Raw genomic sequence first — 1,153,433 nt, forward strand, 5'->3', positions numbered from 1 at the left:
TCCAGTTATTCTCATGGAATCTTTAGCTCACAATATTTCGTCTCAAGTATTTCATTTATTATTTTCATTAAATATTGCAATTTATATTTCTGCCTGACTTTTGAGGTTCCTAGTGTTCATCTAAATGATCTTAAAGTGTTAAAAACATTCAGCATGTCACAGCTACATGATTAACTTGACCTGTAGATTCTTCCTAATTTGGATGAAGAATTTCTGTCTGCTAGAGATAAAACTGCGTATGGCTTATTTCCTAATCCTAAGGTCTTTGGTGCTTTCCGTTGGTCTACTGTACTGACGGCACATAATTTCACATTCAGGACTTCAATTAAAATTAAAAGAACATAATTATTGTCTTATGTTGGGAAATTCACATCAATAGCTTGTTTTAAGGATGCTCTCTCCTGTGCATTGAATTACAAATGGCATTTGTTAAACGTCTAATTTACCTAAAAACGTATTTCTTGTGAAATTGCTCAGTGAAAATAGTTGTCTTAATGTATTACTTAACACCTCACCTGTAGCAGTGTAATGTTAAAGATTACATTAAGATGGAAATGATCAGCAGGCCTACTGAACCATGGGCATAATAAGAGCTTTCTCAAGGCCAAAAAAGGCATTACAATCCATTTTTAATCTTCCCTAATCTATTGCTGGACTGATGATACAACAGGAACTATTTTTATCTTATGAGGCATCCTTCCATACTTAGTATTAAGAAAGTTAAAATTATTGGTGCAATAATGAATATCAGAGCAACGTGTTTGGGAGAGGGCAAGAAAGCACATAATTTAGCCTTTCAAGGAAAAGCAAAATAGGAAGCACTGTCCAACATTGCCAGCCTTGAAGCTATTTATTCAGTTTGTGCTTTAGGCATGAATAGTATCAGTTGTTAGGGCAGGAAAAGCAGCAGCCAGAGGAGAATCTTATCAGGTCTTGGCAATTCTTTATTGTATGGTTGCACTTGACACTCAAATTAATGAAACAAAGGACCAACTTGATGAATCATTGGAAGCAGATTATCTGTGTTTCTCCAGGGATCCTTTTAGATGCTATTAGAAGCAGCTCCTGCATTTTTCAGGATTATTCCCTCTCCATCTAGCAAGTTGCCCAGTGACTGATAAAACAATTCTAATATATTTTGCCATGCCAAACAGAGGCATCATGTTTATGATTTAAGTTCATGGCGGCATGTTGGACATCTGTTACACTGTATGTTTGACCAAATTCATTAAGCTTATGGGTTTTTTCCCCCTCCTGGGATAGCAGTTAGCTAGTTGCTAAATCTACTTATGAAATGGCCAGAGTAAATTTAAAAATGTAATTCAGAACTTGATTTGAAAGATTTCAAGGTCTTGGCTTTTACATATTTGATTAGATTAATGCGGCTGTTTTAGGCATTCTGGCTTGAGAGCCAGATGGACAAGATAGGGTGAGGGAAGCGAGATAAAGAAAACAAGTCATAGAATTTACTTCAGTTTGATGATCACTAATGATCGCCTGTTATTTGGTGATTCTGTATTAGAGAATACAATGGTGAATAAGACAGACCTTCTCCTCTAAGAGCTTACAGCCTAATATGTGTGCGTGTATGCACGTGTGTTGAGACGAGTTCATGAATAGGCAATAAAAGGCAGAGTACTATAGATTCAACACAAATTTATCAAGCACTTCCTATGTTAAGCACTTACTCTGTTGAGTACCTACTATGTGCCAGGCATTGGTGATACCTGGATCAATAGACCACATGCTATCCTCATAGTCTATTCCCAGGTAAGTGCTTAGAATCTTTCTGTTACAACCTTTAGAAACAATCAACATACCTGATTTGTTTTTCGACTTCTAAATGCCTGCTTATGTAAGGTCTGAGGGCTTTGTTATTTCAAGGGCATCTACCTATGTTTATGTACCTTTATATGCACCTTTAAGTTAATCATTTGAATAGCTACACAGAGTAGAAAACAGGCAGCATTCACAAACACTTGACTGACTTGGAGACAAGTGGACAAGTAGACAAGTCAGTGAAGCTTTTTAGTTAATCTAACTTGCACAGTTCAATACAAAGTGAGTTGAGAAATCACAATTTGTTTCTCAAAATCCAGATAGCTGAGATGGATTTCTCACCATTTAAAATTTTGCCACATTTCTGCCTCTGGTGCCATCACATCCAATCAAATAGCTTCTTCCTTTTGAAAAAAGGAAAAAAAGAAAGGAAAAGAAATTGAGTGTTCTGCAATATAGGTTATGTGATAAAATGAAGGTGAGAATTGATGAAACAAGGCATGTCATAGGGCGATGAGACAGCAGGTGGAATCTGTGCTCAGAGGGAACACCAGCCTGTGCTCACGCCACAAAAGGCAGCAAGAAGCTACCAAAGGAGGAAGAAAGACAGACTGCTGGAAATCCACGAGCTCTGCCCACGATTCCTAAAATTCCTAAGTGACTTCTCAATTTAGAAACAAACGTTTCAAACATTTCAAAGATGGATTAAAACTAGAAAACAACATAATGAACTGCATTTGAGATACAATTACTTTCCACATTATGATCTCAAAGAAAAAGAAGAAAGTTGTACTACATGCAACAAGAGCAAAAATTTTAATAATGGTGGAAAGTCCCCATTGGACAAACTTGATACTTGTCCATTTATGTTTGCAGTTTCCTTAGCTCTCTTCATTTTATAGGCTAAGCCTAGTGGTTCCATTGGTTGAGAATAAGCTCCTGGAATCAGGCTGTGAGGACCCAGATTCTGACTTTACCATTTTTCAGCTCTGTGATCTAGGGTATGTTACTTTGCAGGGATGTACTTTCCACATCTGCAAAATAGCACCCACCACAAAGCATTGTTGTGAAGGTTAAACAAAATACTACAAGTGAAATGTCTTGAGCAACACTAATAAATTGTTAATAGCATTTTATAGTTATGATTAATAAACTGAGCTTGAAGGCAAAACAGCAGAGCTTGACTTTTACTTCTAATTGCTGTATGACCTTGAGAAAGGGACTGTCAATATATCTATAAAATGGATATAACAAAGCCTATATCACAAATCGTTAGAGGGCTTATTAAGATACTGTGTATGTAACTGCTTTGTAAACTGTGAAGCTCTGCATAAACTAAGGTAATAGTAACTCATTCATTAATTCAACAAATATCAATTGAGCATCTACTGTGTGCCAGGTATTATTCTAGGTCATGGAGATATGAACAAGACACAGACAGACTCTGCCTCATCAGGTTTATATTTAAGCAAGGATGATAAACTAATACAATAGGACCAGGCATGGTGGCTCACACCTGTAATCCCAACACTTTGGGAAGCCGACGTGGGAGAATTGCTTGAGCCCAGGAGTTCGAGACCAGCCTGGGCAACATGGTGAGACACTGTTTCTACAAAAAAATACAAAGATTAGCTGGGCATGGTGGTGCATGCCTGTAGTCCCAGCTACTTGGGAGGCTAAGGTGGGAGGACTGCTTGAGTCTGGGAGGTCGAGGTTGAAGTCAGGCATGATTGTGCCACTGCACTCCAGCCTGGCTGACAGAGCAAGACCCTGTGTCAAGAAAAAAAAGAATGTCAGATGCTAGGAAGAAAAGCAGGGGAAAAGTTAGAGATTGAAGTGTAGGAGTTGTTGTAGCTAGGATGGCAACAATTGAGCAGAGAAATGAGTGAAGTGAAGGAGTTAGCCATGAGGCTGTCTGGAGGAAGGTCATCCCATGCAAAGGGAACATCATGTGCAAAGACCACGAGGCAAGAGATAGCTTGCCTAAGACCTTGCTTGGCATGTTGAAGAGATAGCAAGGGGGCTAGTGAGGCTGGAATAAAGGGAGCCAGAGAGCGGTAGAGGAGGATGGCAGAGAGGCAGTCTGGAACCAGATCATCTAGGACCTTTTCAGCCATGAAATAGATGGTGTGAAGGAAACCCACTGGAGGGATTAAGGCAGGTAAAGATTATGGATCCGTAATGCCTTGGAAAGGTCACCTGACTGCTGTGCTGAGAATAGCTTTTGGAGAAGGGAGAGTGGAAACAGGGAGATCAGTTTAGGCTATTGCAATGGTCTAGGTGAAATGAGGTCATAGAACTTTAACAAGTGACTGAATTCAAGATTTGCTGATTACTGGGTATGAGATACTATAATAGAAGTAGAGAGGCGGGAAGGAAAACTGTAAGACTTGTGGACTGGGCAGCTGGAGAATGGAGCTGCTATTTCCAATATGGGGAACACTGTGAGAAAAGAAGGTTTAGAGGCTGTGGAGGGAGAATTTGGATGTAGACACAATCAGTGTGAGATGTCACAGGCACTGGCAGTTCAGCATGATGTTGGGCTTAGAGATGTGAACTGAGTATCACAAGTAGGAATGGATGAGATCACCTAGGAATGAGCCACAGAACAGAAGAGGTCACAGGCCTGAGTCTTGAGAGTTGCAAATTTGAGTTGCCAAGAAAAGGAGGAATCTTAGTAACCACGGTACTGAAAAACAACAAATGACTATCAGAACTTGATTTGATTTAGGTGGCTGATTATTTTCATTTTTAATGGATTTTTCCATGCCAACACAGTCATTTATGTTCTCAAAGCACTTTTCAAATTTTATTATTGCACTAAGCATATTTAGTCATATCTATTTACATGTTTATTGTTCATCCTCTCTTCTAGACTATAAATTTTCTATGTCTTATTACTGTTTATATCCACCAAGCCTGGCACATAACTGAGGATAATAATATTAATCACTAACATTTAGTTAGCCCTTACTATGCACCAGCACTATTCTAAGAACTTTGCATATATCAACTTATTTAGTCCCTACAACAACCTCATGAGGTAGGTACTATTACTATCCCCATTTCACAAATGAATGAACTGAAAATCAAAGAGTCATTTGTTCAAAGTCACCAAGATAGTAGATGGTAGTGTTTGGGTAAATAAACATTTGATAAAACAAATACATGTTTTTTGTTAAAGAATGAATGAATAAGCCAGGCATGGTGACTCACACCTGTAATTACAGCACTTTGAGAAGCTGAGGCAGATGGATAGCTTGAGCAAAGGAGTTCAAGACCGGCCTGGGCAACAAGGCAAAACCCCATATCTACAAGAAATACAAAAATTAGCCAAGCATGGTGGTCTGCATCTGTATTTCCAGCTAGGGAGGCTGAAGAGGGAGGATCACCTGAGCTATGGGCAGTCAAGGCTGTGGTGAGCCAAAATCAGGCCACTGCACTCCAGGCTGGGCGACAGAGTGAGACCTTATCTCAGCAACAATGCAACAACAACAAAAGAATGAATAGAAACTTTGTGAGAGTTCCAATAGCCAAGTTCTTCTATTAAACCCTAAATTGGTCTGATTTACAAGAATACTGTATGGATAGTTAAAATCCAATCTTTAGATAGTATAACCAAAGGCATCATTTTGTGAGGTACTTTTTTTGCTAGTTTTATTTTTTAAGATCTATACATACAATAAAATGTTCAGAATTTAAGTGTATGGTTTGATGTGTTTTGACAAAATTATGCATTTTTAACTACCACCACTGTCAAGATATAGATCATTTCTGCCACTCCAGAGAATACCTTTATACTTCCTAGGAGTCATACTACCCCTAACCAAAAAGCAAACACGGAGACCTTGTTTTGAGTTTTATCTTCCCATTCTGTAAGTTAATATAGATGACATCATACAGCATATACCTTTTATTCTGACTTATTTTACTTAGCATAATATTTTCGAGATTTATCCATGTTGTTGAGTGTATTAATATCTTATTCCTTTTTATTGTTGAGTACTATTCTATTGTGTGACTGTAGCAATATTTAAAAAACATCTTTCCTCCCGTTAATGAACATTTAGTTTGTTTCCAGTTTGGGGTGCTTACAAGCAAAGCTATTACCTTAAGAGTGGAGTGGTTGTATCATATGATAGGTGTCTAGTCAACTTTAGAAGGCTATCAGACAATTTTCCATAGCGGTTGTACCATTTTATATTTCCACTTGCAATGTATGAGAGTTCTAGATAGTTCCACATCCTTGTCAAGCCCTCGATGTGGTCAATCTTTCTAGTGTCCTTTGCCTTTCAAAAGGTTTATACAGTTTTCAAGATAAAGACCCAAATCTCGGCCAGGCGCAGTGGCTCACGCCTGTAATCCCAGCACTTTGGGAGGCTGAGGCGGGCGGATCACGAGGTCAGGAGATGGAGACCATCCTGGCTAACACAGTGAAACCCCATCTCTACTGAAAATACAAAAAATTAGCCGGGTATGGTGGCGGGAGCCTGTAGTCCCAGTTACTTGGGAGGCTGAGGCAGGAGAATGGCATGAACCTGGGAGGCAGAGCTTGCAGTGAGCCAGGATTGCGCCACTGTACTCCAGCCTGAGCAACAGAGTGAGATTCTGTCTCAAAAACAAACAAACAAACAAACAAAAACCCAAAGCTTTGCTTAGTACACAGGATCCTTACTGACATTGCACTCACCATTCCCTTTCAATCTCACCTCCTAATTTCTGCACAAGAACCCTTGGAACTACTCATGAAAACTGTTCTTTTAATTCACAGTCTTTACACTAATCGAGTCTTTTAAGGAGTCCCTCCACCCCTCCACCTCCTCCTCTTTCCTTATGTCTCCACCTGCGCCCTCCACCAGCCTCCCTTACTTCCTCAACTTCCAGTAGGATAGTGGTGCTCCTCTTTTATGCTTCCATAATTTGGTTAAGAGCACAAGCTTGTATCATGCAGATCAGGTTTGGCCCAGCCTCTCACACTTAACTCCCATACCACTAAGAGAAGCCACTGATTTCTTTGTTCTCAATTTCCTCATTTGTAACAGGCTGGTCATTAAACCTTTCTAGCAAAGTGGTTGTATAGACAAAATATACTAATGTACATAAAGTGTTCCTCACCCTTTTGGGTATACAGAAGGGTCCATCTGAAGGTAGGTTTTTCATGAGGGACTGCTTGTTTGGTATAAAGGGAGGCACATTCGTCTTTCAAATGTTTATTGAGCTTATAATAAAAAATAAGAGTTAATATGAACTGTGTGCCTGCTGTTGTGCTCAATACACGCAGAAGCTTATTTCACCCTCACCATCACTGTCTGAGGCAGGTAATGGTGTCACCTCCATTTTACCAACAAAGAAACTGAGATATAGAGAAGTGAGGCCATTTGCCCAAGGTCACATGGCTTGAACGTGACATATCAAGATTTGACTAGGTCTGTGTCACTGTGGAGCCTTCTCTCGCAAACTCCACATTCCACACTCCACTGTTTCCAAAATGTTCTGACCTTAGGCTAAGTCGTCCTCTAAATACTGGGGATGTGAGGAAGAGAAAGACAGCCCTCACTGCGGAAGACAAACCCATATGCAGATAGTTCTTTCTGGCTGTTGTTCAGTTTTTATTTTAAGTTCCAGGTACATGTGCGGGATGCACAGGTTTGTTACATAGGTAAACGTGGGCCATGGTGGTTTGCTGCACAGATCAACCCATCACCTAGGTATTCAGCCCACATAAGCAGATAGTTCTAACCCAATATGCTAAGTGTAAAGATTGAGTTACAAACCAAGAAGTGGAAGGGGCACAGAAGAGGGACACGTAGCCATGTGAGAGCGGTTCAGATATAAATTTTGGCAGAAGAGAAATGCTCAGCTGGTTTTTAAGGAACACCAGAAGCAGGCCAGGAGAAGTCAGTGTTTCCAGGCAGAGGGGACAGCATAAACAAAGGCATGGAACCTTGTGATACGTGCTGGAAACAGACAAGCACTTCATGAGTGAGGCAGGGAGTTGTCAGAGCCAAGATGGTTCTGTACAGTTGCGCAGGTTGTGCAGTGCCTGAGGATGTACATCTAAATGGGCATCACTCATCATACATGTTGTAGATTTGTGTATTTATTCTGTCAGTTTCCTTGAAGATGACACTTAAGCATTTTGCTTTACCAGATATCAGTGTCACAACAATTTTCCAGTAGATAAAAGTAAAGTGTTGCAAGTAACAGGGACCTGTATAAATATGCATAAAAGTATTATTTGGGCTAGGAGTAGTCTGCTCAGAATTGCTTTCTAGGTGAATGTCACTGCAGATAGATGATGAGAAGGATGGACTTGTTGGGGGGAGGAGTGGAGTCAGAGAGCAACTAGGAGACTGTTGTAGAAATTCAAGTGAGAGATGAAGGCTTCAGCCAGAGCAGTGTTGGCTTGGGATGGATTTGAGAAATTCTTAGGCAGGTATTATGTTACAATGGCTAAAGTGGATTAAATCCTAACTTTGTGAAGAGGATTTATAAATACAAAGCGTGCTTTTTTCCATGCAAAATGGTGTGTATAATTCTGGTCACATTTCAGAATGATACAGGATAAGAAGAAAAAATGGCTTACATCTTATCTTAGTTTGAGTTCTCTCAGAAGCATACCCTAGGATAAGGATCCATATGGAGTAATATTTGGCAGGTGAAAGAAACCCCATTGGGAGAGTAGGGAAGTGCACAGGAAGGGAAGGCGGCCAATACATGCTGCATTATCAAGCAAGTTACTACTATAGGCAACTGGAGCTCAGTCCTGCTGGGAGCCTCCTGGCAGCCAGTGTGGAACTCAGGCCTCAGTTATTCCACCTGAGGGGTGAGGGAGTAGTGATATTTATTTGGTTGAGGACTGCTCTGGGCTTGGGGCTGTGGGCGTTGATTCCTTGGCAGCACAGGTGGGAAAGCAGGTGGGTCCTGGAGGCTGGAAAAATCCCTCCGGCAGACATGCAGGTGCTGGAAGTTTGAAGTCCCCAGTTTGCACTGAAGTGGTAAAGGCACAGGGATGAGGGCGGGGCACCAACAGCATCTGCTGCACATGGAAATTGCTCTGTAAAGTTCTCAAAGGAATCAAATTCATTATGTCACTCGAACCTCCCAATAACCTTGTGAAGTAGAAAAATGGGTGGTTTCCAACTAAGGCTGTGTATCTCTTATTAATGGTCAGTTCCTCCTCCCTCCACAGCTGCTGCTCCAAATAGAGATATCTTGTCACAGCCCTTCTTTTTCTCATTACTGACTTGTTTAGATGCCTGTCTCCTGATCTAGATTGTGAGCAGTTTCATTTAGAAACTTTGTTTATTACTCATCTTTGTTTTCCAGAGCCTCGCAAAAAGTAGGTGCTTAGAAAATGTGATTGTGAATGAACAACTGAATGATTATTATCGTCATCACCATTTTAACTTTTTTTTTTTTTTTAAAGCTTAGGACTGAGATTGCTAAGCAACGTATCCAAAGTTACCCACCCGATTAGTGGCATCAGGGCTTGAACTCAGCTCTTCCACCTTCTTCTCGAAAGTATGGGGATTCATAAACCCCAATGGCATATTAAATGTGGCATATATGAGGACAGGTCAACAACTATGAAGGAAGACCAGGACACTTCAGAAAGGGGAGCTGCTTTTCACATTGGGAATAGATATTGGATTTCATTATTTATAGTATCTCAAAGTAAAATGGGGAAAGATAAATAGGGGCAAATACTGTGACTCCCCCTAAAAGAAAACAGATATTTCCTCCAAATATTAAAGAAAAGGGACCATCCCTGCAGGACCCAATGTAACAATCTGAAGCTGAATGAGAAGCTGTGCTGTCAACTCCCTGCGCTCCTGGCTAACCAAGAGAGTCAAGGGTGATGACGGCACACACTGAGGAAGGCAGGCTCTTTTGTGCTTTTAGTAGAGCGTGCAACATAAGGGGTAGCAGCTGCAGGAAGGAAAACCAGTTCGAGTTTTCAAAATGAATTTAAACGTGCATTCTTGAGTGGCCTTGCAATATTTCTGCTAATGTAAAAGGCATGATTGATCTACATGTGTTTTTCTGCCTCTTTTCACACGTTAATTTATATCATCCTGGTGTCTCCTTACTTTTGTTTGGAAATGTTGCATATGCCATTTAAAGTAGCGGATTTTATTTAAGCAGCATTGCAATGTTAAACTTTAAAAAGTCAACATTCAGTTAAGAGTCAGTTTGAACCTTGTCTCCTCATCAGAAGATGTAAATTTGTGATTTTCAAATGTCTTTTTATCTGTGGTGCCTCCATTTTACCTCTGCGTAAGGTTATAGGTATAGGCTCCACTGTTGACTAGGTCTGTGTTTCAATCCCAGCCCTGCCACTTATAGATTGTGACCTTGAATAAGATACCAAATCTCTCTAGGGAGATGGCAATATTTCCTCAGAGGGACTGTTTTAAGGATTAAATGAGACAATGAGAAGAGTAACTAATATGTATACGGTATAGCATTTTCCATATACTTAATCCTCATAACAATTCTTTCCGGTAATTATTGTTACTATCCCCCATTTACAGATAAGAAAACTGAGTCACAGATCAGCATCTAGCGCAAGGTCACATAGTTACTAAAGCTCAGGGTCACATAGTTACTAAGTGGTAGTGTCAGAATTTGGACCTTGGCACATAATTAACTTAAAACAAATCATATTAATTATTATCGTAAAACTCTGACCTGGAGGCTCATGATATGAATTTAAATCGAAGCTGCTGTGGTTGACATCGGATTAGGAAGCCCAGATCTCTTTCTCCCCACTGAGATGGCCACCGAGGCACTTCCTTGGAAAACAAGCATAGCTTGGAAAGAACAAGACTTCCTAATGCTGGGAGAGAAATGCAAACATTAATAAAAAGAAGTGAAAACAGGCTGATGGATCCCTGTACATTATGTTCTGTTTGTAGTGTCTTATGGATACTTCAGAAGCAACTACATCTCCTTTTGTTCCACAAACAGACAGCTGTATCTCTTAAGATGACAGACAAGAGCCATGACAGCAGTTTTTTGGGGGGCCCATTTTTATAAGATCCGCACATAAGTATGTCAGTGGCACAACCAGATGGGTTTTGCATTAAAAGTTGTGCTTCAATGACAACTTAAACTGTTTGAAAAATGTTAATTCATTGGTTCATCCATTCATTCATTCAACAAATATTGAGAGTGCAAATAATGAATCAGACACAATTCTAGTGTGGGCTGAAGATATCGAAGCAGAAACCCAGCTATATACCCTTACACCTCCTCCCTCTATGTCACCTTGGCACTTGCAAGTCCCCCCACCACCCACCCTGCCTACTTATTTCCTCCTGTGTGAAGTTTGGATGACTACTTCTTTGCTGCACCATCTCAACCCAGATACTGGCATCCTTCCCCACGTATCCTTATATGTTCGGTGGTGTTTCTGTTTTCTCTTCCAGCAGAAGCATGCATTGTTTCATTCTCTATTTTCAGTCCTGCCCTCCCACTGCCTTCCAACCAGGACTAACTTCCCATGTGAATTTATTTCTCTTTGCAAGTCAGGTAGAAGGACAGGAGCTCATTTAACATGGTGTCTTCGAAGGGAGAGGGCTGCCACAGCACTGAATTTGCTAGATGATCATGAGGCCTAACCTCAATAACTCATTTAACACCTGGCACAGGCCCCGGCACATAGTAGGCCCTCAGTTACATGTGATTTCCCCTCTTTAGGAACATGGTAGCTGAAATGAAATACTGTGAGCTCATTTACAATTTATGTATTGTTATACATCTAGGGCTTAAATATATGGAGGTCATTTCTTCCTTTTGTAAGTTATCATCAAATAGAATTTATGAACCCTCAGATTCATGGGGTTGGGATGAAGAGTTTAAAATTAATGCAATAAAGCTACATTCTGTACTTTTGCCCTGAACTTCTTTCACACACATTTTTGTAGCTAATAATAATATTTTCCAGTTGTAAAGCCTATTTCTGACTTGGACATTTGCTACCATGGTTGGAATTGTTTCATACTTACATTAACTGGTTATATGCACCAATGAGTTGAGTTCTAATTTTTCGTGCATAAATTTGGTGCCTGGATTTATAAGCATTGTTACCTGGAAAGGGCAGCTGAAAAGTGAGATTCGGATAGAAGTGACTTGACATGCTGTGGTTTTTAGGAATAATTAATTAATTAATCTATTAAGCATTTATTGAGAGCCTGTGCTGTGACTGGCAGCAGGCTATGTGCTGATAGTACAAGCATGGAAGTGTTTCTCAGAAAGTTCATAGGCCATCAGCAGAGACCGTTCCATAAAGAAATGCAGTGTGGCGTGTGAAAAGTACAACAGCAGTATCTTTATGGTACGGTGGTAGCAAAAAAGCAGGAGCAATCAACCCATCATATCTTAAAATAAAGTTTTTGCTATTATTTAGGTATGATGAGGCCAACAGATCAGGAGATGAATAGATAGAAAAAAATAGTTACACTCAGAAACTTCAAGAGGAGAGGGTACAATGTGCTATGAGAGGCCATGTGGGGAAGCACCAGGGTCAGTCAGGAGGTGGAGGTGGAGGAGGATGGACGGGGCAATGTGGGCAACAGCCTTTCTTGTGACTAGAGAAAGCAGAGCGAGCAGATTTAGGATTGGCTAGTTTCAATAATTTCAGCAGTCTCTGGCATAAGGGCTGTTTCTAGTTTTCTGGTACCTGGCCCTGGGGTGATTCGGGCAGGTAGATGAGAGCTGATAAAGATGGTGGTTGGGGGTACAGGCTCTGGATTGGTAGTTTGCATATCAAAGGCGTACTCTCAGCTAGTTGTGTGCTCTCTCTAGGAATTAGCTAACTCTTGGAGGGGCAATCCCTCCAGGGAGACAGCAAGCCCTAAAATTTCAAAGTGTCAAAATAAACAAAATTTAAAAACATGGTTGATACAACTATATGGGGCCAGAGCAGAGGCCTAAACCAGAAATAGAAGAACCTTCTGGGCAGAGGGTTCATCTTACACAAATGCCCAGGTACATGGAAGAATTTGTTTGTGTTTCAATATATTTGGAACCTGTAGTGAGGATACAACAGGAGCTGTAAGACTGGAGTGGTGGTGTAGGGTGGTGGGGTAGGCAGGAGTCAATTCATGAAATTCACCTGGCTAAGGAATTTGGACACTATTTTAAAGTGAGCGGGGAATTGCTTCAGGGGTTTACATAGGAGGGTGACAATGATTTCAGTTTACTTCTGTTTGGTGAAAACCTATGTTACTGAATCTATGCTACTTAAAAATTAATGAGGTTTCACATTTCGTATTTGTAAGATAAACAACATGATATGTTTAGCACTTTCAATGGTTATGTAAAAAATGTTTACTCTTTCTCTCCTAGGGATTATAAATCCTTAGTGTTTTTCCTGCACCCACAAAGCAGGCAGGTAGTATAGCAGAGAGTACACAGTGATGAAGCAGTAATTAGAGGACCAGTGTCTTGGTTATTGCATTGGTTGAGTCACCTAATTTCTCCTAAGAGGCCCAGTGGTTAAGATCTTCCACTGGACCCAGACAGCGATGTGAATCCTGTCTCTACCACTGACTATGTGACCTTGGGCAAGTTTTATTTAACTTATGTCTTAACTGCCTCATATGTAAAGTGGAAATAATAAGAATACCTGTATCATAGTATGGATAAGAAGATTTGGATTTGTTTCCCCACTCATCATGCCTCTGCCAGCACCCACTCTGGGCATACCAATGCCATATGCAATATTATGGGCTATGCAATGTTGGGCTAAAGAATGCAGATCATAGCAGAATAAAGGGCAATGGGATTATGCTCCTGGAAATCACTGGTACCATTGTATGCCTCAACACCCACGAGCAGCTACCCTTCCACAGTGGAGGAATGCAATATTGCAGACTATTGTTGTTGATTGATGCCAACATCTTGTAAAGCTGGTTTGTTCTTCTAGATGCTGCAATAAATCAGAAATTGATAAATATTGTTTTCCTGCTACTACTCTTCATGAGTAAGATGTGGACAGGACATTTGGGAACCAACAGCCGGAAGGGAGTGATGTTTTGCATTATTGCATCTAATGACCTCCTAGCAATATTTGTGCTGCTTGTCCTTATGACTCTGGGTTTTATTTCTACAGAAGACATTATTCTTCCCTTAAATTGGAGGTTGCCAGTGCCCCCTTGGCCTTTCTGGTTCTTTATGCCATGAGGCGATCACACAAAAAGAAGTTGCATTTCAGCTGGGCTGGTTGAACTTGAGTAGCAACTTGAACAAGGGTTGCTGTTATGTAGTGAGAATAGAGAGAAGAAAGTATGGAAACGGTAGACTCTGCATGGAATCTTAACAGAACACTGTTACAACCCTTCATAGGCAGATCCACCAAGGGTTCAAATCCCTAAATCATGAAAGTCTGCATTAATTAACTGGACAGAGAACCCCAATGACTGAATCAATGATTCAAAGTAAGGGAACATAGAATGTACAGCTTTGACCTGTATTCGTCTCCTTGCTATTCTGTAGAGATGGTAGATAGGTAGATAGACATATACAGATAGATAGACAGATATGCATGTGTCTATATATATATATCTGACTCTCTCTATATAGACATATGCATATATACACAGATATATATATGTGCAAATACAAATATGAACATGTATGCATATGTCTATATATTTCTATATGCATGCATATGTGTATATGTATCTGCGTATGTATGCATGTGTCTTTATATACATATAGATACACCCACACACCACACCACACACACAGACACACACACACACACACACACACACACACACACACATTAAAGCACTATAACATGAAAAGTGGAGCCCGAAACTTAAAGAAAAATGTTATGTTATTATGAGGTTGGTGAAGAAATAGTATTTATTACTTAGTGCTCTGGTTTGAATGTTTGTCCCCTCCCAAACACATATTGAAATATACTTGCTATTGTAACAATATTAAGATGTAGGACCTTTAAGGGGTGATTAGTTCATGAGGCTTCCACCCTGATAGATGGGCATGGAGCTACTGTGACAGGATGAGTTCATCCTCCTCTTGTTTTCTCTTGCCCTTCTGCTTCCTGCCATAGGATGATGCAGCAAGAAGGCCTTTACCATATGCCAGCCCCTAGATCTTGGAATTTACTGCCTTCAAAGCTGTGAGCCAATATATTTCTGTTCCTAAGTTATCTAGTCTTGGTTATTTTGTTAGAGTAGCAAAAATGAACTCAAACAGTTGGTCTTTCAATCCTTATGAAATAAAGTATCCTAAATTATTAGTTGTGTGGGAAATACACCAATAATTACCAACAAAATATGTCCTATAAGTTGAACTAAGAAAGTCCCAAATGATTATAAGGCAGTCATTCTCTAACTTGACCTTTCCCCTTGCCCCTCTCAAGAAGATACGAATTTCTGTTTGGCCCAATTTTAGAATAGGAGCTGGGTGGAGGACAGAAGTCAATAAAAAAAATCATATTATATTACATTGTTGTATTCTTCATTTTGGGGTGAGAAAGTGAGTACAGTTTTAGTTTGATATGCTTTTATTTTACCTGATAAAGATACTGCTTGAACTAAGTCTTAAACATTTTGGAGGTAAGCTTTGTTAGTTTTCTTGCTGCCCAGAATCTATTCTCTTGGTTTCCTTTTGGGGCATTAGTTCTTTCACATTCGTGTCAGCTAGATGGCATTCTTAATCAAAGGGTCCTGCCCTCCTCTAGCCAGTGAGTGGGCAGACATGTCCTAGGCCAATCACACTTTCCCTCCCCAGAATTTAAGAGCTTGAGCAGAGTGATGCACAGGTGAAAACAAAGACTAGTAGAAGTGGACTCATCCCCATGGTGGCAGTACTCATAGTTCACTTTTTTTCCAATAGGATCTCTGGAGCTGACCTGGTTCCTGCCCCTTCTGAGCCTGGTTCTTCTGATATTCATTCAATCTTGGGAACCATCCTATAGCCTCCCAAAAAAATTTATTTTGTCTTGTGTTTATCAGAGATTTGGCATCTAACAATCCTAAGTATGTAAGAATGGAAAAGCTTTTAAAGCAAGCAGGAAGAGGAGAGATAAGTTCTCCTGACAGAGGGAAGACACGAGTAAAGTGGTGACTGTCTCAAACAGCATGATGAGTCTGGATAATTCCAAGTAGATCAGACCAAGGAATCAGTGCAAAATTAATCCTAAAGGAGTTTTTATCCTTGTGTGGTAATTCCCAGTATGTGAGATATGAATCCAAAGGGTATTGGACAGTCTAAAAAACAAAGTTTCTAAGAATCCCTATATGGTCAAACTTTTGAATGAAAATCCATGGAATTACTTTCATGTACCATTCTGTGAAAAAATTTGAAGTACAAGAAGTCTCACCATTCAAATGGTAGGGAACCATTTAATCTAACTCAGCAGTTCTCAACTGTAAAATGGTTAACATGCTTGTCTATCATGTCACAATTCGATACTAATATTAGTTGAAATGACAAGGTTTATAGGTGCATTGTTTCTTTTATGAATTAGAGCATATTCTAGGCTGACTTTTCTTTAATCTGTCTTGTCTATTTACATTCTGATTTGTTTCCTTGAACGGAAGACAATGGAGTAGAATTTTAACTGTGGCTCCAAGAATTGCACACAGATCACCATCTATCCTATGTCAGTCACAGAGCAGGATGAGCCACCGGTACTGTTGTGACGTTGATGATTGTAGTGGTAATGCATTGTTATGGTGTTTGTGAGTTGTAGTTTCATTTTCACTTCATGTTTATTTTTCATTTTATCCATGGGTACATTTTTACATTATTAAAAAATTCAAACATACAAAAGCTAACAGAACAGTAAAAAAAATTTTCAAAATCCCGTTATTCAGATTTCCCAATTGTTAACATTTTACATTTTACCACATTTACCCAATCTTTTCTCATAAGTGATATATACATATATACACACACACACCACATAGATACATGTTGTGTATATATAGTGTATATGGTATACATGTATATATGGTGTATATGGTATCTCATGTATATACACACATATATGAAACATCATCTATGTGTATAGATATACATATATATGGCATCCTATGTGTTTGTATATACATGAGAAACCATATATGCCATATATTTATACACCATATACACCATACCGTATAGATAAATATATGATGTATATATACATATATACATATAGACTATATGTACATATATGTACACAGACACCATATATACACACCATATATGTTCAAAATATATGTGTATATGCACCATATATATACACACACCATATATGTATACTATATATTTATATATACCATATATACACAACATATATACATATATACCATATATATACCATATGTATAAATATATATGACATATAGACATATATGTATGTATATAGGTATATGGTTTATATACCAAATATATTTGCCATATATGTGTACCATATATACATATATGGTATATATGGTGTATATGTGTACCATATATGGTATATATGGTGTATATATGTATACAGTATATATAGATTGTATAGATATGCATCACATATGGCACACATATATGGATGGTACATATATAGCACACATATATGGTACATATATGGCATATATAGAACATATACAGATACACATACACATATATACACATATGGTATATATGGTATATATGTATATATGGTGTGTATATACCACATGGTATATATCTATAAATATATCTATATATGATGTACATATATAAATATATGTGTATATATGGTGTATATATACATACACACCCAAACATACCATATATATATATGTAGAATTTTCCAGTCAACAGCAGAGGAATACACATTCTTCTCAAGCACAGAAGAAATATTCTCCAAGATAAACGACATGTTAGGTCACAAAAGGAGTCTTAACAAATTCAGAAAGATTGAAATCACTCCAAGTATTATTTTCAACCACAATGAAATGAAACCAGAAATCAACAACAGTAAGAAAATAAGAGCATTCATAAATATGTGGCAACTAAATAACACGCTCTTGAACAATCATTGAATCAAAGAGAAAATCAAAAAAGAATTTTAAAAATATCTTAAGAGGAATAAAAATGAAACACAATATACCAAAAGTTATACAGTGCAGCGTAAGTAGCACTAAGATGGAAATTTATAACATTAAATGCTTACATTAAAACAGAAGAAAGATTGCCAATGTACAACTTAACTTTATACCTCAATGACCTAGAAAAGAAAGAACAAACTGAGCCCTAAGTTAGCGGAAGAAAGAAAATAATAAAGATTAGTGCGGAAATAAATAAAATAGAAAACAGAAAAAAAATCTTGATTTGTAGAATCTACATAAATATATGTGTATATATGTAGAATCTACAAACCAATTTTTTTTGTAGAAATAAACAACATCAACAATCTCTTAGCTAGACTAAGAAAAAGAAGACTGATAAATAGAATCAGAGATGATAGAGGAGACTTTACAACAGATGACTCAGAAATAAAAAAGGAACATAAGGGACTGTTATGAACAATTATATGCCAACAAATTGGATAACCTAGAAGAAAAGGATAAATTTCTAGAAACATGCATTCTAACAAAACTAAATCAAGAAGAAATAGAAAGTCTGAACAGACCAATAACAAATAAGGAGATTGAATTAGGAAACAAAAACCTTCCAACAAAAAAAAGCACAGGACCAGATGGCTTCATGAGTGAATTCTCCTAAACATTAAAGAATTAATAGCGATTCTTCTTCAACTTTTTATAAAAATAGAAGAGGGAATACTTTCAAACTCATTTTATGAGACTAGCATCACTGATACTAAAGGCAGACAAAGACACCAGAAGAAAACTTACTGATGAACATAGATGCAAATATTCTCAATAAAACACTAGAAAACCAAATTAAATAGCACATTAAAAGGATTATACATCATGGCCAAGGAGGATTCATCCCTGGGATGCAGGGATGGTTCAATATGCATGAATAAATCAATGTGATACACCACATTAACAAAATGAAAGAAAAATATAAAATGAAAGAAAAATAGACACAGAAAAACATTTGACAAAGTTTGACATCTATTAATAATTAAAACTCTCAACAAAATAGAAAGAACTTATCTCAACACAAGAAAGGTCATATATGAAAAGCCCATGGCTAACATTATCAGTGAAGGAAAATTGAAAGCTTTCCCTCTAAGATCCAGCACAAGGCAAGGATTCCCACTCTCACCACTTATATTCAACAAAGTACTGGATGTTCTAGAGTGCAATTAGGTAAAATAAATAGAAATAAACATCTGAAAATAGAAAAATAGAAAAAAACATCTGAACCAGAAAGGAAGAAGTTACATTGTATAATAGTTTATTTCAAACTGAAAGAAAGGAACAAGAAAAATTCCGTTTGCAGAAGACATGATTGTATATGAAGAAAATATTAAAGACTCAACAAAAAGCTGTTAGATAATAAACAATTTCATAAAGTTGCAGGATACAAAAATCAAAATATGAAATTAGTTTAGTTTTATACACTAACAATGAAATATTTGAAAAGAAAGTTAAGAAAGAAATCCTGTTCACAATAGCAATACAAAATTAAAATACTAGGAATAAATTTAACCTGAGAGTTGAATGATTTGTATACTGAAAGTACAACATTAGTGAAGGAAATTAAAGAAGACACGGATAAATGGAAAGACATCCAAGTTCATGGATTAAGAAAGAATAGTGTTAAAATGTTCATACCAAAGTGATCTACAGATTCTATATAATTCCTATCAAAATCCCAATGGCAACCTTTAAATATGTAGAAAAAATTTCTAAAATTCATATAGACCCCAAAATGGCCATGAATAGACAAAGTAATATTGAACAAAAAGAATAAAGCTGAAAGCATCACTCTCCCTGATTTTAAAACATATTACAAAACTACATTAATCAAAACAGCATGATACTGGCATTATAAAAAAAAGACATATGAACCAAATGGAACAGAATATGGATCCCCAAAATAAATCTATGCCTATAAAGTCACTTGATCTTTGACGGAAGTACCAAGAACACACACTAGGGAAGGGATAGTCTCTTCAATATCTGATGTTGGGAAAACTGGATATCCACATGCAGAATGAAATTGGATCCTTATCATACCATATACAAAAATCAACTCAAAATAGATTAAAGGCTCAAACATAAGACCTGAAACTATAAACGACTAGAAGAAAACATAGGGAAAAAACTTCTTGACAAGGGTCTGGGCAATGATTTTTTTGGATATGACACCAAAAGTACAGGCAGCAAAAGCAAAAATACACAAATGGGATTACACCAAACTAAAAAGCTTATTATGGTCAGCAGAGAAAACTATCAGTAGAATGAAAAGGCAATATGGAAAGGGGAGAAAATATTTACAAACCATACATCTGATAAGGGGTTAAAATCCATAAGGAATTAAAAAACTTGATAGCAAAAAACAAAACAAAACAAACAAACAAAAAAAAACAAAACAAAGCAAAACAAAAAACAGATTACCAAATGGGCTAAGGACCTGAATAGATAATTTCTCAAAGACATGTAAATGGACAACAGGTATATGAAAAAGTACTCAACATCTTTGATCATCAGGGAAAGGTGCTCAACATCTCTGATCATCATCAAAACCACAGTGAGATATCACCTCATGTTTGCTGAAATGGCAAAAGATAAGTGTTGGTGGGAATGTGGAGAAAAGGGAACCCTTATTTGCTGTTGATAGGAGTGTAAATTGGTTTAGCCATTATGGAAAACTGTATGGTGGTTCCTCCAAAAGTTAAAAATAGAACTACCATGTGATCTAGAAATCACTTCTGGGTGTACAGCCAAAGTAAATGAAATCAGTATCTCAAGGATACTGAGTGGAAATGGAGATGTCTGCACTTCCATGTTTATTACAGCGTTATTCACAATAGTTGACATATGGAAACAACCTTAGTATCTGTAGAAAGATGAATGAATAAAAAGAGTGGTGCATATATATGCATACATATATTTAGCCTTTAAAAAGGTGTCACTCATGTATGCATACATATACATATATTTATACACACATACATCAATATTTATCTAAATATCCGTTAAAAACCATGAGTTCACACTGATTTCTCCCATTCCACTCTAACACCTTAGAGCTCTTTCTAGTCTTCCCTCTTTCTATATTTGTAATCCTTTCTCTGACAGTGGGAAACTTATTTCCATTATTTGCAATACACTTATTTATTTGTTCAATCCTCCTGCACCAACCTTTAGGTCATGCAGCTGTCTCTTTGGTCCTCAGCCTTGTTGCTGCCTCTCTAGCCTTGTTGCACTTCCTGGTCTCGCTGCCCTCTCCACAGCACCACTGCCTCCTTGGACCTCCCACCCTGCAGCCAGCCCTCCTTGGTCCTGCTGTCTTTCAGCTTCACCACTTTCCTGGTCCCAGCTAGGCCATCATTTCCAAGGAAAAGGGAAGGCAGAGGGAGGAGAAAAAAAAGAAAGAAGAAGCACTTCTTTTCTCAATAGATTGCATATTTTTGAAAAGATCTCTCACTGACAAACATCTCGATGATGGGTAAAAAAAACATCAAACGAACAAAAAAATTATAAATACATTACTAAATATGCAAAAAGTAAGGGGATTGTCCCAAGACCAGTAAACCCCAACAACATAATAAACAAAGGAATATTAAAAATTAAATCGTTAGGAGCTGAAACCAGAGGGATCCAGAGGCACAGCAACCTGGGGATGTCCTGCATCGGGGAGGGGAAAGAAATGCAGTTACCGTTAAAATAGAACTTTGGAGATCAATGACACATACAGGGATGAGGAATACTAAACTGAGCCCTCTGCATTGCAGACAGCTGAATGGGTCATTCCCACATTCACTGGAGACACTCTAAGTGTATGCACTCTCACTGAAAGAGTAGACTAGAAATTGACACTGAAACTGGCCTATCTCTGCCAGGTGGAAAAACAGAGGTATCTTCTGGGAATTTGCTACCATTGACCTACTCTCAAGTGGCGTTTGGAATTTAAATTTATATGACCTCTGTGGCCAATGAAATAGCAACCTAACAGATGAAATTCAACAGGTTCTGGCATCCAGAACTTTTTCAGAACTTCTCTGGAGAAAACCAGACCTTATATGAGCTCGTGGTTTTAACTAATTCAATGTTAGCAAACATATGTTTGAGAATCGACAGAAACAGCCAATCAAAGATTTGAGCCCTATGAGCTTCAGATACTTGGGTTATCAGAGACATAATATAATATACCTATTACAGGCTGAATTATGTGTCTCTCCCCCAAATTCATATGTTGAAATCCTGAGCCCTGATATCTCAGTATGTGAATACATTTGGAGATAGCATCTTTAAAGAGGTAATTAAGTTGGAAGAGGTCATTAGAGTGAACTCTAATCCAATATGACTAGTGTCCTTATAAGAAGAGGAAATTTGAACACAGTCTTGCACAGAAGGGAGATGATGTGAAGACAGAGGCAGAAGACAGCCATCTACAAGGCAATGAGAGAGACCTGTAATAGATCCCACTCACAGCCCTCGGAGGGAATCAGCCCCGCAGACACTTTGATCTTGCACGTATAACCTGTTAGGACAATACATTTCTGATGTTTAAGCCACCCAGTCTATGGTACTTTGTTATGGCAGTCCTGGAAAAACCAGTATGATAATTATGTATGAAATGCCAAAGAAAAGAAAGCAAAAAACAAGAGACTATCAAAAACAATCAGATATATTTAGGAAAAAATATATAATCATTGAAATTATGAATTGCTAAAAGCATCTAGAACTCTCAAACACTGATGGTAATGTTATTGGCACTGCGCTCTGGGTTCTTGTAATCTCCCAGGATGGAAAAATCAAGAGAGATCACCAGACATAGTAACAAAGAGAAAGTGAAAGTTTTTTGAGTTTGTGCACAAGAAAACGAGCACGATGAAAGGAAAAGGGTGGGCTGGGCCCCATGGTAGTATGTGGTGGGTTCGTTTTATAGGACATTTCCATAGGGAAGCGTTTCATCAGGGCATGTAGAGGAGGGTTTCTTTAACGCATGCACAGTGGCTTTACATGTTTCTTCATATATTGGAAGTAACCTTAGCATTTTAAGTCTCCACCCCAGGCATGAAGTTTAAGTCTAACTGTGCATGCCGGGGCCCTCAGGGAAGTCCCTACCCCACTAAGACAGGAACCTGTGGTTAATAGCTGCTTGGTTCCTTTGTTGCTGATTGACTGGAAGTTAGGTAAGCTACAGCTTGAGTAAGTGGCTTTTGTTCTTTTGCTCTAAACAACATCAAATCAGGAAACCAGCCTGCCTACCTGTTTCAGTGGGAATGTAAATTGGTACAAATACTTGGAAAGATTGGTTGTGTCTATTAAAAGTGAATGTGGCCGAGCACGGTGGCTCAAACCTGTAATCCCAGCACTTTGGGAGACAGAGGCGGGTGGATCACCTGAGGTTGGGAGTTCAAGACCAGCCTGGCCAACATAGTGAAACCCCATCTCTGCTAAAAATACAAAAATTAGCCAGGCATGGTGGGGTGCACCTGTAATCCCAGCTACTCGGGCGGCTGAGGCAGGAGAATTTGCTTGCACTAGGGAGGTGGAGGTTGCAGTGAGCAGAGATCATGCCATTGCATTCCAGCCTGGGAGACAAGAGTGAAACGCTGTCTCAAAAACAAAAACAAAAACAGAAACAAAAACAAAAACATAAACAAACAAAAAGACTGAATGTATAGCAAACTCTATGACTTAGGATTTCACTACTAAGTTACACCTTGGTTATATGCACCAAAACCACATCCTTGAATAGTTCAGAGCAGCACAGAGTATACTAGCCCCTAACTGGAAACTACCACATTGCCATCAACACTGGGTAATGATAGACACATAATGTCACATTCATATGATGGAAAGCTATGCAGCAAAGAGAAAGAACAAACTACAGCTACATATAACAAGATATATGAATTTCACAAATACAATTCATGAAAGAAGTCAGATGCAAACAAGTGTATGTGGTCAGCCCCCAACATCCGTGGGTTCTGCATCCATGGATGCAACCAACCACAAATGGAAAATATTTGAAAAAAATTGTGTCTGTACTGAACATGTACAGATTTTTTTTCTTATTATTATTCCCTAAACAATACAGCATAACAACTATTTACTCAGCACTTACATTGTATTAGGTATTATAAATAATCTAGAGATGACTTAAAATACGTGGGAGGATGTGTGCAGGTGGCAAGCTATATGCAAATGCTATGCCATTTTACATAAAAAGACTTAAGCATCTGTGGATTTTGATATCTGAGGGAGGTCTTGAAATTAGTCCCTCACGGATACTGAGGGATGACTGTACTTATTAATATAATCCTGTTTAGATAAAATTCAAAAACAGAATAAATTAATTTATGCTGTAGAAGTTCGGATAATAATTATCTTTGATGGGGGTTGGTGACTGAAAGGAAGTACAGAGAGGGCTTTGGGGTTGCTGACAACATATTTTCTGATCTGGATGCTGGTTACACAGATGTGTTCAACTTGTGAAACTCGTTACATTGTAAGTTTAGGATCTGTAAATGTACTTTAACGTATGTATATTAAACTTTAATTAAAAGTTTGGATATAAAAATAATGCTAGCTTGGGAGACAGTGAATAGTGTATGAACATGTATTTATTCAACAAATATAATTTTTCACTTTCTTTGGTAGTTACTGGGGATATAGCCATAAAAGAAAAAGTCTTGCCCTTAAAGAGCTTATATTCTGTTAGCAGAAGGAGAAAACACATAAGCAAATGAATAAATGCATTATAAAACTGCAGGGAGTGACAAATGCACGGAAGAAAATTAAAGTACCTAAGGGAACAGATGGTGTTGACTGGAACAGTCAGGGAAGGTGTCCCTGAAGAAGTGGCAACAGAGTAGAAACTGGAAGGAGGGGAGATCTGCCTTCGCCAGTGTGTGTGGGAAACTGTGTGAAGATGTGAGAGGCTGCAAAGGCCTTGAAACTGAGAAGAACCTCATGGTCCTGGGGAATGGAAGAGGGGAAGCCCAGTCCCTCTTTAAAAACAAAAATTGGCAGTATTTAGCAGTATTTTTTCTTATGAAATGAGATGAACCTCATGTCCATGAGGTTCTTCTGATAAATATTCGTGATACTATTTGCTCTGCTTGTGCACAAAATGAGGGGAGTGGGCTTTGGCAATAGGTGGAGTCTTGTTTCTAAATGACATTTATTTTGTGTATTGCAGGGGAAGAGCACTGACAGCCACTGTCCTTGGCCAGGAGAAGCCACTGAAGAAAATTAAGTAGAGCAGCGGCATGATGAGACTTGTGTTTTAGAAGGATTATTCCAGCCACCATGTAGATAATTCAGAAGAAGGAGAAACATACAGCTAGAGGATGCCTGAGATGAGGAGAGTGTCATTTTAGAACTGGCAACACAGAGCAAAACCAGCCAACAACCTAAAGCGGCGTAATAAAATCACACCGCGAAAGGGGCTTATTTCAGATGCTGGTGGCAGTTGTGCTGCCTGTGGAAGGGTTAAGCTGGTAGAGGTGTCTTTCCCTCAGGCTATAAGCTGCTAATGGGGACTGTGCTGATGACATGAGGCTCCCAACTTAGTCTTCATTTAGTAGAGTGCGTTTGCACTTAACATGCATAAATACTGATGGAAGGCTTGTTGGTCTTTTTAGTTTTGTTTTGTTTTTAAACTTAGATTCGAATCACTCTTGGGATCCAAACCAATTTAGTAACTCATTTTCAAATTCTTACAAATATCAAGTAAAATGCTGCTTGGCACCTTTTGAACTGCATCCTCTGCATCAAGCAAGAAAATATGTTGCTGAATTATTTAGATAAATTACTGAGAAAGAAAACAGACCAGTCTTAACTGGACACCACTTCTCTTTTTTATTCTAGAACAACCTGCATCCAAGGAAGAAAGTTTTTCCCCGTGCTTTCCTGTTATCACAATGTCTTCCCCCCGTCAGCCTCACTCAGATCAGAAGGGACGATTAACCCCATCCTCCCCACCATGCCTACCACCAGTGGCTTTTAATAGGGTAATGCTGAGGGAGAAGTGTCTGCTACCCTTCAGCGTGAGTGATACTGACTTCTCACTGCTGAGTAAGTCCAGCTGGCCAGGCCACACAAGGGATTTTCATTTCTATGTGGGCATCAGCTCTGGATCTCTCCTGGGGCCTATCATGAACACTCACAAGTTCTGTTGTAGTTGCTCTGCTTATAGTATAAAGGTAAAGGAACCCTTCAATCCTTCAGTTTGACTAAAAAGCATTTGTTGAGGTCCTACACATGTACTGGTTGGACGTTTTAAGGAACTATCTCATCCAGGATACCTTTGATAATTGGGTTTATTGCAAAGATGCACTGTAAAGTGGGTTATTATTAATATATTTTCAGTCTGTGAAAGAGACAGCTGTCTCCCAATATTCTTTCTCTCCTTCTTTCTGTGGTTATAGAGCCTTCACTCAACTCCACCAGATTTTAGCAGGACACACAGCTAGAGGCATTCAGTAAAGGCAACATTTCCTAGTTCTCCTGGCAGCTAGGTATGACCACATTTTCCTGAAACAGTATGAGTGGAAGGGAAGTATGCAACTTCCATTATTTTCCTTAAAGAAATTTGGTTGCCTTCCAGGCAGGTACTCACTTTCTGTTTTCCCACTGGCTGGAAATGAGCACTGTGCTTCTGAGATAGTTTTGGTGATATGACTAGGACTACTCCCTAGGAGATGACAGAGCCCTTATCACTCAGAAGGCAGGGAGCTTGACATGTATGGTTTCCCATAAAGTTGACTGAACCACAGATCATACTCCAGAGCCAGACACAATGCGTTCAACAATAGAAAAGATATTAGCAATATATTGCCAGGCTTCTAGAACATTTTATTTACAATATATTGAGATGCATCTGTTGTCTTCTAAAGGCTCTGCTCACCCTGACTTTCTCAGTCCTTTACTTTCAGGAGGTGAGCTAGTGCCAAAGCACTCAACTCAGGCTGTCCTATCAGCTGGATAAGGGACACAATGGAAAGGTCTATTGCTTAAACATCATTCATTAATGTCTGAAATTCTTAATAAAGAAAATTCATCCTTCTAAAACACAAATTGGAAATTCATCGCCTTGTTTTAGGGGAATGTTTTCCATTCCAAAATGAAAATATCTCTGGAATATGAAGAATGATGAGGAATCTGAGATTTTACCCACTCAGAACCTAACAAATTACCCTGCCACAATTTCACAGATACTGGCAGGAGATATGAAACTCCCGGGTCAGAGACAAAGGACTTTATTTATTATTGAAGGCACAACAAGCCAGCAATCAGCATGAACTTCATGTTTACATTGGTTCTCTTTACCTGTCAAATCCTAATGGGGAGATTTGGTGGCACACCTAGGTGATGATGTGCACGTGGTGGGTATACATTGCAAATTTAAAAACCCACATCTTTTAAAGGCTATTTGTAAACCTGCTCAACCTTGGAGACATTATCTTTATTATGCTAGGTCAGGAAACATACATGTTTTCTGTTTTCAAGGGAGACACTATCTCTATTTTCCAAGGCTACTTGTTTAACAAACATCCTTGACGAGGTAGCCTGGAACAAAAACTGATAGGTGACATGCAGAAACACCATGGAGAATTGTCAACTGACACCTAAGAGAAGAATATTAAGCCTTTAGCAAGTTTACACACACAACCAAATGTACCTAAGGACACTCTTTAAGACTGCCTGTCTAAGAATGCTTCCTCAAGAAAGGAAAGGCAAGCATATCAAGTAGCTTCCAGAGTCTCAGCGACCTGGTACTCACAGAGTGACAGATCTGGATTCAGTATTCAATGCAGACCTTGGAGTAGGAGTAAAGATGTCTCCGTTGCATACCTGACTTAGCTCCCATGGCTCCCTCTGATGGGAACACGATTATCTCCCTCTTTACCAGGATAATTTCTTCATTATTTTTCTTTAAGACTCTGTTAAGGCACCTCCTTCTCTGTAAAACCTGCCCCGAGCCCTTGCCTCCAGCTGAGATAGGCATCTATAGCTGTGTTTCCACGGCAGCATTCCTTTTACTTTTCTCTGTAATACCATTTATCACACTGTATCACTGCTATATGTGTAAGATAAGTTTCCCTAAATCAATTGTCACCTTCTTGAGGGTAAAAACTGCATATCTCTTTATCTCTCTGTTTTTCTTTTTTTTTTTTTCTTTCTGTTTTTCAATAAATGAGGAACTGAACTAGGTTGGCAAGAATGTCAGTATAGTCATGTGTCAAATTATGACATTTTAATCAACAGTGGACTGCACATATGACAGTGGTCCTATAAGATTTTCATACCATATTTTTACATTACCTCTTCTATATTTAGATACACAAACACCATTGAGTTACAATTGCCTACAGTATTCAGTACAGTAGGCAATTATTCAGTAGGCATATGGTATTTAGTATGCTGGACAGGTTTGTAGCCTAGGAACAATAGACTATACCATATTGCTTAGGTGTGTAGCAGGCTACACCATCTAGTTTTGTGTAAGTATACTCTGTGATGTTCACACAATGATGAAATCACCTAAAGATGCATTTCTTAGAATGTATCCTGGTCAGTGGTGCCTGACTGCACCTACATTTGGTGTTGCATCTTCTGCTTTCTTTAAATTAAATGCAAATTATATACTAGATAATAATTTTCTGCAGAGCAATGAACTTGCTTTGAATTCCTTGATATATTTCCCTAAGAAGGACATTCATATTGGGCAAGATCCTGTCTTTGGGGAGTTACAAAGTCTAAATGAACAAGAAGTCAGTCAAGGTTAGGTTAGATGCCAAAGAAGGCCAGTCAGTTGTCCTAGACTCCAAGAGACCAATCTTGAAAGCAATCTTGGTATTCAGAGTGACTTTACAGTTATCTGTTAGTAAAGGTGCAAGCTAAGCTTCTGTAACAAGGAGACCCTGAAACTTGGTAGCTCACCATAGATAGAAGTTTATTCTTCATGTAACAGGACCAACATGAGTAGGCAGTTCTGTTCCAAAGACAAAAATTCCATTTTAGTCTGCCATTTAAGGTCATTTTTTCCATCTCTACTGTTTGGAGCCTGAAAGCAATCAGTTTTTCTGGTCTTGCAAGACCTCACATTTCTGGACTCTCCATTTACTTCATTTCTGCCTGAAATTGCCAAATTCTTTCCTGAGATATTGTTTATCTTGTAATATTGCCAAACAGCCAATAACAACAACAACTATTAAATTTCGGTTTTCCAACCTCTCTTCTTAAGATGCCTGCTCAGCAGACACATGACCAGCTTCCTGTGCTACCTCTGAAGATGGTTTCACCAAATACGTTACATAGATCTCCATCTCTCCAACCTCAGAGAGCAGGTTTCTCAACACTCATGGCTAGGCCAATGCCACATATTTTAGCTTTATGTTTTTGTTTTTGCTTTGTTATTTGGTAGTAGCTCACCACTTCTCTTCCCAATATATGTATTCATCAAGGTAAGACGATGTGATAGATTGTATTATTATTCCCAATTATTTGCTACCCCTCCCTGTGAAAAGATCACAGTTCTCTGCCCCATTGTATCAAGGCTTGGTCACGAGGCTTGTTTTGAACAATGAAATGAAGGCAGAAGCATTGTGTACCACTTCTGAACAGAAGGTGCAAAAGCCTTCATGTGGTTCCACCAGCTCTCTTGCCTCTTCCATGTCTTGAATAATGATATTCAAGACAAGAGCTGCTTCATCCCTCTGAACCCGTGAATAAAGATGACTCATACAGCAGAAACACAGCCAATCCACAGCCATATCTGATGGGAGAACATCTAATAGTATTATAAGCCACTGGTATTTTGTGGTTGTTTTTCCAGCATAACTTAGTGAAAGCTGACACTCTTAGACTACACTGCAGTAATAAATAAATCCCAAAATCTCAGTGGTTTGGCATAAAAGAGTTTAATGTTCTCATTTAGGGAAGGCTAGATGGGGTTCCATTTTCTCCAGGATATAGTCTCCTTTTAGGCATTGCTAAATTAATTGTCATGAACATCTATGGCTTTGAACTTACCTGACCAGCTTCTATTTGGATCATGCATAACGAAATCCACTGAGACAGGACCTCATGAAGGTCTGAATTATTATTCTATTTTCTTGTATTTCAGATCCTCTTAGCTTGTTTACATAGTTTGACTCTTGCCATTTTGAGATTTGTTTTGATTTTGGATGTACCATGTTTTTAATCATTAAAGAAGGATTAGTTTGGCTGGTCCAAAATGAATTTTATCCTGCTTTCCAAATTCAATATTCTTTTGAACTTATTCCAGGAACTGCACTGAAGTATTGGTCTCAAGATGTAGAGTGCTATTTGGGCCTCTGCAATCCTGGTGTGAGGGAGGAAGGTTTAGACCCAGGATTCTACCTCCTTGCTCAAAGTGCTCAAAACTCACATAGCATTTCTAAATATACCAAAGTGATCTGTTTACTTCTCCCTTATCTAAAGATGGTAATTAAAATTAGCTCAGTGCTGAAGCTCTAAAAGCCTTTGAACAGATTTTAGCAGCTCAGTCTGTCTTTGATCAGGAACGTTCGCTTAGGTGTTCCAACTCTTTTAAAAACTCTTCATTAAGTTTCCAAGCTTCTTGTCTAACACAACTGACCAATTGCCGCTCCAACTCCCAGTCCTAAAGGAGTCTGAAATCATTTCTCTGACATTCTCATCGACTAATAGGACTTTGATTGGTGTCAGCTGCTGCCAGCTGTGATAAAACTGTTTTCAGTAAGCCTTGACATTCTAGAGATGACATTAGGTCACTTCTCACACTTATAAACAGGAAAGTTTTAGATTCACAAAGGGAAATGATGCTACGGATAGCCTTTCCTTTAACAGAACTAAATTAAGAACTGACTATGTGCCAAATACTGTCAGAATGGGGCAAAATCTTACTCCCTTTGCCAAATTTTCACTGAAAGGAGCAAATTAATGTTACTGGAAAAGATGGTGTGGCCAGGTTAAGGGAAGCATTCCCCAGCTTTGAAATTGCTGTATGTGAAGGAAGAGTCCAATGTGTGGGTGGAGAAGAAGAGACACAGTGAAAGTCCACAACACTACCAGCTTACACAGCAGGACACATGATGTGACAGGTGTGTGACTCTGTGTGTGTGTGTGTGTGTGTGTGTGTGACAGAGAGAGAGAGAGAGAGAGAGAGAGAGAGAGAGAAAGCTTCATTCACTTGTACCTCTGAGAAAGGCGGCTGTTATTGGAATTCCCAGAGTGCAGGCCGGTATGAAAATAGTAGACTATAACATGGTGCTTACTACACACTAGGCAGTGTTCTATGGACTTTATGTGCAGTAACTCCTTCCATCATCACAACACCATCATGAGGTAAGTACTACCATCCCCATGTGTAGATAAGAAAATGGACTCCCTCCTAGTACTCACTTAAGGGCTTGTAATTGACTCAGATGATCAGTTAAATTGTGGAGGCTCTTAACAAAGGTGGTTGTGCCTATTAGAGGAGAAGGAAAGCAAGAGCCCCAGCTCACGTTCTGGCTGCCACATCACGCATGGAAAAGAATCAGAACCATGGGCACAGAGATGAGGCTCCCGAAGTGTTAGCCCTGGGGCTGTAGCTTCCTCCCAATTTCCCTGGGCAGCTAGACTTCTCATCTCACAAAGTGACACTACAGTCAATCTAAATCCTTTCCTTTTTAATTTGTCTTGAGCCTGAAATATTTGATCAGGGACCCATATCCTCTGGGGCAGAATCTGAGTGAGTACCTCATGCTGGGCAAACACAGCCGTCTTTCTGCAGAGCAGGCAAATGGAAAACTCACTGGGTATTTTAGAGGAAGCATTGGCTCAAAAGACAGCAGATATGCTAACACACCTGGGCAACTGTTACCCTACAAGTCACAGGAAGAAGGGAATTTCCACATAATGACTCATTTGTATTTTTAATAAGAGAGTATTTCATTTATAATACAGAAGCAGGCAGTCCTTAAAAGAGTCTCTTGAAAGTAAAAAAACATTTCTTGGAGACGAAAAACATGAACTCTCAATGCATACAATGGAAGAAGCAGGCAAAAAGTGAAACAGTAGAAAATTCAATTAATGAATAAAAAATAAGCTTTGTAACTTGTCACAAGACATGAAGGAAAAGGATAAAGTAATGGAAATCATGACAGAAAAGAGATGTGGGTCATGATCCTGGTGATTTAACATCACATAACTGAAATGCCTTTAGAAGAAGATAGGTGGAGGGAAGTAACCAAAGAACTAGTCAAAGAAAATATATTTAAATGGAGGAAAAACTTGAATCTTAGAGTTGAAATAGTTAAAATGACTGTATCCCAAAGTTTTAAAATCTCAATGACTTCTCAATCCTTCAAAGCATCCCTGAATGCAGATTTGAGGAAAACAAATGGATTCATTGTAAAGGAAAATAATCTAGGTGACATCACAACTTTTCTCCTTAAAATGAACACTGTCAGAGAACAACGAGACATTGTCCACATAATTTCCAGGGGCAAAATATGTTCCCAGAATTCTAGTCCTGCCCACATTAGTCTTCAAATGGTAGAGTAGAGGAAAAACAAGTTCCAACGTGCACAGCTTCAGAAAGCATACTGTCAGTGTATTCTTCCTGAAAAAATTACTTGAATAAGTGCTCCAATGAACCAAGAAATTAATCATAATAAAGAATTTAGAAATCAGGAAGATTTTTCAAAGGAAATGTAATGAAAGATGGAACTAGTGAAATAGTATTACATTTAGATTACTAATGCTAATGTAGTTATGAAACTTACTGCAAATGTCAAAAATAAAGGGAAACAGGAGATACCTAATGTCAAAATGTATTAAAAGAACTGAGATCTAAAATTCTAGATCATTTCAACAAAAACTGAGTGTTGAGATGTGTATGTGAAATTTCACATTTTACATGAAGGAGTACTACTGTGTCATATTTGATATTTATAGAAATATATATACATATATATATAATCATTTATTTTTTAAAAAAGTTTTAAGGATGGACATCAGCGTGGCAGGTTAAACCTTTTTGTTTTTAGCGGTTAAAATCCACCCCTCTTCCTATACATGCACCCACACACCTGAATATAGAAAAAGTAACAGTGAAGACTGCGCTGGTTGAGACAGAGCAGCAAACCCAGGACTTTAACCCCTGGGCTTTCTCTTCACCTGTATTTTGCTTCAGAGCCCTGTAGCAAAATCCTGCATAGATTTTGCTTCATGGAACAAAATTTGAAAACACTGCACTAGTAGGATAAAATCAATAAAACTTCCATTTTGTTAGACTACAACTTTTGCCAATCTGCTATGAATGGATTACAACTTGCCATGAGATATTGATATCTGACCATGGGGTAGCTGGGCAGGCCTGGGGCTGCTGGAGTCCCATAGCCTTTGACTTGGAGCTGCCTCATCCAGGGCACCTTGAAGAGTGCAGTGGTCTGATAGTATGCTCTCAATCCCCACAGGCTGACAATGTGTCTTCATTCATTTTCACTCTGCACCACCATGATGTGCATGGCACTGACAAGGAGGAACTACTATCATCTGGATCTCCCTCAGCAGCCAATGTTAACCTGATGTTCTTGGGAGAGTATAGCACTAGCTCCAGGTGGGATTGGGCCCATGTGGGTACAGCTCCCTGTGATAACCTCAATATCTGCCTTCACATGTATCTGAAATTTCTGTCCATTTCTGATAGAGTGTCTTTTTAGTGGCAACTTAGCTAGCTTCAGAATGGCCTAAGAATATATGCTCATTCTGAAAATGAGAAAATTACCGTTATTTTGAGATACTTAATATGAAAAAATTCGATGGATTCAAAAGCCATTCACATTATCACAAGAAATTTCAATATTTCATTAATAGATAAAAGGAAGAGCTGTTAGTTTCTTTAAATATAATTTAAATGTGTCCATTTCGGAATAATTGTAAAAATGCTTTACTTTATTTTATCACCTACATGTGCAAAGTTTCTCATGATGGTGCTTATAAAGAATTTGAAAATATCATCATGGAAAATTCTTCAGGAATTTTGTGTAGTTATTTCAAGCATAAAATCTGACATGAATAAAAGAGTTGTGGAAGCAAGCTCAAATTTTTCATCAAACATCTTGAAAATACTCTAATTAGAAGCTTTATGTAATTTAACATTTAATGTGTTCCTCAATTTTACTGTTTGTACTATTTTACTTTTTTATAATATAAAGAAAATATATTTTACTTCTTTTACAATACAAAGAAAATATATTTTGCACCAAGCCCTATATATGCCCTCATATTTCCTCCAGTTTACTGAGTGTGCAACACAAGTATTGTTTTCCGTGTGTGTGTGTGTCATAATGTAAAAGAAGTTTGGAAGCACTGCATTAGGGAAACAAATATACAGAGAAAGTTTCATTAATAACAAAAATAAAGGGGCAATGAAGGAAACTCATTTGAACATTAACCATTTTGTATTAAATGAGGGGAGAAAGTTACAACACAATATATGTGGTTATTTTCACTTTTGCAAAATAAAGATGTCAAATCCACCACTAGTGAATATCTGTGGTTGTCTCCCTAGCTCAGAGTAATGCCTCCTTTCTGTTTCCTGTCCCCCTTCAGCCCAGACACACACTTTCAATGGAGGTAGTCATATTTATAGAACATATGCATGGCTCTGTCCACAGCTGACTAAATCTGTGAAGGGTTCTCCGACCAATCCTCATTTTCTACCCAGAGGGTTTTGGAATTGTGACTAAGAATGTCCGGTCTCAGTCTGGCAGTTATCTTAAGCAGAGGGAGATTTAAAATCACAAGATGTTGTTACTAGCCATTGTTATTATTATTATTATTATTATTATTATTATTTGCCACAGGGTGAGGAAAGAGAGGTGAAGAATGCAGAGAACAGGTATTTTCCCAATTCCCAGCAGTGTTTAAGTCTGTTTCTAAGGCCTGGTGCATTTTTTATTGTGAGGTCAGGGGGACATTCTGCTATTCTTATCATAAATCTCCCTTTTGCTTTAATTACTTCAATTAGGTTTCTTCTGCCCACATCCAGTGAATACATTATCTATATGTTAATTCCTAGGGAAAAATGAGAGGGACATCTACACTTAAATATCAGTAGAGCTTAACTCTACACGATGGACTATGGGTGAATTTTATTTTTAAGCAAAACTTTTCCAAGAAGCATATATTACTCTTGTGATAGGAAAATAATTAAATAGAGTATTTAGTGGATAAGAAATTGGGTAATTATGTTTAAGACTAATTTTTATGCTTAAGCTCCTAATTTTAACTCTTATTATATACGGCATAAAATGGAAGACTTGACAAATAATTCTGAAACGACTGCTTTTTAAAATGGCTATAATACTAAAATTGAGCATTCTCCTTGTTAAATAAGTATAAAAGTAATTATTTTTTAAAATTTGCTTGCTAGAGGAGGAACTTACAAACATTTTATTTTTGTATAAGTTGTACTTCATTTAGAGAAATATTTTATGAAGGGAAGGATATTTGTCCTCAATTAAAAAAAAATTAAGACAAAGTGCACCATAGGAAAAATCAACAGATTCCTAATCCTGACCCTCATAGTGATCTTACACTTCCCTGCAATGCCTGTAGTGTCAAGTGAGAGTCAATGAAGTTTGACCAATGTTATTATAGCAGAGGGTGGGGGAAAATGAAGAAGCATATTATGCTGGAGCTACCCACTGGTTGGGAGACGGATAGGAGACATATTTTGAACGCAGCACAACAAGAAAAAGGATGGAGACTCTCTAAACCCAGATTGCTTTCAAATTGTCAGAAAAATCTAGCCATTGAAACCCAAGATTTAAATTTCAGATTCTAAGGGAGTATGAGTGAGAACTTCCTTCTGAATTCAGTCTCTTTCTAAGAGAAGATAAAAACACCCAACACATTAATAATTTGGCAAAGTTGGCCATCTGACTCAAAGGCTCACACACTGAAATAATTCATCTTGAAGACTGTGTGGCTTTATGCTCAGCACAGATGGGTTTACCTGTGTGAATTTCTGTTCTTATTTAATGTTGTCGTCTTTAAGATGAGAAATGGAAGGCTGACATTTCCTGATGCATTTTTCACTGGCAAGTCTTGAGCAAAAATAATCACTAGCATTATTTGCCTGATGACAACACAATGGGGAAAAATGAATGATCATGGCCCTTGGCACCTGTACTTTGGGTGAGAAAGGATGAGAGTTTTTTTTTTGTTTTTTTTTGTTTTTTTTTTATTAGAGAGGAGCAATATTTGATTAAAGAACTATTGGACAAAAGTGCTCAAAGAATGGATCTCTTTTTTCCTTTTCATCACTTAACCCTACACTTAACACTTACAAGTTGCTTAGATCTTGCTCTCAAGTCTGTCAGTCCCAAACTGTAGGACCTAGTGGATCTGAATTTTAATGTCAGTGAAATTTGAACCCAGTAAAAAAATTACATAGGACTGACGTTGTTTTTTTTTTTTTTTTTTTTCCCTCAGGTTGCCTCATCAGGCAACAAAATAATGAAAAACCTTACTGAAGCTCTTCCATGTTAGTTACTCAACAGAGTAGGGAAAGGCAAACTGGTTTGAATCCTGCTTCCTGGTGGTGAGACTTTGAAAGGTGACTTAATCTCACTGAATTTTGTTTTTCTTCTTTGTAGAAGGAGCTAATAATGCAACTTGAGTTTCCCTAATCAGAAAATCCAAAATCCAAAATGTTTCAAAATCTAGAACTTTTTGAGCACCAACATGACAATGCAAGTAAAACATTCTACATCCGACCTCATGAGTAGCAGTCAAAATGTAGTCAAAACTTTGTTTCAGGCACAAAACTATTAAAAATACTGAACAAATTACCTTCAGGCTATGTGTATTAGCTGTATATGAAACATAAATAAATTTCACAGTCAGAGTTGGCTCTCATCCCCAAAATATCTTATACACAAATATTCCAAAATCTGAAAAAATCTGAAATCCAATGCTGATCCCAAATGTTTTGGATAAATGATGCTCAAACTGTACTTACCTTCTAGATAGCTGTGGCGATAAGGTGTGATGAAACGACTTGTCATATTCCCTGATATAATGCACACTTGTGTGAATATTTGTTTTTTATTTATATTATAAGCAGAGGCTTAATTTCAGCTCTAACTTTGTCTTTCTTAAAACATTTCCACTACACAGCCTTCTTATCTTTTACAAATATGCTTTGCTCACTGCACTTGTATTCATATTTTTTTTCAGAGCTGCTTAGACATTTGCTGTTTGAAGTTTTTCCAGAATATTCTTCCAGGGTCTCCGTCCTTTGCCCAAAGACTGAGATGCCATTAGTTGTTAGGATCTGGAGACTACAGTGAAGTCAATAGCTTGGAAATAAGATTCACTTCTGAGAATTAAAATACGAAACTATCACAAAGTGATTGTTGGTTGTACTTGCCTCATATGGCTATTGTGAGAACTAAAGGAGATAACATGTGAAGCCCTTAGCATGATGCCTAAACATGGCTATGGGAATGATGATGTTGATTATGCTGGATAGTCCTAACTGTGCCAAGCAAAACAATAACTTACAAGCAATAATTATGTTGCAGATTTTTTCCAATCAAAGATTAGAGTAATAGCTATAAGACAGAAACTGAAATAGGGTTTCACTCTTCCACTCACATGCTATCTGGAATGCTGAGTTAAGGAGGATTCTGAAGCTGCATTTTAGCTCAGTGAAAAGAGTTCCATGACTAATTAGAGATGTCAGCTGTGAGAGCAGGAGGTGGTTATAGCTGGTATTCGTTTAGTAGCCTTCTTCTAGGTCATTTTTTTCTTTTTTTATCTTTCACTGAAGCCTTCTTAGGTGGATCAAAAGATTCCTTGATTCATATATCTTCTCCATTTCCAATTTCAAGTGTAAAAAATACTCCATGGTGACAAAAAATTGGAGAAGAACAAAATAATAAAAACCATAGTCAAACTCTTTCAGGTTAGTTACTGAAAAATTATAAGCCAAAAATGCCATTATTAATTTTAGAGTTAATTAACCGATAACAAATTGAAGTAAAAACAATGAAATTAAACTAATGCTAATTTAAAAGCAAGGATAGCACCCATGGAAAATCCTGGTCAATCAAGACAACATTAGTAATATTCTAATGACATGTTTTCATCTCACAAATAGTGGGAATTGTAACTACTATACATCCAGGCAGTAGAATGTTCCCAGTGTTGCCAAGCCTTGAAGAGTGGTCAGACTTAATAGAATACTAAATTAGAAGCCTCTGTAAATGCTGATAACACATAATTTTAGTTTAATGTGACAAAGATTACTAATGGTTCCCTCGTATCCCTAAATGGACACTAGTCATAATAATTGTATGTACTCATAGGATTTGTGAAGATTAAGTGTGATGCTAAATGAAACACCAAGGACATTGTCTAGCACACAGCACAAGCACAGAAAATGTTAGTTATTATTAGCTTGTGCAATTTTAGGAATTCTAGTGAGATGCTGAAAACTTCTTAAATTTTTCTCTATCTTCTTATGATACTCTGACTACAACACTTGAACATATTTCCTTTATGGTTTAGATCCATGTTTTTAAAAAACATAATGTCTTGGTAAGATTGACACTTCATTCCTTTATATGTTACACATATCTATAAATGCCTGTAATGAGCCAGACATCATGCAATGTCCTGCTGGGAAGAAGGAGTCACTAAGATGAATAATCATAATCCCTAACCCCAAGGAACTCTGAGTCATTCTGGGGTGAGCATGGATGCCTGGCTTAGTCTAATAAATTCTGTCATCTGGCTCAACCCACCTTTCCAAATGGATTTTCCATCACATTGTATTATGCTGTGTCCACATTGAACCACCATGTTTCTTAAGTAATTCTTGTGCTTTCCTAACTCTGTGTCTTGTACGTTCTATTTCCTCTGCTTGGAAAGATTCCCATCCTAACTTTTAAAAGAAATTGGTTAACTCTAACCTCACCTGTGAAATCTTGCTTTATTATTGCAGTCTGAAAGCAAACTGTCCTTCTTTGTAAAGCTGTAGCAATATATATTTTTGGTGAATTAATGGATGTGTGAATAAGTAAATAATTTGTATCTTGCCATATTCATGGGGCCATGGGTAAAAAATATTCTTCGGCATGTTGGATGCGTCTGCAGAATAAGATAGCAAAAGGCTGTAAAGACAAACATCAATAGCTTGACACTTAATGCAAACATAGTACAAGCCATACTGTACACTGAGGCACCAGCTTTGTCATCAAACTCCATCTCTCCTACTCTACCATACAACCATAGCAAGTTATTCAGGTTTTCCACCTGTAAATTGAAGATTAACAATATTTCCTACAACATAGGCATCTGAGGATTAAATGTCATAATAAATATTAAGCTCTTGACATGATAAGTGTCGGGAACATAGTAAAAATTCAATAAATGTTAACTGTTATTATCATTTGCTATTTTGTGAGTGTGTCATTCTCTGTGTACCTGTGAAACACTAGACTGAGTGCCAGTCTTCAATCTGACTCTTTGGAGCCATCCTTCTGGCAGATAAACATAATTTCTTGTGCAAATATAAAACTGGAGACCATCAGGAGACCATTTTGGAGTATTAGGAAATGTGGCTTCTGGAAGTTATATTGCCTTTTTCAGAGAAGCCAGTTCTCAAATTGGCCATTTCTGTGTAGTGCCTACTCCACTCTTTTAAGTTCATATCTGTCACACTTGACAGTCATCTGTTCATTAGCTGGCAATAGCTAGACCAATTAAAAGGCAATTAATAAATAATAACTCTGGTATAGAATGATGTTGGCTTGTGGCAGAGGCGTTCAGAGACAAGCAGCCCAGCATGCCTGTCACTTTGGTGGAATAAGCTAGAAACCCAACTAAATGTTCTTTGAAAAGAACTGAAATGCTTTACTTTGAGTGTCACCAATAAAGCACAAAAAACATGACCAAAGAACATTTTGATGTGGTGCTGCTTATAGCAAATTTCCCTGATCAGGGATAAAGGCATCATTTGTGTTTTATTTTATGTATGTGTATGTGTGTTTAAGTAATGTAGGCTGTTTGCTGTAACAGGACATTTAGATAGTACAATTTAGAAAGAAGAGTGCAGATGAGAAGATTAGAGGCTTATCTTTGTAATACTACAAAGGATGTGGAACAGCATTAGAGGTCAATCAGAGGTTCTTTGAAATAATTTTACATGAGGTACTTGAGCTATACCTCATTTGTGGCTTCACAGTTTTCAAGGGGACTAATAGGTTGGACAGTGATTGGGTGAATCCCTCCCAAAATAGAACTGAGGAATGTTTGAACTAGGGATGAAATATAACAGGCAGAAATGCTATGTGGGAGAGGAGCTACGGAAAGAAACAGGACTTATGAAAGTATTATAGCTGGAGTGGTTGCACACCCTGGTTTGCTCAGGGGAGCCCCGGTTTATACCTATGCTCAGCCACCTTATGCATTTAGCACCTCTTTCCACTCTTAAAAGTGTCCCAGTTTGTTCATTAAATTATATAGCCAGCAGAGTTAACACTGATGCGCTCAATTTCAATCTTAGAAACTAGAAAAATGTAGCATGGACCAAAACCTGCCTTTGGCTGCTGAAATTTCAAGTTGTGTAATAGAGATTTAGAAAGAAAGGCAAAACACTGCATGCTGAAAGCCCAAGTACATTCACTTGGTTACTTAGGTGATAAAGATGACACATCTGGGGCTGCAAAATAATCAAGTGTGTTAGTACCTACTGCAAATGTGGCCCTCTAGAGGATTGAGAACCTGTTCTCCTGGGATCTCTGCTCATTGTGTGGCAGAAATGTTGCTCACTCTTCAAGTTGGTTAAAGTAAGGGAACAAGACAAATCTCATGGTTACTTATAAGATGCAGAATATATTCAAGGGGATGGGCCAGAGGGAGATAATGGTCAAAAGGATGATTCCAATCCAAGGGCTAGAACTTCTTGTCCTGGAGGCAGTCTCTCTCTTTTCAGAAAACAGACCTCACCTGCACAGTCATTTCCTCAGGTCCCTGCAGGTCCACCTGGGAGGGGTCAATTGCCACCTAGGGGAGCAGAGTTTGGCTGTCTCCCTTTGGCAGCACATGTGCTAACAATGGAGTAAGTCCGAGAATATTAGCATGACTCCTGTGTAAGAATGTTATTGAAACATTCTAATTGTTTCAAGGCAAGTGTTATTATTTTTATTCAACATTGTACTGGAGGATCCAGCCATTGGTGTAAGGCAAGAAAAAGAAACAAAAATTGCCATGATTGGAAAACTGGTTATTCAGAGACAATATAACAATTGTCCACATAGAAAATCTAATGTGTACTATAGACATACAACACACACACACACACACACACACACACACACACACACACACACGCATAAATACACTAAGAGAGTTTAATAAGATTGCTACATATATGATCAATTTTAAAAAGTCAATTGCATAGCTGTACAACAACAGCCAATAGCCACAAAGTGTTCATTTTAAATAGAATGTTTCAAAATAGCAGAAAAAATATGATCAAGGAATAAATTTAAACAAAAGATATCCAAGTTATTTATGTAGAAAAGTACACTATTTTTTAAAAGATTTTTAAAAAACGTATATTTTAGGTTTTGATATACGTGTGTAAGTTTGTTATATAGGTAAACTTGTGTCATGGGGGTTTGTTGTACAGATTATTTTATCACCCAGGTATTAAGCCTAGTACTTGACAGTTATTTTTTCTGCTCCTCTCCCTCCTCCTATTCTCCACTCTCAAGTAGACTCCAGGTCTGTTATTCCCTTCTTTGTGCTCATGAGTTCTCATCATTTAGCTCCCACTTACAAGTGAGAACATGTGGTGTTTGGTTTTCTGTTTCTGTCTTAGTTTGTTAAGGATAACAGTCTCCAGCTCCATCCATATTCCTGCAAAAGACATAATCTAATTCTTTTTTATGGCTTCATAGTATTCCATGGTGTATATGTATCACATTTTCTTTATCCAGTTTATCATTGATGGGTATTTAGGTTGATTCTATGTCTTTGCTGTTGTGAGTAGGGCTGCAGTGAACATTTGCATGCATGTGTCTTTATGGCAGAATAATTTATATCCTTCTAAATATATACCAGAGGAATATACTGACTCAGCAATAAAATTGCTGGGTCAAATGGTAGTTCTGCTTTTAGCTCTTTGAGGAATTGCCATACTGTTTTTCACAATGGTACTAACTTACACTCCCACCAACAGTGTAGAAGAGTTCTGTTTTCTCTGTAACCTAACCAGCATCTGTTATTTTTTGACTTTTTAAGAATAGCTATTGACAAAAACAAGCAATGGGGGAAAAGACTCCCTATTCAATAAATGGTGCTGGGATAACTGGCGAGGCAGAAGATTGGAGGTAGACCCTTTCCTTAAACCACATACAAAAATCAACTCAAGATGGATTAAATGTAAAACCCCAAACTACAAAAATCCTGGAAGACAACCTAGACAATACCATCCCGGACAAAGGAACAGACAAAGATTTCATGAAAAAGACACCAAAAGCAATCGCAACAAAAGCAAAATTGACACATGAGATCTAATTAAATGCAAGGTCTTCTGTACAGCAAAAAACTATCATCAGAGTAAACAGATGACCTACAGAATGGGAGAAGATTTTTGCAAATTATGTATCTGACAGAGGTCTAATATTCAGCATCTTTAAGGAACTTAAGCAAATTAACAACAACAACAAAAACAAGCAACCCCCTTAAAAAGCGGGTAAAGGACATGAACAGACACTTTTCAGAAGAAAACATACATGTGTTCAACAAGCATATGAAAAAAAAGCTCAATATCGCTAAGCATTAGATAAATGCAAATCAAAACCACAATGAGATACCATTTCACACCAGTCAGAAAAGTATACAGTTTTGCTGAAAAGAAGACCTAAATAAATGGAGACATGAAGTGTTCCTGGGTAAAGTGATCAGGTCTCCCATAACCGATATGTTAAAATATAAATTGAATTCTTTATGAAACTTGGTAGATGCCATCTAATATGTATATGAAACGGAAGGCAAAACAAATAGCAAAGCACATCCCAAAAAGAGAAAGATGTGGAGAACTTGACCTACCAGCTATGGAGACTTATGATAAAGCTTTATATTAGCTTCCTATGTGGGTACATAAAGAGATCACCTAAACAGAATACAGAGCAGGAACAGGCTAACCCATCTATGGAAGCTTATTACCCAGGGAGCTCTTTGCGCACCAAGGGGAAGAAATGGACTGTACAATTGATGGTGCTGGGACAACTGACTATTCGTGTGGAAACAAGTGAAATTGAAACTCTACTTCATATTCTAAACATATCTATTTCAGGTGAATTAAAAGTTTAAAAATGAAATAAATCTTTAAACTTTTGAAAGAGAATATAGGAGAAAAATCTTCATTTACCTCAGAGTAGGGATGTATTTTTAAACAACTCACATGAAACATAAATCATAAATTTAAAAAGCAATACATTTGATCATACTGACAAAAAATTACATGCTTATCAGAAGACAGAAAAATAAAAAGAAACCTAAGAGAAAAATAAGCACAGACATGAAAGACATTTCACAGAACAAGAAACCCTAATGCTAGTAAATATCTGAAGAAAATATCCAGCCTAATTAGTAATCAGAAGAATGCAAATTAATACAACTGTAAATTAACATCTTATACTTATCAGACTGGCAAAGTTGGACAAGTTTTTGATGAGAATGTGAGACACTTAGACCTTGTGGGACTGTAAATTTATAATCACTTTGGAAAATTATTTGGCATTTTTTTAAATTTGAAGAAAATTATATCCTATTACCTAGCAATTTCATTCTTAGGTATGTGTGGTAAAGAGGTTCTTGCTTTTGTGTACATTGTATAATAATATTCCTACTATGTTTACCCAAATGTCCATTGACAGAAGAATGTATCAATAAATTGCATACTATACAGCAGTAAAGATGATTGAATACAACTACATGCTTCAACATGGATAAGAATAAAAAACATAATTTGGAGTGAAGAAAACAAATCACGAAAGATACACAGAACATGATTTCACTTACATAACATTTAGATGTACAAAAATGAGTAGTTTATAATTTTGGGTTATATGCATATGTAATAATACTATTTTTAAAAACGATAATACTTGGTGGGTTATTACTACTATTTTTTAAAACTGTAATTCTGGTGGAAGAAGGGAAATAAAAAAGTAATGGAGAAGAATATCAAGGGCTTTACCAAAATTAGTAATTTTCTGTTTCTTAAGTTGGCTGTGGGCACAAGGATGTTCACTTAATTATTCTTTATACCTTAGGTATTCATTACACATCCTTTTTTGAATGTATGAAATATTTTATGAAAAATACATTTTTTTAAAAGTTTCCAGCTGGCCAGAGACTCCCATCAACTGATTCAGGCAGTCCAATTATTTCCTTATTTACAGCTGGATTTATACTTTTATCTTTAGCTCATCCCTGAACAAATTTACTGAACATGGTCTAGTGATCAGATTAGCAGCCCTCTGTAATGCTGTAGCCAATCCCAACCTTAGCATATGCATAATACAATTTTAATGACCCAGAACAGCATATTTGGTCATCTAATATAGGCAGTTTCCCCATTAGCAATTTCATTGGAAATCCCCCAGTATGTAATTTCTATTAGTGACTTTATTATGAAGTTTCATTGCTGCCTGCTGGGGGCTGTACCAGGAACAAGATTTGATGATACCAACAAATGTTACTTTCTCAGTGAAGCCTTTCCCAATGCCTGAAGGCAGAATTTGTTGCTCCCTTCTGTTCATCCCAATAGCATTTCTTTGTTTGCAATATGGAGACGACTGATATCTATCTTATAGGTTACCACGAGGAATAAAAGAGATAATGCATTTAGAGTTCACAGTAAGCACTCAGCAAATATTTGCCATGTTTATGTTTGCATTTGTATCTATATTTATACTATTATTCATGTTCTTATTCATATTCTTATACCCCTATTAGAATGCGTGCTACAATGTGCCATGAATCAACTAATTATACATACTTCTATCCCTCTCTGTAGTCTGTAAACCTGTTGAAGATGGAAAGTGTGTTTTATTCATCGATCTGACCCTCCATGGTGCCTAGTATTGTCCTTGGTATGTACTAAGCACTCAATACATATATTGAGTATATACACACACACACACACACACACACGCACATATATATATTAGGATTTCTATACCTATTCCAGGTTCCAGTTCCTTGAAAGCTCCTGATATTTGTGTTTCAAATATGTGCCTAGAGGATGCCAGTAGTATTTGACTTATCCCTCCCTGGCTGTAATCAAAGGCTCACTGAGATGACTGCAATACCCTTAGAGACACTGCCTGAAGAAAATAAGGAATGCCCATCCTTGGTTGGGCAGTTTGCTATTCTGGTCGAACATTTCTTCAGATGTTCTTTATTACCACCTGGCTTGGTCAGAAAATAGAGGACACAAACATGAACAAAATTCTCTTTTCCTGAGTATTACTGGTTTCTTGAAAGCTCTAATTTGGTAAGAAGACAAAGAACATTTAGAGTCGGGCCTGATCACTGGCTGAAGGCTTTGTTATTCCATATGGATCAGTCTGAGAAATAAGCGAGAGCTGATATGATGCATGGCAAGGTGGGGGCCGGAGAACAGAGGCATCGAAGATGTACAGATAGTCAATTTCTCCAAAGACCTCACATTCTAATCCTGATCTGTGACTGAATTCAGTTGTGTAGTCACAGGCTAAAAGTGGTTAAGAATTTCTCTGTTTGAGAGACAACATAGTGTGGTGTGGTGTATAATGTAGATCTGTATAAAATTTTATTGGAAATTTGATTAGTTTAATTAATAAGCATATAAAATGTATTTGGTTAGAGGGTTTATAAAGATATAATTATGCGGTTACATATGCTTGGAAATAATTTGTGCTGTATTAATGGAAATAGAATATAATGAATCAGTGAGTTTGGGGGAATAGATTCTAGATAGTTAGCTATTTTAAGGCACTATTAAGATGGAGAGGATGAGGCTGTGAGGTTCTGTGTTTTTGTGACCATAGCAATAATGAGAGCCAAGAACATCAATTAGCGTCTCATTAAATGGGAAGAAATCTTGGGTAAGCATGGACTTGACAGGCATCCCTCTTGGTGGTCCAAGTACAAAGCCTTTCCTTATCTCACGATACTAAGATGAGCAAAATTACATGCAAATGAAGTCACCAAGGCAGAATAGAACAGGCTCATATCATCCAGCCCTGAAAGTAGGGCTTGGGATGGAGTAAAGGAATGGTTGGAGTAGACAGTAAAGTATGAGATTAAATGGGGAAGGGTTTTCTTGGTAAATAAAAGTTTTCACATTCAAGAGCCTGGAGTGGTGCACTGCTCTCACCAGCTGCTTTTCCCACCAGAGTGGTCACGATATGGCTGATCACAGGACTCAGTAAACCAAGGTTCAGAAGCCCATATTACCTCCCTGGTACTGTCACCATAGTGGGATGGAAGAAAAGCCCAAAAGCAGTGAATAGGGACACCCATATAGTAGGAAGAGTGTGACTTTGGAATCAGGCAGTCCTTTCTTTAATTCTGGCCTCTGCCACTTAGAGGACATGAAATCTTGTGTAAGTGACTTAATATTTTCAAGTCTATTTTCTACATTTCCCCTAAAATGGGATTCTTTTAGAAAAGGAGAAGGAAAAAAGTGTTCCAGTATTTTTTTTTCTTTTAGAAAGAAACAAAAAAAGAAACAGCTTCTTTTTAAACTGACTTTTCTTGGTTTTGGTATTGTATTTTAATTAGGAACTGGAGATTACATATATCAGGTGTCCGATACATTGCAGGAATTTCAAATTCTCCTTTACTGATAAGAATTTACTGAGTGTTACTCCAATCAGGCCCCATGCTAGAATCTGGGAAAGAAAAATAAATGAGACGTTATTTTCTTTTATTTTTTCTTTGAGAAACTGACTATCCGGCTCAGAAGATAGGTAAATAAGCATGATGACCATTTTACAAGAAGGGGTGAAAACAACAACAGAACAAACAAAAAATATAAGAAGAGGTGGAAGAAAGTGTGAGATGCCTTCTAGTGTCCATCTTTTCTTCTTTTCTACAAACAAGAATTCCAAACTTTTGTTGAGAACATTGCCCTTTGGCTCCAATACTATATCCCCAACTCCATTTTATAGCTAGGTATGGCCTTGCAAGTAATTTATAGCCAATGAGAGATAAACACAAGATCTGTGTGCAACATCTGGAATGTTTCCTGAAGGTAAACACATATTTCTTTAATGTCTCCTTTTCTTTTGCTTTTTCTCCTTTGCTGTCTGTGATAGCTGGGGCTTCAGCAGTCGTCTTCTCTCTGAGCTGGATGTCTTGCAGGGAGACAATATTGTGCAGCAAAGGAGATTTACTGCCAAATCTAGATCCTTTGGTGACTATGAGGCCAGCCTCCAGCCTGGGTGTCTTACCATCAAATTTCATTTACATGAGAGAAAAATAAGCATACATTTTGTTTAAGCTACTATTTTTTAGCATTTTCTGCAACTTGCAGCCTAACTTAATCTGGTTAACACAGTAGGATATAGTGAAGGACACTAAGGAGGGACTGGTGACCTTTTAATTGGGACAACAGGGAAGGCTTCTCAGAGGAGGTGATAGTAAAGCAGGTCTGGGAGAATAAGCCTCCTTTGCGTTCCTTGATGTTGAGAGCTTGGTACCATAGTATCTATTTATAGATGTTGTTGACAATGCCTAGACCAGTTTATTAGAAGGAGGGTTTGAGAGTTCTTACGTAAATTGGTCTGCTATTTCCCAAATAAGAGAGAATGCAAGTTTTCATTGAGAGGCTGAAACAGCTGAACTGATACTTTTAAATTTGCTCAGTTTTGTATGTGTGTGTGCTGGTGGGGTGGAGATGATACTTTGGAAATGCTAATACATGTTTTCTTCCTTATATTTCCTCTTATGCCTGACTCTTCTACCACATTTGACAAACTAGTCCGTGTTCACTGGCCTAGATGAAGAAAATGCCTACATAGAAAATAGAAAAGGGAGTTGCTCTCCTGGTTTTTGAGTTTCAAAAGCACAGACTCTGAGAAGATTCCCAGACTGCTCAACAAAGACTGCCTAAGACTTCTCTCACTAGGGATAGGAGCTAGAGAAGCAGCACCCATGAGTCCCTAAGGAAGAAGCTGTGTGTGTCCTGCTTTCTGGACCACTGGAAAACTCAGATGGACTTGTCAAATCTGAAAATAGAGGGTCTCTGGGACCTCTCTTAGCTAGAGCCCTGGTTAAGTGATAGACACTAGAAGAGGAGTGATGTGTGATGCCTAGGCAGACTGGGCTTCAGAAATGCAGGATTCCCCTCAGTTCTAATGTGGCATTGGAGTTGCACAATGTTTCCTGGGTGTCCAGGAGTGGCCTAGAAACAGCAGGAAAAGAGAGCTACTAAAAGTCTGGTGGAATAGAAGAAATGACACAGCAGCTATTAGAATGAATATATCTGTGGGTAACAGTATGGAAAAAGACAGTGGGTGTCAGCATGGTAAAGTGAAAGGTTACTTTGAGGTCTTGGTGCCACCCTATACCTTGATACTGTGTAAAGTCCAGACCTTATATATAATAGACCCACCTTAGAAAAGGGGCTGAATCCCACACTGCCAATCTGGTGAAGAGCAGGTCAGTTCAGTTACAGGGGAGTAAAAAAGAGATTGTTCTTGCATGTCTGAGTGTGAAGATAGAGATTAGGACCTGCTGCTGATTCATTCATTTATTCCCTCGTTTGACAATAATTTATTGAGTGCCTGTGAAGTGGCTGGCACTACTTAGGCATTTAGGAAACTGCGATAAATGAGACACAAAATTTCTGCCCTGGTGTAGCTTATGTACTAGTTAGGGAGACGGACAATATGTAGAAAGCACAAATATCATTATGTTATTGAGTCAGGTAGTGATGAGGACTAGACAGAAAAATAAAGCAGGGTCAGGAATGTCAGTCTACTAGAAAGTGAATATAAAGATATTAATGATGAATCTGAATAGAGTCCCTTGTTCTCATTACCAATCTTGTTGTGTGTTGTATTGATCCTGTGTTACTGATGAGAGCACACAATCATTGACCACTCTCAAGGTGAGAGATGCAAGAAATGCTGATGAAGTAGGTAAATTGTCTATCATGCTTTTTAAAGATCAGGGCTAATGCTGAAGCTCTATACCAGATTTTGGCTAAACCCCAGGCCTGGAGATGAACTTCAGTGCAGGCCTCACACATGATCTCTTTTAACTCTTTCATACACCCCACTAGATAGAAATCTATGCTCAGTTTTGTAGATGAAAGCAGGGGTCCTCAGAGAATGTAATTAACTGGACTAAGGTTATACCAGGACTCAAACTTAGGATTTTGAGGCTCTCATTCCGCAATAAACTGGGTTAAGCACCCTAGTGGTCTTTGTGGGCTGCACCTCTGGACTCCATCTTGTTTTGCAGACAATTTAAAGATTTCAAACAGAATGATGGGCCTGAGAAATCTTCTGCAGCTGTAGAAGACCCTCTTTTGGTTAGGTAAGTCTCAGAGAGTCATAGCACTGCATTCTGGATGGAGGGCAGAGTAGAGAAAGGGGCTGGAGGGTATGTCAGTGAGACACATGGAAGTCTAGGTTACTCTGTGGCAAACCTTGGTGGATTAATTCAGCTGTAGACCATGGCAGAGGCGCACATCGTAGTTCCTAACCAGAGGATTAGACAGTTGGAAGGGACCTTGAGGATTATCCAATCAAATTGCCTTCCTAATCTGCGAATTTTCTCACTAGGATTTCAGACATGAAGACATCTCACTTCTTTTTCCCCCCTCCAGTCTCTTTTTCTGATAGAGAAGTTCTAACCTGACTGAGCAAATGCCTGTGCTCCAAAAGGTCTTTCTATTCTAAGGGTGAGCAACATGTAATGACCAGGTACCAGTGATGAGTAGCCCTGCATTGTCTGAAAGGGACCCCCAAGGACAAAACGCAGGTGTCTCTCTCCAAATTCCTGTGTGCCCACTGATTATGGCAGAAAAGGACAACTGGAGCTGATTATAACATAGTGGGGGCCCTGGACCTCAATTTCATGGCTTTCCTCAATATAGATATTAACAATTTGGCAAAGTTATTGGCCAATTGACTCAAAGAATAAGCATTAATAAAGGAATTCAACCTGAACAATGTGCTGTTTTATGGCTAGTACATGTAGGTTCACTGGTATGAATTTACTGTGCTTATTTAGTGCCCTCTTTAAGATGAAAAACGATGCCAGCTGAGCGTTAATAGCATCTTTTGACGCTGAGTAAGTGTTCCCGTGGATTGAATGGTAGTTGCTCCTTCCTCAGATGGAGATTGAAAACTTTATCTTGAATATCTTGCACTGGCAAAAGCGTTCCTTGTATTTGTTAGTGCCAGAGTACATACTAATAGAACATGCACTACCACGGATACCCGGACTCTGTGTGCTCACTGGTCAAGGACGTCCTTTTCACAGAGCCTTTGTCAGTTGCCATCAAGCTAGTATAAAGGGATCTGCTAACTAACTCATATTTCAATTTACAGGTCAGCTCTTGTAATATTCACTATCAGAGGGCATATTTTGCTTTTTCATTCTGTATCTTTCTACCTCTTTGAGCCTTAAAATCCTACCATCAAGAAAAATGACAGATTTATGGAGACATTTGGGTTGTAAAATTACTCAGAGTTCCCCTAGAGATCCTGAAAGTGATGGAGAAAATGCTATGGAAATCATCCAAGAAATGTGGGGAGCACAAGATATTGATCATTCCTGGGGCTCAGATTCCCTGTCTAGAAAATCAGGGAGTCCTAAAGTATCTTTTATTTAGCTCCCATATCTCACAAATTTATAATTTCTTCACTCCTAGTAATAGATTCTTAGAAAAATCTTCCTATTCGGGCACACATTATATTTTTCATTATCTTATATATAAGATAATGTACACTGGGCATGGTATTGGGCAGAAAATAGCTTTGGATTAGGACCCAGGAAGCAGATTATAGCTTCGGTCAATGACAGCTGTAGGGCCTTGAGTAAATCACTTCACTTCTTTAAATCTCAGTTCATTCATTTTGCAAAATAAAAACATTGCATTAAATTCTCTGTTTTTGTCTTCATCCTAAAAATCTAAGGTCATGTAGACTATTGGATTTTGTAATATGTAATGTTATAAAAATAAAACAACAACATAGAATTGTTATTTTGATTTCTTCCCAGTAAGGTAATTTTCCTTTAAATAGAAAAAGAGTTCATCCATGGGGCTCTCATGCTGGGGAGTGAGGATGGAATAATAGACAAAACAATGCTTTCCCGACTGGTATCCATAGACTCCCGAGATGTCGTAAATGTATTCTCAGGGGTCTTCAAATCCCTAAGTCTGAGAAACGCTGGTGTTCAGGCACCAAACTAAACAGCATGAACAAGTTCATGACCACCCCCAAATATACTGCTATGGCATATTGATGATTTTGAGTTGAAAGCACTTGAAAATCAGCAGATGCAAGAAGGACACTTGAAACTTTCTTTTTCTTCCTGAAATCAGGAGATTAAACAACTTTGAGAAGGATGCCTTTCCTATATCAGAAGGAAAGAAACATTCTTATCACTAAGAATGGAAAGTTGAGGCTGAGAGAAATCTACACAAAACAAACTTTATCAAAGGAACTTTTATCTTCCTAGTTATTTCTTCAAGATTAACTACCCTAGCCCAGCTCCCTTTGCTTTGTCACGTTTCTCAATTTACTACTCTCTGTCCAACTTAGTATATAAGGTTTCAACTCTAACTGCCTCTTTGGGTCTTCATTTTTCTTGTGAAACTCACATGAACCTTAAAAAAAAAAGGAAACTTGTATACTTTTCTCCAGTTATTCTGTCTTATGTTAGTTTAATTCTTAAGCCCAGCTAGAGATTCTAACAGAATAAAGGTGAAATATTCCCTCTCCTATAAAGACCTAGAATTGGAAGTGGATGGGTGCTAGGTAGAGTTGGGTGGAAGGTTGAGAATAGAAGGGTGTAGTCATTAGGGGCTTGAAAATAAGTGGAGTTGTGTCCAAAATGAGCAATTTGAGGAGAGTTTATTAAAGAGCCTGTTTACAACTTTGGCAGAGTGTAGGAAAACCATAAAGGGCAGTACAGTGCCCAGACACCATTCATGCCACTACATGAGCAAGGATGGAGGAAGGAGCCATCCCCCGAGTGGAAGCAGAGAAGAAGCTGTGACCTTCAGCTGAAGGTCACTTCCAGTCCATGGGAGGGGCTGCGGAAATATCTCATTTTCAGCCTCCTTCCTGCCTCCAGTCACCAGCGAGGCTCCTCTTTGACTGAAATCAACCAGGGCTGGGGAGACTGCCGATACAGGCAGACAAATCAGCCTTTGAGGGCAGAAAACAAGAAGGCGAAGAAAAAGGAAGACATCTAACTCAAGGTGTTAGAAAAAAGAGATTGGAGTAAGTCCTTTTTCAAAGGAGGACTCTAATATTCAGCCTTGTTTTTACTGAAGAGGTTTTGCTTAATGTGATTCTGTTTTATAACATCCCATAAATTAATGTGCCTCAGCATTCCTTCTTTCCCAAAGATGTGTTGATTTGATTAGATGGATATGTCTTAAGGCTTTAAATTTGGAGCTAAAATCTAGAGGAATGTGATAGTTTCTTAAAATTTATACTTTCTTCTACAAACTGAGAGAAAGGGAAGAAATAAAAATTTTCTAGATTTAGCGCTGTAGGAAAATGAAATAAAAAGCATGAAGAGATGACAAGATTTCATTTTAATTATTAGCCATTATTAATGATGCCATTTTATTTTACAATGCCTTTTCTAGGTTACTATCTTAGTCTCGTCTTTAAAACAACCTTTGGAATAGTTCCCCGCCCCCCACCACTTTATAGATGAAAAGAATGAGGCCCAAAGAGATGGAGCCATTTCCTGAGGTCACCTTACTAGTAAATAGAGCTCATCCTAGTGTTGATTCCACCACACTGCTCATTACTTCAAAAATATTTAATGCCAGATTCCCTGAGGAGGAATGCGAGATTACTAATTTATTCATCTCTTACCTTTTCTTTTTGTCAATGAAAAATATGACATTTTTATTTGCAACCTAATGGACTATTTTTTTTTTTTTTTTTTTGAGAATTGAGTTTAAATGATACCATCCATCACCTAGCCAGATGATGTATGGCTTCAGGAAACAAAATTAAGAGAGTTAAAGCAGTTAAGCATATAGTTTATTTCTCTTTTGCATTTTTAACAGAACAAGAATACAGTATATTAACCAGCACCTGTTTTCTGTTTTCAAAATACTATATTTAACTTCTTTTCTTTAATTGAACAAGATTTCATGTCAAATTCAGATTCTGCAGATGGATTATTTAGAAACAAAATGTCAAGTTTCTTGTTCACACATCTAATTTCTTTTTGACCTCAGAGAATTCCCCAGATCTAATGAAACTGTTAAATAGAGGAATGAAGAGAGTCTGGTTGCTATGATGCAGTTTTCTTCCTCTTTATGTATTTTTATGGTATCTATTTTTCAGTTACTAAATGGTGGTCTCAAGGATGCCCATAAGTCATGCTTAATTAGGGACCATAAATGGGTCTTCGGTAAATATTTTATTAAAAATGAGATTTCCAAATAATAGAAAAATGTTATACCTAAACTATAATGACAAGTGCTTTACAAAAATATTACAGAGAAATGGGGGGAAATGAATAATATGCTATATTGTCCCAATTTTAATTAGACTCACAGAATGTTAAAATGGGAAGAGCACTCAGAAAGTGGCTTGGAGGTGGAGAAGCAAACATCCATTTAAATAAATGTGCTTCTTTTAATACCCACAACATCACTAGAACATTGGAATAATTATTGTTATTTACATATGAGGGAACTGGGGCTCAGAGAAATGTTGTAATTTGTCCAACATCACACAGCTTGGAAATGGAAAAGCCAGGATTCAAATCTGGGTTTATCTGACTCGGTTGCCCAAGTTCATACCAATAAGTCAGTTGCATTAATAGGACCAGAATACAGATTTTCTGACTCATGGCCCAGCGATTTTTCCACTGATACGATGCCTCCAAGCAAGATTGAACCTTGACCCTAAGAATAAAGCCTGAGGCTCTGAATGTTTTTTGTTTCTTTCTCCTACTAATTCTCCCATATCCTTTATAGCATCACTTATGAACCTTCATTTATGTTAAATGTTAGCCAACTGAACCTGTAGCAAGAAGGAAGAGCTAAAGAGATACTCACATCTATTCTCTTTTTTGTTATAATTAACTTAAATTTATTGTGATAGTATCAGTTTATCAAGAATTGCAGTAGCTTAATAAATATTGCATAAAGCCATGTGTCTGAATGGGTATCATTGGCTTTGGGAGCTACAAGTATCCTTGGAGATAATGTAATCTTTCCTCCTATATTACTATATAGAAATTGAGTCCCAGAGAGCTTCAATAACTTATTCAAAATCATCCATTTATGTCAAGTTCTAGTACCTAGGTCTTTTGACCTCCAGGAGAGTGTGTTGTTCTCTTACATCAGGTTGTTCCAGAAAGAACAACACAACACAAAAAAATACAAAAATAACCCCAAGGCATGGTGTGCTGAGGCAGCGAACCCCAGGAAAAATTAAAAAGAGCCCTATCGATATCCATGTAGAAAGAGTAAGTCCATACAGAAAGGAAAAATCAGACTGGCCTCAAATTTTTGAGATATTGTAAAATAGTTTTAGAAGTCTGAGAGGAGATAATAAAGGGTAATCCAAAAATTTGTATCAAGCCAATTTGTTTATGAAAAAATACAGGAGTAATATATTCTCAAACATTTGAGCTGTAATTAGTAAAGAAATTATGCCAATTATGAGAAGGGAAATGAAGAACTCTGGCATTAGAAAGCTATTACAAAAAGAGAAGGGGTTAACAAACTATTAGAATTATGGTTGCAAACCAAATTATAAATGTTGTTATGATTGACAAGGTGAAAACGTAATAATACCATTGACAAAACTGAGGTTGTGAGGTGGTGGAGATTTGGAGAAGAACAAGGAGAGAGGTACACATGCTAATGCTCTCACCTTTCATATTAGAGACAACAGATTCAATATAACATTGTTAAACTAAGAAACAGAGACATCTGTGTATTTTATGTAGCTACAAAATTAACACTGAAAGAACTAAAGGTAGGTCAGAAATGAAAATTTACGAAACAAAATAAAACCAAAATATAGATTATATTAGTCCGTTCTCATGCTGCTAATAAAGACATACCAGAGACAGGGTAATTTATAAAGAAAAAGAAGTTTCATGGACTCACAGTTCCACATGGCTGGTGAGGCCTCACAATCATGGCAGAAGTCGAAGGAGTAGCAAAGGCATGTCCTATATGGACACAGGGAAGAGAGAGCATGTGCAGAGGAACTTCCCTTTATAAAATCATCAGATCTCATGAGACTTATTCACTATCACAAGAACAGCAGGGGAAAAACCTACCCCCATGATTCAATTACCTCTCAGCAGGTCCCTCCCACGATACGTGAGGATTATGAGAACTACAATTCAAGATGAGAGTTGGGTGGGGACACAGCCAAGCCATATCATAGACCATCTAGCAAATAACTGAAAAAATATAAACAATAGGATGATTCTACAATTCATTTATATAAAAATGAATGTATATAAAATTCTTATACACACCCCCCCCACATGCACACATTCCCTGTTCATAATAATGAAATATGGATTGAATTGGGAAGGGAAGGGGAGGGTCATAACTTTAGCTTTAGCATTTTTATAGTGTGTAAATATTACTTTTAAATATAGTAAACATAACCAAATACTTAAAAATAAATAAATGAAAGACAGATTAGCAATAAAGATTAACCTAACATTTTAGTGATCATCCAGGCCCAAAAATACTGAGATACGTGAATTTCTAACTACCATCTATAATTGGTAATTAAAATGCTGTTACTTCAATGTCCCAGACAACTATGTTGTACGTTAAAGGACCATGTCAGGCTGCTGCTGCTGCTGTCACCAGCACAGCCTTCAGATAAGTGGAAGCTCTTTCCTACACCCAGGCTGGGTCAATACAGTTTTATTAAATTATATGAGATCCCAAGCTTCATATTCAATCAACTTATTCTGGCCCATCTACAAAGAAAATTATTTTGATTAGAATTAGAATTTGTATTATCTCACAAATAGTGGTGCAAGCAGAATTTTCAGTTCTTTCTCTGTTCAGGCAAGTAGAATATGAGAGCAAGTTGGGAAGGGAACCTGACAAAAAGCAAGTAGTTAATTTGTCACATTTTAGGAGGAATGCTGTCTTACTCCATTTTGTGCTGCTCTAACAGAATTCTTGAGACTGGGTGATTTATAAAGAAAAGGAATTTATTTCTTACACTTCTAGAACCTAAGAAGTCCAAGGTCTAAGGGTCCACATCTGTTGAGGGCTTTCGTGCTGTGTCATCTCATGGAGGAAGGTGGAAGGGCAAGAGAGCAAGTGCACAAGTTCATACTTGTGTGCAAGAGGGGAGCTGAACTCATCCTTTTACAGGAACCCACTCCTATGATGTCTAACCCACTCTAGAGATAACAGCATTAATCCATTCATGAGGGCCAAGCCCTCATGACCTAATCGCCTCTTAAAGATCTTACTTTTCAACAATCTTGCATTGGGAATTAAGTTTCTAACACACGAACTTTGGGGCACAAATTTCACCCATAGCATTCCATTTCTGGCACTCAAAATTTATGTCCTTCTCACATGCAAAATGCATTCATTACATCCCAGTAGCCCCGAAGTCTTACCTCATTCCAGCACCAATTCAATAGTCCAATGTTCAGAGTATAATCTGAATCAGATGTGGGTGAATCTCATCCTGAGGAGAATTCCTTTCCAGCTGTGAGTTTGTGAAGTTTAAAAAAAAAAATCAGTGGAGGATAGGCATAGGATAGACTTTTCCATTTTAAAAGGGATACAAGGCAAGAAGAAAGGGGAAAGTGGTCTCAAGCAAGTTTAAAAACCAACAGAGAAAACAATATTAAGCCTTAAAGCTGAAGAATAATCTTTGACTTTATGTCTCATATCCTGGACACACTAGGGTGGGAGTTGGGCCCCCAGGGTCTCAGGCAGCCCTATTTCTTTGGCTTTGCTAGTCTCATTCCACCCTACAGCTCAAATGGGTTGAAGTCTTGTGCCTGCAACTTCCCCAGGGTGGAGTTGCATGCTGGTAGGTCTACAGTTCTGAGGTTTTGGAGGTTGCCTTCTCTCATGGCTCCATTGGGAATTGGTCTAGCGAGGATTCTCTGTGGTGACTCTGCCCTGTGATGAGTCTCTGCCTAGGTCCTCACACTGTCCAAAACATCCTTTGAAATCTAGATGGAGGCTGCCATGGCCCCACAGCTATTGCATTCTGCACAACTGCAGAATTAGCACCATTTGGATGCTGCTGAGGCTTGCACCTCTCAGAGTGTCATGTTAAGCCACACCTGGAAACACCTGAATCACAGCTGGGGTGACTGAGGGGCACTGTATTGGAATATAGGGAGACAGACTACTGAAGCAGTGTAAGGCAACAAATGCTGAGGTCCCTTGGGCATCTCTCTGGAAACCTTGCCCTCAAGGTTTTAGCTCTCCTTAAAGATCTCTGAAATGCCTTCAGGGTAATTATTGCCTTGTCTTGGTGAATAGAACTTGGCTTCCTTCTATCCATATTCATCTCTTTAGCAAACAATTGCTTGGTCACACCCTTGGTATTCTTTCTCAAACATGCTTTTTTAATCTTTACAAGGCCAGGCCAAGAGTTTTCTAAATCTTTTCATTCTTCTTTCCTTTAAATTATTAATTCCATCTTTAAATCATTTCTCTCTTCACTCATTTTACTTTAAACAGCCAAAAGAAGCTATGCAGCACCTTGAGTGCTTTGCTGCTGAGAAATCTAAGAACGTGGCTGGGTGTGGTGGCTCATGCCTGTAATCCCAGAACTTTGGGAGGCTGAGGTGGGTGGATCACTTGAGGTCAGGAATTTGAGACCACCCTGGACAATACGGTGAAATCCCATCTCTACTAAAAATACAGAAATTAGCAGGGCATGGCAGCGGGCGCCTGTAATCCCAGATACTTGGGAGGCTGAGGCAGGAGAATCGCTTGAACCCAGAAGGTGGAGGTTGTAGTGAGTTGAGATTGTGCCACCGCAGTCCAGCCTGGGCAAGAGAGGAAGACTCCATCTCAAAAATAGAAGAGAAATCTAAGAGTGCTTGGATTTCTTCCACCAGATATCTTAGTTTATCACTCTTAAGTTCTGCCTTTCACAAAGTACTAGGACATGCCCAAGGACTTTGCAACTTCATAACAAGGATGGCCTCTACTCCAGTTTCCAATACCTTGTTCCTCATTTCCCTCTGAGCCCTTACTAGAATGGCCTTTACTGCCTATGTCTCTACCAACATTCTGATCCTGACCACTTAGGGCATCTCTGTGATTTAAGCTCTCCCTATGGCTCTTGTCTTCTTCTGAGCCCTCACCAGAAATGTCCTTAACTATCCATTCACAGAAATCTAGGCTTTTTCTAGGCTGCTCCTGCAAACTCTCCCAGCCTTCTGCCCACTCACTCAGTTCCAAAACCACTTCCACATATTCAGGTATTTGTTATAAAAACAGCCCCATTTCTTGGTACCAGTTTTCTGTCTTAGTCTGTTTTATGTTGTTATAACAGAACATCACAGACTTCAACATTTATAATGAATGGAGAGTTATTTGGCTTATAATTCTGGAGGCTGGGAAGTCCAAGATCAAGGGGTCACATTTGGTGAGGGCTTTCTTGTTAACTTATAACATGAAGGAAAGCATTATATGCACAAGAGAGTGCACACATGAGAAAGAGGGAGAGAGGAAGCTGACTCTCATTCTTTTATTGGAAACCCACTCCTATGTCAACTAACCCAACCCCATGATAATAGCATTAGTCCATGAGGGGTCTGCTCTCATGACCTAATCATTTCTTAAATGTCCTACCTCTCAGCACTGTTGCATTGGGATTGAGTTTCCAACACATAAACTTTGGGGGACACATTTAAACCACAGCAGATGCTATTATGCATAACATCAAATATCACCAAGAACATTTCTCAAGCTCCCTTCCAGTTTGGCCTTCAACTAACTCTACATATATATATTTTAAAATTTATATCTCTGTTATTTTGAATATGTGAACATAAATTATTTTTACAATATGTAACACATTTTCAACTGTACTGATGCATTGCATTTGAGTACCCATGAAAAAATTTTAAGCCAGGAATATTGAATGACAACCAAGTGACTCTTTTTTGTGGGTTTAAAAGATCTAATGATGTACAAAAATGCTATTTTTTTCTCTAATACAATTTATCAAGAAGTTTAATAACTATTATTTTATAATGATATTTTGTGTTATTAATGATTTTATAAGTTATTAATATATAATACGGCTGTCCAAAATGCAGACAAAAGTGTGTGTTTCGGTATGTCTGTTTGAGTGTATGTGTCTGTGCCTATGTGTATGTGTCTTTGTGGTTATGACCATTTGGACCTACAAAATTTAGTAAGAATGATCCTCTTCCCCTTACCATTTTATGTCCTCCTCAGGCTGCTAGAACCTACATTAGGACCAAGAAGGCAAGAATTTACATTTGGGTACAGAGCTCAGAGGTAGTTCTGTCATGGGTCTTGTCAAATCACCTTCCTTGAGGTTTAATAATTTATTTAACAAGTATTTATTAAGAACCTAATATGTGCCAGGCAGAACCAGGCACTGGCAATACAGCAGAAAATGAAGTTATGATTTAAATATTTGAGGTATTTTTTGTAGGTTGGCTTCCCTAGGTAGCAGACTCTGAGCTGAAGATGTATTCGGTTGTGCTCTTGGGTTTACCATGTAAGAGCATGAAGGGCAGAAGGAAGAACTGTGCAGAGAGAGAATACGTGGCAATATACTCTTGGTAGATTACAATTACTTAGTGCTCACTATCAAATCCCTCTTCTTTACAATTCCTTGTTTCTGATGTTCTTATTTTTCTCTTTTCAGGCCTTTGGCTAACTAGGGGCACCATTTGCTACTGTCCACGAGTCCACATATACTCTTGCATTGAGTCACTTCACTTTTGACACAAATTGGATGGCCTGGTAAACTGTTCAAAACTCTGCTTATTGAGAGGATTTCCCCTCATTACTATCAGGGACACCACCAAGTGATGTCATATTGCTGTCACTCTTTATTTTCAGCTTTCACTTCGATGCCAAACTGACATACCTATAAACCAAATTTGGTGGCCTTTTTTTCATGCATTAGTGGGTCATCAGGGATTGCCCAGGGGCCCATAGGTGTGGAAGAATGGGTGAGGGAGAATTGCTGGTGCAAAAACCGGGGTGGATGGCATATCGATCTGTCCTACCTCCTCCTGTAGCCTGCTTGCGCACTCCCGAATTGCTCATGCTCAATTTTGGCTGTACTACTTCCAATTTAAGATGGATTGCTGCTGGGCCTATCCAATTTTATGAGTTGGTGAATCTGACATGATGGACAGTTCGGGCTGCATGATCGTTTGACGTCCTGTGTTCTGTCTCTTCCACAAAACCCTAGGGCAAGTCTGCAAATATATATTGCTGTCTGTTCGAGTGAGCACAACTATTTCTGATTCTCTTTTCTGATAGGGGTGGAAAAGAATTTATTTGCCAGATCAATAGCTGCATAGCATATATCTGAGGTTGTGTTAATCTGCTCTAGTATAGATAACGTATCTAGTATAGCAGTTACAAATAGGGTTCCTACTCTTTGAATTTGCAGTAACACACTATCATCCTCCAGGATTCATCTACTTCTTCATAGAGGTCAGAATTATAAATTAAATGCTCTTAAGATGGGGATCACCATCTCTACATCTCTTAGGTCTAAGAGTGACACGAATTTCTTCCATTCTCCCTGAGATGTAATATTATTTTTAATTTTCTATGTTGGCTTAGAGTGTGGAACAATTTCAGAGACTTTCACTTGGCCTTCCCTACCATAATAGCTCTTGTCTTATAGGCGGAGCATTCTCTGTGTCAGTTATGCCAACTGCTAGGTGTGTTCATATTAATTGTACATGTGGGGACTGAGAAAATGAATATTAGGTAGGTCCAAGAACTCAGTGGACCCACTGTGACCTGAAACTGGGCTAGGACTACATTTATTGCCTTGTCCCTCTATATCCTCATGCTAGTGGAGGACTATAATGCGACCTTGGGTCTCTAGGTATCGGTGTCAACCCAGACTCTGTGTCCAAGGGCCCTCTCAGTGTTTGAGTAATCTTTCTTCAGTGTACAGCCACTCAAGTAAATGGCTACAGGTCAGTTTGGGGGTGGGATATTGTGATATAAAAAAATATATATTTGGTTTTCCTGTTTGGTTCCCACCACAGAGCTCCTAAAACCCTTACAGTTTCCTGAGTGATAGGAGTGAAAGGAGACTCTGTTATTAATAATAAGATCTTTTCAACAATATCTGAGTTTATGCCAATGAGCTGACTCTCGTTGGGCCCTGGGATAGTTTCAGATCAGGCGCTGGTGACCAGAAGAACCAACCATGTAATTATAGAGTTGGAACTGTCAGCTCTATCCACCAGCCTCCAGGGAGGGAAGAGGGGTTGGAGATTGAGTGCAATAACCAATGGCCAACGATTTAATCAATTGTGCCTATGTAATGGAACCTCCATAGAAACCTTAAATGACAGGATTTAACCTTAAACTCAGGAGAGATTCTGAGTTGGCAAACACATTGAGATGCTTGGAGGGAGCATATCCAGAGAGGGCATGAATGCTCTGCACACTTTTCCCCCTCCCCATATCTTGCACTGTGCATCACTTCCATTTGGCAATTCTTGAGTTGTATCCTTTATAATAAATCAGTAATAGCAAGTAAACTATTTTCCTGAATTCTGTGAGTGGTTATAGCAAATTATTAAACCTGAATATAGAGTCATGGGAACCCCCAATTTGTGATGGGAGGCATGGGACTGGCGATTAGCATCTGAAGTAAGGGCCATCTTGTGAAACTGAGTCCTTAACTTGTAGGATTTGATGCTAACTCCAGGTACACAGTGTCAGAATGGAATTAAATTGCAGGACACCCAGCTAGTGTCTTTAAATTGGTTGGCATGGATGAAGAATTCCACACGTTTTGTGTCAGAAGTGTTGCGAGTTAAAACAGTCCCTAAGGGGCAATCATTATTATGTATACTTGTGTGGTTACAGGGCCCTTCTTCTTGTGACTCACCATCTCTTTTAGTCAGTGGATTCTGGGTCTGAAACCTAGCTTAGGCTGGGAAACTGGGCAAGGAATTGTAACCTTTTACTGGAGTGACTTCCCTGTTCCTTCATTCTCATCTTCACAAAATATCACTTCATCTATCCTTCATTTTTTTGATTGGGTATATTGACTAGTATTATTTTTGACTACTCATCTATTTCCCCCTCAGGAATGTCATACACAATTAATCATCTCCATATCCTCTGTAGGTCAGGTCCCCTGGCAGCTCTTCTGACTTTGTCACTCACCGTAATTGAATCCATATGTCTTCTGGCATCTGGTCTTTAATGTTTCAGGGTTTTATTATTGCCTGATTATTTGTGAGCCCAATCCTGTAATGGAATCTCCAACAGTCAGCTCTGGCCTGCAGAGGCGAGGCACCACTAAACTGCTTAGTGACAGTGGTGCCCATCTCACCAGTGCATTCTTTATTACTTTGGTAAATGGTGTATCATTTGGACTCCCCCATGGAACATAGTCCTCTAGTTGTTTTTTTGGCCTTAAATAGTATATCCACTTTATTATGGCCCGCTTTTTTTTTTTTTTTGAGTCTTTTATTCCTTCCTTTTACCATATGTCATAGTTATTCCAGTTCGTGTTGTGTGGATCATCATTTTTACCATGCTTATAGGTGTTATTCTAGTAGCATGCTCACATCATCTTCCAAAATCCTTTCCAGGGTGTTAAATCTTATATCCCGAGAAAGCGCTCCCAAATTGATCAGCTCTTCCTTATCAAACATTATGTTCAACTTCCTTGATAAAGTATCCCCAAAATCCAGTCCCACGTGTATTATCCCAGCCCCTGTCATTACATGCTAGCTATGTCTTGTGGCTCCTTTGGGATACACTCTCTTTCCTGTTTATCAAGCCCAGTACGTCTCCAGCTGGGCTGTGGTGTAATTTTACCCTTATTATCTGTGTAGTGACTGGGAGGGAAGGTGAGGCATTGCTAGAGAGGAACACATTTCATCTTAGAGAGAGGCCTCGGGGTCATCCTCCCTTTCCTCTGTAACAAGCAAAGGAGAAATGCTGATTCTTAAAGAAGGGATGCTTCCTTAGGCTCAGAGTGTTCAGAGAATCTGGGAGTTAGTTTTTGCAGGTGCATCAGCATAGATGCCCCACGTGTCAGCATCACATTCTTTCTTGCCAAGGCCATGAGCTTGACATAGCTGACCTTCCCTGGTTAGGAATTTAACTTCCTTTGGATTTATGCTACTCTTCCAAGGAAGTCCTACCCTTGGTCCTCAGCTTTCTCTGCCCTCACACTGTAGGAGGTCAGAGCATCTTTGTATGCTTCCAAAGAAGTCCTTTAGCTTTCATAGTAAGTTTGTCATTTATTAAACACTCTTGACTTCTTGTTGTCTTTTTCTAGAGGTCAGTTTGATTTAGCAATGGCCACCCAATTCCATTCTACTTATAGGTACTATTTCTTCCATATTTCATAAAAGCCTAATACATCAACCAGCTGATGCATTATCTTCCACTAGTGTACCTTCTCTTTTTACCACTGGCAGAAGTCTTCGAAGTCTCGCTCTGTCGCCCAGACTGGAGTGCAGTGGCGCGATCTCCGATCACTGCAAGCTCCGCCGCCTCCCGGGTTCACACCATTCGCCTGCCTCAGTCTCGCGAGAAGCTGGGACTATAGGCGCCCGCCACCACGCCCGGCCAGTTTTTTTTTGTATTTTTAGTAGAGACGGGGTTTCACCGTGTCAGCCAGGATGGTCCCGATCTCCCGACCTCGTGATCCGCCCGCCTTGGCCTCCCAAAGTGCTGGGATTACAGGCGTGAGCCACCACGCCCGGCCAAGAAGTTTTAACAATTTCACCATGAATCAGGGACTATCTGTGCTCCACCTGCCACCAGTGATTGGGTTTTCGTTGCCATCCGATGGTGAGTAAGCAAGCTCCAAAATCTTGTCGCAGCATCTCTTCCTCCAGTCACTCTCAGCACTGTTTCAGATTTGGTTTTGCTGGGAAGCAGGTTCTGAGATGGAGATTAATGTGCATAATCTTTATTGGGGATGTTTTCAACTGTGAAAGGAAAACCAAGGGTCCAGAAGGAGAAGTTGGAGCTGTAATACAGTCACCACGGAGGCTGAGATGACCCTAAGAGGAGTTCCAAAGCTGGGATAAGCCTTCAGAGCTTTTCTGAGTGTGGGTGAAGGGGATTGGCTTCTGTGTTACAGGTGAACTATCCATTGGATGCTGGTTACTCTGGGGACGATGTGTGACCTAGGGTAAAATGGCTCTCTGGGACCATGACTATCTCTGTAGAAGCTGTAAGAGCTTTCTGTTAGCAGCACTCTTTACTGGGGGGAAAAATCTTTTATTCCTGAACAGGAGACTGTGTGGTGGCACATCAGGCCCCCCCATAGTTCTGATAATGACAATCAGCATTTCCCAGGGCTTGGTCTGTGCCAAGCACTGTGCTACATGCATTGTTGACATCATTTTACCTCATCTTCTCTAGAATCCCGTGGGATGAGTACTGCTGTTTCCCCAATTGTAAAAATAAGAAAATTGAAACCAGGAAAGGTAAAGTGACTTTTCTGGGGTGACAGGTAGTAAGTAGAGGAGCTAGGCTTTGAATGGAATCACTCACACCCAGGAGCCCGCACCCAGCCTCCCATAGATTCTCAGCTGAAATCACCCATGCACCAAAATTAAGCCCAACAGAATGATAATTGTGGTAAGTCCTTTGTGGTCCATTCTATGCTCAGAATATTCTTCATTCATATTCTGGCATGCAGTTTGCCTAGACTAATTTTGTCAAATTAGAAAAAGGAGGTCCTTTTTGCTTTGGTAGGTGTCACAGTTTCTTGGGCATGTGGCTTGTCTGGCCAACAGGAGTTTTTGGTGAAGAACAAAACATTCTTTCCTCCAGGGGCTTTAGATTTGCTCTAGGGCATAAGGCTTGGCAAGCCAGACCCAGGCTTGGATTTCAGCCCCTACTAATCCCTTTGGATCAGTGCCTGTGAGCACAGAACCTCATCATATGAATGCTTTCAATGCTGCTGTTAAATACAGTTGGCTCTTCAACCCTCATTTCCAGCCCATGTCTGTGCCCTGAGTTTCATAGGTGTTTGATCAATTGGCCACTAGATACCCCATTTGTAATTTCTACAAATGCCTAAAACTGTTTACTTCCAAAGCAGAATTTCTCAACTTCCTCCTCTGCCCCCACCAAAATCTGTTATTTTTTCTGTATTTTCTAACTTTGTCATTGGCACTATCTCTCAGTTGCCCAGGTTAGAAGCATGGCCACAACTGCCTAGTATGTATCTGGCTCTGTAGTGATGAATAAGGCAAAAAATATCTTTCTTCTCATTGAATTTACAACTTAGTGAGAGACACAAACAACAGCTAGTAAATAAATAGGTAAAATAATTGCCAATTGAGATTGCTATTAAGAAAAACATTAACAGGATGATGTGATAGACAGAAAATGGGAAAGAGATTTATTTTTAATAATGTGGTAAGAGACTCCTTCTCTGATGAAATGACATTTTAACTGAGACATCGGGAGAAAAAGGAAGCAAGTGCAGATGTTCCACGTTTGATGAGTCATCTGCAATGCTTCATCCTCCTGCATCCCACACAGCCAGGTCTATGGCTTCTATTTTCTAAACAGCTCTTGAACCAGCCTTATGCCTTCCAGTTTCTCTGCACAGTGTTGCATTTCGGTCTTCATGTTTTCTTGCCCTAATTAGTTCATATTCATCCTAACCACCAGTATGGCCAACTGTCATTACTTTCTCCATCCAGTCTCCATTAAAAACACAAAAAATTGAAAGTATCATTGCCCATCTTAAAATATGACAGTGGCTCCTCTTCTTTATCAGGATAAAACACAAACTTCATAGCATGCCATACTAGATATTTCTAGTTTGAATTCTGCCAGTCTTTCTAGATTCCCTCTCATAATTCGCCATGGGCATCCTTCCATACAACCATTTTAACACTGTTACAGCCCCTTTACTGTGCCATGTCCTCACCCCTCTTCATCCCATGCGTGCTTTCACATACTGTTTGTTTTTCCTGGAACACCTCCCTCTCTCCCTTGGCCATGCCAACATGCCTGGTGCTGCAAGGCCTGTGACTGACCCAGTTCTCACAGTCTTTCCTTGAGAATTGTTAGCTGCACCCTCATGATGGTGATTTTCTTTGTCATACCTGCTGTCCTCCATTGAATGTGCCTTGGTGGTTTTCTTTATTTACTTTTCTCTTGTCCACATCTCAGGTTAAAACCCTCTTGGTCAGGTTACTGTGTCTTCTGCCAAACATATTTTTCCCAGCTTTTGTGACATGTATTTTATCTCTTGACACAAATTTTATCTAAAGGCTAAATCTGGTTCATCTAACACCCTGTATGGAGGTTTGACTAGAAGGAGTCCTTTTTCATACAGAGTCAGAAACATTTATTGGGAAAAAAAGTTAAATGCATGTAGGCTCCAAAGTCCTTCTGTTTCCTAGCTAGAACTTCAGACTCACCCAGGATAGAATCCAGGTTTCTCTTGATTGCATAACTGGCTTTGGGGATATTATCATCATATTCAATATTTATTCATTCACTCAAATATCATATATTGAGCACCTTAGTGGTTCTGAGCCAACTATGAAGCTAAGTATCTGTTGGTCAAATCCCATTCCATGACTTACCAACTCCTGGGCAAGTTATTTAACCTCTCTGAGCAGTGTCTTTATCTGTAAAGTGGGGATAGAAAGCACCTCAAATGATTATTTGAGGATTAAAATAAGGTGCTGCATAAAAAGCACTTATGCCAATGCCTGGCACATAATGAGTACTCAATAAGTAGTGGCTTTAAATAATACCTACAAAAAGATATCCTAGGCTCTGGACTAGTTGCTAGGTACCTATCTTGGATTTCCCTTCAGGAAGTCAGTGAGTATTCTGCTGATTCACTGTGTCAGGACAAGTCATGTGATCAGCATGTGACAATTATAATAAACATAATATTTATCCATTTACTCAGTACCTACTTTGTGTCCATCTATGCTAAATGTGTTGCATATTTTGGCGCTAATTTTCACAGTTATCCTACAAGTGGGTATTCTTAGCCCCTGTTTTACAGATAAGGAAGATGAGGATCAGAGAGTAAGGGGCTTTTCTAAGATTAGCCAGTTAATGAGTAGTGGTGTAAGTCTAGGTCTGTCTGACTCCAAATCACACTCTCTAGTTTTTCCTCGTGGTAACTACAAGGGAATTTATCTTATCGCTGAATACATGCCCCTTCTTTGGTGTTAGTAGAAATGCTGCTTCCAAACTTTCCCTCCACTAATAATCACATATTACAGCTCTGGTGGTATCATTTTCTCTTTATTTTAGATTTTTAAAAATAAACTTTTATTTTAAGTTCTGGGGTACAAGTGTGGGATGTTCACATTTGTTACACAGATAAATGCATGCCATGGTGATTTGCTGCACGGAGGAACCCATGGCCCAGGTATTAAGCCCAGCATCCATCAGCTATTCTTCCTAATGTTCTCCACCCCCAACAGGCCCTGGTGTGTGTTGTTACCCTTATATGTCCATGTGTTCTCATCGTTCAGCTCCCACTTATAAGTAAGAACATGCGATGTTTGGTTTTCTGTTCTTGTGTTAGTTTGCTGAGGATAACAACTTCCAGCTCCATCCATATCCCTGCAAAGCACATGATCTTGTTCCTTTTTATGGCTGCATAGTACTCCATTGTATATATCTGCCACATTTTCTTTATCAGTCTATCCTTGATGGACATTTGGGTTGATTCCCAGTCTTTGCTGTTGTGAATAGTGCTTCCATGAACATATGTGTGCATATATCTTTATAATAGAATGATTTATATTCCTTTGGGTATACACTCAGAAATGGGATTTCTGGGTCAAATGGTATTTCTGCTTCTAGATCTTTGAGGAATAACCATTAAATTTGTTGAATTTGCCAAAAATTCAGGCCACTTTTTGATAGCTTTATTGTTTTCTCTGACAATATGTTTGTGGTATACATACTTACTAAAACAAATGTAAAAAAGCATAATGATGGAAATAAAAATAATTTGATTTTTATTTTTTTCTGCACCTTTAAAGTATTTTTTTATTGTTTGACTTTTGGATAACTAATTTTACCTTGTCTAGGAACACATCATTTAAGCAATATAAAGCAATATAGAAGGAACTGCTCAAGCCTTTTCATCTTAATTTTCTTACTCACTGATCAGTTTGCATTTTAAACACATGTAATTGGTTACCACCTAGATAGGAAGTCAAATGGAAATGAAATTCTTACCTTAAATGCAAATACAAATTCCCTTCAGACCATGAGGGTCTTTGGAACTCCTCTTTCCTCCTAAAAATATGCTTGTTTTACTTGAGCCCTGGTTACATAAAGATCACTTATGGTAGATAAAAAAATTAAAGTTACTTGATTAGTCTTGATTATCTCTTTACTCTCTTTGGCCATCTTCTAAAATGTTAATAGTAAATTAGATGAATTAGAGCAAACTGAATTGTCAAACTCTATTGTTTTCAGGAAACACAGCTACTCATAGGCCTTAGTCTTATGAAGCTATATATATTCTAGCTATATAAGGGGCTTACATAAATCTTTAAGAAAATGAACAAAGTCCAGTAGAAAAACAGGCCAAGGATACATAAACGTATTTTTTAAAATAAGAAATGTAAACTGTAAATATAATATTCTCATTGACTCTCATTAGTAACAAATGAAAATTAAATAAGACTATTACTACTCTTTGGAATATTAAAAGTTTTCTAAATTGCTAATATTTAAAGTGAGATTAACTCATGCTGGCAGTGGAAAGGAATTTTGAAATTTGTATTGGAAGCCTTAATTTTCACATCCTTTGATGCAAAAACTCCCTTACAGAATCAGGCCTAAGGAAATAATGACATATATAGACAAGATTTAGCAACAAAAATGTTTATGATGGTGCTATATTATAAAAGGAAACAAGAAAAACATCTTAAAATTAGGGCTAGGGTTAAGTACAGTATGTGTATCTGTGTAATTAAATACTATGCTGTCTATTCAAATTATGTCTGTGAAAAATTTTTAATGAACTGGTAAAATAATACCACTATATCTTATAAAAAAGATGCAAAATTGTATATTTAGGCTATTAACAGCTATGTGAAGAGATTCACATAACACTGGAAGTAAAATGTCTGATCAAAACTTAACAGAGGCTATTTCTATGGCACCATTATTGGCTGATTTTTAATGGACATCTTTCTGCTTCTTATAATATGTCAGCTTTCAAATCCTCAATAGAAAAATAATGAAATGTTGGCCCGGTGTGGTGGCTCACACCTGTAATCCCAGCACTTTGGGAGGCCAAGGCAGGCGTATCACTCGAGCCCAGGAGTTTGAGACCAGCCAGGGCAACATGGTGAAACCCCACTTCTAAAAAAATACAAAAATTTGCTGGGCTGGGTGGTGTGCATCTGTAGTCCCAGCACTCAGGAGGTTGAGGCAGGAGGATCATTTGAGCCCAGGAGGTCGAGGCTTCAGTGAGCCATGATTGTGCTCCTGCACCCTGACTTGGGCAAGAGAGTGAGACCCCAACTCAAAGAAAAAAAACTAATACTTTTTTTAAAAGCAATATACCAGAGCATTCTTCTTAATATCTGTCACCACTTAATGAGTAACTTTGGTCACGTTGAGTATCTTGGAAAAACTGTCCTGATTTTGTTTCCTCCCTTTCCTAATTTAAGATGGGGACTGGAGTAGCTGGGCATCAGTTAGCCTGACATTTATAGTCCTCAGAGTCCCTACTCCTCCTGCCCTTGGCAGTGTTTCCCAAATTCTGTCTGCTTTTTTGTTATTGCCCTCAGGACTTGGGTCAGCGTAAGACCGCAAGGAGCTATGCACTTTCCCTCTTGCTACTCTGCTAAGTATAAGGAGTAGACCATGCGTTTACCTGGAGGAAACCAATCCCCCCAGCTACAAATCAAAGTAATTGGCTGGAGTTAGTCAGAAATACAGGGAGGGCACATTCCTCAGAAATAAGAAAATGATGAGTTGTTTCTCTCTGTCCTCATCTTTCTACCCCGTTGTTCTTTGCCTCTCACATTATATCCTTGATGACTTATAGGTTTCGGAGATGTGGAGAGTTGAATAAAGTCTTAGTTTTATCTGGTTCAGATCAGAACACTATATTTATTATAGAAATACTGAAGACATTAATAATCAAGATGAATTGTGTTTTGAGTGGTTGTTATCACAAGACACCTAATAAAATATGAAATTCCTGAGACTGCCAGCCAAACTGAAATGCAAGGATGCTGCCAGTGTGGTGCTGTGCAAACTGGGTGTGCTAGATACTTCCCTTCGTTATTTGGTATTTTATGTTGATGATGGGCAGCAGTACTGCCCTTCATTCATTCTCCCAGCTTACATAATAAGGATAAAAAGTACCAAACAATAATATTTTTCACAAAGTCCTCTCACATACTCTGTGCGGTTTAAGAGGGGAAGACAGCATGGTCAAGTAGGAGGAATTCAGATTTAGGGTTCATTCAGACAGACCTGGATTTATGTCCCATCTTTTCCTGCCACATAGTGCTTTTGGGACCTGTCTATAGATTTGGAAATAATGCCTACTTTGCAAGTTTGACATCAAAATTATCAATTTTGCATACAACTACCTGGCTTGATCATTTTTCTATTCACTATTCAAAAGTTCTGGCTTTTTCAACTTCAGTGATCAAAGAAATATGAATTAAAACAATATATGGTACAGAAGGAACCTAATATTATTCGTTTTTACATAGAACTTACAGTTTAGTAGATGTAGGTGGGCATCGACCAAATAATAACAAATACATTTAAAATTGCCACTGTGATTAATGCAGTAAAGGGTGGTTTTCTGAGCCTAGTTAAGTAGGAAGTTGTGCTTAAGCTGAGATCTGAAGGATGTGTGAGAGTTCCCTAGGAAAAGAGGGGAAGGAAGAACATTCTAGAAGAGAAAGTGACATGTGCAAGGGCTGGGAGTGTGACAAGAATGCCAACAGATAGAAAGCAAGGGGCAGTGTGGGAAAGGAGGGCAAGGGCCAGGCTGTGCAGGGACTTCTGGGTGGGTTCATGAATTTGTCTGCATCCACTAAGCAAGGTGAAACCATTGGAGGATTTTAACCAGTTAGAGACATGATCTTATTTCATGTTAAAAACTGTGGCAAAATTATAAAATCTAGATATGAGGGAGTGCAGAGAAGATGCACTTATATCAGTTAAGAAACTAATTTAGTAGTTCAGATGAGAGATCATGGTAGCTTGGATTAGAATGATGATGATGATGATGATGATGGAAATGTAGAAAAGTGTCTGAAATCCAGAGATAGACAGTATTTAGGAGGCAAAATAGAACTTGGTTGTGGAATAAATGTGTATACTGAGAGGGATCTCTACAAAGCCTCCCAAATTACTGGATTTCTGGATTACACAACCCAAAGCCATAAAAACAATGCTGAATGGCAAAAATCAGGAGTCCTTGTCTGCTGAAGTGTGGAGTATCTTTGAGATATCCAAGAGGAGAGTTCAATAGGTAGTTGGCACATAGTAAGCTTTTAATAAAATGACCTGTATTCATAATATATAAACATTATATATTCACAACAATACAAGAAACTGCTTATATGCTGGGCCATAGGCTGGTGCTTTCTATCCTGCTCAGGGTTCTTAGTTGTAGACAAGTGAATCTGCTCTAGTTATTCATAGCAGGACAGTATTTATTACAGAAATTTAGTTGACTCAAATAATGTATGATAGAGCTAGAGGACTACCTTTGGATACTTTGTAGCAATGAACGTCACAGTTAGAGACAACACACTCAGGAACAGTGCCCAACCACACCCACCCCTGGACTGTTTAGCACCTATTAAGCTTAAGGTTGAGACCCTAGAACGTGGGAGCACCAGGTGGACCAGATATATCTGCCAATTGCTTGCCACAGAAGCTGATATCCCTATAAGTATGGATATGCCACTATACATTGCTCACTTCTGCATCCAAAATTTGGATGACTCTGTATGCAAGGTGTAAGCCAGATAATATACCAGCATCTCAGTTGCAAAGGAATCTAGTTCAGGAAGGTAAGTTAGAAGGGTGGGTTTTGAGTGAGCCAATTTATAGTCATTTGCTAGGCCTCCTCTTCAGTGCTTACATTCTAGCACTTTTCTCTTCCCATGATTAAACTTAGAAACAACAGTCTGCTTCTGCCTAACAGGGTACAACCATCCCTCATACAAGCAAACCACACTCACTCTTCCTTTAAGTGATGGAAAGTGGTGGACAGGGCAGAGGTAGTGTGTTGCCTGTCAAATATTCATTTTTCTCTTCTTCCTTACTAAGCCTGATTTTGTCTGGGCTGGTAACAGATCCGGTTTTTAAAAAAAAATTCAACATTTTCCAGGTTATCTTGCAAATAAGGGTGGCCATGTGACACAGCTTTGGGTAGACAAATGTGAGTAAAAATTGTTGGGTGGAATTCTGGGGAAAAAAAGTATTTTCAAAGCAGGGGCTTCAGGGGATAGATGGATGTTGACATGGTCCATCTTTGCCCTTAAAGCTTTCCTCTTCTTTCTGCCTGAAATGTGAATGTGCTGGCGGACGCTTTATCTTCCCACCCCATGAGAGAAAGGCCCAGGCAATCAAAGAAGTCTCAGCCCTGACAAGCTACTCCAAGCCTGCGTTGTCTCTTCTAGGTTTCTGCTCACATGAGAGGAGAGCAAGCTTCCAGCTTTCTAAAACCATTCTTCTCTGAGATTTTCTATTACAAGGAACCAAATCCAAATTCCTAACCAATAGACCTCCTAATTGGGCTCTCATATTCCCTCTTGCCTCTTCAAATCCACTTTCTATACCATAGACATAAATGATTATATGATTTTCTCATTCAAAGTCCTTCAATAATTTCCTATTACTCATAGAAATAATTGCACAATCAATAGCCTGGCCCGAAAGTCAGCATCCTCTGCCTACCCCTCATCTTGAGGGGCTTGCCTTTCCTTTACCAGTCTCTGGTCATGCCAGCCTTCCTGACAAAGGACCTTCTCAAATGCCTCCCCTCAGCAGGCAATGATCTTGCCCTCTCCTCACCTCCTATACCCCCATTATGTCTTAGTTTTAATCACTTCACCATGTGGACCTACTCTGACTCCATAATCTAAATTAGACCTCCCCTGTTAATCTCTCTTGGTGCGTTATATTATTTTTCTTCCGTTACTTGTATCCCAAATTGTATTTATATAAAAGTTGATTTCTTTACTGTTTCCCTCCTTAATCATGTATTCCATGAGGACAAGGTCTTTGTCTGTCTGCGTGGTTGATAGTTATGCTAAGTACAGATCCTTGCACAGAGTAAACATTTAATAAATATTGGTTGAAAGTCAAATGAATTAGTTCATCAGACTCTGCCAGTTGCAGACGTGTTTGAGTAATCAAATCTTATATATGTTTATAGACACAGAGTCAAATGGAGTCCCAGGCTTTTGTTGTGGTAAAGGACCTTAGTAATTAACAGCCAAATGCAGAGCTGGAGAAGATCAGAGAGAAAAGTTTTTCAAGGGTCACAGCACCGCCTTGCCTCAAATCCTAAAATGTTCTAGAATACAGACAACATGTATTCACTCAGCCATTTAACAAACATTTATTGAACATTTATTATATGCCAGGCACTTTGCTGGAAGAGAGGAATTGGAGATGAAAGACATACCCTGCCTTTGAAGAGCACATTCTTAGGTATATGTGGAGAGAAATGTCTCTGCAGAAGCAGCTGTAGCATCCTTTGGGACCACAAAGTCAGGACACCTAATCCAGCCTAGGAGCCTAGGTATAAGTGAAGGCTTTAAGGATAGGTGACATGTATGTGTAGTCTTGAAAATAAATAGGAGTTCCACAGGCTGATGGGGGTGAAGGTAGGCATTTCATTTGGAAGGAACAGCACATACGAAGACATGGAAATCTGAAACAGAAAGGCCATAGCAAAGCGGGGGCATTTGTGGGAGATGAAGGCAACTCCTGACATTTCCTTAGGACTTGGCTCACCCATGACCACACTGGAGGACTCTCTAGATCTGGTTTGCCATTCTTCTCCCTATTATAGCATGCAGCATGCTGTATCATGGTTGTTCATTTAGTTTTCTGTCTTCCACACTACACCTCACATAAAGGTAAGTAATAAATATATGCTAAATGATATTTGAATCTGGGCAAGAAACAGATCATGGAAGGCATGAACATCTAGCAATGTAACTAAATTTTTATTTTTTATCAATTATTATGGTCTTGGGAATTAGGGGAGGGCTGACTCAGAGGGATTAAAAATGAAGATAGGGAAAGCCATAGAAAGGCATTAAAATAGAGGAACTATTTTGAAGATCCATTTTATACTTAAAGTAAAATCTCTTCTGGTAAATGCCTTAAAACATAATTACCATTTAAAAAAAATTTGAGGTAGGCAAATATATCCCAACTTTATCCTACGTATATTATAGAATGCGAACCCAAAGCTTTATAAGGTATTTCTTTAATATGATTTTATGGCAAAACAAATACTATTATCTTCTCCTATTTGATACTCCTTTGATTCCTAGCCCATCTTCTCTCTTTCTCTTCTCTTCATCAGCAAACTTCTTGAAAAGAAGCCATCTCCTTTCTCAACTTAGTCATTTCTCAAACAAAAGCAAAAACATGCTTTCACTACTTTCCTACAAATTCTCACATTGTCTGAATGGTTCATGTTGTTGACAGCTCATTATCATCTGAAGTCATGTTTTTTTTCTAAAATGTAAATCATGTTTGTTTTCTTTCCATCCTCAGCATTATCCTCACTCAACAGCTGACCAACTGTACTGAACTGCCTTTTAAATGTTAAAATTCCCTTCCCTTCTCTTGTCTTCTCAGTCTACATAGAACAATGTCATTGTCATTCACCTCCCAAGCTTCAAGTATAATGAATACATCTGACTTTCAAATTAATATTCCCTAGCCTACATTTCTTTCAGATGAATGTCTCATAGATACCTCAAACTCAATATATCCAAACGTGAATGTATCATCTCCTCCTGTAAAGTCTATTCTTCTCCTATATTGCTGATCTCAGTTAATGAAATCATCATACTTTCAATTAGCCAAGGTATAGTCCTCGGAGTAGTTCTTGACTTCTCTTTCCTTGTATCATATACTCCTCTGAATCCACTTCATCATCAAGTCTGGTTAATTTTATCTATAAAATAACTTTTGAATTGTGTTGTAATGAACAGAAAAGTGATGCTGGAAGCTCACCTTCATTTTATTTTTTTTCTTTAGAGACAGAGTCTGGCTCTGTCACCCAAGCTGGAGTGCAGTGATGCTAACATAGCTCAGTTCAGTCTCAAACTTCTGGACACAAACAATGCTTCTGCTTTAGCCTCCAGAGTAGCTGAAACTACAGGCATGTGCCACCATACCTGGCTATTTTATTTTATTTTTAGAGATGGGGGTCTCACTTTGTTGCCCAGGCTGGTCTATAACTACTGACTTAAAGTGATCCTCCTGCTTCAACCTCCCAAACTGCTGAGATAATACGCATGAGTCCCTGCGCCTGGCCTCAGCTTCGTTGACCAATGAGCCAGCAGTAACTAGGGACTCTTCTTCCAGAGAGAAAGGCTGCACCCAAGCTCTACTTCCCATGGGTCAAGAGGTTTCCTCCTTCCAGCAGGGTCAACTGCAATATCTCATGGCCCTAAGTTCTAAAGAGCTGACATTCTTAGTTAATTCCTAAATTGCTGGCATCTCAAATTCAGACAGTCCTGTACCAGGCAGTCTATGTATTACTTCAGTGGCAAGGCTATTTTCTCAAGCTGATCCTATAGAAAGAGAGACCCATGGCTGAGTGGAGATCTCCTTTCCACTGGCACAGAGACTAAAAATACCTGTCTGGTAGAGCATATTTCACAGCATAACCCCGTCTGGAGTAATCCCAAGATCCAGAGACCCTGACCTTTTCTTGGTGCCTTTTTTTTTTTCTTTCTTTTTTTATTATTATACTTTAAGTTCTAGGGTACATGTGCATAACGTGCAGGTTTGTTACATATGTATACATGTGCCATGTTGGTGTGCTGCACCCATTAACTCATCATTTACATTAGGTATATCTCATAATGCTATCCCTCCCCTCTTCCCCCTCCCCACAATAGGCCCTGGTGTGTGATGTTCTCCTTCCTGTGTCCAAGTGATCTCATTGTTCAATTCCCACCTATGGGTGAGAACATGCAGTGTTTGGTTTTCTGTTCTTGCCATAGTTTGCTGAGAATGATGGTTTCCAGCTGCATCTATGTCCCTACAAAGGACACAAACTCATCCATTTTTATGGCTGCATAGTATTCCATGGTGTATATGTGCCACATTTTCTTAATCCAGTCTGTCACTGATGGACATTTGGGTTGATTCCAAGTCTTTGCTATTGTGAATAGTGCTACAGTAAACATACATGTGCATGTGTCTTTATAGCAGCATGATTTATAGTCCTTTGGGTATATACCCAGTAATGGGATGGCTGGGTCAAATGGTATTTCTATTTCTAGATCCTTGAGGAATTGTCACACTGTTTTCCACAATGGTTGAACTAGTTTACAGTCCCACCAAAAGTGTAAAAGTGTTCCTATTTCTCTACATCCTCTCCAGCACCTGGTGTTTCCTGATTTTTTAATGATTGCCATTCTAACTGGTGTGAGATGGTATCTCATTGTGGTTTTGATTTGCATTTCTCTGATGGCCAGTGATGACGAGCATTTTTTCATGTGTCTGTTGGCTGTATGAATGTCTTCTTTTGAGAAGTGTCTGTTCACATCCTTTGTCCACTTTTTGGTAGGGTTGTTTGTTTTCTTCTTGTAAATTTGTTTGAGTTCTTTGTAGATTCTGGATATTAGCCCTTTGTCAGATGAGTAGATTTCAAAAATTTTCTCCCATTCTGTAGGTTGCCTGTTCACTCTGATGGTAGTTTCTTTTGCTGTGCAGAAGCTCTTTAGTTTAATTAGATCCCATTTGTCAATTTTGGCTTTTGTTGCCTTTGCTTTTGGTGTTTTAGACATGAAGTCCTTGCCCATGCCTATGTCCTGAATGGTATTACCTAGGTTTTCTTCTAGGGTTTTTATGGTATTAGGTCTAACATTTAAGTCTCTAATCCATCTTGAATTAATTTTCATACAAGGAGTAAGGTAAGGATCCAGTTTCAGCTTTCTACTTATGGCTAGCCAATTTTCCCAGCACCATTTATTAAATAGGGAATCCTTTCCCCATTTCTTGTTTCTCTCAGGTTTGTCAAAGATCAGATGGCTATAGATGTGTGGAATTATTTCTGAGGGCTCTGTTCTGTTCCATCGGTCTATACCTCTGTTTTGGTGCCAGTACCATGCTGTTTTGGTTACTGTAGCCTTGTAGTATAGTTTGAAGTCAGGTAGCGTGATGCCTCCAGCTTTGTTCTTTTGGCTTAGGATTGTCTTGGCAATGTGGGGTCTTTTTTGGTTCCATATGAACTTTAAAGCAGTTTTTTCCAATTCTGTGAAGAAACTCATTGGTAGCTTAATGGGGATGGCATTGAATCTATAAATTACCTTGGGCAGTATGGCCATTTTCACAATATTGATTCTTCCTATCCATGAGCATGGTATGTTCTTCCGTTTGTTTGTGTCCTCTTTTATTTCACTGAGCAGTGGTTTGTAGTTCTCCTTGAAGAGGTCCTTTACATCCCTTGTAAGTTGGATTCCTAGGTATTTTATTCTCTTTGAAGCTATTGTGAATGGGAGTTCATTCATGATTTGACTCTCTGTTTGTCTGTTACTGGTGTATAAGAATGCTTGTGATTTTTGCACATTGATTTTGTATCCTGAGACTTTGCTGAAGTTGCTTATCAGCTTAAGGAGGTTTTGGGCTGAGACAGTGGGGTTTTCTAAATATACAGTCATGTCATCTGCAAACAGGGACAATTTGACTTCTTCTTTTCCTAACTGAATACCCTTGATTTCTTTCTCTTGCCTGATTGCCCTAGCCAGAACTTCCAACACTATGTTGAATAGGAGTGGTGAGAGAGGGCATCCCTGTCTTGTGCCAGTCTTCAAAGGGAATGCTTCCAGTTTTTGCCCATTCAGTATTATATCAGCTGTGGGCTTGTCATAAATAGCTCTTATGATTTTGAGATACGTTCATCAATACCAAATTTATTGATTGTTTTTAGCAATTTGTCGAATTTTGTCAAAAGCCTTTTATGCATCTATTGAGATAATCATGTGGCTTTTGTCTTTGGTTCTGTTTATATGCTGGATTATGTTTATTGATTTGCATATGTTGAACCAGTCTGCATCCCAGGGATGAAGCCCACTTGATCATGGTGGATAAACTTTTTGATGTGCTGCTGGATTTGGTTTGCCAGTTTTTTATTGAGGATTTTTGCATTGATGTTCATCAGGGATATTGGTCTAAAATTCTCTTTTTTTGTTGTGTCTCTGCCAGGTTTTGGTATCAGGATGATGTTGGCCTCATAAAATGAGTTAGGGAGGATTCCCTCTGTTTCTATTGATTGAAATAGTTTCAGAATGAATGATACCAGCTCCTCCTTGTACCTCTGGTAGAATTTGGCTGACAATCTGTCTGGTCCTGGACTTGTTTTGGTTGGTAAGCTATTAATTATTGCCTCAATTTCAGAGCCTGCTATTGGTCTATTCAGGGATTCAACTTCTTCCTGGTTTAGTCTTGGGAAAGTGTAAGTGTCCAGGAAATTATCTATTTCTTCTAGGTTTTCTAGTTTATTCGCATAGAGGTGTTTATAGTGTTCTCTGATGGTAGTTTGTATTTCTGTGGGGTCAGTGGTGATACCCCCTTTATCATTTTTTATTGTGCCTATTTGATTCTTCTCTCCTTTCTTCTTTATTAGTCTTGCTAGTGGTCTATCAATTTTGTTGATCTTTTCAAAAAACCAGCTCCTGGATTCACTGATTTTTTGGAGAGTTTTTTGTGTCTCTATCTCCTTCAGTTCTGCTCTGATCTTAGTTATTTCTTGCCTTCTGCTAGCTTTTGAATGTGTTTCCTCTTGCTTCTCTAGTTCTTTCAATTGTGATGTTAGGGTGTCAATTTTAGATCTTTCCTGCTTTCTCTTGTGGGCATTTAGTGCTATAAATTTCCCTCTACACCCTGCTTTAAATGTGTCCCAGAGATTTTGGTGTGTTGTATCTTTGTTCTCATTGGTTTCAAAGAACATCTTCATTTCTGCCTTCGTTTTGTTATGTACCCAGTAGTCATTCAGGAGCAGGCTGTTGTTTCCATGTAGTTGAGCGGTTTTGATTGAGTTTCATAGTTCTGAGTTGTAGTCTGATTGTACTGTGGTCTGAGGGACAGTTTGTTATAATTTCTGTTCTTTTACATTTGCTGTAGAGTGCTTTACTTCTAACTATGTGGTCAATTTTGGAATAAGTGTGATGTGGTGCTGAGAAGAATGTATATTCTGTTAATTTGGGGTGGAGAGTTCTTTAGATGTCTATTAGGTCTGCTTGGTGCAGAGTTGAGTTCAATTCCTGGATATCCTTGTTAACTTTCTGTCTCGTTGATCTGTTTAATGTTGACAGTGGGGTGTTAAAGTCTCCCATTATTATCGTATGGAAGTCTAAGTCTCTTTGTAAGTGTCTAAGGACTTGCTTTATGAATCTGGGTGCTCCTGTATTGGGTGCATATATATTTAGGATAGTTAGCTCTTCCTGTTGTATTGATCCCTTTACCATTATGTAATGGCCTTCTTTGTCTCTTTTGATCTTTGATGGTTTGGAGTCTATTTTATCAGAGACTAGGATTGCAACCCCTCCTTTTTTTTGTTTTCCATTTGCTTGGTAGATCTTCCTCTATCCCTTTATTTTGAGCCTATATGTGTCTCTGCATGTGAGGTGGGTCTCCTGAATACCGCAGACTGATGGGTCTTGACTCTTTATCCAACTTGCCAGTCTGTGTCTTTTAATTGCACCATTTAGTCCATTTACATTTAATGTTAATATTGTTATGTGTGAACTCGATCCTGTCATTATGATATTAGTTGGGTATTTTGCTCGTTAGTTGATGCAGTTTCTCCCTATCATCGATGGTCTTTACATTTTGGCATGTTTTTGCAATGGTTGGTACCGGTTGATCTTTTCCATGTTTAGTGCTTCCTTCAGGATCTCTTGTAGGGCAGGTCTGGTGGTGACAAAATCTCTAAGCATTTGCTTGTCTGTAAAGGATTTAATTTCTCCTTCACTTATGGAACTTAGTTTGGCTGGATATGAAATTCTGGGTTTAAAATTCTTTTCTTTAAGAATGTTGAATATTGGCCCCCACTCTCTTCTGGCTTGGAGAGTTTCTGCCGAGAGATCTGCTGTTAGTCTGATGGGCTTCCCTTTGTGGGTAACCAGAGCTTTCTCTCTGGCTGCCCTTAAGACTTTTTCCTTCATTTCAACTTTGGTGAATCTGGCAATTATGTGTCTTGGAGTTGCTCTTCCCGAGGAGTATCTTTGTGGCATTCTCTGTATTTCCTGGATTTGAATGTTGGCCTGCCCTACTAGGTTGGGGAAGCTCTCCTGGATGATATCCTGAAGAGTGTTTTCCAACTTAGTTCCATTTCCCCCGTCACTTTCAGGCACACCAATCAGATGTAGATTTGGTCTCTTCACATAATCCCATATTTCTTGGAGGTTTTGTTCATTTCATTTTAGTCTTTTTTCCCTACACTTCTCTTCTCATTTCATTTCATTCATTTGATCTTCAATCACTGATACTCTTTCTTCCAGTTGATCGAGTCGGATAGTGAAGTTTGTGCATTTGCTATGTAGTTCTCATGTCAAGGTTTTCATCTCTATCAGTTCTTTTATGGCCTTCTTTGCATCGATTATTCTAGTTATCCATTCATCCATTCTTTTTTCAAGGTTTTTAGTTTCTTTGTGCTGGGTATGCAGTTCCTATTTAGCTCTGAGAAGTTTGATCGACTGAAGCCTTCTTGTCTCGACTCGTCAAAGTCATTCTCCATCCAGCTTTGTTCCATTGCTGGCAATGAGCTGCGTTCCTTTGGAGGGGGAGATGTGTTCTGATTTTTTGAATTTCCAGCTTTTCTGCTCTGATTTTTCCCCATCTTTGTGGTTTTATCTGCCTTTGGTCTTTGATGATGGTGATGTACTGATGGGATTTTGGTGTGGGTGTCCTTTCTGCTTGTTAGTTTTCCTTCTAACAGTCAGGACCCTCAGCTGCATGTCCGTTGGCGTTGGGTTGAGGTCCACTCCAGACCCTGTTTGCCTGGGTATCAGCAGCAGAAGCTGCAGAAGATAGAATATTGCTGAACAGCGAGTGTTGCTGTCTGATTCTTGCTCTGGAAGCTTCGTCTCAGGGGTGTACCCCACTGTGTGAGGTGTGAGGTGTTGGTCTGCACCTAGTAGGAGATGTCTCCCAGTTGGGCTACTCAGGCGTCAGGGACCCACTTGAGCAGGCAGTCTATCTGTTCTCAGATCTCAACCTCTGTGCTGGGAGAACCACTGCTCTCTTCAAAGCTGTCAGACAGACTTTTACATCTGCAGAGGTTTCTGCTGCTTTGTGTTCAGCTATGCCCTGTCCCCAGAGGTGGAGTCTACAGAGGCAGGCAGGCCTTCTTGAGCTGTGGTGGGCTCCACCCAATTTGAGCTTCCAGGAAGCTTTGTATGCCTACTTAAGCCTCAGCATTGGTGGGCGCCCCTCCCCCAGCCTCACTGCTGCCTTGCAGTTATATCTCAGACTGCTGTGCTAGCAATGAAGAGGCTCTGTGGGCATGGGACCCTCTGGGCCAGGTGTGGGATATAATCTCCTAGTGTGCCGTTTGCTAAGACCCTTGGTAAAGCGCAGTATTAGGGTGGGAGTTACCCAATTTTCCAGGTGTTGTGTGTCTCAGTTTCCCTTGGCTAGGAAAAGGAATTCCCTTCCCCCTTGCACTTCCCAGGTGAGGTGATGCCTCGCCCTGCTTCAGCTCTAGCTGGTCGGGCTGCACCCACTGACCAGCACCGACTGTCTGACACGCCCAGTGAGATGAACCCGGTACCTCAGTTGAAAATGCAGAAATCACCCATCTTCTGTGTCACTCATGCTGGAAGCTGGAGGCTTTAGCTGTTCCTATTTGGCCATCTTGGGTGCCCCCTTCTTGGTGTCTTGATTAGGCTTGTTAGTTACCCTCTTCCTCACGGATGCCTGTTCCTTAACCCTTGCCATGTACCCTTGTGGAATGTATCTCAAATCATGGTACATAAAAGGAAGGGAGCCATAGGGATCTACCTTTCATGCTACATTTCAAGCCCCTCCTCTACCACCCTAAAACAACATCTTTTGTCAAACTTCTCATCACCTCTGGACTGGCTTCCTGGAAGAGCTTCCTAGTGGGACGACTGCCTCTGATCTTGCCTCTTCCCATCCTAAGCTTCATATGATGGCTAAGGGTAAATTTAAAATAAAAACCTGATTACCTACTCCCCTTTTTAAATCTTCTAATAATAACCTAGGTCCTAAGATAATGGTTCTCTTTTAAAGGAAAAAGTAATTCTTTCAAACTCCCAGCATTGACTTAAATTATTTATTATAATATTAATAAAGCCTACAGACACATAAGACTAGATATAATGACTTCTTTTCCTCATGGATAATATACAAATCTAAATCCAGAAACAGATATACAATTAAACATAAAAAAGATAAAAATCAATAAAATTCTAATTATGTGAAAGATTAATAGCACAAAGCTAAAGCTAAATCTTTCTATATTCCACGTTCTATCTTTAATCTCCTTCTGTACCTTAAATTTAAAAGTAGTAAAGTGGGCAATGCTGTTTACTGAAGAATGTTGTTCATAACGACATTAAGTAGCATCACAGTTTTGGTTACTGTTTTAGGGTATTCAGATCACCCACTTACCCTAATTCTGCCTGTGGAGTCATCATCAAATGCCAATTTTAATGAGCCATTCCTTGATCCCTATGAATCTGTCTTAGTTGACTTAAAGATAAGGTTATCATTATGGCATATTTAAATCTGCATTAAACAATTACCTAATCCAATTATTACTGGACTCATGAACAGGAAAACAATATTTGAAGTTACTTTTGGTTTCCTATAGTTGTTGAAAAAATATTCATAGTCCCAGCACAGAGCCAGTGGAAAGACATCAGTAAATAATGGAAGTGACTCATTCAGACCATTTTTAAGTAGCTTAGCCATAAATCAAATTTTCTATCATTGTTTCCATTTTGTCTAAAATTTAGAAGAAAGCCTATTTAAACTACCGCAAAAGCCTCCTTTATACAGTGTCCTATGATGTTATTTGGCCTTTACTTGGCATAAACAAAGCATTTGCTTAATAAATCTGTCTCTGTTCATTTGTTATAAGCCAGAAACACTTAAAGCGGGGGAGGGGATTACTCCTCTCTGCAATATTATTATGATGATTTCACATGAGTTTCAATTTATTGTCTACCTTAAGAAACAAAAGTCATATTTTTGGAAAATGTGTTTTATTTCAATTATCAATCAAATAACAGTTTTGTTATTATAACTGGTAAAATAATTCAACACAATTACAGTGAATTCTTTGTAGGACAATTGTCATTTTGTCACTTGATGTGCTGATCTAACCCCATACAATGAAATACACTTACTAGCACATTCAAAGTTGAAAACTATCGCTTTAGGTCAGGGTTGCAAACTTGTGGTGCAGTATTTTGCTTGGACTGCATGGAGTTATTAGTTTTAAAATCATGTTTGAATACTTTAAAAAATGAGGCAGAAAATCTCTAATATACAATGGACTCTATCACTCTTGACAGTTTTATAGTTAGTATACGATCATTTATTTATAAAATGGAACCCATTGAGTATTCAATTCCCATACTGTATCCAAGGTGACTATAATGTAACCATGGGCAGTAAACATGTTTGTTATTAAATGATCCAGAAAAGATATGTATTCATCTTAAGATTTTTGTTTTTGTTTCATTTTGTTTAAATTCTCCTCAAACTAAGTGGGAAAAAAAAGCTTTTCTGAGAGAAACTATGCATCCCAAAAGTGTGCCCTCACTTTCTCTGCCTAAAGGGTCCATGGACTTCAGTTTGAGAAATATTGGCCTATAGGATAAAATCCAAATTCCTTAAAGGAATATCCATTCCATTTACATGTCACCTTAATTTTTCACCAGACCTTTCTTCCTCCCTATCATATAATCTGTCCTCCAGCCATATGCATTGCTTCCTTTTCCTTACCATTCCCTGACTTACCATGTCTTGGTGACTGCACATATTTTCTTCCTTCTCCCTGCAATGCCCATTCCACTTTATTATTCTGACAAACTCCCACTCATCCCTCAAGACTCTTTGTGACCCAATTGAAGTGTCATCTCCTTGGTGAAGGATTTTCAAACTTTCAGTGGCAGAATTAGTTGCTTCCTGCTCTGTGTTCTCATAGCACTATTTAAAAAAACACTTCACTGTGGCGTGAATCCGTTGGCATTGTAATGAACTCTTTATGAATTACTCAGTAAGTCCTCTACCCTATTTCTTTCTGTAAGAGATTGGGGAGCTACCTCATCATCATTCTTCTGAGGACCAGACTTTTTCAGGGAAAGTATATATAATAAGAATAAATAAGGGAAAATAAAGGTAAATGTTGAATGAATAAAGTTTGTGATAAAGGGATCCAAGTCTCTTCCAAACACCATGAAAGAGCATACAATTTGCACCTGTAAGCCTTGAGTTTAATTTCCCATTTCTGGAAATCATCTGCCATTATCTTTTCAAATACTGCTTCCATTCCATTCTTTTCCACCTCTCCTTCTGGTAATCTACTTTAAATATGTGTTAGAAAGTCTTGTAGTATCTTCTATATACTTTACTTTTTAAAAAATATACTCTGTATTTTGGTTTCTTTGTGCTACATTTGCTAAAATATCTTCTGAACTATTTTCCAGCTCACCAATTCTCTCTTCAGCTGGGTCTAACAAAGTTAAATATAGTAATTTAGTTCTTAATTTCAGTTATTGCAATTTAAGTTTTAGAAGTTTTGTAGAAGTTCCTCTTCAAATTTGCTGTGTAAATTCTTAACTTTCCTATTTCTTATAGATATTTTAAGCATGCCTTTTATTCTTTAAACATGGTAAGCAAAATGTGTTATTTTATTGTTTATGTCTGATAACTTAAGGATATCAAGTTTTTGTGAGTATAGAAAATACCCTTGTTGCCTCACCCCTAGTTCCTCAGACCTTACCATTTGAGTGCATGCTGGCCCAGTGCCAGACTCTGCATCTCTTTGTTTGGAGGCTTTCTATGGTGGTCTAAACCCATAGGTCAGAAGTATTAGGCAACTAACATCGACTGGGAGAAGCTTTGCCACTGCTGTCTTCACCTTAAGGTGGATAACTCTGAAGTTTGTGTCTTCGCTGGATCCCAGAGGTCCCTAGCAGGACTGAGCTCCAATCTCCCATAGCAGTAACTATCTGGATGTATGCTTTTTATTGGCTGCCTTCCCTTCCATGTGTCCCTTCTCCACTCCTTTATAGGTTCCCTCCATGCAAACCCTTGACTTAGTCATTCCAACATTAAGATGATACATGTGTTTCTGTTTTTTTCTGCTTGTCTTGCTTGTGGTATCATGTTTCCTGGCTGTCTGGTTATATTTATGTACTGGACATTATATTTAAAAATATTTACATAAATAACTGGAGGCCTAGGATAAAGCTACTTTTCTCCAAAGAAGATTTTTGTTGGCCTCTTCCAAGGGCTTGGGGGTAATCCTAATCTTGGATAACATTCATCAGAGTATATTCTTTGAAGTTCCCTGGACCTCCTGGTTGCTATGAATCTGGGCTACCAGTTCAACAAGTGTTGTTTTATTACTAGTTTACTCCTGAGACTGTAGCCCTTTGGAGGTCTCAACTTAATGTGCAGGGGTTGTCAGACTCCCCCAGCCTGGGAAAGTCCTGGGATTTTATTTTTCCCTCCTCATCTTTTAAGGTCACCAGAACCACAGCTTTGTTTTGAAGCTATTTCTTCCAAGTAGGTAACCATGCTGAGGACAAATGCTGCTTTGAGTGCTACACTTACTTTCCGGATCCTCAGCTCCTCCTAGATTGTGGCTGAGTCATTCTTGAGATGCTGTGAACTTTTAGGTACTTTAAAAAAGGTGCTTTTTATACTTCAACCCTTCCCTTTGTTGTCTTCGTTGAGAGGTTTGATTAAAATTACCTAGAACACCATCACCAGAAAAAATTTACAGGTAATGATGACCTTACTACAAAACTCCTGTGAGTCTTAAGATTGATCATTCCTAGGATGTGACAGTGCAAGGCACATGGCTGGTGCTCAAAAATGTTTGCTGTTGAAAAAATCCATAGTATAAGAATAGAAACATTTAACCTAAACAACTGTATTAAGGAAAAAATATGAGATAATCCATGCAAAAGCACAAATTTATAGTGTCTCTGGAGAGGTCCAGAGTGGTTTAATGACCTGTTCAAACTCCGAAAGCTAAGTATGGGAAAAAGCAGAAATGGAAATCAGGATTCCTGATTCCAGCTCCAGGTGTCTATAAAAAATGATACTCCAAAGGATAACCATGTTGCAGTCTTAGAAAGGCAAATCTTCCTGGAAGTGATGGAACTCATTGCTAATAGCCTCCTGTCAGGACAAAGCTGTTTCAGTGCAACATGACTGCTTCCGAGGATCTTTCTGGTTGCACATAAATTGACTGTCTTAACTTATAGTCCGGTGATACTGCATTGCACAATTCAGTGAAGCAACAAACCAAATAAGTATAACATGCATAATACTGTTGCAAAAGGAAAAAAGAAATGGAAAATAACCTGAGAGAAAGGCAATTTTTCTCTGGCCACTGTATCTGCCTTTAAATTGAGTCTAGATGTGTGTTGAACCTGGTTGGGACTACATAGCAGAAGGTGACAAGAGGCTAGCTATTGTATTTTGAACCTTAATCTATTCATCTTGAGCATCATTCATTAAGATTGGCTTTGCAAACATCCACTAAGTTCAATTCAGTTCACCACAAAAAGCATTTACCACAAACCTGCCATGTGCACTGTGCTGGGGGCTCAATGGTCAGGATTATTAGTAACACACACACAACCTTCCTTCAAAGAGACTGGAGTCTAATGGGCATAGTGAGACAAAGGAATGTAATTATCATATACCAAAGCACTTCACATTTGTGTCCCCAAGGAATTATTTGTTTTTGGATTCATGGTTGGGGGCATTTCTTCAGTTGAACTCTCCAATAATTTTGGTCACAGATTACGTGTCAAATCTTCAATCCAATGAAAGTTAACACCAGAGTAGACATTGATCTCTGTATTAGGCTTAAACTGGACTCAAATGGAGATAATTACAGACTCACCTAATATTTCTGATAGCACATGTGTTTCCTTCAGCTGTGTGTCCTTTGGTTGTGAGTCAATTCTGTTTCCCTGGACCTGAATTTCTCGAACTGCTAGAAGACAAGAGTGTTCTTAGTTGAAAATTCAGCCTAAAGAGAAGCTGAAAATGATGCAAATCTTCCGAGAAATCTGTTTCTCACCAAATTATTCGTTCACTTTACAAATTCAAAAGCTGGGATAAGTTTCAGAGGAAGAAAAAAAGAAATCTGATTAGATAAGCTTCCAGCTTCCATGCTTTCTAGCTTTTGGGCACTAATTCATTCTGAACTGATCCAGTTTTCACCATCTAATATTTCCACCCATCTCCAAATGGTATAAAAAATAGACAGTTTCTTGATTTATTGGGCAGGTAATGGTAGGGAACAAGCCTGTGTGTGTGTGTGTGTGTGTGTGTGTGTGAGAGAGAGAGAGAGAGAGAGAAGGTGGCGTGGTGGTTTATGGGAAAGAGTGGGAATAAAGCCTACATTGAACAAAAATAATGCATATCCAAAGTGGATCTGGCATTTGACACTGAGACGGATGAATTTTCTGCATAGTGTTTGATATAAAAGGGAAAAGAGAGGGAGGGGAATGGTGCTGTGTCAGCATATAGATTGCAAATGAAATAAAAATGGTGTCTGAAACTAAGAAGGGGAAATGGGAACCAGTTTAAAACACTCTGATAGAAAAAGAGAAAGCAGGTACAGTTATTTAGATGGAAAGAAATGTGAATTCCAGTACTCTGGTAGAGAAAGAGAAATCAGTTGCGGTTATTTAAATGTACAAAATAAATATAAATCAGAAAAGGAAGGAAGGGAGAAAGAGATGGATGGAGAGAGGGAAAGGAAGTGGGGGATGGGGGGGAGGAGAGAACAGAGGGTAACTCTAGACGGCCTTGATCTATTCCTTAAAACACTGTAAAAATATGAAGTTGGTGTCCTTTGAGAACTGCCACCTTTGCCTGTCTTTCCTGGTAAAGCTTTTTCTTCTCTGTTCTCACCCTTCATTTACTCCAGCATCCAGTCCCTTATAGGATCCTGAGCTTTCCTGTCAAGAAGCAGAGTTTTCTGATAAAACTTACTCCAACTGCAATGTTTTTTTTTTGTTGTTGTTTTGTTTGTTTGTTTGTTTTTTTGAGACGGAGTTTCGCTCTGTCGCCCAGGCTGGAGTGCAGTGGCCGGATCTCAGCTCACTGCAAGCTCTGCCTCCTGGGTTCACGCCATTCTCCTGCCTCAGCCTCCCGAGTAGCTGGGACTACAGGCGCCCGCCACCTCGCCCGGCTAGTTTTTTGTATTTTTTTTTAGTAGAGACGGGGTTTCACCGTGTTAGCCAGGATGGTCTCGATCTCCTGACCTCATGATCCGCTCGTCTCGGCCTCCCAAAGTGCTGGGATTACAGGCTTGAGCCACCGCGCCCAGCCCAACTGCAATGTTAAAATGAATTTCTGTTTCATAGAGAACATGGTGAAATAAATTACTAATAGTAAAAATGTGGGATCTGTGGCAGAGACATTTTTTGTAAGGAAGATCTTCCTGGGAAACTTTAGACACATCTTCCAGGTCACCAGCAATTTTGCTACACTAAGGGCCCATTCTAAGAATGACAGAAAACGAACAAGCAAACAAAAAACACCACGATCTCTAAGAGGTGGAGAGAAATACAAAGAAACTGTGAGAAGTAGATGCAAGTAACAGAATATTCATTCACTGAGGTACATTTTCATGAAGTCAAGGGGGCAATTACTGGCTATGATTATAATAATCAGAATGGGCAAGAAAAGAAACAATTTATTGATTACCCACTAGGTGCCAAGTATGTTAACATCTGTTTTCAAGTGGGTTGTCTCAATTCTAACAATAACCAAACAAAGTAGCTTCTATTCCATCTAATTTTAGAGGTGAGAAAATTGAGGCCTGGAAAAATTTAAAAATTTAATTAAGGTAAAACTAGCATTTAATTGCTACCAATAATAATAAAAACAGTTATCAGTTATTAAGAGAGTTCCATGTGCCATGCATTGGGTTAAGCATGTTGCAAATATTGTCTAACTTAACTCTTATAATGACTTTCCCTTTTTTTTTTTTTTTTTTTTTTTTGGCAGAAACAGGGTTTCGCCATGTTGGGCAGGCGGGTCTCAAACTCTTGACCTCAGGTGATCTGCCTGCCTCGGCCTCCCAAAGTGCTGGGATTACAGGTGTGCCTGGACTTTTATTATTATTATTATTACTATTTTTGTAATGACCTTTTGAAACAGATATCAATTCCCCCAACTTGTAGGAGAAGGAAAGATTGATCATATAACTGGAAAGTGGTAGAGACTGGATTGAACTCAGGTCTGTCTCCAGAACTGGCAGGTGATGTTCATCATGGACCCCCTCAACTACAGTCCAGACTAGGTGCCTGTGCTGTGGTCATGAGTTTCTTGCTGTCACTAATTCCTAGACCTCCACACCCTGGGTCTTTACAGAGTGGTCTTACTCTCACTCTCTGTCTGATTGCTCTACCTGCTGGCGTTGATCTTCATCTTCCCCCAACACAAACAAGAAAAAAAAAAAACACATACGTTTTTTGTAGACCCTGTCCTGCACTCGCTGAATCTTTAAAACAACTTTGCTAAGTAGACTTTAGTACCTCTATTTTGCAGGTGAGGAAACTTAGGCTTAGAGGGTTCAGCTAACTCGTCCAAGGTCATGCACTAGAAAGTATCGGATTTAGAATTTAAAATTAAACCCGTCTCACTCTGAGGCCTGTGTTCTTCCAGTTTCCTGCAGGGCCCCTTGAACGTGTTCTGGGGAGTAATCCTGTTCTCACAGTGGGGCAGGGGATTAGAATTCTGAACAAAGTGCTTTCTAATCATTTTACTGTCAGAGGGCCTCCACTTTACTTAGTACCAAATTCCAATTTTTCCAGTGTGAAAGGAGGCCTTTGCAAAATAGAAAAAGTACTTTCATTCCAGAGAGAGCCCTAGGAATAAAAAAAAGGGAATCTGCAAAGAAAAGCAGTAGGGGAGAGAGCTAATACCACTAGTTTCATTCTCATAAGGGAAAGAGAGACATTTTAGAAAAGATCTATTGTGTGAACTTGAAAACAAGATGTAGGGTCAGAAATGCTGTGGTGGCAGGTCTGTGGAGGGAGTAGCCACCAAATAATAACCTTGATTGCGAGCCAGTGTTAATTAGGCTTGTGGTGCCCTCAATGAGCAAAGAAGATTGAGCTCTAACTATCAGTTCCCACATGAAGGTTTATTGTAATGTGAAAAAGTTACTTAAATTTCACTTCACGTTGTCCTTTTGAATCCTCGCATTAATAAAATCGTTTTCAGTGGAAATATCAGCAGCAAGAAGTATAAAATACTAGCAGCAAGATTTTTTTAAATGCCCATAAGAAGAAACTTGGAAATTGACACCCGGTTGCCAGGCACGTTTTACAGCTTTGCTGTTTACCATGGACCAGAGATAATTTTCCTTATGGAGAATTTACAAGTTTCCAGATGTGTTATGCTGAAGATAGCCAGGATCCAGCACAAGGCAAGTACCTGTTCCGTGCTTGATTTAACCAATGAGAAAAACCATGAAAGTGAACAGGAGTCTGTCCCAACAAGGTGGAGGGGTAAGATATTTTGGGAAAAGAGAATGAGAGGACCATTTCTCCTTGGCTAATTCTCACTATGCCCTAAACTTCCATTTGTTAATATTCATGAACATTATTAGTTTAATGTCTGTCTCCCCTGATAAACCAAAAAGCTCCATGAAATTGGAGCGGTATCAGTGAATCTTTACCTAAGTGGAGCAGTTAAGAATTTGGTTCTGGAGCTAGGATTACTGTGTTCAAATCTCAGCTTCACTATCCGTTAGCTTTGTAACCTTGGGAAAGTTAGGCCTTTTGAGCCATATAACAAGGATGATAGTAATATCTACCTCACAGGGCTATTAGAAAAACTGTGTGATTTAATATTTGTGAGAATAGTGTCTGATGCCTATGTAAACTATATAAACTTCTGTTGCTGTTATTATTATTCACAGCTGTATCCCCAAAGCTTAATATAGTGCATATGCAGAGGAGTTGGGAATGAAAGGAATCAATGAATAAATAAGAGAAACAAAGGTTGTATTTCCTCTTTTTCGTAGAAGGAAAAAGATTTTTTTCTTAAGTCAATAAGTCCACATTTACCAAAATACCTTTGTTTTGTCTCAAATTCTAGAATAAAATCAAAATATGGATACACCCAAAGTGGTGAGCTGATATTTTTTGTTTATGTATCTATACACCTAATTACTCTAATAATATATGTAAACTCTTTTTCATGATTGTTTACAAAGCAATCATGTCTGTGAAAAGGCATTGTACATCCACCCTTGAATATACTCTGGTTCTTCCTCAATGTACTTTAGCTGTACCTCCAAATAGAATCAAAGGTGACCCACTGGGAATTCTGTGGAACAAAGAACTTCCTTGTTTAGAACTTCCTTTGAAGCCAATTTATTATTCTTGTTGTGAATTTTAATGCTTCCATTCTCTCTCTCTTTCCTTAAAGTTATATTCCAAAACATCTATGATGGAGGGGATGTCTGATCAAGGAAGGAATAATTCTTTGATGGTAGTTGGTACAGATGGCTGAGTGTGTTTACTCAGAGAAGTGACACCATCCTTTAATGATTCATTTAGTTTAAGATGAGGCTGACACATTTGGAACACTCTATTTCTCTGGTCTTTCAAAATGGGTTCTAACAGCTCCAAATGGCCTTACTAATCTTCGTTAGGTTTGCATTCAATGAAGATCTTTTTCTAAAATTTTTATTCTCCTGCATTGAGACATCCCAGAGAGACAAAACAACATCATCTAGATGTGCTGCCTGATGCTCATCATCTGTCTGGATTCTAAACAGTCTTGGTCACCAGTGGCATCCATGTCATCTCCGTTGTGTGCATTCTGGGGTTATGACTTCTTGCCCTCTTGGATGAGTGTTGTCAGACTACGAAAAGAGGTGACTCTGAAAAGTAAGGTCTAATAGTGATACAAAAAGCAGGAATGGCATACAAAATAAAAATCCAGGTACAACATCAAATCATTCATGTAAGAGAATGGGATTCATTTCAATAGTTCAATTATTATCAATTTAGCCAAGTATTTGGCTTCTTTATTATTTAAGTGAAGAAAGTCAAACTTTAAATGTGTCTTTTATTAATTTTTTACGTTAAACTTTTAATTTTGAGATAATTGTAGATACATGTAATTGTAAGAAATAATACAGAGATCCCATGTATTCTTTCCCCTGTTACCCCAAATGAGTGTCTTCTAGTATTATAGTACAATATTTTAACCAGGATATTAATATTGATACAACAAGACACAGATTCACCACAAAGACCCTCCACTTCTTTTTTATAGACACATTCACTTCCCTCCACCTTCTTTTACCTCTACCCCCCGGTCATCACTAATCTGTTCTCAATTTTTATAATTTTGTCATTTCAAGAATGCTATAAAAATAAAATAATACAGTATACCCTTTATTTTCATCTTTAGGAGAATGAATACTTTGGCTAATTATGGGAGTAAAAGTTAATAATTAAGACCCTTGCCTGGTGCTACTAGTAACTGGCATGTTGACATCAGGAAAGTCACCTACCCTCATCTGTAAAATGAAAGAGTTGTATCTGATGACTTCAAAGGTCCCTTCCAATTCAAAATCATATGATTTTGGGATTTAAATGTTATAGCATCTGAATTGCCATAGGAGGACAGAATGGAGGTTTTGGGAATGAGGAGGGTCACTCTCTGGTCTTCTCTCTGAGGATATTTCCTGTAATGTTCTAATCTCTTCTCCTAGACGGTCACTATTGGATCCTCTCCTGCCCAGTGAAATGTCCCTTCATTTACCTTTATAGAACGCAGTAGAATGTTCAGGAGTTTTTCTTTGTTCCTTCCTAAGTGAGGCTATAGAGGCTTCTCTGAAACTCATTTAAATAGGAAAAGCACAAACCCTTGTTTGAAACTCCATCTTCTCTTATTCTCAGTGATTCTCACACAAAGGACAGAGTGAACCATCATGCAGGGACATCTTCTTGCAATGAGATATCCACAGGTCAAGCAGAATTGAGGGCGTAAGCTGATGAAAGGATAGGTAGCTTGACTACTGTTGGTCCAAATGCAAGTTGTGATGTCAGGGTGTAGCATCGTACTGGGCAGCTGCATGGGATCCCATGCCCAGAAGTAGTCTGCTGTCATTATTCTGACATTCTCAATAATTTTATTTTTGAACTTACATGTCGTAAGCCAAGTTCAATGGAATAATAGAGTAGGTGTGAAAGCAGAGGAGATAAAGGAAATGTGTATTTGCTGCTGTTCCTTGACACCCCATCCATATATAGCCTTCCTGATGCCCCGTGAGGATAGAATTCTGGTGGATCCACACTGTGTGGAAGTTCAGTGAGATTCAAAGCCTATATAAGGTTAACTGTAGTACATTTACAACTGAGTAAACAAGGGCACTGACAGCCTAAGAGCCTATACTTTCTATTTTACCCAGAACTTGTATTGAATGCAAAAGGAAAGCAATGATGTTCCAATAAATATGAATGACCAAAAAACATTATGATATTATTTTTTTACTTCTGTTACATCCCTGAAACTCAGGCTGGGAATGGTGACATAAAAGGGAAGGTTTCTGTAATTCTCATTCCTTTTAGTTCTTTCTTTACTCATCACTAAGTCCAAAAGTGTAATGTATATGTTTCAAGAAGTGAAATAAAATCAGTTTGAGTAAGTTTTCTTGTTTAATCACTATTCTAGTAAGAACAAAATACATACACGTATATGAACTATGAAATGAGAATTGTGTAATTTTGGCAATTCTGGATATCAGTTAAATGGTATGCTACTGCACTTAACACAGGCATTATACAATGAAGATAAATGATAAAGTTTATGATAATAATTTAAAATTACAATATTTCTTTACTTCAAGCATTATATATAAAAGAACAAACTTTATGATGAGCACTGAGAGAGACTACAGAAGAAAGGAAAGAGCTTTATATTTTAGTACCTTTAATGACACTGTTACCCTGTTTTTGTACCTGGGGTTCCAAATTTTCATAGTGCACTGGGCTCCACAAATTATGTGGCCAACCCTGGGTTGTATGAGGGTGCAAGTAGGAAAAAGATTTCTTAGATGAATTTGGGGGTTTAAAGAAAGAAAAAACTAACTTGGCTAACTTAATGAACAACATTTTGTTTTACTTTGTTTTGTTTGGGGAGGATGCAGGGTACTCATAGACCTGAAGGAAATGCTGAGAAAATAGATGCAGAAGAGAAAGAAATCAGGAGAGTTCTAGGGATTCAGGTGCAGAAATGAAAGGACAATCATATGGGCATCACACTTTGAATGAATGTGTTCCAACTGATCATTTAAGTTTGTGCAGCTCCACTTAGCAGTCTCTGTCTGGAAGGAGAGTTGGTTTACGTTGGCTTGCCATTTGGCTAGAGGAATATAGATATCCTTGACTGATAATACTCTAAGATTGCACACGATGGGAATTATTCATTCCCTAAATAGAAATTCGGGTGTTGTACCATAGGAAGAGAGAATGTAGTCTGAGTTACTAAATCAACAAATGCCCATTACATGAGAAAGTCATTCTGAAAAGGGTACTGAGTATCTTTTTTTTGCCTACTGTACACACCAAAGTCCTGACTTTATGATCAGGTAGGTCTTGGAAAGAAAAAAAACTTAGAAAGATTATTTTTTTATTCTCTTATTATTCATGCAAAAATATGTGTTGAGAGACTATTACATACTCTATACTACGTTAAATACCGGTGTTAAATATTGGGGATATAGTCATGTTAAAGATAGGCATAATCCCCACCTCCTTGAAACTTAGAATCTAGGAAGGCTAGGATGACAGCTAAGGTATAATTAGAGATTATGGAATAATAATGAACATGCACTTTACAACTGACATCTATACAAAGGATACATTGCTGGATTCTGATATGGATGTCCTAACCCTTTCTCTAAGTAGCAGATGGAAACCTGTAGCCAGTATTTGCAAGAGCATAGACTTACTCGTTTTCAAATATCACTGTAGTAGGCTCTGTTTGGTTTGGTGTGGGTGACTCTTCTTTCAGGTACTGTCGATACTTTTTCTATATTGCATATCTAAGCATAGTGAAGAAAATGGGCTCTTGGAACCTGACTTGCTGGATTCAAACTCCACAACACCATAGTCTTCCTAATCCCTTCTGTAAAGTGAAAATAATCCTTGTAACAACTTAGAGAGGTGTTCTATAAATGTTAAGCTATTACTACTACTACCATTACTAGCTGAATCTGCTTTATCGGTCACATTCATTAAGTTCTAAGGAACTCTGCATTATAAGGACTCCCCACTCTCTCACTGTCCACACTTACAGTGCTCTCCATTAGGATTTTCCATAATGATGGAAATATTCTATATCGTGCTCTCCAAAGAGTAGCTATTATTTGTGGCTCTAGACTTCTTGAAATGTGGCTAAAGTGATTGAGGAACTGAATTTGTAATTTTATCTTAATTAGTTGAAATTTAAATTTAAACATGTGGCTAGTGGCTATCACACTAGACAGTGCAAATTCAGAAAAAGAAACTTTGATTAGATAAAAGAAAACATAGAATATTTGAGTCATACCCAGTGGAACTTCTCTGGGAGGGATGTAACTGGATTGGAAGAAACAAGAGGGTTAAAAGGCTGTCTTTTCCCTCTCTTCTTCTCTTTTCCTCTCTTTCATTGTTCTTTCCGCATCATATAGCATTGATGTTGGAGGACATCTGGGTTATTAGACTCATCATCATTTGGAAGTCCGAGGAGTCAAAGGGAGCCCCAAAGTGAAGATAGGAGGGAGTAGACGCTCAACAACGAGCCTTGACTTCAGCCTGAAATATTATTCTTGCAATTTTCATACATACCAGCTACTTTCACTAGGACAGAAAACTTGAGAGAGCAAGAAGGGGGCGAAGCCTCGCCAGTGACTAAGAGTTTGCTTTTTCTGAGGTGTCTCTTGGGCGTCTATGCATCAGAAGCCTCGTTCCAAGCTAGGATTCGGGGACTTCAGATTTTGTCTACAAAACTTTAGAAAAGACTACAAGTGGTTTAAAATTTCTTTTTATGGTCCTACTTGGAATTCCTTTAGGTACCATCTTCAGAAATAATATTGCCAAGGTTTCTTCCTGCAAAAGATTTTGCAAAATGCTGGTCTCTTGGTTCCTGTTAAGATGGTTTGTGAAGATAATATCAAGAAATGAGTCTATTTATCTTCAGCATCTACTTGTAGATGAGTGACATGTTCCTTAGACTGTTGAAATATTCACACTACCTTGAGAAGAATGAAAATTGGTATAGCAGAAATGTAAAGAGGAAAAAGACTCAAATTGAGGTTTTCTGATTTCCAAGATAGGCTACTGGGGTCTGTAGGAGAAATAAATTTTAAAAGGAAAAGCTTTTTTGTTAGAAGAGACTAATTAAGAGAGGAAAGGCTGAGAATCCCAAGGTCAGCCCTAGAGCACAGTGGACCTAAAGATTATATCAGAATAACCTGCTGGAAAGGGAAGCAAAAAGATCAGATGATCTTGCTCCTAGGAGATTGGAATGAGGGTCAGTGAGACCTGGAGGGAAGTAGAAAATGGAATGGAATTTGGGCATAGAGAAGTAGCTGGAGGAGGGGTCCCCCTAAAGGAACCACAGGTAGAAGAATAAAGTCAGCAACCAAAGATCACTGATTCCCAGTGCAGTGCAGTGGATCCTCCTGGAAGTCAGAGCAATCCTCCGGACCACCCAACAACATCCCAGGAAGCAATACCCAGTATCTGGGCTAGGAAGTTACATTAGCCCTTTTGTGTGCCTGGTGAGATCCTTTTGGTGACGGCTTCTAGCCCACCTGTCATTGGTGGGTTGTCCATCAGAAGTGTTGCTTTGCTGAGCTCCATTTGAACTGTCTTAAATGGACATTCTCCAATTGTTCAACCCTTGTGGAACACTCACAAGCTCTCTTAATCAAACAATGAAAGCCTATGATGCTGATGGGCATATGGGCAGTGTGGAAGGAAACATGGGTAGGGTGGCATTTTGGAGAAATGCATTCCAGTTATGTAGGGAATGCTTCATTGTCTCACTTGGCTTGGAACTGAAACTCTTATCTCTTTATAGTCCGAATGCTTTAGGCCCTCTTTCTATGTTTTGTCTTCCTAGTTATGCTGCAGTATAGAGGCATCATTTTAAACCTTCCTGGTAGAAAAGTAGCTTTTTAATTTTCCTTCTTTTGGGCAGAAACAAGGGTTCCATGTATTAGTATTAGGCATTCACCTCTGGTTGCAATAATCAAGAGGATATTCCTAAGCTCCGGCACCAATAATGGGCATTTTGACAGCGCACTCAAGTAAATGTAATCACATTTACTAAGCATATATTCAGTGCCAATTCTAAGCCAAGAATCAGGCTAGTTACTGGTGATACAAAGTTGAACAAGATATGATTACAGGCGCTCACAGTCCAAATACAGCTTAGTTCTGTGTAATTCATTAAAGATGATGTTGTTCATCTAATATATGCCTGTTGCCAGTGTGGGGCGGCTAGTAGGCATGGAGATATACCAATAAGTGAGTTTGGCATTTTTCTTTTTCTTCTTGGCTGCAAATTGTCACTGACTCATTTAATAGTGACTAATAGAGCTCTTAAAGAGGTTAAAGAAGGTATTTGGTTGTTCTGCCCATCAGCCTCTTTTTTTTTTCCAGTTCCCACCTTTGTTGCTCAAACTTCTCATCCCCAAAACCCTTTCCCACTCCCTTGGCTGACTCAGTGTTCCACCTCACTGGCTCCAGGAAAGGCTCCTATGTGCTCCAAAGCTGAATTCTTATTGTCATGGTTGTTCTCATTTAGCTCTTGGAGACAGCTGCTTGAGGGCGGCTGAGTGGGTAGCTGGAGGCTGTCCAGCTCCATTTGGCTTGTGCTAATAATTTAGAAGGTTTTGTTTCTTTCATTTGTTTCCCATTCTGGATTGAAAAAAATGGAAATTCGTCTGCTGAGTGGGATGGAAAGGTAGTGGGTGGGCAGGTCTAAAAGAATGGGACTGGGTGCATCATTCCTGCCACCTGTTAGGCTGAGAAATTCAGTTCCTTTCTGTTTTGTGCTTTATCCCACCATCTGCCAAGCTATATTAGTCAGGTCTCTTTGGTTACAAGTAACAGGAACTAATTTGACCTCACTTAAATAAAATAGGTATTTCTTTTTTTTTTTTTTTATTTATTATTATTATACTTTAAGTTGTAGGGTACATGTGCATAACGTGCAGGTTTGTTACATATGTATACTTGTGCCATGTTGCTGTGCTGCACCCATCAACTCGTCATTTACATCAGGTATAACTCCCAATGCAATCCCTCCCCCCTCCCCCCTCCCCATGATAGGCCCCGGTGTGTGATGTTCCCCTTCCTGGGTCCGAGTGATCTCATTGTTCAGTTCCCACCTATGAGTGAGAACATGTGGTGTTTGGTTTTCTGTTCTTGTGATAGTTTGCTAAGAATGATGGATTCCAGCTGCATCCAAGTCCCTACAAAGGACTCAAACTCATCCTTTTTTATGGCTGCATAGTATTCCATGGTGTATATGTGCCACATTTTCTTAATCCAATCTGTCACTGACGGACATTTGGGTTGATTCCAAGTCTTTGCTATTGTGAATAGTGCTGCAATAAACATACGTGTGCATGTGTCTTTATAGCAGCATAATTTATAATCCTTTGGGTATATACCCAGTAATGGGATGGCTGGGTCATATGGTACATCTAGTTCTAGATCCTTGAGGAATCGCCATACTGTTTTCCATAATGGTTGAACTAGTTTACAATCCCACCAACAGTGTAAAAGTGTTCCTATTTCTCCACATCCTCTCCAGCACCTGTTGTTTCCTGACTTTTTAATGATTGCCATTTTAACTGGTGTGAGATGGTATCTCATTGTGGTTTTGATTTGCATTTCTCTGATGGCCAGTGATGATGAGCATTTTTTCATGTGTCTGTTGGCTGTATGAATGTCTTCTTTTGAGAAATGTCTGTTCATGTCCTTTGTCCACTTTTTGATGGGGTTGTTTGTTTTTTTCTTGTAAATTTGTTTGAGTTCTTTGTAGGTTCTGGATATTAGCCCTTTGTCAGATGAGTAGATTGCAAAATTTTTCTCCCATTCTGTAGGTTGCCTGTTCACTCTGATGGTAGTTTCTTTTGCTGTGCAGAAGCTCTTTAGTTTAATGAGATCCCATTTGTCAATTTTGGCTTTTGCTGCCGTTGCTTTTGGTGTTTTAGACATGAAATCTTTGCCCATGCCTATGTCCTGAATGGTACTACCTAGGTTTTCCTCTAGGATTTTTATGGTATTAGGTCTAACATTTAAGTCTCTAATCCATCTTGAATTAATTTTCGTATAAGGAGTAAGGAAAGGATCCAGTTTCAGCTTTCTACTTATGGCTAGCCAATTTTCCCAGCACCATTTATTAAATAGGGAATCCTTTCCCCATTTCTTGTTTCTCTCAGGTTTGTCAAAGATCAAATGGCTGTAGATGTGTGGTATTATTTCTGAGGACTCTGTTCTGTTCCATTGGTCTATATCTCTGTTTTGGTACCAGTACCATGCTGTTTTGGTTACTGTAGCCTTGTAGTATAGTTTGAAGTCAGGTAGCGTGATGCCTCCAGCTTTGTTCTTTTGACTTAGGATTGTCTTGGAAATGCGGGCTCTTTTTTGGTTCCATATGAACTTTAAAGCAGTTTTTTCCAATTCTGTGAAGAAACTCATTGGTAGCTTGATGGGGATGGCATTGAATCTATAAATTACCTTGGGCAGTATGGCCATTTTCACGATATTGATTCTTCCTATCCATGAGCATGGTATGTTCTTCCGTTTGTTTGTGTCCTCTTTTATTTCACTGAGCAGTGGTTTGTAGTTCTCCTTGAAGAGGTCCTTTACATCCCTTGTAAGTTGGATTCCTAGGTATTTTATTCTCTTTGAAGCAATTGTGAATGGAAGTTCATTCCTGATTTGGCTCTCTGTTTGTCTGTTACTGGTGTATAAGAATGCTTGTGATTTTTGCACATTAATTTTGTATCCTGAGACTTTGCTGAAGTTGCTTATCAGCTTAAGGAGATTTTGGGCTGAGACAATGGGGTTTTCTAAATATACAATCATGTCATCTGCAAACAGGGACAATTTGACTTCTTCTTTTCCTAACTGAATACCCTTGATTTCTTTCTCTTGCCTGATTGCCCTAGCCAGAACTTCCAACACTATGTTGAATAGGAGTGGTGAGAGAGGGCATCCCTGTCTTGTGCCAGTTTTCAAAGGGAATTTTTCCAGTTTTTGCCCATTCAGTATGATATTGGCTGTGGGTTTGTCATAAATAGCTCTTATTATTTTAAGGTACGTTCCATCAATACCGAATTTATTGAGCGTTTTTAGCATGAAGGGCTGTTGAATTTTGTCAAAAGCCTTTTCTGCATCTATTGAGATAATCATGTGGTTCTTGTCTTTGGTTCTGTTTATATGCTGGATTATGTTTATTGATTTGCGAATGTTGAACCAGCCTTGCATCCCAGGGATGAAGCCCACTTGATCATGGTGGATAAGCTTTTTGATGTGTTGCTGAATCCGGTTTGCCAGTATTTTATTGAGGATTTTTGCATCGATGTTCATCAGGGATATTGGTCTAAAATTCTCTTTTTTTGTTGTGTCCTTGCCAGGCTTTGGTATCAGGATGATATTGGCCTCATAAAATGAGTTAGGGAGGATTCCCTCTTTTTCTATTGATTGGAATAGTTTCAGAAGGAATGGTACCAACTCCTCCTTGTACCTCTGGTAGAATTCAGCTGTGAATCCATCTGGTCCTGGACTTTTTTTAGTTGGTAGGCTATTAATTGTTGCCTCAATTTCAGAGCCTGCTATTGGTCTATTCAGGGATTCAACTTCTTCCTGGTTTAGTCTTGGAAGAGTGTAAGTGTCCAGGAAATTATCCATTTCTTCTAGATTTTCCAGTTTATTTGCGTAGAGGTGTTTATAGTATTCTCTGATGGTAGTTTGTATTTCTGTGGGGTCGGTGGTGATATCCCCTTTATCATTTTTAATTGCGTCGATTTGATTCTTCTCTCTTTTCTTCTTTATTAGTCTGGCTAGTGGTCTGTCAATTTTGTTGATCTTTTCAAAAAACCAACTCCTGAATTCATTGATTTTTTGGAGGGTTTTTTGTGTCTCTATCTCCTTCAGTTCTGCTCTGATCTTAGTTATTTCTTGCCTTCTGCTAGCTTTCGAATGTGTTTGCTCTTGCTTCGCTAGTTCTTTTAATTGCGATGTTAGAGTGTCAATTTTAGATCTTTCCTGCTTTCTCTTGTGGGCATTTAGTGCTATAAATTTCCCTCTACACACTGCTTTAAATGTGTCCCAGAGATTCTGGTATGTTGTATCTTTGTTCTCATTGGTTTCAAAGAACATCTTTATTTCTGCCTTCATTTCGTTATGTACCCAGTAGTCATTCAGGAGCAGGTTGTTCAGTTTCCATGTAGTTGAGCGGTTTTGAGTGAGTTTCTTAGTCCTGAGTTCTAGTTTGATTGCACTGTGGTCTGAGAGACAGTTTGTTATAATTTCTGTTCTTGTACATTTGCTGAGGAGTGCTTTACTTCCAATTACATGGTCAATTTTGGAGTAAGTATGATGTGGTGCTGAGAAGAATGTATATTCTGTTGATTTGGGGTGGAGAGTTCTATAGATGTCTATTAGGTCTGCTTGCTGCAGAGATGAGTTCAATTCCTGGATATCCTTGTTAACTTTCTGTCTCGTTGATCTGTCTAATGTTGACAGTGGAGTGTTGAAGTCTCCCATTATTATTGTATGGGAGTCTAAGTCTCTTTGTAAGTCTCTAAGGACTTGCTTTATGAATCTGGGTGCTCCTGTATTGGGTGCATATATATTTAGGATAGTTAGCTCTTCCTGTTGAATTGATCCCTTTACCATTATGTAATGGCCTTCTTTGTCTCTTTTGATCTTTGATGGTTTAAAGTCTGTTTTATCAGAGACTAGTATTGCAACCCCCGCTTTTTTTTATTCTCCATTTGCTTGGTAAATCTTCCTCCATCCCTTTATTTTGAGCCTATGTATGTCTCTGCGTGTGAGATGGGTCTCCTGAATACAGCAGACTGATGGGTCTTGACTCTTTATCCAGTTTGCCAGTCTGTGTCTTTTAATTGGAGCATTTAGTCCATTTACATTTAAGGTTAATATTGTTATGTGTGAACTTGATCCTGCCATTATGATATTAACTGGTTATTTTGCTCATTAGTTGATGCAGTTTCTTCCTAGCCTCAATGGTCTTTACATTTTGGCATGCTTTTGCAATGGCTGGTACCAGTTGTTCCTTTCCATGTTTAGTGCTTCCTTCAGGGTCTCTTGTAAGGCAGGCCTAGTGGTGACAAAATCTCTAAGCATTTGCTTATCTGTAAAGGATTTTATTTCTCCTTCACTTATGAAACTTAGTTTCGCTGGATATGAAATTCTGGGTTTAAAATTCTTTTCTTTAAGAATGTTGAATATTGGCCCCCACTCTCTTCTGGCTTGTAGAGTTTCTGCTGAGAGATCTGCTGTTAGTCTGATGGGCTTCCCTTTGTGGGTAACCCGACCTTTCTCTCTGGCTGCCCTTAAGATTTTTTCCTTCATTTCAACTTTGGTGAATCTGGCAATTATGTGTCTTGGAGTTGCTCTTCTCGAGGAGTATCTTTGTGGCGTTCTCTGTATTTCCTGGATTTGAATGTTGGCCTGCCCTACTAGGTTGGGGAAGTTCTCCTGGATGATATCCTGAAGAGTGTTTTTTCCAACTTGGTTCCATTTTCCCCCTCACTTTCAGGCACCCCAATCAGACGTAGATTTGGTCTTTTTACATAATCCCATACTTCTTGCAGGCTTTGTTCATTTCTTTTTCTTCTTTTTTCTTTTGGTTTCTCTTCTCGCTTCATTTCATTCATTTGATCCTCAATCGCTGATACTCTTTCTTCCAGTTGATCAAGTCAGTTACTGAAGCTTGTGCATTTGTCACGTATTTCTCGTGTCATGGTTTTCATCTCTTTCATTTCGTTTAGGACCTTCTCTGCATTAATTACTCTAGCCATCAATTCTTCCACTTTTTTTTCAAGATTTTTAGTTTCTTTGCGCTGGGTACGTAATTCCTCCTTTAGCTCTGAGAAGTTTGATGGACTGAAGCCTTCTTCTCTCATCTCGTCAAAGTCATTCTCCGTCCAGCTTTGATCCGTTGCTGGCGATGAGCTGCGCTCTTTTGCCGGGGGAGATGCGCTCTTATTTTTTGAATTTCCAGCTTTTCTGCCCTGCTTTTTCCCCATCTTTGTGGTTTTATCTGCCTCTGATCTTTGATGATGGTGATGTACTGATGGGGTTTTGGTGTAGGTGTCCTTCCTGTTTGATAGTTTTCCTTCTAACAGTCAGGACCCTCAGCTGTAGGTCTGTTGGAGATTGCTTGAGGTCCACTCCAGACCCTGTTTGCCTGGGTATCAGCAGCAGAGGCTGCAGAAGATAGAATATTTCTGAACAGTGAGTGTACCTGTCTGATTCTTGCTTTGGAAGCTTCCTCTCAGGGGTGTACTCCTCCCTGTGAGGTGTGGGGTGTCAGACTGCCCCTAGTGGGGGATGTCTCCCAGTTAGGCTACTCAGGGGTCAGGGACCCACTTGAGCAGGGAGTCTGTCCCTTCTCAGATCTCAACCTCCGTGTTGGGAGATCCACTGCTCTCTTCAAAGCTGTCAGACAGAGACGTTTGCGTCTGTGCAGAGGTGTCTGTGTGTCTTAGTTTACTGTGCCCTGTCCCCAGAGGTGGAGTCTACAGAGACAGGCAGGTTTCCTTGAGCTGCTGTGAGCTCCACCCAGTTCGAGCTTCCCAGCAGCTTTGTTTACCTACTTAAGCCTCAGCAATGGCGGGCGCCCCTCCCCCAGCCTCGCTGCTGCCTTGCCAGTAGATCACAGACGGCTGCGCTAGCAATGAGGGAGGCTCCGTGGGTGTGGGACCCTCCCGGCCAGGTGTGGGATATGATCTCCTGGTGTGCCTCTTTCCTAAAGCGCAGTATTGGGGTGGGAGTTACCCGATTTTCCAGGTGTTGTGTGTCTCAGTTCCCCTGGCTAGGAAAAGGGACTCCCTTCCCCCTTGCGCTTCCCAGGTGAGGCAATGCCTCGCCCTGCTTCAGCTCTCGCTGGTCGGGCTGCAGCAGCTGACCAGCACCGATCGTCCGGCACTCCCCAGTGAGATGAACCCAGTACCTCAGTTGAAAATGCAGAAATCACCGGTCTTCTGTGTCGCTCGCGCTGGGAGTTGGAGACTGGAGCTGCTCCTATTCGGCCATCTTGCTCCGCCCCCCCAGGTATTTCTTTTAACAATACAGGGAACCTTCATAGAACTCGACATGAACACAGGTAGATTTCAGGAAGGATTTGGAATGAGCACCTGGAAAGGCTTTGAGTCTCTCCTGTTTTCATCTCTTATCTTCTCATGATTCACTGGTTCTCTCTCTCTCTCTCTTTCTCTCTCTCTGTCTCTCTCTCTTTCTCTCCTCTGCAGACCCTCTTTCTAGTTTTTTTTTTTTTTCCAAAAAGTAGAATGTGGCCACCCCACAGTGCCTGAATTCAGATGTTACAATTCTATTCAGCTACAGAGACTAATACTTCTCAGTCCCAGTTTCTCATCTGCATCTGATTGGTAAGCTTTGGTTTGGTGCTGATCTCTGCTCCAACCAAATGCAATTGAAGAGGTGAAAACACAGAGTATAACTTGATGGAAAGACCCATTTCTGCGGACCAAGGGATAATTCCCAAATAAGGGGGACAAATGGGAACTAGGCAAATTTACCAGGTACTGTTATCCCCAGCAATGTGCTGTTGTATAACCTTCTTTTTTTCTCCTAGATTTTTCTAGTTCATTACTTACATGCTTTTGTCATAAGGAAGGTATGTTCACTGTAATTCTTTAAGGCTACCTATCTGCACCCAGGCCATATTCATATGGTGGCAAGTGCTGAGATTACAGTGTCTGTGAATCTCTATATATTAACATCTTGGTCTCTGAATTCCTTGAATAGTGGGTTTGTAATTAAATATGTTGAGACCTAGTAACATCTGAGTGTCTCTGCCAACTTAACTGTTGAGTATCCAATGACAAGAATAAAGAAGCAAAAACAACTCTTTGGATTTCTGTAGTACTCAGTTTTCCTCCTCCACATCAAGGAAGAGAGATGATGGTATTTGGAAGGTTAGATTACTTAAGTTAAAATCCTGATGCTGCTGATCACCCACAGGATAATGCAATCAAAACCCGTGTCCTCTCAGTTCCTCATACCCAGATAGTGATAAAGTCAGCCTCATTAGTTAATTCAAAGATTTGTTGAATGCCTACTGTTATCAGCACTGTGCTCCCCTGTGATACAGCGGCACTGCCCTCATATGTTTCATAGTGTAATGTGAAGACATACAGGAGAAAATATCTATTTTAATTATCAGAAAATAAATATTTTGTAACTACCATGAAGTATTTTAGATTTAAAAAGAACTATGGAGACTAATAGAGGAAACACTTGTGTATTCACAATCAGCTGTAGAAATAAAATATTCCTATGGCAGTTGAAACCCTTGTTAACCCTTTCCTGAAGACAGATTTCTCCTTCAACCCTGAAATAATTATTTCCCTTAATTTGACATTTATTATTACCATGCATTTCTTTGTATATTTACGTTATGAGTTGACTTGTGTTCCCCCAAAAATGTTTAAGTACTAACCGTGGTACCTGTGAACTTGACCTTATTTGGAAACAGCATGCATGCAGATTAAGAAGAGATCATTAAGGTGGGCCCTAATCCAATATGACTGTGTTGTTATAAATCAGGAAAATTTGGATATAGAGCACACAGGGAGAATGCCAGGTGAACATGAAAGAAGGCATAGGATGATGCATCTAGAAACCCAGGAACACCAAAGATTGCCAACAAACCACCCAAAGCAGGAGAGAGGTCTTGAACAGATCCTTCCCTCAAAGCCCTCAGAAGGAGCTAGCACTGCCAACACCTTGATCTCAGATTTCTAGCCTACAAAACAGTGAGATAATACATTTCTGTGGTTAAAGCTACTCAGTTTGTGGTACTTTGTCACAGCAGCCCCAGTAAACTAACACAACTTATTATACCTGTATGTGTTCCTAAACAAATCATAATTTTGTTTACACATGTTAAAGCTTTATATTGTTTTACCAAGCTGCAGGTAGTCTTCCATGAGTACTTTTACAGTAGCAAAATAGAGTGTATTCGAATTGAAATTCATCATCTCGGTACATCTATACTGTTGTTAAAGTGGTTTATTAGTGGAAACAAAAATTGGATAGCATTGGGGTAGGAAAGAAAGAGGGCGCTGTCCTAGTTCATCTTGTAAAAGATATCAGGTCCATTCACTGGGCTATGGCTCGGACTTATGATATCAGTACTTTTCTCTGAGAATGATGTTTATGAGATTCATCCTTTGGTACATGTAGCTTTAATAATTCCCTTTTCCTTGCTGGGTAATAGTCCATTTCATGGATAAACTTTCATTAACACAATTTAAATATCCATTTTCCTTATAATGGACATTACAAACAATACTATTATGCACATTCTCATTGGTATCTCCTTGCACATATTTGCAGTAAATTTTTAGAAGTTTGTACCTAAGAATTGAATTCCTGTATTATTACGTGTTTAAATTTTCACTACCACCAGCAATGTTAAACAGTTCATGTTGCTACACAACCTCATCAACAAACAATACCATCTGGCTTTTAATTGTTTCCAATCTGGCCAGTGGGTGCAGAGCAGATATTCAGTGTTATGACGTGTTCTGTGAACAAGCAAATACAAGATGCTATGGGAATGTGTAAGGAAAGTCCAAACTAGTATGGGAGGTGTGGTAGAGAGGGATCCCTTGTGGAAGTAATACCTAAGCTGAGTCTTGAGGCATAAATGGGCATTAGCCAGGTGTAGGGAGGTGGGAAGGGTGGTAGGGCTAAAGGGAGCAGCTTGATGGAAAGTGTAGAAGTGGGAGTACATATGGCATAGGTGGGCAGGAGGACAGAATGTCTCCACTAATGCCAATATAGGCCTTCATTGATTTAGGTGGACCTACCTCCTCAAGGGGCAGGAACAAGCAAAACCCCTTTATGAGCTCCGCAGTGACTCCTATTGCTTCTAAGTCTAGGGCATATGCCTTGAAAGTTGAATGAAATTTTTTTTTCTCAATAAGAATTTAGAGTTCAAAAATGGGCCAGTGGATTGGCTTAGGTCCTCAACTGTATTTTGTTTGAATGCCACAGTTATTTTTTGTACTTTATGCTTTTATTATTAAATGGTATTAAATGATTTCTCTTCCCAACATTCTCTACTGTCTTGTATCGAGACCATTAACTCATTTCTTATCTCCCAGATCTCCGAGGTCATTTAAGTTTGAGACCCGTAGCTGAACTGTAGTGGTGTGCATAGGTAATTAGGAGGAACAATTAATCTATCCTTGGGATAAATTGCCTAATTAAGATGCTCTTGTTGAAGTCACTGATAGGACTACAGCTCTAGTGGTGAGCTACAGAAAAAAAAATCTCAATTGGAGGATCCAGGACCACCCTTGCATATGAGATTGGACCCCATTTCTCCCCTGGCAAGTAGAGAGGCTTGGGAGGCTCATCTGGCACACACATACAGATGTATCTTAAGCTGGCAGGAATCCAATTTGGAAAATGGTGTATGAGGTGGGGATGGGGAGAATCTGGGAGTGGGAAGGAGAGGAATTTTCCTAGGAAAGAGAGATTTCTACAGAGAGACTTTACACAGAGGCCCTTCGGTGGAAAAAGTTTGCTACATGATGGCTGGGAACCCTGGTAAACAGTGGGGAAAATATCCATGAGGGATACCTTCCTTTTGAGGCTCAGAAAAGTCCAATTTAGTAGAACCTCCTATTGTTTTCTAGATTTGTAACTCTTCTCTGATATTACCCAAACCCTTCTGTTTTCAATCTGTCTGATATAGCCTGGTGCATTCAGGGAGACTGAGAGGTCAGGCAGCAGGGAGAGGGCGCCGTCCTAGCTCATCTTGTAAAAGATATCAGGTCCATTCACTGGGCTATGGCTTGGACTGATGATATCAGTACAGGTTTAGGAGAGATGTCTGTGGAGAATCTCCAAAGGACCAGAACCAGAGAAACACATCTGAAAAATGACAAACTCAAATAATATAGGTTACTATTACACTGGTTCTGTCTTGGTTGCAAATTTAAAAACCATGTTGTAGCCCAGACCAATTATGAACCAAAATTTCTGAAGAGAGAGGATCCTGGCAACAGTATTTAAAAAATACTTCCCAGGTGATCCCAATGTTCAGCCAAGATTAAGAACCACTTTGTTGAGAATATTCTCTTCTGAAAGGGTCCAGAGGGGTCCGTAGCATGCCTGGCTCACATTTAGTCTCAATAGTAAAATAGAGTGTATTTGAATTGAAATTCATCATCTCGGTACATCTATACTGTTGTTAAAGTGGTTTATTAGTGGAAACAAAAATTAGGTAGCATTGGGGTAGGAAAGAAAGAAACGCAACTAGAAAGAAAATGCTTTGATTTTTTTGTTTGTGAAAATTTTGCAAAATATTGCAAATTTTGCTGGAACAAGGTTGAATTCCACCCTATTTTATCTCTTGCAGCAATTCTAATGCCTAGCATCAAATGCTCTCCTGCATCACCCTCTGGTTCATAGATCCCAAAGAGGTTGCATATTCCATCTCAGAAATTCATTCTTCATTGAACTTAAAACATGTTTAGACTCTCAGGGCATTTAGAAGGGGCTGCTTAGAGAAAGCCCTGCAGGGAGCCTGCCATAATGATGCGGCTTTAAAGAAAACTCTAGACCACCTGGAGAGAATCACTAACCACTCTCTGGTGTTTTGTCTTCTTTCTAGATCTCCAAACTTTCTGCAGTCCTTTGGTTTGGTTTCTAAGGCAGAATTTATGATATGTTGCTGACTGAAGAAAAACTGAATTTTATATAATAGTCTTTTTGGGTTTCAATTTCTCACCAGAAGAACCAAGTAATATTTTCCCACAATTTTCCCCAATGTGTTTCATGCTTATTTTATTCCATACCCTCCCTTAAGATGGAATGGAGAGGGGAGGCAGGTAAACGTATAGACCCCTCTCACAGACGGTCTTAAAAGCAGAGGTTTTACTTTTTTTTTTTTTTTTCTAAATAAGGAAGCAGAAACTTCAGCCATGTTTCTGTGTGTATGTACATGTACGTATGTGTGTGTGTGTATGTGCATGTACGTGTGTGTGTGTGTGCATGTATGTGTGCACTTGAGTCCCTTAGTGTGGGAAAAGGGAAGAATAGGAATCTTCTTGTATGACTTCAAATAATGACCAAATGGGAGCTCAGGCTTATGTTACAGACACTACTGGCTTGGGTTTCATGACACGTTGCACTGGAATGTCAATCTCTGATCCTCCTGCTCAGCTAATCATTTAACCTGGTTAGCCGTTGTTTCATGTGGATATGTTGGGGATTTAGAGGATGGAATTGAATGTGCTGGAAGTTTGCTTTCAAAGCCTCATTTTTAACCAGAGGATGCCTATTGCCTTCTATATGAGATCATATCCCTCTTTATGTATACCTGGAAGAGCTCAGTTGAGTGGGTTTTCTTTAAAAACAAAACAAAACAAAACAGATTTTGTGTTCTTCTCTTTTACAATGATTTATTCAATATTTGTTTCTCATCAACATTCGGGTATCACTTCCCACATCTTCACATACCTGAGGCGAGTTTGCTTTCCAATTAAATGCCTCTGGTTGGCTGTCCTCTTCTCTTCACTACAATTGTTCATTTCCCCCTTCCATATCAGGCCTAAGGAAGACTCCAAAGGTGTTGTCATAGTTAGCATATTTTTTTATCAGGTCTGAATGAAGTCGGTGCCTGTTCAGTGTCTGAGATGAGTCCATGGGCCAAATCGATAATGAGCCTGTTGAGACAAATAGGCCAGCAATCGTTGTAGCCAGGCCAAAGGAGACAAGCAAAATGCCAATTGCAGACCCGGTGGTGAACCAGGCTGCTGAGAGCAGAAAGTACCGGATTAATGAAATCACAGCCACTCAGCTTGCACCCGGAACTAAAGCAGCTTTGGGAAAGGCATACGGCAAAAAATAAGCCAAAGTTAATCGCAAAGTCTGGCGTCCAATAAAGCAGCATCTACTTGAAAAGGAAAGCACATCAGCCGCTGCACAGTGACTTTTCTCCTGTTCCGTCAAGCAGGGGGATGTGCGGAGTGGGATTAGCAGAGCATCAACCCACACCACGGCGGCTGCCCGGGTGGCAACAGAGCTCTGGCCCGCGGGTGCCTGGGCGCTGAGATGGGCCGATGCATTTGCCCAAGTCAGCCAGCTGTGAATTTGACTATGGGCAGCAGCGAGGGCAGCTCCAGAGCTCGCCCCACCCTCACTTTCCTTCCCACTCATAAAACAGCCACGCCGTGCATGCTCTATTGTTTCCTACCAATTCTTCCTGCGCTGCCAGTTATCAGCAATAGTCTGTGCGCTCGAGTGCATGACCTCATTTAAAGAGCTTTGGCAGAATGTCAGCGTCATGTTTTTCCCCTCCTCGCTTAATGATGGCGTTCCTTTTTGCCACTTGATTTTGAGTCTGTTATAATTGCAGCGAAGAGCTTCTATTCAGGACTTTGTAACACTCCCACTCTCCTCCCAAAGAGGCAAGAAGAGGTGAGAGGGTTATGGGCTGTCATCGGCTTGCTGGCTTGCCTGAAATTTATTTTCACTGTTGTTATAGACAATGATCAGGGTTTAAATCTTGGGCTGCTCTCTGACTGGGCTGTTTGAAATCTGGTTGCATTTTCTAAGGGTTATTTCATGGAACACTAGAGGGATGAAAATGGGTGTCACTTATGGAAATAGATTCCTCGGTCACCTAAACTTGAGAAACATTGGGTTTTCTAATTGTGTTAAGTATCTGTATTGTAAGTGGCTCAATATTTTTAAGATGCTGATGTGCCTTTTGGATGTGGATAGTGAATAGAATCAGCAAAGTTTTGCAAACTTTTCGGCCTTAGAATCCTTTTTTCTATTATTTCGAATTTTTGAAAACATTCTTTAAAAATTCTTTCAAATATTTGAAAGAATCATAAAAATAGGATCATCGCAGATATAGTTAGTACAGATACAGTCGTACCAGAGTAGGCTGAACCACTAATCCAGATGACTGATATCCTTAGAGAAGGGGAAAATTTGGACACAGAGACAAATGCACGCAGAAGAATGCCATATGGACACTGGAGTTATGCTTCCACAGGCCGAGAAACCCCTAGAAGCTGCCAGAGAGGACTGAACAGACCCTTCAGAGGGAGCATGGCCATGAAGACACATTGACCTCAGACTTCTAGCCTCCAGAACTGTGACCCAATAAATATCTGTTGTTTGAGCCACTCAGTTTGTGGTACTTTGTCATGCAGCCCTGGGAACTAATGCACTATGTAATGGAACACTGTTTTGAGGAATTTGAGAAATGCTGCTTAACAGGCTTACCACAATAACAGATATAATGGTCTAACAATATATTTGCAGAACTCTGAGATTTTAAGAAGTTTTAGACTCAATTTAGGATTTTCTGTATATTTGCAGGCAGAGTAAATTCTGACTATATTGATGTTATTTCACATTTAAAAGAAAAATATTGGGCCAATTACATGAGATATTGTGTAAAGCAAACGGACAGACTGCCTTCTTCCATCCTCAAATGTTCAAATTATTAACCTGGTTTCACTACTTAAGCCAACACGATCTTTCTGCCTTGCCTGAATAACTGCTGCAGCCTTTAATTAGATAGGTTGGTGAAAGTGTTCCAGGAGTTACACTAGCCTGTCTGTATTGTATTCCTTTATCCCATGTGGTTGGATTAAAATGGATGGATTAAAATTGGATACAATTCATGGTTGCACAAGAACTAGTAGTGCAGCTATTTTATTGAGAGAATTTCTAAGGATGAATAGTGATGCCCAAATTTAAGGGATTCATAGGCTAGTAAACATTAAAACATAATTTGAAGATGACATAGGTTTGCAAACTTTTTCTTTTGTCAAATAAGTATATTAAAACAACAATTGACAAAATGAACAAGAATCAACAACCACCGTGTGCTAGTGACATTGTTTAAACCTTTTAATTGTACCAAGTAGGAATATTAAAACAACCAACACCTAAACATACCAAAAAACAAAATCAACCTCTGTAACAACCATGAACTAGTGATATTATATATAAAAGTAAAGGATATTTCTAAAACCAAAAAAGCAGAAAGAACAACATGTCATAATGATACCAATGGGTTATGTGTTTTGAGTGTTATGTGCCAGGCATGTTCCAAATGCTTTATATACATAAACTCTATTAATCCTCACAAAAAGACTAAAAGGTAGACACTAACACCTTAATTTTATAGGAAAAGAAATTGGGCACTGAGATGAGAAGTTGACTAGGGTCATCTGCTGATAGATGGTAAGGCTGGGAATTGAATCCACAAGACAGGCTCTGGAATGTATGATGTGGGATCTTGAGCATCATATGATCGTGCATCTCTAATAAGATGATTCTTTCCAAAAATAGAAATCTCAGCAAACATACTCAGATGTTTCTAGGGGTGAGTTCATGTGGATATTTTTATTTTATTTTTTTTCTCATTTTGCTGCAGATCTGTTATAATACCATCACAGAGCAGTCTGGACTGGAATTTAGGAAGCCCGAGACTGCAGCTGCAGGCTGCAGCTCAGCAAGGGATCCAGAATGGAAATGTCCTGTGCTGTTTATTGGGGGAAACCCTAAGACAGATAAAGGAAATAGCTCATTTTTCTTTAATAAGCCATCTACGTTTTGTGGTAGGGCTTGAGCAACCTTCTAAAAGGTGAGTGCAAATCAATCATTTCAGTTGACATTTTCAAAATACTTCCGGGTGGCAGAAAGTTAATGTATCAAATGCCATTAAAGGTTTAAAACAACCAAACCAAAATAAATACACTTTAAACTTAACCTCAAAACTTGGGGTGTGATTCAGTGTTCAGTTTGGAGTGTGTATGTTTGTATGTGTGCGTGCGTGTGTGTGTGTGTGTGTGTGCATACATGTGTGGATGTTGTATGAGATGATTTGGATTCCATTGCCGGGGATGTATATATGAAAGCACACCACACAAACCACTCAAAAAAGAATACCATTAAGTACATACATGACATTCTATACCTAGAAATTATCATGTAAATGTAACCTTTGCAAGGGAAAACCTTTGCAGCAATTTAGTGAAAGGAGCACATGCTTTAGGGTCGGGTAAACAAGTTCAAATCCCAGTTCTTATTCTTCCTTGCTGTGTGATCTTGGAGAAGTCACTTTTGTAGTTCATTCAGGTTGCTATAACAAAATACCATAAATTGGGTGGCTTATAACCAACATACATTTATTTCTTATGGTTCTGGAGGCTGGGAAGTTCAAGATCAATGTACCATGAGATTCAGTGTCTGGTGAGGGCTTGTTCTTCACAGATAGTGCCTTCTCGCTGTGTCGCTACATGGTAGAAAGAGCAAGGCAGTCCTCCGGGATCTTTTATAAGGGCACCAATCCCATTTATGAGGGCTTTACCTCCATGACTCAATCAACTCTAAAAGGCCTAATCTCTTAAAACCTAATGGGGATCAGGTTTCAACACATGGATTTTGGGAGGACACAGACTTTCAGATGACAGGAGTCACTTAGTTATCCTGTCTCATTTGTGAAATGAGAACAATAGCCCATCTTATAATTTTTTTTTTTTTTTTTTTTTTTTTTTTTTTAGTGAGGATTGGGCTAATTTATGTGTAATGATTAGCCGTAGTGTTGCTCAAAAGCTAATTTTATATTATTTATTTATTTACTTTTGCATTGAGAAAGAGTTTCTCTCTGTCATACAGGCTGGAGTGCAGGGATGCAGTCTCACTTCACTGCAACCTCTGTCTCCCCAGGCTCAAGCAATCCTCCTACCTCAGCCTCCTAAGCAACTGGGACTACAGGCACATGCCACAACACCAGGCTAATTTTTATATTTTTTGTAGAGACAGGGTTCAGCATGTTGCCCAGGCTGGTCTTGAACTCCTAGGCTCAAGTGATCCACCTGGATCGGCCTCCCAAAATGCTGGGATTACAGGTGTGAGCCACCTTGCCTGACTGCTGATTTTATATTTTAATAAATATTTATATAGTGTTCATTTACAGACCCTGTTCTAAGTGATTTATAAATGTTCATAATAACTCTGTGAGGGTACATATGAGTATTATTTCCATTTTATGGTTGAGAAAAATGAGGCATAGAGGTTAAATAACTTGTTTAAGATCACAGAGCTGGTAACTGTCAGAGAAGGGGTTCAAACCCAAGCAGTCTGGTGCCAGAGACAAGGTTCTTGGTCACTACTCTATAGCACCCCAATAACTGAAATTGAAATACGTTCCATTTTAAATATTCGTCAGTCAAGCATACATGGAAGATGCTTTACCAGAACTTCAGACACAAAGGAAATAGTTGGATATAGACAACTTGTATATGAATTGAATTAGCTGTGAATAGAGATTGTACAGCGTGGATTTTCCTCTTAACCACCAATTTCCTTTCATTAGGGGTTGACACTTGTGTGTGGGCATCAGCTTCCTCAGTGACTCTTATTTCTCTCTTGTCTTTTCCCATTTACCTTCTGGTGTCCTCTCTGGCCTGACCCACCTCCCTCCGCTCCCCAGGGTCCTGCGCTGACCCTCACTGGATGCAGAGCCTCTCAAGCTGTCTTGCAGGCTTTCTGTCTTTGTACCTGTCGTAGGTGTGGGCCACCACTCTCCCAACCCCTTTCCTGGTTCCAGGCCACTTCTTCTCCTCGTCTCTTTTCTCCACCTTACCTAGGCTCCCACATGTATCCAATTCTCACACTCTTAGCACGGTAGTTTACCTATCCTCTCTCAACCCTGCAATCTAATCAAGCACCTGCCTTTTCTACTTTCCATCATTGACACATATCTGGAAGGAGAAATTGTACTAGCCATCTCTTCTTTCTCTTGTGTAATCCACTTCTCAACTCCTGCAGTCTATTTGGCTTCCTTCCACAACACTTGACTGAATTACTCTCGCGGTGGTCATCAATGCCTTGTTAATTGTTAAATCCAATAGCATCTTCTCAGTCATCACACTTGACCTCTCAGCGAGACCATGCATGGGTTGGCCTGGGGCCAAGCCTCTTGCCTCATTTCCTGTTACATCCCCCTTGCTTCCACACCACAGCTACAGTGGCATACTACTGTTCTGCAAACGGCAGTCCATCTCACAGCCTTGGCATGCGTTGGTGCCTTTGCCCCTAGAACATGATTCTCCAGACATTTGCGTGGCTCCCTCCGTCTTCATTCTGATACCTGTGTGTGTCACTTCTTAGCAAAGCCATCCCTGAACACTGTTATCTAAAGTGCACCCCCTTTGCCCATCTCTTTGCCATCACTTTCTATCCTCTTACCTGCTTTAGGTTTTTCTCAGAGCATGTATCATTACCTACCTGTTCTTTTTCTGTATCCCCCAGAATATAATTCCATGAGGTCAGGGACTCTTCCTCTTTGTTTTGCAAGTATATTTCTGGCAGCCATAGTAGTGTCTAGCATATAGTAGATGTTCTGTAAGTGTAGCTGCTCTTGGTCACTACTCTAAGGGTTGAATGAGTTTCAATGCCCCTCATCTCTTAGCATCTGTGACGCCACTCTTTCTGGTCCTCCTATTGCCTCCTTGACCATGCCCTCTCTTACTTGCACTTGATCTTCATTCTCCTTGGATTTTAGGATTTTGTTCTTGGTCCTTTTTCTTTTCTGCTTTATATTTTGCTCTTGGGCAACCTCATCCATTTTGGTGGCCTAGGCTCTCCCTGCATGGTGATGTCTCTTAGGTCTTTATCTCCCAAGGGGCAGATCCATATTTCCAACAGTGTGTTGTGCTCTGTGCAGAGATACCCCATACTCAGCGTCGCCCAAGGGGGCTCATTATTCACCCTCTAGATTTTTCTATACTTCATCTCAATTAATGGACTGTCATCTACCCAGTTGTCTAAGCTAAAAACTTGCTACCTTTCCCTTACATATCTAAATTTTAGCATGTCTTCTTCAGAAGAAATCCATCTTTCTTTTTGCCATGCTTGAGGCCAGGCCTCAGCATCTCACACCTGTACTATTTCAATTGTGCCCTCTACGCAGTCAGACGCTTACCCTAGAGCTATACCCCCTCCTACCAGCGCACTGCATTGTTTTCCTGCCTCCAGCTTCTCTTACCTCCAATTCAATACAGCTACATGAATTGCTGCCAGATTTCTTTTTCTTTTTCTTTTTTTTTTTTTTTTTGAGACGGAGTCTCGCTCTGTCACCCAGGCTGGAGTACAGTGGCCGGATCTCAGCTCACTGAAAGCTCCGCCTCCCGGGTTTACGCCATTCTCCTGCCTCAGCCTCCCGAGTAGCTGGGACTACAGGCGCCCGCCACCACGCCCGGCTAATTTTTTGTATTTTTTTAGTAGAGACGGGGTTTCACCGTGTTAGCCCGGATGGTCTTGATCTCCTGACCTCGTGATCCACCCGTCTCGGCCTCCCAAAGTGCTGGGATTACAGGCTTGAGCCACCGCGCCCGGCCCAGATTTCTTTTTCTAAAATGGAAATTTGATCAGCATTTTCCTCCTTCAAGAATCTTGGTGCATCCCCACTGCCTTGAAATTAAAATCCAAACACACTAGTATGATCGACAAACCCTCATGGTGATCTTAAGGCCTTTTGAATCAGCTCTGAGAGAACAAAGGATTTAATGTGAGCTGCAGCATCAAAGCCGGTGCCTTCCGCCTTGATAGCAGGGAGAATCCCAAGGTGTGGGCATGCCTTATACCTCAGCAAGACTCACATCGGGCAGGAGCAGTGAAGTGTTTCTCAGTACTAGCAGGGGGGTGGGGCGAGATAGTTAACCTAAAGAGTTAATCTAACACTGCGTCTACTGGCAAAATGTTATTTCCTCCAAAGATATGGATTTTTTTCCTGAGAAATGTTAATGAATATAATGAGTATTTTTTAAGTGTTCTTACTTCATAGGAGATAATAATACTTATCACTCAATATATAACAGGTATTCTAAGACTTTATATGTATTAATTCATTTAATCATTAAACAGCATTAGAAGATACTGTGATTATCCCCATTTTACAGATGAAGAAACTGAGGCACAGAGGTTAAATAGCTTTCTGAAGGTTTTACAGGTAAAGGTAGGTCTGGAATTAAAATTCAGGTAATGTGACTTCAATATTAGTAAATAATTTAGGGGAACTGCAGTTTGCACTGAGAAGGGGGTGAGATTGGAATTGGGGGGACATATTTCCTTCTTCTTTCTCTGGAGCTCTCAATAACCAGGCTGAAGAGAATGCCATGAGTAATTGAGGCAAGAAGATACTGGAGGAAATTTTATGAGGGGGAGTTGGGTGACTAAATGGAGATATGAAGGGGTGGTGTGGAGAAGAGAGGGTAGGGGAAGGGGAGAGAGAGAAAGGCAGAGACACATAGAGATAGAGGTAGAGAGAGGGAGAGGGAGAGGGAGAGAGGGACAGAGAGAGAGAGAGATCAGAAATGAGAGTTTGGTCAGGTAGAAGTAGACACACCGAGTAGCCCTGAAGAAAGGCTGATTTAATCCCTCTTGTGTGTCTTAGTGGTAAAGGAGCTACAGAGATATTGGTCTTTTGAATGAACTAAGCTTGGATATTGGAGAGATGCATGATCTAGAGGCACTCAGATGAACCTGGGCTCCAGAGGCAATAGTACTAAACTTGTTACTGCCTCAGATTGGTGTTCCACTACAAAGCAAGGGCCTGCCACAACCAGATGCATGTTTCAGTGACAGCAAAAGACTCACCTTAGACTCATCACCGACTTGTCAACCAGAACTCCGATATCTGAGTTTGTCAAGGTGCTGCTCTTTGAGTCCGGTGACCTTCCTTCCCCCTTCCTTTTCCTCCTACTCTGGTCACTCCTCTCAATTCCTTCCCCTCTCTATGTTTGTCTTATAGATCTCGAAGGATGTGGGGTGTATTTGTATTATCATATAAAGCATGTGAAATTATGGTTTTCTCTGTGAATTTTTCTAAGAGCATATTTTGAATTCTATTGTTGGTATTTCCAGCAAAAAGCATAGAGCACATGGTAGGTGCTTAATAAATGTTTGATGAATACATAAATGAATAAATACCTGTAAAACATTTAATGGCACAGCAGCTGTTGCTTCTGTCACTTCTCATGCGTCTCAGTGGAATTCTATTTTGCATTCGAACACTATTCCCACTGAGAAGTAAACAACCTCCTTTTCGCCTTTTCCTTATGAGATTCCAGGGGTGTCATATGTTACATGGTGCTCCTTATGGCATGCAAATAACTCTTTATCCATGGTCCTTTCTGCTTCTTTAGTTTAGAAAAGAAATCTGCTTTGTATTAGAATTCTCCTCTGATTGGGAATCCACATCAAAAAGATTTTAATTCCTTATAGTGATTATGAAAAATTTCACTGAAGGATTTATTTTATGCTGGCTACTGTGCTAGGAATTTTCAACACATTTTCTCATTTAATCCTCAGACTAATCTCCATTTTAAAAAACATTACTTTTCATTTTTTAAAATGTAGATACTGAGGCTTAGAGGTTGAGTAACTTGCCCAAGACCATCTCACTAATAAGTGGAAAAGTCAGAATTTGAAACCAGACTCATATGAATCAAAAAAAAAAAAAAAAATCCCCCCAAGGAGGAACTATGAAGAGCACTGTGTTTCAGCAGCTTCCTGACTGCAGTGCAGGGGTGGTTCTCTGGACACCAGGCCCACTGGAAAGGCAGGTGTGAGCACATGGCCATAATTCCTGTGCAAGATGCTGTCATTTCAGCTGGGATATGTTGATGTGGTGATAAGGACAAAGAGAAGCAGAGACTGTGAACATATTTAGAACATAAAATTTGAGGAATTTTGAGATAGATTAGATGGAGGACGTTAGGCAAGGGAAGACTTGCTGGCAACTTTCTAGTACCTGGTTGGTTGCCTGGGTGTGCTGGGGCATCATTCACTAAATAGGAAATTCTAGAAAGGGAAGAGGAATTGGCAAGAAGATAATGAGTTCAGTTAGGGGGATGTACTTAAGGGTGTCTAAGTAGAACTTCTAGTGGACATTTGTATAAATGAGCCTGAAATTCCGAGGGAATGACTTAAATCTTCTATAGGGCCATTTGTGCTGTGTGATTATTTGATTTAAAGTTCTTTTTAGTTAGTAAAAGTTTTTCACTTAATAATCAGAGGATATCAAGGGAGTGTCTTTTAGTGAATCAGAGCCTCTTAGAGAAACCTGTTCCATATTATCCTGTTAAATGCTTGGGTGAGGTTTTCCTCTTTATTGCATTTTTCCATTGCTAAAATCATTCTGCATCATTAAATTTATTGTATTGCATGTTGCTTATTGTCTGGAAACAAATAGCTGATGGTGTCACCTCTACTTCTGTAGTATCAAACTTATCTTGATTGTGAGATGAACGATCCACCTCTATGAATTATCACCACTGTCTCTTTGAAAATATATGCCGTAATATCTGTTTTTCTTCTACATCATCTTCTAATTTCAAAGAATTATCATTTTTTCCCTTAATTAACCAGTTGGCCCTTCAATATTGCCTTGTTTATAATCCTAGGCACAAATGAAAATACCATGATTAAATAAATCTTAGGAGTCCCAACTCAGATTATCTCAACAAGGAAACTGTAAAATGCTCTAAGACGAAAAGAAATACAGGATGGTAATGAGAGATAAAAAGCATTATCTCACTGAACAAAGGAAAGAAGACATGAAAGCCAAAATGGGCTGACTACAGATCTCCTGTCTTTAAGCTGAGTGTCCGGTGTGGCTTCCTTCATGGAATGGATGGTTGCAATGAATTTTGGTCTCCCAGCATTTGAGCACTCTTCATATGTTTGTGAGTCCCCCACCCTCCATTACATTGTAAAGAGCTGGCTCCTACTAGAGAAGCTGAGAACATCATAATTGTTCGCCTAGACCCTGGAAGCTAAGGAGTGGGCACGTGACCCAGACCTCGACAATGAGGGATAGCCACTCCATGTTCAAAGCTGGATGCTGATAACATGGAAAAGGAAGGACAGCATGGACTCTGTTCTGGTGAGAATGGCAGCAGCAGCATCGAGTTTTCTGAGGCAGTAGAAAGTGGCTCTGGGGACCGAATGTGTGCCTATTGCCCATGAGTTGGAAATACACATTGTGGACTTTGTGTCCAGCTCTTGCTGCAGCTGTGTCTTCATCAGACCAGCTCTGCTGCATGTGGCTTTGGACACTGCTTTTGTCTGCAAAGCTTCCATATCTGGCCCTTCTAGAGGTTTTGTAAGATACCCAATACCCTTCTATTAAAACTATTCTCTGCTCACTTTAGCTAGAGATGTTGTCTTTGCTTGCAACTGAGTGATCCATCCCAATTCCATGTGATATACTAAATTTTAAGTAACTCAAAGTTCTGTCCGCCTATAGCTCCTCTCCAAGAATGTCATTAGAATGAATTTCACTTTGTCTTGCATTATAGCTACATATTTTGTTAAAAAGCAAATTTTTGAGTACAGAGACTGTATTTTATTCATTTGTACCCTCTGCTAGTGCCTCATTCCAAATGCCTTGCACATGGTAAATGTTATATATGAAATTGACTTGAGCAGGATGTAAATATACCTTTATAGCTGCATGGGCTAAACCCATCCCTGGCAGTGGACTGCACAACTGTGAAAAACCCTAGAAAGATCAGGTATCCTCACAATCAAGACTTAGGCATTATCATGTTCCTTCTGAGGCTTTGTTAGGTCTAGGACACTGGTCAGTAATAGCCAGTGATGGTGGCAATCCCTCCTCTAAGAATCTCCCATCAGAGTCCATTCACTGAACAATAATAGTTTGCGTTACAGTGCCTACTGGGTCTTCTGGTGAGTTACGATAGTGGACCCAACGTGATTCCTCTTTTCAGCCAAATGGACAGAAACTTCTTTCCTCGTTTAAAAAAAAAAAAAAGAAAGAAAAAAGTAGTCCCTAGAACCAGCAACATGTTGACTTATTTCTGTGAATCTCTTTTATTTTATGTACATGCAAAACAAACAAACAAACCATGTGTTTAGTTTGCATCTATTTCTTTTCTTTTCTTTTTTTTTTTTTGAGACGGAGTTTCGCTCTTGTTGCCCAGGCTGGAGTGCAATGGCGCGATCTCGGCTCACCGCAACCTCCGCCTCCTGGATTCAAGAGATTCTTCTGCCTCAGCCTCCCGAGTAGCTGGGATTACAGGCATGCGCCACCATGCCTGGCTAATTTTGTATTTTTAGTAGAGACAGGGCTTCTCCATGTTGGTCAGGCTGGTCTTGAACTCCCGACCTCAGGTGATCCACCCACCTCGGCCTCCCAAAGTGTTGGGATTACAGGCGTGAGCCACTGCGCCCGGCTCATCTATTTCTTATACATACATGCCCACCAGCCTAATTTTACATAATGCTTATTGAACATGTATGTAATATGGTACCTGCAGTCATATTTCACTGCTATTTGGCAGGAGCCTAGTGATCATATCTCTATTAAGTTACAATCAAGAAACCTGAAACTGACCATAGGTATAACTTATGAGATACACCTTATGAATTAGCTTGAGTTATATCTATGGCTAGATATAACCTAAGCTAGGTGGTAAATGGGGAAGAAATGCAATTCATGTTGATGATAGATATAACTCATGCTAGTTCAAGAAGTTAATTACTGGTATTAGCATGTACTTGCTTCTCAGTTTTACTTGTGGTCTTGATGCCTTGCCTGCACAAAGGTCTAAAGGAGTATGTGAATTTCACTTCCACTCTTCCTCTTACCTGTATATTATGACTTAGCAAAGGGCATTATATAATATTTTTGTCCAGTAGTGATTGCTATTTCTTTTGGCGGAGAGATAAATTTATCTTTAAAAAACTGTAAGAACTTTTGTAATTTCTCTGTTTCTCATAGCCCTATCGTTAAGTGCAAATTTGCCTTCATGTAAATAGGGTCTTCAGTATAGTGCCTAAGAGTAGAGTATAATGTAGTAATTAAAATATAGCCCCTAATATCAGACTGCTAGTGATCAAATTCCAGCTTTACCATTGAATAGTTTTGAATTATTAAAGTACTCACCCCTGATGTCTTGATCTGTGAAAAAAGTATAATGACCTATCTCAGTGTTGTGAGGAGTAAGTTAATTTTCACATATGGAGACTTAGAACCGAGCATGGTTCGTAATAAGACCTCAATCAGTGTTACCTATTATTGTCCAATTTTCCTTTTGTTTATCTTATTTGCAACTGAAAAAATAAGGCCATTCATTAGGTTTTCTAAAACTACAGCCATCGGAATTTAAAAGGAGCCAAGACACTAACATTGAAGAATTAAACCTCTTAGCATACATAATAGATCTAGAAGATGTTAAGTGACAAATTAATTTTTAAAACTTAGTAAATTCACCAATCATTATTAATTACCTTCTATTCCATTAAAACATTGTCTCATAGGTGAGTAGATTTTTGTCAATTTAGGTGCTAGTTTTTTGTAGATCATAAACATATGACTCAAAGTGGAATCATGCCATTTTAGATATTTCAGACTTGGAAGGGATCTTAGATAGTAGCTGTTTTCATTTTCTGCCTGAAAAGGAAACCCATTTGTCCAAGGTCTCACAATACTTAGGAGTTACAAGCCCAATAAGACCCATATTTTGAGTAGCAGTAGGACTAACTGGAAGGGAGTTTGCTCTCTTGGACTGTAAAATTCTATTAACTTACAGGACACACACAAATACAAAGATTTAGTCTGCAAGGAAGCAGTATATAAAAATAGACAAAATTAGATTGCTATTCAAAATACTTCTTACAAAGTAAGATTCATATTATAAGGGAAAAATTCATTTATATAACTGAATTTCACAGGTAAGTAACAATTTAATCTTAAGAGTTTATTATTCTTGTTATTCAGGTCTCAGGTCAAATGTCACTGCCTCAGAGAGGCCTTCCCTAACCATCCTAGCTAAAGAGGTCCCTCCTTTAGTCACTCTTCCCCCTTATAACTTTTTTATTTTCTTCACATTTTATATCAAAAATTGTATTTCACTCTCTCTCTTTCTCTCTCTCTCCCCCCACCCCTCCCAGTACTAGAATGTAAACTCCATAGGATATAAGGCATTTTGTTTTAATGGAACGCTTCATGAATTTGCGTGTCATCCACGTGCAGGGGCCATGCTAATCTTCTCTGTATCATTCCAGTTTAGTTTATGTGCTGCCAAAACAAGCATGACATTTTGTTTAATATTATATTTCTATGTGTTAGAATCATGCATAATAGTCTCTCAGTAAAAATACATTCATTTGATCAGATGAATACATGAAGACCCTGCTAAAGAAGCTTGATTTAACTTTGAGATCCTAATAAGGACAGTTGAAGAATTTTGTGCAGCAGAGTAATAAGATCATATTTACATGTTGGAAGGACACTCTGACAGCATTGTGTGCATAACATCTCCAGTGGCAATCAGAAAATTAAATTTAGTTTTGGACTTCATTTGAGAGCATTAGCAAATGTCATTTGGAGCAAATAAAGGCATGGGATTTTTAAAATAATTGGAAATCAGAAGAATAAAAGAAGAAAACAGAAAGAAGGAAGAAGAGGAAGAGGAGAAAGAGAAGAGGAAAAAAAGATACAAATTAAAGGTTTGTGAAAACAAACGCCTAGGAAAGTTAACTCTAGACAACCAAGCAGATACATCTCAATGAGAGGGAGAGACTTGGAGAGGCAGCAAAGGTTAAATGGACTAAAATAATTTCCTGGCACAAGTTTTGGGTTATGAGATGCTCTATCTCTGGATATCAATTTGGATCCTTACAATATTATTTTCAGAGCTACTTCACCATCTTCTCACCTGTGGTTTCTATGAAATTTTGTACTGACATATGGACTTAGTGATTGAGAAAGTTGCCTGTGCCATGGGAACTCTCAAAGGTCATATACAAGCATCAAGCAAACTGCTGGTGGGATTGGGTGGGGGTGCCAATGAACTGAGATGACTCTCTGTGTATTTCAGTATAAGAATAGTGGCTGTTCACCACAGCAGAAAGTAACAGGAACTCTTAGCATGCTGAATTTAATTCTAGAATCTCAGGTGGTAAAAAGAAGAGGTCACATAATTAACTCTCAGTTAATGGAAGAAGAACAGTGTCATGAATCATACCACATAGTAGATTATTTAAAAATTGCTTATAAAAATGGGACTTTGGAATGCACTCTTTGACTTCTCTGGCAGAGGATTTACATCTTATTTGCTTCGCTTAAGCTAATAGTAAAATTAGTTTGTAGTCATTCTGCATTTGGAAGATATTTGGCAGCAGTTGAATGAAAGGAGAGTAGGAGAAAAGGAAAGACAAGGTATATGGGGAGAGAGAAGGAACGGAGAAACATGTTGGCTGGCTGGAAAGTCAGGCCAGGGTAAAAGCTTGCCACATGTAAGCTGTATGGTGTAAACCCATGCATGCACAATGAAAAATTATATAAATAAGGGCACTAGGCCTGTAGAATCAGCATTCAATAAATATTTGTTGAATTAATAAAAAGATTTTTTCTTTGCATTTGAAGGAAGGATTTCTTATCTTACTGGACATCTGCATGTGGTTTATTCAGCATTTTTACTGGATGCTGTCTTGGGAAGAAGGCACAAAGATCCTCTTCCTGTGCTTTTTATCTTCCTCTCATTACTCTTCAGACTGACCCTGAAATAGTTAAAAAAAAAAAAAAAAAAAAAAAGCTTTTAGGTCTTGGGTATAAAACCAGCTGTTGCAACCATGCAACCAAAACTTAATATATCAATTTTTTTCAAAAGCAATGTGTGTTGTCTCTTAGGTATACATTTTTAAAAGACTGGAGAATGAGTTACTTTTGTCTGAGGTCTCTTGCTCTTGAATGCCTAGCCACTTTTGATACTTGTCGGTACAACATGTGCACAGTTAGTTACCATTGGTGAAGCTAGAAGCCCAATCTCTGCTTGCCCTGCTACTTCTGACAAGGGTCAGGACTATCTCCTCCAGTCTTATTAGAGGATGGTACTATGACTAGCTATCCAGCACAGCCTGAGGCAGCGAGGCACTCAGCTAGCCCACGCTGCTGCTCTCGTATCAGTTGGGACCCACTGATAAAGTGATCCAGATCTCACAGGATCTGTGGCTATCAGAACAATTGCACCACACTCTGCCTGGGGTGGTTTGAGATTTGAAGAGTTCATCTCTTCTTTGCCAGGGATCCTTCATTCTCTTTTCCACTAGACTTCAGCAGGACCAAGACATTAATGCTTGCTTGTGTTTGTATCCAGATGGTGTGAATCTATAACTCCATGTAAATAGACTAATCTTGGAGAGAATCTATTTTGCATCTCCATCATCAGACTATACAAGCATCTGTTCTAAGATACTGTGCCTCAGATATCTCATATACACCTACCTCCTTGTGTCGTGGCAGTGGACGATCAAACAAATAGGGTAAAGGCACACAGCAAACAGTTCTGACCAGACACCATCCAATCACCCGAGGGATATCTGTACTACTCCAAAAATTGTGATCTAGCAACCATATTAAAAGAAATTTTAGACATCTCAATTAAGAACACTCATTGTTATAGATTATTCTCATTTATTACTTCCAAATTGCTGGTGGAGTGCAGAAACAAAACCAAAGTCCAGGTGGCTCTGTGACATTTGTCAATGTCCTTTTATGTCAGAGAGTGCTAGCTAGTATTCCTCATTGCTAATAAAATACGGGCTGCATTTATATTGGTAATTGTGTTAGACTACATGTAATGGAAATTTGACCTCAGTGGTTTAATAGAGTAGGGTTTTGTTTTTCTTATGTACTCAAGTATGAACGTACAAATTCTAGTTCTTTAGGGCAGCTCCATGATGTTGTCTAGAACCCAGGCTCTCCCTACCTTTCTGCTTTGACTCCCTTACTGCTTGACTTTCTTCCTTATGGCTTTCTTCCAAGATGGCTTTTTTTTTTTTTTTCTTTTGAGCATCACATCCGATTCCAAGAAAAAAGAGCAGAGAGTGTGGGAAGAGGGAAGATAAAAAGCAAACGAGATAAGCTGGTTGAGTCTGTCCCTTTTTATCAGGAAAATGCTTTTCCTAAAATCTTAACTGTGTCGATTTCTACTTCCATTTCTTTGATCAGAACAGGAGCAAATGGCCACACTTAGCAAAGTAGGTTGTAAACGTTCCAGGACCGTATTGGTGAAAAATATAGTTAATATCTTATTGGTAAAGTTATTGGTTAGGCAGCTTATATTTTTCTCATGCTATAACATATGGAATAAATATTTTCCCAAATTCATACTCCAAATGATTCATCATAGAGGTTATTTCAAGCTTCTGTAACATAAAGGAAACAGCTAACCAGATTCTATCAAACTTTTGCTGGTGCAGAGATGGCGTGGATATTAGACCTAGATCTCAAGGACCTTATCTGTTTTCTTCCCTACTAGACTGTGAGCTCTGGTGAATGGTAGAGAAGTCAGTGAGGAAGGGTAGGGTCTGTAGTTTTCTTTTTTCCCAAGCACCTAATGTGTCACATATATATAGTAAGAGATCAAAAGAACATATTCTTGTTTTGTTTTTGTTTTTTGTTTTGTTGTTGTTTTTTTTAGACAGAATCTTGCTCTGTCACCAGGCTGGTATGCAGTGGCATGATCTCGGATCACTGCAACCTCCGCCTCCCAGGTTCAAGCAGTTCTTCTGCCTCAGCCTCCCAGGTAGCTGGGATTACAAACGTGCACCACCATACCCAGCTAATTTTTGTGTTTTTGTAAAGATGGAGTTTCACCATGTTGGCCAGGATGGTCTTGATCTCCTGACCTTGTGATCCACCTGCCTTGGCCTCCCAAAGTGCTGGGATTACTGGCATGAGAAGAACACATTTAATGATGAATGAATGCAGTCAAAGACAGTAGATCTGGGATTTGGCCTCATCACTGATTGGCTACAGGATCTTGAGCACATGGCTTGACTTTTTCATATCTGCTTTTCCCCAACTCTGAAATGGTGACATTACATGCCAATGCCTCACGGGGCTGAAAAGAAGGTCAAATAAGATAATGCATGACAAATAGTTTTTGCAAGGTGTAGGCATTTACAGTTTGCAAAGTGCTCTCAGTTCTAGTGCCCCTCTTGACTTTCTAGTCCTCATAGTTTCTCTTTACTACTCCATTATTACTCTAGTCCCACCCCTCATCTCTAGTAGAGAACAGCCATCACTGAATTGACTTCTGACAAAGAGACTAAAGCTTGGATGTCTTGTCACTGATCTAAGCTCATACAAATTACAAGTGGCAAAGCTTGATGTTCAGGTTTGAAAAAAAGCAGCATGCAATAAGCCTTCATTATTTATAGCCTGCTTTTTTCAAAAAAGGATTTAAGGAGATGAGAAGTTGTTATTACTTTAATCTAGCTACCCTGAGAAACGCATGCATGCAATAGCTTATAGATAGTTTAAAAGATAAAGTATCATTTAGCCTACTGAAGAAAAGATTGAAAACCCTCATGAAGGGTTTTCAAGAATGTAAGGGAACCATGGATATAGCACAAAAGGAGTTGGAGCATAATAAAATTAGGTTAAGTAGTGTTAAATACTGAGCGTTCAAAAACTCTAAAATGGGCTAATAAGGTTACTTTAGGAGTTTTAAAAAACAAATTCTTATCTGTGGGAGGTAGTTTAAGTACAGCATGCTAAGAATAGACCATGTGGTCTGCCTCCTAAAGTGTGCCTTTGAGCCTTATAATCTCTAAAGTCTTAGAATTCATTATCACTTCTGCTTATTTACTTCAAAATAACAACTGACACTTTACAATTTACAAAGTGCTTTCACACATAGCCTCTCATTTAATTCTCACAACAACCTTCTAATATATTATACACATTTCCCAGAAGAAGCAACTAACAAAACTAAAATTTGAGCCAAGTTATTCTAAATCTAAATATGATGCTCTTTTCTGGAAAACCTATCTCCCTCCCATTTCTGTGTGGTTACACTGTGGCTGGAGAGCTGATGAATTTGTTGTCTTTCACTTTAAACATGCTTTTTCTATAGTCCTGGACTACAGTACAAGTTTGATTGGTGGAACCATTCTCTATCAAGTTGCTTGAGTCAGGGACCTAGGACTCAAGCTTGACTATTTACTTTTTCTTTCCTACCTCTGCTCAATCATTAAGACACATTGATTTTAGCTTTTAAATACATCTCAAAAATTTCTCTTCCCACCAGCTCACCATCACTTTTTCAGTTTAGTCTTTACCACCTTTTAACTGATTACTAAAATAATTTCCTTCTTTCACAATTACTTCCTTAAGTCCAACCAGGAACCAGAATGTAGAGCTTTAAGCAGGAGAGTAAAATGGTGAGATTCCCATGGAAATCCCTGGCCTAGAGCCCTTTGACAGCACCCCCTCCCCAGTCTCCCATAATAGTGCATCTTAGATTTCAGCCATTTTCATAGTTCTTTGATATTGTTGCCATAGTATTATACCACTGGAAGTGATATTCAGTGTATTGCTGGAAAGAATACATTGATACCCATAGATACTCAATATAAGAGAATCCATATGACCAACACATATCATGTGCTTTCTCAACCTTCCAAAGTTGTGAGAGAAGTTTCAGTTGTTCAATGTTTGAAACATTCATGCAAGAGCACTGGGTTTAAAATTCATGGATTTAAATAGGATGCATCACCAGAGCAATACATATTTAGTTTATCCAGGGCAATAATATTCATGAAGCCATGCGTTGAATGTGCTAGATATATTTCTCCCTCAACATACATTAAAATACATATAAAACCATGAATTTTTAGAAGTTTATTACCTAAAGTCAACTCCCCTTTACCAGTGGTAAACCTAGCGCAAATGGTCCCCAACTTTTGATGTTTTGACTTTTGACTTTATAATAGTGTGAAAGCTACACATATTCAGTATAGTCCTCGACTTATGATGAGGTTATGTCCAGATAAGTTCATTATGAGTTGAAAATATTGTAAACATGTCTGTAAATGTCACACTATATACTCATGTAACCAACCCACACAACTACCCTAAGTCAACTTCTTAGCATGATGTAAAGGACTCTGTGATTTGGCCTCTATTTCACTGGGTAGCCTCATCTCTTAGGGTGATTGTAAGGTGGCCATATAATTTTTCACCCAAAGCAGAATATTTTTTAGTGTGAAGTGTGGGTGTAATTGACAACTTAGCTGGTACAATGTGTATAAAACTGTACCATCCCAGGGAAACCTGGGCATATGGTCACTGTATTCATCTGCCCACTCTCTAATTTCTACTTTAAGCACTTGAGTAGTACTTAAGTATTTTTAGGTTTTTGTACCCACCATATAATTTCAAGTCTTTGAGATTTTGCACATCCTGTTTCTTCAACCTGGAAACCCTTTCTTACTTAGCTTCTGATACCTAACTTCTAGGCATTAGCTTCTTTGGGAAGCCTTCTTAGACTCCAGACTGGACGAAATGACCAAATGACTGTGTCTACTGTTTCCTGAGAATTTGAAACATATCTTTATCTTATTTTCACATTAAGGCATTCTCCAGGGCAGGTACCATGTCTTACTGATTTGGTTCCTTCCAGCACATAGCACAATTCAAGGCATACATAAGTGTCATGTATATGATTCACTATTGACCTACCCAGTGTAGGGGTTCATGCTGTCTTCCTGTAGACAACACTGGCATTAGTCCTAGACTGACTGACGATGTTGGCACTACCTAAAAGCATTGCTTCCCTCTGAGAAAATGTTGGCTTGTCTCCCCTGTCTCTTCCGTATGTCCTCTCCTCTTCTGTGCAAAGGCAGAATATCATGGTGCTTAAGACATGCTTTAGGAGTTAGACATACCTGGTTTATAATTCTGGCCCTGCACTTACTAGCTTTGTAATCTTGAACAATTTATTCAACTTTCTTAAACCTCAGTTTCTTTGTCTGTAAGATCTGGATGATCATAAAACCTATCTTGTGGTAATGTTGTGATGACTAAGTGCTATGATAAATCTAAAGGGATGACTACAGAGCCTAGTGTGCAGTATGTCCTCATGATAAATGTCTCAGAGAGTGATGTTATCAACAAGGTAGAGTAGGAAGACCTGGATCCTCCTTCCCTCCAACAAACACATAAATTAAGCAATAATTCATAGGCAAATTCCCTTTGTGAGAAACCAGAAACTAATTGAAAGGTTCTTGCATCCTGGGAGGGACCAATAGCAACTCACTGAAGCCAATAGGGAGATATGGGGATATGTTCTTACCAGAGACCCTGACCCCAGTGCAGCATCATAGGATCAAGAAGAGAATCCTCACTGTTAACTTTACTCATTGGAGGCAGGGGTTGTTTTACACATCCAGAACTCTGACTTTTATGAGCCACTACCTAGAGGAGTGGCTCTGCCTTGTCAGTCTTGGAGCTCTGATGGGTCTGGCACAGTATAGCCAAGTGAAAGAGAACAGTGGCAGTGGCTTGGCCTGGTAAATGCCATTGATTCTCCCCACTGCTCAATACAGAATGAATGAATGAAAAAATCCCAGCTCTCAGCTTCTCCCTTTCCCCACGGACAGAAGAGCTGATTCATAGATCCCACACTCCAACTTCTTTGGGGCTGCCCAAAGAAATAGCATCTTTCTCACCAACCCTGCAGCACCAATAGATCTGGCACATTCCAGCCACATGGGGTAGGATGGAGACAGCAGCTTGGGTTGGTAGATGGCATAGCTTTCCCTTCTGGGTCATAACAGAGGACATGGACAAAACCACAACTTCCTACTTCTTCCTGGAGAGAAAAAGAGTTGGTGGAGGCCCCCAGAATCTGACCATGTTGTTTGGTGGAATTTTCTTCTCTATAACGCCTGTCTGTGAAGACTGGAAGAGGTGCCGACTTTGTGTAATGTGCAGACATCAACACAGAAACTTAAGAAAAATGAAAAACCAGGAAAAAGTGTTCCAAACAAAGAAATAAGAAAAATCTCCAGAAAATGATCTTAATGGAATGAAATTATATGATTTACCTGACAGGGAATTAAAAATAATTCTCATAAAGATGTTCACTGAGATCAAGACAATAATGCATGAACAAAGTGAAAATTTTAATAAAGAGATAGTAAATATTAAAAAATACCAAATGGCAATCATGGAGCTGAAGAATACAATAGTTGAACTGAAAAGTTTGCTAGAGAGATACAACAGCAGAAGAAAGGATCAGCAAATGCAAAAACAGGTCACTGGAAATAATTCAGTCAAAATAGCAGAAAGAAAAAAAAGAATGTAAAAAGTGAAGAAAATGTAAAAGAACTGTGAGACACCATCAAGCAGACATATAAACATTATGAGAGTCTCAGAAGAAGAAAACAAATGGAAGGAATAGAAGGCTTATCCAAATAAATAATGGCTAAAATCTTCCCAAATTTGGGGAAGAAAAAGGACATCTAGATTTAAGAAGTCCAAAAGGCACCAAATAATTTGAACCGAAGAATGTCCATACTGAGCCATATAATCAAATTGTCAAAATCTAAAGGCAAAGAGAATATTGAAAGCTGCAAGCAAGAAGTAACTTGTCAAATACAAAAGAACTTTCTTAGGACAAGCCCCATATTTTTCAGCAGAAACCTTGCAGACAGAAGGAGTGGAATGATATGTTCGAAGTGCTGGAAAAAAAAAAAACAACAACAACTGCTAACTGGGAATACTGTTCCCAAAACTATCCTTCAAAAATGAAGGACAGATAAAGACTTTCTTAGACAAACAAAAGCTGAGAAAATTCATCACCACTAGATCTGCCTTACAAGAAATGCTAAAGTGAGTTATTCAAGTTGAATTGAAAGGATGCTAAACAGCAAGACAATGGCATAAGAAAATATGAAATTTGTTGCTGCTGGTAAATATGTAAACAAATACAGAATACTGTACTATTGTAATAGCAGTGGCTAAATCACTTTTAATTCTAGTATAAAGGCTAAAAGACAAAGTATTGAAAATAACTCTAATTAAAAATATGTTTAAAGTTATACAATATGAATAGATGGAAATTTTTATAACAATAAAATACAGTGGGGGGATAAGTTAAAGTGTAGAGTTCTTGTATGATATCGACTTTTAGTTATCAACTTAACATAAAGTGTTATTTCTATAAGATATTTTATGAAAGCACCAAGGTAACCATGCACACTCACACACAGGCACACACACAGAAACTTGTAGAATTTACACAAAAGAAAAAAAAGAAAGGAATTAAAGTCTATATGAAAAATCAAAACACAAAGGAAGACAACAAAAGAGGAAAAGGCATGTAAAAGGGCTACAAAAATAACAGGAAACAATGAACAAAATGGCAATATTAAATTTTTTTATATCAATAACTTTTAAAAATGTAAATGGATTAACATCCCCAATCAAAAGACATAGAGTGACTGAGTGGATAACAAAACAAGATCCAGGACTTAGCTACAGACTGTCTACAAGAAACTTACTGTAGAATTAAGAACATATATAGTCTTACAGTGAATAAATGAAAAAAGATGTTCCATGCAAATAAATTGTGACCAAAACAGAGCAGAAGTGGCTCTATTTATACAAATGACTGATTTATCTTTTTCCAATATAAGAAAATGTTACAAGAGACAAAGAAAGATAATTTATAGTGATAAAAGAGTCAATTAACCAGGGAGATAGAATAATTATAAATATATATGCCCCCAACATCAGAGTTACTAAACATACAAAGCATAAAGCAAACATTGACAGAACTGAAGGGATAAATAGCAACACAATAATAGTAGAAGACTTCAGTGCCCCACTTTCAATAATGGATAGAATACCCAGGCATAAGACCAAAAAGGAAACAAAAGATTTCAATAATACTGTAGAGCAAATGGACCTAACAGACATATACAGAAAATTTCACATAACAGCAACAGAATACACAATACACATTCTTATGAAGCAAACATGACTTTTTCTCCAGGATACATCACATGTTAAGTCACAAAACAAGACATAACAAATTTAAGATTGAAATCATACCAAGTGTCTCTTCTGACCCCAATGGAATAAAACTAGAAATCTATAGCAGAAGAAAACTTATAAAATTCACAAATATGTGGAAATTAAACCACCCACTTTTGAACAATGATTGGGTCAAAGAAGAAATAAAGAAGAAAATTAGAAAATACCTCAAGACAAATGAAACTGAAAACACACCACATCAAAACTTAAGGGACACAAAATAAACAGAACCAAGTGGGAATTTTATAGTGATAAATGCTTACATTAAAAAAGAAGAAAGATCTCAAATAAACGAACTAATTTTACACCTCAAGGAATCAGAGAAAGAAGAAAAAACAGCCAAAAATTAGCAGAAGGAAAAAAGCAAAGTCTAGAGGCAGATGAATGAAATACAAAATTTAAAAGTAACAGAAAAAAATCATAAAACTGAGAATAGGTTTTGTGAAAATATAAACAAAATTGACTGACCCTTAGCTAGACAAACTTAGAAAAAGGAGAGAAGACTCAAATAAGTAAAATCAGAAATGAAAGGGGAGGCATTACAACAGATTTCACAGAAATATAAAGGATCATAAGAGACTATTCTAAATAATTATATGCCAGCAAACTACACAAACTAGAAGACATGAATACTTTTCTAGAAACAAACAACCTGTTAAGACTAAATCAGGAAGAAATAGAAAGTTGCAAAGACCTGTATCTAGTATAGAGATTGAATTAGTGATAATAATAATAATAATAACACCTCTAAACAAAGAAAAACACAAGAAGATGGCTTCCCTAGCAAATTCTAACAATAATTTAAAGAAGAACTAGCACTGATTCTTCTCAAACTCTTCCAACAAATGGAAAAGGAGGGAATTCTTCCAAACTCATATTATGAGGCCAGGGTAACCCTGATACCAAAGCCAAAAAAGCAGGCAACACAAGAAAATAAAACTATAGGCCAGTATCTCTAATGAACATAGATGCAAAATCCTCAATAAAATAGTTGCAAACTGAATCTAACAGCACATTAAAAGATTTATATACCATGACCAAATGGGATTTATCTGTGGGATGCAAGAATGTTTAACATGTGAATATCAAAGAATGTGATTTGCTACAATGACAGAACAAAGGATAAAAATCACATGATTATGTCAATAGGTGCAGAAAAAGCTTTTGACAAAATTCAACATCCTTTTATGATAAAAGCTCTTAACAAACTAAGAATAAAAAAATTATCCCAACATAATAAATGTCACATATAACAAGCCCACGGCTGGTGACTGGCAAGATGACGGAATAGGAACAGCTCTGGCCTGCAGCTCCCAGCGAGATCAATGCAGAAGGTAGATGATTTTTGCATTTCCAACTGAGGTACTCGCTCATCTACTGGGACTGGTTAGACAGTGGATGCAGTCCATGAAGGGAGAGTAGAAGCAGGGTGGAATGTTGCCTCACCCAGGAGGTGCAAAGAGTCGGGGAACTCCCTCTCCTAGCCAAGGGAAACCGTGAGGGACTGTGTTTTGAGGAACAGTGCATTCCTGCCCAGCTACTACACTTTTCCCATGGTATTTGCAACCCACAGACCAGGAGATTCCCTTGGGTGCTTACACAACCAGGGCTCTGGGTTTCAAGCACAAAACTGGGTGCCCGTTTGGGAAGATGCCAAACCAGCTGCAGGAGTTTTTCATTCATACCCCAGTGGTGCCTGGAATGCCAGTGAGACAAAACCGTTCACTCCCCTGGAAAGGGGGATGAAGCCAGGGAGACAAGTGGTCTGGCACAATGGATTACACCCCTACAAAACCCAGCAAGCTAAGACCCACGAGCTTGAAATTCTTGTTGCCAGCAGAGCAGTCTGAAGTTGACCTGGGACACTTGAGCTTAGTGGCAGATGGGCGTCCACTATTACTGAGGCTTGAGTAGGCAGTTTTCCCCTCACAGTGTAAACAAAGCTGCTGGGAATTTCGAACTGGGCGAAGACCACCTTAGCTCTTAAAGCCGCTGTAGCCAGACTGCCTCTCCAGCTTCCTCCTCTCTGGGCAAGACATCTCTGAAAGAATGGTAGTAGCCCCAGTAAGGGGCTTATAGATAAAACTCCCATCTCCCTTGGGGAAGGGGAGGCTGTGAGCACAGCTTCAGCAGACTTAAATGTTCCTGCCTGCTGGCTCTGAAGAGAGCAGTGGATCTCCCAGCACAGCGCTCAATCTCTGCTAAGGGACAGACTGCCTGCTCAAGTGGGTCCCTGACACCTGTACCTCCTACTGGGAGACATCTCCCAGAAGAGGACAACAGACACCTCATACAGGAGAGCTCTGGCTGGCATCTGGCAGGTGCCCCTCTGGGATGAAGTTTCTAGAGGAAGCAACAGGTAGCAATCTTTGCTGTTCTGCAGCCTCCACTGGTGATACCCAGGCAAACAGGATCTGGAGTGGACCTCCAGCAAACTCCAGCAGACCTGCAGCAGAGGGGCCTGACTATTAGAAGAAAAACTAACAAACAGGAATAGCATCAACATCAACAAAAAGGACATCCACACAAAAACCCCATCTGAAGGTCACCAACATCAAAGACCGAAGGTAGATAAATCCACGAAGATGAGGAAAAACCAGCACAAAAATCCTGAAAATTCCAAAAACCAGAACACCTCTTCTCTGACGAAGGATCACAACTCTTCGCCGTGTGGGAACAAAACTGGACAGAGAATGAGTTTGACGAATTGACAGAAATAGGCTTCAGAAAGTGGGTAATAACAAACTCCTCTGAGCTAAAGGAGCATGTTTTAATCCAATGGAAGGGAGCTAAGAACTTAAAAAAAAGGTTAGAGGAATTGCTAACTAGAATAAACAGTTTAGAGAAGAAAATAAATGACCTGATGGAGCTGAAAAACACAGCATGAGAACTTCGTGAAGCATACACAAGTATCAAAAGCCAAATTGATCAAGTGGAAGAAAGGATATCAGAGATTAAAGATCAATGTAATGAAACAAAGCATGAAGACAAGATTAGAGAAAAAAGAATGAAAAGGAACAAACAAAGTATCTAAGAAATATGGGACTACATGAAAAGGCCAAACCTATGTTTGATTGGTGTACCTGAAAGTGACAGGAAGAATGGAACCAAGTTGGAAAACACTCTTCAGGATACTATCCAGGAGAACTTCCCCAACTTAGCAAGACAGTCCAACATTCAAATTCAGGAAATACAGAGAACACCATAAACATGCTCCTCGAGAAGAGCAACCCCAAGACACGTAATTGTCAGATTCACCAACGTTGAAATGAAGGAAAAAAGGTTAAGGGCAGCCAGAGAGAAAGGTCGGGTTACCCACAAAGGGAAGCCCAGCAGACTAACAGCAGATATCTCTGCAGAAACCCTACAAACCAGAAGAGAGTAGGGGCCAATATTCAACATTCTTAAAGAAAATTTTCAACCCAGAATTTCATATTCAGCCAAACTAAGCTTCACAAGAGAAGGAGAAATAAAATCATTTACAGACAAGCAAATGCAGAGAAATTTTGTCACCACTGGCCTCTCATACAAGAGCTCCTGAAGGAAGCACTAAATATGCAAAGAAAAACATGGTACAAGCCACTGCAAAAACATACCAAATTGTAAACACCATTGACACTATTAAGAAACTGCATCAACTAATGGGCAAAATAACCAGTTAGCATCACAATGACAGGATCAAATTCACACATAACAATATTAACCTTAAATGTAAATGCACTAAATTCCCCAATTAAAAGAAACAGACTAGCAAATTGGATAAACAGTCAAGACCCATCATTGTTCTGTATTCGGGAGGTCCATCTCACGTGCAAAGACACACATAGGCTCAAAATAAAAGGATGGAGGCACACTTACCAAGCAAATAGGAAGCCAAAAAAAAGCAGGGGTTGCAATCCTAGTCTCTGATAAAACAGACTTTAAACCAACAAAGATCAAAAGAGGCAAGAAGGGCATTACATAATGGTAAAGGCAAAGAAGTGCATTACATATTGGTGAAGGGATCAATGCAACAAGAAGAGCTAATTATCCTAAATATGTATGCACCCAATACAGGAGCATCCAGATTCATAAGGCAAGTTCTTAGAGACCTAAAAAGAGACTTCGACTCCCACACAATAATAGTGGGAGACTTTAACACCCCACTGTCAATATTAGACAGATCAATGATACAAAATTAACAAGGATATTCAGGACTTGAACTCAACTCTGGACCAAGCGGACCTAATAGGCATCTACAGAACTCTCCATCCCAATCAAGAGAATATACATTCTTTTCAGCACCATGTCACACTTCTTCTAAAATTGACCACATAACTGGAAGTAAAACACTCCTCAGAAAATGCAAAAGAATGGAAATCATAACAAACTGTCTGTCAGACCACGGTGCAATCAAATTAGAATTTAGGATTAAGAAACTCACTCAGAACCGCACAACTACATGGAACCTGAACAACCTGCTCCTGAATGGCTACTGGGTAAACAATGAAATTAAGGCAGAAATAAATACGTTCTTTGAAACCAAAGAGAACAAAGACACAAAATACCAGAATTTCTGGAACACAGCTAAAGCAGTGTTTAGAGGGAAATTTATAGTACTAAATGCCCACAGCGAAAGCAGGAAAGATCTAAAATCGACACCCTAACATCACAATGAAAAGGACTAGAGAAACAAGAGCAAACAAATTCAAAAGCTAGCAGAAGACAAGAAATAACTAAGATCAGAGCAGAACTGAAGGAGATAGAGACACGAGAAACTCTTCAAAAAAAAAATCAATGAATCAGGAGCTGGTTGTTTGAAAAGATTAACAAAATAGATAGACTGCTAGCCAGACTAATAGAGAAAAAAGAGAGAAGAAAAAAATAGACACAATAAAATATGATAAAGGGGATATCACCACTGATCCTACAGAAATACAAGCTACCATCAGAGAATACTATAAACATCTCTATGCAAATAAATTAGGAAATCTAGAAGAAATGGATAAATTACTGGACACATACACTCTCCTAAGACTAAACCAGGAAGAAGTCGAATCCCTGAATAGACCAATAACAAGTTCTGAAATTGAGGCAGTAATTAATAGCCTACCAACCAAAAAAGGCTAAGGACCAGAAGGATTCCCAGCCAAGTTCTACCAGAGGTACAAAGAGGAGCTAGTACCATTCCTTCTGAAACTATTCTAAGCAACAGAAAAAGAGGAACTCCTTCCTAACTCATTTTATGAGGCCAACATCATCCCGACACCAAAACCTGGCAAAGACACAACAAAAAAGAGAAAATTTCAGGCCAATATCCCTGATGAACATCGATGTGAAAATCCTCAAGAAAATACTGGCAAATCGAATCCAGCAGCACATCAAAAAGCTTATCCACCGCAATCAAGTCGGCTTCATTCCTGGGATACAAGTCTGGTTCAACATATGCAAATCAATAGACATAATCCATCAAATAAACAGAACCAATAACAAAAACTACATGATTATCTCAATAGATGCAGAAAAGGCTTTCAATAACATATAACACCCCTTCATGCTAAAAACTCTCAATAAACTAGGTATCAATGGAATATATCTCAAAATAACAAGAGCTATGTATGACAAACCCACACCCAATATCATACTGAATGAGCAACAGCTGGAAGCATTCCCAAAAACTGGCACAAGACAAGGATGCCCTCTCTCACCACTCCTATTCAACATAGTATTGGAAGTTCTGGCCAGGGCAATCAAGCAAGAGAATGAAATAAAGGGTATTCAAACAGGAAGAGAGGAAGTCTAATTGTCCCTGTTTGCAGATGACATGGGTGTATATTTAGAAAAACCCATCTTCTCAGCCCCAAATTTCCTTAAGCTGATAAGCAACTTCAGCAAATTCTCAGGATACAAAATCAATGTGCAAAAATCACAAGCATTCCGATACTCCAATAATAGACACAGAGCCAAATCATGAGTGAACTCCATTCACAATTACTACAAAGAGAGTAAAATACCTTTGAATACAACTTGCAAAGGATGTGAAGGACTTCTTTAAGGAGAACTACAAACCACTGCTCAAGGAAATAAGAGAGGATACAAAGAAATGGAAAAACATTCCATGCTCATGGATAGGAAGATCAATATAGTAAAAATGGCCATACTCCCCAAAGTAATTTATAGATTCAATGCTATCCCCATCAAGCTACCATTGACTTTCTTCACAGAATTAGAAATAAACTACTTTAAATTTCATATGGAAACAGAAAAGAGCCCGTATAGCCAAGACAATCCTAAGGAAAAAACAAAGCTGGAGGCATCATGCTACCTGACTTCAAACTCTACTACGAGGCTACAGTAACCGAAACAGCATGGTACTGGTACCAACACAGACATACAGACCAACATACAGGCAGATCACGAGGTCAGGAGATTGAGATCATCCTGGCTAACACAGTGAAATCCTGTCTCTACTAAAAACAAAAAAAATTAGCCAGGCGTGGTGGCGGACGCCTGTAGTCCCAGCCACTCGGGAGGCTGAGGCAGGAGAATGACGTGAACCAGGGAGGCGGAGCTTGCAGTGAGTGGAGATCGTGCCACTGCACTCCAGCCTGGGTGACAGAACAAGACTCTGTCTCAAAAAAAAAAAAAAAAAAAAAAAAAAAAAAGGAAAGAAAAGAAAAGAAAAGGTGGCACATTTGCACCATGGAATACTATGCAGCCATTAAAAAGGATGAGTTCATGTCCTTTGCAGGGACATGGATGAAGCTGGAAACCACCATTCTCAGCAAACTAACACAAGAAAAGAAAACCAAATACCACATATTCTCACTCCTAAGTGGGAGCTGAATGATGAGAACACATGGACACAGGGAGGGGAACAACATGACATCCTGATCTACCTGCCTCAGTCTCCCAAAGTGCTGGGATTACAGGCGTGAGCCACCACGCCCAGCCAGTTTTTGTTTTTTATAAGCTGCCTAGTCCATGTTATTTTTTATGGCAGTCCAAATGGACTGAGACACTGCCCAAAGCAATTTACAGATTCAACACGATTCTTATTAAATCCTAATTATTTTTTAGGAATAGAAATAAAAAACCGATTCTTAAATTTACATAGAACCACCAAAGAAACTCACAAGTAGCCAAATCAGTCTCGAGAAAGAAGAACAAAGCTAGAGGCATCACATTTCCTGATTTCAAAATAAGTTACAGATCTACAGTGATCAAAAGAGTGTGATACTGACATAAAGACAAGTACATAGACCAATGGAACAGAATAGAGAGCCAAGAAATAAACCTATGCATATATAGTTAACTGACGTTTGACAGAGGTACCAAGAACACACAGTGGGGAAACGATAGGCTTATCAACAAATAGTGTTGGAGCAACTGGATATCCACATGCGAAATAATGAAATTGGACTCTTAAACCATTCACAAAAATCACCTCAAACTGGATTAAAGAGCTAACCCTAAGACCTGAAACCACAAAACTCCTAGGAGAAAACATAGGGGAAAAGCTTTGTAATGTTACTCTTGTCAATAATTTAACGGATATAACACTGAAAGCACAGGTAGCAAAAACAAAAATAAAACAAGTGGGACTACACCAAACTAAAAACCTTTTGCATAGCAAAGGAGACAATCAACAAAGTGAAAGATAACCTATAGAACGAAGAGAAAATATTTGCAAACTATCTATCGGACAAGGGATTAATTTCTAAGATATCTGAGGAACTTCTGTAACTCAGTAGTACTGTCCCCCGCCAAAAAAAATAAAAACTCATAGTAGTAAAAAGACCCTCTTAAAAATGGACTGAGAACTTGAATACACATTTCTCCAAAGGAGACATACAAGTGGTCAACAGACATATGAAAAAATGCCCAGTATCATTAATCATCAGGGAAATTCAATTCAAACCATAATGAGCTATCACTTCACACTTGTTAGAATGGTTATTGCACAAAATAAATAGCAGAAAATAAGTTGGCAAGGATGTTCAGAAAGTTGTAACCCTTTCACACTATGGATGTACATATGAAATGGTGCAGCTACTATGGAAAACAGTATGGATGTTTCTTAAAAAGTTAAAAGTAGAATTACCATATGATCCAGCAATACCACCTCTGGGTATTTTTTTTTTTAATTGAAATCAGGATCTCAAAGAGATATTAGCAATGAACTATGTTCATTGCAGCACTATTTAAAATTGCCAAGACGTGGAAACAATCTAAATTTCTATAGATAGATGAATGGAGAAAGAAAATGTAGTAATATAACCAATGGAACACTCTCCAGCCATTTAAAAAGAAGGACATTCTGCAACATGGGACAACATAGATGAACTTTGGGGACATTATGGTGAGTAAATAAGCTGGGCACAGAATGACAAATATTGCATGATTCCACTTATGTGAAGTATCTAAAAGAGTCAAATGGTGGTTACCAGGGACAGGCGTGAAGTCTCAGTCAAGAAAGATGAATAAACTGTAGAGATCTTCTGTACAACATTGTAGCTACAGACAAAAGTAATGTATTATACACTTGAACATTTGTTCAAAATATAGATCTCATGTTGTGTTTTTATCACAATAAAATAAAAAAAATAAAATAAATTGGTAGAGGACACTCTGAATTAATTAATGCTGTTTCCACTACCCAATGAAAAGGATGCACAAATTAAAATTACATGCAGTTATAAAAAAATAAATATGTGTTCAGAAATGAGCAATGGGTGAAAGTGGTCAGAATGTAGATAATGTAACATCTTTCTTTTTCTGACTCATTAGAGAATCTTGGAGTTTTAAACCGATTTTCTTGAATCAACCATAAAGTACCATTCACTGAGCTCTGAAGAAGCATAGAGCAAATGCAGAGATTTAAGACTATGCTTGAGACAGTGTATATTACCTGACATATGAAAATGGAGCTCTTAAAAACATTAGTATTTTTATTTTACAATACAGCACAGATCATTGGCTGCTCAAATTCTATTTGGAACTGTCAGTGTCACATCTTTTGTGTATCCAAAAATGTAAGTTTTAAATGCCTAATGTCATCTCCTCCCATCCCATGAGCAATCTGATTAACTAATTCTGCAATAATTAATTCATTAATTAACCAGAAAGCCATTGAATGCATATTACATACCAGGTTCTTTTCTATGCTCTGGTCATGTGTTAGGTGTTGTGTTCTAGGGACAAAATGATGATAAGTACCTGGCTTTCTGACTTAAGTGGGTCAGACAAAGCTTTAATTGTATAAGCTCCGTAACTGTGGCAGGCAGTTAACAAATTTGTGCCTAGGTGCTAAGATAGAAGAGAAGAGTGGTACCTAATCTCCCTGGGAGTGGGGAGAGCATGTCAGGAAAAGCTTCTGTTCTGTTTCATGAAGTTTTTCTTTAATGGAGATCACCTGACATGGATAATCTGATCATTCAACAGTGAATTTCACAGGGCAAGAGCAAGGGCCCTTTTCATTGAGTCCTCTGACCTGACAATTTAATGAGGCTGTGAGGGTGTTAGGCATGCCTTTAGGGACTCAGCCTTGTTTCTCTGCAACACATCACCAACCCCTATCTCCCCCGGCTCCCCAATCTTCAATGCCTGGAATACAGAGAATTGGTTACAGCAGGCAGAGAGGTAATTTAATTAGGTGATCTCTGCAATGCTAGGGAAAAAAACACACACACACTTGTAGGAACCAATGGAGTCAAAGAAATTTCAGCTTAAGAGGCAATCAAAGGAAGGGAGAGAGATGAGTTCTGATGACAGCAAGGTTTCATCTTGGGTCACTTGATGATGGCGAATAGTCTTAACAGCTAGGGAATCATAAGAGAAGAAAGAGGAGAAGGTTCTAATAGAATATTATCCTATTTTAATAGGATATATTTTAAAATAAGAACTACCTTTTTTTTACCGACTGTAAGTAGCAGTTTGCCTTTTGCCCAATGTTTTCACAATTTTTTTCAGTTTCCAAACAAAATGGATACTGTCAAACATGTTTTAGTACTACTTAAACACACCTGGTACAGAGTACATTTAAACATTGATTAGAAAGGCAGTGCAATTCCAGTCTATGCACAGCTCCAGGCAAGCTCTGTCAATTGTTAGCTAATGATTTCCAACAATTTATCAATCATTTTTCTGTGTTGCTATAGACACGTGCTGAAAAAGCGACAGAGATTAAAAGTGTGGTGGCTGCCTACCAGTATTTAGCATGCTCTCCTTGACCACCTTGGTGGGATGGGCCTCCTTGAAATAGTCTTTTTACCATCCTGTGTTGGGTACTCACAATACACCTGTCACATTAGCATACAGTGCAAAGATCAGGTCTGGAAAAACAATTCCAGTTTGGAATGCATGGTAAAATGTCTGAACTCTGGGCTCTTAAAACAATTATAAATATCACTATGTTCACTCTGTGTTGTGACAGAAATTATGCTGGCTAACATGATTCTGGATAGCTATTCTGACCTAATATATAGAATTAAAAAGTTACCTATAGCTATTAAATGGAAGCATCAGCATAAGAATTTAGATAATCACAGTTTGTATGAAAATGGGTGCTTCCAAAGCTTTCAGAAGCTTTGCTCTATGATGCAGCCAATATCTTCCTCAAAATTTTGTTTATACATTTCATTGTTCTGGAAGCACACTACTTTATCTCTGTTAGTACAAAGTTAAATTGCAGGCTGTTTCTCAATTTGATGTTAGTGACTTCATTTTCAACACACGCTTATCAAGGGTCTGCTTTGTGTTCAGCACTATTTTAGGCAACTAAGAGATAAAGCATAAACTATAAGCCTAAATTTCTGACCTCATAGGGCTTTCATTTATTTTGGTGTATGCGGATGGTGAGATAGAAGAGTTACTATAACAACACATTTTTATATCACTAAGTATTGTAAAAAATACTAAATATGAAATTTAGAATGGGGAATGCCTGGGGAAATGGAGGTTGCTTCAGTTAGAGCATCAGGAAAGATCTCTGAGTTGATGTAAGGATCGAAGATCGAAATGAATACAGCAACACAGTCAGACTAACATTGGGGAAGCAGAGGACTCTAGGCAGTGGGTAGAACATGTGCAAAAACCTGAGACATGATAGAAAATGATGTGTCCAAGAGACAGAAAAGAAGCCTGTATGGCTAGAATATATTAAGTGAGAGAGAAAGAGGAGGAGATGAGGTTAGCAAGAGATTAAGCCTCTACTAAGACCCTTGCAATGGGGAGGTAGTGGTGGCTGATGTGATTTAACATATGCATTAAACATTGCTCTAGCCACAGTGTGGAGCACGGAATTTGGGAGACAAAAAAAAAAAAAAAAAAAAAAGAAACAGGAAAATAATTAGGAGCTTGTGTGATAGTGTAAGCAAGAGCTGACTGAAGCTTTAGCAGTTGGAGGTGGTTGGGTTGGACTATGCATTGATAGCTGGGTCTGCAGTACTTGCTGAATGACTGAATGAAATATATGTAAAAAAGAAAAAAATTAAAGATGACAGTGTTGGATTTTTGGTTTGAACTTCCTGGGTGGTGGTGCCATTTACTGAGATGGGGAAACCCTGGGAAAATAACAAGTTTAGGGGGTAAAACACAAGAACTTATTTGAAGACATGTTAAATTTGAGGTAGATTTTTAGGTATCCAAATAGAGGCATCTCACAGGTAGTCATAATTATATGTCTGTAGCTCATGACAGTGTTAGGATTGGAGATGCTGATTTGGAAGTCATCAATAATGGAGGCAACAGGTCAGTAGATTGACTATTCCTATAGGATCAAAGGAGAGTTAGGTTGAGAGGACCAGAGTAGGAGAGGCGGATGGTGGAAGGAATATTCAGACAGTAGGGCGATTGAGAATTTGTGATTGTCATTGGTGAAAATCATGCCTAAGTTAGGAGCATGGGAGGGAGGTGCTGAGGCGGAGGGTGGAGGATATGTTAGGGAATTGCTATTGATCCTTCCGGGGGATGTTACAGTCACTCAGAATAATGGCAGGAAAAGAGGTGGATATGAAGATAGATGCTAGGATTCTATAGCCGCCATGATTGAGGAGCAGGGACCTGAGTGTTGATTGATAGCAGCAACCAGGAAGGATGGGAGGTACCAAATTTGATGACTTACACTTTAAAGGGTCTAGAAGAAAGAAGGATAATTGGCTTGAGAGCAGCAAAGTGGACTAAGCAGGACGTAACCCACCTCTACTCCCAAGATACAGGCCAAGGGAAGATAGAGGAGGAAATGCCGCAATCTTAGGAGAGTTGCTAGGAAAGCAGTGTTTTCAGGGGAAATCCTGGTTCCCATGAGAGCATCAGAATCCTACAGGGAACTCATTAAAACACATATTGCTGGGCCCCATCCCCAGAGTTTACGATTTGGTAGACCTGGGGTAGGCCTAAGAATCTGCATTTCTAACAAGTTCCCAGGTGATGCTGATTCTGCTGGTCCACAGACTATATACTCTTAGAAATCAGTACCTTAGAGCCAGAAGTTTCAGAGAAAAGATTGAGGGCATGGGGAGATTGCTGTAACAGAATGAATGCTAGAGAGCAGTCTGGAAGTTTTGGAAGAACAGGGAGGGGTGCGACAATGAAATAAAATGATGGGCTTGGCTGTCGAATGGTGCCTGAAGAAACCAGAGATGTGAGGTCTCCTGGGATCAGTCCTCATTGTTTCTGGAAAGAAAGTAATCAGTGGAAGCTTTCTGGTTCAGTCACTAGGCAGCTCTTTACTTCTATCACTTGGAATGGTGTAGGCCTGGAGGAAGGCCAAGGGGCTCTGCAGGGCAGCTCTCCATCCAGGGCAGTTCCATGAGTGTGGAGGCTGTGGAGGGGCAGCTTACTAGGAATGGGAGATGTGACCTTCAAGCCACTGCTCTCTCTCCTGCAAAAAGAGGCTGACTCAGCAGTAGGGCAAGCCTGGAGGATGAGGACTGGGCCTGTGAGGACATGTGGCTTCAGGTACTGGGTCACTTGGAGCTTGGGTGATTTTAAAACAAGTTAGGTCAAAAGATACCGAGCTCCTCTTTTGCATAATTAATAGTAGTGGGCACTATTGTGTGGCAGGATAGGTTTTTGTTCATTAGTATCTCAAAATTCCAGAGGAACAAGGATAAGAGGAGCTTGTTTAATTGGGACTCTATTGCCAACCACTTGAAGTTATTATTTTCAGGCACAACTGCATTGAGATGCTCAAACTCTGTCATCTGGTCTCCTTCCCATGAAGTCTTTCTCTTTTTCAATGATTTCGACTGTGTTGGCTTCATTTCCAGAAAGGATGTCTTTTTCTGGTGGCAACAACAGTCCCAAACGTACATCTTACCACTCAGAAAACCCGGTGGAAAAAAGCCTTCTCTTTCCCAATAGTCCCACGTAATTTGGGATGATGCACCAAACCTTGAAAAAATCACTGTAGCCAGAGAGACGGGTGCTCTGATTTGACCTGGCTTATGTCAGTCACGTGCCCTGGAAGAGGAGGGGAAACCTAAATGTTGTTTATCAGCTGTACCTGAGCCACAGAGGAAATGACTTCCTAAGCAGAGGAATTTGGTTTCCTAAAAGAAATTTTTATGTTATAATAAAAAAAGGTAGCAACAATAATGTTTATTAAAAAACAATATTCATAAGTCATGGTGTTAAGTGCTAAATAATATGCATTATTTTATTTAATTTTCACAAAGCCTGATGAAGACCATACTATTATTATTCCTGCTTTACTCAAGCACTGAGAGTTTAAGTCACTCCATGGCTGCATGGCTTTTGAGTGGCAGAGTAGGACCTGGAGGGAAACCCGAGCGTGGAGCAAGAGCAAAGTGCTACCTGGGGACAGGGGAGTGGAAAGAAGCTCTGATTCAGGGGCTGACAAGAGCCATCTTGAGGTCTAAGAAAAGAGTGGGGCCAACAGGTGAGGCAGGAGAGAGGGAGGCAGTGCCAGAAAGGGAGGCCCTCCAGGATGGGAAGAGAGTGTCAAAAACAAAGCACTCTCAGACCTAGGAAATTTCAAATAAGTGACGATGGACTTAATGAGGCTTTACTGTGCTAAGCTGTTGCTGTCACGATCACTTACTCCCTCCACAAACAAGTTAAAGCTGAGCTGGCACAAATGTTGAAGGAGAGAGAATTTGAGTCACGTGCCTTATGGGTAGCTCATTGTCATGTTTGTGGAGCAATCATACATTTCCCATCTGCTTTCCGATTTCACTTTGTGAATCTGGCTTGTTTTGTTTACAGATCCACCCTCTTTCCCCCATAGGGTGGAGTTGTGCATAATTATGCAGAACTTGAGTAGAAAACATGTGATTATGATTCCAACTTCAGCCGTAAGAATGTTCCTTTTGTTATCTCACACAACACTTTTAAGTAAGATTGTGGATGGATACGTTTACAGGGAACTTTCTGAAGTTGGTTAGCTTGCAGGAAACATGCACCATTTCCTTTGCTTGTGTCCAGATGGAAACCCTTTTTGTGAAAGAACCACCAGAATCACAGTGTGTTGGGAGCGATGAGGCTGCTGTGATGGATTTCTAGCTGCCCTTGAGAGGAGCCCCTCCTCTTCTCTGAGTAGGTTTCTCTCTCCTTATTTGCCTTCAATTGATCATAACAGCTGCAATAAAACTCACTTCACCTTAATAAAAACGAACCAGAGAGACTCATTCTATATATTCCAACGTCACTTGCACAAGTGCTGATTATTGATCTGAAAACAGGCTATGCCTCAGCCTGGTAATGCTTAGCTTCATTTTCCCCCTTCAACTTTCAGTAACAGCCACCATTGCCTGCAATGGAATTGCTCTAGCAGAACGATATGGTAGAGGACAGGCCAGAAAATCTCTCCTGGGTCAACAATTCATCATCATGAAAATTGCAGAGCCCCGAGTATGTTCACTGAACAGTTAACAACTCATCCTTTTCTCCCCAATGTATCCTATGCATCAGGCTTGCTGACTCTCATGGCTAAATTCAATTTCTTCAGTATAGCTGATAATTACGGTATTGAACAATTGATCTTGCATAACCATATAACCACATAGCCAAAGCTGATCTGGCTGTCATTCCTGTGCAAAGAAAAATGGCAGTGGTTGCAACTGAATGTTACGTACCGCTAAAGAACTGTTAAGGAAGGCGAAACTCAAAAACATCTAATTCCCCTTTCCAGGTGAGCAGTTTTGCCAGCTCTTCATTGTGAAGTGAGAAGAAGATATCTTGGAAATGACATCAAAATGACACCAGGACCATGACTACTTTTACTTCCATTTCACAATGCTCATCCTCTCCAAACCTCAAAGTATATGGGTTGATGAGGTCATTTGGCCAAGGTCACAGACCTCAGGGCGGCTCTGGGATAGGGACATCAAGCTGTGTATTCAGCCTCTTATTTTACTGTGAACAATAAACCCCGCAATATTCCATTCTATTCAGTAATGATTTATTGAGTGCCTGCATGTCTCAAGCCCTCTGCTAGGAGCTGCAGGTTTGTGTGATTTGTATATGCCTTGCTTCCATTTGTGTTTGACAGTGCCATGGGGATGTTTCCTGGGGTAGGCATTTCACTGTCAGCTAGATTTCTGCTCGACTCCATGACTGTCATTGTGCATGACTGTGTCATCTACGCTCTCACACAAACCATAGACTGAGGGGAGCAATTTCACAGTTGAAATTCTAGGTGCCATAACCTTCCAGTACGGGAGGTGTTACAGAGGCAATAGGAAGGTGGGCTGGCCCTCACTCTACACTGTTGGGCAGACTTATCAGAAATACTGAGGAGTAAGTCTGACCTGGTGATCCCATGCAAATTCATAGTAACTGAAGAACACATAGAAATGATAGACATTATACAGCAGAATAAAAAGACAAAAAATTATTCATAATCATCAAGAAATAACCAGTTACTTTTTTTGCTACTTCAATATTTACTTTGTACATATACGTATGCCACACACACACACACACACGGGCATGTAACACAAATACACTAGTAAAAATTGAGATGTACTATTTTATAGCCTATATTTTTCTAGTCAAAAATATACTGTAAATATGTATTAAGCTAATCCACGTGTATTCATTAAGCACCCTTTATGTGTCAGGTGCCATTCTGAGCATGGCAATTTGTGAACAAAAGACAAATTCCAGATTTCATGGAGGCAGTGATTCTCTTGGGTGTGTAGAGAGAACAGAAAATAAATAAATGAACAAGAAAATATGATGAAAACAACAAGTTGATGTGATAGAGCTTCAGAGACACTCTTGTTTGCATGGGCGGGGGGGCCCCTTCAGAACATGACATTAAACAGTGGCTGAATAACAAAATGAACTGGCCGTGGAAAGATCTCAGGAAGAGCATTCCTGACAGAGAGAATGAAACCAGCTTATGCAAAGGCTTATGGAGGAAACCAGGCTGCTGGACTGTAGGAGCAGGGAGAGGCCTTCTAGCTAAAGTAAACAGGGAAGAGAAGTATAAGATGAGGATGGAGAGGGAGGCAAAGGACTAGCTGTTCCTATACAGCCTTTTTCTGTGTGTGATCAAAGCCATTGGAGGGTTTTAAAGAGGGGAATAACAAGAATGGATTTGTATAAAAAAAGAAAAAAGGAAAAACTCTAGCTGCTGCATGAAAATGTGAGAATGGAATTGCAGAGTGTAACTAGGAATGCCACTGAAGAGTTCATTAAAGTTCTTGAGAAAGATGATAATGGCTTGAACCAGGGAGTTGAGGCCATTTCTCTAGGAATAGTTTATTCATATCATCTAGAAATATTAACTTATTCCAAAGGTAACGAATGTATAGGCAGAATCTAGCAATAGACTCTGGGGAAGAAGAAAACCCATATGAAACTTTGGATAGTTTAATCAGGAAAGAAAAAAACTCTATTAGCTACAAGGAAAGATTAAAAAAGACAACGTGAGCAGAAAACAAGGAAAAGGGGGAAAAAAGTCATGAGAATAAATAAGAAAAATAGAAGTCAAGTGGTTGTGGTGAGTGGTAAGACCATTAAAAATTTTTACTGACTGGCACCTCTGACAAAATCAGCTACTTCCTCCAGTATTCTGTCATTAGTAGAAATTAGCTAATTGTTAAGAATCTGTAAAAGAAAAAAAAAAAGGATGAAATCCAGTGAGTATTCATAGCTGTAAAGGCTATACTGTCTGAACTGTGGTGGAATCTTATTAAAATATGAAAATAAGCAGCACAGGGTCTCAGGCTGGAACAGTTATACAGAGTAACAAGATGTCATTTCAAAATCACTTTCCTGATAATTACACATAAAGGGCTTGGTCTAGACTCTCTTTCATGCAGTTAACTCTCAATTGAAGCCAATTATAAGTAGAGAACCTGACTTTCATGCCTTCTTACAGTTCATTTTCACACCCTTTCTTCTAATCACTCTCTTTATCTGTCCTCATATGTTGTTGGCTAGTATTCCTCTCCACAGTGAGGCACGAGGCGGGGGGGGGGGGGGGGAAAGAGAGAGAGAGAGAGAGGGGGAGAGAGAGAGAGAGAGAGAGAGATTTAGAATGTAAGTGACTGCCTTTTTACTGAGACAAATGTCTTCTAAGTGGGGCATGTGTGGAAATCTTGTTTTGCTGAAATATTTAGATAGTAGTCGGGAAAGTCTTGTATTCATGGAATAATTGCTTGCTATAAGAGAGAGCAAAAGTTATGGAAAGAGAAATATGGTTTGAATCCTGGGTCTGACATCTGTTGTGTGTCCTTGTGAATGTCTGCACTCTTTCTCAGGGCCTCAGTTGTGTCATCTGCAAAAGGGAGGTGAGATTACCCATCTTGCAGGGTGTTGTGAAAGACAGACATGGGCATTGCCAAAAGCACCTCACACCCAACATTCTTTTCCTTCTCTTCATTGCTTTGTATTCATTGGTCTATACAACCAGTATAACACTCCTTCCCTGAAGCCTATTTCTGTGTGGACACATTTACATTATGTACAGACTAAAACACTTTGAAAAGTCACTCTCAGTTGTTGCTTGTCCTACTGACCACTAAATCCTGCTGCCACTCTTTGGTGGATAAAGCTTTGAGATTTCAAGCCGTCAACTCATTGGGCCCCACTTTGGATCTGTCAATCTGGTTAAGGGCCATGTACTATGTAAATAATGACACCATTTAAAATATTTTTAATCCTTCATCTTGATGGACGCTTTTGTGTTTCATATTTGTCCTTCGAGGAAGGAGAAGGAAACTAATAGCTCCTCCAGGTGACAGGTAATTACATACCAAGAGCTATGTTAGCACCAAGTACTATGCTGAGATGTCTTGCTAAAGAACAGGGGTATTTAAAAATCTCACCCTTCTTCCTGATGGTGCTAAGAGAAGGTAGGTGCACTTTTAATTACAACTAAACACTGAATCATCAGGGAAGCAGAAAGCTGTGGCTGACTCAGTCAGTTTCAGGATTGCCCAGAAGTGGAGCCTGGAGGAGAAGTCTTGACCTCAGCACCAGATTGCTGCAAGCCTTTGGTTAATTTCCAGAAGTTGATTCGAAAAGTTTTTACAATTTTTTTTTTTTTTGATGGAGGGGTAGAATTTGGATTTCCTTACTTTATTACTTTTAGTGATGTCATTTCTCTAACTGGTGTTTCTCTTGCTCAAGGATTATATTTTCTGGATTCTTTGTGTGCACCCTAATTTTTTAATAGAGCTAGCCATTTTGAAATGTGTAATAGGCACTGGATTTTGCTGTATTTCTTTAAATATTGTGGGGTTTTGTTTGGGACGTAGTTAAATTACTTGGAATAAGTTTGATTTTTTCAAGTCTTACTTTTATGCTTTGTGAAGGGAGCTCTAGAGCAGTCTTTAACAGGAGCCGATTTGGCTCTACTATGAGCGTAACACCCTGCTGAGGACTCCAGCCACTGCCCTGTGGATTAGAGACGTTTCCACTTTGGCTGGCTGGAACATTCCCAATCCTATGTGATTTCTTGTGATTATTCCATCTACTCCTTTCCAGTGTTGCTTTTCCAGATTTGAAAAATTTCTTATCATGCATGTGCACATTAGTACTCAGAATGAAATTTGAGGAACCTCTCTGCAGACCTCTAGAGCTGTGTTTTTGTGCAACTCTCTCATCTCTAGTATTTTGCCCCACAAATTCTTGCCATTTAGCATCTGTAGATTATGAAATATATCTCCTCAACTTAGAAAAACTGCTGAGATATTTGGCTTCTGTCTCCCTGCACTGAGGCCTGGAAAGTCACCCCAAGAAGTAAACTGGGAAAATTATAGAACTCATCTTTTTTTTTTTTGAACTTTCAGGCAGAACTATCCTGTACTGTCAGTTTTCCATGGCTGAAAACTAATGCTTCATCTATTTTGCGTGTTTTTCCAGTTGTTATTCCAGTCCCTCATACTCTGTCATGGCCAGAAACAGAAGCCTTCGCACTTTAGGTGACATAGATATAGATAGCTCTTAGTTTTATTGGTCCTTTGGTCAACATTTTTTCTGTTGTCCCATGCATTCCTTCTGCTTGGATTTATTTTTATTTAGTGGAAATATATTCTGGCAGAAGTAGCTCTTCAGTGATATGCTTTCCAAATCTTTGCATGTCTAAAACTATCCCATCTTTCCTTCTTTTGCTGGCTTGGCAAACAAATCTATGTTTAAAACAGATACACTTTGAAGACGTTGCTCTATTGTTTTCCAGAATTTAATGTTTCATATAATATTTCTAATAGCAATTTCTTGAGAGTCTGTTTTTACCTCTTCAGAAGCATTTAGAATTTTTTGTTTTTCTTGGAATTCAGAAATGCATATGTTTCATGAACCAAAACTCATTTGCTTTGATGGGAAGAGGATGCAGGAAGATATTTTTAAAATCAAGCATTATGGAAAAAAACTGTGAAAAACAGTTTTCCCCCCACAGATATTTATGAACTCCTTGTCACACATAGGCTCCCTCTGATGCCTCAGGCCTGCCTTTGTCCCCAGTATTCCTGCTCATGTCCTCCTCATTACTTTGAACTTCCTCATCCGGTCTGACAATGGTTTTTCCCTACTTTTGTAGACTCTTGAGCCCTATGAACCAGGCCTATATTCCTTGTTTAGTTAGCGATCATTTGTGCTCTGCAGAGAAACATAAGCTGAAAGTTTTATTTTCCTTAATAGAGAATCAGAGAGTTGTCTACTATCACTTACAGGGTTTCACAATTAGGTACACTAATGTTCTAAATTTGGATACCAACTTTACAGCTAGGTCTGAAAGAAAAATCTATTGGCTAGAAACCCAAGATCCAATATGACGATGACATATACTAACCGGTAAATGCTATGGCCTATAAAAATTAATTTGAGCTTTAAATAGGCACAAAAGCATATTAGAGGGTCATAATGTATCAAACGGAACATTACAATGCCCATTTTCATTTTGCGAATGTTCTCAAATTATGTAATGCCATCAAAATTGAAACCATTCTATGGAAGGCCACAGCTGTTGCTTAAAAGCCGTTAAAACAGCAATGCCTTTGTGTGTACATTTTTAAATCTAGTATGTCTTCTGTTATATAGCATAAGGAATGACTATTCCTTTCCCAAATATTTAGCAGAAAAGAGAAAAAAGACAGAAAATAACTCAGGACAGATGATTTTTGTAAGAATATGGTTTCCTGAAATGCAAGTGTCAACATCATTTTATTGCAGCACATTCTCACAAATGTTTGATCCAACATATGAGGTGAGAAGAAATAAGCCGTCTTCTCTTGAGATTTTAGTATTGTTTAAAATGAAGCATTCATTTAAACATGTTAAACAACGATATTTCTTGGTGTCCCTTTCTATGGCTGCAGCACAAAGTATTTTCAATGCCGTGTGTCTTGAGCCCTAGAAAGAGCCTATGAAGGGCTCTGTTTCTTTAAGGGCTCTGAGTGAGCTGCAGAGTTTAACTGTACACCCTAGAAGCGGAGAAAATGCAAAAGGTAATTGGAAGAATAAAGTAGAAAACAGAAGAAGATACATATTTAGGAATTAAACTTAGAAAACAGGGTAAAATTGCCTCCAAATTTCTGGTATTAGTTTTGCCTTCTCTGAGTTTTCACTAGCTGTGTGTGTTGGGGTGTTTTGAGTAGACCCAGGGAACTGTGGGCAATGTCCCCGGAATACTGGTGCAGAAGACTGCCTGTGGAATGAAGCCAAAGCCTAGGCTTAGTCAATGCACCATTGCCCTGATGTCCAGGGCTCTTTTGCTTCAAAATGAGAAAGGCAGAAAATGACGATTGCTAGGGTGCTAGCTTCAAACAGCCCTGCTCATGTTGAAAGACTGGTAGGCAAGTAGGATTCCTTTGAAAAGAAATGTTTTTCAACAGGACATGCTAAAGGTGGTGTAGAGAGAAGGCAAAGGTCCAAGATTTTTATAGAAAAAAATCAGCATGTTATGTCTGCTGAAGAAAGTCCACTTGGGAATGAAGATCTTAGAAAACATTTTAAAGAAATGATTGAGATGCACTTAGGCAAGGTAGGAATCCCGTGCAACATTGATTCCTCATAGCAAATGCTCTTTACAGCCAGTATGAGCTCCTGCCACAGAAGAACCAGTGCCTGGTGGAGACGGGGGCTTGCAGGGTCTCAGTTGTGCCAAATCCAAACTGTTGTGCTATCAACCAATCTAATTGCTCAAGAAACTTGGGAACTTTGGAAAAGCCAGATTCAAGATGTTTTTAATTTTTCAAAATGAGAGGAAAACAGAGTCAAGAATTTCTATCTTGGGAAAAATAATTTAGGACAGCAGAAATGATTAATCTTACAAATGCCAGCTGGTTCTATTGAAACATGTTGTACGTTGCTGGTGACAACAATGAAGTAGTATGATCTTCTCGAAAGCGATATGGCAACACAAAGCAAGAACTGGAGGGTGGGTGAAGTCCTTCACCCAGGAATCTCACCCTGAGAATATATCCTAAGCAAATAATTTCACAAAAACAAAAAATCTCTATGCAAGACAATATTCATTTTCTCAGCTTTTCATAACAACTGCAAAAAGTTCTCTGAGAAACAACACGTGCATGAAACAGTTGTGAAATAGTTTAGTAAATTACAGAAATTAAGTCTAGGAAATATTATTCAGCCACTAAAATTGTAATTATAAAGACCATAAAAAATAAGAAAAAAATGTTTACACTAAGATGTCAAAAGAAAGCAGTGGAATTAAAATGCTATGACCTTATGACTGCATCTGTTGAAAATAACCTATGTGGAAAGAAAATTGGCAGAGATGAATATAGCTACGTTAATTTGGAGGACTTGTGAGTGATTTTCTTTTCTTCTTCAAAATTGTGGCTAATAAATTATAAATATATTTTTAATGAAATTCAATGGAAACAGGACTGGTTAAGGGAAATATTAGGTTAGATTTTGGCCATTAAAATGGCAAAAGCCACAATTACTTTTGCACAAACCTAATAACAAAGGTAAATAATAGCGCAAAGGGGATATGTGGAAATCTATCTGATGCTGTGGAGATTTTGTTGTTTTAGTTTAGTGAGGGCAAATCACTGTAAGTTTGTGTAATATAAACTATGTCTTATAACAAAAATGGTTACCGGGGTTATGTGAGTCCAGTGGATCTGTTCTAAGCCTTAGCATTAAGTGTAGTGTTTTCTTCATGTCACCCTCAGTTATAGAGATGGAGTGTAAGCAGAACTGACAACGTCACAAGCTTATTGAATAGAACAGATTTGCTGATTCCTGACCCCCATCCCGTTGACTACCACCACGTCCACTGCCACCAAAACTTATTACCATGTGTTTAATTTATACAACTGAATATGTAATACATATGTATCCTTGTATCTGCATGCATGTTGGTGTGTGTATGCTTTTACCATTCAAAAAGTATGGACCCATATACATACAGAAAAATGTCTGAAATATATAAGCATAGTTTAACTAATAATTATAACATGCACCCTTGTGTAAAGGCCATCTAGACTGGAAGCTGGTGTATTGCCAGTACCTTAGAAGCTTTCAATCACCCCTCCTTCTCTCACCTGTTAGTGGTTGCCACAATCAGGAAGCACTACCCTGATTTTGGGGGGTATAATTATTCCCTTGCTTTGTTTGCTTTTTCCTCATTGGTTTTAGATGTACAGAACTGTATTAATCATAATTCTTGGTTCATGGCACTCAGTCATAATTGGCCTATGCATAGCCCTTTATTTTCATTTCATTTCATAATAACATGATGAACTAATGAATTTATCACCTAACCAAAGAACTAGGTCATTACCAATAAGTTGTAACTTCTTATTTGCTCCTCAACTATACCATTCCACTGCCTCCCCTGCAGAGGTACCCAGGATCCTGATTGTATATTGTTCTTTCCTTCCTCTTTTTAGAAATAGTTACCAACTGCATATATGTCTTCAGACAACATGTGTTTAATTTGGTCTGGTTTTGAATTTACATGGATAAAATTATACCATATAGATTACTTGGCAGCATGATTCCTTAAATTCCCTAAAATTATTAAATATGTTCATAAGATGTATCCTTGTTGATAGGTATATCTATAGTTTATTTCCACCTATAAGTAGTATATGATTATATATGAAATATGCAATAATGTATTTATTTTATTTCATGTTGATTGGCCTTTGTGTTACCAGTTTTTAGAATTATGAAAAATGTTGTTATGAGCAATTTGAAACATGCCTCTGGATGTACACTGTGCAGGAGTTTCTCTAGGTTATATTCTGAAGGTATACCAAATGTACACTCTGGCAGGGTTTTGAAATCAAATTTCAATCAAATTGAGACCAAACATAAATGCTGTCATAATAGAATCAATTCTGTTATACAAGAAGAACATCTGAACTTTTGTAAATCACAATTTAATGATTAAAACATGTGGTGATTAAATTTTAAACATTTGAAATGGCATACTAATTTTCCAGTGCTATTGACTACTCTCAGTTCTGTCAGTGATGCTATGAGTACCATATTGCAGTTTTGCAATAGATACCTTGAATCAGGGTCAGAGGAGAAGTAAAGTATCACTCTTTCAGTATGGAATTCTCTGATAAGAATGTTGGCACAAATCATTGGTGTGTTTTTCTTCTTTCTAGCAGTAGTGGGCTATTATAAAGATACAACTTTACTTCAATTCATGGACTTGAAAATTTGGTTTATGGTGACGATGTAATTCCATTGAAACAAATGGAAGATTTGGATATTGCTTGAAGATTATGTCTCACTGTTTTCAAAAGTAAACTAAAGGCTAATGTACTCACTTATATTTTTAAATTTTTAATTTTTTGGTTTTAATATTCCTATGCCTTCAAGCTGATAAAAATTTTCCTTAAACCTTGGATTTAGAAATGAGACTACAACAATATGATTGGTTTTCAAGATTTACAAAAGAAAATAAGTTATATGGAAATTTTTACCTGCATCTCAGCGTTCACTGCATATCCAATAATTTCAGATTCTTGATTGGAATAGAATAATGCAAAAAAATTTTCAGCAGGTGTCAGGTAAGAAATACTTGCATTCCCAAGGCATACAAGTTTGGGTGCTTCTGCAGCAGTTTCCAACAAATACATTATTTCATTGTGTGCTGGCACATCCTGCTTTATTGATATTGTTTACCACACTGTATGGTATTAAAGTTTCTGTTGTTATTTCTTCCACTACCATGTATTAGCTGCTTTTCTGATATTTAAGAACACATCTTGTGTTAGTACAATGTAAGGCTGTTCCAAAACCTCTTGTGTGCTATGGAGACTGACTTTGGTGAGAGAATTCTAGAAGTAATTTATTTATTTATTTATTTATTTATTTATTTTTATTTTTTGAGACGGAGTCTTGCTCTGTCACCCAGGCTGGAGTGCAGTGGCCGGATCTCAGCTCACTGCAAGCTCCGCCTCCCGGGTTCACGCCATTCTCCTGCCTCAGCCTCCCGAGTAGCTGCAACTACAGGCGCCCGCCACCTCGCCCGGCTAGTTTTTTTGTATTTTTTAGGAGAGACGGGGTTTCACCGTGTTAGCCAGGATGGTCTCGATCTCCTGACCTCGTGATCCGCCCGCCTCGGCCTCCCAAAGTGCTGGGATTACAGGCTTGAGCCACCGTGCCCGGCCTAGAAGTAGTTTAATATCATTCTGCTTATGATCAGTAATTCTGTAACATTACTAATGAAAACTGGACACACCAATGGAGGTGTGAACAAAATGTCACACGTGTGTAATTTCTAAACCACTTAGTCCTTGCTGTATGGTTTCATCATTAATGACGATTGCCTCACACTCACATTCATTGATGTTTTTCCCGGAGTTAAGCAATATGATTAACAAAATTCATCCAATGGACATATATAGAACACTGCATCCAACAACTACAGAGACTACATTCTCTCAAACACAAAGCAAAATTTGAATATTTTCTGGTTCATAAAACAAATCTCTACAAATATTTAAAGATTGGAATCAGACACATCCTCTGACCACAATAAAGTAAACCTAGGACTCAATAAATTTAGAATGTTATATTTGGTGAGGTGATGCTATATTAATTCGCTTGCTTAACTATTTCACAATGTGTACATATATCAAAACACCATATTGTATACATAAATGTAGACATTTTTATTTGTCAATTATACTTTAATAAGAAATGTAATAGTCAAAACAGATTATATATTTGGAAATTTTAAAAAATACGCTTCTAAAGTAAACCCATGGATCAAAAAATAAATCTCGTTGGAAATTAGAAAATATTTTGAATTGACGATTATGAAAATGCTACATGTCAAATATTGTAACATTCAACAAAAACGATTTTGAGTGAAATACACTGCGTTAAAGTTAAAATGCTGACATTTAAGAAGTAGGAAAACTAAAAATGTTAATTAGCTAGTCATCTAAATCAGAATTAGAAAATAATTGCAAAATAAAGTCGAAGAACAAAAAAATAAAAATTAAATATGAGTGGAAAATAATGAATACAATTAAAATTTGTAATATACAGCATAACAAAAGACAAAATGTTCTTTGAAAAGTCTAGTATATTGACAAACCTGTGAGTGAGAGTGAAAAAGCAAAAAAAAGAAATGACACAAACTGTATTAAGAATGGAAAAAATGGACATAAACATAGAAGCTGCAGACATGAAATAAATAATAAAAATTATTAATTTAGTGGTAGTGTCATAAAATAAATTACAAAATATAGATGAGATAGGTTATGTTCTATTAAAAGTACAAGTTACAGTATAATATAAAAATATAATAGGTAGGTAATGTTCTAGAAAAATATAACTCACCAAATATGACTTAGGAATAAATAGGAAACCTGAAGTATAAACACATTTAAAAAGTTGTATTAGCAGCCAAAATTACTTCCACAATGCAAATTCAATGACGAGATGATTTTAGGCAATCCTCATCCAGTATTCAAGGAAGTGTTACTTTCAATCACAAAATATTCAAGATATATGAAGAAAAATGACTGCTCTCAAATTTACCTTAAGAGACTAGCTTACTGTTGATACTAAGGATTGAAGAGAATTAATCAAGAAAAGAAAAAGACAGGATGCTTATAAAAACAGATGCAAAAACTCTAAGCAAAATAGTAACATAATGAATGCAGCAAAATATAAGGAAATACATCATGGTCACTTTGGGTTTAACTGAACAATTGAAGATTGATTTAACATTATAAAAATTAATTAACGTAATGACTCACATCAATGGATTAAAGAAAAAAACTCACATAATTATATCCAAAGATGCATTAAAATTATTTGACAAAATTTAACATCTCTTTATGATATTACTCTGAGCAAACCAGGGAGGTCTCTTAACCCCTCAAGGTATTTAAACAATTTTTAAAAAACCAAACCTCCTGTTTAAAGTGAAATATTAAAAGCTTTGCTTTTAAAATTTGCAAAAGGGAATAGGCTTCTATTTTCTCTTCTTTCAGTATTTGTTGGAGATCCCAGATAGCACAGTAAGGCAGGAAAAGAAAATAAAAGGATTATAAAGAAACACAGCTGTCATTTTCAACTATGATAATCAGCATTATTAGAATTCATAGATTTTCACTGAGTCTATAATTTTTATCAGTTGTTATGACTCATCGTTATTTTCTACCACTAAGAAAAAGAGCAGTGTCAATTAAATTCTGAAACTGCCTTGACAATAGTCCTGCCTACTATGTGAATTAGTGTCTTTCACTATACAGAGAGATTTGTCATTTTCCCCAGTCTTTGCAGTGATCAGAGAAGTTCTCTGGCCCTTGGTTTTATTACTTGACATAGAATGGATAATTATTTTCCACTTATTGCAGTAATAACATATCACACAGCTTTCATCTACTTGAGGACATTTTCTTTCTATATAGCATTTAGTTATTATTTTGTAAGGAAATAATGTTTTTCGATTATTCCTCCCATAATTAATATTTACTCCGTTGGTATCTAATTTATGCTTTGTTACTCTGTTTCTGTGCCTTTTGATGTGCTAAATAACTTTTCTTTCCAAAACTTAATAATATTGTAATTATTGTAAAGACATTTTAATTGACAGTTACACTCAGCACATGCAGTACTAACTATATTCACCATTCAATTGAAATGATAGCTATGACCAAGTTCACTCATGCACTAGCAATGATGATTGCTACCTAGAAAATGATGATTATAAATTAGATTAGAAGATTCATTTTAATTTCAGAGATGTTAAAATGTATTAAAAGGTACACAGTAGAGCTGCTTAAATATGTGGCAGTCCAGCAAGTTTGCAGGATACAAGATCAATATAGAAAAAGATTGCAATTCTTTAGCAGCAATAGACAGAACATCCGGTTCGTTGGGTTGGAGCTGCTGATTTTCTCCCTTACTTGGGGCAATATAAGGTGAAGTTAAGCGCATTATGAGAAAACTTTGTCTCACCTCCTGGCTCCTCTTTCACCCTGGGTGAAAAGCACTTCCATCTCACTCCACCACACACACTCGGAACCACCTATCTCTGTCTTTTCAGAGGTTTCTTACTTCGCTTTTGGCACATCTGGGGACCATAACTCATGGCTTTGGATCTCTCCAGAATTGGACTTGGAGAATGGAATCATATCCATGTTAAATTTTCCACCTAATAGAAAGATTCAGTTTAGACTTTTCTCAACCTTTTTGAGTCCTCTGTATTTAATATGTGTGTATTTATTTTCTTCTTTTAGGAAACAAGGATACATGAGGGTTGAAGTCATTCAATGTTTCCATAGAATAGGGGAAAATCAACATTCCATTTCTTTTTCTGTTCTACCACTTGCAATCTTCATAGATATGTATCTGAAATAAGTATTTTGTCCACGCCCTGCAATTTAGAATAGTAGTTTAAAAAAATTATCACAATACTTGTTATTAGAGCTAACTCTTAAAGGTCTAATAAAAGCTTTTGGATGTACTAAGCACATTAGAACAATGGATCTTGTGTATATTTTCTTCAATTGTGTCGGTTATCTCTGATGCCTCAAATCTAAAGAGAATTTGAACAGAAAAGATGCCTTTCTCTTGAACTCCTTTATATTCAATTCTTTCAGAAAATTTCCAAGACTTGATTGGCTAATTTTATCTTGCACTAAATAAACTCTAATGATAATCACTTTTTGATTTACAAATCTTTTACTAATTGTCTTTGTGGTCACTGACCATTTTCTAAAATATGTTACCACCAAAAGACCACCTGCCTAATTGGACAGGTAGGAAATCTGTTTTCAGGCATGTGGATGCCTATCTTTTCATTCTTTTTGCAGTTATTTCTGCAGCCATTGTAGTCACATTCTCCCTGGGTGATTCCTTTGACTTCATCAGGTAATGTGCCTCTTTTAGTTAATCATACAATATGGCTTTCTTATCGACCCTACCTATGCTGTGCTCTTTCTTTTTCCATGTTGGCCATTGTGTTGTAAGTAAATGAGCAAAACAAGATACACTTACTGCATTGCTTTGAAAGAAAGTAGTTGTCAAAATAACACTATCCTATTCCATATATCTTCCTGTCCCAAGTGACACAGCTGACTGCTTTAGTGACAACAAATATTCACTCCTAGTAATGTTGCAAAGCCAATATAGCCAAGGAAGAGAAAAGGAAGTGTCATTCAGTTTTCACTATCAGCAAATTATATCTAAGGTCTTAACACAAAATTTATTTTGCCAAAATGTGAAAGACAAAAATACTCTGACACTTGGATAGTTTTGGGGATGGTAGAATTTTGGGGGTGGGAAACTTTGATGGAGTTTTTGGGATGATGTGTGTGTATGTGTGTGTGTGTGTGCATGCGTGTGTGTGTATGAATATTTAAAATATACATGTTAAATATTTTAAAGTCAAGTTTTTTCTTTATAGGAATGTCACTAATAAACTGTAAACAAGTCTAAGGTCAATTTTATAATGATTTCTGTTGGTCTAGTTTGTGGGCAGGCTAATATTGTAAGGGGAAATGACAGTGGAAGAATTCTCTGCTGAGTGTCAGTTTTTCCCTGTGAACTTTGGCAAGTTGTTTTTCTCTCTGTCTGCCCAGGCAAGTGGCAGAGTTCTTAGGTTATTTAATATTTGCTGCCTTATAAATATTTTAGCTTCTTTAACAGTTTATAGAAGTACCCCCTTCATAACAGTGTCAAATAGAAATTAAGGGTGTGGGCTCTGGACTCAACAGTTATTAGCTATGACTTTGTGCAAGTTACTTAACCTTTGTGAGTCTCAGTTTCCTCATCCGTAAAGTGGGAATAATAAGTGTACCTACCTCATAGAGATTAAATGAGAAAATACATATAATCACATGGTACAGAGACAGGATGAGAGCAAACACTCAACTAATGTTAGCTATTATTGTCACTAACATCAGGGAAAATGAACAGGGGACGTGGCTCCGTGTCGAGTGTTTATAGTATAAGGCATGCAAGTTGATCTATGCCACATCTGATACCATGAACCATGTTATGAAATAAAAAACTTCTACTGTGCTTACAAAAAAAATGCTACTCTAAAGTATAGAAGGTTCCAAAAAGAACTGAAATAGATTCCCAAATAGAGCTGAAATGAGTTGGACAAAATTATAATACTAACCCATTGAATATAAAAGTTATTTTCAGTTACAGAAGGAAATAAAAGTTAAGGCAATGAATGGAAGTGAAATAAAATAACCTTGAAAGTGATGATTAACTGATGAATAGATGATTAGAAAACTGTTTAAAATGAAATATGACCTAAATCAAAATTTTTGGCTAATATTTGAGTACTTAAGAAATACTCGCTGTCTTAAAAAAGAACTTCTAGCTTTATATTGAAACCCCAAAGCAAGCGAATAGACAAAAAATAACTCAAGCGAATCAAGAGATACTCAACTATGTAGAGTGAGTTAAAATCTCTTATTTCCCTATTCATCTTTATTAATATATCCTCCCAAAATAACACAATCCACTCCATCAGTCAGAATAGGTGAGCGCAGACCCGAGGAAATGGCATATCCAGAAATGTCAAGCAATAAAAGGAAGGCATTCACTTTATTATCATAAGCATTGCAGACCAAAGGTTAGCGATTCCATAACCCCTGACCGATGGATCTTTCATTTGAGGAAAAAGCCCCACAAATTTAACAGATAAAAGATAAATCAGAGCTCTTGAAAAAACCATTAAGTCTTAAGTGTTAATTTCCTTAGTGAAATTGTCACTCTATCACCTTATTATATATGAATCATGACATTAAAGTGAGAAAGCACTGCTCAGAGACATTGAGGGCTCAGCTTTATGTCTTCCAGTCTAGGTCAGGTTCTTAAACTTCTAGTAAAAGGTAACAATTTCTAAGAGCCTACTTCTAGAAAGTCTAAAAATAGGAAGAAGGGACTTTGGGGAGGGCAGGTGGATAAACAAATGAAAAATGAAGACAAATTTCACAGGGATCTCATTGACTTTTAGAAATACTTTGAACAACAGCCATGGCCACTGGGGTGCTGTAATGACATGCCCCATTATAAAATGTAACACTAAGTAAACGTAGGAGTGGAAATTTAACAATTGAACATTTAATGGCTGCAATTATGGCAAAAGAATAATGAACCTATTAGATAGGAGAACTGGCAATTACTCTGCGGCTTATTGGAATACAGCTGTGAAAAAGTAATACAGCAGCATACTTAAGAATGGTTATTAAAAAGGGGTAATGCATTCTGTTTACACTGACAGAAGCAATTTTTCTTCTGAAATGAAATGGTGCTTTTTGGCTATCAGACATATGAACTCAGATATGATGAATCCTACTATTTAAAGGTAATACATTTTCAGATATGCTTCTCTAGCTGTAAATGATGTCTCCACTAAGACCATAAGGGTGAGGATTTTTTTGGTGGAAGAAATAAAAGAAGATGTCAAGATGGACTTATAAACACTAAATAAATCACCTGGAGAGAAGTGGGCTAAATTTTAAATGATCCAAATAGCTGCGATAAATGAAATAGCTACGGTTCAAAGATGAAGGTTGTCAAGAAAAGGTGTTCAGAACAATTACGTGATCTATGAAATCATCATTTTGGTGTCTGGGAGTGATGGATATGTCCCATTAAATTTTCAAATGTATACCTTTCTAAGTACAATTTGTATGGCCCTCTCCATTTTCAGATCTATCCTTTCAAATGTAGTTATCAGAACCCTGGGAGTCGGCCAAACACCAGACTGGCTGAAAACAATAATCTAGACAAAGCGTCAGGCATTGGAGAACAGTTGAAGTGTAAGAAAAATTGTCCCACCAAAGTGGATTTGACAGAATGGAGAGATGGCTTAGCTCCTCAAGGCCTCGGCACCTGCCTGGAGATTGGTTTTGGAGGGGAAGATGCATTCTTGCAACAAGGTGTCATTTCTGGCCATTTTTAAGGTAGGTTGGAGGACTATAAAATAGGGCTATAAACTACATAGAATGCTGGAAATTCAGAGATCTTTGGAGAAGTCCTCTGTCAATCCCTCTGCCTCTGGAAGGACCATATTCAAGCCATCCAGAATAGAGGGAAAAATTCCTCCATTTTGAGTCTCTCAGCAAAGATGACTCAGTGTTTATGAGAGAATAATTATGTACCTCCTTCTCTGTGGGAAAAGTCTACCCAAAACTCAAGCTCAGATCCCTTTTTCTATCACTGTCCTACAGTTTTAGAAGACATGATTAAAGCATGGTAACCAGGACTTGAACCTCAGCTTGCCTGGAAAGGCCTGGTAAGATGGGTACAGATGCCCTACCCACTCCTGTCTGCATTTTGCAGCAATCCACTCACCTGCCCAAAGCTTTCAGCTAGCTGTTTTCAGTACCCACTGGATATCAAGCTTATGTGGGATGGCACTTTTCTTGTTCATTTGTTTTTGTTTTTTATTTTTATTTTTTGAGACAGAGTCTCGCTCTGTCACCCAGGCTGGAGTGCAGCGGTGCAATGTTGACTCATTGCAGCCTCCACCTCCCGGGTTCAAGCAATTCTCTGCCTCAGCCTCCGAGTAGCTGGGATTACAGGCACCCACCACCATGCCTGGCTAATTTTTTGTATTTTTAGTAGAGACAGGGTTTCACCATCTTGGCCAGGTTGGTCTTGAACTCCTGACCTCGTGATCCACCCACCTTGGCCTCCCAGAATGCTGGGATTACAGGTGTGAGTCACCACCCCCGGCCTGGCACTATTTTTAATGGTACTTTCTGTCTGGTCTAGGACCATTTTGATGTATGACACATGTATGAAAAGCAATGTAAGTTATCTTTTTTTACCTGGAAGGAAGTTGTTTAGGGCAGAGAGTATAGATGAGGCTATAAAGCAAGATTTTTTTATAGTTTTGGGGTCACAAACCTGTTCTAAGGATGTAGTGTAACCTGCAGGCATCCATCCTAGAAAAAATGAGAGAAATGCACATACTTACTGGTTTTGCATGACATTTCAGGGCTAGAAATCTAGTAGGAAGTCTGCAGTCCAAGACTGAGGCTTATGTAAGAAGAGGCCAGTATTGACTACTGTAGTTCTTTGTTCAGAAAAACGTATGCAACTGTCAGTTCTCAAACACTTGAATTAATAAGATCAATTATAGTGGTGAAATTAAATCCATATGATTTAAAAAAATGATTATAGCTAATAGTTTCCTAGCCTTCCTAACAAGTCAGATTCTAACTGGTTTAGATTTCACCCTCTTTCTTCCCATTTTACTCTGGAAGAGGGACAATGGAGAACAAATGTCCAGTGAGTGGCCAAAGAGAGAGGATTTTATGTGATCAGCTCCTGAGTAATAAATGTTATTATTAGTCTTGAGGGAGGGAAGAGATGAAAAATTAGATAATAATTTTGTTCGTTTACTTTCTACCGACTCTGGCCTTCCCTCTGAACCAACCTTTTCTCTATCCAAGTTCAGGATGATAGGAAGTAATGAGAACTCCTTATTCCAGTGGGGCTGATATAGTTTGGATACATGTCCCCACAGAAATCTCACATTTATTTGTGAGATTTCCAATGCTGAAGCTGGGGACTGGTAGGAAGTGTTTGGGTCATGGAGGTAGATTCCTCATGGCTTAAGGCTGTCTTCATGATAGTGAGGTGCTGTGAGATCTGGTCGTTTAAAAGTGTGTGGCACCTCCTCTGAACTCTCATGCTTTTGCCATGTGATGTGCCAGCTGCCCCTTTGCCTTCTGCCATGTTTGTAAGTTTCCTGAGTCCTCATCAGAAGTCAAGTAGATGCCCAGTGCTATGCTTCCTGTACAGCCTGCAGAACCATGAGCCAGTTAAACCTCTTTTCTTTATAAATTACCTAGTCTCAGGTATTTCTTTATAGCAATGTAAGAATGGCCTAATAAAGGGGCCAGTAACAATGAGTGGAAAGGCCAGGCCCTTTGTGGAGTTTTCACAGTGCCCCTCGTATCTCATCTGACTTGCCTTCCTGCTACTCACACTCCTTGACCCTTCATTCAAGCTTTGTCTTGAACTTTGAGTGTGGCCTTGATAATAAAGTATTGTGGACCTCTTCTACTTTCTGACCTGGTTTGCTCTTAGATTTTGTTCCCTTGAAACAGCCGTTAATGCTTCCTTGAGCAAACCCTCCTTTTTAGTTTGCAGTTGCCCAACTAATGTTCCCTATCCTGCCCAGCCCTACGCTGTGCTGACACTGAAACCCAAATAGAGGGTCTGAGGGTGGTCCTGATTTTGTGCTTCTGGAGACTCCTACAATTCTGCCATCCCCGAGGTTTTGCAATGGAAGAAAGGCAAAGATAAAAGCAAGGGAGAGAAAGGTACTTGGTCAGCATGTGCACAGAAGTAGTCGAATTTAAATTTCTGGATTCTCCCATCCAATTACACAGATAGTTTAGAAAGAGGTTAGAAAGAAGGCATCCATTCTACACTTTCAGATGTGTGCACTGTTTCATGATGGTGTCTATTGTGCAGTGAAATAATTCTTTTAAAATATGATAATTATCTTATGAAGAGTACAATTATACTGCTTTGTATGTGTATTAAAATTGTCAGTTTGTTAAATGAAAACATTTAATATATGTATCCTGATTTGTCATCTTTTTATTTTCATATACCTGAAGCCTCAAGAAAAAAGGAAAAAAAATTAAAAAGGAAATATCCCAGACCTCTGTCTCTTTTTGAAGTACCCTAGACCTCTATCTCTTTCTGACAAGCCTTGCAGGAAGAAAGGAGGGAGGAAGGTAGGGGAAAGGAAAAGGGGAAAAGAAAGGAGGAAAAAACATAAAAGGACAGGCCATTCGGTTTAGGTGCCGATGAAGAGATTTGGTCTCTTTCCCTGAGATCCCTTTGCCATCTCCTCCATCACCCCCTCAGAAATTGAAATGCTCCTTTTGTTTTTAGTCTCTATCAGCTGATTATACAGAAGAATATATGCAAATTAAAATATGCCGAGGACATGGCGTGGTTCCCATGGGAATATCCCAAAGGGTTTTATTGGATACTGAGATATAAAGTGCCTAAATTCCCTGATTCTGTCACTTTACATAGTAAAGTCTTGATAAATGTTCATCATTTTGAATGTAAGTCAGCCAGTTTTGACAAAGTAGTGCGTTTTCAAGTTCCTCTCCAAATACCCAGAGCAAATCGTGCAAATAGCTCTGGCTATAGGTGTCCTCATGGTTCATTTGGGTAGTGTACTGGCTTCTTTTCACCCATGACTCATCTGTTCAACCTTGTGCACTAGACAATAGAAATGTTTGACTAGTCAAAAAACCTGAGTTTTTATTCCCAACTCTGTCTTGAACTAGCTGTGTGATCAATCTTAAATAAGTCACTTAATCCTCCTGAGCTCTGTTTCTTGCTCTGAAAATAAAGGCATTGAATTATGGTGGTATGAAAGATGTTTTTTTAGATCTAAATGTTTATAATTCTGTGATTTTTAAATTATTGTCCATTATGATGCTGTTTACACCATATGATGCAAACCTCAGTGGTATATATTTTGTTGTTTAGGTACACTGTATCTACATTTCTAAGGTGAATTAATATTTAAGGATACAACTGTGGATTTCTTGTTTCTCTGAATACATCAACAGCTTATTTTCACTTGGCATGTCAGTGCAGAGTAATAGGAACTTGGTCTTAGGGACTATTAAAAAAGCACTGCTTGTGTTTATTAAGAAATGTATGCAAATTTCTCAACTGAAATCAGTCCTTTCCTAGGTTGCCATGATGAGATTTTTAAAAGTCTGAAGCCAACCCTAGCCTACCTCTGGAGATTATGATTACATGTTTAGATATATTTTATCATATCACAGTGGGAGTTGGTTGAAAGAACCAACCAGCTGCGCTTTCTTGCATTAGAACTTTCAGCCACGCAGTAATGGCACAAGCTATTTTCTTTAGGAAGTATATTTTGTTGATTACAAAATACAGAAATAAAACTAAAGTCTAGCAAACAAGGTGCTCAAAAATGTGATTAATAAGAAAGAGAAAATTATGCCACAGCAACATATCTTTATAAATATGTACTCCTTGTAGCTAACATCTGAGGCAAATATTTTGGATTTTGAATTGGCTTATAAATGCAGCTATCAATAGAGTGATATCAGCATAATTCTTAGAGAATGCATGTAATTAAAAAAATAAACATGGCTCTTTACAAATAAGTAGTGAGGCTTTGTTGATTACTGACAGAGAAATTTTAAGAAATAGTAAGAAGAAACAGTTCAGAAGAAACTCTTCAAGCCTATGCTGCTCTAGGTAAACGGTGTTTTACAAAAAAGCAAAGCAGAGAAACTTGTTTTATTAACATGCAGCATCATATTTTCAACATTTTCTCTGCTAGCATTCAATGTTCTTGGTGAGGAAAGTAGCTGTTTGCATTCAATGTACCTTCTCGTGGCTTCCTTCATCTTTAGCAGACTTGGAGAAAAGAACAGATTTCTCTTACAAATATAATACAAAAATTCCTACACTGGGGAATAGCTATAGCCTTTTAAATCTAAGAAATTGAACAAGGCCTTTATTTTTTCTCATTGGCTCTCTTTGTAACGGATCACTACATATATCACTGCTGGTGTGTTGATAATATTTAATGATCGTTATATTAGCAATATTAATAAAGTATGTTAATTCTCTTTGCAGTTATGTCAATTCCCTTGTGATAAAAAGAAATCATTAGTAATTCCACATTAACTCACAAAAATTTTACAATTATTTCAGGGCTGAATTTTCAAACTTCCACAGCGACCTAGTAAATAAATAAGGCCTTTACATGTGACAATTTAAACCTCTCTATTTCAGCTTCCATGTGCAGCAATTTTGTAATCAGCCATAACGAAAGGAAGAGCAGGCTCCTGAGTTGTTTAAAGGGTCTGGAGTTTGCACTTTGATTTGCCAATTTCAATTAAAGGCTTCTTCAGCAGTATACAAGTAGGGTTGAGATTGTAATTTTTTTCTTAGTTTTTTTCTAGTATTTTAATAAATCTTGTTCACCTTTTACTGTTCCTTTGTCTTAGTATATCACCCAGTCTTATATATTTATCAGGACACTGCTACATTAAATAAAATCCATTCTCCTTGGGTTAATAGAATCAATTCCTTGCACATGGCTCAGTTTGATGTGGGTCTTGAAGCAATCCTACCTGGCTCGTATCTAAGCCGTGACTTGGGGACAAGGCTATTTCCATCTTGCAACTTAGAAATCTTTTTATTTATTTATTTATTATTATTATACTTTAAGTTCTAGGGTACATGTGCATAACGTGCAGGTTTGTTACATATGTATACTTGTGCCATGTTGGTGTGCTGCACCCATCAACTCGTCAGCACCCATCAACTCGTCAGCACCCATCAACTCGTCAGCACCCATCAGCTCGTCATTTACATCAGGTATAACTCCCAGTGCTTCCAGCCTCTTGGCTAGAAGAAAGAGAGTGTATAGAGAAGGCACATCCACTCTTATTTGCCTCAGATTTGAAAAGACGTAGACTTTCTTTAAATATCCACTAGCAGGAATTAGCCACATGACCCCACCTTGATGCCTGAGGGTAAGAAATACAATAAGGATCATGAGTATTTTACGAGTAGGAACACTCTCAGTCATATTTCAGAAAAATTAGAACTGTTTCTAATGAGAAGGGGGAAAAGCAAAATTCAACCTGTAGCTAAACAAAACAAAGAAATCATCTTTTCTCCCAAGAGCGTGGCGGGCTTTTTAGATTAATGAATTCTAGACTCGATACGATCAATAATTCTGGCATTACTAATGCTAATGAAATATTTGTATTCTGGGTATTTCCACTTTGGAAAGCACTTTTACAATACCATATCCTCAGAATCTTACAATTTTGACATGTAATAGTTGCTCGTTAAATATTTGTTAAATCAATGAATGCATGCCGATTCAATTCAAGCCTCTAATAGCCTTATATCCTATTATCCTATTACTTGTTGGTTGATGGGGCCACTGGTTACAATACAACTTTTGTCACAGACTGTACCACAGCTTATAAAGATTTTGGGGGAACAAATAGGCAGAGTTGCCCTCTTCCTTCTTTGGCACTGTACAGCCATTTGGTGTATGTGGGATTAGCTGTTCTCTAGGGAGAAGAAAATACACCCAATTGTAGCCTTATTCTCTCTTTCAATCTCTTTCTCTCTCTCTCATTTTCCCCTTTTCTTAAATTGCTTTACTGATATTGGTTAGGGTAAATTCTAGTGGCTGTTACAGGTAAACCCCAACATCTCTAAAATATCTTATGCCAGCGAAGTTTGTTTATTACTCATGGCATCCTCCAGTACTGGTGAGCTGGTCACGTAGGTTCTTTTGCAACTTGTGTTACAGTGACTAAGGCTCCTTCCATTTCAGAGCTCCACTGCCTTCAACTTGCCTCTCAGGTTCCACTTGGGTCATTTCTATTTGAGTCAGCTGGATGGAGAGTGTATCATGGAAGGTCTTACCTAGGAGGATTTTAGGGTAGTTTTTGTGTATGTGTGTTTTTTGTTTTTGTATTTTTTAAATAGGGCTAAACGTTGTGGCATCATATTTCACTGGTCGAAATTTAGTCATATGGCCATATCCAGTTGCAGGGCAACTGGAAAATGTTTTCTAGCTATCATTCTGAGGAAAGTGAAACAGTCTCTGTCACAATAGTAAACATCGATTAAATAGACATGATATTCAAAAGCTAGGTATTCATTCACAAAAATCATAAGAAATTTGTTAACAGACTTAAAATTTTTACTCGCACTATACACAGACATTTTCTCTACGAGCTATTCACATTTTTTTTTCACAAGCTGCCATTCATTGGGTAACAGAAAAAGAAAAGAAACTAAATTTTTGTTTAACTGACTGAGGCAACACCATAGAAGCCTTCTTATCTAATGTGCTCATTATTATTAATATTTGGTTGGTTACTTGAAAAAGTTTAGTGAGGCAGGAAATCATAGAAACAGACTTTTAAGTATATTAGGGATTTTAACTTAAAACATATACATGCACATCATTTTGCCTAGCTTTTTAATATAAATTCAAAGACTTTCATTTGTATATGGATGCATTGATTAAAGCAGGGGCCCCTCACCCCTGGGCTGCTAACCATATGGTCAGTGGCCTGTTAGGAACCTGGCGGCAGAACAGTAAGGGAGCGGTGGGCGGGAGTTCCTGAGAACCTGCGGTCAGATAAGCCCGGGGAATTAGATTCTCAGAAAAGAGAGAACACTATTGTGAACTGTGCATGTGAATGATTTTTGTTGTGCACTTTTTATGAGAATCTAATGCCTGATGATGTGAGGTGGAAGAGTTTCATCCCGAAACTCCCCATCCCCCGCCCCCATCCATGAAAAAATTGTCTTCCATGAAACCAGCTCCTTAATACCAAAAAGGTTGGGGACTGCTGGGTTAAATTACAACCTTTCATTCCTGCATAAACTACATGAACTATGTGCTTTCTACAATTTTACGATTTACTTTTCTTAAAGAAGCAAATTTCCAACTCCCTCTATCTTTTAAAATTGTCTCTTCCACACCCAATTTGATAGTCATTTTGTACAACTCAGTGGTTTTAATATATTCACACAATTGTGCAACTACCACAACAATCTAATTTTAAAATATTTTCATCATTCCCCAAAGAAATGCTGCACTGATTAGCAGTCATTTCCCATTTCTCCCTTCCCCCAGCTCCTACTCATCTATGCTCTGCTTTCTGTTTCTATGGATTTGCTTATCTTTTAATCAAATCTCTAATGTTGAATGTTTATGTTGTTTCTACAATTTTTTACAATTATCTACAAGGCCCTAGTAAACATATGACACATAAGCTTTTAACAATTTGTCTGGTTATATCCTGTTTTTCTTGTTTTGATATTTTCCTCTTTTAAATTTATTTTCTTAATTGACAAATAAAAACATATATATAATTTATCATATACAACATGATGTTTTGAAATATGTATACATCGTGAAATGGTTAAGTGCAGCTGATTCACATACACATTACCTTACATTTAATCATTTTTGTTATAAGAATAGTTAAAATCTATTTTCCTTGTGACTTTCAAGAATATAATACATCGTTATTAATGTTATTATTTTCACCATGTTGTACAATAGCTCTCTTAAACTTATTCTCTCTAGCTAAAGAAATTTTTTATTCTTTTTTTTTTTTTTTTTTTGAGACGGAATTTTGCTCTTGTTGCCCAGGCTGGAGTTCAATGACGCGATTTTGTCTCACCGCTACCTCCGCCTCCCAAGTTCAAGGTATTCTCCTGCCTCAGCGTCCCGAGTAGCTGGGATTACAGGCATGGGCCACCACACCCGGCTAATTTTTGTGTTTTTAGTAGAGACGGGGATTTCTCCATGTTGGTCAGACTGGTCTCGAACTCCTGACCTCAGGTGATCCCCCCTCCTCGGCCTCCCAAAGTGCTAGGATTACAGGTGTGAGCCACCGTACCAGCCAGAAATTTTGTATTCTTTAGCCAGCATCTCCCCAACCTTCCACCTCCTCTCAGCCCTCGGTAACCACCATTCTCCTCTCCGTTTCTGAGTTCAACTTTGTTAGGTTCTATATACAGTATATGTGAGCTCATGCAGTTTTTGTCTTTGTGTGCCTGGCTTATTTCAGTTAATATAATGTCCTCTAAGTTCATCCATGTTGTTACAAATGACAGTATTTTCTTCTTTTTTAAGGCTAAGTAGTATTACATTAATACACACACACACACACACACACACACACACACATATACACACACATTTTCTTTATGCATTTATCTGCCAATGGACACTCTGATTCCACATCTTGGCTAGTGTGGATAATGTTGCAATGAATATAAGAGTGCAGATATAAAATGACTTATCTTGATCAAGATTTTCTAAGACATTCATATATTTTTTTTCTTTTATGATGAAACATAAATCCAAATGTATATCTACAGTTTAAAAATGTACCTTTCACTCAGGTTTAGAAATAGAACATGACTTGTATAACAGAAGCCTGGCTGCGTTGCCCTGTCCATTGTGCTACCTACTCTTCTCACCTTCCTGAGGTAGCCACCATCTTGAATTTTATGATAATCATTTCCTTTGCTTACTTTATAATTTTACTATATGTATATACATCCCTGAAAATATGTTTTATTTTCTTATTTATTTGCATTTTTATATATGTAATTATATACCATCTCAATGACTTCCTTTTTAATTCAAAATTTTTCTTTGACAACCATTCCTGTTAATGTATATTTCTATTGTTCATTCATTTTTATAGCTGTGTATTATTCCATATTTTGAATACATCACAATTTATCCTTTCTACTGTAAATGAAGAGTGGACTATTTCTAGGTTTTGTTACTATAAATATTCTTGTATATGCCTCCTCATACACATGTACAAAATTTCCTTTGGATATATCTAAGAGGAGAGGAAATACTGGGTAGTAAATAATGGGCATGTTCAAATTCACTATGTAATGCCAGTTTTAACTGTTTATAAGAGTTCTCATTGTTTCCATAATTACCAACATGTTTTTCTACTGTTCCAAATGAACTAAATTTATTGTTTTATTTATATGTAGCAAGTATGGGTTTTTTTGCCAGCTTCTAGAGTCTAATTTTACTCTCTTGATTGTGTATTTTGGTAAACATAAGTTTAAAAAAATCCCATGTAGTCAAATTGATTATTTTTAGTTCACATACTGAATTTCTATATCTTATTTAAGAAATTCTTACTATCCCAAGGTCATAAAGGAATTTTCCTATCTTCTGTTTTTAAAGTTTTTAAATTTTCTTTTCACATGCTTTAAAACTATCTGGAATCGATTTTTGTGTGGGGCATGAAGTAAGGGTCCAATTTCATTTTTCGTTCCATGAAGAACCAATTGTCCCAGTGCCTTTTATTAACTAATCTGTCATTGCCTCACTAATCTGCAATGTCAGTTTTCTCATATGTCAGGTTTCTGTATAAAATGGATTTATTTCTAGACTGTCTTGCTGTTCTATTGGTTTATTTATCTGTTCCTGAGCCGATACAAAGTTGTTAATTGCTATAGCTTTATATAACTTTTTTATATCTTATAGGGCAAATTTCTCAAATTTCCCTTTATCAAAAACAGGCAATTTTATGATATTGAGTTATTCTATCAATGAAAATGGTACAGTTCACTTATTTGTATATTTTAAGACTTTTCAATAAAAATTTAAAATTTTGTCCTTAAAAGTCTTTTATATGTTTTCTTAAGTTTATTACTAGATAGTTCATATATTTCTTGACATTACAAATAGATATTTAAAATGATATTTTCTAGGTAATTTTTGCATATGTGTAGAAATAGTATGCACATTTAATAACAGTAGAATCTTTTGGGTTGTCTATGTATATAATTATATAATTGGCAAATAATGACAATTTTGTTTCTTGCTTTGTTGAAAATCAATGCTTTCTCAAAAGTCATTAAGGTGACCAAATCATTTTTCTCTTTCATCTGTTAATGCAGTGAATTACATTTGTTAATTTGCTAGTGTTAATTTAATTTAATTTTGAATATTTGAGATAAAGGCAAATTGGTCATGAAAACATTATCTAACCATGTCTGGAATTGGCTGGTTAATAATTTAGCATTTCTATGCTTATGTTCATAAGACATATTTGACTCTAACTTTTCCTTTTTGTACTACCACTGTCAGATTTTGGTATACAAGCTATGCCAGCCTCAATAAATAAAAAAGAGAGTCTACTCTTTTTTTGCTATTTTAGGAATAGTTTAAGATTAGAATAACATGGCTTTTGAATATTTCATAGTAAAGCCAGTAAAACCAGCATTTTTTTTCTGGTTTGATTTTATTAATGGCTACGGGCTATTCAATTTTCTTACTTATTTGTGAGTAAATTTTGGAAAGTTATAATTGTGTAGGAATTTGCCCATCTCATCTCAGTTTTTAGGGTTTATTTGATATGAAACTGATCATAATATTCTTAATCTGTCCTCCATGTGTAGGTATTCCACACTTTGCCTTCTTAAAAATTGTTCATTTATGACTTTTCTTCCCTGATTTTTTTTGTTACAGAATTTTGCCTATTTGGAAGAAACATATCATTTTTAAAGAGACTATATTTGATTTGTTCATACACTTTATAGTAGCTCATCATTTCTACTCTTATTCCTATTATTTCCTTTCTTCTGCTTTTAAAGATTTATTTAGGTTCTATTTCTAACTAAAGAGGTTGAATACTTAATTCATTAATTTTCAGCTGTAATGCATTGACTATATACCATAAGTTTTGATAAATACTGCTTCAATGATTGTTCAGTTGTAAATATGTCCTATTTCTATTGTGACTTTTTGGCCAGAGTTGTTCTAAAGTATGATTTTAATTTGCAAACATTTAGAGTTTTCTAGATATTTTTTAAATTCATTGCTAACTATATGCATCGTGGTCAAAAAATAAGTTGCACTTGGTATTAATTCTTTGAAATTTATTGAAATTATCATAATGGCCTAGCACAACATTAATTTTCCTAAATATTCCATGTGTTTCATAAAAGAATGTGTGCTTTGAAGTTTGGGGGTACAATATTCCTGGTATTCATAAATTGTTCATTGGGCTGTTTCATCTATCCTTACTCAATTTTGACTGCTCATTCTATCGATCATTGAAAACCTTATGTTTGAGTACCCAATTATGTTAGTGGATTGCCAATATTCAATCTTACATTAATAACAGACTTTCAGATAAACTCTTGAGTGAGCAGATAGATATATGATTCTGACATTCAGAGAAGAGGTCCGATGTTGAAAAGCAAACCTGGGAATCATTGCATTTAGATGATCTTTCAGGCCAAGAGATTAGATAACACAGAGCGAGAATAAGAAAGAAGCCTGAGGAGTGAGCCATGGGCACAACAGTGTTTGTAGGTTGGGAAGATAGGAAGGAACAGACAAAAAAAAGACTCAAAGAAGCTAGCAAAGTAGGAGATAAACCCAGAGAGAGTGATATCCTGGAAGTCAAGTGAAGAAAGGGTTTCAAGAAACAGGAAGTGGTTGACTGCGTCAAATGTTGCTGAATGACCAAGATGACAAATAGAACAAACCCAATGGTCCTTGTAGCCATGCATATTAATTGATGGCAGCAGAAGTCTATATATCAGTGGTACCAGACTACTTACCAGTAGTCTGAATCTACCAGAATTCAAGGTGCTGGAGCCCTAGCTTTGCCATCAAAGAGCTAAGGGGAGGGTAAGTCTAATAAGTGTACTCAGGCTGTCTGTCTCTGCTAACCTTGCTACACATTCACCTCTGCTTTGAGGTAGCTGTGCCCATTGTGGTTTGCAAAAGGCAGTGAGGTAGCCTTCTCCAGAAGTCAATAAAGAGAGTGGGGTAAGAGTCCTTGTACCGTCAAAGTGTTCTGGTTGATAATTCAAATACTTTCCTTCTCCCCAGGATGGAGCTCACAGCATAATGATCTCACCACTACCTCTTGCATGCTCTGATGGACTCCTGCCCAACATTCCCTTGCAGCCAGAAGAAGCAGGGTTTTTATTTTTCTTTGCCCACATTCTATTATTTTATTCCTTTTCTAGCCTCAGTGACAAAAGAAGTTATTATTTTTCACACTGGTGGAGAAGCAATGGTAAAATATAACCTAAAGAAATTTGAAAATAGTTTAATGTTTGATGTTTAACAATTCATAATGCTTAACCTGTAAGAAAGGTAAATTACCCAACTCACTCTTGCTTGTCACACATGCGTAAACTGGCTCTTGGCTATGTCTTGGAGGAAGATGGCTACAAGAGACAGGCCTTTAGGGGGAGATTAAAAATATAACAGTTGAGTGAGGGAGCCATCTTATTGGAAGCTTTGGGAACATCAGCATAAACAGTCCTTAGTTCTAACAGTCAGGGCTTCCCTTAGAAGGGTAAAGGTCTGAAGATAATGTGACCGGTACAAGGATGCTGGAGGAAGTATTGCCCTTAGACATGGATAAGAGATGCACCTGCCCTGCATTCTATACTTTAGGGCACCTCATATAACACTTCTCTGTCTACACCCCTCCTTACTGGGGTAGGCATGCTGGGAACAAAGGAACAGGCCCACCAGGAACCTTCAACACCCCCCAACCTCCAACTTCTAGGTCATATCTGGGTACCTAGGACCCATGGCTGAAAGCCTGTTACAAGGGCTTGTGCACATCTTTCTTTTGAATCTATCTTCCCAAGAGTATACCATACCTCAAATGACCATCCCTATAGGCCCCAGGTATGGCCAAGGAGTGACTCTTTGTGGGAGTGAGGGATGTGATGGAACGTGGTAAGTGAACAGGAGTATACAGATATATTTGAACATCCTATAATGTGTGATGAAATCAGGGTGGGAAGAGTGGGCAGTGGGTTATCAATAATATTTCCCTAAACCACCATATGATAGCATGGAATTTGGATGATTCTAAGAGCTTTTAAATTCAAAACTGATACTCCACATTGATGTGGTTTGAATCTGTGTCCCAATCAAATCTCATGTTGAATTGTAATGCCCAGTGTTGGGAGTAAGGGCTGGTGAGGGGTGATTAGATCATGTGGGGTGGTCTTCTCCTGAATGGTTTAACACAATCCTCTTGGTGCTTTTCTCTTGATAGTGAGTTCTTGTGAGATCTGGTTGTTTAAAAGTAGATAGCACCTCTTCCCACCCCTTGCTCCTGCTCCCACCACGTGAGATGCTTCTCTTCCCCTTTGCCTTCTGCCATGATTGGAAGTTTCCTGAGGCCTCCCCAGAAGCTGAGTAGATGTCAGCATCATGCTTCCTGTACAGCATGTGGAACCATGAGCCAATTAAACCTCTTTTCTTTATAAATTACCCAGTCTCAGGTATTTCTTCATAACAATATGATAACAAACTAATACAGAAAATTGGTACCAAAGAGTGGTGTATTGCTAGAAAGGTACCTGAAAATGTGGAATCAACTTTGGAACTGGGTAATGGGCAGAAGTTGGAAGAGTGTGGAGGGCTCAGAAGAAAACAGGAAGATGAGGGAAAGTTTGGAACTTTAAGAGACTGGTTGAATGTTCATGACCAAAATGCTGGTAGTGACATGGACAACTAAGGCCAGACTGACAAGATCTCAGATGGAAATGATGAACTTATTGGAACTGGAGTAAAGGTCACTTTTGTTATGCCTTAGCAAAGAACTTGACTGCATTGTACCCCTACCCTAGGGACCTATGGAACTTTGAACTTGAGAGTGATAATTTAGGGTATCTGGCAGAAGAAATTTCTAAGCAGCAAAGTATTCAAGATTTAGCCTGGATGCTTCTAACAGCCTTTGCTCATATGGGTGAGCAAAGAAGTAACCTAAAATTGGAACTTACATGACAAGGGGAAGCAGAGTGTGAAAGTTTGGAAAATTTGCAGCCTGGTCATGTGGTAGAAAAGAAAAGCCCATTTTCAGGAGAATAATTCAAGCAGACTGCAGAAATTTGCATAAGTAAAAAGGTACCAAGTGCTAATCACCAAGGCAATGGGGAAAATACCTCAAAGGGATTTCATAGTAGCCCCCCTCCCATAAGAGGCCCAGCGGCCAAGAGGACAGAATGGCCGTCTGTGCCAGGCCCAGGGCCCTGCTTCCTGGTGCAGCCTCAGAACATTGCTCCCTGCATCCCAGTCACTCCTGTTCCAGCCATGGCTCAAAGGGGCCTAGGTACAGCTTGGGCTGCTGCCTCAGAAGTTGCAAGCCATAAACATTGGCAGCTTCTATGTGGTGCTAAGCCTGTGATTGCACAGAGTGAAAGAGTTGAGGCTTGGGATCCTCTGCCTAGATTTCAGAAGATGTATGGAAAAGCCTAGATATCCAGGCAGAAGCCTGCAGCAGGGACAGAGCCATCATGAAGAACCTCTGCTAGGGCAGTGCAGAGGGTAAATGTGGTGTTGGAGCTCCCACACAGAGTATCCACTGGGGCACTGCCTTGTGGAGCTATGAGAAGAGGGCCACCATCCTTCAGCTCCCAGAGTGGTAGATGCAATGACAGCATGCAGCCTGTACCTGGAAAAGCCATAGGAACTCAATGATAGCCCTCGAAAGCAGCTGCAAGGGGTGAACCTTGCAGAGCCGCAGTGGCAGAGCTGCCCAAGACCTTGGGAACACACCCCTTGCATCAATATCCCCTAGATGTGGGACATGGAGTCAAAGGATAATTATTCTGGAGCTTTAAGATTTAAAAACTGCACTGCTGGGTTTTGAGCTTGTGTGGAGCCTGTAGCCCTTTTTTTTTGGCTGATTTTTTCCTTTGGGGATGGAAGTATTTACCCAATGCTTATACTCCCATTGTATCTTGGAAGTAACTTACTTGTTTTTTATTTTATGGGCTTATAGGCAGAAGGAACTAGCCATGTCTCAGATGAGACCTTGGATTTTGGACTTTTGAGTCAATATTGGAATGAGTTAAGACTTTGGGGGACTGTTGAGAACGGATTATTGTATTTTGCAATGTGAAAGCCATATGAGATTTTGGAGTTCAGGAATGGAGTGATACAGTTTGGATCTGTATTCCCACTAAATCTCATGTCAAATTGTAGTCTGCAATGTTAGAGGTGGAGCCTCGTGGGAGGCGGTTGGATCATGAGGGTGGGTTTCTCATGAATGGTTTAGCACCATCCCTTTGGTGGTGTTCTTCTGATAGTGAGTGAGTTCTCATGAGATCTGGTTGTTTAAAATTGTGTAGCACCTTCCCCACTTGCTGTCTCTTGCTCCTGCTCCCACTATGTGAGATGTCTCACTCCCCCTTTGGCCTTCACCATGATTGGGAGATTCCTAGGGCCTCCCCAGAAGCTGAAGCCATTATGCTTCCTGTACAGCCTGCAGGACAATGAGCCAATTAAACCTCTTTTTAAAATAAATTACCCAGTCTTGGGTATTTTTTTATAGCAGTGTGAGAACAGGCTAATACATGGTTGTTATGAAGGTATATTTATTAAGGTAGAAATATAAAATAGTTTTCATCTGACATTTTGTTAGATTGATTTATAAACTATAAACACTTAAACTATTTTGTATGTCTTACTCTGGGCCCTACAGAATGTCAGGGATGGAATACAGAATATGGGGGGACTCTATTAAGACAGGTATGCGTATTAAAGACTATCATAAAACAATGCATATGTATGCAAAAGACAATTCATTTCTTAAAATGAACTTTAGGTGTTGCTTTTGCAAGACACAGCATTTTGCTGCACTCCTTCCAAAACAAATGGCCTTAGTAACCACCCTAACTGCCTTACCCATGGGTGGTCCTACCAACCAGGTTGGCTTCCTCATTCCTCTATAATCCTTCTCCAAATAAAAAGTCCTTCCTTACCCGGGTGGTGTGCCTTACTACCCTCCTGAGTTTCTCTTGTCCTTCTGCTGAACTAAAATGTGTCATATTACCAGCTCCCTTCTGTTCCACATACAGTAACATCCTACTTCTCTTCCCAGACCTAACACAAAGACCAGCTCATGGAGATTTCTGATCATCTGTCTGTGTTTCTGTCTCTCCCAGAAGCATATGAGCCCCTGAGGTCAGAAGGAATACCTGAGTCATCTTTGTTTCCTTAGGCCTGCCCCAGAACCCCACACATGCAGGCATTCACTAAATGCCTTCAGGTAAAATGAATAAATTCCCCAATTCTCATAGAACATGTATCTAGCATGATGGGTTTAGCCCTGAGTGATATATTGAATATGAGCAGTTGGGCTATTTGCTGTCTGTATATTCTGTCTTACCAACAGATTTCAAATTCTATAAAGGACCTTGTAGTTATCATTATATGAATCTTTCAGAGTAACTAGCATAGTTTTGAGATAATAGTTAGCTCCTAATCATATCTTAATTTGATTAGAGAGAAAGGATGTGAAGAAAATGATTTAAAATGAAAATGGGGACAAGTACTTCTAAATGATTGTCAAGAATGCCATATGTCCACAGATGTGTTGCAGTGAAGGCAAAAGGAGAGTAAAGTAGGAGAAGACTGGAAATTATCTCAAGATTCTGAAGAGAGAATTCTATTTCTATTTTTTACTTCCCTTATTTTTAGGATTCAAAGTGATCTTTGAGGTGGTCTCCACTGTCACTACACCCTTTCCACTTAGTCCAAGCTGTCAAGCTGCTTGACAGTTACATATTTCTCTCTAGTTTATACAACTTGCAGGTAACTTCCTAAGCATCACTCTCCTCTGCTTTGAGAAAATAATGCTGGCAGTTGACTCTGTATTATCCCCTAGCCCAAGAACACAGATTTAAAAACCCTCTTACTAATTCACATTGGTCTTTGGAATACATTTTTCTGAACGTTAGCACATCCATTAATTAATTTCATTATGACTAATAAAGTTTTTTTTAAACAGAAAACATAATCACAGATAATACAGACGAGATGGCTAAAAAGAGTCAGTATCAAGCCAAAAGCTACACTAAGATTAGGCCATATATCAGGACAACACGTTTTCTCCCAATTCAAGTCAAATAAAAATGAGGAATGGAGAGTGAGGTGGCTGCTGAGACAAGGCGATCTGCCTGAACCATGCCCCTTTCACACTTGTTGGGGGCCAGGGCTGGAGCTTGAGGCAAGCCCCGAACAGAGGCTGTGAAGAGCAAATGTGGCAGCAAGAGCAAGCAGTGGGATTAGCGTGCATTTTAAAATCAGAGAGAATTGGGTGCGAATTCTTCTTACTAAGACCTCGGGCAACTCACCCTCTCTGAGCCTCAATTTCTTCATTTTCACTAAGTTTTTGAATAGCATGAAACCAGAACTAGTGGACAATGTTTGAGATACCGGTATATATATATCCCAAGAGATCTCAATAGATTGCAGCATATAGGCTCTGTCTTAAAAGGAATTTAATAAGAAAATATATAAAATTCTACTCATGGTTTGAAGAAACTTACATCACTAAGCATGCAAGTGCCATAGTAATTACACACACACCTAGAGAGGGTGAACTTCAGTGAGGGTGAACTTTACGGAACTTCATGTGAAAGAAAAAAATACATTGGCTTTAAACTGTCACACACAAACTTTGTGGAGGAAAAGACGTGAGAATTAAGGATTGGAGGACAAATTTGTGTTCCCAGAAAAAGAATTTTGGCGACAGATTAAACTTTTACTACAGAGGACTCATAGGGGAGAAATAGAGAAGATTTTAGGTCACTGGGAGACATGTCTAAATTGCTAGAACTGGCAAGAATGATGTGGGCCATTTCTGGAGCTAATTAACACCCAGGCCTGGAAGTAATCAAGTGAAACTTGCACTGAAGGTAGTATAGCATAATGGTTAAGAGCACACACACATTCTAGAAACAGACTGCCTGGGTTGAAATCCCAGCTCTACCCCTTTCAAGCTGTGTCTTTTTGTGCCTCAGTTTCCCTACTTGTAAAAACGGAGATAAAAGCAATGCCTATAATTAACAAATGTAAAATGCATTAGTGCTGTGTAAGTTTTAGACTTTATTAGTGGTAGTATTTATTGGAGGTGTTGTTGTGGAAAGAATTTGTACTTTGCATGAATTGGTTGGATGACCCATACAGGATCTTCCTCCTCTGAGATCCTATAATCCTATGTTTCTATAGGCTCTGCCACTAAAAGATTAAAATTGCCAGTTGAGCACCAGCTTAAGCATTTTTGAAAAACAAAAACAAAGTGACAACAACAAATCATTATTTTTCTAAAAAGAAAAAATCTTTGACCATCCTTTCCTGAATAGTAATGAATAGAATGTTTGAACAATTATTCATACAATTATTCTATGACTTCCGAAAGAAAACAGCTCCCCACAAAACCAGCACTTGGGCATATATGAGCAGCAGAGGTAGAGATAGAAAAGAGAGAAGGATGTGAGTCAAAGTTAAGTCTATTTTAGAAGAGAAGTCTATTAAAAGACTCTGTGGTATGATGGGGACATAATGAAGGACAATTGTTGTGGCCATGGTAAACATGTCCCTTGATTGTGAATACTGAGTTTCCTAAGGGGTCAGGTTGGCAGTCTGATGAGTGTCTCCATCAGGGACGTAATGCAAACAGCTTCCTCACTATTCTCCCGTCTTAGTCTCCTTAGTCTCCAATCCATTTGTGTACTCCTGCCTGAGTGTTTCTTCTATAATGCCAATTCGCCCCTGCCTAACACCCCTCAAGTACTCCCCACAAGTCTACAGTATGACACATAAATTCTTTCTCTAATAATTCGTCATCAACTGCGGTGAAGTCCTAACATCTTACACCTGTTTCCAAGTGAGGCCACCGACTACTCGTGATGTTTGTCCCTGATCTCCACCCCCAGGTGTATTAAATCAGAATCTCTGAAGCTAGGACCCACAAATTAAGAAACTCAACCCCACAATTTCATCCACATTGGCCTGGCTGTCATTACAGGGGTGGGTGTCTTTGTAAATTACAATTTAATGGAATAATTCTTAGCTCCAGCCCTCACACCTACCTCCCTATAAACAGCAGCAGCAGCACTTCACAAAGTTCTGACTAAGGCAAATAGCCACAGACGGCTTAGCCCTCTGCTCTGGCACTGTGTCTTCTACCTGAACTGGAGATATAATTCATGGCAGCAAGCCTGAAACTGCAACTCTTGATAGATTAATTCCATAACAAAAATCAATCATGGCACTTGTTGCCGGCATACATAATATTTTGAGTTTCCTGTCTAGCACCACTGAGACAAAGACCTCCTTGACCTTGACTACATTAAACGAATGTGCTGATGCATTAATGTAATCAGCTGATCACTGCATGTACCGTCATCCCTGTCTGCTTAACAGTGATCAGCGTTGAGCTCTTGTTTCCTGTGGAGCTACCTAACCCAACCAAACTGCCATACTTACTAGCAGAGAGAATGTCTCTACTTGCCAAGAATAGTAGTTATAGCAACATCCTGAGAATGTTTATTTTTTGACTGGTCACCTCAGGCGATATGTCAGCTGATTTGCCTGGTAGCTTTTCCCTGAGCAAATATCTGCCATTCAAGGAGGGTGGCGGGGGAAGCTCACACTGGAAATTCCAGTTTGACTGCAGAGAAAATAATTTCCTATTCAGAAAATACCTTTGTTCATTCCCAGGGAAAAGAGGCTAAACAGGAAAGGAAACATGGACAGGCATCTGGCTGAGCACATCACCTGTATAATAAGCAAACTGAAAAGGCTGGCATATGGAGTGACAAGGCGGATGGAGTAGAGAGAAGGAAAATAACTTCTCTGTTTTTAAGATTAGAGAAATTGAGGGACACCAGACAATGTGAATTGTAGTCGGGGCAGAAGAACCCTTAGGGAAAGCGCTATTGATTCTTCCACTGGATTGCTCCACACAGATAGCCACATGGGTGAAGACTTTCTCGGTCGACATAATCTGAGAGGCAAAGCTTCTAAGTAGCCTAGTGTGAGCTAGTGTGGATACCCTACCCAGCAACCAATGTCTATATAGAAGCCTGATGTCTGATATCTAACCATGAGCAACCCTGCTTGGGTATTTCAATTAGACAAAGATGGTTAGGAGACACACCTGAACTTAGATACCTGAGTGCTAAGTGGAGATTTCTCATTTTGAAGACTCTTAATTTACCATTTTATAAAATGATCCTGTGGCAAAAGGAAAGAACTAATTAAGCATTTCATTATCTGACTGATATAACAAAGCACAAAGTGGCAATGAGAAAAAAATTAAAAAATCAGCACCGGGAAACATCTGTCCCACTCTAATCCTGAGAATTTCACAGCCTAGGACTGCATCTGCAGATGGAGGTTTTAAAAAATTGAAACAGAGGAATCTTCAAATAGCATGTTATAGAAATACCTCCAGGGAATAAACTTTAGGTTAAGTTCACTCTTCAAACCTGTACATAAAATTTACTGTTCTTAGAAATGATAAGTGAACCTCAGTACAGAGGAAATCATGTTCAAGTTGGCAGTGATTTAATGAACACAAGAAAATTATACTGAAATTTACTGTGTGTTGTCTTTCTCATGCTCAAGGATTTGCTAAGTGTCTTTCTAACAAGCAATTAAACTGCTGAGAGACCAGGGGTGGGTGGGCAATGAAAAAAATGTCTCCTCTTATCCTCATAGTTTATAAATTGCCTAGAATATCTTGTTAGCTGCTGGAGGAGTGTTGATTTCTGATGTCATAGCTCTCCCTGCATTTACTTGAGTGGGCAATGAGATTTGGGATGAATAACTCCATTTGTAGCTGCTGCTTCTAATACTGTGGTAAACTAGTATGTAGGTAGGGCCATTCATATTTCCTGAAAATGTGCTTCCCAAAGATAGACCACTCAAAAGCACATAAGCAAATAAAAGCACTCTAATTTTTTATTATAAAATTAATAGAAAATTAGTGTAGAAATACGAAAAGACAAATAATCGAAGAGAAGAAATAAAAGTAATGTATAATCTCACACTAGAGAGAGTTAACTTGCACAGGGTGCCTGGTGCATGAGAAATATTTGTTGAATAAATATTTCCTTCCATTCTTTTTTAAATGCCAATATATACATTTTTAAAATAAAAGTGAACCATATTGTACCTAGTTGTCTGAAACCTGATTGTAAAACTTTTAGCACTAGATTGTAAATTGCTTTCCAAGTCATTAACTATTTTTATATGAGAGTTTGACATAGCTACTCATTTGTAGACACACTGAGAGTAAAAATTAGACAGCATCCAATAGCATATTCTTATTATTTCATTCATTCAGTACATACTTTTTGAACACTTACCATGTGCCAGAATCTATTCTAGGCACTTGGGCTCCATTGGGGACCAGAAAACATTTTTGCTTTCATAGGATTTCATTTGTAGCAGTGGGAGGCAGATCACAAAATTTTAAGCATAATATATAAATGTTTGAAGATGATAAGCACCATGGAAGAAAATAAAGCTGGACAAAGAGAAGAGAGAGTAACGGGAAAGTAGGAGGACAGGGCAGTAATTTTAAAAGGTGATATTTGAATAAAATCTTGAAGGAGAAGAAGGATTTAGCCATACAGATATTTTGAAGAAAGTGTCTCTGGCAGAGGAAACAGCTATGGCAAAGACCCTCAAATCAAACTGTAATTGGCATGTTCAAGGAATAGCAAGCTGGCCAGAGCATGTGAAGTAGAATGAGAAAAGTAGGACAAGGTCACATAAGGTAGGAGGGAAGGTCAAACGAGAACTTAGAAGACCTTGTAAAGAGCTTTGCCTTTTCCTCTAAGGGAAATTGGGAGTCCCTGGAGTGTTCTGAGCAGAGGAGTGATATGATCTGACTTCTATTTTTACAAGATCTGCCTGAATTCTATGTCAAAAATAGAAGGTAAGGGGCAAAGGTGGGAGCATAGAGAAGAGGTCAGTTGGGAGGCCACTGCAGTGAAGCAAACAACAGTCAGAATGGCTCCCACAGGAAAGGATAATGGAGGTAGTAAGAAACTCAGTTCTAGATAGATTTTGAAGGTACCCAATGATTTTGATGGTGTCCATAGATTTTTTTAATTTAAATTTTTATTTTTTGTGGGTACATAGTAGGTGCATATATTGTAGATTTTAATATATCCATTGATATATACTGTTGGATGGATGTGGTGTGTGAGAGAAAGACAAGAGTGAAAGGTCAACTCCAGAAGACTGTGGGAGGAGCAGATTTCAGGAGGAAGAGATTGGGATTCAGTCTGGGTCACATTAATTTTGAGACGTCTATTAAACATCCAAGTAGAGATATTGAGGATGCAATTGGATTTAAGAGAGCTTGGAGTTTTAGGAGAGTCCTAGAAATATGAGTCTTGACTAGAGACATAAAGTTTGGAGTTATGAATAAATAGGTAGCATTAAAGTCAAGGGACTGGATGATATCACGTAATTATAAGTGAGTAGGTAACAAAGGAGCATAGAAAACACCAAGGCATTCCTACACCTACATGCCCACCAACAGACGATGAGGAATCAGCAAAAAAGACTGAGAGGAGCCATGACTGAGTCGGGAGGAAAAGCAAATGAATGGGGTACTGGAAGCCAGATAAAGAAGATATATTAAAGAGGAAAATCTGGTTAACTATGTCAACTGCTGTTAACAGGATCACTGCTATTAGTCAAAATAGTGCCTTGTATAAAGTAGAAAAGTCACCCTTTCTTGGGAATGTGTTGCCTCTAACCAGCAAGTCAGCAACTGAAATGTGGATCAGATTCCCCCACACCTTGCCACTGATCCCTTCTTTTAGGTTCCCTTGGGCAGTTACAACCTGTACAGTGGCACCTAAAAGTAACTGATGACTCTCATTGTTGATGAGTAGGATAAGGACCAAGACTCGATCACCAAATTTAGCAATGTGGATGTCATTACTGATCTTGACAGGAGTCATTTTGGAAGAGAGGTATCACAAATCCATGAATGTTAAGGGTTTAAGAGGAAATGAGAGCAGAAAAATTGGAGGCAGTGAATATAGACTGCTTTTTGGAGGAGATTTGCTGCAAAGAGGAGCAGAAAAATAAGGCAGGAACTGGTGGGAAACATGGGGTCAAGATAAATGGAAAAGTAACAGCATGTTTGAGTGCAATGATAGATGTACAGCATCATCCTCTCTTGCAGGGACCACTGCAGTGGCTTTCTCACTGTTTCCTTACATCCATTCTTGCATCCTGTAATCTTTTCTCCAAATATCCCCTGAGTATGCATCTCTTAAGTCAAATACTGTCATGATCTCTTCCTGTCCAAAGCCCATATGGTGACCTGTAAGATCCTGCCTGACTAGCTCTCCTTTCTCATTTCCTACTACTGTCTCCTCAAATATGCAGCTCCAGCCTCGCTGATCCCCTGCTCCTCCTCCAACACACCAAGCCTTCTCCCAACCTGGGCTTCTGCACTTGCTGTTCCTTCCATCTGGAACTCTCTTCAAATTTTTGAATGCATTGCTTCCTCATTTCATTCAGGTTTCTACCTAAAAATCACCTCCCTGACCCTTGCTTGACTACCTTATGATCTCCCGGTCACCCTCTATTTCTTTACTCTTTTTTCTTTTAATTGTAGTAATCACTACCTGACTTGATGTATTTTCTTTTAACTCTCTGTCTCCCCCAGGAAAGATAGTTTCATGAAGACAGGGACTTTGCCTCATTTAATTCACGTGTTTGCATCTAGCCCATACAATAATTATGGCTCATAGAATACACACAATAAGTACATTTTAAATAAAGTAATAATTGAAAGAATACTACAATTAACACTCTGAACACTTTAAGGCTTTTAAAGATATTGGAAATTAGGGATCGTGGGTTTGAGTTCTATTTGGCCTCTAGAGATGAGTAGTGAGGTGCTCCAGTGTGTACCTTCCTATTCAATGTACGTGTGTGCTCTAAATATATTCTACTCAAAGGCCAAGGACCTTTGGTTCAACCCAATCACATTGTTTAGGATTGTAAATTTAATGGAAAAACTTTTGTACAAAATAAAATCTGACATGTTCTTCGTTGTACTGGAAAGGACACTGGTTATGCATCAAAATGTTCAAGTCTCTATTCTACTACTTGTTAGCGCTGTGTGACCTTCAAGAAGTCACTATATTTCTCTGTACCTTAGAGTCCTAGTCTTAAATTTGTAAGAAATATTATTTCATCTACTTCCATCGCCTCATTGCTTGAGGGCCAAGTGAGATATTTGAAATAGTGCTAAACAAATGCACATAAATATTTTCTCTGGATGAAAAGAAAGTGTTTGCGGCTAATCCATGGGGCTGCGGGGAGAACAGAGAGCTGTGCCACAGCCATGCGCCATCTGGCTCTTTAAAATGTGTCCCTCAGGAAGAAAAATGAGATTGTTTTTGAGAGTTAGTAAAGAATCACTTCAAAAGTGATATTTTCCAACTCTAATAAGTCTGTGATCAAACAATCAGTTTTTGGGGTAAAGGCCACTACTTTGCACCAACAGACCTGGACGTATGTACTATATACTTAATGTCAAGAGTGTGCAAGCATAAGCAGTTTTTGCTTGTGAAGAAAAGAAAATAAAATAAATCGTGTAGTGTAAGAAACTAGACATCCCTGTCTAGCTGAGAACTGAGAGACATGCCCGCAAAGCACCTCCAAATGCCAGCCTGTCCCTAGAGTGACCAGAGGTGGTGTTTTAGATACAGACTTTGTGTGTGTTAGATGCAAGAAGAGATGAGTTGCCTGGAAGGATGTGAAAGCTAGGAACAGCAGGGGAGTAGGGATAGCTCAGGGCTCTCTTTTCTTTTATCTTTCCCATCTGGCAGCATTTTATTTGTACCTTTACTGGCTCCATTCCCCTTTTTCCACTATCTCTCTCCTCTGTTTACTCGTGTTTCTGTTACTCATGTTTTTGTTAGCTCCATCAATCCATGGCCCACCAGGATCACCCTGAACTTGTTACTCTATTTGCAGTGGCCTCAGACTACTATCCACAGCCTTTCAGTTTCCCAGTTCCAATATGTATTGAGGAATCTCACTGGCCCCGCTTGCTTAAGCATTTTGAGCCTGGCCGTGTAAATCTTGGATCATTGGTCTCTTTACTTTGGATTGCCCTTGAGAGAGATGCCCATCTCAGGACAAGCAATCAGCTGTGGCCAGATTGAGGTCGGATGGTGCAGAGCATGGCTGGGCCTGTGGGCAGAGACTGCAGACTTGGACAGATTTCCTAAGAAGGGGTTTGGGTGTTGCAGACATTTTAAATGATACATTGAGAAGGTGAGGGCATGTTATGTGTGTGGGTTGCCCTTTTAGTCTCTTCCAGAAATGTTGTATGCTTAGAAAGTACAGGCTATTACCCAAAGAGACAAGTTCATTAGGTCACCACATCTTCAACTTGAGGCCTTTATTTTATTTTCATCTTGTCTATTAATCTAACATATTTTGTCATCCTTCTTAATTTTCAAGGCTAACAAACAGGTTTTTGACATACCAAAAGGGGGCGTAGATACCAAGTCCCATTAAGTTGTAAGAGCTGTTTTACCACACACAGTTTTATTATAGTAGTCTTAGGCTGCCCAATATATGAACCCTCCCAGTGGAATACAACCTGGGATCCTACTACACTACACCCTCCTTTGATGCTCCCTCCCCGTGGAGTACAATCTTGGATCCTACTACACTACACCCTCCTTTGATGCCCGTCTACCCAACACAGACTCAATTCTCCAAGAGGTTCCTAGCAGTAAGAACTGGACATCAGGTCATGTCCTCATATTTCCTGAATATACTTTTGGTTGTACAAACCCAAGCAAACATTTAATGAAACTGAAGAAATGCTATAACCCTCCATGTTGGATTCAAACTGGGGGCTTTATTGCTCAGGCAGAGGAGGTCAGGGTTTCTTGCTCCGTTACCAGCAATGCTCAGGGGCAAAAGATGGCATCAGGGTACCATCTTTTTGGAGAAATGAATTTTTGTGAGTCATCAGCATAGACGTGGGAACTGAAAATGCTCTTGCTGTCGGCACTAAGCTATCAGCACTGCACTGCCTGAGAGCCCACCTGGCCCATGGATTGGATAATTATGTGGCCTCTCAAGAGGTCTTGTTAGAGCAAGAGTGGGACTTGGAACGCTACTCTGTTTCATTCCAGGATGTGAAGTATAGTGAATTCCTCATGCCACCGCCCACCATCAGAGCCAGAGTACTGAGTCCTTTGGAACAGTCTTGAAGTGGGGGTTCCTGTGGCTTTCTTTGTCAAGCCCAGGGACCAGCCCAGTTGTCTTTTGTTTAAAAGAAAAATGAGGAGTTCTGGTTCTGTTTGATTAATAAGGCTGATTGTGTAAGGTTGCTATGACCCCCATTCATTCCTAAATTTCTGGACTTGTTCAAGGAGGCATTCACACAAATAAACTGGCATGCAGGCAGTCTTCCCATGTTTGAGAGGTCCATCAGAGAAAGATGAAGTTTCACACCTCCCTTGTTGGCAGTTTGATTACCCAGATAGGATGTCCTGGAGAGTCTGAAGGTAGAATCTCCCAATGACGTTCTTTCTGTCCCAGGAAGTCCCATGAGGATAATACAGATGATGATGATGACATCAATAAGCCCCACAGGTACCTGCAGACATTCAGTGACTTAGGCAGGGTCACGTATATAGTAAGTGGCCTCAGTACTGGAGAGATACGTTTCCATGATTATTAAAGCTAACTGTGCAGACATTTGAGAGTTTTACAAATGCATGGATCAGTTCACTCCCAATTTCTCCAGCCCAGTTGACTTTATGACTAACTTTTAAAAGTGGAAACTTTGGCCTGGACTCAAGATGTTTAGGGGTTCCACCTCTCTCACCATCTTAGCTCACCCTCTATCTGCCTCATTTTGATATTGAATAATCACATTCAAACAATGCTAGTATAAAGATGGTAGGAATTTAGTCATTCTGACCATACTCCTTGTGACAAGTAAACAGCAGGCCACAGTCTCCTGGCATTTCCTTTGTGTTTGGCAATAGAATACCAAGTGACTCTCAAATCAGTTTCAATGAATAGTGGAAGAAAAGCATTCCTCTTGAGATGACTGTGTTGCCATGAATAAGATGTACAGGCCCAGGTGTCAGTCTCTTCTGCTGACAGCAGCCGAGCAATCAGATCAAATGTGGATGCACAGTTACTAAGACCTGAGTGGGCCCAGTCCTGAGATTCATCAGGTAAGCTAATTCAGGACTGCTTCAGGTTTTAAAGGCCAGTTAAAAATGCTCATTGCAGAATATTGTTGCAATGCAACCTGCCTCAGCTTGGAATTCAGTGTAAAGTTATATAACCTATCTGAGGGAGTGATCTTAATCAAGTGGTAAAAAAAACTTATCCTGAGAGATTTCACTAGCAAGGCAGGCCATAGCACGGGTGGGGACAGCACTTGTTGAGCACTCCATTTAGTAATTAACAGGGGAAAAATGACTTAATAAGGTCTCTCTTGAATTTAAAAATCTCAGAAATTCTCTCTCTGTGTCTCTGTCTCTCACACAATTTCTCCTCATTCTCTGTGTTTCACTTTCCTTCTTCCCACTCCTTCTTCCTCTTCTCGAGCTCAGTGGATCTATAAAATTTGTAAACTCCAGCAAATTTCTCACTCATGGTAACTGTGGTAGTGGAATTCTCTCTAATGCAACTCTTGATGCAGAAAATGGAGCCATTGTGCCTAGTATAAAATAACTTATCCTTTCTGCATTGCTCCAACAGAAATCTTTCTTCTCATCATCCTATTAAATAACACCTTATTAAATGACAAGCAAATGCTTTTCTATCTACCTGGTGAAGGCAAGTTAGGTATCTAGACTCCTTCTTGCCTGCTATAGATGTTGGGAATTGAGGTTGGGAAAACTCTTGCAGAGGAAATATGGAGAGGCAGGTGCAATGAGTGCCAGAGTCAAGGTTGGCATCTGCATTTTCTGCATCCTGAGCCAGAATAACCTTATTAAACTGTGTAGGTTGCAAGAGGCCATCACATCTCTAAAGTGGCCTCTTTATCCTCGAAGTATGAGGGACAGGCTCACCTCTGTTCTACTTCTGTCTCACTCTGGCATCCTTTCATTATGTTATCACATAAGCAACGTTAGGCAGCACATGGATGGGGGCCAGGAGCAAGTGCTGTATCATCCACAGCAAGCCCCAGTCCATAAAGGGACTCGTCATAGAGAGTCAGTGGTCTGGCTAGACTCAAATTAAGAGATTTTCCAACTCTTGTGCCTCAGCATCCCTCCTTTTCAAAAGGGAGAAATTGATCTAAAATGAAAAACAGTCTCCAAGGTCTCTCCAGCTCTGCAATAAGGTATTGAGTCTGAAGTATTATGATCTTAATAACTCTTTTCACCTAGTACCCATCACTAGCACATTATCTCTGATTTTCCCTTGGATATATTTGTTATCTTAAAGGTTCCTCTAACTTTTAGTAACTTAAAATGGAATAAGCATTGCTACATTTCACATTTAATAGTGTCTTTGTCATAGGAAAACCCTCAGTTACTTCAAAGGAGTATAGTGTAAAATAATTCCTTGATTAGTGTAGATTGTGGTTGTGGTTGTAGGGGCAGGGAGGGGGTTCTGAAGAGGGTGAAGGTAGATAAAGGATGATAAGTGTTACAGAGTAGAAAAACATGCTTCTGGGAAGGGACTCATTTCATATGATTTTTCCTACTTGGGGGGTTTAGTCAATTTTATAAAATGTAGTCTCCAAAATGATGATTTACTAGCCCCATGCAGGTAGTCTTCTTTGGTAAATGAACTTGGGGATGGTGAAAATGAGAATCCCCAGGCACCAGGCAGAAGTACCCCTATTAACCCCACAGCTTGTGGGTGACACACTTTCAACCATGTCTCACATTAATAGGTCATGTGGAAAAAATATTATCTTGGTGAAAGCCAGTTGCATAGATTAAACAACAAATCCTCCAGCCGAAAAAATCACCTGGGGGGCTTAAGATCAGTGAATAGAATACCAATCTAGAGAAGCTTATAAATCTGGAGAAAATTACCTTCAACTGCATGATGAATTTCAAGAAATACCATTTTTATTTTTAGAATGCAGTGACTAATATCCTACTTAACCTTGAGATTCTGATCTTACAGGAGACACGGTGTGGTCCAGCACTGGCATATATAATGATAAAGCTGCTTTGTCAGAGATAGATTTATTTGTCTGTGGGCTATTATCCTATCCTGACATTAAGATTTCAAAAAGAAAAAAATACGTAGGCGGGTGAGCAAATCAAGCTTTGTATTTTGATCTGAGAGAGATTGAAAGACATTTTCTAAGGTAAAGAATTTTTCTAAGTTCCTTTTGTTTAAATGAATTGTCCTTCTCCCACACTTTTGAAGGCTATTTTGGGTGCTGATTATAAGTTTGGAAAAACTTTTTAGTGGCGTGCTTTTTACATGATAAGACTGACTTCTGCAATCATCTTTTATAGAGATGGTCTCCAGATGCACAGCCCACGTGTTTGTGAAAACTGCATCATATCATCATTGCTTCCCAGAACTGTTACCAGAAACCTTTAGAGAATTAAACACTGTTTTTATACATAATTTCCATTTACTTAATCTTTTGTGGTGCTTGTAGTTTTATATAAATATATGTATAAATTTGTTATTTTAGCCATTTTTAATTGTGCCATTCAGTTCAGTGGCATTAATTATATTCACGATGTTACACAACCATCACTACTATTTCCAAAAATTTTTACTTCCCTAAATAGAATCATTGTAACCATTAAGCATTAGCTCAGCATGTTTCCTCTTCTCCAGTTCTTGGTAACCTCTAACCTACTTTCTGTCTCTACAAATTTGCCTATTCAAGATATTTCATATAAGTGGAATTATATAATATCTGTCCATTTGTGTCCAGCCTATTTCACTTGCTATAATGTTTGGAAGGTTCACCCATATTGTAGCATGCATAGAAACTTTGTTCTTCTTATGGCTGAATAATGATTTTGCATTGTATGCATAGACCACATTTTGTTTATCCATTCATTTGTGATAGACACTCGTTTTCACCTTTGGCTCTGTTAAAAAGGATTCAACTACTTTGTCTTTTAAAATTTGTAATCAACATTTGCTGAAGTGTATTTATTCCCTGGAAAATTCATTCTTTAAGGGTCAATTTTTGAATATCTTTGCTGGGGAAAACAGTTTCCAGATCCATGCTGGCTCTTTCGAAGGTTCAAACCACACTCCTGCTTTGAATATTAAATCAGCAAAATCACTAGATTTTTTTCCCCTAGTTCCATCGAGATGAAATAAGGGTTGTCCCAGCAAAATTACTGTCCTAGGGCCCCAGATGAACCTGGATGGTAAGTAATGCACACCATTAAGTGCAAAAGTAGAAGAAAAGTGAAATTCTAAGGAAAAAAATGAGTAGTTGAATTCACACAGAGAGAGTTAGCAGCTGGCTGATCTATGTGGTTTTAGAGCTGAAGTGATAGACTCTGGGCTCTCTTCACCTCGTGGAAATCTTCTGCCTTTTAGAGCTAAGGAAAATGATAATGATAAGTCAGAAATTCATTCAGGAAACAGAACCACTCTCAGTACTTAAAGCAATAAAGAATTTAAGATGGGGGACTCGATTGCTTTCAAAGTTGTCAGAAGGACTGCTGGACTCGGTGCTAGGAGGGCACTAGAAAGAGTCTCAAAACCATTCTTCCCTGATCCTTCAGGTAGCTACTACCTCTGAAACCATCACCGGAACTAAGAATTTAAGAATATAGTCCTGCCCCTGTGATCCAGGGTTATGGAACCCAGAGTCGCTGAAGTTGGTTGACCAATCCTTTTAATTTTTCTCTCGCTAAGGAGGTCTATCGAAAGAGAAATAAAAATGTTTATTGTTTACGATAAAAACTTTTAAAAAAATTAAAATGTAGCACTTTGTGCTAAAATAGGTTTTGGTATTTTCCTTCATCACTGAAGGATTTTTGTTTTTTGATAAAATTTTAGAAACTATATATTTAACATAATTCACAGCATCTAGTTGTAAGTAGCATCTTTGCACACATTTTTTAGAAGTTGAGATCTGGTAGTGGGATGATGAGATTGAGAGACTATAGGAAGTTGATGAATTAACATCTAAATTCATCCACAGAATGGAGATGGCAAAGACAATATAGATACAGGATTCCTAGGTACAAGGAAAGCAGGGGATGGGAGCCATTATTGAGTAGGGGATGGATGCAAGGGGGCTGTAAAGTTTCTGAATTTGAACAAGAAGCAGAAGGAGAAGAGTTGCAAATTTCCATGTAATTCGCTTTTCGTCTGTAATCTCATGCAATTGGCATACAATCTAACTGCAAAAACACTGATGAGCAAAATCAGACATTGTGACTGGACATAATTTAGGGTGGGGAGCCAAATAGCAGAGCGAGTTTTCAACCCTGATTGTAGAATGACCTTGCACTGTCTTATCCTGTCCTGCACTCTTCTGACCCACTTCAGACTCTTGGGTTGGGGGCAGGATCTAAAGTCCCATTAGTGGTTAGGACAATTTCCTCCCTCAAGAGAGTAGCCACATTCCTGACTGAGTCTTAGGTTAGGGAATATCTAGGGAGAACCTCATTTCTACAGCTTCATGTCACCTTATGAAGGAAGCGCTAATAATTAATGGATTCAGGGGCATTTCATTCACATGATTTAGCCCCTTCCTCTCCTTGGGGGGTCTCTGGAGGCAGTTAGCGACAGAAAATGTAAATTATGCTCTGCTTTGCACTTCCCTTCCAGGGTAGCCTACGGTTGTTCAGTACTTCCAAAGCTGTGAATGGGTCAGTCTGTTTAAATAGGGGGAATGTATTATCAGGCCTGTTTGGTCAGTAGACCTGAGTCACCCGCTCTTCAATATTAGCTTTCATCAGTAATTAGACTCTTGGGTCTTTCTCTTTACTGATTCACAAATTGGGTGGGAAAGGTAGAGGGATGTTAAGGATTAGTGCTCTCAAACACTTAAAGGTGAAGGTGTGAAGCTTTTTCTCACTCCTTTAGCTCAAGCCGTACCATACAGTGTACCTGTGAGGGGCCAGAGGCCACACCGTGGACAGCAGACTGGAGGTGATGTGGCCCTCTGGCGCAGCCATCTTCTCAGCCACACTGGTGATGTCATCATCTTGGAAGGGCTTTGGCAGCGTTTTTGCTTTTCAAATACATTATTTGTCAGCCTTCATTGTTTAGGTGAGATCCAAATAAGCTCCAGGATTTCACATCACTTGGTTTCACCATAATGTGTCATGTACCAAAACACAATTCAGCAACAAAAAATGACTAAAAAGTACTGCACTTCCAATTTTTACTTGCATCTCCTAAGAAACAGTAAAAGAAATCCAATTCAAAATACAGAAGCACTTATTTATAAATCCTCCTTGTTCTTCTCCAGTTTTTTCACACCCTTGGCTGCTTCCTAAGCCTTTTTGCTCAAAACTCTGCCGGAGTCTCCTTACCACTGTCATAATTGCTTTTCTGTTTTCTCTTCCTTGCTACATTCTTATTGCTTTATATATTTACTTCACTTTTTTCTTACTCTACACATTTACAGAATTTTTCAGAATAAGTAAGACCCCAGTGTCAATATGAACTATTAATAACCAAGGATAGATTTGGAGTGTAGAAAGAACTTGGTTTTGCTTATAGTTACCTAGGTTTAAAATTAATATTAGTTTATGTAAATCAGTCATAATTTTAAAATTCAGTTTTCTTTAAGCCTTTAAGTTGAACTTCGTCTTGTTATTCTATTTATGAATTTAGTAATTGTAGCATAAAATAAAAACTATTAACTATTTAGTCTGTCGTGAACAGACTAAATTCCCTGTGACTGTTATCAGTTGGACTGTTACATGCCCCATCCTTCATTATTTGCTCTTTGAAAGTCCATCCTCAATGAGCCCTCTGAATATCTTTTTCTTTGCCAGCTGGCCTGATGTTATGCTTTGTCAGTAGTGGACACTGGGCTCAGTGGGACAGGGATTTTCTTCTTGATTCCAGTGTGTTCCTCTTGGGTGGCTCCCATAGTCAGCAGCACCTGACAGTCAGAAGCTTCCCTCCCCTGCACCCTCTCAGGAGGTTTTGTAGCAGCATGCTTCTGGCAACATACTCCCATAAACAACTGGTGTCTTAGAGAGTGGATTTATGGAAGTTCCAGAGGATAGATTTCCAGAAAGTCCCACCACAGAGCACCACAGTGACTTCTCTACCATCCAGTGAGCCATGATCATGCCCTCTCCAGCAAGCTCTGGATCACAGCCCTGGGTAGACCTCTTCCTGTGTGCTACATTTCACTTAAAGGCAAAACAGCTTCTTTTTTTTTTTCTTTTTCTTTTTCTTTTTTTTTTTTTTTTGGGACGGAGTCTCACTCTGTTGCCCAGGCTGGAGTGCAGTGGCGCAATCTCGGCTCACTGCAACCTCTACCTCCCGGGTTCACACCATTCTCCTGCCTCAGCCTCCCAAGTAGCTGGGACTACAGGCGCCCACCACCACGCTTGGCTACCTTTTTTTTTTCTTTTTTGTATTTTTAGTAGAGACAGGGTTTCACCGTGTTAGCCAGGATGGTCTCAATCTCCTAACTTCGTGATCCACCCACCTCTGCCTCCCAAGGTGCTGGGATTACAGGCATGAGCCACCGTGCCCGGCCAAGACAGCTTCTTATGTCTGCTGTTCCTATAGTCTTTATGGTTCTCTTTACTTCTTACTAGAGAGTCCCTTATTATTCTAATCCCCATTATAGGTAATAACTCTGTATCTAACTTTCCCTGGGGAATGGTTGTGCTATTTCTATCTCTTGATTGGACCCTGATTGCCATACAGGATGTGGCATCTGGACACCCATTTGCACACCATATCATACAACATGGGTTAAACAAGTAACCTTATTTATGCACCTAATTCATTCAATATGCTTAGACTTTAAAATTTTACATTGGTAACCAATACATTTAATTTTCACATTAAGCACTCAAAATACCTGCAAGGACAAACTTAAATGTCTTAGAAAGCAAAATCTTCCCAAATAGTTAAGCAACATTTGTATATCTAACAAGGTAAGTAAATAAATATAGGAAATTTCAAGTTCACATAAGCATTTCAATGTGTTTACAAACTTAGTCAAATTCTTTCAGAGCATTCAACCTAAATCATAACTCTAAAATCAATTACTGATTTGGATTTGGCATCAGAAGGCTAATTTTTGGATTTTTCAATATGCCAGGGTTATCTTAAGCAGTTTAGATAAAGAAATATAGATTAGCTTGAACATAACACAGCAATATTTATACTGTAGCTTTGAGTTGTTTATTCATTTCTGTATTTATTTTCAAACTTTTCCAGGGTAGAAAAGACACCCACCTATGGGACAATCTTATGTTTGTTTAGCTAATGTTACTGTATCTGCAGCTCATACTCATGTTACAATCACCACCTTGGGTAGGCTAAAGGAGATATGAAGACTACATGCATTCAAGTCATTCTTTCTGAAACATATATGGATACGGTTAGTCCTTTTAAAAAAATAGTCCTGATGTCTATTGAAAGGTCACACTCTTCCTAATTATTTCATGTGATTTGGGTACTAGGAATCTTAAAGTTTTATTCAGATGTCAGTTAACTTCTGCTGGGAAAGACAATTCCATGCATGCAGTCTTTTGACCACAACTAGGCTGCGTGAGAAGACGGTCCCTCTGCTGCAGCAAGAAGGGTGAGTGCAGGCCAATTGCCTGGTATCTGCTGCCAGGAGGGCCCCCTTGGGCATAGAGGACTGACACCCTCTGCTGAAGCTGATCTTGCTCTGTCTCTTCTCTATGTGAGCAAAGTTTTGTTCTGTCCAGTGCCTGATTGTGTTGTGTTTTTCATGATGACTCTGATGCCAAGATGCAGTGGACAGAAGTGCTTAGATATCTGCTTTGAGTAGCAAGCAACAGGAGCCATTTGCTCAAAAGCTTTCAATTCTCGAGTGAATGCTGAATTTCTATGGGAATGAGTCACAATGTTTTAAAGTCATTTCAATGCCATTTGATTAGATTGTGCATCTCTACTCACAAATTTGTCAGCCTCAACTCTGAAATACTGTAAATGACACCTTGAAGCTAACCCAGAAGGCTAGAATCCTTCCATCGGAAAGAAGGGTGGTGGAATTGTGGGCTGGGGTGAAACTTGTAAAAGTGTTTTTTTTTTTTTTCTTTTTTTTTTTTTGAGACGGAGTCTCGCTCTGTCGCATAGGCTGGAGTGCAGTGGCCGGATCTCAGCTCACTGCAAGCTCCGCCTCCCGGGTTCACGCCATTCTCCTGCCTCAGCCTCCCGAGTAGCTGGGACTACAGGCGCCCGCCACCTCGACCAGCTAGTTTTTTTGTACTTTTTAGTAGAGACGGGGTTTCACCGTGTTCGCCAGGCTGGTCTCGATCTCCTGACCTCGTGGTCCGCCCATCTCGGCCTCCCAAAGTGCTGGGATTACAGGCTTGAGCCACCGCGCCCGGCCAAAGGTGTTATTTTTTCCCCACTTCTATTACATTTGTGCTTGGGTAACATGGTGAGTAACTAGATAGGCTGCATGAAGACAGAGGGTTGAAATTTAGTCATTATTGACTTTTATGCTATCTAATCTGTTCACATCTTACCCTAAGGGTAAGGCTGATTCTTATACCTGCTATTTCTATGTTCTTTATAGTTCTCTACTTGGTTTCCTAGGTCACACCAGTCTTGGGAATAATTAAGAGTATCTGTATTTGGTTCAGAGCCCCTCAAGTATGATACCCAACTCAAAACCTGGCCTTGGCCCTTTTCCATGGGCCCAGAGGGGTGTACACATCTTTACTTTTTGAAACTACCGTCTATTGAGCACTCTGTTTTCCAGGCTCTGTGAAAGTCACATTATATAAATTGTCTTGTTTAATTATCACATAAACACCGTGAAATAGATATTTTTCACCAAATTTTTAAAGATGAAGAAACTGAGACACACATACACACAGAAAACATACCGCCTGTCAGGCACTCTGCTGGGTGCTGGGGATAGAATGGTGAGCAAAAGTGGTTCCTGCCTAATATGGTTTGGATATTTGTCCCCTCCAAATCTCATCTTGAAATGTGATTCCCAAGGTTGGAGGTGGAGCTTGGAGGGAGGTGACTGGATCATGGGGCAAATCCCTTATGAATGGTTTAGCACTATCCCCTTGGTGATAAGTGAATTATCACTCAGGTCACTGGAGATCAGATCTGATTGTTTAAAAGTCTGGGACCTCACCCGCCTTGCTCTCTCTTGCTCCCACTCTCCCCATGTGACATACTGGTTCCCTGTCACCTTCTGCCATGATTGTAAGTTTCCTGAGACCTCGCCAGAAGCAGATACCAGCATCATGCTTCCTGTGCAGCCTGTAGAACCATGAGACAATTAAACCTCTTTTCTTTATAAATTATGCAGCCTCAGGTCTTTTCTTTCTTTCTTTCTTTCTTTCTTTCTTTCTTTCTTTCTTTCTTTCTTTCTTTCTTTCTTTCTTTCTTTCTTTCTCTCTCTCTTTCTTTCTTTCTTTCTTTCTCTCTCCCTCCCTCCCTCTCCTTCCTTCCTTCCTTCCTTCCTTCCTTCCTTCCTTCCTTCCTTCCTTCCTTCCTTCCTTCTTTCCTTCCTTCCTTCCTTCCTTCCTTCCTTCCTTCCTTCCTTCCTTCCTTCCTTCCTTCCTTCCTTCTTTCCTTCCTTCCTTCCTTTCTTCCTTCCTTTCTTCCTTTCTTCTTTCTTTCCTTTCTTTCTTCCTTTCTTCCTTTCTCTTCTTTCTTTTTTTTGATGGAGTTTCACTCTTGTTGCCCAGGCTGGAGTGCAATGGCACGATCTCAGCTCACTGCAACCTGCACCTCCCCAGATCAATTGATTCTCCTATCTCAGCCTCCCAAGTAGCTGGGATTACAGGCGCCCACAACCATGCCCAGCTAATTTTTTGTATTTAGTAGAGACAGGGTTTCATCTGTTAGTCAGGGTGATCTCGAACTCCTGACCTCAGGTAATCTACCTGCCTCAGCCTCCAAAAGTGCTGGGATTACAGGCTTGCACCACTGCAATGGCCCAGGTATTTCTTTATAGCAATGTAGGGACAGGCTAATACACTCCCCTTTTGGAAGTTATAGTCAAGCGTGTGGAGGAAAGGAGTAGATACCTCACAGAGGCATACATAATCCCCACATGGTGATCAACATAGGACCTGACCCTGGACAGGGGTGCTGGAAGTGTTTTCCTGAGCAAGTGGCATTTTCACACTAAACCCTGGTGCTGTAGTCAGAATGTTTGTGTTCCCCCAAAATTTATGTACTGAAATCCTAACCCTCAACGTGACGAAGATGAAGCCTTTAGGAAGTGTTTAGGTCAGTAGGGTAGAACCTTATAAAATAGGATTAGTAGCCCTATAAAATAGGCCCCAGAGAGCTCCTTCTTCATCCTTTCTACCCTGTGAGGACACAGTGAAAACCCAGCCATTTGTGAATGAGGAAGCAAGCTCTCACCAGACACTGAATCTGCGAGTGCATTTCTACTTGCCAGACCCCAGAAATGTGAGAAATAAATTTCAGTTGTTCATATGCCACTCAGTCTATGGTGTACTGTTATAGCAGACTGAATGAACTAAGGCATCTGGTATATTTCACGGTAAACTCCTTTAAAGCACCCATTAATTGAGAACGGTGGAGAGCACATGAATTTTTGGTTCCAACAGAACTGGATTCAAATTCTAGCCCGAATTTTTACAATTGAGGTTAACTTGTTTGAGCATCAGTTTCCTCTTCTATAAAGTGGTGATGATAACGATAATAGAGATCTCACAGGAAAGGATTAAATAGGATTATATATGCAATCATTTGGCACAGTGTCAGGCATCTGGATTTTCATTTCTTTCCCTTTCCTCTTGTTCTTGTCCAATTTTGTCCTTCATCTTTGTTGGCAAGTCTTAATTCTGACTTTCAAGTGCTTGGTCACAGGTCTCAAAGCCCCCTTCCTTTTGGAAAGATTATAGGCTCTTCATGAAAATCAGATTTCTAAAGGCAAGCTCTTGTGTCTAAACTCCCTAAAGTGGATATGTATATTAGGTGCCCAACTCATAAACAAAAAATTCATTGCTCGTGAAAAAAAAAAGCACTCACGTGTCTTTATAGCAGCATGATTTATAGGATTATATAAATATATAATATATTTATATATAAATGCACACGTATGTTTATTGCAGCACTATTCACAATAGCAAAGACTTGGAATCAACCCAAATGTCCATCAGTGACAGACTGGATTAAGAAAATGTGGCACATATACACCATGGAATACTATGCAGCCATAAAAAAGGATGAGTTTGTGTCCTTTGTAGGGACATGGATGCAGCTGGAAACCATCATTCTCAGCAAACTATCACAAGAACAGAAAACCAAACACCACATGTTCTCACTCACAGGTGGGAACTGAACAATGAGATCACTTGGACTTGGGAAGGGGGACATCACACACTGGGGCCTATCATGGGGAGGGGGGAGGGGGGAGGGATTGCATTGAGAGTTATACCTGATGTAAATGACGAGTTGATGGGTGCTGACGAGTTGATAGGTGCAGCACAGCAACATGGCACAAGTGTACATATGTAACAAACCTGCACGTTATGCACATGTACCCTAGAACTCAAAGTATAATTAAAAAAAAAAAAAAGCACTCACAATAAGCCAAAGGTTAAAAAACAAACAAGCAAACCCAAAAGCTTATCTTCCACAACATCCTTGTCAGTTTTTCTCAGCCCTGATTCCTTGCGGTTCTATTTTTCGTAGGGAAATTGAGAGACCTTTGCTCACTGCCATTGATTCTGCTGCTCTCCCAGCTTGCTGTGCGAGTTGTGGCAGCCTTGCTGAGACTGCCAGCTCAGGACGCAATTACTGCCAATTGCATTGGGATATTTTGTGTGAGAGAATGCCCTGTTATAGAACACACATAGGGAAGCAAAACACTGATTATTTAATTTGCATTGTTTTTCCATGAATCTAAAGAAACTCCCTTCTGCAAGAACCACAGAGACAAAATGATTAAGACAGAACAACCAGAATAAAATGAAAAAAACCGAGTTGCATAAAAGAAAACGGGGGAAACAAACTCATGGAAGCAGAAGCAGTCATAAAAAACAAGGTTATTTAAATAATACTATATCTCTCCTGCCTTATCATTCTGATTACATTCAACTAATCTACAAAATTGAAAGGTATGAGCAGTATTTCCTTAAAGCACATTAAATAATAGTGTCAAAATGCAAATTTATTCATGAAGTATAGATGAGGATGTTAAATATTCATGAATTGTTGCTCCCAGTATATAATTAATCCCATGGTCTTTGAGTCCAAAACATTTAGAAGATAAAGGGTTTATACCATCACTATTATAAACTGATACTATTCCCCAAAATACTCTTCAGGGCAAAGGTTAGGCACCTAGCAGTTCCCAAACTGGAATTTCATTTTATCAATACTTTATATTGCATCTTAATAGCAACATGGCTATCTGATGACACAAGATTTATATTTCTAACTCTTGCTGTCTGATAATCTAGGTTGAAAATAAATATTTCAGGCTTGAAGAAGCTCTTGGTTAGCCTGAATATAATAGATCTAAAATTCTCTTTTGTTTTGTTTTTGACCTTGGGCAAACAAAAGCATTTTATAAAAGTCTCCCTCTTAAGCAGAAAACGTCATGTTTTTACCTCCTTCTTGATTCTTTTTTGTTGTTGTTGTTAGGCTCAGTCCTTTCATTTGGGGTTGCTTTAGAATCTCCTGAAAATATAGCCCATTTTCTCTACATGGTCCATCTCATCTGGGGCCTCTTAAAGTGTGCCCCTGACTGACAGACAAAATGGACTCCCTGTGGCTAAGTGAGATGCTCGAAGTTAAAACAGAACCAGTTGGTCATGGATGGGTGAGGGAGCAGTCATGTGCTCTGTATTCTCAGAAGGATGTTGTAAAAGTGTCACAGGACCTCCCTTTCTGCAATCAAGCTAAACTAGTTTCTGTTGTCAGTGCCAAGATAAACTATGGTTAGAAGCCCTCCACACTACCCCCAACAGGCATTTGAAAGAAAAATCTGACAAAGGCTTCTGGTTTGGGGTTTGGAAGACACTCAATCAAAGCTTGACTATTTTGACCAATCAAAACAGAACAAGTTTGAATCCTTCATTTGCATGAAAGGACCAAACTGCAAAGTGGGGTGAGAACTTTAAGCCAGATCCTCCATTTGTTCTTCAGAGAGCACACTTTCACTTGCACTGAAGGCTATGCCCCCCCAGTCAGCAGATGTGTTTTTTGTGTGCCTGTGTGTGTGTGTGTGTGTGTGTGTGTGTAAAAATAAAGCTCTCCCTTTTCCTCTGAAGATTTCATTATCTTTTGTTAACAGGATATATAGAGTTTGGAAATTATTTCTCTCAAAATGATTAATATATCTTTGTGTATTCTGGAAAGTTAAAGTCATCCATTCATAGTGTTCCTTGTTTGCTGCCTAGGTTTCTTGTAGTACAGTTAATTTAGGTTCGCAATTATTTTTGTTGATCCCTGGTGATATGGTTTGGCTCTGTGTCCCCACCCAAATCTCATGTTGAATTGTGATTCCCAGTATTGGAGGAGTGCCGGGGGGTGGGGGGTGATTGGATCACCAGCATGGTATTTAATGGTTTAGCACTGTTCCCCTCGTGCTGTCTCATGATAGAGTTCTCATAAGATCTCATTGCTTGAAAGTGTGCAGCACCTCCTCCCTCTCGCTCTCTCTTCCTCTCTCCTGCTCCACCATGTGAGAACAATGCTTGCTTCCCCTTCACCTTCTGCCATTATTGTAAGTTTCCTAAGGCTTCCCCAGCCATGTCTCCTGTATAGCCTGCAGAACTGTGAATCAATTAAACCTCTTTTCTTCATAAATTACCCAGTCTTAGGTAGTTCTTTATAGCAGTGTGAGAATAGACTAATTCACCTGGGGAAACCTACAACGGCAAAATAGCAAATGAAAAAACTTTAAAACTTTTACCAAAAGTAAAAGAAATTGGAAATGTTATTCCTCCTCATATCTTTCTACATTTTTAAATAATTTATAGTGTTTGGAAGATTTAAAGTTAGGATGCTGGCTCTTCCAATTCTGTGAAACTGTATATCTCTATTTCTGTATGGTAGATTAGATTCTTATTCTTAATTCTTTACCTCTCCATATGTTATAGTTTTACAACCATACCTTTTGGCATGTGATTTTTGTAAATACATCTCCCAAGAGTTCCAGAGTCTGTTTCTCTGCTCCATTAATGTGGGACTTAGCCATACAACTTGTTTCTGCAAACAAAATGTTAGCTGAAGTGAAAGTGGGCCAGTTCAATGCCAAGGCTTTCAAGGCATCATGTGTTTGTGCTCATTCTCTTATGTTTCTACCATTCACCATGAGAAGAGCATGTTCCAGGAAGCTGCTAATCCAAGGAATATTCATGGAGCTGACCTGATCCCAGCCCTCAGGTTGGAGCCATGCCCAGTGTAGATCAGCTGAACTTCAGACTTGAGGGCTGGGATTAATCTGAGGTCAAAATGTGTGTCTATTTTGGTCTCTGAATGACCTTGCATAAATATATATTTCAACTCCTTAGAACCTCTGCTCTCTTAATAATAAAATGAGGTTATCTAACTTACAGGGTTCTTGTGAAGATTAAAGGAGGTTATATATATATATATATGTGTGTGTGTGTGTGTGTGTGTGTATAAACTTTTGTCTTTTGAGTGCTGGTTACTCGCTAAATACTATGTTAAGTATATTAAAATCATTATCTGTGGACTTACAATTTCTAGTAATGCCTAGGGCATGCTTCCTTCAGATATCCATAGGCCTATGTCTCTGCCTCCTTCAAATCTTCAACTTCACTAGTTTTTTTTCTTCTGCAATTAGTCTAATCTAGTGTTAATTCTATCCAGTGTATTTTAAATCTCATACATTGCAGGTTTCATCTCTAGAAATGTGATATGGGTCTTTTAAACTATCTTTGATGTCTTTACTTAGCTTTTGAACATATGGTAAATATTTCTAACAATAGTTATAATCTCTGTATCCACTAATTTTAACATCTGTGCCAATTCCCGATCAGTTTTAATTGATTTTTCTTCACACTTTCTTGATGCTTTGCATCCTAGTAATTATTTATTGAATGCCAGACATTGTGGACTTCATTTATTGGGGTATTATACATGTTTGTAGGTCTATTAAATATTATTGATCTTTAATTTGGGAGGTAGTTAAATTACTTGGAAGTAGTTTAATCCTTTTGGGTTTTGCTTTTAAAATTTTTAGGTAGGACCAGGACAGTATTAAGCCTAGGTCTAATTATTCCCCATTACTCAGTTAAGAACTTTCTGAATAATGTGTTGAATGTCCTATGAATCATGAGATTTTTCTAGTTCTGCTGGTGAAAATGGGCACTATTCCTAACCTGGTGTGAGCCTTGGCAATTATTCTCTCTAATCCTTTGGGTGGTTAATCCACTGGTCTCAAATGCATGGGCTGATGAGTATACAACTGAAGACTCCAGAGGGACCCTCTGAAATCTCTGAAGTTTTCTCTCTGTGGCTCTTTCTCCTGTCTGGCACTCCATCTGCTATCTAGAGACTAGTTGCCCTAGTCTCTCTGGAATCCAGTTTCCTCTTCTTTACTCAGGGTGTCCACCAGCCTTGGCCTAGCTTCTCCCTACAAGAGACTTGGCCTGGAAACTCTTTCAAGATGATAAACTGGGGCAATCTTAAGGCTCATCTTGTGTGCTTCCTATTTCTGAGAGATTGCTGTCTTTTGTTCCCCTGCATATAGTGTCTTAAAAACTGATGTTTTGTATATAGTTAGTTTACTTTTTTGGTTGTTTCAGGCAAAAAAGTAAATCCAGTCTTTTCTTGTCTTGGTCAGAAGATGAAGTCTTTATTCTTTTTTTTTTTTAATTATTAAAAGTCTGTATGTATGTATCACAATAAAGGCCAGAGGGCCTGGACTTATTTCTGTTGGGGAAATCTACTTTTGGCTTGTATGCTGACCAATAGTATTTTATTATTTGAATGCTAAATTAAAAAAATTAGAATCAGAAACCACACAAAAACACAGAGCTAATAATATTTTTTGTAAATAGCACACCATGAGCAAGAAGAAGTAAAATAAAGAATCCTCTTGTTTTTCTTTGCAAGTGTCTGAAGTTGAAGAGGGCAGGGAAACATCTGCATGTAATTGGAATCATTGGAAAGCAGGACCACAGATGGGCTAGTTGAATTTCAGGACATCCTTTATCGGTAAGATTGTTAATGAGACAAAAGAATACATTGTGTAAAATATTAGAAGAAGATAGTGTCATTGTGAAGGCAGCTCTTTGAGGTGTCATGTTAAATGGAAATGAATAGTGACTACATTGATTCTTTCCTCTGGAACTGTGAAACCAGGTTGATAAACAAAACACTTGACTAAGCAAGAGCAACTACATATATGTGGTTCTCAATGGGGAAGCTAAACGTGGGTTGCTTGATGTACCATAGTATAGACTGTGAACTGGGTTAAGGGCTATGGCACCTGGAATTTCCTCAAATAGTTGAACGTAGAAGTAAGAATGAGGAAGCAAGTGGGAAAGAACATCTGTCTGCCTGACTAATTATCTATCACTAAGTGACCCAGGGATATTTCTAGTAATTTTTTTTTTTTTTTTTTTTTTTTTGAGATGGAATCTTGCTCTGTACCAGGCTGGAATGCAGTGGCACAATCTCGGCTCACTGCAACTTCCGCCTCTTGGGTTCAAGCAATTCTCCTGCGTCAGCCTCCCAAGTAGCTTCTTAGTAGAGATGGGGTTTCACCATATCGGCCAGGATGGTCTCTATCTCTTGACCTCGTGATCCACCCATCTCAGCCTCCCAAAATGCTGGGATTACAGGTGTGAACCACCACGCCCAGCAATTTCTAGTATTTTTAAAGTGATTCCAGGTTGTTTGCTTATTTCCAACCTGACACCTATTTTTATGCCTTGGTTGGATTCTGCTTTCATACTGCAAGTTGAGATGGATATTGTTGACTATCTCCAAAATGATACTTTGGTCTGAACAGTTCAATTTGGTTGTTCCTTTTGGATCTAATTGGCCAGGTAACTTTTTTTCTTTTTCTTTTTTTTTGTAGATCAGATATAAGTAATTCACATATGAGAGAGTGAAAAGTAGTAACAGCAGTTTTAGCAGATAAAACACACTGGCTCAGTTTGGACTAAGTTCTTTCCATGAATCAAGTCCTTTAATCATGTAGCTACAGAAATGAGATATTTTTATTTGTAGATGAGGCTTAGAAAGATTAAGTAACTTGCCCAAAGTCATACATTTTAAAAATAGTGAATCTAAAAAGCCTCAGATTTCTCATCCAGAAATGTGGGTTTTTACTGAGTTCCCTCTGATTTTTATTGGTGCTCAATGAAATAAAATGATTTTTTTTTTAGCTACAATGCCTAGCACAGAGTAAGCACCCATCACATAATAGACAAGCACAACCTTTACTATCATCAGTGTTTTGTACAAGGTCACACAGTAAATGGGAGCCAGGATTTGAAATCCATGTCTTCTGATTATGGAGCCTCGATTTTAAACTACTACTCTCCTGCTTGTAATTTTAAAGGTGTTATAATATACTTTATGTGGGCTTTGGTGTGATTAGAGGCATGGCTTTAATCCCTGGCAGAAATATCTGACAAATAGCAACGTTTAAAAGAAAAAAGCAAAATAGAATGTAGAAGAAGAGAATCCATTGTTTCCAGAGGAACAGGCTTCTTCATGAATAGCTCACTAGGTTTTTCTGGCAACACCGAACCTGAGACAAGATGGCGTGCTAAGAGCAGACCAGCAGACTTGCCAACCAAAGAGGAATGTAAGGGGTGCCATCAGAAATTCCTGTGGATATCAGTCAAATTGGAAGCAGGTAATGACCAGAATATTGCATGTAGTCTTTCATGACTACTAACTAATCAGTTTAGTGTGTAACCGATGGTCAGTGAGACCAAGAAGAGAGATGTGACCAGAAAGGTCACGGACTTCGCCATTCATGAATGGGGTTCCTTAAAGTGTCCTGATGACTTCAAGGATCAGAGGAAAAATAAAGGGAAATAAAAGATACACAACTCTGAAAAAAAAAAAGCATCAAGCCAAGAAGTAAGAGAGAAAAAAGAAATGCTGTAGCAATAACAGAACAGCAGTGAGTGTGGCTATTGTGCTCTAACACTGCTCTTTTCATCACAACCAGCTCACTCATCATGGGGGCTACTTGAGGAATTACCTGAGCCTTCTCTCCCACTTACCTAGTTGGCTTGATATGCCCTGCTACTTTTGCTTCTAAAATATACTTTATTTTCTAGTGCTGTTTTAGGTTCACAGCAAATTGAGTGGAAGGTACAGAGATTTCCCGTATACCCGTTGCTCCCACTAATGCACAACCTCTACCATTATCAACATTCCCTACTAGAATGGTACATTTGTTAACATCATTATTACCCAGAGTCCATAGGTTACATTAGGATTCACTCTTGGTGGTGTACATTTTGTGGATTTGGACTAATGTACCATGACGTGCCTTCACTATTATAATATCATGTACAGTAGCTTCACTGCCCTAAAAATCCTTTGTGCTCCACTTACTTGTCCCTATTTCTCCTTAACCCTTGGAAACCACTCATCTTTTTACTGTCTTCATAATTTTGCCATTTCCAGAACGTCATACATTTGGAATCACACGTCATGTAGACTTTTCAGATTGGTTTCTTTCACTTAATAATTTGCATTTAAGGTCCTTCCGTGCCTTTTCATGGCTTGATAATTCATGTCTTTTTAGTGCTGAATAAAATTCCATTGTATGGATGTACCACAGTTTATCCCACTCACCTAGGATGTCTAGGCTTCTTCCAAGTTTTGACAATTATACATAAAGCTGCTATAAAAATCCATGTGTAAGTTTTTATGTGGACGTAGTTTTCAACCTGGGTAAATACCAAGAAGCATGATTGCTGGATTGTGTGATAGAAGCATATTACTTTGTAAGAAACCACTAAACTGTCTTCCAAAGTGGCTATACTATTTTGCATTCCAAACAGCAATGAATGAGAGTTCCTGTTGCTCAAAATCCTTCCCAGAATTTAGTGTCTGTCTTCTGAATTTTGATCATTCTAATAAGTGTACCACTATGAGTCGTGTCTTGTTGTTTTGATTTGCCTTTCCAAGATGACATAAGATGTGGAACATATTTTCATATGCTTATTTACCATCTGCATATCTTCTTTGTCAAGGTGTCTGTTAAGGGCTTTGGTTCATTTTTTTCATTTGTTTTTTGTTTCCTTATTGTAGACTTCTAAAAGTTCTTTCTGTATCTTAGATAACAATCCTTTAGAAGATGTGTCTTTTACAAATATTTTCTCCTAATCTGTGCCTTGTCTTTTTATTCTCTTGAAAGTGTCTTTCACAGAGCAGAAATTTTAACTTTAATAAAGTCCATCTTATTCATTCTTCCTTTCATGAAGTGTACCTTTGGTGTTATGTCAAAAAGATCGTTGCCAAATCCAAGGTCATCTAGATTCTCTCCTATATTATGTTCTAGGAGTTTTATAGTTTTTCATTCCACATTTAGGCTTGTGATTCATTTTGAGTTATTTTATGTGAAGCGTGTAAGGCTTGTGTCTAGATTGATTTTTTTGCATGTAAATGTCCAGTTGTTCCAGCACCATTTGTTGAAAGGACTTTCTTTCCTTCTTTGTGTTGCCTTTGTTCCTTTGTCAAAAATCAGTTGAATATATTTATGTGGGCCTATTTCTGGACTCTCTATTCTGTTCTATTCTTCTCTTTGTCTATTTTTACCAACACTAGACAATGTTGATTACTGTAGCCTTATAGTAAGTATTGAAGTTGGGTAATGTCAGTGCTTCAACTTTGTTCCTTTAACTCAATATCATGGTGACTATTCTAAGTCTTTTGCTTCTTCATATAAACTTTGGAATTATTCTGTTGATATCCACAAACTATCAATTGGGGAGATTTCATTGAATCTATATATCAAGTTGAAAGAACAGACATCTTGACACTTTTGGGTCATCGTATCTGTGAACATGGAATAATTTCTCATTAATTTAGTCTTTCTTTGATTTCTTTAATCAGAGTTGTGCAGTTTTCATCATATAGATCTTGAACATGTTTTTTTAGATTTATACCTAAGTACTAGTCCCTGCCTCTTGACCCTCTGCTTTGCTTACCTATTGAACATTATTCTCAGGTTGTCTGCAATTCCCATTCCCTTTGTTGCTTCACCCATCTTTTACATACTGCAAGTCTTCTTGTGATCATACAGTGGTAATAGCTCTCAGATTCTGGCAAGCCTGAGCATTTGAAGCAGGAGAACCAGCACCTGAGAAAATAAGAAGCCTACAGGATACTCTGGACTCTGGCTGTGGTAGACTGGGCTGTTGAAACAACTTTGCGCCAAAGTTCTAGCTTGATTTTCCTATGCCCCTCCAACTGCCTTCTTACTTCTCCCTGAAGACTTTAAGCTTTCTGATAACTTGAAAAGAGCTCAGCCTTTGGGGTCAGCCAGGCCTGGAATACAATTTTATTTAGTTGCTTATTAGCATTGTGTCCTTGAGCAACATACTTAACCTCTCTGAACCTCATTTTCTTCATTTGTAAATGGATAATAATAGCACTTACAGCACAAAATTAACATGAGGATTAAAAGAGAGGACCCAGAAATCTTTATACTTGAAATAATAGACACTTTTAAAGTTCTTGCTCCTCTTATTTGCTTTACTTATTAATAGTACCTTCTCCTCCCTTAAACTCATCACTTATCTTTCCCATCCCTTACTTTCATCAACTATTCTTCTCCTGATCTGCCTTTCCGCCATGAACTATATTTTATTGTTAAATACAATACCCATACAAAAAGTGCAGGGCACATAAATGTAAAGTTTAATAAATTATAAATTAAACACCTGTTTAACACCTCCTAGGTACTTGTGCTTGAGAATCTCCTGTACTCATCCATCATCTTTCCTTAGAGAGCTCCTGTCAATTTTTTACATTAACTGCAGGGTCACTTCCTCCTGTCCACAAAGATTTTCTTGTGTTTTTCTGGGGGGAAGTCATGGTATTTATTTGCATGGCAACAATTCCCATGGGGAAGGAGTGGGGACTATGAGCTAAGGGTGACATAGGGGAAGGATAAGGAAACTGAGCAATCCAAGAGAGAGCCTTCCTTAGGGAAGGTCACAAATCACCTGGTCCTAAGCCAAGTCTAATCCAATTTGGGGCCATATTATTTTCTAAGGAGTTCCATCTGTGAAGAACTCAGAACCTGGTAGTAAAGATTTCTGGCTGTGCCAGCTCTTAGTGTCTGGTGATATCTAAGTTGTACTTCAGAGGGTTCTTCCAAAGAAAATAAAGATGGCTGACAGTAGTGCCACGGTAATGTCTTGAGAGGAATTTGCAATCATGCAGCATTTTAGGACAGGGACCTAATCCCAGGATGAGTGAGTGGGAATCAGGACTTGGCCTGAAGCCAGGTCAACAGATTGGCCACAGAGGTTGGGGCTGACTGAAAAGTTCAGACCTGGAACCCATGTAGGTTCTCAGCTTACTAATTTCATCCCACACAGGCTTCCAGCGCAGATACCAATTTTAGATTAAAGGGCAAGGTCTTTTGAAAACCACAGAAAGGGTTGGATGGATAAGTATAGCCATGGGCTGCCAGATGCTGCTCATTTTCCCTCTCCTTTCTATGTGCCACTGCCACTATTCTCCACTGAACTTTTGATTGGGAGGTGGAGCTGGCCTTCATATGGTACCACCCTACTATTCTTCAACACTTTGGCAAAATTTATTCTTTCTGTGAAGTTCATGTCATTTGACTATCCTGACTACTTCTAATTTTTGTTACGTATTTGTTATAGGTAACTCACCATGCACAGAGCATTGAGGTTTCTACATTTTCTTCCATCCTATCTGTCATCATCATCCTCTGTGACTATTATATTTAACAAGCAATTTAAAATTATGATCAGCACACACTTGTGTCTCCTAAAATCTCTTTAAACTTTATTAAATGGAGGTGATTTTTCCCTCTGTCTCAAGATAAAGACTTTGACAGGCACCAACTTTTCTGTTCTTTTTGAGGTAATATAATCTGGTCACCTATGTCAAAAATAAGCTTCAATTAAGAAATTAAAATATTTTGTCTTATGTAACAGTCAATGATCTAAATATTATTTAGCAATCACATCTCCTTCAATTCCTCAGATCTTCTTCCTGGCTTCAGGTTAGATCCTTCTACTCACTACTGTTCTTCAGCTAACCTCCTCTCCCATTTTCCTTGCCATTTGACTCCAAGTGGGGTCTTGGGGTTGGCTGTGTGAACGGAGGAAGTGTAAGGGAATAAACCTGTTCTTATTTGGCTGTATGACTTCCGGGTCTGTTGGCTTCGGAGATGTGAACCAACTGGCCCTCTTTCTTATGGAACTCTTCAAAGGTTCTCTACAGAATCCCTGTTACGGATTTTCACCCAAATCTTGAATTGAAGTTCCCATAATCCCCACATGTTATGGGAGGGGCCCAGTGGGAGGTAATTTCATTATGGGGTGGTTATCCTCATGCTGTTCTCATGAGAATGAGTGAGTTCTCATGTGATCTGAGGGTTTTATAAGGTTCTTTTCCCCCTTTTGCTTGGCACTTCTCCTTGCTGCTGCTATGTGAAGAAGGACCTTTTTGCTGTCCCTTCCACCATGATTTTAAGTTTCCTGAGGCCTCCCCAGACATGATGAACTGTGAGTCAATTAAATCTCTTTGTAAATTATCCAGTCTCAGGTAGGTTTTTATAAGCAGCATGAGAGCAGACTAAGACAATCCCTTTCTCCTGCAGTTCTCCAGACCTGGCTGATGTGGGCCCCTTGCTCTGAGAAGCTGTGGGAGTGGAGCCATATCACTGTAGAAATTTGCTTTCATGGTCCTGCCACCAAAGAAGGCAGGGAGTCTTTCTTTCATCCTCCAGATCTTTCCACTAGGAATTGGACTCTAGTCCACACCTTTTTTTCTTGGGTGGGTCAGTGTAAAGGCTGTTCTTGTATTGCTATAAAGTAATACCTGAGACTGGATAACTTATAAGAAAAGAGATTTAATTGGCTTACAGTTTTGCAGGCTGTACAGGAAGCAGAACACTGGCATCTGCTTCTGGGGAGGTCCCAGGGAATTTTTACTTATGAAAGAAGGTGAAGCAGAGCAGGATCATCACATGGCCAGAGCAGGAGCAAGAGAGAGAGGGGTTTAGGGGGAAGGGACGTACCACACACTTTTAAACAACCAAATCTCCTGGGAATTCAGAGAGCTCACTTAGCACCAAGGAGATGGCCCAAGCCATTCATGAGGGATCTGCCCCCATGATCCAAACACCTCCCGCTAGCCCCAACCTCCAACAATGGGAACTATATTTCAACCTGAGATTTGGTGGGGACAAATATCCACACTATAAGAGTCAGGCACCAGTTCTCCATTTTTCTCCACTTCAGAAAATCAGTGTCAAAGTTCTCCTAAGATGTTTCTTACTGGGGTTAGGATTAGAAGGTAGAACTCAAACAGGGCAATAGTTTTCACCAAAGAAATTTCTTCACAATCTTTCCTCCAAATTCTCTCTTCACCCTCTGAATGCTCTTTTATATTTTCTTTCTGTGGTGAGGGGGTAAGGGGGCTCAAGATCCCTGGTAAATTATCATTTGGTGGAAATTTGTCCATGTAATCTTAAATGTTTAATATATAGGAATTAATTTGCTCATAAAATTCTTTAACTTTTTACTATCTGTAAGATCTGCAGTGTCATCCACTTTTAATCTTTGATGCTGGCAATTTGTGTCTTCTATTCCTTGATAAGACTCACAAATCAAAACAGCCTATTGACATTTGTTTTTTAAAATAACCAACTTTTGGCTACGTTGATTTTTCAATTGCATTTTCTATGTTACTGAGCATAGTTTGTTAAAACCTCTCAGTAGGATTGTGAACCTGTTCACTTCTCATTTTATTACTGTCAGTTTTCACTCTGCATATTTATTTTGAGGCTCTGTTATTAGGTGAATACAAATTTAAAACTGTTATATCTGTTTCATAGACTGGCCATTTTATCATGAAAAAGTAATTCTTTTTTTGCCTTCAAGTCTACTTTGATATTTGTCCAGATATATCAGCTGTCTCTTGACTGGTGTTTGCATGGTTTATCTGTTTTGTTTTTTTTTTTTCCTATGTTCAACTACTCTGTATATTTATTTTTAAGGTGTATCTCCTATAAAAAGAATATTTTGTGTATGTCATTATTTGTCATGTAGCCTATTTCATTTATTTCCTTGATATAGTGATATATATTTGAACCTGCCATCTTACCGTTTTGATAGTATTTGTCCCATTTATTGTCCATTTCTTCATCTATACTTCATTGGATTAACAATTACTTTTGGATTAAGTATTACTACCTATTATTACATTTTACCATTTTGGATAGCTTGTTAGGTGTTTAATCTTTTATTTTTTTTTTTAGTGGTTACCTCAAGTTTACAATTAATGTTTGACTTTAAAATCTAGCATAAATTTGTACTTTTACCATTTCCTGGATGATATAAGGAATTTGGAAAACTTTAACTTTGTTTACCCTACTCATGCCTTCTAGTTACTATGTCATATTTCTGTTGAACATATATTTAAAACTCTACCAATTTATCATTTCTATTGTTTTATGCCATTAATATTTACTTACATATGTATTCTTTCAATTACTCTTTACTGCTTCCTATATTTCATTGTTTCCAGTTGTGGCATGTTACCTTATGCCTTATGATATTATGTGACATTTATTTCAACCCAGAAAAATTAATTTCTGTGAAAATTTCTTTGTGTTGACTTCATATTTATAGAATATCATCGCTAGTTATAAAATTCAAAGTTGGCAACTTTGGAGATAGTGTTACATTATCTTCTGATTTAATCATTTCTGCTGAGAAGGCAGCTGTCTGTATAATAGTTGTTCCTTTGAAATTAATGTATCTTTTTTCCTCTAGTTGCTTTTGAGATTTTCTCTGTGCACTTGTTTTTTTCCAGTTGTAGTATGAAGTGTCTAAGTGTTGTTTTCTTTATATTTTTCCTTCTTAGAATTTAAGGTACTTCTTGAATCTATGGCTTGGTGTCTTTCTTGTTTTAGAAAATTTCTTGGCTATATATAAGCATTCTTACTGTCTACTTCTTCTAAGGCTTCAATAACAAGTATGTTAGTCTTTTTTTCATACTTCAGCCTAGATATTCACTACTGACCTTCCTTTTAGTTCACCCTTTAGTCCTCTCTTTAGCTGTGTCTAGTTGGCTATGCAACTCATATACTGGGTTCTTTTTTTCAATTTTTGAAGTTTTCAATTATAGAATTCCTATTTAATTTTTTAGTTATCTGCTGAATGTTTATCTTACTGTATTTTTTTCTTGAGTGTACTAGACACAGTAATTTTTGTTTTATATATGATAACTCCAATATTTATATTTCCCATAGCTTCATGCTCATTGTCTTATTGTCTGCTATTTACTTTGTTTCTTCTCCTAGTTTGTGTAGTCGATTTTTATGTATTTATTTTTTAGATTTTGTGGGTTTTTTCATATATGAAAAAATGCAGAAATAATTTGGTTCTGGCTGATATTATTTTCTTTCAGAGAGAGTTTAATTTTTCTTGGCAGGCAGTTAGGCTGGGGGCAGGTCAATTTCAGATTGAGATGATTAGAATGTTGATTCATGTGGGCTAGTTTACATCTTGTTGGCCTTTCTTCTATTGAGTAGTCCTTCAAGGGTCTTAAGCGAAAGCTGTGAATGTTTCCCAGAGCCTCTTTTCTTTGTTGGACTTGAACTTGAACGTTTTGCTCCCAATCTTTATGAGACTGCTAAAAACGTTGGTTAGCTTTCCAGGCTCTGGAGGCTGCCTACAAATCAGCAAGTGCTTCAAAGGGAAACACAGAACTAAATGTCAGGCCCACCTCCTTGCACTTCCCTTCTCTGAGAACCTTGGCGCCTAATATCCTTGTTTCTTGATGGCTCCCTGGTGTTTTCCAACAGATTTTTTTTTGGTTCATATTTTATCCAGCCTTCTCAGGTGTTCTTGGCAGTAAAGGTTAGTCTTATACAAGTTAATAGCCATCACTGGGATCAGAAACTCTTACTGTGCATTTCAAATTGTAGCTTTTGATGTATATATCCTATCTTTACTAGTAGGTGGTAAATTCCTAGAAGGTAGGTATATATACTTTTTATTTGCAACCCCTTGCCTTACATACAATATATACATATATTTACTGGCTGAATTAATACATTTTTATTGGATGTCTTCAATTAAAAGAAATAATGCTAAACTCAATTTTTTCAGAAGTTAAAATTTCTAACATAAAATGCTATTGAAGAATCATTGTGATAAATGAATGCAGACTCAGAAAAGTGAACCAGCTAAACTACATCAAAGCTTTAAAATAATGTCAGAAGAGTCAGATACAGAAATTCTGAAAACCTTTAACTCCCCAGGATTAATTCATTCTACATGAAATAGGTGTTCTCCTGGTGACACTTTGATCCAACATCCTCGTGTTGTCAGAGTTCAGAAGCCTTAAGGCCTCAAAGTGCTCCTCTGATTTTTATCCAAAACCATAATCAGGTTTTGATCCATTTTAGAAAAGAGGCCTGATCTCTGGAGTACAGTGGTAGCCATGGTGCCGGAGGAATCATCGTGTATAGACCAAAGGCCCAGTGAGGGGTAAACAACTGATAAACGCATGGCTGCAAATGTTTGGCTACTTCCTTCTTCCTTTTCTTTGATTACTTGGCATAATGATATTTTTTTCTTTTTTTCTAGTCTTTTTAATAACTTTTTTTTTTTTTTTTTGAAATGGAGCCTTGCTCTGTCCCCCAGGACTGGAGTGCAGTGGCGCAATCTCGGCTCACTGCAAGCTCCACCTCCCAGGTTCACGCCATTCTCCTGCCTCAGCCTCCCGAGTAGCTGGGACTACAGACACCTGCCACCACACCTGGCTAAATTTTTTGTATTTTTAGTAGAGACAGTGTTTCACCGTGTTAGCCAGGATATTCTCGATCTCCTGACCTCATGATCCACCCGCCTTGGCCTCCCAAAGTGCTGGGATTGCAGGCGTGAGCCACAGTGCCCGGCCTTAATAACAGGTTTTAAATTCTTATTTATTTAAGAAATATTTGTAGTGTTTATTACGGACTAACTACGAGGCAAATACTAAGGCTGAGTGGATGCAAAGAGGGATATAAAAAAGTTAAAACCCTTGCTTCCATCTCTCTCTCTCTGTCTCTCTCAGGAGTGTGTGTGTGTGTGTGTGTGTGTGTGTGTGTGTGTGAAAGAGAGAGAGAAAAAGAGAGAGAGAGATGATATATATGATGAAGACAGTAATAAACAGCCTAGACATAAGGAAACCAGAGCCAACTTCCAAATTCCAGATTGAAGTCTTGCTGTGGAATATATATGTTTATTGAATGAAGAAATGGATTTCAAGAAAATTGGTGGAGTGTAATTTCTGATTGCTGCATAAAGTGCTTAGGTCTGAGTTGCTTTCAGTTGAAGTCACAAGAAGATGATAAATTAGTCTTATAGGATTTGGCAAAGATTATTTCCAAACAAAAGCAACTCTAAATTTCGACCTATTCTTTTCAATGCAGAAGGAGATTTTAAGATTCCAACAGATAGGAAGATTTGGGAACTCACAGTTTCTAAAACAGCAGTTTTAATCTAAGTTGGACAGTCCAGGAAAATATGGGCAGGGAACTCTTTCTGGTGATTATGAGACTGCAACCAGGTTCAGAAAGGAAAGCTCCATACTTCAGCCCACAGTTAACCAGTCAGTCCTAGAAATCTGATCCAGGAGAGAGTCTTACTGCCTTAGATTGAATGGTTTTACAACAGTTGAGTGGATTATTTGATATGGTTGGTCCGCAGATATAATGCCTGACTTATTCAGGACAGGCTCTAACTGTCTGTCATTATTTATTTTTCAGTTATCAGATAGTTCCTTTAATTTTTTTCTAGGAATTTTTGCTGTAATCAATAGGAGATAGGATGGATTGTGCCAACTTCTTAAATGGGACTGCTATCTCTTTTTCTTTTTCTTTTTTTTTTTTTTTTTGAGACAGATCTTGCTCTGTTGCCCAGGCTGGAGTGCAGTGGCACAATCTCAGCTCACTGCAACCTGCACCTCCCTGGTTCAAGCAATTCTCCTGCCTCAGCCTCCCAAGTAGCTGGGATTACAGGTGCACACCACCATACCCAGCTTTTTTTTTTTTTTTTTTTTTTTTTTTTTTTTTAGAAGACAGGGTTTCACCATGTTGGCCAGACTGGTCTCAAACTCCTGACCTCAGGCAATCCACCTGCCTCAGCCTCCCCAAGCGCTGGGATTACAGGTGTGAGCCACAACACCTGGGCTGCCAGCTAAACCTTAACAAGATTCCAGCTTCATGCTTACACAAGACTCATGCTTACACTTCATTGAACAGAACTTAATGATAGGACCATACCCACTTGCCAGGTGCATAACCATATGTTCAGCCAAAAAGTAGAGGCAGGCTCTGGCCATATGGAAGAATGGGAAAAATAGATATTAGGGAATGGCTAGCACCACTATCCTTACTTTCAAAAATTGCAAGGTCTAATATAGAAGATAGACATATAAATAATCTGTTACATTGCTATATTGTAAGTGCTATATGAGACATTTGTCCTTATGAGCATAGTTTCTACACTGGAGTGTCTGGAATCTAGGATGCTTTAAGGGAAGTCATGCAGGTCCTAAAACTATTGTAATATTTTGAGAAACATAACAAATGTCATACGCTTTACCTTTGATTGGATTCTAAAAGTGAATAAAGCATTGTACTTCTTTCCTTTTGGCTAGAATTCTGTTAATTCCATTAGTAATTCTAATTTTCTCATTCTGATTAGAAGTTTAGAATAGATGTAAAACTGCTCAGTTATAAGAAGTGAAAAACAAATTACTTGTTTCTTAATAAATGCAACATAGTAGACAATAACTTTCAAAACATGGAGTCTCATATCATTGGTAGACTTTCTTAGTCTAGATTCTTTTGGCAGTAAAGAGCCAAATAATAAAAATCCAATTTAGTTCTTAGACTGTTTGAAACAAAAAAGAAAAGGGACATTTATTGGCTCATATAATTGGGAAAAATATTTTTAAATAAACATTAGTCACAATTTTTTGTTGGGGGAGTTTCAAAAGATCACCAGCTAGCTTTCATCTCTTCACTTCTTTGCAGCGTAGGCGTTTTTCCCATTTAGAGTAAGATAGCTGTTGGCCAGATAGACTGTTAACATATCTTCATAGTAATATCACTGGGAAGAGCCAGTTCTTCCTTCAAGAATCTATACATCCATCACAGGGAAGAGATCTGACTGTCCATGCTTGGGATAGAAGCCTATTCCAACCGATCCCCATGGTCAATATGCTATAGTAAGTTTAACCCTTTCTGGATTATAGAACCACTTTTATGACTATATTTTGTTACTAGATGAACAGAGAAAGAAAAGAACGTCACTTTGGGAGGCTGGGGGTGGGGGAAATCACCTGAGACCAGGAGTTTGAGACCAGCCTGGCCAACATGGTGAAACCTCGTCTCTACTAAACATACAAATTTAGCTGGGCGTGGTGGCAGGTGCCTGTAATCCCAGCTACTCAGGAGGCTGAGGCAGGAAAATAGCTTGATCCCAGGAGACAGAGGTTGCAGTGAGCCGAGATCACGCCATTGCACTCCAACCTGGGCGACAAGAGTGAGACTTCATAAAAAAAAAAAAAAAAAAAAAAAAAGAAAGAAAGAAAAGAAAAGAATGTATGTTGGATGGAGAAAGTAAACTAACAGCTACCCAACATTAATAAGTGCAATAAGAAATAATTCACTTAAGGTTATTTTCCTATCTTTTGTTTTGGTTGGGTCTCTTATTTTTTATTCAGTTTCATACCTATGCTTTCCATCAAGTTTTTCATTTGATAGAGGTCATGAGAGAAGTTTCTGAAATCGTTACTTATAATATATTCTAAACTTAACTTTCTTCTTTCTGTCAAGAGTTCTGAATTGTCACTTTGTATCCATAAGTCAGGAATACTTTCTATCATTAAAGCCAGAAAGGAAATCTCAACTTTATTTTAGCTGTAGGTGGTGGAGATTTGAAGCTATTTTATTTTTTCCTCTATTCCTTTGCCACATTCCAGCTGTGATACGGATAACCTGGCACTAGGCTTGAGTACTAATTTGAAATATGGTTTCCTACTTTAAAAAAAGTCCCAAATTATTTTTACTTAAACTTTCAACTGTCATTTAGTAAATATTTGTTGAATAAGTAAATGAATGGTTGGTGTCTAATAAATATTATTAATTCAGAATATCAAATATCAAAAAGATATTTTGTCTTTTTTGAGTTCTTATAATTTCCTCTCTATACACATTGATGTACACGTTTCAACCTAAGTTTAAAATGCCATTTTAGTTTTTTCTTCTTCTTTTTTCTAACCTGTGAGTTATGCATTTCTGGAAACAGTATTACTGACATCATATCAATTTTTAAAACTTGAACGCATTTCTCATTCCTTCTGTCTTTCCATCATCTCAGCACCTATCCAGTGCCAGTGTGTCTGGGATTCTCAATTCACAATGTGTTTGTTCCTGTTTGGGAAGCTAAATTACAAACAATTCACATTTAGCAACAGATTTTAACTCTTTAACTGTCAATAAAGATTAAATTAATACACTTTTATTCATTCCTCCTCATTCTTCTTTACTTCCTTTCACCACCGTGACCTCTACTGTAAAAGTGTAATCAATTTGAATATCCCCTATCCAAAATGCTTGGGATCAAAAATGTTTAAAAGTTTACATTTTTAAATATTTGCATTTTACTTACTGGTGCAGCACTCCAAATGTGAATATCTGAAATCAAAATGCTCCAATGAGCATATTCTTTGATCATCATGTCAACTTTCAAAAAGTTTCCGATTTTGGAGCATTTCAGATTTCAGATTTTTGTATTAGGGATACTTAACTTGTATTATTTTTACAGGTTATTTGCACACTTTTCAAAGTCCCCCTTTCCCCATAATGATTTCAATTTTCCTCGCAAAGTCAACTACATAAGGTTATTTCTAACTGGATTCATTCTGTTCAGACTATATACTTGATTTATTACAACTTTGTGTATTTTGGTTATTTTGGTACATGATCAATCTTGACATAAGGTAAATATGGATTTGCTAATAAACATCAAGGTAGAAAGTGAAGGCATCAGAATTCTATCCCATCCTTTTTACTGAGTGTATAGAATTCACATATCTTTTCTCAGATTTAAGTGTCTTATTGAGAAGACTTTTTTACATCTTCTAGGTAGAGATGGTGCTACAGCTTGAATGTGTCCCCTAAATTCATGGTTTGGAAGCTTGATTTTCAATGTAACAGTATTGGGAAGCGGGGACTAACAAGAGGTGATTGTGTCAGGAGGGTGGAGTCCTTATGAGTGGATTAATATTGTCACTGAAGTAGTGGGCTAGTTATAAAAAGAGTGGGTTGTTATAAAAAGAGGTCCGCCTATGCTTTTTCTTTTGCATGCTCACTTCCACCTTCAGCCCTTCCACCATGGATGACCCTTGCTAGATGCTCTTGGACTTCCCAGCCTCCAAAACCATGAGCCAAAGAAATGTCTGTTCTCTATAAACTATCCTGTCTTGGGTATTCTGTTATAGAACAGAAAACAGACTAAAATAAAACATTTGGTATCTACAAGTGGGTTGTTACTCTAACAAATACCTGAGAATGTTAAGTGGCTTTGGAACTGGATAACGGGTAGAGGATGAAAGAATTTGGAGGAACAAGCTAGAAAACACCCATACTGCAGTGAATAAAGTGTTAAAGGCAATTCTGGTGAGGGCTCAGAATACACTAGAACTAGAGAGAGCCTGAATCTACTTATAGATAATTTAAGTGGTTATGACCAGAATGCTGGTAGAACTATTATGGACAGTAAAGGTCTTTCTGATGAAGTATCAGACAGAAATGAGGAACAAGGTGTTGGAAACTAGATTAAAGGCCATCTTGTTATAAAGTAGCAAAGAACTTGGCTGAATTGTGTCTGTGTCCTAAGACTTCATGAAATACAGAACTTAAGAGCTGGAATACGATGAGCTAGACTATCTAGTGGAAAAGATACCAGATCAGCCAAGCACTCTGACTGCTGCATCGTTACTTTTGACCACATACAGTGACATGCAAGAGAAAAAAATAACATAAAGGCAAAATTTTAATTAAAAAAGAAGCAGAACAGAAAAGTTTGGAAAACTTTTGTATGACCAAGTGACCTTCTGTTAAAGAGATTAATATGGGTGGAAGGAAGTCAGGTGCTATTTGTAAAGACAAGGAGAGAAAGATCCTGAAGGCATTTCTAAGATCTTCCAGGCTGCCCTTCCATTATAGGCTCAGACCTCTAAGAGGGTAGAATGCTTTTGGGAAATGCATCTAGGAAGACCTTCAAGAGCTTGCTGGCCAGGGATATCTCAAGACTTTGCTCCCCACATTCTGATAAAGCACTCTTTGGCTGTTCTAGCTGCATCTCAAGCAGGCTTAGATGTGGCTCAACCTGCTGCTCAAGAAGATACAAGCTGTAAACCTTGGCAGTGTCCATATGATACTAATTCTGTAGGCATAGCTTCCTCCATCTGGATTGCAAATCATGTTGCAGATAGCCTGGGGGCCTAGGCAGAGACATGCCACAGGGGCAAAGCAGACACAAGGAGTCCCCGACTAGGGCAATGCCCAGAGGTTCTGTAGGGTCAGCACCACTGCCAAAACCACAGAACTGTAGGGCCACCACCATACAACTCTAACTGATGAGAGCTACTGAGTGGACTGAGCCCAGTGAAGCCTTAGGGCGAGGCTGTCTGAGGTTTTGGGTACCCAATCCCCAACTCCTCAGTGTGTCCAGGATGTGGGACATGGAATCAAAAGAGATTATTCTTCAGCTTTAAGATTTAATGTTGTTTTCCCTGCTGCATTTCAGACTTACTTGGTAATGAATTATCCCTCTTTTCTGGCCCATTTCTCCCTTTTGGAATGGAAATGTGTGTCCTGTGCCTGTCTCAGTATTGTATTTTGGAAGTAGATAACTTGTTTTGATTCTATACGCTCACAGCTGGAGAGTCCTTGCTTCAAGGTGAATCATGCTTTCAGTTTCACCTATATCTGATTTGAATGAGTCATTAGACTTTTGAGTTGAAACTGAATGAGTTCAGATTTGAGGGCTATTGGGATGGAATGAATGTATTTTGCATTATGGGAAGGACATAAATTTTGGGTGCTGGGAAGTATTCTATTTTTATGTGTCTCACAAATCCATGTGTTGGAAACTTAATCCCCAATGCAACAATGCTCAGAGGTGAGGCCTAATAGGAGGTAACTGGGTCATGAAAGCAGAGCCTTCATGAAGATTAATATCATCTCTAAGGGAGTAGGTTAATTACAGAGAGAGAGGGTTGTTTTAAAAGGGAGCCAGCTCCTCGTGCTTTCTCTTTAGCATGCCCACTTCCTGCTTCTGCTTTCTGCCATGGGATGACTCTCACCAGAGGCCTAGGTCATGCTCTTGGATTTCCCAACCTCCAAAACTATAAGTGAAATAAACTTCTATTCTTTATAAATCGACCCAGTTTTGTGTATTCTGTTATAGCCAGAGAAAACAGACTAAGAGAGGTAGGTAGCTTATGGGATATCCCCCCTCTCCAACTATCCTGACTTCTGGCCTTGTGTAATTCTCTCCCCTTGAAGAACTTGGCTCTGACTCATAAAATAAATAAACATTGAAGGGATGTCATGTCCATGATTAGATTACGAGATGTTGTAATTTTTATCTTGCTGGAGTATCCTCTTCTTTGGTGACTTTGATAAAGCCAGGTGCTATATTTTGAGCTGCCCCAACAGAGAGGCCCACATAGCAAAGAACTAATCACAGCCTCCAGCTAACAGCCATCAAGGAACTGAATGTGGCTGAAAGCACATGTGCTCAAAAGTGAATCCTTCCATGGTTGAGCTTTCAGATGAAATGTCAGCCCTGGTTGACACTTTGCAACTTTGTGAGAGACCCCAAGAAGAGAACCCATATAAACCATATCTGTATTCCTGACTTGTAGAAACTGTGGTATAATGAATACATAATTTTAAGCTGCTAAATCTATGATAGTTTATTACACAGCAATAGACAACTAATAAAGATGGCTACTTTTTCTTTTGTGGTTTTATGGCATTTCTTTACATATTTCTATCATACCACTTATCATATCCTATTCTCCGTTATGTAGATGACTCCAAGTTTAAATGTTTAAGATAAACCTATTTTTTGTGCTTTATAAGTAAATCAATGTCCTATGAGTGCTTCAAACTGACTATGTCTAAAAATTAACTCATCTCCAACTGTTTCTTCTACTATATTTTCTCTATCAGATAGTAGTAGCAATGTCTGCCCAGCAATTCAAGCCAAAAACATATGAATTGTCCTTAGTTCCTTTCCTTTTTCTATGTTACTTCTAAGCAGCAATCAAATATAATACTCCTTTGTTTAAAACCTTTCCATACTTTTGCTCTACTGGTCTTATAATAAAGTTAAAACTCCATATTACAGCCTGTAAGACTTGGGTGATCTGACCTCAGATTTAAATTGCTTATTTATCTCTAACCACCACCTTCCACCTCTCACCTCAGTGGTTTTCCTCTGTTAGCCCATTTTTGCATTGCCATAAAAATTACCTGAGACTGGGTAATTTATGAAGAAAAGAGGTTTAATTGGCTCAGTTCTGCAGGTTGTTCAGGAAGCATGGTGACAGCATCTGTTCAGCTTCTGTGGAGGCCTCAGGGAGCTTTTACTCCTGGTGGAAGGTGAAGCAGGAGCACTCATGTCACATGTCCAGAGTAAGAGCAAGAGAGAGAGTTGGCGGGAGAGGGGAAGGTGCCACACACTTAAACAGCCAGGTCTCATGAGAACTCAGTTGCTATTGTGAGGGCAGCACCAGGCCATGAGGGATCTGCCCCCAGGTCCAAAACATCTCCCACCAGTCCCCACCTCCAACACTGAGATTGTATTTCATCATGAGATCTAGAGGGGCCATCCAAACTATATCATCCTCCAACCAGTCATAGTAAACTTCTTTCAAATTCTGGAAGTTGTCACGTTTTCTTTCTTTATTGTAACTCCCTCTATTATTCTATTCTTTGTCCATGCTTGGCCTTTTTCACATCCCCTTTGCTGTATTCATTTCCACTCATTATGCTGATCTCAGTTTAAATTAACTTTGCCAAGGAAGCCTATTTTAGCAATCTCGAGTTGTGTGCCTACCCAGTGAACTTGGGTTGCCTGACTACTCAACCTCTTGTCTATGTTAAGACTTCCTCCATCAGACAATATCCCCCAAACACTTGTATTTCTCCCATCCTAGCACTTATTCCATTGTTTAGAAATGCCTATTTAATTGTATCTCTCATTACACTGCGAACTCCACAAAAGCAGGAACTATGTTGGAATGTTTTGGCAGTGAATCCCTTATACCTAGAAGAATGTTCAGTTCTAATTTGTACTTCCTATTCACTATGGTGTTGAGTATCTTTTCATGTGCTTATTAGCTATTTGTGCATCTTGTCTTGTGAAGTGTCTGTTCAAATTTTTTGTGCACTTTTAATTCAGGTGTTTGTCTTCTAATTATTGAGTTTTAATATCTGTCTGTTTATCTATCTATCTATCTATCTATCCATCTATCTATCTATCTATCTATCTATCTATCTATCTATCCCATGAGTCCTTCATCTCCTATGCATATCGCAAATTTTTCCCAGTCTGTGGCTGGCCTTATCATTTTCCTAATAGTCTCTTTCAAAAAGGATTTTAAAAATTTGATAAAATCTCATTTATTAATAGTTTTCTTTCATGATTTTTCCTTTTTGTGTCCTAGGAAATCTTTGCCTAACCCAAATTATGAAGATTTTATCCTTTGTTTTCTTATAGGTTCATCTTTTCTGTTTAGGTAAATTATCCATTTCACATTAATTTTTCATTTTTCTTTTCAAACAGATTCCAGTTTTTTTCAGCAACACATGTCAAAAGACTGTTTTTCCCAATGAATTATTTTGTTATTTCTATAAAAAATCAGTTAACATAAAAATCTATCAAATATGGATCTATTTCTGGACTTCAGGTTACAGAAATGACCAGAGCTCATGAGATCACCTACATGAGCAATTCAGCTAATACATAGAGAAGGAGACTCATTAGGAACGAATAGTAGACTTCAGCAGAAATTGAAAAGAGACACGGAAGAGTATTGCTTTATGACCTTGCAACTAGCCATCTTTTCTTCCTTTACTCTTATTGCCTACCTAGAGTAAATCTCTACTATGTAAGACCATAATTTTTTTTCCTGGGACCTAATAGATAACTTCCAGGAAGACATAACTAGATTATTTAGAACATGCAATCTATGTAATAAAATAAAAGAGTGTGGTTCCTCTGTTACATTTTCTCTGGATGACAGGTAAAAGTTGGGACAGATGCATATTATGATTTTTGCTTTCACAGTCTGTTTCTTGGCCCTGCTGAAGTCTCCAATTAGATGCATATAGCTGTCATTACATTAGAAAATTTTCATTCAAGCACTCTAGGTAAGTATACATGAAATTGTCATAAGAAAAACCATAATCAGGGTAATTCACATTCATGGTAACTCCTAAAGCTGAGAGGGAATGCATATCAAGAATAATAATACAAGACTAATTGATCTACATGGATAAAAGGGATAAAATGGATCCATATTTACACCTACATTGGTTTCACATCATATGCTATTCGAATTCACAGCTCACTTTAAAATGTCTTTGAAAGGTGCTATTTGTTCAATGAATACATTTAAAAATAGTGCTAGAGCTTTGTCTGAACCCTGTAGCCCCCTAGCAGATTCCAGAGAAGATAGGGGAATTCTCAGCATTTTACCATACTATGAAAGTTCTTATTTCATTTGTCAAAAATAAGCCCTATATTTTCAAACAAATCTTGCTCTTCTACAAGACACTGCTGTCAGGGATCCTCATGTTGTGTTAGATAAAAGCGTCTTTATGTCTTGGCACTGTCTTCTGTATTAACCATTTCTATAAGCCATTACTAATAGCAGTTCAAAATGCACTTCCTGAAATCCAGCGTGCATTGTGTCATCCTGGGAGTCTAAATCACCGTATAGGTACATTTGAACACTACTTCCACATATAATGCAGTGACAATTTTAATATCTGAATCATTGTGTCCTTGTACTTCTTATGCTTCTGTATTACATTTAACATTTTTTGTTTGCATCACTTTTGTGGCCATTAACTTGTTCTGAATCATCTTGTGGTTATTTGGAAGTTTTGTTTTTCTAAAAAATTCTTTAGTAAACTCCATAAATATAAATACTGCATTCTACTCATCTCTGTATCCTCCGAAGCTTTAATGAAGTACCATGAATTTGATTATATTTAATGTATATTTGTTGAGATTATATTTTTGCATAGATATCAATAAAGACCAGGAGTAATTCCTTAGATATATACAAATCATATTATCAACCTTTCATTCTAGTTACGTTGCCAGGAACACAATTAAGCTCATGAACTATCCAATTCTCAGTAATGAGAAGACAGGTTTGACAGTGTGGGATGATTAAAACGCTTAATGTTCAATTAGCCTTCTTGGATTAAGTCTAGTAAAGGAAAAGGTAGGTAATTTAAAGTTGTATTATGGAGAATATTATTTTACAAAAATCTTAAGAGGGCAATTTGAAAAGGACATTGATTGCTCTAAACTTAAAATATCCAAGGCATCGTTTTGAAACTACAAAGACCAGATAAAAGGGTTATAAATATACTGAAAGTGAATGGTACAGACAAGAAAACTGAAAAATGCAACAAAATTCGATATGAAGAATTTATTTAATCTAGCAGAAATAGGAAAAGGTGGACAATATAAATGACTCTTAAATCTACAGTGACATCCATTATCATAAATTACCAACATGAGAAATGCTGTAATACTAAATGTAATTTTCTTGAGTCATTACATTTCAAATACATATCACATAGCAAGTATATAAAAATATGGATGTATAAAATGTGAATGAATTTTTCGCACTGTGAAGCAAAGGAACTTACACCTTTTTGTGAGGCATTATGACAATGAAATCAGTGATTGGCAGTAGTAGAGCTGGGGGCCGGTGGGGGGAGGTTGTCAAGGAGAGGAGTGTACGTGTGTATGTCCTTATACCCACCGTTAATTGAATGCACTTCCAGAACTTGGGAGCCAGTTCTGAATATGAACTAGGTGAAATTTGTCATCATCAGAAATAACCTTTTTTAAGAGATGGCTTCTGAATATGCTGCTGCTAAGACAAGGGTAAACGTTTTAGTGTGTTATTTTTTTCAGAGTTTCAGTGTGAAACCGGGCCTTGGTGCATAAAAGTTGCATCCTATTTCATAGAACGTGTACTTTGGAAGGGACCTAGGTGGTCACTGAGTTCAACTAGCTACATAAACACACGAATTATTGAAAAGTGGGGTGATCTATCTGCAAATACTTAACACAATTTCATTCATCCTAAAAATCCACACTCTAATTTTAGACTCTTCTAAATGCTCTCCTGAGATAAAGTCTGAAATCTTACTCATTGGCTCTATTATGTCCAATAGAATCATAGACTTTAATTTTGCACCTGCATTGATGCCTTTTAAGTATTTGAATTTTGTTCTCTCTAAAACAGTCTATTAATCTGGCTAAGGGTTTCCAGCTCCTGGTGTGATATAATTTCTAGTTTCTACATGATCCTGGTTGATCTCAACCTGTTTCCTCTTTTTTGAAAGAATTCTCAATTGTCGGTTTCTTTATATTGTGGTGACTTCTACTGCAGTAGAAGAATGGATAAAGTATAGGAAGAGCTTATTCGTGTAAGAAGACACGTTAGTTTCCTATAAATATGCAAAATTTTAAATTTCCATAGTAATCAATTAAATGCTAATTAAAAGAAGATAACCTTGTTTTGCATACATAAAGTCGGCAAGGTTGAAGAATCCCATCATTTTTGGCAAGGGTTCAGGGAAGCAGGCACCACTGTATGCTGATGCAATAAAAAAAAAATCAGAGAAATGTTCAAAAATTCATTAACAAGACTGTTTAGCATAAAAAGAAAAGTGACTGGGGGAAATCGTTAAATAGTTTAGGGCACAATGTAGCTACTGAATATTAGGATACTTTAATGACTTTGAGAAAATACTTGTAATTCCTTATTAATAAGACACAGCAGGCTATAAAATACCATTATATATATTTTTTTATCAATAATATCTATAGAAAAATACTGAATGAACCCTGGGAAGTGCAATAATAGGTATCATACCTTTCTGTCTTCAATGTTTCTGACAATGGAAATATATTACCTGTCCAATCAGACATTGAATAAAAATAAGTTTTGCTGGGCGTGGTGGCTCAGGTCTGTAATCCCAACACTTTGGGAGGGTGAGGTGGGTGTATCACTTGAGGACAGGAGTTCAAGAGCAGTCTGGCCAACGTGGTGAAACCCCATCTCTACAAAAATACAAAACTTAGCTGGGCATGGTGGGGCACACCTGTAATTCCAGGTAGATGGGAGGCTGAGGCAGGAGAATTGCTTAAATCCGGGAGGCAGAGGTTGCAGTGAGCTGAGATTGCACCATTGCACTCCAGCCTGGGCCACAGAATGAGACTCCATCTCAAAAACGAAAACAAAAAACAAGTTTTAAAAACACTTCCAGTCCTGAACCTTGCTGTTTTGTTCTTAGACTCTTTGTGTATGTATCAGGGTCCTAGTGACCTTTTCAATGCTATATCTTCTATTACAGTGTTCTATATCTCCAAATATTTTCCATGACTACTGTTATAAAGTCATGCTCCTGTATTTTCTGAACCTAAAAGCCTTTTTGTTTGGCTTTACATTTGTTCCTATCAAATTTCATTTGGTTTTATTGAGTCCATATGTCGTGCTGTTGAAAGTTTTAATTTTTTTCTGTTCCTTATTGAACAGCCAGGCACAGTTGTGCATATTTCACTGATACATTTGCATGACATTAGTGTCCTCATCCAACATTAATGCCCTTTTATCCATCAAAGATTGTGGAGTATTTCCCCTCACCCCTTTTTTTATTTTTATTTTTACTAGGAAGGAAAGTCATCATAACCAGCATCACCAAAAGATGTGTTGTCCAAACCATTTTAATTTGAAGGAAAACACCACTGACTAAGGAAGATCATTCCAAGTAAATCTGATTGTATATGTTCTACTTCTGGAGAAATTTAGACATTTGTAGGAAAATTATTTCGAAAGATTAAGCAATTTTGTAATCATGGAAAATGGCATATTTGAAAAGTGTTATCAAATATAGAGCAAGAACTCTCAACAATGCATGGTGTAAGGTTCTGCTGGTGTATACTCCATGATTGTATTAGTCAAGACGTTTGCCCATGGGCTTATGGACAGTGAGAGCCACCACTCTGATTAAACTAAACAATTTATCCCTGTAAAGCACCACAGCATATTATTATCATCAATTACAACTCTTAGAAAGAGATTCAAACCTATGTCATTTACCAACTAGACAGTAAAGTTTCTTGTCCTTAAAAGAAATTTCTCATTAATCTGAAAGAAGGTAAACATTGGCAGATTCTCTTCTCTAATTATATTGCTTTTAGAGTCCCAGCTAATCTCCCTCAATGGACAAACTACGAAAATTTATATGCTAGTATGCAAAGTACTTTCCCCAAGATAGCAAATAGTTTCCTATTAGGCGAAAAAAAAACCCTCTAGGATGCAAAATTCTGTTAGTGTTAAGGGAAAAGGATTCCTAGATAGCTTAAAGAAAATGATGTCAAAGAGTAGAAAGTCTCGGGAAGTGAAGAAGAGTGAGGGAGAGAATGCATGTAAGGTCCTCTCTTTATAGAAATATGCCCTGTGATGTTGTGGTGTGTCTAGTCTTTTTAAGGCATGTAAGTACCTTTATTAAGTTCGTATGTCAATGTTAACAAATAAAAAAGATGAATGAGAGAAATTCCTAAATTTACGATTCAAGAAATAGCAATTATATTTTCTGCAGTAAAAAATATCACAGTGCTGCATAGACCTGAAGACCAAAGGACAGCTGAAAAAAAGGCGAATCTCTGTGACATCTTGCAAGGGAAAGAGGCACAAAAACAAGGGGTTGATCAGAGGTGAGGGTGCATCTATCCTACTTTAACCACGGATCACTAAGACTTTAAAAGTCACATTACTTCTATTGTGGGTAGAGTTCAGTCACTTAAAAGTGTTTGTTGTGTACCAGTTTCTCTCTTGCTTCCTTGAGCAAAAGAAACCATATTCTCTCTTCCTGGTATAATACAACCTAGAGCAATATATTGTTCCTTATTTTATTCTTGTTCTGGTGTGGGTACTAATATCCATATACAAAAATTTTTTTCTGAAGTGTTTCTAGTGCTTGAACAAGGATGATCAAAACAAACAACTCACCCATAGAGCTGCACAAAACTCAGTGTTTTCTTTTTCAGCTATTGTGTCACCGTGACTAAGAATATCTGGCAGAAACAGCTACATGTTCATCAAATTCTTTTCCTACACATTTAGACAGCATTGTGCATACCAAGCCATGTGAGCAAGGCTGGCCAATAGAATGTGGGTGGAGTGATATACATCCCTTCCAGACTTGCCCATAAAACCTTCCAGCACAAGCTCCCTTTTGCTCTTTCCTTTTTAGTAGGCCAAACAGAGAGGACTCAAAGGACCTGGAGGAGGGCAAAGCCACATGATGGAAAGTGTCTTTGTATCTGAGTCACCCTTGGAAACAAGCTGGTTGGAGAGGAGCATCTATGTAGAATTTATGTTTGAGAAACAAATCTTATTCTCTTAAGCTACTGAAATTTGGGGTGTTATTGATTACATTTATTAGCCTTCCCCAAATGGGTATGGACTCTGGGCCAAACTGCTTCGGTTCCAATCTCATTTCATCAAAAGCTGTGTGACCATGGGCAAGCTATTTAATCTCGCTAGTGCTACAATTTTCTTATATGTGAGATGGTGATGGTAACATTATGTACCTCATAAAGTATTGGGGAAACTGAATGAGATATACAGCCCTTTAATAAGCCTGGCATATAAGTTATTGGAAGTCATTATTTCCAAAGATGACTCTTATTTTGAGATCATTTCCAAATATGGATCTCTTACAGAGTTGGATAGATAACGATAAGCTGATTTGTTAAAAGAAAAATTATCCAAATTTGACATTCAACTGCAAGAGTGTTGAGTTTTGTGGAAAGAAAATAAGAGAAGAGTGGGGAGGAAAGTAAGGAAGAGGGAAGGAAGGGAGGAACGAAGGAAGATTTCTTTGTTTTATGCAGCTTATGTGCTAACTCAACTCTGTTAATATGTCTGGCATAGCAAAAAAAGAAATACATGTCAGCATCAGGTAGTTAATATGGACAAAACAAATTCCAGAGGCAGACTAACATTTTATCTCGTTGTTGTTTGTAGTAGTATCCTGGATATGTTTCTGACTTGGATATCAAGTATATTAAAAATCCCATACCCACTTTTTCCTCTGGCTTTGTTAACGTATCCTTACTTGTCCTGTTGTAAAACAAACTGAAATATGCCAATGGCCCTTTGCCATTTTGTAAGCTTTATTCTAAGACACAATGCTTATAAATAAAGCACTATAATGTCATAAAAACTCTCAACAAATGTACAACTGTGAATTTACAGCTTCTTCTAAAAATAGATGAAGATTACAGGTTTTAAAATGAATGAGAAACTACAGAAAAAATCATGGGAACTCAGGAAAATGAGTGAAGCAAAAAATGTTCCGTATGTAACAGAAATGGGTATTTACTCAGTAATAGTGACAACAAAGCTAAACACAAGGAAATTAGTACTTTGTAGATTAGGTAACAAAAAGCTATAAAATTGCCTCATTTTGATCCCTTTGAAGTTTCTTAGAAACAGCTTTCACTACATAGGTAAATATGTGAACTTGGTACTTGACTGTTTATTCATCAAGATGTTCTTCACCTTTATGGAAGGAAGTGAGCTTCTATTTTCTGAAGAATCCAAGGTGTGAACAAAAAGAGACATATCTGTGGAGAAAGAAGAGCTTTTCTACTCAAAAAAAAAAAAGTGCCTATTCTGAAAGGAAACAAAAAAGTAGTTAACTAAAAAAAAAGAAAAAAACTGAATGAGATTTTCTGCACTTTTACAATGCCCAAGGACAGTTCTGATTTGATGCCTTAGCAATTTACATGGAATTTTACTCTGGTGTTTTCTCTACAGTTCAGCAAAAACAAGCAACAGAACAATATACTATTTCTGAGACACAGGAACCATTTTCAGAGGCCATTGTATGTAGTTTCAAAATTCTTCACTTCTAACAGTATCATATAAATGATACTGTAGAGAAAAAAAAAAATCCTTTTCAATGCTTTATGCAGACTAAGTCTTGCGGGACATTTGGGGCTTTCATTCACCTTCCAGAAGGGTATCTAGGCTCAAAGGTCACATATAGTGCAGGGATGAGCATGAACCCAAAGGGTAGTGTTAGTGCTGATGGATAATTTCACTAACTTGAGCAGCAGAGTTGGTTTGAATATGAGGACACTTTAGCTCTGGGGAAATGTCAGCAACAGGACCTGCCAGTTTCACCAGGCAACCTCCAACACTCAACAGCTCTTGGTGTATCAATGGCTTGCTCATCCTCAGTTACAAAGAGAAAGTAAGAAACTCAACTTTATGTTCTTTAAACAAGTCCTAGAATTTTGTGATAACAGAACATAGCCTAGCCTTACCAATAGCAACAAACAGAGAGAACAGAGAGTGTAGAGAATCAATGGGATATGTTCCTTCAATTATGAAAATATTGCTCCACGTCAGTGTGCTCATCCTGAGCAGAATTAATACAATTTGGAGCCCTTGGATTCCATGAATAGACTCTTTAGTAAAATCAGTTAGGCATTTTTTTTTTTTTTCCAGCTACTCTTCTGTCTAAAAAGTGTAGTGGAAAAATTACTAGAGAAGAAAACATGAGACAAGAATTTGAGTCTCAGTACTGCCATTAGTCCAGTTTATTACTACAGGCAAATCACTTCACCTCTGTCTGTTTCCTCAGCTCCAAGGCGTAGGAGTTGAATTGGCTGGTCTTTAAAATCTCTTTCAGCTCTAAAAGCCTACACTACTTACAAAGGCTAGCACTGGCTCCTTCAGTCACTAATCTATGTACACTGTCAAAATGATGAGGTCTTGTCTTTTAAATATGCTGTTTTAAGAAAAAAGCATTTTTTCCCTCCTGGCCCCCAGACTGTAAATCCTTTGTTGTGCTAAGCCATGCAAACAACGGGCACTGAATAACATAATTTATTGTTTGCATTTAACATGTCACGTTAAAGGCTAGATGGGCCCCTTGTTTTTGTTCTTTTTTAAAATCAGTCATCTGATTATATTTTCTTGCTTATTGAAATTAAACCAACCTCATAATTAACATCCAATTAACACTACCAGGTGAAGTACTTTAGTGCTGTCTCTTTTCTAAGTAACAGTCTTTCTCTTCTGATGGCCTTCTACTTCTTGGAAGGTTAGCAGGTCCCCAATTCAGACTCTTGTTCCTACCTCAGCTGATTCATACCAAATCCTCCAAGAGCAATCTCCTTATATAAATTTCCTTTTTCACAGTGGTCACAGTTCTCTAGCTATATAATAAAAATCATGCAAATCTGGATTTTGCTTATGCTAAAGACTGGCTTATTTGAATAGGAGGACCAATGTTCATTTACTTCAGTGTGAATGAAGCTTGATGCAATGTTTTTCAATGTGACTTTAGCTAAGCCTGCAATCGGCAGAACCCACAATACAGATTGCTATACTTACAAGTCTGATTTGTGACAACTGTGGCATCTAATTGTGTTTTCTAGATTTAGCAGCTTCTCTAGCTTTATTCTTCTGGCCAGCTTTTGAATATGATTTTATGTACTCTTAGCAATCAGTCCATTTAATTTGGATTTTTGCTTTTTTCATCAGGATTCAAAATGTAACCCAACAAATTTCAGATGAGGTCTAAAATAGGGTTTTCTATGATTCACATGCACCAGTGAAGAATATAGGATTATACAAATGCTTTTATATATAGTTATAAGTATATAATGTATAAATATGTGTGTTCACACACACACAAATGGACTCTATGTGCATATATACAAACATTCCTCCAAATCCCAATTCCTTTTTCTTTGATAGCTTTGATAGCAATGTAAAATCATATACTCTAAAAGGTTTCTTATTCACATTATCATCATAACAATGTAAATCATTACTACTTCTCACTTGGTTAAATTGGAAAAGATTCAAACATTCTTATTTTAAAACTTTAAAAAAATTACCTTGCTTTTTCATAGAATTATGCAGAATCAAAAATAATATCTAGTCTATTATTTTTATCTTGAATGTTTTCATGCCAATTTCAGAAAAATTGTGACCCATTTTTCATTTTCATTTTCCTAGAGCCACGGGTAGTATTGAAATATTTTTATTTTTCACATACTAGTTTCTAGGATAAATACACATCAGTGATAAGTAAGTTCAGTTAAATTTTTCAATGTTTAAATGTTGGATAGAATATCTTTCATTTCACCAGAATCTGTGGGAATTGATCAGAAATTTGCATGGCAAAACAGTCTCCTTGAATTGCTCCCTTACCAAGCTCTTCTCTATCAGTAAATCATAGATGAAAAATTTATTCTCAACATGGGAGAAATTAGACTTTGCATTTTCACTAGAATTAGAAAGATGGAACAAAGAAAAACAGGAAATAAAAGCAGAGAAAAATAAGTTGTGAGATTCTACCAAAATGCTGATTATACTGGAAATCATTCAATTGAGTTTTCAAATTGAGAAAAACCTGTGCTTTTTTGTTTGATTGTTTCCTGTTTGTAGAAAGAAAAAGACAAAGAAAACAACAATAAAAAATGTAGAGTAGCAGTTTAGATGCAAAAAGAAAGGAAAGAAAGAGGAGAGGAGAGAAAAAAAAGCCCCTTTCCACCCCTCCTAAGAAAACACTGGAGTCTACATATTCCACACACAACTTCCGCCAGAGTGAAGGATACAATATACTGCAAAAGTCTTCATCAGAGAAAGCTACAACGAGGCAGGAGAGCAAGCAAGTTTTCAAATGTTTCTCATCAGCAGGGGTTAAAACAAATAAGAGTTGGCCCTTCGTTTATTAGAAAACTAAATAAATTAAGTTCATGTCCCAAGGCATTCTGATTAATCAAGGTTTTCTTTTTATTTTAAGGTGAAACAACAGGGGGAAAACAGTCTGTATGGCAATTTTAACATTTGTCTCTGTTTATTTTTCTTTCAGTAGGCATTTCTATCTATCATTAGTTCAAAAAAACTTAACATTCATAGAATTAAAAATTGCATAAGGGAACAACAACAGAATAACAACTCCTTCCGAGGATAGAACTGGGGCTTAGTAATTTTTATGGGTGTGAATATTGAGGTATCAAAATGGCAGAAGACAGCAGGCAAAAGGCCTTTATCCAAGACGGCACATTTTAATGATAGCTCACCATAATACTTAGCACTAGTAAATACCTACAAGTGCTTCTGAAGTGAAATGTATCATTACTTCCAGTCTCCAAAACACTCTGTAAGTTGAGCCTGGCTTTTGTCTTTTGAATCATTCTGCAAGGATGTTTTTGAACTCTCAGCTACTCTCTCAGCAAATCAACCCTTTAATATTTAATGAGCAATGAGTATATGAAAAATAGAATTGTCTCAACCCTAGGACAGGAAACTATATTTCTCTGCCTTCATTTCCTCCTGTTGTCCCTGCTTTTTCATCTTTCCTCGCCTAAATAGAATCACACGTATATATATGTATATAGAAAAACTACTCGAAACTACTTATTTTCACAGGGGTCGTAGCATATGGCCAAGACCATCCTTTGTGATATTTTTGTGTAATCCTGATATAATGTATTTGGCACAGAGATCAACTGGTTACTAGTTTACATAAATTCTATTCTATACAAATATTGGCAAGTAGAGCAATCTGGAATATAACAGAACAATGACCAAATTACAGATCATCTGCTAAAGAGATAGCAGAATACACAGACAATAGCCCAATGGGGTGTTCAGGGGCATCACATGGTATAACAGATGTTAAAGGACTGTAAATGACAAAGTACCTTGGACATTAAGGTCATTATTATTGTTGTTATTGTGGCATAACAACTGACACACTATGGGAAAAATAAATTCCTACAAGGCAAAACCTCTGGTCAGGTTTAATATAAGGAATCATTTCCTCTCCATGTCTAACAGTTGGCACTTGGCAATGAGAATGTAATGTTTAGAGAAACACATCTTGGGCCTATAAAATAGCAATTTGAATATACAAATATATATTATGAAGTATGATAGGATACAAATTGATGTAAAAATATGCTTTGCTTTCTCTGTTTCATGATTTTAAAAATCATACGGTTTTGTGTTGTTGGATGTTGAAGCAGAGTTAGTAAACCCTTTGGCTATGTTTTAGGAATGTTTTCACAGTATATGTTATTACAGTGTTGAAGTTGGTATCTTACATGTTAAGTAGCCTTCTGAAATATTTAGGACTCAACCAAAAATAACTAAACATTAATATAGGTCACTCTAATCACATGTTCAGTTATATTGTCTGTAGTAAGAATGGATGGTAAGAGTGGAAATTCATCAAGATTTGCTACTTAGCCCATTTTGATTTATGTGTTTGGGATAGTCAAGTAATCCTGAAGTGTAGGACGTCCATGAAATCTTCATTGTTAATTAGGCAATGGCCTGAGGCTTTAGCTGTAGGAAATACTGTTGAAAGATGGCATATTAGGAAGTGATATTTTCCCGTCCTTAGGCTAACTAGTAAGATACTTGCACCCTGATAGCAGTTCTTGGGTCAGTGTTTGAAAAATCAATCATTCTTCAAGATGGCGGAGCTGCTGAGATTCAAGAAGCCATTGAGTCAGTCACCTTGCCTCATGAGGCCAAACTCTTTTGGCTTTTGGAAGTTACTCACTGTTGAACAATTCTAGGCAGCTATCTTGAAGGATAATCTTCCCATTTCTTAGGTCACAGTTGTCATGTCACTGGCCTTCATCTCAATTCCAGTTAAATTATAAAGTGCGGTATGTAGTGTTGAACCTCCAGAAAGAACATCATGAGCACAACCATCCTCCATGAAATGCTGAGTTTGAATTACTAGCAGAGTCACCATCCACATCTGAGAGTGTACAGGAACTTGATAATCATTGTTGTTGTCTTTATCGTTACCATCATCTCCATTAGCATCATCAGCATCACAGTCGCAGTATGGGGATCACGTTAAGTGATGTGGCAAGATCAGAAAAACCATTATCAAGACAATGTCCAGTTTGGATGTGTAAATATTATCCTGTGCTTCTTGGCCCATTTAGCAAACACTTTCTTTTCAGTGATAAACCTATGACCCCCATATGGGGCATGTTCATGAAGAAAATATTCATCACACTCATCTCTTCCTTGTTCATAGTAATGGTAGGGGACTTTTCTATACCCTTCTGTCCTAGAAAAGAAAAAAAAAAGAAAAGGAGAGAAAGATTGAGATGAAGAATGAAGCACTCATTTACAAGAATCCATTATGTGCCCAGTAAATGCATTTACTCACAAACCCATACATGATTCTTGTCCATGAACTCAGTTAAAAGCTATTATATGTATGAAAGCTTTTAGGAAGATGTACCAGGTTCTTAGTGGCTTAATAGATCAAATAAAATTTATATATCATGCCAATTACATTCAAACATATGGCTATTCTTTGAAAAAAGAAATGGTGTATAATGGAAGAAACTTCAGATAGCCTCTTGCAGAACCTGAAGAAACTGTGATTTTTCACAGTAAGATATTGGGTTCATCTGAGCTCCATTATGCTTATAGTTAGGGAAGAAATATTTGTCCATGATGATTGTGGCTGAGAGTTACCATTTTGACATTATGATTAAAACAGTCTGTGAATTATATTGTGCCAATTGTTGGTAGGGAAATAGATTTCATTATCCTGATGAAGCATGGAGGGTTTGTTTTATTATCTAATTAGAAACTATCCCACCAGCGAGGATATACTGTGGGTAAACACACTCATTTTAAATAAGGATCTGGCAGATTACTCACTTACTAGTGAAGTATAATTTCCAGGAATTCTTGTTAAGCTGTCAGTTTCTCTGAGGCTTCAGGACATTTTTTCGTTCATGATCAAATCTAACTAACCATTGAGTAGATAGCTATCCATCAAGCCATCAGAGCAGCAGAAATGACAAACTTGCTTTTGCAAATTAAACAACCACTAAACTTCTATATTTTCAAGCCACAAGTTCCTGCTATGCCACTGATTAAGGGAAAAGTGTTCCTCCTGACACTTGACATTAGACTGGTAAATATTTTTCTTTTTATCACCCCTAGAAGGCACAACTTGATGCACTGACAATAAAATGTCATGTCAGCAAAGAACACTGGGAAATAATTGTTGCTTTATCTGTTTCTTAGATTTATGGTATTAAAATGAATTGTGATATTTTGACAAGATCTCAGAATTGGAGCTGCATAAAAATAATTTCCTGTGATCTTACTTGCAGTAGGTGTCATTTATCATCCCGTAGACGTGAATGCCATAACAAGCGTCCATGGCCAGAATGAAGGTAAACCACCCTGTGCTGAGATACGAGCCAGACTGGACTCTGAGGGAAATTAAAACAAACAATAACAAACAGGACAAAACACAGAACACACACACAGAACAATAAGGTGTGTGAGAAACAAGCAACATTTCATCAAAAACATAGCACTTGTTATCAGGAAAAAGCATTGAGAAACTTGACAATATGTCAAAGATGCACACTTATTTTGAATTATCTCTGAATAATTTATAGGAATGCTCTTGCTCTTACTACCTTAAGCCTCAAAGCTATGTTGTGTGCAAGAGAAGCCATATGGCAAATATCTGAAGTCAAATAATCCTGCTCCCTTCAGGTGAAAAATAATTTATTTAATTTTCCATAAGACACAAATTAGTGCTGTCTATCAGAGGAAAGGTTCTCTTAAAGCTGCTTGGAGCCTGGATGGGTACTGAATGATAATAGTGCTATCTTGCTTACCTGGACATATTACTACTTTCTTAAAGGCTGCTTGGGTTTCTAAGTGTAACTTACATGCAGTGTATGTGATTAACTTGAAATGAAAGCATCTGAAAAGATTTCCTTAACTATTTTCCAGGCATTATAAGACAAGACTTTTCCTTTTTAAGACCTACATTATCAACTTCATTGTATTTCCATTGAACAAGCGACATGGTAATCATTGTTCTGGAGGCTGGGGATACAATAACGATCAAAACAACGAAAGCTTCTGTCTTTGCGAAGGCCAGTGGATTGGATTTGGAGGTAGCTATGTTATAAAAGTTGGCCAGGAAAGGCTTCTTTGATCATGGGAACAAAGATCTGAAAAAGACAGAGGGGAGGGTCAAGGAGGAAGAAGCTATGTGGACCACATGAGGAAAAGGTATTTCAGGAAGAGGGAAGGGCAAGGACAAAATCACAAATGTGGAAGTATGGTTGGTATGTTCAAAGAAGATCTGGGAAATGCAGGAACTGAGTGGGAGGGTGGGGATGTACTTAGATGCAGTGCTGATTGGGCATCTGCCAAGTTCCAAATGGTTCAAAGGAATTTTCAGTGAAAACTGGATCTCCATATTTGTCTTTAGCCAAAGTGACTCAATCCATTCAAAACAGATGACTGCCCATCTCCTTAAAACTCTCTCCACAGGGGCATTTGGACTAGCCCAATTTGTTTGACGGCTGTGTAGCAACACCTCTGAAAAACATTAAATGGTCTACCTTCCATGTAGACTTCTTGGCCTACAGGAGCACAGCCAGTTGAAACTGACACTTAGATACTGATAACCGCTGTCTGGATTCAGCCCTCCAGCCAGTACTTGCTCAATATTGTTGATGCACACCCCAGCACCAAGCCATCAGTGTGCTATAATTAGGAGCCTTGAATCCTTTGCTGCTGCTGCTGCTGCTGCTGCTGCTGCTGCTGCTGCTGCTTCTTTTTAACAGGCACTACTTAGTGTCAAATTACTTACAACGTGCCAGCATTTCAGGAAAAACACAAACTCACAGTGGGGGTAGATGATTGGATTTTTTAGCCTTTACTTGCATTGACTTTGGGTGATTCACAAGGAGACACAAACTCAGCCCATATACCTCCTCTCTGCATACTTATCACTGAGTCTCAAATGTCACTGCTTAAGTAGCCATTCCTTCGTATCTTCTGACGTATGGAAAATATCCCAGAAACCAGATCACAGCGAGTTATGTGCACTTTCCTCTGTGATAGTAGCAGCAACATGGGGCAGCAATAGATGCAAAATGAGTGGGAAGACATATCTCAGGGAAGTGAGATACACTAACGAACAACTTTGCCTTTTAGACAACTTAACCTGAAGTCAATCCTGCATTCTGGGGTCTGAGGAGAAGCAGCAATGATGGGAATTGTTTAAAGCACCATCTGCTTAAAAAGCCCTTATTTGAAAATGAGAAGAGATCAGAGGAGGCACGGGTCTTGACAAAATGCTCCCAAATTGAATCTAAACATTTTGTCTATGTACTGAATTTGTCTAGTTATTATTCCTATGGAATTGTGTATTCTTTTTTTTTTTCTCTTCTTTCTCATACTATTTTTTCTACCTTCCACTCCCTATATTGTCTATTCTTCATTATTACGCTGACCAAGCACTCGTAGAGATCACTAAAAGTTACGGCATTTGTTTGTTTCTACATGATGAGGAAAAAAACAAGTCTCATGTATTTACTCATTTATTCGCTTTTTCAACCAACATTTATTGGGATCCTATTATGTGCCACTGACTGTGCTAGGAGCCTGGTGATGAATATTTTCTTACGAGTACATGGTCTAGTGAGGGAGGCACACATGTTGAAACAATTGATCACAATACCGTGCAACAAAGCACAGCCATGTGTTTCAGAGTCAACACAGAGTGCAGTCAGAATTGGAGTGAGGATATCTGGTTTGATATTGCAGCTCTGCCACTACTCGAACATGAGGCTTTGGACACTTATTTAGCCTCTTTGGGTCTTATTTTCCTTGTGTCTAAAATGAGATGGTTGAACTAAGTCATAACCAAGGTTTCTTCTAATTTAAAAATCAAATGATTCTGTGATCATCACCCTCAACAGTCTGTAATTAAGTTTTAACCATTGTGCAGTACCATGCTCCATGCATATCGGATATTGTAATGAGCAAACACGTGAATTGGTCAGATCACATTTCGTGCTCCCTTGTGTGACAGGCATGATACTAAATGTATGCAGCATATATAAAAAGATAAGCTGGGTATAAAGTTTTTACCTTGCAATGGTAGCGACAATGGTCACAAAACTTTCATGGGGAGAACCCCTTTACACTGCCACTCATGGAAGGTGTTGCAATGGCTGACCAAGGCCAAGGCCATAACTGAACCATAGCGCTAAGGGTAAAGGTGAATTTCAGTGCGAAAAAAAAATCATAATTAGGAAAAATCATCCTCCCTTTGTTGTGGTCCCTTCACAGATGTGTTAATTATCAAAGTCAAAGATAATATATCTCCAGGAAAAAGAGGAAGATCCTCTTTGTGACATATGGACACTTATTCTGCAAAACAAGCTCTCCTGACTCATTCCAGTCCAGCCCACACAGTCATTTCTGAAGGTTCAACAGTAAGCTTTCAGAACAGAGCCCTCAAAGAATAAAGAAGATGCAATGGTCGTAGTGGCTTCTCTATATATCTGTGTTCTCTTTACCACAGGAAAAGAGGATCAAGAATTTCAGGGTTTGGCATCTGGTCAAAGATCTTTCCTTCTTACCACCTAATAAGGAAACTTTACCACATTTCTGATCCTTGATTCCTTTAGGACCTAACCTGGTTTGTTTTATTTCTGTGTAGACAGGCCATGCTAATTAGCTCAATAGCTCTTTAAACAAGATGTGTTGCATTTGATTCAGATGGGGGAGGCTCATACTGCCCAAGTGCCCTGTCCTACAAATAGCACTTAATTAGACAGTTGCAGTTCCTTTCCCTGATGCCTCTGATATATTTGGGATGTTAAATGGCGTGGGGTTTCCTACCCACAGTACAAGCTAGGGCTAGCAAAGTGTTTTTTTCTCTAACTATTTGAAGTCAATGTCCATATAGTGATGTTTGCAGTGGAATAATGACAACTTCTGGATGAATCCAGGAATTCTTTCAAATAAATGCCTAGTAATCTAGGTCCCTAGAGGAACTCACTGGCCTGATGACACTGGCTCTGGAACGTCTTGTAGCTGCACCATTTCCAAACTCAACTGGGTTGCTGTGTGAACATACTAGAAATGAGAAGTTATAAATTACACCCAACTAGACCTTTAACTTTCAATGAAAACTACAACAAAAAGACTTTGCCTGATGTATGTGAAATTGTTTATGATTTCCAGCTTGGAAAGACTTAGTGATAACTATCAAATGCCTCAAAATGATAACTATCAAATGCCTTAAAAATTCTTAAAGGGTATCCTCTGGGGCCAAGTACTGTTTCATAATTTGTCCCTCATGCACGCAGCACTATGTATGAGCTGGCCATCAACCATAGCATTTTTTTTTTACCTTCCACATTTGGGGATCAATAAAAACAATTATTCTCATCCACAAATAAACAATCAAGATTCCCACAGGGATGATAAGAGAATTTAAGCCCTTAATTCAGTGCAATAGGAAGCTTAAATTAATGCAGCAGAATAATGAGCCATGCAGGGGAAAATAAAGGCAGGAGTGTGAAGAGGAAGCCATCAATCCTTTGATTTTACTGGTCAGGCTCTGCATCCTGCTGCTCTTTGGTAATCAAGATACTTATAACTTGGAAACTACTTAAATTTACTGGCACATCTCTTGGGAAAATGATGCTGTCAAGACCTTGATGTAGCACATGCTTGAAGACATATCATTTAAGATATGATCTTTCATCTAGTTTATTTCAATAAAATATAAGCTACTTTACCCTTGATGTTTACTCCTATTCCTTCATGTCAAAAGGCCATCATATGGATACAGGGATTCCTTGTCTGTCCAGCTATCATGATGTTTACCAGTCTCAGTGTTTTTGGCTGTCAGTAACCTTCATTTGCCTGCACCTCTGTTTCTGAGTACACTCTGTCCTCTTCTCATTTCTGGAAAGATATTGTGAAGCACTTTCCTCCTGTTATCCGGCAAGCTGGAGCCTTCTAACTGAGTGACATTTCCCTTTCAGATAATTTCAGGGGAAGAACTGTGGAAATGGAAATGGCTACTTTTCAAAAGAGAACTGGATTATGTTGGATTTATTATCTATTCACAGGGTGCTCTGCTAATTATTGAATACCAATAGCTCAATGAGTTGGGTTCTGAACACAAGAAACTCATACTTTGATGACAAAATTTGTAGCACTTTCTCTAGATTAGAGTTTCTCAATCTCAGCGCTATTAACATTTTGGACAAGATAATTCTTTGTTGTGGGGTGGCTGTCCTGTGCAGTTCTCTTATACATTTTATCAGATTCCCCTCTGTTCCAAACTCATCTGGGTCCTAAGGAGGCAGTAGATTTGACTCCCCATGGCCTATTCTTGCCTTAGGGTGACTGCTCTGAGGGTGTCCTTGACCCTAAACAGCCAGATTCCTATAATCTCCAGATCCCACTCTGCTCATTCACTGTCCCCTGATTTTCTTCATCCAACCAAACATTGTACTTCCTTCTCCCTTCTTTACAAGTCCATCTAAACCCATCTTCTTACTTTTTAACCATAGAAATCAGCAAAGTCAGTTGGCCTAGACCCAAAGGGCAAGTCTTAGCTTGCAACGGTGGAATGTACAATTAGGAATGGAGAAAAAGTGTCAGGTGGAACAAGGACAAGGAGTTCAGAAGCCTCAGTATCTGTGGTTAACTCCTTTCATGAAATGGTTCCTTTGGGGGCCTTTGGCTCAAACTTTGCAGCTTCAATTCTACTGTTTCTTTCATGAACTGATGAAAGTCAAGCCTCGGGCACTCAAAGCTAACATTTCAAAAGCATAATAATCATTTATCAAAGCCTGAAGGGTATCAAGACCCCCCTCCCAATAATGGAGGTTTATTGGAGAGCACAGTATTGGCAGCAGTTTCTGAAACCTGCTATACTCAGGGGTAAAAAGAGAATTTAAAAGAAGAATTAATCAATATTTCATGTCTTGTTTTAACACTATTGGACCTCAGTTCTCTCATCAATATACTACACTGGCAGGATAAATAAAAACAGCAAAGTAAGTTTTCAGATACCTTCCTAGGGAGAAGAAATACCTGACAGAATACAGATTATTCAATTAAAAACATTCTTTCCCTCATTTTTTTCAAAAGCACACGGATAATGAAAGAATACATTTAAACAAAGAGTCCTGGCAAGAAAAACAGCTGATGATTATCAGTAGCACCTTGGGATTCAATCTAATATTGTGAACCAGTCTAATGGAAGCAGAGCTCAAAGTGTGGAAACAATTTCAGCTGTCCCCAAGTCATATATTTTTGTATATCATTCAATAGTCGGGAGCTATGGAAATGCTCTGGAGTTTGCCCATTGTATTAACACTGTATATTTGTACTATCTATCAACAGGACATGCCCAGCACATTTTCAGGCAGCAACAACTTTCTGCAAATCAGGCAGTGGAATTCTCAGTCTTGTCTTGAATCATTTGCAAATGGACATAAACTTTTCAAATGAATAAAAACATCATTCTGTGGCTAGTAATTCTTAAGAGAATGAACCAAGTGAAAGGAATTCAGGCCTGAAAAGTAACAAAAAAACAGAAAATGGAGAAAGCAGTAAAGCTTAGAGGAAGACTGTACTTCCAGCCCAATCATCTAATTTAAAATACCTGTGCTAATCAGTAGGCACTTGGACTGTGAATATAACAAATAGTTTTTTCTGCTGGAGAATCAACAGGACCCTCTGACTGGTGATGAATGCAATGAAATTGTACAAAAGGAGAATAATAAGAAACAAGTGTGTTCTTTTCAAAAATGTACATTTAAAAGTAAAATGGTACAGCTCCCAATGGTCTGATTTATGGCTGCTGTAGAAATAGAAAATACCACTCACAAAAATTACTTTATTCATTCATCGCAGAAATTAAAAGGTTATTTTCTTCTTGTCCTTAGGCTTTAATGCCTTTTTAATTGGAACTGCTGATTTTCTAGATTTCATTCACTTTCTTAACTGAACAATGGAACCCTAATAATGGCAGGAAAGGATGATGGCAATCTTTTGGGTTCACTTCATTTACCAGTGGTCGGTTCCTTAACCACTCAATATGGGTCGGTGCTATGGGCTGAATTTTGTTCCCCGCAAATTCATATGTTGAGGCCCTAATCCCCAGTCTGGTGGTATTTTATATTTTGTCATGGGGCCTTTGGGAGATAATTAGCTTTACATGAGATTAGCAGGGTGAGTTGTCATATGATGATATTACGAGGATGAGATTAGTTTCCTTATAAGAAAAGCAAGAGACACCAGAGCACTCCCTCTTCCCACCATGTGAAAACACAGCCAGAGGGCAGCCATACAAGCCAGGAAGAGAGCCCTCACCAGAAACTTGTAATGCTGTTACTCTGATCTTAGACTTCAAGCTCCCAAAACTGTGAGAAAATAAACTTCTGCTGTTTAAGCTATGTGATATTTTGACATATGATGGCCAAGGCAGACCAAGACAATGTGTGTCCCTCGAGACCCTCCCCAACACACCTAAACTCCCCACTGCTTTTTCCAGGACTTCCTTTCTTAAACTCTTTGCTAGTCACGTGGGCTCATTTATTGCTCCTTAAACAGAACTTGCGCATCTCAGCCTCCGTCTTCTTACTCCTTACTTCTGTGTGCTTTTCTTCTTCCTGAAATGCTCTCTCCAATGTCCTCTCCAGTTTTCAATCTTATCTATCAAGCTGCAATTCTGTTTACTCTCATCTACTCAAGAAAGATGTGTTGAGTACTTTCTAGGTGTGAGGTATGTTGCTGGGCACTGGAAAACCAAATTGCCCAGATCTCAAATCAGGGTTAAGTCAGAAAGACAGACTCAGTGACTATTTTCAAAGCCAAGGCTATTCAGGAGGTAATTCCCCTGCAAGTGACATGGGACTACTGGGGAAAGAGCAACAAATATAGCTGAGGGAATTGAAGAGGATAATTCCTTCTCCATTGGGAGGTCAGGGCTGAGCTGTGGATTAAGGCTGAGTAGGAACATTAGGCAGAGGAGGAAAAGGAGGAGGGCTTTTCAGGCAGAAGGAATGGCCTGTGATGTTGTACTGAGGTGTAAAAATAATAGGACCATAGAGTCATTCTCATCTATCCCCTAACCTGGTACAGACCTCAAAGCATCATCAGTATTTATTTCTGCAGTAGATTGTTGGTTACAGACAGGATGCATAAACAGCATCAATTTATTTTTCTTTTTTACATTACGTTTTGAAATATTAGAGATATCTTGATGTTCCATATAGTTATTTTCTCAGATGAAAGAAATTTATGGATCTGGAGAAAAATATCCAGAAGAAAATTGACAGAATTATGTTTTACTTCTTCATTAAATTCCTCATTAATTCAGAGTTGAGAATGAAACATAAACAACCTATGACTAAGAATAAAACAATTAAAAATGTATGATGATAAAGAATGCACCTAGTAGTGCTCATCTGTGTTATAAACTAAGTTACAAATCACGAGCAAAGTCATCTAATTTCCACTTACCACCAAGCAGGCTTCTTCCATATACACCTGGGGGCTCTCGATGTGTTCCATTTATAATGGAAACAGTTTTTACATAAGCATTAAATGCATTGAGTTTTTAAAAAATTAGTGGAAATGCAAACACATACCACTGCTGCTTTAAGAATATGAACCCTTTGAAAGACCTTTCAGGTCTGGAAACTGAAATAAATGACCTCTAAATCAGTATATCCTCTACCTATTGAAACTTCTGGGAGAAGGAATGGTATGATATACCCTCTTATCCAGTCTGTACCCAAAATAACTTTGCTGCCTTCCCTAGATCTCTGTTTTTTTCTAAACAGTCCATAATTTTGAAGACTTGAGCTACTACAGATGGTCTATGCAATTTATAGTTTCAGATTATTCAAGCTGCTTGTCTCAGTGACCACAGATTTTCTTGCAACCTTCCTGTGCTAGATTATATTTCTCATTCCATCCTTGAACATAGCTTGCCTGTGGGTGCAGTTAACTTTTCTGCCTCATTGAATTTGGGCTTGGCCAAATGACTTGCTGTGATTGGTAGAATATGAGAAGAGGCAACATTGTGACAGTGTCCAGTAGAGGTTTTAAGAAGCATCACATGGTTCCCATTTCTTTTATTCCCCTTTATCATGAGAACAACACATCCAAGGTAGGGGTTGTTTCTTCTGCCTGGATCTGGGATGAGGAAACTTACGGGACCAACATGAGCCCAAAACTGGAGCCAACTCTAGCTAAGCTTAGCAGAGCTATAGCTGATCACAGATTTATAAGTAGGAAATAAAAATATTTTTGTTAATCATTGAGTTTCAGCGTTGCTTGTTATGCAGCAAAAAGCTAATATTTTTGAATTGATAACTGCTATTGCTTTTAGAGCATTTCTATGTACTAGACATTGTGTCAATAACTGTGCATTTGTTCTCTCATTTAATCCTCACAACAACCACATCCTATGAGGAGTACTAATATCCATATTACACAAATGAAGGCTCAGGAAGGTATAAAGTACTTGCCTAAGGACAGTCTGACACTAGAGAACTCAGGTTCTTAACTAAGTTCTTTCTTGGCCACTGCTCCCAGTATGGCACAAAGCATTACGTCTGATACAGCAGCCATCAAAGGATCTCCATTCTTCTACTTGCTCTACTATTAATCCTCTGGGGAATTATCAACATATCACTTCTTCCCAGGCTACAGTTTCTCTAATGGTAGAATAAGAGTATTGGTCTAGGTAGGCTTAGGGTCTTTCATCATTAACAGCAATTCTGTAATTGCAATTACATAGTAACATAGTTCATTTTAGAGAAATTGTAAATGTGCAGTTGTATTTTTAATATAAAGACACTATTCTATTACCATTTTATAGATCTGTGCTTGTAATTTCATGATTCCAAACACATTTTAGAACTTCAGCCATAGTCATGTACAAGCAATAGCTTTATGCTGCTGATGAGGATATATACATTAATTTTCAAATAAATAAAAATATAAGTCATGAAATAAAGATCAAATTCTGGAATCTCCTTCATTCTCTAGGCCTGGCTTTCTTTCAGTGCTTAGCTTCTACAACTTTTAAATAAATTCCCGTCTTTGACTAGTGTCAGCTGGAGGAGGCATCTGTTCCTTGCAACCAAAGATCGAAGTTGGATTGGCTGACCTCTAAGATCTTCTTTAACACAATTGAGTCTATTAAATACTCTGGGTATAATTAGGGACTTTACTTCCAACTAATCCTTGACTCTTATTAACAATCCATCTTTGATCTCATCCTAGTTTTATACTTAAGCTTTAAAAAGTTGCTTCTTTCTAACTTACCCTTCAACTTATCTTAAAATCATGCCCTTTCTGAATTGATGTGGGCTTCAGTATTCTGAATGCTAATCACCTTTCTCTACCTAAGGCATAGGTGCCTGTTTCTCTGTTAACCTGAAAAAGATAATTAAAGATTTTGGCTTTCTCTTTTACTTCACCTATCAGCCATTCCTTCTGTGTATACTTTCCTATGACTTAAAAAAAAAAAAAGATTGTAATCAGGTTGGAATATATTGAAACAGATAAAAGAACTTTTCCTGCCACTTTAGTATTTAGAGTAGAAATGAAGTGACTCACTTTTCTTTAGGTTTTTTACTTAACTGGAGATTGAATTAAACTGAGCTTTTCCTTTAGAAATGGTTATAGGAAAGAATCAGACCCAAACTTATTCTGACAAAAATCATTTCTGAGTCCCTGTTTGCTTTCAAAATGAAAATTTACATTTAAAATAACTTAAGCAACTGAAAATTTTAACAAGTATTTAAGAGTGATTTGAGGTGATTTCACCCCAGGGAAGGAGGCTAGGTCTCCAAGTCTTATTGCTTAGGGCTCCAGTACCACTGGGATCCTTGTTAAATGAGCCTCAGCCAGAGCCTAAGCAATGAGCCACACATAAAAGTGAAATTTAAAAAATATAAAGAAGCTCTGACCTTCTTCTCGTTAAGAAAGGCTAATTTTACAGCCACTTCCTGTCTATTTGAAGCTATTGATACTTTTCTGACTTTGGCTTAATAATTAAGCCAAATAAATTACTTGGAGGGGAATACTTATTTTCAATAGGAAAAATCTAAGCAATACCCCCAGCAACCCCATCTATTAAATTTTTTTTTTTTTTTTAAATCAGGCTCACTAGAAGGAGGCTAATTCAATTAGGAAAGGTCAGAAGCAACAACTGATATATGGATCTGCAGGCATTTAGAGTTTTAGAGTCTCTAATCTAAAGAGGAAGCTTTGAAGCCTGTCATTTTTCCAATAGGCTGACATTAATTGACTACCTTATGAATAATACCTTTGCCAAATAAGAGGGTATCATCAGCATATCAAGGCAGGTGCTCCTCTCATTCTCCCACTCCAGCACAAGCAAATTCCTAAATGGGGAGCTATCTGCTCTGTCAGAATACCCGAAGTCAAGTGACTTGGTTATGCAATCTCCTTGAAACAGTCAAAGCTAATGGAGTCTCACCTACTAAACAAGCTGAATGCCCATTATGGTAGAATGCTATTCCAATTAAATTTTGCTAAGGAATTTCAGTTCTAAAAATACCTGTTTTCTCTCTATTATTGAAACGGGTTGGGTTTGAAAGGAGAAAATTCTTCCTTTGAGGTCCATCCAGATTTTCCAACTGAGCTAAACTCCTTGCTTAGTGAAGGGAAGAATTTATTTTGTGGAGGTCGTTGGGGTCTTTTCCATAGTGTTGCTACACAGTTTGGCTGGCAGTCTATGAGAAAAAAGATCTGTTTGTTTGTTGCTTGCAGTAAAACAGTATCTAGAAGAAGTTCTTCTGTGCATGCCCTTCCCATACCAGAACCTCCAGAAACCTGTAGAACCAGGGCCTCGCCTCCTTTTTTCACAATAATTTATTTTGCCCTCACCAGGAAAACAGAATCAGGAACATCAGAAATGTCAAGAAAAGAGATACATTCCAACACTTTTAAGGGCCATCTCTCTGAGAGAGAAGAAAACAGTAGTAATTTCTGTCCTTGAAGCAGGACAGATAACTTTCACGTGTCTCTGGAATTCTTCCAGTGCACTATTTTTGTTGACTGGGAGTAGCCAAAATGTCATAAAGAGAAAACTAGAAAACAGAGCCAAAGCAATATATCCTAGAAAATTCCAGGGAAAAATAAACAGTAGAAAATGTCCCTTATTTGAGAGCAGCTACTTGAAATGTGAGAATGTTGTATCTCCACAGATTTTCCTACATTGTAAGAGTCACAGAATGTCAAAAAAGGAAATCTCCATGCCCAGCTATAAAAATGAGAAGAACTTGGCAAAACAGCCAAGGGGATCATCCACTCAGCAAATCTGCTTTCACCACTTGGTGATAACATTTTAGGCCTATGTTTCCAAACCCTGAAATTCTGACTGCAAGGGTTGCAAGGGAGTGACTGAAAGTAAGAGCTCCTGAGCTCTGAAAGCTGTTACAGAGCAGGCATAGATGAACAGAATTACCTGCCAGCTCTTGCTTTTGGAGCTCTCTTGGTGGTTCTCTTGATTCCCTTCCCTTCCCCTTAGCTCTGCTGAGTCTTAAGGGCCCATAATCAGGCCAAGATGATAAAAAGAACTACATATTCAGAGGGAAAACATAAGGCATTGCATTTTGTGAAAGCCTCACCCCAAAATAAGACAGTGGATTGAAGGTAGCTTCTTTCATTCCTCAGGAACCGGACAAAAGGAAAGTGATGAGTGATGCTGACCACTTAGGTTATCAGCTCCCTCCTTATCATTGAAGCACCAATCCTTGTGCTTCTGGAGCTGAATATTCTAGGCCCCTGCATCATCTTCTTACTCCTGAAAAATGGTTTACTGTCAAAAGACAAAAATGTCCTATAGGGTACAAGCCCACAGTCCTACTACTTTTTCCAGAGAGGCATCTTCTCTTGTTATTCTAGCCACCAACGCCACAATACCCCAGACTACACCTTGCACCCCCTGGAATCCTAGCCCCTATCCCCCAGTCACAGCCTTGATCTCCCTAGATGCATTGCTTCCCATTCCTTTCTACTCTTTCTCAAGCTCTATTTTCCACCAATGTTACTGGTAATGGATTCTGATTTTATTGTCCTGTGGGCATAGTTTGGGTATTGGTATTTATTAAATTTTTTTTTTTTTGAGATAGGGTCTCACTCTGTCGCCCAGGTTGGAGTGCAGTGGCGTGATCTGCGCTCACTGCAAGCTCTACCTCCCAGGTTCATGCCATTCTCCTGCCTCAGCCTCCCGAGTAGCTGGGACCACAGGTGCCCGCCACCATGCCTGGCTAAATTTTGCATTTTTAGTAGAGATAGGGTTTCACCATGTTAGCTAGGATGGTCTCGATCTCCTGACCTCATGATCTGCTCACCTTGGCCTCCCGAAGTGCTGGGATTACAGGCATGAGCCACCATGCCCAGCTGGTATTTACTAAATTTTTAAAGCCTTCCTAGGTGGTTATAATGTGGTATGCAGCAACCAGGGTTAAAAATCACTGTGTAAATGGTAGTTAGGTTTGAGAATTCCATTAGAAGTTGAGTTCCACTTCATTATGAATTAACTTAGCTTCTGAGAATTGTCCTGAGAATCTAACCACTGTTTCAAAATTTGTCTCTTTAGGAAAATGTATACCAATTTATACATAGCTGACTTGCAAACTAACTGGAAACTTGCCAGTAAAGGGCTATTTGTTGGCAAAGGTGCCCTATCTATCTAAGTCAACTATGTCTGGCACATAGTAGACACTCAATTTGTCCAAATTAGTTGAATAATTTTGGAATGCAGCCTGTTCCTAAGTAAGACTCTGCTAACATATTTTTTTCCCATTTTGCTGATGTTTTCTCAATGATGATGTAGCACAGAGACTCAATGATGTGTCTAAGGATATACCAAGGAGATGTCAGGAATCCAACCCAAATCACCACTCGAGGTTCCACAAGCCTTACTGTATTAGTCCATTCTCACATTGCTACAAAGAACTACCTGAGACTGGCCAATCCACAAAGAAAAGAGGTTTAGTTGGCTCATGGTTCCATGGGCTAGCTAGGAAGTATGGGTGGGGAGGCCTCAGGAAACCCACAATCAAGGCAGAAGTAAAAGAGGAAGGAGGCACGTCTTACATGGCCAGAGCAGGAGGAAGAGAGAAAAGGAAGAGGTGCTACACACTTTTTAAACAACCAGGTCTTGTGAGAACTCACTCACTGCCCCAAGAACAGCAAGGGGGATGTCTTTTCCCATGATCCAGTCACCTCCCATGAGGCCCTTCCTCCAACACTGGGGATTATAACTCAACATGAGATTTGGGCAGGGATATAAATCCAAACCGTATCCCTCACAGACAGCCATGTCATCGGGATCTTAAATTCTTTTTTCTAGTCAGTTGACCCATAGCTCAGTTAGAATTCTGACTTCATCTGGTAGGATTGAAACGTGCTCTGTACTTTTTATAAATAACAAATTGTAGCAAAGGCCTGGCCATATACGGTATGCCATAGAAAGGAGAATAAATGAAGAGGAAGCTCCAAAAAATGGTAATACATGTTTCTGTAATTTATTGGACCCCCCAGGAGATAGATCAACATCAAGAGGCTTATTCACTGTTAAATCCCTGAAATCACGAGGGGAAATATCAATTTAACTAAATTAATCTCAGTGTCTTAAATCTTCACTGCAAAGCAAACTCTCAGAAAATTAAGAGTGTCATTTGTACCATCCTGCAGTTGTAAAGCACACACCTAAGGGACTCTGGCGGCAGCTACTGTCTCAAGTCGTCCTACAGACACAGGCAAGGCCATCCTCCTGCTTTTGGTTGCCCCCACGCACCCACTTACTGCTATGGCTTCCAGTTTCACAATCAACAAAGCCCCACGGTGACATCGGCATGCCAGCTTCCCATAGGAAAGCTTCTGTAGTTCTCTGTCAGCACAAAGTTCTTTCAATGATGTTCAGCCTCAGAAGTGTCATTTTATTTATCACAAGGCCACTTTCCAGTTTTTAAATGGCTTTGGACTTGCCACTTCTTTAAGTAGCCCTGCCCAGAGAAAAGCAGCTGCCATTCACCTCAGGCTGGGTTGGTAGCAATTCTCCAAAACTAGCATGCTGTTAATAGAACGGATGCATTCAGGATGGTGCCCAGATTTACATGAAAGGCTTTTTAAAAGTGCGACTACCGATTTGTACATCGTCAGAGAAGAAAAACTAAGTGCTCACGACCATGGTTTTAAGTACTGTTTCCTTCTGCTTGTGGTTCAGGAATGAATGCCCATATTAATACAGCCAAAGAGTATGTCAGAGAGTGAATGGCTCCAGCTCCTGAATGTTTGATTAATTAATGGATTAATTTGATGGGGGCACCTCATTCTCCAGGATATGAATGTAACTCTTAACTTTTAGCTCTTCCTGATCCTGCATGCCCCGTTAGTCACTGAGTTGTGTTCATTCTTTCCGCATGTTGTCTTTTGCATCTGTTTCTTTGCTTCCCACACGACTTTAAAACCCGGGCCACAAGGTGGCTTGGGTACGGGGCTCAGATTAGTACCTCCACCCACTGTGGAACATCTGCGGACTCTACAGTCACTGGTAACAGAGGGGAATGAAGTGGTGACCTGGCTCACGACAATGGAGAATCTAGTCCCAGGGAACCAGCCTCACCCCCCAAGATGTCCCTTCACAATGTTGGCATATTCTATACAATCACAAAAAAGGGAGGCAGGGAAAGGGGTAAAATAAAAAAAAAACATGTAAGCATGGCTATGGAGAAAAATATGTTTTCCCATGTCCCTACCCAATAATTTTATCAAGTCACAGGTGTCTATTGTGGAAATGGCCTCTATGTATTTCCCTGTGAGGTGCTGGAACTGAGAAAGTACAGCTGGGTTAGACACAAAATCATTATCATCTGATTCAGCCTCAACAATTCATCGTGACACTTTCCCACATCATCTCTTTCAAGAAGGCAATGAAACAGGAAAATCAGATTTTTCTCTAATCCAGGGTAAGGAATGATTTTTAGCTTTGTGAGAATCAAGGAACTTTAAAGAACTCAGTGTTGGTTATAATATTACAGGCATTCAAATCCTGATTTCATATTGCAATAGACCCCCAAAATTTTCCTTTGATTAATATTATTTTTGCTGTACACTACTAGATAAAAAAATAGCATTTAATAAGTGTGTTAAACATATGCCTGCATTGTGCAGGGATCCTTGGATGGATGAATGGACTATAAGTTTCTCCCAACAATTCACTTAGATGAATGTGCTTCTCTGAAGGGAGGAGAGGGGTATAGAGAGGGGTGGAGGGAACCACTTTGCTGTTGATCATCACTCTTCTCCTCTACTATGCATGTTTCTTGTTTTTGGCATTCATCACATTACAGAGAATAACTCAGAGACATGTAATCTTAGCAGTTTCTTTTTTTGTCTCAAAAGAAACACAACTTATATTTGGTTGAAGAATTGTATTATGTGCAATTTGTATTTTAGACAGAGGTACAAGCTACCCAGCATATGAAGAAATAAATAGAGAACACTGGCAACTTATCAACTTATTTAGAAAAAAATTTTTGAATATTAATATAAAAATTTTTTAAATTTAATATATTGAAGTATCTGAGACCATTATCATACCTTAAGTGTACCAGGACAAGGAAAGGTGAAGAAGTTTCCATGCTCAGAAACACCGACTAAAGATGGATTAAAAAACAGACACATTTAGTGCCTAAGGATATATATGTGTGTATATATATCTCTCTCACCTGGAAAAAAAAGATTAATTCTCTAATTTTAATGTATGCCCCACCTTTTAGAAACACATCTATTGCATAAAAGCAAGGAAAGACAACACGCATCTTTACTGAACAAACACCAGATACTTATTCACAAACACCAAACACATAGCTAGGCACCTGCTATGAGACTGGAATGCATGGCTAAGGTATTCTTCTTTTAAATGTGGAGCAATCCCCATACCAGGAAAGAAGGTATATATCCATTTTTGTGTGTTTTTATGCCTAAGACCTTAGCTGTGTGAAGTATTTGGTCTATGATAATATGACATTTCTCTGAATAAAGAGTTCTGTGACCTGGGGAGGAACTGGCCTCAGAAGTGGACTTAGCACTCCCTCTCCCCATTTACAGACCGTAAATGTCCAACATTCTCTCAACACGGCCTCAACGAAAGTGTTTTTAAAACAGGATCAATACTCTTTGACTTCTTCTTGGGATTCTAGACCTCACAATTCACCTATCTCTGTTGCCTCCCTCCCTCCAGGCCTTCATACTTGTCACCCTACTTTGTTCTCAGCCTCAGGGACAACATGCTCATGGAGAAGTCTGGTTCTCCTGCCTGGGATTCTATCATTTCCTGCTTCCCTGACCTGACTTTGATGCTTCCCTGTTCTACGGTGATCTGGAGTGACAAGAGCAAGGAGTGATTGCTTCTAAGCAGAGTTGGCTGTCTGAACCGTCAACCCTCTGGGGCAAAGAGCAATCGTGTTTACCCACAAAGATGAAAAATGAAGACACTTGAAGCCTCATCAGTAAAGAAAATAAAGCTAACAGGGGATTTAATTACAAGTTCACTGACAACCAGTTAGCACTGTGTTTGGGTTCATTTCTCTTTTGGCTATTTTGTAGAAAATATTTCAAATTAAGAAAATAAAATCCTATGATAATTCCCCATGCAGCATAAATTGTTCCAGAGCCCAGAAAAATGTGGATCATTTCCCAATTCATATCACCAATCCAGAATCACACTGATACTAAAATCAGAGAAACAGCCAAAAGGGGGCAGAGACAAAAAAAAGTGACAGTACCATCCCATTTATAATTACAGACTCAAAAATCCTCAATTAAAACCTAACCAACTGATCTTAGCACCAGATTTAAAAACCACACTCTATGGCCAAGGCGTTTCTATTTCAGGAGTGCAAAGATGATTTAATATAAGGAAAGCTATTAATATAACACATCTCAAGTGTGTTAGATTGAACCCAAGTCAAGGGGATGCTAATTAATGCTATATGAGGGAGGGGGAACAGGTAATGTTTGGAAATGAAGGGTTTAACAAAGTTAATGGAATTCTTGACTACTGGACTTCTCAGTATCTTTAATATGCTAATGAGCAAATTAATTTCTAAGAAGAAAATATACTATGTAGTATTTCCCCAAAATTATTTGATCAGACAACAATCTCCCCACCCCCAATTTTTTTTCATGGACCAGCTTGTGAAAAAGGTGTTCTCTAAAAAACATTCTAATAGACCCTATATTAAATTAATTTATGGTATTAGCCATTTAAACAAGAAGCAACTCATCATTTCTTTGACAGATACCAAAAAGGATTTGATAAAATGTAATATCCAGTCCAAATAAGAATGTTTTAATCTATGACTAAAGGGATATTTCTTTAACACCTAATAAAGAACACCTCTGTTAAACTAAAGGCTGGCATCACAAGCAATTATAAAAATACTAGCGATATATGTTATTAGAAGCAGGAACTAGAAAAATGACTTTACTGTTATCTTTTTTCATTAAGGTCCTGGAAATTTTAGTGGGTGGAATTAAGACATGAAATGTTGATGAGAAGAAACAGAAAGATTATACCTAGATGAAATAATTGTTTATAAATAGTGGAAAAAAACTAAAAACTGTTCAAATAAGGGAGTTTGAGAAAATGGCTGTATACAGAAACATATACACTTAAAAACAAATAGTTTTCTCAAGTGCCAGGATAACAGGCATGAGCCACTGTGCTCCAAAAACTAATAGTTTTCTCTTATAACCAGAAACAACAGTTAGAAAGTACAATGGACCCAAATAATCCTACATTCATAATAACAGCAAAAATAGTTTTAAAAACCAAAGAATCACCTTAATAAAAATTTGTGGGACTTTCAAGACTAGTTTTACTAAATGGGAGGACTGAAGGCTGCAGACGTGTAAATTCCTCCCAGATAATTAATATATTTGAGTGCAATTCTGATCAAAATTCCACTGGTGCAAAAAAATCACAAAAGAAAACTACACTGACAAAGTGAGGGGAAAATGTTGGTAACATAAATGGAATTCAAAGGGTTGATGTTTTTAATATAAAAATTGCTCTTTTGAACTGATCGTAAAAAGACAAACACTGAAGGAAAAAGAAGCAGGCCAGGTACACACACACACACACACACGCACACACACATTTCTAGCTCAGGGCTTTTGATCTTCCCCTGACAACAGCTCCTTCTGAGAGGGTTCTCTCTTGACTACCCTACATCAAATATCAAATGCCCTCATGCCTCACCAGGGCATTCCCTAGTCTTCTCATCCAACTTTACTTTTCTCCAAAACATTTATCACCACTCAACATCGCAGAGATTTTTAAATTTGTTGTCTTTCTCCTCCCGTTAGACTGCAAATTTTGTGAGTATTGTTTATTTGGTTAATCTCTGTTTTCCCAGGATCTAGGGTAATACTTGTCATATAATAGAGGCTCAATAAATATTTATTGATTAAATGAATAAATACCATTTAGTCTCCTCTATTTATTTGAAGTATTTTCTAAATTCATTGCACACTGACTAATTTATTTTATGTGTGACTGTTGTTTACATTCACATCAGCATGTTCATGCCTTAGGTCGTGTATTTAGAGATATCTCATTGGCTTGGGAAGCACTTGCTATTTTGTAATTAAGTTGTACTTCATATGAAGCAGGACACTAAAGCTTTGGGTAGAAAACCACATTTTAGTTGGAGTCTGTCACAGACCTATGAAAACTCCCATTTGTGTGGACTGATTGGCTCATCTCAGTAGTTTAAGAGAAACTGTCACCTAGCAGCAGGCTGGCTGCCAAGGATAGTATAGCTGCAAAAGATAAGAGCTGCAAATGCTACATTTGGTTGGGGCAATCATGGGCCATATAACATACAGGACTGTTAAGTCAGAATCAGAGCTGCAGGTTATGGCTGTGTAGCGTGTCTCCTACACACAGGTACTGGGCTAGGGGTGGGTAGAGGCTGGAAGTGTGTGGGGCCTGAAATCCTCCTTGTATAAGACTTGCACCTTGGTTCTGTCTGCATCAACCCAGAGGAAGAAATACTATGATATTGTGATGTACTAAGAAATAAACATTTGATCTTTGTTCCAAATCACTGGCACAGAGGTCCTAAAATTCTTGTAATTTCCTGAGTCATAGGGATGATAGGAACATCTTTTGTTATAGTTTTTGGCCTTAGTCCCTAGTTTCTGACACAGCGCTTCTAAGACCCTTGGAATCTCCAGAGTAATATGAATGCCTGGTGGGTGGGCTCCCTAGACAGCTTCAGGATAGGGCTAGTTGCCAGGGAAACCAATCATATGATTAGAGGATTGGAATTTTCAGTCTCATCCCCCAGCATAAGGGGATAGGAGAGGAGCTCAAGATTGAGCTCAACCATCAATGGCCATTTATTTAATCAATTCTACCTACAGAATGGAACCACCATAAAACCCCTAAACAATGGTGTTCCAAGAACTTCTGGGCTGGGTTGGTGAACATGTGAAAGTTCTGGAATGGACCTGGAGAGGGCATGCAGCTCTCCTTCTCACATCCTTTGCCCTTTGGATCTCTTACATTTGGCTGTTCCTGAGTTGTATCCTTTATAATAAACCAGCAATGGTAAATACACTGCTTTCCTAAATGCTGTGAGCCATTCTAGCAAATTATCCAACCCAAGGAGGAAATGGTAAGCACCCCTGATTTACTGCTGGTTGGTCAGAAATTATGAGATGCCCAGGTTTGCAACTGGCGTTTGAAATGTAGGGCAGTCTTGTAGGACTGAGGCCTTTACCTGTGTGGTCTATGCTAACTCTGGTTAGTTAGTGTCAGAACTGAATTGAGTTGTAGTAGACCCAGCTGGTGTCAGAGAATTGGTTGGCATGGGGGGAAAAAAAACCCATGCATTTGGTGTCCAGAATTGTTAAGTATAGAGAAACACATTTTTTCTTTTCGTTGCCTTTTAGTAATACCTCACCTAGAAGGATCTCCTTTTCTTTTTTTCTTTTTTTCTTTACTCATTTTATTTTACTTTAAGTTCTAGGGTACATGTGCAGGACATGCAGGTTTGTTACATAGGTAAACATGTGTCATGGTGGTTTACTGTACCTACCAACCCATCACCTAGGTATTAAGCCCAGCATGTGTTAGCTATTTTTCCTGATGCTCTCCCTCCTCCTCCTCCACCCTCCAACAGGAGGCCCCAGTATGGGTTGTTTCCCTCCCTTTGTCCATGTCCTCATTGTTCAGCTCCCACTTATAAGTGAGAACATGTGGTATTTGGTTTTCTGTTCCTGCATTAGTCTGCTGAGGATAATGGCTTCCAGCCCCCTTCATGTCCTTGCAAGGGACATGATATTGTTCCTTTTTATGGCTGTGTAGTATTCCATGGTATATATCCACCACATTTTGCTTATCCAGTCTGTCATTGATGAGCATTTGAGCTAATTCCATGTCTTTGCTATTGTGAATAGTGCTGCAATGAACATATGCATATCTCTATCTTTATAAAGAATGGTTTATATTTATTTGGGTATATACCCAGTAATGGGATTGCTGGGTCAGATGGCATTTCTGGTTCTAGGTCTTCGAGGAATCACCCACTGTCTTCCACAATGGTTGAACTAAGTTACATTCCCAACAACAGTATGAAAGCATTCCTATTTCTTCACAGCCTCACTAGCATCTGTTGTTTCTTGATGTTTTAATAATTGCCCCTCTGACTGGCATGAGATAGTGGTATCTCATTGTGTTTTTAATTTGCATTTCTCTAATGATCAGTGATGTTGAGCTGTTTTTTACATGCTTTTTGGTCACATAAAAGTCTTCCTTTGAGAAATGTCTGTTCATGTCCTTTGCCCACTTTTTTTTTTTTTTTTTTTTTTTTTTTTTTTTTTTTGAGATGGAGTCTCACTCTGTCATCCAGGCTGGAGTGCAGTGGCACAATCTCGACTCACTGCAACCTCCACCACTTGGGTTCAAGCGATTCTCCTGCCTCAGCCTCCTGAGTAGCTGGGATTACAGGCATCCATCACCACGCCCAGCTAACTTTTGTATTTTTAGTAGCAAAGGGGTTTCGTCACTTTGGCCAGGCTGGTCTCGAACTCATGACCTCAGGTGATCCATCCGCCTTGGCCTCTGAAAGTGCTGAGATTATAGGTGTGAGCCACCGCGTCCAGCCCTTTGTTCACTTTTTAATGGTTTTTTTTTTTCTTGTAAATTTGTTTAAGTTCCTTGTAGACTGGATATCAGACCTTTGCCAGATGGAAAGATTGCAAAAATTTTCTCCCATTTTGTAGGTTGTCTGTTTGCTCTGATGATCGTTTCTTTTGCAGAATCATCTTTTTCTATTGTGCACAAAGTTTAGGGTTATGATAGCACTGGCCCTTATGATAATCAAGACTTTCTATAGTCAATTCATCACTAGTTCAGAGGCAGAGACAAAGAGAAATTGTCAAGACTCTGCAGCTGTCTCTGTCCCTCTTCATCCAACAAGCAAACTCTTAGTCATACTTTAATACCCAGAAATATCATCTTCTATCAACACCTGATGGTCACTTCCTTTTCTAAACTACCAAAAATCTGTTGGCCCTCCATGTATCACCTAACACATTGTACTGTCTATCACCTTAACACGCTGTCTATCACCTGTATGGAGTCTCTGGAGGTTTTCCATACAGGAAAAATAACAGAACATGTTATTTCATGTTAACAGGAAATAACATGTTTAGATGCTTATGATAATACTATGTGAATTATGAACTGCATATGGGAAATATTGGTGACAGAATGGCCCAATTAAGACATAATAAAACTGGAGACTAAGATGTGACAAAGGATTGGAGAAAATAAAGACCTCTAATCTTTAAGCCAAGGAACACTCCTGAAAAATGACAAAATAAATGCAAGAAGATGCAAGAGTCCAATTGAAGTGATTTCTAATTTGAAAACTAGATGGGATGGTGACACCATGATTAAAATGGAGAATCCAGAGACCAAGTTATTTTAGGATGTGAAGTAACAGAGTCTGGTTTGGATGTGTTAAATCTGAGATGTCTGTGGGATCATAGCTTGAGAAATTCCAACATAAATTTAGAATATGAGTCTGGAAAAGTCAGGTCTGAATAGAGAGATCTTGAAATGATCAGATTATAGATTGCAGAGAAGGAAAAGAGATTGAGAAGAGAAGAGGAACAGGAATGAGCCTAAGGAACAATAACATTTGAAGCGTGAGCAGAGGGGAAAGAGCCAAAGAATGAGATGAACATTGTCAGATGTCATTGATGTAGGATATCTTAGACCTTGCAAGAGATTTCATTTATAGACTCTCTACATCTCTCATAGAGAATACTTAAGTTTTCATTAATATTTGAGTTTTCAAGTTGGGAAAAATACTCTAGCAGACATATTAAGTGCTTACTTATGAATTTCTAAGAGTGGGTATAGTACCTAGCATTCCTGAATACATTTGATTACAGAACATTTAATGTCTGGTGTTTCACAGAACATATTCTAGAGATTACTACATTCTTTTGGTAATCTTGTGTTCTTTATGTACAAAGGTTAAACTGACAGATTCATTATAATAAAGTACTTCTTACCTATCAAAAATGAAACACTAACTTGATTTTTTTCCCCATTTTTCAAATATTCAACCATTCTTTCAAAGGACTGTGGCTTTGCAAGGCCCAGCCCATTCTGTTTGTAGTTCAGAGTGAAAGTCACAAGATTTATATATTTAAACTAAATGTGTATGTTTTATACCAACACCAAGTTTTCTTCTGTATACTTGGCTTTTCATTTCCTTTTAAATTTTTGCCTTGATTTGCATTTGCTATTATCATCATATATTTCGTACATATGAAGGACTATAGGTAATGTGTTCATAGGCCCATAGAATAATAAACCACCAAGCTTAAGAAATAGAGGATCAGCCGTGCCTTTATTCCCAGCTAATCAGGGGACTGAGGTGGAAGTACTGCCTGAGCCCAGGAGTTCCAGGCTGTAGTGAGCTGTGACTGTGCCGCTGCACTCTAGCCTGGGTGACAGAGTGAGGCTTTGTCTCTAAAAAAATTTAAAAATAAGTAAATAAAAGACACAGAGCATTGCCCATTCAGACACATTCCAGTTCTCTGTCTCCCTGGCAGAAGTAATTGTTACTTTAGTCTTTGGATTACTCAATATTTTTTCAATGTCATTTTACTGTACATGTATGTGTCCATGAACAAAATATTATTTGGTTTTGTGAGTTTTTCACCTTTACGTAAATGGCATCATGTTGTATGTATTCCTGTGATCTGTCGTTTTCATTCAATATTTTGTTTGTGAGATCCATCTCTGTTAATGCTTATGGCTACAGTTCATTCATTATTTTACTACCATAGTAAAATCCATTTATGCATTCATAACAATTTATTTAGCTATCCTTCTGTCAATGGATATTTGAGATGATTCCAGTTTTCTTTTTCCTTTTGCAAACATTACCTCTCTGCACATTCACACACCTGTACTAGTGCTTCTCTAGGGAAATATCTAGGAGTAGAATTGTTAGGTAGAAAGGTAAGCAAATGTTCAAGTACAAAGTAATTCCAAATTGTTTTCCAAGGCATTGGGACCAATTTATACTCCTATTGACAGCATACAACAGCTCCTGCTGCTCTTCGTCTTCGGTAGTACTTATATTTTCAGACTAAAATTTTTGCCAATCTGGTGGGTGTAAAATGATATTTAATTTTGCTTTGAATTTGCATTGCTCTGATTACTAATGAGGTTGATCATCTTTTCACATGTTTATTAGCTATTCATGTTTCTTCTTCTGTGAAATGCCTCTTCAGGTTATTGCCTATTTTTTCCAATGGATTGTTTGTCTTTTGTTTGATTTTTTCTTTAGGTGCGCTTTATGCTACTCTTGTTTGTATGTGTTATAATTATCTCCTCCCACTGTGGCTTGTGTGCTTACTTTTTATCTCAAAAACATTACATTTTAACTTAAAATTAATCAATTAATCACATTGGTTAAATGTTTAAAAATAAAAACCAATACATTAATTAATTAATTAAATTAAAAATAAATTAATAAAAGTAATCAAATGCATCCATCTTTTATCCTACCATTTGTGCTTTGGGGGCTGTTTTTAAGAAATCAATCCCTAACTTGCTATCAAATTTAAGATTTTTTTTAAATGAGCATATTTTCTTTGTCTTACAACTTAGAATTAAAATCTATTATTTAGTATTATTATACTGTACTAACAGCTTACAAACAAAATGGTTTGGGAGTTCTCAGGCTTACTTTTCTTCCTTTCCTACTCCTATTCCCCTTCCTGGTACCTCCTGAGACTGATCCACTTGAACACTTTTTTCACCCACCCACACTCACGATCTTCTACATGCACAGGCACACGCATATGCACACATACACACACGCGTGTGCATGCACACATATTCTTGTCCCTTTTCTCCTCTCTCCACGTCACCAGTTCTGCCTCCTCACTGACACATTCCCCATTCATAACTCAGGTGAACCCACCCTGTCAGACTTGCACACTGACACTCATTCCTATGTGTACATGCAATCCTTAACCGGGCTGTCTGTAGTTAGGGCTCTCAGTTTCGTCAAATCCTTTTGTTCATTCTTGAAGCCCCATTAACATCCTCCCTCACTCACACAGTGATTTCATCCCTTACTTTGCAAAGCCATTAGAGACTATTTCAGAGTCTCTAAATGTCTTCCTCCCAGTCTTCCCCTCCTTCCTTGAACTTGTCTGCATCTGCTACGTTTTCATTCATTTGGTTAGAAGGATACCTTCCTTGCCATCCAGGACCCAGTATTGGATTTTGCTCTGTCTACTTCTAGCTGGACTTCCTCTTAACTGCTTTGAAATCTCTCCTTTCCTTGCTTTCAACTGGTCACATTCAGCACTGTCTGTGCTAATCTCTTTATCTCCTTTTCCATTCCTTACTCATTCCAGTGCAAAAGGCTTCTTTCTCCTTCTTAGTCTCTGGATCATGGATTCCAAACAGTTTCCCTTGAGAAATCTACATTTGAACCCTAGCTTGGCCACTGACTAGTTGTTTACCCATTGTAAATGGGAATTACTATCCCTACCTCATGAGGTTGTTGTGAGGGTTAATGAAATACAGCATAGAACTTGGAACTGAGCTTCAGGCCAGCACTTGGTAGGAGTTCCATAGGTTTACATTTTCTTTCTTTATCCTTCAATTTAATTTCTTCTTCTTTAATCCTCTCTTTCAACTTTGAAAAATAAATTATTTTACTTCTGGAGCTAATGATTTATATGCTTTTACCCTTTAATTTTCTCTTTTTTGAAACCAAGACCCAAGTCCTAATTCCTTTATTCATTTGAAAATAACTACATACTTCCATCAAATTACATTACTCATTTCATTTAATTTATCCAGTTACATTCTAAAAAATACTAGAAAAGGAAGAGCAAAAAGAACAAAAATTAGTGAACTTTAGTTTGCTATTTTCCTGAAACAGAATACTTAACTTCCTTCCTTCCTTCCTTCCTTCCTTCCTTCCTTCCTTCCTTCCTTCCTTCCTTCCTTCCTTTCTTCCTTCCTTCCTTCCTTTCTTCCTTCCTTCCTTCCTTCTTTCCTTCCTTCCCTCCCTCCCTCCTTCCTTCTTTCCTTCCTTCCTTCCTTCTTTGTTTTTGACAGAATCTTGTTCTATAGCCCAGACTGGAGTGCAGTGGCATGATCTCAGCTGACTGTAGACCTCCACCTCCCGGGTCAAATGATCCTTTCACCTTAACCTCCTGAGTATTTGGGACTACAGGCAAGCACCACCATGCCTGGCTAATTTTTGTATTTATTTATTTATTTTTGTAGAGATGGAGTCTTACCTCACCATGTTGCCCAGGCTGGTCTCAAACTCTGGGCTAAAGCCATCCACCCACCTCGGCCTCCCAAACTGTTGGGATTACAGGCATGAGTCACCATGCCCCACCAAAAGAGAATACTTTTTAGGTGGCATCTTGGCCTCAATATATCTTGTTCATTTCCAGGAAATTTTTTGATGAAATAACATTTGGAAAAATACATTAGATAAATGGCTTCTGAAGCAGTGTCCTAATCCAGTTATTAAAGCCAATCCATATTCATAAGTTGAAAGCTGGCAAAAGTATTGCTTTGATGCATTCATTTTATAATAACCTTGACATGTTTTAAAACGTACCAGACAGATGTCTTCAAGACATAGCACAATGCACTCTCAGCACAGTGAAATAACCACAGGAACAGTTGGAACAGATTTATACACTGGATGAGGTGGAGACTGGCATGCATTCAGATACGAGACTTTTTTGGAGGGGAATGGGCAGAGGACAATGAGCAGGGACCTGTCTTATCAGTTCTTGTGTCCCTAGTCCCCAGAATAATGTAAGTACTCAGTGAAGGCTGGATGGAGTGAATAATAGGGGTGGAGTTGAAATTTGACTCTTCACTTGGGAAAGGTGAAGGCGGTCCCATTTCCAGACTAGTCTAACTTTCTTAGTCAATTTGGATTGCTATAATAAAATACCATAAACTGGGTGACTCGGAAACAACAGAAACTCATTTCCCACAGTTCTGAAGGCTGGAAGACTGAGATGAGGTTGCCTGCATGGTTGAGTCCTGGTGAGAGCCTTCTTCTGTGTACAGACTGTGACTCTTGTTGTATCCTCACACGGCAGAGAGCGGAGAGGGGAAGCAAGCTCTCTCATGACTCTAGGGACACTAATCCCAATCGTGAGGACCTCACTCTTATGAACTCATCCAATCCTAATTACCTCCCAAAGGCCTCACCTCCTGATACCACCACAGTAGGGAGGTAAGATTTTAGTATAAGAATGTTAAGGGTACACAAACATTCAGTCCATAACATCCATCTTAAAAATAACTTTTGTTCTACAATAGATTTTAAGGTCTACCTATTTTTCTTCTCACTAGGTCAGTTTCCCAGCTGCAGAGAATAAACACAGCACATAGGATATAAAATTGTATACTCTGAAAATTGTGTGTTAATGATCATAACCTCATTGATATGCATTACTCAAAACAATAAATTGTGATGGAGAATGGAAGTATTTATCTATAGTTTCTAAGCAACATTACACACACACACACAAAAGATATAATAGTGGGAGGAATAAAATAATCAAACAACTAATTTTATTAGAATTACTTGGATATGCCAGGTATTTCATCCATCTAGATTGAATTATACTTGATTTTTCACATGTAGACACAGCACTTTGCTCCTTTCACCATGAAATGTTTAATCTCACAGGAACAGAAAACCAAACACTGCATGCTCTCACTCATAAGGGGGAGTTGAACAATGAGAACACATGGACACAGGGAGGGGGACATCACACACTGGGGCCTGTCGGTGGGTAGGGTGCAAGGGGAGGGAGAGCATTGGGACAAATACCTAATGCACGTGGGGCTTAAAACCTAGATGATGGATGGATAGGTGCAGAAAACCACCATGCCACACATATACCTATGTAACAAACCTTCATGTTCTGCATATGTACCCCAGAACTTAAAGTACAATAAAAAAAGTTTATTCTAACAGTTCCTTTACAATAAGCTCATACTCTAAAACTAAAAAAAAACCCACAAAATCTTACATAAATACTCCAATTATTTGTATTCATAAGATAATTACAAGAGATAATTTATTTTAATGCAAACAGACAATGAAAAATAAATGAGAAGTATTAATGGCATTTCTTCTATCAAACTTATGAAAATCAACAATTATCAAAATGTCTGTAAGAAAAAAGCAATACAATGAACCTACAACCATGAAAAAAAGCAAATAATATTAATAAATTAGATTACTTTTGAAAAATAAGTATTTTAATACCCTTAAGTTTCGTCGTTATTTTCTCTTTCCATGAAAAACATAGAAATGCAGTGAGAATTAGTTAGACATGTTTAGATTTTACATATTTTTGTCAGAAATTTAGTTTTATATAAATTTAGGAAGAAACATATGGTAGACATTGGTACTACTGAAGAAATGCCCTAATCAGACTCTTAAACACAGTGAAAAGAATAATTTTCTTTCTGCCTAATGGAGGCTTACCATTTTTTTAAATTTGTGAAGCATTTACAGCAGAAGTGAGCAGTGAAGATCTGTGCTTGTCTACAAGGCACATTTGAATCATGAGTATAGAAGACATCAGTAGAAGGATTAGTGGAGGCTTGAAAGGTATTTTACTTTTTCCCATCATTGAAAAAAGATAGATACAAAAGGTTTTTTGATCCAGAAAGATTGAAATCAGATTAGAATTCTAATTTCTTTCCCAAGAGATCAAAATCAGTTTAAGTTCTGAATCTGTAAGCAACATTTTGCAAAACATTTCTATCTCTCAGCTATATTGCAGTCCTTGCTTTGGTACCTGGGGGCAGCTCAACCTTCTGAAAGCCATGGAGGCTGTGAGATGGATAGAAGTACATGAGTGCATGGGATCCCTGCTCTCCTGGAGTCTGACTGGCACCTGGTCAGGAAGAATTCACCATGTTGGTTGCAAAAGCATCTGGTTATGGCTATAGGCTGAATATTTATATCTCCCACAAATTCATATGTTGTTGTGATGGTATTTGGAGCTGGGCCCTTTGGGAGGTGATTAGGCCATGAGAGTGGAGCCCTCATGAATAGGATTAGTGCCCTTCTAAAAGAGACCCCAGGGAGCTCTCTTGCCCCTTCTGCCATGGAAAGGCACAGCAAGAAGGTTCTGTGTGAACTAGGAAGCAGGTCCTCACCAGAGAATCTGCAGATAACCTAATCTTGGTATTCCCAGCTTGCAGAACTGTGAGTAATAACCTTTGGTGTTTAAGACACCCAGTCTATAGTATTTTTGTTATTTTTGTTTTAGTGCCCTAAATAAATGAAGATAGTTATACGTAATTAAACTCAGCCTGGATGACTGAAATCAGGGCCTGGTGGAGAGGAGACATCCCAGACAAAGCCAAGAGCATGAGTGAAAGCTTCACATTAGGAATGATTCAGTGGAAACAGTATAGACCCCAGAGCTCCAGTTCCAGCTTTGATGCTTTTCGCCCATTACTCTTCATATAATCACTATAAAGAAACAGAAGCCCTCTACTTAGTAGTACTTTTGGTTTTCAAAAGCCACCTAGAGTCCATTTGCTTGTTAAGTCCAAAGTAACCAATTTTAGAACTTCTTTGACTATCATTGACTTTGCAACAAGTATCACAAGCAGAAACACTCAATGATTAAATACTGGAATGGAAAACTTCTGGGGAAGTAGAACAAACAGCCTCTAGATAAAGTATCTGGGAGGCAATTCCAAAACTCTGAACAGGGTTTGGTACATTCTTCACATCACTTTGGGGGTTAGGATTTCAACTTATGAGTTTTGGGGGACACAGGCATTCAGATCTTAGTATTGTGTGTATGTCTGGGCTGTGTGGGAGAGAATCTTAAGCTATAGGTGGCTGTAGATTCCACTAAGAAGGGAAGGAAACTCACCACTGTCATTACCAGGATCCAGCAAGCGACATATATTTACTGAAATAAATATATGGTAAGCAAGCAACATATATTTACCGAGTAAATAAGTGAGATGAATCAAAATGAATAATTAGTGAAATTAGAATTCCTCAGTTCTCTGCTATTTTGTTAGTTTCTCCCTACTCTCCAAAAGTTCTGGATAGGAGTGTCATTAGCAGGCTTCCTAACATTGATAAATGGGGAAGCTACTCAGTAGAAAGATGCCTGGCATTCCCTCTGGTTTATGCTTTTAGACTCAGACTAAACTATGGATTTTCTTCCCTTTTATTAATGTCCTCAGAAATCTTTTACACTAGTAAATCTCTCTGAAAACACAGCAGTAGTTAGTGAGAAGGGAAAAAAGAAACCTTTAAAACCATCTCTTAAAATGAACTCAAGGATAATTATAAGCTCACCAGTATAAACATGTTCAATCAAAATTGAATTCAGGTCTAAAGAGACTAATAGCATCCCATCCATCTCTTTGTGTGTGGAAACTCCGACAATCCCAGTTGGTCAAGTGTATGATCCATTGATAGCAACAGTTACTCCAAATGTTCTGAAATACGAAATGTAGAGAAAAGTCCCAGGCTGATATTATTTCAATGTTATTATGGCTTAATAGAACTAGCCATTCACTTGTTAGCAATCCCAACCTCAATATATGTGGCTTTATTTTCCAAAATGAGATGCTGGGTTAAATTCTTTAAATTAAAAAGATTGATAGCTGCCATTATTTCTGAAGAAGATCAGAATATAAGAAAATACAAACTTGTCTATGTTAAATTTCCTGTAGTTAGAAGTGAGTGCTTGTCCAAGAAGAGATTTTTTTCAGTTAATACTAAACTACACTTTATATATTTTTTCTGATTTGTGCTCACCTTCCCTTTCTAGGATACCTATGGAACAACTACTATGTGCCAGAATTGTGTTAAAAGCTGAGGCTATTTCACATAAACAAGACATGATCTCAGCCTCATAAACTGACTGTCTAACTGGAGAGATAGGCACTGAAAAAATAATTATAATTCCACATAAGTAATATAAAAGAGGCATGAATACGTTATCAGTTAGGAAGTAATTAATTCTGCCTGAGTGGCAAAGGGGAAACAAAGCTAAAGCAGGAGGTCCTGGAAGAGTTTTCTAGGAGTCTTCCAGGTTTCATGCTAATACACAAGGTCCACATTTCATATGCTGATCTGAATTAAAGAGATATATTCCGTATTTTCCAATGCAGTGGTTCCCAGCCTTGGCCGTACATACAGTCACCTGGGGAGCTTATAAAAAGATGGGATGAGGGGACTGCACAGATCAATTAAAGCTGCATCCCCTGAGTAAACCTCAGTCACTGCTACTCAAAAACAATTTCCCCAGCTGGTTCTAATCATGTCTGCAGGCCTGAGAACAACTTTTTCATAATAAACAACTATAGGACACTCTCATTGCCCTAAGTCAAGGGGACCATTATTTGGTGGGGAGGGTAAAAGACAGAGCAGATCTATATATCCTTAAAAAGAGAGACTAAGAAATATGCAAATGTTTAAAATCATAACTTCACTTTTATACATCTAACTGCAATGTAAAAATCAAATCCAAAATGGCCTTGTGTGTGTGTGTATGTGTGTGCATGTATGACGTTATCTATAGCTATTGACAGGGCATTGAAAATTACACATCAGTATGTAGACCTGAAGGTTCGTATATGCTAAAGACTTTGAGGTTTTAGGGACTTGAAATGATTCTTGTCCACTATTCTGAGTGTTTTCTGAACACTTTAAGTGTGCAATGGATTGAGCTTAGAATATAATCCCAGTTAAACACTGTAGGAGATCAGTCAGAGTGGGGGGAGAAATTACAGGGAAAGGGTGCAAATCTTCTGAAAGGTCGGAAGTCTCTGCATAGCTCTGGGGAGAATAAGCTGAAGGTAGCTGTTCTCTTACCATGAAGCAGAGGGCAAGGAGGAGGTACAAGGAAGTGTAGGTGAATTTAGTGTAAACAGGATTGTTTACTTATATTAACCAGGAACCGACCTTTGATCATGCCAGCACGAGACTGCTCCCTGAAAGGAGGAACAATAATGTTCATTACCCACAGACTGTGTTGGCTTCAGGCTTTTGACATTATGTCTGTACTAAATAAAAGCAAGGAGCCCCACCTTATCCAGACTGCTCACTCTTTGGCAGTCCCCTAGTTGCTCTTACACTGCATATCTGTGTCTGAGTACTCCTTTCATCTATTGTTTGGCCAGGGTCTGCAGGACATACCTGGCAAAACATCTCTCCTTTTTTTGAAAAATTAAGACAATTTCAATAAAGTTTGAACTTTGGTTAATAATAATGTAATATATCAATGTGACAAATGAAAAATATTCATGTAAAATGCTAATAATAGGGAAAACTGGATGTGGGATGCAGTGTAACACTATACTATGATCAATTACCTCCCTGGAAAGGCTGTAGACAGATGAGGAACGGTGTGTTACATTCTCTTATATATCTAGACATATCTGTTGAGTGGTCACGTAAATCAATTCAAGAATCAGTGTTGCAATAGGTACTCATTCAGGCTAATTAAGTGGTATTATAATTTATTGAAAGCTGATCGAAGAGGTTAAAGAGCCCAAAGGAGCAGCTTTATCTATGGGCTATGTATTTATCTATCTACATCTATGTATTGTATCACCTAGCTAGCTAACTAATCTATGCATCCATTCATCCATCCGTTTATCTATTGTTATTTAGTTTTCCTTTATGAGGAGACAATATCCGAATGTAATTAAGAATAACTTATTACACAGTTAAATTTGGTAACACACATTCTCTGAAAACAGAGGAACAAGAGTGTATTAGAGATCTTTGGTTCTTTAGAAGGTATTGAAAGTCAATATAGTATTGAGAAAAGGGATAAACATGTTTCTAAGAGCAGGCCATAACCTGTAAAGAATTGGGTAGATGAGGTGTATTCTTCTTTTCTGTTTATTCATGAACAGTTTGCAGATGGAAATAAAGAATATCATATTTGTAATATTGACTGATGAGACTGCTAGTTCTCTAATTAAAAAAATAGTTCTGGACATGTAGAAATAGCTTCATTTTTGTTAGTAATTTTATGTTTATATTCCTAAAAAAAGCATATTTATTTCCATGAGCCACGACTAAAATCACATAGTCATCTGACTGGATTTCAGCAGTCATTGAAAGTTAACCCCTAGGCCCTGTTCAGAACCATGTTCAAAGCCAATCCAGGGGCTCCATGCTGATTAAATAAGGGGAGAAGGGGCAGCACGAGGGCCCCCTTCCACCCTGGGGTATTTCTCATGATACTTGTGATGGGCTCTGTGGGAATCTTAGTAATCCTCAGAGATTCCATTAGTGCATAGCTGGCTTATTTCAAATGAGTAAGTCTCCCTCCTCTGCCATCCCTGTCCCTATGATCGCCACATCAGTATGCTTGTTACATCATACTGAAACCATTTGTTGACAGGCCTGTGTTCCCACTAGATGCCAGTGTGAGTGCTTTGAAAGCAGAGACTGGGCCCCATTTATCTTTGATTTTCCAACAAGTATCACAGGTAGTAGGCACTCAAAAATTAATTATAGGAGTGAAAACAAACTTTGGGGAAAGTAGAGCAAAGAGTCTCAGAAGAAGTGTCTGAGAGGCCATTCTAACGCTCTTGATGGGGTGTGGTACATTCTTTACCAAAGAGAAAATGTATGAAAGCACTTTAGAAAGATGCTTGATAAAACCTCTTTTTATTCTGCCACATTCAATTTCTCAAAATTGTGCCCTGTCCAAGGCCATCAGAGCTTTCTGAATCTCTTTTCTATCTTAGGCAAATGTTTATTTCCAAATGTTCACCATGCCAAGATTGTGTTATGTAATGTGGGCATTCAGAACTCCAGGTAGGTGCTAATAACCTTGTTGCTCTTATGGATACCAGATCAAAAATTAACAATGTGATCACTAAAATTCCAGAGATAACATCACAATTAGGTCTTCAAAACAACACAGTTCTTTACAGAATCTTCCTTTGCTTCTATACTGCATTTTGTCTGATAAGCACTTGCCAACAAAGACATCATACTAATTACAATTTGTTATACAAAGGGCAGGAAAACTGATAAATGATTCATTGATTATTTTCTTTATGAAATAATTCTTCTGTTCTTGTCCTCACATTACATTTGGATAACAAATGGAGGCTTTAAGTGCTTTCCCAAGGAATTATTTAGAAAAAATCATGTTGTCAGTATTAATTCTTAGCAACCGTGAGTGCACATACATTTAAAAAAAAAAAAAGGAGGACAAAACGAGTATTTTTGGTTCTTTGTATGTGGAAAAGAATCCCCCTTTACAAAGTAGAATTGTATAAAATAGTTTTTGGCTTCTCTGTAAGATTTTTCACTCCCCGCCATTCCGAGTTATGTAAGGCACACTTCCTCTCCCCTGTGTCCCCAAATGCTACACTAGAGAAGGTAAGATGCCTCTCGGCATTTATTCTGGTTTTCTTGTCCTGAAAAGGCCAATACCTGATATGATAGCTAATTTGCCAAGGGAAAACAGCTGAGCAAGAGCAGGAATTTAGGCAGTGGGGACATGTGAGCCAGTCCACAGGGTCCTCAGTGAGTAGGAAGGAGTGACCAGGAAGTCTGAGGTGAAGAGGAGTGGGTGGTGATAGAACCAGGGTCAGGGGCTCCAGATGTTCTCTGGGTGCCTTCTCTTCTCTATTTTCTCCTGGAAAGCGATTTTATGATTCCCAAGTCTGTATAAGAGGCCCAATGGTCTCTCCATCTGGACATTTCCCTCATGCATACACCCATGCACCTTATCCATACCATGCCTCAAAGTGATCTTGCATTCTCTCAACCCTTTTCTCATTTCTGTATTCCCATCTCAAACGGAATGGTGTCAGCAGTCGTGTAGGCCAGAGACATTTCTTCATCACCCCGTCTCTTTGTTCTTCCTTAATCCTGTGTATTCTTGAGGATTTTACTTCAAAATGTTTCTGAAATGCATTCTTTTCATCTTCCTTCACTCCAAACCTCATCATCTCTGGTCTGGACAAGTATAATCTCTTCTTGACGGTCTCCCTGCCTTCAGTCTTTTCTCCCACTTTTCCATCCCCTAAAGTGCTGACACAGTGAGTTTTCTATAAAGCAAAGCTGATTATGTCATTCTCCTTGATTAAAAGGCTTCAGTTGCTTTCCAACATTTAAACTAGGGAATCAAATCTGGGATTCTTCACCTTGCATAAGAACATCTTCAAAATTTTACCTCTGTTTACATTTCTGGCCTCTTGTCTGCAGGCTGACCGTTTACTTGCATGTTATGTTTGATACACTCAGAATAACTCACAGAACTTCTTTCTGTGCCAGTTATAAATTAGATAGATATTTATTATTGAAGCATGACATGCCAGGCACTCTTCTTCTAGGTCCTAGGGACATAGATGAGGTGCCCCGGTACATGTTCTTCTGGAACGTCCTTCCTAGGCTTCCTTTAATTTCTGCTCACATATGACCTCCTCTGTGTAGTCTTCATGGCCCTCCCAGGTAGAGGCAGCCAGGCCATTTTCCATGCTACCAGAATTTATTACCTCACATACACAACTCTGATGTGGCATAATACAAATATGTGTCTTCTTATCTCACTCACTCAACTGAGGGTTAAAGTCCTAGACAGAGCCTGTGTCTTATTAATCTCTGTCCTCAGTGTTTAGGGTATTGCCAGGCATGAAGCAGGTGCTTGATAAATATATAAATATTTTCTGAATGAATGGTAATATGTGCCCATGATGTATGTCCAGGATAAATCTGCATCATACACACTTGCCCTGGGCACTCTGGAAAAAATACAGGCACATATCATCAGAGGACCCTCCACCACAAACACACCTAATGTCAAAGTAATTCCTCAGACTTCTGAATCAAAGTAAAATTTATTTAGCTGAAAATAAAAGATAAACATAACTGGAAAGGAGGTTAACAGTGGTTGCCTCAGGGTGGTGAATTTCCAGAGGAAACCTGGGTATATATGCCAGCTATTCCTTTTGCCTGAAATGTCCACTCCAGCCCCTACACACACACACACACATGCACACACACATACGCACACACAGCCTAGTTAACTCTTACCAATCTTTCATATCTCATTTGTATTTCTTTAGGGAATCTTTCCTAACCTTTATCATCACTGATTAAGTGCAGTCTCCTGTCATGTATTCTTAGAGCATCAAGTATCTTCCTTTAGTAGCTTTTATCTAGCTATAATTATACTTATTTATATTATTCTTTGATTAATTTCTATTTCTTTTTCCAAACCATAAGTTCAACAGGGCAAGCTCCATGTATGTTACACAGGAGACTCTCAATGCATATTTATTGAATAATAATCAAATGAAACATCTACTTTAATATTCATAATAACCAACCAAGGTGAGCCCTGTTATCATATGCACTTTCCAGAGAAAATGGACATGAGTACAATTAAGTAACTTGCCCAAGATTCCACACTCAGGGATGAAACAGTGAGACAGTTACTGGCTTTCTGAATACTGGCTTCCTGTATCACAGAAAACTAATTTAGAGCTATTTTAAGACTTTAAATAAATGAGTTCAGCTTTATTGTTCACTGTTGAATGCCTAAGAAAATTATTAATTTTAAATATGGGTTTAAAAAAATGAGTACATCCATAGAGGGTTTGTCTTTTTTGATCTCTCAGCTCTGATTGGAAATAAGTCAGTATTAGCAGTGTTGTTAAAATCTCCATCACGAAGATCCATGTGGGTGCCTGGAGTCTAGCAATAGAAAAGGTAAGCTTATTTCCTTTTCTAATATATGGTTCTTGTTTAATTCCCAGTGTGTGTTTGAAATAATTTTTAAAAAGTAATCTGATATTTGCAATTTACTGAAACATCTGACAACTGGGTATTGAAGACTTTATTGTTGCATTATTTGAGAGCCTTCCTAAAATCCTAATCCTATTTTTCTACAGAGTGAATGTATTCCTTCATATTAAAAGAAACTAAAAAGTAACGGCAAATGAAACGTGGTCATGTTGAGCAGCTTCTCAGAACCTCAGTAAAGTATGGGTCTTGATTACAAAGAGAGATCTATGGATCCCAGTTGATGGGGAGCAGAAACACAGGTACATCTTAAGTATAGAGGTCCTCAAGGGTACAAGTTGGCTATACTGAGCACATTTTCCAAGGCCACTTGCAGATCCTGCTCTAAACTGCCATTGGACCTGGCCAGAATTAATTAAGATGCATCCCCAGTTTGTATGATACTTAGCCCATTGAAAGAGAAGGTGATGCTGAATAAAAAAATGGATTACAAGAGGAGAACTGGAGCCCTCCTCCCACCTCTCAGGGAGAAAGTAAGGACTATTGTTGTTCCCTACTTCTCAAGTTGGGTATGGACAAAAACTAGATGCATGAAGGGGTGCTGGGTATCAAGGAAGAATTGCTTTCTAACTCATTAGGTATCTGAATGCCCAGTTCATCTACTTGTAGTGGGATCTTGCTATTTTCAAAGCTCACTTAAACTATCCTTAGAACGAGTCAGTATTTCTATTCCCTTTCTTTCAAATGGATTCTCTTAATATTACTCAAGCAGCCAACCAGTTAGGAGTAGAGCTCTGAGGAGTCAATTCCCCCACCTGACATGTTGCATCATATTAATGCTGAATTTCAGACATGAATTATTTTAATGGCCCATTTTATAAGCCATTCATTGTCTGAACTCTTACAAGAATTATCAAGTTTTATTCTTTAGCCACTTAATAAAATTATCTCCAGCTTTTCCGGCTCAGAAGGGGATCGTGGAAAGCTGGTCAGGGCACGTTTGTCCTGTGGGCCAGGGAGATTTCTTTACATCAGGACGCTGGGAAGGTCTGTTGGCTAGAAATGGACCCTATGTCAGGAGGCACAAGGTGAAGAGAAAATTTAGTTCAGGGTTATTTTTTTTTAACCTGGGAAAGTGCATGATTCTTGCAAACTGCTGTAAAAGTACTTGTCATGTGAAATAGTTTAGCCCTAATGAAAACTCCCCAGAATAACAAATAAGGAGATATTTGCAAATGTCATGAAATATCAGAAACCAAAGCAGTGTTTTGCTGTGATGAAATGCCTTAGTACATTATTTATGCATTTTTGTTTTTATTCAGAGCTGCATAGAGACATAGCTGCTTAAAGACATTAACTTTCCCATTCTACTAATTCACTGAGCAGAATAGATTCAAATCACCAATGTATCAGTCAGCATCGACACAGGAAATAAAAACTACACTAAGTGCTTTAAACAGAGAAAATTTAATACTTGGAATTGGTTACACAGATGATACATGACCTGAAAAGCTAATCGGGGACAGGGGAGGCAATTCAAAGATATATAAGAACAGGAAGCCACTGCCTCTAGGATGTGCTATTTTCAGAAACCAGTTACTCAGGTTGGAACAAGTGGAGCCTAGTGACTGCCTGGCAGAAGCTGGGACCATGAAGGAAAGGGATGTCTAGTGGGAGTGGAGCCCCAGAAGATACAGCTTCTTCCTGCTGGAAATGCCTCCCCAAGGCAGAGGGAGAAATACGGGGACTTCTCCCCTTTCCTCATCCTACAGTTTTCTGCTAGTACCCGTGATTGTCAAAACTACTGGAAGCTAGTTGTCAAGGGAGCCCCCCAAATGGTGTTTCCTGTGATTGACAGCAGCATAGAGGAAGGGAGGGAAATGGATTTAAGTGTACATAGGCAAATGGCCAACTAGCACACGTGCTGACCTACAGTATCCTGTCCATGGCAAATATCAAGTGCATTACTTTTGTGCTATTAGTTTTGAAGTTCATTCAGTTCATTTCTTCTTTTCCTTAGCTTATATTTCTGAGTAACTTTGATGGATCCATCCCTTGTGTTCTATGTAGCACAAAGACACTGAAGTTTTCTGTGGTGGAAAAGCAGAAACCAAGAAAACATGAAAGGGAGTAGATAGGTGGGGAAGGGATCATACACTTTATTTGGATATGGCTACATTAAAAAAAAAACTAGGTAGAATGTTTCATTTTTTTAAGTTGTATTTCTTTGGACAGATCCTATTAAAAAAACAAAAAACAAACTACTTGTGGCTACTAAGCATTCACTGGGTCTATCATTCTCTTTTAATATGTCTTTAGGGGTATATGCAATACAAAGAGGAATGGGATCTAGGCTGAGATCTGGTCTAGTCAGGAGCAGACTGGCTGTGTGTAAAAATGGAAAAGAAGAAACATGTGCACTCTATGTTCATCATCCCTGTGTCCTACCTTCCTCTCCTTTGGGTTTATGCCAGGTTTCCCAGGGAGAGCTACCCTAGTGTCCTCTTTACTCTCCTCAAGGCCTGGTGGATCCTAACTGATGGATGTTTATGGAGAGCTGGTGCTGCCACAGCCAGTAGAAGGGCCTGTCTGCACCTGTTGGTACCCTGAGCCTCCCACTCACCAATCCCAGCCTCCAGGTTTTTCCAAACACGTGCCACGTCTCTTGATCCATTGGAAGTCATTAGACCTGATTTGAACTGCCTGAGGGACAGGCTCTCCTTTTAACTTCCATTTATTAAGAGCCCATTATGTGCCCAGAACTTGACGGGACACTTTTCCTGGATTATCACATTTAATCCTCACACCAACATCAGGTTACAGATGAAGAGACCAATTTAGAGATTAAATAATTTTCCCAAGGTCACTGAACCAGTAAGCCTAGAAGTGGGATTTGGACCTGATTCGTTGTGTGCAAGCATATACTGCATCATACTGCCCAGGGCCATGATGGGCAGCAGAATGCAGGCTCCTCCACATGTTCGCCAGACTCTCAGCATCTAGAGAACTTTGCCCTTTAACCAGGCATCTCAAAGCCACAGTCACAGCTCTGGACACATAGGCGCTGAGGAGAACTGATCGAGCAGTAATGTCTCCATGGGGACCAGCCAGCCAGCAACAGTGTACACACTCACTGTGTACTGACCAGGACTCAGACAATATGTTCTGCCAATCCCTGGACTCCTAATTAGCCTTCCATCTCCCAAAGTGAGTCAGTGTCAGGTAATCAAACATGTCTCTTTCCTTGTCTTCTCTCATTTAAGGGACTGTAGCTAGCTCCTACAGCTTATTCTATACTACCCATCAGGTCTAATATAAAGTCATTCTAAGAATAATCCACCCAAAATGGCCTTCATATCTGGTGTCTGGAATATAGCAGAAATCTTTTCATTCAGTGTTAAAGCATTGCATCATCCAACGAACTGACTGCAAATGGACACACAGTCTAACCTAAAGGTTATGGATTAGTAGGTAAATGCAAAAATTCTATTAGTTTTCAGACCTGGGGTTTATGACATTCATTTAAAATGAAACCAAAATCCTATACAGAAATAGGAAAAGCACCATGGATGGATTCACTTTTAACAGCATCCACTTACCTATTACACAAGGGCCAAGAAGACAGTAGTTTCTATATCATGTAGTTACTTTTTATTCCTGTTCATTGACTTTGACAAAGACAGTAAATAGCATACAGAGAATAGACACATTTTGAAGAAATATTAAAACACTGATTAATGTCACATTAAGAAGTGTAAAGGCCCTTGGGTAGAGGGAGAAAAATTAAAATGCCTTTGGTTCTTAATGAAACTGCACCAGGCTTATATAAATCTAAAATCCTTACTTTAACCTGAGTTTAAAATAATGGGCTAACTTGACAGTGCTTTACAAATCCTAGCAACGAACATTATCATTTATTACCAGAATGAGTGATAATAGGAGTAGCAGAGAGATAGTGCATATTGGGAAGTGTCCAAAGAGTTTAGCAAGACAATATTTCTTTTTCACAATACAAAGATAAAACAGTCGTAAAACTGAGAGTTCATTTCATTCACTTGGAGGAGAAGGGCAGGTGGGTGTTCTGGTTAAACAGATTGCAACCCTGTTCTATAGGAGCGTAAAGGAGAATGAAGAAACACAAGAGGTAATATTCACTCTGCAGTGCAAGAAGGTACATGGATTTAAAGTCCATCACAGTAATTAAATTTCAATGTTGACACAGTACATCTCAACATTCAGAGTTCTAAATATAGTTTACACAGTGCCTGTGAGCAAAATGCAATGCACATGAATATTTATCTCTGTAGTGAAGCTGCTTCTGCCACATGCTCTGAAAAGAAGGGTTGAGATTAGGACAGACCAAAACAGAGCCCACAGAATTTGATGATAATCATTTCAAAATAGTTGAAATGAGCCCATGGCCTCATCAGAGGCAGTGATTTTAAGCATTTTTGGTTGCAAAACCCTTTGCACAAATGAAATCTAATTAGAAACTAAATATTTGAAATGGACTGAAGTGAGATAGGTCAGTTGATTTTTGCAGGAGGCAGGGTATTCCAGGCCAGTGACTTCTCAATGCCACAGACTTTGAGATGCATAATCTAAAACTATTCTTTTAACCAATAAATAAGTAAAATAAAAATCTACTGGGTATTTGATTGATTTTAGGGTACTAACAGATGGTAGCGAGCTATGTATTTCAAAGGAAGGGCTTATGGAATGGGTTGGTTATGATAGGGAAGAGCAGTAAGATTCGATGAAATGAATGCTAAAATAAATGTTATTCACTTTCTGCCACATGAAGATACTGTTTTCTTTCATTTTATTCCTGGGCCCTCAACTGTGGATCTGGTTCCAGCACGAACTGTGCATCTACTCTGTGTTTGCCCCTCCACCCAGTCTGTCCAACTATGCCTCGGCGGTGGTGTCTGCACTTAGGCTCTCACCTCTCTGGAAGTGCCCGGGACTGCAAGGTGTTGTTCTTCCTCTTGTGCCTAACGTGTTTCTCCACATTTAGCCCTGATTTCCTTAAGCATATTTATAGTTTTGTTTTGTTTTTTTGAGAAGGTGTGTCACTCTGTTGCCCAGGCTAGAGTGCAAAGGGTGCGATCTTGGCTCACCACAACCTCCACCACCCAGGTTCAAGAGATTCTCCTGTCTCAGACCCCCGAGTAGCTGGGATGACAGGTGTGTGCCACCACACCCAGCTAATTTTTTTGTATTCTTAGTAGAGATGGGGTTTCACCATGTTGGCCAGATGGTCTCAACCATCTGACCTCAGGTGATCTGCCTGCCTTGACCTCCCAAAATGCTGGGAATACAGGCATGAGCCACCATGCCCAGCCAAGCATATTTATAGTTTCTTAGTCAGCTTAGGTTACACATGCTGTGGTAACAATCCCAAGTCCTCAAGGACTTAGCTTATTTCTTGCTTGTACTGCATTATCATAATGGGTTGAGTAGATGTCCTCTTCACTCTGGGACCCAGGCTAACACTCATATTTGGGACATTGCTGGCCTGGTGACAGAGAAAAAGCCCCATGTGGCAGTATATTACATAAGGCCTCTGAAATTTTCTGCTGGGAAGTAGCGTATATCAGTTCTGCCCACATACCATTGGACAAAATAGGTCAACTGGTCTTTGAGAAAGCTCAATTCAACCATTTCAGCTTAGTTTCTTTTGCTGCATGATTTCAGTGATGGATACCATATTTCTTTAGAGCTAGCATGACTCATGCCAGTTTCCATTGAGAGACTTATATGTTTCTCTTTTAGATCTTGTTTCTCCTATTAGAATTGCTCACTAAGTAATTTCATATCTGAAGCTGTTACTAGCATTTAAGATATTGGAAAATCAGAGATACCTAATGTGTCCTGAACAAAAATACTGCTATGCCTTAATGCTGCTGACTCTCCCAAGAGGATGTTTTTGTGGAACCCTACAATTATGAAATCATGGCTTTAAAAAACATTTGCGGTACACATTAAGATTGACAGACATGATTTGCAGCAGGAGGAATTGGGCTTTGCATCACAGATGCTTATTAGTGAATTCATGGATCAACAGGCTCACAACATATTCATTCATTCAGCATTTATTCTGAACCAAGCAAGCACTGTTTCAGATCAAATCCTACTGTCATGTAGTTTACAAATACATTCCAACCTGGGATAGATATTTGACATCATAAATAACATATTCAACATCTGACATCATCCCAACTGCTCCACTGATCCCAGCTCCACCATTTACTAACTATAAGACCTTGGGCAAGTTATCCAGCTTCTATAATACCCCCCATACATAAGATACAGATAATAAAAGCAATTACCTCATAAGTCTGTGGTGAGGATTTCCTGAAATAGTGAAAAGTACTTAATTGTGCCTGGAGCTAAGTAAGTGCCCAATAAAAATTAGTCATGGTCCTCATCACCACCATGATCAGATTACATATTAGAGTGGTGGTGAGGAACAGAATTAGGCTTTGTAGAATTTTACCCGAAAAAAATGTGGAGGTCTTTGTTGAAGAAGCTTAAGATGGGTCAACAGTGTTATGTAGCTGTTTAAAAAGCTAAAGTCACCTTAAGTAGTTGATGAAAAATGTCATATTGTAGGAAAATTAATTCTACTTCAGTCTTCTCTGATCAAAATTAACCTAGAATATAGAAATATGATTTTGGTGTGAGACATTCATTTCTGAAAAAGAAAGAGTACCTATTATATCTGCATCATACAGGGTCCTAAGCACATAGTTCCTATAAAGATGAGTTCCTGGCATTATACAGCGCAGGCACTCTTTCATTTTTGTTAAATCATTATACAGTGGCAGGCACTCTTCCGTTTTTTTTTAAATCACTAGAAGTCATGACATATTTCAGCCTTAGTTTCTTCTAGGAATTTTTCAAACAACTGTTGGGCAATCCTACAGAGATGTTTTATAATGCCCTTCAGAATGTCAAAAGGACTTATTCCAATCCCTAATTTCCTGCTGATCTTTACCATCTGTTACTTTGACCTTTTCATCAAAGGCTCCTCAAGCTGCTGGAAGCCCTGCATGTTAACACCCAGTGGAATATTCTTCCTGGGTTTCTTTGCCTCAGTCTCAGCACTATCACTTGCATACATTTTGTTGGCCATTATGGTTTCAAACAGTTCACTAGAACACAAAAATATACGGCAGAAAGGAAGGCTCCTGAGGGGTACATAACAAACATTGCTGAAGGCTTTCAACTGAATATGGTACAGTAGAGTATTCAGTGGCTGAGAACATTTGCCATACGGGGCACAAACGTTTGCCACCTGACAGCATCCAGTACCGTCTCCCATATCAGCTCCTCATTGGCTCAGAGTATGCTGGCACTTTGAGTATCTGAAAAATTATATATTAACAGTTTGTGCAAATGAACTGTTCTATAGATAATTCTTTTGAGAAACTATTACACACACAAATAGTATTGTAACAACCCAGCCCGCAAGGGTAGTATTAAATGGTATATGGGTTCAAATTTAGTAGCACTTTAAGAGAAATAGAAATAAAGTGTTGTCTGCTTAGAAGATAACCACGTGATGAGAGAAATAGGAAACAGTCAAAGCAACTAGGAGTGCGAACATCCAAAAGAAAACACAATTCACTTGATAACTACTTCCAAGCAAAAAGGAAAGCTGACTTACATTGTTCCAGAGGGCAGAAGGGGGAACAAAAACTGGGTAAGAAGAAAGCATATTTTTGTTCCACTTGAGAAAATATTTTTAATATTTAATGCTGTCCCAAAAAAGGAATAGTTTACATTCTGTGATAATGAACTCCTTATCAGTAGAGGTAGTAAATGTGGATGGCCATTTGTTAAGGGGTTCATGCATTGAGTAGTGTGGTGGTTTATAAACAGTGGCCAAAAGTTCTTTGACATTCCTTCTATAGAGATGTCTATGTACCCTCCTCTTAAGTCTACGTGGGATTGTAATTGCTTTAATTAATTAAGGATGAGGAAGTGACACTATGTGATTTCCAAGGCTGGGTCATGAATGTCTATATGATGTCCACCTAATTTCTTGGAATTCTTACTTTTCAGATGCTCTGCCTCAGAACCCAGCCACCATGCTGTGATAAATTCAAGCCACATGGAAAGACTGCATGTGGGAGGCATGACTCAAATTAGATTTGAACTTTCATTTATATCCATTGTGTCACTGGAAAAATTAGAAATAAATTAAGTTCTACTAAAATCTAATATCCTAATTGTCTACGGCACCATCATTCAACTGCATGTCAGACTCAACATGTGAAACCTTCTCTTTGAGTACTGTGAAACATATTCTAAATTAAATGGTCGAGTCAAACTGGTTTATATATGTATTGTATTATTTAGTTTCGACTTATCAATTAGCCCTCTCAAAATGGACAAGGGGCATAAAGAGATTTCTGCAAAGAAACCATAGACTGACTAAAAAATAGTAACAAGGCAAGCACACAGACACAAGAAACTGTCAGAGCTGACATATCTCACAGGGTAAGTTTCTAGCTAGCCACAGTATCAGAGTAAAAACTGTGATGATTTGATCTCATCAGAACTAACTCAATGATTTAGAAATTACCCAGGAGACTATTGGAAGTGCAGATTTACACCCAATATATTAGTGACCCTTATCCAAAGAGTTATTGTGCTTGTTACATTAATTAATGATGATAGTACATATGTACATATTTGTAACTAATAAATAAAATTAGAAGGTTGAAAAATATGAAATTGCCAATGTTCAAGTATTTTTGACCCATGTCAATTTCATATGGTTCAACCTAATTTGTTGAAGTTAAATGCTCAAAAATTATTTACTTTGGAGTGAGTACAGTAAAAATGTCCATGCAGACTGTTGGTTTAAGGAATAAGACACTTGATAACCATGAATTTAGTGAGTGCTTAGGAAACTGTTTACCTTTGCTCCCCAGCTGTGTATATATGTGAACACAGACACATGACATGTTACAAAATTATTGCTTTCCTTGTCTGGTGATAATTTTATTATAACACATGTACTCTTTCCAATTGGGGTGGCTCCTAGCACCCAGATAGATTATGAAACACTGACTTGAATGACAATAATTATTCTTTGCCTGACTCCATCCTGCAGTGATGTATCTAGAAAATCAACATTCCTTAGTAAAAAACAAGGCTTTAAAAAGAATGATTTTTATGGGAGCTGGTGGTTATAGAGAATTTTAGTGCCAATAAAAAGAAGATGAGGATTACTTGTTCCTTTGAGGCCGTGAGGTAATTAAAAAACAATATTTAGTGGGTTTTAGAACACCTATTTCCATGAAATCTCAGCACTAAACAATTCAGGGAAATCAGAATCGATAAATCACCTAAACAGATCAGAAAAAAATGGATAAAGCAACCATAATTCTATGCTACCTCCACCCCCTCCAGATCCATTAAATTATTTCAACTTCTTGGCATAAAATCCCATAACATAATACTCCAAAGCATGTGTCTTGCTTTGGTGCTTGTCAAAATTAGTGTCTGAAAGACTGTACAGAGAACGGTTTTCCATTCAAGGGACAGTTGCCTATTGAAGCCCCTCTCCCAAATGACTGAGAAATGTACTCTCATCCTGCACATGCAATATCAACTCTCTCTTATCAGCTAAGATTGTTCTGTTTCACGGCACCATATCTAAAATAGATTTATGCCTTAAAGTAAAAAGAGATCCTGAGCTTATTTGTTTATTTGTTCTTTCAGTCATTGATTCATTCAACAAGTATTCAAGTGACTACCACAAGCCACGCAGTGCTGAAGACACAAAAGAGTACAGCAATTTGCAACCTGGGGCTAAGGGGCTACCAAAAAGTTAGAATTCCAAACACCAGGTGAATGTGGTTCCCTAAGATAACATAAAAATGTGAGAAGAATAAAACAGGTTGTTGAAAACTAATGTATTCTAGCACTTTTGTTTTTCTCAATAATTTACACATAAACACTGGCTCCTTCAGGAGCTATCCCCAAGTTAAAGGCATGTGACAGAAGACCCAGAAAGAGCAAGAGGCAGAAAGGGTAGGCCTAGTGAAAGGGAGAGGGTAGCAGCAATTTCCAAACTCCCTGGGATTCAATGTCCCCAACAAAGTAGAGAGTGGACATGAATCTGTCAAAAGAATGTGAGAACAACCTGTAAGAGCCTCCTACAAGCCAAAGATGGGACAATTTGAGCATCAACAGGGATGATGTAAGTGCAATAGATTGAAATACTTCAATAAATTTTAAATCCTTGTGTTCTTCATGATACTAAAAAATTATTGAGTACCGAGCGACACTGTAGGGAACTAATGATAATTTTGAAAACTGTAAATAAAAGAATCAAGAGTTTATCCTCCCTTGGCTACACTAGTTGTACTACTGGTCACCAAGGAATATAAAGGAGGAAATTTTTATTATAAAAATATCACATCTAATAAATGATGATGAAGGCATGAGAAAATAAGAATACCACTATTTTGTAATCTCTAATAAACTAGTGGATTTAGGCATTGAACATTAATGGGTAGCACTTCAAAAAGAGATAAAGCATATAGTGTGCTTTTTATTAAGTAGAAAAGACCACATATATGAATGTCTTATCAACAAAACCCACAAAAATCTAATATAATAAAACCTCTAGATCCAACTACTAAGTACGGTAAATAAGAGACCAAAGAACATATTAAGCTATATCGTGGGATGCAATCAGCAAAAACTAGACTGTGAGAAGGTACAGGACAAACAATCAATTTTTTTCCTTGCAGTTTGACAAATGAACTGCAAGAAGAAAAAAATAAAAGGAGAGGAGTACCCATATATTTTTAAAAGTCTCAAGATAAATCAATCTATGGACAAGCAATGTATGTATTTTATTTGAATTATGATTTCTTAAAAAATGTATGATGCATTAGATAATTGCATTGACTGGGGATTTGATGACATGAAGACTGATGGTGAATTGTTTTACTGTGGGATTGGTATTCTACTCATACATAAAAACTATGTTTTTATCTTAGAAAAGTACATAATAAAATATTTTGAAATGAAATAATATGATATTGGATTTGCCTCAAAAAAAACACAGGTGGGAGAAGGGTTGGGAAGATGTGACTGACAATGAAGATGGGGCTGCAGAGTCCAATGAGTTGGTATTTTCTGGAGCTGGTGATCGATGTGTAGAGGTTTCTTTTATATTATTCTGTTTATACTTGTGTATGTTTGGATTTCTCCCCTCTCCACAATAAAAAGCAAAAAGAAAACAAATTAATGGACATATGAATTCATGTATCCAAAAGATCCGCAGGACTGGCTAATTTAGATTCTTTCAGATTTTCCAGTGAAGTTACCAGACATATAATAGTCTGGTTTTCTCAGATCCAAAGCTATACCCAACGTGAAAGCATATGAATATATGTAAGCATGATAGAATGAAAATAGAAACTCCCTCTTGCTCTCTCCCTCAGTGCATTTGTGTAGAATATATGTATGTCCACACACACACAAATTTGTGTATGCATAGGTATATCCTCAGATGCTTCTTATTTATATTCTGCTTGAAATTGTTTTTAGCCTTGTTGGAGTAGGCATCTCAGGCTGACAACAAATAAACCAATATTTCAATTAGCACAAAAACACATATCAGATTACATACCAGATAAATGATCCTGGTGGCATGGGTAGGTAGTGTATGTAAAACGTGTCCATGTGAATGAGCATACAGATGCTGTGCCTCAAAGATTAAGGGAATTCTACACCATCAAATATCTGTGTCTAAGTTGATTTTAGCCTGGAGAAAATGCACTCGACTTAGAAATTCCATACTTTAGAGTAGCTCCCAGTTTCCTGGGGCTAATCTTTAATACTGAATAGATAAAATCTTCTCCAATCCAACAAATCAAGCAATAAAAAGATGGTTCAGCTACTTTTCATACCAAAGGTCAAAGAATCCATCTTAATACTCTACTATGAAATGCTAGCCTGATGAAATTAAAACAAGGCAACACAAGCAAACAAACAAAATCCCCAAACTCCTGAAAAGTAACGAAGTCCAGATTATGATATAATGACCTCTTGCATCTGATTGTTTACTACATCGAGTTGTTTACATAAAATAGAAGTCCTTATAGGCCTCTACATTATTTAAGAAAATTAGCATGTTTCAAGAAAGTAGCAGATTATTGCAGATGAAAGTGTTTTACCAATAGGGATTTTATGGGTGGCAAATGTGATTAGATGTTCATTAGCATCTGCAAGCCAAATACGTGGCATGTACCTCCCGGAAACACCTCAACATGGATATTCTAATTTCCACCACTTCAAATGGACAAAAGGGTTTTTATTCAGGCATAGCCAAAGACAAACAAACAAAAAACTAGATAGTAAATTAGGGCAAGTTATTTGTTGCTTAAACAATTATCAAGTCCCCATCTGCTGCCTAAGAATAAATGGCAAAAAGAATCGTCTGTCATTGTCATTTTTTGAAATGTGGCAAATGTTGGCCGTCTACTTAATTAGTCTGTTGTCTTCATCCACTAAACATATTGAAATTTTATAGGAGATAAATTTAGGGAAAATGGTAAATAGTCTCTTTCTCCAAGTGAACAGAATAAGGACATAAAGAATGATAAAGCTGCCCTCCCAGAACCACTTGCTCCATTAATACAATTCTGCCGGGAATCCCTGATTACACGGAGGTGGGCTCACAGTTTCCATGACCACTAATGGGAGCAACATGTGCACAATGCTGGGAGGACAGTGCCTTGATGCTCTGAGGGTGTTGCTGCTAAATGTCTCCCCACTTTACCAGAGCTTTATTTTTGACAAATACTGGTGTGCTATAATGAACTTTAAGCAACAACTGGAGGAAGAATACATGCCCAGTTTTCAAGGTCTATAAGAAAATGAATGCTTTTATGACATGATTTATAAATGGTATTATATCTATGAAATTTTAATGCTTTAATTTTGGGCCACATGGCATGAATTAGTGAGCCAAGATACTATCAGGGCTCGTTTTCACAAGAGCAATTTCCACTAAAAGATTAAGAGGCTATAGCTCTTGGTAAAGGTTACCTTCCCAGCAGAAAGAGGCAGTGGCAAGGGAAACCTAGCATGGCATTTTCTACAAAACAATTCCCTTGGAGAAATCAGAAAGCTCTCTATTCAGTAGTCCTGTAATCAAACAAGAGAAATGGGAAGAACAAGTTTTGCCTTGATAAGATTTAATAAAGGCAAATTGAATAAAGCAAAACTGATCAAAACAGAGAAACAACATTTAAAAATATTTACATACCACAATTTCCCTTCCTTTTTAAAAATTGTAACCTCATATCTGAATAATTATGCAGCAAGTCTGCAAAGTGAAAGAACTTTACATAAAGCCACGAGGTTAATCTTTGAACCACTGCATGGGTATTTGCTTTGTCTGGCTTAGTTTTGTCTGTTTGTTTCTTCCTTTCTTTTTTCCTTCCTTCCTTTTGTGGTGGGGCAGGACATGTATGTGGTGGCTGCTGTTCAATCAACCAACACTGCATGGTCACTCTGTACTGGACATCATCGGAATGGAGAAGCAATGGCAGATGAAAATTAGACATGCAAATCACGACTTTAGCTATGAGAACCCCCTCATTCCTTACACTTACTGTGAAACTGATTAATCAGGCTCCCCAGAGCTTTTCCTCTGGCATTTTTTTCTGACATGTCATCTGTAGTTTCCAAAATTATTATACAACTTTTATGAAACTAAGTCTACAAGACAAGCTCTAAGGTATAACTGATGTCTCCTTTGTAAGCCAGAGAAATTTGCACAGCCTGTGTCTCAGAAGGCTAATATTTCAGCTCTTCTTGGGGTGTTATTACCTGCATGTGTCTGGCTTCTATAGCACTAGACTGCCAAGATTCCTTGGTCTAACTGCAACAGGGGAAAAGCTATCATCAATTATGGATTGGGAGCAAACAATTAACTTTGCAGGAAGCAATTCAAAGGAAAGCCAAAGAGCATTTTGGACATTCTGTAGCATCAAAACTTCACTTTATCAGGATATACAAAAACACTTCATTTTTCCACAGTGTCTATGGGTGCCATTAAATTCTATCCTTTGGCCTTTCTCTGTGTCTCTGTAAGAATAAAACACTATCATAGAGGAAAACACCCATTGCCAATAACTAATAACTAATTGCCAATAACTAATCATCCTGTTTTCCTCTGTATCTGAGAGTCTCTAGGGGAGGAGCAGGGAAATTTTCGAGCACAGTTGCCTAAGGTTTTCCTAGCTGGCCCTGACTGCACTGGCCACCTGTTCCCTGTTTAGAGAAACCATCCTTTCCCCTCCCCAACCTTCTGTTCCTTGTCTCAGACTAATGATGATATATGGGGTGCTGTGTTTCTCCTAATTATGAAAATTGCTTTCTATTGGTTCCAAGATTTTTATTTGATGTCTTCTCAGAATCTTGGCTAGCCTCTGTGCCTTGGAGCCCTTAAGTAAAATTAGATCTTAGAGCCCCCATATGGGATCTGACACACAGCTTTTAACCAGGAGCTCTTATTTAAAAAAGAAAATCTGGCTCTTTATAGAAAAGATGCTAGTTCTCTACCATAAAGTCCACTACACCACCAAGCCTGGGCTTCCATATCTGAAGAAAAGTTCCCAGACCCTGATGCCCAAATATCATCATTGGTAAATACACCATTCACCTTTTCCCTACAGATTTCCTTCAGTATGTTGCTCCTGCAAAATTGAGTGCCTTACCCAAGTTTGTGGACTCACCACCATCTCCCCAACTCCTCATATAAGAAATCTGAGAGTTAATCTTGATGCATTCACTACTCTCATATTTAGTTACCATCAAATCACCTTCCTCAATATCTTCTAACCCAATCAACTCCAATCCACCCACACTCTACTATTTTATTTGAAGATTTCAGGATTTCTTACCTTTAGTACTAATGATTGTGTCTGACACACCATGAGTGCTCAATGCATGTTTGGTGAATAAATCAATGATATAATTAATGAATAAAACCTGTTCTCTTTTGAGTGGCCACTAAGGGCACAAGAGGATAGGACACCAATTTTCAGGTGCCATTGTAAATCACAAGATGAGGGGAAAACTCAGTTGTTTTATTTTTACAAGGAAACTTAGTATGTTTATGATAGATGTTGGAAAGGAACTTAAGAATGGTTATCTTTCCATTGATGATTAAAATGGATTTCCATTTCTTCTGCATATAAAGATGAACTGTTGCTATGGCTCAAACCAACACATTTCATCACTGGCTTCTCCATGACAACATGTTCTGCATGTTAGAGTCTCTTCCCAGCTATAAAAATGGATATTTTGGCTGCTTCAAACTGCAATTCCATATTCAGAGTTTCTACTGAAATAACTCAACTATTCAGGTACCTTTGACCTATGGAAGACAGAGCTTAGGTCAACTTCTTTGCCTTAGCATGGGGCTTGAGGAAGACCACACATGGAGGAAGGGCCACCTTCTCAACTAGCCAAGTGAGCTAATCAACTCTGCTGACAAACGAGTGGCAGATCAAAGCCAGATCACCTAACAACCAGTTCTTCCATACGCTACTGGTGCTCTTTGATACAATCTATTATTTTCTTCACCAGTTTTATGGAAGCCTTTAACACCTTAGACCCTTTCAGGGCTCTTTCTGGCAGTTTGAACTTTGAAACTTGTAAAAGAAATATCCTCAGGCTTCAACTCCACTGCCTGAGATAGTTCCCAGAGACTTGCACATGCTTTCAGCAGAAGAAACTATGGACCCTTGAATTTCAGATTAATATAAGGAAGATCGTTTTGAAAATTGGAGCTACTGGCTGGTGGAATGGGCAGCTTCAGGAAGTAGAGAGCTTTTTGTGCCTGAAGATTTCAAAAATAGGCTGATAATTACTGCTTAATGTATCAGGGAGAGGATTCAGCCATGGAAGTAGGAGTGTAGTATAGATAGTAGAAATAGAGAAGGTAGATTGTTTAAATTCATCTCTGAGATTCTATGGTCTTAATAGATTCCACTTAAGTGGTGATAAATTCTATGTGCAGACTTAAATAATTGTCAAATGGCTATAAAATATCTAGAAATAAGGCTTATAAGACTGTCTCATTTTATATAATCCATTATTTTAGATAAACAGTTTAGATAAAAATTCCTGACTTTGAATTTAACACATCATCACTCAGAACTGTGCCATATACCAGGCCCTTAACGTGTTTATTTAAATAATTTGGCTACTTTGTATTGAATTGTCAAGTTTCCTACTGGGTTATTTCTACTCTCTCTCTTCCATTTTCCATAGATTATAACTTTCACAAAGGCATTTTGCATTATTCATTGCAGCATTTCTAGTATCTAAACAGTCCTTAGCACATAGTAGGTGTTCAATGAATATTTATTGAATTTTGAACATTTCTTACCCATAAGATTGGATGAAAAAGACAAAATTTTCTACCCAGAGCAAATATTTTCCTTGCATCCTTCTCTACTGTCCCTGCCAACCCCACTCCTACCCACAATGACTCCAAGGACTTAAAGAACCAGACCACTCATTACTTCCTAGAAGTACAAGGCTAGAGGATAAAAATTAAAATATTAACAGTACAGTGTTTATATCTGCATAAAAACTCACAAATGTGTTTATTTTTATTTATGTTTTTCCATTTTTCACATTTATTTGTAAAATGAAATGTTATTACACCTATGAGACAAAAAAAAAAAAAAGGAGAAGAAAGGGGGAAGATACTACCTTGGCTACATGTTCATTCAAATTGAACCAACATCTCTATAAACGTGGAATCAAAAGGATGTTTTTTCCTTTTTCCTGTGTAGGTGTAACACAAATAATGTGAGCTTGGCCACATGGTCACGCTGAGTTCTGAGAAGAGAAGGCACTATGCCCTCAGGTTCCCTGTATCAGGGCAGGGGATTGCTCCCTACTGTGCAATTCACACACAGACCCTGCTCTCTCAGAAATAAGGACACCCCTCTGGGTGTTTATATGTTTGGGATGCTTGCTACCATATGCCAATCAACAATGAGATTTGTTATGTGGAAGGAAGAGGCAGGACATGCAATGACCCTGGCCTGTCAGCAGGTTTATATCGCTTATGACATTTCAGCAAGTGACTGGATGCTTGTAAGAGGCCCCAAAATGTAGTTCCACTTGCCAGCACTGGTAATCACGTAAAAAGTGTCTGTAGCAATCAGCAGGCGCCTTGCATGCCCCCTGGAAAAGACATGGCTAAGTGACTTCTGAGGTTTGTTCAGCACTGCCTTCAGCACAGATACAACTAAGATGATTAAACCTATTTCCCCTTGACTCCCCTGGCAACTCACTTCTAATCTCACCACATCGATCACCGGGAAAAGATTATCTACTTCTACAAAAGTTTTAGTTAACTTTCTGGGCTATGGTCTGACATCAGCAAAGCTTCTCTTTAACTGATAAGACAAGCAATTTCATTTTCTTCTCTAGTGAGTTTAAGGTATTAAGACACTACCTAAAATTCTTCAAAATGGTATCTTCTTGTCTCCTTGCCAAGCTGTGAGACTAACAATACTTTTGACAAGCTGAAAAATTTCTTAGCTGCCTGCTGTCTCTGCAACAAATTTCCTTCATCAACTAATTCACTAATTTGGGCCTTCTTGAGAACTCAGCTAATTTGTAAGAACAGGTGGCTTATTCCATAAGTGTTCAATAAAGATTCACACATGATTACACATACAGCATTGCCTTAAAAACAAATGAAGAAATGTGTGTATTTATGGAGAAGCTAAAGAGACAGACAAGAGATTCTTCAGTAGCTAACTGTGTGCATCTGGTGATCTGGCAAAATTCTTCCCAGAAACTGGTGGGGGAAGGAAGCAGAAGTAGGTGACATAAGGATATAAAGTCCTGGTCACATGGACAATTAACTATTCTTGGGGAAGCTACCAAGAAGTTATAGATATGAAACAAACAAAAAACTATCGATCACAGCTTCATTCTTATTTTTTCTCTATTCTTACATTTACCTGGCCTTGAGTTTATTCAGTCATGCAACATTTACTGAACATTTAATAGCACTTAATACGTGTCAGGCACTGCTTCATTTGCCTAAGTTAACCATCTTCTCTTATTAGAAAAGAGGAAAGGATATGTTATATGGTTCAGAAAATGAATCAGATGCTGTGATATGACTAGGATAGGCAGGAAAAAAGATAGTTCATGTAAAGAATATAAAGTCAATCATTCCCCCATTTGCCTGGACATAAAATATCCAAAAAAAAAAAAAAAAAAAAAAGAGGAAAAAAAAGGAATGATACCAACAATTCTGAATGACGTTTTTGTCAAATTTAAGGAATTGGCTATTTTTCCATGAGGAATATTTAACTTGCTTAAGAAAAAATGCCGAACATCAGAGAGCTGGAAGATACAAAGTGATGTTATCATGACGTATTTTTCTCAAAAGGGCAATAATTTTTGATAAGATGATTGCTATAAGGCAGCATAGTAAAATTCACCTTTTTTCTTAATAGGGTATTAAATTTTAAAATTTCTTAATTTTCTTAATTAAGAATTAAGGATTTATGTTGCATAAATCACTACGTTACAAACCACTGGAACCCAACAGTACAAAGTACAGTGAGTACCACAATAATTTTGAGTTAACATGTACATACCAGGATGATAATAAATTCAATCACTCTTTATATATGATAAGCAAAAAACAGCGACTCAACTCACTCAGGCATAGTGAACCTTTCTTTCTCATTCATAATCCTAGTTATTCTTCAATGATTTGATCCAGGAAAAAGTATTTGCATTTATCATATAAGATGGCAAATACTTCTGGTGCTCAGAAGGTTTAAATTCAACACAGTTCCCTAAAAAAAACATGCTTTCTAGAAGAAAGAGGATCTGTTTCCTACAATCTGTGATAAAAACATGGATGTGAAAATATTTCAACTGGTACAAGGATCATCGTTCCTTATAAATGCGGAAGTTGCCTTTTTTAAAAAAGTACGTGGATACAGAGGTAGCTCACATTTTTTGGTCCAAGAGTTCCAGCTAAGGTCTAGAAACAGTGAGGGACCACTGAGAGAATTTAATCAAGAGCATGACATTGGAATTGAATTTTGCGGGAAGCCATACCAGAAGCAGGGATAATATTTCAGAAGATATCTTTGTAATTCACTGAAGAAATGACAATTAAAAGGCATTATGAATGGAAAGATGTACACAGATAGGAGATAGAATAGATAATATCTGGTGTAAAATTAAATGTAAAAGATACTTGGATAACTCAGATTTTGGCTTTAGGCCTGGATAGAAGCCTCATCCATTACCAACATTAGGAAAATAAGTCAAAGACCAATTTTGAGAGAGGAAAGGATGAGCTAATTTTGGACAGTTTGAGGTTTTAGTTGTCTAAAAGGGTACCGAAGTAGAGACATCTAGGAGAGCACTGATATTTGAGTCTCAGTAGGCTGGGAATGTGAACAGAAAAGTGGCACCTACGGACATGGGCCTGTATGAAGTCATTCAGAGACTAGGTGTAGAATAGAATTAGGAGAGAACCAAGAAAAAAGTCCTTGGAGAGAATGATATTTCTAGGTGAAAAAGGAGATCCAAGAAAGGAAATGAAGAAAGAACAACCAGAGTGGTGTCCCCCAAGGCAAGAGAAGAGAATACTTTGACAAGCAGCTATGTCAAATGCTCTAGAAAAATGAGTAAAAACAAACACAAGAAAGCACCCATAAGCCTTAGCAACATAAGATGTCACTGGCAAGTTTATTCATTTGGTAGTATAAAGAAGTAACTGAGTTAGAAGTAAGTGAAAATTTAGGGAGAAAGACATCGAAGGTACATACATCTTTTAAGTAGCTTCCTATGAAGTATAGACGAGTTTTATCATAGTAAATAGAGGAAGTATAAGGTTGGAAAATTTTTTTAAAAGAAAAGATGGATTGAATTAAACAACTGCACATGCTGCATGGAGTAGAGAGAAACGACTGAAGATGTAAGAGAAAGAAAGGAAAGAGGAGAGGGAGGGAGAGAGGGAAGAAGAGAGGGAAGGAAGAAAAATAAGCATCTTTGGTCTAAGGGCAGAAGATCCAAAGTACAGGTGAAGAATTGTCCATTATCATACATACATTTTTAATAACATTCCATAAAGGTTGATATTTTATAAAGATATTCCATGAAGGTTTAAATGTCTTCTTGATTTAAGATGGACATTATTAGCTCAACAAACATGAGTGCACACTATTCAGAAATGGCTGGATTAACTATCTAAATTAGATCCATTATTTCCATAGTTCAGAGTATAGCTCAGCCCTTCTTTAACTTTGCTGCTTCATTACAGAAAATGGATTAGCTTCGCATCTAGCCTCAGATGGAAAATGATCAGTGATTTAGACTGCCTTGACATGGATGAGATGCCACATAATTTGAATTTTGGAGAGAAAAATAGACGGTAGAAACTGATTTCCTTAATTTTATGAACATCAAATCCAAGAACATAGGAGTTTCATGGCTTAAAAAAAAATCTGATGCTAATGGCACAAGTGATAAAATATGGGTCTAATCAAAATGACTCAGTATTGAATAGTAAGCCCTGCAGCACCCAATTACTCAGTGCTGTTTCTAGTGAGAAATATGATATTTGGAGGTATAAAATAACCTGCAGCCATAAGAAATATATACGGTAAGAATAAGCAGGAAAAAATTTCCTAACTGCTGTCCTACGAGATCTTAATTGTAGTCCTATTAGGACAGTTAATTATTGGGGGCGTGTTATTTTCAAGCAATCAGATTTTCACATTCAGACGGCACTTCTACTAAAGTTGACTTGCTAATAAAGTTTCATTTGCAACCAGCATTAACATGATTTTATTTTGAATGTGTCATTTGATTTGCCTAGGCATCTTGTTTTGATTTGCCTTGGCCAATTTTGCAGCAGGACAAACAAAGAATTTTCTTTAGTTCTCTCAGCTCACACAAGGTTAATATGGCAGCCCCTGTACTTAGCTAAATAAGTGACCTGCCATGCTTCTATTAATTCATTTTTGCCAAGCTGAAATCCATTTCAGACTGGAATGTTTTCTCCTCCTTGAATTTACTGAACGTATTTTGTACCAATACAACAAAATATGTCTTGGAAAGAAAACATAATTAGAAAATAGAGAGACCAGCAGGATTTTTTGTTTTGTTTTGTTTTTGTTGCTTTCCCTTCAAACAAGTGTATGTTTGGGCAGCAAAGATAGCAGTATATGGCCCTTCATTCATTTCCATAGAGAATAGTGGCTCAACTGCTGAAAAAGGAGTTGTGTTTATTCTGCAAAATGCATATCAGATCCTTTGACAAGCAGTACTCATTAAGGTCTGTTTTGTATGCCATTCGGTATGCCTGGGATGCTTCTACAGACAAGCCATCCCCTGGGGCAGTTTAACCACATTTATTCTTCTCAATTTTCCCCTAGGTTTCTAACTACAAAAGGAAAAATAAATAAATTAAATTAACAAAATCCATTTGGAAAATGAATCTTGTGTAATGGGTTCCAGGAAATGTCTAGTGCCGACATGAATGCAACTAGCATTTCCACTCACACCCAGGATGACTTTGCTTTGATACATGAGCAGAAACACTCTTGGCAAACATGGGATTTGAGGCCACAGCTCATTAATGCACCTGGACACGAAGTACTGTACTGCATGTCTGTGTTTCTACCGTGCCTTTCAATGCCTCCTCTCTATGAGTAGAACCTGTCTGCTATTGTTTGGTTGGGTAAAAACTGCCCATGTACATGGAGAATGGTTGTGTGTGTTGAAGTAGGTGTTAATCCATGCAGTGGTTTAATGTAGTCGGGCTCCTGTAGAGATTCCAAATTACAATTCAACTACACAGGGTTTATAGACAACTTTCATGCTGGGAGAGAGATGGTCTGCAAAGGGTGCCAGGAAAAAGTGCAGACATAACATGGAAACGGGCTTGGGAACAAATCTTTCTGAACATTTCTATAGATAGGCTTTGGTGTGTTAAAGCAATGTGAAATGCCTAACATGCAGGTCAGTTCAATTACTGGAAGAGATGTGCAGGTGTCCAGGAAAGAGCACCAGACTGCAGTTAGAAGGGCAGGGTTCTAATCATGCCTCTGCTGTGTACCTGTGGTCTGTTCTTGGGCAAGCCACTAGACCTCTCTAAGCCTTACAAATAGGGTGTAATAGTACCTGCTTCAAAGGGTGGCTTACAAGATGGAATGACGTAGTAGACAAGGTACTGGCTAATGCCCCCAGTGAGTTAACAGGCATTCTGCTAGGCACTGGGAATATGAAAGAATAAGATATGATTCCCATCTTAAGTTTAAAGTGTTTTCTTCTTTTCTTTAATTTTTAAAACCTCTTCTCCCATGTCATAAGAAATCAACATAGCAATAATCTTATTTTTAACATACAGAGGCAACTATTGAAGCACAGAGATAAATAATTATTTGCTCAGGGCAAATATATATGCATTAGAGAGCCTATGGTCCTGACACTGACTTGACAATTCCAAGCTTGGGAATTTAGGAAGGCAGGTCCTCCCTTATCACATTCCACAGAATGATTACAAATTTCCACACCCACTCTGGATAGGCTGAAGAATTTTCAAGGTAAATAACTGAAATACACTGTAGGTTCTTGGGAAGCACAATATAAGGACTCACAAGAGATATCTATTTCTCATAAGTACCAGTATGATTTGATTTAGGCTGTTCAAAGTTTATCTCTGAAATACCAAGGGGATTAAAACTACAATATTATTAACTACCTTCACATTTGGATATTATTGCATCTGGTGAAGTGGCTGCATAGTCATGCAGCTTTACAATGTTTTATTGTATAAAAGGAAAGAAAATATGACACTTTATAACATTGTTTTGTTAGTTTTAATACATCATTTAGAAATAGTCTTTCATGTTGCTTGAGGTTTTCCAGTAAAATGTCATAAGTAAATAACAATTGGTACCCCTCCCTGTTTCTTTGATTATTGTTCTCTTGTGGTACCTTACTTTGCCAGTTATATAAAAAGTAAGGGTGTGATTGCTCTCATGAATATGCATAATTTCAAAGCCTATACCAGCTTGCATAGTATATTAAACCTGGTATTGAAATCCCGATCAGATGTATTATGATACTGTGCAACATCAAAACCAAGAATAAGAGGGTCTCATGGCTTTAAAATCATATTGAATTTGATCCACGCATTTGCTGAAAAAAGATTACAAAAATACTCTTTTGCTTTCTACATATAGAACAGGAAAGTATTAACATCTTTTTTTCTCTCTCCCTTTTTTTCTGTCCTAGCTTCCTCCCTCCTTCCCTGTCCTCATTCTTTTTTCTTCATTCCTTTCCTTCATTCAACAACTATTTATTAAGGATAGGATGGCCAACTGTTTGGAATTCACTGGGACAAAGTGAATCCCAAGGATGTGGAATTGTCAGTGGTAAAATGGAGAAATTTCCAAGCGAACTGGGAGGAATTGGGTATAATAATTGAGGACCTATTTTGTGCCAGGTGTTATTCTAGGTGCTGAACATTCAGCAATGAATAAAGCAAACACCCTCTCATGTAGTATACTTTCCAATGAGAAGAGACAGGAGGCAGAAAAGAAATTCTCCCAATGTAAGTGCTAGAAAGAATTAAACCGGGCAAGAGAGAGCGATGGGTAAGGGCAGGGGACTTTATTTTATCTGGGGTGGTTCAACGAAGCCTTTCTGGTTAGGTGACATTTGGCAGGATGTGGAGGAACTGATGGAGTGAGACACTGAGTAGCGCAGGGAAGAGGATCAGAGTCATTGGAAGGGCCTTGGGGCAGAGCTGTATTGGGAGGTCTGGAGGAATAAGAAGGAGGCAGTGTGGCTGGAGCAGAGGGACAGTGAAGATGCTGGAGGTAGGAGATGAGGAACCTGCAGGGCCATTGTAAAGAGTGTGAGCTTTTATTCTGAGTCCCATGGGAAGCCATTGAATGGTTACTTACATTTGGAAGGAAGATTTTGATTGCAGTACAGATAATACACTCTAGAGAGGGAGAGTAGAAGCAGAGAGACTAGCTTGGAGGTTCTTACCATAGGCCATCTATTATTGGGATGTTTTAACATAAATTACTCTTTACCTGCTAGTTGTTCAGTTCCTTTACAAAGCTACTATGTATATTAGCCCATACCTGACATACTGTCACTATTTTAGGGTAGAATCTGAGAAATACTTGCTGGTTGATGTCCGTCTGTGCTCCAGGGATCCATATGGCACCTGCCATTCACTGTTACCTAATCTTTACTCATCAAAGATGTCCCCTTTGCTTTAAAAACAGAATCTTAGTCAAATATAAATATGTAGTTTACTGACTCGGTTCTAAGTGATATCAAAATATCAATCTATCACTTGAAACAATAACAAAAAGAAATACAACACTGCTCACAATAAAAATATCTGAACAAAGGCTTTTTACTAATCTTATGATAGAGATAATAATTTTGAATTATATGAATGTGCTTTCTTCTCCTGAATTTCTTTGTGCTCACCCCCATATTGTTCCAGGGGCATCTATTTGCCCAGGGAGGATTAGCAGTGCAGGGCAGGACTGCAGAGGCAGAGGGAGTGTTGATAAACATCTTTGAATATCCACAGCTTTGGCACTGGAAACAAGACAGTAGTTTTGAACAACTTGTTCTGTTAGAAATGAAACGAATCATCTAAAACCTGTTAGCCTCAATTAACCCAACAAGAACCAGGCCTGAAGCACAAATCTGGCATATCTGTGCTTTTTCTATAATGTAGGAAGGACACTTTTTCTTCCATGTCTACCGAGCTGGGAGGCTTAGCGCCCCAGTAAAAAGGAGATGACTTTGAGGAAGCCCATTCAAGAGAGGAAGACAAAACAGAAGGACCTGCTATTTTCCAGAGGGATTTTCCTGTGGGGAGAAACGAAGACATGGAATTTTCCTAGGGGAGAGAGAAGACACATCTTGATGCCTCCTGGGGGAGGGGGACAATTGTGCTCTGGAAGGAGACCACAGTGGTGGCTCCACCAAAGTAAAATAGCCTGAGGTTAGCTCTCCAAAATCTTTAAAGCTTGTGTGGTGTAGAAGGTATCCGGAGCTTCCTCTGCATTCTAGAAGTCAATAACAGGAGGACAGTGTCTGGTGAGCTTAAAGGGGTGTGTCCTCAGCTGTTGTCAGCATAGCCAGCCCCCTTAATGCTGACCCAATGGGAGCCCAGCAAAAGGCACAGGCACCATCCATGAGATCGGACTCCTCCCCTTGGACACCGGACTGAAAGACATCCTCCCACCCTTGTACCCAGCAATCATCTTTGGAAACGGAAAGGGGGAGGGGAAGAATTCTGAAAAGGGCAAGAATTTTCTTGCAGGGGAGCATTTTAAGTGGAATCAAAAATAAGAAACAGAACTGACAAGTTGAACTTTTTCTGCCATCTAGGGGAAGGTAAAAGTTCATCAAAATTAGATCAGTTTCAGAATAATAAAAATGCTGCCACGCCTGTAATCCCAGTACCTTGGGAGGCCGTGGGGGGCGGATCACGAGGTCAGGAGATCAAGACCATCCTGGCTAACAGTGAAACCCTGTCTCTACTAAGAAAACAAAAAATTAGCCGGGCGTGGTGGTGGGCGCCTGTAGTCCCAGCTACTCCGGAGGCTGAGGCAGGAGAATGGCGTGAACCTGGGAGGCGGAGCTTGCAGTGAGCCGAGATCCCGCCACTGCACTCCAGCCTGGGCGACAGAGCAAGACTCCGTCTCAAAAAACAAATAAATAAAATAAATAAATAAAAATAAATGCTGCATTGTACTTGTGTATTTGAGCCTGGTTTATTGTCTTTTGATATGACCAATTTGGCATCACCAGTGAATCCACCACTAATTTAGCATTTAATCCTAAATCTGGCCTGGCTGTGAAGGTTGCAGTCATTTGCTGTGGGGTTCTTTTGAATTAAGTTCCCTTCAAGGGTGTATCTAGCTTGTTTGACTTATATTACTGAAGGGAGTAAGAATCTTTAAGAAAAAATAAAATTACAAATACAAAGTAGGTTTAAAAGTAAATAGTTAGAATGAGAAAATAGATCACCATAATTTATCAAAGACTTTTTAATTCAGTTTCTTTTCTTCTATAATCTTTTTACGTCCCACTGGGTCCATGCAAGGGAGAGGCGCTGCCACAAGCTTCACCCGCTTTGTGTTCTATCTCAGGTACTCAGTTTATTCCAATAGATCATCCTGTTTTCCACAAGAACCAATACTGCAAGGTTAAGTCTATGACCTAAGTAGGAGCAAACTAGTAGATCAGAAGAACATGGCCTACTGTCTTGGCATGATTGTTTTTGTTGGAGACAGGAAGCGTGGTCAAGTTCATCATAAGCTCACTCTCGTACCTCTTGTCTACTTCTTGGCATCCCTTTCCCCTCCCTGGACTTGGGATGCTTAATGGATCTTTCTTGTACATAATGGGGGAAATGATAACTAATCTCTACTGCTAAAGGTATTAGGAACATTTACTGTCTATTAGCCAAAGTAGCTTTAGAGGGGCAGAAGGGAGAAATAACCTGCACTGAGCACTCTCATATATGCTAGGCTAATAACTATTCTATGGGCTTTACTTGATTTTTCTATGGAGAAAGACTTTGTGCTTCATATATTTTCATAATAAAATCAAACAAAACATATTATGGAACAGCAAAACAACACAGTTTTCTCCACCGGGTAAATTAAGACAATAGATGTGAAGTACTTTGTAACTGTACCATGCCAAATAAATGTAAAATAACTTTATTATTGTTATTGTTGTTATTTTTTTCCACTGTTTGGGAGCATGAGAGTTAAACTGGTTTCTAAATACCTGACTTTGCCATCAGGGTGCTGCTGATTTGAAATTCCAAGTATTATCTTCCTTTGAGAAATACTGAAGAAAATTGTACGGGTGAAAAGAGCAACATTTTAAAGAAAGCGTCACAAGCAATCAGCATGACTTCTTGGGATACCTCCCAATTCTACAGAGAGAAGACACATCAGGCACCTGCCTCTCCCAGTTTGTCCCTTTGTTAGCACTTGTAAAGTGAGGCAGATTTCGAAATAAATACAATGCAGATTTAATTTCACCTCTGGCTCAAGGCCTAATATTCCTTCCTCCCTTTCCCCGGGTCTCTGTCTGCCTGGTTTAGTGAGAGGGTTGCCAAACAAGATTGAAAACTGACTGATTTCCCATTCTGATACAGCTATAGTGCCGGTTGTATTATTCTTTAGTGGTGTTAGTTAAATATTTAGTGGAATCTTAAGTGAAAAATTCTGTGTAATGTAAACATATTGTTAGGTTGCCTGAAAGGGTCACATTTCAATTAAACTGAATGACAGGAGTGTGGATAGTACCTTCTCAGGATTCCAGAAAGATGCCATCAGTAAAAGCCCCACATAGCAATGGGGCTCCTATGTCTTCCTTCTATGTGCAGACCAAGTGTATTAATATTTGTGACGAGAAAGCTGGTCTGATACCACATGAGGGCTTGGTCTCTTCATCTGCCTATCTGATGAACAGTTTAGATTTTTCAAAAATTCTAACTTGAGAATTGTCTCTCTGACCTTTATTGTACAAATATTGATACAGTCTATAATCTCCAACAGATCTGGATCATCTATTAAACAAACGTTTTCAAACATTATCATAGTAATATATTTACTTTTACAAGGCACAATGAAAGACAATGGGTAGATGTTGCAGACAAGCACATTTTGCCTCAAATAGTAAAAATAATTTAAATGATTCTCCACATAGGCAGACCAACTCAGGAGGCGGTGGACAGATGTTTGGCTCTGGGTTTTTTAAATAAAGTGAGGTTTCTACCCGTCAGAGACAGTAGCTCTCAAGTGGGTGACAGTGGCTATTAAGTGGGTGTTGACGATGTAGAGAGACAGTGTGCCTAGTTACCACCACGTCATCCTGCATTTTTCCCCACTATATCATTCCCATTGCCACTATGCTGGTTCAAGCCCTGCTTTTAATTTTCCTGAGCTATGTAAACATTGTCTTTGCTTATATCCTTGTCTATCATCTCAGCTTCTTACATCCCGTCCTCCACTATGACACTGAGCGATCCTCCCCCTCTTATAAGAGTTTTATTGCGATGAAACTCACATACCATATAATTCACCCATTTAAAGTGAGTTCAGTGCATTTTGTTATTATTCACTGCATTGTGCATTTATCACCACAATATAATTTTAGAACATTTTCATCAGCCCAAGGAGAAACACTGTCCCCATTTATGGTCATTTCTTATTCCTGCTCCTACTCCCTTGTCCCAGTCCCAGGAAACAACTAAGCTACTACCTCCATAGATGTGCCTATTCTGGACATTTCATATAAATAGAATTATATAATATTTGATCTTTTGTGACTGGCTTGCTTCACTTAGAATGTTTCCAAGATTCACATATGTTGTACCATGTATCTGTATTTATGATTGCTGAATAATATCATATTGTATGGATCTCATACATTTTTTAATCCATTAATCAGTTGACAGACATGTAGGTTCCTTTCATGCTTTGATTATAAAAATAATGCTTCTTTGAAAATACATGTAAAAGTTTTCATGTGGATGTGTTTTTATTTTTCTCAGAGTGAAATTACTGAATCATATGTGGCCTCTATGTTTAACATTTTAAGGAACTGCTAGACTATGTTTCAAAACAGCTGTGCCATTTTGATTCCCTATCAGCAATGTATGAGGATTCCAGTTTCTCTATCTTTGCCAATAATTTTTATTATCTACCATTTTGACAGTAGCCATCAAGTGGGTATGAAGTGGTATCTCATTGTGGTTTGATTTGCATTTTTCAGATTTCTAATGGTGTTGAGCATCTTTTCATGTATTTATTGGCTATTTATATATCTTCTTTGGAGAGGGGTCTACTAAAATCCTTAGACAAATTTTTAAATTACATTGTAATAATTATTTATGTATTCTATATATGAGTCCTTTATCTGATATATAATTTGCAAATATATTCTTCCATTCTGTTAGTTGATTTTCCATTGTCTTTTTAAAACATTCACAACTAAACTATTACTGACTACAGTAGCCTATCGGGCTAGCAAACGCCATGTCTTATTCATTCTTTCTATTTTTTTTTTTTTTTTTTGGTACCTGTTAAACATCCCCACTTCCCCACAACGCTCCCACTATCCTTCCTAGCCTCTGGTAACAATCCTTCTACTCTCTATCTCCATGAATTCTATGCCTTTGGTTTCTAGATCTCACAAATAAGTGATAGAACAGGCAATATTTGTCTTTCTGTGCTTATTTTGCTTAGCATAATGACCTCCAGTTCCATCCATGTTGCTGCAAATGACAGGATCTCATTTTTTTTGAATGGCTGAACAGGACACTATTGTGTATAAGTACCACATTTTCTTTATCCATCCATCCATTGAGGGACACTTAGGTTGCTTCCAAGTTTTGGCTTCCAAATTTTGGCTTCCAAGGTTTTGCTGCAACAAACACGGGAAAGCAGTCATCTCTTTGATTTACTGATTTCCTTTCTGTTGGTTATATACCCAGAAGTGGGATTGCTGGATCATACAGTAGCTCTATATTTAGTTTTTTGAGGAACGTTCAAACTGTTCTCCACAGTGATTGTACTAATTTACATTCCCACCAACAATGTGCGAGGGTTTCCTTCCCTCCACATCTTCACCAACATTTGCAATTCCCTGTCTTTTGGATACAAGCCATTTTTAGTGGGGTGACATGATATCTCATTGTAGTTTTGATTTGCACTCTTCTGATGATCAGTGATGCTGAGCACTGCTTCATATTCCTGTTTGCCATTTGTATGTCTTCTTTTGAGAAATATCTATTCAAATATTTTGCCCATTTTTTAATTGGATTGTTAGATTTTTTTCCTATGGAATTGTTTCAGCTCCTTATATATTTTGGTTATTAATCTCTTGTCAGATGGGTAGTTTGCAAGTATTTTCTCCCATTCTGTGGGTTGTTGCTTCACTTCATTAATTGTTTCTTTTGCTGTGCAGAGCTTTTTAACTTGATGTGATCCCATTTGTCTACTTTTGCTTTGGTTGCCTCTAATTTTGGGATATTTCAATAAAATTTCACCTGAACCAATGTCCTGAAGAGTTTCTCCAATGTTTTCTTGTAGTAGTTTTATAGTTTGAGGTCTTAGACTTAAGTCTTAAATCCATTTTGATTTGATTTTTGTATACGGTGAGAGATAGGGGAGTCTAGTTTTATTCTTTTGCATATGGATATCCAGTTTTCCCAGCACCATTTATTGAAGAGATGGTCTTTTCCCCAGTGCCTGATCTTGGTTCCTTTGTCAAAAATGTGTTCACTGTAGGTGCGTGGATTTTTTTCTGGGTTCTCTATGCTTTATTGAAGCTCCATTACATGTCACTTACTTCTTTTCCCTTGCTGCTTTTAGGATCCTTATGCTATCCTTGACCTTTGGGAGTTTGATTATTAAATGCCCTGAGACATTATTAAATGTGTCACAGTTGCTGTGATTTCCCTATCGCCAGCTCACAGTAGCACTCTCCACCATGCTGACACTGCTGGGGGATGGGAGAGAGGCGGTATCAGCAATTCAAGGCTGTTTTTCCTGCCTCTTCAGTGCCTCTAGAAATTGACATGAAGTTAAAACCAGGAACTGTGTACTGCGAATGCTCACCTGAGTTTTGGTTCTTATGAAGGTGCTTTTTTGTGAGTACGTAGTTGTTAAATTAGTGTCCTTGTGTTGGGATGATCATTGGAGACTTCTACTCCACCTTGCTCCACCCCAAGTCCTGATTTTTCATTTTCTTGCTGGTATCCTTTGAAGGACAAAGGTTTTTAATTTTGATAAAGTCTAACGTATCTATTGTTCTTTATTGTTGATGCTTATGCTTCTGGTGTCAAATGTAAAAAGTAATTGCCTAATCCATGATCATGAAAATTTACTCTTCTGTTTTCCTGTAGGAGTTTTAAAATCCTCCATTTAAGCCTATAATTCACTTTGCTAATTTTGGAGGGTTGTGTGAGGTATGGGTTCAACTTCACTCTTTTGCATTTGCATGTGCAGTCATCCTAACATCATTTGTTGGAAGGGTGATTTGTCTTACACATAAGTTTTAAGATTCATTGCACTTTATATTCAAAATTCTTCAGTAGCTTCCAGTCATCTATGGCAGTGGTTTCTAGATTTGGCCTTCTTGAACTAGCAAAGTGTAAAATTAACAATTTTGGAAGACTTACCTAGGGTTACAAACTTTTTATTACTCCAAGTAAAGAGAGAAAAAGGAAAAAGATATATCATCTATGCATTCTGTGTATTATTCAATAAGATTTTTTCATATATAGTTACACACCAGGAAGGAAAATCATCTCAGAAGTCAAGTATTTAAGTAATTTTAGCTTTATTGAAAACTCAGCACATTGCCTCGCCTTTTTACTTTTTAAAAAATTTATTATTAAATAGTTGTGTATTTACAGGAAGTTGAAAATATAGTACAGAATGGTCCCATGTACTCTTTACTCAATTTTTCTCAAGAGCTATAACTGTATAACTATCGTAAAATATCAACTTCGGAACATTGGCATAGATAAATGTATCTATAACATTTTATGCCATTTTACTTTATTTTCAAATTTTATTTTAGATTTAGGGGTACATGTGCAGGTTTATTACATGGGTAAGTTGCAGCACTAAAGTTTGGTGTACAAATAATCCTGTTACTCAGGTAGTGAGCATAGTATCCAGCAGGCAGTTTTTCAGCCCTCACTCCCCTCCCATTCTTCCTACTCTAGGGGTCCCCAGTGTCTATTGTTCTCTTCTATATGTCCACGTGTACTCAATGTTTAGCTCCCACTTATAAGTGAGAACATGTGGCATTTGATTTTCTGTTCCTGAGTTAAATTGATTAGGATTACGGCCTACAGTGGCAACCATGTTGCTGCAAAGGGCATGATTTCATTATTTTTTATGGCTGTTTAGTATTCCACGGTGTATATGTACATTTTCTTTATCCAACCCACTGTTGATAGGCATCTAGGTTAATTCCCTGTCTTTGCTATTGTGAATAGTGCTGTGATGAACGTATGAGTGCAGGTGTCATCTGGTAGAACAATTTATTTCCCTCTGGGTATATACCCAGTAATAAGATTGCTGGTTTGAAAGGTAATTCTGTTTCAAAAATTCTTTCAGAAATCTCCAAACTGCTTTCCACAGTGGCTGAACTAATTTACATTCCTTGTAAGAGTGTATAAGTGTTCCCTTTTCTCCACAACCTCTCCAATGTTGGTTACTTTTTGTCTTTGTAGTAACAGCCATTCTGATTGTTGTGAGATAGTGTCTCATTGTAGCTTTGCTTTTGGGGAAATATTTATCACAGTTTGTCATTTGGGAACCACCATGGCTCCCTCTTACTAACACGCTTCATCTTTTGCATTCTTCCTCTTAAGTAACTTTACAATGCAGCCATACTGAAAATGTATGATTTATTTTCTTTTGTTCTTCTGCTTTTGGCTGGAATGACTCCACCTATTGCCATTCTGCAAATGGGAGAAATATACATATAAATTCTAACACAATATAAATGTTATATTAGGGATGCAAAGGTTATTCATAGGAGTGGAAGGGTTAGTTTCCAGTCTATCTAATCTACTTTTCTGTGGGGACAGAGGTAGAATAACTAAAGTGGAAACCTAAGATAAATCTTGACATCACTATTTATAAACTATGGACAAGACAATCTTTCTTAGACTCATATTTATCACCTGAAAATTGGAGTATTTGTCCAATGCTACCTGGGGATTAAACAATAAGACATATAAATTCCCCACTGCAGAAGTTAGATGCATAGTAGTAATCATTAAATGTTATTTGCCTCCTCTCAGATCTTTACCTGTGGTTTGCAATCCTGATGGAACATTAGTTTTGCCTGGAGAGTTTGAAGAAGCCCACATCCCAATTTCCCATTGATGAGTTAATCCTAAAATTCAATGGAAATTCAAGGGAGCCAGCATAGCCAGAAGTAATCCTATGAAAGGATAAAAAAGTTGGAGGATTCACACTTTCTGATTTCAAAATTTGCTACAAGGTTATGGTAATCAAAACTGCATGCAGCAGAAGAAGGAAATACATGAAGATCAATGGAATAAACTTGAGAGTCCCAAAATAAGAATATACATCTATGACCAATTAATTTTTGACAAGAGTGCCAAGATAGTTCAATGGTGAGGGTAGGGGGGTGGGTAATTTTTTCAACATCTGGTTCTGAGATAACTGTATATTCACATGCAAAAAAGTAAAGTTAGACATCTTCCTCACACCATTCACAAAATTAAACTCAAAATAGATAATAGACCTAAGCATAAGAGCTAAAAGCCTACTACTCTCAAAAGAAAATGTAGGAGTAAATACTCCTTACTTTGGATTAGGTAAGCCTTTTTAAATACGACACTAAAAGCATAAAAGAAAAAACAGATAAATTGGATTTATCAAAATTAAAAACGTTCGTGTTCAAAGGACACTGGCAAGAAAGTGAAAAGATAGCCCACAAGGTGAGAGAAAATATTTGCACAACATACATATAATTAAGGATGTGCATAGAGAATATATAAAGAATTTTTAAAGCTCAATAAGATAAAGATAAATAACCCAATTGAAAATGGTCAAAGGATTCAAAGAAACATTTCTCCAAAGAAGATACATAGTCAATAAGTACAGGAAAAGATGCTCAATATCATTAACCAACTAGGAAGTGCAACCAAAACCACAATGAGATATACCCATGATCTTGGCTACTATCAGAATGATAGAAAATAACAAGGGTTGGCTAAGATATGGAAAAATCAGAACCCTCATGTCCTGTTGGTAGAAATGTAAACTGGTACAGCTACTCTAAAAAAATAGTCTGGTAGTTCCTGAAAATGTTGAACACTGAATTAGTATAAGAATCAGCAATTCCACTCATAGGCAGGTATTTATCCAAAAGAAAAAAACTTATTTTCACACCAAAACTTGTACATGAATATTGATAGCAGCATTATTCATAATGGCCAAAAAGGGACAACCCAAATGTCCATGAACTAATAAATTAATTAATACAATATATGTGTATATGTCCATAGAATAAAATATTATTCAGCCATAAAAATCATGAAGTACTGATACATACTATGGCATGGATGAAACTGGAAAATATTATGTTTAATGAAAGCAGCTGGATGCAAAAGGCCACTTATTTTATGATTCCATTTGTATGGAATATCCAGAATAGGCAAATCTATAGAGACAGCAGATTAGTGGCTGCTTATAGCTGGGGTTATTAGGAGGCCTGGGGAGTAGACTGCTAATGGGTATAGTTTCATTTCGAGGTGATAAAAATATTCTAAAATTGGTTGCAGTGATGGTTGCACAACTCTGAATATACTAAAAAACACAGGATCCTGTGTCTTAATGGGTGAGTTGTATGGTATGTGAATAATATATTGAATAAATCTTTTATAAAAATTATGTCCTAACCCCAGAATTTCTTGTTTAATTTTCCTGGTACCCAGAACCCCTCTAAAAATATAGAACCCTGGCAATTCTACTACGCTCTTTATCTAGTTCTTCAAATTTTCCTGACCCAGCTACTTTAGAAAAATTTATTGCATCTGTCACTCCTGTCTCCCTCCTTTACACCTGCTACTTTTTCACTGTTTCTTCAGTCTATCAATAGCCTAATCTGCTCTCCCTACCTTATCCTCAAATCAGAATATCCCTTGGCTCCTCTGAACTGATCAATGGGTCTCACCTCCTTTGGATCTCAAATCTCACCTTTAGGAGAACACTAATGACCAGGATCACTTTGTTTTGACCAGTCAGCATTTCCTGGGCCATTCACATTGATTTGTTCTCATGCACTCATTGGAATCACCAACTTATGTGTGAAAGCAGGAAGAATCCTTTAAGAGAAGGAGTCACCCACCCTCTTCCTGCCCCATAATTTTGTATTTGATTTAATGATATTAATTCCAAAGAAACTAGAATTCAACTCCAATTATCTATCTACTTTGCATTTATTGACATTTTGTTATTTAATTATTTCAAGTAATTTCTTGTATATGTGTTTTATCTGTCTAATTAGATTGTAATCTTCCTGAAGATCTCTAGTAACTTCTTTCTACATGAATTTTTGATGCCTATGAACAATATAATACATACTTATTCTAATAAGCTGACATTTCTAGCACCTTCCTACCTTCTCTTCATATATTATTCAAGGAAGTTTTTATTTTTAAGGTCATTAAGGCTATCTTATAAATGGCAATAATCAACTGGTCTGTTTCTATTTTACAGAAGAAAAATGATTTAACCTATCAAAGGAGATATTTATGTACCTTGAGTAAGTTAGTTAACTCTTTTGAACCTCAGTTTCTAACTGTAAATGACCTATTACTTACCATGTGCTTTTCTTGAATATTAAATAAGTTAACACTTACTTAATATTTAGTAAGTCTTGCATGTACTATCTGCTCAGGAAATATAAGTTACTTTTTATCATTTTAGTCATTATAATTATTGGAAGTGTTTCTAGTCTGGAATTAGTCCTCAGCAGCCCGGGGACTGTAATGCATTTGTGCTTCAGTGCATTGAAGCAGCTCTTCATTGGCCTGTTTAAGTTAATAGAGTTTCTCAGATAGCTAACTTTCTTTTGATAAGTATAAATGCTTAGGAAACTATATATAACAAACATTCAAAAATACTAGTTTCGACCCCCCCCCACACACACACACATCAAGTCACATGTCTAAAGGAGGTGGTTTTATTAACCAAGTAAATCTCCTGACTCCAGCCTTCAGGGAAAGAAGAGCCTCTGTCCCAGAACACACTTTCTCTATCAAGAAATAACATGCCCCACATGAAGTGTCCTCATTAGTTATTTCATCAATTTTCAGGTTGAAGGTTTCTTTTTTGAAGCTTAGTAAAACTGACTTAATTAGTTTCTCCCCTCCCCATAGCAGAAGTTTTTAGGTAAGATGTATATCTGGAACGCTAAGTACATATCTTAACTATAACCTGAGAGGCTTAAAATTCACAGATGCACTTTATCTGTCAAACATGGAGACAGTTGGCAAATGCAGGCCATAAAGGTGTAGATTTAGTACCCAACTACATGAATTGTTGCTGTTTTCTTATGTTTATTACTTCATAGTTAATCAAGGAGATAACTCCCAGGAGTTCCGTATCTTTCTCCCTACGTTCTACATGATGAAGGGGGAAGGAGAAATGAATATTCTCTTTGTAACATATTTTCAAATGGAATAAGGAATTTGGTTCACAAATACTTGAAAGAAGAACCACTAAATGTTTTAATCAATTTCTGAAATCTTTTAAAAAGCCAGCCAATCAGAACATTGCATTATTATTACTATGTGTATATAGTGCTTTTGGTATGGTAATTTCACAGTAATTATGTGAATATGTGAGTGTAATTAGACAGAAACAGTACTGTTCAACCACCATCAAAATCGTATTTCTACAATGCTTGGCATTTTAAACCATAAATGCCATAAAAACCAAGAGCAATTACATCGAAATAATCTTGTAAGATGGAAACTCTACTTATTGAGCAGAACATCGTTTCCTTGCTTAGCCTCAGATCTACAAAAGGTTTTACATGTATGTTAGTCTCAAAAATCATGCAATTACTAAAGATGAATAAAAACAGAGAGAAAACAAAGTGGCTGTAAAGGAATAAGAGCAGACACATTTTCCTTCACCATGTATAGTCAGAGCCACACAGGACAACTCCTAGGAAGTCAAGCCCTTGCAGTTCACAAGCAGGACCTAGTTACATGGGGCAGCTAAGGGCTCGTTTTGAAAATAATTTTGGATATAGGTGTCACCAGGTCTTTAGACAAATGGCCAGCCTGATTCACCTCCTCAGCAAATAATGTAATTATGGCACTGGCCTGAGTGACTCCAGAAATTCTTGGCTGATTGATTTTCAAATCCAGTACTTCGGAAAAGATTCTACCAACCCTTCATTTCATGGTCCAAAATAAGTAGAGTTAACACTTCCACTTTCCTCATCTCCCACTGTTCATATTTTTTGTTACTATTATATACATTTTACATGCTCCATATGAAAAAATAAATAAATGCCAAAAGATGACAGAGATAAAGGAATGGTACCTACAAGGATCTAAAAATGACTTCTGTAAAATCAAATCAAAGTAATTGCTTAAAATCTTCAGGTTTTTTGTCCTTTGGGAAAAGATCCACGCATTTCTTTGAAATACTATTGATAACCAATGTGTATTATTATCCTAGGATAAAAAGATGTTTCAACATTAGAAAATCTATTAAAGCACTACCCAATATTAACAAATTAAAAATAGATAATCCATGATAAACTCAATAGATTCCAAAAAATTATTTCATGAAATTTAACATTCGTTTATGTCTAAAAATCTTAGTAAACTAGAAATAAAAGGAAACTTTTTAAACTTGATAAATATCATCTACCAAAAACCTAAGCAAGAATCAAACCTAATAATGCAACTTAAAGTTACCATTAGAGTTAGAATAAGATAAGGATGCCTGCTATCAATACTCCTCTTTAATGCTATTAGGAGGTGTCAGTCAACACTTTAAGAAAAGAAAAATCAATATGAGGCACATATTAGAAAGACAGAAACAAAATTATATTAAAGCATAAACAGTTTGTTTACATAAATAATTCATGGGAATCTACAGACCATAAACATTAGTCAGTGTTCAGCAAGGTGGCCAGATACAGGATCAACATAAAGGTAACAACGGAATTTCTACACAGCCGTAACAACTCATTCAAGAATAACAACGCTGAGGGGCTTCAAGATGGCTGACTAGAGGCATCTGGAGCTCACCTCCTCCACAAAGAGGAACCAAAAGAATCCACATTCCCACCACAGTCTCCAGCAATCCTAGCCGTGAGAGAGTCCCTCGACCCTTGTGGGCCCTGAGACTAACATAGAGAGCTGCCTGGAGTCCACGCAACAGCATTGCTCCAGAGAGGGAGCTCACACTGGGTTCCACACATACCCCAAGTCCTAGCTAGCTACAGCAAGGTCCATTTTTAGAGCCCAGCCTCTGCTAGACTGCATCTTGCCCTAGGGTGCAACAGTCCCTGCATCTCCACACCCTTGGAGACCCATTGACATCCCCCACCTGAAGCAGCTGTTGCTCCTGGTTACTGTCACCAGGGCCAAAGCATGAACCATTGGCAGTGACCCCACTGCCCCCAAGAGTGGAGCTGACATGTAACTGAAAAGGTTGACCTCATGGAGGTACAGAGTGGAATGATAGTTACCAGAGGCTGTGAAGTGTATGTGAGGTGGGGGGGCAGGAGGGGTATGAAGAGAGGTTGGTTAATGAATAGAAGCATACAGTGAAATAGAAGAAATAAGCTCTAATATTTGACAGCAGAGTATGATGACTATAGTTCACAAAAATGTATTGTAAATTTCAAAACACCTAGAAGAAAGGACTTGAAATGTTCCCAACACACAGAAATAGTATAAATTCAAGGTGATGGATACTCCAAATACCCTGACTTAATAGTTGCACATGCTATGAATGCAACAAAATATCACACGGACTGAAAAAATATATGTATAAATAAAAAAGAACATGGCATTGACACCAGAATCCAAGCTGTAATAATAATAATTAATAAAATGAAAAAAAAATCGTATTCACAAATAGCAACAGCAAACTTCAATGTAGCTAAAAATAATTCTAAGAAACATGTGTGGGCCTCTGTGGAATAAATTACAAAATTACTTTCTAATTGGCATAAAAGAGCTGAATAAACAAAGTTATGCCAAGTTTATGGATAAGAAGAATCCAATTAATCCATATGTCAATGCAATGACATTTGTGTTTTCAGTCAACTTTGTCATGAAGCATTATAATCTGATCTTGAAATTCATGTGAAAGACCAAAAGGTCAACCATGTTTAAGATTATTTTGAAGAAGAAATGGTAGAAGTGACCTGACCTATCAGATGTCACAATTAGTAATAATAATACTGGCACTCACACTACGACTAAAACTGCTAACTTTTAAGGTTTATTAAAATGCCACGCAAGGCCAGGCACAGTGGCTCATGCCTGTAATCCCAGCACTTTGGCAGGCAGGTGCGGGGGTGGGGTGCAGGCTGGGGGTGCGGATCACCTGAGGTCAGGAGTTCAAGACCAGCTTGGCCAAGGTGGTGAAACCCTGTCTATACTAAAACTAAAAAAATTAAATTAGTTGGGCGTGGTGGCAGGTGCCTGTAATCGCAGCTACTCAGGAGGCTGAGGCAGGAGAATCGCTTGAACCTGGGAGGCAGAGGTTGCAGTGAACCGGAACGAGATCGCGCCATTGCATTCCAGCCTGGGCGACAAGAGCAAAACTCCGTCTCAAAAAAAAAAAAAAAAAAAAAAAGCCAAGCAAAAGCTTTTTATCCATTATAAGTTAGATATGATTATTGTCACCATTTTACAGATAAGTACAGATAAAAAAGAAACTGGTACACAAAGAGATTACGGAACTCTTTCAGGGTCCCATGGCTAAGCAGTGGCATTGTCAGGATTCAAACTCAAGCAGTGTGGCTACTAAGCCCCTGAACCTAACCCTGTGCAATAATATCTCTAAAACTACAGGAATAATCAAGGAGTAGTACTGTCATGGGGAAAAAAATAAAACACTGAAGCATAATACAGACTCCAAAAAGAGACCCACATATACATGCAAACTTGGTATCAATCAGTGACCAAAAATTGAAGCATTCAATAATGTTATTGAGATGACTAGTTATCTCTGCAGAAAAAAATAAAATAAAATCAGAGCCCATTATATTATAGAACAATGATTCCAGCTGGACTACTTGAGGAAAGCCAAACTGTAAAGCTTTCACAAGTAAATATGGTAGAATATCTTTAGAATTTTGGAGATCAAGAAGGATTTCTTATATGAGACATAAAAAGCACAAACCACAAAGTAATAGGTTGATAAACTGTACTATATTAAAATTTAATACTGCTATTAATAAAGCAACATCATAAACAACATGAAAAGCCTAGCAAGAGTGTGGAAAAAGACATTTGCAATGCATGTTAACAAGAAAGAATTGCTATCCAGAATATATAAAGTACTGTATAAATCAATAAAAAAAAAAAAAAAACCCATTCCCTCTAACAGGGAAATGGACAAAAATAGGTGCTTATAAAAGAAAACTTGATTGGCCAAGATACCTATTTAAAGATCTTCAACCTTCCTCATTGTCAGGGAAACACAAAATAAAATGATGTGATGCCATTTCACCCCAAAAGATTGATACAGATCTGTCTGATGATACCAACTGCTGAAACCTGAAACAGCTTCTTTCATCCACAGCTTGTGGGAGCATCAGTTGGCACAACTGTTTTGTAGAACACTTTGGCCAAATCAAAGAAAATACAAGCAATCTTACCTCCTTCCCCCTGCAAATTTACTTCTAGGTATATATCTTAGACTAAGAAACCCTCACATGTGTGAAAAAAAATATATACGGGAATACTGTAAACAATCAAAATGTTTATCAACAGAAAAATGGAAAAATAAATTGTGGTATATTTATACAACAAAACACTACATAGCTACATGTAAAAATGTAGTTAAATGTCAACCACAAAATAGACCAAAAAGGTAACAATATTTTTAGTATTTATATAATTTTATACAAAATATATTTACATAACAGCTTGAAAACATGCAAAAATAGTGCCCTGTAACTGCTATGAATATGTACATATATAGTCATAGTATAAAAATGCATATTAGACTGGTAGACTCAAATTCAGGGTAATGGTTATTTCCAGAGACAGAAAGGCAGGAGCACAGAACTAGGGAAGGGACACAGGGGCTTCAATTGTCTTTGAGATGTTTTGTTTCTTAAAATATAACAATATCAACAGACCTCAAGGGCCTATGGCAAAATCTGTGAATTTGATAGAGCTGAATGGTGGGAATTTGAGTGTTCATTATTTTATTTCATATATACATCTCTTTATATTTGAAACATGGTATAATAAATACAAAGTATGTATGTGTAAATCAAATTTTGATAACCAGAATCCTGTTTTTCCAGGATGTTGTGATTGTGTGATAACTTCAGAAATAATTTCTCTTCTCTTTTCATCTAGCAGCCAACTAAGCCACAAATCAAACCATGTTTATTAAGTACGCGCTATTTATCAGGTACAGGGCACTAAGGGCTGGGGATACAGTGGCGGCAGAACCAACTATACAAGATATCTATCCCAGTGAGATTAAAATGTACAACTACAAATCATAGTAAATGCCATGAAGAGAAAAACTACGGAACCACGACCGAGGGTAAATGGGGGTAGGAGAGGGAGAGGCATATACATGGCAGACACTGAAGTTTGGTTGTCTAAAAGATATCCACAGACCCCTTGCCCTTGCCTTCCTTTACTATAGAGGTTGGAAAGCTAATCATGATATTTCAGACTACCTTGCATGTGACACAGTTCTAATCAATCAGAGATAGTTAGGAGTCTCTGGGGACTATTCTCCTTCCTGAAAAAAGCAACAGTGCCTCACTGTAAGAAAGACTTTTTGCTCCCTTAACTCCTGCTATGTCATCCCGCCTGGTCCATGGATGTGATGCTGGGGTGGAGCAGATATCTTGAAATAATGAAGACGGAAGCTAATGGTATGAAGTGAAGCAGATAGCGAGAAGGCTGCTTGGTCCTTTACTGCATTGCTGAGGCATGGTACCAGAGCTGAACTATGTGCTTATGGACTTCAAGCAAGTGAATTAATAGCTACTGGCTTGGGCCACTATCAATACAGTGGCCTCTTATTTGCAGCCAAAATCATCCCAAGCAGATAAACACACATAGGGTGGCCTTTTAGAAGAGGGGACATTTAAGTTGAGAGGAAAAGAAGGAGAGGGAGCCAGCCAGGAAGAAAGCAAGAATGGGGCAGAGAAGTGGGGGGATAGACAAGACCGGCAGAGGGAGGAGCAGTATGTTTCAAAGGCTTAGCTTGTTTGAGGAATCCCTCTGAGCCTGGAGCTTAATAATGGCACTATGACGGCTTTGCAATTGGCTGGGAAGTTGAATACTTTATTTTCTTACCCAGGCGCTAGGTTAAGAAAGGTGTGGTTAATGATCTGTAAACAAAGAATGGCTCAAAGCAAGGGGAGTTGGCTGTTTATAGAGACTCCTTTCTATAAAACAAGAAATTACCTCTAACTTATCTACTTGGATATTTGCGGTTGATTTTTTTTTTCTTTTTGAGATGGAATCTTGCATTGTCGCCAGGGCTGGAGCGCAGTGGCGCAATCTTGGCTCACTGAAACCTCTGCCTCCTCCCAGGTTCAAGTGATTCTCCTGCCTCAGTCTCCCAAGTAGCTGGGAATACAGGCACCTGCCACCACACCCAGCTACTTTTTTGTATTTTTAGTAGAGACAGGGTTCCACTATGTTGGCCAGGCTGGTCTCAAATTACTGACTTTGTGATCCACTCGCCTCCGCCTCCCAAGTGGTTAATCATTTAAAAGTGAAGTCCACCAAGTTCACCGTTAGTCCAGAAGTACAGCCTTTTCTACACCCCCTCCATTGCCTAGGAAGGTTTGTCTGAGGGGGTGGGCGTTAGCATTTTGCTTGTTCCCTTTGACATAAAGTAAATTGCAATACTGGGATTTAACCAGAGCCTAGTCAACCGTGTCTTAGGCATTCCCTGTGCTACAAAGGTTTCTATTTTGTTCTTTATTTGTTTGAATGGGAAGAGGTAACTTCATTGTTGAAAAGAGTATGACTTGAACAACACAACAAAAATCTAGTTCTTGTCCTCACGAGGTGCTAAGGAATCAGTTGGCTGATTTTTAAATATGCTTTCGGTTGGTCTAGTTCCCAGATCCTATACTCTTTTGGCAAACAAAAGTTATTCTATAAGATAGTATTTACTGAGCACCTGGGTAGGCAGAGTGCTGGTTTAGGCAAGAAGCCTATGGCTTGGAAGAAAACGTCCATTTACAACTGAAAGGTCTTAATTTAATGGTTACTCTGCAAATTTCCACTTGGCTATTTTAGAACAGACTTGGATATTTATTATTAGTTTCCAGGCCTCTCCTTTCTCTTCCTTTAGCTTTCTATAGCTAAACTATAGCTATCTAATCCTTTTAATCTTTCATCCGCATCCTTCCTCGGGCTCTTGAATTCATTCACTCTTATTGCTATTCTCTGCGCTTCCAAATTGCCTGCGCTTCCCTAGTAATGAAGTGGTGGGAACACAACGTGTGGTGCCAGGTGCTGCTCAGTTACAACTGTCCACAGAGGAACTGTTATTCCGTGCCCTTCTGCACAGGCAGCCTCAACCTGGACTTCCCTTTCATCCTGCCAGACTGCATGGCTGGCCTGAATTTAATTTGCAAACCACTGTGCCTCCTGGGCCTACTTTGGCGTCACTGCGATCTGGCGTCTGCTTCCCAGAACAGCTCTGTGTTTGGATTCTCTTTCCCCAGGTGTATTCACTGCCTTGCCTTTTTCAAATGCTCACAAAGTTATTATTCCCAGCCTACATACCGAGAGTCTCAAAGGTCATTTGCATTTTATTTCTGTTGCCCGAGCTGCTCAAGATACTTTCCAAATTAGAATCATTAGTGAATTCTAAAAATGAGCAGCTTCTTCCTTTTTTTCCACCCAGGTCATGAATAAGAATGCTTAAATAAGAGTCAGACCCACAACTGTGGCAAGAGCATATTAGGAGGTTCATCTTCGTAATCTTTCTTCAGTAGTGATCTCTCTACTAGCACCATCACTCTGAAACCTCTGAGTTTACTGGAGTTTTTCCAGCCAATTTTAAATCCATACACTCAACCTTCCAAATACTTATTGAGTATTATGCTAGGTGCTGTAAGAGGGTCCAAATCACACAGGACACAACCACTGCCCTTTGAAAAGCTTCTATCACTATAGCATACATAAGGTCTTCCAAAATTCAACATTTAATACGTACCTTAAATGTGCCAAGCACTGTTAGGTGTTAAGATTCCAAATTGGAAAGTACAGAGTCTCAGTCTGTACTTTTCATATAATTACAACACAATGTAGAAACAATAATGAAATGTACACCTGGGATGTTCATTGTTCAACCTCAGTTTCTTCATCTGTAAAATGTTTCTTCTGCCAAGTGCGGTGGCTCATGCCAGTAATCCCAGCACTTTGGAAGGCTGAGGCAGGTGGATCACCTGAGGTCAGGAGTTCGCGACCAGCCTGACCAACATGGAGAAACCCTGTCTCCACTAAAAATACAAAAAAATTAGCCGGACATGGTGGGGCATGCCTATAATCCCAGCTACTCAGGAGGCTGAGGCAGGAGAATCGCTTGAACCTGGGAGGTGGAGGTAGAGGCGAGCCGAGAGTGCGCCATCACCTCCAGCCTGGGCAACAAGGGCGAAATTCCATCTCAAAAAAAAAGAAGTTTCTTCATCTCGTAGCAATCTTCTAAGTTGCAGTTAATGTTTACATAAGGTGAGGCATAGACAACACTTAGTGCAGCGCATGAGACAAAAGTACTAAAAATGTTATTAATTATAGCAGCTATAAGTATAATAAAATTATTTTTATTATTACTATTACCTCCCATATTCAATCTGGTTGATCAGGATGGTCTTGGACACTGTAGCAGGAGGATCTAGAAACTTAATTAGGTTCAGTAGGAAAGAATACTAGGACGAATGACAGTACTGTGAGCGGCAGGAAGAGGCGATGTTTATGCAAGTGTGTTTTTGACCTCTATATATAACTAACATCATTACAATTTGCAGTGTATTCCCCTGACTTAGGAATGCTACAAAATGCATAGAAACGGATTTTGCATTGTAGGATAGGAGAGAACGGATGTCACATTGTAGGATCTGTGCTATTTTGTGACTTTCAGTCCTTCCTAAATTGATTCAGAAACTCCAGATGTGTTTTAAGCTCGGAAAATCTAAGAGGTCAGGCGAGGCTGGGTGTGGACAAGACTTTCTGCTACCACAATGAGGTCATTCCTGCCTAAGGCAGTTGCAGAAACACTATGGTAGTGGTTTGCCACTGCTGTTTTATAACAAAGTTCTCACTGATCTGCAGCAAAATGAGAATGATAAGGACAATGGAGAGAGGATTTCATGCAGCTAAATGTCCTTACAGAACTGATATTATGTTCTTTCTACTTTGTGGGTGTTAAAATGTGATCCCTTTCATAGAAAGATGCTCTGAAGATTTCTCCTTCTGTATCAGACCTCAAAATGTTATAACTTTCATCATGCTTATTCCTGTGAAATGTTATTGACTCCCATAGCTTTAAATACCATTGATATGCTGATAACTCCTAAATGTATATCTAGTGTCAAAATCCTCCTCTAATCTTCTGACACCTATATCTTCCTGCCTTGGATATCTCATAGGCACCTTAAATTTCACAAGCCCCGAAAGGAACCTCTGATTCTCCCTTCCTTCCCTAACTTGCTCCTTTCTTGGTCTTTAGAACTCAGTAAATGGTGTATTAAATGGCAAGTTGCTCTTGACAGGAATATGAGAATCATCCTTGATACTTCTCTCTTTCTCTCCTCTCTCTTTATCATCAGAGTCTCAAAAATTCTAGTTTCAAGATATGTTTTAAATCCAACTAATTACTTGCACCATGTCCATCACACGGTCATATCTAGGCCACCGAAATGTCATTCCAATTGATCTCACTCCTTCCACTCTTGCTTTCCTTCCAATCCATTCCCCAATAGCATCCAGAGGAATTCTTTAAAAACATCAATCCTGCTTAAAATTTCTTAGTTACTTTTTACTACTTGTAACATAAAACTCAAAATCCTTACCATGGCTTGTATAGTCTGAGATTTGTTCAGTGGAAGCATTAATTTTAAGGGGAATATTTCCCTGATACTCTTTTTCCATATAAAATTAATGTATAATATTACATGCTTGCAGAGAACCATGTCTATTTCCTGTAGAGTATGTAGTTCAATGTAAATTTCATATATATATAAAAATGTAATTAATTAATGATGACTATCTCCCCCACTAGACTATATGATGCTTGAGGTCATGGGCTAGCTTTGATTCTCATTGCACTCCCAGACACACTTTAGTAGCTGCAGATAGTATGTGCTCAAAAATATTCACTGAATTAACAAATGAATGAAAAGGAAAAAATTAATGATCTTTACTTAGTAAAATAAGAAGCTGACCACTCTGTAGGACTTGAATTAAGAAGAATTTTTGTTTTCCAGGTTTTTGAAATGCGAAAGTCTGATAATCACTGCTCTGTGGTTGAAAAAGACACATCAGCTTGAGCCTTTGGATGTTACTAGGAGGCATGGTGGTTATGCAAATGGCCTTTGTGAGTCTGTGGGAGGTGCTAGTAGAGCAGCTAATGTGGGCGAGTACTCTGCTCTCTGAGATGGAGAAGTTTCTTTGTCTAATTTTAGCTCCGGAGTTCTGGAACTCTGGGCATGGCTCTTGAACTCTTAAGTAAATGCCAATAAAAGAAAAGTAATAAAGAAACATGGCACCCATCTCAAACTTAAGCTTTGCATTTTGGAATAATTTATTTGCATATTTTTTTCTGATGTGATAAGATCTGAAGATAAAAAAATTTATTTTAGGTGAAACTATGCCCATACACCAACTGGCTCTACAGTATCCCAATTCATAATATGTGGTCTATTAATTAGAAAGACAAGATCCTAAGCCAGCCAGTCAGATTTACATTCCCAGTAGCAGCTTGTGTTATAGCACTTGGATTGTTATATTGAACAATTTATTGAGATCCAGATGTTCCAGTTCCTGACCTTCCCTGAGTGAGTGGTTGTCAGATATTCCTGTCTAAAAACAAGGCAGTCGGTAGTTAACTGTAGGCTCCCACACTGTCAAACATTCTCCAAAGAATATGAAATTGCTTGTTATCTTTGTCAAAATTACATGTGATAGGGATATTTGCTATCTGTGTTGTAATTAAAAACTCAATTAAAAGAAATTTTGAAATCATTATCAACTTTTTCAGGCATGAGCTGTTCCACAGAAAAGCAAGCTGTTTACAGCTTAGGCATTTACCAGCGTTCAGAAGATGGCAGAGTCCCAAAGCAGGCCTAAGGACAGAGTGAGATCTGAACCAAAGCAGAAACAACCCCATGGAGGGCAAAAATAAGTCACAGAGAGTGACATTACCTGTTAGGTAGCAGTTCCTCTCATTTTACCACTACCATGTGTAACTGCAATCTTCTAATTGGATTGTGTCACTTCATTAACATTGAGGACCACTGTCCCTAATGAGTCTCTTCAAAATGAGCAAACAGGAGGTAGCTTATTATTATGGCTCTCATTTATAATGTACCTATCTATTAGATGGATGTTATTGGAAAAAATTAATTGCATTACAATGGGTGCCACTGAATGTAAGCACATTCGGTCCTTAGAGAAATGATTACCCTAAGAGGTGGATCATATTAATTGACTAGAGACAGCAAGCATCATGAGTGATGAGAGAAGCAAGTGTGTGTGCATAGCTGAAAAGGAAGCTCTCTATATTGTAGCCATATAGCTGAGGCCTGCTGAGAAAGCAGTCCCAGCCTCTGCCTGAGGCTGGTTAAACCAGGCAATTTCTTAAATTAGAGCATGAATTATTAATAGTCATAATTCCATAGCAGGCTTCATTTGTTGAGCCCTTACTATAAACTAGCAATGGAGATGATCACATTTAATCCCTACAACCACCCTAAAGACATCTCACAGTTTGTAAGTGGTAATCAGGAAGCGAATCAGTTTGACTCTAAAACTAGTACCGCTAATCCTAAAGCTGCACATTCTAGGTCCAGACTCAGTAGGGAACAGAGCCCTTAAGGTATTTGTATTATTAGCCCAGCCATCCTATCAGCCTGAGAAGAGCCAGAACCTCTGAGATTAAAGTATCCAGATATGGCAGTGAGTCTAATAAACTTCTATGGGCATTTTTTTCTTCTATTCATTTGGAGATTGTTTGAACACATCGGAAAACACTATTTTTTTTTTTAAGAAGAAAATGGCTTAGCCTTTACTTCTGTGATTGTAATGGTAAACAGCAAACAGCAGTAAAACCTGATTTTTTTAAAAAAAGTACCACTGATTCAAATGTTCCTAACATTCTGCTAAGACAGAAGGGGTGAATGGTACTCCTAGTCTGTGGCTGAAAACTTGTAATGAATGAGGTAATGTGTGTAGGAATACACCATTTCAGAGGCAGCAGCACCCCTCACAGAGCTGCCTGTGGCAGTCCGCAACAGGTGTGATGAGATGATGGGGACACCTCAGAAAATCTTCACTGCCCTCATGATTACTCCAGCCATGTGATACACACACCTTGTGCTTCACTTTCTAGAATAGTGAAGACGTCTGTATGACTGCAGCAAAGGATGCATATTAGTGCAGTAGGAAGACAGGTTGAATAGTGGGATGTGGTGTAATAAGGCAAGGCCCTTGAAAGCCACAGTGTCTGTCACAAAAAGCAGATGCTCCTGGAACGGTGGGTGCAGTTAGCTGCATGAATAATATTTATATCTCAAATTAAAATAGTTTATAACATACTTGAATGCAGATAATCAGTAACTATTTTAGGAGGAAGATGGGGTGTGGAGATCACCAGCACTGCTTGAGAAAACTTATGCAGAGATGTGGGAAAGATCAGATAGTTGGGCTGAACCTCTAAGAAACAGCATGGAAACATGAATAATTGAAGGCTCTTTCCCCTAGACTTCAGCAGTTCCCTCCTCACTGTTCTCTCTGACCCTTGGATCCGCCTTCCATACTCCCCCAGAGGGACCCCATTGTTTCCTTACTTTCCATCACCAAGCAGATAAATCTGCTTTAAACCTTTAACATAATAGACAGACCTTCTGTAATCCGACTTCTAGAGACTCACCTTCTGCTATGCTCTGCTCAATATTTTAAGCTCTAGGAATGCTGATCTCTTTACTGCTCAGAATATACTGTGCTAGTTTTCACCTGAAGGCTACATTCTTGCCACCTCCTCCTCTGAAACTCCCTTCCTCGGTTTTTCCCAACCTCCTCTGAACTCTCTGACTAACACCTTACTTAGGGGTCCCTTTCTGTGCTCCCAAGCACCTTGGCATGTCTCTGTCATCACATTTACCACATGACATTGGCATTCTCTGTTTACATATTGGTTTCCCCAACATAATTATGAAACCCTTAAGGGCAAAGGTCAGTATTATTATTTCTCCATAGATGTTCAAGTGCCTAAAGCAGTTTCTGGTACACAATAGGCACTTCTGTGACTTGTATTGAATCAAATAATAACAGAAACAAATGTGTACAGGACTTGAGATTTTTCAAATTGCCTTTCTAAATATCATCTTCTTTAATTAATGGCAACACTCCATGGGTGTTCAAAATGCTTATTTTATCACAATTTATACCATATAAGAAAAAATGGCAGCTACAGCTGAGAACTATTGTGATAATACAGTCCCACAACACAGAATAACATATTAGAATATAGCCCATTTTTATCTTAATAGAAGACTATGGTACTCCCCAAAACTAAATTTATGAGTAAAAACAAATTTCCATTTTTAAAAAAATGTTTGTTTTTCTTTATTTCTTCTAATAAAAATGGGATACGTGTGCAGAAGATGCAGTCTTGTTACACAGGTATAGTGTGTCATGATGGTTTGCTGCACCCATTGATCCATCCTCTAAGTTCCCTCCCCTCACCCCCCACTCCCCAACAGGCCCTCGTGTATGTTGTTCCCCTCTCTGTGTCCATATGTTCTCATTGTTTAACTCCCACTTCTGAGTGAGAACATGTGGTGTTTGGTTTTCTGTTCCTGTGTTAGTTTGCTGGGGATGAAGGCTTCCAGCTTCATCCATGTCCCTGCAAAGGAAATGATCTTATTCTTTTTTATGGCTGCATAGTATTCCATGGCATATATGTACCACATTTTCTCTATCCAGTCTATCATTGATGGATATTTGGGTTGGTTCCATGTCTTTGCTATTATAAATAGTGCTGCAATAAACATATATGTGCATGCATCTTTATAGTAGAATAATTTATATTCCTTTGGGTATATACCCAGTAATGGGATTGCTAGGTCAAATGGTATTTCTGGTTCTAGATCCTTGAGGAATCGCCATACTGTCTTCCACAATGGTTGAACTAATTTATATTCCCACCAACTGTGTAAAAGCATTCTTATTTCTCCACAGCCTCACAAGCATCTATTGTTTCTTGACTTTTTAATAATCACCATTCTGACTGGTGTGAGATGGTATCTCATTGTGGTTTTGATTTGCATTTTTCTGATGATCAGTGATGTGGGGATTTTTTTTCATGTTTGTTGGCTGCATAAATGTCTTCTTTTGAGAAGTGTCTGTTCATATCATTTGCCCGCTTTTTGATGTGGTTGTTTTTTTTCTTGTAAATTTGTTTAAGTTCCTTGTAAATTCTGGATATTAGACCTTTGTCAGATGGGTAGATTGCAAACATTTTCTCCCACTGTGTAGGCTGTCTGTTCACTCTGACAATAGCTTCTTTTGCTGTGCAGAAGCTCTTTAGTTTAATTAGATCCTATTTCTCAATTGTGGCTTTTGTTGCCATTGCTTTTGGCATTTTTATCATGAAGTCTTTGCCCATGCCTATGTCCTGAATGGTACTGCGTAGGTTTTTTTCCAGGGTTTTTATGGTTTGGGGTTTTACATTGAAGTCTTTAATCCATCTTGAGTTAATTTTTGTATAAAGTGTAATGAAGGAGTCCAGTTTCAGTTTTCTGCATATGGCTAGCCAATCTTACCATCACCATTTATTGACTAGGTGATCATTTCCCCATTGCTTGTTTTCATCGTGTTTTTCAAAGATCAGATGGTTGTAGATGTGTGGTGTTATTTCTGAGGTCTCTATTCTGTTCCATTGATCTATATGTCTGTTTTGGTACTAGTACCATGCTGTTTGGGTTATGGTAGCCTTGTAGTATAGTTTGAGATCAGGTAGCATGATGCCTCCAGCTTTGTTCTTTTTGCTTGAAATTGTCGTGGCTATATAGGATCTTCTTTGATTCCATATGAAATTTGAAGTAGTATTTTCTAATTCGATGAAGAACGTTAATGGTAATTTAATGGGAATAGCATTGAATCTATAAATTACTTTGGGCAGTATGGCCTTTTTGTGATATTGATTCTTCCTACCCGTGAGGATGGAATGTTTTTCCATTTGTTTGTGTCCTCTCTTATTTCCTTGAGCAGTGGTTTGTAGCTCTCCTTGATGAGGTCCTCTTTGTAGTGACTGTGAATGGAAGTTCATTCATGATTTGGCACTCTGGTTGTCTATTGTTGGTGTAAGGAATGCATGTGATTTTCGCACATTTATTTTGTATCCTGAGACTGCTGAAGTTGCTTATCAGTTTAAAGAGTTTTGGGGCTGATATGATGGAGTTTTCTAAACATAAAATCATGTCGTCTGCAAACAGAGATAATTTGACTTCCTCTCTTCCTATTTGAATATGCTTTATTTCTTTCTGTTGCCTGATTGTCTTGGCCAGAACTTCCTATACTATGTTGAATAGGAGTGGTGAGAGAGGGCATCCTTGTCTTGTACTGGTTTGCAAAGGGAATGATTCCAGCTTTTGACCATTCAATATGAGATTGGCTCTGAGTTTGTCATAAATAGCTCTTATTATTTTGAGATATGCTCCATCTGTACCTAGTTTATTGAGAGTTTTTAACATGAAGGCATGTCGAATTTTATTCAAGTACCTTTTCTGCATCTGTTGAGATAATAATGTGGTTTCTGTCTTTGGTTCTGTTTATGTGATTGATTACATTTATCGATTTGTGTATGTTGAACCAGCCTTGCATCCCAGGGATGAAGCCGAGCTGATCATGGCAGATACATTTTCTGATGTACTGCTGGATTTGGTTTGCCGGTATTTTATTGAGGATTTTTGCATCAATGTTCATCACACATATTGGCCTGAAGTTTTCTCTTTTTGTTGTGTCTCTTCCCTGTTTTGGTATCAGGATGATGCTGGCTTCATAAAATGAATGAGGGAGGAGTCCCTCCTTTTCAACTGTTTGGGATAGTTTCAGAAGGAATGGTACCAGTTCCTCTTTGTACTTCTGGTAGAATTTGGCTGTGAATCCATCTGGTGATGGCCTTTTTTTGGTTGGTAGGCTATTAATTACTGCCCCAATTTCAGAACTTGTTATTGGTCTATTCAGAGATTTGACTTCTTCCTGGCTTAGTCTTGGGAGGGTGTTTGTGTCCAGGAATTTAGCCTTTTCTACAGCATTTTCTAGTTAATTTGCACAAAAGTGTTTATAGTATCCTCTGATGGCAGTTTGTATTTCTGTGGGATCAGTGGTTATATCCTCTTTATCATTTCTTATTGTGTTTAATGCTTTTATGTGGAAATGTAAAATAATGATACATAATATTGTATCATTATTTATTTGATTCTTCTCTCTTTTTTCTTTATTAGTTTATCTATTGGTCTATTTTGTTCATTTTTTCAAAAAAGCAGCTTCTGGATTCATTGATTTTTGTGGGGATTTTCATGTCTCTATCTCATTCAATTCTGCTCTGATCTTAGTTATTTCTTGTCTTCTGCTAGCTTTTGGGTTAGTTTGCTCTTGCCTCTCTAGCTCTTTTAATTGTGACTTTAGGGTGTCAATTTGAGATCTTTTTAGCTTTCTGATATGGGCATTTAGTACTATAAATTTCCCACTTAATAGTGCTTTAGCTGTGTCACAGAGATTCTGGTATATTGTCTCTTTGTTTTTATTGGTTTTAAAGAAATTATTTATCTCTGTCTTAATTTTATTATTTAATCAGGAGTCATTCAAATTTCCATGTAAGTTTGTGGTTTCGAGTGAGTTTCTTATTCCTGAGTTCTAATTTGATTGCACTGTGGTCTGAGAGACTGTTTGTTATAATTTCAGTTCTTTTGCATTTGCTAGAGAGTGTTTTACTTCCAATTATGTGGTTGATTTTGAAATAAATGCCATGTGGCACTGAGAAGAATGTTTAATCTGTTCATTTGGCATGAAGAGTTCTGTAGATGTCTATTGGGTCCACTTGATCCAGAGCTGAGTTCAAGTCCTGAATATCCTTGTTAATTTTCTGTCTCGTTGATTGTCTAATATTGACAGTGGGGTGTAAAAGTCTCCCACTATTTAGTGTGTGGGAGTCTAAGTCTCTTTGTAGGTCTCTAAGAACTTGTTTTATGAATCTGGATGCTCCTCTATTGGGTGCATAGAATAGGTAGCTCTTCTTGTTCAATTGTTCCCTTGATGTAATGCCCTTCTTTGTCTTTTTTGATCTTTGTTGGTTTACAGTCTGTTTTGTCAGAGACTAGGATGGCAACCCCTGCTTTTTTTGTTTTTGTTTTCGTTTTTGTTTTTCTTTTTGCTTTCCAACACATTTCCATTTCACCATGTGATATGGTCTGGCTCTGTGTCCCCACCCAAATCTCATCTTGAATTGTAATATGAACTGTGGTCATCACGTGTTGGGGGAGGGACAATGTGGAGATGATTGAATCATGGGGGAGGTTTCCAACATGCTGTTCTCATGATGTTGAGTGAGCTCTCATGAGATCTGATGGTTTTATACAGAGCTTTTGCTTGGCACTTCTCCTTCTTGATGCCATGTTAAGAAGGATATGTTTGCTTCCCATTCCACTGTGATTGTAAGTTTCCTGAGGCCTCCCAAGCCATGCTGAACTGTGAGTCAATTAAATCTCTTTCCTTTATAAATTACCCAGCCTCAGGTATTTCTTCATAGCAGTGTGAGAACAGACTAAGACATCATGTAAGTCTTATAATTTACTTCAGTGTTTCTGAGCTCTAAAACAACTGAATTGTGATCATTTACCCAGGTTGTTATGATAACTAAATATTTTATCTACCTATTTCTCAAACCCTTTGAGTAGAAGTTGTAATCCTTCCTTTCTCCAAAATTTCTAGCCTCTATGGAGTCTCCAGTCCTTATTTTGTATTTTTATCTTATTTTATCTTAATATTTAGATAGCAGATAAATTCACAAATTGAATTTTGCATGTAAAAGCATTAAACTGAAATGATGTTTGATTAAGATTTCTTTTGCCTAAGAAGAGTAGAATAAAATAGTCATCAAATGCTATTTTTGCTTGTGAAGCAAATATAGTTCAGTTATAAAACCTGCAGCCCATTACCAACACCATTTAATGATTTTTTTCTTTAAGACAAATAACTTTACCTCTTGACCTAGAGAAAAAAAAAAAGCCTTATAGCAACAAACAAGCTCATGCTTTAAATGCTGTTTAGAATTTTAATAATGGTTTGTCCAATACTTGGATTCACTTCCCTGAGGATAAGAGAAACCAAATTAGGTTATTTAGTTACTACTTCCTTACTGAAGGGAAAAATAGCATCCTCGTGTGATATTAATAAATTCACAGCTCTATTCTGTTTCCATTTTTAAGTGACTGCTCTATAGCAGAAATAGTCATTTTTTAATAGATACCAAATACAGAACTCAGGATTCTGGTCCCAATATCATTCTTGGCTGCTAACTGATCTTGAAGGACAATATTCCTTTACTTCACTTTATGAAAATCATGAGAATTAGAACTTGTCCATTACCAGGTGAAAAAAATATTTATACTTAAAGAAATCAGAATGTGTCTTGTGATTACTGTCCTATCAAAGAAACCTATTAATTTCAGTAGTGATACTAGAATTTATGGTATTCTGTTTGGTTCATAACCTTGACAACTTCCAAATGCCAGGTAAAATATTATCATAAAGGCTAGTAGAATTTATTTAGTTTATAAAAATAATAGTAGACGCTATTTAGGACTTACTGTGTGCCAGGCACTTTTCTAAGCCCTTTATAGGTAGTAGTTCATTTTGTTCTACCAACCATTCTGAGAGCCAAAGATTGGAACCATATCTCTTTACCTAACACTACCTCTCCCATGTCCTACTGCCTTGAGTATGATTATTCTATCTCTAGAGATGATTTTTATATTGAATATTATCTTATTTCATGTTGAAAAATTGTTAATAAAGTCAGTCTTAGCAAATTAGATTGGAAAAGGATATGAGGAATAATTCAGTCAAACCAAGATCCAGAGAAGCTACCTGATGTGCTCAGTGTCATACAGTCTAGTTGGCAGCAAACTAGAAAACTAGAACATAGGTATCGTGACCCCTGTATAATCTATTACTCCATAATCCTTTCTTATGTGAAAGGTGAGACAATCATTTTCTTCAAACCTATTACCTGATCACCTATGACATGCCATATACAATTTAGACACTCGATATATGGTTATGAACGGAGAAAAATACCTACCTTCATGGAGTCACACTATTCAGTTCACTGAATAAACAAGGATTTATTGAATATCAATTATGCACAGAGCTCCAAAGAACATCTACAAAAGTAGTGTTGGATGGTATAGGAAAGGAAAGAGTATAGGAGGTGGTCTCTGATCTCAAAGGAATTACATGAGAGACAAGGAAGAAACATAAACCCTTCCTAGGAAAGTACGAAACAGCATATAATTGAGAGTCTAGTTTACAGTAAATGAAGGCCAGGGGATTTTAGAGAAGGGGAGATACAGGGGGTGAGAGGGATCTCAATGTGTACATTATGAAGGGAGTGAAGAGCTGAAGGTAGTGGTTGCCTACCATGGAGTATTAGAGACATGGATGGACTCTAAAGGTATAGGACTGGGTCAGGCACAGTGGCTCAAGCCTGTAATCCCAGCAGTTTGGGAGGCTGAGGTGGGTGGATCACCTGAAGTCAGGAGTTTGAGACTAGTCTGGCCAACATGGTAAAACCCTGTCTCTACTAAAAATACAAAATTTAGCCAGCAGTGGTGGTGAGTGCCTGTAGTCCCAGTTACTCAGGAGGCTGAGGCAGGAGAATCACTCGAACCCAGGAGATGGAGGTTGCAGTGAGTCAAGATCACGGCACTGCACTACAGCCTGGGCGATAGAGTGAGACTCTGTCTCGAAAAATAACAAAGAAAAGTATAGGACTGGGTAAATAAAGTAAAAAAAGATGAAATTTAACATATGTAATTTATGGAAATTAAAATACATATACATATGACAATAATTTTTTGACAATGGCGTATGCAATAAAAAAAGTGTCTATAAAATATAATAGAATGCCTGCCTTTGCAGGGAGGGGGAGAGGAGTAGGAAGAAAAATAATAAATATATCAGTAGACTCACTGAAGAACAAGGTCAGGGTCCTCACAGACCAATGATGAAAGTGTGTCATGATTTGATTATGTCAACCCTCTGTTATCAAGTCCAAGGAAAAATATCCTGGGATAGATACAGTGGAGCTTTGTAGGATGTACAGACCATATTGGGGCTGACAGAGGAATGGGAAAGGTGGTCAGGGTAAGGGGACAGGATGAGAGGGCAGAGACCTGTTCTGCCCGGAGGGAAAGGTGCAGTGGAGGGAATGGAAGAAATATGGGTAAATATGTGGTGTGGGTCTCTTAGGGGAATCCTCAGAAGACAGGCAGAAACCTCAGAGTGGAAGTAATAGGGAACATGGACTGAAGCGGGGTTCCTGAGCAGATGGGTGATGTAGGAAAAAGAGAAGAATAAGAGCCTCGCAGCATCCTCAGAAAGAAGGACCCAAAAGGTAAAGCATCCAGGAACCCACATTGTGGACGTTCACATGTGTACGGATGAGGGTCTGAATTAGTGGTGCTTGTGGGAATGAGGAGCAGGTGGAGAAGGAACATGTTCCTTGAGAAGACCATGACAGTGCCATGAGGATGCATCAGTTTGGTTCTTTGTACAGGACTTTTTCAAAAGTTTGCTTCAGAGTAGCCATGGTTCCTGAAAGCAAATAAGTGGGTCACTTGCTTAGCTTTCCTTAGTGGTAGATTAATTAGCCAGCTGTAACTCCCGGATCTCTATTTTTAAATAATGACTTGCGTAAGTCTCCAAAGACAAGAACTCGCCACTGGTACACAGCACATTCTGGCAGCTGCAAGTTATTATGCCCAGTGGAAATTAAATATCTTTTAGGGAAATCATGCAAGATCTCATGATAAATATGAAATTAACCCCTGCCACCTCTATGCCTACCTCATTTCTTTGCTAGCCTGCTATCCTAATAAGCAGAGTCTCTGGGGTCTGAAATGACAGCTGAATTAGTGATATTTTTTAAGAAGCACTATTCATCGGTGAGCATCGGTAGAACATAGAGCTTTTGTCTCCGGTTGGGCTAGAAGCTCTGAAAATCAAACAATAGTAAACATACACAATACCATTAACTCCTGGTCAGATGGAGATACTTATAACTCCAGGGATGTAAAGAAACAACTGGACTAACCATTTTACTTATCATTTTAGGCATTTTCCTCTGCTTAATACCCTTAAGCTCACACTTCTCTTTCCTTCTGACCAAATATATACATTTCTGGTTCTTTCTTAATTCTTTCTTCATAAGCTGCAAGTTTCATATAGTATGTGACTCTTCACTGTCCCTTTTCACTCCCCATTTCTATGTTAGGTTTGGGTTGTTGTCGTTTGTAGGGAATATTGAGCAGTGCACTCTCAATCAGAGTGGAACCAGAGTCAAGGGGAGAATGAATGCTGGCAAAGTGTCACTCCAACTAAGCTGCCTGAGGAAGGGTCCTAAGGTCTGTAGTGGCATTCGGTATTCAGGTGCCATTTGTAAATGCATGTTTCTAAAATGTCAATCAATACACTTGTCATAATCACCACATGGTGGAACGTGATTTGTTTGGCTACTTTCAGCAAAAGGCAGATGTCAGGCCACCCTATGGTTTCGGGAGGCAAATACCTTCCCTGGGTGGGTGAAAACGGCAGCCTCAAGTTTCCTACGTAACTATAAAGATTTCATAACACATTTCTGGTTTCTCCCTTGAGCACCAACAATCAAGAATCCAGGAGAGGAATAAAAAGTAATGCCTCCATATAGGCAGTATAATTTGGGGTCAGATATGCAGCAGATGAAATCAGTAAAGAAAAGAGAAATGGAGCGATGGCTATCCCAGTATCCCTGCTCCATGAGGCCCATTGTTTCAGTCTGTCACTGTGTAGCTGTGATAGGCTGCTTTCTTTTTGACCCTCACCTTAATAACACGCCTTTCCTTCACTTTCCACATGCCCCAACATGTCTTTGATGCTCCTAGGGAGGGCCACAAACTCCAGTGTTGCTGGGCAGCCCGGTTTTCCTCTTTCTGAGTCCAGAAGTGGTGCAGCCTGGGCCTTTACCTTGACCTTTGACCTCCCATGTCATGAAGTTAACACGGTTCCTGCCTCCAGCTAATGGTTTCCAACACTGCAGAATTGAGTCTATTTTATCAATTACATGAACTTCAGTCTTTGGCATAAAGGTCATTATTGTGTTTTGCACCTGGAATTGTATTGTAATGAAGCAAATCACATTCTCTTACAGTCAATGAGGGGGAAAAAAGCACACAAAATGGAAATTACTCCTAAAATGACCTTGCTAGATTTATATATCTGGCTAACAGACTCTGTTTCTATACATCAAAAAACTGACGTGGCAGCTTTGTCATACAACCAGGCAGTCCAATCCCATGTTAGCAAACATGTTATTATGGAACATATGGCATAAACCCATTAATAGTATGCACAGTTGATAAATTCCCAGTGTAGTTCCCGTGATGTTTACTGATTCACTGCCACCTTGCCCCAGGCTGCTTCCAAACATGTCAGAAAAATAAAATGTCATCCATATTTGCATTCAGAAGTTATTCCGTATTTACACATGCTAATAAAAACAAAAGCTTGCTTTTTAAGGAAGGGGCAAGCTCCATAATCAATTTTCTGAGCGGCCCAAGAGTTTGACATGCTCTGCATACATAGAATTCACTGGAATAGCAATGTGGAGACACGAGTAGGCTGGCTCTGTGGCTTCTCACCCCTTGCTGGGTGACAGCAGCTGACAGCAGACAGCCACCCTTGAGGGTTGAGGGTACCTGCAGATCACTCACTTTCTCTATCTAAACAACTTGCCTTAGAATTTTTTTTCTTAGTGCTGGAACAAATATGTGATGAACCAGTGAATGAATTAGCTATGAGGATAGCCACAATTTGATGGTGCCCTATAACTTCCCTGCCCCTTTCATTAATGACCAGCTCTATCTCCCAGCTCTCTGGCCTTGTTCTCTTGACTAGAATATAGCATTTGGAGTCATTAAATAGGGTATGAAGTTCTGGCTCTGAAAAATCACCGGTTATGTTACCATGAGCAAGTCACTTAATCTCTCTAAGCCTCAATTCCCTTATCCATGAAATGGGTGAATTATAGCATTTGTTTTGTAAGGATCCTTTATGTTTCAAGAGACAGAAACCCAGTTCAAACTATTTTAAAGTAAACAAAAAGAAAACATTCATTGGCTCACATGGCTGGAAGGGATACTGTGCTATCTGCCCAAATCAAAGGATAGGGATCAAGGTCTCAATTGCTAGGATCAAAACTCACAGCCAAGGGAACTCACTCCCTTTTCCATCTCTCAGCTCAGCACTGTTTGGCTTCATTCTTTTTTACTATAGCTGGACTTTCTTCATGTAGCAATGAACATGGTCAGTTTTAGCTCCAATCGCACATTTTTCAATTATAATGAATCCGTAGGCAAGGCTGTTTTTATTTATTTCAAACCAAATCCTTACTAAGTATGTCAGAGGGGGCCTCCGATCAGCCCTGCTGGTTTACATGTTTGCCTTAGGTTAAGAAGTACTATGATTAATCAAGTATGAAGTTGTGTCCAACCCTGTACCTGGGATAAAAGGTAGTGGGTTAGAGTGTATTACCAGAAGAAGGGAAATAAAAACCTTGCTGAGCAAATAAGGCAAAAATAAAAGCTACCATTCTACTAACCTATTTCACCAAGGTTTGTGGATTCTGGCACAAGCAAGTGTTGAATGATCATAGGTTAGTATTATAAGTAACTGGGCTTTGTAAACTACTAAAAGTTACACATGAATCCTAGCCAAATAACTACAAATCTTATTGATTAACTCTCAGAGGGTGAAACTAGTCAAGGCCAGTGTTAGTGACAATTACAATGATAATAGTTAATATTTAAGGAGCAATCACTGCATGTGAGGAACTGCTGTTGTGAGCATTTTATATGTATGAACTATGAAGTAGGTACTATCATCTGCCCCAGTGTTTGCATAAATAACTAATGCAAAGAGAGGTAAAACAATTTGCCCAAAGTCATAGAACTAGTGGTTAAACCAGGGTTTGGAACCAGAGGGTCTGGGCTACAGTTCATATTCGTATTCATTGCTGTCCCTCAATCTTCCTGTAATATTTTGCATTTTACTGTGTATCTTTTCCTTGAGGCACTGAAAACGCCACAAGATTGGTAATCGTGTCTGTATTACTCAAAGTTGCATATATATTCCACCCTTAAGGCCTACATGACTGGTATGAGAAAAGTAGAGATAATTGGGATTGGGCTAAACTCTTATTTGAGTGTATGAATATCATTCAAATAACAGTGCTGTTGAAAATTAATATGTACATCCATTTTTCTGAAATTCAGAAGAGATGCATAATATTCAGGTGCCTAATAACTTGGCTGCTAGTTAATCATGCTTGACACTTATATAGCACTTCACCTTTTAAAATCATCTTAGAATATGTTAGTTCATTAATCCCAACAACATCCATGTGACACAGAAAAGGTTCCTGAACCTGCCTCTGATCTCCCCACCATCTGGTATCTAAATATTTGGTTGACTAAAGAAGGAAGAAAATAATTAGATAAATCAAGCAAGGAAACACGTGTGACCAAGAATGACACAGACTTGTGGGCAGTGAAGGTGAAAGAAAATCCTCTGGCTCTGTGGAGGTTTGTCTTCGACACATACATTTCAGCATACAATATTCATATAATAATAATTATTCACTTCTGACTGGTGGAAATGTAAGAAAACACCAATCAGCCTTCATCTTCATCTTCAACAGGTGATAGCTTAACACGGATTACTTGGGATCTCATCAATGGTCATTTCCATTAATTAAAAAGTGCTTCTAGTTGTCAATTTTCATGATATTGGCATACTTATATTCCAAGTCCTGTTTCCCACTGCTATTTCTACTTTTCACAGAAAAGAATCTGCTAGATGCTAACATCTAGTATGGCTTCAGTCATGTTCAATATATTAATAGCTTCCTTTATGTTGCCTTGTTATTTGGCTCATAGTTTCTAGAGAACAATGGTGAGTGATTTTACCAGCCACCTGAACAAAGATATTCTTGCTCATTGTTTTCTCACTCATATACGTGGACCACCATTGCCTCACTTCAGGCATGGATGCTGATCATTCTGACGACCCAAAAATGTGGAGAGAGAACGGTACCTGAACAAGGGCTACAAAAGCTATCCTAAGATGCTTTGGAGCCGCAAATGACATTTTCAAAATTAGTTAGAAGCTATTCCTATTAATAGAATGACACAAAAATCATATCCAACCAGAGTCAACATACTATGTATGTGTCTGGTTAGTAAAGAATCTTCTTTCTAGCATAAGCTTATCCTGCTGTCTCAGGACACTGAGGATTGAAAGGAAGGTAGTACAGGACAATAGTTATGAATGAGCTCCAATTCTAGGATCCCGAAGAAGACCTGGGTTCAAACTGATTCACTGAATTACTAACTGTGTGACCTTAGGCAAGAGTCTCAATCTCTCTGAGCGTCAGTGTCAGTTTCTACAGGTTAGCCCCAGAGCTTACCTCATAGAATTGTTAGAGGATTACACAAAATAATTACTCACAGGCTTAGCCCAGTGCCAGGGATATAGTGAATGCTCAGAAGTAAATACTATTAACTGTTCCCAGGTTTCTTTGATATTCTCACATTCAATTTTTAAGGCATGATATTGAGGCTATTGTAAAATGATAAACTTTAGAATTCTAGATATAATTTTACCTGTGAAGTAGAAATATGTTGTGGTCTGTGTTAACACATAATGATCTTTATCTAACCAGGTTAGAAACAGAAATGCTGTAAGTCATTCAAAAGGTCAAATACTTGTCAGCAGGTAGCATACTAACATGTAATTTTGACCCTGGGCAAAGTCAGGGAACTGTTGATTGCTTTATGATGAGCCTGTGTTTTTCTGCTGATACCCTCTTCCTTCTTTTGGAGATGTTATCCTCACTCTATTTTATGTGGTACAATCAAGGCCTTTTCAGGTGCCTTGAAAGTCCCACAACTAAATGGCCACTTTACCAACTCATGAGTGCTATTCTGGCAGCACAAGCCTCTCAAGGTTACTAATGGTAGCTTTTGTCCATTTCTTAGAACCACATTATTAACCTGGAAGAATGATTTTTCAGTTCCTTTTGCTCCCTTCAAACAGATACAAAGATAATCCATGATAAAGAGACTTGACAGTATCTCTGATAGCCTATTAGCATGGGACATAGCAAGGATGTTAGGACTTGGGGGAGGTGTTATCAGGTTCACAGGGTTAATTTGCATTGTCTAAAAAAGTAAATCTTTTTTTGAATCAATCCACTAGAAGGAAATATAGAAGGAAGCATTCAAACCACAGTGCTTGAGCAGAATGAACACTTATTTCACAGACACAATTACAACTGCCAGGGAGAAAATTTTTCCAAAACTATTTAATCTCTGAAATGGACAATAAGCTTGTCAGCCTCTTGGGCATTTCAACCTTGATGCAATGGTTCATAGCAAACGTTTCCATGACCAGAAGCCATCAGATTCATCAAGTGTCTCCATTCTTTCACAATAAAAGTCTTTTAGGGCTCTGAGGATGAAGCGAACTTTCTGTGTGCAATATATGCTCCTCTCTGTCACCAATGCAAAACCTGGGGATGTGCTGGAAAGAAACTTGACAAAGGAGGATATTTATCTTGCAAGTGTTTGAGATACTATTTCTAAGCTAATCTCCCCTACAAATCATGGAGTCTAACTCAATTCAAGTCTAATTCAAGCTTGTCTTCCAGAACATCTAGTAAATCCTCAAAAACATGAACTATGTATTTGCTTTGTATCTCATTTTGTACCCATTCTCTTCTCAACCCCATGAGTTCACTGGCTATAGAAAGTATTAAGATTAAGACTGGAATTAACAGTCAGGGAATTTTCTACAACTGGCTTTTTTTGTTATCATGTCTATTAATAACCGAACATCATAAACAATACAGTTTAATTATGAACTAAAGTGTCTACAGCAATTAAATATGAAGGAAGTATTCAAAAACACAGCAAAAAGGATCATACTTTTAAAGCATTTAAATTGCAAGTGATGTTATTGACAGAACTTTTAAAGAAATTTTATGTTTGGATTAAAAAAAGAAAGAAAATAGTTGAAAGTGAAGTGTTGACTCCATGGCATTTATTTTTTGTTTGTTTGTTTTTTGTTTTTTTTTTTGTTTTTTGAGACGGAGTCTCGCTCTGTCGCCCAGGCTGGAGTGCAGTGGCGCGATCTCGGCTCACTGCAAGCTCCGCCTCCTGGGTTTACGCCATTCTCCTGCCTCAGCCTCCTGAGTAGCTGGGACTACAGGCGCCCACCACCGCGCCCGGCTAATTTTTTGTATTTTTAGTAGAGACGGGGTTTCACCGTGGTCTCGATCTCCTGACCTTGTGATCTGCCCGCCTCGGCCTCCCAAAGTGCTGGGATTACAGGCGTGAGCCACCGCGCCCGGCTACTCCATGGCATTTATAGGCAAATAAATATTTAGGATGGATCAGTTTGCCATCATGAGCAGACGCTTCAAGAAATACACAAAGTTAATGGGAGCTGTCCTTAATTTCTACCTCACTGAGTCAACAAGATAAAAAAAAAATCAACTTAAAGGGTTCCAGAGTAATGACATGACTCATTAGTGTGAAGGCCACTTCAAATTAAAGGATTCATTTTCACTTACTGAGAGAAGAAAATTATTAATGAGCTTCATGCATGAATATCTGGAAAGTACTGCAGCTCATTCTCTGGGCATAAAACAACTTGCAGTTGTAACCACAAGGGATTTAGTTTTTTTTAAATCAGATTCTTTTTTTTTTTTTTTTTTTTTTTTTTTTTTTTTTTTTTTTTTTTGAGACGGAGTCTCACTCTGTTGCCCAGGCTGGAGTGCAGTGGCTGGATCTCAGCTCACCGCAACCTCCGCCTCCTGGATTCAAATGATTCTCCTGCCTCAGCCTCCCCAGTAGCTGGGACTACAGGCGCCCGCCACCTCGCCGGCTAGTTTTTTGTAGAGTTTCACCGTGTTAGCCAGGATGGTCTCGATCTCCTGACCTCGTGATCCGCCCATCTCGGCCTCCCAAAGTGCTGGGATTACAGGCTTGAGCCACCGCGCCTGGCCTTTAAACCAGATTCTAAAAAGTTTTTCTCAACTTTGATACCATAGCTCACTATTTGATAAATAGTGCTAGGAATGGAAGTTATGTGGTCACCAGTCCATCGAGAAGATCTGGGAGTGTTGCCTATTATATAGTCAGGGTAAGTGCCAGAGAGAAGGGAAAATTCTATCGTCATCCTGGAGAGAGATGCAAAGGAAGCCGGGAAGGTGAGTCTTCATTCTTCTAAATTTATGCTCTTCCAAAATCTAATGGTAGTGAATTCAGAAGACAATGTAAGACGACGAAAGGTCAAGTCTCTCTTTCTGAATGGTCAGTGTATTGCACAGCTACTGAGTTTGTCATTGTTTTTGGTATTTGCTCTTGAGTTTGGAACTTGAGAATCTGTTTCCATTTTTAGGACACGTACATATTAGAGAGGTGTCCATTCGAAGCATTTGGTAATAAAAATTTGGTGTTTGGAGGAGCTGTACTGAATGAGTAGTCTTAGTCCCTGCAAAAAGGTTTTATATATATAACTGTTTAATGAAAAATATAATATTCAGGTGGAATGTCAAAGGAGAAGACCAAAATACGAAGATTAAACAGGGTTGCGAAGTTTGTAGAAAGTGGTGGTGCCTCTTGTACCAGTAGTGAGAAAGATACTGGATTAAGATTCTCTTCCGAGGGTTGAAATACTGCCAAAACAACTGGGCATCTGTTCATGGGCGCATGAGATGATCTATATCATCAATTCACTTCTTAGGGAAGAAAGGAGCAGAGGCTGACCTTTTTGAAATTCCTTTCTAGTGGTCAAGAATGATGGCAATTGTATTTTTTAGTGGGATTATGTTTCTTCCTACTGTATATTTGAATTGCAAAAAACCAGAGCATAGCATTCCTTGCTGAAGTTTTTCAAGTTGACAGTCTGATAGTCTTATCTATTTTTATTTACTTTTAAATTCAAATTCAAGCCAGTGTTCCTAGACGTCTCCACAAGCTGCAGGCCTATGGGAAATGTTCCATGGCTCCTCTGTGTATCTGAAGTTTGGCCTCCTCATTATGATCGATTAATATTTCAGAGTTATTTTTTTTTTCTGAAATTGGAATAGACCTCATTTTCCAGAAAGTCATTTATATTGTTATTCATTTTCTTTTCACTGTCTTGTTTATGACTAAAAAATGCACTGATGATTTCATAATGAGAGAATATTATGTAGAAATGGAAACATAATCTTAGAAAAGTATGACTTTTTATGTGGTAGGTAATATTTCTCTTCAATTTCCCTTTTCATGTGGGTTTTTTTTCTTTTCTAAAGGGAAATATAAATGTTAGGAGAGAATCAAAATATATATCACAAAATTTTTTATATATTTCCTCAACTACTGTAAAATCTAGAGGGACCAGATGATTAAAGTCCTTCATTTTTAAAGAATTCTTTCAAAAATCCCAGAAGCTAGAGGCAAATTGTTTTTATTGTTGCTTGAGTTTTGTTAGGGGCATAGAATATATGAGGTTTTGTTAAAAAAAAAACTGAAATATTTGTCTCTATTTCTATAATATTATACACAATCTTTGGATTGTTAAAAGCAATACTATTCATCATGTGAAAGAGACCAAGAAAGTCACTGACTCTGAACTTCATGCAGCCATCTATTCACAAGTTCTTTAACAAATAAATGATGAACACCTACTATATATGATTATTTATGCTAAGTATTATGGTAAGCATGAATATGAATAACATAAAGTCTTTACCTTTAAGAAATGTACAACATAGTAGTAGAGACAGATACAATCAGATAACTATAACATATAACATATAGTCTTTACCTTTAACAAATGTATAACATAGCAGTAGAGACAAATATAATCAGGTAACTGTAATATAGGCAGAAAGTTCAAAATGCCCTGGGGGTTTTAGTTCAAGATGGCTCATTGAAGGGACATGTTCACCTATCTTCCCTCTCAAATTACTACTGACAAGACCTTATAATATGATTGTAAAAGCCATGGTAAGACTAGGGAACTGGTTATCCTAACAGCAGAGCAGTATACTAATAGAAATTTCAGTTAGATATAAATAAGAAGAGATTGGCAGGATTTTTGTTCCATGATTAGTTTTCGGTAGATTGATTTACCTGTTGATAATTTAAAAAAAAAACACAACAAAATAAACACAAAAATCATCTGTTTAAAAGTATGCAATAGATAGTTGTAGAAATAATAAGTACTAGAGAGGCTAAAATCGTTGGAAAGGAAGGCTATTGGACAGGTGTAATAATGATCTTCAGCTGCATTTTTTTTCTGGAAGACTGTAATGATTCTTGGCATGGGTAGACTGGGAGAGTAGGCTTTCAAATGGCAAGGGGGCACTGTTGAGGACATAGAAACCATTAGACATTTTGGCATCTACAAGGATTGGAGTCACAAAATTGGACAATTGAAGAGCCTCAAGACACAAGTGATTCTCCCCTCAAAATATTTGTCAAACACTGAAGGTATACAGGGTGGAGCTAAAGAACTAAACTACAAACCCTGAGTGGTGGAGTGGGACATTTCATACTCTCCTAGTGCTGAGAAGACAAAAACTTGCTAGGATGAATGAGTGAGTGAATAAAGCAGTATCTTAATTGCAAGCCACAGAGATCTCCAGACTACAGACAAAGGAAACTAAAGATAGACTGAGTCTTAATCAAAACTTCTAGCAAGTATAAAGTCAGCCTATTCCTGGATAAAATAAGGTGACAGCCTCTCCATCTGCCTGGCAGAAGAAAGGGTAACCCTTTTCTAATGCAAGATCACAACATCTGGAGCCTCTGTAGTCTTTATTCTCAGTGTTCTGCATTTATTAAAATCCTTTTGGGCATGGGAAGAGACAGGGCCATGGGTCTAAACACCAAGAGAAAAAGAAATGGGCAACGGAAACAAATCCACACATGATGTAGATATTAAGACAAAGATTATAAAATAACTGAATAACATGAACAAGAAAAACAGATAAATTATACAGCAAAAAGATAAAATGTTGGAGAATTTTATCAGATAATTTAAATCTGAACCAATCATGTTCTACCTAGTTGGTTAGAAGTCACATTAAGGTTGATGCTTTTGTATCTGATACTGGAAGTTCATGTCTCAAGGCTAAACATTTGAGGAAAAAGAATGGATGTCAATGTTGGGTCAGTGAGAATAAACTGGAATCCATAGGAATAAATTGGAACACATGGGGATGGACCTAAGCTCCTTCCAGTTTCTCACTACTTCTATCTTCAGTGGGAATTGTTGTGCACAAGAAGTTACAAGCCTTCATCATACAGTTGGCACACCTTTGGCTAAGGATTCAGAGAAGCTGAAAGAGGAGTAGCCGAAGGCCTGTCTGCTGCTCAACACCAATGATATGAACCAACAGAGCAATGACAGTATGTGTGAGCTGCAACAGCATTTGAGTCTGTTCATGACTTTCCAGGTGTAAACTAATATGATCACTGCTTTAATTCCGCCTTCCAAATTTCACGTGAAATGTCTTTCAGGACCCACTTCAACTGGAAACATGGAAGAAAAAGAACTGTGAGAAATGTAGATCAGCCTAATGTAATTGGCATAATATAAAGCCACCACAGAATCTACACAAAATAATTAGACGGGATTTCTAGAAATAGAAAGTGTTATGTCTTAAAATAAGAACTAAACGGATACATATAGTACCAAGCTGGACATAGTTGAAAACAAGATTAGTGAACTCAAAGACAGTCAATAGAAAAGACTCAAGTGGAAAGACAGATAGAAAAAGAAAGGGAGGAGGCAAGAATAGAGCGAAACAGAAATTGTATCACATGTATGTAACTTGTATATCAGAAAGAAAGAAAAGAATTGGAAAGAAACTATATTTGAAGAGATAATGGCAAAAAAATTTCCAAATTGAAGAAAAGCATCAATACATAAATTCAAACAAATCAGCAAACTAAAAGCCTAATAAATACTTTTTAAACCACTAAGGCATACCATAGAAAAACTGATTTTTAAAAAGTACAGAAGTAAAATAAATCATAAAAGAAGCAAAAGGAAAAAATACATGGTATCTTTGAAGGAGCAGAAATAAGATTATAGCTGACTTCTCAGTAGATATGATATAAGCCGGAAGAACAGTATGGTGTATTTTTTTTTTTTTTGAAACAGAGTCTCGCTTTGTTACCCAGACTGGAGTGCAGTGGTGCGATCCTGGATCACTGCAACCTCTGCCTCCTGAGTTCAAGCAATTATCTTGCCTCAGCCTCCCAAGTAGCTGGGACTAGCGGTGCATGCCACCATGTCCGGCTAATTTTTTGTATTTAGCAGAGATGGGGTTTCACCATGTTTCCCATGCTGGTCTTAAACTCCTGATTCAGGCAATCCACCCGCCTTGGCCTCCCAAAGTGCTAGGATTACAAGCGTGAGTCACCGTGCCTGGCCTGGAATGATATTTTTTAAATGCTAAAAATAAATGTCAACTAGCATTGTACACTCAATGAAAATATACTTAAAAAGAAATATGAAATACTAATATTTTCAGAAAAACAAAAATCAAGACAATTCATCTCAGTATGATTGTACTAAAGGAAATATTAAGTCAACTTCTTCTTTATAAATAACATAATCAATCATAGAGGAAAATGCAGAAATGAAGGAAAAAATGAAGAGCAATAAAAAAAGATAAATACTTGGGCAAATATGAGTGAATACAAGCCAGGTGCCATGGCTCACAACTGTAATCCCAGCTATTCAAGAGGCCAAGGCAGGGGGACTGCTTGAGCCCAGAAGTTTTGAGATAAGCTCAGTTGCCCACTGAGCAACATAGTGAAACTCTCTATCAATCTCCCATCCTTTCTGCCTCTCTCTTTTCCTCTGTGTGTGTATGTGTATGTGTATGTGTGTGTATATATGTATGTATGCATGCGTGTGTGTGTGTGTATATATATGTCTATATATATGGCACAAAATAACATATATATATATATATATGTGGCACAAAATAACAATGTTTTGTTTGGGGAATTTAAAATATATATAGAATTAAAATACATGACAATAATACCAAAGGGATAAATGAAGTTAAAGTGTTATAACTTTGTATCCTTATTGTGGAAGAGGTGAAAGCAATCATTTGTATTAAGCTGTAATAAGTCATGGATACATTTTTGATTGCTTAAGCATTAAAAGACTTGTTTAAAATGTAAAAATAATAAGATAATAAACTATTGAATGACAAATCACCTGATTAATCTAAAAGAAAGAAAAAGCACAGGCATTTTAAAAAGATTAGGTAGGCTACATAATAAGATGGGTATAAATCCAAATACATCAATAAGTACATTAACTAACAACATAATTCAAGTACAAGATTAATATGTTCAAGCTAGATTTTTAAAATTTATATGTGCTTACAACAGTAGAGTGGTACTGTGTACCACGTAATTACAAACCAAATAAAACTGGTATGGCTATATTGATATTAGTCAAACAGAAAGCACTACTAAGAATAAACAAGGTCATATCATGGTGATAAGGTGTCAGTCTACCAGGACAATATATACCAATTCTAAATCTCAATGTAACCAATTAAAAAACAAAAACAAAAACAAAAAACTTAGCAGGTCTCTGAAATCTATTAGCCATGCAAATAAAAGAACCTCCAAAGTAAGTAGTTTTTGCCAGATGAACCACAACTAAGCACAAGATCAGAAGTAGTAGTGAAGGCTAGAAGTAGAAATCTATGGGCAGTTGGACCAGTATATTTATCATTGTGTGCGTGTGTGTATGTATGTATGTGTGTGTGTGGTATGTGCGTGTATACTATGCCAATCCCCTGCCCTCAGAGCAGCTGACTTCAGTGTTTGCTTCTAGGATTACGCTGTCAATACACCTTTATAAAGTGGGAATTCTGAGAAGTACCTCTGATAACTTATGGTCTCCTGTGCCAAGATAACAGGCTATGACCTATCCTTATACAGGGGCCCTTTATGTGTCTCTCTTCCCTTTCCTAGTACATAGAATGAAGGCTCCTGTTACTTGTACCTGTATTTACCACTACTTCTCATTTGTGCTGAGTAAATAAGATGACACTATCAATACTTTTCCATCACGACATAATCAATTACTAAATATTTGAGAGAATCACAGTATGAAAAAAGAGTCACTGACTCAACAACAAAAAAGTAACCACTAAGAAAATGGGAGTTAATATAGAGGAAACAGGAATAAAATGGAAATATGTATATAATTTTTTAAAGTGTATATTTAAAAATATATACACTTCAGTGTACATAAGTGTAAAAATATATACTTTTATAAGTGTATAAATATATATGAAAATATACATACAGTGTGTGTGTGCATGCATGTATGTATATATTTATATACTTTTTAAAATTTTCATAAATATTTATGATAAAAGCAACTGGCTGCTATAAAAAATTAATGGGCAGAATCCTTGGAAATTAAAAGCACAATTACCATAAACTTAATAAATCAGCTGAATAGTTGAAACTAGAAGATTAAAATGAGGGATTCTCCTAGAAAAGAGTACAGATGACAAAGGGTTGAAAAGTATGAAAAATGAGTTAACTCATTGAGAATGAAAGCCCATACAGCATATCCATAAAGATTAATGAACCAACTATATGTATCTTCATGATGTAGAGCTGCGCTAATCAACAGTCAATAGCTACACGTGGCTATTTACATTTAAGTTTAAATTAATTAAAATTTCAGAACTTTTAAAATTCAGTTAGTCAGTCTACTTACTCACATTTCAAAGAAAGGTTCAAGAGACATATGTGATAGGTGGCTGTTTTGGACAGTGCAGTGAATAATTCCTTGCAAAGAAACAAGGAACTGATTGATACCATTATCTTCATCAGAAAATGTGGATGCAAAGACACTGTAAAGGCATGTCTTCGAAATTCTGAGAAAACATAATTTTTAACCTAGAATTTTACATTGAAATTATCTCTAATGTGTGAAGGCTGAGGTAACATTTTTCAGTCACAAAGTCTCAGGAAACTTTATCTAATAGGATTCTTTTGAAGAAAATATTTGAGGATATATTCGAGGAAAAACAAAAAAAATCTAAAAAAAAGATGACACTGTGAGATACAAGAAAAGATGGTCAAAGCCTCTTCCTTGCATGGACCCAGTGGAAGGTAAAGAGGTTACAGAAGAAAATAAACTGAATTACTAAGTCTTCAATAATGTGGTGATCTACTTTCTCATTCTAACTACTTACTTTTAAAGCTACTTTGTATTTGTAATTTTATTTTTTCTTAAAGATTCTTACTCCCTTCAGTAACAGTAATATAGGCCACACAAGCTAGATCCACCCTTGAAGAGAACTTAATTCAAAAGAAACTCACAGCAAATGACTGCAACCTTCACAGCCAGGCCAGATTCAGGATTAAATGCTAAATTAGTGGTGGATTCACTGGTGATGTCAAATTGGTGACATCAAAAGACAACAAACCAGGCTCAAATATGCAAGTTCAATGCAGCAATTTTTTTTTTTTTTTTTTTTTTGAGACGGAGTCTCGCTCTGTCGCCCAGGCTGGAGTGCAGTGGTGCAATCTTGACTCACTGCAAGCTCTGCCTCCCGGGTTCACACCATTCTCCTGCCTCAGCCTCCCGAGTAGCTGGGACTACAGGCGCCCACCACCACGCCCGGCTAATTTTTTTGTATTTTTAGTAGAGACGGGGTTTCACCATGTTAGCCAGGATGGTCTCGAGTTTCTGACCTCGTGATCTGCCTGCCTCGGCCTCCCAAAGTGCTGGGATTACAGGCTTGAGCCACCGCACCCAACCCAGAATGTATGTTTTTAAGTCTAAAAATTATTGATAATAAAGCTAAGTGACGCTTTTTTTTTTTTTTTTTCCCTCCAGATAGAGTTTTGCTCTCTTACCCAGGCTGGAGTGCAGTGGCACGATCTTGGCTTACTGCAACCTCTGCCTTCTGGGTTCAAGTGATTCTCCTGCCTCAGCCTCCTGAGTAGCTAGGAGTATAGGCCTGGCTAATTTTTTTGAATATTTAGTAGAGACAGGGTTTCACCATGTTGGCCAGGCTGGTCTCGAACTCCTGACCTCCAGTAATCCGCCCGCCTTGGCCTCCCAAAGTGCTGGGATTACAGGCATGAGCCATCATGCCTAGTCTAAATGACACTTTAAACAGCAATTTCCAGGAAATAATTCCTAAGAAAATGGCTTTAAAGGACAAATAAGCTGAACATATATTGATGATCATTTTAACAAAACACAGGAAGGGGCAGGGAAGTAGAAGGAAAATGAAAAATTACTAAGAATCTAATTCAGAAAGAGTAATTTTAGGACATACTTAATGTCAACATAGAATTGGAAACTGTAAGTTTACATACTGTATTTGAACATACACGATGTGAGAAAAATGGAATGCATAATTACTAAAGAAGGAATGAAGAAAAAAAAACCATAATAAAATAAGCTTAATACAAAAGAAGAAGAAAAATAAACAGCCAGGTTATATATGATTAAATATTTCAATCATTACAATAAATGTGAATTAAGTAAAACACCTCATTAAAAATATGTCATGTCAGATATGCATAATAGTTTTATCTACATGCTCTTTACTAGAATCATAACTACATGAAAATGACATAGAATGGTTGAACATGAAGATTCACTAATAAATCAAGACTGGTCCTATCAATCATAAATATACTTGAGTATAAGATGAAAAGAATTAAAAATTATTAAGATAATACGGCCGGGCGTGGTGGCTCAAGCCTGTAATCCTAGCACTTTGGGAGGCCGAGATGGGCGGATCATGAGGTCAGGAGAGCGAGACCATCCTGGCTAACACGGTGAAACCCCGTCTCTACTAAAAAAATACAAAAAACTAGCCGGGCGAGGTGGCGGGCGCCCGTAGTCCCAGCTACTCGGGAGGCTGAGGCAGGAGAATGACGTAAACCTGGGAGGCGGAGCTTGCAGTGAGCTGAGATCCGGCCACTGCACTTCAGCCCGGGCGACAGAGCCAGACTCCGTCTCAAAAAAAAAAAAAAAAAAAAAAAAAAAAAAGATAATACATCATAGGTATTTAGCAACATGCATCAAAAATATAAGGTCAACTTTAAGTTTTGTAAGGAGAAATAAAAAAATCCACTGTTGTATTTGGACACAAATTATAAATCAATGATATGAAGTAGTCAGAAATAAACAGCAATATAGATTATTCAATGTTGAAAGTTATATCCAACAAACAAAAATAACTTATTTTTAATATTCATAGAATACTTAAAAAGATTGACTACATAAGGCCACAAAATAATTTTACACATTTGGAACAGCAGAAATTATGGTCCACATTTTCTGGCTAAATAAATAAACAGTAAAAATGAACACCTCCTTCCTGCAAAAACAAAGAACGACAAGAAAACTCTCCAATTGTATACATTTAAAACCTCACTTTTAATAAATCTTGACTGTAAGGGGAATTCAAAATTAAAATCATAATCTGTTTAAGAGTGAATAGCTGTGAATATATATATCAAAATAGGCTACCGCAAAGATAAACTCAAAGGAAAAATAAGTAGCCTTAAAAATGTACCAATTGATAGCAAAAATGTTGAAAATAATTAGTCAACAAACAACAAAGAAAATAAAAGAAAGTTGAAGGAAAGAATTAATAAAGGTTGAAAATAAACACAGCAATAATTTACAGTAAGCCTTTAAAAGGTTTAAATTTAAAAGGTTTAATTAATCAAGGTAGGCTTGATTAATCACAGCAAAAAGCGACTCTGCAAGAATAAATAAAATCTATAAAAAATTGACAAGTCTAATGAGAAACTATACAAAAGTTAGATAAAATTTTAAAAATCAGCTTGACTATATGACAAAAATAAAACATTAAAATCATACCTAAAAAGTCATATTTACTAGAACTATAAGACATTAAAACACATAAACACAGAGCTACCTAAAATGTGTAAAATCTATATTAAAAATGAAAAAATTTATGATAATACATTTGAAAAGCCTTGAACATATAAATCAATATATTGTGTTCTTGGGTGGGAAGAGTCTATATTTTAATGTGTTGATTCTATATAAATCTAAAATTTCAATCAAAATCCTAATGATTATTAATCAATTTAAACAGATAATTTGTTGGTTTATATGGAACAATAAAATAGGCAAGAATCCCAAAGAAATTTTTAAAATTATCCCATAATTAATTGGAATCTGTCTCAACAGATATCAAATTTAAAAAGAAAATGATAAAAGGACTTAGAAAAATTTTTTATAAGACTGAAAGATTTTACTGTACATATATTTTAATTTTCCATATGGAAAAAGCTACAATGAACAAAGTTAAAAGATAACTAGGAGGAAACAGCCATAACATCTATAATATACAAAGGGTTAATATTCATTTTATACAGAGTTCTTTCAAAAAAATATAGACAAACTAATAGAAATCTGAACAAAGGACCATTTACAAGGAAAATATACACGAACTAAGAGATATATGCTGTGTTTGTTAACTCACTACCACAGGGAATAAAAATTAAAATAAGAAGACATTAACTTTTTGCTCATTAGATTGAGAATATAAGAAAAATGTTGATAGTAACTTTGAAAATGTGGTGAAAAGAGCAAGCTCAGATGTTATCTAAGCACAGTTCTTTTTCAAGCTATCTGTCAGAGTGTAGCTATCAAAATATAAAATGCAAATATCCTCTGACATGGCAAGCTCACTTCTAGAAATCTTTTGTATTTCTACAAAAGAAGAAGAAAAATAAACAACCAGGTTATATATGATTAAATATTTCAATCATTACAATAAATGTGAATTAAGTAAAACACCTCATTAAAAATATAAGCTTGCATTTATACGAAATACATATATACTCATTAATAGCAAAAAGTATATTTTTAAATTGCCAGTTATAAAAACCTATCTTAAAAAGTTTAAGCAAAACCAAACGAAAGCAAACAAGAAAACCATATGCTCATCAAAAGCAAACAATAGAAAAAAGAAGGAAATATATAATATATGTATATACACATATATGTATGTATGTATATCTATAATCTCCAAGACATACTGTAACATTTAAAAAAATAACTCAAAGAATTTTAAATCAAAAAGGTCTCTTGGCCTGCACATACCCATTTCCAGCACAATAGCTGGCCTGAAGTCAGCCCTACATTACTGGAGAGAGGCACTGTGCAGTTTTCCAGCACATGCATGCCCATCCATGGTTGGACAGCCAGCTTGGAGCACTCAAATATATAAATGACATGTTATTAGTTCTAAAGGGAGAGATAGACAGCGACACAATAATAGTATTGGACTTCAACACTCCACTGTCAACAATAAACAGATCATATAGACAGAAAATCAACAAAGAAACATCATATTAAACTACACTACATACTAAATGAACTTAAGAGGTATTTACAAAACATTCCATCCAACAGCTGCAGAACACACATTCTTCTCATCTGCACATGGAACATCCAGGATAAATGATACTGTAGTCTACAAAACAAGGCTTAAACATTTACGAAGATAGAGATCGTATCAAGTATCTTTTCAGACCATAATGGTACAAACCTGGAAATCAACAACAAGAAAAACTTCGGAAATCTTATAAATACATGGAAATTAAATAACATGCTCCAGAGTAACCAATGAGGTAAATAGACAAAAGGGGAATTTAAAAATTCCTTGAGACAAATGAGAATGGAAACACATCATACCAAACCTTATGGAATACAGCAAAAACAGTTCTAAGAGGAGAGTTCATAGCAGTAAATGCCTACATCAAAAAATAAGGAAGATTCCTAATAAATAACTTAACCAAACACCTCAAGGAAATAGAAAAACAAGAAAAAACTAAGCCAGAATTGGTAGAAGAAAGGAACTAATAAAGCTCAGAGCAGAAATAAACAAAAAATTCAAAAAATATCAACACAAGAGTTGGTTTTTTGAAAAGATAAAATAAACAAACATTTAGCTAGTCTATGAAAAAATATGATAAGATCCCAAAACTTCAAGTCAGAGATGAAAAAGGAGACACTACAACTGATATCACAGAAATATGAAGGATTGTAGGATTAAATTATGAAGAAACTGAAAATCTGGACAGATCAATAATGAGTGAGGAAATTGAATCAATAATAAAATATCCTCCATCAAAAAATAAAATAAAAAGCCCAGTCTGATGGCTTCACTGCTGAATTCTATCAAACATTTAAAGAACAATACTCATGCTTGTCACACTATTACAGAAAATAGAAGATTAGGAAATAGTTCCAAACTAATTTTATGAGGCAGCATTACCCTGTTTCCAAAGCCAGACAAGGACATAACAAAAAAAGAAAACTAAAGTCCCTGATAAACATAGATATAAAAATTCTCAACATGAAACTTGCAAACAGAATATAGTAGCATATTAAAAAGATCAATTACTGTGATCAAGTGGAATTTATCCCAGAGATGCAAGAATGGTTCAACATATGCAAATCAACAAATGTGATACACCAGTGTCTTAGTTTATTTGGTGTTGTAGTAAAAGAATACCAGAGACTGGGTAATTTATAAAGAAAAAGGTTGATTTAGCTCATAGTTCTGCAAGCTGAGAAGTTCAAAAGCATGCTTGACTTTTGCAAGGGCTTTTGCTGCATCACAAAACAGCAGAGAAAGTCAAAGGAAAAGCATATGCGTGTGAAGAGAGGGAAACCTGAGGGGTATCCTGACATTATGACAACCCACTCTCACTGGAACTAATCCATTTTTGCAAGAACCAATCCAGTCATGAGAGAGTGAGAACTCACTGAGAATAGAACCAAGTCATTCATGAGATCTGTCCCATAACCCAAACACCTACCACTAGGCCCCACTTTCCAGTGCTGCCACACTGGGGATACAGTTTCAACATGACCTTTGGTGGGGACAAACAAAACATATCCAAACCATACAACCACATTAACAACAAGTTAGAAGATAAAAACCATACGATCATTTAAATAAATGGAGAAAAATCTTCTGATAATATTCAACACCCTTCATGATAAAAACTCTCCACAAATTAAGTATAAAATGTATGTACCTCAACACAGGAAAGGCCATATATGACAAACCCACAGCACAATACTGAAAGTGCTTGCCAGAGCAACTAGGCAAGAGGAAGAAATAAAAGGCATGCAATTTGGAAAGGAGAAAGTCAAACTGTTCCCATTTACAAATGACATGATTTTATGTATAGAAAACCCTAAAGATTTCACAACAAAACTGTTGAAACTAATAAATGAATTCAGTGAAGCCACCGCACACTAAATCAACATACAAAAAAATCAGTAGCATTTCTGTATGCTAGAAGCCAACTATCTGAAAAAGAAGTCAGGAAAACAATTCCATTTACAATAGTTTCCAAAAATTAAGATATCTAGGAATAAACTTAACTAAGGAAGTGATAGATCTCTACACTGAAAACTATAAAACGCTGAGGAAAGAAATTGAGGAAGACACAAAGAAATTGAGGAAGACACAAGTAAATGGAAAGATATCACATATTCATAGATTAGAAGAACTGACACTGTTAAAATGTCCATACTATCTTAAGTTATCCACAGATGTAATACAATTCTTATCAAAATACCAAATGACATTCTTTACAGAAATAGAAAAAAAAAATCCTAACATTTACATGGAACCACAAAAGGCCCAAAATAGCTAAAGCAATGCTGAACAAAAAGAATAAAGCTGGAGGCATCACACTACCTGACTTTAAAATAGATTACAAAGCTGTAAGTACCAAGACATTATGGTACTAGCATATAAGCAGACACACAGATCAATAGAACGCAATAGAGAGCCCAGAAATAAATTCACCTACTTACATTCAATTTATTTTCAACACAGGTGCCAAGAATACACATTATAGAAAACACAGTGTTTTCAATAACCAGTGCTGGAAAAACAGGATGTCCATGAGCAGAAGAATGAGTCTAGACCCTTACTTCTCACCATATACAAAATTCAACCAAAATGGATTAAAGGCTAATTGTAAAGTGTGTAACTGAAAAACTACTAGAAGAAAACAAAGGCGGGGGGGGGGGGGATGCTTCACAACACTGGGAATGGCAGGGATTTTAAAAATAAGACCTCAAAAGCATAGGACACAAAAGCAAAAGTAGACAAATGGGATTATGTCAAACTAAAAAGGTTTTGCACAGCACGAAAAACAATTAATAGAGAGAAGAGACAACCTGTAGAATGGGAGAAAATATTTGTAAACTATACTTTCAACAAGGAGTTAATATCCAAAATATATTAGGGACTTAAACAAAAGAAAAAAAAAAAAACCAAAATACCTAAACAGATATTTTTCAAAAGAAAAAGTGAGACACACAAATGACCAATAGGCACATGAAAAAATGCTCGACATCATTAATCATCAGGGAAATGCAAATCAAAACCATGATGAGATATCATCACCTTACTCCATTTAGAATGGATATTATCAAAAAGAAAAAAAGTGTGTGTGTCTGTATGTATATAAATAAAGAGTTGATATAACAGAAGCAGAGAGCAAAACAGTGGTTACCAGATATTAGGGGGAGGATAGAGTGAGGCTGGTCAACGGGATACAAAGTTACAATTAGACAGGAGGAGTAAGTCCTGGTGTTCTATTGCACAATAGGTGATCATTGTTAACAGGATGGTATTGTGTATTACAAAATATCTAGAAGAGAAGCTTTTGAATGTTCCACCACTATGAAGTGATGGATCCACTAAACACCTTGATTTGATCATTATACAAAATATGTGTATCAAAATATCATATTGTAAACCATAAATATGTGTAATTATAAAATGTGTCAATAAAATAGTTTTAGAAGTATCAGCTAAAAAAACTCAAGTGGTAGAGAGTATAATTTTAATTTTATCTACCAACAAGAAGCAACAGAAAGAACAAATAACACATAAATACATGGTGCATGCATGGATGCATATATGCATAGAAAAAGGAAAAGACTCTTATTAGGGGTTACCTGTGGGTTTGAAGGATAAATTGAGGCATTCTTTCACATTGTTTTATTCTATTTTTTTTCACAGTAGTAAATTTTTCCCCCACAAAAATCAAAATATTCAAGTATGACATTTTTCTATTTTAAACAACCAGTTAAAAAGAAGAAATTATGTTATGGGAGCACAGAGGAAGAAGAGACTAATGTCAGGAAATAATTCCAAATTTGGATCCTAAGATACAGTCTTTGACCTTTAGAAGGTGAGGAGATACTTCTCAGATCGCCATGACACACAGTATCCCATGACACACAGAGGTCCAAAGACAAGTAACAACAAATTGTAGGAACAGTCAGAAGAGAGCTATTACTTCCAATATGCTATCTAATAATTCATTTTGCTTCACCACTTAATGTTGAGAGGAAAATTCAATTCATTTGAAATCATTTATTCATATCCCTAAACTGAACGGCATATTGATTTTGATATTCATTTTCACTACATTCAAGAGGCCTTCGATGTGGAGCTCTTTCCATTTTTAAGTGTCCTTAAATCACCATGATTGTACTGCCTCTCTCTGAATGGCAAAAAGTCACAGTCACACGCAAGGGAGACGCTTCCTGCTCAGTTTAGTTGAATTTAACAAACTTTGGCTGAATGGCTTTTATGTGCAAGGTACTGCACAAGGGCTGGAGAAGGGAAGATGAAAATTCGGTGTCTTTGCTCTAAAGAATCTTTAAACCTACCAAGGAGAACAGAGGCATAAATACCTGAGCTGTGTTCAGGTCACTGTAGGAGGAAAGGGGAGGAAAGGGGAGGGACACCGCACACAGGCTAGCAGCTGAGCAGCAGCCTCAATAGCAGCAGGAGTTAGCGAGTGGGGGAAGGTAAAAGGTGGAGGCAGGTCCACGGGCCTGAAACAGCACAGCTGCCTGCAAGGAGGTGGAATCCACTCTTTCTGGATTGTAACTGATGAGAGTAGGTGGAAAAGAGAAGGTGGAGGTGAGGTCAGAGAGGAGGACCGAGGTCAGACACTTGAGGGCTTCAAATGAGAGGTAAAGAACGTCAGCTCTATTGTGAGCAAGATTTGAAGGATTTTAAGTCACACAGTTAGATTTACTTTATAAATGGATCACTTTGGTGTGGGATAAGAGTAGAGGGCAGGGACACTAGATAGGAAGCTTTGGCAAAAGACCCTGATGTCCTGAACTACAGTGGTAACAGTTGAGAGGGGAAATAGAGATGTGTTTGAGAAACCCCATCTAGGAAGCCAATTTACCAGGCTTGGGTTATGAGGATTAAATGAGTTAATATATACAGATAGTCCCCAATTTATGATAGTTTGACCTGCACTTTTTTAAATTTTATGATTATGCAAAAGCAACATGCATTCCGTAGAAACTGTACTTTGAGCAGTCATACAACCATTCTGGTTTTCACTTCCTGTACAGTATTCAACAAAGTACATGAGATATTCATCACTTCATCATAAAATGCACATTGTGTTTAATGACTTGTCCAATTGTAGCCTAATTTAAGTGTTCTGAGCATGTTGCAGGTAAGCCAGGTTTAGCTATGATGTTTGGTTATTTAGGTGTACACTATTGAATGCATTTTTGACTTCCACTATTTTCAACTTCCAAAGGGTTTATCCAAATATAACCCCATCATAAGTCAAGGAACATCTGTGTAAAGATCTTAGATAGTGCATAGCATAGAGGAAACACCATATAATTGTCTGCTATTATTATTCTTGGGTCCACCATACTCTGTCTTCACTTCTACTTCTTGGACCATCTTCTAGGTTCCCTCTCTCTGGTTCCATACCTCACTCTATTGTTCCTATACAATATATTCCTGTGTTTTACATAACTGGCTCCTGGCTTCTAGACTGCAAAGCCTGTGTCTCATTTTTATTTTTTTCCTAGCACCCACCTGGCACAAAGTCCTCAAGATATTTTTGGTGAAGGGTAGAAATCAAAGGCCACAATATCTTACATGTAGTATTGTTAGCTCATAATCATGCCTCCAAATGGTGAAGACCCACTCTAAAGTTGTTGGCCAGAGCTCCTAGTATGCTGTGGGTTAAATCATATCCTACCTATTAATACTGTGATTACTTACTCTAGCAGGGAAAAGCTATGCCATCCAAGCCTTTGATTTCACCAGCAGCAGATGACACTTCAGGGCAGAACCACTATGCTTTAACTGTGCCCTGCAGGATCAGCCTCAGCCCTCACAAAACAAACACTTACTTTCTATCACCTTCAGGCTGATACTTAAAGGACTGAGAAAATCCTTTTTTTCCCTGTGTTAGATAGAATAATAGCTCCCTAAAGATGTCCCCACTCTAATACTTGAAACCTGTGAAGATGTTGCTTTACATGCCAAAAAGGACTTCATAGGTGCAATTAAATTAAGGATCTTGAATTTGAAGGATTATTCTGGCCCAATGTAACCGAGGGGGTCCTTAAAAGAGAAATAGACAGCAATGTGAGAAAAAGATATGTGAGAATGGAAGCAGAAATCGGTGGAGGGAGGCCATGAGCCAAGGAATGTAGGCAGCCTTGCATTTTTTGCTGGAAAAAGAAAGAGATCCTCCCTTGGATCTTCCAGAAGGAATGCAGCCCTAACAACCCATTTTAGACTTCTAACTTCAGAACTGTATGAAAATAACTTTGTGTTGTTTTAAACCACTAAGTTGGTGATAATTTATTGCAGCAGCAATAGAAAACTAACACATTCCCCTAACTTAAATCTCGGTGGTACAAATCATTTCCAGTTTATTCCATCACTTTGATGTAGATTCAATACCTCAAGAACTGCTCTTACATTTCAAAGTGTCAGAATTAGCACAGTTTCTCTATCTTTTCAGGATTCTAACCAAGAAAATCCTGTAGTATTAGCTAAACCCCAATATTACAAATTTCCACCCATTGTTAATATGAAGTTCATCTGACTCAAGCTAGTTTACTGGATTCCTGCCAATATTTTTTAAACATTCTTTGAATGCAAATTAGGTAACAACTACTCACTGCCTGCTGCCCCTTTTATTTATCTTCCAATTTGTGTTTCCCTGTTTGTTTGCCTGTTTATTTGTTCTAGACTGTACTGAGTGATAGAGATACTTCCTTAGACCACAAGCATTAAAATCATTTTACACTACATCAACAGAATAACTCTGTTGGTGTTTCCAGAATAAATAATTCCATTCCCATTTACTGACTGAGTTGAAAAATGACAAGCTGTTCAACTCTTAGACTCATATTAGAAGCATCCCATACCTAGCCTATTCTATCCTACTTGGTAAGGTATTTATTCTATATGCATATTGTCCTTACTAAGTTGACACTCTAAACTCACCATCTGGTTTATCCTGGAAATTTATATCTACTTTGATGTGACAAAAACCTTTCTTATTGGTTCTTCAGTGAGAAATATGCCCAGTTTCTCAGAAATCAGCTGAATATTTTCAACTTTTCCATAATGTAAAAGTGGCAGTGTGTTCCAGCAGCTGTAAAACTGTAGAGAATAAATGGGGAGGATAAAAGAAGATCACAGGGTATATGCTACCAGATGATCACCTAGAAACCTGGGGTCCAGCTAAGCCCCTGGCTGGTGCTTGCTGTGAAGCCCTCTCCATTCTCTGACTACCCTTCCCGGAGTCTCTTTCCATGCCTTCCTCAGCAACACCGGGGCTCTAGGGGTAGACTCCTGGGGGTTGTGCTGCAGCAATACTGGGTCCCAGGTGCCGAACTTCAAAAATGATGCCGCCTTCTTTCTGCGGAGACTCTGGGAGCTGTCCTGTCCACAGGGATTAGAATGTTGAAATTTTTCTGCGATTATATAACTACAGTAGTGGACCAAATTCCTTCAAGGCAGGAGTCCCTAACCCTAGGGCCACAGACTTGTACCTGCCCCTGGCCTGTTAGGAACTGGGCAACACAGCAGTAGGTGAGCGAGCATTACTACCTGAACTCCATCTCCTGTTAGATCAGCAGCAGCATTAGATCAGGAGCACGAATCCTATCGTGAACTGTGCATGCGAGGGATCTAGGTTGTGCGCTCCTCATGAGAATCTAATGCCATCCCCCACAACCACACTCATGGAAAATTTGTCTTCCGTGAAACCAGTCCCTGGTGCCAAAATGGTTGGAAACTGCTGCTCGAAGGCAAGCCTACTAGTCAAGGTAAAGGAGTAAAAGGAGCCAATAAGCACGAGAAGATGCTCAACATTATTAGCCAACAGGAAAGTCCAAATCAGAACCACAGTGAGGTGCCGCTTCACATCCACTTGGATGGCTATAATAAAAAAGACAGGTAATAACAAATATTGGTTAGAATGTGGAGAAATTGGAACCCTCATACACTGCTGGTGAGAATGTACAAGGGTGCAGCTGCTTTGAAAAACAGTCTAGCACTCCCACAAAGGCCTACACATAGAATTCCCGTATGACCTAACAATTCCACTTCTAGGTATTCGTCCAAGAGAAAGGAAAACCTGTGTCTACACAAAGACTTGTAAAGGAATGTTCATAACCACATGATAATAATAGTCTTCTCTTTCTTTTCCGTTTTACTGCAATATCACTTCTGTCATATGTCAGTAGTACCAGAAATGGTTGCTTTCCCCGCACCACGTAGACATCAGCTAACATAAATTTGCAAAAGCCTCAAGATTCAGGAGACTAAAGGGTTCTACACATATTGTAGGCAGGTGACTGACTATCATGATCTCACAGCCTCCATTTCAAAGAGCCTAGCAATATTCTGGAGCTTATTAGCATATCATGTGTCAAATAAAGCCCATGTTTCATATATAGTACCTTATTAAATAATGATTATGTCTCAAGGTAGGAGCTGAACATATTTCATCTTTTTTTCTCTGCAGTTAAATAAGGTTACCCTCAGCAGCTATTGACAGGTATGAATGGCCAAATCGACACTGTTCCTGGCACTGAAATTTAAGCAGCACCCACTTTCCCCACGCACACGTTGCTCTGTGCATCTATTTTAAAATTATTTCTGACTTTTAAGATTAGCAAAGGTGAAAGATTCATGATAGTGCAGCCTAGGGTCCTCCATGCTGAACTCCATTTTCAGTGTTTTAATATATGATACAACACTGCATTTCAAGCAATGCACAGCCAGAGAGACTAGATCTGTTTCTCCAGGGATGTTGAGGTGATTCTACTTCCAAACTTACTGAGATCTTTGCTTCTTTGGAAATAACATTCTAAAGTCAGACTGACTCTTGCCAGTCTGGGCCCTGTCTAGGTTTTGCTTGGACCTATTTATAAGTGAATGACAATCATTCCCTGTGGTGTCAGTAATTGATGATGTAGGACAGCCGTAGTTTGATTAATGTCTAAATGTTATTTGACATATACCCACATTTTAAAAATAGTTTTGGTAGCTGGGTGCGGTGGCTCATGCCTGTAATCCCAGCACTTTGGGAGGCCAAAGTGGGTGGATCACGAGGTCAGGAGATCGAGACCATCCTGGCTAACACGGTGAAACCCTGTCTCTAGTAAAAATACAAAAAATTAGCTGGGCATGCTGGCAGGCGCCTGTAGTCCCAGCTACTCAGGAGGCTGAGGCAACAAATCGCTTGAACCCGGGAGGCGGAGGCTGCAGTGAGCCCAGATTGCACCACTGCACTCCAGCCTGGGTGACAGAGTGAGACTCTGTGTCAAAAAACAAACAAACAAACAAAAAACTTTGGCTGCCCATTTCCTGCTTATATCGCTACTAAAAATAATGCTTCTACTAGGTACCAGAAAATATTTGGCCACATTAACTAATAGAGAATTGTTTTCTGTTTAGCAGGACTATGATGGAAAGATATCTATTTCCTCATTATGTATGTGGAGTTCCAAGTGTGAAAGTACTGTATGAGAGAGAAATACTAGAAGCCTCTGACACTCTATCCTTGAATGAGGCCACATCTGAAGTATGATAGAAAAAAAAATGACAGTGGGTGTGATCCTATTAATATGCTTCTTGTTAAAATAACTGAATATCTAGTATTGAAACTAATAGATAATACTACTTAATAGTTTACAAAAGCTCAAATAGAAAATAATATACATCTTACAATAATAAAACTTCACTTTAATAAGATCTATCACGTTTCAAGGCCAAAGAACACATTAGGTTATTTCAAATGTAAGACTCCATACAGTGAAAGCCCAAAGTAATTTAGTCTTATCATTTAACACAAGCATATAAAGGTTCCTCAAACATCAGTTGGGTTTCTTGTATACTTTAAATACAGTTTACTTTCATGTGGTATGAAAGTATAATTCTTCACACTAGATATTGGAACCATGTTGACTGTTCATTTATTTATTCCCCAGATACTTATTCAATATTGTATCAGGTTGAATTGTGGCTCCCCAAAATATGTCCACCCAGAACCTGAGAATGTGATCTTATATGGAATAAAGGTCTTTGCAGATGTAATTAAGGTAAAGATCATTAGATGATATAACCCTGGATTAGGGTGGGCCTTAAATCCAATCACAAGTTCTTATGAGAGAAGAAGAAACAGATACAAAGACACACAGGGAAATTCCATGTGAAGACGGAGGCAGAGATGGGAGTTACGCAGCTTTATGCCAAGGAATGCCAAGTGTAGTCAGCAGCCATAGAATTTAGTAGAAAGGTACAGGACACATTGCCTCTCAGAGCCTCCAGAAGAAACCAACATTGCTGACACCTTGATTTCTCATTTCTGGTCTCCAGAACTGTGAGAGAATAAATTTCTGTTGTTTTAAGCCACCGAATTTGCTATGGCAGTCTAGGAACCTAATACAAATACCAGCAACATGCCAGGTTCTGGGCTTGGTACTTGCCATATAGAGAAAAGCTAGTTCCTTCCTCTGAAAATTCGTGGTTGCCTGGGGAAGAATGTCCAATAAACCAACAATGACAATGCATTAGGATGGATAGGGAACTGTGAGGATGCCATGGAGGACAACCAAGGTGAATGAGAGGTAGTCAGGGAAGCCTTCTGGAAGAGGGGATGGTTGAACCGAGTTTGTAAAGACTTTCCAGATTATTCAGTCCTGATTAGGACTAAATACACATTTCTGCTGACTACTACTATTGCTACTTTATTGAACAGAATGTTTAGAGCAGGCAGTCACTAACAGTGTCTAACACACTTGTCCAGATTTCAAGACTTCTCCAGCTTTCTCAAAGCTCTTTCTCCCCTACATCTTATTAGACTACCCACTTTGTAGGAAAAAAAATATTAAGAATTCTTTGAATTAAGACTGTATTCTCTGTAAAAGTGCACATTCATCCTGCAAGATAGGAACAGATTTTGCTATTACCAGTCAGTAACACCTCAGCAGGAATGAACCCGGCGTTCCTATCTAAAGGGTGCCCTAGATGTGGGAAAGAGAGGCATAGCAAGTTGCAGTGGTGTAAAACTGTAAAAGCAAATGAGCAGGCCCCAGTGGGCGTTCTTCCTGCCTGATTGGAGCAGAGCTAAGCCAAATGGAGGGGAGTTGGGCAGTCAGGATGCAAGTCTGTAGGTATGTGAGAATCAATGGGACACACGTTCAGGAAAAACAAGTGAAGGTAAGAGAGTGAGCTCTGAGAGAGGTGTTGCCATTGCATGACTTTCCCTTTGGCAAATTCTGCTTGCTGATAGTGCCAGCCAGTCAGTTATCCTCTCTGACCCCTTCCTTAAATTCTTTTCTTGGCTTCATTGGTTTTGCTGTGTAGCGCTTAAAGCACCCAACTTGTAAGTTCCCTTTCATGTTATTTAGTCTACAACTCTTAATTTAAACTGTATCTACACTGAGATACGAATGAAAATGTTTTAGCTGAAAATCTGTATTTTTGCCCACACATCCTTATAATAGTCCTACACCTCTGTCATATGCATTAGAAATACTTTAATATTGTTCATTCACTCTATTTCTCACGTACTAACTTTTGTTTTCTTGTGTTATGGTGGAAAGAACACAAGTTTGTTGTAAGGCAGGTGTAGGTTTGGAGCTACTGGGGTCTTGGGTAAGTTATCTAATCTCTACTAGCCTGTTTCTTCTGTACAATGGTGTTACAGGTTGAATTGTGCCCTTTTAAAATGTATATGTCTAAATACTTACCCCCACAACTTCAGAATGTAGAGATAGGGTCTGTATAGAGGTAATTAAGTTAAAATTGTTAACTTCATTGGTTGTTAGGGTGGGCCTTAATCCAGTCTGACTGCTCTCTCTATAAAAAGGGGAAATCTGGACACAGACCTGCAGAGAAGGAAGATTATGTGAAGAGATATAGCGAAAAGACTATCATTAACAAGCCAAAGAGAGAGGTCTAGAACAAATCTGCCCCTCACAGCCCTCAGAAGGAACCAACTCTGCTGACATCCAGATTTTGGACTTCTAGTCTTCAGAATAATGAGACAATAAAGTTCTGATGTTTCAGGCACCCAGTTTGTGGTATTTTTCTTTGGCAGCCCTAGCAAACTAATTCAAATGGCAATAATAATAGTTACCTCAAAAGGTGGCTTATGGAGATTATTTAATGTGGCAGAAGTTGTTGGCTGCTTTTTCCAACACGTCACCTTTTCTTACTCATTAACAGTGCTCTAATTCTTCTTTAGGTAACAGGAAGAGATCCCTTGATCTCAAATAGGTGGAGGCAATCCCTGGAACAGGGTGAGCTTATGACAGAGCTGTAGCCCATGAGATATAAAGGGGGGCTGCTGTGGGGCTCTGAGAAAGATATTTTTTTCCTGATAAGAGGCGCACAGGAGGAGCAACACTGGCCTGTGTTGTCCTTTGTCTCAAGGCTTTGAAGTGGATTGTGGGAGGATGTGATGCTTGATGCTGCTGCAGCCATCTCAGAATGTGGGAACATTGAAGAGGTGAAAAGTATCACAGAAATTGCTGAACTGATCAGGAGCTCTGATTTCATTGATTTGTTGAATCAATTCCAGTGACTGCCTATATCCAGATGGCTTGTCTTAAGAAAAAATAAACTTCTATTGTTTAGGCACTGTTAGCCAGAGATTCTCACAGCAAACCAAAGCAGTCAGGCTCTGGCTTCATACTGTGCACTCATTAAACACTGCTTCCTCTTCCTCTTTGTTCTTATGTTGAAGCTTCTGAAGCTTTGTTCCTCCTTCTTCCTTTTGAGGTGTCCTCATTTAGGCTGCCTTGATAGCCTGCCTCTCTATCTTTGGTTTAATTTATTTGGAAAAAGTGCAGTTAGCTCCCTTATCAGATGTGTTTTCTTTCTTTCTTTGACCCATCTCTTACAATTCACTTCCTTCAGTTCATTTTCCACAAACTGACCTCCTCTCCTGCTTTTTAGCTCCCTTTACCCAGGAAAAAAAAAAAAAAAGAAGAAGAAGAAAGAAAGAAGGAAGAAAAGAGGGGAATTTTCTTGTCCCTGGTGTTTGTTTTTGTGCAACTAGGAGGATAAATTCCTGGGATAAAGCTCTTGCTCTGAATCATTTGCCTTGCAAACCACCATTTCAGGATTTACAAATTACAGAGTGTGACCAGGGCTTTGGTGATGGCTCCAGAGGAGAATGAATGGGAAAGGGGCTGGAGTCATTGAACAGGCTCTGGACTTTTCCATCAGGAGATCGCTGGTTTAATTTGGCTCAAGGTAATAGCAAGCAAAACTCCAAATGAGAAATAGCTTGTAGTGGGAGGGAGAGGGGAGAAAGGAAAAGGAAAGGCATGCATTTTAAAACCAATTCTCATTTAATACATCACTGCCAACATTGGAACAAGGGTAAAAAGAGAAAACATACCAGTCTTCCTCCTCCTGGGGTCTTCCCCCAACTACCTTAGGAGTAATCACGAGGTATTATTCCAGGAATGGTTTATGAATATGTAGTTACATACGATTATAGATAACATTTACTGGTATAGCCTTTTTATTTTCTACAAATGGGTTCACTGTAAATACTATTCTATAATTTGTTCTTTTACTTCAGAATATATCTTGAATACTTGAGTGTACATCTATATACATTCCATAAATGCCTGAGTAAATGATGAGGTTACGCTGCTAAAATTATCTTTCAGAAAAGAAATATAATTATCACCAGGTCTTTGCAAAATCTCCGAGGTTATGAGAAGCCTTCTTTGTTACTTAATTTTGAACTAAAGATTATTGTTTGGGAAAGACACATTAGCCTGAAACAATCTTGGTTAACATGAGTTTGGATACCTATTATGGTCACCTGTGACACTGATTAAAAGGGGCAAAGAAATTTATCACAGATGAGTCTTTACTTCTTGGAGTAAGACAAAAAGCTTCAAGCTTAAAATTGTAAAAAGAAGCCTTTCAAAGATTATTTGCCAAGCAACAGAATTAGTTGTGTTGTGAGATCTAGCACACAGCCCTACAGAATGAATCTTAATAAAACAGTTTTACTGATGTTCTATGAATGGGTACTTGTAGTTTGTGATAAAATTTCCAGTGATAGCATCATATGTGGGTCAACAAATGCTGTATCTCAAGTAACAGATGGAAATAAGGAAAATGTACTCTGAAAAAATATGTATCAGATGACTCAGAAAGCAGCTCCAGTTTGTAAAAGACTAATGTCAAAAATGTATGTGAAGTATTCAAATAATACTGATTCAAGAAATGCAAAATGTAGAAATATTTCTGAAGTAAAAGGTTATATGATATGCAATCTTAAATGTGAATGTGTAACTACATTAATAAATTAAATATAGCAAACATTCAATAATTTCATTTATGATTCTAAAAGTATGCACATTTAAGTTGGCCAAAGACATTTTTTTTAAATCTCCATGTTGAAGAAGATGAGATTCTTTTGTATTCTAGGTAAATTTCTATTACAGCATAATGGAAGATCTACCCCATTCTTAAGGACCGCATAGTATCCCATGGTAGAAAGGCACCATGCTTTATTTTGTCGGTTATCTATTGATGGCTATTTACATTTTATGTTCTGCAATTACAAAGTTCCAATTACTTTCTCAGATGTATCTTCAGACACTGTTGCAAGTACATCCATGGAATAGATTCCCCCATCTGTCAATTCTGGGCCAATTTATATTGTAATTGATTATAATTTTTCATTCCTCCTTCATTTTCTCTCTTGCACACTAAGAGGGAGGTTCTATTAGCATAGCACATTTGAGTTATAAGTAGTAGTCAAAATCAGCAAGAGAAATGTTTTATTACTGTATACATGTTCACTGTGAAGGTCCTAAGGACCTCTCCCCTCCAATAAAGCCCAAGGTCCAAATAACAAAACAGGCTCCTACCAAAGGAGAACTGAGTAGAGCTGAGAACCTGGAAGTTGCCAACCTGGGAAAGATCTGAAAGATAAAAGACCAGCTGTGGAGGAAGCTAAGAGAGGGGATTAAAAGGGTGATTGGAGAGGAAGCTTTCTGATTTGCATGATTTGGACTCTGTGTGGTTTGATAAGTGCTTCATCCTGTAACTCCAGGAATACTTTATTTCTGTTAACGGAACTCAACGTTCACACCCTACCAGATATTGTAGACATTACTAATAAGTTACAATAAATACTGCCAATTCCCTTCCAGAAAAGCTGTCTCAAATTATACTCCCACCAACAGTTTTTCCCCATATTCTTACCAACATTACATCAAGCTTTTTAATTATTGCCAGTTAGTGAAAAATGGTAACTCAGTGGCATTTCTTTAACTATATAAGTTTAAGCATCTTTTCATGATCATTTACTAATTGCATGTTTCCTTCTTTGCCTATTTTATATTTGGTTCTTTATATATTTTATTGATATTCAAAGATTTTGTTATATATTAAGACAGTTAACCCTGTTGTCTAGTGGGGTAAATTACTCCCCCATTTGTTATTTATCTTATATTGTTTAATTAATATTTATGGCTGTGCAGGAGACTTAAATTCTTATATAATCAAATGTATCAGGTTTTTGGGTTTTTTTTGTTTGTTTTTGTTTTTTTGTATGTGAAGTGTTGCAATAATTTAAGGCCAACTCAGAACACAGAAAAGCAGAGTCTCTTCCCAGACACTTTCCAGCCAAGTGACCTTGGACAAGTCATTTAAAAGTAAATATTTTCCTTTACAAAGAGGAAATTTTCTCTTCTTCCTCTGTTTTTTTTTCCTGCTGTGTTGAGAATCGAATGAGGCAAGGTTTATCAAAAGCTCTTAATTCCTCAAAGTCCACGTAAATGATAAAGTAGTTTATATCTGAAAATGGTGGTTAAAGGTGAAATATTTTTAGAAGATGAATACCTCTAAAATAAACTCTTCAATTAGGTGAAAAATAATGCAGCTTTGCAGAATCAACTAAATCAGCTTCAAACAAGTTTAGAGGTTTCCTAAAAATTCAAACAAGTTTAGAGGTTTCCTAAAAAATTCTTTCTCCTGTTAATCAAAATTCTCCTTAAACCATCCCAGTCACCATAAGCCATCAGGTCACCTGAATGACCCTTGCATTTGGAAAGCTCCTCATGTGTCTCATCAATAGTAGAGATTGGTGTTTAGAAAAAATACCTATGCACTCACTCCTCTGTTCCCAGGGAATCTAATCAATTGAGGATAAAAAGAAAGAGCAAATTGGTGATCAAAATAGAGCATCAGCTGTATTTATGATAAAAGGAATTGGGGAATATGAAAGGATCTCTGACCACCTCCTCTAAACTTAAATCTTGGGACTTTACATCTCTGACTCAACCACCAGGTACAAACCGAAACAGAGACCAGGGTTCTGCTCAGAGTTCTGCCTGGGCTACCAGAAGCAGCTGTGTGGCCTGTTTACTGCATAGAGTCACAGGGGCAAGGCCCTTGGAGCAGGACACAGATTGGTGTAAAGGGCACGAGAGAGAACTCAGCCATAGGGTGGCCTAGGTGTGTATCAATATCGTGGTCCTGCCCCTGACCAGTTCAGTCAAAGGGCTTCAGGCTCTCTCCCTTTTCAGATGAGGCCCTCCTTTGGAAGAGTGTAAGGGCAAGTGAGAGAGGAAGAAAGGCTCATGCTCTTCAATATTGCCCACATAGAGGTCCTGAATGGAACTCCTTGCTTTCTATGGGAAAGATGAGGAAGGAGAGTGAGAGATCAGTCTTCGGCCATTAAGAGTATGGGCTTTGATGCAGATAATAGTGGCTTTCAATTTGCAAACATTAACTGGACACTTAAACTATGAGATTCATAGATGCCTCCTCTCCAAAGCGGGATATGAATACCAACCTCTTGGGCTAGGCAAAAGAATTAAAGAAACGATATATGTCAGGCTCACTCCTGACCACTCTTTAGCCAAGTAACTGGAGCAGAACACGAACTCAATGATGGCTTTCTTTCTATGTTCCCCTAAATCTTTTCTAAAGACTAGGTTGAGCTTTGCTCCTTCATCTCAGTGAAAGCGAATAGTCACAGATCAAGCCTCCATCCACTGTTTAGTTTCACATTCTTGCAGCTAATTTCTTCACATTCTTGAAGCCATTTATTTTATCCTTTTCCACTTGGGCCCAATAACCTAACTCTGGATGTTGCTATGGCTCTGTCCAGAGCTCTCCTTTAATCCTCTCTATTTGTCTTAATTTGCAGAGCAATAGATTGGGAAGGCTCCCCAAGACTAAGAGGGGTAGGTGCAGGTACATCAGGCTTCTCCTTCTGTGGCCCCCCAAAGCTGCCTGCCTACTGTTATGCCTCACTCGTGACCAAGATTCAAGAGTCTTTTTCTCTGAATTCACTTGATATCAGTGATTCTACATTTCCTCCCACTCCAAATCTTGTGGCTCCTTCTTCCACAGAGAATTCCAAATTAGGGTTATTAATACTCATGACCAGGTCTCCCAAAGAAAACAGGCCATCTGGCACCTTTGGCAAGGATCCAAATTGTAACTGTTAAAAACAAATCCTTCTAAATAAATGAAAAATAAAAGAATGAACACCAAAATTTTCAGCTTTCTTCACCTATCTGAAGAAGCCAGAGGGCAGAATGGCCCCAGCTTTGGAGAAAGCTCCCACCCGACGCCATAGAGCACTCAGCCTTAGAGGGCAGTGACTTCAGGATGCAGACATATGGAGAGGTTATTTGTTTCTCATTTATCCAACAGATAAGAATATGGAAATAGTCTCAGTCCATTTGTTTGATGGGTCTCCTAAGCCAGTGATAAACAAATCAGTACAATTAGTTTTGGCTCATCGTCATTAAGGAACCTTCACTGCTGGGACACAATTTAATTATACCTCCTACTCCACAGGAAAGCAAACCTTTTCAAGATGGGTGGCCTTTGTTGGGGTTGTGGCAAAGTGGAAGCGGGTGGGGAGGTTTGGAGGCACTTTCTGTATGACCCCTTGAAGATGTTGTGTATGTGTGAGGCACAGCATGGGTCTGTCCAGGATGGCTCTAAGTGCTCTTGCTACAAGTTCTTGGGAAGTCATTTGAGCAAATCTGCATTCTGTGTGGAGCTCCGAACTATAACAGTGCTAACAGATTGAAACAATGAATAAAGATTAAAATGATATTGAATCCAGCTGTCACATCTGACCAGAAGCAGAATGCCTGATATGGGTTCAAGTGCTTCCCCTATACCCTTTTGTGATGGTTGCATAACTGCCTTCTGCCTCAGCTTCTCCAGCTGAATCACTGGCATTTTCTAACTAACAAGCAGCTACTACTCCGTAAATGAGACCTGGGAACTTAACTTTTTGTACCGCAGTTGGTGCTCAGTGGACTTACAGTTTTGAATAGTGTCTGTCTAAATCTCAGGCAGATTTTTCCATATGGAGGGAGGAACCATTTCACATCTTTCTACTTGATTCCTTCACCTCCAAGTAGACCTCATCCTTAATGCAGATCTAAAGAGATGATCCCACTAGAATAATTGCAATTTTGATTTGGAAGTGATCTTAGCAGATCAGTGTGGCTAACATGCTAAGTTTCAAATGAGGAAACTAAAGCCCAGAGTGGTTAATTGGTTTGCCCAGATTGCCCAGTTTGATGAGCAAAACTTGTTACTTAAACTCAAAACTCAATTGGAAGGTTTCCTCCGCTATACCAACCTAACAGAAGATTCCTCGAGTAACAAAACATCTTCAATATTTAATTTACTACTTCGATCTGTAGTTCTTTCCCACTGGGTTCCAAGATCATCAATGAAAAAGAATTATTTGTCCAAGATCAAGCAGCTTTTAAATTACAGAGGTCAGTAATCAATTAAATATACAATTTTGGAGTTGACTTTATTTTACCTTCCTTCCCAAAGTACTGTGAGATACCTATTGATTTAAAAGCTTATCTTTAGGAAGGGGAGTTGGAGGGGAAGAAAAAAAGGTTATATTTAAACACATGAAAGGGGCCTGAATTCTACAACTTGGAGGTAAGACACGTAGGAGAGTTTCCTGACCTTCATCAGACAGTGAAGTAAGTTAGAAATAAGTTTTTCTTTAATTAAACTAGAAAATTTAGGGAGTGATTGCCATGGTACTTACCATTAGCTACCCTAAGTCATGACACTTTTTCCATCTTTGTTTGAGATGATAAAGGCAGTCATACGTATCTTCTCACCAGAACAAGAAATCCTACCCTTAAACATCTGCCTAATTCATTTGCAACAATATTATGAAGAGTATACTGTTTTCTCAGCCACATTTATAATAATAAAATTAACATTAAAAAGGGTCTGTTAAGTAAGTACCTGGAGTACACACAGTATGTACATGTTATGGTTAATTTATGTGTTAACTTGACTGACTCATGGGGTACCCAGGTATTTGGTCAAACATTATCCTGGGCATGTCTATGAGGGTATTTTGGGAGGAGATAAACATTTGAATCAGTAGACTGAGTAAAGCAGATTGCCCTTCCTAACATGAGGGATACCTCATCCAATCTGTTGAAGATCTGAATAGAATAAAAAGGCTGACCTTCTCATGAGAAAGAGGGAATTTCCTCCTGCCTGACTGCCTTGAGCTGGACATCATGTTTTTCAGCCTTCAGACTCAAACTGAAACATCTGCTTTTCCAGAGTCTCAAGGCTGCCAACCTTCAAATGAGAACTATACCATTGGCTCTCCAGGGTTTCCAACTTGCCAACTTCAAATCTTAGAACTTGTCAATTTCCATAATCACATGAGCCAGTTCACAATAAATCTTTTCCTATGCGCGCACGCGTGTGTGTGTGTGTGTGTACATGAAATATATTTTCATGCTTCAGCCAAGGGTAATAAGTGGAAGAAAGTAGGGAAAGTGTGTGTGTGTATATATATACATACATATATACATATATATACACACACACACGCACACATCCTATGAGTCCTATTCCCCTGAATAACTCTAATATACACTCAATAAATATTTGTGAATGAACAAATAGATTAGAAAACCTAATTCAAGAAACTTAAGAGACTTTGTAAAATCAAACTTTCCTCCAACAAAACTAAGCAACTTTACCTAAAAATAGGTTTCCCCACCAGAATGTCAAAAATGAGACTACTAGATGTTTAAGGTGATATGGATTCTAGGAAGAACAGGATGTGGTCGAGATATCATTTAGCTCTCACAATGGATAATAAATGCATCAGGAAAAAGGCACCAGGAGTGTGTTCAGAAATCCTGCTGCCAAGATTGGGTCAAGGTTGTAATAAGACATCAAGACATTTTGACACTATATTCTACTATGTGAAAAACTTCATAGAGTTGTAGAAATTGACAGGATACTGACATGGCAGAAAGCCCTCCTAAGGGCCCAGGCAAAGATCAGAAAGGAGCACTGATGAAAAAGAGGAACAAATCTGGAGGTGTGGGACATCTTCATGAACCTGTTCATATCCCCTGAGGAAATGGCCCTACCCACAGGAACATTTTCAGATTGTGGAGATTTTTGAGGTTGATTCCAATTTGAAAAAGATATGAATGACTGAATTCAATACCTCTTCTTTTTTCAATATGCATGTTAAAATGACAAAGTGGGCCTAACAGATAAATCAATACATGTTAAACAGATCCTGAATTCAGACCAAACTGAATAATAAGACAGAAATCAGACCCAACATTTGTATTCTCTATTATTCTGAGGAGCTAAAAACACATCTATATCTGTTATACCATTTAAAGCAGAGAGAGAGGCATTCTCTTTGTATGGTTCAGGAAGGCCCATATGTAGCAAACTAGAAAATTCCAAATTAATAGGGGAAATTTGAGAAATGGCCAATCAAAATCAGGAATCAGTACTTTGAGATCACGATGCAAAATCAGGAATGAAGAGTAGGCTTGAGAAAAGAGACTAGAGGCGAAGGTATTATAGCTGTAGCTTTTGTGTTTTTATTTCATACTTGGATTACATTTCTACTTCCAGTATCCTCTAAATTCCTTTGTTTTACAAGTCCTCCTCTAAGGGTTATTTTGCAGCACTACTTCTCATCAGTTTCCCTAGGCTTGGTGTGCCTGTAAGTCATGTCTTTTGGACTTTGCCAACTCTATATGGCAGCATCTGCCTCTCTAGCTTCTTGAAAAATCTCCAGCACAACTAGATTTATAGCAGATGTTCTTTACTTCCAAAGGCAGCATTCAATTTTGAAAGGTTGCTAAATGATATAAGCAATTGAACAAAAAATCTGAAATTGAACATGATGGAAAGTCAAATGAAGTATAAGATAGGTCTAATGGTACCTTTAAAATAAGAAAAAAAAAAAAAAAAAAGAAGGTGTCAACTCTTTGTTTCATGTCCTTCCTCTTTCTCCTTCTAGGTCCAACCCTAAAGGGAAGTAAGAATGCAGGTTTAGAAATGACTTAAGCAGTACCAATCCCAAGGCACCAGCAGATGACCTCTTTACTCAAGAAAATCAGCTAGGTAGTAGAACAGGTGAAGGTACGTATGGTTCATGAGTGTCATTACCAATAGTACCCTACAATAGATCTGTGGGACCCCAAAAATTCTCAAACCATATGCTTCATCTCACATATTTATTTAACCCTGCTCTCCTTCCTTTATTCATTCTCTTGAGCCCACCTAGATTCTTGCTCAGTACTTCCCTCAGGGTGGGCTTGTATGTATGCTGGGTAGTCCTATACTATGGCCTACTTCACATTCACATTAGGTCTGTGCATCCACCTCCTTGTATTAATGTGATGTTACAACATGGGGGTTGGGTAGGGGGTGGTTTGGTGTCCCAAGACATTTTCTATGGCACAAGTGTGGGGTTCATTATTGGTGATAAGCTACTGTCAATCAGTTTTCTTTCAAATATTGGCAAACTACATTAAGCTGTTATTATCACATGACCAGATACTTAATTTTCAATAATAGACAATGTTTTTCTTTTAATTTTTACTATGCATATATTTTTCGGTCTTTTTTTGTTCCTTTTTATGTCAGCCTATTTTGTTACTTAATACTACTTATTCTAAACCATCATTAAATCTACTATTTTATTTTACTTCCCATCAAATGCATGTTATATTTATTTGTTGTAAGTACTTCTTAGTAATTTTGTAGCCCTATGCAAAATCTAAAGTAACCAATAAGATTACTTCTGTGCATCCACTTGCTGGACCTTCATTCCATTCTTAAAAGGACAATGTGTTAACTCATAGTCAGGGAAAGAGTGAAGACATGGAGTGAGAAAACCCAACTAGTCATGGTGCGGGTTACTTCACTTGTCTGTACTTTAGGTTACTCACACGTCAAATAGGAATAACAATGTACGCTGCTGATACCATAGGACAGTTGTGTGTATCTAATGTGTACATATCCGGATGTTCAACTGGAAATTTTGGCTGAACACTCAGCTCTCACAGTTATCAGAGATGAAAATGATCTGTGAAACAGGCAAGCCTGTAGGACTTGAAAAAGAAATAACAAAAAGTAATTACATGGTTTGCAGACAATTCAGGCACACTGAGGATATAAAAGGTTTGAGAGCAGAAAGAATTTGAGGGGGGATTTCTTATTTCTTTAGCAAGAACTGTACTTTGATGTCCCTCTTCCAAAAGTGTGCTTGCGCCCTCACTTCTACTAGTGAAAGAGATTCTGACAAAATCACTTGGAAATTTGGTATCTGTGCCCTGTAACTGGGGTGATATAGTGAACTGGCATCTCACTTCCAGTGGTAACAATGGCAGATGTGTCTCCTAGAGTTTCTAGGAGTAGAAGTTTTATGTTTCCCTTAGATAAACACAGGCCCTACAAACAAGGCACTCAGAATGAGGTTGTGTTTACTCCATCCTGTTCAATGAGGCCTTTGAGATGGGAGACTGAAAACTCAGCATGCAGAAGCCAGGGGTGAACACCACCTCCCAATTCCTAGGGACTGTGGAAGAAGTAGGAAACAAGTCAGGAAAATACATGATGTGTATCAAGAGAACTGTGCTGCTGAAAGTTTCCCAGCACAGCAGTGGGAGGGGGCATTTCAAAGAACCTCTGAAAGTATCCCATGAGACAAAGAGCTTTAATATTGGCCAGACCCAGAAAACATGAGGCCAACTTACAGCAAAACTGTTGATGTAAGATCTTGCCTCTCCTCCAACCCTCTTGCTTCAACTCAAAATTGTCTATAAATAGCTGCTAGCTAGGGCAGTGAGGAGCAAGAAAAAGAAAACAAATTGGCCAGGTGTGGTGGCTCACGCCTGTAATCCCAGCACTTTGGAAGGCCAAGGTGGGTGGATCATCTGAGGTTGGGAGTTCAAGACCAGCCTGACCAACATGGAGAAACCCCATCTCTACTAATAGTACAAAATTAGCCAGGCGTGGTGGTGCATGTCTGTAATCCCAGCTACTCGGGAGGCTGAGGCAGGAGAACCACCCAGGTGGATGTTGTGGTGAGCCAAGATCATGCCACTGCACTCTAGCCTGGGCAACAAGAGTGAAACTCTGCCTCAAAAAAAAAAAAAAAAAAAGAAAAGAAAAAAAAAAAGAAAAGAAAAAGAAAAAAAATTAGATGCATCATATTCCCAGACTGCAGGCCCACTGGGAGGACGGGGAGTAGGTGTAATTTTGAATGAAGATGGGAGGTTTGACTACTACGTAGAACTGGACACTTCAGGTATCAAATTGTGACAGTATTTTATTATTTAAGTGACTGGAATCCTTCTTATTATCTAAGAGATATTAGAAAAGCTCTGAGAATGCCCAAGTTGAGTATTCATCCAGGAGCAGAGAAAGAACTGAATATATTTTAAAGGGAGAGATAGCAAAATAATTTTATCATTGCATTCCACAAGTTGTGTTCAAAACACTCGAGATACAAAGAAACACACACACTATATGTAAAATATATGATATATAAATATATATCAAATATAACATATATAATATATGATATATACTGATATGTAAGTATATATCATATACTATACAAAATAACGTGCCCCAAATTGAAGGATCTAAGGAGACTATAAAATAAAATGGAAATTTCCAAGGCCAACCTAACAAATGCAGATTTTTTTTAAGTTTCTGGATCCTAGAACTTACTATCTGCTTTGAGAATCCAAGCAGGCCTAGAGTATGGTGAGCAGGAGGGCCAGGTGAGGAATCTCATTAGAAAACTCTCGCCTCTCTAGCCATCTCCACCTTCCTATTTCTACCCCAGGTCTAGAGAAGGGATATGCAAGAGGGTCATTGAAAGGTCTGTGGGCTATTTTCAGGTCAGGAGATGGAGAGGACTGATGCCTAACTGACCCCTAACTCCCAGAGGCTGTTGGGGCAGGGATATCAATTGTTTCCCATGAAGCATATGAGAGCCATGTGAGTGAGACAGCAAGTGTGGGATTTTCTTACATCATGCCTGAAAGTCTGGAAGATTTACACTAAGGCTGAGTATGTGCCCTCCAGCTACTTGGGGCTTAGGGAAGAATCACCAGAGACCACCTAGACTAGAATATGTGCTTAGGATAAGGACCCTCAGAAGAAAGGGTCTGGTGGGAGATCTCTGAAGAGGACATAAAAGCTTCTTCAACCAGGTACAACTGGAACCATATGCCAGGCTCAGAGAACCAACAGCGAGTAAGAACTAGTGAGACTAAGGTCCTATCCCCTTTTCTTCCCTCCCACCTCTTGTCCAGCCCTGAGTTGGGCATATCAGGTGAGAAAAGAGGCGAGCATGGAGAGGGCGGGGAATGCACCTAAGTCCTATGACCCCTCCTTGAAGCAGGGCTCCACCTTTGAAAGTGGAGAAAGCTTAATATTAACTCAAGTTCAGAGTTTTGATTATTCCATGGAACTACAAATCATATTTCCTTAATTGAGCCTATGTTTATGTCTTCAAGGCATTTCAGGATGTCTATTATGCAGAAAATTATAGAGCGTTTTGGAATTTTCATCCACAAGCAAAAAGAGAGAGGGGAAGAGAGAGAGGGTGAGAGAGAGGGAACTCTCCTAAAATATTTAAAGGGGTGGTGAAAGATAATAGTCAACAATAACATAATAATATACCCTAGTGCCTGTCACGTAGTACATACTCAATAAATATTTGTTGAATAAATGAGGAACATAATAGTTTTACACACACATACACACACACACACCTGGAAAATATGTTTCTTCTAATAGTAACATTTCCAAATAAGTTCAGTATTATAATAACAATTAATAGTAATAGTACTCAATTACCTGCAATCTTGATAAGCAATGTTTGCAATGGAGAGCACTCATCCATCCATGCATTCATTCACTAATTTAAGTAGTAAATGTTGACTAAACCACTACTTTTTTCCAGGTACGATGCCAGGCACTGGAGATATAATAATGATGCAGCTCCTGTCTTCACATATCTTACTGTGTGAAGAAGACAGCAGACAAGCAAACAAGCAATTGCTTCTAGAAATGCTGAAATTCTGACTGGAATAGAGAAAAGGAAGGAAGAAGAAAGATGATTACAAAAATCTTATGAGCGGAGCTTGCCCTGGGCCTGCTGGACTGTCAATGGCCAGTTCTGGACAGTCAATGGCCAGCATGGAAGAGAACACAGGCTTGGAAAATAGCAGTCCCAGCAAAGAACAAGAGAAGGCAGAGGCTGTCAAGTAGGCATTTTGTTCTTCACAAATTTGTGCATTGGGAGTGGAAGCCCTGTTCTATTAGAGAATCATAGACAACTGATAGATGCTGGAATGGACTGGATGACTAGTGGGGGTCAAAGGGCCAGTGTGCCCCATAAACTATTTTACATTGTCTTGAATTCACCCATTCATTTATTTATTCAACAAATATGTATTAAGTGTTGGCTCTGGGCCAGCCTGTATAAACACAGGGTGGATCTAAGCTTACTCTGGTCTTCATGTTGTTAGTTACCGCTTTGTATTAGGCTGTTTTTCCATTGCTATAAAGAAATACCTGAGACTGGGTAATTTATAAAGAGAAGTGTTTTAAATGGCTTATTTAAATGGTTCTGCGGGCTTTACAGGAAGCATGGTGCACCTGGTTGGCTTTTAGGGAGGCCTCAGGAAGCTTACAATCAACACAGAAGGTGAAGGGGGAGCAGGCACATCATGTGGCAAACGCAGGAGCAAGTGAGAGAGAGTGGGGGTGGAGGTGCCACACACTTTTAAATGACCAGATCTCATGTGAACTCAGCAAGATCTCGCTTACCACAGAGGATGTCCCAAGCTATTCATGAGGGATCAGTCTCTATCATCCAAACACCTTCCACCAGGCCCTAGCTCCAACATGGGGGATTATATTTCAGCATGAGGTTTGGGCAAGGACAAATATCCAGACTATATCACTCGTCTTCCCAGGACTTCTCGTTTTACTCTTCTCTTAGAAAAGGCAGCAGCATAGTTGAGCATTAAGAACAGAGGCTTTGGAGTCTAGGTGACTCTTGTCAAGTTATTCAACTTCTCTGAACCTCCGTTTCTTCATGGGTAAAAATGCTATAGTAAAAGTGTCTCATTGGAGGGCTGTTGTATTAAATGCAATAATGCCTGTGGAGGACTTGGCATGTGCCTGGCCCATAGGGAGCCCTGGGTAAAGTGAGTTATTTGACATTATCATTTCCATCTTTTCTGTCCTGCTTCCCAGTGAATTGCACACTTTGTTGTACTTACCACAAATGTGTTAGAAATATTCCTCAGCCCCGCTTTGTGAAGCCACTTAATATTGGTATGTGGACAATCTCTTCTTTTTTTCTCTTCCTTTTAATCAGGGTTACTGTTAGCAACTAGGAAGCAACACAGTAATTATGACTCTAAAAGGAGTGAAATCGCAGAGGCTCATAAACTTTCAGAAAATGAAAGATCTCTCGGGCTGAAATTCTGAATCTTGGCTCTTACCACAAAGATGAGGAATGTGTGTGTGTGTGTGTGTGTGTGTGTGTGTGTGTGTAGAAAATTTGTTAAAATTCTTTTTGAGAAATTTCTAATTCATTGGAGCATAAAAAAAGTGTGTCTCATCTCTTAAAAGAAATTCTATGTGCCTTTTTCAGTGCATGAATATCTCAATAAGCAGCTTGATTTTGAAATGTCAAACTTGCCACAGAACTTGATTCTTGGGTAGGACAAATGCCTTTGATTTGTTGAAGAAATTTGATTTGGAAATAGCCAGGTGATTAGTTGTCGAGACTAGGGCTTTGAAGTCACAGAGTACGGATTTCTATTATGGGCCCTAGTGGAGCTCCAGACATTTGCATGTAAAATATTTCTAGAACTTTTGCATATGCTTAGATATTAAAATAAGCATGCCTAATGCATTTATAAGATCCCATCTGTCACATACACAATACACTTTCAAATGCTACCCAATAAGGAAACATCATCTTGTTGTTTAACCTTAATCAAATAGGAGAAAGAACACACAGTGCTGATGACCTATGATTGTTAAAGTCTTAAATGCATGGTTGTATTTAATTCTGTACATTGCACATTTGGGTACTGTTAAATAATAGCTCTTAGGAGATCTCCATTTGAAAGAAACTCAAGAATGTGGCGCTGAACCAAAGAGAGTCAAGAATCATTCAAGCATAAAAATAGAAGTCTAAAAATGACCTTGAGAGGTTATAACATCCAATTGCTACTTAAAGTTACAGACTTGTGGGTTGTTAGGGTTGATCCGAGACCCAAGGGAGATCACCTACTCTAAACCATTCATTTAACAAATCAGGAAACTAGGGTTCCAGTTAGAGTTTGCTGAAACCTTATTTGTGCTTTTCTTTCAGACTTTCAAAAAACAAAATTCTCCAATTTCTCCTAGCAACATATTCTAGTGCTTAATCATCAGGAAACTGCAGCTAGCTACCTTAATTCGCTCCAATTAGGCCTCTTTTCTTGATGAATGTGGATTTAAAATAATAGCACATCCTACATCTTCGTAAGTGACTAATGCTGGAACATGACACTATGGAAAAATGTTAGAAATGGAAAATAATTAATTCAGAGGTCAAGCTCACAAGAGACCTAACCACAGATTTTTCAGTAGATACACAGTTACTGTATGATGATGCAGGGTCAGGAGGGTTTGAAGTATGTGGTCTGCTCCTGAATAACAACTCTGTCCCTTAAAAACTGTGGAAATGAGCCAATTACTTAACTTCTCTAAGTCCCTATTTCTTCATAATGGCAATGGAAACTAGTGGAATGATCCTTTTTTTAAAAGGAGAGTCTAGCCCATTTAAATACTCAATATATGGCATTTTGATTGTGGTTGATATTACTGTTATATACAATATTTTCAGAGTAATAAGGAGAGTGATTACTTATTATTATCACCTCTATCATCTCTGTCATATGTTATTTAAAATATATATTAATACCTACAAAAAATTTACTACTAAAAGAGAGTTTGAAGGTCTAATATTTGGGGCAGGGTTGAGGGGAGTCCTACAATTGATGATGAAAGGATCTTTATCTACTTTCTTCCTTGGAGATCATTATGGATGATAGCAGCTAGAGGCACTATGTACCCCTCCATGAGACTGAACTAGGTGACATTTCCATATCATTCAAATCTAGGATTTCCTTACTTTAATCTATCCAACATCATTTTCAAATTCCATTTTATTTTCCTAGTTTCACATGGCATTAACTCATGTTTACAGTTAAAGGAAACTTAAAATCAGATAAGGAAAGCTGCATGTACAAGGTTTATGTCCAATCTCAAGATCCAGTTATAGGAAATAGCTATTATTTTAACCTTTTTTCAAAAATGCAGGAGATAACTCTTGCTTGTTATCACTGGAGATTCTAATTTATCCGGGCAAAATGAATTTCAAATGATCATTGATAGTGATAACTCTTATGCAAATCTATTTCACTTCAGTAGTTGAATATTAATTTGCACTATAATAAAACGCAAATCCTTTAAGTTCTTTTCTCATCATTTAAAACAAATTGATGTCACAACATGACCAGTAAAGAAAAATAATCTTTCTCTATTATTTCCATTTGTTAGTTTCACACATTTAATTACAGATGTGGGAGCTGTCAATTCTGTCGCCTTTATCAACCAGCAGCTATAGATAACTTGACTACATTCCGGTCAATACATTGTATTTTAAAAATGCAAATTTTTTTAAAGATTATTTGCTTTTTATTTGATTTTTTTTACAACATGCAAATCTTTTAAGTTAGCAAATCTTAATAACTTTTTTTTTAAATGTAAATTTGTAATGTGTAGGTTGGCCAGTATAAGGATAAATTTGGGTAATAAGGAGTTGCTATGATTTGAATGTGTCCCCCAAAGTTCATGTGTTGGAAACTTAATTCTCAATGCAACAGGGATGAGAGATGAGACCTTTAAGGGGCGGTTCAATCATAAGGGCTCTGTCTTCATGAATGGATTAATACCGTTGCTGCGGAAATGAATTACCATGTGAGTGAGTTTCTGATAAAAGGATGAGTTTGGCCCCCTGCTATTCCACCCTTGAGCATGTTCTCTCTACTCCATTTGATGGCTTCCACCATGTTATGACATGGGAAGAAGGCCCTCACAAGATACCACCACCATGCTCTTGGACTTCTCAGTCTCTAGAACCATAACCCAAATATATTTGTGTTCATTATAAATCATGCAGCCTATTCATTATAAATTACCCAGTCAGTATTCTGTTATAGCAGCATAAAATGAACCAAGACAGGGGCTGACACATACTCACTCAGGGGAATCTTTACAGGCTGAGAGGTAACCAAGATCTCATTTAATTATATGAGGCTATGTGAGATTTGGGGAAAAGGGAACAAATTTTATTCTGTCTGTTTCCATATTCCAATGGGCCTCCCCGCCACAAGTTATTGGAGTAACCTCTGTGTGAAGATACATGGAGTTCAAAATAGCCTCTCCTTGTGTGGAGTGGAAAGTATTTAGTTCTGTTATATGTCTCTAGAATAACAGGTTAAGCACACTTACACTCTTCTAGGAGGGCTCTTAAGAATTAATAAACTAGGAGAAGGAACACAGTCACAAATCTGACCATAGAGAAGGTCAATTAAAGAAAAATATCTGAAAACACATGACTGGAAAAAATAGTAATACTAGGGGTATCTTTAGAGCAGGAAAGCCAGATCATTTTCTCTTGTGGGTAATAAAAACAAATTCTCTGTCTGAATGGGAGTTAGAAATACTGGACCTGTATGGCAAGGAACTTGACTTTAGTGAGGAATTGAAGTCTCCCTAGAAATTAGCTACAGTAAATCAATCAGAACAGAAAAGCCTGATACACCAAACACAGGATAAGCATTGGTTCAATCTGGGAGTCAACAGAAATCCATCAGAAAACAAACCAGGAGGAACTCCAGAAAACAAAAGTATATGTTTGTGAACGTTCAGGACAGGTAGTCCACCATCCAGTAGAGTAACTTCTCTGCCCAAAAAAAACAACCTTTGACTGCCATAATATAATAAAGACAGCAACTTCAAGGTGAGTGAGGCAGCCTGAGTCTAAATAGGCTGAGACTTAACTTAAAGATCATCACGTGGGCTAAAGGGAAATTAGTCCACGACCAGGCAAAGAGAAGAGAATCAGATGAGGTTAGGAGATGCAACACACAGGATTGTGCATGTTCATGAGACCTGGAGGAAGGTAGGAATGAGTGAGCTATTCTCCACAGTAAGGAGCAGGTCCTAATTCAAAAAGCACTCATAGCTCCCTTCTCACCAGTCCTTGCTACTCCCCTTCCAAAGAGGACCTTGCCATGGATTAGACTGGTTTAAGGACATTTTTTTTCCCTGATCGAAGGCCCATAGGTTTCACAATACTGAACAAAAGTGATTGAGAAGAGATCCCACGAAAGAGTGAGATCCTTGGAGGTACCTCTTCAGAGCAAGTTACCGAGTAAAATGAGCAGACTGCTGTGTCTTCAGTACTTAGAACTGTGTCTGGCACATGACATACTCACTAAATCTGTATTGAGTGGGTGAATGACTGAATGAATCAGTGAGAGGAGGCTGGAGTGTGCTCTCCCTTGGTACAACCCTTCCCCTGAGAATACACAGAGTGAAGAGCCCCAAGAATGCAGGAAGAGGCAGACCAGTCTAGCTCTGTTCTGGGCACAGGGACAAATGTGCTTGGGCTTTCATGATCTGGAGCTGCTTCTTCCTTGACAAGGTGCTCTTTCTGAGCCAGGCATCCCTCATGACTGGATTGGTGAGATGCCAGAAGTCAGGCCCCAGTGCAGGCTTAGGGTGTTGGGAGCAAAGGAAGCTGCTTGACCAAATTTGCTCTAGGCTCTACATTCTGCTAAGGCTGACCTCAACCAAAAGGAATCCTGTGTGCCTAGCTCACAGAGGACCTGTTTGGCGCCTGGGGCCAGAACCTCAGCTGAGAGGCTCCTTTGCCTGACCTTGTGTTCTCAGGGCATTAAGAATGTGGTCGATGGCAAAATTGGAAGATTCAGAGCGTGAGTCAGGTCTCCACCTGTCTTTTTAAACACACAATATAGTATTCACCAAAAAATATGCTGGATGAAAAGATAAGAATGTGATCTAGTCTCCAGATATCCAATGATAGATATTTTGAAGTAGTTTATATGTTTTAAAATTATTTTTTCTTTGTCTTTATCTTTGTAGTCAGTGGAAGATAGAGGGAAATGCAGGAAAACAGAGTAAAAGGGGGAAAGATGCCACAGGTATCTCCAGAGAAGCAACTTGGGACATGAGTCAGAGAGACAAGACTATCCTGGACCACTGCTTCCAGGAGGGTATTTCACTCCTGGGTCCACAGAGAGATAGATGCCAAGGCACAACACAGGCTGAAAGAGACACTAGCTGCTGGTCTGGAATTCCCTCCCAACAATGATAGGAAAACGTCTGTAAAAGCCCTGCTCATGAAGGGCTATTCAAGCTACTTGTACACAACATGAACAGAGCTGAGGGCGGGCAATGGTCCGGCTGACCAGCTGCTCATTTTCATAAAGGGCAGCAGAATTTTCAGTTGAAGGTTTTAATGACAGCTTATGCCTGATGCCATAAAGCCCTGTATCCAAACTGCTCCTCTGAGGAAGAGAAAAAAAATTCTGCAAAGCACAAGGATATGGTTCAGAACTAATGTGCTGAATGGTCCCCAGTCCTCAAAATCATGCCTAATCTCATTGCATTTCAATGAAAACAGTTCTATTCCATCAAAGAAAATGATCAATGGTCTCATTTCATCCCAGAATATGTCTGAATCAGAAAAAGAATCACCTAAATGTTATTTACTTAATGCATTTTCTCTCTCTTTTAAAAAATACTTATTGGCACAAGCACGCTAGTAATAAACAAGACAAATTTATACTAGAGCAGGGGTCAGCAAACTTCAGTCTATGTGGCAAATCCGACCAATAGCCTGTTTTTTTATGAGCTAAGAATAGTTTTTACAGGTTTAAAAGGGTTGTAACAAATAACAAAGAAGTATGCAATAGAGATCGTATGTGGCCTGCAAAGCTAAAATATTTACTCTCTGGTCCTTCATAGAAAGTTTGCCCTCTGTATTAGAACATTGTTCATTTTCTGACATCCAGAATTATGAAGAAAAACAGTAAGTAGCCAGTATGTCAGTTTTGGTTTACCTGAATGTTTATTAAAATTCCAACCCAAATGCCCATCAATGATAGACTGGATAAAGAAAATGTAGCACATATACACCAGGGAATACTATGCAGCCTTAAAAAAGGATGTGTTCATTTCCTTTGCAGTGACATGGATGAAGCTGGAAATCATCATTCTTAGCAAACTAACACAAGAACAGAAAACCAAACACCACATGTTCTTACCCATAAGTGGGAGTTGAACAATGAGAACACATGGACACTGGGAGGGGAACATCACACACTGGGGCCTGTTGGGGGGTGGGGGGCTAGGGGAGGGATAGCATTAGGAGAAATACCTAATGTAGATGATGGGTTGATGGGTGCAGCAAACCACCATGGCACGTGTATGCCTATGTGGCAGGCCTGCAAGTTCTGCACATGTAACCCAGAGCTAAAAGTATAATAAATAAAATAAAATAATTTTTAAAAATTTTGTGAAACAACAACATTTGTACCCTAGGAGAGAAATCTTAATGACATTTATAAATTGTAAAATTACCTGTTGTTACATAACATTACACATTTGTTACATTTTAATCCTTGACTAAAATGCAGTTGGCCCAAGTTTCTTATTGTAAACATTCCTGGAAAATAGTCTCAGTGATAAGCCAAATATGTGAAAGTCCCAAATTACTAATTCCAACGACTACAGTTACCACTTAGTAACTTGCGCCCTTACCAGGCTAAGTGCTTTTCATGCATATTCTACTTTACTCTTCAAAACAACCCCAGTATACAGCATTCTCGCTATTTTACAGCTGAAGTGACTGAAGTTCTTAGGAGTTGATATTGTATTCAGGGTCTCACAGTTAGTAAGTGATGGGACAAGGACCTAAACTCAGTTCTTGCTGACCACAGAGCATAAGCCGCTACACTACGCTGTAGTCTCTCTAAACGACACTGTCTCCCTTTAAAGAGACACTATCTTTAATTTTTCCTCTTCTTGCAAATTGCACAACTTGGTGAGTGGGAAGTAGCAATGCTGACTGCCAGGTGAAACCTCGCCACCTCAGCATTCCCAGCTTCCTCCCTATGCACACATAGAACAAATGTAGGACCATTTTGAAGGTTCTGAGAATCCATAAATGGAAAGCATCTCTTATCCTTTCTTTGTGATTTTAAAAGCTGAGGTTAGGTTTCTTATTTTCATTTGCTGCTATTTAAAGGGAGGACTTAATTGAGTGTGTATGTTGCTTTCCTTATTTTTACATAAGTAGTAAAGCTTCCAAGAGGTGCAACTAAAATAAGGTGCAATCCCACAGGATGCAAGGTTGGCTTTTTCTCTTCACAAGAGTCCTCTCCCTCTCCTCTCTTTCCCTCTTCCACCTTCACCTGACAACTCTACCTTTCCTACTCAATATAGGAATTAGAAGGAAAGTAGAACACACCCATTAGGCTGGAACAACAGGGAAGTAGAGCTGGCTGCATCTTTTTATTTGAAACAGAAACAGTTAATAGCTATTCTAATCACCTGACTCCAGCCTCTGCTTCTGGTCTGTATCTCCAGCTGCTGAGGAATGTTTTACATGGAAGTTGTGGTATCACATCAAGAAATATCAACTGCCAATTGGACTTATTTTCCTCCAAAATCCGGGTCTTTATCTAGACCATATTGCTGTTCACAACCTTATTTTCCTAGAAATAGAGTGTCATAGTAATCTTTATTTCTCTTTCTCCTTTGCCCCAGATCCAATAACGAGGTACCGCTGAACCTTGCCACCTACTGCTCTCCCACATTTTCCTCTACCTTTCTTCCTGTACTTTCCAGTTCATTGCCTGACATCTGGATTATGCCAGTGGTCTTGTAATTTGTCTCTCTGCTTTGAGACTCTTTCTTTTCATGCCCTATTGCAGCATAATAAAGCTCTCAAAACTATTCTGCTTAAAGTGACAGTCCCATGTATTTGCTCACAATTCTGCATTGTGGGGAGGCTCAGTGGCAACGGTTTGTCTCTGTGCCACATGTGTTGACTGAGGCAAGCTGGCACTACTAACATGTTCGGTGTCTCTGTTGGGGTGATTGAACTCATTGCAGCTGTCACACCCTGTCTCTTTCTGTGGTTTTTCATCCCCTAGGTCTCTGTCAATTTGGCCTTTCTCTCCAGCAGACCAGGGAAATGAAACCTTTTTGTTTGTTCATGTTAGCTCAGGGTTCTAACATGGCAAAAATGAAAAGTGCATTGTATCTTAAGGTTTAGGCACAGAAGTCACACTGTGCTGCTTTTGCCTTATCCTGGTTAAACTAATTCCAAGCCTGGCTCAGATTCAAAGGGAGGAAATGTAGACTCCACCTCTTGATGGGAAGAGTGATGAAATAACATTGCAAAAGCGTACGCAGGAAAGGAGGGCTTTTCATCTGATCACCACAAGATAAAATCCATATCACACCATGTATATTTCTACATTAATGGAATGCAGTCTACTAAAAATAACATGATAAGGACAATAAAATATGACTTCCCATCTATAACTATTCTCAAGGATGCATTGGGTAGAATAGAGGCAGGATCTAATTCAACTCTGAGAGTCTACCATCCCAATAGCATTGCAAATGTACAGGAAACAGAAGATAATTTAATAACTCAAGAAAGGTATGAATATAATCAATCATTTATTTTTGGTAAAACTATATTTTAAGTCCACGCTTTACACCGCAGATCACAAAAATTTTCAGATGGTTCATCTCAGATTTGTCACCACCTAGAAATGTCCCACCTGTGGAAGCAAATGCCAGTGTCTCACTGTGTGAGCACAATTTCTTATCATACCTGACTTCTCAATCCTTTTGTTAAACTATACATTCTGGCTAGTGTCATCATGTCTCTAGGAGTTACTGCTGTGTAACTTCTTCTTCATTTATGAGTTCTACTCTATTCCTCACTCCTGAAACCTCTTGTCTCCCATTAGATGAGCTTGTTTCTATTTCACAAAGACAGTAAGCTATTAAGGTTGAATCCTTTCAACTCTCTACTCCCCACGCACAAAGACATGCATTCTTAGCCTTTCCTCCTTATTACCTCCACCTTAGCTTCAGCTTTAGAGAACAAGAAGCCCCCTCTATCCAAGATTTACCCATCCATCTATTCACCTCTTCTCTGAATTCCATCCTCACTCGCCTTTCAGCACTATTACTCCATCAATTAATCCTTCTTCCCACATTTTTAATCTGTCACTCTCTGAGGGCCACTTCTTTTTGCCCAGAATATAAAATAATCACCTTTCACCTAATTCCTGGCCTGTATCTATCGATGGCCTCAGTTTCTCTCCAATTTTCATAATTCAGCCTCAAAAGTAGTCTCAACTTGCTGTCTTTGCACATGCACCAAAAACAACAGCTAATTTTTACCAAGGAATTGTAATGAAACTGGCATTGTTCTAAGCATCCTACCTGCTTGAACTCATGTACTCCTCACAACAACCTTGAGATAGTTCTGTTTTTATTTCCATTTTATAGAGGAAAAGATTGAGGCAGGGAGAGCGAGCGCTTTGGTAACATGCCTATTGTCAGCAGCTAGTGGGTAGCAGAGTTTGGGTTTTAGCTTGGGTGCTCCCTTTCCAGAGCTCACATCTCACTCACCAGACTACTGAGTCAGCTGTTCATCCACTGTCATCTGGCTCTGCCTTCACCACTTCCCTAACACTGTTCTCACACAGATCACCAAGGCTATTCTTGTTGTCAGTGGCAATTGACACCTATTGGCATTCACCTAAGTTGGCTGGAAAGTTATTCAGGAAGAGAAGCAACAAAAGAAGAAAACGGAAAAGGAAAGAAAAAAAGAAAAGAAAGGAAGAGAAAAGAAAAAAAAGAGAGAAAGCTTTCCCATCTCTTGTTCACAGTAGAAAGACAGCAGAGAAGCCTTATCCTTGTCCAGCATGGATGAGATCAAGTAAATGAATCTTTTCTTTTACCCATTTATGCTTTACATATTTTAGACAAAATTTCTACATGGAAACACCTAAAATGTCAGTCATTTCAAATAACAAACTCACAAATGAAGGCAAGATGCTCAATTGTACTTGCAAGTGACCCTACAAATCAATGCTTACCCCCTTAAATGTCATGTTTGCTAGGGCCACTGGATGCTTCAACTCAGGACCACCCGCACAGACCATGAGCCTGCAAAGCCCTTTGGCCCTTAGAAGCACTTTATAAAACCCAATATTTTAGCAATGGCTCAACAGCATTGGCATTTGCAATTGCTGAAAAAAGTCCCTGTTGTTAAAAAAAAAAAAAAAAGTGACCCAAATTCTACTCAAGTTAGAAAGTAGAACTTAGACATTCTTGTAAAAGTTGTTAGGAAGAGCAAAATGACAAGATGTTTCAAAAATGACGCCTAAAGATTGAAGAATATAAAACAAAAGGAAAAGGCTCATTTTTAAATATTTGGATATTTAAAATTTCTATCACATTTAGAGGACTAGCAAATGTTTATTGACTGCCCGACACATATATTTCACCATACTATGTGCAGAGAGAGATTTGAAAGAAAATAGGGCCCTACTCTCTTATGTTTGAAGTGCTAGTGTTCAATAAATGTGCAAATTGGATTAACACATATTCATCCATTAGAAATATGTTGTTTGCCAACTGTGGGTAGGTAACTCATTGCCTTTAAGAATCCCAGCTTCAGTGAGCTTATTGCTTACTGGGAAAAAAAGACAAGAGCACTATGAACAATGATACAAAGTAGAAAAACATATTTTTAAGCACTTAGAAAAGCAATAAGAATATAGTAAGCGTTTGACAAGTACTTGTTAAACAAACAGTAAGTACTTTAAGATAGGTTCATGCTAAGTGCTATAGACAGTAGATGAAGGAAATCAGTGGGTGTTTTGTGAATACAGTATCCGAACTTCACCTTAACAGTATTCAGATGATCAGTGATTAGCATGGAGGAAGACATTCCAGGGTAGTCGCAGAGGCAGGAAAATCCAAGGATATGTAGTCAGTCACTTTTGCCAGGATTGAGAGGTAGATTGGAAGAAAGGTTAACCCAGGAGTCAATATTTTAATCAATAGATGATAAAGAATCAGAAACATTTTTGAAGAAGGGTAGGATAGGATTAGAAATATGACTTAAGAGAAATTGACCACAGGGTATCCTTAACAAAGATCAGGTGGTGAGATTCAGAGAGGGAAAGAGATCAAGTCATGTTTATCTTTGTATCAACAATTTGTAAAGGACCTGGCTACTAGTAAACACAGTGAATATCTGTCATGTGCTTACAACATCCGATTTCTACTTCTGGTAAAATCACCTCTGCATAAGAATTCCTGCCCTGTGCTCAACCCAGTTTATGTGGAGCTAATCCTACCTCCAGTACAGAACTGTGACCCAGGTACACTCCTGGCCTCAGTGATGGCCTCTTGGGATGGACAGGTGACCTAATTTGGACTAAAGAGATCAAGCCTTGAGCTTTTATCCAAGCTCCTGGGGAAGAGAAGTCCTTGATTTTTTTCCCCTATTGGATATGGGGAGCCATGAGAAAAAAAGCTGTTGGAAAAGGGAGACAACACAGGAGAAAATGTATTTCATGTTTGTGACATCACTTCTTGGTTCTTCTAACTTCTTTTAACTTGCCACTGAAAAGGAGCCTGCCTGATAAAATAAGAGCTTCATTTAATAAATAAACAGAAGCATGAGCGATTGCTTTTATATACAGAAACACATGCAGTGGGAGTAGAGCCCAGTCTTTGGCTAGCCAATCTACAATATCATTTCCATTCCCAGATGTCTACAATCCGTTAGCTTCATGTGGAATATTTTGCAACCATAAGCTATGATTCATTTCCACCCAACAATATTATGACCTATGTTTCTATCAAGTTAGTTTAGAGAATCACAGTGCTAGACACCCAATGGCAAAGCAATAGATCCTGTGATTAATCTGTTGCAGAACCTAGGTTTTAGAAAGAAAATTCAGGAAAAATTTTAAAAAATTGTATCATTATTGTTAACAAGTCAGCAGTGTTGGCCCTGGTGTATCAATATGGAACAGAAAGTAAACTTTCACCCTTTTCTTCAAGATGGTGACATCTTGATATTCAATTATAGTCATAATACTAATGATATTTATTTAGTAGTTAAGTTTTACTGTATTAGAATTGCTAGTTACCAAAAAAAGTATACTTTCACTGCAAGTAAAGAGTGATTAATCCTCTACATAGCACTTAGCTGATCCTTGTAACCACTGGGCAAATACTAGAGGAGCGAGAGGGGTCATTTTCATTTGTGCTCATCTGAAGTGATGGCTCCATTAATACAAAAGATCAAATATCCATCAGAACATTTCAAGCTTGTTTCATTCTAGAAGTTTACTACAAACCAGTTACAACCACTCACTATTTCCATGATTGCATTACATTGCCAAGACTTTAGCTGCTCTGAAATAAAGTAACTGCTCACCTCTGCCTTACCTGTCATTAGATTGGTGGGCTTTATACATCATTCATAAGCCTCCTGGTGTTATTTATTGTGAATCTTTCTGGCTCAAGTCACGTTCGATCAACATACTGAGAAACAAGTGTTCCAGCCAGTAACAAAACTCTTATAAGAAATGATTTGAAACATATTCTGGATTCAGCTTACCTTAATACATTTAACTGGATTAGCTGTCAGGGATATGTCTCTTTGTGAATTACTTGATAAATTTGTGACTTTTCTCCCTCAGGGTTCTGAATTTAATTCATTCAATATTTACTAAACACCTACACCATGCAAAACATTGTGCTAGGTCCTGGAGCAATGCTATGCTTTGTACTATTAGATATCGTTCCACAAATCCACAAGGAGGTAACAAGAATGTAAATGATGATGGCATGAAGGAGGAAACAAGAGGATGTGTGTTGTGTTAGGATAGCAATAAATAATTAGGGAAAAAGAAGTCTTTCAACAACAGACTTGTGTTAGAAAAAAATCATTTTTTGCTAACTCCTAGGCTAAGCCATTACAACACACAATCAGAGGAATTTAAAACAAACATATGCAATAATTGTTTTCTACACAAATAACATTATTTTAATCCAGCTAATAATATTATAATAATCAATTGGTTACCCTTTGGTGAGGCTTTCTCTTTTAAACTACCAAGGGAGAAAAAACAAATGAGTCCACATCAACAGGTGCAGTGGTCAAGGAAAGAAATTACTTTTTTGCTGCATGACTTCAGAGTATTTTCCTCTTCCCCTCCTTTCTTCCATTCACATGTCCTACCTTCTTTCCTCCACTTCATAGGTATTTACCCCAAACCAATAAAAAGTTGAGGAGAAATTTCCATAGTTTTTGCTATTGCCAAATTATATTGATTTGAAATCCCTTATAATGATTACACTGGCCCATCACACTCTGGACAGGGAATCCCATAGTACCTTAGCCTCAATTGAGATAATAGGAGTGTAGATCCTCAAGTATTACAAGCAAAGACAAAATCTTTTGGTAAAAAATGAGTAAGAACAAGAACAAACCCCTAACTAAAATCCTCCATTTATCAGTGCATCGAAAGGAGTGAGTGAAGGCCGCCTTGAGCATTTGCATTATTTCATTAACTTCAGGGCTGCCATATTTAGTGATGAGAAGGTGACAGAATTGAGGCCAATCTCCTTCAATATATGCTTGAGCTTCAGAAAGAAAAATTACAGCATTCTCATTTTCAGGATTTTCTATTTACAAAGGTCAAGCCTAAAGAATTCTTTGTTTCTTATCATATGAATGCAGAAAGCTAACAACAGACTCTTCAATGTGTCCCAAGTAGCTACTTAAATCACAAACACTGAAGTATTTAGAGGAAATGTTTGTGTCTAGTTGCTAATCAGTACCTAAGTGGGGCTCTTTTCTGTTTTCTGTATGCTACTTTAATTTTTTCAGGATTTTATGAACTCAAAACATTTTACATATGGGCAAACACTAAGCTAAACCCTCCCTCACTCACTTGCCTATCTTTACGGAATTGAGAGGTAGGGGGATGGAAGAAAGAAAGAAAAGAAGGAGGGAAGGAAGAATTGATTGATTTTGGTATATGTGACACCCTAATTTTAGCAAAAAAAAGAAAATATAAGAGAGAGTAAAAAAGAGCTTTCATATACGTAAATACCAATATTTGGCACTTAAATGCAAGTTACTCACTGGTGGAATTACATTAAAATGAAACGTCCTTACCTGAGTACTGCTTTAGACTTTTATTCCATTTATACAGTCAAAATAGTATTTCATTTTATTGCAATTTCTATGTTGCCATTTTTAAAAATTACTTCAGACAATAGTTCATTGATTATGTATTTGGGTACCCATACAGTTTAAGAAAAATAATTGCAAAAAGTTTCTCCCAATTATTTTAGTAATGCACAGTATAGGAGAAAAAATTGAAGAATATGGACAGGAATAGAGAATTGTCTATTATTCCAACATCCAGATAACCACTATTGATAAGTTTACAACTTTTTAATTTTTTTCTATGAATGCATATATAAAAATTATAATATTGTATGCATGATTTCTATCTGCCTTTTTCATGTAACTTTACTGTAGACATTTAATCAGATTGATATTAGTATTTTTCTACTTTACTCTCAATGCCTACTTAATAACTCATCATCTGACCATAGCATGCTTTATTTAACCAATCCCCAGTTGTTGGGCATTTAGGTTATTTCCAAAGGTTTTCTTTTTTCCCTATGTGATGTTTATAGATCTGATTCGAGTGTAGCAGGGATGGATCACCTATATTCACATTTTCTTCTGTCCTATTGTTCTTTGGGATAGAGCGCCTTCCAAAAAGCCTATTTACTCCACTCGTATCAGGACATTTCATGGTTCACGGCCACAAGCTACACTGCTTCATCATGTTAAATGAATGACTTCTCTCTAAATTATCTAATGAGATCTTCTTACTCCAAGTGATCTTCTTACGCCAACGTTAAAAATCCCCAAAAGAACAAGAATGGGAAGTTTCATTATTCGGGAAGAATGTCTCTCTCTTTTGTTCATTTATTTGTGTTATTTTCTTTTTTGTAAATTCGATCGTATAAATGTCAATTCTCCAAATCCTTGACAATTTCAGGTCTCAAAGGTTTGTACTTGAACAACTAAAATATTTTAAGGAAAGTTCCAATAAAAACCTTTTTTCATTAATATTAATCTTCACAGTCAAGTAGTTTTTAGATCTTAATTATTGTTAAATATAAAAATTATAAAGCTAAAATATAATTTAACAGCTAAACCTGAACAATTTTAGCAAAGTTTGCTTCTTATCTATATGCAATAATTTTATATGCTTATAATTAGTACTTTTTACTGAGCTCTATATCACAAAATTTTAAACATTGCCAATTAGACTTAATGTGTATAACCCATTACAGACTTTCAAAATTGACTAAGAGTCTCCATTGTTGAGTACATAGTTGTTTCTAACTGTTCACTAGTATAAAAAATTCTGCAGTGAACATCTTAGCTTTTTGAATTCTTCTAAATTATTCCTTGCACAAAATTCTCAGAAGTGTAATTGTAGTATCAAAGTATATTAACACTTGATGTATTGCCAAAATACTTTTCAAAGCAATTACATTGCTACCAGTAGTATATGAGTCCAGTCACTTCACAACATTGTAGCAGCAGTATTGCACTTAAAAATGTTTTCTAATTTGACAGATGTAAAATGGCAATTGCTCATGGTTTTTAATCTATGTATTTCTATGGATTGCTCTCTCGGGAACCCTAGGGAGCTATGTGCAGGATTCTCTGTGGCACTGTATGTGAACTGGTAGTCAGAATAAGCAGATATATAAATAAAATGGGTCACTCAAGAGCAATTTCAGTTCATTGAGACATCTCTCCTCTTCTAAATAAAAGATTATCTGGGGAGCTGATACAAGTTTGTATCTCCTTATATCTGAGACTGTGTCATCATCACAATGATTTAACCCAACTATTTGAAACTGAAGGTCAGTTTTTCTGGAGACTACAATGTTCAACCTAGATTTATTTGAGATTAAGGCTGTTACAAACCATGACTGGGAGAAATGTTTGTTATGACACAATTTATTTTTATATGAGCATCCTTTATACCAAGAGTCATAAAACATTTTACAGTGATACATAAGCTAATGGTCCTTGTAGAATGCTGATTTTTCAATGTTTATTTAACTCGTGATGAAAAATTGGTTGTTTTATTTTCTGTCAGGTAACAGCCAACTTTCCAACAATTCTGTTAAAGAAAATAATCCCAGAGGTTAAAAAAGACCATAGACCCAGAACGTCATGATTTATCCTTTCCTAATGCCTCACACAAAACCAAGAAAATGCAACACTGTGGTGAAAATAAAAGGAGGAGGGAGAAATAATGAGGAAAAAAAATCAGCCCTCACCAACAGCAAAATCTTTCTACCAATTACATTTTAAAAAAATAAGTGAAAAATACTATCCCATTCTATCCTAGTTAGTTTGCAACCCTTCAGCTGTGCTCAGTGTTTGCCTAATATGACACTTAAATGATAAAGTAAGACAACGGTAGTTCTACCACCTCAAATACAGTAACTGTTCCCCAAGGAACTAGAACGAAGAATCAGTAGCTACAGTGTTGGATGATTTAGGCCTGTGGTATTATTTTCATAAATTAAATTTATAACTGGCCAGATTGCTTTCTTCAGCTTTTTCAGAGAAGTAAAACATCATAACTTTTCATTGAGATGACACTGATAGTTTTCAGATGGACATCTTAGCTTTCTCTTTTCTTTTAATCCCAGTCCTTAACCTAGTGTGAAAATGCTTGTTTCCAATAGAATAATGTGCAAGCAGGGTTATTCTAAAACTGCACAGAAGTGACTCAGCCAAGGCAATCGGTAAGCCTTTTGTTCTCCAAGGACACAAGTTTGAAATCCGGAATCAGAAGAAAGGTTACTTGGGCCATACAGCGAATGACTCAGTATCTGACATGCAGAAAATTCTATTTTTGATTGTTAGTCACTTGGGGGTTCCCCCGGCCCTTTGCTAATATGCTGTTCATTTATTCTTCCTCCTTTTCCCTCAAATTCCATGCCCTCTACTCTGTTTCCACTGGCAGAGAAGGAGATGAATCCCAATCAGATTTTGTTTTTAATTTATAGAATGCTTGATTTTGAAAAAAGGAAGTATGAAGTTTCAATAATCTCAAACCTGATGCCAAATGTGACTTTTGGCAACGTTGAATGCAAAAAGAAAGAGATTTGGAGAGATGAAATAGTGGGAGGAACACTTCTGAGTTGGTTGGAGCTGGGTTCAAATTGTAGCTCTGGAAATAACCAGCTGTGCTTCCCCAGGAAAGTTATCTACATTCTTTTACCCCCAGCTTCTCTGTCTATAAAACGGAATTAAGAATGACCTTGTAGGGTAATTGTGATTGTTAAATATAATGATAATTTAACGATTCTAGTGGGATGCTGGTCAAGTAGAATGCCTGATATACAGAGGCAATGAATAAATGACCACCTACTCAGCTATTGCCGCTGCCAGGGGCTTAAATGATTGTCTCATCCTTTTTCATTCTTTTCTGAGAACAGACGGCAACACTTAAAATAGGACTCACAAACTGGGGACTGTGGTCAACTTGTCAGCAAAGTGGTAAGTTCTCCTACTCTTTTGCAAGACTGTTCCTCCCAGGATATCTACCTCCAGCCTGTAACAAAGCCTAGTGAACTAGGTAATTAACAATGAAGGCTTGACCTATTCATGGGTCATGATCAACATCACCCACAATCATAAATAATTACTGAGCTTTCCGAGTGTCAGTTTGATAGAGCTAACACATATTTGTAGGAACCAGAAGTTGTGGTTTTAAATAACTTTCTATATTGATTAATAAGATGGCTTCCTGGAAACATGGACAAATACGTAAGTCTTTTGAAATCATGGCAGAAAATTAGCTAAGGCATAAGTCAAGAGCTCTGAAAGAACTTAAAAGAATAAGTTGAGTGAAGTTGTGTTCAGTGAGGTACTAAGTCAGTGCCAAAAGTGTGATTTAGGAGGGTGTAGCAAAACCATGAGGGATGGCACAGTACCCTATAGGGGAAAGAAGGGCAAGCTGGGGGAGGGGGCAGCCACTAGAACATGGAAACAGAAACAACAGTGTGGAGAGGATACCTGAAAGGAGCTGTGACTTTTAATAGAGGGACAGAGCCAACCTGGGTGACCCTGCAAGGAGGTAGTTGGGAGAACACATATGCTAACCTCTCTATTCTCCTTCCCTCTAGTTCTTGATAGTGCTCTCACTGGTTAAACCTAATCAGATGCCATACAGCAAGGGAGCCCTCCATTGCAGCTCATATTGACCAGCCTCGCAGGGCAAAGGTGGGGAAAGGCCCAGAATGAGTTGGGAGGGCAAATGAAGGATCTTCAGTCTACCTGTAGACCCAAGCAAGATGAATCTAAACCCTTTGGTAGGAAAGCTCCTCGACCAGAAGACTCTTGAGAGCAGAAAGTGAATCTCATTCATTTTTTATAACCCCGGGGTACAACAACTGCATAGCTCAGAGTAAGCACTCAACAAATATTTATTTCAGGAAAGGCAGTATTGCTTGGTATTCACTTTAGTATTAGATTTTTTAAGAAGAGCATTTTCAATTTGCTGCTCAACCGATCAAATGCTTGGCTCTGCAGAGTCATAGAGAAATATGAAAATAGACAAAGTGACAAAAGTTTGGCGTGTGAAGTCAAAACTGTCTTATCTCCAATGAGCTGTGCAAGGCAGCTCTGCACATGAATGCGTTCCACAGCAAAGTCTGGCTCCTTCACAGCAAGTTGAAGTTGAAATCCTACATGAATGCCACTGACTGATATAAATAGAGCCCCCACAATTTACCTAAAACAGCAGGGCTTTTAGGTGAACACTTGGAGAAGCAAATTTAAAGACGAGTACAAAATAAAATAATTCTGCAAAACTCAAAGTGAAGCTCCCACTATTCAAATTTTTAGAACTTTCTACGTGTTTTTTCTATAAAATTCTCTGCACCATTTATACTTTAACATCATCAAAATAATTGCACTGGGATTAAATTTTCTAAACTTTGTGATAGTTTTATAATAGCTTTTACAAAATGTAAGACTTTAGGAACTGCTTTAGCAGGGCAAGGGGTGTTTGACCACAAGTCACATATTGGGATGTCATTTAGGATGTGTTTTTCAAACAATAAGGAATATACTTCAGAGTGCAATCTGGTACACAAGTGGATATGCAATTGGTCACAATGTACAATTTTTAAAAATGTGGATAGTGGTCAAACATGTTGCAATACGCTCCCCTAATGAGCATCCCTGTGGCATTTGGCCTTCTTAAAACATGCCTTCATGTATGATATTTAATCAGTGCTAGTGATACTTGTATGTCCTCTATCTATCCATCTTTTTTTTTTTTTTTCTGAGATGGAGTCTTGCTTTTTCACCCAGGCTGGAGTGCAGTGGCGCCATCTCGGCTCACTGCAAGCTCCGCCTCCCGGGTTCACACCATTCTCTTGCCTCAGCCTCCCAAGTAGCTGGGACTACAGGCTCCTGCCACCATACCCAGCTAATTTTTTGTATTTTTAGTAGAGACAGCATTTCACCATGTTAGCTAGGATGGTTTCGATCTCCTGACCTCGTGATCTGCCCGCCTCGGCCTCCCAAAGTGCTGGGATTACAGGGATGAGCCACTGCGCCTGGCCCTGTATATCCATCTTAAACAAATACTGTGTCTATGTGCCTAAGTGTCTTTCACTGTCCTAAATGACGTCCCAGTGTGTGACTTGTGGTCAAACAAATGCTAGTGATACATATATGTCCTCTATGTATCTATCCATCTGAAACAAATACTGTGTCTTTCTATGTGCCATGCATGCTGAGAGGTTGTATTCTTTTTTTTTTTTTTTTTTTTTTTGAGATGGAGTCTCGCTCTGTCACCCAGGCTGGAGTGCGGTGGCCGGATCTCAGCTCACTGCAAGCTCCGCCTCCCGGGTTCACGCCATTCTCCTGCCTCAGCCTCCCGAGTAGCTGGGACTATAGGCGCCCGCCACCTCGCCCGGCTAGTTTTTTTGTATTTTTTAGTAGAGACGGGGTTTCACCGTGTTAGCCAGGATGGTCTCGATCTCCTGACCTCGTGATCTGCCCGTCTCGGCCTCCCAAAGTTGTATTCTTTTCTAGTCTCTTCCTTCTTTTAAAACAAACGCTGGCTGCCACTTTCAAAATTAATTTCAAGACCTACTAATGGGTGGGATCTTACACTTGTAAAAGGCTGTATGTGGCTTGGATTATAGATAAGTGCCAACTGTAGAAAACAAGAATGCACAAGGCAGTCTACAGAAGAAATTATGGGGACTGAACAAAGTAAAGGGAGAAACAATGGAATGATTTATCCAGGGACTTATGAAAATGGCGAGGCCCATTTTATATTAAGAGTTGGGGGGGGGGAGAGCAGGAAACAACTTATTAATTCACTTATGTACACATTTTTTTCTTTACCATTAATTCCACCATTCATTCCACAAGCTTTGAACTCCTGCTCTGTGTTGAGTCTTGATGATATAGAGGTAAACAACACAGCATCATTGCTCTCAAGAAGTTTACAGGCTGGGAGGATGGAGACAAGTTTGGAGGGAGTTGCCATATCGATGACAACAGCTGCAGAAGCAGCATGTACAGGGTGCCGAGGAAACAGGAAGCCATGTAGTCAGGCTGACTAGGAAAGTCAGATACACTGCCCAGAGGAGACCATGCTGAAGACATGCTAGGCACCATCAAGACCCTGCCCAGCTTGCTTTTTCAGAACTGTGGTCGGTTCACCTAGGTCTGGATCCTTACTGCGCTTTTTACTATCTCACTAACCAAACAGCCTCTTAAGCCCATTTTTCCATCTGTAAAATGAAAGCGTAATAACAATCACCTTGTGGGGTTTCAATAGGATTAAGTAAAACAATGTACCTAGGGAGCCTAGCACACCATCAGGAGTATAACACGTGGTCACTGTGACTACAACACTTACTGTCAACATCAGGTATATCATTCTGTTTCCCCTCCCTCAAAGCTGATGACAAGAATTCCCTTGCAAATTGTATCCCAAGTTAATAGACTTTTTGAGGATGGGTCATCCTGAGTCTGTAACAAGCATGGCAGATGCCCATGCTGAGACAGAAACTTCAGCCCGAAGTCTCTGGAGAAGAAGGAGCTGATATAAAGGCTCCAGCACAAAGCATCATTCTTCCAGAGTGAGTGTCTTCTTCTGAAGTTTTAACACTGTCATCTGAAGTGTTTAATTGTGTGTTTTTAAATAATTTTATGCTTTTGAGGCTTAGGGGCACAGGGTATAATTACTTAGAGATGTATAAAATGGGGAGTGAAGAGCTATCAAACTCCAAAGTCTGCCACGGGCAACCACCAGGGGAGAAACTACTTAAATATAAAACACAGCTTATTAAAGTTGTACTAAGATTCAAATGATAACTGATCACTATGTGTTTTGCATAGTTAGAGGATTCTGTGAAGGATATGAACTACCAGTAGATACAGAGTATCATAAAGAACAATTTCACAGTGAGGAGAATAAAGTGGAATCAGATTAAATAAGACAATGACCAATCTGGACTCCCAGGATTCCATTTCCGCCTCAGGCTTTTCTAAGTTGGATCTTTTTGAACTATGAATTTACTTCAATAAATAGGCCCTTCAAATGAAATGACCACAGACATTATTCCTACTCACCTTACTCAAGGCCTACGGAAGCCTAAACCAACCATTGTAAAATCTGCCACCATCTTCTCTTTGCACATTTACCCAAAATACTTACTAAAATCAGAAATTCTTGGTCTCCCACATAGTCACCGGATTTACAAAAGAATTCCTCCACGTTTTAAGGCTAAATGTTTCCATTGAGAATGACTTTGGAAAAGAATGTGGCAAAAAAAAAAAAATGCTCTTAAAAAAAGACATCTATTTCCATGTATTAAATCAAATAAATGATAGATAACAGGCTGCTGGTTTGGGTTATAATCATGTTACCGCTTAGAGCAATTGTTAAAGCCAATAAAGAATAATGAAGTCAAAGTCATTCAGCAATTGACTTTGATGGCAATGCTGACTCCTGGAAACACACAATGATGAAATTTTACAGATGCAACAGTGTGACTTGATTCTGCAGTGTCTCACTTATTATCCACAATCAAAGGGCAGCTTGTTTCTTGACAGGTGAAACCGGATAACCAATGATCAAAGGAAAAGACAGGGGAAGGGACCCTCTTAGTGAACAGTGATAGTGGACTAATAATTTAGGAAAATTTATCCTTGAGACTTTCCCAAGTTGTGTGATTTCCAATAAAACGACCAACTAGTAGCTTTTGTCTATAGTTTTATGCTTGAAACACCATGGCACAAAGACAAATGACCCAATTTAAACATAGGCAAAAGACTTGACATATCTCTAAAGATATATAAATGGTCAACAAGCACATGAAAAAATGCTCAATGCCATTAGTCATTAGGAAAATGAAAACAAAAACCACAATGAGATCCTGCCTCTCACTGATTAGTACAGCTATTTAAAAAAACGAAAAATAACAAGGGTTGGCAAGAATGTGAAGAAATTTGAACCTTCATACGTTGCTAGTAGGAATATAAAATGATTCAATCACTGCAGAAACAATTTGACAGCTCTTCAATAAATTAAACATAGACTTACTATATGATCCATCAATTCTACTCCTAGGTATTCCCAAAAGAACTGAAAACAGGTATTAAAGTAAAAACTTGTACAAGAATATGCATAACAACACTACTCACAGTAGCCAAAAGATAGAAATCATCCCAACGTCTACTAAATGATGATTGAAAAAACAAAATGAGTTATATCCATACAATGGAATATTATTCAGCCATAAAAATGAATGAAGTACTGATATTTGCTAAAACACGAATAAACTTTGAAAAATCATGCATGCTAAGTGAAAGAATCTAGACCCAAAGTCCACTTATTGTATGATTCCACTGACGTGAAATATCCAGAATAGGCAGACACTGCTAATTTTCTTCATCATTCCCCTGGCAATTTTCACTGTTCTGTGTAACAGGGCGCAAGTAGATTTGCACATTTGTAATAAACTACTCCCTCAACAGCCCATAGTCAATTCTACTTTTTTTTTTTTTTGAGATGGAGTCTTGCTCAGTTGTCCAGGCTGGAGTGCAGTGGCACGATCTTGGCTCACTGCAAGCTCCGCTTCTTAGGTTCATGCCATTCTCCTGCCTCAGCATCCTGAGTAGCTGGGACTACAGGTGCCCACCACCACGCCCGGCTAATTTTTTGTATTTTTAGTAGAGACGGGGTTTCACTGTGTTAGCCAGGATGGTCTCGATCTCCTGACCTCGTGATCCGCCTGCTTCAGCCTCCCAAAGTGCTGGGATTAGAGGCGTGAGCCACCATGCCAATTCTATTCTATCTCCATATTTCTCTATATACTAGGCAGTGATGCCTTATTGTTTAAGGGTGCTATTTAATTTGTCAGATTATCCTGAATGAAAGTTTAAAAACAAAGGATTGGAAGGAACCAAATTTATCAGAACTAATGGCTTAGAGACTGTTTCTATAAAACTTAAACAGGGGTGTATAAACTGCTAAGGATATTTCCCAATATGCTGGGAGGCACATAAATCCCAAAAGAAATACACATATGTTCCTGAATTGTCAGTTTGGCTCCATGATAAATGATTGAAGAACATTATTTTTACATTAAAACAGGTAAATTATGGAGCAAGATGTAAGATTCATGTGAACTTTTAAGATTATATAAAACTTAAAAGAAATATCTATTAGCCAAGCATGGTGGCGCATGCCTGTTAACCTGGCTACTTAGGATGCTGAGGCAGGAGAATCGCTTGAACCCAGGAGGCGGAGGTCACAATGAGCCGAGATTGCACCACTGCACTCCAGCCTGGGCAACAGAGTGAGACTCTGTCTTAAAAAAAAAAAAAAAGAAAACGAAAAGAAAAGAATGAAAGAAAAATGAAAAAAAGGACCATATAAATCTGCAGCAGTGTAGCTGTCATATATGAGTTTCTCATCTAATGGCATAGAAAGAAGTCACAGTCATATAGCAGAATTGTACTGTGGTTTACAGTTAGTTCACAAAGTTTTGTTTTTGTTTTTTTTTCTTTTTGGGATAGAGTCTCTCTCTGTCGCCCAGGCTGGAGTGCAGTGGTGTGATCTTGACTCACTGCAACCTCATCCTCGTGTGTTCAAGCAATTCTCCGGCCTCAGTCTCTGGAGTACCTGGGACTACAGGTGTGGACTAACTTCTGTATTTTTGGTAGAGGTGGGGTTTGCCATGTTGGCCAGGCTGGTTTCAAACTCCTGACCGCAAGTGATCTGCCTACCTCAGCCTCCCAAAGTGCTGGGATTACAGGTGTGAACCACCACACCCAGCCATAAAGTATTTTTACATAAATAATTCTTTTCATTCCGAAGGTGGACATTCTACGTATAAGGGTAAAGAAGCCCTGAAAATTCAGGCAATTTTCATTTATAGAAGTAGTAAGTCAGATTAAGAGTACAGGATATCTTAAAAAGCACAACAAAATGCTGGGTTAAAAGAGGAATGGAGTACTGGTTGAAAGTCAATACCTAGAGAATAGTCATGCAACTGTAGTCCTCTCCCAGAGAGAAGGCAGAAGATTTTTTCCGTCAGTACTTGAAATAAAGAGAGCAATGGACACAATGGAGAATTAGTTCTCAACTTGTAGCTGAAAGACCCAAATCCATACACAAAATGGTGAGATCCTCAGCCTCCTGGAAGCTAGGGTTATGTTCCCAAGCGGGAGTATGAGGTGTTTTCTGAAAAAAATTCAATGTCTCTCTAAAGAAAAACCTACATATACTAAATTAGGTATCCTCCAAAAGGGCTGGCTCAGCAAGACCAAGCTGCAGTGAACATAAAACCTTCCACTCAAACATATTTTAAAATCAGCCTTTATTTTTTGCTTTATTCTTAAGTATGAATCAGCAACAGAATATGATCATAAATTGAGGGAAACGTCCAAAATGAAAGCAAAATATCAAAACAAACAGAAAACAAGGAAATAGAAAAAAAATGGGTGCATAATATATGCAGAAAAGAGAAAATAATGACAGATGTAAATAAGAAAATATATTGTATCCATAAAATAAGAACAGGTTGTTATAAAAAAGAAACAATCTGAACATGCAAAAGGAGTGTTGAAAATAAAAAATTAACAGACGAGTATTAAAAAGTCAAATAATTGGAAGATATATTGAAGTAAATCTCCCAAAAAGCAGAATAAAAGGACAATGAGATGAACATTTGTAAAAATGAAGAAATCTAGAGAACAAATTCCTATTTAATACAAAACTAATAGTAGTTCCAGGAAACGAACTGAAAAAAAATACATAGGAGAATATTATCAAGTAAATAATTCAAGAAAACTTTCTAGAACTTAAAAATGAATTAGAGACTCCATTCAAACTGCTCACTGAAAACTAGCACAATTCATTTAAAAAGGCCAATTTAAAAGAACACCTGAGAAATTGATCACAAAAAGATCATTGTCTAGGCACATAGTCATCAGGACATCTAAAGTCAAGATGAAAGAAATAATCTTAAGAGCTGTGAGGCAAAAGCACAAGGTAACCTATAAAGGAAAGCCTATCAGATTAACAACAGATTTCTCAACAGAATCCTTACAAGTTAGAAGGGATTGGGGCCCGATTTTCACTCTCCTTAAACAAAACAACTATCAGCCAAGAATTTTGCATCCTGTGAAACTAAGCTTCATAAATAAAGGAAAGATATAGTCTTTTTCAGACAAACAAATGCTGAAAGAATTTGTACTACCAAGCTAGCACAATAAGGACTGCTAAAAGTAGCTCTAAATCTTGAAACAAATCCTCAAAACACACCAAAATAGAACCTCCTTAAAGCACAAATCTCATGGGACCTATAAAACAAAAACTCAATTAAAAAAACACCAGATATTCAGACAACAAATAACAAGATGAATAGAATAGTACCTCACATCTCAATACTAACATTGACTATAAACAGCCTAAATGTTCCACGTAAAAGATAAAGAATGGCAGAATGGATAAGAATTCACCAACCAAGTATCTGCTGTCTTCAAGAGACTCACCTGACACATAGGACTCACATAAACTTGAGGTAAAGGGGTGGAAAAAGATATTCCAAACGAACACCAAAAGCAAGCAGGAATAGCTGGTTTTATATCAGACAAAACAAATATTAAAGCAACAGCAGTTAAAAAATACAAAGAGAGGCATTATATAATGATAAAATGACTTGTCCAACAGAAAAATATCACAATCCCAAGTATATATGCACCTGACACTGGAGCTCCTAAATTTATGAAACAGTTACTTCTAGACCTAAGCAACAAGCTAGACAGTAACACAATAATAGTGGGGGACTTCAATACTCCACTGACAGCACTAGACAGGTCATCAAGATGGATAGTGAACAAAGAAACAATGGATTTAAAGTACATCCTAGAACAAATGAACTTAACAGATATTTACAGAACATTCTACCCAAGAACTACAGAATATACATTCTATTTATCAGTACATGGAACATTCTCCAAGACAGACCATATGACAGGCCACAAAACAAGTCTCAATAAATTTAAGAAATAAAATTAAGAAAATTGAAATTATGTCAAGCACTGTCTCAGACCACAGTGGAATAAAACTGGAAATCAACTCCAAAAGGAACCCTCAGAACCATGCAAATACATTGGAATTAAATAACCTGCTCCCACATGATTTTTGGGTCAACAATGAAATCAAGATGGAAATTTAAAAATTCCTTGAACTGAATGATAATAGTGCCAAAACCTGTCAAAATATCTGGGATATAGTAAAGGTGATGCCAAGAGGAAAATTCATAGCCCTAAATGCCTACATCAAAAAGTCTGAAAGAGTACAAACAGACAATACAAGGTCACACCTCAAGGAACTAGAGAAACAATAACAAACCAAACCCAAACCCAGCAGAAGAAAGGAAATAACCAAGATCTGAACAGAACTAAATGAAATTGAAACAAATTAAAAAATACACAAAATAAATGAAACAAAAAGCTGGTTCTTTGAAAAGATAAATAAAATTGATAGGCCACTAGCAAGATTAACCAAGAAAAGAAAACAGAAAATCCAAATAAGCTCAATTAGAAATGGAATGGGAGACATCACAACTGACACCACGGAAATACAAAAGATAATTCAAGGCTACTATGAATACTTTTATATGCATAAACTAGAAAACCTAGAGGAGAGGATAAATTTCTGGAAAGATAAAAGCCCTCTAGATTAAACCAGGAATAAATGGAAACTCTGAATGAACAAATAATAGGCAGTGAGATTGAAGTGGTAATCAAACAACTGGCAACAAAATAGAGTCCAGGACCAGATGAATTCACAGCTGAATTCTATCAGACACTCAAAGAAAAATTGGTACCAATCCTACTGACACTATGCCACAAGATAGAGAAAGAGAGAATCCTCCCTAAGTTATTCTATGAAGCCAGTATCACCCTAATACCAAAACTAGGAAATGACATGACAAATAAAAAAGAAAACCACAGACCAATATCTCTGATGAACATAGGTGCAAATATCCATAACAAAATACTAGCTAACAGAATCCAACAGCGTATCAAAAAGATAATCCACCATGATCAAGTGGGTTTCATACCAGTGATGCAGGGATGGTTTAACATCCACAAGCTAATAAATGTAATACACCACAAACTGAGAAATAAAAACAAAAATCACATGATCATCTCCATAGATGCAGAAAAAGCATTTGACAAAATTCACCATCCTTTTATAATTAAAACCCTCAGCAAAATCAGCATAGAAGGGACATAACTTAATGCAATGAAAGCCATCTGTATTTGTTTTTTTCACTGAGACTGGGTAATTTATACTGGAAAAAGAATTTAATGGACTTACAGTTTTTCATGGCTGGGGAGGCCTCACAATCATGGCAGAAGGCAAGGAGGAGCAAGTCACATCTTACATGGATGACAGCAGTCAAAGACAGAGCTTGTGCAGGGAGACTCCACCTTATAAAGCCATCAGATCTTGTGACACTTATTCACTATCATGAGACCAGCATGTAAAAGACCTGCCCTCATGATTCAATTACCTCCCACTGGGTCCTTCCCACAACACTTGGAAATTCAAGATGAGATCTGAATGGAGACACAGCCAAACCATATCACCATCTATGACAAACCTGCAGCAAACACAATACTTAACAAGGAGAAGTTGAAAGCATTTCCCTTGAAAAGTGGAAGAAGACAAGGATGTCCACTCTTACCACTTTTATTCAACATAGTACTGGAAGTCATAGCCAAGGCAATCAGATAAGAGAGAGAATTAAAGGGCATCCAATTGGCAAAGTGGAAGTCAAACTGTCACTGTTTGCTGATGTTATTGTATACCTAGAAAACCCTACAGACTTATCCAAAAAGCTCCTGCAACTGGTAAATGAATTCAGCAAAGCTTCAGGATACAAAATTAATGTACACAAATCAGTAGCTCTGCTATACACAAACAGTGACTAAGCTGAGAATCAAATTAAGAACTCAACCCCTTTTACAATAGCTTCAAATAAATAGATAAACTTAGGAATATACTTAACCAAGGAGGTGAAAGAACTCTTCAAAGAAAACTACAACACATTGCTGGAAAAAATTATAGATGACACAAACAAATGGAAACACATTCCATTCTGATGCATGGTGATATGATTTGGATGTGCCCCCACCCAAAACTTATCTTGAATTATAGTGCCCATAATCCCCATGTGTCCTGGGAGGGACCCAGTGGGAGGTAACTGTATCACAGGGGCAGGTTTCTGCCGTGCTGTTCTTGTGATAGTAAGTCTCATGAGAACTGATGGCTTTATAAGGACAGTTCCCTTGCACACACTCTCTTACCTGCTGCCATGTAAGAAATGCCTTTGCTCTTCCTTCACCTACCACCATGATTGAGAGGCCTCCCCAGCCATGTGAAACTGTGAATCCATTAAACCTCTTTCCTTTATAAATTACCCAGTCTCAGGTATGTCTTTCTTAGCAGCATGAGAATGGACTAATACAGATGGGTAGAATTAATATTGTGAAAATGACCATATTGCTAAAAGCAATCTGCAAATTCAATGCAATTCCCATAAAAATACCACCATCATTCTTCACAGAACTAGAAAAAACAATCCTAAAATTCATGTGGAACCCAAAAAGAGCTGTTCATAGCCAAAGCAAGACTAAGCAAAAAGAACAAATCTGAAGACATCACATTACCTGACTTCAAACTATACTATAAGGCCATAGTCACCAAAACAGCATAGTACTGGTATAAAGATAGGCATATAGACCAATGGACAGAATATAGAACCCAGAAATAAAGCCAAATACTTATATCCAACTGATCTTTGACACAGCAAACAAAAATGAAGTGGAAAAAGGACACCCTATTCAACAAATGGTGCTGGGATAATTGGCAATCCACATGTGGAAGAATGAAACTGGATCTTCATCTCTTACTTTACAAAAATCAACTAAGATGGCTCAAGGATTTAAATCTAAGACCTGAACCCATAAAAATTCTAGAAGATAACATTGGAAAACCCCTTCTAGACATTGGCTTAGGCAAAGACTTCATGACCAAGAACGCAAAGCAAATGCAACAAAACAAGGATAAAAAGATGCAACTTAGTTGAACTAAAAGGCACATAAAAAGAAACAATCAGTAAACAGACAACCTGCAGAATGGGAGAAAATCTTCACAATCTATACATCTGACAAGGGACTAATATCCAGAATCTACAAGGAACTCAAATCAGCAAGAAAAAAACAATCCCATCAAAAAGTGGGCTAAAGACATGAATAGACAATTCTCAAAAGAAGATATGTAAATGGACAGCAAACATATTTTTAAAAATCACTAATGATCATGGAAATACAAATCAAAACCACAGTGTGGTTTTGCAATGCCACCTTACTCCTGCTAAAATGGCCGTAATCAAAAAATCAAAACATATTACATGTTGGCATGGATGTGGTCAAAAGGGAAGGCTTCTACACTACTGGTGGGAATGTAAACTAGTACAAACACTGGAAAACAGTATGGAAATTCCTTAAAGAACTAAAAGTAGAACTACCATTTGATCCAGCAATCCCACTGCTGGATATGTACTCAGAGGAAAAGAAGTCATTATACGAAAAAGATACTTGCACATGCATGTTTATAACATCACAATTCACAGTTGCAAAAATATGGAACCTGCCCAAATGCCCATCAATCAATAATTGGATAAAGAAATTGTGATACACACACACACACACACAATAGAATACTAGTCAGTCATAAAAAGGAATTAAATAACGGCAATTGCTGCAACCTGGATGGAACTGAAGACCATTATTCTAAGTGAAGTAACTCAGGAAGGGAAAATGCAATATCATATGTTCTCACTCGAAAGTGGGAACTAAGCTATGAGGATGCCAGGATGCAAAGGCCTAAGAATGATACAATGAACTTTGCGGACTCAGGGGAAAGAGTGGGAGGAGGGTGAGGGATAAAAGACTACACATTGGTTCAGTGTACACTGTTTGGGTGATGGGTGCACCAAAAGCTTGGATATCACCACTGAAGAACTTATTCATGTGACCAAACACCACCTGTTCCCCCAAAACCTATTGAAATTAAAACAAATAAATTAATTAAAATAAATGAATAAATAAATAAATAAGGCCATCTGACAAACGACTGTTACCCAAAATATACGAAGGAACTATTAAAACTCAATGATAAAAAGTTAACAACCCAATTAAGATACGCAGATATTTCAGATGACAATAAGCATATGAAAAGTATGAAAAGCATATGAAAACATATGAAAAAATAAGCATATGAAAAGACGTTCTAAATCATATGGCATTAGGACATTGCAATTTAAAGTAACAATGAAATATCACTACATGCCTATCAAAATTGCTTAAATCTAGAAGATCAACAACATCAAATGTTTGTGAAGATGTGGAGCAAGAGGCACTCTCATCCATTGCTGGTAGGGATGCAAACTTGTAAAGCTATGTTGAAAGACAGTCTGATGGTTTCTTTTAAAGCTATACATACTCCCACAATTGTATTCTTTAGTATTTACCCAAATGAATTGAAAACTATGTCCACACAAAATTTTGCACATGAATGTTTAAGCAGCTGCATTCATAATTGCCAAAACATGGAAGCAACCAAGATGTCCTTCAGTATGTGAATGGATAAGCTGGTACATTCAGAAAAGGAAATATTGCTCAGTGATAAAAAGAAATGAGCAATAAATCAAGGCATAAAAAGACATGGATAAACCATAAATGCATATTACTAAGTGAAACAAGCTAACTGAAAAGACTGAACATACCATGTGTGTTTGCATTAGTCCATTTTCACACTGCTGATAAATACATACCCGCCAGGTGTGGTGGCTCACACCTATAATCTCAGCATTTTGGGTGGTTGAGGAAGACAGATGACAAGGTCAGGAGTTTGAGACCAGCCTGGCCAACATAGTGAAAAGACAAAAATTAGCCAAGCATGGTGCCGCATGCCTGTAGTTCCAGCTACACAGGAGGCTGAGGCAGGAGAATCCCTTGAACCTAGGAGGCAAAGGTTGTGGTGCTGAGATTGCATCACTGCACTCCAACCTGAGCAACAGAGTGCGGCTCCATCAAAAAAAAAAAAAAAAAAAAAAAAAAAAAAAAAAAAAAAAAAAGGACATACCCAAGACTGGCTAATTTATACAGGAAAAAGCTTTTAATGAACTTCGAGTTCCACAAGTTCCACATGGCTGGGGAGGCCTTATAACCATTATGTAAGGCAAGGAGGAGCAAGTCTTATGTGAATGATGGCAGGCAAAAAGAGATATTCTGTAGGTGAAGCCCCCTTTTTAAAACCATTGGATCTTGTGAGACTTATTTAATATCACCAGAACAGCATGGGAAACCGTGCTCCCACAGGGAAAGACCTGCACCCATGATTCAATTACCTCCCACCAGGTTCCTCCCACAACATGTGGTAATTCAAGATGAGATGTGGGTGGGGACACAGAGCCAAACCATATCATTTCACCTCTGGCCCCTCCCAAATTTCATATCCTCACATTTCAAAACTAATCGTGCCTTCCCAACAGTCTCTCAAAGTCTTAACTTATTTCATCATTAACTCAAAAGTCCATAGTCCAACGTCTCATCTGAGACAAGGCAAGTCCCATCTGCCTACAAGCCTGTAAAATCAAAAGCAAGTTAGTTACTTCCTAGATACAATGGGGGTACAGGCATTGGGTAAATACAGCCATTCAAAAGGAGAAATTGGCCAAAACCAAGGGGCTAAAGGCCCCTTGGAAGTCCCCGGCAGGGCAGTGAAATCTTAAAGCTCCAAATGATCTCCTTTGACTTCATGTCTTACATCTACCAAGTCATGCTGATGCAAGAGGTGGGTTCCCATGGTCTTGGATAGCTCTACCCTGTGACTTTGCAGGGTATAGCCCCGCTCCCGTCTGCTTGCACTGGCTGGCATTAAGTGTCTGTGGCTTTTCAAGGCACGCGGTGCAAACTGTAGGTGGATCTACCATTCTGGGGTCTGGAGGATGGTGGCGCTTTTCTCATAGCTCCACTAGATGGTGCCCCAGTAAGGACTCTCTGTGGGGGCTCCGACTCCACATTGCTCTTTCACACTACCCTAGCAGAGGTTCTCCATGAGGGACCCACCCCTGCAGCAGACTTCTGCCTGGGCATCCAGGTGTTTCCATACATCCTCTGAAATCTAGGTGGAGGTTCCCAAACCTCAATTCTTGACTTCTGTGCACCCACAGGCTCAACACCACATGGAAGCTGCCAAGGCTTGCAGCTTCCACTGTCTGAATCAACAGCCCAAGATGTACATTGGCCCTTTTTAGCCATGCTAGAGCAGCTGGAACACAGGGTACCATGTCCCTAGGCTACACACAGCAGGGGGATCCTGGGCCTGGCCCACAAAACCATCTCCTTCTCCTAGGGTACTGGGCCTGTGATGGGTGGGGCTGCTGTGAAGACCTCTGACAAGCCCTGGAGACATTCTCCCCATTGTCTTGGGTATTAATATTCAGCTCCTCGTTACTTATGCAAATTTCCGCAGGGCTTCAATTTCTCCTCAGAAAATGGGATTTTCTGACAATTTTCAGCATTGTCAGGCTGCAAATTTTCCAAACTTTTATGCTGTTTCCCTTTTAAAAATGGAATGTTTTTAACAGCACACAAGTCACCTCTTGAATGCTTTGCTGCTTAGAAATGTCTTCTGCCAGATACCCTAAATCATCTCCCTCAAGTTCAAAGTTCCACGAATTTCTAGGACAGGGGCAAAGTGTCTCTCTTTGCTAAAATGTAACAAGAGCAATCTTTGTTTCAGTCCAGTTCCCAACAAGTTCCTCATCTCCATTTGAGCCCACTTCAGCCTGGATTTAATTGTCCATATACTTATCAGCATTTTAGTCAAAGCCATTCAACAAGTCTCTAGGAAGTTCCAAATTTTCTGACATTTTCCTGTCTTCTTCTGAGCCCTCCAAACTGATCCAGCCTTCCCTGTTATCCAGTTCCAAAGTGGCTTCCACATTTTTGGGTATCTTTTCAGCAGTGCCCCACTCTACTGGTACCAATTTACTGTATTAGTTCATTTTCATGTTGCTGATAAAGACATACTTAAGACTAGGTAACTTATACAGGAAAAAGGGTTTAGTGGACTTATAGTTCCACGTGGCTAGGGAGGCCTCACAATCATGGTGAAAGGCAAGGAGGAGCAAGTCAAGTCTTACATGGATGGCAGCAGGCAAAGAAAAAGCTTGAGAAGGGAAACTCCTATTTTTATAACCATCAAATCTCATGAGACTTGTTTACTATCATGAGAACAGCATGGGAAAGACCTGCTTCCATGATTCAATTACCTCCCACTGGGTCCCTCCCACAACACGTGGGAATTCAAGATGAGATTTGGGTGGGGACACAGTCAAACCATATCAGACTCCAACTAACTGTATGACATTCTTGAAAAGGCAAAGCTAAGGAGATAGTAAGAAGATCAGTGGTTGCCAGAGGTTAGTGACAGGGAGGGCTGAATAGGCAGAACAGAGACTTTTTAGGACAATGAAACTACTCTTTATGATGCTATATAATATTGATACATGTGATCACACATTTGTCCAAATCCTTAAGAAGTACACCACCAAGAGTAAATGCCTACATACACTTTGCATGCTGGGTGATAAGGATGTGTCAACGTAGGTTCATCAATTGTAGCAAATATACTACTCTAGTAATGGATGTTGATAATGGGGGAGGCTATATATGTGCGGATAAGTGTAAATGGGATAATGCTGTACTTTCCTTTCAGTTTTGCTGTGAACTTAAAACTGTTGTTAAAAAAAGAAGCTTATTTAGAAAAAGGAACAATATTATCTGGAAAAAATATTTTCAAGAAAATAAATGTAACCATACCATATTGTTGGCTGTACAATGAATAATATTTATACAGTTATAAACACTGAAGTTTTGCTTTAACCAAAAATTTGATAAAGCTATATTGGGAAGACTGAAGAAGAAGGTGTTGAGAGACATAAGAAAGATAAATTCTCAACTGCCATCACAGGAATTTCATAGATAATGTCTAAAATTGAAATGGCACAGAAGTATATGTATGTCATTTAGAACCATGGGCATAAATAGTATCAGCTAAAGGAACAAGAAGTGATTGCTGCTAGAAGTAAGAATAAGAAGTGATGAGGGGTGGAGTGGGCTGCTACTTTAAACAGATTTTTAAGTACATGCATGCATTATTTTCATAAAAAATAAAAGCTAGTTTTAAAAAGAGCTTCACGGTGTCCTGTACTAGAAGATTAAAGAAATTTTGATGTAACTGGCACAGTAAGATACTATGCAGCCTTCATATACCATATCACAAAATATATGCATGCAAAATAAAGAATTTTCACAAAATATTGCTGGAAGAAAATAAAAGCATGTCACAGTACATATTGTTTGGTTCCGTTTTTGTAACACACACCCATACACAGTGTATTTATACTGTGAATACATGGTCCCTGCTCTCAAACAACTTCCAATTCAACATATATACATAATAGTTTCAACATGATGTATTTGTTAATAGGATGCAGGGGTTCTCAAACTTGAGTGTGCATCAGAATCACTTTGAGGGTATATTTAAAGATTTTAGGTCTGCATCCCAGTTTCTGATTTAGCAGATTTGGGGTGAGACCTGAGGATTTGTGTATCTATCATGTACCCAGGAGATACTAGATGCTGCCACTGCTGATCTGTGACTACACTTCCAAGAGCACTAAGACTGTTATACACAGAGTGTTTGGATACACTTGGCCCAGCATAGGAGTCAGGGAAGTCTTCTTAGTAGAGACGCTCCCAAGTTGCATTGTAAGTGGTTCTCAGTAGTCTCTGAAGTTGTCACAAAGTCGTAAAACTACTGACAAATCTTAATGGAAATTCTTGATTTACCAATTATGAGGTTGCATATACTAACCACAAACATAATGTTTCCTTGCTTTAGACTAGAACTTTCTAGTCAGTACTGGTTATTTCAGACAAATCAGCAACTGTGCTTGGCATTTTTATATGCTTTTGACTAAGGAAATGGACAAATGAGAAAGTTTTTGCATATGAAATGAGATTGATGACCAAAATCTTCCAAGCTAGGGGTGGCTGGGAGGGTACAGAGTAAGCCTGGGGCCCTTGGAAGGGAGTCCTGGCTTAGTCTAACAAGGAGAGAACATACAGTTGCAATCTGGCTACAAGAGAGCCAAGAGGGTTCCTTAATGTTACTCTTCTCACTGTTAGAAGCTGTTCCTCTGTTCCCTTCTCCAGAGAAGAAGCAACCATGGAAAGTGGAGAAGGACTTACATCAGTGGCTCCCTACCAGAGTCCAGACACTGTCCTAGGTACTTAATGGTGTTTGAAATGGAAAGGACATCCCTAGGTATTTAGGATGTTAAGGAAGCATCAGAAAAACTAATATCTACTTACATGTTGGCCAGTTAGTTTCTCATTTATTCTTTTTCACGTTTTAATTTGCTTCTTAAGGACAAAACCAAAATGAGTTCTCCAGTTTCATTACAGTGTTTCATGAACTTGTCTGTTGTTTACTGGACTCTGCGGCTAGCACAGTGTCAGGTCCAGAATTGGTACTGAGTGAAAATTGTTAAGTGAATGGCTAGACAAGTGTTATCGGAGCCACCTGGGAGAATTCGAGAACACGTGTAGAGTACACAAAAAATTTTCTTTACTTCAGCCTCAGAAAATTGAGAAAAGATTTTCTAGGATCCCTTAATCTAACTCTGAGGCTCTATAGTCTGGTGCACTTTTAGAGAGATGAATGTGGAAGATCGACTGCCATGCTAGTGGCTATCAATTTTCTCACTGGGAGAGGAGAAATTCAGAGTGTAGACACAGTGAAGCCAGGTAGTTGACCAAATCTGTCATAAATTAAAACTTGATCTCTAGAAAGGTGCCAACTTCTTGGCTTCTAATTTTGTGAGAAGTAAGAGGTCAGTTCCAGTTAACTGAAACCTTGCTTCCAACCACTCTAATGAAAATGTGGTTGAAAAATAATTGGAAACACAATTTTTGCACTAACAGTTATTAGAATGCCAAATTGTACCCATTATAGAGTCTTCTAGACAGTGAAAGTAAACCGTATTTATGTGAAGTACAACTCTCACCATCTCTCTCGGGTGGGAACTTGAGTTCTTTGTCATGCATAAGGCAAGACTAGAAGGTTACTTTCTATCATAATATCTTAATTTTAAAATAATTTTCTTTTGAAATCATAAAATAACTTTTATAGAGCTTCAGATTGTGTGCTTTAAGAACTTGAAAAATTTCAAGAAAGCAGAATCACAGTCTCCTTCATACTTTAGCCAAATGCATTTGGTGCAGGATTCTTAATGAGGGCAGGATAGGAAAAAAGGAAGATGCTTAGGAATTACGAAGGGCCACAAGTTCCCTGCCCCAGTCAACACTTCTGAGAAATCCTGCCTTGGACCCTGCAATAGCATCTTGCAGACACGAAGTAGACCCCTCCCAGCTCTGGGCTGAATAAACCGATAGTGTCTTCACCCTTAAGGCCAAATAGGATCACACTGTTTATCTTAAGCTGTCCCTAGAACTGTCTGAATTCATTAAAGGTCTGCCTTTGGCTTTGGTTTGGCCAAGATACCGGGATCTTCTTATTGAAAAGTGTATCCACAGCTAACACGTTGTCTCATGTCTGTAGTCCCAGCTACTTGTGAGGCTTAGGTAGAAGGGTGGCTTAAGCTCAAGAGATTGAGGCTGCTGTGAGCTATGATCCACCACAACTGCACTCCAGCTCAGGTGACAGAGTGAGACCCTGTGTTTAAAAAATGAAACAAAACAAAACAAAACGCCAGAAGAAGAAGTCTATCACTAAATGTGCTGGAATAAAACCAAGTTTGGTGCTCTTCCCAGACTTCAAAAATGGAGACTTCAAGGAAGACAAATTTTGAAGAATCATAATTGTGAAACTGTAGATGTCAGAAACCACAGAAGGAAGTTACAAAAAGCCAGCAATTTAAAGAGTGAAAAGTAAAGATTTTAAACACAGTAGGAGACCATTTTGATCTTCCTTATCAGTCCCATGTGTGAGAATATGAGGGCTATATTCAGCAGGAGTCTTATGGAGGAGGAATAGCTAAGTTGTTTCTACTCAAATCTCTGAATCTTAAATTCCATTACAAAATACATATTCTGATTGGCAATAACATTCTGTTAATGAAAACCAAAAGAAGGGTCCTAAAAGGGACTATGCCAAGGTACCCACTAAGTCAGGTACCTTGTTGTTCAGTGGTATGAGCCTAATATGCCAGGCGGGGTACAAATCAGTGGGTTCTTGTCAAATAACACATCTGTTGCTGGGAACAGATGGAAAAAGTAGGATGTGTTCTTGGTTGATTGAGAAAAAGAAGTACCTAATACTTTTTTCCTTAGTTCACATCATGACTCACTAAATCATGAAATGAATTATATCACAGCACAAATACATTGCCACTAGGATGTGTACAAAGTAAAATTAGTATAATCAACTCTGAACTGTTGTGCTAATGAAAGCAAACAGTGATGTAGAGATTCTCAAAGAGTGCAAAATCAGAAAATCATTTATGTTTGGTGATAGCAGATATTGTATTACTTGGGAGGCATCAGGTTTACCTTTGTGTTTTGCTTGTGGAAATGTGAAAATTAGTGTGTAGCCCTTACATGATGGGGGAGACAACTGGGGTAGAGGAATGAATCAATCTGGAATGGAGAATTTCTGTAGATTCACTTCAGGTGGCAAATTTAGAGTTGGCTAATCACAGAATTATAAAGGGGAATGGACATAAACTCATTTTTTGGAAGGGGAAACTGCAACTGAGATAAATCTACCTCACTCAGGACACACAATTCAAGGTCTCAGGCTCTCATATGTTTCTGAGTTCTTTTCTCACTCGGTTGCACTACTTGCCCCATGCACCTGCACACTAGTATTTATTACAGTGGATGAATATAAATAAGCTCACAAAGGCTCTGATAAATTCCTGCATGACAGACCTTCCACACATTGTTTAGAGATATTAAAATGCTTTGAAGATTGCGACTGACATAAAAGGAGCTTATCCTTTTAAAATGTGTCCTCAGGGAGCTGGGCCAGAGAAAGAACCAGATTTGATGCTAATGTTTTTGGGTGCTCTCAGTGCAGGACAGGTAAGTGTGTGGACTCTAAAATCAGATCTGGTGGAAGGGTGTGTGGGGGGGGGGTGGGGATGGTTAATGGGTACAAAAAAACAGAAATAATGATTAAGACCTACTATTTGATAGAATAAAAGGTGACTATAGTCAGTAATTTAATTATACATATTAAAATAACTAAAATATTGTAATTGGATTATTTGTAACACAAAGGATAAATGCTTGAGGGGATGGATACCCTATTCATCATGCTGTAATTATGTTACATTGCATTCCTGAATCAAAACATCTCATGTACCCCATAAATATGTACATCTACTATATCTCCATAAAAATTAAAAATGAAAAAAAAAATCAGATCTGGGTTGGAATTCTGCCTTGATCACATTTTTTTCCTATAGTTCCTTCCTCTGCTAGCTTAAGCAAGTCTCATAATCTTTCTGAGGTTCACTTGCCTTACTGTAAAATTAAGACGATAATTATACCTGCCTCATAGGATTATTGAGATGACAAAATGAGATAATGTAGGTAATAAACTACATGTTACATAAGTAATATATCCTTGACATATAGTAAGGGCTCGGTAAATGATATTTATGATCATTACAATAACAATTATAACTACACACATTTCATTTTTCAATAGTTTGTGTTGAGCAAGTCCATATTATATCACATTTCCTTAAAGTTCAGTGTCTATGTTGCATTTTTTTTTCTTTTTTTGAGACGTACTCTCACTCTGTCATCCAGGCTGGAGTGCAGTGGCATGATCTCAGCTCACCATAACCACTGCCTCCCAAGTTCAAGTGATTCTCCTGCTTCAGCCTCCCAAGTAGCTGGGACTACAGGCACGCGTCACCATGCCCAGCTAATTTTTGTATTTTTAGTAGAGACAGGGTTTTACCATGTTGGCCAGGCTGGTCTCGAACTCCTGACCTCAGGTGATCCACCCACCTTGGCCTCCCAAAATGCTGAGATTATAGGCGTGAGTCACCGCGCCCAGCCTCTAAGTTGTTGTTTCTACTTAGTACATCCTGAAGAAAAATCTGTTTTTTATTTTGTCTTCTCTGTTCGATTATTGCCAGACAGGGACTCTCATAATAAAAACAAGTTTAAAATTTCCATTTACTTTAAATAGTGAGTCATAAAATTAGTCATTTATAGTTTATGAGGCTATAATGTTCTTGGGTGGTTCTAAGGTAAAAGTCTAAAAACAGAGTTCGATGAAGAACAAAAAGATTCTACAAAATACAATTCTATTTTCTAGAAAAGGGAAAGGATACACCTGCAGTGGATGTTTTGCCCTTGGCATAATCTCTGCTTTCAAATCCTAGTTTATGTTGTTATCCCCATGGACAGTATGTCTCCATTCTGGCCCCACCATCTCCAACTTGGGCTATTATAATAAGCAGTTAGTAACTGAGCTCCATGGCTACATTCTTTCACAAAACTCCATTTTTTTGGCCACAAGGCTCACTTTTTGAAAATGTAAACATTAGGGTCACAAATTCTTGATCTGACACATATGCCCTTTCTGATGGCACCTAAATCTATTTCCAGAACATCTCTCCACTCTTTTCCATTAAAAGAAATTTTTACCAACACTGAACTCCTTCAGCACACTTCATACTTTCATGCTTTGTGTCTTTACTCAGGCTATTGGCCTCTGCCTAGGAAGTTCTTTCCCATTTGCCTTGCAAATATTCCACAATATCTTTTCTAAAGCGAAATATAATTATATTCTCTTGTGCGCATGCTAGATGTCAGGGTCTGTTTGAACATAGAAAATAATTAAATATTTACTACATGTAACATATGTAAACATGTTTATAACAACATAAAAACTAAGTTAATCTTTACTACAATCCTATGAGGTAGTATTATCATCTCTACTGATGAAAGAGAAAAGTGAGGCATATAGAGGTTAATGTGTACAAAGTGACACTGATGGTAAGTGGAAGCTGCTTCTGCTCAGTCAGAACAAATTCTGCTGTCTTTTCTAGTGTAGACTCTTGTTTATACTGCCATTTTGCTACTTGCTCAGTCTGGTGTGTGACAAGCTCCTTATCTCATTTGCCCTTCAGTCCTCACTGCCCAGCACTGTACTTTACATTTAGTCTGTGCTTAACTAATGTTTACTAACTGCATGAACCCAAATAAGAAAACTGCAGCTACATTTTCTACAGATTTCCTAACACGGTGTATGCTATTGTATCTTTAGTTGGTTGCCAAAATGGGTTGAGTGTCACCTGAACAGAAAGGAAAGTGGGCAGATGAGAGGACAGAAATGGTTTCTGAGCTGGTATACTTTTGTTAAAGCACGTTTTTCAACCTGCAGCAATAGCCAAAGGCCTTACACACTCCTAAATTGAAAACATAAAGCATAGCTTTTTAAAGCCCCAAATATTTTTGAACAAACTTCCTTTTTTCATTTGTATACATCACGTTTTATTTTAAGCCATATGTATTAGGGAGAGTTAAAAGCCTCTTGGAAAAGCTTAGTTCAGTTTTGACAGTAACTCTTTGGCAAAGACTCTTCACTGCATCATTACTCCAGGGTGTTCCTCCCGCAGCTGTCACAGGGAAGCCAGTGATATGTGGCATTTCATGCCCTCCCTTGGAGATCACTTATCCTGGACAACAGTTTAGGTGGAGAGTCTCCACATTATCATGGAAAAATCTTCAGACATTTTCAAAAACAGCATCTCAACATCTACACAGGCTTCAAGAAAGATATGCAGCAATGAACAATTGAGTCCTTATTTCAAAGAAGAAAAAGTGAACAACAAGAACTTTAACTCATCACAGTATCACTTTTCTCACTTCCAAATTAGTATGTATTGAGCATGGTGTTACAGACACAAAAAGAATAAAACTGCCCCTTGCTCTTCAGAAAGCTCACATTCTAGCTGGTCAAGAGGTCAAATAACCATTTGACTTAAAAACCATTTGTTTAGCCGGGCACGGTGGCTCAAGCCTGTAATCCCAGCACTTTGGGAGGCAGAGACGGGCGGATCACAAGGTCAGGAGATCGAGACCATCCTGGCTAACACGGTGAAACCCCGTCTCTACTAAAAAATACAAAAAACTAGCCGGGCGAGGTGGCGGGCGCCTGTGGTCCCACTACTCCGGAGGCTGAGGCAGGAGAATTGCGTAAACCCGGGAGGCGGAGCTTGCAGTGAGCTGAGATCCGGCCACTGCACTCCAGCCTGGGCGACAGAGCCAGACTCAGTCTCAACAAACAAACAAACAAACAAACAAACAAACAAAAAAACAAACCATTTGTTTTCATAACTATCCTGTCCAGTACTCCAGAAAGGTGATGGCCCTGCGGAAAGAAGGAAGTATTCTGCCTAGATGTGGGCATAGCAGGGAGGGTTTGTGGAGGAGGCGCCATTTCTGAGCATCAAGGAAACACTGGATTTGGCTCAGTGGAGGGGTACTGAGGAGGTGAGATGGGAACTGGAATTATAGGTAAAATAAAACGTACGCAGGAGCATAAAGGCAAGAAGAGAAGCTTAAAATGTTCTTATATTAGAGCGCAAGGTGCTAAAAGATATAAAAGGAGAAGAAAGAATGGAAGAGAAAGAATAAAAAGATTTTATCCTACCTTATATAAGAAAGGCAGAGCCTACAGATGTGAATCTCATACAAGGATGTTGAAGAGGTTTCTAGGAATTAAATACAATTAAGTAATTTATTAAAAAGTCAGAATATGTTGTTTTATAGCATCTTATTTCACCTAAAAATGTAGAAGATCGATCATCTTAGAAAAAACAAGTTTAAATGAATCCTTCTGTATACCTGGAGTGTTGAGTTCTTTTTATTTTGACATTAATTTTCAAAACTTGCTGAGAACCTGTTATTTACCAAGTAATTTCTTAGAATCAATCTTAAGAAATTGAGAAAATGCAAAATTGAAAAAAGTTCCAAATGAAAACAATTAATATCATTATTAATATAGAATGATAGCTATTTTGGCCAGGCACGGTGGCTCACGCCTGTAATCTCAGAACTTTGGGAGGCTGAGGAAGGCAGATCACGAGGTCAACAGATCGAGACCATCCTGGCCAACATAGTGAAACCCACATTCTACTAAAACTAAAAACAGCTGGGCGTAGTGGCATGTGTCTGTAGTCCCAGGTACTCAGGAGGCTGAGGCAGGAGAATTGCTTGAACTCAGGAGGTGGAGGTTGCAGTGAGCCAAAATTGCGTCACTGCACTCTAGCCTGGTGACAGAGCGAGACTCCATCTCAAAAAAAAAAAAAAAAAAAAAAAGAATTATAGCTATTTTTCTGTACTAAGTAATTTGACAAGTTAAAAAAAAAAGACTTCATTGGGCACCAACGAATGTTATATTTATCAGAAAGCAAATTTACCTTGGAAATCGGGAAAGCACATTTGATTGTAAGAACAATCAGACGTTGAAAATCTTACTGAACAGGGTTCCTGAGAGGCAATGACATGAAACCTAACAGAGCTGCTCACATTGAGAATCCTGTGTTTCCATAGGAGGGCTATGAATAAGCATCTCGAGAGACCTGAGGAAGCTGAGATGAAGAAATCATCTTCCAAGAACACGATCTCTTCTGTTAGATGGGGCTTTGCTTTCTCATTCAGACTTAATTTTATAAAATACATTTCCTTTAAGGATGTGAAGACTTAAGGAAAAAAACATAGAATAAAGAAACCAAGAAGACGCTGCTTATTTTGTAATACTGTACATTCAGTTGATCACAGGTACACAGAGGGGAGTCACGCTTATTATTGTCAACCCAGGAGTTTTAAAAACCCTTAAACAAGTAGCTCAGCTGAGTGTACAGCAAAGCTCACCCAGGCTGAATGTCTGGTCAGAGCAACAGTCTACTTTCCAGAATGCCACCTGGATTGGAGATTGAAAATAAAATTCCTAGGATATGCCAAGGTTCATTTCCTAAAAATGATGATGACATTACAGTTATGTCAGTTTTCAAAATGAGAACAACTTAAAAAAAAATCCCCAAATGTGTTGAATCTATCTTAAATGAAGCTAAGTTTGGACTCTACATAATGTGACTTTATTCAGTTATTTACCCAGCATTCAAGACAGCATCACTATATCTCAATTCCTTGTGAGGGGAGGGAGGATATTTTTCCTCATGAAGGAAAAATTATTGTAAGAATTAAATTATATAATGTAAGAAAAATAATTGGCATGGCACCTGGTACAAAACTGAGGATTCATTAAATGCTTTTAAAAAGCCCTAACATTTACGTTTCTGGTTAAGATCTGTATTTTTGGTTAATATCTTATTTCCAATATTTAATGTATGAAATAATGGCTGATGCACCACAAACAGGTAAAAAATAAAAATGTTGGCCTTGATTTCTTAAGTGTTACACAGCGCTCATTAAATTAAAAAATTCTGACTCAGTATACCTCAATAACCACCTGGTAATTCATTCTAAAAGAAAGTAGCATCCATTTAGGCTCAAATTCACAACCTAACACCTTAATGACCAGCAGTTTCCTAAATGTGATATTCTGATGAACTTTCAGGTCCTTTAGGAATTACTGCCTTCCTCAGTCAGCTGTCCTTTAATCTATCCTAGAACTCGGTCTCACTTGATTATTAGCAGTTTGAGCTCAAGTGAGTTTAGGAAATTGCATGTTGACATAAAATGTATACTTTTTGCATTCAAATGCTTTAATACAAAAGAGATTGGATCACAAATTTTATTAAAAGATGTTTTAAAAATGAAAAAAGTAATTTTTACTTTTACTCCATATTAAAGAGTTTTAGAAAAGAGTGAAGTAACTCAGGGGGAAAGGGTGGGAAGGGAGTGAGGAATAAAAGGCTACAAATTGGGTGCAGCGTGTACTGTTTGGGTAATGGGTGCACCAAAATCTCACAAATCACCACTAAAGAACTTACTCATGTAACCAAATACCACCTGTTCCCCAAAAACCTATGGAAATAAAAAATTAAAAAAAAATTAAAAACGAAAAGATTGAAGCATAAGGGAATAGGTTTGTTGTTGATTGCTATTCTCTATGAGCCATAGATATTTATCAGCTGAAACGAATTTACCAATGCAACCATGAATACACCAAACTTATTATTATTTTGAAGTCACGCTGAAATATTGTCTAAATCCTATGCAAACCACTTTTTCAGAAAGAAAAAAAACATTAATTTTAGGGGAATTATAGTTAAGTCATTTTAGCTCTGCCCAAATAACATTATTCAGGGAGAGCACTACCAGGGTCTCAGCATAATACATGTCACATTTTTAGATGTATTATTCAATTGTTTACTCAGCATTTGGGACATTGATTATCTATGATCTATCAAATACAGGAATATCAAGTCTTTAAAACTTTCTTTACTTTGCTCTAGCCAATGAAAAAGAATATTCCTTATTTCTGAAAGAGGAGACACTGGATTATTCTCACCATTTGCCACATGTACATATTTACTTCATCAATTTTTCTTTCATAACATGCATATATTAATCATTTGTTTTCCCCACATATAAGCTAATAATAATTATAATACCTTTAATTTTATATGTATTCTCAAACTGATTTTAGATTCCACAGTCACTTCTTTGATGTATATTTTAAAATATTCCTAACCAATATACTTTTTGAATATTGAATACATAGATGTTTAAGTCAACTTTATAGATAAAGAAACTCAGATGTTGAGGAACTAAGTGACTGAGAGTACTAAATATGAATTATCAAAATATAAAATGGTGGCCAGGCACAGTGGCTCACGCTTATAATCCCAGCACATTGGGAGGCAAAGGTGGGTGGATCACCTGAGGTTTGAGACCAGCCTGGCCAACATGGTGAAACCCCGTCTCTGCTAAACACACAAAAATAAGCTGGGCCTCGTGATGCATGCCTATAGTCCCAGCTACTCAGGAGGCTGAGGCAGAATAATTGCTTGAATCTGGGAGGCGGAGGTTGCAGTGACCCAAGATCCTGCCACTGCATTCCAGCCTGGGTGACAAAGTGAAACCCTGTCTCAAAAAAAAAAAAAAAAAAAAAAAGGCAGTAAAAAGTCATCTTCTAGTGACAGCTCATAATAAGCAGTTGCATACATATATCAGCTAATTGTAGTTAATTCAACATGAAGATACTTTTGTTCATGTGACAATAAAAAATAGTTTAACTTTTTAACTTTAACCTCTCCCTCTACTCTAGCCTGTAAATAGCTACGTCTTTTAAAATACTTTTTTATAATCTGACTTCGTATTTATTTGTTAATATGTCTACATTCCTCAATAGAAGAAGCTCTTTAAGGAAATTTCAATGTTACTCCTTGTTGCAGGATTTTTAGCACACAGCTGTTCAATAAATGCTTTTAGCACAAATAAATAAAATGCTGATTTGTCATACTATGTGAGCTTGATTCTTTAGGACAGGGGCTTATATTTAGTTTAGCCTGACAGACCAAAGTACTTAAAACATGACAGTTTACAGTCATGAAATACCATGCCTATGTTCACAATGGACTATGAATTTACACACTCTATTGTACAAGCATGTAAAAACAACTTTACAAGCATGTAAAAATGGGCCTCCTCTCTGGCCAAAGTTTATTACCTTTGTCTTTGATTCCTGCCACCTTAGAAAGGAGCTAACCCATGTTTACGATTACACCAGTTGGAAGAAATATGGGGGCCTGCATTTTATTCAGTGCCCTGTCACCTTGGTTTCTGGGTGACCCACCATGGTTTGCTTTTCAAAGCCTTCTGTGAGGAGTAAGCAAATAGCAGCATTTGTCATGCAACTTAAATGAGCATGCAGTAATCAATAAGAGCAATCAATAAGAATGCTAAAATAAATAAATGAATGAATAAATAGATAAAAAGTAAACTCTGCAATCACAGTGTGATGCTACCATAATGAATAAGCATTATCACGTTTCACCCCTGTCTGCTATCATCAGCAGCTTTCAAAACTAATTGTCATATTGAACAAAGGGCACTAGATTTCATAAGGCAGTCAGTGCTATTTCTCTGCATTTTTTTCCCTTTAGTAACAATTGACAGTAAGAGCCTAGCCTTGGGGAATCAACAGAAGTGACCCATGACTTGCAGTTTGGTAGGTTCCAGCTAACCATCGGATCACTTCCACAATCCCCACAGACTGCTGTCCATCTCCAGCTCAGCCAGCCATTGTGGTTACGCTTGGTGGTGAAGACAGACAAGAAAAAGGTTTCATGGAGAGCTAGAGGCAAGACCCAAAGCTAGACTCTCATTAAGATTTTTTTCCTTGTCAAAATAGAAATCGTTTCATTGCTTTTTCTTTCTTATTATGTGTACATATGCACCATGAAACAATTTCAGAAAACAGAATGCTATAAGAAAGAAGGCAGAAATTATGCATAGCCCCACCACCCACTGTGTTAACTATCCTTTTGGACTTTAGAACATATTGCACACCCATATTACAGAGCACAACAGAAAGAAAAGTGGAATGCAAGTAAAAAATATCTCCTTTTTCCTTACAGTTAAAAAAATCAACCAAACAAAAATCTTATGGAAAAATGAAATCAAAACAGGAACAAAATCTAACCAGAATGACAAGTATCACCAGCAATCTAGGAAATACACAGAACAGAAAAAGCTTTCAAAGGAGAGAGAAAAGACAGTGATCAAATCAGGCTGTCTCAAAAAATGATGGCACTGAAAAGCGTGTCAGAGGCAAGAGCTCTGAGAAAGAACAAAGAGAGATACAGAGAAAACGGAGTGAGTAGGCAGCAGAAAGAAAGAGGAGAGAAAAGACAGAGCACAAGGCGGGAAGCAGGCGGGGTGGCAAAAGGTTTTTGTCATAAGGAGAAACCAATATAATGAGAATGGAGATGCCCCCATATTTCATCCTCAAAACTGCCTGTAGAACCTTGGGGACTGCCAAATTCCTTTTGAAACAATTTTCATTGAACACCAAAACATCTTTTGATGGTACAAATGAAGGAAAAAGACTTCAAGTTATATCCAATATCCCTAACTCCCAAAAGGTAAGTCACTCAACATTGTAAGAGAATATAAAAGTAGGTTGGGCGTGGTGGCTCACATCTGTAATCCCAGCACTCTTGGGAAGTCGACGTGGGGGGATCACTTAAGCCCAGAAGTTCAAGACCAGCCTAGGCAACATCTCTACAAAAAAATTTTAAAATTTGCTGGGCATGGTGGCACACGCCTATATTTCCAGCTATTTGGATGGCTAAGGAGGGAGGATCCCTTGAGCCCAGGAGGTCAAGGCTGCAGTGAGCCGTGACTGTGCCACTGCATTCCAGCCTGGGCAACAGAGTGAGATTCTGTCTCAAAAAAAAAAAAAAGAAAAAAAGAAAAAAAAGGCAATAAAGGCAACTTAGCTCCATATTTCAGTCAGAATTTTTCAGTGTATAAAATAAAATTTTTTTGCCCAAACAAGTTGAAAACTTACGTGCACACAAAAACCTGCACACAGATATTTATAGCAACTCTATCCATAACTGACAAAACTTGGAAACAACCAAGATGTCCTTCAGTAGATGAATGGATAAATAAACTGTGGTACAATTCAGACAATGGAATATTATTCAGCACTAAAAACAAATGAGCTATCAAGACACGAAACGTCATGGAAGAACTTTAAATGGGTGTAATAAGTAAGAACTTTAAAGGAGTGTAATATTACTAAGTAATAGAATCTAGTCTGAAAAGGATTCATACTGTATGATTCCAAGTATATGACATTCTAGAAAAGGCAAAACAATGGGATAGTAAAAAGATCTTTGGTTGTCAGGGATTATGGGAGAGAGAGGGACGAACAGACAGAGCAGAGGAGACATTTATGACAGTGAAACTACTCTGCATTATAATGGTGGATACATGTCCTTATACATTTGTATAAACCCATCGAATGTACAACATCAAGAGTGATGTCTAATGTAAGTTGTGGACTCTGGGGGATAATGATGTGTCAGTGCAGGTTCATCAGTTGCTACAAACGTACCACTCTTGTTGGGGGGATGTTAATAATGCAGAAGACAGTGTATGCGGGGGCAGGGGTGTATTAAGTCTTCAAAACTTCAGACTTCACAAATAAAAAACAAATAAAGCATTTTAAAAGAGAATCGACTTCTCGTTCTATTCCCATGTTCCATTTCATTTGTAGCTCTTTCTATATAGAGGAGAACCAGCATGAAAGAGATTTCTGGTAAAAATTCATTTTATAGGATATTTTGTGTATATGTGTGCATGTGTATGAGAGAGACAGAGGAACTGAGAGCTAGAAAGAAAGAATGATAGTTTGTGATAGATTTGCATCTATGAAATGAAGAGCTACAAAATTCAGGTGGATTTGTTTTGAATTTTATTTTTTTAATCAAAATTCAATTTTCAGCTACCTTTGATTTAAAAATAAAATAAAAGTTATCAAATTTTAATTCTGGAGCTCTTCACCCACTTTAGGGCAGAGGAGATAAAGCATCTGAGACTGTTGGAAGTGAGCTGGCTTCCCAAACTTAACTAGTTAGTGGCAAAGTTGAGGCAAGCATACCCAGTGTTCACCTGCTTTTGTTTCTGGGGTTCTCTAAGCAGCAGCAGCCACAGGTGACCCAGAACCTGCTCTTAGCAGCCCTAAGGAAAGTAAGGGCCCTTCTAAAATAGGTGTTTGAAATAGCTGTTCTCAGCAAGAGAAGGGTGGCTGCCAGGGCTGTGATGCTCATCTCTGCATCACAGAAATGTGTCTGTCCTCTCCCTTAAACTCTCAGCTAAAATAATACTTTCCTAAAAAGGTATTTGAGTTCAGGGTAGAGGGCATCATGCTTCATTCTACCAAGTGGCTTTACAAGATTTCTATAAGCAGGAGGCTCAGAAAACATTACTTTGTAAGTACGAAATCAGCTTCAGGCAGAACCAAGTGACAAGAAGACTTTTTAGTACTATCTTCAAGTGCTTATGAAATTGACATTTTCATCAAAAAGTATTTGTTAAGGACCTGAGAACTCTGAGAACCTGAGATACACTGAGAACTCTGCACAGAGATATGAAAAAACAGCCTTGAGGGGCTTCCAATATTGCCAATCCCATTGGCCAGCCAGAACTATACATAAAAGGTAAGAAGCAGCCAAACCAGCCTGTACAAGTGCAAGATACAGGGCAAGAAAAATAAATGCTTGAGGAATTCATAGGAGGGAGGGATAAATGGGGCTGTCAGAGAGAGTTGCATGGAAAAAGTCAACTCCTAAGCTATGCCTTAAATGATTTATATGACAAGAGTAGAAAAGGAATGGCATTTCAACTGGGAAACAGGGTCAGCAAATATGCAAAGCTCAGAATGTGTATCTGGAGATAATGAGCAGACCAGTTTGGTTGGGCTAGAGAACATCTGTAGGGACTAGTTGGCAACAAACTTAGAAAAATTGCTGGACAAAATTCTTTGAAGGACAACAATGCCAGATAAAAGAAACTAAAGGCAATGAAGAACCATTAAAGTTTTGTGGGTAGGTGAATGGAATGTCAAAGTGATTTAGGAAGATTAATCTGGTGGAAGTACAAAATGCAGATTGAAGGGCAAAAGATGGAAAGCAGTGAGAATAGATGGAGACTATTTTTATAGTCTAGACATGAGACAATGAGAGCCTAGAGATAGAAATAAAGCATATAAACAAAGAATATTTTGAAGTAAGTGACTGTGGACTTGGTAACTCAATTAAATTTCGGTTAGGAAAGATGAGTCAGATTTAAACAGACTGAATTTCACATAGAAAATGCCTAAAGGCCAACCTAGCTTTAGAGACCAATGTTTAGAAGTGATATCAAAGATGGAGACAAGATGTAGCAGTGATGGTTGACTTACGGAAGTGAATGAGTCATCTTGGGGAGAGAATGGTTCATTTATACTGAACATATATTAATAAAAGGAATGGTAGAAAAGTAAAGACCAGTATCATGGCTTTTTGGAAGCATAGTAGCAAGTGACTGAGTTTGCCAATTTCCACCTGTATTTACTTGAACTGTCTGTTTTCTGAGGCTTCCTAATGATCCAAGACTGACGACAGTGGCCAAGAGTCATTCACAGTTGAGCTCATAGTCTATCACTCTGTAAGTGAAACCTGAGCAGTTGGAAACCCTGGTGACTTGGCCAATGTCTTCCAGTGCTCAAGAGTCTTAAAACTCTCTTCTGAAGAATGTGTTGAACACATATTGAAGTCCCCTATACTGTTTTCAATATGATGTATGTGATGATTTCTCTAAATGAGGGAAAAAGAAAAGTCTGGATGATTATCTAAATGTGCAATAAAATGTCAGTGGAGGAAAAATGATACTAGCTGGAATTATTCTCAATATTATAATATAGATATAAAATAATTCCTAATAATAATAGTAAATACTAGAACCATATGCCATGCCCAGGCTAAGAGATTTATAAATTTCTAGTTTAATTCTAAAAAAGTAGAGATACTAGTTTATACATGAGAAAACTGAAGCACAGAGAGTTTACACTTGACCTAGATCATACAGATAGGAAATGGCGGACCGTTATCTACTATAATCTATGACAAGAAACCAACATCTACTCCATTCATTGTCATCAATCAATCAAACCTCTAACTTGAGAATTCAGTATAACAATTCTATTGTTAAAAACAAAACACAGATGAGTCAAGTACATACATACATACACACACACACACACACAAATATATATGCGAAGATTAGTAGGAGAGGAAGGACTAATTGTTATTTTTAACTAAAATATGACACAATCCAAGAAACCTTTTTATAAAGCTACTCTTAGTAAGGACTCATACTTCCAGTTCATTTAACAAAAAGGCATTATAAAGTTAAGGTTCTTCATAGGACTGATGGTTACATTTCAAAACTCATATGAGATGGACATCGGCATCACTAATGTCTCCACATATACAATTTCTAGCAAAACATAGCCCATTTACGAGAAGTGCAGAAATGTTGTTAAACTTAATTAGATCTAATTGTCACACTTTCATTAGCTATTAGCATTATGTAAAGATAAACTAATGCATAATGAGTTCTTTCATTGTCACATAATTATAATTTTAATGATTACGTTATGACCATTATAATACAGTGCATATTTTCAATTTTCCCATTAGTGGGCAATTATTTATAAGGTTTTCTATTACAATCTGTCCATAGAGACCAAGTTATTAATGCCTCCATTTTCCTATAATGATGACCACAGTGTTAAAATCAATATGATGGCCACAGGGAGAACGGCAAAACAACGTGGAAAGAACAACAAAACTACAACCATGAAGTAGGCTCATTCAGCACATGCCTGAGGAAATTTTAAGATGGAGAAAAATAACATATTAATATTCTTCCAAGAAGTTCTAGTTTACAAGGTTTTCTCAAGTATAATTTTTCTCATTTTTTGTGACCTTAAGTCCCCAACTCTTTCCTAAGACAGTTTCCATGATATAAAATATTCAAAAGCCTAGCCTTTGAAAAATGTCTTAAAGAGTTTTCACCATTCAGAGAATTAGATTAAAATCCCACAAAGTCATTTCTGGGAAGTTTTTTGAATTGTTCAATTTCAGGGTTGTATGTCAGGAAGTAAGATGCTGATGAACTGTATGATTCATCCTCAAAGATGATGAAGAGTGGGAGAAATTTATTATAACAAAGGAAAAGGGCAGTGTGATTGGATAGTGATTATGGCAACAAGGGCCTGCGTGTAGGTCCTGAAAATAATAACAATAATAATAGTAACAACATCTAATAGAGGATTTGCTTTTGTCCACTAACTCTGAGAATAAACAGATCTCCTCACTATTCTTTGTGTGAACACTGAGACTATTTGGTGGACTTAGAGAGATGTCCAGAATTATTCAAAGACATTTAGGAATGTGGCTTACTATACACACCTGGCCATAGTTGGTTGCATTAAGTGGTTCTGAGGTCTCACGTGGAGACAAGACAGGCCCTTCAGGGCTTTTTGTAGCCCTGTGAAACTATGTATTTGTCTCCCCCAACTGCAATGGGGTTGTCTCAGTTATCTCTGAATTCCTGGCAACTTACACTGTAAAAATTTTGTGGCAGAAATTAATGAACTAGTTAGATTTAAGCCCAAAAGTTCAAAATAGCTCATATCATCCAACTTGATGGTAAAACTAACCTGATTTTAATATTGACCAGTGTCCCTCCCCGAGAAAAACTGTTGGTCCAGGTTCTCAATAGATATGTACTCATATAGTTTGGAGATATGACTAATTTTTTGTTTTTTCCATGGAGGAGAATCAAGAATCCTTGCACTTATTGTGTCATAGGTTCTCCAGGGATAGGAATGTGTAAGACACACTTGGGGAACTCTTTAAATGCAGAGCCATTCTCAGAAGTTCTGAATCCACAGGGCTGAGAGGCTATCTTTCTAGCAGAACCCTCCAGAAGATTCTGAAGCAGATGGTCCCCAGAGCACATTTGAGAAATACTGAACCTGGTGCTCAACTCAGTGATGGTGGTCCTTGTGAGCCAGTAAACATTACACTAGCCTAGGATTCAGAAGACCACCTGAATGAAGTTTCACCACAAGAGGTGGGACCTTGAGAAAGTCACTTGATTAGCCCTGGTCTTAGGTTTCCTTACCCATTAAATAAGTGTGTTGTGCTCACTTCTGAGTTTCCCTGCTGAGATCTCTGTACCACTAAGGAGACCATGAAATTGGCAATGGAGATTCTTGAGCTATGTATGAAATTCCACAAAGCCAAACAGTAACCATTTGTTTACCCAATACAAAATCTTCTTTGAAACATCTACTTTTTTGGATTAAATTATATCACCTCAGTGTTCCCCTGGTTATCAGAATCTCTCATGAAAGTTAAACATTCAGGTGCCACATAACGACGTTTCAGTCAGAGATGATCCGCATATATGACCATGGTTTCAGAGGATTATAAATAGAGCTGAAAAATTCCTATAGCCTACTGATGTCATAACTGTCATAGCATCACAGTACAACGCATTACTCGTGTGTTTGTGGTGATGCTGGTTTAGGTAAACCTACTGCACGTTCAGCCATATAAAAGTATAACACATACAATTATGTACAGTACATAATACTTGACAATGATAATAAACAACTATGTTACTGGGCTTATGTATTTACTGTACTTTTCATCATTATTTTATTTATTTATTTATTTTTATTATACTTTAAGTTCTAGGGTACATGTGCACAACGTGCAGGTTGGTTACATATGTATACATGTGCCATGTTGGTGCGCTGCACCCATTAACTCGTCATTTACATTAGGTATATCTCCTAATGCTATCACTCCCCGCTCTCCCCTCCCCACATTAGGCCCCAGTGTGTGATGTTCCCCTTCCTGTGTCCAAGTGATCTCATTGTTCAATTCCCACCTATGAGTGAGAACATGTGGTGTTTCGTTTTCTGTTCTTGTGATAGTTTGCTGAGAATGATGGTTTCCAGCTGCATCCATGTCCCTACAAAGGACACAAACTCATCTTTTATATGGTTGCATAGTATTTCATGGTGTATATGTGCCACATTTTCCTAATCCAGTTTGTCACTGATGGACATTTGGGTTGATTCCAAGTCTTTGCTATTGTGAATAGTGTCGCAATAAACATATGTGTGCATGTGTCATTATAGCAGCATGATTTATAATCCTTTGGGTATATACCCAGCAATGGGATGGCTGGGTCAAATGGTATTTCTAGTTCTAGATCCTTAAGGAATTGCCACACTGTTTTCCACAATGGCTGAACTAGTTTACAGTCCCACCAACAGTGTAAAAGTGTTCCTATTTCTCCACATCCTCTCCAGCACCTGTTGTTTCCTGATTTTTTTAATTGCCATTCTAACTGGTGTGAGATGGTATCTTATTGTGGTTTTGATTTACATTTCTCTGACGGTGAGTGATGACGAGCATTTTTTCATGTGTCCGTTGGCTGTATGAATGTCTTCTTTTGAGAAGTGTCTGTTCATATCCTTTGCCCACTTTTGGATGGGGTTGTTTGTTTTTTTCTTGTAAATTTGATTGAGTTCTTTGTAGGTTCTGGATATTAGCCCTTTGTCAGATGAGTAGATTGCAAAAATTTTCTCCCATTCTGTAGGTTGCCTGTTCACTCTGATGGTAGTTTCTTTTGCTGTGCAGAAGCTCTTTAGTTTAATTAGATCTCATTTGTCAATTTTGGCTTTTGTTGCCATTGCTTTTGGTGTTTTAGACATGAAGTCCTTGCCCATGCTTATGTCCTGAATGGTATTACCTAGGTTTTCTTCTAGGGTTTTTATGGTTTTAGGTCTAACATTTAAGTCTCTAATCCATCTTGAATTAATTTTCAAATAAGGAGTAAGGAAAGGATCCAGTTTCAGCTTTCTACTTATGGCTAGCCAATTTTCCCAGCACCATTTATTAAATAGGGAATCCTTTCCCCATTTCTTGTTTTTGTAAGGTTTGTCAAAGATCAGATGGCTGTAGATGTGTGGTATTATTTCTGAGGGCTCTGTTCTGTTCCATTGGTCTATATCTCTGTTTTGGTACCAGTACCATGCTGTTTTGGTTACTGTAGCCTTGTAGTATACTTTGAAGTCAGGTAGCATGATGCCTCCAGCTTTGTTCTTTTGACTTAGGATTGTCTTGGCAATGTGGGGTCTTTTTTGTTTCCATATGAACTTTAAAGCAGTTTTTTCCAATTCTGTGAAGAAACTCATTGGTAGCTTGATGGGGATGGCATTGAATCTATAAATTATCTTGGGCAGTATGGCCATTTTTACAATATTGATTCTTCCTATCCATGAGCATGGTATGTTCTTCCATATGGTTGTGTCCTCTTTTATTTCACTGAGCAGTGGTTTGTAGTTCTCCTTGAAGAGGTCCTTTACATCCCTTGGAAGTTGGATTCCTAGGTATTTTATTTTCTTTGAAGCTATTGTGAATGGGAGTTCAGTCATGATTTGGCTCTCTGTTTGTCTGTTACTGGTATATAAGAATGCTTGTGATTTTTGCACATTGATTTTGTATCCTGAGACTTTGCTGAAGTTGCTTATCAGCTTAAGGAGATTCTGGGCTGAGATGATGGGGTTTTCTAAATATACAATCATGTCATCTGCAAACAGGGACAATTTGACTTCTTCTTTTCCTAACTGAATACCCTTGATTTCTTCCACTTGCCTGATTGCCCTAGCCAGAACTTCCAACACTATGTTGAATAGGCGTGGTGAGAGAGGGCATCCCTGTCTTGTGCCAGTTTTCAAAGGGAATGCTTCCAGTTTTTGCCCATTCAGTATGATATTGGCTGTGGGTTTGTCATAAATAGTTCTTATTATTTTGAGATACGTTCCATCAATACCGAATTTACTGAGAGTTTTTAGCATGAAGGGCTATCGAATTTTGTCAAAGGTCTTTTCTGATCTATTGAGATAATCATGTGGTTTTTGTCTTTGGTTCTGTTTATATGCTGGATTACGTTTATTGATTTGTGTATGTTGAACCAGCCTTGCATCCCAGGGAGGAAGCCCACTTCATCATGGCAGATAAGCTTTTGGATGTGCTGCTGGATCCAGTTTGCCAGTATTTTATTGAGGATTTTTGCATCAATGCTGATCAGGGATATTGGTCTAAAATTCTGTTTTTGTTGTGTCTCTGCCAGGCTTTGGTAACAGGATGATGTTAGCATCATAAAATGAGTCAGGGAGGATTCCCTCTTTTTCTATTGATTGAAATAGTTTCAGAAGGAATGGTACTAGTTCCTCCTTGTATCTCTGGTAGCATTTGGCTGTGAATCTGTTTGGTCCTGGACTTTTTTTTGGTTGGTAGGCTATTAATTATTGCCTCAATTTCAGAGCCTGTATTGGTCTATTCAGGGATTCAATTTCTTCCTGGTTTAGTCTTGGGAGAGTGTAAGTGTCCAGGAAATTATCCATTTCTTCTAGGTTTTCTAGTTTATTTGCGTAGAGGTGTTTATAGTATTCTCTGATGGTAGTTTGTATTTCTGTGGGGTTGGTGATGACATCCCCTTTATCATTTTTTATTGCGTCTATTTGATTCTTCTCTCTTTTCTTCTTTAATAGTCTTGCTAGCGGTCTATCAATTTTGTTGATCTTTTCAAAAAACCAGCTCCTGGATTCATTGATTTTTTGGAGGGGTTTTTGTGTCTCTATCTCCTTGAGTTCTGCTCTGATCTTAGTTATTTCTTGCCTTCTGCTAGCTTTTGAGTGTGTTTGCTCTTGATTCTCTAGTTCTTTTAATTGTGATGTTAGGGTGTCAATTTTAGATCTTTCCTGCTTTCTCTTGTGGGCATTTAGTGCTATAAATTTCCCTCTACACTCTGCTTGAAATGTGTCCCAGAGATTCTGGTATGTTGTATCTTTGTTCTCATTGGTTTCAAAGAACATCTTTACTTCTGCCTTCATTTTGTTATGTACCCAGTAGTCATTCAGGAGAAGGTTGTTCAGTTTCCATGTAGTTGAGCGGTTTTGATTGAGTTTCTTAGTCTTGAGTTCTAGTTTAATTGCACTGTGGTCTGAGAGACAGTTTGTTATAATTTCTATTCTTTTACCTTTGCTGAAGAGTGCTTTACTTCCAACTATATGGTCAATTTTGGAATAAGTGTGATGTGGTTTGGAGAAGAATGTATATTCTGTTGATTTGGGGTGGAGAGTTCTGTAGATGTCTATTAGGTCCGCTTATTGCAGAGTTGAGTTCAATTCCTGGATATCCTTGTTAACTTTCTGTCTCATTGTTCTGTCTAATGTTGACAGTGGGGTGTTAAAGTCTCCCGTTATTACTGTATGGGAGTCTAAGTCTCTTTGTAAGTCTCTAAGGACTTGCTTTATGAATCTGGGTGCTCCTGTATTGAGTGCATATATATTTAGGATAGTTAGCTCTTCCTGATGAATTGATCCCTTTACCATTATGTAATGGCCTTCTTTGTCTCTTTTGATCTTTGATGGCTTAAAGTCTGTTTTATCAGAGACTAGGATTGCGACTCCTGCTTTTTGTTGTTTTCCATTTGCTTGGTAGATCTTCCTCCTTGTTTTCCTTGCTTGGTCGATTGCTTTATGTTGAGCAATCTACAGTCTTTATGTTGAGAGACACATGCATGTGTCTCTGCATGTGAGATGGGTCTCCTGAATACAGCAAACTGATGGGTCTTCACTCTTTATCCAATTTGCCTGTCTGTGTCTCTTAATTAGACCATTTAGTCCATTTACATTTAAGGTTAATATTGTTATATGTGAACTTGATCCTGTCATTATGATATTAGCTGGTTATTTTGCTCATTAGTTGATGCAGTTTCTTCCTAGCATCAATGGACTTTACATTTTGGTATGTTTTTGCAATGGCTGGTACCGGTTGTTCCTTTCCATGCTTAGTGCTTCCTTCAGGAGCTCTTGTAGGGCAGGCCTGGTGGTGACAAAATCTCTAAGCATTTGTTTGTCTGTAAAGGATTTAATTTCTCCTTCGCTTATGAAACTTAGTTTGGCTGGATATGAAATTCTGGGTTGAAATTTCTTTTCTTTAAGAATGTTGAATATTGGCCCCCACTCTCTTCTGGCTTGTAGAGTTTCTGCCGACAGATCTGCTGTTAGTCTGATGGGCTTCCCTTTGTGGGTAACCTGACCTTTCTCTCTGGCTGCCCTTAACATTTTTTCCTTCATTTCAACTTTGGTGAATCTGACAATGATGTGTCTTGGAGTTGCTCTTCTCGAGGAGTATCTTTGTGGCATTCTCTGTATTTCCTGTATTTGAATGTTGGCCTGCCAAACTAGGTTGGGGAAGTTCTCCTGGATGATATCCTGCAGAGTGTTTTCCAAATTGGTTCCATTTTCTCCGTCACTTTCAGGCACCCCAATCAGACGTAGATTTGGTCTTTTCACATAATCCCATATTTCTTGGAGGCTTTGTTCATTTCTTTTTACTCTTTTTTCTCTATACTTCTCTTCTCGCTTCATTTCATTCATTTGATCTTCAATCACTGTTACTCTTTCTTCTAGTTGATCGAGTTGGTTACTGAAGCTTGTGCATTTGTCATGTAGTTCTCGTGTCATGGTTTTCATCTCTATCAGTTCTTTTAAAGTCTTCTCTGCATTTATTATTCTAGTTATCCATTCATCCATTCTTTTTTCAAGGTTTTTAGTTTATTTGCACTGGTTACATAGTTCCTCCTTTAACTCTGAGAAGTCTGATCGCCCAAAGCCTTCTTTTCTCAACTCGTTAAAGTCATTCTCCGTTCGGCTTTGTTCTGTTGCTGGTGATGAGCTGCGTTCCTTTGGAGGGGGAGATGCGGTCTGATTTTTTGAATTTCCAGCTTTTCTGCACTGCTTTTTCCCCATCTTTGTGGTTTTACGTGCCTTTGGTCTTCGATGATGGTGATGTACTGATGGGGTTTTGGTGTAGGTGTCCTTCCTGTTTGTTAGTTTTCCTTCTAACAGTCAAGACCCTCAGCTGTAGGTCTGTTGGAGTTTGCTTGAGGTCCACTCCAGACCCTGTTTGCTTGGGTATCAGCTGTGGAGGCTGCAGAAGATAGAATATTGTTGAACAGTGAGTGTTGCTGTCTGATTCTTGCTCTGGAAGCTTAGACTCAGGGGTGTACCCAGCGGTGTGAGGTGTGAGGTGTTGGTCTGCACCTAGTGGGGGATGTCTTCCAGTTAGGCTACTCAGGGATCAGGGACCCACTTGAGCAGGCAGTCTGTCTGTTCTCAGATCTCAACCTCCGTGTTGGGAGAACCACTGCTCTTTTCAAAGCTGTCAGACAGGGACTTTTATATCTGCAGAGGTTTCTGCTGCTTTTTGTTTAGCTATGCCCTGTCCCCAGAGGTGGAGTCTACAGATGCAGGCAGGCCTTCTAGAGCGGTGGTGGGCTCCACCTAATTGGAGCTTCCAGGCGGCTTTGTTTGCCTACTTAAGCCTCAGCAATGGGGAGCACCCCTCCCCCAGCCTCGCTGTCACCTTGCAGTTAGATCTCAGACTGCTGTGCTAGCAATGAAGGAGGCTCTGTGGGCATGGGACCCTCCAGGCCAGGTGTGGGATATAATCTCCTGGTGTGCCGTTTGCTAAGACCCTTGGGAAAGTGCTGTATTAGGGTGGGAGTTACCAGATTTTCCAGGTGTTGTGTCTCCATTTCCTTTGGCTAGGAAAAGGAATTCCCTTCCCCCTTGCACTTCCCAGGTGAGGTGATGCCTTGCCTGCTTCAGCTCTCGCTGGTTGGGCTGCACCCGTGGACCAGCATGGACTGTCGGATACGCCCCAGTGAGAGGAACCGGGTACCTCAGTTGAAAATGCAGAAATTACCCGTCTTCTGTGTTGCTCACACTGGGAGCTGGAGGCTGGAGCTGTTCCTATTCAACCATCTTGGGTGCCCCCACCTCAGGCTCCTTCATCATTATTTTAGAGTGATGTGTGTGTGTGTGTGTGTGTGTGTGTGTGTATATATATATATATATATATATATATTTCTGTAAATATATATGAGTGATATATATATATATATACACATATATATATATATATATATATATATATATATCTGTAAAACAGCTGCAGGCAGGTCTTTCAGGCAGTATTCTAGAAGAAGGCATTGCTATCATAGGAGATGACATTTCCATACACATTATTGTCTCTGAAGATTTCCAGCAGGACAAGATATGAAAGTGGAAGACAGTGATAATGGTGATGCTGACCCTGTGTAAGCCTAGGATAAAGAACTAACAATACCCGACAGCCTCATGTTACCCACTCTACAACTGGGTAGTGTCACCTATGTGTGTCAGATGCTATTTGAGGGGGCAGAGAGGTAAACAACAAGTTACGCCCTCATGGTGCTTACAGTCTAATAACGAAGACAGACAATAGTAAACACATATCAGGCCATAACAAGTAACATAAAGGAAAATAGAGTTTGAGAAGCAGAAAAGGGATAGTTGGGGGTGGGAGAGTGTTGTCAAAAAAGGGCTGTCTTATAAGGTGACATTTGAATCAAGACCTAAAGAAAATAGGGCAAAAGTCATGTAGATTTCTGGAGGGACTCCAGAAATCCTGAGTTATAGAGTATATGCTTTTCCAAAGAGGAAGATGATTCATCGTCTATATTATCATAAACTTTACTTAAGCTAACACATTTATGAGCTCATGTTCTGGGCAGACTCCAGGATTATAGACAAAGCACAAGGTCTTGATTTCTTAACAGGGTTGTGGGGAACACAGTGAAATCTCTAGTCCATTGATTATCTGACACTGAGGTAAAGCCTGGATTTTGTCACAATACTTATTTTTGCTGCCTCAAGAACACCTCAAGTTCACTTTCTATCCTTGTAGTCAAGATATTTTTAGTTCACTTTGCAATTTGGTCTCTCTTGGCAGGGTTTCTCAGTTACTTTCATTTCTTCTCTACTGACATCCTGATGAGCATGGTTTATAAATATTAAAAATAAGGAGGTGAGACCAGATGCAAAGAACCTGCCAAAAAAATGCCAGAAGTTCCGATAAGTTCCCAGTAAAATTAGAGAATGTGTTTCAGGTATCAGTGGATTCCCCACATCTAGAACAATGACACCTAGTTAGCACCCCGGGGATATGTGCTCAAGGAATGTTTGTAAAAGACTGCATTTCTGTGCTGCCTATCTCAAACCAAAATAAAAGCTCTGCCTAAATAGAAGAGCTTGGTGTGACTGTACGTGGGTGAGGGCGTATGGTTGTATGTTAGTAAACAGGATGTTTTCTATCTTTTATGAGAAACGCAGCAGCTGCTAGCTATGCTCCTAATAGGGGAAGCTGCTACTTCAGAATCCTTGAAAGCCCCTATTTGCATAGGCACTATACAGAAGGCAGACATTAGAAATGAAAACAGTATCCGATCACCAAATCTCACTGGCACTGAAAAGTTCCGCCTCTAGTTTGTGATTTTTGAAATGTGGATGTGCTGACAACAAAATTAACTTCTCCAAAGAGCTGAGAACTCTCATCATCCCTCTCACTATAATTTACATGACTTGACAAAATTAAACTGTTATTTTCATCGGGGTGATCTGCAAAATCATAAAATGATGTGTATTTTTGGGAATGTCTAATTAACTCTCCTTAGTTCCACTGAGGTTTCAGCTACGAATATAAGCATTGCAAATATCATGGAGGTGTTCACATCTAGCTTTAGCAACCACAAAGAGACTCAAAGGACTCAAAAGAAAAATCTCTTTAGAAATCAGACAAGGATGAGAATTCAAATCAAATGGTGAACCTATGGGGTAAAATCAGGTATACACTGATTTGCCAAAACTTGCCTTGCATCAAATAGCAAGAAATACTTTAATAGGTGAAGCCAATATCAAAACAGCAGAATTACAGACCTATACACAGAAGTCCATCTCTAGTGACAGTTTTAATCACAAACATTAAAATCGACCAAGCTGTTTGTCACAAAAGTTTGCTTTAACTTTTATATAATATAATCAGCAACTGAAGCAAGAGCCACATTTCCTCAACAATTGCCAGCACCTTGTGTCATACTTATAAATAATGGGCTACTCCTATTGAGCACCATCTGCTTAATAGAGAAAAATGTTCATCTTAATTAGGAAACTCTTCTTATTATTTAATATTTATTGAACACCCACAATGTGCTTGGCAGCAAAAGCACCAGAAACACGATCTTTGCCCACCAAGAATCCACCTGCTAAGGAAATATGATGAACCAGTTATATAGTAATTTCTGTTTTTGAACACATTTTATGTATCTCTTTCCAGATGACAGAACTGCCAATGGTTCACTTTTGGAAGGGTCTTCTCGCCTAATTAAGGTGGGATGGCGAGCTGTCAGATGAGTAATGAGTGAAGTAAAGATAAAGAGAAAATAAAGAGCAAATTAATTACAATCACTATGAAGCAAAAGTGAAATTTGCTCAATGGAGTAAAATTTAATGTACTCCTAAATAAAACCAACTGTGTTTGCTATGAACTCACAGGTTAAGACTAGAAGACATATCAGAAATATAGAACATGTCATGAAAAAGTCACCTTGGAACAGCAACCATTCTTTGTTTTGCATTTACCTTCACAGCTTCTGTGCCTCCACAATGATACAGCTGATACAGTGTAGGACACTCATCTCATTACAAGGATATTAGCACCTTGGTTAGTAAAGATTTAATGGTCAAAAATCTACTATCAACTAGAAAAGTTAAGATAGATTGACAATCCTTCCCAGAAGCTCCCAACTATATCCCCTTCTCTCTCTACTACCCTCCAATCAACAAAAGTTCAAGATAATTTCATAAGTTTAATATTAAACCTGTGTAGAGAAGTATTTTAGCAGAGAACAAACAACCTATTCACATCAGAAGAATGTTACTACAAGCCTGTAATAGTGCCTTTGCATGAGTTATCTAGTAATAACTTTAGTTGTCCTTTTAGTGATGATTATAAAGAAAAAGAAAATATGTTTTTGCTCCAATTGTTGAATATCTCAGATAAAACTTTTTTCCAGGTTCTAAATTTTAACCAGTTCTCTGCTCTGCATGGTTTCCATGTTTCTCTAAAGGGTTGCCCATCCATTTTGCCAGTAGAGCTTAATAAATGTTTCTGTTCTTTTTCAATGCTTTTCATTAAATCATATGCTTCCTTCATTCCACCTTCTTCATAAAAAAGCATACAATAAATGAAAAAGAATGCTTGACTTTGGTCATAATATTCCTTTCTTTTGTCCTCAGGTTTCACCGTTTCTCATAAATCAGCAATTCCAGTACCAGGGCTAGAAACTCCAGGGAAATGGCCCTAGTTATCCATTTCTAACCCGGTAAGTTAGAGGATTGAATGTTATTTGTGATCTTCAATTTATAGATATACTTCCTAGATAAATACTTCACCCAGATAACATAGGCAAAAAAGAAATTACATATTACTGGAGGTAATTCTGTGATGATGGCAGTTGTCAAACGGTGCTAATCTGAACTACATGGCAGAAGGAAAATGACTAGCTCATACATTGTCAGGGTAATAAATACCTAATGAGCAAAATTGTAAAGCAAATAGTAGGTTGAACATACACCCAAATGTTGATTCTTGACTCAAAAGTCAGAGACCAGAATGATTTGTCTCTCTGTCTAGAATGATGGAGCATCACTCCCTTATAAGCTAATGAGCAGCACCATCTGGTATAATTACAGAGGAGCAAGATCTTAAGAAAGTGAAGAATAAAATGACAGAGCTGCAGTAGGACTTTCACAGGAGGTTAAAAAACTCTTCACCATGAAAAATATCATAACAAAAATAACTGTAGATGTTTGTGCAACAATATGCCAACAGAATAAAGATTATAGGACCAAATGTTCAAAATAATTGAATGTGACTTGATATCTTAGAATTCTCTACCATGGTGGTTCTTAAAGTGTGATCCCAGGACCAGCAGTAACAGTACCTGGAATTGCATTAGAAATGCAAACTCCTGGGCCTCAATCCCAGAACACCAACTCAGAAAGTCCAGGAATGAGCCCAGCAATCTGTGTTTTAATCAGCACCCTGTGTAATTCTCATGCAAGCTCACGTTTGAGAACTGCTGTTCTACTAATCCAAATAAGAATGAGAGATTTTTGCTGTTTCTCCCGGACACCAAAGAAATCAGAAATCAATTCTGTTTAAACAACTGGTCCACGTGCTGAAGAATAAAAATCAGTCAGACCAGTTCCTTGAGTGAAATGATGATCTCTTGGATAAGACAGCTCTAATACTAGCACCTTTTTATAAAACAACAGCAGAAAAAACAGCCTTAAACTTATAACTTAATTGCACTGTTTTTGAGTGGATGTATTTTTTTCTTTAAGCGATTAAAGACCTCCATGATAACTTTTTGCAAGTTTGGCTGAATCCTTTATTTAATTGTTTTTCTACCTCTAGGTCATTTATTTAGCAAATATTGAGTGTCTACTACACAACATATATTCTTCTAGGTGCTTGAGCTATATTAGTGAACAAAACAATGATCCTTGACCTTAGAGAACTTATATCCCAGTAGGAGAAATACACAGAAAACATTAAAAATTAAAATAAGTAAGTACATTATATAGAATGTTAGAAGGTAATGCTATGAGAGAAAAAAGCAAAATAGAACAAGGTAAGGAAAATTGGGAATGCTGGGTATGTGAGGTAAGGATTTCAATTTTGAATGCTATCATGGTAGACTCATCAGAAGTGATTGGAAGTCACTGTAAACATGTGTTTTTATTCTAAGGAAAATGGAGGACTATTGCAGGATTTTGAGCAGGAGAGTGACATGATCTGAATATGCCAGAAATGCTTTCATTAATTTTCCTCTTAGTCTATATACAAATTTATTCTTCATTTATGCAGTTGGTTGAAAGACACCACTACCAATTTTTTCTTTTCTTTATGTTCATCATGAAGGCATTAAAAAGCAAGGCAATTTATTTTCTTTGTTACCAAAGAAGAAAATATTTTCTGGAGGGCAATTTAAAGATAAAGTTTGGTAGAGAAGCTCAGGTTGTTTTATGAGAGTTTTCAGTTCTCCTTTACTTGGGTATTTTGTTTTCTGGCTTCTGTGGTGGTGCTTATATTTGCCTCCTGAAGCCCAAGACTTTAACTTTGACTTTGGGTACTAGGGTTTGCTTTCTCACGAGGCAAGTGACAGCTAACAGCATTGGGAGTGAAGCCTTGGAATTTGCCTCACAACTGAAGTGAAACTAAAATGGAAACCTGTGTTTGAAGAATGGCTCTGCCAGTTACTTATTAAAAACCCAGCGCCCAACCACAAAAACCCTAGAGAAGGTAATAGATTTGCCAGCCTTTGGGTAAAATAAAGCAAGAGGTGGTCTCTCTAAATAGAACTGTAGAAACTTTTCTATGAAAATTCAATCCTAGAACTTGCCTCTTTGGCATTGCTGTGACCTTTCTATGCTGAAAAAAAGTGTTTTGAAATTCACTAGTATTTCAACAAACAGCAAAGGGACTTTTAAGTTTAAAAAAGATATTAAGTGTTATTTCTTTTATTCATCCATTTATTTATTCATTCACCCATTAAATGTTTACTCAATACCTATTAAAGTCAAGCATTATGTCAAGGTGCTTGGAAAAATAAGGCTGGTGTTCCCTCAAATAGTTTATGTACCACTTGAAGAGATTAAACATAAATAGCAATAATCCATGGTAGAAAGTGATTATTTCTATAAAAAGGAAGTCCATAACCCTATGGTTTTCAGGGGAAGTATGAATTCTGTAGGGATATTACAAAAGGCTTCATGAAAAGGTAACATTTGACTTGTTCATAAAGTATGGCCTGCATGTGTGTGTATGGTGATGGGGGAAAGTGCAATATAGGCAGAGGGAACTAGCTCTGCCAAAACATAGAGGTAGGACTAGATAAGTAGTCATGTATGTGCGAGGTAAAGAAGACCTAAACGAGCACTGGTAGTGATAATAATAGAACAAAGAAAAGGAATTATTGCTGAAGTCAATTCAAGGACACTTGAAACATCTGTGGGCCCTTTAACCGAAAGACAGAGAGTGAAAATAATACATTCTTTTGGTACTGTATTTTATGGCAAACCACCGCTATGCTAGGTCTAAGAATAAAATGGAGATGGGCGTAGTCCCTGTCCTTAGGAAATGTGTTGTTCAGTGAAAGAAATGAACAAACATAATTCAGATACACAAGTCTCTAGCTGAATTCTTAAGGACTTCTCTGAGCCCCATTATTAATTTGCTGAGGAAAAGGGCAGGATCACAAAGTTAGTATCCAACGGATTAGGATCCAAGCAGATTACCAAGCTATTTGGGAAAGAGATATTCTTGACTTATGTATTTATTTGGTTCAAGAAACAATGAATGTCTTTTACTTTGTTAATAGCACAACTCAAAGTGCCATCTGCGGATGAACAGGATTGGCCAGGCCTGGAAACTTGTTAGAAATGAAAATTCTCAGGCCCTGCCTCAAATCATGTGGGTCAGCAGGTGGCTTGATGTACATTGAAGTTTGAAAAGCACTGTACTGATCTAGAGGACTTACTCTTCACTAAGAAAAGGAGCTAAGGGGTTTTTCTCTGTCCGCTCGGGGCACCCCTCCCTCTGTCTCTGTATGGGGAGCTTTTTCCTTCTTTCTTGCCTATTAAACTTTCTGCTCCTTGAAACTAAAAAAAAAAGAAAAAAGAAAAAAAGAAAACAAAAAAACAAGAACAAAAGAAGGCAAGAAAAAGAGCTAAGTAGAGGAGTCTACGTAGGTCAGTAATACCATATCTAATAAGAAGTCTGTTTACAGAGAAGCAAAAATTCAATTCAGCAAACATCTGTAGAGCTCTTATAACATCCCCGACACAGTGAAAGGTATTTTGAAATATTTGCCCAAGCAATTAAAAATTTAGTAGTACAGATGGGCGTAGTATAGGATGAAAATTCTCAAAACAACCAACTCTGTCTTAGGAAGAGTCAAGCATCCAAGAATAGAGAAAAAACAGAGATTGCTGCTGGCTCATATGTTTTAAAGACAAGAATGTAACTATCCCTAATTGTCTTAATTTTGAACTAAACTTGGAGAATGAGGCATAGTTCAAAAAAATATCTAAGGAAAGGAGAAATAATTGTAAGAGGGAAGTAAGTCAACTGCAGAGATAGATCCCATGATACATAAATAAATACACCCTTTAAAGCCCGTATAAAATTTAAAAGTCTGGATATATTTTAAAGAATCTTCTCATTTAAGGCCTACTTTTGCCTTTGAGTTTCACACCCTTTGGGGGGTTTAAAAGCCACTACATCGAGAGAACTGTTGAGCATACCTGTCTACTGGGATTTTTTTTCTATATAGTATAATTTGTCTGAGCATCTGGCCTTCTGTCAAGTCACCCTCTGGCCCAGAGAACTTTATTTCACTCAGTAGATTGCTTGCAAGTCTTGATTTCCACAACCATGGATGTTCTGCACAGCTTTTTGCTTTAAAACATGATCACTGAACTTGAGATGTTGTTCCTGTTTTAATCCTAAATTGTCTTGTCAAATATATCAGAGTTTCATCCAGTGTATTCGTATATGTGTGTGAGTGTGCACACATGGGTGTTTTTAAACACATGAAAGGTTTGTACTGATATCTTTATAAATTACAAATGCCCCCCTACCTCCCATTATTAAAATAGATCGTTCCTTTTTTTTTTGAATTTTTAATTTCCAGCACACATGTATTACAGAGGAGGCCTAATGTAGGTCACTGAATGCCATCATAAATAATGGCAAAAGTGAAATTCCCCTGTGTCATAATGCTTGTTAGCATGAAAACACAACCCTGGATGCAGTATTACGCTTTTTTACTAAGGAGTCCTACAGATCTGCCCATGATTGCTGCATGAACTTTTTGTTTCTGCCAAATTCACCAGCTGGGGTGGGGACATTAATTCATTTTAACAGAGGTTTGTCAGCGTTGCTCCCAAAAAAGGTGCTGAGATAATTATATTTGCAAAGACCGTCTTCAAAATGAAAAACAAAACAAAAAAAGAGAAAATACTGTTTTTAATACTGTCTTTCAAATAAGATTGTTATACTTTGCCTATGTTCTCTTGGTCAAAGTTTTCCTGGGGTTAGCAGGTATGTATTCTGAGTTAGGAACAACCAGACATCTTTGTTTGTGGAATCTAGGTATGGCATTTCTTTGGGCAAACTATGCACATTTCTGTACCCCATGGCTGACTCTAAGATAAAGCTAGCATAGTTGTTTTATTTTGGTTTTGGTTTTTGCCCTCCACCTTCCTGCTACACTGTGTGTGTGAAGGCAGCTTCCTTTTGTGTTGACAGAGGGACCTATAAGAGGATTTCCAAATTTTCAAGGAAGAAGACTTGAAACACCTTTCCACTCTAGATATTACTAAAGGTTTGCAAACCTGAGGGATGAGAGCCAATTTCATCTCTATACTTGACCACACAATGACACAAGAAACTTTCAAAATGGCCAAACTGAAATAGCAAAACCTGGGCTGCCCTTAAAACCCTTGCTAGCTTATAAAACTGTCACCCCCAAAGATAGCGAGGAATGACACATCGCTGATTTCTTTTTCCCTCCTTAAGGTTGAGTGGGAATGGATGGAGCAGGCTGGCAAAGATGAGCCAGGTAGAGATCTTGATACTGTATCTACAAATCAGTGTCCCATTTTGTGTTTTTAGAAATTGATTTTGTGCATTCTGTTTCCTAAACAGTCTTTAAAAATGACTCCCTTTCTTTTCATCCTCTTCGCCTGAGGCAGGAACATCTTGAAACATTGATTCTATTTGCTGCTAGCTTTCATTAATTTCATCCATCCCTGAAGGTGGAGCCACATTGGCACCAGCTAATTAAGACCTATTTAGGGCAGCTCAGAATCCTTTATCAGCCCAGAATTAGCTTTGCTCTTTTAATGGGGACTATCGCTTTCTCAATTATTACTTAATTAAATAATGTGCCTATATTTGCAAGCATATTTCTAAAGTGAAATCCAAGCTGCCATTGCCCACCTACCCACAGGAAAGCAAAATAGCTCACATTGGCTCTCAACTGCTTCTCTAGAAAGTTAACATTCCTTTTGCATATGTGTGTGCCAGGAACATGATCACATTCTTCAATGTTAAGTGTGGCACAATGTGCCGCTGTCAGCCCTACAGCATTTCTATAATATTTCAGTCTTAAGATGTATTAATGCAAATGTGTAAATGTCAGTAGGCTAGTATTATTTATGCATACCAATCATTCAAGGGGAAGAGGTATTTTGGTCCAGATTGTTTTGAATATAAAACCATTAATTTCAAAGATTTCTGGAAGAAATGAAAGTTCTGTAGAATTCACAATACTTGTTTTCCAGAAGTATATTTGGTAGGTGACAATCTAAAAGTGACCACTAACTAATGAACCTAGAATTAAAAAAGAAAAAATAAAGAAAAAGAAAAAAAAACTGGGTCCCAGAAGATATAGACAGAAAGGGAAAGCAGCCTTCTCTTTCTGCTCTCTTAGCCTTTCCCACAAGGTCACCCTGTCTAATTGACAAGCCAAATAATTTTAGACAGTAACTAAAAAAAAGGCAAATTAAATTCCATTTGCTTCAAAAAAGGTATTCCAATATGCTTGTGAGTTGGCCTATACTTATTCTAAGACATTTGAATGATATACATATTTCTTCTACTGCTTCATGTTTCCTCAATGAGGAATTCCTTAAGACGAAAAATACAATGCTGGCTGGGCGTGGTGGCTCACACCTGTAATCCCAACACTTTGGAAGCCCTAGGCAGGTGGATCACGAGGTCAGGAGTTCGGGACTAGCCTGGCCAATATGGTGAAACCCTATCTCTACTAAAAATACAAAAATTAACCAGGCATGGTGGTGCATGCCTATAGTCCCAGGTACTCAGGAGGTTGAGGCAGAGGAATCGCTTGAACCTGGGAGGCAGAGGTTGCAGTGAGCAGAGACCACACCACTGCACTCCAGCCTGGGTGACAGAGTGAGATTCCATCTCAAAAAAAAACCAAAACAAAACTCCACAATACTTGGAAAAGTGAAAACATGCCCACCTTAAATGGAAAGGCTATATATTTATTTAAAGTATTTTTACAATTTTAAGAAGCAAGCTGAGAAGCAAAGTTTTCTTTGAGGAACTCCATGTAATCATTTTCCTATCATGAATCACTTTAACTACTAGTGACATATTTTTTTAATTCTATAAATTATATATAATAATGATGACATTGTCTCTATGTTAAAAACTTGATAATGAAAATAAGTACTTGCTAAAAAGTTCTAATAAGTACAGGCAAATCAAACAAAATAGCTTTACAATTAAAGCAAAATTAAATGGACACCCCTTATTCTCCATTTCCTCATGCCTGCAGTGATGTATACCACTGAATTCACTCCTATTTACTTAGGAAAAAAATGTCAAAAGCTTTTTTGGAGACTATAACCAACATATACTTTGTGAGCACAGATCCACACAAATGCTTGCCATTCAAATGTTCTTTGATGCAAAATATCCTTAAAGTGTTTACCATAATTATATTGCTTGTTGTGCTGTTATTCTTACTCTAAGATTAGTGTATGTGTGTGTGTGTGTGTGTGTCTGTGTGTGTGTATGTGTTGTGGAATAAAGCAGATGAATAAGTACATTGAAATCTCTGAGACCTGTGATTGTCAGCATGGTAAAAAGAAGGAACAGATGTAGAATAGAGTATGTAAACTTAAAACCTATTAGCCCTGGATTTGAATTGAAAGTTTCGGTTTGAACTCATAATGATTTTATCTTTAAACAATATACACAGTATATATTGTTTATATGCTAGCTCTGTCTACTGTAAAGCCCAAGAAACAAAGACCAACCCAGTAGCAATGAGCAGCCATGGTGCTAATATTACGCCCTCTTAACTACTAAAAGAAACTGACGTTCTTTGGAGAAATGTCTGAATGCAGGTCTGCCTCGGAATACGTACAACAAAAGCCTGAAACATCCCATAATACTAGGAAACAAAGAAGCTATCAAAGGCTACTAAGTCATGTCAAAAGGACTCAAAGCCAATTTGAAGAGGTTCCCATAGGCCAAAATAGGACAATCTGAGCATAAGGGTATAATTTTAATAAATTTTAATAAATTAAAATACTTCAAGTATGTTTAAGTCTGTAAGTTAATATGTAAATATCAATAATACTGGTCACCTATAGAGAATGCGAGGAAACTAGTACATTAAAACTGGTAAAGAAAGAGGAGAAGAGTATTGGTTTCTATCTCCTAGTAACCAAATGAATAAGAGGGTAAATTACTCTTAATAAAGTATATCAGCTAATGAATAAAAAGGATATGATGAAATAGCACCATTGTGCAATCCTAATAAATTATTTTATCTGGCAAATAATTATTAATGGTATCTAACATAAAAAATAGAAAATTAGAGAGTATTTCTCCTGAGAGAAGAACCACCTAATGGTTTTGGCAAAAAAAAAAAAAAAAAAAAAAAACCTGATCCCAACCAAGCCTCAATACACAAATATCAGTGTAGAAGAAAAAGAAAGAACATGGGAATGTGATTAACAAATCTAGATTGTGGAAAACTCTATACAACTAATGCCTAGGTTTCTTCAACAACAGATAGAGAAGGAGACAGAATAGAGAAGGAGAGACAGGGAAGTAGCTATACAGGTTAGGAGAAATATAAGACACATATCAATCAATTAGTATGTATGAACCTTATGCTAATCCTAATTAAAACAAACTATGAAAAATATACCAATGAGACAATTGAGAAATTTGAAAACTAAATATATAATGATATTATGGCAGAATTGTTGATTTTTATGTAGAGCAATGGTATTGTATTAATTTTAAGAATCTTTATCTTTTAGAGATATACACCAAAATATTTATAAATAAAATTATATGATATCTGAGATTTGTTTCAACATAATCTTTGGTGAGAGAGAAAGTGTGTAGGGGTATAGATGAAACCATACTGGTCATGGATTTATAATTATTCAAGCTAAGTGGTGGTTATACAGAGGCTCATTATACCACTAGTGTCTCTACTTTATAAGTTTGACATTTTCCTTCATGAAAAGTTGAATAATATATTCTAGTTTGAAATTTGACAATGAATATCAGATTGCCATGGGAAATTCTTAGACAAGAAAAGTCTTTAACATAGGTGTCATTAGGATATAGACTGGGAACAGCAGCTTCTGAGGTCATTTTGGTCAACATTTTGTTATCCAACCAGGCTCTACTTAAATCACCCGTTCTGTCCATTTCTAAAACACTAGCATAGTTGTCTTCTCTTGTCTGGTTGGAGTACTCAGTGAAGTAACCAGACAGAAATAGACTCAGTGAGAAACATAAGAATGCACCATAAACTGAAACCATATTTCGGTTTCTTCAACTCTCATTTTGGTAACTCTACCAATCGAATGACACCCAGCAAATTAACTTTATCAACTGAGTAAAATTACCAGTAATTTTCCTACTATACAGCTTTCTTCATCATGGCCAGTAAGAAAATGATCTCCCAAAGCTATTCTCTCCCAGTTCTTTTACAATTTACAAATATTGATGGTGTTGTCTCCATGAAAGCTCATGACAAAAGTCAATGTGAAATAAACACATAAAAACATGAACCAACAGCATGCAAAGCTCTTCTCTGATACCCCTCCCCCCACCACCAAATGACTCTAGGGCTTATAGTTATGTCTGGGTGATATCTTGAGGGTTAACTCTAACGAAAAGCCAAATACATCTCATTAATTGCAATGCTCTGGGCTGATGAGAGACAAGAAATTTCCAAAGCCCTTTGTGAATAGGCTTCATATTTATATAGAATAGTGTGACATATGACCATATTTCTTTGAAGTGCCATACCTATTCCTTTCATCTCTACTGCCTGTCATTTTGGACAGTTTATGCTACATTGACTCAAATCTCACCTTTGGGATTCTTCTTACTAAGTCATATAGTCGGAGGAACTAGTATTTCATGGCTATTTCTGTCTTGTATTTCATATGAAGCTGTGTATTTTTGGCGCTCAGAAGTACAAAATGTTAAATTCAGATCAACCCACATTACCAAAGGAGAGTTGATCCACCTAAGATTTTTAAATAATCATCAGCATTCAAATGACATCCAGAGATATCAGAAACTGCACCCCCCTAAGCACATATCTCAATACAGTTAAAAGCTTAGATTTGATAATATTGTATAGTGAAATACATATACTTTGAATAAATTGGAATGCTAATATTGGAACTATAGCAGATGCTCAATTTAACCATGATATTGCACAAATAAGCAAAATTCACAGATAATTTAAAACTTTAGCTATTGGTTTCAATATCTTCCTTTAGCAGTTCTTTATTAGTGCTAGATATAAGAATCAAGATTGATTTGTAATTCCTGTTTTCTCTATTTTGTAGTTATCTTTCTAAAAAGGAAGAAAAAATGGCACACAATCCAATTACAGGAGAGATGAGGGAGCTGGAAATGGAGCAAACAGAGGACATAGGACAAGGAAGGGGAGGGGAAAGAATGAAGCAATCAGGCTTCAAGGGAACAAAGTGGGAAGTGTAGTTTACAGAATGCTACACAAAAAATATGGATGTAATAAAAAATGCAAATTGGTTTTTGGATAATTGAATGAATGGTATTTATAACTCATTTATTTCAAAGAATTCCACTGCTAATGATTTTAAGTGACATATAATTTCAATATGGTATTCTGCTAAACAAGTCAGACACCAAGTTATGATGTTCAGGATCACAGTGCCTGTTTGCATGCAAAAAGCTACACGATCTTATTGGAGAATCAATAGCCTGTTCTGTTTGTGGTCTCAGGTAAAATTTTGGCAAAATTCCCAGAGGAGTTTAGACTAATGCATAATCCTAAAGTTCCTTACCATTACTAGGTTTTGAAACAGAAATGTTTAGGCTTCCTCTTTCAGCTGAAATCCAACTTAATCAATAGGAAATGGAACAAAATAAGAAAACATCAAAAGATACCTCGGGGAAGTATCCAATATTTCTTGGAGACTCAAACCAATCAGAATGGAAAGAACAGGAGGTAGCATAGGTGGAACACATGAGACCTCAGGCTGGCTTATCAAGTAATCATAATAGTCAGAACATATAACAATCGGCTTAAAAAATAACTGTTTATTTTACATCTTGCAAAAGGAATCAGCAAAGATATAGCATAAAAGATAATAAAAGACAAAAAAGCTGCTTCAGAGAAGACTCACCTGTCTTTTCCAGTTTCCTTCTTAAAAACTCCATCACAGTAACTCATGCGCTTCTCTGTGGTCACATATATTTGAGCATTCGGATAGATATCAACTGTCTTTTTCAACATGTTGTAAACGATGCCATTGCCATCTTTCCTCATATTGCGGAAAGGGCCCCAAATAACATAAATAGTAGCATTCGCTTCCTTGAAAAAATAATCAGGGTTTTTTAGCAAAAGAGGAACGCTGGTATGGGACACAACTCGAATCATGGTCATGTGGCCAACGTCTTCTTCATACCCCTTGGTGGGGGCATTGTTCATTCTCCAAATGCAGGAGGATCGATCTATCTCATTTCCTACCTTCTGGCCAACCATCTGACCTGAGTTTGACACTATGGCACAAAGGTCACAGTCCAGTTGCAAAGGCTGAAAAATAGAGAAAGAAGGTATGTAAATTAATAAATTCCACTTAGTGAAACAAGTTCCTCTGTGAAAACAGAAGTTCAGATATTGTATAATTACCAAATATGGATGTATCTCTAAAGTGCCTACAAATACCAAACCTACAGCCTCTGCCACAGTGCTTCCATTCAAAAAGAAAACGTATACTGTCAAAAAATAATTTTAATTCCTATAATCCCCATGGGCTGATTTAAAATTATAGGCAAAAATAGTTATTTGTTTTCCACTCTAAATGATAAATATTTTTATTCAGAACTGAAATTTCAGGTGAAATAAGAAAATATGAAAAGATTTGATCTTTGTAATAAGGTTGGTGGCTATAAAAGAAATGCAAAAGAAACATATCCAGGGATCAATTATGTATTTTGCTTGTATGCATGAATGGTTATGAGCAATTAATAAAAATATGAAGAGTTCAGCAAGCAATGAGGTTACAAAAGAGATTTTTGGAACCAGTAACTACTTAAGATAAGTCCCAGGCTAGCAGAAATATTACAGAGACCCTTTAGAGATTCCCTCAAGTCATCATGTTAATTGACTTGTGTGTTTATGTTTATCCTAGATGGATAAGGAAAGGCTTCCTTTTAGATGAGAAGGTATATACAAAGGCAGTCTCTAGAGCTAGTCTAAGTCCCTTTCTCTCTTTTTATTTAACCACGGAGATAACAGAGACTCGTAGAAGTTAAGCATCAGCTTTCAGGACTTGGAGATGATAAAACTGCAGTGTTAGATTCAAATCTAGATCCTCTAACTCTAAGCCCACTGCCCTTTCCATTATTGCTTGCTTTCAGTTGTCCTAAAACAACCAAATAAATTGCTTTTGCTGCTTCTTTCCCACATAGTCACCCTTTCTTTTAAAACAGTAATAAAGAAGCAATGTGCTTTGTTGATATACATCTTTCTCATCTCCCTTCTATGAGATTCCACATTTTGTATCTGACATTCGATCTTGAAATTTTATTGTGCCTGTTGGTGAGTAGCCTCTCTCAACTGGGTACTGTCCTTGTTTTATGTATTGTGTTGGATTATGTCTGTCAACTAGACAGTAAACTATGTCAGAACAATGTCTATCTTCTTCATTTTAACCTCATTCCCCCATTAGTCCCTGAAATACATTAAAGGCTCAATTGGTTAAGTTAGGAAGTGAAAGCAATTGAATTAAAATAATTACATTGAGAGATAAGCTACTGCATAAAAATCAACCAGTTAGTCATCATACAGCTGTAACATCATTGTTCCTATCCATGGTAGGCACTCACAGCAGTCACAGAGCACCTACGATGTTTCAGGTACAGTTCCAGGGGTTAGAGTTCAGCAGTGAAAACTATAAACAAAAATTCCTGTTCTCATAGAGCTTATATTCAAGTTGGGCACAGGAGAAAGGCAATAAATAAATATCATACCATGTAATATGTTAAATTTGGCTAAGTACTAAATAGAGAAAATTAAAGCAGGAAAGGACGTTAGGAGGTATGTGTGTGCAAGTGTGTGTGTGTGTGTGTGTGTGTGTGTGTGTGTGTGACAGAAAGAGAGAGAGAGAGAGAGAGAGTTGGTGGAGTAATCAGAAAAAGACCTTGCTGAGAAAATAATATTTGAGGAAAGACTTGAATGAAGTGAAAGAGTTGGTCATGAGCATATTTAGGAAAAAAGCATTCCTGCAGAGAAAATGCAAAAACCAATGCAAATACCCTGAGGTAGGAAAGGAATACTAGGAAGAGCAATGTAGCCTGGCAGATCCAGTGGGGAGAGCCAAGTAGGTACTGAGGCCAGACAGATAGCAGGTTAGAAATCACTTAGGGCCTTTCACTTTGTGTGAGATGAAGCGCCATTGAAGGGCTCTGGACAGAGGAATGACTGAACTGAGTTGTAACAGCTTTGGCAGCTGTGTGGAAAGTTGATAAAAAGGAGGCCAGGGTGGAAGCGGGGGATTAGGCTGCTGCTACAATCCCAGCAAGAGAGGATAGTGATGTGGGCCACACTGAGTAGCAAAGGAGATGGAGAGAAGCTGCTTATGTTCTGGAAATATTCTGAAGATACAGCCTATTGAATTGACCATAGATTGAAGGTGGGATGTAAGAGAAAGACAGGAGTCACGGACAGTTAGCTCCAGGTTTTCAGCCTAAGCAACTGGAAGGCTGAAATGTCCTTCAACTGAGAAGGAAAGAAGCCTTTAGGAGAGCAGGATCTGGGAGGAAGATCAGGAGCTCATTTTCAGACCATTTAGATTTGAGGTGCCTGAACACAGACTCTTAAGTCAAATGTTATAACAAGCTACTCAAACTGCTTCAAGAACTTTTTCCCCCTAATTAGTAAAGTAATATGGGAAACTCAAAACACTAAAAATAAAAAGGATAAAATGATAAAAAAAAAACTCTCCATATTCTCATCATTCAATAACACTACACCTATTTTTGTCATTTTTTTCCTTTCTACAGATATTATTTTAGACAGGTTGAGAAATGCCCTTTATATAATTTGGCCACTTTGGTTTCTTACTTAATGAGAAACCATTAATCGAAAATCATCAACCTTTCCCATGTCAGCCCTTAGAGATAGTTTTAATGCCTGCTCAAGATTCCATTATATGGATATACCATATGTACCAATTTGTCTACTGCTGGGCATTTAGCTATTATCTGTTTTTTTCTACTATAAAAAAGTGCTTTGATAAACATCCTTGTGCTTCCTCCTGCATTTTGGATGCTAACAGTTATTACATTAACTTAAATTAGTTTCTTTTATTTCATTTTTATTTGTACTCCTATAAAATGTGCTAGACTGACAAAGGCATCTGTTTATTTGAAATGTCAAAGATAAAACTTTTGAAAAAAACTTGACTTGCAGAATGCACAAAGGCCCATTTATGAGTTGTCTTAAAACTCTGCTATTAAAAGGACTATTTATCACCCCTGTCACAGTAAGGTTTCTCAACTAATATGAGTAGCAGGTGGTCCAGGCATCAGATGAGAATAAGTCCATACAAAGTGAGTGAGTGTATTGGGACACTTGGAAAAGAGAGTTTTATAGATTAGTGCCATAGCGAAGACTTCACCAATGACCAAAATGGAGGCACAAGGAGGTGTGCTTTGGGGTCAGGCATTGATTTAAGACCCTTCCTCATCCTCTTAGGAGCCTACATTCTTTTACACAATAGAGAAGAACATAATATTCTTCTTGCCAGACGATTTGCAGCAGAGCCTAACATCCATTACTCTTAGCTGAGTCCTCCAATTCACTTAGAGTCATGCACATCAATGCCTGATTTAAATTGTGTGTGTCATATGGCATACTCCAACTTATCACCAAGATGCATATGGTGCGGGGGGTTACATTCCATTTACTATTCTAAGTTGCTTCATTGTATAATAAAAGCATGGTTGGGGTACAGCCTCCACGAATTTAAACAATCAAAAAGAAGAAAAAGAAAAAGCCTTGGATATGTTCGAATCTATAAAATGCAGTAAGTTACACTGAATTTCCTATTCATTATAATGAATTAGCCAGTTTTGCTGTAACAAGGCTTAATTTAACTAATAAGAATCAGCATACTGGTCTCACTTGACAATTGTAACCTCTAAAAGTGATCAATTAAGACATCACAATCTGTTTCATGACAACATATTGGGATGCCACAGCTGTGCAGATTATGAGGTCAGCAGCTAACTAACAACTTGAGGGCAAACATTGGGAACAACAGCCTTTTGTTTATGTGACAAATATGTCGTTGGGCAGAATATTATGAATGCAACGGTTTTGAGGGTAGATGGTGATCTATAAAATTGCCACTTTGTTTTTTTGTTTAACTATTCACTTGACCCTACTGTCACCATGGCCATCATCTTAAGATACGTTTATACTTCTTGGTCTATACTTCTGGGTAATAGTTTTGCCTAGCCATCTGCCTTCCTGAATAAGGTACCAGGAGACATGGATGAACATGATAATTGCTCTATTTTACCACTTACTTGCAGGAACCATTTTCTAAGTATGACAAGAGTGTGGGGGCCAGATGAAGGAAACATTCCTAATCACAATCAGGAGCTTCAGGTAGCACAAAAAGTTTGCTTGCAAAGCCCAAGGGTCTCATTTATATATCTGAAGGCACCTTCAAACTACAGTATGCTATAATAAAAATAAAGAAATACCTAGGCACAAATGGACAATTTGACCCAAAATCTGCTCTTATCTAGTTATCTCAGTTTTTTTTTTATTAACTTTATTGCTACGTCTTTTGATCTCAACTTTCTTTGTTAAAGTGTACTGTTATTTCTTGAACTCATTTATATTACTGGATTTGGGGGCTTTGCTTGGAAATTTATTCCATATGTCTTCACTTACTCAGTTCTGCTTCAGTAAGCAGTTATTCTTTCTTTCTAGACTGAGGCCCTGGATTTTCCAAGACCTTTGTTAAGATTTATCTGGTTCCACTTTATTAAGCCACATCTAAATTTTGAATTCTCCCTTTATAGTTGAATTGTATCTATTTTTTGCTTTTTTCATTAAAAACAAACTTGTCTTCTTCATCTTGTCTCTTGTGCACTCAAAACATCTTTGAAAATATCTTGTATATTCAAAATACTTTCACTGGGCTTCAGCTGTGTCTATAAACTGAGAGCAACACAAATATTCAGCCAACCCTGTCTGGGTCCCTGTGTCCTTATTAAAAAAAGTCCACACATGTCAAACACTTCCTTTTATTTAAGGTCTAAAATATTGATTTTTCTTTTATGGTAACAGCACTATATTTGTTTTGGCTATTTTCTTCCTCTGCAAAAGTATACTAACTCTATACCAGCACATTTGGTTTCAAAACTATCAGCTTGGGAGGAGTTAAGAATTTGGTGATATCTATTGAACAACCACATAGTTTTTATTTAGCACCTATTCTGTGCAAAGCATTGTGAAGAGTAAAATAATTTTAAAATTCTAATCAGTGTGAACTTAATCTCAGTACACAGCACTAAGCTGTGTGGGGGAGTTTCATGATCAACTAGAGTCAATTCGTATGCTGTTTTAGAAGGCTAAGGAATGGCTTTGTAAAACAAGTCATTTCTCTGCTAAAATGAATCATGACATTTTGCCACCTTACAGGAAAATATGACTTCATTATTGGCTGGGGCACAGGTAGAGGGTGAGAGAAAGAGGAAGGGAAGAAACAGTACCAGAGAGACCTACAAGTATAGCGTAGTAGATTTTTTGATATACACATGATTGAATGCCTATTACAGGTCAGTCCTCTTTCTCAGTACTTTATTACATTATTCCACATAATTTTCATGGTAGATTTTTCAAGCTACCTTATTTTATTTTCCATTACTGAGTTGAGGAAGTTGAGATAAACGTGATGTCCAAAGGACATTAGATATCTTTCAGGTTAAAAAGAAGAGCATATGTTATCTTTCAGAAAATGCACTCACAGCAGCATTAGGAAATGTGGAATATCAAAGAAACAATTATTACTGATTTTCACTATTCTTAATATACATATATGCAAACACCTCAAATCTTGTTCACTATTATATTTAAATTATTTTAATTAAATCATAGATTAATGCTTTAAACATGCTTATAATCAATAATCTCACCAAAATTATTTGCATGTGAGCATAAATAAACTTTCCTTTTTGGCAATAGGGCTAGCATGACATAAAAAATTATTGAAAATGTTTTTCTTGATATTTTCAGCTTGAAATATGGCTGAAATTTCAGTCTAAGAGAAACTAATCATGACCAATTTTATTAGTTTTTAAATGGTCCTTCACATCTGCTTACTCAATTTGCTTTTCAAACTGTTTCTTTCACAACAGCAGTGAAAGATTCTCAAGCAATAAATAATTACCATCCATGTCGGGGAAAAAAGACCATGGCAGATGATACTATTTTCTAAAGTGGTCTCCAGGACTAAAGGGAATAATACCTCCCCACTGCCCAAAAGCTTCCTTCAGAAATTCACTTTAGAAACTCACACTGGCCATTTGCAAGCCCTTGGAAATCCGTGTTCTTTGAAGACTGTCAAGAGGTCTCTAACACGTGAATGACTCTTCTCTTCTATGAGGATCCAGGACAACGGCTGGCTGGGGTACTATGTTCACACGATGGGTCTTTTTATACCATGCCTGTTTTTATTTTTATTTTATTATAAGCATGAGTATTTGAGAGGCATGCAAATGAATTCTGCTTTTAAAAATACTGAAGAATTTAAGTACAGAGGAATTAATTCCCTGTGAAGGTCCTATGTTCTCTGACACTGTAGAGTGGGGGCAAAGTGTAGATATTCTTAACTCTTTCTAAGAGTCTCTAGCATTTTTATAATTACTCAGCCTTATTTCCTCATTTGTAAACAATATATTTTATTGATATAGATTCCGGAAATCAATTTACCATGATATGCTTAACCAACTCTTTCCTGGTTAAGAGAGAAAGTGAGTGAGAGTGAGAGAAGGGGGTGGGGGGGAGAGAGAGAGAGAGAGAGAGGGCCAAAACTGACAGGTTATTCACCCTGACTGGCAAGTTTCACCTCTCGTTGACTCAGAGTCACTTTTCTCTTTAAATTAGTACACATACAGTAAAAGAACCCTTATGTTCCTCTGTTCTAAATTCACACCCCCCCACACACACATGCACGTGCACACACACACACCTGTTACCTTCACTTAGCTGATGTGATTGCTCACTCTCCTAGGCCAGTTTCATCCTTACCAACCACCCTGGGAAAACTATCCCTCTCTCTTCTTCGGATATGAACCTGACAAATTGTCCTATCCTTTCTGAATGATATATTGGGACAACTGCCAAGCCCTTTACATTTTAATCAGTAAGAAAAATGTAATATTTAACCTTTACTTTCTTCTCTCTGAATAAGCTTATAGACAATAGAATAGATAATTAAAATTTGTGAAATAAAACTTGCAAAACAGTGGTTTCCACAGCAAAAAGGAACAGCCATGTACGAAAGGTCACCTGTCAACTAGTTCTAGTTATTAAATCTCTGCATTTATCACTAAGGTGGCTCCATGGAAAACGAAGGTCAAGACATTAAATTATGAAACAGTCAGGATTAGAAAAGGTCACCCAAAATTCAAGTAAAATTTAACCAAACCTGCTAATTCTATACCCTCAAAGCAAGTAGAAACAGCCAGATTTGAAACACAACATTGGATAGCTCTAATCTATCTTTCTACTGTAGCCCCATCTAGAAAATGAATTTCTATTGGATATCTTGAAGTCTAAAATGAAACTTGTTTATCTCAAGTAAAAACAAGAACTTCAATGAGTATTTCTAAATGAAAATCATTTCAACTGAACCAGCATAAATTATTAAAAACATTGTTTTACACTACTCTAATAGTTCCTTTCATTTCAACCATAAGGAGCCATTTTAAAAATTGGAGATGGGACACTCCTGACACCTTAAATACTTTACAGAACAATTAGCAACTCACCACTCACTAATTTACTACTTTAATGTTGAAACAAAAAAGATCTTTGCTTTTCATTATCCAATTTGAATGAATTTGAACAAAGCAGGTTAAACAAAGCTCCAGAGACACACTCTTCAGTTTGCTGTCATTTATTCCTCTGCTCTTCCTGAATGTCTTTAGAGTTTTAGTTTTAGAGTCTTCAACATGTATAATGACGCCATTGGGGAATAGATTTTGCCTTTATTCTCCTTGATGTTCTTTTTGAGGTCTTTTAAGTGAAAGGTACAAAAGAGGCATTAACAATCTGGCATTGTTTTTATTGCTTGACAAAGAAAAAAATGTATTTTAATTTTTCCCGTGTTTCAGGAATGATTAAGCAAGCTGTTTTCATCTACACTGAGTCACTTTCAGCAGACCTCTAACTGCGAGCAAAGAATTGTGAAGACTGTTCTAGAGAGAAATCAACACAGTGCAGCCAAGCTCACCTGTAAATGTACTTCCTTGCCCCTCCACAAACCAGCACCTTCCAGTTAATGCAGCTTTCTAAAGCAATGTGTATAAATCACATAGCACATAAAAAGACAGATTTGATAACTGACAGTTTAGCTCTGACTCTCTGTGGATTTGGGATGTGGCATTTACCTTGGTTCCTACCTGGTGACATTAAATCTAAGCATAAAACTTAATATGGGGGTGCATAAAAATGTTAATGTCAAGAAATAATACTACAACAGGCAACATAAAGCTATGTTTCTCAGTTGCCATATATAACGTGCTCCCTTTATTTGGAAGTTCCTCTAGGGAATGGATCTGCATAAACATGTAGATGTGCCAGAGGAACACAACTTGTTTTCTCCAGACTGAGAGGTAAAAACCACGTTTTCTCCAACCAAGAAAGAATTTTCTAATATGGATGTGAATTATGGTAATAATTCATATTCCATTATTACTATTAGGTCACAGTAAAACTTGGATAATTTTATGGCCAACTTACCTCTAGATTTTTTTCTTCTTTCAGGAGGATGATCTCCTCAGGACCTGCTGCTAAAATGCCATACAGGAATGTCACGTAAAGAAGGTAAGAAAACTGATTCTTGCTATATGGTATTAGTGTAATAGAATGTCACTCAACTAGGAATATAGTTTTCAACTGACTATACATTACAATGACCAGGAGAACTTTTAAAAATGGCAATGGCTCGAGTCCACCCCTGACCAAATAAGACACACAATTTTTGAAGATGGCACCTGCACATAATACTTTTTTTAAAGTTCCACATATGATTCCAACAGATGCCTAGGTTTGAGAAACATTCTCCTAGAAGAATTAAAAACAATTAAGAGAGGAGACCATAATGTTTGATCAAAGGGATGAAAACAAAACAATACATTTGAATCCCTGGTGAAGATGCTGGGGTAGGAAATCCTTCCAGGTATCCTTCAAATACCACCAGATTGGCAAGAAGCACTTACACACGAAGTCAGCCCTAGAAGTCAGACATTTTGAAGAGCAAATGGAGAGGATACTGGAAGTCTGCATGTAGTGCCAAGCATGAGAACTATTTCCTACAGAGTTATTGTTAATTATACAGCATTAGAGGCTTTATCAATGCTCTGGCTAGAATTTTCTTTGGAGATAAGGAAAATCATACTACCTAATAAACTCTCTTAATTTTCATGTGTGATTCCTGCCAGCATATAAAGCTAGTGGTAAACGAACAGTCATTGCCATTCACTCGATACAGATTTTTTTTTTTCTTTCTGGGCTGGAGGATACTTTAAGAGTTTATAGTTTGAGAGGAGGAGGTTGGTAGAGATGGAGTGTTTGAAAATACAAGAGAAGGAGCACTGATGGAGTGAGAATACATGGGAAATAAGACTGAAAAATGTAAGCATATAGTTGGATTGATACCCTTTGGAAGGGCAGAAATACATCTTTCTTGGAAACAGGAAGAATGAATCAAGAATGAGAGAAGAAACAGGTTACTTTATAAGAAAGGACTCAACTAGATTCACTCTAGGTTCTCGTATATTTCCAAAAGGAAGCAAGTGTTAATTGATGAGAGATAGGGTACTTAGAGGTACAGTTAACAGACTTCAAAATAGGATGAACTTTTGAGAAAGAGAATACTTTGAGCAAGAGAGTTGAGAATAAAAATGACTACAAATGATGTTTCAGCTAGAATTTACAAACTATAGATATGCGATGAACCTACTGTAAGGTATGTATTCTGCCTCCATAATATTCAGGAGCACAGAGGCAAGAATGAAGAAAGTCGCTAGTCAGGAGATTATTCAGTACAGCGCACAGTGTACTGAAAGCTGAACGTTGGAAGCTGAGAAATAGTCATGGGCACTAGCAACCTGGATTCCACACTGAAAGTGGAAGAAAATGGTGGCAAAATGAGTGAACGGAAAAGATAGGGAAGCATGACTGTCTTAGTGGGGTTATGTACATTCCTTGGAGACAAGGAGAGATATATTTACATTGTATATTCTAAGACTAGGCTTATTTTAGGAATAAGGAGAAGAATGTGGCTTGCATAAACTTTGAGTTAAAGGTCTGTGATTGCAACTGGGATAGGCTCCAGGAAAGCTGTACTGTAAGATATGCCTCATAGTTTCAAGAGGAAAACCCAAAGTACAGAAGATATTCAACTTCATTATTGTTAAAAAGTACCATCATGAGAAGTTTGACTTCAATAATGTTAACTTTCAAAATTCAGAGCGCCCTTCTATGGAAGATTACTTAGCTGGGAAAAAAATATAAAAATTCATCTCTAAACCATCAAAGACTTAACAAGATAGTAAGAAATTACCAGCCCGGAGAAGACCAGAGCTCACTAACAGTAAAGTCTGCTTTTGCCCTAGGGGCATTAGTGATTCTGGAAGGAATAGGTGAGCTCTGTTTCTGGAAGCATGTTGGGCCTAGAAGAATAGAAATCAGAATCCAGAGCCCAAGGGTAAACAAACATTCACTTTGAACTAGGATTACTAGATGTATTGTAAGATTAAGTCTGAACTGGAAATAAACCAGTCTTATAAAATCCATCAACCTATTTTATGTCAATTTGTTGTGTCTGATAACCTCAGTTTTGAAAATTTTATTGTGTGTTCCTGAACTTCTATTGACTTTACACACCTAGAACAACCAAAGAAAAATCTTCTCTGGAGGAAGATAATATCATCCTAGGTCTCAAATCATTGTTACAAATAAAGTTTTAAGCATAATGCCCAAAACACAATTAAAAACTTCAGATATAAAAAGAAACAAACCACCATTAAAGAAAACCAACAAAAATACATAAAAGCTCCACAAATGGAATTACAGGATGTAGACTAAAACAATCACGTTTACAATGTTCAAGGAGATAGGATCAAGTGAAAAATTTGGCAGAGAATTGAAAACTATAAAAAGTGACGGAGCAGATGTGTAAAATAGTTACTTAGAAGTTTGAGAATTGATAAATATAATACATGAAATAAAGAACTCAAATGAATTTAACAGCAAATTAGATAAAGCTAAAGAAAGAATTAATGTAAGAGAAAATAGAAGCAAGTACTCAGAATGAAACATGAGATTTTAAACACTAAGGTAAGAGACTCAATACAATGAGAAGGACTACTATACATTTATTTGAAATCTCAGAGGGAGAGAAGAGATAAAATGGATAAAGGCAAGTCAGTGAAAATTTTTCAGAATTTATGAGAATTCAGTAATCCAAAAGGCTCAATTACTCTCAAATAAAATAAATCCACACGTAAACATATTATAGTAAATCTTCATCAAACAAAAACAAAGAAGAAATTTTATAATTAAAATTATAAAATAGCACACAACTTGAGAGGAGGTATAAAGTTAGAAGTGTTTTAAGTATCTTCCATTGTCATGCGAAGAGGGTAAATGTACTAAAAATAACATTACACTTTCTTTTCTTTTTTTGATGGAGTTTCACTCTTGTCACCCAGGCTGGAGTGCAGTGGCGCGATCTCAGCTCACTGCAACCTCCGCCTCCCAGGTTCAAGAGATTCTCCTGCCTCAGACTCCTGAGTAGCTGAGTAGCTGGGATTACAGGTGCCCACTACCACGCCCAGCTAATTTTTCTATTTTTGGTAGAGACGAGGTTTCACCATGTTGGCCAGGCTGGTCTCAAACTCCTGACCTCAGGTGATCTGCTTGCCTCAGCCTCCCGAAGTGCTGGGATTTCAGGTGTGAGCCACCGCACCTGGCCTAACGTTACACTTTCTAAGAGAGCAGCAGTTTTCAAACTTTTGGTCCCCAATCTCACTTGTATTCTTAACAATCATTGTTATTTTCCTGAAGTGACAGGCCCACTTCATTCATTTTTGAGAAAATGTTTGCCAAATGCCAAAATCTGAATATTCATAGTTTGTCTGTTGGCTGTTCTTTCAAGTAAAATTGGTGTTCAGAAACTTACAACTCTTTGCAATTCTTCACAATAAAGTTGGGGAGAAAAATAAATTAATGTAATTTGAAATATTAACAGTAAAATCAAATGATCATCTCAAAAGTAAAATCATTTATCTCAATAGATGCAGCAAAAGAATTTGAGAAAATTCAATGTTGACTAATAATTTAAAACTGTTATTTAAGGAAAATAACAAGGAACTTCCTTAGTCCGATAAAATGTTTTTACAAAACAAAAATTCTGTAACAGACATTGTACTTAATACTTAACGTTAAATTTTTGGAAGCTATCCCTTCGAAATGAGGAATAAAACAATAATTTCCACTATCACCATTGCTATTTAATATTATACTGAGGTCATGAAAAAATAAAAAAAGTTTGAAGATTGAAGAAGAAACAAAAATATAATTATTTACAGATTATATCATGGTATTAACAATTCATATATAATTTGTTATAGTTTTTATTAGAGTTAGCAGGATTGCTAGATACAAATCAGAATACAAATATGTTGTATTTCAATATAGCAACAATAAAAATTTAAGAAAGGATACCATTTGTTACTGCCTCAAAATATTAAATACCTAGGAATAAGTCTAATAAATGATGGGCAAGACCTCTGTGGAGAAAATAACCCCTTTTTACTGAGAAATATTAAAAAGGATCTACATGCACATGGAATAGAAAATTCAATGGTGTAAAGAGGTAAGTTCTCCTCAAATGAATCTATAGATTCAAGATAATCTCAATCAAAATCCCCAAATACCACAATATTTCTTCCATGGAACTCTATAAGTTGATCCCAACATTTTTATAGAAATGCAAAGGGCCAAGAAAGCTAATGCCCTTGGTGAACAGGAACAAGATGGTGTGGACACAGGGGCAGTCACATAGACCCATGCAACATAATAAAGACCCCAAGTATTTGTGATGAAAGTGCCAAACAGAGTACTGGGTGGAGGAAATTAGACATTTTTAAAAACACTGAATAACCTCATGGGAAAAAAAAGTAAATCTAGACCCTACCTATACACAAATTTCAGTTCCAGGTGAATTGAAAATGTGTATCTGAAATACAATAGAGTAATGCTTTAAGATGAAAGTGCAGGAGAAACTTTTCATACCATCAGGTAGGAAACATTTTTATTAAACAAAATAGAAAAGCACTCACAGTAAAAGAAAAGATTGATAAAATGAATTATACTATCCTTTGAAAGACATTAAGAATGAAAGGCAGGCTATGGAGAGGGAGAACATAATCATAGAAAGGGTTAATATACAAAATATATAACAAATTCCCATACATAGATAATAAAAGTCAGCCAAAACAATAAAAAATTGGCATAAGATGCAATAGAGTAAAGCATATAGTAAAAGATTTGATTTATATAACACTCTAAGCAAGCTAAAAGTAGGATATTTTCTTAACACGGTAAAGAACATCATTTTGAAACCAAAACCCCCAAACACCACAATTAACAGTACTCTACCAGAACAACACCGATGTATTGTTTTATAAGATGTTAGTAAATGTTCTTCAAAAACAGTGTTCTATGACAAATATATCGGGAAAAGTCACATACTTTCTCCATCTCTAGGAAATCGTCAATGCATATTAAACAGTAAAGGTTGTAAAAGCCCATTCACTAAAGAGATCTGTCTCATTTTTGTTAATTCAGAGTTCTAGAAAATTATTTAAAAGACTCTTATTTTTGTAGGAAATCAATTAACATCTCATGGAATAATGGTTTGGAACATAATCTAGAAACTCTTAACTAGACAGATTCTTACTAGGACTGGAACCAAAATAAGAATGTCCACTAATATTTATTTTATGTTGTTCTGGAAGCTCTACTCCATGTAATTACAGAAACCCAGAGGCAGGGTAAAGGGAAGTATTAATACTGAAATAAAGAAGAAAAAAAATCATTATTTACAGATGATACAGTAGTTCTCCTTGCAAACACATCAACCAGAGAAAAACTATTAGAACTAATAGGAAAATTAAAAATGGTAACCAGCTATAACGTGGATATAGAAAATCACCAACAGTATATCAGCAAAAACAAAATAAAACGAAACAAAAGAAAACAAAAAGCAGACCACAGTAGAAGAAATCTAATGTGCAATAGTAACCAAAATGCAAATACATGGGAAAAAACAGAGTAAGAGATATGCAAATGCTCTAAGAAAAATGAGCACCTTGGCTGGGCATGGTGGCTCACGCCTGTAATCCCAGCACTTTGGGAGGCCAAGGCAGGCAGATTACCTGAGGTTACGAATTTGAGACCAACCTAGCCAAAATGATGAAACACCATCTCTACTAAAAAAAAAAAAAATACAACAATTAGCTGGGCGTGGTGGTGGGCGCCTGTAATCCCAGTTACTCAGGAGGCTGAGGAGGAGAACCGCTGGAACCGAGGAGGTGGAGGTTGCAGTGACCTGAGATTGCCATTGCACTCCAGCCTGGGCAACAAGTGTGAAACTCCAACACAGAAAAAAAAAAAAAAAAAAAGAGCATCTTATAGAAGAATGAGCTGCAAAAAGTCTGTCAGTCTGGATATTTAACTATAAGTGGTTTTTCAGGAAAAATTTTAATTTCTACACCAAGACTAGCTGCGTGCTGAAGTTTATTTCAGGTCTAAGATCTTGTGATCTTTAGTATTGGAGAGCTAAACCCTTTGAGTTATAGCAATCAGCTATTAAGATTTAAATATAATATTTATATTTGCTTTGGAGTCATTCATTCCTTTACTGCTTTGGTAATTATAGTTTGAAATCCCTTTCTTGTTTGAATAATTATTTTTAAACTACTTTAAATCTTCTTCTAGATATTATGGGCTATTGACCCAGTAAATGAGATTACTGAGCCCACAGTATTTTTACTGCTTTAATGAAGTGCCATTCTAAAATGCTTCGTCCCTATGACTATGTAAAGCATAGTAATTAGCGAACTGAAAATTACCATCCTTCTAGTATGCAAGGCTGCAGAAACCAGGCAAACTAAAGAAACTACTCAGACTTTAGAAGATTAAGATTAAACCAAAATGCTATATTGAATACAATGGTAACTACCGGACAGTTTTAGGCCAGATTTCAGACTTAGGGAACTTTCTTAGTATCTTCCCCAACATATTTGGGAGAAAATACTAAGAAAAGACTATAGACTATCTATGGGATAATTTTGATAAAGAGCAATAGTGGCTTCAAAAAAGCAAATGTCAACAAATTTAGTTTCAAAGACCTAATTGGCTTTTATTAGCAATTCATAAATTGAGCAACATCCCATCTACGAAATAGAAAAGTGCTCCAATGAGCTAAGCAGACAGAGGTGGGCTTTCACAGCAGGGAAAAAGGCTGTAGAAAGAAGAAACAAGGAATAACATGTGGATTGGTTATTTATTTATTTATTTCCCTTGAGACAGGGTCTCCCTCTGTTGCCCAAGTTGGAGTGCAGTGGTCCCATCTCAGCTCACTGCAGCCTCTACCTCCTGGGCTCAAGTGATCCTTCCACCTTAGCCTCCCAAGTAGCTGAAACTACAGGTGCATGCCACCATGCCTGGATAATTTTTATATTTTTTTGTAGAGACAAGGTTTTGCCATGTTGCCCAGGCTGGGTCTCGAACTCCTGGACTCATGCAATCCTCCCACCTTGGCCTTCCAAAATGCTAGAACTACAGGCATGAGCCACCATGCCTGGCCACATTGGTCATTTCAAAGTTACTTTCCTTATAAGGTTAAAGCAGAGGGGACTTTTTTTCTTTTTAAAGTATTTTTGTTAATACATAATATCTGTGCATAGTTATGGGATCCATGTGACATTTTGTTGCATGCATAGAACGTGGAATGATCAAGTTAGTATTTAAGGTACCCATCACCTTGAGTATTTATCATTTCTATGTGTTGGGAACATTTCATGTCCTCTTTTCTAGTCATTTTGTAAAATACAATACCTTATTTTTAACTATATTCACCCTACTCTGCTATCAAATATTAGAACTTATTCCCTCTAACTGTATATTAGTACCTATTAACCAGCCTCTCTTCATCCCACACCCTTCCAAAACTCTGGTAACTATCATTCTATTCTCTACTTCCATGACAGAAACTTTTTAGCACCCACCTATGGGTAGGAACATGTGCTATTTGTCATTCTATGGCTGGCTTATTTCACTTAACAGAATGACCCCCAGTTCCATTCATGTTGCTGCAAATCACAGGATCTCATTCTTTTTTAAGGCTGAATAATATTCCGACTGTGTGTGTGTGTGTGTGTGTGTGTGTGCGCGCGCGCGTAACATTTTCTTTATCCATTCAGTCACTGGTGACACTTAGATTGAATCCATATCATTGCTATTGTGCATTGTGGTGCAATAAACATAGGATGCAGGTATCCTTTCGATATACTGATCTGCTTTCTTTTTGAGAAGTACCCAGTAGTGGGATTGCTGGATCATATGGCAGTTCTATGTATAGTTTTTGAAAAAAATCTCCATACCCTTTCCATAATGACTATACTAATTTGCATTTCTACCAACAGTGTAGAAGAGCTCAGGTTGACGGGGCACCTTTGGATTTGGTGCTGTGAAACTCCTGTTTTTGAAACTGGCTAGTTTCTAAGTTCAGTTCGATTACATGGCACTTAGCATGAGAGAATCCATTCTGGTTAGGTCTGGTATGTTGGGGCCTAGTGAAGGACCTCAGTCCAAAAGGACGACCTCCTATAAATTGTTTGGAACTCGAATTTATGACCTGCATGGCATAATTTTGATAGAGCAGTAGTGGCATGTCTTAAGCACTGAATATTGTAGCAACCTCACACTTTAAAGATGAAAAAAGAGGCCTTTAAATCAAACCAGATCAATTGCCATAAAATGCTAATGCAAAGGCAATCCAAAATGTAAACACAACTTTTTTTGTTTCATTTCACAAAACAGGTTTACTGACAGACAACAACACTCATAAAGAGAAAATAAAAGAGAAATTCTGAGCCTTGGAGTCTTGTCCTCGAGTCATGCTGAAACAAGGGTCATCATCACAGCCCCCCTGCCTCACACCCGGGTTCCTATCTGTAGCCACATATCTGAAATACAGAGCCTATTTAGCAAGCTAATGAATTATGAATGGATATATTATGGAGAAACCTGACCATAAAAGTAAATAAATAACCATTTAGTATCATATCTAAACAAACAAGTGCTTGTTGATACATACCTATTACCTATAATAACTATTTATCACTAATTTTCAAGTGTACAGTTTTAGGCTTGAAAAAGTATAGGTAACACCTCAAGACCTGGGACTTATTTCAGCTAAATATTTATTTCTTGTTACAGAGGATAAGAAGTTTATCATACAGTGGCCATATCTTTTCTATATCTTTTTGGTATCCAAGGCATATAATTTTGCATAAACCATATTTTCAATATGGATTAAACAATAAAGACATAATTTAAAATACAGGCTATTAGTACTAGGACTTTGAAAGTTTAATATGAAAGAGATATGTAATTGTATAATTTCAATTACAATCTTCAACATTTCATCATATTTCACTTTCATCTCATCTCAAAGACTTAAGGTGTTTTAAGACTATTATAAAAGAACCAGTTTCTAGCATGATGCTAGAATAAAAGGGAGCATTGGCTCTGTCATCAGATTTGTGTTCAATTACCACTCTGCTACTTTCTGGCTATATGCTTCTGCATAGATTTCTCAACTTCTGGAATCTGTTTCTTAAATTCTGCAACCCATTTATTAGTTATCCAAGAGCAGCCTTTCTATCTACCCCATGGTAACTTGAGGTAAAATTCAATACTGCTACTCATACTCCACAAGAGGAAAGCCACCCCATAGAGCATCAGTGGACAATATACACTTTGTTTAAGATGCTCTATGGATATGGAAGAAGAACCTCCCCTCTTGAATCTTTATTTCTTCCAAGCCACATACCCTAGACTCTTTGTTTCTCTCCATTTCTTAGTATAGTAATTTATCTCTTCTCATTTCTTCACTCTTGTATTCTCACAATCATCACTCTTTCAGTGCACTAAAGACTCTCTTGTTACCAGGATCCACACTTCTTAGGAGCCAGTAGAGGTTTATCAAAGACAAATCATGTGATTAAATAAGGAAAAGCACATTTACACACATTTTATAAGGGGAAATAAGGCCTTTCTATTGCTTGTATTGTATCACAGAAGGATTCCCTTCAGGACTTATAGAATCATTCTGTTTGCTATTTTTCTTAGAAGATGCTAGTAATAAAGTTAAATGTGTTTCAGTACACATCATATACTTGATACCTTCATTTCTTTTTCATGTGAGTCTGTTGGTAGAAAAATGCTACTTAGAAAAATATCAGGAGGTAAAATGTCAAATGCAGCTTAAGGATACACAGAACTAAGGCTTCTATGTAGGTTGGATAATGAATGAAGAGTATGACTTGTAAATAAAATCATTCCTCTAACTCATGATGAGAATGATTTCTCAGATCTAAGTTCTCCCACTGCCCCACAGAAACAACCTACCATAAGAATCATGATCTTTTCTTAAGACTTTCTAAAGACTACATTAAAACTTCAAAAGACAGTCAAGGCCTCAAAGATTCCACTAACCTGTCTTCTCTGAGTGACAATAAGACAGTTCCAAATCATTGCTTAAACATAGCATTGGGTTTTGCTTCTTAGAAATAAAGAATAGTTTACTTTAAAACATTTGAAAAAGAAAATTAACTTCACAATAGATTTCCTGGCTGGGTGTTAGGAAGACTGTTCTAAAAATACAAAGTGTTATTTGTAGTTCTTTTTGGAAAATTGGTAGGGGTTTGTGGATATTATGGATAACCAGATGGCAGTGAAGTGTATAATGTATGCAAAGGGGAATGGATCCAGGTTGATATTTTTCCCTGGAAAACTTTCTAATACTTTCACATTAATAATGGGCCATTATGTAGAAATTGAAGCAGCTAGGGCTAAACACCAAGGACTTTGTAGTGATACTTTGAATGTGTTCTTGCAATTATCCAGTTGCAAATTAAATGCAGTGTAGCCTACAACTTCCCAAGATGAGTTTTGACTTTTATTTTTGGCCAGTCAACCCTTGCTCTGGTTTTTTACTGCAACATTAGGTCAATCAAGAAAAATATCCTGCATTAATTAGATGACATTGCCACCAAACCCTGAGTTCCATCTCTCAGGCTGGAAGTCTAACCTCTAATTTACTCCAGTCCCAGGCTGATTAATCCCATTATTTAATGAAGTCTCTCTTGGTTGTCTGTCTATCAAATTATTTGTATTCATGGAGGGAAAGTGATAAGCCAAAATGCTAATTATCCATTTTTTCTAAAATAAAAGATCCATGCTAAGAATAACAATGAGTTATTAAAATAGCACTTTTCATCTGACATAATACATCTTAACAAGCTCTTTAAATCCAGGGATTTCCATTGCTGGACATCTTATCTAATACAAAGGAAGATGTTTACTTTCTATCTATTCATACTTTGCTAGCATTGGGCATCAGCTTTTGAATTTGAATGCTGTTGGAAATAATGTAATAGGTTGTTGGGAAATCTAATCTTTAGAAACTGAATTTTTTAAAAATCTCTCTACTTAATGTACTGATTTATATCATCATTTGTCTAAGCACCTGGATCTAAAAAAAAAAAAAAAAAAAAAAAAAAAACAAAAAAAGCAGCTCTCACCAGGAAGCAATTTTGTCCCCTAGGGAACATTTGGCAATGTCTAGAGACATTTTTCAATTGTTACAATTGGGGGATACTACTGTCATCTAGTGAGTGGAAGCCAAGAAGCTTCTAAAGATCCTGCAAAGAACAGCACAGCCCACTACCCACAACGAAGAATTATCCTACTCAAACTGTCAGTAGTGCAAAGGTTGAGAAACTAAGGTCTAAAAGAAATAAAGAAATTCTAATAAGTAATTAGGTAACAGGTCTAATGAAAATAAGCTACATAAGTGCCATGAATTCAATCTTTTCTGTGTTCCAAGTTTCATTTTTCCACAAGTGTCTACCTCCTTAGAATAATACTAATGGTACTAAATGTAGGTCAAGCTCTAATTTCATATGCTCCCACATTTATATCTCAGTTTTGTGTTTGATGAAGTAGAAAATTTTCTCTGATGAAAACAAATGGAGGAAAATACGTACTGGTAGAGAAACAGAAATAAAAATCTAGGGTAAGTAGGAAGAAGAGGTAGGGATCGTTGAAAGTAGAGTCAATTCCAATGTTATGTGCTATAGGCAAAGAAAAGGAAGGGAAGGGAAGGGAAGGGGAAGGGGAAAGGGAAGCGGGAGGAAGGAAGGAAGGAAAGAAGGAAGGAAGGAAGGAAGGAAGGAAGGAAGGAAGGAAGGAAGGAAGGAAGGAAGGAAGGAAGGAAGGAAGGACGGACATTCCTAAAGGCTTACAATTTGTTTCTAAAGAACCTTCAATTATGCAAATGTTCTGTTAGCTGGCTAATTCACCTTCCACTGACTTCTCCAGCTTTACCTGCCCACATAACCCACATTTAGTCATGTACAACCACTCAACTGGGATGATCTCCATACATCCACAACACACACTCACATTAGAAGCTTTTCACACACAGGAACTGCCTCAGTGCAAAAGCTGAAATGACTATCATCATAATAACAACTATATTGATCATTTAAAGATTAATAAGCATTCTGGCCAGGCACGGTGGCTCATGCCTGTAATCCCAGCCCTTTGGGAGGCGGAGATGGGCGGATCACGAGGTCAGGAGATCGAGACCATGCTGGCTAACACGGTGAAACCCCATCTCTACTAAAAATACAATAAAATTAGCCAGGTGCGGTGGCGGGTGCCTGTAGTGCCAGCTACTCGGGAGGCTGAGGCAGGAGAATGGCATGAACCTGGGAGGCAGAGCTTGCAGTGAGCTGAGATCGTGCCACTGCACTCCAGCCTGGGCAACAGAGCAAGACTCTGTCTCAAAACATAAAGAATAAATATATATATATATATGCATTTTGATAACTGGAGGTAAAATGATTTGAGGAGCATAAATAATGTGCCATTTTGTTTTACATACGAAGTTATAGCATTACATTTCCCATGTAAAGACCTAAAACATTTCTAACCACAAAACAACTTATAGGTTCAGCCTCTTCTTGTCATCCTAGAGGACACATGCAAGAGAAAACAGTTTATTTTCTAGACAGGTTTCTGTTTTCTTGGCACACAAACTCCTGGCAGGCACTAGAGAGCTGTGAGGTACACAATGGTTTGGGGTTGGCAAGCTCTGAGCATGTCAGTTCCCAGCAGCCATGCTCCTCTGAGTCCTGCCAAAGCCACGAAGTAACACTTAGTCTTTGGAGCCAAAAGCCCTTGGGAGCAAACCATCTTCTGGCAAAAGCTGAATATATGCTGCATTAGCTAAAAGGCTGATTACCAGTAGCAGAGTTTTTAGTAAGGTAAATTGTAGCTAAGTTTTGGAATTTGAAGGATACTGTGTCACAGGAGTTTGGTAGTTAATAACTTATCAGTAATGTAGACATCAGAGATGGGCAACTAATCTGTATTAGTTAACACCGAAGCCCATCTCATTGGCTCAGAATAAATTCAGTAAATTCCTTTTGAAAGCAAACTTGGAGGTTAAAGATGATAACAGCTGTAGACAATAGTAGAAGGAATCAAAACATTTATTTATATGGAGCAACTTATCCAAAATTCATGCATACCCAATTAAGAAATATTTGCTAGACTATAAAATGGCTTCACCAAAACAAAACAAAATTCATAAAAACTTCCATAAAACCAACATAAATAATAAATCATTTATATAACTAAATGAGCATAGGGAAATCCATCAAAACCCGTTAAAACAATAAGTATACAGATAACTGACTTTGTGTGTAAGAGCTGGATTAAAGGTCAGTATGATACAATGATAGGTGGTACTACATCCATGAAAGAAAGCAAATACGTAGCTGCCTTAAATTCCTGGCTATTATGAAAAATTAAGTCATACACATTCTTAGTAAATGGTACCAAAAAAGTTAAGGCTAAGTGTGTAAACTCTGCAAAAGCATAATAATAAATCATGCAGAAAACAAATATATTAGGATGTGTGGCACTTAGCCCTATTTTGTGTTACTTTCTCAAAATATGATTTTTTTTTCACTTTTTATTTGACGGATAAATTGTGTCCAACACAAAAACATTCCAAAAGTAAATAATTAAAATGCCATTAATGTATGTTATATTTTCTTCAGAGAGAACCTTTTTAAAGAGGATGAGTTAAAAATGATCTTAAAGGTCAAATGTAATGAAGTATGTCTAAACACAGTTATCAACTAAAAACATATTTGTGGTAATTAGCATTCAAAATAAATGTGCAGATTTTAAGCTCTGGAATCCACATCTCATATTCTCACAAGGCATATCAACCCATAAAAGTAAGTGAATCAAAACACTAATCACACAAAGCAAGACACTGCTCTCTGGCATTCCTTGGTAGAAGAAACGTGGAGGAAACTGCTTCGTTACTTGTGTTAACCCTCAAATCAACAAGGCTTCTGTTGCATGTTGAATAAACTTCAAAACTCTTCACGTGGCTCCGTGCCCTGGACTCTGGCCATTTCAGTCATGGTCAGCCCCTACACTTAATTTCTTTACATTTCTTAACCATGCCATGTTCTTGCCTCAGCCTCAGGACTGAGACTATTCTGTCTTTTTCCTGAAATTATTTGTCTTCTGCTCATCCTCCCATTTTGCAGATACCTTTTCCTCATTCAGGACCTAGCTCAGAGCTCAGCTTCTGGAAGCCTTTTCCTGAACACTCAACCAAGCTCAGGCTAAATCCTCCCCTTTCATCCCTTTTACAGAATGCAGGTTGCAGTGAGCCAAGATCGTGGCATTGCACTCCAGCCTGGGTTACAGAGGGAGACTCTGTCTCAAAAAAAAAAGGAAATATACCAACTAACAACCACACCAACCTTAGGAGGAAGGTTTATATTACCATCATATAGATGAATGTACAAAATTCAAATAATTTCTCAAGGATCAGAGAGCAATGTCAGCATGCACATCCATGACTAGCTGACTACAGAGCCTGTTGTGTTTGCCACTGCACTAAACAAGCTCCTTGGACCTGCAGAATTATACAGAGGAGAAATGTGACCATGTTTAAAAGGATGGGCAGAAAAAACATTCAGAATGTAAGATAAACCACAGAGCTAGAGAACAAACGGGGCCTATTTCCTTGCAATCAGTTCACTGAAGCTTCAAGTACAATGCCAGTGGATATTACGAAGGTGGCTAAAGGCAGGACAGTGGTGGGAAAGGGAGTCTGGAAAAAAATAGATAGCAAATAAATAAAGAGCTTAGTCCTTTCCATAGTAACAACGATACCTCTGACCGCAACATTGCCGGTGCTGTCAGAACCTTACAGAAAGGAGGCAGACCCTGTTTTTCAAAAGAGTAATAATGAAAAAATAAAGTCCTGTGGTGCTTTTCCTCTATCGGCTCTGCTTATAAATTCATAGCACAGCATGGAGGTTATCAAAATCCCATATGTGAGAACCACACACAGCACAAAGAGATATGAATTGGCGTTCCATGGAGATAATGCTATCTAATGGGCAAAACAAGTAGTAGGGTTTCATTTTTATTCTGAGTACATTTGAAAAGGGCTCAGCGTCCAACTACTGTGCATAGATAGCTGACCGTCCAAAGACTATTTCTCACCCCCTTCCTTCTTATGGATTAATAAGTGGGATGTAGGGCCGGGCGCGGTGGCTCAAGCCTGTAATCCCAGCACTTTGGGAGGCCGAGACGGGTGGATCACGAGGTCAGGAGATCGAGACCATCCTGGCTAACACGGTGAAACCCCGTCTCTACTAAAAAATACAAAAAACTAGCCGGGCGAGGTGGTGGGCGCCTGTAGTCCCAGCTACTTGGGAGGCTGAGGCCGGAGAATGGCATGAACCCGGGAGGCGGAGCTTGCAGTGAGCTGAGATCCGGCCACTGCACTCCAGCCTGGGCGACAGAGCGAGACTCCGTCTCAAAAAAAAAAAAAAAAGTGGGATATAAAAAGTAGGGTTGTTATCTGCCCACATCTGGGTATTCCCATGTTTTTTTTTTTTTTTTTTTTTTTTTAACTTGCAACTGTTTGAAATATAGTGGACTAAAAGCTTCTCAGTCTGCCTTGACACAGAAGAGAAGCAGAGCAAATCTCCCCCTGCACCCTCTTATGGCATCAGACAGGCCAAGGAGTCAGAAGAAACTTATGATGTCTGCTCTAGAGTCCACCAGAGATTCACCTTGAAACCCAAAGCAGGCCAATTTACTACTTTGTTTTGTCAGCTTTGTTTGTTAATTTTTTTTTTTTTTTTTTTTTTTTTTTGTCATAGAAGGCTGGCCTAGCTGAATAGCCTATCAGGGGAAATCAAATACAAGTAATAGTAGCAAATTTTATTTTATATGACCTGGCAAGAATAGAATGCAGTATCTCAGATCAAAAAACCAATTTTAAGAATATCCTATGACCTCAGTCAACAGAACACCCTACCTATAACTAAAATTTCCTAAATAACTTAGTGCTATAATTTAATTATTATTAAGACAAAATAATTATTTTTCATTTATTTACATTCAAAATCCAGTCCTCTGCCGGGCGCGGTGGCTCACGCCTGTAATCCCAACACTTTGGGAGGTCGAGGCGGGCGGATCACGAGGTCAGGAGATCAAGACCATCCTGGTTAACATGGTGAAACCCTGTTTCTACTAAAAATATATATTTAAAAAAAAAAAAAGAAAGAAAAAGAAAAAATTAGCCGGGCGTGGTGGCCGGCGCCTGTAGTCCCAGCTACTCAGGAGGCTGAGACAGGAGAATGGCGTGAACTCCAGAGGCAGAGCTTGCAGTGAGCCGAGATCGCGCCACTGCACTCCAGCCTGGGCGACAGAGCGAGACTCCGTCTCAAAAAAAAAAAAAAAAAAAGGAAAAGAAAAGAAAAGAAAAAAAAAAAATCCCGTCTTCAAAAGCAGGTAAATTTGTGGACTTAAATACTTGGGCCAAGGGAGAGGCAGCAAAATCTACTGAGGAACTAGTACGTTTAAAATCCAACTAGAACACAAAGTAATTCTACAGCCTTCTCAAGCTGCCAACACCAGAATCAAACCAAAAAGCATCTAAACAGAATCTAAGCTAAAAATCCGATCCATACAGCAAAAGATAACAAAGATATGACATTAACTAAAATATAAAAAAATTTGGAGTTGGGACATCATCCCTTCATTTGCCAAATATGTAAGGAGCACTTACTATGTGCCAGGCACTGTACTGTCCCCTGAGGAATTCTGCAGGAAGATAGAAAAAGTCCTTGTCCTCAGGGAGCTTGCATTTAGTGCCGAGACAGAAGGTAAAAGAATACCTCCCACAGCCCTAGAGTCACCATTGTTAAGGAAAATTAAAGGGTTTGGTTATTGACTTAAAGATTTCTCAAGAAAACTGAATCCCCAATATAAAATTTATTGCTGAGTCTCTCCTGGTAGCTTGAAATGAGAAGCAACAATCTTGGGAACCGTGAGATAATCTTCTTCATTAAGTTAGGCAGAGAACTGGAAAAAGCCCACTACAGAGCAAGAAGAATGCAGTAAGATGAAAGGCCATGCTGGAGAGAGGTTAAGGGTAAAATGAGTCGCAATGTGGGTGAGTGAGGATGTCAGGCCCTAAAAGAAAACTTCTATATTAAACTTCTTAGAACTCTTAGAAACCTCTACTGGTCTATGTCAGTCATCTATCATATCTGAAAAGATAAGACTTTCTTTTGCTGGTAATTTGGATAATACTCCTCTTTCAGAAATCTTCTGCACAGAGGTGAAGAATAATATCTTGCTGGTCATCAGGACATAAGCACATAGATAGAGCTGGAATTAATAAAAATCTCGAGGCTGGAACTAGGGAATGTTGGGTTCTAGGTTTAACTCTAACACCCATAGTTAGGAGATCGCTAGGCAAATCACTTTATCTCTCTATGTTATTATCTCAAATGCCACCTGCAGATAATAGCCCCTACCCTGTCCAAGCTGTCAGGGTTGTCAGAAAAATAAAAACAAAAGGGATTTTAAAATAAGGAAGGAGCACATTTGAAAACCTTGCAGCTTCACAATTCAGTTCAGCCTGGCTTGAGCCTCTTGGCTGAGAGAAATAAAAATAGAAACCACAATAATAGCAATTGCTATAATTTACTGAATGCTTAATACATGTACTAGACACATTTTTCATTTAGTTCTTACAACAATTCTGTGGGGTTCCTATGATTATTAGCCACACATTAGAAAGGAGTAAGCTAAGGGCCTGAGAAGTTAAGTGTCTTGTGAAAATTTACATATCTAGTGAATCAAACTCATAGCCATCTAACTTCTACAAGTTAAGCCACTAAGCCTTCCTGGTTCTTAGCCATCTCTCAAGATTCACTCCAGTTCAGGTCAGTATGATTCAATTCAATTCAATCCATAAACTTTTTTTCAATATATAGGCTTTCAGAGTCCAGGTTGCTTACATATCTGTAGATGACACACACATAACCTTGCTAGAAGTTCCTAATTTGAATAAAGAACATGAATAAAGATCATAGTGAAAGTAAGGTGACTATGCAGACAAGAGACCAATGCTCCAGCGTCTTGGCATTTACCATTTGGTTTCCTATCAGAACACTAGGCTACTTATGGCAAACTCAGGATCATAAAGTGACTCTCAGGGTCATAAATTCCTGCCAGAGCTGAGAAAGCAAATTCTTCCCATCTTATTCATAACACTTACACTAATTTATGCAGCTCTACTTAAGGTCCTAGTTCATAAGCCAAACTTGTCATCAATGTAAGCTCATCCTCACCCACAGAGAGAAAACAGAGTCAGTTTCCAAAATATATTCTCTTCTAGCTGTCCAGAAGCCCATCTTCCTGATTGCTTAGTATAGTTCTAGGTATTCGAGGGATTTAAAACAAATATAAAGAATGATCCAATCCTCCAAGGTAATTATAGTAGCAATCACACACATTTATGGAGTGCTTACTTTTATGCCAGATACTGTTGTAACTAATTATATTGATTCATTTAATTCTCAAAACAGCTCGCTGACATAGATATTGCTATTACTTCTATTTTACAGTGAAGAAACTGAGATGCAGAGAGTTTAAGTGACTTGCCCAAATGTTAGAACTAGGATTTAACCTCAGTCTGTCTCCAGAGTTGTGTCCTTAACCACTACATCGTACTACCCTACAAGTAAACTAGATGGAAAGAAATCAGATTTGAGACAATTAAATGATACTATAAGTGGGTTTATCTAGTTCCATAATAAATAACAGATAAGAATGTTAATAGAGTTTAAAAGTTCAAAAGTAAGTTTTTTGGAGGAAAGAAGACTCATGACTGATGACTGATATGGAATTTGAACCCCTCAAATTTCCTTCTGTTTGTAATGTTTGCCCATCTTTCTTTACCCAGAAAATGCTTCTGCATTTTTTATCTTGAGATATTTGGGGTTTTTTTAAAACATATGTTAATGAAGTATAACAAGTACACAAGGAAAACAGAACACTATTCCAACTTGTATCACTATCACTTAATTTTACCCATTTAGGCTTGTATAAATGAAATATTATGGCATGCATTCTCTGCGTCTGGCTTTGTTTGCTTACCATTATATCTACATGTTGTGCATACCACTAGCTCATTCACTATTTCATTATATGAATATATGATGCATCATTTTGATATATAATTTTTTCATTCCACTATTGACGAGCACAGGGTTATTTTTGATTTGCATGAACATGGTTGTATACTTCCTTTCATGCCAAATATACCCATGAATGTGAGGTATCTAGGAATGGAATTACTGGGTCATAGCATTATGTGTATGTTCTCATTATCTTTTTGTTATTAATTTATGGTTTATTTACACTCTGATCAGAGGAAATATTCTGTGTGTTCAACTCATTGAACTTCTTAAAGACTTGCATTATTGACCAGTATGTAATTAATTTTGTTAAATGTGTTATGTTGATTTGAAAATAATGTATTCTGTAGCTTTTGGATATAGAGTTCTATATGTCATTTAGGTCAAATGTGTTAATTGTGTTATTTAAAACTGTTATATTTTTACTCATATTTTTGTCAGCTAATGCTAGTAGTTAAAGAGGGAAAGGTGTATTAAAACCGCCAACTATGATTGTCAGATTATCTGCTTGTCTTCTTAGTTTCATCAGTTTTTGCTTTAAATATTTTGTGTTACTAAATACATATATTTTCAGATTATTAAATATTCCTGTCAAATTGCCCATTTTGTCACTATGTCATGGCATCTTTCATTTTTAACATGACTTCCTTCCTTAAAATCTGTAATGCCTAATATCAGTACAGCTATATTAGCTTCTTTATGATTGGTGTTTGCATAGTATATCTTCTTCCATTATTTTATTTTTAACCTTTCTGTGCCCTGATATTTAAGAGTATGTCTCTTTAGGTAGCCAAAAATTATTTTTTATATAGTTAAGTAATATGTCATTTAATGAGAATATTTAGGCCATTTATATTTAATGTAAATACAGACATATTTGAATTTAAATCTACCACATTCACAGTTGTTCTCTATTTCATTTGTTCTTTAGTTCTATATTTTTCTCCTAGCTTTTAAAAAATTTATCAAGTACTTAAGAAAATTTCATATTTGTTACCTATTAGTCACATCTAAATTCTTTTGTTATCTTCCTTTTAGTGATCATCCTAAACTTGCATTATTAATTCTTGACTTACTAGAATATAATATAATATATGCCTTCACAAATTCTGAAACATTGCAAGAGCCTTACAACATTTTAATAATTTACCCTGCTCCTGCATTTGGGCTATTAATGCAAAGTATTTTCATTTCACTAGACATTATTACCTGTTTTGCACTATATTTATCTATATGTTCCTTTATATTAAACCTTTCTCTTACTCTTTATTGCTTCTTTCATTTCTGTACTTCCATCTAGGATCATGTTCTTTTACCTGAACAGCTTCTTTTAATATTTTAGTGTGGGGGCCAAATGCAGTGACTAATGCCTGAAGTCTCAGCACTTTGGGAGGCTGAGTTCAGAGAATTGTTTGAGTCCATCAAGACCAGCCTAGGCAACATAGAGAGAACCTGCCTCTACAAAAAAAAAAAATAATAATAATAATAATTAGCCAGGCATAGTGGCATGCAATAGTAATCCTAGCTACTTAGGAGTCTGAAGTGGAAAGATCACTGGAGTCCAGGAATTCAAGGCTGCAATGAGCTTTGGTCATGCCACTGCACTCTAGACTGGGTGACACAGCAAGATTCTGTCTCTACAACTTTTTTAAAAAGAAATAAATAGACAAATAATATTTTAATGTGCGTTTGCTATTTACAAATTATCTGCTTTTGTTTATCCACAAATATTTTAATTTTATTGTTATTTTGAAAGATATTTTCACTTGATATAGAATTAAGTAGATGGTTATTTCCTTTCACTACTTTGAAGATGCCATTTCAACGACTTCTGGATTCTAGACCATTTCCATTGAAAAGGCAGCAGCTTCAGAAACTATAGTTCTTTTGAAGGTTGGTGTTTTATTTGTTTTGTTTTCTGAGAGACCTTAAGATTTTCTTTACTTCTTAGGTTTTCAGCAGTTTCATTCTAATGTAGCTAGGTATGTTTTTATTTGTAGTTATGCTGCTTAGGGTCCACGGAGCCTCTTGAAGTTGTGTGTTGAGGCTTTATAAGTTTTGAAAAATTCTTAGTCAATAGAGATTCACATGTTACTTCTGCCCTATTCTTTCTCTCCCCAATTTCTGGGACTCCAACATACTTATGTTATACCAATGTTTCTTAAACTAGTTGTGATGAATGTTTTTCTGTTTATTTATAATCCCTTACAGTCTAATTTTGTCATAATATACACTATTAAAACGTTGTGGCAAAATCAATTGCTATAAACATGTATGAACACTCTATCTTGTCAGGGACCAGCACCAGAAGTGGTCTCAGGATCATACTTTGAGAAGCACTATTTTTCACTGGGTGTCTGCTATGCTCTTTTCTTTATCTTTCACCTTTTTAATCTTGATGCTTTGATCTGTTATTTTTATAAACATTTTTAGCTTTACTAATCAACTCTTCTACTATGCAAAATCTGCTATTAAACACATTTCTTACATTCTTAAGTTTTTCACTTCTAGGATTTCCCCTGTATTCTTGTCTATAGATTCCAGTTGTGAAATAATCAATTTTATATCTATTTTCTTAAACATATTAGTCATAGTTGTATTGAAATATGTCTGATAATCCCAATATATCAATAACCTACAGTTTGTTTTCACTAAGAAATTCATTTATCTGGTTACATTTCCGATAATGCCTCGTAATTTTCCATTGACTACCTTACATGATAAGTAAAATAATTATTTAGACCCTGAAATCCTACAGAGAGGATTCCACTTTTTTCTGGAAGACAGAACATACACAGATTATCTTGATCCAGTAGAGAGTGGTCTATGTTCAGTTTGCCCATACTATTAGAATCTAGCTCTTCAGAGTCTCAATTGAGAATCTGCCATGTTTATCAATATCCTTCTTGCTTGGGAAGCTCTGAACTACAATTTCTGTCTCTTCAGTTCTGTGGGATTGCTTACATTTCTGCTTAGATCTTTGGCCTTTTAAACTTCTGCATTCTTCTTGGTTTCTCAGTATCTCACTGCTCGTGTGGTGTAGAAATCTGCAAACTCCTCAGGGAAAGTCATGTGCAGAATTCTGGCTCAGATCTCTGTGGTTCCTTCTCTCCAGGATCTTGGTACCTCATATTGTGACTGTCTTATTATTCCTGAACATTAATTTTTGTCTACCAATCCCACTGCAATTCCTGTAAGATCTAGGCCACTATGCCTCTTCTAAGTATTGCATATGCATCACAGGAAACAACCCACAGAAGTCCCATTCACCTCAATGCATTTTCTTCTTTGAGCATTATTGATCTCTCAAATGCTAGCCCCTTTTGGTGTACTCTGATTCCCACAAACAGTAATTTACTCAGCTTCTTGGTGGCAGGATTAGCCTGAGAGCAGCTACTTCATCATGACTACAAAGTCTGTGCTCTTGTGAGGATCACATGATGTATAAAAATAGCAGACATCACTAAATAATAGTAAATAGTCAATAAATGTTTACTAATATTATTATTGCTACCTATTAGCTAGATTTTATCAGGGGCTTCTTTAAGTGTCATATTCCAAGGAGTCCTCACTCCAGACTCCAAATTCCAAGTGTTGTCTATATCAACACTTGCCCCTGGCACAGCAAGGGTGGTAATATTGCCTTTTGGTTAGATGGCTGTATTTGCTAGATTTTCCTGGTTCCCTATAATCTCTTACCACCACAATAACAGTTCTCTAAGGAAGTGTTTTGTTTTCTTTTTCTTTCTTTGTTTTTTTTTTTTTCTAGCAGCCTAAACTATTTTCTAACAGTATCTTGTGCAGATCCCCAACAAATGAATCCCGAACTGCCTGTTTGGTTTACTCCATCAAATCTTCTCTACAATAGATAGTTAATTAGATAGATAAACAGATGGTAGACAACACTTCTTAGTTACACACTCTTGGAGCCAATCAGCTCTGAGGAATGCATTTTAAAAACTACTACCATAGTGACAATTTCTGGACACTGCATCTCTTGAAATAGTCCTTAAACATTCATGCCAAAAATAATTCGGGAAACATTGATTACCCAGTACTTTATTCTATTTAGGTCTCATTATAGAAAGGTTCAGCATGGCTAAAACAAATTTCTGGCGATTTTTACATATCATTCCATTCCTTTGGAGCTCACTAGAACTCAAGTTATCACTCTATTTTCTCCATAATGTGCTAAATACATGTAACACCCCAAACACTATGCTTCTTTGTCATCCAGGTCATCTGATGTTTTTCTGTTATTATCTTTGTGAGACTCATCCACATGTCATTCTTTCTCATTTCATCCATTTCAGGCTACACAGTGTTCCATAACATATACAATATATTTATCTCTTCTACTGTTGATGGACATTTATTATTATATCCAAATATGGCTATTGTGAATAAAGCTGCTATAAACATTTATGTACATGATGTTCAGTGGTCATATGTTCTCACTGTACCTGGGTATACACCTAGAAATAGCACTGCTATGATGTAGGATATGCATATGTTCAATTCTAACAATAGCAGTAAATAGTCTACCATAGGGTTTGCACTAATTACGCTCACACCGGCATTGTCATGCAGTTCAATTCCTGCACATCTTTGCCAACACTTGATTTGGTCAGTCATTTTTTGTTTAGTTATTCTGGTAGGATTTTTAACTCATTGTGGTTTTAATTTGCACTACCCTGATAAGTGATGAGGTTAAGTACCCTTTTACTTATTCATTGCTCATCTCACAATCCTCTTTTGAAAGTCCCTTTGCACATTTGCTGCTCATTTTAAGAATATTTCCTGAGTTCCCGTCTGCCTTTCTCCTCTCAGGATCTTCTCCTCAATATCCTCTCATTTATTTTTCTTAATGTAGACTGATATGACCTAGCTGCCATACATTTTTCCTTATTTATTTGCTTCTTGCATGATTCAGATTCTCTCCAACAAAGGAGTGCTTTGTCAGAACCAATTAGGCCATCAGGTAACCTCCACATCCTTCCCCTTCCTCCTCCTCTGCTGCTACTCTCTACTGTCCTCCTGTTTCTGCCTCACCAAAAGCCTAGGAAGCTTCTCTTCAGAAATTTCTTGTGTGCTCTGTGAGGCTTGTTTGTTTGTTTAATTCTTTTTCATGACTCCACCACTCCCCTCTGCCATGTGGGGCACCTGGCACAGATTGATTTTCGCAGATGGGCTAGGAGAGAAAGGACCCACAGGAGGCCACTCTCAGGTCTCAGATGCCAAATTTGACCACTTTCTGGGAGAGGCCTGTTTTTCTGGGAGATGAGCCACACATTACAAACAGAAAGAGCTGCCTCCCAGCTCTCCTAATCTTCCTCCAGTGCAGGCTCAGTTCTCAGTAACCCCAAACCAAAAGCCATTGTCAGATTCTCTCTTTCTCCACCATGGAAAACTACTTGGCCAGAGTTTGACAGGCACAGATGGTACCACCAGCTGCAAGTGTTCTCAGTTCTTGTTGACTCTAAACTGCCCTTAGTATTAATATTTTTTTGCAGTTTGTTCAGTAGAATGGGAGATAAGGCTAAAAGTCTAACCTGGGACTAAAATTCATGGTGGGAGATTTAGGCGAATTTGCTGAGAGTGGATGGGGTTAGGGATATTGGCAAGATGCAGGGAGAAAAAGCCTTGAAAAGAAAATATATAGTCAAAATGAAGTAGAAATAAATTGTTAAACAAAAGATTAGGACCCATAAAAGGAAGAGAAACAAGGAGATAAAAAACATTCTTGGCCGGGCGCGGTGGCTCACGCCTGTAATCCCAGCACTTTTAGGAGGCCGAGGTGGGTGGATCACGAGGTCAGGAGATGGAGAACATCCTGGCTAACACGGTGAAACCCCGTCTCTACAAAAATACAAAAAATTAGCCGGGCATGGTGGCAGGCGCCTGTAATCCCAGCTCCTGGGGAGGTTGAGACAGGAGAATCGCTTGCCGCTAGGGTGGCAGAGGTTGCAGTGAGCCGAGATCGCGCCACTGCACTCCAGTCTGGCGACAGAGCGAGACTCCATCTCAAAAGAAAACATTATTAGGTCTGATGATAATTTTTCCGCTGATTTGAAATGGAGCCAGAGCTCTACACCATAAACGTTGGGAATGAGGGAAATTTAAAATAAATAAATAAAAAGACCATCTTAAGGAATTGCTCTCTACGTGGTTGCAATAGCCTAAGATGACCATTCTGCGTGTGTCAAGTGACATCAGCCCACGATGATCCTTTGTACAAAAACACTAAAAAAAGAAAATTTTTAATTTTTTTTTGAGACAGAGTTTCATTCTTGTTGCCCAGGCTGGAGTACAGTGGCATGATCTCGGCTCACTGCAACCTCTGCCTCCTGGGTTCAAGCGATACTCCTGTCTCAGTCTCCTGAGTAGCTGGGATTACAGGCGCATGCCACCACGTCCAGCTAATTTTTGTATTTTTATTAGAGACGGCATTTCTTCATATTGGTCAGGCTGGTTTCGAACTCCTGACCTCAGGTGATCTACCCACCTTGACCTCCCAACATGCTGGAATTACAGGTGTGAGCCACCACACCCAGCCTAAAAAAAGCAACTTTTAGAATCATTTATATACATTCTAGGGCCTGTATAAAAAAAAGTAAACATCACCCATTCTCTGCAAAAAATTCTATCCAAAGATCTATCAACAAGGATGCCTAGAAAGATAGGAAAAATTATATTTCTTACTACTAGGGACAATGTTATCAATTCTGAGAACTTTTTCTCATCCTCCCAAAGTAAGAGTCGAAAAATCCATATCCAACCTTTTTTTCACTGTTTGTACTCCATATTCAAACTGCTGCTTCATACACCAAATACCAGGGCCATCAGTCTAAGGTAGGGACATGAGCCAAGAGGCCTGGCGTAAGCTCTTTTTACTTCAAGCATAGTGATATGCTGAAATCTATCCTTAGTGGAAAGAAACGGAAAAGAGGGTTTCATCCAGTGAGGGAAGTATCAAAGGGTCTATAAACATGTCTGTGGCACTAGCTTCTCATTCTGAGGAATGGCACCACATCATTGTAACCTGCAACACCTGGGACCCCAGTAGACACTCAAGAAAAAGTTTAGTTATATGATTGCAATTATTTGAGTTTGTCTATGTGTCAGACATACATACATACATACATACATGTTGAGAATCTTCACAACAATTCTACGAGGTAGGTTCCATTATTAACTTCCTTTCATATTTGAGACCTAGAGAGTTTAAGAAATGAAATGAGGTCCCCCAGGTGGTAAGCAGCAGGTCATAAGAAAACAAGGCCTGGATACTCAATGATATAGTTTGGCTCTATGTCCCCACTCAAATATCATTTTGAATTATAATTCCAAGGGTTGGAGGGGGTCCTGGTGGGAGGTGATTTAACTATTGGAGGCGAACTTCCCCCTTGCTGTTCTCATGGTACAGTTCTCACAAGATTTGGTTATTTGAAAGTATGTAGCACTTCCCCCTTCTCTCTCTCTCTCTCTCTCTCTCTCTCTCTCTCTCTCTCTCTGCCATTGAAAGTATGTAGCACTTCCCCCTTCTCTCTCTCTCTCTTCCATGTGAAGATGTGCTTGCTTCCCCTTTGCCCTTCCACCACAATTGTAAGTTTCCTGAGGTCTCCCAGCCATGCTTCCTGTACGGCCTGTGGAACCATTAGTCAATTAAACCTTCTTTCTTCATAAATTACCCAGTCTCAGGTAGTTCTTTACAACAATGTGAGAACAAACTTATATACTCAACAACATGGCTTTCTCTGCCCCAGATTTCTAATGTCCTGGACAGCCCCCAGTTTTCAATTTCTCAGTCATGCCCTAAAAGTTTTGGTTTAATCCTTTCTTCTTATTCAAGATTTCTTTGCATGACTTCTGAAGTGCTTTGGTTTTCACTTCTTTTCTTGTCTATAATCTCTCTGTACTGAGGTGAGTTTTATTTGTTTTAAGTAGGTATACATGAAGGAGTGTTTTGGTTTGCTAGTTTTATTTATTTTTAAATTTAACTTGTAGGTAAGACAAAGTAGCCCAAAAGGTAAAAAAGGAGTTTTTTATAATTCACATAGACATTAGACATAAGACAAAGTAGCCCAAAAGGTAAAAAAGGAGTTTTCTATAATTCACATAGACATTACTGCTTTATATATGTATATTATAATACCTAGAGTAACCACTAAGAGAACTATTCAAAATGATAGATTCAAAATCACTGTAAATATGTAAATATGAAATCCAGAAAATGTTTAAGTAACCCTGAGGAAGATAAGACAAACAGAAACATGAGAAATGCTAGAAACAAAGAGAAAATAATTAAATGGCAAATTTAAGCCCTAGCATATCAGTAATTACCTCACATGTAAATGGTGTAAATACACTAATTAAAAATCAGATTTGTGGATTGCACAGTGGATAAAAACAAGAATCCAACAATATGCCCTTCATAAGAATTGATACACCCAACAACTTGGATAACTCTCAAGGGAATTATGCTGAATATAAAAATCCTATCTCAAAAGGTTACATACTACATGATTCCATTTATACAACATTCTTAAAATGGCAACATTATGGCTTTGGAGAACAGATTAGTGGTTGCCAGGAATAAGGAGGGGAGAGAAGGAGGGAGCTGGCTGTGGCCGTAAAGGGATATTCCAATTGTGATAGAACTGTTCTATATCTTGACTGCGGTATTGGTTACACTAACCTACACATGTGATAAAATTGTATAGCTTTAAACATGCACACACATGCAAAAATACAAATGCATGTAAAATTGGCGAAATATGAATAAGGTCAGTGGATTATATTAATGTCATCTTTCTAGTTGTGACATTAAACTCCTCACGTAAGATGTTATCATTAGAGAAAACTGGATGAAAGGCATATGGGATCTCTTTGTATTATTTCTTACAACTGCATGTGAATCTATAATTATCTCAAAATAAAATGTTTTCTTTTGTTTAAAAAAAAAAGGTTTAGGGGAGAAGGAGGAAATATATACTAAAAAGTAAGCCTTGCATCTACCTAGTCTTCCAATTTCTCCATTCCCTTCACTAGGGGTAACCACTGTAGTAGTTTCATACATGTCCTTCCACAGTTAGTCTATAGTCTCTTCATATATAAATATGCATGAATGCACTCACACATTTGGATTTATATTTTTTCCACAAGTTTTAACACTACACACTTTCCCCTACCTTGCTTTACCAACTTATATTTGAGCTTTGAGTAGTGACAGAGCTCCTTGTTTTAATAGCTGCATAATATTCCATTTTATGAATAAATCCTGATTTATTGAATCAATCTTTTCTTCTCAGAAAAATATGATCAAACAAAAAATAGACATTTGATTTATTTCCAAATATTTCCTATTATAAGCAATGCTCCAGGATGAGCCTGTGATCACTGAAATTGACTTTTTTTCTAACCGAGTCAGCCTCTCCCCAACCATTTACCTTTGAAAATCAACCATTGGTCCTGGGCTTCTAGTCATTTCACACTGTTCCATGCTCTGAACTTGGGAAATGACAAGTAGATGCTTTTTTATCTTTGTAATTAGAGCCTTGGCTTTGCATCACTTGGCTTCTCCTTGTTATTTTACTGTGTTTGGTGGCTTGTAACTTTTACTTAGCAAAAATAAACCTATTTCTAATTCCTTCAGACATTTTTCTCCTGTCTAGGAATATTTTCTGTTTCATTTTTTTCTCAATACCTAGAACACCTTTTCTTCTTTATTCACTTCCTTCCTATCTCTTTTATAATTTGTCCTCCTTGAATGAGGAAATAATTTTTCTTACAACCCCATTTTGACAATCAACTCAATCCAAAGTATAATTTCCCAGTCTCCTTCTGTACAATGGAAGTAACGTATTTTAATATGCCTTGCATGTATGTAAACTCTGATAAATAACATGGGGTATATGCTAATGGGATGCAGGCACTTACATTTTGACATTATATGATATCTCTCCCTTTTCATGTACCACCTCCTTTGGAATTTGGAACCTCTTGAAATTTGCAAGTTTTTGGAATTTGCAACCTCTTGAAACAGGTATTTAAAACAGAACAGCAGGTATAGCTCAATGAATGTTGTTATAAAAAACAAGAAAAAGAAAAGATGACCACATCCAAATGCCCATTGCAGAAAACCACAACAAAAACATTTTTTAGTTATTTCTAAATTTTGTTTTCATTACCAAAATAATAGCTCAGCTCTTGCAATGGTGTATTAGCTCATTTCTGCCAAAGAATCAACAAAGAAAAATGTTGATTGAATTTAATATGTTTCTGGGTGAATGTGTGTCAATATTGATGTAAAATTAAGGTACAGTAGGTAAATAACGTGTATGATGATAGAGCCACAGCTGTTTTAAAACTGTCTCCATGTAATTTTTAAATGCATGTCTCCAGTGTCTGCTAAGTACTCAATACAGATTTGTTAGTAAATTTGAATGAATAAATGAGAAAGCTTGCTCTTGCAAATAGGTTCTTCTTAAATAATCTATGTTATGTTCATGTCATTAGACATGTCAGATGTCTGTTTCATTAGTGCTGCATGTGCCTGTGATTATAAAAGTTTAATAAAAATTAGGCGATGCAGCTTTTCTTTGGTTTTTCCTCTTCCGGTAAATATCCAATAGCCCTTGCAATATTCCATCATGTACAAGCTCTGCCTTATCCCTAACCATTATTACTCTATGGGGCAGGACTATTTTAGTGTCTGATCTATTCCATCAGGTGAAGCAAACAAATTAGACAGAGTACAACAGCTGCTTGATATAGGATGTCCTCATGTTTTCGTTCCTCTTTTTAATACACCCAAGCATCACATTTATTTTTTCAACAGCTGCTGCACATCGAGCAGACTTCTTAATTAGCTAATGTTTGCAAGGCCTTTTGAAGATAAAAAGCCCTATATAAGTGCTAAGTGTTATTATTACCTTGACAAAAGAGTTCTCTTTTACCTTGGCTCACTGCAAAATGTGTGAGCTTTCCTTCTCTCTAACTAGCAGTAGTTAAAGTACAACCTGCATAAACCACAGGAGAAAGAAGTTAGAAATTCAGCTGTGGCCCCTGAACAGAGGCAATTGGGCACTCTGGAATGTTCCTTCCTATTTTAATGTACTCTTCACCAGGCACCAAAAGAAAAGAATGGTGGGGATGGGAGGGGGTTAGAAAACACATTTTCAGTCTTTAGAATGCCTTGGGAGAATGGAAATACTTACAGCATGCTCTTTCTTAAAAGAACTTTTTTTTTTTAATGTGAAACCTAACATCTATTTTTCTTAGCTTGATTTTAGAAAACAAAGCAAGCATTTAGCTATCACAGATTGCATCCTTGCAAATAGGTATCTATGATCTAGAGACAAAAAATGACGTACCTGAACCAAATTTATGTGTAAGTAACCTTACCCCGTTTCTCATTACCAGGAGGGAGGATACTAAAAAAAGAAATATATTAAAATATAAAGGAAAAGACCAAGAAAGCCTCCACAGCTCAGTGCTCATACCTGACACCTCACACACTCACCTTTGCTTATTAAAAACATTACCCTTCAAGGTGTAGAAGACAAAGCTTCTGTCCTAGGGAATCTTCCATTTTTAGCACTAGTAAAACAACAACTATAACAATAACAATGACAATAATAACTACCCTTGGCACCTATTTACCAGGTCCCAGGCTATTTGCATGTGCCTTACATATATTAACTTGTTTACTTCCCACAAGGACTTGAAAGTTTTTGTTATCTCCATCTTACAGATGAGAAAACAGGCCCAGCAAGCTCAAGTGACATGCCCCAGGTCATTAAGTCAGCACTAGAGGCATAATTTGAACCCAAGTTTGCTGGGTTATCAACCTGAACCCCTTAAACAAATGATGCCACTTCTAAGCCATAATCATTAGAGCCATGACAGTGCTACAAGTAAGTGTGGCGTCATTCCTGTTACCATCTGTTATTACAGAAAGGCAGAAGCCAGGCACAGTGGCTCATGCCTATAATCCCAGCACTTTGGGAGGCTGAAGCAGGAGGATCGCTTGAGCCCAGGACTTAGAGACCAGCCTGGGCAACATAGCAAAACCCTATCTCTACAAAAAGTAAAATAAAAACAAAAAATTTAAAAAATATTTTAAATATTAAAGGAGGAGGCAAGAAGAGAGTCAAGGAGCATGTCTGGCTGGTCTGATCAGGGAAGTCATTGCAAATTGAATTCTATCCCTTTTGTGAGGAGAAAGGTTTGCTCCATCCAGCAAAGTGTGGAAGTAGCACTCTATGATCACCATTTGATACTACCCCCATTTCAGAATGTATTCAATGGATAGGAGTGATGATAATAGGAGAAAATGAAGTCAAAGAACAAATAAATGGCCATGCCATGGAAATGAATGCTAGTCTTCAGTGCTAATTTAAATTAGGTATTTTCATCATGATTTTTTTTAAGTAAATAAATTACTTAAATTTAATTAAAATAGATGATGTTATTACCAGTTTTTCCTATTGACACTGAAGTTTTAATTCTGGGTATATGGAAAGATAGGACAGTGGTGGCCTTAATTGAGAGGGAAAGGAATTTAGAGGAAAAAGAATTAAGAATGGGGGAAATGATAAAATATACTAAAAGACACAAAATTGGAATTTTTTTCATGAAAACCCCCAAACTGTTTTTGGCTATTGTGAATAATACTGCAATACAATGTGTGTGTGTGTGTGTGTGTGTGTGTGTGTGTGTGTGTGTGTGTATAATAAAATATTACATTGTACCCCATAAATACATACATTATTATTTTTCAATCAAAAATAAAAATTTACATTAAAAAACTGAAATGATGAGGCAAGGACTACACATGCAATTTCAGTACAGTCTGCCCAGGCAGAGCTCTTAATCAGTCTGTTTCTCCCATCATTTGAAAGCTGCTGTCTCTGCTTCCTGGTGCCAAAGTACACTTATGGAACAAGGACACACTCAACAGTCTCACATGCCAAAATAAAAAACACTTGTTTTGTGTGTCCTCCCCAAATAAGGCTAGAAGTAGAAAATGCTATCTGTTATTACACAGCTCTAGGGCTGCAAGTTAAATGTTTGCGAAGGTAGAAATCCATGCTCCAGATGAACCTGGAAGAAATCTCAAAGAATTGGGACAATTTGTAGCTCCTTAACCAAAAGCAGGAGTAGGGGAAGTGAGAAGCTTACGCTTTGTGACTAATATATTAGATACATTACTCAAGAACGACATCCTTGTGAACCCTGTAATCATCACCAAGAAACCGAGGTTGTTGACCTACAAAATGTAGATCCAAGACTAAATCTGCATTTCATACAAGATTCCTTCCAGGCTCTAGCAAACTGGGATGATCACATTGCTGCTTTGAAAACCACAACAGGAAGCATAAAATATTATCATTCAAAAGTTATAATATAGGGGAGACAGAGAGGTTCAGATACGAGAGAATCTCGGACTCACCACTGCCAACAGGTGACATCAAAATCCTCCATAATCTGACCCAACCACTCTTTCCAAATAGATCTTCTTCCATTATTATCTTTCTGGCCTCTAGGCTTCCTCTAAACTGAACCAATAGCTTTTCTGTCTCCTACATATCCTGCATTTCCCACTTCCACTTGTTAATTCCAGTTGTCACTTTTTTCTAGGATGCCTTTCCACTACAACTCTCCGTTTTCAAATACTTCCCCTTATTCAATGTCATGTGTCACTTCCTCGGGGAAGCCTTTCACTCAGGCAGAGTATAAATAGCACATCTGCTTCATTTTTCTCATGAAAACAACGTTGGCCCCTATATGATGATTCCATTAAAAGAATGTATTTTGGTGATAGCCTTCTTGGCCTGGAATTTCCTTGACAGTGAGACCCATATCTGCTTCATCTTAGATCCTTTCTGGCACTCAATCCAGTGCTTTAAAAGTAGAAAATGCTAAATAAATATTTAATAAAAATTCTGGCAACATTTCTCACATTTATTATAATTTATTGTCAAGTGTTGTTCTAGGTGCTGGGGATACACCACGAACAAAATAGACTGGAATTTCTGACTTAATGGAATTTACATTCTAAAGTGTGAGGCAGACAATAAATGAAATTTAAAAGTTGTGTCAAATAGTAAAAGATGACAAGGGCAAAGATAAAAATGAAGCAGAGAAGCAATATAAAAAGGGTCAAGATGGTTAGAATTATAGATTGGATTGGGTGGGTGGGTGGGTGGATGGATGGATGGATGGATGGATGGATGGATGGATGTGTTAATGGGTAGACTGATGGGTACATGGGTAGGTGAATGGATTCATTACATAGAAAAAAAATTGGCTTTACTAGTGGGAAAATAAACTCCTAACACATTTTCTAATCTGCATATAAATTCGTTTCTCTATATAAAACATTTTCTAGTCTCTATATAAATCAGTTTCTAGGGCCCAAAAAGCGATGGTTCATCTTACGCACAATAATCTTAGAGAAATCGGGGAGAAAAAATCTGATTCTTCAGTTTATCGCCATATTGACTTTCAGGTGCTCCTGTACAAGTCACTTTTGGTGACCTTACAAAAATATGTTAATGCCTATGAGTTTAGGAAGAAACCATTTCTTTAGGTTAGAAAGAGCATGTTTTAGTCTGGGGATATGTCTATGAAGGAAATGATCCTTTCAAATAAGAATTAACCATTGAAGATAAAAACATGGAAGGAAAAGGAAGGTTTTTAAATTGAAAGATGGATGAGTTATTTGTTTACGCTAATTCTGTCAAGTCTGGAATGAAGATAATTTTCACAAAGCAACAGGGATGTAATATCTTCAAACCCATAGTCGGCAGTTCCTGTATCACACTGAGTTCAGCAGAGTTCATTAAACTTAGTGCTACTAATTTACTAATTTTTATTTGCAACATGGAATAGGGAGAATCCTCATATGTGGAAATGAAGTGGCTTCCTAGTGCAAAGCTCAACGGGGTGGCCACATTTTTCATGGTTGGTTCCTGCTGCGGTCCTGCTGCTTTATCACTGAGAAAAACAGCAAGAGGCTTTATATTTTCTACATTATTTTACAAATTGATTTCAATTTAAGGAAAAACATTTATTTGTGGCTAAAACTCCACTGCAGACTCAGTGAAAAAACACTTAGTGAATAAGAACATCCTTTTAGTGTTCCAAGCTAGCTCTTTGAATAGAGAAAGCAGCATAGCCATTCAAGGGCATTTTTATTCCCTCATGATTTTCAAGGCTCAGAATATCTTGAATTTGGAATTTTCTACTTACTATAGAGCTAGCATTGCCTAATATCTAAAGTGGTCTCTGAATATTTCCCCTCAGGTCTCAGTCTGTACTGTAAGTTATGCACTGTTATGTGTTTTTTATCCCTCCTCTGTTCCCAGTTTCTGAGATTCTGAGAGAGAAGTGGATAGAATGAAGACTGTATATTCTTTGGGGGTAGGAGAAAGGAAGAGGCTGAGACTCAGCTATCACAGCACCAGCAGCATGCGTTTAGTGCATTGACTCAGAACCAGAGTGTGAGTTCTATTCCTAGCTCCATCATTACTAGCTGTGTGACTTTAGGCAATGTAACTAACATCTCTGTGCTTCAGCTTCTTCTTTGGTGAAATAAAGATAATGCAATAGAATCGCCACAAGGGTCAATTAAGTTACTACTGGTAAATCACTTACAGATGGTGAATACCTGGCACATAGTGAGCTACATATAAACATTTGTTATTACTAGTTGTTCTACCTGCAAGTGGAAGAGGTAAAAAGAGTAGTCAAGGTCCCAGCTTGCTCTGGCTAGGATTCAAAGTGATATCTGAACATGTTGAAAAATTAGTGAACAGACTCTTTGAAGTGTGAGCCTAAGAGGCACAGAGGAGCCTCCTGGGAAGTAATTCCTACCAAGAACTGAGCTCAACATTTTAGACCCAGTAACAAAGCATTAGTCTTAGTGGAGCGAAGTTATTCTGGTTACATCGGATTCTGACTCCAGGTTAATCTAATGCACTTCTCTGGGCTCTAGGAAGATAATAAGATATATCAAAAAGGTAAGTGACATTTCCCTAAAAATTTTGTTAAACATTGGAGTGCAGACAGCATTGTGCTAGCAGTACTTCTAAAAAGAGTGGAAGACACTGATGGGGACAGAGAGGTGTTAATCCTCCACCTGGAGACAGCAGAGCAGCGGGTGTGGGCCAAGATGTTAGTGGACACAGACGGCCCAAATGGCATTCTCCACTTAGCTAAATGAAGCTAGAACTATTGATTTCCACAGCCCTCTGAAAACCACCGGAGCTGAGATATAGTTAAACCTTTGCTTTGTTACAATGTGATAACATGGTGACATGGCTCATAAACTGTAAGACCATAAATAATTTCACCTGCTAGACTTACGATCCTAACAAAGTAAGGAAGAGGTAAGTAATTTCATTCATTAAGCATTAAACAAATATGTATTTAGTCTTTTATATGTCCCAGGCATTGTGTGTTATGTGCCAGGGATTCAGCAGGGAGAAAGGGAAGCAGATTTCTACCCTTATGAAGCTCATACTCTGAAGTGCAGAGAGCAAGTCTCCAGACAACTAGAAATCAGTCAGTACTCTGGAGAGGAAGGGACATACCATCAGATTTGGGCATCAGTGAGGTATCTTCCCTCAAAAAACGACCTCTGCTATTAGCTGAAGAATTACTAAAATCTAGCTAGGCAGAGAGATGAAGGAAGAATGTTTCATGCAACAGAAACAGCATATGCTAGGATCCAGATACCACACCTTAAAGGACTGTTGCGAGCAGGGATCAGCAAACTATGGCCTGTGGACCACTGCATGTTTCTGCAAATTCAGTTTGATTGAAACACGGCCATGTTCATTCATTTGACTATTGCCTATAGATGGTTTTGTGCTGGTTTTCTCTACGATGGCAGAGTTGGTTAGTTGTCACAGAGACTGTAAGGTACATAAAACCTAGAATATTTGCCAGCTGGTCTTTACAGAAAAAAAAATGCCCACCCTGGGCTAGAGCACAGAGGCAGTTGGCAAAGTGATGAGCATTCTCTCAGTGGACATCCTTCAGCATTATGCAGGTGCTGGAGTGGGCAGTAGTATAAAGCAAAGTAGTGAGTCCACAGGTTCGCTTTTCTGTGCACTTTGCAATTCAGACTCATAGTGATAGCCCCTGTGGCACTATGAAAAGAAGAGATGCTTTTGTAGCACGTTTTTACATTTGTGCTTCATGGAGCCCTTTATAGAATACATTTTTTTTTTTATCTGAGGTACTGGGGGGCACTAACTCACTGCATGCTGCTGAGACCAAGACCTTTGTTTCTAGATAGTAGCCTCAAATTTCCAGCAACACACGGAATACACATACCATCTGACAAGCCACATTAGAAACCCTCTTAAGACAAAATGCTGAAGGGAGGTGGCACACTCCATCTGGCCACATTATCAGTGCTTGATTGCAATCACAGCTGACATTCATCCAGTTCAGAGAGCTATCTATAATATATAAGCTGAGAACTTTTACTTTGTTGGTTTTATAATAAAAATAAAAGTTTCACTGAACTTTTGCTCAAAATTTAGTACAATGCTTCAACTTGGAACCTTCTCCCCTACCCTCCTGTAAACCTATCATTCATTGTTCTTAGTTATGTTTATTTCCTCTGCCCACAAGGATCCAGATAAATATCCCTACTTCCTGTTCCCCTAGTGCCCTGTGCTTACCACACAGTATTGTTTCTTTTCTTGCCATCGGCCCCATTCCTGTAAGATCCTTGAGGGCAAAGCTGAATCCTTCACCATTACAGGTTCATGCCTGAGACATTTTAGGGTCCTCAGTACATATTTACTTAATGTAAATATGAAAAGGAAAAACTAATGACTGAATTTATACTGTGGAATGAAAATTTCATATACAGTTTACTATATAGCTAACAAGCATAATTACATGAATAATGAGCCATATGTTTTTGGTATTAACTCCTATTTTCTTCACACCAAGGGATTAGCCTGATGTTGCTCAGAGAATGCTCTTTTTTCTGTAGTCTATGTCTTGCTCTGCCTTTCTTTGTCCAGATTTTGCAGCCTCACTGATTCTCTGCCTTGGAGTTCCACACTGTCATCTTCTGACACTGATATGGCTAGAGTGGTCACTTCCTTATGTCAGAATTTTTAATACTTACAACAAAGACTTCTTAGTCTCTCTTTTATATAAACTTTGGTTCATAGTTTATAGAATAGAGATTTAATTAACTGTATTTCTACAGAGGTTGTTTACTCAAATTTGCCCTGCAAAGTGCTGGCTTTCAAATCGTATGCCTAGCAATGGTGCGATTCAGCTGGTGTTATAATCTTCTGTTTTCAGTACTTGTGTGTGTATTTTTTGCCAGACCAGGGACATGTGGGGCAGTTTCTACACAGCAGAAAATGTGACTTCTTCATTGATTTCAAGTTATGATATTAAGAACACCTTGATATTTGCTGAATGTGAACTTTCTGTTTAATCGTTTTATATCCATGATCATATAGAAGAGGTCACGCCAAATAGAAAAGGACTTAGAACTTTGTGAAATAAGATGTTCTAAATAAGAGAAAGATCATGGTACATTTCAGTCAGTAGCCTTATATTTATTCTTATTCTTGTTATTCAATTCTTGATGTTTTTTCAAAAAATCAGAAGTCAAATTGAATTGACTAGGCACATTTTTTGCACTTAGAATCTACTTTAAAGTTTATAACCGGATAAATAGTATGTGCTTCATTTTTAAAGCTAAGTTAAGAGGCAGGAGAAAGGGTAGAATTTTGTAGGCGTCAGTTAGATCAGGTTTCTAAAAGATCATAGGCTTGAATTCAGAGTTTCTAACTGTCTTGAAAGTAAAACAAGGGTACAGTGGAGAAATTTAAGCTGGGTCGAAAATGGAATATTTCATGCACAGATTGATTAATAAAGAAACAAGGTATAGGGGCAAGAAATTCTGAAACAGATTATGAAGCAAGTCAGAGAATAAGAATTCAAGAACTCAGTCTTTAAAAAAAGGAAATAATCTAAAGTAAACAAAGAAAAGAGAAGGACTCTGTCTGAAGTAGCAAGGTAATAGCTTTTCCTGATGCTGACAATTCCATATCTTCACACCTAACACATATGAATTGCCAGGGATTCTGAATAATGTAGGAACTGTAGGGAGAAGGAGGAGATTGAAGAGTGAGTGAAAGTGAAAGATTGTGTTTATTGATGTATACATCAATACAGTTGACACAAGAACTATAACCATGAGTTAAACTAATGAACCTAATCTTCAGAAAATTAGAGACAGGGTAAATGGCTTTGTTTATCCATTTTCAGAATGTTGAAAAATTGAAAGGCCATGCTTGTCATTATTGTAAAAGAATTCTATGACTCATTTTTACACATACACTCAAAGCCCTTGTGAATTCATCTCAGAAAAAATCTTAATGTTGTGGGAAAACCATTGATGTTCATTGGTAAAGATCTCTGTACCAGAAACTTAGATCATGGAATTATTTAAAACAACACAGAAAATTCTACTCATTATAGTGTTAAAACAAAAGTAATAGCTTTACCTTTAATAAAGGTTGAAAAGAAGTTAAATCTAAAATATTATTTTATTTTAGATTCAGGAAGTAAATGTGCAGGTTTGTTACACGGATATATTGCATAATATTGGAGTTTGGGTTTCTTGTGTACCCACCATTCAAATAGTGAACACTGTACCCAATAGGCTGTTTTTCCACCCTCACACCCAATTTCCACCTTTTAGAGTCCCGAGTGTCTATTATTTCCTTCTATATGTCCATGGGTACCCATTGTTTAACTCCCACTTATGAGGAAGAACATGCAGCATTTGATTTTCAGTTTCTGAAGTATTTCACTTAGGAAAATGGCCTCCAGCTCCATCCATGTTACTGCACAGTACATGATTTCATTTTTTTTCAATGGTTGCATAGTATTCCATGGTATATATGTACCACATTTTCTTTATCCAATCCACTATTGATGAACACTTTGGTTGATTTCATGACTTTGCTACTGTGAATGGTACTGTGACAAATATATGAATGCAGGTGTTTTTTTTTTTTTTTAATATAATGATTTGTTTCCTTTGGCTGTATACCCAATAGTGGGATTGCTGGGTCAAATGGTATTGCTGTTTTTAGTTCTTTCAGAAGCCTCCAAATTGCTTTCCACAGTGCCTGAACTAAGTTGCATTCCCACCAATAGTGTATAAGCATACCTTTTTATTTACGTCCACCAACATTTGTTATTTTCTGACTTTTAATAGTCATTCTGACTGGTATGAAATGATATTTCATTGTGGTTTTAGTTTGCACTTCTCTCATAATTAGTGATATTGAGCATTTTTTTCACATGTTTCTTGGCCACTTGTATGTCTTCTTCAGAGAAACGTCTATTCATGTCTTTTGCCTGCTTTTTAATAAGGTTTTATTTTTTTCTTGTTGAGTTCCTTATAGATTCTAGTAAGTGTCGAAAATATTGAATTTTGAAGAATTATTTTTTATTTTATTTTACTTTATTTTATTTTATTTTATTTTGTTTGGGTGGAGTCTCGCTGTGTCACCCAGGCTGGAGTGCAGTGCCATCATCTCGGCTCACTGCAACCTCCACCTCCTAGGTTCAAGCGACTCTTCTAACTCAGCCTCTCAAGTAGCTGGGATTACAGGCACCTGACACCACATCCTGCTAACTTTTGTATTTTTTAAAGTAGAGATGGGGTTTTTGCCATGTTGGCCAGGCTAGTCTCGAACTCCTGACTTCAGGTGATCCACCCACCTCAGCCTCCCAAAGTGCTGGGATTATAGGCATGAGCCACCATGCCTGACCAAGAGTTACTTTTTAAAAGGTATGAGTATGTTTTAGTAATTCTCTTCATTCAAAGCCTCCTTGGTCCTTCAGGAGATAAAGAGTCATTCACTTTCATTGCCTATTCACCAATCTGCCAAACAAATCTAATATCTGTTTTCAGAGTTTTATATGTTCCTTGTACTGACTTTCATAATATTATTCTGTCTAAAAATATTTGGTACCAGATTTTATCAGAGAATAACAATCTGCAATAAGAAGCTGAGGTGCTTTGAGTCTGTATTTCCAAGAAATCTCATGTTGAATTGTAATCCCTAATGTAGGAGGTGGGGCCGGGTGGGAGGTGACTGAATCATGGGGGGAGGTTTATCATGAATAGTTTAACGCCATCCCCCTTGTCATTTTTTTGGCAATGAGTGAGTTCTAAGGAGATCTGGTTGTTTAAAAGTGTGTAGCACCTCTCCCCTCTCTCTCTTCTTCCTGCTTTAGCCATGTGAAGTGCCAACTCCCCCTTTTTGTTTTCCACCATGATTGTAATGTTCCTGAGGCCTCACCAGAAGCAGAGCAGATGCCAGCATCATGCTTCCTGTATAGCCTGTAGAACTGTGGATCAATTAAACCTATTTTCTTTATAAATTACCCAGTCTTGGGTATTTCTTTGTAGTAGTACAAGAACTGACTAATACAGAAAATTAATACCGAGTGGGGCATTGCTATGAAGATACCTGAAAATGAAACAACTTTAGAACAGGGTAATGGGTAGAGATTGGAACAGTTTGGAGAGCTCAGAAGAAGAAAGGAAGATGAGGGAAAGCTCGGAACTTCTGACAGACTTGTTGAATGGTTTCAACCAAAGTGCTCATAGTGATGTGAACAATGAAGTCCAGGCCGAGAAGGTCTCAGATGGAAATGAGGAACTTATTGAGAACTGGAGTAAATGTCATTTTTGCAATGCCTTGGAAAGAACCTGGCTGCATTGTACCCCTGCTATAGGGACCTGTGGAACTTAGAACATAAGAGTGATGATTTAGAGGATCTAGTGGGAGAAATTTCTAAACAGCAAAGTGTATGATATGTGGCCTGGCTGTTAATAACAAACTATGCCCATATGTGTGAGCAAAGAAATTACCTAAAACTGGAACTTATATTTAAAAGGGAAGCACAGCAGAAAATTTGGAAAATTTGCAGCCTGGCCATGTGGTAGAAAAGAAAAGCCTGGATGTCTAGGAAGAAGCCTGTTGCAGTTGCAGATCCCTCATAGAAAACATTTGCTAGGGCAATGTGGAGGAGAGATGTGGAGTTGGAGCCCATGTACAGAGTCCCCACTGGGGCACTGCCTAGAGTAGCTGTGAGAAGAGAACCACAATCCTCCAGACCCCAGAATGGCAGATCCACTGACAGCTTGCACCCCGCACCTGGAAAAGCTGCAGGAACTCAGTGCCAGCCCAAGAGAGCAGCCGTGGGGGCTGAACCCTGCAAATTCACATGGACAGAGCTGTCCAAGTCCTTGGTGGCTCACCCCTTGCATCAGTGTGCCCCAGATGTGAGACATGGAGTCAAAGGAGATCACTTTGAAGCTTTAAAATTTAATGACTGCCCTGTTGGGTTTAGGACTTGCATGGGGCCTGTAGCCCTTTTGTTTTGGCCAATTTCTCCCTTTTGTAATGGGAGTATTTACCCAATGCCTATATCCCCATTGTATCTTGGAAGTAAGTAACTTGTTTTTGATTTCACAGGCTCATAGGCAGAAGGTATGAGCCTTGTCTCAGATGAGACTTTGGACTTTGGACTGTTGAGTTAATGCTGAAATGAGTTAAGACTTTGGGGGACTGTTGAGAAAGGATGGTTGTATTTTTCAATGTGAAAAGGACATGAGATTTGGGGGGCCAGGGGTAGAATGATATGGTTTAGATCTATGTCCCTACCAATCTCATGTTGAACTGTAATCCCTAATATTGCAGATGGGGTCTGGTGGGAGGTAATTGGACCATGGGAGCAGTTTCTCCTGAATAGTTTAACACCATCCCTCTTGGTATTGTCTTGGTGATAACAAGTGAGTTGTCATGAGATCTGGTTGTTTAAACACGTGTAGCACTTCCCCCTCTCTCTCTTCTTCCTGCTCTGGCCATGTGACGAGCTGGCTCCCCCTTTTTTGCCTTCCATCATTATTGTAAAGTTCCTAAGGCCTTCTCAGAAGCAGAGTAGATGCCAGTGTCATGCTTCCTGTACAGCCTGTGGAACCCAGAGCCAATTAAACCTCTTTTCTTTATAAATTACCCAGTCTCAGGTATCTTTCTTTTTTTTTTTTTTTTTTTTTTTTTAAATACAGAGTCTCACTCTGTTGCCCAGGCTACAGTGCAATGGCAGGATCTCAGCACACTGCAACCTCCACCTCCTGGGTTCACGTTATTCTCCTGCTTCAGCCTCCCAAGTAGCTGGGATATTACAGTCATGTGCCACCATGCCAGGCTAATTTTTGTATTTTTAGTAGAGATGGGGTTTCACCAAGTTGGCCAGGCTGGTCTCAAACCCCTGACCTCAGGTGATCCACCTGCCTCAGCCTCCCAAAGTGCCTGGATTACAGGCATAAGCCACCATGCCCGGCCCTCAGGTATTTCTTTATAGCAGTGTGAGAATGTACTCATACAGAAGCCTTAAGTGACAAAGAGTTTTAAGTTTTCAAATGTATAAAAATATTCTTCCTTCATTTTAATACAGAGAGAATATAAAATGGAACTGATATAGAAACTTTATATTTTCAAATACACTTAGTTAAAAAAGAAATTCACAATAGTCAAGAGGTGGAAGCAACCCACATGTTTATAGGCAGATGAATGGTTAAACAAAATGTGGTGTATGCATACAATGGAATATTAAACAGGAAACAGGAAGGAAATCAAGTCACATGCTACAACATGAATGATCCTTAAGAACATTATATAAAATGAAATAAGCCAGTCACCAAAAAAACAAGTACTGCATGGTTCCACTTACATGAAGCATCTAAAGTAGTCAATTTCATGGAAATAGAAAGGAGAATGGTAGTTACCAAGAGAGAAATGAGGGGACAGGGGAGTGGGGAGTTGTTTAATGTGTATAGAGTTTTAGTTCTGCAAGATGAAAAAACTTCTGAAGATCTGTTTTATAACAATGCAAATATACTTAATACTACTGAACTATACACTTAAGAATGGTTAAGATGATAAATTTATGTTAATTTTTTATAACAATTAAGAAAAAAGCAAAACCTAAGGTATGTTTCTGACTCATTTAAATTTAATTCATCACTCATTTGGAGAGAAATCAGAGGTCCATGAAACCCTGGCCTTCACTCCTTTAATTAGCCTCTAGCTCTTTCTTCTTAAACACAAAATCTTCTATTTCGACAGGATTAAATGAACAGGAATACATGAAAGGAAAGGTTTAAATTTTCCTTGAAATTGAGACTCTGACTCCCAGAAGGCCAATGAGGTTCTAAACTTGAAATGTGCACTTGACAATCACTATTAATAACTAAGATATACCTCCAGACAAATTCCCAAGCCTACTTATTATGTATGAACATGAGCAATTATGCCTTTGCACAACACATACACAATATACTGCAGAGCATGCAATCAAATTAATGCATAATATAATCTAGCATGGATAATTGAGAACTGGAATATTGATTAGCTACCAGAACTATTTTCTCTCAACACATTGTATTTTTATTATTAAGCAAGAAAATAGACTTGCATATTTAGTATTAATACGTTGCATAACATAGTTATGGTAGAAAACATTTGAAATTGGGGCCTAAACTTTTTCATTCTCAAAAGAGCAGCAGTTATTAACTGGTTAGGAATACAGCTTAGTGTTAGGCTCCATATGCTGACAAAATTAACAAAGCTTGGTTTTTGCTGTGAGAAACCTTACCATAATATGAGGACTATCACCAGGCCTCTATATAACTTGAATGTAAAGAGAACAATATGAGAGCTATAAACAAAGAACCATATGAATGAAAAAAAGAAAGTTAAACAGGCTGAAGTTGTAGACTTATGGACATTTAGACCTGGCATGAAGTAATCAGAGATAGAAATCTACCTCGCAAGGTTAGGTTTTCTGTTCTATTTTGGGGAGCTATGGTGGATTAAAAACCCTTTCCCATGTAGAATGAAAGTTTATCTTTCTTTAACATACACTTATTCGGATAAATAATACATTAATTCTCCTTTCTAATGTAGAAGGTAGTTCTTATTAACTATTAGTTATTAATTTCTTTCTTTAATCATTCATCAAAGTGACTGTGGAAAAACCAACTGTAGCTTAACTGGCATTTGGATATGAGAATCTGGAAGACTGAAGAGAAGTCTTAGCTAAAGATGTATGTTTGGGAGTCATCAAATCAATAAATCGGATTTAAAATTCTCCGTCATTTCTCAAGCCATTCTTCTCTCCACTCTGCAAGTTTAATCATTCACCTATTTTCATTGATTCTACTTGCAAATTAGTTCTCTAATCTTGCCCACAGTCACTCTCATCTCTTATATTAGTAGCTTCAAATTGTCTCACCGTATTCAGTTTTACCTACTTCCAAAACATTCTCTATATTGCAGCCAGAATTATCATTACTATGTCAGTTTTCTAGGGCTGCTGTAACAAAGTAGTAGAAACTGAGTGGCTTAAATAACTGCATTCTATTGTCTCCCAGTTCTGGAGTATACAGTTTGAGATCAATGTGTTGGCAGAACCGTGCTACCTCTGAAGGTACCAGGGAAGAATCTATTCCAGGCCTCTCTGCTAACTTCTGGTAGTTCCGTGATCTGCAGAAACATAACCCCAATCTTCACATAGCATTCTTCCTGTGTGAATTTCTATCTTTCCACATGATATTTTTAAAAATAAGGACACAAGTCTTATTGGTTTAGGGGCTCACTCTGCTACAGTATGACCTCATCTTACTAATCTTACTCATCTTAGTACATCTTACATCTGCAATAACCTAATTTCCAAATAGGTTCACATCCTCAGGTAATGGGGTTGATACTTCAACATAAAAATTATAGAGGGACATAATTTAACTACTGTATTTTTTAAATGTTAATATGATTCTGTCATTTCCTCTTAAAATGGTTCCCCACTGTCTTCAGGATAATGTCCAAAACGTCTTAACATGGTTTACTGAGTGCTTCATATGCTGGTCCTTAGGTCCTCTCTTGTTTCATGTCTTGTAGCTCTCCTTCTCCCACCCCACTCCTAGAAATACTCAGCAATAAATGTAAAATTACAATTACAATATGTATTTTAATAACCTGATGCCAGCACAGACTCTAATAGTGGATTTGATCTATTCAGGAAGATCAGAAGGTGCTTCTTCAAGGGAATGATGATTGATCTGAGAGGTAAAATATCTAAATAGGTGGAAACAGAAGAGAAGAACATCCCAGACAGAAGACGCAGTTTGTCCTCTATGTTTGAAGGATGAACCAAAGGAAGATAAGAGTAAAGTGGTATGAGATGAAGTTGGAGTGGCAGGGAGGTCCAGATGAAGCACAGACGGAGTTTAGGGATGGCACAGAAGAATCTCTGAGACTCTTACCCAGGGAAATAAGGCAATAAAATCCACATTTCAAAAAATCACTGTGGTAACTGTAGAGGAGTGAAGAACAGAGTTGAAGAGGCAAATGTGGATGGGGGAAGCCCTGTTACTGGAGAAGTCTACGTAAGCAAGGGACAATGGTGCCCTGTATGAGGAAATGATCTATCTCTAAGTAGATTTTAGATACATTAGGAAGTAAAAACAAGAGGCTTGGAAATGGATTGTTTAGAAGGAGTAAGGGAGAAGAAGCTGTCAAGGGTGACTTCTAGAATTTTGACTTAGTACGCGGAAGGCTTGCAAAGTCATTCATTAAAATTAGAAAATGTGGAAAATTTTTGTAAGTTCCTATGTACATGTTGGGTCCTCTGAAGCATTTTCAGAGAGATGTTGAGTGGGCAGTTGGAAGTTCTGAGGTCTTGCCTGGGTTGAATGTATGCTTTTGTGAATCTCCACCGTGCAGGTTAAAATTGAAGCCACAAGCATCAATAAATCAGAACTGAGAAGAATAGGGCATCCAAGACTGAGCTTAGATTCTAACATTTAAAGATTCGTTAGGGGCAAAAAAGCCAGCAAAAGAGATGGAGAGATTCGAGACATACCATGTGCACTGAGGGGAGAAAATGTTTTTTAAAAAAAGAAGTGGCGAACACTGATGAATATAGGCAGAAGGTCGGTTAATAAAAATACTGAAAAAGGCATAGTATGTTGGCGGGGAGGTGGGTAGGGGGCTGAATACTGAAAAAAATTTGCCTGTTATTACTTTTCTCCTCTCCAAGCTAAACATTCCATGTCTTTGACTAATTAGGTATTTCATGACATTTTACCATTTCTAGGACCTTCATCTGGAGGCACTCCAGTGCAACAATATTTTTGAATTGCCACCGAAAAAACAGGCCATTGGAAATGCCACAGAGCACTTTATTAATCATTCCCTAATCTATGCTGAACACTGTGTGGGCCATGGGGAAAGGATCAAAGAACAGCCGGACCAGATGGCTACCCTCAAAGAGCTTTAGTCTAACAGAAATGTTGAGGCACACACACATATATGGTAAATATAATACCAAGTGCCAGAAAAGAGTTTGATATTAACATTCTAAAGAGGAGGTGATGATTTCTGTCAAGCTTTCATAGAAGAGGAAACATCTCATCTGAGTCCCACTGGATGGATAGAATTCGGACTCTAAAACTGTGGTAGAAGATGATCTTCCATCCAAAGAAAGACAACAAGGATGGAAATTGGAAGATGTGTGGAAGGATGTGAAGATGAGTGCTAGGAAATAAGGCTGAAAAACTAGCATGGTCTTTTGGAGGCCAAGGCGTGTGGATCACCTGGGGTCAGGAGTTTGAGATCAGCCTGGCCAACATGGTAAAACCCTGTCTCTACTAAAAATACAAAAAAGTAGCTGGGCATGGTGATGTATGCCTGTAATCCCAGATACTTGGGAGGCTGAATTGTGAAAATCACTTGAACTCAGGAGATGGAGGTTGCAGTGAGTTGAGATTGCACCACTGCACTCGACTCTGGGTAACAGAATAAGACTCAGTCTCAAAAATGAAAAAAAAGGAAAAAAGAAAAGTAGCATTAAGCTACTTGCTGGAGAGCCATGAATATTAGGCTAAAGACTTTAGACTTTTTTCCTTTGACAGTAAGGATTCACTAAATATTATTCATGATTTTGATTTGAGTCTTACTCTGGCCCCTGGAAGTCTCGTCTTGCGGACCTTGGCTTACCTATTGTGGACATGCCTCTTTGAATCAACTTTAGCACTTTCTCTTAAGCACAATTCCTATGTTTAGATCACAGTACAGTTTTGCTGAAAGTGCTGACCTGGGAAGGGAATGGCTCAAAGAGAGGGAGAACAGCTTGGTGGCTATATTGTGTTATGCTAAGGCATAGAAGATCCCTGTGCATCATCTGTGCATCCTAGATATCAGGACTAGAGGATACAGGACACTAGCTGACAGAATTAAAATGCTTTTTTATGTATTCTCTTTGTTTATGATGCCTCTTTATGTTTTAGTTAACTTTCATTATCGTCCCTACCACCTGTTTTAGATCTAACCTTTCCCTGTCCACCCCAGCTCTCACTTGCAGCCTTTCATCCCTTTACTTTTCCTCATAACAACATTAAAAAAATCCAACATACTATAATTTTCTTACCTGTGTTATTTTTGTCTTTCTCCCCTGTTCCTGCACTGACATGTAAATTCTATTAGGCTTTTTTTTCCCCCTTCTGTTCACTGCTGTATCACCAGACCCTAGATCAGCGGTTAGCATGTGGCAAGAAGTCAGTGTTTTAAATAAATTAGTTAATTTGCTTTGGCCTTTATATTTGGATCCCATCAAAAGCATTCAAAATGAATTGCCTGCTTCTTTGAAGATAACAGGCAGCATCATGAGTCCAGTAAACAAAGGCAATGGAGGATGGATTCAAGAAATGTCCAGGAGATACAATCCAAAGAATTTGACAATTCAATAAGTGTTTGGAAAGGGGAGAGAAGAAAATCAAAGATGATTCAAGTTTTCAGAATGAGTGACTAGAGAAAGCAGGAGCTACTGGCAAGAACGGAACCAGAATACTAGCCAAGAAGGAGGTTTGGGACATTATAGTTAATGCAATGTTTTAGAACCTGATCAACACTATAATTGTTATTGCCTATAAAATATCACTTTGCCCCATAATATATTATTTTTAAAAAATGGAGAAACTTGATAAACTTTGCATTCCAAATAGCCTTTTTAAGCCAACAGTGTATACATATGAGACAATACCATCTGGGAAGGTGAAACAGAGACAGGCAGAACAAAGAAACTCTGACTTTGATAGATTAAACCCTTGACTTGATAAATGGTTCATGCAGATCAGCAATGGAAAGGCCTATGTGCCAACACAAAGAGCCAAAAATAATCTTGTAGTTTAAAGGAGTGAATGAATGATACAGCACTCTGAGTTTGGAAAAACCTCAGCTGTGATCATGAAATATGTATTAAAATCTTTGGCTCTATCGGAGACAGATACCTAAAGTTTCCTCTCGGGCTATGGTGGAAGTTATTTTTTTCTGATACAGAGCGGGCCAAATTCACATTACAGATGCTGCTTTTTATAATTGTTCCAGCATAAATTGTTTCAACTCAAGCAAAATCCAAAATGCACATTTTCTTGGTTGGTAGAGAAGGTGGCAGTCTATAAAAGGAAATGAGCCAGCAGATTTATCCTCTTTATCACAAAGGGAAGTCACAATGCATATCTCAAAGCAGAAGGGAAAAGATAGTATATCAGAAAAAGAACTGAAAGGAAATACACCAAAATGGAAATTGTCTTTGGTACGAATATACATAATTTCTATTTTATTTCTTTACAATGAACATATATTATTCTCCAATTAGAAAAAGAATAAAATGTTTTCTTTAAAAGAGTGCTCATTGGCCCAAAGCTGCTTAGTAATAAGCTTGCAGGTCATTTTCAAGAAATTCTGACAACATGGCATCTCCACTGAGACAAAAAATTAATCCATCATGGGGGAGTGAATTTTTTACTTCATCCCAAATCATTTTCAGTCTAAGCAAAAAGGAACCTACATGATTGTTCTGGAAACAATCAAAGGATAGGCAATTCTTAAGACAGATAAGATGCTAAGTAGAGTCAATTAAATGCACAGATACTTCTTAAATTCTGTTTCAGTCAATAAAGTCAACCTCTGCATCCAAAAATTATTTCAAATAATTTAGCAATTTTTACTCCTTACATTTTCCCCTCTTATTTCAATAAAAGCCTACCAAGACAGTTTAGTTTCATTTTGCTTTGCTTTGTTTTAAGTGGCCACAACAGAAAAGAAAAGCCTCGGAATGGTTAAATAACCAACCTGACAGTTTAATGTAGATAAACGTGGAATCGTCAATACTGAATACATCCCCCCCACCACCAAAACCAACATTCTTAGAAGTTCTGGGGAAATACTGGCAAAGCATAACTAATCATCTTAAAAGAAATAAAAACTTCTCTCCTATATACTCATCTACACAGGCACACACTTCACCGAATTCCATAAAATTTCACATACATAAAACCTGATGGATTACTTCACTTTAAAGCCAACCAACCAACCCATCAGTCAACAAAAACCTCTAAATACAGCAAACCTTCAGAAATTAAGAATTTCACATTCATCATTTGACTCCATGAGAATTAAGCCAAAAATCTATTACATAAAATATACACACAAATACCTACTGTGGACAGGAGCTGTTCTAGGTACTGAGAACACGTGCATTGTGAATGAAGAAACAGGTCCCAATTTTCACGGAACTGACATGATAGCGCTGAGAGGACAACAGAAAAGAAGGAGCTATACCAAAAACTGAGATAACCCTAAGAAGGCTGAATAGGATAGGTGGTGCCTAACCAAAGACACAGGACTGTCACAGCCACAGGGCCCAGCCTGGAGCTGGCACAACTGTGCGCCCTGAAACATTGAACTGGGTTGGTCCTCACTGAGATTGCTACGATAGAATCATAGCAGCAGGAGCAATGGCAGCAGCAGCAGCAGAAGCAGCGTGACTACTAGAAAGAAAAGGAAAGTGGATGCTTGGGGACCCATGATTTCAGCAGTACCTTTGCAGCCATGGCGCCTGTCATGGTGGGAGTTGCTATCCTGGCATTAGTGGTGTTTGAAAGGGAGCCTGGGTACAAGGTGGACCTGACAGAACTATGCCAGGGAAAGAAGGGTGTGCTGCTCAGAATCCCTGGGGCTTTCACCCCAAATGTCAAAAACCCATCTGCTTGGGTTTGGGGAGTAGGCTGGGGTTCTGAATGTCAAGGGGGGCCAGATCCATGTCTAAGTTCCACTGTCTTTGTGTCTTTGTGACTGGTGAGTGGGGATAGGCCACACTGCAGAAGGCCAAGACCGGCTCATGGGTGGTAGCCCTGGGACCTCTGGGAAGGAGACTGATTTGTTACTAGATGATTCGCTGTTGCCACTCTTTGGGGATGAGAGCTTGAGAGCTTCTTCCTGGTGAAAGAGGATGGTGTGGTGAAGGCCTTGCATGAGCCTGACTATACAGGCCTCACCTGCAGTCTGGTCCCCAGTCCCATCTCACAGCTCTGAGGCCCAGATGCCTTCACTGTTTCCTGTGCCCAGCCCTGGGCAAGGGGCCCCAGTCTAACCTCAACTGGAGTCACTCGGTTGGAACCTAGGCCAAATTTCTGCAATAAACACTCCAGTTCAAAACAAACAAAAAATGATTAAAAAAAAAAAAGCTGGACAGGGCAACTCAATAGTCATTGGTAGAAAGGAGCTGACATTAGTTATGGTACCAGGTTGGAAGCCTCTCTGAGGGGGTAACAACTGAGCTGAGACTGCTCAGACAAGAATGTCCAGCCACAGGAACACGTGGGCCTGAAGAACATCCAGGTAGAGAAAACAGCAAGCAAGCCCATCACAGAAACTGGTTAGGCACGTTAAGGGAATAGAAGGCCAGAGTGGCTGAAGGGGAGATGGGAGCACCGTTCTTTATTGGCCACAATAAAGAGTTCAGTGTTTATTCTAAGTTCAGTGATGAAAGGCCAATAGAGAATTTAAGAAGGGGAGTAGAGCAATTCTACTTGTATTTTTAAGAGATCTCTTTGGAGAACGGATGATGAGGGTGAGGACTGGGAGATGAGAGTGGAAGCAGGAGACCAGTGGAGAATGTAGGTGAGAGAAGATGGTGTCTTGGAGTAGAGTAACAAGGAAAATCAAGAGAAGTGGATAGGTTTGGTGATATAACCAGCTGGCATGATGGCAGATGGAATGTGGAAGAAGGCAGATAGCAAAATGTCTAGAATGCATCTTAGGTTTCTGACTTAAGAAATTGAGTGAATGGCAGTACCATTTACTGGAATGAGAAGGAATGTAGAACAGGTGTGAAGAAAACATTCCATTTTGAGCTCATACCTAATTCTGATAACTATTATACATCCACATGGAAATATCAAGCAGGCAATGGAATATACAAGTCAGAAACTCATGGTACGAGTCAGGGCTGGAGGTATAAAGTTATGCGGAAGGAGTTAAAACAATAGAATTGGATTAGGTCACTCAGGAATAAAATGCAGATAGAGAAGAAAAAGGGCTCAAGCTCTTTAGCACTCCAGCAATTAGAGATCAGCTGGAGGAAAAAAAAAAAAAAAAGCAAACCAACAAGTTCGAAAATAACCAGTGAGACAGAGGGAAAGCAGGAGGGACAGGCACAGTTCTGAATGCCTCAATGTCTTATTTCATTTAATCCCATGAGCCCAATAATATTCTCAATAAAGAAAGGAGGAAGTAGTCAAGTTGGACAGATGGTATTGAAAAGCAGAGTCAGCCAAAAACATACAACAATTGTGTTGACAATGTTGACCACTGATGACGTCAACAAGGGTATTTCAGTATTGAAACAATAACTTATTGTTTAAACAAACTATATTTACTTACAAATTACAAAATATCAAATAACTATTAAGGAGAAAAATAAAATGAACTAATCAATGGTGGTATTCAAACAGCAATATAACATTTTTCTCAACCTTGTTTCTCATTATTGTCCCTCTAAGGAGCCTGGTTGAGATAATTTTATCCTACTTACACCCCCTCCCACATGAAATTTGATACTGCAGTTAAATGGGTATCTACAGGTACTATGGCCCTTTGGGTGGCCACAAATCTTTATAGTATCAAAAGCCTTTGGCCCTTCCCCCACCCCAACCTCCTCAACATGAATTTTCACATCCCAGGGGAGGAGACAATATCTGTAATTATAATTATGCATTGTAATTATAGTCTGCTATTGTATTGAGAAGAAAATGTATGTTTCACTCATCATTAGAGTGGCCACATAATTTATTATCCAACTGAAATATTTTGGGGAGGAAAGAGACTACTACTAATAATTACATTGGGATAGAAGGCATATACCAGAATAGTATATTCTGTATACTATTCTGAAGCCAGGCAACTGGGATATATGATTATCCTACTCCTTATAAACTTTGAAAAAATTTCAATTATAAGAATAAAATTGGCAATATTTTAATTCTAAAGTGGAAAAATAAATTCAACAGCTAGACTGTCAGAAAAATGAACAAAATGGGCAAAGATGGAGAATCTAACAAAGACAAAAAGGAGAAAGCACAAAGCAAATTAGAAGCTACAAAAAAATGTTATAGTAGTTTTAAAATATATCACAGATCGCCATACAGTCTTTATACTATAAAAATTGAAAATTTAGATAAAAAGAGAATTTTCTGGGAATGTGCAAGTATTCAAAACTGACTCGGGAAGGAGTTTAAAACAATATAGATAATTATGAAAATGTTTGAAAATGTTATCAATGAAATATTTCCAAAATGATATTTAGGCCCATACATTTCTTTGAAAAAAGTTCTTTGAAATCTTCAAAAAACATATAATGACTATGCTACATAATTTGTTCCCAAGCTGAACAAAAAGATAGAAAGTTATTCATTTTATAAAACCAGCATAAGCCTAATGCCAAACTTGACAAAGCTAATACACAAAAAAGAAAACTGTAGCCCAATCTCTGTATGAATGTAGACATGCACACTCAAAAGAAATTATAGTAAATTAATCTCTCAGTGAAAGCTGATTAGTATGTAAGATCTGGGACAAAATCTGGCTTACTTCTTAATACTAAGTTACACTCTGAACTTCTGTACTTAGTTTAACACTTTTCTTAGTCACATAAGCAAGGAGTTAGAGAAGAATGTGATGCTGCAAATCCTTAGAATTATAAAAGTGAAAAATGTGTCAGAAAATTGAGATGTGGTGTTGAAAATAATATGATCATATATCAGAATTATAATGCTTAGGAAAGCTTCAGTAACCTAGTATTTGTTTCACCACTGTCAGCCCATATATTAGTGTAAGTACTAAAATGCATTACAGCACTAATATTTCGTGTTTTAGATGAGATAAAATAATACTTCTAATCCATTATTGTAATTTTAATGTATGTCACAGAGTTGGTATAACAGAAGGCTTATCTTGAAGCCAGAAAATGTGTTTATTTTCAACTTGTCTTAGTTTAAAAATCTAAGACATGATTCAGACATTTACCCATCTTGTTGATGATTCTTTTATTAGACTATTAATTGCACTTGAACTGAAGAAATCAGATTCAAACTAATGCTTTTAAAATGTGTCATTCAAAAGACATTTTCATGTTCTTTTTCTTAATATTATTGTCAGTAGTTATTCCTTTAAAAATTAAAGTTTAAATATTTCTTTTTGAATCTGATGCTTAGTAAATCTTGTGAGGGAGATAAAAGCATGATAAAGTTTACCTATTTTAAAACGTGTTTGAAAATTTGGATTTTGTGCCAGGAACAGTGATGTGCGCCTGTCATCTTAGCTACTCAGGAGGCTCAGAAGGAAAGATCACTCAAGCCCAGGAGTTCAAGTCCAGCCTGTGCAACATAGGGAGACCCTGTTGCTTTAAAATAAAATAAAACAAAATAAAATGAAATAAAAATAACATTTTTAAAATTTGGATTTTGAAATGAGCTAGGTTTTCTCTTGAAATTTTTATGTTAAAAAAAAACGTAAACAGAAATGCTACATGAATAATGCATTCGAGTGAATAATTTCTAATACACAGTCAATTTTCAAATTTTTGTAAGCAACATTATAAAATGAATCCTGTATACCATTTTTCAACTTTTATAATCAAGCTATTTAAAACTTACAAACTTTAAATACATCTATAGAACAGAACACTAGCAACCTTGATAATGAAAAAGGGGAGAAAAGCATAGGGGAGCAAATACCCTCATCTTGCTGGAAAGACAAGAGACACTGCCTCAAGGTGATGGAATAAGGGAGAGCTAAGTTTGCTATTTAAACCTAGAAAGAGAAACAACAGAAGAACCAAATAGTAACATAATGATCCAACTTTGGGAAGGAGAGGAGCAGATAGAAAGAAGCATGAGCTAAATCCTCCTTTTTTTATAGAGAGGAGTAATAAATAATGTGTGAAGTTGATAATCAAAGAATAGTAAAATAAGAAAATATGGCAGGATGGTTCTATCTTGAAACATTAATCCAGTTGTTTTCTGTGCATTTCCCTCCAAATCTTTTGGGTCATTTTCCTCCTGCCATAGCACCCCCAGTCCTTACCAAGGGGGAAAACAAAAATTCAAAAAGCCAGACTAAGAGACTTTCAGGGTGTTTTTTTCTTGGAGATCCCAGAACATAGAGAAACATATAAGAAAAAGCAAGAAGCAATGAGTGAAAGAAAAGAGAAGAAATCCTGAAGGGATGAAAAGGATATTGGTTTCCACACGGGTCTGGAAAGCAGTGCATGCCAAAGGGAGACTTAGAAGATGAACTGTCCTCCAGAGTGGTCTCCTCCACGCCAATTTATTCCCCTGGACGACAGGTCTGGTGTTCAGCAGTCATGGATACTTTTAAGAATCCCACTAGAAAAATGATAAGAGGGAACTCTACCCCTGGCCAAGGTGAATCTAGACTGAACAAGCAGAAAATTTCCCTGTGAGAGTCTAGGCGAGGATGCACACCACTGGTACTTGCATTATTTAATGCTGCATAGGTAAATATCTGAAGAACTGATTTTTTTTTAAATTAAGGCTCTGGAGAATATGATTGGGAGAGAACAGAAACAGCATGGGGAATTGCTGCTTTTTATTTCAACTCTTTGGCACTATTAGATTCTTTACTATGTACATTTATTACTTTTGTAAAATTTTAAAGAGAAGATTAAAACTAATGGTTTTCATTACTGAATATGTACTATGAGCCAGGCACTCTGCTAGGTGCATTAAATATGTTCTCTCACCTAGTCTTCAAAAAAGTTAAGTATTGTATATATAAATACATAACCAGAGTGGCTGGCACATTGTTAGAAGCGCAACATTGATTTAATGAATGAATTGCTAATGAATGCACAATTCATATATATATATAGGCATGCATGCATGAATGAATAGATGTTGTATGAAAAGCTTCAAGAGGTTTTGGAACTGCAATCTTCTCCACCAACCACCTCCCCACATATAAGATCATTCTGTCTGGATTGCATAAAATTGGCATCAGCATTTTCAAAGTTCTTGGTTTTCAGGAAAGAAAAAAAGTTAGAAAACCTATCATACAACAATAATTTCAATTTCTGTAGCCTTGCTCTGTCTTGGAAGTTCTCAGTCTCCAGTGGTTTGGATGATAGGAGGTTCATCCTGGCATGGAAAACCTTAAATTAGAGTGAATAAATGAGGAGTTGGCATAGCACTTCAGAAACCTTGCCAACCTCTGCTCAGCTGCCTTTTCCACATCAATTCTCATGTGCAAAGAAAATCAGAATGTACAAGTTACTGGGAAAGATACTTACACATTTGGAAATATACAAAAATCACAGGTGATCTCTTACACTAAATTAGCCTTTCAGGGTAAATCGACAGGGTCAGAAAGTGTACAAGTCAATAAAACAGACTAGATCAGTCACTACTAAACAATAAGTTATCTCCGTACCATAGTGTAGAAAGTTAGAAAATAAACAGTAGAGGCCATTTTTCAGTTGCATTCTGTGTAGGTTATTTTAATTTGTAGGGCTCTGTAAGAATAAAATACCCTTCGTGGTAAACACTTGCTTTCAGAACTTCTAGTTGGTAGGCTTTTAGGAAAAACAGTTGTCGTATTATACAATTACTACCAGAGTTTGCTGAGGAAGTATTAAAATCAAACATTTACAATAGAATCGCAAAGTTTCATTTTCTTTATTAAGTTCCTAAAATGAAAATCAATCATAAATCATAATAACCAATATGTATTAAACACCATGGACCAGGCACCATGCTAAGCACTTTTATACACATCATGGCATTTACTCCTCAGAATATTCTCTGAGATAAGAGGTATTCATATGGCCTCATTTTGTTGGTAGGTTAAGCAACTTTCCAAGATCATAGAGCTAATAAGTGATAGAGCAAGAGTTTGAACCCAGGAAATTTGACTCCAGAGCCATTGATCTTAAACACCATGTTACACCTTTCTGATATTTAGTATGCAAAAGTACAGCAAAACTTATAAGGAGGCAATATCATCAGGAGTAGCAGCATTGAAACTAGGTATCTGATAGGGTTTGCCAAGATTAAATTGCTTAGGTACTACCAATTGCTTTATAGGAGAACATCTATATTATATAAGTATTGCATTGTATTCTATTATATATATAAACTTATTCTCATACAAATACATAGGGGGGATGTAGCAAAGATATATTAAAATCATTAATAAAGGAACCAACAAAATAATAAAGTGGCTTCAAGGAGAATGCAAGAAACTGAGATAGGTAAATTGGTAAGTAAGTGGGTGGATGGATGAATGGATGGATGGGGAAAAGATTGCTGGAATAACATTTTTAAGTCATATATCCAAAACTGCTTAATAGTCTAAAGAGCAATAAAACCCTAAAATTTTATCCTATACTGTTTTATTCTCTATTGTTAGAAATCATTTGCCTCTCTATCGGACAGTAGTGATTTGCATCTTATTAATTTTCTACATGCTAACATCAACTATGCAGAAGCTAGACTGTAATCAGTGGTAATTTTAAGCCAAACAAAATTACATTGTTTGACAGAGTGAGATGACCCTTAGGACGGCTCATTAGACAATGCTCTGGCATGACAGTGAAAGGATATGCAGTAAGCTTTATGTCCTATTTCCAAATATAGATGTTCATTCTTAAAAGAAAGTAATAATGTATTAACAGATACAATTTTAACTAAAACTTTCTCTACATCTAGGTACTAAGTAAACTTCATAATAATTATAATAATAGTAATTTATTTAGTGTTTATTGAATCTTTATATGAGCCAGGGACTATGCTAAGAACAGTGTATATATTCTCTTATTTAATTTTTAAGTCTACTCTAAGGGTAGGCATTATTCCCATTTATCCAACCCCATTTCATGTAGAAGGAACTGGGTGCTCAGGAACATTATGTAACTTGGCCAAGGTCTCAAAACTAAGTAACGGCACAGTAGGAATTGGAAGCCACATCTACCTCGCAAAACTTATATCCTTAACCACCACACACCATACCCCACTGCCTCTGTAGCTCTGCAGTGCAGCCAAAGTAAATCAGACAGGTCAAGCTTTAGCCGTGTGCATTTCTACGCCCCTTGCCTTATAAGTCTACGTTTTGTTTTACACAATTACATCTGCCTTATAGTCCTGTCTTGCTTTACACAATTACATCTTCATTGACCTTGACTGAGCACAGAAAGGCATCTCCTGAAATGCCAACCTATCCTTTGGGACAGGTGTCCTAACAGTGTGGAAATCTGTTGGGGAATCCTCTAGCACAGTGGTTTAAAGCATGGGCCTTGGACATGGGCATAGCTCTGTTGGAAGCCTGGCTTCACCACCTCCTGTATGCAACCTTGGAAAACTTACTTATCTGGTGTGAGCTTATTTTTGTCCCCTCTACAAGGGAAGGAAAAACAGTATCCACCTTCGAGGGGTAAGTTCCGACTATGTATGAATCAAGAAGAAAGCTGACATAGTCCCTGTACTCATAATTTGGAGGCAAAAGACAAACAATTGACGTAAAATAATATGATACCCCTGGTGGTGATAAGTAATATAGAGACAATTAAAGCAAAGTAAGGGAGTAGCTAGCAGAAGGAAGACATGGTAGTGGGGGTTCACATTTTATACGGGGTGGCCATGGGAGACTTTTGCTTAAGAAGCAAAGGAAGAAGGCACAGGATGTAAGGGAGAGGGTCAGGAGGACATCTAAGACAAGACTCTTCCAGGCAAAACAATAGCTGGTGCAAAGGCCCTGAGGAAGGACAATTGGTTTAATCAAAAATAGCAAGGAGACCAGTGTGTGTGGAATGGAGGGAGCAAGAGAGGGAGTGGGAGGGACATACTGTCTGATCTGGGGCTGAGGAATGGATCCTACTTGGAGGAAAGGGTGGGGAGCAGATCCCCATCCTTTTACTCAGAGTAACATGAGAGGTGACTGAAGAATTTTGAGCGTAGAATGACAAAATTTGCCTTCAACCAAAAGGATCATGTGGAGGAGAAAACATATGCAAAGCTCTTAGCATATTGTTTACTAAACTTTATTGTGTTATTTTTATCATTAGAAACACTATTTCAAGGTAGAGCTGCTATACTGTGGTAGGGTTTTGATAGACCTTGCTGTGAACATCTTTTCAGTGGGTAAAAGCTATGCCAACATCTAACAGGCTGTTTACCCACTGCTTCTCTTCTCCCTTGTTCTTTTATTCATCGTCTTATCTCCTGTCTTCTCTTCTCTTGCCCCTTCCTCTCTACTCTGTGCTCTCCCTGTGCCTCTGTCTTCTCTTCTCCAGCCTTTATTTCTCTTTTCTTCCTTACTATTCCATTGTTCTGCTTTCTATGAATAAAAGGAATTCAAAAAGACTTTTTTTGAAGTTAGTCAACAGCTTTAAAGTGGGAAAAGTAAAGAGGCAAATGATGACAGTGTCTCCTCATCACTGTCTGGGGGAGAAGGAGCCTGATTCCGCAAGCAGGGTAATGGTGTATCTGCTTTCTGCACCCACACATGGTAAGGAGCTGGTCTCATGGTGACAGAGAGGCAATCAGCTAGGGGATCGACATGAATTGGTTACAGATTAATCAGATGTCCCTTGTAAGCCAGAACCAAGGACCTGAGAGTCTGGGAAGACAGACAGGCAGGACTTGATGGGGCATGAGGAAATGATAGAGCTAGCTGCAGTGGGTGCAGAGGAAGGCTGGGCAAAGGCACTGAGAGAGACTTGGTGGGGGCCACCAACAGGGCAGTAGAGAAACATTAGACATCACCTTCTCCCACCTCATAACGTTTCACAGCTCCCACCTCACTGAGTGTGCTTAGGAAAAAAGAGACAGGTAAGTACCCAAGAATGATATTTACTTGGCCTTTACTAGACACCAGCATGGAACTCATTTTAGTGTATATTTTTCTCATTCAAATCTAACAACTTTGGAAAGTATAGCATATTCTTCCAGACCTGGCAGTTTTCAAAATTCTGTATCTCCCTCTCCAGGGGCAAAAAGAAATAGCTTAGTATAGCAGGAATCATATTCATTGAGTATCTACTATGTGCCAGTTACTCTTCTAAGCAGTAGAAACGTCATCATGAACAAAATGGATAAAACCAGTTCCTTATAGAGCTTACATTCTAGTGGTGGAGACAGACATTAAACCAGACAAATTAGTAAATGAAAAAGTATGTCAGATATTTATAATACCCAGGGAGAAAAAAACAATGCAGGAGAAAAGAAGATGAAATGTGGTCAGGAGAGTGGGGCAGCAGGAAAGATCTCTTTAGAAGCATAAGAGTGAAAGTGTTTCTTTAGATCATGTGACTTGGTAAATCAAAATCTTCTTTTGTAAACACAGGCTTTCATGTCTTCCCAGAAGAGCCAGAGTAAAAATTGTTTCTGTTCCTGACCTATAACAATATACTTGGCTTCCTCTCATCATTCAGGTCTCAGATTAAATCTTAGCAAGGCCGTCCCCGGATACTCACCCTTTACCTGTCAGTCATAACCCTAGCAGAATACCATGTATGTTTCTTTCATAACACTTTTGACAATTTGTAACTCAATTGCATATTTGTTCATTTGCATATTTGTCTATGCCACCATTTATACTGTGAATTCCAGGAGCCCAGAATAGGGCCTTGTCCCAAACTTGCCCCTTGTCCAATCCTTAGCTCAATGCCTGACATCTAGTGGATACCACAACTCTTTGATGAATACATGAATAAATATTCCACTTGAAGCAATTCTCATTGGTTGCCATAATTTCTCTGTTAAATATAATAATAATAATAATATTTTTTATAATTCTTTTTCACTAGCATGTTTATCATATAATGGAAGGGAATCCAGCTATTCTGTGGCATTAACATGCTATCAAGTCTTTATGAAAATAAAAGACAAAGAATATCAAAGTACTTCGAAGCTACAAGGACTTGTTTTGTCTTCACTTTACCTTTGTACTCTGTAGGGTTTTGCTTCAGATGTTGAGGAGAAGAAAGAAGTAGTGATAGAGGAATTTCTTCTGACCTTGGGGACAGAGGAAGCTGCCTACACATCAGCATTTGACAGACCATGGTTCCAAAGGGTTTTTCTAGTTGTTCATCCTGGCAGCATGCCCGGTTTATTTCTGCCTTAGACTACTTTTCCCAGCTTTCTAGGATACAGACTCAGCTCCCACAGAACTCAGAGTGTACACTGATCCGACGGTCTTTTAATTTTCATTTCTCCTGATAGGGAGCTACCTATCTTGCCAAGCTTTCCTTTATTTTCCTCTTCTATTCCCTCCAGACTTCAGAGACAACTGATATAAAAGTTCAGGTTATATAAAAGATGTTTTGTTACTGAAAGAGTTGTTAAAGATGTGCATTTTCCTTTTGTTACTATGAGTCTTAAAAAACAAAGTTTACTCACTCAGACAATAACAGGTACACATTAATATTTCAGTTCTGCAAAATGCAGGTATTTGTTTTATCAAAAAAATGGAGAACAACTAGAAGAAAACCTAATAAATACTCTGCTAGACATTGGCCTAGGCAAGTAAGTTATGATGAAGATCCCCAAAGCAAATGCAACAAAATTAAAAATAGACAAATGGGACTGAATTAAATGGACGGGCTTCTGCACAGCAAAAGAAATGATCAACAGAGTAAACAGACAACCTACAAAATGGGAGAAAATATTTACATCTTTGCATCTGACAAAGGGCTAATATCCAGAATCTATAAGAAACTTAAACAAATCAGCAAGAAAAAAAACCCACAAATAATTCCATTAAAAAGTGGGCAGAGAAACTGAACAGATACTTCTCAAAACAAGACATACAAGTAGCCAACAAATATATGAAAAAAACCTCAACATTTCTAATCATCAGAGAGATGCAAATCAAAACTACAATGAGACACCATCTCATACCAATCAGAATGGCTACTATTAAAAAATAAAAAAAAAATAGATGTTAGTGAGGTTGCAGAGAAAAGGGAAAGCTTATACACTGTTGGTGGGAATGCAAATTAGTTCAGCCACTGTGAATCGGCAACCTACAGAATGGGAGAAAATTTCTGCAATCTATCCATCTGACAAAGGGCTAACATCCAGAATCTACAAGAAACTTAAATTTTCAAGAAAAAAAAAATCAAAAAATGGGCAAAGGATATGAACAGACACTTCTCAAAAGAAGACATTTAAGCAGCCAACAAAAATACAAAAAAAAAAAAAAAGCTCATCATCAGTGGTCATTAGAGAAATGCAAATCAAAATCGCAATGAGACACCATATCATACCAGTCAGAATGGCAATCATTAAAAAGTCAGGAAACAACAGATGCTGGAGAGGATGTGGAGAAATACACTGTTGGTGGGAGTGTAAATTAGTTCAACCATTGTGGAAGACAGTGTGGTGATTCCTCAAGAATCTAGAACCAGAAATACCATTTTACTCAGTAATCCCATTACTTGGTATATAACCAAAGGATTATAAATCATTCTACTATAAAGACACATACACACGTATGTTTACTGCAGGACTTTCCACAATAGCAAAGACTTGGAACCAACCCAAATGCCCATCAATGATAGACTGGATAAAGAAAATGTGGTACATACACACCATGGAATACTATGCAGCCATTTAAAAGGATGAGTTCATGTCCTTTGCAGGGACATGGATAAAGCTGGAAACCATCATTCTCAGCAAACTCACATGGGAACCGAAAACCAAACACCACATGTTCTCACTCATAAGTGGGAGTTGAACAATGAGAACACATGGACACAGGGAGGGGAACATCACACACTGGGGCCTGTTAGGGAGTTGGGGGATAGGGGAGGGATATCATTAGGAGAAACACCTAATGTAGGTGACGGGTTGATGGGTGCAGCAAACCACCATAGCACTTGTATACCTATGTAACAAACCTGTACGTTCTGCACATGTATCCCAGAACTTAAAGTATAATTAAAAGAAAGAAAGAAAAAAAGAAAGAAAGAATAAAAGAAAAGAAAAGAAAAGAGAAAAGAAAAGAAAATAAAAGAAAAAGAAGAAGAAAAGAGAAAGAAAAGCAGTTTGGAGATTTCTGAAACAACTGAAAGTGGAATACCATTCAGCCGGCAATCCTATTACTGAGTATATACCCAGAGACACCTGCACTAGTATGTTCATCACAGCACTGTTCACAAAGACATGGAATCCACCCAGGTGCCCATCAACAGTGGATTAAACAAAGAAAATGTGTCACATACACACCATGAAATACCATGCAGCCATTTCAAAAAAATGAAATTAGGTCATTTGTAACAATATGGATGAAGCTAGAGGTCATTATTCTAAGTGAATTAATACAGAAATGGAAAACTAAATACTGCATATTCTCACTTACAAGTGGGAGCTGAATATTGGGTCCATGCACACACAAAGATAGGGACATGAGACACCGCAGACTCTGTCAACAACCAAAACAGAGGAGGGAGGAAGGGGGCCAAGGCTTGAAAAATTACCCAGGGTTCTGTATTCATCACTTGGGCAACAGGATCATTAGAAGCCCAAATCTCAGTGTCACGTAATGTATCCATATAATAAAACTCTACCTGTACCATTTAAATCTAAAATTAAAGATAAAGTTTTTTAAAAGTAAGCAGAATCAGCCGAAAGAAACTCGTTGAGGAAAAACAATCCAACCTGATAAACCAATTAATACACAAAATACCTTTCAGTTACAAATGGATTCTTCAGCATAAAGAAGGATGAAATACACACACATTATCTGTGGCCTTGCCTTGGTCATTTTAAGATTAGAAATACGAAATGGGCTGAGAAAGCTCCTTAAACCTAAGGTGTTAATGGGCCAGCTCTAGATTCTGAGACATGTCTGGATGCCGCATACTCAGCCTTCTCTAATCCCCACCCTGGCTTCCAGGGGAAGTCCTACTCTCAAACACAAAGATGAGCAACATTTTAGTATTTTAATTTTCTCAGCCTTTTGTAAAAACTAGACCATTTCACCACCTGTCTTGGAAAAAGAAGTATATGGATTATATTTCAAATATTTCTTTTTTTTCGAGACGGAGTCTCGCTCAGTCGCCCAGGCTGGAGTGCAGTGGCATGATCTCGGCTCACTGCAAGCTCTGCCTCCCGGGTTCAAGCCATTCTCCCGCCTCAGCCTCCCAACTAGCTGGGATTACAGGCGTCCGACACCACGCCCGGCTAATTTTTTGCATTTTTAGTAGAGAGGAGGTTTCACCGTGTTAGCCAGGATGGTCTCGATCTCCTGACTTCGTGATCCACCCGCCTCGGCCTCCCAAAGTGCTGGGATTACAGGCGTGAGCCACCGCGCCCACCCATATTTCAAATATTTCAATTTCATCCTTCGGCAGATTAGTTGCTGGCAAGGCTGGGTATCAGAGGCTATCCTAACTGCTTCTCTCTGGGCCCTGGCAGGGCAGGAGTTGAGGTCTTTGAATTCCTTGATGATCTCTCTCTTTGTATGCCCCTAGGACAGACAAGCTGACTGCTCTGGGTCCCCTTTGGCACTGTGGGAGCACCCTTCTGGACCACAGGGTTTAAGGACTACAACAGCAATGATGTCCCCACCCCTTGAAGCTTTGCCACTATGAAGGACACACATAGAATCATCATTAGCTCCATGTTGGGAAAATACTCCTATCTCTAGGCCTCTGTGCATAATTTCCATGGCCCGAGGCCAATAGCTGCTTCCCCTTCACTTTTATATAGACAAAAAATAAAAGTCACCCTACACATCCCTTGGCAGCTCCCAAAATGCACTCTGAGGGGCCATGGCAATGATGAATAAATACTTGCATAATGTTTTGAAATTCACCAGGGGGTTTCATGTATGTTACCCAAAATTCTCATGCCAACCTTGTGAGGCAATTATTATCATAATCAACACTGGTTCCCTTGTTCTTTGAATCTCGGAATCAAGCTCCTAGCTCAGGGGATGTATTCTTGCAGTTTCCTCTACTAAAAATACTCTTCGTTTGAATATCTGCATGGCTCTCCCACTTCCTTGAGGTTTTTGCTAAATATCACCTTATCACAGTACCTGCTCTGAATGCTTTGTAAGAAATAGATGTGGACTCCAGTTGCCTTACCTTGCTTCATTTGCATTCATAACATTTATCACTGTAGATTTCTGTATTTTTTGGAAGTTTATTATCAGTCTCCTGTCACTAGATTAGAGGAGTTACTCGGTCTCTGTTGTCCACTGCTCTCTCCCAAGTGCCTAGAATAGTGGACACATAGTAGGCACGCAAAAAATGATTGTTGAGTGAATGAAGGAACAAATAAATGACCAACACCTATTTTACAGTGGATGAAGCCCTATTTTATAGTGCGACATTCAAGAGGAAAAATGCCTTCCTTAATGCACAGGTTTCCCATTGCTGCTGTAATAGATTACCACAAACATCTTTTATCTTACAGTTATGGAGATCATGAGTATAAGATGAGTCTTTGGGGGTTAAAATCAAAGTATCAGCAGGAGTGTGTTCCATTTGAATGCTCTAGGGAAGAATCTGATTCTTTGTCTTTTCCAGTTTCTAGGAACTTCTCACATGCCTGACTCATGGCGCCTTACTTCAGCTTCACTCCGTCTTCAAGATCAGCTGCACTGCATCTTTAAATCTCTGAATCTGACTCCCCTGCCTTCATCTTCAACTTACAAGGACCCCCTCAGAAAATCCAGGGGAATCTTCCCTTCTCAAGATCCTTGACTAAATCACATCTGCAAGCACCCTTCGCCATGAAAGGTCACAGCTTCCAGGAATTAGGATGTGAGCATCTTTGAGGGCCATTACACTGCCTAACACTCTCAAGGTCACTCAGTAAATAGTAGAGCTGTGACTGTAGCAAAGTTTATGCCTTCCAACCCACGGCTGGTTCATCAGAATGTAGGGGAAGGAAAGTTGGGGATGACCTTCCTGACAGGATGGTGACCAATGACAGTGCTAGACCTCTTCAGATAAGTGGCAGTGGCTGGAGAGCTATTCCAGCCTCTCCTACTATACACTCATCTTGACTCCATCCCAGGTGGATGTCTTGGAAGATAATCCTACATAACCAGATGTGATGTCCCCACCTTATTTTCTTTATTTGTCAAAATACAGACAGAATATGGACTTGACCCCATTTCTTTGAGTCAGAATCACAAATAGGAATGCTCTAGAGTAGGGCTTCTCAACCTCAGAACCATGGATACTTTGAGCCAAATAATTCTTCATTGGGGTGGGGGTGGGGGCCATCTTTTGCTTTGTAGGATACTTAGCATCAGCATTATTCTTGGCCTCTACCCACTGGTTGCGCATCCTCCCTGCCCAGTTATGATAACCAAAATGTCTCCAGACATCTATAAATATCCCATGGGTGCAAAATCAGCCCAGTTAACGTGTATTGCTATAGAGGAAGCAGAACTACTTATGCTACATGTTACAGCCCCAGGGCCGGGGGCCAGGGACATCAAGCCTCTGGAGGATCAAGTGTCCAGGAATCTAGAATTATAGGAGTCTTTCTCTTTATCTACATTTATGTGCTCGTCATTTATAACACAGGATTCTGGCTGAAATACATTTGGCAGCATCGAGCATAAAGTGCTTCCCCATCCTGCTGGCAAAACATAATTAACCAAATGACAATGGCTTCCATATACACATTGATTCCTGTAATTTCAAGTCTCCATTACTAAATAAATCAACAGCAGAATTATATTTATCAGCAAAAACCTCCTCTCCTGGCAGACTTTTTGTTAAATATATTAATCCTAGAAGAGTAATACTTTCCCTATGCTTTGCAAAGCAGTCCACCCATAAAAATGTTAATAGCCACAACATCATTTTCAGTATGCTGCTCCTCCATTAGCATACTGTGCAGTTCCCCCATGCAGGGCAGCTGTTGGCTTTCTAATGGTAAGGTTCAAGATAGAGGTAGGTGCTCCACGGAGGGCCATGTGGCTCAAGCACTGCCAGCAGAAAGCCCTGGAGTGCTTGTGTGACTGTTAACGCCTTGCCTGAGTATATACCACCTCACGCAGTCCTTTGGAAATGTCAGTCTGGGCCAGGAAGGACAGGAAGGTTAGTATCACCACCGACCCAGTGCTAGAGGTAGATCCCAATCACATAGGACCAATTTAGGCTACAAAAGTACCTAGGAAGTATCACAACCCTCAAGTGTCTCACAAGCCCCTAAGATTCTCCCCAGGCTCATGAGTGTTGTTTAGGGCAGGACTTCTCAAATATGCAAATAAACCTTCTTGGGATCTTGTTAAAATACAGATCTTGATTCCATAGGTCTGGGCTGGGCCAGGGGATTCCCCATTTCTAAGTAGCCCCCAGGTGATGGTGATCCCCAGGCCACAATTTAGACATCAAGTATTGCCAACCAGCTTTTAGACCTTGACCCTTTAGGAGTTAAAAGAAAAAGTCCTCCTTCCAAGAAGAAGACACCCCTGAATGAAGAACACTGGGACACTGGGACACCTCACACACACAGAAGTTTGTTTGCTGCCTCAGTTACCCTGGATTCCAACCTCAGTGGGAAGGGTAATTTCCTGACTATTTCTGTGCCACTGTAATCGCACAGTAACTCCTGCGGTTTGCTAGCACGCACATCTGGCAGCCCTCTTGCCTCTGGGCCAGCAGGCTCTAGACTCTAGAGTCCTGCAGAGCCTGGGCGAGCATCCAGTTGCTGACACAGCAGCCAGAGAGTGCTTGGGGAATGCAGGAATGATGTTTCCTCCTCCAAGGGGCGGGGCTCAGCCAGGCTTCTGCTTAAGCAACAGGAGGCGGCAGATCTGGGAGAAATGAGAGAGTCTGGAGATCAGAGGTGGGCCTCTGTGCCTAAGGGACCCACCATCCCTCCTGCCAGGAGCAGATTTGAATAATTGGGGCTGAGTGGCAAATGCAGATGCCCTCTTTGGCCTGTGAAGTCAGCCCTGCTTGTCTTCACTCTGGCAGCGCATTAGGTCATCTGGAGGAAGTCCTGGCTACTTGCAAATGCAGCTGTTGTTCACAAATATACCACAGACCCAATGAGGAGGGGGAGCAACTAATGAATCCCTTTAGGATGGCAGGCAATGTGGATTTCTGATTAGATTCAGATGAGATTCCTGAACAGACTCTCACAATGCCTTGCCCTTTGCCCTTGACCAAGTCCCTTCCTTTCCCTGGCCTCATATACTTCTCATCAAACAAGTGGGGGATAAAAGGAGTTCCTGTCCACAGAGGTGCTGGGTAGAGCAGCATTGAGCCAGGGAAGAAAAAACCTGAGATGTCTTCACAGCCTTCAACACTCATCAGCTGTTTTAATGTGGACCAGTCATTTAAACTTTTAGTGACTTAGTTTCCTCACCTATATAATGAGGTTAATAGCACAATGATTATCTCATGAATTTCTAACGAAGATTGAATAAGAATATGACTGTGTTGTGAACTGCCCAATGTGCTCAGGTTCCATCAATGCCACCGAATCGAATGGAAATACTGAACCTTGTTTATTTCACAAAAATACATTACTGTTTGGAATTACAGACCTCGATACCACTGTCTTGGGATTCACTTATTCATTAAATTTAAGGGCATTCCATGACAATCATTAGGGGAAAGCCAGAAATATTCTGTGCCCTGAAAATCTATACATTACTAAGACACATGTTTTGGGTCAAAGTTAAATTATTCCAACGAATAATTGAAATAACGCCAAAAAATTCAAGATCACTGAGCTCTAACTTGCTTTCCTCATGTAAATGCAATCTCCCCTGTGTTCTCCTTGGTACACTAATGGCACTCTGAGGAAATCCACAGTGAGAAATCATAGCTTCTTCCCAGCCCTCTCAGCCTGCCATGCATTTTAATCTTGGCTCCTGTCAGAAAGGCTTTGAGAGTATGACCCTGCCCTCCAGACTCACTTATTATCCTTCTCAGCAATAGGAGTCCTTATTAAAATCCATGCACTTTGTTCAGCTGTGGCACTGCTAGCTGAGCCCAAATTGGAAAAATTGAAAATAGCAAGCAAGAAGAGGAAAACAATTTTACATGGCTCCTTCTGGATCAATAAAATTAATAATATTTGTCAGAAATAAGTCATTCCAGCATAGTTAGAAATATGTGGTCAGTCAACCTAGCCTGGTGCAATATTTTTTATCATAAGAGATATTCATTTGCTTAACAAACATTATTTGAGCATCTATTATGTGATGAGCAATGTTTGGTAATTGGAAAACATAATTGGAAAAGGAGATACTAAAAGCCTCAATTAATTACAACAAGTCCTTGAATGACATCGTTTTATTTAACAGCATTTCATTATAATGTTTATGAAGAAAAAAATCAATTTCCTGCCAGGGCCAATGTCTGTGTGGAGTTTGCACGTTCTCCCCATGTCTGTGTGGGTTTTCTCTGGAACTCCAGTTTCTTCCCACATCTCAAAGCTGTGCATGTGAGGTTCACTGGTGTGTCTAAATGGTCCCAGTCTGAGTGTGTGTGTGTCTGTGTGTGTGTGTGTGTGTGTGTGTGTGTTCCCTGTGATGAGATGGCATCCTGTCCCAGGCTGGTTACTACCTTGGACCCTGAGCAGCTGGGATAGCCATCCTCACGGCTGAACTGGAATAAATGGGTTGGAAAATGAATGAATGAATAAATATAAATTATTGTAAAATAAAACTTTGTAAAGTACACAATAATCATACAATTTCATGACAATAACCTGCTAGGTATGAAAGAGCTCGGCAAGCCTGCCCTATTTGCGATTGTTTATGAACTGCATGGTAAGAGGAATTGCTTCTTATAATTTTCACTTTGCAAACTTTTATTCCCTGATTTAACTTACCACCACAACTGCTGCCACTCACTTATTCATCAAAAATTGGGTAAATGATTCCTTTACTTATTTCATTCATCTTTTTTAAGTATGTATACAGCTCATATTTATCTCAGGGTTTACTATTAGAAGAGCTTTTGGTCTTTATTTAAAAGTTTGGTGATTGTTTTTGTGACCAGACTCTCAGGTGATCCTAATGCACACCCAGGAGTTATGCATATTCTTAGTATTATTCCAGCTCTTTCAAAGTGCAAATGCAAACTCTTGAAACTGACCTCACACCTACTGAATTGGAAACCCTGGTTCTGGAGCCCATCAATTGGTGTTTTACCTAATCTTTCAGTTTAATCTGATGCATATTAAAATTTAAAAATTGCTTTTCTAAAGTATACTTTCTTGGGTTTCAGCTGTGCTAACAGGAGTAGTCTGTTCAGGAAAGATTGGGAAGAATCACTAACTTATTACCTGCCAACTGTGAGATTACCAACATGATGACCACTCCAAAACAAACACCAGTGAAGATGCTCAGAAAGGCGTATTGGTAAATCTCACTTCTGTGACTGCTCATTTCACTTCATTTGTCCAACATCACTTTATTTGTACTTCTAACATGGTATATTTTGTTGGGTGTATATATCTTCTACTTTCTCTCAGACATTCTGCATGTAGTATGCATTTAATAACGTGGAAAGATGGCTATATCCAAACAAAAGGTCTATTTGTCATTGGATTATTCTACGCTGTTGCGATTTCCACAAAAGCAAAAGGTAAATGGAGAAGTCTCAGGGAAGGATAATTAACATAATCATGGAGATACAATCATATTACTTTGAGTTCAAACTAGAGATAGATAGTTACACAGCAAGTTTAGAATGTTATAAGTGGTGTAAATTAGATAAACATGGATTTTTGTTTGGCCAATGCCAAAACACTATCAAGTGATAACAATGCAGACAAGTTTGAAAGAATATATTTTTGCAATAAGTAAAAGTAAAAACAGCCTTATCCAGTGAATAATAAATACATGTAATTCTACCAGGTGGAATCACCTTTGAAGGCAAGAGGTGGTATCTTATTAAATTTATTCATCAAGAGGCAGTAATGCTTAATGGTTACACCTTCAGACTTTAGATTAGATTGCTTATGGTTCTTCCATCTAAGAGCAATATGATCTTGGAAAATTAATTAATCTCTCTGTGTCTCAGGATTCTCATCTATAAAATGGGAAAATAGTACCTACCATATAGCATTATTGCGAGAAACAAATGAGTCCATATATGTAAAATGCCAGTAATCACTTGATAAACACTAGCTACCGTAATCAGTGTTATATCTTCTTTGTACCTCCCACTGCATCTGGCCCAACATTCAAATATTTATTGACCAAAATTGAAAGATTTTCTAAAGTCTCATTAATTTTATAGTGTTTATAGAAAGAAGTGAAAGGAAACATGGACAAGCAAGGACAGCCAGATTCATTGAAGAGTGAGGCAAAAGATAATTTTTTCATTGACTTTGATTAATAGAAAAATTTTAACTGATGATGAATATCAAATGAATAATGATGAATATAAAAGCCATATTGGCAATTATAAGAAGTTAATATTTGCACTGAATTACAGAAATAAAAATAGAATCTTAAGATTAGAAAAGATATTGCCAAGCATCTCTTCCAAAGCAATATGAGAATATATATGATAGCATCCTTATGAGTCTTGATACAAATACTTCCTGTCATAGAGACCTCACTAGTTGAAAAGATAGCACATTCCATTTTTGAACAGTGTTAATGCCCAGAAAGTTATTACTTACACTGAGCTTAAATCTTCCTTTGAATCTTCCAATCACTGGTCCTAATTCCTGTGATTTTTTATGCAATGCAAATCTTGCTGAGCATTCTCACCCATTAAACTTACCATAATTGAGGAGAACCACATCTCTGTACAAATCTGATCTCATTTTCTCTGGGGGTTGAAATAAATACTTTATTGAACTTTACATAATTTAAAATATTTTTGGATGTGCTTCTTCCTGCATGGAGACACCACTAATGGCAGGCAGGGAATGGAAGAAGAGACTTGAGATGCAAAGAGGGTCCAGTCTTTAGGGGCCTATGGTTATATAGGAGGAGCTCTGCACATAAGCGATGGCAATAAATTGCTATAGGTGCTCTGGTTGAATCAGGTACAAGCTACACTAGGAACCTGAGCACACCAACAAGAAGAAGACAATCAGAAAAGACTTAGAAGGTGAGGAGTTTACCAGGTAATTGAGGGGAGAAGCTGGCACTTGAAAATTCAGAAATATATTAAATATAAAGTATACTGTATAATTTAGAATTAAAAATGATTCAAAATGGGCAAAGCATGAGAACTGTGGGTACAGGGCGCAGTAAGAGATGGACCTGAGAGGTGGGCAGATATCAGAATCTGTAGAATGAATGGTTGTAAGGACTACACATGAATTGATTCATAACTCAGGCTCTAACCTGATGACCAACTTATCTACCTACTACCTCAGGGGATGCCATTAGTCCTGAAACACTTAGAATAACCTACACATGGAGAAAACCTAACTCATCATGGCCTATTTCTTTCCAAGGAAGTGGTATTGACTTTGTCTTACAGTAGACAACTTAAGAGCTTAGTGAAGTTAGGTACCTTATCTCAATCTGAACACTATGAGATGAACATAGGAAAATCAACCTCACAATTTGCAGAATCCTAATTTTTCTAAACATTTCTGTGTCCCTTTCACGAATTAGAGGATGAGAAAAATGAGATGATGAAAAAAGAAAGTACGTGGCATCTCACAATTTCAGTGACTAGAAACTAATAGGATACAGACTCCAGTTGTTGGCAGATTAGTGATGAAACTCCCAGAAGAACATTCTAGCAGGTTCAGCTCCCACAAGACATCTGAGCCATATGCCTTGTTTTCCCTGGGGGGACTGCTACTGTCATTAACTCTGGTAAGCCCCATTAAAAACACTAAGTTGATGAAAGATGCCCTGCCCACAGAACTAACTCTGGGTAAGGAGAATTGTGAGCACAAAGAAATTTATAACACTAATGACTTTAACAAATCTGAGCTGATTAACAGGATGCCACAAACTGAAATCCTTGTGTTCCAATCAATCTTTCCAGAAACTTCACAAATGCACACTTGAGGGAGAAAAATTCATGAGATATTAATTTAGGCAGAGCTCTACATAGAAAGAGAGGAATAATCAAAAAAGACACAATACACTGGCAAGTAGGGCAATTATTGCTAGCAATTCTTGAGCTACTACTCTTTTCGCAAATAAATGCCTACATTTACATTAAGGGGGAGCAAAGGTTCTATTCAATCATTATTTAGATGGTTGAAGGATTAAGGAAGCATTTGGATGCTTGCACATTCACTAAGTGACTGTAAATAGGAATACATCTGTATATATTCCTCTGGGCATTTGTTTGCCCGATTAATTTTTCATTAAAGACAGCATAAGCTTCTCCTCATAAACCATAGAAAGCATCCACTTCCTTCTCAGTCTTTTTTTTTTTCCGTTACTCATTAACAAATAATCTTTCTTAAGACATCAAACTATGCCGGTTGTTCATCTCCCCCTAGTGGTCGGGGGACACCACTGCATATCTGAGTGACAACATTCATTGGCCATCTTACCAGGACTGCATTCAAAAGAAATGGCAGTAGTCTTACATCATTATCACATCATCATCACAGGTAGGCTAGATATTGTCTATTGGTACCCAGTATTCATTTTTACCTTCCTCTATGCTCTTCTGCCATCTTACACAGCAGAGGCTGGCAATCTAACACCTACATTTCCCAGACATTCTTGCCTCTGTGGTCTTGTATACCACAGGCAGAAGCCTGTGGAATGCACTCTGAAGATTTGAAATACAAGAGGATCAATATTGTATCAATATTGTATCAATATTCCTGTAGCAATTATGTCTAAAGGGTGGCCTCTGTCAATTTTGAGATTGTGCAGCATTTTCACTGACTAGACACCAGATTTTGGATATGGAAAGACTGACACTTCCAGCAGCATCCTGTAGTTATCTGACCTTGAATAAGTTACTTAACTTCCCTGTCCCTTAGATTATTCATTTGTAAATGGTGGGATAATAATGGTATCTATTACACAGAGTTGCTTTGAAGACTAAGTGAATATCTGGCAAGAAGATGTTAGCTATTACTGCTGCTGCATATAAACCACTTAGAAGAATGCCTGGCACAGAAGATGTGCTCCAGAAGGGTTGGCTAAGATAATGATAATTTGAGACCAGCAGGATATAGCTAGCACAGGAAGACATTTGATGTCAGAAGACAGAGGACAGCTGTGTGCCACTTGACAAATTACTTGGCCGGGCATGGGCTCACGCCTGTAATCCCAACACTTTGGGAGGCTGAGGTAGGCGGATCATGAGGTCAGGAGTTTGAGACCAGCCTCACCAACATGGTAAACCCCGTCTCTACTAAAAATACAAAAATTAGCTGGGCATGGTGTGCGCCTGTAATCCCAGCTACTCAGGAGGCTGAGGCAGGTGAATCACTTGAACCTAGGAGACAGAGGTTGCAGTGAGCTGAGATCATGCCACTGCACTCCAGCCTGGATGACAGAGTGAGGCTCTGTCTCAAAAAAAAAAAAAAAAAAAAAAAAAAGAAAAAAGAAAGAAAAAAAAACTTACTTAACCCTCCTGTGTTTATTTGTTTAATGTTCTCCATTGTTGGAGAATATAGGCTGGGCGTGGTGGCTTACGATTGTAATCCCAACACTTTGGGAGGTTGAGGCAGGCGAATTACCTGAGGTCAGGAGTTTCAGACCAGCCTGGCCAACGTGGTGAAATCCCATCTCCAATGAAAATACAAAAATAGCCGGGCATGGTGGTGCATGCCTGTAATTCCAGCTACTTGGGAGGCTGAGGCATGAGAATCGCATCAACCTGGGAGATGCAGGTTGCAGTGAGCAGAGATTGCGCCACTGTACTCCAGCCTGAATGACAGAGCATGACTCCATTCCACAAAAAGAGAGAGAATGAAAATGGAGAATAGAATCAAGGCCACAAGATTATTTATTAAATGAAATGATGTGTCAACAAACTTTATAAAAACCTAAAGAATGACCCATGTGTTTATAATTATTAGTTATCATTAAAGTGTTAAAAGGACTCATGAGAGACAGCCATGACTGCTAAGGAGGTGAAACAGGCAAACCACCACGGAGGAAATGGCCTTTGGATGGGATTTTAAAAAATAGGTAGACTTTTCTACATGTAAATATGGCACTAAGAAGCTTGCCAGTTTGAGCTAAGGCATGAAAGTTAGACATTGAATGGCCAATATATAATATATTACTATTTTTCAAACATCTTTTTCTGGCAGTTATACCACATAAGCTTTGAGAAAACAGTTAAGAGAAGGAATTCTAAGTAGAATCTCCTAATTGGCTTTCTGCATAGTTAACATCACTTACAGAGAAAAATGGTTATGGGGGCAAGATGCATTGAAAAGAGGAGGCTCATGGGCATGATTATGTAGCCTGCAAAATTTAGGAGGCATTCTTCTATGTTAAAAGCACAAAAGAAAAAAGAAAGCTTCCTACCAGCAGAGAAATGTCAAGGTGGCTCAGGTGGTGAATATTATTCTGTTGCCATGATGATTCCTGTGTTTTTGCCTGCCTAAAAATTTCTGACACAAGCACACCACTTACTGAAGAGATGAATGCCCTCATGTTAGGTGACTCCACTCTCAACCTCTAGGTAGGATTAACAACAGGCTGAGAGTTGGTTATTTCATGAAAAGGAGAATTATAATGATCATGCTGGTTTGGAGAAGCAAATAAGCAAATTGACCGCAGACTTGTGCCCTAAAAAATAAAAAATAAATTCTGGAGATGATGAGGGCAATTGGAGTCAGTTCATATTCTTGTGGCTCCCAGGGATATCAAAGGCAAATCTGCTTCTTTGAAGTAGGTGTTCGAGAAAGAAACACAAGGGCTATTTGGCACATAGCTCAGCACCTAGAACTTTACCTCATTTTTATCCTCAGTAGATTTCTGACAATGTCAGTTTCCACCTACTTCAAAATCGAGAGCATATATTACCATATCCCCTAGTTCTTTAATTTGGGAAAATCAACATTTTCACTCTGAAAGGCTGTACTGAATACATCGTGTCCAAAAGCTCATATTATTTCAATAGCACAAGGTTAAAAAAGCTCAGTATGAGCAGGTATGAAACATACTTACCAACCACACTGCTTTTAAAATGGGGCTTGAGTAACTCATAAAAGAGCACTATTTTGAAAAATGTAGGTAGAGAAACATGAGGTCAATTCATCAGCAAGATGGCAAAAATGGTGGTGTTGTGGCTGTTATTCCTATCAGCAACATAGAGTAAAAAGTCAGGCTTCACTTTTGTACTTGGTCCAGATGTGGATTGCAGCAAGATAATCAGCTTAACAGCAGCTCATGCCAGAAAGTAAAAATCTCAGCTCCTCTACTTCTCATTCGTGAAGTTCCCGAATTCAACAAAAACAATCAAGATTAAATCACACATGAGAGTTATAGGCAGGTGAATCCTGAGCAAAGGAAGTAAGGCCAATCTGAAGAATAATGTGTCAGCATATTGGATGCCCTTTCTGTGTACTTGAGTATATGACTAAAACCTGGGGCTTCAGAGCCAGAGTCAAATCTCAGTCCTGCCACTTTGAGCATGTGTGACTTTGGGTGAGTTGTATTACCTATCCTAGCCTCAATTGCTCATCTTTTATATGGGATAATAATTTTGTATAACCCAAAGAATGTTTATGAGAAATATTCAAATTCAACAATTCATTAAAAGAATTATACATTGTGATGGTTTATTTTATGTGTCAACTTGACTGGATCATAGTACCCAAATATTTGGTCAAACATAATTCTGGGCCAGGCACCGGGGTTCATGCCTGTAATCCCAACACTTTGAGAGGCCGAGGAGTGCAGATCACTTGAGGTCAGGAGTTTGAGACCAGCGTGGCCAACATGGTGAAACCCTGTTTCTACTAAAAACACAAACGTTAGCCAGGCATGGTGGCAGGTGCCTGTAATCCCAGCTACTCAGGTGGCTGAGGCAGGAGAATTGCTTTAACCCAGGAGGTGGAGGTTGGAGTGAGCTGAGATTGCCCCACTGCACTCCCACCCGGGTAACACAGTGAGGCTGCGTCTCAAACTGGGATGCTCTGTGAAGATATTTTGTAGATGAGATTAATATTTATGTCAGTAGACTCTGAGTAAATCAGATTATCCTTCATAAACTGGATAGGCCTTGTACAATCAGTTGAAGGCTTTAGTAGAACAAAGACTGGTGTCCCTGAGCAAAAAGGAATTCTGCCAGCAGATAGCCTTTGGAGTCAAACTGCAAATCTTTCCGAGTCTCCAGCCTACTGGTCTATCCCCACAGTCTCATGAGGCGATTCTTTAAAATATCCCTTTCTCAATATCTCTCTCTCTCTACACACAGACACACAAACATGCACACATATGCATATATACATACACATCCTGTTGGTCCTTTTTCTCTAGAGAACCATGATTAATATGAAAAAAAAGGAAACTAATTGGCACTGGTGGTTCAAAATAAGAAAATACAGCCTTGAGAAGTTCCAAGAGAAAAATCATCCAGTCATTTCAATTGATGCCAGGAAGTCATTTGATAAAAACTCAACACACACAGGCATTATTTTAGAAAAATAATTTTAGAAACATTTGAATTCTTCTTTAATATGGTAAATAAAACTAGGTCAGGTCAGCTTTATACTAAGTAAGCAAATATTAGAAGTACTGTCTTTAAAAATCTTACAGTATTGTTTACTCTTGTTTGATAAGCTCTAGTAATGCAATCAGTATTGAAAAGAAACGAGAAAAAGATTATTTAAAAACACTGAGATTGCATCCCTAAGCAATGCAAAAAAAAAAAAAAAAAAAAAAAATTCCAGAACTTAATTAGAAGAGTTCAGTATAGCAACGAAATGCAGAAAAAATACATAAAATTAATAGTATTTTTGCATGCCAAAATAGTTACACATATCATTTTAAGAGCTTGCACTCAAGATAAGAAAAATACAAAATATCCATGAATAACAGTTTAGCAAATATTTTTTGAGCTTCTACTAGATACCACAGGAAGTCTACTTGAAATGTACATTCATGGTCTTTTTAGCAAATTACTTAACAATTACTTGTGTAGATAAGATCTTCTTAGTAGAAAAAGCAATTGTTATAATAGTGTCTGTTTTCAAGTTAACATTTATTTCAATTCCCATAAATATTCCACCAGAATGGTGAATGAAATTATTTTTGACAAATAGTCCCTCTCTCTACTCTCACCTTCATAGGAGGAGTATACTTCCCACTCCATTGATGTTGGACTTGCCCATGTAACTTGACTTGACCTCATGGTGGGTGAAGTGCACTTTACTCCCCCTTCATTTTGGGCGTCCCTTTGATCAATGGGATGTTAACAGATGTGAGGCCACCAGAAGCTTGCAATGTACTTTCAAGATTGAACCTAGTCTTTTGTGCTTTTTCCACCATGAGAAGAATATGCCCCAGGTGGCCCAATGGTCACTGGTGAAGAGAGACACATGAAACAGACCAGGGCCCAACTTGCAGCTTTGGAACTAGGCACAGCTGATCTCAGCTTGGATGGCAACTGGTTCACAAAAATATGGGCAAGAATAAACAATTGTTTAAGCCACTGAGTTTGGGTGATTTGTTACACAGCAATATTATGCAAATAGTTGTCTGACACACCCAAGATTTCCCACTCTACTTAATAAAATGATGCTGAAATTCATATAGAGGTGAATTTATTAAAGATATTCTGAAAAAAAGATGAGCAAAAAGAAGTAGTTCTAATACTACAAGCAACAATTATATAAAAATAGCATTTACCAAATAATGTTGATCAATGAAACAAAAAAAAAGAGCACAAAAAGAACAAATATATAAATATATATATATATATATATTTGTGTGTATGTATACCAATGGTAGCAATAATATAACAATAATAGTAATAATAATTGTAATAATCATTATTTGTGACAATCACTAGATTGTCAGAGCTCACAGAACAATATTTCCAGCATGTCCTGTGGGCTCTGGGAAAAATACCTGAAAGATAGCTATGTTTCTTCAATCCAATAAATATCATTAAACACTATTGGAAAGAAATAGTTATTGGCAGAATACAACACCACCCAAGCCACCAAAAAGTTGTCTACTTTCTACCTTTTCTTCCTAAGAATATCACAAATAATTTACCTTGCAAAAAACTTGGGTTGCATTGCAATAGAAAAAACTGTTATAGTGTGTAAGTATAGATGAAAGACATTAGAAAGCTACACTGACTTGCACAGCTGTTCTTGGGGAATCTTTGAAGAACTTGTACTTCTTAAAGAGTACAGGAATTATTTCTAGAATACTCACTATTTTCCCTGACAAAATATTTATTGTATTAAACACAGAATATTAAAACAGTGATGTATTCACAATGCATGTATCTTATACATCCCTGCCCTACGAAGCTAGACTAATATATTTCAAAATTTTTTCAATTCACTTTCTCCTATGGTCTTCTCCATCTCAGTCAATGACAATTCCAACCTTCCAGATGCACAGGTCAAAAACCTAAATACCTTTTTAAAACCTTATATTTTGGAATAGTTTCAGATTTATTTAAAAATTGAGTATAGTTACCATATAGCCCACACCCGGTTTCTCCATTATCAACATCTTGTATACTATAATACATTTGTTACAATCAATTATTATTAACTCAAGTCCATACTTTATTCATACTTAGTTTTGATCTAATGTCTTTTTTCTGTTCAGGAGCCCATCCAGGATTCCACATTGCATTTAGTTGTCATGTTTCCTTAGGACACTCTTGGCTGTGGGGGTTTCTCAGACTCTCCTCGTTTTTGATAACCTTCACAGTTTAGAGGAGTTGTCTTCAGGTGTTCTGTAGAATGGCCCTCAATATTTATTTGTCTGATATTTATCTCATGATTAAACAGGCTTACAGGATTTGGGGAAGACAGCCTCAGTGGTAAAGTGTCAGTTTCATCACATCATACCAAGGGCACATACTACCAACACCATTTGTCACTATTGATGTTAACCTTGATCACTTAGCTGAGATAGTGTTTGCCAGCCTTTCCACCATAGTTACTATTTATTTTCCTTTCCATATTGTGGTCCTATTAAAGGGAGTCACTAGGAGAAACCCACATTTAAGGAATGGGAGAATATTCACTTTTTAAAGTATACCAGACAATATATTTATCTAGACATTTTAAGTCCTATTTTTTAAATGATAGTGAAAGTTCTAGAGTGTTTCACAGATATACATTGCTTAAAAAATACTTCTTCAGCCAAGCATGGTGGCTCACACCTATAATTCCAGCACTTTGGGAGGCCGAGGCGGGCGGATCAGATTCAAGAGTTCAAGATCACCTTGGGCAACATGGTGAAACTGTCTTTACTAAAACACAAAAAGTAAGCCGGGCATAGTGGTTGACACCTTTGTCCCAACTACTCAGGAGACTGAGGCACGAGAATTACTTGAGCCCGGGAGGTGGAGGTCGCAGTCAGCCAAGATCACGCCACTGCACTCCAGCTTGGGCTACAGAATGAGACTCCATCTCCAAAAATAAAAAAAAATTCTAGTAATAAATACAATATACACTCATTGTAGAAAATTTGAAAAACATGTTTTTTAAAAAAATTCTAAACTTTACAACCCAGATATAGACCATCATGTTAAAATTTTGAAGTATTATCTCCAAACTTTCTTTCTATGACTACATTTGAAGAGTTAAAATAATATTTTACATGTTATTCTACCTTCCTTATTAGCATTTAATATTACAAAAAAGTTTATTTATTCCTAGGCAAAAAGTGTTTTCTTTTTCATAATTTCAGCGCCTAGCACAATGTGTTGCACGTAGTAAATTCAACAAATGGGATCCCATGAACTTACTGACTTCATGAATTGGCAGACACTCTGTGAAACCATTTAAAGGAATTTGTTGACTAGGATAATCTTAGGTTCTTGTTTTGCCACACAGGACAATAAAAGACACTAGCATAGAATCAATACTTTGGGGTCTTGAAAAATTAGTTAAATCAGTAAAATAGTATGTACTCCATAAAAGCTAAAAGAGAAAATGGCACATAAAATATTTAACACAGTGACTGTCATTTAACCTAACCACTGAGGTATTACAATTTTATTTATTTATTTCTAGTCATTATCTTCAATTCTTTTTCAGAGATATTTTATTTTTGCTAGAACTTTGCTTCCCACATATTTTATTCATTCTTAATCATTTTTATAGTCTGTGTTTGACACAGGCCCACAATTGCTTATCCAAAATCATTTGAATCAGGTATACTTTGGGATTTGTAAATGTTCATATTTGAAGAAGCCAACAGAGCAAATACACAAATACACATATTATGAAACACCACAGCAGGGTATAGCTAAACACACTGTAATCAAACAGTAATATTTTTGTAGCAAAACATGACTAATTACAATAAATAGGCTGTTTCCTTGTCCATTCTATAATTCTTTTTTTTTTAATTTATTTATTATTATTATACTTTAAGTTGTAGGGTACATGTGCATAACGTGCAGGTTTGTTACATATGTATACTTGTGCCATGTTGCTGTGCTGCACCCATCAACTCGTCATTTACATCAGGTATAACTCCCAATGCAATCCCTCCCCCCTCCCCCCTCCCCATGATAGGCCCCTGTGTGTGATGTTCCCCTTCCTGAGTCCAAGTGATCTCATTGTTCAGTTCCCACCTATGAGTGAGAACATGCGGTGTTTGGTTTTCTGTTCTTGTGATAGTTTGCTAAGAATGATGGTTTCCAGCTGCATCCATGTCCCTACAAAGGACACAAACTCATCCTTTTTTATGGCTGCATAGTATTCCATGGTGTATATGTGCCACATTTTCTTAATCCAATCTGTCACTGATGGACATTTGGGTTGATTCCAAGTCTTTGCTATTGTGAATAGTGCTGCAATAAACATACGTGTGCATGTGTCTTTATAGCAGCATAATTTATAATCCTTTGGGTATATACCCAGTAATGGGATGGCTGGGTCATATGGTACATCTAGTTCTAGATCCTTGAGGAATCGCCATACTGTTTTCCATAATGGTTGAACTAGTTTACAATCCCACCAACAGTGTAAAAGCGTTCCTATTTCTCCACATCCTCTCCAGCACCTGTTGTTTCCTGACTTTTTAATGATCGCCATTCTAAATGGTGCATTTTAAGAATATCTTGTGTCTAGATTGTGTGAATACTCTCTAGAGGAGTTTTTAATGCCCCAGCCCTGACTGGTCATTAAATGGAGATCAGTCTTTGATAGATTTGTCAGTTTGCAGGGTTCCTAGAAAATGTAAGAAGTAAAATTCAAACTGTAAGACCACTAGGGTACAAGTCTAGCATCACGAATTTCCATGGATAATTTTCTTGTTACCCAAAGACCAAATGAATTTCCAGAGATAATTTTTTTGTTACCCGAAGACCAAATATATAAATAAGCTTTTTTTTTTCTTCTGTTTGATTTTTTACATGTGTGTGTGTTTGTGTTTCCTAGTGTATCCTTTTGCTAGAGTAGAGCTTCTAAAGGCCCAGCTGTGGGTGGGTATGTGTGAGAGTAGGTCTCACTTTTTGCCTTTTCTGGGCCCAGGCCTCACTTTCTGACCAGTAGGGCCAATACTACCCAATCCCCTCAGTTACTGATTTGATGAACCCCACGGAAGCCACACCTGCAGATTTCATGCTTACTTCTCTTTCCATTCCTTCTCAGCTTCTGATAAGTGAAGATTTTCCTCCATTCTATCAAGGCCAGCTGGGCATTAAATAATGCATCCAGTTTTATCTAGCATGTCATGGTGTTACAACAGGAGGGCTGTCATGTTATCTTAGTCCATGTATTGCCAGACCAAAACTCTTGGTTTCATTTTCCTTTGAAATCAATAATCTAGGTTGGGCATGGTGGCTCATGTAGTCCCAGCACTTTGGGAGACCCAGGCAGGCAGATCACCTGAGGTCAAGAGTTCGAGACCAGCCTAACCAACATGGTGAAATCCCATCTCTACTAAAAATACAAAAATTAGCTGGGTGTGGTGGCAGGTGCCTGTAATCCCAGCTACTCTGGAGGCTGAGGCAGGAGAATCGCTTGAGCCCAGGAGGCGGAGGTTGCAGTGAGCCAAGATCACACCACTGAACCCCAGCCTAAGTGACAGAGCGAGACTCCATCTCAATAAATAAACAAATAAATAATCTATTAAATACTTGGCAAATGCCTATTAGGCAAATGCCTATTAGATGACTCAGTTAACCAGATATACCATTTCCTAAACTTGGGGCAGTTGGGGGGGTGGTAGATAACATTTGATATAAAAGCATATAGTTATTTTTGAATGGCTATCTTTCTTTTGTGAATAAGCCTTTGTAAGGCTACTCTGAAAAATGAGAACTCACAATTTGATACTATCTACTTAGTGATAAATTACCTTTTAGACATTGAATATAACTGTTTAATTGAAATTACTTGAATGTTCACTATTCTTAAGAACAGTGAAATGAATCTCTTGTGTAAGATGGTTACTCAGCCATCATCATTACAGGCTGCAATGCAAACACCTTCTAGGTGGTATTGTTCCAGGACACTCCTAACTTGGGTCCATGTTGTTTTCTTCTTTGGTGAACCCCAATTTTAACACTTCTTTAAATTACAGTTCATTGCTGATCCTTAGCACAATGTCTGGAACAGAATAAGCACTTGTTAAAATATTTGGTGATTGACTAACATTTACGGTTAGTACTAATTGTCATTTGATGAAAGCTTTTTGCGCTGGTCACTCTGCCAGGCCATCAGCTTGAGAAGAGCTATAGAAAAACTCTCTCCGCCGGGCGCGGTGGCTCACGCCTGTAATCCCAGCACTTTGGGAGGCCGAGGCGGGCGGATCACAGGGTCAGGAGATCGAGACCACGGTGAAACCCCGTCTCTACTAAAAATACACAAAAAATTAGCCGGGCGCGGTTGTGGGCGCCTGTAGTCCCAGCTACTCGGGAGGCTGAGGCAGGAGAATGGCGTAAACCCAGGAGGCGGAGCTTGCAGTGAGCCGAGATCACGCCACTGCACTCCAGCCTGGGCGACAGAGCGAGACTCCGTCTCAAAAAAAAAAAAAAAAAAAAGTAAAAAAGAAAAACTCTCTCCATCAGGACATGAGTTCTATCATCTTTTTCAACCCTCAAATCAAGGTATTTGTGACAGATACACTGTTTTGTTTTCCTTTGCTTGTCACAAATGAGGTAATTTGATATTTGAATTTCTAATAGGCCCCTTTCAAGTGTGTTAACAAGATAGTTGGCAAATGGGGGCTTTTCTACCTACCTGGGGAACTAATTACTACATGAAAACCTATGATAATAATGGATTTTTCATCAATCAAAAATGTGATTTGTAAAGTGAAAATCAATCTAGTTTGACTACTGATGCCTCACAGCAATAGAGAAAGTTTCAACTAACAATTATAATAAAACTACATGATTTATCAGTTGAGTATGACTAGCAATTCAGGTAGCAATCAGTCTTGTCCAGCCATTTTCTGGAATTATAACCTTGGGAAATTGACCTTCATTTTTCTACCACAAAAGGATAAGCTAGTTTACTAAGCAATATGTTCCTAAGCAGAAAGACAGCGTTCACCCCTTGCAGACACCTGAACTGACTAATGGATGTGACTTGTGTTTGGCCCCTCAGCAGGTTTGAGACTGCAGATTTGGAAAGAGCACTTCTCTCCTCCTTCAGGTGGCACCTTGTTTAAAGATGAGTTACTGAACATTTGGTGGTGGTGGCTGTAAAATAACTACAATATATCAGCTAGGACTTTTTTGGTTGCAAGTGACAAAAACAGTTCAAACCAATAATAGTAAAAAGCAGACAAATATATTGGCTTATACACCCAAACCACGGGGGCTGGGAGGGGAGGTTGCCTTCAAGAATTGAGCTTGGAACCTGAAGTGTTGTCTGGGTCTTTACATTAGCCTTGCAACTTGTTTCCGCTTCTCTCAGTGTCTTTGTCTCATTCTCTTCTGGGAACACGGCTACTGACATCCAGAGAATCACATCCCAACAGCTTTACCACCAGAGAAAAGGGGGCCTTTCCTGCCAGTGTTCCCCAGAAAAACAATAACATTTGAGAAGGCTTCAGAATGGCTTACCTTGGGCCATGTGCCCACCTCTCAACCAATCACTTGATTGACCAATCACTAGCCTGACTTTTCTGCTCACTCTTGTGGTCAAAAGAAAGGGCCACCTTTTCTAATAAAGGGAAAGTGGAGAGTAGACAACCACAAGAGGCACAATATATACCTACCTAATTATATATATATATAATGGTGTGTGTGTGTGTATACCATTTTACACCATTTACACACCATTTTACATACCATTTTAATGTGTAACATAGTATATTGTATATATTCTATGTATGTTTGTATTTAAGCAGCTGGAACTTGATCTGTGAACATGTGTGCATGTGTATGTTGCATGCATGCATACAAGTATGTATTTTCCATATATTTGTACATACTGATTCATAACTATGAATGGATATATATATTGCATGTATGTATTACTCCTATGTCTACATAGGAGTGTAGTCTTTCCATAATCCCACTCACATTTTTAGATAATTACCCAATGAATGCCTTTTCTATCTTCTTCTGTACTCCAGAGTAAGTTAGTTCCAGCCAGATTGACCTATGTATTCCCTGTACATGTGCCTGATTTCCTTCTCTGGAAGTCAGAGGATCACAGAGGCCTGGGCACTACTTCAGGGGCCTCTTGGAAATGCTGAGTTGTGCCCATGTCAGGGGTACACAGAGGGAAGCATTGTTAGAAGTGACCCCCTACATAGTATGCAGGGCAGTAGGACCAAGGTAATAGCACTCCAAGACTAGGTAACGAGCCAAACAAAAAGAAGAGCCATATGATTAGGACTAAAGGTATTGAATCCAGAGAAAGGTATGAAATGGATCCACCAAGTGTAAGGCAATGATGATTACCAGCATAGACATTAGGGTTTTACTGTAGCTTTCCATGTAGTGTCCTTGGCCTACTGGAAGTTGCAGGGACTGAAGGAAAATGCACAATACATATTCTGAACCTTTGCTTTTTTACCCAACTCTACTTTCTCTTCTTCCTCTGTCCCATCCAAATCCTTCTCCAAAGCACATGTCTCCCACAAAAACTTCCTGAAATTATTCCAACCCACAGTGGCATCTGTCCTTCTCATTTGGCACTCAATCATAGATTGTCTTGAGATGTGGTCATTGATTGAGAGTTGCTATTTCACCACCAGACTGAGAAACATAGTCATCTCTTCTCCACTCAAAAAATACATCCTTTCATACTTGGGAAAAATGATAAGTTATCCTTAAAATGACAAATCCAATATGGACATGTCAAATTCATTTGGGAGTAAGAGCATGGCACAGATATGGTGGTAGGGGTGGGGCTGTCAGAACAAAGGATGAAATCAATGAGGAGGGTGGTAAAAAGTCACAACGTTTTGATTTATTATATATTAATTTAGCTGTTTCCTTTTCTATAACAATTTAATAGTCAAATTTTATTTTGCTTTACGATTACATAAATGGGAATGTTCGGATTTTAATTAACAATTAAACTGATCAGTTTAAAACTTTTGGAACATACATTTGCATATAATTGCTCTCAGTATACTTATGTAAAACCCAAAGCCTCTATTACCAAATATAGAAAACCTATTCATGTCAGCTTTAGTTACATGTGTACATTTATTTAAATGTGTGGAGTGTGTGCTTTTATCGCCAAGAAAGTCAGCTCTCTTCCTTAATTGTTACTATAACCATAATTTGGGAAATTCTATTGCAACATCAATATGTTATGCACATCTTTAATTAGGCTAGTGCGGCCTGTCTGTCACAGCAACTGATCCTAAATATTCCTATTTAGTCTACTCGAGGTTTTAAAACGTTCTCATTTTTTAAAGAGGCATACTTCAGCCTCATTAAATTGTCGAGTAAGTCAGTAAGCAGCCCTGCACTTGCTTCCTGTGTTGTGGAAATCTTGTACCTCTCCACTTGGCACATTTCAGGCACCCAGGGAAAGGGCACTCTTCCCCAAATACCAGAAATCCTCTGTAGCCCCAGCATCTTAAGGGGAAGATCCTATCAGATCTGAGGAAGACATCTGTCACCCTCACTGATTACCAGAAAGATCTGGCCTTGGCATCCTATTGATCACCCGAGCTGGATCCTTTCATCTAGCAGTAACTGCAAATAAACTGCAGGTTGCTTGCTCTGAGCAACGTCTTCACACCAGGTCACACAACAAAAAAGACAACACAATGACAGAGTCCATGATAGGCAACTACAAATAGAACCTAGCCTGAAGTTCATTTTCTCCTTTTTCCCAAAAATCTGCCATGATCTCAACAAGAGAAAGCAAGATTACCTTGAACCAAGCCCTAGACTACCTTAGTCCTTTATACTTTCTCTGTCTGCTACAATTAATAATTTAAAATAAATAGTATTTATGTCAAGGAGAAAATAGGGTTTTAGGGTATTGTCAAGCATGAATATGTTTCTAATTTTTTTCTGGAAAAACACATGGGTGACATATGCTTTTTACCATATCCAAAGTCAGTTGATAATACAGTAATTCTGCCATAATGCTATAGTTGGAATCTTCATACTGTCATTTTTAAAATGGAGGATTGCATTATAGACACAGTAATGATACAGCAGGGAGGTGAGGGCAGGGTCTGTTGCAAAATCTAAATCACTCTGATCCAAGCTTTGGTTTGACATCATGGTTGCTATCAGCTTAAACATGTGTTGATGAGGAATTTGGGGCTCTGTGACCAGCGAAGACTTTCAGAATTTCAGCACTCACCCAGTTAGTTGGCACTCAGTTTTCCTTCCTGCTTCTCAAGACTTCCCCTCCCCCATAGAAAAGAACCTTAGTTTGCACTGGTTGAAAGTGAAGGGGAGACTGGGTAAAGAGTTAAAGCCAATCACCAACTCTGTTATATTTAGATCATCATTATTACAGTGGGAGGAATATTTTGATCTTTCTATTTAACTCCTTTATAATAGTCATCACAGTTTTCACTTGTTCCTTTTTATGGGTCTATATCAGGGAAAAAAATAAACAACTTGACATGTAAGCAAAACCACATCTCTCCTGTGTTCCTTTTACTTTTAATTTTTGTATTTCCCCTGGGAACAGATGATTTAAAAAAAAGAAAAAACCAGATCAATTGATAAAATGAAGCAGAGCTTAAACTGGGTATAATTTACTATATGTGTGACCTTCCGGACAGGCTGTCATAGCTTCACAAACCACCTATATTTTCAGTTGTGCCAATCCAAAGGGACCAGAGTCATCTATTTTTAAAAGATAACTAAAGAATCAGATTTTGCTCCTAAGCAACCCTACACTCCACAGTGTCCACTAGATGTTTGACCTAATTCTGCTGCCTCCCGCTCCACTTTTCTTTAGACAGTAGTGAAGAGACGTTCTTTCTTGTACTCATTTTAGCTCATAAAATCTATGTCTAGTTACAGCAAATTCTGGCCAAGCTGGAACATCAGTCAATAAAACCATCATCAATAGTCATTGTTTGCAGATGCTCTAGGTCTGGAAATCACTGCTGGCGTGCCTGCATATTTAAAAAAAAATACTAAGAAGTTTAGTAATTTCCAGAAAGCATATGCATTTAAGGGGAAAGAAACTTCTGAGAAAACTTTAAGGCCCAAGATCTTGAAATAAGTGGATCAGCTTGGTGATCACCTGACTCAGTTCAGCTAAACCTATTGACCTTCTCAGGATTAGAATAGAATGAATAGGGACATAGTGTGTGATAATCTCTGAAGCATGGTTTTGTGGTCACTATTTAAGCTATTTGCCCTAGAACATTGAACTCACCACCTATCTTTTCAGCTATATTACTTTGGCTCTTGAAAGCTTTATCAAACTGTGTCTCTTATTTAATGGAACATTTCTGCAACAGATTGCACCTGAGGACATTATGGTGAGAACCAACGCACAATCATTTGGGAGTAAGAGCATGGCACAGACATGGTGGTAGGGGTGGGACTGTCAGAACAAAGGATGAAATCAATGAGAAGGGTGGTAAAAAGTCACAAAATTTTAATTTCTTCCCAATTTAGCCTAGAACTACTTGAAAATCTGTCATTCTCTTTGAGTGTTCTAATATTTTCAACTTTCATGCAAAATTTTCTGCCCCAGCACCTACATTCATGTTGCAATATGGGGTCTATCATGCATAGATCAGAACTAGAGAAATAAGTTGCCTATGTGTCTGTTAGTCTTTATATAAAATCAAATTGCTTATTTCAAATATTCCTAGTTTGCTTTAGATAGCTTAATATCCCATTGCTTCTTTTTAGTTATTTCCTGCTGCTGAATTAGGTGAATTGCCTTATATGATTTCTTACCCATGGTAAATGGTAAATAAACATCCTTCCTGGGATCAGAATATATTTTTAATTTTTTAATAAAATAGACATACAAGTCCAAAAAGTATAAATTTATACTTAATAAATGGACCGTAAACATCTGTGTAACCTCCGACAGGATCAAGAAATAGTATATTGCTAAATCCCCAGAAACCCATTCTGATCACAAACTGCCCACTCCTCTCAGAGGTAACTGCTAGACCCCCTTTCATGATAATAATTTCCTTGCTTTTTTTTCCCTTTTTTTAGTTTACCGCTGTATATGTCCCTAAGCAACATAATTTAGTTTCGTCTCTTCTTGTGACCCATAAATGGAATCATATTGTGTACTTTGCTTTATCTTCCATGTGGTCACATATATTCGCAGTTTCTTCATCGTCATTGCTGTATGGTATTCCAGTGTATACAGCACGACTTTAACTCATTCTCCTACTCATCAATATTTAAGTATATTCTAGGTTCTGGCTACTAGGAAAAATGCTGCTACATGTTCTGTCCATGCCTTCCGGCGCACGGGTTCATGAGCACCTCTAGTGTAGATATCCACAGCTAGAAATGCTTGGGCATGCAGTATGTAAATCTTCAACTTTGCTCAATACAACAGTGGAGATGTTTTTTTCCAAAGTGGGTATTACAATTTTTACTCCCACTACACGTATGCAATAGTATCTGTTGTTCCACATCCTCACCAACACTTGGTATTGTCAGACTTCTTAATTTTTTGCCAATCTGGCATTTTGTGTGTATTAGTATCTCCTTGTGATTTTTAAATTTCTTTCTCACTGTGGTTTTAATTTGTAAAACCATGATTACTAATGAGATTGAGAACCCCTACATGTGTTTATTCCCCCAAGTCCAGGATCTTTAAAATGTACATATAAATTCTGGTCCTCTGGATTTTGATAATTTGATATTATTCATACTGAACACTTCATGCCATACTGGAACATACAGAGAAAGCAAAAGAAATTCATTCATTGAATAGCAATTTGAAGCTGGGAACCTCATATACTTTGACCTATTTTATCCTCAAAATAATTTTGCTAGGCTAGTGTTGTTATTCTTATTTTGCAAATAAGGAAATTGAGGCTCTGAGGTTAAGGAAGTTACCCAAAAGCAAATATACTGCTTAAGTTCGTTAAGTGTTAGAACTGACTCTCAAACCAGGCCTGTATGCTTCCAAAGCCCAAATTCTTTCCAGTAACTTCCTAAGAAATAACCTTTGCAAGAGCAAAATAATATTCAATATTCTTTTGTAAAATCACTGCATTAAAAACTACATCAAAATAATTTCAAAGATAGTCCAGTTAATAGAACTAATTAAATAACTGCATCTATAGGTCAGTTTTTCCTTTCACACTCCAAAATCAAATTCATTAATATTTAAACAAATGAAAGAGTCTTTGATATTTGACGGGATTTCCCATATGAGAATACTTCGTGAGACATTTTAGTCACATGTTTCATTTTCAGCCTGTGACAGGCACTTGTGAATTGATTAACACCATACAGTAGGTTATAGAACACTAAATGACAGCCAGAAATAAAAGTAACAAAAGACGAGAGTGAGACAAACTCTCCTCAAAGAGATACATTTTTATATAGGTAATCAATTTATTAGGACACTCAACAAATTCAAGCAATAGGCACTTTAAAAAATTAATTTAAAACCAATTAAAGGATAAACATCAAAGATCCTAAGAATGTATGTGTTATTAATGGTGCTTTTTTCAACTATAAAATTCTAATAAAAGTCTGTAAATCCTGCAGATACAGAAACAATTTTTGAAGAATCAAATTAACCAGAAGCAATGACACAGATATGAGATTGCCTACAAAAGGGGGTAGACCAAGCTTAGCATCCTTCCAGAATGCTAAGAATAACTCTCAGGACAGGAGTAGCATTCCGTGCATGACTCTACCCTCTACTATCTTTAAAAAATGACCTTTCAATGGGATCTGATCCAAGACTCTCTCTGGTGATGTAGACACACTGGTAGCTTGTATCTTTGTTACCAACAATTTCAAACAGGCTTGGACTTTGTGTCTATGAATATTAAACTCGCATTCATCCAACTCCATAGAAATGAATAGTGAAAACAATTTTATTAAGCACTTCTATACATGTCACATATTTTGTGACGTTCAATTTTTATTTTACTTTATGAGACAAATGCTTGCTTGCAAAAGTGCTAGCATAGTGTGCACTTTCTAGTTGTCAATATACCTCCATCCTCTCCTGTACTACCAATTGGCTACAAAGATTTAAAAGTTCAGTGATTATAGGATTTACATGATTTTAACCCCTTTAAATTTGAAAACTCTTTAAATCCCATTATCTCTGCAGCCACTGCAAATTTTAAAATCAGCTTGGCCTTTTCTAGGTCCAGGTCTAAGGATTTCAGAGTTTTAAGGAGTATAAATGCATTTTTGAAGTTCTATAAAGAGCTCTCCCCAACCGGTTGACCTACAGGAAATCAAGCTAGCCAGTTCTCCAGCTGGTAACTGCTGATCAGAGTTTCTAAATGGAGAGATATGTACGTTATGCCACAAACCACCAGGAAAACAAGTAATTGCTTCCTTGCCTCCATATGAAACCAGTGAATCAGAAGATTTAATGTAGGAGGGGTGGCAGATTTAGACATGTGTCAGTAAATGTCTAAGAATAATAAAACAGAAGATGTTGTAAGGGACCCAAGCAAGCTCTCCGGGGCAGAGAGAGTAAGTTCAGTGAGTTGGAAGCCCTCTGGTTCCTAAAGAAAAGCCGTTACCATGGATACTCTCCAACTGCTGGGTAACCCTCTGAGATCTTACCTCTTGTGTCTTCACATTTATGTATCCATAGTGAGTTCGAAGGGGCCGCCTGTATGTGTAGGAGAATGGTATCCACTTTGTACCAGGTTGTCCAAAGCAGTTTAGTAGCAAAGGGAAATTCACTTCATTTACAAGACGCACGACCAGCAGGAAAAGGAACGCTGCTATGAAGCTCACAGCAATCACAGACTTTCTCTACAAAACATTAAAAAAAAAACAAAAAGAAGAATGAATGACTTTCAACCAAAGGCAGTCACAGAAGGAGGTTCCTTTATTCCTCTCTTTTTCTTTCACAGGGGTTGAACAATTTTGTCATTCAGCATATTTTACCTGGAAATGGAAAATAATTATTTGGTGACCAAATTGTCCTAGTGTGCTGGGCTGCTGAGAGAAAGCAGAGCTGCTTTCTTGAACTTTTCCATTGCATCTCCACCCTTCCTTATATCACTATATTCCTTATAAACTCCTATTCAGTTTGCAAAACCCAAATCAGAAATTTCCAACTACAGGAAATCTTTTCTAGTTGCTCAATCCCCTCCTCACCACCATGCTTTGACCCCCAACCTACCCACTCTAACAGAGGTAGAGTCCCATCACTGCCATACTTTAAAGACATTTCTACTGTACTTTTTCACTGTGTAATTATTTATGTGATTTTCCTACATGGATTTGTGAGTTCTTAGAGAACTGGAATGTACTGTGTCTTCTTGATCTCCGTATCCCAGGCTCTTAATATGGTACCTTACATACTACAGGCATTCAAAGAACATTTGAGTGAAACAAATGAATGAATAAATAAATGAATGAATGGATGTTCATATTCTTGTAGACACAATATCATTATCACTCATTCTTCTGTTTCTGTATCTAGCACCCTCTATGAGTAGGAAACTCTGCCTGTGCTACAGGATGTGCAAAAGTAAGATTCAAAAAACTAACAAGAGGGGGGAAAAATTATGCCAAGAGCAGAACATTCCTCTACACATGCTGCCATGGAAAAAAAGCAGGAACAACTGCCTCTGATTGACACGGGAGAAAGCAAAGATGTCTTTGAAATTGAGCTTGATAAAATGCCTGTGTTTTAACTGATAGACGTGTGTGAACAGAGCTTTCCAGATAGAGGAAACAGCAAGGAGACGAGAATACATAGAGTTACTCATAGGCATACAGTAGTTTGTCCTACTGGAGCACAAAGAAGGAGTAAAAGCTAGAAACACAAATGATAACTTCATGCTGAATTGCCTCAGATATCAAGCTAATACATCTATACTGAGTTTGCTAGGTGATGGAAAGCCAAAATAAATTTTTTTTGTTTGCTTATTTGTTTTGTTAAAGGGGATAGTTGGCCACATAAATGTCTTTCTCTGAGAAGTGCCTGTTCATATCGTTCACCCACTTTTTGATGAGGCTATTTGTTTTTTTTCTTGCAAATTTGTTTAAGTTCTTTGTAGATTCTGGATATTAGCACTTCATCCAATGGAGAAATTGCAAAAACTTTCTCCCATTCTGTAGGTTGCCTGTTCACTCTGATAATAGTTTCCTTTTCTGTGCAGAAGCTCTTTAGTTTAATTAGATCCCATTTGTCTATTTTGGCTTTTGTTGCCATTGCTTTTGGTGTTTTAGTCATGAAGTCTTTGCCCATGCCTATGTCCTGAATGGTATTGCCTAGTTTTCTTCTAGGGTGTTTATGGTTTTAGGACTTACATTTAAGTCTTCAATCCATGTTGAGTAAATTTTTGTATAAGGTGTAAGTAAGGAAGGGGTCCAGTTTCAGTTTTCTGCATATGGGTAGCCAGTTTTCCCAACACTATTTGTTAAATAGCGAATCCTTTCCCCATTGCTTGTTTTTGTCAGGTTTGTCAAAGATCAGATGTTTGTAGATGTGTGGCATTATTTCTGAGGCCTCTGTTCCGTTCCATTGGTCTATATCTCTGTTTTGGCCGAAGCCAACAAACGTATGGAAAAAAGCTCATCATTACTGGTCATTAGAGAAGTACAAATCAAAACTACAATGAGATACCATCTCACACCAGTCAGAATGGCGATCATTAAAAAGTCATGAAACAACAGATGCTGGAGAGGACACGGAGAAATAGGAATGCTTTTACACTGTTGGTGGGAGTGTAAATTAGTTCAACCATTGTGGAAGACAGTGTGGTGGTTCCTCAAGAATGTAGAACCAGAAATACCATTTGAACCAGCAATACCAAATACCCAGCATTACTGGGTATACAATCAAAGGATTATAAATCATTCTACTATAAAGACACATGCACACGTATGTTTATTGCAGCACCATTCACAATAGCGAAGACTTGGAACCAACCCAAATGCCCATCAATGATAGACTGGATAAAAAAAACCTGTGGCACATATACACCATGGAATACTATGCAGCCATAAAAAAGGAAGATTTCATGTCCTTTGCAGGGACATGGATGAAGCTGGAAACCATCATTCTCAGCAAACTAACACAGGAATGGAAAACCAAACACATGTTCTCACTCATAAATGGGAGTTGAACACCGAGAACACATGGACACAGGAAGGGGAACATCACATACCAGGGCCTGTTGGGGGCTGGAGGGCTAGGGGAGGTATAGCATTAGGAGAAATACCTAATGTAAGTGATGAGTTGATGGGTGCAGCAAACCACTATGGCATGTGTATACCTATGTAACAAACCTGCACGTTCTGTACATGTATCCCAGAACTGAAAATATAATTTAAAAAAAGAAAAGAAGAAGAAAGTTATGAATTATAATCAAACATCAGTGTTTAAGATGCTTTGGAGAAGGGAGAGACTATAGGTAGGTAGTGACTAGTTAGGAGGCTATCCCAATTGCCTAGGAGAGACGTAATGAAGGATGGAAACTAGGGCAGAAGCAGAAGAAGTAACAAGGTGGATAAAGATGTGAGAAACTTGATTTAGGTGGGAGAAACAGAACTTGGGCTACTGACAGGACAGAAGTGGCTGATGGAAAATTCAGAGATGCCTGAGATTTTGGGTCCATGTGACTGCAATATTATGGGTCATATCAGGAGAAACCAGAGTTGTCAGAGCAGGAACTGATTTAAGATAGTAAAAAGATAAAGCCCTTGGCTTTGTAGTTTTCAGCGACTGTCAAGGAGTCAGGTGGAAGGTCAAGTCTAGAGTAAGAAGGAGCACAGCTGAAGCCATGAAGTGCAGGGTAAAGACACAATAAAATATTCTTTCATATAGTTGGGCTAGGCCCCCTGATTCTTCTTCAAACTTAAGGAAAGCCACATAACTGTCTGACAAAGACCAAAATGTTTATTGTTTTTGCATTTTCAGCTTACCACTACCTGGTGGAATTAGTTCTTTTTGCTCTTCCCAGACTCTCCCAGGGAAGTCAAGAAACCTGAAGGCAGTTCCTGTATCCTCCCAGGGCCAGGGTCACAGCCTCTGTATGGACAGTGGAATCAGCCCCCAGGAGTCAGCGATACCCAAAGACAGTCTTGCTTCTTGCTCACCTCCCATAATTTGGAAAAGCCCCAGCTTTCTGTCTCACCAGCCTTATTTTCCAATCACCTGAAAGTCCCTTGAGCTCTGCCTCCTCAACACCCCTTATCTCACCACTAACTACCACAGCCTTACCTCATTTAACCTTCTAATCATGAAAAACTGTTTTAATTTGCTCCTCTGTGGAATCATTATGTCCACAACATTGCAATGTGTCAAGGTAACAGTTTAATGAAGTGATGGATCTTACAAGTTTAAAGGGACATAGACCAGAACAGATGGCTAAATAAAAGCAAAGAGGCCAGTCACCCATTAAGTAAACAGGTAAGAACCTTTTTCTTAATCGTCATTTGGTAGCTTGTTGCAAAATAGCAGCTTGCTTTGAAGGAGACCCAGATGGGATTTGTGCTTTTGTTTATTCAGAGCCCAGCACGGCTCTCTGGTTCTCTCGGTTGCTGCATTGCATTGCATTGCATGACTTGGAGTTTGGGGACAAAGATGTGGACAGCCTTTATGAATCCACTGTTGTGTGCAGCAACACATACATAATGCATACATGAGAGAAAAATAAATCAACCATTTTGAGAGAAATTTCAAAACAGGATGAAATAGAAGTTGTAAAAGTCTGCTCTCTGGCAATCCATGTCTGCCTCTCATGTTCTATCAAAGGGAACCAAGTAATGAGCACAGAAAGGGTGAAGAGAGCAACCAGAGAGCAGAAGCCAGACACCGACTCCTCTGTGTACCACTGGGAGTGGTATTCTGCAGTGGACAGAGGTTCCTTCTGCAGCTCAGGACCCCAGCTCAATTTCTGTTACATTGCCTGGGTTTGATTCTTTGCCCTTCTTCTTGTATAGCATGAAAGTGTTCTCATAGTGCTAGTATGAAACCACTCTGAAATTCCACTAGAAAAGGCATACCTTCAAGTACACTGTGTGCTCCAGATGACAAGTACAACAGAATACAATGCACACTTGCCTTCTTCTAGTAGTCACTTCCACCAGATCGTGACCTCAAGCTTCAGCAACTACAATGAAAACCATGGATGAGACAGAAGCCTACACATCGCTGAATGCAATGAGAATGTGTGTGTGTGGTAGGGATGTGGGAGGTGGGGAAGCGAACAAAGTACTAATATGCATGATATCCATGCATGTATTACATGTATATCATGCAATACGTACTAAAGAATTTACATATTCAAGCCACAATTGCTCATTGAGTCCATACTCTGTGTAGAGTGAAAAAAATAAAATAAAACCATAAAAGACACACCATGCTTCCAAAGAGTCACAACTTAGTGCAGCTGGCCAGTAAATAGAACACTATAATACCAGGCACCAAATGATGCTAATGGGGGATGCACAGGGTGCTATGGGAGGCCAGAGGAAGGGTGGGTATAGGAGGAACAGTTCAGGGAATGTTTGTCTGGGGTGGTGATATTCCAATAGAGTCCTGAGGACTGCAGGGGCCTCACCAAGAGAAGACGTGAAGGGCATTCCAGGCAGAGGGATTAACAGTTTGAAAGGCCATTAATTTGGTCAGTAACCTACAAGTCATTTGGTCAGAAGAATACATAGACTCTAAGTTGTAGGAGATGATGCTAGACAGAGTTAAAATAATGAAACAAAAGATAATAAGCCAAATAAATGAAGTTGGATGCAATCAACTGTCCTATCTACCCTACATTGGGATAATGAAAGGATAAATGTATATGAAAGTGCAATGTTTCGTAATTCTAAAATATTCTCCACTTTCCAAACAAGTAAAAATGTATCAATCACATCATTTTATCTGAATTACCATTTAACACACCACAATGCCTTGTTTCAAGTTGTTTGACTTATTCCATCAATAAACGTATTCCATCTATGGCTTGTTCTAGTAACTGTTTTGAGTCCATCAACACTTAGCAAATTAGAAGACTCTACCTGTTTACACATGTCTTCTACATCTAATGATTTATTTATGGAAGTGATTGCTGCTGCCTATATTGAAGTAGTCAGAACATCTTTTAGATTCAACAACCACCAATTAGATTAAACAACACTAAGTACATGTCAGTTTATAATGTATAACACTCGGCTCAACAAATTTTACATACTGCAAAAAAAACGGCATGTATGCAATATAAACAGTCATTCCCCTAAGATCAGAAGCATAAATATTAAGTTATACAATGGGTGGAAAATGCAGAACACAGTTCCAGGCACATAATGAGCACTCGAGAAACAAGCTATAATGATGTAACTACTGATTGTCACAGCCTCAGTGAACATTAGCCAGTGTTGAGCACTGGTCAGACCATATGAAATGCATAAGAACTAGAGATTTTTTTTTCTTAAATATTCTAAGCAGCTGCAAACCCTTGAACTGTTCAGCATAACTTATCCATACAAGTTCTGAGAAAATGTCACTGTGCCCAAATAGATCTGATGAATTGCTTTAGGGAAAGCTTTCTCCTTCTTTGTTCTTCATTTTGGGCAAGTCTGAAGGGGCCTTTAACAGCTGAGACATTTAGAATTTAATCCCCTCTGTGCTGCAAAAATATGCATCAAAAATGTGGCATTCTAGTTGCTTGCTCTTTAGAGTGGGAATATCATTTATCAGACTTCATAACAGAAATACCTATTCCAAAATAAAATCCACAGAGAATCCATTATTTTGGGAGAGAACACAAGTGCAAAGATCTGGAACTAGCAAATTTGCAATCTACATTAATATGTATATGTTTTTATTCTTTCTACTGTAGAAGTAGTCTCTAACCACAAAATAAAATCTTTAACTTTTAATCCAGTCTATCGCCAGATTTTTTGTTTGTTTGTTTTCTTTTTCCTAAATTATAACCAATGGTATAAAGTTGCGTTTTTTTATTTAAATAATATTGTTTAATGACCAAGTAGTCACTAGTGTGAAAAGGCATATGCTTTTGTTCACATGCTGTCATTTATTCAAAAATAAATATTAAGGACAATGTCAACTGTATTATGTGTATCAGTGCTCAGTCACTTCACACATTGATGAGTCCCTACCCATTGCTTCTTTGTGATTTTATCAAATGCTAATTCTTCTCCCATATAAAAAGTTGTGTCATCAATATGTTATAGTTCTATTTTACGCCACTGACCAAGTTCCAAATCTAATTCTCTCTGAATGCAATAAAGCTTATTTCCATTTGCACAAAGATGAAGTAGCAAAGCACAGAGTATATAAATAAAACCTTCATTCATTTTATTTCATCATTGAATCCAAAATCTGGGTGTATCCTTCTTGTTAAACTATAGTGAACTCTAGGAAAAACCCCACTAATTTGTTAGGGGTATGGGTAAGTAAAGAAAGCCAGAGGCTCCCATGTTCTCATAATCAGAACTAACCCTTTGGATTAAATTTATACGTGTCTATCTGTCCAGCCACACTGAGAGACTTTGCTTTCTGGGCTTTTCATTCTATGTACTCGATATCTGTCTTCAGTTCTACCTTGTGAAAATCGTTGCTTTCTTTCTTCTCTATAAAGGGAGATATACTGAATCAATATGCTTAAGAGACCGAATGAGATAAACTTGTTTTTCATGATTTTACAAAATGAAACAAACTCAGTGAATATAGCCACGATTATTTCTATGTTATGTTGTAGCAGTTTAAAAATCCAGTCAGGCCAGGAAAAACCTAAATCTACTCCCTGAATAAAATAAGAAAATGTGCAGACATGTTAAAAACTCAGTTGTTTTTTTTTACTATAATTTAAGAATAGGTGTTAGAAAGTTCAATGTAACCTCTTACTATGTCATCTGATACATTCATAATGCTCATGTTAACTTCAAATTCTCGATAATGTCTGCAGCCAAAAATAAAAATTAAAAAAATTTAAAAAAAATTTAAAAACTCCTTTGGAAAAAAGTTCCTCAGGAAATGTTGGTACCTATAATTTTTCTCTAGGACTGGCTTTTTGCACAGAAGAATTTATTACAGTGATACTCATGAAAACTCTATTGCCTTGATTTTTGTTTGTTGGATTTATAATTCTTACTGGACTATAACCATGTCTGAAGGTGACATACTGATATGTGCTCTAAATTCTTAAAGTGGATTACCATGTTGAAGGCAACCTATCACTTTTACACTTTTTTTAAACTACCAACATTTTGTTGTTTAGTTGCGTCTTTGTTGAATAAAAGGGTCATTGGGTTGCGGAGCTGAAAGAGGAAGACATACCCATTCCATCAGGTTGGTTCATACAAACTGCCTACAATAAGAGTCTATACAATTGACTGACAAAGGGTACCTAGTGTTCTCTAGCAGAAGTGGAAAAATAATTGCTTTATTTTCCCTGAGTGCTAACCAAGTGTACCCTGTAGTTGTCTTTTTAATACTGGGAATAAAGCCAGAGTTGGGCAAAATGAATTACATTTGTCCACAAATTGCTGATTTCAAAGTAAATGTAATTATCATGCTTCACATCAGCCTCTTAATTTTCCATATGAATTAGGTATTTTGTTTATTGACAAACTGCATTACAAAATCTACCTAAGGCTGGTACCAGTTTTTAAAATTTCTGAACCAGTTATATGAGAATGTTCCCATTGGTGTGAATAACAATTAACAACTTAGTTAATTCACACACTAAAACATGGGCTCTAGAGGCAGAATATCAGAATTCAAGTCATCTTTACCATTTTCTTGATCTATGACTTTGGGCAAGCCACTTCACCTCACTATGCTTCTATTTCTTTGTCTGGAAAATTGAGATTTTATAAAGAATTCTCTAACTGATAACACTCATTAAACTTTATGCTCTGTTAAGACTATGATGATTATTCATGCATTTACACTCTATCTGGACTATATTCTCCTAACTAAGAGAAAACACGCCAATCTGAAAGTAATAATTGCTGGTTTTTATACTGATAATTTATATCTGCTAGTGATACCTGATGAAGTAGTCCATGCTTGCTCTTGGTATTGTCTTTCCTGAAAGAGTCTTTACTACTTCCCAAACATTGGCCACACCACCTCCAGACTAAGCTTTCCAAAATCAAACCTGATCCTGTCTATCCTACATTTAGATCCCTTTGGACTCTACAGTGTAAGTACAGACCCTTGGTATGAGATACAATCATAATCACATCTCTTCTTGCCTCTCTAGTTCCACTCCTTCTGCCCTATTCAAAGCCTCCTCTCAACGTATTTCTTTTACCGTATCACATATTCTTCATGAGGCTCCTGGATTCTGTCATGTTGTTCATGATCCCAAAGTGATCTTCTTTGAAATTCACATTACTACTCTTTTCTCAATGATATCAATTATTCTAGTACCCGCTATGTTGCCTAAGGCTGCCCTTCTTAAGACCAGATATGGACTTGACCCATCAGGACTTTCCATCATTTTATTACCCTTAAGTTACTTGTTTTTCCATCAAATTCTACTACTGATGAGAAGGAGTGTTCTCCAATCTACCTCTTGCCCTCACTCAGATCGCACCCCCTGTGCCCTCGGCATTCTGTTGAGGAAAGGGAGGTGCTAACTAACCAGGAACAATGAAGGTAATCAGAACAGGTGCTTTTGTTTAATTCTCAGCTACTTTATAGGCTTCGTTGGTTGTATGTGACTTCTGCGAACCTCTGCTTGTCGTTTTTTCACTCCAAATGAGATGAGTTTGTCTCTTAGAATCCATTCTTACCTCCAAGGTGTTCAGGACACAGAAGCAGAGCATAAGTGTAAATTCTGGTGGTCCTGGTGTCACTAGGCCGGAGCCTTCCCGACAATGATGAAAATGACTATGATGATAATGACATCAGCTAGAACCTCTTATTTTTCTGTGAATCTACATGACCTTACATTAAATAGCATTTATCCTCACACCTCACATGCATCTCTCTGTAAAAAGTGAAGTAAGAAGGGAAGTCTCCTCTCCCATCTCTCCCTTTCCTGTCCTCCATGTTTCAAGCTGGACTTCTCAACCTTCTCCAAAGCCCCTTTGCTACCCAGTTACTGTGACCTTTTTCATGCTGCACCTCCTGGCCCCCTTGCTGTATTCTACCACCTCCATCTCTGCAAGTGCCAATATAACTCAGCTCAAAGAGTGTTTCCCCCATAAAGCCTTTATTCCTCCTTGGCTTCTAGTTCATGGATAAGGGTGGGGTGGGATGGGGTGGATGGAGAAAGAAGATGGGGAAAAGAGGGAAGAAGGAGAGTAAAGGAAGGGAGGGAGGGAGAGAAAGGTTCCCACTTAATTTTCTCTTTGAAAATTTCTTGAGGACATGGAGAAAATCTGAGAAATATCTCTCATAACGCAGTATCAAGCAAAATGTCTTTAACTTAGAAAATATTCAGTAAATATTTGTGGAAGACATGAAAGAATGAAAGAGAGAAAAAAGGAAGAATAGAGGCATTAAATGATTTTTTTTCTAAATATAAGTCCTAAATTATTTCAAAAGTTTCAGATTCAGATTATTATAAAAATGTTTTCCCATAAAAGAAAAAAGGCAATTTTTTTTTCTTTTTTTTTCTTAATTCATCTCACTTTAAGATTTCTGTGTAGATTTGAGGTGAATGTGGTGGGAAGAAGACGGAGAGGGTTAGGGTGTGAAATATAAAGAGAAGTGAGAAAAATTTAAACATTTGTTAAACTGGACTTTTTACTAGGAAATTGCTTTGAAGTTCCTGATAGAACTTGTAAATCTGAATGGTGATAAACTAGTAAACCTGCTTGGAGCAACATTTTTTATATGACACATAATGAAAAGGCTTACAAGAATCCATATTTTTTAGATAATCAACTCTTGTCTGAGATTGACAGCACTTAGAGCTAGAATCCCATATCACGGAATGAGAAATAGATAACAAAAGGGTATCCTATTCTTCTGATAAGGACAATAGCCTATATTTTTAGTGGAAGGGACTTGCAACAGCTCACCATGTACTCAGCAAGTATCAGGCATTATGCCAAGTACTTCACAAAGCTAAAAGTGGATTCTCACCAGGGGTGTACCTGTAGACTCAGGTGGTCAAGTTACACTAATAAGGCAAGAGAATAGGGTCTGGAGGCAGGGAACCTAAGGCCGTTTCACACTGACTTCCTAGGACTAAATTGAAATAAAAACCCTAACTTTCCACAGCTAGGTAACAAAAGGACCAGAGACTACTCCCTTTGCAAAACCGCACCTTTTCTAGGTGGCAGATGGAAAATGGAAAGTATCTCTGATTGCTTTTTGCAACCAATCAGATGCTTGCATAGGAGTGTGACCTATGAAACTTCACTTCAGCCTTTGATTAATTGCTGTCTGCAACCAATCCGACTGATTGTGGGCCAAGTCTTCGTTTGCATAGAAGTGCAACTTTGTAACGTCACTTTAGCCTCTGATTGGTTGCAGAAAGCTTGTATAGGACCGTGACCTTTGTAACCCAGCCTCTGATTGGTTGCTTTCTGCAACCAGTCGGAGTGGTTGCAGACCACCACTGCATTTACATGAGGTGAACACCAAGTGGCCAATGGGAAACCTCTGGGGGTATTTAGACCTGAGAACCTTCTGCATCCAGGCCCTTGAGCCCCTTACACTCTGGCCACTCCCACCCTACAGAGTGTACTTTCATTTTCAATAAGTCTCTGCTTTTGTGACTTCATTCTTTCCTTGCTTTGTTTGTGTGTTTTGTGCAATTCTTTGTTCAAAACGCCCATAACCTGGACACCCTCCACCGGTAACACTAAGTGAGACAATATGTGCAACCCTGGGCACACAGTATATGTTTTCTTACCTAAAATTGGGGAAAATAAGTGTACCTATCTAATATAATTATTGAAGGTTTAAATGAGTTATCACATATAAAAAGCCCTTAGAGCACTGCCTGGCAAAAGGGAAGTACTAAGTAAATGTTAGCTTTTATTGTTACAGTGGTTCATCAGCTATAAGAGACCATCAATTGTTAGTCACACTGTTACTCTAAATAGAATAAGAAAGAAAAATAAGATGGGGAGTCTAATAAGAGACCTCTGCAAAAAGCTGAAACACCAAACAGCGATTCCCTTTTAGCACTAGAATATGCCAGAAAGAAAGCTTCCATTCAGAAAGGCACAGCAAGAAGAGAAAGAGGAAAAATAATCTTCCCTGAGAACTTGAACCACAAGCAGATACTCATGCAGGTTTCTGATACAAGTTCATACTGACAGTGTGGGGGGGAAAAAAAAACACCTCAGCAAATAATTTTAAATGGTCTTATGTTGGTAGTGCCCGCAGGTGATCATGTGAAATAAGGCCAATCCTATGCGGACAAATTTAACTTTGTTGCAGGCTGATAGTGACTACAAGGAAGTACTGAGTACAAGTATTCTTAGGTATGTGAAAATGTGGGAAAACATTTTAAAAATCAATGAAATATGGTGGTATCATTGTTGTTGCTGCTGTGGTCACCACCACCATCATCATCCTCGGGAACAAAGAATCAGAAATGGTGCCTGGACTATTTTAAATGCATATCCCTCATCCCACACCCTTAAGGAGGCATAACCAGAAGTACATAAAGAAAGGATGATAAACAGTCCTAGAGCTTCCCAACACATCAGAATTTACCAATGCAAAATACCTTTCTGAGTTTTTTCTTCTTGTCAAGATTGCACCTGTGAAAAAAAACGCTTCTTTTTTTGAACTTGGTTTACATTATGTTGCTCATGCAGGCATATCCTACCCTCTTCCCATACATAGATATCAATTGTGGTACCTCCTAGCATCTCTGTAAGGAATATACACCGTCCTCTTATAGGTCAAAGTTGAACCTCGGTAGAGCGACACATGCATATTAAACAGTCTTTCATTGAAACACAAGCAGAGTTTTGCTACAGCACAGGTCTCATGGTGATAATAAATAGTATTGTGCCAAGAACACTTGAATTTCTAAGTAGGACAGTTTTCCTATCAATTCTGAACTTAATATTGCATTGACAGTCATTTGAATCACTAAAACAATACAAAGCATATTCATGTATTACATATAGTCTCCCTTGCTAGAACAGCAAAGGCAGAAACATCTCCACTATTAGGCAGGAACCTAGATGTAAAATGCACAAGGTCTGTTATCAAAGAGCCTTTGCTTTTTTTCTTTTTATCATCACCAGATTACTCTGTGCCACATTTCCAACAGTATTAGCAATCCCAGTCTGGATGTCCCAGAAGCAACTCAAGTTCAATAGTCCAAATCCAAACTAATGATCTCTGCCTCTCTGATCCACTCTTCCTTACCTATACTGTTCCTCTGAGTTGCTGCCACTAAAGTTACTTTGGAGCCCCAAGAATTAAAATCTTAGCTCTACTTAATAGCTGAATGACCTCAGACATCTTAATTTTCTTTTTCTCTGATTCCTCATCTGTAAATATGGTGGTACCAAAGGGTCATTATGAAAATGAAATACTTAGATAGCACAGAAAAGGCCTAGCTTAGTGCTCATTACATAGCAGACAATCAATGATCGTCAATTTCCTTTTTTTCTCCACATATCAGGTTGTCTACATAAGCTATTCTTTCTTCATGCAATGCCTTCTTTCCTTTCCTTCCTCTTTCTCTCTCAGGAAAACTTCTACTTGTCCTTCAAGATCAAATTCAAATGTTGTCTCGTCTGTGAAACTGTCCTGCCCCTCCAAAAAGATTCAGAGCACTTTGTTCTGACTGAAGCACACTTCACATCCTGTAGCAATCATGTGATTACCAAGCACCCGTCATCATTCAACCAAATTCAGCAAATACATACCACATCATATCCCACCGTCTCCCCAAGCAGACATTGCTAATCAATCATAGCACTATTTCCGCCTGAATCAGGATGCAATTTCAGAATCCTCTCAACATAATGTTGCAGGTGGTTGTGATACTAATCAGTTTACCACTTAGCACTAAACAGGGAGCAGCTTAAGGACAGAGGCTATATCTAGATAAGTGTACAAGCTGTCTGACCACAAGTCAGATTGTTAACCTCTCTAGGTTTCAGTTTCCTCATCTGTACATCCATTTTTTAGTGATCTCTGCTGGCTCCTGGGTTTAATGACTCTATGATGATAACCGAGGGACCTTGATTGTCTAGAGCTGGTATCACTAGAAAAGGGGTTTGCAGCACAGCTTTGCACATGGCTCCCACTCTGGCCCACATCCATTTCTTATCACAGAGTTAGGCATGCCTTTAGACACTTGAAAATTGGAGCCACTGTCTACATAATTGAAATAGAAACAGTGTGAGAATTTCTGATCTTTCAACTTGGCAGATAGCAACTGCCACTTACCAAAGCCTACCTGATTGCAGCTATTTTGCACCTGCTGAGAAAAAGTTTGCAGCAAAAGAGATTATTTCCTTTTTTAACCCTTGGCTGAGAACTCACCTCCATATTTTTTCACCCAGTTTTGCAGAATAGATCAGGTTCAGTCTCCCAATATGTAGATGGACCCTGATAGGTTAATGCACATGGTCGAACATCTTCCACTAAGCCAAGGCACTCACAATGGGAATTTTAAATGTCCACTGAGCTAGTTTGTTGAAACCTGGCATCTTATCAGAAATGGTGCTACACAAAGCAAAGAGAGCCTGAGAATTTTTATGCTATGCATATTTCTTAAAATAAAGGGAAAAATCTGTTTCGTATCTTATATATGACTGCATAATGAAACTTTCTCTGGAGATTATTTGTTGATTCCATAAGCAAAATATTCAGATTTATTCAGTAAGCACTATTGTGAAAATATATATATATATATATATATATATATATATATATATGAAGCTAGTCCCCAGGGAAGAATTACCAATACATAGTTGTGGAGAAACAAAGGCCATTTCTCCAAATTTTGAAAACAGATTCAATTGGTGGGAGGTAACTTTGTGCTGGATCTTAATATGCTAACTAAAACTTCTGCTCTGGTGCCCAAGACACTCAATGTATCCCAGCTTTGGGAAGAATTTCTCTTTTGCAGAATTAGGTCCCAATGACTGAACTTCTACAACCCCTGACAGGCTTTACCCACCATACCTTAAACCACACATATACATCCTCTTTTTAAAGTTGCAGTGACTTGCTAGACTGTGTGCTCTTGAAAACCAGAAGCTGTATCTGTGTTGTTCACTAATGCTTCCCCGCTGGCAAGAGCAGCCAAGCCAGAAGCCTTGTGCACACAAACTAGAAACTACACAAGAATCTGGGTATTTTGTAGACCCAATCAAGAGCTTCCCAGTTCATCTGTTTCAACCACAGATCTATTGGCCTAGTGCAGCAAGAAGAGAAAGGCCACCTCCACACCCTCATGTCTCCTTCAGCACCAAACCACCAATTCACAAGATGATACTTCCAGAACACATAATTTACATTCACTTAAAAACAGCATTTGCTGAATTTGCTAGGTAATTTTTCAAAACCTGAAGCTGGCCCTATATTCTTAGCATATTTTGACATTTTTATGCATTTTATTTTTAGGTGGTATTCTACAAATCCGACTTTGCTCTTGATTTTCACAAAGCCTTTTCTTCCTGAGTAAAATAGGTGAGCAGTTCAGCAACACAGGACAGCTTTTATCTGCAAAAAAATCTGCCTTTCAGCAGAGCAGACAGTACAAGCAAAACGGAGGCAAACACATGCAATATATTTCCTATATATGGATTGTGATTCTTTTTTCCCATGGGATGTACAAGTGGCAAGATAGTTTATTCCCATGTGGTGCTGATAGCGGGTCCTGAATATTTCTGAATATATCACTTTTATTGCCTTTTATACTGAATTACTGTGAAAGAAAAAAAATACTTTTGTGAAAATTCAAAATCAAAATACATTAGGGACTTTTAGAATCCACCTCTAGGACATAAAGAAAAGCTTAAGAAAACAAATACTTCTGCTAAGGGATACCAGACACCACTCCCACTGGGACAGGGCCCCTTCACAGAAAGGGAGACATTGCCAAATATTTATGCTGATGTTCGGGAAAAACTGCAGGTGTACCATCGGGTTTAGTTACTCTGAGCCCTGTGCCTGCTGCTTTAGAACTTACCATGTACATAATGGACAAAATTTGCCCGAGGGTGCTTTGGCCTATAATATTTCAGTACTGCATGCTGCTTCTGGGATTTGGTTTATGATACTTTCTAATGGTAGATTTCACTAGAAATCTCACCTCTCCTTTGTCCATCAATCATAAGGATTCTTGTTCAGTATATATCATGTGTTGGTTTTTTGGGTAAGTTTTTAAGATAGATCTTCTCCTCTTTCTACACAATTAAGAATTCCACCAACTAAGATATGTTATTTAAATCTCTTTAATTGCCAGCTTGTCATTTCCTACTTAGGTGAGAGGGAGTTGTCTGTATGGCAAGATAAAGTCCAAGTGTCTTAGCATGTTATAAAAGCCCCTTCATAATCTGGCCTCTGACTATTCACCCAGCCTCATCTCTCAGCCTCCCAAACTTATACCCTATACTTTATCCATGGTCAGCTTTTTATGGTTCTTGATAAATTCCATACTTTTCAATTGCTACATATATTAGTATAGTTTTTTTTTCTGTACACAACTTAAGTTTTAGGGAAAAAAAAAATCTGTCTTCAACCCTAAAAACTTTACTTCTCTGATACTTCTCCTAGCTGTTCTTCTGTCTCTTCAGGAAGCTAGTCTCTTGATTCTTGAGGAATAGACAGATAGATAGAGAAGATAGTTTAGATATGTAGATAAAAACAAATAGATACAGTATAAATTATATATATATAATATAATATATATTTTATATATTTATGTATTATATATTTTATATATAATATATATTTTATATATTTATGTATTATATATTTTATATATTTATATATTTTATATTTTATATATATAATATAATTTGTGTGTGTATATATATACATGATAAAATTGCAGTACCATTAATTGAGCATCTACTATGTTTCTGAAATTATACTAGGTCTCTTACACACATCGCCTCTGATCTTTACAACTACAATGCATGTAAATACCTTTATCCCCCACTTCATAGTTGAGACAACTGTTCATTAAAAAGATGAATGATTTGCTCAAATTAACAGCTAGTAACTGGTGATGTCAAGATTCAAACCAGGCTCGCCTAAAAAGCTAATGATCTTTCCATCATACAAGGATATCTTATTCTATACTTATGTCATGTGTCCTTATAGATCCTAAATAAGGATCCTGTATTTATTTAGTCATATTTCTGTCTACCCCAATAAGTTATAATACAATGCCTTGAGGAAAAGGATAACATATCCCTGGCTCTGGAAACTTATTATTTGGCACATATTAGATGTGCAAGAAATGTTGGTGAAACAATACATTCAATGAATGAAATAATCTGCTCCTTTCATTTTCAGGCCAAAAAAAAAAAAAATAGTTATTGCAGTGGATACTGAGATACTTTTAAATTATTGTCAAGAGGCAATATAGTCAAAAGAAAAGATGATTTAGAAACAGGAGAGATGAGATTCTCATCTCCATCTTGGACAAATTAGTTCCTATCTACCTTCTCAACTGCAAAATGGAGAGAAGAGCCCCTTCCCCACAGATTTATGAAGCTTACTTCTGATAAAATCTATAAAAATCCTCCCTTTATAGGCTTTCAAGTTCTATGCAGATGCTGACCGATGCTGATGCTCAACTACACATGATGATTTTCTTCAATGACCATTTGATACAAAATATTATTAATACTTTTGTGACAAGAAAATATGAGGGCTAAAGAGATTTGATGTTTTCCATCAATCAATACACATTTATTGGGCAACTGCACCATACAAGATATATGGTTGAAATTCAATCTCTTCTCCCAAAATAATAAAGTTGATGGCAGCAGAAAGTATAAAGGGGAAAAACTAGAATGTATTTATTATAAAATAATGCAATGCCTTTCTTTCTCATCAGGGTTGAAATTCTACAAGGGCTGGAACTGTGTCTGTTTTGGTTGCCACTATGTCATCCCAGTATAATATCTGATATACAGGTGGCACTCAACACTCATTGGTTGAATACACATTCATGGTTGATTATTTAGTAAAATACCACTATGGACATTTGTGGTTTCTAAGATAAAGCATCGTCTGGAAATGGACGGTAAAAACAAAGAGAGAACTGAATTTTCTACATGTGAAAAGCAACAGAAATTTGCAGATTGAGAACTGACACATAGAAGAAGAGAAGGGTTGATGGGAGTAAAGAAGTCCAGGAAAGAGTCAGCAAGCCAGCACCTCAATGGGGTGATCCAAAGACATTTCCTTGGAAAGAAAAGAGAACATCTGAATTTCTACCATTTAGTGGTGAAAGTTCTCAAAGCTACGAAAGAACTCAGAGTTACAGTACTCAAACCATTTCATTGCATAAAAAATGTATTTTCACATAGACACACACTTTCCCCAAGAAGTTTGCTTTGCTTTCCTAGTTTTCATTCTTTTTCCTCCACTTCCTCCTCTCTGGAGACTATTCTAGTGAGGCAACCATGGATGTTAAAGAAACCAGTTTTGACTCAAAGGGAAGTAAACTTTCCCTTTCTGATTCTCTAATCGGGAACATGAGGATAGTAACCTGCCATTTCTCAGAGTGAATGAGGATTGAAAGAAATAAGATGCATAAAAACGTTCAGAACACAGCACCCCCACATATGCTACTTTGGCATAATTATTTTGAGCTAAAAGCACTTAAAAAATAGGAGGTGCAAGATCACTCCGACCCTCCATCTGTTTCCTAAAAGCAGGAGGTGAAATTCCCATATGGATTTCATGTGAAATATCCCTTCTCTATAGTAGAAAGAAAGCAACATTCTTGTCATCAAGGACAGGAGGGTGAGACTAAGAGAATTCTGCACTAACCTTCTTAAAATAAGTCTTATCTTCTAGTCTCTCCACATAATTATTTTCTTTTTCACAACTCACTATTCTTTGTCCAGTTCAGTATGTAAGTGTTCAACAATAACTGTGTCTTTGGGTCTTCATTTCCTCATGAACGATCCAGTGCCACCTAAAATTTGTATTAAATAAATTTTTCTCCCATTGATCTGTCTATGTCAATTCAATTCAAGGTGGGGGGAAAAAAGAAAAAAAAGAATAGAGATAAGATTTTCTATCCCCTACATACATTATGCCTCTAGGACATAGTGAGTGCTCAATAAATGTCGATTTTACTCCCTAGTGCCTATTCTCTCTCTAGTCATTCTACATCACTAGGGAAACAATTTGCAAGTACAGAGACTCCACTGAGCAGCAGTAGGAACACACATACACACAGATTCTAACACCCTGCCTTTTACCAAATGCAATAGTACCGAGGTCCAACATTTCCAAACAAAGCATAATACACTTGGTAGACATTCTGAGAGTTTTCAACTACAAAGGGCCGTGCTAGTAGCACCTTAAAATACAACCTTTGGGTCTCTTTAGTTTGAAAAATCTTCAAGTAGCTCTTTGATATCAAAGAACATACCTATCTTCGGTAGCTTTAAACTATAATTGCTCAGGCTCCCTGGTGGGAAAAAATAAAGTCTCACAGAGAAAAAGAAAAAGAAAACATCTCAATAAAGGCTTCCAGAGGAAAAAAAAATGCTCACTGGTTTGCAAAATTTCTTAACAGAGCACTTCCTCTGCACAGCGTGGAGTGGGGCAGCTGCTCGGAAGAAGAAACAAATTACAACAGGAAGAGTCAGGGAAGTATTACAGTGCTCTACGCTGCTCAGCTGTTAGCAAGTTAAACATGTTTCTTTCCCATCACAAATTATGGAAATTTGAATTATTTTACCTTCTAAAAGTTGAACAAAATGAATAAAATAAATAGAATCTTCCCAGGACCTTTTGCTTTCTTAGAGTGATGGACAAGTGCATTAACTTCACATAAATTATATGCCTAAACACAGCAGCTAACAACATGCTACCACATACCCATCACTCTGCTTCCCTTAAGTGGGTTGAACTTGACCTTCAAAGCCCTTGAAATGCAAAAAAACCTTACTGTTTTCTGACATTTATGAGTGTCTTTTCTGCTTGACTGCCTTTTACCGTCCAGAAATAATAGTGAAAGCATTGTAGACGAAACCTGCTATAAACACTGACAAATAACAGGAAAGGCAGACAGTTTTATTCCGGGTAGGTTAAAGCTAATCTAATCAAATCTAATTCTCTCTCTTTCTGCAAGCCTACCACCATGTTCAATTTATTTTTTGATTAGAAGTGCACTATGATAGTCCTCTTTGGACTGCAGTTAAACAATAGTGAGGTTTACATTTTCCCTACAAACAATTCTGATAAAACAAAATATTTTAAAGGTTTTTTTTAAATAAAAAAAATACTCTCAGACCAAAAAAGAAACTGTTTCCCAGTGCTTTTTGACTCTGAAAATGTATTGATTGTTTCTATTCTAACAAATAATATATACCTAAGAGAAAAGTGTTCTTTGGACCTGGGTTTCAGAAATTTAACAAAAAGAGCTCTTTGAAAATACTGACTAATGGCAGTAAAGACATGACATTATGTGTATTTAAATACTGAATAGTGGGAACAATGAGACTCATATCTGAAGAATAGTTAGCAATTCAGTTAGCAAGGTACAAAGAACTATTTTCTTTTCATTGAACAAATGTATAGTCCCTCGTTAAAAAGAGTGCTTTCTTAGTGAGTGCAAAGGAAGTCTACACGCTCCCCAGATGGTTTTGTATAAATTACCAGTTTGCCTTCCTCTGAAAAGTTTTCATTGACCAGTAAAGAATCCTGTTTCTTACACTCTTTAATTATGATATAAAGCGAATGCGTATGTATATACCCCTCCCTCACACACATACACACACACTTCTACTTATAATGTACCAGTTCTTTTGCAACATCAGTATAGCCTGTTTTAAAGCTTTATATTTAGAAACAGAAGGAATTTTACTGAAGATCTCAGAACAAGAGAGAAAAAAGGCCACCACTTTGCTTTATCTTCTAATTGACAGTGGTGCATAACCCTCATGTAATAGGAAACCTACCACAATATGTTGGGATTCCAATAAGATGTTTAAATGTTTCTTGCATTGACCTTGTGAATGATATAAAGACTGGCAGTTATGATAAACAGCAAAGGACCCCTGCCTTTGGTGTCACTTGGACCTTGGTTCTAATATGAGTTTTTCTATTAACCAGTAATGTGGCCATGGGCTCTTTGGGACTCAGTTTCCTCATGTATAATATCAATAGAGAGGACAAGTGGATTTAATATTTTCTAAAGTTACTTCTAATGCCATATGAAAATTTGTATGGGGCTAAAGATCACATAAGGTGATAGATCAATGCCAGCATAGGGAGAGATGAGGACCCTCATGACATCTACCAAAGCATCTGTGTTTTTCTGATGCCAGTTCTGTTGATCAAGTCTGCAAAAGATACAACACCATGGCAACAGTATTATTGGCAAAATCGGCATTTGAAAAACTCTCAGTAAGGTAGAAAGATTGGTTAAACAATATCTTTAAAATTTACCATGGTAAGTAGGATTCAGTTAAAAAGATTAAAAGGAAAACATGACTCCAATAAAAGATGAGTGGAAATGTTTCCTTTATGTTACTTAAGAGAAGAAAAACCTGAGGTTTTTGTTGACCAGGAAGCACAAAATGATTGACATGGCAGCTTAAGAAAATAATTAATTTAGGGAACTAGGGATTAATCTGGTTCAGAGAAGACTTGAGGAGTGTTTTGAGGCTTAATCACTCCTCAAGTCACTCCTCAAGAGGGAGTTGATATGTTTATTTTTGTGCAGAAGACAGGACTAGGTCCACCATGTGGAAGTTCAAGGAGATAGATTTTGACTTCATATAAACAATAATTTTGGTTTTATATATCAGAAAGTGTTTTTTGAGCATTTAGCGTGTTCTGTGCAAAACTGACATGTGGGGCTATAGAAAAGGGCACAGAATCGCATTCAAGGATCCCAGGGTCTGGTAATAAACATGCTACAGTGAGAGGAATTGAACACCCCAAATGAGTAAGTCATCAAGCAAGGCTCACTTATGACTGCTAAAGGGAAATCTTGTATATATTGGATGACTTGTTAAATCTAACCTCTTTTCAACTTTAATTCCAGGCTACTGGTTCTGGGTGTGGCAAGGCACTTCCTTTAAAAATTGCATCCAGTGAGCCAATCTTACTTACTGGTACTTATACACCAAGTCAGAAATTCAGCCACAAAGAGAACTTGAATTTTAAAAAGAGGAGTCATGGTTACCAGATGGTTCATTCTTTCTACAAACATTTCATAAGGACATCCTGCTCACTGCTCTGTGAAGGGCTGCCCTTGTGATATTGAAAGCCCACTGGTGTTTCACAAACATTCCTCGGTGCCCAGGTATATCAGTGTATCATTTCCCACTATACTGAAGCTACCATTTCTAATACAATAATTTTAAATTGGGATTCAGAATGTTTTAACATCTCATGAGATGGAACATCAAGAAGTACATATTTTCAATGTTGCTGTAATATTAAGTTCCTGAGAAGGTTCATTGCTCATTTCTGGTTTGGGCAATGTTTTATGACAAGCTACAATTAATACAAATCCCAAGAATTATCTTGGAGAGCTCTCAAAATGGTGCTATAAGATTTCCTCAGTGAGGTTGCTAAGTCTTTTGGCCATAAATCTCCCCCAATACCACGGCTTATTCAATTTAAGGCTGCAAGCCCAAGAGAGATTAATGAGATGAGTTGTCCACCAGTCAAGGAAAGAACACAAGATCTATCCTATCTTATTTCATCTTCTGGTTTAATCATTATAAGTGTTATGTAATGTGACATTCACACATTACTGGAGATGTTCAAAGAACAAATTGCACATCACTAATCAGCAGATCATTTTTCATTTTCTTGCAGAATGTAAAATTAATGATGCCCTCCCTTTTTTTATTAAATTCTTAAAAAAACAAGTTATATTAAATAACAAATTGAACATAGGAACAATAAGTATTTTTTTCTTTTGCAATTTCAGTGCTTTTCTCAACACTAACCAATCCCAGCCGTGTTAGAAAAGCGGCTTAAGGAGCTGCTACTTATTTTGTTTCGGTTCGTTAGATCTCTGACAAGCAGCCTGCTCTTTCGGGATCTAAAATGTTCTTTTCCCACTTGATTCTTTCATGTCTGTTATTCCTCTTTAACTTGGTGATTGTAACATACTTGGATGCGATTTCCAATCTGCTAATTGGGTCCTGGGGAGTGTCCCGGCTGGGCTGGGGCAGCGAGGTCACATTGAATTGGCCAGGCCCCATGCTCTCTGCCAGGAGGTGCTCCTGCTCCGGCAGGAACCCCTCTGACATAGGAGCTGCAGGATGCCCCCTCGGCTGGCGTGGCTGATGGAGGTGGGCACCCTGCCTGCAGGCACTGCAGCCTCAATCAGCCCGCCCCTCCAACTTGCTGGGGATTTTAATTAAGAAACCCTTTCGATATGCCGTTGTAAAATATTGAAGAAGGCCTATCAAAAAGAAGCTCATATTCTCTGAAATTTAAACATTTAGTAGGCCCCAGGAACCACTTTATTTTAAAGTTATGTCGGTCACTTAGAACATCCATCTCTTCCTTTCCTGCTCAAAACAAGCCGGTCTCATAGGTTATTCTTCTCCATCTCCGTTAGTACCTACTTCCTTAATAATTCAAGTGTTACTTCCTCCTGACATTTCTCAGTTGGACCTTTCAAATTTAGCTGCGGTTAGACAACACAGTGCTGCTTTGGCTCAACAGCCCGCTCGGTAAATAGGTCGGGACAGGTATGTGTGGATCCCCTCCTACCCTGTTTTATTCACACACCGCTGTCCACCTCCTGGAAGCTGCCTTCCTTCAGGGACACACAGCAGCTGATCCATCATCTATAGTGCGAAAAGGAGGAAATTTAGGGTCACCCTGGGGATGTTACTGCTAGGAAATCAGTTGCCAAATGCAAATGTCCCTGTATGGGATAATGGTGGGAGGTAGTTATGGTATGAGGGAAGAAAATCCATCAAACCTGGATTTGAAACAAAAAGACCTGGCTTCTGGTCCTGGACATGCTATTCACTGCCTATGTCACCTCTCTGGGCCTCAGTCTCCTTGCTGTAAAGATAATATCTGCCTCAATGAGCAGCTGTAGACAGGTACCCACATACCCCAAGAGGTAGCATTCGCAGCTGTGGTAAAAAATCAAAACGGAAACAATATCAGTATTTACCAGAAGGTAAGATGGCTAAATAATAATGAGGTATTTATTCCATGAGTATGCAATCATTGAAAGGAGTGAGGTAGATCTGAATGTTTTATTATGGAACCATCTCCAAGACATATTATGATTTTAGAAAAAGCTTGAAGTAGAAAATTACATATAGTTTGATATCTTTAGTGTTAAAGGATCTACACAGCAATAGTGTACTTTTTAAAGTAGGTTTACCTGAGTGTAAATGAATAGAAACAAGTGTTGGACATACAGAGTGCTAACAAGGGTTAATCCTGTGGAGAGAGCAGGGAACTGGAACCAGATGTGGCTTATGTGGCATTTTTACTTTTATCAGTAATACTTCAATTTCTTATAAAAGAATGCATTTCTTTACTACATGTGTAACTAAAAATTATTTCAAAAGAGAAAGAGTGCTCATGAGATAATGAGTGTGAAACTACTCTGAAAAACAGAAAATGCTGGGTAGATGTGAACTTTTACTATTCACTCTGCCCAGATCACACCACATCTATCCCACCCATTTTCACCTCAGGCAATGCAGGCAAAGCAACTCATTCCCTCCTCCTTCTGTTCCCTCCACAACTAGCTTCAAGAACCCTGTGGAAGGGGGGTTGGGCTTCCATTGGTTCCCTCCCTGTGCACATGACCAAACAGTGAACGTGAAGACATTAAGGCGGAGCCTACATCCGGCCTCAGGTAAAAGCCTGTTGATTAAACCCTCTATTGGCTATGGGCCTCTAAGTACAACATGTAAACCTCTTTTGGGATTCTTTCTATCAATGCTTCATTGGGTCCAACTTGATGGGGTTCGTGCAACCCAGGGTTTCTGGACTACTTTTTTCCCCCTCCACCGATCCCTCTTACCCCTTACCCTGCAAGAAGCCTCGCTAAGCAAATGTTTTTCCTAATGAAACCATTCCTGAATTTAAACTTTTTGCCCCCTTGAGGGTGCTGTCACCCCTGCTGGGAACCCATGATTTAAGCTAACTATTCCATACTATGTGCCAAGTGCTTCTTAAAGCATGGTGCCTGAATTAACATATTTAATCTTTAAAAACATGAAAAATTGGAAGCACAGAAAAGTTAAGTACATACCATAGGTTGCCCAGCAATAAGTGCCAGGGCCGGGATCAGAACCCAGATGGTCTGACTTCCATCTATGCTCACGACCACTGCCCTATGCTATCTCTCAGAGAAAATGCGCCCAAAAATGCTTGAGAAAAACATCTTGCCTCACAGAGAGAGATCAATAGAGTTTATCCCACATGAAACTGTCACCTTTCAGTGGTGTTTGTAGCAAATAGAGGTTGAGATTAAAGGTAACACACCAAAGTGTAAGTAACATAAGGTCCTATAAACATAGGTTTCAGGAACACAAGGAGGAGGAAAGAACAAACCTGCTTTTATTGGAGTTTATGGCACTTAGAGATACAGCTTCTTCTTAGACAAGATGAGAATATACAATGGCATGAGACGTACTTTGAAGGGGGGAGTGTGGTTCTACGTGACACACACAGTAATCAGATTTTTGAGTCCCACACTTTCATATATGAAATGAGCAAAGCACAACGTGTTCATTTTTCTGCTCTCTATAGTGGAGCATGGGTCGGTGGGCATCTTTTCAACCTCTCATCCAGGACTCCCAAAATAGAGCTCTCCCCTCTGACTCTGACCATCACCCGTGTTTTACATTCACAGAGTCCTGCTCACATCTCTGCACATAGCATGTTCTTCTCTCCATTCATCCAAGTGCATTTTTTTTTTTAGAATAAAATTGAATCTTATCCCCAAACTCAGACAAGCACACATCCTGCCCCCTTCTCGGAGACACATACTATTCAGTCAGACCTGTTTTCTTCCTCATCTGAGCTTCCACAGCAGTTACTGCTTGCACCACCCATCTGAACTTCTTTGCAATAAGAGTTCACTTGACAACTATGTGTGCCATTCCTTCTCTCATACCACAAGTTCCATGGGTGGTGAGGACTGCTTAGAACTTATACTTCTAGTTGCTTTGTCCAGGGCCCAGCACACAGTGTGATGCCTGCAGGGATGAGGAGACTGGTGTCTGATGTAGTTTGCTGCCTAGAACGTGTCGTGTTAAAACATTCATATCAAGGTAGTGAGGGAGACATTGTTTTTTTCACTCTGCAGGAAAAAAATTGGACCCCTGGCCTTACAAACACATCATTACTGGGTATAAGGTTAGAGAAGATACAACAATCATTTCAGCATCAAGCTTCCACTGTGATTTTACCGTGATTTTACCTTTCTCCCAAAGCTTCTAGACAACAGTCATACCTTAGACCCACAGGCTCCAAAGGTAGCCAATTAAAATCTTGGTAAGCAGAAGAGTCTGGCCTCTTAGTCAAATAATGAATCAGTATCTCAAAGATGAGTAGGAGATGTGACCTCCCATGCCACTTCTCAACTGGACAGTGAATTGTAGGTAATAGGCACATGGCTCCCAAGGCAGGCTGATTGCTAAACCCCTTCTGCTGCTTACAAACTCTAGGACCTTGGACAAAGGTACTTAACAACTTTGTACCTCCATTTCTTTATCTGTAAAATGGGATTAAAGCTGTATTCTCACCCCAAATTAAATGCGGCACACTTAGAAGAGTGTTGCTAACTCTACTATTGTTTGCAAAGGTGCATATAATCAAGAAAGAAGAAACTGGCAGATGCTCTGGATAATGTGAAGAACAAACCCGCCCAATGGACTAACTTTTAACGATGCTCAAAGTCTGGGGTATCAATGTGCACATTTCTCACGTGACAGTCATAAAGCAGGCTGGCTTTTATAATGCCTGCGATTTGGGCTAGAGATGACAGAATCATTCTTTAATTAACCTGCTGCTACCAGAGGATCCTATATAAACCACAGTACTCATCTTTTAAACAGATGAGCTTTTCACACCTACTAAAATGAATCCAAAGTAATTGCTGTTATCTTGGGGGTTGGGGAGAGGCTTCAGTTTACTGTGACCAAATAACTCCATTTCTGAGGGGATTTGTGCACCATCCCACACTCAGCTGGTGCCAATAAATGCAACAACAACAAAAAAATGAAAACCTACAACTGACAAAATGCAAACTTAAAAATAACTTCAACTGCCCTTTTTCTCTTAGCTAAACAAATTATCGCAATAACGATGTTGGGCAGCAATTATGACCAAATTCACAAACACACACACGCTATAATCATTTGTGCAAAATGAGAAATTGCTTCACCTAAAAATGCTTTTCATGGCTAAGGACATGTAAACACAGGTTCTCTTCAAGACTGTTTTCCCAAGTACTCACTGACTACTGCTTATCCAACCTTGAATGAAGGGAAGGCTGAGTTAGTTCTAGTTTTAAAACTTCTTTCTTTTTAAAAAAAGTTATTATCGATTTATTCTAACAACCATCTCTGGCAAGATCAGAAGACCAGAATTCAGAGCAGACTGAAGAACATACACCTTTTGGTGTAAATTATTTCATTTCACTGTGACTTCTTGTAGGACATTTTAAATGGTGTGGGTCTTGTATAGACCATCTCTCTCCAATTTTCCAGAGACAATACAGGTGAAAAGGAACTCTGTGACTTTCAATTAAGCGACAAAGTCTTCAGGCTTCAATTGTCCCACTTTCCTGGAGCACCCACAAAGCAGCTGTCCTAGGTCTAGAGCAAGGGCACTTCCTACCTCAAACCAATCTTCACAATTCCCAGCTGGTTCAGCTGAGGCATGGCCAGGAGGGAGGCCAGTGGCTTCATATCAACAAGTGAGGCACTTTGTGAATAAAAGCAGCAAGTCATGGCATCTCATTCCACCCACAAAGGGGAGGAATGTTGCCCAAGGTCGAGAGCAGAGATTGGCATCAAACCTCCCTCTTGAGACTCTCATGTATCCAGGAGCATGGAAAAATAAAGGCCAGGAGGAGGCCTACTCTCTGGCATTTATAGGAGACTGGCGTCTGATGTACTTTGCTGTTCAGAATGTGTCTGTGTCAAAACATCTCTGTGGAGGGAGTCGGGGAGCCATTGTTTTGTTCACTCTGCAGGAAAAAATTGGACCACTGGCCTTACAAACACATCATTACTGGGTATAAGGTTAGAGAAGATACAATAATCATTTCAGCTCCAAGCTTCCACTATGATTTTACACTGTGATTTTACCTTTCTCCCAAAGCTTCTAGACAATAGTCATAGCTTAGGCCCACAAGCTCCAAAGGTAGCCAATTAAAATCCTGGTAAACAGAAGCATCTGCCCTCTTCTCTCTTACTGTTTCCTCTGTGGCTAGAAATAAAGAGTGGATGGAAAGGCCTGTTACTCTTCAGACATATTTGATCCTGGGAGGCTGAAACAAGTAAGACCAAACTGATGACTGCCTCCTTCCAGTAGAATGTTCTCTGTGATATCTCAGCTTATGGCTGTCTGTCTAGTTCTGTATGTCTTTCCTGTCTCTCCATCTGTCTCATTCTCTCTGCCTTCCTGTATGTCAGGATGTTGGTGGGGCGGGTCAGGGAGGGGGAGGTGGTGCAGTGGGGTGTGCCTTCCTTCTTCCTCTTTGTGTGTGTGCGTGTGTCTGTTTTCATCTCCCTCTGTCTCTCTGTCCCTGTTTCTCACTCTGCATGTATCTTCCTGCATCTGTTTTTCGCTGTTCTGTCTCTGTTCCTCTCTGCCAATCTCTCTGCATCTATCAGGAGGCTGTCATTCTGTGTCTCTCTCATGGTCATTCAATCTGTCAGAGCTGCACAATGACTTTTTTGGCCCTAGTCACTTCTGCCCTCATGAGCACCTTCCCCTATAGAAAAAAAAAAAAAAAAATGAAAACATATTTTAGGACTACACTGGCATAAGGCAAGTTTATATAATCCATGCTGAATTCACTAATAAATATTCATTATTTTTATTAGATTCATTTTTTATTGATTTTTAAAAAGATTAAAACATCTTTGTGGAGCCCTAAAACTGTCATGGTCCCAGCACCATACCTATGGTGCCTAATGGGTAAGTCACATTACACACACACACACACACACACACACACACACACAATCCTCCCGACCAGGGGCCTGGCCTACTGTTGTCTCAGATTAGAAGACTGTAGGTTAGGTCATCTTATCCACTTCTGCTCTAGACTCTGGGGCTCATGTTATTTTTTTCCCAAATTCTTTTACTTCTCACAGATTAGGTTGGTAACCCCTGTCTCTTTCTTATATTGGAATGCAAAGATCTAAGCTTCTGGTTAGAGCTTCAGGATGGAAATAAATTAAGAGTGTGTTCTCACAGGCTTCAGTTCTAGGTTAGACACAAGGAATTCTCTATGTGGTCAGTTCTAGTCCACGAAACATCTGCCTCAGGATGCAGCTGAGCTCCAGGAAGGGCTCAGATCTTCCTTTCCTTGCCTCATTTCCTGCCTCTCTTAAGATGAGAGCTGGCTAGGTAAAGGCAGCAGGATTGTGTGGCCATCTATCTCCCTATTCAGAAACAACTACCCACACCCCATTGTGACATGACTTACACCCACTATCATTTCTCTGGATGCCTTGGTATCTCATATGTAATCAAGCTTGATTTGTCTGCTTGGGGGACTGAAGGACAATGACATATGGTGTAAAGCAAGTTCAACTCAATTTGATTACCTTTGCTTGTGGAGACTACGAAACCTTATATGAGAATCCTTAACAATAGTTTGCCTCCAAACCTAATGATCATGCACACTCTTGCCTCAGGAGATTGTTTCAGGTTTGATATTTGACTGTTTAACTCATTTCTATAATAGTCCTAATTAAAAAGTCTCTTGCAAAAAAAAAAAATCCTCAAGCATTTTGCTATCTCCCTGGGAAATAGAATAAAATAAAATTGATTTTCTTCTTTATCAGCAAAACTTGTAAATTGAAGGCACAAATCCCAGGAAGCCAGTACATAAAATTTATCTTAATGTTGCTAATTGGACCCCAAAATACCCTTTTTTATTTGTTCAAGTTTTGGAAAACAACTAAATTCCACCTGTTCGTTCATACTTGCCTATCTATTTCTCCAGACCCCAGTAGAATAGAAAATATGTCCAATGTGCACCTCATAAACATTATCTTACTTTTAGAAGAACTATTTGACTGTTTCTGGCTTCAAACTTTCCTTTTTGTCAGTTTTTGCTTACAATGATGTACCTACTCTCCCTATTTTCTTTTATTTGCTAGTGGATTTCCCTCTCTGATCCTTCTGTGTTATCAACATACATTTACCTTCTAATTTCCTTCTGGTGTCAGAGATCTCTGAGCAATTCGCTTTATTTAACACTAGAGGAAAAAAAATAAACTTATAAATCTAATAGTAGTAATACTTTAAAGCATAAATTTCTGTTCTTTCAACATCCTATGCATTTCTAACTTGGTTCTCCGGCATATCCATTGGTTTGAACCAATCCCAAGATTCTCATCTTCCAACAAGTCAGGACACAAAATAGATGAATGACAAAGAGATCAGGTTCCCAATAACATAATCATACAGGTTCCCTTATACATGGTCACATGATGTCACTCAGTTAGGTTCAACATGTGAAATTTCCAAACAATTTGAATCACAAAATCTGAAGAAAAAAATACCAAGTATGTGAGATATATGATCACACTCATTCACAGAGGTTGACCTTGAGGGGCACAGACAAAACAATAGCAATGAAAACACTAAGGTTGATGCCTGTATTTCTATTTCACTCTCCATCCCACTCCAGAATCACTGAAGAAATAGGAAACTTAGGAAAAATGGAGCATTGTTGCATAGGAAAGTAATCTGATTATTTAAAGTCACGACAAGATGAATAGCATTAACATTTCAAAACAAAACTTAGGCAAGAGATCAAAAGGGGCAAGACGTGGAGAAGCACAGTTTTACCAAACAGGCCAGATTTTCTTTATATTCCTTATTTCCAAGTGATATGGTAGGTCCTGACCCCTCATGCCTTCCTCCAAGTTAATGAGACAAAAAACACAGGTTGGTTCTTCAGGGTCTTGCTCATGTATACATAACACTTACAGTGAGCTCTAGACCAGAGCACCTGAATGAGTTTAAGTTTGTTTAAATATAAAGATTCTATTATAACACAGAAAAAAAGAAAAATCATTATCAATTCAGGTAACAAAGTAGTACATCGAAGCTCAATGTGAGCTTTTTTTTTTTTTTAAAGAAAATGTTTCTTCTTTTAAAGAAAAAAAAATGCAAATTTTCAATACTCTGTAACATCAACAAATAATAATATAAAAGCAAACAAACAAACAAAACAAAACTAGTACCTAGCTCAGTGGTCTTACCATTATCCCAGAGCACTCTTGGGTACTGTGGAAGCTCAGAGGTCACTGAGGGATAGGGGCATTCAGGGGAAGGAGGCAACCCATGGAGGAAAGTATCATTTTTTTTTTTTTTTAATTTTTGAGACAGAGTCTAGCTCTGTCACCCAGGCTGGAGTGCACGGCATGATCTTGATTTCAGCCTACTGCAAACTCCACCTCCTGGGTTCAAGCAATTCTCCTGCCCAGCCTCCCAAGTACCTGGGATTACAGGTGTGTGCCAACATGCCCAACTAATTTTTTTTTCCTTTTAGTAGAGATGGAGTGTCACCATGTTGGCCAGGCTGGTCTGGAACTCCTGACCTCAAATGATCCATGTGCCTTGGCCTCCCAAAGTGCTGGGATTACAAGTGTAAGCCACCACATCTGATTGGGGAAGTACACTTCTATGGGTTTTATACAGTGGGTTCTCCATAAGACATTGTTACAAGAATATTTCTAGTACTCTAAAAAATTAGTTTGAACATATAGGCGATTCCTCTAATTTCAGAAAAATCACAATAAAGCTGATCCATGAGAAACAGTAATTAGTGCCATTTTAAATAACTTTGTTCAGGTGTCACTGCTGCACTATTGATAAAACTAAAACTGGAAATTACCTAAATATCCAATAATCAAGTATTGACGTATACTGAGTATTGAGTTTTAGGCAATATTGATACTAGGTTTTAAATGTGTTGACATGGGGAGATGTTCATAATAAACTTGAAGGATTTAAAACATATCATGAAAGATTAAGTATAGTATAATTGCATTTGTAATGTGTATGTATTTATCACACATATAAAATCATACATAACTCACATAAATACACATACATACATGGATATGAATATGTCTCCCTAAGTCTCTTTTTTCTTCCTCCATTCCCTCTCACCTGAAATTCCTCACAAACACTTAATATAACCAGTCTCTCAAAGTAGGACAAAGGGAAGAAAAAGGACTAAACAGGTGAAACCAGAACCCTTCAGCAAGCAGAAGGAGAAAAAATAAGAAACACATATAATTCTTGTCTCCTCATAAAAGACAACTATAAACTGTTTCTAATCATTTTAGGTGACTTGAGGGCATTGATTTAGAAATTTTAAAAGTCTATTTTTCATGCATCCCACCTTCTCCATTTGTCTTTTCCATGACAAGCTGAAGTAATTTCCACTTCTCTGGTATCGTCAGTTGAGCTAACATGCATAGAAGTGCCCACTACAGCACCCAACGCCTGGTATGACCTCAATAGATGTTTCCTTCTTCCCTTACTGCCAATTTGGTCTAAAAATGTGTTAATGATCTTAAGTAATAATGAATCCAGGCCACATGAATTCACTTCGCCTTGAAAATTCCTCAATAGGCAGTATAATTGAGTAGCAAAGTGAAGTTTGAGACCTTCCCAAGGACCAGACATTTGAAAATGAGAACAAGATGCTGAATAGGCCCAAGCCACAGCCAGTTTGTAGTCATTATTCTCTGGACCTGGCTCCAGCATTCTGATTAAACAGAAGGGTGCTGTCTGTTGGCCAGGTTTCATTTTCCGACACTCTTCCCAGTGATCTTGGCCCCACTTGAGTCCCCATCTGTGTGCCTTTGAACACTGTGCATGCTCTGTGCAGATGAGGAGTGCAGGCACACTGCTGGACGAGCTACCCACACACTCCCCAGCAGGCTGCAGGCATCTCTGGCCAGCTTCCCTGCTGAAAAGCGCTGGGGCTGCAATCCAATGGCTCTCTCAGGGTGGAACCAAATGAGAATATATTTTATGACATTCATTCACCTCTTTACTACATTAATACAGAAAATGAACTCATAATTAAGTGTGCATTTGTTTAATGTTATTTTTTCCTAAGGCCTTTAAGAGAGAAAATTTGCAAACAAAGAAAAAAATCTATATCGATTTCAAGGCAATATCTCAGGGCAATAATATCTTCAGTTAAAAGGGAAAAATGTTTGAATTAAGGTGTCTGCACAAAAATATCAGTTAGTGGCTCTGCTACTTACTATCCATGAGACTTTAAACAAGTTATTAAACCTCTCTGTGCTTCAGCTTACCAATCTGCAAAATGAGATAGTAATAGTAATTACTCAAAGGGTTATGATGATATTAAAGAGTTAAATGTATGAAGTGCTTAGAACAGTGCATGGCATAAAGTGAGCATAATATAAATGTTTGACTGATAAATAAATGCATAGTTGGGTGGAGGGAAGTAAGGCGATATTCAGTGAGCATCTACTCTATTTTAGGAGATTTCATGTATTATCTCATTTGCCTCTATGATCAATTTGTAAATGAGTATTATTTATTGACCTTATTTTATAGAAAAGGTTCAAGTGGAATAAAGTGACTTGCCCAAGTTTGCATGCTAGTAAATGACTACGGGATTTATAAAGAAGTCTGAGTCCAAATCTTTGTAGCATACTATGCACATAACATTATTTAATTCTAAATTCTATGCCCATTATTTCATTTAATTCTTACAAGAATCCTTTCTGATAAGTATGTAGCACCAGCCCTTGTCTCTACCCATATAGTGCATTCAACTCAACTCAATCTTCTGTCTCTGGTGGCAGTAACAAGTATGTGTAACAGAAGGTCACAGTGCTCACCCCGGCTGAAACAGGTATGGATTTAGCTACCCTAGTGGCACATTAGGTATTCATTTACCAAAAATGATAAATGCTGAAAGTACTATGCAAGAAATATAATCTATCTACCCGAACTGGAAAGGACTAGTAGTTAGCTCTAGGAAGAAAAGAGAGACACTGGAGAGTAACAGTCGCCAGAATTTCCGTACTCTATTATCAACATATTTTTGAGAATATACCCGAAATGTACTCAAACAAAAAGTAAGCAGTAACAACTGATGAACTAAAATAAATAGGATTTCTGAAACTGTCTCTAACTTTCCACTGAGGCAATCACTAATTCAGAACATAGCAAAGGGTGGAGTAGAGAAAGGGGCGACTGGAAAAGAGAACAGAATAGGGAGAATGAAGTCAAGCTGAGAAAGAAGCAAGAGAGAAACGGCGAAGGAGAAGTGGAGGGAGAAGGGAAGAACAAATAAGAGAACGAAAAATGAGAAAAGGAGCAAGCACAAAAGAGAAAGGGCAAGATGAGAGAAAAGGAAGAGAACACAGGAGAGAGAACCAATGTTTAGCAAGCACCCCACTTTCTCTCGAACTCTTTATGATAGGAAAACACAGAACTCCTCCAGTCGACTAACCTCTATCTGTGCGCTGTTTCTCAAGTTGCTTTTAAAAAGAGGATCTCTACTAAGTTTTGTGAACTTTCTTCCTAATGCTTCATATTTCTTTTCTGAATTCTGAGGAGATTCCAGTAACGCTCCTGAGGTCCAGTGTGCCTGGTACAGGAGTCACAGTTGAGCTCTGGCTCTAAAACCTGAGGAGCCCTCTTGAGGAAGTGGCTACCATGGACGCCACTTCCGCCTCCGGCAGCTGCTGGCAGACATGACTCCAGGCACTGCAGCTCTGAACCAGCTCAAGTGCTGCACTCACTTGATTATGGCCACTACTGCCTCTGACAAGCCATCAAGAATACTAATCATCCTTTCCCACAAAGGCTCCTCTTTCCCGTTTCTTCTGTAACAACATTCCCCCCACCCCCGAAACTCTGGAGGCCTGTTGGCTTGCGCAGGTTGATTGATAACAACTGTGTCTTTCAGCAAACGATTCCACCCCTGAGGATCACAGATGGCGAATGACTTGAGGTAATTTTCTTACCAAAGAACACGGGGCTCAGGCATCTAAGCCATATTCAGCAGAGAATCCTTTCCAGTCAGATCCACAGAGGAGGCTTTTCGCAGCCATAAGCTTTCACTTGAGTTGTTATCAGAGTTTTCCATCACTGACTGTTTAAGAAAATATTAAAATGACTCCACATAAACTGCTGCTCTACAATTTCAGTTCCCCTGCCTGGTTGTGTGTGCCCAAATGCAGTCTAGGGGAAGCATGTTGGTGCTGTCTGCTGTCTCTCTCCTCAGGTGTGCAAAATCTCCCTGGGAGCCAAGGGGCCTCCTCAGTCAGCAATGGTGACAAGAAGAGATGGATAAAGTTGTATCAAATGTCTGCTGACCTTAGTGAGGGGAGACAGAGCCACATAATTGTCTACAGAAAGGATTATCCATTCTGGGCATTGTACTCAAATGCTTAGAAAATTCTGAACATTCTTCTTGCCTGAGGGAAAGTACTACGCAATGAACAGAACCATTTTGGTGTGAAATCCACCTGATTTTAAATCCTGACTTTACCATAAACACATTAGCTCTGTGACTTTGAGCAAATTACTTGACTTTCCTAAACCTTGGTTTCCCTTGTCATGAAAATAGGACAAATAACACCTAACTTGGGATGTTGTGGTGAGGATTAAATAAGATTATGTAGGTGTGGCAGGCAAATTTACTAAAATTACTTTTAAATTGCAAAATTTTCTGTTTATTTTTCTTTTCTTCTCCATTCAAGCAGACAGACAAAATCTCTTTCATTCTCTGCATCAGGGATTTGGTTTCCTCAAAAAGTAGAGGTAACCAGATATCAAAGGCTCTTCCTGACTTATGTAAAGACTGAAGTCCATTAAAAAAAAGAATGCCTAGCAATAATGAGAGTACATGATACTGAAAGATATCATTTATTTTAGCAACGAAAGACACTGATGATCTAAATAAGTAGATTTGGATAGAAATATAAATAGAAAGACTCAACATTATAATGTTACAAAGATATCAACTCTTCCCCAAAACTATAAATTTAATGAAATTTAATAAAGATATTAAAAATTTCCAAGCCAGTTATAAAATTTCTGTAGAAATGCAGAAGGCCAAGAATGACCAAGACATTCCTGAAGAATAAGGTCTAGGGGTGAGAATGTGGGAGGAGACTTGTGTAACCAGACTTAAAGCTTATTGTAAAGGTATAGAAGCTAGTGGCAGTATGGTACTGACTCAAAGACAACAGACCAAAGGCACACCACAGACAGCCCAGAAATAAATCCAGGCATATGGGGAAATTTGGTAGATGACAGAGATATTATTACACATTATTGGGAAAGGTAAATGATGCTGAGACAATTAATAGCCATATTAAAACATAGATGAAATAAGACTCCTTCATGTTAAGTTAAAGACATATATATGTATATTTGTGCATACACAGGTATATATATAGAAATATATGTGCATATATATATATAAACATATACATATATGTCTTTAACTGACCTGTTATGAAGGAGGGGGTCTTATTCCATCTATTTTTTTGAATATAGAAATTAATTGTTTCCACTTATATTTTCCCAATGATCTAAAATGTCATCTACCAAATTTACATATATGCATGGATTCATTTCTGGGTTTTCCATTGTGTCTCATTGGTCTGTCTGTCTTTGTGTCAGTACCACACTGCCCAAATATATCAGTACCACATTGCCCAAATATATAAGCCCATATGTAAATACACACACACACACATGCATACTCAAATATATATGAAGTTGGAGTAAAAAATAATTTTAAAAATAAGACACCAAAATATCAACCATAAGGAATAGTTTGATAATTTGGCCACCTTATTTTTTTAGTTTATTAAAATAATTTATTTCAAAAAGTGAAAATGTACATTGCAAATTGGGAGAAGATATTGCAACATGTATAACTGACACTGGATTAGTAAGCAGAACATACAAGAACTACAAATCCATTAAGAAGGGGAAAACAACACAAAATCAAAATGGGTAAAAATCATAAACAGACATTTCACAAAAGATGAAATAAAAATATCAATTAAAAATGCAAATATTCTCAGCCGAACTGATTTGCCAAAACGGTAAATTGAACTGTAAAGCATAAATTCATACACACCAATTTGACAACTTTTAAAAATGCTGAAAAAAACAAGTGTTGGCAAAGATGTGGAAAAACAGGACCTCTTGTATTCTACTTATATTGAAAATATTATTTTATTTTGGAAAATAATTTTGCATTATATAGTAACATTAAAGACTGCTCATGGTTTCATTAGGCAATGCCATTCTTAAGTATGTATGTACATTTGGGCACCCCTTCCATGCAGGCACAACAATGTATAAGAGAAGATTGTCAGCATTATTCCTAACACTGCCGAACTAGAGTCGACTTAATGGTTCACCAACAACACATAGACAAGTGAACTGTGGTTTAATCACACAATGGAATACTATATCACAGTACAAACTAAGAAATAGATTCATCCACCAGCATGGACGAATTTCAGAAATCATGTGGAATCAAAAAGGCAAGTGGCAGAAGAAATACACATAGATTATATCATTAATGCAAATCTAAAATCATGCAACACTAAGAAATACACAGTTTAGGATTGTATACATAAAAGGTAAAATTATACAGGAAAGCAAGATATTGATAAACACAAATAAACCTTACCCCTGTCAGGGGATATAGGAGGCATGGCTAAGGAAGTTTAAAAGGGGGCTATGAAATCACATTATATTTTTATTTATATATCTTACATGTTTTATATATATATATATTACATATATAAAATATTTCAGAATAATTTTAATTTACTTATGTGATGCAATGAAGGTTAATAAGATGTTAGTAGAAGTTTGATGGAAGTTATTAAGAAAGAAGGATTGTTTAACATTCTGAAAAGTTATCCAAAGCCATTGTGTCTCTCTACTGGAAGATGTGGGTTGCAAATATAAAACCTGGAAATGCTAGCTATTTCCCCTTCATAAAGGAATAGATCTCAGATTCAATGTCATATCACAGTCAGAAAACATTAAGGAAGAATGAAACTAGTACTTTGATAACACTGTTGAACTGCTGAATCAAACCAGTCTTGAAGCTTGTACCACATGTGACCCATTCAGATACTCAAGACAGTAAATACTCTTATTTAAAATACATGATACGGAAAGAAGATAATGTTCTTAAATACTAGCCAGCAATCAAGAAAATAAAACAGTAGAACCTAATGCTAGGTATACTCAGGAAGACTTCTGTAGTAGAGGGAGAGAGAATCAGGAAGACAAATAGAAAAAAAGATTTGCACCCCATCCCCACCAGTAGAGACTCAATTATTGCCCACAAAGCATCCTGAGGGAAGACCTTAGGATAGATCCTGGGTACTGTTTGAGTCAAGGGGCAACTAGCCAAGTGTGACAGAAGAACAATGACCAGAATTTTGGCATGGTACTAACAGGTCGGTGCAGAGCTCCAAGAAGGGCCAAGGTTAAGCTTCCTGCCACCTGGGAGGGATGGGGACATTAAAATCAGAGTTCAATATTTCAAAAATGTGAAATGTTCTATTTCTTGCATATCTGAGTTTACGGACTAAGATTCAAATCTGCTACATAAGCAAAGTGCCCAACAAAGAATTTCCGAAAGCAGGCCTTGGAAGACACTAGTGTCCCTTGAAGGAGGGTTTCATGCTCATATAGGTTTAAATGTTGTGTACTACAACTTGTGCTTATTGATTCATATTGCACCTTAGCATATTAAAGTCCTGCAATGAATCTTTTCCTAAATGCCTTTGAGCAATGAACATTTCTAGAGAAACATCTATCAAAAGCCGAGAAGCTGGAATTGCACTTAACACATCTTGGAAAACACAGTCTCCGTAGAGCATAGTCAGCTTCTCTGTCTACGGGGACATCACACTGTTATTCTCTCACTCAGTACACAAAGCAGAACCCTGGGCTCCATTTATTGCAGTCTCAGAGAGTGACATTTTTCCATCTTCCAGTGAAGAAATGGCCTTCTGCCAGGTCTGAAATTACAAGATGAATTTCGACATTCCCTGAATTTGAGTGCTTCTGCTGTCACAGTAACAAACTGTTGGTGAAAGGTTTTACCAGTAACTGTTAAATCACATAAGTTTGTCAGGACAACGGTAAGAGAGTACCCTGGGAAAGCACCCCACTCCACCCCATTCCTTTAAAATACCTATGTATGCATTTACTGTTTTTGGCAGAGATTAGAAATCAGACAAAGAGGACTGGGGCTAGCATTTAAAAAATAATATGAGAATTTAATAAGTTTAGACTACAGAATTGCTGACATTCTTGTATTGATTGAAGGGGTTTAGGCTGCAGAAATAGCTTTCACTCATGTTCCACTCAAGGTTCTTGAATTGCTTACTTGTAGATTCCTGATGTGGAATGATGAGTAATGGGTAAGGAGGCTGATCAGAGATAAGATTGAGCAAAGTGAAATGCCTGAATTACAGGAGGTTGGGAGAGATTGGGGGAAAAGTCATAAAAGATTGCACAAGCTTGCTATAAGCCACCATGCTGTTAAAATAGTTACAGATTTGGGTCCTCTAACATCCCTTCGCACAGCAGGTATGTTTTTAAAAGGGTAAATTAGAATTTTTATAAAAATTTTAAAAATTTAAGATGGGATGGAAAGGTTCAAAGACTAATAGGACATAAACTTGCTTATGTATAATCATATATATATATACGTATAATGTACCCACAGGTGCACACATGCATAATTGATCCATAGTTTGAAGAAGTTTTTATTATTAAGATTTTTTAAGATGACACCTAAGCAAAACTCTCTTGAACTATGAATGTACTTTGCAAACATTAGAAAGGAAAATATGAAAATATTAACGATGCCTGACTTTGAATGTTGTGATTATGGCTGGTCTTTTTCTCTCTTTTAGTTTTACATATACTCCAAAGTTTCTGTGATAAATGGGACTCTCACCTGTGGGCCATAAAATATGTTACCACTGGATGAAGCAGTGAGATTTTTAACAATAGACTCCCATAGTATATAAAGCACAGGAGTGGCACAGAGAGTATGTGTGGAGGGAAGTAAACTTCCAGATACATCGTTCCAAAACATAACTATAGCAAAATTTACTTACATATCTGATGAGTGGACATTTAGATTGTTACCAACTTTTCCTATTATAAATAAGACTATGATATAAATTTTTGCCCAAACTTTAGCTTTTGTATTTTTTAGAATGAAGTCCCAAAAGTGAGATTCATGGATTGATGAATATAAGCATCTTAAGGCTCTCAATGCATGTTGCCATATTGTTTTTCAGACTGATATGCCATGTGATGTTAATACCAGGAATATGTAAACAGGTCTGTCTTAACTTACTGACTTTACGTATTAAAAATTTTATTTAGTCTTTACCAATCTGACAAACAACAACAAAAAATAGGTTTTCATTATAGTTTAACTTGTCTTCTTTGATTACTAGGAAGTTCTACCTTTTCTTGGAAGTTTACTTGCCATATTTATATTTCCTCTTTCATGAATTGTGAGCTCTTCCTCGCAGCTCTATTTGATGCTAAGGGATTTTTATCCAAGAAAAATATAACTTTTCACAGTAAGGTTGTTAACCTTTTATTCAATATTTATGGTGAATATTTTTCTGGTTCCTGTTTTAATTTGCACGTGATAAATCTTACTTGTTTTTTTTTTTTTTGTATTTTTTCATTGCTTTTAAGGTTTTGAAAAGTTTCTCTATCAGAGATAAAATAAATATTGGCTAAATTTCCTTAGATTTTTAAAAAGTATTTTCTGTTTAAATTTTAATCCATGTAGATTTTTATTTCTGTCGACAATGTAAAATGAAAATACAATTTAATGCTCCCCTGGATAGCTAATCTTCTCAACATCCTTTCCCTGGCAATACCTTCTTTATCAAATATATCAAATTATTCTATATACCAAGATATATGTCTTTTATAATAGAAAAGAAGCTATTTAAAAAAAAATATTTATAAATGCAGGACTATGAGTGACCCCTTTGAACAGTGTTTTAAATGGTCACTCCTCTCCCCACAGGTAAAGTACCCCTGTTATGTTACATAAATACTGATCCACCTTAAGTATCCATCAAAATGCCAAAAGCAAAAGATAGCCAGCCCTCAGTTCCCATTTTATATAGGCCTTCTTTGTTAGTCTTCCTCTCTCTGCTGTGATCCACCAAACTAGGGAGGAGGCTAAGTTAGCCTATTCTTTCATTGCTCACAATTCCTAGAGCACAAACCGCCAATCAGTAAATTCCAAGGGTGTTCTTTGGGGGTGGCTGGGACAGCCAAGGGCTCACAAGTTTTAAAAGATGACACCTGATGATATAGATGAAGAGAAGAATAAAATGGACCCATCATGCTGCACCAATGGGAAAATAAAAGAAGATTCTACATGGGTGGCATCCATTCAGAGCGGCACCAAGGTGGAAACACTGTTCACGGTTCAAGTACAGATGTAATGAATGAACTCTGAACTACAAATAAGGAAGCCTGAGGCTTTGATCCTAATTCTGCCCCTAATGACCTTGGCTAAGTCGATAAACTTTGTAAGACCCCATATCTCTCATCTGTAAAAAGAATGGGCTTGATTCTTACAGGATGTAGTTTAGAAGTTCATAGGCCAATTGTACAGATATAATTTGTCTTGAATGGTGTTTTAATTTTTTTTCTTTTCTTTTTCCGAGACAGAGTCTTGCCCTGTCACCCAGGCTGAAGTGCAGTGGCGTGATCTCAACTCACTGCAATCTCCACCTCCCAGGTTAAAGCGATTCTCCTGCCTCAGTCTCTCGAGTAGCTGGGACTACAGGTGCATGCCACCACGCCCAGCTGATTTTTGTATTTTTAATAGAGACGGGATTTCACCATGTTAGCCAGGATGATCTCAATCTCTTGACCTCGTGATCCACCCACCTCAGCCTCCCAAAGTGCTAGGATTACAGGCATGAGCCGCCGTGCCTGGCTTTAATTTTTTTAATGTAATAAGACAATGGACCTTGTTTCTAAGAGCCCCTATTGTCATGCAGCTAGTTTCACTCAGTTGTGCTACCTACCTGGCCTCAGAAGAGGTCTAAATGATCTGTGAAATCTCTCTCAGCTTTATTAAAAGGTCCAGTTTATTGGAAATCCACATTGGCTGTGCTTTTAAAATACACCCCAAATCTAACCTCTTCTCATCACCTCTACTGCCACCACCCTTCTCCAAGCTGCCTGCCCGGACTTTTGCAATGGGTTCCTAACACTTCTCCATGCTTTTCTGCAGTCTCTTCCCAAAGCAGCCGGAGTAGTCTTTCTAAAGCATAAATAAAGTGGTCACTGTCACTCAACTATCACTTAATCAAGGACACCTAATCTGACTTCCGTGTTTTAAATAGCAATCCCTTCTTCTAAACTCTTGATCACACTTGCTCTGCTAGACTTTCCAGATAGAATTGTCTCCTTCTCACATACTATATAATGTGTTCTTATATGTTGTGAGTTTTGTTTTGTTTCTGATCTGTTTTGTCCCAATAAAGCATAAGACCACTGACGACAAGCATTTTTGTCCATTTTGCTTAGTGGTTACTATAGCCCTAGTGTCTACAAACCTGGCACAGAGTGGGTACTCAATAAATAATTGTGAATAATTATGAACTTATCAATAATTCTTTTCTCCCTCCTAGAATAAATTCTTCTGATTCCAAGAAGTGGCATTTCAAAATGGAGATTGGATCCTCTTCTGGAACCTCTCCCATTACAGCAAACCACTTTACACCCATACCACAGCCTGCAAAATTCTCAGCAAGGAAGTCCCTTGACAAATCAACAAGAATTGGGGAGACTTTATGTAATAAGCATAAAGGCAGCCCGCAAAGACACGAGTTCAAACAAGAAGGAGACTTCTTTTCCACAGCCATCAAATAAGGAATCAATATGAGGATCAATTTATAAAACAAACAAGGCAGCCCGTCCCAAATGCAGGCTCAGGGATGCTCATATGAAATAGGTCAAAGTTCCATGGTATCATCTATGTTCTTTGAGCCTGTTGTCCCTTGGGGCCATCTGCAAGTCTGTTTGCTGAATTCAAACACACTGACAATAAAATCCTACATTTCTCAAGAGTAATACATTCTCTTTCAAAGACTAGAAAAGGTCAGCCCCCTGCCCCCAAAACCTGAGCTGCTTGCAACAGCTTTCAGATAAATCTCTTGAGTATGGACTGAATGAGGACACGCACCCCTCACAGAGGTGACCTGTCTTACTGAGGATGGACATTTTCTATCTATACCTGGTGTTCCTAGTCATTCCCACCCTTCCCCTCCCTCTCCCGGGCATGTCATTAACTGAGGGTGTGGCTCAAATCTGGCCACAGACTTGGATTTCATGGACCACTATGGATTTCAGTTTCATTATAACTGGGTAGCTACCAAATGAAACTATAATTTAGAAATGAAACAATAGAGAGAGACAACAGGAACCATTCTAAGGTTGCCAACTTTTTTTTTTTTTTTTTTTGATGGAGTCTCGCTCTTGTCACCCAGGCTGGAGTGCAGTGGTGCGATCTCGGCTCACTGCAACCTCCGCCTCCCAGGTTCAAGCAATTCTCCTGCCTCAGCCTCCTGAGTAGCTGGAATTACAGGCACCTGCCACCATGCCTGGCTTATTTTTGTACTTTTAGTAGAGACGGGGTTTCGCCATGTTGGCCAAGCTGGTCTTAAACTCCTGACCTCAGGTGATTCACCCGCCTTGGCCTCCCAAAGTGCTAGGATTACAGACATGAGCCACCATGCCCGGCCGGTTGCCAGCTTTTCATTTTGTCAAGTAAATATACCCAATGAGATATTTTGGGACAACCAGAGAAAAAAAGTACATAATCTCAAAATAAGTTCAATAATTTCAACTTTATGAATTCTTTATTTTTTCTCAGCATGTCAGAGAAATGTTCTCAGGAACCACTATTTGGTGGGTATGGATGCAAATGTCCCTGAATCCCTTATCCAGAATGATAACAGCTCTGCATGAGGCTTTATTGGGGAGCACAGAGATGACTCTAAATTCACGCTTCACAATAGGGGGAAACAGAGGACCTCTGCCTCTCTGGGTTCCAGGCACACATACATTATGGCATCCCCTCTAAGTCAAAGCGCTGAAGAGCAGTTAGAATCTGGGAGAGAAGACAGGGCTCATTGACAAGGTCTCAGATTTTGGAGGGTGTATTCATAGTGGATGTGACACAACCCAGGGTCTTTAGATAACTAGACAACCAGTTTTCCTTTTTTCCAGTCTTTTCAAAATCCTTCAACAGCTTTTACTGATCAGCACATGGCATGTGGCCTTATACTAAGAAAGCCACAGTAGAACAGTCAGTTCCATTACAACTGGATACCTACCAAATGAAACTTTAAAGCAGGTTGTGCATACCAGTGGTGCACACACTGAATATGGCACCCAAATATGTTTTCCAGGTTAGGAGAATCACCAAAGATATTCCCACACTTTAACTGTCTATGTTTAAATATTGTGAAGTTTGCCTAAGACTCTATATTTCTAACTTCTCTTGAAATGTCTGAAAATTTGGCAACAAAGGGCCCTCATTCCAGCATGGCCACAAGTGACTGCAGATGTGCAGGGATAAGCCATGCCCTCTTCCCTTGGCTGAGTCATTATATTACATTACTTGCCTGGCGTCAGGAAACATCCATGTTGGTAAATTCTGGTTTAGTGTATATTTATACTCCACACAATCCCTAAAAGGATTGAAAGAAACTTAGAAAGACAGACAACAAGGAGGAAGGGGGAAGAGGGAGAAAAAACAATTAGATAGAGCCATGAATAGGGTCATGACCCACAGTATCCACCACACAATTTTATACACTTTCCTGGACATCGGCTGCAAATTTGGGTCCAGGCTTCTTCACAGCTGACTGGAGTTTAGAGTCTGAGACCAAAACAAGTCAAATTCCCTCCCTCTAGTGAAATACAATTTTGCTGTAGTAGTAACATTAAATGCCATGCAGCAATAAAACGTGAAACAAAGGATAAGACAAGGTGGCATGAAGTGCCAAAATGTGTGGTCTTGGGGGTGACAGAGTGATCTGGGAGGTCCCTAGTGGGAGAGGACAATGGCGAGGAATGAGTAAGATGGAGAGATTTGACAAAGTGGCCCTCAGTACAGAAGATGGGTACGTCGTGGTTAGGTAGAGCACTCTATCAGCGGTGTAGAGGAAAACACAATTGTGTCAAAACAACCGGAGAAAAGCCTGTCAAATTCATTCAGCCATCAGGTAATGCCCTTAACTTCCAGCACATCTACTTTTCTTCCTCAAGTATTTTCTTTATTTGGGTTGCTGTCAAACTATGGGAAATTCTAAGCTAGTTAGAAATGAAATGCCTCTTAGAGTTCAGTGCATAAGTACCTCAGCTCTGAGACTTGGGGATCCAATTTCTTTCTCTCTCTTCAAATCAAGACCACTCGTGCATGGCTTGACCGACTTGTTTTGTGTGGGGGCTGGAGGGAAAGGCTGACTGCCACCAGGCTGCGCTCAGAAAGGAAAGGTCCCACACATTGTGGCAGTCTCAGTCCCCCTGGCTCTGGTGCCCCAGTGAAATAGATTGCTTCTGCTTTCTCTCTGTCAAATCTGCATCAAGCATCATCAAGACAAATTCTGGCAACTACTTACTGGACAATCCCACCTCTATTTCTGCATGTCACTGATATAGAGTTTTGTGTGGCCTGAGTGAAATTAATGGCAAATCCATTTGGCAAAGCAAAATAAATCCCAAATTAACAAACGGCGCCACTACCACTTTCTGGTTTATTAGTGAAGAAAGATATATTTTGTGCATTTTCTTCAGTTCAATATTTTATCTGTATCAAAATGAGGAACAAAGAGCTCATCACATCAATAATGGAATTTCAAGCAGCCATGGGGATAGGACTACAATTTTCTTCCCTACATAAATGGAGATCTGTGAGTTCTACAGAGAACAGACTCTTTCCAGACGAATCAATTAAAAAATTATAAAGGATTTTGGTCACTAAGTTAGATGGACGTGAGAACATCATATAATTCCTTTTCTCCTCTCTATACTGCAGAAGGTAGAAAGTTGCAATCTTTTTTCATGAGATATTGACTATATCCTCATATCAAAGCAGTCACAGTCATTAGAGAGTCTGCCAGTATTTCTGTAAGAAACCCTGTCTGGGGAGGATTTACAGAATACCAGCTGCTTTCCATTCACAAAGAGCTGACTTTAAAGCAAGGGTCTCAGTTGCCATGAATTCCCTTCATTTGCCTATTACACATAAAGCAAAGCCTTTTTCTGTGGTTTTGACCATTTGCAATCTTACAGAGGTGATAATGAAGGTAACTGTCTACTTCCTCCAGAAAATATATATTTTTTCAAGTCTAAGAATCATAAAGATCAGATTCTTATTCAGTCTCAGTACGAAAATATATTTATCAAAAAATCTGTATTTCATTTTCAGGTAGACCCTGAAGAAAAGGTGGTTAAAAATGCAGTGAGAGTGGCTGCAGATGATCTGCTCTGGTAGAGAGAAAGAAAGAGCAAAGTAGAAGGGAAAGAAAATAAAGCAAGGAAGGCAATTCTGCCTCTTTTGACTTTGGACAGCAGCAGGACAGGGTTTGGGTGGGCTGGGAAGGGAGGTGACAGAGGAAGCAACTTGGCAAGACCATAGCTTAGGTAGATTAGTGACAAAGTCCACAAAGCTTAGCAGGCGCTAGACAGAGGAGACAGAGAGTTCCATGAGTCCAGTAGGCAAGGAGTCATGATCAAAGGGTTGTATATTGAGATTCATAATTGAGGATCAAAAGTTCCAGGACCTGAGTCAAAGAGGTCAGGATGTAGGAAAGAGATCGCAAATTGGCTGTCAAGCCCCACAGCATTTCTGGTCTGGAAGGGAGGTAGGATTCTCCTGAGAAAGTGGGCACTTGGCCAAAGTTGGGAAGCTGGCTGGAGCAGAGGGACTTAGCGTTGGCATTGCCTGTTTCTAGCCGTTTTCGCTCCATTTACCAGACTGCCTCTCAACAAGACCCAAGCCTATCCTTCTATTGGATATAATCCAAAGAAAATATTTCTCTGGGCCACTTAGGGCTGGTCCTATAGAACAGTTGGGCCTGAGATGGTGGGTAGCCACAGAACCTAACACATGGCTGGAGAGACAAATGAGATGAGAGTTCAGGTAATTCCCAAAATTCTGGATTGTTTCTGCCCCAAGTGCGACCAAAGGGAGCACAGTCGGTGGCTAGCATAATCACAAGAAGGGTGGCAACTGGAAGCTTAGATGGGTGGCTAAAATCAAGATGGATCAAGTAGACAAGAATTGGAGATAGCACCTACTAAGCCAATTGTTAGACAAGATCCTAAGAGCAACTGTTCCTCTTTTATCTCTAGAGATTAAGTTCCACCCTAGGCTTTAGAGAATGTTATCTTCATAGATAGAAAACCACATCTCCAGAAGCCTTTACTCCACATCTGATGATAAGGACTTTGGATCTGAGCCAGGGATGCTGGGTCTTGTCCCAACAAAATAAAGGCTGAAGGTTGCCCTTCCTCAGAGACAACTCCCTTTGAGACCCAACACCTTTCTAGGGCAAGGGCGAGAGTTTCAGCAGTAAAGACTTGGAAGTATCTACCGACCTACTTGATAGAGTCATCCTTATGCTGAAGAAGACAGCACACCCTGGGTAATAGAGCCCTGGGTTCCTGGGAAAGGGAGTTACTCATGTAGTGCTCTGCCTCCATCCCTACCTCATTTATCACTGTGTTCCCTGCAGCTATGGGAAAGTTTGCCAGAGAGACGGTGCCCAATAACATATGGTGAATGAACAAAAAAATTCAACAACATCCAGTTTTCTGTTGCTACCTATTTCCAGTTAGTTAAGTACCCCCGAGCACTATAATTTCTTTCTCTGTAAAATGTAGGAAATTTGAGCATAACCCAGAAATTTATGAAGAATGTGTTATACAGCTCATTTGCTTCAAACCTGTAGCATGGCACTTCTAACTATGATCCTCAGACCATCCACCTGTGCAACTGCAGACTCCTAGACCCTAAGCAGATCTACTGCACCAAAATCCTCGGGAAGCAGGAATGAGCACAAGAATCTGAAGCTTTCGCAAGCAATGTAGGTGATACCTATGCACACAACTATTTGAGAAACACAGAGACTTAGATTTACGAAAAAATACTACTTTCTAGACCCTAAGCTTGAGATTTTATATATTCATTTAATCCTTACAATTACTCTATGAGGCAAGTATTACTTTCCTGATTTTCTAAGTAGGGAAACTGATTCAAACAAGGTTACACAGTCAATAAACAGCTGAGCCACGGTCCATCCCTGTGATAAATAAAGGATTCTGAGTCTCATTTTCAGTATTTTTAAAAAATTTTGATAAAAGTGTATGTTTGTAATAAAGAGCTGAGAGGAAATATGGTTGCATTTGGTGGGTACGAAGCTTCTTACAGCCTATCAAAGTTAGAGAATTGGGGAGAGAAACACATGGAGGGGAAGGGAAATAGTAACATGAACAAGCAAATGCAATGCTTTTGCTCTGAAGTTAAATGCTACAGTTGAATTTTGTACTCTTGATTTAAAATGATTAGCAATGCTGGGTTACTATTCTATAACATGCTTAGGACATGACCTTGTACCAATATCACCACCGCATGTAACAATCAAAACCTGCCTACAGATGACCTGGATAGCTGATACAATCACTGTTGGTCTCAAAAAATTTAATTGTGCCATAAAAAGAGGCATGATTCATTGGAAGCTGCCATGTCCAACTTTATCTGTGCTTACCCTAGCCAAAATGGCCTTTTTTCTCTTCAAGGTAGGTACCACCATCAAATATCACCTGTGGAAGTACTCCTGGAGCTAAATGACCTTGAGTTCTATTGTGATGTGGTAAATGGTCTCTGGATGTTCCTGAAAGAGTTAACTTCCTTCATATAATCAGGAATAGATAACTTACTTTTTTGTGATCCAAAGGAATAAAGGCCTTAAAAGTACCACTGTCTTATCAAGAAAAATTTCTAACTAATATAATCTAGTTTAAAAAAAAAAAAAAAAGCACTAGAGTTACAGTCAAGTGTCTTGAAGTATGGCTTTATCACTAATCAGTTGGTGTTGTTAGGGTCAAAAAAGACTTCTCCATCTGGTTTTAATCACCTGTCACACTATCCACTACTACTATTTCAGAGGGGTTTAATGGCTCTATTAATTCAATAAGTATGAAAGAGCTTTGAACATATAAGGTGTTATTCTAATGTGATAACTAAGTATTATGTCTGAACAAAACCAGGTTTAGGTTTGCATTCTAGGAACTCCCAGCACTCTTCCCCTCCTTCTACTGAACTATTCCACTGGAAGCTATTCCATATACCACCTTGAAGGATAGATTTAGGTAAGCGATTCCTGCAGGGTACACCGAGCACCTCACAGAAAGAGACATTTGAAGTGCAAATTATTATTTTTATAGAAGATATTACAAGAGCAGGGCAGCAGTTACTACAATTACTATTCAGTGAAGAATCTCCTTAAGTGCATATGGCAGACGTGCTTGGTGAACCCAAGTATTTTCATGGGTCTTAAAGGTTTAAACTAATAACACCTACATAGTTACTGAAGATCATTTGATGACTATAATATAGATAGACAGATAGGTTCATTACTACAAATGAATTCAGTGCAATATGAAGAAAAATTGAAGCTACTACTATTATGCTGATGCGGCTGCCTAGAGCTAACCCCAACTCCCTCCTGACACTTTCCCTGCTTGCTCTAAGTAATAGAATTTCAGGCTATTATCTACTTGCTGAGAAGTTTCCTCATCTGTAAAATGCGGGGAATAGAGGTAATCTCCATGGCTCCTTCCAGCTGTATGAGTAGACAATCGTTTCTGTATATTGTACAAAATAATAACAGTGAATGTCTTATCCAACTAACACAGAACTTTGGATAACCTTCTCTTATCTCCCTATTTCAACTACCTGATTACAGCAGTTACATTTAATATGATTTGTCCATCCAATGCCTTTTAGTTGCTGTTCTAGTTCAAACCTCTTCCTACCTTGACCAAATATCATTCACGTTCAGAAATGAAAGCTCATCAACAGATAAAAGGTGTTTTTTTTTTTTTTTTTTTTTTTTTTTTTAAAAAGCACTTCTAAGTCCCACAAGGGGTGACCCTGACTTTGGTTTAATAAGTAACTCTAACAAATCAACAGAAAGAATATGGTGACTGCCAGGGAGGAACAATAGAGAAATATAGTGTTCAGAGGTGCAAAATGTGTTTACCCAGAAGTCTCCAAAAGAATGATAGTGGAGCAGAGAAACCAAATCAATTCCATTGACAAAAAGGTATCTGCTATTGTAGGATATAAATATTGTGTCACTTTTCCAGGTCTTCAATATTACACATCTCAATGACCTCCTTTCTTTGTTGAGTCCACACTTAACTGAGCTACCTTCTGATTAACAGTTCAGTTTCCCAATAACCCCAACACAAGAATTGGGGTGGGGGAAAGAGATGAGGTTACAAAAAGGGATCAGAAAGCTCTTGATATGGAGGTTTTTAGATTTGATACCCATATAAAAAGAATATTACATGATAAGGTAGTTATGATTTATAGATCAATTATAAAAGTATTAGCATATCATATTTATTAGGTATTGGCAGTGTTCCAAGCACTATAAGTGCTTTGCATGCATGGACCCATTTAACCAACATAGTATCTTATGAGGACCATCCCATGCTAATATGAGGAAACTGAAGCTGACAGAGATTAAATCATTTGCCCAAGGTTATGCAGTTAAACAGTAGCAGAGGACTTGAACTATAATCTCTATATTGTTCTTTCAGTTTAATTTTCATGAGGTAGAAACTGAATTGAGTCACCTGAAAATATTCATTCTCTATAGTCATAAGATTAAAGATCAAATCTGGAGCATGATGGTTCAGCTAAGATGCTGTCCCTGAGAGCCTTTACCTGAGGTACTCTTACACAGAATCCTCCTAGGTACAGCCTTTAGATCACCACACAACCCTGGGCTCAATGAGCCTCTAATGAAAGGAAGTGCTTCTTCATCCAGGATATAATAAACATGAATCCAAGAGGTTGGGAAATACCACCTATGAATGCTCCCCAAAGCTTTGAACGTGAAAGTAAGAAATGTGTGCATGCATGTTTTCAATCTCCAGGGACAGATCCATCCTGAAGGATGATGAACCATGTTCCCTACTCCCCAAAAGCCACTGGATGAAGGTCTAATTACTACCCGCTTGTTTGTCAGTTTGTCTCTAATTCCACTGCCATCTTTCTCCTCCACATTCCTTACCTCAATGTCTAATGACTGCAATAGCCTCTTAGCTGCGTTCTTCCATTCTAGCTTTTACTACATCTACCTCATTCTACCCAGACAGCCAGACCAGTCTCTTGAATATTATTTTCATCATAGCATTTACTTAGATGATCCAAATATCAACATCAAAGAAAGACATTAAAATTGACAAAGCAGTACTCTCCTCTTTTAGCCTTCTGTACATTCCTCTTTTACTCCCTTAAGTATTACAGCAAATGTTCCCAGTTTCTGTATGCATACAACTTTCCATATGAGCACAGCCCAATAAATACATAGTCACCACAGCCTGCCAGGGAATTAGCACAGTGGCATTGGTGTCAGGCAGAGCTGGTTTGGAGTCCTGGTTCCACTAACCGGGGAAAATTTGGTAAATCTTTTTAAGCCCCAAATAGAATATGGAGATAATCAGGGTATATTTCTCACAGGATTACTGTGATGATTAAGGGATCACTGGTAAAGTGTGCTGAGCACATTTTTCTGGGCCACAGTAAGTGCTCAATAAATGGTACCTATTATCACATCATCATTATTAAAGAAATATGACTTAGTGGTTAAGAGCTCAGACACTAGATTCAAAAATACATGGTTCTGGCATATGAAAGGGTAAGGCAAGGTCTCTATAAGTTTCATCCCAGTCTTCTTGCCATGTGAAAAACATTTCCTTGGTAAAACTATTTAAACAACTCCATCCAAGACACTCTCAAAAGGTGGTTTAGTGACTGTTAGAGTACAAATATAGAAAGGAAAAGAAAAATATTGCTCAGAACGGCAGTAGTTTTCCAAACATTTTTTGGTTAACAAATGTTTATGGAGTCTCTACAATGCATTAGGCCAAAAGAAGGGAGTTAGGACCCTCAGAGAGCTCCCATCTAAGCTCCAGTGAGAGGATGTTTCTGCTGGGTTCCAGCAATGCGGCTGCTCTGCTGTTTAGCACCTGCTTCATGCCAGGCTCTGTGCTCAGCCCTGTGTGCACATTATTCTGTTTGTCCTCATGGTCATTCTTTGAGAGCAGCACTGTTTTTCTCATTTTTCATATGAAGAAACTGAGACTTAAAAGAGGTTGTATGGCTTGTGCAGAGACACGTGTTAGGTAAGTGGTAGGGCCAGGACTTGGACCAGAATGGTTGCTGGATGGCTCTCTCACCTAGGAGCTCAACTCCGGGCTTGTGTCTCCTTGTTGTGTGAGCATCACCAACATTCAAAATGGGTCCCATAGTGGTAGAGATGTAAACAATGGAAGCTTTCAAGTAAAAAATTTACTTAACTGGCAACAAACTGGAAGTAACTCGAAAGCCCATCAATAAAGGAATGGTTGAGCATATTATGGCACATCCAAATCAACAAAAGGCTAATTGAATAAATTATAATGTATCCAAACCATATTATGTAGCCATTAAAAGACAGATACTTAAAGTGGGGAGGGGGACTAAACTTCAGTTCGATAGGAAGAATACATTCAAGAGGCCTACTGTGCATCACGAAGATAATAGTTAACAATAACATTATATACTCAAAAATAGCTAAGCAATTCGATTTTAAGGATATAATATAAAAAATAAATTCTTGAGTTAATACATATGTTAATTAGCTTGATTTGGCCATTTCACAATGGACTCACATCAAAACCTCACATTGTATACCATAAATATATACAATTTTTACTTGTTAATTAAAATTTTCTTTAATTTTTTAAAAAAGGCACATATTTATTAACTTGGATGGATGTCCATGGTATATTGTTAAGTTTAAAAAGAAAACCTCCTTTCAAAAGAGATTTTTTTTAAACGAGTCTAAGAGGAATAAGAGAGATGGGTAGATATATTAAATTTATTCAGACTCTGCACCTAATTATTTAGACCTGTCCTGATTTATCATAAAACTAACATATCCTTTCAGTAGAAACTGAACCCTGTTAAACACACATGAGGAAGTATAGCAAAGTGATTAACAGCACAAGCTTTGAAATCAGAAAGACCAGGTTCATATCTCATCTCCATGACTTACTTCCTGTGACCTTGGGGAGGTCACTCATCCCTTAACACAATTTCCTCAACTACAAACTGATGATAATAATACCCTATTGCATAGGGCTGTTGTTGCGATTGAATGAAATAATGGAAAGTGCTGAGCACAGTACCCTGTACATAGCAAGTTTCAATAACTGGGGCTATTACTTTAACTGTTATCTAATTGCCTTAAAGATCACACTTTTCTAAAAACAGAAGTCCTTCCACAGATTGACATTCAAAAGGCCACCACCACAAAGAATGCGCTTAGGCTGCCAGGAAGGTACTTGTGAAAGTGTAGGCCAATGAATAAATGGCATTTGATATTCTATTCCAGCATCTTTCCATTTCAGCATTTTCTAACTCAGCAGACACATGGTGCTCTCTGGCTGCGTGGCTTCCCTCCCACATTAGCAAACCAGGACTACTCCAAATGTGCAGCGTGGTCCCCAAGGCTTCCTGCTTGCCATGGTCACAGATCACCAACAGGTCTTTGGGTTCAAAGGCCCTGAAGCAGGTAAGGAAATTAGCTCAATGAACACCAGCCAGTTAGTCCATGCTTCAGTCAGAAAAAAAATAATAATAATAGAAGAAAGCAAAACTAAAGCAAGAGAGATGGAAAAGAAGACAGAAGGACCAGTCTCTGTTCACCCGGCAGAGTGTCATCCCAGGTTCTAGAACAACAATGTAAATGAAGGGGGTCAGTTAAATTTTGGAAAGGGGTTTCTAAATTTTTGGACAACACCAGCTGCTTTGTAAACCAGAAAAAATAAATACAAGCTCATCAACAGTGAAAATGCTACTGCCCCAAATTAATTAAGTTCAACTTCAGAGTATGTGTACTCAGCGCTAGCATTTATACACTAATAGAGAGAAGGGTTATTTTCAAGAAAGGTCACAGCACCCATTTCACTTACAATCTTCGCCACTGCAATCTACAGAATGTTGGTTGCTTTTAAGCTATTTTAAAGGAGCCACTGGTATTAACTGATGGGCCTATTCAAGAGAGAGAGGGCTTAACTTTTACTGGAGAATGATGATGATGGAGGTGGTGATGATGATAATAGCCAACATTCATTGAACACTGACTGGGTGCCAGACATTATGCTAAGTGTTTTACCCAACACTTCATGTGATAGATATTGTCACATGAAACAGGGACACAGGAAGATCAAGTAATCATTCCCACTCAGTGATGGAACCAGGATTTAGATGGAACATGGGATCTCCTCTGAACCCGTGTTCTTACCACTATATTGCCACCCATTTATCTCTAACGTCTCTACTGTATCTGTTATTTGATTTCTTCTGTCATTAGAAATTTCCATTTCTGCAGCTCCTTTTGATTTTTTTGTAAGCATATGGTAACCTAGAGAATTTCAGTCTAATGCTTTTCACCTACGTATTTAATTTTTTCATCTTCTAAAAGAAACCATGACCATTTCAGCTGTCATGATTCTGTATTATTTCAGAACATGCATTCATCTTTTATTTTCCAGAGCGAGGTTTTGTTTATAACATATAAGATAGGGAAACAAAATTGAGAAGGCAGGGAGAATATAAATCTTGTCACAGAAGCAAGATGCTCCCACCACATTTGAAAGCATTTAAGAGTTCTTTGATGCCCTCATCTGACTATAAAATTTTGAACAATGTAAATGTTGACAGTCACAAGTACATTCAAAAAGACTTGCTGAATTTTTTAGGTCTGCCATGTAACCTGGTGATTTCTATTTCTTCAATTACATGATGCATTCTGCATGTAGTATGTGGAACCTGAACCCTTCATTTGGGCTCACTGTGCTTTCTTATTGCCAGATCCTTCTTTCCAGCTAGACTGCAAACCCTTTGAGGGTTGAAGTCACATCTTACAATGCCAGGGTACCCAGCCCTTCCACAGGCCCTTATACATAGTAGCAACTCAAAAGAAGTTTAATCAAGTCAGAAATCATTTATTTTTTGAGCAAACTCCAAACCTCTGAAAGTTGACATTCCAGAATGCATTGCCTACTCCAATATTGCTTCATCCCAGGGGAGCCTTCAAGTAGCAATAAAATTGATTTCTTTGCTAGCAAAACCTGAAACCCTGATGACTCTGGAATTATCATCTGGATATAAACCCATCCATGCCAAAGGTGCCCATTTCTTTAAAGAGCTAAGGAAGCAAAGATCTGAAGAAGCAGTATTTGATGAAGATATTTGGCCTTTCAGTTTAAAGATTATGCAATTTTGTAAGAGGTGTACTGTACGTTAGAAACTGAATTGTGTCATATCTAGAGAGTGCTTAATAAATATTTATGATATGAACGTCTTCTTCAAAAAAATTAAACTTAACACTTCATCTTATTTTACAATTGAATTTCACTATAAAACCTGGAGATGGGTTTATGAGGAAAAACACTTTAGATTACATGTGAGTCATTTTAACCAAGGACTAATTCTACTTTGAGAACATATCTGTTAGAAAATTGTAACCTGAAGAAAATAAAACCTTGCAGTATGCTTATTGCCTTTATGTGAGACACAAAAGCTTAAATGTCACAGCAGTTTCCAGGAGCACATGAGACAAAGGGGCCTGAGACACCAGTGTCTGAGTCAGAGGGAAACCAAGTGTGCAGGACTGGCAGCCAGACTGGCTCCACATTTTTTCATCTGCTTTATAGACTGGGATTCTACATGAGATTCCATTTGACAAATGAAAAAGCAACTAAGAGTGTAAAGATACTGGACAAAAATAAAGTAACATCATTAGCCTTCTATCCTATTCTTTTTTTCCAGTATCATTCAGCAGAATGATACTTTCTCAGCTTATATCAACTGTGAATCTCGGCCCATTTTAGAAGCCATAGTGAATAGTGGGTCCAGGTCAAATAGATGATGGCAGAGCAGAAGAACTCAAAGTGGGGCAAGGAAAGAGTAAATGGGGAAGAGATTTACTGGGATACACACAGTAATAAGAGAAGCTACTATTACTGAACAGCACAACTAAAGATGCTTGAAAATTCTTTGAAATAAATCAGGCCTGCCCAAACTTAGTTCTTTTCAAACCCAACCATGATTCAGAGTTGGCCATGGTGCTTGTTAAAAATGTAGATGTCTGGATTCCACCCCAAATGTACTAAATCAGAATCTTATGGGGGGCTACCCAGTGACTGTACATTTAATAAGTCACCTCAAATCCCCAAATTATTCTGATGCACATGCAGGCTTTAGAACCACTGTTATAAGCCCCATCAGTGTCATGGTGTGAATTCTTGGCAATGTAATTCCTATAAAATGAATTTCTTTAAATTAAGAAATACCAAGACATTTTTATTGGTGATAATAAAACCATATTCATGTAGTATAGGTACTAAAGCATCTTTCAACATCCAAGAAAATGAACTGTCATTCTTAGAAATTTGGGGATTAAACCATGTGCTCTGAAGCCTTCTTTATAAACATGACATTATGATGCAGTATCTCCCTGTAATAGTTCTACACTTGTAACAGATAAGAAAATTCCCTGGCTCACTCGTAATAGCTAGCTGCTTTCTGACAACTGTCAAATTTTCTCATTGCTGAGATTTGGAGATTCATCAAAACCAATTGCCAGCTAGACATCTGGTTTTATAAGTTTCCTTAGAAATATAATCAGTAGCCCTGAATGTGGGCAGGATATCCAAAGTACTGAGAACGCCTCAGATTACTCTAATTTTAACTTTTGTGACTGGAGTATTTTTCTCACTCCTGTGAAATCACCATTCCATGTGTCCTGTTTATAACTTACACAACACTTGTTTTCTCAAGTCTCCTGAAGATCAAAAAGGAAAAAAAAAAAAAGTAATTTCATGTGCTCAGAACTTAATGTACTCCAAACCACTTCCTCGAAGAAACCTGCTGTCATTCTATGAACACATAATAAATACCCCCACCCCACCCCTATGGTAAAATTCAAATCTTGCTTTTAAAAAACCTCTAATCTAATCACATGAATTCTACAAATCCTCATTTTAAAAACTGGCTTATATTTTATATTCAGTTGATACAATTTAAACTCATGGAAGCAGTAGGGTGCCACTTATAACGCCACTTCAAAATACACCTACCCTGTTGGAAGCAACTTGTTCAGGAACTCACTTTCATTTCCACTGCTACTCTTTGCCCCCATAATGGGGCCTCTTGCTGCCTCTGAGTTTCAGTGTCTTTTTGTTATGATTAAGAAAATTCTAAACACCTGGCCTTCTTTTATATGAGTAATGTTGAAAAGTGAACATATCTGCAATCTAATTAGAAATGATTGTTCCAAAGAACTAGAATTGGAGGGAGAGAAGGAAGACCATTACTTTTATTTTCTTCTTAAATTATAAAGATAATTTAACACTTGTTATAACATGTCAAACAGTGCATATATACATGAAGTAGAGATATATTTTTTAAGCTAGATTAAAGTACTTTAACTTTTATTTAAAAAATATCACATACTTTCAATTTTGCCAAGTTAGACTCGGGACCCTTTTGTAGCTTTTCCTAAGTGTGTGTGTGTGTGTGTGTGTGTGTGTGTGTGTGTGTGTGAGAGAGAGAGAGAGAGAGAGAGAGAGAGAGAGAGAGAGACCACTGACAGTCTTTTGAAAAAATTCTTTAATTATATGGTTGCCTTGTATTATTATACTTTGTTTTTCCTTTTCCCATATAGAAGGTCTCATAGTAATAAATGTATTTGACCTTTATTTTATTTTCTTATATCCCTACTTTTCCTGACTTTTATATTGCCCTTTTCTTTCATCCTTTCTTCTACTCTTCTAGTTTACAATTATTATTCTGTTATAGATATCCTTTCCTCCCACGCAAGAGAGAAAGATTAAGTCCTTAGCATAAGCACCCACAGTTTCATAGTAGGAACAAGTCTTTAAACCAGGGGTTGCAAGCTCAAATTCATTCAGAAACTATGTAGGCAACAAAGTAGTGAAACAAACAGGGCATAAGACAAGAAGGAGCAATGGGGACTGTAGCAAAGTGCATCTGAAAGCCACTTAACTGCATTTAAATTTAACTTTGTACCAACTGAACAAAATATATACAAGGGCTGAATTCAGCCTTGCAGGGCCATTCTGCAACCTCTGCAAGACTTTATTCCCAATCTCATTTTATCTCTCTCCAGAAAGACAGAGTTCAATTGACTTTCTTATTTACACCAGTGGATAAGTGCTACAGCATATATAATAACACAAAAAAAGCAGATACTTTAACATCTGCATGCAAATGACCTCAGTGTGCATTGCTTTTTCTACAAAATTTATCACTTAACTATAATTTGTTCATGCTAACCATGTATTGAGAATACTTTGTATTTCTCCCAAGCACAAACAACTCAGTGAGTATAAGGGGCCAGGGAAAGGGAGGGTGTTGGATTTATGTCGGAGATGAAATTGACACAGGGGCAAAGGAAACATTTGTTGAATAAAATTTATGGGAGGCCAATGTTTTGGACTAGGCTCCTGGCTCTAACAGACCAGACCAAACCAGAATGGCGTCACTTGTGCTAGGTGCCACATAATCAAATTGAACTTAGAAATGGGCCAGTTTTCAAAAACAAAAACAAAAACAAAAACAAAACAAAACAAAAAGAGATTTGTGGAAACCACGCAGAAGGCTGGTTGAACCAGGATGATAAGGGGGCCTCCTGTGCTTTAGCCTATACAAGGAAAGTAACCTGAAGTAATATGATGTTAACCAATCCACTTTTTGCATTTGCTGTTTCATTGTTCCTGCTCAAGTTGCCTTAGGAAAACCACTCTTCTGCCACACCCTGAAGAGCACCTTGCTGTTTCACAGACCGGATGCGAACTGATTCATGAATCACTAATAAAAGCCAATGAGATCTTTAAGCTCAATTTGTTGAAATTTTGTTTTCTAACACATTATAGGGGAAAAAAATCTTAATGTATAATCCGAGACAGTTTAAGGCAGGAAATTCACAGGCAGATAGTGGCATTAACTAGATTCCCAATGTCTATAAGGCCGTCTTGAATTTAGCCTTTGCAGGAGGTTGAACCTGGTAAACTAAAAGCCAACTATCGTCTGTCTTTCACCATTTTCCCATTGTTCAGAAGAAGTGATTTTTTCACAAAAACAGCTTTTGAAATTTCATCCAATATAAACTCTGCCCACTGCTTACCAAAAATGGAAACAACACAAGAGGAGAATAATTGTCATTTTCTCCTATCACAAAAGAGAGACTTCAAACAAACTGAATAGGGGAGAGGAATCAAAAACACGGCATGAGACAGTTTTTCCATCCCGATGAAGGGTGAGTCACTAATTCCACAGCAGCTTCCTTAATTGCCGCTAAGCACACCAGTATCCAGCTTAATATTCGTTTCCTTCTTAGAGCATTAGAGCACTATTCTCCCCGATCCACTTGGGCCTAGAAATAGTAACTGTCCTAAGAACAGAAGAAAATCACATGCTAAATGCTATATATTTAGCATCTCTATAGCATTTTATGGTTTCAAGGTTTCACAGAACCATTTTTATAATTCCTTCCATCTGCAAAAGCAAAGAAATAAAGTCATTTTCCAAGGTCATAGAGAAAATTACCAGAATGAAAATCCAAATGCATAGCCCCTTCCAGAACATTACTTCATTCACAGAGGGCTTCTACCTCATTTACCACCATTTCCCTCATCACTGCTGATTGGCCATTGAGGAGCTTTGAGAATCCTTTGAATAATCCCAAGATCTGTGGTGCACACACCATCCTTCCATGGAATCTCACTGGAAGATGTGAGGCAATGCAAGATAATTGATTGTGTCCAACTACCCAAGCCATCTGCTAGAATACTGGAAACTAAGAAAGTCAGAATGCTCTGCAAAGAGGGCCACCTGTGCTACAAGAGTTAAGGTTGCCTAGTTTTCCTGCCTTACTGTATTTTAAGCCAATTTTATAACTATACATCACCATGGTGATCAGGACTAATGTAATTGCATCAATAATTTTCCTTAGAGGGCAGGCTCCAATTGAATTCATCTAAAATAAAATAAATAGTAAAAGAATGATCTATGTGACCAAATATGAGAAACATTCTAGCAGTGTCATGGAATACCCTGAGAAGCCTGACACTTTACAACATTTTGAGATGGGGTATGTTGACATAACTTCTTTCCATCATGCTCTCATGAACGCTTTGATTCTGTGTCAGTTCAGGTTTATGTGAAGCTTTAATGGTGAAAGGCTTCACATTATAAATGAGTGCCTCCATCTTCATGCAAACCAAAGACATTATGATAGTGTACTTTGCCCAGGACTTAAGGGAATTCAGTAACATTCACTTATACTTCCTTATTCAGAAAGGAGGTAGAGCATGTTAGTTGTTCCCAATTTACTGAAGGAAGAATGACACAGAAGAATGTATAAGTTGAATATAATTCTAATCATGGGAGTCTAAGGCTTCGGACATTTTTTAAAGACAAAATTATATTTTCCTCTCTATATATTTCCTTCAGATTTCCATTCTTTTAGTGTGTATATGTGTGTATGCCTATATTTTTGTTTCCTATGAAAATACTGGTTGATAACACTCTAGTATAGTGAGCCAAGAGCATTTCTAATAACATGAAGTAAGCAACACAATACAGAAGTGGTAAAATTCTATTTTAAATTCTCACTTCTCTACCTCCCCCACTAGCACATTCTAATCAAAAAGAGAATCTGATCGACTGGTTGATGATAATAGACAGTGATTTAATTTCTGACACATGGCAATAAGGTAGACTTCATCAGCAATCCTTGGTCCATGAGCGATTGCCTTATGATTCTCCACCCGACAAACCTCATTTAAATTGAACACTATCACAGAGCGGCTTACCAATTAAATCAAGATGTCTTAATATTACAGAAAAGAGATTCTTAAATGCAAAAATAGCATTTCTCAGCTGTGTTTACAGTCTTGGACATTGGTGCTTAAATACCCCCAAGGACCAATTCTGAAAAAATATCTCTGTGTAGCACTGCCGTTCACTGGCTTTAACAGCACATCTCTCTCAGTACTCATAGCATTCAGGAATGAGAGCTTGGTCCCCAGCCCAAGAAATTGTTTTTAAAAAGCGGGCGGGGGGGAGGGCATTCTCAAGGGAACTGGTAAAATATAATAGAAATATCATCTGTATTTTTCCAGGCTGGTTAAATAATAGATACACTCTCTTTTAAATGTAAACATGAAATAGCCCCCGCTTGATAAGCACTTGCCACATGAAAGAATTTGACTAAACACAACGTAGGCATTATCCTATTTATTCCCACAAAACCCTCAAGGTTGTGGGGAGGTTGTTTATATATATCACAGTGATAGGTTCTGAAGTTCAGATAAGTTAGGCAGATGACCAGGAATGAGACATATTATAAAAGCCTTGAATCAAATCTCTTCTGACTCTAAAGCCGGTGTCCAAGTGACTATTACACTACAGCCACCCATCCAAATGAACATCATATACAGGGTCAGATGAGCCACTCCAGGGATGGCCTCTGGCCCTCCATCAGCAATTCTGCATCACTAAATTCCTCACATTTGGCTTTTCTGGGTTTCGTTCCTACCATACCAATGCTCCCCACCATCTATCAACAACAACAACAAAAACTATCACATTAAAAAAGCCCCTTAAACCATACTTTAGACTAATTTGAAACCTGAGCATGTTTGCCTTTAGATGGGTGAGATTTAATCATAGTTTTAATCATAATTAGTTCAGCAAATTCATTCCTTAGGCCCTTTGTGGAGCATATCTTCTGAGTGAGGCATTAAGCAAGGTGCTCAGGCAGGACAGTCCCCGCTTATCTAGGAGCAGACCGGTTTATAGATGGAGGTATGGTGTAGAGGGAGTTTGAGAGAGGAATAAAGATGAGCAAGAGCTTGAAAAATGCATCAGAGGAGACAAGAGTAAGGGATTGGAGCAAGAGAAAAATTTGTGCACAAAGAAATACAATAAGAATCATAACAGAAGTCTACACAAGTTGCCATGGATCTCAAGGAAGACTTTCCAAGTTCACTTTGGATTGGGGAACTTATAGAATGACTAAGACTTTACCAAACAGACAAAAGAAAGGGCATTTCAGGGAGAGGAAAGAGAGTGGATGTACAGAGGACCATGATGTGAGGAGAGAACAGTGAAGGGTTTAGTGCTATGTGAGACAAGGCTAGAAAGAGATTGAGGCAAGAATGAGGTCTACAAAAGCTGCCCAAAGATTTTGACCTTATTCTCCAGGCACTGAAGAATAACTGAAGATATGTGAAAAAAGAACCGGCAGGATAAGCTTTGTGCTTTTGAAAATTATTCTAGCCGAAATGTAGACAAAGGATTAGAGGAGAAGTTGGGTGTGGAAGAAGCCTGATATTGTATTATTCAGGAAAGAGAAAGTTTACACTAAGGAATGGGAATAGAAAGGAAGTCTCACAAATGGACTAAAACTAGTTATGTACAGGTGATAATGGGAGAATTTGGTAATTAAATTAGGTGTTTAGCCGTGATCAGAGGAGGAGAATACATTGTTGAAAGTGGAAAAGGAGATAAAAAAGGGTAGGAGAAGTTTGACTTTCAATGTGTGAAAGATGTGCTCCTAGGATTTCTATGTAAAGATGTGTGACAGTCAGGGGAAATTCAGGATGAAGCCCAGAAGAAAGGTCAAAGCTACAAATGCAGATTTTGAAAATCATCAAGTTTGATACCTAAGAAGTTACTGGTGAGTGTCATTGTTTTTTAAGAGAACAATTTAAGTAGAGTGGTTGACTGAAGTCAGAATATGCTAAGTCAAGGAGTGAATGGAAAATAGATTACATTATTAGCAAATTATTGCTATTTATTTTTTGTGTGTATTTTTCTCCCATTTCCCATGCATAGATGCTCGGCAGGGCAGGCACGACGACGGACTTCACTTGGATGCTTCATAGCCATGTTGAAGGCAAATATAAATATGTGCCGAATTTAAAAAGTGGGGTTGAGAGAGAGAGAGCCAGTTAGATAAGAATACCTTTTTTTCCAGTCAGCCCTTGGAAGTATACTTGGAAACTCCTGAGACTGCAGACAACAGCTCTTTCTCTTTCACCTCTGCAAATGAAATTCAGGTTTCCTCCTGGCTGAAGGCCTCTGCTTATTTTCCATGGATTAACGCTTCCAAGTGAGCAGGAATTGACTTGCCAAATAGTCTAATTCACTTGGCTGGTGTGTCTCACTTAAAAAGCTATTAACAAGTCAGACTAGAGGGGTGAGGAATGTCCCAATTAAAGCAATTGCTGCAGTGTCCAAATGCCTAGCAGCTGTGCCCTCCTCACACCATCGGCTAGCTACGAAAACAAGATTTTAACACTTCTTTGCTAGCACAGCCAAAACTTTGTCTGGAAGCCATTGAAGCCTGACAAGGACTGCTTAGAAATTACAAACTATCTTATTTTATGCATATGTGTTTTTAAAGACATGAGAGAAACTTCTAAGGATTAGGCTATGATTCCTTAGATGTGTCACCCAAAGTACAAGTGACAAAAGAAAAAAATAGATAAAGTGGGCTTCATCAAAATTAAAATTTCATGCTTCAAAAGATACCATCAAGAAAGTGAAAAGACAAACATAAAATGGAAGAAAATGCTTGCAAATAATATATCTAATAAAGAACTTACATACAGAGCACTCTTACAACTCAACAATTAAAAAAGACAACTCAAAAATGAACAAAGGTTTGAATATTCATTCATCCAAAGATTATATACAAATGTCTAACAAACACGTGAAAAGATGTTAAACATTATTAATCAACAGAGAAATGCAAATCAAAACCACAAGACACACTTCATAGTCACTGACATGGCTAAAATAAAAAAGATGGACAATAGTAAGTGTTGACAAGGATGTGGAGAAATTGTTTCCCTCATACATTTCTGGTAGGATTGTAAAATGATTCAGCCACTTATGAAAACAGTTTGACAATTAAACATAGACATACCATATGATGCAACACTTTTAAGCCTAAGTATATACCCAAGAGAATTAAAGACACATATCCACACAAAACCTGTATATAAATGTTAATAGCAACATTATTAATGATATCCTAAAAGTGGCTATCACTGATAAATAGAAAAAGAAGACATGGTAACTTTATAGAATGCAATATATGTGGCAAGAAAAAGAATGAAGTATTGATACAAGCTACAATATGAATGAACCTCAAAGTATCTTGCTAAGTGAAAGAAGCCAGTCACAAAAGCCCAGTCACAAAATCACAAAATTAAAATCAAAAATCGAAAGTCACAATTGTATTATTACCTATAGAAAATGTATGTCTGGAGTAGGTAAATTTATAAAGACAGAAAGTAGATTAGCAGTTTTTGGGAGAAGGCGGCAATGGGAAATGTCTACTAATAGATACTTAGTTTGTGGAAGGTTGAAGAAATAAAGCAATTAAACAGTGGAGATGTTTGCACAATGCTGTGAGTATACTAAAAACCATTGAACTGTATACTACAAACTGGTGAATGTTATAGTAAGTGAATTATATCTCTATGAAGCTATAATTTTAAAAAAGTAACTTATGACTACGTACCCTAATCTCTCAGCGTCACCTCCTCAAGTGAAAACATAAATTGTCTTCATTCAGGAAGTAAGAGGGGAACACTAGTCTCAAGAGTATCTTGAAAGCTATGTTAATACAAGGTAAATCAGATATTTATTAGTGCTAGATCTTAGTAACTTCTGGTTTCTAGATGGCCACAAATGGTACAGTTTCTCAGTCTTCCTAATGGGTCATCCAATTTCCACCTCTGTCATGTGAACAAACAAAGGAAAACAAAGAGAGAAGAAGGAAAGGAAGAAATGGGACAGAAAGAAAAAGAGAAAGAAGAAAAGAGGGGAGAGGAGGGAAGAGGCAAAAGGGAAGGAAAAGGAGAAAAGATGAGGAGATACGAGGAAAAAACAAGTATTTGGTTCTGAGAGAGAAGTATTGTAAAATACCTGCTTCATATTAGACAGCCAAAATTATGGATCTTCAGCCAAAAACAACGAAAAATGAAACATTCCTGAAATTAGGATAATGGTTGTTTCCTTTAGAATCTAAGGGGCGGCGATTTGTTTAAAGAAAAGCATTAGCTAAGGAAAGGGCTTTAAGTAGGAACTGCTAGACAAACTCATTTTCCTCATACCAAAGAAGCTAATTGCTCCCAGTTTCCTTACATTAGATACAGAGAGAGTTTACCTGTTGTAACTGCATAGTTAGGGAGATGGTGATATTAAAAAGGCTGTAAAGGAGAACAAAAATAGTCTCAACTTTAATACTGCAAATACATTTAAGCATTTTTAAAAGAGGGCATCTGGCGAGGGAGGGACCAACATGGTCAAATAGGAACAGCTCTGGTCTGCAGCACCCAGCAAGACCAGTGCAGAAGGTGGGTGATTCCTGCATTTCCAATTAAGGTTCCCAGTTCATCTCAATGGGTCTGGTTAGGCAGTGGGTGCAACCCACAGAGAGTGAGCAGAAGCAGGGTGGGGCTTCACTTCACCCAGGAAATGCAAGGAGCCAGGGGACCTCCCTCACCCAGCCAAGAGAAGCCATGAAGGACTGTGCTACCTGCCCTAGGTACTGCATTTTTCCCACAGATTCTTGCAATCCGCAGATCAGGAGATCTCCTCGTGAGCCTACACCACCAGGGTGCTGGATTCCAAGCACAAAACTGGGCGGCTGTTTGGGCAGGTACCAAGCTAGCTGCAGGAGTTTTTTTGTACCCCAGTGGCATCTGGAAACCCAGCGAGACAGGAGAACCGTCCACTCCCCTGGAAAGGTGGCTGAAGCCAGGGAGCCAACTGGTCTCACTCAGCAGGTCCCACTCCCACAGAGCTCAGCAAGCTAAGAACCACTGGCTTGAAATTCTCCCTGCCAACACAGCAGTCTAGAGTCAACCTGAGACGACTGAGCTTGCTGGGGGGAGGGGCGTCGGCCATTACTGAGGCGTTAGTGGGCTGTGTTCCTCTGATGGTGCTAAGGACACTGGAAGGTTTGGACTGGGCTGAATTCACCACAGCACGGCAAAGCAGCTGTGGCCAGACTGCTTCTCTAGATTCCTCCTCACTGGGCAAGACATCTTCGAAGGAAATGGAGCAGCCCCAGTCAGGGGCTTACAGATAAAACTCTCATCTTCCTGGGACAGAGCACTTAGGGGGACTGGTGGCTGTGGGCGCAGTTTCTGTGGACTTAATCTCTCCTGCCTGCCGGCTTTAAAGAGAACAGCTGATCCTTACAAGGAGGATTTTCCCAACGTTGTGCACCAGCTCTGCTAAGGGACAGACTGCCTCCTCAAGTGGGTCTCTGACCCACGTGCCTCCTGACTGTGAGAGACCTACCAACAGGGGTCGATAGAAACCTCATACAGGAGAGACCCGTCTGACATTAGCCTGGTGCCGCTCTGGGACAAAGCTTCCAGAGGAAGGAGTAAGAAGCAAACTTTGCTGTTCTGCAACCTCCACTGGTGATACCTAGGTGAACAAGGTCTGGAGTGGACGTCCAGCAAACTGCAGGAGACCTGCAGAAGAGGGGCCTCTGTTAGAAGAAAAACTAATGAACAGAAAGAAACAACAACATCAACAAAAAAGACCCCCCCACAAAAACCCCACCCAAAAGTCATCAGCCTCAAAGATCAAAGGTAGATAAATCCATGAAGATGAGGAAAAGCCAGTGCAAAAACGCTGAAAATTCCAAAAACCACAATTCCTCTTCTCCTCTAAATATTCGCTACTCCTCTCCAGCAAGGATACAAAACTGGACAGAGAATAAGATTGATGATTTGACAGAAGTAGGTTTCAGAAGGTAGGTAATAACAAAATCCTCTGAGCTAAAAAAGCATGTTTGAACCCAATGCAAGCAAGCTAAGCACCTTGATAAGAGGTTACAGGAACTGTTAACTAGAATAACCAGTTTTGAGAGGAACATAAATGACCTGATGGAGCTGAAAAACCCAGCATGAGAACTTCATGAAGCATACACAAGTATCAACAGCCAAATCAAGAGCTCCTGAAGGAAGCACTAAATATGGAAAGGGAAAATCGGTACCAGCCACTGCAAAAATACACAAAATACAAAGACCAATGACACTATAAAGAAACTTCATCAACTACTGTGCAAAATAAGCAGCTAGCATCAAGATGACAGGATCAAATTCACACATAAAAATACTAACCTTAAAATAATTGAGCCAAATGGCTCAATTAAAAGACATAGACTGGCAAATTGCATAAAGACTCAAGACCCATTGGTGTGCTGTATTCAGAAGACCCATCTCATGGGCAAAGACACACATAGGCTCAAAATAAAGGGATAGAGGAATACTTACCAAGCAAATGGAAAGCAAAAAGAAAAAAAAAAAAAAAAAAAGCAGGAGTTGCAATCCTAGTCTATGAAGAAACAAGCTTTAAACCAACAAAGATCAAAAAAGACAAAGAAGGGCATTACATAATGGTAAAGGGATCAATGGAACAAGAAAAGCTAACTATCCTAAATATACATGCACCCAACATAGGAGCACTCAGATTCATAGAGCAAGTTCTTAGAGACCTACAAAGAGACTTAGACTCCCATGCAATAATAGTAGGAGACTTTAAGACCCCACTGTCAATATTAGACAGATCAACAACACAGAAAATTAACAACGATATTCAGGACTTCAACTCAGCTCTGGAGCAAGTGGACCTAATAAACAACTACAGAACTCTCCACTCCAAATCAGCAGAATAAACATTCTTCTCAGCACCACACAGCACTTATTCTAAAATCGACCACATAATTTGAAATAAAACTCTTCTAAGCAAAAGCAAAAGAACAGAAATCATAACAGTCTCTCCAACCACAATGTAATCAAATTAGAACTCAAAACTACACAACTACATGGAAAGTGAACAACCTGCTTCTGAATGACTCCTGGGTAAATAATAAAATTAAGGCAGAAATAAAGAATTTATTTGAAACCAATGAGAACAAAGAGACAATGTACCAGAATCTCTCGGACACAGGTAAAGAAGTATTAAGAGGGAAATTTATACCATTAAATGCCCACTCAGAGAGCTGGAAAGGCCTCAAAGCTATACCCTAACATCACAATTAAAAGAACTAGAGAAGTAAGGGCAAATGAATTCAAAACCTAGCAGAAGACAGGAAATAACTAAGATCAGAGCAGAACTGAAGGAGATAGACATACGAAAAACCCTTCAAAAAAAAAAAAAATCGGCCGGGTGCGGTGGCTCAAGCCTGTAATCCCAGCACTTTGGGAGGCCGAGACGGGAGGATCACAAGGTCAGGAGATCGAGACCATCCTGGCTAACACGGCGAAACCCCATCTCTACTAAAAACACAAAAAAAAATTAGCCGGGCGAGGTGGCGGCGCCTGTGGTCCCAGCTACTCGGGAGGCTGAGGCAGGAGAATGGCGGGAACCCGGGAGGCGGAGCTTGCAGTGAGCTGAGATCTGGCCACTGCACTCCAGCCTGGGCAACAGAGCGAGACTCCGTCTCAAAAAAAAAAAAAAAAAAAAAAAAATCAATGAATCCAGGACCTGTTTTTATGAAAAGATTAACAAAAAAATGGACCACTAGCTAGACTAATAAAGAACAAAAGAGGGAAGAATCAAATAGACACAATCAAAAATGATAAAGGGGATATCCCACTGATCCCACAGAAATGCAAACTACCATCAGAGAATACTATAAACGCCTCTATATAAATAAACTAGAAAATCTAGAAGAAATGGATAAATTCCTGGACACGTACACCCTCCCAAGACTAAACCAAGAAGAAGTCACATCTCTAAATACACCAATAACAAGTTCTGAAATTGAGGCAGTAATTAATAGCTTACCAACCAAAAAAAGCCCAGGACCAGATGGATTCACAGAGGAATTCTATCAGAGGTCCAAAGAGGAGCTGATATCGTTCCTTCTGAAACTATTCCAAACAACAGAAAAAGAGGGACCCCACCCTAACACATTTTATGAGGCCAGCATCCTAATACCAAAACCTGACAGATACACAACCAAAAAAGAAAATTTCAGGCCAATATGCCTGATGAACATTGATGTGAAAATCCTCAATAAAATACTGGCAAATCGAATCCAGTAGCATGCCAAAAAACTTATTCACTGCAATCAAGTCAGCTTCGTCCCTGGAATGCAAGGATGGTTCAACATGCACTAATCAATAAACATAATCCATCACATAAACAGAACCAATGACAAAAACCACATGATTATCTCAATAGATGCAGAAAACACCTTCAATAAAATTCAACATCCCTTTATGTTAAAAAATCTCAATAAACTAGGTATTGATGGAATGTATCTCAAAATAATAAAAGCTATTTATAACAAATCCATAACCAATATCGTACTGAATGGACAAAAGCTGGAAACATTCCCTTTGAAAACAGGCACAAGACAAGAATTCCCTCTCTCACCATCCTATTCAACATAGTATTGGAAGTTCTGGCCAGGGCAATCAGGCAAGAAAAAGAAATAAAGCATATTCAAACAGGAAGAAAGGAAGTCAAATTGTCTCTGTTTGCAGATGACATGATTGTATATTTAGAAAACCCCATCATCTCACCCCAAAAACTCCTTAAGCTGATAAGCAACTTCAGCAAAGTCTCAGGATACAAAATCAATGTGCAAAAATCACAAGCATTCCTATACACCAACAATAAACAAGTAGAGAACCAAATCATGAATGAACTCCCATTCACAATTGCTAAAAAGAGAATAAAATATGTAGGAATACAACTTACAAGGAACATGAAGGACCTCTTCAAGGAGAACTACAAACCACTGCTTAAAGAAATAAGAAAGGACACAAACAAATGAAAAAAAAAAAATTCATGCTCATAGATAGGAAGAATCAATATTGTGAAAATGGCCATACTGCCCAAAGTAATTTATAGATTCAATGCCATCCCCATCAAGATACCATTGACTTTCTTCACAGAATTAGAAAAAACTACTTTAGATTTCATATGGAACCCAAAAGGAGCCCATATAGCCAAGACAATCCTAAGCAAAAAGAGCAAAGCTGGAGGCACCATGCTACCTGACTTCAAACTATACTATAAGGCTACAGTAACCAAAACAGCATGGTACTGGTACCAAATAGCATAGACCAATGGAATAGAACAGAGACCTCAGAAATAACACCACACATCTACAACCATCTGATCTTCAACAAACCTGACAGAAACAAGCAATGGAGAAAGGATTTCCTAATTAATAAATAGTGCTGGGAAAACTAGCTAGCCACATGCAGAAAACAGAAACTTGACCCCTTCCTTACACCTTATACAAAAATTAACTCAAGATGAATTAAAGACTTAAATGTAAAACCCCAAACCATAAAAACCCTAAAAGAAAACCTAGGCAGTACCATTCAGGACATAGGCATGGGCAAACTCTTCATGACTAAATCACCAAAAGCAATGGCAACAACAGCCAGAATTGACAAATGGTATCTAATTAAACTAAAGAGCTTCTGCACAGCAACAGAAACTATTGTCAGTGTGAACAGGCAACCTACAGAATGGGAGAAAATTTTTGCAATCTACCCATCTGACAAAGGGCTAATATCCAGAATCTACAAGGAACTTAAACAAATTTACAAGAAAAAAACCAAACAACCCCATCAAAAAGTGGGCAAAGGATATGAAAAGACATTTCTCAAAAGAAGACATATATGTGGCCAAAAACATATGAAAAAAAGCTCATTATCATGGTCATTAGAGAAATGCAAATCAAAACCACAATGAGATACCAACTCACGTCAGTCAGAATGGCAATCATTAAAAAGTCAGAAAACAACAGATGCTGGAGAGGATGTGGAGAAATACAAATGCTATTACACTGTTGGTGGGAGTGTAAATTAGTTCAACCATTGTGGAAGACAGTGTGACGATTCCTCAGCAATCTAGAATGAGAAATACCATTTGACCCAGCAATCCCATTACTGGGTATATACCCAAAGAATCATAAATCATTCTACTATAAAGACATATGCACACGTATGTTTATTGCAGCACTACTTACAATAGCAAATTCTTGGAACCAATCCAAATGCCCATTGATGATGGACTGGATAAAAAAAATGTGGTACATACACACCATGGAATACTATGCAGCCATTAAAAAGGATGAGTTCATGTCCTTTGGAGGGACATGGATGAAGCTGGAAACCATCATTCTCAGCAAACTAACACTGGAACAGAAAACCAAACACCACATGTTCTCACTCATAAGTGGGAGTTGAACAAGGAGAACACATGGACACAGGGAGGGGAACATCACACACAAGAGCCTGTTGCAGGGTGGAGAGAAAGGGGAGGGAGAGCGTTAGGACAAATACCCAATACACGCAGGGCTTAAAACATAGATGATGGGTTGATAGGTGCACCAAACCGCCATGCCAAATATATACCTGTATAACAAACCTGCACATTCTGCACATGTATCCCAGAACTTAAAGTAAAATTTTTTAAAAAAAAGAAAAGAAAAAGAAGGCATCTGGCAACATCACCCTAACACTTGCTCCCAGCTCTGTTACAGACGTGATGCACTCAGCATGCAGTGACCGCCAAGATCTTCCCCCCAACTGTAGCTCATCCCAGCTAGGAACCAGCACTCCTCACCCTCAATGTTTTCCTTTATCTCATTTTCCTCGGTCTACTCTTCTTTTGTGTGATTAAAAATGTTCTTCCAATCCTTAAAAAAAATGAATTTTTAAAAGAGGAAACAAAAGAATTTGTTCCTAAATGAGAAAAATTCAAAACCAGACAGCCTGTGATTGTGGAAAATGCTTTTGGAATGAAAGGAAAAGGTGAGAGAACAACAGCTAGTATTGGCTGAGTGACTTCTATGTACCGGGCACTATACATATAAGATTTTTAATCCTAATTTCAGCCCTGCAAGGTAAGGATGATCAATCCCATTTAAAGAAATCTTGCTTTCTAACTCCTACTACTCAAGACCCACATTCAGAAGTATTAGAGATGTCTGCCTGCACTAAATTACAATACTTTATGTCTAGAGCAGGGTTGTCCAACAGAAATGTAATGTGAGTCACATACATAATCTTAAATTTTCTGGTAGTCACACTAAAAGTGAAAAAAAGGGAATTCATTTTAATAACGTATTTTATTAACCCACCAGACTCAAGATATTATCATTTCAACAGGTAATCAATATTTTTAAATTTTAATGGACCATCTGATACTCTTTTTTGTGTACTAGACCTGTGAAATACACTTTGTATTTTACACTTACATAGTATCTTAATTCAGACTATCCACATTTCAGGTATGCTATAGTTTAGATATTTGTCCCATTCAAACCTCTTGTTGAAATTTCATCTCCAGTGTTGGAGATGGAGACTAATGGGAGGTGTTTGGGTCATGGAGGAGAATCCCTCATGAATGGGTTAATTCCATTCCTGGGGAAGGGAAAGGGTGATTGAGTTCTCACTGTTTTCATTCCTGCTAGAGCTGGTTGTCTAAGGGCGCTTAGCACTTCCCACCTTTCTCTCTTGCTTCCTCTCTCACTATGTGATCTCTGCTCACACTAGTTCTGCTTCACTTTCCACCATGAGCAGCAGCAGTTTGTGGGCCTCATCAGATGCCCAGCCTTGAACTTTCCTAGATATCAGAATTGTGAGCCAAAGACACCTTTTCTTCTGTACAAATTACCAAGTTTATATATTGCTTTATAGCAACACAAAACAGACTAAGACAGGTACTCGATAGTAACCTATGGCTAGTGCTACTAAACTATAGCATACCTGAAATGTGGATAGTCTGAATTAAGATACAGTGCAAGTGTAAAATACAAAGTGTATTTCACAGGTCTAGTACACAAAAAAGAGTATCAAATGGTTCATTAAAATTTAAAAATGAACTATCGACTAAGACAGGTACTCAATAGTAACCTATGGCTAGTGGCTACTATTTTGGACAGTGAAGCTCTAGAGGACTCTACAAATTTAAAATTATGACATGCACTATCCTAATAATTTGTCACAATAATTCCATGACACATTTTGCAAGTGAGTATACCTGGTAACCAGGAAGTTAAATAGCTCAACTAAGTCATAGAGATTATTATAATTTTTTTTTTTCAGTAAGAAACAGAAAGGTTGAATAGGTAAATAAAAGGATTATAAAGCTGTTAGGTGCAAAACTATCTTAAACCTAGTTCTGCTTCTAGGTTCAGTGCTTTCAAAAGTACCTTACAATTTGGGTTTTTCCAGCTATCTCAGTCAAACTTGGAGATAGATAAAAATGGGTATTAAGGTAGGATAAACTGACAGAACAAAATGACCCCAAATTAAATGGCTCAAAGGCAATAGTTTATTCCCAAATATTTTGTTTCTGTGTGTGTGCACGTGCATGCTCACAAATGTATCTGTATGCTGTTAGAGACAATTGGCTCAACAGTCATTCAGGGACTCAGCTGAGGGACAGACCAGCTGACTGGCTTCCAAGGTTGCTGTGGGAAGCCCCATCCCAGCTGTCTGGAAGGAAGATAAGAACACGGAGAATTGCTTGTAGGAAGTTAATGGCCAAGACTGGAAATGGCACACATCACTTCTACTTACATTCCACACCAGTGAACACTTAGTCTGATGGCCACACTTAACTATAAAAAGGGTGAGAAATGGAGAAGACATGATCAGACTAAAGGGGAACAAGAGAATGGATTCAGCTGGACAGTTAGCAGTTAGTGTTCAACATTACAGAACTAAATATAAGTCTTCCAGGAAGTGAGATAGAATTGCTAGTAAAAAGTAAAACAAGTTAGAAACTTTACAGAGACCTGAAAGAGGAGAAGAGACAGGCATTTTTAAGCAGTTTTATGTAAAACGTCATACTACATATTTTATTCTTTCCAGCATACCACATCACTAGTAAAAAACTAACAGTGAATATATATACATATGCCATTTATTAAATGCTTGTACTGCAAGACACTGTACTACGTATTATACCTATGTTATCTTATTTAATGTTCCTAGCAACTTTTTCAAGGTCTTGAGGCTAAGCTAGTAATAGTTCTAGGATTTGAACCCACCTTTGACTCCAAAGTGCATACTCCTTTTCCAGAATTAATTTATCAATGGCTACCTTAATAGTGAAAGGCAGAAATGAAAAAGAGGCTAAAGCGTTGTGCCTGGGAGGTGAGAATGAAGAGTAAATGAATGAGGATAATCCAGAAGAAAAAGATTAAGGAGGCAACAGACGAAACTTCTATTAGCATTGGGCCTTCTTTGCATCTCATCTCAGCCCTGCATCAAATTTCATAACAAAGTTGTGGTTGGAAGTTGATGTTTCCGCAACATATAATTCAAAGCTCCTCTGATACAGTTGGAATGTTTGTCTCCTCCAAATCTCATGTTGAAATATGATGTTGGAGGTAGACCTAGTGGGAGGTGCTGGGTCATGGGGGCAGATCTCTCATGAATGGCTTGGTGCCTCCTTGCAGTATCCTGCTCTATTTGTTCATGCAAGAGCTGTTTGTTTAAAGAGTCTGACATCTTCTCCCTTCCCCCTTGCTCCCTCTCTCACCAGGTGACACACCTGCTCCCTCTTTGCCTTCTGCCATGAGTAAAATCTTCCTGAGGTCCTGACCAAAAGCACACACTGGCACCATTGTTTCTTGTACACTCTGCAGAATCATGAGCCAAAATAAAACTCTTTTTTTTTAACAAATTACTTGACTTCAGGTATTCCTTTATAGCAATGCAAAATGGATTAATACATCCTCTCTCCACATCCTCCCTGCTTCCTCCACGGAAGGGGAGTATTGTCACTGACTAGTCCAGTTCAAGGATGCTGACTTGGGCCACATATTCAAAAACTGGGGTGTTAGAAGAAAGAGCATCACCCTTCTATCTTTTCTCTTCATGTGACCAGGATGATAATAAGGTTGGATCATTCCCTTCAGATTCTTCCTTCAAGGAGGCTAGAGAAGTGAAAAGGACAAGAGGCTCCCCCAGGACTCCAGGCCTGAGAACCCCAGTGGACAGCTGGTGGCCCAAGCCCACTCTGCCTGTATTCTATGCCAGTGGAGCCCAGCAGCCCCTTCCTTTTGTGCTCACTTCTATCTATCTTACTGGGCCTTATTTTTTTAAACAGTTAAAAAAAAAAATGATTAGTGGGAATCAGGCTGAGCGGAAAAGTAAGGCTGCTTATCTAAACTGCCCCAGATTGAGAAAGACTTTAAATACCTGAATAAAAATTGTGAACCAAAAAAATCCCTAGACATTGTCAGTAAGTGTAGGATCCATCATATTTGCATGTGATATTTCCTGCCCTTGGAAAATACTCTATCTCACACCTACTTCAACTCTTCCACCTGAGAAAAATCCTGCTTATACTGTATAATTGAAGTCTAATTTCCTTGCTTTAATAAAAGCCCCCTTTCCCCCTCCTCTCCAAAGCTGGTTCCTTCCCCCTCTGAACTCTCACTGCTCTCTGCCTATTGTCTACAGAGGCAATGGTACTGCATTACAATTAGTTATGGCTGCATCATCCGTCTCCTCAGCTAAATTGTTGAGCTTCTGGACACAGCATGTCTCGGTATGTCCAGTGCCCAGCCCTGGGCATAGCAGGAAACATACCCTCAACAAATGTCTGTGGGATGTACTAACAAATAAAAGCTTAAAATACCCCATAATGGCCTGGCTGGTATTTGGCATCTCCTGGCTAAAGATTGACTCACGCTGTGGGCATCCTTTTCTGCATTTTTCACTCTCCATAATGGCCTCTTCTTATCATGCATTTTATTGATCTGTCTGAGTGATGAAATTTATTATTTATTACATTTCTGTAATAGCTTTGCTTCAAAGAGCACGGCAGGATATGTAGAGAATCCAAGGCAATAGCCAGGAAGACCAAAACAAAGGAAGCACGGTATGGGAACTAGAGAGAAAAGGTAGAAGGCGCAGGCTGGGAAGAAATTGCAAGGGAAAGCCGTTGCCAGAAAAGTAGCAGCCAGGCCAGGCTCCAGGGCTCCTGGGGGCCCTGTGCCAGTGCTAGTGTCAGCTCAGCCCCCATCCACACCGGGCTTGTTGGACAGTTTGACAGGAGAAATAATTCCGAAAGCACTTTGAAATGTTAAAAGCATCCTCCAAATGCAAAGTAATGTTATTCCATTATCATTAATCAACATCAACATAATTCATTCAAAAGCAGGAAGTATTTCATATCCAGGCAAGTGAGGTGGAGAGTTTGAAGTATCTATCTTCCTCCACTAGACTATATGCTCTTCTAAATCAAGGACCCTAACATATTCATTTTTTGCACATGATGGGTGTTTAACAAAACTTTCCACATGACACTGAAACCAGCATTTCCATCTCCAGAAATATATTTTTTTTCTATCTAGAATCCTGGTGGGGGACTGGGTATTAAACATCCTGTAAATAACTTCTAGTTATTTTTATTCAAGTCTGAATTCCCATGAGAAATGGCCCTAAGATAAAATAACTGGCTTTTGTTTCCCTCTATTTACAGTGATTACCCTAGAAATTTTTAGACTATGACATCCATTTAACTTCCACCTTATTTCTGAAAAATCAGGCATGGCATGATATAGGGAAGTATATGTCAAACCTTTCATCTTTTTGAATGGCCCCTTCAATGAACCTAAAGGTTTAGCTAAAGTGGCCTTCATCTCTTCTCACTGCATTAAAGAATTCCACGCTGGGCGTGGTGGCTCACTCCTGTAATCCCAGCACTTTGAGGCTGAGGCGGGTGAATCACTTGAGGTCAGGAGTTTGAGACCAGCCTGGCCAACCCAGTGAAACACTGTCTTTACTAAAAACACAAAAATTAGCCCGGCATGGTGGTGGGCGCCTGCAGTCCCAGCTACCCAGGAAGCTGAGGCAGGAGAATCCTCTGAACCCAAGAGACAGATGTTGCAGTGAGCAAAGATTGTGCCACTGCACTCCTGCCTGGGTGGGGAAAATATAAAAAACGGAATTCCTGAATGATTCACTGATCCCAAGTAAGTTATTTCACACTCGCATCAGACACCATAAACCGGAATCTTCCTTACCGTGCTCCAGCTCCACTGCACCCAGCCTCTTCTAATCCTCTCACAGATGTATGCTTGGCCCCGTGGCCTATCCCCTTAGCACATTCCCTAAACCAACTGTGAGCTCTTTGAAGGTGGGTGCAAGGTTTTATTGGACTGGGATTCCTAGCACAGGTTCAGGGACTCTATTCACTGAATGTTAACTAAATCAGGTACCTGCCACTATCTGAACCTTGATTATGCAAACTCAATACATTATATGGAGGATTGCATTTACACACAAAAACTAAAGTAAGGAGGTATGAATTTTTAAAACCGTCTTCCATTATTCAAAGAGTTTCACCATTAGGTAGAGATTATAGTCTTGTTTATAATCATAAACAAGTTGTGAAGCCTCAGGTACATCAAAATCTTTTCACCTCTCTAAGTTTCAGATTACCCATTTGTAAACTGAAGATACTGAAGACACAAAACACACTTTGAAGGTTTCTATGAGGATTAGAAGTTTATGACAATATAGTGTCTGACACTTAGTATGTTCTCAGGTAGTAATCATTGCTTATGTCGTTATCCTTGAAGACATCTACTTACCAATAATAATTAGAGCAAACCCTCACATAGCAATTTATATACTTATTTAATCCACACCAAACCATGTGAGGTGGTGTCACGGGTTGAATTATATCCTTCCAAAACTCATATGTTGAAATCCTAGACCCCAATACCTCAGAGTCTGGCCTTATTTAGATGTAGAACCATTGTAGATATAATTTGTGGTATTAAAATAGTTTGGCCGGGCATGGTGGCTCATGCTTATAATCCTAGCACTTTGGGAGACTGAGGCGGGCAGATCATCTGAGGTCAGGGGTTCGGGACCAGGCTGGCCAACATGGTGAAACCCCATCTCTACTAGAAACACAAAAAAATTAGCCAGGCATGGTTGTGTACATCTGTAATCCCAGCTACTCAGGAGGCTGAGGCAAAAGAATCACTTCAACCTGGGAGGCAGAGGTTGCAGTGAGCCGAGATCACACTCTTGCACTCCAGCCTGGGCAACAGAGTGGGACTCTGTTTAAAAACAAACAAACAAAACACAAAATGAGGTCATACTGGAGTAGAATGGGTCCCTGTTCCAACATGACTGGTATCATTGTTAAAAGGGGAAACTGAGCACAGACATACACAGGGGAGAACACCATGTGAAGATGAAGGCAGAGATCAGGGACACCAAAGATTCCCAGCACACTGCCAGGGGCCCTGAGAAAGAAAACAGTGCTATGACACTTCGATCTCAGATGCCTAGCCTGCAGAATTGTGACACAGTAAGTTTCTCCTTTAAGTCACCCAATTTGTGGTACCTTGTTACCACAGCCCTGGTAAACTATTGCAGGTGGGTATTCCTATAATTCCCATTTTAAAGATAGGGAAACTGAGGCATCTGAATGAATTTATCCATTATATCAAATGAGAGAAATAACCTAAGAAATAACCTTGACTTTTGTAGGCATTCAATGTAGGCAAATTTTATTGTATTTTATTTTACTTATTTATTTTGAGATAGGGTCTTGCCCTGTTGCCCAGGCTGGAGTACAGTGGCACCATTATGGATCACTGCAGCCTCGACTTCCCAGGCTCAGGTGATCCTCCCACCTTAGCTTCCCAAGTAACTTGGACTACAGGCATGCACCACCATGCCCGGCTATTATTTTTCATTTTTTTGTAGAGATGGGTTCTCACTGTACTGCCCAGGCTAGACTTGAACTTTTGGGCTCAAGCAATCCTCCTGTCTCAGCCTCCCAAAGTGCTGTGATTACAGGCATAAGCCACCGGACCTGACTCAGGAAAATGTTAGCACTTGATACTCACATGTGTGCTTTTGGGTGCTAAAATTTGGGGAGTAATCCTTTTTTCCCTTTTGAACAACAGCTCTGAACAGTTTTTGCTTTTCCTTTGGAAACCAGAGGCCATCAGCTGAGTGACTGACTCTTGGTACCCCCTACGCAGCCATGCCCACATGTCAGGTCCTGCTACTTTGAGTTTAACCACCAGCGACTCTGTAGAGAAGCTGAAGCCCACCCTTCTTGTTCTTTGCAGAGGTGGACTATATTTGGGAAAAAGGTAATGTTAGCAGCTGATTAGGTAGAGCCCTCTAAGGTACTTTTGTGAAGGACTCTTTGTAATGTAAATTTGATTGATTTGCTATTATTGCTTGTATTCTTCATCTTCCATAGACCCTTTGGGAGGAAGAGAAAGGAATCCACTTATTCCTGATAAATTGATCCTAGAAACTCTGTTTAGAAAGCTGAGATTGACTATTCCATTTTCTAAAGCAACAACTTTTCAGAGCAACAACAAAATGTTCTCATGGCTGCCTCTATTTACTTAAAAAATGTGTTTTGAAGATTGAATTTTCTTGGAATTGCTACATGGAGAAACTCAGGTGTAGAGCCCAGGTTACAGCATAACAGCAGGGGATTCTTGTCCAGACGGTCACATGAAGATATATAGCACATAAGGCTTCAGTTAGAGATAGGCATCGGCCTTCCTGCTATGATTTGCATGGGTTTGCAAAGCACACAGTTCCAAATTGCTTCCCGCTGGCATGTGAGAGATCCTGAAGTCCCACTGGAAAAGACCCAGTCCTTTGAGAAATGTCTCTGGGCATTAAAATGCAAACACTCATTCCTCCAACCCAAGAGCAGAAATTTCCCTTGAAGCACTCCTTCACTAACAATGAAACCAAAGAGGTGGTGTCTCTGATCCTAGAAGAGGGACAGAGCAGTTTAGGAGAACTCAGGCCACTACTTGGGGAGGGTACAGAGAAATCTGGGAGGACCGGAAGCAATAACGCACCTGCAGGGAAGCAGAAGCTCAGAAAGCTGAATGAAAGGCAAGGAAGCAAGGTGGTAAGGTGGATAAAAGCACACACTTCATTATCACACAAACCTGGCTATAAGTCAGAGCTCTCACACTCAATAATTTTATGTTCTTGGACCAATTATTTAACCTCTCAACCTACATTTTCACATTTATTTAATAAAAATATCAATTGGCAGTAATTCTTAGATTTTTTCATTATTGTCCCTCTAAGGACACTTTTTAGACATTTTTTCTAATTGCTCCCCCACAATGAATTTTAATACCACAAATATACTGTGTATCTGTTTATATACTGCACATATATCTGTGCTTTATATATACAAAAAGTATATGGTTATTGTTAAAAGTAAATGGTATTTTCTCCCAGACTTCACCACTACTGTAATATATCCATATAACAAACTTGCACTTGTACCCCTTAAGTTTATTTAAATAAATATAAATACATAGATTAAGTATCTAATAATAAAGACTAATGCAGAAAGAAAAGGAGTAAATGACACACTGTAGATGAAGTTCTTAGCAATGAGGATGCTACCCAAAATACTTAACAATAGGCATTACACTGGCATACTAATCAAGCATTGGGACTGCCCATTTAGGATGGATAGATGCTTTAAAAACTGGCCAACCATACCAGTGCATGCCCTTTGTCATGGATTAAACTATAGGTCACAATTCTTCACTCTCCTGTAGAGATACCTAGGCCTTCCCTTGGCCTTGTGGTTGGTGGATGTCCTTCCCTACTCTTTGTTTTTGGGCTTACTTGTATGCTTGTTTTGGTCAAAGCATGTTAGATTATTCTCAACTGAAACTTGTAAAGCTTTTTATAATGCTGCTGCTAATCCACGTCCCATTCATCCTATCCCTTTACAAGTGAACCTTTGCAATCAGAAGCAGGTCTTTATTATAACTCTCTTAACGTTAATCATATCAGATAATACCAAATCTAACTAAACTGGTTTCTGGTTTTAGTGATAATAGTTTTAATATTAATATTATTATTACTGGAGAGGAATTTTGGAGGAGGTGAAGGAAGGAAGTAATGAGGAAGAATGGGTGTGGTAGCAATGAACATGTATCGAACACTGACTGTTTAATAGACTCTCTTCCAGTCCCTTTAGAGACTTTGTTTTTTGAGCCTATAGCAGTCCTGTAAGGCAGGCATTTCTCATGTACCTGTGTCTCAGAGACTTGACAAGGTTAAGTACAGTGACGAAAGTTACATGGTTCCTAGACAGTAAAGCCAGGAGTTGCTCCAACTTCAAAACCAAGGCCTGTGTCAAGAGACCCTCCTGGATTACACACTCAGCTGAGAGTGGCTCATCTCCATCTCAGTCTATCTCTACTTGGCTGGCTCCTGCAAACCACTGGGGCCTACTTTAACACTCAAGTCAAGAGTTCATTATCGCTCAACCACAGTTCTGACTGGTCGCTTCTTCTACAACACAGGTTACCCTGATAGAGGAGAAACAATAGTCACCCAGCACTAAGGGGCAGAGACTTGGTGACAGGGAGGACAGGGAGCTGTGACAGAGTTCAACAACAGCCCTGCTCTCTGAGGGAAGAGTGTCCTGAAGCAGGACACACAGAAGGACTTAAGAAGAGGACCTTCTCCAGTCAGATGAATTACACAAAGGAGCCTTTTCAGGGAGCATCAATTAGAAAAAGACCCCTTACTACCAGATGGCCAGAGCACAGGCTTGGTCCCACCTGAGTGGAATTCAGATGGGCTCTTCCCTCCACGGTCATTCATCCCAGCCCTGGGTTCCAAGAAGCTGAGAGAGAAAGCAGCAGCGTCTCTCAAGGCCTTGTCTTGTAAAATATCACTTTCACCACAGTTTATTCATCATAGAAAGTCAAAAGGCCAGACCAGATTCAGAAAAGGGGAAAATAGACTTCTCTCACAGAAGGAGGTGGGGCAGACAGCAAATTTACTTTGCAAATGTGCATGCATAAACAATGAAAGGATTATTACTGTGATCCCTATAAATAATCTAACACTTAACATAACAGAAGTAAAGCACTAAGGACAGTGCACATAGTAAGCACTTAATAAACAGTTATTGTTTTATTGTTGTTAAATTCTTAAAATTCCAGGAATGTTTGCCAACTGGCAAATGAGTTGATTCTGACACCTTTCTAATGTATTTCTTCTAATCAAAGAGAAAAGGAAAAGGTATCAGTTACTAACAGGAGTCTATATTTCACAACTAAAGTATTAAATACACACACATATACATATATAGGTATATTAAAGCAAACCAGACTACAATATGAAATTTATTAATACTAATCTCATACTTTTCCTATAAACTGGTTCAATTCAGTAGGCTTACCTAATCATAACAACATAAAATTAAATTATTTTGAAAAAATACTTGGACTCTAGTATATTGCCATAGGACCCTAAAAACTCAGCTAATAAAATAAAAGATAATTTGAAAATAATGTAGATCTTTCATCATGAACAGTATTTAAGTATTTTTGCATCCTTCTTTTCTTTTATCCTATTAAAGCTCCATAATTACAGTTCTCAAATATAGTAATAACAGAGAGAACACAAATAATGAACTCTATGCAGTAGAAACCAAATATAATAACAAAATAAGGTGTGATATGCTTTCAAACTGTTCTTAGGCAATTGGTCTAACTTCTCATCTTAACGCTTGTATGTACTCCTTAAGGTTTGGGAAGAGGTCACTGCTGAAATGTCATTGAATTTTCATTAGAAAAAGATAAAGAAATAACTTGGCTTTGTTTTTCACTCCTGTTGTACTGCATTCTATTATCAGCAGAAACAAAAGTATGAGGAAGTTGGAGTTTCTAAGCTAAGTCATCTATAAGCAAGTGCTAGCCCTTCAGTGACCCACTAAGCTCAGATCTCCTATTTCCAAATCTTTTGAGGATAATGTTTGAAAAGGTTTTCCTTTATAGTTTTACATTTTTAAAAAAGAAAAGCTGTTGGCCATTGATCTCTGTTGTAAAGAGGCCCCTCTGCTCCTCCCTACTGGGCGCCATGTGAATGGGGTTCACCGTGAGACGGTAATACCTAATGCATGCACTGACATTTAGTAACGTGCTTTACTGCTCTGCCCTTTCCACATATGGAACAGCAAGCAGGAGCAAGGCTGCATCTCTTGCAGGTCAGCCACAGCCCCCACCCCAAAGCTAGGAAATGCTAATGTACCCGAAGGAACAACAGCCACATGGAATCACCCACCTACAGAGACCATGAAATTAAAACGTGCTCCTGGACAATATCATTTCTTGCCCAGCTAGGCCCTCTGGAAATAAACAAAGACCAACCAAATGAGAACAAGCAAAGGCTATTTATTCTGAGCTTGCTAGAGGCAGGGAGTCAGCCACACTGTCACTTGGATTTTGGTGGAGACACAAAGGCAGGAAGAGAAATAGGAAAGCTTTATCCTGAAAAAAAAGGAAGGTTTCAGATGTGCCCTAATTAAAGGCTATGGGTGCAGGGAAGCTGTAGGTGGTCTAACAGGAAGTGGGGCATCCTGTCTGATTTGTTAGGGGTGGGTTATTTGGCTTTCTCTGGTTCATCCTAAGTTAAAAAGGAGGACAAAAAATTAGGGAATCTGCCAGTTATTGATCAAGTCCTGGCCACTTGGGGTCAATTGTTGAAGTTATTGTTTAGCTTCCTAGATGGTTACTGGAGATTGCAATCTGACTTGCTGCAAGTCTAACTCATAGCAGGCTAGCTTTCTGGGTTCTTTATTGTGAATAAGGAGTCGGTTTCCTGGGCAGGCTGCTGCAGGTTGTGGGTCAGGGTTCTATTTGCATATAGGGTCTGGCCATTGTCCATTCATATAATCAGTCTCTCAGCCCTAAATGAAACTGAAGCAGGCCCAGTGAGCATTAGCCTGGTGAGTCTACTCTGAATGTGCTAAACCCTGCCTGAGGATGGCTCCTTCTCCATCCTGCACTATTCTCTGATCAGGGGTCTATTAACATTAATCATCTGAAGATGACCATCAGTGCACAGGATCCTGACTGGCATGACCTTCTCCAGGCAGAAACCATTGTTTATGTTGCTTCATTTCAAATTTACAAACTCAGACATACATGGCAAACAATTTGAATCTAAAAATTTACACTCAGCTAAAATAAACGGGGTTACACATTTTATGTTTTCTGACAGAAGAAAGTACAACTCATTTACAGCGATAACATTTTTCCTGAAAGTAAACCAAGTGAGTTGTCTGAGAAATTGATAATTAAAAAATAATTTGTAAGACTGGCATAATAGTTCCTCTAGAGCTCTGAGACCCACTTCCTACTGGGTTTTAAAATGTGCTGCTGTGGTTTGACCTAGAGTACAAAGTAGACAAGGAAATGTGGCGGATTAAAGCAGACAGAAAGTAGGGCAGAAATGAATTTGAAAGGGGGCTTCACATGGATTTGAACCAAACTGACCTTTCTTCATAAGGTTACTGGGCCACCTGTGAATTAACCTGGTTAATACAAGTGTTTAAGGAAAAGAATCAGATTTGTGCCATAAACTTCTCAGATTAGTGGAAGAGGGAGGACAGCCAAAATATATAAATAAGTGTTTGAGAGAAAGCTACACTTCAGTGGGAGAGATTGCTCTTACAAGAGTCATGATTTGATAATAGTATCACTGAAACCACAGGGCTCTGGTTACAATTTGGCACCCTTGAACTATAATGCTCTTAAACATTTTAAATGGTAGGCAAACTTCTGTGTAATGGTCTATCTCATATTTCAATAGGAAAATCTATCCTAGTCTAGAGCAAATGTATTTTGCTACAATAGCCATCTTTCCGTCTTGACTCCTAACCTCAATTCTCCTGGGCCTGAAGCTAATTGTAGCTGATTGGTGTTTACCTCCAGATACACACTTTGCTAACAAAGTAATGAAATTAAATGGTCCACAAATGAGTACTTGCAGGTTTTAGACTTTTTATTTCCCTGAACACAGAATCTAGAATCCACATCCCTTACAAAAGGAGCTCAGCACCATATTTCCCAAGCTTTCCATACAGTCACAGCTGCAAATCTTGTGCAGCACTTGAGATATATGCTATATGGTCACATGAGAGCAAATAATACTAGAAATATCCCAGTGAGATAGTAGGTGCTGATTATTACTGTAATTGAACTTCTAAAAAGAGCAACAAGGAAGTTTTGAAATTTTCTTCCCTAGAGACTTTTAAACTATAGGACAGAAACTCGCACAGTCAATGTTAGGGTACAGACTAAACTGTTGTTAAAATACGTTCCAGTAAGTGGGATTTAAATACAGATGAGTGCTTGACACAATAACACATTTGCATTTATCTTAGAATAAAAATTCTAAATATCCTCTACAATTTTAATTCATTTTGCAAAGATCCACTGAGAACTGTCTCTGTGCCAGGCACCAAGTTGGTGATAAAGATACAAAGGTAGATAAATACAGTCCCTGCCTTCAAGTGCTTCACTGTCTAGAAGGAAATTGAACTGGACAAATAAATAAATAGCTTTAAAACAATGTGATCAATGCCACAAGAAAGATTGATCCTGAAGTTCCCAGGACCCCTAATGAGAATGCAATTAATTCTTGTTTGAAGGACCAGAAAAGGCTGACATTCAGGCATAGCACCACCACCATAATGGCTGTTTACAGCCAGTGTTCATTTTGATTGATCAGGGCCATAGCACTCCTGAAGGCAGAGGTGGAAGGCAAGCTGAAGAAGGGAATTCCAGGGTACAGAACTTTTAAAAAATTGAAATACACTTCTTGGATTTACCTGTCCATTTGTACCATCAATTGACAATTACAGTTGCATCTGGTTTTGATTTACACTAGGAACGCAAATCACTTTTGGAAAAAACAGCAGCAACAACAACAAAAACCTGTATTTTTGTGAACCAAGAAATATTTCTCTTTTTATCATGAAAGCCAGTTAAACCCATCCTAGAAATTGAAATTACTCTCTCATGTGTCCAGTTGTTGGGAATCCAGTTGATAACGTTTCAATCTATGTCCCCACCTAAACCTCACGTCAAATTGTAATCCCCAGTGTTGGTGAGGAGGTGATTGGAAATGGGTGTGTGTAGGGGGGTGGATCCTTCATGAATAGTTTAGCACCATCCCCTTGGTTCTGTTCTTGTGATAGTGAGTGAGTTCTCTCCTGAGATCTGGTTGTTTGAAGGTGTGGCACCCCACCCCCAACTCTCTCTCTTCCTCCTCCTCCTGCGATGTAAGATGCCTGTTCCCCCTTTGCCTTCCAACATGATTTGAAGTTTCCTGAGGCCTCCCCAGAACCACAAGCCACTCTACTTCCTGTACAGCCTGCAGAATAGTGAGCCAATTAAACCTCTTTTCTTTATAAATTTCCCACTCTCAGGCATTTCTTTATAGCAATGCAAGAATGGACTAATACACCATAAAAATTCCATTTGCCATCACTGATAAATACCTAATAACTGAATTTGTAATCCCTGTTAACTGAATTCAATCCTCTAGAAGAAAAAATAAGTTACTCCAACTAGACCAAAGGAAGCCATGAAGGCTCCCTTGGAGAGAGAACAGGCCCTACAAAAGGGGCATCCCATCCCTGGATTGGCACTAAATGCCAGGGCAAATATCAATCACAGATGTACCTTAGGAGATAGTCAAAGGGAATTCTCTTTTACAGAAGACACATACAGCATTAAGTCAAATTTCAATATTTCACCCCCTCTACTATCGGCCAGACAAGAAGGAAAACCCTGAGCATGGTGTTTTATACCCACAGTCTGGGGGCAATTGATTTACTTTCACTGGAATCATTCATCTATCTGGACTGAAAACATAAATGTCAAAAGCAGCCATAATATATCTGCACCAATAAAGTCATCAGTTATGCTTTCATACCACATAGAGAGAGAAGACTTTATTAACCTTCATGAGGATTAAATGCAAAAATAACATTAAAGAAAATATTTGGTAGTATTTTGGGTGACAGGCATGTGAATGGATGAAGTCGAGTGAAATGAGACTAGTAAGTAATAATTGGGGTCCTAAGTTGAGCAGGAAAAACAAAAAAATTGGCTCTTAAAATGGCTCTTTTCAAATCTTAAATCCTGTAGTTCCCATACAACACTCATTGCCTCTCATCCCAATCTGTCATCATTTCATCCCTGTTGTGCAATTCATAGATGCATGTAACTTATTAGCCAACTATTTTCCCCACTTTTGTACAAGCTGTTATGTAAGTAATATTATTTCCTTACACAATGAGAGAACGTTACTTAGGCTCTCTTAATACAGTGAAGCATATGGCAGTTTACAAGCCAGCTCCTGAATAAACAGTAACACAGAAAACGTTACCTTTGGTGGCCTTAAATGTATTTGGCGTGGGGGCAGGGAGTTCTTTCCTCTCTTTAATGGGTCTGTTTTCCTTCTCATGTCCCTGCCAGCTGTCTTTCTCATCTTCTCATCAATGGCTAGTCTCAACAAAGAAACTTCTGATAGACTAATTTAGACAAATACACATATCACTTAAAAAGCACAATACATTCTTCACAAGGGACCAAGTCATAAGCCAAAGTCACAAATTTCCAATGATGAAACTTCTGCATCTATATATAGAAATGGGGACTAGGGAGAGATCATCCTTTGGACAGAAGGCATAAGATTCAAATATCAGATTATATCTCATTTCAAGAAATTTAGAGGCCTTTTAAAGCCTTTCAGCATAAAGAATTTTGTTGTATTGAATATACTTTGAAATAAGGATGGCTTTGCCTTGTAGATTAGCAGGTGGGTACTGTTTCTCAGCAGACAGAAAAAAAAAAAAAGAAAAAGAGGGCTTCAGAAGAGTATTACAAGTGTCACTGCATTGGCTGCTGCTCAATTCGTGTTCCCAATCCACAAATCAGGAAGCAGCCATCTGCCTAGGTAGCTCCCACTCCTATAATACCAGGTTGACATCCATGCAGTCTGAAATAAATCATGCTGATCCCCCTGGGTTTTCTGCTGTCATCAGATGATCACAATAGCAACTAAACCTCCAGGGGACCACAACTCCAGACCAGATCTCTTTTTCTTAAAGGATTCACCAATCTGCCAAAGTCTCTTGGTGAGAAAACTGCATTTTAATACAAGACAAAGGCTACCTTACCATGGAGAACTTTGCTGATTTAAGGGAAATCTTTCTATCCACCTAGGCCCCTTGTTTTTTTGGAGATATACTGAGAAGCTTATAACTACCAAAATCAATCTCCAGCACCAGAAATCGTTTGTTTCATAAAACTTAGAGGTATTTGTTGCACTCTGTTTGTGTTGAAGAAAGAATCAATGTACTATTATTTAACATAGGAGACTGAGATATCTCATCCAGGGGACAGGCAACTTGATGTCCAGATTATGTAAATCATTTGCCTGTAAGAAGGCAATGTTGATTCTAGCACTAACTAAGTTTATCTTAACTCCATCTAAGTAAAGAATGTGTCTTCTATCCTTTTGCCCATTTATTCACAATATTTAATGAGCTTTTACTCTGGGCCAGTACCTTCCTCTGGGCTGGGAATACATAGATAAACAGAATACATTTCTTGTCTACCAACCTAGTGGGGAGATGTGATGAGTGTTATAAAGAAGGCAAAAATATAAAAGAGCAGCATTTTGTTCCTCACAAAGTAAATAAAATCTCTCCAGAGAAGGTGGCTCTGGAGTAAAATGTTGAAGGTGAAACAGAATTTCAACAGGCAAAGCTAAAGATGAGGAAAGGACATTACAAGTAGAATGATCCTCAGGCTCAAAGGCAGAGAAGTATGGATGCATCAGGAAATGCTGAATAATAGGTCAGTGTCGGGTGAGTCTCCTGTCATGGCCGGTGGCTGCATGTAAAGCTAGACAGGCGTATTTCTTACTAGAGAGTTAGGATATTCTAAATCCGAGCAAGGATATCTTTCAGGTTCTGACTCAAACTCTGGATCCTCTACACACAAAAGTTTGCAGAAAGACTCAGAGTTCACCAATTTCCTGACTGCAATTTATGAACTTAAGTTAAAAATTCCCGCTGGAGGCAATAGTAAAGCTAGAGAGATTTTAGGCATAAATGTTTGCAGGATCAAATTCTTAAAAAAATAATAATAATCATGGCATCAATAATCAGGAAGGACTGGAAGAATTAATTAGTAAAGACAGAAAGCCTTGCAATAAAGATAGAAAGTTGTTGCAACATCCCAGAAAATACTATTACACAGGTTCTTAACTACTTTGACCAACTGCAAGATAGTAATATGAATTTATACAGGCTCTGGCCTGGTCTGGGTACCTCTAAAAGCACATTTTATTTTTATTTTTATTTTTTTACTTTTATTTTAAGTTCAGGGGTACATGTGCAAGTTTGGTATACAGGTAAACTGTATGTCACAGGGTTTTGGTGTACAAATTATTTCATCACCCAGGCATTAAGCACAGTAATGGCACCTGATAGGTCGTTTTTTGATTCTCTCTCTCCTCCCACCTTCCACTCTGAAATAAGCCCCAGTATCAGTTGCTCTTTTCTTTGTGTCCATGTCCATGTGTTCTTATTGTTTAGCTGCCACTTATAAGAGAGAACATACAGTATTTGGTTTTTTGTTCCTTCATCAGTTCCTTTCTTAGGATAATGGCTTACAGATCCATCCACATTGCTGCAAACGGCATGATCTTGTTCTTTTTTATGGTTGCATAGTATTCCATGGTCTACATGTACCACATTTCTTTATCCACCCTGCCATCGATGGGCATTTAGGTGGATCCCATGTCTTTGCTATTTTGAATAGTGCTACAATAAACATATGCATGCATGTGTCTTTATGGTAGAATTATTTATATTTCTTTGGGTATATAATGGGATTCCTAGGGCAAATGGTAATTCTGTTTTAAGTCCTTTCAGGAATCGCCACTGCTTTCCACAATGGCTGAACTAATTTACACTCCCACAAACAAAGCATAAATATTTCCTTTTCTCTGCAACCTTGCCAGCATCTGGGTTTTTTGGCTTTTTAATAATAGCCATTCTGACTGGTGTAAGATGGTATCTCATTGTGGTTTTGATTGGCATTCTCTAATGATTAATGATATTGAGTATTTTTTCATTTCCTTGTCAGCTGTTTGTATGTCTTCTTTTGAAAAGTATATGTTCATATTCTTTGCCCACTTTCTAGAGGGGTAGTTTGCTTTTTGCTTGTAAATTTTTTAAATTCCTTATACATTCTGAATATTAGATATTTGTCAGACACCTGGTTTGTAAATATTATCTCCCATCCTGTAGATTGTCTCTTTATTCTGTTAATACTTTCTTTTGCTGTGCAGAAGCTCTTTGGTTTAATTAGGTCCCATTTGTCAATTTTTGTTTTTATTGCAATTGTTTTTGGCATCTTCATCATGAAATCTTTGCCAGGTCCTATGTCCAGAATGGTATTTCCTAGGTTATCTTCCAAGGCTTTTATGGTTTTAGGTTTTACATTTAAGTCTTTAATCCATCTTGAGTTGATTTTTCTAAGGAAGTGGTCCTTATCTTCACTATTCTGCTTATGGCTAGCCAGTTATCCCAGCACTATTTATTAAATAGGGAGTCCTTTCCCCATTGTAAAAGCACATTTTAAATGTTTAATTTTTAATGCTTAGAGATGGAACTTTCACTACAATAAAAAATGGGAAAAGAAAACAAAACACATACATATATGAAAAGAAAATTTCAGAATCCTCTTGTTCAAGAGGATGACCACCCAGTAACAGAAAAATCACTCCCCTGTCCATCATTCGCATTACAGGGCCAAAACACAAGTTCGTTCTTTCAACACAATCGAAGCTCATGCCAAGACCTGAATAATAAAGTTTTGCAGGGGATATTACATAGTGAAGATATTTTTTGAATCACGATTTTTATATTAATAACTCTTATGCCAATAATCTCTACATTTAAGTTAAATTAAGTGAGAACCTGTCACTCATTGTAGGGAGCATAAAGAGGCAAATCTTGCCAATGCTTATATTCTTGAGTGTGAAAAATATTCATGTCATACTTAAACCTTTTTTGTTTTCAGTTACTGAACATCTGAAATGAAAGAAAGAAGAAGGGTAAGCAAAAATAGGGTAAGAGAGCCTGATTGTTGAATCACTGAGGCATGGGACTATGACTATGAATGAAGGACAGAAGATGGTCTGAATGATACATTCTCAGAGAGCACTGGGGAAGGGGAGCTATGAAGCCCAGAAAGAGGCCAGAGCTGGTGAGAGCCACAGTTATTTTCCATGGTATTTCAAGGTATCTAATCTCAAATGTCTACCTTGGCACAACCAGATCCATGTCGTGGTGATAGAATATGACAGCTTCATTACAGGTTATTAAATAATTAACCCCAGGGCATGTGGTTGGAACCAGAACCCAGACCCTTTGGACCTTTCCCAAGCCCAGGGCTCTTTGCTCCATAAAACATAAGTTTATGATGCAATATGACTTTGTAGTATTAAGGTTTCTTAGGAAATTAATCAAATTATGCAACATGATTATGACTTATGTGCCTCTAATGTTTTTTTACATTGAGGGCTCTAGAACCAAAAGAATTTCTTTATACTTACCCATCCATTCCACCCATCACTTCTATCTTCCCAGTAGGAGCAGTCCTAGAACCTTTAATTTACAAAGGCGTTTCACCGTATCCAGTAGGATCTCTTTTCCAGGCTGCATCAGGCTGCATTTATTGCTCCAAAGCCAACCTGGCCATGGGGTAAAAATAAACTGCTTAATGGGCTTGTGTCTCAACAGGACAGGACCACCTGTGTAACAAGTGCTACCTTTGGACATATCAGATAATGCACCTGTCAAGGTTGGGATGTTTTCACCAGGCAGCTTTTGCAATTTTTTTTTTGTTTTTTTGTTTTTTTGTTTTTTTGAGACGGAGTCTTGCTCTGTCGCCCAGGCTGGAGTGCAGTGGCCGGATCTCAGCTCACTGCAAGCTCTGCCTTTCCGGTTCACGCCATTCTCCTGCCTCAGCCTCCCTAGTAGCTGGGACTATAGACGCTCGCCACCACGCCCGGCTAGTTTTTTGTATTTTTTAGTAGAGACGGGGTTTCACCGTGTTAGCCAGGATGGTCTCGATCTCCTGACCTTGTGATCCGCCCGTCTTGGCCTCCCAAAGTGCTGGGATTACAGGCTTGAGCCACCGCGCCCGGCTGCAATGTTTTTTGAAAGTGCAAATGTCACAATCAAGTATAATCTGATGCTCTTGCCCATGTAAATATCTCTGAGAAGAAGAACACAATAACACCATGGCTTGCCGCTCACTCCAGGCATTTACATGAGCCAGTCCCTAGTCCAAAGCCCCTAGCCTGCCCCAACAGCTTCACCAGGTTTAACGCTCACTGCTCCTTCAGGACCTGGCTTAAACCCTACTTCATTCAGGAGGAAGTCATTGCACCCTCCACCAAGTCAGCATTAGATCACCCTGCCATGTGCTTCCACAACACTGTCCTCTAAATTATAATGGCCTGATTATTTGTTTGCATTGGTTTATAGATTACAAGATCTGTGAAGGCCTGAGTAGCCCCGTTTCCTGGCATATAGTATGCACTTGAATATTAGTTAAATGGAATGATTGTCTCAATTAATCATGCATGCAGGCATGAAATATTTTAAAAATGAACCAAACTGCTAAAGTTATTTGACTTCATATAAAATACTTGTTTTAAAAGAGAACAACTGTAAGCAAAGAGGATTTACTTATATAATATGCATATCTTCCTTAATGTGAATTTTTTTCTGTCTCTGATGTCTCCTAAAAAATACAAATTAGGGTAGATCATTCTTCAAGAAGTCATCTAGAATCAGACTGTTACATTGCAGGAAAAAAAATTCAAGAAAGTTTACTCTGTCTTCATACTTCTGGTGAAATTTACCAGCTTATTAGGTGAGATCTTGTGAAATCTGAATCAAAGAACCCTCAAAAACTTAAAAGAAAGTTGTGACGAAAAAGCCAATTAATTGGGAATAAGTATTTCTACTTTCGCAGTTTGCCATTACACATTTTCAAGCAAAAATGGTGCTTACAGATAACAATAATAAGCCTCCTTCTCATTCACCACTGTGTACCTTCTCTATAACGACCAGCACAAGTCACAGGAATTGCTCAGGGTTGGATGCTGCAGCAACTCAGGAAACCAGAGTAAGATCCAGAACCGCTCCCCTGGGGTCTAGAAATGCAACTCTCCAATCCTAACTTCTTTAAACAAGAACTCTTACTGTGTTAAAGGACACTAAGGTTATGTATGAGTCATTTTCAACCACAGAATTTGATTTACTTACAGACAGAAAATGGCACACTATCAAATCATGTCACTTCATATGTCATATGACACATCCACCACATCCAGTCCCAAGCTGCCTCATGCCTCTTACTAACACACTTTTAGTGATGTATGGCCAAAACCCTTTCACCCTTTAGGGCCCCTGATTGCCAGGAAAATCGCCATGTGATGGTTCTAGGGAGAGCACATTTCTGTCCCCAGGGGAAGCTGGCCTCAAGGACCCACTTGGACCCCAGCACCTGCTTTGCTGCAGAGACCAGCCAGGATAAAACACCAGGCAGAGGGTTCACATCTAAGAGCCCAGAGGTTTGCATCTGCACCTGCTCTGCCTTTCCACTGAATCACATGGGACCTCAAAAACATTTCCTGAGTTCTCAATACTTCAGGCTTCATTTGGTTTTCTAGGTTGATGAAAAGAATAAAGTTACAACCTTAAGTGAGGGACTGGGAAATAGCTAAGAGAGAAGAAAGAAAGATTATTCAACTTTAAAGCAGGTAGTGGAAGCAGAGCAGGAACAGCCATATCCTGTGTGAGCATATGTTATATGCAGGGAACCAAACTGCAAATGCGAAATATTCCAGCTCATTGAATCATCCCAACCAGCTACCATGGCAGGAATCAGTATCTCCATTTTACAGAGGACAAAGCGAATCTCAGTACGTTCAAAACACAAAGCAAGTTTCAGTTCCTTTACATAGTTACTACGTGACCTTGGGCAACATATTACTTAAAATCTCAAAGCTGTTTCCTTAGCCATAAAGTGGGGATAATACTACCTACACCTTATAATTGTTACAAGGATTAAATTCAAAATGCATGCAAATCCCTTAGTGCCTGATATGGTAAATAACTAATAAACATAAATAGCACAAGTAATTATTGTCTATACTACAAATGATGGCAATAATAGTGCCAGTAACAATAACAAATAGAACAATATTTTTGTGAAGTGGCAGAGCTGGGATTCAAACATAGGTCTGCCAGATTCTAAAACCTTTGCTCTTAATTCATACATCTGCAATAGAACCCTCAGCTAATAAGAATTATGCTGCAGGAATGGACGTATCCAGGAGGAAAAGAAAGAAAGGAAGGAAAGAGGGGAGGCATGGAAAGAAAAAGCAGATAAATATTGATATATAAAAATAAATATGTGAATACATATATTATATCTGTAATTTTTCCTGCAGAAAATGGTGAACAGCTTTTCTTTTAAAATTGTATAAGCACATGTTGCATTGTTTCTTTAGGTCAGATATTTTATAGTAGATATAGTTATCCTCACCATACCAGCTTGGGGCTACAGAATCTATCTGATGGAAGGTACTCGACAAAGATTTGCTGATTGAGCTTTCTTTCCAAGGAGAACTTGATTAGAGCAGAAGTACAAATACTCAAGCCTCCAAGGTCTTTGACATGGGCAGGAGGCTGCCTCCTCTGGAAAGGCTGCAGGACTGCTTTGCCTGGAGGTGGCCTCTGGAGCCAGGGTGAGTAATCAGATCCATATGCAGCCCCAACCTGAGATAGTCTATTCAAAGTTGTGTTTGCAGAATGGCCATAATCCAAAAATAAATAAATAAATAAATAAATAAATAAATAAATGTTGGCATGGATGCGGTGAAAAGGGAACACTGTTATACTCTTGGTGGGAATGTAAACTAATACAACAACTATGGAAAACATTGGAGATTCCCTAAAGAACTAAAAGTAGAACTATCATTTGATCCAGCAATTCCATTCCTAGGTATCTACCCAGAGGAAAAGAAGTCATTATACAAAAAAAAAGATAATTACACACGTATGTTTATAGCAGCATAATTTGCAATTGCCAAAATGTAAAACCAACCCAAATGTCCATCTACCAACAAGCGGATGAAGAAACTGTGGTACATATATACCATAGAATACTACTCAGCCATAAAAAGGAATAACATAATGGCATTCACAGCAACCTAGATAGAATTGGAGACCACTATTCTAAGGGAAGTAACTCAGGAGTGGAAAACCAAACACCGTATGTTCTCACTCATACATGGGAGCTAAGCTATGAGGACGCAAAGTTTAAGAATGATACAATGGACTTTGAGGACTCAGGAGAAAGGGTGGAAGGGGGGTGAGGGATAAAAGACTACACATTGGGTCCAGTGTTCACTGCTTAGGTAATGGGTGCACTAAAATCTCAGAAATCACCACTAAAGAAGGTATTCATGTAACTAAACATCACTGGTTCTCCCAAATCCTATTGAAATAATAATAATAAGAAGAAGTTGTATTTGCAAAGTCACAAGGAAGCAGTCATCAACCTGGATAGGGAAGAGGAGGTACTATTTATGCTAAGACTAAAAAATTCAGTTCTGCCACATATAGAAATAAAGATTTTGCTGAATATTGGACAATAATTTATACTATGACATCATGTTAGAAATACAATACTTGATTCACAAAGCTTTTGCCACTTACTCTGGATTATGATTAAAAGAAAAATCTACTTCTAAAAATGAAAGGGATTTATGATCATAATTTAATTTCCTCTTCTCAAGAAAAACACACAAAAACACAAAACAAAGTAGCTGAGGGTTTTCTTTAAAAGTTTTGTCTGTCAAGAACATTATTAATGAAGTACAGAGAGGTTTAAGTTTTTCACAGGGAGTTAAAGGGTACTATTATGATTTCAAAACTTACATTTTAAAAGACCTTTGAATTGATGGATTTAATCATGTATGAAATTAAAATGAGGTGTTATCTTAAAAGGCTAAATTTATTTTAGTACAATTCAAAGATTTTAATATATGCCCAAGGCTGACTGTTTATCAGTGTTGGCATTTTTAAAATAACAGGGGATGATGTGAATATTTTTTTTCCTAACAAGATTTGTAATTTATGTAGCAGGAACAACTTTATGTGCCAGTGATTTGTCCTCCTGCAACTGTAACTGATGACAAAGCACTAATTTTTACACATCAAAGAAATTAAACCTAGCTTTCCTGTGCATTATTGACCTTTACTGTACACAAAGCGACACAGAAGAAACAAATTACACTGCAGTAAAGTTTTGGATTTTGCTTCCACATTGGATTTCATTCAATGGTTGTGTGAAACTGCTGACCAATGAATAAGTTTTGTCTTTAGAAGATGCTGTTCCTGTTTGATGCAGGGGGAGAAAAGAGGAAAGAAGAAAAGCTTGAAAGTGGTCACTCTACCCATATATTATTGGATTCATCCTTCAAAGACACAAATTAGGTGGCCTTCTTCACAAGATGTTTGTCCAGGCCTGAATAGGAGATTCAAGCTACTACTGGTGAAATTCCAGGGAACTAGAAGATCCCAGAGATCTATTCAACAACAAATTATTTCTTGAGCACTTCTAAAAGCCTGGCACTATCCTAGCCCTGGGGATACATCAGCAAACACATCAGACAAAAGTCCTGGCCCATGTGGGGCTTATATTTTGTTAGAGGAAAACATGCATATATGCATATTTGTGTGTGTGAGTGTTTGTGTGTGTGTGTGTGTGTGTGTGTGTGTGTGTGTAAGAGAGATGGGGATAGAGAAACATTAAAAAGAAAGAAGGAAAAGGAGTCCAGAGAAAGGTTGTAATCTGAGCAAAAACCTGAAGGAGGGGAGAGTAAATTGTCCAGATATATCTGGAGGAGAAGTATTTCAACCAGGAAGAACAGCAAGTGCAAAGACCCGGAGATGGTGCATGGCGGGGCTCAAATAACATCCATGAGACCAGTGTGGCCATGGCAGAGGATGAAAGCAAAAGAGTAAGAGATGAGGAGAGGGATGAAAAGAAAACTTCTGGAAGTTGAATCTGCCAATAAACGTTTACGACCCTTTAAGTTCTCAACAAAATCGGTGAGGTCTCGGTAAATCTCCAGCACCTGGCAAGTCCACCATCTCTAGAAAGCATTATAGTAAGCAAGTATTTCCCTACACCCATCTCCTGAAGCTGCCACCCAGTGGACCACTTTCTACCCTCCGGAATGCCAGAAAGAAGAACTGAACCCAGCTTCCTAAGATAGACCAAGAGGGCAATGTTCAAAGCTGTTACCTCTTCCTACTCTTCTTCAGGACAAACTTCTTCGTTTTCTTCAACATTTCTCTTATAATTGCCATCCACTCACAGTCCCAACACTTTTCCTGATAGGCTCCAAGCTTTGGGTGGGGCATTCGGAACTACATGCAGCATGCATTTTTCCATGCAAGTAACTTCATAGACTATGTAAACGTGGAGTGAACAAAAATAGTCAAGACCTCCCTCAGCCTAAACCAGTGGTTCTTAAATTAGGATCACCTGGGGCAGGGGAGGGGCATGAACTATCCCAATGCCAAAGCTGCATCCCATATCAATTAATTAATTTCTGGCAGTAATCCAGCCACTGGCACTTTTAACTTCCCAGGCATTCCAATGTGCTACTCTGCATACCTTATTCCCATTGCTAAAATCTAAATTCTGGCAGCCACATCACACAGTGAATGAGTTATTTTTTAACTCCCAAGTCTGTTGCACAATGAGGTTAAACTACGTGTCCTCTATCAATTACTGTTGCAGTTTTCTGAATTATTATTTACCCTCAGGAAACTTTAAAGGATTACATTCAGTTTATCTTTTTGTCTACCAAGGTCCCTCTGAATTATGATTCTTACTCCATCTTGGGTCATCCACAAATTTAATTAGTATATCCTTACTGAAGTCAGAGATATAAGTACTGGCTAGCTAAGTGTGAAGAATCACTCCATAACATTCTACCAGAAACCTTCCAGGCTATGTTCGTGTTAGCTTTTAATATCTCCATATTCGATATGAGCACCCTACTATGCACAATTTGAGGATGAAGAAACAGTGATTCAGAGAAGTGAAATGGCTGCCCAGGATTACACAGGTTAAGTGAAAGCCAAGAATTGAAGGTAGGTCTATATCTAATTTCAAGTCTCATGCTCTCTTCGTCAGCTACTTCTCATAACTGGTTAACTCATCCAACTGCCCTACTACCCAGTAACCATTTCTTCAGTGACAGCATAAGGACTTTTCTAATTTAATTTGATGAAAACTGAAACTGACTATATCAATTTTATTTCTCTAATAGTCATTCAAAAGATATTTGTTGAGTACCTACTATGTGCAAGAACTGCAAATATTTGGGAATGAAAACAAATAATTCCTTTCTTTCATTGAAGCTTACGTTTTATTCCAGTCACTGAAGTAAAGGTGTGGTAACTTAATTTTAGTAATGCTTAGTGGCTTCTAATTATCACAGTTTCCCTTAATGTGTACTCAGAAATCAACCTTTTGTGATTTGTTCTAGAACCTTTTCTAGAATTTATATTGTAACAGTCTTACAAACATTTCAAGAGGTGAGACTCCGTCTCAAAAAAAAAAAAAAAAAAATCAAGAGGTTGCTTTGAGTATATGAGAAGTAAGAAATTTGGCATTTGGATTGCATCATGAAAAGATGAAAATACCAAAGCTAGCTCTAGGTCAGTGCTGAAAGAGCTTTCAGAAATGACAGAAATGTCCTATATCTGTGCTGTCCAGTATGGCAACCACTAACTCATGTGGCTATTGTGTTCTTGAAATGTGGCTAGTGTGACTGAGATAATAATTTTTTAATTTAATTTTAACTTAAATTTAAATAGTCACATATGAGTAGTAGCTGCCATACTGGGCTGTGCAGCTCGGGAGGATTCTAGGTTATAAACTGACTATCTCTCAAAGGGGAAGGAAAAAAATAAAACCATATAGTCTCATTCCTTATGGTCTTCACTCTTTGCTCTTTCTTGGGTTTCTTTCAATTATATTTAATCCCTTTTTCTAAAAACATTCTGAAATGCAGGTGGCCTATTCATACAGTCATATATGGTAAGCATTCACAAATGATGCAGTGGTCATAAGTGGAATTCATACACTTTATCTCTGATAACATATCCCTTTTGTGAGATGTTGACCATCTAAAGAATGTAGTGTTTATTCCCTTAACCAGATGATGGTGGCCAGGAGAGGTAGATGACTTCAACTGCTGGGCTATGCCCAGGCAAGGCAGTCTCCTGGGCAGGGTTCAGAGGAAGAATAGACACCTGCCACTATTCCCCTCTCTGAAAGATTGCATGTTTACCGTTTTAATGTGCCTGTGGCAAGCGCTCTGCTGGCCTGTAAATTAGCACATCTCTGTGATTCTAGTAGTAATAGAGCACGAGGAATTTGTTTTTGATAGAACAGAAACTGGCATAGGTACTTTGGTTGTAGTATTTGTTACTTTCAGGTCAAATATTTTTCAGCATAATGATACCAATAAACTAAACCATAACGAAACTTTTAAAAATTAACACAAGCTACTGTAACAAACAACCCACAGTCAAATTCCCTTGACTTAAAACGCAATAAGTGTTTATTTCTTGCTAAATCACATTGTGGCTTCATGTGCATTGACAGGGGCTCTGCTCCATGTTGTGTTTCAAAGACACAACATGCCTCTACCTTACGCCTCCACCATCCCCTAGCACCCTCTGGTCAGTAGACAAAGGAAGACAGAAAATGTGGAGAATCATGCAGGAGGATTTTTAGGTTTTGAAGTACCATATGTCATTTCTAAAGAATCCCATTGGCCAGAATCCAACCCCATGGCCCTACCCAACAACACTTGAGAGTGAGTTGCACAATTCCCGTTATGGCCAAGGAGGAAAATGATCACATAGTATACATGGTCTTTGCCACTATCCCTAATTTGGATTATTTGAAAAATAGAACAGCTTGAATTAATAAAGTCATTCATTTATTTATTCAGCTCTTGTTTCAAGCATATGCAGTAAATTTAACCATTTACCAAATGTTTCTATCACAGAACAGGTCAGACTTTATAAGTCTCAGCTGTTTTCTTTCTCCCTTCCTTTGTCTTAGACTTGCCAGTGGCACCCAAAAATACTATCTAGCCCACCAAGTAACTAACAAAATAGTACAAAAAGAAAATTCATGGCCAAGAAAGCATCCCTTATTTCACTGAGTGGATGAACTTCCTTATAAAAATCCTGAAACACTTCATGATTAATCCCCAAAGAATTTGCATTTTTAAATCAACCACCTGAACTTCAGAGTGGGGGAAAAACCCTCTTTTCTCGTGAGAAAAAAATCCAGTTGTTGAATTGCTTCAATATTGTGTGTCAGAAGTGGAAATAAGCCCTGATGCTCCCTAAATATTTAGCAGCTTAATATACACAGGTCAGGTGCCTTTTTCCTGAAAAACTAAGGCCTCAAACTCCTCTTCAGGATTCAACAACTGAGAATCTAAACTCCAAGCCATCAGGAAGTATTTTTCAAACAATCAAAAAAATGGAAGCTGCCAAAATAAGGCTTTTGATTAAAAATCAACATGATTTCTACAAGCACAGGCTGGGGGCCCCAGCCTGCCGAGCCCTTTGAGAATGCTGCTTATGGGACAAACATGGTCCAGAAAACACCAATTTAATTTTAACAAAATGAGGTTGTCTGGAAGCGTTTCACTATATTTAACATAGGGGAGCAGTTTCCAAAAATGAGGCTTAGATTGTTGGAAATAACAATTAGGAAGCTGTCTAAGGGGCAAGATCCAAAGTATAATTATTGCTAAATGAAATGTTTTTCTGAGGATGGAAATGAAGTCTTTAACATAGCTCCATGAGCCCAAATGGACAGAAAAGGTATAAATGAAATGTTGTTTTTGTTCTAATATCTACCGGATATGCTTAAATAAGAAAGTCTAGCAAGCGAAAATTGTTAAGAACTGAATTGTGCCCCCCGAAATTCATATGTTGCCGCATTAATCCCCAATATGACTATGTTGGAGATGGGGACTTTAAAGAAGCAATTAAGAGTAAGTGAGGTCATAAGCATGGGACCCTAATCCAATAGACTAGTGTCCTCATAAGAAGAGGAAGAGAGACCAGATGCAATGGCTCATGCCTGTAATCCCGGCACTTTGGGAAGCTAAGGCAGGTGGATCACTTGAGGTCAGGAGTTCAAGACCCTGTCTCTACTAAAAATACAAAAATTAGCCAGGTGTGGCTGTGGGTGCCTGTAACCCCAGCTACTTGGAAGGCTGAGGCAGGAGAACCACTTGAACCTGGGAGGCGGTGGTTGCAGTGAGCCGAGATTGTCCCACTGGACTTCAGCCTCGGCAACAGAGCAAGACTCTGTCTCAAAAAAAATAAAGAAGAGGAAGAGATACTAGGAATATATGCACAGAGAAAAGTCCATGTCCATGTGAGGACACAGAGAGAAGGCAGTTGTCTGCAAGCCAAGGAGAGAGGCCTCAAGAGAAAGCAAACCTGCCAACACCTTGATTGGAGACTTCCAGCTTCCAGAACTGCAAGAAATATATTTCTGTTGTTTATGCCACCCAGCCTGTAGTATTTTGTTATGGAAATCCTACCAGATTAATATAAAGGGTGAATACAAAAAGAATCATATTATGTTAGTACAGGTGTCCAGGCTAATAGATATTATATTTGGTTCAATATAGATAAGGTCCAAGTCATAGATTTCAGAACACAGGGCAACCACAGGAAACACCTACTAAATAGAAATGTACTATCACTTCAGCATACTAGTCAGAGAAAGGGTAACTGTGGTTCACATGGAGAAAGAAAACCCCAAAAAACTAAGGTACATAAAGGTCTCAGACACAACTGCAATATGACAAAGAAGACTTTCCAGACACTATGTTGTTAACTTCTAGAAAATGCAGCTCTAATCAGGACAATTAGCTAATGCATGTGGGGCTTAAAACCTAGGTGACAGGTTGATAGGTGGTGCAGCAAACCACAATGGTACACATATACCTATGTAGCAAACCTGCAGGTTCTGCACATGTATGCCAGAACTTAAAGTAAAATAATAAAAAGAAAAAAAGAAAAGAAAAAAATCCAGCTCTAATTTCAAGTGGGTCTGTTCTGGGCACTGACCAACCAAACTAGTTGGAAAATGAAACTGGCTGGTTGGAGCCCCTGGAGACAAGGTTATCTTAATAAAGCTGTTTGAATATAACTTGAAGGGCAGCAATTCTGACTCAAAGCCAGGAGCCAAAATCAACCCCAGGATAATCCTCTCAAGAGAGTGGGGCTCAGACTCAGCAAGAAGGGTGGCCCGGGGGTTGCACAGAGGCTGAAATCAGATCTGTAGCTCCAAATCCCCTACTGTGTAAAGAATAACTGACATAGCTTCATAAATCATCCTGAGCATTTAAAATGCTAGCAAATGTCAATTGGTTCTTTAACAACTTTTAAACAATTGAGAGGGGGGGAGACTAATGGCTTCATCTTGGGACACTTCAAGATTCCCATTGAGTAAGCTGATCTGAGTTCCCCAGGAGAAACAACACCACCTCTTCCACTACCTTCTCCCGTAAAGACACCTAGCTAAGTTATAGCAGAACAGCTGCTAGCCCACATGATACCTTTGTGTGTATTAGGAAAAGGTGCCCCCTGTGAGGATACAGTCCTGCATCAGATGCAAGGCTTGGCAAATGAAGCACAGGCTGGCATTCAGTACATCCTTGGCCCCTCATCCTGGCATGCTTGACCAGGATGCAATCTGCACAACCATATGAGATGCTCTGATGTAAAAGCCAGAGCTTATGAAGCCTTATGAGCCACAGTGCTATGACACAGTAAAACATCCATGCTTTTATCACAGCACAAGCTCAGGGGCTTCAAGAAGCACTCCAAGTGCAATGGACTCCAGGTAGAAGCAGACATTATAATAGACACAACCTCAAAAACCTCCTCTGAAGACAATGCAACTTAGCAATCAATCTACCAAGTAAACATTAGAGTAACAGCCTGAAAATTCTACGGAATCTTTGAAAATATGCAGGACCAAATAACAAAAGGCCAGAGAAAACTCCAGCAATTAAGCAAAATGAGCCACCAGACACAAAAGCTTTGAGAGGAAAACTACAAAAGATAAATTTATCATTAAAGATGAAGATTAGAAGTTTTCTGGAGACCAAAGAAACTGGAAACTGGGACAAGAAAAATTAAGGAAAACGAACTCGAGAGCAAGAGAGACCTTATAAAATCCTTATCAGAACTAATTGTCTCCAGAGAAATGTGAAAAAAAATACCCCTAGAATCCAGGTAAATCCAATAGGAGAGAATGTTTAATGTGAAAAGTATTTATGATGTATCTTGCTCCAAGAACAGTGTGACTGGAAAATGGCAGAGGCAGATTTTTTTAAAAGCAATAATTACTTTAGAAACCCCATCATCATAATGGAAAGAGATTCCTGCTCTGCTCAACAGGTCTCAGCTGAGTTTGAGTACAGAGGCAGTTAAAGCAACTCACCCCACCTTTCCAGACCCACCTATATGGACTCCTATTTGGGCCACTTCCAACCTTTTGAGGTGTAATTTAATGGCTTGACACTAAAACGTTCCCTGAATGACTCCTTCAGAAAGTCAGACTGAAAAGCCCTCAGATTTCACCCAGAGAAGCAGCCCCATGGTAAAAGGCCAATTCCAGAAGACAGAGGCACACGGTGTAAGTCTTTGTTCTGTTCCTAGTAAGCTGTGACCTACTGGATCCAAGTCTTTTCATAGACTTTAATCCTTTAACCAAATGTTTAGCTATAAACATGAGCTTTCACAGATAAAGTGAAAATGACCAAACAGTGGCTAAATTTGTGTGACATCTCATCATGTGCAAAGCACTTTCATATTGAATCATTGTTTTAATGATCATCAGGACAGCCCGCAAGCTGTATTAAGGGAGGAGACTACCCCTGATATTGTCTTATGCCCAATTTCTGCCTCCAAAGAAAGAAAAAGTAAAAACTAAAAGGCAAAAATGAAAGCCACAAGCAGACAGCCTGGCGCCGCACCCTGGACCTGGTAAAGATCGACCTCTGACCTAACTGGCTATGTTATCTATAGATTACAGACATTATATAGAAAAGCACTGTGAAAATCCCTGTCCTGTTTTGTTCTGATCTAATTACCAGTGCATGCAGCCCCCAGTCACGTACCCCCTGCTTGCTCAGTTGATCACAACCCTCTCACGTGCACCCCCTTAGAGTTGTGAGCCCTTAAAAGGGACAGGAATTGCTCACTCGGGGAGCTCGGCTCTTGAGACAGGAGTCTTGCTGATGCCCCCAGCAGAATAAACCCCTTCCCTCTTTAACTCAGTGTCTGAGGAGTTTTGTCTGCGGCTCGTCCTGCTGCAGTACCATCATCCCAATAGACACCTATATCCTTGGGGTCTAGGGGTGCTCCCACTGGTGGTGCCAGGCAGACCTCAGGAGAACAGGCCCAGGCCATCGGTCTTGGTAGGCCCTGAGATGGGGTAAGGGATGTTTAAGTGGGGAGCTACAGGATCTTGAGTCCCTGCAGCATGAAAGGACTAGCATGGGTTCTGGGTGAAGTATCTTTTTGGCCCTGGGGAGAAGGGGCACTCATGAGTGGGAATAGCCAGAGATGGCTAATGCAGTTCCCCCTGAAGCACAGCAGCAGAACTCAGGGCCTGGTTCCTCTTGTCCCATCTCAGGATAGTGCAGTGTCTTCACAAAGTAGGTTCTAAGATCATTTTATGTTAGGCACATTGGAGCATGTAAGGTGAAAATCTAACAGCCAATGAATAATATGGACCATGGGAATCAATACTGAAGAGAAGATAAATTTAATATTCATTCTTTACCATCAATTTGAATGGGGGTTGTGGGTCCACCTGGTATGGTTTGAATGTCCCCCTCCAAAACTGGTGTTAAAATTGAATGGCCTTAGTAATGCTGTTAAGTAACAGGGCCTTTAAGAGGTGGTTAGCTCATGAGAGCAGAGACCTCGTAAATGAGTTAATGCCATGTTCACCAGAGTGGGTTAGGTGTCGAGGAAGTGGGGTCAGTCCCATTTCTATCTCACATGTTTGCCATGTGATGCCTTCTGCCTTGGGATGAACCTCACCAGATGCCAGTGCCATGCTTTTAGACTTCCAAGCCTCCAGAATTGTGAGCTAAGTAAACGTCTTGTCTTGATAAACTACCCAATCTGTGTTATTATAGCCACAGAAAGCTAACTAAGACACTATCTTTACTGTGTATTCTCACAAATGGCACTAAAGCCCATATAGGCAGGAGCAGAAGGAGCAGATGTGGAGGCAGTGCAGTCCCGAGCTTGGTAGGACAGGCACACAGGCAGGCGAGAAACACAGGCTCTGGAGCCAGACTGCCAGAGCTCAAATCCCACCTAATGACTTGCTAGCTGGCTGGGCAATTTGGGCTCTAATTTGTAAAATGGGGTTAACACCTACTTTGTGGAACTCTGAGGATAGTTAAATGAGAAAAATAGTGCAAACTACTCAGCACAGTGATTATTAAAATTATAGAAAGAGGAATCAGAAGTACAACATAATGGAGTGACATTTCTCTCTTAATGTGTGGAAGGAGGCCAGCTGAGACTTCCTTCCTTGGGAATTCTTAAGAAATGTCAATGGAATGAAAAATAAAATAGCATATTGCTTCCTCAAGGGAAGGAAACACCTCTCCATGATATGTTGTCTGTCTATTTAGAGGGACGAAAAGTACTAATTCTGCAGTATAGAGAAAAACAGCTTAAATGGAGTTGTTTTGCTGGAAGTTATCATTTAAGCATGAGCTTCATAAAAGCAATATCTGCAATATCTTTACTGTTAGTGATCATTGTTAATAACTATCACCATCTATTGAAGGCCTTTTTAACAACGGTATTTTTTTTTTTTTTTTTTTTAGACAGAGTCTTACTCTATCGCCAGGCTGGAGTGCAGTGGCGCAATCTCGGCTCACTGCAAACTCCGCCTCCCGGGTTCTCCTGAAGCAATTCTCCTGCCTCAGCCTCCCGAGTAGCTGGGACTATAGGCATCTGCCACCATGCCCGGCTAATTTTGTGTTTTTTAGTAGAGATAGGGTTTCACCATGTTGGCCAGGATGGTCTCGATCTCCTGACCTCATGATCTGCCCACCTCCAACAGCATTTTTCCAACTGTGATCATTAGTGCAACTCCTCACATCTCGGAAAGATGTGGATGTATTTAGTTCTGCTTGGGAATACTGTCACCTGCCTAAATCTCTACAAGTGGAAAGCAGCAGAGTTGGGATTTGAATCCAGAACTGACTGTAACGATCACACTCCTTCCATACCCCCCACTGCCTTCCACAGCCTAAAGGAGAATTAAAAGTCACAAACTCTCAGCCCTCACAGGCTGACAACAAAAGAGGTATAATTAGACTCATCCTGAAAGGTATAATTATTTTCTGTGCTGTTCTCTGTACTTCAAAATATCCTTTCACCATGGAATCATAGAACTTAATCACGTAATCATGACTTTTATGGCCTTATTTTTCCATTTCTTTAAATAGAAGTTTCTTGGGTCCAAAGACCACATCTCACATTTTGGTTATATCCTTCTCTGTAGCTAGAATCAAGCCATAACATGAAAGGAACTCAAGAAATACCATTTAAATTAATGAATGATGTTCTAAAGAGTGAAGTAATGTAAGAACCAAATTGGGAGGATATAACGGTGCTGACTATGGTAAGAATCATGAAAGCAACTTCATTCAATTTCAAGATGGAAAATAACACTGACATTCACTGTTTGGGGATCCATGGTCTAATCTCCTTTAACATCCCTAGTGCTTAATCTGTCAGTCACCACACACAGATTTAGTACTTACTGCCAGGTATTCATTTTCAGTTCTTTGAAGCATAAAATCAGCAGCATTGGATAATATAGAGGTGAAAATGCTTTTGGGTTCTTTGGGAGAAAAAATATATGCACTTCCATTATTCCTCAATGCCACTGTAGATTTCCCTCATCCTTTACAACATCAAAGCAGCAGCAACAGTCTCATTCATAAGTGCATGCTAAGTTTCCCTTAGAGGATGCCTGATGGGACAAAACAAGATGCTCTTTTGAAAGGGGACTCAGGTGTCCAGCTGGCATGTCACTGACTCATTTCCTCTCCTCATCCCCTGTATCATATTCACCAATCTTTTAGCCCCAAGGTCAGTCTTCTGTAGGGAATGATGAATCAGGGCTGACCTGTGTGTTGGGGAACCCTAACAAGCAGGGAGGTAGATGGGGAGATGTAGTGACCTGCCTACCATCAGGAAGGTAAAGGGGGAGGCTGTGGACTATTGAGTTTACAAGGGGCTCTTACTTCTAAAGCAGCCATTCTCTGCACTGTTAACATAGCAGGGCATTTGGAAGCATTTCACTCAGGTAGAAAATCATTGAAACACTGATATAATACTCAAAAAAACCGCATACGTTCTCTAGGGTTAAATCAGATCTAAGCTGGCCAATTCTTCATTCAGCACATGTTGAAGAGTGTTGATACTGCACCAAACCTTGTGCTAGGAGACTGGGAATATAAAGATAAAAGATCTGGCCTCTCCTCAAGGGTCCCACAGTTCAGGAAGCAAATGATGTTGGGAATAATAGCAGTGGTAGGGAAGTTATAAAATTGCTGACATTTACTGAGGGCTCACTATGTGCCTGGCATTTTCCTAAGCACATTTGCATATATCAATTCTTCTAAGTCTGCAAAAGAACCCTATGAGGTAGGGTACTGTTATTAATATAAGAATCCAAGGCTCGGTACTCAGATGAAGTGCTATGAAAATCTAAAGAAATCTCCCATATATTCTCTCACTCAATTTTCTTGAGACTACCAGTAACAGTTACCAAAGGGCTAAGAGAAGATTATGGAAATAAAACTTAAAATAAGAAAGTTCTACCAATATTTCTATCAAATATTCCCCACAGCCTGTAGAAAAATAGTGATACTGCCTGATTTTAGCAAGAAGATACACGTCGTGCAATAAAGAATATACAGAATAGTGCCATTTGAGAAACACCGCTCCTGGATATCCAGGCTCAAAACCCCACCCAAGTACACACCCCCGCCTCCACAGTGGAATAAAAAGGACTCTTTCTACCATCAGAGTACTCCCAGAGCACCCAGTTCCACCCAACTCCCCTCTGCAAACAGATAGATCGTCAGAGACCAAATGATCTGTCTAGTTCTCAGTTCCAATTCTTCTACTTTAGAATTTTAAGTAATTCTTCAGATAAGAGGATAAGTTTTCACATACTATCTCTACCCCCATATTTATGGCAACACTATTTATAATAGTCAAAATATGGAATCAACCTTAGTGCCCATCAATGGGTAAGTGGGTAAAGAAAGTGTGGTACATATACACAATGGAATATTATTCAGTCATAAGTAAGGCATTTGAAGCAACATTGATGGAACTGGAGGTCATTGTGTTAGGTGAAATAAGCCAAGCACAGAAAGACAACCATTGCATGTTCTCACTAATCTGTGGGAATTTAAAAAAGTGGATTTCATGAAGATAGAGAGTAGATTGGTGGTTACCAGAGGCCACAAAGAGCAGTGGGGGTAAGGGGATAAACAAAAGTTGATTAAAATGTTGATAAAAGTTGATTACCCAGTTTGATAGAAGAAATAAGAGCTAGTGTTTGATAGATCAGTAGGGTGACAACAGTTTACAATAATCTATCATATATTTCAAAATAGCTACAAGATAATAAATTGAATGTTTCTAGCATGAAGAAAAGACAAATGTTTAAGGTGATGGATACCCCAATTACACTGATTTGATCTTTACAAATTATATGTGTGTATTAAATTATCACAGGTACCCTGAAAATATGTATACCTATTATGTAATTTTATATATATAGTAGAATACACAGGGAAAATATATAATGAAAAAAGTATTTCTAAAAATTTACACACTTTAAAAACACAATTTCCATCTGAATAAACATGCTAAATACAAATCATTTTTAATTTATTCACTAAATATTTACCTCTTGCATTTTCTTATCACTCTTTATTGTCTTTTATTCATTTTTTGGCATTTAAACATAAACTTTCTTGTAATTTTCCAAAAAAATTTTAATATACAAGTCACCTTTTCTCTCATTGACCATAATCATCTGTAGGGCAGGGTCTATACCACTGATTCTAAACCTTCCACATGCAACAGAATTGCCTGGAAAGCCTGTAAAACTTACCAACTGCAGACTAATGCCCAGAGATTTCTATTTAAATTAATGTTAAGTAGTTTTATAAGCTTTCCAGACTGTTGATCTAGTTCTCACACATGGCTGCACTTGGAATCACCCAGCGGGGAGGGGACTCTACAATGGAGTAATGCATGGGCACCCCCTGCACAGATTCTGATTTATTTGATCTAAGTGCCCCCTCCACTGATCTGAGTGCTGCCTCTATTGAGCTAAATGCCACCTCCACTGATCTGAGTGCTACCTGAGTCTCAAGAGTTTTCTAAAATGCTCCAGGTAACTCTGCGCTGAAATGAAGACTGAGAACATCCTCACATTCCTTTGGCATGTACCCTAGGACCTAGCCCAGAACTTGTGCATAATTGACTTTTGTAATTTTTTAAATCTATAATCCAACAATTTCACTTAAAATATTCTAAATTCCAATCCTGCAACTCCCCATAAATTAATCAGAACCAATAAATTTGAATTATATACTAGAGGTGACATACTTGGATCTCTATAAGGCTGCAGAGCGATTATATCAGGAAGTGTGTCCTTCCTCAATAGTTGATTTCTTCACAATTAAAATGAACTGAAGAACATTCAGATCTCCATATTTAACACTCAGGGTCCAAAGACCACTTCAGTATATACCTAGTAAATTAGTACATTGAAAATGCAATGCTCTGAGGCTATATACAGATGACTTGCTTGCATTTCTTAAGACTCTGGGCAGATTTTTCACTGACAAAAAATTGATCTCAACATCCAAGATTGAATGGTTTTATCAGCAGGAGAAGCAGGCTATTGGGAATAGGTACTCTCTGATTGCAAACACTTCACACTTCTCTCCTCTCATTTATGTTGTCTAAGCATCATCTCTACTTCCCTTTCCAACAACTTATACACACATTCATCTTTTCCTACTGCAGGGTTTCCCAAGAGCCATGACCAGAAGAGGCTGGGGGAGAGAGCTTGGGGTGGAGGTGGGGTGCTCTTCACTCTTATTTGACCATTAGCTTTATTAAAACAAGGCTTAGGGCTTCACACATGTATGTATTCCCTCCTAGGACCTGGTGGAGGCCTTACACAATAAAGGTCTGAATAAATACTTATGTTGAATTTATTTAAAGCCTTGGAGCTAATTGTATATGTGTGTATATATGTATACACACACACTCTCTCTCTCTCTCTCTCTCTCTCTCCACACACACCTCTGTAAAGAATCAGCTGGGAAGTATCAATGGTTTTCCCTGCTCTGCAGGTAAATGTCACTGCCTTTGAGTTAAACCTGAAGTCAAAGATGTATTCATGGTTTTGTTTATGTGTGCCACCCTTCCGACTGTAGCCAGAAAATTCACCTGAATTGTCCTCTGTGTCCTTCAGGGTATCTCTGACATCTGGTCACTTTACTCAGGAGTGCTGAGTCAGTTCATTACTCTTGCTTTAATGGAGATTCCGTTATTTGACCAAGTCAATGCTCCCAGAGGCTTTAGGATAGTTAGATTTTACAAATGCATCTGCCAATATATTTTGGACATGCCAAATGCTGTGTACACAGGGGTTCTTAGTAATTATAAACTTGAAGTTGCCACTCTGCTTCTAAGGACATAGTCTTGTCTTTTTGTTTGTCTTTCTGTTACAATCACAAATGATTCCACCCAAAGGCACTTGTTTATCTCCTTTCTGCAGAGGCCTGTGATTCCCACTCTCCAGCCTTTCCGCTTCTTTTTCCTCTTATATTTTAATACAAAATAAACTACAAAATAAACTCTTATTTTTAATTTTCCTCTTATATTTTAATACAAAATAAACTACAAAAATGTAGTTTATTCCAGTCTTTAAAGTTTTTTTGGAACAGTTTTTTCTCCCTACTGCCTGCATTCTGACTTCCTAAGCAGGGAAGTTATTTTTCTTCCAGACACAGAAGACTGCAAACAGTTGTCATCAGTGCCATCTAGCCATATGACCACCTATACATTCAGTTTCCAACCTGATATGGTTTGGCTGTGTCCCCACGCAAATCTCATCTTGAACTGTAGCTCCCATAATTCTCATGTGTCATGGGAGGAACCTGGTGGAAGGTAATTGAATCACGGGGGTGGGTTTTTCTCATGCTGTTCTTGTGATAGTGAATAAGTCTCACAAGATGTGATTGTTTGATAAAGGGGAGTTCCCCCGCATATGCTATCTCTCTTGCCTGCCACCATGTAAGACATGACTTTGCTCCTCCTTTGCCTTCCACCATGATTATGAGACCTTGCCAGCCATATCGAACTGTGAGTCAATGAAATCTCTTCCCTTTACAAATTACCCAGTCTCAGGAATGTCTTTGTCAGCAGTGTGAGAACAGACTAATACACAACTCAATGAGTAACTCTCTTTTGCTTTCTGGTTCTCAGTCTGAACGTAAGAATTTAATCATTTTGGACTTTTTTCCTTCTTTGTTTTTCACACTGCTGCACTGTGGTACAATTTGTTTTGTTTTACTATCCTATGAACAGAGGAACTTAGTGAGGACATTTATTATTAATAATCTTCAAATGTCAAAGGTTTTTGAGCAGTATTCTTCCCAATCATAAATACACTGGACCTCGGGACATTGTATCTCAGGGGCGTTTCTGGTCCCCGCTCCATCCTGCCTCCTTACCACCACTGGGAGATTGTACTCCCTTTTCCTTCTTCGCAAATCAAACTGCAAATGGCCTGGATTCCTAGACCTGGAATCAACCAGCACATCTACATAGACACCCTTCCTTTGTCTTAAGAATCTATTAAATAGTTTCAAACTTGTGTGAGATTATACATGTCCTATATTTATTATATTTTTTCAGAAAAATGTCAATAACATTTAAGCCAAAGACTAACTCAACCAAAACCATCCCATATTATCTAATTTATATACAAGGGCTTGTTTTAAGGATATACACATAGCATAGTAGCCACCATCTAATCAGAAAATAGAAAATCTAAGCAATATAGGTTGTTTCATTGCTCCCACAGGCAGGAAACCATCTGAGCTGGCTGAAATAAACAGGGATTTTCCAAAGACCCCTGAAGGATAGAGGGATCTTTCAAAGACCCCAAAGGCATGGATGAGCTGGGTCTTGGGAACCCACAGAAACTGGAGACTGCAGTACACCAGGAATGACTGGGAATTCTTTATCTCTGTTGCTTGTCTTTGCTTCTCCCCACTCATTCTTCAATTTCTGCAGACCTGATTTCTCAGTTTTCCTATTTACATAGCAGAAAATGGCCACACACAGAAGGCATATTGGGAATATGATAGAGCCAGTTACAAAGTATCAGATGCAGGTGCCGATTAGAATAACTTGGAACAGAAGCCCAGTCATAATCCAGTCAGTTACTGCTAAAAAGTTTTATTATACAAAAAATGTTTTTTCCCATACTTAGTATGTGGATAGTTGGGCAGTGTGAAACTGCCAGGAAAGAGGAAACTGTTCAGGAGATAACCCACTACAAATTTAATTTTGTCCACCCATATTTTTCCATTTGAATACACAAACAAGCTCTCATTTAATCAACAATCTCAACTCTCCCATTTGGGATGGCTGTAAATCTCAACTTCCCAACTCCTTCAGGACAAACGGGACACATAAATTAGAAAAATGAAGGTCGCCAGACCAGAAAATGTAAATCTTCTAAGGGTTTTAATTCATATATGAGCTACAGAGTACATTCCACATTATGTGGGAAATGTTATGAAGCATCTTATTTTAATTAAAAGAGCATTGAAACTATTGCTGAAATTTTTAAGCATGAAATCCAAGCACACACCACAGAATTTCCTTTGAGTCAAATTAGCATATGGCCACAGGACCCAATTTCAAAATGGTCATGATAAATCACAGCCATTTAGAATGCACTGGATTTCAGTTTCACGTAAATAATACATTACTACTTTCAAAGGTCAGATATCTGGAGCACTCTGGAAAAAATTATACGATATTGAACAATGTTGGTATCTGAGACTTAGTTACATGACATCATAATGTATCATAATTGTGTATCATATGTATGATGTATCATAATGGTGATAGCTACACATCTCTAAATTAAAATGTTAATTTTTCATCAAAAGTGGATTTTATAAAGCAGAAGCACAGCTCTACTACTCATCAACTTAAGGGAATTTTCCTTATGGAAGTGACAAGTGATATCTGGCTGGAAAGATGTGTCTCCATTATAAAGCCTCTACATAATTCAGCAGCCTGGCCCGGCATCAATCCTGTCGAGGTACAGCATCTGTCTGCAACTCTAGATTTTATGATGCAGAGCTTCTATTTGGGTTATACCAGAGGTAAATGTGGCAATTTTTATAACCAGTCATAACCACCTATGTCTTGGAGGATCCAGTCGCTTCAGAAGAACCCTAATGAGCATCTAGAACCACATGAAATTTGAATCCATTGAAGGAAAGGAAGGAATCTGAACCATGGATGGAAAGTTTGCTTCTCTTCACAGAGCTAACTCTTCCAAACTTGCCTGACACTGCCACATCCCAGATTTCCTCCTCTGAAATCTCCTCTTCACCAGCCCCTCCAACTCTTGCCATGATCTACCTGGTGTAACCCAGGACTGGCTCTTAGTTCCCAGCCCTTCCCATTCAGTGCAGCCTTTCTTAATTAGCCTTGCCCAGAGTTTCAACTACCGTCTAGTTGCTGATTGGCTCAGTTCTATCTCCTAAGTTCTAGAAACAAAACTCTACCTACAGATTAAAATCTCCACTTAGCTGTCACAAGGCACCTCAAATCCGACATATCTAAAATACCACCAATCCTCTCCCGATTTTCCAAGTAAGTATGTCCCTCCTCCTGTGCTCCCTTCATCAGTGAATAGCACCACCACCTTCTTCAGGACCCAGGCCAGAAACCTTGAGGCAGACTTGATTCCTCTCTCTCCTCCACCACTCAAGTCCAATTAGCCACCAAACCCTGTTGACTCTATCTCCTAATTATATCTTAAGTGTACATAGTTTTCTCCATCCCTACAGCCACTTCTTTAGATATATCCAAGCTGCAACAGTGACATCCTGTTTCCTGCCTCAAATGCTGCCAACCCTCTGTTCATTTTCCATACTGTTACTATAAATGAATGTTCGAAAGGTATAAATCTGGCTAGGTCACTCACCTGAATAAAATCTTATAATTGTCCACCACTGTTCTCAACATAAAGACAAAGCCAGGTATGGTGGATCACACCTGTAATCCAGCACTTTGGGAAACTAAGGCAGGAGGATCACTTGAGGTCAAGAGTTTGAGACCAGCCTGGGAAGCATAGCAAGACTTCATATCTACTATTTTTTTTTTAATTAGCTGGGTGTGGTGGCACATGCCTGTAGTCCCAGTTACTTGGGGGCTGAGGTGGGAGGATCACTTGAGCCTGGGAAGTCAAGGCTGCAGTGAGCCCTGATTGTGCCAATGCACTCCAGCCTAGGCGACAGAGTGAGACTCTGTCTCAGAACAAACAAACAAATAACAGCAACAACAAAAACATAAAAAAGGCAAAACTCTGTAACAGTTGTTCTCAACCAGGGGCAATTTTACTTCCACAAGGTACATTTGGAAATATCTGGAGACCATTTTAGTTGTCAAAACTGGAAGGATGGAAGTCACTCTTGGAATTTAGGACAAAAGCCAGAGATGTTACTAAACATCCTATAATGCATAGAACAGTCCCCCTCCCCACATCAACAAAGAATTATCCAGCCCAAAATGTCGATAGTGCTAAGGCCGAGAAACCCCAAAGGCTTAGAGGGTCCTGCCTAATCTTTCTACCTTCTGGTCATTTCCTACCTTCTACATCCCCATCTTGACTTACACTCAGTGAACCAGCCAAATTAAACTTCTTCTCAAAGACAGTGGTGTGTCTCCTCCAGGTCTTACCACACTCTGTCCCTTTTAGCCTGGGGTACTGTCAGGCTTTTTGCCTCCTTTCTTTACCTAATGAATGCAAAGCCTCCTCTAAGTTTTCTGCTCAGGCATCACTTACCCTAGAAAGCCTTCCCTGCCCCCCATGGATTAGATGCCCCCTTCAGCCCAATTATCTTCCTGCCTTTCCCTTGACATTGTACTGTGTTATAATTGCCTATTGACTCAGTGTCTCCCAGACTGACAATCAGAGTCCATGCATATCTTTTCCTCGGTTTGGTTCCCAGCATTCAGCACAAAGCCTTGCATACAGTTGGCACACACATATTTGTTAAATGAATGTAGGGTTTAAAATCAACATCATTGGTAATCATCAAACTACTAACACTCTTCATTTAGCACATCTTCATCAGCAATCTTAACAACTAGTCTACACTTCTAAGCCCTTTGGCAGGTTCAGAAAAGTGGCAATGATGGCCTGTGACATAAGTCAGGGAGCTTAGAGCCAGTGAAAATTATGCAGGTGAGTAAAACTGTTGGCAAATCAGACAAGTTTTTGGAACCCAGCCATCTGGCTTTAATAGCAATTAGGCGCAGCAAAATAGGACATGCTAGAAAAAATATAAATACTGAAGCAGTTACAGTCCCAGCTTATTGTTCAGATAAAAATAAAAACACGAGGTAAATTTCAGTTGTTAAGCAAAGTTAAATGAAAACAAGTGGAAGAATAAGTACACATCACTTTCCACAGATGGATATGAATAAGAGGCATTGGCTTGTTAAGTAGCTAGGAAAGAAAAGGACATCAAACCTTGCATCTTAGGACCCCTTTACACTGTTTAAAAAAAGTATTGAGAGGCCAGGTACAGTGGCTCACACCTGTAATCTCAGCACTTTGGGAGGCCGAGGTGGGCGGATCACCTAAGGTCAGGAGTTCGAGACCAGCCTGGCCAACATGGTGAAACACCATCTCTACTAAAAACATAAAAATTAGCCAGACATGGTGGCACACTCCTGTAATCCCAGCTACTCAAGAGGCTGAGGTGGGAGAATCGTTTGAACCCAGGAGGGGGAGGTTGCAGTCGGCCTAGATCCCACCATTGCACTCCAGCCTGGATGACAAGAGTAAAACTCCATCTCAAAAAAAAAAAAAAAAGTATTGAGAATCTCAAACAGCTTTTGTTTATATGAGTTGTATCTATTGATATTTATAGTATTCATTGTGTGAATTCCTGTGATTCAGTTTCTTATAGTGTGCTACCCAGAAGAGCAGCATCAGTATCACCCAGGAACCTGATAAAAATGCAAAATCATGGCCCCATCTCTAACTTCCTTAGTCAGAAATTCCAAAGGCAAGGCCCAGCAATGTGTTTTAACAATCCCACCAAGGCATTCTGCTGCTGACTGAAGTGTAAGAACAGCTGCTCCAATTCATCATATAACTAGAGCAAAACTCCATTTTCACAATAATAACGTTTATATAGGACCTACTATGTGCCAAGCTCTGTTCAAAGCTGTTTACACATTAATTATCACAATAATAATAATCTCTATTTCCACTTTACAGATAAGGAAACACATGGACAGTGTCATTTTTTCTCAACAAATTACAGAAACTCCTGATTTTCCTTAAAAAGAAATCACCTCAACTCTGAGCTTCTGAGCTCTAAGACTCCTTTCTTCTTCTTACCAAACTCAGTTAATGGCTTCCCTATTCCTCACCCCATACTTCTTCAGATTCCCTAATTCTTGAACTGTACCATCAAACCAAACACATGCTTGTTCCTGACTTCCCTTACAGAACGCATGCTCATGGAAGAAGCCCTTGATCCTGGAGGAATGTTGGGGAGTAGGGTATGTTAGGAGCTCCATAAGACCTTACTAGGGAACCACAAGGTCAAAACTGTTTTTGCGAGAATACTAAAGTATATTTGCCTTTTTTTTTTTTTTTTTTTACCCATGTTGACATTTGCACCAAATATACAAAAGCAATGGTCAGTAAAATTGCTAGCGCCTTAGCACAAATTAAGGCAGTGGCTCCAAACTGTGCTAGCAGCCATGTGTTCTACACAGCCATGTACCCTTCACAGTCATGTACTCTCAATAAAATAAATACTAGTTTCAATTAAGAATGTCCTTGAAGGAGAAGTAAGAATTATTAATTTTATTAAACCTTGAGTACACATTCCTTTTAATATTCTGTGTGATGAAATGGGAAAATGTATAAAGCACTTCTATTACACACGTAAATACAGTGGTTGCCACAAAGAAAAGCACTTGTGCAATTGTTTGAGTTGCAAACTCAAATAATTGCTTTTTTCATGAACATAATTTTTTCTTGAAAGGAAAATTAACCAAGTAAAGTTATTTATAGGTGGGCAGTTGGCAGATGTTTTCTTCAAAATGAATGAAATCATCTTAACACTTTAAGAAAAACAACTAATAGTCATTGATGCCAATGATAAAAACCTTGTTTTCAAGTAAAAATTAGGATTTTGTAAAACTCATATCTGCCATCATGGGCTTGAAAGCTTCCCAGTACATAAAGACTTTTCTGATGAGATATTTGAGTGGTAATATTAAGGAATGTGATTTTTGGATATTGTAGAATGAAATGTGTCAACATTTGAAAGATTTGTATTAACTCAGTGAACTGATATTTTCAAATGACCAATGCAAGATGTTACAAAATCATGCATGAGTGAAAAATCCATTCAAAGTGCAAGCTAGACCAATGGATTTCAAAGTAACAGAATATGAAAAGTTCATTGATTCCGTTTCAGATTTCACATTGCAACTAACCTTTAGAAAACTACCAATTGGAGTTTTGCTGTAGTAACAAAACAGAATGTCCACAATTATCTGAAAAGGCTAATCAAATACTCCTCCTTTTTCCAATAACATTTGTGTGAGGCTGAATATTCATCTTGTTTTATCAATGCAACATATTGCAACAGAGTAAATCCAGAAGTAGATATGAGAATCCATATCTATGTCTTCCCTTAAGGCAGACCTGAGAGAGATTTGCAAAAAATGTCTTAAATGCTACCATTCATACCATTTTTTATTTTGGGAAATATAATTATTTTTCATAAATATATATTATTTGTATTAACATATATACATGTAATGGCTTCATTATTATTACTTTAAATATTTAAAAATATTTCCAGTTTTAATTTCTAATGCTATCTATAAATATCAACAGATACAATTTACATAAACGGAAGCTTTTTGAGATACTTAATACTTTTCTTAGGAATGTAGAAGGGTCCTAAAACACAAGGTTTGAGAACCACTCTTTTAGCCTATAAACTTTCCTCCTTGCATATATAATAGTTCTTTAAGCTCCTACTCTATATCTCAGATTACATTTCTTCCAAAGAGAAACTATATGTAACCAGTTCAGATCTGTATACCTTTATGAGCCCACATTTGAGTAAACAAGACCTACAGCCTTGCCCCAGCTTGTTCACTTATCGTGTGACCTTGAGAAAGCTCCCTGCTCTAAGCCTTAGGGTCTCATCTATATAACAGATATGATCACAGTGCCTACTTCATTAGGGTGGTTACATGGGTTTTAGGGATTGCTATGTGTTCCCTCAAAATGTATCTAAGGGTGTCCTGACCTCCAGTGTGGCTATATTAGGAGTAAGAAAGTAATTAAAATTAAATGAAGTCACAAGTGTGTGGACCTGTTGCTATAAGATTAAGGTTCTTATAAGAAGACACACCAGAGAACCTGTTCACTCTCCCTCTACCACGTGAGGCTACAGCAAGAAGGAGGACATGAAGAAAGCCCTCATGAGGAATCAAATCACTGGACCCTTGATATTGAACTTCTAGCCTCCAGAACTGCAAGAAAACACATTTCTATTGTTTAAGCCACCTAGTCTATGGTATTTTGTTATGGCAACTTAAGCAGGCTAAGACAGAGGAGATCAGTAAGATAGGATGAGTAACACACTTAGCACAGTCCCCGGTGCATCACAAGCACAACAAATACTCTCCACTATTATTATTATTCATTCCACAAAGATTTATGTAGTGTCTACTACAGCTACCAAGGCTTTTGCCATCATGGGACTCAGAGTCTGGGGTGGCAGGGAAGAGGCGGTTAAACCAATAATCATTCAAATAAATATACTGTAGTTATGTTAAATGTTGTGGAGGAAATCAAGGATGCTAAGAGAAGATAAAGAAGGGAGGCTTAATGTGAGTTGGTACTTATGTTAATTAGCTCAATTAGCCATTCCAGAATGTACACACTTCAACATGTGTGTGACAGATATATACAATCTTTTGACAATTAAAAATAAATAAATAAAGACATTTTCTAATGGTGGGGGTCCCCATTGTAGACTGGAAGTGGGGTGGTTACACATGAAGGAAGGCACTTTGAGAAAGTGGGATCTAGACTCCTAAAAAGAGGAGGCCATATTTTTTCCTTTGTGGACCCTACACAGGGTAGAAGAATCTACTTCGATTATTAGATATTTTTTCTACCTAATTTAAGTTATACTCAGAAGCACAAAAGCTTGTTTCTAGTTTTCATATGACACTTCCAAACTTAATGTTTATTCTGGCTTTTATATAAATGTCCTAAGCTTAGCGTTTGTTGAGAATTACTAAGAGAAGTAGAATTACCTTCTGGGGAAATTGAAAAATGACCTTTCTGGGCAAAAAAGCAGAAGATAAAAGGATCAATAAACAAAAGTCCCCAGTTCCCCAATTCGTCTGACTAATGTTACAATCAGAAAGAATTTAATTCATAAGGTCAGGCTCTTCAGAGAAGTAAAGACCAGTGGGTGAGAACAAGGACACCTGGGAGTCTATGAAAGTGGAATCTAGCCTCACTGTGGCATGATTTATCCTGATCAAAGAGCAGAAGCCATGAAAATCTTTGAAAAATGATTCACAGTGCCGAGAAGAACATACCTGTGAATATTCCAGTTAAGGCAGTGCATTTTAACCAGCCATCCTCAGAAACAAAACATCTTCTTACCAAAACGCAAGCCCCTAAAACAACACCCAAACGGAATGATAAAAAGCAGCTGAGCCTTCCTGTAGGCAGAGACAATCGAGGGAACCTTTGAGGCTGTGGGTTGAAATAATAAAATATTGAAGTGTGACTCTCTTTACTTTCTCTTTCGGCATTCCCACAGATGTCCTGTGAGAGCAGGACTCTTCAAAAACTCTTTTTCCAAGTCGAGTAGAGAGCAGCCCTTGATAAATCATGAAATGAAATAGCTTACTGGAAGGAATTCTAGCTGGAAGCCAGCAGAGCCTGGTACCAATCTCAGTTCAGGACTACAGGCAAAATTGGTCACGTTTTCTATGCCCCAAACTCTCCATCTCTCACATGAGGATAATGGATTTTGAAGAAAATGAGTTCATATGCAAAAGCAGCTCTGCCTTTTTGGGAAAAAGAAAGTACCAATACAGGCAAAGCAGTCCCACATTTTATATCAGTATTATATTAGTTTCTTTAATTATATGATATTCAGGGCTGGAATTTAATATACATCAATGTTGAGGACTTCTTCCATTCTACATATCTGAAAGGTGTTTTGAATTGTACAAGGGGGAGACCAAAGCAACCTAGAACTCAGGTCCCCTTCCCCCAATCTGTTCTTTCCCCCACCCATCAGTGTGTTTTTCCAAGGGGCCCTGAACTTTTCTGAAATCCCATGACCAGGTCTGCCCCTTTATGCTCAAAAAATGACTCCACCTCCATCATTGGTAAAAATAAGTCACTATTTTTTACTACTCTCAATTTTCCAGTTTCCTCAGTACACAAGCTAATTTACATGCAGCGCACCGACTCTTTCTTCCCTCTCATTTCAGAAGAACAAGTGCATTCATCCACTTTAGTCTACTCTCCCTCCTATGACCACATCTCAGCCCTCTAGCTCCCCAGGGACCTCAGCCACCTCTTCTTTCTCTTCAGTTTCTTTTCTTATTTTTATCAACACATTGTAATTATACATATTTACGGGGTACAATTTGATGTTTTGATACATATATATGCTGTATAACGATCAGATTATGGTATTTAGCATGACCATCACCTCATGTATTTATCATTTATATGTGGTAGGGACATTCTCAAAAGTCTGTCTTCTAGCTATTTTATAATATACCACATCTTAACTGTTAACCACTGTCACCCTTCTGTGCAATAGAACACCAGAACACAGTCCTCCTAATTGTAACTTTGTACCTGTTGACCATCCTCTCCCTGTCCTCCTCTCTTCCCTTACCTCTCCTATACCTAGTATCCTAGTAACCATGGTTCTACTCTGTTTCTATGATATCAGTTCTTTTTTTTTTTTTTTACAATCCACGTAAGAGTGAGGTCATATGGTATTTGTCTTTTGGTGTCTGGTTACTCCAAAGGTATCCTTCTCTACAAGTATAAACATGTTCAAGGATTGTCTAAATTTTTTAAAGACAAACAAATGCCCTGACCTCATGCTCCATCTCTAGCTAGGACCTTCTCTACAACCACCCCACTTTCTTCATGATCATGCTTCCTAAAAGGGTATTCCCCACCAGTGGTTCTCAAACATTAATATGCAGACAGATTACCTGAGAATCATGGTAAAATGCAGTTTCTAGTTCAGTGAAATGGTGTGGGGCCAGCAACTCTGAATTTTTAACAAGCTCCCAGATGATGCTGATGTGGCCAGTCTGCAGACCACACTTTGAGAAGTAAGTTTCTATACTCTAATTTCACTTCCACTTTTTCTGCTTCCAGAACCAATGTCAGTTTTTAAATGGGCTTCTGGGGATGGGAGTATAAATATCAAATAAATATAAAAACCCCTTTCTTGCTCTTTTTAGATGTCCATGAGAACAATGGCAAATGGAATCTCAATCCCACCCTTTGGCCTGGATAGCTAAAAAGCTTTAGCTTACAATGTGAAGACCTCTGTAAGTAAATACTTCCAAAATCCAACACCTGAAGTTTTTGCAACCAATGATGGAACCATTATTTTACACATCTGATCAACATGGGTAAATTAAATTCTTGAAGCCCTTGTGAGCCACAAGCAAGAAGCATTTCTGTACAATAGTGGAAAATTCTGAAATCTGTGAGAAATTACCTCACTAAATCATTTTATTTGTGTTTGCTTATGGGTTTTATTTGCTAATGTTGTTTTGTTTTACTTGACTTGTTTTATTTTTCAATATCATGTAAACCAAATCCTTCCAGCAGCTGGGAGTATGCTCCAAACTTGCAAAGAAGGAAACAGCAGCCATTTCAAGGCAGCAAGAAGTCATTAGGCTGAAAGGTTGGAGTAGCATGCACTGTTCTAAGAGTTTTGCATTGCTATGAAAAAAATCCTTTCTTCCTATCTCTGAGCCTCCCTCTCATCCTGCTCCACCCTCCAATCTATTAGGGTAGAAAACAAGTGTATAGTCCCTGAATCCTATCCTCCTATGATAGAACACTCCAGGACAAATTATCATAAATTACTTTACAGGTGAAATGTCATGAGTGTCACATACTACATTATTTTTGTTTCATTAAATACCAAGGAGACACAATGAGTTGCTTTAAAATGAGGGGTTAAACTCTACCCCAAAAGTCAGAAGATTCTTATAAAGAAAAGAGTATCCATCCGACAAATTTTCCTTTATTTGACACACTGAGCTCTCAGAATTCAGTCTAGTGTGATCCAATAACTAGAAACTGATCTCCCAGTCAAGCTAAGAATTGAGCTTTTAGAATTTCAGTCCCCACTTAATGGCCTTCAGAGATTCTTTCATGCCTCTAAGGTGATGCCTAACATCTTATCCTGGACTAAAAGACCCTTCACCAGCAGACCTGGCCTCCATCTCCATCTCTCAGCACTCTCCACTTGCACTCTCCACTTGTACTGCTTATACTTTTCTGTGAGAGCCTTTCTCTCCTCCATACCTCCACATGGGTGGGAGGAGGGGTCAGAAAAAGACAAAGCTATTTGCAAAATAAGCTAACATTCTCATTGAAACTTAAGAAATTTCAAACTCTACATTCTTGTTGTTGTTACTGGATTTACTCTTTGCTGGCTTCTGATCTCTTATTAGTCTACTAATCTACTAATCTACTCTCTGCTCATCAAAGGGTGTATTTGTCTCAGATTGCAACATTCACTAAGCACAATGACATGTGACTTAATGAACTTGAGTACATCCATAGTTCACTCCCTTGTCTATTGGCCTGTCAGCTTCAGCCCAGACCAATGTGGGGACACCAAGAAGCCCAGAGCCACTGCATACAGAGGTGGATCCAAAAGAGGCAGAAAGGTTCTATGTGCCTGGAGTTTGGGAAGCTATGGACTTATATCACACGGGTGGTGGTGGTAACCATAGGCAAAGGGTACAAATCACTTTATGTAAGAAAAGAATCTAAGAACTTACTTTCATGAATATGAGCACACAAAGCATTTTCTTCCAGCAGATAGGCACACTTGCCTGTAGGACCATAGAGCCCAGCAGGGCCAGGATCCCTTAAGGAAGCTCCCTTTCCATTCTCCTATGGGAAAAAGGAGTAAGAGTTATACCCTCTTCGCCCCATCCAATTCTATCAGAGAGACTGGCTCCCAGCCTGCTGCCCACCAGAAGTTAGTACAGCGTAATTCAATTGCCTATACAGGGGTCTCCATGTTGACATCCTCTGACCCTGTGTGGCCACCCACATCTCCCATGCCTTCCAGCAGGATTACAAAGTACTCCAGAGTTCCTTCGGACCCTTGAGCAGCATGGGTTTGAAGTGTGAAGACCTACTAATATGTGGATTTTCTTCCACCTCTGACACCCCTGAGACAGCAAGACCAACTGTCCTCTTTCTGTTCCTCCTCCTCTACATGAAGACAATGAGTATGAAGACCTGTGTGATGACTCACTTGCAGGTAATGAATTCATTTTATTTTCCTTATGGTTTTCTTAATAACATTTTTTATGTATTAATCAATTGTTTATGTTGCTGGTAAAGCTTCCAGTCAATAGTAGTCTATTATAGTTAGGTTTCTGGGAGAGTTAGGAGAGTCAAAAGTTAAACACAAATTTTCCACTGTACAGGGGTCAGCGCCCCTATCTCCCATAGTGTTCAAGGGTCAACTGACCAGGCCCAAGTGCTTAAAAGATTAGGTAAATGGAAGATCGATTTTGCATATACAACAATCCCTTAGAAACCTCACCAGTCTAATAGTACATGGGCTAATTTCCTCCTCCTCCAACACACACCATAATAATCATTTTCACCCTTACCTACTAAATACATATAGATTTTTTTTTTCAAGATGGAGTCTTGCTCTGTCACCCAGGCTGGAGTGCAGTGGTGTGATCTCGGCTTACTGCAGCCTCCGCCTCCCAGGTTCAAGCAATTCTCCTGCCTCGGCCTCCTGAGTAGCTGGGATTACAGGCCCACCACCACACCCAGCTAATTTTTGTATTTTTAGGAGAGACGGCTTTCACCATGTTAGCGAGGCTGGTCTCGAACTCCTGACCTCGTGATCTGCCCGCCTCGGCTTCCCAAAGTGCTGGGATTACAGGCGTGAGCCACCGCACCCGGCCCATACAGACTATTTTTGCATCTACTTATATCTACTCATAGGCTGTTCATGACTACTCCTTTCCTTGGAAAAATAAAAAAAAGTCAAATTCTGAGTTCCACATTCCTTAAGAGTTGAGTCTCAGAGAGATTTTCTGGAAAAACAAAAACAAAAATCTGAATGTCTAGGTCTCTATATCAAAAGCTGGAGCCTGGAAGGAAGTATAGAGGCTCAAGGCAATCCTGGGACGGACGTGGTGACCGGAAGTTAGCTGCATGGACTTCTGTAGACACAGGGCTGCTCACCACTGTTTTCTGAGGTTGTGTGTGTGTGTGTGTGTGTGTGTGTGTGTGTGTGTGTTTGGAGTGGGGAAACTAAAGAGTGAGGAGAGAGTCTTCGATCAGCATAATTCAAATGCCTACACAGGTGTCTGCATGCTGACATCCTCTGACTCTGTGTGGCCACCCACATCTCCCCTGCCTTCCAGCAGGATTGCAAAGTACTCCAGAGTTCCTCTGGAGTAAGTAAATACCTCACTGTCACTTGTAGTAAACATGGCTGCCTGAATTCAATGATTTATGCAATATCTGAAGTTTTTTTTTTTAGTCACTAGTAGCATAATCTATAGAAAATGGATGCTTAGATTCAGCAATTACTTTATCTGGAGGGTACAAACTTATTGAATCCATCCAGTCAATTAACTTGAACGCACGTACAGCCTGAGAGTAAAAGACACATATACACCACAGCCTACCTTTATTTTATTCTGAGATCTCACAATGGAATATCAAGTAAGCAATTATAGAACTTCAGGATGGAAAACAACCAAGGTATTTTGGCTCAAGAAGCTGCGACTCTGAAGTAGAATACATTCATCTATTGTGTGTCATAATGAAGGCAGTAATTTATTTCAATGCCATTTAGAATGCACGGCTATTCTGCAGAAAAGCATCCAAAACATTAAGAAGAAGATCAGAAGGAAAACTGTAATTTCCTAGGAACCAATGCCGGAGCTAAAACTTTCACAATAACAAGAGGTTGAAATGGCACATATTGAGTTTTAAAAAATCTCATGCTTAAGGAAGTGGGAAGGGTGGGAGGAAGGGATGGATATGCAGTTTCCTTGGAAACAAAATGTGATATTATGGCAGCAGTCGCCTCAGGAATCATTGTTTAGAAGGTGAAAACACTGCTCATCTGCTTAACACTGGACAAGGGTAATTTAGAACCTAAATAATTGTGATTGTTATAAGAATCCTCAGGGAACTCTAAAACTGCTGTAGAATGGAGGTACCATGTACAAGCTCATAAATCTACAGAGGAACATGAGAAGGGCCCCTCACGAGGCTGCAGAAAGCAGATGACCATAGTAATGAGTTACATGTACAATTTCCAGAGCATGGATATAAATAGGCACCACCAGGCAGCTCAGCCTCCAGCCCTCCCTGGTTCTCTCATAGCCTTGAGAATACATGGCAGGTTTGTATGGAGGTAAGCAGGTTTGTACAAAGACCGACCCGCATTCCTTATCTCAGCCCTCTACCACTCCCTAGCTCTCCAAGCTTGAACACCCCACTAACCTCAGTGGACCTCATCCAGAAAAACGAAGAAAATACTACTTTTTGTTTTTCTCAGGATTACTATGAGAATGGAATGAAGGAGGAAAAGTCCCAGAATATTGCCTGAGACATAGTCGGGGGTCTCATACATGTTAATTCTTTTCCCAGTAGTCAATGGGTTATTTTGACCTGTCTGCTTCTTTCCACCATGGACATTCCATATGCTCAAAGAAGTGGATGAGAATCCATGGCAGGAGGTCTTGCGGAGAAACTCCAGGGTGTGGCATCTGGTCAAGTCAGAGTTGAGGTGCATGGGCTCTGACTGCCATTCACACACTTAAGAATCAATCCTATTAATGACATGGGGCAGTGCGTGGAAGAGTGTAATGTGTGCGGGTAAAGAGCTGAGCTAAATTCTGAATGCCTGAAGGAGAACTGGGTATAAGAGAAGAGTAGTCCCTCCATATCTGTGGAGGATTGGTACCAGGGCCTCCCAAAACTACAAAAATCTACAGATGCTCAAGTCCCTGTTATAAAATGGCAGAGTATTTGCATGTAACCTACACACATCTTTCTGTATACTTTAAATCATCTCTAGATTACTTATAATACCTAATACAATATAAATGCTAAATAGTCATTATATTGTATTGTTTCAGAGATAATGACAAGGAAAAATTGTCTGTATGTTTTCAGTACAGACACATATTTTTTTCCCTGAGTACTTTCAACCTAAGGTTGGTTGAATCCATGGATGCAGAACCCATGGATACAGAGAGGCAACTGTGTTCCTCCAAGAGGGCAGGGACCATGTCTGGTCTGTCCATCTCTGTGTCCCTAGTGCCAGCACAACATTGGCACTATATGCGTCGAACACAGTATGCGCTCCATAAAGTTTCTGCAGAATGAATGCTAAGGGCAGCAAGGCATGCCAGGAGCTCATGGGCAAATGCATCAGGAGTGAGGAGCCAGGAGTAAAATTCAGAGTGAGGCACAGATGAAACCACAGACAAAGCAAAGAGTGCTTCCCTCCATGACAGGACTTCATGACAAATTTTGTTTTCCAGATGTTCATTGAGTGCTGACTATGTTCCAGGCACTGTTTTAAGAACAAAATAAAGAAAAGGCCTCCTCATCTGGAGCTCGTATTACGTCACATTAAACATAATGTAATGTGATGTTACAATAAAATGGTTCATGTGATGTGAACCTCTCCAAGCAGGGACCAAGTCTTGGTCATTGCTGATTCCTCAGTGCCGGAGCCAGTGCCTGCAGACCCACAAGAAAAGCACAATAAGGAGTATTTAAATTGATCTCAAAATGCCAAGAAGCACTAGACAACGTTGGCCTGGGATACGAAGTCCTGCAGTCCTAGACTTGAGTCTCAGGTCTAACACTAACTAGTCTGGTGACCTTAAGCAAGTTGCTTTCCCTCTCTGAGCTTCAGTTTCCTTATCTATAAAAGGAAGAAAGCAATATGAATTCACAGGGTTGTGGTGAGGATTAAAAAAATGTGCTGCCTTTAAAATAACTAGGACAGATAAGGGCACTTCGTTGTCAGAGTGGTACCTGCTGCTTTCATGATCTTTATCATTTTTATTTCTCATCAGAGACAGACGCACACATGGCCATACTCAACTGGACAACGTGAGTAGAAAATTACAGCAAATCCTCACCTGTAAAACTTTTAAGTCAAAATAAGACAGTCTGACACACAAGAACTCTTCCCTACTGACCCAGCCAAACAGATTCCTTTTCATGTGACGAACATCCTCTGATCAGTCACAATACCCTCTGTAGAGTGAGCCCCAATTTAAAGCCCTGGTCTGAACTCCATCTTTTCCCATGGGTGGTCCTCATTAGTTGGCTTGCTCCCACTGATCTCAAAGGGCCAATGCTCAATTTTGTACTGCCATTTTTAGTCCTGGGCAAACTCTGAAGAGCTAGGATCCCCTGGACTGCCCATATGTTTCGTGTGTGTGTGTGTGTGTGTGTGTGTGTGTGTGTGTGTGTGTGTGTTGCCCAGGCGGGAATGCAGTGGCACGATCTTGGCTCACTGCAACCTTCGCCTCCTGGGTTCAAGTGATTCTCCTGCCTCGGCCTCCCAAGCAGCTACAACTACAGGCATGCGTCACCACACCCGGCTAAGTTTTGTATTTTCCGTAGAGATAGGGTTTCACTATGTTGGCCAGGCTAGTCTCGAACTCCTGATCTCAAATGATCTGCCTACTTCGGGTTCCCAAAGTGCTGGGATTACAGGTGTGAGCCACTGCACGTGGCCCCATATGTTTCTTAACTCAGTTCTGGTGACTTGGATAAGCTGACTTACCTATAATAAAGCAGAACTGATCCTCTCAAAGAAATGTCCCTATGGAGATGCTTTTGGTTCACATAAGGGGCAATCAATAACACAGTTAATGATTAGAAATGAACTAAAATGAGAAAATTATGAAATAATCTATAAGTAGTTGTTAAAATGGGTTATGTGAATGGGCTCAGAGTACAGAGAGAAGTGGCAAGAAGAAACAAGATAGAGAGACTAATACACATATCAGTAGGCATAACTTCACATGACTGCAGAAGTAGGGCCATGTATTTATCTATATGTATATATACAATAATAAAAGTAGGATTCAATAACAAATATATAACATAGTCATTAACACATATATGTTCATGCACTACATTTTGGTCAACAACAGAATACATATACAATGGTGATCTCATAAGACTATAATGCCATAATTTTACTGTACCTTTTCTAGGTTCAAATATGTTTAGGTACACAAATACTTACCATTGTGTCACAATTGTCTATAGTATCCAGTACAGTGGCATGTTGTACAGGTTTCTAGCCTAGGGGCAATAGGTTATAACATATAGCCTAGGTATGACGTAGTAGGCTCTACTACCTAGGTTTGTGTAAGTACACCTTGTGATGTTCCCACAATAACAAAATCACCTAATGATGCATTTCAGAATGTATCCCTATTATTAAGTGACACATGACTGTATATGTATACATACTCACTACTTGTCTCCATCCGCTTACATATATATGATATTAATCTGTTTCAATAATGTATATATGTGAAATATATGTGTATATAGTCATCATTTGTCTCCAACCTTCCCCACAAAAAGCCATTTCTGAAATTTAGTATACAAATCAACAACAAAAAAGAAGACATTGAGGCTTGAAGTCTTGTGGTGTAGACCATTTTCTTAACTAAATAATAATGTAATACTATATCAATAAACAAATGAACTGGAGAAATTAGCTGAAAAAAATTGTACAAAAACTCCTCTAGATGAATCAATCTACAAAGAGCAGAGCTAAACTGGTATACAGGAAAGTCTCCTAAATTTTCATTATGCGACCACAAGATTTACAGTAACTACTACTTCATTGTCATTCGTTTCTAGACTTCTCCATAACTGTATATTGAGCAAAATCCCAAATAGATCTGCATTAGAACTGCATTATACATAGTGACATCTGCAAACTCTGTAATAGTCCTAATGTCTAGCCATAGACACCAATACCATAAATACAGATTCCATTTCTCAAATGACAATTCTGCACATAGTAAAATAAGTGGCAAGTCAAAATTCACATGACTAAAGTTGTTTTAGGTAATTCATAGGTTGTAAAAACTAATGAGAAGTAAAAAAAAAAAAATTATGAGGGTATTACAACACTCCCATTAAAATGAAAATCTATGTAACGACTTTATGCTCTTCAAATACCACACCAGACTGAAGCATCAACCAGTATATCAAGTGTTCTGTTCCTTAAAAAATCTCTTTGTTTATGTGGAGTGATAGCCTTGCTTATTAATTTTCAAAAATACCTGCCTAGCTATCCCTTTAAGCCAGAATCATCTCCAATTTACATGACCATCAAAGTTTATTTTTTAATCAGCAATTCATTTGAGTAACTAAAACGAAAATAATTGTAAAAGACCAGAGGATACCCCCCACCACACACACACAACTGCAATAGTGTAAACTGAAAGCAGATAGAGAATCATATCTTTGAAAAGAACAGAAACTCCTATGAAGTCATTCTTATGAAAAGTTTTATGAATGGCACTAAAGGATTTGGCATGTGCATGAAAAATGATCATGCAATAAGACCAGATATTAGTTTCATGCTATAGAAAAGCATGAAAAGACTATTGTCTAGACTTATCCACAAAAATGGGCTTGTTACTTCTTAAATCTCTCTTAAGAGTGGCTGCCCAGTGCAAAGAGGACACTGCATTTGGATGCTGACTGGACAAATGATTGCTGATAATCAAATGGCATGATTTATCTTTTGAAAAGTGGTGGAGTAATTTCTAAGCAACACCAATAATGTAAATAATAAGTGTAGCTCAGTATAGTAAAAACGCTTATTTCATATCAGTCTTCTAACCTAGGGCTCAGAGAAAATAAATAGGAAGAGTAAGTTTGATATTAGACTCTCAAATTTCTATCAGTAGGATTTGCTGATAACAGAGGGTGATAGTTGGCCACATCATAAGAGAGACTCAGTGCCCATTGTAAATATGAGAAATAAGCATTCTAATTCGAATTTCTGAGTGTTCACGTCCTGTCACAGCATTAAAATAATCATGCAAATCTGCCTCCAGCTGGTTCCTGATTTGCATTCATTTTTTTTCTGTTGAAATGATTTATACATACTTGTACTAAATTCTAAATTCTAATCTTAACATTCAGTCTTAGAAGAACAGACATCAATAATATTTGAACTAAAGTTACAATATTAATAGCTAGCAATTATTAGCTTTATAAGTGTATGGCTGACACTAAATCTGGTTAATAAGCAAACTACTTGCATGCATGTTCTTCACAATATTTGCACATAACCATATTTTTTCGCTAATGTAAAAAATAGCTAGGTAACGTGAATATTACCTTCTTAACACATGGATAATAAAGCACATAAAATATTGCATATTGATTAAATATAAGTAGACAAAGAATGACTCTTCACAAACCCTATGTAATTGAAAGAATAAAACACTCTCCATTCTATAGTTACATTTAATTTTAATGACTTGCTTAAGAACAATGAGAGAATTTACATCCAAAACATCTTTACTTATTCAAAGATCATTCAAGCAGAAATCCGGGAGCCATTAGCAGGTAGCCTACGCTTTTTTAGAAGTAAAATAGAGGCAATCAAGACTTTCCTTCTAGAAAAATCACACAGGATTAAAGCCAGTTCCTGGATTCCACTTCCATTGAAATTCTATCCATGTCTGAATAAATTCAGTCTTAAAGCTCTATCAATATTAACAACAGTGAAACAGGGGGGTTCCCTGACTCTCACAGGACGTGCAACAGGGGTGTGGCTTGTCTGTTCGGTCACCACCATTGCTCAAACCCCTTACATGAGTGGGAGCATGCAGACGGACAGGTGCAGGAGCTGGGACGCTGGGCTCTGGCCCCACAGCAGTGTCCAGGGATGGGAGCCTGTGACTCCTGGAGCCCACTTAGGTGTATGTTACAGTGTGTTCTTTTAGCCTTGCCATCCATGCATGGCTTAAGTGTTAACCGGCTCAGTGGACCCTCTGCGTTTTTGCAAGGGCAGAGGGCCAGTGTGACAGCTTTCATATCTTGAGCTCTTGTCCAGCATCCTGGAAGAATCAGGTCACACACAGAGTTGAAAGATGGTGAATGCAGGGTTTTACTGGGTGGTGGAGGTGGCTCTCAGCAGGATGGATGGGCAGCTAGACAGGGGATGGAATGGGAAGATGATCTTCCCCTGGAGTTTGGCCATCCAGCAGATGATTTTCTGACCATCTCCAGCCAAACTCCTGCTGATGTTCAGGCGCTCTTTCTCTTCTCTCCTTCTCTCCTTCTCTCCTTCTCTGCCGCAACATTCTGCCATTCGTCTGCTCATCTGCTCTTCTTCTCATCTGTTCGTCTCCTCATCTGCTTCTGGAGCCTGGGGTTCAGGGTTTATACGGGTATAGGATAGGGGGTGTGGTGGGCCAAAAGGCAACATTTTGGGCATGAAAACAGGAATGTCTGTTCTCACTTAGGTCCACAGATATCCAGGCTTGAGGGTGGAGCCTTTGTCAGGGAACTACCCCCTTCTACCCAGTATTTCCCTGTCTCCTGTCAGCATCAACAGCAATAATAATAACATTATATTTTTAGTGCAAATTTGATCTCACACTTTAGTTGGGAAGCTTAAGTATTAGTTCTTCTCTGTAAAACAACTCCATGAAATGGAAGTTATCTTTATTTTTAACATTAGAAAACTTGAATCTGAGACATAACTTGCTGAGTGTCACATAATTAAGAAGTGACAAAACTGTATTTACAACTTAGATTTACTAATAATACATTTGTTTAAGAAACACTTTCTGAACACCTAGTATGTGCTAGGTTCTTTTTAAACACTGGGGGTCTGCAGTGAACAAAACGTGGGCCCTGGCCTCACATAGTTTGGATTAAAGTATTTACTAGCACTTTATAAATAATAAGTCAATAAAATAAATAAATGGAATGTCAGATGATGAGATATGCTGTGAAGAAAAGTAAAGCAGGATAAGGGGAAAACAGTATATGAAATTAACAAAGGGGTTCCGTTTTAATATAGGCAGGTCTGAAACTGACTCTAATAAGGCAAAATTGGTCAGATTTGAAGAAAAATGAGGGAACCATACAAATACTTACAAAAACATCTTTCAACCAGAGGAAATGCGGGAGGGGCCCAGAGGCAGGAGCATGCTTGGCCAAGTGAGTAAAAGCAAGGAGGAAATTATGGCCAGAGCAGAGTGACTGAGGGGCGAATAAGTTGGAGATGAGGTGAGATCAGGATGAGATCGCTTCTTGGGCTTTTGGTTAAGATCAAGGTAGATCCGGATGGGGAACACCATGTCATGGAGGGTTATGTAGGACACTATAAAGTCTTTGGTTTTGACTCTGAGAGACAGGAGTTCTGAATAAAAGGGAGGAACCCGAGTCATATCTTTAAAGGATCATTATATGACTATGTTAGAAAAAGCCTCAAGGAACAAGGGCAGAAACTGGTGGACCAATTAGTAGGCTGTGGCAATAATCCAGGCCACACAAGGTGGTGACCCAGACCCAGATGTTGACAATGGAAGAGAGATGGCTTCTTTACATATGCTAAAGAATTCACTATTTTGACGTGGTGTGTGAAAAACAGAAAGGAGTTAAGAATGACTGCAAGGAGTTTGACCTCAGCAAATGGAAGGACAGTAAGTCATTTGCTGAAAAGAAGCTTGCAAAAAAATCTGTCAGATTTAAAGTCAATGCTCTCTCAAAATCACTATGCTACTTCACAAAAGTATACCAAGTATTGAAATTCATTTAATATTCAATTCCAACCCATCTTGAGTGTCCAGTCCTTTCCACCAGGCTGAGACACTCCTAGTGGGAAGCTGCTGCTGGATGGAGCCCACGTGATAAGTAAAAGTTCTGGTACCATGGAGATGCCAGAAAGGTGACATGTTGAAGGCTAACTCGGGAGCCCACTGAGCCAAGCAGGGAATGGACAGAAGAACCCAGAGCGATAGTTCCAGGGGCAAACCAGCCCACAAAGAGCTGACACATGAGGATGCAACAGCCACAAGGGGCTGACAGTGACAGTAGCAGACAGGGAAGACAGAAATAGGCATCCAAGGCCAGTGGGTAAGGCTTAAATCTGGATTATTCAGCATGGGCTTCTTTTCTGTGGCCCTGGGAACCTAGGAAAAATCTCCCACCTCCAATTCAGCCAGCACAGCTCTGCTCTGAACTGACTGACAGTTCAGAATTTCTCTTTCTCAGATGATCATATCTGAACAAAGGAATCCAAAGCTCATTCATTGTCCCTCTTTCTCTCTCTGTCTTTCCCTCCCTCCTATTCCCTCCACCCTGACTTTAATTAAAACTATTGATCTTGATCAGTAGTTTTCATACCTGGCTGTACATCAGAGAATCTTTTGAAAGACAGGTTCCTAGGCCCACATCCGAGGCACTGAATAACAATCTACAGGGGAGAAAGGCATCAGTCAGGTTCCAAAACCTCCCACGGTCTGGCTATAAACATCAAGGTCAGCTACAACTTGTAACTTGAACATAGTCATGTTTCCTTTCTCTCTGTACCATTAGGGCCTCTGGGTTGGTCCATCATCCACTGAGTTTTTCTAATTTTTCTTCCAGGAATCAACGGCAGAATACTTTCCTGAGAAATTACTCCATGCCCTTGGGTCTAGTGAAGGCTATTTCATCCATCTCCTAAGTTCAATACAAGAGCTCTCTTTCTAAAATGGCTTACCCTGGTGGGGAAGCCAGATCTTTTTCTAGATCTTTTTCTACTTCTTTACATTGCTTATTCTCCTGTGTGGCTACTTTAATTAATGTTTAATCTTCCTGTGTTTGTGGCCTGAGGCAGAGCCTCTGAAGGGCATAGAGCTCAAAATCTTACGGCCTCATAACACTCCACAGATTTAACATTAAATAATTACGACAATTCATTGTAAAGACCAAAATCCCACTCTCTACTCAAACTGCCAGGGACGCCGGATCAGTTTGTACAGGCGTTCTCTGCAAAATCCGTCATTTTCTTTCTACCCCCCAACTGTTACACTGCTAGATGACTATTTCTGTTCCCTCTTTTTCAGGGAGGGGCCATATTCTGTGAGAAAATGGCCCCATCACTCAAGAGTGATGAAATCAGTAGAGCACGGCTGGGCTAGAAATGATTACCAAAGCCCGTTAGGAGACGCCAACAGAGACTCTATATTAACCATTATTCCCTCTGTACACAGCGATCTGAATGAAAGAGGAAAGAAGACCTTCTGCTGCTTATGGTATCTTCGGGAATCATCTGACAGCTTATTTATTAAATGCATTTTAATATTAATTCTCCTCTAGCTGACCTTCAGAAACATTCACCGAGTCTTAAGAACACAAAGCACAATGGCCTAGGGAAGGCACGATGTGAAGAAAGCTGCACCTGAACACTTCTCCTGTGCAGTTGCAGAAAAATCAGTTACAATTAAATACTGCATTGGTAACTGATCTTTTAAGATCCTTTAGAGCCCAAAACACAGACCAATTAGAACCCAATTAATTAGGATTCAAAGTATTTTTCTTTCTGTACATTTTGGAGAAAATGCATATCACAGGAATGCACAATCACCTAAAGAAATTTTAAGCTCTTTCACGAACACATCCTGAGTCCAAAACACATTCTGTCTTCTCCAGTCCTAGAAAATGAGACTGGCTTCCAGAATAGTGTCTCTCAAATATTTAGTAAATGCATAATTACATTTAATATTATATTTATTAAGTCAAAGCTCCGACCAAAAGGCTCTCCAAAAGAGGTTTGTTTCCATTTAACTCTTTTTTTAAAAAAAAATTGTAGTAAAATACACATATCATAAAAATTACTATCGTAACCTTCTTTTCTTCTTTCTTTTTGTTACTAGACAGTCTTACTCGGTTGCCTAAGCTAGAGTTCAGTAGCACAATCAGAGCTCACCGTTGTCTTGAACTCCTGGGCTCAAGTGATTCTCCCACCACAGCCTCCTGAGGAGCTGGGATTTCAGACTCAAGCCACTGCACCAGGTATTAACCAGTTTTAAATGTCCAGCTGAATGGTATTAAATATATTCACGTTGTTATGCAATCATTACCACCATCTACTTCCAGAACTCTTTTTGTCTTATAAAACTAAAATTCTTTATCCATAAAACAATAACTTTCCATGTCCCTCCATTAATCTCTTAACCAGAAATTTGCACCAAACAGAAACCTCTATTCTTTAAATATTTTGACTGATGTTTTATTCTTATATAGGGCAAAATTGAGACTATCTTCTTTTATAATTTTACTCACTTAAGCTCAGCTTGTACATTATGTTTAGGGAAAAAAAGTTATTTTGTTCCAGAAAGTCATGTCTAATCCTCAAATAAATCTATAAGCTAATGCTGATGGGTGATCAATCAATAGTTAACCTATTTAGAACTAAAGGTCACAGACATGTTTCTTTACTGAGTCTCTGAATCAGTTTCTACCATCAATTAGGATTAGAATTGTTTTCACAAGGATCTAGGAAATGACTACCCATAAAACCACATTTTAATCTCTTTAAAGCACTAGGAAAAATGACTACTCAAAACCATCAAAAAACAGTGCTGTGACCTTCCAGCAATGAGCATGCTGTAAGTCAAACCAAGACTTTTCTGTGCAATACTGAGCAGGTGAAATACTGATGCCATCTGGGCAGTGAGCTTTCGTCTTCATCTAGCAGTGGCTGCAAGAGGGCGTGGGCAATCTCCAGAGCATTTGCAGCCCCAGCAGAAGATGAAGCTCTGTGTCAGTCTTTCTCAGTTCTGAGTCATTAGTTCTAGGGAGGGAAGGCATTAGAAAACCTTCCAAGCCACAAACCACCCATCTTAGGAAGATGGCTAATTAGAATTCATCCTAAACTGTGAAAGAATTAACAGACATTAAATAATCAGTATTCATAATTGGGAAATCAATTTACCCAAAAGAAGAAAAGGCAAAGCTCAGATTCTTGTTTAATGTTTAATTTAGAAAAATAAAAGGGTAACTAGTTCCCCAAATGACCAATAGGTTTGAGTCCCCAAAGTTCATAACTTAGAAAGTATTTTTCTGGAGAAGCAATGTTAAAATTGTGATTAGTACCTTCATTCTTAAAAGAACACACAAAAATGACTCCATCCACATGTAGCCATAGTATAGGACAAATTGTCTGCCCTGAGTTTTGGAACAGTGACCAAGGGGTATTGCAGCTTAGAGGAGAGAAAGAGCTGTTCTTTCCTCCTTTTTGTGACAAAGCATTGACCTGTGGGAATATATTTTTTAAGTATTTGATTTCTTTGTTTCTCCTATTCTGTACTTGTTTCTTATTGTCTGGTACTTCTAAAAAGTATGACACCCTTGAACTGCCTTAACTTCACTCATCTTTCAACAAAGTCTCCATCGTGACCAAAGCGCATGCCAAAAGAAAAAGAAAAACTATCCATCAGGGCAGCTGACTCACGGGGTTCAAAGCAAATGGATAAAACCAAAATATGGATAAAATAAGACTTCATGTTCTCTGGTATGCCTTAAAATAACAGCTTTGCAATACTTAGCCTCAAAAAGCCAAAGAAATGCAAATAACAATGTGAAAATATATTCCTATCCAACGGGTTAAAAATGGTAAAAATAATAATATTATCCGGTGGGAGAGGGTAGGAAAAAACAAGTACTCCCAAAAAACTCCTGGAGGCAGTGTAAGCTGATTACAGTCTCTTGGGGTGGGGGCATTTTGCTTATACATGTCTAAAGTCTTTAACATTTTTTTTATTTACAAAACATTGACCCAGCAAAAACACTACTAAGAGCTATACAAAGGATGTAATCAAAGACATGCAAGAAGACGAATATGTAAAGATGTTTAAGATGTCACATTTTACAATAAAGAAAAATCAGAGGTCCAGTAAGAACAAACTAAGTAAATAATGGAACTTCCATACAATAGAATGTAATAGGTACCATTAAGTAGCATATCATAGAACATATTTATTGGACTGGGTGCAGAGGCTCATGCCTGTAATTCCAGCACTTTGGGAGGCCGAGGCAGATGGATCACTTGAGGTCAGGAGTTCAAGACTAGCCTGGCCAACATGGAGAAACCTCATCTCTACTAAAAACACAAAAAATTAGCCAGGTATGGTAGCAGACAACTGTGATCCCAGCCACTCGGGAGGCTGAGGCAGGAGAATCGCTTGAAATCGGGACGTGGATGTTGCAGTGAGCCGAGACTGCACCACTGCACTCCAGCCTGGGCAACAGAGAGAGACTGTCTCAAAAACAACAAAAAAAAAAAAAAAAAGAAAAGAAAAGAAAAGAAATATATGGAAAAAATCTTCATGATCTGAGCTAAGTAAAAGAAAAAGGGAGACCAGAAAGCAGATACATAGACAGACAGATAGGTAGGTAGATATAATTTTATAATATATGTATAAATATCAAATATTGGAAAAAAATTGATGAAAATGTAAACAGTCATTAACACTTAATTGTTTTATTTCTTCTAAAAAAATAAAATAAAAAACCAATGGGATACATGTGCAGAACGTGTAGGTTTGTTACCTAGGTATACATGTGCCAGAGTAGTTTGCTGCAACTATTGACCTATCCTGTAAGTTCCCTCCTCTCACCCCTACCCCACAACAGACCCTAGTGTGCATTGTTCCACTCTCCGTGTCCATGTATTCCCAATGTTCAACTCCCACTTATGAGTGAGACCATGTGGTATTTGATTTTCTGTTCCTGTCTTAGTTTGCTGAGTATGAAGTTCCTACAAGAGACATAATCTCATTCCTTTTTATGGCTGCATAGTATTCCATGGTGTATATGTACCACATTTTCTTTATCCATTCTTTCATTGATGGGCATTTGAGTTGGTTCCATGTCTTTGCTATTGTAAATAGTGCTGCAATAAGCATATGTGTGCATGTGTCTTTATAGTAGAATGATTTATATTTCTTTGGGTATATACCCAGTAATGGGATTGCTGGGTCAAATGGTATTTCTGGTTCTAGATCATTGAGGAATCACCACACTGTCTTCCACAATGGTTGAACTAATTTACATTCCCACCAAGAGTGTAAAAGTGTTCCTATTTCTCCATAGCCTCGCCAGCATCTATTGTTTCCTGACTTTTTAATAATCACCATTCTGACTGGCGTGAGATGGTATCTTATTGTGGTTTTGATTTGCATTTCTCTAATGATCAGTGATATTGAGCTTTTCTTCATATGTTTGTTGGCCACATAAATGTCTTCTTTTGAAAAGTGTCTGTTCATATCTTTTGCCCCCTTTTTGATGGGGTTGTTTGTTTCTTTCTTGTAAATATGTTTAAGTTCCTTGTAGATTCTGGATATTAGACCTTTGTCAGATGGGTAAATTGCAAAAACGTTCTACCATTCTGTAGGTTGCCTGTTCACTCTGATGATAGTTTCTTTTGCTGTGCAGAAGCTCTTTCATTTAACTTGATCCTATTTGTCAATTTTGGTTTTTCTTCCAATTGCTTTTGGCATTTTAGTCATGAAGTCTTTGCCCATGCCTGTGTCTTGAATAGTACTGCCTAGGTTTTCTTCTAGGGTTTTTACGGTTTGGGGTTTTACATTTAAGTATTTAACCCATCTTAAGTTAATTTTTGTATAAGGTGTAAGGAAGGGGTCCAGTTTCAGTTTTCTGCATATGGCTAGTCAGTTTTCCCAGCACTATTTACTGAATAGGAGATTCTTTCTCATTGCTTATTTTTATCAGGTTTGTTGAAGATCAGATGGTTGTAGATGTGTGGTGTTATTTCTGAGGTCTCTACTCTGCTCCATTGGTCAATATGTCTGTTTTGGTACCAGTACCAAGCTGTTTTGGTTACTGTAGGCTTGTAGTATAGTTTGAAGTCAGGTGGCATGATGCCTCCAGCTTTGTTCTTTTTACTTAGGATTGTCTTGGCTATATGGGGTCTTCTTTGATTCCACACGAAATTTAAAATTGATTTTTCTAATTATGTGAAGAATATCAATGGTAGTTGATGGGAATAACATCGAATCTGTAAATTACTTTGGGCAGTATGGCCATTTTCATGATATTAATTATTCCTATCCATGAGGATGGAATGTTTTTCCATGTTTGTGTCCTCTCTTATTTCCTTGAGCAGTGGTTTGTAGAGGTCTTCACATCCCTTGTTAGTTGTATTCCTAGGTATTTTATTCACTTTGTAACAATTGCAAATGGGAATTCATTCATGATTTGGCTCTCTGCTTGCCTATTGTTGGTGTGAAGGAATACTTGTGATTTTTGCACATTAATTTTATATCCTGAGATTTTGCTGAAGTTGCTTTTCAGTTCAAGAAGTTTTTGGGCTGAGGTGATGGGGTTTTCTAAATATAAAATCTTGTAGTTTTTGGGCTGAGGTGATGGGGTTTTCTAAATATAAAATCTTGTCATCTGTAAACAGAGACAACTTGACTTCCTTTCTTCCTATTTTAATACCTTATTTCTTTCTCTTGCCTGATTGCTCTCGCGAGAACTTCCAATACTATGTTGAATAGGAGTGGTAAGAGAGGACATCCTGGTCTTGTACTGGTTTTCAAAGGGAATGCTTCCAGCTTTTGCCCATTCAATATGATATTGTCTGTGGGTTTGTCATAAATAGCTCTGATTATTTTGAGATATATTCCATCAACACCTAGTTTATTGAGAGTTTTTAATATGAAGAATGTTGAATTTTATCAAAGGCCTTTTCTGCATCTATTGAGATAATCATGTGGTTTTTGTCTTTGGTTCTGTTTATGTGATGGATTACATTTATTGATTTATGTATGTTGAACCAGCCTTGCATCCCAGGGATAAAGCCAACTTGATCATGGTGGGTAAGTTTTTTTAATGTGCTGCTGGATTTCGTTTGCCAGTATTTTATGGAGGGTTTTTGTATCAATGTTCATTAGGCTTATTGGCCTGTAGTTTTCTTTTTTGTTGTGTCTCTTCCCAGTTTTGATATCAGGATGATGCTGGCTTCATAAAATGAGTTAGGAAGGAGTCCCTCCTTTTCAACTGTTTGGAATAGTTTCAGAAGGAATGGCACCAGCTCCTCTTTGTATTTCTGGTAGAATTCAGCAGTGAATCTGTCTGGTCCTGGTTTTTTTTGTTGTTGTTGTTGTTGTTTGTGGTTTTTTTTTTGTTTTTTTTTGTTTGGTTTTTTTTTTTTTTTGAGAGCTTGTTATTGGTCTATTCAGGGATTCAGCTTTTTCCTGGTTTAGTGTTGGCAGGGTGTATGTGTCCAGGAATTTATCAATTTCTTCTAGATTTTCTAGTTTATTTGCATCGAGGTGTTTATAGTATTCTCTGATGGCAGTCTGTATTTCTGTGGGGTCAGTGGTGATATCCCCTTTATCATTTTTTTTATTGTGTCTATTTGATTCTTCTCCCTCTTCTTCCTCATTAGTCTAGCTAACAGTATATCTATTCATTAATTTTTTCAAAAAAAAAAAACAGCTCCTGGATTCATTGATTTTTTTGGAGGATTTTTCACATCTCTATCTCCTTCAGGTCTTCCCTGATCTTAGTTATTAGTTACTTGTTTCAGTTTCTTCTCTGATCTTAGTTATCCACTTAGTTACTGGTTAATGCTGGATTTTTTTGTCCTTTGTGTTTTTCTATGATTTTTTAGGATTTCTGTGCTAAGCACAAAATTAAAAGAAGTTGTTTTTTAAATTTAATACAGAACCCTAAAAGCAATAATTACATCGATAGCTTCACTAGAGAAATGCCAAGAGGGTGTGAGAGGTAGTTGTCAGTTGCAAGTACGAGCAGATTGTAAGTCTGAGTTGTAGCCTCTATGTGATATGATTATTTGGGATAATACTATCTGCAGCACACACACACTCACACACACACACATACACACACACAAACACTTCTCAATGAATAATTGTTGAGTTAAAAACAAACAAAATAAATACATAGTCTTTGAAAATGCATTCTTACCAATGTACAGTTCCTTTCTTATATTTTTCTGAAATATTTGGCAGTTTCGTCTACTGTAAGAAATACCGTACATCCTAATGCTTTATAATGTTTGAAATAATGTAAATTATTCTTGGAGAATGTTTAAAAATTCATATTATTCACTCCTGAGAGACCACAACATCTTTCCAGATTGCACCAGACTATTCTGTGAATAAGGATTTTAATTTCTAAGATGCAACAACAATGCTTTGTGCACAGATCAATAAAAGGAAATGAGCTACTGTGGTTTGTCTGCCTTTCACCAGACACCACCCCCCAATACTTATTCACAGTCCTGAGTATATCAAAACTCCATTTGTAAATTAAACTAGTGTGTCTGATACAGAAACAAAGCTAAACCATGTACAGGGCTAACCACATTCATGGCTTATTGCCAGAACCACAGATCTCTCTTCTGGTGCCATAATCCCTGGCCAGTAAAGTAATAAACCAGTAATGAATTTTGGATTTACAGAATCCAAAGCTTTCTATAGATTTTTGAAACAATTTCTTTTTAAAACATTTCTGCAGAGAACAACAGTCCTCCCCGACACTGAGCAATCACTCCTGCTTATGGCACACGGAGAAGGCACCCAGGCCTGCATCTGCCAGTACCCCACCCCCAAGCCAACACCATGTCCGGCACAACCATACAAATAGTTGCCAGCAGGGGCTCCCCCAACAGCTGCATTGTCTCTGCCACTGTGGTGAACACCCACATGGAGGCAGGTACCCCGACACCTGCTAGCACTCTGCCACAGCTGCCACACCTCGGGCCCGTTCAGCTCAGTGGATTCCTAACCTTGGGGAGCCAAAGAACAAAGCTGGGGCCCAATAGAAGTCCAGCAGAGTTAGAGCACACAGTGCAGGAGTTGGGAGCTGAATGTTGGCCCTCTAAAATCTTCCAGAAATGAAGCCAGTCAGTTGAATCCACCTTATACCACAATCAAGCCCTTAACATAATCAAATAGGATAAAAAAAGCCATCTGAAGGTCAGCAAACTCAAAGATTGAAGGTAGATAAGCCCCAAAAGATGAGAACAAATCAGAACCCTGAAAATTTCAAAAAGCCAGTGTGCTTTCATTCCTCCAAATGACTGCATCACCTCTCCAAATCATGATAAAATAATGCAGGCACTGAAAGACAAAATAGCCAGTGTATATATATTAAAAAAACTAACCAACTTGACAGAGCTGAAAAAACACACTACATGAATTTCATAATGCAAACACAAGTATTGATAGCAGAACAGACCAAGTAAAGAAAATAATCTCAGAGCTTGAAGACTGGCTTTCTGAAATCAGACAGTTAGACAAGAAGAGAGAAAAATAATGAAAAGGAATGAACAAAATGTCTGAGAAATATGGGATTATGTAAAGAGACCAGATCTGTGACTCATTCGTGTCCCTGAAAGAGATGGGGAGAATGCAACCAACCTGGAAAACATATTTCAGGGCATCACCCATGAGAACTTCCTCAACCTAGCTAGAGAGGGCAACATTCAAATTCAGAAAATGCAGAGAACCCCAGTAAAATACTTTTTACTAATATTAAAGATCATCCCCCACCACATAATCATCAGATTCTCCAAGGTTGAAATGAAGGGAAAAATGTTAAAGGTAGCTAGAGAGAAAGGTCAGGTCACCTACAAAGGAAAGCCCATCAGACTAATAGCAGACCTCTCAGCAGAAATTCTACAAGCCAAAAGAGATTGGGGGTCAATATTCAACATTCTTAAAGAAAAGAAATTCCATCCCAGAATTTTATATCCAGCCTAACTAAGTTTCATAAGCAAAGGAGAAGTAAATCTTTTACAGACAAGCAAATGCTGAGGGAATACATTACCACCAGACCTGCCTTACAACAGCTCATGAAGGAAACACTAAACATGCAAAGGAAAGTATTACCAGCACTACAGAAACACACTGAAGTACATAGACCAGTAACACTATAAAACAATCACACAAACAAGTCTGCAAAATAACCAGTTAACATTATGATGACAGTGTCAAATCCTCACATATCAATATTAAACTTAAATGTAAATGGGCTAAGTGCCCCAGTGAAAAGACACTGAGTGGCAAGCCGGATTAGAAAACCAAGACTCATTGATATGCTGTCTTGAAGAGACCATCTCATAAGCAATGACACACATAGTCTCAAAATAAAGGGATGTAGAAAAATCTACCAAGCAAATGGAAAACAGAAAGAAAGCAAGAGTTGCAATCTCAATTTCAGACAAAACAGACTTTAAACCAACAAAGATCGAAAAAGACAAAGAAGGGCATTACATAATGGTACAGGGTTCAATTCGACAAGAAGATCTAACTGTCCTAAACATATATGCACCTGACACAGGAACACTCAGATTCGTAAAGCAAGTTCTTAGAGACCTTCAAAGAGACTTAGACTCCCACGCAATAATTGTAGGAGACTTTAACATCCAATGACAATATTAGACAGATCACTGAGACAGAAAATTAACAAAGATATTCAGGACCAGAACTCAGCATTGGATCAAATGGATCTGATAGACATCTACAGAACTCTCCATGCAAAAACAACAGAATATACATTCTTCTCATTGCCATATGGCACTTACTCTAAAATTGATCACATAATCAGAAATAAAACACTCCTCAGCAAATGCAAAAGAACTGAAATCATAACAATCGCTCAGTGCACAGCACAATCAAATTAAAAATCAAGACTAAGAAATTCACTCAAAACCATACAATTACATGAAAATTGAATAACTTAGTCCTAAATGGCTTTGAGGTAACTAAATTAATTAAGGCAGAAATCAAGAAGTTCTTTGAAACTAATGAGAACAAAGATACAATGTAACATAATCTCTGAGACACAGCTAAGGCAGTGTTAAGAAGGAAATTTATAGCACTAAATGACCACATCAAAAAGTTAGATCTCCAGTTAACAACCTAACATCACAACTAAAGAACTAGAGAATCAAGAGCAAACAATCCCAAAGCTAGCAGAAGACAAGAAATAACCAAAATCAGAGCTGAGCAGAAGAAAATTAAGACATGAAAAATCATTCAAAAGACCAATGAATCCAGGAACTGTTTTTTGAAAAAAAATTAGTAAAACAGATATACCACTAGCTAGACTAATAAAGAAGAAAAGAGAGAAGATTCCAATAAACACAATCAGTAATGGCAAGGGGAATATTACCACTGACCTCACAGAAATACAATCAACCATCAGAGAATATTATGAGCACCTCTATGCACATAAACTAGAAAATCTAGAAGAAATTGATACATTTCTGGACAAATACACCCTCCTGAGACTGAACCAGGAAGAAACTGAATCCCCGAACAGACAATAATGAGTTCCAAAATTGAATCAACAAATAGTCTACCAACCAATAAAAGCCCAGGGCCAGATGGATTCACAGCTGAATTCCACCAGATGTACATAGACGATCTGGTACCATTTCTGCTGAAACAATTCCCAAAAGTTGAGGTAGAGTGCCTCCTCCCTTACTCATTCTATGAGGCCAGCATCATCCTGATACCAAAACCTGTCAGACACACAACAACAAAAAGAATCTTCAAGCCAACTGCCTGGATGAATATCAATGCAAAGATCCTCAACAAAATACTGGCAAACCAAATCCAGCAACACATCAAAAAGTTTATCTACCACAATCAAGTAGGTTTGTTATCCCTGGGATGCATGTTTGGTTCAACATATGCAGATCATTAATGTGAGCCATCATATAAACAGAACTAAAGACAAAAAACAATGATCATGTCAATAGATGCAGAAAAGGCTTTCCATAAAATTCGACATCCCTTCATGTAAAAAACTCTCAATAAACTAGGTATTAAAGGAATATACCTCAAAATAATAAAAACCATCTATGAAAAACCCACAGCCAACATCATAATGAATGGGTAAAAGCTGGAAGCATTTCCCTTGAAAACCAGCACAAGACAAGGATGCCCTCTCTCATCACTCTTATTCAACAGTATTGGGTCCTGGCCAGAGCAATCAGGCAAGAGAAAGAAGTAAAGGTCATCAAAACCTGGAGAGAGGAAGTGAAACTATCCCTGTTTGCAGACAAGATGATCCTATATCTATAAAACCCCATAGTCTCAGCCCAAAAGCTCCTTAAACTGATAAACAACCTCAGCAAAGTCTCAGGATACAAAATCAATGCGCAAAAATCACTAACATTCCTGTACACCAACAACAGTGAAGCCTAGAGTCGAATAAGGAATGCAATCCTACTCACAATTGCCACAAAAATAAAAAAATACTTAGGAATACTCAGCTAACCAGGGAAGTGAAAGATCTCTACAGAGAGAACTACAAAACGTTGCTAAAAGAAACCAGAGATAACACGAATAAATGGAAAAACATTCCATGCTCATGGATAGGAAGAATCAATATTGTTAAAATGGCCATGCTGCCCAAAGTATTTTATAGGTTCAATGCTATTCCTGTTAAACTAGCATTGGCATTCTTCACAGAACTATAGAAAACAATTTTAAAATTCATATGGAAGCAAAAAATGAGCCCGAATAGTCAAGGCAATCTTAAGCAAAATGAACAAAGTTGGATGCATCATGCTACTGGACTTCAAACTGTATTACACAGCTACAGTAACCAAAACAGTATGGTACTGGTACAAAAAGAGAAAACAGAACAATGGAAAAGACTAGAGAACCCAGTAAGAAGGCCACACACCCACAACTACCTGATCTTCAACATGACAAAAACAAGCAATGGGGAGAGGATTCCCTATTCAATAAGTTGTTCTGGGATAATTGGCTGGCCACATGCAGGATACTTAAACTGGACCCATTCCTTCTACCATATACAAAAATCAACTCAAGATGAATTAAAGACTTAAATGTAAAACCCAAAACTATAAAAACTCCAACTTAGGCAACACCATTCTGGCCATAGAAGCAGGGAAAGATTTCATGACAAAGACACCAAAAGCAATTGCAAGAAAAGCAAAAATTGACAATCGAGATCTACTTAAACTAAAGAGCTTCTGCACAGCAAAAGAAACTCTCAACAAAGTTAACAGACAACCTACAGAATGGGAGGAAATTTTTGCAAACTATGCATCTAACAAAGGTCTAATATCTAGCATTTATAAGAAATATAAACAAATTTACAAGAAAAAAACAACTCCATTAAAAAGCAGGCAAAGGACACGAACAGACACTTTTCAAAAGAAGACGTACATGCAGCCAATAATCACATGAAAAAAGCTCAGCATCACTGATTATTAGAGAAATGCAAATCAAAACCACAATGAGATGCCATCTCACACCAGTCAGAATGTCTATTATTAAAAAGTCAAAAATAACAGATGCTGGTGAGGTTGTGGAGAAAAAGGAATGGTTATACACTGTTGGTGGGAGTGTAAATTAGTGCAACCACTGTGGAAGACACTGGTGACTCCTCAAAGACCTAAAAACAGAAATGCCATTTGACCTAGTAATCTCATCACTGGGTATATACCCAAAGAAATATAAATCATTCTATTGTAAAGACACATGCACGTGCATGTTAATTACAGCACTGTTCACACTTGCAAAGACATTGAATCAATCTAAATGCTCATCAATGATAGACTGGATAAAGAAAATGTTGTACATATATACCATGGAATACTATGCACCATTAAAAAGAACAAGATCATGTCTTTTGCAGCGACATGAATGAAGCTGAAGGCCATTATCCTTAGCAAACTAAGGCAGTAATAGGAAACCAAATACTGCAAGCTCTCAGTTATAAGTAGGAACTAAATGATGAGAACACACAGACACACAGAGGAGAACAACACACACTGGGGCCTATCATAGGAAGGAAGATGAGAGGAAGGAGAGGATCAGGAACAATAACTAACAGGTACTAGGCTTAATACCTGGTCAACAAAACAATCTGTACAACAAACCCCATGACACAAGTTTACCTACATAATACTAGGCTTAAAACCTGAGTGATGAAATAATCTGTATGACAAACCCCCTTGAGACAAGTTTACCTATATAGCAAATATGCACAGGTACCCCTGAACTTAAAAGTTACATACACACACATTTTTGTCCCCTCTCTCCAGCAATGCAGTTTATTACTACTATCTGCATTTTTTTTTAGAAAGGCTTGCAGATAGATGCCCACATTTTTCAATCAAATATATTTTTTTCGTTCTGGCTCTATAAAATCAGCCTTGGCATTGACTAATATCAGCCTTTCTCCTTTGTAATTTATTTACTCAAATTATTTTTATCTTTAAGATTATGACAGCAATTCCTGTATTTGCAACACCCTATTATTATGGACTGACTGTAAGTACATAATTTGAATAGTGTATTTAAAGATTGCTGAGATATTAATATTTTAAAATCCACCTGATTTGAGAATTGCATAACCAACCAAATAATCACTGGACTAACAATATTTAATGAAAATAATGCTTAGGAATTCTAGACAAACATACATGTTCTTAAATGTCTATTTAAGGGGTACATAATGTAAAAACAGAGTATTTTTGAACGTTGGGATAACTTCTTTTTCTTCTTAAAAGCTGCCATTATTTTCCCTAATAGCTACCATCTACTAAAAACCTACTCTATGCCAGGTGCTGCCCCACCTAAAGGAAAGTTTCCTTTAGTTAGGCAGGGCCCTATTGGAGTTTCTCTCCTGGCCTGAAGACTGACTTACATGATCTGTAAGTCACATGTGTAGTCTAGCTCCTAGCTCTTCCCCCTCTCTCCTTGGAATGGGCTGCCCACAGAAATCCTCATTCTCCTTTGCACCCTCACAGCAACAGCCTATCAGCATATCCCTAATTGCACAGGTAATTCTGAGACTCAGTACCACAGAGCCCACTTAACCACAGATATAAGCTACACACTCCAACCTAGAATTCAGTGACATTTTGATTCTTCATCTGTTGGTTTTTCACCTTATTTCTCAATTGGTTTAGAACTAGGGTGGGAGGGTGGGAGCTTCTCAACAAATCCAATATCTTAAGCACTATGCCATGAACCTTAACAATGTGTAAAAGTAGCAAAATACATTTGGCAGAATTGAGGCTAAGGATAAGTGGCTTTGAGTTCTGGCATACATGTGGGCCATAACAGTTTTTAACTTTGGCAGTTAGCAAAGCTTGTACTGGATCACAGGAATGATTTTGATTGTCTGTGCTACCTTTTCACTGGCATGACAACATCAGCTAAATGAATTGTGGGCAAATGAATTGTGTAAATTAGCTTGAAGTTTCATAACCATCCTAAAATGTAAAAGTTGGATTTCATCAAACCTAAAATGCCACTGAATTTAAGACACATCATTATTTTATAATCACCAACACAGAAAAACATACTGCCAATTAAACTATAACATGCCATTTATTGTAAGACACATTCAAGTTTTAGAGATGTTAAAATGTGAAGAAAAGAAAATGAGTTTTACAGTCAATGAACTATGGTATTATCCTCATTTTTTATTCAAGGTAACTGAGGCTTAAAAAGAATGACTTGCCCAAGATTACACACATAGAAAATAGTGAAGTCGTCGAATCTGGATCCCAAGTGTACATCCTCCCAACACTGCCCAGGGTACACTATAAGGTTTTAGGTGGAAGATATATTTCTGCAACAAGCATTACATATTTGTTAATCACTGTGGACTCAGCATTGTGCTAAGCCCTCTGGAGACTCATAATATAAAATCAGGGCTTTTTTCTTCAGTGAATTTTCAATCAATTTGATGACTCATGAAAGATACATAAAACTTCAAGAACAACTTTTAAAATCATATAACTAAGTGTTGATCTATACAGCACTGACTAAAATACTATAAGTTTTAGAGCAGATTGGAATCAGTTCTGAGTGAGTCAAAGGAAGTTTCATTAAAAAGAGAAAAAGACTTAAGGAAAGCACTCAAGCTGTTTTAGGATTCAGCAGCCGGAGAGGGAATCTAGAATAATGACAGTTGCCATTGATTGAATAGCTATGAGACCCATGCTGGACTTTTCTCAGCTCTTCAAAACAGCACATGCTCTCCGGCCTCTGAGTCCACACACATGCTATTCCCCTGCCTTGGACAGTCTTCCCCCAGCTCTGGGCCTGGTCACCTCCTCTTTGTCCTTCACATCAACCTTTAATACTACATCCTGTATAGTATTAAAGGTAACCGAGAAGTTTTATGTGACCCCTAGATCTAGCTGGGTCCCCTTGCTAATAGCTCCCATGGCACTTACATACGTTGCCCCTTTGTAATTATTTGTAAGTATTTACTTGAAGGCTTATAACTGTTTATGGTTATACATCCATTAGACCCAGTTGGGTGTGCTCACCACTTTACCTCCAGGACCAACTCATAATAGGAACTCAATAAGCTGGCTCATGATTTTCTTAACCAGGCATCCACAAACTTTATCTCATTTAAACCCTCACTACAACACTGTAAGCTCAGTACCATTATTTCCCCCATTATACAGAGAAGAAATGGGGGCTTAAAGAAGTTAATTACCTCACCCGACTCCTGCAACAGAGAAAGCAAAACTTCAGTCAGGTGTGTCTGACACCAAAGGCCATGTTGTTAACCATTAGGTCATACTCTCCTTCTGCTCATAAACAAAAGCATTAAGGCAGGGATAGAATGGCATTTCATGGTGCAGAGAGACTTACCTGACTACAATGGAGAATGCATAGGCAACAGATTCATATTAAATATTTCTTGAGTACCTGCCATATGCCAGGCACTAGGCTGAGCATGAGCATCTTTACATGGATTATCTTATTTATTCTCACAATAACCCATGGGTTTAAATTTATTATGTCTATTTTATGATGAAGAAACACAGAGGCTAAGTAACATGCCCATTCACACAGCTGTTAAGCAGCAAAGCCAACATATTAAGCTGTAAGTTTGGGCAATGATGCAATCGCAATAGACTGTGGAGGATTTGGGAGCACAGTTGTTGAAGACCTTTTTTTTTGCCTGGCCCTGTTCCCCAATTTGAGTGCTAACTGTCTGCCAACTGGCAATGGCAAATGTCGATTTCCAACTTTTTATGACCAACCCTGATCTTCAGTTAAGGGTTTTTGACCAAAGCCTGACAATATTTGACTGAAACACTAATGGAAACCCTGGAATTAAATAACATTTAGAAAAGAAAGCCCAATAGAAATACACAGACCCAGCATAAGGCACTGTGTTTAACTGGTGTATGTACAGACCCTGTCCAAATCAATGAGTGGCCCTTTAAGGCCAATTACGTAGCTCATTGCTGGGGCAAGCCAGAGTTAGGAGAGCCAAATTACAGAAAGCCCTCAGTAAAAAGAAATGTAAAGCTCTTTTCTCCAGAGATGGGGTATTATCTTCCCAGCATGTACTTTAAGACATCAGCATCAGCCCATCCACAATATAAATGTAGATCTCAATGGAGTATGTAAAGCATCCTTAGGTGATTAACAGATAGAAAAATCTCCAGAGGTCCCATCACTAAATGAAGACCACAGCACCTGTCCTCCAGGAAGTGTGGCACTTGTTCTGCAGCTCTTGATGAAGGACTGAGGGAAGCGGCAGGGAAGCAAGCAGCAAGGGTCAGGAAAGCTAGGGGCTGCCGCACTCTGCTGCTCACCAGTTCTATAACCTCGAACAAATCGAACACCTCAGGGTTGCAAAGAATGTTGAAAGTCTGTTAGTCCAGACACTCTACCAATGTTTGAATCCCTTTAATAGCATGGCTGCTAAGTGATAATTTAGTTTACACTTTACACTCAAGTGAGAGAGAAATCATTGATTTCACTGCCTCTCCAGTGCTCTATCACTTCTGAGAAACTTGGAGAAGGAATAATGGTGCAAGCGTTAGAGGTTAGAAAGAATCTGAAGTCTGAAGGGCAATAGCACTTAACAACGCTGGAGAGTAGGAGGAGGTCACTGGCCCATCTCTATGGAAAGAGTTATCCATTATTAATCAAGGTTAAGTACTCATGTAAGTTTCCAAAAATCAAAAATTAAAAGATGGGTCCTTGACATAAGTGGCTTGCCTGTAGAGTAAAAAGAAACCTCTTAAAATGTAAAACTTTAAAATAATTTTTTCACCTACAAAGTTCAGCTATAGAGGAGACGAGATTTGAAGTATATAGCAAATAAAATAAAACAAGTTGATTATACAGCAACGTTACTCTCTTTATGGTTGTGAACTGGTGAAAGTCCACATGTTGTTTCTAGGCTGCAAGGAAATAGGAGCTTGCACTAGAATCCAAACCAACTTTGTCACTAAGCACGCTTTTTGCTTCAGTAGACTGTGTGTGTGTGCACCAAGATTTTCTCAATGATGGGAGCAGTGCATTGATTTATATTCTGGTGCAAGCCGCTTATTTTGGCCCAAACAGTAATGAACAGTTCACAGCCTGGCTAGTTTGTAGAGCACCGTTAGAGAGTAAGATGCGTGCTTCCTATATCAACAGGCATACCAGTGAGATTCTAACGACCCTTGTGACGTCTCTGTCTTCACTCTGTGAAGCACCAACCCCCAAAACCACAAGAAGCAGGCACTTCTACTGCCACATCCCAAAGCCGATGCGTGATCTCACCTAGACTATTGCGAGGCCTTCCAGCAGGCCCTCCCGGCTTTCAAATGATTCTGACACATGCCCAAACCAGCCTTCACACTGCTACTACAGGCATCCTTTTGAAGTGTATCTAGACACTCACTCCCCTTCTTAAAATCCTCTGAGAGCTCCCAGTGCTTATGGCATTAGCTTTAACCTTTGAAGTGTAATAGCCAACCACTGTCTGCCACTCTCAACCTCTGGGATTACTAGCCATTCCCTGAACACATTATGTATTTTCATCCATCTGTGTGTCCACTCACATTGTTTCCTCTACTTGGAATACAATTCCTTTTCTAGTTACCTATAAATTCCTACTCATCCTTGAATATCAGTTCAGAAAATACCCTCTCTGCACGTTTCACCAACGATCCTACAAAGAGCTATGCATTCTGACCTTCTCTGGAAGGCAGTTAGTGCCATCATTAACGGGGCAGGTTCTGGAACTTAACTCTACAATTCCTATCTTTATAACATTGAGCAAGTGATTTAACATCTCTGTGCTTAGTTTCCCCATCTGTGAAATGAGAACAACCACAGTAATTTCTTTGTAGGGTTGATGGGGAAATTAAATTAGCTAATCCACGGAAAACCCTTAGCACAGTTTATGGCATGTGTAGGTATTCTGTGAATTACTGTGTTCCCAAAACACTTGTTTTTATCTTTCTGACATTATGTTGTATTATACTTAGTTGTTTTCATGTCTGGTCTCTCCAACATATTAAAAGCTTTTAAAATGCAGACCTTAATGGGTCTCATCTATCCTTTCATCTGTATCCCTAGCACAGTGTTTGGCACATAAACAGGCATTAAATCAACTGTTTGCACAATAAATGCAGTAGAATAGAGAGTGGTGAAGCCAGAAGCAGGCTGACCAGAAGCAGGCACCATCCAGAATTCAGAAGGCAGTCAGAAACTGACTCAGGGCCCAGACCGGGTGCGGCAGCTCATGCCTGTAAAACCAGCATGTTGGAAGGCCAAGGCGGGCAGATCACAGGAGTTTGAGACCAGCCTGGCCAACACGGTGAAACCCTGTGTCTACTAAAAATACAAAAAATTAGCTGGGCATGGTGACATACACCTGTAATTCCAGCTACTTGGGAGGCTGAGGCATGAGAATCTCTTGAACCCAGGAGGCAGAGATTGTGGTGAGCCAAGATTGCACCACTGCACTCCAGTCTGGGTGACAGAGCAAGACTGTCTCAAAAAAAGAAAAGAAAAGAAAAGAGAAAAGGAAAGGACTGGAGGCCAAACATTCCCAACTTAACTCCCCATAACTAAAGAAATCCACCACCTTCCCCTCCATCCTCAGGAAATTGCTTCCCCATCTCCACTCTTGTCCCTAAACTGGGAAAGGGAAGCTGCCTCCCTCTCCATCGTCACTCACACCCCCGGGAAGCCACAGGACCCTGGCACATTGGAGAGAACCCTGGATACATGACATGATGAAGGGCCTGAGTGGGGATCCTCGCTCAGTCCCTTGCCAGCTTTGTGACCCTGGGCAAACCCCAATGCATGGCCATTTGCTCATCCATAAAATGTGGATGCCATTTCCACCCAGTTGTCAAGGAGATAAGCACACAGGAGTGTATGGTTCACATTACAAAGCACTAAGTAAATATCAAGAACTATTATTAGATAATAGTAAAAGCTACTAATTACCAGGTACTTATTCCCTGACAATTCCCTTATGTCGTCCTGTGCCAACTGCCTTATACATTATCTTATTTAACCCTTATGAGCAGTGAGGTAGCTACCATGATCTCCTGTAGTAATTAAAGTACCTGTAGCCAAGAGGGGCTGATTCTACCTGGCTTAAATTTTAAAAATAAGAATAAAAGAAGAACAACAACAACAAAAGGAAGAGAAGGATGAATGTTTTTTAAGATACTGGAGTTGCTCAAAAAATTAATAAATCCCTAAGCATCCAGACTTGGAGCCATCCCAGGAACCGTGGCTGCAGGTGTTATGACCTGCCCTCCAGAATGCAGACATAAAGGTGCCTTCAGGTCAGAGGGCCCTGGCTCTGGGTTTCAAATCGCTAAGCTAGAGAAGTTAATTGGCCTGACTCAATCAGTTGCTATGTCCAGGGCATAGAACTGCATTGCACAGATTCCCCATCCCACATATTCCTAAAAAGTAAGAATTGTTTAGTAAGCCAGGAAAGACAGGATTAAAATGCTATTAGGTCCCCCTTTTCTAGTTGAGGACTCTGATCTTGGAACTCATGATTGCCCATGGTTCTGTGGGTTCTAACTGGTGAAGCTAGCATCAACCCAAGTCTCTGATGTTAGAACAAGAGCTCTGAAACTCCCCACTATGTTGCCTATTTTCCAATGAAATGGGTCCAGGAAGCCATCTCATAAATATTTTCACTAGGTCGTCAAAAATTAACAAGCATGCCTCTTTCATTACCTTCGAAGGCCATCTGTGGGGTGGTAATGAGTCAGCCTCTGCAGCCACGCTGCCAGTATTTGAATCTTACCTCCTCCACTTCTCACCCATGTGATTTGAACAGGTGGCTTTACTTCTTTGGGCCTCTTTGAGTTAATATATGTAAAGGACTTAAACCATGCCTGAAGTAAAAGACCTAGAACAGGCAACATAATACTGAAGAAGAATGAGGTTGAAGGAATACCATTATCTGATTTCAAAACTTACAATGAAGCTATAGTAATCAAAACAGCACTGTACTGGCAAAAGAATAGACACATAGATCAATGGAACAGAAGAGAGAGCACAGGAACAGATTCACACATATAAAGTCAACTAACTTTTGACAATGGAGTAAAAGCAATTCAGTGCAGAAAGGATAGTCTTTTCAACAAAAGGTGCTTGAACAACTGGATGCCCGTATGCAGAAAAAGAACCTAAACACAGACCTTAACATCTCTCACAAAAATTAATTCAAACTGGATCATAGACCTAAATGTAAAATGCAACTCTAAAACTTTTAGAGGAGAACAAAGAAGAAAATCTAGGTGACCTTGGGTTTAGAGATGAGTTTTTAGATACAACATCATAAAAGCATGATCCATGAAAGAAAAAATTGTTAAGTTAGACGTTATTAAAATTCAAACCTTATGTGCTACAAAAGGCAGTGTTCAAAAAATGAAAAGACAAGCCACAGACTGGGAGAAAATACTTGCAAACACATATCTGATAAAGGACTTGAATGCAAAGAACTCCTAAACCTCAAAAAAAAAAAAAAAAAAAAGAAAAGAAAAAAAACAACTCCAATTAAAAACGATCAAAAGATCTGAGCAGAAACCTCACCAAAAAAGATATATAAATGGCAAATTAAGATGTGAAAAAAGGCTGAGAATCATCTTTCATTAGAGAACTTTAAACTAAAACAAGATACCACTACACACCTATTATAATGGTTAAAATCCAAAATGAGAATGCCAATTATTGACAAAGAAGGGGAGCAACAGGAACTCTTACTCATTGCTGGTGGGAAGGCAAAGTGGTACAACCGCTTTGGGATATAGCTTGGTAGTTTCTTACAAAGCTAAATATAGTCTTACCATACAATCCAGCAATCACACTCTTAGACATTTACCCAACTAATCTGAGAACTATGTCCACACAAAAACCTGCATGTGAATGTTACAGCAGCTTTATTCACACTTGCTAAAAACCAGAAGCAACCAAGATGTCCTTAAATAGGTGAATGCTTAAACAAACTGAGGTATGTCTATACAATAGAAAATTATTCAGCAACATAAGGAAATGATCTATCAAGCCGTGAAAACACACAGATAGATCTTAAATGCTTATTGCTAAGTGAAAGAAGCCAGTCTGAAAAAGCTATATCCTATATTATTACAATTATATGACATTCTGGAAAAGACAAAACTATAGACAGTTTTTTAAAATCCATAGTTTCCAGGGATGGAGGATGGTTAAACAGGTGAATAGATGAATTTTTAACGTGGTATAGTTATTCTGTACATTACTGTAATGGTGGGCACATAATAGTATGCATTTGTGAAAACTCATTGAAATTTACAGCACAAAGGGCAAATCTTAGCATACATAAACTTTAAAAAAATCATTTAGGAGGTCAGGGTAATCCCAGAATGAAATGCAGAATATGACAGAGCAATCTGTGGTACAAATATATGAACAACCCTCACTAAAGTGGACGGAAGAAAAAGGTGCTACTATATCAGTGGCTTTGGAAATGTATGCAGTCTGTAAAACTAAAGGCAAAATAAACCGTACACAAGCACTGTACTCTAGTTGACGAGGCTATTTTCCATGGGGGTATGAGTTAACAATTTTGATACTGCTACATATGTATACTGGAATTGAACAACTAAATAAATGTGTGGCAGATGCTGGGAGCCAAGTTTATCATTTTTGGAGTAGGAGGCTACAGATAGGCAACGGGGAAGGCTAGAACAATCCACGTGATAATGGCTTAGAGCTGGAGACAAGTAACAGCTTAAGAGTTGGAAACATCAGTGTGAACTCATGTTTAGCATAATACAGATACCAATGGTTACGTACAGATATATTTTTAGATCAGTAGACAGGTGTCTATAGATTGGTTCACATACACATCCTTTCTTGCTGTCAGCTGAGAGCTTATAAAGCAGCAGCAACCAGAAGCACCAGCACACCTGGAGCCCAGACCCTGGCTTCTAATACCACCCTCCAATAAAAGGAGCCAGGGCTGGCCGGGTGCGGTGGCTCACGCCTGTAATCCCAGCACTTTGGGAGGCTAAGGCAGGCGGATCATGAGGTCAGGAGATGGAGACCATCTGGCTAACACGGTGAAACCCCGTCTCTACTAAAAATACAAAAAACTAGCCGGGCGTGGTGGCGGGCGCCTGTAGTCCCAGCTACTCAGGAGGCTGAGGCAGGAGAATGGCGTGAACCCGGGAGGCGGAGCTTGCAGTGAGCCGAGATCGCGCCATTGCACTCCAGCCTGGGTGACAGAGCGAGACTCCGTCTCAAAAAAAAAAAAAAAAAAAAAAAAGGAGAAAGTGTGTGAACTCTGCTATATTCATAGTTTTTCTGCAAATCTGAAGCTGTTTGAAACAAGGTTGATTAAAACAACCAAAAATTACCCATGCCTGGCACGTAGTAATTGTCTACAATTATTTGGCTGTAGTGAGGGTGGCAGTAGTACTCATGGTTCCAGTGTAGGCGGATAAAGGAGACGGGGTGGAGAGCAAGATTTGCTGAGTCCTTTATGTTCTTCCTGTGGGAATTTAGGTTCAAAAGCCCAGGAAATAAACGTCACTATGCTGGTCACCACCCAACAACCACTTCTAGACCCTGGACCAAGCACAGCACAGCCCAAGTAGCTTTACAGTGAATTTGTAGGGAGGACGGCACTTCCCGATTCCCACAAATAAAGAGAAGGTCACCCTCACACACGCACATCCTCCAAGGCAAAAAAAAAAAAAAAAAAAAAAAAAAAAAAAAAAAAAAAAGATTGGTGGAAATGCAAATGCAAAGATTTCAGTCAAGAGATGTTTTGTAATCAGAAGGAACTTCTAACCAAGGGTCAAGGAACTGACCCCACACAGTGGCCGCCAGATGACCTAAAAACCCAGAAGTTAGAATGGTGGGTTTTGTTAAATGGTAGCGCTCCCTGGTGTATTGAGCTGGTGAAATATGGCTTGTATTTCCCTTGCCTGCAGTCTTAAATCTTCCCTCAATAGAAAAATCTCCTGTCAGGCTGATCCACACTAACCATGGGCACTCCTGCTCTCCCCAGAATGAGCAAGATCAGCCCAGGAGGTCGAGTCCTCATCTCCTGATCTCAACACAAGCATGCTACAGCCACACTGCAACCAGGTTAGGGACAAAGGAGAAGAGTAGCCTGGATGTACAGCATTACCAAGGCGGATGCTTCTGTGAGCGTCAAAAACCCTGGGTTACAATCACGTTTCACTAACGAAACACAAGTAAGCAGCGGCTGTGCTTCATTTGCAACAGGCGTTTGCAGACACCAACATTGCCCACACTTGCTTGGGTTGGAGAATGTATTTACATTCATAGCAAACCTTAAAAGTAGAAGCTGAGACACAAAGTAGCAGCTTAAATGCAGTGCTCTTCAGGGACTTCACTAAGAAACAACCTGAGTGTTCCCCAGTACGATTGCTTTAAGAGTGACGAGGGCGCCCTCTCGTGGGGGAGAAAGGACCCTGCATGCAGGGTGCAAACCTGTGCGGGCCAATGCACCGGCTACGGGTCAGCCTGAGTTGGATTCATGTGGTGGGTGCCTGCTCTGTTTTCTCCTCCTCATGATCTTGGTGGTGTTCCAAGAGAATTGTCCACCCACACAAGTATGAGAAAATTCCCGGGAGAAATGATTGGACTATGTTCAAGCCGACTGGGCCAGGTTGGGTTTCCTGTCTCTTCTGATCAGTCTGTGCCTGGGTTTGTAGCTCATTCTCATCACGGAACAAGTCCTCCCGACTACGGACCGCAGGACAGGCATCTCATCACTGTGAAGGAACGCCAAGCCAACTCTTAAAGCCAGTGGGCAAGGTCTTCGAGAAGACACCAAAATGGAGAAAGATGCCCATTGCTGAGGGGCGCCCCTTTGGACAAACAGCAAAATGGGGCAGCCAAGAGCATCATTTCAGACAGAGAAAAACGAGAAGGGAAGGGGCTCAGAGGCATTGGCCTCATACAGAATATGACTAACTGTCCCGTGTCTAGGTTACCTCCTTAGGATACAAAAATAAGTCAAACAAAGCCATGGTTAGTGTTTTAAACAAAATATAGATATGTTTAAAACTTAGCAACACAGGACAAGTTATACCAACAGCAAAACACAGAAAAATTTGACATGAGGGAGTAAGAAGTGAGCCCCTCTGCCTGAATTCACGCCATGTTTTATTAAAGTGAACAAGGAATACGCGCACTTGAAATCCCCTCCCCAAATGGCTTTGTTAGCTGGACACAGCCACTCCATCTCAGGTGTAATTTTGCACACACAGGCAAATCTGGGGACAGCTCTCTGGGGGTGGGACATCTTCCCAGAGGCTCACAGGTACACTCTAGCCGCCTGTGGGTCTATAGAAGCCCTGGGGAAGAAGAGATGGACTGTCTGGTTTAGATTAGGTTATTCTGGCAGCAAAAAGGAAAGGGCAGGGGAGGAGAACATTATCAGTGTCCTTCAAGAACAGTCAACTTCAGAGGATATGCAAATAGGCAATAGCTGTAGGGAAAAAAAATTCACAATGTAATTCAAAAAATGTAAATTAAATTAAGGATGTTACATCATTTTCCACCTATCAGAAGGGCAAAATGAAAAAGCATGACATATCTGTTAGTGAATATCTAAGGAAAGAAACACCAGAAACCACTATTAAACGGAGTAAAAATGGTCTTCCCACTTTTGGAGACCAGATGTATCCAATATCTTAAAAATGTGCATATCTTAAGGTCTGGTAATTCCTTTCTGGGAACTCTAATATAAGACTTGCACAACATTTTCCAATATGAATATCCCTTTTCTAAAGGTTTATGAATGACCACATTATAGAGCTTATACTTTGGGCTTCAGGTAAGTAAGAAAATAAAGACAGAATTCAACCACCAAAAGGCATCCAAGAATTAGGGAAAGTGTTAGTGGAATCTCTAAACCTTTTCTCCACGTTCCCAGTGGATATGGTCTATGGCTGATCCCATGATGGGAAATCTCTGCCCAAAGGTCAAAATGGTGTTTTCAGCTAGTCTCACAAGTTCAGAGTCATGCACTAGGACTTTATTTTCTATTTAAATGTTTACAGTTAAAATTGAAACTGTGGGGGCCTTTCCTTCTGCCAGGAGGCCATGGTCAACATCCTCAGTGTGTTTCGTCGTTGGCACTGCCTCCTTGGAAGCCTCGGGCTCAGCTCAAGTGCTTTCACTATGAACATTACCAAAGGCCTGTGGGCATTTCAGAATTTAAGAAAGAGCCCACCTTCACCTAGCACAAGACTTTGCAAATAATCCCGACCCTTTCCTCAAAGTGCCTCCACAAGCATGTGGTGTGCAGAGGCCGCCTGGGCAGTCTTTACCTCATCACCCACCTGACAGGACATATTTAGAGCCTGCTTCTCTGTGATAAGATTTCCTCCGCATCTTAAATAACCTGGACAGCAACAAGCCAGTGTTAAGGTGATAGCTGTTAGTTTCTTCTAGAATGGATCAGCAGTGTCCTTGGAAAAGCAAAACGCTAGAAGCCTGGGTAAACCCTTACAACACGACAATGACAAAAAGACATGAATAATAAATGCCTTCGAAAATATGATCTTCCTAGGAGACTTTATTTATACAGTCAGCCATTCTTTTTCTTTTTCTCTGGCTCCCAAATAGGATTTAATCTTTTGACAATTTTTCACTCCAAGAAAGACTAAAGAGCCCATGGTGGGAAGGACAATATTATTCCATGAATCAGGTACAGTATGCCTCATAAGTCATCACAAGTTTGAATGTCTGCCTTGAGTAGCCAAGTGGAAAGAGCACTGCAGCAGGAGTCAGGAAGCCTGGATTCTCACCCACCTCTCAAGAACCGGCTCCTCCACAGTGGCCCTCTGTCATCTTTCTGAATTCCAGATACATTCTCTGTAGAGACAATGTCTAGACTCCCATCTAGGATCCCTCGGAAGGTGAATCTGGGATAGGACCTGCAGCAGAGCAATCGATGCCCCACCTGTTTTCCCTCAGCCTTCATTATAACAGTTCCCACGGGCCTGACTCCAACCGACAGCCCCTGCACTTCCTTACCAGAGGTTCTCTGGCCAGCAGAACGTCCCCTTTCAGGTGTGATCACTCAGAGGCACCTGTGCTGCACTCTTTCCCAGACTTTCCCCAGTGGAACTGAGCTCCAGTTGTCCACAGGGATAGCGAACTTGATAGCACATCCTTCATTGGCTCCCTTCCTCCCCTTCTCATTCCCTACTCCCCTTCCCAAGTTTCCTGGGATCATCTCCCACATAAACTATGTACACTGGAATCCTGCTTCTGTGGGAACCCAAACTAGGAGGGGTGATTTGTATGCCTTTCTACCAGGGACTAAACCTTTTTAAATGGCCTGGCCTTATATCTTTAAGCAATGCCTGTGATGTAGAAAGTAGGCCATTTTCTCCAGGGCTGACCGTAATACAGACTTTTGAAAGCGACAAAGCCTGGTTTTAACATCACCCCGTCCACGCTGTTTGCCCACAACATCTGAAGTTTCCTCCTGATTCCCAGTTCTGATGGATCCTCCTGATTCCCAGTGATTCTCACCTAGGAAACACCAATGAAGGCAGGGGGGCCCTAAACACATCTCCCCTCTTCCCCCTCAGAACCAAGGGGCCACTATTTCACTTTCTTGTTTCCCTATCAGTTTGTTACTTCACTCTTAGAAAGGGGCCCAAATGCTAAGCACGTCAGGTTGTGAAGCAGGCTGAGTGGAAGTTTTGGCTGATGATCTAGGACCCGACCACACCGTTTCAGAGTCCAAGTAGTTGAAATGTCAGAATTACAGCCTGGCTACTAAAACTGGTACAATAAAGCCAGCTCTACCAAGACCCAGACAATCCCTAGCTTGGCAGAAATAGGCTCACCTGCAGCCAAGATCTCCTAGAAAAAGCCACCTTCTGGTTCCCAGTCCACATGCACACAGGCCACCATTAGACCACTGCAGGAGAAATCTCTGCACCTATATGAGGTGCTATAATTGTCATCATCCAGATAAAACAGAGGTGTGAAGAAAGCGGGGAGTGTACACTATTTATGATTCTGCACGCTCACACGTCTAACAGCATTTCACAGAATCCTACCACTGCACCAGCCACGCTCAGAGGGAATCTGGTAGACATTGTTCCACAGGAAATTAGAGCTACCCACAGAAAATCTGAAGTCACAAAGGGAAGGACGTGATGAAGGGAGAACATGATAAAACTTCAAAGAAATTCCAAGGCAGAAGATGTGGATGATTAACAGGAAAACGGCAATTAGGAGGGAACTGAGTCTACCCAGAGGGAGACATAATGAAACCTAGCCCCATTCAGGGATTTCACATCTCCAAAAGAACAGTGAACCTGATCCATCCCTACTGGCTTTACTTGACACCATTAAGGGAGAGAATGAATAAGAACACACGAGAAAAGGTTAAAGAGGAAAGTTGAAGTCAACTTGAATGAAGCCTGCCTTTCGCACCAAAGCATTCAACGTAAAAGCCAGCCCACCAGCGTAGTGATGGGTGAAGATGCCCTTACCAGAAACAGAAAGAGGCTCTTAGATGGGGGTTGAAAAAAAAGGGGGAGGTAGGATCTGCAGTGCTGTAAGATATTAGAGACAGTCTAGGTTTGCTTTCTCATCCTGAGGAGAAGGAAATGCAGCCCAGAAATGTGTAGTGTCTGCCTGAGTCACACTGCTGCATGCCAAAGAGCTGAGTCCCCATTCTCCCCAGCAGAGCTCTTTCCACAACCATGTCCCTCCTAGGAAGAATCAACCAGGTGAGCTCTGGCTCTAAGGAGGTCCCCTGTATTTAAGAATCTCCTCATATCATTCAGGAAACATCTAGCAACGTGCAAAACGACTCCTAGAACATTATGAGCCAGCAATCCCACCTCTGGGTACATATCCAAAGGAATGAAATCAGTATCTCAAAGAGATATCCACAGCCCTGTGGTCATCACATCATTCTCCACAAAAGCCAAGATATGGAAACAACCTAGATATCCATGGACTAGTGAATGAATAAAGAAATATGAATACACAATGTGATATAAATACACAATGGAATATTACTTAACCTTAAAGAAGAAGGAAATCCTGTCATTTGCACCAACATGGATGAACCTGGAGGGATAGCTATGTGAGCTGATAGATACATTAATTGCTTTGATTGTGGTAATCATTTCATAATGCATATATATATATAAACATCATGTTGTACACCAGAAATACATATAATTTTTATTCATCAGTTATACCTCAATAAAGCTGGTGGGGCGGGGGAGTAGGGGGTATCCTAAAGCCCTTCCTTTGCTTATAGGTCTGCTTATAGATGCATAGGGGATGCTAGGCTCCCCAGGAATATACTCTTTCCCACTGCACTACAGAGAGTAACCTCATGTTTGAGCCTTCTCTTCTAATATCTAGACATGGAAGATAGACCAACCATGAGTAATTCTTCACTATACATGGCTGAATAGCTTGTTAAGGAAAAACCCCGCATGTCTGTCTATCAAACAAAAATGATCTGACCATACGCAGCAGGCACAAAAAGATTTAAAAGGTTGAGAACCTAGGTTCCATAAGCCAGAAAAGTAAGCAGCATCATTAGCAAATATTCATCATAGAGAGACCGATGACCAAGTGCCATACACTGTGCTCCAAGCTTTACATGAATTATCTGACCTTATTTGCAAGAATATGATGAGGCAAGCATTGTTATTCCCATTTGATAGACAAAGAAACTGAGGATCAGCAAAGGGTGTTGACTGAACTATGGTTATGCAATGAGTAAATAGGAGAATCCAAGGATGAAACACAAGTCTGCCTGATTCTATGCCTTCGCTACTTCTGTCTCCCAAATAAATACGATTTTCACTCATTTAGTTAATCCTTAACTTAGAAAAGAACAAGTTTCAGGTGGTGATACATGAATACATGGGAAAGCTGTATTAGAAAGGGCCTGGGGATTTGGGTGAGTTTTTGAAAGACAGACAAGTTACTGCCTGGCCTCTACTGAGGCCCCTGAGGACAGAAGACAGGCCGTGGAAGGAAGAGATGCGGTCAGATGGAAAGCTAGTGTCAGCAGCCTTCACATGTACGTGAGGTCTGTACTTTGCAAAAAAAGAAAAGCATTGCAATGTTCCAGCAAAAGTTTATCCATTGTGGTAAGTATCCAAACTCTCTTGGAGGGAAGGGAGAGGAAGCAAATAATAAAGAAAAATAAATAAAAATATCCAAAGGAAAACCAAACATATTTGCCCTAAATTGGGCAAACTATTTGCCCAAGAGGGGAAATGTAGATGAAACATGAACATGAAAACCCAAAAAGAAAAGAAAATATAGCCCCTGAAACCTTCCTATATCTGAATTCGTAGAACATTCTCTCCTACTGGGATGAGCAGTTGAAATTTTTATAACAGAGCTTTGTTATATATCAAAGAAATGCCTTTTAGGAAAAAAGAAACTTTGGGGAAATAAAAATTCTCATTAATAGCCCCTTGAGGATATCAAGCATTCATCTTAAGGGCTCAACTGAGGAAATAGATGCATCAAGCAGTCTCCATGGTACAGACTCGGGCACACATGGGGGTTACTTTCCTGGAAGCACAATGTTGGGTTTGTTCTATTCATTATGAATTTACTGAGCATATTCCACAGTGATGTAAGAGGCAAACATGAATACCCCATTATCCTTTTTCAGCTTAAAAGTAACTCTACTACAAGGCAGAATGTAACTGACTGGTAAGACAGGTATAAACAACAACATTCCAAAGACAGGGACCCATAGAAAGAGAGAAGGGTCACGATTACAGAAGTCTCCTTGGAAGAAATGCTACTTAGAGAGTTAGGCTCTGAGGGGTGAAGAGAGATGATGACAGATGAGATTGAGGGCTAAAAGAGAGTGAAAAAAAAGGCAAGGGAAGAGTAGGGAATAAAGACGAAGTACAGGCCAGACATAAAACTGAGGATGTGCCCTCATTCATTCCGCCTGTATTGCAAACACGTGCTGAGCACCTGCCATTTGCTGGACGCTGTTGTAGGTGCTTGGGACACAGTATGAACAAACAAATATCCGAGTCTCATGGAGCTTACGTTCTAGTTGAGGTAAAATAGATGACAAACAAAATATGTAAGTAAACAGTATCGTATATTGGGAGGGGTAAAGTTCACCCTCATAAAGAAAAACCAAGCATGAAGAAGAATGTCAAATGCTGGGGAAGGGGGAAGACTGATTGCAAGTTGGTTGGTCCAAGAACACACATGGTCTTGCATGTCAGGTTAAGGTATCTGCACTTGATTTCATAGACAACCAAAGAGCCAAAATGCTTGTAAAAGCCTTAGCAGTAAAAGTGAGTGATCAGGCCAGGAGGAGTGGCTCACACCTGTAATCCCAGTACTTTGGCAGGCCGAGGCAGTTGGATCACCTGAGGTCAGGAGTTCGAGACCAGCCTGGCCAATACGGTGAAACCCCATCTGTACTAAAAATACAAAACTTAGCCTGGCATGGTGGCAGGTGCGTGTAATCCCAGCTACTTGGGAGGCTGAGGCAGAAGAATCACTTGAACCCGGAGGCAGAGGTTGCAGTGGGCCAAGATAGTACCATTGTACTCCCGCTTGGGTGACAGAGCAAGACTAGTCTCAAAAAAAAAAAAAAAAAGCGAGGAGTGATCAGTAGAAGTAGAAGTTAGCTAATGTTGGTAGTGTTTAATTTAGGATGTATTTGAGGATGTGACACGTGCAGTAGCACATGGAGTCATTAGACATAGCATGAGATAGAGAGAAGCATGTAGGAGAGATATCAAAGTACATTTCATCAAACACTGGTCTTCCTAGATATTTCCAAAGAAGGTTCTACAGGGAAATAAATTTGGAAATGAGAAAACCATCCAACCCCCTCCTGGAAGCATACTAAAAGTTCTAATTTTTCCTGAGGCTAAACCAACAAACAAAATGATATTTAACTGTCTAAATTAATATTTTATACTTTGTCTTGACCAATTTTTTTAGAGGTGACGGGGGTAGAACCCCTATTAAAACCTGGCAGGACTAACTTTATGAAATGCTGAACAAGAGGGAAAGAGCTAAAATCCTGTAAATTGGGAAAAGACGATGGATTTGGGAGAGAGAAAAGAAACTGAACGACAGGCTCTGCAAGCACTTTGGGAGTGTGGACAGGAGTGTGAGGGAGAAAAGGAGGAGGAGGGGAGGAGCCATCAAAGTCACAGAGGACACGAGCATGCCAAGGTGTCACTAACAGAATCTTCTGGAACATCTCAATCAAAAGTTGAGCCAGTTTCAGGGAAAGTGCAGTGAATGCTAACTCACTCCTTCTGAATGCCTCCCATCTGACATCAATGAAAACAAGGAATTAAAAAAGGGATAATCTTCCTTTTATAAAGAGAGAGAAGTTAAGGCTTTAGACAGACACCACCCTGGATCACCCCTGCAATCAATCCTGAAGGGATAGAGAAGGACAGGGAATTTTGAAGAAGCAAGAAAAGGAGAAACTGTTGTTTAGAATTAAGCCTTGTTTAATCAGTCTGGGAATGTAAAGAACAGCTTAAATCATTAATCTTGAAAAGCACGTCTCGTCCACTCATACAGACATATATAATTCAGGCACCTTTTCTCCTTGGCTGCTTAGCAGGTTGTCTATATTTATTAAATTCCCTTTACTACTTTTAGATGGTCACACGTTTCCAAAAGCAAAGACCTAGTAAGCCATTTGTGTTTATTTGCCAAGCTATCTTAAGTACAGGTCCAGATTATAAATGTTACCTGCTAATCAGAGAGCAAATTTTTAAAGTAATCACTTGTATATCCACATTAGAAGAAAAAGAAACTTAGAAAAACACATAAATTTCTTTTGTGATCCCACTATTCAGGAAAATCCACTGAAAAACCAGAAGATGACTTATCTGTGTTAAAATTTTAAAGCCCCTATTAAACTGTCATGTAAATTCTTATTTATCTAATTTTTAAACACATATAGAATTTACCTTCTATCTCATAAATGTCTCAATTCTGTGATGTCATTACAACAGCATTAGTGCAGATATATTGACTTAAACAGCCATGCAGTCCTGAATCAGAAGTGAGTTTTAAGCCACTAATTATTTTCCTAATTGAAAAAGAACAACACATCGGAATAATATTTTGGCCCAGAGGTATTCAACAGGCTGGTGCTTCTCAAAGAGTAACATGCATGATATACAGGAACCTTGTCAAGATTCGGATTTTGAGTCAGTGGGTCTAAGGTAGAGTCTGAGACTCCACGTGTCCAACAAGCTCCCTGGTGATGCCCAGGCTGCTGGTACGTGTCCCGCACTTTGAGTCGAAAGGCAATAGATCACCCTTCCAGGTTTTGAGGAGGGCAGCGGGGTTGGATGAAATAGGCTGGGTGAAAAGGACTGAGTTGGTTTTTTAGCTTGCCCAGTGTGATTCCTGCTGGACTCTCTGGAAAGCATTGCTGTGCCTTTGGTCTAGAAAGACGTGAAAGTTCAAGGTCTAAAGTTATATGTGCAAAATGTGGTAGAACAAATGTTAAGGAGAAACATGAAACTGTAATAACAGTGTGAGGTTTGGTGACAGGCTCTCTACTCTAAGCAGCTAAAAATAATAAAGAGAATTCTTAGACAAGCCTAGGTTGAGGTTCAGGATTTGGATTTGTTTATAAATGTCTGGCTGATTCTTGAGACAAGGCAAGTTCTGAACACGCTACTTTGAGATAAGCATTATTATTTTCAGTAAAGGAATGAGAAACTCAGAAGATGCCCAAGGCCACTAAACTCATAACAGAGTGAAGATACAAACCCAGGAGGTCTCCTGACTCCAATAAAGGAGCCCCTCTCCTCTAAATTACACAGTTTGTCAAGGTGCTCCCCAAAGCAGTCGGTAACCAATGTTTGAGGAATTCATAGAAGCTATCAGGTTTCAGGAAATAATTGTCATCTATGTCAACTTTTCAAGAAAAGAAGATACCAGGAACTATAGACTAGTTTCCTTCACAGAATCATCGGGGGAAGTGGAAAGAGTATTGTATTTATTAAAAGAAGTGGTGAGCGCATTAGAAGCTAGCACGGGCTCACCGCCCATCTCCCCTCCTAGGTGAAGCCAAGGCAGGGGGAATCCTTCCGTGTCTGTTTTCTTCAGCGTTGATTGTAAGCTCTCAAAGCAGTGGCTGTTCCATGATAGGCACTTAAATATTTGTTGAATGACTGAACAAGTGAATGAACAAGAAACAGGCTGACACACTCCAATATTTGTCAAGCTCAACTAGAGGCCAGGCACTATGGATACAAAATCAAATAAGATGTAGTCCCTGAGTAGAAGTGGTTAGGTCCGCTTTCTTAACTGTTAGTTTGGAAAGAAATTTATGATTTCTTGCTTATGTGGCATTTGATGTTCTGGTTGCCCTTTCCTCCATCCTCTTCCCTCGGCCTCAGAGTGAGGGTTACTGACCAAGCTCCTTGACCTTTCTCCTCTTTCCATTGTGGCCAAGCAGCACTCTTTCCCATCTTCTCTTTCTGTGCCAGAAACCTCCTGCTATTCCTCAGCCCATGCTGCTCATGAAGTTTCTTAGTGATGAAGGGGGAAAATATGGGCCCTAGAGTTTGAGCGACCTGGTTCATTTACTGAGCATTTCCACAGGCTAGATGATGCTTCAAGCTGTTTACACATATCCACTCATGTACTGCTAACAATGATATGGGAGGTGACATTACACTATCTCACAGATAAGAAGACTGAGGCCAGAAAGGCTATCAACTGGCCCAAGGCTGGCCAGCTAGGAAGTGGTCCAGTGGGCTTAAGACCCCAGCAGTCCTGCACTAGAGCCCACTCTTCACCATAACTCCACGCCCCCTCTCAATAGTGAGGCTTCAATAAGTCACAGCCCTTATCATATTTTCAGATGCACAGTCTTCTTCTCAAGCACATGAGAAATGCCTTATCCTGGGGCACAGTGACCCCGTCTGCTTGGTGTGATACTGCTATTCGATAACAATTTTTCTTCCCAAAACTTTTTGATGTCAGCATGGGCGTGGGCTGGAGAGTAATGTATTGAATTGTTTGGAAAATATTTATGGAATGTGTAGATGCAAGAAAAACAACAACATCACTTTGGTATTATATTCCAAGAGAATTTAATTTTTCAAATGTTTTAAGTCCTCTTCCAGGATATAACCTTTTATCAGAGGGGGCCACTTGAAGAAAAATGGGGGCTGTAAGCTTGTCTACACTGTCATGTTCTCACACTTCCATTTCAAATACACACACACACTGATGGACACACACACACACACACACCCCGACTTGGTAAGAAGTCCAAAGTTGGTCCTGGGAGAGTACTTTTGCAATCACCTAATAAGGCTTTGACAAATGAGTTTGCTAATAGGACTGCCAAATGACTGGTGAGGAATGGCATGTTCTATAGGCACTGTAAAAATTCTCTTTCCTTTAAAGACAGAAGACAAGTTAGTGGCAAGGACATTGCTTTTTAAATAAATCCAAAGTTAGTTTTCAACCCTTTACTGCCAAGATCCATTTCATTAAGTACAAAAATAGGTTCCTTCCCACAGCCCAAAAGCCTTCCATAAAAGTAAACAGGGTAAATTCAATTTTCCTAAAAATTTGTTTAAAAAAATCACTATAGTGCTGTCTTAGGCATCTAATTTCCTTGTGATAAGAAAGTAATCCCTCCTTTGCCCTCTCCCGGTTCTGGCTGTGGGCCAGCACTTTCCAGCAGAATAAAGTCAAAGAAATAAAAGACATTAAAGATACGGTGTGCCCAGATCTAATCCTCCATGTGAATTGACCCAGTGTGGCTCGCAGCAATGTGATCCAGAAGCAGATGCAAAATTTAAAAGAAAAAAAAAAAAAACAGGCATTCAAGACAGGGAAGAGGGGCCTCTACCAGCAAGTTCTGCCTATTGCACTCTCCAGATAATCACAGCTGGCCGCTCCTCACTGCTGAAAAGGTCCAAACAGGATTCTTCAATGTCTGTAGAATGGCTAGAGTTCTCTAATATGGTGATTAAGGTCTTTCTCAGTTTTTATTCCCACTTATGCAACTCATGATGGCAAAGATGACTGTCTTCCCGTCTTTCTCTAGAAGCAGATCCTTCCTCCCTGCCCAGTCAGGTGCCACACTGTGGTCCCTTCACCCTGAGAGTGTCCTGCGTACCTTCACACCTATCATGAAAAGGAGGCTACCTTTCCTCCTCTTCCCCTGGTTGGTGCTGAGAGTGGAAAATTAGCTATGACTCTGTAGGTGTAGACAACACCCTAGGACATGGTGGAGCATGAAGACAAGAGAAGAATGGGTCCCCGGGAGACACAGGGGAGCAGACAAATACCCTTTCTAGATGCCAGGCCACATCTACTCTGTTATGTGAAAGAGAAACACACTTCTATTTGATTTAAGCCACGGATGTTTTAAACCTCTTTATTCTAACAGCTTAGCCTCTTCCTTAAGAGGCTAATTCACTCATCCTTGACTCCTGTCCTAACAAAGATGGAATTTCTCCACCTGTCTCCGCATTCCCTCCCATCTCCACACTTTTGCTTTTAGGGGTAGCTTCCCCTTACTGGGATGTCATCTTCCTCACTAAATGCTCCATCCCCCAAGGCCCGGGGTGGAGGGGTTCTCTTTCCTCCTCTCTAAAGAATCCTCCACTAACTGATCCCTTTGCCTTGGAGATTCTGTTGCCCTTTCCATCTGAAGCTTTGGCACTTGATCAGGTGCCAGCGAGCACAGGACTTTGTCTTGTGAGTATATTCCTTCCCGTCTTTGCGTGTATATTGAAACCTAAACCGAAGCAGAGGTTTTGGTTGAATCTCAACTCTAGTGCAGTGTGGAAATGGGTGGCTTGCAGAGCCTCTCCTTATCCTTACATAATGGTTGTCATGAGGAGACTGAAGTCCACGCTAAGGTGCTATTATAATGAAGATGCTACATCCATTTTGCTTGTTCTTTTCATTTCCAGATGGGAGGGGATGTATGTGTTATTTTCCCAAAAACTTTGTTATAAATCTTGGCTTCAAATAGGGGTTTTAATGAATGCTTTAAATGGCAAAAATCCATCTGTACGCGCTTTTTCTGCTATAAGTAAACATGTTGATCCATAGAAAAGGTAAGCTTTAGTTTTTAACTTTTTTTAAAAAACTACATGCTATCTTTTGTTGGATGCTGACTCCCCTCCTCTGACATGAATTCTCTAGGAGTTCAAATGACTTAAGCACACTTACTGGGGACTTGCAGGACCTAGGAGGTGTGGTTTGCTTCAGGGTTTGGCTGGAAGAATGTTAGACTCTCTAAGTCTAGCATGCCACTGCTGGGACCACTTCTTAGCCTGATCCAGGGAAGATGCATATGTAAACTGACTTATTTTCTGGGCTACAGACAAGAGAAACCCTCCCTTTTCTGGAAATGGAGATTGTTCTTAGAACTTATCTCCACAGCAAAATTCTCTAGCCATGAAAGGTGTTGCAACTCAGCATTATGAAATAAACCATGCTGGCCAGTAAAAATATCCATTGGACCTATCACAAAGGGGACTGGTAAGCATCCTGGTGCCAGTTCAGTAGATGGGCTGCCAGGGACATCCCAGCATGGGGCATGGAAACCAAGTCTCCAGGCTACTAAAAATGCCCTCCGTCCATTCTTTCTTTCATCCAAATGAACCCAAGACATTAATTATTTCAAGAAACATTTACTGAATACCTACCATAGGCAAGTCCCTAAGTAAACAATCAGAAAAAAGCCTAGGCACAGTGGATCATGCCTATAATCCCAGCACTTTGGAAGGCTGGGTGGGAGGATTACGTGAAGCCAGGAGTTTGAGACCACCCTGGCAACTTACCTCTCTACCAAAAAAATAAAAACTAAAAAATTGAAATTTAGCTGGGCATGGTGATGCATGCCTGTAGTCCCAGCCACTTGGGAGGCTGGTGTGGTAGGATCCCTTGACCCAAGAGTCCAAGGAGCTGTGATTGCACGACTGCACCCCAGTTTGGAAAACAGAGAGAGAACCTGTCTAAAAATGAAGGAAGGAAGGAAAGAAGGAAGGAAGGAAGGAAGGAAGGAAGGAAGGAAGGAAGGAAGGAAGGAAGGAAGGAAGGAAGGATGGAAGGAAGGAAGGAAGGAAGGAAGACAGAGCCTTTTTGAGGATTTTACTGTTCTGTGGGAGAGGCAGAAATAAACAGGCAATTTCAATATAATCTGATAAACAATCTGCCAAAGGAAGTACAAGGATCAGTGGGAGTCCACAAAGAGGAAGATAGAAGGCAAGCAGAGTAAGCAGGGACCATGTGACCAGCAGGGGCAGCAAGGAACAACCTAACCCCCATCAGGCTCCAGGTAGTTTTGGAGCCACACATTTTCCTGCCCCTTACCTGGCAAAAGAATGGCCTTCCTTCCTCCAGAGGCACTGCAAGGGCAGCCAAAAATAAAAGGGGCTTGAATCACCCGCAGTGTTAATGAAATACCTTGTAAACGTCTAACAGGCAGAATGCAAAACATCTCTCTGCTCAAGAGATCTTGATATCTATTTCCACAGAGCATCGGATTAATCTCTTTCACCATCAAAATCAATAAGAGCTGAGAGTAGAGACGGGCAGAGGAAGCATCTGCTTCTGCAGTCAGGAAACCAAAATTAGACCAATTATATTGTTCCAGAACCTAGATTTCATGGTGAGAGGCACCATATGAATCAACCAGTGATTGATAGATACATCTAAATGAGCTTTTGACAAAGCAGTGAGGAAGTAAAGAGATTCTGTCGTTTTGGCATTAGGATTGAATTTATTCCTCCTCAAGACAGGTGAGGATTCAGAGCTTATTCATGTGTTATCCCCATCCTATTCCACTTTGAACTTCCTCAGTCACTGGAAAAGAGACATACATAGAATTTTAGAGTTAGAATCTGAAAGATCATCATTGCACAGGTGAGAAATTTGAGGCTCAGAGAACATAAGTGACTTGCCCGGCTGATTAGGGTCAAAACCAGAACTAGAAACCAGGCTCTGGACTCTTAGTTGAGTGCTTGTTTCACTCATCTGCTCTGAGCCCAGAAACCTGGCACTAGGCAAGAACTTCTTCGGGAAAGATTATGGTTTCCTCCGAGACTTTTTTCCTTTAATATCTCTCCCTCTCTCTGAGAATCTATGTCACCCAGACACAGGTATCAGGACAAAAGCTATACCAGTTTAAAAGCTTTCAGCTTGGCTTCCTATAGGGATAAAGGCCAAGGAGCAAATCCACAAAGAGAGAAAAACAAGCCACTGTCACCAAATGAGCATTTCTTCCCAAGAAACAGTCCATGTACAAGTGTGTGTGTGTGTTTCTAAGTGTGTATGTGTTTCTATATGTGTATGTTTATATGTGTATATGTTTATATGTATATTTGTAAAAGCATGTGAGTGCTATAGGTATACACATGTATGTATGAGTTGTGAATGTGTGTGTGTATCGGGCCCTTTGTGTGAATTTGTGTGCTTCAATGTGCATATATGTGTGCTTATGTTTGTGTGATTGTGTGTGTATGTGTAGGTGCATAGATTTTTTAAAACTCTTCCTTATATTCACAGGGGTAAAAAAGGGGAAAATGAGATCTTTACAAACTGTTTTTGGCTACCATTACAAAGCTATGCATCTATCCCACTGGAGAGTTTACTATGGGTCCTCTTACCTGGAAGTCCTTTGCGTTGTCTGGTAGATGGAAAAAGGCACTGTACTGAAATTCTAAAGAACAAATAGAAGCCAGAAGAAACATACAAGAAGATCTGATATGTCAAGTAGACATTTTAGAGAAAAATTATACAAATACTTGCTAACCGGGCAGTGACATTCTATTTGGAAGGCTGTTGGGATTTGCATAGAATGACCCATTTTAGGGAGGTGCTGGGAAGAGCATGGGAACTGCAGTGATGCAGAGTACAAGGGTCCAAGGGTCAGGTTCTGGTCCTGTGGTGAGTGCATCCTCCTAAATATTTGTCTTGAATCATGCCTTTGTTTAAATTTCCTGGTTTTTCTCAATTTCACCATGAGTAGGCTGGCAATTTCAATATTTTCCTCAGGAAGAACCCCGCCCTATGTTCTCAAAGAAAAAAACTTTCAAGGAAATACATCATACTGTGTTCTGTCACTTCACAAAAGCACTAAGGGTTCAGTGACCTTGTCTTTCTAAAGGACCAGATGTCTCCCCTCCATAAGCCCTTCTGAAAATGATTTTACCTATTTTCATGTTTAACAAAAAATGAAATGTTTTCAACCAGTACTTTTTGACATTCAGAGACTTCAGAATGTAGTCTTCTTCACTAGACTGTTGGGTCTTTGAGAGCAAAAATGAAGTATCTCCATATCCTGAGGACATGTCATGATGCACAGCATATCTTTAAGAAAATACAGGTACCAATTAATGTGTGTCTGAACACAGAGTGAAGTTTTACCACAACAGAATGAAGGTTTGTTGTTGAAGTTACACAATAGTAGTTACAGTGAGGTTTCCAAGTCACTTGAGCTATGCCAGTGGTTTAACCAGGAGTGTTTGCATCAGAGATGGCTTCCCCGGGGCAACAGTGAATTCAGAGCCAAAAATGGCTGAAATCAAGAAATTCATATTCATATAGATATTTTCTGCTAAACTGGACAAGTGTTTTGGCTTTGGGTAAGTGATAGAATCTCTCGGAAGGGTTTCTACCCTGGAGAATCACTGTCTTAACAGCCCCTAGCAATAAATACAAACTAGCTCCCTTACAGGGACATGACTACAACTTACAGAGAAGACAAACCAGTAACATGTTTCACTCATATACTGAAGAATACCCATAAAGACTAAGGATTATTAAATCAAAATCTCCTTGGAGTTCATGAGGGTAGGTGGGAGGAAGATTCTCTACTGGAAATTACTTTGAACAAAATGTCCTGATCTTCCATTGCATTTGTTTCTATCCCAGCTCTATATATTTTGTGCTTCTTGACCACCATCCCTTGGATCACCTGCCTCCAAGAAATGTGTTTCCACAACAAACTGACTGTGCAGAATGTCTACTTAGGGCAAATTAAAGACAGTCTTCTCATCTACATGCAACTGGCCACTTCAATCCTAGAAATCCCCAACATCAGGTCCATAGCACAGCTAACAGCTGAGGGTGCTGAAAATCGGGGCAAGAATATCTGCAAACACTCAGGTGTCCCAGACAGATACAATATCATAGGAAGAACCAACTCCACATAGATTTTTGACAGTCATTTAGCCTAGTAGTTGCCTCCTCTCTGAAAACACAGGCAGTGTGGCAGAGTAGGGGACAGTAAAGTGACTTAAAACAACACAGACTCCCAGGCAGGCAGACCTTGTTTTCAATTCCTCCTCTTACTTCCTGGCTCTGTAATCTTGACCAGATTACTAAACCAATCTGAGTTTTGGCTTTAAAGACTGAGACAAAAGTATCAACTTCATAAGCCACTGTAAAGACTAAATGAGATGTTTTTCAGGCACCTAGGATTGACTGACATTGGATGAATGATGTTAGCATCATTACTGGGATTTGTATGAGAACTGCCATTTCTGAGGCCTATAAATTTGACAAACTTTACAAAAAAAAACTTGTCATCAAGGAGTTAGTGATAAAGGCTGCAAATCCAAATCATCCTAAGGGAGTGAAAATAAAAGAGAAATTACTTCCCAAATACTTTAAACCTTCTTTAAGCAATAATCAGTTTCCCAGAATTGCCATGCATTAGAGATGCCATATGATTTTGGGGTCAAATGCCTCCCCAGTTCTGATATTTAACCAACTGTGAAAGCTATTTCTTACTAGGCATCTTCTTGGCTTTGCTCATCTAAAAGGAATGGTTATGCACACACTCACACACACAGGCACGTGCACACACACACACACACTTCGTTGAACAGTACTCTTAGGGATTTTTTTTTCTCCTGTGAAAACCAAGTAGTATAAAATTACCTTAGGGATCTCTACTCAGAATCACAGAAGACACCACTTAATTAGATTAAAATTGAGTTTGTCAAAGATGACTAGATGATATATTACAGATTGCAAATTTAGCACTAATATCAAAACCCTCACACATCAGCAGGTCCTATAAATGCATTTATTTGTAAGCTGTACATCAAGGAACAAAGAGACTATTGACAACAAAGCTATTTTGTAGAACATTTGCCTCCCGACAGAAATAAATGCATTTAAAACAGCTGTTGACCAGGTTCCTGCCATTTAGTAAACCCGTTGAATTTGGTTTCTGGAAGTGCATTTATAAATGGGCTGTAGCTGTCACTTTTTATTAGCTATTTACAATGAAGAGTATAAACTTCTAAAATAAAGCACCTGTGTTAAGAATTCTGCCGTAAGCCTGTTAGATAGAGGTGGGCAGTGCAGCTTCCCAGCCCTGTGCAGCTGATTCCAGACTGCTCATGAGCAAGCACAAAAGACCTGGTCTCAAAAGGGCCCCATCCTGAGCAGAAAAGCCTGGGGTATGTGACTGAATCACAGATTCAAGGCACAGCTGAGCCAGAGCCAAGTCTTTCAAGAGAAAAGACTGGGGCTCCTTACCCACAACACAGATAGGCACACACATGATGCCCGGAATCAATAATATACACCTAAGATTACAGCAGAGCCGCATGGGTGGAAATCTATCCAAGCAGGAAATAATCACCTTTCTACCTGTATGTCTATGTGCTGAATTGGGCCTTGAAGAAGTTGCCTGAAAGGAGAAATCCAATCTTGGGTGGCAGGTGGCTCTACTATGGGGTCCCTCACCTGATGTTCAATTTGCTTCACAGCATGGCATGATATATGGGATATTTGGTAGCCATTAAAATGCATACCCAAAAGAACACAGGTTTTTCAAGTCAGCTCAATGCCCAATGAATTTTGACTTTGGTCCTCATTGGCTATTTGATCTGAGTAGGTGAAACAGTGTAAGTCTTAAGTTTCCTCCACTGCAAAATAGCGATAATAACGTCCAACTCACTAGAGTGCTGCAGTAAATGAGCTAATTTATGTAAAAACACCCAATTCAGTTTTCATCATATCAGTAGATGTTCAAATATTTCGTTCATTTTTAAAACAAGTCACACAACAACATGGAACATACATACTAAGTTAAAGAGATATATATATATATAAACACAAATGCAAAACACTACTTTGTGCAATAAAGCAAGCAAACAAACGTATAAAACAGAATAGGAGCAAATGCTCTAAATCTTAGCCATGCTATATTTGTATGGAGGGCATATTAGCAAGTTTTTTTTATTATTTTCCAAATTTACTTCTAAGAAGAAAATATTACTTTTTTTTTTTTTTTTGAGACAGAGTCTCACTCTATTGCCCAGGCAATTCAGCGGCGCAATCTTGGCTAACTGCAACCTCCGCCTCCTGGGTTCAAGTGATTCTCCTGCCTCAGCCTCCCAAGTATCTGGGATTACAGGCACGTCTCACCACGCCTGGCTAATTTTGTATTTTTAGTAGAGACGGGGATTTACCATGTTGGCCAGGCTGGTCTCGAATTTCTGACTTCAGGTGATCTGCCTGCCTTGGCTTCCCAAAATGTTGGGATTACAGGCGTGAGCCACCATGCCTGGCCAGAAAGGATTACTTTTATAATGGCTAGATGTTATAGTTTTAATAACAGGTAGTTATTAAGCCTGAGCGTTCTTGAAAGAGACAGTTTGTCTGAAGACAGTGCTTTTCATGACACAGACACAAGGCAAGAGCCATTGCCCCAGCAGCTGGTAGAACACTAACCACGCAGGAGTTCAGGTGCTGCACCTTTGGTCAGGAGGGCACAAACAGGAAACAAGCAGTGGCCACCTCTGGAGGGGCTCGCACCTAAGGGACTCGCAGGGAAGAAAAGATGAGGGAAAAAGGACGTCTGAAAACTGAGCAGGAAAAAGCCCAATACTGTCTCTGACCTGTCTCCCAACCCATGGTTAAACCACTGGCTGATGTGGGACACCCCTCCACAGCATGACAGTCACAGAATGTTAGAGCTGGAGGATACCGCAGGTGTCATCTGTCCAGTGCCCTCATCTCATAGACTAGGAGCTTCAGGCCTGGAAAAGTTGAAGGGCATTTACTCATTCTCAATTTAATCAGCAATTTCTATTCAAAGTGCCAACTACAAGCCAGACATTACTCAGTTTCAATGAGTAGAGATACAGCTGTGAGCAAAGTACCTGCCTTCTGGAGAATGCATAGGGGAGGAAAAGAAATAAACATACAATGTATAATGCTGAGGAAGCGGCCGTCTTGTGACCTGTCTGTCATTCCACAGGATTGCCTAATCAGTGCCCTGGGCCTGGGACATTCCCTAATCTAGAGGCCAGGTTTCCAGCTATTCCTTGGCATCAGAGTCTTCTTCCTTATTTGTGTAAATATTTCTCCGTTCTGGGTATGCAGTGAATTTCCTTGTACTGCTTAAGCATATGTGTCAATGGCTCCTGGACAGCTCCACTTGTCTATATGACTAGGTGGAGTGCTGGGATTGGGTCTTTGCCTGTAACCTAAAGGGCTGCACGCAGGCTATTGCCCTGCATTGGTTATTGGGAGGGGCCCATCTTCACGTCATTCTGTGAGTAGAGCATTTTTCCAACCAGCCCTTGTGCATGGAGTCTTCCTTGGTGACTCCAAACCTGTAGAAAATGCAGTGAGTAAAGGTCTGTGGGATCCTCCTCCTGAAAGTCAACAATGTATGCTCTCTGCTGTCCTCCACATGAATGAAATCCTCCCCTGAGATCAGCAGCTGGATCTTCCTGCTGCACAGTTTCTGGAAGTCAGCAGGTTTGCCAAGGATGCTTACTGTGGTCTTGCCAAAAGCAACGGCTTATGTTTCTGTCCCCAGATCTCCAGGGAGTAACGGGCTGGCAGAAATTTTGCCCACCCTCTGGATATAGGTGGACAAATGAGATTTACCAAATCTCCCCTTAGACCGGAATGACTTTGGCCAATGGGTCATATGGTGGAGAGACAGGGGGTGGAACCCATGGCGGAGATATAAGAGGAGCAGGAAAACTATCCCTTGACTGCTGGCCACCTTGCTGCTTGTACACCGATGGCTCGACAATTAGGAGCTCTAATGCAGACTGAAGGTCCCTAGGACAGAGTTCCAACCAATGAGGCTCTGCAGCCACAGGCAGATGAGATCCATTTTCCCACAATGCCAAAGACTGATGGTGTCCCTGAAGATTAAACCATGGAAATGTGCTCAATTTCTGGCAGCAAGATGAGGAAATTAAAGAATAGATGTGGGCAGAGGCCAGGAGAGTCGCAAGCTACCTGGTTGGTGTGCCTGTTGGATGAGGGGGCCTTGCAGACCCAAGTGTCTCCAGCAGAAAGATGTAGTTTGAGGAAGTTGACAACCCATCCCCCTACTATAGCATATTTTCACCTGCATCACAGACAACAACTAACAGGACTTGACTGAGACAAACTGATGCCACTATTAGTTTTGGGTGACTGGAGGCATAACCACAGTGTATGCTACTGCAGGGGAATTACTTGGAAGCAAGGCTTCCTGGAAAATGGTTCAGAAAACCATTATGGCCATTAAGATAAAGGCCATTGACAGACATGGCTGTAGGACCCTCCCCCAGATGGGATGTAGATGAAGCTGTCCTACCTTGTACAGCCCTAGAGGCCTTTAAGAGGCAAGATTCCCCATAACAGAAGACTTCCTTTTCCCTTCTTCTGTCCCTGGGATGACAATGAGTGAGGTGGTGGAGACACATCTCTGCAATGTCCTGTCATCTGGTGGAGGGAGCTGCAAGGTGGAAGCCATTATAGCTGTGGCTGAGACCTGAGCAGTAGAAACCTCTACAAGTGGTCCTCCAAAGGCCAAAAGGGGAGACAATCAGAGGGGCAGGACTCGTGTGCAGTGCAATGTGGTTGTAGCTTCTAAACAAAGGATAAATAAGACTGAGATGGAGTCTCCACTGAAGAACTTTCTCCATGACATAAAAGGAAAAGAGAACCCCCTAAATTAGAGATGAAGGACCTCATGCAGATCATTAAGAAACAGAAAGAGGGGAGCTCACCAAATTGGAAGGATTTAGAATCTTGGATTGCCACCCTGAAGATTCAGATACTCCCCCTCCTCCCCACTGGAGGGAAGGCAAGCTGCTGCTGGAGTTTCCCAATACCCAGCTCAGATAGTGAGGAAAATGGTGGTTCCAATTATGAGCTAGACTCAGATAAAGAGGAGGAGCTGTGTTACCTATATCTTGACTCCTTTTAAAAAGCATGATTGGGGTAGGGCCAAAGGTTCCATGCTCCCACAGAGACCTGAAGCTCTGTGACCCTGTGGGGGTGGATGGGAAATATGGGGGTGGGGGAGAGTATGAAAACAAGCATGGGGCTATTAGACACTGTTGCTTAGTGATTATTACAACAAGCCCCCACAAGGGGAGGAGTGGAACAGTGGCTTTGTGTGTTTTGGGGGAGGGCATGGTATCCCATAGAAAACAAACATGTACTTATGGGCAAGACCATTTCGGTGCCAATGATCATGGTACCCCTTGCATCATGTGTTATGGGTAATGACAGTTTGATAGCCCATGACACTGAAAACCAGGGTCACCTGCAGGAATATGCACTGCACCTCCCCACAGCAATATTTGAGCCATGTGAGCCAAATACACTCCTCCTCTTCCTCCTCCCAGAATTGCCCAAGCCCATATCCATTGTGGAAAGAAAGACATTACTCTTTTAATACAAGAATAAATTACCTGGCGCAAGCAGGAGTGCATCAAACAACTTTGTCAATTTAATATCATGGTCAAAAAGGCCTCCAGCACAGGGAGGCTGAGAGGCTACATCAGCCTCCGTGCCCCAGAGGCTGGCTTGGACTATTGCAGCCAAATGCCTTGACCCCTGAGTGCTGGCGATCATCCCATTTTTCTGGGTCGGTGGCAGTTCATTTGGAGACTGGTATGCTGTCACAGACTAGGCCAATGCCTTTTTCTCAATTTCCCAGGGGCAGGAAGACCAGGATTAATTTGCATCCTGTGGAATGGCTTGTAATACACTTTTTCTGTCTTCCCTTAGGGGTCCCTTCATGACCCTGCCATTCGTCAGCAATGGGTAGGGCTTGATTTACGGCCCCCAAGTCAGGTTTAATAGATGGCATCTTCTTTGTGAGTCCCACTGAAGAACAAGTGGCCTTGGCTTTTTGCTCGATCACCAATGCGAGGACTAACACCAGTTGGGCCATAAATCCAGATAAGATTCAAGGACCTACCCAACAAGTACAATTTCTCAGGACCATCTGGGCATAAAATCAACAGAGTATCATGGAGAAGGTTAAATAGAAGTTACAGTCCCTGGCTCTCCCACTGATAAAATAGAAGCACAGCAGCTGGTGGATCTCTTCAGACATTGGAGACAACATATACCCCATCTGGGTATCCTTCTGGCCCTCTTGTCAAGGTGGCACAAAAGACAGCAACCTTCAAATGGGGCACTTCTCAGCAATGAGCAATGAAAACTACTCAGCAAGCCATGGCCCAGGCCCTGGCTCTGAGTGGGAGATTTGGAGCCTGCCAGCCCCATGAAACTTCAGATGTCCACAGCACCCAACATGCTGAATCAGTAGCAGTAGGAAACCACCTCTGGGCGGGGTGCAACCTCTGTGATTCTGGACACACAAGCTGCCTGAAGCTGCTGCCCAATACATACCCTTTATAGGCAGCTTCTTGCTTGCTATTGGGTTCTCGTGGAGACTGAACATCTCACTACCAAAGCACATTATGTGATTCTGAGGCTGAAGTGCTCATCCTTACTTGGGTTCTCACCAATCTCACTAATAAAACCCAACAAGCCCAGGAGGGTTCCATCATCAAATGGAAATGTTACATCTAAGATTGAACCAGGCCAGGACCCCAAGGGGTCAACTACATGAGCAGGTGGCCACCCTGCCAGAGGGAGCACAGCGCTGGTCCCTTCCCTGGTCATGTGGGCCATGATGAAGAGGTTCCAGCTGAAGGCATGGCCTAGTTTACCCAGGCTTCTGCAAAATGAGTTGATGGAGTCCACTGTGCCCCCCACAGCCACCCACACCATGGAGAGCCATTCTTACCTGAAACTGGAAGAGAACACTTGGCCCATGGGGCTGAATTTTGTGTGGTGGTAATGGTGTACAAGCCACCCTACCCCACACACCTTGCTACGTCTTTGCCGATTACTGGGTGGTGGTCTAGCCATTTCTTCAGGAGACTGGCAACTACATGACTGAACTATCAAAAACCTGTGTGGCAACAGGGACTATGGCAAGTTTGCTGCATGAAATGGGCAAATCTTTATCACTCATGTATATGCTCCCAGCAAAGTGCCTCTTAAATAAGAACACAAGGGGAATTCTTAAGGTATCAGAGCCTGTCCAAAACAAGTTGGAAGGGTCACACATTGGGTGCTTCAATGAACCAGTCATGGAATCCCATTTCAAATACAGGAATGGGCCAAATCCATGGGTGTAATCCTTGAAGACACAGAAGCCAAGAATGTGGTGCAATTCCCACCAATCAGCCCAAAGAGTATGACGAGAATTATGACCTATCGTGAGGGGCATCAGCAGACTCATTTGGCAGATGGATCATACTGGATCTTTAACACCCAGCCGTGGATTCTTCTGGTGCCTCACAGCAGCTGACACCTACTTAAGGTTTAGAACGTTATCTCTGTGCTTCATGTGAATGCCAGTACCACAATAGTTTCCCTGGAAAAAAATCTTTGCCATGAGTTTGGGTACCCTACTGAACTCCAATCAAATCAGGGCACTTCTTTGATAGCACAAGTCACAAAACAATGGGCACAATTCCATGGCATATGCTGCACCTCCCACATTCACACCACCCATAAGCTAAGAGAGCCATGGAGCAGTGGAATGGAAGACTAAATCAACAATTAAAGAAGGGATGTAAAGAAGGATTCTTAACAGGGTGATACCCTCACTTCACTGGGGCCATTTGGACACTTGACACTGCACTCCAGCCAAAGGGAAACAACACTGAAATGCACACTGGAGAACCCTGAGTTTCGCAGGGGTAGAGGAGCAGGCAGTCACCTGATTAGGCTGTGACTGAGGCATCTCAATCTGTGCACCCAATCACTCCTTTAGTTTCTCCTTCTGGAACACTGTGCCTGGAGTGGTCTGTGGTCCCTGCAGTGGTAGTGCCTGACGGGGACGCCCATGCCTTATTCAAACTTGGAAGTTACGCCTCCCCAAGTTTTCTCACCTCCTTGGGACCCCACAGGAAAGGAGAGGGTCATAAAACACCACAATACCAAAATCCCCCTGGTAGCATCAGGAACTCCCAACTCCCCTGTAGAGGTGGGTGATGTTATAGGACATGCAAAATTTGTCCAAGACATAACCTCACTGCCTCGATTGGATGATCAGGGCAGAGAGGTTTGGGTAAACAGCAAGAGCAATGTGTTCCTGCAGAGGTGGTAGCACTTGGGTTAGGAAAGATGGCCTGGGTGATTCTCCAGGGCAGAGTCCATGCTATTGCCAACATATCTTGCTGTGTGTACATCAAGTATTCAGGAAAAGCAATCTACCTTCAAGCAGGATGATTGTTGTCTGTAAACCTGTGTATCCACTAGACTCTTCCTCTGACTTTTTTAACTGACTAAATCCCAGCACCTGGGGCTCAGGGCTGAGAACCAGGGAGAACCAGGGCTGAGAACCAGGGCTCTTGGGATGATCTTCCTTGGACTGGCCCTGTTAGTGGCCATCTTCCTTGGACTGATCATCTTCCTTGGACTGGCCCTGTTAGTGGCCCTGACAAAGTGCTATCTCAGTTGGGCAGGGAAGCTGTGAGCCATGAGACTCATTCTAGGACCATGCTGAAAATACCTCCATCTTCAGTGGTGACTATGCAAGCACTGCATATTTGCTCTTTGTCCTATTGGGTGTGACATGTTTGAGGTTTTTGTCCTGGCATCTTGATGAGGGTCTGGGGATGTGCTGTGGGGGAAGCAGCCATTGCTCAGCCTGTCATCCCTCCCCAGGATTGCCCAGTCAGTGCCCTGGACCAGGAACCTTCCCTCATCTGGAGCTGCCACTGGCTCCCAGATTCTTCTTCCTCATTGGGAGAAGTTTTTCCTTGTTCTGGGGACAAACCTTTCTTGTACTGCTTAAGTGTATGCATCATATGGCATTTGGCCAGTCCACTTGTATATCTGCTCCCCTTGAGCGGGGAATGGGATGATCTCCTGCAGTAGAACAGCCTGTGTACAGTCTTCTACTTTGTCTGGAGGGAACTGCTAACCATGGGAGACTGGCACATGCTGCAGATGCTGATCTTGCTGTGCATTTTCTCCTTTCTGTGAAGAAAGCATTGTTCCAACCAGCACCTTGTGTGCTGAGGTCTCCTTGGGGATTCCAAGCCCATAAGCGATGCAGGGGCCAAGGTCAATGGGCTCCGACTTCTGCGGTTGGTGGTGTTATACTCTTTGCTATCCTCCACAGGTTGACAATGCCCACCTGGGACTGGCAGCCTGATCTTCCTGTCTGACACATAACATAATGTCAGGTAGGAATAACTGCTACATAGGAACATCAAGCAGAGGAAGAAAAAAGAACATAGGGAGAATAACAGAAGATGAAGCTGGGTCATGTAGGGCCTTAAAGGTGAGAGTAAAGACTGCAGATACTATTCTAATGTGATGAGAGAAATGGGAGGGTGTGCACAGGGTCACCTACCTGGTGGTGACAGCCTCCAGGCTCACTTTCTATGGCTCCTGGCACTAATGGGAGATGAGACTGCCTCCCTAGGTGGGCAGTCAGCCCTTTTATCACTGTCTCATCTCAGAAGACAGACATCGCTGACACATTACCAGGTGCCCTTGCAGACTTTATTCCAACATTTGATGCCACTAAAAGCAGCAATAATACTTTCCTCAGGATCATGGTGAGAGATCCATGACACAATCCATGTAAAATATTTAACACAGTGCATGCCAGAAGCACATAATAAATGTTTATTATTCAATCGCACAGTAAAATAGAATAGACAAGTCCATTTAACACACGAAATTTATTGTAAATAAAGACAGAACCTTCACTTTATTTCCATTTCAAATTTGCCATTAAGTAACACAGTTCTTGCCATGCTTCCTTTAGTTACCATGCACCTCATCACCATCTGTTATGAGAGAGCAGGAAATTTATATCTTTAAGCCAAAGTAGATACAGTATTACTGTGCTGCCAATTAAAACATTACTAATGGTTTGGGGCCCCAGGTGGCTTTTCATGCTGATTAAAAACCCCAGGGGCAGTCAGTCTTCCCCACAGCAAGTTGTTTGGGCCTCTCCATGATGCTTTGGATCCATGAGGCCAGCTTCCTCATTTATGCAACCACCCATGTTTTGAGGCTTTGCATTTCACAGAGCACATTACAATGAGCTCACAGAAGTTCTGAAGAAGATAAATCTACTTCAAAACTACCTCAAAACTTCCCTTTTAAAAAATCACTGCAACACTGAGCAATTTTGAACTTTGTTAGCATCATTTTCTTATGTGCCTAATAAACGTCTTTTAGAAGTAAAAAATCTAGTTTACTGAAGGTATGACGGTCACATCCTTGCTAGACTCAAGAAGGCTGAGACAAGACGTGTATCAAAGATCCCGATGAGAGGTATTTAGACTCTTCCTTTGACTTTTTTAACTGAATAAATCGCAGCACCTGGGGCTGCCTGAAAGTCCACTGGGAGTGAAGCACTTTACATGCACAATCACCTTTAGTTCTGAACACAATATGGCAAGGCAGATATGGTCATGCCCCCATTACAAACATGGGAATGGAACTGCAGAACAGCGACACTGTGTGCTCAGCATAAAGGGAGAGCTGGGACTCAAACTCACGGCTCTGAATCCACAGCCCACACTCTTGTTCTGCTGAGTGCTGCGTCCCAGAGCAAAAGTTAGGGGACAGTATCCTGTATGTCACTAAGGAAGATGTTCACTTGATTAAGAAAAGAAAAAAGTACAGTATCATGAAATGTATTCAGTTATGTCTACAAGGTATGTTCATTCCTCACGAAAGACAGCGAGACAGAGAGAGAGAGGAAGGAAGGAAAGAAGGAGGGGAGGGAGGGAGGGAAGGAGGGAGGGAGGGAAAAGAAAGAAGGAAAGAAGAAAGACTTTTCCCTTAAGGCCATCACTTACCAAGTTTTATGGTTACTAATTAATTCCATTTGAAACAGGGGCCTAAGGTTAATGAGTGCATGAGAGAAAGAGGGAAATAAATGTAGATGGCAGGCATTTAAAAAATACTAAAAAGATGGACGGGCAGGGAGAGAAAAAAAATGTTGAGAAAATAGAAGACTCTTTGTGGTCATTTCTCTTGAAATATTTGAAGTAACTTCCTTATCAGCGAGACTCTCGAGACAGACCTCTAAAAACATCTTTCAAGGCAAAGAAACGAGGCCCTATACTATCTGGGGGGGCAGGATCTCTGTATTAACTTAAGTCTTGAAAATCCAATAAGATTTCCAGACAGAATCCCAGGGGACCCTGCTGTCTCCAACACCAGCAGGAAGATTTACACTAACTGAATATGGCTTTCTGCAGGGCCCGCTCAATTGGCTCCATCTATCTAAATAGGATTCTAACATAGTAACTGGGAATAAAAGCAGGAGATTGGTGTGGTGAGTGTCAGTGAAGACTTTAGCATGAACACAAATGGCATATCCTGACTGGTGTTTAAAAATGTATCAGGATGAAGTAGATCTGGTGTTAAAGAAAAGGCAGGGAAACCAAAAGGTATACCCCCAGAGTCACAAAAGCTAAGATGCCAGATGCGGTCAACAACAAAGATTTTGAACCCAGCTACAAAAGAGTCTGCTGTCTGCTGATGGGAAACACATGTCTTATACAGAGAGACTGCTTCTGATCTTCAGAGTGTATTCTAGGTACTAAAACAGGATGATGAAGGATGCTTTACGGCTCTTTCCAGATGGACCACAGAGGTTTGCCCTGCCAGTTAAAAAGGTTCAATGTGAATCTGAGTCCCAAACCAGGGAAGAGGAGCAGAGGGGAGAGAGGTGGAGGAGGGGTCAGAACTGTGAGGATCACTCACATTTAGGGCTATAGCCCACCCAGAGGAGCCTGCTGAGGAGTCCCAGAAAGATCAGATGATGGTGAAGGTGGGACAAAGAGCCAACCAGCAGCCACTGAGGGATCAATCAATAGGTGCAGTGCCCAAAACCTGAACAAGATCTGATAATGAGGTCCGGGGAACAGGTAACGAGGAAGGGGTGAGGGAAAAATCCCATGTGTGGAATTAAACTAACTGACCTTTGACTCTAAATATAGATTCCAGCAGACAGAAACCTTGTTGGCTGCTCCTGGTCAAATGGGTTTAGAGAGAGGCTGCCCCAGAGACATGTAATGCAAGCTACAAACACATGCCATATAGGAAACTTTAAATTTTCTAGTAGTTACATTAACAAAAAGTAAAGAGAAATAAGTGAAATTTTGATATATTTTCTTAACCCAATAGACCCAAAATACTCACTAGATAATATAAAAATTATCAATGAGCTATTTTACCTTCTTGTTAGTAATGAGATATTTTACATTATTTAATCAAGTCTTTTGTAATCTGGTGTGTATCCTACTCTTGTAGCACATCTGGTTCAGATGCTCCACATTTCAAGTGCTCGATAGAGCCACATGCAGCTAGTAGCTACCATATTGGACAATGAAGATTAATAGTTGTATACAAATATTTCACCTTTCCCCAAATTTTATTTCAACAACAAAAACCCCTGAAGAAGTAGATGATCAAAAGGAGGTCTCTGAAAGGCCTAGGTAGCAGACAGAATATCAAATCCAGGTAAAGAAAGACTGGGACAATTAGGGAGCTTTTTAACACTATCACAAGAGGGAAAAAAGTTGGGGACAGGCTGACCCTGTGTTTGTTGCTGAAGAGTAGAACAGATGACAGCTGCTGTGAAATGGAAATCAGAGCTGGTTCCCTGTTAGGAATAAGTCAATACAGGTTTTTAATACACAGTCAGTGGAGAGCGGCATGTCTGCAGCCAGGGACAGACTACATTATGCAAGGTCAAGTAGGGAGGACTGCAACTCACCCACAGAAACAGGCCCCTCCCCAGCCCAGTCAATGCCATCTAAGAAGATTTCTATCTGGAACCTTTCAAAACCTTTTAGTCATCTCTTCACATCACCTCGAAAGAATGCACATGATTTCTTCATCACAGAGATGCTAACGGGACTCAGCTTCACGGCTCTCTACTTCCATCTCATCAGCAGCAAAGCAGGCTCCCCAAGGAGGAAGGGCAGGAACGAAATGAATCGAATTGCCCAGCTGGGGCTCACCTGGCACTCCAGCAATCATAGTCAGGAGCTCCACTAAATTCTGCTTGCCTCTTTTTCTTTTCTTTTTAAGACACAGTTTCACTCTTGTTGCCCAGGCTAGAGTGCAATGGCGTGATCTCGGTTCACTGCAACCTCCGCCTTCCGGGTTCAAGCCATTCTCCTGCCTCAGCCTCCCAAGTAGCTGGGATTACAAGCACCCACCACCACATCCGTCTAATTTAGTAGAGATGGGGTTTCACCATGTTGGCCAGGCCAGTCTCAAAATCCTGATCTCAGGTGATCCACCTGCCTCAGCCTCCCAAAGTGCTAGGATTACAGGCATGAGCCGCTGCACCCAGTCTCTGCTTGCCTCTTTTCTCCAGCTTTTGAGACCCTCACAGCCGCATCTGGAACCAAAAGTGTTCTTTTCTCTTCTGATAACCCCAAAAGTTGTTCATTAGAAACTGTCACTCCTGAGAGAAGAAGAGGTCAAAGCATTGGCACCTAAGCCTATGAAATGAAGGCAGATTCCTGCTTACCTCTCCAGCCTCATCTCCCACATGTCCTTACCTGCCTCACCTCCTGTTTTGTACTTTAGTAACACCATGCAGCTAGCAGGTGCTCGCCCTCTCTCCCTCATGCACGCAAGCACACATACATGCACATGCTTGTGCACACACATGCATACACACCGAAGAAGAGAGACAGAATTGTGCTCATGTAGTTAATACACCAGGCTTTAAAGACAAACCCGAGTTCCACTGCTAACATTTGCTAGCTGTGTCAACTTGGGCAAACTACTTGGCCTCAGTGAGTGAGTTTCCTTCCTTTGAAAATGGGGATAATAATCATGTGTACTTCACAAAGACATGTAAAGATTAAAATGAGTTAATGTTTTAAAACAAATGCATTCAAAATTAAAATGAGGCCAGGCATGGTGGCTCATGCCTCCCAACACTTTGGGAGGCTGAGGTGGGCAGATCACTTGAGGTCAAGAGTTGGAGACCAGCCTGGCCAGCATGGTGAAACCCCATCTCTACCAAAAAATACAAAAATTAGCCAGGCGTCATGGTGTGTGCTTGTAGTCCCAGCTATTTGGGAGGCTGAGGCATGAGAACTGCTTGAACCCAGGAGGTGGAGGTTTCAGTGAGCTGAGATCGTGCCACTGCACTCCAGCCTGGGTGACAGAGTAATTTGTTTTTGGCCCACAAAATTAATTTCTCAAACAAAAATAAAATAAAATTAGTAGAACTGGGCCTGGAGCATGCTAAGAACTACTTGTGTTTACTATTATTTGTTATACTATTATTCAGTATTCAATAGGTGAAAGCTATGATTATTATTAATAAAATATTTACTCCTTCCTTCAAACATTACCTCAGCTATGACCTCATTCTGCCAGCTATTCCTGACCAAGCACTATACCTAACCCCTTACTGGCCACACACAAAAAATGCACTCACACACTCACTTAGAGTGGACGCTCCTCTCTGGGCAGCTTCCTGCTCTTCCCGTTCTTAACACAATCTCATTGTGTGCGGTAATTATCTGCTTATGTGTTTGTCACTTTCCCTATAGCAAAGTTTCTTTTTTTTTTTTTGAGATGGAGTCTCGCTCTGTCACCCAGGCTGGAGTGCAATGGCATAATCTCAGCTCACTGCAACCTCTGCCTCCCAGATCCAAGTGATTCTCCTGTCTCAGTCTCCCAAGTAGCTGGTAGCTGGGATTCCAGGCATTTGCCACCATGCCCAGCTAATTTTTGTATTTTTAGTAGAGATGGGGGTTCACCATGTTGGCCAGGCTGCTCTTGAACTCCTGACCTCAGGTGACACACCTGCCTCCGCCTCCCAAAGTGCTGGGATTACAGGCGTGAGCCACTGCGCCCAGCCAGCAAAACTTCTTAAACATTAATGTGCAGAGGGATCACCTGGACATCTTGTGAAAATGCAGATCTGGATTCAAGAAATCTGGGGGCGTCCAGAGATTCTGTGTTTCTAATAAATGTCCAGGTGATGTTGATACTGCTGGTCCACAGACCCCACCCTAAGTAGCACTGACACAGACTACAAGCTCCTCCAGAGCAACAGCTGGAGCTGTTTGAGCTTTGTGTCTGTAGCTCTCATCTCAGTCCCCAGCACGTAGTATATGCACAATACAGTCTGGCTGAGCTGATGGAAATGATGTCACCTGTTCCTGGAGCTCACGTACCCCTTTTGCAGCTCACGCACACATCCGGAATATGGGAGGTGCTTTGGGGTCCAGTGAACATTCTCAACCATAATCACCCCCATATTAAACTCTCCCAAAAAGTTGTGCTGGTCAGGGAGTAACTCTGGGGTATGCAAACACTATACGCACGGTTCCACCTCTCATGAGAGGGTTACAAAATGTGTGCACATAATTACAAGTGGTGCATAGCCAGTGAAGGAGGCTTTCAAGGAGTCTTCAGTTCACCTTGGGAAATTCTCAGTAAATAGCTCAGTGCTTTGCCAGAGAGCAGACAGCCCTTCATTGGCTTGAGAGAGAGAGAGCCGTTCACCCGTTCACCTGTCTGCCTCTGAGCAGACACAGGGGCATGTTTGACCTGTGCTGACTGATATTTGGGAAGGTGTTAGGAAAACAACCACTTTGCTGATATTACAAAATCATACTTTTCTTTAACCACCTATGAAGATAACGCATGGGGAAGGGAAGAGCACATTCTATCCAGAACCAGAAGACCTAGATTTAAACCTTAGGTTTCCTCTATATACTCACTGAGCTCTTACTATGCACAAGTAATCATTCCAGATTCTGAGAAAATGCAAATTGTCTGCCCTCATGGAACTACCCTCTGAGGGAGAAAGGTAGACGATACACTTACAAGCACTGTATATGCAATATATGGTAGTCGTGCCAAGTGCTCGAATGGGAAAATAAAGCAGGATACACTGACAGTGTCAGGTCAGGTGGGATGACACAGAAGATAGCCCTGCAGAGGTGAAATTTAAGCAGAGACATGAAAGAAGGGAGGCAGAGAGCCACGCAGATATCTAAGGGAAGAACATTCCAGGCATGTTCCAGGTATGGTTAAACGGCAAGAGGGCTGGAACAGCGTGAGTGAGGCAGAGAGTGGAAGACAGGAGGTCAGAAATGTAAGGCCAACAAGGGCAGACAGTAGGGCCCAGAACTATTACAAGGAATATGGGTATCCTTTCTCTGAGTATGATATAAACCTCCAGGAGGGTTTGTGTGCAGGGCAGTGGTGTGATCTGACCCACATTTTAAATGTGCTGCTATACAGAGAACAGACAGTGAGGAGGCAAGGCTGGAAGCAGGGAGACGAGATGGGATGTTTTGGCATAAACATCCCAGGTGAGTGAGGGTGGCAGGTGAGGTGGTGGTGGTGGAGAGCCCAGCAGGGCTTGCTGATGGACTGGATGAAAGAACAAAGGGTGATCCCTTGTAGTAAGCAAAAGATTGGCCCACAAATTCCAATATCCTAATCTCCAAAACCTGTGCATATGTTACTTTCCATGCCAAAGGGACTTTGCAGATGTGATGAAATTAAAGATCTTGAGAGGCTGGGATTGTCCTGGAATATCTGGGTGAACCTCAGTGTAATTCCAGAGATCCCTTATAAGGGAAAGGTGGAGGCAGAGTCAGAAAGGAGGGCCAGAGTCGGACAAGGAGATGTGATGATGAAAGCAGAGGTCAGAGTAATGCAAGTCACTTGCCAAGGAATATCAGAAGCCCCTAGAAGCTGGAAAAGGCAAGGAAACGGTTTCCTCTGAAGACTCCAGAAGCACTGTAGCCCAGCCAACCCACATTAGATTTCTGGCCTCCAGAAGTGTGAAATCGTAAATCTGTACAGCTTTTATGTTGGTGGTAATTTGTTACAGCAACAATAGGAAACTAATGTACCTGGGTTCCCTGGGATGCCATTTACTGAAACAGAGAGCATCAGTGCTCTTCAGAGAAAGAGCAGGAGTCGGGAGCTCTGTTTAGGTCATGCTGGATTTGAGATGCCCATTAGCTATCCAAGTGGAGGTATCAAGTAGACAGATGATAACTGACCCTGGGGCTCAGAGAAAGATTGGAATTTCATGTGACCTTGAGCAAGTCCTATAATATCTCTGAGCTTCAGTGTCTTCTGCAAAATGGGAGTTTTATCTTCTTTACCTATCAAAGATCAAAGGAGACATTCTATGGCAAGTGTTCAAAGTATGCCACTAACATAAGGCATTTGCTATTCCTATAAATCGGCCTCTCACCCAAAGGCAATAGGAGTCATTTCTCAGAGACCTTTTAAAGTCTTTTGTTCCCACAAAGCTCATCATATCCCATCAAGTGCCACAAAATGCAGAGAGCAGCACTTAGGGCAGTATGTGGCCACAATTCTCAAGGAAACACCAGCTCACTCTGCACACATCCAATTAATACAACTGTAAGGAAAATCCCACCCTCAGCACTTTCAGGAACTGCCACTGTTCCCCCAGTCCAGCCTTGCCAGACTTTAACTGTGACGAGTTTATATTTAACAGCCAAGTGATGGGGATATATATTTTATTTCCACCTAAATGATTAGTGAGTTTGGAAGGTCCTTCAAGTCCAGTCAGAGAATTCAAAGCTCCCACCAAATGCGGAGTCCGTTCATGTGTCCATTGCACATCCATTTGCCGACCACTGGCAGAGGCCAGGCCCCGTGCTGGGCACTCCGGGGTGGAATACAAGGCAGGCCTGTGCTCACAGAACCTATTCTTCCTACAGCCTCTCATGCCTTCTATGATGGAGGCATTTGCTCTTCCTGAGGCTTTAGAGTCCTATGGACCTGCCACTTAAGGACCAATTCCCAAACCTATTCGAATTCCAGTTTCATCATCTGTAAAACAGGGATTACAATCCCTGGAGGGCACCTAGCATAGGACTCTATACTCACGAAATGCTCAATAACTGGCAGACTTAATTGTTATAGTTACTATTGTTGTTCAAGTTTCACCGAACTCTTTTAAATAAACAGTCTAAAATATGCCTCCCTGAAAAATCCAGTATGACAGAGTAAGTAAAATCCCTCCTCCCCTGACAGCCTTAAAATACTTGATGGTGGCTTTTATTACTCCTCTTCATCTCTCGTGCAGGTCAAATACACCATCCGTCACATAACTCAACTCCTAGTACTCCTCCCCATCCTCACTGCATGCTCTTATGTGAACTTGGGTTTGTCCACAGCTCTCTTAAATATGACCCTCAATGGAACATGGCAGTCTGACCAATGTCCAGTAGAATGGGACCATTCTGGAGTAAATATTTAGCATTAAAGGACTTAACAATCATTGCTTCAGTTATTCATGAGGAATTCCAAAGAACATGTTCCAGTATGAAATTTCAGTGAGATGCAAACTTGGATCCTGTGGTTGATGCACCCAGTGTTTAGAATAGCTATGTAGGTCCGAAGGGCCCAGCATCTTTCTGGCAATAAAACTTGGAGATTCCTCCCTTGTCCTTGGGTGCAGTAATGCCTGTGAAGTGACTACAAACTCAGGTTCTTCATAAAAAATTGCCATTGGCCGGGGGCTGTGGCTCATGCCAGTAATCCCAGCACTTTGGGAGGCCGAGGCAGGTGGATCACAAGGTCAGGAGATTGAAACCAGCCTGACCAACATGGTGAAACCCTGTCTCTACTAAAAATACAAAAATTAGCCAGGCGTGGTGGCTTGCACCTGTAATCCCAACTACTCAGGAGGATGAGGCAAGAGAATCGCTTGAACCCGGGAGGCGGAGGCTGCAGTGAGTTGAGATTGCACCACTGCACTCCAGCCTGGGTGACAGAGTGAGACTCCGCCTCAAAAAAAAAAAAAAAAAAATTGCCATCGAGCAAGGGAAGATACTTCAGGAAAACTGTATTCACATAAAAAAGGAATGTGCACAGGAAATGAGAATCCTTATAGAAATATGATTTGGGAAAAATAAGGAATATATAAGCATTTCCATATTCGCAAGTTTGGGGGTTTGTGAAAGTCTCTAACTGTACCTTTTGCAAGCATCATGTGTCTCTTTATACATACTGATGTAGCCAAAGAATGCCCTAGGGCATCTGCACATGAAATAGGCAGTGTTGTTGGTAAAGCACTGAATTAGGAGACAGGCCCCTAAGCTCCAGACCCAGCTCTGCCCGACCCTGCAAAATTGCTACTCTTTGGGGTTTCAATTTCTGTCTACAAAGTGAGAAGGTCAGTTTATGTCAGGGATTCTTAACCTGCTGTCCAAAGACAGGTAAATCAGGGGAGATGTTTACTCACTGAAGTTTCAAAGATATGGATAGGTACTTTTTTTCTTTTTTTTGAGACGGAGTCTCGCTCTGTCGCCCAGGCTGGAGTGCAGTGGCGCGATCTCGGCTCACTGCAAGCTCCGCCTCCCGGGTTCACGCCATTCTCCTGCCTCAGCCTCCTGAGTAGCTGGGACTACAGGTGCCCGCCACCACACTCGGCTAACTTTTTGTATTTTTTTTTTTTTGAACAGAAAGAAAACTGTTTTATTACACAATCAAACTTGAATGTGACACGCATCATAGTCAATCTGCTTAAGAGACTGCAGAGACAGAAAGATGGTCACCAAAATTAGTCCATAAGTAGAAGAATTTACAGTAGCACATCATATGTAGTTCATCCTAAAGTCACCTGGAGATTGAAGAGGCTATCTGTGTATGCTAATTGTTTATATTCAATGCCAAATAAACTTTTCACATCTTCATAACAGGAGGTAATTCAGCAGTTTGAAACCAGGTACTTGCTGAAGGTAAGCTTTCATTCTGCTACAAAAATGGTTGAAAAGACTTCTATCCTTTTGGTTATTTACATTTTAGAGCAGTGGCTCTGGGCTCTGTGGCACTGGCTACAACTTTTTGTATTTTTAGTAGAGATGGGTTTCACTGTGTTAGCCAGGATGGTCTCGACCTCCTGACCTCGTGATCTGCCCGCCTTGGCCTCTCAAAGTGCTGGGATTACAGGTGTGAGCCACCGCGCCTGGCCATGGATAGGTACATTTTTACGGTAAAAGAGCAAACAGCATTTATCAAATTCTAGGCATTATGGTACTGCTTTACAAAATAATATCCATAATAATGCTAATACTTAAGAACTTACTGTGTCTTGGAACAGAAAACCAAACACTGCATGTTCTCACTCACAAGGTGAAGTTGAACAATGAGAACACATGGACACAGGGAGGGGAACATCACATACCCGGGCCTGTCAGGGGGCCGGGGGCAAGGGGAGGGAGAGCATTAGGACAAATATATAATGCATGTGGGGCTTAAAACCCTAGGGGCTGATAGGTGCAGCAAACCACCATGGCACAAGTACACCTATGTAACAAACCTGCACGTGCTGCACATGTATCCCAGAACTTAAAGTAATAAAAAAAAAACTTACTGTGTTTCATAAATATTATTTTACCAAATCATATTAGTCCCATGAAGTAGGTACTATTATCACCTCATTTTATCAACAGGAAAACTGAGATTCAGAAAGATCAGGGAACTTGCTTGAAGTCATCTAGCATGCAGATAGCGGAGGTGGAATTCCCACACAGGTCTGAATCCACACAGCCTGCTCTTATCCCATATACTACACTGCTTCCCAATTAGCTTAGTTACCAGGTAACCAGACTAGTTGATCTTACCACAGTGTGGAATTGTCATTAATTTGCCCATCTTTAGGCTAGACCTTCTCAAAGCTCAACAGTGGTTGGCAAGGACTGTTCATTTGAATTAGCAGGCTCAGAGGTTGAATGAACAACCCTGCCATTAGCAGAGTTACACACTCCAAGAGTTGATAATGCAGCAAAGACAGAAGTAGGAAAATGCAGTTGGTCACGGTTATATTAAATAAACCACATTTTAGGTTTATGCTAATAATATTGCTGTTTGCATCACCTTCAAAAAGAAATAAAACCCGAGTGGGCTAGAAAGACTCACATCAGAGAGAATGCTACAAGTAAAAGTTCACTTCTTATTAAGTTTTTACACTCAAGTCCATAAGTTATCTTGTCCAATTGTTTTTGCTTAGACTGCAAAGTTCCCTTTCATCACATTTACATTCTTGGGAAATATGAGATGAGCTTAACTTCTCCTGTCCCTTTGTATCCTCAAACTGAACTAGAGGATAATTGACTTTCCATGAATTAAGAAGCTTTAAGGCCCATTTACAATCAGAAGATTGCCCTAAAGCAAAATTATTATACACATCTACAAATACCTGCACATATAGAGAAAATAATTTTACATTAGTGACAGAAACTAACTCTGGCAAGTATAAACAGAAAGTGGGGAAAGAAGACTTTTTAGGGGAATACTGTTATATTACAGAATCCAAGACTAGGATACATGTCAGAAAGGTCTGGAACCAGCGTCTGAAGCATGTGGAGGGCCCAAGAATATGCAGTCCCTCCTTGATTTTACTTGATTTTATTTTTATTTATTTATTTTTTTAGACAGAGTCTCACTTTGCCACCCAGGCTGGAGTGCAGTGGCAAGATCTTGGCTCACTGCAACCTCTGCTTCCCAGGTTCAAGCAGTTCTCCTGCCTCAGCCTCCTGATAGCTGGGATTACAGGCGCACGCCACCAGGTCGGGCTAATTTTTGTATTTTTCAGTACAGACGGCGTTTTGCCATGTTGGCAAGGCTGGTCTTGAATTCCTGCTCTCAAGTAATCCTCCCACCTCGGCCTCCCAAAGTTCTGGGATTACAGGTGTGAGTCACCGCACCCGGCCAGATTTTACTTTAAATACTCTCTGTGGTCTTGCTTCATTCTTCCATCTCTGCTCTTTAGGCTGCTTGACAGAACATGGCCTCCAACAGCTCTTCACTTTATAATCCAATTCCAATACCCCCAAGGAATCAAATAAAACCCCTGGATCAATCACCTGTGGTTGGGACACAGAGTAGCTTAAAACAACATGGCTGCCTCCATGGTAACCAGGGAGCTAGAGAAATGGAGAAGCATTTTCCGAATGGGGAAAGGAGCTAAAGGAGAGCTGGTCAAGCTGCAGGCAAATAAAATAATGTGTGTCCCCTCCATGTCTTTTTTTAAGTGGGTAGAACACTCCTAGTTCATAGAGTCCAAAGTCCTCACTGCAGCCCAGGAGACTTCATGGTCTGGGCATACTCACCTTCCCTCATTGAGCTCCTGTCCCTGTATTTTTTTTTTTTTCATTCTCTTCAATGACAGATGCACCTTTTTACTCCAATGCCTTTGCATAAGGTCACACACACTCTCTATCCACTTCTCCCTCAACTTATCTTCCACTTAGACTCCCTCAGGACACTCTGTCCACACCATAGCACTGACCACTCTGAAGTGAAAGGGCTACGTAGCTTTTTGGTTGTTGTTTTCCTTCTTTCCTATCATACAATAAGCTTAATGAGAGCAGAGCCTGTCTCTCCAGTTTGTATGTAATTCCATAGTACCTACTACAGTGCCCTCCAGCAGTAAATGCTCAAAATATATTTAACACCTATTTTAGAGTAAAAAAAAAAACAAATGAACTAGGTCAAATCCTAAACTTTCAAATGTAATAGTACCCAAAAGGTAGGAGTGGTCTAAAACCAAATAAAGTATTTCTCACACCTCATATTCTGATTCAAAACACTGACATAGACAGGAACCAATTGGCAGGTGATGGCTGGTAAGGACAGCCCTGAAGGCATAAGGGATGCTTTGTTACACCAAGGTAACCCTGAAAACAAAGTCAAACTGTGGTCCACCAAGAAGCAGAATTTCTGTACTCAAAGAAGTCAAATACAGGCTCCCGTCCCCAATGTTCTTTCTAAAAACAGGCTATTAGCCACTCATCTGAAAACCAGAAATCCCACAACATCAAGATTCTTTTTAACCTAAAATCAAAACATACATTACCAAATGATCATTGCTTAAGACCCACAGCTCCTGTTAAATGTAAATGACTCCTTCTGTGGTTTTAATACTAAGTATGGCTTTGGAATATGATTGGCATGTAGTAAATTTAAATTATTTCCCTTCTAACTGACATTAGAAAAATTACAGCTACCCAAATCAGTCATGAATCATGCCAGGTGTTGAGGGCGAGGAGGAGCTACTTGGTTTACTTAGAGGCATACTGAAAAATACTGACATGCAGAAAATATACCAAAACCAAGCCTAAGCTTCCAGAGCCAAATTTCCACCATGAAGTGCCTGTAAATATATCCTGAAATGTAATATATCTAACAAGTGATCCTATAGTAGCAGTCTCATTTATTTTTCTCCTTGAAAACGCAAAATCCAATTCTGAAGGACAGACAACAAAATATACACCAAGCCAGTATTTTAAGTGAAGGCAAAACAAAGTTGCCATGTCAATTACTGACTATTTGGGGTATGGACTCACACTGTGGACTCTCTTTAGGATATCTTCTCTACAATCGAGCACTTACATCCAAGAGCAGAAATCTACTTTTTTTTTTTTTTTTTTTTTTTTTTGAGACAAGGTCACGCTCTCTCACCCACGCTGGGGTGTGGTGGCGCAATCTCAGCTCACTGCAATCTCTGCCTCCCAGGTTAAAGTTTTTCTCCCACCTCAGCCTCCCAAGTAGCTGTGATCACAGGCATGTGCTGGCATGAGCCACCATGCCTGGCTAATTTTTGTATTTTTAGTAGAGATGGGAGTTTCACCATGTTGACCAGGCTGGTCTCGAACTCCTGACCTCAAGTGATTCCCTCGCCTTGGCCTCTCAAAGTGAGAAGCTTACCATTTATATACATCCCTCAACTTGTTCCTTTCCGTTCTAGTTATTTCATGTAGGCCTTTTCTTCAATTGCACTAATAGAATTTCCTAAAAGTAATATTGAGTACTTTATTATGCATGCTTCATTTTAAAGAGATTTATATTTTGTAATTAGGAAAAATAATATGTTCACCGCAGAAACTGTAAAACTAGAGAAAATCATTCTGTTGCTGAGGTGTCATTTACACTACCCTGGACCTGGTGCAGGACAGCTGCTCCCTGTTCTAGGAAAGAAACTGATAACCAACTGCATTAGTAATGAATTTCAATCTTTACAAATGCGATAACATACAAGTACAAGTACAGGATAGGATGCCATGAAAACCATGATGGGACTCCTTACTATAGCTAATATTTTGGAACCCATGCTTTCTATATTTTTTCAGAGCAACCATTAAATATATACACATTTTTTTACCCACCTGGGATTAGGTAATGTATATTGTTTTAGGATAGAAATTTCATTTGTCCAGCTGGGCGCAGTGGCTCATGTCTGTAATCCCAGCACTTTGGGAAGCCAAGGCGGGTGGATCACCTGAAGTCAGCAGTTCAAGACCAGCCTGGCCAACATGGTGAAATTCTGTCTCTACTAAAAATACCAAAAAAAAAAATTAGCTGGGCGTGGTGGCGGGTGCCTGTAATCCCAGCTACTCAGGAGGTTGAGGCAGGAGAATTGCTTGAACCCAGGAGGCAGTGAGCCAAGATCATGCCATTGCACTCCAGTTGGGTGACAAGATCGAAACTCTATCTCCAAAAAAAAAAAAAAAAAAGGAAAAAGAAAGAAATTTCATTTGTCATTTCCAAAACTAACTTCCACAAACAAAGGAGTAACTTGTCTCATAATTTTCCTCAGAAATCCCAGAAAACAATGGTGGACAAAACAGTCATTATGGAGGAACAACTGGCCACAGATAAAACTAAGGAATTGTGTTTTCCAGATCTCTCTGAAACAGTCAAATAACCTCTGGCCAAAAGGGGGCCATTGTTGAGAGCTAGATGAGATGAGGTCATTACATCATCTTAGAGGTACAATCAACAGTACATAAGAACACTCAGACTGAGTGTCCATCTTGGAAAAAAAAAAAAAAAAAAACAGAAAAAATAAACCAAAAAAAGTATGTAAGAACACATTCCATAAGACTTCTTTCTTATAAAGTCTTGCAAATTTGTCAAAATGGCTCATCCATCATTAGAACATAACAGAGTTCTGCGCTTGCAGATAAGGCCCCATAATAATGCCATTTGGGAACCTCCCACCTGACCAGCCCTGGAAGATCTAGATGAGATTGGCTAGAGACCTCCAAACTGCATGCCTAGTGGAGATACAAACCTCTCACTAAGACATCTACAATTTTCTAGGTGGGGCTATGTTCTCTAGTCACCTCTGCCTGCAATAATGTATTTCCATACCAGCTGTTTCCACATTAATCTAGACAAACAACAACAACAACAAAAAACAGACAAACAAAAAACCTCAATGCCTTCCCTAGTCTTCACAAAATAATTCACTCAAAAACCATTTGTGAGTAACTAAAGATTGGTAAGTCACAGAAACTAGGGAGCAAAACACACAGTAAACTAAATTACTATCTTACATTAGACATTACAGTTCCTAATATCTCTAAGCCTTTCTTACTGGCTTTTAGGACACACAGCATCCAGTCTTCTGCCATCTTTCCAGATTTTCTCTCTCTTCCACCTCTTGTCTCTTCTCCTCTATTTTCTTTTCTACCTCTGCATAAGGCTGAACAAAGCGCAAATTCCTTTTACTTTCTTGTGTACAAGAGATTAATCATCCTTTTCTGGTTTAGGTTCCCAGATACTAATGTTTTCAGTGTTTCACTATCTACTCCAAATGTCTTATCACAGTATTTTCCCACGCAAAGGCAATTCTCCCCCTAAGGGAGACGCTGGTACCAGTGTTTAAAATTATAACATTTCCTCCATTTTATATTGAACTTGTTGGGACCTAAGACCATGAAGAGACAGCCTTGTTGCTTCAAGACCATTCACTGGTGGACACTTTCAATCTGTCTACACAGCGTGCTCCTTTAGCACTCAACTTTATCCTCGGACTCTCAGGTCTAGAAGGGCCTCTAGCGATCACCTAATACAACCGACTCATTTTACAATGATGCAGGGAGCTGACACTCCCAAAGCCACAGTGCAGGTTAGTGGCAAGCCAGAACTTTGCAGGTCCTCACTTCTCCCAAGACTCATACACACTGTGCTCACAAAGTCACAGCATTAAGACAAATGATTCAAAAATAGGGCAAAGCACAAAGTGTGCAGGTTTGTTTCTGAAAGCATTTAAGCATGGCTTCTACTTCCTTTTTAAAGAAGGCAAAGCCTTCTAACTCACAGTAAACAATAACACTTAAATGCCCTGGGAGTATCAATATCCAGGTTATACACTATCCTGACATTCACAGTAAGGTGTAAAAGGTATAGGTGACCGATACCCATTTCTTTCTTTAGAGCAGGATTCCAGAGGAGAAAGGTATGTGGAGAATATGAGGGTTCTCCACATATGTGGAGGGCTGAAAAAATGAAAAAGAATTTGAATGAGCCCTTTGGGCAGAAGAAGGGCTGTGAAAGAGGAACAGGGAATGGCCATTCCTGCTGGTTTCCATCCAGATATCCAACAAACAAATTAAGCTTCAATGATAATTCTCAGCTTACTGCCTGATCTTCTCAAAGGCTTTCTTATCATCTTAGTAATGAATATGCACTGTATTACATTTTCAAATTCTGGTCTTTTTTTTTTTTTCCAGTGGAAATCTACCTTCATAATGTGTTAATAGAGGTAACAATAGAAGTAAGGGCAAACCTAAACCTGTGCTTGAAAGAACACACTCCCAAGACCAATGCTGGGCTAGCCATTGTTTGGCGTTCTTCGTCAGTTTTGACACGTCCTCAGGGAAGAATGACTTCACCCAAAGTGTGCCTGAAAGCCCCAGCTCTGTATGGTGCCCTATCAGGCAGACAACGCCAGGATTAAGCAATGCAGATGCAGCCTTTGCCATTCTCTGCTCAGCCTGAGAACAGATCCGCCAGACCAGAGAGGAAGCTGGTCTTCACATGCTATATCGAGACAGTGAGGCAAAGGGCAGGACACACACCCAATGGGCAGGAACCACCAAAGGCTTTAGAAAGGTGGAAACAGAACTTGACTGCTTTTCCTTTGAATGGAATATTGCAGAATAACTTACAGAAGGCTCTAGACAATGAGCCAATTATGCCACAGCTCTTAACAACAAATGACAAACCTGCAGCCCTTGGGTTTCATGCCCTGCCTACCTCAGCTCAGCTTACGGGAGTCTCTGGTTTTCTGCATGGAAACACGATGCCACTTTAGTTCAGGAACTCTCCCGTTACTCTTAATGGGTAGGGAATACGGAGAGTGTAGCCAGGAGAAAAGTCAGCAAAAAATTTTATCCACTCCTTTGCAACCTGTCAACTTCTGTCTGTGTTGATGGAAGTCATACATAGCAAGTCTGTGACATAAACCATAACAGCAAACGAGGCCTGGGTACCACTGTTCTCCTCCTCTATTCTAGGACTCCAAGTTATGTAAGATTCTTCCCGGGAACACAAAGGCTGCACCAGATTTTTCAGAGAATCTTTAAATCGTCTAATTAAATAATATAAAAACAGAATCACAGTGTGGCAGCATTCTGATTAGCTGTCATACTGCTGTGAACTAAGGAACCCCAAAGGAAACTGCGCCTTTATTTTAGATGTGAAAATTTTTATTTTCTTCAGACACACATACACATGCACACACACGCGTGCGTGCTCACACACACACACACACACACACAACTATGTCTACAGATTTCAGAACTCATTGCATTGGTATTACCGTTTTCAAAATGACCAAGACTTTTGCAAATATTTAACCCACTACACCTAACCATTACTGAGATTTACTTTTTCTTCCCTCCTATGATAATTTGTTTCAATCGAGGGATTTAAATTTCCCATAAAATAGTTTAGAGACCCTTCACACCCAGGCTCAGAAGACAACTCCTGTGAAGATCGATCCTTTGCTACAGATGCCTTTTTTATCATAAGTAATTCCACACAGTTACTTTGTTTCTTTAATCATCTCTTAAAGCTTCAGTGATGAGCAAACACAACTTGGCTGAATACAGTTCCATCAAAGAATCCGAGCTGAGTTTCTATCTCTATTCACAATGGAAAAGGCCTTGATTTGGAGATTAGAATGTGATTAAACAAGAAAGGTAGTGCACCAAGCTAGGGGTCCTGGCTGGCAGTCCTCAGAAGGGCTTCAAAGGATCTGTGAATCCCTTCAAATTGCACGCAAAACCATGTTATGTATTCTGTGAATTTTTGTGAAAAAAAGAGCCTGTAGCTTTCAATAAAAGGGTTGGTGATTCAATGAGATTTAGGAATCCTGAGGCACATAGACCAGTAACTGCTTTGTGAATAAATGAATAAATGCACTCAGGGAGAACAGCTTCAGCCCACTGCCAGGCTTAACCTTCCAGATCAAACTCTTCTTTAGAGGTGATTTCAAGAAGACAGTGAGAGACTGGCGGTGCCAGACCATTACTACACATCGAAGAGTCAGCTGACCACGTCACAGTCCTGCCTCCCACCTCTTACACCAAACATTACTCTTCATCATTTTCAACTCAAACAGCCCAAATATATAGCTTAAATCACAGCTCTTTTCCCTAATTTTGGAAATCAATTCAAGTATTAGAGATCCATAGCCTCAATGCCAGGAGATATAAATGTCTGCAGACAAAATGCCAAGGGTACAGACTCTGAGGATGATGAAGGGGCACACAGGAGCATAAATGGGCCAAAAAATAAAGTACATTGGGTGCAGAGAGAAGGAGTGGACAGAAAAAAGAACCTAGATTTGCCATAGAAGCTTCCATTCTTCTCCACATTGCATCTTCCTATGAGCCTACACACATGGGCTGCCCATAGTGTTTACTCGCAGGGCTGTATATTTGAACAGGAGGTGGGCTGGCGGGTGGGGCAAGAGAAAAGAGGGCTCAATCACAAAAAGCTCACACGGATTAATAAGTAAGGAACTGGAAACGCAAGTAGGAAGAAAAAAAGCCCCTGTGTACTATGAATAATAAGACAAAGATAATACCACATACAAGAATATTTATAAGGCAAGGATACAATCATGGTACAAAAGAGAGTAGAAAACTGGTTAAGAATATAACACAACTTTGATAATCAGACCAATCTGGGTTTAAGTCTTGGCCATACCTTCTAAAATTGTGAGCTTAGGCAAGTTATTTAAGTCTTCAGAGCCACCATTCTTCCTCAGTGAAATGAGGATAAAAAGAGGGCAGATCTCATTGGATGCCTGATTATTATGAAAAAAACAGCAAAAATGTGTTTAAAGAATAACATGTCTGATTAATACTTAATATGCAATAACTGCTATTATTCTCATCAACCATTGTCTTCACTGGATTAGTCAGGGAAGAAGTTAGTCAGGAAAGAGGGGCTGAGTTTGCTCCAGACTTGAAGAAATGTTTGCAGTACAGTTGTAAACCCATAGTGAAAGTTCCCTCCATGACCAATCCAACCCCACCCAGTTGGTGAAGACCCTGAATGAAGCCTGTGTTTCTTTCCATAAACTCATGACTGAACAGCATGTGATGATTACCCTTCTGGCTCACAGGAAGGGAAAAACAGAAGTTAATTTCTCAGCAAGATAGGAAGAATTTGTCTTCAGACTCTATGTACAAGTCTTGAGCAACCGGTAATGTATCCATGTTATTACTTCAGAGTAAATGCTGCCATGCACACATTTCCCATGACAATGGCAGTGAGCCTAGGGAAGGAAAGATACTTCGGAAATGATACTTTTATTTATTTATATACTTCAGCAAGCTGTTTTCAATCATTGTTCTCTGCCCTGGGCTTTTAGTTGTTATTGTTGTAAAATTCACTCTCTTCCATCCAAAACTTAATGTCCCTCATGTTTAGATTATGAATTTTTCTGTGTGCTTAATTCAAAAAGAAAAAAAAAGTACATTGTTGCTGATGATCCACCTCCCCCCACCAAGTGACATGACTGCATCAGCATTTGAGGAGCATGGGTGCACCATCCAATTCCCACACAAAGCATTGGGGGCCATCAAATGGAAAACACAATTATCCCAAGCACAAGGCACAGCGCTGAAGTCAAAGCACAGCCTTTAGATTGCCTCAATGAGCTCAAAGTCCCAGCAGCATTGAGTAGGAGGGAAATGGCAAAGAGTTTCCAGAATTATCTTGTACATTTATCAAAACTCTGTTCTGTCAGCCCCTCTTGTACCAACTAACATGGTTCAGCTCATTTTTCCAAGGGATGAGAGCTAGAGAGGAAACAAAGATTGCCCTGCAAGACAGTGATCTGTTGTAACAACAACATTTTTAGTTTTACAAATAAATCAACTAATTAAAAGAAAAAATTTCCCATTGGATTTCATTATCATTACTGTAACAACAACAACAAAAATATGAGATTTATTGACCACTCATTATGTTCAAGGCCCTGCGCCAGGTGTTTTATATACATATGAATTCTAAAAGACAAGCATTCTTGTTGTCATTTGACAGAGAAAAGTGCCTAATGTCATAGTGATGATAAATAGTAGAGAAAATACCTGCACACAATTTGGTACGACTCCAGAGCTTATACTCTTTCCGTGTTACCTGACAATTCTATTTTCTCCAGCATGTGAAGAATTGTCTCTCATAAAAAAGCTAATCTTTCCAGTTTAAAAAAAAAGAGTAAGAAAATTGTTTGAAGTGGTATTTGTACAATATTTTTTAAAAATGTAATAGCCAGACGCTAATAGCACTAGCAATCCAGGATGTATTTTATAGGGCTATTAATATACGCCTCGAGTGGTCAAAGGCTTTGCCACTCACTTGAGGCAAATAGTAACGGCCAATAAAACTTGCCTTGTCATGTCTTAATACCACATTGTATCATCACACTTGTAATGAAATGCTCTTAAACTTCAGTGTTATCAGAAAGGAAGAAAAAGTGGTAGTTAAATGAGCTAGCAAAGTGAGGAGGAAGTGTGGAAAAGTGGAGAGAGCCCTGAGTTGAGACTTTGGCCTAACTCTCGCATGCATCTGTGTGACCTATAGCACATCTCAAATCTCATGATGTCAGCATCTCCATCTGTAATCCGTGGTTCATTATGACAAGCCAGACCTTCTCCAGCTCCCACAGTCCATGGTTCTTCTGTGAATTCACATTCATTTAACAATAGCTCACTGAACATCAGCTAGGGGCACACCTGTGCTAGAAGCTCAGAACAGCAGTAACCAAGGCAGAAGTCTCTGTCTCTGATGCTGGCCATTAGAGGTGAGTGGATGGCTGTGAGTTGAGATATTGCCTTGCTTTGTAACTTTCTCTTCTTATAGGTTGTGAACATTTCCATGCAAATGTGACAAAATCTTGATAATGGTTGCATTTGAGTGATGGGAGAATATTTGTATTATTCTCTCAACTTCTGTAATTTTTGGAATTTTTAATCATAAAAATTTAAGGTGGATTGAAGAGAAAAGCTTCAGAGAGACTACTGTTTCTGATAAGGACCCTCTAGATATGCCAGATAAACCTTTTGATATGATTTGGCTGTGTCCCCACCCAAATCTCATCTTGAATTCCCACAAGTTGTGGGAGGGACCCAGTGGGAGGTAACTGAATCATGGAAGTAGGTCTTTCCCGTGTTGTTCTCATGATAGTGAATAAGTCTCACAAGATCTGATGGTTTTAAAAAGGGGACTTTCTCTGCACAAGCTCTCTTCTCCGGTCTGCCACCAGGTGAGGCATGCCTTTCACCTTCCACCATGATTGTGAGGCCTCCCTAGCCATGTGGAACTGTGAGTCCAATAAACCTTTTTCTTTTGTAAATTGCCCAGTCTCAGGTATGTCTTTATCAGTAGTGTAAAAACAGACTAATACACCTTCCCATTGAAGACAAGTAGAAGAGAGAAAAAGCATTTATTAAATGCTTTAAAACATCTGAAAGTTCAAAAAAAAAGCATCAGGCCAGGATCAAGGGAAGGAAGAAGTCCAGACAAAAGAGGCTGGCATTCTGTACCTATTTTTCCCCTAACGACGTACTGAGGAGCCAAGGAAATAAAGATTTGTGTTTAAGTCCTGCTAAGGATTGGAGAACTGACCAGGTATATCATTTGCTTTGGACTGGGCTCCTCAAAGAGCTGTGTCTTCACAGAAAGGGAGAATAGAAAGCTAAGAGGCCCTTGCAGAGGACTATGGATCATCTTCAAGCCATCTCAATATCTGAAACTAAAATCAGATGCTTCCAGAATTCTAATGCCCCCAAGTGCTTGCAGAAGCAAATGTAAATCCCTTCTGGGGTTGAGAAACCTCAATCTTGACCTCAAATTATATCTGTAAAAAATTGTACGAATATACTGTCTCACACTCAATTAAAAATAACCAAGCACATAAGGAGATAAGAAGACATAAACAAAACCAGAAGAAATAACAGAAATAGAAACCCACCCACAAGCCTCCAGATACTAGAATTATCTGAAACAGACTTTTTGTAAAAACTATTCCTATTTATAGAAAGATAAAATTATAAAGTTGAGAATTTCAACATACAACGGTATAGCAGGCTAAAAGGTGGCCCCAAAAAAGATATGTCCACATTTTAATCTCTGAGACTTGTGAATATTACCTTATTCAAAGGAGCAAATAATACATTATATGGAAAAAGATGTGACTGAATTAAGGGTGCTGAGAGGAGGACTTACCTTAAATTATCAAGATGAACCCTGAATGCAATCACACATATTCTTATAAGAGATTGGCAGAAGAAATTTTAAGACAGACACAAAGAGGAGAAGGCCGTGTGGAATGGAGAGACAGCAAGATAGCTACATGCAAAGGAAGGCCAACAGCCACTAGAAACTAAAAGAGTCAAGGGGTGGATTCTTCCCTAGAGCCTTTGGAGGGAGCATGGCTGCTGACACCTTGACCTCCAGACTCCTGAACAGTGAGCGAACACATTTCTGTTGTTTAGGCTACCCAGTCTCCATAAAAATGAGAAACTCAGAAACAGAGAGAGTCGAATGAAATTTTTAGGCCTAAAACTACATTAACTAAAATTAATAACTTAATAAACGAAGATCAGAAACAACTGAAGCAGGAATTAGAAGCCAGAAGAAAATAACTAGAATAAAGTATAGAAAGACAAAAGGATGGAAAATATAGGATAAGACACTACAGGACACAGTGAGGACGTATAACACATATGTAATTACAGCCCATGGAAAAGAAGAGACTGAATGGGGAAAAGCAATATTTGACAAGACGAATGATGCCTAAGAACTTTCCAAAACTGAAGAAAGATATCAGGTCTTAGAAGGAGCCAAGACAAAGAACCCTAGAAACCCCAAGCAGGAAATGTAAAAAGAAAACTTCACCTAGGCAAATTACAATAAAACTGCTAAAACCACAAAGAAAAAAAGAAAACTAAAATCAGTAGAAGGGGAAAAAAGAAACAAAAATTGGATTTTCATCTAACTTATCAACAGAAATAAAGAAAGCCAGAAGTAAATAAAATATCTCTTAAGTATTGAAAGAACATAACTGAGAGCCTAGAACGTTATGCCCACAAGAAATATCCCTAAGAGTGATAGTAAAATAAAGCACTTCAGATAAAAACTAAAATAATTTGTTACCAACACACCTACAATAAAGGAAATACTAAAGGATGTTCTTCAGGCAAAAAGAGAGTGCTCCCAGATGAAAGATAAATAATACAAGAAAACAAAATGAAGAACAAAGAAAAGAATAAATACATGATTAATCAAAATGAATTATGACTGAATAAAGCAATAATAATTATAATGTCTTGGGCATCTGAAAGGTATAGAAGTATAATACATAACAATGACACAGAAGTCTAGACAGCGATAAATGCCATTAAAGTTGTCTAAGACCTGAGTCAAGATGCGTACTATAATCTCTAGTGTAAGCACCAAAATAATAATGAAAGAATATAAAACTTCCAAGGTAATAGACATTAAAAAGTGGAATGGTTAAAAGCAACAACAACAAATCCTCAATTCAAAAGAAGGGAGAAAAAGAGGAGAAACTGGAACAAGGAACCAGCAGGACTAAAAGAAAGATAGCAAATTAATAAAATAGTAAATTTCAACCCATTCGTGTATTATTACATTAAGAGTAGGAAAACTCAATGCTGCAATTAAAAGACAAATTCTGTCCAACTCAACCATATGCTGTATACAAGAGACACATCTAAAACAAATGCTATAGAAATGCAGGAACTAAAAGTATTAAAATGGGCGCGCGCACACACACACACGCACACACACCAGGCAAATACTAACTGAAAGAAAACTGGTGTGGTTTTGCTAATATCAGATAAGATAGACTATAAAGCAGAAAGTCTTACTAGGTATATGGAAGAGCCTTTGCAATTGACAGAAAGACAAGTCTGCATTATATTATGGAATTTTAACGTATCTGTCTCAGAAACATATAAAACAAAAAAAGACAAAAGAAATCAGTGAGGATACAGAAAATCTGAAGAACATAACCAGCCAAGTTGGCCAAATAAACATATAGGACATTGCACTCAACAAATAGAGGATATACCTTATTTTCAAGCACATAGCAAACACGTATAAAAATATGCCAGACGTTACGAAATCAAACACATCTCAACACATTTCAAGCACTGAAATCATTCAAAGTGTGTTCTTTGCTCACAATGCAATGAAGTCAAAAATCAATAATGAAAAGATGGTTAGAAAATTGCTGGTACAAATTAGAAACTACTCTTAACCGAATGATAATAAAATGATTTCATCTAAAACAGCAAAAACAGTACTTAAAGGGAATCCCATTGTTTAAATACATTAGGACAAAATTTGAGAATCTACTAACCACTTCAAGAAATCATTTTTAAAAATCAGTAAATTGAAACAAAAGAAAATAGAAGAAAGGAAATGGATAAAGAGCAGAAGTGAGTGAACTGAAAATAAACATACAATATAAAAGATCAACATGAGGAAGTGTTGAAAACACTCTTACCACACAGTCTAGCAGTCACTCTCCTTGGCATTCACCCAAAGGAGTTGAAAACTTATGTACATGCAAAAACCTGCATATAGGTGTTTATTCTGTGTTTATGAATACAGAAGCTGTATTTATAACTGCCAAAACTTGGAGCAACCAAGCTGGCCTTCAGTAGAGGAATGGATAAGCAAATTCTGGTACACCTAGAAAATGAAATATTATTCAGTGCTAAACAGAAATTAGCTATCAAGCTGTGAAAAGACATGGAGGAAACTTAAATGCATATTAGTAAGTGAAAGAAGCCAATCTGAAAAGGCTACATACTGTATGATTCCAACTATATGACATTCTGGAAAAGGCAAAACTATAGAGACAGAAAAAAAGGTTCGTGGTTTCCAGGCGTTACGGTAGAAGGGAGGGATGGATAGGCAGGCACAGAGTGTTTTTAGGGCAGTACCACTATTCTGCATGACACAATGGTGGATATATTTGTCCAAAACCTACAGGATGTACAAAACCAAGAGTGAATCCTAACATAAACTATGGACTTTGGGTGATAACGATGTGTCAATTTAGGGTCATCAATTGTAACAAATATCCCACTCTGATGGGGGATCTTGGTAACGGGGAAGCCTGTGCAGGGACGGGGCAAGGGTTATATGGGTTATCTCTATACCTTCTGCTCAATATTTTGGTGAATCTAAAACTGGCATAAAAAATTGTCCATCAAAAAATTTTAATGCATAATTTAAAAACTTCTCACAAAGAAAAAACAACCAGATTCTGATGACTTCACCAGATAATTCTACCGGAAATTTAAAGAAGATACAATACTGATCATACCCAAATAACCTCCAAACAATAAGAGAATACATTTCCTAACTAACTTTAAGCATGACCTCGATAATCAAAACCTGACATGGACTTTATGAGAAAGGAAAATTTCAGGTCTATCTCATTAATGAACATCGAGGCAAAAAGCTTAAACAAAATATTAGCAAACCAAATATAACATCATAGGAAAATGTGAATCCATCTTGACCCAACTGGGTTGCTTCCAGAAATGCATGGTTGTTCAACATTTTACAAATATTCATTACATTATTAGAATTAAGGAGAAAATATATATAATAATTGTAATAGATGCAAGATTAGCTTTGATAAAATTCAACATCCATTAATGAATAAAACTTCATAGCAAAGGAGGAATAGAAGGGAAATTCCTTTAAAATGTATCTATAAAAACGCTACTGCAAACCTAACACATTGATAAAATGTTGACAACTTTCTCTTTGATATCAACATTGTATTAATTTTTGTAACCAGTACAATCAGGTAAAAAAAAAAGATATAAAAGATAACACAACTAGAAAAGAAGAAGCAAAAGTGTCATTTTTAGCAAATGATATGATTGTGGATGTAGAAATCCAAAGAATCTACAGAAAAAATTTATAAGTCAATGTAACAAGATTTCTGGATATAATTTTCAGTAAATAAAAACTACATGTCTATAAACCAGCTATAAGCAAAATTAAATTTAATTTTTTTATTTCCGTTGTATCATAAATACTTAACCATACCTCAAAATAAGTGAATATTTATTTGAAAAATATGAAAAATATCTATGTAAAAACAAAATAATATTATTGTGAGAATTGAAATGCAATAGTACTTGGAGTTATATAACATATTCCTAGGAAGACTCAATTTGTAAAAATGTTAGTTCTTCCTAAACAAATCTATAGAGTTAATGGAATCTTTAAAAAAACTTAATAAAGTATTATTATTTATTTACAATAAAATATATACATTTTTAGAATGTGTTTTGGTGATCTCTGTCATCATCACCCCAGTTGGTACCCACATGCCCCTGTAAAGCTCTTCCCACTAATCTCCCCACTTCATCCTGACTCCAGTCAACCACTGATTGATTTTTTGTTGTAGAGTTGGGGCTGTTATAAACTTCATATAGATAGAATCACGTATTACATACTCTTTTATGTCTGGCTTCTTTTGCTTAATGTAATGTTTTGGAGATTCATCTATATTGTTGCATGTATCAACAGCTCATTCCTTCTTACTGCTTAGTAGTTTTACATTTTATAAACACATTGGTTGTTTCCAGTTTGGAACAATTACGAATAAAGGGGCTATGTACATGTGCAGGTACCACTCTTTCGTGGACATATGTTTTCATTTCACTTGGATAAATACTTAGAAGTGGAATTTTTAAGGATTCAATGCAGTCTTAAATAAAAACTCAGTGAATAAGATCCACAGTTTTTGTGGAACTTTATGAGCTAATTCTAAAATTCAAAGGAAGTATAAAGGGGCCAGGATCGCCTCAAAGAGAAATAGCAAGGTGGGAGGTCTGGCTCTATCAGAAATAAAGACTTATTATAAAACTTATTATAAAAAACTACAGTGTGGTATTGGTATTAAAATGAACAAATAGATCAATGAATCAATAGAATTTAGCAACATATCCCGAAAAAGACTCAAACATATGAACATTTGGGTGTCTCTGCCAAGCAGTAGCGAAAGCACAGTCTTTTCAATGAAAGATGCCAGGAAAATTAGATACCACGTTGGGGTAAAAAATGATGCCCTATTTTACATCATACAGAAAACTAAAATCGAAATAGATTTTAGATCTAAATTTGAAAGGCAAAATAATGTAGTTTCTAGACATTAATATGCTAAAATATTTTCATGAAATCAAACTGGTGAAAGATTTATTAAGGAGGGATTTTAACCATCATTAATCGTAAAATAAAAAATTAAGAAAATGGGCTGTAGTATAATTGTTTTGTTTATCAAAGACACTGGTAAAGGAATGAAAAGACAAGCTAAAATGTGGAAGAAGATATTTGCAACACATATGATTGGAAAATATATATTAATGCATAAAATATATATAAAATACTCCTACCCCCCAAAAAGGTAAAAGACAACCCATTTTGTTAAATGGGGAAAAGACTAGTACAGGCAGTTCACAAAGAAGATATTCAAATAGCTAATAAATATCTAAAAGGTGTTCAACCTCATTCTTAATCAAGGAAATGCAAATTAAAACCACAAAGAGATACCACTGCATACCTACCAGAATGGCAAAAGTTTAAACCAATTGTTGGCTAGAAGCAAAAGGAACTCCTGTGACACTTCTGGTGGAAGAGTAATTTGATATACTAACTTTGGAAAACAGGTTGGTATTATCTACCTCAGGAAAAATTGTGAAAGATTTAGAAAAGGGAAGGAAAAAAAAAAGCATACTGAGTGTGCAGTCTAATGCACCCTACTGTGTTATTATGCCTCTCTATGTCTTTCAGCTATTCTACAACTATTTAAGTTGCAGAAAACTGATAATGATACAAATTCTTCCTGTCCATAGAAATGCAAGTGAATTATGTATGGTGGAAATGCAACAAATTATTGCCTTGTGGATAGATTCATTTCACTTTTATTAATAAATTCATTTCCTCATCTCTTATTGCCTACATATACATGGACCTTTCTATTCTGCTTTGAACCAGCTGCTAACATCTACTGGTTTCCTCATTAATTAATGAGTTAAATAACATCTTTGACACATGTTCATTTTGTATTTGTATGAGAGCAATTATTTTGCTTTTTTTAAAAAGCAACAACGAAACCTTTTTATACTACTAAGGCCAAAGATAACATATATCTTATGCCCCAACAATTCCACTTCTAGGAACACAACCAATAGAAATGCATGCACATGTGCCCCAAGAGAAAGATACAGGACTGTTCATAACATCAGCATTTATAGCTAAAAACTGGAAATACCTCAAATATCCATCAGTGGCCAAGTGGATAGATAAATAGTGGAATATTCCTATAATGAAATATAGAAAGTAAGATGAATGAACTACAGCTATACACCACAACATGGATGAACTTCATAAACATAACACTGAAAAAAAGAAGCTGTATCAGTCAGTTCTAATGCTGCTAATAAAGACATACCTAAGACTGGGTAATTTATAAAGGAAAGAGGTTTAATTGACTTACAGTTCAATATGACTTGGGAAGCCTCAGGAAACTTACAATCATGGCACAAGGGGGAAGAAGCATGTCCTTCTTCACATGGCAGCCGCAAAGAGAAGTGCAGCGCAAAGTAGGGGGAAAGCCCCTTATAAAACAATAAGATCTCATGAGAACTCACTCACTATCACGAGAACAGCATGGAGGTAACCACCCCCATGATTTAATCACCTCCCACCAGGTCCCTCCTATGACACATGGGGATTATGGGAACTACAATTCAAGATGAGATTTGAGTGAGGACGCAGCCAAACCATATCAGAAGCCATACATAAAACAATGCTCTGGCTGGGCGCAGTGGCTCACGCTTGTAATCCCAGCACTTTTGGAGGCCGAGGTGGGTGGATCACCTGAGTTCAGGAGTTCAAGACCAGCCTGATTCAACATGACGAAACCCTGTCTCTACTAAAAATACAAAAATTAGCCAGGTGTGGTGGCACGTGCCTGAAGTGCCAGCTACTCGGGCGGCTGAGGCAGTAGAATTTCTTGAACCCAGGAGGCAGAGATTGCAGTGATCCAAGATCGCGCCACTGCGCTCCAGTCTGGGTGACAGAGCGAGACTCTGTCTCAAAAAAAAAAAAAAAAAAAAAAAAATGCTCTATGACTTCATCTACATGAAATTCAAAAGAGACAAAACTAAACCAGAGTGTTTAGAAATGAACGCTTAGGGAACAAACTTCTAGTAAGAACTTTGTTTATTTGCTTTGGAAAGCCAAGATAGCAATCTCCTTTGGGAGAGTGAGAGAAGGGAAGGGTTGGAAGTGGGGAGAAGGGCTGTTTCTGGGACACCTACGATGTTCTGTCCTCACCTTGTTAACAGCAGCAGTCACCAATGTATTCACTTCATGATAAATCACTGGGCTATTTAATTGTTTGGTGCACTTTCCTTCATTATTGATTTATTTATAAAATAAACATATTTTATAAATAAAATTTATAAATATAAAATACATTATATTTCAAAATAAAGAAAATGTCTTAAAAGGAGGGGACTTTACAGAGTGAAGGACTGAAAAGCCAATTAGAGACAAAGCTATAGTATTCACTGTATTGTCCAACAAGCAAGTTTTTACATTAATATTCCAAGTCATTAAAGAAATGGCCTTCAGAGACTTCCAATCCTTCAAAGCAGTAAAATAAATGAAATAAGCTGCTGAAAAGACAGGAAGCCTAACAGTCCCAGCACCAGGATTGTTTTTTTTCTTAAGAGGCTTGCCAGGTTCACAAATTAAGTATTTTCAGCCGGAAGTTTGTGTTGTTTAAGCTCTACCCCTGCCTCTCTGAAAACAGAAAATTCACTCCAAAGAAATTAACACCTGCATCTACCTCATTTCAAGAGAAAATTGTTTCCTTCCATCTCCCCGCAAACTTAATATTCTTCTGCATGCATCAGGAGGCAGTGACAGGCCCTTTGTCATCAGCACAGGTAAACGTTATCTAGGTAACCAGGCCCACCACCAACAGAGCCAGCTCCGGCAATCTCTGCCTGGGCTGGGTTCACCAGGCAGAGGGCACCATCCCCACATGTGAGGGAGTGAAACATTTGGAGATTTAATCAATGACTGTCAGCTGTTCACGTTTTCATCCATTATGTCAGAATGTTAGAAGGGCATGTCTGAGGGCCCCGTGGCAAAGGCTGCACAGGTTTACAAGACATTCAATTTCATTCAGCCTTGAGGGGAGAAAAGATTGGAGATGGACGGAGTGGAGACGAGGGAGGACAACTGAGAGGATGGGAAGGAAAGTGTATAAACCCCTCCCACACTCCTTCCCCCACTCTTTCGACACTCAACACTAGAATACTAACTCCTTTGTTTTCAGGAATGAAAATAATAATAGTATTTATAGAACACTTGCTATGTGCAAGCACTTTACATAAAACATCTCAATCTTCTTCATGATCAGCCCTACAAGTAGGCAGCTTTGCCTTCATTTTCCAGGAGGTAACAGATGCCCAGAGAGGTTAAGTGATATGGGTAAGATTACACTGTGGGAACGGTCTGACCCACTGCCTGGAGAACACAGTTATCCTCCCCACCCACGCCACCTCCATTCTGGCAGTGAATTAACCAGTCTTTCTAAATATCAACTAATTAACCACTGTCTGCGTAGATCCCTCCAGGTTTGAAATGCTATAATTCAGAAAGTTGCCATAAATGATATCAAAACAAGCAGAGTACAAATTGCAAATAAAATTGCTTATGCTAGAGACAATGTAGCCAGTGAACACTATTTATACAAAGTATATCATCTTATTTCATTTTGTTTCTGACAACAACCAGTAGAGCAGGTATGATTACTATGCCCAGATTATCTCTGAGGTCCAAAGAAGTCTGCTGCCTGCCCCCCAGATTCCAGGGATATAATAACACAAAGGACTCTAACTCCATTCCTGCCTCCAGGGTCCTCAGTCATTTCATGTACTAATAATGACCACTGAGTGTACATATCATATCACCTAATAGGTATACATACAGGTGACCAGAAACTACATAGATGTTTATAATGTAGAGAGGAGTACCAAGAGGAAGAAGAAAGAAGGCTAGGTTGATGAGTGATGGTGAGTGATGATCAAGTAACATAAAGGTCAGTGAGGAAGAAATGGTGGAGGGCGGGGGTGAGGAATCTGTTCAGAGATAGAAAGAGTGGGGAGAAGGTATTTAAAGCCAGAATTGATTGCACCCATATACCAAGGGAAGAGAGGAGAAGTCGTTTTTAAAGAACATGTATTCATAGCTTCTGTGGTGGCAAAACCAGAGATGCTCATCTCCCTGCACCCAGCAGGCCACACTTCCACTAGAACAATCTTGGGAAATGTAAATTATGTCCATGTTTCTTCTACTTAAATTTCTTCCATCACTGGAATCGGTATAACTTTGCCATCAGGAACACAGTTTCTGGAGCCAGACTTCCTGGTTCACAATCCCAGCTCTGAAACATACTAGTTGTGTGACCCTAGGTAAGTTATTAAAAGTCTCTGTGCCTCAGTTTTCTTTGTTAAATGAGACTAGTAACTGACCCCAAAGGGGTGTTGGAGAATAAAGATATTATAGGATTAAATCATGCCTAGCACTTGGGAAGCTCTCAATAAATGCTAGCTGTTATGATCACCATCCCTAATGCCTTGAGATATATAAATCCACAATCCTTAACTTAGCACACTAACATTTGGTCCCCACCTACATTTCTTACACTTCCCCCAGGGCCAAATACTGCAGTTCATCTTGACCGTGATCTCCCTCGCCTCCGTGACTTTGCTCTTACTGTTCCCTCCATAGATGAACACTCTTTCCCTCTTCTCTACAACTACAATTCCCCTGACCCTTCTAGACTCCTCCTGACTCTATCAGCTGCTTTCCTCATGTTCCTGTGGCAGATGCCTCCCTCTGTCAGAGCCTCAGTTGCCCTGCAGTGACTGTCAGGGAGGAAAAATAATTTTCCCCCAAGTCCCATAAGTTCTTAGTTGGGATGAACTCCCGTAATAAAAGACAGATTAACAGAAGTAAAACAAACAACTTATGAATGCATGCAGTGTACATCACACAAGAGAAACTTCAATGAAAGGTAACCCACAGCAGCAGCTTAGAACTCTGGCTTATGTGGCATCTTCAACAAAGCACAATACAGTTGTCAAGAAAAGACAGGACGAAGAAGTGAGGTTTTGGGCTTCCAACGATGGGAAACTGTGGGAAGGTAAATCTATAGGAGGAAACTGATGAAGTGAGGTTAGTTTGCAGATTCCCCTGGCGTTGTCTCTGGGTTGATGAGTCTAGAGCTGTCTCCAGTAGAGAAGGATTTATATCCTGTCTTTAGGCAGAAAATGGATAGGATAAAGAGAGCTTTTCCCCTGTTTACTGCTTCTTAATTGCCTTCCGCTCAAAAATAATTTTATATCAAAGAGGCAGATTTGGGGGAGTCATGTTCTGATTTTCTTCGTGACCACACTTGTTTTACTGGCCTCTGAACTTCTCTTCACAGAAAGTTCTCAGAAAATGCTGAGAGATGGAACTTGGGCAGTTTCAGGCTCTAGTCATAGATCATGGAGGAACAGTTTTTGCCAAAGTGATGAAAATCCTCCTCTATCTTTCTATATTTTCCTTTACTGAAATCCATGAAAAGTTAAATAGAAGCTTCTCATAAACAGTCTATAAAATTGTATGTAGTAATTAAGTGTCCCCAGTCCACAGCGCACAGCACTGAGACAGGCAGCGCCAAGGGACTGCCTTCCTTTCATATGTATTCTTTCCTTTCCTTTTTCCATTAAAGCTATACAAAAAAAATATGTTACAATGTTTCCACTTTATTCTCATTTATTTTTAGACTATGAGTTTTACTATAGCCAGGATATACAATTCTTGCCATATCTTCAAATCTTTACTACTGCACTCCCACAAACCTAATTAGGAAATTGTATGTATCAAACATTCAGTTCAACAAATAAATTCTGAATCTGAAGAATTCAACAGACATGAGTCAAACCACCTGCTTCTGCCTCTAAAGACATGTCCAGAGAAAAAGAAGACGGAGGACAGTGTTTGAAGAACATGGGAATATGGGAAGCAGGAGGACACAATGAAAGTGCACATGCTGGAGGCCAGGCAGTCACGCTGGAGGCCAGGCAGTCTGGGTTTGAACCTCAACACTGCTGCTCACCGAGGAATGGCCTTGGGCAATTTGGCTAGGCAGGACCAACCACATAATTTATGAGGCTCCATGCAAAATAAAAATGCAGGGCCCTTGTTCAAAATTATGAAGTCTTTTAAGACAATAATTGCAGAATATTACACCAAGCATATGCCCTTTCTAAATATGGGGTCCTGTGTGATCATGCAGGTCACATGCCATGAAGCCATCCCTGCATCTAGCCTCTGTCACCTCAGTTTACTTCTCTGTCAAATGGACACAATAACAGCACCCATCTTGAAGGGTTGCTGTGATGATTACATTAGAAACTCCCAGAAAAATTGCTTCTAAAAGCACCTGGTACTTATCAAAAAAATGTTATCTTTTGCCGTTAGTATTTTTTGAAAGTCAAGTTATGAAACAGAATAGCTACTAAGACATTCATAGTCAATTATAAGATACTTCTTTACCAAGGGATTAGCCACAAAGTCCTTCAAACAGCGAACTTCCTTATTTAAATCTGAAAGAGTAGGCCGGGCGCGGTGGCTCAAGCCTGTAATCCCAGTACTTTGGGAGGCCGAGGCGGGTGGATCACGAAGTCAGGAGATAGAGACCATCCTGGCTAACATGGTGAAACCCCGTCTCTACTAAAAATACAAAAAACTAGCCGGGCGTGGTGGCGGGCGCCTGTAGTCCCAGCTACTCGGAGGCTGAGGCAGGAGAATGGCGTAAACCCGGGAGGCGGAGCTTGCAGTGAGCCGAGATCGGGCCACTGCACTCCAGCCTGGGTGACACAGCGAGACTCTGTCTCAAAAAATAAAAAAAAAAAAAAAATCTGAAAGAGTTTACAAAAGACTGATGCCTGTACTACTTGCTAAAAATATGTATTAGGCAAAACAAAGTATCTCTCTAATCAGAGAAATAAACCCAAAAAATGGGCTTTCAGACAAGATGGTCCAAGAGACATTTTCATTTAAGGTCTATAGGAAAGGAGATCTCTTCCTGTGTTTCCACCTGTACCATTCTGGCCTGTCTATAGGACGGTCTTATGACTTGGACAGAGCTGGGGTTAAGAGCACGAATGTTGACATCCGTCAAAACTGAAGGATCTCCTAACTCTCTGACTTTAAGCAATTAACTTCTCTAAGCCTGCATTTCTTCAAAAACAATCCAAACTCACAGCAGTATGAAAAAACAGATTCACAGGATTGTTATAAGCTTTAACTGACATATACATACAGTCATGAATGGCTCAAGGATAGGGTATGTTCTGAGAAACGCATCCTTAGGTGTAGTTGTGTGAACATCATAGAGTGCACTTACATACACCTAGATGGTGTAGCCTGCTACACACCTAGGCTACATGGTATAGCCAATTGCTCCTAGGCTACAAACCCATAGAGCACATCACTGTACTGTACACTGTATGTATAATAACTGTAACACAATGGTAAGTATCCGTGTATCTAAACATAGAAAAGATACAGTAAAAATGTGATATTATAATCTTACGGGAAGACTGTCAGATAGGCAGTCTGTCGTTGACTGGACTGAAACATCGTTATGCGGCCCATGACTATATGTGGTGCTTAGCTCAAGGTTTGGAGCATAGGATGACTCCATCAACAGCTGCCTTGAGGGCAATAATATGGAGCCACACTGTAAGTCAGGGAAACAAACAGTGGGCATTAATGCATAATGGGCCAGTAGTCCCTTACTCCTCCCAATTTACATCTTCAGATCACAAGCATTTACTGTTCATCCACATGAGAAAGAGTCTTAACTCAATGATCTAAGGGCTCAAAAGGTTACATTTAAATTTAGGACTGCCCTGACTAAATGAAAATTTCAACACCTACATTAATAGCTTTATTTGCCAATAATATTTTACTTTTATTAGCATTTTCAAACAGACTGATATTCTTGCTTATCTTCATTTTACAGGTGACACATTCTCACTGAAGCATGGTCACAACATAATGTGGTCTGGGGCCAGTGCAAGATCCTAGCTCAGCTTCTTGATTTCAGAGAACATGTGCCTTAAATATGACACACAAGGAAAGAGATGTCATTGCCATGTTTTAACTTACAACTTTCTGATAAACATTCTGCCAAGGCAATTGCAAGGCTGTCATAATTGGAACAAGTCATTTCCACATACAAAGGGCAATGACCAGTGGCAATGCAGGGATTCTGAGCACTCTAAAAAGACAAAAAGACAACGAAGAATATTCTACTCCCCAGCTCAGTGGCTCCATTACACTTAGTTCTGTGCTAAAAATGTCTCAAAAGTGTTCCATTACCTACAAGGTCGAGTCCAAACCCCTTAGTCTACCTAATCTCCCACTAGCCCCCGGAGTCCAGACTAAGCTTTAGCCGTAAAGTACTTCCCATCATTTTCCACAAATGTCATGTTTCGGATTCAGGGCCTGAAAAGACCCCAGAGTAGCTAGAAAATAAACAATAAGAGGCTGAGTGCCTTGGAGGAGACTGGAAAGGGATCATGTAGGCCTGTGGAGTCATGATTCAAAGACCATAATGTATTCCAAATGAAAGAGGAAGCCACTGACCAGATAAGGAAGGGAATGAGATCATCTTATGTGCATCTTTTAAAAATTCCTTCTGGTGGTTGTGCCAAGAACTGATAAAAGAGTGACAAATGAAGAAGAGGAACTTGTGGCAGGGAGACCAGTCGGTGGGTAGACCAGGAGGCACAGCCACCCGGCCAGTTAGCCTGAAGTTAATGCTCATGCTTATTCATCAAGATTCTGTTCAAGTATCTGCTTATCAGTGAGACTAATTCCACCAGGTCTGACCTGAACTAAGCCAGTTAAATAAATTGTCTTCTTAAGTATAACCTAGTTTAAAAGTTCTTAACATCAAAGAAAAGTTCTAGGAATTTCTTGACTTTCAAAAGATAATCAGTTTAATTCAGATCAAAATTATTTCCATAAGCTGCTTCCTAAATGATTCTCTCCTCTACAGAGGTAGAAGACCAGATGGTTAAAAGCAAGCTATTTGGGGTCAGACAGTTCTGAATTTTACTCCCTGGCCCCACTAGCACTTACAATGGAGAAACCGTGGCTCAGATAAGTTAAGTTATTCTTAACTTCTAGGTGTATATGAGCACACTCTCGGTGCACACCCAGGTGTATGTAAGTGCACTCTAACTCTAAGTTACTCTTAACTTCTCTGAGCCAGGGTCTCCATTTGTAAAATGGGGACACATCTACCTCAAAGAGATGCTATAAAGTTTACCTACATAATGTAACATGATTAGTTCATCTGCCACACTGTAGGTTCTCAATAAATAGTAGCTGCTGAAAGAATAATATTGTCTTTCCAAGGCAGGACTCACAGACAGCTGCTATATAGTGACTCTGAAGGAAGAACCACCTAGCATCCTCCCTAAGGACAATACTGTCAACTGAATGTCAAGAGTTGACTCTACCAAAAGGAGCCATAAATCCACAATGTATCGTCTAAATGACCCAAGAGATAATGCTCAAACTTGATTCCCTTCATCAAATGGAAAATTTAACAAGCTGTACAACTAATAACCTATTTGTATAAAACGTTTAGTTATGTTGTCATTGGCTTGACCCATTTGATACATGCAACTCCAAGCTCCGTCATAAACAAGTACACTTACATCTTTGGCATATTTTAACTTTCAAAGTTCTTTTTCAAATTGCCCACGTGCAATCATTGTAGCAAAATTATCATTGAGACAAGTAATTTCCAAATACAAAATACAATGGACAGAGCCAACCCAAGAACTCTGTTTAAAAATCCGTTAGTGTGGCTGGGTGCGGTGACTCACACCTGTAATCCCAGCATTTTGGGAGGCCAAGGCAGGGGAATCACAAGGTCAGGAGATCAAGACCATCCTGGCTAACGCAGTGAAACCCCACCTCTACTAAAAATCCAAAAAAAAAAAAAAATTAGCCAGGCTTAGTGGCGGACGCCGATAGTCCCAGCTACTCAGTAGGCTGAGGCAGGAGAATGGCATGAACTCAGGAGACGGGGCTTGCAGTGAGCCGAGATTGCGCCACTGCACTCCAGCCTAGGCGACAGAGCGAGACTCCGTCTCAAAAAAAAAAAAAAAAAAAATCCTTTAGTGTTTCCCCATTTCTGGAGGATAAAATCCACATTCCTTGACAGAATTGACATGATCCTTATGATCTGACCCAACTGTGTTATCTCTTCCAGCTCCCAAAACCAGCTCAGTGCCAGCCATCCACAACTTTTCACTGTTTGCCAAAATGTCCTCTTCCTTCATGCCACCATATCTTTGCACGTGCTAATTTTTTGCCTAAAATTAATTCATTTCATCATTCTTTTGTTGACTGCGTTGTGCTAGATGATAGATACAGAGCGATAAACAAAACAGTTGTGATCCCTTTAGTTTTTGTTGTGATCCTTTTAGTTTTTTGACTGACAGGTCAACAAACAAATAGGCTGCCATGATCTTATTTACTTTTTAAAAGATCACTCTGGGTGTTCTGTGGCCTTATCTAGAAAGATGAGTGATTGAGGGGAGAACAGGGGGAGCAAAGAAGGAAAGCTGCCTGGCATTCCCCACCCGGGCAGCATGATGGACTTATGCTCAACACCACAAGAAAATTCATTCCTCCGTGTCTGATTTGACCTAAGAGGGCCTTCCTAAGTTGATCTGATTGGAACTTCTTCAAATACATTCTTTAAAAAGCCTCAAAGGATTTTTAAAATTCAGTTTATTTCAAGTCAAAATTCAAGTTATATTTTCATTTCCACAAGCTCCTTTTAAGTAGGTTAATTTGTTACTGGAATGGTTTGTAATAGTACTAGTGATTCTCTGCTCTAGGAGATAGACCACCAAAGTGGCAAAAGAAACAAAGTCTGTGATCATAGGTGTGTCTGTTACAGACTCCAGGGTCAAATTGCCTGGGTTCAAATCTTACCACTGTCACAGTTTTGTAACCTTAACCACTCTGTGCCTCAGTTTCCTTACCTGTAAAATGAGGATTAAATGAATTAATAAATGTAAAGTGCTGAGAACAATGCCTAGTTCTTAGTGCATTTAGTAACTGCTAGCTAATAACAATAACAATTATACAAATAATATGACACCACAGGTGTTCCACTCACTGGCCACGTGACCTCGGACAAAGAACTTAAGTTCTCTCTGAGCCTCAGTTTCCTCAGATAAAATAGATTTCTAATAGGATTGTTAAACATTAAAAGAAATCATGTGTATGGATTAAATACAGTGCCTATGATATCGTCAGTGTCCAGAAAATCTTTGCTGATGTTACTGTATCATTAAAGTTATTATTATCATGGGCAAGTTACAAATAAGTTTATCTGTGTATGATCTTAGTAATATGTTCTAGGAAATGTATTTTACTTCAGCCAAACTCCTGGATTCAAAGCATAACCCCTCTTTTACTAGTAGTATGACCTTTGAGAGGTGAATCAGCCTCTCCAAGCCTTCATTTCCTCACCTAGGTGGATGTACCTCATAAGCCTGTGAGGATAAAAAGAGATAATCCACAAATATAAAGCCCCAACACAGTACAGGTAAGCACTCAGTAAATGTAAGCTATTGTTGCAATTATTATCACTATTCATACACACCCTAAATTTCCCTAGAAAAAAAATTAGATCTTCAGTGAATCTTTTATCTCCATTCTCTCTACCCCTCCTCTTACCCACAGTACTTAGATTCTCTATAAGTGCTTGATAAATAAACTTCCCCTTCACATGTCTCTATTTGCTGAAGATAAGTGGGGAAAAGGTCAAACCCAGATCCCTTTAACCTACATAAATCTGAAATAATGTATAGTGGATTTCAATAGTTCTAACACAGAAATCTAGAGTGGTATATGGGTTGGATATCCTTTCTTCAAATAAGGTTTTAATCATGGGTCATAGATGGGTGAGAGAAAAACAAACCTTAATTTACCAACAAGTTAGAAGTCATGTGCAGAACTCTCGGCTCAAATCAAGCCATAAAACCAGGCTGCTGAGGTTAAGCTGCATGGCAAAATTAAATAAACATCAAACCAGCCAACGAACAGATAAACAGGCCACATAAACCAGGTAGGAGAGAAAGGTTCTCTTACTCCCAGCCAAAAGAATGAGAGGAAAAATAAATAAGGCAGCACACATAAAGTGGCAACAGTTCAGGTACTTGCTGTTTCTGGGGAATGAATTTTCTCTTAGAAATAGGAAGAGAGAAAGAATGACCTGGTTGACAAGGTCAGCAATAAAAGAACAAACACAAGTAGTAGTGAAGTCAGCTTCCAGGCCATGGCAAAGGTGTGAGGGATGACATGGTGAGCTGAATGCCATGCCAGTGATTTTACATCAGGCCCAGCAATGATTCATATTTCCCAGAGAAGGATTCCTAATGGAATGGCTTATATCCTGGGACTCTGCAAGAGGGTTTCATCTACTTGGTTTTAAGAGTTCACCAAGCTTCCCTTCCTTTGGGCTGATAGTATGGTTCCTTAGACATCCTAGCTAATGATCCCTACAACACCTGTATTGGGAAGGGGCATGAAAACTGTAGATGACGAAGGAACATCAGAAAAATAGGCTGCACTATAGATAAAGGCACAGAAATAGAGAGCCAGGAGAAAGCAAAAGGGAAAACTTACAGAGCGATTTCCTTCTTTACACAAATATGAGCCTATAGGAAGAGACTAAATCAGCAGTATCCAGTGCTTTTTATTACTTATAAAAGTCTAAAACAAGGCTATGAATCATCAACATAAAAAAAACTATCATCTTTCACCAGTCTTCGATCTTCCCATTCCTAATCCTTAAATAATGACTTTTTAAATATGAGACTAACCCAGTAATTAAGATAGTGAACTCTAGCACTAATGCATTAACTTTTGTAACCAAAGCCAGCATAATCTAACTGTGAAAGCTATTTCCTGCACCCCTAATTCTCCCTGTTAGCCAGCAAAGAAGTGGGGGGGTCCAAAGTATGAGAAAGGATTTGATATGCAATCAGCAGGAACAAAATTCCTTGGTTTAGAAATAATCATAAACTGATTTTTCCAGAAACACACAAGTGATGCCATCAGCGAGGGGTTAATTTTAGACCCAGCCCCTAGCTCGTGCAAAAGCAAAAAGTTTTTCAATGTGTACGGTGGCCTGAGCCTCATAGCATCAGAAATCTTGAGTTGAATGAAAACAATGAAGGCAGAAATCAAATTATTACAATGCCAAGAAAGTTGACTGGAATACACTGCACTTAAATTTCTAAATTGATTTAAATTTCTAGTCAATTTATTTTGGGGAATGCATGGGTTTGAATCCATGCTCTGCAATTTCCATAACTCGACAACTGTTCATTGAGCTGGATGTCACATGGTAGGGTTAATCAAAGTGCAGTTCCCAGATGTGCAGTGCTAGTATCACCTGATGGCTTGTTAGAGATACAAATTCTTGAGTCACACCCCAGACTGGAAGAATCAGAAACTGGTGATAAGGCCTAGCAAACTCTAGTACAACCGCCCCTTCCAGTGGTCCTGATGTAGTTCAAGTTTTGCAGCACTGAGGTCAACATAACTGTTAGGAGCTCAGACTTTGGGTAGTCACTTGCCTCTCTAAGCTTCGTCTCCTCTTCCACACACTGTGTTTAGCTCTATGCTCAGTAAATACCCGCAGCATTCAGAGTGTGAGGCATGAGGCCTGGCGCTGGCCAGACATGAAAGAACCACACTGCTCTTCACCGTGGTTCTTAAAGTCCACTGAAAGAACTCAACAGCCTAGCACAAGGGTTGGCAAACTTTATCTGTAAAGAGATGGATAGTAGATATTTTGGGCTTTATAGGTCATACAGTACCCATCTCAACTTCTCAACTCTGCCTTTGTGCCATGAAAGCAGATATGGTGAATAAGCATGGCTGTGTTTCAATAAAACTTTATTTATGGACAAAAAATTTGAATTTCATATCATTTTCACCTGTCAATTCTTATTCTTCTTTTGATTTTTTTTCAACCATTTAAAAACACAAAAGCCATTCTTACTCAGGAGCTGCATATAAACAGGCAGCAAGCCAGGCTTGTTCTAGAGAAAGTAGTTTGCTGACCCTAGTCTAGCACCCTCATACTGGTAAAGTTGTCAAGCCAGAGTTTTGTCATGTGTCAGATGAAACCAATCCTGCTCATGCTGAAGGTTGTTGTGAGACAATAAATATCTGTAAACTACCTAGTAGGCTGCCTGACATGGAGAAAGCTCTCAGCAAATGACAGCTACTGTCATTATTATAACGAAATGTTCATCTCATGAAAAAAATGCTAACACTGGATGATCTAGGACAATGAGTTGGAGCAGGGCAGGAATACAATGGAAATGTGTGGGCAAAACAGAGATTCAGGTTTACAAACAGATTTTCTCTAAGCACCATTGGCCATATGTCTATTAGCGTGTCGCTGAATTTATACACACAGAAATAAGCAGTAAAAAATAAGCAAACCGAACAAAGAAACTGCAATCACCTTGCTCTCTTGACTTAAAAGAAGACATGTGGTTTGTTCTGGACATTTAAATTGCTCCCATATGTGTAATACCCTCCTGGAGCAATGAAACAACTCAAATAAAAGTGCATCAAGTCTGTCTCTGCCCTCAAAGCCTCCAGGAGTTCACACTACCACACTGAGACCAAAGAGCCAACTCACACATCCCACAAAGCAGCACTCCCTTGGGAAAATTCACAGCTGCACAACATCTGGGGGAAAATTAGGCTCAGGATATGGTGAAACCGAGGACTACATTTTCAGATAAAATTTCAAGGGCTCATCAAAGGCTCATCGCATGTGTCCCTGAGTCAGGCACTCATTACTCGCTCATCAGTCGCCAGCCTTTGGCTGCTAGGAGTCCATCCAACAGGTGTGTGCTCCCCATCTGAACCTGACCCGGGGGCCAATCCTTTCTGCAGCCCCTTACACTGCTCTCATTGTCTCTGAGTCTAGTGGTCTCTTCTGATGGTGAAGATGAATACCTGAAGGAGCATGCTGTCCAATACATGTGAGCCACTAGCCACATGTGGCTTTTGAGCATTGAAACATGGCTGGCATAACCAACAAACCACATTTTTTAAATTTCATTTCATTTTAATTAATTTATCTTTAAAAAATAATGTTCCATTCAGCTATTGGAAAAGGTCTAAGCAAAATTCAACTTAGACGAGTGAACTTACTTTTTTACTTTACATTAGTAAAATCAAAATACAAATCAAGTATTTCTGATGAAAAATTTAGAATTCAAACTGAGAGACGCTGTAAGTGTAAAACATACACCGAGTTTTAAGAACTGTTTGTAAAAAAAAAAGCTATAAATATCTCATTAATTTTTATAGTGAGTACATTTTGAAATGAAAGTATTTTGGATATATCAAGTTAAATAAAACACATTATTAAATTCTACGTTTCTTTTTTGCTTTTTTAAAATATGGCTATTAGGAAATGTACAATTGCATAAATAGCCTACATTATATTTCTGTTGGACAGCACTGCTACAGACCATGAAATAAGGGTATTATTGTTTTATTCATATTAATCACAAAGCCAGAATGGGACTTAGAGTCGGTCTAGCTCTGACCTCCGCACCCCACAGTCTTCCTACTGCCCACGCCCCAGAGAGCAGCTCCAGCGTCTTTTCTTGGGTACCACTTTCTCTGATGAGGCAAATGCTTCACAAAGAGTGACTTTCACTTCTCTTTCTTTCGAGTCCAGCCCATTGTTGCAGCCAGTCACGCAGCAAACAGCACCAGGAATCACAGCCCGGCTCGCTGCAAGTGCATATATCCCACTAGTCCCAAGGAGGGGGATCAACTCACAACAGTCGTTTGCTCATTCTAGTTCTCAAAATCTAAGATGACTATTGCAACCAGGTTTTAATCCCAGATCAGGACTCATTTCCAACCCAGAACATACACATGTTACTTCCAAATCCCTTGTGATCATGATCTTCTCAGAGCAAGACGCAAACAGCTTTCATAGCTGACCAAAGAAGTTTTTATTTTGTGTCTAGTAAATGTAGAGCTAATAAACTCACTAAAAAACCAAATAGCCTTTGAAATCAGAGAGAAGTCCCTTCCAGAAAAGGATTTTACGTGTGATAGTTTTCAAATCTGAGTAAATATTAAGATAAAATTGAATGAATGTGGATGTATATTTATATTTACTATGTGTCCACAGAGACACACACCTTTAAAAAAAAAAAACAAAACACGAAAATGACCCAAGTTCCTCTTTTTTTGGCCTCCGACAAATCTGTTTAGGAGTTAACTTCTCCCTTACTCTCTCAAGTACCAGATGTTGTTGGCCCCCACCCCTCCAGGAAATGAAAGAGAGGCCTGGAGATATGGAGTGTGGGGTAAGGGGCTCCTTACAGAATGTCACTCTACCCCAGGACTGCTGTTTATTAAATTCTCTTAGTATCCCAGGCCAAGGTCTCTGACTTAGTGACTTTAAATCAGTTTACAATCAGAACCAGAGCCTAGTCTCAATTTTTGAGTAGAGAGAGACAGCAATAGAGAAAGCGCAGATAATCCTTTCACCTCATTTGAACCTTTTCCCAGGCCCACTCTCCTGCTGACAAACCTTTACAGAGCTGCTAACAAGGAGAGAAATGAACCAATTTGGGGTTTAGCACCCGTTTTTTTTTTGCCTGCGCAGGTGAAGTCACTAATTGGCAGTAAAAGGCATAAAAAGTGTACATCAGAATGGCTGGAGACAAACGGGTCTGGATAATCCATAAACTGAATAATGAGCCTTTTAATAACCAGCAGCTAACTGCAGCTTTTGGTAATGGGATCCAGGTAGCACTTGTAAATCTACTCCCTCCAATTAGAAAAATGCCTTCCTCCACTGTTCCCTAACGAAAGGAAACAGAAAAGAACCTCATTCAACTCCTAGCCCTCAGGCATAAATGTGTGTTAAATTCTCACAAACAGAAATTTTTCTCCTGGAGAGAAGCTTTCCTAACTTTGCTCAGTCGTTTACTAGAAAGTTTAATAGGCTTCCTCTGTTTTCCTCAGATCTAAACCCCTTCTTTCTCCCACTAGTCCTTCAACAAAGGTTTCCTCGATTCCAGCTGTTACCAGTACTAATACTACTGATAATATTTTTTGCCATTTCCACTTCATACCTGTGCGGTGCACTCTGCTTTGCAAAGTGCATTCACAAGCATTATCTCTTTTGGTCTCCAACACCACCCCGCGGCAGATCTAGGTTGGGGAGCCTGAAATGTATATAATTTGTGGGATTCCTTGACAAAATGAACATAAAATTATAAATACCAAAATGCTAGGGTCTCTTCCCAGAACCTTGGAAGGGCCCTGAAGCTTGCGCTCAGGGTAAGACCAACTCTCCCTCACTCCCACCCGCAAAAAGGACATACACGTTCACATAACTTGCCCAGGGTTAAAGATCTATACAGAGTTAAACAGAATTAAAACCTTCTTATCTCCTCAGTCTTTGCAGCCCCTCTAGTTCCTCTAGTTCCTCTGTCACAAAGGAAACTCAGAGGAACAAATAAAAACAACACAGCTAAAAGTGGTCCCCATCAGGCCACCAGATTAGGAAGTTGTCTAGACTGGATATTGCCTGGGGTAGAAGATGGTGAAATAAATTCAGAATCCCTATAAATATTTACTTAATTGGCACTGAAGGTAAAAGACAAACTCTATAGCTTGTCCAATCCGCAGCCAGGACAGCTTTGAATGTGGCCCAAAACAAATTTGTGAATGTTCTTAAAACATCATGAGAGTATTTTTGCGATTTGCTTTTTTAAAAATTTTTTTAGCTCACCAGCTGTCATTCATGTTAGCGTATTCTATGTGTGGCCCAAGACAATTCTTCTTCCAATGTGACCCAAGGAAGCCAAAAGTTTGAACACCCCTGCTTAATAACCACACAAAGCCAGGGTGAACCCCACCTCCATCACTTACAACAGGACATGGGACAATTTACTTAGGTTTTCTGAACTTCGGTGTCTTCATTTGTAATAAAAGTTTACTTAGCACAGAACCCAGCCTGAGCACTCTGGCTGTTCAATAAATGGCACCTATTGTTGCCGTTGTTATCAGTCCATCCAAAGAACACTACTTTTACCCAAACCACTCATTCCCCACAGTGTGCTGATAAACGTAGCAAAAGCATCTGCTCAGTCACTGTAAGACTGGAAATTAGGCCAGGCAGCTGCTGAGAATTCAGCATTTCCTGGGCAGCAGTAAGAAATGTCATAGCAGATTTATTAAATGAAGTGACTTGTCTACTTGCCAGGGTTATCCTACGGTTTCAGATTTATCATCTGTGTACCTGCGAAGTCCCTGTGGCTTTCCAGTCTCAGTGAAGCCACACTGTTTTCAAATGCTTTGAGACCTCATCGTTTGAGAACCACACAATCTTTTGGTTGTGGGTGTTTGGGTTTTGATTGTTTTTTTGTTTGGTTTTGTTTTCTGGGTTTTTTTGGTTTATCTGTTTCTGTTCATCTGGGGAACCAAAATGATCATGACAAAAGTTAAACCACACCTACACTTCCCTTTTTTCCTCCTTCTAGTCCAGTTCTCCCATCTCCCCGCCCCCCCAACCCCAAATTTTAAATTGGCCCCAGATTTTATATGAGGAATGATAACAGACCTACCTACAAGAAACATACTCAGAAAAAATTTAAGGAGCAAACTAACTGACGAGCTCTAATCTGCCTGCTATACATTAGAGTTAAAAAATCCATGCCACATCCTTGAAGAGCTCAGCTGTTTTCAGAAAACAAGCTGGACCTGTGTCTATAACTGACATCAAAAAATATTAGTAACACCAGTCATACATTCAGCAAACACTTAAGGAGCACCTACTGAGAGCCAGCTTAGTTCTTAGGAACACCAAGTTGAATACAACAAAGCCGTTTCTGCCTTCCACATTCAGGTAAGTAACCATCACCGCCCCACCCATATACTCCCATGCCATGAGGTGTAACTTTCAAAGTAATTTGCATAGTTTTCATTCCTAGTTTAATTATTTGCCTTCTCACTAAGTCTATAATCTCACTTAGGGTAAGAACAGAATTCATTTACAGATGCTCAGTAAACACTGAAAGGCTGCGGCTCCCTAACAGTTGATAGTCAAAAAAGAGTTGGGCATGAAAGCAGTTTACTGACAGTACATGGTAATACCTGCTACTACAGGGACAAGAACTTAGACCACAGGAGCATGGAGGAAGCCTGCTGAGGCAGGCGACGGCTTGACCACAGATGTGACTCTAAAGTAGGAGTTGAACAAGGCAGAGGGAGTAAGGATGGAGAGGAAGGGGCAGAGATGAGAGGTTTTCCTGAGACAGAATTGATGCACTGTAGAGAAGGATTAGGTCGGGGGCAGGGGGAGGAAGAGGAAATGAGAAGACACCAAGTTCGTAACTTGGTATCATCATTCATCTAATTACCTATCAATCAAGATAAATATATGAGGACAGGTAACTGGAGAGAAGGTAGTTGTGGCTTAGTCATGCATCTATCGTATCAGCTAACCGCTTCATGTTCATAAGCCTCATCCACCTAGTAAAACCATAATCTTCTCGACAGCAGAAATGATTCACAAGGCTCTTGTGTCCACATGTCCACTCAGTGTCCACTTCCGATATAAAAGTTAATACAATTCACCTATATTTTTAAAAAATAAAAGTGTACAAGACACTGTGCTAAAAATGTACCTGCTGACCAAAGGTAGAAATCATAAAACAAAATATGGATAGGATTTATTGCATAAAATGTTAAAGTATCTATAATTTATCAAAGAAGAAAGACAAATGACTAATACAAATTTAAAAGCTTAACTTCACTAATGATTAAATAAATACAAATTGAATCTAAGAGTTTTCCTGTCTATCAAATTTGAGAGACTTTTTAAACACCCCCACAAGATCTTCCCTGTAATCTGTCTGCTGGAGCTGCTGAAAACAGAGAATCTGACAAGGGCTCTGGGGCCCAAGAAGACACCAGAGCTACTATGAAAAGAGACTGGTCCTAGACCAGGCACGGTGGCTCATGCCTGTAATCCCAGCACTTTGGGAGGCCAAGTCAGACAGATCACTTGAGGCCAGGAGTTCAAGACCAGCCTAGCCAACATGGCGAAACCCCGTCTCTACTAAAAATACAAAAAATTAGCCAGGCATGGGGGCACATACCTGTAGTCCCAGCTACTTGGGAGGCTGAGGCACGAGAATTGCTTGAATCCAGGAGGCAGAGGTTGCAGCGAACCAAGATCATGCCACTGCACTCCAGCCGGGGCAACAGAGTGAGACTCCGTTTCAAAATAATAATAATAAAGAGACTGGTCCTTGAGTTGATTCTTTATTCAATGGTAGAGCTACACAGGAGATCTGCCTAACCAGGAGCATGGCAAGAAATAAACCTGCTAAGATTCAGAATTTCTTCTTCCCCCTGCAATATAACTAATATACAGATTATCTCATTTAACCTTTAGAATAACCCATTGAGGAATGCATGATCATTCCCATTTTGGAAACTGAGGTAGTGAAATCAAGAAACTTGCTATGGCTCTATAATTAACAAGGAGTGGAGCCATAATTAAAGCTCACATATTTCTGGCTTTAAAGTCCAGGCAATGTGAAGTCTGTATTCCAAAATTAAATGATTATGAGGTGATCATCATTCTGTTTGAGAACTAGCCCTATATATTGGCAGAATGGGCCCTCAGCATGCACAGCACCTTGAGGGGATCGTTCCATATCCCCTAAAAGACCAAAATTAGCTGCCACAGCATGGGGGTCTCTTCTGAGTGAGGGCCACTATTGTGTAGGCAATAATGATACTTTAATCAATATCTCTCTATCTCAGTTTTCTCATTTGTAAAAATGGATAGTAAAATCTACTGCAAAATTCTGTTGAGAAGATTAAAGTCTTAGCCCACAGAAGAAAGCTGGCACTGCCTCAAAAGTTATCTTTCTAAAACACAAGCTCCATCATAGTAAATCCTATTTAGTCTTCAAAACACAACTCCAATATCATCAGTGGGAAGCCTGTCTGAACTACCCAGTGACAGGGGCAATTGCTCTCTCCTTCCAGGCTTCTATTATGCCCTCCATGGACCTATGTAGTTTCATTCTTCACATTATAACCTAAGCACTCATTTACTTTTCTATCACCCTTACTAAACCGTAAGCCATTTGTGAATGGGGTCAATGGTTTATGCATCTTGTGATGTAAAAGGAATCAAAACAGGCCACCCCAAAATATATCACTTTGGCATATTGATTATTTTGAGCTAAAGGCAATTGAGAAAAAGCAGATACAGGAAGGGCTTTCTGACCCCCCCATTTCTACCTAAAAGCAAGGCATAAAATTTCCCATGAGAAATGTCCCTTCCCTGTGCCAGGAAGAGGAGAACATTCTTATGATCAAAGATGGAGAGTCAACACCAAGATAAATCTCTACTAAAAACACTCACCTATTTTCCATTAGTTTTCCCCATACATTTCCCGCTTTCTCACAATCGACTGCCCCAGTCCAAATTCCCTTTTCCCTTTGTCTTGTCACATCTCCACAATTTATGCTTCCTTATTAAAATGCTTTATAAACTCTCAGGCCTCTCCCCTTCTTTGGGTCTTTATTTCTTATATAGGAAGCCCTCTATGGTACACATAAAAACATTAACATCAAATAAAATGTGTATGCTTTTCCTCTGTTAGCATGCCTTTTGTCAGTTTAGCTATCAGGACCAGGCACAGAAACTAAGAGGGCAGAGGAAAACCTTTCCTTTTCTACAGATGCCAACACTAAGTCCAGGGCCAGCAAATGGCAGAACATGTTTCATTCAAAAAAAAAAAAAAGTCCATAGTTTTATCCTCATAACAACCCTGTAACGCAATGGTTATAAGTCTATGAACACTTCAACATGGGAAAACTGAGGCTCCAAGTTACAGTGGCTGTCTAAAATCATATGCAAGAGGCCAAACTTGCACAGAACTCAGGTCTCTGGACTGAAACCTGTATTCTGCACTATTCCATTTGTAGCTTTTCAAAGACAACAAAGAAAAAAGACCCAGCCCAGACTGTCTAGACCATGACTAGAGAAAGTGATTGCTCAAAGGTGTTAGGAACTGAATGGTATTAGGACATCTTAAAAGTCACCACCTGGGAGAACCCGGGAGGCGGAGCTTGCAGAGAGCGGAGATTGCACCACTGCATTCCAGCCTGGGCGACAGAGCGAGACTCCGTCTCAAAAAAAAAAAAAAAAAGTCATCACCTGGGAAAGTATTGGAACAGCAGTAAAGTATATGGAAGGTTGACATATCTGGGTCTAAATCCAGGATCTCTGTCATTAACCCTGTGTGGCCTTGGGCAAATCTCTTAAACTAGGGAGCTTCAGACTTCTTCTCTGTAAAATGGGGTTTAAAACAATGATACTTATATTTTAGGGTTTTATGTAAAGATTAAAGAATAAAAGACACTTTGTATTTTATAAAAAATAACAGTTATAAGAAACAGACTGAGGATATAGTAAGGATCAACCAAACTGCACTTATTATTATATGTTACAGGAAAAAATGGTACATATTAAATCCTTGTGACACAAAGTATTTTTCATACCCTATCTTATTTCATCCTCACAGCAACCTTGTGAAGCAGGTGCCACTACTTTGATCTTATATTGAAGAAACTAAGGCCCTGAGACATTTAAGTAACTTGTTCAACATCACAGAGGTAGCAGTGGGCAGAGCCAGCATCCAGACATATCTTTCTGAGTCTAAAGCCCAGATCAGTTTCAGTGGAGGGAAGACAAGGTGGACAGAAATGTCCCAAATGTCTGAGAGCAGTGTGAAGTGCTAGAAGAGACACAGATTGGACCAGATTCATGTGTAGTTGGGATGTGCATTAAAGATGTTTACCACATGTATAGGACAAGGCAGGGGAGAAATCAAAAGGGAAAAAGATGGCCAACAATAAATATCATGCTCCTCAATGTCCCTTTCAGCAAGTAACACAATGAATAGTAAAGATGACTCATACTCATATCTCAGTCCTTGTGCTAAGAGCCTCCAGGTTAAATATCGCATATTGTCATACTGATGTATTATTTTCTCATGATTTTGCTACCATTTGTTATGTCCTGGAAAATGTTCTGAAACAAAAAGAGGAAGTACAGGAAACTTCTGATCTCCTTTATGCAAAGAAGGGGAAACAAGTTCTACGAGGTTAGTCTGTTATTGTCATCATTAACACTAGGCACGTTAGAAAATGATTCAGGTAACCAGAACAGCAGTAGATGACTTCATATCATCTTATAGACGAATAAATGCTACTTCACAATAACACAACAACAACGAATTGTTTCCTGGTATTTTCCTTCGTCACACAGTTCCCCCATGCTTGGACAAATAGGTCTTTGCATTCTCCAGTTAAGGCCCAGGAAACTTTCATGCTGTGCATGTTTTTGATTCATGCAACCAGGTTATGTTCTTGTAGAAAAGTAGTGGAAAAAAAAAAAAAAAAAAAAAAACGAGGGTGGGGGAGGCCTCTACCAGTGGGATAGAAAGTTCTTTTTAAGTGAGTTCCTCACACCAAGTCCTCCCACCTGAGGCCACAAGTCTGTGAACCCAGAAAGATGCTCAGTTGAGGCTGAGAATCCGGTCTTGGAGAAAGAAAACTCAACAAAGAAGGGGTGGCTGAGCGCACTTTGACAGAGTATAAAATCATTTTGTCTATTCAAATTTATGAGCATAAGGAGAGGGAGAGGTTCTCTACTAACATATACATCCTCGTGTGAACTTTTCCAAAGTAGAGCTAAGGGCACACAGAGCTAGCAGATCTCATAGAAAACTCATTCCTAAGGGACTACCTGTAAACTCAGAAGTTTCTGTCTTCACATGATCAAATGCACAGTAGAGACCACCTCCGCTCTTCCCTCCATTAAAAGCGCTGTGCCCCTCACCACCAGCAACTCACGCCTAGCCACTCCACCCCTCCCCGTGGCCCCTGAAAGGCCTCAGGCTCCACAGAGCCGCAGGACCCGCGGGAACACCCCTCCTCTCCCTACCATCCCCATTATTCGGCACACAGCCCTGCTCTTCCCTGGAGCCAACAGTCTGCAGCTCCTTCAATGCAGGCGCGAGCAGGCAGGAATGGTGGGAAAAGAAGCTGTGCCAGCTGCATGTTTCAGAATCTCCCTCCATATGCATTTGCCAAAGGAACAAAAAGAAAATCAATGCCAGGAAAAGACAACTGAGATGAGGATGCGGTGGGACCGCGGCTGACTCCGTGCCTCTGAGCAGCAAGGGGCTGGCCAACCACGCGTCCGAGCCACAGATCCGAGTCGTTACCTTCAGGATGCAGGCCATGGCGCTCCGCCGGCCCTCCTGCCACCGAGCAGTGGGCGCGCCTGGGTCAGGGGCAGTCCCGGGGGCAGGATGGAGGCTGGTACCGCGGCAGGACCGCTCCAGCCCACATTCCCGCAGATCCAAATAAGGGGACCGCGGGGCAAACTGCGCCGCCACAGACCCCGCCCCCCGAGCCGCGGCCCCGCCCCCGTCCCCATCCACTGGCCCGCGGCCCGCGCGGCCCCGCCCCCGGGTCACGTGCCGTCCCGGGCGCCGGCGCCGGCGGCCCCTCGGTGCCTGCTACTTCTTTCTCTTGTTTTCTTCTGTGAATGTTTCGCGGCTCGGCGTGCACCGAGTGCGCTCCGCAGCAGGCAGGGACCTGGGTCCCGCGGGGGGCCAGAGAACGGTCTTTTCTTCTCGCTTCCGTCTTCTCTCACACATCAGAGAACTCCTTTTTACAGACGTTTCACACTTTGTCAAACTTAAGTGCGTGTGGCATCGCCTTTCTACAGACTTTGGGCGCATCAAAGGGTGTTTCAAAAGTAGCAACGAAGTTCTCCCTGGGCTGTTCAAGGATTGAGCCCTCACTCTGTGATGGGCTTATCTAAAATTAATAATTTGCCACTAATAAGGGAGCACAAATATCAACGAATGAAAGCCGTCATGAACCTTACACTGTGTATGGTATATTTTGTGTGTGTGTATTTTATACATACATATATGTGTGTACAGTATATGGATTATTGCCTTTTCCTGCTACAAGCTTGTTTATGAAATCGTATGTGCATAATATACAGTCTACAGATACAGGATGCACGCGTGTATATTGTATTAGATATGTACATGTTGATTGTACAATATATGTTTATAAAGTGTGTGTGTGTACATGACAGGACTTTGCTCTTCCCTGCTTCAAGCAAGAGCCGGCTAAGAGAAGCAGTTATTTCTACAAATAGAGTAAGCGCATTGCAGAAGGGAGAAAGCATTCCGTGTACACACACAGATTTTTACCAGTTGGTCTATCAGAAAAATTTTAAAGCAACCCCCAAACATTTACCCAAAAGAAGTTTCACTTGCTAGAAGCCCCATCTAGTTTGCCTCCATGGAATCGGAGAAAGCACTGTGGGCTGGTGGTGTCATGAGACTGGCTCACAAACCACAAGGCAGAAATCAGGCTTTCAAGGAATTTGGTATTTTCTTTGATGAGAACTTGCAAAATTCTCAGAGAGCAGGAGTAACCACAGGAAGGAGGTTGCAGAAGCTGAGCCTGTGGATGAACTGCCTGTCCCATGGGAAGCTCCCGTCTTCAGTCTCCCTGGGGTACCACCCTGATCTTCGACTTCTTATTCCCGCCGCTCCCTCCTCTGCCTTACAGATCCAGCGTGTTTTCAGTAAGAACTCCTTGTTCGGAACGATATACTTTGCTGCTGTAGCTCACGGTCCTTCATGGGCCAGGAAAACTCAGTATTTCATTCATTCACTCATCCCTTGATTAACTCCACAAATTTTTTTTTATTGAGCTACTACTAAATGGAGGAATAAACTTTATTCCCCTTCCACTAAGTGGAGGAAAAATATTGAGGACCTTTCAGGGATAGGAGAATGACTTTCAGGATATCTAACATCAACGTGGGCTCACAGTTAAGTGCGAAAGATAAGAATAAAAGATACATGATACTATAACATGGAAAAGGCCTTAGCCAAATTGGAAGCAAAGTTCTCAGGAAAGAGGGTCTGGGCCTGGCAGAACAGCAGGGCAAAGGGGCAAGGGTGGGCAGACCACATTGTTCTCTCCAGGAAGTTTGTACATCCGGAAAGCGAAACAGCAGGCCCTAGTGAACAGCCCCGCTAAGGACTTCCCTGCAGGGTATCCTTGATCAAGTTTCTTAACCTCTCTTTAATCCTTACCTTATCTAATAGTATCTATCCTCAAGAGAATTAAATGAGATAATAATGTTTGCAAATGCACTCAGCTCAATTTCTAGCACTATGAGCACTTTTTAAATGATAGCTCTTTATGTAAAGAAGAAAATCTTCCACTAAAGATAGATTTGTGGGAGAAGCTGAGTAGAATGATTGCCATCAACCTTGGGTGTCTCAGGAGGATGAACACCAACGGAGCAAACATTTAACATGTTATGTCTTGGGTATGCCAAGATGGGGCCTTTACTAACTCCCTCAATCTACTTGGGTATGGCTTTCTCCATTAAATTTCTACCCACCCATGTCCATACTTCCCAAGGTGTTATGTTTTATTAGCATCCAAAAGTTATGTCTAAATACAACTAGAAATCTCATCATAACAATCTTAAAAACAAACTCAAGTTCTAGAATAAATCTGGACTGGAAGGTTTACAAAACAATCTTAACAATCACTGTTTTAGATGGACCACTCTTGATGTCTGGAAAAGAAAAAAAGCTTTTGGATGAAAATAACAGATTTTGAACCTATCAGGGAATGCAGTTACAGCCAGGTTTGTTGGGGCTGGGAGGGTAGGAGTGTGTGGCCAGGATTTTTTTTGTTTTAAAACTGGCCAAACTACAGGAACAGCTTAGTCAAGTCCATAGGTGTAGCATAATTTTCCAGCTCTAACGTTGTGACTTAAAGCCAAGAGTTTCTATTTCCAAAAATAATCATAACAAAATGGAAGCATCCTTCAATTAAATAAAATATCTCATTTGATCCTCACAACATCCACACGGATGTTATCACCCCCAGCTGGTAACTAGGGGAACAGGGGTTTGAATCTAGGGACTTGTGGGTTTGCTATCTTAACTGCTACATTCAGCTGTCTAGTATGTTAGAAGCCCAATCTCTGTCATTTGTCACTCTTCAGATTTCACCTGTTGTCTTAGTGTAGCCATAGGAAAACTTAGGGTAAGTATGAATCCTCCCTGGGATACGTACTAGGATGCAAAACCTAGGGCAAGAATGTGAGTATCAATCTGAGTGTACCAGATAGATGCACTCACGCTGTATTTTTCAACCCTCAGCTCCTGGGTCCCACCTTAACAAAGACCCGGCACTTCTCATTGGTCTCTCACCAACCAAGCTGTTACCACCTTCTGTGCATGAGAATGACTTCCAATCAAAGATTCTCACTGCTGTATCTCACCTGCTACCTGGTGGTGCCACAGAGCAGCCTGCCAGCCTTTGCTTCCCTTCATGGAGAGATCCTTGGGGACTGGCCCTTTCACTACCTCATCCTCCCTAGGGCTCTTCTTGGTTCCAACTGGTCCATCTTCCGTCTCCTCAGAGGCCTTTCACTAGTGAGATTTCACCATGCCTCAAAGTGAAGACTTCGTGAGTTATGACAAGTCATGGGTGAAAATTTGCTTCAATGTAAATTAAATTCAGTTTTGCTTCAATGTAAACAGCCCCATTACCCCGTAATTCTCAGAGTTATAACATACAGTTAGTTCCCTGATAGAAATAGAATTAACATGCTGACTCTCATAACTTCTCCAATTTCAGCCTGCACATATATTAATTTAATATATTTATATGCAACACAGAGTCATTTATTAAGATTTTAATTGGATCTCAATTTTTCCAATCTAAAGATTTTAAATGAATTCCAGATATCATAAAACTCTTTTTGTCATCCACTACATAAATTATGCCTCCATAGGAGACTGTGACTGGAAGATCCATTAGAAAATGTTATGGGAAAGTCATTTTTTTAACATTCTGAGCCAGGATAGGAAATGATCTTCTTTTTCTAGAAACCATTGCACTGTTGTAATTGTGACCTAGGAAATTTTTCATATCTTAAAGTAGGCATTTAGGTGTCTAGGTCCACATGTGTGTCTGTAGTTGTGTTTAAGTGCATCTGTGGCTATGCCCTTTTAGGTAGCTGTTTATGAGAATACACTGACATATGGGGTTAAGCTTCATTTCCCTCTTTTTTGATAGTAGGACATTTCAAAATGTCATCCAGTTTGCATTCCCAGGACTTGAGCTTACAGCTATTTCAAACCTTTACACAGTTCTAATCCAGAATTCGTCATTATCCCTGACTATACTGATATTTACCTGGGATGAACTCCAAGACAAGTTACGCATGATTTAAAATTACATTTTTTAAATATTATATTCAGTAATGTTCCCCCTTAACTTCATCTCAGCTATTGGAAGATTCCATCTTTTCCCAAAGTTTGTTTTCAAATGGACCAGTAAAAAAAGCTATTTTTAATTTTTTAAAAATCCACAACTAATGTTGTTTACCTACTTTTCATTACCTAGAAGAATGTAGTTTTTAACCTGATTTGTTTTTCTTAAAGAGTTTCCCTCTAAGATTTTTCTTAAAAAACATAATCAATTAAAAGCAAATATGGACTAGGCATGGTGGCTCATGTCTGTAATCCCAAAACTTTGGGAGACCCAGGCAGGCCTATCACCTGAGGTCAGGAGTTCAAGACCAGCCTGACCAACATGGTGAAGCCCCTAAAACTACAAAAATTAGTCGGGTGTGGTGGTGCACGCCTGTAGTCTGAGCTACTTGGGAGGTTGAGGCAGGAGAATTGCTTGAACCCGGAAGACAGAGGTTGCAGTGAGCCAACATCATGCCACTGCACTCCAGCCTGGTTGACAGAGCTAGACTTCATCTCAAAAAAAAAAAAAAAAGAAAAAAAAAAAAAGGAAATATGGCTGGAAGCATTGGCATGTAGTTTGAATTAAGTTTGTATTGGATCTCTCCAAGGCTGTTGAGGGCTCCATTATTAATTGAGTCTGATATTTCTTAACCATGTTTCCCAGAGTTTGTTTCCTTTTATTGTGAGATTTCTCTCATGTGTGTTTCTCTACACTCTTCTTGTATATCTCCTCTCAGTGAGGCCCAGTTACATGCTGCCTTAAAAGATTAGAGTGGAAAGTTGGTATTTGAAGTGCATCCATGCAGGACTGATGGGAACACCCAGGGGAGAGGGCCCGACAGTTGGGTTTTGCTGCAGTTTATTTTGCCTGAACCATTTTTTCTCGAATAGTCTGGCCCTCAGAAACCCTCTGGAGAGAGCTACGATTTTTGCTAATTCTTCGTGTCAATACCATCCCCTTCCAGGAATCTCCCCGAACCCTCCTGTTTGTATCTATTTCTGAACTATTGCCTGAAAGATAGAAGAACAACATCATCCAATGCAAAGAGAAAAGGTCCAAAAAGAAGTCACCTAAGTACATTCTTTACAGAACCCCTGAAACACAAGGTATTGTTATTGTGCCCAACAATGTCAATATGTATCAAGCTGCTCCGAGCACACCTGTGTGAAGGTGGAGCAGACAAACAGAGAGAGTAAAGGGCATGTCCCCTGTGGGAAAGCCATTCATTCTTTTCAAGAGCAACAGATATAAAACAACAAGTGACTTAGGAATCTGAAAATCCTGGTTCATTTGTTGGTTTAACAAACATTTGCAAGCCCTGCAAGCCCAGGTGATGTGTATAGGAAGCAGAAACAATTTGTGAATGGGCTTCCTCCTATAGTCAAAACTTTCAGTGGCCTCTTGATAAATTTATAGGCCTGCCAACATTCTTTCCATAATCATTGCCCGTTATTCTCTTACACCAACAGTTGGCAAGCTTTGTCAGCAAAGAGCCACACAGTAAATATTAGCCTTTGCAAGCCATTTGGTCTCTGTCACCACTATTCAACACTGCCATTGTAGTACAAAAGCAGCCATAGATATAAACAATGGGCAGTGACTGTGTTCCAATAAAACCTTTTAATGGACACTAAAATTTCTATTTCATATACTTCTCAGTGCTATGAAATATTATTCTTTGTTTTTTTAACTATTTAAAAATGTACAATCCATTTTTGGTTCTGCAGATGTAGAAAAACAATCTGCAGACCCAATGAGGCCCACGAACAGCAGTCTGCCAACCTCTGTCTTGACTTTCGCATTCTTTATTCAGCTAGATTTCACCCTCCTTCAATCCCAGATCAAATCCCATTTGGCTCTTGATGTCTTTTCAGACCACCCTAGTCTAGTGTAGCTTCTCCTCTTTGAATTCCAACAATTACTGTTTGCAAAATTCTTTTGGCAATGAGTCACATCCTATCTGGTGGAATTTTTTTCTAGTGTTGACTTGACCTATTATCTACATCTTTTTTGTTATTATTTTTAGCCTTACTTCCCTAATAGATTGTAAGCTTACTGATTTGTTCTTTCCTTTGCAGCCTTCACCTTTTTATGCCCCCAGCAAGGAAATACAGTACCTTTCATACTCAGTAAATGCTGATTAATCTGATTCGATTCATTCAACTCTGAAGAGAGAACTAAGAACTCCAGATGAAAGATGCTAGCAACCATAAATGTATGAAATTGAAAATCAGATTGTCCTACCATTCTGGATGCTGCTCAAAGGTTTTAGGTAAGAAACTTTGGATGTGTTATTACTTCCTTCATCACATATGATATTCTCAGATCATCTTATATTTCTCTATAAGGCGTTTTCTACTTTTTAATCATCAGACTGATTACTTGATTTGGACGGATTTTGAGTTCATGTTTAACGACAAGAGTGGCCTGTGATTATCCCTGTGGGTGTTCTCAGTTGATTGAGAAATCAGTGACACTTTTGTTCTAAGTGGAAGCTACCTTATTTATATCATGATTTTTAAAAAATCACTGTATGTAGTACTTTTTAATCAGCCATGGTGCATTGTGTTTATTTGATATTTAGTGTAGTTAAAAATGATTCACTAACCCTATGATTTCTTTTTCAGTTTGTTCCACTTTATTTCATCTTCATTTTTATTAAAATGTAATTAATAGAATCATAAATAAATCTGTTCTGCCTAATAGATGAAGATTTTCAAAAGCATCAAAGATTTAAATAACTGAGTTTGTGGTTTTTACTGACACCTTTATAATTAAGAAATAATAAGAAATTACATACTAAATAATGGCATGTTCCAAATAAGATTAGTTTTCCCTTCCAAGTGGTGAATTCAGCAGTATTTAGGACAAGCACTGCATAATTTGAACACTAGAAAAATGTCTATCTCATTCTTTCATCAGCTTACATTTTAAATGAGTTATTCACAGAGGTCTGTTTCCATTCTTTAATGGTAATAAAACTTTGCCATTTAAAAATTGGCAAAGAATAGCCAACCACCTCTCTTCCTATAAACTAGCCCTTGTCCATATTTTCAGGAAAAGTATGTCTGTTAGCATAACCATGGGATGAATCTAAAATATTTTTAAACAACATTTGTCTAAACACATTTTTAAAAGTTTAATGCCTATGCACTACTTTTCTTTGACTTGTTTTTTGTTTTTCATTATTTTTGGTATTTTTTGTTTGTCTGTTTGCTTACCTTTTTTTTTTTTTTTTTTAATAGAGATGGGGGTCTTGCTATGTTGCTTATGCTGGTCTTGAACTCCTGGCCTCAAGCAACTCTTCCACCTTGGTCTCCCAAAGTGCTCAGATTACAGGCATGGGCCACTGCACCCAGCCTATTTTTGGTACTCTTATCACTCCATTTTGACCCTTCTTTCTTTTATAACATCTTTTACTCATTTTCCCCTGGGGAGGTTTTTGAGTTTAAATTTAACAAGAAAATTAAATATGATAGGGTATATTTTTCTTTGAGAAAGTACCAGTTTGGCTCAAGTATTTGTCTGAATAAAATGCAAATACTCAAAGCAAATAACAAAATTTGTGAAGGGTCTGAAAATGTACCCCACATGCAAACTAAGAAATTATTTACACATTTTTATGGCTGTTGGATAAAGGTACAGGACCCCTGGGCCAGAGATGTAGAACTATTTATTACTTACAGTTATGGGACTACTTATTACAGCAATTGCACCCATTCCCCAAGCCCCAGTTCCCACATGGTAACTTGAAGAAAACCAAGCCACTGTGGGTTTTGTTTAAAAGAAAAAAATCCTGAGCTTAGGGAACTCAAATACTTTATAATAGGTAGTAAGCATGCTGGTGCACTGCTCTTGAGGGAAATATTCTTTCTGTCTTTCTGTCTCTCCCTTTTTCTCTCCCAAGGCTAGTCAATAATGCAAATATCCTTGAAAAGATAATCTATAACAAAGGCATTCTCTAGCTCTTATCACAAGACATACAGAAACTTAGGAAGTCCGTAGAGAATTGCCTCCTACTATGATCACATTCCTTGTACATGCCACTATGAATTCTGACTCCTGTAGTGCTGTGTACCTAGTCGCAACGAATTTAGGCAAAGGATATATGAGGTGTTCAGCACTGTTTGTTGGATAAATGTGAGCTGTCTCAAATAATTTTTAGTAAGTAGAGTTTGTAAAAATAATAAGTAATTATAAGTAAGTAAATTTGTTATTTCTCCTCCAGTCCTAGACATCATATTCCATTAAAACCTGCTATGCTCTAAAAGTAAATATTTACTCACTGACTCCAAAATATCCTTTATTTTATTTTCTTTTCATTTTCTTCTGTTATACACACACACACACACACACACACACACACACATATCCTATCTTTCTCTTGGCCAGAAAATACCTACATTATTACTAAAAGTTTAGCCATGTAGAGAATGGTTACAGATGAGTTACAGATGAGTAGCTGATATTCTGTTAAATATTCAAGGTGTTCATAGCCCTCAAATAAGTTTTTTTCTTGTTAATTACATTTCTCTTCTTCTTCTCCTTCTCCTTCTTTTTCTTCTTCAGCAAACCCAAAAGTCCACTTGTTAAGCCTAGGGAAAACCAAAGAAAGTTAATATAGCAGTACCTTTTTTTTTTGGCAAAACTGCTCTGTTCTTTAATGATATGAAGCAGTCATGCATATCTGACTACTGCATAAAAGTTAATAGTGTTGGCCGGGCGCGGTGGCTCACGCCTGTAATCCCAGCACTTTGGGAGGTGGAGGCGGGCAGATCGCAAGGTCAGGAGATTGAGACCGTCCTGGCCAGCATGGTGAAACCCCATCTCTACTACAAAAACAAAAATTAGCTGGGTGTAGTGGTGAGTGCCTGTAGTCCCAGCTACTCAGGAGGCTGAGGCAGGAGAATGGTGTGAACCCGGAAGGCGGAGCTTGCAGTGAGCCGAGATCACGCCACTGCACTACAGCCTGGGGGACAGAGCGAGACTCCATCTCAAAAAAAAAAAAAAAAAGTTAATAGTGTCTTAAGTAGACTTCTGAATTAACCCTCTGTTTCAGACAAGATAGTACAAATTCAGTGAATCTCAGAAAGGAATCCATAGTATTTAAAGAGGGAATTTCACAACATTCTATAGAATTCGCCAGCTCCAAAAGTTCTAATCTTTTCAAAATCCTCCTTTACCTGAAACCCGAAATTTTTCTTACAACGTATTAAAGCTCTTTTATTACACATAACTCTGATCTTCCCGTCTCTTTATGGTCCCGCATTCCACTTGTATTCTCCATACTCTCACTGCGGATTCCATGTATGTCTGCATGTTCAGTGTGCTGAGCCCTGAAATGTGTGTGTCTGGCATTGAGCCTCTGATGAGAGATATAAAATAAACACTTTCTATTTCCCTCATTGCTAAACTTCCTGCTCTTCTCTGGCGTCTCTTGTCTGCAACCAGGGAACGGGAGTGACATCACTAAACATGTAATGTGTGTTGTGCTGTGGGGTCAGCTAAAGGGTAATTTCTAGGAAGCATGCCCATTCAGAAGACAAACCAGTGTTGGCACTGAGCAGGGGCACTTACTTAGCAAAATGATGCATCTGAGATGACATTTCTGCAGGGTACATAGTGCTAGAGACCTCACGCACTAGCCATGCTAACAGTTGGCATGATAGGGTTCTTTGGGCACCGCAAGTGGCTTCTTCATGGATGAGAAATAGCAAAATAATGAGATTTAGATAGGGGTTCATCTTGAATAAAAGCGAATACGTGCTGTCAAATGAAACACTCTTGGCGTCTTGAAAAGCTTTCTTCTAGCTCTGCCCCTCAGAGTGAATGTGCCCAGATATTTTTCTTTGGCATGTTTAAGGCTAAAACCCAGGCTGACCCTTGCAATAAGCAATATTCCTTCTCCTAATCCAAAATGGGTGTGGGGCAGGGGAAGCAGTAAGAACAATATGCTGAAGAAGAAGAAAAACACGAACACAAAATAATATCTCATCAAGTCTATGCAAGTGATGAGACCTAAGGATAAGCTATTAAATAATTTTATCAGTTTATCCAGCTTTTCCCCACCCCTCACTCCCCACTTTTCTTCCCTACCCTGCATTGTTTTTCACATGCCATTTATTTACCTGGATAGTCTTCCCTTCTTTTCAGTAATCAAACTCTAACTCATCTTTAAGTGTCTAATTCAAAAGTCACAATCCATAGGATGGCCAATACTAACAGGAAGTACTTATTCAATAAATTTATTTGAGTGCCTACTGTATGCAAGAACCTGGACATGGAGCCCTGAAGAAAGAGATACAGATCCTGGCCTTAGGGCACGGCAGCATCAACTCCTCTTCCAAACTCCTACAGTCTTTACTGTAACTCTGACTCATTTGTGAGTTGGGATATACTTCTTTGTATTGTGAGCCAATTTTTCAAGAGTGACCTCTCATTTTCCCAGCCAGAGGAGAGGTAACTTGTGTGCAGGGAGTTGGGACCAGAGCTAAAGCAGAAACACCATGGTTTAAACCTCAACTTTGCTATCATTATTTTACCTCTATGCAACTCAGCATCCTTTCGGATTTCCCCAACTTTTTTTTTGGAGAAATTTCAAGCCTGAAGAAAAATTGAATAATACAAAGAACAACCTATATGCACATTACAGAGATTCATCAATTTGTTTTACCTTTTTTTTTTTTTTAAGAGATAGTCTGTCCACGTTGCCCAGGCTGAAGTTCAGTGACACAATTATAGTTCACTGTAGCCTCGAACTCCTGGGCTCAAGAAATTCTCCCACCTCAGCCTCCTGAGTAGGTGGGACTACAGGCTCAAATCACTGTTCCTGGCTAATTCAACATTTGTTAATATTTTGCCACATTTACTTTTCCCCTTTATCTCCCTTTCTTTTTCTCCCCATGTGTATGCATACACACACACACCCCTGCAACATTTGATAGTAAGTTGCAGACATTAAGACACTTCACTTTTAAAGACTTTAGCATGTCTCTTATAATATCAAGAATATTCCTTTACATAACTACACCATCATTATCACATTTAAGACCATATTTTAATGTTCCCTTTTGTAGCAACAATGTTCCCTATTGTTGATTTCAGTCAGGAAGGCAACAGGGATCACGTATTGCTTTTGATTTACCATTTGTCTTTCATCTCCTTTAATCTAGAATAGTTCTCCTATTTTGTCTTTCAAGACATTGACAGTGTTGAAGAGTGGTTTTTAACAGTCGTTTTGAAAAGTTGTTTTGCAGAATGTTCCTCAAATTTGATTTGCCTGATTATTTCTTCATGATACGATGCAGGTTAAATATTTTTGGCAAAAATACAGCTGAAGCTTTCTTATCTGAAAAATGAAGATTATAAGAATGCAAATATCCCTAGAAGTGTTTTTTTGTGAGAAGTGTAAGCCTAAAATGAAATTCTAACCCTCCCACCCCCAACCAATTGAATACACCCCTCCTCTTAGCCAAAGGCTTTCTTAATTAACCTGAAAAACTAGTGCAAGCCATGATGGGAAGAGGGAGCTGGGCATGCCTCATTATATCCTTCTCCCTTTGGGATCCAGGCATAGCTGACCAGCATTAACACCAAAACAGAGATCTTAAGACGTTTTGTAGCAATAACAGTAAATTCCAGCCTGACTCTAATATAGCATCACATGACAGATAGAAGACCTTGAAAGAAGTCCAAGTATTTTACCCTAAAATACATTTCTTTGACATATTTTGTTTGTTTGTTTGTTCTTGAGACAGAGTCTTGCTCTGTCACCCAGGCTGGAGTGCAATGGCTCAATCTAGGCTCACCGCAACCCCTACCTCCCAGGTTCAAGTGATTCTTCTGCCTCAGCCTCCTGAGTAGCTGGAACTGCAGGCATGCACCTCCACACCCAGCTAAATTTTGTGTCTTTAGTAGAGACAGGGTTCCACCATGTTGCTCGGTCTAGAACTCCTGACCTCCGATGATCTGCCCACCTCAGCCTCCCAAAGTGCTGGGACTACAGGCATGAGCCAACGTGCCCCACCTCTTTGACATATTTTGAAATGCCCTGCAGAGCTGTCTCTTATGGGGAAAGTCTACATTCTGTAGAGAACTCCTTTCCCTTTCCAGGTCTTTTCCTTTATCCAGGAGAGAATTAATTAAGAGTCTGGCACCTTTTTAAGTCTGATAAGAAACATTTACACAATCTATTTTCTCTGAAGCCTGCTACCAAGAAGCTTTATCTATATAATAAGAACCTGGGTCTCCACAACCCTTTATGTTAACCCAGACACTCCTTTCTATGGATTCCAGATCTTTAGATTAACTCTTTTAACCGGTTGGCATTTGGAAAATCTTTGAATCGATCTGTGACCTGGAGCCCACAGCCCTCTTTTGAGTTGTCCCACCTTTCCAGACTTAATCAATTTATATCTTCCATGTACTGATTGATTTCTTATGTCTCCCTAAAATGTGTAAAATCAAGCTGTAGCCCAACCACCCTGGGCACATGTCATCAGGACCTCCTGAGACTGTGTCATGGGCATGTCCTTAGCCTTGGCAAAATAAACTTCTAAATTGATTGACACATGTCTCAGATACTTTTTGGTTTACTGAATTAAATGAAGTAATATAGATAAAACAATAGGCAAATAGTAGGTCCTCACCAGATGTTGGTTTCTCTCCACACATTTTATTTCTTAGACCAGCAATTTGGCCTCAGGGTTATTTCAACTCAATGAAATTTTCCAAAGAGGGAATAGAGATTTCCCCCTCAGAAAACACTTTTTGGGCACATATATGGCTTTGTGGGTGAATGTCTTTAGTAGGCCTATTTCGAAATGCTGCCATCCTTGGATATTCTAAGAAAGATGTCAGACCAGACACAATGAAACTTAATTACCTCAATGATAGAAGTAGAGCCGAATAAATAAAACTGTGGCTTCAGTAAAATGAACTAGAGTTACACAGAACATTTCTGCCTCAATTCTTATGGTTAAAAAATGTTTCTGAATCTGTTTGCCTACTTTATTTCAATATTGCAAACAAAAGTAATACTTCTTTAAAAGTTGGGGTTTTCCAGCATCATCCTTAGCAATAATAGTTTTCACTGAGCAGAACTGTAGCTGGAAGTGGGCCAGGAAATCGGGCTTAATATATACTGCTTCAGAACCACAATTAGGAACCCACTTTAAAAACATTTCTCTGGGTTATTGTCATGGCATTACTTCTATTGTAAACAGAAAAAATAGTACCAGAGGTAAAAATCCAATTATTTGAAGGCTCCAGTTAGTTGAGTTCCATGTAGCTCACTTCCACAGTCATTAGTCTATTGGGCTATAGCCAGGCAAACTTCAACTATGGAGAGATACCTGCAGTGTGGTGGGTCATGTCTCATGACATGTAATCAGTAACTGCAAATTACCCATATTTCAAACAAATGGGTATTTAACAATTTAATAAAGTCCTCTCTCAACATGAGAGTTAACAACATAGTCAAATGAAATAAAACATCAAACAAACACAATTATAACTACATTATACACTGATTAGGTCTCTAATTGTTTCCTGGGTATATTTCTCATGCTCGTGTAGGCTCCTTGTGGAGCCTATGGGGCTATGTCTTTTCTTTCTTTGATTTTCTCTAAAAAGCCTACTATGATCCAACAAAATTATGATGTGACATGTAATCAGGCCTGATTATTACTTTTAAAGGCCTAAGCATTGAAAATTTTGTGGTGTTCCCTCCCCCAATGTATAATTTAACATAGAAACCTTGCTAAAATTCATATCGTCATTACCAACAGGGATATGTTCTGAGAAATTCATCATTAGGCAATTTCATGATTGTGTAAACATCATAAAGTATACTTGCACAAACATAGATGGTATAGCTCACTACACATCTAGGCTTATAGTACAGCTTACTGCTCCTAGTCACAAACCTCTACGGAATGTTACTCTATCAAATACTGTAAGCAGTTGTAACACAATTTTAAGTATTTGTGTATCTAAACATAGAAAAGTTACAGTAAAAATATGGTATAAAGGAAAAATGATACACCTATGCAGTACAGCTCCATTATAATCTTAGGGAGCCACTGTTGTATATGTGGCCCATCACTGATCAAAACATCATTATGTGGTGCCTGACTGTAGCAGCTGTAACAAAGTCCAATAGAGTCTGGTTTTTGTCTTTCATGAAAATTACTTTGATGCTTATACATCAATTTCTTGACCATCTCTAGTTGTTTCTTTTTTCATGCCCCTATTTTATTGATACTTTTGGAATGTGTGGCTTGCCTACTGGGTAATCCAGCAGTGCATACAATAAAACAATATAAAAAAATAAGCACAACACAGGGCATTTTATATACACAGTGACCTGGGTCAAATGTCAACAACAGGTTCCACCCTAGGTCACTTCTCTTAAAGGAAATGCTTCATTAAGGTATCAGTACACTATTGATTAGCCATAATAGGCAATTTGTTCTAGAAAATAAAATTTATTGGATGATGTGAATATCATCATTAAGTTATGCAGACACCAATATCTCCTCTTAATCTTGCCCAAGTTAACGCAAGTCCTAGAAATTGAAAAGTTTTAACAGTTTATATCATTTTATTGTTGTATGAATTTACTTAGCATTGAAGATGCCTAAGAAAGAAAAAAAGCAAAAAAGGATTCAGTGTTGTAAAATTTACTTCTACTGTCAGAACAGTTTTTATTCCATTTTCATATTCAAAGTACCCATGTGTATTATAGTTCCCCTCAAGCTGATATAACCCATTTACCAGCAAATTTCAAAGTTACAGTGAACTTTTTAGAGCACCCTCATTGCAACTCTTGGTTTTCAAAAGCCTGTGTCACTATTTGTTTTATTTTTGAAAGCAAACATCTCCTATCAGGATTCTCATGCATCATCTAAACTGTGTATCTCATTGTGGTTGTGTGCAAATACACTGAGTTTAAAAACAAATATGATTTTGAATGACACTGTGTTGCCCTAACAAAGGGAACACTGTCCATCTTCCCTGACAGCTTCCCTCTAATTAAAGAGGCCCTGATGCCCCACAGAATGCCAGACTCCTTAAACGCTCCCCTCCCACCCACTGTTTTCACTGCACAAACAGTAGAGAAAACAATTTGTAGCTTACTGGTCTCCTTCCTAGAAGAAAATTTAATAACGTCCCAGAAGAGATGTAGAAGCAAAATTTCCTGATGGGACATACATTACTTCTTTTAAACTACCACTGGCTGTGTGATTTGGTTAGAAACAGGGCTTTCTTAACCATCTCTGAGCTGTCAGTGTGGAGTTGGCCTCATTTTTTGTTTTTAACAATGGCATCTCATTTATTTTATCCACACTGAGAAATCATCTTTGACATTCCATGTTCAAAATCTGCCTCTACAGAAACACAAAAGCTGTGAGATTATTTCAAGACAGAAAGGACAATGTCAACTTTTTCACTTTTGAAATCTCATCTTCAGGTGGACATTTTACACAGCAAAGATGTGTACCAAAGATGTGCTGGTATGCATTAACCTGTGTCTATTCTACAGTCACATTGTTCCGCATCAGAGCTTACAAAGGAAAATTTTTCTCTGTTTCTCTAAGTTTAATATAGGTCTCCGCTTACTGAAGCTCCTATCTAGATCACGTTGCTTGTGCACACATATCTATACACTGCTATAGAAAGAATGCAATAATACCCAGCATAGCACCACTCTGTTTCTTTTTCATTTCTATAGGTTTTGCGGTGAACAGGTGGTGTTTGGTTACGTGAATAAGTTCCTTAGTGGTGATTTCTGAGATTTTGGTGCACCCATCACCCAAGCAGTGTACACTGTACCCAATGTGTAGTCTTTTATCCTTACTCCCTCCCACCCTTTTCCCCAAGTCCCCAAAGTCCATTGTATCATTCGCATGCCTTTACATCCTCATGGCTTAGCTCCAACTTGTGAGTGAGAACATATGATATTTGGTTTTCCATTCTTGAGTTACTTCACTTAGAATAATGGTCTCCAATTCTAGTCCAAGTTGCTGCAAATGCCCTTATTTTATTATTTTTTATGGCTGAGTAGTATTCTATGGGGTGTGTGTGTGTGTGTGTGTGTGTGTGTGTGTGTATATATATATATATCACAATTTCTTTATCCTCTCATTGACTGATGGGCATTTGGGCTGGTTCCATATTTTTGCAATTGCAAATTGTGCTTCTATAAACATGCGTGTGCAAGTATCTTTTTTGTATAATGACTTATTTTCCTCTGGGTAATTACCTAGCGGTGGGATTGTTGGATCAAATGGTGGTTCTACTTGTAGTTCTTTAAGGAATCTCCACACTGTTTCCCACTGTGGTTGTACTAGTTTACATTCCCACAGCAGTGTAAAAGCATTTCCTTTTCATCACGTCCCTGTCAACATCTGTTTTTATTTTTTGATAATGGTTATTCTTGCAGGAATAAGTTGGTATCTCATTGACACCACCCTGTTTCTACTTTATTTCCATTTCCTTATAAGAACTGTTTACTCAGAGGCAAACCGTAACATACTTTGAGTTAAGGCAAAAGTAATAGAAACAGTAACACTCTACATTTATACTTCATAGATTCCAAAAGAGTACATTCATATTCTGTCACTTGGCCTTCACAGCAAGCTGTGAATCATACAGCTGGTAAATATTAATGGGTAACATTACTGGATATATACCCAAAGGATTATAAATCATTCTACTATAAAGACACATGAAGACATATGTTTATTGCAGCACAATTTACAATACCAAAGACTTGGAACCATCCCAAATGCCCATCAATGTTAGACTGGATAAACAAAATGTGGCACATATTCACCATGGAATACTATGCAGCCATACAAAAGAATGAGTTCATGTCCTTTGCAGGGACACAGATGAGCTGGAAGCCATCATTCTCAGCAAACTAACACAGGAACAGAAAACCAAACACTGCATGTTCTCAACCATAAGTGGGAGTTGAACAACGAGAACACACGGACACAGGGAGGGGAACATCACACACCGGGGCCTGTCACGGGATGGGAAGCAAGGGGAGGGAGAGCATCAGGACAAATACCTGCATGCAGAACTTAAAACCTACATGACGGGTTGATAGGTGCAGCAAACCACTATGGCACTTGCATACCTATGTAACAAACCTGAACATTCTGCACACGTATCCCAGAACTTACAGTAAAAGTGTAATGCAAAATCCAATTTTCATGCTCTAAATCAGGGATCAGCAACCTTTTTCTGTAAAAGGCCAGACAGTAAATATTGTAAGTTTTGCTGGTCTCCCTTACAAAGAATCAACTCTGCCATTGTAGTGCAAAAGTAACCACAGACAATATCTTAATGAATGAGTGTGACTGTGTTCCAATAAAACTTTATTTCCCCCAAACAGATAGTGGGCTGGATTTGGTAATTTGGACTGTAATTTGTCAACTTCTATTCTAAACCACAATGCTTTAAAAATCTGAGAAGGTAGAAATCATAAGACATTGACAGGTAAAAAATATTTGGCTTCAAGGGAGGGAGACATTACAACTTGGGTTATCAAAAAAAGGCTTTATAGATGAGGAGGTGATTTAGTGGGGTTTGAAAGATAGGTTACATCTAAATGTGAACACCAGAGCATTGGATATCTCATGCAAAAAGAATGATATGAGTAAAATTATGGAGAAAGGATATGGAGTGGGGGTATGTAGAGGAAGAAGAGAAAGTTTAGGTTGACTGAGAAACAGATATGTAGACCAGTGAGATAAGAAAAGTGGAGATTTTGCTGGATCCGATGGCACACACCTGTAATCCCAGCACTTTAGGACGCCAAGGTGGGAGGATCACTGGAGGCCAAGAGTTCAAGACCAGATGGGCAACATGTTGAGAACCCATCTCTTATAAATAAATAAATACATAAATAAATAAATAAGAAATGTGGGCCTTTCGTTAGATAAAAATATCTGGAACTGAAAAACAAGAGCTTTATTTCATAGAAAATTGGAAACCACTACATGTTTTTGAGAGGAGGGGTGGCATGAGAGAGGGAATAGTTGTATATGTTATGCTTCTTTATGATGATGAGAGACAGTTGTGCCAGAAGGGTCAAGAATTAACCTAGGCCGGCCGGGCGCGGTGGCTCACGCCTGTAATCCCTGTACTTTGGGAGGCCGAGATGGGCGGATCACGAGGTCAGGAGATCGAGACCATCCTGGCTAACACGGTGAAACCCCGTCTCTACTAAAATACAAAAAATTAGCCGGGCGCGGTGGCGGGTGCCTGTAGTCCCAGCTACTCGGGAGGCTGAGGCAGGAGAATGGCGCGAACCCGGGAGGCGGAGCTTGCAGTGAGCCGAGATGGTGCCACTGCACTCCAGCCTGGGCGACAGGGTGAAGACTCCGCCTCAAAAAAAAAAAAAAAATTAACCTAGGCCATAATGAATGAAGATGCATTTCTAGTCATTGCAGTAAACTAATCTGACTAGAAAGGGCCCCAGTGAAACACTTGAAAAGTTTCACCCACTATACTAATGAAATGAGAAGACATGTTCCCAACTGCCTACGCTATGAGTGGAAAAGGATCGACTACAAGAATCAGAATCCCAAGGCTAGGTGGTGAATTCAAACTACTTCCTCATCACCTGTTAGTCAGGAATTCAGGCCGGGCTTCACTGGATGGGTCTTCTGCTCCACTCGGGATTGGGCTCATTCACTCCCCAGGTTTCAGCTGGTGGCTCCAATGGGCTGAGTAAGATGGAAAGGGCCAAGAAATTTTCACATTCATGTTTAATTCATTGATATGCCATTTCCCTCTATGTGTAGACAGCATGGGCTTCTCCACCACATAGTGGTCTCCAGTTAGTTATGCTTTTAATATGATGACTGGCCTCCAAGAGGGAGCTCTCCAAGTAGTGAAAGCAACAGTTAGGAGTCTCATAAGGCCAGTCTTGGAAGTGATGCAGTGTCATTTCTGTCACATTCTATCAATCAAAGTCAGTCACAGGCAGCTCAGAATCAGGGGAAGGGATCATAAACTCCACCTCTTGATGGAGGAGTGGCAAGATCACATGACAAAAGAGCTATTGGGAGGAGGTCTATTGTTGTGGTCTTCTCCAGAAACACAATTTACCACAGACGTTAACAGAAATTAATCTAGGGCCAATGAAACCTCCAGGGACCTGACAGAGGCAAACCCCAAACCACTTCTGTAGTTCAGGCCTCATGAGAGTCCCATGGTACACAAACCTTGTTGAAAATGTGCTTGTGATCAAAAATTACAAACCACATAGGGAAACAGGACACAAATACAGCAGAGAGCAGAACTGGCACACCGTGACTTGGAATAATGGAAGAAGATGAAAGAGATTTAGAAATAAACATGATTAACATGTCCAAAGAGCTAAAGGTAGAAAATATTAAAAAACACATAGGCATATTTGAAAAGTATGAAATTGAAATTATAGTGACAAAACGTATACTCATTGAAATAGAAATCCCAACACAGGTGACAAAGAATTAATGAAATGTAAGATAGACCTAAGGAAATTATTTTAGCACAAGTGCAGCACAAATAAAAAAGATATTAAAAACATAAAATATCTAAGGGATATTAAGATACTAGAAAGTTAAAATATGAGTTTAATCCATACATCTAATAGGAATTCCAAAAGGAAGGAATGGAGAGGATGGAGAACCAATATCCAAAGAGATAGTGGCTGAAAGCTTTCCACAATTAAAGAAAAACGTTGGTATATTTAGTAATAAGTCACAGCAAAATTTAAGCAGAATAAATCCAAATATACAACTAGACACATCTTACTGAAAATGCACAACATCCAAAACAAGAAGTAAACAAAGCTCCAGGGAGAAGAAAATAAGACATACTAACAATGGAACTGACTGTTTTCTCAGCAACAATAGGTAGATAATAGAATAATGTATTTTAAATGTTGAGGAAAAATAACTATCAATCTAGAAATCTTTGAAGTATGCAATTGCTGTTAATAATTAAGGCTAAATAAACCCATGTTGTAAAAAAGACAGAAATCCATCAGATCAGAATTTTGTTATTTAACTTTACTGAAACATGCTTTATATACAATAAAGTACAGCCGTTTTAAGAGCACTGTTTGATCATACTCTTGTAACTACCAGCACAATCAAGATACAGAACATTTGTGTCACCACGAAAGGTTTCCGTCATCCCTTTCCCAGTCAATTTCCCCACCCCATGCTTGGCCCCAAGTAACCACTGACCTGCTTTCTGTCACTGTAAATTAGATTTATTTTTTCAAGAGTCTTTTTAAAAAATGCTTTTAGACTGCATGTAATCTTTGTGTCTGGCTTCTTTCACTCTGCTTAATGTTTTTTGCGATTCATCCATGTTATGTGTATCACTAGTTTATTCCATTGCACAGAAAAGAAAACTGATGCTTCAATATTAATTCCAGACAAAAGAAAACTTAATCAGAAAGTACTATCAGGGCTAAAGAGGGGTTGTATATAAGAAAATTACACCAAAAGAGTAAAATAAGTATGAATGTATATGTTTCTGACACTAAAACCACAAAGCATTTAAAGTAAATCTGATAAAATTACAAAGAGAGTCCAGGTGCAGTGGCTCATGCCTATCATCCTAGCACTTTGGGAGGCTGAGGCAAGAGGATTGCTTGAGCCCTGGAGTTTGAGACCAGCCTGGGAAACATAGTGAGACCCTGTCTCTACAAGACATTTTTTAAAAATTAGCCAGGCATGGTGGTGCATGCCTAAGTACCAGGCTGAGATGGGAGGATGCTTGAGCCCAGGAGGTTGAAGCTGCAGTAAGCTACAATCGCCACTACACTCCATTCTGGGTGATAGAGTGAGATACTGTCTCAAAAAAGGAAGAAAAGAAGGTAGGAAATTTAAAATAAGAATGGAGGCTTCCCTGATAAAGTCATCAGTTAGTTGACTGTTAACACTGTTATATGCTTAATCATGCTAGCAAATCAAAGCATAATCATGCTGGCTCTTCTAGAAACAATATTAGTGGAAAGGGTATTGATATGAAGGAGTTAACACTATTCATTATTTTCTGGGCCATTGGTAACCATGATTTTGCAGAAGACTTAAAAACATTGGATTGCTTTCCCTTTACCATAAAATAAAGACCAAAATGACCAAAAAAAAAAAAAAATAGCATTAACTGAGCACTTGTCATGTGTCAGGCAATATGTTAAACACTGTACCTGCATTCAATACATTAAACACTGTACCTGCATTCAATACGTTAAACACTGTACCTGCCTTCCATACGTTGAACACTGTACCTGCCTTCCATACGTTAAACACTGTACCTGCCTTCCATACGTTAAACACTGTACCTGCCTTCAATATGTTAAACACTGTACCTGCATTCTCTCTTCACTTCTTGCATCAACTTTTTCCTCAGTTTCATGGAAGGAAAACTGAGGCTCACAAGGAGTGGCTAGTGAAGAGCAACATCAGGACTTGAACCCGTGTGTAACTCTAGAACCAATTCCTAATCCTACTAGACCATACATATTATGTCAACTCAACACCAGCAGTTTACAAATTTCCACCATTAACTTTCCCTTCTGACAGCAGAACACATTCCTGACCCGAATCCCTACTAAGCCACCGGCCAGTTCATTCTTATTCAAACTGTGGAGCAAACACTCAGCTGGATTATTTCTCACATAAAACTTTCCATCTGCAGAGAAGCAAGACAGGCTTATTTTTTTAAAAAACAGTCTCCCTGGGGCTGGCCATGTGATGGAAGTGAGAGGCAGCGGGGTACCCTGGCCGTGGCTGACAATGAAATGCTGGAGATCAGAACTGGGGAATGACATGCAGACACAGCACATCAAAGCCACAATGAGTGGCCTGGAAACAGGCAGCTCAGCGTCACCCAGCTCCTGCTGCTGCCGGAGGAAGGATGCTGCAACGGTCCTCACTTAATCACTCTCTGACTGCCAACAACCACAATAACCAATGCCTTGCACTGAATTTTCATGGACCCTTGTTTCCTGTGACCTCAATCTTACCTTACCCCCTAGATCATCTTGCAAAAACAAGGTATATATTTTTTAAAGGAAGACACACTGGAGTTCTCATATGGACTTTAGAAAACCGTAAAAACTAGACCCTGAATGAATCTCCATGTTTGTATGTTACCTCGCCTAATCATAGGTTTATGAAATCAGACCTTTTCATAACCTGAATTATGTCTTACACGAAAGAATAGAAAAGAATAACTCATTGCTATTCTGCAGCCAGCTTGCAATTTTCTACAGAAAGATTATGAGAAGATATAACATTGTAGGGACTTACATAAAACACAAACCTAAAAGATAAACATTACCTTAGCTTTTGCCAAACACTGTGTATATTGGTCACCTAGTATGAGGCCTGGCATGTGGTTGGTGCTAAATAAATGTTTTGTGATAACAATGAGTAATTATGACACTTTAAAAGGCTTGAAGCAAAACTCTCTGTTGAATTAAGTGAAATGAGTGCTATACTGTGTTTATATGAGCAAAATAAATGGACAAATGAGCAATTGTTAAATGAATTTAATCAACCTGGATCATAAACTACCTAGGTTCAAATTCCCATTATTTTGTTTGACATTGGGCATATTAACTGTACTTGTCTGTGCCTCAGTCTGCTCTGTAAAATGAGAATTATAAGGCTATCTGCTGGGGTTGTCATGAGGATTACATTAAATGACACATGTAGGCATGTGGTATGGTGCCGAGCATGCAGTGAGCACCTGGCAAATGTTGGCTCATGATTTTATTATTATTTCTCTAGGCCACTTTTTCAATTGTTTTACCTTTATGAATAAAATGTAGCCATAGCAACTTCAAATGACTTTTTTTTTTTTTTAATAAGAGGCCTCTAAACAGTTAAAACCCCAAAGCTGACTTTCTTCCTGTGGTTAATGTGACGGTTAGTGTGGCCCAGTGTTTCACCAAATATTAACTTTTATTCTTTCCTCTCCTCACCAAAGACACTTGTCCTTAATGAAAACAGAAAACTGATTTCCTAATTAACATTTTCAGAAATATGGCTTTATTATGCACCACTTTTAGTCAAAATAGATAGCTATGTCAGAAATGTTCTCATAGACAGTGGGCTAAAAGCAGCTTTGATTTCAGTGTCAGAAGGACTAGACAGTAGGTTTTAGAGGGAAGGATCTGTCTCTCCACAATTGCTGTAGCTTAGGTGCTTGGCACAGAGGCTGGCATATGCTAAGCACCCAATAAGAGAATATGTAAACTTCTAGTTGATTCCTCTGTGTCATAGCAAGTGGCTCTCTATGACTTCATCCTCCAAAGATCACGTGGTGTCATGAGAAGAACCTAAATCAAGCACACTTGGCTTTAAATCTCCAAACTTTTACTAGATCTATGGTCTTCAGCAAGATAATCTTTCTAAAGTAAGCCACAGTTTTCCATCTGTAGATGGGGCAACTCTTATAGGATTTCAGCAAGAGTTAGTGATAACAATGGTAGCTTGATAGGGATAGTATTGAATCTATAAGTTACTTAGGGCATTGACTTTCTTCAAAGAATTAGAAAAAACTACTTTAAACTTCATATGGAACCAAAAAAAGAGCCTGCATGGTCAAGACAATCCTAAGCAAAAAGAACAAAGCTGGAGGCATCATGCTACCTGACTTCAAACTATACTACAAGGCTATAGTAACCAAAACAGCATAACATTGGTACCAAAACAGATATATAGACCAATGGAACAGAACAGAGGCCTCAGAAATAACACCACATATCTACAACCATCTGATCTTTGACAAACCTGACAAAAACAAGCAATGGGGAAAGGATTCCCTATTTAATAAATGGTATTGGGAAAACTGGCTAGCCATATGCAGAAAACTGAAACTGGACCCCTTCCTTACACCTTATACAAAAATTAACTCAAGATGGATTAAAGATTTAAATGTAAGACCTAAAACCGTAAAACCCTAAATAAAACCTAAGCAATACCATTCTGGACATGCGCAAAGACTTCATGACTAAAACACCAAAAGCAATGGCAACAAAACCCAAAGTTCACAAATGGGATGTAATTAAACTAAAGAGTTCCTGCACAGCAAAAGAAATTATCATCAGAGTGAACAGGCAACCTACAGAATAGGAGAAAATTTTTGCAATCTATCCATCTGACAAAGGGCTAATATCCAGAATCTATAAAGATTTTAAGCAAATTTACAAGAAAAAAACAACACCATCAAAAAGTGGGCAGAGGATATGAACAGAAACTTCTCAAAAGAAGACATTTATGCAGTCAACAAACATATGAAAACAAGCTCAACATCACTGATCATTAGAGAAATGCAAATCAAAACCGCATTGACATACCATCTCATGCCAGTTAGAATGACGATCATTAAAAATTCAGGAAACAACAGATGCTGGAGAGGATGTGGAGAAATAGAAATGTTTTTACACTGTTGGTGGGAGTGTAAATTAGTTCAACCATTGTAGAAGACAGTGTGACAATTTCTCAAGAATTTAGAACCAGAAACACCATTTGACCCAGCAATCCCATTACTGGGTATATAACCAAAGGATTATAAATCATTCTACAATAAAGACACATGCACACATATGTTTATTGCATCACTATTCACAATAGCAAAGACTTGGAACCAACCAAAATGCCCATTAATGATAGACTGGATAAAGAAAATGTGGCACATATATACAATGGAATACTATGCAGCTATTAAAAAGGATGAGTTCATGTCCTTTGGAGGGATATGGATGAAGCTGGAAATCATCATTCTCGCAAACTAACACAGAAACAGAAAACCAAACACCGCATGTTCTCACTTTTAAGTGGGAGCTGAACAATGAGAACACATGGACACAGGGAGAGGAACATCACACAGGGGCCTGTTGGAGGGTGGGGGACTTGTGGGGAGGGATAGAATTAGGGGAAATACCTAATGTTGATGATGGGTTGATGCTGTAGCAAACCACCATGGCACGTGTATACCTATGTAACAAACCTGCACGTTCTGCACATGTATCCCAGAACTTAAAGTGTAATTTAAACAATTTTAAAAAAAAACTACACACACAATAAAAAAAGGAGTGATAACTAATGTAAATACTTCTTGGACATAATAGTGCACAATAAATGGTATCTTTTTAAATTAACTTCCTGAAGATTTTATCATCCATGAATTCATCTACATTTTAGTTGAGTCTATTTAAATCATGCTTCATCGTTCTCACATTTTTCTATCTCATGTGTTAATGCAGAATGGTGTAGGGTAATGAGCTTACATTTTGGAAACCCACAGATCTGGGTTCAGAGCCATCTCTGACACATAGGGAGACGGTTCGCTCCAAGGGAGGCAAAGACAGAAAAAAAAGACCCTAACCTATTATTTACTAACTCAGCGACCTTGAGCAACCAAGGACTTAACTTTCTAAGCCTTGATTTCTTAAATGGAAATGATAGTTTAGCCTTAACCCATAGGGTTGTGATAAGGATTAAATAAAGGCTCATTAGGGCTTTGTTTTATCTTCATGTCTCAGAGAGAACCAAGTGCAGTGAACACCTAAGGTAATCAAAAATGGGGGATGAAGAAATCATTAAATGAATAAATGAATGAGAAGGAAGAAAAGGTGAGGGAGCAGGGAGGGAGGGAAGAAGGAAGGAAAGAGCATGCCCTACAGATATTTCAGGACATAAGTACCTTACTTTGAGCTTTTTCTTTTAAAACGTAGGGTAGCAAAATCTTGAGGGCAAATCCTGAAAGAACTCATTTGTAAAAATTAGCACTTCCTATAAGCCTGTCATATCATCCTTACCAGACCTCATTAAGCATCTAGAATACCTTGGAAAAGCACCAAATTCCAAATCATAAAAAAAATAGGAGAAAACATTCCCAAAGCAAAAGGATTCTTTTCTATCTTCCCAAGCATCTGTTCCTTCATACTGAAAGATTTCATGCAAAATATATTTCATGTAATTCAAATAATTAACAGAAACAAATATTAAACAAGTTACAGTAGCAAATAATAAATCTCTTCTGATTTCATTACTATTGTTCTAAGCTTGCAATAGATATAAACATTCTTGTACCCAAATTGCCGGCAAAATTAAGAATGTATTACCAGTTTTATTAGAAATAATTATTTGGAAGGAAGAACTATTTGATTTTTTTTAATCATTGAAGAGCAAAACAAGCACTTAGAACTGTGTATTTTTTTAATAAAAAGAGCAAAAAAAGGAGTTATTGAAATCAATTAAACCTTTTTTGTGGTAGAAAGGGAACATCCAAAATGCACTGAAAATAGTCTATTTTGAGCAGTCATAGTTTTCTTTTTTCTTAAACATATCAGACATAGATTTCACAGCTCATAATTAATTCCCAGTGCCCACATCACCATTAATTTTTAATCAAAGCAGAGCTGCTGTGAGTGCTACTGCTATTTCACCAAGATTAGCAGGGGTTTGCTTCCAGAATGAGAAACCATTATTGGTTCTGCATAACAGAGACTGATATCTACAAGGATAGCCAGATGCACCCCGCAGTTCCAGCTAATTACCCACAGGTGATGGGGACCAAGCTCTGTGTCTTGACACACACACATACAAACACACACACACACACACACACACGCACACACACACAAATCTAGTTTCACAGGCTAGGGATTTGGGGTTTTATATTCTTGGCAGTGTTAGACTTAGAATGTATATATTGTTAAGAAGCATTTCCTCTATATGTATAAAGGGAATTTTCCACAATCAATTTACTATCCTTATGTTCATAAACGTATGTGTACAGGAACGCCCCAGAGAGCACAGTAACCTTGCACCAGGGAGTAAATATGATACAAGTTCACGGAACTTTTCTGACATAAAAATCACCAGACAAGGAAGTTATTTCAACGTGGGTTTAAGAGGGCCCCAGACAAATTATTCTCAAATCCAACATCAAACAACACAAGGCAAAACCAGAAGACTAATGCTCAATTTCAAATCGGCTAAGTGTTCTAAGTAAGAACAAGTACTATCAACTCAACAGAAACCCTGCTGCAAGGAAATTAGGTTTAATACCTTTGCATAAAAGGTACAACTTGGTCATCTAGATTTAAACAACTATAGAAAGTCCAAATTAATTTCTTTCTGGAAAAGTAATGTCATGTTTATTGAAACCTAACAAAATGTCTAATAAGAGAAGATTAAATCTGGCAAACAGAATATAAATGAAAGCCAAACTGTTTTAACATACATGATGAGATATTTACACACATGCATAGACACAGATATATCTTAAAGATATACACAAGTATATGTCAAATATATATATATGCTCATCAGAGATTTTTCAAAATAGAAGAATTAGTGATAATTTTAATTTTTATGTATTATTCTCTTTATTTTACAAATTCTTAAAATGAACATATATTGTCTTTACAATAAGAAAAAAAAAAATCTGGGATCTCCCAGAAGAGGAAAAAGGCTGATGTTGGGAAGGTGGCATGCATGCACAATCACCAAGGGAGGAGCCAGCCTGGGAACAAAGCAGACACAGAAAAGTACCTGTACTTTTTGAGGGAGGAAAATATGGCAAAAAAAAAGGGCCACTGGATGAAGCTGACCCTGAAGGTTACCCGAACTTGAATTTCCAGCTGTCAATACATTTCCTTATTGTTTAAGCTCATCTGGGTTAGGTTTTCTATTGATTACAGCCCAAAGCTCCCAAATAAGGTACACTGGTGAAACAGATCTCAAACCTACCTCGGTCTGAACCATGTCTGTCTAACTCTACAGCCTGCATCTCAACCACTATGCCACACTGCGTCCCCAGAATCTACATGAGCAATGAGTCCGTGGCCAACTAATTTGACTGGCCCTTCCTCCAAGATGCGTAATTTCCAGCTCCCCACTCAATTCCCCGCTTCTAGTTATACCACAGAATGAAGACCAGCCAGTCTTCTGAGGGTGTGGACATGCGGTGCCTCTTCCCTCAGATCGGAATCTTGCTCCCGTCTCCTTCCCTGGCTGGGCTCCTCTACTGCGTCACTCTCCTCATTGCCTTCCTCATGTTTCCTGGTATCACCTATCCCAAGTCGGGCTTTAGTTTGAGAAACCTAACATAAAATAGACAAATAGTGTTAAGAATAACCAAGAAAAATGAAACAGAAAGACATGGTGGGAAGGAAAACAGTAACCCATTTTCGTATGTCACTAAGAAAAATTTAAAGTCTTTATGTCAGTAGGCTACAGTGAAGAAAAAAACATGATGTGATCCTATTTTATTTTATTCAATTAATTCAGCCAGTATACACTGAACACTTTTTTAAGCTCTGGGAATATAATAGTGAGTACAACAGGATAGTCTGCCTTTTTGGAGTTTGCAATCTGTCTGGAAAACAGACATTGACCAATTAATTACACAAATAAATATAAATATAGGTGCCTTAAATGCCATGAAGGAGAGATGTGTGATGAAAAGTTATTGCGAGATGACAGTGGGACAATGGGTCAAAGTAACAGAAGATTTTATGTATATAAAATATAAAAATTAAAATAAATATATAAATTATATTAATGAAAAGAATTAAAATAAATATTAATTGAATTGATTACAAATAAATAAATAAGCGCATACACACACACACGTGTATATATATAGAATCACATACTTGGAGAAGCTGAGAAGGAGAGACCCAGGAAAGCCAGTGTTGTAAACTCTGGTTTGAGTCCGAAGGCCTGAGAACCAGGAACTCTGATGGTATAAGTCCCTGTGTAAGGAAGAAAGAAGACAGATGTCTTAGCCTAGGCAGCCAGATGCTGAGAGTAAAGTGAAACTTCCTCTACCTTTTTGTTCTATTTGAGTCCTCAGCAGGTCGGATAATGCCCTCTCACACTGGGGAGAACCATCTACTTTACTCAGTCTACCGATGCAAATTCTAACCTCTTCTAGAATCACTCTCATAGACACACTTATAAATAATGTTTAACCAGATATCTGGGCATCTTCTGAGCCAGTCACATTGACGCATAAAAAGAGCCATGACAATTACCTTGCAAGGGGAAGAGTATCTGAGCAGTATAATTCTGCCTGCTAGAGTACAGTGTAGTACATTCGACATGGATTAAAAGAAAAACAATAATAATAAACTAACCAGAGACTCTAGTTAGGCTCACATGTTTGTCTGGCTCTTTTATATAAGTATCAAGGAGCTTCCCTCTTTATATGGTTAGAGAAACACTACAGTCAACAGTGAACCTAGAATCTTCTAAGTCAAAAGTAAGACTGTCATTCTCACACAGCTGAGAACATTTTCAGTACCAGTGTGTCTCCCATCAGGGATAAAACTGAGAGACTTATTTTGTTTTATTGTACACATCTTATAAAATTTCACACAAACAATAAAACTGTAAAAATAATAGAGTGAAGATTCATGCATTTGTTATTCAGTTTAAAGAATAAAATATTTCCAATATAATTTAAAGTGTAAAGTACCCATTTGCTTCTCCCTCTGATCACATTCCCTTTCCTAATACTCAAAGGTAGCAGGTATTCTAAATGCACTGATTATCATCATCATGAGTTTCTTTATACTCACTATAAATGTAATATCCCTAAAGAACAGTCTCAATTTACATGGTATTATATTTTATACTAATATGAACATATTGTATACATTCTTCTACGCTTTACTTTTTCTGTTTATTGTCATACATGTGTGGTTCATTGTTGTAAATGTAGGTACATCCTGTCTGTTAATTTTCACTGCTGCATAATATTCAATTGTATTCATTCATTCTCTTGCTCATGAAAATTTAACATTTTTCAGCTTGAATCAGTCTATCCACATAGTATGTTTCTCCTCTTAAAATAACTGAATATTAATTTTGTCTTTAAACTTGCTTCAAAAACATTCTGTTCATTTCTGCATGATGTTATAGAATCTGCACTCCACTGGTGTGTCAAAAGTCTAGTTCTGAGATTCTGTATACGTCTGTGTCACTTATGGGTGGCTATTTGGTCTGTGTATATTGGGAATGGACCTGAGAAGTTCATCTCTATAGTGATTTTCTCTAGGACATCCTTAAATATTTTTTTTCTTTGCTACCACTGAAATTACAATGGCATACAAGCATGATTACTCCATCGACTCAGGAGAGAGGAAATGCTAGAAGCCTTTGTTCTTACATGGATATAAAGACATGTCAGAAAAGGCTATCATTATTCAAATTCATGACATGTCTTTCTTCTAAAAGTACTTTAAAACTATATAATTGAATTTATCCTGAAAGTACTTCTGGGAAATAGAGGCAATTTCAGCCCAATTTAATAAGTGACACTGAAGTTTGTTGGATCACCCCAAATCACACAGACTAGCTTTGATTCTTGCTCTAAAATGGCATATCTTCAACTGAACTGTCTCATACAGCTTTCATTTTTGATAGAATAGTTAAAGCCCACATTATTGTAAGTTGTGGCACTAGAAAAGCTATTTCAGCAACCGAATCGACCAAGGCTCCAAATCCCTGCAGACAGCTTTATCAGTTATGGTCCATTTGTCTGGCAATAAAAGAAACCCAATGGTGTTAACAATAGGGAAATTTATTGTCTCACAAAGAAAGAAGTCTAGAAGTAGTTAGCTGATTCAGTGGCTTATCATGGCCCTTGAAGAGCCAGATTCTTTTTTACTCTGCTCTCCCTTCCTCATATCAACATTAACCTCAGGCTGGTAGCAACATAGCTGCAGCAGCTCCAGGCATCACATCCAAATACAACAACATTCAGAGGAAAAAGGGAAATATATCTTTATAATCCTCTCTCAGAAACGGTCCTTGAAACTCCTCGTCTGACCCCACCCAGCAAACTTTGCCTCTAGTTGCACTGGCCAGAGCCATGCCCCATGCCTATCACTGAACTAAACATGAGCAAGGGGATGAGATTGTCATGTTTCTGCCAATCAGGTCCACACCTAGAGGTGGGATTGGGGTCAGCTTCCCCTGAAATGCATGACTATGTGAGACAGGAGGAGATATCTAAACAAAATCAAGGTTCTGGTAGAAACAAAGAAGAAAGGATACGGCATAGGCAACCAAGAGTCCATCAGCATCAATTCTCTTTAAACCCCAGGCTATATACTAAGGATATAGGCTTTATCTCTAAGATTTCAGAGACAAAGAGGTGAATTCCAGTTGTTTTAGCCGCATAACAGATTTTTACAAACTCCAGATCCAACCCCCAAAAAACAACCTACTTCAATCCCCCAAAATCTGTAGATTTGCAATCTCAATCAGCAAAGTGGATTATCAGTATTTGGTTATTCATAGGCCAAAATAAAGACCTTTGACCTGAGTATTTGAGTTAATTAACACTAAGGAAGAACATTTTGTGTTGTCTAGCTATAATGTGGTTTGAGGACTTAAGTCCATTGCTTCTAATGTAAAATGACAGACTAATATTCGCCATTCACTTGAAGAACTCGCTAATGTTCAATGTAAATTTTAAGGTATATGGAATTAAGTTAAATAGCTGGAAACATTTCCTTTCATTTCCTCCACTTTTTTTTTTTCTTTTCTTTTTTTTTTGAGACAAAGTCTCACTCTGTCGCCTAGGCTGGAGTGCAATGGTACAATCTTGGTTCACTGCAACCTCTGCCTCCCAGATTCAAGTGATTCTCCTGCCTCAGCCTCCCCAGTAGCTGGGACTACAGGCGTGTGCCACTACACCCAGCTAATTTTTGTATTTTTAGTAGAGATGGGGTTTCACCATGTTGGCCAGGCTGGTCTTGAACTCCTGACCTCAGGTAATCCAACCACCTCGGCCTCTCAAAGTGATGGGATTACAAGCATGAGCCACTGTGCCTGGCCATTTTCCTTTCTTTCCATTCCCCAAGAATGAACTGGCCAAATTAAAAAAATAAATAAAGCAGACTTCAAGTAGGTACTTCAGATTTAACTTTGAACATACAGCTATCTTTTTTGAGTGACAGCTAGGTATTTGCCAAATGCTATAGATAGACACATCCAGACAGCCTGAAGGAAACTTGCCTGATCCAACAGTTTGCATATACATCTCTTTTCACATTCAAATGTTCTTAAAAATAAGTGGATTTTAAAATGATGCCAATATACCTGAAAATGCCAGTTAATTTTAGACAGAAATTTAAAAGACTGCCTGAATTTGATTGAGACAACTGTCAAAAATAAGAAAATACCCAGAAAATCTAGTAGTGAGGATCTGGGCAGATACACTGTAAAATCATCTCAATTGTTTCTAGTGCCAGATTTAGATGCCTGTTAACAACTCACATCTTTATAAGGAGGCTCCAAAACTGCAAAAGTTTCCAATAAAAGGAAACTTCTGATGCCCATGTGAGTTTTCCATCAATTTCTTCTATGCTGTGATAAGCTTCTGTGAGTCTCAGCTACAGGCAGTGTTTTATTACACCCTTTCCCAAGTCTCAGGAGTTTTTCAAGATTTATTTGAAAATACACGTGGTCTTCTCACTCTGCTTTAGCATCAGCTCCAAGACAGTTCTGCTTTCATCCTTAAAGAACTTCAACGTGTATTTCTTTCAGATAAAGGCTTGCTGTCTTTAAGAATTCCAAAGTGTTTTTGATGTAAATAGGAAGAAATGTCTTTAGACATCAAGTAATGAAACCTATAGATTTCATCAATGTCCATGGCAATTGGCTGTTTAAAAGCTGTTAATTTGTTTACTTCTGAACAAATTAGAGAAGAGATACCTGGATGGGAAACCCAGGTGAAATTACTAGATTAGGTTCCAATGCATTAAGACAGACTTTCCATGACTTCAGAGCCTGGAATATGATTTTAAGCCATTTTACTGGATAATTCCTATGATTCATTTTGCATTCAACCACTGTGTCTGCTTTTTATTTTTCCAGCACACATCTTCCCAAAACTAAATCCTATGTCTTCAATAGCAGACAGTGGTGAGAGAAACATACACCATGTGGCCTTCATGTGAGTCACCTGTGTTACAGGTCATTAAGGCATTTAGGGAGATGAGTGACAAATCAGGAGTCAAAGAAAGAGGTTACCTGGAATCTGGAAGCGCTTCTCGCTCTTCCACTTCCTCAGCTGCAATTCATTCTCTTCCTTTCTTTTACCTTTTCCCCTCCTTTTTCTTCTTCTTTGTCTCCCCTTTTCTGTCTCTGAAACATAGAAAAACACTTTTGAAAAGCATGTTACTCAGTTGAAAGAACAGATAATAAATGGATCAGTTACAGGGTTTGCAGTCTGCTCTCTCCCTCACCTCCCACATGCACATCCCCCATCTACTAAAAACCAAAAGCCAAAACACATAAACACAACACAAAACAAAAACCCTTCTTGGGAAGAGCAGCTCTTCCTCTCTCCCCTCTCTTCCTAACCCCACCCCTATCAACTCCCAGGGAGGTTAGGAGCCGCATTTGGGTCACTAGATTTCACAAATGAAGATCAAGGTACTTGTTAGAAATAAGTAAAATAATGTACAGAATTAAAGAAGACCTTGGAAGGGAGAGGAGGCCCGGTAAGTCAAGAGCCACCCTCCCAGCCAGGCGCAGTGGCTCACGCCTGTAATCCCAGCACTTTGGGAGGCCGAGGCAGGCGGATCACCTGAGGTCAGGAGTTCAAGATCAGCCTGGCCAACATGGCGAAACCCCGTCTTACCAAAAATACAAAAAAAAAAGAAAAAGTTAACCCACGAGTGGTGGCGGGTGCCTGTAATCCCGGCTACTTGGGAGGCTGAGGCAGGAGAATCCCTTGAACCTGGGAAGGGGAGGTTGCACTGAGCTGAGATCAGGACATTGCACTCAAGCCTGGGCGCCAAGAGCAAAACTTCCGGCTCAAAAACAAACAAACAAAAAAACCGAACCACCCTCCCCCACCCCTGACTGACTTCAAAACTCAGTTTGAAGTTGAGAGTTGAATCCAAGGAGTGAAGAGGGGAACTCAGGGAGGGGAGACATGCAGGCTCTATGGGCTGTGGAAGCACGTCTGACACATAGGAGACATTTAGTAAATATTATTGAATTAATTAAAAACAACAGGAGTGGAGACAAAAATCTATGTGGGAGCTACAAATTAGATATCCTTATTTTCTAAGAGTCCAATAAAGATTTGAATTGCTGTTAATTACTTTTGCTTGATGGATTGGAGTTCTTTCTGTGACACTCTGTGAGAGGAGAGAGAAAGAAATCAACTAGGCAGATAGGGCAAGGGTCCTTCTAACAAAAAGCAGCTTCTAACACAGAAAGGGGCCTCTTGTGTGACAGACAGCCATCCAGTGGGCCCCAGTAAGCACAGTCCTCTCCCTTCTTGGAAATACTCAGACAAGGAGGCTTGCACAGCTGGGAGTGCCTGCAGCAGCACTGATAAGAAGAGCTACCCTGGACCAGGAAAGTCCACTGTGGAGGATTCTGCCTCCTGGCCTTTTTCACACATGCGCAGTGGGAAGAGATACTCAACGTGGAGTAATTTAAGACTAAGGAGGCCTGGCGCGGTGGCTCAAGCCTGTAATCCCAGCACTTTGGGAGGCCGAGACGGGCAGATCACGAGGTCAGGAGATCGAGACCATCCTGGCCAACACGGTGAAACCCCGTCTCTACTAAAAAATACAAAAAACTAGCCGGGCGAGGTGGCGGGTGCCTGTAGTCCCAGCTACTCGAGAGGCTGAGGCAGGAGAATGGCGTAAACCCGGGAGGCGGAGCTTGCAGTGAGCTGAGATCCGGCCACTGCACTCCAGCCTGGGCGACAGAGCGAGACTCCGTCTCAAAAAAAAAAAAAAAAAAGACTAATGAGCCCGCATGAGCACTAGAAAAAGTGGGGTGGGAACTGTCAGAAATTCGAGTCTTATGTAAATGAAACACCCCTCCCTACCAGCTTGTCTACAAAAACCCTTGCATTTCATTGTAAAATAGCAACCCATCTTTCTGGGATCCTTCTCTGTTCCCGAGAGCTTTCTTCCTTTCGCTTATTAAACTTCTGCTCTAACCTGATCTTTGGAGTGTCAGCATCCTTGATTTCCTCTGCCGTGATAACAAGGACTTCCAGTAACACCCAGACAATGAGGCTGGTTTCAACTCTTTGCCCTGGCTTTTATGCGAGTTATATACACACCTTGTCATCTACCACATTGGGAAGTTGACATCACTTGGTAAACCACAAAGCTGGTGTTAGAATGGGGTTTGTTACTGTTGTGGATGAGCATCTCAATGACAAGATACACTTGCTTTTTAAAAATAAATGTCTCCCTGGCTGGGCTCAGTGGCTTACACCTGTAATCCTAGCACTTTGGGAGACCGAGGTGGGCGGATTGCCTGAGGTCGGGAGTTCATGTGTGGCCAACATGGTGAAGACCCGTCTCTACCAAAAATACAAAAAAATTAGGTGGTGTGATGTGCGCCTGTAATCCCAGCTACTCAGGAGGGTGAGGCAGGGGAATTGCTTGAACCAGGGAAGTGGAGGTTGCAGTGAGCTGAGATTGTGCCACTGCACTCCAGCCTGGGCAGCAGAGCAAGACTCCATCTCAAAAAAAAAAAAAAAAGTCTCCCCAAGAAAACCGTAGAATGCTTACCATTTTCACATGTTATTTTAGAGAGGTGATAGTGCCAAATCCCTTATTACATGGGTACTAAGTTATAGACTTCCAGATGGAATGTAAGAAAATACAAAATATTTTTGATGAAGCAGTAGAATGAAGGTAAAAATGGGTGAAATGTATTTATACTTTCAAGAATGGCAGTTGAACATCTGCTGGGTGCCAGACATTGTGCTGGGTGCAATGTAGCATTAGGAAATGTGGTTAGAGCATCAGAAAATCAGAAATTCTGATTTACATTAGGAGTGTGGTAAATGCATTTCTACCCATATGAAAATATAAGTTGAAAATCATGTAATTCCCTCCTCCCAGGAATGCTAACCTCCCTCTTCGGGGAATCTCTCTTCCTGATTCTAGACATGTGGAGGTTCTAAAGGGGGCTTCACATGACAGGGCTCCATTGTTTTGGCCACAATTGATGAGTCCAGAGATGGGCATCTAACCCAAACCAGCTAGAGATGTTGTTGAAGGCTTTGCTTCTCATTATGTAAAGAAGCTTGTCTGGGAAAAAAAAAAAAAAAAAAAAAAGGTGTGTGTGTTGCGGGAGGTGGTGTGCAAAAAGAAAAGAAAAGAAAATGAGGGAGAGAAAGAGAGGCCCCACAGAACAAGAGTTCCTATCTCCATGGGCCTGTGCTCAGCCGCACCCCTGCTTTCTCCTGCGGACAACTGAACTGATAAGTTTCCATTTTTTACTAAGCTAGCTTGAGTTAGTTGGTTTTTTTTTTTTTTGGTCACTAGTATTCAAAATGTTTCTAACTAATATACTCAATACATTTAAAGTGGTCTATATAAATGAGCAAGGGGCTTTGCTACACCAAAGAATTATTTTATGAGCCTTAACAAAATAGACTTCTGAAACCAAAGACTTGTTTAAAATCCCGAGTTTATTGCTCACTAGTGGAGTAAATTTGGGCTACTGCCCTTGAACTGTAGTTTCAGTACTACCTATAAAAAGCAATAAATACATACATTTATAGATACACATATATGTATATAACTTTTTGTCCTAAGGATCAAATGAGATAATATATATTAAACACTGTAAGTATAGTATAAGTATAGTTCACTCTATGAAAGGTGGTCACTGTTTTATACCCACTCTGATGATCCTGAATTAAAAGAAACAAAAGTTACAGACACGCTGTTGCTATACTGAAAGAATGTGGGTTGGAATGATTAAGGGAGTTTAAGAACATTCCTCAGTCAGATGGGGAGAGAATTATGGCCCTGTTAAGTGAGCTCTTGGTAATTATTCAGAGCAAAGTCAACAGAATTATTTGCCACAGATAATACAGATAAGGGACCTGATAGAGTAAGTAGATTACCTCCTTTAGAGCTAATGCGAAACTATTTGGTAACATGAGAAAGAAAGTGGAAGAAATAACACTTCTAGAGGTAACTAATGCTTTTCTGAAAATTCCTGGGTTTTTTCAGGGATCTCAGCATATTAGCTGGACAACTTGATTAGACTCTGTGTAGATACTGATGTCTGCGCATAGTCAACCACTAGAGAAGGTGCACTATTGGATCACTGGAGAACTATAAAGAGAATCTTAACTATTAATTTATGCAAAGGATTCTGGTAAGTTGTCTTAGATGAAGAATATGGTGCTAAAATTGCATCATTTGCAATCCTTGGTTGTGTGTGAACACAGTGTCACACTTTCTGGATTGATGATCTACTTTTCAAAATTTGGCCAGTGGTTCAGCCTTTTGAAGTAGTTATAAAGGCATCATCACAATATCTAACCAAAGTGTAAAAGATCATCTGGGGCATCTGAGATTATTGCCAATTGAAAATTATAAAGGTGATCTGAAACACAGCTTTAAAAATGCTACTTGGAACTCCCAGATGTCAAATACTCCACAGGAGACGGAAAGTAAACAAGTAGACCTTTCTCTCCACAACCCATTTTCCCTCATCCCTACCATATGAAATAACAAACATCTTCAAATTACCTCCAACCAAAATGCAGCTGTTGTCTTCTGTATGTCACTTTCCCTGAGCCTCCAATGCTGCTCTCACCTCTAAAGCAAAGTACAGAAAATCGTTGTCTGCTTGGAGTTCCTAAGGCATGATATTCATCACCTGCTAGTATGGCCTTTATCCTATAATGTTGCAGGTACTAAAGTGTTTGTTTCCCATACATGACTTCAGGCAAAGTGCTGAGTGTATTCCTTGAGTCCTGGGACTTTGGACTCATTATACCTGTTGAATATTGGAGTTTCCTCTCACAGGATGGACATTTGCTCCCCACTGAGAAGTTGAGTACTGAGCCCTGGGTAATTTTAAAACTGCTCCACCTTCATCAGGACCTTTCAAAAAGTTTTCTTTGTTCTCATGTGGGTGTCACATTTGAAGATAACCAACAAGAAAACACTGAAGTTTTTAAGATAATTGACTTTCTCCAACTACATGGAAGACAAATAATTTAACTTAAAAAATAAGCGAGCCAGTTGTGATAGCCACGGAGGATGACAGTCTGGGAAAAAGATGGCTTCTCTGAGGCAAAGGGGAATGTGCCTCTCTAAAGCTATATGTTGCAGAGGTGGATTACATCAAATCTGGAGTATTACACTGAGATACTTATAATGTTTCATTAATCTGGTTTAACTCAGCATAGGCAATGTAATTTGTTTATCCAGATCCTAGAGTATTAACAGATTTGTGCAAAACTGAAGTTTCTAGGTTGATTTTGAAGATTCCAGATGTTCCATTATTTATTCAAAATGTCAAATACTACATCATATACAGTCTTGGGGTTAGGTTTTCATGTAAGGCTAGAGTAGGATAAAATACACTGTTATGTATCTTTTAATAAAAGAATTAACAAGAGAAAGATATTTGTCTTCTATTCAGAAAAACTATTTAGCACTCATAGAGCTTTGATAAAATCAGGATTGTCAGAATTGTGATTTCTGGAGAAACATTAGAATGATCCAAGCTTCACTACACACCTTTGAAATCAAGCTCCCAATGTGCAATTCCAAAGCAAGTGGGAGCTGGGGTTTGAAATCACTGTTCTAGATTAACTGCTTTCTTGTTGGAGAATATGCACAAGAAAAAAACCGGAAAAATCAAGAAAGAGACTAAAAAGCCTACCTTTGTACATTTCAGGGCAATAATTCTGTAAATTTGTTATCATTGGCAGTCTTAATTCCTACTCCCAGAATCAGCCCAGCCTCAGAAATCTGCATTTTAACAAACCTTCATGTGATTCCGGTCTTAGGCTACCATTTTCAAACATTTCCTGTGGGCTCACTTTAATAAGAATGTGGCTGTTGTTAAGCAAAATGCTTTGTGCTATGAGAGGAGAATGAGAGTTGAAGCAACAATATTCAAGGTATGCAGTATGGTTTCACATGCTATGATTTATTGATAATGATAAGTGATAGGTCATTCTAATCAGTCAAATTATCCATCAGCTATTAGTATTGTGTTCCAGCATTGAGCATCCCATGGTCTGTGGATCCCTTTTGACTCACAAGTTAGTTCCACAATGAAAGATCAGAGTTGTGCCCTGATAGCAAAATCACTGGGGATAATGAGCATGCCATTTTCTCACTGACATTCTTCTATTAAATAATGTAGGTAATTTAATTTGTATGGATATACATTCTTTCTAAGGGAATTAAATATATTCCAACTCTCAATTTTTAAAGTAGCCCATAAATAGTTAATAAACTGATCTTCATGCCAAAAGGTTCCAAGAAATTCTTCACACATATCACCTCATTTAATCCTAACAACAGCCCTATGACATAGATACTAAGAATATTCTTATTTTACATATAAAAAAGCAAGGTGTAGAGACATCAAGAAACTTTGATACAGTCATGTGGCCAGTAAGTGCTGGAATCAAGATTTGAACTCACATCTTTCAGACTCCAGACTCATGTGAAAGAACTAAAGGTACATCCAGGCCTGGCTGATTCTCCTAAATTGAATAAAAATATGGGGAAATGGTCATGTTTTATTGCATGGTTAAGTTTAGACTAAGGAGCAAGAAAGCTGCTGCTCCTTTTCTGGACCGGAAGAGAATAATAGAGAGTGGTCTTCATCTGTCTAGTTGTAATCTATGGCAGTGATGATGCTTAGCAAGCAGTGGTTCACAGTTTAGTCCTCAGCCTGAGCACTGCCCACCATACACCTTTCCAGAGAGCATCACATGCATGTGTAATGGAAAAGCTCACATATAAGTAAGAGGGCTTCTTGTTTAATTTGAAGTATATTGCTCCAAATAGTTTTCTGTTTGTATATCAAATCATCTGGGCAGATATATGAAACTGATTGGTTGAGAATAGGTGGACATTTTTGAAACTCTCAAAGGCAAACAATGAAAGGTTCATAACTGTAAGCTACCAGGCAAACTGATGCCACCTCCTGGCAAAACCAGGACATTTTAGACTGTGAAATTACAGAGGAGGAACAGTCAGTTATGAATACAAAATGCTAACTGCAAATCACTTCTCTGGCAACCTCAACTACCAGAACATAGGCAGGAACTAGAAAATAATAATTTTAATTAAATTAATTAAATTAAATGATTTTAATTTAAATTAAATAATAAATTAAGTCATTTTTTAAAAATTGACTTCTGAAACAGTAAAAGAGAAATCAAAGCCCATGTGCTTACCTTATACAGGAAAGCTTAGCTGTCACTTAGGTATTACTGACTTCTACTTTAGAAACAATTTTAAGAATCAACCCAAATGCCCATCAATGATAGACTGAATAAAGGAAAGTGATACGTATACACCATGGAATACTATGCAGCCATAAAAAGGAATGAGATCATGTCCTTTGCAAGGACATACATGGAGCTGGAAGCCATTATCCTCAGCAAACTAACGCAGAATAGCAAACCAAACACTGCATGTCCTCACTTGTAAGTGGAAGCTGAACAATGAGAACAATGGACACAAAGTGGAGAACAACACACACACTAGGGTCTTTTGTGGGGCCTGGGGCAAGGGGGAGGGAGAGCATCAGGATAAATAGCTAACATATTTGGGGCTTAATACCTGGGTGATGGGTTGGTAGGTGCAGCAAACCACCATGGCACATGTTTACCTATGTAACAAACCTGCACATCCTGCACATGTATCCTGGAACTTAAAATAAAATAAAGATTGTTTAAAAAAGAAACAATTTTAACAAATTTGGTAATCAGCAATAAGTGGAGCAGATGCTAGTGTTAAGCACATTTATAGCCCCAATAATAGCTGTTAACTGATGGAGAAAAAAATCTTAAAAACTATTTCTAAAAATTCAAAAATGGAAAGTTACCACAGTGTGAGAATCAAAAAGGGTAATAGTTCAAAGTCCTGCATATCTCCTGGTTATAAGGGTATCACTCTACTACAGCCTATTAGATTCCACTGTATTACTGATGGACACATTAGTCATGGTCCACCAGAAAGTCATTCATTAATATGCTGCGTACTGTTTAAAAGGGAGGGAAGGATATAATCATCTGAGAAAGCGGCAAGGGTAAAGACTTTTCACTGTTACCTTTTAATCTTAGGGCCATGTTGTTTTAGTCAGCTCGGGCTGCCATAATCAAATACCACAGACTGAGTAGCTTAACAGAAATGTATCTTCTTACAGTTCTGGAGGCTGAAAGTCCAAGACAAAGGTGACAGAAGGCTTAGGTTCGTGAGGCCTCTCTTCCTGACTTGTAGGTGGTCTCCTTCCCACTGTGTCCTCACATGGTCTTTCCTCTGCATGCATGCACTCCCCATGTCTCCTCTTCTTATAAGCACACTGGTCCTTTTGGATTAGGGCCCCACTCTTACGACCGCATTTAACTTTAATTATCTTCTCAGAAGCCCTATCTCCAAATAGAGTCATATTGAGGATTAGGGATTCAAAATATGCATGTTGGAGCAAGGAGGGGCAACACAATTCAGTTCATAACAACATGAACATAATACTTACTCAAAAAAATGGAACGAGTTTGAAAATAAAAAGGCAAACATTATCCCGCTGCCTCCCCCTCCTCCAGTTTATTGAATGTCTACTATGTGCTAGGTGTATGGTAGTACTGGAGGAAGATTAATCACAATAGAGGGAACTCACAATAGAGTAGCAAAACGAACAACAAGCTGTTTTAATATTTAATTTCCTGGGAAAGCGAACAGTAGTTTTTAAATGATATTTCTAAGATGTTGCTGTATACAATGTATCAAACATAGTATATGAGGTATGAAGTATTCTGTTCTCTTTTCATCCTTGTCTACCTTTATTCCTCTTTTCCTTCTTAATTATTTCTCTCCTCTTATTTCTTGCTTATATTTTCAGTAACTCTTCTTGTTCTGGATTAGGGCCTCTCATTTAAGTAGCTTGGAGACCACTGAAAGCTTCAATTCACTCTTGCTCATTTAAGAGAATTTAGGGCTCAGAAAATATTCTCACTTTTATCTCACGCTCTTTCTTAGGATGGTGGATAGCAAGGATTCTAGTTTCCACAAAGGACTTGCTTTCACCCCTTTACCTTTCCCATGTTATTAATATTTCAAATATCTTCTGCTTACCTACAGAAATTTATCCAATGAAGTATGATTTCGTAGTCAAATAATTCTATAAAGGGACTGAAGAAATGCAATTCTGGTTTCTCTCTTTGTTGTAAAGACCTACAGAAGGCCAAGAAGTCAAGGCAAGTGGTGACAATTTTGAGACCAGTGTCTGCAAAATGCAGGGTTTCTGGCTTACAGAATCACTTGCCACTCTAATGAGATCTTAACTCATTAGCAAGCGAAAGCAGTTGCTGAACAGCTCTAGAATTTCAAGGAAATGTTAAAAGGAATATTTTTTATCTTTGATTTGTGAGTTAAGCTTCCTGTTTTAAATTTGTTTTGCCAGACAACCAAGGTACGCAAGGGAGGGCATAATCTCTGTTCTGCTGCAATAAGCCTCCTGCACACGAGACAACGAGGGATGGGTTATTAATATCCCATAATTTGTTGAAAGTATTGAAGCACAGCTTTATATCAGGTTTTTCTTATTCTTCTTCTTCAAACCTCTTGTCATTTCTCTTATCAAGATTCGACAGCAGTAGGCCCATAGCTCAACTGCCTATTTATACTTCAGCACAAGACTAAGAAAACGTTTCATCGCTATAGATAACTTTCTAAAAAGTTAGATTCCTATTTAATGTGGAAAGTTCAAGATTTGCCTGCTTAAAATTGTCAGTTAAGCAGTCACTGTGGAAATTACATTTACTGAGGGGAGAAGACAAGATTGAAAGGAGAGCAGATGTCATCCAAATGGCCTTCGAAGTAAATTTTCTAATGGGAGCATTGAAATTAATGGCCATAAAATGGACTTGAGCAAGTTCCAGGCTAATGACCAGCTGCAGAGTAAACATACCTCCATCCTGACCACCCCACCCTTCCTATTCTAATAACAGCTCTTGCAAGTAAAGATTTCCAATGATATCAAAATGTACCATGTTGGTTGGGATGAAAATAGTCACAAATTAGAGTCCTATTGTCAATTTGCATTCCAACTTCAGAATATTCTTAATCTGTTTAAATTTCTGGCTGTTCAGCTGAAAGACAAGCTCACCTTTTAAATTTGCTCAATAAACACAATGTTCTTGAGAGCTAAAATTTTAGTGATATGAAGACATTTCTGACTTGAAGGCTATTTTAACTGGAGATGTTTATCTTGCACAATGTCCAGGGTTTCAACATACTGTGCTTGATACATAAAATTCAGTGCAGTGGGGGCAGCTGTCCATGTAGACATTGAGATGTATGTTTTGCTGCTTCACTATTCCAAGGATAGTGTGTGTTTCATTGTAATAGATGACAGGGGAGGTGGGTAGCATCTTAAAAGTGTGAAGCTAGAGGTCATCTGTCTAGTGATTCCAAATCACAGCTTCACAGCTAGTTTCAGGCTGGCTGCAAAGGAACTTGCTAAAAACACAATGTTACAGGTCCCACCCCTGGGAGGTCCTGAAGTGGGCCCTACAGGTTTGAAGTTTTTTTAGGTTCCCTTGGTGATTATGATGTCTCATCAGGATTGGGAACCATTGCTCTAAGTCCAACACTTCATTCAATACAGGCAATTCTGTTCTGTCATCATTTATTCTTCCAAATCACAAACTAAAATTCCTGGGCTAATGGGCAAAATAGACACAAAAACAGACTACCGAAACTACATGTAACTTGGTAAGAAGGCCATTAACAAAAACACTGCTAATAGAAAAACACCAGCTTGGTTTTTAAAAGGTTAAACGCCTTTAAAAATGGATATAGTAAATATAAGACTTCACCTTGAAAGAAAGAGGGGAGTTGGTTTGATGGAAGAGAGTGTGAGAAAGGTTAAGTACTGAGTTTTTAAAAGCCACAAATATTGGGAAGAACTGCACAAACACGTCCAAGTCAAAATACCTGGTTAAACTAAGCTAAGATGAACCTGGACAGAAGAGACATGGGATACCGCATTGTGCTACATGGCTGGCTGTTTTCAGCAGCATGAGGGCAAGTTACATTCAGCGAGGGTTGCTCAGTAGTGCCAAAGATTAAAGAGCTGATGTGAGCCCAAAATGATCCAACATAACATCTATGTTATACTAATATTATTCCACTAGCGACCAGCTAGATAGGCACTTTGTCACATTTAGAAACACATGTCATGATATCACAGATCTAAATCAATCATCCAGACGGCATGGCTACCAAATGTTTATTCTCTTCTACTGGAACACTTCTGCCTGAGATAGCCTCATCCATTTTTGGACAGCCCTCATAATTAAAAGCTCTTCTGTATTTTGAGCTAAAATTTATTTTTCTGTAGTGCCCATTCATTTGTCTGAGTCTAATTGTGTTTCCACATGACACAGCTTTTCATATACTCAGAAAGGCCATCTTCCTTCCCCTTTATCTTCTCTTTGCTAAGCTAAGCATCCTTCAATTTTTCACATGCTTATCACATGGCGTTGTTTACAGTCTCACCCTACCTCCCTTTAAAATGGCCAGGGTTTTGGTATCTAGAATTATTCACCATAATACTCTGAATTTGGCTGATCAATACAGATACAACTATCAGGTCTTTTAGGATAGACATTGTATTTCTATGGAAGCAGAGCAAGCTAAATAGATTCTTGGCAGGAAAATGACATCATGGGCGCATATTCTACTTGCAATCATCCATTCCCTAACTTAGAGGGTACCTTCTAACCTCAAGGAACACCCTCCTTCCCCTTGGTTACAGAAACCTAATACAAAGCCTCTGTGGCTACCTGTTCATTGGCAGAGAGTTCTGCCTGGCCTCACCTTTCCAGGTCCTTCTTCATACCTCCCTAGGCAACAGCTATTTACGATTCTGGACTCTCCCTTGAAAATTAGATCATTCTTATCACATACCATTTTAGACTAGCTACCCAATTTTGGACTAGTATGTTCCTGAAAATATTTTTATCTCCCTCATACGGAGGAGATTGGAACCAGGCATTCACATTACCTCTTACCAGTCCCTCGGGTAGCCATTCTGTCCACAAAAGAAACATGAATAATCTTAAAGCTCTAAACATGTTTTTAACATGCACTTCATTTAAATCACATCTCTCTAGGCTCAGCAATAGAGGGTTTTTTTTTTTTTTTTTTTGGCACACAATTGTTGGGTAATACAATCATCCCTGTAATACTTTATGCTGTTAGATTTGCCTATCATGTTGTGGTCCCCATAGTTCTGAAGTATTATCCAACATATTTGTTACACTTCCCCATCTGTGTCACTTGCTAATACGATTTTCATGACAGCAATAGATTTTTCTAAGTCATTAGTAAAACTGTTGAGGAGAAAAGACCAATGACAGATTCTTGTGGGCTTATCCCTAGTAACTTCTATCCATATGACATCGATCCATAAAACCACACTGTTTGGGCAACTGCTTTAATAAATTATAAACCTATAAAGCCAACAACTCAAAAGTACACATACAATTAATAAGTTATACTAAAAACTAAAGTCATGAAAAAAGAAGAAAAGCCTGAGAAATTTTGATAAATCAAAGGAAACCAAGGAGGCATGACAACTAAATACAATATGACATCCTGGATGGGATTCTGGAATATAGGAAAAAGATACTAATGGAAACACTGGTGAAATCTAAATGGAGTTTTTACATTACTTAACCATATTATACCCATGTTCATTTCCTAGTTTTAACAAATGACCATGGTTATGTAATAAGTTAAAGCTAGAGGAAGTTTGTTGGTGAGGGTTATATGAAAACACTCTGTACCATCTTGTAACTCTCTGTAAATCTCAAATTATTTCAAAATAAAACATTTTAAAAGCTTAAAAGCATTTTTGAAAAAGGCAAAAAACACTCTAAACCCATCATTTCCTATTTATTTTCTTATTACTTATCTTATTATCTGTGTACTTGAGGTTACTTATTTCTATGGTATCTATATGCATACATTGTTTGTTTGTTTTTCCTAAAGAGCTAGTTGTTAAACACTTACCAACCCACCACTCTTCAAGACTTTCATTACTAATCAGAAACATGGTAATAGTCTTTGTTCATGTCTTGACCATAGTAAACATTTTAATCAATAGATTACTATGGAAGAATCTGACCCACTGCTATACTTATAAACAAAGTGATTGTGTGATGATGTAGCTTTGGAGTTCTTGTTTTGTTTATTTTGATTTTTAATACACTTTAATTTTAAGCCAGTTTTGGGTTCACAGAAAAATTGAAAAGAAGGTATGGAAAGTTCCCATCTACTTCCTATCCCCATGTGCATAGCCTCACCCATTACCAACATCCTCCATGAGAGTGGTACATTTGTTACAGTTAATGAACCTACATTGACACATCCTTTTCAACCAAAGTCTGTAGCTTACAGGAGGCTTCACTCTTGGCGTTGTACATTCTGAAAGTTTGGATAAATGTACAATGACAAGTATCTACCATTATAGTATCACATAGAGTAATGTCACTGCCCTAAAAATCCTCTGTGCCCCGCCTACTCACCCCTCCCTCCTATCTAATCCCTGGAAACTACTGATCTTTTTACTGTCTCTACAATTTTGCCTTTTCCAGAATGTCATACAGTTGGAATCATATAGTATGTAAACTTTTCAAAATGACTTATTTCACTTAGTAATATACATTTTAAAGTTCCTCCACACCTTTCACGGCTTGATAGTTCATTTCCTTTTAGCATGTTTTAGCACCATTGTTTGGATGCACCACTGTTTATTTATTTTAGATCTTTTTTTATTATTTTAATCTCTGTTAGATCTATCTGATAAATTTCTGAATTCTGTATTATCTTGGAGATCACTGAGTTTCCTTAAAACTGCTGTTTTGAATTCTTGGTCAAAGAGTTAACATATCACAGTCTCATTGGGGTCAGTCACTGGTTCCTTGCTTTCTCCATACGAGGAAGTCATAGTTTCCCATTTGCTGTTGTTTCTTGTGGATGTACATAAATACGTCTTTCTATTGAATGATTTGTTATTTATTTCAGTCCTCTGTCTGATTTGTTTAGGTTTTAATTGGTCATGTTTGCTTAGAGATTCTTTGTAATTTATCTGTTGGTTTTCTTTCTTTCCCACCACCCGCCCTCCCTTGCTAGGTTACTGTCTTCTTGGCACTACATGTTGCCTTAAGCCCAGGTTTGTCTTGATTGTAGTAAACAATCAGAGTGCCACTCACCTCAAATGGTGGAGGTCTCAGAGGGGATATCCCAGTAGTGTGGGAAGGCTGGCTAGGGTTCATGCCCAAGGGATGTATGGAAAAAAACCTTCTACAGTGTGGTGCAGCTGAACAGCCACTCTGATTTGGCTTCTCCTTTGGCTGAGTTACAGAGCAGAGTTTCCAGGGCTGGGGATGGTAGTCCTGTCTTTCCCCTTTGTCTTTGGCCTCCCCCTTTGTCCTTGGGGATATTTCTCCCTTCAAGAACTCCTGATGCCTCCTGCGGGTTGAGGCAGGGACAGGTCTCTCTCCAGAAAACTCAAGATGGAGGGAAGCTGGGTGTTAACCTCAATGTCACTTTCCAGTGTCAAAACTGTGAGTTGGGGAAAATTTTTCACATACTAGGTGCCATACAGATTGTGGAGAGCGATGTCTCAGATATGGAAGTTTGATTCTCTTATTGTGTGCTGGAAGTTGTTTCACTTCTCTGTGGTCCAGGAACTGTCTCCTCTCATATGAGTTCTGGGATACTGCTGGTGGTAATCTCGGCACTGCATATTTGCTTTTTAATTTTCTGTTGCAGGGAGTAAAGCTAGTTTGCTTTTATGCAGCCATTTTGGAACCGGAGGTCTAGGTTTCTTTTTGTGTAGATTGTCTGACTGCATTTTCTACCATGGCTACATTCTTTCTAAAGCAACCAGGTTTTTCTGAAACCTGTAGTTATTTGAGGAATATTTTAAACACTAAAACCATAAGGATCACTGTTGCACACACAAAAAATTACATCATTAACCATCCCCCCGCAAGCAATCATTCAAAGCCTTACGAACCTAATCACTCCATGTCCTGCATGGACTGGTTACAATCTTTCCTACCTAATCCTGGCATGGTCAGGATCACATTTCTCATGTTGACCATAAAATTGCCATGATATATCCTGCAAATGCGTTTCTGAAATCACACACATTGTGTCTATTGCAGTCTATTGACTAACTGGACTAATAACTCATTTTTTAAAAAAATTAAGCTACTCTGATGAGATTTGTTCTTGGTAAACTCCATTAATTATATATCACTTTCTTCTAAAAACTATGTGAGTTGGCTCCCTTATTTATTAGTTTGGTTGCAAACTCTGTGAGACTCAAACAAATGTGAAAGAACTACCGAAAACTACTTCCTAATTGTCAGACTTGCATACTGTGTTCAGAAAAACACAATAACAAGGCTTGCTTCAGAATTGCTTCTGTTTACCTTCATTTTGATCAAAAGCAAGTAATTAAGAAATTTTCTCTCTGGAAGACTTCTAATAAGCACATTTCCATTATCTTTAACCACATAGTGTGAGCTGACTTTCTTTTCTTACTGAATCCTGTAATGTGGACGTGGACAAGCATTAATCCAGCCATGGCTGAGCAGAGCTTATCAAAGACAAGAATCAGGGGTCCTCCTCCCTCAATACACAGATTAATAAGTGCAGGATGTAGCCTCCATGGCTAAAGAGTTGAAAAGAACGAGAAAATCTGGACCTCTTTTTATCCCAAGGGACTGGACATTATTTATGTTTTTAATGTAACCATGTTTTACTGACAGTTGAATATGTGACAAATTGGAGGACAACTTGAATAGTGAATTTCACAAATGATAATAGATATTATTTTTGTGTGAAATACTCTAGTATACACTGTAAATAAATTACCCAATGTAAAATAATGACATTATTATCCCTTTTTCATGGATGAGGAAATTGATATTCAGAGATGCAAACTTGTCCTAGATGGCCAGGGTAGCAACTGGTCAAGCCAGGATTTAAACACAGGCCTGTTGGGTGCCAGTCTTCATTCTATCCCTCTGCCTCTCTCTTTGGCTCTTATTCATCTAAACTACTGAGCAATAAAATAGGGAACTCAATTTTGTGCAGTGAGAGCCACATGAAGTGGTTCTCATAGACTATTAGTAAAATCTTTCAAACATAAATGTATGGGTTCATAAATTATTAATATGTACTTGTGATGCTATAATAACATGTACATTATGAAAGATACAAAAATAGAAAATTTGTAAAATGCTATAAAAGTTAAATATGTTCTAATATCTTCTTCTCTCATCTAGTGGGTAACCTTGTATACCCTTTTAACGTATGACCCTCCTCACAACATAAAGGTTACCCTTTGCTAAATTTAATTAATTATATGATATCTTGGTATATTTTTATAAAATTATTTTAAATAAATGTTTTTACACTACAGTTTATGATTCTAAATTCAATTAATAGCTTGCAACACTGGCTATTTTCTATTTGTAGGTGACATGAAAGGAGCATGTCTCTTGAAGAGGATCAAAGGGTGAAAGCCAAACCTAATTTCTGACCTATCCCATGCCTGTGAAAAGTTCAATATGTATTCAGCACCTACTATATCTCCCTATAACAAGTTCCATAGCTACGTTGCACCATCGGGGCAGGAGTAGCAATAGCATCATTAACCAGTAGGATCTGTGGGGGACACTCCTGAAGATTAACAGAAGTTATAAATCATTGAGCTCCTTGTGGCATTGAAAGTGCTATGTTAACATTTCCTAACTCAGATCTGTCACCTGTTCTGTGCACTAACTATGGATTTACACTAAATGACTGAAATGTTAAGAGTTTAGGCAAAACAAATAATATTGCAAGTGAAAGTTTCCATTTTTCACAAGAATCATTTATACTGTTGACAGGATACTTTATGCTTATCTAGAATATGATGCAGGCTATACTCTTTTACCTTAAATTCCCAGCACATGTGGAGTGAGAATTTTTCAGAAGAATAAACATACTATTGGTAGCATAATTTGTCAGGAGTGAAGAGTGCAATTAGGGTAATAACACTACAGAGTGAATCCTGGATGAATGACCATCTTTATGGTCTTCATGGTGACGCAACTAAATGTTCTTTTGTGTGTCTTTTTTTTTTTTTTTTTTGAAACAAAGTCTCACTCTGCTGCCCAGGCTGGAGTGCAGTGGTGCGATCTCCACTCACTACAACCTCCGCCTCCTGGGTTCAAGCGATTCTCCTGCCTCAGCCTCCCAAGTAGCTGGGATTACAGGCACGTGCCACCACGCCTGGCTAATTTTTGTATTTTTAGGAGACACAGGTTTTGCATGTTGGCCAGGCTGGTCTAGAACTTCTGACCTCAAGTGATCTGCCCACCTCGGCCTCCCAAAGTGCTGGGATTATAGGCATGAGCCACCATGCCTGGCTTTTTGTCATTTTAATTCACTGGTTCTAAAGTTGTGTTGGGTGGAGTTCAAGAACGCTGCCTGCTACAGGGGTGGGGTAGGAGGAAAAAGAGCAGGAACCTAGCCCAGGGTGCTCTGGGCCTCCTTCTCTAACCAGAGCAATTCTCTTCTGATCTGTTTCATATACTGGGGATCCCTAGAAGATTCCATTCAAACAACAGGGTCCATTCAAACAATCAACATTTTGGTTAATTTTAAAAATTAACCAAAGCCCTAATATATGTTGGCCATTTTAATGTTATCTTTAAAAGTAAAATGTAAAAGCTTCCTGCAGCTCATTTTTAAAACTTGAAGCAAAAATTTGAGCCACAAAGCACATTTGATGAAACTCCAAGAGCAAAGATGAATGTTTAAAAGTTCAACAAATTAATAATGTTATAGCTTCTACGTATGTTCCAAGTTGAGATAAGAATACTTGGATCACCCAGTTAGAATTTCAAGTGGAGATATACAAACTTAATCCCTGCTGAGGATGACCTCCATGACAAAGTCACCCAGCCCGGCACACATCTGAGTCTTCATGCAGACATATCTGGAGGATTGATAAGGGATGTATGGGGTTCTGAGCTCTCAGTCACTGATTATCAATCTTTGTGGGTGCTTTGAGAGCAAAATCAAGATAGATAAAACTTCTAGCATATGGGGGAAAGTACAAAAATTAAAACACACTGAAAGAGTCAATGCCCTTGCTCTGAAGGATTTTTCTGCAAAATACACTGGTGAAGAGGTGTCATTTTCAGGTTAGCTGACATTTTAGCCCATCAGTGCTGACAGCCTGCTCAAAACAGGCCTGGTTACAGACCTTTACTACAGGCAAGGCAATGAACATGCAGTCCTAGGTAGTGTTAAGAAACCGCAATTACAAGCATAGACAGACTGCCACAAACTTGGAGAAACAGAAATTGTTTTGACCTAAGTGAATTAGTCTCTCAAATAGGTCTAGTGCCTACACTCTAGAGAAAACTCCTTACTTGGTCCAACCAATCCTATGGCTAAATAATGTACAACAGAAAAATACTGTCCAGCTAGGAAAGTCTATCTGCAGCTCACCTTTGCCCTTGTTAAATGTCCATCCTGAAATAGCTCCCTGCCTTTATCCAGATCATCTTCATTTATCAAGAACTAAATGAAATGCCCCCTGCTCTTTAATTAGTTCTGTTTATAGTAATTTCCCTCTTCTCCAAATTCACTCATTCTTTCAACAAATATTTACTGAACACCTACTATGTGCCAGGAATTGTAGTTGCTGTGAATACAATGGTCATCAAGACACACAAAGTCCCTGCCATTACTAAACTTAAAATTCTAGTGAGGAAGACTAGGGCAACAACAAAAATTATATACAGATACAGATAAATGTAGATACAGAGATAGAGATCAATAGATAGATAGAGATAGGTAGGTAGGTAGGTAAGTAGATAGATAGATAGATAGACAGACAGCTATACAGTTATGCGACACATAACAACATTTTGGTCAATGAAGGGCCACATATATGTGACCACTACAGTGGTCACATACCATTATAATAGTATATTTTTATTTTCCTATGTTTAGATATGTTTAGGTACATAAATACTTACCATTGTGTTACAGTTGCCTATAGTGTTAAGCTCAGTAACATTCTGTACAGGTTTGTACCCTAGGAACAGAGCAATAGGCTATATCATATAGCCTAGGTGTGTAGCCTAGGTGCCATCTAGATTTGTGTGAGTCTGCTGTATGATGTTTCCACAATGACAACATTGGTAATGATGCATTTCTCAGAATGTATCCCCGTCATTAAGTAACAGATAATGTATGTACACACACATCTACATATATATTTATATATTACAACTTCAGGAAATAGTGCTATGAGGAAATATCAACCAAGGTAAGGGGAGCTGGTAATAGCCACTGTCTGTGTGACCCACTTTCAATATAACACCTTGTATTCTGATTTAACTTTTAATCTGTGACTGTTCTGTAAGAGTCTTAAGGGAGAGATGTGCTATCTTCATATCCTCCACAAAGCCTAGCTCAGGTCTTACAACAGGTTTTCAATAAATATTTGTCGCATTTCTATTAGATGAGATCCATTTACCAGCATCATGGAGAGGGATTTTGATCTAATATTGACTAATGGGCTGGCTTGAACCCCACGCAAAGATGAGACTCTTTGGGGATGGTTTGCAGCTGCCATAATGACAGATGCTAATCTAAGTCACAGAAATTTTGTTTTGAAATATGCATAGTTTTCATCTATGCAATACATATTGTAACTACACTGTGGTGGTTCTTAAGATATAACACCTATATTTTCTCTATTTTCTGGAATATCTCTGACTCCACATACTTATATTATCTTCAAAATAAAGTTTGTAGCTATGCTAAACTTGTTAATTACGTTGATAACTTTAATTTTATATTTAAGAATTCTGCATATAAGTAAATCCACGAATCATGGGGATAAAACACTAAGTAAAACAGTGTCTATGGGTCCTCCTTTTCTGTAATGTCTTCAATTTACTTATGTAACCAAAATCTGAATGGCATGTTCTTTATGCCATTCTTTGCTCCATGAGTCAGTTACATTTTCCAGTAAGTCTATCTATTAAATATCTTTGAATGTCACGACCACAGGACTGTCATGGGTGAAGGATGTAGAAATGCAGGCAATGATGAAATGCTGTGCTTGCCCTGGAGTGTGGTGACCAGCTAGACACTTAAAGTGCTACCTTTATCAGCAGCTCTCATTCCCCTCCAATCATTATGATTCAGAAAGCAGAGCATCCTTTCAGGATGACCTTCACATGTTGTGAAGGTTGTGGTAAACAGAATGTGTGATCTGAAGTCAAATAAATGGGATTCAAATCCTAATTCTGCCGTTCCCTGGACAGGTGACCTTGGACAAGGTGTTCCATCTCTCTGAATCTGAGTTGCCTTGATATAAATGGGCATAACAGTAAACAGCTTTTAGAGCTGTGGTGAGGATTAAATGATACATGATATGTGAATGTCTATTAAATGCCTTGTGCTTAAGGGGGTCTCATTATTTTGTCTCTGTTTTTATCATTATTTTCACTTATAACCACTTTGTGCCAAGTATCGAAATAGGAATTTGAATAAGATGCCTTCTAAGACTTCAAGGAACTTATAGTTTAAGTCTAGATAAGGAAAGATAAACATAAGTAGACAATTCCAATGAATAAGTGGTAGAAAGTAATGAGTACACTGCTGGAAAGGTGCCCAGATTAGTTTGGGAGCTTGAAGGAAGATTACTGAACTCATGGGGTGTGAGAAGCCTTCCCACTGAGTATCACACAGTAGATCCTAAGGAGTACATTAAGGTAGAATGGGGAGAATGGAAGGGCAGTCCAGGCACAGGGAAGAGTGTGAGTAAAACCATGGAAGCAAGGCATAGAATGGTATGTACAAGGAGCTACAAGCCATTCAATCTTGCTGTCCACAAAGTCTAAGACAGAGAGTGGTGAGCATGGAAAGATGAACTAGAAAGATAAGTGGGAAGCAACTGATGGGGTTAACTCATGGAGCTATGTCATGGTAAGGATCCTGAATACCAGCTGGTAGAAAATTGATAGAAAACGCAAGTAAAGTATTTAAATAAAGATTTGACCTGGCTATATATTTATTCAGGCTGGAGTGTAGAGGCACAATCACAGCTCACTGCAGCCTCCGCTTCCTGGGTTTAAACAATTCTCCTCCCTCAGCCTCAGTCCTGAGTATCTAGGACTACAGGCGTGCACAACCAAGCCCAGCTAATTTTTGTATTTTTTTAGTAGAGACGGGGTTTCACCATGTTGGCCAGGCCAGTCCCAAACTTCTGACATTAAGTGATCCACCCACCTTGGCTTCCCAAAGTCCTGGGATTACGGGTGTGAGCCACCATGCCCAGCTGACACGGCTATATTTAAATAAACTATATCATATTGGTGGTTACGCAGAAAAGAGATTGGATGAAGATATCAGGAAATGGAGAGACACGATATTCTGAACTAGGGCATGGTGGTAGGGATGGATTCAAGAATCAAGAATTAGGTAGGGCTTAATATAGAGAGGAAGAGGTAAAGGAGAACCCATAGGTCTCATCCTAGGTGATAGAAATGCAATGAATTTAGAAAGTCCAGGGAAATTGTGAGGTTTGTAAGCTCACTCTATCCTCCAGGATCCTGAAATATCCTACAATTATGGCAGCAGTTGGAACAGAGAGTGATAGTGAAAGCTAGAGACTTCCATGAAATAAAATGACATTAGGGCTCCATAAGCAACAGTGTGCCAAATATACTGTGGTATAGCTTAGTGGGATCAGCCTCCCAAAAGTATGAATTTTACACAGGGTAAATGCAGGCCTGTGTGAAGTGACAGTGGGTACCTGAGAACACTAGTAAACACACACCCCAACTTTCCACCTGTAGTGTGCACATTATGCAAGAATAATAGCTCCACTCAACAGGTCTGGAGGGATGGACTTATACTGGGGGTTTGGCCAGGGTTCAGGCAAGACCTAAGAGGAAAGCAACATTCTCTGAAGGGAGCTTAAGGGTTTAGGTGGTTTGTTAGCAGTGGCACAAGATTTTCCCTCACTCCGACCTATCAATTCCCATACTGCCTTCAGTGGTGCTAATGTTAAGTGCTCTCTAATCTATTATCCCTTCCCCTCTTAACAGAGCAGACTATTAACTGTTCTCGCCTCTGCAGCCACGTGCTCCTCTTTACTGATACAACGATTAATGCCCGTAATGTATCTCTTTTCTGAGAAGTTCCAAGCACCTCAAAACTCATCATGGTGGATGAGCAGCTTTTAAACTGTTTGCTCCTGGAGCCTCAATGTAGCCAAGATAGTGAGTATCAAGGGGCTGTGGTCATGATTGATTCTCCTGATGGGGCGGGGTGCAAGTGCGACGGGGACCCTCAGGGATACATCTTACTGTTATTTTACAGGTACCTGAAGATGGGGTTACTCAGTGCATCCCCTCACTAAACAAGACCAAACTGGCTGAGTCTGTCTAAGAATTTCCATTACTTTGCAGCATTGCAGGAAGACTTGCTAATGGTTCTGAACTTCTGACTTTAAAATCACTTCTTACTGAGAATGTATGTGAACGCTCTGTCTCGGCTAATAAAATATTTATAGGGAGGGATACCTGTAGAAACCATCAAGAGTTTATATAAATTGAAGGAGGAGTTGCATCCTTGATTATATATAAATTCAAAATGATAAATATATGTTTGTAAAACACACAGAATTCTCTTTATCCTCTCAGGGTTGGTAGTACTACCCTTTCTTCATCAACTTACAAGGTCAACACTAACAAACGTATCTACTGAAATGTGTTATTCAAATATAGAGGTTATTGAAAGTACAAGCAGTACAGGAACTAAGACTAGATTCATTCTATTTATTAAACCCTGCATTCAACTATACTGAGGAAATGGATGTGTTCACAACAATACTTTTAAGAAAACTCTTTCCAGATAGCATGTTCAAGGACAGAGGCAAATCCAAGATTTTTACTTTAGGTTTATCCTTCTCACAAAATAACTCAGCCATGAAGTTTACGGTGTTGATGCCTCCTCTTCTATTTTCAAAATCCCTTCTTGGCTGTTTTAAGAAAATAAAGAATTAACTTTAGGTACACAACTCAGAGACACCTTGACATGTCACCTGATTGGTGAAATTATTTTGAGAGTGGCCTTGCCAACCTTGTAAAATGTAAATGAAAAGCGTACTAGTATCGACCACAGACTATTTATGGTATGATCATGTGAAATTGCAGAAGCAAAGAGACTGCTTGCTCTTCAGGAAGGTTGGATTGGCACAGAACACCCTTTCCATGGGTATGTGTCCTGGCTGCTTTTTGGAATCAATTTTAGGGCAAAAGCTTGCGAGGCTGGAGGCGGGAAATGGAGAAAATCTTGCATAAGAGCAGTTTCAGTGATATAGTCACTTTTTCGAAGAAAGTAAGAGAGAGGACACTAACAGCTTATTTAAATAGAATGACTCAGTTTGGGTTCTGTGAACAAGGATTTGACAGAGCCCATGCTAAGCACATTTGCAAACAGAGAACATGAGAAAACTGCTTGCATCTTTGCTTTTGTCTTTCAGAGTTGAGATTTTCCTTTTCAAGTGCTCTGAGCACCCCTGGTGCCTGAAGACAAGTTTGTGAATGCTCATATCCAATTGAGAATATGTTGACATTTACATTTCAATAACATTTGCAAGATTAATTTTGTTTTTTCCACTGCTGCTGTGTGCAATGCAAAGAGCTTTATATCTGCCCAGAATAATCATGGTTTTTACAATCTGTAGTTATGTCTACAGGCAACAGATTCAGGCAGGAACCTACAGAGTCAGGAGTTTGAAAGTTGTAGAGTTCGGCAACTAATAACCTCTGCAGACTTGAAAAGTCCTATTCAAAAATAAGTGTCTGTGAACTTTCAGTCCTAGCATACAATTAAAAGTGACAGGTAACCAGTGTTTCCCCATTGGCTAGTGAAACATGGCTGGGTTGGAGATGTTATCTAAGCTGTGGTAGTTACGGAATGAAGCACCAGTTCTCTCTACTTATCTAGAGTTAAATTGGTTTATTGAAGTTGAAGCCCTACTTTTTTTAAAACATAAAGGTCTAAGCTGGACATGGCGACTCACACCTGAAATCCCAGCACTTTGGGAGGCCAAAGTGGGAGGATCATTTGAGTATAGGAGGTGGAGGCTGCAGTGAGCCATGATTGTACCACTGCACTTCAGTCTCGGTATTAGAGCAAGATCCTGTCTCAAAAAAAAAAAAAAAAAAGGAACCATGAAGACCAATTGGTCTTTATATTATTTAATTTTAATTAAAATCAACATTTATTAGTTGTCTCCTATGTGCTAAGCAGACTGTAAGAGATATACAAATGATTTACACCAAAACAGTATACTAAGAGGATAATCCATGTGACACTACAGTGCACAAGGAAAAAAGATAGAGTCTGATATTAAAAACGGAATCCCAATATTTTAGTTCTAAAACCTTTTCCTCAATGTATGATTAAGAAAAATACTAAATGCAATGTTTTTCTTTCTTCTTTTGAGAGAGATAGGATCTTGCTTTGTGGCCCAGGCTAGTCTCAAACTTCTGGTCTCAAGTGATTCTCCTACCATGGCCACCCAAAGTGCTAGGATTATAGACATAAACCACTGTGCCCAGCTGCTGAATGCAGTTTTATAATTGTTGTTATTATTATGCAGTGATCAGCCTTTGAGAAATGGTGTCCTGTGTCCAAGAACATCAGGGAATCCTGTAAAATATCCTCTGTTGTTGAATGCGGAATCTCTTCACTGATGCAGAGATAGCATCCATCACTAAGAAACCCTGAATTATGTATTCTAAACTGGCTAATTGCTGGTCTCTGTATGCTAGAGGTCTTCAAATTTTCTCACTTCTGTCCCCTAAAATAAGTAAGAAAGACTAGATACTCCTGTACATATCCTTAGGCTGTTACCTAAAAGACTTCACTATTAGTTTAAGTAGGTGCAAAGACATAATTTCAGCACATTATAAATACTTATAAATATCAAGTCTTCCTTCCTTCCTTCCTTCTTTCCTTCCTTCCTTCCTTCCTTCCTTCCTTCCTTCCCTCCCTCCCTCCCTCCCTCCTTCCCTCCCTCCCTCCTTCCCTCCCTCCCTCCCTCCCTCCCTCCCTCCCTCCCTCCCTCCTTCCTTCCTTCCTTCCTTCCTTCCTTCCTTCCTTCCTTCCTTCCTTCCTTCCTTCCTTCCTTCCTTCTTCCTTTCTTCTTTCTTTCCAGAGTCTTGCTCTGTCACCAAAGCTGGAGTGCAGTGGCACGATCTCGGCTCACTGTAACCTCTGCCTCCTAGGTTTAAGTGATTCTCCTGCCTTGGCCTCCTGAGTAGCTGGAATACCGGTGCATGCCAACACACCTGGCTAATTTTTGTATTTTTAGTAGAGATGAGATATCACCATGTTGATCAGGTTGGTCTCGAGCTCCTGACCTCGTGATCTGCCCACTTTGGCCTCCCAAAGTGCTGGGATTACAGGCATGAGCCACCGTGTTCAGCAATATGAAGTGTTTCATTACATTTTTAAACAAATGCAATGAACAATGCCATCCCCATTAAGCTACCAATGACTTTCTTCACAGAATTGGAAAAAACTACTTTAAAGTTCATATGGAACCAAAAAAGAGCCCGCATTGCCAGGACAATCCTAACCCAAAAGAACAAAGCTGGAGGCATCACGCTACCTGACATCAAACTATACTCCAAGGCTACAGTAACCAAACAGCATGATACTGGTACCAAAACAGAGATATAGACCAATGGAACAGAACAGAGCCCTCAGAAATAATACCACATATCTACAACCATCTGATCTTTGACAAACATGACAAAAACAAGAAATGGGAAAAGGATTCCCTATTCAATAAATGGTGCTGGGAAAACTGGCTAGCCATAAGTAGAAAGAGATTGGATCCCTTCCTTACACCTTATGTAAAAATTAATTCAAGATGGATTAGAGACTTAAATGTTAGACCTAAAACCATAAAAACACTAGAAGAAAACCTAGGCAATACCATTCAGGACATAGGCATGGGCAAGGACTTCATGTCTGAAACACCAAAAGCAATGGCAACAACAGTCAAAATTGGCAAATGGGACCTAATTAAACCAAAGAGCTTCTGCACAGCAAAAGAAACTACCATCAGAGTGAACAGGCAACCTACAGAATGGGAGAAAAGTTTTGCAATCTACTCATCTGACAAAAGGCTAATATCCAGAACCTACAGAGAACTCAAACAAATTTACAAGAAAAAAATAAAATAACCCCATCAAAAAGTGGGCAAAGGATATGAACAGATACTTCTCAAAAGAAGACATTTATGCAGCCAACAGACACATGAAAAGATGCTCATCATCACTAGCCATCAGAGAAATGCAAATTAAAACCACAATGAGATACCATCTCACACCAGTTAGAAAGGTGATCATTAAAATGTCAGGAAACGACAGGTGCTGGAGAGGGTGTGGAGAAATAGGAACACTTTTACACTGTTGGTGGCACGGTAAACTAGTTCAACCATTGTGGAAGACAGTGTGGCGATTCCTCAAGGATCTAGAACTAGAAATACCATTTGACCCAACCATCCCATTACTGGGTATATACCCAAAGGATTATAAATCATGCTACTATAAGGACACATGCACATGTATGTTTACTGTGGCACTATTCACAATTGCAAAGACTTGGAACCAACCCAAATGTCCATCAATGACTGACTGGATTAAGAAAATGTGGCGCATATACACCATGGAATACTATGTAGCCATAAAAAAGGATGAGTTCATGTCCTTTTTAGGGACATGGATGCAGCTAGAAACCATTATTCTCAGCAAACTATCACAAGAACAGAAAACCAAACACCGCATGTTCTCACTCATAGGTGGGAATTGAACAATGAGAACACTTGGACACAGGAAGGGGAACATCACACACTGGGGCCTGTTGTGGGGTGAGGGGAGTGGGGAGGGCTAGCATTAGGAGATATACCTAATGTAAATGACGAGTTAATGGGTGCATCACAGCAACATGGCACATGTATACATATGTAACAAACCTGCACGTTGTGCACATGTACCCTAGAACTTAAAGTATACTGAAAAAAAAAAACCCAGAAATCTAAATGCCATAGTGTTTTTATACCCATCATCATCTATTTAAAAGATACATGACTATATGAGTCCGTTTTCACACTGCTATAAAGATACTACCTGTGACTGGGTACTTTATAAATAAAAGATATTTAATTGACTCACCGTTCTGCATGGCTGGGGAGGCCTCAGGAAACTTACAGTCATGATGGAAGGCAAAGGAGAAGCAAGCACCTTCTTTACAAGGGGGCAGGAGAGAGAGCGTGTGAAGGGGGAAGTGTCAGACATTTATCAAACAACCAGATCTTGTGAGAACTCACTCACTATCACAAGATCAGCAAGGGGGAAATCTGCTTCCATGATCCAATCATCACCACATCCCTCCCTTGACATGTGGAGATTACAATTCGAGATGAGATTTGGGTGGAGACACAGAGGCAAACAACATCAATGACCATGCTCTTTGATGACTGGACATTTTACCTAATATTTTGCCTCTTTGTGAAGTTTTTTCCTTCCACTTCCTTCACATAATTTTGCCCTAATGTAATATGATGTTATGCCTGGAAATATTTTATATAGCCCTATCATATTTCTCTGCTATAAATATATTTTGAAACTGAAAATTATAAGAAAAAACATTTTTTGTTTTGTAAACATGAAGCTGTAAGTATTAAATTATTTTTCTGTATTGTGTTATTGTTACAATTATTAGTGGTACATGGTTGATTAAATGAATGTTTCAAATTTTGAAATGTAATTATTGTACAAAGTAAAATGCTATTGGAAATCCACTTCTGAATGCAATATATTTCTTTCTCAGTTAAGGTAAGCTTGGATGAATATTATTTAATGGTGAAATGAAACAGGATTCAACATCAGTTCAATCTTTATTACCATCTTTTAATGCATATAAGTGCTGAGTAATCATCTGATGGAAATGAAGAGTTCTAACTTACCAGTTTTTTATCTCCTGAGTTAGATGCCAGAAATCACACAGTGATCTATCATCAATGATTATTTTTTCATGATCTTTCAACTGACAATTTAAAGATGTCCTCCTCAATCAAAAACTAACAAGAAAGGGTAAAATCTGACTTATAAAAGGGTATGTTACTGAGTCATTATAGTGATTCACTTTTTAATTATTGGGAACTATAGCAACTTATAAAATCTGTACAAGGACTCATCAAGGGACATTTAATTCTTAATTAAACTCATTCTAGTCTTCCACTTAGAGGCACCTTGTTTGTTCATCTTTAAAATTAAGTGGAACTGAGCTTATATATTTTAGACTTTTTCCTATTGTCTGTGAACAAAGACCTATATCTTCTTGCCAGACTTCCATCTATTGGAACATGTTAAAGCAACTTTAAAAGGGCATGGCAAATAGAGAGACAGGCAGGCTTGATATTTAGATAGGTAGCTAGCTAGCTAGCCAGATAGACAGATTACTGTTTTCCTTTCATAGTAGAAGATTATTAAGTGTATAATTATAGATCTGACAGGATTGAAATTGCATATCAATATCTGAGAGGGAGTCACTGATCCTATTTAAATAAAGTTGGCTCTCCAAAATCCAGTGCGTTATATGCTAGATTGCATTTAGGGAAAAGCGCATTCTATACTTAGAAATTAACATCAAGAAGTAGTAAGGGCAGGGCTTAAAAGTGGATATGAGTGCATTATTGATTGTTGTTAAATGCATTATTTACAATAGAATCCACACATATTCAGGTTAAATTAATCTGTATCATATAAGGAGATGATAGAAATAAAATGAATTTGCAGAAAAGAGGTTGAAGAATGACCGTGAGCAGAAGCTTTGTTCCCAATAAACAAAACTGGAAGAATATGGGTTTATATTATCCAGTTATGGTTTGGTAGGTCATGAAATTATTTCTTTTGTAGGTCTAAACAAATGTGTAAGGAAAGCTACCCCTGATGTGTTTCATTTTCACAAAAATGTCATGTTGATCTGTTGAAAGTAAGCACGGGCATTTTTACTTTCCCCTCTTTGAAATTATACAAAATATGTGACTACATAAATGTACTCTCTTGCTCTTTTATCATTATTGAAAATGGTGAATGTACCAGGATGATGTGCTTCATAACCAGTTGACTATTCCTCAGCATCTTTGTTACAAAGTTCAAATATCTTAAGATAAGCTTGTATGGTATGAGTATATCAGGATTCTGTCAAGAAAACAAAAACCACATGAAGCATTTTAACATAAAATCTACTGCAGGGACTTGGTTTTCCAGATGGTGGAGGGCTGAATAGGCAACAGGGATCACAGAGCTAACTCTGATGTACAATAGCAGGAGCAGCTGCTGTTCAGGGAAGAGGTTGGAATAATCACAGCCCAGAAGCTCATAGAAAGAGCTGAGGCTTAGACCTCTGAAGAGGAGCATGACCCAGCTCTTGCTATTACTTCTGAGAACATACCAACAGGCTGGCTCTCAGGTTTTCAAAAGAGGCTGGAGACTGGAACCAACTGTGCTGTCAGGCCAAGGTCACTGTTGGGATGATGTTGAGAGGAACAACAACAACAAAACAAACCAAAAAAAAAGAAGAAAGCCCCTTCTCCCACTAGATGCTAGTCTCCCTCTAGCATCCCTATTTGCAGACTGATGTGGTTTGGTTCTATGTCCCCACCAAAATCTCATCTTGTAACTCCCACCTGTTGTGGGAGATGATTGAATCATGGGGGTGCATCTTTTCCATGCTGTTCTTGTGATAGGGAATGGGTCTCACAAGATCTGATGGTTTTAAAAACAGGAGTTCCCTGCACAAGCTCTCTTTGCCTGCTGCCATCCACGTAAGATGTGACTTACTTCTCCTTGCCTTCTACCATAACTGTGAGGCCTCCTCAGCCATATGGAACAGTAAGTCCAATAAACCTCTTTTGTAAATTGCCCAGTCTTGGGTATGTCATAATTAGCAGCATGCAGACAGACTGATATATAGACCTATACAGGAAGCCAGTGGGCAAAGGAGAAAGAGTCCTAGCCCAGTCCTGTGGAGTACTGTATAGAAAGGAAGGTTTGCAGCTGAAAGGTAAAAAACTGCTCAGCATAAGGCTGAGCCTGGAGCCTGTCACCTGGATGCTAGTGGCTGCCTCCCCAACTAACAGGCAGGCACCCATGTTTGTTTCCTTCCTACTATTGCATCTCAATGCCTGGAAAAGAGGCCAGCACTTAGTAGGCACTTACTAAGTATTTGTTGAACCAATAAATGAGGAAACGGAATCCAATCATAGATCTCTCTGATTGCAAAGCCAATGATCTTAATTCTTTTCACTGACACTACAACACCCACTGCCTTTGAGAGGGAATCAACCAAAGATAATTGCTTCCTATGTTACAAGTTTGCCTGCAAGGGGCCCTGGCAGCCCATTTTATTAATGTCTCCAGTGCTACGAGAGTAAGCCAGCAAGAACTGATACGACATTGGCAGTGACTAATGACTTCAGTCTGCCTCTTTTCACAACACAGAAAGGAATTTTACCTGATGACCATGTAGACACAAAATCTTCACAAACACATACAGTCCAGATTTTATTCTGTGCTAAATTGGAACTGCGAAAACAAAGTGATAACAGTTACAAGAATCTCAGGAACACTTCAGACACGGTTGTTTTCCAAAAGAGAACAATATATGTATATTGCTCTTCAGTAAAACCTATAAAAATTCAAATGATGCCAGTGGCAAATAAGAAGTTGTAAATAAGTCATGGCCTTCTTAAGCCCATGGATTTGCACCTAGCTCTTGACGATGTGTCTCTAACCTCCTTGCTGTATTCAGTCACACATCACTGCACAACAGGTACTCTCTGCTCTTTAAAACCCTGAGACAACAGTGCCATTCTCATTTGCATTTTTAAAAAGAGAAATAAAAAGAAGAAGTTTTGGAGATTAAAAAAAAAAACAGATAAATTCTACACTACACTATGACAATCCAATGGGGTTCATGTGTTCTAGTTGTAAGCCAGTAGGCATTTAGACTTTTGCTACCAGCTCCACCGGGTTCAAATAACCTTTCTCAATGGTGTCAGATGCATAGCAGAGTACCAAGTCCCATTTCCATAAGGGGAGTAAGCAGGTCACTGACGCTGTGGCCACCTTTCACCCAGTACAGAAATTTCAAGCTGTCTTACTTTCAGCAGCAGCTGGGCTTGTGTTCTATAAGACTGAGTAGAACTCAGGAGAACTTCTTTGGAAGCTTGTGCCTGGCTCATTAGACCAATATCCCTGATGAACATCAATGAGAAGATCCTCAGTAAAATACTGGCAAACGAAATCCAGCAGCACATCAAAAAGCTTATCCACCATCATCAAGTGGGCTTCATCCCTGGGATGCAAGGCTGGTTCAACATATGCAAATCAATAAACATAATCCAGCATATAAACAGAACCAAAGACAAAAACCATATGATTGTCGCAAAAGATGCAGAAAAGGCCTTTGACAAAATTCAACAGCCCTTCATACTAAAAACTCTCAATAAATTCGGTATTGATGGAACGTATCTCAAAATAATAAGAGCTATTTATGACAAACCCACAGCCAATATCATACTGAATGCGCAAAAACTGGAAGCATTCCCTTTGAAAACTGGCACAAGACAGGGATGCCCTCTCTCATCACTCCTATTCAACATAGTGTTGGAAGTTCTGGCCAGGGCAATCAGGCAGGAGAAAGAAATAAAGGGTATTTAATTAGGAAAAAAAGAAATCAAATTGTCCCTGTTTGCAGATGACATGATTGTATATTTAGAAAACCCCATTGTCTCAGCCCGAAATCTCCTAAAGCTGATAAGCAACTTTAGCAAAGTCTCAGGATACAAAATCAATGTGCAAAAATCACAAACATTCTTATACATCAATAACAGACAAACAGAGAGCCAAATCATGAGTGAATTCCCATTCACAATTGCGTCAAATAGAATAAAATACCTAGGAATCCAACTTACAAGGGACGTAAAGGACCTCTTCAAGGAGAACTAGAAACCACTGCTCAATGAAATAAAAGAGGACACAAGCAAATGGAAGAACATTCCATGCTAACGGAGAGGAAGAATCAATATCATGAAAATGGCCATACTGTCCAAAGTAATTTATAGATCCAATGCCATTCCCATTAAGCTACCAATGACTTTCTTCACAAAATTGGAAAAAACTACTTTAAAGTTCATATGGAACCAAAAAAGAGCCCACATTGCCAAGACAATCCTAACCCAAAAGAACAAAGCTGGAGGCATCACGCTACCTGACATCAAACAATACTCCAAGGCTACAGTAACCAAAACAGCATGATACTGGTACCAAAACAGAGATATAGACCAATAGAACAGAACAGAGCCCTCAGAAATAATACCACACATCTACAACCATCTGATCTTTGACAAACATGACAAAAACAAGAAATGGGAAAAGGATTCCCTATTCAATAAACGGTGCTGGGAAAACTGGCTAGCCATAAGTAGAAAGCTGAAATTGGATCCCTTCCTTACACTTTACACAAAAAATAATTCAGGATGGATTAGAGACTTAAATGTTAGACCTAAAGCTATAAAAACACTAGAAGAAAACCTAGGCAATACCATTCAAGACATAGGCATGGCAAGGACTTCATGTCTGAAACACCAAAAGCAATGGCAACAACAGTCAAAATTGGCAAATGGGATCTAATTAAACCAAAGAGCTTCTGCACAGCAAAAGAAACTACCATCAGAGTGAACAGGCAACCTACAGAATGGAAGAAAAGTTTTGCAATCTACTCATCTGACAAAGGGCTAATATCCAGAACCTACAAAGAACTCAAACAAATTTACAAGAAAAAAATAAAATAACCCCATCAAAAAGTGGGCAAAGGATATGAACAGATACTTCTCAAAAGAAGACATTTATGCAGCCAACAGACACATGAAAAGATGCTCATCATCACTAGCCATCAGAGAAATGCAAATTAAAACCACAATGAGATACCAGCTTATACCAGTTAGAAAGGCGATCATTAAAATGTCAGGAAACGACAGGTGCTGGAGAGGGTGTGGAGAAATAGGAACACTTTTACACTGTTGGTGGGACTGTAAACTAGTTCAACCATTGTGGAAGACAGTGTGGCGATTCCTCAAGGATCTCAAACTAGAGATACCGTTTGACCCACCCATCCCATTGCTGGGTATATACCCAAAGGATTATAAATCATGCTGCCATAAAGACACATGCACACATATGTTTATTGCAGCACTATTCACAATTGCAAAGACTTGGAACCAACCCAAATGTCCATCAATGACAGACTGGATTAAGAAAATGTGGCACATATACACCATGGAATACTATGCAGTCATAAGAAAGGATGAGTTCATGTCCTTTTTAGGGACATGGTTGCAGCTGGAAACCACTATTCTCAGCAAACTATCGCAAGAACAAAAAACCAAACACCACATGTTCTAACTCATAGGTGAGAATTGAACAATGAGAACACTTGGACATAGGAAGGGGAACATCACACACCAGGGCCTGTCATGGGGTGGGGGGAGGTAGGAGGGCTAGCATTAGGAGATATACCTAATGTAAATGATGAGTTAATGGGTGCAGTACAGCAACATGGCACATGTATACATATGTAGCAAACCTGCACGTTGTGCACATGTACCCTAGAACTTAAAGTATAATAATAAAAAGATAAATACAGAGATTAACAAAAAATACCTGTTCTGATATCTTACACATTACTTTGATATTTAAGGCCATGTAAAGATGTTGTGGATTCCTGTGGTTCCTTTTGGCAAAAGTTGAGTGTTAGTAGAGTTTTCGTTTTGAATGTCATGTACTGACCCATTGTGTTTCCTGGAAAGACAAGCTGAGTTTTGCTTGATGCTTAGTTTGGAGAGGATAAAGTTTCTCCCTGTTCCCTCACTACTGGGGTTGTCTGAGTATACTCCCTGGATTTCTGATCCAGGCAAATGGGGCACTGGGTTATGTTATATTCGGTCACATTCACCTACGGTGGATTTTATGACATAGTATTAAAGCCAGAATTACACTTGGAGAAATGAAGTGTTGGCATTGGAGATGGAAAAGCTTAGGCGGTGATTATTTTTGCAACCTATGGAGTAATGTTAGACCAACATATGGCTTCAGATGTATATGTCTCCTCCTTGGACCCCCTTTGTGGGGAAGGCCTTAGGGCACACAGTTCAGAACCAGGCTGCCTGAGCAAAACTGACTTGTTAGATCAGAATGGCTAATGGACATGAGAACCACTGAGCCATCCAAAGGCAATTGTTATCATTAGTCTCCCACTCCCGCTACAGAAATCCTTTCTCTTTTGTCACCTCTTTATCATTGGTCTATAAGCCTGTTTCTGTTTATTTTATTAATTTTTTTCTCCTTCCTTCCTTCCTTCCTTCCTTCCTTCCTTCCTTCCTTCCTTCCTTCCTTCCTTCCTTCCTTCCTTCCTTCCTTCCTTCTTTCCATTTAGGTGACAGTTCATGATGTACAGAGAAGCCTTTAGGCCGAACTTAAAATATGTAAGGAGGCAGCTTTAGGCTAAACTTGATTTAAAATTCTCTTACCTGTGTACAGCGAAGTTTTTCAGAAGTTACGTGATATGCTATATCACAATAGACTGAATGCAGAAGCAGAAATGAGAAGCCAGCTGTCTTCTGATGTTAAAGAAATTAGCAAAACTATAAAGCAGTGCCATTATTTTCACTAATGTTTTTGTTTTAAAAATAGTTTTCACAAAATTGTGTTATTTCTGTTAACATATAATTTGTGTATCAAGTTTATTATTGTTGGTTTTAAATGAATCAACCAATATGTTAAAAAATACATATTTATCCATAGATGTAATCCACATAAAAAAAAAACTCTCTGGGGTATTCAATAACATTTGAGTGTAGTCTTGGAACCAAGAAATTTGAGAACCACCGTGTTAGATTATAGCCTGAGCAGTCAAGTATCAGCCTTCACTTCAGTGTAACTTCTGTAAAGTGCATGCATTCTAGGAGAATTTTAATAGTTCAAAACAAGCCCTGATAATTTGAACTCCAAATTATATTGGGAATCTAACCACTGCTAACCACCCTTATCACCTATACTCTAGTCTACTTAGACTGAAGTTATTTTGTCCAAATCTGTTTCATTGCATCCACTTGTGTCCCGCTATAATCCATTCTGAATATTACAGTCAGGACAACCTTTTAAAAATGAACTTCTTTTCTTGTCCATTGCTTGTCCAAACCCTCCATTGGTTTCCCACCATATTAAAAATAAACTACTGCATAGCCTACAAGATCCCACATGGTCCCGTTCTGCTGGTCTCAACCTCCTCTCTGAGCATTCCTGCTGGTCACATTGGCCTTCTTGCTGTTCCACTAATGTTATTCCCTCTGCCTAGAGTGCTCAGATATTTTCATTGCTTCATTTACCCCTTTGTCATCTCTGAGTTCTCACAATATAGTGCTCTAACTTCATCCCACCCATCCTCTTTATCCTCTTATCCTTCTTTATTTCTCCATTGTCATTTCACTGCCTGACATTATATTCCATATTATTTGTGTATTGTCAGTCTCTCACTAGAGTGAAAGCTCCATGAGAGCAGAGACTTTGACAGTCCTACTTATCACGGTATGTCCCAGTGCCCAGAACAGTGCTTGGTACTGAGTAGATACTCAATAAATATTTATTATGTACGTGAGGCCTAATGCCTCTAAAACTTTATAGTTGTGTGCTAACTTAACATGTGCTATGTACCTCATAGCTCTATACCAGAATATGGAGATGAATAAAACACAGCCCAAAGCCTATACAGTCAACCAGAATGAAGCCAATCTTAGAAGAGAGGTACAGGTAAGGTGAGAGAGCTACTAAAGATAAAAGGATTTATTTCAGTGGAGAGGTTCACAGAAAGCTTTGTGATAGAGGGAATTACTGAAAATGTTTAGTGATATTGATTTCAATGTTATCTTATCTGGGCTTTGCAAAATCTTTTCACTTTGTTGTAGTCTTAACTGTAATCATTCAAGGCTTTTTGTCTTAAAACAGTCAGAAGATTCTTTGGTTCATTCCTACTACCAAGAGTCAGTTCTTTCAATAGGCTATAGAAGCAAAGTAACCAATTTTTGCTGGGAAAAAAAAAATAGTAAGAAGAACAAGGACAAGAAGAAGAAAACGACATGGTGAGCGGTGACTACTACAGTTCCCTGCTGTTGAGGATTTTAGGCCTTGGGCCCCAGACACTTAGATGGTTTTTATCTTGTAAACAAACCAAAAAAGAATAACTGAATTTCAGAAGATCTGTCTAGTATCAGGAAGACCCAAAAAATCCAATCAACATTTTATAATAGACTTATAGAAAGCATCAGATCAATGTGCTATGAAAATTCCCATGAACATAAAAAGAAATGAAGATGAAGTATGTCAGTGCACATTACCCACATCCATGTTGTTGCTAGAATAAGAACCAAGGATTTGAAAGATGAACAAGAGAAGGACCTAGAGTCAGAGTGAGAGAAAAAGGGAATGAGGGTGGGAAGAGAGAGGGAGGAAGGGGGAGAATGAGGCCTTTACTGAAACTCCCCAGTGTTTGGAAAAAATATAAATATATAAATTTTTGCAATAAATAGCCTGAAATACCACATAAATTCATGTCACCGCTAAATATTAGATGACATTTTGGTACTATTTGCTTCAGAACAGAGGTGAGCTGAGTCTCATGTCTCAGTGGTATTTCATAATGGAAAGATTTCAAAGTGGTGCCCTTTCCCCCAATTTATACAGATTTTCTTGTACTGCATACAAACCTCCCCAAGCTAGTCACAATCTTGATCTTTATCTCTAAGTCCTGTTTGAAAGTAAGCCTGTTAGGATATTTTAAAACTAGTAATATCTCATCAGACTTCCTCTGCTACTCTCTTCATCATCAATTCCATCTAGTAGGGTCTGATTCCTGGACTACCTATCCTAACACAACAGAAATTAGTTATAACCAAACACTTATTATGAGTGAACACTAGATCATGTTTAAACTCTAGGTGATTCATCCATGTGTACTACTGCCCTCTCTGAAATCTCACATACTGCAATTGAAATTTTGCACAGAGTGGCCATCCCTTGATTGTTGAACTAACCAGGGAGATCTATAATTTCTCTTGGTGCCTGTGTAAAGGTCTGCCAAAATAATGGGTATATAAGAATACTTTCAGCAGCGATTCGTTAATCAAACTCAAACTGAAAACAAGGATAGGCAATGGCACATGTGCTAAGAAGTCCAGAAATACAGTGTGCCTCAGCATTGGTTTACCCAGGTGCCCAGCAATGTCATTAAGAACTCAGGTTCTTTTTCCATGTATCTACTGTCTTTCCACAGAGGTCACTTACTCCTAAGGCTGGTTCTCTTCATGGACATAGGAATGCTGCTGGTAGCAATCAGTACCACAGCTGTTTTGTTCACATTCATCAAGAGAGAAAGTCACTTCCAGAAACTCTTAAGTGTAACATATTCTTTCCCAGAAGCCTCTAGCAAATCTTTCCTTGAGTCTCATTGCCCTGAACTTCTAGTTTTGGGAAAGAGGATAAGCTCACCCTGACTGGGGGTCAGCTCTCAAACCTTAAGGCTGGAGTACAATGGGGAGAGTGAAATTGGGGCAACAATCATGGTGTCCACTACAGAGATTCTGTTGTCTCACACCAGGTTAGGGCAGTATTGGAACTTCTTTTATAATCTTAGCTATATAACTATAATTATCTTCAGCGCCACAAAGCAAAACAACTTTTGATTGATGAGCCTTCCTACTGCTGATCTGTAAACAGCGCCAGCTTCTTTAATTGTTTTATTTGTACCAGTTTATCTGGATTCACTATTGCTCTCCACCAATGCCCTCTTTACTTGTGAATAACAGTGGGAAGATATTCTCTAGTTCTTGTCTTAGAAAAGAGAGGCTAGATCTTCATTCAACCCTATGGCTGTCTGAAGGAAGGCATTAATTAATGTGTTAAAGTTGACCAGCTACTGAAGTGACCATGACAGGTGGTGGTGTTGATTCTTTATCCTCCTGACCATGGGAACCTTCACTCACCTTGGTGCATCCAGAGGGGTCATGAAGTGACTCCAGGGGGTTAATGCATGTTGTCACTTTGATGCTGAAACTGCAGTCATTTTCTTCTATCGCAGGCATGGTTTAAAATGGCGATTCATAATTCATGTTATCCTATTAGTATAGATGTGTACTTCAGCAGATATTTGCCATGTGGATCTACTTGGTTCATCCAAATACTTTAAAGCCTCCGAGATGCTGAGGAAGAGCTGGACATAAGAGCATCTCCTTAGAGGCCTGAGATGGCCTGGAAGCATCCCATAAGGAATCATCTGATGAGTAGAGATTTCCTTTAGAAGGCCCCCACTCCAGGCACACTTGGGCATTGCTTGGGTACACACAGATACTTGCAACAGAAATCAACGAATCTAACAGGATTTCCAAGGGGCTTCCAGTCACAATGAGGAGTTCCTCCATGTCTGCTGGAATGTTCTTCTTAGGCCTTTGTAACTCTCTTCTTTTGCAGAAGGATGATGATTCTTTCAAATCTAATACTCACCCTCATATGAACAGGGCATTTTATATAAGCTGTTTGCCTCTCCTGCTGTTCTTTTTCTAATGCTAGGGACAATCAGTTTAAAACTCCATGAATCTCTTAGCTTGCACATTACCAGCATCCTCTTTTACCAAGAAAAAGGCAGAAGATGTTACTTATATCCTCGTCATGGCTTCATCATGAAAAAAAGTTCCACTTTACAGATATTTTGTTCTGTTAGTTCTTCACAATACAGATTTTAGAGAATTGCTTTTTGGACATTCCTTGATCCAAATATTTGTTCAAGACACTGTAAACATGTGACTGGATACCAGACCATGTTATTAAATATCAAGTGAATCATCACTGTAAACATCTCTGTGAAATCTCATGTACAGCAATTTGAAAGTACAGGATCCCAGGTGAACCATGATGCAGCCTTGGGGAAGATCCTGAATGATGGCTTTCCACTGCACAAAGCCACAACTGGAAAGAAGTCAAGGAACATTTGCTTGTCATCCAGGCCTCCATTAATACAACATAACTGGCCAAATTCCACAGAATGTAGCTGCTTGCCTATTTCAAGTTTAAAGTTTGCTAATAAAAACAGAAAAAAAGGCCTTCTTGGGACATAATTAGGGGCTGCAGAGAAATTTTTTTAAGTCAATGCCATTGTCCAAGATCATGGCAGTCATTCAGGATCATTCTGTTTGCTAACAAATTTGTTAAAGATGAGCTAACCAAAGTTTCTGCACCATCAGCTGAAGTTACAACTTGCAAAATGTTGCCAAAAGGGGGATTAGAAGCCATTTGCATAAGAGCTGGTGACATTTTCCAAGATGAGGCAGTACATTCCAAAGGGAGAAGCATCATTCAGCATCATCACACAGCATGTTTCTTCTATCTGTGACAGATGTCCAAGCTGGCTTGAAAGGAGATAAGCCAATAGTTTTCCAAGCTGACTTAGAAACTCAACAAAAAAAATGAATATCTCATTACTGTTTGTCAGCATAACCTACCTTCTCTTACTATCTGTCAGTCTGAAATACCCCTCAATAATAAAAATGTCAAGACTTGAAATTTGCCTCTAAGTTTGTCATTGAAGCCAACTCACTATTTTCCCACTCATTTAACATCAAAAGAGAGAACCTCATTCTGACCCCATCACACCTTCACCTCTGGCTCGAACACAGACCCATTCTGGAGCAGGAAGGACCTGGGCCCTGGTGATTGGGACAAAGAGAAAAATAATAGTAATTTATTGCCAAAATCTGACTTTACTCCTGGCTTGGTTAGGAAGGCCTTGCCTGGAAGTCTCTTTTTATTCACGTATTGAGCCTCTATTGAACACCCACTATCAGGCCTGTGATGGATACAAAAGTAGAAGGTATCCATATAGAATGAGGGCAGTTGTTAACTTTTATTCTGAAAACAGGAGAGAAGAAAGGGTACCTGCCTATAACTGGAAGCCCAAGAGAAATTCTGGGTAATCCATCACATCTTCCTCTGTAAGGCAAGGTATTTTGTCCCTGTCTAGAGGGAAGCCCCTGGGCAGTTTACACACTGGTTACAGGCACACAGTCTAGAGCAAGCTGTGAAACCCAGCTTCTCCACTCTGTAGGCATAGGACCTGGGCAAATTATTTAATCTCTCTATACCTCAGTTTCCCCAACTGTAAAGTAGAAGTAATACTACTACCAACCTCAGAGGGCTGTCATGAGGACTAAATTAGTTTATATATGGAAAGTGCTTAGGATAATTAAAATCAATCTGAATAAATATATATGTAACAACTTATATCAGTATAAAACATATATTCCAGCAATATATAAAAGCTAAGTAAAACTAAATAAATTTTATAATAAAATATATATGATAAAAATATGTGTAATAAATATATATAATAAAACTACCACATTCTCTAAAATCACTTGTAGTAAAGTAATATGCACATTGATTATAAAAGATATCCCAACGCAGGAAAAACATAAAACTGCATAAAACATCTGACCTAAGGCCGATGTGTCAGAGGGAATATATTAACAAATAATATAGGAGTGAAGGAAAATATTTTTTAAAGAGGAATTTTTTTTAGTGACCCAGATTTATCTAATGAAGAGTAAGCTTATACTTTCTTTTTCAAAAAAGTAAATTTTTTCTACTTATTAAGCAGAGTCATTAATTTTACAAATCTCATAGATTAATGTAATATAATACTCAATAAACACTTATCATTGTTAATAATTATGATAGTGATAGATCTCTCACAAACAAAATAATAAAACCTCATCACTAACAACTAACATTGGATTAGGTCTTTACAAAGCACTTCCCATACATTATTTTGACAGAGCCTCACAGCCACCCTGCAAGGATAATGCTATGCTTATCTGTTTTCTTAGATGGGAAAATTAAACTCAGGATGGTTGAATGAAATGCTGGAATTTGCGTAGCTTTAAGTAACAGAGATGATCCTTGAATTTTAGTTGATTTCTCCTATCATGCCATACTCTAGAGAGGAAGCTACGCATGTGCCCAATTGCCTAAAGTCAGGTTGTTATAATTATTTAGTGAATGTTTGGCAGTGTTGATATAGATGATAGTGGGTGGAGCTTCCCCCGTAAAGTGCTTACACAGCACCTTTTCTTTCCTTTCTTTCCTGCCTCTATGGTTCCTCCAAATAACCAGTGCAGCTGTCTCAATATCAGATCAAAGCAATTCCAAGATGAAATAAACCTGGATGGGCTAAGTCACACTTTCTTATAGTCCTTTCTGATTACTACTATATAGCCTCATCTTGTATGAGTCTATGGTTAATAAAAGCAACAGTATTCAGCATGTTTACACATTTATTGATCAAACTTATTTCAAAATTACTTCAAACTATCCTAAAAGAATAAATTCACTTTTAAAGAGTAAAAACGTGCTACAAAGCAGGGATATTCAATGTAGAAGAGAATTCTCAAAAAGAGATTCCAGAAAATTTGGGTCAGAGGTACATCATTAAAACAAGAGCCAAGTTCTGCTTCTGCCTGAGTGTAACAAAACTGGAAAAAGTATTTTTTTCACTCTAACAGTGACAGCTGAAGTGGCAAGGCTACAAAATTACCCAAATCCCAATTAGAAATAAGCCCTATCAAGAGTGGGATGCACAGACTGGTACACCTACAGCAGAGCACAGGCAAAGGAGGCACCAGCCACGGTGCACTCGGGTAAGACAAAATCAAATAAAATGTTAATACACTGCTAAAGGCCAAGTGTGGGCTACTGTGACAGGAAAGAGCCCTGGGAGCCATAGACACAGAGGAGTTTGCACTCCAGCAGGCTCTCTCAAACCACCACAGGAAGAGTACGGACAGATGGGATTCTGGAGAGGACCCACCCTGGTAGTGTAGAATGGGATTAGCCCTACCTGAGGGTATAATTCCTTCCCAGGTCCCTTCTCCCATATGGAGCAAAAATCTTAAACCACTGGGGAGAGCAGTGAATCCTAATGTCACCACCCCCGAAACAAGACACAAGACTCAATGCCCCTGCCTCTAAAAAAAAGGGAGGGGGGAGAGAAAACCCTCCACCTGTGGGGAAGACATAGAAGAACTACACCACTGAGGTCTCCTACCACTGGGGGAGGGGCAGGGGTTTTCTTCCACCCAAGATGCGCCACAAATACAAGACAATTTGGCTGCTGTTATGGTTTAAGTGTGTCCCCCAAAGAGTTCAATGCAATAGTGTTGAAAGGTGGGGCCTTTAAGAGATGATTAGGTCACAAGGCCTCTCCCTCATGAGTGAATTAATGCCATTATTGTAGGAGTGGGTTAATTGTTGCAGGACTGGTGTCCCTAATAAAGAATGAGTTTCCCCTCTCTGCCCCAATACGTGCTTTCTTTCCCTTCCACCGTCTGCCATGGAATAATTCATCCAGAAGTTCCTTGCCAGATGTGAGAACATTTTTAAATTTTTTTGTAGAGATAGGGTCTCACAATGTTGCCCTGGCTGGTCTTGAAATCTCAGCCTCAGACGGTGTTCTCACCTCAGTCTCCCAAAGTACTAGGATTATAGATGTGGCCCACCATGCCTGGCAGATGTGAGAACATTTTAAGATAGAAAATTGGTACTGAGAGTGAGGCTGTTGTTATAGCAGATACCTGCAAATGTGGAAGTGGCTCTGAAATTGGGTAATGGGCAGAGGCTAGAAGAATTTGGAGGAGCAGGCTAGAGAATGTCTAGATCGCTGTGAATGAAGTGTGAATGAAGTGTTACGGGAACTTCTGGTGAGGGCTCAGAAGACAAGAGTTGAAGCAAGACCCTGCACCTTCTGAGATATTACTCAAGTGGTCTTGACAGAATGTTGATAAAAATATAGACTATAGATAGCAAAGATCATTCTCATGAGGTCTCAGATGGAACTGAGGAAAAAGGTAATACGAACTGGAGTAAAGGCCATCCTTATTACACAGTTGCAAAGGACTTGCAGAATTGTGTCTGTGTCCTAGGCCTTTATGGAAGAGGGACTTTAAGAGCAATAAACTAGGATATCCAGTGGAAAAAATTTCTAATTAAAATATCAAAGGAGTTATTGACTTCTTTTAACTGCATATAGTAAAATAGAAGAGAGAAATAATTTAAAGACAAAATTTATAATTAAAAGAGAAGCAGTATAAGGGATTTGAAGGCTTCTCAGCCTGCCTGTGTGGTAAGAAATTAAGGACATTTTCAGAAGAGGAAATCAAAGATGGAGCCAAGCAACCATTTGATAAAGGGATTAGTATGTGTAGAATGATGCCTGGGGCTATTCATCAGAACAATGGAAGAATAACCTGGAAGGCCCTTTGAAAATTACCAGTGCCCATGGCTCAGAGTGCAAAGGCCTATGCCCTAGGAGAACAAAATAGGTCAAAAGAGAGACCTAGGGTACTGTATTAGTCCATTTTCATGCTGCTGATAAAGACATACCCAAGACTGGGCAATTTACAAAGGAAAGAGGTTTAACTGGACTTGCAGTTCCCATGTGGCTGGGGAAGCCTCACCATCATGATGGAAGGCAAGGAAGAGCAAGTCACATCTTACATGGATGGCAGTAGGCAAAGAGAGCTTGTGCAGGGAAACTCCCCCTTATATAATCATCAGATCTTGTGAGATTTATTCACCATCACAAGAACAGCACAGGAAAGACCTGACCCCATGATTCAATCATCTCTCACTGGGTCCCTTCCGCACACCTGGGAATTCAAGATGAGATTTGAGTGAGGATACAGCCAAACCATATCAGGTACCCTCTGTATCTTAGGGCTCACTGCCCAAGGATGCCTCAGTCTCTGCTCTCCATATTCTAGTGTAGCACTCCTCAGCCTCTCCAACATGGCTCAAGCAGGCCCAAGTTCATCTCAATCCTCCACTTTGGAGGGCACAAGCAGTGAGCCTTGGTGACATCCATATGCTAATTCTACAGATATGCAGAATGCAAGAATTATTGGTGCATAGCTTCCTCTGGATTTCAAAGGATGTCGTGGACAGCCTCAAGCCCAGGCAAAGGCTTGTTACAAGGCTGGAATCACCACAGAGAGTCCCCACTAGAGCAATGCCTAGTGAAGCTATGAGAGGAAGGCCACTGCCGAGAGTCCCCACTAGGCCTAATGGAGCTGAGGGAATGGAACCATGCCTGAGACCCCAGAACTGTAGACCTACCAGTGTGTAAAACCAGCCTAGAGGAGCTGTAGGCATAAGACTCCAACCTGTGAGAGTGCTGAGTGGGCTGAGCCCAGCAAAGTTGTGGGAGCAGGGCTGCCTGAGGCCTTAGATGCCTAATCCCCACACAGTGTGTCCAGAAGTTGGCCCAGGGAGTCAAAGATTATTCTGGAGTCTTAAAATGTAATGTTGTTAGCCCCATTGGCTTTTGGAATTACTTGGGACATGTTTCTGTTTCTCATTTCTTCTTTTCTGTTACTTCCCTTTGGAAAGGGAATGTCTAGCCTATGCCTTTCCCACCATTGTATTTTGGAAGTACATAACTTGTTTAATTTCATAGGCTCACAGATGGAGAGTAATTTGCCTCAGGATGAATTGTTCTTTGAGTCTCAACCATACGTGATTCCTATGAGACTGTACTTTGGACTTTTGAGTTGGTGCTAGAACAAGTTAAGATTTTAGGGACTATTGGGATGGACTTAATGCATTTTGCACATAAGAAGAACATAACTTTTGGGGAGGACCAGAAGTGAAATGCTATGGTTTGAAAGTGTGTCTCAAAGTTCATCTGTTGGAAACATAATCCCCAATACAACAGTATTGAGAAGTGGAAATTTTAAGAGGTGATTATGTCATGAAGCCTCTGTCCTTATGAATGGAATATTGCCATTATGGCAGGAGTAGATCAGTTATTTCAGTAATTTCAGGAGTGGGTTCCTTATAAAGGATGAGTCTGTCCTCTTCCTTCTCTCTTATGTACATGTTCTCTTGCTCATTTGCCTTCTGCCATGGGATGACATAGGAAGGAGGCCCTCACCAAATATAGCCCCCTAACCTCCAGAACTATAGGAAATAAAAGTATTTTCTTTATAGATTACTCAGTTTGTGGTATTGTTGTACCTACACAAAATATTCTAAAACAGTTGCAAAGAAGAGAGGAAGCAGAAACATTGAAAAAGCCCTACCACAGAGGCGTAGGCATACAGGATGACGAACCTGGGACTGAGTTTGGACAGGATGAGAGAATGGTGGAAATAGGAAGACCAGTTAGGAAGTTATTGGAGAATCCAGGAGAGACACTAACAGTAACTCGAGGCAAGATTATAACAGTTGGCAGTGGTGAAAAGTTGGTGGATTTTGGATCATTTCTAAAGGTTCAGCTAACATTTCTTGATGGCTTAGATGTGGGTTAGGAGTGGGGAGATAACGAATTTGTTTTGCCCTGAACAATCCCAGCTTAAATTGCCATCTGGTCATAACTGGTTATAGCAGTTTCTTTCCTTCTGAAAGTACCTTGTTTGCACAGTAAATTATATAGACTTTCTAAGTTTGAGATACAGAGAGGAGTCAAGGATGTCTCCAAGTGTTTGGGCTGAGTAACTGAAACAATGAAGATCCTTTGAAATAGGGAAGGCTGTAGGTGGCACAAGTTGTGGGAGGGTAGTCAGGAGCTCTGTTTTGCATGTGGCGAATTTAAGAGGTCTGTGAGTCATTGAAGTAGAGGTGTCAAGTATGCAATTTATTGTTCAAGTCTGTAGTTTGGGAGGGAGGACTGTGCTGGAGATATGAATGTAGGAGTCATCAACATATAGATGGTATTTAAGAGGCTGAGAAGGCTCAGCTACTCAGGTAGAAGAAAAACCAACAGAATATCATATCCTGGAAACCAAGTGTGTTAGTCCATTTTGCATTGCTATAAAAGAATATGTGAGGCTGAGTAATTTGTAAGGAAAAGAGGTTTATTTTGGCTCATGGTTCTGCAGACTGTATGAGAAACATGGTGCCAATATATGCTCAGCTTCTGGTGAGGACCTCAGAGCTTACAATCATAGCAGAAGATGATGAGAGAGCCAGCATACCACATGGCAAGAGAGGGAGCAAAAGAGCTGGCAGGCTCTTTCAAACCACTAGCTCTCACATGACCTAACAGTGAGAGTTCATTACTTCAGGAAGGGTGCCTCATGAGGGATCCACCCCCATGACTGAAACACCTCACACCGGGCCTCATCTCCAACACTGAGGATTACTCTTCAACATGAGATGTGGAGGGGACAAACATCCAAACCATATCACCAAGTGAAGGATGTGAAAGTCCATTTTTAAAAAATATTGTATACTTCTAATTTTACACTACATCATATTGGCCTTCCCCCTAATTAAGCTGTTGTAAGCTTTAAAACACAAGTATCTGGAAGTGTTCACCTTATTATGTAAAGTCAGAGATGAAATAAGAGATAACACAATATATTTACCAATTCAGGAAACTAGGAGTTTAGTTCAAATTCTTATGTTAACTTGCTTAAGTCAGTCACAGTTGATTTGTGTTTTAAACCCCTCATTTGCTAAATTTTTTAGTCCTTCACTCATTCAGCAGGTATTTATTGAGTGTCTACTATGTGCAGTACCCAACCAGGATCAATACTACATCACTTAATTATTAGGATAGATGTGATAATGTAAGCACTTTGGGAAGTGTACTGTGTAAATATGCTACATGTTGCATACAATTTTGCTGACCATTCTTCTTTAAAGACTCTTAAAATATAAGATATGCTACAACTATGCCCCTTGGATGCCTTTGGTTCAGTCTTGTTGGGAATTAGAAGCATGATCCAGGACCATCTCTTAACTTACAGTCATTTGTTTTCATGTGTTTAGTATCCACTGGGTGCCAAGCCCTGCACTACCTCTGGGAATACAAAGGTGATTAAGACACAACCCTTGTCCTTGAGTAGCTCATAATCTATTAGAATGATAGTCAAATGAACAAATACATACAATACAATGGGCTTTTCAGCAATGGTCAGATATCTTTAAAAAGAAGAAAAACCACAGAGGGTAAGGCTTCCTCATTTTTATTGACAAAGTTATAGTATTTTAATAAATTGCATTCTAGAGAGAAAAACTCTCCATTTTACATCAATTTAGAATAGTTGAAGAAATCAAAATGCTTTAAAAACCTCCTGAAAACAAGTTGATTCCCTGACAACTATTATCCTAAATGTGTCTTGACTGAAGGGTGAATTTTGTCCAGGTAAAATAATGCAAAAGAAGTTGGAAATAAAATGACAAGAAAATTAAGGTATTAAAGCTTCAAAGATCAACATCCTGACAGCTATTTCCAAGGGCATTCACCTTATAAAATGTAGCCAAAAATACTACCTTAGAATTCTCTCAGGGATTCTCTGAAGTTCTGTGGACTAGCATTCTGTGTAGTTTGACCCTTCTTAATAAGCCAAATGTTTTGCTGATTTACACTAAAATTTTATCAGAACTGACAATCTCAAAGATGAAAAGGCAAGTGAATTAAATGCCTTGAGGGAAAACATTGCATATTTTCATTGTCTTATCCATCAGCAGTTACTTTTTTAATGAAAAAGCAAGATCTCATTCATATTGGAAAAAGACAAATATTTGCCTTTCCAAAGATAATGGCAAGAGGAGAAGCAGCAAATTTTGGAGGGAAGAATTAAAACTAAAAGTCCAAAATGTAAAGGGAGAATGACTTCAAAAGTATTCGGCTGAATTAATAACCACAGGGTTTTTATAATCACCAAAAAACTTACTTTCAGAATTTTCCTTTAAAGATAATGTAATTCACTATCTTATAAAAGAAAAAGACAGTTATTTCTTCAGAACACTAAACATTCTCAATTTCCAACAAACATTCTCAATTTCCAACAACCAAAGAGAGGTGAATTATGCTTATGACTGTGGCCTTTAAGGCAACTCATTTGATTGGCTTATTTAAATATAAATCTGCTGAGAAAAAAGTTCTTCTGAGTATAGATTTTCCATCTCCGCTCTTACCTTCCCAATTTGCTAAATTAGCAGTTATTTGATTTTCATCGAGTTCGTCCCATCTGGCAGATTGAGGGTGTTGATATGAGTTTAAGAAGATTTCATATTTCCTTTGAAAAACCCAATACATGCCATATTCAAACAATAACACTGCAAATTGATTTCTAAGACCAATCTATATGATTTTCAAATCTGCGAATGAACCTCAAAGAGTAAGATTACTTTTGCCTTATAAACATGAATGGAGATGAGGTCTCCATTAAGACTACTTTCAGCCTTTAGAAAATTTAAGTAACAATAATAGCAAACTTCTAAACATAAAACATTAGCACTGACCCTAGCCCAATAAAATGTACAGTTAATATGTCACCAAAAATTCTAACACTGCACTTCCACTGTTTTTTAATCCAAATAATAATAAAACATATTACAAAACATATTATAAAAAATATTTCATAAAACAATATAATCTCCCCCATGTAGTGTTATCCCTGTAATAGGCAGTGTGATAAAAAATGCTTGAGAACCAAAGAAAATGCTATGCTTGACTTGCAGCATGTTAGCTACGGCCCATGACTCTGTGAAAGTCTTCCAGGAACTCTCCACCATGCCAGTATGCATGGCCAATAAGACAGGGAAGAAGATGACACTTCAGAGATGCCAGGATAACCATCGCCATGTCTCCCCTCATAGCCCTTAGTGAAACCAAAGATCCCTTGCCAGATTACTTCTGCTCAAAAGTAAAATAGGAAACCTGGAGGGAATAAACCAATAGGTAGTATGATTACCTATTAGTATGATTACTAGCTAGTATAGAGCTAGGTGTTAGTAGCTATCCCTTTGGGAAAAAAAAATAAAATATAAAATATACCTCATTGGGTTGCTGGGATTAAAAATTAATACATCAAAAGTAGTTAGTGTCTGCAAATTCTATGTAGTCGACAGATCACACACACACACACACACACACACACACACACACACACACAGAGAGTAGTTTTGGAGTATTGAATTGAAATCTGTTCTGTGGTCCATAGAATATGAGTGAGGAAGAAACTTAAAGCACTATGAAGCTCTTTCTCGTACCCAGTGATACTAAAGAAAACATTTAAATAGGATAGGTTATGGAAAGTTTACAAAAGAATAAGTTATAATCTTGTGTTCTAAGTTGGCAGTCATGACCACCACTGTATTTCCAGCCCTATCTCTCTTACAGCTGTTAACATTTGCAGGTGTCACCTGAAGCTTGTGTGTGCAAATTTAAGCATAAATACTTTATCTAAGAAGTGTCAGATCTATTAGAATCATATTTCTTTACATTATTACAGAGGGATGCTTCAAGGGGTAATCCCAGTTATATTTATACTCACTGCTATCCATTCACAGGGGCTGCTATCATATGCACCATGTGGATACAGGGCACATCATGCAGACCCTATGCAGAAGTAAAAAAGCAAAGTATCCAAGACTTTAAAAACAACAGACAGGCATCTGAATTTTAAAAAGGCATTTCAACTCTCTTCATTTTGTAATAATTAAAATATTTTGACTGTGCAAATATATGAAGTCCTTTATCTGTTGAGCCAGAGCTGAATCTTCTGGATGAACATTAAAAACATACAAAGGCGGCCGGGCGCGGTGGCTCAAGCCTGTAATCCCAGCACTTTGGGAGGCCGAGACGGGCGGATCACGAGGTCAGGAGATCGAGACCATCCTGGCTGACACGGTGAAACCCCGTCTCTACTTTAAAAAATACAAAAAACTAGCCGGGCGAGGTGGCGGCGCCTGTAGTCCCAGCTACTCGGGAGGCTGAGGCAGGAGAATGGCGTGAACCCGGGAGGCGGAGCTTGCAGTGAGCTGAGATCCGGCCACTGCACTCCAGCCTGGGCGGCAGAGCGAGACTCCATCTCAAAAACAAAACAAAACAAAACAAAACAAAACATACAAAGGCAGTCTTCAGTGAATAATCAGTTCCAGACAGCTCTATGCACAGAATATTTGTAATACAAGTCAAAAACACAACAAAACAAAACACTCAGCATTCCCTCCCAGGAGAAAATTCTTTTAGGGGGCTACATGACATGAATTCTGCTTCTGGTGAGATTTTGTACATTCACATGAATGCACTTCAGACAAAAGAAAGACCAATGTATAGAAGAGTTCATGACTTTACTACAAATGTTATTTCAACATGGGTGTTTTATAAGCAAGCTGAAGGTGATCTTTTGCCATTTTTGTGGAAGAGACAGCAAGGGCTTCAGCAAGGTTATATCCCCATCTTGATTACACTACCATACTGAAAATCCAAGGAAGGCTTGAGACTTGACAGCCTTGAAAATAATCCATCTCATCATGGTTCCCCAAAACATTGGAAGACTGGCTGGCACTGCATCGCTCCTTCTGGAACGCTCTTTAGTTCAAAGATGACATACCCTAACTCTTCTCCTTTCCCCAAACCATTTTTCATCTGTTAACATAAGCTTCAAGGTAAAACAATGTACTTAATATGAGCTGATTTCTTTAAGAAAAGGAAAGATTGGCACAAACAGCCTTAAGGACATAAATAATAAAATGTAATTTAAAAGTTGCTTAAAGGAAGTTGTACATTTTGATATAAATATACCAATATTTCTTATAGATGTGGCCCTGGCGAAAATCTTCTAGAGATCCCTGCCTCCATGCCCCCAAAACGGGAATTTCAGCGACCAGTAAGTACATTACCATCTGTGCTAAAGCCATGATAAGCCAAATTCACTGACTATAAGATCCTAACTGATAATTAATAAAAGTGAATTTACAGAGGTCCCTGAATATACAGTTCTCTTTGTTCCAATCAGAGACATAGTTTTGAAAGTAACCAATAACAGAAAATTACTGAAAGAAATAAAATCAGTCTAGTGAGTGCGTCAGGTCAAGTTACATTAATAGAGATATAAACGATTACATTGTTACATAAATAGGACAAACAGGAGGGTAGAGTGGTCCTCCCATTTTTCTTTGTTCAACTTTAAATCCAATTCCTAACGCCTAAGCAGATGCAGACCACACTTGCTGTCTTGCATTGTTTTACCTCTCTCTCAGTATCTCTCAATTCCTCTGTCTCTGTGTCTCTTGCTGTCTCTGTGTATGTGTCTCTGTTCTTCACTCCCTCTCTCCATTCTCAATCTCTCTCCCTGTTTTCAGAAATACAGTCTGGGCCGGGCGCGGTGGCTCACGCCTGTAATCCCAGCACTTTGGAAGGCCGAGGCGGGCGGATCACAAGGTCAGGAGATCGAGACCATGGTGAAACCCCGTCTCTACTAAAAATAGAAAAAAATTAGCCGGGCGCAGTGGCGGGCGCCTGTAGTCCCAGCTACTCGGGAGGCTGAGGCCGGAGAATGGCGTGAACCCGGGAGGCGGAGCTTGCAGTGAGCCGAGATTGCGCCACTGCACTCCAGCCTGGGTAACAGAGCGAGACTCCGTCTCAAAAAAAAAAAAAAAAGAAATACAGTCTGGATTAGACAGAATTAACTTGTCCAGCATCCTTGGAAAGCAATATCAGATACAGATTTCAGTAAGGAAATCAGCTGTAAATCCAAGATTCAAGCAGAGGGGATTCAACATTATCAGGACCACTAATTCTGAGGCAGTATGATTTTTCAAGTGGAGAGCACCTAGGGATTCCCCTATGAGAAGTTAAAGTTTTGTATCAAATTTCCCACTCCCTTATATATAGCCCTTCCTCCAACTAAAATAAGGAATTGGTTCCTTGCCAAGTCGTAGCCTAGTGTGGTATGTGAATATATGAAGTGTGATCATAAAATATCAGAATGAACTTTTTATCAAAAACATTAGTCTTGTGTATGCTAGATAGTTTCCAGAGAGTATTTCTTCCCAATCACGTTGGGAGGCTGTGCAATTGTGCCACTGCTCTGGACATTTTAAAAACTCTATTACAAATTCTCTTTTGTGATTGCAGCATATCAATATATTTTATTTTTATTGCTTAAAGACAGGATCTCATTCCATCACCCAGGCTGGAGTGAAGTCATATGATCATAGCTTACTGCAACCTTGAACTCCTGAGCTAAAGTAATCCTCCTGCCTCAGCCTCCCAAAATGCTGGAATTACAGGAATGAGCCACCATGCTAGGCCCAATATCTTTAGTTTGAATTGCATCTTCAAACATTGAGGGCATATTTTATAAACTTTTTCAAAGTAATTTAAAGTTAAATCTAGTGATTGAAATCAGGTAAACATTATTTGAGGTCAAAACAAAATATAATTATAAAGTTCAAGCTACAATATGTAACTCATCTTTTATCCCATCCATGTCTTTCATTTTACCTAGCACATACTCAAAAAATGCTAATAGAAATGGATAATAGATTTTCATTGCATGGTTCATAAACTAGTTTTAAAGACCATTCTGAGAGTTTTAAAATAACCATTGAATTTCTCTAGGTGTCTACTTTGGGTAGAATAGCACGAATTTTATAATTTTAATTTTGTATGTGGAAATCTAGTGTTTTCAAAAATCTCATTACTTAATAGCCACATTTCTATTATACATCTATTGATTGGATCTGGCCATTTACAGCAAGCTGATTTATTCAGCCTGACTTATGTTCAGGTATCTTGGCACTCTTACTGATGATTGAAACAGACTAACCTATAATTTCCATTTTGCTCTAGAGTAAGGGTCTGTGAACTTTCTCTGTAAAGGGCTAGGCAGTAAATATTTTACGCTTTTCAGCCCAAGTGGCAATGTTGATGACATTATGTAACTACTTATGTAACAAGAGGTAAAATAAATTTCCACAAATGTATTATTGGCAAAATTCAAAATATAATAATAATAATTGAATATAATTTCTTATAATACAAGTCTACTAATGACAAGATTAAATACTTTTAGAAGGCATAACATTTCTCTTAATCGGAGTCATAGTTAATGCTCCCTATTATCAAATTAATTGCAAATGTTCATCTGTGAAAACCATTCTTAACTTCTGCAGTGTATAAAAACAGGTGTTGGGGCAGATGTGGCCCAAGGACCATAGTTGGCCAACCCCTGTTCTAGTGGCTGCAGTGAGTCATCATTGACTACAGGGGTTCATTTAGCTCTCTAAGGAGAAGTGGAAGGAAGCAGTCTGTATTTACTCTCAGTAAGACCAAGAACCATTCTCCTGGAAGTCCTGTAAACTTGGTTGTTTTCAAGCCATCTCTTAGGTGCTCCAGGGTAGAGATAGGTTGAGGGGGAGGCTAAGTGACAACTAGAAGGCAACTGACTGAATACTCTCCTTAGAGTTACTGTATTTATTAATACAAAGACAGAAAGTTTTTTCCCATTTAAATATCTCTGAAATCAGATTGGGCCTTACAATCAACGATTCAATTTAGTTGGCAGGACTATTTTCTTCCTTACCGCAAATGAAACAGCAGGGAGACTTAAAATCAATGACATCTTAGCATTTATGAAGTATGGTAATATTTCTCATTCCAGGCTGCAATTCAGTTCCCCCTGGAGTCTCTTTATCCCTGTCTGAGTAACTACCTTTCTTATTAGAGCTTATGTTCTGCCTCCTTTTTCTGTTGCTACGAAAATGGAAAAGTCATTCTCAGGGAGGGCTTTGCATGAGCATTAAGAAACTATCAATTTTGGATTACTTCGTAGCAGGGTGTGGTAGAGCTTTGTTTAGAGGTGGACTTTCTTGTAAAATTCGAGTTTGACTTATTTTTAAAAATTAACAATTTCTTTCCTTTCTAAATGACGAGAGAGAGAAGAGACTTCTTGAAGGTTAGTGTGTCCAGCATGCAATCTTTCCCTGCTGGATGAGCATCCCTGGAGTAGGAGAGCCAGCCTGCCTCCTGCGCTGGCACAGAGCCCGGTTCCCTAGACAACTGCCTCTCCAAATCTGATGTCCAGCGCCACCTGGTGTCCACATCAAGCAGACACAACTAATAGTTAACCTGCTAAGGAAAACTGTGAGGGAAAAAAAGAAAGAGAATTTATGAAGGGAAAAGAAAGTTTAGAGGATATGCCATGATTGGAATGTAATGAGTAGAACCAGGAAGGCAGTCTCTAACCAATAAGGTGTTACAACACATGTATCTGCTTTGCCACGTGGGATATGAAGGCAATATATGAGTAAGCATTATGTAACATAACATTAAAAAAAAAAAAAAAGTTAATGTAAAAGGGATACCAGAATAGAAGTCAGGCATTCTGGGTATTATTTCTGGTTTTCCAACTAATAGGCAAATTGTCTGTTATGCAGCAGGCCGTTTAGTAGGTATTTGAGCCAAGCAAACATAGGAGGAGCTGCGGAAGTGCCAAATGCTCTACATAGATTATTTCATCCACATCTCAACTAGCCTATCAGGGAGACAATAAAATTCCAGGGAGCATGAAGGCATAAGACAGAGAACAGTAAGCACTGGAAAGCCTCATCAAAGGCCTCATCAAAGCTAACAATGTTGTGATTGATAGTGAAAGTGTTTACTCATAGCTAAGGCTATCTCAAAGTTGTTATAAAAGTTTGCTATCGATCTTCTTTTCTGTGATCTCCTGGCCTCACCTAAAATCAGGTGATTTCAGTAAAAGTCAGGGTTCCCAGAGCTACTTCCACCACCCTGTGACTGTCTGAACACTTCATATTTGTGCAAATGCCAAGAATTGCATCACATCACTGCAGTAACCGTCCACACCATTTCTGCAGCCCTCAAGGCCATCAATCCCCCGGCACCACACATCTCTTGAGCCAGAGATGAATCACAAACATAAGGAAAGAAAAATGTACAAACATATGGAGGAAATAAAACTCTCCAGTAAACTCGTAGAATTTATTTTCATCTCCAGGAGCTGTCCTCCAGACTTGCAAACCTCTACCTTCTTGCAAAAGCATCTGGAAGTTCAGAATTACTTTCCTTTGGCAAATGCATGAACTGTGACTCCTATATTTTGTATCTATTTTCTCACTTAAGACTTGAGGGCGCTACAGGAAGAGCATTTCTCTCTTCTTTTACCATCTTCACTCTTGAGAGGCTTAGGGTTTTTTCAAGGAGACTCATAAAGAAAAAATAATAATAATAATTTGAATCTCAGAAAAGCTTTGGAATAAATGAGATCATGTCTATGAAAGTTATATCTGAGCTGGAATGTACTGTGAGTGTGTCAGGGTTCAGTTAGGAAAGCAGAGCCATATATTAGGGGATTAAAGGATTTAGTACGGGAATTAGACTTTACAGTAAACATGGGAGGATCTGGAGAAGTGAATGTCTAGAAAAGAAAATAAGAGAATCAGAGACAGGGTCATTAACAAATGCCCCTGAAGTTCTGCACACATGGGTTAGTTTTTCTACTTCTCCAAGCATCAGTTTCCTCCCACATAATGGTAAGGCATGGAGATTCTAGAACCTTACTACTTGCATTCAAATCCTGGATCTGCAACTTCCTGGCTGTATAGTCCTGTGAAAGCTACTTCACCTCTCTATATCTCATCTCCTCCTTTGAAAACTAGGGATAATAACAGCACCTGTCTGTGGAGTTGTTGTGAGAATTAAGTGAAATAATACCTAGAACAGTACCTGGACCATGTAAGCACGCAGTCGATGCAGCAATCTTTACCATCACAGGACCACGGTGATCACTGAAAAGGATATAGGTTAGGCAGCTGGCTCACTACCTGGAATATTATACGTGCTCAATAAACACTAGCTATGAGCTATGATAGCTTACGATTTCTGAGTCAGAGACATTGTAAGGTCAATGTAGAAGAAGTTTACATGATGAAAATGCTAGGACATATTGAGGAACAACCACTTGTATGGCTGGAAAATAGGTTCTGAAGGAGACTGATGGAAACTGTGATTGGAGACACATGTCAAGCAGGAAGCACTTAATTATTACATAAACAACTAAGAGCCACAGCATGCTCTTGAGACTGACATGATGAAAGAGACACTTTTTAAAGATTACCTGGCAGAATCTGTAGATTAGAATGGGAGAATGGGGGTAAGAATCAAATCTGCAGCGAGAAAGACTAGATAGTTCTTGTAATAATCTAGGGAAATAATAATGAGGACTTGGATTATGATAGTAAGGATGGAAATGAAAAGAGAGAAAGTAAAGATATGTCACATAGCAGAACTAACAGACTATGGAAATTAATCAGATATGAAATATAGCAAAGAGGAGAGATCAAAGGTAATTTTTAGGTTAAAATAATTCAGAGAAAAGAGCAGCCATTGGTGGAAGACAATTTTTTGAGCATGTGCAAATGAAGTACTGAGGTAAAAATGTGTGGCCCAGAGCTCAGGAGAAATGTCGGGCTGGAGATAATGAGCTGAGATTCATCTGATGAGAGCTATGGGAGTGGAAGACAAAATGCCTTAACTACCAATCTCAATTTGGAATATGGAAAAAAGAAAAAGAAAGACAGAGAGATAGATCGAGAAAACCCTAAATATAACACAGTATATCCTTACTAAATGTTGTCAGTAGGTTCTTTGAAACTGCAACTTTAAGTAATGGTTCCAGTCTGAGTGAATGTGAAGGTGTGTGTGAGGGCACCTTGTGATGGAAGGTTGTCTTGTCCAAGACTGATTTTATTTATAATGAAAACAATTTCTAATTGCTTTCATTATAATGAACAATTATTTCAATAATTGTTTTCATTATTATCTTATTTCATTCACTTTTATCTTAGGCTAATTGGTATAAACAAGAGAGTTCCTATGGCATATTTCTGGTAACAAAAACTTACCAGACTTCTAAATAAAGACCCAAAACACTTCTAATATTAAACAATGAAATAAAAGGGAGCTATATTTACAATTAAGAAAGATAAATAAAAACAAGTAAGATCACTATTTACCCAAATTTGGTGAATCAGTGAGTGTTAGCAGTTCTCATGGTGATGGGTTAAGTCAAGGATAAAAGTTTGCAAAGCAAAAATTGTAAGGAGCACCTCCTATTACCATGCAGTTTAAAAAATATGGCAAATAGGGCAGGCTTGCTGAGTGTTTTTATACCACATTGCTTATTGTCATTTATCTGTATGATTTTGGTCTGATTTATGAATTTTTATTTGACAATAGATTATATTTATTTATTCATTTATTTTCCCACCTGCTTATTCCAGTCAGCATCATGGGTAGCTGAATCCTCTTCTGGGAACCAGTCCTGGACAACACAACCTTCCATCACAAGGTGCCCTCACACACACCTCTACATTCACTCAGACTGGAACCATTCAGACACGTCAATTCATTTAGGGCACCTACAAAATCTGTGCACAGCTTTGGGATGTGGGAGAAAATCTGTACAGGCACGGGGAGAACATGCAAACTCCACATAGAGAGTGGCTCCAGCCAGAGAACTTTTTTGTCTTGTCATCAATGTTATAAAGAAATGACACTGAATGAAACAACATTATTTGAGGACCTACTGTATAAGCAAATCTTATTTAATAATGTATCTGTGTGTATGAAAAGATAAATAAATAGGCTATTGTGATCAATGAAGATTTATGCCCTGAGTTCAAGAATGGCTTAACAATAAAAAAAAGTCTATTCATGATTTTACCAATTAAAATGATTTTTTAAAATAACCATCTCAATGGATGCAGAAGAAAACATTTGAAAGAATTCAACATTCATTAGTTACATTTTAAAAAACTTAGCAAACTAGGAATAGAAGAAAGATTTCTTAAAACAATAAGGAATGTATACCAAAATCTATGGCAAACTTTATACTCACTGATATACATTATACATTAGGAGTCTTTCCTTTAAAATCAGAAACTAGAAAAAAAAAATCCTCTATCATATTTCTATTCAACTTTGCAATGGATGTTCAAACCAATACAGGAAGACAAAAAGAAATAAAAGGACAGTAAGATTTTAAAATCAGATACATTATTATCAGATGATGTGGTCTAAAGAGAAATTACTTAAAATTAATAAATTACTCAGTTAATAAATCATTAATAATTCATAATAATTTCCCCTGAAAATTTGGTGAATAGAAGATGAATATATAAAACTTAACTGCATTTCTAAACCTCAACAGAAAAATGTATTTTTAAAAGATACCAGTTATAATAGTAGCAAATATATATATAAAAGGTAACCAGAAATAAATTAAACCAAAGATACAGAAGACCTTTATGGAGAAAACTTTGTAAATATTAAAAGATACTATAGATATCTCAAACAAATGGAAAGATACACAATGTTTATGAATAAAAAGACTCAATATAATAAAAATGTCAATTTTTCTAAAATTCATTCATCAATCCAATGTAATTTCAACTGAGAATCCAGAAGTTTTCATGGATTTAATATGATTTTTGGCCAGGCATGGTGGCTCAAGCCTGTAATCCCAGCACTTTGGGAGGCTGAGGGGGGAGGTCAGGAGATCAAGACCATCCTGGCTAACATGGTGAAACTCCGTCTCTACTAAAAATACAAAAAATTAGCCAGGCATGGTGGTGGGTGCCTGTAGTCCCAGCTACTCTGGAGGCTGAGACAGGAGAATGGTGTGAACCCAGGAGGCGGAGTTTGCAATGAGCAGAGATCACACCACTGCACTCCAGCCTGGGCGACACAGCAAGACTCCATCTCAAAAATATATATATATATATATGATTTTTAAATGTATATGGGAGAACAAAAGACCAATAACAAATATAAAAATTTTAAAGGAGGAAAACTAAACCCAAGGTATTAACATTTGCACTTTCAGTTCATTACATATCATAAGGATTGAGGGATTTGTCCTACTTAACATCAGTATTATTTTCCTATTTGTCCTATTTAACATAAGTATTATTTTCTGTCTGTAGTAATTAAGACAGTGTGAGATTGGCAAGAGGTAGACAAAAGACCAATGGAACAATAGGGATCCCAGAAACTGACCCATGCATATCTAGAATCCTAATACAGGACACATGCAGCATCAAAGGTCATTGGGTAGAGGATAAAGTATTCAAAAAAACCTTCTAATTCCATCACAACTTGGTGAAATGAAAAAAAAAATCATACTAAAATAATTAATTTTTTCAATGTGGAAAAAATAAAAGTATACCCCTACTTCACACTATAAACAAAATAAATCCCAGGTGATTAAAAGCTTAAATGTAAAACCCAAGATTTTAAAAATTAGGGTATATTGACCACAGGTATTTGTGATTCTCACACAAAACACAAAAATCAAAAACCATGAGGAAAAATATTAATAAACCCAAGGTATTAAAATTTGCACTTTCAGTTCATTACATACCATAAAAATGAAAAGATAAACTGGACAAATGTTTTGCTCATATATATCTACAAAACTGTAGTGCCCATAATATCATGACATTAAAAGACTCGAACAAATTGATAAAGAAAAAAGATAAACAACTCAAATGAAAACTAAGCAAACAATACTAACAGACAATACTAGAAAAGAACACCCAATAACCAATAACAGTAGCTCACATAACAAATATTGAGCAACTGGACCGCGAATGCACTGTGAGTGGGTCTGTAAGTCAGCAGGGTCACTTGGAGAGTCACTGCTATTTCTAACAAAGTTGAAAGTGAGCTCATGCTTCAACCCATCAATTTCACATCTAGGTATGGACCTCAGGGGGCACAGTATTGTCCCGTAGGGGATTGTGGAAATTTGTCAGCCCTCACCTGATTCCAAATTGCAAAGTCTACTTCCACTCAAAAAGATACTAGAATGTTAGCAATTTTATCTTGAAAACATGAATGTAATGGGTTGTATCTATTTAGCTTTATAAAAGGGTGAGATTCCTTTCTGTCTTTGTAAGCTCTTAGTGGATTGCTTGTGATATGCATCCCATTCTGGTTTAATATTTATTTAATAATAAAACTGTTTTCTTTCTCAAAAAAAAAAAAAAGAAAGAAAGAAAAAAAGGAAGTTTGGCCTAGCACCAATACTTGCTTCTAGCCCCAGGTGGCTCCAGAGGAACAGGTGAGTTAAATAGGTATGGAGTGGCACAGTCTTCCTATAGACCTCCAGAATCTTAGCTTCAGGAGACTCCACAACTCCCATGGACATTTGAGATGTCAAGGAGTGCTGCTTGGAGATTTATCAGGGACGTAACTGCAGCTAGTGTGAAGCCCAGAGGGTTTTGCATGGGAACGGCTACAGTGGAGCACAGTCTAGGACACTTATCCCCAAGGGTTTCCACACTCCTCTAGATGGCTCTGGCCTTCTTTGACTGTTGGACTTGGACAGAAAAGAGTTATCTTGCTCTTGGGATGCGGTCAGTCTGATCTGAGCATCCTCCTGTCTGCCAATATTTCCCTGGGTCCCTGCCTGGCCATACCTGCTTACAACACAGTCTCAAATGTCCAACCAGGACACTTCCCAGCAGCCATTAATGTAACTTCTTCATTGGTAGACTCCACAAACCATCAGAGAGCTCCTGCAGACAGTGCCCCCCCCAACCCCTGGCATGCACCTATCTGCAACCTCCCCGCATTGCCTTAGCAGTGCATGCACATGAGCAGACCTTGCCATCCCAATCAAGCGCTTTGCCAGCACACCCCCGTTCCCACCCATTGGACTGTTGTTGGCAGTGGACCAGGAATATCTCAGCCCCTCAGGCCGAGCAGGTGCTTAACTTCAAGTGGCCAGAGAACAAAGCCATGGGCCTGGTCTCAACTTCCCAAAGGTAGAGCATGCAGCACAGGAGTGCTGAGCTGAGTCTTGGCCTCCTGAAAATGTCCAGAAATAAAGCCAGTCAACTGAATCCAACTTATACCATAGTCAAATCCTCAAGAGCACCAGAGAATATAAAGAATTCTGGTGACTCTAAAAGCCAGAATGTCTTCTTACCTCCAAATGACCATGCTAGCTCCCCAGGAATGGCTCTTAACCAGGTTGAAATGGCTGAAATGACAGACATAGAATTCCAGATAGAATGACAGTGAAGATCATGAGATTCAGGAGAAAGGTGAAAACCAATCCAAGAAATCTAAGGAATCTAGTAAAACATTACAAGAGCTAAAAGATGAAAGAACCATTTTAAAGAAAGTACCAAAATGATCTGATAGAACTGAAAAAAATCACTGTAAGAATTTCATAATACAATCAGAAGTATTAATGGCAGAATAAACCAAGCTGAAGAAAGAATTTGAGAGCTCGAAGATCAGTTTTCACATCAACTCAGTCAGACAAAAGTAAAGAAAAAAGAATAATGAATAAACAAAACCTCTGAGAAATATGGGATTATTTAAAGAGAACAAATCTACAAATTGGTATCCTTAAAAGAGTGGAAGAGTGAACAAGCAACTTGGAAAGCATATTTGAAGATATTGTCCATGAACATTTCCCCAACCTCACTAGAGAGATTGGCATGCAAATCTAAGAAACTCAGAGAATCCATATGACATACTAAACAAGATGTCCATCCACAAGACACATAGTCATCAGAGTCTCCCAGGTGGAAATGAAAGAAAAAAATGTTAAAGGCAGCTAAAGAGAAGGAGCAGGTCACCTGCTCCATCAGGCTGACAGCTGACTATTCAGAATAAACTCACAAGCCAGAAGAGATTGGAAGCCTATATTCAGCATCTTTCTCTCTCTCTCTTTTTTTTTTTTTTTTTTTGAGACAGAGTCTCACTTTGTCACCCAGGCTGGAGTGTAGTGGCGCGATCTTGGCTCACTGCAAGCTTTGCCTCCTGGGTTCATGCCATTCTCCTGCCTCAGCCTCCTGAGTAGCTGGGACTACAGGTGCCTGCCACCATGTCTGGCTAATTTTTTGTGTTTTTAGTAGTTACAGGGTTTCACCATGTTAGCCAGGATGATCTTGATCTCCTGACCTCATGATCTGCCTGCGTCAGCCTCCCAAAGTGTTGGGATTATGGCGTGAGCCACCATGCCTGGCCTATATTCAGCATCTTTAAAGAAAATAAATTCCAACCAAGAATTTCATATCCAGCCTTATTAAACTTCATAAGTGAAGGAGAAATAAAATCCTTTTAAGGAAAAGAAATGCTAAGGAAATTCATTACCACCACACCCGCCTGACAAGAGGTCCTTAAGGGAGTGCTAAATAAGGAAATGAAAGACTATTTATTATCAACCACCACAAAAACACACTTAAGTACATAGGCCATTGTCACTGTAAAGCAACTACACAATCAAGTCTACATAACAACCACATATCGTATCAATATTAACCTTGAATGTAAATGGGCTAAAAGCCCCACTTAAAAGGCTCAGAGTGGCAAGTTGTATAAAGAAGCAAGACCCAATTGTATGGGTCTTGCTAAACAAAACTACAACCAAGGACCCTCACAGAGCCCACTTCACTCCCCTGCTGCCTCCACCAGAGCAGGTGCTGGTATCCACAGCTAAGAGACCTGGAGATAGATCACATCACAGGGCTGTTTGCAGATACTCCCCATTACCAGCCTGGATCCCAGTAGCTCTGCTGGGTGGAAGACCAATAGACCCAGAAGAGCAATAATAATCACTGAAGTCCAGCTCTCAGGAATCTTCATCATCTGGGGTAAGGGGGAGAGGACCACATCTTTTGACCCTGTGGGACAAAAGAATTGAAACAGTAGCCCTTGAGCCCCAGATTTTTCCTCTGACATAGTCTAACCAAATGAGAAGAAATCAGAAAAAAATTCTGGTAATATGACAAAGCAACGTTGTTTAACACCTGCAAAAGACCACACTAGCTCACCAGCAATGGATCCAAACCAAGAAGAAATCTCTGAATTGCCAGGAAAATAATTCAGAAGGTCGATTATTAAGCGACTCAAGGAGGCATCAGAGAAAGATGAAAAACAACTTTAGAAAATTTAAAAAATAATACAGAATATGGACCAAAAAATCTCCAGAGAAATAGACAGTATAAATAAAATAGTCACAACTTCTGGAAATGAAAGACACAAAATACTCTGGAAAGTTACAACAGTAGAATCAAACAAGTAGAAAAAAGAACTCCAGACCTCAAAAACAAGGCCTTTAAATTAACCCAATCTGGCAAAGACAATGAAAAAATAATTTAAAATATGAGCAAAACCTCCAAAAAGTTTGAGATTATGTTAAATGACCAAACCTAAGAATAATTTATGTTCCTGGGGAAGAAGAGAAATCTATATGTTTGGAAAACTTATTTGGGGGAATAGTCAAGGAAAACTTCCCTGGTCCTGCTAGAGATCTAGACATCCAAACACAGGAAGCTCAAAGAACACCTGGTAAATTCATCATAAAAAGATCATCACCGACTAGGTGCGGTGGCTCACGCCTGTAATCCCAGCACTTTGGGAAGCCAAGGAGGATGGATCACGAGGTAAGGAGAGTGAGACCATCCTGGCTAACACAGTAAAACCCCATCCCTAATAAAAATACAAAAAACAAATTAGCTTGGCATAGTAGCACACACCTGTAGTCCCAACTACTTGGGAGACTGAGGCAGGAAAATTGCTTGAACCCATGAGGCGGAGGTTGCAGTGAGCCAGCATCATATCACTGGACTCCAGTCGCAGTGACAGAGCGAGATTCGATCTCAAAATATATATATAATTTAAAAAATTAAAAAAATCACCAAGGCATATAGTCATGAGGTTATCTAAAGTCAAGATGAAGAAAAGAAGCTTAAGAGCTGTGAAGAAATTTTTAAAAAGGAGTTTTAAATAGGATACAATGTTCAATAACACTGCAAGGAAGCTAAGAATAAGAACTGATTTGTAGATTTGCCAATTAGATCAATTGAAGATCAAAGAGCAGTTTCGCCAGATCAGTGAGAGTGAAATCATAATGCAAGAGATTGAGAAGGGAGTAGGAAGTAATGAATTGGAAACCATGCATGTCGATGCCACTATCTGGATATTCAGCAGTATAAGAAAGGAGGTGGAACAGGAGCTGCAGCTGCAAAAAAAGGACATGATTGAAGTTAAGTGTCTTTTCTTTGGCTTGTTTTGTTCTTATGAAGGAAGGACTTCTAAGCTGATGGTAGGATGGGAAATAATAAATATTGGAAATAAATATAATTTTCTTGTCATTCTTTGAAAATAATTACCCTCTTTTCTCATGTACATCCTGAGAAGAAGGTATAGTCAGTGCAAGTGATTTAAAGTTTCCTTAGTGACATCAGCAAGAAACAGAATAGGAGGTCTTAGACTCCATTTCTTCCCCACCCAATGTTTAACTAGCAACTACCCACAGACCAGAATACTTTTTTGAAAGCCCCAATACTTGAATACAAGCCTGAGATTCCCGCATGTTTCACATAACTGCATGAAAACTGAAATCGAAGTTTAAAAAGAATGGCCTCAAATTGAGCATAATATCCCTTTCCCTCCTCCAACACAACACCAGACTAAGAGGATGACCTGGGCCCACAATGTATACAGGGAGAAAAGAGGACTAGAGGCAGTCATCCAGCTTTCCTAACATTCTGAGATGCATTCCAGGAAATCCATTCTGGTCTCACCTTATGGGATACACTGTTGGTAGCAATAATGGCTAGACCACCCAGGATCAAGTAGAAACAAAGAAAGGAAGTAGAGGTCATAGTGACTAGCATGCAGATCTTGGTAATACCTCTGTGTTCCTTCCAACTGGGGTGCCCAATCAGAGATATCAATCAACTTCATAGCCTATCTGCAAGCTGAATTGGTCACCTTCAGAAGCATAACAAGAAGTTAATCTAGCTTGAGTGACAGCTAGTCTCCATACCCAGCCTCAGAGACCTCCCCAGTGAACCTGCCCAGGCACAATGATACTCACTTCTGTCCATTTTGGAGAAGTGTAGTGACAAGGCCTACTTGACCATAGAAGTAAGCAGTGGCACCACTCATCCAAAAAGCCTGCCCAATGTTCTTGCCCAAGCAGGGAGATTCTCATTGTATTAATCAGGGTTCTCCAGAGGGGCAAAACTAATAAAATATATGTATATGTGAAAAGGAGTTTACTAGAGAGAATTGGCTCACACAATCACAAGGTGAAGTCCCACAATAGGCTGTCTGCAAGCTGGGGAAGAGAAGCCAGTAGTGGCTGAGTCCAAGTCAGAAAGCCTCAAAACTAGGGAAGTTGATAGTGCAGCCTTCACTGCATGGCCAAAGGCCCAAGAGCCCCCAGCAAGCCACTGGTGCAAGTCCCAGAGTCGAAAGTCTGAAGAATGTGGAGTCTGAGGTCCAAGGGGAAGAGGAGTTGGAGGAAGCATCCAGCATGGGGAAAAGAAGGAAAACTATAACATCCAGCAAGGAAGCTTATCCCAGCTTCTTCTGCCTGCTTTGCTGTAGCTGCACCGGCAGCCAATTGGATGGTCCCCACTCATACGAAGGGTGGGTCTTTCTCTCCGAGTTCACCGACTCAAATGTCAATCTCCTCTGGCAACACCCTCACAGACACACCCAGAAACAATACTTTACCAGCCACCTAGGCATCTTTCAATCTAATCAAGTTGACACCTAATATTAACTATCATATTCATCTTCATACATTTTGAAAAAGCATAGAGGCCATACCTGCTTAGCCCAGGAAGTCAAACTGCTGCTCAACTCAGTCAAAAGCCCATCCCACAGATCCACCCTGACAAGGAGGCAATCCTCAACCAGGCTTTTTTTTTTTTTTTTAGGTGGAATCTCGCTCTGTCACCCAGGCTGGAGTGCAGTGGCATGATCTCAGCTCACTGCAACCTCTGCCTCCCAGTCAACCAGGGATTTCTAAAGAGCATAACCTCTGGCCCCACCTGTTCCAAGCAGCAACTCTGCCTAATCTCAGAACCCTGACTGTAGCACTGCTCAACTGCATATTCCAAATATTAGAGTTGCCCAGCCAGGAATACATCTGGTGACCAACTTGGCCAGAAGCCACCCAAGTATCCAGCCAGCAGCTCCACCTGATAACAGAGCCCAGTCAGTGATCTTGCCAGACAGCAGAATCCAGCCAGCAGCCCCACCCAACATCAGAGTAAAGGTAGCAACCCAGCTGAGAACTTGCAAGAAACTGAGTTGTAGAGAAGTTACAACAAGCTCTGCCTGCTTGGAATTATTACCACTTGTCCTTTTCAGAATCACAGGCTAGAATGAATAGTGAAGGTCTATTCCTGCCAAAGAACACCTTTAAAGGCCATAAGAAAGACTATCTCCTCAAATGCACAGACAACAATGTAAGGATGCAAGGATTATGAAGAATCAAAAAATAATGATACCTCTAAAATAAACTAATAAAGCTCTACAAAATGACTGACAAATAATTCTGAATAATCTTCTTAAAGAATTTCAGTGAACTACAAGAATATGGATAGGAAATTAAACACAATTTGGAAAATAACACATGAACAAAGTGAAAAGTTTGACAAAGAACAGAATCAATAAAAAAGAACCATATAGAAATTCCAGAGATAAAGAATACAACTAATGAATTGAAAAATTCAATAGAAAGCTTCAATAGCAGATGAAGCAGAAGAAATAATCAGTGAGCTAAAAGAGAACACTTGAAATTATTCCTCTTAGAGGAACAAAAAGACAAAAATATGAAAAAGAATAAAGTAAGTCAATGGGAATCATAAGACACCATTAAGAGACCAACCTTTCCCATAATAAGAGTTGCAGATGAAGAAAGGGAAGAAGGGTCAGAAAGCACATTTAAAGAAATAATGGCACAAAATGTACCTAATATGGGGATAGATGCCAAGATCTAGGTTAGGAAACACAAAGGTATCTAACTGAATTTAACCCAAAGTATAATTTATTGAGACAGATAATAATCAAGATATCAAAACAAAGAGAAAGAAAGAATTCTTAGTGCAGCAAGAGATAAGAAATACATCAATTACAAAGGAGTGCCAAATGACCATCAGTGGATTTCTTAGAAGAAACCCAGCAAGAAAAAGTGGAATGATACATTCAAAGCGCTAAAGGAGAAGAAACTGTCAACTCAGAATATTTTACCCAGCAAAACTGTCTTTCAGAAAAGGAAAAATAAAAACTTTCCCAAGCAAACAAAACCTAAGGAAGTTCATTACCACTGAACACGCCTTATAGGAATTACTTAAGGGAGTGCTTTAAGCTAAAGCAAAAAGCTACTAATTAATAACATGAAATACATGAAAACACAAAGCGTAATGATATAAGTAAAACAGAGCCATATTCAGTGTACCCTAGAACTGTAATGGTGGTGAGTAAAGCAATTTTAACCTTAGCAGGAAGATTAAAAGACAAAGCTATTAATAACAACTACAGCTGAAACCAATTGTCAAGGAATGCTCCTACAAGATAATGTAAATTCTGATATCAAAAACACATAATGTGGGGAAAGGGGAACAAAAGTATAGAGTTATTGTATTCAGTCAAATGTAAGTTGTTATCAGCTTGAAATAGGATATTTTAAGTATACGATGTTCTATAGAAGCCTCACCCACAAAGCAAAAATCTTTAGTAGAACAACAAAATAAAAATAGAAAGGATTCAAAGCATACCACTGTAGAAAACCATTAAACCACAGAGGAAGACAGTGAGAGAGGAAAAAAGAAACAAAGTATCTACAAAATAACCAGCAAACAATGAACAAGATGGCAATCATATGTCCTTACCTATTGATAATTATCTTGAATATACATGAATTACATTCTCCAGTAAAAAGATATAGAGTGACTGAATGGACAAAAAGAAGAAGAAGGAGAAGGAGAAGAAGGAGGAGAAGGAGAAGGAGAAGGAGAAGGAGAAGGAGAAGGAGAAGAAGAAGAAGAAGAAGAAGAAGAAGAAGAAGAAGAAGAAGCAGCAGAAGCAGCAGCAGCAGCAGAAGCAGAAGCAGCAGCAGCAGCAGCAGCAGCAGTGGCAGCAGGAGGAGGAGGGGAGAAGGAGGGAGACAGGGGGGAGGATGGGGAAGGGAAGGGGGAGGGGGAGAGGGAATGGAGGAGGGGAGAATGGGGAGGGGAGGGGGAAGGGGAGGAGGAGGAGGAGGAGGCACACCTATATGCTGCCTACAAGAGACTCCTCATTTTCAGGGAAACACGTAAATGGAAAGTGAAGGGGTAAAAAATATTTGACACAAATGGAAACAAAAAGAGAGCAGGGATATCTATATTTATATCAGACAAAGTAAACACGAAGTACTTTAAGTCAAAAACTGTAAAAGGAGGCAGATAAGGATGACAAAGGGCTCAATTATTCAAGAGAATATAACAATTTTAAATATATAACATCAAAGCACTTAAACGTATAAAACAAATATTAAGGAATATGAGGGAGAGATAGATTGTAATCTAATAATAATAGGAGGACTTCTATACCTCACTTTCAACAACGGACAGATCATCCAAACAAGAAATTAACAATAAAACATTAAATATGAACAGTTTAGATTAAATGAACCTAACAGACATATACAGAACGTTCCATCCAAAAGCAACAGAATACACATTTTTCTCAAGCATACATGGAACATTCTCCAGTATAGATCCTATGTTAGGGCACAAAGCAAGTCTTAGCAAATTTAAGAAGATTGAAATTATATCAATGATTTTTTCCCAACTATAATGCTATGAAAATAGAAATTAGTAACAGGAGAAATTTTGGAAAATTTACAAATACAAGGAAACTAAGCCACAAGATCTTGAACAACTAATGAGTCAATGAAGAAATCAAAAGGAAAAAATTTAAATACCTTGAGACAAACAAAAATGGAAAGACAACATACCCAAACTTATGGGAAACTACAAAAGCAGTTTTATGAGGAAAATTTACAGCAATAAATGCGTATATTGAAAAGGAAGATATCAAATAAACAATTTAACATTACTTCTCAAGAAACTAGGAAAAGAAGAACAAACTAAGCCTGAAGTTAGCAGAAGGAAATAAATAATAAGATCAGAGTAGAAATAAATAAAATAGAAACTAGAGAAACAATACAAAAGATCAACAAAACTAACAGTAAGTTTTTTGAAAAAATAAAATTAAAAAATATTTAGCTAGACAAAAAAATAGAGAAGCCTCAGATAAATAAAATCAAAAATGAAAAAGGAGACTACGGCTTATATCACAGAACTAAAATGGATCATAAGATAACATGATTAGCTACCTGATTTCAAATTATTACTACTAAGCTATAGTAATTAAAACAGCATGGTCCTGGCAAAAAAAAAAAAAAAAAAAAAAAAAAAAAAGACACATTGACCAATGGAAAAGAATAGAGAGCCCAGAAATGCACTCACATGTACAGTCATTTGATTTTCAACAAAGGTACCGAAAATACTGATATGGTTAGTCTTTGCGTCCCCTCCCAAATCTCATCTTGAATTGTAATCCCCAAAAACCCCATAATCCCTACAACCACCACGTGTCAAGGGAGAGACCAGTTGGAGGTAATTGAATCATGGGGGCAGTTTCCCCCATGCTGTTCTCATGATAGTGAGTTCTTACTAGATCTGATGATTTTATAAGGGGTTCTTCTCCCTTCACTCAGCACTTCTCCTTCTTGTCACCTTGTGAAGAAGGAGGTACCTTGCTTCCCCTTTGCCTTCTGCCATGATTGTAAATTTCCTGAGGCTTCTCCAGCTAAGCTTAACTGTGAGTCAATTAAACCTCTTTCCGTTATAAATTACCCAGTCTAAGGCAATTCTTTTAGTAGTGTGAAAACCGACTAATATAGTAAATTGATACCAAAGCAGTGAGACATTGTTATAAGATACCTTAGAATGTGGAAGCAACTTTGGAGTTGGGTAATGGGCAGAGGCTGGAACAGTTTGGAAGGTTCAGAAGACAGGAAAATATGGAAAAGCTTGGAACTTCCTAAAGACTTGTTGAATGGCTTTGACCAAAATGCTAATAGTGATATGGACAATATCAGGCTGAGGTGGTCTCAGATGGAGATGAGGAACTTTGGGAACTGGAATAAAGGTGACACTTGCTATGTTTTAGCAAAGAGACTGTCAGCATTTGCCCCTCCCTTAGAGATCTGTGGAATTTTGATCTTGAGAAAGATGATTAAGGATATCTGGCAGAAAAAATTTCTAAGCAGCAAAGTGTTCAACAACTGACTTGAGTGCTCTTGAAAGCATTCAGTTTTATGCATTCACAAAGAGATGGTTTGGAATGGAACTTGTGTTTAAAAAGGAAGTGGAGCATAAAAGTTTGGAAAATTTTCAACCTGAGGATGTGATGGAAAAGAAAAACTGATTTTCTGAGGAGAAATTCAAGTTGACTGCAGAAAATTGCATAAGTAATGAGGAGCCAGATGTTAATCCCAAGAAATGGGAAAAATGTCTCCAGGGCATGTCAGAGGTCTTCACAGCAGCCCCTCCCATCACAGGACTGGAGGCCTAGGAGTAAAAGATGGCTTCCTGGGCCAGGGCCAGGGCTTTGATGCTTTGTGCAGTTTTGGGACTTGGTGCCCTGCATCCCAGCCATGGCTAAAAGGGGCCAATGTAAAGCTTAGGCCATTGTTTCAGAGGGTGCCAGCTCCAAACCTTGGCAGCTTGCACATAGTGTAGGGCCTGTAGGTGCACAGATGTCAAGAATTGAGGCTTGGGAACCTCTGCCTAGATTTCAGAGCATGTATGGAAATGCCTAGATATCTAGGCTGAAATTTGCTGCTGGAGCGGGAGGTGGGGGTCAGGGGGAGGGGGCCTCATCGAGAACCTCTGCTAAGGCAGTGTGAAAGGAAAATATTGGGTCAGTGTCCCCACACAGAATCCCCACTGGGGCACTGCCTAGTGGAACTGTGAGACGAGGGCCACGAGCCCCCAGACCCTAGAATGGTAGCTCCACTGACAGCTTGCACCATGTGCCTGGAAAAGCCACAGACTCTCAAAGCCAGCCCATGAAAGCAGCTGGGAGGGGTGCTGTACCCTGCAAAGTCACAGGGGCAGAGCAGCCCAAGGCTGTGGGAGCCCACTTCTTACATCGGCATGACCTGGATGTGAGACATGGAGTCAAAGGAGAGCATTTCAGAGCTTTAAGATTTTATGGCCCTACTGGATTTTGGACTTGTATGGGGCCTGTTGCCCTTTCATTTTGGCCAATTTCTCCCATTTAGAATGGGTGTATTTACCCAATGCCTGTACCCCCGTTGTATCTATGAAGTAACTAACTTGCTTTTGATATTACAGGCTCATAGGTGGAAGGGACCTGCCTTGTCTTAGATGAGACTTTGGAATTGAACTTTTGGGTTAATGTTGGAATGAGTTAAGACTTTGGGGGACTGTTGGGAAGGCATGATTGGTTTTTAAATGTGAACGGGATATGAAATTTGGGAAGGGCCAGAGTGGAATGATATGGTTTGGCTGTGTCCCCACCCAAATCTCATCTTAAATTGTAATTGCCATAATGCCCACGTGTCAAGGGAGAGACCAGGTGAAGGTAATTGAATCATGGGGTGGTTCCTCCATGCTATTCTCACGATAGTGGGTTCCCACAAGATCTGATGGTTTTGTAAGAGGCTCTTCCCCCTTTGCTCAGCACTTCTACTTCCTGTAGCCTTGTAAAGAAAGTGCCTTGCTTCCCCTTCACCTTCACCTTACATATGGTAAGTTTCCAAGGGCCTCTCCAGCCATGCTGAACTGTGAGTCAATTAAACCTGTTTCCCTCATAAATTACCCAGTCTCAGGCAGTTCTTTATAGCAGTGTGAAAATGGACTAACACAAAACACACAATGCAAAAAATAACCTCACCAATAAATAGTGTTGGGAAAATTGGATATCCACATGCAAAAAAAAAAGAAAAAAAAGAAAAAGAAAAAAAAAAGAAATTAGACTCTTATCTCACATCATATACAAAAAACTTCTCAAAATTGATTAAATACTCAAATGTAAGATAAGAAACCATAAACTTACAAGAAGAAAACACAGAGGAAACACTATACAGCATTGGCCTAGGCAATGAGTTTTTGGATTTGACCCCAAAAGTGCAGACAACAAAAGCAAAAATAGACAAATGAATTTATATCAAACTAAAAAGCTTTTGCACAGCAAATAAAACAATTAACAAGGTGAAGCAACAACCTACAGATTAGGAGAAATACATGCAAGAAATAAATATTTACATTCAGTAAAGGGTTAATATTCAAAATATATAGACAGAAACAACTCAATAGCAATAAAACAAAAAAACTAATTAAAACTAATTAAAAATGGGCAAGAGACATGAATAGAAATTTATAAAAATAAGACATATAAATAGACAATAGATATATTTAAAAATACTCAACATTGTTAACCATTAGGGAAATGCAAATTAAAACCACAATAAGATATCATCTCACACCTCTCAGAATGGCTATAATCAAAAGACAAAAAATAACAAGTGCTGGCAAGGATGTGGAGAAAAGAAAACTCTTTTACATTGTTGGTGGGAATATAAAGTAGTAAAGTCTATGAAAAATTGTGTGAAAATTCCTTTAAAAACTAAAAACAGAGTCATCATGTAAACCAGCAATCCTGAAATGAATTCATTGAAGAAATGTCTGCACTTCCATGTTTATCGTTGCACTATTCATCATAGACAAGTTATGGAATCAACCTAAGTGTCCATCAACAGATAAATGGATAAAGAATATGTGGTATGTACACACAGTGGAATTCTATTCAGCCTTAAAAAAGGAGAAAATTCTGTCATTTGCAACAACATAGATGGAGTTATAGGACATTGTGCTAAATGAAATAAGCCAGGCATAGAAATGTGAAAAACGAATTTTAAAACCGTCTGCAATTCTAGTGCTTGAGTAAAAGTGGGATAAAGCGGTAGAGACAAGTAGATTGAAATTTTGGGGATGAATATTTTAAAGTGGCCTCAAGTTGTCCTTTGAGGTTGTTAAGTAGGATGTTCACTGACCCTTTTGTTCAAGACCAGTCCTGAGATAAAATCTGGATATATTTGGGTAGCCCTCCAAGTTTATGTTTGTCCACATTGATTTTTGTAGAGACTGAGGGTCTTTGTGAAAAATGCTTGAATCTTGTTCACAGCATGGCAAATATAGCATGCACATGACTGGGGCAGAGGAGGTGGGGGGAAGTGCAAAGACCCTCAGTGGGAATTTCTCCTATGGTGAGAAATTTGGCTTGGCCTCAAATGAAGCAATAAGAGGGTCTGAAAGCAGCATAGCCCTGGCAGGCCCACTTCCCAGGTGGAGAATTTGCTGGAGCATAAGCTGAAAGAGTACTTTCACAAAATCTTGTAACATTCTTGGATCCAAACAACTCTGCTTTGTGAGTGCCCCAACACACACACGAACACACAATATCAATCACATCACAGAGGATAGGAGTTGCTTCCCCCTTACCTCACTGAAGATGGAACATAAGCAGCACCAAGATAAAACACCTGGATCTACCCACCATGTCAACACTGACCCAGCTCCAAGAGAGATAGTGGCTCACAAATACATCACTTACAGCTATAAGTGGGCAGTTACACTCAGTGGCAACCTGAAAGTGGCTAAGTTGTCAAGGCCAACAGTTAGTAGCTGCCTTGGTCCTGGTTCCATGTAAGACATGAGGACACCCTTATATGTCTGGGGGACAGGAGAGGTGGAGAGAGATGATCATGCACAGTGGGGGCAAGTGTGGAACCAGTGAGATTTGGGAATCAATATTAATACAACCTCATTCAACACACAGGCAGCTAAGGCTTGAGCTTATTTGAGCCACACGTTTGCACTTGGAACACTTACAGCTTCTCTTTAATTTCTGTGAATAAGGAGCTGTTCCTATCAACTGTCATTAAGGTCACTTCTAGTTCACAACTGGAAGGAACATGTGAGCAGCTTCTGCTCAGATGGCCACAAAATATGTTCAAATAAAATTCCTTTCTCTTTCTGTATAGATTCTTGCTATAGTAACTTCACAGTTCTTCCCAGTCTTTCTCAAGCTATTTTTGTCTCGTTTGTTTATTCTTAAACAAACTATGTGTCTCATTGGCCCAGCTGTGTGGAATAATTCTCAGACACCTACACTCTGGTCTCTTACTGACTCCATGGCTTCACCTGTTGACAGGGCATTGGGGCTGATTCATATATAAGAATGATGAGCCAAAATGACTCAAAACATAACTAATTTGGTAGCTGTACCTAATTCCTCAAACTTCCAGCCAAAGGCCACCAAAACCGTAGGAAAGAGGGAGATCCCTATCCCCAACAAAAAGCTGTCCTCAGGCTGAAGTGAGAGCTCTAACCTCTATAGCTCCAACTCCTTGGAGACTTAAGGGTCTGCTTTTCTCATCAAAGAAATAAAAACAGAGAGAGACACACACAGGATGTGAAGGAACTCTAAAGTTCAGCAAGCAAACAGAAACTAGTTATCTGTCAATCAGAGAAACAGGAAAACAACAAGAAGAGAAATGCAAGAAAAGTAAGAGAGGCAGACAAGGTGGATGTTGGCAGAAGGAGAAAGCAGGGCAGGCAAGTGAAAGAGATCAAGAGGGAAGGGAAGAAGAGACGGAGAAGGGGACTGAGATTGATCATTGTGACCATTGTTATACAAGGAGCATTCAAAAATCTCATACAAAAGACAAGATATGTGAGTCATGTACCTAAAAAGTGACTTAAAACTCCTCCTGCTTGTGAAAGGTATGGAGCTGTGCAGAAGGAGAAAAAGAGCAGCAAGTTTCCTGGGGAGTTCAATAACGCTATGCAATATCTATTGGGAGAGGGCTGATTTGATCCATTATCTTACCTGGAGCTGGTCTACAGCGGTGACCCAATAACATATATTACCTGATTTTAAATTTTAATTTTTCCTGTGCTTATACTGTTTACATAAATAATACATTACTTTGGTCATTAACAGTCGGTATATTAGTATTTTGGACTGGACTGGAACAGAATACTACCTGAAACAAATATATTTGTTTTCAGTCAAGTGTTTTTCTGTTTATCAGCTGTATGAGTCCCTCAAGGTGCAAGAGGCTGAGTCCATGTACCCTTAGAAACCACAGGTAGAGTCTGATACACAAAGGAGGCAAGACCAATGTCGGGGAACCCTTGGCCACCATAGGCAAGTGGGTATCTTTCCAGTTTCACTCCTTCCTCTTATTACGTTCCTGGAACCCATTTTTTGACTCATCCCCTGAACTCTCTGACCCATATTTTTCAGTAGCTGCATGTTATTAATCTATTTCTGACTGTGGGTCTTTACTGCTAAGATTCATTGGAGGGTTCTCCTACCTCACCATTTCCACAGCCATTCCTCATCAGCAGCTGCTGCTTGGCTTTCTTCCCTGGTGGATACCACCTATAGGCTCCCATGACCTTGGCCACACTTCAAGCCTGATGAATCAAAGTCATACCAATCGATTACAATACCTATTTTGTCCCCAAAACTAATGTTCATCATTTTCTATAATGCCTATTAGAAGTCTCACGAGGCCTCCCCAAACTTTATACAAACGAAACATCAAACTCTTACAGGGTTCAGCAAATAACATAAATGATTGAAGCAATTGGGTAGGGAGAGACTAGGACATGGTGGAGACTGAGACAAACCCGAGTCCAAATCCCATCTCAAGAAGGTATACTCGGCTGGGCGCGGTGGCTCACACCTGTAATCCTAGCACTTTGGGAGGCCAAGGCAGGTGGATCACCTGAGGTCAGGAGTTCGAGACCAGCCTGGCCAACATGGTGAAACCCCATTTCTATTAAAAATACAAACATTAGCCAGGCATGGTGGCACACGCCTGTAATCCCAGCTACACGGGAGATTGAGGCAGGAGAATTGCTTGAACCCAGGAGAAGGAGGTTGTGGTGAGCTGAGATTATGCTACTGCATTCCAGCTTGGGCAACAGAGCAAGATTCCCTCTAAAACTCTAAAAAAAAAAAAAAAGAAGGTCAAATCACAGCCTACCTTTCCAGATCGTTTGAGTGTTTCATAAATCTCTCAATTTCTTTTTAAGTTGGAAACTAACATTTAAAAAATATATACTGTATGAACTAACACTATGAGGGCTTATATGCCTAGGATATTTGTTTCCTCCAAATCTCATGTTGAAATGTAATCTCCAGTGTTGGAGGTGGGGCCTGGTAGGAGATGTTTGGATCATGGGGGTGGATCCTTCATGAATGACTAGTGTCAGCCCCATGGTGATGGGTGAGTTCATGCAAGATCTGATTTTTTTCTTTCTTTTTTATTATACTTTAAGTTCTAGGGTATATGTGCACAACGTGCAGGTTTCTTACATACGTATACTTGTACCATGTAAGATCTGATTGTTTAAAAGTATGTGGTGCCTCTCTTCTCTCTTGCTTCAAGTCTTGCCATGTGACATGCTTGATCCCATTTCACTATCTGCCATGATTGTAAGCTTCCTGAGGCCCTCACTTGAAGCCAAGCAGATGTTGGTGCCATGCTTATATAGCCTGCAGAACTACAAGCCAGTTAAGCCTGTTTTCTTTATAAATTACCCAGCCACAAGTATTTCTTTATAGCAACACAAAATTGGCCTAATACAAGGGCCAAACAAAACACATTTTCAACCCTAGGCTGTAATGTGTGACATGTTGCTTAATAACAGAATTGTCAACAGGGCATTGGCTTGCATATGTGTGATGGACAACAGCAGTCAGACAGAGACCACAAGCCATAGCACATAGCACATAGCACATAGCACAGCTCTTCACTGTTCATCATTTTGTAATGAGCAGCACAGATGGAAAAAAAAGAGAAAAGAAATCAATAATGTATTTTAGGGGCACCTCAATTAGGCTACATAATAACGAACTGAATTCTGGGTTCCGAAGTAATTGGCAGCCCCAGAGAAACTAAATCCATGTCTCTGGACCTAGGGAGGTTTCATGGGTCTCAAACCTTTTGTTAGGGTGAAGAGATTCAAAGTGAAGACACATCATCAGTTGGAGCCTAGCCTTTAATTTTGTAAAAATTAAGGTACTCAAAGAGTGAACCTTACGCAAATGTGACAGGAGGAATTATGTTTACTTATTATACACTAGTCACCACATGCCTTTCCCAAAAGATTCCTATCATTTTGCACACACCAAAACCTGTCCTTAAGACCTTAATTCACCACCTCCCAAGCAGTGTGCATAGGCTCAGGTTATTTAAATGAGTTTGCTGAAACCTTGATCCCCTCAGTCCTCAGGGCTGTCTGGTTGCCATGTGGCAGGCAGCTGAAGTCTCTGAGCCTGTTGCCTCTGAACAAAAGCAGCCTAATTTTTTTAACCCAGTGTACCATACACATATTATTATTTTTGATATGCCACAATGAGGATAAGATTAGGAAGCACTGCTAACCCATCTGTCTGCAGGGTTCTTTATGGATGGGTTTGCCCTGGAGGTGGACTTCACCTCTGTATAGTTGCTCTGCTCAGCTCTTTCCCTCCAGGGTTGCAGCACTTGTTTCCCAGCTGCTGGGTGTGTTGGCAGCTGGCAGCTCTCAGCTGAGTCCCTCAATGGGATGTGCCTTCCTCTGAAGTGAGCCACTTCATTCAAGGTCACTCTCCTCAAGGACACCCTCCATGCACTAACAGTTCAGTGATGACAGATGAGAATAAAAGCCTGGCCCCCTCTTTCCAATTCTAGCTAGGTCTGAAGAGCCACCAGCTTCGGAGCTCCTATAAGTTCAGGTGAGGCCTCTTTCAATACATCACAGTTTAATTTCCCCTTCTGCCCAATCCTGCTTTCCTTGCTTCCTACAGTTGTTGAACCTAGTAGCACATTCAACAATCCTCCTGCATGCAAATCCCTGTCTCAGAGTTGGCCTCCTGGAGCTGACCTATGACAGCCTCCTAATTGAATCTCTCTTTCCTATCAAACTCATGCCCTCTGGAAACACGCAGAAACATAACTAAGCATGGCCTTGCCATCTCAGATGAATCTCATTTCAACCCCCATTTCCATAGAGATTATTAGGGTCTTAATTTCTTAAAGTCTTTTTTTCTCACATAGGTCATGAGGTCTGTCCTGTTTTCACTATCCTAGACTTCTTCAGTGAGGTTTAGAGAACAAGTTTTACACAGAAGTAAAATAAAACTTCCAGTTCTAACACCCTCCCTCCATTTCAGGGCAGCCTCGGTTAGCAGATGTTGCTGTCCAGGAGTAGATTCAGAATTGGATTGTCTGTGCTATTATCCTCACTTAGACAATAATTACAACAATAACTATTACCACCATCAATTTTATACTTTCTGTGTCATAAGCTCCACACGAAAAGGGTTTTTCCAGAATCTTATCTTTAACTTTTCCAACAAGCCCAATGAGGAAAGTATTATCAACCTTTCTGTAGAGAAATAGTCTAAGAGTCAAATTGCCCAAGGCCATGCCATTCTGGAACTGGGATTAAATGCAGAATCTTTTTGTCCTAAAAGCCTGATCATGGTCCTCTGCACCACTCTTTCCCTGTCCTCTGTTATTCCTACTCCTCAGTTAAAAGTTCACTTTGGAGGGAAAGATTTCTAAGGGCAGGAAGTTTTGTCTGTTTTCTTCTCCCTTGTGTCCAAGTGCCCACAACAGTGGCTGGCATGCAGCAGATGTTCAAGTCGTTGTTTGCCAAATGAATGAATGAGCTTTGGTGACACGATCCTGTCAGAAAGGACTCAAACACCAAAAAATGCTGACGAATGTCTGAGCTCATTATTTTTGAGCAGGAGTCAGGGTGCTGCTACTCCATACACTGCTCTGTGCAAATTAGAAAAGGAGTCCCCTCCTTGAGACACCTGTGAGGACATTGTTCTAGCATATGGATTTATTATTAGAGCAAGACACTTTACTGCCATCTGCCCCCAAATAATAAATGCACAGATCTGCAATGGTGGATAACATTCCCTTCAGTGGAGTTCTGCTGTGCACCTGACAACCCGCACAGCGCTGTGTGGCTGCTCGGCCTAGGCTAGCCGGCTAGTTTATGCATTTGTCTAACTAGATACTGGTGTCAGATTTGTCTTACTTTTTGACAGCTGGACTCTAGCCCACATTTGTGTTTAATTCCTTATTTAACAATCTTTTCTCAATTTTGAGATAATGACCAAACTCTCAGAAAGTTTGTTAGATGACCGTCTAGGTATTACCTAGGCTCCCCACTCCATAAGGTTCATGCTTTCAAAAAGCTCTCTCATCACTCTTTGATGGAGAGCTATTTCCAAGAGCTACACAATTTCCTGACATTCTTCTTTACTTGTTGAAGATAGTTTCTCTTGAGAGAGTACAATATCTTAAGTACTTCAAAAACACTGTGAATGCCACTACTGCCCTTCTGAATCAAGCTTTCTTTCTCATCGGCAATCTTCCCCTCTGACCTGCTTTTACTGACTGTTTTACTCCCTTTGTCCCAGGCAGATAAAATACTGGTGTGGAAAAGGTCAAATTCAGCATGCCAAAATAATATATATTTCCACATTTCCAATGAAAAGAAAGGCAAATTGATAGATCATATTCACCAATCTATCTCTGAGTTTCCTGAGGAAGAGACACTAGAAAGGTGAAGTTATGAATTTTGATTAGGGATGGCCAGATGCCAATGTGTCAATCAACGGAGTGTTTTATTTTATATACAGTTCTTTACAAACAAGGCCAGGATAAAAATAAACAAACAAAATGAATGTAACAGGTTATCCGGCTGTTATAAAATGTAATAAGGCCAAGGGAGATCTCATAGGATCCAAAACTCTGGTTTATTATCCCAAGATAATAAAGTGAACATGATTTAGTGGTCTAGATATGTCACAGTACAAAATTACCAACTGCATTTTGATGATCAATTCAGTCCACATGCCATGGCAACTAAACTAAATCTTAACACTGCAGGTAAACCTAAGTTAGGTAGACCTAAGTTGTTTTTTGTTTGAGAATCCATTTCATGTTGTTTAATCTTCGGTTGGAGTATTTAACACATTGTATGGAATTTTCAGCTCACCTATCAATATTCTTCCCACTGGATTGGAAATTCCTTGAGGGCAAGAAGCAATCTCCCATATTTTCATCTTCCAGGTGATAATTATAATTCCCGATACATCATGAGTTTCCAAAATGCTTTGTGGGAGTCAGCTGGGCATTTTTCCATTGGTGCAGAGGAATTAGACAACATCCTTTATGAATCTTGCTTCAAGATAGTGAAAAAAAGAGATGTCATTAGCAGTACCCAGAAGGCTCAAAGGACATATTCTTAAGAGAGTACTTTTTAACCTCACAGTATTATCATTCATTGATTTCCTGTAATTTATCCTGAATTTGCTGAAATTCAGCTTTTTCTCAGAAATCTTTGTATATTGTCCTATTGTGTTCAATGACTCAAGCAATGAAACAGATGGTCTTAGAGGGAGTCTTTGGCCCTCCCCATGGTGGGCATGAAGTGAATAAATAAAATTTCCCTAACTACTGTGCCAGAAAGATGATTAACGATGCTGTGCAGCAAGTGTCATGGTGCTACAAAAATGGGGGCTCTCAGAAAGAAGCCCTGCCCAACAAAAGACTCATAAAATCCCTCTTCAACATGCCTGTAATCCCAGCACTTTGGGAGGTTGAGGCTGGCAGATCAATTGAGGTTAGGAGCTCGAGACCAGCCTGAACAACATGGTGAAACCCCATCTCTACTAAAAATACAAAAATTAGCTGGGTGTGGTGTTGGGCACCTGTAATCCCAGCTTCTCGGGAGGCTGAGGCAGGAGAATTGCTTGAACCAAGGAGGTGGAGGTTGTACTGAGCCCAGATCATGCCACTGCACTTCAGCCTGGTCTACAAAGTGAGACTCTGTCTTAGAAAAACAAATAAACAAACAATAACAACAACAAAAATCCCTCTTCATTATTCCATTGCATTCAACAATAATCCAGTGGGAGCAGGGGGTGGATTATAAACCCCACAGCTGAGAAGACCTATTCTGTGAAAAGAATGTAGTCTCCAGAATTTTCCAGCACAGAATGCTGTGATCAGGAGGGTAGTAAACACCATAGCTAACATTTGAGAGAATTTACTTTGCCACACACTTTGCTGCTATATACTTGACATGCATTTATCCTTGGAGCTACCCATGGAGGAAGGTACTCTTAATAATCTCTATTTTATAGATAAGGGAACTGAGGTTTATTTAACAGGTTAGTAATTTATTTAAATTCTCAGGGAAAGTAAATAGCAAAGCCAGCCCTGAGCCCTAGTCTGTCTGCTGGAACTCTGCTCTTTAAGCAAGTAAGCTCATAAATAGAAGCTAAGTGTGGTAAACAATACCAAGGCTTACCACTGTATTTGAGTTCTTCTCACCTGAACACATGGGAAGATTACATGACCCTACCCATTTCAGTTAGTTTTCATCTGTTTTTGGCCAACAAAATGACACAATGCACTTTATTGCAGAAGCATTTAAAATTCGGAGTATGATTCTTCACTTCTGACACAGCAAAGCCTGAAGACCCATGTTGAGATGGCAGCATCACCCAAAGCACACTTCATGGCCAAGGATGATAATAGAGAAGAAAGTACCTCCTAGAAGGCCAAGCCAAGGGCTGTAGGGATTAATGGACTGGGAGACTCTCCTAGAGATCTGAATGGAGTTAAATCAAGGAATGTTCTCTACCTCCAATGTAGGAAATCAACACATGCCTAGTGAGTTTTCAGAATTGCTCCAGACCAGTTACTGTTATATGTCTACCATTCTTCCTCTCACAGAATGTGAACGTTTATTGACATTATCCTGTCCTATTCTATAGGAAAGGTAGGGAGGGAGGGAGGGGTCCCTCTTTTTAGTTCATAGTGTTTCATGGGGATTTGGAGTTCTCTCTCTTGCAGGGAGCAAGGGTAAGGAGTGTATTCTAGATGTGGGGGAAAAGGTGAATAATCTAGTATTTAGTTATTAGATTATAGTAGGAATTACAAATATTCCCCAATATTTCTCTTCTCTCCTTTTGGGAATACTGAAGATTATACTTCTCTGTTCTCTTGGAGTTAGGCATAGCCAGTGGCTTACTTTGGCCAATGGAATGAGAACAGAAATGATGTGCCACTACTGAACAGGTGCGTTTAAGATCTAGCGCATTATCCTCCATGCTTATTTTCACTGTCACAGCAAACCCCGAACCCCCGTGTTGAAATAGAAATGTTGTAAAATTATAATTCTTCCATCATCCTGGGTGCCTGAATGAGCATTAGTGGGCACTGTCCCTGCCACCACAAGTTAAGCATGTAGTATTAGAAAAAAATAAACTTTCATCTTTCAAACTCAGAGAATTTGGGGGTTGCTTGCTAACACAGTGTAACCTAGCCTATCCTGATGCTACCCTAAAACTTAGCCTTAAGACAGCACCCAAATTTGAAGCTAATATCCCAGCTCAGAGTGGACTGCATGGGCCAAGAGCAGTGAAAGACACTAAAAGACATTGTAGAATTAAGCTGAACTCTTAGTCAAACTGATCACCACTTGCTCCTTAGTGAAAAAAAGGTGAAATAGACCCAGTAGAGTTTTTTGTAAATGCACACAGATGGTAAAATATTTAAAATTTATGGCATCACAAAAATGCTTTAGTTCTCTGAAAAATTACCAGAGTTAAAGATCCCTTTGGGTATCCCCAGAGAAGACAACTAAGTAAGGAACACCTGATAGCACTGTTTCTCGTGGTGTTTTGTTAACATCTTACATATGAAGGGTCGTTGTTAAAGATACAAATTCCTAGGCCCTACCATTGAAACCCACTGCTGTAGCAAATCTGTTTTAAGTGGCCTCTGTCTGTCTGTGTATACTAGATAATGTCTTGAATTTTCCTAGAGTTATTCAACTCCCAACTCAGTAATGCCACAATCCCTTTAAATCAATAAATGTTTAAGACCATTAACAATTTTTTAAGAGCTTATGCCCAAGCTAATATTTAAAAGGGACTTGTAATTGCCTGGCCTTTAAGCAGGTATTCTTGGTAGACTGGCATAAGGAAGAACCTGTAATGGCCAATGAAATCAGTATTTGAAATATCCCTTGGTATTATTGTCAAGAATATTAAGCACCAACCGTGTGCTTATATTAACCATAATGCTAGTGTTAGGTACACAAAGGTGATGGTTTCATTTCTCAAGGAATTTTATAGGTACACAAATATATGAATATAGTTGTTTCTCATTATTCATGAGAATCATATTCTATAAAGTCATTGCAAATGCTAAATTATCAAATATTGAACCATTGCTCCAAGGGGAAACATGGGGTTAAGTTCCTGTGAACCTCTGGTCACAAAATTTTTTTTGTCCACTCATCAATATGTAACCTTGTTTTATGCGGCGTTCTGTTTAAAGATACCTTATTTAATAAATATTGTTGATTCATTGGCATTGAATACAGTGCTAGCCAACAGCATTATACTTCATGCCTAAGTGAAGCCTACGTAACAGACGTATATTCTTTTTAAGACACTTCAGAGACTTCTTGTTGTTAGGCACACCAGCCAGTCCTTCAGCACTATCTTTGGGGGCCATTCTAGATGGGGAAATCACCAATGAAAAGCACAAAAATGAGACAACATGGCACCAAACAGACTGCAAAATGGACACATGTTCACAGTATGAGAGGTAAAGGAAGAAAGCAGAGTGTCCCTTAACTTGATCTCAGTTGGGAATGTGTGTCAGGTGAAGCAATATTTTTGCCATTATGCATGCATGTGTCCACAATGACTAGGAAAGTGATGCAAATATCGATTTAGGGGTTACAAATAAATTTTAGCATTAGGAAAATTCACAAATATGGAATCTGTGAAAAATGAAGATTAACTTAATGTGCATTCATAATGTACTGTAATGGAAGCATAACAGGGTACAATAGAAATGCAGGGAAAAAGAACTTATTGTAGTGGGTGGGGAAGCACAGAAGATGGAAAAACTGTCAGAGAGGAAGTCATGCTTAAGCAAAAACTTGAGAAGTAAATAGGAATTTGACCAATAGGCAAACAAGAAAAGGATAGTCCAGGAAGGGGGAAACATGTGAGGGAAGAATACAAGGCAGAACAGCCTGGTGAGGAAACACCCTGAAAGGCTTCGTATGCCATGCTAAGGAGGTTAGATTTTATTTTCTGTAAGTAGCAGAGGATGATATCCTGCTTAATTGAGTAGACTCTCTCAATTTGCATTTCTCTTCTATTCGCCACATTGCTTCTCCAACACCAAGTACTAGGAGAGTATAAATGATTATTTTCAGAACTGTAATTGTTTGCCCTATCCCTTTTGTAATTTCTCCTACTTAAATTTCATTTCCTAAATATGGCTTGCCTGAAAGCTTCCCGTTATGATTTATTCACAGAGTAATTTCACATTTAGGAGATGATGTTTTTGCAATGTTTTGATTAGATGAGAATCTAATACATGAAACATGACATGAATCAGTATCTAATTCTCAGACAACTACAACTCTTATCACATAAAACCAGTCAGAGTGGCTGTGATGTCTACTACATGTCAGTTGCATGCTTTTGACTAAGCAGGCAAAAACTATCATCAAGGAAGAAGTTTCTGTGTATCTGGAGAAGGTAAACTATAAACCAATTCAAAGATTTGGCACATTAACTGGGCAGCCAGCTGAGTGAAATTTGCATTACTGGGGGCTCTATGGTTGTTGTTGGGGTAGTTTAGGAACCTGGAGTCCTTTCTTCACATTGCTAGCTTTAGACAGTGCTCAGGCAGGTCTGCCTTTTGTTCACCAAATGAAATTGCCACAGATACTTGGGTGATGAGATATAGTCACCAGGCATCAGTACAGGCCACTGTCATCCGTCACCTCTTTTATTACTATAATCTCCTATCTGCCCTCCCTTACTCTAGTCTCACTTCATCTCCCATTCATTCCAAACTCATGCCAGAGTAGCCTTCTTCAGGTAGTGCTATAACACTGGATTTTGATCCCTACAATTCATTTTGTTAAAGCCCTAACCCCCAATGTGACTGTATTTAGAATAGGGCCTTCATGATTAAATGAGAACATAACGTTAAATGAGAACATAAGGCTGGATCCATAAACAGGTAAGACTGGGGTCCTTATAAGAAAAGGAAGAGCTCTCAAAGATCTCTCTTTTTGTGCACACACACAGAGAAAAGATCATGTGAGGATAGTGAGACAGTGGCAATATACATGCTAGGAAGAGATGCAACACCAGATCCCAACCCTGCTGGCACTTTGATCTTAGATTTCTAGCCTCCAGAACTGTAAGAAAATAAACTTCTGTTGTTTAAGTCACTCAGCCTATGGTATTTTGTCATGGTAGCCTGAACAGATTAATACAAGTTAGTATAGCCAACACATTATTCTCCACCTAAGAGATTTGCAAGGGCTTTCCTTAACATCGTCTCAAGGCCCAGCTTGCTCAGCTTTCCCTTGACTGTCTTATGACTCTGATCCCCACTTAGTATTTGAGTCATGCTGGCCTATTAAGCACTTCCCTTCCAAAGCAAGATTTGTCCTGCCTCAGGGCCTTTGCACATGCTGCTCAATCAGCCCAGAATATTCTTCTCTGTTTCATACCACAAATTCTTATTTACTGTCTCATCTTAAACATCACTTCTTCCAGAAAGCTTTTGCTGACCACTCCATCATTCCCTCTGCGCCACTGTGTTAGGTGCCTCTCTACGGCTCCCGTTATTCCCTGTAGTTTACCTAACAAAGCATGGACATTTCTGTGTTATCACTTCCTGTTTACCTGACTGTCTTCCCCCATTTGACTACAAGCTTCATCAAAGCAGGGATTGCGTCCTATTGTTTCCTGTGTTTTAAGAACCAACTCAGTGCCAACACTGTTTTTGTTACATTTGTTAAACATTTGAGTAAATAAACAGTGAATGAATCAATACTGCTGCTTCTAAGGAGGAGACAAGATATAGGACTTAGAATGTGAAAAAAAATGGGCATGAGTTCTACTTCCACCAGTTATTGGTGTATGACTTGGGCAAGTCACTTATTCTTCCTGTAACCCAACTCTTATTTGCAAAATAGGGAGGACAGTAATTCCAACTTCACATAATTGGCACGAGGGTTGATTAAAATATGCATTGAGAGGCATTGGAAACTATAATTTGTTAAATATATGTTAGTTTTATATATATATATATATATAAAAATACATGTTTGTTATTCACAGGGTTAATTTTTTAACCACTGATTTAATTTAAAAAGTTTAATTTGATGCTGTGGGTGCCATTTTATCCTATAAATGAAAATCATTGTAGTGTGACTAGGATATTAGAACTCTCATGAAATGCAGCAAGAAATTGGAAATGTTAAAAAAAAAAAAAAAGGCTAAACAGAGGGAGGCTGTTGCAATTCTAAGCTCCCAGCACTCACTGGAAAAAAAAAAAAAAAAAAAAAAGAAAAAACTAAGAAACACACTATGCAAAGATCTTTTCAAAAGTGAAACTCTATCCAGTATAAAAGGAAATACGACCCATGATAACTTTATTTGCTGACACTAAAACAATAATTTATAAGCAACCCATTTTCTGTGTGGCCAACTGGAAACCCAGACATTGCCGATGATCCAGGAACACGTAGCCAACGGGCATTCTGCTCTTCAGTTCATTCAACCATATAGAGCTTTCAGCTCACTTCGCCATAGACACTGCACGGGAAGTTTCATAGGCAATAGCTCAGCTTCCCTAAATGACCAGGGAGCTCATGGACAGTCACGCTTATCTGAAAGCTGACACAGAGTATTTCTCACCAATGGCTTTCAGAGCATTTCCAAATCTACTTCTTTTCTAATCTAGATCAGCAATCATTTTTAAAGTTTGGAAAATGGTTTATCAGCATATGACCTACCAGTGAACTCCAATATGAAATAACCAAGTTGTTCAAATAAAACAGAAACCTATTCAAACCAGTTCTTGCTTCCCGACTTCAACTGTGAATGAAAGTCATGTCAGGAAGTAGATTTTTCAGTTGTTGTTTTATTAAACTACTAAGAAGAAGTCTGACATTCTAAAAATATTTCTTCAACTGTTTACTCTGCACCCCGATAATGAGGTAGGCAGTCCACAGCTCCCTATCTTTTTAAACAAGAGTAATTTATTAAAAGGGATAGATCACTTTCACCCAAATTTAACAGGGATGGCGGGAAAAGGGCAACACAAAATACTGACGGGAATGTAAGTTGGCACAACCTTTAGGGTGGGCACTTAGACAACCATGAGCATGCACACAAGGTAGCTGTTTAAATACAGTGGCATTTCTAAAGAATGTCCCTTGGGTTCAGAAAAGTTATTTGAATGCAGTTGACATTTTCCTGTTTACCTATAGCTTGCTTAAGAGATGATGTGGCAAACTGCTAGCCCACTGGTTTCTAATTCCTAGTTCAGCCACTTACTTCTTTAATTCCTACCTAGCTCAGACTATGCCAACTGGGCAAATACAAGTTAAAAGAGGCTTAACTCTCCCTATTGAAAATAAGAGACTCCCCTCCTCAAGACATGATACAATATACATAAAAAATAAAAATACAAGCTAACAAGCTGAATAATGAGCACTGTTTTTCAGAAAACATAAGTAAAATCCGTGTATCTGTTTGAGTGTATAAGTTCATGTGTAAACAGACATTGGTGAGGAAAAAGACAAACCGGGAGGTTAATAAGTGACCTCAGAGGGGTGTGGGTAACAGGGAAGACGACTAGATTTGTCTTTATGTACATTTGGATTGTGTTGTTTCAACAGATGAAATAAAATTATTATTTTAATTTTTAAATATCAAATAAAAAAAGATTGTAAAAATATCATTCAGTCTCCAATGTGGAGAACAGATCATTAGTTGCTGAGGTTGGAAAGGAAAAGACTAGGTAGGATATTTCAGCAACAAGGCAAGAGTTGATGGTTGCTTGGACGAGGGTTGAAAATAGTGGTGATGGAGGGCAGTGGGTAGGTTTGGGTTAGATTTTGGAGGTAGAACTAATGCAATGAAGGTAAGGGGGTAGGGGAGTAGTGAAGACAAGAGTGGAATAAAAAATTACTCCAAGGTTTTTGGTTTGAGCATTTGGCCAGGTGATGGTATTGTATGAGAGCTGAGACTGGAGAAGAAATAGGTTTGGACAGGGGTGCCAATAGAGCAAGTGCTCTATTTTATAAATGTCAGGTTTGAAATGCCTTTTTGACATCCATGTGGAGATGGATTGCCCTCTGGACTATGCTATTTAGGATGTGAGTTGGGAGGTAACCTTTTTAGGAACATTGGCATCTTAAAGGAACAACATGGAAGGAAACATGGAAGGAAAGCCATTCTTCAACACTGCCTACTTTAATGTACTTCTTTCCTGCAGACAGGGAGTTGCTTTTGTCCCAGGAAACATGGAACAGAGGTAGCTAGTTTTGGATCTCAATATCTGATCTCTCCCACTTCCTATGTCACAGAAGCTCTGATTTGTAATGGTGCCTATGGCCAAGGTGATTAAAAAAAAAAAAAAAAAAAAACGAACACACACTCCCAGCATTCTTTGCAACTAGATGTGGCAAATAGACTAAATTATTACCAGCAAGCTATAAACAGCAGTGCTGACTGGCAATTTCAGGTAACCCACATTAAAATATAATTAGTATACGCCTTTTGTAACTTTTTCCTGTATCCCTTTCTCTATCCTGCTGCTACAGATGTAGCAGATGTGTGTGAGTGTTGGAGCTCTGGCAGCCACCTTGGACTAGGAGAATGAAGTCTAGCGATGACAAAAGACAATGCCTGGGTTCCTGATAACTTTGAAGAGTCAGTGTATCAGTCATGGACAACCTGGCTCTTGACTTTTTTTATGAATTGGAAAGTTAAATTTGTCACATTTAAGCCACTGTAATTTTGGCTATTCTGTCATATATCAATGTCAAATCTAGTTTTGATTGATGAAGGGCAGAAATAAACTATTATTTTCAGGATTCGATACTCTCAAAGTTCCTTATCCTTCTCTTCCCGACCCTCATATTGGCAACCTCTATATTCATAATTGGAGTTGGCTATAATTTCCTTTTTTCACTATTTGTCAACCTTCCATATTAATGCTGAACTCATAAAATGAATTGGGTTTATAAAATGAATCTTGTTACTTCTCATCTTTTTCTATATATGAAATAGTTTTAAAAAACACGAGAATTAACTGTTCTTTTAAAAGTTAGATAACATTCAGCTGAGAAACTTTCTGATTCTGCTGTCCTTCTTAAATAGTGATCTTTTTTATACTTTCAATGTCTTCTAGATGAATTGGCCTATCAAGTTTTCTATTTCTTCTTATGCCAACTTTCATCATTTGCATTTTACTAGGAAAACATCTATTTCCTCTAGGTCTTCAAATTTATTGTTAAAAAGTTACACTTAGTATTCTCTATATTGTATCTATGGCTCCTTTTATATCTTCAGTTAAGCATCCTTTCTTGTTTCTAAACATGTTTTCCTCTCTTCTTCATCTTCCCTTACATTTAAGTCTCTGTTCCAACTTATTTGTTTGGTGTCCTTTCTCATGTATTTTCCTTAGGTAGAGCACAGGGCCCAAAACATCTTTCCTTTTGCATGATCCATGAATTGTATATTGCCTCTGTATTGGATCATTAGGTTTTAGTCCTTTTCTCTAAGCCATCTGTGGATGTTATTCTACCACTTCAAGTATTGCTGAAATTCAAAGACAGTCTGATTGTTTTGTCTAATTAACCACTTTTTCTTTCTGCCTGGAATTTTGTGAGGTTTTCTCTTTATACTGGAATTTAGGAATTTTACCAGGATATGCCTAGTTAAGTCTTTTCCTTTCAGTCTTTCCTAAAATGTGGTATGCACTTTCAAACAGTAGTCAGGTCTTTTTTTTAGCTCTCTCATCCATCTATTGCTTTTTTTTAAATTGGAATTTCTATTTTTTCCATTTTAGGCTCCATAGATCTTTTCTCTAAGTCTGTTCTCTTTTCCATCATGATTTCATTTTTTGAATGTAAATATTTGCTCTGTGTCTTCAGAAATCTGATGTCTCAAATCAGCACATAGCTCTAGACAGGAACTATGTTCTTCTTTCTTCATCTACTGATGTTTCATTTGTAAATTATGTTTTCAATTCTGGACAATCTATTTTGTGCTTTCCTTGTATATCCTTAAGTCTGCTTTTTGTTTTTTTTATCCAGGTTATCCTTTGTCTTCTCTAAGCAGCTGCATTTCAATAAGAGTCCATTCCAAGAGGCATGCTCCTTTCTTTAGTCTCTACCTGGACCCATGATGTGCTTGTTATTTTCCTTTGTCTGCTTATTGGAGTTCAGATGCAGCTTCTAGGGCACCTTGAATGACCAAAGGCAAATGGAAGAAGGCACACCTGGTCTCTGTTTTTTGGGGAAGAAGCACTATAGTAGCAATGAGGCTGTTGGGCCCCATCCATCACCTCTGTACCCAATTTCATCCCATTTGCTCATTCTCTGGGTAAGAAAGGACTCAGCCTGCCTGTTAAGCTACTCCAAAGCTCCTTGAAATTCAGGGAAACCATGCATTCTGATATCAACTCTCCCCCGGGAGTGACCCAGAAAAAAGTTGTTCCTGTACCCACTCCCTCGAACAACCTCATTCCCACCCTTAAAGCCTTCTACTGGAAGCCCCATCTGCTCTTAGAATCAGAAATGGATAAGGTGGAGTGGGGGATGAAGAAAAGTAAGGCCATGTTTAAGTCTCTATCTTCCCCAAATCCCCTCTGTGTGAGTGGGTGAACTTATGCTTTGGGTTTTTTTATGTGGTGAAACAAGTGAATGTGTTTTAACTAACAGTTACTCCATGACTATTAGATGTACTGAGCTGAATAGTGTCCCTCAAAATTCATGTTCACTTGGAACCTGTGAATGTGACTTCTTTTGGAAATAAGGTCTTTGCAGTTGTAATTAATTAAATTAAGATGAGACCATACTGGATAGAAGTGGGCCCTAAATCCAAAGACTGGTGACTTCAAAAGAAGACCCCATGAAGTCACTGACAGACACAAGGAAAGCCACATAATGGCAGAGACAGAAGTTGGAGAGATGTGTCCACAAATGTAGGAATGCCAAGGATTGCCAGCAACCACCAGATGCTGACAGAGGCAAGGAAAGACTCTTCACTAGAGCCTTCAGAGGAAGCATGGCCCTGCTGACACACTGATTTCTGAATTCTAGCCTCTAGAACTGTGAGACAATGAATTTCTGTTTATTATTATTATTATTATTAATTTGAGATGGATTCTTTTTAAATTTTTTTATTTTTAACTTATAAATAACAGGAATTTATTGCTTATAGTTCTGGAGGCTGGGAAGTCCAAGATCAAGGTGCCAGCAGATAGTGGCTGTTGAGGGCCCATCTTCACAGATGGCCACTTCTTGTTGGGTCCTCACATGGTAGAAGGGGCGAACATGTTCCCTCCAGCCTCTTTTTTTTCATACATTTGTTATATCATTTTATTTATTTATTTTATTATACTTTAAGTTCTAGGGTACACATGCACAACATGCAGGTTTGTTACATATATATGCATGTGCCATGTCTGTGTGCTGCACCCATTAACACAACATTTACATTAGGTATATCTCCTAATGCTATCCCTCCCCGCTCCCCCAACCCCAGGACAGGCCCCGGTGTGTCATGTTCCCCTTCCTGTGTCCAAGTGTTCTCATTGTTCAATTCCCACCTACAAGTGAGAACATGAGGTGTATGGTTTTTTGTCCTTGTGATAGTTTGCTGAGAATGATGGTTTCCAGCTGCATCCATGTCCCCCCAAAGGACATGAACTCATCCTTTTTTATGGCTGCATAGTATTCCATGGTGTCTATGTGCTACATTTTCTTAATCCAGTCTATCATTGATGAACATTTGGGTTGGTTCCAAGTCTTTGCTATTGTGAATAGTGATGCAATAAACATACGTGTGCATGTGTCTTTATAGCAGCATGATTTATAATCCTTTGGGTATATCCCCAGTAGTGGGATGGCTGGGTCAAATGGTATTTCTAGTTCTAGATCTTTGAGGAATCGCCACACTGTCTTCCACAGTGCTTGAACTAGTTTACAGTCCCACCAACAGTGTAAAAGTGTTCCTATTTCTCCACATCCTCTCCAGCACCTGTTGTCTCCTGACTTTTTAATGATCACCATTGTAACTGGTGTGAGATGGTGTCTCATTGTGGTTTTGATTTGTATTTCTCTGATGCCCAGCGATGATGAGCATTTTTTTCAGTGTCTGTTGGCTGCATAAATGTCTCTTTTGAGAAGTGTCTGTTCATATCCTTTGCCCACTTTTCGATGGTTTTTTTTTTTCTTGTAAATTTAAGTTCTTTGTAGATTCTAGATATTAGCCCTTTGTCAGATGAGTAGATTGCAAAAATTTTCTCCCATTGTGTAGGTTGCCTGTTCACTCTGATGGTAGTTTCTTTTGCTGTGCAGAAGTTCTTTAGTTTAATTAGATCCCATTTGTCAGTTTTGGCTTTTGTTGCCATTGCTTTTGGTGTTTTAGACATGAAGTCTTTGCCTGTACCTATGTTCTGAAAGGTATTGCCTAAGTTTTCTTCTAGTGTTTTTATTGTTTTAAGTCTAACATTTAAGTCTTTATTCCATCTTGAATTAATTGTTGTATAAGATGTAAGGAAGGGATCCAGTTTCAGCTTTCTACATATGGCTAGCCAGTTTTCCCAGCACCATTTATTAAATAGGGAATCCTTTTCCCAGTTCTTGTTTTTGTCAGGTTTATCAAAAATCGTATGGTTGTAGATGTGTGGTATTATTTCTGAGGGCTCTGTTCTGTTCCATTGGTCTATATCTCTGTTTTGGTACCAGTACTATGCTGTTTTGGTTATTATAGCCTTGTAGTATAGTTTGAAATCAGGTAGCGAGATGCCTCCAACTTTGTTCTTTTGGCTTAGGATTGTCTTGACAATGTGGGCTCTTTTTTGGTTCCATATGAACTTTAAAGCAGTTTTTTCCAATTCTTTGAAGAAAGTCGTTGGTAGCTTAATGGGGATGACATTGAATCTATAAATTACCTTGGACAGTATGATTATTTTCACGATATTGATTCTTCCTATCCTGAGCATGGAATGTTCTTCCATTTGTTTGTGTCCTCTTTTATTTCACTGAGCAGTGATTTGTAGTTCTCCTTGAAGAGGTCCTTCACGTCCCTTGTAAGTTGGATTCCTAGGTATTTTATTCTCTTTGAAGCAATTGTGAATGGGAGTTTGCTCATGATTTGGCTGTTTGTCTGTTATTGGTGTATAAGAATGCTAGTGACTTTTGCACATTGATTTTGTATCCTGAGGCTTTGCTGAAGTTGCTTATCAGCTTAAGGAGATTTTGGGCTGGGACGATGGGGTTTTCTAAATATACAATCATGTCATCTGCAAACAAGGACAATTTGACTTTCTCTTTTCCTAATTGAATAGCGTTTATTTCTTTCTCCTGCCTGATTGCCCTGGCCAGAACTTCCAACACTATGTTGAATAGGAGTGGTGAGAGACGGAGATGGAGTCTTTTCTGTCACCCAGGCTGGAGTGCAGTGGTGTAATCTCAGCTCACTGTAACCTCTGCTTCTTGGGTTCAAGCGATCCTCTCTTCTCAGCCTCCCAAGTAGCTGGGATTACATGTGTGCACCATCACACATGGCTAATTTTTGTACTCTTAGTAGAGACAGGGTTCCACCATGTTGGCCAGGCTGTTCTAGAATTCCTGACCTCAAGTAATCCACCCACGTTGGCCTCCCAAAGTGCTGCGATTATAGGCATGAGTCAACATGCCCAGCAAATTTCTGTTGTTTTAAACTACTTAGTTGTGCTGATTTTATACAGCAGGCTTAGAAAACTAATATGCTAAGTTAGGTGCAGTGTGAAGAACTTTATCTCATTTCTTTCTCATATCAATCCTATGAGGTAGTACTATTACTCCATTTTATAGATAAGAAAATCAAGCCATGAAGAGTTTAATCCTCTTTCCCATGTCAAACTGTTGGTAAGTGATAAACTCAAATCTATGCAGGCCAATTTTTTTTTTTTTTTTTTTTTTTTGGTGGAGTCTCATTCTTATTGCCCAGGCTGGAGTGCAATGGCACAATCTCGGCTCACTGCAACCTCTGCCTCCCGGTTCAAGCGATTCTCCTGCTTCAGCCTCCTGAGTGGCTGGGATTACGGGCATGAACCACCACACCTGGCTAATTTTGTATTTTTATTAGAAATGGGGTTTCTCCATGTTGGTCAGGCTGGGATTACAGACGTGAGCCACTGTGCCGGTAAGCAAGCCAATCATTGCTCTCTATAATCTCCTAGTGCCTTAGAAATGGAAGAATCAATATTGTGAAAATGGCCATACTGCCCAAGGTAATCTATAGATTCAATGCCATCCCCATTAAGCTACCAATGACTTTCTTCACAGAATTGGAAAAAACTGCTTTAAAGTTCATATGGAACCAAAAAAGAGCCCGCATTTCCAAAACAATCCTAAGTCAAAAGAACAAAGCTGGAGGCATCACGCTACCTGACTTCAAACTATACTACAAGGCTACAGTAACCAAAACAACATGGTATACTGGTACCAAAACAGAGATGTAGACCAATGGAACAGAACAGAGCCCTCAGAAATAATACCACACATCTACAGCCATCTGATCTTTGACAAACCTGACAAAAACAAGAAATGGGGAAAGGATTCCCTATTTAATAAATGGTGCTGGGAAAATTGGCTAGCCGTATGTAGAAAGCTGAAACTGGATCCTTTCCTTACTCCTTATATGAAAATTAATTCAAGATGGATTAGAGACTTAAATGATAGACCTAACACCATAAAAACCCTAGAAGAAAACCTGGGTAATACCATTCAGGACATAGGCATGGGCAAGGACTTCATGTCTAAAACACCAAAAGCAATGACAACAAAAGCCATAATTGACAATTGGGATCTAATTAAACTAAAGAACTTCTGCACAGCAAAAGAAACTACCATCAGAGTGAAAAAGCAACCTACAGAATGGGAAAAAATTTTTGCAATCTACTCATCTGACAAAGGGCTAATATCCAGAACCTACAAAGAACCCAAACAAATTTACAAGAAAAAAGCAAACAACCCCATCAAAAAGTGGGCAAAGGATATAAGCAGACACTTCTCAAAAGAAGACATTTATACAGCCAACAGACACACAAAAAAATGCTCATCATCACTCGCCATCAGAGAAATGCAAATCAAAACCACAAGGAGATACCATCTCACAGCAGTTAGAATGGCAATCATTAAAAAGTCAGGAAACAACAGGTGCTAGAGAGGATGTGGAGAAATAGGAACAGTTTTACACTGTTGGTGGGACTGTAAACTAGTTCAACCAGTGTGGAAAACAGTGTGGCAATTCCTCAAGGATCTAGAACTAGAAATATCATTTGACTCAGCCATCCCATTACTGGGTATATACCCAAAGGATTATAAATCATGCTGCTATAAAGACACATGCACACGTATGTTTATTGTGGCACAATTCACAATGGCAAAGACTTGGAATCAACCCAAATATCCATCAGTGACAGACTGGATTAAGAAAATGTGGCACACGTACACCATGGAATACTATGCAGCCATAAAAAAGGATGAGTTTGTGTCCTTTGTAGGGACATGGATGCAGCTGGAAACCATCATTTTCAGCAAACTACCGCAAGAACAGTAAACAAAGTACCACATTTTCTCACTCACAGGTGGGAATTGAACAATGAGATCACTTGGACTCTGGAAGGGGAACATCACACACCAGGGCCTATTATGGGGAGGGGGGAGGGGGGAGGGGGGAGGGATTACATTGGGAGTTATACCTGATGTAAAGGACGAGTTGATGGGTACTGACGAGTTGATGGGTGCAGCACACCAACATGGCACAAATATACATATGTAACAAACCTGCACATTGTGCACATGTACCCTAGAACTTAAAGTATAATTTTAAAAAAAGGAAAAAAAAAAGAAATTTAAATACCTTTCATCTGGCTGTTTCTGCAGGCAACCGCATGTCAAACACTGCTTGTTGGTATGGCTGTGAGGACTTCACTTCAGTGAGCACCTTTCCACACCAGGGAGAGGGAAGCTGGGTTGCATATGAACCAGCAGTCTCTTTGTTGTTAAGCGTGAGATGCTGAGAGTAAGAGATAACAAGATCTAATGGAGCTCATGTATCTCACTACTACTGCCTTTGCAGGAAAGATTGTTTATGATATATATTTTAATTGGTACTATTAGAATAAAATAATATATTTTATAGCTATAATGCATTGGCTACTTAGCAAAGTTAGAGAAACAAGATGATGCAGTTTCTAAGGGCTAGCCAACCAACAACAATGCACCCTTACACATGGGTATCCCTCCTCTATGTTCCTATTATACCCTGGGCCATTTGCTCCTGTTGAATCTTCCTCACTATGTTATTTTTTCTGTATATCTCTCTGTGTCCCTTACAAGAAGATAAGCTTGTTAGGGGTTGGGACAATGAATCTATCACCAGCCCATGCACAAATGGATACTGTTGTATATATTACATTATACTCTGATATAGTTGTTTCTTTGGAGGATGGTTCATTTCTCAATTAAACTGTTTGTGCTAGAGAGAGGAGAATTTGGATTAAGTTGTACTCAGATGAAGTAAGGGGCATGGATTGCCCAAGAGAGGAGTGGAAGGCATTTTGAGTGAAGACAATAGTGAAGACAATAGTATTGATTCTATGCTTCTTCAGTACTAGTGGTTTCTAGATAAAGAAAGCACTAATGGCTTTTGTTGCCATTGCTTTTGGTGTTTTAGACATGAAGTCTTTGCCTATGAAGACTAGGCTTCTTCAGTACTAGTGGTTTCTAGATAAAGAAAGCCCTAATATAAATCAGGTAAGGGTGATTAGTACTGTGACCCACGTGGCTGAAATGGAGAGACTGTGTTAGATAGAAAATGAGAAACAAGCAGGCTGGCCTTAATGTCTAGGAAAAGCAGAGAATTAGCCTGTTTTCTATACGCTGTGATTTCAGCAACTCAAGGAAGTTTTCTCTAATTTTAGCAAATGCCTCCTCAATCCCATTGATGCCTAAAATTAAGGCTTTTTAAATTACAAAGTTTGTTCAATTATAAAGGAGATATGTGGAAAGAGTACAATAATTCTTATGTCATGGTATCTCAAAGGTGATACCACATCCTTTGCTGAGAACACAAAATGTGAAGATGAAAGAACATGAAGATTTTGGTCCCTGAGGGTGACGGAATATAGGAGACTCAATAGCAGAGGAAGAATATATACATATATATATACACACACACACACACACACACACACACACACACACACACATACACACACAAAACTAATTTTACAATTTTGCCTGAAGTATTGCTCTAAAACGGAGACTGAAGGTCTGAAAACACCATTTATTCCCTAAAAGTCTGTATTGTATTTACACAGTAGAACGAACACATGACTTATTAATTTATCAGAGCTTCCTTTACTAACATTCTTTTACTCTTTAGGAAAAAAGAATGCAAATATCACAGTGCCCAGGTCATTGACAGTGAATAAGTATTTTATTTCTATCACATAGAATAGAGTAAGGAAGTGTACATAAGTGATTTTTACTTTTTCCCAACTGCTTTTGATCTTACAATAGATTTCCTAGGAGGCCTTTAGAAAAAGACACTTCAAGGACAAACAAGTTCAAATCTGATTATTATTTCTTTTGACAACACTTATTAAAAACTGGAAAGAGGAACGCTGTCAATTTCTAATTTTGGTTGACCTTGTCATTTTCTAATGACATCAGCAAGAATGAGGTATATCTCTGCCAAAGGTAATATTATCTTTACAAGAAGATATGTTGGAGAAATTAATTGTCTGGTGACTCACAATTTTTTATCTCTATATCACAAAAGCAAGAAAAGGAATAGAGATTGATAATGATCAAACAAAATATTGGTCACATATATTTTCATTTAACGTCCATTTTGGTATTCTCACTATCAACTATTCTAAGGATAGAAAGGTTTATATAATATTAACAAATTAATAATAATGCTTTTAATGCTAATAATAATATTAGCTACAATGAGCTTGTGTGCCAGTCACAGTGATACATTCTTTTGTGGTTCATTTTTTTAAAAATGTAATTCTCACAAAAACCCCAGTTCTGTCTAAATTCCAGATGCTGATCTCTTTTTAAACACTGTGCCTTGGTCAGTCAGACCTGGGTTGGAGCAAAGTTTCTGCCATTTACCAGTTGTATGTGACAAGTAATTATAGCACCTCTCACTGTTTCTCGTTTAAAAAGCAGGGATAGTATAGTCGTGGAACTTATACTAAGGCGTGATGATGATTGATTTTATATGGTAACTTGACTGGGCCTTGGGTGCCCAGATATTTAGTCAAACATTATTCTGGGTGTTTCTTGGAGGATGTATTTGGATGAAATTAAAATTGGTAGACTGAGTAAAGGAGATTTCCCACCCTAATGTGGGTGGACCTCATTCAATCAGTTGAAGGTCTGAATAGAACAAAAAGGATGACCATTCCCCAAGTAAGACAGAATTTCTCTTGCCTGACTGCCTTTTACATGCACATTGGCTTTTTCCCTGCTTTGGACTTGAACGGGTCTTAGTATTCCTGGGTCTCAAGCTTGTCAGCCTTTAGACTGGAACTATACCATTGGTTGTCTTGAGTCTATGGCCTACTGACCACCTGCATACTTGAGACTTGCCAGCCTCCATAATCATATAGATCAGTTCCTTTTAGTAAATCTCTTCATATATGTGTATATGCGTGTGTATGTATATGTATGTATGTATGTATAATAAGATATGTAGATAGATAAATCTTATTGGTCCCTTTTCCCTGGAGAAGGCTGATTCATACAATGGTGTAGTAAGGTCTAAATGAAGTAATAAAATATTTACCAGGTACAGCACCTAGCACATAGTAGCACAAACTACTATGCAATTGCTTTTCTCATAATAGTCAAAATACATAAATTGTTTTGGCTTCTTTATAGAATGAAACTATCCCAGCATTATTCTCTGGGACTCAAGACATGGAATATATATCATAGTATTGATGATCCTTGCTTATCATTCATTTCACGTGTCTCTGTTGGCTGAATTATTTGCTTTAAAGAAACTATAGATTGAGTGATTTCAAGATCTATGTTGGGTTAGTTATTAAATCAATGTTATTAAAGTTGGCTTATTACAGTGTCAGGAATTTAGAGGCCAAGTATATCTTTTCTTTTTTCTTATATATAGATATTCCAGGTCCTTTATCTGTCAAAGCTATATTTTTCTAAAAGAAAAAGAGTCTATGAGAAAAACAGCAGCTCAATAAATAAGCTATTCATTCAATACAGTGATATTAACCTACATCATAAGAGTGACAGAAGTACTGTCTACAAAACATTCTTACAAAAGGCATGCATTCAGAGAATGCAGAGAAAACATAATGTAAGTTGTTTTCAATGACCTGTTCCCAAAATGCATCTTCCAAGTAAAAATAGAAGAGTAGATATAGAGATCCTTACAGAGTGATGAACAAATTGGATACAGGAAATTCCATTCAGAACCTCAATTCAGATCACTATGTATTGTACACTTATTTTTGCCAGGCACTGTGCTTGGTACTAGACACAGAAAGGTCGGTGAGACTCAGAGGTACTCTCTGCTCTCAACGAGATCACAATCTAGGTACTGTTCAATGTGGAGTCCAGAATTTAATGAGGATGCGAGGAAGAAGTGGTCTGCTCAATCTGGAAGTTAAGGATGGAGTAAACAACAACCATGGTCATTATGATGGGGAAAAAGAGAGGGAAGGAAGAGCAATCCTAGGGAGCAGGAAAGCATATAAAAACAAACCAGAGCATAGAAACAACAGTAGGTGTGGGGAAAAGACAGTGGTTTCCCATGACCCAAGCAGTGGACAGGTCAGGGGAGCAACACAGAAGTGGTAGATGGGGCTTGTATTAAAGAGGACCTTCAGTGACATGAACAGGAATCTAGATGGGTCACATAAATCATTTGTATTAATCCAACAGGATTGTGTCAATACTATGATAACACTTCATTGCTAAGAACAAGGTATTTCCTTCACCTTTCAGAGTTAATGAGTCTATCAGTGCTAGATTCTCCACCACATGCTTTGCTACATTGTGGTCTTCCAGCAGAATCTGTTTGATAACAACCCTTCCTTTATCTGTTTAGAATGAGCTAGAAAAGAAAAGAAGTAAAAAAAGAGGGTTAGTGAAGGAGAGACAGTTTGACACTTCGTCTTTTATCCAATTTTACCAATTTCCTGATGGTGGAAGACAGTGTAGGAAAGGCGTGATTTTCCACCTGCCTCCCTCTGTCACCCTAGAAAGAGCTGGAAGTCTTAGGAGAACCATCACTCAGAGTTTGAGAATCACTCTGGAATGTGGGAATAGTAGTTGATTACGAGAAGAGATTTCTAAAATTTAATATGGTGACAAAAAATTTGGAGACTTTTTATGATATGTAACTGTGTTTTGGGCTTTGCTTTAGAATCACATTCACTTTAATTACCCTGTTTTATTGGCCAATGCAGTTGAACATCATTTAGGTGGCAGGAATGAAAAAAAAGGTTTCCTTGAAGAATGAAGTGAGCATAGTGCAAATGGTGATCATGGGATAAACTTGGTCTCCAGGCTTAATCTATTCCAGAAACTTCTAGAGGCAACATCAAGGGACATACATAAAGGGACTCAAGGCCTGGACTGCCCATATATTAGATCTCAATTGCTGTAGTAGGAAAGATTTCTGAAGGAGTCCCACAAATGGAATCAATGGGACTTATTCAATGTGCTGCTGATATTTTCCCCACAAGAGCCACAATCACACTTAGATTGACCATTATTATTATGGTTAAGCCAACTAGGTTAACAGGATAAAAATGAAAAACTGGGGAAATTTGAACCCTAGTCCCCAGGTTATTGTGCTTTGAAATAGGAGACGTATGCTGCTATGAACTGGTAAGTTTTCAGGACATGATACTGACCACTATGCTACTGAGTAGAGTCTCTTTGTTAATCAAACATTACAGAATGCATATGTTGGGCCACTCCTCTTCTCTTTTCATTCATAGGCCTGGAATGGTAAGAACACTACAGCTGCCCTAAGAAAATTCCATCATCTATGTTACCCCTTTTCCAGACTTTTTTTCCCCCAACACAAAAGAAGCCCTGGAGTTACTACCCTATTTGGAGAAACCTGAGGCAAGCAACTCTAGGCATTAAAGAAAATGTGCTCTGCATGTCTGCTCTCTTGGCTTTCCTATCTTCTCTCACAGGTGCTCCTTCCACTTTTCCCTTCCTGGCATGGTTAGCTTTGGAGGAGAAGAACACATAAGAGCCTTTTGGACTGCTTTTATGTTGTTCACACCCATCTAGCTTCAGTAAAAAAAATTCTCTGTAGACCTGGAGTTATATGCTGCTGGACTTTGGGGTCAAATTGCAGATTTGCCTTGCTTCCTCATGTGTGTGTGTGTGTGTGTGTGTGTGTGTGTGTGTGTGTTTATGCACATTCTCTTCAAGATCTTTTTGGAGGGATTACTGGATAAGAGCAGGATCTAGATTGTGTGGTTTTAAAATGTGTCTGGAAATTCTCTGACACTTCTTATTTCAAAAGGAGAAGCCAAATTCCCCTCCCTTTGATTGTGCATTCGACTTAATTACTTTCTTTTTTTTTGTTATTATACTTTAAGTTCTAGGGTACATGTGCACAATGTACAGGTTTGTTACATATGTATACATGTGCAACGTTGGTGTGCTGCACCCATTAACTCGTCATCTACATTAGGTATATCTCCTAATGCTATCCCTCCCCACTCCTCCCCACCCCACGACAGGCCCGGTGTGTCATGTTCCCCTTCCTGTGTCCAAGTGTTCTCATTGTTCAATTCCCACCTGCGAGTGAGAACATGCAGTGTTTGGTTTTCTGTTCTTGTGATAGTTTGCTGAGAATGATGGTTTCCAGCTGCATCCATGTCCCCCCAAAGGACATGAACTCATCCTTTTTAATGGCTGCATAGTATTCCATGGTGTCTATGTGCTACATTTTCTTAATCCAGTCTATCACTTATGGACATTTGGGTTGATTCCAAGTCTTTGCTATTGTGAATAGTGCCACAATAAACATACATGTGCATGTGTCTTTATAGCAGCATGATTCATAATCCTTTGGGTATATACCCAGTAATGGGATGGCTGGGTCAAATGGTATTTCTAGTTCTAGATCCCTGAGGACTCACCACACTGTCTTCCACAATGGTTGAACTAGTTTACAGTCCCACCAACAGTGTAAAAGTGTTCCTATTTCTCCACATCCTCTCTAGCACCTGTTGTTTCCTGACTTTTTAATGATTGCCATTCTAACTGGTGTGAGATGGTATCTCATTGTGGTTTTGTTATGCATTTCTCTGATGACCAGTGATCATGAGCATTTTTTCATGTGTCTGTTGGCTGCATAAATGTCTTCTTTTGAGAAGTGTCTGTTCATATCCTTGCCCACTTTTTGATGGGGTTGTTTGCTTTTTTCTTGTAAATTTGTTTGGGTTCTTTGTAGGTTCTGGATATTAGCCCTTTGTCAGATGAGTAGCTTGCAAAAATTTTCTCCCATTGTGTAGGTTGCCTGTTCACTCTGATGGTAGTTTGTTTTGCTGTGCAGAAGCTCTTTAGTTTAATTAGATCCCATTTGTCAATTTTGGCTTTTGTTGCCATTGCTTTTGGTGTTTTAGACATGAAGTCTATTCAACAGCTTTTGATACTAAAAATTCTCAATAAATTCGGTATTGATGGAATGTATCTCAAAATAATAAAAGCTATTTATGACAAACCCACAGCCAATATCATACTAAATGCGCAAAAACTGGAAGCCCTCCCTTTGAAAACTGGCACAAGACAGGGATGCCCTCTCTCACCACTCCTATTCAACATAGTGTTGGAAGTTCTGGCCAGGGCAATCAGGCAGGAGAAAGAAATAAAGGGTATTCAATTAGGAAAAGAGGAAGTCAAATTGACCCTGTTTGCAGATGACATGATTGTATATTTTAAAAACCCCATCGTCTCAGCCCAAAACCTCCTTAAGCTGATAAGCAACTTCAGCAAAGTCTCAGGATACAAAATCAATGTGCAAAAATCACAAGCATTCTTATACACCAATAACAGATAAACAGAGAGTCAAATCATGAGTGAACTCCCATTCACAATTACTTCAAATAGAATAAAATACCTATGAATCGAACTTACAAGGGATACGAAGGACCTCTTCAAGGAGAACTACAAACCACTGCTAAATAAAATAAAAGAGGACACAAACAAATGGAAGAACATTCCATGCTCATGGATAGGAAGAATCAATATGAAAATGGCCATACTGTCCAAGGTAATTTATAGATTCAATGCCATCCCCATTAGCTAGCAATGACTTTCTTCAAAGAATTGGAAAAAACTACTTTAAAGTTCATATGGAACCAAAAAGGAGCCCATATCACCAAGACAATCCTAAGCCAAAAGAACAAAGCTGGAGGCATCACGCTACCTGACTTCAAACTACACTACAATGCTACAGTAACCAAAACAGCATGGTACTGGTACTAAAACAGATATATAGACCAATGGAACATAATAGAACCCTCAGAAATAATACCTCACGTCTGCAACCATCTGATCTTTGACAAACCTGACAAAAACAAGAAATGGGAAAAGGATTCCCTATTTAATAAATGATGCTGGGAAAACTGGCTAGCCATATGTAGAAAGCTGAAACTGGATCCCTTCCTTACACCTTATACAAAAATGAATTCAAGATGGATTAGAGACTTAAGTGTTAGACCTAAAACCATAAAACCCTAGAAGAAAACCTAGGTAATACCATTCAGGACGTAGGACTTAATTATTTTCTCCTAATGAATAGAGTATGGCAGAAGTGATGGTTTGTAACTTCTAATACTAGGTCATAAAAGACATTGTCACTTCCACCTTGCTTTCTTGGATTGGCTGCTCTAGAGGAGATCAGCCATCATGTTATGAGGACATTCAAGTAGCCACATTGGAAGAAACTGAAACCTCCCAACAATACTCAGCAGCCCTGAGAGTGAGAAACCTTGGAAACAGATTATCCCACCTCCATCAAGCCTTCATATAAGTGTAAGTTTGGCCAACATCTTCACTGCAACCTCAAGAGGGAGGCTGAGGCAGAAATGCCTAGCTAAGCCACTCTTGCATTCCTAACCCACAGAAATTGTGAAGATAAAAAATGTTTGTTATTGTTTTAACCTACTACATTTTGGGCAATTTGTTTTACAGCAGTAGATAATCAATGAAGATTTTAGCACAGAAAATGGTACTATGCTGTAATAAAAACGTAAAGTGTGGGAGAAGTTTCAGAACCAAGAACTGAGAGGAAGCTGAAAGGACTTTGAGGGGAGTGTAAACAGAATCCTAATGGCCTTTGGGGAGGCTGCTGGTGAGGACTTAAAGAAAAATAAGAAAAACATTATTGGAAACTGGAGGAGAGGGGCTCCTCATTATGTTGAGGCAGAAAGCTTAGTGACAATGTTGCATGGAAAGTATAAAATGTACTAATGACCTGGATTATTTAATTCTCTTTTCTTTGTATATGGGCTGAACTTAGTGACTTCTAATCAATAAAATGTGGCAGGAGAGAGAGAGTGTGACTTCCACTACATATTAGGGTAATTTGTTACACACCAATAGATCATGAATCCCTTTCCAAATAGTCTCACAATATGATTCCTAAATATTCTCTAAATAAAACTCAGCACCTGGTATAATTGAAAGTTACCACATTTTACAATGAATAGGTTCTCCATTTGGAACAACTTATAAATGATTTGTTCTCTATAAATTCTTCTTTATTTCTCATTTCCATGCCAATAACTTTATTGTTAAGATCTTTCTATGTTTGTCTCTCAGACTCACATGAAGTCTTCTTGAGAATAGAAGCTGTTTTTATATAACCATGAATATAGTAGGTCATCAGTATAGTTTATTATCCAAATAAATGGAATCCAGGAAAGGTATTATGAATTTTTAAATTTTTACATTAATAAGAGAATGACTTTTTTATGATAAGTATGCCATAAATATTGATCACGTAATTAACTGATTAAACATGATTTACAGCAAAAATGTCAGGAAAAAAGGATGCGAAGGGTAGAGAAGTTTGTTCAACAGGGTAAAGCTAGCCCGAAAACTAGGAGGTGGATCAGAATTTTAAAAAAATTACCAAGATGTTATTGCACAACTTTCAAAACCAAACCAAAACAAAAACAAAACAAAACACACAATGTTATAATGTAGAAGGAATAAAGACAGCAGAGAAAATGAGTGACATATATGGCAAAAGGGAATTCAGATAAAAATGAATTACCTTCTTCCTCTTTATTTTCAACCATATTGCTTTCTTAAAATCCCAATTAAATCTATCTTTCCCACTTTACAAAAACAAATATTTTATTATTTTGAACTAGAAATTTTTCCCAAAAAGCAGCTATTAATCTCCTTATTGAGTTGAAAAACATAAATAATCACCCTGTGATTTATAAATCACAAGGGATTTTTCACGATACCTAATTTGTGTTTTGCAACAACATAATGAAGTATTCATGGTAAGATATTATTTTTTGTTTTGCAGTGAGGTAAATAAAATTCATAGGTTAAAGAATTTGCTCAAGGTCACACATAAGGTAAATAGCAGAGACTGTACTTAAACCCCTGTCCTGACTCCAAATCCAGTTTTCTCTCACTACATCACACTGAAAAACTGACTTAAGTACATGGGAAAGTCAATTCAGTTTATCAGTGAATGAATGATCTGCAAGCCCAGCAGTATTTCCTAGCAAACCATAGTCATAAAAGTTCCATCTGGAACAAACTGCCCAATTCCAGAAATATAGGCCACATAAAAATCACACCTAACCTGAAATTAGAAAGGAAAATTCACAACACTGCTGAATGATAGCCTAGTCTCACAAGGTGGCTTCCTTGACTTTATAAAGAACAGTACTTTCATTCATCATCATTATGCTGACTCATATTCTTATGTAAGAGATGGTGGCTATGGATATAAAAACAAAAAAGTTATTCTTTAAATAGTTTTATCACGTTTTAATCTTATTTCAACTTTTTCAATTACTGTAGCTTTGAATAAATACAATCCTTATATTGAAAACTTATTATTTCCAGTTGAAAGAAACACTGTATTGAAAATTATAAAAGTATATGCCATAAACTGAATATTTGACCACTAGGAAAAACTGAATATTGAGAATGATTTTAGTGGTTTGGGATAAATCATAAAGGAGGTGATAAACAAGCCAGGGCAGTCACAGGGGAGATTACAGAGGAAGCAATCAGATATTGAAGGCAGAGGTGAGAATGAAAAGACCACGTGTAGAAGACAAAAAGCAAATTAATTTAGCTGGAATAGAAAGGGGCTTGGTAAGAGACCACAAAATATAAGGTGTTGTGGGACTACCACAACAAGGTAAGGATTTTAGATACTAATAGGCAACTGGGAATACCTGCTCCAAGGAGATAATGAAAATGATTAGAAGGTTAGCCGGCAGCTATTGATAGGATGAATGTATGTTTAGGAAATCCAAGAGTATAGTAATAAAACGTCCTGAAATGACATTGAAAATCAAGGAAGTATAAAATATATGAATTGGATGGAAAAAAAATGGAGTGATCTGGTAGTCACCACCTTAATCAAGGATCAAACTTTGTTTCACTAATGCTGGGACAGTATGATGTCATGTAACTTCTGGTATGATGCAAAATGTACTTCAATATAACCTATGAAGTAATCTTATAAAAAATGCTACACTGAATTTAATGAAGTTAGATTACAAAAAATATAACAGGCATGGTGGCACACGCCTATAATCCCAGCACTTTGGGAGGCCACGGTGGGCAGATCACTTCACGTCAGGAGTTGAAGACCAGCCTGGCCAACATGGTGAAACCCCATCTCTACTAAAAATACAAACATCAGCCAGGAGTGGTGGCATGTGCCTGTAGTCCCAGCTACTTGGGAGGCTGAGGAGGGAGTGCGGCAGGCCAGTTCTCATTAATTCAGGCCTCCATTACAACTGTCCCAGCACTGACTGAGTAGCTAGGTTAAACATTAAAAGGTGATTGAGCCAGTGCCCTTATACAAAGGCTGGAATGTAACAAAGAGCCCACCAACAGTTTTGCCTAGGTTTTTCCTGGGCCTTGAAGCATGACAAGATAACAGAAGAATTCTTAACAGAACCCTTTTAGGATTAAACAAGTTTTATTGGGAGTCTGAAGAAACTCCCCAGGCCTCCACAGGGTCTAAAGGAATGTCCCAAACCTTTATGATTTAGCAGGCGACAAGATAAAGGTAATCACCCCAGCACCTAGACCCATTTAGATTAAGTAAACTTATTGAGGCTCCAGAAGAAGGTCTTCAGGACTCAGACCTTAGTTATAGGTTAAAAGAAGTTAACCACTTATGTCTTTAGATTTAATGCACACTTACATGTAGACATATAGCTTATAAGGTATATAAGTTCTGGAAAATTTTGTAATTTTGAGTTGGTCTGGTGATAATTTCCAGGCCTTCTCCCTGTAGCTGGTTACAGAAATAAAAACTTTCTTCCTCCCCAGTTCATCTGCATCTTGTTTCTGGGCCATAAGAAATAGCAGCCCAACCCTCAGTTTGGTCTGTGAACAGAAGGATCACTTGAACCTGAGAGGCAGAGGTTGTAGTGAGCCATAATTGCTGCCACTGCACTCCAGCCTGGGTGACAGCAGCCTGGGCAACAGAGTGAGACTCTGTCTCAAAAAAACAAAGTAAAAAAAGAAAAAAGAAAGAAAGTATAGCAGATAAAGGTAGAAGTTAAATCTCAGTATGAGGAAATAATCAGACAAATTCAGAATGTAGGATAGTCCATAATCATCATGGAGTCAATATTATGAGAGGAGTTTGAAAACAGTTTCAGACTCCAAAAAGACAAAAAATTGAATGCAATTTGTGAATTTCTATTGGTTTTATATTTTTACAAAAACTCTAAAAACACGTCTTAGGACATTTGGGGAAAGTTGAATCTGGACTAGATATTAGATAATTTAGTGAAGAGCTGGAGAATTTAGAAATTATGTGCTAAAATAGATTCACTTTGCAAAAGAGAAAACTGAAGACCCACGGAGTTTAAATGTGGAATTTTGGATACAATTATACATTTAATTAACCGTAGTGTCATGTTTAAATCCAGTTCTTCTCATTCTCTATGCAATGCTCATTTCACTATTAGAGACAAGTGCTATTTACATAAATCATGCCTATTACATAGGAAAATAAAAATAACTAACCATGTAGTAAAGAAGGAAAGAAATGTCACTTTTCATTTATCTTTTACCAATGGAGTTCATTAACTTGCTTACTGGGTGTGTGAAGGCTGACTAGTTTTCCTAAGAGCTCCAGCCTCTACCTTCTGCATACATATATTGCTCAAGTCTTCTTAATCCTTTAGAATTAAAGCCATCTATTTCCTTGCTGGTGCAACAATTAAAACCACAACTGAGCAACCACAGCAGAAGGCACAAAAGATTCTATCTTGTTCCTCTTGATTATAAAATTGTATGCCACTTCCCAGAGAAATACAAATGTAATAAAATTCTGGAACAAGAAAAAAGATGTACAGTATTTACAAACTTAAAACTTTCATGGCTTGGGTCCATTTTTGTCTTTCTATCTCCCTCCACAGCTGATATTCAGTCCTTTTGATTATCAAGAGAATGATCATTTGTCCATGAATACATACCCATAGTATGATTACATACCCATAGTATGTCTTACCCAAACATAAGTAGACAAAACAAAACAAAACAAACATAAACAAATCTCTCACTCCTTTTCATCTTATCAGGAAGCTGATGGGAGTTGCGGATATGCATGTCTGTTAGTTATTGGCTTGCGGTTTTGTTTGCTTACTCGCTGTTTTGCGAGACAGTAAGCTTTTGTTCCTCCATTTGTTTACAAGAAAATTGTTAGAAATTCACATACATGATCAATACCCATTTAAGCACAGAAATGACAACTGACAAAATTCAGTGATATCCCACAACAAAATAATCTTTTCATTTGACAAAATACTTTATTTTTAAACTAAAATTAGCTTTAAGAAAGTATACCACACATTGATTTTACTTTATGTCTTCTGCAAGACACTGCCTAGATAGTCAATAAATATTGGTATGGCAAACCTTTCAATAATGGTTCATTCAACATCATTTTGTTATAACATTGATGAGAAAAAAAATCAGTTCCAAGCTGGGGCCACTGTCTGTGTGAAGTTTGCACATTCTCCCCATGTTTGCATAGGTTTTCTTTGGGCTGTCTAGTTTCCTCCCACATCCCAAAGCTGTGCCTGTGTGCGGAATTGGTGCATTTAAATGGTGTCAGTCTGAATGAGCGCGGGGGTAAGTGCACCCTGTGATGGAGAGACATCCTGTCAGGATTAGCTCCCACCTTGTGCCCTGAGCTGCCAGGATAGGCTCTGGCCACCCAAGACCCTGAACTCTAATAAGCAAGTTGAAAAATGAATGAATGAATATAAATTATTGTCAAATAAAAATTCATAAAGTAAGTGGTAATCATACAGACACATGACAATAAATGATGAGCTACGAAAGTGCACAGAGCACCCACCCTGTTTGTCAGTTTTTGAACTGCATGATAATAGGAGATGTTCCTTGATTTAACAACCATGACTGCCATCACTTACTGATTCACCAAAAACTGGGCAAATAATTATCGTGCTTATATTTATTAATCCTAAATGTATGAATAGTTCACATGTATTTCAATGCTTAATATTAAAAGCGTTTTATGTCTTTATTTAAAAGTTTAGTGGCTCAATATGCTGGTTCATGCCTGTAATCCCAGGACTTTGGGAGGCCAGGAGTTTGAGATTAGCCTGGAAAACATAGAGAGACCCCATATCTACAAAAAAAAAAAAAAAAAAAAGTTAGCTGAGTGTGGTGGTGCACAACTGTAATCTTAGTTACTTAGGAGGCTGAGTTGGGAGGATCACTTGAGCTCGGGATATCAAAGTGACAGTGAGCTATGATCACACCACTGCACTCCGGCCCTGACAACTGAGGAAGCCCCTGTCTCAAAAATAAAAATTAAAAATTAAAAAAATTAAAGTTTAGTGATGTTTTTGTGATCAGAAATATGTCTTAGAAACTTAACTCTTTATCTATATCTATCTATCATCTATCTATCTATCTATCTATCTATCTATCTATCTATCTATCTATATGTCTATGGTAAAATTAGTTTTGTTATAAGTAGTTTCTTCTAAAGTTGCATAGGTTTCCAAGAGGCTTATCAAGGACATGAAATGAAGACTTACTGTATTTGGTTTCCAGCATCTATTCACATAGTTATGCTAGCCAACAGAGTGATGCACAAGACCAAATGATCAAGAATCACTTCTTTTTCCTCATGGCCTGAAAAACGGGAAGGGGTTGTTCATAATGTGATTTGGGCATCATGTAACTGGTATTCTCAGATACTGAGAGTGATTAAAAATTCTGTTCCAGTGAATAGTTTAATCTCCCCAATGAACTCTTACTGATTTCCATTGCAAAGCATTTTTTCCAATGGCTTTCATTACCTCTGTCTAGATGATCAGATTTTCCAAAATAACAGTTCACATTAATAATGTTTTACTCTAGTCCTTCACCAATATCTTTTAGTCAGTTGCTCCTTTTTCCCTTAAATGATTTGTAATGCAAATGAAAGAATCTGAGAAGTCACAAGTTGGATTCTGACCTCTTAAATTAACTTCATTAAAATAGCTCTAACTACAGAAAAGAGCAGACCTTCTTGCTTTTGGGGTGAAGAGAATCACAATCTGAAATGTCAGTTGCCTCAGGCAGGCACATCACATTGAGTTGCATTTAAAGATAGCTTCAAGCTAGCTTCACACTGAATTATAAAAGAAAGTCACTGAAGTCATCTCTTTTCATCTAAAAGAAAGTAATTTGAGTATTATTTAACATTGAGAATAATGGCTCATGGATACATAACAGCCTACTAATTTTACCCTTATATAACACCAACTTTTCTCTGAAAAATAAAAAACGTATAAAGCTACCTAATAAGTGATATAATTTGATATAATATCAATGTATATTGAATTGATGTGATGAAAATGTAGAGACAATTCAGTAATTGTTTTAGTTGGCAACAATGAAAATTTGTAGTTAATGATTATCTGATGAGGACAAGAAAACAGTTTTTTAAAGTCTAGAAGTATAAAACTGTAAAAACAAGTAAGGCCATCTCATAAAAAAAGTTTTAAAAGAAGGAGTTCTCTGGTAAAAGGAATTTGAAGAGATTAAGTGTTTTAAATGCTTGTTCCCTGGTGCCATAAAGAAATAGCACTTGAACATAAACTTAATTTACTCAGCAAGGCCATTTTCACTTCCTGCAGAAAGGGTATACTCCCCAGCAGTTTTGCCAAGAGAGTACATCGAACAAAGGAGACAGGGTCACTTACAACCTGATGTGTCCAATCTACTGCTGTGTCCAGTTTCCATTGGCTGGAACAGGACCTCACATTCTGTATTTGTCCCGATTGGCTAGCAACTTAGAACTTTTTAAAAGAGGCAAAGGTAGAGGAGAACAAAGGAAGGAGGAAGTAACTTGTGGAATGCTGAAAAAGGTAAAAACACCTTCAAATAAGGAAGAAGAACAGGCTATGACCTAATGTTTGCTTGGACCATAAAAAGCATGCCAGGGCAAATATTTAGGCTAAATTGTGGGAGCTAAGAACATAAAAGTACATCGATTTCTTTATCATGGCTAGCAGATATTTAAGAATGTTAGCACAAGTCTTTGAATAAACTTTGCTTCTAAGAGAAGTTACTATTTATTCCTAATTAACTGGGGAGGAAAGTCTTTGAAGAGGAACCTCTATTTTACTTTTTATATTAAGAAAAACATATATTGGGTTGAAGTTAAAGATCCATTATTACTGGTTAGGCCAGTAATACCTTTTTACCATAAATTTTTCTAGCACTGATAGTGTTCCCAAAATATAGCACTTAGGCATTTGAGAAAACAGCAGAAGCAGGAAGACTACTCTCACCTTTCCCATTCTCTTCTTCCCTGAAACAGGCCATGAAAGCTGGGAGGGTCACTCTCTGGCCTTCTCCTTCCCTTCTCCCATGAATATCATTATGTGATCAGTGTCTCGTCCTATACCCAGAGGGAAGGAATGTCACAGGGACACCAAGAAGAATCTGAACAAACAGCCTTGCCAAGTTCCTCCTAATTTATCACCATTATAACATAACTTTTTGTCCTTCAATCATACTTCTACATTACTGCCCATAAAAATACAGATATTCTTGTTCCTTTGGGTCTTTATTTCTTTTTCAAAAGATTTCTTAAACTGATACATAAAATTTTACATATATATGGGGTACATGTGAATATCTGTTACATGCATGGAATGTGAAATGATCAAGTAAATGTATTTGGGGTATCCATCACCTTGAGTATCATGTCTATGTGCTGAGAACATTTCAAATCCTCTTTTCTAACTGTTGATACATTGTTGCTAACTATAGTCACCCTACTCTGCAATTGAACATTAGAATTTATATCTTCTATTAACTGTGTTTGTACTGATTGAACCTCTCTGTCTCCTCTCCACTCCACCCCTACACCCTTCCCACCTTTGGTATCTATCATTCTATTCTCTGCCTCTATAAGATGAACTTTTTTAGCTTCTATATATGATTGATAACATATGGTATTTGTCTTTTTGTGCCTGGCTAATTTCACTTGACCTAATGACCTTGAGTTCCATATAAATTGCTGCAAATGATATAATTTCATTATTTTTTATGGTCAAATAGTATTCAAGTATGTATATATACCACATTTTCTTTAACCATTCATCCTTTGATGGACACTTAGTCTGATTAAATCTTTCCTATTATGAATAGTGCTACAATAAACATGGGAGTACAGGTATCACTTTGACATACTGATTTCTTTTCCTTTGGATAAATATCCAATATTGGGATTTCTGATCCATGGGGGTTTTATTTTTAGACTTAAAAAAAAATTTCCATAATGTTTTTCATAGTGGCTGTACCAATTTACATACCACCAACAGTATGTGAGAGTTCCCTTTTCTTTCCATCTTTGCCAGTATCTGCTATGTTTTATCTTTTTAATAGTAGCCATTCTATAACTAGAATAACATGCTATCTTATTGTGGTTTTGATTTGCATTTCCCTGATGCAAAAAATTTTTACCATTTTAGTGATGGTAAAAATTTCCACATACAACTGTTGGCCATTTGTATATCTTCTTTTGGGAAATGTCTATTTGCATCCTTTTCCCACTTTTTAATTGAATTCATTTTTTTAATTGTTGTTTTGAGTTTCTTGTGTATTCGGATATAATTTCATTGTCAAATGAATGGTTTAAAAATATTTTCTCCCATTCAACAGGTTATCCCTTTACTCTGTTTATTGTCTTTGCTGTGCAGAAGATTTTTAGCTTAATATCTTAATACAGTTCTATCAGTTTTTCTTGTTTTGGTTTTTGTTTGTTTGTTTGTTTCATCTGTGCTTTTGATGTTTTAGCCATGAGATCTTTGCCTATGCTAATGTCCTGAAGTGAGTATGCTATGTTTTCTTCTAGTAGTTTTGTAGCTTCAGGTCTTATGTTTCAGTCTTTCATCTATCTTGAGTTTATTTTTGTATACAACAGAAGATTGGAGTCCAGTTTCATTTTTCTGCATATGGATATCCAATTTCCCCAGCATCATTTATTGAAGAAGGAGTCCTTTCCCTGTTGTATGTTCTTGCAGCTTTAATTTAAAATCAGTTGATTGGGAGGCCAAGACAGGCAGATCACTTGAGGCTGGAAGTTCAAGACCAGCCTGGCCAACATGGCAAAACCCCATCTCTACTAAAAATACTAAAACATTAGCCAGGCATGGTGGCTCATGCCTGTAATTCCAGCTACTTGGGAGGCTAAGCTGGGAGAATCACTCGAACCCAAGAGGCAGAAGTTGCAGTGAGCCAAGATCACACCACTGCACTCCAGCCTGGGTGACAGAGTAAGACCCTGTAGAAGGAAGGAAGGAAGGAAGGAAGGAAGGAAGGAAGGAAGGAAGGAAGGAGGGAGGGAGGGAGGGATGGAGGGAGGGAAGGATGGAGGGAGGGAGGGAAGGAAGGAAGGAAGGAAGGAAGGAAGGAAGGAAGGAAGGAAGGAAGGGAAGGAAGGAAAAGAAATCAATCAGCTGGATGGCCAGGAGCAGTGGCTCATGCCTGTAATCTCAGCACTTTGGGAGGCTGAGGCAGGCAGATCAAGAGGTCAAGAGATCGAGACCATTCTGGCCAACATGGTGAAACCCCGTCTCTACTAAAAAGTACAAAAATTAGCTGGATGTGGTGGCGCTCACCCGTAGTCCCACCTACTTGAGAGGCTGAGGCAGGAGAATTGCTTGAATCTGGGAGGCAGAGGTTGCAGTGAGCTGAGATCACGCCACTGCACTCAGCCTGGCGACAGAGCAAGACTGCATTAAAAAAAAAAAAAAGAAATCAGCTGGGTATAAATATGTGGATGTATTTTTAGATTATTCTGTTCCATTAGTCTATGTGTCTGTTTTTATACCAGTACCATGCTGTTTTGGTTACTGTACCCTTATAATATATTTTGAAGTCAGATATTATGATGCCTCCAGCTTTGTTCTTTTTACTCAGGATTGCTTTGGCTTTTTGGGCTTTTTTGTTGTTGTTCCATATAAATTTTAAGATTTTTTTTTTAATTCTGTGAAAATGAAATTGGTGTTTTGATAGGGATTGCATTGAATTTTTAGATTGCTTTGAGTAGTATGGTCATTTTAATGATATTAGTTCTTTTGATCCATGAGCATGGGATGTCTTTCCATTTGTTTGCATCCTCTATAATTTCTTTCATCATTGTTTGTCTTGTTATTGATTTCTAGTTTTATTCCATGTGGTCTAAGGAGACAGTTAATATGATTTTAGTTATTTAAAATTTGTTGAGACTTGTTTTGTGTGCTAATATATGGTCTATCTTGGAGAATGTTTGATGTACTGATGAGGAGAATGTATGTTCTATAGCTGTGGATGAAATGTTCTGTAAAAGTCTGTCAGGCCCATTTAGTCTAACATGCAGTTTAAATCTAATGTTTCTTTGTTAATTTTCTGCCTAGATGATCTGTCTAATGCTGAGAGTTGGGTGTTGAAGTCTCCAATTTTATTTTATTGAAGTCTGTCTCTCCCTTTAAATCTAATAAGATTTGCTTTATATGTCTGAGTGCCCCAGTGTTGGGTGCATATATGTTTATAATTATTATATCCTCTTGTAGAATTAATGCCTTTATCATTATATAATGACCCATTTTGTCTCTTTTTACTGTTTTCACACTCTGTTTTATCTAAGTATAGCTACTTGTGCTTGCTTTGGTTTCCATTTGCATGGAAAATCTATTCCATCCCTTTACTTTCAGTCTTTACGTATTTTTACAGATGAAATGATTTCCCTGTAGGCAGCATACAGATGGGTCATGTTTTATTATCCATTCAGCCAGTCTATATTTTCTAAATGGAAAGTTTAATCTGTTTACATTCAAGATTATTATTGATATGGCTTATTTCTGCCATGTTATTAATTGATTTCTGATTGTTTTGTATATTCTGTCTCTCTCTCTCTCTCACTATTTATTGTTGTGGTTTGGTGGTTTTATATAGTGGCAACATTTGAGTCTTTTCCCTGTTTGTGTGTTTGCTCTGTGAGTAAGTTTTATATTTTCATGTGCTTCCATGATGATAGATATTATGCTTTCATATAGATATATGCTATCCTACACCTGGAATGTAGGATTCCTTAAGCATTTCTTGTAGTTCTTGTCTAGTGGTGATGAATTCCCTCAGCTTTTGCTTGTCTAGGGAAGACTTTATTTCTCCTTCATTCATGAAGGCTAACTTTGCTGAGTATAATATCTGTGCCTGGAAGAACACAGATTTCAGTATTTTGAATATATCATTATATTCAAAATCTTACAGATTTCTGCTGAGAAATCTACTGTTAGTCTGATGGGGGTTCCTTCATAGGTGACTAGATGCTTTTCTCTTGCTGTTTTATAATTCTCTCTTTGTTTTGACTTTAGACATTTTGGCTATAATGTGCAGTGGAGAATCTCAGAGCAACTTGTATCTGCACGTGTAAATACCTTGCTACACTTGGGAAGTTTTCAGCTATTACTTAATTAAATACATTTTCTTTTTCTTTTTTATTTATTTTTTTCTTTGAGACAGGGTCTCACTTTGTCACTCAGGCTAGAGTACAGTGGTGTGATCTTGACTCACTGCAACCTACATCACCTAGGCTCAAGCAATCCTCCCATCTCAGCCTCCTGTGTAGCTGGGACTACAGATGTGTGCCACCAAGCCCAGCTAACTTTCTTTTAAGAGAGAGAGTTTTTCCATGTTGCCCAGGTTGGCTTCAAACTCCTGGGCTCAAGCAATCCACCCACCTTTGCCTCCCAAAGTGCTGGGATTACAGGTATGAGCTACCACACCTGGCCTAAATAGGTTTTCTGTCCCTTTTGTTTTTCTCTTTGTCTTCTGGGACTCCAAAATTTTGACTAACTGGGCACTTTATGGACTTCCATATGTCAGCAAGTCTTTGCCTGTTCTTTTTTTTTCTTTATTTTTATTTGACTGGATTATTTCAAAACACCTGTCTTCAAGTTTGAGATTTTTATTTTGTTTGATCTAGTCTATTCTGGATGCTTTCAAATGTATTTTGTATTTCATTCAATGAGTCCTTTATTTCCAGAATTTCTGTTTGGCTCTTTTTTTAATGATATCTATCTCTTTGATAAATTTCTCATTCAGATTTGAATTGTTTTTTTTTTATTATTGTTTTTCAGTACTCTCTTGTATTCCACTGAGCTTCCTTAAAAATCAATATTTTGAATTTTTCTGAGAGTTTGTAAATTTATTTTTGACTAGAATTTGTTGCTGGAGAATTCTTGTGTTCCTTTGGAGGTGTCACATTTACTTGCTTTTTAATGTTTTCTGTGTCCTTATATTGACATCTGTGCAACTAGTCCAATGGTTGCTTCTCCCAGTTTTTTGAATTTGCTTTTGTAGGGGAGGACCTTTTCCTGACAATGCATCTGTAGTGTTGGGTAGGGTGCTTTGCCTGTAATTCTGGGTGCATGCAGTACTGCAGTCTTGGTGTGATTCTTTGGATGTAAACAGTATTATTTGAGTCTGATTTCCTTTATGGCTTAGAGTGTGGTTATTAGTAGAGGCTGTGATGAAGTTTTGCTAGGAATGGGGATACCAGGTGGGCCAGTCTTCAGGTCTCAGTGATGGCAGCAGTGGGTTGAGCATGTCTGCCTTTGGTGCCCCAGTATGGTGTATGCTGGCACCAGTAATAGCAGGTCCAGCCAGGCTGATTCTTAGGCCTATAGCCATCTTGCTCAGATGCCAGTGGCAGCAGCAGTGAGCCAAACAAATGGATAGGTTTTCAGGCCTCTGGGTAGCAGGCATGGCATGAGCAATGGTGGCAGCAGCGGCAGGAAAATCCTCTGCATACCAAGTGATACACACTGGTCTTAATGGTGACTGCAATGAGCGGGGCAGGCTAGTTTCCAGGTCCGCAAATGACACATGAAGATAAGTTCCAGCTGTGATGGTAGCAGCAGGGTGGGTGGGTCCAACCTCAGCAGCTCTAGAGAAGTACTCAGGTACCAACAGTGGTGACCCGGGCTGTATAATTCCCCAGGTCTCAGGACTGTGTGCTCTAGCACTGAGGGGTGGGGTATGAAGCTATGCAAGGCAGACTTGTCTTCAGGCCTCTCAATGGTGTGTACAGACACTGACTGTGGTGGGCAGGGGCAGGGTGATTCCCAGGCCCCTGGCAGAGTACTCAGGGATGCACTACAGCCTTGAAACTGAGGAGGCCAGGGTTGCTTTCAGTGGCATCAGCTGTACTCAGGGAAGTGAGAAACGTGCTTCACTCACACTTCAGCCCTAACAGCATCAGCCTGTGCTTGGCTTGCACTTTATCTCCAGTAGTGGCAGCTTGTGTTCCACACAAGCTTTAATCCACATGCAGCAGTCCACAGCAGTAACAGCCATGGGCAGGAAACTATCTAGGCATGTGAAAGTGCACAGTGGCTTCACTGCTGAAGGCAGTTGCAGCCTGTGGCCTGCACTTTGGCCCTAGCATCAGAGCTAGCTCCAGCAGTGGTTGCATGCAAAGGATGTCAGTGAGGCTCCAGGGATATGTAAATGCAGGTGCTGCTGAGCCCCAGGGTGACGTGCAGTCTCTTTTCCTTGGGCTTTCATAATGGCACCTTGCTGTAGCTGCTTAGGTCTCTGAGAGTGTGTGGGACCCAGGAGCAGTGCCATTGTGTGGTCTCCAGGCAGCTCTCTATGTTAGTTTCAAGGCCTGTAAGAGTTGAGGCCCTCTCCCATGGCTAAGATTGCAGGAGTGCATGGTGGAAAGGGGGCCCACTGGGGGTCTCTCACCTTTCCTTGCATTGGGGAGTCTCTCCTGGCTCCCAGCTGATCCTGGTCAAGCAGGTTGCCTCTCTTTCTTATTCTTCCTTGCTTTAGGTGTTTCCTGTCACTTCTCCATTGAATTCCAGTGCTCTCTCCTGGATGATCTATTCAAAGTGTGATTATCTACTCACTATTTAGGTTCTCCTTTGTGGAGGAGGTGAGTAGGAGATGTCTCTGGTCAGTTGTCTTGAAGCCCCTCAGCAGCTGAGTTCAATAGTTGCTCTAAATAGAGGTAGGCATCAGTGGCCTTTTACATGTAAAGATTATTTATTTAGCCATTTTTTAAAAGTCTTGAACTCCAAAGGTTTAAGACCACTTGCAATCTAGGTATCTAAAAAAAAAAAAAGTCAAGACAGAAGGCAAATAAGAAAGGAAAATAATCCCAACTGCTGGGTGATACTATTGTTCTGAAAGTATTTGAGTTATTTTTTAGCATTAACAGCAGCCTAAGTCATCTCTGAATCTTTATTTCTGAAGGCTGTCATGTCACATAAAACTTACATTAAATAACCAGAATCTACAAGGAACTTAAACAAATTTACAAGAAAAAAGCAAACAACCCCTTTAAAAAGTGGGCAAAGGACATAAACAGACACTTCTCAAAAGTAGACATACATGCGACCAACAAACATGAGAAAAGTTCAACATCACAGATCATTAGAGAAATGCAAATCAAAACCACGATGAGATATCACCTCACGCCAATCAGAATGGCAATTATTAAAAAGTCAAAAAGCAACAGATGCTGGCAAGGTTGTGGAGAAAAAAGACACTTTTACACTGTTGGTGGGAGTGTAAATTAGTTCAACCATTGTGGAAGACAGTGTGGCGATTCCTCAGAGACCCAGAGGCGGAAATACCATTTGACCCAGAAATCTCGTTACTGGGTATATACCCAAAGGAATATAAATCATTATATTATAAAGATACATGCACGTGTATGTTCATTGCAGCACTATTCACTATAGCAAAGTCATGGAATCAATCTAAATGCCCATCAATGATAGGCTGGATAAAGAAAATGTGGTACATATACACCATGGAATACTACACAGCCAGCCATAAAAAGGAACAAGATCCTGTCCTTTGTAGGGACATGGATGGAGTTGGAAGCCATCATCCTCAGCAAACTAACACAGGAACAGAAAACCAAAACCATATGTTCTCACTTATAAGCAGGAGCTGAATGATATCACATGAACACATGATGGGGAACAACACACGCTGGGCACCTGTCAGGGTGGAGGGAGGAGGAAGAGCATCAAGAAGAATAGCTAATGGATGCTGGGCTTAATACCTGGGTGATGGGATGATCTGTGCAGTAATCCATAATGGCACACGTTTACCTATGTAACAAACCTGCACATCCTGCACATGTACCCCTGAACTTAAAAGTTGGAAAAAAAAATAATAATAACATTAAGTAAATTTCTATGCTTTTCTCTTGTTAATCTCTCTCTCTCTCTCTTTTTTTTTTTTTTTTTTTTGTTTGTTTGTTTGTTCTGAGACAGAGTCTCGCTCTGTCGCCCAGGCTAGAGTGCAGTGGCGCGATCTTGGCTCACTGCAAGCTCCGCCTCCCAGATTCACGCCATTCTCCTGCCTCAGCCTCCCTAGTAGCTGGGACTACAGGCACCCGCCACCACGTCCAGCTAATTTTTTGTATTTTTAGTGAAAATGGGGTTTCACTGTCTTAGCCAGGATGGTCTCTGTCTCCTCACCTCGTGATCTGCCCTCCTCAGCTTCCCAAAGTGCTGGGATGACAGGCGTGGGCCACCACGCCCAGTCGCTAAGCTCATACTTAACAGTAAAACAGAGCAAGAGAAGAAGACGGCATAGAAGCCCCTGTATGCATGCCGTTTTCAGCTGGCTGATAGTGGGTACCCAAAGTACTCTGTGAAGAATTCTTAAGCTTACTGTATGCTCAGCAGGAAATAGTGCCTCACAATCAACATTTGCCATGGAAAAGGAAGATCCTTTGGTACACTGCAGACATTTCCTTCAAAGGCAATAGCAAGGCAAAGAAGCCCCCTGGCAACAATTATTTAACACCAACTTGAAATTTTTAGACAATATAATAAGGTAGGAAACAAAATGTGAACTGTAACTATTGTACATAGTGTCAAAATTATTTGTATTTTTAGATGATACTCCTTACTAACTAAAAATGAAATAGAAAAAAATGAAATTAAAAAGATTAATAAGAGAGCCCAGTAAGATTTCTGATAACAAAATAAGTATTCAAAATTCAAGAGTTTTCCTATATTTCTATAATAACCAGTTAGAAAACATAATGGAAAAATCCCACTCAGAATAAAAACAAAAAATATAAAATACATAGGAATAAGTGTATTATGAAATGTATTGAGGTCCTATATGAACAATGAAACTTTGAGTGACCTAAAAAGGGACTTAAATAAATGAATGACCATCTCAAGTTTCTAGATGAAAAGCTTCAATATTAAAAAGAGTTTATTCTCCTCATATTAATTCATAAAACAAGTACAGTTCCTATCAAATATAGGAGAACTCAACCATGATATAAACACAACTTAAAAATCTAAATCATCGAGGAGGATAAACTTGAACTGGCAATTATTAAAAGATAACAGAAAACTAGAAAATTGTTTTGTGAAGTATTGACCCAAAAAGACATAAATAGATAAATGTAATGATTAGAAAGCCAAGAAACATTCATTTTTGAGATTGATATATATGGTATATACTAAAGGAAGTGTTTTTGTGATCAAAGGATGACACAGGTTATTTTGTTGGATATAAAGTTGGATCTCTTCTTCATGGAAAACCAAAACTTAATTGCAAAATCATTGAAAATAACTAAATATGTAAAATGAAAAAATATCAAATCTAGGTGTTGATACAGATTAATTTTATACAATCTTGAGAGATGGTGAGAATTGACTTTCTAAGCATTAAAAAAATGACAATGAGAAACAACGATGGACTAAACTTCAGAACACTTTAACAAGTATATAAACACACATATGTATCTCTTTTTTCTTTCTTTCTTTTTTTGAGATGGAGTCTTGTTCTGTCACCCAGGCTGGAGTGCAGTGGTGCAATCTCAACTCACTGCAACCTCCACCTCCCAGTTTCAAGTGATTCTCTTGCCTCAGCCTCCCGAGTAGCTGGGACTACAGGCACCTGCCACCATGCCCGACTAATAGTTTTTGTATTTTTCATAGAAATGGGGTTTTACCATGTTGGCTGGCTGGTCTTGAACTCTTGAGCTCAGATGATTCACTCGCCTCAGCCTCCCAAAGTGCTGGGATTACAGACGTGAGTCACCTTGCCCAGTCCACATATATATCTCAAAATAATTTTTTAAATTAAACTAAATTTTACAATACATGTGACTAACAAAGAATGGACATCCTGACAAATTGATTTAAAAAATGATAAGACAAATACTTTAATAAAAAAAGAAAGAGTAATAGTAGGTGTTACTTATTCACAAAACAATAAATTTATATTTCTTTATTTTTATTTTTATTTCAATAAGTTTTGGGGGAACAGGTGGTGTTTGGTTACATAAATAAGTTCTTTAGTGGTAATTTATGAGATTTTGGTGCACTCATCACCCAAGCAGTGTACACGGTACCCAAGGTGTAGTCTTTTATCCCTCACCCCCTTCCCACCCTTTCCCCTGAGTCCCCAAAGTCCATTGTACCATTCTTATGTCTTTGAATCCTCATAGCAGAGGTCACATACAATGAGAACATACAATGTTTGGTTTTCCATTCCTGAGCTACTCCACTTAGAATAACGGTCTCCAGTTCCATCTAGGTTGCTGTGAATGCCACTATTTCATTCCTTTTTATAGCTGAGTAGTATTCCATGGTATATATACCAAAATTTCTTTATCCACTCGTTGATTGATGGGCTTTTGGACAGATTACATATCTTTGCAATTGTGAATTATGCTGCTATAAACATGTGTGTGGAAGTATCTTTTTTGTATAATGACTTCTTTTCCTCTGGGTAGATACCTAGTAATGGGATTGCTGGATCAAATGGTAGTTCTACTTTTAGTTCTTTAAGGAATCTCCACACTATTTTCATAGTGGTTGTGCTAGTTTACATCCCCACCATCGAGTGTAAGTGTTCCCTTTTCACCACATGCACACCAACATCTATTAATTTTTATTTTTTGATTACGGCCATTCTTGCAGGAGAAAGGTGGTGTCTCATTGTGGCTTTGATTTGCAACAAAACATTTAAATTGTCAACAAACATATGAACAATATTGCTTCACTAGTACTCAAATTAACACTGAAGGAAATTCACCGTTTTCCCTATCACATTAGTTAAGTTTTAAGAAAATTGTAATGCCCAGAGTTGGTTAGGTTTTAGCATAAAGGTACCCTCATAAATTGCTAATAGGATTATATATTGGTAAAAATCTTTTTGGATGGTTCACTAGACAGGATAATGTTTCTCCAAAATATCCACATCTTAAACTCCAGACCCTATGAATATATTGATCACTTGACAAAGGGGATTTTGCTGATGTGATTAAGACTCGTGAGATGAGGGGATTATCCTGGATTAGCCATATCAATGCGGGCTCAATGTAATCACAAGGATCTTTACAAAGGAAAGATGGAGGCAGGAAAGTCAGAGTTAGACAGGGAGATGAAATGATGGAGGAAGCAGAGGTGAGAAAGAGAGAAAGGAAAGAGATTTGAAGATGCTACACGATTGTCTTTAAAGATGGAGGAAGGGACTATAAACCAAGAAACGCAGGCTGCCACTAGAACCTAAAAACCAAAAGGAGAATAATGACGCAAGAATGAAAATGTATTCCACAGGCCTTTTATCAACCATTTATCCCTTAGGGCCTCCAGTAGTAATGCAGCCCTGCTAACCTACAGAACTGTTAAGAAAGTAAATTTCTCTGCCCGGCCCCACCTCTGTCTGGGAAGTGAGGAGCGCCTCTGCCCTGCACCCGGCCACCTACCCTCTGGGAAGTGAGGAGCACCTCTGCTCGGCCGCTGTGCAATCAACCCTTCACGTGTGAAGTGGCAGCCTTGTGCGTGATCTTTCTGCCCTCCCCAAGTTTGCATTTTTGACATTAAAGTTTACTCTTAAATTAAAAGCTTTAAATTGCAGAATATAAAAAAGAACATAAATTTATATTGTTTAAAATCACAAAGTTTGTGGTAATTTTTGTTTTGTTTGAGACAGTGCCTCACTCTGTCGCCTAGGCATTTGGGTTGGTTCCAAGTCTTTGCAATTGTGAATAGTGCCACAGTAAACATACATGTGCATGTGTCCTTATAGTAGCATGATTTATAATCCTTTGGGTATATACCCAGGAATGGGATGGTTGGGTCAAATGGTATTTCTAGTTCTAGATCCTTGAGGAATCACCACACTGTCTTCCACAATGGTTGAACTAATTTACACTCCCACTACCAGTGTAAAAGTGTTCCTGTTTCTCCACATCCTCTCCAGCATCTGTTGTTTCTTGACTTTTTAATGATTGTCATTTTAACTGGTGTGGGATGGTATCTCATTGTGGTTTTGATTTGCATTTCTCTGATGATCAGTGATGATGAGCATTTTGTCATGTGTCTGTTGGCTACATAAGTGTCTTCTTTTGAGAAGTGTCTGTTCATATCCTTTGCCCACTTTTCGATGGGGTTTTTTTTTTCTTGTAAATTTGTTTAAGTTCTATGTAGATGCTGGATATTAGCCCTTTGTCAGATGAGTAGATTGCAAAATTTTTCTCCCATTCTGTAGGCTGCCTGTTCACTTTGATGGTAGTTTCTTTTGCTGTGCAGAAGCTCTTTAGTTTAATTAGATCCTATTTGTCAATTTTGGTTTTTGTTGTCATTGCTTTTGGTGTTTTAGTCATGAAGTCCTTGCCCATGCCTATGTCCTGAATGGTATTGCCTTGGTTTACTTCTAGGGTTTTTACGGTTTTAGGTCTAACATTTAAGTCTTTAATCCATCTTGAATTAATTTTTGTATAAAGTGTAAGGAAGGGATCCAGTTTCAGCTTTCTACATATGACTAGCCAGTTTTCCCAGCACCATTTATTAAATAGGGAATCCTTTCCCCATTTCATGTTTTACTCAGGTTTATCAAAGATCAGATGGTTGTAGATGTGTGGTGTTATTTCCGAGGTCTCTGTTCTGATTCATTGGTCTATATCTCTGTTTTGGTACCAGTACCATGCTGTTTTGGTTACTGTAGCCTTGTAGTATAGGTTGAAGTCAGGTAGTGTGATGCCTCCATCTTTGTTCTTTTGGCTTAGGATTGCCTTGGCAATGAGGGCTCTTTTTTGGTTCCATATGAACTTTAAAGTAGTTTTTTCCAATTCTGTGAAGAAAGTCATTGGTAGCTTGATGGGAATGGCATTGAATCTATAGATTACCTTGGACATTATGGCCATTTTCACGGTATTGACTATTCCTGTCCATGAACATGGTATGTTCTTCCATTTGTTTGTGTCCTCTTTTATTTTCTTGAGCAGTGGTTTGTAGTTCTCCTTGAAGAGGTTCTTCACAACCTTTGTAAGTTCGATTCCTAGGTATTTTATTCTCTTTGTACCAGTTGTGAATAGGAGTTTACTCATGATTTGACTCTCTGTATGTCTGTTGTTGGTGTATAGAAATGCTTGTGATTTTTGCACAATGACTTTGTATCCTGAGACTTTGCTGAAATTGCTTATCAGCTTAAGGAGATTTGGGGCTGAGACGATGGGGTTTTCTAAATATACAATCATGTCATCTGCAAACAGAGATAATGTGACTTCCTCTTTTCCAAATTGAATACTTTATTTCTTTCTCTTGCCTGATTGCCGTGGCCAGGACTTCCAACACTATATTGAATAGGACACTCCTGAACACCTTCTTCTGAACTCCTGGCCAGTTCATTCATCGTTTACTTTGAACCTCATCAGTAGCTGCCTCATCACTGCTTTCTCATTTTACCTCAATTTCTGAACCTAGACAAGATCATCTGTGTCAAGAGATCCCTTTCTTCCAGTTATTGTTTTGGTAATAATTTTATTTTTATGATTTTCTTTTCTTTAATTTAGTTCAAGAATGCGGTTTAGCTCAGCTCTTCTTTTTCACATTAGACCTCTTAAAAATATTAATTCTAATATTGGCTAAAAACATTTTACAATAAAGCCTGATTGAAAGATAATGAAATGGCAACCTTAACAATCAAGAGCAAGAAAAACAAACAGCTGTGGCCTTCCCCTTTTCCTTCTCAGTTGCGCCTTAAATGGCATTCCAAGACGCTGCTTCTGGAACAGCCTTCTGCAATCAATACAACCTCTTGGAGTTTTTACTGTCTCTGACACTGGCAGGTTCCCCTGTTCTCACTCTCTCTCTCTCTTACTGTTATCTTGCTATAGAATGCCTATTGACCACCAGGTATATGGCAGAATAACTGGATTTCTGCGAGCCAGTGGGGAAGACTAGAAGGCAAACCGGGTTAAAATGGAGTGTAGAAAAACAGAGGCTGTCCTAGAGGCAAGCTGAGGCTAAAGGTAATTTACTGAGTAGAGCACCTTTGCTGTAAGAAAAAGTCAGCTTTGACTATGCTGCATTTCTTTCATTTCCAAAAAAGCAGAGGTAGGAGACAGAAAGAAGGAAGGAAGGAAGGAAGGAAGGAAGGAAGGAAGGAAGGAAGGAAGGAAGGAAAAGAAATCAGGAGAAAGGAAGGAATGGAGTTAAGGAGAAGAGGGAAATGGAATGAGCATTTATTGAATACCTGCTACATACAACATACTATACTTTTCTATTTGTTGTGTCATTTAATCCTCACCAATAGTTCTGTAAGGTAGATAATATTGTCTCCATTTTTCAAATAAGAAGAGTGAAGTTCACAGAGGTTAAGTAACTTGCCCAAAATCACATAGTTGGGATTTGAACACATAACTGTCTGATCCCAAAGTCTGGAAAAAAAAATAATAAAGTAAGAGGTAGGCTCTGGAAAGATGTTTGTTTAAATGTATTAAGAAAAATCATTTTAGGAACATGTTACCAGGCCTAATGGGAAACTGAAGTGAGATATGGGATTGTTCTTGCTGAAATAAGATATCTGGTCCCCATACCTATTCCATAATGCTTTATTTTAAAAACAGATAATATTTATTCATTTATTTCCTGCATAAATAATTGTAGAACACTAAGTGAAAGGCACTGTGCTAGTTGCCATTGAAGGTACAAGTGTGAACAAGGCATGAAATTTAGCCTAGCAGAGAAAGAAAGTAAACATGAAATTACAAGGCAGTTTGATAAATATTATAAGAAGTGATACCCCAATGATGTATGGGAACAAGTGATTATTGACAAAGAGAAATGTCAGTTTCAGGTTGAGGCTTAAGGCATGAGTAAGCAAAACTGAAAAATCTTTCTTCCACAAAAGTCGACATTAAGTTTGAAGGAACTGCACACACATACACAGAAACAATACTCTCATTCCAAATGATAAAAGAAAGACCTCTGTCACTTCATCTGCCATGTCATTTATCACAACAGAGCTAATTTCAGAGCATATGGTGAAAAGCAGCATTGGACTAAAAGCCAGATCTGAATTTTCATCTAGGCTTGCCTGAGTGCTGGCTATGTGACTATGGGAAAGTAATTTTACCTTCTCCGAGCCTAAGTTTTTTCATATGCTAAGGGAGTTAAGCTAAACCATTTCTAAAGTCTCTCCCACTTTTAACACTCTCTGTAGTTCTAACTCTAATGACTGCTCAACTACATATCATAACTTGCTAATCAGAAATTTGATTGGTAACTGTCTTAGAATATTAGACTTTTGAATATTTATGGAGAAGTGGAGTCAGGTGGAGGAATAGAAAGTTCCACCCATTGTCCCCCCCAGCAAGGACACCAAGTTAACAACTAACTACTCAGAAAAAAAATCACCTTCATAATAACCAAAAATCAGGTGAGATTTTAACTTCATATCACTGAAAGAGGCACTGAAGAGATAGAATAAACAATCCTGAATCAACATTGCCATCCCTCTTCCTCCCTGGGTAGCAGTAATGTGATGCTGATAGCATCTCTGGGAACTAAGGGAGAGAGAACACAGCAATTGTGAGACATTGAAGTCAGCGCTATTCTGTTAAAGAAGAAAGACCAAACTCAACTGATACCTGCCCACAAAGAGAGCATTTAAACCAGCCCTAGCCAGAGGGAAAGCACCTATCTCAGAGGTCCAAATTTGAGTGCCTACGAAGCTCATCACCAAGGCTATAGCACTCTGTCTGTAAGTAAACTTGAAAGGCAATCTGGGACGTAAAAACTGCAACTCTGTAGGCAAGTCCTAGTGCTGAATTAGGGCAAGAGACAACGGACTGGGTGGTCACATGGCATCCCGAGACACCAGCTTGGGCAGCAAGGGAGTGACAGCATCACTCTTCCCCTAACCCAAGGCTACACAGCTCTCGGCTCCAGAAGAGACCTCTTCCTTCTGCTTGAGGAGAGGAGAGGAGAGGAGAGGGAAGGTGAGGAAGACTGTATTACACCTAAGACACTAGCCCAGCCACAGCAGGATAGGGCACCCATCAGAGTTATGGCCCCTGTTCCAGGTCCTTGCTCCCAGACAACATTGCTAGACACACCCTGGGCAGGAAGGAAACCCACTGCTTTAAAGGACCCAGTCCTGCCAGCATTCATTACCTGCTAACTGAAGAGCCCCTGAGCCTTGAATAACTAGCAGCAATACCCAGGTACTACATTGAGGGCCTTGGGTGAGCCTCTGAGACTTGCTGGCTTCAGGTGAGACTAGCACATAACCAGCTATGGTGGCTATGGGGCAAAACTCCTTTTGCTTGAGAAAAGCAGAGGAAAAGGTAAAGGAGACTTTGTCTTCCACCTTAGACGCCAGTACAGTCACAGGGGAGTAGAGCACCAAGTGGGTTCTTGGGATCCCCGACTCCGGAACTTTACTCTTGGATGGCATTTCTGGACTTGCCCTGGGCCAGAGGGGAACTTACATCACTAAGGGTGAGTCCCAGGCCAGGGAGCTTTCACACAGCTGACTTAAGATACCTTGAGCCTTAGGGAACATCAGTGGTAGTCTGGAAGTATTCCTCATGGCCTGTGGTAGCAGTGTCTATAGCGTGAGGCTCCTCTCCCTTTGGAAAGGGTAAGGAAGAGTGGGAAAGACAGTGTCATGTGGGTTGAGTGCCAGCTCAGCCACAATATAATAGAATACCAGGTAGACTTCTAAGTTTTTTGACTCTAGTCCCTGACTCTCGGACAACACTTCTGAACCCACCTGGGGCTTGGGGAACCTCACTACCCTAAAGGGAAGGACATAGGATTGCCTGGCTTTTCTACCTGCTGATAGTAGAGCCCCAGGGCCTTGAGTGAACATAGGCAATAGACAGGGAAGGCCCTGGACAAGAACTAGCTCTGTGCTAGCTTCAGGTCTTCCCCAGTGCAATCACAGAGGTAGTGACAGCAGGGTGTTTATGCCACTCCATCCCTAGCTTTAGGTGGCTCAGAACAGAGAGAGAAAGAGACTCTGTATGTTGGAGAGAAAGTAAACGAAGGGAAGAAGAGTATCTGCCTGGTAATCCAGAGAATTCTCCTAGATCTTGCCCAAGACCATCAAGGCAGTACCTTTATGGGGAAAAGTTGAAAGCTTTTCCTCTAAGATCTCGAACATGACAAGAATGCCCACTGTCACCACTGTTACTTAACATAGTACTGGAAGTCCTAGTTAGAGCAATCAGACAAGAGAAAAATATAAAGGGCATCCAAATTGGATAGGAAGAAGTCAAATTATCCTTGTTTGCTGACGATATAATCTTATATTTAGAAAACTCTACACTCCACAGGAAAATTACTAGAATTGATAAATACAAAATCCACATAAAAAAATCAGTAGCATTTCTATATGCCAACAGTGAAGAATGTGGAAAAGTAATTTGAAAAGTAATCCCATTTGCAATAACCACACATAAAATTTAAAACCTAGGAATTACCTTGACCAAAGAAGAGAAAGACCTCTATAATGAGAACTATAAAACATTGATGAAAGAAATTGAAGAGGACATCAAAAATGAAAAAAAAACCCAAAAACAAAACTATTCCATGTTCATGGATTGGAAGAATCAATATTGTTAAAATGTCTTAACTGCCCAAAGCAATCTACAGATTCAATACAATCTCTAACAAAATACCAGTGACATTCTTCACAGAGATATAAAAAGCAATCCTAAAATTTATATGGAAACACAAAATACCCACAATAGCCAAAGCTATCCTAAGCAAAAAGAACAAAACTGGAGGAATCACGTTGCCTGACTTCAAATTATACTACAGAGCTATAGTAACCAAAACAGCATGGTACTGGCAAAAACTAAAACAAAAAACAGACACATAGGCCAATAGAACAGAGTAGAGAACCCAGAAACAAACCCAGAAAAAAATATGGAAATTCTCCAGGATATTGATCTGGGCAACCAAAGCAAACAGGAACAAATGAGATCACATCAAGTGAAAAACCTTCTGCACAGCAAAGGATACAACCAACAAAGTGAAGAGATCACTCACAGAATGGGAGAAAATATTTGCAAACTACCCCTCTGACAAGGGATTAATAACAAGAATATCAGGAGCTCAAATAACTCTAGAGAAAAAAATCTAATAATCCATTCAAAACATGCGCAAAAGATTTGAATAGACATTTCTCAAAAGAAGACATACAAAAGGCAAACAGGCAAATGAAAACGTGTGCAACATCACTGACCATCACAGAAATGCAAATCAAAACTACAGTGAGATATCATCTCACCCCTATTAAAATGGCTTGTATCCAAAAGACAGGCAATAACAAATGCTGGCAAGGATGTGGAGAAAGGGCAACCCTTTTACACTGTTGGTGGGAATGTAAATTAGTACAACCACTATGGAGAACAGATTGGAGATTCTTCAAAAAACTAAAAGTTGAGCTACTATATGTTCCAGCAATCCTACTGCTGGGTATATACCCAAAAGAAAGGAAATCAGGGCCGGGCGCGGTGGCTCAAGCCTGTAATCCCAGCACTTTGGGAGGCCGAGATGGGCAGATCACGAGGTCAGGAGATCGAGACCATCCTGGCTAATATGGTGAAACCCCGTCTCTACTAGAAAATACAAAAAACTAGCCGGGTGAGGTGGCGGGAGCCTGTAGTCCCAGCTACTCGGGAGGCTGAGGCAGGAGAATGGCGTAAACTCGGGAGGCAGAGCTTGCAGTGAGCTGAGATCCGGCCACTGCACTTCAGCCCGGGCGACAGAGCCAGATTCCATCTCAAAAAAAAAAAAAGAAAGAAAAAGAAAGGAAATCAGTATACTGAAGAGATATCTGCACTCCCAGGTTTACTGCACCACTGTTTACAATAGCTAAGATTTCGAAGCGCCTAAGTGTCCATTAACAGGTGAATGGATAAAGAAAATGTTGTACATATACATAATGGAGTACTATTCGGCCATAAAATAAATGAGATCCAGTCATTTGTAACACCTATGGAACTGGAGATCATGTTATATGAAATAAACTAGGCAAAGAAAAACAAACATCACATGTTCTCACTTACTTGTGGAAACTAAAAAATCAAATGAATTGAACTCATGGACACAGAGAGTAGAAGGATGGTTACCAGAAGCTGGGAATAGCAGTGGGGTGGTTGGTGGGGAGGTGGGTATGGTTAATGGGTACAAAAACATAGAAAGAATTAATAAGATCTACTATTTGATAGCACAATAAAGTGACTATAGTCAATAATAATTGTATATTTTAAAATAACTTAAAAATGTGGTTGGATTGTTTGTACCTCAAAAGATTAATTGCTTGAGGAAATGAATACTCCATGATGTGCTTATTTCACATGGTGCATCATTTTCTATAATGTCCTTATTTCACACTGCATGCCTGTATCAAAACATATTATGTACCCCATAAATATGTACACCTATTGTGTATCCACAAAATTTTTTATCTTTTAAAGTTATATTAAGATGAATTTATTATTGAAGAAGAGAAAATTTTAAATAAATTTAGTGTAGTTAATTTGTACAGTGTTTATAAAGTCTACAATAGTGTACAATTATGTCCTAGGCCTTCATACTCACTCACAACTCACTGATTGACCCACCCAAAGCAATTTTCCGTCCTGCAAGCTCCATTGATGGTTAGTACCTTAACAGGTATGCCGTTTTTTAAAAATCTTTAATTATTTATTTATTTTATTATTTTTTTTTTTTTGAGGCAGAGTCTCTCTCTGTGGCACAGGCTGGAGTACAGTGGCACTATCTTGGCTCACTGCAGCCTCTGCCTCCCGGGTTCACGCCATTCTCCTGCCTCAGTGTCCTGAGTAGCTGGGACTACAGGTGCCCAACACCACACCTGGATAATTTTTTGTATTTTTAGTAGAGACAGGGTTTCACTGTGTTAGTCAGAATGGTCTTGATCTCATGACCTCGTGATCCAACCGCCTTGGCCTCCCAAAGTGCTGGGATTACAGATGTGAGCCACTGCCCCCAGCCCTTTTATACTGTTTTTACTGTGTCTTTTCTATGTGTAGATACAAAAACATTTACCTTTGTGTTATACTTGCCCACACTATTTAGCATGCTGTACAGGTTTGTAGCCTTGGATCAATAAGCTATACCATATGGCTTATGTGTATAGTAGGCTAAACCATTGAGGTGTTTTTTGGTTTTGTTTTGTTTTGTTTGTTTGTTTGTTTTTGTTTTTCCCCTTTTTTTAATTATACTTTAAATTCTAGGGTACATGTGCAAAACGTGCAGGTTTGTTACATATGTATACATGTGCCATGTTGGTGTGCATTAGGTCATTTGCATTAGGTATATCTCCTAATGCTATCGTCCCCTCCCCACAATAGATCCCCGGTGTGTGATGTTGTCCTTCCTGTGTCCAAGTGTTCTCATTGTTCAATTCCCACCTATGAGTGAGAACATGCAGTGTTTGGTTTTCTGTTCTTGCAATAGTTTGCTGAGAATGATGGTTTCTAGCTGCATCCTTGTCCCTACAAAGGACACGAACTCATCATTTTTTATGGCTGCATAGTATTCCATGGTGTATATGTGCCACATTTTCTTAATCCAGTCTGTCACTGATGGACATTTGGGTTGATTCCAAGTCTTTGCCATTGTGAATTGTGCCACAATAAACATACATGTGCATGTGTCTTTATAGCAGCATGATTTATAATCCTTTGGGTATATCCCCAGTAATGGGATGGCTGAGTCAAATGGTATTTCTAGTTCTAGATCCTTGAGGAATTGCCACACTGTTTTCCACACTGGTTGAACTAGTTTATAGTCCCACCAACAGTGTAAAAGTGTTCCTATTTCTCCACATCCTCTCCAGCACCTGTTGTTTCCTGACTTTTTAATGATTGCCATTCTAACTGCTGTGAGATGGTATCTCCTTGTGGTTTTGATTTGCATTTCTCTGATGGCGAGTGATGATGAGCAGTTTTTCATGTGTCTGTTGGCTGTATAAATGTCTTATTTTGAGAAGTGTCTGTTATATCCTTTGCCCACTTTTTGATGGGGTTCTTTGTTTTTTTTTTGTTTTTTTTTTTTTTTGTAAATTTGTTTGAGTTCTTTGTAGGTTCTGGATATTAGCCCTTTGTCAGATGAGTAGATTGCAAAAATTTTCTCCCAATCTGTAGGTTTCCTGATCACTCTGATGGTAGTTTATTTTGCTGTGCAGAAGTTCTTTAGTCTAATTAGATCCCATTTGTCAATTTTGCCTTTGTTTTCATTGATTTGGTGTTTTAGACATGAAGTCCTTGCCCATGCCTATGTCCTGAATGGTGTTACCTAGGTTTTATTCTAGGGTTTTTATGGTTTTAGGTCTAACATTTAAGTCTTTAATCCATCTTGAATTAATTTTTGTATAAAGTGTAAGGAAAGGATCCAGTTTCAGCTTTCTACATATGACTAGCCAGTTTTCCCAGCACCATTTATTAAATAGGGAATCCTTTCCCCATTTCATGTTTTACTCAGGTTTATCAAAGATCAGATGGTTGTAGATGTGTGGTGTTATTTCCGAGGTCTCTGTTCTGATTCATTGGTCTATATCTCTGTTTTGGTACCAGTAATATGCTCTTTTGGTTACTGTAGCCTTGTAGTATAGGTTGAAGTCAGGTAGTGTGATGCCTCCAACTTTGTTCTTTTGGCTTAGGATTGTCTTGGCGATGCAGGCTCTTTTTTGGTTCCATATGAGCTTTAAAGTAGTTTTTTTTTCCCCAATTCTTTGAAGAAAGTCATTGTTAGCTTAATGGGAATGGCATTGAATCTATAAATTACCTTGGGCAGTATGGCCATTTTCAAGACATTGATTCTTCCTATCCATGAGCATGGTATGTTCTTCCATTTGTTTGTGTCCTCTTTTATTTCACTGAGCAGTGATTTGTAGTTTTCCTTGAAGAGGTTCTTCACATCCTTTATAAGTTGGGTTCCTAGGTATTTTATTCTCTTTGAAGCAATTGTGAATGGCAGTTCATTCATGATTTGGCTCTCTGTTTGTCTGTTATTGGTTATAAGAATGCTTGTGATTTTTGCACATTGATTTTGTATCCTGAGACTTTGCTGAAGTTGCTTATCAGCTTTAGGTGATTTTGGTCTGAGATGATGGGGTTTTCTAAATATACAATCATGTCATCTGCAAACAGGGAAAATTTGACTTCTTCTTTTCCTAATTGAATACCCTTTATTTCTTTCTCTTGCCTGATTGCCCTGGCCAGAAATTCCAACACTGTGTTGAATAGGAGTGGTGAGAGAGGGCATCCCTATCTTATGACAGTTTTCAAAGGGAATGCTTCCAGTTTTTGCGCATTCAGTATGATATTGGCTGTGGGTTTGTCATAAGTAGTTCTTATTATTTTGAGACACGTTCCATCAATACCGAATTTATTGAGAGTTTTTAGCATGAAGGGCTGTTGAATTTTGTCAAAGGCCTTTTCTGCATCTAATTAGATAATCATGTGGTTTTTGTCTTTGGTTCTGTTTATATGCTGGATTACGTTTATTGATTTGTATATGTTGAACCAGCCTTGCATCCCAGGGATGAAGCCCACTTGATCATGCTGGATAAGCTTTTTGATGTGCTGCTGGATTTGGTTTGCCAGTATTTTATTGAGGATTTTTGCATCGATGTTCATCAGGGATATTGTTCTAAAATTCTCTTTTTTTGTTGTGTCTCTGCCAGGCCTTCGTATCAGGATGATGCTGGCCTCCTAAAATGAGTTAGGGAGGATTCCCTCTTTTTCTATTGATTGGAATAGTTTCAGAACAAATGGTACCAGCTCCTCCTTGTACCTCTGGTAGAATTTGACAGTGAATCTCTCTGGTCCTGGACTTTTTTTGGTTGGTAGGCTGTTAATTATTGCCTCAATTTCAGAGCCTGCTATTGGTCTATTCAGGGATTCAACTCCTTCCTGGTTGAGTCTTGGGAGAGTGTATGTGTCCAGGAATTTGTCCATTTCTTCTAGGTTTTCTAATTTATTTGCGTAGAGGTGTTTATAGTATTCTCTGATGGTAGTTTGTATTTCTGTGGGGTCGGTGGTGATATCCCCTTTATCATTTTTTATTGCATCTATTTGATTCTTCTCTCTTTTCTTCTTTATTAGTCTTGCTAGCAGTCTGTCAATTTTGTTGCTCTTTTCAAAAAACCAGGTCCTGGATTCATTGATTTTTTGAAGGGTTTTTTGTGTTTCTATCTCCTTCAGTTCTGCTCTGATATTAGTTACTTCTTGCCTTCTGCTAGCATTTGAATGTGTTTGCTCTTGCTTCTCTAGTTCTTTTAATTGTGATGTTAGGGTGTCAATTTTAGATCTTCCCTGCTTTCTCTTGTGGGCATTTAGTGCTATAAATTTCCCTCTACACACTGCTTTAAATGTGTCCCAGAGATTCTGGTATGTTGTATCTTTGTTCTCACTGGTTTCAAAGAACACCTTTATTTCTGCCTTCATTTTGTTATGTACCCAGTAGTCATTCAGGAGCAGGTTGTTCAGTTTCCATGTAGTTGAGCGGTTTTGATTGAGTTTCTTAGTCCTGAGTTCTAGTTTGATTGTACTGTTGTCTGAGAGACAGTTTGTTATAATTTCTGTTCTTTTACTTTTGCTGAGGAGTGCTTTACTTCCAACTATGTGGTCAATTTTGGAATAAGTGTGATGTGGTACTGAGAAGAATGTATATTCTGTTGATTTGGCATGGAGAGTTCTGTAGATGTCTATTAGGTCCACTTGGTGCAGAGGTGAGTTCAATTCCTGGATATCTTTGTTAACTTTCTGTCTCGTTGATCTGTCTAATGTTGACAGTGGGGTGTTAAGTCTCCCATTATTATTGTATGGGAGTCTAAGTCTCTTTGTAAGTCTCTAAGGACTTGCTTTATGAATCTGGGTGCTCCTGTATTGGGTGCACATATATTTAGGATATAGCTCTTCTTGTTGAATTGATCCCTTTACCATTATGTAATGGCCTTCTTTGTTTCTTTTGATCTTTGATGGTTTAAAGTCTGTTTTATCAGAGACTAGGATTGCAACCCTTGCCTTTTTTGTTCTCCATTTGCTTGGTAGATCTTCCTCGATCCCTTTATTTTCAGCCTATGTGTGTCTCTGCTTGTGAGATGGGTCTCCTGAATACAGCAAACTGATGGGTCTTGACTCTTTATCCAATTTGCCAGTCTGTGTCTTTTAATTGGACCATTGAGTCCATTTACATTTAAGGTTAATATTGTTATGCGTGAACTTGATCCTGTCATTATGATATTAGCTGGTTATTTTGCTCGTTAGTTGATGCAGTTTCTTCCTAGCATTGATGGTCTTTACGTTTTGGCATGTTTTTGTAATGGCTGGTACCCATTGTTCCTTTCCATGTTGAGTTCTTCCTTCAGGATCTCTTGTGGGGCAGACCTGGTGTTGATAAAATCTCTAAGCATTTGTTTGTCTGTAAAGGATTTTATTTCTCCTTCACTTATGAAACTTAGTATGGCTGGATATGAAATTCTGGGTTGAAAATTCTTTTCTTTAAGAATGTTGAATATTGGTCCCCACTTTCTTCTGCCTTGTAGAGTTTCTGCTGAGAGATCTGCTGTTAGTCTGATGGGCTTCCCTTTGTGGATAACCCGACCTTTCTCTCTGGCTGCCCTTAACATTTTTTCCTTCATTACAACTTTGGTGAATCTGACTATTATGTGTCTTGGAGTTGCTCTTCTTGAGGCGTATCTTTGTGGCATTCTCTGTATTTCCTGAATTTGAATGTTGGCCTGCCTTGCTAGGTTGGTGAAGTTCTCCTGGAAAATATCCTGCAGAGTGCTTTCCAACTTGGTTCCATTTTCCCCATCACTTTCTGGGACATCAGTCAGACATAGATTTGGTCTTTTCACATAATCCCATATTTCTTGGAGGCTTTATTAATTTCTTTTTACTCTTTTTTCTCTACACTTCTCTTCTTGCTTCATTTCATTCATTTGATCTTCAATCACTGATACTCTTTCTTCCAGTTGATTGAGTCAGTTACTGAAGCTTGTGCATTTGTCATGTAGTTCTCATGTCATGGTTTTCATCTCTATCAGTTCGTTTATGGACTTCTCTGCGTTGATTATTCTAGTTATCCATTCTTCCATTCTTTTTTCAAGGTTTTTAGTTTCTTTGTGCCAGGTACATAGTTCCTCCTTTAGCTCTGAGAAGTTTGATTGACTGAAGCCTTCCTCTCTCAACTTGTCAAAGTCATGCTCCATCCAGCTTTGTTCTGTTGCTGGTGACGAGCTACATTCCTTTGGAGGGGGAGATCTGCTCTGATTTTTTGAATTTCCAGCTTTTCTGCCCTGCTTTTTCCCCATCTTTGTGGTTTTATCTACCTTTGGTCTTTGATGATGCTGCTGTACTGATGGGGTTTTGGTGTGGGTGTCCTTTCTGTTTGTTAGTTTTCCTTCTAACAGTCAGGACCCTCAGCTGCAGGTCTGTTGGAGTTTGCTTGAGGTCCACTCCAGACCCTGTTTTCCTGGGTATCAGCAGCAGGGGCTGCAGAAGATAAAATATTGCTGAACAGTAAGTGTTGCTGTCTGATTCTTGCTTTGGAAGCTTCGTCTCAGAGGTGTACCCAGCCGTGTGAGGTGTGAGGAGTCAGTCTGCACCTACTTAAGCCTCAGCAATGGCGGGTGCCCCTTCCCCAGCCTCGCTGATGCCTTGCAGTTAGATCTCAGACTGCTGTGCTAGCAATGAGGGAGGCTCCATGGGCGTGGGACCCTCCGGACCAGGCGTGGGATATAATCTCCTGATGTGCCGTTTGCTAAGACCCTTGGTGAAGCACAGTATTAGGGTGGGAGTTACCTGATTTTCCAGGTGTTGTTTGTCTCAGTTTCCCTTGGCTAGGAAAAGGAATTCCCTTCCCCCTTGTGCTTCCCAGGTGAGGCGATGCCTTGCCCTGCTTCAGCTCTCGCTGGTCGGGCTGCAGCAGCTGACCAGCACCGATTGTCCGGAACTCCCTGGTGAGATGAATCCAGTACCTCAGTTGATAATGCAGAAATCACCCGTCTTCTGTGTTGCTCGTGCTGGGAGCTGAAGACTGGAGCTGTTCCTATTCGGCCATCTTGGGCATGCCCCCCGCCCCCATTGAGGTTTTTGTAAGTACACTGTATGATAGTCATACAACAATGAAATAGCCTAACAATGCATTTCTCAGAATCTGTCCCCATTAAGTGATGCATGACTGTATATCTATACACACACACGTATATGTAAACTGATTGTAAAACAAATTTACAAAGTTTAAAACCTAAAGTAGAATGATGATGGATGAAATAATTAAAATTTATATCACAAACTTCCTTTGACTGAATAGATTCTAAATCTCTACTTATATGATGCAGTGCTCAAACTGAAGATTCATATATTAATATAGAACATGATGGTAAAATGATTATTCAAATAAAGGAGTAATTTTAACACTTAAAATCAATTGTGTTACTGACACAGGAGCATAGAGGCTATAAAAAATGTTCTGAGTCCCAAAGTAATTCTTGACAACTGCCAATATTTTCAAGTTACTCAGTTTTATTGCAAAAATATGTACTTGGGTAATGTTGTCTAAGCTTATTACAGAAATGCCTTCATTGAATTATTAATAAATATCAAATCCTTTTTTTCTAGGAGATGGAAGGGAATCAAATTATAGAAGACACGTTAATTTAAAAGTCTGGAGAATTTGGGCTGGGCGCAATGGCTCACACTTATAATCTCAGCTGCAGTAGGTGGATCACCTGAGGTCAGGAGTTGGAGACCAGTCTGGCCAACATGGTGCAAAAATTCACTGGGCATGGTGGCACACACCTGTAGTCTCAGCTACTCGGGAGGCTGAGACAGGAGAATCTCTTGAACCCGGGAGGCGAAAGTTGCAGTGAGCCAAGGTCATGCCACTGCACTCCAGCCTGGGTGACAGAGCGAGACTGTATCTCAAAAGAAAACAAAAAAATTTGGAGCTTTTTCAATAAAACTCTGGTTAAAAACTTTGCTCATTACACTTTAAAAGAGTGAATTTTATAGCATGTAAATTATATTTCATTTAAAAATTGATTATACTAGGTAGTGTCCATTATTAAAAGGAGCCACACGACAGTGGCTTAACAAAATATCTGGAAACTAATTTGTGATAATCTAAGAGTGCAGAAATGTTAGGATAAGCTATAGAATGCGTAATTATTTTGTCCCTTAGATTTTTCTGTCTCTCAAATGTCAGCTGTCAATTGACCACTGGTTGAGTGCTAGATTCTAATAATTTTATGCTTGAATTCCCTAAAATACTGATTACTATGTTATGTGCTTCATCTTTGTTAGATATCCAGAAACCAGTTAAGAGGCTCAAAACCACAATGAGCTATCACCTCATACCTGTTATGATGGGCCATTATTTAAAAAAACAAAACAAAACACAAAAAACAAACAGAGAACAACAAACATTGCTGAGGATATAGAAACTGGAGCCTTTGTGCACTATTGGTAGAAATATAAAATTGTGCAGCCATCATAGAAAACAGTAAGGAGGGCTGGGGGAGATGACTGATGAAAGAATTAAAATTTATATCACAAGCTTCCTTTGACTGAATAGATTCTAAATCTCTATCTATATGATGTACTGCTCAAACTGAAGATTCACATATTAAAATAGAACAGGATAGTAAAATGATTATTCAAATAGAGGGGTAATTTTAACACTTAAAATCATTGATTGATTTTAAATGATTGATTCAAAAAATTAAAAAGAGTAGTACCATATGATCCAGCAGCAGTTCTACTTCTGGATATTTATATAAAAGAATTGAAAAGAGGTTCTCAATGAGATATTTCCACTCCCATGTTTGTGGCAGCATTGTCTACAATAGTCAAGAGGTAGAAACAGCCTAAATATCCACCTACAGATGAATGGATAAAGAAAATGTGCCACATATATACAACAGAATATTACTCAGCCTTAAAAAAGAAGTAAATCCTGCCATACGCCACAACATAAATGAACCTTAAGGACATTATGCTAAGTGACATAAGCCAGAGAAGAAGAAATACTGCATGATTCCACTTATGGGAGGTAGCTAAAGTAGTCAAACTCAACAAAGCAGAAAGTAAAATGATGATTTCCAGGGGCTGGGGAGGGAGGAATGGGAAGTTTCTAATCAATGAGCATACAGTTTTTGTCATGCAAAATGAAAAAGTCCTAGATATTTGCTTACACTTAAAAGTTTGGAAGAGGGGAGATTTTATGTTATTTGTTTCTTTGACCACAATGCAAGATAAGCGGAAAAATGACACCTAAGTGGCAGAGGTGACATTCTCCTGAGGAAGAGAGAAGGTAAGAACCTTCCATTCTTACTTGGGTAAAATACCACATGATTTCCACACATAAAGTGAAGTCTGGATTTTAATGTACTTCTGATGGTATTTTCTACCTTAAATGTGTTTATCTCAAAGAAATTTGCATAGCTCAATAGAAGAGTGACAAACAATAAAAGAATCTGTTAATAGCTTTTAGGAATTCATAATCCTAGGATATCTAGCATGGTGAGACTTTTAAGTATAAATTAAAAAGATTAGACCTTTGATTTTGTTTTTAAAGGGTCAAAATTTCACATATGTTCTTACGATTTTCTGCAAGTAATCATATTTCCAATATGCTCAATATGAGTCACCTGTGTGTTTATTTTTAAAATTTAACTGTAATACTAGATATTTTGTGGTTTCTGCCTTTTTTAGCCACAACTGACTAACCTGAGGGGTAGACATAGTCCCAAGGAAAACTCACATAAAAGTTGGCCAAGGCTATGTCTTAAAACACTCTAACTCAAAAATTGAGTTAAAATTAAGTTTAAAGATTGTGTTACAAATTTGAGTAGATACTGTGAGGTGGAGACAAGTCTACCCATTGTAGCTCTGTGCAAGCCAAAGTTCTGAGGGAACCAAAATTATGAGTCCAAGTGTTTCCTGAGGGTTGTCTCAATTCATGAATAGAACAGTAAAAATCCAGGTTGCCATGTATCTTAAGATATTTTGTAAAGCTGACATTGAGGTATTAAAATATATTCAAGGCATCATATAATATGTACATGGACATGGATACTCTGCCTTTAGAAATTCACACTGATCCTACCCATACTTCAAAAATCAGGAAATTCCTCTTCTCTCAAATATATTTTTGCTTTGTATTTTCTTTTAAATACATGAATCAATACTAGACATGAATGGTATTGAGAATGGCCAAGCCTGGTAAAAGGGCTAATACAAGCTGAGTATCCCAATCCAAAATGCTTGTGATCAGAGTGTTTCAGATTTTGAATTTGTTTCAAATTTTGGAATTTTTACATACATATACATAATGAGATATCTTGGGAATGAGATCCAAGTTTAAACATGAAATTCATTTATGTTCCATATACATTTTATATATATAGCCTAAGTTAAATTTATACAATATTAAAATAATTTTATGCATGAAACGAAGTTTGTGTACATTGAATCATCAGAAAGCAAACATGTCAGGTGTGGAATTTTCCACTTTTGATGTCATATCAGAGCCACAAAAGTTTCAAATCTTGGAGCATTTTGGATTTTGGATTTTCAGATTAGGGATGCTCAACCTGTGTAAACTTTATAGAGTAGATAGAATAGAACTTCTACAAGCTTAATTTTATATAATTATTTAACAACTGTACTACTGAATCCATCAAAGTCATTCTTAACTGACATTTGTTTTGTAGTTTGCTGAGACTATACAAACCTGTCACTCATCTATGACTTACCTATAAATCCCATTTCTGGAGAAAGTGCTTAGCTGGTCAACTTTGTCCTTGGCATCTCTCCTTAGGTAGGTGACTACTTCAGTTGTCTAGTGCTGTTGTGCTACACCTTTTATGCTTTCCTAATTTGTAAATCAATGCACTCAGATTTTCCTGATATGCTTCCCTCTTATTAACAAAATGTAGCTGCACCGAGCCAGGTTATAGGCTTAGGAATACAATCAAAACAAATTACTTCAAGCATTAGTTAGTAATAATGATTTCAAGTATAACAACTAAGTCTGAAATGCCCTAACATAAAAGAATAAGTGAGTAGAAATTTCAGGCAGCATTTGGGACCTATATAGCTTTTGGCCTACTTACAACACATAAAGGCCAACATTCAATCTATGTTTAGGTTATGCAATCTTAAGTACTGAAAAGCCCAGGTAAGATATTTAGTTGAAACTCATTCTTTCTCAATAATTAGCATATAATGTATGAAATATGTATGTAACATTTTTCTTTCTTTAAGTCAGGACATTTATTAAAGCATGGAATATATTTCAGTGCCATTAGACTTCTAATTATTTTACTGAGGGCTTTCTAGAAATATGAAATGTATAAGATATACTCTAGTATAGATGTTATAGCTATACCAAAGTTTGAAGGCAGCTGAACGCAAAGAACATGAACTGTGGATACAAATTTGGTTCACATCACTGCCACTCACTAGCTGCATAACCTTGGGCAAGTGGCTTAACCAATCGAAACTTCAGATTCCTCAACCATAAAATGGGTAAAATAAAACAAATTATGATTATTAAATGAGAAAAAAGCATATAAAGCACCCACCTAGTACAATGTAAGTACTCAAGAACTCAGTACATGTTAGCTAGTGTTATTAATTAGTAGGTTGTCTACTGTATATATTTTTGATGTTTATATTAGCAGTGAAAATAACTTTAAAAATATATATTTTTTTTGAGGCAGAGTCTCACTCACTCTGTCACCTGGGCTGGCATGCAATGGCACGATCTTGGCTCACTGCAACCTCTGCATCCCAGGTTCAAGTCATTCTCCTGCCTCAGCCTCCCAAGTAGCTGGGATTACAGGTGCACACCACCACAGCCAGCTAATTTTTTTTGTATTTTTAATAGAGACAGGGTTTCATCATGTTAGCCAGGCTGTTCTCAAACTCTTGACCTCAAGTGATCTGCCTGTCTTGGCCTCCCAAAATGCTAGGATTGCAGGCGTGAGCCACTGTGCCCGGCCAACATTTTAAGAATTTTAAAGAACTAATGCAGTAACAGCTTTGACTTACTATGTTATAGTTATTATTTTCAAAGTGAGCATGACTTGTTTCTCGTAATTAAAAAAACACACACTGATATTCAAATTATCAAGAAAGTATAAAGGAAAAACAGAAAAAAATCACTCAAGTTTTCATATCCACAGATTTACATTAATATTACTTTAATGTATATTCTGAATACTTTTTTTCCAAAAGCAGGATTAACCTACTATCTATCTTCTGCTTTTTGACATACAATTGTAGAGCTCTTGTTTCATGACTGCACTTCATAAACTAGCCATAAAAATGGAAAGGTAGCTCACTTTGGAGAACCAGGGGAGAGTAGAGAGAGTCTCTAGCCCTATTTTCTTTGGGTTCAAATTCCAGCTTTATCACTTACTAGACAAATGATCTTGGGAAAGACACTTAAGCTGTACATCTCAGCTTCCTTATCTGTGAAGTAAAAATTAAAGGAGTTAATATATAAAGCACTTAAAACAGTACCTGATATGTAACAAGTAGGACACAGAGTTAGCATGTATGACCATATATGGTCATACAAAGGTAATAATACTACATTGTTATAGAAATAAAAAGTAACTCATAGAGCAAGACATGTGTAATGTTATCCTATTTGTATAAGAATGACAATTTTTTTTCAGATTAGGTATCTGTATTCTTTTTTTTAAAAAGACAAAATTTTATACACACATAAGCAAAAACATTTGAAAGGCTATACACAAAACTGCTAGCATGATTATCTCGGAGAGGAATTGTTGCTGGCTCTATAATGTTTCAACTTTTTATAAGTTTTATGTATTGTATTAAAAATCAGTAAAACAGTTTAATTAAAAAAAAAAAACAGAAAAAGTGAAAGAAAACAACGAAACTTGGTGTTTAGAAAGATGACAATAAGTAGTTAGTTTAATTAGGTTGTCCAGCTGGGAAAAGACAGTTTAGAGTTTACAAAATAAAATGTAATATTAGTAGACGCATATTATAGTAAATCTAAAGGTATAATTTTTTCTTACTAAAGAGACATTATTCACTATTTAAAGAAAAACATGCAAAAGGAAAAATAATATATTTAATTACCTTTAAAAACACTAATACATACACCCAAGGTTGTTAAGACTGATCACTCTGTGAATGGTATAAAAAGGTGGCTGAAACATTAACTACAGAATAATGATAAAAACAACCTTAACATCTTTCCCCTTTATTGTAGTGGGGCGAGGACACCATATCAAACTTGACGTACCTTTAATGCCTGAATTGTATACATTCTGCCTGGTTTATAGGGAACAATTTCTGTAAAATTTAAAATTCTAAAAAAAGACCTGATGCAGTGGCTCACGTCTCTAATCCCAACACTTTGAGAGGCCAAGGCAGGCGGATCACGAGGTCAGGAGTTCAAGGCCAGCCTGGCCAACATGGTGAAACCCCGTCTCTACTAAAATACAAAAATTATCTGGGTGTGGTGGTGCGCACCTGTAATCCAAGCTGCTCAGGAGGCTGAGGCAGGAGAATTGCTTGAACCCGAGAGACAAAGGTTGTAGTAAGCCGAGATCACACCATTGCACTCCAGCTGAGGCAATAGAGTGAGACACCGTCTCAACAACAACAACAAAAATCTAAAACAAAGTTTTTAAATTTTGGTTAATATTGCATGACATTCTTTCTCTTTGGGAATGAATATATTGGCAAGTTACTTAACCTATGTAAGCCTTAGTTAGGCACAGTGCCTCAAGTCTGTAATCCTAGCACTTTGGGAGGCTGAGGCAGGGGGATAACTTAGGCTCGGGAATTCAAGACCAGCCTGGCCAACATGGCATAACTCTGTTTCTACAAAAAATACAAAAATTAGCTGGGCATGGCGGTGCATGCCTGTAGTCCCAGTTGTTTGGGAAGCTGAGGTGAGAGAAAGCTTGAGCCCAGGAGGTCAAGGCCGCAGTGAGCCATGATCATACCACTGCACTCCAGCCTGGGTGACAGGGTGAGACCCTGTCTCAAAAAACAAAAAACAAAAAAAAAATTATCTGTGTAAGCCTCAATTTCCTCAACTATAAGATAGGGGAAATAACTGGTGAGGATTAAGCGAGAGCATACAGTATTCACGCAGAACATGAGAACAACACTTGAATTTATTCACTCTAGCAATCGTTGTCTTCTTACATAATAGCCTACAAAGGATAATCAATCTGTTTATTACTATTATGTAGTCTCCTGAAGAAACATGCAGAACTTGAGAAACAATGCAGACTACCCTCAACTGAATTCTTAGAAAATTAAATATATTGTATCTTAGCTTTCACGTTTGCCATTTCTGTCCAATATGTCTCTTTCAAATGTTACCAGTTACATATAATATCCCCTCTGACTTATGCTGGTGACCTCTACCTATTGTGGAGGAATCTCCACCTATTGTGATGTCATCCAGTACTTTGTGGTAATATTTATTTTTTCTGGTTACAGTTTAAAGGGCACTTCTGTTTGTGGAGTAAAGCCTACCACATTATCAAAATATGTAACTGGAGGATTACAGTATGCTTACCTCTGATTTTATTTCTATACTGCTGCTATAAGTAACAATGAGTAAATCTAATAAATTATGTCGTAAGACTTCTTGTCCAAGGAGCAATATATTCTGCAATCTCCTTGACAAAATTGTTAAAAGACCCTCCCTACAGTTTTTGGGTCAGTGGGGATATCACTGTTATGAACCAAGGATTTACAGATCACTGGCCAAAATTCTGAGATATGTGGATTTGGATGGTTTTGACGCACTACTCACAGATTACATTGCATTTGTGGAAAAATCAGGATACCGTTTTGAAGTAAGTTTTAACCTCGACTTTACTGAAATATGTGTGAATACAATTCTGTACTGGGTTTTTGCCAGAAAAGGTAATCCTGACTTTGTGGAATTACTTCTCAAGAAGACAAAAGACTATGTTCAAGACAGAAGTTGTAACCTGGCACTGATATGGAGGTAATAATCTCATACGTTTTCACTATAGAACAAGAAAATTTACCTTTAGGAGAGTAGAGTGCTTCTTTTTTCTAAAATTAACATGTATAGTGGCTATATGTGAAGTAAGGAATTCTCACCTAATTGCTTGACCAGTTGTTCACTCCTTCACTCCTTCATTATGTATTGCATTTTAATTTATATGTAACTTATTATGTACCAATAAATCATTAGTGATTCTGCTCTACACAGCTTACATGTTAGTGCTAAACAACATGTTTCTCTAACTAAACAGAGACACTATATTGTATAATACTATGATCTCCTATTTCTGAGAATCCTGAGGTTTTATATTTGTATATGTTTATAAGCTGACTTTCAAAGTACAATTGGGAATATGCACAAATATTCACATAGTAATACTTATTAAACACAATAGTTCCCTATTTGTGTGTTAAACGTTGATAAATTGGACTCCAAATTCTCCAAATTTGAGCACAATGAAGGTCAAGTACCTGATGCTATCGATAATAGAACCAAATTTTTATTGTCTTCACGTGTCAATCTACCTAATGCATACTACTGAGGATCTTATGAAAATAAAATCTCCAGTGTATCCTCTTTGTAGCGCCTATAATATAGATTTTAAAGTTACCTAGTTTGCACTAACTTTAATTTATTCTTTGGTTTTAGATATTCATCTGAATAAAACATTCATGTGTTCATGCATTCAGCAAAATATTTATTAATCATATTATTATGTATGCAGCTCTGTACTAGGTGCAATGATAAATGCATGTATGCAATGAAAAACAAAATTGACAAGATCAGTTAAAGACTAAACCAATTTAGGTTCTGCCTAAAGCAGAGTTTTTCCCTGATTGTGTATCCTACGGTACTGGAGAACCACTAGATTTCATTACTTAATGATTACTAAAGTACATGAACTGATAGCTGTGGTTTGGAAACAACAATAAACAAAACTACCACACAGTACTTTGTGTTTTAAGTAACCATTATATTTGTAATTACAGCAGAAATCAGCAAATCTTCTAAAGCTAACTGTCACTAGCTGGGCTAAAAAGTGCCTGTCTATAGCCCTGGAAGGCCCATGGGAAAGAAAAATTGAGTCAAACAGAGGGAGAGAGAATAAATTTTTTAAAATTAAAAATGGAAGCAGAGAGGAGAAAGCTGTAAGGAAAATGAAACAGAGAAACACAGTGGAACATGATAGAGTGCTATTAACAACTGTCTTAAGACAGGTTTAAAATTAATAAATTTCAACTTAGATGCATCCATTGTATCTGTGTAAAACCCATTACAGGCCAATTCTATGGATCGCAACATCATTTGCATAAATGTAAAATCCATTACAGGCCAATTCTATGGATTGCAACATCATTTGAACTTTTCAGAATCACAGAATTTTAAATTTGGATGCAGCCTAAGAATTCATTAGCAGACCTTTACCCTGGACAGCAACCCTCTGTAGGGCATCACTGGTTGATGCTCACTGGTCTCTTCTTAAACAATTCTAGTAGTCGTGAGTTAACTACTTCCTGAGGTAAACCATTCCTTTGCCTTGGGGTCCTTGTTTTTCCTAGTGTTATATATATAGTTATATATATATAGTTATATATATAGTTATACATACATATATATACATGTTATACATAGTTATATATGTTTTATATATATATAACTAAAACTAATATAAATATAACTAGTTATATAAATATATAAATATAACTAGTCATAATAGTTATATAACTATATAAGTAGTTGTATATATAACTGTTTGAATATATATAATATATGTAGTCACATGACTTTAAATATGATGTATATGCCAATGACTCTCAAATCTTTATCCCCAGTGTGGACTTTGCCTCTGAGCTCTGAACTCCTTCTATATTTAATTAATTGACATTGCCACATGGCATCTCAAACTGAATAGAAACAAAGCAGAATACTGATCTAATGCACCCCCCTTTCTGCCAACCTTTTCCTTCCCCAGAATTCCCCCCAACCCCAGATTAACAGTACCTGTTTCTCTACCATGTGGCTCAAGGCAGAAATCTAGGATTTATCCTTGATTCTTTCCTTTGCTTCAACACATCAGTAAGTCCTTTTATCTCCAAAATATATCCCAATCATTTCTATTTCTTTTCGTCTCCTTTCATCTCTTCCATTTCAAATCTAGGTGAACCCACCATCACCTCTTGCATAGAAAACTGGAATAGACTTTTAAAGAGTCATCCAGCTTCCACTCTTCCCTGTCAACTCCTGTAATCTGTTATTGACTCAGAAGCCTGAGTGACCTTTTAAAAACACAAAATGGCTCATATCAACCATAGTTAAAATCCTCCATTTTTTCCACTACAATGATTTTATACAAGGGGTATAGAATTCAAACAATACCCCCTTTTACAAAAACCCTATATGAAAGATCACTCTGTATTTCTCCGAAACCCAATCTCACATTACTCTCCCTTTTGAACACTATATTCCAGCCACACAAACCTTTCTGTTTCTTGAACATCTTCAAGTTCATTCCTGCCATAAGGCCTCATAATACACTCCCTCTGTCCGAAAATCTATTCACTTGGGTCTTCCTCCTCATCAGCTAGGTCACAGTATAAATATCATCTTCTCAAAGAGGCCTTTCCTACTCACACAATCTAAAGAAGCCACTCAGTCATTATATTATTTTACTTTAATGTTCTGCACCTGCTGATCACTGACCTGTTTATCTACTGTTGTTCCTTTTTTCATTGGTTTGCTCACGATCTATCCTCGCGGATAGAGTGTGAAGAACTATGTCAGATACATAGCAACTGCTCAATCAGGATTTTGTTGAGTAAGTGAATTTTGAAACAGTTTTATTTGATTCTTCTTTCCTGTACTGCACTGAAGTCTTGCATTTCTCCAACCCTGCCCCTGTAGCTATAAAGATCAGTCTGCTAATTCTTTTCTACATGAAAACTTCTCAAATATTTGAACACACCTATTATGTCCTCATAATGAATACCCCATATTTCCTATTATCCGTTGTTCTTTACTTCGACAACATCATTCTTTGGTCATCCTCCCTTGTTTACACTCTAATTTGATAATTTCCCTATTATATCTCCCTGGAGGAGAGGAGATAGAATTAACAAGGGAAAGAAACTTAAGTTTGTTCATTTTCACCACAAACCTGCAAAAATCATCTAAATGCCACAGTGTGACAGATTGTAGGTGGCTAAAGGGAGAAGATATCATTCCATTCAAATAACAATAATAAATATTAAGCATTTTCTAAGTGCCAGACACTATGTTATTTATTGGGGATACAAAAACAAAGTAGACATATTTTCTGATTTTAGAGAGCTCATATACTAGTAAGTGAGGCATAAATGTAAACAGCAATTATAAACACACTCTAGGTACAAAAATAGAAGCATGTACAGGTAGAGAGAGCAGAGAAGGAAATTGTTAACACCATTAGGGAGGAGTAGGTATCTGAGAAGGCTCAATAGAATAGATGATGTCTTAAACTGATTTTTAAAAGATAGCAAAGAGTTTTTTCTTTCTTTCTCTACAAGACACATAGTCTATATAGAAGGAGGATGACTGAAACTAAGGGAGATACAAACAATATTGTTGTATCCTGACTAAAAGCAGTTTAGTAATAGCTAGAGAGTGAGATAGGAATCAGGTAGTAAGAGAAATGAAGACTGTAATTGAAAGAAGGAAGGATTTTGTAGGCCAGACTGAGGAAGATGAAATTTACACCATGAATAATGCCTGGCCAGTGAAAGTCAACTTGTGGAATTAAAAAGATTCATCAGCCCCATTTGAACACTGGATTTTGGGAAAATAGGCTGCAGCTATGGCCGGGAAACCAGTTAGTAGACTACTCAAGCACTCCAAGTATAATGTTCTATGCAGGAAGAGTTGGGGGAAAGTGATTTAATTTTTTTAAAACGAAGTGGTTAGAGAAGATCCCTGAGGCTGAATTTGCATAACATGCAAAGTGTGTGTACTTAGTTTGCATGTGTATTTATAATAGTTTTGAGGGGAGAACTAATTCTGCTCGGCCAACATCCCTCCCAACTTCTGGTTGCCCTTTGATACTACAACTGTTCAGGTAAATTATAATGAGAACTTAAACTAAAACAGTAGCAGTGGGAGAAAGGAGAGAGATTTTTAGATAGAATAACAAGACACGGTAAGTGATCAGAATTGGAAGATCTAAGAGAAGAAAGAGTTAAACTTCAGATTTCTAAATTTTGGGAGTGGTTGAAAGTTGTATTAGTTTCCTGTTGCTGCTGCAACAAATTGCCACAAGCTTAGTGTCTTAAAACAACACAAATTTATAGTTTAGTTCTTATAGTTCCAGAGTTCAAAAGTCCAAAATAAGTCTTATAGAGCTAAATCAAATTGTTAGTAGGCCCGGTCCCTTATGGAGGTTTTAGGGAAGAATCTGTTTCCTTGCCTTTGCCAGCTTTCAGAGGCCATCTACATTCCTTGACTGATGGCCCCTTCATCTTCAAAGCTAACACTGTAATGTCATAATCTTATTCATTGACTCTCCTTCCAGCATTCTCTGTACTTATAAGGACTCTTGCAATTACATTGGGCACACCTAGTTAATCTCCCACCTCAAGATCTTCATCATATCTGCAAAATCCTATTTGCCATACTGAGGGGCCATTATTCAGCCCACCAAAATGGTCATACCACAAACTTATCAAGGTAAAATATTTTTTAAAAACCTATAAAATCAGTTTTGGACACATGAGTTTGCACTGCCTAATGGATATCGAGGTAGAGATGTGCAGTACATGGCTAGATATACAGTGCCATCCTTAATCTTCTCTTACATCTCACATCTATGTTAGGATATCTGTTGGTTCTACCTGCAAATAATATAAAGCATCTGGCTGTCTCCACTACTGTGTTCCAAGCTAAGTGATTTCCTTCCTTCTTTAACAAATTCTCAACAAAGGGCAGATCACATTACCCTTCTATTCAAAACCTCCAATGACTTGTCATTTTGGTTTAGAGTAAAAGGTGAGGTTCTTACAGTGATCCTTAAGGCTCTAAATAATGTGGCATCCCATTACCTCTGCCCTCTTTCAGCCACACTGGTTCCCTTATTCTTCCTTCATCACTCCAGGCACACTCTCCCGCCATAGGGCCCTGAAATATCCAAATGCTTAACTTCCTCGCCTCCTTCTGGTCTTTGTTCAAATGCCACTTTTCAAAGATGTACTCTTCCATCATCTTATTTAATATTTAAAGATGCCCTGACTGTACCCACCCACAGCATATCCATATTTCTTATTCTGCTCGACTTATTCTTTTTTCCAAGCACTCATCACCTTCTAACATAAAATGTGCTTGTTTACTATGTTCATGCTATATTGTTGTTAATCATCACTGTAATATAAGCAAGAGAGTAGGGATCTTCATTTTGTTTCCGGATATATCCCAAGCACCTAAAACAGTTCCTGGCATATAGTATGCATTCAATATTTGTTGAAATAAATAAATGGACAGGGACTGAAGTTATGATCATAAATAAAATTGCCTGGGAATAGTCAAATAAAATTGGTCTAAAGGCCATGCATATTTACTTAGATGTCGAGGGCAGAGGAAGAGGAGCCAGTGAAAGATAGTTGAGGAGAAATAGCCAAAGAGATAAATGGGTAACTTGGAGAGACTAGCCCAACTGAGTAAAAGGAAAACATAGTTTTAAGAAAGACAGCTGTGTGAAATATCACACACATAAAATTATTCTGGAGAAGCACCTATCAAATTTTTCAGTTAGAAATTGAAGGAGAATGAGAAGGGAAAAAATTAGAAATAATTATAGCTAAAAACTGAATCATTCTCTGCATGTCTATATGGAAATATTATGCCCCATTTCATAAGCATTATGACAGGTTTTCAGATACCAAAGGTTCAGTTCATTAACCTCACATTTAAAAACTAATTCTTGCTTTGCTTGCTGCACTTCATCCATATAAGTACTGCTATAATTAACTGTCAGTACAGATTAAGCAAATTCTGGTTTACAGTAATATACTCTTTAAACATGAGGATTAATCATATGTCATTTGGGTACAGATTAGACTTTTAAATCTCATTTTAAACCTATTTGAGTTTTAGTCATGTTTTCAACATTTTTCAGTATTCATTCAGTATCTTCTAAAGGTAATGTCAATCTTAATATCTTAGAATCAACTAATATCTCAAAATCTTAATAATGACCACTTATGGTATATTTTGCCTCTGAGTCTCCAGAATTCCCATACTTATAAGGTTCTTAAGTCAAATATTTTCTTAAGAACAAGCAAGACGAATACATTAAATTGCCTTTGAAAAGTTTAAGTGATTACACATCAACAAAATTCTTGTTAGGTCTGAAAGCTACAGGATAAATTCAAGGAATTTTTTACTATCACATATATAGTCAAAATTTTCAGTAAAAAAAGTTCAATGAACAAATATTTGAGTGCCTAATATGGGCCAAGCATTGTTCTAGGCACTTAAATATGTAGTAGTCAACTAAGATGAAATTATTGTCTTTCAGGAGCTTACAATTTTGTAAATTGTTCTGCTTATCCATTTATTTTGAAGATGAGAAAATGAAAGTTTAGAGGTGTTAAGTAAGTTTTCCAAAAGATCAAATTTAATGTAGTTAGGTACAAAGTGCCCTGAGGAGTGTGAGATATATCTGGGTAATCAAAGAAAACTTCACAAAAGAATTTATTAGACAAGGTCTCATAAAGATGAGTTAGACTTATCGCAGAATTGGAAAAAAAAAAAAAAAAAAAGGCGGGGGAGAAGAACATATACAAAGCAAAGAAATGGGAAAGACCTGGATGCAGTGGCAGTTTGGGAAACTGCTTACCAATGATAGGTAATATAGAAAGATACGTAGTTTAGAAGTTCTCCATGTGTTGGAAGTATTTGTAAAAAAGATGAGATGCCCAGGACATTATTGGTCTGGAGATGATTCCACGAGAGAGAGAGGAAATAATACATATCCACATTTATACATACGTACACACAGAAATATCCTCTCTCTCTTTCTATATGTGTGTGCATATGTGTGTATATATATGTATATGTATGTATAGTGCCAGTGACAGAGTTATGACAAAAACCTGCATCTTGATTTCTAAAATGTTACTTTGCACTACACATCACTATTTTTTAAATTACAAAATCCTGGCATTTCAGAGTTTGGTGAAGCTTTGGAGATAAACTAGTTGGTCCATTGACTTTCCAACTACACTTTTTGGAGACCTGAATGAGGAACTAGTAGGGGTAAGGGCTCTAGGACTTCCACCAGAAAAACTCTTTTTTCTTAGTTTTGTCAGATTCTTCAAAAACAACTTGAAAAAAGCTCATCTATTACAAAACATTTATCTTCTATAGCTAGTTCTGGTATAGCAATCCTCCAATGCTGGTTTATGTTTGTGCCTAAAACATTCCTTCAAATCTTTTTATTGGAAAACACCTACTAATCTTTCAAATCTTAGTTTCTGGATAACCTATAGGAAATGACTATTTCAGATAGAGTTAAGTACCCCTCCTCAGTGCTTCTATAGTACCCTGAGCATGCTTCTATCATTGTGATTATCACCTTGTATTGTATTAATACAATTTCTTGTGTTTTCCTTACTAGATGGTAATAGTCAAGAACTATATCTTTCATCTCTGTGTATCTACTCCTTAGTACACTCTAGGCAAGCAAGTGTTAAATAAATCAGGTAATGAAGGAATGAGCAAATGAGTATATAAATGCTTGTGGAAACGGATGTAAAGAGGCCAACTTGCCCAACAATCACACAGCCAATTCAGAGTCAAACCTTGGAACCTAGAACACTTGTCTCTACTGTTTATACCATTATACCATGCTGCCTCCCATTTTACCTAAGTACTATATATGTAGTCTTAAAGTTCGCCTTTTTGCATAAGACTTTCCTTGCTCTGAGTAGTTGCCTAAAAGCAGTATTTATGCTTCGTGTACTGCCCTGCAGTATTTTATTAGGTCAGTCAAGAGAATTCTACAGACAAAAATCATTAATAAAATTTCCCTTTCATTAGCCTAAAAACCATATTACTTGGCAAAATTATGGCTTGCTAACATAAAATCCCCTGTGGTCAACGACACCACAATAATATTTACTCTGACCAAAATAACAGCATAAAAGTCTATTAAATCAAACAACTGCAAGAAGTATATACCATTTTAAAAAATGAAGTTTTCATTTCCATCATAAGGGAAGAGAAATTTTTAAGTCTAGCCATCATGTGACACTCTAGGGAAAACAAGATTTCAGAGCAGACTCAAAATTTTACTCAAGAAGAAAAATTCTGCCCTTGAGGGACCTGATATGGTTCTCATTATAATTTACATTTCCTAAGCCTAACCAACTCTAATTTTATTAGAGTGAAAAAGGTAGAATTAAGATAGTTGTATTTATTCCTTTCCTAATCTCCAAACTCAATTCAAGCTCATGTCTGGTACATGATCAAGAAGAACAAAAACAAAAAGATATGCAAATGATCACATAATTCTTTCTATTAATAAAGTTAAATCAAAAAGTTCTGTCCTTCTTTTCCATTTTATTTTTTCCAGAGCTACATCAGTTTTGTAATACTGTCCTAAGCTGTATAGATTTCTCAACTAGAATTGCTATGACTAAAAGTAAACACTTTACATATATTATAAATTGGTTTTGTTTATTTTTACAACATAAATGGGGTTTAAGTGTTTGGTAGGAGTTTTCTTTTAACCTTCAGTTTGGTCTAGATTCATAGAGTGGAAAACTCCTTTTAAGAAATATATAGGCTGGGGACAGGGGCTCATGCCTGTAATCCCAGCACTTTGGGAGGCTGAGGCAGGCAGATCACCTGAGGTTGGGAGTTTGAGACCAGACTGACCGACATGAAAAAACACTGTCTCTACTAAAAATACAAAATGAGCTGGGCATGGTTGCATATGCCTGTAATCCCAGCTACTCAAGAGGCTGAGGCAGGAGAATCGCTTGAACCCAGGAGGCAGAGGTTGAGATGAGCGGAGATCATGCCATTGCACTCCAGCCTGAGCAACAAGAGGGAAACTCTATCTCGAAAAAAAAAAAAAAAAAAAAAAAGAAACATATAAAGTTACATTTAAGACATTTAACACTTAAGATAATACTATTATTTTCCCATTACTAGCAAGATAAAGTGTTTGTCACATTTCTTAATTCTATATCCAATGAGTTTTTTTTGTTTAATTCACAGAACTTTCACACCAGTATACTGTCCAAGTCCATTAAGTGGCATCACACCTCTCTTTTATGTAGCTCAGACAAGACAGTCTAATATCTTCAAAATACTACTGCAATATGGAATCTTAGAAAGAGAAAAAAACCCTATCAACATTGTCTTAACGATAGTACTCTACCCTTCAAGAGTAAGAGTAATGGTTGATCGTGAATTGGCTGACATCCATGAAGATGCCAAAACATGTTTGGTACTATGTTCCAGAGTGCTTTCTGTCATTTCAGTCAAAGAAATAAAGGTAAGAAAACTACTTTTTTTAGAAAAGGGCTCAAATATTAGTGAATCTTAAGATTAAACTGTAAAGGAAAGAATACAGTTAATTTTTAATTTACAGAATATGTCCAGTGACAGATCATTGAGTATATATTAATAAAAATAATAGGGAAAATCTCAAACAGTCCTTTACTTCTTACGTTTTTAGAAATATGAAAGAAAATTAAGTGTATGTATAGTTCATTTTAGTATTAAGTAGATATATATAATATCCTAATTATATTTTTAAAACTGTTTAAGATGTCTCTTAACATTTTTAAAGTTTTAAAGTTGTCCTTTAAAAACTAAATAAAAAAATTTAACAGACCTCCTTTCCAACAGAATATTTCAAAATAAGGGTTACATTTCTCCCCACAAGTACAATCATATGTAAAAAAACAGATTTCTTCCATTCATGTTCTCAAAGCAACATCAAGTATTATAAAAATATAAATAAAGGCTTAAAATATTTGTTCAAGTGAAAATATCTATCCCTCAGAAATGTGGAGACCTTCTTAATAATAAGGTTTCTGGAATAAATCAAATTTAGAGAAAACAATTAACAGCATATAGGGTACCCTGTCAAAATGAACTGCAAGTGTCAGCATCAAATTGAATTATGCCCATTAGTAGCAAGAAATAAGTCCGTTTAATAGAGAGAAAGCTACCCCTATAAATTTAAACCAATAAAATCAGCAAGGAATCCAGTAGTTCCCCTAATCTTTAATGGTGTGACATCAGAAATAAACTCGTAAGAGATATAACTCTACTATTTTTTTTCTTTAATGCCTCAGCAGTGAATATGAATGCCTGAGCCAACTGTAAGCAAAGCAAATTTATCAAATTATTTTGGCAGCCCATTTTTAAAACAATTTTTTTTTGCATTTTCAGAAACTTGCTTGTCCTTGGTCCAGTATTAATTCTGCATAATTGTTACAGAACATATCAATTCTCAACCAGTTCCATGAATGCTATTCCTGAGATACAACCCTAGTAGAAAAGCACTAGGATAGAGTGAGTTTACCAAAATCATCTGCCTAAGTGGCGAAAAATGTATAGCTGGGTTCCAATCAATTGCAGTTTAATAAAGTAAAATAGCATTGAGCAAGATAAAGAATAGCATTAAAACTGCTTAAAGAACACTTTAAATGCCTCTGTTCTGCATTTCCACACTTCTCACTAGTTTTCCCTATCGCAGCACATATATTTTATTGTAAATATATGTTTAGATATTTCTACTTCTATACCAGGAGTCTTGTAAGCACAGAGGCTGTGTCTGTTTTACCTACACTAGCAATTATCCCAAGCACCTATCACAATGCTAAGCATATATTCTTTAATAGTTAAATAATTGAATAATGAATGCATTATATATGTAATAGATAAACAATAGTATCATGTAGCCTGTGGAGTATATGTTCTAGTGGAGAATATTTCTGTAATACAGCAATGTTTTTTCCTCCTAAGTCAATCTATTAACATTTGACCCCTAATATTAAATATTGTAAAAGATGCCTTTCTAAACCTTTAAAAGACATCTTTTCATTTGGACAGGCCTCCTGTCAGACTTTCTTGTGTAGGAAGCATTACTCTACAATAGTTGATATCACCTTGGAAACTTTTAGGACTTCATTGTCTGTGTCCAACCCCAGACTAGTTGAATCAGAATTTGTGGAGTAGGACCTGAGCACTGGTATTTTTTACAGTCTCCCAGATAATTCTATATAGCAAAGTTGACCATAACCACTCTTCAGGAAGAAGTTGATAAAATATAAGTACAATCCAACTAAAATTAAAAACTTGATCGGATTCATAGTTGTAAAAAAATTTTGCCTTGTGTCCTTAGACATATAGATTATTTAAAGTTTATCCTTGTGAAAAAAATGGGAATAAAATACTTGCCTCAAGTAAAAATGCTTTGGAAAAAGGTTATAAGGGTTTTATAAATTTATCGTCTATTTTCTAAATTTAAAAACAAGTGTTAATAATTTGGACCAATCCAAATTACAAAACATTACAAAAGTAAAATATTTTGCTTTTCTTCAGACACAGCTGAGTTTAGGAAGACGTCCAATTATTTCAAATTGGTTTGATTACATTCCTTCAACAAGATACAAAGATCCATGTGAACTATTACATCTTTGCAGACTAACCATCAGGAATCAACTATTAACCAACAATATGCTCCCAGATGGAATATTTTCACTTCTAATTCCTGCTCGTCTACAAAACTATCTGAATTTAGAAATCTAACATACGTCAATGTCCTAAGTTCCTTAACAATGCTTACCAATGTATGGCTTAGAAGTTAATAAACATTAACTTCATGTAAGTTTTTATTGCACTGAACATTCATTTAGAAAATATATTTTCACACAACATCTTAATTGGATCACTTTTTAATCATTATGTGACTCTGCCCATTACCGTCATTAAATGTAATAAATTATATGCATTTTACACAAAGAAAAATGAACTATTTTGATCCAAATTACACAAAAATGAAAATATCAGTTCAATCTGTATGTTCTTCCATCACGAAGAAACTTATCTAAAAAAAAATAGAGTTTTCTCAGACAATTTTTTGGCTACTTTCTAAGTATTAGATTTTTTTCTCTACAACTATGTGCAAACATGAAACTTGGAAGACAGTTCTCTATGGATCTCTCTCATGTTTTTCCTGTCAGGAGAAGAGGCACTAATTTCCATTATGGGCTAGCTTTTCAAGAATGTTTGTATAGTAAGCAGTTTGGGAGATAGAGATAGCGTCTTCCACTGGAGCAGAGAGCAGGTTTGTTTATTGTCTACTATACAAAAGTAATGTCTTCCTCTGAGGCAAAGGTTGAGCAAGTTTGCTTGAAATTCATTATAAAAGATTGGAATTTCCCAAGCTCAGAGCTCCTCAGCTGTGACACAAATCTACTGTGTCCACATCTACTTGGCCCACTCCATATCTTGGAGGGTGGATCTAAGTGGAATCGACACAAGCATGAATCTTATGCTACTTGCTAATGCCATTAGTAATAAAGTCCTTTGTTTCTAACCCAAGAATCTCTTGTCTTCTGACAGCAAGCATGAAGCTATGGCAGGCTAAACTGCTTGTTTGCAATTAGGGTAAAAATGTCAGACTCTTCACAGTTCTTGACAATAAGCATCTGTTCCCACCTTATTACTATATATTTTAGGATCTGTCTTAGTAAATTATGGCGGACAGTAGCAGATTCCACCGTCCACTCACAGTCCGGGTACTATCAAAGTGTGACAATTCACAGAAAGAGTGTTCACTCTGGTCTTGTACTAACATAAACTGTGTGAATATTATTATTACAGTGTCTAAAGAACAGAATGTAAATAGTAAAGTAGCAAAGACATGGAGCAATATAACCAGATTACTTGCTTTTTCTTTCCCTCTACTTCCATTTAGGTGAAGTAAAAATACATTATAGGATTGAATTACAGAAATGCTTACTTATATACTTTATTAAAATGTTTATAACAGCATATTTTAAGCTCATAAATATAGAAGTACATATTATAGACGGGCTATTCACATGAATATTTCCTTTACTAGAAACATGTAAAATAGTTATATATTTTGGTTAAAAATAAGTTAATATAAAGAAAGCCTAAAAGCTACCTTTAGTCTAGCACATAAAGAAACACTAGATTGGTGATCCAGATGAAGCAATTTATCTGGCCAAATACCTCAGCAAATCTTTTGACATTTATTCTCTAATTTTCATCCTTTTCTTCCATCCTTCTCTTCGTATGTCTTCAACTCTAAGAAAGATTAATAACTTTGGTCTAGTCTTCACTTTTATTGACTATGTCTCATACGTATTCTAAAGGGTGGGCAATAAGCAGCAACTAAGTTTCAGGAACTTCTTCCTACTGGAATTCTGATTACTTCCATATTTCTCAACATGATAAATCCAACACCACCCAGAATCTTACTGAACTCTTCCCTTCTGTAATAGTTTCCTAGAGTTGCCGTAACAAAGTGCCACACACTGGGTACTTTATTTCTCATCTCACAGTTGTGAATCCTACAAGTCCAAAATCAAGGTGTCACCAGGGCCCTCCTCCCTCTAAAGCTTTTACAAGAATTCTTCCTTACCTCATTCTAGCTTCTGGTGGTTTCCCTTCCTTGGCTTGTAGCTGCATCACTTCAATCCTTTGTCTTCATATGGTGTTCCCCTCTGTCTTCATGTGGTCTTATAAGGACACCTGTCATGTCTTATCTGATTACATTCACAATAATCCCATTTCCAAACATCACATTCTGAGGTATTGAGGGTTAGCACTCGAACCTATCTTTTTTATTGTTTTCACATTTAAAACATTTTTGTCTTTTTTTTTAAGTTCAGGGGTACATGTGCAGGATGTGTAGGTTTGTTACACAGGTAAATGTGTGCCATGGTGGTTTGCTGCACAGGTCATCCCATCACCTAGGTATTAAGACCAGCATCCATTAGCTGTTCTTCCTGATGCCCTCCCTCTTCCGTCTCCACCCTCTGCCAGGCCCTGGTGTGTGTTGTTCCCCTCCATGTGTCCATGTGCTCTCATCATTTAGATCCCACTTATAAGTGAGAACATGCGGTGTTTGGTTTTCTGTTCCTGCATTAATTTGCTGAGGATAATGACCTCCAGCTCCAACCATATTCCCTCAAAAGACATATCTTTCAAATCAGTGTCTTCTCTCCCTCATCAGGCACTCTGCCCACTCAACTCTTCTCTCCTCCCACACGCATCTGTCCCATTCCCATCATTTCTACCTTTAACCCTCATCAACTCTACTAAAACAGTCTCTTAAACTATTTGGTCTCCTTGACTCTGGTTTCAACTGCCCATTTCAAAATCATTCATGCTAACACCCAGATGATCTTATTAAGATGGAAATCTAATCACGTTATACTACCATCACTACTACCACCATCCCTTGCCAATCCCCCAAGGGCAAACATGCCTTAAAACTCTACAGTGGTTTATAGGAGAAACTGATAGAAAGCACCTAGCTTCACTCTCTCTCATATGCACTGTATCCTCTAGCTAAACTAAGCTGCTTACTGCTTCACATATCTTTACTTACACATATGCTGATCTATCTAAAATGCCTTTTCCTTCCTAAAAACCCAATATATTTTATCCTTTAAATTCCCTTTGACCAACAAGCATTACATACTCTTGGTTCCAGTACTTTAACCATTCCTCTATTATGGCACTTATCACATGGTGCTCCAATCCTAATATATGTGTTTTTTTCTCTTTATTACACCCAAGGTTCTCAAAGTCAAACACCCTATCTCTTGTACCTCTAACATCTAATATGTTGCCTGGTTCATAGAAAATATTTATTGAATTAGATTTGTTTTATAGATTTCTAAAAGTAATACTCTAAAACTTTTGCTTGAAGGAACAGATCTTAAAATGTGCTTTCAGAGAGGCTAAAAGTAGTTAAAAAACAGAAAAAAGAGAAATAAAACATCACTGCTGGCTAAAAACATTATCAGACTAGCTTTAAAAATTTTTTGAAAAGCATTACTCACTGCACACCTATTAAAATGGCTCAATTAAAAAAATAAAAGAAAGCTGACAATACCAAGTACTAGTCAACATAAGGAGCAACTGGAACTCACACATAGCTGATGAGAATGAAAAGTGGTATAGTCACTCTGGAAAAGACTGGCAGCTTCTTATGAAATAAAACATACACTTAACATATGACACAGCTATTTTACTCCTATTTAATCTAGATAAATGAAAACTTATGCTCCCAAAAAAACCCTGTATAGGAAGGTTTATGGTAGCTTTATTCATAATCACTGAGAACTAAAAACCCAAATGTCCCTCAATGAATGAAAGAATGACAAACTCTGGCACATATAAACAATGAAATACTTGTCAGCAATAAAAAGGCACAGCAACACGTATACATTTCAAATGCATTATGCAAAAGAAGCCAGTCTCAAAAGGTTACATGCTATATGGATTTCATTTGTTGGACATTCTGGGAAAAAACAAAACTACAGAGAAAGAAAACAGGCCTGCGATTGCTGGGTTAAAGTTAAGGGTCAGGGAAAGATTTGACTACAAAGGAACAGCACCAGGGAAGTCTTTTGGTGTGATGGAACTGTTCTGGTGGTTTTTGCTGGTGGTTACGTGAATCCATAAATGTACTAAAATTCATAGGACCATACACCAAAAAATTTAATTTTATTGAATGTAAATGTAAAAATAAATGCATTACTTCCTAGGCATGAGAATAAGCTATGTTTCTTCTCCACCCCCCACAAATTTAACCCCTAAACTTGAAAAAGACTATCTTATGTAGGATTTTATCCTGTGAGGAGAAAAGTGGAACAGGCTAAAATAATGGCTTTACGGTGGAAATTAAAGGAGTTTGCTAACACATTATGGGCATTTACCTTGAAAGACTGGATTATGAGATAATGATCTATAATATTAGAAAAAGGCAAAGGCAAAGAGGAACGAAAGAGTAGAGCAAATCGATCTTAAAATTAAGAAATGGATTGTCTCCCTAGTATTCACCTTCATTTTATAGTATCATGACATAATAATTATATCTTTATTTGATTTGGTTTTCTGTATGTTTCTGCTACACACAAAATGGTTTAAGAAGAAGTAATTTAATTTTAAGAAGATATAAACCTGTTTTTATTTCAGTATCTCAATTCTAGAATAAAAGACATTAATCATTTGGCTGCAGTTTTTGCATCAAAAGCTTTAATTGATGAAAAATGTCTTAAAACTTTGGTGGAATTTCACATTGAGGTTAAATCTAAAAAGAAGCGAATGTATTTGAGGAAATGATATTCAGCATATTTGATATGTTGCACTCGTCTCTGCTTGCCTGTTTTTTTTCCTCACTGCCTACTCCCTTTCCACCTTTTATTGCTTTCCTCTCTTTCTTTCCTGCCACCCCAATCTGCCATGCCTTTTCCTCCTCAGTGTCTTCTTGAAATTTGCCACAAACCTAAATTACCTAACTGCCTTTAGAAATGACCACCTAGGCCTGGCGCTGTGGCTCAAGCTGTAATCCCAGCACTCTGGGAGGCCGAGACGGGCGGATCACGAGGTCAGGAGATCAAGACCATCCTGGTTAACACGGTGAAACCCCGTCTCTACTAAAAAAATACAAAAAAACTAGCCGGGTGAGGTGGCGGGCGCTTGTAGTCCCAGCTACTGGGGAGGCTGAGGCAGGATAATGGAGTGAACCCGGCAGGCGGAGCTTGCAGTGAGCCAAGATCCGGCCGCTGCACTCCAGCCTGGGTGACAGAGCGAGACTCCGTCTCAAAAAAAAAAAAAAAAAAAAGAAAAAAGAAATGAACACACAAGGCCAGGCGCAGTGGCTCACATCTGTAATCCCAGTACTTTGGGAGGCCGAGGCAGGCGGATCACCTGAGGTCAGGAGTTCGAGACTAGCCTGGCCAACATTATGAAACCTCATATCTACCAAAAAATACAAAAATAAGCCAGTCATGGTGGTCAGTGCCTGTAGTTCCAGATACTCAGGAGACTAATGCAATAGAATCGCTTGAAGCAGGGAAGTGGAGGTTGCAGTGAGTAGAGATCGCACCATTGCACTCCAGTCTGGGGGACAAGAGTGAGAATCTGTCTCAAAAAGAAAAAAAAATAAACAAAAAGAAATGACCACACAAAATAGAATTCATTTCAGAGGCTGTGAATTAAAACATAGCTAATAGTCAAATAAAATATTGTGATAGTTTCTCTAAAACATGACAATAGGGAATATAAGTAATCTAACAAGACATTTAATATATATTGAATTGAATGTAAAACAAACAATAATTTACATTTACTTTTCCAAAATAATATGTGTATCATTTAAATTATAACTTTTTTGATATACTTGACTACTAATAATTACTTAGAATGCTGAGAGTTTAATAAAGTCGACAAACATTAATATTAATTGTTACAGAATAAAATATGGCCCTAAGTGGTCTGCGAATAATATTGGGGGGTCAAATTACTATGAATACTGTAGCTTACTAAATAAATAATTCAAATGTATACCTTGAATTCCAGACACTTAGTTGCCCGAGAAAAGAATAACTTGTCTATGTTAGGCCTTTGTGCTGAGATTACTCACTTAGCAGAGTGATTCCAAAATTACTCTGATGAACTTCAGAACCCTCCAGGGTTGGAATGTGGGGGTACTAATTAATAAACTGTTGAGTTATAGGGCATTATTACTTCAGAATAGAATGTAAAAGAAAAGCTCAAAAAAGTTTCCAGACCTAAAAAGAAAGGTGTTTATTAAACTAGGGTATTTACAATAATATTTTAAATTATAACTTGTAAGTATAAATAAACTTAGGTCTTACTAATGTGAATTTTTGTGAGAAAAAAGTGGTATATTGTATTTTTTCCTAACATAAAAACTATTCCTTTAAGTAGTTCTCATTTAAGTTACAATAAATATTTTTCATGTAGAATATATAGATGACAATTGTGCCGTTAATATAATGTCATTTTCAGTTAAAATATGAAATTTGGAAAATATTATTTTCCTTATATCTGAGAAGAAAAATAAATTCTAGGTTCCTTGAATTAAGATATATTATTACATTAGAATTGTTATTATTCTTCAGTCTTTCCTGGAACTTGTTCAGTCTTGGGAAAATCTTCCTTGTACTTCTTCTTGAGGTTACTTAAATATATTCGTAAACTGTCTGGATCCAATTGAGAGTTTCGAGCAGTTTGAACAAGCCTAGTGGCTAGATGGTACACAGCTCTCTGTCTTTCCATCTCAGGGGTGCTCCTTTGGTTTTGCTGTCATTGAAAAAAAAAAAAAAATATATATATATATATATGTGTGTGTGTGTGTATATATATATATATGAATATCATAATTTTTATTTAAACCGCATGTTGGCAATATTCTATCTCCTTCCATAGACATATGGAACTCAAGGGTTAACTAATTCCTTTGAATAAATCAGTTTCCTCCAACAAGGAAAGAATATACAAGAAGAAATAAAAGAAATATTGTATTTGAAAGAATATAATTTCTTCTGAGTATCTGCTACTTTATCACAGATTTTATGTTCTTGAAAATTACTTGTCAATGAAAAAAGTTCTGCTAAATAGGTCAGATTTCTCAACATAATACCAAAAAGTAATAGAAAATCCACCAGAGATAGGTTCTACAAACACTTTCTCATTAAAAATGTGTGGGAGAACAGCATTGCTCATTGCTACTTTTAAATGATGCCAAAGAGTACTATTCTGATATCTCCTTACTTTAATTCCCCAACAGATAAACTGGCACACAGAATGAGTCATCAGAAAATTGCTTGCCCCTAAAGAGAGTACATATATAAAAACTGCTGGAGCCTAAGAGAAAATACTGCCTGAGGGGTAAATTACATTTTAAAAATAAATAATATGAATAGCTATTTAAAATTATGCCTTAATTTTTAATAAACTAAACTTCAGGATACCCAAGAAATAATATTTAAAACAGGAATGTAGAAGTTCTTTAGATACTTGGTCTTAAATTGAACTTCGGGACTGCAAATATACCTAGAAAATTATCATTTCACCTCTTTGCCTGAACTAGATAGAGGAATCAGCATTTTTAAACTTAACTTTTTAATCTTAACTCTTAGCGAGTTTCCCTGAAATATAATCCCTTCAACTCATAATAGCAAGCAACTCCAGATTTTTTTTTACTTTTCACTATAGGAAAAATGAGTAAGATTTTATGAGGCAGAATAAGATTATCATATATTCACCCATCTATCTATTTGGTACACTGATCAGCTACCAATTAGTCTATTATTTTAAAAAAGTTATTGAATATCTACTATCATCTACGTTCCAGGCCTCTAAGCTTATGTTTATATATCTATGGGGGATACAAAAATGTAAACCTTACATGACAACAGAACTCAAGGAGCTTACAGTCTTAATGGTTAAAAAAAAAGAGGCTTGTTTATAAGTAACTGATTATGGTAATTATAAAAAGTCCCATAAAACAGCCACAAAATACTCAGAGGAAGGGAAACTCACTTCCAGCTCAGGCCAAGAAAAGCTTGAATAGGATGGAGTATTGGAATGAATCCTGATAGATAAAAGAGCTTAGATGAGAAGTTATTCCACAGAGGAAACAGTTAGAGCAGGTACATTGGAAAGCATGGTACACAATCAGGTCAATATGATGAAATGGCAAGTAATTCAATGTAGTAATGACAAGCAATTTAATTTACAAGATTGAAATTGCAGAAATGTAGATTATGTGAAATTGAGTGATATAAATGTAAGCTTGGCGTAGAAAACAAAGGAAAATCATAAAGCAGAAGCCAACAAGGTTTACAATCACATAAAGACTGGTTAAGAAGGCAAATCCCTGAGCCACAGGAGATCCTTGACAATCTAGTATGGTACCCCGTATCTCAGGCAATTCTAATGCAGGTAATTCTAAAATATATTTTGAGAATTACAGAGGACTTTTTACACTAGACAAAGGAGTTCAACTTTACTTCGTAAGAAATCATTAAAAGTTTCTGAGTAGGCAAACTACATAATAAAAACCATGCATTAGGAGACAATCTGGTAGAAGTGTAAAAAATAGATTGAAAAAGAGAGAGAACTTACCGCATAGTCCTAAGGACAGGTGATTAAGAGGAAGGATCCATATATGACTTTGGTGGGTCACTGAGAGACTTAAAGGTGAAGAGATAAGAGAATTTTTTTTAGAAGATGATAAATTTAACTTTGGCTTTTAAACATAGATTAAGATATGAAGGGGAAATACGGAGAAAAATGTATAGATTCAGAGTTGAACAGAAATGATGATGGACGCTGTGAGAAAAGATGAGATCACCAAGTGCAGATTTTAAAAAGAAAGGAAACAAGGGCAAAAATCTTAGAAACTTTTAAGTGGAATAAAAACTTGTAAGTTTTAAGTGGAATAAAAACTTTTAAGTGGAATAGAAACTTGTAAGTGGAATAAGAAAAAGTAATGATGATGAATAAGAAAAAGTAATGATGATGGCTGGGTGCAGTGGTTCATGCCTGTAATCCCAGCACTTTGGGAAGAAGAGGTGGGCGGAATGCTTGAGCCCAGAAGTTTGTTCAAAACCAGCCTGGGCAATATAGTGAGACCTTGTTTCAAAAAAAAAAAAAAGAAAAAGAAAAAGAAAAGAAAAAGCACTAGTGAAGAAGGAACAGAAGAAGTAATCAAACAGGTAGGAGAATGAAAACATCCAGGAGAGAATAATTCCACATAGCCAAGAGAGGGCAGAATTAAGAAAAGAGAAAACAAGGGTAGTGTCAAGTGCCATAGAGAGATCATGGAAGATCAGAAGTGAAAAGAAGGACAAAGGATTTTATAATAAATTGGTATTTAAGAGAAAACTTGAGGTAGAGTGATGACAATAAGACTCAGTGTAAACATGAGAAATGAAAGAAGTAAACTTTTGATAAATTTGCAGTAAAAAGAAAATGAAATAATAGTTTCAAAAGTAAACAGGCAGAATTTTAGGGAGAAATCTAAGCATACTCATAGAGAAAGGAAAAGCCTGTGACTAAAATATTAAAGATGCAAAAAAGAATAAAGGAAACTGAGAAGTAATACCTTAGTGGAGATTTTTTTTTTTAATGGTAGAAAAGTTAACCTTTTGTCTGAAAGTCAGTCTCTTCCTCTGAGATAAGATGGAAGAGAGATGGTAGAGAAACAGAAATATTCAAAACAAAATTTTGAAGGAGGGAAGGTTCAAGAACTCATGAAGATGACCTCAAATTTGTTAAAAAGTAGGAGGCATATTATCTGTAGAGAGTGAGGTGATTGAGAGTTCAGGAAGAGTGAAACTGTTTCAAAAGAGTTATTGCAAAAGAAGCTAAATAATAAATAAAAAGAAGAAAAAAAAATACAATTCTCATCACATACCATGGCCTATTGGGGGATGGGGGGTAAAGGCAGGGATAGCATTAGGACAAATATCTAACACATGCAGGGCTTAAAATCTAGATGACGGGTTGATGGGTGCAGCAAACCTGTATGTTCTGCACGTGTATCCCAGAACTTGAAGTATATAATTAAACAAAAGAAAAAAATACAGTTCTGGATATTAACAAAATGGCAGAGTAAAAGCAATCTGCCTTTGCTCTCCCCACAGAGAATCAAAAGCAAATATCCAGAGCACAGATTAACACCAGCAACATCTGAGAAGCCAAATCTGAGGCTGAAATGATAACTGGGACACAGAGAAGTGAGAAACTCTGAGCAGACAATAACAAGAAAGAAAGCTCTCTATCTGCAATGCCCCTGCCCCAATCTGCCAGGCATCATGCACAGAAAATTCCTCCCAGTCTCATTTGTTCTACTCTGGCAAAAGTGAGATTGAGGTGAATAGCCAGCTTCCCCACCATCTTGGGTTCCTTTGCAGAAAAATCATTCCTGCCTAAACCCACAGGAAGCACCACTAGTGAAAACTGCCTGAGGGCAGCTAGAGACAAAGAGGGGAGTGGAATTAGAAACTCCAGCCTGTAAAACTACTCTTCATTTCAGTCAAAGGAGACACCAAATCAGTGTGGCTGTTCAGCAGCACCATGCTAGAGGAAGCAGATGCCACAGGTCATCCGGGTATAAACTCCTAGCCAGCCTTTCCACACAACTGAGGTATCCCCTCTAAGAACGCTACCATCTGAGATGGGCAGTACTGCAGACATTTGCCAGAGCTGAGGAAATTCTGGGCTTAAGGTGCCATCTAGTGCTGAAAAGGAGGCAACAATCTAAGATTAAGGGGAATCACAGACAATTGCAAAGAACTTCCAAGCAAACATACAACCTAGAAAGTCCAACAAGTGAGATACTGAAGATAAACTAATCCTTCATTGCAAAAACATAGATATGTGTCCACAAGGAACAACAGCAATCAGGAAACTACGACCTCCCCAAATGAACAAAGCAAGGAGCTGGTGATCAACACTGTGATGAGATGGTGATACGTGAGCCCTCAGATCAAGAATTCAAAATAGCAGTTTTAAGGAAATTAATGAACTCCAAAACAGCACGGAAAAAACAATTGATAAATTTATCAGAGAAATTTAATAAAGAGATTGAAGTTTGGCCGGGCACATTGGCTCATACCTGTAATCCCAATACTTTGGAAGGCCAAGGTGGGCAGATCATTTGAGGTCAGGAGTTTGAGACCAGCCTGGCCAACACGGTGAAACCCCATCTCTCCTAAAAATAGAAAAATTAGCCAGGCATGGTGGTGTGTGCCTGTTATCCCAGCTACACAGGAGGCTGAGGCAGGAGAATTGCTTGAACCCAGGAGGCGGAGATTGCACTGAGCTGAGATAGCACCACTGCACTCCAGCCTGGGAGACATAACCAGACTCTGTCTGAAAACAACAACAACAAAAAGAAAAACAGATGAAAGTTTAAAAAAATCAAATGGCAAACAGATTTGAAACCCGGGAACTGAGAAATATATTTGTTGAACTGAAAAAAAGTACAGAGGCTCTCCAAAAAAGAAATGGATCACGCAGAAGAAAGAATCAGAGAGATGAGCCAGGCATGGTGGCTCATGACTATAATACCAGCACTTTGGGAGACTGAGGTAGTTAGATCACTTGAGCCTAGGAGTTAGAGACCAGCCTGGCCAACATGGTGAAACCCTCTCTCACTAAAAAATTAGCCAGGCATGGCAGCACATGCCTGTAATTCCAGCTACTTGAGTAGCTGAGGCACAAGAAATACTTGAATCCAAGAAGTGGAGGTTGCAGTAAGCCAAGATATAGTCAGAGGGGGAAAAAAAACCAAACAAAAACAAAAAACAGAATGAAAGGAATGAAGAGAGCCTGAAAGAGATACACACACACACACACACACACACACACACACACACACACATATACCTTGAACAAACAAATCTAAAATTCACTGGTCTTCAAGAGAGAATTGAGAAAGAGCAAAGAGTAGAATGCCTATTTAAAGAAATAATAATGATGGAAAACCTATTAAACCTAGAGAAAATGTTAATATCCAGGTACAAGAGGTCACAGAACACCAAATATATTCATCCCAAATAAGACAACCCAAATGATAAAATAATCAAACTCTCAAAAGTCAAGGAGAAAGAGAATCCTAAAAGCAGCAAGAGAAAAGAAGCAAATAACATATAAAGCAGGTCCAATTCATCTGGCAACAGACCTCTCAATAAAAACCATATAGATCAGGAGGGAGTGGAACAACAGATTCAAAGTGTTGAGGGGAAAAGAGCTGCAAACTGAGAATACTATACCTAGCAAAACTTTCCTTCAAACGTGAAGGAGAGAAAAAGTCTTTTCCAGACAAACAAAAGCTGAGGAAATGCATCATTACTAGACCCATATAATAAGAAATGTTAAAAGAGAGCTCTTAAATCTGAAAGGAGAGAATGCTAACATGCAAAAGACAAACAAACAAACTTGAAGGTATGAAACTCACTGGTAAATGTAAGTACTTAAATTCAGAATACTCTTATACTATAAATGTGATGTGTAATCTACTCATATCTCTAACATAAAGACTATAAGACACATTTATTAGCCTGGCGTGGTGGCAGGCACCTGAAGTCCCAGCTACTCAGGAGGCTGAGGCAGGAAAATGGTGTTAACCCGGGAGGCGGAGCTTGCAGTGAGCCAAGATGGAGCCACTGCACTCCAGCCTGGGCGACAGAGTGAGACTCCATCTCAAAAAAAAAAAAAAAAAAAGAAAAAGAAAAAGATACATTTATAAAAATGGTAACTACAGAAACCTTTAAAGAAATAGACAACATAAGAAGGTGTAAACAGAGACAAGAAAAAATCAAAATGTCAGGGGAATGAAGTTAAAGTATAGAGTGTTTTAGTTTTTCCATTGTTTGTTACTTTTCTTCCCTCTATGGTCAAAACTAAGTAGTTATCTGTTTAAAATAATGTGTTATAGCTATAAGATATTTTATAAGCCTCATGATAATCATAAATTAAAAACCTATAATATATATATTAAAAATATAAAGCAATGAATTAAAATATACTACCAGAAAAAATTACTTCATCAAAAAGGAAGAAAGAGAGAGAGCACTTACTAAACAACCAGATAACAAGTAACAAAATGGTAGTAGTAAGTCTTTATCAGTAATAGTATTGAATGTAAATGTTCCAAATTCTCCAATTAAAACACACAAATGGATTTAAAAAACAATACCTACAGGAGTTCAAGAACAGCGTGGAAAACATGGTGAAACCCTGACTGTACTAGAAATACAAAAATTAGCTGGGTGTTCAGGCAGGTGCCTGTAATTCCTAGCTACTTGGGAGGCTGAGGCAGAAGAACCGCTTGAACCTGGGAGGTGGAGGTTGCAGTGAACTGAGATCAAGCCACTGTACTCCAGCCTGGGTGACAGAGCAAAACTCTGCCTGAAAAAAAATAATAATAATAAAAAAAGACCTAACTATGGCCGGGTGCAGTGGCTCAAGCCTGTAATCCCAGCACTTTGGGAGGCCGAGGCGGGCGGATCACAAGGTCAGGAGATCGAGACCACAGTGAAACCCCGTCTCTACTAAAAATACAAAAAATTAGCCGGGCGCGGTGGCGGGCGCCTGTAGTCCTAGCTACTCAGGAGGCTGAGGCAGGAGAATGGCGTGAACCCAGGAGGCGGAGCTTGCAGTGAGCCGAGATCGCGCCACTGCACTCCAGCCTGGGCAACAGCGTGAGACTCCGTCTCAAAAAAAAAAAAAAAAAAAAAAAAAAAAAAAGACCTAACTATATGCTGCTAACTAGAAACTCACTTCACCTATAAAGTCATACTAGATTAAAAGTAAAGGGATGGAAGAAGATATTCCAGATAAATAAAAACCAAAAAGGAACAGGAGTAGCTATGTTTATATCAGATAAGACAGATTTCAAGTCAAAGATTGTAAAAAAAGACAAAAAATGTTATTCTATAATAATAAAGGGGTCAATTCAGCAAGAAGACACAACAATTATAAATATATATTCACCCAACACTGGACCATCCAAATATACAAAACAAAAATTCATAGATATACAGAGAGATATAGACTGCAATACAATACTAGTACGAGTCTTCAACCTTCCATTCTCAGTAATGGCCAGATCATCCAAACAGAAAATCAACAATTAAGCACTGAAGTTAAACTACACTCTAGACTGCTTGGACCTCATTGACATTTGCAGAACATTCCATCCAACTGCTGCAGAATACAAATTCTTCTCATCATCACGTGAAACATTCTCCAGGATAAACAATACATTAGGCCACAAAGCAAGTGTCAATAAATTCATAAATGTTGAAATCATATGAAGTATATTTTATTCCATAATGGAATAAAACTAGAAATCAATAACAGAATGAACTTTTGGAAACTATATAAACACATGGAAAATAAATAACATGCCCCTGAACAATCAATGGGTCAATAAAGATATTAAAAAGAAAAATTTTAAACTTCTTAAAAAAATACACAACATACTAAAATCTATGACATACAGCAACATATTGCTAAGAGAAATGTTTATAGCAATAAACACCTACAACAAAAATGTAGAAACATTTCCAAAAAAAAAAAAAAAGAAAATGCCTAATGAGGTACTTCTCGAAGCTGGGAAAGCAAAAACAAGCCAAACCTAAAATTGGTAGAAGAAAAGAAATAATAGAGATCAGAGCAGAAATAAATGAAGTTGAAACCAAAATAAATACAAAAGACAAACAAATCTTTAGGTAGACCAACTAAAAAGAGAGAAGACCCAAACAAAATCAGAAATGTAAAAGGAGACATAACAATTGATACCACAGAAGTACAAAGGATCATTAGAGACTATTGTAAACAACTATATACCAACAAATTGGAAAACCTGAAAGAAAGAAAGAAATTCCTGGAGACATACAACTTACCAGGATTGAAGCATGAAGAAATAGAAAACAAGAATAGACCTATAATGAATAATGCCATTGAAGTAATAATAAAAAACTCCCATCAAAGAAAACCCCACAATATAAGGAGACCCCCATCTCTGCAAAAAAAAAAAAAAAAAAAAAAAGAAAAGAAAAAAAATTAAAAATTAGCCAGATGTGGTGGTGTGTACCTGTGGTCTCAGCTATTTGGAAGGCTGAGGTAAGAGGATTGCTTGAGCCAGGAGGTCAAGTAAGCAGTGGGCTGGGATTGCACCACCACACTCCAGTCTAGGCAACAGAGCAAGATCCTGTAAAAAAAAAAAAAAAAAAAAGAAAAGAAAAAAAGGAAGGAAGAAGAAAAGAAAAAGAAAGAAGAAGAAAAAGAGAAGAAAAGCCAGTACCTGATGATTTCACTGCTGAATTATACCAGATATTTTTAAAGAGGAATGAATACCAAGTCTACTCAAATTATTTCAATTAACTACAGAGGAGGGAATACTTCCAAACTCATTCTATGAGGTTAGTATTACCCTGATATCAAAATCAGACTATGAAACAACAAAAAAAGAAAACTACATGCCAATATTCCTACTAAACATAAATGAAGAGCTCAACAAAATACTAGCAAACCAAATACAACAACATATTGAAAAGATCATTCACCATGATTACATGGAATTCATCCCAGGGATGCCAGAATGATATAACATATGCAAATCAATAAATATGATATGTCATATTAACAGAATCAAGGACAAAAACCATATGATCAATTCAATAGATGCTGAAAAAGCATTTGACAAAATTCAACATTCCTTTATGACAAAAACTCTCAACAAACTGGGTATAGAAGGAACACACCTCAAAATAATAAGGGACATACATTACAAACCCACAACAAAATCATACTATGGAAGTAAAAATTGAAAGCCTTTCCTCTAACTTCTGAAACAAAACAAGGACACCCACTTTCACCACTTTTATTCAACATAGTACTGGATGTCCTAGCGAGAGCAATTAAGCAAGAAAAAGAAACAAAGGGCATCCAAACTGGAAAGGAAGAAGTCAAAATATCCTTTTTGCAGATGATATATTATACTTAGAAAACCCTAAAGACTCCACCAAAAACATAAAAATCAGTGACATTTGTATATGTTAATAATGAACAAACTGAAAAAATACAAAAAGAAATCCCATTTATGGATTGGAAGAATAAATATTGCTAAAATGTGTTCACAGATTGGAAGAATAAATACTGCTAAAATGCCAACACTATTCAAAGTAATCTATAGATTCAATACAATCCCTATCAAAGTAACACAGACATTCTTCACAGAAGTGGAAAAAAATCCTAAAATTTATATGGAACCACAAAATACTTCAAATAGTCAAAGCAACCCTGAACCAAAAGAAAGACCTGGAAACATCATACTATCTGACTTCAAAATATACTATAAAGCCATAGTAACCAAAACAGCAGAGTCCTGGCATAAAAACAGACACATTGAAAAATGGAACATAATAGAGAACCCAGAAATAAGTCCAAGCATTTACAGTCAACTCATTTTCAACAAGACACCAAGAAGACAGTCTCTTCAATAAATAGTGCTGGGAAAAATAGATAACTATATACAGAAGAATGAAGGCAGACTCATATTTCTTACCAAATATAAAAATCTAATCTAAAAGAATTAAAGACTTAAATGTAAGACCTGAAACTATGAAACTACTTGAAGAAAACATTGGGAAATGCTTTAGGATATTAATGTGGGCAAAGACATTTTGGGTAAAACCTCAAAAGTGCAGGCAACAAAAGCAAAAATAGACATAAAATTACATTATGTTAAAAAGCTTCTGCATAGCAAAAAAACTTAACAAAGTGAAGAGACAGCCTACAGAAGGGGAGGAAATATTTTCAAGCTCTCCTTCCAACAACCAAATAAGCAAAATAATAACAAACAAATAATAACCAAAACATCTAAGGAACTCAATAGCAAAAAATCCCACCAAATAAACCCAATTAAAAAATTGGCAAAACATCTGAATAGACATTTCCCAAAAGAAGACATACAAATAACCAACAGGTGGTGGGAATGCAAATTAGTTCAACCTCACGGAGATTTCTCAAAGAACTAAAAGAACTATATAAATATACACATATATAACACCTGTACCTAGTTCATCACAGCACTATTCAGAATAGCAAAGTTATGAAACCAACTTAAACACCCATCAATAGTTGACTGCATAAAGAAAACCACGGAACACTATATAGCCATAAACAAGAATGAAATCATGTCCTTCACAGCAACATAGATGGAGTTGGAGGCCATTATCCTAAATGAACTAACTCAGAAACAGAAAACCAAATACTGCATGTTCTCACTTGTAAGTGAGAGCTAAACAGTGGGTACACAGATGGAAATAACTGTCACTGGGGATAAAAAGGGGAAAGGTGGGAGGTGGCAAGGGTTAAAAACTACCTATTGGGTACAATGCTAACTATTTGGCTATTGGGTACACTAGGAGCCCAACTCCCATCAGTATGCAATATACCTATGTAACAAGCAAGCACATGTACCCCCTCAATCTAAAATAAAGTAAAATAAAAATAAACAAAAAATAGGCAATGTGGGTATATTATTGTAACTACATCATAGTTGTTGTGAAAAGGGGCCCTTAAGAAGAAGAACTGAGTTCATTGCTCCACTGGAAAAAAACCTAGGGAAGTTTCTTGGGGGAAGTTCACATCTGAGCTAGGTAAAAATGTTAAATAAAAATTATAGGGATGAGGTAGATGGAGGAAGAGGAATGAAATTCTTAGCAGAGGGAACAACATAAGTGAAATAAAAGAGGTTAAAAAACAAAACAAACATATAGCCAACAGGTATATGAAAAAATGTTCAACATCATCAGTCATTAAAGAAATACATATTAAAACCACAATGAGATATCATCTCACCTAGTTAAAATGGCTTTTATCCAAAAGGCAGACAATTAACAAATGCTGGTGAGGATAGAGAAAGGGGAATGTGCATACACTGTTGATGGGAATGTAAATTAGTATTGCCACTATGAAAAATAGTATGGAGGGTCCTCAAAAAACTAAAAATAGCACTATCATATGATCCAGCAGTCCTATTGCTGGGCATCTATCCAAAAGAAAGAAAATAAGTATATCAAAGAGATGTTTATATTCCCACATTTGCTGCAGCACTATTCACAATAGCCAAGATATGGATCAAGCTAAGTGTCCATCAACAGATGAATGGATAAAGAAAATGTGGTACATATACACAATGGAATATTATTCAGCCAAAAAAGAAATGAAATCCTTGCAACTGTAGCAACATGGATAAAGAATCACTATGCTAAATGAAATAAACCAGGCACAGAAAGACAAATACCACATGTTCTCACTTATATGCCTGAGCTAAAAGAGTTGATCTCATGGAGGTGAAGAGCTCATTGATGGTTACTAGAGGTTAGGAAAGGTTCGGAGGAGGAAAGAGATGAATAGAGGTCAGTTAATGAGTACAAAAATACAGTTAGACTGAAGAAATAAAGTCTACTGTATGATAGTTCAGTAGGGTGACTATAGTTAATATTTGTTGTATAGTTCAAAATAGCTAGAAGGTAAGAATTGGGATGTTTCCAACACGAACTAAAGAAAAATGCTTGGGGTGATGGCTATCCCAACTACCCTGATTTGATCATTACACATTGCATGCAAGTATCAAAATATCACATGTACCCCCAAAATATGTACAACTATTAAGTATCAATTAAAAAAAGAAAAAAAATCATAATTAGCCTGTAAAATATTCAACTAAAATCAGAATATATTAATTTGCAGTGGATAAAATTAGCTTGTTTTGAATACTTTTCAAACTTCATTAGAAGAACCAAAGCCTACTAGAAGGCTAGTGGAGAGGTGGCCCATAAATGAAATGTGGTAAGAAGAACTCTAAAGAGTTAGGTAATAAGAGCTTCTTCAGAGTACAGCACAGTTAAAATTTCTGACGAAGAGATTCAAATAGATAATTAGGCAAGTGAGGTCATAGACAGTAGAGGAACTTAAAGGAGAGAGGAATTAAAAATGGAAGACAGGTTAAGAAAGAGTGATGGACATAGAAAATTGTTATTAAGGAAATATCACACTGCACCTAGGTCAGTTTACTGAACACATTGCATTTTCAAAACACTATAAAGCAGCTGGGTGTGGTTGCTCACACCTGTAATCCCAGCACTTTGGGAGGCCGAGGTTGGTGGATCACCTGAGGTTAGGAGTTTGAGACCAACCCGGCCAACATGGCGAAATCCCCCATCTCTACGAAAACTACAAAAAAAATTAGCCGGATGTGATGGTGGGCACTTGTAATCCCAGCTACTCAGGAGACTGAGACAGGAGAATCGCTTAAACCCAGGAGGCAGAGGTTGCAGTGAGCTGAGATCGTGCCATTGCACTCCAGCCTGGGTGACAAGAGCAAAACTCCATCTCAAACAAACAAACAAAACCCAAAAACCAAAAAACACTTATATAAAGCAACCAACTACAATTTTCCAAATTTCGAGTCAACAGATGTGAGTTTAGTGTTTTTGTGTGTTTTTTTTTTTTTTTTTGAGACGGAGTCTCGCTCTGTCGCCCATGCTGGAGCATAGTGGCCGGATCTCAGCTCACTGCAAGCTCCGCCTCCCGGGTTTATGCCATTCTCCTGCCTCAGCCTCCCGAGTAGCTGGGACTACAGGCGCCCGCCACCTCGCCCGGCTAGTTTTTTGTTTTTTTTTTTTTTAGTAGAGACGGGGTTTCACCGTGTCAGCCAGGATGGTCTTGATTTCCTGACCTCGTGATCCGCCCGTCTCGGCCTCCCAAAGTGCTGGGATTACAGGCTTGAGCCACCGCGCCCGGCCGTGAGTTTAGTGTTGAACCTACTGCTTCCTAACAAATCACTGAACCTCTGTGAACCTGTAAAATTAAGAGTAGAAGTAACCCATTTTTAATCTTTTACTATAAAGACCTGACTACTTCATGAAGAGTTATGAGGCTTACATATGAGTAGAAAAGCTTTGAAAACTATAAAAAATATATAATTATACAAATATTGTGCAGAGTGATTTTCGTTTTCAATGTCCACTTAAAATAGATTTATTTTCTCATCATAAAGTTAGTATAGCAACAATTATTTTAGAAACTGGACTGTTTAACTTTTATCTCCTAGCTTGTTAGCTGATTTGCTGTGAGGATTATAATAGACCAAACCAAAAGAGTTTTAAGAAGTAACAATAATTTTCTTTGTTTAGAAATTAGGTTTTAATTTTTAATATTTTAATTATTATATTAATTATTATATATTTAGATCAAAGGTCATAATAAAAATCTACACTAAAAGTATTTTTTTAATTTGAAGAACAAATAAGAACAAAGTTTCTTACCAAAATTTGCCTTGTAATTTGAGTTGTGATTTCCTTGGCATCCAAGACAATTGATGGTGGAAGTGATGACACCTCTGCAGCTTTTAATCCTAGAATTGTTTGTTTTAAATTGACTTCGATATTATTACTGCTGGCATTTTTATGCTTGTTTTAACTAGTATTAATCTTTTATTCACAGATTTAAACTTCCCTTCTAGAGGCATTTCCGAACTACTCAATAATTCTCAGAATTAAGCTTTCTAAAATTCTGGATGACAACTTACCAATTATTAGATTTAATTACTTATCCAAGACACATAAGGCAAATTAGAACATCAGTTACCTCTCAATATAGCTCAGATATCAGGAACAAAAGAAATAGTTAGAAAATAATAATACTGAAATTCCAATTGCAAATATAGTTGGTTAACAGAATTTCAAAAGGCATATGAGTTTTCCAGGGGAAGATAATAGCTAGTCACAGAGATAACACTACAGCTAAACATTCACCCACCTAAATCAATGAGACAGGAATTTCTCAGAAGATATAATAGTAGGTGAGTAATTTATATGCAAATTCAAAGTATTAATTATAATTCTCATGTTTTCAGAGCTTAATTTTATTGTATAAATGCCATACAGGCTTTCTACTGTATGCCAGTAGCTTACTGTATTTAATGCTTTAGAAATAGAAGCAACATCAAAATTTATTGAGACGTTAGTAATTGCTAAGCACTGTGCCACACAGCTCATATTTGATAATTCATTGAATCTTTGCAACTCTACATATATTAAAAATTATTCCCATGTCATAGATTATGAAATTGAGACTTATAAATTTTAAACATCTGATACAAATAAGTTATCCAGTTGATTTCCCATTTCAGATAGCAAAACAAAGATGGTTTTTTTCCCTCAAAGGGTCATATCCATAGCTAAAATAATTTTTGAAACTTATATGTACAGACTAATTGAAAATTCTCTGAATCTGTGAGAGTTAATGATTCAAATAGAAAGTATCTAACCAGGTTTAAGAATATCTAGCTGGGCATGGTGGTGCATGCCTGTAGTCCCAGCTACTCAGGAGGCTGAGGCAGAAGAATCACTTGAGCCCAGTGGGTGGAGGTTGCAGCGAGCAGAGATAGCACCACTGCATTCCAGCCTGGGCGACAGAGCGAGACTCTGTCTCAAAAAAAAAAAAAAAAAAAAAATATATATATATATATATATATATATGGTTTAGTAATACATACCCTTTTAAGATTTTAGATTTAATTTTCAAGTACCCAGAACCTGAAGAAAACAGAGGAAGGACCCTGCTACTGAAAGATTGTGTAGAAAATATGTAATTTTCAATTCATTATATAACTTGCAAATATAAGCTAAATTACATTTTCTAAGGAAACTAATACTTCTAGGGTTTTCAGTTGTCACTGTATTTTTACATAGTTACTGGCTCATAAAAATTTAAAAAGATTTATATATCTATATCTAGATATAATGAATTTGACATAGAAAATACAATCTAAGAGAATATAAGCACTCAAAAGAACGAGAAAATTTGCTTAGATTGACAGCCAAGTAAAGAAGAGATGAAAGTTTGTCTTAGGAGAATATATAGTATTTGAATGTATAGGTATAATTTCTATATGCAGTACCATAATTTTTCTCTTCTGTGAGTCCCTTAGAAAGTTTGTAGGTATACAAAATTGCTTCTTTATTTCTTGAGGTATTCTTTACATGTTGAACTTCAAAATGCATGTTTTCTACATTAAGATAGAGGGCATCAATATGGCACAGTTCCAGGAAATGTGTAGCAAACAATGTAAATGCCTGGAATATATAACAGATGGTGAATATTAGTACTTTAAAAATTAACTGGAAAATTCTATTTTAACTATGTGAACATAAAATTTTAGTTTAATTTTCTAAGTAGCTTGGCAGAGATGTAGGAATAAAACTAATAATTTGGAGGCTAATATCATCAATCTATTTTAAAATGTTTTGAGAGTTTATATTAAATGAAGAAGATATGTTTATTATGTTTGTACACAGACATGTGTGCCACATTATGGGAAAGAGAACAAAACTGAAAATAAAATCCTAAGAAATACATCTGAAGATATTGAAAAGATGAAGTTTACCAGAAACAAAGCTATGAATTGAGGTAATCATTTATTAGGAAGGTAACTCACATGCAAAAAAATAATATTTTCCTCAATTTTTAAAAAACTTCACTATAAAATTTGCCTCCCTAGTTGTAAGTAGGTTTTGGCAGTGGAATCAAAAGATTGTTTTAGGTATGTGAAATTCCAAAAGTTTCTGGTTTTTGGATTTCATTGTGTTTAGTACTGGTAGAGGAAAAAGAAAGATTGGCAGCACCGATTAAGATAACGGCTCTCAAACATTAGTAATCCCTTAGAGAGCCTGTTAAAGATGCAAATTCTTGGTACATATCCCCTGAAAAATTCTCAATCAATAGTTCTAATGTGGGACCCCAGGAAATGACATTTTCCATAAGTACTTTAGGTGATTTTGATGAAAGTGGTTCAAGTGATTTACAGCTAGCACAAGATTTCCAGCCCAGAATTTACTAAGGCAGATAGAGATCTGAATAACTGGTTATGTTTTAAGACATTATCAGTGACCAATTAGGTAGGTAGTCAGTGGAAATTTAAATATTAAGACAGTAAAAATAATTGATTGGCAAAATGGCTATCAACTATGGAAGGTGAAAAGCAAGGGAAGGAATAATTTTGTATATGACATAAAAATGAAAATTCTTAAATATCTACTCAACAAATCAAAAGGAGTATAAAACAATACCAAATTTATAAAGCTACAGGAAAATAGAACATAGTAAGCTATTTAAAAGGTAGAGACTATATTCAATAACAATAATGTCCTTAAAAGTTATATGCCAAATCAATCTATTAGAGTAACTTTTTAAACTCTATTTCAGGGTAATTCAATTTAGCATATAATTATTCAGACCCTATACATTGCAAGGATTGTGCTAGGCACTAAGGATACTGTGTTAGAAAATAATAATTAAATTTAAAAGTAAGTAGCAATATTATATTTTTATTAAATTATTTACATTAGAAAATAATATTGTAAAGTAATACTAAAAGCACTATTTTAAACTATTGTAGAATACTTTGAAAACGATACTGTATGCTTGAACATGGGAGGCAGAAGCTACAGTGAGCTGAGATCACGCCACTGCACTCCAGCCTGGGCAACAAGAGTAAAACTCCATCTCAAAAAAAAAAAAAGAAAAAGAAAAAAAGAAAACAGATACTGTATTAGATGGGGTTCTCCAGAGAAAGAGACCAATAGGATATGTGTGTGTGTGTGGTATGTGTGTAAAGAGATTTATTATAAGGAATTGGCTCATGCAATTATGGAGGCTGTCAAGATCAAAACTCTGCAGTCAGCAAGCTGGAGACCCAAGAGAGTTGATGGTATAACTCCAGTCCAAATGTCCGCAAGCTCTAGACTCAGAAAGAGCCAATGTTTCAGTTTGAGTCTGAAGGCAGGAAAGAACCAGTATTTCAGACTGAAGGCAGTCAGTTCTCTCTTATTCTTAGAAGGATCAGTCATTTTCTTCCATTCAGGCTTTCAATTTATTGGATGGGACCCATTCCACCCTAGGGAAGGCAATATGCTTAATTCAGTCTACCAATCTCATCCAGAAACACCCTTACAGATAAACCCAGAATGTTTGACCAAATGTCTGGGCACCCCATGACCTTGCCAAGTTGACACATAAAACTATCCATCACAAATCCACCCTTTGAAAGCTTGGCATCCATAGGTATCTCCTTATACCACACTTAATCTACAAATGAAGACAATAATTAGATCATACTTCCCTCTAATATGATACAACTGTCTTCAGTACAACTGAGACAGCACTAACCCCTTTTCCAGAAAAGGAGGTAACGTCCTTGAGTGATGTTAGGTCTTCTTGATATCTCATAACTTAAATACTATAATGTGAAATTGGCAATACTTAAATAATATGATGTGAAGTCAATGCATCTTATGTTACATTATAAGAGAATAAGAGAAGAAAGAAAATATTTGTTCAATATATGTGTATATATACACCAAAACATCACACAAAATAAGGTGGAAATAATCATGACAATTACAGACAGTCCTTATTTCTGTAACTGGTAAGAGAGTTGTAGTTGGTAATTACAACTACCTTTTCCTTTTACTACCTCTTCTGTATTTCCTTTGCCTTCAGCAAGCCCTAGCTAGTCAGAGCTCTTTAACTAGTGGGGTAAATCAAATCTTCACTCCTGAAAGGTCTTGGCCATTCATAGTCCTGCCTGGATTGGGTTGTAGTTTTCCACTGACCTTTAACACAGAGCGTGACAGAACTGAGATACCCTAAGGAATCTTCTGTATTCCAGACATATTCTTTCTTTATTGCATTGTGGAGTAGTAGTCCAATTTCCCTTTGCTAATCAGGATCAATCACTTCAGCCAGCACAATAACTCTCTTCTTTGCCAGCTGATTTAGAGGCATAAGACAGTCAAAGTGGCTGGGCAGGAGTCTTAACTTCCAGGTCAAAAAGTTATTGCTATGTCTCTTGGTGGAAGCATACTCCTTTTGGAATTAAGACCTCTATGTTATCAGAGCAAGGTTATAGAAACTGGAAGCAGATATTTTGCCCTTGAGTTACTAGGGGTAATGGTGAGTGATGCTACTTCCATTTCCAATTCTTGATTCCTGGACCCATGAATCCTGGCAATGGGAGAAACAGCATCATATATTGGAAGCTGATTCAAAGCATATACAGCCTTCTGGAAAACCTTTCCCTAGTCCTGAAAGGTACTGCCACTTAGTTGGTGTTGTAATTGAGTCCTTAAAAGACTAGTCCACCAGTCTATCAAACCAACTACTTCAAGATGGTTGTTGAACACAGTCAAAACAGTGAATTCCATGAGCACAGGCCCTTTGCAGCACTGCATTTGCTGTGAAGTAAGCTCCTTGGTCAGAAGAAATGCTGTGTGGAATACCATAATGGCAGATAAGATATTCTTTAAGTCCATGGAGGTTAGTTTTGGCAGAAGCATTACACATACAGAAGGCAAACTGATGTCCAGAATAAGTGGCTATTCCAATATGAATATAATGGAGGTGGTCTAGTGTAATCAACCTGCTACCAGGGAATGGTGCCATAATGGGGACTCAACGTTGGTTTCTGCTGCCAGCAGACTGAGCACGCAGTAATGGCTACATCCAGGTCAGCCTTGGTGACTGCAGGCTCCTGTTGCTGATCTCATGCATGAAACCTCAACCTAGAACTTTTAAGCTTATTCAGATCAAGTCAGAATTTAGTAGCACTCCTATCCAATGCCATAGGTCTGTGTAAGTCAGATTATTCTGATTGCTGCTTTAACTCTGCTTCCCATTACAGTAACTTATCCACCTTGTCTTTGGTGGCTGAGTGTCACAACTTGGCCCCTACCACCCTGGGATCCAATTATTCCTATTGCATTTGGGTTTTCCAATTAAGTGCCTGCAGTGAAGGCCTTACGGTGGGCCGTAAGGTCTGTCCTACATAGAAGAGTGATAACAGAGTTCTTCAAGGCTGCCAGGGCTCCTCTCACAAACTTATTTCTCATACTCATGGTAAAGGGTATGTCATCTGGACTCTCCCAGGATGGGTAAGTGATCTTAAATGACAAACCCACTCTAACATTCCAACCTCCCTAAGCTTTGAATCCCTTCCTCTACATTAAACCAAGGAAACTCATTCATGGTGGGCCACCTTTTGGTCTGTTTTTCAGCCAATCAATCAAACTGTTAGATCCCTTTCCAACTCTGAGTTGCAACATTAAATGCATACCTGGCTTAGTAAGCCCATATCAATAACTTCGGCCTAATCCAACCCTTATCCCAGAGCCTTAGAATACATTCCCATGCATGTTTCCTGGATTTCTGTCTGTATAAAGTAGAAAATTCAAGTAGTTCTTTCAGAGTGTAATGTACTTCTGTATAGTCACATTTTTACCTCACCTTTAGAGATTTAGTTATAGGTCTAGAAGCAAAGAAATGTGGTGGAAGTGGGTCTTGAGGAGACTCAGCATTGCTTGGGATGCCATTACAGTTTCCTCAGGTAATGCTAGGTTAATCCCTTCAGATGGGGTGAAGTGGTTTCTTCTACTGGCAAAGATGATTCATCAGAATTTAGGGCCTAAATGTCCCCAGCTTCATCAGTGTCTCCCTACACATTCCTATTCCAACTGGTAGTCTCCCATTCCTTCTCAACTAATGCCCTCACTTTAACAGTAGATACCCTATAAAGTTGGGAATTCAACCTGTGTTGTAATTCTGGGACAGGATGAGATTCTGAGTTTGATTTTCAGCAATCTCAACCCGGTGACTATAGGAGATAAAAATTTCCTTCAGGGCACATTTAGGTGCTTTTAAGTCATTTATGCAGCAATGAGCTGGCAATTTGGTGCTTTTTTGTTATTTAAAATTTTTTAGTTAAAAAGATAAGTAACACACATGCTTCTAAGTTAACACATTAAATAATGCATTAAATAGCAGCAAGGCTAATTAAGTCCTGCTTTTGGAAGCAGTGAGGAGGTGATGCACATTTCCTGGTGTCTACAGCCACTGTCACAGAACTAGTTAGGGAAAGCACAGTTACTGCTAACCCTGGTGTGCTTCCTTGCCTGCATTCACCTGGGAGAAAAGGCTCAATTGTGAGTAGAGGTTAGTGACCATAAAGAGGCTTTTTTCCCCATCTAAGTTGAGGCTCCTGAACTCAAGTTTTCAGATTCATGCAGCCCTGGGGATACATGGATCCCAGGTTAAGAAACTCTGCCCTTCTTACAGACCCCCTGCTGTGATCTAGGGACACATGTGATGCCTGGTTCTTCCAGGTAGTGACAGGCAGGCCCTCACCAGGTATGTGATGGGTGGTGCCTGGAAGTCCCTCAGGTGGGAGCCTGAGCTGGCAATTTGAATCCTTGAGTTCATCCTTTGCTTTCCCAATTTTGTCTAATGACACTAGGAGCAACCAGCCAATTTCATTATATTCATTAGTTTGCCAAAAATGTTTAGAAGTATCATATATACAATCACCTGGATCTCTGCTGCTTACAAGCAGTTGATTAAGAGTATATGATAGTGATATTTTACTTACCACTATTGTCAGATCATATCAGAACCAAGATTTGTATTAAGGTTCTCCAGAGAAAGAGAACCAATAGAGAGGGGGGCAGGGCAGGCGAGAGAGACAGAGAAAGAAAGAGAGAGAGAGAGAGAGAGAGAGAGAGAGAGAGAGAGAGAGAGAAACTGGCTCACGTGATTTATGAAGGCTAACAAGTACCAAGGTCTAAAAGGGACTAGCTATAAGTCCAGGAGAGCCAATGGTACAACTCCAGTCCAAAGCTGGCAGGTTCCAGACCCAGAAAAAGCCAATGTTTCAGTTTGAGTCTGAAGGTAGTAAAGAAGGCTGCCTTCCATATTGTAGGCAGCCAAGAAGGAGGAGTTTCCTCTTACTCTTTGGAAGGCTTTTTGTTCTATTCAGGCTTGCATTTATTGAGTGGAACCCACCCACATTAGGGAGGGCAATCTGCTTTACTCAGTCTACCAATTCTAATCTCATCCAGAAACACCCTCACAGACTCAGCCAGAACAATGTTTGACCAAACATCTGGGCACTCTGTGGCCCAGTCAAACTGACATGTAAAATTAACCATCAGAGGCACTAATTAGCTTTTAATCTTAAGTAAGACATGCACCTTATTTATATGAGAAATTGTAACTGACACATTCAAAATTACAAAGACTAATGTTATTTATTAACATTACTTTTGATTTATCACATACCCTTAAGTATAAAATAGATTTTTCTCATTCTATATAATAAATCATTATGAGCCGGGCATGATGGCTCAGCCTGCAATCACAGCACTTTGAGAGGCTGAAGTGAGTGGATCACTTGAGTCCAGGAATTCAAGACCAGCCTGGGTAACATGGTGAAACCTCGTCACTGCTAAAATACAAAAATTAGCTAAGCGTGGTGGTGCATGGCTATAGTCCCAGCTACTCAGGAGGCTGAGGCAGGAGGATCGCTTGAGCCTGAAAGGTGGAAGTTGCAGTGAGTCAAGATTGTGCCACTGCACTCCAGCATGGGCAACAAAGTGAGACCCTATCTCAAAAAATAAATAAATAAAATAAAAATAAATAAATCATCATGGACTTTCATTTAAGGTAAATAACTTCATCTTAGGGACATTTTAAGGTATCTTAAATAAGAAAAAGTATTTTTATTTAAGTTTTGTTCATATCTGTATATATTGTGAGCGATCATTTAAAAAGATATTTTGTAAATTAATTTAATAGAGTAAAAATCCATGTTTTACATAGTTGATATGTGAAAAACTACTTTCTTTAAAGGAATAAAATTTTAGGTAGGTAAAATAGATTTTCTGTAAAGTTACCTGAGTTGCCTAGTGCTTTCCTTCCTGTTGTAACATCATAGTCAACATTATTGCACATGGAGACAATTACTGAAAGACCTTCATATTTTGCTACTTAACTTGATGAAATTAAAGCCAACTGACTAATTTCACATTATTTGAATTTCTCAATTTCATCTTTTCCTTATCTATATCATGGCTATCAAACTAATGATTCCCACTTTCATTGGAAATGAAGGAACAAAAATATAAATGCTATGATATGTGTTTACTATCTAAATTGTTTTAAAAGCTATTTGTGGGTGTCCGTAAAATTCAATAATAATAAAAGGATACATAAAATGACTCAAAATTAATATACTTAAAATAAAAGAATACCTTTAAGCTCAGTAGATATTCACAAACAGCATAACAAATGCCAATACCTTCTTCTGTATTAGTACCTCTGCCAAGTTCATCAATTAATATGAGCGATTTGTCATTAGCATTATGTAGAATATATGCTATCTGAAATATATAATTTTAATATTTATTCATTGTAACCAAACAGCTGTCAATATCACAGGAAAAAATGAGGAGAAACGCAGTCTCTTTATAAGTTTATCTGAAATGTATCTTTATAGAGACGTCCTGCTGAGCAGAAAATAATATATTGTTTTCCTTTCTAAAAATATCATGACTAATAATTCCAGAATAGCTGATGTATACATACACATATGCATATGTATATGAGACAACATAGAGTAAATAATGATTATCTAAAATATTGATGCTTTAGATACAGTGAAGAAAAGCAATAAATTAACTGTTTAAGCACAAAGAAGGTCATTTTCTTCTCCACAAATGACTAATCAATTACTGCTATAAAATATCCAAAACCATCTCTCAAATTTATTTAAGTATTACTCTATATCCTGTAAAGATGAAGTAAAGAAAAATTTAAGAAAAAACACCTAAGTCTTGATTCTTGGTTTAACAAATCAGTTTAAATCCATGACCAATGGAGACCAAGACTTAAATTGACAGAAGTGCTCTTTTCCACTGAAGATTATTAACTTCTTTCTCAAAAATAGAATTTTACCTTTCTTATATTATGACACAATAGTAATTTTGATGGACATTTTACCTTTCTATGACACTAAGCTTTTTGAGGGCTAGGATGATTTAAAAATATACCTTAAGTGCCTGATATATTGCTACAATCTGTTATAGATATTCAATACACAATAAATAATTACATAAATTGTGGGACAAATGATAACTTTAGTCACCACCTATTTACTTGAAGAAAATTATCAGTGATCCTAAATTCTTAATACAGATATCCCAAGAGTTACACTTAATTCCTTTAGTTCTAAAGGCTACTTGATGTTTGCTCAATCAGAAATAGGTGATACTTTGGTACAGGAAGTGAAATTTCTATAAGGACAAAAAAGAAGATGATTTTTGGAAGCCTTCTAACACTGTAATCTTTTGTTTTAAAATCGAGCCTATAAAGAACAATAAATACTATGCAAAATGGTACTGAACCAGTTATCATTTCCTGAAGCCTTTTACTTATTCCCTATAAAAACATTTAGGCACGCTTTTATTACTTAATAACACTAGCTCTTTCTTTTAAAATTGTATTTTCAATAAAACATTGTCTTCCATTTCCACTTAAATTGGAAATTAGGAGGCTGTCTCTGACTGCCCTCTGGCTCTTAGAAAAGGGTATAGGCACATTTGCATATTTTAGTATAAAAATATTTTATGTAGTAACTGACCATTAGTGAGATAATTTAATGTTTTTAACATAAGAAAAGTTTTGTTTGGGTACCTCTTTCATTTCTTTCATAAATGTTGATGAATTTGTTTCGATATCATCATCAGTACTGAGTCTTGTAAAAATTTGTTTAGCAATTCTAAAGGAAGAATATTCTGCTGGAACATATGATCCTGTAAAATATAAGGTCAAGATAAATTGAAATGTGTTTATAAAATATAAGTACTAATTACATTTTGCACTTATCAGATTATTTACAAGGATTATATGGTAGAAAGAACACTAGATATGGCCTTAGAAGACATGACCCCAGTCCTATTCCTTATTATACAAGCTTAAACAGCACTTAAACTTTCCCAGTTCTAGCCGGGAGTGGTGGCGGGAAACTGTGGTCCCAGCTACTCCGGAGGCTGAGGCAGGAGAATGACGTGAACCGGGAGGCGGAGCTTGCAGTGAGCCGAGATCGCACCACTGCACTCCAGACTAAGCGACAGAGCGAGACTATGTCTCAAAAAACAAAACAAAACAAAACAAAAAACAGTTGCCCTACCTACTGTACAAAGTTATCTGGAAGTTCAAATAAGACAGTAAATATTCAAGTACATAACAAAGAGACTGTTATAAACTCAATAAAATTTTTAAATAACTTACTTGAATGATAAAGAACATTTAAAATATTAAAATGTGAAGGGAATGCTTATAAAGCTTATGAATATGCCAGTTATACTGATCTATTCATTACACATGGTATGCATTGAAACATCACTATGTATCTCTTAAATGTGTGCAATTATTATGTCAAAAATAAAATAAATTTAAAAAAGAAATGAAAATCTGAAGCAAATGCCTATAAAGCTGAAGTTAATAAAATCATTATAAAAAGATATAAAGAAATATCTGTGATTACAAACATGCAGAGACATTCAGAAGCAAAATAAAAGCAAAACATTTAATAAAAAGAAAAAGTGAATTTTCACCCACAAGACTGTTTCTGCCCAAGAAGTTATTGAGCTAATTCATCTAAAATATTCGTTTCTTAAAAACAAATAATCTGATTAATGCACCCGTCTCAATATAGAATAAAATCTAAAAGGCATTCTAACATTATAAGAAGATAAAACATACAAGTAGTTGAATGGGAAACGTACCACATATACAGAATTCTGTATAGATAAAATTGTGAAATAGTAGGCGCAAAAAAAAACAAAGCCAGATTACTCCAAGATTGAAAACAAAAATAAGGATAAAGAATAGGGCTTAACTCTGAGGAATAAGGAGTAGCAAGAAAAGAGACCAAAAGTCAGGCTAATACTAATGAAAATAAAAGTAATAATCATAACAGTCGAAATTATAATAACTGCACCTGTACCATTCGACATACTAGGTCTTTTATATCCACTCTTCCTAATTTTCAAAATAACCCAATAAATTGCATATTATTTTTCTCATTTTACAAATGAAAAGTGGAGGCTCAGGACCCAGTGTGAGTGTATATATATACTGAGTAGTATATATAAGGTATTTTATATATATATAATATATAATGTATATTATATATATTTATATTACATATGGAAGGTATTTTATATATATACCTTATATATATACAGACATAGCATATATTATTAAGCGGTATGTTTGTATTTTCTCTGCTCTCTTAACCTCCATCAAAAAGTTTCTCAACCTTTCTTATCTAGATTATTACAGAAGCCTCCTGGCTGGTATTTTTGCTTCTAGTCTAGCTCTCATCTATGCACCAGCTAGAATGATCTATCTAAAAATTAAATCTGATCATACTATTCTCTTACTAAATGTCTTCAATAGCTCCCTACAGATTACTGGATAAAGCTCAATCTTCTCAGGTAAATACCTAAAACCCTCCATGACCTAATTACTGCCCATCTCTCCAACTTTATACCTTGCTACTCCTTACAGTTACTCTTTGCTCTATGAAGCAAAGGAAGTACAAAGCCTCTGGACTACTTTTTTGTAGTTCCTTGGGCACATCATAGTATTTTTTTTTTTCTTCTGAGTTTTAGAACATGCTCTTACCTCTGCCTGGGAAGTCTCCTTCTTTTTCATACTTTCCCCTCAAATCCATAGCATTTTATTTTTATTACCTCAGTCCTTATAAAAATTATTAGAAGTAAGTGTTACCATAGTTTTTATTTGCAGATAGGAAAACCAAGGCTTAATGAGGTTAAGCAATTTGCCTAAGGTTACACAGCTAGTAACTTGACAAGCTAGATCTACCTTCCAAGTCTATGGTCCTAACTTCCATGCCTTTCAAGTCCCACTCGTGTCTTACGGTCAGACTATATGAGATATTATATATGTTTCAGGTGTTTCAGAGGTTTAAGACGGTCAGTGACAAGAGAAGTATCATTATCTTTAAGTATTTGAAGAACTAATATTGGGAATAAATACTAGATTATTCTGTAGTATATAGAATAATAAAGATAAATGAGTTGAAATTATAGAAATTGGGTTTCAGTTCAGTGTAATGAATACTCTAATTAAATTAGGGCTGTCCAGCAATTGGACAGCCTGCTTTTTTATAGAACAGAGTTCCTCATAGCTATTCAAATAGAAGTATTATGTCTTACATGAAGCAGTCAGTATTCTTATAAGGGGAGGGAAATTAGCTAAAATGTCCTTTTATTTCCAATAAACCTACAAAATCAATAAAATATTTACTCTTCATTAACTCATGCATCTCTGATTGTCCCAGTACTAAGGGTGAATTTATACTGTATCACCAATATTATTATTGCTTTGTTCTCCTTACAAATCATTACATTAGACCAAAGTTTCTCACCCATGACACTACTAGTAACTTGGGCTCCATAAATCTTTCTTGTGTGTGTGTGTATGGTGGGGTGAGGAAGGCTGGGGAGTGTGGAGAGGGAGAGCTGTTCTGTGCATTGTAGGATGTTTAACAGCATTCCTGGACTCTACACTCCCTTCAGTTGTGACAACCAAAAATGTTTCCAGATATTGCCAAATGCTGGGAGTTGGGAGGTAAGGGATCAAAACCACCCCTGCTTGAGAATCAGTTCATTTTGGCCAAGTATCTCATCTCTGATTCATACAGTTCTCAAGGAAATCCAGTTTTCAGAGATAGGAGTTAAGCTGTGCATCCATATTAAGAAATAGGTGACAATATTGGCTCAGTGACAGCCATTTAGATAAATATATGCACATGTGTATGTATAATATATCAACTGCTATAGTCAAGTTATTGGTACCCCTCAAGTTAAGGGAAATGTTTCTCTGCTCAATATTATATTTAATAATTTTGGAAAAAACTCACATGGGTTATTAAAGGCAACAGCTTAACCTACTCATTTCACTTTTTCTCACAAGGTTTGTTTTTGAACCAGAAATAATTGCATGATTCAGTTTAGTAATAATTGATGAAACTTTAATAGTTATAGTAAGAATGATCCCACTTTTGTAGTATCCCAAAAACATTTTAGTGCAATGCAATTGAAATTGGATGAAGTTTAATGAATATTGAATAGTACACAACAGACACACTGTAATATTTTTAGGTAACAGAATCTGCTCCAAACTGTTCTCGGGTTAATTAGGCACATGGACCCAAAAAAATTAGGCACAAAGCATTCTGAAAAGAGTGTCAAACTGGTCATTATAAATAAAGCTATAACTTACCAATCTGGGCCATAATCTGACAAAGAGCAATCTGTTTTAAATATGTGGATTTTCCACTCATGTTTGGTCCAGTTATTATCAAAAAATTACTCCCTTCTGTAATATAGGTATTGTTGGCAATAGGTTTTTCCGCAGATATTTTTTCAAGAATAGGATGCCATCCCTGTTTGATTGCTAAAGTATCAGTAAATTCAGGTCGAACTTAAGAAAAAAAAAAATAGAATGGTTTTTAAAGATTAATATATTTGCATCCAAAGATTTTGTAGTGTGTATGTACTCTCTATATCTTAGTGATTTTCACACTGGTCACTTTGGAATAATAACATTAAGGTATTATATTATCCCAAATCCCCACCCAAATTCTTCTAAATTATAATAGACACACTCTAATCACTATCACAACTTTTATTCACTTTCTAGAGAACTCTAGAATTTAGTTCTTTACCATTGTTGAGCTCTAAAATAGTTTATAAAATTTTCAGCTTTGTGTAAATTAAAAAGAACCAAGTAGATCAGGCATGGTGGCTCATGCTGGTAATCCCAGCACTTTGGGAGGTCGAGGAGGGCAGACTGCTTGATTGCTTGAGCTCAGGAGGTCAAGACCAGCCTAGGCAACATGGTCAAACCCTATCTCTACAAAATATATATATTAGCCAGGCGTGATGGCTCATGCCTGTAGTCCCAGCTACTTGTGGGGCTGAGATAGGAGGATCTCTTGAGCCTGGGAGGTGAAGACTGCAGTGAGCTGAGACTGTGTCACTGCACTCCAGCCTGGGTGACAAAGTGAGTCCCTGTCTCAAAAAAATAAAAATAAAAATAAAAAAGAACCAAGTACTCATTGATTGTACTTTAAAAATCATAATTTGCGGCCGGGCGCGGTGGCTCAAGCCTGTAATCCCAGCACTTTGGGAGGCCGAGACGGGCGGATCACGAGGTCAGGAAATCGAGACCACCCTGGCTGACACGGTGAAACCCCGTCTCTGCTAAAAAATACAAAAAACTAGCCGGCGAGGTGGCGGGCGCCTGTAGTCCCAGCTACTCGGGAGGCTGAGGCAGGAGAATGGCGTGAACCCGGGAGGCGGAGCTTGCAGTGAGCTGAGATCCGGCCACTGCACTCCAGCCTGGGCGGCAGAGCGAGACTCCGTCTCAAAAAAAAAAAAAAAAAAAAAAAAATCATAATTTGTTACTGGTACTATAGAGTTGCACATTTACTTACTCTACCTTAAACACTACTTCCCTACTTTAAATATTATTTCAAATTTGGCACACTTAGCATTTATTTATGTATTTATTAGAGACAGGGTCTTGGTCTGTTACCCAGGCTGGAAAGCGGTGGCAAAATCATAGTTTATTGCAGCCTCAAACTCCTGGGTTCAAGCCATCCTCCTGCCTCAGCCTCCCAAGTAGCTGGGAATAGAGGCACCTGCCACAGCTTCTCATCACTTTTTTTTAAAGAGATGAGGTCTTGCTATGTTGCCCAGACTGGTTTCAAATACCTAGCTTATAAGTTGAGGTAAGATTATAGAATAAATTCAAATATAAAAATAATTATTTATAAGCCTATGTAGAAATGTTGTATAAAAGGAAATTTCAGAGAATAGAGAAGATCAACACAAATAATTTGCTAATTTATAGAAACAAATAAGGATCAGGTCTCTATGGATATCACCTGAGGTGAGGCGAGGAGGAAGAGGGTGAAAGGATATGTGAAAACCAAAATGTTACATACCTTTATCTAAAATGCATAGATAAACTTGAAAACATTCATCATAAAAGTGAAGTTAGAAAAAAAATTTTAAGTATTTTCAAAAATTCATTCTTTATAGATATGGAGTTTCAGAATGATCCTTCTCAAACTAAAATGAAGCAATACTAAATCTCTTAATAGTTAAAAAAAAAAAAACTACCATTGGAATATCTGACCCCTAAAGTACAGTTTTGACCCAAAGGAGATATAAAAGTTTGAAAAGTTTTGGCCTATAAAATACCAATATAAAAAGTTAATATTTCCCTAAGAAATATGAAAAAATCTTTAGATACTTCCCATAAAACTAAATTAACATAACATTTTATGAATTTTACTGCTGATTTACATTAGAAATTTCAATGTTTTTAATGTAATGAAGTCTACAATTATTCAACCATAATTATCACATACTAGTCCAGTAAATTTGCATACTGGAGTATGGTAATAACTGGTAAGTTAGATAAGAAATGTCAAAGCACTAACTCCAAGTATTCATTTAACATGAGAAAATTACTTAACATTTATATTCATGGCCTTTGTATAGATTTGGGATATAAAAATAAATTACATAATTCCTAATTTTGGTATGTTCACATCTAAGGAGCTAGTGGATTAAAATGCTCACTCTGGAGATGCATTTCTCTCTATTAATATTTATCACACTGCTTCTAATAAGTATTCAGATTTGAACTTTATAAATTTAGATCATAGTCATTTTTACCAAGGAGACAGCTCTTGCAGTCTTTCTTATTCAGGGAATCTTTAGTTTCTTGCAATTTTTTCTTTTTGGTTTGCCAATTTTTGAGAGAAAAATTTTTTACTTCAAAAAAAAATTTTAAGGGTAATCTCACTTTCTTTATTTTGTGTCTTTGTCTAGGACCAGAGGCAAGAGACTCTATTTCAAGTTAAAATTTTAAATGGCATAACTATTATATCAAATTGTTTGAAAGGAATACAAATTTAAGTATGCAATATGTTTATTCCAAAGAAAGCAACTTACCATAGTCAGAAAGAGTGCAGGCATGAGCAAATGACAGTAGCATATCCAGCATTGACACAGTGTCAGATAGTTTATATAAGCAATGAATATGTTCATAAATCTCACTAAGCAGTTTGCACACTATCCTGAAAACACATGTTTGGTAAGACATGTAATAATGTTTTTTCAAAAGGGACACACATTGTAAGTGTAAAATAATATTAAATTCAACTGCCTGAAGTAAAATAATATTCACACCTGAGTTATACACTATACATAAAGCCTATTGTTCGACTGTCTCATTTTAGAGATGAGGAAATTGAAGTTTTTACTCAAGATCACAGCTACTTAGTGGCAAAGAATCTATTCTGGTGTATTAACATCACATTTTTGAAATAACTGCTTTTATGTGATATTAATAAAATAAGTTTTTATTATTAAAATATTTGATATAGGTCAAATCAAGCCCTCATTATACTTGGAAGCATCCCATTTGCTAATCACTTTATGAATTTGCAAATGTTAAGTTCAACACAAAAGCTATATGCATTTTCTCTCTCACCCATTTTTTCTTTCTGTTTCGCACTTGTTCTCTCATCACACACGTGCACACAGACACAATATCTGAATAATATAATTTTTTTTATAAGGCAGAGTTATACTGTGATATAGTGCAAAAAGTTTTTCTCTTGTAAAGATAAATATGTACCCAAAACTTACTATATATTAAAATGTTTGTGGTACATGCCTTGAAATTGTCTTGAAAGCCCAACTTTTCTCTTTATTACCTCAGCCTAATAAGTGTTCTAAATCTTTTACTTCTTCTTTCTGGCTGTATTGCTATTTCATGACCAGCAAAAGAACTGACACTATTGTGATATTGCTATTCAATTATTACTATCAAGGTATAAGGAGCTGAGGACTTACAGACCATAGAAAAAGAATAAACTGAATGAAGCCCAGGTAAGCCCATGATGTGCCACGTTCTACATCATGGTAGAATGCATATTACAGAAATATCAATTATAATAGTATTTGTTTGCAATTAGATCTTCCCCGAAGCTTCCGTGAGGCTCAGTGATTCTAATCACAAAGACAGACTTCCTTTGCTAACATACTTAATTCTACAATTGTCTGTAATTAGATAACAATTAAACTAATACAATTGTAACAGTTTCTCAAATTAAACCAATTTAATTCAATATTCAAATATTTCAAATGCTCTTACATATAAGTCATGTGATAGATTTCTCTCAAAGATTCTTGGCATCTTTCATTCATTTTAATTAAATCTGCTGATGTAAAGCTATAAGAATTTTTCACTTTAGAAATCTGCTGGGAGATTAAAAAACAAATGTCAAGATAAGTGCACACTACTATGAAATATAACATAAGATTTTAAAGAACAGAAATATGGATATTTAAGTTAATCATTTTAATCTTTGAGATACGGTATCACAAAGAAAGTTCTAAATAACATTTGTGAAACATAAAAGGAAGATCACTTCAAAGGATAAAGCCAAATTTTTTAACCCATACATTCATTTTTTTAAAGCAGGATATTTTGACCTAGTTCATCTGGGATGACTATTCTGATAGTTCTTAAAATGTTAAAAACACTACATCTTATTACCAAGTAACATGCATGATGGACATCAGAGATCCTCACTCCATCTCCGACCCCTGTTGCAGCTCTTGTCCTATATCTGAACCTCAACTCAAATCTCTAATCTTACTCAAGCTCTAAAAGCCTGAAAGCTAAATGGTTTGTTCTTATCAAAAAGTACCCCCAGGAAGCAGACAGAACAAAGGTTAGAGTGGGTTAGACTTTCCCAAACTGGTATATTGTAAAGGAGCTATATAGGAAAAAATATTCCTGTGGTACAAAGATTTGGAAATATTAGATTTTTTTAAAGTTAAGTAGATTTCTTTACTTCAGGACTTTTTAAACCTTTAACAGGCAAATGGTGTGGTATTTTCCTAATTTCTTTTTTCATAAACAGCTTTTGGATGTTCTTTCTTCATTTTCCTTTTTTTCTTACACTAGGCTCCCAGAACTGTGGAAAACACTGAGTTTGATATTTCTGCAAAAGCTTATAAATCACTCTTAGATTAGTATATTAATTAGGTAGGTGGGTAGGAATAGGAGAAGATATCGAACATTCAGAAATTTGGCTTGTAAACCTCAAGAAGTCCCCAAAATACGTAGATGTAATTCTATAAAATCAGCAACAATAATTTCCTAACCACTCTAAAATGAACCTTAATAAATTCTGAAGGAAGTTGATCATTAGGTAGGGCTAAACAGTCTGTAGTCATCTGGATGAAAAATCCTCGAGCAGAGCTAAAACTTGTCCTTAAAGGAAGACTATATTTTTCTCCAAGTTGTGATATCATTCCTGGTGACCAGAGACAAGAAAAACAAAAACAAAACAAAATAAATAAATTTTAATGAGAAAACCACTCTGTTTTAAAGTCATATGGTTTTTAAATTCTTACTGTTTTATACATAAATAAGAGGTCTTGTTGCTCTTTCAAACTCTAATAATTTTTTTTTTTTTTTTGAGACAGGATCTCACTCTGTCGCCCAGCCTGAGCACAGTGGCACAATCATAACTTACTGCAATCTCAACCTCCTGGGCTCAAGTGATCCTCCTACCTCAACCTCCTGAGTAGCTAGGACGACAGACATACATCACCATGAGTGGCAAATTTTTTCAGTTTTTGTAGAGACAACGTTTTGTCTCTACAAAAGACTAGCTGTATTGCCAAGGCTGGTTTCAAACTCCTGGACTCAAGCTATCAGCCCTCCTTGGCCTCCCAAAGTGCTGGGATTACAGGCTTGAGCTACTACACCTGGCAATGGAAGGTTTTCAAAAGGAGTTTAGTATGAAGGCTGCCACATATGCTGTTTCCTTAAATGGCACTACATGCTAAACTTATGTTTTGGTAACAAAAAATAAATGTAAAATACGTATGGCTAGTCATCAGCAGCAAAAAAGGACAGCATGTCCTGAAAAGGCTGTTTCATCCCTACAAAACAGAAAAACATTATCAAATAAATAAACTACCTGCTATGTCATCTACAATCTCTGTGTATGTTCTTCTTGCTATGTCAAGAAATTCATTTATGTTAGACCTCACTGCATAGCACTTCTGAGTCCTCATGTTCAGGCATCCTTTCATGTATCTTGCATCATCATTAATTACTGTTTTAATCTTTTCAAGTATGATTCCAAACCTAATATTAAGGCCAAAAGAAGAACATTATAGACAATAAGTCAAAGAGTTATTTTAATTTATAATTTGAATCACAGTTGATGATAGCAAATTTTTGTTCAAAGTTATTTTGAAATAACTAATTAAGCAACAAATATTTAAATTTACTTAAGTTAGAGCTGTGACTATTTCATATTTAAACTGTTTCATCAGTCAAGACTAGTCTAAAACAGCATCAGGACTCCAAGAACAAATTCTACATCTGCTAATAGAGCTCACAAATTACATATACTGATGTGCCTGTGGGTACAAAATATATCTCTAAAGAACTGTTATAAAAATTCTAGCTTCATGCTCATTCATTCAATAAACATTAACTTACACCATGTATCAAGCACTTCGCTAGGTGAAGAGATTCAGAGAAGAATAACATATGATCCCTGCCTTCAGTAGAGGCAATGGTCACTAAACACATATGTAGACAGCGTAACAGGAACCTCACAATTATCAGTGGTAAAGTGCAGTGATTATGCAAACCAGAAATCTGGTAACATATATTTTCCTCAACTTTTCCTTCATTCCATTCTATATTTTATTTGTAATTAAGCCAGTTTTATTATTAACTTCAATGTGTGACCTCACACAGGGTATATTTCTTCAATTAATAGAAGAATAGTTCTTAGGTATCACAAATCTTTTAAGTTCAGAACCAATGTCTGGACTGAACCAGTAGTTCTTCAGTCCACAACTACTGCTAATAATTTAATAGTGTTAAAATTAAACAGTATTTAGATTGTATTCAATATTTATATCTATTATTTTTTGTTACATTAGACCCTTCATGATTTAACAAAATGAAGAAATATATTTTTATTATTTGCAAGTCTTTCCATGGAGAATGGCTTTAAAAAGAAATATTAAAATTGTGCATGGATTTCAAGTTCTCATGCTATTCTAATTGTCTTTTAACACAAATAATCAATGTGTTGTTACCCTATTTATTGTACTTATAACATGAAATGTACAATTAGAATTTTGATGAATAGGTTAAAGATTCTGTTAACCAAAACTCAAGTAATTGTTCCATAGAATACAACTAGAGTATTTAAAATCGGTTATGATCAGGAAGAGGAGAATAATCTTATTTTTTAATAACAGTTGAGTGACAAAGACCTCTTGTCTTCCAAGGAACCATAGTAAGCTCTTAATAAAGGTGTGTTACAGTTCTTCATAGCAATCTAGTAAAGAATAAAATAAAAAAGTTAAGGATAATCAATTACAAGATCATTCAAACATATTATTTTACATTTGTTTAATACTTTATAGTTTACCAAGTGCTTTCTTCATTTCCTCATTTATATCCCCATAAAATATATTTTTAGCTATATAGCTGAGGATAGACAGTATCTTTCCCTTTTTCCAGATAAAGAGTACATGACTAATAAGTGCCATTCACTGCTTATTATAATTTTTATTTTTCTTGCCTCCCTACTAATTGTTAACACCCTACTACTTATAGATATAGGTACTTAAACAACTACTGTTGTACATTTAGAGTACTCTACATATAATTCCAAAATTTAGGTTAGATATACATTAAACAAAAAAATGCTTTGTATATTCATAAATAGAGTAATTTCTCAATTCTTGTATAGCAAAAATAGGAATTTTATTTTGCTTAATGAAAACTATGAGGGGTCACTAACTAAATAAACAGAAAAGAAGAGGGGAAAGTATATGTAGCTTAACTATTACCTCTGTTTTTAGTTTGATATGAAGCAATGGTAATAACTTTTTTTGCTTATGAACAGAAAATAATATGCACAGACAGATAACTAAAAAATTCACCAAAACTGAAAGAAAAAAATTAAACCTATCATTCCAAAGACAAACATTCTAAATATTACAGTATATTTCCTGCCAGTATCTAAAATAAATAATTTTATATCATTGTATGCTCCTTCCCCAACCCCTGACTTAATCCAGGTTGAGTATTTCTTACCCAAAATGCTTGGGATCAGAAGTTTCAGATTCTGGATCTTTTTCAGATTTTGGAATATTTGCATATGTACACAATGAGATATCTTGGAGATTAAACCTGAGTCTAAACATGAAAATCATTTATGTTTCATGTACACCTTATACACATAGCCTGAGGTAATTTTATACAACACTTTAAATAATTTTGTGCATAAAAGTCTGTGTACATGGAACCACCAGAAAGCAAATGTGTCACTATTTCAGTCACTTATTTGTGATTGTTTGGCATCACTATCATTCCCAACTCTGAATTTATATGCTACCAATAAGCAATCATTTTTTAACATTTATTTACCCATAAGTACTTAACAGTAAAAAAAAAAAAAAAAAATGACATACCATTAATACAGTGAAAAAATGTGTTCAGGGTAACAGCACGGTAGCACCCCCAGAGTACCTGCATTAGCTCTTAAACAACAGCAACAACTAACAATTTTCAGTATCCACCTATGATGCTATATTTTGATTAAGAGGTTACAGTAAGCTGTACTTTATTTTTCTAAGTGAGATTAAACATCAGAAACAGTTAAGGGACCAGGAAGTGGGTATGCTAAGGATACGGAGGCATTTTGCTGGCCAGCTTTTTAAAATGTTTCCTCTAGAGTCATCTGCTTCATTAATAATGGTTTTTGTCATAGAAATTTCTCTTTAATTTTATAACTGACATGATTTCTTACTCTGTTATGAATGTGTGCTGCTCCATTCTTATATGGTAAAAATAGGAATTTTATTTTGCTTAATAAAAACTGTAGATTTTCAACAAGCCCATCACACATTTTTACCATATATATAGGCATTTTTTCTGCAGTGTTACAACACCATCTTCATCGTCATTACTGTCATGATCACCTTGAATCAGAACCATTTTGTCTATTTCATCATCTGTTGATTAATGAACAGCTGGAGCCTCATTATTGATGTTAAAAATGTCAATTGGCCTGGCGCCATGGCTCACACCTGTAATCCCACCACTTTGGGGGCCAAGGTGGACAAATTGCTTGAGCTCAGGAGTTCAATATCAGCCTGGTCCACATGGCAAAACCCCATCTTTACCAAAAATACAAACAATTAGCTGGGCATGGTGGTGCATGCCTGTGGTCCCAGCCACTCAGGAGGCTGAGGTGGCAGGATGGCTTGAGTCTGGGACGCAAACGTTGCAGTGAGCTGAGATTGCACCACTGCTCTCCAGCCTGGGTGACAGAGTGAGACCCATCTCAAATAATAAATAAATAAATAAATAAATAAATAAATAAATACAAACTTCAACACCCACTTCTTCCAGCTTACTGACAGACTCTGGAAGTATACATTTTGCATATTTTGGGAGGTCAGACATAATTTTTTCTCACTTGACATATGGAATCCTACAAAGTCACCACCTTGTTTTATCATCATCATTGAACAGCATCACAGGCCAGAGGTTGTGCCAGGCATGTACAACCATGTCTTTAGTAACTATGTTGCAAGCACTGGCAACAGCATATACGGCATTCTTCATACTAAACTCCTTTTGAAAACCTTCCATCTGTAATCCCAGTGACTCAGAAGGATGAGGCAGGTGGATTGCTTGAGGCCAGGAGTTCAAGACCAGCCTAGGCAACATAGCGAGACCCCTGTCTATAAAAAAAATTTTTTTAATTAGGTGGGTATAGTGACATATGCCTGTACTCCCAGCTACTCAGGAAAAGTGGGAGGATTACTTGAGCCTAGAAGTTCAAGGGTGCAGTGTGCCATGATTGTGCCACTGTACTCCAGCCTGGGCACAGAGCAAGACTGCAACTGTAAAAAAAAATTCCACGTCTATGCTTCTGTTCACTGCTGCTAGCACGCTGTTCAAGAAAGTGTTTTTAAATTTACAAGAATAAAACAAACAACTTCATTAAAAAGTAAGCAAAAGACATGAGCAGACACTTTTCTAAAGACATACATGTGGACAACAAACATGAAAATAAAGCTCAGTATCACTGATCATTAGAGAAATGTGAATCAAAACCACAATGAGATACCATATCACACCAGTCAGAATGGCTATTATTAAAAAGTCAAAAAACAACAGATGCTGGTGAGCTTGTAGAGAAAGAAGAACATTTATACACTGTTGGTGTATGAATGTAAATTAGCTCAACCATTGTGGAAAGCAGTGTGGCAATTCCTCAAAGAACTGAAAACAGAGATACCATTCGACCCAGCAATCCCATTACTGGGTATGTACGCAGAGGAATATAAATCGTTTTACCATAAAGACAAATGCACATGAATGTTCAGTGCAGCACTGTTCACAATATAGCAAAGACATGGAATCAACCAAATACCCATGAGTGACAGATTGGATAAAGAAAATGTGGTATATATATACATCATGGAATACTATGCAGCTATATATATATATACACATATATATACATATATATATATACACATCTTTTGCAGGGACATGGATGGAGCTGGAGGCCATTATCCTTAGCTAATTGATACACGAACGGAAAATCAAATACTGCATGTTTTCACTTAGAAGTGGGAGTTAAATGATGAGAACTCATGGACACAAAGATAGGAACAACAGATAATGGCGTTTGCTTGAGGGTGAAGGGTGAGAGGAGGAAGAGGAGCAGAAAAAATAACTATTGGGTACTAGGCTTAGTACCTTGGTGGTGAAATAATCTGTACAACAAACACCCAAGACACAAGTTTACCCACATAACAAACATGCACATGTACCCCCAAAACTAAAATAAAAATTAAAAATATTTTAAAAAGTGTTTTTATATTTACTCTTCATTGATCTAAGGATACTCTCATCGCAGTCACATGGCTGAATTAATGAAGTCACATTTAGAGGAAATTATATGGCATAAACATTATTTTTGACGAAAATTGCAGCTGGAGGATTAACAGAAGAGTTGTCAAGGAGTAACAGGATATTTCAATCATCATCCAATCCAGATTCCCTGCAGTGAGCACGAGCTGCTGATGTAAAATGTTTGTGAGACCAATTGGAAAAAAAAAAAATGTCCCTGGTGATTCAGGCCTCTTTGTTAGCATAATAATGAACTGGTAAGAAATTCACTCCTTGAAAACTGAGGACCTAAGGTTTTACCTATGACAGCACATTTACACTTACATGCGCCTGCTGCACTAGCACAGCCCAGCATAGTTGTTTTCTGTCCTTGGCATCCTTAATTCCCACAGGGGCTGCTTCATCACCTGTAGTCAGTGTCTTTCTGAGGCAATAATGCCAAAACAATGATGTTTAATCAGCATTATCGATTTGTTCTGGCATCAGATTTTCATCAGCAATGACCTTGGCAAACTCATCAATGAATTTCTCCAATGCTTCATGATCAGCAGATGCTCAATTACTATAAATCTTAAAAAATTTAATGTCATTTTCTTCTTAAATTTCTGCAACCAGCCTGTTAAATATTGACAGTTCCTTTCAATTTTCATTTCATTGTGATACATCTTCACTTGTTTCCTGATCAGTATACCATTAAGTGACATGTGTTCACTGCAAAGCAGATGGACCCATTCTTTCTTTCTTTTTTTTTAAAAATGTTATGCAGTGTTTTTCTATTTTTCATTAGCTTCTATTCATCGCTTTCAGCATAGAACTCAAACAGTTTATCTGTTTGTTTCTTTAGGTCATATCTGGCAGTCATTCGAACAGCATACACTTCTTTAAGACCTTTCACACTTATACCATTATCCAATTTCTCCAACAGCTTGACTTTCTGTGTTATATATAAACGTTTAAGTGATTCCTCTTTTTCTTATCACTGTTACTGCAGGCCTTTATGACATTTTCTTTGTTTTGTTTTTTGTTTTTTTTTATCTTAACCACTAGACCAAGCAGGCAATAAGCAAAAAACAGTAATGCACATCAGTCTTGGCCCTATGTGGGACATCATGGAAACTTGCCATTGGCACATCTGACCTGCCACTGTGTCATTGTATCACCCTTTGTGGGCATGTTTGCAGAGAATAATCTGGGAGTGCACAGAAAAGATATATTACAGATGAAGGGAGCTGGGAGGGTCTTTTTTCCCTTGAGGATGCTGAATAAACTGTGTTGAGTACCTGCATTTTGCCTGCAACCCATTATGTAAGATCAAGATGTAAAATTTTCCACTTGTGACATCACATTGGTACTCAAAATGTTTCTGAATCTGGAGCATTTAAAATTTTTAACTTTTCGGTTAGGGATGCTCAACTTACACTATATCATACATATAAAAAACTTTTCAAGGCAAAAATGTTTAATAATTCATAATATTCCAGTCTATGGAAAGAAAATAGTCTCTTCCTGTAATTATTGCAGTTCTACTCTACTTACAATTTCTCACTGACATAAATAAATAATACTGTAACAATTATAAATAAACAATACCATTGTTGGACATAAATACTGGCCAACATTTCTGAAAAGTTCTTTCAGACAAATCTCTAGAAGTAGTATTACGGGATCAAAAGATATAGGTCATAAACATTTCCAGTACAATTTCCTGTAAAGTACGTGAAATTTGTATTTTTATCAGCTATTTAATAAGTTGTCTATCTCATAGATCTCTAATTAGAAATGAGTTACATCTATTAAGATAAACGAAAATGTCTGCTTCTTTGACAGATAAGAACTATGATTTTAATTGGTATTGCTTCGATTAATAATGAGGTTAATATTTTTGGTACTATTTATTAATCACCTTGATTTCCTTCTTTGGGTCATTTTCCATATTTCCATTGGCTTTTCAATAGTTTCTTATGAAATTACATGAGTTTTATGATGACAGAAATTAGTATTTTGTCTGTCTGATATGGTTAGGCTTTGTCTCCCCACCCAAATCTCATCATAAATTAAAATCCCTATAGTTCCCACAATCCCTGCTTTTCCAGGGAGAGACCAGATGGAGGTAATTGAATCATGTGGGCAGTTTCCCTCATGCTATTCTCATGATGGTGAGTGAGTTCTCACAAGATCTGATTGTTTTATAAGTGTATGGTAGTTCCTCCTGCATTCCCTCTCTTTCCTGCTGCCTTGTAACAAAGTTTCCTTCTTTCCCCCGCTCCTTTTGCCATGATTGTACCTTTCCTGAAGCTTACCCAGCCATACTGAACTGTGAGTAAATTAAATCTCTTTCCTTTATGAATCACCCAGTCTTGGGTAGTTCTTTATAGCAGTATGAAAACAGACTAATACACTGTCATTTGTTATAAATTTTTCCTATCTTTGCCTTTTACTTTGCTTTTGACATACCAAAGTTTAAAATTTGTGTTTCATGAAATCTCTCAATATTTTTCTGGTGATTTATTCCATTTATTTCATTACAAGAAAGGTGATGACATTTTTGAAGTCTTTTGCCACATTACTTTAACTATATATATTTGTATTAGTCCATTCTCATGCTGCTAAGAAAGACATACCCAAGACTGGGTAATTTATAAAGGAAAAAGGTTTAATTGACTCACAATACCACATGACTGGGGAGGCCTTACAGTCATGGCAGAAGGTGAATGTGGAGCAAAGTCATGTCTTACATGGCAGCAGGCAAGAAGAACATGTGCAGGGGAACTCCCCATTTAAACAACCATCAGATCATGTGAGACTTATTCACTACCAGGAGAAAAGGGTGGGGGAAACTGCCCTATGATTCAATGATCTCCACCTGGCCCTGTCCTTGACATGTGGGGATTATTATAACTCAAGGTGAAATTTGGGTGGGGACACAGCCAAATCATATTATTCTGCCCCTGGCCCCTTCCAAATCTCATGTCTTCACATTTCAAAACCAATCATTCCTTCCAAAGAGTCTCCCAAAGTCTTAACTCATTTCGGCATTAACTCAAAAGTCCACAGTCCAAAGTCTCATCTGAGACAAGGCAAGTCTCTTCTGCCTATGAGCCTGTAAAACTGAAAAGCAAGTTAGTTACTTTCTAGATACAACTGGGGTACAGGCATTGGGTAAATACACCCATTTCAAATAGGAGAAAATGGCCAAAATGAAGGGGCTACAGGCCCCATGTAAGTCCAAAATCCAGTGGGACAGTCAAACCTTAAAGCTCCAAAATGATCTCCTTTGACTCCATGTCTCACATACAAGTCACACTGATGCGAGAAGTGGGCTCCCACAGCCTTGAGCAGCTCCACCCTTGTGCCTTTGCAGGGTACAGCCCCGTGAACCCTACAGTTGCTTTTAAGGCTGGTGTTGAGTGTCTATGGCTTTTCCAGGTGCATGGTACAATCTGTCAGTGGATCTACCATTCTGGAGTCTGGAGGATAGTGGCCCTCTTCTCACAGATCCACTAGGCAATGCCCAAGTAGGGACTCTGTATGGGGGCTTTTGCCCCACATTTTCCTTCTGTGCTGTCCTGAAAGAAGCTCTCCATGAGGGTCCCATCCCTGAAGCAAACTTCTGCCTGGACATCCAGGCATTTCCATACATCCTCTGAAATCTAGGTGGAGGTTCCTAAACCTCAATTCTTGACTTCTGTATACCTGCAGGCTCAACACCACATGGAAGCTGCCAAGGCTTGAGGCTTGCATTCTCTGAAGCCATGGCCCAAGCTGTATGTTGGCCACTTTTAGCCATAGCTGGAGCAACTGGGATGCAGAGCACCAAGTCCCTAGGCTGCACAGAGCAAGGGGGCCCAGAAAACCATTTTTTCTTCCTAGGCCTCTGGACCCGTAATGGAAGGGGCTGCCACAAAGGTCTCTGATATGACCTGGAGACATTTTCCCCATTGTCTTGGTGATTATTAACTTTTGCCTCCTTGTTACTTATGTGAATTTCTTCAGCTGGTTTGAACTTCTCCCCAGAAAATGGGATTTTCTTTTCTATGTATCCTCAGGCTGCAAATTTTCCAAACTTTTAAGCTCTGCTTCCTCTTGAATGCTTCACTGCTTAGGAATTTCTTCTCCCCAGATACCCTCTCTCTCAAGTTCAAAGTTCCACAGATCTCCAGGGCAGGGGAAAATGCTGCCAGTCTCTTTGCATAGCAAGAGTGACCTTTATTCCAGTTCCCAAAAAGTTCCTCATCTCCATCTGAGACCACCTCAGCCTGGACCTTGTTGTCCCTCTCACGATCAGCATTTTGGTCAAAGCCATTCAACAAGTCTCTAGGAAGTTTCAAACTTTCCTACAACTTTCTGTCTTCTGAGCCCTCCAAACTGTTCCAGTCTCTGCCTGTTACCCAATTCCAAAGTTACTTCCATATTTTCAGGTACCTTTACAGCAGCACCCCACTCTACTGGTAAAATTTACTATATCAGTCTGTTCTCAGCTGCTAATAAAGACATACACATTATTGGGTAATTTATACAGGAAAAAGGTTTAATTGACTCACAGTTCCACATAGCTGGGGAGGCCTCACAATCATGGCAGAAAGCAAATGAGGAGCAAAGTAACATCTTACATGGCAGTAGGCAAGAAGAACATGTGCAGGGCAACTCTGCTTTATAAAATCATCAGAACTTGTGAGACTTATTCACTACCAAAAGAACAGTATGGGAGAAACCACTCCCACGATTCAATCATCTCCACTAGGCCCTGCCCTTGAAATGTGGGGATTCTTACAATTTAAGGTGAGATTTGGGTGGAGACACAGCCAAACCATGTTAATATTTATTAGAATAATTTCTATAATAAAATTATTCCATATTTTTCATTATTTCTCTTTCAAAATCAGTTCCCTTTATCACTTTAACAAAAACAAGTTTTACAGAGTGTAGTATTTAAAAGTTAATGAGAAAATAATCATCTTGTAGCCATCAGAGTAATAATTACTTCAGGTAAGAGTCATCAACTTATTCTACAATCAATTAGTGGAAGTTTGATGAGGATGGGGTTATTTACACATTCTCAATATAACTCTCCATAGATTAATAACTTATTAATCACAAAAGAAAATCTGAATTTATAGTGAAGAAATTGATCAGTTAATATCACCAAGATATTGGTGATATCCTCTTGATGTGCCTCTTGATGTGATGTACTAAAAAGGATACATCATAGGGTATTAACGCCAAATATGCATAGATGAATTTAATCAGGAGAAAGCAATCACATAAATTGAGGAAATGAAATTCTACTTAAAAAATTGACCCTTATGCTTCAAAATGTCAGTATCATGAACAAAGGTTGAGAAAGTTTTCCACTTCAAAGGAGTTTTAAAAAACATGGCATTAAATATAAGATATGATCCTGAATTGGACCCTATATCAGGAAAAAATGCTATAAAGAACATTATTAGAACAATTTTAAAAATTTGAGTATGGGATACATATTATAAAATAGTATTACATCATATTAATTATTCTGAATTTGTAATAATATTATGATTATATAAGAGAACATCTTTTTTTAGGAGACTTTAGTCTCCTAAGTACTTACTACTTTAGTACTTAGGTACTGCAATTTATTCTCAAATGGTTCAGTAAGTGTAATAAGGCTAATAATGTGTATGTGTGTGTAAAGTATGTACAAGGAGAAAAAGTATGGGGAATTCGCCATGTTATTCTTGCAATTTTCCCTGAGTTTGAAATTTTTTCTGAACAAAAAGTTAAAAAATAATGCTGGACATGTTTTGTATGATACACACACATATAAATTACCTTTAAAGGATCCACAAGTTCCAAGGTATGTTTCAAGTATATTAAATTTGTTATCTTTGATTCAGCAGCATTGACCTGTTAAGATAAAAACCCAAATTTGGATGGACACCATAAGTAAGTATTTAATAGAATAATGGGTTTTCCTCTTGAACATTCTTACTCTTCGCATATTCCATATATTTTTATATATCAGCCTAGCCACAATGCAAGCCTAAAGAATGATAAAAAATTATTGGCCCACCATAATTAACCTAGTGCACTATTTTCCCAAAAGTCTGAAAATGAGAAGAGTTTATCTCATTGTATCCAATTTTCATTTCTATTTCAATCTCTTGGGTTCAATTTAAACTGAATAGCAAAAGGAGATGCAGTCCAATCCTGAGCAGCACCAAGAGAGTAATATTAACTGAAAAAGGCACAAAGAGTATTTGTAGATAGATGATATTTTAAAAGGCTGAATCCAAACCTCGCAGATAGTTATAGAACAACATGGATTTCCCTCATTGGTTCCTGTTTATTCAAGTAAAACTATTTTCATAAATCTGCTAGGAATTATAGTTTGCCAAAATAAAGCTACATCGACATTCCAAATTTTATTAATAAATTTTATATAAATTAAATTGCACTCTAGAGTTGAGCAGTATTACCCAACCTGGAGGAATGAGGAATGATCCTGTGTCTGGACTAATTTACTAATACTGACAGATGAAGTAGAGTTTTAGGATACTACAATTATGACATAATGTACTTGATATGAAGATGTTTCCTTTTTTTTCTTTTTTAATAGAGACGGGGTTTCACCATGTTGGCTAGGCTGGTCTCAAACTCCTGACCTCAGGTGATTCACCCATCTTGGCCTCCCAAAGTTCTGAGATTACAAGCATGAGCCACCACGCCTAGCCAGATGTTTCTTTTTGAAGTATCCTGGTTTATAGCCCCACTGCACAATACCGGGACTGTTCTGTGACCATATGTATCAATTTAGAAAAAAATCCATAATAAATGTTGCTAGCCCCAAATGGGTTATGTCATGTTCTCTTACAATGGATCTCTGAAACTAACTGGAAGGTTAAAAATAAATAAAATATGCTACAGAAAACAACTATCATCACTATCGCTAAAGGAGAATAATTCATGCTAGGAGTAATGGCTCATGTCTGTAATCCCAGCATTTTGGGAGTCTGAGGTAGGAGGATCACTTGAGCTCAAGAGTTTGAGACCAGCCTGTGCAACATGGCAAAACTCTGTCTCTACAAAAAAAAAAAAAAAAAATTAGAAATTAGCTGGGTGTGGTGGCACATGCCTGTGGTCCAGCTACACAAAGGGTGAGGTGGGAGGACCACCTGAGCCCAGGAGGTTGAGCCTGCAGTAAGCAGTGATCACACCACTGCACTCCAGCCTGGGTGATGAAGTGAAACCCTGTCTCAAAAAAGGGCGGGGGGATAATTCCAAAAATAGCTAACACACCATTGAAGAAGAACAAGTTGGAAAGACTAACTGTAATGAATGTCAACTTCTAATAAAATTACAGTAATTAAGAAATGATGGTATTGACATAAAAACAGAGAGTCCAATGGAACAGAATAAAGAGTCTAGAAACAGAGCTAAGCATATATATGGGCACTCGATTTACGGCGAAGGTTGACTGCAGAACAGTGGGGAAAGGAGAGTCTTTTCCATAAACAGTACCAGTAGAATTATGAATTCATATGGGAAAAAAGGAAACATGGCCCTTCCCTCAACCTACACACAAAAATTAATTCCAGAAGGATTGTAGAACTAAGCATAAAAGGTAAAACAATAAAATATCTGGAATTAATAAAGAAGAATATCTTCATGGCCTTGTGTGTTCTAATTAACTTTTATAGATTTTGTAATTGATGATTTGGCATCCATTAATCACATGATGAAACTAATAGCTAAAGTTGTTTACATCTCCCTTACAGTCTGGCCTTTGCAGGCATGTGAAAATCATATTACGAAACCCCCAATCACAAACTTCAACATCTGTGTTTTACTTCCTGACCAATAGGCGACTTCCCTACCTAGCAACTTCCTGGTACTGTAGTAATAAGGGGTTTTGCCCATGTATCTCCTTGCTCCTTCTGCCTCTCAATCAACCCTAGTACATCCCCAGGTGGTCCTGCCTGACATGCCCTCTCCTCTTGGGAACTTTAAGTAATAAACAATGGCATTAGTATCTCCATGTTACCATTCAATCACCTTCATAGATCAAAATTCCATGGGTACAATCAAGATATTAGAGTAGGTAAAGACTTCTTATGCAGGACATAGCAAACACTAACTATGAAGGGAAAAAAAATTGATAAACTAGATCCATTTAAATTACAAATTTCTATTTATCAAAAGATATTACTAAGTCAAGTTAGGTTCTCCAAAAGTCAACTCTGAGAAACTAGAATTTGAGAGCAAATAATTTATTTTAAAAAGTAATTCCAGCAAAAACAGGCAAGGGGGTGGGGAAGTAAGACAGAGAAGGAAAGAATACCAGTACAGGAGACATTAATGATCAAGTTACCAATTTGTCTCCATCTCTCAGATGTAATGGAGACATCTGAGAGATGGCATAGAGTAAGTTTCAGAAGCTATCTCCAGAGGTAAGGAAAATGGGGTATTTATTCATCAACTCCTATTCAGTGTTGGTTAAGAGCTGCTGCCAGGGCATCAATTCCCTAATACCCTCCAGCCTCTCTTATGGCCAGAGAATGTCTTCCAAAAGCAGAGTCTCAGCTGCTTCAAGCAAGAAGTCTTCCTGCACAAAAGTGAATACCAAGGCAACGTGGGTAGCATAGCAACAGCATCTATCCCACAATACTCAGTGCAAATTAAACTACAAAGTGGGAAGAAATATTTGCAACACACATAACCAAAAAAGGGCTTATATCTAATATGTGAAAAGAAGCTCCACAAATCACAAAAGCAGATACACCCAATAGAAAAATAAGTAAGAATCCCGAGCAATATTTTGACAAAAGAAGATATTCAAATGGTCAATATACATGTGAAAGGATGCTCAACCTCATTAATAGGAAAATGCAAATTAAAACCACTGCTTATCAAAACGCTATGGCTAAAATTTTACAATCAGTAATATCTGGTTTGGGGAAGACAAATTGGAGTTCTCATACATTGATGGGAGGGTAAATTGATAAACCATTTTGAAAAACATTTTGACATTATCTACCAAAGTTGAATATATGCATACGCCATGACTCAGAAATTCCACTCCTAACTATATACCAAATAAAAACATATGTACAATTACATTAAGAGATGGGTACAAGGTTGCTTAGCAGTATTATTTTTTATTGCAAAGCTGTCAGCAACTCAAAAGTTGAGTTGAAATGGATAAATGAATAATAAATGGATAAATGGATAATGAGATGGATAAATAATGGCATATTCATATACAGTGGAATATCATATAGCAGTGAAAATAAATGACCTAAAGCTACCTGAAACAACATGGTTAAATCTCACAAATATAATGTTGACTCAAAGAAGTCAGGCATAAAAAATATGCATTGAATAATTCCTTTATATATAAAGTTTTTAATAGATCAGGTCAAACTAAATTATAAAGCAAAGGAAATGATTACTAAAAGTGGTTTCCTTTTGGAGACAGGTAGAAAATAACGGATGGCAAGGAGAAGAAGGGGAATTTTTGAGGTATTGGTGATAACTATTTCTTTACGTGAGTGGTTGTTACATGAATGTTCACTTTGTGATAAATCAACGTAGCACTACATTTTTATTTTGTACAGTTTTCTGTACTATATATTATTTCTTGTTACTTTAAAAAAGGCTAAAAATAATAATAAACAAGAAGGTAGAAAGAAAAGAGTACTCTTATGGAAGGCAAAAGAAGAAAATGGGAAATGAGTGTGTTCATCTGAGTCAAATTTTGCTGCTAGGTCAAGCATGATGAGCGCTGCCATTAACCACTGGATTCAGCAATATGGAAATCATGGGTGGCTTTGAGAAAAGGAGCATAATTAGATACACCAATTACAGATAATCCTTCCAGTGGACTGGTGAGGCAAAGATTTGTTTGGAATAGGTTTGGAGAGAAAATAAGCAAAATTAGATATATCAGTTATAGATAATCCTTCCGAAAAATATTGCTTTACAGAGAAACAGAAGAAAAGTAGAGGGGGAAGTAAAAACAAGCAAAAAAAGCCATTTTGTATTTTTTTAAGAAGTGATAACAGCATGTTTGAATTTCTCTTTGACTTAAGCATCTTGTGCCTTCTGTCAGCATCTAAGAAACTATGGCAGGCCAACTAGCTAGTTTGCAAGTAGGGTAGAATCTCAGATCCCTTGCAGTTCTAGATAATACTATGCTGTAATTGCTTATTTTATTTTTACCCAAATATAACATCAGAGTATAAATTTTTCTGGATCAGAGCTATAATTCTTACTGTATTTTAGCACTTATAACAATACTTACTAAAATGAATCACAGAATAAATCAAAGGAGTCATATACTTCAGATACTCTATATATGGCAGTCTGAAATCATTTAAAAAAAAGTTACTCAAAATGATGCAAAAAACTCATGATAAAACTTAGAAAAATATGTTTAATATAAATTTTTCAAATGTTGGGGAAAGTATTTTAAGCATTTATAGTGGGAAACACAAATATTCTTAATGCAATATATTAAGTGCTATGGTTATAGATACTGTATAGAAAGAAAATTGTGTTAAGATAAGAAATTTAAGCTTTATTTTTAGTCAACATTTATGATCAGAAACATGCATTTTCTAGAAATCAATATTCTTAAAAAGAAAGAATAAGAACTTATCTTAGGCAAACAATTTCTTACTGAAAATTATCTGAAAGCATTTAGTTCATTCACAAGTTTTAGCAAATCATTCAGTTTAACCAGCACAAGTCTGAACTCAGTAAATACTGTATTTAATTAAGAGATTTGTGCTTATATTAAATAAGAAAAGAGCCCTTTAAAACCTATTTTCAGACGGTTAAAAAAATGATAACAGAAACATTATAAGAAATAATGAAAGCCATGAATCATGTATAAAGTTAAATATATTGCTTAAGTTTTCCTAAAGGTTACTAAATCTGATCTGTAAAGTCTAACAAAAAGCCTCCACAAAGGACAGAAATACAATGGTGAGAAAAACATTTACAATTCTGACCGATTCTCCCAAAACTAAAGTTTTCCTTAGTTTAAAGGATGGTAAGTGGACCACACTTCCAAGACAGCCAAATAGGAACAGCTCTGGTCTACAGTTTCCAGCGAGACTGATGCAGAAGACAGGTGATTTCTGCATTTCCAACTGAGGTATCTGGTAGATCTCACTGGGACTGCTTGGACAGTGGGTGCAGCCCATGGAGGGCAAGCCAAAACAGGGTGGGGCATCACCTCACCTGGGACGCACAAGGGGTCAGGGGATTTCTCTTTCCTAGCCAAGGGAAGCTGTGAGTGACTGTACCTGGAAGAGCACTCCTGCCCAAATACTGTGCTTTTCCCATGGTCTTCACAACTGGCAGACCAGGAGATCCCCTTCCATGCCTGACTCAGCAGGTCCCACGCCCACAGAGACTTGCTCCTTGGTAGCGCAGCAGTCTGAGATCAACTTGGGACATGGGAGCTTGGCAGGCGGAGGGTCCTCTGCCATTGCTGAGGCTTGAGTAGGCGGTTCTCCCCTCACAGTGTAAACAAAGCAGCAGGGAAGCTCCAGCTGGGTGGAGCCCACTGCAGCTCAGCAAGGCCTACTGTCTCTCTAGATTCCACGTCTGGGGTCAGGGCATATCTGAAAAAAAGACAGCAGACAGCTTCTCCAGACTTAAACATCCCTGCCTGACAGCTCTGAAGAGAACAGTGATTCTCCCAGCACGGCATTCAAGCTCCAATAACAGACAGACTGCCTCCTCAAGTGGGTCGCTGATCCCCATATAGCCTAACTGGGAGACACCTCCCAGTAGGGGCCAACAGACACCTCATACAGGCGGGTGTCCCTCTGGGACAAAGCTTCCAGAGGAAGGATCAAGCAGCAATATTTGTTGTTCTGCAGCCTCCACTAGTGATATCCAGGCAAATGGGGTCTGGCGTAGACTTCCAGCAAACTCCAACAGACTTGCAGCTGAGGGGCCTGTCTGTTAGAAAGAAAACTAACAAAGAGAAAGGTGTGGCATCAAAATCAACAAAAAGGACATCCACACCAAAACCCCATCCATAGGTCACCAACACCAAAGAACAAAGGCAGATAAAACCATGAAGATGGGGAGAAGCCAGAGCAGAAAGGCTGAACATTCCAAAAACCAGAACACTTCTTCTCCTCCAAAGGAACACAACTCCTCACCAGCAAGAGAACAAAACTGGATGGAGAATGAGTTTGACAAGTTGACAGAAGTAGGCTTCAGAAGGTCAGTAATAACAAACTTCTCCGAGCTAAAGGAGCATGTTCCAACCCATCAAAAGGAAGCTAAAAACCTTGAAAAAAGGTTAGACGAATGGCTAACTTGAATAATCATGTAGAGAAGAGCTTAAATGTACTGATGGAGCTGAAAACCACAGTACAAGAACTTCATGAAGCATACACAAGTTTCAATAGCTGATTCGATCAAGCGAAGAAAGGGTATCAATGAATGGAGATCAGATTAATGAAATAAAAAGAGAAGACAAGTTAGAGAAAAAAGAGTGGAAAGAAACAAACAAAACCTCCAAGAAATATGGGACTATGTGAAAAGACCAAATCTATATTTGATTGATGTACCTGAAAGTGATGGGGAGAATGGCCCAAGTTAGAAAACACTCTTCAGGATATTATCCAGGAGAACTTCCCCAATCTAGCAAGATAGACCAACATTCAAATTCAAGAAGTACAGAGAACACCACAAAGATACTCCTCAAGAAGAGCAACTCCAAGACACATAATTGTCAGATTCACCAAGGTTGAAATGAAGGAAAAAATGTTAAGGGCAGCCAGAGAGAAAGGTCAGGTTACCTACAAAGGGAAGCCCATCAGACTAACAGCAGATCTCTCAGCAGAAACCCTACAAGCCAGAAGAGAGTGGGAGCCAATATTCAACATTCTTAAAGAATTTTCAACCCAGAATTTCATATCCAGCCAAACTAAGATTCCCAAGTGAAGGAGAAATAAAATCCTTTACTGACAAGCAGACGCTGAGAGATTTTTGTCACCACCAGGCCAGCCTTATAAGAGCTCCTGCATGAAGCACTAAACATGGAAAGGAATAAGGGGTACCAACCACTGCAAAAACATGCCAAATTGTAAAGATCATCAACGCTATGAAGAAACTGCATCAATTAATGGGTGAAATAACCAGCTAGCATCATAATGACAGGATCAAATTCAGATATAACAATGTTAACCTTAAATGTAAATGGGCTAAATGCCCCAATTAAAAGACACAGACTGGCAAGTTGGATAAACAATCAAGACCCATTGGTATGCTGTATTCAGGAGACCCATCTCACATGCAAAGACACAGAGAGGCTCAAAATAAAGGGATGGAGGAAGATCTACCAAGTAAATGGAAAGCAAAATAAAGCAGGTGTTGCAGTCCTGGTCTCTGATAAAACAGACTTGAAACAAACAAAGATCAAAAGAGACAAAGAAGGCCATTACATATTGGTAAAGGGATCAATTCAACAAGAAGAGCTAACTGTCCTAAATATAGATGCACCCAATACAGGAGCACCTGGATTCATAAAGCAAGTCCTTAGAGACCTAAAAAGAGACTTGGACTCCTGCACAATAACAATGGGAGACTTTAACACCCCACTGTCAATATTAGACAGATCAACGAGACAGAAAATTAACAAGGATATCCAGGACTTGAACTCAGCTCTGAACAAAGCAGACCTAATACACATCTACAGAACTCTCCACCCCAAATCAACAGAATATACATTCTTCTCAGCATCATATCACACTAATTCTAAAATCAACCACATAATTGGAAGTAAAACACTCTTCAGCAAATGTATAAGAATAGAAATCACAACAAACTGCCTCTCAGACAACAGTGCAATAAATTAGAAGTCAGGATTAAGAGACTCACTCAAAACTGCACAACTCCATGGAAACTGAACAACCTGCACCTGAATGACTACTGAGTAAATAACAAAATGAAGACAGAAATAAAGATGTTCTTCAAAACCAATGAGAACAAAGACACAACATACCAGAATCTCTGGGACACATTTAAAGCAGTGTGTAGAGGGAAATTTATAGCACTAAATGCCCACAAGAGAAAGCAGGAAAGATCTAAAATTGACACCCTAACATCACAATTAAAAGACCTAGAGAAGTAAGAGCAATCAAATTCAAAAGCTAGTAGAAGATAAGAAATAACTAAAATCAGAGCAGAACTGAAGCACATAGAGACACAAAAAATCCTTTGAAAAATCAATGAATCCAGGAGCTGGTTTTTTGAAAAGATCAACAAAAGAGATATCCCAATAGCAAGACTAATAAAGAATAAAAGAGAGAAGAATCAAATAGATGCAATAAAAAATGATAAAGTGGATATCACCATTGATCCCACAGAAATACAAACTATCATCAGAGAATACTATAAACACCTCTATGCAAATAAACTAGAAAATCTAGAAGAAATTCTAGAAAAAAATCTAGAAGGATAAATTCCTGGACACCTACACCCTCCTAAGACTAAACCAGGAAGAAGTTGAAACTGTGAATAGACCAATAGCAGGTTCTGAAATTGAGGCAATAATTAATAGCCTACCAACCAAAAAAAGTCCAGGACCAGACAGATTCATAGCTGAATTCTGCCAGAGGTACAAAGAGGTGCTAGGACCATTCCTTCTGAAACTATTCCAATCAGTAGAAAAAGAGGGAATCCTCCTTAGCTCATTTTATGAGGTCAACATCATCCTGATACCAAAGCCTGGCAAAGACACAACAAAAAAAGAGAATTTTAGGCTAATATCCCTGATCAACATCAATGCAAAAATCCTCAATTAAATACTGGCAAACCGAATCCAGCAGCACATCAAAAAGCTTATCCACCATGATCAAGTCGGCTTCATCCCTGGGATGGAAGGCCGGTTCAACATACACAAATCAATAAACATAATCCATCACAAAAACGGAACCAACGACAAAAACCACATGATTATCTGAATAGATACAGAAAAGGCCCTCAGCAAAAATCAACAGCATTTCATGCTAAGAGCTCTCAATAAAGTGGGTATCAATGGAATGTATTTCAACATAATAAGAGCTATTTATGACAAACCCACAGCCGATATCATACTGAATAGGCAAAAACTGAAAGCATTCCCTTTGAAAACTGGCACAAGATAAGGATGCCCTCTCTCACCACTCCTATTCAACATAGTATTGGAAGTTCTGGCAAGGGCAATCAGGCAAGAGAAAGCAATAAAGGGTATTCAAATAGGAAGAGAGGAACTCCTATTTACAATTACTACTAAGAGAATAAAATACCTAGGAATCCAGCTTACAAGGGATATGAAGGACCTCTTCAAGGAGAACTACAAACCACTGCTCAAGGAAGTAAGAGAGGACACAAACAAATGGAGAAATATTCCATGCTCATGGATAGGAAGAATCAATATCACGAAAATAGCCATACTGCCTAAAGTAATTTATAGATTCCATGCTATCCCTATCAAGCTACTACTGACTTTCTGCACAGAATTGGAAAAAACTACTTTAAAGTTCATATTGAACCTCATAGCCAAGACAATGCTGGGCAAGAAAAACAAAGCTGGAGGCATCACAGTACCTGACTTCAAACTTTACTACAAAGATACAGTAACCAAAACAGCATGGTACTGGTACCAAAACAGATATATAGACCAATGGAACAGAATGGAAGCCTCAGAAATAACACCACACATGTACGACTATCTGATCTTTGACAAACCTGACACATGCAAGCAACGGGGAAAAGATTCCTTATTTAATAAGTGGTGTTGGGAAAACTGGCTAGCCATATGCAGAAAACTGAAACTAGGCCCTTTCCTTACCCTTATATAAAAATAAACTCAAGATGGATCAAAGACTTAAACATAAGACCTAGGACCATGAAAACCCTAGAAGAAAACCTGGGCAATACCATTCAGGACATAGGCATGGCCTAAGACTTCACATCTAAAACACTGAAAGCAATGGCAACAAAAGCCAAAATTGACAAGTGAGATCTAATTAAACTAAACAGATTCTGTGCAGCAAAAGAAACTATCATCAGAGTGAATAGGCAACCTACAGAATGGGAGAAAATTTTTGCAATCTATCCATCTGACAAAGGGCTAATATCAAGAATCTACAAATAACTTAAACAAATTTACAAGAAAAAAGCAAACAACCCCATCAAAAAACGGGCAAAGGATATGAACAGACACTTCTCAAAAGAAGACATTTATGCAACCAACAGATATATGAAAAAATGCTCATCATCACTGGTCATTAGAGAAATGCAAATCAAAACCACAACTATATACCATCTCATGCCAGTTAGAATGGTGATCATTAAAAAGTAAGGAAACAACAGATGCTGGAGAGGATATGGAGAAATAGGAGTGCTTTTACACTGTTAGTGAGAGTGTAAATGAGTTCAACCATTGTGAAAGACAGTGTGGCAATTCCTCAAGGATCTAGAACAAGAAATACCATTTGACCCAGCAATCCCATTACTGGGCATATACCCAAAAGATTATAAATCATTCTGTGATAAAGACACATGTAAATGTATGTTTATTGTGGCACTATTCACAATAGCAAAGACTTGGAACCAACCCAAATGTCCATCAACCCAAATGTCCACATTAAGAAAATGTGGCACATGTACACCATGGAATACTATGCAGCCATAAAAAAGGATGAGTTCATGTGCTTTGTAGGGACACAGATGAAGCTGGAAACCATTATTCTCAGCAAACTATTACAAGATTAGAAAACCAAACATCGCATGTTCTTACTCATAAGTGGGAGTTGAACAAAGAACACATGGACACAGGGAGGGGAACATCACACACCGGGGCCTATGGGGGGTGGGGGGCTAGGGGAGGGATGACATTAGGAAAAATACCTAATGTAGGTGACGGGTTGATAGGTGCAGCAAACCACCATGGCATGTGTATACCTATGTAACAAAACTGCACGTTCTGCACATGTAACCCAGAACCTAAAGTATATAAAAAAAAACAAAACAAAAACAAACAAACAAAAAAAGGATGTGAAGTAACATTGACCCTTAAAAACCTTATGGCACCAATTATAATTTTTTTTTTCTGAACAGAAAAAAAGGTCCCAGATTCTTAGTATGCTGAATTACCTTAAACCTAGACCAGAGAACTTTTCTAAAATCTGATAGTCAAACTGAGTATAGAAGCAGGCAAGCTATTCACAGATATTTCTCAGAAAACTAGTTGGTCAAAGTGATATTTTTTCCTAATTTAACCAGAAATGGTCTAGTGCAAAAAGATGTATATTACTAATTCCTGTAACTAGTGACAGTGTATGAAACTGTGTGACTGTATAATACTATATGTTATATAAATTGACAATAAAGAGATTGCTGCGAGGTATAATCTGACAGCAATCAGATTAATTCTTTCTTATAGTAAAATAGAAACACAGCCTTTGCTTATACACTGTTAAAGGTTGAATTATGTTTCCCCCCAAAAAATTCTGTTGAAGTTCTAACCCTCAGTACCTCAAAATGTGGTCTTATTTGGAAATAGGGTCATTCCAGAAGTTGGTAATTGTTACAATGATGTAATACTGGAGTGGGGTAGGCCCCCAATCCAGTAATACTGATGTCATACAAAGACAGCCATGTGAACATGTGGACACACAGGGAGACCACCCTTTGATGAGGAAACACAGATTGGAGTTTAGAAGATTCGAGCCAAGAAATGGCAATAATTGTAAACAAATCACCAAAAGCTAGGGAGAGGCAAGAAAGGATTCCCCTACAGGTTTCTCAGAGACAGCATGGCCCTAAAACACCTTGATTTCAGATTATCAGCCTCTAAATCTGTAAGACAATAAATTTCTATTATTTTAAGATGTGCAGTTCATAGTGTTTTGTTACACAGCCTTGGAAAACTAATACAGGTCAGGCATAGTGACTCACACCCATAAACTCAGTACTTCGGGAGGCCAAGATGGGAGGATTGCTAGAGCCCAGGAGTTCAAGACAAGCCTTGGCAAAAAGGCAATACCCCATCTCTACAAAACACTTAAAAATTAGCTGGGTGTGGTAGCACATGCCTGTGGTCTTGGCTACTCAGGAGGCTGAGGTAGGAAGATCGCATAAGCCAGGGAGGTCAAGGCTAAAGTAAACTATGATCACACCACTGCACTCCAGCTTAGACAACAGAGTGAGACTCTGTCTCAAAAAAGAAAGAAAGAAAAAAAACTAAACTAATACAAATACTAATTATCTATGTAAAGTAGCCATTTCTTGCTCTATTAAACTGCATTGCATTTTTCTATGTAAAATATGCTATTTATAAGTAAAAACTGTTCTTTAAGTATTTAAGATATTTTTCATTCAAAAATATCATCCAAAGCAGTGACATCTGGCAAAAGATCATAAACGTTAACTGTGGTACTTTGTTTATATTTATATTGATTATTCATGTTTAAGTGTCTGAAAATCCTAAAACATTTACTGATTCCAACAATACTGTTAAACAAATGCAAAGAATAAAAAGGTTAGGCTAGCAACATCTTCAAAAATAAAGTGAAGAACCCTCCATATATACTGAAAAATCATTTTATTTTAATACGAACAATGTGATGTAGTATTAGTTGTTACGGCCCAAATAGGAAGAAGAGAGCATCGTTGGTGTGGGGGAGGTAAAGCCAGAGCAGAGAAAGGACGGAGGGGTGGTACAGCACAGGAGGCCAGGAAGGCATCTAAACTAAAGGTCTACCTAGCAAGGGTATATGAGCCTGAATATGAACATCAGGCTAACCGCCTGATGGAAGAGGGAAACTCTGACACAGTTCTGGATTCCAAGTAGGCTGCATAGAAGGGCAGCTTGAGCCCGAGAGAGGTAAGAAGGATTTCTGCATAGGAAGACCGTTCAGCAGGGAGTACTAGAGCATAGGCAGAGTGAAGATGGTATCTGCATGGGGGAGGGAGTGGCAGAAGTAGGAGATTGGTATTTCACCTGAATATATCAAATATATTAATATATTAAGAATAATGAGGACTGCTCATTGGATAATAGGATTTCTCATCAGGTTTTTCATTGACAGAGAAGAGCGTTACTAATACGGAAAGAGAGAAAACTAGTATGAACCCTGTGATGGTAAATTGAAATTGGAAGTATTGGTACAAACACATAATTTTATTTTGTATAGATAAATACAGAAATAAATATAGAGGTCAATATCTATATTTATGCGCATACACACACACACACACACACACACACACTTATTCCCTAGCCATGAGGGGTTTTAGAACGGTGATACCCCAATAGCAATAAGTACACCTGGTGCTCATATCTTGATTTCTAATACCATTCCTCACTAAAATGAACCAGGACTCCTGGAAGAAATAGTTGATTCAAAGGCTACCAAGGAAAGTACAAGATAAGCCTGGCTTATTTTCTTGAGGCAGAAAATGATAAAGTTCTCAAAGAACTGTGGATGCATTTCCAAAGAGCATAGAAGCAAATTAGAAGAGGTTTGCACAGGTCAAATCTGAGACAATGTGAGAATCAAAATAAATATTGACAGTAATAGACTATAACCAATTGAATATAAAATCATCAGTCCATATGGATTAAATACATATACACATAAATAGAAAGTTGGATAAATTGAAAGAAGAGCAAAATAGTTACATGGTTTCAAGCTACCTCCCCACAAAGTACTTATTAATGAAATGGGGGAAATCATAATTGTACAGCAATTTTACACCATCTCAACCAAGTATACAAACTTATCATCATAATGAGACAAATCAAAATTATGTGCCATATAAGAAGATGCAATGAGAAGAACACGTCATCACTTCTGTGATATTTCTGCCAATATTGTGTAACTTGAATCTAACAATAAAAAAATTCAGACCAGGTGTGGTGGCTCATGCCTGTTACCCCAGCACTTTGGGAGGCCGAGGCAGGAAGATCACATGAGGTCAGGAGTTTGAGACCATCCTGACCAACATGGTGAAACCCATCTCTACTAAAAATATAAAAATTAGCCAGGCATGGGGGGGGTGCCTGTAACCCCAGCTACTTGGGAAGCTGAGGTAGGAGAATCGCTTGAACCCGGGAGGCGGAGGTTGCAGTGAGCCAAGATTACGTTACTGCATTCCAGCCTGAGTGACAGAGTGAAACTCCATCTCAAAAAAAAAAAAAAAAAAAAAAAGGAAAAGAAAAGTAGTTACTAATTTCTGGGGAAAAGCCCACAAAAAGTCATGCAGGCTCAGCTCTGTATAACATACTAATTTTCATAATAATTTTTATCTAACTAAAACTGTTATAATAATACTGGGTGATGAAAAGTAGGGATGTAAGTATCTGTGTTTATGGGAGATAAGGAAGAAAAAAGAGTTAAGTATTCATTTTTCTGGTAGGGGATTAACATGAATATAATCAAGAAAGTGAAAAGACAACCCACAGAATGGGAGAAAATATCTGCAAATCATATATACAATAAGGGATTGGTATCCAAAACACATAAAGAACTCTTACAACTCAGAAATAAAAATACAAACAACCCAAGTTAAAATGGGCAAATAATATGAATAAATATTTCTCCAAGGAAGGTACAAATGGCCAATAAGCATATAAAAAGATACTCGACATTGTCAGTCATCATGGAAATGCATACCAAAACCATGAGACACCCAACAGGCTCACTAGAATCAAAAACTAAGATAATAACAACTCTTGGCAAAGATGTGGAGAAATCAGAACCCTCAAACACTGCTGGTGGGTACCTAAAATGATAAAGTCACTTTGCAAAACAATCTGGCAGTTCCTCAAATTATTAAACAGAGTTATCACATGACACAGCAATACCATTCCTAGATATATATCAAGACAAATGAAAATGTATGTACCTAGAAAAACTTGCACACAAATATTCATAGCATTATTCATAATAGTCAAAAGTGAAAAAAACCTAAATATCCATCAACTGATAAATCAATAAACTAAATGTGTTATATCCATACAATGTAATATTATTTGTCAATAAAGAGAATAAAGTATTGATAAATGCTACAACATGAAACTTGAAAACGTTATGCTAAGTTAAAAAATCCAGTCACAAAAGACTACCTGTACATATTAAAATGTTCCATTTATATAAAATGTACAGGATAGGTAAATCTGTAGAGACAGACAATAGATTAGTGGTTATCTAAGGCTGGGGAAAGGGGGTTAGAAGGAATGGGAAGTTATTGCTAGTAGGTGCAGGATTGCTTCTGGGGATGATTAAAATGTTCTAAAATTGACTGTGGTGATGGTTGTACAACTCTGTGAATGCACTAAAGACAATTAAATTGTAGGCTTTGAATGCATGAATTGTAATCTATGTAATCCCATCTCAATAAAGCTGTCTTATTTTTAAAAATGAATTGTGAAATATATGTAGAAGTTAAACCTATTACAATAATAGCATAATTGTAGGGAAGAGGGAAATGATGGTATACTAGTGCAAGGCTCTTATATCATATGTAAAGTATTATAATATTATTTAAAAGTGGACTGAGGCTGTGTCTGATGGGTTCACACCTATAATCCCAACATTTTGGAAGGCCTAGGCAGGTGGATTGCTTGGGGTCAGGAGTTTGAGACCAGCCTGGCCAACATGGTGGAACCCCATCTCTACTAAAAATACAAAAGTTAGCATGGCATGGTGACATGCCTGTAGTCCCAGCTACTAGGGAGGCTGAGGCACAAGAATCACTTGAAGCTGGGAGACAGAGGTGGCAGTGAGCCGAGGTGGTGCCACTGCACTCTAGCCTGGGTGACAGAGCAAGACTCTGTCTTAAAAAATAAAATAAAAAATAAACAAAAATGGACTGAATTCACCTAAAGATGTATTCTATAAACCCTAAATCAATAATTAAGCTGATAAAGGCAATGAGTTATATCCAATAAGCCAACAAAGGAAATGAGATGGAATCATAAAAAATAATACAAAAGAAGGCAGAAAAAAAGAAAAAAGGGAGCAAACAGATGAGAAAAAAATGGCATATTTAAATAAAACATATCAATAATCTTATTAAGCAGTAAATAAAAGTAATAAATAAATGTAATAAATACCTCAATTAAAAGTAAGGTATTCTCTGATTGCATGCAAAAAGTTAAGATCTAACTATATCTCACCTACAAGAAACCTTCTTTAAATGTAAAGACAAAAATAAGTTAAAAGCAAAAGGATGGTAAAGATATGCCATGCCAACACTAACCAAAAGAAAGCCAGAGTGGCTATATTAATATTAGACACAGTAGATTTCATAGCAAAAATATTACTAGGGATTAAAAGGGTCATTTCATAATGATAACAGTCTCAATTTATAGAGGACATAGCAATCTTAAATGTGTATGAACCTAATAACAAAGATTCCAAAAGCATTAGATAAAAACTGATAAAACTGCAAGGAAAAATAGACAAATCCACAATTACATTTAGAGATTTTGACACTCCTTTCTTAATAACTGATAGAACAAAAAGAACAACAACAACAACAACAAAAATGTAAAACACCTTAGGGATATAGGAGATTTGAAGAACACTACCACACAACTCGAACAAACTGACATTTATGGAACGCTCCAACAAACAACAGTAAAATACACATGGTTTTCAAGTTCACATGGAATATTTACTAAGATTAACTCTATTTTGGGCCATAAAAACAATGTCAATAAAGCTAAAATGATCTAATACATGTTCTGTGACCATTGGGGAATTAAGTTAGAAACCAGTAACAAAAAGGTATTTGGAAAGTCCCCAAATACTGTAAATAAAATAACATACCTCTAAAAACCCGTACATCAAAGAATTTTTAAAAATAAATTAGAACGTGTTTTGACCTTTTCGAATGAAAAAGAATTCACAACATATCTAACATTGTGGAATACAGCTAAAGCATTGCTCAGAGAGAAATTTATAGTACTAAAATATTTATATTAGAAGGAAAACAGGTCTCAAATCAATGACTTCAGCTTCCTCCTTTACAACCTCAAAAAAGAACAGTAGGCACAGAGTAAGCAGAAAAAAGAGTGATAAAACCAGAAATCAGTGAAATAGAGAACAGGAGAAAAAAGAGAAACCAATGAAATAGAAAGTTGGTTCCTTGAGAATACCAATAAAATTGATAACGTCGAGCCAGGCTGATTAAGAAAAACAGAGAACATATTAAAGTTATCAACATCAGGAATGAGAGAGTATATCACTGCCAATTTTACAGATATAAGAAGGGTATTATGAGACAGTTTATGCTGATAAATTGAAAAGTTGGGTGAAATGAAAAATTCTTTGAAAGACACAAGCTACCAAAGCTCGTTCAAGAAGAAACTGATAACCTGAAGAGCACTATGCCTATTTAATAAGTGGAATTTATAGTTAAAAACTTTCCTACCAAAAAAATTTCAGGCTTTAATGGCTTCATTTGTGAATTCCACCAAATATGTAAGGAAGAAATAATACCAGTTCTATGTAAACTCTACCAGAAAATTAAAGAGGAAAGGATACTTCCAAACTTATTTTATGAGGGCTGCTAATTTAATTCCAAACATCAGTTGTTTTAGGTTACTTTCCATTTGTAAATATTGAAGTATAAGCAGCTTCAATTATTTAAGGAAACTCAGTTCTGTGCCTGCCCAACAGCTAAAGCTTTTCAGTCTAGTGATGCTTTTATTATAAATGAACTGTAAGAGTATTTTCTTTATAATACAAAAAGGCTTCCCAAACATAGATTAGCTTTCAATGGATTTACAAATATCATCAAATTATAAATTAAATTTTATTGATGTGCAAGACTTCTTTTCTTTTTACGCATATGGGCAAAAATATACCTGTATTTCATTATAGTAAATATTCTTCCGTTCATCATAAACGGAAGAATGAAAGCTATTACTTTCTTTACAGAATGTACCCGTAAGCACTATTTAAATTTGAAAAATATCCAGTAAAGGTGTTGTTTCATTCTTAAAGGTTAAGAATATTTGAAGACTTGGTCAAGCGTGGTGGCTCACACCTGTAATTCCAGCACTTTGGGAGGCCGAGGTGGGCAGATCACTTGAGGTCAGGAGTTCAAGATCAGCCTGACCAACATGGTGAAACTCTATCTCTACTAAAAATACAAAAATTAGCCAGGCATGGTGGTGGGTGCCTGTAATCCCAGCTACTTGGGAGGCTGAGGCAAGAGAATTGTTTGAACCTGAGAGACAGAGGTTGCAGTGAGCCAAAATCCCACCACTGCACTCCAGCGTTGGTGACAGAGAGAAACTCCATCTCAAAAATAATAATAATAATAATAGTATTTGAAGACTAATCAAACTTCACATAGTGATCACTTTTAAGAAGAATCGAAACTCTTCAGCTTTAATATATTTTAGTTATTTATTAGGCAAATATTATTATAGTCTAAGACTTTTGAAAATTATATATAACTCCTTAATATTTGATCAGTAAAAATAGGCCAATTCCTTAACTATCTAAAAAACAATTCTTTTTTTTTTTTTTGAGACGAGGCCTCACTATGTTGCCCAGGCTGGAGTGCAGTGATGCGAACACAGCTCATTGTAGCCTTGACCTCCCAAGGCTCAAGTTATCCTCCCACCTCAGCCTCCCCAGTAGCTGGGACTACAGGCATGCAACATCATGCCCAGCCAATTTTTTGATTTTTTGTAGAGATGGGGTCTCATTTTCTTGCCCAGGCTTGTCTTGAACTGCCTTGACCTCCCAAAGTGTTGGGATTATAGCCATGAGCCACTATGCCTGACTGAAATTTTAAATTTCACTATAACATACAGGAAAAATACATTAGGAAAAAAGTTTCCTCTACAATGGCATAAAATACTCCAGATATCAATAATGAAGGACTTTCCCAAAACATTTTGATATTTTCCAATTGTTACATTACATTAAGACAAGTTTCATCATATAATGTATAATAATATAATACAAAATGTATACAAAAACATACCGTGTCTTGCTTTGGAATTTGGACTAAAACAGAAAGAAGCTGCTCTGTATCAAGAAATCTTGATATAACTGAAACAAACAAACAAATGTGAGTATTTAAACTTTATGGTACAGTTGAAAATATTGACTATGTAAAATACTATCCTCAAAGAATAAAATAGAGCAGTTCTACCTGCAAATATTACCTGTTTTGTCTTCTTTATCTTACATGCAAAATGAATATAACTAAATTCTAATGTCCTTTTGTTAATTTTGAGTACTCAATCTCACCTCAAAATTTAATGCTGCTAACCATCCCTTCTGCTGTGGTTTGCCTGTCCCCACCAAAACTCATGTTGAAACTTTAATTCCTAGTGTGGCAATATTGGGAGATAAAACATTTAATAGGTGGGGTCTAGTGGAAAAACATTTGGGTCACAGAGGCTCCACTCTCACAGGCAGCTTAGTGCCATTCCTACTGAGATGAGTGAGTTAACCCCTTAATAAAACTGGATTAGTTTACACAGAAAGGGACTAGTTCCCACACAAGAACAGGTTGTTATAAAGTGAGGATGCTCCTCATTTTGCTCTCTGCATATGTCTATTTCCTCCTTGACTGTCCTCCATGTTATGATGCATGATGAAAGCCCTGACCAGAGGCCGAGTAGATGCCAATGCCATACTCTTAGACTTTCCAGTCACTGGAATTGTGACCCAAATAAACTCGTTTCTTTGTAAATTACCAAGCCTCAGGTATTCCATTATAGCAACACGACTTACCTTCCTTCTTGAAACTCTACTTCTCTGGTTTTGAGATTGTCTATCATAATTTTATTCTCACCTTTTTGATCTCTACTTTTCTTTATGATACTTAAAAGATGCTTGGTTTAAAAGTATAGTTCAACCACTAACCACATAACCTTCCCAAGAGTTACCTAACTTCTGTAAACAATAGCTGTTCTCATCTTTTAAATGCTGATAACATCTACCTCCCAGGGTGTGTTGTGAGAATTAAGTGAGGCAATACCTGTGCTACGGTTTGAATATGCCCCCCAAAGTTCATGTGTTGGAAACTTGATCCCCAATGCAACAGTCTTGAGAGGTGGGATCTTTAAGAGATGGTTAAGCCACGAGGGCTCTGCCTCTGTGAGTGAATTAATGCTATTATCATGAGAGTGGGTTCCTGATAGAAGGATGATTTCAGCTCCCTTCCTCTCATATGCATGCATGCTCTCTTGCCCTTCCACCATGTTATGACACAGCAGGAAGGTCCTCGCCAGATGTGAGCCACTCAACTTTGATCTTCCCCACCTGCAGAACTGTAAGAAATAAATCTCTGTCCTTTATAAATTACTCAGTCTCAGATATTCTGTTATAGCAGCACAAAACAAACTAAGATAGAAAATTGGTACCAAGACTGGGGTTGTTGCCAAAACAAATACCTGAAACTGTGCAAGCAGCTTAGGAATTGAGTAATGGGAATGGGTAGAGGTTGGAAGGATTTGGAGGAGCAGGTTAGAAAAAAACCCAGATTGCCATGAACAGAACATTAAGGGCAATTCTAGTGATGGCTCAGAAAAAGGAAAGAAATGTAAGAAAAGTCTGGAATGCTGTAAAGACTACTTAAGGGGTCATGATCAGAACATTGGTAGAAATATGGACAGTAAAGGCCATTCTGATGAGGACTCAGGTGGAACTGAAAGACAAAATCTTGGAAACTGGAGTAAAGGCCATCCTTGTTACACAGTTGCAAATAACTTGGCAGAACTGTATCCATGTCCTAGGACATTGTGGAAGGCAGAACTTAAGAGGAATGAACTAGGATATCTGGCAGAAGAACTACCTAGGCAGCAAAGAATTCAAGATGTTGCATAACTTCTTTCAGTGACTCACAGTAAAATGAGAGAAGAGAGAAATACTTTAAAGATGACATTTATAATTTTTAAAGAAGCAGAATAAAAAAATAGGAAAACTCTCAGCCTGGCCACATAAATATATGTTCAGGAGAGGATAGTAAGGGTGTGGTCAAGTGATTGATAAAAATATTAGCATAGAAAGAAGCCAGGTTCTATTCATGAAAACAATGAAAATGACTCCAAAAACATTTCAGAGATCTAGGGAAGCTAGGACCTTGAGGGCAAGGTTTCTAGCGAGGTGCTTGTCAGACCTCAGCATTTGCTGCCCTGCAGCACCTTGGAACTCTGCTCCCTCAATTCTGGCATAGCACTGCTCAGCCACCACAGCTGTAGCTCAAGTGAGCCCAGCTGCAGCTCAACTCACTGCTCCAGAAGGTATAAGCTGTATATCTTGGCAGTCTCCACGTGGTGCTAATTCTGCAAGCACACAGAATGCAAGAGGTATGAAGCAATGGTGGCTTCTGCCTAAATTTCAAAGGATGTTGAGGATAGCCTGGGGCCCTGGCAGAGACTTATCATGGGGCAAAGCCACCACAGACAGCCTACCACAGAGAGCCCCTACTATGCCTAGTGGAGCCATAGGACAGAGGCCATCATTCACAGAGTCCCCACTAGGGCAATGCCTAGTAAAGCCATGGGAGTAGGGTAATCACCCCCCACCTCCCTACCCTGAGACCACAGAACTATAGGGTGCACCAGCATGTAATTCCAGTCTGAGAAAGCCATAGGCATGAGACTGCAAACCATGAGAGCTGCTGAGTGGACTAAGCCCTGAGGCTGCCTGAGGCCTTGAGAGTCCAACTTCTAACCCACTGTGCCCCTGATGCAGGATATGGAGTCAAAAAAGATTATTCTTCAGCTTTAAGACTTACTGTTATTTTCCTTGTGAGGTTTGAACTGATTTCCTTGGGCCTGTTACTCCTTTCTTATTGCCTATTTCTCCCTTTTGTAATGGGAATGTTTATCCTATGCCTGTCCCAACATTTTGGAAGTAGATAACTTGTTTAATTTCTTAGGCTCATAGCTGGTGGGGAATTTGCCTCAGGATGAATCATGCCTTGAGTCTCACATATCTGATTCAGATGAGATTCTAGACTTTTGAGTAAGTGTTGAAATGAGTTAAGACTTTAGGCCTATTTTGCATGTGAGAATGACATGAATTTGGGGGAGCCAAGAGCAGAATGCTATGGTTTGAATGTGTCCCCAAAGTTCATGCGTTAGAAACTTAAACTCAATGCAACCTTGTTGAGAGGTAGGACCTTTAAAGGGTGATTAGGTGAAGAGGGCTCTGCCCTTATGAATGGATTAATGCCATTATCACAGAAGTGGGTTCTGGAAGTAAATTCCAGATAAAAGGATGAGTTTGCTCCCCTTCCTCTCTCTCTTGTATGTGTGCTCTCTTGTCCTTCTGCCTTTTGGCATGGGGTGATGCATCAAGAAGACCCTCACCGGATACAGGTCCCTTAACCTTGCAGATTCCAGCCTTCAGAACTGTAAGAAATAAATCACTGTTCTTTATAAATTACCCAGTCTCAGGTATTTTATTACAGCAACACAAATAGACTATGACAATGTGTAAAGTGTCTTGCATTTACCACCACTCAAAAACTTATTTTATTCTTCTCAATTTATTTTCCAGCTTATAGTGTGCTGCAAAAATAAACTTATAGAAAACTGTAATCCATCTCTTTTAAATATCCCCAGGTATTTTTTAAAAAAACTTTTAACCATTTCAGCCCAGGTGTGGTGGCTCATGCCTATAATCCCAGTACTTTGGCAGGCCAAGACAGGAGATCACTTGAGCTCAGGAGTTTGAGACCAGCCTTGGCAACACAGTGAGACCCTGTCTCTCCAAAAAATATGAAAATTAGCCATGTGTAATGGTGCCTACCTGTAGTCCCAGCTACTCAGGAGGCTGAGGTGGGAGGATGGCTTGAGCCAGGTAGGTAGAAGTTGCAGTGAGCCAAGATTGTGCCACTGCACTCCAGCCTGGGCAACAGAGCCAGACTCTGTCTCAAAAAAATTAATAAAAATAAATATAAATAAGTAATAAACTGTAACCATTTAACAGAGACTGTTTAAAAATGTACTTATTTCCCCATACTTGAAATACAGTAAATAATGATAACTGTTTCTTAAGGACTCATGGTTATTATCACTGTAATATATAACCTTAAAAGTTTTTGTGTAGAGTTACTAACACTTTCTCAAAGTGGTGTCATGCTGTTATCCCTCAAAATACAAAATAAGAGCCGGGTGTGGTGGCTTATGCCTATAATCCCAGCACTTTGGGAGGCTGAGGTAGGAGAATCACTTGAATCCAGGAGGTGGAGGTTGCAGTGAGCCAAGATTGCACCATTGCACTCTGGCCTGGGCAACAAGGGTGAAACTCTGTCTCCCCTCAAAAAAAGATACCCACAAAATAAGAAAATGTTTATTTAATCTGCTACCTGTTCAAACTGTCAGGCGTCTTTTGAAAGTTTTCAGTTTGCCTACCTCTAGAACTGTCCCCTTTCTAATTTTCCATTTCTATGGTAATTCATTATGTTAAAACTGTGTTTTGAGGACTAAGCTCTGATTTTCTATCTGGCCTAAATTCCTACCTAAGGGGTCTGGGGAGGTATGCCCTACAAATCATAGATTCTCATCAGATGGGTTTTATTTGGCCCTGTATATTGTGACTTGCTTTTCAATCTGACTCTGGCATAACATTATGAAACAAGGAATACAATATTTAACCCCAAAATATACTTCCTTGCCGTGCCTTGAAATTGCCCTGCGAAGTCTCTTGTGGGAAAAATTCACATTCTATAGAGAATCCCCTTACCCCTTTGTTTTCCTTCCTTTCTTTGCAGATCCAGAAGATAATCAACTAAGAGCCAGGCATCCTTTCAGGTCCAGTAAGAAACATTTTACAACCTGCTCTCTCTCTGAAGTCTGCTATCTGAGAGATTCCTCTGCACAATAAAACTTGGTCCTCATAATCCTTTAACTTAACCTGAACATTCCTTTCCATTAATCCCAAGTCTTCAGATAAACTCAACCAACTGTCAACTAGAAAATGTTTAAATGTATCTATAGTCTGGAAGTTCCACCACCTGCTTTGAGTTGTCCTGCCTTTCTGAACCAAACCATTGTACTTCTTAAATGTATTTGATTGATGTCTCATGCCTCCCTAAAATATATAAAACCAAGCTGTACTCCGACTCTCTTGGGTACACGTTCTCAGGACCTCCTGAGGGCTGTTTTCATGGGCCATGGTCACTCATATTTGGCTCAGAATAAATCTCTTCAAATATTTTACAGAGTTTGATTCTTTTCGCCAAAAGTTTAAAAAATTAGAATAGGCTGAATAGATTGCGGTTATAATATTCATTATATTCAGTATGGCACAATACTATTATGACATTTTACGTGTGATTCTACTAGTCAGACTCTCTTAAACCCTCATTTATGTTGCTCTTTCTCTTTCCAGACTCCTCTTTCTTCCTTTCCCCAAATCTATCATTACAACCAGAATGTTTCTAAAACAGGATTTGATCAGTACTCTCTAGGTTCAGAATGGTTAGCTCCATATTGCCTGAGGAAAAAAATTAAACTTCTTAGCATTATAAAAAGGCCCTTCATAGTCTAGTCTCAATCCTCATTTCCTGCCATTCCCCAAGGCTTTAAGTCATAAATAACTACTGGTCAATCCTTAAATACAGCTAGCTCTTTTATATTAACCTAAGTACAGCCAGGCATGGTGACTTGTGCCTGCAATCCTAGCACTTTGGGAGGTTGAGATGACAGGATTGCTTGAAGTCAGGAGTTCAAGTTCAGCCTGGGCAACAGAGCAAGACCCTGGCTATACAAAAAGTGTAAAAATTAGCCAGCCATGGTGGTGCAGGCCTGTAGACATAGCTTCTCAAGAGGCTGCAGCAAAAGGATCACTTGAACCCAGAGGTTTATTACAGTAAGCTATGATAGTGCCACTGCACTATAGTCTGGGTGACAGAGGGAGACCCTGTGAAAGAAAGAGAGAACAAAAAAAAAAAAAGAGAGAGAGAGAGAGGGGGAGGGGGGAGGGAGGGAGGGAGTAAGGAAGTGAGAGAGGGAAGGAAATGACTGGTCAAGATCATAGCCAATGGCATGCATACCAGATCTTTATCCTAACCACTATATCCAAAAAACATCTGCATTACTCCTATGGACATCAACATACATTGCACAGGCATGTTCCCTTCATCTCGAATATCACTGCTAGGATTCTCCTGTTGCTAAAATCCTACTCCTTCTTTTAAGATTAAGACAAAGCTGAAATATTATTCCTGCAAATCCCATCTGGATTCTGTCTTTATCCCAACTCCCTTCTCTGTGTTCCCATGAACTACTCAATTGCTATTGCATTTATCACATTGTATCAAAATTATTTAATTAGAGTTCTATTGCCCTAACATGGATGTGAGGTCCTTGAGGACAGATATAGCTTAATGTTCCTCATCTTTTTATCCCTAACACCTATAGAATGTCTGTAATAAAGGAGGTACTGGGTTTTTTTTTTTTAAAGGTTTAGATTCTCGTATTTTAATAAACTGTAAAAATTACCCTCCCACTCTGCCCTATGCCCTGCTCCCCTACTTTATTGTGTGTTAAGATAAATTACAAACCATTAAGACATAGAAAACATGGTTCACACCTGTAATCCCAACACTTTGGAAGGTCAAGGCAGGTGGATCACTTGAGGTCAGGAGTTTGAGACCAGCCTGGCCAACATGGTGAAACCCCATCTCTACTAAACACACAAAAATTAGCCAGGTGTGGGGGTGGGTGCCTGTAATCCTAGCTACTTAGGAGGCTGAGGCTGGAAAATCACTTGAACCCAGGAAGCAGGGTTGCAGTGAGCTGAGATTGCACCATGGCACTCCAGCCTGAGTGACAGAGTGAAACTCTGTCTCAAAAAAGAAAAAAAGAAAAAAAGAAAAGGACAGAAAAAGATATAGAAAACAGAGAAACATTTATTTATAGATATCAATTTGAAATTTTCAGTCATAAGGAATTTAAAAACTTAAAATATATGAAAATTAAAGTTTAAAAAAATCCAAGTTTATCATCAAAATTTTATCATACAAACAGTATTGTCTTGGGAATAACAGAAAACAATTTCAACAGATTCAACAGCAAATCAATAGTTTAACAAATATGTTAAACTGTTATGTCCTAGCCTTATATGAGAATTATCCAACAAAATATGCATTTACAATACAGTAAAATAAGTTTCATAACAAGATACTACATGAAACATGTACTAAAGATGCCTAACACTGACTTGGGGTATCAGAAAGGCCTGTAGCAGAAGTCACATCTAAACTGGAATGGTAAAAGATGAACTGCAGTAGCTACAGAAGCCTGGGAGAAGGAGTTGCAGGGAAGGAGGAGGAGGTATTCTAGGCAAAAATTATAGAGTTCCAAGGCCAGAAAATGACAGCAGATATGTTCAAGTAACTTATAGAAGTTCATTTAGACTAGAAGACAGAATGGAGAGTGAGGAGTAGCAAGAGATGCTGTGAGAGATTACAGGAAAACAGCTATATGGAAGAGTTTGCATTTTAATCTAAAAGTTGTGAGAAGAGAATCTAAAGAGAAAAGATTGAAGGATTTTATGCAGATGAGTATAGTAACCAACACCCTTCCCCAGTTCCCCACAGAGATCTGCTTCCTAATCCCTGGAATTTGTGAATATGTTAACTGATAAAAGGAAGTTTCTAGTTGGGATTAAATTAAGGGTCTTGAGACAGAGAGATTATCCTGGATTGTCTCTTGGCCCCAGTGTAATCGTAAGAGTTCTTACAAGAGGGTGGCAGGAGGATCAGAGTCAGAGAGAGAAGATATAAGTACAAAAGCAGAAGTCAGAGGAAAGGAAAATGTTCTACTTCTGGCTTTAAAGATAGAGGAAGGGCTAAGAGCCAAGAACTGTAGGCGGCCTCTAGAAAGTGGAAAGAGCAAGGAAATGTACTCCCTCTCCAGAGCCTCCAGAAAAATGTAGACCTGCTGACACACTGATTTTAGCCCAGTGAAACTGATTTCAGACCTACAGAACTGTGAGATAATACATTAGTGTTGTTTTAAGCCCCTAAATTTGTGGTGATGTTTTATATCCACATTAAGAAATGAATACAGAGTGATACGCTCAGATGTATGTTTTCAAACAATCACTCAGGCAACAATGTAAAGAAGAGGCTAGAAACAGCAAGGTTGAAGAAGGGTGACCAAATAGGAGGATCTTATAAGAAATGAGATGAGAGAATTAAGGTATCCTGGGTTGCAGTAGCAGCCATGGGGATAGAAGAAGCAGATACATCCAAGAGGTCTATAGGAAGGAGACGTGGCAGATTTGATGACTGAATGGAAGGAAGGTAAGAGTTAAGAATGACTTTCATGTATCTAGCTTGCATAAAGAGGTTGGATATGGAGCTACTCACTGAAACCAGGAAGAACTGATTTAGAAAAGAAGATGGTGGCCGGGCGCAGTGGTTCACGCCTGTAATCCCAGCACTTTGGGAGGCCTAGGTGGGTGGATCACCTGAGGTCAGGAGTTCGAGACCAGCCTGGGCAACATGCAGAAAATCCCATCTCTACTAAAAATACAAAAATTAGTCGGGTGTGGTGGCGGCTGCCTGTACTCTTAGCTACTCGGGAAGCTGAAGCAAGAGAATCACTTGAACCCTGGAGGCAGAGGTTGCAGTGAGCTGAGATTGCACCATTGCACTCCAGCATAGGTGACAGCAAGACTCTGTCTCAAAAAAAAAAAAAAAAAAAAATGGCACAGTTTGGGCACATTAAGTTTCAGGTGATTTAGTAACACCTAATAAATGCTCTGATTCCATTCAAGCTCTATAAAATATTACCACAAGCTGAGTGGCTTATAAACAAGAGAAATTTATTTTTCACAGTTCTGGAGGCTGGGAAGTTCTCACCTCAAGGTGCTGGGCAGATTCAGTGTCTGGTAAGAGCCCACTTTCTGGCTCATAGATGGCACCTTCTCGCTGTATCTTCACATGGTAGAAGGGGCAAGGAGTCTCTCTTGAACTTCTTTTATAAGGGCACTGATCCCATTCATAAGGTCTCTGCTGCCCTGATGTAATCACCTCCCAAAGGCCCCACCTCCTAATACTATCACCTTGAAGGTGAGGACTTCAACATATGAATTTTGGAGAAGCACAATGTGCAGATCACAGCAAATGCTCAGAAGGCGATAAGATACTTGAGTCCAAAGGTCTGGAGAGATATTTGGGTATCAGATGTAAATTTGGAAGTCATGACTATGTGAATAATAATCATAAAACCATGAAACTGGGTAAGTCATATAATAAGGACATTCAGGATAAAAGGACAACCCAGAACATATCTTTGAAGAGCCATAGCATTTAGGAAATAAACAAAGGAAGATAAGTATATTAAAAAGACTCAGAAGGAAACCACAAAGACGTAGGAAGAAAATCAGGAGATTGTGTAATCACAGAAGCAAAGAAAGGCAGTAATTCAATAATGACAGATATTCAGCAGTATCAAATAAATTGTGGATATTTCTCTTATTCAAATAAGAGAACTAATGTGTCCATTACATTTAACAACTTGCCTGTTGTTGACTGTGTTAGGTTGGGTTCTCCAGAAACAGACACTGAGGCAAGGACTTATGTGCCAGTAACTTATTAAGAATGTGCTTCCAAGCCTGGGCAACACAGTGAAACCCCGTGTCTACCAAAAACATAAAAATTAGCTAAGTGTGGTGGCACATGCCTGTAGTACCAGCTACTTGGGAGGCTGAGGTGCGAGGCTTGCTTGTACCCAGGAGGTAGAGGTTGCAGTGAGCTGAAATCGCACTACCACACTCCAGCCTAGGCAACAGAGTGAGACCTTCCCCCCCGCAAAAAAAAGAAAGAAAGAAAGAAAAAAAGAAAAAAGAAAAAGAAAGAAAGAGAAAAAGACTCTGCTTCCAGAAGAAACCAGTAGAGCAGTGAAAAAGGACAGAGAAGGGAAACTAAGCCAACCAACAGTGTGATTTCAGGCGAAGTTATGTGGAAGGTAACTTCAACTAATCTTGCAAAGGAATTCTGGAGTTTAAGTTATATTCCAGTTTTTGCCAAATCAATGTGAAAGAGCTGGGTTTTCATACCTTCACACCATACAGTCATTTAAGGGCTACCAGGCATTTTGGGTACTCTGTGATTAAGAACAAAGGGCTCTAACAGTCTGAAGGTAGGCCTAGGAAAAGAGTCCAGGTGTGGGCCATTAGGCACACAGAACAGCAAAAGGTGCACACTGAAAGGTAAAAGGGATTCAAGATGATCTGTACAGAGAACCAACAAGATCTGCTCCAGTGACCTTGACAAGAGCAGTCTCAGCACAGTACTGGGCACAGAAATGACTGCAGCACATTGAGATGTGCTGATAAAGAGAAGATAGTGATCATAGGAAATTTGTTTTTCAACAGGTTTGGCTATGAATAGAGAAGTGATATAGTGGTAGCTGGAGAAGATGAAGTCCAGGGAGAGTTTTTACAAAGATGGGAGAGACATGAGGAAGTTTAAATCCTCTTAGAAGAAGGCCATATTGAGAAAAATAATGAAGATATAGGAGATAAGTGCAAGTATGGGATCCAGGGCACAGATGGAGGAATTAGCTAGAGAATACCACTTCTGGCTTAAACAAAGGGAGTGAAAAGTAGATAAGTAAAAATGCATATTTGGTAGCAGAAAGTTTAAAAAGATAACAATGGTTGCAGCTTGACCAATGTAACATGATTAAATGACTTTTCATATTCTTGGCACTTAGGTATTACACTAAATGGCAGGTACAGGTAGACCAACAAGATGTTGCTGTTAACAAGAAAAGAAAGGATAGTTTAAAATGGCCTCTTTCTGCCTTTCCCAATACTAAATACACAGGAATATATATATATTTAAAAAAGAACATACTGAACAACATTGGACAGGCAGAGTCACAGTCAATATAATACCAGAATTTTGAAGGAACTACACTAATAAAAGGTATTTGGAATTGGACTGAAGAAAACCTACTCAGGTAGCAAATGCCTTCTAGATTTGAATGCACCACTTTCCTTTAGACTACCAGAACACAAGCTGGGGTAGACAGGCAACTGGAGGTATGGAAGACAGACCAAGCTGCAAGCAACCAAAACCTGGATAAAGAGTAGTACATATAAACTATCCTTCCACCTACAGATTTCAGAAGAAAACTGCACCACCATGACAGTGGACAAACAGCCAGGCTGCAAAGGCAACCTTCTTTTCCTTTTTCTTTTTCATTTTTTTTATTATTATTATTATACTTTTAGTTCTAGGGTACATGTGAACAACATGCAGGTTTGTTACATATGTATACATGTGCCATGTTGGTGTCCTGAACCCGTTAACTTGTCATTTACATTAGGTATATCTCCTAATGCTATCCCTCCCCACTCCCCCTACCCCATGACAGCCCCTGGTGTGTGATGTTCCTTACCCTGTGTCCAAGTGTTCTCATTGTTCAATTCCCACCTATAAGTGAAAACATGTGGTGTTTGGTTCTCTGTCCTTGTGACAGTTTGCTCAGAATGATGGTTTCTAGCTTCATCCATGTCCCTACAAAGGACATGAACTCATCCTTTTTTATGGCTGCATAGTATTCCATGGTGTATATGTGCCACATTTTCTTAATCCAGTCTATCACTGATGGACATTTGGGTTGGTTCCAAGTGTTTTCTATTGTGAATAGTGCCACAATAAACATATGTGTGCATGTGTCTTTATAGCAGCATGGTTTATAATTCTTTGGGTATATGCCCAGTAATGGGATGGCTGGGTCAAATGGTATTTCTAGTTCTAGATCCTTGAGGAATCGCCACACTGTCTTCCACGATGGTTGAACTCATTTACATTCCCACCAAAAGTGTAAAAGTGTTCCTATTTCTCCACATCCTCTCCAGCACCTGTTGTTTCCTGACTTTTGAATGACTGCCATTCTAACTGGTGTGAGATGGTATCTCATTGTCATTTTGATGTGCATTTCTCTGATAGCCAGTGATGATGAGCATTTTGTCATGTGTCTGTTGGCTGCAGAAATGTCTTCTTTTGAGAAGTGTATGTTCATATCCTTTGTCCACTTTTGATGGGGTTGTTTGATTTTTTCTTGTAAATTTGTTTAAGTTTTTTGTAGATTCTGGATATTAGCCCTTTGTCAGATGGGTAGATTGTAAAAATTTTCTCCCATTCTGTAGGTGGCCTGTTCACTCTGATGGTAGTTTCTTTTGCTGTGCAAAAGCTCTTTAGTTTAATTAGATCCCATTTGACAATTTTGGCTTTTGTTGCCATTGCTTTTGGTGTTTTAGACATGAAGTCCGTGCCCATGCCTATGGCCTGAATGGTATTGCCTAGGTTTTCTTCTAGTGTTTTTATGGGTTTAGGTCTAACATTTAAGTCTTTAATCCATCTTGAATTAATTTTTGTATAAGGTGTAAGGAAGGGATCCAGTTTCAGCTTTCTACATATGGCTAGCCAGTTTTCCCAGCACCATTTATTAAATAGGGAATCCTTTCCCCATTTCTCGTTTTTGTCAGGTTTGTCGAAGATCAGATGGTTGTAGATGTGTGATATTATTTCTGAGGGTTCTATTCTGTTCCATTGGTCTATATCTCTGTTTTGGTACCAGTAACAAGCTGTTTTGGTGACTGTAACCTTGTAGTATAGTTTGAAGTCAGGTAGTGTGATGCCTCCAGCTTTGTTCTTTTGGCTTAGGATTGTCTTGACAATGCAGGTGCTTTTTGGGGTTCCATATGGATTTTAAAGTAGTTTTTACCAATTCTGCAAAGAAAGTCATTGTTAGCTTGAAGGGGATGGCATTGAATCTATAAATTACCTTGGGCAATATGGCCATTTTCACAATATTGATTCTTCCTATCCATGAGCATGGAATGTTCTTCTATTTGTTTGTGTTCTCTTTTATTTTGTTGAGCAGTGCTTTGTAGTTCTCATTGAAGAGGTCCTTCACATCCTTGTAAGTTGGATTCCTAGGTATTTTATTCTCTTTGAAGCAATTGTGAATGGGAGTTACTCGTGATTTGGCTCTCTGTTTGTCTGTTATTGGTGTATAGGAATGTTTGTGATTACTGCACATTCATTTTGTGTCCTGAGACTTTGCTGAAGTTGCTTATCAGCTTAAGGAGATTTTGGGCTGAGATGATGGGTTTTCTAAATAAACAATCATGACATCTGCAAACAGGGACTATTTGACTTCCTCTTTTCCTATTTGAATACCCTTTATTTCTTTCTCTTGCCTGATTACCCTGGCCAGAACTTCCAACACTATGTTGAATAGGAGTGGTGAGAGACGGCAACCCTGTCTTGTGCCAGTTTTCAAAGGGAATGCTTCCAGTTTTTACCCATTCAGTATGATATTGGCTGTGGGTTTGTCATAAATAGCTCTTACTATTTTGAGATACATCCCATCAATACCTAGTTTATTGAGAGTTTTTAGTATGAAGGGCTATTGAATTTTGTCAAAGGCCTTTTCTGCATCTATTGAGATAATCATGTGGTTTTTGTCTTTGTTTATGTTTATATGATGGATGACATTCATTGATTTGCATATGTTGGACCAGCCTTGCAACCCAGGGATGAAGCCAACTTGAGTGTGGTGGATAAGCTATTTGATGTGTTGCTGGATTCAGTTTGCCAGTATTTTATTGAGGATTTTTGCATCGATGTTCATCAGGAATATTGGTCTAAAATTCTCTTTTTTTATTGTGTCTCTGCCAGGCTTTGGTATCAGGATGATGCTGGCCTCATAAAATGAATTAGGGAGGGTTCTGTCTTTTTCTATTGATTGCAATAGTTTCAGAAGGAATAGTCCCAGTGCCTCTTTGTACCTCTGGTAGAATTCAGCTGTGAATCTGTCTGGTCCTGGACTTTTTTTGGTTGGTAGGCTCTTAGTTATTGCCTCAATTTCAGAGCGTGTTATTGTTCTATTCAGGGATTCACCTTCTTTCTGCTTTAGTCTTGGGAGGGTGTATGTGTCCAGGAGTTTATCCATTTCTTCTAGATTTTCTAGTTTATTTGCATAGAGGTGTTTATAGTATTCTCTGATGGTAGTTTGTATTTCTGTGGGATCAGTGGTGATATCCCTTTTATCAGTTTTTATTGCATCTTTTTTATTCTTCTCTCTTTTCGTCTTTATTTGTCTTGCTAGCAGTCTATCAATTTTGTTGATCTTTCCAAAAAACCAGGTCCTGGATTCATTGATTTTTTTGAAAGGTTTTCTGTGTCTCTCCTTTCATTCTGCTCTGATCTTAGTTATTTATTGCCTCCTGCTAGCTTTTGAAGGTGTTTGCTCTTGCTTCTCTAGTTCTTTTAATTGAGATGTTAGCATGTCAATTTTAGATCTTTCCTGCCTTCGCTTCTGGGCATTTAGTGCTATATATTTCCCTCTACACACTGCTTTAAATGTGTCCCAGAGATTCTGGTATGTTATGTCTTTGTTCTCATTGATTTCAAAGAACATCTTTATTTCTGCCTTCATTTCATTATGTACCCAATAGTCATTCAGGAGCAGGTTGTTCAGTTTCCATGTAGTTGAGTGGTTTTGAGTGTGTTTCTTAATCCTCAGTTCTAGTTTCATTGCACTGTGGTCTGAGTGTTAGTTTGTTATAATTTCTGTTGTTTTACATTTGCTGAGGATTGCTTTACTTCTAACTATGTGGTCAATTTTGGAATAGTGTGATGTGGTGCTGAGAAGAATGTATATCCCGTTTATTTGGGGTGGAGAGTTCTGTAGATATCTATTAGGTCCACTTGGTTCAGAGCTGAGTTCAAGTCCTGGATATCCTTGTTAACTTTCTGTCTCGTGGATTTGTCTAAGGTTGACAGTGGGGTGTTAAAGTCTCCCATTATTATTGTGATTCTAAGTCTCTTTGTAGGTCTCTAAGGACTTGCTTTATGAATCTGGGTGCTCCTGTATTGGGTGCATATATATTTAGGATAGTTAGCTCTTCTTGTTGAATTGATCCCTTTACCATTATGTAATGGCGTTCTTTGTCTCTTTTGATCTTTGTTGGTTTAAAGTCTGTTTTATCAGAGACTAGGATTGCAACCCCTGCTTTTCTTGTTTGTTTTCCATTTACTTGGTAGATCGTCCTCCATCTGTTTATTTTGAGCCTATGTGTGTCTTTGAGCCTATGTGGGTCTCCTGAATACAGCACACTGATGGGTCTTGACTCTTTATCCAATTTGCCAGTCTGTGTTTTAGTTGGAGCATTTGGCCCATTTACATTTAAGGTTAATATTGTTATGTGTTAATTTGATCCTGTCATTATGATGTCAGCTGGTTATTTTGCTCGTTAGTTGGTTCAGTTTCTTCCTAGCATCGATGGTCCTTAAAATTTGGCAAGTTTTTGCAGTGGCTGGTACTGGTTGTTCCTTTCCATGTTTAGTGCTTCTTTCAGAAGCTCTTGTAAGGCAGGCCTCATGGTGACAAAATCTCTCAGCATTTGCTTTTCTGTAAAGGATTTTATTTCTCCTTCCCTTATGAAGCTTGGTTTGACTGGATATGAAATTCTGGGTTGAAAATTATTTTCTTTAAGAATGTTGAATATTGGCTCCCACTCTCTTCTAGCTTGTAAAGTTTCTGCTGAGAGATCTGCTGTTAGTCTGATGGGCTTCCCTTTGTGGGTAACCCGACCTTTCTCTCAGGCTGCGCTTAACATTTTCCCTCATTTCAACTTTGGTGAATCTGACAATTATGTCTTGGAGTTGCTCTTCTCGAGGAGTATCTTTGTGGCATTCTCTGTATTTCCTGAATTTGAATGTTAGCCTGCCTTGCTAGGTTGGGGAAGTTCTCCTGGATAATATCTTGAAGAGTGTTTTCCAACTTGGTTCCATTCTCGCTGTCAGTTTCAGGGACACCAATCAGATGTAGATTTGGTCTTTTCACATAGTCCCATATTTCTTGGAGGCTTTGTTCATTTCTTTTTACTTTTTTCTCTACACTTCTCTTCTCACTTCATTTCATTCATTTGATCTTCAATCACTGATACCCTTTCTTCCACTTGATTGAATCGGCTACTGAAGCTTGTGCATGCGTCACGTAGTTCTCGTGCCATGGTTTTCAGCTCCATCTGGTCATTTAAGGACTTCTCTATACTGTTTATTCTAGTTAGCCATTGGTCTCATCTTTTTTCAAGGTTTTTAGCTTCTTCATGATGGGTTTGAACATCCTTCCTTAGCTCGGAGAAGTCTGTTATTACCAATCTTCTGCAGCCTTCTTCTCTCAACTTGTCAAAGTCATTCTCTGTCCAGCTTTGTTCTGTTGTTGGTGAAGAGCTGTATTACTTTGGAGGAGAAGAGGCGCTCTGATTTTCAGAATTTTCAGCTTTTCTGCTCTGGTTTCTCCCCATCTTTGTGGTTTTATCTACCTTTGGTCTTTGATGATGATGACATAGAGTTGGGGTTTTGGTGTGGATGTCCTTTCTGTTTGTTAGTTTTCCTTCTATCAGTCAGGACTCTCAGTTGCAGGTGTGTTGGAGTTTGCTAAAGGTCCTGTTTGCCTAGGTATCACCAGCAGAGGATGCAGAACAGCAAATATTGCAGAACCGCAGATGCTACTGTCTGATCCTTCTTCTGGAAGCTTCATCTCAGAGGGGCACCTGGCTGTATGAGGTGTCAGTCGGCCCCTACTGGGAGATGTCTCCCAATTAGGCTACTCGGGGGTCAGGGACCCACTTGAGGAGCCAGTCTGTCCATTCTCAGATCTCAAACTCCATGCTGGGAGAACCACTACTGTCTTCAAAGCTGTCAGACAGTGACGTTTAAGTCTGCAGAAGTTTCTGCTGCTTTTTGTTCAGCTATGGCCTGCCCCCAGAGGTGGAGTCTTCAGAGGCAGGTAGGCTTCCTTGAGCTGTGGTGGGCTCCACCCAGTTGGAGCTTCTGGGCCGCTTTGTTTACCTACTCAAGCCTCAGCCATGGCAGATGCCCCTCCCCCAGGCTCACTGCTGCCTTGCAGTTCAATCTCAGACTGCTGTGCTAGCAGCGAGCAAGGCTCTGTGGGTGTGGGAACCTCCAAGCCAGGCACAGGATATAATATCCTGGTGTGCCATTTGCTAAGACCAGTGGAAAAGTGCAGTATTAGGAGTGTCCCGATTTTCCAGGTACTGTCTGTCACGGCTTCCCTTGGCTAGGAAAAGGAATTCCTGACCCCTTGCACTTCCCGGTTGAGGTGATGCCTCACCCTGCTCCATGGGCTGCACCCACTGTCTGACAAGACCCAGTGAGATGAACCCAGCACCTCAGTTGGAAATGCAGAAATCACCCATCTTCTGTGTCACTCATGCTGGGAGCTGCAGACTGGAGCTGTTCTTATTTGGCCATCTTGGAACCTCCCCTCTTTTCCTTTTTTTAAAAAAATTTATTTTGGATTTATGGGGTACATGTGCAGGTTTGTTGCATAGATACATTGTGTGATGCTGAGTTTGGGCTTTGACTGAATCCAGCACTCAGATAGTAAACATAGTACCCAATATTTTTGAACCCTTGCCCCACTCCTCTCCCCTTTTGAAGTCCCCAATATCTATTGTTCCCAACTTTATATCCCCATGTGTACCCAATGTTTAGCTCCCACATATAAGTGAGAACATGCAATATTTGGTTTTCTGTTTCTGCATTCATTCACTTAGAATAATGGCCTCCAGCTACATCCATGCTGCCAAAAAGAACATGTTTTCATTCTTTTTATGACAGCATAGTATTCCAAGGTGTATATGTACCAAACTTTCCTCACCCAGTCCACTGTTGATAGGCACCTGGGTTCATTCCATGTCTTTGATACCACGAATAATGTTGCAATAAATATACGAGTGCAGGTGTCTTTTTGGGAGAACAATTTATTTACCTTTGGGTATATATCCAGTAATGGGATTGCTGGGTTGAATGGTAATTCTATTTTTAGTTCTCTGAGAAATCTCCAAACTGCTTTCCACAGAGGCCGAACTAATTTACAATCCTAACAACAATGTATAAGCATTTCCTTCTCTCTGCAGACTTGCCAATATCAGTTATTTTTTGACTTTTTAATAGTAGCTATTCCAACTGGTGTGAGATGGTATCTCACTGTGGTTTTGATTTGTACTTTTCTGAAGATTAGTGACATTGAGCATTTTTTCATATGTTTATTGGTCGGTTGTATGTCTTCTTTTTGAGAAGCTTCTGTTGATGTATTTTGCCCAGGGCAATTTTCTTATTCAAATAAGGGAACTAAGGTGTCCATTAAATTTAACAATATGGACAGTGGATGTTAAAGTCTTCCACTATTATTGTGTGGGAGTCTAAGTCTCTTTGTAGGTCTCCCAGGACTTGCTTTATGGATCTGGGTGCTCCTGTATTGGGTGCAAGTATATTTAGGATAGTTAGCTCTTCTTGTTGTATTGATCTCTTGACCATTATGTAATGGCCTTCTTTGTCTCTTTTGATCTTTGTCGGTTTAAAGTCCATTTTATCAGAGACTAGGATTGCAACCCCTGTATTTTTTTTTTTTTTTTTTGCTTTCCATTTTCTTGGCAAATATTCCTCCATCCCTTTATTTTGAGCCTATGTGTGTCTTTGCACGTGAGATGGGTCTCCTGAATACAGCACACCAATGGGTCTTGACTCATCCAATTTGCCAGTCTGTGTCTTTTAATTGGGGCATTTAACCCATTTACATTTAAGGTTAATATTGTTATGTGTGAATTTGATCCTATCATCATGATGCTAGCTGGTTATTTTGCACATTAGTTGCAGTTTCTTCATAGTGCTGTTGGTCTTTATATTATGGTGTGTTTTTACAGTGGCTGGTACTGGTTTTTCCTTTCCATATTTAATGCTTCCTTCAGGAGTTCTTGTAAGGCAGGCCTGGTGGTGACAAAATCCCTCAGCATTTGCTTGTCTGTAGAGGATTTTATTTCTCCTTTACTTATGAAGTTAAGTTAGGCTGGATGAAATTGTGGGTTGAAAATTCTTTTCTTTAAGAATACTGAATATTGGCCCCCACTCTCTTCTTGCTTGTAGGGTTTCTGCAGAGAGATCTGCTGTTAGCCTCATGGGCTTCCGTTTGTAAATAACCTGACCTTTCTCGCTGGCTGTCCTTAACATTTTTTTCTTTCATTTCAACCTTGGTGAATCTGATGACAATGAGACAGAAAACTAACAAGGTTATTCAGGACTTGAACTCAGCTCTGGACCAAGCGGACCTAATAGACATCTACAGAACTCTCCACCCCAAATAAACAGGATATACATTCTTCTCAGCACCACATAGCACTTATTCTAAAATCTAACCACATAATTGGAAGCAAAACACTCTTCAGCAAATGGAACAGAATAGAAATCAAACAGTCTCTCAGACCACAGTGTAATCACATTAGAACTCAGGATTAAGAAACTCACTCAAAACTGCACAACTACCTGGAAACTGAACAACCTGCTCCTGAATGACTACTGGGTAAATAACAAAATTAAGGCAGAAATAAAGAAGTACTTTGAAACCAATGAAAACAAAGAGACAATGTACCAGAATCTCTGGGACACAGCTAAACCAGGGTTAAGAGGGAAATTTGTAGCACTAAATGCCCACATCAGAGAGGGGGAAAGATCTAAAATCGACACCCTGACATCACTATTAAAAGAACAAGAGAAGCAAGAGCAAACAAATTCAAAAGCTAGCAGAAGGCAAGAAATAACGAAGATCAGAGTAGAACTGAAGGATACAGAGACATGAAAAACCCTTCAAAAACTCCATGAACCTGGGAGCTGGTTTTTTGAAAAGATTAACAAAGTAGACCACTATTCAGACTAACAAAAAAGAAAAGGGAGAAGAATCAAATAGACACAATAAAAAATGATAAAGGGGATATCACCACTGATCCCACAGAAATACAAACTAACATCAGAGAATACTAAAAACACCTCTACACAAATAAACTAGAAAAATATAGAAGAAATGGGTAAATTCCTGGACATATACACCCTCCCAAGACTAAACCAGGAAGAAATTGAATCTGTGAATAGATCAACAACAAGTTCTGAAATTGAGGGAGTAATTAATAGTCCACCAACCAAAAAAAGCCAGGACCAGATGGATGTACAGCCAAATTCTACAAGAGGTACAAAGAGGAGCTGGTAGCATTCCTTTTGAAACTATTCCAAACAATAGAATAAGAGGGACTCCTCCCTAACTCATTTTATGAGGCCAGTATTATCCTCATTCCAAAACCTGGCAGAGACACAACAAAAAAGAAAATTTCAGGCCAATATCCCTGATGAACATTGATGTGAAAATCCTCAGTAAAATACTGGCAAACTGAATCCAGCAGCATATCAAAAAGCTTATCCATCACAATCAAGTTGGCTTTATCCCTGGGATGGAAGGCTAGTTCAACATATGCAAATCAATAAACGTAATCTGTCACATAAACAGAACCAATGACAAAAACCACATGATTATCTCAATAGATGCAGAAAAGGCCTTCGATAAAATTCAACACCCCTTCATGTTAAAAAACTGTCAATAAACTAGGTATTGATGGGACTTATCTCAAAATAATAAGAGCTATTTATGACAAACCCACAGCCCATATCACACCGAATGGGCAAAAGCTTGGAAGCATTCCCTTTGAAAACCGGCACAAGACAAGGATGTCCTTTCTCACCACTCCTATTCAACATAGTATTGGAAGTTCTAGCCAGGGAAATCAGGCAAAAGAAAGAAATAAAGGGTATTCAAATAGGAAGAGAGGAAGTCAAATTGTCTCTGTCTTCAGATGACATGATTATATATTTAGAAAACCCCATAGTCTCAGCGAAAAAACTCCTTAAGCTGATAAGCAACTTCAGCAAAGTCGCAGGACACAAAATGAATGTGCAAAAATCATAAGTATTCCTATACACCAATAATAGACAAGCAGAGAGCCAAATCATGAGTGAACTCCCATTCACAACTGCTATGAAGAAAATAAAATACCTAGAAACACAACTTACAAGGGAACTGAAGGACCTCTTCAATGAAAACTACAAAAAGAATTCAAGGAAATAAGAGAGGACACAAACAAATGGAAAGACATTCCATGCTCATGGATAGGAAGAATCAGTATTGTGAAAATGGCCATACTGCCCAAAGTAATTTATAGATTCAACATTATTCCCATCAAGCTACCAGTGACTTTCTTCACAGAACTAGAAAAAACTACTTTAAATTTCATATGGAACCAAAAAAGAGATCATATAGCCAAAACAATCCAAAGCAAAGAAAACAAAGTTGAAGGTATTATGCTACCTGACTTCAAACTACTACAAGTCTACAGTAACCAAAACAGCATGGTACTGGTACCAAAACAGATATAGAGATCAATGGAACAGAACAGAGGCCTCAGAAATAACACCACATATCTAGAACCATCTGATGTTCGACAAACCTGACAAAAACAAACAATGGGGAAAAGATTCCCTGTTTAATAAATGGTGCTGGGAAAACTGGCTAGACATATGCAGAAAGCTGAAACTGGATCCCTTCCTTACACCTTATACAAAAATTAACTCAAGATGGATTAAAGACTTAAATGAAAGACCTAAAACCATAAAAACCCTAGAAGAAAACCTAGGCATTATCATTCAGGACATAGGCATAGGCAAAAACTTCATGATTAAAACACCAAAAGCAATGGCAAGAGAAGCCAAAATTGAGAATTAGGATCTAATTAAACTAAAGTGCTTCTGCTCAGCAAAAGAAACTATCATCAGAGTGAACAGGCAACCTACAGAATGGGAGAAAATTTTTGCAATCTACCCATCTGACAAAGCTCTAAAACCCAGAATCCACAAGGAACTTAAACAAATTTACAAGAAAAAATCTACCCCATCAAAACGTGGCCAAAGGATATGAACAGACACTTCTCAAAAGAGGATATTTGTGTGGCCAACAAACATGAAAAAAAGCTCATCATCACTCATCATTAGAGAAATGCAAATCAAAACCACAATGAGATACCAGCTCACGCCAATTAGAATGTCCATCATTAAAAAGTAAGAAAACAACAGTTTCTGGAGAGGATGTGGAGAAATAGGAACACTTTTACACTGTTGGTGGGAGTGTAAATTAGTTTAACCATTGTGGAAGACAGTGTGGTGATTCCTCAAGGATCTAGAACCAGAAATATTATTTGATCCAGCAATCCCATCACTGGGTATATACCTCAAAATTTATAAATCATTCTACTATAAAGACACATGCACACATATGTTTACTGCAGCACTATTTATAATAGCAAAGGCTGGGAACCAACCCAAATGCCCATCAATGATAGATTAGATGAAGAAAATGTGGCACATATACACCATGGAACACTATGCAGCCATAAAAAAGAATGAGTTCATGACCTTTGCAGGGACATGGATGAAGCTGGAAACCATCATCCCCAGCAAACTAATGCAGGAATAGAAAACTAAACACTGCATGTTTTCACTCATAAGTGGGAGTTGAACGATGAGAACACATGGACACAGGGAGGGGAACATCACACACTGGGGCCTGTCAGTGAGTGGAGGGAAAGGGGAGGGAGAGCATTAGGACAAATCCCTAATGCATGCAAGGGTTAAAATCTAGATGATGGGTTGATAGGTGCAGCAAACTACCATGGCACATGTATAACTATGTAACAAACCTGCATGTTCAGAACATTTCAGCACATGTATTCCAGAACTTAAAGTGAAGAAAAAAAAAATTAGCAATATGCCTGTTGGTGACTGTGTTAGGTTGAGTTCTCCAGAAACAGACCCTGAGGCAAGGGCAGTTTTCTTATCCCATGTTATAGCTTGAATTGTGACCCCCAAATGACATTGTGAAGTCCTAACTCCGGGTATCTGTAAGTGTGACCTTATTTGGAAATTGCGTCTTTGCAAATGTAATCAAGTTAATGTGAGGTTATTAAGGTAGGTCTTAATATAACATGACTAGTGTCTTTATAAGAAGACAATGTGAAGACACACAGGGAGAAAACCACATGACAATAGAAGCAGAGATTGCAATGACAAGCCTGTGAGCCAAGGCCCATCGTGGACTGACAGTGACCATCAAAAGCTAGAAAGGGGCAAAGGATTCTCCCCTATAGGTTTCAGAAGGAGCATGGCTTTTCTGACATTTTATTTTCAGCTTCTAGCTTCCAGAACTATAAGACAAAAACTTTCTGTTGTTTTAAACCATGGAGTATGTACTAGTTTTTAGAGCAGCCTAGGAAACTACTACATCCCATCTGTTGATAATTACCTAGTCTGGACAAATCTTCCCATCTTTGAGGATTACCATGGAGAAAAAGAGTATAAGGTATCTATGAACAACAACAACAACAACAAAACAGAAAAAAATGGAAAAGAAAAGCATACAGGAAATCAAAATGTATTACATAATGTACCTCTGAAATTATTTACTACAGGATTCAGTGGAAAATCTCAGGAAAATAGCTTTCATAAAAGAATACAAGAATTTACACCACTACTTGTCTTTCAGAAAAGTGGAAAAATAACTAAGTCAATTGCATTTTTTAATAATTTGTATTTATAACATTAAATAATATTGATTTACCTGATTGAAGTCCAAAAAATAGTTCCTCATCTTGAAGTAGTTCTTGAACACAATCTAATCTCATGTTAATGGTTTCAACATCAATTAGAGGTTCTAATATATTAGAACGAAGTCGTCTACTCCCTCCAGGAGTCTTAGTATAATTTAGAACACCAAAGAGAGTGTGATTGTTCCTTTCAAAACACAAGAAATGTCATTAAGAATACAAAGAAGAATGCAAGAAAATTTCATTTCACTTTGTAATTAAACAATCCTATAATCGACAGCAATGATTCTTAAACTTTGCTGTGCATACAATTACATGAGTTTCTAATTCAGTAGGTCTAAGAAAAAGCATGAAGATCTACATTTTGGGCCAGGCATGGTGGCTCACATCCATAATCTCAACACTCTGGCAGGCCAAGACAGGAGGAATGCTTGAACCCAGGAGTTTAAGACCAGCATGGACAATATAGTGAGAACCTGTGTCTACAAAAAACTAAAAATTAACTGGACATGGTGGCACAGGCCTTTAGTCCCAGTTACTCAGGAGGCTGAGATGGGAGGATTGTTTGAGCCCAGGAGGTCGATGCTGCAATGAACCATACTTGCACCACTGTACTCCAGTGTGGTAACAGAGTGAGATCTTGTCTCAAAAAAATGTTTTTAGATATATTTTGAACAAGCTCCCAAATATGCTATTGGTCAATGAACTACACTTTAACAAGGATGAATAGAATCTCCTTGTACTTTATACTTCTTTTATAGATCAGTTACAATATTCAGACTAATATAAAGTTTTCTAGTCTATTTATTCCATCCATAATAGCAAGATATCAATAATATATCCTTAACGGTGGAGGGATTTTATATTGTTAAAATAAGTATTTACTATAATCATGTAGTTCTAATGACAAGTACAAGAGAATTTCATAATTTCTAAGTGATTTACAAAGAAATGAGCTATTCTAGAGAATGCTGGCCAGGCATGGTGGCTCATGCTTGTAATCCCAGCACTTTGGGAGGCAGAGGCAGGTGGATCACTTGAGGTTAGGAGTTCAAGACCAGCCTGGTCAACATGGTGAAATCCCATCTCTACTAAAAAAAAAAAAAAAAAATACAAAAATTAGCCACGTATAGTGGCAGGCACCTGTAATCCCAGTTTCTCAGGAGGCTGAGCCATAAGAATTACTTGAACCTGGGAGGCAGAGGTTACAGTGAGCCGAGATTGTGCCACTGCATTCCAGCCTGGCCTGCAAAGTGTGACTCTGTCTAAAACAAATAAAAACAAAGAAACAAAAAAAAATGCATTTAGTTGAACTATTTATTCGACAACTTCATATAATACATATAAAAAACCTGATTCATTTTAATACTCAACAAATATTTTTTGAGCCCTTATGGTATTCAAAACTCTATGCTAAACACTGGGCATACAAGATGGACATGATACCTATCTTCATGGACCTTACAGCCGAATGGCGATTGCCAATAACTTTTTTCTTTTTTTTGAGACAGAGTTTTGCCCTGTTGTCCAGGCTGGAGTACAGTAGCACTATCTAGGCTCACTGCTACCTCTGCCTCCAGGGTTCAAATGATTCTCTTGCCTCAGCCTCCTGACTAGCTGGGATGACAGGTGTGCCACTATGACGGCTAAATTTTGTATTTTTGGTAAAGACAGGGTTTCACCATGGCGACCAGGCTGACCTCGAACTCCTGTCCTCAAGTGATCCACCCACGTTGGCCTCCCCAGGGAGCAGGGATTATAGGCATGAGCCACGGCACCCAGCCATTGCCAATAACTTTTGTCAGTTTACTGACCATGACTGAAGACAAGACAAAGAGGAAGGGGAAATAAACAATAAAAACAATAAACACATAATCATATCAAGAAAATAATTTCAGGTACAGAAACTGTTAAAAAAACAAAAACAACAACAGGCCGGGCGTGGTGGCTCACGCCTGTAATCCCAGAACTTTGGGAGGCCGAGGCAGGTGGATCACGAGGTCAGGAGATCGAGACCATCCTGGCTAACACGGTTAAACCCCGTCTCTACTAAAAATACAAAAAATAATTAGCTGGACCTGGGTGGCAGGCGCCTGTAGTCTCAGCTACTTGTGAGGCTGAGGCAGGAGAGTGGCGTGAACCTGGGAGGTGGAACTTGCAGTGAGCCGAGATTGCACCACTGCACTCCAGCCTGGGATACACAGTGAGACTCCGTCTCAAAAAATTTTAAAAAATTTAAAAAAACAGGAATATACAGAGAAGGACCAGGATGGTTGCTATAGTTAGGTTGATTAAGAAAGACTTCCCTATGAATTTGACAGTAGAGTTGAGAACTGAATGATTAAAAAAGAAGGCAGCAAAGACGATGATGATGGGATGGGAATCATGACAACAATAATGAGGATAGCTAACATAAAATGATACTTAGTATGTACCCAGAATTGTTCTAAGCATTTTAAATGTATTAACTTGTTTATTCTAATAACCATGTTATGAGAGAGACACTATTATTGGCCACATCATTTTACAACAGAAGGAACGTAAGTACAAGGAAATTAGGTAACTTGTCTAAGATTTCCAAGTAAGTAGCATGGCAGTAATTTAAGCCCAGGAAGTCTGGCTCCAGAACAAAAAAGAAGATCAAGGTTAGTGGAGCTTTGCAAGTGGGGGTAAGAATAGAGGGAGATGAATGAAGAAGTTGATAGAAGCCAGGACACAGAAGTCCTTGTAGGCCAAAGAGTCTGGATTCTATTGTAAATGTAAGGAGAGCCACTGGAAAGTTTTCAGCAGAAGAGTTACAAGATCTGATTTCTGGATTAAAAGGATATCACAGTCTGACTGCTATTAATATGTTGAGAATAAACTATAGGAAGGTAAGAAGAGGGCAGAAAGAAAAGTTAGGAGGCTATTATAGTAGTTTATGCTAAAGATGATAGAGGTTTGGGTTAGGGTGGTAGCCTTGGAAATGGTGAGAAGTGATCCAGCACTGGTATATACTCTGAAGGCTAGATCAAGAGGATTTTCTGATGGATCAAATCTGAGGTGTGAAAGGAGAGGAAACAAGAATGACTTTTAAGATTTAGTCATCATTCTACCAGATTTTAGTCATACCAATTTAAACACATTTGTAGGAAACTACTCATACCAACTGGCTGGGGCGGGGGGTCTCCCATCACATGTACAATTTTTTTTTTTTTTTGAGAACTTATTTCTGTGGGAACAAAGGAAGTAAGGGGCACATATGAACCTCCCATTTGTTATAGAAATCAATGGATGTAAGACTGCACTGAACAGGCTGTAAGCCTATGGAAGCATTGCAGCTATTCAGATAGTTCAGTAGGTAGAATATCCATCTTTTAACCTGAGGATTCTTTCATTTAAGTCTGTGAAAAGACTTCTCAATTGTTCCTTTCAACTATAATACTAACTCCTGGAGATCAGACATTCTATTATTTAAGTATCTGTATCCCTAATACATAGCAGGAAGTCAAACAATGTTTGACAATGATAATGACAAATAATGATAAAGTATGAAACATGACAAGGTAAAACTGAATATAAAACACTTTGTAATAACTACCAGGCTTGGTCATTGATTTTCTATGCTATGATAACATAGGATATCATAGAAAGTCAAAGACAGAGTAATTTTAACCTATAACCTAATGGATGTGAAGTTGTATCTAACTGTGGTTTTGATTTGTAGATCCTTAATGACTAGTAAAGTTGAGCATATTTTCATATGCTCTATTAAGTTCCTTTCATAAAGGAACAACTTCATATAATACATATAAAAAACCTGATTCATTTTAATACTCAACAAATATTTGAGTACTTACTGGCCATTTATTTATCTTCTTTGTAAAAGTGTCTATTAAGTTCCTTTACCCAGTTCTGAATGGGGTTGCTTTTTGTTATTTAGTACAAACATCTTTTTAAAACTTGATTTTGGTGAAACACCTGACCAGTTCAGCAATAACAGTACAATGATTTAAAATATGCTTATTCAATATTTCTCCACCATTAGCTGGGCATGACAGTTTGTGCCCATAATTTCAGCTACTTGGGAGGCTGAGGCAGGAGAATCATTTGAGCCCAGGAGTTTGAGACCAGCCTGGACAAAATAGCAAGACCCTACCTCTTAAATACAATTCTCCATCAAATAATTTAAAGAAGTTTAGGCTGAGAGCAGCAGCTCATGGCTGTAATCCCAGCACTTTGGGAGGCCGAGGCAGGTGGATAATTTGAGATCCAGAATTTGAGACCAGCCCAGCCAATATGGTGAAACCCTATCTCTACTAAAAATACAAAAATTAGCTAGGCATGGTGGCACATGCCTGTAGTCCCAGCAACTTGGGAGGCTGAGACAGAAGAATTTCTTGAACCTGGGAGGCAGAGGTTGCAGTGAACCAACATCGCACCACTGCACTCTAGCCTGGGCAACAAGAGTGAAACTCCATCTCAAAATTTAAAAAAAAAAAAAAAGAACTTTAAGTAACTATTTATAGAAAAAAAAATATATACCTATATATTTTATAAGAAAAAAATGGATGATCTTACCTACAGTCTTGATTATTAATTAACAATTCAAGGTTTTGGGCTGATGATGAATCTATCATGGCTGTCTGTTCACTACCCTGGAAACAAATCTTCAGCGATTTTGGTGCATATACTGAATTTTGAATAAATTCAACATATTTTAACAAAGCTGCAACAGCTGCAAGGCAGTAATACCTAAAAGATGACCAATAATACATCACTATAAGTCATTAATATTAAAAAATTATCTATTTCCCCTTAATTTAAGAAAAATTATAAATATTTGCATAGCATTGCTTAAACTCAAAAGGAAAAGGTACACCAGGTATTTCATATTTTTGAAAACTAGGTAAATAACCTCTAAATCATAAAAAATAATGAAAATAAATAATTTGCTCAAGTCTGACACTTAAGGGACTTTAAATTCTGATAAATCCTGTTTTAGGAGATAACATTCAATCAAAGGTAATTTGCATCAATTTTTGATGTACCATTCTAAGTATTCAGATAATGTTGGGAATGTCTGATACTTTATTTATTTATTTTGAGACAGGGTCTGGTTCTGTCATCCAGGCTGGGGTGCAGTGGCATGATCTCGGCTCACTGCAACCTCCACCTCCCAGGCTCAAGCAATCCTCCTGCCTCAGCCTCCCAAGTAGCTGGGATGACAGCCATGTACCACCACACCCAGGTAATTTTTGTATTTTTGGTAGAGATGGGGTTTTGCCATGTTGCTGAGGCTGGTCTCAAACTCCTTGACCTCCCGAAGTGTTGGGATTTCAGGCATGAGTCACTGTGCCCAGCCTGGAAAAATCTGGTACTTTAACGGTAGAATCAAGTCTCAATGTATAGAGAAGTATGTTATGATCTCAGTGAGAATGATTGTTATTAACTAAGTAAACAGGTAATCTAATCTGGCTCAAAGAAAGTATCTATTTCGTATGTTCTAGGAAATATGTGTTCCAAAAATATCATTCTCTGTCTCATGCTGAATCTTTTAGGAGTAAAGATAGAAAGAAACAGGAACACATCTTCACCTGTGTTTCGCTTCTATGCCCTCACATTTCCAGTTTACTATAGCTACTTGAGCTTTTCACTCCAAAGTGAGCAGCAACAATTAGGCCAATAGATTATGACTAATTTGGAAAAATTCTATATAAATTAAGTTAGCAATATATGCCTTGTGTATAAATTTTAGTTAACTATTTCACTATTTCAATAATTACTGTCTATTATGAACCAGGGAATTTTCCAGGTGGTAGGAATGCAGCAGAGAAAAAAACAGACAAAAGTCCCTGCCCTTGTGGAACTCACACTGGAGATTTATTTGCTTTCCTTAAGTTATAACTTACTTGATATGATATTGGTAGCTGTGGGCTAGTAAAAAAATAAATAAATACATAACTTACTTGGACTGAACCTCCATTAGAACAGTGCTGAATTCTGCTATGCATAACTGTTCAATGTACTCTAATCCTTTTGTTTCATTGAAGTATTTCCTTTGGATAGTAGTGAAATTAACATTCTGAAAAGAAGTTTTAACTTCAAAATAAAGTTTGAAGTACCATGCGCTTGCCCAAAACTGCTTTCTTAAACACATGCTCGTAACTAGGTAAGTGACTTAAATATTGTATAAAAATTTCAACATTTACATAAGAACTTTTCTTATTTATATAAAAATGATTATCCTCGCTAAGTGAATTATAGTACAGTTTGTATCTCTTATTAGACCTTACTCTTATGAGATTTAAGGGAATATGTTAGATACAATAATAAAAATAAACGTGACAGTCTATACCTTTTAGTAATTTTTTGTATAGAAAATAACTTTTCACAGTTTTATATTCATCTTTCCATAGTCTATCATAATTGAGAAAGGGTAGATTCTTATAATGTCCTAGGTGAAAAGATGAAAACACCAATTCTACCTATTTATGATATACTATTTACATAAAGTGAATTGAATTTATTTAGAACAAAGAGAAAATTATAATCTTTTTGAGACAGGGTCTCACTCTGTTGCCTAGGCTGGAGTACAGCAGCATGATCATAGCTAACTACAAATTTGAACTCCAGGATACAAGCAATCTGCTTGCTTCATCCTCCTGAGTAGCTGGGACTACAGGCACACACCATTACATCTGGCTAATTTTTTTTTTTTTTTTTTTTTTAAGCAGAGACAAGTTCTCCCTATGTTGCCCAGGCTAGTCTCAAACTCCTGGGCTCAAGTGATTCTCTCACATTGGCCTCCAAAATTGCTGGAATTACCAGTGTGGAACTTTTAAAAAGCATCAAGTTGTTAAGTAAAAGGTTTGCCTCCTTTGAATAAAACTAATGGTTAAGAAAAGGTAATATTATATCAATGGACTACATAACAGCTGTTAAGAATGAAAAAAATATCATGACCAAGTAGGGACATATCTTATTAACTCTGGTTTTCATATAAATAAAATTCTGAAAAGTCAAGTAACTTTTCTGATATTATACAGTTGATCTGTGCCAAAGCTGAGACTCAAATTTAGATTTCTTTGAAGTCCATTTTCCTTTTACTTCATATTGCTTTTGATTTAATGCAGGTCCTTTTTTTTTCTTAAGAGTGGGGTCTCACTATGTTGCCCAGGCTAGATTTGAACTACTGGGCTCAAGTGATCCTCCCACTCTGGCCTCCCAAGTACCTGGGACTATAGGCACATGCCACTGCACCTGGTTAATGAAGGTCTTCTTATGGTTAAGTGTAGTCATAATAGTAATAATGATAATAATAATACTGAATTTTCCCTCTACTTAGAATACTTTTACAAATACCTCCATGGCTTGCTCCCTCACTCCATTCAGAACTTTGCCCAAATGTAACCTTATCAACAAGGCCATCTCTGATTACCCTACATAAAATATCAATTCTCTAGGAGGTTGGTACCTCCTATTGTTCCTAATTTACTGATTAAAAAACTGAAGCTCAAAGAAGCTAAGTGTCATGTACTAGGTTACTTAGAGTCAAGATTTGAAACTGGGACAATCTGACTTCTCTATTCTTAAGCACTATGCTGTACTGCCTTACTATTCAAATGTACTGAAATTATGTTGTTTTTGCCTTTGGAGGACTTATCCCCCATTCCATGTGATTCTGGAAGGCCTAGCTATCATAGTATTCTGCATCCCACAGCAAAAGGATTAGTCAATCATAGTGTATCTACCCCAAGAAATAGTGATTACTCTAACGTGTGAGAAAATGAACAAAGCAGGATCAGTCAGTATCCTTCCCTGGAATTCATACGTGGACACTGGAATAAAGAAATTATTTTCCCTTTGGGTTAGCTAAGCTGAGACAACATCAACCTTGAGCCATTAGCAATCATCTTCTTAAATCTCATAGAAGTAAACTATCTGCAGTAGAAAAAGGATGATATGGGGAATGAGAGTAGTGATAAAGATTCTCTCTTTGACCAAACTCTACCTGGGCTACTATGAGCCTTCTTCTCAACTACCCTCCATCCAGCCTATAAAGACGTGAACGAAACACTAACAGTGTTTCTAACTGTTCAAAGTCACATCCCTAGGATGACCTTAACCTCTTGTAAAATGCCAGCCTAAGAAAACTCAGGCTGCCAAACAAAAAAAGGAACTGTGTATTCCACTTAACACCTAAAGATAGGGTCCCTGTCTCCTATTCTCTGTGGGAGAGTAGGAGCCTAACTTCGGTAAGTGCCAGTCAGCAAACCCAGATTTTTTGTTGTTGTTCTTTTGAGATGGAGTCTTGCTTGTTGCCCAGGCTGGAGTGCCGTGGCACGATCTCGCCTCGTTGCAACCTCCGCCTCCCAGGTTCAAGTGATTCTCCTGCCTCAGCTTCCCAAGTAGCTGGGACTACAGGCGCGTGCCACCAGGCCTGGCTAAATTTTTTGTATTTTTAGTAGAGATAGGGTTTCACCACGTTAGCCAGGATGGTCTCAATCTCCTGACCTCGTGATCCTCCCGCCTTGGCCTCCAAAAGTGCTGGGATTACAGGCATGAGCCACCGCAACCGGTCTTACTTTTTGTTGTAATAATTTTTTACTTCCCTGACTCTAATGAGCTTGTGCTTACTCCTCCTTATTCCCTTATTCTCCCATTAAAATGCCCAGTATAAACTGAAGTTCAATTCAGTCCACACTGGACTCTTTTCTCTGTTGCGACAGCATATTACTGATTAAAATATTTAGCTAGTGTTTGGCTTTGTTTACCTTTGACAGTAGGAACAGGATCTATTCAACCATTGACTTCCCAGTTACATAAGCCAATACATTTCCTTTTTTGCATAAGGTAGTTTGCATTAGATTTCTGTTACTTACAACCAAAAGAATTATAAGACCTAATCACAACAACAGCAACAACAACAAAACATGAAAGTTGGAAAGGTATGGATAAATAGGCATAATGAAAAGAAGTGTAAAGTTATAAATGAAAAAGAACAGATAAAGTGATTTGTCTAATGAGACAATAGATTTAGAATAGGGACTATCTCTGGCAATGAGTCAAAGGCAGCTCATCTATACAGGATCTCTAAGAGCACTATGACAAATCTTATATGACTGCAGATGCTGAATATATTAGGAACGGGAAAGGAACTCATTAGACTCCAAACCTCAGCTTGGTTCCAAATATGTTAAAGTAAAAGATAAGTCTACAAACATAACAAAATACAGTATATTCTTTGGGAGGCCGAGACGGGCGGATCACGAGGTCAGGAGATAGAGACCATCCTGGCTAACACGGTGAAACCCCGTCTCTACTAAAAAATACAAAAAACTAGCCGGGCGAGGTGGCAGGCGCCTGTAGTCCCGGCTACTAGGGAGGCTGAGGCAAGAGAATGGCGTAAACCCAGGAGGTGGAGCTTGCAGTGAGCTGAGATCCAGCCACTGCACTCCAGCCCGGGTGACAGAGCAAGACTCCGTCTCAAAAAAAAAATATATATATATATAGTATATTCTGAAAATAATTTGCACTCCTAAGGAATTATTCCAACTGCAATGCTGTCTACTTGGTTTGGAGCCACAGTCCACATTCTTGCTGGATAAGGTTCCACAGTGGTTATCCACCACAGTCCTACAGATGGACACTAGAGTAGCAGGCTAATCGTAAGGCAGCACATGTTACCAGGGGAAGCTGAAACAATTCTGTAATACAAATTAAATTCCCTATAGAAAAAGGTACTTGCTGATAGGTGCTATCTCCTAAGAATTTCAATTTCAACCAGTCTGACAGCACAATAAGTAGTTTCCAGGAAAATACGTGTAAGGGAAACCTATGCTTTCTCTATGGGTCTGCCTCTTGTATAATGGGAGAAACTTCCTTATTACCTAAAACATTTTTTCTTTTGTTTAAAGTAGATCAAGCATGCCAAATCAAATAAGTAAATTCCTTATCATTTTTATTATCTGTATTAATAGTCCCTTAGATTAGGATTTGTATTTAGTGACTACTTTAGGATGCTAAATATAAAGTTACTAAAATTATTGTTCTTTATAATGATATTACTAAATAAATTTTAAATAAAGTGATTAGGGCTGGGCACAGTGGCTCATGCCTGTAATCCCAGCACTTTGGGAGGCCGAGGCAGGCAGATCTTTTGAGGTCAGGAGTTTGAGACTAGCCTGGTCAACATGGTGAAATCCCATTTCTACTAAAAATCCTAAAATTAGCTGGGTGTGGTGACACACACCTGTAGTCCCAGCTACTCGGGAGGCAGAGGCAGGAGAATCGCTCGAACTTGGGAGCTGGAGGTTGCAGTGAGATGAGATCACGCCATTGCACTCCAGCCTGGGTGACAGAGTGAAACTCCATCTCAAAAAAATAAATAAATAATAAATAAATAAATAAGTGGTTAGATCTTGAATGTTACAAACAGTAAACATCACTTACCTTGAAATTTTCTGTGATCAGAGTGAACAACTTGGTGGAATTCCCCACAGCACAAGCAGTATTTGACATTATTATTTCCAAAGGTGACAAAATTTTAAGTTTAGTGATCACCTGAAATCATTTGAATAATTTCTTAAATAAAGCTTAGGAAACAAAAAAAAGTTCGTATTTTTCTGAGATAAGTATTTAAAATTAATTCATAGATACACAAAATTATAACTGTCCTAATGATATATTTCAATTAAAATATGTTTCTAGCCGAGTGGGTTCACACCTGTAATCCCAGCACTTCGGGAGGCTGAGGTGGACAGATCACTTGAGGCCAGGAGTTCGAGACTCACTTGGCCAACAGGGTGAAACCCTGTCTCTATTAAAAAAAAAAAATACATATATATATATATACACACATACAAATATTACCCAGGCATGGTGGTGCATGCCTGTAATCCCAGCTACTCAGGAGGCTGAGGCATGAGAATTGTTTGAGCCCAGCAGGCAAAGGTTGCAGTGAGCTGAGATTGCACTAGGCACCATTGCATTCCAGCCTAGGCGGCAGAGGGAAAATCTGTCTCAAAAACAAACAGACAAACACCACCACCACCACCAACAACAACAAAATATATATGTATATATTTCTAATGGTAGTATATTAAACATATATCTCCTATACAACTACTAATATAAAATACTGTCATAAAATAGGCTATATTTTACTCATAATAGTTTCTAACAGCCTTAAGTTCAAAAATTAATCTGAACTTATCAAATATGTATTCCCAAAATAAATTTTTTTAAAATAAATACTTATACTTAGTATTTTATCCATCTCCATGAAAAATATACATGCATCCAATAAGGGTAACTATGGGCCGGGCAAGGTGGCTCACGCCTGTAATCCCAGCACTTTGGGAGGCCAAGGCGAGTGGATCACTAGAGGTCAGGAGTTCACAACCAGCTTGGCCAACATGGTGAAACTCTGTCTCTACTAAAAATACAAAAATTAGGCAGGCATGGTGGTGTGCACCTGTAATCCCAGCTACTTGGGAGGCTGAGGCAGGAGAATTGCTTGAACCTAGGAGGCAGAGGTTGCAGTGAGTCAAGATTGTGCCACTGCACTTCAACCTGGGCGACAAAGTGAGACATTGTCTCAAAAAACAAAGGGTAACTATGGCAATACAATCAGTATGGCCACACTGGTACAGATTAAGTGTTGAAAAGTACGTAAATACAGATGAGAAACATCTGCCTTATGCCTTAGCTTTTCATAAAATAAGGTGTATTTCTTAGAACTATTCTAAACACAGAAATTCTCAATTTGTCTAACATTCCTGTTTTTTAAAAACTTTTTTCCTACTCTTTTGAAATTGTATAAAAGTATAAAACACCTACAGATGAAGTTAGTATGCAATACTAATATCATCAAGGTTGTTAAGAATAATAAAAAATTAATTATTAGGAAAGGGAAGTCTACATACTGGAGGACCATAAAGAGGAACTAAGGGAAGAGAATCAAAAAATAATGAAACACTAGAAATAAAACACTAGATCACATCTTCAAAATAATAATTAACTAGGCTCAATGGCTCATGCCTATAATTCTAGCACTTTGGGAACCTGAGAAGCAATTCAGCTTCTGAGGGGGCAGGATCACTTGAGTCTAGGAGTTTGAGACTAGCTTGGGTAACAGAGCAAGACCTCATCTATACAAAAAAGAAATTTAAAAATCAGCTGTATGTGGTGGTGTATGCCTGTGGTCCCTGCTACTCAAGAGGCTGATGTGGGAGGCTGCAGTGAGTCATGATCATACCACTGCACTTCAGCCTAGGCAAAAGAGCAAGACCTTTTAAAAATAAAATAAAATAATAATTGGATTAAATAACATAGAAATTAGGAGTAAACTACCTCTACCTGATAGATCACGCAAATTCCCATGACAATAGGCAAGCGGACCAAATGAATGATGAGTGATATAAAATGAAGGCAAAATAAGAAGTGAAGGCAAGAAGTTAAGAGGCTAAATTATGACTGATCTAAGATACTAGCTTTCGTTGCCTCTGAAAAAATATAGTTCAAATACAGTTTAGTGGGAATAACCCTCTGGAGTTAGCATTATGACAGGTTTGGGCCATAATCCTGAAAGACACAATCTCAAAAGGCATAATCCTGAATGTCAAAATCCCAAAAGAGCAAAATCCTTGAAGTCTAAAAATCGCCAAAATCCCAATACCAAAAGACAGAAATCCCAAAAACACAGTTCTGGAAGAAATAACTTCAAAAACAATTTTAAAGACATTGAGTTGCATTTTTAAAAGGGGATTTATTTGAGAAACAAAAACACAACAGAACAATTCATAGACCACTTTACACAATAAAATAGGCAATAATAACATATATTTTTGAAAGCATAAACACTTAAGTGTACTAATGACAGTCACACAGGTATAATAACAGTTATGAGCAGACAAACTGTATTCACAAAAACATTAGTCAAAACATAGAAATTAGTCAAATAGCAAAATGTATAAATGCATATCACTGTGGTTGGTAATTGTCTGCACCAAGCTTCATAAATACAGTCATCTGAAATACCACCAGGGACAATCTAAGTCTTTTGATGAGCTAGATCAAAAACTTCTATGGGTCACCACATACACAGTTGCCTGAAGAGCTGAGATTTCAAGAAATAAATTTTATCTTTCACAAATAAATGATGTACAAAAAGGACATGTCTTCATTTATCAAACAAATTTCAACATTTTTATGCATACACACAATGCTTATACACAGTCAATGCTATGATAATGAACTTCTGTGGAGTCAAATTTCTGATGTCCAAGGCAGCAGCAGAAGCGTCTGTCCCAGCTCTCAGAGAGAGACCAATTCAACTTCTGCATTTGCTCTCTCTAGGCCCTGGCCAATTGCAAAGTGGTCACCAATACTGAGGGCAGATTTTCACCACCTAGTCCGCTCAGACTCACACACTAATCTCTCGAAACAACCTCACAGACATAGCCCAAATAATGCTTTACTAGGTATTTTTTACTAAAGTCAAGTTGTCACCTATACTTAAATACACAAGTCCATCCCTTGCCAATTTAGCACCCCTATGCATCTCCTTAAACCATACCTAATTTCCAAATAAAGAAAATAACAAGGTAGTAGTTCTGCCTAATATGATGCGTCTAACATGATGCAACTATCTTGTGTACAACCAAAAACACATTAATCCCTTCCCTAGAATTAAGCTTTCAGGATTTCAGCATTAAGGATTTTGATCTTTCAAGATTTGAACATTGGGATTATGGCATTTGGGATTGTGTCTTTAAGGATTATGATCAATACCACATTATCACATGTATTACCTTTGGAATAAATCCAGAAATTATTAATTTGAAGATGTTAATTTTAGAAACTAATACTAAAAATAGCTTATTCAAGTAACAGTAAAGCACATTCTTTTTGGACAAAATATATTTAAAAAATAAAAATCAGATACAAGACAATTTTATTTTAATTCCGAGTATTTACATTGACATAATGAATAACCTTTATTCTACCAAAAAGTAAACAAATTGGGAAGGCACTGACTTTAAAATCTAGATCTAGATATTGCCCAACAGAGCAGCCATTTTCTAGGATTATTAATACTTACCTTTGCATATGTTGTGTTGTCTGCAAACTGGGATAGTATAATTTGGGGGTTTTTTAAATCAATACTTGCCATTCCTATTTCACCTCTGGCAAGTCCTCTCCCTTCTACAACAGCTACAATAACTGATGGGCAGTGTGCAGAAATCGCAGATGAGGATGAAGCTGTAAATTTTTAAATAAAGAAAAGATATAAACATCGATAATAATCATTTCTATTTTTTATTTATTTATTTATTTTTTTGAGACGGAGTTTTGCTCTTGTTGCCTAGGCTGGAGTGCAATGGTGTGATGTCGACTCACCACAACCTACGCCTCCTGGATTCAAGTGATTCTCCTGCCTCAGCCTTCCAAGTGGCTGGGATTACAGGCATGCAACACCATGCCCGGCTAATTTTTGTATTTTCAGTAGAGACAGGATTTCGCCATGTTAGTCAGGCTGGTCTCAAACTTCTGACCTCAGGTAATCCACCCGCCTCGGCTTCCCAAAGTGCTGGGATTACAGGCATGAGCCACCACACCCAACCTGATAATAATCATTTCTCATTCTTTCACATAAGATCTTAAAGCATATCTAGTCTAGGACATGGCTACTGTATTAACAGACAAGGAAATAACCATTTTTTTCTCATCAAAAAATAACTTTTCATTACTAGACCAAATAAAAATGTTAATTCTCAGAGCATTTTGCCAAAAAGTGACTTCACAATTAGAAATAACAAATTTTAAATTGTCTTATTTTCTATTTTATTGGAATTGAGTCATAAAAGGACTTGGGTCAGAAAACAGATTATTTACCTTATTCTGTCATTTAAAAGCTATTTGGAGACTGGGTGTGGTGGCTCAACCCTGTAATCCCAGTACTTTGGGAAGCCGAGGTGGGTGGATCACCTGAGGTAAGGAGTTTGAGATCAGCCTGCCCAACATGGCAAAACCCCATTTCTACTAAAAATACAAAAATTAGCCAGGTGTGGTGGCGTGTGCCTGTAATCCCAGCTACTGGGGAGGATGAGGCAAGAGAATTGCTTGAAACTGGGAGGTGGAGTCTGCAGTGAGCTGAGATTGTGCCACTGCACTCCAGCCTGGGTGACAGAGTGAGACTCCATCTCAAAAAATAAAAAAATAAAATAAAAGCTATTTGGGACTGGGCATGGCAGCTCACCTGTAATCCTGGCACTTAGGAAGGCCAAGGTGGGAGGATTACTTGAGCCCAGGAGTTTGAGACCAACCTGGACAACATAACAAGATGTTAGCTCTAAAAAAAACCCTAAAAAATAGTTGAGTGTAGTGGCATGTATCTCCATGGTCCCAGTTACTGAGGAGGCTGAGATGGGAGGCTTGCTTGAGCCCAGGAGGTTGAGACTGCAGTGAGCTGCGTTCATGCCACTGCACTCCAGCCTGGGTGACAGAGCAAGAACTTCTCAAAAAAAAAAACCAAAAAAATTAAGCATTATATAACTATGAATTCCAATTATGAGATACCTGTGTAATGTGGAAATTAAAATTATAATAACATATCCAACATTTATTAAGTGCTTACTAAGTGTCAAGAATGTTCTAAGTTCTTTAATTAGTTTAACTCACATAATTATTACAACAATCCTATTAAATAGACACCATCATTTTTTCCACTTAGCTATAAGGAGACTGAGGCATCAATGTAACTGGTAGAGACAGCATTTGTACCCAGGCAGTCTAGTTCCAGAGCTGGTGCTATGAACCATTACATACATGACTGATTTTGAGATCTGTGCCTTACAAACTATGAATGCTCAGGTAAATTTTTTAAACTTTTAAAACTACCATTTCTTCATCTATAAACTAGAAATACCAAACTTTTTCACAAGATTATTATAAGAATTAATGTAATCATATAGAAGTGTTTTATAAAGTATATGAAATTACTCAAATATAGGGCATTATTAGCATATGAAAAAAGTCAGACTAAAAATTTCTTTTTTCTTTTTTTTTTTTCCAGACCAAAAATTTCTAAAATTTTATTTTCAAAGATGCAAACTAGTCTTTTGTTCCCTTGTCAACCTTTTAACTAACTCCTTTTCCTCCCTCTTTTCCCTCCCTGACCTGGATTCATTTCTTCTTCCATTCTTCTATTACAATGCCCACAAAAAACTTAAGTATTTATGTTATCTGAGTCAACAGTAAACTTAGGGATTCACTTAAAAATCTATGTGTTCAGGTCTCAGAAACCTTTTCCCCATGAACGTTATGTTATAAATGGTGATTAAGTTTATATTAAACCTACAGAAGTCAGTTTAAGCTCTGTAATAGAGTATGACCTTCCTATTTTTAATTAGAAAATAAAAACCAAGTACCAGTTGAAATTCAGTACACAGAGAAGACATTTCCTAGAAGGTTTTAAAAGTACATTTATGCTGTTATCTCTCTGTTGTAAATAATACAATAATGAGCATCGTAATGCATAAAGGTTTTTTCTGGTTTTCTTATTATTTCCTTAAAGTGCACCCTTAGAACTCAAATTACTGAAACAAAGCATATTTTTAAGGATCTCAGATATATTGCCAAATTTCTTTTGAGAACTAGACTAATTTTTAATTCCATCAATAGTGTATGAGGAAAGCCAATCTTACTGTATGCTCGTCATTACTAACTTCTAGAATTCATTATGACTATGATTATTGGCTAATTTAATGGACTGCCACTTAAATCTGTGTTTTTAAAAGTACTACTGAAACTGAACATAATTTAATATATCCATTGTTATCTATATTGTTTCCTTTTTAGAGATGTTTACATCATTTTATACAATGTTTACTAGGTCTTAAGGTTTTCCAGTATATTTTTATGAGAATTGTGTAAATCAATGACAGTAATTTACAGTTCCTACTAATCTTGATACTTTCGTTATCTCAAAAATTTCTATTTTTGCATAGACAATCTTTCTCTGTATAATTTCTTCCACTGCTTTTCTGCTAAGAAACTCCTCCTTCCTTGCTTGAGATATTCTATATTCATTACTATTTTCTTATATTTTTTGACTTTTTTTTTTTTTAAACAGTCTGGCTCTGTCACCCAGGCTGGAGTGCAATGGCATGAAATCATGGCACACTGCGCCTCAAACTCCTGAGGTCAAGTGGTCTTCCCATCTTAGCCTTCTGAGTAGCTAGAATGACAGTCATGCCACCACACCTGGCAAATTTTAATTTTTTTTGTAGAGACGAGGTCTCACTTGTTGACCATGCTGGACTGCCTTCAAGCAGTTCTCCCATCTTAGTTTCCCAGTGTTGGGATTATAGGCATGAGCCACCAAGTCCGGCCTGTTCATTTTGATCTCTCATCTGGGCAGAATTTTCAGCAGTACATTTGGTTGTTTACCATGTCTGGAATGAGAGATGGCCAGAAGTACAGATTTAGATTCATTTATAAGCAGTCGATAATGGTTTACCTAGATGGCTGGGACTTGGAAGAAATATGATTGACAGATTGGTGACAAGATCATTTGAGCATATAAATGGATCTCTAAGATTTAAAATATAAATCTTAAATTTAAAATTTAAAATATTTGTATCCCATGTGAATGTCTACCATCTATTGTAGAGGAAATTCTTAATCAAGAGGACAAAATAATGCAATCTATAGATACCAGTTAGCCTCTTATTTCAATTCTCCCTAAAGGATCCGTTGGTTCAGTATAACTTTAATTTCAATCAAAACCTCAATGTGTTTTTTGGTGGAGCTTGAAAACTTGGCCCAAAATTGATATGGAAAAGCAAAGGGCCAAGAAGAACCAAGGCTACTCTAAAGAAAAATAAGGTAGCCTGTGGAGGGTAATGGTGGTACGGCTGTCCTACAAAATATTAAGACTTATAATAAAGCTAAAGATGGTGTGATATTGGCACACAGCTAGACATAATGACCCATCGGAGTTAAAAAAGAACTGGAAACATAGAAATTAACAGAAAAGGCCAGGCGCAGTGGCTCATGTTTGTAATCCCAGCACTTTGGAAGGCTGAGGTGGGCGGATCACAAGGCCAGGAAATCGAGACTATCCTTGCTAACACGGTGAAACCCCATCTCTATTAAAAATACAAAAAATTAGCCGGGTATGGTGGCGGGTGCCTGTAGTCCCAGCTACTTGGGAGACAGAGCCAGGAAAATGGCGTGAACCTGGGAGGCGGAGCTTGCAGTGAGCCGAGATTGCACCACTGCACTCCAGCCTGGGTGACAAAGCGAGACTCCTTCTCAAAAAAAAAAAAAAAAAATTTAGTATTCAGAATATATAGAGTATTGCTACAAATCCAGAAAAATAAGCCTAAAGAAAAATGAGTAAAACACATGAACATTAATTTCACAGAATATTATTAAAGATATATAGCCCAAAAGTACAGAAAAAGATAATCTCACTAGTAATTAGGAAAATGCAAACTCAGACTATAGGTAGTATTTAACTGTTAGGTTGAAAAATACTGAGTCTGACAATATCAAATTCAACATTTGGACTCTTACACATTATTAATAGAGCATACCATAATAACCAATAAATTAACCAATAAAATTATGATTATGATTATTGGCTAATAATAATCTTATGATGATGATGATCATTAAATTGGCCAATAATCATAATAAATTTTAGAAGTTAGTAATGATGAGGATAGAGTAAGATTGGCTTTCCTTATACACTATTGATAGAATTAAAAATTGGCCCAGTTCTCGAAAGAAATTTGGCAATATATCTGAGATCCTTAAAACATGGTAATTTTGGCCAGGCATGGTGGCTCACAACTGTAATCCCAGTACTTTAGGAGGCTGAGGTGGGCAGATCACTTGTGGTCAGAAGTTCAAGATCAGCCTGGCCAACATGGCAAAACCCCATTTCTACTAAAAAAACAAAAATTAGCTGAGCATGGTGATGCACGCCTGTAATCCCAGCTACTTGGGAGGCTGAGGCAGGAGAATCACTTGAATCCAGGACGTGGATGTTGCAGCGAGCCAAGATGGCACCACTGCACTCCAGCCTGGACAACAGAATGAGGCTTCGTCTCAAAAACAAAACAAAAAATGGTAATTAAAAAAAATAATAAAAAAGGTAATTTCCCTAATTTCCCTATGTTTCAGTAATTTGACTTCTAAGGTTGCGCTTTAAGGAAATAATAAGAGACTCAGAAAAAAGCTTTATGCATTAGGATGCTCATTATTATGTTATTTACAACAGAGAGATAACAGCATAAACGTATTTTTAGAACCTTAGAGATGTCTTTTGTATGTCTGTTGAATTTCCACTGGAACTTGGTATTTATTTTCTCCTTAAAAATAAAAAGGTCAGGGTCAGGCACGGTGGCTCACACCTGTAATCCCAGCACTTTGGGAGGCCAAGGTGGGCGGATCATGAGGTGAGGAGTTCAAGACCAGTCTGACCAATATGATGAAACCCCATCTCTGTTAAAAATACAAAAGTTAGCCGGGCGTGGTGGCAAGCGCCTGTAGTCCCAGCTACTCAGGAGGCTGAGGCAGAAGAATCACTTGAACCTGGGAGGCAGACGTTGCAGTGAGCCGAGATCACACCATTGCACTCCAGCCTGGGTGACACAGCGAGATTCTGTCTCAAAAAATTAAAAAAAAAAAAACAAAAAACAGAAGGTCATATTCTACTACAGTGCTAAAACTGACTTCTGTAGATCTAATATAAACTTAACCACCATTTATACATTGGTAGAACTACTTTAAAAAGTAATTTATCATTATCTTGTAAATATATGCATTTACATAACACACCCTGTAACCAAGAAATTCTGTTGTATATACCTTAGAAAACTGTTATACATGGAAACCTATTTTATCTATCTGCTCTTCAAGAAAATCTCACAGATTTAGATAAAAATTAAAATTTAAGTATAAAAAAACCACTCACTAGTAATATCAGGGTCCACTTTTAGATTTAAATGATATCACGTATAAAAGGGAGAGGTTTCCCTTTCTTGTGTGTTTTTTGTCAGAATGGTTAAAATAATGTAGACCTGCATTTATTACCAAACAATATCAGACACTATGTTGCCTTATTAATCTAGACTCAAATTTTGGATAGAGGTAAACTAATGTATTTATTTTTCATTCATATCAGTTATAGATAAATTCAAATGAACTCGATAACCCTAATTTATAATTTACAAAACTTTTAAGTTTCAAAAGATCATCTAGGTTCATCTTCCACTTATTTTACCTGAATATCCCATTTGTGGTGTCCAGCTCTTATAACTTGATCTCTGAGGATTTCCAGTAGACAATGGAGTTTTAAGTGTTTGAGGATAATTAGTATCTCGTGCAGAAGATGAGCTTGCACCAAAAGTAAAGTTTGATGCAACTGTGTTTTCTGCATAAGCTCTTTTGTTTCCAAAGTATGAACCTAAATTTGAAAAATTAACAGTCAATTCTTAAATATTTGAATTATGCAGTGATGTATTAATCATTATAATTTATACCATGTTCACTTTCTTCTTTTTTCCTTTTCTTTTTTTTTTTTTTTTTTTTTTTTGAGACAGTCTTGCTCTTGTCGCCCAGGCTGTAGTATAGTGGCATGATCTTGGCTCACTGCAACCTCCACCTCCTGAGTTCAAACAATCCTCCTGCCTCAGCCTCCCGAGTAGCTGGGATTACAGGCACCCGCCACCATGCCTGGCTAATTTTTGTATTTTTAGTAGAGACGGGGTTTCACCATGTTGGCTGGGCTGGTCTCAAATTCCTGACCTCATGATCCGCCCGCCTCGGCCTCCCAAAGTGCTGGGATTAGAGGCGTGAGCCACTGCACCCAGCCACTATGTTCACTTTCTATAAAACTTCATGTGAAAATGATTTTTAAAAATAAACAGATTATAACAAAATTAATGACATTATTGATAAATATACGAAAATATGCTAATATAGCTTTTGCCTCTACAAGTTCACTGCAACCACTCTGGCTAAAATCATAAATTACCCTTTAATCTTCAAATATACCAGATATGTTGCTAAGGTGTGAATATCTGTCCCCTCCAAAACTCACATTGAAATTTAATCCCCAGTGTGGCAGGAGAGAGGTGGGGCCTTTAAGAGGTGATGGGACACGAGGGCTCTGCCTTCATGAATGAATTAATCCATTCATGAGTTAATAGATTAATGGGTTATCACGAGAGTAGGACTGGTGGCTTTATAAGAAGAGGAAGAGAGACCTGAGTTACCATGCTCAGCTCCCTCTCCATGTGATGCCCTGTACCACTGCAGGACTCTACAGAGACTCCAACAGCACAAAGGCCCTCACTAAATGTGCCTCCTTTGACCTTGGACTTCCCAGCCTCCAGACTTCCAAGAAATATGTTTTCTTTCTTTACAAATCACCCAGTTTCAAGTATTCTGTTAAAAGCAACAGAAAATAGACTAAGACATATGTTTCATTTGTATAATAATTATTAGACCTCTTTTAACCTTCTCTTGTTAATGTCTTCATTGAAATTCTCTCCCCCATGCAAATGGCATTGTAGAGTTTTAGACTCAACTGGCTTCAGTTCCTTATTTAGGTACTTATCTACTTACTGATGTAAGATATTACCTGTTTTACAGGATTGTCATAAAATTTTTAAATAATGTACATAAACAACCTAGCATAGCCTCTTGGCACACAGAAGTTCTAAAATAAAATTTAAAATGTTTGGGCTCTGTTCTCCTATTCTCTTTGATTTCCACAACTTTCTATCTTGAATTCTCTTTAAACCACTTTTAGTTTCTTTTGCCATCTCCTTTTTCCTCTGCCTCTTAACTGTTGGCCTCCAGGGCTCTATACTTTTAAGCTTTCCCTCACAAATCAACATTATACATCTCCAGACATATCTCTCCTCTTTGTTTCTATTAAAATCTATTTTCTGACAACTCTCAAGCCTTCGTATATAGCTGTAACTACTCTCTTAAACTGTAAACCAGCGGTTGCTAAACTTTTAATTTTTCCTTTTTGTCTCTGTGTGAGATTCTCGTTCTGTAGCTTAGGCTGAAATGCAGTGGTGCAATCTTGGTTAAATGCAGTCTTGAACTGCTGGGCTCAAGCAATCCTCCTACCTCACCCTCCCAAGTAGCTGGGACTATAAGCTCATGCCACCATGCCAGGCTAATTTTTTGTATTTTTGTAGAGATGGGGTTTTGGCATGTTTCCTAGGCTGGTCTCAAACTCCTGGGCTCAAGTGATCTTCCCACCTCAGCCTCGCAAAATGCTGGGATTATAATCGGGAGCCACTGTGCCCAGTCTATTTTACTGTCTTATAAAGACAAGGTCTCACTTTGTCGCCCAGACTGGAGTGCAGTAGTGTGATCACAGCTCACTGCAGCCTCAAGCTCATGGGCTCAAGTAACCTCCTGCCTCAGCCTCTTGAGGAACTATGGACTATAGATGCACCTCACCACACACAGCTAATTTTTTTTTTTTTTATAGAGACAGGGTCTTGCTACGTTGCCCAGGCTGATCTCAAACTCCTGGCCTCAAGCAATCCTCCCACTTCAGCCTCCCAAAGCACTGAGATTATAAGCATGAGCCACCATGCCTCAGCATAAACTTTTTTTTTTTTTTTTTTTTTGAGGTGGAGTTTCACTCTTGTTGCCCAGGCTGGAGTGCAATGGCGCAATCTCAGCTCACTGCAGCCTCTGCCTCCCAGATTCAAGCAATTCTCCTGCCTCAGCCTCCCAAGTAACTGGTATTATAGGTGTGCACAACCACACTTGGCTGGTTTTCTCCTTTTTTTTTTTTTTTTTTTTTTGTATCTTTAATAGAGGCAGGGTTTTGTCATGTTGGCCAGGCTGATCTCAGGTGATCCGCCCACCTTAGCCTCCCAAAGTGCTGGGATTACAGGCATGAGCCACCATGCCCAGCCCATAAACTTTTAAATAAAGGCCAGATGGCAAATATTTTAGGCTTTGTGGGCCATATAATCACTGTAACAATTACTCAGCTCTGACACTATCATAGAAAAGCAGTCATAGATAATACATAAATAAATGAGAATGGCTCTGTTTCAATTAAAATGGCTTTATTTCTATATACTGAATTCTAAATTTCATATAATTTTAATATCACAAAATATTCTTTTGATTTTTTAATGCTTCAAAAGTGCAAAAACCATTCTCAGCTCTATACCTGCATTGTTCAATAAAGTGGCACATGTGAGTATTTAACTAAATCAAAATTAAACACAATTTAAATTCTGTTCCTCAGTCACACTAGCAACATTTTCAAATGCTCAAAAGCCACATATGGCTACTAGTTAACATATCGGACAGCATTAGTATGAAATGTTTCTATTATCACAGAATATTCTATCAGATGATGTAGCTCTAGAACACTATATCTATCTCTTGGGCATAAACCTTTAGATATCTTCCCAGCATTCTAAATGTCCAGAAGTGAACTCTATCTTTCCCTCAAAATTAATTCTTTATTACCAGTGTGGTCAGTTGTACCAGCTTGTCCCTTGTCACTCAAGTCATAAGCTTAGGAGACATTCTCAGCTCCTCCTTCATCAACCCTAACATTCAGTGACTGAGTCCTAGAATTCTTTTTTTTAACATCACTAAAATTTAAATCCCTCTCTACTCCTCCCAGCCCATTTTAAGCCTGAATCTTCTTTGGTCCTTGTGCAAGTCTCCTACTTCTTCTCCTTGCTTCCAGTATTACACCTCTCTAATCTATTCTTCGAATCATCACCAGTAATCTTTCTGAAAAACAAATCTGATCAGTATCTCTCTTTCTTACAATTCCCATGTGTCTCCCCATACTCACCATACGGTAAAATATAACTTCATTATATGGGTTCCAGCAGGAATTAATGATACACTCAAACTGGGATAATTTGATAAAGAGAATATTTGCAAAGGTGTGGACAGGGTGTAGGGGTGTTATCATAAAGAACCAGCATAAAATGTGCTCCATTAGCATTCTTAGGCTTTAGGGAGCTAAGGAAGAGTGGTTGCCAGAAACTGGAGATAGGGAAACTGGAGATGGAGAAGGCTGTTTCTTGTTCTCAGACTACTTTTAGACTATATGCCCTTTCTTGAAACTCATTCACTTGTCTTAATTCTCCTCCTACTTCCTTGACCTCTATTTTGCTATATAATCTTCATATTCCCCGCTCTGGTCCCAACATACTGGTAACTTTCAAATCCATATTTCCCTCAAGTTTCTCTCTTCTTAGCCCTAGTTTCCTATATTCAATTATTTTAATATAAATATATGGATATCCCACAGGCTCTTCACACTCAGCATGTCCATAGCAGAACTCATCATCTTCCCTCTAAAAGTTGCTTTGCCTACAAAATTCCCAGTATCAGAAACTACTACTACCATCTATCCAGTCATCAAAACCAGAGACCTCGTGTTGAACATGGGGGTCTCTGGGCAAAATTTGTCTCCCAGATCTAATTCTCACAACTATATCTACATCCAAGTTTATCTACATAGATCACTCTCCTGCTCTAGCCAAGCAAAATTATTTGCAGTTTTACATGAATCTTCTTTTCCTTTGCATGTGTTTTTCTCAAGAATGCACTCCAGCTTCTCTCCTCTTTCCCTTTGGCTGGCATTCTTCTTTGTACTTATTCTTCAAGACCAGTTCAAGGTGCACTTACTCTGTTAAACGTCTTTTCCCACTTTTGTCCCCATACTTTAATTATAAATACCTCAAAAATTGTAAATACCTCAAATACAGTTATCTCTTAAATGTGTATTTGTTGATTTTTAAGTCTGTCTTCTCTACTGAACCTTAAGTTCCTTGAGAGCGCAGATTATTTTCCCCAGCTGCTAACATAATTTGGACCTTTGTTCACCTATTTGGGCCTTGGTTCTACCTGTAAAACAGGAACAAAAAAATCTACTCTGCAGAATTATTGTGAGGATCAAAGATACCATCTGCCTAGTAAGAAGCCAGAACAAAGAAGGTATATATAAATTAGTGAATGTTATCATTACTGATAAAATAAGTGGGTGACAAAGCATCTGATGAAGAGAGGGATTAGATTGACAATGTGAACATGCATGTTGCTTTAGAGGAATTGCAAGTAGCTCAGCTTTGTTAGAAAGCAGGATAAATATTAAGAAATGATGGGGGATAAATCTGTAAAGATGAGACACTGATCCTAATTGCTTTGGCTATCCTTCAAAAGAGTTTGATCTTTTACCTGCAGATACAGGTCTACTGATTCAAGTGGCAAGGGACATGAGAAAATCATTTTCAACATAAGTAAGTGGTACAGTAAGTAAGCTAGAAGGACGGCAGAACACTTAGGAGTTTGAGGGCTAGGTGCAGTGGCTCACACCTGTAATCCCAGCATTTTGGGAGGCTGAGGCAGGAGGATCGCTTGAGCCTAGAAGTTCGAGACCAGTCTGGGCAATGTAGGAAGACACTGTCTCTATAAAAAAAATTTTAAAAATTGCCGTCTGTAGGGGCATACACCTTGGTCCCAGCTACTCGGGAGGCTGAGGTGGGAGGATCACTTAAGCCCAGGAATTTGAGGCTGCAGTGAGTCATGATCATGCCACTGCACTCCAGCCTGTGCAACAGAGCAAGACTCTGTCTCAAAAAAAAAAAAAAAAAAAAAAAAAAAAGCAGAGAGGAATTTCATTAATCGTATAGTGAGTTTGAGGTATCCATTAGTCCATCAATAAAAACTTCAGAAGACAGTCTGAAATAAGTCTGGAGTGTAGATGAGATCTGAGTTGTGGAGTTATTCACATCTAGGTAGAAGTGGCCTAGGAAGAAAAAAGCTTTAATGACACGCCCATAATTTGGGAAGAAAGGTGAGCATAGCAATTCTCTAGGAGGTAGCAGAAAAACAGGGGCAGGTGGAATCAAGGAAGCCAAATTAAGAGAGTTTAAGAGAAGACCAGTCAAATAGGCCAGGCAGTGGTGGCTCATGCCTGTAATCCCGATGCTTGGGGAGAGCAAGGCAGGAGGAGCACTTGAGGCCAGGAGTTTGAGACCAGCCTGGGCAACATAGCGAGACTGTTTCTAAAAATAAAGAAATTAAGAACATTAAATGCAGCAGAAAGGTCACATGAGATGAACTGAAAAATGACCACTGGAGTTGGTATTTGTTACTTTACCATTGTGTTGCAATCGTGTGTGAAAAATGGTGATGCTTTGTCATGAATAGAGACTAGTAAAATAATAAATGATTTGAAGGACATGCATCTTTTTTGTTTGTTTGTTTTGAGTCAGGGTCTCACTGTGTCACCCAGGCTGAAATGCAGTGGCGCGATCTCGGCTCACGGCAGCCTCGACTTCCTGGACTCGCCATCCTCCCACCTCAGCCTCCTGAGTAGCTAGGACCACAGTCATGCGCCACCACACCCAGATAATTTTTGTATTTTTAGTAGAGATGGGGGATGGGGTTGGAAGGTTCACCATGTTGGCCAGGCTGGTGTAGAAAGAACTCCCGGCCTCAAGTGATCCGTCCATCTCGGCTTCCCAAAGTGTTGGGATTACAGGCGTCAGCCACCGCCCAGCCCACATCTTTTAATACTAAACATATTATTTTCCTGAATTAGATGAAATGTTCAATTTATTCTATTTTATCCCACCCTAGCAGGATTTGGAGAATTAAATTCAGCAGTCAAAGATCAGCTCACCACTTCTATCAGCAAACTCACGCACAAACTGTCATTTGTCAGACACTCTGAGGGACGTTATGTGGGATACTTCAGCCTTCCTCAGAACTGAGCCATCCACAATCAAGGTCTTGCAATAGAACCAATTTGAAAAGTCAAGGCTTCTAATCACCCAGACCAAACTCCCAGGGCACTCTGATCTCACGCCCCAACCAAACCACAACTGAACTTCACTGTGGTAACCACCACGCACGTGTCCCTGAGCCTCCATGAACTGCCGGCCTCTAGCCTCAAGGACACTCCTCCACCCAACCACTCCTTGCCTTGAGCTGGCCGGGAGCCTGGCGCGGGGCAGGGGAGGCTGCTGCTGCTGCTCCGGTCGCCCGCGGCTCCTGACGTGCCGGGAGGGGTGGATGCAGAGGCCACCTGGCCTGAAGGGCGGCTCTGAGGAGTCTCCTGGAGTCTGAAATTGTAGCGGGGACCCTGTGGTGAGCGGGTTTCTCCCGACGACGGGGAAACCGCCGGGGCAGAAGGCGAGGCTGATGAGATCTCAGGCCTCAGCATCCTCCCAAACCTTCCCTGACCCGAGAAGTGTGAGGTTTCTGAGCACCCCCTCGAGTAGCCCAACTACGGAAGATGCGCAGCTGGAAAGGGCGGGAGAACTGCGCGCCGACGAACTAAGCTGCACTGCGCAGGCGCCTGCAGCCTCAGCTTTCCACATGGATTCACGTGCTTCAGGTCTACGACCCTGCTTCCAGCAGTTCCCAAACCCATCCCTTTCCACATGAACCTCACTGGAACCTCCTCAGCCTGCAGGTATCAGACTGACCAGAATTCTGCAAGGCCCATGAATTACCACCCAATTTGTTAGCCCCATTATTATCACAGCACCCAATCTCCCTTATTGCAAAATGATACAGGCATTTCCCACACATCCAAGCACACTAGCTTATCTTGAAATGTAGAAACCACCAAACACAGTACACCCAGTGCCTTTGACACAATGAGAACGTGTAATGCTCACACAGTATAACTCACCTAAAGTTTATCTTGTGACCAAATATAGGAAAGATCTGGTTATATTATCACAAGACAGTGTGCACATGGCCGTGTGCATAGTAGAGTAGGAAACAGGGACAGACTAACTGGGTAAGATCTCTCAGTTAACAGTTCCCCATCCACCAATTTCTAGTACTGTGGTTTCTAACATATAAATCAGTTAATAGCATACTAGAAGTTCAAACTCCAGCTTTGCAATGGTGACCTTTAGAAAATTCCTTAAATAGGCCGGGCGCGGTGGCTCAAGCCTGTAATCCCAGCACTTTGGGAGGCCGAGACGGGTGGATCACGAGGTCAGGAGATCGAGACCATCCTGGCTAACCCGGTGAAACCCCGTCTCTACTAAAAATACAAAAAACTAGCCGGGCGAGGTGGCGGGTGCCTGTAGTCCCAGCTACTCGGGAGGCTGAGGCAGGAGAATGGCGTGAACCTGGGAGGCGGAGCTTGCAGTGAGCTGAGATCCGGCCACTGCACTCCAGCCTGGGTGACAGAGCGAGACCCCGTCTCAAAAAAAAAAAAAAAAAAAAAAAAAAGAAAATTCCTTAAATAAGGCCAATAGTACCAACTTACCAGAGATCCGTGAATTAACCATGATGCAATTATCTGGATACTGTCATATAGAAGTTATTAGAAGACATTTACACCACTACTGAAATCCTGTCACTGTTGAGTATCTCAATAAACCAGTTATGCACAGCAGTTTACCCACATGCAATGGCAACAGTCCTTAAGAACGTCTCTGTTCTTGGAATAATTATTGCACAGGGTATTCCAAACATACTTGAGAAAATCTCAATTTCCATAAAAAAACCTTATTTTCAGATTGGGAACGGTGGCTCCTGCCTGTAATCCCAGCACTTTGGGAGACTGAGGCCAGAGGATCACTTCACCTCAGGAGACCAGCCTGGGGAAGACACTGCCTGCCCCCAAAATTAAAATATCAGCTGGACATAGTGGGAATGGTGACAGGTGCCTGTAGTCCCTGGTACTCAAGAGGTTGAGGTGGAAGGACTGCTTGAGCCCAGGAGTTTAAGGTTGCAGTGAGCTGTGACTGTACTACACCCCAGCCTGGGGAACAAAGGAAGACCCTGTCTCTAAAAAATAAAATTTAAAAACAGAGAATACCTCATTTTCACCAAAACTGTAAACCCCCAAAGAGTAATTGTGCCCATTTTAGGCAGGGCGTGGTGGCTCATGCCTGTAATCCCAGCACTTAGGGAGGCCGAGGCGGGCGGATCACGAAGTCAGGAGATTGAGACCAGCCGACCAGCATGGTGAAACCCCAACTCTACTAAAATAACAAAAAAATTAGCCAGAAATGGTGGTGTGAGGCTGTAGTCCCAGCTACTCGGGAGGCTGAGGCAGAATTGCTTGAACCAGGCAGGGAGAGGTTGCAGCAAGCCGAGATCGTGCTGCTGCACTCCAGCCTGCGCAACAGACTGTCTCAAAAAAAAAAAAAAAAAAAAAAGTGAATTGTACCCATTTTAGCTTTTTAAGAAAAAGATAGGTGCAAAAAAATACTGTGGCGACCATCAACTCAACTGTTAGTGTTTCCTTATTTGAAGGTAACCCCTTCCTTGGGTAATTCTGATATATAAAATGCTAAAAAATATGTACAGTCCGAATCACAACCCCATTTTAAGATGGTAGACTGCCATTTAACCTAAGTCTGTGACTAATTCAGAATAACCATATTCAAACCTATGAATCATTTCCAAATTTCAACAACCATTTATTTTGTGCATCATTTAATTCATGTATGGGTTCTATCCACTTTCATCAGTTAACATTCTTGTTGACAAACCATTTTACATCAACTTGCTATAGAACACATGAAAGGTATACATGGGAGAAAAATCAAGTAGAAACCTAGAGTTCTTCTACATTAGCTCAGTTATTGAACATAAATAACAGACACAAAAGTATACACAAAAAACTGTAGTCAGAATAACAGGACTTCAGAATAAAGAGCAGAAAATAAAATACAGGTCTTTATTTTACAATATGTATAATTATATAATTTATTAAAATTAATTTAACACAATGTACAAAATATTAACAGTATTCATTTTTAGATTTAATAAGCACTTCAAATACAGAAATGTTAAAATGGCAAAACTATACTATGCAGCTTTCACTTTAATGAATCTAGCTCACTAGCTCAGGCTGAACATTCACTCTCTGAAGCACTTCTTCAGGCATGCAAAAGACAGGATTAACAGGTTTAATCTGTTCTTCTCCCAAAAGTGACAATCCAGCAATTCCAAATAAGGTATGAAAAGGATCCACCTATTTAAAAAAGAATTTATATACAGATTACAAAATGAAAACTTCTTTAACTTCAAATCATTAATACCTGACCTTTACCATATACTAATTTTGTTAGCAACAGGCGACAAGAAATTTCTGTAAGATTGTTCTATATCCTTCATACATTCTACGAGAAATAGAAAAAAACACTGCTTTCAAAGCAACACTTGGAATACCACCCTGGAAATCCATGGAACCATGAAGGAATGCGACACTAAAATAATTTATACAAATATGTCAGAAATATTACTTGCCATATCTCCTGGCCTGTCTGCAAATCCCCCCGTTTCTTCATCTTGACATGCTAAAATGAAATTACGTAGTTTCTCTCTATCAATCCAATGAAGTCTTCCAATTATCTTTAGGGAAGCCAGGACCCACCATGAATAGCATACATCTGGTAACTAGGAGGGAAAAAAGTTGCCACAATTTCATTCTCTTTTATTTCCCTAATTTTGAGAACAATTTAAAAGTGGATTAAGTCTCACTCTCAAGTAATCTGATGTTCTAAGTGTCAAACCATGTGGAGGGACGAAATCCAGGGATATACTGACATGTAGGGTATGAAATACTTGCTTAGAATGAAAGATAATCAATTAATGGGTAAGAAGAGACCAAACTCCAATTCATAGGTAACCATGCTAAATATCTCAGTACTCACTGATAAGCGTGCATCTACCTTGTTTCTATCTGCAACAAATGCCTAACTCAGCCCCTTAACCAAGAAGCTAGTAGTATAATCATGAAATCCATGGGTACAGTTCTGTTTTTCTACCAGCACTGTCCAGGTGGGTACACACCTGCTTAAAATTCAACTAAACTCTAGCTCTTCAAAATATGGTGACATAAGTCTGTAAGGAAGAAAATCCCACCCAAGGCTGCATTTTAATGAGATCCTTGAATAACGCATAGACCCATTAGAAGCTGCCCTAGATCGTGAGCAAATGCAGGCCCAGGCACGGCCACCCATTTTTCTGTTGACAGTTCCTCAAGTTTTTTATTCCACTCTGTTGTAGACAGCAACTGTGGGTGTTTCTCTGCCCATTGTCACTCAGAAAAACTGAGGTTTAAAAATAAAAATACAGGCTGAGCACGGTGGCTCATGCCTGTACTCCCAGCACTTTGGGAGGCTTAGGAGGGTGGATCACCTGAGGTCAGGGGTTTGAGACCAGCCTGACTAACATGATGAAACCCCATCTCTACTAAAAATACAAAATTAGATGGGCGTGGTGGCGCACGCCTGTAATCCCAGCTACTGTACCACCACGTCCCATTCAGAGGGCACAGCAAGCTACAATCCTTGAGTCAAATCTAGACTATAGTGTAGGAACACATTTTACATTTGTAAATCATTTAAAAATAGTCCTGGGTCAGGCGCAGTGGCTCACGCCTGTAATCCCAGCACTCTGGAAGGCTGAGTCAGGCGGATCACAAAGTCAGGAGTTCGAGACCAGCCTGGCCAATATGGTGAAACCCCGTCCCTAATAAAAGTACAAAAATTAGCTGTGCGCCTGTAGTCCCAGCTGCTCGGGAGGCTGAGGCAGGAGAACTGCTTGAACCTGGGAGGCGGAGGTTGCAGTGAACTGAGATGGCGCCACTTCACTCCAGCCTGAGCAACAGAGCAAGATTCCATCTCAAAAAAAAAAAAAAAAAAAAAAAAAAATCTGACATATGAAATAAGTATATCTGTCCATAATAATTTTAACTGGAACAGTCATACCCATTCATTTCTTACCACTTATGGCTGCACTTGCTCTACAGGAAAATCACATAGTTGCAAATGAGTATTCACTGTTTGTCCCTTACAGACCTGATATAGGGACCTATCATGTGGAGGAAAATTTAATAATATCCTCTCTCCAAACTAAATTATCTGGGTATTCCTTAAATAAGAAGACTGTAAACAAAAATTCTGTAGCCTAATTTTTTAAAAATCCAATTTGCCAAAACCAACTGTCCTTAAACATGGAGATTCCTGTGCAAGACTGTCTGGAAATGGACATCAGGATCAATGAGTATTTCAACTCACGGGGCTCTACTTTTGCCAAGGGGAGTCTTTTAGTAGGACGCATTACTGAAAATTTGCAAGAGGGAAAGTTAATAAATAAGCTCATGGCCAATTTACAATATTGAAATAGGCAAGACAAAGCTGCAGCATTCACTCAAGGTTCTAAAGTCAGCAGAACAGAGCTTATCAAACAATACCTTCTCTGGCCTTCCATTGAGCCCGCCTGAAGGTAACTGTCGTTCACAAAGCCACCAGCCAAGTAAATCAGAATTTACTTGATGCAACTGACTTGTAATAGCCAGAAATCCTGTGCAACAATAGATCTAAAATTACAGACATAAAGTATATGTGTATAATAATTCCTTGACAGTAAAAGTGATAAAACTACTCAAATTATTAAAACACCACTTTATATTTTAAGGTTTTCTTCTCGATCTGACACTAAAATTCCAAACACGTATTAATACCACTTATCTGAACAAATCCAAGCATAGTGTTACTAGTATGCAATTCTGTACTGAAATATTACTGTCAAAATTTCTTCATGGTTAGTAAATCGCAGCCATTCACATATTCAATGTTCTCTGACACAAGAAAGGAGGTTCATCATTTATCTCAGGGCAGAAAGAAAAATGTGTGTGTTTTTTTTATCTGTATGGTTAGTGAAAAATTAGTGGAAAAAAATGTGTTTTGGTGCTTACAAACCTACTTATGTTTGCTTAGGTCAGAGGGATCCACTGACAGAGAAAGGTATATAGTATATAAAGCAAAGCAATGAAAGCAACTAAGCAATTCTTAAGATGCCATATTACAGTCATTAACTTTATGTGTATTTGACAAACACCAAAATAACCCATTTTCCTATTTTACTACACTTGCTTCCAAAATGACAATAAATTTTCATCTGTGTTAATAAATTACCTGCCCAGCATGGGATTCAGAACCTGGTCTGCAACCAAATCCACCATCAAAGTTCATACAGGATAAAACAAATTCAATTGCCTTTTCCACATTAATAGCATCAAGCTTCCCCTACAAACAGAAAACAAACAAACAAACAAATACCTGTTAAATTCCAGAGTATTCAGCAGATCAGACAAAAAAAAAAAAAAAATCCAGAGCATTCATGAACTTTAATCATTTCAAATATTCACAGCTTACCAACAAAGCCAAAGTTGCCACCGCACAAAAAGAGAATCTTGTATCAATTTCTCCTACAATAAAAAGAGATCAAATCAAGGCAGGTGTTACCAAATCATACATGAGTCATCTAAAAACAAACTCTGCACAACTACTACTTTAAATTGAGTTCAAGCTTTACTTTTTTTTACCCTGAAGTAAAAACTTTAGGGTAGTCAGGAAGAAAGCTAAATCTGAAGTGCCTTTACTTCCCAAGAAAATTCCTTTGTCAAAAATAACAGCAAATTGACCAGGCACAGTAGCTCTTGCCTATAATCCCAACACTTTGGGAGGCTGATGTGGGAGAATCACTTGAGCCTAGGAGTTTGAGACTAGCCTAGGCAACATAGCAGGACCCCATCTTTACAAAAAACTTTTTAAAAAAATTAGCTGGGCTGGGCACTGTGGCTCAGGCCTGAAATCCCAGCACTTTTGGCGGCCGAGGCAGGAGGATCACATGAGGCCAGAAGACCCCATCTCTACTAAAAATACAAAAGCCAGCCAGGTGTTGTGGTGCATGTCTCAGCTACTCTGGAGGCTGAGGCAGGAGAACTGCTTGAGCTTGGGAGGAGGAGGTTGCAGTGAGCCAAGATTGCACCACTGCACTCCAGCCTGGGCAACAAAGCTCTGCAACCCCAGCAACTCTGCCTCCTCCCACCAAAAAATAAACAAACAAACAAACAAATAGCTGCCTGTGATGGTATGAGCCTATACAGTCCCAGCTACTCAGGAGGCTGAGGCCTGAGGATCATGAGCGTGGACTGTCAAGGCTGCAGTGGGCAGTAACCGCACCACTGCACTCCAGCCTGGACAGAGCAAGACCCTGCCACAAAAAAGTCACAGCAAATTATCTTAAGCTGCTTAAAGAATGCCCAGAAAGAGAAGAAAACTAATAGAACCAAAAGTATTAGGCAATTTCTAATAATGCAATAAACTTACCCTACCTTATAAAAGCAGATTTTTCACATCCCATGAAGCAGCTGGTCTCTCTGGCCTGCACTGTTTTCATCCCTAAAGCAGAGATTATCTACATTTATCAAATACAATTCTATTCCCTCCCTCCACTCAAATATTCAGCAAGTTTGTAAAGTTTTTTTAAAATTTTTTTCCCTTTCCAGCAAGTAGTTTTTAAAAAACTTTACAAAGCCACCAAATATTGGGGAAAAAAAATTCCACCTACCTTATCTTTTAGACTGGCCCCCTCTGTTCCAGTGCTCCTGTATGCTGATATAACTACCACAGTGCATGCTGGAAGTTCCAGCAGACCATTAACTCCAGTTAGACCAGCTGCTTAGTGGGACCTGAAAAGATGAAAAACTTATAAACTGGTTACTAGCAAAACCAGTACACTTTAATATTGGTATTTTGGGTAGAATGGACTAAATCTGACATTACCCCAAATATCTCCAGCAAAAGAACCATCTTCTTTCTGTAGACCTTTAACATATTCCACAACTTTATTTACGTCGATAACATTAATACTGTCATACAGTGTAAGAATCTGCAATAAAGACAAGTATTAGGTAAATACCCCTTTCAGGTTTATTCTAATCTTATGCTCAACTCTTTTTAAGTTGCCAAGCGCTCCTTTTGTCTCTGTATATAGCCTTTTCTCAAATATGCAGACTCTCCTATTATTCAATAAAATTACAGATATTATCAAAACCCAAATCTTTAAAGTATAATTTTTCTACATATAAACTTTAACTTGGCATTCCAAGATACTCAAATGTACTAACTCACATACACAAAGTCCTGATCTTCCCATCTCAGCACCCAGCACCAGAAAGACTTTAAACCAGGTAGATGTTCACTAATACCAAAATCAAACAGATCCACTTAGCTATTTAACAGTATTTACACATACTGAAGATAAAAATTTTACCCTGCAAGGTCTCAGTGTAATTTTAGAAACTCACATCAACTTTGGATTCAGCTAATACATGCCATTACATCATTGACCTTGTAGGACAGCTTCACTTGTAACAAAACTTTTTGACCAAATCCTAATAGTTTCAATTTCCAACTCTGAAGTAAGAGAACACACTATCAAGATCATTGCAATTTTAATTAGTATTTACCTGGACAGCACTAAGAGTGTATAAAAGATGAGGATCATGTCCGATACTAGCACTTATTCCACCACATTCGTGTTGACAAGACTTAATAAATGCCAGAATCTCTTCTCTATTCATGCGATGAAGTTGTCCCATGAGATCCATTACTGTCAGACCCCAATAGATGCCACTCATTCTTAAATACTCAGACATACAGTATTCCTAAAATAATACACAATTCTTAAATGTGTCAGTTTGAACTGAAAACAGGTTATAAAGAGATCAAACACAAAGGTAACTTATTAGCCATGCTGCTATTTTTACCTCTCCTGACCTTAATGGCACTAATCAGTATTGAGTTTAAAATTTGTGCCGCTCAACGTTAGAGGCCATCTTCAGACACAACTATTAATCACAAAAAAAACAATTATCTGAGAAGCACAGGATTAGTTCATCTATGGCTGACAATACAAACAGGGCTTTAGTTTCTCCCATGAGCCAAAGACAGAAAAGCATCTACCTTTTTCATCAGTGAAGTTCAGGGACAGTATTTCTTTCCGAGTACCTATACCATATTTATCGGACATCTATTTTAATGTGGACTCTGTACAAAACTTACTATTAGGAAATTATATAACTTCATGAAAAATCAAAATGCCGTAAACATTCTAAAGATGTCTACGCCCAGATAAAACAGTGGCTAATCAATGATAGATGAAAATTAGTATTAGGATTCCAGAAACAAATTTTTCCCACACTCAACAATGCATTACATTTTAAGAAGTTTTGTGGCTGGGTGGTGGCTCCTGCCTGTAATCCCAGCACTTTGGGAAGCTGGGGCAGACAGATCACTTGAGGTCAGGAGTTTGAGACCACTCTGGTCAACATAGCAAAACTCTGTCTCTACCAAAAATACAAAAACTAGCTGGGCGTGGTAGAATGCGCCTGTAATCCCAGCTATTCAGGTGGCTGACTTAAGCCCAGGAGGTGGAGGTTGCAGTGAACCCAGATCGCACCACTGTCCTCCAGTCTGGGCAACAAAGTGAGGTTACACCTCCCAAAAGGAAAAAAAAAAAAAAAGTTTTTTTTAACAGGTGGTACATCTTAATTTGCTACTAACCCAAATTCAGGGCATAGATAGCAGATAAAGGCAGAAACGAGTCCAGCCCCATCCATATGGCCTTAACTCCATGATTGCTACTAGAGTATTTTCAACGTTGCTACTAGAGTATTTTCAAGGTTATGGGAACCTAACACTTAAGTAAAAAATTAATACATACATCCCACAAATAGGTAGATAAGCTTAAGACAACTGAGTTTGGATACTACAGGGAAAAACATTTACTCTTAACTGAGTTGTTTACTACTTTTTGCTAAGATCGTCCCAGAGAGTTTTCCTTGAAATTTAAAAATTTAAGGTAAAACCTTTTCAAGGTCTCAGAGTAATTCTAGAGCTAAAGTGTTATTACACATCAGCAATAGATTCAGATAATACATGCCAAAACATCATTGACCTTGAAAGTATTACTTCTAACTACAAAAAGGGAAACCCGTTTTGTACCTCAAACCCTTATCTACTTTGGCAAGCCCTCTCAGTATAGGTGAATACTGCGATTCTAATAAGCCCACAATCTCAGACGTCCAAAGCACACTTAACTGAAGTTCAAAGGCACAGGAAATCCTCAGTTCTCTGCATGGAGTTGGATGCCATTTTAAGACATAAAATATAAATACTGTATCACCGCTTATGACTGTCACACTTCTTTAAAATAAACTTTCCAACATAAAATCATACATACATAATCATCTTTCTTTGAGCCATAGGATGCGATATAATCTGCATGTTTCTCCAATAATAGGGTGTCTGGTGCATCTGACTTGATAATAACATCCTTCTGTGGAGTGCCCTTTCAAAATAAAAAAGCAGTAATCTATCAATGTTTACCTCTACAATGTTCTTCTGCCCCACAGCACAGATTCAACATACATCTCAATTTTCACTTCGTTTAATCTTGTAATAGGAAAATGTTCCATTTAAAAATTGTAACTAGGGAGGCTGAGGTAGAAGATCGCTTGAGGCCAGGAAATTAAGGCTGCAGTGAACTGAGGTCGTACTACTGCACTCCATCCTGGGCGACGGGAGACCCTGACTCAAAAACAAAACAAACAAACAAAAATTCTATCTAACAAAAAAGAACTTAAGTCATTCGAGCTCCATCTTAGTCACGATTCAGGTAATCTTCAGGTCTCAGAGTAATTCTAGAGCTAAAGTATTAATAATCAACTTTAGATTCAGAATACATGCCAGCTCATCATTGACCCAAAAAATTACCACCAGCATTGCTTCTTGTTCACTTTTCATTCAAAAAGGTAAGTAAAAAATAAACACCATAGAATATCAAAGCTTATCATTTCAGGACAATTTACGGTTTACATGTGGCAGAGAGCATATATACATATTTTTTTATCTAACTGGCCCTTAATTTGCAAGCGAATTTTTGCTTATCAAATGCAGGTTTCAAAGCACCTTCTAAATACCCCAAAAGTTGTTCAAATGTATTAAATAAGTAGTTCCTTTAGCTCCATCTTCTCCACCTTTAATCCGAGTCTCTGTATTTGCAGAAGTCCCCATGTGATGTGGCTCTAGTTCTTTTCGTATCTTTATCTTCCTCATTGAGAGTACACAGTAGTCATAATAATAGGTCATGAAGATTACCGGAAGTGATTAAGTACCGAATTTTCCTCTGATCCCACTAAAAATCTTAAAGCGAGACCACATCACTAACGATTTTAAAGAAATTTTTGATATCCCCCCTCCAAAAAAAAAAAAAAAGCCACCAATCAGCCCCAGCTTTTTAGAGGGTTTAAGAAATCGGGCTGCTCAACTCTAACAGGCCCTCCCTACAGAAGGCCTGGATAAAATCAGAAGCGGCATTGCCCGCGAGGTCTGCAAAAAATGCTGAGTAATATTTCACACTCAAAAAATCTTCAAGGCCTGTGTCTTAATCATTCTCCAGCACCAGGAAACCAATCCTAAGGTGACCAGTGTGCTTAACCCTACTCAACCCTACCCTACCCTACCCTGTCTGCTACCAACCCATCAGGACAGCTGCGGTTGACTCACACTTACCATGTCTAACAGGGAAAAGAGAGAGCAGGGTCAGTTCCTGGGTATACTTAGGAGCCCGGCGCCTGCGCAGATGCGCCACTCAGGCCCCCATGGCGCTCCGATATAGCTGACCACACTTTCGCCTGCAAGGCAGAACAGATCCACGGCTGCCGTAGGACCCCACTGATGGCTCATAGGTGTCTTCACTGCCTGCGTTCAAAGTCCCGCGACCATATTCTTGTCCCAAAGTCCCTCCGATTTGTCCAGAAACAGTTTTAAATAATATTTAAATATTTGAGTTGCTTTTAAGAAATCATTTGTTCCTGTTGGACGTGGTGGCTCACTCCTGTAATCCCAGCACTTTGGGAAGCCGGACAGCAGGATTGCTTGAGCCTGGAAGTGTAACCACCCAATATTGGGGTTCACTCTGCCTGCTGCTGACGGGGAGCCCATTTATCAAGACAGGGGAATTGCAATGGAGAAAGAGTAATTCATGCAGAGCCGGCTGTGCAGGAGACTGGAGTTTTATTCTTACTCAGTCTCCCCTACTAGTCATCAGAGTTTTTAAAGATAATTTGGCGAGTAGGGGCTTGGGAAGTAGGGAGTGCTGATGGGTCAGGTTAAAGATGGACTCATAGTGGGTAGAAGTGAGTTTTTCTTGCTGTTTTCTGTTCCTGGGTAGGATGGCAGAACTGATTGGGCCAAATTACCAATCTGGGTGGTTTCAGCTGATCCATGGAAAGCAGGGTCTGCAAAATATGTCAAGCACTTATCTTAGATTTTACAATAGTGATGTTATCCCCAGGAGCAATCTGGGGAGATTCAGACACTTGGAGCCAGAGGCTGCATGACCTCTAAACTGTAATTTCTAATCTTGTAGCTAATCTGTTAGTCCTGCAAAGGCAGACTGGTCCCCAGGCAAGCAAGCAGTTTTTTTGGGAAAGGGATATTAACAATTTTGTTTCAGAGTCAAACAATAAACTGAATTCCTTCCTAAGTTGGTTCAGCCTAGGCTCAGGAATGAACAAGGACAGCTTAAAAGTTAGAAGCAAAATGGAGTAGGTTAGGTCTGATTTCTTTCACTGCCATAGTTTCCTCAGCTATAATTTTGCAAAGGCAGTTTCAGGAGATCCAGACCAGCCTGGGCAATGTTGCAAGACCCCGGTCTCTACAATTAATAAAAATATGAGCCAGACGTGGTTGCCCAAGCCTGTGGTTTCAGCTACTGTGGAGGCTGAGGTGAGAGAATTACTTGAGCTCTGGAGTGGGGGGTGGAGGCTACAGTGAGCGGTGATCATGCCACTACACTGCAGGGTGTGAGACAGAGCAAGACCCTGTCTCAAAAAAATAAAAATAAATAATTTGTTCTTGAGGCCCTTTGCACTCTGAAAATCTGAAATGGCTGTTAATTAGTAGAGTGCCTGTTTGCACATAGTAAGTGTTCAATGAATCTTTTTAAAATGAATATTAATGAAATGTTCACATTTCCTTCCTGTTTGTCTTGTCCATCTCAAGGTCCAGCCCTATACCCGCCCCCCCCCCCACAAACACAGACCACCCTCCCCCCACCACCACGACCACCACAAACACTTCTTCAGAGAGTGCTAATAGTAAAAATATTGGAAGTTACTTTTTTTTTTTAATTGCACTTTAAGTTCTAAGGGTACATGTGCACACCGTGAAGGTTTGTTACATGGGGATACATGTGCCAGGTTGGATTGCTGCACTCATTAACTCCTCATTTACATTAGGTATTTCTCCTAATGCTATCCCTCCTCCTGCCCCCCACCCCATGACAGGCCCCAGTGTGTGATGTTCCCCGCCCTGTGTCCAAGTGTTCTCATTGTTCAATTCCCACCTATGAGTGAGAACATGTGGTGTTTGGTTTTCTATTCTTGTGATACGTTGCTCAGAATGATGGTTTCCAGCTTCATCCATGCCCCTGCAAAGGACATGAACTCATCCTTTTTATGGCTGTATAGTATTCCATGGTGTATATGTGCCACATTTACTTAATCCAGTCTATCATTGGTGGACATTTGGGTTGGATCCAATTCTTTGCTATTGGGAATAGTGCCACAATAAACATATGTGTGCATGTGTCTTTATAGTAGCTTGATTTATAATCTATTGGGTATATGCCCTGTAATGGGATCACTGCATCAAATGCCATTTCTAGTTCTAGATCCTTGAGGAATTGCCACACTGTCTTCCACAGTGGTTGAACTACTTTGCACTCCCACCAACAGTGTAAAAGTGTTCCTATTTCTCCACATCCTCTCCAGCATCTGTTGTTTCCTGACTTTTTAATGATTGGCATTCTAACTGGTGTCAGATGGTATCTCATTGTGGTTTTGATGTGCATTTCTCTAATGACCAGTGATGATGAGCATTTTTTCATGTGTCGGTTGGCTGCATAAATATCTTCTTCTGAGAAGTGTCTGTACATATACTTTGCCCAATTTTTGATGGCATTTTTTTTTTCTTGTAAATTTAAGTTCTTTGTAGATTCTGGATATTAGCCCTTTGTCAGATGGGTAGATTGCAAAAATTTTCTCCTATTCCGTAAGTTGCCTGTTCACTCTGATGGTAGTTTGTTTTGCTGTGCAGAAGCTCTTTAGTTTAATTAGATCCCATTTGTCTATTTTGGCTTTTGTTGCCATTGCTTTTGGTGTTTTAGTCATGAAGTCCTTGCCCATGCATATGTCCTGAATGGTATTGCCTAGGTTTTCTTCTAGTGTTTTTATGGGTTTAGGTCTAACATTTAAGTCTTTAATCCATCTTGAATTAATTTTTATATAAGGTATAAGGAAGATATCCAGTTTCAGCTTTCTACATACGGCTAGCCAGTTTTCCCAACACCATTTATTAAATAGGGAATCCTTTCCCCACGTCTTGTTTTTGTCAGGTTTGTCAAAGATCAGATGGTTGTAGATGTGTGGTGTTATTTCTGAAGCCTCTGTTCTGTTCCATTGGTCTGTATCTCTGTTTTGGTACTAGTACCATACTGTTTTGGTTACTGTAGCCTTGTAGTATAGTTTGAAGTCAGGTAGCGTGATGCCTCCAGCTTTGTTCTTTTGGCTTTGGATTGTCTTGGCAATGTGGGCTCTTTTTTAGTTCCATATGAACTTTACAGTATTTTTTTTCCAATTCTGTGAAGAAAATCATTGGTAGCTTAATGGGGATGGCATTGAATCTATAAATTACCTTGGGCAGTATGGCCATTTTCACAATATTGATTCTTCCTATCCATGAGCATGGAATGTTCTTCCATTTGTTTGTGTCTTTTATTTCGTTGAGCAGTCGTTGTAGTTCTCCTTGAAGAAGTCCTTCACATCCCTTGTAAGTTGGATTCCTAGGTATTTTATTCTCCTTGTAGCAATTGTGAATGGGATTTCACTCATGATTTGGCTCTCTGTATGTCTATTATTGATATATAGGAATGCTTGTGATTTTTGCACATTGATTTTGTATCCTGAGACTTTGCTGAAGTTGCTTATCAGTTTAAGGAGATTTTGGGCTGAGATGATGGGGTTTTCTAAATATACACTCATGTCATCTGCAAACAGGGACAATTTGACTTCCTCTTTTCCTAACTGAATACTCTTTATTTCTTTCTCTGGCCTGATTGCCCTGGCCAGAACTTCCAACACCATGTTGAATAGGAGTGGTGAGAGAGGGCATCCCTGTCTTGTGCCAGTTTTCAAAGGCAATGCTTCCAGCTTTTGCCCATTTAGTATGATATTGGCTGTGGGTTGGTCATAAATAGGTCTTATTATTTTGAGATGTGTTCCATCAATACCTAGTTTATTGAGAGTTTTTAGCATGAAGGGCTGTTGAATTTTGTCAAAGGCCTTTTCTGCATCTATTGATATAATCATGTGGTTTTTGTCTTTGGTTCTGTTTATATGCTGGATTACGTTTATTGATTTGCATATGTTGAACTAGCCTTGCATCCCAGGGATGAAACCCACTTGATCATGGTGGATAAGCTTTTTGATGTGCTGCTGGATCCGGTTTGCCAGTATTTTATTGAGGATTTTTGCATCGATGTTCATCAGGTCTAAAATTATTTTTTTGTTGTTGTGTCTCTGCCAGGCTTTGGTATCAGGATGATTCTGGCCTCATAAAATGAGTTAAGGAGGATTCCTTCTTTTTGTATTGATTGGAATAGTTTCAGAAGGAATGGTCCCAGCGGTCTTTGTACCTCTGGAAGATGTCTATTAGGTCTGCTTGGTGCAGAGCTGAGTTCAAGTCCTAGATATCCTTGTTAACCTTCTGTCTCGTTGATCTGTCTAAATGTTGACAATGGGGTGTTAAAGTCTCCCATTTTTATAGTGTGGGAGTCTAAGTCTCTTTGTAGGTCTCTAAAGACTTGCTTTATGAATCTGGGTGTTCCTGTGTTGAGTGCATATATATTTAGGATAGTTAACTCTTCTTATTGAATTGATCCCTTTACCATTATGTAATGGCCTTCTTTGTCTCTCTTGATCTTTGTTGGTTTAAAGTCTGTTTTATCAGAGACTAGGATTGCAACCTCCCCCCCTTTTTTTCTTTCCATTTGCTTGGTAGATCTTCCTCCAGCCCTTTATTTTCAGCCTATGTGTGAGATGGATCTCCTGAATACAGCACACTGATGGGTTTTGACTGTATCCAATTTACCAGTCTGTGTCTTTTAATTGGGGCATTTAGCCCATTTACATTTAAGGTTAATATTGTTATCTGTGAATTTGATCCTGTCATTATGATGTTAGCTGGTTATTTTGCCCATTAGTTAATGCCATTTCTTCATAGCATTGATGGTCTTTACAATTTGGCATGTTTTTGCAGTGGCTGGTACTGGTTGTTCCTTTCCATGTTTAGTGCTTCCTTCAGGAGCTCTTGTAAGGCAGGACTGGTGGTGACAGAATCTCTCAGCATTTGCTTTTCTGTAAAGGATTCTATTTCTCCTTCACTTATGAAGCTTTTGGCTGGATATGAAATTCTGGGTTGAAAATTATTTCCTTTAAGAATGTTGAATATTGGCTCCACTCTCTTCTGGCTTGTAGTTTCTGCTGAGAGATCTTCTGTTAGTCTGATGGGCTTCCCTTTGTGGGTAACCCGACCTTTCCCTCTGGCTGTGCTTAACATTTTTTCCTTCATTTCAGGTGAATCTGACAATTATGTGTCTTGGCGTTTCTCTTCTTGAGGAATATATTTGTGGTGTTCTCTGTATTTTCTGAATTTGAATGTTGGCGTGCCTGCTAGGTTGGGGAAGTTCTCCTGGATAATATCCTGAAGAGTGTTTTCCAACTTGGTTCCCTTCTCCCCATCACTTTCAGGTACACCAATCAGACGTAGATTTGGTCTTTTCACGTAGTCCCATATTTCTTGGAGGCTTTGTTTGTTTCTTTTTAATCTTTTTTCTCTAAACTTCTCTTCTCACTTTATTTCATTAATTTGATCTTCAATCATTGATACCCTTTCTTCCACTTGATCGAATAGGCTATTTAGGCTTGTGCATACGTCAAGTAGTTCTCATGCCATGGTTTTCAGCTCCATTAGGTCATTTAAGGTCTTCTCTACACTGTTTATTTTGGTTAGTCATTCCTCTAATCTTTTTTCAAGGTTTTTAGCTTCCTTTTGATGGGTTCAAACATCCTTCGTTAGCTCAGAGAAGTATGTTATTCCAGATCTTCTGAAGCCTGCTTCTGTCAGCTTGTCAAAGTCATTCTCTGTCCAACTTTGTTCCCTTGCTGGCAAGGAGCTGTGATCCTTTAGAGAAGAGACACTCCAGTTTTTAGAATTTTCAGCTTTTCTGCTCTGGTTTCTCCCAATCTTTGTGGTTTTTATCTACCTTTGGTCTTTGATGTTGGTGACCTACAGATGGGGTTTTGGAATGGATGTCCTTTTAGTTGATGTTGATGCTATTCCTTTCTGTTTGTTAGTTTTCCTTCTAACAGGTCCCTCAGCTGCAGAATTGTTGGAGTTTGCTGGAGGTCCACTCCAGACCCTGTTTTCTTGGGTATCACCAGCAGAGGCTGCAGAACAGCAAACATTGCAGAACAGCAAATATTGCTGCCTGATCCTTCCTGGGGAAACTTCGTCCCAGACGGGTGCCTGCCTGTGTGAGGTGTCAGTCGGCCCCCACTGGGAGGTCTCTCCCAGTTAGGCTACGCAGGGGTCAGGGACCCACTTGAGGAGGCAGTCTGTCTGTTCTCAGAGCTCAAACTCCATGCTGGGAGAACCACTGCTCTCTTCAGAGCTGTCAGACAGGGATGTTTAAGTCTGCAGATGTTTCTGCTGCCTTTTGTTCAGCTATGCCCTGCCTCCAGAGATGGAGTCTACAAAGGCAACAGGTCTTGCTGAGCTGCGGTGGGCTCCACCCAGTTCGAGCTTTGCAGTCCACTTTGTTTACCTACTCAAGCGTCAGCAATGGTGGATGCCCCTCCCCCTGCTAGGCTGCTGCTTTGCAGTTTGATCTCAGGCTGCTGCACTAGCAGTGAGCAAGGCTCCGTGGGCATGGGACCTGCCGAGCCAGGTGGAGGGTATAATCTCCTGGTGTGCCATTTGCTAAGACCATTGGAAAAGCACAGTATTTGGGTGGAATTGTCCCATTTACAGTCTGTCTCAGTTTCCCTTGGCTAGGAAATGGAAATCCCCTGACCCCTTGCACTTCCTTGGTGAGGCGATGCCCCACGCTACTTCAGCTCACCCACTGTGGGCTGCACCCACTGTCAAAGCAGTCCTAGTGAGATGAACCAGGTACCTCGGTTGGAAAGGCAGAAATCACTTATATTCTGTATCAATCACGCTGGGAGCTGCAGACCGGAGTTATTCCTATTCAGCTATCTTGGAATGGCTGGAAGTTACTTTCAAAAAAGAAAGGCCTGTGTGCCTTTTACTAGCTTTCCACAGAATTAGGATTTGCTGTGTGTATTACAGCTATTTTGGTTTGTGCATTCTCATCTTTCGCACTGAACAAGCATTTTTGAACACTCATTAGAAAATATTGGCACCTTGTCCTCTTAAAATTGACTGCTTTAAGTAAGGATTTGGAGAAGTATTCCTGACATACTGACATGTGTTGGCTATCAATAGTTGAGAGGGAGAAACAGTATTGAATGTACTATGATGATGGATTTCTTCATTTCTTCCTGTAATTCTGTTCATTTTTCCCATTTATAGTTTCGGATACTTTATTAAATGTGTGTAAGGTTGTTTGGCTTGTTTGTTTTTACTTTTTTCTTTTTTAGAGATGGGGTCTTTCTGTGTTGGCCAGGGTGGTCTCCAACACCTGGAGTCAAGCAGTCCTCCTGCCTTGGCCTCCCAAAGTGTTGGGATTACAGGCCATTACCACACTGGCCTGCATGTAAATTTAAAATGATCTAGTTTTGTTGAGTTGAGCATTTTGTTTTGTTATTGTTCATTTGTAGGGAATTAAAAAAAAATAAAAAGGGAAAGGAAACAGGGTTTGCTCTGTCACTCAGGCTAGCAAGCAGTGGCTGGATCATAGCTCATTGTAACCTGGAACTCCTGGGCTCAAGTGATTCTCCCATGTCAGCCTCCTTAGTAGCTGGGACTACATCATGATGCACCACCATGCCTGGCCAATTTTTTTTTTTTTTTAAATGGGGTCTTGCTCTGTCACACAGGCTGGATCTCCACTTGCTGCAGGCTCAACTGCCTGGGCTTAAGAGATTCTCCCACCTCAGCCTCCAAGTAGTTGTGACCACAGGAGTGCACCACGACCCCCAGCTAATTTTTTAATTATTTATAGACACAAGGTCTCGCTATGTTGCCCAGGCTTCTCTTGAACTCCTGGGTTCAAGCGATCCTCCAACTTCAGCCTCCCAAAGTGCTGGGATTACAGGCAACAGACAGCTATTGTACAAGGCATACCCTTTTATCATTAAATGATGACCATATCTAGCCCTAATAAGATGTTTTATCTTGAAAAGTCTTTGTTAAATGTTAATTTCCACAGATTTCTTTTAGTTAATAGTTACCTCTAAGAGTTTTTTTTCAACTTTTTATCTTTAACCTTTCTGTGCCCTTATGTTTTAGTGTGTCTTGTAAATGAAATATGGCTGACTTTTTTGTCCATCATCAACCAGTAACCTCAGTTCATTTACATGTAATTATTTGTTTATTGTGGGCTTGTTCCTATTATCCAAATTTTTTCTTCCTATTTGTTCCACTTTTCCTATGGTTTTGTTTTGGCCTTTCTTGCCTTTAAGAAAAAAGTATCTTAATTTTTTCTTATTCTATTTTTTCTTTTCTTCTGGTTTAGAAGTTATGAATTCTAATAATTTAGTGGCTATTTTGAAATTTACCTTGCATAATTAAAAATGTGTATAGTTAATATCCTAACACTGTCTCCCAATAGTACAAGAACCTTAGGACATTTCAAATGTTTCAACCTCCTTGGACTTGTTCTCTAGTATTTTAGTTATGTTTTTTGTTAACTTCATAAATACTATCTTATCATCATCTAATATAGGCAATTTTTGTTTGTTTGTTTTAAGACAGAGTCTTACTCTGTCGCCCAGACTGGAGTGCAGTGGCATGATCTCGGCTCACTCAGGTGCAAGTTCCACCTCCCAGGTTCATGTCATTCTCCTGTCTCAGCCTCCAGAGTAGCTGGGACTACAGGCACATTGCCACCACGCCTGGCTAATTTTTTTTGTATTTTTAGTAGAAACGGGATTTCACCGTTTTAGCCAGGATGGTCTTGATCTCCTAACCTCTTAATCCGCCCGCCTCAGCCTCCCAAAGTGCTGGGATTACAGGCGTGAGCCACTGCGCACAGCCTAATATAGGCCAATTTTTTACCCACATAGTCACAATTCATTTAACTATTTCCTTTTGCATAGCACACTGTCCTTCTGGAGTGATCTTCTCTTCCTTTAATGATTTCACTTCACTAGATTTTCTGTTGGTAGAAAACTGTCAGTTTGTTTATCTGAAAATGGCTTTATTTCACACAGATGACTCTTCAAAGAATTTTGTGGGTTAAAGATTCTATACTGGGTATGGTGGTTCACACCTGTAATCCCACCACTTTGGGAAGGAGGGCGGATCACTTGAGGTTAGGAGTTCAAGACCAGCCTGGCCAACATGGTGAAACCCTGTCTCTACTAAAAATACAAAAATTAGCCAGGCATGGTGGTGGGCGCCTGTAATCCCAGCTACCGGGGAGACTGAGGCAGGTGAATCACTTGAACCCAGGAAGTAGAGGTTGCAGTGATCTGAGCTCACACCACTGCACTCCAGCCTGGGTGACAGAGTGAGACTCTATCTCAAAACAAAAACAAAAACAAAAACAAAACTTGAGACTGGGCAATTTATAAAAGAAATAAGTTCAATTGACTCACAGTTCTGCATGCCTAGGAGGCCTCAGGAAACTTACAATCATGGCAGAAGATGAAGGGGAAGTAGGCACTTTCTTCACAAGGCAGCAGGAGAGAGAAGAGTGTTGTGCAGGAGGAAATGTCAAACACATAAAATCATCAGATATCGTGAGAACTCACTATCAGGAGAACAACATGAAGAAAACCACCCCCTTAATCCAATCAGTTCCTACCAGGTCTCTCCCTGAACACCTGGATATTATAATTCAAGATGAGATTTGGGTGGGGACAGAAAGCCAAACCATTATCACAGCCCCCTTGCCCATAAGGCAATGCTCATTTGTGTGGTCCCTGGTGCTAACCCAGACTTGGAGGAACTGCTTCTGGAGCAGAGCAGCTCGCTTGATGTGATCTACTGAAAGTCAACCCTCCACACATGGGACTGTTAAATATATATATATTTAAAACATACATAAAAAGGAAAAAGAGGAGATATCTGTTGATTTGTCAATCTAACTGTTACTTTGTGGGTAATTCTCTTTTGCTGCTTTTAAGATCTTTTCTTGGTCTTCTGTTTTGTGGAGTTTCATGAAGATGCCTCGAATTGTGGATTTACTTTTACTTCTTTTACCTAGTATTTGATGAACTTTCTGTATTTGAGAATGTATCACTCCTAAAAATTTTCTAACATGATCTGATACAATAACATGATCTGTTAGACACAGGTAAGGTGGATTGGTGGCCCATGTTTAGAGGGTGGGTCCTGCTCTTGTCCTCCTACAGCCACATACCTTTACATGCAGCAAGGAGTCCCTGGAATCAAGTGGACATGCCCACCCAGAATCAGCCTCTACACCACTAGATGGTATTTCAGGTCACCCTCCCTGGATTTTTCTACCCAAATGGCCCCACAGACCACTTCCAAATTCAACTTGGGTATCTTCCCTGGGTTCTTGCCTTAAAGGGCAGATCATTTGCTGGCATGTGCACCACATGTCCCAAGGAGTTGCCAAAGCATTGATGTAACCAGGGTATGAAGGGAGCTTGGATGTCTAGGTTAGGATGTCCACATGCATAGGTACAAAACGCACTGTGATGCAAGACCCTGAAGTGGTATAAGGAAAGGAACAGGCCAAGAGAGATCTTTTCCTAATCTGTAATTTTCTATCACATGACTCTAAGTTCAAGCTGGCTAAATTTGAACCTGGCATTCTGGGTTGTCATGAAGGTATAATTATGAAAGCTGGAGGACAGAAAGAGAGAGAGAGAGACAGACAGACAGACAGATAGATAGATTTTTGAGACATGGTCTCACTCTGTCCCCAGGCTGAGTACAGTGGCACAATCACCACTCAATGCATCCTGGACCTTTTGGGCTCAAGTGATCCTCCCACCTCAGCCTCCTAAGTAGCTGAGAATACAGGTGCATGCCAGCATGTCCAGCTAATTTTTTACTTTTTGTAGACATGGGTTTTACTATGTTGCTCAGGCTGATCTTGAACTCCTGGATGCAAGCAGTCCTCTCTTCCTGGCCTCCCAAAGTGCTGGGATTACCGGCCTGAGTCACTGTGCCTTGCCAGAACATTTATTTATTTATTTATTTATTTATTTTTGAGATGAAGTCTTGCTCTTGTCGCCCAGGCTGGAGTGCAATGGCACTATCTCGGCTCAATGCAACCTCCCTCTCCCGGATTCAAGTGATTCTCCTGCCTCAGCCTCCTAAGTAGCTGGGATTACAGGTGCCCGCCACCATGCCTGGCTAATTTTTGTATTTTTAGTAGAGACAGGGTTTCACCATGTTGGCCAAGTTGGTCTCGAACTCCTGACCTGATTTGCCCACCTTGGCCTCCCAACCTGCTGGGATTACAGGCATGAGCCACCGCACCCAGCCCTTTTTTTTTAAAAGACAGAGTCTTGCTCTCTTGCCTAAGCTGGAGTGCAGTGGTGTGATCACAGCTCACTGCATCCTCTACCTCACAGGCTCAAGTGATCCTCCCACCTCAGCCTCCCAAGTAGCTAGGACTACAGGTATGTGCCACCATACCTAGCTAATTTGTGTGTGTGTTTTGTAGAGACAGGAGGTCTCAGTATGTTGCTCAGGCTGTTTTAGAATTCCTGGCCTCAAGCAATCCACCCACCTTGGCCTCCCAAAGTGTTGGGATTACATATGTGAGCCACCATGACCCGCCCAGAGCATATTTTATTTAACTGTGGATTAGGTTGGGTATTAACTTTTAACTGTTAAATGTATCTTATATGGTATGTGGGTGTGCACTTGTGATTTTGCTCCAGGCCCTGCAAATGTAAGGAGTGGGCTTTCTCTCTTTTAACATCTCCCTTTCTGGGACTTTAGTTGACATATTAGACTTCCTTTTTTTTTTTTTTTTTTTTTTTGAGATTCAGTCTCTCTGTTGCCCAGGCTGGAATATAGTGGTGTGATCTCAGCTCACTGCAACCTCCACCTCATGGGTTCAAGTGATTCTCCTGCCTCAGTCTCCTGAATAGCTGGGATTACAGGCGTGTGCCACTATGCCTGGCTAATTTTTTTGGTATTTTCAGTAGAGACAGGGTTTCACCATATTGGCCAGGCTGGTCTCAAACTTCTGACCTGAAGTCATCCATCTACCTCAGCCTCCCAAAGTGATGGAATTACAGGAATGAGCCACTGAACTTGGCTGACATGTTACACTTTCTTGTTGCTTCCTTCTCATTTCTTAACCTCTTGTATTTTTCACCTTTTTGTCTTTCTGTGATGCATCCTGGGTAATTTATTCCAATCTATATGCTGGTATTCTTTTCTTACTTAAAGTCCATGGGCTAGCAGCATCAAAATCACTCTGAGAGCTATTAGAAAGGCAGAGTCTGAGTCACATCCTAGACGTACCAAATCGCATTCTGCATTTTGGTAAGCTCCCCAAGGACTCCTATGCATGTTAAAACTTGAGAAATACTATTTCAGATTCCAATTGATTATTTTTCAGATCTGCCTGTTTGTTTTGATAGATTCCTATTGTTTTCCATTATGTGATTTTTCAAATTTCTTTACATCTTTCACATTGAGTTATTTTATACAGTTTTCTCTTGTTATCTGCAGGGGTACTGGTACCAGGAACCCCTGGAGATATGAAACTCCAAGGATACTCAAGTCCTTTCTATAAAACAGCATAGTATTTGCATATAACCTATGCACATCCTCCCATTTACTTTAAATCATTTCTAGATTTCTTATAATATCTAATAAGATGCCTACATATCACTCTATTTGTGTGGATTTAAGGTAGTACTTGCATGTAGCAAATTCAAGTTTTGCTTTTTGGAACTTTGTGGAATTTTTTTTTCCCCTGAGTATTTATCATCTGAGGTTGGTTGAATCCAGAGATAATGAACTCACAGAAACACAGTACGGCCAACTGTACTGTTTATCTGATCATTCTAATATCTGGAGCCTTGAGGTCTGTGTTAGTCTGTTCTCTCATTGATATAAAGAAATACCTTAGATTGGATAATTGATAAAGAAAATAGGTTTAATTGGCTCATGGTTCGGCAAGCTATATAGGAAGCACAGCTGGAAAGGCCTCAGAAAACGTACAATCATGGCAGAAGGTGAAGGGGAAGCAGGCAAGTCTTACATGGCCAGAGTAGGAGGAAAAGGTGCAGGGTAGAGGCATCACACAATTTTAAACAACCAGATCTCATGCGAAAACTCACTCATTATCACAAGGACAGTGTTCAGAGGGATGGTGTTAAACCATTAGAAACCATTCCCATGATCCAGTCACCTCCCACCAGCCACGTCTTCAACATTGGGATTACAGTTGAACATGAGATTTGGGTGGGGACACAGATCCAAACCATATCAAGGTCCTAAACGTGTTATTTTTAATTTTCTGTTGACTTTATTTCATGCTGATTGGTTCTTTATTTATTTTGAAGATTTTTCGTTGGCAGCTCATATTAGGGCCTAATTGGAAGGTGTTTCTTTTTTCTGGAGAACATTTGCATTTGCTCTGACAAAAGCCACAGAGTGATAATCATCTAAATTTACATTATGTAAACATAAGCATTAAGTATTAAGCATGTGCTACATAGCTGGCCCTATAAGAAATGCTTCTACCCTGAAGGAGCCTAGTGGGAAAGATAGTTGGTAAATAATCTGCGTCAAATTCTCTGACAAAGGCAAGCTTAGTATGCTATGGAAAATGTGCCTGTAAATCAGATGGGAGAGAGTTGTGGTAGAGGGGAAAACAGAGGGACACAGAGATTGATAAGATATCCTGGGAAAGGCAAGGCTTGAAATAAGAATAATGTAAGCATCAGACCGAAAAAGTAACATTATTCAGATTGTTAATAACTGCTGAAGGAATGAAAAATAAACCTCACTTCCTACTGTATAAATTCATTCAACTAATATGTATTGAATGCCTAGAATATGCCAATATTATTCTAAGTTCTGGGGGTACAGTGGTAAGCAAAATAGAAATATATGTAGGAAGCATACATTCTAACAATTCAGTTTTAATTTTTATTATTATTATTTTTGAGACAGGGTCTCACTCTGTTCTCCAGGCTGGAATGCAGTGGTGGGATCAGGACTCTCTGCAGACTCATACTCCCGGGCTCAAGAGATCATCTTCAGTCTCCAGAGAACTGGGACCAAAGGTGTGCATCAACATACTGTGCATCAACAACAGCCCAGCTATTTTTTTTTTTTTTTTTTTAAGAAGTAGGGTCTTCCTGTGTTGCCCAGGCTGGTCTTAAACTCCTGGGCCCAAGCAATCCTCCATCCTCCCGCCTCAGCCTCCCAAAGTGCTGGAATTACAAATGTGAGCCACCGACCCTAGCCCAATTCTTGAACTACATTTGAAAATTCTATTCCTAGGTATTTATCCTATGAATATACCCCCTTTGTTGTGAAGTGACTTATGTGCAAGAATAACAACAGGAGCGGTCTTTGTAATAGTAAAAGATTTAAAAAATTCAATTGGCCGGGCCCAGTGGCTCACACCTGTAATCCCAGCACTTTGGGAGACTGAGGCAGGCAGATTACCTGAGGTCAGGAGTTTGAGACCAGCCTGGCCAACATGGCGAAACCCCGTCTCCACTAAAAAAAAACAAAAATTAGCTGGGCGTGGTGGTACACGCCTATAATCCCAGCTACTTGAGAGGCTCAGACAGGAGAATCGCTTGAACCCAGAAGGTAGAGGTTGCAGTGAGCTGAGATCTGAGATCACACCACTGTACTCCAGCCTAGGTGACAGAGCAAGACTGCATTTCAAAAATCAAACAAACAAACAAAGTTAATTGACCATCAAATGGTCAAATAAACTATGGTATATTCATTACACAGCTATTAAAGAGAATGAAGAAACTCTACATATATGGAAAGGTCTTTAAAATATACCAAGTGAAAACAGACATAAAATGAAAGCAACAAACCGTACAGTATGCTATTTATGTGGGAAACAAAGGAAAAAATATATATCTGTGAATGCACAGAATTACGAAAAGCAGCTGCCTAACAGGAAAATACTCAGTGAAAAGTAATCCTTTCTTAAATTCTACCACCCAATCCTTTAAGAAAGGATTACTTTTCACTGAATATTCTATTACATTTATTCAAATAAAAATGATCCCCCTCCAAAGAAATGTAGTAGCTATGCTATAATAAAGAATTGTATTCTTTCTTTCTGATATTAAGTAATTAACACTGTATTAGTCCATTTTCACACAGCTATAAAGAAATACCTGCAACTGGGTAATATATAAAGGAAAGAGGCTTAATTTGACTCACAGTTCCACGACTGGGGAGTCCTCAGGAGACTTTCAATGATGCCGGAAGATGAAGGGGAAACAAGATCTTCTTCACATGGTGTCAGGAAAGAGGAGAGAGCGAAGGGGTAAGAGCCCCTTATAAAACTGTCAGATCTTGTGAGAACTCACTATCTTGAGACTACTATGGGGGAAATCACCCCCAGGATTACAATTCAAGATGAGATTTGGGTGGGGACACAGAGCCAAACCTTATCAAACACCATTTAGCTTTGGCCATGTACACAGAATTTCTGTGCTACTCTGATGCTTGCTCAAGGGCTCTGCTATAAACTAGAAGCCAAATTTGTGTTTTCAAGAAAGGGCAGTCTTAGAGCCTCATGGAAAGAACCAGGTGCTTTGGACTACTGATAAATTCTTCAAAAAATAGATTCATGGGTACAGGCTTCTGAGCAGATATAGCTTAGACAACTTTCAAGCCATAGCAGTGAACTGAGTATGTATTTCTAGGACTCTCTTCTGGAAACAGACTGATTCATGAAAGCAGTCCACCAACCCAATTTCCAGCAGAATAATTACACAGGACTGAATGAACTGATGAGAGAAATTTAATCATGGTTATTTATTTATTGGAATATTGTTGATGTAGTGTTCTATTTTTATGGTATATGAGGAAGCCCTTTAAAATTCTTCATAAGCTATTGATTTCAATTTCATGTACTCCGCTTTTGTAAACTGAAATTTTCTTTTTTTTTTTTTTGCAACAGGGTCTTGCTCTGTCACCCAGGTTAGGGTGTAGTGGTGTGAACATGGATCATTGCAGCCTCGACTTCCTAGGTCCAAGGGATCTTCCTGACTCAGCCCCCTATGTAGCTGGGAACACAGGTGTGCATCTCCACATCTAGTTAATTTTCTAATTTTTTGTAGAGATGAGGTCTCACTATCTTACCCAGGCTAGTCTTGAACTCCTAGACTCAAGCAATCCTCCCACCTTAGCCTCCCAAAGTGCTGGGATTACAGGTATAAACCACTGTGCCCAGCCCTGACATTTTAAAATGGCATGTGATTCTAAGGCCTCAGAATTCAGGAATGTGCTGAATCTCCTTTTATTTCATAGCAATATTCAAAAGGAATCTGACCTCCTTTTTACCAGGATAATTGATTAGGTCATGAGGGCCATACCTAGAGTGTCCTTTTTGAAAATAATTCTAATTTAATCAGTTATGATAAGCCTGTTATTAGAAAACAAGTTGACTATATGTAGAATGCCTACAAAGCTGTAGGTCAATAACACTGGCAAAGTGCCTGGCTTAAATGTTTGTCTTGTCAGTGGTAAGGAAGAGCAATGCTCAGCAGGCCAGGAACCCTAGCAAATTTTGAAGATGTTAAGGAGAGAGATTCACCCAAGTTCTTAGGTACTACAGGAGAAATCTAGTGGAGAGTTTCTTGGATTTGGTTCCCCAGCCTTGGGATGTCAAGCTATAGAGGCTTTTAAAAGTTCAATTTGAGGTTTCTGATGAAAAATTTCAGACAGAAGTTAATCCTGTGGCCTTAGTAATTTGTTCAGTACTGTATGGTTCTGGATTTGCAAAGTAAATTTGAGGAGATCTACGTGACTAATGAACTCTCTTGCTGTACCTAGGCAAATAATCTAGATAAACCTGATGAAATTTGCTTTTTTACTGATCAGGAATATTTGTGGCAAATTCCTTTTGATGAAAAGGAAGAGACTGTTAAGAAACACTGTCAAAGCCTTGAAAAAGGATACAATAAATTATTGGGTATCCCTTTAGTCGTGTGCTAGGTATTATCTAATGGATCCTCTGCATATTATCTGATAGGATATGTACCATTGTCTTTTTATTGGATAGACTGTTATACAATTGTAAATGTAGATGTTAAATTGTAAAAAAAAATGGAAAGTAATGCAACTGAACCTGAACTACAACTAATTTCTGCTCTGTAAAAAAGATGGTCCCATTAGGTTTTATTGCCCTATACCAGTGGTCCCCAACCTTTTTGGCACCAGGGACTGGTTTTGTAGAAGATAATTTTTCCACAGACTCAGAAGGTGGCGGGGGGGTGGGGGGGGGCGCGGGGAGATGGTTTGGGGATAAAAATGTTCTCAGATCATTAGGCATTAGATTCTCATAGAAGCACGAAACCTAGATCCCTCACGTGTGCAGTTCACAATAGGGTTCGTGCTCCTATGAGAATCTAATGTTGCCACTGATTTGACAGGAGGTGGAGCTCAGGCAGTAATGCTTACTCGCCTAACACTCACCTCCTGCTGTGCAGCACAGTTCCTAATGGCCCAGAGACTGCTACTGGTTTGTGGCCTGGGAGTTGGGGACCCCTGCCCTATAGGATATGGTTAATCTACTAGCAAATTCTTTTTTTTTTTTTAGACGGAGTTTTGCTCTTGTTGCCCAGGCTGGAGTGCAGTGGCACAATCTCAGCTCACCACAACCTCCGCCTCCCAGGTTCAAGTGATTCTCCTGTCTCAGCCTCCCGAGTAGCCGGGATTGCAGGCATGCACCACCATGCCCAGCTAATTTTGTATTTTTAGTAGAGACAGGGTTTCTCCATGTCGGTCAGGCTGGTTTTGAACTCCCCATCTCAGGTGATCCGCCCGCCTCAGCCTCCCAAAGTGCTGGAATTACAGGCATGAGCCACTGCACCCAGCATAGCAAATTCTTTTAAGCATTTATTACTGCCTATTATCTGCTCTTCAAATTCTCCCTTATACCAGTTTTAACTTGTACTAGTTCCCTCATCCATTGAGTTAAATATAGTCTTTCACATATTAAGAAAAAACACTGTTGCCAGTGGAATTTAATCTTTAATCTCCAAAGACCCTTTGTACTATTTGATAATGTATTCAAATTAATGGCTGTAATTCTAGAAGTCATATCAATGACGATTTTTTTTTTAATCCAGAGGAGTCACTGAATAATTCTTCTCCCTCTATGCAAATTGATGACTCTGGTAGATTCCTTAAACATTCATTAAAATTTGGTAAAACTACCAGATCACATGTAAAACTATGCTTTCTCTAGGAACCATCAATTCACTAATGGAGGCAGCTAACAGTCACGTTTGTAGTCCATGACTGTACCTACCCTCCTTCTTATAATGGCCCTAGTCAGCAAGCTTATAAATGTGGTGGTCAATCCAAAATAGAAATATGCTACAGCGAAGTCTGATTCTATTGTGGGATCAAAGAAGCAGAGACAGTTAGGCTATAGAGCAACAATGAATAAAATATGACAGAAGTGGAGAGTTAGCAAAATACTACATATATTTCATGGATTCCTGAGGACTGACTATTCTGGTTTTAGTCTCTTCCTGAGACTGACTCCTTTCCTGCCTTTCAGATCTATGAGTCATTTCCACATACTTAAAATACATATTTGCTTAAAGTAGCTTAAATTCATTTGTTACTTGTGACTAAAAAGGCTTAAATGGTACAAAATTACGTAAGTGCTTAATCTTTGTTAGCAAGGATACTGTAATCTCATCATAATGCTTTGGAGTACATTTATATCTTGTGTAAAAACCTTTTCTTTTCTCCTTCCTTCCTTCCTTCCCTCCCTCCTTCCCTCCTTCCTTCCTTCCCTCCCTCCCTCCCTCCCCTCCCTCCTTCCCTCCCTTCCTCTCTTCCTCCCTCCCTCCCTCCCTTCTTTTGGAGTACATTTATATCTTGTGTAGAAACCTTTTCTTTTTCCTCCCTCCCTCCCTCTCTCCCTTCCTTCCTTCCTTTTTTGATGGAGTTTCACTCTTGTTGCCCAGGCTGGAGTGCAATGGCATGATCTCAGCTCACTGCAACCTCGGCCTCCCAGGTTCAAGTGATTCTTCTGCCTCAGCCTCCTAAGTAGCTGGAATTACAGGTGCCCACCACCATGCCCAGCTAATTTTTTGTATTTTTAGTAGAGACAGGGTTTCACTATGTTGGTCAGGCTGGTCTCAAACTCCTGACCTTGTGCTCTGCCCACCTCAGCCTCCCAAAGTGCTGGCATTACAGGTATGAGCCATCGCGTCTGGCCCTTTTTTTCTTTTTAGACAGGGTCTCACTCTGTCACCCAGGATAAAGTATAAATGGTGCCATCACAGTTCACTGAAGCCTCAAATTCCTGGCCTCAGTGATCCTCCCACCTCAGCCTCCCAAAATGTTGGGATTATAGGCACGAGCCACTATGCCCAGCCCATGTCTAGAAGCTTTATGTTTAGAAATGGTTGCGCCTCTGTATTGCAAATTCAAATTTGCATTTGAAATATATACATTCTATTTAATTTCTCATTTCTACATAATAGCAATTAAGAATTCTCTAAATTTCCTTACCAATCTCAAGTTGTATCATTTAAATAAAATTTCATCATTGAGCATGAAGGAAATGTCATTTAAATATTTTATATTTGTAAAAGATTAGATTTTTATTTTGGTAATTCAGTGTGGTATAAGAAATTTGTTTGGTCTTTGTCCCCAGTTCCTGGCACAGGACTCCTAAAACCCTTGGAATTTCTTGAGTGCTTGGAGTATCTTCTGTTATTCCTTAGAAACCTTTTCAATCATACCTGAATTTGGCATATGAGATGACTTAGGGTGGGGCTCCTAGATAATCTCAGGAAGAATCTGGTCACCAGAAGGACTAAGTCATTAGAAGGTGATGTTATGGACTGAATTGTGTCCCTCCAAAATTTCTGTGTTGAAACTTCACACATTTGTGTGAAGTACAAATGTGATTGTACTTGAAAATAGGATCTTTTAGGGAGTTAATTAAGGTCGCGAGCATAGGGCTCTAATCTCACAGGGCTAGTGTCCTTAGAAGAGGAGAAAAAGACACAGGAGCTCCCCCTAACCCAACCCTTCATGATGCACAGAGAAGAGGATATGTAAGGACACAGAAGGTGGTAGTCTATAAGACAGGAAGAGAGGCCTCACTAGAAACAACCCAAATGGCACCTTGATCTTGAAATTCTAGCTTCCAGAACTGTGAGAAAATAAATTTATTTAAGACACCAAGTCTCTAGTTTTTTTATGACAGCCCTAGGAGACTAATACAGTTGGGAACTTCCAGCTTTCACCTTGGACCTCTAGGGAGAAGTGAAGGACTGGAGATTGAGCTCGATGGAAACTATTGAATGAGAGTTGGGGAGCTTCCAAGTTGAGGAATACAGAGACATGCAGGGAAGGTAATAAGATGGAAGAAGGCATGGAAGCTCTGCATCTCCCCTCTCCCTCCATACCTTTCCCTATGTACCTCTTCATTAATTGTTCCTAGTTGTACCCTTTATGATATAAACAGGTAAATGTAAGTAAAGTGTTTTCCTGAGTTCTGTGAGCTATTGTGGCAAATTATCAAACCTGAGGGCAGGGTCATGGGAATACTTGAATTTCCAGCCATGTTGGACAGAGTATGGGTAGCTTGGGGACTCAGGACTTATGACTGGCCTCTGAAGTGAGGGCAGCCTTATGGGATTAAGCCTAATTCAGCTGCATAGTGTCGGAACAGAATTAAAATGTAGGACATGGTTGATGTCAGAGAAATGGAGAATGAGATATGATGTCAGAAAGCACTCCATTTAGTATAACTTCAATAATACCAGTTTAGCTCTATTTGATATTGAGAATTAAAAACAAATATTAAATTCAGAGATTTGAGTTCTTATATTATTTCATATTTATATTTTCTGAGGTCTTTAAAATATAATTAATAAAAAATAAACAAGTAACTTTATTCAATTCAAAATTAAAACGACTTTTTTTCATCATAGTAAATACACAAAATATAGACTATTACATGAAGTAATGAAATTTCCTGGAAAAAATACAGAAAGGTATGATAATAAGCACTGAACAATTTTATTAAGTTCTTTGCCAAAATGCAAACATATGAAATGAGATTGTGTACAATAGACCAAAGGCTACCTAGAGACCAACAGCCATATAAAAATAATTTAAGGCAAGCTTCATTGATTTATTTTAAATAAGGTAAGTGAAATATGGGTTCAAAATTAAGATTTTCAAGAAAGTTCTTGTAGCTGTAAATTAGGAGAATATGAATGTCAAAATTTTAACTGTTTGTGCCAAACTGAAAGCAAATGCTTTCCAAACTTCAGTAAAAAGAACTTTAATAATATCATTAAGTCTGCAAAGTCACTGACAAGTTGATAGTATTCAAATACTAAAATATTTTCTAAATGTAAATTTTGTAACATCTTGAATACTTTCTAAGCCCACTTTTCTGTCATTACAAAAATAAAATGCCAAGAAATTTCTGCGACATTAATCTTAAGAAATCAAAATAACAAAACATATGTACTTTTCTAAGTTAATGTAATTCAAGTAAAGTAGTACTAAAGAAAACACATCATTTTAATAAAAACCAAACCTGCTTAAAAGACATAACAGAGTTAAGCAAAAGTATAAACTACTAATAATAAGCAGTTGCTTAGATTTAATATAAGAGGATTTATTTTTATTTTCACTGGAAAAAACATTAAAGCCCTTTCTCTTTTCTGGAGCTGAAACAGTGGATTGTGTTCTAGTTATTCAATGTTTCTACAGTAATTTTTTTAATTTTTATACTTGCCAATGTGTTCACGGGCTATAATAAGTCTTTGAATTTGTGAAGTACCTTCATAAATCTGCAAAAAAAAATAAGTGTAGGTTAAATATTTTTAGTACATAAATACTTTGATTTATTCAACATTTTAGATAGTAGTATAAGCTGCATTGTAATATAAAACTGAATCAAAACATATATAGGGTCTGTAGCCTATAGATTCCAAAACCTGATTTTGTGAAAGTCTGAAAATATGGAATTCTCTAAAGATGGGTTTAAGTTATTATAAAAAGTCATGTATCAAAATTTTGGAGAAGAGTATTCAAAACATAGAAAAAAGAAAATATATTTACATTTCAGAAAAATTGGGAAAACTGAAGTTCATTATGGCCAAAATATTTGTCCAACTTTTCTGAACTGTACTTACCTAGCTGTCTCCTTAAGTCTTTTATTCTTAAATTTTTTTTTCTCCCACTGCCTATGGAACAGAGTTGCTAAAGAAAAAGATGCTGGGAGGATTTCAAGAGTCAGACCTTATTTCCATTCTAAACTTCTAACTTTAGCCATTTATTAGTTCAGCTTCTCAGATGGCAGAGAAAATCTAAACGGTTGATGATAATAATAGTAATAATTATAATTAAAGGCTCTAGGAGAGGAAGAGTATCAACACATAAACCAGCGACTTTGGATAAGGCACAAATTCTGGACCTCAGTTTTTTCATGTCTACATGGAGAGGCCACACTATGTCTAACATTCCTTCTCACTCTAGCCTTCTGATTTGAACTCAATATTTCAAATGACTGGATAAGTCAAATAATTTGCTAGGTGTAGGGGGAGCAAGGGCAGAGACACCGAGGAGCAAGAATGTGATAATTATTAAGTAATTACTTAAGCCACATGTAGAGAACATGCACATTTATATTTCCTTTTACTAAATTCCTTCTAAGTTTTTTTGACTACTAATTTAATTTGGAATTCATCTACATCACTGTCTCTTCATGTTGGTTTTTGACTCCAAGTATAGTTACAATAAATTAAATAGTTGTCAGGCAAGATTCAAATCAAAATAATTAATTTTAAATGACATGCATACTTTTTGGAGAGAAAAGTTTGGGACACAATTAGCTAAGATGTTAAAACTCAAAGAAATCTAATCCAAACATAATATATATGTCTGCACCATTTGTTTTTTTAGCCTATTCTCTCTTCAGACTTATACTTAATCACAAATAACATTCTTCTTTCTATTAATTAATTCCAAAAACTGGCTCACAGCCATATATGACAGTCATTTATTGCTACTAGGGACATAAAATTTCTAAATAATCAGAAATCTACTTTGTCATTTATGAATATTCTCTCTCCCTTGCAAACCAAAAAAATCATCTTTAACCTTACCTGATAGATCTTGGCATCCCTCATTAGTTTTTCTACAGGATATTCTGTATTAAATCCATTGCCTCCAAATATCTGCACAGCATCAGTAGCTAACTGATTTGCAATATCTCCAGCAAATGCCTTTGCAATAGAAGCATAATAGGTATTTCGACGACCAGAATCAACCTCCCAAGCTGCTCTCTGGTAACTCATTCTAGCTAGTTCAACTTTCATTGCCATTTCAGCCAGCATAAATGATATCGCTTGGTGCTAGAATTAAAAAGAAAAAAGTTAAAGGATATTTATTGAGAAAAAAGTTTTTTCCTGGGGCTTTTTTTTTTTTTTTTTTTTTTTTATAGTGACGAGGTCTTGCTGTGTTGCCCAGGCTGGTCTGCAACTCCTAGCCTCAAGCAATCCTCCTACTCAGGCTTCCCAAAGTACTGAGATTATAGGCGTGAGTCACTGCGCCTGACCTTTTTTTTTTTTTTAAAAAAACAAACAAACAAAAACCTTTTCATTAACTAATTTTAGGTTTATAGAAGTTACACCCAGCTTCCTCTAATGTTAACATATTACCAAACCATAGTGCTATGATTGAGAACAGGAGATTAACACTGGTATAGTATTAACTAAACTATAAGCCTTACTCAAATCTGGTCAAGTTTTCTAACGTTCTTTTTCTTTTCACCATTACACATTGAATTTAGTTATTTCTTCTGAAATACTGGTATAGTATTAACAACTAAACTATAAGCCTTACTCAAATCTGGTCAAGTTTTCTACTAATGTTCTTTTTCCACCAGTATACATTGAATTTAGTTATTTCTTCTTATTCTTTCCCAGGCTATTACAATTCCTCAATCCTTTCTTACCTTTTATGTCTTTGCACTTCTGAAGAATGTTGATTGGTTATTTTATGTAAAATGTCCTTCAATTTCAGTTTGCCTATTTTTTTTTTTTTTTTTTGAGACAGGGTCTCACTTTGTCATCCAGGCTGGAATGCAATGGCATGATCTAAGATCACTGCAGCCTCAACGACCCTCCCGCCTCAGCCCCCAGAGTAGCTGGGACTTTTTAGCTGGCACTTTTTTTTTTTTTCCAAGACTGAGTTTCACTCTGTTGCTCAGGCTGGAGTGAAGTTGTGCGATATCGGCACACTGCAACCTCCGACCCCCAGGTTCAAGCGATTTTCCTGCCTCAGCCTCCCGAGTAGCTGGACATGTGCCACCACGCCCGGCTAATTTTTTTTTTTTTTTTTTGTATTTTTAGTAGAGACAGGGTTTCACCATGTTGGCCAGGCTGGTCTCAAACTCCTGATCACAGGTGATCCACCCGCCTCAGCCTCCCAAAGTGCTAGGATTACAGGCCTGAGCCACCACAACCGGTTTTTTTTTTTTTTTTTTTTTTAAATAGAGACCTGGTCTCCCTATGTTGCCCACGCTGTTCTCAAACTCCTGGGCTCAAGGAATCCACCCACTTCGGCCCCCCAAAATGCTAGGATTACAGGTGTGAGTCACCATGCCCGGCCTCTGCTAGGACTTTTTAAAAGAAATTTGCTGGCTGGGTGCGGTGGCTCACACCTGTAATCAGAGCACTTTGAGAGGCTGAGGTGGACGGATCACCTGAGGTTGGGAGTTTGAGATCAGCCTGATCAATATGGAGAAACCCCGTCTCTACTAAAAATACAAAATTAGCCAGGCATGGTGGCGCATGCCTGTAATACCAGCTATTCAGGAGGCTGAGGCAGAAGAATTGCTTAAACCTGGGAGGTGGAGGTTGTGGTGAGCCGAGATCACACCATTGCACTCCAGCTTGGGCAACAAAAGAGAAACTCCATCTCAAAAAAAAAAAAAAAAAAAAAAGTTGCTACAGATAGAGAAAAATCATGTGGCATTGTATCAGATACCAAGACAGAGGAAAGGACAACTAAAAGATGCTTCTTAGACTCTGTACAGACTCAGAATTGAAGAGAAGACATAAAATAAATACTTTCAATAAGGGACAGTAAGTGCTCTATGAGTTAGTTATATGGTCAAGATACGTTATGGGATGGAAATATGTTCCCGTTTCCTGGCGTACAACTCCTAAATTCTTTGGGATCTCCAAAGTGCTGTCTATTGTCTGATAGGTTCAGCATGGTGCTGGTCACTGCAAAGACGATGGCAGGATTAGAGGATTAGGACCTTCAGCCCCACCCCCACAACCTCCAGGGAGGGGAGAGGGGCTAAAGGTCAAGTTAAATCATCAATGACCAATGGTTTAATTGATCATGCCTATGTAATGAAGCCTCCATGAACACACAAGAATGTGTCCAGAGTTGGTTCCTTCCAGTGGGTTCTTGGTCTCACTGACTTCAAGAATGAAGCTGCAGACCTTTAACAGCTCTTAAAGATGGTGTGTCTGCAGTTTGTTCCTTCACATGTGTCCAGAGTTTCTTTCTTCCAGTGGGTTCGTGGTCTTGCTGACTTCAAGAATGAAGCCGTGAACCTTTGTGGCAAGTGTTACAGCTCTTAAAGGTGGTGCAGACTCAAAGGGTAAGCAGCAGCAAGATTTATTGTGAAGAGTGAAAGAACAAAGCTTCCACAGCGTGGAAGGGGACTGGAGCAGGTTGCCACTGCTGGCTGGGGTGGCCAGCTTTTATTCCCTTATTTGTCCCAGCCAACATCCTGCTGACTGGTCCATTTTACAGAGTGCTGATTGGTCCATTTTACAGAGTGCTGATTGGTCCATTTTATAGAGTGCTGACTGGTGAATTTATAATCCTTTAGCTAGACACAGAGCGCTGATTGGTGCATTTTTACAGAGTGCTGATTGGTGTGTTTACAATCCTTTAGCTAGACACAGAGTGCTGATTGGGGCATTTACAATCCTTTAGCTAGACACAGAGCACTGATTGGTGCATTTTTACAGAGTGCTGATTGGTGTGTTTACAATCCTTTAGCTAGACACAGAGTGCTGATTGGTGCATTTTTACAGAGTGTTGATTGGTGTGTTTACAATCCTTTAGCTAGACACAGAGTGCTGATTGGGGCATTTACAATCCTTAGCTAGACACAGAGCACTGATTGGTGCATTTTTACAGAGTGCTGATTGGTGTGTTTACAATCCTTTAGCTAGACACAGAGTGCTGATTGGTGCATTTTTACAGAGTGTTGATTGGTGTGTTTATAATCCTCTAGCTAGACAAAAAAGTCCTCTAAGTCCCCATTGGACCCAGGAAGTCCAGCTGGCTTCACCTCTCAAGAGGACATGGTTTGGAGAACTTCCAGAGGTTCCTATAGGGTGAAATTCCCAGGGAGGGCATGGAAGCCATATGCATCTTCCTTCATCTGTATCCTTTAAAATATCCTTCCTGGCTGAGCGTGGTTGCTCACACCTGTAATCCCAGCACTTTGGGAGGCCAAGGTGGGCAGATCACCTGAGGTCAGGAGTTTGAGACCAGCCTGGCCAACATGGTGAAACCCTGTCTCTACTAAAAATAAAAATAAAAAATTGGCCAGGCATGGTGGCAGGTGCCTGTAATGCCAGCTACTTGGGAGGCTGAGGCAGAAGAATCAATTGAACCAAGGAGGCAGAGACTGCAGTGAGCCGAGATCACGCCATTGCACTCTAGCCTGGGCAACAAGAGTGAGACTCTGTCTGAAAAAAAAATTAAAAATAAAATAAAAATTAAAAAATTAGATATCCTTCCTAATAAACTGGTAAATGTGTTTCCGTGAGTTCTGTGAGCTGCTTTAGCAAATTACTGGAATTCACAGACGGGGTCATGGGAACCCCAACTTGAAGCCAGTCAGCCAGAAGTTCTGGAGGCCAGGACTTGCAACTGGGGGAAAAGAAGGGGCAGTCTTGTGAGATTAAGCCTGTGGGATCTGATGCTATCTCTGGGTAGGTAGTGTTGGAACTAAGTCAGAGGATACCCAGCTAGTGTCTGTTGCTTGGTGTGTGTGGGATATCCTCCCACATCTTTGGTCATAGAAGTCTTCTTCTGTGTTGATCATTTTTGTGGTGTTGAGAACAGAAGAAAAACATGGTTTGAGAGAGTTTTTCCTGATACAAGTGACTACTTTGGTTCAAATCTTAGTTCCATAATTTATTAGATGGGCCTAATCATTTTGCATGTGATAAATGGAAATAACAGTACCTATTCCAGAGTATTATGAAGATTAGAGTTAATACATGTTAAGCACCTGGAATAGTGCCTGGAACAGGGAAAGCATCTGATTATTAGTATTTAATAGAGTAGGTATTCAATCACTGTTTGTTTTATGAATAAAATAGAAGTTCACAGCACAAGACATCTAAGTGCTAGGAGTAGAAAGGTTTCTAAAAACATACATTTCCTGCTCATATGGAGCTTACATTCTAGTGAGACTGTGAGGGGAGACAATAAACAAATACTGATATAACAGAATGTTGGGTAGTGATAATAACTTTGAAAAAGAAGGGCAGGATCAGTGTTAGAGGTCTTATTTTACATACCCTCATGTCATCTGGAAACAGGGACAATTTGACTTCCTCTTTTCCTAATTGAATACCCTTTATTTCTTTCTCCTGCCTGATTGCCCTGGTCAGAACTTCCAACACTGTGTTGAATAGGAGTGGTGAGAGAGGGCATTCCTGTCTTGTGCCAGTTTTCAAAGGGAATGCTTCCAGTTTTTGCTGATTCGGTATGATATTGGCTGTGGGTTTGTCATAAATACCTCTTATTATTTTGAGATACGTTCCATCAATACCTAATTTATCGAGAGTTTTTAGCATGAAGGGCTGTTGAATTTTGTCGAAGACCTTTTCTGCATCTATTGAGATAATCATGTGGTTTTTGTCTTTGGTTCTGTTTATAGGATGGATTGACTTGCATATGTTGAACCAGCCTGCATCCCAGGGATGAAGCAAACTTGATCATGGTGGATAAGCTTTTTGATGTGCTGCTGGATTTGGTTTTCCAGTATTTTATTGAGGATTTTTGCATCGATGTTCATCAGGGATGTTGGTCTAAAATTCTTTATTTTGTTGTGTCTCTGCCAGACTTTGCTATGAGGATGACGCTGGCCTCATAAAATGAGTGAGGGAGGATTCCCTCTTTTTCTGTTGATTGGAATAGTTTCAGAAGGAATGGTACCAGCTCCTCTTTGTACCTCTGGTAGAATTCGGCTGTGAATCCGTCTGGTCCTGGACGTTTTGTGGTTGGTAGGCTCTTAATTATTGCCTCAATTTCACAGCCGGTTATTTGTCTATTCAGGGATTCAACTTCTTCCTGGTTTAGTTTTGGGAGGGTGTATGTGTCCAGGAATTTATCCATTTCTTGTAGATTTTCTAGTTTATTTGCATAGAGGTGTTTGTGGTGTTCTCTGATGGTAGTTTGTATTTATGTGGGATTGGTGGTGATCTTTATCTTTTTTTATTGATTTTTGATTCTTCTCTATTTGATTCTTCTCTCTTTTCTTCTGTATTAGTCTTGCTAGCGGTCTATCAATTTTGCTGATCTTTAAAAAAACAGCTCTTGGATTCATTGATTTTTTGAAGGGTTTTTTGTGTCTCTATCTCCTTTAGTTCTGCTCTGATCTTAGCTATTTCTTGCCTTCTGCTAGTTTTTGAATGTGTCTGCTCTTGCTTCTCTAGTTCTTTTAATTGTGATGTTAGGGTGTCAATTTTAGATCTTTCCTCCTTTCTCTTGTGGGCATTTAGTGCTATATATTTCCCTCTACACACTGCTTTAAATGTGTCCCAGAGATTCTGGTATGTTGTGTCTTTGTTCTCATTGGTTTCAAAGAACACCTTTATTTCTACCTTCATTTCATTATGTACCCAGCAGTCATTCAGGAGCAGGTTGTTCAGTTTCCTTGTAGTTGAGCGGTTTTGAGTGAGTTTCTTAATCTTGAGTTCTAGTTTGCTTGCGCTGTGGTCTGAGAGACAGTTTGTTATAATTTCTGTTCTTGTACATTTGCTGAGGAGTGCTTTACTTCCAACTATGTGCTCAATTTTGGAATAAGTGTGATGTGGTGCTGAGAAGAATGTATATTCTGTTGATTTGGCATGGAGAGTTCTGTAGATGTCTATTATATCCTCTTGTTGCAGAGCTGAGTTCAATTCCTGGATATCCTTGTTAACTCTCTGTCTTGTTGATCTAATGTTGACAATGGGGTGTTAAAATCTCCCATTATTATAGTGTGGGGGTCTAAGTCTCTTTGTAGGTCTCTAAGGACTTGCTTTATGAATCTGGGTGCTCCTGTGTTGGGTGCATATATATTTAGGATAGTTAGCTCTTATTGAATTGACCCCCTTACCATTATGTAATGGCCTTGCCTCTTTTGATCTTTGTTGGTTTAAAGTCTGTTTTATCAGAGACTAGGATTGCAGCCTCTGCTTTTTTTGTTTGTTTTCCATTTGATTGGTAGATATTTCCTCCATCCCTTTATTTTGAGCCTATGTGTGTCTCTGCACGTGAGATGGGTCTTCTGAATACAGCACACTGATGGTTCTTGACTCTTTATCCAATTTGCCAGTGTGTGTCTTTTAACTGGAATATTTATCCCATTTACATTTAAGGTTAATATTGTTATGTGTGAATTTGATCCCGTCATTATGATGTTAGTTGGTTATTTTGCCCACTAGTTGATGCAGTTTATTCCTAGCATCGATGGTCTTTAAAATTTGGCATGCTTTTGCAATGGCTGGTGCCGTTTGTTCCTTTCCATGTTTAGTTCTTCCTTCAGGAGCTCTTGTAAGGCAGGCCTGGTGGTGACAAAATCTCTCAGCATTTGCTTGTCTGTAAAGAATTTTATTTCTCCTTCACTTATGAAGCTTAGTTTGGCTGGCTATGAAATTCTGGGTTGAAAAATTCTTTAAGAATGTTGACTACTGGCCCCCAATCTCTTCTAGCTTATAGGGTTTCTGCTGAGAGATCCACTGTTAGTCTGATGGGCTTCCCTTTGTGGGTAACCTGACCTTTCTCTCTGGCTGCACTTAACATTTTTTCCTTCATTTCCACTTTGGTGAATCTGACAATTATGTGTCTTGGGGCTGCTCTTCTCGAGGAGTATCTTTGTGACATTCTCTGTATTTTCTGAATTTGAATGTTGGCCTGCCTTGCTAGGTTGGGGAAGTTCTCCTGGATAATATCTTGAAGAGTGTTTTCCAACTTGGTTCCATTCTCCCCATCACTTTCAGGTATACCAACCAGACGTAGATTTGGTCTTTTTACATAGTCTTACATTTCTTGGAGGCTTTGTTCATTTCTCTTTACTCTTTTTCTCTAAACTTCTCTTCTCGCTTCATTTCATTCATTTGATCTTCAATCACTGATACCCTTTCTTTCACTTGATCAAATCGGCTACTGAAGCTTATGCATGCATCACGTACTTCTTGTGCCATGGTTTTCAGCTCCATCAGATCATTTAAGGTCTTCTCTACGTTGTTTATTCTAGTTAGCCATTCGTCTAATCTTTTTTCAAGGTTTTTAGCTTCTTTGCGATGGGTTTGAACATCCTCCTTTAGCTTGGAGAAGTCTGTTATTACCGATTGTCTGAAGCTTTCTTCTCTCAATTCGTCAAAGTCATTCTCTGTCTAGCTTTGTTCTGTTGCTGGTGAGGAGCTGCGTTCCATTGGAGAAGAGGTGCTCTGATTTTTAGTTTTCAGCTTTTCTGCTCTGGTTTCTCCCCATCTTTGGGCTTTTATCTAACTTTGGTCTTTGATGATGGTGACATACAGATGGGGTTTTGGTGTGGATGTCCTTTTTGTTTGTTAGTTTTCCTTCTAACAGTCAGGACCCTCAGTTGCAGGTCTGTTGGAGTTTGCTGGAGGTCCACTCCAGACCCTGTTTGCCTGGGTATCACCAGCGGAGGCTGCAGAACTGCAAATACTGCAGAACGGCAAATGTTGCTGCCTCATCATTCATGTGGAAGCTTCGTCTCGGAGGGGCACCCGGCTGTATGAGGTGTCAGTTGGCGGAGGTCTCTCCCAGTTGGGCTACTCGGGGGTCAGGGACCCACTTGAGGAGGCCATTTGTCTGTTCTCAGATCTCAAAATCCATACTGGGAGGACCACTACTCTCTTCCAAGCTGTCAGACAGGGACATTTAAGTCTGCAGAAGTTTCTGCTGCCTTTTTTTCAGCTATGCCCTGCCCCCAGAGGGGAGTCGACAGAGACAGGCAGGCCTCCCAAAGCTGCAGTGGGCTCAACCCAGTTCACACTTCTTGGCCACTTTTTTACCTACTCAAGCCTCAGCAATGGCGGATTCCCCTTCCCCAGCCTTGCTGCCACCTTGCAGTTCGATCTCAGACTGCTGGGCTAGCAGTAAGCGAGGCTCTGTGGGTGTGGGACCCTCCAAGCTAGGCACGGTGTATAATCTCCTGGTGTGTTATTTGCTAAGCCTGTTGGTAAAGCACAGTATTAGGGTGGGAGTGTCCCGATTTTCCAGGTCCCGTCTGTTACGGTTTCCTTTAGCTAGGAAAGGGAATTCTCCAACCCCTTGTACTTCTCTTGCCCAGGAGGGTTAAAAAAAGAACAAGAAAAAAAAGGTCTTTTGTTACTGTTGTTGTTTTGAGACAGGGTCTCATGCTGTTGCCCAGACTGGAATGTAGGGAGTTTCTCAATGTGTGGGATCAATGTACATGGCCTCTGTGATACAGGAGTCCCCAAGTCGAGAAATGAATGTAAAATAACAGCTCTTAGAATGGTGAAATCTCTGGAGTTCCTAGTAAAAGTGCCAAAAAAGTACAAAAGCCAGTTTCTAATATGCTTCTATAATGCTCTGAGAAATACAGTACTTCCTGCAGATAAGTTGTTTACAAATAAAAAATAAAAGCAAAATAACTGACCATAAAAGAGTTAGGAGACACAATACACCTTGAAAGATTAGCACCCTAAGAATTGAAGATAACAAAAAAATCTGAAATTGATTATAAATGAAGAATTTTTACATGATTAATGACAAAAAAGGAAAAGGTGGTACCATGTTGAAAAGAAGGTATAATGGAAAAAAACAAATATAACATCTGGAAATGAAAAGTAGTCATTAATAAAAAAATCAATAGATAGATTAAATAGATTAGGCACGAGATAAGCGAACTAGAAAGCAGATCTGAAAAAATTACCTAGAATATAGTGCAGAAAGATAAATTACGAAACTAAGGTTAAGGGACACAGAGCAGTGCTAATACAAGTTTGTCCACAGTGCCGATTCACAAACTGTTACTGGTTGATGGTACAGAAGATGAGAATAAGCATTTAGAAACTTTTACAGCAATTTAATATTGTTGTGACACTCTTATATTTTACAAAAATAATGGTTTAACTGGAAATTAAAACAAACTGGTCTTTCGCGACAGATAGTTAGAGAACCACTGACAAATGGAGATAGGAATAGGAGGCTCATGAGGGGCCGAGGTGGAAGGATTGCTTGAGCTCGGGTGTTTGAGACCAGCCTGGGCAACACAGTGAGACCCCATCTCTACAAAAATAAAAAGATTAGGCAGGCATGATGGTGTGCCCCTATAGTTCCAGTTATTTAGGAGGTTGAAGTGAGAGGATTGCTTGATCCTGAGAAGCTGCAATGAGCCATGACTGTACCATTGCACTCACATTTGGGCAACCAAGACACTGTCTCAAAAAAAAAAAAAACAGAGAAAGAAATAGGAGGTTCACTATACAACTCATAGTGAGTTGCAGGAGAGAATACAGATAATGGGGGGCATCAATATTTGAAGGGTAAGACTTAAGAATTACCCTGGAAATTCATGGAAGACACAACTCTTTATAATACTAAAATTATGTGACACTCGAGAAGAGATGGGAAGTAACAGAATTAAGAATATAACATAGGACAGGTGCAGTGGTTCAGGCCTGTAATCCTAGCACTTTGGGAGGCCGAGGCAGGCAGATCACTTGAGGCCAGGAGTTCAACACCAGCCCGGCCAACATAAGGGAACCCTGTCTCTACTAAAAATACCAAAATTAGCTGGGTGTGGTGGTGTGTGTCTGTAGTCCCAGCGACTCGGGGGTTGAGGCAGGAGAATCACTTGAACATGGGAGGTGGGGGTTTCAGTGAGCCCAGATCACGCCACTGTACTTCAGCCTGGACGACAGAGCAAGACTTTGTCCCCCACCCACCACCGCTAAAAAAAAAAAAAAGTATAAAATAGAATTCTGGATCTGTGACTTATAAATTGTGTAGCCTTGGACAAATCATTTGATACCTCTGAGCTTCAGTTTCTTGATCCTTAAAAGAGATAATACTACTCAAAAAAGTGTTACTGAGAGAATTAGAAAATGTATTTAAAATGCATAGCACAAGGCCGGGCCTGGTGGCTCATTCCTGTAATCCCAGCACTTTGGGAGGCTGAGGTGGGTGGATCAAGACCAGCCTGGTCAACATAGTGAAACCCCATCTCTACTAAAAATACAAAAATTAGCCAGGCATAGTGGTGCACAACTGTAGTTCCCGCTACTCGGGAGGCTGAGGCAGGAGAATTGCTTGAACTCGGGAGGCGGAGGTTGTGGTGAACCGATATTGTGCCACTGCACTCCAGCCTGAGCAACAGAGCGAGACTCCATCTCAAAACAAACAAACAAACAAACAAACAAAAAACGCATAGCACAGTGTCAGATACAGAAGTAACCAACAGTTAGTGGCACAATCTAAAAAGAAATTTGTCTTTGAAACTCATCTTGATAAAACCACATTATCTTCCTGCTATCAAAGTAGAAATTGATTAGTTTGTGGTTTAAAAATCATTTCTAAATATTAAATGATAATGAGTGTCTTTACATTTGAACAAAGCAAGCAGTATTAAAATTACCTCTATAAGTAACTTTCCAAAAGTTTTCCTTTCCAGGGCATACTTGGTAGCTTCATCCAAAGCTCTTTGTGCTAATCCAACAGCACCAGAAGATACCTAGCATTTTAACATATTATAAAGCAAAAGTTCATGTTATCTTTAAAACACATAATACCTACCTAAGTGTCTAAGTTAGGGAGTGTACAAAGAGAAGGTGATGTACAGCAACAAGAAACTGGTGGGAAGCGGGGAATAGGCATGTAAGTTTATATTATTTGTTTTTTTTTTTTTTTTTTTTTTTTTTGAGACGGAGTCTGGCTCTGTCACCCGGGCTGGAGTGCAGTGGCCGGATCTCAGCTCACTGCAAGCTCCGCCCCCCGGGTTTACGCCATTCTCCTGCCTCAGCCTCCCGAGTAGCTGGGACTACAGGCGCCCGCCGCCTCGCCCGGCTAGTTTTTTGTATTTTTTAGTAGAGACGGGGTTTCACCGTGTTCGCCAGGATGGTCTCGATCTCCTGACCTAGTGATCCGCCCGTCTCGGCCTCCCAAAGTGCTGGGATTACAGGCTTGAGCCACCGCGCCCGGCCAAGTTTATATTATTTGTTAATTAAAGGTAGTAAGAGGCATTTGTTAGGCATAGTATCATACTCTAGAAGAAAGTCATTCCTTTTGTTTAACAAGAGAAACATTACTAGGGGAAATATTAATGAGTGAAAACAGAAAGTGAGTACATATTAACAGGATGATCATATTTAGGGTGGACTGCCTCTCCAAATCTAGCACCAACTACAGTAATTTTGTAGTTGCTAAAATAATTTCTATAATGGATAGTAAGAAAAGTTGAAGAATTATTTAAAAAATTAAGAAAAGTACCAATATGGTCAGGTGCAGTGACTCCCACCTGTAATCCCAGCACTTTGGGAGGCCGAGGTCAAGAGATCGAGACCATCCTGGCCAATATGATGAAACCCATCTCTACTAAAAATACAAAAATTAGCTGGGCAGTGTGGCGGGTGCCTGTAGTCCCAGCTACTCATGAGGCTGAGGCAGGAGA

General features: G+C 38.5%; 5 protein-coding genes, 3 long non-coding RNA genes and 4 other non-coding genes across 16 annotated transcripts in view; 4 read left to right on the forward strand and 8 right to left on the reverse strand.

The window, feature by feature from the left end:
- Positions 1–91,060: 91,060 nt before the first annotated feature.
- On the forward strand, positions 91,061–261,940 carry LOC144332830 (uncharacterized). The gene is made up of 2 exons (XR_013401016.1): positions 91,061–91,255; positions 260,220–261,940. It is a non-coding gene; the product is annotated as an uncharacterized LOC144332830 (long non-coding RNA).
- LOC114674921 (U6 spliceosomal RNA) lies at positions 124,129–124,233 on the reverse strand. The gene has a single exon (XR_003726017.1). It is a non-coding gene; the product is annotated as a U6 spliceosomal RNA (small nuclear RNA).
- ST6GALNAC3 (ST6 N-acetylgalactosaminide alpha-2,6-sialyltransferase 3) lies at positions 239,808–795,788 on the reverse strand. Of its 3 annotated transcripts, none has more exon segments than NM_001261629.1 (5): positions 239,808–242,147; positions 243,208–243,315; positions 457,295–457,704; positions 558,054–558,248; positions 795,607–795,788. In NM_001261629.1, coding segments are annotated over 5 exon segments (918 nt in total). In that variant the 5' UTR covers positions 795,625–795,788; the 3' UTR covers positions 239,808–241,960.
- Positions 377,519–382,124, forward strand: LOC114671936 (uncharacterized). Its single transcript, XR_003722111.2, has 2 exons — positions 377,519–377,642; positions 381,487–382,124. It is a non-coding gene; the product is annotated as an uncharacterized LOC114671936 (long non-coding RNA).
- On the forward strand, positions 486,874–515,506 carry LOC144332835 (uncharacterized). Its single transcript, XR_013401026.1, has 2 exons — positions 486,874–487,211; positions 512,553–515,506. It is a non-coding gene; the product is annotated as an uncharacterized LOC144332835 (long non-coding RNA).
- Positions 795,789–974,534: 178,746 nt separating the features above from the next.
- Positions 974,535–986,944, forward strand: ASB17 (ankyrin repeat and SOCS box containing 17). The gene is made up of 3 exons (XM_015142725.3): positions 974,535–975,048; positions 984,319–984,598; positions 986,659–986,944. The coding sequence occupies exons 1-3, from the start codon at positions 974,648–974,650 to the stop codon at positions 986,863–986,865; spliced, it is 888 nt and encodes a 295-aa protein (XP_014998211.1). The 5' UTR covers positions 974,535–974,647; the 3' UTR covers positions 986,866–986,944.
- Positions 986,945–992,885: 5,941 nt separating this feature from the next.
- Positions 992,886–1,107,506, reverse strand: MSH4 (mutS homolog 4). The gene is made up of 20 exons (XM_015142713.3): positions 1,107,162–1,107,506; positions 1,100,443–1,100,625; positions 1,094,248–1,094,408; positions 1,090,596–1,090,706; positions 1,086,110–1,086,225; positions 1,084,722–1,084,895; positions 1,080,176–1,080,348; positions 1,056,646–1,056,713; positions 1,037,452–1,037,526; positions 1,027,980–1,028,044; positions 1,026,659–1,026,828; positions 1,025,850–1,025,986; positions 1,024,816–1,024,919; positions 1,023,609–1,023,733; positions 1,020,862–1,021,062; positions 1,017,241–1,017,359; positions 1,015,800–1,015,928; positions 1,008,620–1,008,794; positions 1,006,983–1,007,071; positions 992,886–993,429 (listed from the first exon to the last, which is right to left on the reverse strand). The coding sequence occupies exons 1-20, from the start codon at positions 1,107,400–1,107,402 to the stop codon at positions 993,238–993,240; spliced, it is 2,808 nt and encodes a 935-aa protein (XP_014998199.2). The 5' UTR covers positions 1,107,403–1,107,506; the 3' UTR covers positions 992,886–993,237.
- Positions 1,107,507–1,109,605: 2,099 nt separating this feature from the next.
- On the reverse strand, positions 1,109,606–1,118,615 carry RABGGTB (Rab geranylgeranyltransferase subunit beta). 2 transcript variants are annotated; one of them, NM_001261560.2, is given in 9 exon segments: positions 1,109,939–1,110,186; positions 1,110,462–1,110,611; positions 1,112,413–1,112,538; positions 1,113,137–1,113,247; positions 1,113,377–1,113,429; positions 1,114,790–1,114,895; positions 1,115,476–1,115,673; positions 1,117,251–1,117,358; positions 1,118,582–1,118,615. In NM_001261560.2, coding segments are annotated over 9 exon segments (996 nt in total). In that variant the 5' UTR covers positions 1,118,585–1,118,615; the 3' UTR covers positions 1,109,939–1,110,045.
- LOC114675076 (small nucleolar RNA SNORD45) lies at positions 1,115,285–1,115,357 on the reverse strand. Its single transcript, XR_003726177.1, has one exon. It is a non-coding gene; the product is annotated as a small nucleolar RNA SNORD45 (small nucleolar RNA).
- LOC114675074 (small nucleolar RNA SNORD45) lies at positions 1,116,883–1,116,966 on the reverse strand. The gene has a single exon (XR_003726175.1). It is a non-coding gene; the product is annotated as a small nucleolar RNA SNORD45 (small nucleolar RNA).
- LOC114675075 (small nucleolar RNA SNORD45) lies at positions 1,117,694–1,117,772 on the reverse strand. Its single transcript, XR_003726176.1, has one exon. It is a non-coding gene; the product is annotated as a small nucleolar RNA SNORD45 (small nucleolar RNA).
- A 20,887-nt stretch (positions 1,118,616–1,139,502) lies between the features above and the next one.
- ACADM (acyl-CoA dehydrogenase medium chain) overlaps positions 1,139,503–1,153,433 on the reverse strand; it is a 41,834-nt gene continuing 27,903 nt past the window's right edge. For both annotated transcript variants that reach the window (XM_077988326.1, XM_001101274.5), the window contains exons 10-12: positions 1,152,402–1,152,497; positions 1,141,627–1,141,875; positions 1,139,503–1,140,309 (exon numbers count right to left, since the gene is read on the reverse strand). In XM_077988326.1, the coding sequence (XP_077844452.1) occupies positions 1,140,238–1,140,309; positions 1,141,627–1,141,875; positions 1,152,402–1,152,497 (417 nt within the window). In that variant the 3' untranslated portion in view covers positions 1,139,503–1,140,237. The remainder of the gene's footprint in view (positions 1,140,310–1,141,626; positions 1,141,876–1,152,401; positions 1,152,498–1,153,433) is intronic.

The sequence above is a fragment of the Macaca mulatta genome, chromosome 1, assembly GCF_049350105.2.
Source record: "Macaca mulatta isolate MMU2019108-1 chromosome 1, T2T-MMU8v2.0, whole genome shotgun sequence".
Taxonomy (NCBI): domain Eukaryota; kingdom Metazoa; phylum Chordata; class Mammalia; order Primates; family Cercopithecidae; genus Macaca; species Macaca mulatta.

Excerpts from the sequence above, each read along its gene's own strand:
- ASB17 (XM_015142725.3), top strand. The coding sequence starts at position 974,648 with ATGAGTAAATCTAATAAATTATGTCGTAAGACTTCTTGTCCAAGGAGC. Across the intron at positions 975,049-984,318 it reads AACCTGGCACTGATATGGAG|AACTTTCACACCAGTATACT; the intron begins GTAATAATCTCA and ends TTTAATTCACAG. Across the intron at positions 984,599-986,658 it reads TTTCAGTCAAAGAAATAAAG|ACACAGCTGAGTTTAGGAAG; the intron begins GTAAGAAAACTA and ends GCTTTTCTTCAG.
- RABGGTB (XM_077969542.1), bottom strand. The coding sequence starts at position 1,115,664 with ATGTCTGAGTATTTAAGAATGAGTGGCATCTATTGGGGTCTGACAGTA. Across the intron at positions 1,113,430-1,114,789 it reads TTTTGCTGGAGATATTTGGG|GAGAAATTGATACAAGATTC; the intron begins GTAATGTCAGAT and ends TTTTTATTGTAG. Across the intron at positions 1,112,539-1,113,136 it reads CTGAATCCCATGCTGGGCAG|ATCTATTGTTGCACAGGATT; the intron begins GTAATTTATTAA and ends CTGTAATTTTAG.
- ST6GALNAC3 (XM_028843747.2), bottom strand. Across the intron at positions 457,705-558,053 it reads TAAATGTGAAGACACAAGAG|CCTTTGCAACTGGACTGTGA; the intron begins GTAAGATCTCAG and ends TCTATTTTTCAG. Across the intron at positions 242,148-457,294 it reads AAGGAAACTGGAAAAGACAG|GACAGAAGGGTATAGAAAAG; the intron begins GTGAGTCTTCTC and ends TTTCTTTTCTAG.
- MSH4 (XM_015142713.3), bottom strand. The coding sequence starts at position 1,107,402 with ATGCTGAGGCCTGAGATCTCATCAGCCTCGCCTTCTGCCCCGGCGGTT. Across the intron at positions 1,056,714-1,080,175 it reads ATTTTTTGGACTTCAATCAG|TTATATCAAGATTTCTTGAT; the intron begins GTAAATCAATAT and ends TGTTTGTTTCAG. Across the intron at positions 1,026,829-1,027,979 it reads GGTTCCTTGGAAGACAAGAG|GTTTGGAATCATACTTGAAA; the intron begins GTCTTTGTCACT and ends CCTTAATATTAG.